This window comes from Podarcis bocagei (assembly GCF_964188305.1).
Source record: "Podarcis bocagei genome assembly, chromosome: 16".
NCBI lineage: Eukaryota > Metazoa > Chordata > Lepidosauria > Squamata > Lacertidae > Podarcis > Podarcis bocagei.
Genome location: NC_138142.1, coordinates 11,045,676 through 11,913,680, shown reverse-complemented (window position 1 = coordinate 11,913,680; position 868,005 = coordinate 11,045,676). Strand labels below are relative to the sequence as shown.

At 44.4% G+C, this 868,005-nt stretch overlaps 1 protein-coding gene and 2 long non-coding RNA genes across 13 annotated transcripts; 2 read left to right on the top strand and 1 right to left on the bottom strand.

Annotated features, from left to right (window-relative positions):
* Positions 1–24,224: 24,224 nt before the first annotated feature.
* FBRSL1 (fibrosin like 1) lies at positions 24,225–817,068 on the bottom strand. Of its 11 annotated transcripts, none has more exons than XM_081174684.1 (21): positions 815,812–817,068; positions 587,974–588,174; positions 460,642–460,743; positions 447,748–447,783; positions 308,183–308,212; positions 188,660–188,713; positions 115,493–115,538; positions 68,314–68,710; positions 67,507–67,760; positions 60,194–60,420; positions 57,040–57,090; positions 53,376–53,471; positions 44,764–44,835; positions 43,731–43,769; positions 42,244–42,315; positions 41,836–41,919; positions 39,125–39,257; positions 34,190–34,273; positions 31,394–31,477; positions 28,670–28,898; positions 24,225–26,573 (listed from the first exon to the last, which is right to left on the bottom strand). In XM_081174684.1, exons 1-21 carry the CDS (start codon positions 816,103–816,105, stop codon positions 25,337–25,339), a joined length of 3,822 nt encoding a protein of 1,273 aa, XP_081030810.1. In that variant the 5' UTR covers positions 816,106–817,068; the 3' UTR covers positions 24,225–25,336. The 11 variants fall into 11 exon arrangements, with proteins under 11 accessions (XP_081030810.1, XP_081030813.1, XP_081030815.1 ...); XM_081174687.1 differs by having other exon boundaries at positions 43,740–43,769; XM_081174689.1 differs by lacking the exon at positions 60,194–60,420 and adding an exon at positions 60,530–60,690 and having other exon boundaries at positions 67,507–67,757; positions 815,812–817,066.
* On the top strand, positions 60,697–79,417 carry LOC308576061. Its single transcript, XR_014003039.1, has 5 exons — positions 60,697–63,101; positions 68,927–69,224; positions 70,482–70,613; positions 72,357–72,574; positions 78,457–79,417. It is a non-coding gene; the product is annotated as an uncharacterized lncRNA (long non-coding RNA).
* Positions 577,609–586,475, top strand: LOC308576062. The gene is made up of 5 exons (XR_014003040.1): positions 577,609–578,795; positions 580,186–580,325; positions 584,422–584,541; positions 584,832–586,273; positions 586,306–586,475. It is a non-coding gene; the product is annotated as an uncharacterized lncRNA (long non-coding RNA).
* Positions 817,069–868,005: the final 50,937 nt, after the last annotated feature.

Sequence of the window (868,005 nt, the reverse complement as noted above, 5' to 3'; positions counted from 1 at the left end):
GTGAACTTGCGCCAGTCACAGTCTCTCAGCCTACCTCACAGTGTCGTTGTTAGGATAAAATGGAGGCGGGAGAGCCGTATATGCCTCTTTGAACTCCTTGGAGGAAAGGGTGGGGTATATATGCAATAATAAATAAGAATAAAATAAGTGTACAGCACAACACGGAAGAACACCAAAACTCAGTAATCTTTCTAAACCTTGAATCCCACAAAGCTATAGCCCAGTCTCTGGTCAAATACAATGCGTTTTATATCTCATTTAGGGTGCATCTAGACACATCAAAGAAGCGTTTCAGTAAGAGTTGTAAATTTAAACAGGGAAAACAGGTAGAGAAAAATGCGACTCCACGTCACCATCTGGTGGCACAATGTTATATCACACATAACAACTTTTTCTTTACCAGTCTAGCTGGGAGTTATTTCTGTCCATCTCCTATGCTGGCCAATGATCTCAGGACAGCACAGCCAATTGCAATCATCACTAAGTTCCCACCCCTGTTTCCAGGGTTAAAAAAAGTCACCAAACCTGCTATGTTAAATAGCAAATTAAAAACCCTTCTAGCAGGAATGTGCCTCCATTTTAATTCCCCCTTTAGCTTTTCTCCCATGGTTAGTCAGTCAGGAGTACCCCAGCAACTCATCGAAGGTGCTAGAAGGTTTGGTTGGGATTATGACCGTCCTCCCCAACCAATCAGATGCATGAATTTGCCACCTGTTCTTTGAGGCTGTGCTGGTTTTTACCTCCTTTTGCAAACAGCAGGCGAAAGAAGCATGATACTAACTTCAGCTCTGTGAGTTTCTGGTGTTTATTACTTCTAATATATATGTGTGTTTAATATGTAAATAGAGCTCTATAGGAATGGTGGTATACTACGGTATGGCTAGAGGGACGTGGGGAAAAAATTTCAAAGCTGTTTTTTTGGGGGTGGGAAGAGCAGGTGTAATGTTGTTTCTACTAATTTAGCTTGTGTGGAGGCTGCCCTGTTAATATTTGACTGTACTTGCTTAATTGAGCTCTTTTTCTCTTTTGTGGTGTAAGGTTTTAAAAACTAACTTTGGGAAAGGGCAACTGCGCTTTTCATAGCAGCATAATAAATTCAGGAATGAATTTTGACTCATACATAGAACAGGGTTTAGGAAAGCTGAGCAGCACCCAGAGCAAATTAAGGAATTGCAAAGCAAGAGCAAGACTTCTACACCTGCATTTGTGTCCTGCTGGATTCAGTAGGACTTACTCCAAAGTAAGTGTCTGTAGGATCGTAGCACCACAGCACAATGCTAACTGTGTCTATTAGAAGTAAACCCTATTGACTTCAGTAAGGCTTACTCCCTGGTTAAGTGGAGTTAGGATTGCAGCCTTAGTATTTTATTATATTGTAGATGCCTTGGGGGCAGCTGTTAGGTTGCTTTCTGGCCCTTCATATAGATTTTTCTATGCTAAAGCAGTCTGGAATGGGCTAGACGTCGTTAATGCTGGATTTTATTGAACTTGTCCAGTGAAATAATGTTGTTCGGATTTTCTGCTTATCCGTTAACTCTGTTACTTCAAGCAACATACAACTTTTATAAGCGACTTTTTATTGCCTGGTGTTTTAGGTTTTTTTAGTATTCCTGTTGTGTGTTTTTTTAAAGGTACCAGTAGTGTTGGGAAGGAAAAGGATAGAATAATTAGTAGCTATTGAGCAGAGAAAGTTTAGGAAGGGCTATTTGACATAGCAAACAGCTTATTCCCAAGTGGTGGAAATACCATCAATGGCACCATCTAATGTCATAGCTCTTATATGGACTTGAGAACGTTTCCAAGAAGTTGTCAGTCCTTCTGAGACATCCTTCGTGTATTTTTGTGGATACCCTGATTGGGCCTGAACGAAGATAAAGTTAGCTAATTTGCGCTGTAACCCCCCCCCCCCTAATCTCCTTTGCGCCACCAACTTTCTGCCTTGTTATGCCTGTTGGTCACCAACTGCTACTGAAATAGGGCAAACATGTCCATCACATCAGTCAGTGAGTCAACAACAACTGGTATTGTCAATTACATTTATAATTCAGATGCCGCTGCAGAAAAAGGCCCTTGGAAGCCAGCTACTTCACCATGAAAGGTGAGGGGATTCAGAAAACTTCTGAAGAATATCCGGATTCACATCCACATTTAAAGCACATTGCTTTCCCCCGCCCCAAAGAATCCCAAGAACTGCAGTGTGTCAAGTGTGGTGGGAATTGTAGCTCTATAAATTATAGTTCCTAGAATCCTTTGGGGAAACCAGGTGTTTTAGATGTATGGTGTTCTTGTGGCCGTTAGTGGGCACATACTTTGGGGGGAACAGTCTTTCTCCCTCCAGTTGACATAACGTCTATTATTCACTCAGGCGTAAGACTCCATTCAGAGTGGATGGGTCTGGGACCACATCTCCACCCCCAAGCACCAGCAGACCCTCCAAGTCTCCTTATTTTCCAGGGACCATCCCAGATTTAAAGAAGCCTTCCTTCTGTCCTTGGGGTGTCGCTATTTTCATTGGAGAATTGTTGGAGGGTATGGAGATATGGAGAGATGAGTGCCATAAGCCCAGAGTCGTTCGCGGCTGGACTTAATTGTCAGGGGTCCTTTACCTTTACCGTTATGGGGTTACCCCTGAGTCAAGTAGATAAGTAACTATACAACTTTTAGAAGACACCTGAAGACAGTCCTGTTTTTCAGTGTTTAATGATGGTTTTATATATGTTGGAAGCTACCCAGTCAAAATTGTTGTTGTTGTTATTGAATATGACTTCACTATTTTCATTGGAGAAATGATGAAGTTTATACAGAGCCTAGGACTTGCCAATCAGAAGGTCGGCGGTTCGAATCCCCGCGATGGGGTGAGCTCTCATTGCTCGGTCCCTGCTCCTGCCAACCTAGCAGTTCGAAAGCACGTCAAAGTGCAAGTAGATAAATAGGTACCGCTTTATAGCGGGAAGGTAAACGGCGTTTCCGTGTGCGGCTCTGGTTCGCCAGATGCCGCTTAGTCATGCTGGCCACATGACTCGGAAGCTGTACACTGGCTCCCTCGGCCAATAAAGTGAGATGAGCACCGCAACCCCAGAGTCGTCCGCGACTGGACCTAATGGTCAGGGGTCCCTTTACCTTTACCTAACCCGAGGTACCATTGTATCTATTCTGCCATGGGTGCTGACTGGGGCTGATGGAATTTAACTGTCACAAGGTGACAGTCTAGTGATAACCTCAGATTACAAAACTGAGCGAAGTCTGACTGTAGTGCTTTGACACTAGATGGCAATGTTGGTCTTTAGGAACAGCATTTCTGTTTCTCTCTCTCTCTCCCCCCCCCCCCTTTTCTCTGTCTGAAAATTTGGCACAGGCAGATAACTTAGAGATTTCAGTTTAGCTGCTTTGTGCCTGCCACTGTTATCTCCAGCCGTCCCCCTCCCGGGCTCTTGTAAACTCTTTGTAAGCCCTCAGGCTGTTTTACAGATAAAATGTGGAAAAGGGGGGGAGGAAGCCACAACGGCTTTCATTATCACACCTCTCTAACAACTACAGCTTTTGCCTTTCTTTTCAAATTGGATTTTACCCCGATTGTCTGCAAAATAAAGCTTGAGCCTCCAGACTGACAACTGGACAGACATGCATTAATGGCAAGCTGCAAAAATAAAATGGAGCCTGGTGCATTGGAGATGCAAAGGGGCCGGCGATGTCTGCTTGGGCTGATGTGGAGCTGTTAGAGTCGTGTAGCAACTTAAGGAAGACCCTCAATAGGGCTGTTGGTGGCTGTCTAGCGCACCATTTTGTCAAGGTCGGTGCTTGCGGTACAGCAGGTGATGGAAAGGGCTTTCCCAACTTGGTGGGACCACCTGGGATGGCTAGAACAGCCTTTGCACTCCAAAGGAGGAGGATAAGGCTATGTTCTTCTCTGCGTTTGAGGCAGCCGTGCCTCTAAATGCCAGTTGCAGGGACTTGCAAGGGGGGGGGAATGCTTTTGCTCTCAGTGGCTGCGTCACTGCCTGTGTGTGGGCTCCTCGTAGGCATCTGGTTGACTATTTTGAGAACAGGGTGATGGACTTAGTTGGGCCTAGGGCCTGATCCAGCAGAATCTTTTGCTCTAAATGCTTATGAGGCTTCTTTCTTTTGGAAGTTTTTGGCACAGGGGGGTGTACAGGGTTGGGGTTAAGTGTTGGGGAAGTATTCTGGTTTTAAAAATTAAAGAAAGCCTGTTCTTAATTTAAGGGGTTTAGGTTGTCCACACACTTTGAGTCTCCCATCACTGTAGAGGAGAGAAACTGGTTTTTATTAAAGTGAAACCTGAAATTCCTAGGACATCTATCTATCTATCTATCTATCTATCTATCTATCTATCTATCTATCTATCTATCTATCATCAGTCATCTATCATCTATCTATTTTGCCCTTCTCCACAAGGTCCCAGGATGGGTCACAGCAATGCAAAAACACATTAAAATCAGTATAAATGGTTTCTGGGTCTGACCGATGTCCTTTTTTTCTGAAATGAGGTATTACAACTTTCTTGTTGCTGTTGAAAACCTTTCTTTTGACCGAAAACAAGATTCTTACCAAGCTGACTGCATGGTGGGGTCCCCCCGCCCCCCCCCCTGCAGTAAACTAGCTTTATCTCTCTGCTCACAAGTGCAGCTTGTTTTTGTTTTCACCTCCGGACTCCTTTTTAGCGTTTCCAGGTTTCATCTGCTTAGCGAACATCTGGATTGTAGATTATTCTTCCTCTCCCCCCTCAGCGATGTAGTTTTTTCCATTCTATTGCAACTTGAATTTCATTTCTGTCCTAATGTATAGCTTCCTTAGTTGCCAAGGTGTTAATCTTCTCCCCTTTTAGTATAATATGCACATTTCATCAGCTTCCTGACTCTACCTCTTGGTGCCGAAATGCTGCTTTTAAAATAACAATAGGGAAAGGCGTTATGTACTTGCAGTGGATGCTGCAAGTCATTTAAGCATAGTCATTTGCCCTGAGCGACCCCAAATTAAATTCTAAGGTGTACACAAATTTTCTACATAGGAAGCGCTTCAGCATGTGAGAGCATACTGCATTTTTAAAATAGAGGAAGATTTGAGTGAGGGCTGTAGCTCAGTGTAGACAATACGAGGCTTTATGGTTTGACTTGGTAGAAAGGAGCTTCTTGTTAGGAGAAGAGCTGTAGTAGCTCAGTGGTAGAGCATCTGGTTTGCATGCAGAATATCCCAGTTGTTGATAATAATAATGATAATAATAATAATAGAATTGCCATACCACCCTCCATCCAATTTAATGAAGAAGTAATACTGTGTGTGTTGCTGTTTTGTTCCTATGCTGTGTATTTTTTTTGTGTGTTTTATATTGTATGCCGCCCTGCAATCCTCGGATGAAGGCTGGTGTAGAAATTTAATAAAATAAATATCCAGGTAAGCTGCAGGGAGGAGGGACACGATGACCCATTTCTGAAATGCTGGAGAGCTTCTGCCAATCAGTGTTGACATTGCTGAGCCAAACTGGCCAATTGTCTTGTTCTGTCGAAGCCAAAATCCTGCTTTCCTCCTGTTTTATCACTTTAGCCTCATACTGGCATTCTGTAGTACATCAAAGGTATACCAGTGAGGATTAGGCATCAACCCAAAATATGCAGCGGTCTCCATCTGCATATAGTCCCATTCCCCACATGTTTGTGGATTACCGGTTGTTTCTTCCCTATCCATCAGTCTTCTGTTAAGGGGAGGAAGGTATTAGTTGAGGAATCTGGGAGGCCTGTTGTGATAACAAAACAAGAGATCAGCGATAAGGTAGAGTCTCTTTGGTACATAATTACCTTAAATGAAGGCCTGTTGGAGTCTAATGTTGGCGTGTCTTTTGATGTGCTCCATGGCTCCCTGCTTCGCCACCCCAGGCCGACATTAATTCCCAGTGATGGCATGCTGGAATGACAGACATTGTCAGGAAGGGGCAGTGGGGAAACTGTGAGAGTACGATTGGGGGTGGTTTGGAACAGACAAGTTCCCCTGTTATTCTTTGTGGCAGGCAGCAAACTTGTCCATACAGCCGGATCCTCTGTCAAGACAAATTTAAGAATCTCCTTCAATGACACTCCCAGGCAAGCTGACGACTGCCTCAAAGTCACCTTCCTTTCCCTGTAAATGATGTGCCGTGTCTCTTTGCCGCTCCATCAGGCGAAGGAGAGCCGCTTGTTGCCTGCCGCCCCAATCCTGCAGGATTAAGCTGCAGCAGCTCAAGAAACCCTTTGTTGCTGCCTTGTCGCTGTAAAGCAGAGCTGGGGGATCTCAAACCCAGGGGCCACACAGACATACAGCCCTTGTTGGCTTCTTTCCACGCGGGTTATTGCTGCTTGGAGGAAGAGGGGAGTAAAAAGGGAAAGGTGTTTTTGGTGGTCGTGAGCTGGGTTGTCAGGGCCGAAATTAGGCTTTCTGTCACCCGGGTCAAAGACCCAGTTTGGCACCTCCCCCCTGAAGCGTGTTTGCATACATGCATACAAATGCGCGCGCGCACACACACACACACACACACACACACACACACACACACACACAGCCCTCAACACATTTATTCATAAAGGGCATAAAAAGTAGGCAATATATCATTTGAATACAAAGGAATCCTTAGAAGTATTATGACTGTATGACCAAAGGGGAAAAATGAGCATCCCTTCCAGTGAAAGCAAATTGTTTGTCAAAAGTAGAACTTCCATGTGCAGCAATTGTCTACACGAGGTCAGGTTTTGAATTGGATTTATTTGGTCACAGGATCATTAAAAGATTGCATTTCCATAAGATCAGCCAAGACCTGATGGTTTCCTTTTAAAATGTAGCCCTAAGACTTGTAGCCCTAAGGATTAGTCCTTGTTTTTTGTTTTTTGCTGTGATTCTGAGGATGCCAAGTTCAGACATTTGGGCTATCTGTGTGTTGCATCCGAGCCTTTTTGGGGGGAAGCAGTACTGTGTTAGGAAACTCCGTTTCAGAGGTTGCCTTGAAAGAGCCTTAGCTTCCAAGACTGTATTAGTGAAACAGATTTGTGTTTTTTGCAGGAAATGAAAAAGAAAAATTCTTCCTGGAAGCATCTCCTGACCTGATTACGATGGCTTTTTATCTCTCTTTAACTTGCCCTGCTCTCCGTGTAACACATGAATCGGGGGAACCCTGTAGATGCTTTCTGAAATTAACTAATGGCATATGACACGACAAGGGTGTCTTCTGCCCCCCTCCCCCCCTTTTTTATAAAAAAACAAGATTAAGAAATCTCCTAGGGTAACAGGAATCCCCTGGAGATGCTATTAACTCGTGCTAACCACACCTTTGAAATTGCTTTATTGCTTTAATAACGAGGAGGCGAAAAGTAAGCGGGGTGGGGATGCGCCACATTTATTATTTATGCCAGTAAAAGGTTACCATTTTTTCTAAAGACTTCAGCAAAACGGGAAAATGCCTCGTATTTACTGCATCATCTACAGCATCTATAAACTCCCCTGTCCAGCTTGGCATGGGGCAAATTAGCAAATCGGCTTGCTTGACCCTTGTAGGAAGAGCCTCTGCTTCTTATGCATAGTTTTAGGTTCAATCCCTGACACCCGTGATAGCTCAGTCAGTAGAGCACGTGACTCTTAATCTCAGGGCTGTGGGTTCGAGCCCCACGTTGGCCAAAGATTCCTGCATTGCAGGGGGCTGGACTAGATGGCCCTCGTGGTCCCTTCCAACTCTGCGATTCTACCTCTAGGTGATCCTGGGAAAGACTCCCTGCATGAAACCCTGGAGAGGCACTCTCAGCGTGCACATCACTGAGCCCAATGGTCTGAGTCAGTATAAAGCAGCTTCCTGTGTTGTTTGGTGTCAAGCTGCTGCTCAGGTGCTTTCCATGCGCAAGGGAACCCGTTTTAATCCCTATCTCTAGTAAAAATAATCAGGTGGCAGCTGATGGCCACGGCATCTTCACAGAGGGCCTTCTAGACAACCCTGTGCTGTGTTGCCTGGTGTGGTCAAAGGCAATATTCCTGGTTGAAAAGGATCATTCCTTCTTTGGAGCAGTTTGCTGTGCTCTGTGGGTAGCGGAAGCATTTGGCTGGGGGCGTCTCCCCCACAGTTCTTCAGCATAGCACATTGCACAACCAGTCTGTGGCACAGCTGTTATGGATGGGCAGGGTTGTCTTGAGCATATGCGGCGCCGGGTGCAAAGATCTGCCTGGCAGCCCCCCCCCCAGGTTGCGCAGTCCCAGGCACGCAGGAGGGCTGAGCCAGCTAGCCACCTCAGCGTCTCACTGGCTCAGTCACCCCTGAACTCGTGGTGGCAGAAGAGCCTGCAGCAGCACTCTGACCGACAGGCGGGCCCTTCCCCGGACTCAACTGTCAGGCACCGGACTCTCGGCCTGGTGCCCCTGAGAGTCCAGTGCCCGGGTGCCCCGCACCCCTAGCACCTATGGGTAAGACGGCCCTGCGGATGGGTGCGCATCAGGTGCTCTTGTTCTCCTGGAGCAGCCAAATGCTATACGTTATTCATGCCAGCAATAATAATAATAATAATTAATAATGATGATGATGATGATGATGATGATGATGATGATGATTATTATTTTATCATTTAGATCCCACCCATCTGTCTGGGTTTTCTTCCCAGCCACTCTGGGTGGCTTACAGCACACATAAAGACATAGTAGTACTCAACACTAATGTCTCGCAACAGATATAACTGATTTGTAAGAAAGACTGTACAACCTGAAAAAAGAGACAAGGTGTGTACTTTTGTAAACCAATAAAATCTTTAATAAAAAAAGAAAAACAAAAATAGTAAAACGTCAAACATTAAGAGCTTCCCGACACAGGGCTGCCTTCAGATGTCTTCTAACAGTTGTGTAGTTCTTTATCTCCTTGGCATCTGATGGGAGGGCGTTCCACGGAGAGGGTTCCACTGACAAGAAGGCCCTCTGCCTGGTTCCCTGTAACTTCACTTCTTGCAGTGAGGGAACTACCAGAAGGCCCTCGGCGCTGGACCTCAGTTTCTGGGCTGAACAATGGGGGTGGTCGCTTCTTCAGGTATACTGGGCCGAGGCCATTTAGGGCTTTAAAGGTCAGCACCAACACGTTGAATTGTTATACGGTCCTGGTGGCCACTCCCAGTCACCAGTCTAGCTGCCGCATTCTGGATTAGTTGTAGTTTATGTGTCAGCTTCAAAGGTAGCCCCGCGAAGAGTGCATTGCAGTGGTCCAAGTGGGAGATAACCAGAGCATGCTCCACTCTGGAGAGACAGTCTGTGGGCAGGCAGGGTCTCAGCTGGTGCACCAGATGGAACTGGCCCTGGACAGATGGAAGGAGCTGCCATTTTTAACCATAACTGTACCTTAAGCTCTCAATCAGGAGTGATATACCGACCCCAAACCAGAGCGCTTCTGGGTCCTTGCTATATCGGATGATAAGAACACTCCACTCCACTCTCTCTGGACAAGCACCTCATTCCCTTCCACATTTTGCTGCATGCATAAATCCTGGCTGAATCGGTCTTTCACTGTCTGGGCCTCTGTGTCATACTTGGTGCCATGGCAAATAGGGAGTGCAAGGTGAAATTGACTTTGAACTTAGCTAAGTAGAGGAGCTTCCTTAATGGGAAAGACAATAAAAGTGATGTTGCTTTTTGCTTTTATGTATTTATTTGATTTAACAACATTTTTATTAAGCTTCATCAACCAAAACCTCTAAGCATTTTCCAAGAGTATGAAATGGTACAAAAAGCCATAGTGAACCCCAAAATCAAGGAGCAAGGTCGCTTTCCCTTCGGTCATACTCTTAATGGAAGCCATCCATCGGGGCCACAGCCAGGTCTGAATCCAGATTGGGAACTTGTTTTTAAAAGCTTGATTTTATTAGTGTTTTCTTATGAATACTTTATGTCTATACTTTAGATGAACCACTTAGAGGCTTTTCTTGACTAAGCAGTATATAATTATTGTTAAATAAAATGAATAGTTTGTGTCACCCAAGATACTTGCAGCTGTCCCACAAGGCAGATAAATAACACAGTGATAATCTATAAGATTTTGAGATTTTCTTTTTCCCCCCTTCTTTTTTTTATTCACATAATGTACATTCTTTACAACAGACAAATCCAAAATAAAATCATATATAGCAAAACCATAAGTCTGATCTCCTCTCCGACACCTTTACTTGATATTTCTTGCTACTTCTTCCTTATTTTAATTCCTTATTTTAAGTCTCTTAAATCCTAGGGCAATCTTTACCAATTTCAATTAATACCTTCACCTCCCTCCCCCACAACCCAGGGCTTCCCTCCACCTGTGTGCAATCTTCTTTACCTACTATTATTTTTGTTATTGTTGCGTTACTCACTTTATTCGTTATTCCATCCTTAATATAATATTAACCTATCTCCTAGCACCTTTTAAACTTTTGCATACTAATTTTTAAGCTCCAGCACCGACTTATTTCATGTATTCCTTAACATAGTCCCACTCTTGGTTAATTTTTTGATTAGAGCAGCCTCTGATTGTTGCTGTTAATTTTGCCATCTCCGCGAATTTGAGAAGTTTGGTTTTCCAATCTAATAATTCTGGTTATTTAACGGTTTCCAATTTTTTGCCATTACGATTCTGGCTGCCACGGTTCCTTTTATCCTTGGGGATGTCACTCGATACTAAACCCAACAAAAATGCCTCTGGTTTTTTAGAGATTGAACTCCTAAATATCTTTTTAAGCTCTTCATGTATCATAATCCAGAATTGTTTAACCACTTTGCGCCCCCATCACATATGGTACATCATCCCCACCTCTGTTTTGCATCTCCAACAGAGCTTTGACTGTTTTTTGTACATCTTTGATAGTTTTACTGGGGTGAGGTACCAGCAGTAGAACATCTTCATTATGTTTTCCTTAATCAAATAGCATGCTGTGAAATTTATATCGGTTTTCCATAGCCTTTCCCATCTGTCTAGGTGAATTGTCTGGCCCAGCTCTTGTGACCATTTTATCATTGGTTCTTTTATTATCTCATCTTTCAGTTAACATTCAAGGAGCAAGCCGTATATTTTCGATATTATTTTCCTATTTGGTTTCAAAAGTTCACTTTGTAATTTTGATGTTTTTTGTTCAAATCCTATTTTTTTATCTTGGTTGAAGATATGCAATACCTGGTGATATTGTAGCCAGCTGTTACAATAGTTCTTAACCTCTTCATAAGGTCTTATTATTACCACACCGTGCTCTTTTATTAATAACTGTTGATATGTTGGCCAGTCCTTCTCCATATTTACTCTTTTCACTGCCAATACTTCTAATGGGGATATCCACCATGGTATCTTAGGTTCTAACAACCATCAGTAATCTGCCCAAACTTTATAAAGAGACTTCCTGAGTATGTGATTCAGGAAGTCCCTGTTTACTGCCACTTTATCATAAATTAAATAGGCATGCCATCCAAAGCAGTTGTTCCATCCTTCTAAATCTAGAATCTCTGTTTTGTCTAGCATGACCCAGTCTTTTATCCATCCTAAGCATGCTGCCAGATAGTAAATTATCCAATCCGGAAGTCCAAATCCACCCCTCTATTTGATGTCTGCTAACAGTTTCTATTTATACGTGGTTTTTCCCCTTGCCATACAAATCAGGATATGTCCTTTTTTCATTTTTCAAATATATTGATTACTGGAATCATTTGGGGGGAAAAACGTATTTTTGGTAATATACTCATTTTGATTGTTGAAATTCTCCCCCACATTGATAATTTTAATCTCTGCCAAGTTTCTAATTGATTTCTTATTTCCTTCCATGTTTTTATGTAATTATCCTCGAACAAATTAATATTCTTCATTGTTACATAAATCCCCAGATATTTTATCTTTTTTACAATTTGCAGGCTACTTGTTTATTCTAAATTCTTTTTCTCCTATTCATTCATATTTTTGACCATTATCTTCGTTTTATCTTTATTTAATTTGAATCCTGCTACCCTTCCAAATGGTGTAGTGGTTAAGAGCGGTAGTCACGTAATCTGGGGAACCGGGTTTTCGTCTCCGCTCCTCCACATGCAGCTGCTGGGTGACCTTGGGCCAGTCACACTTCTTTGAAGTCTCTCAGCCCCACTCACCTCACAGAGTGTTTGTTGTGGGGGAGGAAGGGAAAGGAGATTGTGAGCCGCTTTGAGACTCCTGAAGGGGAGTGAAAGGCGGGATATCAAATCCAAACTCTTCTATTTATACTGTTTATCGGATTTTTCCACCATTACTATCATATCATCTGCAAATGCTCTGCTTTTGTACACATTCCTGCCCAATGTTATACCTTTTATTTCCTCTTCATTTCTTATAACCTCATTTAATACTTCCAGTGTTAATATAAATAAAAGAGGAGAAAGTGGGCACCTCTGTCTTGTTCCCTTCTGTATGGGGAAATATTCTCTCATCTCACCGTTAATTACCAGATTGGCCTTTGGGTCTTGGTATATTGCTTTTATTCCATTTAACATTAATATTCACAGCTCTAATCTTTCCAATATTTTCTCAAGAAATCTCCAGGATACGTTATCAAAAGCTTTCTCAGCATCAATAAATACAAAAGCTGCTGTTTTCCCTGGATTCATGTCTAGGTATTCGATCGAATCAACCACTAGTCTTACATTGTCACACATCTTCCTCCCTGGTAGGAAACCTACTTGATCTTGATTAATATATTCGTTCAAAACTATTCTCAATCTTTGGGCCAGTATATCGGCATATACCGTATTTTTCGCTCTATAACACGCACCTGACCATAACACGCACGTAGTTTTTAGAGGAGGAAAATCCGTAGGCATGCCACCCGTAGGCATTTCCTCCATAACACGCACAGACATTTCCCCTTACTTTCTAGGAGGAAAAAAGTGAGTGTTATGGTGCAAAAAATACAGTATTTTGTAGACATTGTTGAGTAGGGATATAGGTCTATAGTTATTAATATTTTCTTTTACTTTTGTCTTGCTTTAGTATTATGATGATATGTGCCAAATTCCACGACTCAGGGGTTTTCCCTTCTGCTATAATAATAATAATAATACTAATTTATATATATATATATATATATATATATATATATATATATATATATATATATATGTAGGTTTTGGTGTCTTCGGGTGTCTTCCCGTGTAAGAGTTGGGGTGTCTAGGCGACGTTTCGACGAGGTCTCACTCGTCATCTTCAGGCTGGTGCTTTCGGCTTCTTGTTACTAGAACAGAGCAGGATCTCAGTGTTTGAGTTCCTATAAATACTGTTGAGGGGGTGTGGTGTATAGCCTCCAACGTTCTGGGCAGAGAGGAAGTTCCTAGGTTAATGTGCCTTTTCTTCTTTTGTTCATTAATTACTTGAGGGATATCTTGAGTGATTACTTGAGTGATATTCTGAGTACCACTTAGGAGGGTCATTAGGTGTGGATTAGTTTCTAAAGCTTTCGTGTCTTGACCTCTTGACCTTGTAAAGAGTTTTTCTGAGAAGATGGCTGTACTGCACTTAGTTGTGCTCTGGCTTGGCTTCGTGTATAGGGGCGAGCTGTGGTTTTGTGCCCTGTGCCAGCCAGATCTGTGTAGGGATTGCAGGGGGGTGCAGCATCCGGAGGTGCCACTATGGTTTGGCTACTGGATGGTGTCTGTAATTTATCTGTGGAGAGGGTCTGGGTTTGGGTCTGGTGTGGTTGATTGGAGATGGCGTTCTGTGTGCCTCTGGTTCTGGTGTCGGTTTTTGTGGGGAGGGCTAATTTCCAGATGTCTGGCAGGCGGGACGTGTCGTCACGCTTGTTCATGTTGTGAGGGTGTTTCTCTATCTCGATGGCTTCCATGATTATTCTCTTGTGGTGATGTTCCATGTTAAAGAGCAATTTGGAATCTGCAAAATTAATTTCGTGTCCTGTTTCTTTCATGTGTTGGTAAAGAGAGGAAGTTTTTTCTTCTTTTTTGACGGCATTCTTAGCAAAATCCTCCATAAACACAATATCAAAACAGCCTTTTGCACCAACCAAAAAATAGCCAATATCCTCAGAAACCCAAAAGATAAAATCCAGTTAGAAAACCAAGGGGTCTATGAAATACCCTGCAAAGTCTGCCCAGCCACGTACATTGGACAAACAAACAGACGAATAAATGCACGTATCGCAGAACACAAGAATGCCGTCAAAAAAGAAGAAAAAACTTCCTCTCTTTACCAACACATGAAAGAAACAGGACACGAAATTAATTTTGCAGATTCCAAATTGCTCTTTAACATGGAACATCACCACAAGAGAATAATCATGGAAGCCATCGAGATAGAGAAACACCCTCACAACATGAACAAGCGTGACGACACGTCCCGCCTGCCAGACATCTGGAAATTAGCCCTCCCCACAAAAACCGACACCAGAACCAGAGGCACACAGAACGCCATCTCCAATCAACCACACCAGACCCAAACCCAGACCCTCTCCACAGATAAATTACAGACACCATCCAGTAGCCAAACCATAGTGGCACCTCCGGATGCTGCACCCCCCTGCAATCCCTACACAGATCTGGCTGGCACAGGGCACAAAACCACAGCTCGCCCCTATACACGAAGCCAAGCCAGAGCACAACTAAGTGCAGTACAACCATCTTCTCAGAAAAACTCTTTACAAGGTCAAGAGGTCAAGACACGAAAGCTTTAGAAACTAATCCACACCTAATGACCCTCCTAAGTGGTACTCAGAATATCACTCAAGTAATCACTCAAGATATCCCTCAAGTAATTAATGAACAAAAGAAGAAAAGGCACATTAACCTATGAACTTCCTCTCTGCCCAGAACGTTGGAGGCTATACACCACACCCCCTCAACAGTATTTATAGGAACTCAAACACTGAGATCCTGCTCTGTTCTAGTAACAAGAAGCCGAAAGCACCAGCCTGAAGATGACGAGTGAGACCTCGTCGAAACGTCGCCTAGACACCCCAACTCTTACACGGGAAGACACCCGAAGACACCAAAACCTACATTCCTGTACCCGTGAAAATCTACGAAAGCATATATATATATATATATATATATATATCCCACCCACCCTGGCCGAAGTCAGGCTCAGGGCAGCTAACAACAATAAAATAATACAACATTCTAAAACTATTTCATTATAAAATTAATTCAAATCAAATTGATGGCAACCATTGGGCTAGAGTTCTGTGAAGATTGCCAAAGGAGGGAGTCAGGCTGTGCCCTGGCCAAAGGCCTGGTGGAACAGCTCTGTCTTGCAGGCCCTGCTGAGAGATGTCAATTTCATAGGGGTTGCTATTGCCTCCTCATTTTTTTTGTAATGCATTGCCGTGAGCCCATCTGGGCCCAGTGCTTTGCCTTATTTTGCTTTTGAGATTGCTTCATGCAGTTCATTTGAGGATATCGGCGCATTTAAATACTCTATTTTTTCTTTCCCAATCTTGGGTAGCCATTTGTCCTGTAAATAATTTATAACATCTTCCTCTGTTTCCTTTCCCACTGTATATAATTTACTGAAGTACTTTATAAAACATTTGTGTATTTATTCTGGATTATATTTTTTCCGCCTTCCTTTATTTTATCAATTTGCATTTCCTTCTTTCTCTTTTTTAATTGCCATGCCAGCAATTTTCCCAGTTTATTCGCAAATTCAAAAGATCTTTGTTTCATCCATCTTATATTTGTTTCAGTTTCTTCCTCAATTATCATTGTTAACTGCGCCTGCAGTAATTTGATTTTTTGAACTGGATTCCTATTTTTTGGTTCTCTTGCTAACATTTTCTCATTATTGGCTATTTCTTTTCTTATTTCTTCTAGCTTCCTCTCACGTATACTTTTCTTTCTTGCACTTTGCTGTATGTAATAACCTCTAATACACGCTTTGCTGGCCTCCCAGATTGTTCTAATATTCGTATCCAGAATTTTTAGATTTTCCTTTCCTTTCTCACCTTTGTCAACGTGGCAAAGCAGCAAGTTCACTTCCGTAACTTAGTTTGCGGACTCCATGCAAAATTCAGTCGCTTGACTGGTATATGTGACTGTTTGCCGAGTGTTCAGAGTCCACCTCAATACTTGGCCAAAGCTGCAGCAGCCTGAATAGATGAAGCAAATTAGCTGAAGGGGGAGAGGTAGGTGTGTTTGTGTGTGTGTGTATATGTATATGAGAGAGAGAGAGAGAGAGAGAGAGAGAGAGAGAGAGAGAGAGAGAGAGAGAGAGAGAATCTGGTCGAATTTCATGATGGATACTGTTCTGAATCCCTCTGTCGTGTCTATCTAGCAGAGAAGGAATATGCTGTTTAGGGCTGCCTTATCAGTGTTTATCGGTGTAGGTGTTCTGCTCCATGTAGCAGAACCCCAAGCTCTTTTTAAACCTTGACATCAATACAGGCCGTGATAAGATAAGACCTGCTTATCCTGTCCTGGCTATTCTGAATAAGATAAACCCCCTTTTAAAAATCAAAACAAGCCTCAGAGTTTTTGCGCTGTGTGTGATGGGCAACCTCCAACCAGGCTCAGAGCCAACAAACTGAAGTCTCCCCAAACCAGCAGTCTGGGAGTCCTTAACATTGCTTCTGAGACCAGCTCTGTCAGCACAGGCAGGGAGACTCCAGAGCAGTGAGGCAGGTGCTAAACCAGCAGAATACCTAATATGTCCCAATTGCCCAACACCAGGAACACACACTCTAGATTCTACAACTCCCTTTCCCTGACCCTCAAGTCTGTCCTGATGCTGCACCGAGTACACAGCTGGGTGAGACCAGCTCCACCCTGCTCACCTGCCCAAGTCTCAGTGATACAAACCAGATCAGCCTCTCCGCATCCATAATCAGATAATGGATATGAGAGGTCTTACTCAGAGCTAACCTGGCATTCAGCAACAGCAGCTGCAGACCTGAGGGCTGGCTGGTGGGACAGCCACAGTTTCCCAGGTTGGAAGAGGGACTGGCACATGGCACAGTCAATGCCTGTCCCGTGTGCCCCTTATCTGGCCTGCTGCACCCTCCACACCATCCCTCCCCCTGCCCAGAACCACAGCGATTTGGGTCATCCCTGCTCTACCCAGCTCCTCTCTTTTCCAGGCACATCCTAAGCCCATTTATTAAAAAAACTACAAACCTGCCCCCATTTAAGAAAACACAAGGTTTTTTAAATAAAAAGATTAAAACATTTTAATCCCCCTGGCTTCTTCAGCAGCCTGTCTGATCTTTGCCTCTTGGCCCCCTTCCTCTCCGGCCTCCACTTCTTCCTCTGATTCTGGACTGCCTTCTGCCACTGCCTCTTCCTGCTCACTAAACCCTGTTGCCTCTTCTCCTTCTGACACCTCCTCCTCCCAGTTTGCTCCTCCTTCATTCTCTGACCACTCATCATTGTCCCACCACCAATCCCCTGGCTCTGAGCCATCTTCCCTTGGGGGGTGGGCTCCCCAGCTGGTGCCTCAAACCACTCCTCTGCATCACTAGCTAGGCATGACTTGCCTAGCTAGTGATAACACACAGTGTGGCCATTTAAAGAGTTTATGTGGCATCCTTGGCATACCGTAGCATGGCTTATCCAAACAGAAAAAAGAATGGAGATGAATGAATGTGGAATGGCCTTTTTGGTGAGGAAATAATTTTGATTTTAATTAGGGAAGAAGAAGGGCCAAAAGGGGAGGGGAATGGTGGAGTATTTTCTCTTGCAAGGAGACAAGACTAATGAATTTACAGCTTTGGGAGATGACCTCTGAGCAGCGTTCTCCAAAGCGCTTGTGCAGAAGTGTTTTCCTTTGTTTAAAAAGTACAACAGCCTTGTAGTTTTCTTTTTTTAAAAAACCACAGCAGAATGAAGGGAAACATCTGATGAGGGAAGCTTCAGGCAGCTGCTGTCTGTTCCAGTAGGCTCTAACCGTCTACAGACACACCAGCACAGCTTTCCAAAAGGGGGAGAAAAGCAACACACATTTCTCTTTCTTTCTAGAGCTGGAATAGCGCTCTCTCTGTGTGTAAATAATGTCATGATGAAGCTTTGCATTCTGCTTCCTCTCATCATGCTTCCCAGTATTCAAGAAGGAGTGTGTGGGAGTGCATCTCCATCACTATTAGGGATGGGTGAATCTGTCATTCTCCGACCCTCATTTTCCCCAATCTTAAATTAATCTCTCTGCAATTCCACATCATCTTGTACATTATTTTTTTCTTCGAAAACACCTTACGAAAACTCACCAGCTTTTTAGCATGACTTTCTCCTAACATACACATTTTTGTGTGTGCAAATTTGACCAACATACAGTGGTACCTCGGGTTACATACGCTTCAGGTTACAGACTCCCCTAACCCAGAAATAGTGCTTCAGGTTAAGAACTTTGCTTCAGGATGAGAACAGAAATCGTGCTCCGGCAGCGCGGCGGCAGCAGGAGGCCCCATTAGCTAAAGTGGTGCTTCAGGTTAAGAACAGTTTCAGGTTAAGAATGGACCTCCGGAACGAATTAAGTACTTAACCCGAGGTACCACTGTACACATTTTTGTGAAGCAATTTCTCAGTGTGTTTTTGTATGTTATTTTCACAAATACATGCACTTCAGTGCATGCTTCACCTTTCCTATACAGTGGTACCCCGTGTTGTGCAACCTCCAGGTTACAGAATCTTTGGGTTACGGCCGCGGCAAACCCGGAAGTGGGCTTGCTGCTTGCACATGCACAGAAGCGGTCCTCCGGTTACCAATTTTTTGGTATACGGCCGGGCCTCCAGAACAGATCCCGTTCGTAACCGAAGTATATGCATTTGGTACTTGAGAACTGCATCACAAAATTCAGAGAAGTGCAAATTTCAAACGAAGGCTGTGTTACAGTTCCAAAATTGTTATGGAAATTGAGGATTAGGGAGGTTTGGATTGAAAAGTGAACTGGATCGAATTTTTACCCTACCCACTATGGAAGCACTTTTATTGGTGCTTTTGTTAGCAATTTGCAATCCCCTCACACTTACCTGTCAGTTTTGTTGTTGCATGCAATACCACCATGTAGCTCTTTTGGGGACTGGCTCTGCTCTTGTTTCCACCATATTCACAGCACCTGGTTCATTAGGATGTCTTGCTGGGTGCAGTACCCATGCGTGGTGGTCTCTCTTCAAGTGTGTTGCTTCCCATATATATTCAGCCATTTTTCTCTATGGTTGTGGAATCTTAACACGGCCCTCCTCTCCTCCTCTACCCCATAAAGCTTTTCTGGTGTTATATTCTAAGCCATTGTTTCTACAGCGCCGGCATTGGGAGCGGCGGGCACCCTGCTGAGCTGACAGCTGTGTCGCTTGAAACAATGGTGCGAGTTAATGGGCCAAAAGGCTCATCAGTGTTTTTCCCATTAAAAGTATTTTTAAAAATACATATAAATAATGTGGTGACCATAACTTTTCTCTCTCCACTCAAGTATCGAGTAAATTATTGCTGCGTTATCCTGTTGTAAATGAGACAACAGGATCATAAACTTTTGTTAGTTTTGGCTGCTCTCTGGTTTGGCAGCCCATTAAACCAATTCATTATTAGTGCGAGTGCAGAGGTGCAGGCCCTTCTTTTGGGGGGGGGGGAGAGAGGCTGCGTGAGCTAATGCGGAAGCTTTTGTCGGTCTGCCAAGTGAGGTGGCTATAATCTTAATGGCTTTTTGTTCATGTGTCTTTGACAGTGTGGGCCACAAACAAAGCTTGGATATGGATTTCAGATGCCTAGGTGCATGTGTCCTCTCTGGCTGTTGAGCAGGTGGAGCATGTTGTAGAGTGATCAAGACTGTACCATTTGAAGCTGCCCGTGAAGGGGCTGTAGGGGAAAGGGATCATATAGCTCAGTGGCAGAGCATCTGCTTTGCAGGCAGAAGGTCCCAAGTTCAATCCCCGACATATCCAGGTAGGGCTGCATGATGGTCCCTTGTCTGAAACCTTGGAAAGGTGCTCCCAGACAGTGTAATGAGCTTGGGGGGTGGGAGGAGGAGGAGGAGGAGAGGAGGGAGAAACCAGTGGTCTGACTCTATAAGCCAGCTTCCTATATCCTTTGAATTTTGTTTATCACACCCAGAGTCTCCCTTCTTATACACTGTAACCTGGGGTACCACTGTAGAAGGCAAGCATGTAAAGGGCGAGCCTGGATAGCTCAGCTGGTTAGTAGAGCATGGTGCTAGTAACACCTAGGTTGCAGGTTCAATCCCTGTATGGGACAATTGCATATCCCTGCATTGCAGGGGGTCAGACTAGATGATCCTCAGGGTCCCGTCCAACTCTACAATTCTGTATCAGTGGGATAGCTCAATTGGGTGGTGCTAACACACGTGTTGCAGGTTTGATCTCCGTAAGGGACAGCTGAAAATTCTTACATTGCAGGGGGTTGGGCTAGAGGATTCTCAGGGTCACTTCCAACTCCTATTCTGTTCTAATCTAATATCGTAGTTCTGGGATTCTTGGGGATTTTTCTTCACATTACCCTTCTACTTTGAACCACTACATTCATCTGCGTGTGGAACTCAAGTTAGGGTTGCCGTATTTCAAAAAGTGAAAATGAAAATCAGGACACAAAGTAAGTTGTTGAGCTCTCCCACCCCCACCCAGACATTTCAGCATTTTTGGCCCCAGACACCATTTTTGATGGCCTAATCCTGGCTATGTCTGGGCCATTCCGGATGTATGGCAACCTTACGATTAGTACCCCACAGTTCCCCTGCCTTGAGGCTCCCCTGTGGGGTTGGGCTGGTGGTGGTAGGAGGCAGCTTGTTTCATCGTCCCCTTGCCGCTGCTGCCGCCGCCTAGGTGCCATGCAAATCTCCCTCCTCCTGTTGTAATACACAGTCTGGCACGCGGGAGATCTGGTTAGCATGTGCCTGTAGTAAAATGTGCCTGACTGAAATGAAATGTGAAGTGTAACTGCCTACCCCAAAGCATGCACTGCTCCATCATGTCCCCCCCCCCGTCCTGCCCTCCCTGAATAAAATGCACACTGTGGGGTGTGTGTGTGTGTGTGTGTGTGTGTGTGTGTGTGTGTGTGTGTGTATATATATATATATATGTGTATATATAGGCTGTTGTCTCCTATGACTGCTCCTTGTCTTCCCTTGGGAGGAGATATATTATGTGTGTGTGTGTGTGTGTAGCCAGGGTGTTGACAGCTGGGCATCAGGATTTCTCCAGGAGCTGCTGCTCCAGCTGCTTCTTGTTGGAGGAGTAATCCTTGTGTCACTTGTCAGGATGTCGGCTGCTCGCCACCACAGTAATAGAGCTCCTGGGCGCAGCTGGTGAAAAGCCAACCTTTCCCTGTCGTCTCCTGCAAAGTGCTCCGAAGGATCAAATGTTTCAGCCAGCAATGCGAGAACAACAGAAAAAACTGAAAGGGGCCACGCGGGCCTTCTGCAGGAAAGGATGGCACTCACATCCCACTGGGTGACAGCGTTCCATTACCCAGGAAAAGGGGCCAGCCACCGCTTCCACCTTTTTGCTGGAAAATAGTCATTCGCAGACCCTGCTAGGAACTCTGATTTAGCAGCAAGTTTTCCAGCAGGCAACAGGGTCTGGGGTGGGGCAGTTCAATCACCACAGAGTTGGTTATCTGTTTGGTAGATGAAGGAGTAATTAGAGGTGCCTTTGTGGCAAAGAGATCTGCGCTGCCTGAGCACAAGCAAACAGGCTGACTCAGCTAATTGGCTTTGGCAGGTGGATCCAGTAGCTAACCCAGGCGAACGGAAAAGCCAGGCAGGGCAATCTGTGCCCAGCCAGTTGGCAACCTCACTGCTAACAGAGACGAACTGATAAATAATTAGCAAGGTGGCATTCGTGTCCTATTTCACAAGTTCTTCCAGCACTCATTACTCTGGGGCTGGCTACGGTCAGGGGCTGTTTGGTGAGAGTTTTGCCGCAGCTCTTGAAAGTCAAAATGGCCCTTGCGGAAGTGCCAGTAAATGAACACAAAATGAAAACATGATTTCACCCAGATACATAAACAAACCGTCTACCAGTGGGCCTCAAATTGCATGTATCTTGAATCCCGTGATACATGTTTTAGTTAAAGTACAGCAAAGGAGGGGATAACTGTGTAAGCCCGAGGGAGGAGAGACTCTTGTAAGGTGACCTCACTTGCAAGCTTTGCCAGCACATGTTAAAGGATCAGTCTGCACAGATTACTTTTAAGTGCTCTTTCAACAGCAGGTGCCAGAAGTAACAGAAGGTAACTCCTTTTCTTAAGCTTGCATGTGGCTTTGATGGTTTATTTTTTTACAGGGATGTTTGCCCCTCCTGCTCTCTTTCTCTCACTTCTGCCCCCCCCCCCTGCATCAGTTAAGGCCTCAAACCACAGTTTGGATTTTCCATTATGTTCTGAAATGGTAGTCTGTAATTTCACCTTGTCATTTCCACACAGACACACGCAGCCCCTCTCTTCCTTGTAACACAGTGTGTTGCTAGAAAACGGCGTATTGCTGATAAAATATTGATCGTGGCAGCTTTACGGGGTTGTGAACTCAGCAGGGGCAATGTCCTTTGAAGTTTCTCTGATTTCCTTCAGGATTTTCTTGGGCAAAAAAACTAAGCGGATTCCAGATGCAGAATTGCTCAGCCTGCAAAAAAACAAAACCCTACCCCACCCCTTTAAAAAACCGCCACCCTCTTTTTGTGAGAACCCTGCACTGTGAATTCACGTCTGTCTCTCTTTGCAGAGGGTAATGATAATGCAAACACAGAGCAAATGCCTATGATAAGAACTGTAGAAAAGGTGGCTGGACATGGTGTATATTATAGTTCACCGCTGTTAATGTCTGCCTCTTGCCACACCTCCTCCCATTTTTATCTACTTCACAAATTAGACCAAATGGAATTGTTGGACAAGTTAACTCTCACCCCACACTCCAATCTGAATACAACTGCATAACAAGTGAGGCTACTCTTAGATGTCCTTTAGGAGGGGGTCAGCAGCTGGAAGTCCATACAGTCTGGTTGTGTCTAATTTTTTTGGGTGGGTGGGACTTAAGATTAATTGCCCCCTCCCCCCCAAACTAGCTGTTCATTGCAAACTTGTGCTTAGGTGAACGGGGACGGATACATGGTTTTTGTGCCTCCCCACCCGTTCAGTTTGTGTGTAGTGTGGTACATCATGTAGCACATCAAACTCAGTCAAGATTCCACGACTCTCCCATATGCAACATGGGCCATGAGCATCTTTGAACCAGGGAGACTGCAAGCGAAGAACCAGCAGATGCTCAGCTGAGCCACATGACTCTTTAACGGTCTAAATTCGCCAAAGGTTTAGTGGTGTTAATAGGCTGAGCACGTTCATCAATAAACCATTTACTCTCCCTTTCCCTCCCGGCAGTCGCTCTGACTAGATCTGACACACAAACACTTAACTACCTTTTTCATCCAAAATCAATGTTGTATTTATCTTCAATGATCTACAAAGAAACCAAATGTTTAAAATTACAAGGCAGGGAAAAGGATATTTGCCGGGGGGGGGGGGCAGGGAGGAAGGAAAGGAAAGGAAAGGAAATACAGAGTCAAGAGAAGAAAACATCAGCAGATGTTTGAATTAACTAGAAAGCAGAAACCCAGAATATAAAAATGTGAATACTGGATATATATATATTTGGAAGGAAGGAAGGAAGGGGCACAATGCCCATATATATCCTTAGCAGGATGAGGGGTCTGGTCTGGTGTAAATACAACTAGGGGCTGCATATGTACTTTCCTTCTCTGATCCAAATCTGTGCAGAGCCCTTCTAAGCAAAGTCTAAAGTTCTCAACTTGGGGGTTCTATCTCCCTGCTCTGCCTTTCCTGCAAATGAAAAATTTGAGGGACTGCAGCTTTTTTTAAAACAGGGACTCTATATATGCCCCGCTGAACTGAGCCATAGCAAAATTCACATTTATAATAGTAATATTATAAATCAAATGGTGGCCAAATAAAGAAGCAGCAACACAACTCCAAACATCCAAGGCCAAACTCACATGGAAACAAGCATTTGACTATGGTCATTGCAAACTACAGGTGAACGTGTCAAGTATCTTAAATTAACCCTTTGGACTTCTTTCCCCCAATGCCTCATATTTTTATAAACCCATAGGGATCCACAAGAGAGAGTGCTTCCTTGCTCACGTGCCTGACATTGACAAAGGAAGGCAGCCCACTTCCCCCACTTTCCGGCGGGGAGGGAAGTGGGGTCAAGAGAAAGGGATTTGTCGCATATTGCTGTATCAGTTGTGTCTGTGTAGCAGAAACTTCAGTAATAAGATAACCTGGATCTTTTCCTTACGTTTATTGAACATCCGTGTGTTATGCACACAAAACAAAAATTGAAATTATGATTTAGATAAACACTGTAGGGTTTGTTTTGCGGTAGAACAAGTTTCCTCTTCCCGGTAACGATCGCCCTTTTCCTACGAAGCTGCATGCTTACACTGAATGCGTTTGGGGTGGTTTTTCTGGGTATATGTGTGTATTTTTGAAAATGCTTTTTTGCCTACCCTCACATCAACCAGGACCTGCCTCCAAGTTATTTTGCATAGTTGAAGGTTTTGTGCCATAGTTGGGGTTCTTTGTTTGTTTTTAAAGACAGTGACAATGATGCGTTGGAATAATGTTAACAAATAACCAGAGAGTGGTTCTAAAAACCATTTTTTATAAAGTCTACCTATGTTAAGAATTCAATATTGGTGTACATTTATATTAACAGAATATTTACATATTGTTTTCTTTTTTGTTGTTTAAAACAAGAAGTCAAAAAAAATTTCATTTCTCCATAATATAAGGCAAAACCAAACAATTTTGTACATTATTATTATTATTATTATTATTATTTTAATATATATCTGTAACTTCAGTTCCAAAGTACCAAGAGAAAGTGAGTGGCCTCAATTCGGGAACCTCACAGTGGACTGTACAAAACTACAGTATTTCCATAAATAATACTTTCAGAAACCCTGGGTGTGTATTTTGTATTTACTTAAGGATCTGAGGCCATTAAAATTTAAACTAAAAAAAAAAAGCTCTTTATGTAAATAAAGAGCACACAAAATTTAACAAAAAATACAAATTCATTAAAAATGCTTCTCACATTTGGGAAAAAATGTACAAACCTGGTAATATTTTAACTCAGCACAGAAGCAAAAACAAAACGAAGAAATAAAGACCTATATATTAAATTTCCATTTTCAGCAACCATTTGCTTGGAAGGTTCGTAACCTATAACCCTCCCGCTCCCCAATTATTTATGGAACTGTGCTTAATTTCTACAAATTTTACAGTTAAAAAAAAGTTTACAGCAGTGCATTTTTAAAAGGTCTCTTCCCCCCTCCCTCTTTTATATTTACAGGTGAGTTTTAAAATTCATCCTGTTTGTTTGTTTGTTAGGGACTATCGTGCCTCTACTTCTTTGGGGTTCCTAGAAGGAGAATAGTCTCTCGATTCAGAGTTTGTGAGTGGCGTAGTCCGGCGGGGGGAGGATGGTCTTGTACTACTAGCTGGTACCAAAGGGGGCGGGGCACTCAAAGCGGCTGTTGGTGGGTTCCTATTCAAGATTCCATTGTGCATGGCAGCCGAGGGGCTGAGTCTGGGATAATGCATCCCACTGAGATGAGGCATGAAAGATGGCACATGGGCCAGGTGGCTTTCAATAGGGGACGAGTGCAAGTGATGCATCCTGGCACGCTCAAGTTCTTCCCGTAAGTGCAACCTCTCTCTCTCCTCCGCTTGCCTGAGTCGCTCCTGCTCACGCCGTGCTTCAAGAAGATTCTCGTGGTTGTAGTCGTGGGGTTCTCTGTCTCGGTAAGAGCGCTCATGGTCATAGAAACCAGCGGCAGTGGGGAACCTATGGATGGGATCAGCGCGGAGCTGGAAGTCCATCCGACGGTGCAGGTCCAAGCTCCGGTAGGCATCTCGCAACGGGTCCCTCACGGGGTCCCAGGAGAACCCAGGATGGGGCAGTCGCTCCCTTCCCGGCAACGGATTCATGCCCATTAGAGGGGTCATCATTCTGCTACGATCCAGGACATTCATATTGCTCATCTGATGGACAGCGCCCATGGAGATGGGCATGGTGGCTGCCATTGTATGGGGCAATGGTAACCCATGCAAAGAAGGTGGTGGTGGGTGCTCCACAGTTCTGGAATGCTGTGACGGTTCTGAGCTCACAACTAACACGTCACTGTCCTCCTTGCGCTCCTCTTTGACCTTGATATCGTTCTTGATCTTCTGAAGGTCTGCTGGAAGCTCTGGCTTTCTTTCAATATCCTTGTTCATTAGATTGCTGAGTTTTAAACTCTCGCTCAGTGCAGGTTTGCTATAGGGAGATACAGACTGGATTACTGGCTTTGTGTTGTCCTCTGAGGATCTTTTTTCATGGCTTGGTGGTTCTTTCACTGGGGAGCGGCTCTCTTTGATCTTGTGCTCCACAATTGGAGGAGGTTCCCTCAGCCGGTCAGAAATATCTCTCTCCGGTTCTTTAGGCCTTTCTCTTTCACTGAGGCCAACTTGCCTGGTGAGATCACTGGAGGTCTGACTGTTGCTGCGAATGAGGTTGCTAATCTGGTGAGTCACTGGGGCTGAAGCTGGCGAGGATCTATTTGAATGCCTATTTTTATCCAAAAGGTCCCTGCAGGAAAACATATCATATTGTGAATATGTTGCGGTCTTCTAACAATTTTGTGTTATTTTTATGCATCTTTGGTAATACCGTCATTATTTAACAAAAGTATCAGTCATTTCATCATCAGTCCGTGGTTCAAATTTCCACTCAGCCATGAAACTCACGAAGTAACCTCGGACTAGTCACAACCTCTCAACTGAACCTAGTTCACAGGGTTGTTGTGAGCATAAAAGGGGGGTGGGGAGAACCGCTGATGCCACCTGGAGCACCTTGGAGGACAGGTGGGATATAAATGTAATAATAAATATGTCACATTGTCTGGAAATGCTGAATGGCGGATGCTTTCAGAAAGAATAACATGGAAAAAAATGTCCCTTATGCAACTCTGGATAGATTTAATAGTTATTTGTTTTTGTCTATTTGGGCCTGGAAGTTTTTCCAATCACCCGTAGGCTACTGCTTCTATCCAGTTCTTACAGACCCTTGAGCTTTTTTAAGCCTTCTAACTAATCAAGTGATGCCAGCAATCCATGAACATCCTGTATCGAACAAGCAGATGGTGAACCACAGAAACTTTACCTACGTATCCTCAAATACCCTTTCTTACTTGGCATTTAACTTTCATCATTCACTCTGATCACAGCAGTTGAATTTCCTTAGGAAACTCAACTGCTGTGATCAGAGTGAATGATGAAAACTATATGCCAGGTGAGTTACTATGAAATCTGTTTAACTTTACTCTGCCAGTAATATTTTGGTGTTTTGCTGGGTTCCTTTTGAGAAGGATCAAGGCACAGTCGCATCACTGACACTCATGCTTTTAAGACGATATTAAAAGCATGGGTTGCGGGTTCAAGCCCCACATTAGACAAAGAGATTCTTACATTGTAGTGGGTTAGACTGCATGACCCTTGGGGTCCCTTCCATCTCTTAACAATTCTATGAAATCAGAGAAGTTCCCAACATTTTGCAGGAAAAAAGAGAAACCCACAAAATTTACATTAAAAACACATACTGGGTAGCTATACAAATTATGTGATGCTGTGAATCAGGGCCAAGTGGGTTCCAGCACCAGGATTTTCCAACAGGTTGACTCAAAGGGCAGTGCCTAATTAAGTCCTCAGAAGCCATATAGGAAGTCTGGGCTCTGCTGACCATACGCTTCCTAATGAATCTCATGAGATGAATGTTGGCTATAGTATCAGCAATGCCAAATCATTATGCAAGGTGGCACCAGCTGCTGAAGCAACCAGATGTTGATGAAGGCAAGAACAGTGGGGAGGCTGAGCCCGGGCACCACAAGCATGGGGATCCCAGCTCCACAGGGATCAGATGACTTTCAGGAGGGGACCTGATCAGAAGGATGAAAAGCAAGTTGGCTGGCATATAAACCTTGGGCCAATGGTGCTCCCTTCATAGGTGGAGCATAAAAGGATATCCTAGCTCTCTCTCCTTAGTTCCTGGAGGGCCTGGCAGGAGAACATTGCAGCAGCACCCAGGAGACTGCCACCTTCACTCTCCTCACCAGCAACCTTTCAGGAGGAGCTGCCTCTTCTTCCACCAGTTCCTATCCTCATGCCTTCCCCCCTCCCTTTACACCCCCTTTATGGCATATGGCGGTGAAACTATTGTAATGACTCACCACGTGACTGATTTTTACCTGCAGCAGCTCACTGTGTAGATCGGGCAAATTTTCATTATGTTCTCCAAACGCTTCCTTTTCGATTGATATGATAGCAAGGGGAACTGGCCAATCGGAAAGGTTGCTGTATATCACTGACCGGGAACCTGCCGTCCTCCAGTTGTTACTGGACTCTCAGCTCCCATGCCCATGGGACATGCTGCCTGGGGAATGATGGGAGTTGAAGTCCAGCAGCAACTGGAATATTCACAGGCCTCGCACCCCTGGCAAATGTGAACTATACACCCCATGATGCTTCCACACCACTTTAAAGGTTGGATTCAGGCTCCTGACTATTAATTACACCATATGAGATTTCTGACGTGGTTCTGCTTAATAACACTCTAAGTGGAACATATCCATTTGCAGAGAGGTATGTTTCACTCTGTCCAAACTGCAGTAGGTGGTCTCCCCTCCTCACCTGTCCTTATCTCTGTCTTCTTTACTTGAAGATATCTCTCTCTTCTCTGACTCCCGGTCTCTGTCGTGATTTGTCACAGAGGAGCTTCGCTCGGAGTCGCCGGGCTTTGGCCACTGCGGAGGTGTTGGGAAGGATGGTGGCGTCCGGTGGAGCCTGTTCCATGGCTCATGGGGGTTGTTGAAGCTCTGGACATTGGGTCCTTCTTTGTGAGCAAAAATGCTATTGTGACCTAGAATCGGGAGGAAAGGGGAAAAGACTAGGTTAGTTCTCCTTGTGTGCCCCTCTTCGAACAAAAGACTTTTTGTCCCAAATAAGTTCTGCACAAGTGCCAATTATGAGCTCAGTTATCCTTTCAAGGCTGGATAATATAAAAAGAGGGAGAGAGAGAGACACTGAAAAAACAGTAATTAACTGTGGAATGAAATAGTAGCCGTTTAAAGTCTCTGCAGAAAAAAGGCTAACTGCAGATCTGAGTAACTTTGTGGAAGTAATGAGGCCGTTTGCTTTGAAGATAAGAGGTGACTCCCAAATCACCCTGTTCCCCCCGCTGTGATATCCATGGCTCAACTGGCACTGTTTCCCCAGCCACTGAGATTAACTAAGAGGATGCAGCTAGTTAAAAACGATCAGCCACCTGCAGTGGGAAGCAGTGAGTTGAGATCTTTGATTAGGGAATGAACAGGCTGAGCTTGAATGTAGCAAATCTCCTTGGGCATAAATCAGTCAATCTGATTAGTTCACCAACAATGCTCCTCTACAAAAACTCTCATCAACTGTGTTCTGCGTGCAGCTAACTTTTTTTAAAAAAAAAGAAAGAAAATGGGGGTACTCATTTTAATTCTGAAACCAACCTCCAGAATGCACTGAGTTCTGTGGTGTGTAAAAATAATGGAGCACCACTTTCAAGGCGTACAAGATAATGCAACATTGTTTAAAATTCACATTTTTTTCATTGTGAATCTTTGACTAAATACAAAGCAACAATTTCTAGCAATTTTATACATTATGCAAGAGACAATGCATGTTAAAATACTCTTCCCACCCCCACCAACTTCCCTTCTTCCAGTGTAATGCATACCAATCCAGCAGGCTCTGTCCAGAAAGGTTGGTTCAGCTTAGTGAATCGTCTTGTATCACCTTTGTATCTCAAGGTGCTACTACAATCTAAATTTGGAATATGCAGATTTGCTCTTTGGAGCACAGAGACAGTTTGAAGGCCATAAGTACGTAAGACTGAAATTAAAATATCCTTGCCCATCTTTGTATGATGCTCTCAATGCAATTAGCAGTTGTAGTTTCCATCTCCCAAGGAACATAGAAGTGTTGCCTAAGGATGGAGATGAATCTGCGTAGCACTAGGTTTTAGTGTGTGAAAAAATGGGGGGCTCAATCATTGCTTGATTCCTTGTCTCAGCAGTCCTAAGTACACCTTGAAACCAGCACAGTGCCTAATAGCGTGTAAACAAGTCATTTCCCACAATCCATTTTAAGACTGTGACTAAATGCAGACCCCATAGTGCCAACAAGAAGGCAGATTTCACTTTCTCCCTGCTGCTTTGCTAAACATCCACCTGAAGGGTTGGTGGAGGACTCAAATTGTTGGTGCAGGACATAATTGCATCAAGCAGTAAATTGCACTGGATTAGCCAATGGAAATGCCCTAAGCTCAGTTGCAGGACACATGCTTCCCATACGAAAGATCCCAGGTTCAATCTTTGACATCTCTGTGTCAGGCTGGAAAAACAATCCTGTCTTGAGATCCTGAAGAGCTGCTGTCACTCAATACTAAGACAATACTAAGATAGATGGACTTCAATAAGCAGATTCCCATGTCCCTATGATTGCTTCCCATAGAAGTATCTTGAAAAAGCTACATAAATAGCCCATCTTGATGTACTTTCCCCCTGTACTTTCATTCATGTGAATAAAACCACTTTGAGGTTTTATTACAATCAAATGGTATATAAATGTTGTGAAATAAATAAATAGTACAAAAAGTCACTGCATGAGCACCAATCATTAGCTGTGATCTGAAACAGGGAAACAGATGCAAAATCAGTGCTTCACATGGGTGTTTCAAAGAACTGAAAAGTCCAGTGCAGAAGCCATCTGGCTACCTTGATTACTGGGAGGAGGAGGAGAATTTAGCTGTCTATAATCTTTCCTGCCTCCAAATAAAATGACTAGTGTTATTCAAGGTGCTCCTGGATCGTAGGTGTTCAGCTCTGAGAAATGTGTCACAGCACCTATTTTGTGTTCTTTTCCCCTGTTGGATCTGAGCTTGATGTGTTTGAATAAACCCTTAAAAAAAGAGAAGATGACGCATGTATGGTAAGAGTTAGCATGTCCTCTCTCCAAAATGGCATTTTCAGGGCTCTTTGTGGCGACTCCATGCCTTTCACAAACAGTGAGAGAAGTGGTTCTGAGACACGCGAAATAGATTAAGGGGATTAAGGTTTTACTGGCCCCTGTTTTCTCTGGAAATAGAGTGCAAGCAACCAAGTATGGTTGCCACTGGGTGGGGGAACAAATTATGGGAAAGCTCCTGCCACAGAGACCTGGAACACTTAGGTGCAGTGTTTTGTTTTGTTCTCAAAAGGAGAATGGAGGTTAGGAAATGAAGGTTTTGCTCTATTTTAAACAAACTACCACCAGCTGCTTTCAATGTGAGCATGTGGTTTCTCTGGAGAGGAGGTTTGTCTACAGAACCCAGCCAGTACTTACTCAGAGTATGACTGCCTAATCCTCCAAAGGCATTGCTGCCTAAGTTCCCAAGGCCGCTGAAGGTGCTTGACCTGCTAAATGGATCTGGAAAGGCAAACAGGGTTTTAGCCGGCATTTAGCCAAGAATGTTGGAGAATGAAATGCACCCCTTTCTCCCCTCCCCCTCTTTATATATATATATATTTTAATGGTCTGAATCCAAGTAGGATTAGGCCAGACTTTAAGCTGATCCTTCTCACTGCAAGGTTCTTTGCACAGAAAATTCCCAGCGTGTTAAAAATGGAGAAGGGATTTGAGAACTTGCTCTGCAAAACAGGTGCTGGAGTTCAGCTCTGTGCGTGCCAAGCGAGAGGGAAGCTGAAAGTTAACAGCCCAGGAGCCAAAATTGATGGGCGCAGCTACCAAGCTGATACCCGATCCACCTGGAATAGCAACAACAAAATGAAAAGCTGAAAGCTGATTTCTGACGTGGCTGTGATTATTTTTTTAGCGGAGAGATGGCAAACAGGTAGGAGGAGATGCCAATGCAGGAAACTCAGGCACGCATAAAGTGGCTTTGTGATACATATACTGATCCTCTCTCTTTACCCCTCTGCTTTGGATTATGTAGGCTATACATATCTACTCAAAAGCAAGCCCCAGGGACTTGCTCCCAGGTGAGCATGTCTAGGAGTACAGCCTTCATTACACTATATAGGCCCAACTACAAAGCTAAAATTTGACATAACCTAGGAACTCCCACATAAAAGCGTTACTGCATTAATTTGACACCTCATTCCCTGGAAATATGTGTTAGCTATTTTCATCTAACAGTATATTTTATTTGCTTTCCTTGTCATTTGCCTATGGAACCCACATGTTCTGAGAGCTGCTAAAACTCTGCAAAGGGCTGCTTGACCTCAGAGGAAACCATGGGCAAAAACATACTATTTGCTCTAGCAGAACAAATAGGCAGAATATGTGAGTTGTATACTCTTCTTTTAATGAGTTACTAGCGAAAATGGCACCATGACCTGGACTCCTGATTAAATACTCTTTTAAGTTATAAAACACTACTCATGGACAAGAGTGAGAGTCACAGACACCCAATACCACCCCCACTCCCCACAACGGCATACTATGGGCATGAATATAGTAGCACCTCTTGGTCAACCCTAGAACCCTAAATGGATAGCTCTAATAATATGTAAATATCCTATTATGGAATTATGTAAACACTATCCTTAATTTAAGGATTATCTAGGAGTTGAGTTCACACCATCTCAGCAAGCTCCATGAAAGACTGCAATCGACTGGCTGGTCACTGACTGACTGACGGGGAAGATTTTTGGATGACTCAGATTAGTTTAATTGGTCTAGCAGTGTGGGTTAATTACTGTACTCCATTGCCTGCCCTATACTGGTAACAACTGGAAAAGGCTCATGTGTTGGCTAGCAGTTTTTACCAATGTGGTCACTAGCTCAAATCAGAATGAGTCAACACAGCTACAAGTGTGAGTTTCTATCTATAACAGAGATGGGTGACCTGCTCAGCACTGAAAACGTTATTGCAAACTTCAAATCACTTGCTCAGATCTGCTTCTTCCAGTATGAGGGCAAGAAAGTGTCTTAAAGAAATCAAGATGAAGATTATCAGAATTCTAACTTGGCAAATTAATACAAGGATGGGTGCAGCCATGGCTTTTTTTCAGTGGCACCTCTCAGGTGGGCACCACTGCCATTATAAGAGAACAAGGGAGGTGTTCAGGGTGAGTTCCGGCACCTCTTTTTCTAGAAAAATAGCACTGGGTGCAGCAATGGCTACTGCCCAGGAGAGTTAAAAACAGGGAGCTCCAAACTGAGAGGCAATATATCTCTGATAACCTGATGCTGGAGACAAAGCAATAAGATATGGCTATCCCTGTCATGTCCTGCTTGTGAGCTTCTCAGAGATACTTAAGTGGCCAGAGGCTAAAAGGACCTTTTGGTCAAATCCGACAAGGCAATTCTTTGGTTTTTAGTTCATGGTGTGTAGTGAAGAACACGCTCTGGGAGCTTGTGTACAGTCCACAGTCCCTGCATTGCCCACCCTGATCTTCAGCAAACCTCCAGGGGACAATCTAGGGAGCACAAAAAAAGCCATTTGTGCACCAGCTAATATTTGTCTTTGGTGATTTCAAATGTTTTCGTTTTTTTCCTGGCCAGCCCTGTAAAAACTGGAAGATGGCACAATTGAGCTGATTCATCCCTGTTATCAGTCCTGCATTTCCTGTTGGGAGATACAATGCCCGTCTTGTTCTCTCTTCTGTCCTTTAAACATTCGAGTTTTTCCAAGAAAAAAACTCATGGCTCTCTTGTACTGCCTGGCAAATAATAACTGGTAACACTATTATGGAGGATTCTGCAGTTGAAAAGGACACACAACCCAAGTATTTCAGCTTTGGAAGGACAGAAATTGCCACTCTGGGTTTCTTGGAAACACTGGTGGATCTTCCAGTGGTAAATAAATCTGATTTGACATAAAACTGCTATCTCTGAAACTTTTCTCAGATGTATATTGAAGGCAGCCTGAAAATCATTGCAGCTTAAGAGGAAACTTCTGTCTCTTCCGATTCTCTTATATAAACAGCACCCCCTCCCATCCGATTTCTTGTGGGGAATGTTGCTTAGGCAACATTCCCCACAAGAGGCTATTATTGTAGAGGCTAAACCTCCTGCTCTGCTTCTATACATTTTTTTTTATAAAACATTGCTAATGCACAGGAAGCCAAGACACACATAAAGCATTATTGATAAAAGGTGAAAGAGTTTACTTACACCTACCTGCCAAGTGGTTAGTAGGCAGGAAGCTGCTGTGATGAGGTGAAGGGCCGAAAGGAGTGGCGGTTGGGTGGGCAGAACCTGTGGATGCAAGAAAGAAGAGACCTTTGTATTTTAAAAATGTCAGCAGAATACTCACAGGAAGAAAAAAGTACCTAATGGGTCAACTCTTGAGTGTTACTAACGTTACCACCCCAAGTCAGCTGTTGCCATGCGTCTGTCTTGAGAGACAATGGAGTGTGCCTTGGGGGCTGAAGTTGGCACCAAAGCGACCTCCTCAGGGCACAAGCCTGAGCAGTAGGTATGGAGGTCTTGTGCTGCCCAGACAAGAAGACCTCCTCCTTGGCCTCGCTGATGTGGTCCAAAGGAAAGCAGAGTGGCACCAATGTGGCTGCAGCAAGTAAAGAACTGGCATATTAGCTGGGTTAGGCTGGATCACTTTCTGTGTCTATGTGCGTGCGCAAGACCCATTGCAACATACACAGACAAACACGGGGCCAGGCCGATGTCATGAAGTGAAGCTTTCATGACAACACCACATTTATGTCATGATTTCGTGTGTTCAAAGTGCTTTCACAGCAACCATTGCGGTAGCATTCAATGATAGACCAGTATCCGCATGTGACAAATTGGGGTAAGGTGATTTGGGGCCATGTTGAACTAACCCATTGTGTGAGTGGAAGCCAGTGCAGCTCCCCAAATCTGTTCCAGTGCATCAGGAGAACCTCCAGACCAGTGTGCTGAGAGGAGAAGGGAGATCATTCCAGCAGGCAAGCAGAAATGCAATCTCCTTAATGCTATGTTGAATACAACCCCAGGGCTTGCCTATGGCCACTTTGAATTTGTAGCTGATGTGTGATTTGAAGCAGAAACTCCTTCCCTGCCAGCACCTTTTTTAAGCCACTCTACTAGTATCATCAGCTCCAGTTGCTGGCTGGCGTAGGGTTCCAGGTTTCGTTTTTGGTATTTTGGTTGCAGAGAAATAGTTGGGAGAAATGATATTTCTGGTAATGCTTCATGTAGTATGGGGCAGGGAAGAAGCATTTTGTGAAAGTTACAAAAATCATGAGAGTAAGGCATTTCTGAGCACAGGTTCTGTTGGCGTGGGATGGGTAAATATGGACTTGGAGGGCCCAGAAACTAAGCATCCCTCAGTTGAGTGATATTTCCTCCTCCTGCTCAACTAGCTGAGAATTCCTGTTTGCCAGGCAGAATTTTACTGGGCTTGAAAAATCCCACGACACCTAACATCCAACAAATCTGAAAAAACTTTGGGTTCTCTCCAATCTATCCCCATCAAGGAGATGGGGTGTGTGGTACACCCACCCACACCCCATGTATATGTATGTATATTTATATTTAGCCTTATCATTTACTCATTAATCTGCTTTCCGACACGCAGTGTGTTGTCTCCATTCACAGTCAGCTGTGTGCTGGAGCTCTTTCCACACCCCTCCTGGCTGCCAGAAGACCATCGTGCAAATCTAGCAGATGTGGGGAAATGCCTTCCAAGATCAAACACAATATTCCTACAGTACATACTGTGAAGTCATGCAAAATGCAGTTTACAGGAGGCCAAAAGAGAAGTTGGGCAGCTCTCACACTGGGAATGGTCATATGTGGGTTTTGTTTTATTATTCTTAATTTATCATATGGTGAGACTTCAAATGAACAGGATCATGGCACAGGCATTAGTGGAAAAGGGAAGGCTGTTCAAAATGGAGAGGGAAGCACTTTTCTATTATTCCTGTTGGGAAATGGAGGTGGAATATATATATATATATTTGGCATGCCTTTCTGCGGCTCCTCTAACACTGCGCTTTGCTATGTGAGGTGAAGCAGGATTTCAACTCGGCAGGAGGAGTGTCAAACCACCACCCTTTTATCAGCATTAGGCAGAATCTGATATGCAAGTTAAAAAGCATGGCTGCATAGATGATAAATGGTACATCATGCTCAGTAATCTTTTGGCTCTCTCTCTCTCTCCCTCCCTCCCTCCTTGCAACTTTTTTAAGATTATCTACCATCTTGTACTTTGCATTTCTTCTGGTCATTTCCATTTCTGTTTCTCTTCATGGAGATTCCTAAAACAATGTCGGCAGCAATTCAGGTGAGTGTGAACAAGTAGCAAGAATTGGAGTAGCATCCGACAAAGTTGTCTCTTTGCACAGACACTTCATCTTCTGCAGTGGACACCCCCCCCCCAAAAAAAATTCCCATCTCAGGAGGGTCAGAACAGAATTGAAGGGGAGGCAGGAGAAGGAGGGGAAACTCCACTGTGCAAAGCATAAGTTGTTGTGTGAATGGAACAACTTTGTTGGATGAAACCCTTTTCATCCAAACCCTTACAAACAATGGTGACGTGCAGACCTAGTTATAAACATGTATCTAGCCATTTCAGTAACCTGGAAGCGGTGTAGTCTTGGGCAATTCAAATTTGTAGGCGTGAGATTACAGTGAACTACTCTGAAACTTGTCATTCTAAATTTTGGAGTGGGAAAGGGAAGGAAGGTCAGGTGAATATTTCAGTTTCGTTTGTTTCTTTTAATTACAATAGGCCTAGAACATATGAAAAGCCAGCTGGATTGGGCCACTTGCAAATGTACTCCAAGCATCCTATTCTCGGAGTGGCCAACCATATGCCCATGGAAAGTCCGAAAGCAGGATCCGAGTGCAACAGCACTCTTCCCCTCTTGTGATTCCCCACCAAGTGATTACATGTATGTGTGAAAGCTGTAGTTCAGCAGTACTGCACTTGCTTTGCATGCAGAATGCCAGAGATTCAATCCCTGACATCTCCAGGTATGGCTGGGAAACCCAGCCTGAAATCCTGGAGAACTAGACAGTCTAACTTGGTATAGGGTAATTTCCTATGACCACATTTTTAATTTAGGGTAATCCACTACTGAATGGTCAAGTGATGTATATGCATCTGTAAATCAGCCCCCACGTTTGGAGTTAAAAGGCAGAAGAAAAGCAATAGCTAAAAAAGCAGAGATAGCCAACACAGCTTAGCCCTAGTAATCAATGGAGATAGAACACATAAAGTTGAACTCCATGATTAATCACCTTGGATTGTTTCATGTTTGTTTTCAGGTGGAAGCAGGACTACAGGTTACCGCTTAGAAATTGGATTACATGTTCTGTTCTATCTGTCTCTGTCTCAAGGAAGTCTCCAGACTGGATAACTTGCATTTTTGTTATTCTTGCAGGAGATTCTGCACAGCTGTATCTGCACACCAGAGGTGTGAATATCATTTTTTGTGCATTCGGTACAATGCCTGAAATGGATGCACACCAAGGTTGGTGTCCGTTATTGGCCAAGCATCCAAGCTCATATTCTAGAGAGGCAGTCTCTAGCGGTCTGAGACATTCTGGGATATCTAGACTCTACTGTCTGCTCAGGAGCAAGTGGGTTTCATTAGTGAAAAGGAGAAGGTTGGTCTAGGTTTGGACAAAGGAGAAGGCATGTTGCCAAGAGTTCCCTCAAATTGGAGCCAGTTTTGGGTACAAACAGATTTAAGCTGCTTGCCCTAGAATATACCGAAGCTTTTCCGGTGGCTGTGTGTTGCAGGGGAGGATAGTTAGGAATGTGCCCTTGATAAGCATTCTGATGAACCTCAGGGTTCCTAGGAACATGATGTGGAGACCACTGGCTCACCATGAAATGACTGAAAAGTGATCGAGTGAATTGGCTCTAAGCAACCAGAAAACGAGTTAAGGAAACTCCAGAGAGAAAAGCTGCCACGGCTAGCGGGACGCGGTGTTATCTATAAACATAGCAACTTGCTCGGCTGCTTTGAGACGGATGGAGGCTGTCATCTCTCTAATCCTGTAGGATTTCAGAAGGTGTATAACGGATGGGAGATTTCTTCAAAGGAGACAGCTTACAAACTTGACTACATGGGGCTGATAATAATAAGAATTAAAAAAAAGAAAAAGAAGGAAATCCTTTGGAGAAAGCCAGGGACAATATTGTGGGCTGTCGGGGAGTTATTAAATATAATGTCTGCCAGGCAGCTGAACATTCATCCCAAAGCCAGGTGGGCCTAAGATAACTTAAGTCTTTTTGCAATAACAAGGCAATACGGCAGAAACCATGATTGACCCCAACTATACTCTTGTTCCATAAAGTGACTAGAAAGCCTTAGATACTGTAAAGTAAAAGATTTATTCATCTTTCTATAAGAGTCACAATGTTTGTTCATCCTGCTCTCCTCCGATAACCAACTTTATTGAGATTTACAGTCCAATGCCTCTTGTGATTAATATACTCACAGGTGGGTTGGGTCATTTATCTGGGACTGAAATAAAGGCTTCCTTTAATCTGTTGCCTATGCTCTGCAACCCTATACATGTTTACTCAAATGTAAGCCCCACTGTATTCAGTGGAGCTTATTTCCTAAGAAGCGTGCTTAGAGCTGAAGCCTTAATAGATCTATTTCTCTGTCAAAGTACCCCACTTGTGGAACTCCCTTCTCACTGGAGATACGAATGGGCATCCTCCATATTGTCTTCTCATAGCCATTTGAAAATATGTTTACTAATTTAGGCTTCTGGAAAAAATTAACAATCTATGCCATACGATATTCAGAATTCATTGAGACAGTGTCTGTATGTATGCCATTTATTCTTATTTTAGGTACAACTTATTCTTATTTTAGGTACAATGTGTGTGAGAGAATTACTTTGATTTGTGAAGTAGGAAAGGATCCAGCCAAACCGGAGTCTGCACAGGCCATTTGGGTGATTGGGCATTTCGGCCCCAAGGCTTCAATGTTTATAAAACTAGTGGTTTTAAGAGGACGAAAGCTTGCTGACCATGTCTGCATACGTATTAATGATTACTAAATTTTGCACAGAATAAAAGGGAGGGGAAGAGAACAATTAAACGCATGTGTCCATACTTATTCAACACTCATTCCTCCTCACCTGTGGTGGAAAAGAGTGGCCGGGCGAGATCTTGAGGATAATGGAACCCTGGGAACACACCAGGGGCAGGAGGTCTGCTGAACAGGTCAAGTTTCCCACCTATCTCTAGCTTGTGGGGATCCAGTTGCATTTGCTGTCAAAGGATACAAAAAAACATCTCATTATACATTTTTCTTTCCTTTACTACAGAGAAAAGGGGAGGGGGAGGAAAGCAGTAAAAGGGCTCATACTTCACGCCTGCGTTAGCACCGCCAGGGAGAGTTAGCCGGAGTGATGGCAGCATCTGTGGTCTCATACTGAGAGTCATGCTCTGACAGTAGCCTCTATGAGGCCATTTCACTCCACAGCTTCTCAGCTGCCTGCCTGCCTCCTCCTCCTCCATGAATAAGTTCTGAAATGAGCTCTTAGCCCCATGGCATTAACTCAGCAGGAGAATGCAATGTGATATGCTGAGTGAGTCGTGCGCCCCTCGGATCAGTCTGCAGCCTCAGCCCAGCACAAACATATTCCACAGGCTGAAAGCTGCAGACAGAACTAACCCTCAAAGAGTTGGATGACAAGAGTCGCATGCTTGGTTGCTTCAGTTCAGTTCACAGAGAGAGACGGAAAAAGACAGAGGCTTGTGGAGGCTATCCTTTTCCTGGGGCAAAGAAAGCGCAGCATGAAAGACTCATGGAAAAGGAAGAGGATGAGGAAAGAATCTGCTCCCTGAATTCAGAGTGCTACACAGCCCCGTTTATTTCAATATGCTTTGAGGACGGAGCTTTCTTTCGCATGCTGATAAAAACTAGCCTAGGACAAAGTGTGTGAAAACAGTGCCCATTTGTTAGGAGGACACTCGGGTGTATCCTTGGAGGTTAAGCAGAAGCTTCATACTTTCCTCATAAGAGATAACAGCTATAAATGACCTATGAAAGGATGGCATATATTCCATGACCGCAGAGAGCATAAGTAATGGAATAATAAACAAAACTTTGCGGGAGCTGAAAGGCTGCTACAAAAAGGAGCAGTCCAACCGCTCTTTTTCCTCTCCTGGTAATGTGAAAGGCAGGGGTAATCAATATGGTTCCCTCCCGATGTTGCTGTTCTCCAACTCCCATCGGCCTCAGACAGCAAAGCCAATGGAAAGAGACAATGGGAGCTCCAGTTCACAGCTTCTGGAGGGCACCACACTGGCTACTCCTGGGGTAGGAAAACGAAAAACATGAACTGATGACATTTCACTTCGATTCCCCCTCACTCCACTGACTGTTCTTTACAAGGGTGGGGAAACTCCCAGCACGATGATTATCCTGTCATACAATTTTTATTATACGTTAATTGGGGAGGCGGCAGGGAGAAGGAGCCACAGGGCCACTGTTTTTGACATCTGCTGCACATTGCCTGTAACGTCTAGTTCCACCCAGACTGTCAAGCAAAACTATGTTTGATACTAAGAACTATCTTACACAAAATCAGCATAGTAAGGTATCTACTATTAAAGAGCCTCAGGTGGAGGTCTTGCTCAGCCCAGCCACCTGGCAGCATGTAGCTAAAGCTACCAGGAAGTCAAGCTGTGGCACCTCAACCATGCAAAGGAAATGGTTGGGCACTGAGTTATGACTCTGGCTGCTGAACATATTGGTTCGACACTCCCTTAATATATAAAAGCTAGTGTACCTTAACCACTCCAGCAAGACTGTAAAGCAGGTAATATTGAAGTATGGAAGGTTGTTAGAAAAGCAGATTGAGCCATTTCCAGGCTTATTAGTTGCTACCAAAGTGTGTGGCTCTTAAATGGTTTCTGCTTAAAATAACGGTATACTCATTGAACCTGATTAACGTGTGCAGTCCAGCTCTATTAAAATGAAGGGATACTTGCCACTTCTGTAACATGTTGTGGACTGGCCACATTTCTGCCTTTCCCCCTGACACTAGTTACATAGCTACGGCAGTAAATACCTGTGATGGATTAATGAGCAAAGCACAAGGTGGTTGTGGTGATGATAATGAAGAGAGGGGCATAAAAACAAGTAATTTGGCTCTTAAATCAAAGCATCTATTCAAGGCATCTAGAATCCTGTGGTTCTGCAACTCCCAAATACATGTGCCTTGTAAAACTTCTGCAGAAATTAATTGACCACAGAGTGTTAAGCATTTGTATCCGTGGTTGTTGCTAAACCAAGATTTTGAAGCACAGGTGGTAGTGTGGCCAATCTATTGTTTAGTTTCTTCTGTTAGAAGCAAAGAACATCCTCCTGCTAATGGACTTCCCCATTTGCATGGACACTACTTCTGCCTCCCCTATATCACCCAAAATATTCAAAACTGCCTCCCAAGAGCTTCACCAAAATTCTGCAACATGGTAATGAAATGTCTATGGCTTTGATTGAACTTATTGATGCATATTATAAAAGATGTTCTAGCTAGCACACTTTGGGTCTCCATGTGGAATTTAACTCCCCTCTGACTCAATAAAACCCCCCCGTGAGAAGTGGCTTTAGCATCACTGAGATCGCTCAAGACTTAAGTGCCTTGAAAACTGACATCTGGAATCTTCCAAGTGCCGGATTCTAAGGGCTTTAGACGAATTGCTTGGGCAAAGGTGAACCATCTATCCCTAACATTCTCACCTCTCCAGTTCCAGTCTCCCCCCATCCCTCCCCTCCACACAATACCGCAAAATAAAAAAACCCAAGCACCTCTGACACAATGGCTGTCATTCTACTCGCCTGCTCTATGTTTTGTAAAATGTCCTTCACCGTACCGCTCATTTCACTCTGAACAGGATAACACTCCATATTCCACAGGAGGTACTAGTGCAGAAGGGAAATGATATTAAACACGCGTGCTTCGTACGCCCCCACCGTCCCCACAAGCCTCCCAGCTGATCTCCTTTTGGTTGCATATTTTATACCTTTGACTCGTTTTGCTACCAGTCTGCCCTGCCCCACCAGACAAGCACAACCAATTATAGCTCTACGATAGATGTTAAAAGACAGAAAGGCTTAATTAATTTCACACCTTACAAACAAAAGCTACACTGTGAGAAGCTACTTATTTATCAGGTGGGAGTAGCAGTGGGAACACATCATGTAAGCTGAAAGACTCATCATCTCTGAATAAATATGCTCATTTACCTTTATCTTCTGCTGGTGGTGGTAGATCTGCCAGGCAATCTGTACGTGAACAGCACACCACTTGCCAGGCTTCTGCAAGCAAATGGATTTTAAAAACGGAGGTTTAACTTAAAATACCAGCAATCTGGAGCCATTTTCCCCCCTTGACAATACTCAGCTCACGAAAAGAGACTAGTCATTCATGATTGTTTTGTGGAAGAATGGAAGCCTTTTTTTGGAGTATTTAAAGAAATATTGTAGTATGCTAAATTCGTGAGCAGGATTTGAACTATGAGCAACAGAAGGAATGAGATTGTACGGTGGTCATGATATAAGAGAGAGAAGATTGAGTGCATCAAGGGGGAGAAATTAAAAACACCACGGAAAACATAAAAAAAATCAAATAAAAATTATGTTTTGGAGTGTATATGTGATTTTTTTTTGAAATTTAATAGAATATAATAATTAAAATAATTAATAGTCATTCACAGTGCTGGATATTGATTTGGTTTGTATAATTTAGAAATATGCAGTATTGTTTTCATGTGAAGGAAGATTACTTGTAACAAATTCCTCCTTTGTGGAGCTTGGAGAGCATCAGATCATATGATGGAATCCCACCCTGTTCAAAGATCTGTTAGTGAAGCCTGCTCAGGATATCATGTGTGTTTTGGATGCAAGATTAGCATCCTCAAGGTACAGGGACTTTTTAGGTTAGGTGCCCCTATGGGCTTCATTTACACCCCCCCCCTAATATTTGCCTCCCTTAGGAGACAGGTAAAGCATTTTGTTATTCTCAGGCCTTTGAAAAACAGGCTCCTGCTTATGAAGGACAATCACACCCTTCCTGATCTGTTGAATTTAAAGGGGGGGCAGTATAAAAACCATGGTGCCCTCCTGGATCAGGCCAAAGTTAATTTAGTTCACCATCTTATTTTCATGAGCAGGACATGAAGGCAATCTGTCTGTCACTGTTGTCCCCCCTGGAACTTGTGTTCAGAGGTACAGCCATGATGACTAATCACTATCTCTTCTTCACTCTCAATGGAAAATCCCTTTATTAAGTAAGAGGAAAGAGCATGAAAAGGCCTGATAAATATATAAAATAAACATATAAAGAAGCTCGAGTCGGGAGAACCATATTTTATTCTTCCCTCAATCCAGAGGATTGCACATGCATTGATTTTTTCATCCTTAATTCATGAAGGAGAAGCCTCCTTTGGATTGCAGGCTCTAAGAAACTGTGTGATTGAAATCATGAAAATTTGTTTAGCACTGCAAATGCTTCATTTACATAATTTATGCAGGTAGCAGAATCTAGCTTTTCCTACTGTAGAATTTGGGCTAAGTTGAAGCAGAAAAGTGAATGCGAGGTATGAATCAAGAGTATTATTTAATCAACTTCAAAGGAAGTGCCAAGACAGATTTATGTCACATGCATGTACATTTTTACATTTACACAAATTATACTTTAAGAAAAGGTAGATTAAAAAAAATCCCTGACAAACCTTACTTACTCGTACTGGAGCCCGATAGGGGTCAGACACCTAAGGAAAAGGTGGAAAAACAGATCAGTCTTGGAAATTCAGTCATAAAGAGGAAAAGGAATTTAATTCGAGAGAATAGATGACAATAAACAGAGAAAATAAATCAGAGGAGAATTGTCACAGAGGAAAACCTCCTTTCATTAATTTGCACCAAGTTAGAAAGTGCCAAAGGGTGCCCTGCAGTCTTAGCACTGATGGAAACATGCCTTTATAAAAGCAGCTAGCAAGTAAGAATGTGGATTCTTTCAAGTTCAAAGTCAAGTACTTGAAGCCATCCAAACTGGCACAACAGTTTGCATGACTGCTTGCACTGGAATAGTGCAGGTACAACACATTTGGTGAACCCCTTATCCAGTTTGAGAACAAGCAAGACTCAAAACATAAATCTGTTTATGTGGTCCAGTTGGTTCATCTATTTACCCATTAACTTAAAATTCGGGTCTGCTAACCGGATCTGAGGATCCAGTTCTTTCTCCATCTTGCTTTTTTTTTTTTAAAAAAAACCCCAGCAATAATATAACAAAGTGTTTTTTGTTTGCATAATACCATATTTTTCGCTCCATAAGACGCACCAGACCACAAGACGCACCCAATTTTTGGAGGAGGAAAACAAGAAAAAAAATATTGTGAATCTCAGAAGCCAGAACAGCAAGAGGGATCGCTGCGCAGTGAAAGCAGCAATCCCTTTTGCTGTTCTGGCTTCTGGGATAGCTGCGCAGCCTGCATTCGCTCCTTAAGACGCACAGACATTTCCCCTTACTTTTTAGGAGGGGAAAAGTGAGTCTTATAGAGCAAAAAATACGGTAATAACATTTCCCATTTTTAAGTCACCTGCTCAGGAAAACCTGAGTCTGGGAAGCAATAGCACAGCCAAAGGTTGTGACCTTTCCCCTCTCTTTTTCTGCAGGAAAAATATACATTATATCTGATTTTAAGAGGGCTGAACCTTTAGTTGTAATCAGACAAAGACAGAAGTTTCACGTGCTTTACATACCCCTGGCGTCTTTTGCAGAAGAGTATGGTGTACTGCTCCAGGCCTACTTGCTACGTCAATAGGATTTGAAGTCTGCAATGAAAGGAGAAGACAATAAATAAAAGTTCCACTGCTCCAGCCATGATTTAATGAGACCCTGTTAAAACAGAAAGCTTGTAAATATGCAGAGTTAGTTAAGTTTAGTATGGTAGCTTAGTATGTTTTTGTAGGAAGGGTTTCAATTAAACGCCCTCTGAGAATTCAAGCTTGCTATTTGGTGCCTTAGGCCTGGATTTTTAGGCCTCTGTTGTAGCCAGGAGCACCTTCGCACAACCAAGATGGGTTCGGTGGCTCTGTCCTTTTCTGGAACCTCCCAGCCTGGCCACAGTGATTCATGCCCTATTTGGCTGTTGTTCGGATTATTGCTAATAGCCTGGGGGACTGCCTCTGAAGAGACGTGGAAATTTCAGCTGGTTCTGAATTCTGCAGCCAGATTTCTTATGGGGTTGGGATATAGGACATGTGTTGTACTGACTCATTTGGCTGCCTAGTTGCTGTCACTACATAAATAAGTGAGTGGCTCCTGAACTGGGTGAATGTAGTGCTGCTTTAAGTTCACCCTGTGTAGTTGCGGAATGTAAAAGGTAAAGGTAAAGGACCCCTAACAGTTAAGTCCAGTCGCAGATGACTCTGGGGTTGCGGTGCTCATCTTGCTTTACAGGCCAAAGGAGCTGGTGTTTGTCCTCAGACAGTTTTTCTGGGTCATGTGGCCAGCATGACTAAGCTGCTTCTGGTACAACGGAACACCAGAACCAGAGCAGCGCACGGAAACACCTTTTACCTTCCTGCCGGAGCAGTACCTATTTATCTGCTTGCACTTTTTGGCGTGCTTTTGAATTGCTAGGTTGGCAGGAGCAGGGACCGAGCAACAGGAGCTCACCCCCTTGCGGGGATTCGAACTGCCGACCTTCTGATGGCCAAGCCCAAGAGGCTCAGTGGTTTAGACCACAGCGCCACCTGCATCCCTTGTTGCGGAATGAGGTGCTCACAAAAAATGATATGACTTGCTCAGTAAGTGGCAGAGCTAGGGACAGATCCTTTTCTGACCAAGGTGTTCTCACCCCCTGGCATGTTTAATTGGTTGCAGAGGCTTTATCCTGAGAATCCCAATTGTAAAAGCTTTCAGCGCTCACGACTGTAGAGATCTTGGAAATATGGTAGAAAAGTGGAAACAGAGCGTACGATGGTAAATGCTTTGTGCGTCTGTGTCCCAAACATTCTGAAAGTTGACTTCTGAATAGGTTCATCACGGGATAGGGACCCATCATACTCAGCAGGATTGGACGGAAGCAATTTGCTGCCTCAGGCGGAACAGCAAAAAGCACCCTCAGAACAGTCAAGGAGTGCAGTAACCAAGGTCAGTTAAGATATTTAGGCAAGCTCCTTTCCCCCTCCCTGGTGGTATCAATACAAGAACAATAATAAAAGTGAATAGCAATTTGCTGCCCTTTCATAACCCCCCAAGCAGCTGCCTCACGGTAATTTGTGCAACATTCAGTGCTCTTCCCTCAGTTACCATATAGCCACTGGCTAGAAACCAGGGGTATGGAATCTTTATTAGTCTGCAGACCACATTCCCCTCATGTGCCACCTTCTGGGGGTCAGATGCTAAGGGGGGGGGGGAGGCAGAGGCAAAAAGCAGGTTGAGCAACCAATGCAAATCTTTGCTTTGTACAGTTCCAGCTACAGTGGTACCTCGGGTTACATACGCTTCAGGTTACAGATGCTTCAGGTTACAGACTCCGCTAACCCAGAAATAGTACCTTGGGTTAAGAACTTTGCTTCAGGATGAGAACAGAAATCGTGCTCCGGCAGCACGACAGCAGCGGGAGGTCCCATTAGCTAAAGTGGTGCTTCAGGTTAAGAACAGTTTCAGGTTAAGTACGAACCTCCGGAATGAATTAAGTACTTAACCTGAGGTACCACTGTATACAAAAGTTAGGGGTTTCTACGCCCCGCCCCACCTTTCGTCCAGGTAGGCAGGAGGCTTTACCACTGTTCAATGACACACTCCAGCCAGGCAAAATCGCCTGAGTGTTTGGGTGAGGGGTTTGTGGTCTAGGGTTGCACAGAGGTACAGTCCTAGGAAGGCTGCATCTGGCCCCAGACTAGAAGTTCCCCACCCCTGCTATAGACCCTTAGAAGCAGCCACATTCGTTTTGCTTTTTTGGACATAAATATAATTTGTTTTTTTAAATGATTTATTTTAGCTGTCAGCTTTGGGTGGTGGAGCCCATTCTACATCTAAGTCATGGTGTGTGCTACACTTTCTGGCTTCTTTGTGCAAAAAAGATTTTGCCTCATTAAAGGGAGATGAGCGCACATATTCCTGTGCATTCTTCTCTTCCTAGCAACAATGCTGCCCCTTCCTCACTGAAGACACATTTGCCTTTTATACATGTGCAATTGCACCACTGAGCTTGTACATCCATTCGCCTTGGAACCTTGCTAATTTCCTCTATTATTTTAGCAGGAGCAATAGCTGTTTATGGATGCAACTGTGCATGTTTAAAGGCTGCTGTTTTGAAACTAGATTTTTTTTATATATAAAAAAACACGGCCTGTAAATCTATGAGGAAGTAGGAAAAGCAGAAATCACACTATAGCATATGATTGGATAGAACACCAAAAGGTGTTTTTTTAATTTTTTGCCTGGGGTGCAATTCTGCACAGTAGTTAACCAAGCCCTGAGGTTATACCTCCAACCTGGCGTGATCGGTCCCAGGAGAGCCCTGTCTTGGCTTGTTGGAGGGAATGGGGCTCTGAGCCAGCAATCAGTCTTTTCCTTCCCATGGCACTGCACCTGTTGTTCTTCAAGATGAGTGCAGAAAGTTTAGCTAATTCCCTAGCTAGGCAGTTAACCGATTAAACGGGCCAAATTGCTGTCAGATTTCAAACAAGGAGGCTTAAGGAGCAACCTGCAAACATACTTCTGTAACTTAAGTATGAGAGGTCAAGGATGGTTTTAAAAGTTGAAAGAAAAAGAACAAAAGGACGCAACGAAAGAATCCTGAGTTGTGTGTGCAAAGGAGAGGGTGGGGGAGATTCTCCCATGAGCAGAAGGGCTGTCAGGCCCCTTTTGTGAACTGATGGGTAGGGAGGCAAAAATAACAGCTATGATGCATTTTAAGGTCACATCACATTAATAGTGTGAGTGATAGAGTGCCCTTTGGTCCTTCTGTCCCCCTGAAGACAGATGGAAATGCTTCCTTCGGCAAAGTAAATTGAATACTTTTGACCTTTTCAAGTTCTTAGCTCATGAGAAATGGCCTTTGGGAAAGTAGCTAAGAAGTTTGCAGTCAGGTTGGATTCATGTGGTGGGGATTTACATATGAGGCCTCGGGGAAGTGACATGAGAAGTGGGGAGGGAAACAAAAACAAACTCCTTGCTTCACAGGGCAAGGAGGACAGAATTCATTATGCCACGGTCAGCCACCGAATGCGTCTGTCATGATGATCTAGGGCTTAAGGCAGCCACATGGGAGGAAGAGGAAAGTTTGAGAAGAAAAAGGTTAGGATGATTTGTGTGGATTTCAGCTTTATCTTTTCTCCAAGGAGATGAATCATTATCGCTGCAAGTTGTGGATAATTTAGGTGCGTCCACATGCTCCCCATTCAGTCAAATATAGCAACACAATGTTGTAAATCTGAGGGACTGCTTTCCCCCTTGGGGAAGGTTCATGTGCTGTTAGAGAAGACTGGCCAATTTTGTTGCTATGCATCTCCTGTACACACAGTACAGCAGGGGGTGAGGATCCTACAACCTTGGGGCCAAACACAGCTCTTCCTATCTGGCCTTTGGGACTTCCCCCAGGCCATGTCACTGACTGCCCTGCTCTGTGTCCTCCTTGGGTGCTTTTGCCTAGTTGGGATATGTCTTTGAACCGAGAATGCAGCCTTCTACCCAAAGGCTGGTGTTACATTTCTTATTTGTCTGACTTTTGCCTCTGGCCCCACCCACAGTTGATACTTGCTCCCCACTCCGAAGGGTACCCATGAGGGAATGTGGCCCTCAGACCGATAAAAGATCCCCCATCCCTATGGTACAGAATCATTCAGAAATAATTTATCTACTGACTACATTCATACAACCAGTTGCCTCATGTTGATTAGAGCCTGGTTGTTGGGAAGTGGGGTGGGGTGGGGAACTCAAACTGACTAGATAAAAGCCCTAAAAGGCTGTCAGAGTTCCATCTATTTAAGAACGTCAGTATCCCACCATTTCAGAACCAACCAAGGCATCTTAATGCACATTTAGGCAAACAAGAAAACACACGCCACTCTGGTGGACTGACCACACGGGAGAGAAATGAGAGAAGAGCAGAGCAATAAGGCAGCACAGGTAGTGGGGGAGTGGAGTGACCAAGGTGGCATGGGGGAGGGGAGCAGAAAGACCAGGGTGCATGGATGTAACCCGAAATCAAGTACATGAATAGAAATACTTAACTAATTGAGATTCTGCCCCCCCAAAAAAACATAAAGCTTGCCCCCCAACAAAAATCCTGGCTATGTCCATGCAAGGGCGAATGGGGGGGTGGAAAGAGAAAATGAACTGGACAGGGTGGCAAGGGGGGAAGGTAGCCTCACGGGGGGCACCTTTGCCAGGCCCTTCAAATCTGGCAATAATACTGGGGACCCACTCATCTAATCTGGACTGTGCTCATAAAATGGAGTCTCACAACGGCTGGAGCACGTTGCAGAAGAATATGGAAAACAGTGGTTGTCTTGGACCAATTTTATGAGGTGTGAAGAGGGTGGTTTTTCTGGTCAAATTCCTTCCTTCTAAATAGTGGCTTACATGAAATTGCAAGAAATCCCTAGGCCCACTCTATATTGCTGGTGTGCATCTAATGATGAAATCAAGCAGAAAACAGCAATCTGGAGCAAAGAACCGTGCAATCAGGCTGTGAAGCAGCCCACAAATTTGCAAAATTAATATATAAACAAGAAAATTAAAAATAGCAAAAAACTAGATTCAGAGTCCCAATGACTGCACTAGGCTTGCTGAACAACTGGTCTGACTTAGCATAAGATAGCTCCTTCCATGAAACAGCTTGGTAATAAAGACAGAAACCAAAGGATGACCATTGTCTAGTGCAGTGTTTCCCAACCACTGTTCCGCGGCACACTAGTGTGCCGCGAGATGTTGCCTGGTGTGCCGCGAGATGTTGCCTGGAGGGAGGCGGGCGAGTCGGGCGGTGAGAGGCGGGGCGGCGGCGGCGAGGAGAGGCCGCCCAGCGCGGGGCTCTCGCCGTCTGCCTGCCTGGCTGCCTGCGAGCTCGGCGGGCAGCGCCTCCGTCCGCAGCGCCCGCCTCGCGGCTCTCATTCCCTGCCCCTGCCAAAGCTCACCCAGCCAAGCCGCGCTCTCCTTCCTGCCTCGCTTTGCTGCCTCCTCCCCCCCACCCCCAAAGCTTGGAGGTTCCCCGGCAAAGGGGAGGGGGGAAAATTGAAACTTACACTTTCGTGCGTCCCTCCCGGCGTGACGCTGCACGCTGACGTCACGGGGCTGTAATGGTGGTGTGCCTCGAGATTTTTTTCATGAAACAAGTGTGCCTTTGCCCAAAAAAGGTTGGGAAACACTGGTCTAGTGCAGGGGTTGTCAACCTGGTCCCCACCGCCCACTAGTGGGTGTTTCAGGATTCTAGGTGGGCAGTAGGGGGTTCTATGGCACAAGCTGAATCCTCCTTCCATCGAGCACTGGTGGGCGGTAAGGAAATCTTACCATCAAGAAAGATGCATTAGTGGGCGGAAGGTATAAAAAGGTTGATTACCCCTGGTCTAGTGCATTAGCTGTTGTCCTAAAGGTTTTGAAGCTGCTGTATTAACTGAAATTACTCCATCAAGAAATGAAGACCCCTGATTTGAGTCAATCCAGTTGGTTCTGCAAGGAAGTGGCAACCACAGTTGTTTGGAGGCATCCACTTCCTCCAAACCCACATCCCGCGCCAAAACTGAGTGGGGAAATGGCTGTACAAAGATCATCCCTTTGGGCACGCATCCTCCACATGCCAGCAGAGGGTAAACAGGGTTACAACCAGTGAGGGACAGCTCAAAATCAGACCCACTGTGTCACAGCAAACAGAGCGTTGGATTTGGACCAGGAAAGCCTATGGACAAACCTCTGTTTAATCATGAGGCTCATTAGGTGACCTTAAGCCACTCACCATCTTTCAGTCTAACCAGCCCTCACAGGCTTGCTATGGGGGGAACTGCCCCGCAAGCTCTTTGGGCAATAAATGCACAGAAAGTTAGGTTAAGATCAGGAATGCTTTTGAAAAGGAGAGATGGGAGCCTGGAAATACAGGTCCTTATATTACTGTCTTCCACAAAGGTCGTAATTCTCACTCATGTATGCAAGTTCACAAAAGAATTTTGTGCAAGTTCACAAAAGAATGTATGCAAGTTCACAAAAAGGCTCCACCTGAACCCTAAGCTTATCGTTCAAACTGCAGACTACATTTTATGTATATTTGCAATGCAGATAGCGAAACTGCCTCTTCGGCAAATGCTCTTCCTTTTATCTCTGCATGGAGATATGTCTGCAGAAGCCGCTGGAGCTTTGGGGGGTTGCATTTCCTCACCCTTCTAAAAATCTACAATCCTACACTACAATTCTATACCCACTAACCCAGGATTAAGTCCCACTGAATTCAGTGGGGTTTACTTTTTACAGCTCGGATCACATTGCTCATGTTTCTATAAAGACTTTACAAATGGAAAGAGAGCAATCTCAAGCCTGGCACCATGAGAGCTTTTAAGCAACAAACGTAGTAAGAGAGACGGTAAAAACTAGCTGAGCCTTCTACTACAACACCATTAGGGCCACCCTCCATGCTATATGTAAGTTTCTTTGTTTGCTAACATTGGGTGGGGTGGTTGCCAGTGTTTAAGGGATACAGGGTCACCCTCAGAAGCCTAAAGTTACTATGCTATTGGTGATCTCAGCTCCCTAAAAAAATCAAAAATCTCTGTGTTTTGTTTGTTGGGTTGTTAAGGGGTTTCTTCAGTATCAGTGGAGCAATACCACTGCTTTGGCCTGGCCCAGTTTCCAGCTCCAGAGCATGGAGGGTAGTTATCTCTTTACACTTTACACACTAGGAGCCCTACTGCAGAATAATGTGGCCTTTTTCTTCTGCACAGCCATTTCAGAAGTTGTCCATTATGAGCTGTATTCTTGTGTTAATATAAACATGATATCCAGAATTCTAAGTATCAGTTGACATGTCTGCAAAACTGCTTCAGGATTTGAGTGTCTGCAAGAGACAACAGGGATGGGAACAGATAAGCCACACAGGCTAATCTGACTAAGCACATATTGTGTTTGCTTAAGTTCTAAAAAATCTTATTTGAAGCGTAGCACTCTCTTCTGATAAAGAGCCAGCATCTACCCCAGCCCTTCCAAGCCACATTTCTACAAAACAGTTGGGGCTGCCTACATTATTTTCACTTGGCTTCCCTATATGATACTAGTTACCCAGTGGTAAGGGAAAGGCTAATTGCAAACAGAGGCTGCAGCTTAGCTGATCAGTTTCACAGATGGTGTAGTTTCTGCTGGTGAGTTTCATTGCAGCTGTCTGATGACCGATTTGAGAGTGGCTGCAGTTTCAGAACCATTTGGTACGCACAGAATCTTTTGCTGCAGAGGTGTAAGGGGGGGGGGAAGTTGGATGGTAGGTGTGTGCAGGGGCCCAAAGATTCGCCTTATATGTGCATCTCTGTGTTTTAAAACTGTCAACTGTACTGGCTCCATTTCAGTCTGTAATTCAGACTCAAAGGCACTTTGTATAAAATGAAGCTTTGCATTCCCCATTCACTATAATGGGGAATGTAAAAATAGCTATGACGCTTTCCTGTTTGATAAAAGTGGATGAAATGTTTGCAGAGTTCTGCTTTGTTTTTTGGATAGAGCAAAGCAACATAGGATTTAAAACAAAACAAAACAAAAACCCCTGAAAGGAATCTTTTAATTGGTACAAAAATTCTCCATGGATGTGCTTTAGCAAAATATACAAACAAACCCACAGCTCTTCAGTTCTCAACAGGCAGTATTATGGGCAGCCTCACTTTTTGCAAAGCCCATGGACCCTGGGAAACATGGAGATACAGGAAAACTAAGACAACACTAGAGTTTGTGGGGATTCTGATCAGACTTAAAGGGGTTGATTGACATCACACTTTGACTCGGTGGGGTGGGGGAGACCCCTGATTCACCTCATCATTTGACCCTCACACAGAACTGATGCACACCCCTATTGTGTACCTATATACCGCACCAGGCACTTGGCTATTTTTGCCCCATGTGCACACATCCAGAATTCTTACAGTGTATACGCACAATAAAATACGCACATGAAGAAAAAGAGCTCCATTCCCCAAATACCTGCCTATAGAAAAAAGGTACTGCAAAGCAGCTGTGGAGCCCAATCCAGAAGCGATTGGGGAGACCTGCTCGCTGCCCACTAACATCACCCATGCAGCTTCTAGTAAAATAATTGTGTTAGGTCATCACAGTCAATGGGCAACAACAACAAAAATGAGTCTGTGGAAAAAATGAAACCATAATAAATTTGTACCTTCGGCTGAAATGCTCCCTGAAGTGACCCAAAAGGACCTGAATGTGGAAGCAGAGGTGGCATCCCAGGCATTGCTGGAGGATAGCTTGGAAAGAACTAAGAAGGGGGAAAGGGAGGGCGGGAAGAGAGAGAAAAGAAGAGAGGTGGTTACATTACAGATAAGTAATAGATGTGAGAGACAAGTTTGGTGCAAATCGTAGGAACTTGTTGTTCCACAACAAAAATTACCAAATCAATTTCAAGCCCTTTATTGGTTAGACGCTGAGGGAGCTTGCCTAACTCATGATTCCTTCAAGAGCTCATTTTTAACAAGCAAACAACTAACCCACTTTAAATATGCTGTATCGTTTAAGGAGGAGACCATTTTAAAGGAATATTCCATTTTCATGTACTCACTCAAATCACATTTGCAAATATTTTGATTGCGAGCTTGGTGACCTGCTATCCAATCTCTAAAGAGATTTGTACTTCTGAGTAACTCGCAAGTCTTCTGCATTTGGCCTCTTCTGAGAGACTTGGTTTGTATCGAGGGTGAATTTACCCAGTGTGTTAAGCAGCTCCCAGCACTAAAATGAACGCACCCTTTCTAGTGAAACACAAATGTTACCCTTACTGTGGATCAGGAGCCTAAATCTGCCTTTCTAGCTGGATGTTGGGAATCTCTATAAGCCTTGCCCCCTCCCAAGGTCACACCCCTCTGCACCCTAGAATAACAGAATTGAAGAGGTGGAAGGGATCACAAGGGTCATCTAGTCCAACCTCTGCAGTGCAGGAATCTTTTGCTCAACGTGGGGCTCAAACTCACAACCCTGAGATTAAGAGTCTCATGGTCTATCAATGGATAGAAGCACCCTGCCTTGCTGGAATGTGTCCTTGAACTATAATAATGCCTTTCATTTCCTGGATGGAGAGGTATATATGTGTGTGTGTAGAAAACCACTCACTTTTGCCTAGTTTTAATGTGGCCTACTATGTCACATGTATTGACCTGCCCACTTTGCCTCTTTCCCCACCCATCAATGTTATATTGCCCCTGGAAGGTTCCCTGTGACAAAATGCGGCTCTTGGGCTCAAAAGAGTTTCCCATCTCTGCTACAGATCACCTACACAATCCTTCATTGGAATCATGGCATCAGCAAGAGGTGTTCAGGAAGGGCTACCACAATCAGTGGGTGATATGAAGGACATATTGCATTAGCATTATACGATGCCCTAGACATCACACCATCAAGGCAAGCTAGTTGTTGAACAAGAGTATTGCCTTATTCAGCTCGAGAGACCTAAAGAGAAGGATGCAAAGCTCTAAAGACTACACTCCCATCCTTAGACAATGGGAGCAGGCCTGCTGTGTGCCGCTACTGTAGTTTATCCATATATTTTTTTAATTTTATCTTCGGAGCACTAAGTGTTAGAAAATTGGTTGTTGTTTTTAGCAAACGAAAGCAGAGATTCTCAGAATGAGCAATCCTGTGTTTGTGATTGCTGTCCAACTGCACAGAACTGCACAGCTCTGCTTATGCACCCAATTATACAGCCTGAAACTTTTTGTAACGGTCCTGCTTTTGCCAGAGCAGGATGTCACTGTAGTAACAGCTGTCAAGCCTCTTTTCTACATACATATTTAAGGTGGGGTTGCCAGTCCTCAAGAAAGCATTAAATGCTTTCCTCCGGGGGGGGGGGGAGAGACATTTCCAACAGATGTCTATAAGAAGCAAAAGGGACATCCATGGGACAACGGATGCTCTTTTGAGAAGAATGGAAAGCTTTCATTTTTACCAGAGGGGGAAAATTAGCCTCTGCTACCATTCTTAATTCTGCTATTATAGCTCTCCTGCAAAACATGCCACTTTAGCAAGTGTGAAAGCAGCCTGCTTGGGATCTTTAATCTTTATCTGCCTCCCAGTTACAAGGTAATTACCACAGTTGCCAACCATGAAGTCCACTATTATCAGCACACACTTTTAATTTTCCACAGTATGCGGTCCCAGAACGCTGCTTCTGATGCAGCAACTGATAAAAAGGAACGGCAGAGCAAGGGCAGGCAGTAAGTGTACCAACAGGCAAGCAATTCTAGAGTGTTGCTGAAAGGCTTGAATTCAGACACTATCCTTTATATCAGGATGACTGGCTGAAGAATCCTGTTTAGCATGAAAGCTCATTTATTCTTACTGTGACAAAACTGGCCCAATTAAAGAAACAACAACCAGACATGCCATTATTGCTTTTGCACAGTAGTCTCTGACACTAGCATGGCAGCGGCTGTTTGCATCATTTTTTGGCTTCTTATCAATGAGTGTTTTTGAAGTTACAGATGAGAAATTTTCTTTTTTAAGACTGGCAGGATATTTTGGTGTACAAGTTAGTTCCCATCTTGAGAGAAGATTTTGATAATGAGTTGTCACAATGTCGGGAAAGCTGATAACGTATTTCCATGTGGCATTCTGTTAGGGTAACTGAACAGAACTGGACTAGACAGCAGTGGCTATGGGAATGGATTCACAAATGTCTGAAAGAATCAGCTTAAGAAATAATTACAATGCATGGCTGTCATCTCAGAAAGAGCTATCAACTGGAATTTCACAAGCGTCTATTATGCCCATGGACCACTTTTGTTCAATCTTATAATTAGAGATTTACATATATAGTTTTATCAAATATGCTGAGGATATAAAGCCAGGAGGTGGTGCATACACTCTGGATGACAGCATCAATAATTCAGAACACCTACACTAAATTTGGAGAGAGAAAAGAGCCGAAAGTGACAAAAAATCTTATAGACAAGTTATTGGAATTAGGTGAGCTATGTCCAGTAAATAAGTAACGAAAAATGCATAAAATGGAGAATAATGGTGACAGATCTATTCCTGGGGAATAGCAGTACTGAACAAGGCCAGCAGAGTTAAAATATATCCAATTTTAACTCTGCTGGCCTTGTTCAGTACTGAGTTTGTTCAGTGAGCTAGTGTGTGCCTGTTTAGTTTTCTAACACTTTCTAACCACAGGACAAAAGTGAGCCCCTAACCCCTGGCTGGTCTACAACTGAACTACTGTGTTATGCTTGAGTCACTAAATTTGAAGAAAGATGTATGAAGACTGGAAGACACTAGCTTAGTTCTCATTGTGGTGGTATAACAGGTGCTGGGCTGTAACACCTCAGCCTATAGCTCACATGGTTCAGAACTCCTTCCCATCAAAGACTAGTAGTCAATGAGAAGGGTTCTAGCATAGTCTTCTTCTGGATATGTTAGTTTTTATATGTGCAGGGAATGCTTTTGGATGAAGAGGTTCATGTGAGTTCCAGCTCAGAATCAGCAGCGGTATTGTACAGACTTAGCATTTCTTTTGCAATCCTACTCAGAAGCAAGTTTCAATGGGCAATACTCCCAAGCAAATAGGTATAGGATTGTAGCCTGAGAAACAGGTGTCAGAAAGCAGCAACCAACACTGAATTAGAGGAAGAACATTTGATGAATGATTGAATTAAAGGAATTTTATGGTGTTAAAATAAACTTAAGGGAAGGGAATTCACTTAAAAACAACAACACAGAGACAAGAGCTAAAGCTTGCTACATCAAATACCTGCAAGGAAAGCCACCAGCAAGTTCAAACATAGAAACCAAAACCAAATAAAAAAATAAAAACCCAAACCCACAAATGCACTCACGTTGGAATGTCGAAAATAAGGGTTATCAAGTTTGGGAGCGTACTTGTCGAACTGGAAGAAAAAGAGAAATAAGACAAAAACAAATGAGAATATATTTCTTCAGCACTGGGTTGCAATCTAAGCACAATGAAGCATGCTCCCAGGTGTATAACATCCAGTTTAGCTAGTGTTTTGTTTTTTTTTGAGGGAGGTGGCAGTGGGGAGTTTATTTTAAGGGCACGTGTATATATTCCAAACTTCACAGCCTCTTAAACCTGCACCTTTGCAATGGGAAAGCAGCAAGTTCAGGCATCTAGCACATAAATCTTTACCATCGCCTACAAACTTCCTCAAGAAGCCAGTCAACACCCTAAATCATTTCTAAAAGTTAGATTTTATGATACAGCTGTATGAGCTGGAGCAGAACTTAAGAGAATCTACCAGCACTCATCTCATTTTTCTAAAATCACGCAGCCCTTACTTAGCTCAGCCAGCTCCTTGAAAAAAGGCGTAAGAAAGATCAGACAAGACTGCAAGATAGATCCACCCACTGTGGATCTGCCCTCATGTTTTTTGTCCTGGCGTTTTGTCCCCTTGCACTGTGCACCTGACCTATGCCCCCATCAGTATTCTTTCCATGCCCCGTGAAGAATGTGCACATTCCAATCTTAAGCAAAAGGGAGGTGTGCTGGGGGAAGGCGCAGAATGGTGAGCAATGACCCCTTTGAAATGCCACTCGTTCAGCAAGCCAGCTGTTGTGTGCTCTCCTCCATACAGGAGAGCAGATTTGCAATTGTGTTAATTACAGTTATTACCGGAGTCATGTACCCTCCAGTGTAAATACTATAAATTACTAAAACACATGCAGCTGGCGGTTTCAACGCCACCCGCTCTGGCATTAGGATTAATAAACCCATTTAGTGGAATATAAGAAGATGGGAGCTCAGGCACAACAAAAGAGGGTGCGGCAAAGCTGTTTTCACTCTTCAGCTTGACATCAACAGGGCGTGGGTGGGCAGGAAGGGAACTCTTTTTCCAGCAAGATCAGATATCAGGATTCTTAAACAACATGCCAGGCCTTCAAGGAAAAGTTCTGAGATTGCTTTATGAAAGAAGGGGAGTAGGGAGGTATTTGCACGTTGCATAAACACCTGTGGATGGACATTGGGGGAGGCAGAAATGGCTCTCATTGTCCTGCAGTTAAGCGGATTAGAAGCAAACAATGTCGTCATACCATCAGCCAGTGTGGTAAAGAAAGGCAAGAAATGTCATTTCCTATGAGCTTGCCCCACAATGCCTGTTTTGGAACATTTGTTGCTTCGCTACAAAAGAAAGCAGTGCGTTCCTTCAAAAAGAGAGAAAATATTGAATCTTGCTTTATGCAGTGTACCAAAAAAATAAAAATAAACATTGCCTTGTGTGAAAAAAGGCTGTTTGGAGAATTTACAAAACTGAGAACAGCAGCAGTGGAAAAGGAACAAAACCAAATGGCATCACTGTAAAACCTGAGAGCCAAGGAGGCAGGAAAAGCTCTAGCTTTTCTGCAGGATTTGGACCCTGCTAAAGTTTTGTTGTCCCATCAAACAAACCCTTGCTGGAACAGCCAATGACAGGCTCTGAGAAGTTAGTAAAGGGGTGGAGCTTTCAGCCATGGGTGGATGGTATTGTTTAAAAGCAACTTGAATGTTCCAGATATCCTGTCTGGGAAGAAACTGTAAAACAACCTCAAAGCCTGAAGAAGCCCCTCACCCTTGCCATAAGCAAGCACAGCCCATGTTAAAAAATTGGCATGTATTTATTGTGTCTTGAGTTGCCCAGTCAAATGTTGAGTTAGTGAGTGGGTGGTATAGCAACAGATGGCAATGATGCAAAAATATTGAAACCAAGCAGCACAGGCAAATTATTATGGCAAGGCAGGAGTCAGAATGATCAACCAGTGTGGCCATAGGTCTATTGCACAATGATGTTGACCTCTCTTGTGTTAACAAAACAATCAACTTATTGCAATAAAAGCTATTTCCTGCCCTCTCAACTCTCACTTTCATAGAAGATTCTCGCTTTGGTGCGAGTCCTGCAATATATGCTCCTTGCTTTGCTGGCCTATTTCCACTTGGCCTGGGAAGGGTAGGGCATGACTGACCAGCTACAACAACTGCTGCTTCTGCTTAAGGGGCCAGAGACCATCCTACCTGTGAGTCCTGCAGGACCTGCTGCTCAGGATGCCATTGTATATATTGTTGGGAGTTTTAGTTGGAGTCAATACTTAATTTTGGATATTAAAATTAGTGCTGTTATGAACTATGTGGGGATTGTTTGATTTTATTGTATACCTACTGAGCTGTTTCCATTTATTGTTTGTGACTATGAAAATGTTGCTGCGTTCTTCTGATTATGTAAATCTTTTCATGCCATAAGCCATTTTGAGCATGGTTTAACGATGTAAAGTTGGCATACAAATACACAGTGATGATGAAATTTTTATACCCTGCCCTTTCTGTCACAGTCAGACATGCTTATCTGTGGGGTGCCCTTCCCATCTTACTTTTATGATATAAGCAGTGCTTTCCCCCCAAAAAAAAATGTTTAGGGGTATTCTCATTTTCCTACTCATATTGTAATACTGCCCCTCAATGAGGCCAAACGTAGATTCACAAAATGTTTCGGGGTATGCATACTCCTGCGTCGTCGTCCCCCCCGAAAAAAAGCACTGGATATAAGAATAAGAATATCCAGTGCTTTTTTTCTGGGGGGGGACACAGGAGTATGCATAGCAATGCCCATGTTGCAATAAGTCTGTGAGATATATGAAATCATGCCTGTATGTTCCCTCCCATATGCCCAGATGCTATTATGTCAGCTGCCTGAAATGCCTAAGAGGAGAAAACTTGCATGACCATCCCACATTACATGTTGCACCCCCTTCTCTAGAAACAGAGCTTGGCAAAAGGTTTGCAGAAAAGTAGCCGCGTGGTGGGGCCCATCGAGAAGAAGCAGCAGGTTGCAACCTACGGAAACTTACTGTATTAAATACTAGTTTGAAAGCAGTGCAACTGAAGGTGGCAACTTTAAATAACCGCATCCTTATGAGGATGCACTTTTCACAGAAAAGTGTGCATCTCAAAGAGCTGGTGCTGGCATGGTTGTTTTGGCCAGAGGTGTCTCTACTTATCCTCACATTTTGGGAGGGGGTACGCATCAGGGGAGGTGCAGTGGGCGGCATCTGGGGCAGGCTGGATGGAAAATGGCTGAATGTGTGCTGGTGGGTGTGTTGGTGCTGGTGGGTGTGTTGGTGCTGGTGGAACTCCGCCCTCAGCAGCGGCACCGGGCCAAGAGAGGCACCGGTCCTGTCCGAACTCTGAACCAAAAAACGATTATTCAGCTCTTGCCTGAGCAGCTCGTGATCTAGAAGAGGGAGAGAGAGAGAGGGAGAGGGGACAGGGAAAAGACACAAGGGCACAACGGCCTGTGAGTTTCACAAAAGACGTAGAAGAAAAAGAGTCAAGATATTCACCTGGCATTCCCTGTTTCTGCAGGTCATGCTGTGGTGGTTTTCTACGTGAGGACTCATTGGTGGAGGTAAGAGAGATGCCTGTGACAAAGTACCAATCAGAATCCCCGAATGAGGCTGGCAATACATGATTGGTTGGTTGAATGATATCAACAGGCTGGTATCTAAAGACAAGAGAGAACACCATGAGTCATCACAGCAGAAAACATACTGGGGCGTTATCAACAAAGTGTCCCTTCCCCTGCCCTCCTCCCAGCCCAAAAAACATTCATGATAGGATTTATTAACTCTAAGTGAGGGGTGGGGGTGTCATCAACTTTCCCCATCTTCCTTTCCACCCCACCAACATGTCTATCTCTACATTCAGAAGCATTTCACACTGACATTTTCCATACACATATATAATCTCCACGTAGCAAAACTCTCAAGCACACTGCCACTTATGAAGCAAAGGACCTGTAGTTTGTGTACTGTGGATTTAAGGGTTGGAGGAACTGCTGAAAGATAATATTTTTTGTAAAAAAAGAAAGCATGAATTCAAAGGTAGACCCTCCTTTTTTAAAAAAACAAAAACACCCACAAACCTGTCCCCCACAATTGAACAGGTTCCCAGGGAAGCTTATAAAAAGTTAAAAATTATAATTAATATAATAAAACACATAGGGATCAGGATTCGAAATTAGCAGGGCGCCAGGTGCATTTTGTGCCTAAAGATTCTCCATTTGCAAGCACCTCAAAAAGTCTGGGTGCCATTTTTTTTGTACCTGGCTGACACTCAAGGATTACGGTACTTAAATGTATGCGCTTTGAAGCCTCAAAGTACAGTGGTACTTTGGTTTACAAACAGTCCTTTTTACAAACTATTTGGTTTATGGACTCCGCAAAACCAGAAGTAGTGTTCCGGTTTGCGAATTTTACCTCGGTCTACGAACGGAAGCCGAACGGTGGAAGGGCACCAGCGGTGGGTAACCTCATTAGGGAAAGTGCGCCTCAGTTTAAGAACAGATTTGGTTTAAGAATGGACTTCAGAAACGGATTAAGTTCGTAAACCGAGGTACCACTGTATACATTAAGGATAGACAATATGTTAAGGAGTTTAATAATAAAGAGTAGAGTGTTTTGAAAACTGAAGTACGGTGACAATATTTTTACTATAAACACCAAATTAAACATGTATTAACAATTTATGCTAAAAATGTGATATTAACAATGTGTCTCTTATGTGAATTTCGTATTAGTTAATGCTTATCAAAATAATAAACAGAAAATATTACCGACCCCCCCCACCACCAAATGGTGAGTAGACATTCTGTTTTGGCGCCCACAACCCAGGTCCCAGAAATGATTTGGCTCCCAGCTTTTCTATCCCAGTTTCTAACATTGATAGGGATGTATCCAATGTTAGAACAGATCCACTGAAATTAATTGGCATGACTCAAATAGGCCCACTAATTTCAATGGGTCTACTCAGAGTAGAACTTAGTTGGATGCAGCTCATAAAAATATTTAACCTGTCTTCCAGGTTAACTTTGTCAATGTTATATCAAGTCTTTTGCTGCCAAGCCTTTCAATTAGTAAGGGAGGCCAATTTACACCTATGATTTAAGCTTCCCTTGGGCTCCTTTGGGAGGAAGGGTGGGATATAAATATCATAAATAAATGAATGCCACCATTTATTCCTTTAAAGCAGGGCTGGTGAACCTGTGGCCCTGCAGATGTTGTTGGACTACAACTTCCATTGTCCCTGAGGCTGATGGGAGTTGGGAGTCCAACAGTATCTGGAAGGCCCCAGGCTGCTTTAATGCTTGCAGTACTCAGTAGGCCTCTGAGGTGTAAAATTCAAGAACAGGAGCCCCCCCCCCCATAACAAGTGGTGTTCCCCTAAAGGAAGTATTTAGCGCTAATAATAAACAGTGATCACTGTAAATTATGATAGTGAGGGTAGAGACCATTCATTCACAAGATCCAGGGTAAAAAACCCCATTATAAATAGGTAAAACCTAGTTTACAAGGGAAAAACAAGAGCCAAATGAAATGTCACAACAAAGAGACTGCTTAACTTTAACTCGGGTTAACACAAATCGGTATACAGCAGGGGTAAGTGGCTGAGGGCAAATGAACGCTCTCTACACTCTGGGAAGGTAAGTTATGCTTAGTGAGTGTGTTCAGTTCCCCCCATACTCTGCTTTTGCTCTGTTTACTTACAGTATTATTTATAACCTAACCTTTTATTTTTAAGGTCCTCTCCCCACCTGCTTTATGTGTTACTAGGGCAAACTTTTTTTACTATTTTTCTCTCAATGTATTGATTATTAACTTAGAATAAAAATGTGTGTGTGTGTTGGGGGGGGGAATCTGCCCTGTTTTAAGACACCGGATACTTCTGTTTAGCTTAAAGATAATCCAATTTGTTTTTCCCCCCGTGGGGCATTGCCGGAGAGGAATGGATTTAAAAGTGGGCAGCTGGGTATCGAGTTTCCTTAAAAGACTTGGAGCTGGCCTGGTGGATCTGCAGCTGACTCCAGACTTCAGTGTGACACAGCAGCTTTGTCTTTATCAGCAAAGAGAACAAAAAGTGAGTGCGGGGGGGGGCACAAATAGCAGCAACTGCAGTGGCAAAGCAGTTAAACCAAGGGATTGTAACAGGAATGCAACATGGCAGGCGGAACACACACTGCCCATCTGTTATCTAAAGCGGCTGACAGTGGCTTCTTCAGAGACTGTTACCCTCACCTGCTGAACTGATTTCCAGCGTCTGTGCTGGAGCACAGGCTCTGTATCCTTTTAACTAATGGTGCCAGTGCTTGAACCATATGCAATGAAAGCATGCATTCTACTTCTCCCTAAATACAGCAGTGGTTGCTGAGTACTGGGACTGGTAGGGCGGAAAGCAGGTAGGTTGAGGGCAGGTGGAGCCAATGACAACCAGATCCAACTAATTCAAGCTTTATCCCCAACCTCTCCCCCCATGAGAGAGATGCTACACAGGCAACACTGAGATTGAGGAGAAGGAGGAAGCTGCCTGAGAGCAAATGGAGGTTGGTGGGGAAGCCCCATTCACCCTAGTGGGCCAGCCTCCACTAATTAAACATATTCTCTTTCTGTATCCTTGCAACAGCTCTGTAAAACACATTAGTATCTCCATATTGCACATATGGTCTGAGGTTTAGAGAGAGAGGCATACCTAAGCAAACCTAGTGCGTTCATGACTTTTTGGTCACAACTACAGACTAGAGACTTCCTGATTCATACAACAGGTGTCAGGACTCTGGGCTGGAACTGGGGACATCAAGGTCTGGGGTTGGAACAAAGCCTAGTGAGCTCCTGTAAAATATACGAGCTTCAGGGGCTCCTTCATCAACAGAAAAGGAATGGGGGTTTGCAACACTGACCCCTGTGATTGGCCAGCAGTATGAAGCCTCTTGATTGGTCAGGCCTGGCTATAAATATTAGAACAAACTTGTGTTGTTGACATTTTGGTCAGTAAAGCAGTTTCTTCTGCTTGCTGAACTCCAGGCAACAACATATCCAGCTTGTACCTCAAAGTCACTTTAAAGGTGAGCTTTAAAGCATTATTTAAATTGAATTAAAAGTAGTTATAAACTGTCCTTCACCTGAAAGTTCCAGGACAGAGAAACATTAAAATCAAACTTAACAAAAAAGTCCTAAAAATAGCATGAAAAAACCAAAATGAAAGGAATGCAGCACTGATCCCAAACATACAAATTCCTAGTAAACTCCACCCCCGCCTGGATCTCCCTTACAGATCTTAAAACTTGGACAGGTCAGAATGGAAAGAGATATTTGGGCCTAGCATTGAAAATGCCAGCATAAGCACCTTCAACTAGGTTTGGGAAATAATAGGCAACCAAGAATTGATGTTATGCCCCCTCACTCCCTGGCACCATATGCTGAACAAGTTGCAACTTCAGGACAGTTATCAAAGATTTATGCTGGGAGGGCAGGTTTTATGTTGGGGTGGGTGGGTTATAACCTCAGTTAGTTAAGTATTTTTAAATAGATTTACTTGATTTGGGGGTGGGGTAGCTGTCCTCCCTGCCTGTGCCCATGCTTTTCACAATAACTCATTACAGTAGCCCAGCACTGAAGTTAGCAGAGCATGGATAACTGTGGCTAGACTATCTCTGTCCAGGAATGGAGATAGCTGGCAGACCAGCTGTATCTGAGGAAAGGAACTTCTAGCCACAAAAGCTACCTGGCCTTCAAGTGACCTGGATGATTCAAGTACCCTCAAGGTTCCTGTTCCTGTTCCTTCAGGAGGAATGAGCCCCATTTAGAACAGGGTGCCCCACCAATTCCTAGACCCAAAAACTGCCAGCCCAGAGCATCTCTGTCTTGTCTGGATTCAGTTTCAATTGAGTGGCCCACGTCCAGCCCATTGCTGCCTCCAAACATTGGTTCACCCCCTGCATATAGATATTAGCATGACTCTTGTGGCTTTGGCCCAGCCCAGCTGCATGATAAAGGCTCGGTTCAGAAATCATGCCAAACCAAGGTATGAATTATAACCACACTATGTGTTGAGCAGCTAAGCCGTGGTTCACAGCTGCCTGTCTGCTTTTATATGCCATCTGCTCAGTGCTCAGTTTCTCAAGTTCATTTTTGTCTCTATGACATGCAGCAGTCCCCAGAGGTGGAGCCTTGGCCCTGACTGTGGTGGGTCAAAGGTTTGTGAATTCAGACATTACAGCAAACCTCACTTAGCACAAACATTGGCTTGCAAACCCGCTTTGAACAGCGGAAGATATTTCTACCATTTTTGCTCCACACCATACATTTAAATCACATTAAAAACAGATGGCTTCCCCCAATTCATCATTGGAGGCTGTAGTTTGTTATGGGTGCTTGAAAGAATAGCTGTAAGTGGTAAACTAGTTTTCATGTTTCTTTGGGGGAAGCATTGCTCTTTAAATGTATGCTGTGGATGTGACCCTAGTTATAACATTCTCTAGTAGTTTTTTCTACTAAGTTTCTAAGCCTTTTTTGCCTTTAACATACAATCAAGTTACTCCAGCTTCTCAATCTCTGGAATCTCGGACAACAGCTTGAAGCCAATTCCTTGATCAGATGGTTTAGCCTAAAGCAATATTTGGCCAGTTCCTTTTCCCTTTTCACATGTTTTACGTTTGGAACTTTCCAAAAGAGAAACACAGGACAAAATGGAAGGCACCACTGCTTTCAACAGCTAGAAATCCCCTACCCTCTTTCTTGTTTGTTAATTGGATTTTGTAGGAAACAGAAAGGGGGTGTTGGAGTAAATGTGTGTCCACTTTAATCCCTGTTGGGTTAGTTACAGAGTCAAATGCCAGATCAAAAGGGGTGAAAACACCACAGAAATCTCCAGCTGCCACAGGAACAGCTGTGGGCAAATGAGGAAACTAAATGGTGTGTTTCAGAGGCTGAAGCAGAAATGTATGTATATTTAAGGATACACAGGGAACTTCTGAAATGTAGCTAGGAAAAAAATAAAAGTTATTAACCATCTGTGATTGCTAGGCTCCCCGTCCCCTCCAGAAAGTGTCCTGATATGTAGAGGGGGCGGGATTATCTGAAAAAAATTGCACAGACATTACTACACACATATAGAAGATGGGATCCATTTGTCTTTTGCTGGTAGGATTATTGCCTGCTATCCTGGGTTTTAATAGGAGAGTTTTGCTTGCTCAGCTGTGCCTATACTTCAGGGTTCTCCCAGATGCAAATTCCTTCTTCCCTACTTAGTGGAAGGAATGTCTCACAGGACAATGCACCCTCTGCTCCTTTCCCTAACTGGATCTTCTTCCAGAATCTGCTCTGCAACTGAAAACGTATTGCAAAGAGCACTGCAGCTCTCTTTTGTGTGATGGGGAAGCAACAAGTGAATGCAAAGAGCAAAATTACTGATGAAAACTCTTGAAAAAAGACATTAAGAAGAAGTATGTTTGGGAAATGTGGGGATGTTTCCAAAGAAATGTTGTGCACCCAACACCAAGAGTGGAAGCACAAGATAAGGTCTTCTTGTTGTTGCTGGTGGCTGCCCAGTGCACTGACCCATGACAGGGCTTTTTCAGTGGTGGCCTCCCAGTTGTGAAATGCCCTCCCTGGTGGTGTAGGAGGCTTCTGTATTTGATTCACGTGCAGTTCAGGAAAGGACATAGCTTGCTGCTAGAGACCATGTTTGCCTGCAGAAGGTCTCAGGTTCAATACCTGGCATCTCCAGTTAAAACAATCAGGGAGTGGATGACAGAAAAGGCATCTCTTTGCCTGAGACCCTGGAGAAGCACTGGTACTCGGAGGAGACAATTCCAGGCTAGATGACAACTAGGCTGACCTGGTGCAAGACAGCATGTTCTGCATTTCTGTCTTCTCTTTTCATTTTTTCTTCCCATATTTTTGAGCCACTTCTAATATAACCATCTCTCTCTCTCTCTCTCTCTCTCTCTCTCTCTCTCTCTCACACACACACACACACACACACACACACACACACACAATTTCAACAGAAGGATAAACACTTCTATTTTAAAAGGCTTACTTTCATTCGTTCTTTTTGCCCCTCTGTAACATTTAGAGCAGGGATAGCCAACATGGTGCCCTCCACATGTTGTAGAATGCAACTCCCATCAGCCCCAGACGACATGGCCATCTGTCAGGACTTGTGGAAGTCATAGTCCAAAACAACAGGAGGGCACCCCCTGATTTATGGGGATGGCTTCCGCTTGAATTCCTATCATTCTCCAGAAGATGTTCTCCAGTTCATGGGCAACATACAGAGTGAATACTTGTCTTGAAGGTCTAGTTTAGTATCTGTTACCAGTTACAATCATGTACCTGTTTGCTTTTAAAAGACCACCAGAGCAGGTGGTTTCCTTTTGATTTTGCCTCACCTTAACCACACCCTGCAAGCAATGGGTTTTACAGAGCGTGACAAGGGGAATCAATCTCAGTGCAAAACCCAGATGAGGGATGATAGGACCTACCTGCGGGGTGACCAGGGATCACAAGGCTGTTGGTGGGTAACGCTGGAGGAGGTGGCAGCGTAGGAGGGGTGGCAAACATGGCCGGATGGTGCTGGTGTTGGGACTGCGATCTGAGAGGGAAATGTGAGGCAGCAAGGTTAGAGATGGAGAGGGGTAACGCTGGGCCGGAGGAATGATGGGGAGGGATCTGGGGGGAGATGGGGAGGTGTTTTGGAAGGCTAATACTTGTTGCACTGCTGGCGCTGCTGCTTCTGCTGTGGAAATAAAAAAAAATGAAGGGAGTGGGGAGAGAAAGTGTCATTAGAAAGGCTGCAGAACTGCAAAATAACCAAAGCAATTTGTAAAAGTGTCCCAGCAAAAACACTGTCAGAGATATTTTGACCCATCTACTATCCAGCAGAGATCCCAAGGGATGGTCCCAATCTGAGCTAGGGTAGCAACTCCTGAATGACATTCAGTTTCATTTTCACATAAGCTATCACTGGGCTTCTCCTCCCTCTTCAACATGTCTTGAGATATTCCCTGCCCACCCCAGCGTCTTCTGATACACTTTTCATCCACAATGTCCTTAATCTCCTGTTGTTGAAGACTACTGCAAACCACTCCTCACTGTCTCCTTCTGAAATAAGTAATTGCAAGCATGAACAAAATGGGAATTGACCCATATCACAACAATATGTGGCCCTGCAGATATTGCTGGACTGAACACACTGGCTGGGGTTGATGGGACTTGGAGTCAATAGATTCCCCATCACCGCACTAGAAGATTATAGAGATCAGAGCTCTAAATGAGCACGGTCTACCCACCTGATATTATTGAGTCCGTTGTGGGCCACCTGGTGAAGCCCTGGGTAACTGAGAGGAGGGGGGATGTGGCTTGGAGGTTGGGTCCGGAGCTCAGGCAGCAGTTGAGGCTGTGACTGAGGTCGAGGTTGAGGTTGCGACTGAGGCCGAGGCTGCGGCTGAGGGGTGAGTCTTGGTGGTGCTGGTGCTGAGATCAATGGCTCTTTCTTCAACAGCGGGCTTGCCCGAGCACTCGACGTGGGTGCAGAGGAGGTGGAAGTCACTACGACAGTGTTCGGCGGGGGGCTGTGGATTGGCAGCACAAAGGGCACGTCAGTGCTCAGTTCCTGGCTGCGCTCCAGCCCGGACACCTTGGGGATGCTCCCTGCTTTCGCTTCGGCCTTGTCATTCAAGGCTGGACCTTCAAGAACAAGGAACAAGGCAAAAGTTATGTGGTAAAACATCCTGATGATGCATTTGGATTTCAGCATGCTAAGGTGGAAAGGATTTTAAGCGTATTGTCTAGCAGTAGCATGTTGTTATTTACCGCCAAGACCATCTCAAGGGCTCAGGCATGAATTTTGGATTTACATGGCTGTTTTTTCCATTGACACAGAATTTTTTTCTCCAATTGCAGCATCCCTTGTTGTCCCCTCAAACTGAAGTACAGAACAAGAGGCTGGGTCAAGTTTCCCTCGGTTGGGCCCAGGGATTCTTCTCCCTGCTGCACCTCTTATGGCTGGCTCACGTGGTTCTAAGCAACTGGAAAGAAGCAAGTTATGCCTTCAACAGGAGGACGGCAGAAAAAATGGTGGCAGAGAACTGAAATAAACTGACATTATATTAACTGTCCCAGATTCTTTTATAGTAAGAAATTCACTGGGGAACTGGTACCATTCCTTAGATAATGGAATACAACCAATCTGTTTGAAAATGTAAGTCAAGATTTGCCCAATGTGGTATATAATGCTGATTATGTTAAACAGATTATAGGAGATAATTCTGATGATTGCTAGTTCTTTGAATCCCATTTGATGACTGTTCTTTTTAAAAATAATAATAATTGAACGGCCCTGTTACCCTTCGTATGTTTTGTCATATTTTTTTTTAAATAGACATTATAAACTGCAGAGTTTCCCTTTCCCATACCACCATGCTTGAATTTTCCAAAACTGGTTTTTAGTATCTCTTCAGTGAGATTAACATCCTATTTTAGATTTCACTTGTGACACCACTGCCTCGCCAGGTCTACCACCAAATTCCATTTTAGGTAGAAATAAGTAGCAACACTAGACAAGAGCTGCTTGGAAGTGGGTAACTTTGCAGGTATATGTTACAAAATGTAAGACACACACATCACCTTTCCATCAGGAATGCCTACTGCTCTTCTAGACAGCTAACATTGTACTGTGACAGTTTCAGTAATGCTCACATTTACCTTGGATTTTTGCACCCACCAATAAAGTGCATTTTATTAAAACGTACAGTTCTGGTCTTGATAATAAATATAAATGGCACCAAGGACACTTTTTGTTTGGCTGGCCCTTCAAAAGCTGTAATTTTTAAAAAGAATCTCTATGTAATATATCAAACTTCAGTGGCATGGCAACTAGCAGCTACATAAATATATTTTTCCAGCAAACATTTTCTTGATGTAAATACTCATTCAGCTATGGCCACAATGAGCCAGACTTACTCAGTGAACCAAAGATTGGACCTTGCCTGAACTCCCACATTAGCCAAGGACATGTTGGGAGCTTTGGAATACTCAGTCTTGAATGGGAATTTAAAGACCCACTCCTTAAATTTGTGGTGTTGATAAATGAGATTATGCCTAATTCCTGCTGGGTATGGGGGGATCCCCTAATTTGCACCACCTGAATCAATTCACATACTGAAATAATAGAATTGTAAAATTGGAAGGGACTTTGAGGGTCATCTAGTACAACCCCCTGCAATGCAGGAATCTCATTTGAAATTTCCACACCTCAAATCCTGTGTTGTTCCTCTTCAACTTAAAAAGTATATATTAGGGGGGAAATGCACTAAGAAATGTGTATTATTTATTTATTTATTTATTTATTTATTTATTTATGCATATGAAAGTGTTTATATACTGCTGTATCATAAAAATATATCAGCAGTTTACAACAATATAAAAAATTATGGACCTAAAACATTTTTTTGCGAAGGGGGATACAGATAAGGAAATTAGAGAACTGAATTTTAGACTGGGAAAATGAGAAGCCACATCTGAAAGATTCATCCATCCATCTGTCCTGGTGACCGTAGGTGCAATATGACAGAATGTTCTTCCCTAAAAGGTGAGATTTTTGTTCAATCACAGCATTCTTCCTCCATACAAAAAACACTTAGAAAATGAGCAAGTTGTGGAGAAGGCAAGGCAAGTGCCAGTCTTCCTACAGCAATTGTTTATCTGGTATGGATCACCATTCAGATAGTTATGTGAGCTCCTACCTGCTGTCTGAACTGGGAAAGCTCAAACACCATTTTCCCACCTCAGCAACGAATAGACCAAAGACTATGACGGAAAAAAACAGATTTAAATGATTCATTAAAAATTCAGTGATGCCTATTTGGGTGGTTTGAGAATGATGCTGTACGAGAAGAGTAGCCATGTACAGTAATGTAGCTTTAATAATCTCTAATACTTTGGGGGACACAGAAACATGCCAACAGCTATAATAAAAGGTCCCTTGAAAGTACCAGTAACACAATCTCTTGGGAAGTGTTTATTCCCACCCCCTTATTTTAACTTTGCCAATCATGCAACCCACACTCACAGATATCAGGCTGTTGTATCTTGGTGGGCACCTATCTGGTGTCTTACTGTTACCACCTGTCACTGGCACTCTCTATTCATAACCAAACAGCTCCAACTTGAGAACTGAAGGTGGAGGTTGAGCATGATTCAACGTGGCTAACGCCATTGCACACAACCACTGCAGCTATCAGTAAAGATTTGCTACAAATGAATCGGCATAAGCATTCCACATGGAAAACCTGATGAGCTATTTTTCACTGATGTGACAAGAGTCCCAGAACAAGTAAAATTACCATAAAGAAGAGAGGCCCTCTGGTCATGTTCCTTCATGATTTGATAAGCACAGGCAATGCTAATGCATAGGAAGCTGACTTATACAGAGTCAAAGAATTGGTCCATCTAACTTAGTATCAGCTGCACCAGCGGTTCTCAAGCTTCCTATTTTCCTTGCAAATGGCTGAGGGCCTCAGCAGACCACTTAGCAAACTCTGCGTCAGATGTTGACCTTTGGCCCCTGATATAAACAACCATGATATTCACCACCCTATACTGGAACATTCCAATGATAGAAATGTGTTTATTTTTACCAAGTTCTAGAGTAGTTAATTTTCATGCCTCATGATAACAGGCCGAGCCAATTTGCCTAAGACTCAACAGTCAGCTCCAATATTTCAACCTTAATTAAAGCTGAACTCACGTCAGCTTAGCTCTTTCCTTCACAGAGTATCTGACATTTACAATGATTTGTGTATCTGCCGAGCCACACTGAAGGCTAGATCGCATTAGCCCTTTCCCACTCCCCCCACAACCAGACACAACATTGTCCCCCTCCCACTTTTTTTAGCATGCTGACTTTGCTTGTTTTCTAACTAGAATCCCAGGATGCAAAACGTTCCTTAACAAAGGGCCTAACAGTCTCTCATTATAGAAACATTTGTGTACAACAGCCCACGAGGTATCCATCACACAGCCTTACGTGATCCTGCCTCTTTTTATTGCAATATCTGAACACTTCCAAACCATTAATGCATTTGTCCTTGTGACACTCCTGTAAGGCATAAAAAGGCTATAATTCTTATTCTACACATGGGAGAAAAATGGCATACAAGGCCATCTCATCCGCTGCATGAATGGGGCCTATGTCCTGGGTGCTAGCCTTGAGACGGATGCCCAGCTATCATAATTTATTGGACGTTTATTGGACGTGCTTTGCTGTATTTTCTGAATAAGGCTGAAACCGCAGCAGCACTCCTCCTCCTAAGTACTTTACTCCTTTGATAAGGGCACCAGCATGGAAAATGAAAGATGGAGACGATATGAAGACCAGGAGCCAAGCCGTACACAGCCAAGAGTGGAAGAACCATCGTGAAGAAGATAGCCCTGTAGACCAGGTCCCACTGAGTAACAGCCATGCATCACATGAAAGACAAAGCCAAAATTGTGGGAGTTGAGCCTGCATCCAGTTCCAATAGGAAACAACAGAGGGAGAAAAAAACACCTGTAAGTTTCTCAGTGGCTTTACACCTGTTCACAACGCCCCCACCAGAACAATAATAAAATAACGCAGCAGTTAAGATAAAAGCATGCCAATGCATAAACACAATAATGCATAAAAAGGCAGCATTTAAACCAGTTGCAAGATGTCGTTAAGTGCAACTGAGCAGACAAGATGGTGGGGAAAGGCAACCAATGCCAATACTTAAATTATGCCACTAAAAGCCCAGATAAACAGGGCAGATTTTCCCCTAGTCCAAAAAAGGTAAGACAGAGAAGGCACCAGAGGGTAGGGATGGGATTTTCTAGAAATCTCAGTTTTGGGCTTATGCACACAAATTCTTTTTCCAATTCATGTCTCACTCCCTGATCTGGATGAGAAGAGGGTTGTTTTCTAACCAGCTCCACTAAAAATAGGAACGTTATTTGGATATAATTTTTCTATATACATGTAAATAATATACAATATTTTTGTATATACATGTAAATAATATACAATAATGTTTATGTATAACACATATGCAACGCTCAGCTGGGTTGTAACTGCTGAATTCCATATATAGTCATTTAAAACAGATTCCTTTTCCATCCCTACCAGGGAATCTAGAGGGAGTTTCATTAAAAGAGTGCCACCACAGAAAATGTAATATAGTGGACCCTCGGGTTATGTTACCATTGGGTAATGTAACTTTCTGGTTGCAAACGCGTCAAACCTGGAAGTGGGTTTGCTGCGCATGCGCAGAAGCGCTCTGCGGCGGCGCATGCATGCGCAGAAGCAGTCCTCCAGTTATGGAATTTTCGGGATACGGCCGGGCCTCTGGAACAGATCCCGTTCATAACTGGAGGTACCACTGTATCTCTGGTTGTCACCTAATTTTCACAGGTGATGGCACCTAGAGATTTCAGCTGCTGGGGAGGCTCATATGGGATGCAGCTTTGTGGTCAAAGCTAAGGAGCTTCAGTCCTGTAAATTGCCTATGTAGCAGAGTGCATGGGAATCATGTGTGCCAGCTCCTCAGAAGAACAGTGGGGTGCGATAAAATAAGCAAATATCTACTATCCCTACTGATGCCTGCAGCCAATCTATGGCTTAACCCAAGAGGGTGTGCATAAATATGTGCTGCAATGAGGAATATGCTGCCTCCTTTTGCAATGCCTCTGAACATTGGAAGCTGCCTTCTATCAAGTCAAATTATTGGTTCATTTGGCTCACTGTAGGCCTTACACTTTTGCAAAATGCCCCGAAGTCAAGATCCTTGGCTTGACTTGTCTGAACAGAAATAATGAACAAAAACTATTATCCTAACTTAGAAGTGCACAAAGCGGATTATGCTATTACTTTCAAGGACATTCAGTAACTCTGATTTAAGATTCCACAGATTTGTGAGCGGAGGATGGACGCTAGCTAGCCTGTTATGCTGACTTCTCAGCAGAAAGCAAATTCTTCAAGGGCTTAGCTAAGTCTAAAGGAAAACTGCTGAGTGCAGCTGATGGGAAATCAACTTGGGGTATTTAAAACTGGCTCTAAACTTTACGGGGAGAGAGAGAGAGAGAGAGAAAAGCACAAGTCTTTCCCTGCCACTGGTACCCCCTCCTGCCTGCCACTCTTAAATGACATGCGCCAACATGTCATACACACCAGTAGACTGAGCACAGTGCCCCTCCCAGAAAAGGGCCTGACACAAATTAAACCTGTTCTGTTAGAGGAATTTGCTTCAAAGCTGATTAAGTGTTGCTCAAGTGCAAGAGATTAAAATCCACAAAAGCTGCTCTTTGAGGACTCCTATAAGCAGTTGCTGAGTTATGCAAACAACACTTGGGGCAAAATCACTTCCAGACCTGCAGCCCTTTCTCCCTCTCACTCACTTGGGAGGTGCATGTTCTTTGCAATTTGTTTATAAATGCATAAAAAATCATGATTGGAAAGAATCAAATATTTTCTTCTATGTTTCTTGATAAAAGGAAAAGCAGTGCCTCTGCATCCCCCTGCATTGCACTACCTTTTACTCTCTGCAATGTGTGTGGGGGGCCTTCGCCCCTTCCTTAAAACCACTGTAGCTGCAGCACACATCTAAGAATGGACTACACTGGTGTTAGTACTAGATAGCCAAAGAAAAAAGCAGGCTGTGGCATGACCACCGTCATACGTTATACAAAGACTCCCTGCCCTTTGCCCTGGGTGACTTTGAAATTTATAGCTTCTGACACACTGTGTCTTACTATAAAGAAATATTGGAGCTCATAAGGAAGACCCTAGCAGTTGGTCAAACAATGGGCCCAGGTTTGAAGAAGGTATAGGCAAGGTGCCCTTTGGTGCCTCCCAAAGTTTATCAGAGTAGAGAGGGCAGATGTGGATTAATGGCAGTGGGCACAAGTAGGATGGATGGTGATGAAACAGTGTATCTTCAGCCTGGCACTATGAAGAGAATTAAGTGGTTAATTCCCAATGCTTCTTGGTCTTGGCCCTGATATGGTGTCTGCCAGGAGTAAAGCTCAGTGGCATGATGCTTAATGAAGACTGTAGCTACGTCTGCCTGGCTTGGTGTTTCTTTTCACAGAGATGGGCCACCATGCTACATGCTGGACTGGATCAACTTTAGGGAAGGGCTCATAGCTCAATACTGGAGCTATGCCTCGCATACAGAATGCTTCAGGCATACTTCTTAGCATCTCCTATTTAAAGGGATCTCAAGTAGGACAAATGGGGAAGAGTGAGACCTTGGAGAACTATTGCAAGTCAGAATACCAAATATTGGACTAGATGGATCAATGGTCTGATTCAGTGTTGTTGTAGATACCAATATTTATTTGCTTTCCCCCTACAGAAGTGACTCAGAGCAACTTACAGTGTAAAAACAAACACTAAAATCAAGTGTAAGAAGAATAAACTGAGAAGCTAAAATACAGTACAGTGGTACCTCAGGTTACATACACTTCGGGTTACATACGCTTCAGGTTACAGACTCCGCTAACCCAGAGATAGTGCTTCAGGTTAAGAACTTTGCTTCAGGATAAGAACAGAAATTGGGCTCTGGCGGCGTGGCGGTAGCAGGAGGCCCCATTAGCTAAAGTGGTGCTTCAGGTTAAGAACAGTTTCAGGTTAAGAACGGACCTCCGGAACGAATTAAGTACTTAACCCGAGGTACCACTGTATAAGGCAGCTTCCTATATTCTCTCAGAGTAAGGGATATGCTAGTTATTTAATGACTTGCTGAAACTCTGCATTATTTTCTTTTTAGAATGTATTTACTTTAAGACCACTCTTCCATAACAAAATGCCAAAAGTAGCATATTTTTCATAATGTTTATTGAGGAATTAACCAAACATGGCAGTCACTTTTTATTGCCCAAGTTATGCTGCTTGATTTTTTTTAAAAAAACTTTCCCTTAATCATTGGAGATGTTTGAGAAATGTCCAAATAATACGACATCTGGAGTACCATGACCCTTTTGCATTTAGGCAAAATGACAAGTACAACACTAATCTTTCTGGGAAGCAAAAGAGAGCAGCTGCCTTTTGTGGGAGATTTTGGAGGGGGTACCACTTTTTCCTTAACTCCAACCCCCACCTCTATATTGTGTTATAAAAACAATGTCACTCAAAAGCAGAAAAGGGCAAATGTGTGCGTAATTTTGGCTTTTCCCTTCCAGTGCAAGAAGTCTAAGGGTCACACTGGAAACGCAGAAGTATCTTAATTTTTGAAAATCATTCTTTATCTCACTATTTAGGTATCACACCAGTCATAGACAGAACAATAACTACTATTAATGTGAAGGTTCTAATTTCCCTTGAATGGCTTTGTTATTTCATAGCATCAAAGAGGGTTATCTAGTCAAAGCTCCTGCAATGCAGGAATCTCAACTAAAGCATCCATTACAGATGGCTATCCCACCTCTTCTTAAAAACCTCCAAGGAAGGGGAGTCCACAACTTCCCGAGAGAGACTATTCCACTGTCGAACAGCTCGTAGTGTCAGAAAGTTTTTTTGTATGTTTAGTCAGAATCACCTTGCTTGTAATTTGAAGCCATTGGTTCAAGTCTTGCCCTCCAGAGCAGAAGAAAGCAAGCTTGTTCCCTCTTCCGTGTGACAGTCCTTTAGATATTTGAAGATGGCTATCATATCTCCTCTCAGTCTCCTCTAATCCAGGCTAAATATGTCCAGCTCTTGCAACCATTCTACATAAAGCTTGGTTTCCAGACCCTTGATCATCTCGGTTGTCCTCCACTGCACATGTTCCAGTTTGTCAATATCATTCTTAAATTGTGGTGCACAGAACTGGACAAAGAACTCCGGGTGTAAGTCTCACCAAGGCAGAATAGAGTAGGACAATTACTTGGCTTGATTGGGACGCTATACTTCTGTTGATGCAGTCTAGAATAGCATCAGTTTTTTACTGCTGCTGCTGTTGTCTCAGGTTAACCTTGTGGTCTACTAACACCTTCTTTTCACATGTACTATTGGCAAAGCCAGATGTCCCCCATCTTATATTTGTGCTGCTGATTCATCCTGTCTAAGTGTAGAACCTGGCATTTGCCCCTACTGAAATTCATTTTGTTTACGTTTGGGCCCAGTTCTTCAATCTGTTAAAATCATCTTGAAACCTGATTCTATCTTTCTGCTACATTGGCTACCCCTCCCGGCTTAGTGTCATCTACATATTTGACAAGCACCCCTTCAAATCCTTTATCTAAGTCCAAGAATTAGGGGTCAGGTTAATAAAACAATCAAGCAAGTGAGCCAAGCCAAACTAAGCAAGCAAACCTGCTCATCAGACCCTTTTGGATAACCCATGTAAATCTTCCAAATAGTGACTGGAAGACTGATTTTGAACGTGAGAGGCTGGTTCATAGCAGGCATTAGAACTGGTGGTCAAGGGGAAGGGCTGTAAATCAATGGCAGAACATCTGTTCTGGAAGCAGATGGTCCCATGTACAATCCCTGGCATCTTCAGATAGGGCTGGGAGAGACACCTGTCTGCAATCCTGCCAGTCACTGTAAACAATACTGAGTCTGATGGACCTATGATCTGACTCAGTATATGGCAATTTTGCATGCATGAACAGCAGTAAAGGTAAATGCACAATAATCTGCTAATGGCACCTATTTCCCCCAACAAAGGTCAAACTCGCCCCTGCAATTGTGGTTTCATTCTCCAACACTTGCAACACCCCAATTCTAATACACTACCCAAGCCCCTCCTCAGACCGTTGGACATTCCTGAAACCTCTTATTTGTTGGTGTTTGCTGTATTTGTTCATTCTACGACAGACTGCTCATCAAAGTCTGAAGAGAAAGTGCTTGCTTTTTCTGGCTATACTTGAGAAAGACATTCAATATGTTATCAGCAATTTAAAATATACCTCGGAAGCTGCAGTGTGTAAAATTAACTTCTAGAGAGCCTGGGACAGAGGGGAGATGAACCCTGAAGAATGAAAACATTAAGCACTCACACTAAACATTTTTGCAAGCCAGCCCACAAAGACAAAAATATGGACAGTGGTTTACCAGGAACAGGTGCCAGAAAATAGGATTGTTTCTGGAAAATAAGGGTCAGAAAATATGGACAGTTGGATCATAGGAGCTGTAGCCAATGCTAGTCCTACTCAGAGTAAACTCACTGAAATTGATGCACACAACTAATTTAGGGACATTCATTTCAATGGGTCTACTCTAAGTAGAACTCAGTTGGATACAGCCCTATGCTTACATGTACTCCACAACCATTTAGGTATCAAACAACATTCAGCATCTTACATATTGAAAACAAAACAAACATTGAATCACAATCTGGAGCAAAGGGCGTTCTGCAACGCCTAGCGTCACCAGATCCAAACTTAGGCCTTTCCTAGCATTTTTTTGGTTTTTTGCTTGCTCTCTTTTTCAACAGGAAGCTCCTTCCGCAAGGACTTGGATCCAGCCTCTTTCACTTCAGTTCGTTGGTACGGAGCTGTCTGTCAAGTCAAATCGTCTTGCAACAATCTAAAACACCCTCAGAACAGCTGCCACTGTCAATTATTCTCTCCGACAGCCTTGACTATCAGGAAAAGAACTGGAGCGAGCACTTGCCAGTTTTAATAAACTGTGTTGCCCAAGTCATTTAACCTGCTAGATTGCTGTACGCTGGGGCTGTAACAAGCCTTCAAGCTTCTTGAGGAAAGGAACCGTGGCAAAGGGCTGGCAGCTTGGTCCTTGGAATCTGCTTCCAAGTGCACCCATTTTCTTTCGCTTCGGAGGCACCCAGGTTTTGAAAAACATAATTTCAAGACTTCTGCACAGTGTTTTGTGATGCGAAAGTGGCTACCGTTTATCTCTATTACGTCTGCACCTTCCCCTTCCTCCCAGTAGCTCAGAGCAGTATTTTAGCCTGAAAACCACTCTCTGAGGTGGGTTAGAATGAGCGAGTGTGATTTGCCCAAGGCCACCCAGGGAGCTTAATAGCCGAGTACAATTTAAAGTTGAGTTTTTCAACACTCTAGCCAGTACCCCATACTGGTTTTCAAAACAGCTTTCAAAATCACCTAAGTGAATTAGGATCCTGAGTCTGCATGCTTCAAAAGACTGTATTTTAGAATTACCCCACTCACTTAAATGACACTATGTAGGAGCGTGTGGTTTTTGGAGAAACACACCAGATTTTAAATTAAGGCCATAATCTTTACTTTAATAATTGCTAAATCAATTAAAACCCTTTTAAGGTTTAGGTGTATTAGATAAACTAAACCAATTTTTAAGTTTACTAAAAGGATACCTGCTTCAGACAATTCCTCCTCCTTAAAAAAACAAAAACTTTATTATTATTTTCTTAATTTTTTTTAATGAAATCTGCAGGTGGCAGGAACATCTTCTAACATGGCATCATATACATGCACCATCTAGAAACAAATAGTGCTTTTTATTCAAAACTATTGGCTTAGTCACAAAAATTATGATTAAATGAATTTATTTAATTAACTGGATGAAAGCCTCATGTTAAATGAGAGCTTCCCTTGTGGACAATCTACTCAAAGAGAAAAAGAATGCTTCACAATTTATTTCTGGGCCCAATTCAAGATGTTCAAGGTGTTCACATTAATGCTATTGAGTTATATCCAGTCCTGCTCCAAGTTGTTGGCATCCATCAGTCTAGAAAGACAATGGAGTGCAGCCCTGGGGGCAAAGTCAAACTGCTGGAGAATCACAGCACCTGCTGCGGCTGCAGAGACCGGTAACTCTTAACTACTGCCTCCTATGTTGTTTTTGCTGTGTTAGCAGCACTGAAGTGACCTATCTAGGGCAAAAGGCAGTGTGTATGGACTGGGCTACCCAAACATGATGGTCACACTGCTTGCGGTTGAAAGGAAGCAGAGAAATACATTTGGCATCAGCTTGGCTGCCAACGGAATTGGACGTTAACATCAGCAGAGGGAATTCCGCCACCTTATGATGTGTGGGAAACGGTGGCCCAGGAGAGGGTTTTCTCTGTGGCAACTCCTAAATTCTGAAACTCCTTTGTCACAGAGGTGTACCTACCACAAGGGTCAGCAACCTTTTTCAGCCGTGGGCCGGTCCACCGTCCCTCAAACCATGTGGTGGGCCGGGCTATTTTTTGGGGGGCGGGCGGGGGAATGAACAAATTCCTATGCCCCACAAATAACCCAGAGATGCATTTGAAATAAAAGCACACATTCTACTCATGTAAAAACACACTGATTCCCGGACTGTCCATGGGCCAGATTGAGAAGGCGATTGGGCCGTATCCAGCCCCCGGGCCTTAGGTTACCTACCCCTGACCTACCATCTTTGCCCTACAGTTTACGCCATATGTTGAAGATGCAAGTGGCCTTAGACAATCAACTTATTTTGTTTTGCAGGACTCAACTCTTGTACTGAATCTACGCATTTTGGAACAGTTTTACTTGTTTTATCATGGTCATAGATTTATTCATTTGCTTCATAGCTGTATATTATATTGTCATCACCTGCCCTGGGACCTTATGGTGAAGGGCAGACAAATAATTGCCAATAAATATACAAACAAATAGCCCACCATTAAACTATTTCCTCAAATTCCTACTGCCTGCCCCCTTGAAACTTTGTTTTATTCAATGGGTTTTACATGTGGTGCTTGGTAGTCCCAGCTTGAGCCATCTGCATTAGCAGCCTTGAGCAGACTAAAGTATCTTAAACCCCACTGGGATTATGTGTCACAACGATCAAATATGTATCACTTCTTTATAAGCTTTACCTTTGAATCAACGAACAATTAAATATGTTTGCAACCTAAATGGACAGCAACTCCATCACCAAGCAGCTTTGGGGCAAGTCACTCTAGAAAACTGAAGCATTTCAGAGTTCTTTATTCCTAAAAAAAGAAGAAGCTTGATTGGATTGGGAAAATGTCCAGCACAAAGAGTGTGAATTTCTTTGCAGAAAAGGACCCCGACAGTGTTAAAACCGAATCCACGGGATGGTGATTTGTTGCTTTTGTGGTTCTTTAATAAGATGGTTTGATTCCTGGATTCTGACATGCTATATCTAGGAGTGTTAGCTGTAAGCATGCATGACGACATGCCAAAGCTACAAAAAGATGAATGGAAATGGGCCCTGAACTGAAGGTTTGGGGCCAAGAAATAAAGGTAAGGATTGCCGTTCAAATCCCCAGAAAAGTAAGTCATGGTACATTTGCATAGCAAGGCGGCTGTTGGCAGTGGTCCAAGGCAAAACCGAAACAGGATTTTCAACCAAGGCACCTACTGTGGATGCTGGTTCTGTAATGAGATTGGAAGTTTCATGCAGGCTTTTAATCTTGGGCTCTAACATTGGATCAAACACAGCAGAGTTAAATCCCTTCAGTCCTGCTCCTAAGCCTGGCCAATGACGTAAGAGGCAATCTATAGCCTTGACCACAAAAAGATACAAAAGCTTTTTTGTATTTACTAAGGAGGGCCTTATGCAGTGCAGGCAAAACAATACATGGAGGAGGAGGAGGTTCTTAGACCCTCTTAAAGTAACTGAAGCATTTTTAAAATCCAATCTTATTCAAGTATTCAGGCCAATGTCTGGACCTTTTAAAAAGGCACAGCGCTCCTATATATCAAATGATGTCATGCTTTTAATTAGTCAAGTAAGTGCAAATAACAAACTGTCAGTTGCCACATTATAGCAGGAAAATATGCTACTTTCTGCTGTTTGAAATCCATATTGATTCCTGCCCCACTGCTGTGAGTTATTAATCACTCCAATTAAATCCCAAACACAACTCTTTGCTCTAAAATTGAACCCACAGCACTTGATCAATAGCACAAACCTCCAAGAGCAATTACTGCTCATCGTAATAGAACAGACTGTTCTTTGGGAAACCTGAAGGCAGCCATTCTTCAGCTGAAACTCGAGCCACTTTTTACGCACATAGCAAACAAACTAGGCCATCTGTTCTCTTAAGCAGATGTAGATGCATGCACACACAACCACCCAGGGAGGGAGGGATATATCTTTTACTAAACTGAGACGTGTGCGTGCAGGGGCAATGCTCCCTTGGAAATGAGCCACTGAGTGACCTCAATTCTTAACCGTGAACTTTCCCCTGGCAGAACCCATTGCAGAGTTGGGATATGGAAGGACAGGGCCGTTTTGAGGGGCCCTTTGACAAAGCATCCTCAGTGGGTGAGCTGACCTTGTAACACAACAGAGGAGTATGCACACAAACACACACACACACACTTTTTAACAGTAAGGGACCCCTGACCATTAGGTCCAGTCGTGGCTGACTCTGGAGCTGCGGCACTCATCTCGCTTTATTGGCCGAGGAAGCTGGCGTACAGCTTCCGGGTCATGTGGCCAGCATGACTAAGCCGCTTCTGGAGAACCAGAGCAGCGCACGGAAACACTGTTTACCTTCCCGCCGGAGCGGTACCTATTTATCTACCTGCACTTTGACGTGCTTTCAAACTGCTAGGTTGGCAGGAGCAGGGGCCGAGCAACGGGAGCTCACCCCGTCGTGGGGATTCGAACCACCGACCTTCTGATTGGCAAGTCCTAGGCTCTGTTGTTTAACCCACAGTGCCACCTGCATCCCATCTTTTTAACAGTAAGGAGGGGCAAATATTCTGTGAGTAGCAGTCTCCCAGCATCTGCCATTCTGTTTTTCCCATGATGCCGGAGCTGCACTGCTCAAGGGGATTGTGGGAAATGGCAGTGCTCTCAGAATTATTTTGCAGAAAGAGGGTTCCAAGTGAGACATGAGAGACACAGTTGAACGGGGAAGAAGTGGTGGCCCATAATGTAACTAGAGCCAAAAGAAGAGAAAGAAAAGGCTGTTTCAGAATGTCACTTAAAAACTACATCAGTGTAAAGGAAGAGTTTTTGAGAGGGTCAGAGGCATGGCAGTGGTTACCTTGCTCAATTGGCATGCTGTTCGTTCTCTCTCTCTCTCTCCACTGCCCCCACCACCACAAATTTAGCAGATGGTAGTTCTTCAAGGTCAGACCAGTATATTACAGAATTCATATTGGTTCAAGGATGTGCATGAGTCTATGATTCACCCCCCCCCCCGCCACAAAGGTAATATAAGGAGAAATACAAGTAACTCTTACATCTGAAAAAGTAATGTGTGAACTTGTCCTTGTTTGGAACGTGAATGAATAAAAAATAAACACTTTTCAAAATAAACAGGCATCTGTCAAAGCTCAGCTAATTTCTTGCATGTGGGAAGAGGAAAACCCCCACACAACCACCATCCGTCTCCCAAGGTCAATCAGGAGACACAACTGTACATTTATCACAATTTGTTATTCCGGCAAAGCTCCGATAAGACTGAGCTACTGATGTTAACACCTGGTTTAATTTCGAGAGGTTAAATGCTAAATCCTTTTCTTATTGCTATACTGAACAGATCTGCCGGGCTGCCTTAAAACCCAGTGTGGACTAAAGCAGCAATTCTGTTCCAACTGATGATGCCTACTCAACCCTTCCTCCCCCTTTAATGGCATAAGGAACACAGGAGGTTCGGCACTCCAGAGAACAGCAGCATTCCCATTACCAGAAGACATCCTCATTGGAATTTTTGTATTTGTCATCTTGAGGAGCATACACTGCCTAAACAAATCTCAATGTGTCCCCAGCAAGCCCCCACCTGCCTGCTTTCATACTGATAACCAGCTTCCTCCTCTTTGGTCTCGCTGTCACTCTTGTAGGGTGGAGGATGGGGAGATAACAAAAAGAATGACAGGCTCTGCCTGTCATTGGCTATGGCTTAAATTACTGTTTGGGCTCCCTGTCTTCTGCCCCACCAATCCCAATGGGCACCAGCTACCTCTGGAAGCATATGGACATACCTTTAAAATAAGACACTACATCCTTTGGGTTGAGTTCATCTCCTCATGCCCTCCCCACTTTCTAATGTTTTTGACAAATGCACTTATCTATTTAGCCACATATTGTTTTCTTTGATGGGCAACAGTTCTCCAGGGGCTCAGGTTGAGTGTGTTCCTCATCACATGCTATTTGTAATTGGAGATGCCAGGGATTTAACTTGGGGCCTCCTGCATGCACAGCATAATAGTGGGTGATCCTTCCACTATTCTGGTGAGTATACTGTACGTATGTGCCTTTGGCTGCGCCCAAAATCCACCCCAGGTAATCTAGCAAGCCCTATTCACACAGCCTGACTCTTCAGTGCATCTGAGTAAACATCTGGCAGTGAGACCTAATCTCTGCTAGGCAAATCGGATTTTATGGCCTTCCTTTGACTACATCAGGGGTGCTTACATCACAGAGGCCTGGAAAGCGACTGGAAAAAGGTGTAAAGTCCTCCCCATGTGCTTTGACTCTTGCTCATGTATAGGCAGCCCAAGGACTGCACAATGCTTTAGTAACATGCAACCCACATGCTGATAGTAATATATGACATTAGCACATGTGGGTGTTTTTGTGGGTTTTGTTTTGCTCTCTATCATCTGCTTAAATGTTGGGGCCAACTGGAGTTCCTTGATAAATGCACATGCATTATTATCACACATTAAGACATATGCACAGGTTGCATGATATTTACTATATTGAAATGCCTTCCATGTAGGAATTTCAATAGCAAGTGAAGCTGCCCTAAGATGTAAGCTGCTGCCACGCTGCTTAACCTCCAGGAATCTTCATGATGGTCACATTGCTGCAGGCTTTCCTTCCTGCCAGCTTCTGATTGGTTCATCCTTCTCAGCAAACTCTGTGTTCCATCTATCATCCTTCATTAGGAAAGCTATTGGCAGCCAATTAAGTAGCGATGGACGTAAGCCATGAAGCTAATCAAGATGAGTTCAGGCCGCAGGCGGCTGGCTCACCGCAATGAGGAGTGTCACATTGATTTTTCTTACCCTTTGTGGGTTCTCCTTGGGTCTGTCAAGACAGATTTGGAAAGAACTAGAGTGGAGTTGCTGAATTCTAACAAATTTCATTGATGACAAAATCAGACCACAGGAAGGTAATAGGATAAAGAGCTTGGTTTGTCTACCACAATACGCAGGAGCTCTGAATTTTCAGAGAAGGAATAAAGGAGGGTGAGGAGAGGTTTTAGAGACAGGAAAAAATTAGAATGACATTTTAATTAATTTTGCATTATCTCTGCCGTGCCTTTCTGCTATCTGTATGAAGCTCAGTCCTGGTTTCTGTACTATCCTAACCCACCATTTTGAAGTTTCTGTGTTGTATCATTCCAGGTGAACTAAAAGTTAATAAAACCCAATAATAAGGAATGTATGAAGCATGCGTTACAAATCCTATGAGAGCATACGGTTGTATCCAATACTAGTCCTACTCAGAGTAGACTCATTTAAATTAATAAACATATGACTAACTTGGGTCCATTAATTTTAGTGAGACTACTCTGAATAAAAATTGGTTGGATACAACCCACAGTGTGTAAATTGGCAATGTGTGAAACTGGTAGTGTTTGTTTTATAGTTGTTGTTCCATAATTTTATCTTCTGGGTTTATTTATTTTTCTCTAAGAGGCAGGAGATTAAATGACAAGATTCATGAAATTCCATGTTCGTGCTGCTATGTTTTTGGGGACATGAAGCTTATATTCCAACAGTTTAGTTTTAAAGGATTTTAGTTACAAATTGTGTAACAGAACTAGATTTCCTGTTCCCACCACACACACAAAAAACTTAGCCAAATTTTGAATGACATGAATGACAATATGATATATTTATGGCCAGAACCAGAGGATTATATATTCCACCTTTCTTATTAGAGGTTTTAAAAGGCATAGGATGCTTAATTTTTATCTGGTTACTAACAAGAGTTGGTCAGATAAACATCTAATAATAACCTCCCGTGACAGCATTTCTCTCAAGCCTTTAACAGCACAACACTTATCTCTTAATTGATTGACTGCAACATGACTACACAGTTATTAGTCTGCTTCCTAACATAGCATTCAAAGCTCTTTCTTTCCTTTCTGTTCCACCCAGTTCCCTAGTACAGGGGAGTGAGAGATCTCCCCAAAGTTCAAAATGTTGCCGGAACAGTGCAACTCATGTAAAACACTTCAAATTAACATATTTTCATCCCAAACTAAAAGTCTGGAATAACTACCGTATCTAGATTCTGCATGCACAATCAATCATGACCAGCATTGCCATCACAACCTGGAGGGTGAACAATGCCAATCTTTGCTAAGTGGTGTGCAGGTGGGAAGGTGGCTGTCTCAAGTGGTGATGTGAATCATACCACTCATCCACATCCAATTAGAAATATGGGGAAATGAAACTTCCGGTGTCCTGAGCGGCTGCCTATCCACAGCTTTCCATGTTGTTTGCTTCATCCTCCTGATATACCCTGCTGTGAGCTCTAAAGACAGAGGATTACCATGCCTTTAAAGTGGCAAACTGCTGGTCTCTATTTCTGTTTCCCTGGCGAGAGAATAATCACTTTATCATGCCACCCAAAGTTGATAAAAAGAATGCTACTGAGGAATATCCAGTTACCTGCCTCCCTGCCCTCAACCGCCAAGGGAGAATCAGATGAAAGCATTATCCAACTCCTTTAAAAGATAGTTGCTGATTTAACAAACATCCAATCCTCACCATTTCTAGTTCTATTGATACCATCGCCATATCTGATCACGTATCTCCAATTGGATAACTTTCCCAGAATTGAAGACAGATGGAAACCGAAGATGTACTGTACCTTCTCAGTGAACTGGTGTTTGTAAAGAAAATGGAGAAGAGATGGGGGGGGGGGGGTTTGAAGGTTTCTTTAAATGAAGGCTCACTATTCTCCAAGACCACAACATGAGAATTGTGTAAAGCAGGCATGGCCAAACTTGGCCCTCCAAGTTTGGGGACTACAACTCCCATCATCCCAAGCTAACAGGACCAGTGGTCAGGGATGATGGGAATTGTAGTTCCAAAACAAGTTTAGCCATGCCTGGTGTAAAGCATATATGTATTATATATATGAGGCTCTATTATAGCATATGCAACCACATAAAAATAAATAGCAAAACAATGACAAGAACAGGGAAAAACAGGTAATAATTCTGTTGGCACACTATGCCTCACATCAAACTGCTGACCTACACAAGCCAAATATGATTTAAACAGACACTATGCTGTTCCCCTGTGGAATTCATGCTGGCATGTATAAAACAACAATACTGTTAAAGGGGTGAGTGTGCCAGGAAGTTCCTGGCACATTGTCTGGAACCTCTGAAGAGATGACATTTTACTCCAGCCAGTAAGGATGCACAGAACAAAATTCATGTCACTCCGCCAGACATAAATACACAATTCCTACAGTTTTATTCAAAATAATATCCCAAAGAGATTAACCCAAGTGTAACAGATACTGCAAACTTCCTGGATGGCATCACACCAACTCATATTTCAGAAATACAAAGGGATTTCCCCACCCCTACAGCTGGAAGAAATTCAAATGGTAATTATATATTTGTCCAGTTCCAAATCACAAAAGCCTGATGGAGATCCTAGCACCCAGACTTTGGGAGATACATACAGAGGCACTGGAATCATCACTCACTCTCAAATAGAAGCGAAGGTATCTATTCTCCTTAAACCCCATAAAGATCCTCTGCTCCACCTGCAGGCCAATATGTCTTGTAAATGTTGAAGCTAAGGCATTAACATCAGTCTTTGCAAACAGATTGCAGAGAGTAATCTCTTTCCTAATCCACCAGGACCAGGTAGGATTCATCATGAAACAACAAGGAGCAGATAATATTGTTACTTGCCACCACCAATTTCAGAGCGGCAGGGCCTAGGCACTTACCCAGGGTTCGTGTTTCCTTTGGAAATGAGATATAGCAGAGACTGTGGTGCCTTTATGATATATGGTTAACTTACACATACCATAGAATCATAGAATTGTAGAGTTGGAAGGGACCCCAAGGGTCATCTAGTCCAACCCCCTGCAATACAGGAAACTCAGCTAAAGCATCCAATGACAGATGGCCATCCAACCTCTGCTTAAAAACCTACAAGGAAGGTCCACAACCTCCCGAGGGAGACTGTTCCACTGTCGAACAGCTCTTACTGTCAGAAAGTTTTCCCAGATGTTTAGTTGGAATCTCCTTTCTTGTAACTTGAAGCCATTGGTTCGAGTCCTACCATCCGGAGCAGGATAAAACAAGCTTGTTCCCTCTTCCGTGTGAGAGCCCTTGAGATATTTGAAGATGGCTATCATAACTCCTCTCAGTCTCCTCTTTTCCAGGCTAAATATACCCAGCTCCTTCAACTGTTCCTCAAAAGGTTTGGGTTCTAGACCCTTGATCATCTTAGTTGCCCTCTTCTGACAGACATAAGTCTAAGGTATAATCGTAACAACAACAACAACAACAACAACAACAACAACAACAACTTATCTATCAGTCAATGGACTAGACCTACACTGCTGGTCTTATGCCATAGGACTCTGCTTTCTCAACTGCTATTCTCTGATTTACAGAGGGATGGGCCTTGGCTCAGTGGTAGAACACATGCTCTGTATGTGGAGAGTGCCAAGTGAAATCCCCAGCACCCCCAATTAAAAGGATCAAGTAAGTTGGTGGTGGGAAACATCTGGCTGCTACTCTGGACAGCTGCTTCCAGGCAGCTCTTCATATGCATTTAGACTTCTTACTGGTTTTAGTAGCTCTGCAAAATGATGAGCAAGAATGTCCTGGGGCAAGGTGAGAAGTAAAAAGCTTCTGCCAACTATGTTAGAAAGAAGAGAGCTTAGAGTGATTTGCATCCAGTTTCTATAACCTGATATACTGACCAGTAAGTGCTTGGGAACAGCTATGTTGGGGCAAGGTCAGAAACCACAAGGCTCTAATGATAGTGCAATGATACTGCAGGCAGGTATGCCAAGGATTTTGTTGGAGAGAAAACTGTTCTGCCAGGAAGCAGTGATGGGGAAAAAATTACTGGAGAAAGGCAAGATAGTTTAATGGACCTTGAATTTAAAATATTGCCATTACTGAAGCTTTCACTGATGCAGTGGGAATTGTATAAATAAATAATACAGGGTCGCACCCTTTACAATCTCTTGCCACCTTAGACAAATTGAGTTTCATCGTAGGTTGGATGTTTATTTGAATTTTTGAAAATGAATAACCACCTCTGGTCTCATTATGGATCTCAACATTTCTTTGAGAAAATTGGAAAGGCATGTTTACTCAGCTGCGTAACATCATATAGAGCTGAAAGCTGCCTCTGTGTAATCATACTCTCCTTCCCTTCACCGCGCTATTCCCTCAAATTCTCCAGAGTTTTGATGGTTAATACTTTAAAAAAAAAGAAAAAGGCACCCAGACTGGGCCTTTATTAAACAACTTGCAGAAGTGTTTTCGTGTTTTCTTTCTTTCTTTCTTTCTTTCTTTCTTTCTTTCTTTCTTTCTTTCTTTCTTTCTCTAGTGCTAGTTTCTTCAATTTCTATCCTGACTCTTGGGTACATATGAACTCCCTTACTCTGGTCAGGGCCAGTCCAAGAAATGTTGTTGCCTGAAGCAAAGGGCAAGATGACACTCCATGTACACAAGCCAACTGGGCTGGAGGATGAATCTTACCTCCACATTTAAGATGAGATAAACCACTTGAGGCCAGTGGCTAGTTAAGGCAGTTCAGGATAGGCCACAGAGCACATGCAGCTTTGTCTTCCATAGAGGATAGTGGCCAGGGGGCTCAGAAAGGACTGCTATTGCTCTGCCTCAGCACCTGCTACTTGAGACAACCACTTCACCCTATCTAATAGTAGGGCTGGCCCTTGGTCCATCTTACTCTGACTGGTAGCAGCTGTCCAAAAGCTCTGTCCGACCCAGCCCTGAAACCTGTGAGTTTCAATTGTGCCATCTCACATATGGAATGCCCTCTCTAGGAAGGCTTGCCTGATGTCAAATCTGAGGTCCTTTTAATGCCAGGTGAATACATTTTTCCCTAGTCCAGATAGAGATGGAAATTTTCTAAAAGTTTTGAAGTCATGGAGAAAAATTACCACCCCTGGGGAAAATGGGAATTTTGGAAAAAAAGAATGAAAAAAATTGCAATACTATATATCTTTCAATGTGTAGAGAGTAACTTTGTTACTTTAGGAACATAAAATACATTATGCGTAGCTTTGTTTATATATCATGCCTGGTATATTAAAAGTAGTTTATTCGGACCATGACTACAAACTAACTTTATTCTTTAAAGTTTTTGTTACAAATGGAACTGCAAGGTGCCATATAGAGCCAGCAACTCTGCCAGTTTATGAGCTAATAATTATTTATTCTGAAAATTAGGTCTCCTCTAGTCCTACACAGTGTTAAGCAGACATAAAGCACTCATTTCCTTAAAAAAACAGCTGGGAAAAAGAGGGGAAGGGAAAGAAAACTCAATGTACACTCTCATGAAATTTAATCATTCTCTTTTTCTAAACTATCACTATCAGCTTCTGTTTCTTCACACTGGTCATACAGTGGTGCCTCGCAAGACGAAATTAATCCGTTCCGCGAGTCTCTTTGTCTTGCGGTTTTTTTGTCTTGCGAAGCACGGCCATTAGCGGCTTAGCGGCTATTAGCGGCTTAGTGGCTATTAACGGCTTAGCGGCTTTAAGAAAAAGGAATCAAACTCGCAAGACGTTTCGTCTTGCGAAACAAGCCCATAGGGAAATTTGTCTTGCGGAACGACTCAAAAAACGGAAAACTCTTTCGTCTAGCAAGTTTTTCGTCTTGCGAGGCATTCGTCTTGCGGGGCGCCACTGTATTTATCATGGACTTCTAAAAACAGGAGGTTTGCCTAGATTGAAACAAGCTTTTAAACTTTCACATGGCAGTTTATTTCTTGATTTGGTGCATATCAAAACATAGACCTTTCTCTCCCCACCCACCCCCCACATGCTGCAGAAGATGGAAGAATCTGAAATAAGCAGCAAGAGGTGCCTGAGGCAGTGTTGTTAAAAGGCCTGGCCACCATGTTGCAGGAGGAATATGCATTATTTGGCCAAATACCTAAAGATGTTCTGTACTCTACAATGTTAAGAAAGTACCTTTCCATCATCAAGCCCTAACTCTGCTGCTTGTTTTGTAATCCAATAAAATGCAAGCACAGTACTATCATCACTTACATTTCCGCCTCTGGATCTTGGATCCAACAGATGTGCAGCACCATGAATAGGATGGCAGCAAAATTATGTTGCCCTGTACTTTCAGAGGCCTAGTCAAGAGTACAGAAATATCCAAAAACTATACCAATAAGAGGAAGGCACTGTTTTAGATGCTCTAGCTCAGAGGTGGGGACTACAAATCCCATCAGCTTTGATGAATGGCTATGCTTGCTGGGTTTGATGTGGGATGTAGTTCAGCAACAACTGGCCGACCAAAGGTGCCCCAGTCCTACTCCAGCTGCAATCTGCAGAAACACATGTATGCCAAGCTATTACTCTACACACATGCAACTCAGGACCTCTCAGTCCAAACAAAATACCTACAAAATCTGGGTGTAAAGGTTCAAAGAAGCGTTCGTGTCTTCCCTATTAACTGTTTGTGCTCTGTAGCTAAGTCCTAATATGTTTGAGAATCCGGCAGATTGGACAAGGCCATCCACTAGCCTCTTAAAAACAGCAATGCTTAAAACACTCAAAGGGAAAGCTGGAACTTAACTACACACATAACAAGGCACCAAATTGTATGTGCCCCTTGCAGTCAGTTCCCATGGCAACCAAATATTCGATCCAAAAGGATGCACCGGAAAGATCATGACAAATGTTCCTTGCTGTGATGCCTCAATTCAACTTAGCAAGTTCAGGATATACTTGCAGCTATCAACAAACAGAGGAAACTGGGAAACATTTGTTTAAAAATGGCATAATGAGGATGCAGGATGTCTTTGGCAACTCACTACTGAGAAACGCATTCTCCCTGTAAATGCTTTTCCCAGGAAGATGGAGATGCTAGTGTAATGCAAACTCTCAAACACCTGAGCAGAAACGCCACTTGACATTTCAGAATCAATTGTGCTGCTGAATGTTTGAATGTGTGTGTGTGTGTGTGTGTGCGCGCACACACACACACACACACACACAAACTAGCATGTCAATGAGGAAAAGGCTAGCCTAGAACCTTCTCCTTGACATGTTTATTCTGTAGGGTACATAGGAAACTTAGAAAACCTATGGCCCTCCTGATTGGCATCCATCTCTTATCATCCCTGACCATTGGCTGGGGCTGCTGTAACTTAGGGTCCCACAACACACAGAGGGCTAAAGGCTAAAGGTTCACCACACATGCCTTCTGCATGAACTGCAAGCAAGAAAACTTGAAATAGCTCTTTCTGAGGGTTAGAGAGAGGGTTAGATGCATTCATAAAGCGATCAATGGCTGCTACTCACAAATGACTGTATGGAACCTCTAAGTTCAGATGTAGGATGTCCTGAACACTAGATGTCCGGAAACAGCGGCAGGAGGGGGACTACTACTTTCAAGTGTTGCTCATGGGCTTCCCAGAGGCATCAGATTGGCTACCAGGTGTTGGAAGAAATGGGCCTTTTCTTATTGTTAACTCTGGGTGCCCAGTCTCCTACAGCTGAGTGCCTGCCGTATGTTTGGCTTATCTTTATCTTATTTTCTGACACAGCCCACTAGATTGCTCCTGGGCTGGATCACAGCTTCCCACAAACTACTCCCCCAAATCCGCAAGTAGCAGTTCCAGCAGCAACAACAAACAATCTCTTTCACATCCCAAATGACAGGGTCTGAAGTATAAGTAGGTGGGCACTCTGGCCATGCTGACTGCGTTCCCAACTGGTAAACCAAGAAAAATAACAGTACATTAGCGTGCAAGGTAAATAAAAGGTTTCTGGCTAAAGTATAATCACAGAATGCACTTCCAAGTAAATTGATGCCTATTTATTTATTTTGGATGAAAGGAACATGCTGGAAAACCAGTTGTTTTGGGCTCCCAGAGTGGTCTCAGGATGATAATTTCAGTGCAATATGAATGGTACACTCTTAAGTACAAGTTGTAAGTAGGATCAGCTGTTTGCCGCATGAGCTAACAAATTATATTTTGGTTGAAACATTTGAAAATACCAGAGTTTTTAAAATTCAGTTCTGAGAAAACAGGATGACAAGCTTGGATGGTAAGATAATTAACAGTATGCTGAACTCAGAAGCTGTGAGTAAATGGACTCATTATGTAGCCCTTCAAAGGCCGCTTACCCAGGCTACTGTTTGTTTTCATTACATCCTGAGGTTCTGAGATAATTCTTCTACCATTCATCATTAGCAAATTCAACCCATCTTGTGCTATGTTGTCTGATGTAAGGCTATATGACTGTTGTGCTACACCCATTGGCAACTGCGTAGTATGGATTGCCAGTGCCCGGAGGGTGGACAGAGCCTGCCACAGCAGCCCAGCCTTTGCTGCTGAAGCACCTCTTCCCCCCACCAGAGCCAAGTGGGGCTAGGCTGCACCACATGCGCAGTGGGAAGCCCAGCCAGCTGACATGGCCCTTGGATCATTCCAGCCTTGCAAAGTGGCTCACGGCTGGCAGGGCGGCATGAGAAGGATGAAACAGCCATGTGCCCTTCAATCCCAGCCTCAAAAGCAAAGGCGAGGCTGGGAGTCCTGAGCTGCCTTGTGAGGCTGGGATATGATCTGAATGATTCACCTGGCTAATCCTTCAGATCAGATCCCGGCTTTGTAAAGCAGTGCAGGGCTGGCAGGATGGTGTGAGGAACCAAATGTGCAGCGCCCCCTAAAAAAATGTACCTGGGGCCAATGCCCTGGCAGCCCCCCCCATGCTATGCCCCTGCCCGTTGGGTGTTCCTATACTTTCCAAAAGACCATTTCTCATTTGTAGCTCAAAATGTTCCTTGCAGGTTATGGGAGAGAGATGATTTTTCAAGAAACTTTGGTTGTCTAAATGATTCCAGCTAGAATTAAACTATGTTTAATTAAACTCGCTCTACGTGGGGCTGCCCTTGAGACTGACCCAGAAACACCAGCGGGTGCAGAATGCCGCGGCGAGAATCCTTATGGGGTCTTCGCTGCGAGACCACATTCATCCGGTATTATACCAGCTGCACTGGCTCCCGGTGGAGTACAGGATCAGGTTTAAGGTGCTGGTTTTAACCTTTAAAGCCCTATACAGCCTAGGACCCTCGTACCTACGGGACCGCCTCTCTTGGTATGCCCCACAGAGAAACCTACGGTCTGCAAATAATAACATCCTCAAGGTCCCAGGCCTCAGAGAGGTTAGGCTGGCCTCAACTAGAGCCAGGGCCTTCTCGGCTACGGCTCCAATCTGGTGGAATGCTCTGTCACAAGAGACTAGGGCCCTGCGGGACCTGACATCTTTCCGCAGGGCCTGCAAGACAGAGTTGTTCCACCAGGCCTTTGGTCAGGGCGCAGCCTGACTCCCTCCTCTGGCAACCTGCACAGAATTTTGCTTAATTGGTTGCCATCAATTTGATTTTAATTAATTTTTATAATGAAATATTTTTAGATTGTGTGACTATTTGACTGTTTGATTATTTGATTGTTGTTAGCCGCCCTGAGCCCGGCTTCGGCTGGGGAGGGTGGGATATAAATAAATTTTATTATTATTATTATTATTATTATTATTATTATTATTATTATTATTATTATTATTTGGTCCTTTGAATAAGCTACATAAATCTAATCTGAGCGAACCATAATGTCTGCAGACTCTTTTGCACTGGATTCCTGGTTTTCCTGGATCCCCCTGCCCCAAATAAAGAATCATAGAATTGAAGAGTTGGAAGGGACTCCAAGGGGGTCATCTCGTCCAACTCCCTGCAATTCAGGAATCCCAACTAAAGCATCTATGACAGGCGGCCATCCAACCTCTGCTTAAAAAACCTCCAGTGAAAAATAGTCCACAACCTCCAAGGGAGTCCTGAGACAGTCAAAGCCATTTAGCAGTTCAGTGATAGAACACACGTTTTGCATGAAGAATGGCCTTAGGTTCAGGCCTTGGTATCTCAGGCTAAAAGGGATCCCAAACAATGGTCTAGTTCAGTATAAGGTGTTATCACATGCTCATTGCAGGTATACGGAAAATGGTTGCCTGAATTTGTGTTTCTTATTGAGACAGATATGCACGAACATGCAAGGAGCTGATATGGCAGAGCAGATAAGAGTATTGGGTGAATGTGGGAGGCCAAGCTTCACATTATGGTTTGGCCTCAACGGCCTTGGAGAAAACATCCTATCTTGCTCTAAAGCAGGAATGAGGAACCTTGTGTTGCTAACGCTACAAATATATAGGTAATCCAGTTTACACAATCCATGCAAGCTGTCTCTCTTATCTTATCAGAGTAAGGTTCTAGCAATGGGAGCTGATCTCTGCTGGGCAAATCAGATTTCATAGTCTTTCTTTGGACTACACTGGGGAGGCCTGTAAGGTGGTTGGGTAAAAAGTGTAAGCAGCTCTGTGTGTGTGCCTTGACTGCATTCAGTCTCATCATGCAGTAGAGGGAACCAAGTTCCTTGAGTATCATGCTTCTTGGGCAGAAGAATGCAACAACTCTCTCATTTTCTGATTGCTTTGCCCTCCTTGCCTCTTTGCAAGTTCATGCATGGGTAGAGTGGGCAGAAATATATAAATATGCTGTCGGATAGCATGGTTCTCCTTCTTTCTGATTCCTTTCACCCACTTGTTTTCAAGCAGTGTTCCAGGGTATGAGAAGCTTTTTAATCCTAGGATTCATAATCTACATGACAATTTGCTCATCAAGTCCAGGCTTCTTCTGTGATAGGTTTGGAGCACATTCACAGTTCAAAGTCCCAGCATGCATCACCAGCACCATGAATTGAGTATTTATTTGGAATACATATATACTGCTGTAAAGTCCCCAAAAGCTCTAAAGGAAGCTTGAAAAAGATTCTCAGTATAAAATCACACTCAAATCCAGCACAGGAGCAGAAAGTTCATGGTGTGACCATTGGCATTCAGCCAGCTTCTGAAGAACCACTTATTTCATTTACAATACTATGTTGTTTCACTGTCTATTTTAATGATGGGTGTTTATATTTTGATATTCATATATCTGGCTTCTATACTTTGTAAACCACTTGGAAGCCTTTCCTGGCATTAAGTGGTGTATAAATTAATAGGAATTTGTTTCTTGTGGGGCATAGGAATTTGTTCATTTCCTGCCCCCCCCCCCAATATAGCCCGGCTCCCCACAAGGTCTGAGGGATAGTGGACTGGCCCCCTGCTGAAAAAGTTTGCTGACCCCTGATCTTGTTCTTCCCTGCTGCCAAACAAGGCAATGGTAGCAGCTGGATATTTCAAAACCCACAATGTAAAGTTCCCTGGAAGCAGCTCCTACTGAAGCCCTCTGAGGCAAGGCTGTAGGATTGAACACCTGGGTATTGCTGAGTAAGTACCTGTTACTTGGCAGGTAAGTTCATGTGCAAAGGGTTTCCCAAGCATTAAAGGTCTGAAAACTGCAGCATTTCTTGACAAGCAAACCACCTTCTTGACTTGCAAGTCCTCTTGACATGTAAACCAATGTTTCCTTAGCATGCAATCATAATATGAGCCTTACTAGGAGAGGCTTAAACACTAGCCTCACCTAGGGTGGGTAGATTAATCATTGCTACAGCCCTACAGTGCTTTTCACAGTTAGCTGGAAGCAAATTAACCCAAACACTTAATAAGTTTAACCCAAACACTTAATAACAATGTGGCACAATGGCTCTGTGTGGTTCAAGCCCACACAGGGACGGCTGTGGGCAGGATATCTGCATTGCAGGGGGCTGGACTAGGGTTCCTATCCAACTCTACAATTCTGTGATTCTACCGTTCCTGAAACCCAATGCCCTCGACATGGCAGATGGGCACCTCGGAAGCTGCCTGCTCCTGTCATAACCTAAGCTGCTACAGGATTCTTGTGCATGAATAAATGAATAAGAATGATGAAGTGCCAATAACAGGTCATGTGAATAACACCATGAAGTTGCTCTCCTCTTGCATTTGAAGAACTGCAAAATCTCGTAACACGAATGGCTTTTCCAAAGCCTGTACTTTAAAAACTGAACTGAGAAGGAAAGGGTTCCTCCATTTCACAGATGGCAAGCGGTCAGAACGCAAGTGATTATTTTTCAAAGATGACAAAGCAGGGACAGAATCAAAGCATTACCGTCTCAGCCTCATTGCAGCTTTCACATAGAAAACGTAGGGAGCCTGCTGCCTCATATGAGGTTGGACTAGCTATTCACATAGCCACACAGATTAGCAGCAACTTGCCAAGATCTTCAGAGGTCTTTCCCATTACCTCCTATCTGATCCTTTTAATTGGATATACCAAGGACGTGGGTGGCGCTGTGGGTTAAACCTCAGCGCCTAGGACTTGCCGATTGCATGGTCAGCGGTTCGAATCCCCGCGGCGGGGTGCGCTCCCATTGCTCGGTCCCAGCGCCTGCCAACCTAGCAGTTTGAAAGCACCCCCGGGTGCAAGTAGATAAATAGGGACCGCTTACTAGTGGGAAGGTAAACAGCGTTTCCGTGTGCGGCTCTGGCTCGCCAGAGTAGCTTCGTCACGCTGGCCACGTGACCCGGAAGTGTCTGCGGACAGCGCTGGCTCCCGGCCTCTAGAGTGAGATGAGCGCACAACCCTAGAGTCTGTCAAGACTGGCCCGTACGGGCAGGGGTACCTTTACCTTACCAAGGACTGAACCTGGGGTCTCTACCGAATGTGTTCATCCTTTTGGTCAAAATACTGTATGCTTAGTTCTTTTCAGGATAAGAAGCAAGCATTTCCTCTTTTCCTTGTGAAACAAGCCATGCTCTGATTTCCAAATCAGGATACTTGAAGTCCACTGTATATCATGTTCTTCCTCTCTGACTATTGGGACTGACTCCCCCATGTTTAATAAAATACTAGAAACAAGACATCCAAATGTTAAAATGTAATTTGAAGAGTATCTTCACGCCTCGGGCATTTTGATGCTCTACAAGGAAAGAAACAAAACAACTTCTTTTAACACTCCTCTCCCCTTGGGTATTTCTTGTCCTTGCTCATCCCTCATGAATTCCAAAACAAGAATTCTTGTTGCTCTATCCTCCTTTGTTACTTTCCTTTAAATAATAATAATAAAAGGACCAAGATAGGATTAGAAAAAAGGAAAGGAAGAAATTATCAAGTGGCTAAGAAAGGTAGAATAATTTTATTTTTAAAGGAAATGTTGAAAATAAAATTATTTGTTTGCACAGCCTTTTTAAGCACGCAGAGATGTAACTCTAGATGCTGAGCACATCTGCTGTTTTGGTGTGTGGGTTCAGAATATCACCACACAGTGCATCTGGATGATGCAGATCTGAGAAAAGAGGAAGACAGCTACCTTCCCTGCCTCATCAAGGAAAAAGACAAGTCTCTGCTTGCACATTTACAGTCAAATTTTATTAACTGCTTGGCTCCCTGAAGGGTAAATGTAGGACTTGGGTTCCCAGCTTCTCCTGTGGTACCAGAAGCCCTGAGGCTTCCAAATACTCTTTCATTGTGGTTTGTTTTCACTGCTGAAAGAAAATGGAGGGGAGAAATCAAGCCAATCTCCCTTCTGCACCCCACACCCTACTTTTCAGGCTGATGGAAACAACCTCAGCAAGGATAAGGCTATGTATTCAGAATTGCAGTGATTATAATCAAGATTGTGGAGCAGCACCTGTAGGGCACAGCTGCAGCAAACCAGCTACATTGTGTCAGCATTCAACAACTGGACGCTGTTGCTGTTGTTTTGAAATGAAAGGTGGGGCGAGCATTAAAGCGTTGAAAGAACTACCCCCTTATTGGCCTTGCAAAATTGTTGCCATGGCACAATGGTCTTTCTTTCATTCTACAGTATTGGGCTGATGACACTAACAGCCCAATTTATTATTGTTGTCAAAAGACCTTCATCTACTGTGAATGACCAAGGATGCTCTCACAGATGATATAAGAGATCTAGGTGGGATATAAGGGTTCAGGTGAACCCTTAGGGCTCAGTGCTGTGTAAATCAATACAAGAACCTTGAACCTGGCTCAGTAGCAGATGGGCAGTCTGTTTTGATAATGGTGTCACATGTTCTCCACCAGATACTCCCATCAGCAATCTGGTTGCAGTATTCTGCACCAGCTGGGGCTTCCGAACAAGACCCAATGGTAGCCCCATATAGAGTGCATTACAGTAATCTAGCCTTGAGGTTACCAATGCATGAACTACAGTGGTAAGGCTATGCCTGTCCAGGAATGACATTAGTTGGTAGACTAGACGAAGCTGGTAAAAGGCACTCTGAGTCACAGAGGACACCTGGGTGACAAAGATGTATCCAGGAATACCTTCAAACTATGCACTTGCACCTTCAGAGGGTGCACAACCCCATCCAGAACAGGCAATTTGCCAATTTCCTGAATGCGGGAGCCACCTACCCAAACAGCTTCTGTCTTCCCAGGATTCAAACACCATTTATTGGCCCTCATCCAGTCTACCATTGCATCCAGACACCGGTCCAAAGCTTTCACAGCCTCTCCTGATTCAGATGTTATGCCGAAGTAGAGCTGTTGTGTCGTCAGCATACTGATGACGCCTCGCTCCAAAACTCCTAATGACCATACCCAACAGCTTCATATAAATATTAAATAGTACTGGGGAGAGAACAGTACCATATGGAACCCCATAGCACAAACGACGAGGAACATACACCCAGTGCTACTCTATGAACATGACCTTAAAGATACAAACGGCACCACTGTAATACACTGCCTCCAATACCCATCTTGCTAAGTTGGTCCAGGAGAATACCTTGGTCAAAATGGTATTCTGAGATCTCGTCTGAAGTAACAGGCTAACACTTCCCTCTCACGATAAAGGTCAAGCTACAGTCAAGCAGTGTTGCTGAGATCATAGAAATCATAGAATTGTAGTTCTGGAAGTGATCCCAAGGATCATCTAGTTCAACCCCCCACAAATAGACATTCTGTTGTGTCAACCGCAACTTAGGTTTAAGGTGCCATTTTGTGCCTAGCTTATATATCTGAGTTTCTAACACTGCCCTTGCCCCTATAGACATCTCACAACCTCCCCTGTCTCCGCAGCCTCAAATGCCAGATAGTCATGTCGATGGTGCCTCAAATGCCGGTGGCCACTGACTCAGAGCAAGACCACAAGCCCTGCATTCTCCTCTCTGAAGCCAAAGTGACTGTACAGAGCCTTTGGAAGCCCACCTGCTGCTGCTAGACCATAGCATTTTGAATAAATCATGCCAAGTAATTTTGTCTGAGCCGAGTGTGTATAGATCTGAAGGACATCTTAGGTTCAAGTGAAACTGAGGCATACCTCCAATGATTGGACCACACATACATTTTTGTAAAGTTATAATATATATTTACCAATCCTGGAGTATTAAATGGCCTAATTTTTAAATTCTAATTGACCTAGGCAATTTCATCTACTTAGTGGTGTTCTTTTGTTTATATTTTGTACACAAATTGCAATTGCTGGTCTTTTAAATTATCTGTATCTGTTTGTATTTGATGCCCAAATATGCAAAGGCTAGTGGTTGATGCAAATATCTACATACCTACCTACCAACCAACCAAACAACCAACCAAACAACCAACCAACCGTCCAGGCCACTGGATACATATGGAATATCACAATACATTGACATGTCTTTAAGTTGGCACATGAATATTTTCTGTTTTGGTTACAGGCGAACATGACTACTCTTCTAGAAAGGCAAGTTACAGCATGGCACTTCCATACATTAGTACTAATTAGTACATTAGTACAGCAGTGCAGAGGACAAATATCAAACATCAGCATCTACCATGTCACTTCCACAACCAAGTATACACAATCCCTTCTGATGTGACGCTTCCTCTTTGCTTCAGGTTGAATATTACAGTACTAAATGCAAACAGAAAACTGCAATATCCTCAATCAATCCTGAACTTAGTTGGAATAGGAAAGAATGTTCAAAACTCCTTTTAAAAGGTGTCCTTTCTAAATGTCCCTGAATACCATGGGCTACAACCAATCTCTTTGGGAGGATATAAAAGTCAGCCTTCATCACTATACCCAAGCTTCATAAATACCAAGGCCCCCTTTTCCCTGGGAACCGAAAATGCAAGCACTGTTAAAATATTTATGTCCTACAGGAACACTTGAAAGTGAACAGTTGCCTTTGTTACAGGCCTCTTGCATCTCTGGATGCAAAAACAGCATACATTTTAAAAAAAATCTTTACTTAATCAATATACCCACCACAATCTGGTTCTACATTCACAATCACTAATGCTCATTAAAACTGCCACAAACACACTGAAAGAGGGAGGGATGGAAGGAGAAACCTCTTTTGCCATTGTTTAACCTCAATTGACAGTAGAAAAGGATACTTAAATTGTAATTAATCCACAATTTGAAATATGCACCAGGGTATGGGTAACAAATATCTATGGTGGGGGCTTAATAGACACACTTAAAATAGCTTTAAAACAGTATGCAAAATATCTACAGGTCTGTGACTGGAAATTCTTACAACTCATCATTATCGAGTGATGCCTAAATGCTTAGAGATGTTTCGGCTCACGCATTCAGGGAACCTGTTTTAAGGTGGAGGCAAATAAGCAAGGCCTAGGCACTCTAGTATTTTTGAACAGCCTGCTTATGGTATCATGCTTGGCTTCTGACGCAAGCAATGGTACGAGGACTGTGACTGTGAGTTGAGAGGGCTACTGCCAGACAGGACACAAGAGGCACCAGACCCAACAGAGAGGCAGGATGCAGTTGGAATCCGCAGGCCTTGCAGAATGTTAAATCTGATATCCTCTTCCCACATTGCCGATTCCAGGCCTGATGAGTGGGGCATTTCCTCAAACTGCTTCTTTCCCACTCTACATGGGTGTCACAGGCAACTCCCTTTTCCTAAACCAAAGCTGAAGTGTACCATGCGTTCAAAAAGCCACAGGAGTTAGAACGGGCTAGACATTACACTGTGTGGCTCCTCCACACAAATCATTGCTTGCCTCCAGTGTTCCTCTCTGAAACCCAATAAGGCACCAGTGGGAAAGAGAGCACATGCGAAATTAATTACTGTAAAATTAAACTGGATTGTCTTTTTCCTCTTCCTTCGCTCCCTTACCCAACAAAGCCCTTCCTGAAATCTCTCCAAGGTGTGTATATTTTATTTAAGTCACCAGAGCCCAAGCAGAACAGCCAAGACATTCACAGAAGTCAAGAAAGAGGAGGGCATGTGAGCACAATAGCTCCTTAAGAGAGCTCGCTCCCCCTCCGTCCCTCAAGCCTTCCCTTGCTCCAATGAACGTTTGGTGTCTGTCCATGAAAAACAAACATCAATCAGGCAACAGGCTGCCCCCCCCCATTCCTGGTCTGAAATAACAGACGTCCCCCACTGGGCTGGGAACGCCACTTCCCGGTCCAGCGCACATAGGGGATAATAACAGGGGAGCAGAAGGGGGGGGGGATGAAATCCCGCTCCAAGGTGCCAGAATACACAGTGAACTGTGCTTTTCAGAGCCAGAGAAAACTTTGGAACACAACAGCTTTTGATTCCCCTCGTCCCATTGGGCACGTTAATTATTTAATAGCTGGCTCGTGCATTTTCAGCGGTGATCTAGGAGGAGGAGGAGAGGAGGGAAGCAGGCGTTTCTCTCTCACACACACGCAGACTGGTCTAGCGGTGTATCTGTCCCCAGCAGGCATGTTGTGCTTCTTGGATGAAATAGTAAGAGGTGAGAGTTTCCAAAACTGGACAGAGGGAAGCAGTTTCCCATTAGGTAGCTGCAGAGTTCACAGTACGAGGCAAAGCAAATGAGACTTGCATGAGGTCTGGGGGTGTGCCCCAACCATGGATTTCTCTGAAACGGAAACTTGGGAAATGTCGGTTTCTCTCTGCCCCACTTTTCAGATGCAAAGGGAACGCATGCTTATATGTTTACTGTTGCCCAGCGCCCAGAATATGAAACGATGTCAGGAATTTTTCTGAGCAGCAGTTCCTCTGCCATGGCTGGACGGTGAAATCTGCAACCTTGTTGGCAGCTCAAGCATTTTCATGGGCAATCAGCAATGGTGCCAGTCAAAGCTTCGGAGAAATCAGATCTGACTGGTCTTGTTCACAAAAGAGAGGGAGGCGGGGGAGACAGAATATGCATCTGGGTATAAATAAAATAAAGCCCCCAACCTAGTCTGCCAGCCTGCCTGCATACCATCTAACACCGCTTGATGGGAAACCCCTCCAAAATGACAACACCCTGCTCTGTTTGTTTAAAATTAAACATAGGAAGCCTGGCAGGAAAGCACAAAGGCAACCTTGCCAGCAGCAACAGAAGTAGACTCAGCAAGCTGCTGATCTATGCTAGACACCTGGGTGGCATCTTTAACAGTACAGGCCCACAGGGTGAGGAAAGGAGAACATTTCCTTGGCTAAGTAAATGCTTGAAGCAGGAATGCGTTCGAATTCACACATTTGGAACCAAAGAGGTGGTCTGTTTGTGGGTTTTTTTTAAAGATGAAAACATCTGTCCATGGGTCTACTAGAAAGACAGCTTTGCTTATTATTAAAGCACAGAATGTCTGTGACCCAATGACTGAGAGCTGTGCAAGCAAGCAGGGCTCTCCCACTGTTGGTGACACTAGGCAAGTGTCTCCCGCACACCACAGAATTATAGCGTTGGAAGAGACCCCAAGGGTCTTCTTGTAGAGCTCCACTCGCCCCAGCTGACTTTGGAAGCCCTGTCTGTGAGCACATGAAGCTACAAGACCCAACCCAGTAAGATTCCTACATCACACATAACAGAGTTTGGACCGTGGCTGATATGCCACCTGCATTCATTGCAACTATCGTTAGTAGTTATGTGACCACAAACCACAGAGGCTATAAGCCATAGTTAGAACTAAAGTGGCAGGACAGAATTTTCACAGCCAAAGCTGCTCTCTGTCACATATGGTAGAAGAAGGACACAATGTACACAACTATTCACGACTATTGTAGAATTCCTACTGGAACTAACTCCACTGAGGAGTCAAAACCTCCTGTCCTTTTAATTTATTTAAAAAGTCTAAAACCTGCTTGACTTTTATTGTGTGCACATAAGGTAATTTTAAACAATAAAAACACAGTGTTTAAATACTGAACTAATTTAATTTACTATTATTGATTTTACTGGGATGGGGCAGTTTTTCTAACCTCAGACACCCAAATGTGGATTTGGATCCAATGTCATGCTGGTAGGGCTTGTCCAAGACTATTTGCTGCTTGAGGCAAAGCAGCAATCACACCCACACACACGCAACCAAAGTCAAGATCAGTCAACTTGTTCTGGCAATTGGGGCATAAAAACTCACAATAATGTATCCAACTCCAAGTAAAATTACTAAAGTAAATAATACTTTGCAGCCCTTTTATGACACCCCAAATCTCACCTTGCCTCATCTCTTGAGAGGGCCTTCTCAGTGGCTGCTCCCAGAATTTCCCTTCCTAGAGAAATTAAGAGTGGCTTGTCCCTCCGCTGGCAGGTAGAAACTTCCTTGTTTCAAAAGGCTTTGGGGAACTGACTATTTTTAAGGAAAGGGCTGGTGCTGTTAGGTTTTTGTTTTTACTGTAATGATCTGTATGTTGTAATAGATCTTATACACACACATAAACATTCTATTAATGACTAATTGTATTTTAATTATTGTTTTTTTCTATGTTTTTAGCTGTTTCTATTTTAGCTGTAGGCCACTTTTGAGTTCTTGTCAGGGGAAAAGGTGGGATATAAATAAATATAAGTATAGCAGCAGCAGCAGCAGCAGCAGCAGCAGCAACAACAACAACAACAACAACAACAACAGGGCCTTCCCTGCCATCATGATTCAAGAACATAATTACATACAACGGACAAATCCAGGTTGCATGCTCCATTTCTGCACCTTTGGTATCTAGGAAGGTGTATCACTGACAGCAGGAATGTTCCACATGATCAATTTTATATCTGATGAAATTGTTTCATTGTTTTCAGAGACTGTATGGACAGTTTTGTTGTTTGAGTTTGTTGTAATTATTTTATTGTTTCTGTTGCTTGTTTCACTGTGTTTTATTCTGTTTTTACCACGTACACCGCTATGAAGGCTTTATGCTGTGAAGTAGTCTATAAATTTGTTTTACAACAACCACCCGTTTAATCCATGCTGTCCAAATACTACTCAGGCGATGTTGCAGGGAAGTACAGTAGAAACCACACCATGTTAGGAACGACATGCATCAGCCCACAAACAATGCTCTTGCATGGCGGCAGCGAGGAACGAGCATCTTTCAGCAGCAACGAAACTGCCCGTGTCTCCCATTTTGAAAAACTTGTCCTTTCACAGTAGAAAGGTGTGCAATTAACAGCATCAACTTAACGGTGTTGTAAATCTCAGGCAGAAGAGCAATCAGATAAACAGAGGCTGAAGCTTATACTGTCGTGTGTGTGTGCGCGCACACATGAGTGTGGATTTTTAGGATGAATTATACGCAAAAATGAAATTGCAGGAGTTGTCAGGGCATGAAGGATGCCCCCACGATCCAACCTCATTCACTCAGGATAGGACAGGACAGGCTGCTGTGAGCAATATAGGGATTTACACATCTCAAAATGAAGCTAATATAAAAATCAATTACTGAAACATACCACATGTCAACCCTGGGATTGCTGTGGAGAATGAACTATTACTGCTCGCCGCACAGATTGATCGGGAGAGAGCGCTTCCTGCTCATCAACCGCACGCCCCATGATTCCAAGATTGGGGGAAGGTTTCAGGGGAAAGAACTGTGCATCAGTCTGCAGGGGGGCTGAAACGGCAGCTTGTTAATAGTATTCTCTCTGCTCCAGCTGACCTCACTTCCACAAGAAGGAAATCACTGATTCACAAGAATTTTAGACAGCATCAGGGTTGCACACAAAAGGGAAACTGGACCCATCTGCAATTAAAGCGTGTGCTGTGATGGCATTGATCACTTTCATTGATTGAGCAGAAGGAAACACAAGATGACCTGGATGGTGGGGGGCAACTCCAGTACCCCCTTCTTATCCGGGCACCCCCAAAGCTCCCCCCCCCGCTGACTTGTCAAATTACTTGTCAATTGCTGGTCTGGCCTCTATTACTACGCCAGTGACCTGCACCATGCACAGGGTTACTCTGCCTGCCTGCAGGAATCCCTAATGGGCTATTATACAACTAAAGGCAGATTAATATTGATAACTTGTCAAACTGTTTCTCAAAAGTTAAGTGTGTGGCTGTAAGAGTGTAAAAGATAAGCAGGGAACAGAGAATCCAGTGGCATTAAAAAAAAGAGAGAGTCACAAATACACAAAGCATCAGAATGCACTTGCCTTTCAATAGCAGCAGTGAGTGTAAATGGAAGTTTTGCTGGGTGGGGGTGTTTGCAGATGAGTCCTGGCTGCACACTCTGGGTGTAATTCATGGGCAGGTCAGTACTAGAGCTACATAAATAACATGATTTATGTCCCCACTGACTGGCAGCAGCTCTCCAGGGTTTTCAGACAGGGTTCTCTTCCAGCCCTACTTGGAGATTCCAGGTATTGAACCTGGAGCCTTCTGCATGCAAAGCAAATGTTCTGCCACTGAGCTGCGGGCCTTACTAAACTGTAAATCTGAACTCGGGAGCACAAAGGGAGTCTAGCCAGAAGCAAATGTTTATTGAAACGAATGAGAGGGAAAGGTAAACAATCATGGGAAAAGATGAAGAGCCCATTCAGTTTTTCTTTTTAAAAATTCTTTTAGCTCAAGGTAATATAAACTGTTATTAGTCAAAGGTTGGAATTATTTATTAAATGCCTTTGCTCATAACCCGATAGCCTCTTTTAATTGACTTTCACACAAACTGAACATGTAAAACTTGTCTGCTGAGGCAGAACCGTGCATGTTGGTTATTTTTCTCTCCTCGTTACAAGACCCCCTCAGAACTCTCCCAATATATACTCTATAATTAAAGAAAACAAACCATTCTTTCTATAACATTTATACTAGTGAGAAGAAATTGTTTATTGTTTAAGGGCTTTCCCTCCCCCCCTCCCCCCTTTTAAGCCCTCACACGCTGTTAACGTTCCAGAATATTTAATTGTGCTGCATTTAAAATGTGAAATATTTTCAGGAAATGAACCAATTCTACCAAGGAATGGCAGTTGCACAGAGACATTTATGCTACCCTAGGTAATGGGATGAGCACGTAGCTTCTCTCTCAACTCCAAAAACGCAGCCGTGGCTTGGACGCTTTAAATCAAAAAGCAATTTCAGTCTGTAATGCTCAAATAAATAATTAAGTACATTCTATCTCCCGCAGTATTGCTTCTATTTATTCTCACCCCAGTGACAGGAATGTAGCAGCGTACCCCAATAACCTTAAAATAACAGACCTGCCACCCACCAGAGAGTGCAGAAATGTTTACAACTCAACTTTTCACCCTGATACTACAAAGGAACACTGTATACCAGCTTAACAGTGGAAAATACTCAGCTGGCGACGGCTGGGTTAAGTTGCGGAGAGGTTCGATATTGCTGTCTTGTCTTAGACAATACTAGATTGGTGTTGATATTAAAACCATAAATTGCTTCTCTGCCTCAGCTGTTGGTCCTGATGACATTTTTGCCCGTGTAAGTTGAGCTTTCCTGACATGAGACAAACGGCACCGATTGAAAACTGACCTCAGTGTGTGGCTGTGAATTTTCCACTGGGCCTTAACAGAAGAGTGGTATGAGTTGCGAGAGTCTGTGAATAAATGGTGCAGGGAATCTTGGTGTTAATGTACAGGATTGAGCTGCAGATCTAAGTGTCGTCAGAAGAGAGACAGGGGACCTATGGCCATCCACATGTTGTTAGACCCCATCAGCCACAGCCACTGAGTCCACTGGTCAGGGAAGATGGGAGTTGTAGGACAACAATATCTGGAGGGCTGCAGGTTCCCCTGCTCTGCTTTAGGTCCTCATGTGACTGGCTGTGCAGTCACAGAACATGAAGAAGGTGAAGAATTGATTTATGGAATTCACTGCCACGAGATCACACTAATCCAGAGAGGAGATGTTTCTCAACATGGAGCTTTCCATGTTTGGGATTCTATGCCTCTGAATTCCAGTTGATGGTGAGCAACTATTAGGAAGAGAGGTTGAAAACCTTCCTGTGGGCTTCCCAGAGGCATCTTATTGGCCATTTTGGGAAGCAGAACACTTGACTAGATGGACCTATCTAGATGGACCTAGCAGCACTTTTCTTATGCTTCCACAATGGACCAGTGAACAGTGATGGAGCTACAGCTTTAGGAACCGGGCCCTATGATCAACATGAAAAAATCCAGGCTATTTAACTGTACAACTGGGGAGTGAGCCTCACTGAGCACAGTGGAACTTGTATGTGAGTTAACATGCACGGGATTGTGATGTAAAGCAATGAATGCTTATGGCCTATTTTGGTTGTCCATTCTTTCAGTATGAATAAGCGTTTCCTGGATATCAGTCCCAAACACACTTAGAATGGTGTGCCTCGGTTCTTGATAGTCTCTCACCCAGTTGGCTGCAAACTGGAACCCAAGTGAGTGTGACACAGCAAGGAGGCACTCTGATAAGATGATGTCTTGAGTGGAAATTCCACATTCCTAGGATGCTTCACATCTTCTAGAGATGAGCAGACAAACACCTGTGCCACAAATGTATCTGCAGCATTTCTTACAACATGAGAAACACATACCTCTCTATCTGTCTTGCCTTAATGTCTTACATAGGAATATGAAACCATGTACAGATACAAACGATGGGGATGGCTACCATACAACACAAAAACACATATACATAGCATTTAAAGAAATGTACCTACAATTTCTGTGAAATGGAACTGGACTTTAAAAATCAGGAGAAGGCAGATAAAGTATGGGCTGCTTATTATTATTTTTTCCTCGTCCAAATTTTATCCCCAAAACAACCCTGTAAAGTTGGCTAGGCTGAGAAATAGTAACTGTCCCAAGGTCAAAGCACTTCATATACCTGAACAAAGTTCTGAACCGGGGTTGTCCTGTTTCATGACACCACACCAGCTCTCCTTAATTTCCACATAAAGAGACTCGTTGATTCTGTGCATCCACTTCTTGCATTTGGTCAACCAGCTGCCTAAGAGGTTTATCAAGCTTTAATCAGGCAATATAGTACTCGGACCATAAAAAGGCAGGCCTGAAAGGGATGGCTCCCACACATTTAGATTTCAGACGAAGTGCTGGAACAGCTGCTAATTATGACGGACTATTTTAATTTGATCCCCCCCCCAGATTACTTTTCATTTGTGTAAACTGAGATCCAGCAAGAACCACCCACTCCCGGCCAAAAGGAAATCTAATTAGCCATCTCCATTACTGGTTGGCCTCAATAAAATATTTCATCTCGCTGACGAATTCCATGCCTCTAAGGAAGACAAGAGAAACAAGTGGGGGAGGAACAGAGGAAATGCAGAAGCAAAAGAACTTGCCCAGGGTCAGACCACAGGCAGCAGCGGGGGCATAGCCTGGATCTCTTTCCGCCAAGCTCATTTCCCTAGACAAAAACAGAAGGCTGCAGAGTACTGTATATGCTGAGAGCAGCTTCGCCTGTGTTAGTTTCCACTTCACTGGAAGCCTGCCGGGAGCCAGGTGAAGTAACCATCCATTTCCAAACCCTCCCACGCCCCCAAGTCCTTCTTGAAATAATAAGGTATCCATTCTGAAGCAGCATGCCCTATCTCTGGAGGTTTTGCATTTCTAGTTTTTAAAATGATTTACTATGACAGTTTAGCACAGCAGGGAAGGAAAGGGGAGTGGGGGGAACATAGGAAAACACTCAGTCCCCTTAAGGCAACAGAATTATGCAGCCCTGATCTCCAAAGAACACGGTCTCTTTTCTGGATCAGACATGCTAGTCAAAACCTCAGAGTCCTCTTAACAAGAAATCTCTCTTGCTGGCCTGAGGCACTATTCTGTGGCCAGGAAGACAAAATAAAAAAGACAATAAAATAAAAGGCAGAGACTTCAAAAGGATTGCAAGCTGTTAGCCCACATGGCAGGCAGTTGCAGATCATCCCACATTGACAATTAGAGGCTACCTGCTGAGAAAATGTGGTTTCTGCTCAGCAAAGGCTGTACTGACTGGTCAGATTCTTTTTTAAGCCCATTACTGTGAAGGGTTTAAGTAGCTCTAAGAAGCTGGGGTTTCTCCCTAGTAAAGGGTGTCTATCAAGCTCTATGGAGTTAAAATGCTCTGGAACAACGACGATCCTTTTAATACATCCAGTGGCCAATGCTAAAAGAGTTGATGGTGAAGTCCTTACAGGTTTTTTCTTTTGGGGTTGGGTGGTCCACAGTCTTCAAGAAGTGACGGCACATCAGACTTTAATACCAGTGAAGGCAGTGAATGGAAAGTGTGTGTGGAAACCATTGGAGGGGTGTGTGTTTGTTTATAGGTCAAAATCAAATACTACTACTACTTCTACCATATGCAATTTTGGCAGTTAGAAGCAAGGGCTACCAACTACTGTGACTTGCAGTCAGAGCTTCATTTATATCCAAACTAACATACCAATTCAAAACCCGACTCAGCTGTTTGCCCCAGTGATCTCTAGGGGCCGTAGTTTTGCAAGGGGACAAGAGATTCCCTGCTCCATCACAAATCTATGGTGCTTAGGCAGGGCTGCTTGGAGGACACTTATGAAAGTTAAACCAGTTTGAAATGTTTGAGGAACTGGACACAGAGGAAGGAGTCAACTTCCTTCATGGGCATAAATCACCCTATATATGAAATAAAACCAACAGGTGCATGGTCAGCCAAGCTAGTTACTATGGCAACGGCCAAGTGATTATAGCATGTCAACTCATTAGCGAGTCTTGAGAAGGGAGTCGTAGTCTGTGTTATGTCTTAAATTGCTGGACCAATAGAAATTATTAGTATTTATATGTATCTGCAAAGCCTACAAGCTGTATACATATACAAAACTGTATTACTGAAGCCTTTTATCTTTTGCAACGGTAAACTATTTGGACCTTAATTTGCCTGTGTGGTGATTGGAACTGGGGGCAACATGTCTGCTGCATGGGTATGTCACCTAAGATTCCCAACATGAAATTCTGAAAGTCGTAGTATTTGGAAACTAGATTTAGATAGTCTAAAGCTCAGAGAGTCCATCCTCTCTACAATAGGAGTAAAAAAATGTTAACAAGAAGTAGCCACAGCTCTCTTTAAAATCAGAGATTTATTGGCCCTTTTTACGGTAGAACACCAAAGATGTTAGAGTTCTTGCATCAGCTGGCTACTCGACTCAAAGCCCTTTGGTAGGGCTTTTTCACTTGAAGGGGACCAGACTTTGAGGCAACCTTATATTTAAGTCTGTTAGCCATTAATGGCCAGGAACTGCATGCAAGTGAGTGAGTGGCTGGGCTGGAATGATAGAGGTGGAATCCTTGATCTAAGAAACCAGGCAGGCAAGTAAATGAGTGAAGCCCCCTCTTCTCACCCTACCTAGAAATATAGCTTTCCATCACTCCTCTATCAGTCCAGAGGATGATGATGATGATTTCCATGTAGTAAATTTGGGGATCTTATCTACAAGGCCATTTAAATATATATTTATTGATTTTTAAATATTAAACAAGTATAACAACAAACAACAACAAACATATTCATTATTGCAGCATGCAAATCTACAAGGCTGGTTTGAGTGCAAGACAGGAACATTTTTCAACACTTGGACCTCAGCACTGAAAGTGAGGTCAGTTAGGTACAAAAAAAGTGTCGAGCCAAAATCTGCCAGCTGTTATCTACCCCCACCTATTTTGCTGTCCCGTTTGCAGGTGGAAAAACAAGAAAGGCATTTCAGCAATTTACCAGGTGAGCCACCAGCAGTGGCTATGTCTTTGGCCTATCACCACATGAGTTATTACATTTAGGTTTGAACAAAGCAAAGGACATACTGAGGCAGTGTTTGCTTGAAAATAATCTGTCTGCAATGAGAAAATTGAGTCCTTTGTACGACTTGTTTCCCAGCTAGTCCTCTTGATACGGTAGCATTGTATCAACAAGATCTAGCATACCTGAATATACTTTATTGAGTGCACAACTGAATGTGCCTGCCTTCAGCAGTACACATTATAAGAGAATCCCATTACAAAACTGGATATGTCCATGTGGATATGGCAGTGTCAAAACTGTGGCTGATATTTTGTTGTTTGGCTCTTTGTGTGGAGATTTGCATAAAGAGTTAATCACTTTGTTTTTAAGAGTCTCAACCTGGGAGTCTAGGCGCTTATTACATGGCTTTTCTCCTTGGAGATAAAGACTAGCTGGTAGCAGCAAAAACTGCAGAGCCCTGAGTTTTAAACTATGTAATTTTTAAATTCTGATTGAGTTTGGCAATTTCATCTGCACAGTGGTGTTTCTATGTTTATATCAGCACACAAATTGCAATGACTGATGTTTTAATTTAGTCTGGTAATTTTACCTGCTTAGTTGTTTATATACATATCTTTGATTTTTTTTACTCTAATTGCAAAGCCCAGTGGATGATGCAAACAAATATCTAACACCAGTGGCATAGCACAATTCTCATGCTAGCGGTGTGGACAGAGCTTTGGGGGAAAGGGACAGCACCCCTCATCTCCTCCCCCCATTTATTATTATTATCTGTCCTTCACCAGTAAGTCCCAAAGTAGGTTACAATAACCTAAAATCAGAATCAAAAACAGTTAAAATAAATTATAGTCACAGGAATAGAGTGGGTCCCAAGCACACATCTCAGGTAGGTGCTGGGGGAAAGAGGTGCCCCTTCAGTATTCACGAAAAGCTATATAAAGAAAGTAGCAGACACACCTCTGTGGGGAGGAAATTCCCACACTTGGGAGTTGCTGGAGAGAATGCTCTCTTCTGGGCTGCCACCACCCTGAACTTCTGACCAAGGCCAGAACAACCAAGAGGGCCCTCAGCTGATCTTAACACCCAGGAGAGTCTGTAGGGAAGGAGGTGGTCTATCAGATATATGGGGCCTAAATTGCTTAGGGTTTTAATTACAAGCATGTGTACTCTGAATTGGGTCCAGAAAATAACTGGCAGTTCAATGCCCCTCTAAGAAATATTCCTTGCTCAGAATGCCCTAGAATAGTGATGGCACAAAAACTGCAGTGCCCAAGGCTTCATGGTCATGAAGCATTATGGCAATGGACATTTGGGATGGGGTGGCTAAGAGGAACCCACCACAAATACACGTGGCAGCCGCAAAACACCAACACATGAAAGACCCGAGGGATTTCAGCCCTGAAACCCCACACAGCAAAATACTATCATGATGTTCAGCAGTGGAATGTGAGAAGTCCATTAAGAGGTCTGTGGACAGTGTCCTCAGAATGCGGTCAAGGGGACAGCATTTAACTTCTAAACAGAGAGGCCCCAAGGCTCAGACCTGCATGGGAATCACACCTTAGGGCCCGGAAGGAATTCATCCTAAGTATTTTGGGACTGTTGCTCAGTGGCAAGTGGAAAGCCTTGCTGGACATCCTTTACAGAAGCAGCACCTGTGGCTAAAGACGAGGAGTGGTACCAAGTGGGCCAGGTTTGATGGAGCAGTGGCAGGGCCACACAGGACTCCAGCACAGTATTCCCCACTCCTCTCCTAGAAATACTTCTGGAGCTTCAAGTTCAGAAAGCAGCAGATAAAGAGATAGGTAGCTCCAAGGCAAGGTTCCTTAAGGTTCTGGGCGCTGATGGAAAGGAGGGAGCTGTACCACATAGAGAATGGGGTAGCCAACATGGCGCCCTCCAGTTGTTGTTGGATTGCAGCTCCCATCATCCATGGCCATTGGTTACACTGGCTGGGCTGATGGGAGTTACAGTCCCACAACATTCAGAAGGCACTACGTTGGCTACACCTGCTGTAGAGCCTCAGTACCCTGAATTATTAACCTTTTGGAGTCCATAATTCAAGCAACCTTCTTTCCTATGTGGCCTGAAGTAAATGGCTTGTCTTTCAGACAGAAAATTGGAAGGGGGGTGGGGGGAAAAATAGAGAGAGAGAGAAGAGAGAAAAGAATATGAAAGAGAGACTGTCTTAGAGACCAATGTGTGTGAAAGCTGGGTGCCAAAACAAACAGCCTTTTCTTATTTGTCCATTGATTTATTCACAGGGAGGATATATTGTAAAGGCTTCAACAGTGAACAGTTCACTCCCTTTGCACCAGGAAGAAATGTCTGCAGCCTCGTGCCAAGAAACAGCAAAGAAACAGCCGCTGCTCACCACCCTCAGATGAGGACCTCTCTATACTTTTATGTTTAATGATTGTTTCCTGGCAGGGAGCAAGGCTGGGGAAGGGAAGAGGACCAAATCTGGCAGAAAGCCATTTGAACCAAGCCCATTTCATGGTTGTGGACAGTTAAAGCCATACTGGAAAACAAAACACGTCCCAGGATATGCCTACTGGAAACCTATGGTTATCTGTTGCTTTGAGTTTGTTTTCCCACCTTCAAATATAGGCATTTTGTATACAAAATAATAAATAAGTGCAAGTCTTTTGTCAACCTTTTCAGACTCAACAGAAAAGGCATTGGGACCCACAAAATCACTTGAATCCTATTCATGTTTATTTGGAGCACAGGCCTGCTGTGTTCAGTGTAGGTTCACTCGGAGCTAACCATGAATTAAGGCTGCAGTCGTAGGGTTGTCACCAACTAAGTTCTATTCGGGGCAGACCCATTGAAATTAATGGACCTACTATTTTCAACAGGTCTGTTCAGAGTAGGATTCACATTGGCAGCAATAAAAAATAAAATAAAATAAAATAAAATAAAATAAAATAAAATAAAATAAAATAATACCATCTTTGTAAGGGAAACAAACTTACAACAAAATCCACAGCAAGCTGACACAACAACAGATATGTGATAACTCAGGATCCCGGAAAAGTCCTCCAAAAGCTCATTAAATTTTTTATAGATATGTCTGCATAAATATATATAAAGTAAAATAAAAGGTATGCCTGTCTACCCCTTGTGCATGTGTCTCTCTTCCCTCTTTCTCCCTTGAAAACCCTAGAAAGATGGAAGGAAGGGTGCCGCTTCCACTCGTGTGGCCCTAGGCTGGAAAAGCATGATCCACTTGAGGGTCGGAACAAGGTAGTTTTACACCAATGAAGTAATCAACAACAACAACAAAATCATGGCTGACCTGGAGAAAAGAGTGGGCAAAAGGAATCAATGGGGCGCTGCCTCTTGAGATTTCTTACAACGGGCAGAGTTCTCCAGGGCAAACTGAGCGATCCAAAGCTCAGCCTGCCTCTGAAGCCCAGTATTGCTGGTTATACCTGGATGGATAATGCATCCTGTAGTTTTCATGCCCTGGAAATATGTCTTCAGATGAACAACAAGCAGCTCAACAAAACATCAGGGAAGTATTTCTTCAAAATTACCTACCTTTAGTTGCTGCAGGGGAGAACAGCTTCTCTGAGCCTTCAGAAGCCTGAAAAGAACAAAAGAAAGAGGGTTAACTAAATGAGAGTTTATGATTTCCCAACAGCAATAAGAAAACAAATCAGTCTGAGGTCGAAGGCTGCAGTTATGTGTCACACCTGGAGGGTGCAATGTTGTGCCATTAAAAAAAGAACCAAGGATGGAGAAGCTGGTGAGGAGAGGAAGCATGTGAAAACTGGGCCCTGATCTTATATCTTTCCTATCCATTGAGGCAACCATGCAACACATAAGCTATATTCAATTATTCTTCCCACTGAAAGCACAAGGTATCGAGATGGATCCTTATCTCTTGTTGAATAAGGAAGGACAGAACTGGGAGTGGCAGAGATATAGAAAAAAGAGGCCTATGTTGTACCAAAACACAGGCCCTCTCATTTCTTCCCTCACCACTCTGCTTAGCAGATTTATTAACAAAGCTGCTTTCTCCCATTTATATCCAGGCTGTATTCTGCTTTTTGAACTCCAGCCATGCTGTAACTTCTGCCCTGGGAAGTAGTTAAGAAATCCAATTAACCTAAACCTTGTAAACAGCTTCATGGTAATCAGGGGCACTGGGTTTCAGCCAGGATAACAGCAACACGCACTGTTTAAAAAAAAAAGAAGGAAAAATAAAAGGAAAATCCATGTACATAAAGGTTTTCTTAAATAAAATCTTTCAAGGGTTCTTTCCACTCCATGAAACAAGAAAAGTTCATGGGGCAAATATAAAGGCTAAATAGTCATTATTTTGGGGTTCTGATATTTATTCAATTTTCAATTACTCAGTTAACTGAATTTTAATTTCCTAAAAAGGGACCCCAGATTAACTGGCCAGTGTATTTAAATTATTTTTAATAGTTGCCCTTATAACAACTTCAGATGGCAAGTTCCGTGTGGCAATGGGGAATACCATTTGATGATAAGCCACCATCTAAAAGCCAAGAAAGTGTATTTTCTTTAGAACTGTTAGTTTTTCACTCAAAAGCAAATTTGACCTATTGGTTGATTAGATGATCAAAACTAATATAAATAATTGACTTAAAATCCCCTAACTGTTTGACAGCCTTGCTTATTTTCAAGGATTGCACTGTACAATACTATTCTGAAATGTGCTGCTGAAAGAGGGTAATTGAGGGTAGCCTGAAAGAGGGTAACAGACTAGCCTGTGGGTCTTCTGTTTTTACCTAGCGTAGTTGTTAATGTAGTGAAATTCCTTCACAAGACAAAAGTTTTCACTATTCCAAGTGGGCTAGATCCATGATATAAAAGAATGTGCAAGGCTTATTCCCGAGTAAGAGTGAAATTCAAACTTAAGTTGCCATCTGGAAAAGATTAGCAAAGTAATGGAGCGTCCATACCTGCGGCTCTGCTAAGTCAGGGGGCAGGCAAATTGCTGAACCAGCTTGAAGCTGGTATAGCAATCAGGGCCAGATTGGACCTGGTACAGTCATATGATAGTGGTGGGGCTGGCTCACCCCTTTCCCCGGAAGGCCCCATGTTTTGAGGCCTTCCATAGGCTGCTGTCAGGAACAGCACTTCTGTCTACCTCAGGCACAGGCAACCTTCGGCCCTCCAGATGTTTTGGACTACAATTCCCATCATCCCTGACCACTGGTCAGGTAGGGATCATGGGAGTTGTAGGCCAAAACATCTGGAGGGCCGAAGGTTGCCTATGCGTGGTCTACCTGTTCGCTAAGTGGAATGAGGCTGAACTGGCTGAATGACAATGGCATCACTCGGTGGCCAGAGGTTGGGAAGAGAGGGGCAGGTCCATGCAATCCAAACCCTCCTCCCCAAGATGGCACAGAGAGGGTTTAGATTGCAGTGCTAATGTGTTAAAGACTGCAGCCTGTGTGTCTAACAGGAAGGAGATGAGATCTGCTTTTTTTTTTAATTCAACTCAGGGCTGAGCTAAGTTGATTTTCTTTCCAACATCATTGATTTTATTCTGCCCCTCCTCGGAAAGCTTGCATTATTAAGTGTCTCGTGAATTGTACTGCAACACTGCATATTTCATAGCCAGAGATTTCAGAAGCAAAATTTTAAAAAACCCAGAGAAACATAACCAGACTTGCTAGAACGCTGGGCCCTGACCCAAAAGGATCACCGGAATCAATGGGAGCTTATTTTTCCTTGCTTCAATGGCCTTTGGGCTGGGCCTTTTACAGGCAGTAAAAAAAATACTCTCTATCAAGAGTTACTTCTGAGTGACAAGGGCTTACAAGCGGCAGGATCTTACTGAATGCAGCTGCCTTTGAGAGAAAGAGAGAGAGAGAGGAGGAAAAACAACCAGTGGATGATGAGGCAGAACCCAGAAGATAAAGAACTGTTTAGCCATACATTTCCCCCAAAGGTTGCCTCTGGTCATTGAACAAAATAACCCATGAAATCCTTTGGGAGATGGAGCATCTCTTGTGGATGCAATTCTGCTTCGGGGTTATTATGTTTAAATCATCTTTTGCAGCAGAAGTGAAACAAAGGTCAGTCGCCATTCCTAGCCAAGCTTTTGGTTATTTATTTACTGCAGACCAGCCCTGTGATGCTGACAAGCATATTAAAAAGGCTCCTGACAATTCACTTTTCCCATTCCCTGTAAAAAAACAAAACCTCAAATGCCCCCGTCTACCCAACCAACCTATTTCTTTATCAACAAACTAAGGCGCAAACATATAGTGTCGTGTCCAGCTGAGTCCTACTGAAATTAATGGACCCAAGTTAGTCACGTGCATTAATTTAAATGGGTCTACTCTGAGTAGGATTAACAACGGTTGCAACCTACAGCATCTAAATCCTTAAAACAATGAGTTTTCTTCTAGATCTTCTAGATGCCCCTTATTTTGGGGGTACAGGTAAACACCTTCCAGACACTAGACTGACTGGTGCTGAATTTAAATCCCAGGCTAAAGGGGGCCAAATACAATCAAATCACAAACACTCTTTTTGCTGTGCCAACCTTACCCATCATCACCCCAGTACCTGCCCCACAGACAACCCAACTTCTCCTGCTAATTCAGTACCAGGTCAAAAGCTTAATATCAATTTTACATTGTGTGTGTATAGACTGTTTTAAAACTTGAACATGCTTATTATTTAAAGCTGCATCCAGAATACTAGCAAGAAGAGACAGAACAGGGTAGGGCAGAAAGTAGACTGGGTTCTACCCCCAAATTATGACTTCACCCCCAAATTATATTGCTGAAATGAAGGAAGTGGTGTTTGCATGTGTGCAACTAGGATTGCCTTTTTCTGTGGAAGGACGGGCACTCAGTTCGGCCCTGGTACTCAAAACAAATTCCTGGAATCAGAATTATTTAATCCTAAATGCATATATTTGTACCAGTCTCCAGTTAGTGTATCTCAGGATTCCAGTTAAAAAAACCAAGAAGATCTACTGCCTCTGTTAGCAGCAATCTAGATTCACTTAACTTGATAATGAACTGCATTACACAAGTCACACAACAGCTCAGTTCTTGCAGATGTCCCAGTTCCCTTCCCCATTTGCACTGCATGCAAGGGACTCTTGCAAATTTGCAGCAACCATGAATTATTTTATTGCACTGTATCACAGCGTCCTGCCTTCCTTCTGTGGAAGGACAACAACATGGAGTTAACTGCATAATCAATATACCATAGTGTCACTGAATTTTCATATCTGACTCAACTGTGTGTGCGCGTGCATGCGCATCAGTGTTCTTGTATGATTGTGCACAACACTGGTAGCCTTCAGTTCCAATTGTGTTACTTGATTGTGTGTGTGTGATTTATCAATGGACTCATCTACTGAAACTGTTCAATTGTTCAGTGCATAATGCAGAATGAAACAACATCAATAAACCTTACCCTCTGAACCTTGGATAAAGGACCAAAAGGGACATGGGGAGGGATATTTAAAGAAGAAGAATATACAAAAACTAAAGGCTCGGCTCAGTCAATAACTGCAGTGTCCAATACAAAGGATTTTCACCCACATATATACTAACAATGAAGTTAAGCTCCTGCACAAAAATCTGTCCCCAGAACAATACCGATTTCACCACATTTAACACACAGTGTCCATGGTAAGTCTTTGATATTGCTACTGTAGGCAATGTATTTTGTGGTGCCTTCAACAGGCCTACATGAAAACATCACATTACGATTACACATAAATCCAAATATTGTTCGCTTACCAAAACTGAAACCCTATGTCGTGTAATACATGTGCAGAGGGGGCAGACAATAGCTTTACTATTTTACTTTTTTAAAAGAAGAAACTGAGCCAGATGCGAACTCCTAAACAGGAAGCTGAATTCACACATCATGCTAAACCATGGTAGTGCAACATGCATAAGCAGAAATGAGCTGGAGTAGATTGTGGGCGCCTGCACTCCCCATGCCCCCTCATTTGCTTCTGCTTTACATTAACCACTGTTTGCATGTTGTCAGGACCAGGATTCATTGTTAATATTAAGTATAGTCAGTTTCAATAAGCTACTGTTAGTGGTTGGCTGCCTTGAAACTAACCATAGTTAATCACAGTTTATCCCGCCAGATAATATAACAAACTACAGTTAACCAAAACAAAGAGCAGAAGCTTCTAAATTTTCCCTCATGGCCACACAGAAGGAGGAGAGGGGATGGGGAGCAGGAGCACACAAGCCACACACTCACAATAGCTTTTCTCTCCCCCACCAACCCACTTATTTCGGTTCTAGTCTGTGTATGTTGCACTAAACCACGGCTTAGTGAGATGGATGAACACAGCCACTGCCTTTACCTTTGTTTTAAATCTGAAAAAAGACTTTTCATAAATGGTAGTGCAAATGAGGAAGGGAAGACTTGTACTGCACCTTACAAGCAACATACACATAATCACATTCTGCACAACAACCACAATAGCAACAAATGTGACATTAGGGGAAGAGTTGTGTTTTCCCAGGTTTGAAACACCGGGATTTGGGGAATGCCCTGGAAATGGGGTATCTTCACAGAAAGGGGGGGATATGTGGCCCATGCAGAAAAATAGGAAACAAATGTGTGTTTATTATCCAATAGAGAAATCCATTTAAAGAAATTGCAGCCCATAGCAATTCTCCTCCTGTCTTTTCTGTTACCCCAAGCAATCTGTTTACATTTGTTTGTAGAAAGGAGGGAGATGAGGGAAGTTATATTCCAAAGACACTAGGGAACATGATCCCTTCTTGTAGACAGAATAAGGAAGCACCTCAAGCAGTAGTTTGGGTGTCCACAAAGGGCACCAATCTGTCAGCTATTTAATGTATTATCCTATTTTTACAACACAGGAAGGGAGGCATCTTCAGCCTTAGGCACCAAAAGGCCTGTGTTGGCCACTCTACTGGACTAAGGCCAGTGTTATTTTTCTAGAAAAAAAGGTGCTGGAACTCACCACGAACACCTCCCTTGTTCTCTTATAATGGCAATAGTTTGTTATGGTTGCTGAGAGTTGTTAGAAGACCCCTATTCCCCTCACAGAGCTACAATTACTCAGGTTTCGTCTTCTGGGAAGAAGACTTAATTATTAAACCACTCTGGGAACTGTGGCTCTGTGACAGGAATAGGGATCTCCTAACAACTCTCAGTGCCCTTAACAAACTACAGATCCTAAGATGCTTTGGGCTGAAAGGTTAAATAATTCATTGACTTCCACTCTGTAGACCCCTTTCCTCCCACCCTCCCCCCGCTACCAGTAGCAAAGTCTTATAAAATGGGGCACAAGGCATGGAATGGTTTCATGTACCCTTGAGTGTTTTGCTGCTTGTATGAGATTCCCGCCCCCTGCTCCCACCGTCACTGCCATCCACTGGCAGATGCAGGCAGACAAGTCTAGCCCAAAGCTTGGGATGGAAGATAATTCTATTTTTGAAGGTGCACTTGGTGCCTGTCTTCTTCCCTTTGACTGCTCCTTACTTTCAGCCCCATGCTCTATACACCAGATCCAAAGGAAGGTATTTTTCATGAAAACTGTCATGTTTGTTAAAAGGGCAGGAGGGGAAACTTTTCTTTCCTGGATTTTTTTTAAGGGTTGAATTTTCTTTTTTGTAGAAAGAACAGACAAGATGGAATGGGACACACTTGAAGGCAACGAAGGACAGCCTTCAAGGTAGCTCTGCACCAAATAATGAAGAACTTTTAAAAAGGCACACACAAAAATCCACATTCTAGCTTACTTTCAAAAGGTTTGGAGGCTTGCCACATATTCTTATTCCCAATCTTTTTTAAAGTTTGTTTCCCAGAAGGGCCAACAACTTCAATTCACCGCTTTTATGTTCTGGCCTCGTCTTCTGACTGTTCTTACTTCCCACACAGCAAGCAGTCACCTACATAGAAGACTCAGCTCCAAAACGGACTGGAAATGCTAGGAATTAGATCCATGTGTCTATCCATTTTTCCTTCTTGGGAAATATAAAGCTCTCATGGGACCCTGCTCTTCCCAAGGTAAATACAACACACTGAACCCTGTATGGTATGTGATTTTCAACTGCCTCTAACAGCTGAAATAGTATCACAATTGAAATAGTGTTTGCTTTAATAAAGCATAGAGGAAACCATGAACTAGGAAACACACTCCTTTTTTTCATAAGGATAAGTACACTGGGGTATAACAGAAGCCTAGTCTGCACATAACACTAAGTCATGTTTGCTTGTTTTTAAACAAACCATGTGTTGTCCCAAAAACAAACCATGGTTTGTTTCTCCAAAGCTCTTGCCTCGTGCCTATGTAAATTAGTAAGTGGCCAAAAAACCATGTTTATAGAAGGGGGCTGAGTTAGAGCATACATAGTCAAATAAACCAAGGTTACAACATAAATAGCTTCAGATAGTGTTTGTTAGCAGATGACAAACTGCTGGGCAGGGTTCAGATGACGAAACAAGCCATGGTTGAATAAACCATAGTTGAATAAACCATGTGTGAATCAGCCCAGAGTTTCTAGCTCATTTCTCTTGATTAACTCTAACAGCGGGCAGATGAAAAGTGTAGCCTTGTGACAAATTAACAATTACAGACTCCCAAAACAACTACCAGAGGCAATGAAGGACAATGTTTTTCCTCTTTCCTTAAGCAACAAGCATTCTACAGATAAGAATGACCTTCAGTCATATGCCGCTATTATTTAGTTTGTTTCTTTACATACATCTCAAGATGACGTGCAAAATGCAATAAAACGATTTTAAAACCAACAAACAGCAAATAAAAAACAATACCAAGTAGACACCCGTGGAAGGGACCTAATCATTCAGCTAGGAAGGCTAGTTTGTGCAAAAATATATTCAATTGTTTCTGGAAATTGCAGATAGTGGGTGCTTGTTTATCAAATGCTGCTCCACAGAACGGGGGCAGCCACACTAAAAGCCCTGCTCAGAGTTACTGCTATACAAATGCTTTGCACCTGTTATGACCCCTGGATCCAGCAGGAATCCAGAAAGAGAGTTGGAAGCTGCAGAGGCAACAGCTAAGGAGCCAGATCGAGTTCAAGGCTCTGAGTTGGCAGCTGGAAGGGGGTGATTTGGAATAAGGAAGAAATAAGCTAGAAGCGCTGCGCCCATCTTTTACCCACTGCAAATGGTCCTCTCCTGAACAGGCCTTTCCTGAATGAACAAAGGCTGTCAAAGAGAGGTCATGTACATTTTGCATCGAACTCAAGATTGGACTTGCCAACTTACAGTGTTTTCCCACAGGTCAGACTGGCTAATTAGGATCCTATCTTCCCTGTGGAGCACAGCTTGGCTCACCCACTTGAGTCATCTGGAATCATTTGCCATGTTTATTGCTCTCTGCTAACAGCATGGATAAAATCTGAACTGTGTCTGTAGGTTAATGGAAGAAGAGACTTGACTCAATGGATAGTAGCATTCAGTGTCCCTGGTAAAAGGACAGTTGTGCAGAAGCTCCTTCTGGTTGTACAGGGGGAAAACACTGGCTGCTCCCCACACCCAGCATTTCCTCTTACCATAAAAATTTAAGCGGTGTACACACTATATCTTCAAAGCATACTGAAACACATTCTTACGCTCAAAGAATTCTGGGCATTGTAGTCTACCCCTCATCAAGATCCAATTGCCAGCAACCCTTAACAAACTACACTGCACATAATTATTTAAGGGAAGGAAATGTGTTTTAAAGGTATATTATGTACACTGTCTTGGTTTTGAACACATCCACATTTTTCTGCAATATTTAACCATCCTGATGATGACAACTTTTATCAACCCTGTTTAAAACTACAGTAAGAACAACCAGAACAGCACATTTAAAAGCTGCATCAAGTATGTAAAGGAAATAAATTAAACTGCCCTACATAGCAAATACCCCCCCCAAACCCTAAACGCTTTGAAAGACCGTAAGAACTAATGAGAAAAAGCATATGAGAGGAACAATAAAAATGGAATGAAAGGGGGGAAGAAGACAAGAAAATGGGATTGAGAAAGAAAGATGACTGACAAATACTTATTATTATAATTTTTAGCAATTCTGGTATGTTTGCCATGCTTTCATATAGCAGTTAAACAGCCCTCCACAAACACTTTAAAAGCACTCTTCAGCACAATGAAAACAACTTGTTTCCTATTTATATTTTAAGTGCCGCAAATAGACAACATAAATCCCCCCACCCGTCCTCAAAGAGTCCACTCTACAGAATGCAGTGCAAGAGCACTGCTGGGATAAACAGTACCTGCAATTCTGGAGCTAAGGCAGCCGCCCAGATATCCCCTCCTCCCCGTAAGCCGCAAGCAACAGTCTGCCTGACCTGGTGCCCTGGGGAACAACAGGATGTCTGACCTACAAGCATGGCTGTTATCATAGCCTCACGACAGAGGCCCTTTGCATTCCCGTTCTCTTCCCTAGAGAGCTGCCTACAAGGCCCACGGCTTGGCTTACCCTTTCCTTCCATTAGCCCTGCTTTCGTGATTCAGCTTCTGCTCAGAGGCTTGCAGCCTCTTGGAAGATGTTGCTTCCATTTCCTCCCCTTCCCCTCCATCTTCTTCAGCAAGTGAATTAAAAATGTGTTCTTTCTTCTTCTTTTAAACAGGCAGCGGAGGCCTCTTCAGCTATGAATGCTCCCCTTCAGCTTGGTCCTGCTGACAGCATCCAGGGAGGAACGGTCCCAGCTGTGTCTATTAAACACGGCCAAAAAGACCTTACAACACAACTTTGTGCATCCTTGTTTATTTCAAATCAAAATACCAGCCCGAAATTTCTCAGCAGCTACTATATTAGCGACAACTTACATAAACACTTGGGTTACCATATTTTCACACCCCAATTCCTGCCTACCTTTACGGCCTTATTGGCCCTTTTAACAAGCAAAGTTGGTTGTGATTCGTTTCTCATCCACTTACACAGTTCTGAAAGAGGCCATTGTTACTCTCATTTCACGAGTGGTGAAAACTGTGTCTCCCATCTTATATCTGTGCTGCTAATTCTTCCTGCCTAAGCGGAAAACGCGATAGTTGTCCCTATTGAAATTCATTTTGTTAAGTTTTTGCCCAGTTCTCCAATTTGTTAAGATCATCTTGAATCCCAATTCTTGTCACCTAAAACATTAGCTACCCCTCCCAGTTTGGTGTCATCTGCAAATTTTATGAGCATCCTCTCAATTCCTTCGTGCAAGTTGTTCATAAAAATGTTATAAACAACAGGCCCAGGACACAACACTGCAGTGCCCCACTTTTTTCCAAGATGATAAGGAACCATTAGTGAGCAGTCTTTGGGTTGGGCCAGTCAACCAGCTACAAATCCACCTAACAGCTACATTGTCTGGCCCAAAGTTTACCAGCTTCTCTGCAAGAATATCATGGAGAACTTTGTCAAAAGCCTTACTGAAATCAAGATACACCATGTCCACAGCATTTCCCCAATCCACCAAGCTTGTAACTTTAACAAAAAGGAATGAGATTCATCTGGCATGACTCGTTTTTGAAAAACCCATGCTGGGTCTTAATAACCACAGCATCCTTTTCCAAGTGCTTGCAGACATGAGAGGTTTGCATGAAATTGTCCCCCAGGAAAACTGCCCAGGTTATCGCTATCAGCAAAACAAAAGTCTGAAGAGCCTGGCTTTTCCTTCGACTTGTGTGCTACCTTTATGACAGGTTGCCCTGAGGTGGTTTCTCCTCCTCCCTGCTATAACATTCAAGACCTCTTACCATGGGACTCTGCTCTCATTCTTTTAAACCATTTTCCTGATGTTTTGACTATTTTAAGTATTGTTTGGCTTTAATGGGTTTGTTTTATTGCACATTTTAATAGTGAATGCTCATTTTAATGTTTTGATGGAACTGTTAATTGTGTATTTTAATTGCCGCTTTATCAACTAAGTGGTGAATAAATTAAACAGCAACAATAATATATGGAGCTAAATATCCCCACCTCAGCCAGCAGTTACCATTTTTAGACTGTAATTTCATTGAGGGCAGGGAACACATTGATATTACTAAATAAATAAATACGGGATGTGAAAGAGAGGTAGAAATTGGCAAAGATGTGACAGAGCAAAGGCACACAGTAATAGAATGTAAATATTATATTCTCTCTCTCTCTCTCTCTCTCTCTCTCACACACACACACACACAGAGAGAGAGAGAGAGAGAGAGAGAGAGAGAGAGGAATGCTGTTTGAGGCAGGATAACTATGGCAAAAGTACACTTCAATCACATGAGACTAGGGGCATTTACAGAGAGGACTTGATTACCTCAGAAATGGCGGCGCAAATTTGATTTGTGGTAGCCAAATACACCAGAAAAGGACCACAAAAACAATTTTGCTGTATTTAGGTTAACCATGGCTGTGGGGCAAGAAGCAGCAGGGCCACATGACCTACTATCCATAATATTACCATTGGGTGAAGAGCAAACTGAGGTTTCTGTACTTTTCATAGGCATTCAAATTTCCAGAATGTTATCCCTACAATGTTATGGGAAGCAAAGAACTATATCCATTTCAGAAGCCCACCCTGAACCAGCACCAACCAAGTACATGCCCCACATTCTGTACAAGTGAATCACAATGGCTCACAATATGTTACATCCCTCTTCTGCTTGGTACTAATTTTATTTATCAGGCTGCCATTTGCTGTGCTTTGCCTCTTTCCCTGACAAAGAATATGACAGATCATCAGAAGAAAAGCCTGCAGCCTTAGCGGTGTAACAGATTGGTTTGCTCCTTTCCCTCTCCTACCCAGCTCTGTTTCTAGCAGGCAATTACCATGTGTGTAAATATTTTTGAAGGGAGAATATTTCAAAGAAAGCCGGGGTTTTGGATCTCTTCTTGTGTAGATAGATCTCTGTAGCTGGATGCCAAGCTGATGTCAAAGACTACAATTACTGAGGGAGCCCCAATAAAGGTTTACTTTGGCAACTGTGGCAGACCTGTACAATTTTCGCTGTTAATTTTATCCCATTAAAATATTAGCCTACACTGTATTGACATCTCGCTATAAATGGGCCAGGTCACGTTATTCCCCAACCATCCTTCCCTTTTAGGTATTTTGCCTTTGCCCCCTGCCAGAGTCTGCACACATCCTTCCCACATAACCCTGCTGAGAGTGTCAGGGTGTGACCCAACTCGGCTGGATCCAAGTCAAGGGAGGACACAGCAGCAGCAGTTCTTGGATATGTTGAGAGAGAGAGAGGGAGGCTGCCGGGTAGATGGAAAGAACACAGCTGAACTTCAGAGCCACCGAGGAAAAGAAAAGAAGCAACAGGGTCAAGAGTTTAAATTGTGACAGCTGGATCAAGACTATCTGAAAGTTATAGCCACTGTCCCTTAACAGTCATGTGTGTACAACTGACTGTGGGTCGATCAGGGGCACGGCCAACATTGGGGTGTATGTATGTGTCACCATCATTAGGCACCTGCCGAGGCCCACACATCCTGGGGGGGGGGCACTGCTGACACCCCTGAGCAGGGCCGGATTTACGTATAAGCTAAACAAGCTATAGCTTAGGGCCCCTCTCTCGGGGGGGGGGGATTTAAAGGAAAAAACAACTGGATGTACGACTAAACAACATTTCCAAAATATAAGATAAAAGACAAATAAAATAATACCTACATACAGCAACAGGAGAACAGCCTTTACCAAAGGTGTCATGGGCTTTGAAGACACTCGAACTCAGGGCGCAAGGGGGAAACATGCTAAGAGGAAGGCACGCTTGGCAAATCCACACCGTGATCAACTCCCGCCCGGAAACTAATCTCCCCACTGTGAAGGACGTGTGGATACAGAATTGGCCTCCACAGTCACTTACGGACTCATTGTAAAAACCGTGTTTATGGAAGACAATCTTACTCGGCTATGAGTGATCACCAAAGAAGAATATTCAACACAAAAAAACAGTGGCAATTTGTTGTTGACAAAGGACAGCTGGACATATAAAGGGCCCCATTACCTTCAGTAGCTTAGGGCCTCATCAAACCTAAATCCAGCCTAAATCCAGCCCTGCCCCTGAGCCTCTTGGCTTTGCAGTTCCTTCTTCTTCATGTTTTCACCTCTCCAGATGCCTTCTCTGAACACGCAGTGTGACTCTGACCAGAGTGAAAATATGGCGCAGCATCCTTCATTCTCTGTTGGCTCTCTCTGAGCAATTCCTCAGACTGGGCCTAGGGCAGAGGTGGGGAACCTCCAGCCCACAGGGCTAACTGGACCCAGCATGGGTTGCAACTGGGTCTGTGAGGCTGTTTTCCCTAAGCCATGGCCATCTGCACCACATTTGAACATCACTAGGGGAAGAGGGAGTTGCAGTCCAACATTTGGAGGGCCACCACAGGTTTCTCACAATTGCCCCACACTGTCTCTACTTCTGTCCCCACACTGGCTGCACTCCTTGATCCACAGAGGCAAATCCTTGACTTGTGCCACACAAGACACAGGGCTGTTGCAAGGTCAAAAGGAGAGACAGGAGGGAACTATGGATGTCCTCTTGAGCTCTTTGAAGCAAAGACTGGATATAAATATAGTAAAATGAAGTTGTCATGAAGAAATTATTCAGAACTAGGAGGGCCTCTTTACTGAGGAGTCTATGTCATTGCTGCCACCTCTGCGCAGAGGCAACATTTTGTATGAATAAGATCTGCAAAATATTATTGCAGCATTTTGAATATTTATCCTTTCATGCTGAAGCTCTTCAGCTGAACTATCTAGTTGGCTGGGCTGCTATATATTTGCTGGGAAAGCAGAAGGAACAGAAAGTACAGAACTTTATGAACTGTATTGGAAATCTAAACGCTTTGAGGAAGGGAGAAAGAAGGAAGGAAGGAAGGGAGCAGGTAACTGCTGGGCAGTGGCTGGAGGGGAGGAAAGGTGGCAGACGGTTGTCTTTCGAATGCTACAGCTACCGTGTATATCATCATATCACGACTTTCATTCTATCTCTCTCCCCCCCAACCCCTCTGCACAGGATGGATGTGGACATAAAATCACACCTCGTATCTTCGTTTCTGTCAAGCTGAGTAAGAGTGCAAACGCTGGCACTGACAGAGAATGCCAAACAGGGCTTGGCATGCTACAACAAACTCCCAACTGTGGTCCTTGCCAAGTACCTGCATTTATCATTGTAATGGCCTGCCAGACGGGACTTGGCAAAAGATGAAGAGGAGGAGGGAGGGGAGGAGGAAAGGAAAAGAGCCAGGGCAATGCTGCCAAGCAATTCATTTTAGGCACCTCCTGCTATCGCCGTACCTGCAGGGGAACCTTCATTTCATTTCATCTTTTCCGGCTTATTTATAGGAGCACCAAAATCCTGCTCGTCCAGAATCATTTCCCCTAGTGAAAGTGCTGCACCACCAAGCACCAGGAAGACAAGATACTTGTGAAAAATGTCTGAATGCTTTCTCTTTGGCTCTCATCCTTGGCTTGAAAGTGTTTCTGCAATCCCAGAAGGTTTCAAGTGCAACATATACAGATGTACAATGGAAGAATAGCATATAAAGCATCAAGTCCACCTATCGAAATGGCTCTAAATCAGTGCTCAGATTAAGGGGGTTCTCCCCCATTTATCTCCCTTCCTACTAAAAAGCAAGTACTAGTACAGCGGGATTATGTGGCTAAAATTGGAGGGACAGGAGGAGTGTGGCTTTGTAGATTTTATTAACTATTTCAACCCCAATAATCGGAGCACCAGGTACCCTGACTCACTCTTGAATAGCTCAAATGATTCAGTTTTGAAACATTGGCCAATATATATAATTGAAGCATAGTTTTGTTTCATATGTATTTGCTGCATGAAAAGAGACATGTGGGACACTGATCTGCATAAATATATACCGCTTTCAGATGCGTGCACATTACAGATATTTACACAACATTACTCCTTGCCGTTCCTGATCTATTTTTCATTTTCCATGTGTACTGCCAACTGGAAAAAGAAATAAATTTCCTGCTAGACAAACCTAGGTTGAATTTCTGGTAAATCTTATTTCTTTTGTATTTTAAAGGAGAGAGAGGGAGTGTGTGTGTGTGTGTGTGTGTGTGTATGTGTGTGGGAAAGGGAGAGGGAGAGAGAAAGGGGACAAAATAAAATTTATTTACAGTTTCAATATGCTCAGTGTTATTTGTCTGCTGTACAAAAATGTTGTGTGTGTTGTTATGCAATAGATGCTACATCAGTTCAAAATTAAGTGACACGTTAAGAGTGGGTTCTTTATACTGAATAGTTTGATGTCTTGAAATACAGAAAACACACTCCGCATAATCTTAGCCTGTGCAAGTGCAATGCCCATGCGAGAGGGGTTGGTTCCTTCAGCCCTGTGTTAAATTCTTCTCAGTGCTCTGGTTAGTACTAGGCAGCTGGGTCTAGCTACCATTTATATGAACTGGCTTTCGGAGAGGGGGATTTTAAGTGGAAAAGTGACAGACAGAGGGTACTTAACCTTTTCACTGTCTGGTTTTTTTTGCTCCAAATTGCACTCACCACAAGGTTCCAAATGTGTTTTGAACAATGCCCCAAACACATTAGGCACCCTGCAGGTGGAAAATTCCACTTGAAGGGGGCAAAGGGGAAAAAGTGGGCAGAGAACCCGGTACTCTAAATTCGGCTGCGACTGCTCCTCTGTTTTTTCCCTAGCTGTTCTTGTCACTTTGTCACATGCATTTACATGTAATACGTCATTATCCCCTAAGCCAGCTCATTAAGTGGCTTAACAGCATGATTCTATGCATATTTACTTAGAAGTAAATCCCACTGTGTTCATTGGGGCTTATGTTTGGGTAAGGGTAGTCTTCCAGAACAAGGGTGGTATTAACGTTGGGTTTTTTTACTTCCCTCAAATCCTTCCTTACAACCCATCTTTTCCATTAAGTCTTTGGCACAACTCCTTACTTCTCATCCCCTACGCCTACAACAACTCAGCCTGTTATTAAGCCTAAGTATGGTGCAATTGCAGGTGCAATTGCCATCTACCCAAATGTTCAGCCCCTGCCCAATGACTTGCAGGTTCTATGCACTTTCAGTGTCCTTTTCATATGGCCAATGCCAGAGTAGCATTGGCAAGTTCAGCTAAGTTAATTCCACCTATGACTGCTGGGAGCCTTCCAGGAGCTGTGCGGTACCATTCCCATGACAATTTTGCCATCTATATTATTCCCAGGGTTGCCTGTACAAGCTGGAGAAAGGTTGCCAGCTTATTTGAAAGAAAACAACCTCCCCCCTTTAATCTGCAAGTAGTAGCATTAGGTTAGATGCCCAGCATTGGTGGTGGTGGGGAATTGCAGTTATTCTTTATTATGAAAGGGACACGAGTGGCGCTGTGGTCTAAACCACAGAGCCTAGGGCTTGCCAATCAGAAGGTCAGCAGTTCGAACCCCTGCGACGGGGTGAGCTCCCATTGCTCGGTCCCTGCTCCTGCCAACCCAGCAGTTCGAAAGCACATCAAAGTGCAAGTAGATAAATAGTTACCGCTCTAGCGGGAAGGTAAATGGCGTTTCCGTGTGCTGCTCTGGTTCGCCAGAAGTGGCTCAGTCATGCTGGCCACATGACCCGGAAATTGTACGCCGGCTCCATCATCTAGTAAAGCGAGATGAGCCCCGCAACCCCAGGGTCGGCCACGACTGGACCTAACGGTCAGGGGTCCCTTTACATTTTTACCTTTTATGAAAAAAGGAGGGGCTAACCCTTTGAATTTTATGTGTCTAAGCCATTCTACTAGTGTTTTCTGTTCTCCAGCTTGCAATGAAGTACTTTAAAAATGGCAGTAAAAACCTGTACTATACCTGCATTAACTACCTCTCTTTTCTATGGAAGTGATCATTCTTTGTTTTCCTCTCCTGATATATTACCCAACATCTGATAGTGAAAAATAGGCATGCTAACAGCATAATCCTATATACTCAGAAGCAAGTCCCACTTATGTCAATGGAGCTGAGTCCCAGGTAAGGGGTACAGGACTGCAAAGTGAGTGTACAGCAGCAAGCACAGTTAGGGCAGTTTGCAGCTCCCAGGCTTCCTTGTGACTCAGGCAGAGTGAGGGAGAGCCACTTGAAACCAACAGAGAAGAGGCAGTGAGCCTTGCAGCCAATTTAAAAGGAGAGGGCAGCGGGCAACATCTCAACGTACAGCAGGAGTGGTGTTGGAATGGGGAGCGCCAGGTTCATCCCTAATAAAAGACCCTACCCTCTCCTCTCCCTCCTTGTGGTGGTGGTGGTGGTGGTGGGGAGAAGAGTGAGTCAGCAGCTGCAGCACAAACAGGATGAGTCTGGTGGAATTTACCTGATAGAAGCCAAGCCCAAGCAACAAGGCACCACTCTCACCTGGTAGCAAATGCTGGGCCTGATAGCAACCTACTCTGAGACATCAAGCCCCACAAACTTCTTCTGCCTTCCCTGCTCCTGAAGGCACTGCTGTGTTAACTCCCTGTCTCACGGGTCAGAGTTTTACTTGACCGTCTCCCATCAAGTTAGCTTGGCACCCAGCACCCTTTGTCTAGTTTTAGGCACCAGGCAAAACCTTTCCTTTTTACCCAGACTTTTGGGTAACCTGTATTTTATTTGTATATGTATGTGTTTCGCTTGGGTTTGTTGTTGTTGATGATGATTGGAATTGATTTTTGTTGTATAAAGAGCAAAATGAAATGAAGTGTGAACAGCTCAAGAAGCTGGCAGTCGGAGCCCCATCTGTGCTCCACGTTTAAAGCAGTATCATGCCACTTTAAACAGCCATGGTTTACGCCAAAGAATCTTGGGAGCTATAGTTTAAGAGTGGTGAGAGGTGTGAGACAAACCCTACTCCCCTCACGGAGTTACAATTCCCAGAGAATAAGGGTTGACTGTTAAACCGCTCTGGAGATTGGTAGCAAGAATGCTCGGTATGACTCAGAGGCAGTGTGTCTAGCATGGGAAGCTTGGAGAGGGAGCACGAGGGATGGCTGATTCTACTGTTCTCACTTCCAGTCAAACATGCAAAGAGAATCCTTGAGGATGTCCCCCACTGTGAGATCTGAGAGCCCCGAATGACCTCTGGAATGCACATGACAGCAGAAACTGTAATCGCTTGCCCTTCTGCTGGGAACATCCAAACTGACTAAAGGGGCATTCTATAACTCAGCAGTCCCTATCATGTGACCATACACTGTAGCTTCTTAGCAGAGGGGATCTCAAGGAAGGCTCCAGTAATTCTTGAAGTGCTGTGCAAGTGCCATGGAGTCTCACTCTGTGTCCAGGAGTATATGTTACTTCCTTCATCCAGACGCAGAATTAAAAAAAGCAAAGCAATGAACTTTTGCTTGTTCTCCGCTTGCCCCACTAAAATGATTTTATTTTTTGCAGCGGGAGGAGGTCAGCTCACCACCCACCCACCAGTTATTTGCTCCTTTCTACTTCAATGCTCCCAAATATTTTTGGCAGTCTCCCAGGCTAGAGCCTTATCTGTGCCATCCCCCATGGCAGACGTGCAGCAGCTGTTGAGGCTTATCACAGGCTGCCTGTCCACAGAGTTTACAAATTAACACCCTATCGAGGCTCCCCAAAGGCTGATTAATCAGAGAGAGGCAGTCTGAGGGCCTTTATCACGGCAAGCGGCTGCTGGAGAGAAGGAACAAATCTCTCAGGAGGGTGGAGATGCCTTACAAATGAAAGAGACAGCGAGAGAGGCAGAATAGTAAAAGGAGCAGATTTTGTAGAGATAGTAGATGGCAGAGCTAATGGATTGAGGGACAGGGAGAGGGAGGGGACAGTGGGCTAGAGGGCAATGCAAGAACATCATGGCAGTAAAAAAAGAGATAATTAACAACCTAGACCTCATGATTCTAGATGTCTCCCCTGCAAGGCTGCAGCAGCCTTGCTCCAGAGGGCAATTTCTAATATGTTGAACACATTGCTGTGATACACAGAACAATTTTCCCTTATGTGAAATAACTTCTTTTCATGGCGGCTTAAAAAGAGACCCAATTTAATATAAAGGAGGATAACGCTGAGGTGTATATGCAGAAACATCCTTTTGGTTCAGCCAAGTTTGCCCTTCAACAAGCCCTGCATTTTCATATTGCATCCACCTGTTATGCCACAGTGTTATTGATAAGCAGTGTGAATCCATCAAGTTTGATCTAGAGGCTGCTCCATGTTTAAAAAGCCAGTGCTTGTTTAATTTCTACTACAAAAATCAAGGCCTGGGATCAGGACCAGTAAGACATGGTGTTCTTAGTTCCCAGCTGAGAAATCAACAGGATGCTCAATGCTCCTACCCCTTCCAGTTTCTAAAAGGTATTCATTGGTGTCACCCATTGACACAGTTTCTAAGAAAATGCTCAGACTCTCACCTTGCTACTCCAAAGCTGCCAACACTTTCCCATAAGCCAGTGTGCTTCTGGAAGGCCCCCATCTATCCAATTTCTTAAGGAATTTTGGATTCTTGTAGTTGCGATGCATTCCGAGAGGGTTTCCCCCACATACTAAGCTTCCCAAAATAAGTTTCCATAGTAACACACCCCTAAACCTCCAAATCCAGACTAAGTCTCAGCAGCCCCCAACTCACTTTCCACATATTTCTGAGTCAATAGAACTTGTCACGAGCAGCCTTCAAAACAAATTAGGCCACAATCTACATTAGGGCTCCCTTCTCTGTGGACAATGTGCAGTTCCAAGTGATGATACAGTTGGCTTATCATGGATGTGAGACTGGGAAGACCTGCTCCTGCCTTGCAAGCCTTTTCCCACCTGGCCTGGGAGAGTGGGGCTCTCATTTGACTCCAGCTACAAAAGCTGAGGCTGCTGAAGAGGCCAGAGACTGGCCGTCTTGGGTGTCTCTTAGGGCAGACCCAGGTCATCGAGCCTGCGCTTCCACAGTCGTCGTCCGCCATGAACCATCATTGGCAGGATTGCTAGCAACAGCATCAGATATGTTCTGTCCTTCTGATAATATTTTATTCTCCTGTTAATTGTGCTGTTTTAAAGATGTTACATATCTTTAGGCACCAGGCAAAAACCTTCCTGTTCTCCCAGGCCTTTGGCTAATTAAGCAATCATTGACCTTTTAAACTGTGTGGGGTGTGTGTGTGCGTGTGTTACTGTTTGTTATTATGTTATGCACTTTTGTGTTTTAATTGTAAACCACCCTGTGATCCTCGGATGAAGGGAGGTGTAGAAATTTAGTAAATAATAACAATACAGTGGTACCTCGCAAGACGAATGCCTCGCAAGACGAAAGAGTTTTTCGTTTTTTGAGTTGCTTCGCAAGACGAATTTCCCTATGGGCTTGCTTCGCAAGACGAAAACGTCTTGCAAGTTTGTTTCCTTTTTCTTAAAACCGTGCTTCGCAAGACGAAAATTCGCTAGACGAAAAAACTCGCAGAACGAATTAATTTCGTCTTGCGAGGCACCACTGTAATAACAACCACCAAAATTCCTGCTCATATTGACAGCTTCACTAACAACTTTGCTCTCCTGTGCAGTGTTTGCCTTTTAGGTCTATTTCTGAATGTTTGATTTGGAATGAAGGGAGAAGGGCAATTTTTCTGTATTTTTTTTTTGGGGGGGTGTTATTTGGTTATTTCTGTTTTTTATTTTGATTATGTTTTCTGTGTTTTTATATTGTAATTTTATCCTGTGAACTGCCTTGAGACCTGCGGACATAGGGCAGTATATAAATGTAACAGTTAATAATAAATAATAAACAATGCATTTTGGGAGCGCATGGGTCCCCCACAGAGTGCACACAGTTCATACCCATGGCTCAAAACAATGAACAAATCTTTGGATAGGTGTACTGGTGTTGGCAGGGAGAAAGTACAGGCTGTTTCCTTTTTGGCTCTTTTGGGTTCTTGGCTGTAGCTGGAACGAGGATCTGCAGGGCTCAAGTCATTATAAGAGATTTTCCTGCCATTTAGGTTTCAACTTTCTTCCATTCCACTATCTCCAGAACACCCTTAAGCTGCGGCACTCTTCCCAGGTTACAATTCTGCATGGCAGCTGAAAAACACTGGCCGTATTTGCTGGAAGCCCACGTAACAAGAAACCACTGGCACATAACCACTACTTTAAGTTGTAATGCACACCTCATTTCCTTCTGAAGCATAAGAATATAGGAAGCTGCCATATATGGAGTCAGACCATTGGTCCATCTAGCTCAGTAGTGTCTGCACCAGGGATAGCCAATGTGGTGCCCTCAGGCTGTTGCTGGACTACAACTCCCAGGAGCCCCAGCCAGGTATTGCCAATGGTCAGGGATGTGGCTACCCCTGGTCTACACTGACTGGCAACAGTCACTCAGAGTTTAAGGCAGGAATTCTTTCCCAGCCCTAACTGGAGAAGCTGGGGATCAAGCCTGGGATCTTCTGTGTGCAAAGCAGATGCCTCTACCACTGAGATACAGCCCTTACCCACACTCTCTCTGCACACAAAGAGAGTTCTGTAACCTGAAAGCTCACAGTCCACAATAGTTCATTAGCCTTGGTTTCCAGTTCAGGACTACTGCCACCCAGGAGACTCATCTGTTTACTACTGTTCACCCAAGGATTTTAGTGGCTTTCAGTTGGTGCTGGGTTTGGTCTACTCTGTTGCTGTTTGCTGCTTCTCTTGGTTGATGATTTGACAAATTTGTTTACTGTTTTATTTATTTGCTTGTTTATATAATTTATCTTATGCTGTAGCCTGCACAGGTATGGGTACTGATGAAGGGTGGTCTATAAACCTCTTAAGAAAACAAGAAATCATAAACAAAGATGCTCCCTGCTCCTGGGTGGTCCTGAGGAAATAAATAGTCTTTCGGCAAAGAATGAAAAGGGCTATGCCAAACGCTGCCAATTAAGACTCCAGTTTGACAATCACTAGAAATACAGTTGTGGTTCTCCCAACATGCTCTTGCCAACATGGCGCCCTTCAAATGAAACTACAACTGAGCTGAAGTCCAACAATGTCCTTGCTGCAGTCATTGTGGCTCATCAAGTCCCTGAGGTTTGGTTGGCCTTCACCAGGGGCCAAGCCTTTAGTGTGGCAGGCCGTGCCCTGTGGAACTACCTGCCAGTGGAAGCTTGGCAGTTACTTTCTTTTAGATGTCTCCTAAAGACAGTGTTATTCAAACAGGCTTTCACAATGTGAATTTTCACCAATCAGTACCTACTGCTGTTTATATTGTTGTTTTGTATGGTGTACACCACCTTGACGCATTTTTTAAAATGAAAGTGTGGTTTATACATATTTAAATAAATAACTTTCTCCCTGGTTGCTGCTCCTCCCAATCCAGCAGAAAGGAGCAGAAATAAACTGCTCGCCATATGCTCTAGAGGGGCAAAACAAAAATATAGCGTATCAGCTCTGCAAAAATAATTTCTGTCACTGAGCTACAAAAGAAAAAGAAAAACATAAATAAAGAGGCCACTCCTGATCTCTTGCTCGTACACGGCATCTCTCAACTTACATCCTTTTGAAAGAAATGTTTTGTTTTGTTGCCTTCCAAAGCAGTCCTGCAATCTGTCAACCAATTACGAGTGACGCTTCAGCAACAAAAGTGTGGTGGATCCATTTACTTTCATACTGAAATAATGCAAATGAATCTGACTTTTGGCTCCAGTCCCGCTGCTTTCAAAGCTGGGACTCCGTGCATTTCCAATTCCTGCCCTTTCCTCTCCTCCCCCCCTCTGCGTTCCCCCTTCTGCTACAAAATGTCACCAATTTATTTTAGCCCGGGGGCCCATTTCGAGTTTTACCGCTAATATATGAGAAATGCATTTTTCAAGCTGTTACCACTTAACTGAACTGATATCAGCCACTCAGGGGACACAATATTGTTTACACATCCTGCTCTATGGAATAAGTGCGGATGCCAAAATCTCTGCCTGGGCTCTGGAAGGAGACGTTTACTCTCTGTTTTATGAGATTTTCTCGATTTGTGGCTGTCTCAATGGTCGTAAAAACAGCTGTAAATCAAAAGAGCACAACAAAATTGCAATAACAACTGTCGAACCCAGCTCTAAAGAGCATAACTCCCAGCAACAGAAGGTGGAAGACTTTCTGCTGATTTAATACCAGGTGTGAGGGAGTCCTCACAGGCCCCTGTACAGCACAGTGTATTGAATAACACCAAGCCTTATTTGCATGCCAAGAGACAATATCCTACACCACCACATGGCTCTCGTATTGCCTCTCCTCATTTCCACGCTTGGGGCCGCCTCTTCGCCTCTTCTCCACTCAATTTTCCTTCACATAGGGCTTTCAAATACAGCGGAGAGTGCTTAAACAAATAACTGCTAAACACATAATGCTGTTTAAAGCATTAACGGGGTGAGGAGAGAAGCCAACCTAAAGTCCTCATAAAAAAACAACCTGGGACCTCTTGCCGTGCACCACGGTCAATAGTTTTAACAGATCGCTTCAGCCATTCATAGGAGCACGGCTTTTCCCCCTCAGAGGATATTTCTCTTCACGTCATCCTTGGGCACCCCTGTTCCTGCCATTCCCTCAGCCAGAGCCCACACTCCTTTTGCCCCCCGACACACACATAATCATTAATCAAATCAGTCTCTTTGAAATCCCTTTTCAGTCTCTGGTGACCAGTCAGATGCAAGCCTACGCAAGCAAACATCCACTAAGGAATCAATGTGCGCTGTTACGTCCCAACCCTGTATCCAGGGGGATGCCCCCACAAAAACCACAATTCCTTCCCTCGCAGAGAAAGCTTAAGACAGGGTGTCTGGAGTCACCGCTCATTCAGTCACCCTCCCCCTTTTCCTGATTGCTAACATTTAGGAGTCCTTCAGCAGTTTGGTGTAAAGACAGGGCGGACCTAAACAACAACACCGGCCAATCCAGCTGCAGGGTTTTCCAATCCAGCGGTTCACACTAGCTCCCCATACCAATCCAGTTGCAGAATTTTGGAGGCGCTGGAGCAGAGCCAAGGATTAGAAAGTATATTAGTATATTAGTCATAGCAGTGTGAGTCTCCTTATTAAATTACTTTTTATAATAGAACCTTCCTTCCTCCCCCCCCCCCTCCTTCCCTTCCTCCTTCCCTTCCTTTTCACACCCCTATTCTCTGGCCACCTTCTTTCCCCTGGAAGTGCCTTTTCTTGAACCCATGCAACACACTCTCTCTCCCTCCCTCCCTCCCCTTCTTCTCCTTCTCCTTCCTTCTTTTCCCTTACTGTCACTGGTTAGTCACTGACTACAGTGGTACCTTGGGTTACATACACTTCAGGCTACAGACTCCGCTAACCCAGAAATAGTGCTTCAGGTTAAGAACTTTGCTTCTGGATGAGAACAGAAATCGTGCTCCGGTGGTGCGGTGGCAGCGGGAGGCCCCATTAGCTAAAGTGGTGCTTCAGGTTAAGAACAGTTTCAGGTTAAGAACAGACCTCCAGAACAAATTAAGTTCTTAACCCAAGGTACCACTGGATTAACTTCCCTTCTGCACTCTCTCCAGAATTACCTTAGAAAGAACCACCTGCTCTATATTTTTCCTCTTCCTCCCTCCCAAATACATGGGGAAGGGAACCTCAGGCCAGAGGGCTAAATGCGGCCCTCCGAGCCTTTCTATTTGGCCCTTGAAACTCTCACTAGGCCACACTCCTCACCCGCTCACCTTCTCAGCCTCCTTTAGTGTTTCTGCCTTGCGGGAATGTGCCCTTTCTCTGATAATGCTTCTTTGCTTGTCTAGACAGAGGACAGAGGTACAGTATTAAGAGTATGTGTAGAAACTAGTCTTCCGTACTCTCCCATTCCTCTCCTTGGGTGTACAGCAGTCCTAGCTTGTGGTTTTATTGCGCTTTAACTACTTTGTCCTAGTTAACCTCCAATTTTTATGTTTATTTGAGTGAGAGAAACAATCTAAGTGTCAAACTACATATTCAGGAAAGTCAAGTGATAATAAAATTGTTATTGAACACCCTCCCTTCAGATGCCAAGGAGATAAATAACTACATAACTTTTAGAAGACATCTGAAGGCTGCCCTGTATCAGGAAATTTTCAGTGTTTGATGTTTTACTATGTTTTATATATGCTGTAATCTGCCCAGAGTGGTTGGGGAAACCCAGCCAGATGGGCAGGGTATAAATTAAAATAAATAAAATAAAATAAAAATTATTATTGATACAACCGTACAAGAAATGTACAACTTCAAGCCTGTGGATGGATGATCTTTGAATGCTCCTTGCCAACATATAAAATAGCCATAATACATGGTGAGGAGAGGTTAGGTCGGAGTCATTATCTTCTTCTTGTGATAACATTAAACAGTATATGCAGGACTATATGTTCAATTGTGTTCAATATGTTCAATTGTGAGATTTCCCCACCTGCATTCTAAAAGACTTATAGTCATATGATGGCTGTCCTGTGGGAAATTTCTGACAGTATAATCCCATCCATCAAAGCACAGGCAAAAAGAATCCAGAAAAAGTGACTCCAGAACAACAGGGCTTCTTGTCCTCTCTTACCATTTTTATATTTCCAAAAAAATTAACCCCTTATTCCCCATCTTCAAAGAACTACTTTAAAAATAATACCGCCAACCTTATTTCATTTTCTTTATAGAAAATTCTGCCAGGCTTGTTTTGCACTGTCGTCACTGTTTACTCTTTCCTTGCTTGTTTTTCAACCTCATTGCTTGCAAATGAGCAATGTTTAATTGATTTAATTACATTAAATCTATTGTAACGGATAGATGCAAACACATACACCAATAGCAAAACAAATCTGCATATGTAAATAGCCAGTGGATGGAAGGTGGTGTTGGCCCTATTCTTTTTTTTTAATCACTTTTCTCTAGATAGCCATACTAACGGTCCCCTTAATAAATCCTCATCTCCAGATGCTCTGCTGACACCATACTAGAAAAATAACTGAACAGAGAGGTGAACCTCGTCTCCTTCACAGTCCCCCAAACCCAGGCTCAATCTCTCATCCAATCTCCCCTTTCATCATTCATTTCATCCTATTTCCCTTGCAGCTGTCATGATACCTAAAATGGGCAAACATTGCCTTTTCAGGCATGTGAACATAACACCTATAAGACAAGAGAAGGAAAACAATGGAAACCATAATAAATAATTATAATTATTATAAAGCACTCTCAAGATACAACTATATTTGTAGCTGCTATTTTTATATTCCCAGTGCTCACCCCACGCTACCACATGCAGCTAGCAACTCCCTCTGGGCAGGAATATTATCTTATGGAGACAATAAAGCTGTGTGCATGTTTATGGTGCAGCATCACAGCTTTTACTATTTTCGCCCTTTGATGCAGAGTTATCAAGTAAGGGTGACAGAAAGAAGGTGGAACTACTCAACACCTACTTTGCCTCTGTCTTCACCAAAAAGGAAAGCAGTGCCCAGCCTGGTGATAATAGAATAAATGATGCAAGGAGGGAGCTGCAGCCCATTACGGGAAAAGAAGTCGAAATAAATAAAAAAATTGTCCAGTAGCACCTTAGAGACCAACTAAGTTTGTTCTGGGTATAAGCTTTTGTGTCCATGCACAGATCTGAAGAAGTGTGCATGCACACGAAAGCTTCTACCCAGAACAAACTTAGTTGGTCTCTAAGGTGCTAAAAAGTAAAGGTAAAGGGACCCCTGACCATTAGGTCTAGTCGTGGACAACTCTGGGGTTGCGGCGCTCATCTCGCTTTACTGGCTGACGAAGCCGGGGTACAGCTTCCGGGTCATGTGGCCAGCATGACTAAGCCGCTTCTGGCAAACCAGAGCAGTGCACAGAAACGCTGTTTACCTTCCCGCCGGAGCGGTACCTATTTATCTACTTGCACTTGTGCTTTCGAACTGCTAGGTTGGCAGGAGCAGGGACCGAGCAATGGGAGCTCACCCCGTCACGGGAATTTGAACCGCCAACCTTCTGATTGGCAAGCCCTAGGCTCTGTGGTTTAACCCACAGCACCACTCGCGTCCCTACTCTAAGGTGCTACTGGACAATTATTTAATTTTTTTATTTATTTTGACTGCGTCAGACCAACACAGCTACCTACCTGAATCTAGGAAAAGAACACTTAGCTACCTTAAACAAATTCAGATCTCCAGGGCCTGATGAGCTGCACTCTGGGACACTGCAGATGTAATCTCAGAGCCTCTGTCTATAATATTTGAGAATTCTTGGAGAATGGCCGATTTTTGTCTCCATCTTCAAAAAGGGGGAAACAGAAGACCCAAGGAGAAGACCAAGGTAACTATCAACCCGTCAGCTTGACATCAATACCAGAAAAGGTTCTAGAACAGATAATTCAACAGTTGGTCTGTGTAACTTAGAAAAGGATGCTTCATTACTAAAACACAGCATGGGTTTCTCAAAAACAAGTCATACCAGACAAAACTATTATTATTATTATTATTATTATTATTATTATTATTATTGAGAGAATGTGTGTGTGTGTGTGTGTTAGTTACAAGCTTGGTGTCCCAACAGGCAAAGCGACAACAAAGGCATAAATGGTGACAGATTGCAGGATCAGGGAGGGCACTGACTTGGTGAGGGCTGTACAGCACTGGAAAATACAACGGAAGCCAGTTAAAATATGCCCTCCGATAAGATTCACTCCCACTGTTACTGCATTGACATGACAGTACTATCAAGCAAAGCTTCAACGCAACTGTAAATGCAATTCCAATAGCCCACCCTGGCTAAATTAATGATGTTTGTTTGCTAAACAATGCCACAGGTGGTGCCTGAGAGACCCAGTAATTACAGAGGTATCTTAGTAGCAGCAATTGCTTCAGAAAGTCTAAATTCTCCATTACTGGTCTTTCGCTCTTGGGGACAACATTTTGTGGATAGGTGGCAGGCATATAACTATAAATATATGACTAACTTCAATAGCAACACTGACGGAGGAAAAATGCCAATTGCCAACAGTGAAGTGTCTAGAAACATGTCTACAATATTTGCCCAGGAACCCTATTAAATGTAGTTTGCATGCTTTTGACCCTTTACTTCTCTCTTTTTATACTGACATCATTTCAGAGTCCAGCAAGCTCTTGTGAGTCAGCAGCTAATAATTTTCCAGTTTTCAGCCTTACTTGAATTGTGTCCAGAGTACACAGAGAAGTGTGGCTTTGTCAAATGCTGGGTCAGATTTGAATCAAAATAATTTTAGTCTGAAGCAACATGTATTTGCTATTCCAGTGAATTGCTGTTGCTGTTGGCATCTATCCTGAGAGACAATGGAGTGTGCCTCTGGGGGTGAAGTCAAACCGCTGAGTTAGCAGCACTGAAGTTACCTCCCCAGGGCACAAGCTTGGGCAGTGTGTATGGAGATCCTGGGTTGTCCAGATGACCCAACACCCTTCTCAGCCAGAAGGAGGCGTACAAGGTGCCATCCACTCCAGATTTGCTGGCTCCTGGAAAAATTGGGTGATACCACTTGCAACTGTGTCTTTGAAGGTAATTCAGGAAGAAAGAAGTAAATTGTTTTTAACAAGGGGCACCTACAGAGGTTGGAGAATGACCTTGAAGATGAACTAGAAATCTTTCAAAGTTCTACCCCAGAACTAATTTAATTCCCACTCAGTTCACCTAAAAATTATAGGAACTTCTTCCAGTTGCAACTCAGAGATCTATTAACTAATTTGGGGAACTTTGGTTAAATCAAACAAGCTCATTCCAAGCACTGGGGTTTACAGATAAACATGGATAAAAACTTCAACGGTGGAGTAGATTTCACAACCCCTGGTCATTCTTTTACATAAGCTTAATTGTTGGTTGTTGGTTGGAAAAGCAAAATCTAACCATTCACATTTCACTGTATATGTGCTGATGTTCCCTTAGTCTTCTTAAGTATATTTTATCCTTCAGCACAGAAGCTTGCAACATTCTGAATGCTGACATTTTTTTGCCAATGATAATTTGGATGAACACGAACTGTGAACTGAACATGAACGGAATTAGTTTGTTTTTAAATGCAATGAATGTGAGCTGGAATCAGTTTCTTTTAAAAATAAACTTCCCAAGCTCTGATAAAACCTTAAAACAGGATGAGGAGTGGGGGACTATTGCCAGTTGTATCCTGACCTGATGGTGCAAGAAGAATATAGCCTTCTCATTCTACCTGCAGTCAGGGGATGGGAAGCTTGCTGACAAGCTGAATGTATGCTGTGACCCTATTAACACACGTCAAGCATCTCAATTCCAAGGCTGCTCTGTGAGCATCATACGAAACAGCTATCACATAAAATATATTAATGTCTAAAATGTCCATTAGACAAAGTTAATGGGCCAGAGATTCCTCATCATCACCAGTTTATTCTGAAACTGTGATCCCACACCAAAGCTTTACAGCATAAAGATAAAATTCAATAATGGTAAGGGTAAAAGGAATGTAAATATGAGTTTTACATGCACTGCTTTTTGCACTCCCAATATTAACCATTATGATTTGTTGAAATACATATCTTGTTGAGTGAACTACAGCATTGTCATTTTAAAGGTGCCCCTAAAAGAATCAAATGAAACATGTGAAGCAGTTGCACAAACCTACTCTCATTATAAATAACCATCTCTATTGCATATTTTACATGCAAGCTGTTTTACAATGCATTTCTCAACCACCCTCACCACTGACATTACAGCTCTGATTTTAATGTCATAAAACAGGTGCTGAAACATTGTGGTCTGTCTTGAGGTCATCCAGGGAGGCTGTGGCTAAATTCAGAATTGGATTGAGAGCTTTCAAGCCTATGACTCAGGACTGAATCAATATTTGGCGGGGCCTTCTGCAAACTGCACCCTGGTGAGTCTCTTCCTACATCAGTGGGGACCCTGAGGCCATGGGGCTGACTTGGTGATGGCACTCTGAAAGAGACGCCCTTTAAATTTCCCAGAGTGCCCGATGCTCCGGGGCACTGTGAGAAAACTGAAAAGGCAGTTTCCCCGGACTTAAGATACCTGCTGCTCAGATTGGAGCAAAGATAAAATAGGGTCCCAGAGAAAGTGTCAGCAAGAGCCCTGTTTAAGTATGCTGCATGTTGACATCAGACCTGCCAGTACTGGGTCTCAATAATACATACTGGAGGAGTATTTGTACTCTTATGTCTAACTTTGTTTTCCCTCTACGTACACTGAATCAAAGAGACACAATTTACAGAGACTCTAACACAATCACAATATCTCTGCGGTTAACCATTGCAAAGACAAGGATACAAAACGGCGAATAATGGCTCTATATAGTAAAGGAAAGCTGGTTTCCCAAGCTAACGACCTCCATCGCTCAACGCTCCCCCTGGAATCCTAGTCATCATCAACTGAAAGTCAAAATTGATCGCTGGTCTTTTAAAAATAATGCCAGCTATACCTTGATGGATCTGGCACCCCGTAGTCAACCCATCTGTTCTACGGTGCTGGGGCAGAGTGCGGAAAATAGGATTCTCCTTTTCACACTGGCCTTGTACGCTCATCATTTCTCTTCTCCAAAGTCACTAGCTTGCTAGGTTACTATCATTGCTCCTCTGCCTCCCTCACTGATTGCTTCTTAAGTACTCCAGCAGCTACAACAAGCTCATCTCAGCATCTTCAAAACAGCTGAAGTAGGAACAGGAACGATTTTCTACCCAGTGAGCCAAAGCCAGATTTCTACTCAAGTCAAAGCTATTTTCCACGCATCTTAAAACACAGATTTGGGTGAAAACGGATGTAGGAGTAAGAAGGAGGAAAACTCAAGCTCACAAATATTATTTTCAAAGAGGTGCCTGACTTGCACTCATCTTCTGCAATGACCACGCACTACATCCAATTTGTGCCTCTGATTAATTTTTCCCCCATGCAAAATTCTGTAACACAGCTACCCACAAGCTGATGCCCTCCAAATATTTTGGACTACAATTCCCAGCAGCCCCAGCCAGCATGGCCATTGGCATGAAAACTACTGCAATGCATTATGGGAAACATGTGAGATTGATGTGCTCTTTAACATTTGTTTGTTTGTTTGTTTTGATGTATTTTCTGCCCTGTTCTACCCATGGCACTCAGTGAAGCTTTTAGACATTACAACAGTGGCACTGAAGTTACTTTACTATGAGCAATATTTGAAAGCCCATCGCCAAGCTAGCAGGGTTAGTCATGTGCGTTGGATAGACACACTACAGATGGAATGGGTAACCTCTGGCCCTCCAGATGTTTCTGGACTCCCAGAACTACCATCAGCTGCAACCAGCATGGCCAATAGTCAAGGGTGATGGGAGTTGGAGTCCAGAAACATCTGAAGGGCTACAATAACCCCATCCCTGGACCATTTTCTCAGTGGTAGAACACATGCTTTGCATGCAGAATGTCCCAGGTTCATTTTCTGGCACATCCAGTTAAAAGCATCAGGTAGCAGGTGACATCAAAGCCACCCTGCTGCTCGTCAGAGTAAATAATAGTAGGTAGGATAGGTAAATAGACTGACCTGGTATAAGGCCATTTTCTATGTTTTCTGTCCTGAGCACACAAGGTTGGCCTCCCGTTTTACTGCAATCTCTAGTGCAGAGGGATGGGTGGACTTCAGTCTTGAGAGGCCCACATTTTTGCTTACTCGGATTCTGTATGAGCCACTGAATGCTTAGATCATGATTTACCTTTCTGTCCACCACTGCCATGGAGAAACCTTCCCTCAACCTGGTGCCCTTGAGATGTTTCTAAACTACAACTCCCATCATCCCTGACCATTGGCTATGCTGGCTGAAGCTGATGGGAGCTGTAATCCAAAACATTTCAAGGAAACCAGGTTGGGTAAAGCTATCCTAGAAGCATGTCCTTTTTAATTATTCCCAGTTAACAGTAGTAGAAGCCTGCATCCGACCTTAAGATTCTCCACTGTCCTATTTTATTTCAACTTCAAGCTTGAATTTTGACTGAATCTGTCAGGACCAAGTCCAACACCAAGAACACACAGCGGCTGAAAGAGAGGAAAACAGGCGCTTCGCCCCCTCTCTCACCAAAGAAAACCAGCGCTCACTTCACTGTTCAATGCACATACTATGCTAAGTGTGTGAAACGGCTTGGTTTTTACCGAGCAGGCATCCTTTAGTTGGTTTACATTCCCTTTTATCTCTATAAATATTTATATATATTATTCCATATGCAACAGCCACCACACATTAAGAGGGTTGCAATTCCCCCCTCCCCCCTTTTTTGCACAGTCAATCCAACAGAAGGCCAGATGGTTTTGTTTCAGAAAGTAGAATGTTTTGAAGTTATTTATTTGTTCCTTACGCTGATGTTTATTCCCTCGAGGGAACCTAGCGTCTCCTTTGATAGCACAGTGTCACTTTAATAAACTCAAACTGAAGCAAAGTCACACAGACAACTGGTACAGCAGAGTGTCTGGAACGTTGCATGAGGTGCAATTCTAACCCCTACTCAGTTGTGAAACTCACTGAGCAGCCCTGCCACTGCTCCCCCCCCCCCCAAGAATCCCAGGAACTTTTGTTTGTTAAGAGCACTGGGAACTGTAGTTCTGTGACTGAGTAAACCACATTTCCCAGGATTCTTTGGAGCATGCCATGTGCTTTAAATGAGCTTTAGAGGGTCAATGACTGTTGTACTAAAAAAACAACCACCCCACCCCAAATCCTTTGTATAGTTTATTTGAGAGTAACCCTATCAGACCTACAAAGTCTAACTTCTGCATGACCCACAACTGATTGTGAAATTTACCCTAAACCACGGCTGAAAGTGAAGCAGGACAGAATTTATTTCAGGTTGGTTAATCCAGAAGACTTTTTGGTCTTTGGCTCTGCCCGCTGTCAGCTCCGACCTCGCTCACTCTCAGCACACTGGGGCCCTGAGGAGCTCACGTCAGAGGGAATTTATCAGTCAACAGAAAAAATGCATTGCCACCGTCCTGACCTCAAGTGAATGAAAGCTGGGTTAAAATAATAATAAAAGATAAGGCTCCTTGCTTTCACTTCCCACAAAGATGATTGATTTTTGTGTGATTAACACATACATTACACATATGTGCAGCTTTCTCTCCTGTATAAGGTAAAATCTATGAGGTATTGGAGTATGTAGGGTGGGGAGAGACATTCCTCAGAGAAGCAGGGGGCAACAGACTGTTCTCAATAGTTCACCCACCAAAGCTTTCTTTCCAAAAAATGAAAGGATTTTAAGACTCTGCTACGACCCTTACAGCTAGAGGTTACATCTCTGATCAACAAGCCTGTTTGCCAAAAAGGAGAGAAAAGCAGAATCCCACTACAGACTAGAAAGGCCACAAAGACTACACTCCCACCAGCTATGGTGTTATATTGATTTGGTGTTTGCTACTTAATCTGAATGAATGTCACTAAGGCAATGGAACACAAAAGGAAATCTTGCGGTATCAGTTTTATACAATCCTAGTTACGCAGGCAATTAAACCAGATATTTAGCTCAATTAAGTGCTTCCTTTGTGTTAAAAAAAGAGGAGGGGGGATATATCTGGCCTAATCAATCAGTGCTGGAAGGAAAGGAAAGAACTGCTTTATAGTTTTATTCTCTAAAGCAGGGGTAGTCAATGTCTTGCTTTCAAGATATTGTTGGAATGTAACAGCCCCTGCCAGCATGTCCAGTGGTGATGGAGGATGGGAATTGTAGTCCAACAACATGTGGAGAACAACACCATGTTATAACTGGCCAAAATGCCTCTTTTTTGGGAGCCATGCCCAGCAGATGATGTCTGAGGAGAGAGTCCGACTTAATTCCCCCTTGGTGGCCTGTCTAAAGAGGCATGATGGTATCGTGCTCTATGACTAGTTGATCATTTAAGCAGTAAAATGCAACAGTGGTTCATGCACATTGTTCTCTACTTCATGTGACCTTGCCTTGTCAGTTGAGATTGGAAGATAGAACGGAGCAAGCTGATCCTCAGAAATGTGTGAAACTGGAAAACAACAGGAAGAACCAGGGATATGGACTTGAAAAGTAGCAGTTCACTAAAACATACCACTGGACTTTCCAGACACTATCTTCTGTACTCTGGCTGGCAGCAGCTCCCCAGGGTCTCCAGCAAAGAAGGGTCTTCCTTATTACATGCTAACTGATCCTTTAGTTTGATTTGATGCTGGGGACCAAATCTAAGACCTTCTGCAGGCAAAGCATATCCTTGTCTACTGAGCTGGAAGGATGACTCATGACAATTTCCCTAGTGGTTCACCAACAAGAGCTTAACTGTGCACGTGCACATGTGTGTGTGTAATCAGAAAACACTTTTGTACCCACAGATAAACTCTACACTGCAGGAGTGGATAAAGTGATGGCTGGTGCTCATTAAGATTGGCAGGGCAGGAAGGCAGAAAGGTTAAGCAGTAGATAGAGCCAGAGCCAACAGCAAATGGAGTCAACAAATTCTAGTTTTGTCCCCATCCTCCTCCCAGTTGAGTTCTACAAGGGCAACAGTGAGACTAAGGAGAAGGAAGCTGATAAGACACAACCCCCCCCCCCTGGACTGCTTGCAAAGAAGAAGGCAAGCAAGAGAGGGCTGGTTGAGGGCAGATTGAAGTTTCTGGGGCAGTGCCCCATTTGCCCTGCTGGACCAAATTTCACTGCCAGTGGCTCTCCAGATAATCTAAATCCCATCAGCTGCCAACCAGCATGGCCAATGGTCAGAGAAGACAGGAGGAGTAATCCAATGGCATCCTAAAAACCACAGGCTAGCCACCCCTGCTATACTAAGTTAATCCTAGTTCTGGAGACTACCTTCTGAAGTGGGGACAAGGAACTTGAGGTCTTCCAGTTGCTGTTGGACTACAACTCCCATCAGCCCTGTCCATTACTCATGTTGGTTGGGGCTGATGGGAGTTGGCATCCAACAGCACAAGAAGGACCATGGGTCCCCCATCACTAACATATTCAGAACCACAGACTGGACCTACACACTGGCTACTCCCTTGGTGGCTCAGCGAATGTTCAGAAGGAGCACGACACAATCCAACCAGTTAAGCCCTGTAAACTGCCTACATAGAAGATTACCGCAGAACCCCATGTTAACTATTCTGAGCTCTTCAAATGAAGATCAAAGCACGTGTGTAATAAATAAAGTGGATAAGAAGGTCAAGGTCCCAAATGCAATGCCTCCAGCAGAGATAACCCCTACCCACAACCCCACTCTCAGCGAGGTTCTGTAGCGAAGGCCAACAAAATGAAAACAGACATTGCTGATTACGCAGCTGCACTGCGGCCTTCTTAAAAAGTACTGTGACTCAGGTCAGCATTTCTATTAACTTTCTGCAACCCCTTCCCACTGCTTCTGCGACCTCACAGTCCGTAATCTGGGAAACACGATGGTCATCCCACAGAAACAGGCAGCCGTGCTGCCTCATTGTACTGTCCACATCAGGTACAGGTAGTGGATAAGGAAAGGTGGGGGAAATACAGTCGTTTGTGAAATTCCAGAACCAGCTTATCAAAAATCCAACACATAAAGTCCAAGTACATTATGGGAAATTAGAAATTAGACAAGCACCTTCACTCCCTTAAAATAATAATAATAATAACAATAGTTTTATGTATGTATGTATGTATGTATGTATGCATGCATGTATTTTCCTGTTGCTCTTCTGAAAGTGGCCTACAATTCATAAGGCACTCACAACAATCAGCAAATAGGAGGCAGAAAGCACAGCAACTGTCTGCAGTGCCATGTGTTCCACTTTCCACCAATAAGACCTATTTGCTGTGCAACGTGAAAGACTAGAAAACCCCAAGTGCAATGTGCCTCTGTAGACCAAGGGTTGGTAAGTGTTAGGGATTGATTAGCTGCTTGTGCGTAAAAACGTGCTCCCTCAGAGTTTGTGCGATCCCACAAACCTCAGTGTGTGACGGAGCTCCTCAGACATGTCTGCTCTAGTCACTAGTAGAGTCCGACAGTGGCTGTCTGCGGAAGCGTTTCCAACAAAGGAGCTCCTTAACGGAAACGCGTCTCCTGGACTCACGGCGTGACAGTTTCCGGCGAGGTATAGGTCTCCCTATGGGAGACTCAGATACCTCGCCACTGTTCTCGCTGGAAGCGTCCCTGAGCCCTCCCTCCTGCTCACATTCCCTCAGAGAACCACTCCTCCCCCTGCTGGTGCCTGCTTCAGCTGTTGAGTCTCTTTCTTCCTCCCTGAGCCCCTCCACCACCTGATGCTCCGATGGCAGTTCCCTGACATCCACCTCCCCTCCAGGGCCCCCCTCACCCCCTCCCATTACCTCCCCCCTGGGAGGTGAAGGGCTAAAACCCCGAAAAGAATCTTCCTCATCTTCAGACGTCTCGAACAACTCCCTCCATCGATCGTCGTCCTGGCTCGCTGAATCCTCTTCCTCTTCAGAATCTGGGAACCCCTCCAACTCCTCTTCCTCGTCGGTGGTGGCAAAGTATTCCCTTCGGAACCTCGCTACAGGCTGAGGTTTACGTGGGAACCTCTGATGAAAAGTCTCTATTAAAACTTCGTCATTGACATCCTCTGCCCTAACCCAGGTGTTTTCCGACTCCGGTTCCCCTTCCCACATTACCAAATACTCTACTTGATCTCCCTTCCACCTGGAATCAAGGATCTCCGCTACATGGTAGCTGTGTTCCTTCTCCTCCATTGCTGGTCCCCTAGTGACCCTCCCTTCACTGTCTCCTCTATACGGTGACAGCAACGACCTGTGAAAAACTGGGTGCAGCTTCATGTGGTTCGGTAACCGGAGTCTGAAAGCCACTGGGTTGACCTGTTGCATAACTTCAAACGGACCCAACCTTTTGGGTCTTAACTTCTTACAACCTCCTTTGAATGGCAACCCTTGGGTTGACAGCCACACCTGGTCCCCCACCCTAATGCTTTCACCTTCCCTTCTGTTTTTGTCTGCCTGCCTCTTATATTCCTCCTTAGCCCTGTTTAAGTTGAGTTGGAGCTGGCGATGAATCGCTTCCATTTCTTCAACGAACTGTTCTGCAGCTGGAACGCTCCAGTTCTCCCCTTCCCCCCCTGGGAAGGCTCTGGGATGGCACCCGTGATTAGCCAAAAAGGGGCTCATCCCCGTGGACACGTTCTCTGCATTGTTGTAGGCAAATTCTGCCAACGCCAGCTTCTCCACCCAATCATTCTCTCTGTCATTAACGTAACACCTCAAATATTGCTGGAGAACCCCATTTGCTCTTTCCGCCTGCCCGTTGGTTTCTGGATGACGGGCCGTTGAGAAATTAACCTCTACATGCAGTAAGCTCATGAGCTTCCTCCAGAACCTGGAAGTAAATTGTTTTCCCCGGTCTGAAACCACCCTCAAGGGGGCGCCATGCAGCCGAAACACATTCTCTACAAACAATTTGGCTGTTTCTTCTGCTGTGACCGCATGTGAGCAGGCTATAAAGTGGGCCATTTTAGTTAACAGGTCTACCACCACCATGATGGCTGTTTTCCCTCTAGACCTTGGCAGATCAGTCATGAAATCTATTGCCACTGCTTCCCACGGTCTTTCAGGTGTGGGCAGTGGTTCTAATAAACCAGCCGGCGCCCGCCTCTCCCCCTTGGCTCTTTGGCATTGTTCACACCCTCTCACATACTCCCGCACATCTTCCCTGACCTTGGGCCACCAAAATTCCCTGGTAACCAGCCACATGGTCTTGTGTTGCCCAAAATGCCCTGCTGTGGGGCTATCGTGCAACTGCTTGAGTACCTTCTCCCTCAATTCCCCTTCGGGTATATATAACGCTCCCTTGTAATACAATGCCCCATTTCTCTCCTCAAAACCACCGGGTTTGTCTTCCTCCCTCCTGAGACCCCTGAGTTTGTCCTGGGCGTATGCATCAAGCACCGTCCCCTCTACCAATTCCCTTTGCCCCACCAAAGTCGCCCCACACACCCAGCGATCCTCTGGGATGATATGGGTTTCTTCAGGTGCTCCCTCCCCCTCCAAATATTCAGGTTTGCGTGAGAGAGCGTCCGCCCTAACATTCTCTGGGCCTGGCACGTAACAAATCTCAAAGTTAAATTTGGAGAACTCCTGGGCCCATCTCAACTGCCTTTGGTTGAGCACTCGCGCAGTTCTCCAATACTCTAGATTTTTATGGTCCGTGCACACTTGCACCTTATGTTGTGCACCAATTAGCAGATGCCTCCATCTCCGGAACGCCTCATGAATCGCAAGAAGTTCTCGGTCGTACACCGTGTAGTTCCTCTCGGATTTGTTCAGCTTTCGCGAAAAGAAGGCACACGGTCGCCACTCTGACTCCTCCTTTCCCGGCTGCAGAAGAAGCACCGCCCCTATGGCTCTGTCAGACGCGTCTGTTTCGACCCTTAGCCTTTTTTGTAAATCCACATGCAGAAGTTGTTCTTCAGAAGCGAAGGCCCTTTTCAGCTCCTCAAACGCTCGCTCCGCCTCCGCCGTCCATACAAACTTCTTTTTACTGCTGAGACAGTCAGTAATGGGCGCCGTCAGATGGGCGAAGTTGCGGATGAACTTACGATAAAAGTTTCCAAACCCTAGGAACCTCTGCACATCCTTCTTGGTTTTGGGTGTTTTCCAATCCAGCACCGCCTGCACCTTGCCGGGATCCATGGCCAATCCCTTGTCTGACAGGCGGTACCCCAGGAATTCCACCTCCTTGGTATGAAACTGACACTTCTCCAGTTTCACCCACAGCCTGTTGGCTTGCAGTCTGCTCAACACTTCTCTGACGTCTCTCACATGTTGCTCCTCATTCTCCGAATACACCAACACATCATCTAGGAAAGCAACGCAATTCTTGTAGAGCAAAGGGCCCAGTACATGGTTCATAAAAGATTGAAAGCACGCGGAGCCTGCTTGTAATCCAAATGGCATAACGAGATATTCAAATGCCCCCAAAGGGGTAAACATGGTGGTTTTCCATTCATCTCCTTTCCTTATGCGTATCAGGTTGTACGCCCCCCTTAGATCCAGCTTTGTAAAAATCTTTCCCTTCCGCACCCTGGTCAAAATATCATCAATCCTGGGCATAGGGAACGCCACTGGTTCCGTCACTGCGTTCAACCTCCTAAAGTCACATACAAGTCTCGGCTTGTCCGCGTTTTTTTTGTCCACAAAAAACACTGGGCTACCCCCCGCTGCTTTGGACTCTCTGATGAAGCCTCTCTTCAGGTTCTTGTCAATAAACTCTCGCAACTCCTGCATTTCCCTGTCTGACATGGCATACAACTTGCCCACAGGAAGCTGTGCTCCAGGGAGTAAATTGATCTGGCAATCAAAGGGCCTATGCGGGGGTAGTTGGTCAGCTTCCTTCTCGCTGAACACGTCGCTGAGATCTGCATACTGTGGTGGTACCTTCACCTTCTCCATTACTTCAGTCCCTGCTAGGGTGGCTTGGGTCCCTGCTGAACCCTTTTCCCCTTTGCAGTGTTCTAAGCAATGTGCTGAACCAAAGGAAACCACTCTTTGATGCCAGCCCACCAGCGGATCATGTAGCGCTAGCCAGCTCATCCCCAAAATAATGGGAGCGCCTCCCAAGGTGGCCACATTAAACGCTATCAGTTCTGTGTGCCTTGCCACCCTCATGATCATTGGGACCGTCTGCAAGCTGACTCCTCCTCCCAACAACTCCCTGCCATCAATCGTGGTCACCTGCAGGGGGTTGCTTAAAGGGATAGTCTGTATCTGGTGTTCAGCAGCAAACTCCTTGCTCATAAAATTGCAGGAGCTGCCTGAGTCCAATAGCGCCTTTATTTTTAGGGGGTGTCCATTTTGCAGCTCTAGCGACACTTCAATCACTAGAGCAGGTCGAGGAGCTTCTGGCACGGGCACTTTCACTGCTCTTTGGCCTGGCTGCAGTGCCCCGATTGTGGCAACCAGGCGTTGGCTTTTACCTGCTCCGTTCCCCCCTGCTCTCCCCCCTCAACAGCTCCCACCATCCCTTGCCATTCCTTCCTCTGGGGGCAGACTCTGGCAAAGTGGCCTGGCTGTTGGCAGAGATAGCATTTCCGGGCGCCCTTTCCCTCCTTCTTAGCCCCCTCGCTGGGTTTTGAAAATGCGCGCGCGCGCGCTGTCCCAATTTCCATCGGCTCTGCCGGCGGGAAAGCTGGCTCAGGAATGTCTGGAATGCGGAACTCCTTCCAACGTTCCCCTCTCCCTTCCCGCCTCTCCAAGGCTCTTGCCTCCTGACGCGCTCCTATGGTCAGCGCAGATTTGGTCAGCTGATCCATAGACCCCGCCCTGGGGCTCCGTGACAGCTCGTCTTTCACAGCCGACGAAAGACCTTCTTCAAATAGCATCTGAATGGGTGCCGCCGATAAATCCCAACCCAGTCTGTGAACCAGCATGGTAAACTCAGTCCAGTACTCACGGACAGATCGGCTTCCCTGCTTGCAAGCCATTAGCTGTCTGCGCACCACCCCTTCCTCAATATCGCTGGAAAACATGATATCCATTGCACGAAAGAACTTCATCGTGTCCTTTAGTACGTCATTGTGCGTTGCCATCAGGGGCCGAACCCAGTCTCTCGCCCCCCTTTCAAGATGCCCAATCACGAAAGCAACTCGTGATTCCTCATCAGGGAATTCATCAAACTGCACATTAAGTGCATATTGCATCTCTGTCCTAAAGGCATGGTAATCCTTGGGGTCCCCCCCAAACTTCTGCACCAATCCTGGTACCTTTCTGGGGAACTGAGTGGCTCTCCCCTTCTTGTCTGCATCCTGAGCCCTTCTCTCCTCCAGCCTCGCCGTCTGCAGCGCCAGTTGGACCTCCAACGCTCGGTATCTATCTTCCAAGCTTGGACCAGCCCCAACTCCAGCTCCTCCGGTTCCGGTTGGTTCGCTCATGATGCTTTCTCTTGCACAGGCAGCGTACAAAGACTGTCGGACTGCTGTTAGGGATTGATTAGCTGCTTGTGCGTAAAAACGTGCTCCCTCAGAGTTTGTGCGATCCCACAAACCTCAGTGTGTGACGGAGCTCCTCAGACATGTCTGCTCTAGTCACTAGTAGAGTCCGACAGTGGCTGTCTGCGGAAGCGTTTCCAACAAAGGAGCTCCTTAACGGAAACGCGTCTCCTGGACTCACGGCGTGACAGTTTCCGGCGAGGTATAGGTCTCCCTATGGGAGACTCAGATACCTCGCCACTGTTCTCGCTGGAAGCGTCCCTGAGCCCTCCCTCCTGCTCACATTCCCTCAGAGAACCACTCCTCCCCCTGCTGGTGCCTGCTTCAGCTGTTGAGTCTCTTTCTTCCTCCCTGAGCCCCTCCACCACCTGATGCTCCGATGGCAGTTCCCTGACAGTAAGGTTTACCTCGCCTGGGCCGGTTCACTCCAGTGGAGATACCTCCATGGGCCGGATTGATTGAGCACGCATGCCCGTGATTTCCGGCATCTGCTATTTCTGGTGCTGCGGAAGCGAGTCTACACGCCATGCTGTGCCAGTTTAGTGAAGTGCGTGGGGACTCCCTGAGAAGGCAGCTCGGTTCGGGGGTGGCCGCTTGTGGCCCATGGGCCTTGGGTTGCCAACCCCTGCTGTAGACGAAGCAAAACGGCAAAGCGAAAAGCAACTATGCTCCAATGCCTTGCCGCCAGGTGCTTCTAAGTACACCAAGCACCAACCAAGGAAAGCCGGTAAAGCACAAGTCCAATCTGCTCAAGTGCATTGTCATGCTTTCCGATAGGCACAGCCTCTCCATGATAACATGGCGCTCCTGGAAATGCTGCTGCGAAGAAGAGGCCAGCGGGGAAAATAAATGAAGCAGAGGTTGGAGGATCATTACTCGCATACCCCATGGGATTTCTCCACGAGAACAGGCTGGGTTGGGGACAAGGTCTAAAAGCATGCAGGGAGCCTCCACAATTATGGAGTCTCTGCTTTCCACTTCTGATAGCCAGCCTGTTCCCACCCCACTCCAATTTGTCTAATTAACCTATAGTATGGGTTGTACGATCACGGCTAGGTTGCCACTGTATTTTAAAACAGCCTTGTGTATCTTTCCATTCCATGCAGCTCTGAATAACAAGTGCACAGGCAGAAAGATGTATCAAAAAGAAACATGCTGCATGAAAGTTTTTCTCCTGCTTCCCAAAGCCACTTCTGTGGTCTGGATGACATCCATATTATAGATCAATGAATGCCAGGAACTTATAGTTTACACCCAGGGCCGTCTCAAGCATATCCGGCGTCATGGTGCAAAGCTCCCTCCGGTGCCCCCCTCCAATTTCCCAGAGTTTTTTTAGGTAGGATGGTGCTGCTGGCAGGGCTGGAGGAAGCGGGCAGCGGCTGGAGGGCAGCTCCTCTGGTGGGGAACAGGCTGGACGCGGCGCCTCCCAGCTCAGCTGGCCGCTTCGTGCCATGGTGGCTACGGCAGATGGAGGCTCCGGGCGCGGCGCTGCTTCGGCATGGCGGAGGTAGGCGAGGGTGGTGCGCTGATGCCGGGAGGCGCCGCGTCGAGCCTCCGCCTCTTCCCTGGCGCCCTCCAGAACTTGACGCCCTGGCGCCCCACGCCACTAGCCTCTATGGGTAAGATGCCCCTGTTTACACCTGACAGAGAAACAATTCCTGTAGCCTTGGTGAACTACAGTTCCCAGGATTCTTTTAGAGAAGCCATGCACTTCAAATGTGCTTGAAACGTGCAGCATGGATGTGATCCAAATTGAAACACAATGAAATTTACTCCACTTGGAACCTCTATGGCACATCAGCTTCTGAAACCCTACCCTCCGCTTAGGATGGAAGCAGATGACAGCAATCCAAGAAACATTTAAAAATGTAAAAATGTCTAAAAATATACAAGCACAAGCCAACTGACAACTAAAATAACCTTAGACCCAATCCAATTGCCAACTGCCATCTTAAATGAAAATGTTCCTCTGGAAAACACCCATGGCTCTGGTTTTGACAGCTTTGCAAAGGAGGTAAGTTCTACAGTTGGGGAACAAGACCTCTCTTTACAAGCTTTCACTGCTCATCATCACCATTCATTTATTTGCAGGGCACTTTCCCACAAGATTGTGCCAAAAGCCACAACAAATCAAATGCAATAAATATAACAAATCCAAAACAAGTAATAGGAACAATCACAAATAACCATAGTGTTAAGTAAGGAAATACACATGAAAGTAGCAATCCACAGGATATCGTACACAGCAATACAAATAAGCTGACCAGATCCAGCAACTTAAAAACAAAACAAAACAAATTTAAAAAAACACCTTCTCCAACCTTGTGCCTCAAATCACGCCATTATCGAAGAGGTGTGCAAGTTAAAAACAACTGGATGTGAATGAGACAGAACATACACATTGTTGATGTATTTGGAGACTGCATGGTGCAAGGAACAACTTGTGTGCCATTCAACTGCAAGGCTTAAATTTTTAATTTGTTGTTTTTTTACACTGGGGGAGATTAAAATGAAAGGCAGGCAGCCATGAGGGAAGGGCTATTGCTCTTTGAATGTGTTATCTGTAGTTGTTCAGGCTTCCAGGAGCTTTGGCTGAAGGTGGATGGAACTCTTTTTTTTTGGGGGGGGGGTGTTTTGGAGGGGAGGGGGAGTTGCTGTGGCAGAACTATATTATGTTGCTCCCTAGGAGGTGAAGCAAAACAATAAAGAACACTTAATCTCTTCTCTAATTCTGCTCTGCGGGGCAGCTCCTTCAGCCAGCAGTACCAGGCTCTGTCTACCTGGGAAGGGGTCATTTTCCTTCAGCTTGCCTCCATCCCAGGGAGTGCTGTGTACCCCTGCTGCATCTTTCAATGGCTTTATCAGAGCTTGCACCAAGTCGAGCGTGAAAAGCAGCTCTGGGCTCAGCAGGCAAGAGGTGGTGTGCGCGTCTGTGAGTGTGTATATGTGTGTGTGTGTGTTGTATGGGTTTGTGGGGTGGGGGGGAGAGGGAGAGACCGCAGGAGGAAATGTTATTCTGTCCTTTGTCTTTTCAACAATTTCTCTTTCTCTCTCTCTCTCTTTTTTAATGCAACTTGCAGGGAAACGTATAATTAGGGGTCTTGCCGAGCAGGCTTAAACTCAGGAGTAACCCTTCTAAGGACCTCAGCAATGGATAATCAGGTGCGCGGCTGTGGGGCTCAGCACGCCTCCCCACCCGCAGAGCATCTCGGCCTCGTAATTAGAAGCCTCCACACTCCGCTGCATAAAGGCAGATTGCGACGACAGCGTGAAGTCCTTGTTTGAAGCTTGGGGGCACCAGGATTTCTGCTGCCTGTGATGGAGAGAAACAAAGAGACTCCAGCACAAATGGAAAGCTTTCAGCAGCCTCAGAAATACTTGGCAGTGAGGATGTCAATTTTTTTGTAAGGGGTGCTCTTTGGAGGACCAAAGATTGCGCACATTTGCTTCCTTCCATTCTAAATTCCTTCACAGCCTGTTAAAAAGGGGGATGCCACTCTTCAAATCCCCCCCTTTTTTTAACCAGGGCAAAAAATCATCCCCCCACCTCCACACTGTTCCAACCAGATATCATATCCATCTCTTAATTCCTAGAGAATGAGGAAAGCATCCACACATTTCTGGCAAAGCCTAGAGAAACTCTCTTTTGCTCACCAAAAGATTTAAGAACCGAAAAATCTCTGGGAAACTGCTTTGAGGCTTTCAGCCATTTTTTTTTTAAAGCAAGTGAGAAAACCTGCCAATCCATGAACTTTAGGGAAATTCTGGGAGCCCAGCTAGAAGAGATATTTTGTTGGCCTGCGCTGATGCTGCAAATATGCATGTTTTAGACAATTTCCTGACTCACTCCTTACACATGATTCTACTAAGCAAGTAAGGGTGCCAAACACTGGAAGCACCTCTGATAAACGGGAAGGTCCATAGTTAAAAGGTAGAGTATCTGCTTGGTGTGCGCAAGGGCCTGGGTTCAATCCCCAGCACCTCCAGGTTGGGCTGGGAATGTCCTCATTCTGAAACCCGGGACAGCTCCTACCAGCTAGTGCAGACAACACTGAACTAGATGGCCCAATGGTCAGTACAAAGCGCCTTTCTATGTTCCTAAATACTTCCTGTAGAATGTTCCCTGTTCATGATTCCCAACACTCCATTCCATTTCCCATTTCTGCCCCAGACCTAAAACCAGTCAGGATTCCATATCTGCTGAGCGTGTTCAGTCTTCATAGTGCTGCTCCAATGTTGCTCACCCACATTCCAAGAGGGCTTTTCACTTCTCTATCTCTCTGCCCATCACAAGCCTTGGTGCCCTGTGTCCCCCCCCCCCCCGAGTCTGCTGATACCTCTCCATCTTGGGTATTAATGGTGTTGCTTTGCCTACAAGAAGGCTAGCATTCAGGACAGACCAAAGGGAAACCAAGCTTCTCCACACAGTCCATAGTTAAAACTATGGCATTCACTCCCACAAGATGCAGTGGTGGGCAGCAAGAGGGATGGCTTTAAAAGAGGATTAGACACATTCATGGAGCTAAAGGCTGGCAACGGCTACTAGCCATGAGTATCACTTGATGGGATATTCACTGTGAGAACAGAATGTTGACCTATGACAGGTATTGGGCAGCGTTCAAAATCTCCCAGGCGCCAGGTGCGTTTTGCAACTGACGCAGGTCCAACTGCAACCACATGGAGATCTCTGGATGCCATCTCTGGATGGCAACTAACATCTCCACCTGGCTGGCCTCTCCAGCTTTTTTAGGCAGGTAAGCAGAAGAGCTTATTTCCTGCATTTATATCCCACCTTTCCCTGCAAGTAGTACATGGTTCACACACACCCCTCAGTTAATCCCTACAACAACCCTCTTGAGGTAGGTTAAGAGGCTGTGACAGACTCCAAGGTCACCCAGTGAGCTTCATGACTGAGTGGAGATTTGAACCCTGATCTCCCAGGTCCTACTCTAACCACTGCACCACACTGCCTGCCTTGAGTACTTCTGCTATGGGGCAGTTATATAAATTAAGTAGGTAAATAAATGTAGGGAAAGCAAAATGTCACTTAGAGACGGATCTGAAATATTTTCTTTGAAGCTTGAATTTGTTTTATTTGATGTATTAAAGCATTGTAAACTGCTCTGAGTTATTTTTTCTTCAAAATACAAAGTGGTGTTGAAATGAAATGAATGAAAACAACAACTTTAATTGTAAAAAATGGCACCTAAACATTCTGTTGTGGCTACCAACAATACCTGAAGGAGCGTCTCCACCCCCATCGTTCTGCCCGGACGCTGAGGTCCAGCGCCGAGGGCCTTCTGGTGGTTCCCTCATTGCGAGAAGCAAAGCTACAGGGAACCAGGCAGAGGGCCTTTTCGGTAGTGGCGCCCGCCCTGTGGAACGCCCTCCCATCAGATGTCAAAACGATAAACAACTACCTGACATTCAGAAGACATCTTAAGGCAGCCCTGTTCAGGGAAGTTTTTAATGTATGATATTTTAGTGTTTTTTTGGTTTCTATGGAAGCTGCCCAGAGTGGCTGGGGAAACCCAGCCAGATGGGCAGGGTACAAATAATAAATTATTATTATTATTATTATTATTATTATTATTATTATTATTATTATTATTATTATTATTACCATGACCTAGGTTTAAGGTGCCATTTGGCGGTTAGCTTATATATCTGATTTTCTAGCAATGGACTCTTTGGCCAGATCCAGCAAGGCTCTTCTCAGGTTCCTAAAACTTCAATTACAGTGGTACCTCGTGTTACATACGCTTTGGGCTACATACGCTTCAGGTTACAGACTCCGCTAACCCAGAAATATTACCTCTGGTTAAGAACTTTGCTTCAGGATGAGAACAGAAATCGTGCGACGGCGGTGCGGCAGCAGCGGGAGGCACCATTAGCTAAAGTGGTGCTTCAGGTTAAGAACAGTTTCAGGTTAAGAACGGACCTCTGGAACAAATTAAGTACTTAACCCAAGGCACTACTAGTATATAGAATAATGTTTTCATTCTGCAGCCAAATCCTCAGCCCAAGGCCCCATCTAAGGCTGCTCAAAGGCCTTCAGCCCAGTATGTTTTTAAAAAAGAAAAAGTCTTTGGCTCACTTAGGATTCATTTCAGACAGAGCGACGAGTATAAGCCGGCAGGCAAAGCTAGTGGAAACCCCGAAGGACAAACAATGAAAGAAATATGGCAAGGGCCACAAGAGGCACGACTGGGTCTTTCCAGGCGGTGAAAGCAGCCTCTCAGAAACATGAGGAAAGCTTGCCATTCTGAAGTGTTGTGTGCTTTTCTCACTTGGCATGAAATTGCTGGGTTATTTCCTTGGTATGTGAAAAGGAAATTGAAGGTAGAGCCTGGGTGGCTTTGAAGGGGACATCTGCAATGTGTCTGGCCAATTCCCAAATTCAAGCTCTTGTGAATACCCATTTGTAGATATTTAAAGCCTAGGAAGATCATTAAGCAAGCTAATAGAGCCACTAGCAAGGGAGTGCTAACTTGGACTCGCTAATGTGTCTCATTCCTGAATAATGAAAGGGCAAAAGTATCCACAGACGCCTATCTGGCTACCACTGAAATTGCTATCACAGGGGAAAGTGCAATTTGAGTCTGCTCCCCAGCCTCCCTCTTTCCTCTTGACTACCACAAGGCTACAATACAAGAGAGCTATTCTCAACTCTATTTCTTATTCTGCCTTCATTGCACATATTCTCTCTCTCTCTTGCTGACATTTTGCATTCATAGCTTGACTCCTGCAATCAAACACATAAGAATAAAAGAAGAGCCTGGCTACATCAAACCAAGGGGTTCATCTAGCCCAGCATTGTGTTTTCCACAGTGCTCAGCCAAATGCCTCTGCAAAGCCCACAGAGCATGAAGGCAGGAGCACCAGCCCCCTGCTGGCTGCTGAAGCTGACCACATGATCAAGCTATATTCCACGAGTTTGCCTAATCTCCTTTTAGAGCCTTCTAAACTAATGGTTAAAGCCATATCTTGCAAAGGGATATGCATGCATGACAACATGAAAGGGGAGCCATCCCATCTGCACCCTTGAAATTCCAAATCAATGGCAGGGATCGCTCTATCTGGCCCCTGGGACTCTCTATCTGGCCCTTGGGATTACCCCTAGGTCATATCACCCCTCTCCCCAGGCGGCATCCCTCTCCAGCACATGCTCCTTGAGAGCATTTATTCATTCAATTCCATTCCTCATTAGACAAGATCCCAGATAGGTGCATATGGTAAAAGAGTTAATAATAAATAATCATTAACATACAAAACTCTTCCATACGAAATCATGATCCTAACACTGTTTATAGTTTTCTCTGTTGCTTTCACCTGGGGAAATAAATAAATGCACTGCAGACATCTTATCCATTAGACCACTGGTTTTCAACTGGTGCATCGCAACACGAGCACTACCACCAAGCAAATACATGGTAAAAGATTAAGAAATGGGTCCTCAAATGCCCGTTTGAGTTAAAAGTGGGTCCTGTGTCTGAAAAAGTTGAAGACACTTGCATTAGAAGCAGCTTACTCTGGCACAGAGGCCAGATTTTCCCTGGCTGGAATGTGTGCTTGAACTGCAAAACAATGATTCCCATTTGCCTGGATGGAGGGGTGTGCATGCGCAAACACACATGCACCTGTTCAGAATTTTGCATTACAGTGGTGCCTCGCAAGACGAAATTAATCCGTTCCGCGAGTCTCTTCGTCTTGCGGTTTTTTCGTCTTGCGAAGCACGGCCATTATCGGCTTAGCGGCTATTAGCGGCTTTAAGAAAAAGGAAACAAACTTGCAAGAACTCGCAAGATGTTTCGTCTTGCGAAGCAAGCCCTTAGGGAAATTCGTCTTGCGGAACGACTCAAAAAATGGAAAACTCTTTCGTTTAGCGAGTTTTTCGTCTTGCGAGGCATTCGTCTTGCGGGGCACCACTGTACTGTACCAAAGGGTAAGAGACACATTAGTTGAGTTGTCCATTTCCGCCTCTGGACCTGCCTACCACTGGCATTTTTTCCTGGAAGGTATCCCATGGGGAAATATAGGCCAGGAGTAGAATAAAATATGTAATTCCATTCCAGGAGTGAGAAACATTTTTTTGCAGCCCAAGGGCCACAGTCTCTCCTGGGTAACCTTCTGGGAGCCGCATGCCAGCAGTGGGCATGACCAGAAATAAAAACACGTGTGGCGCAACAGGTGCATCTCTTCACTTCTGCTACAGTAGGCTGCGTCCAGCGGTTTCTAAACACAACTTTTCACCATCCAAGCAAGCATTATCACAGTGTGAGGACACATTTCAGCCAGGCAAGCACTCAAGGAGGAGGTGGAGCAGGACCTATGAGGGGTGTAGAAGAGTCCCAAGGGCCAGACAAAAATGACTTGGGGGCCGCATTTGGCCTCTAGGCCTGAGGTTCTCCAACTTTGTTCTGCTCTATGGAGACTCATTGATCCCCAACCTACACACACTGGTTTCAATTTACTTGAACAGGTAGCCTTTCTCTACCCACGCTCCCACTTTTCAACATTGCTTCTGTATCGATAAAGGCAAGCAATGCCAAATTAAAAACCACAATACAGAACTTTGTGAACCTCTCCAGATGAATTGGAGCCGGCAAGCATCCCAGAAGGCTTATAAAGATGCAAGTTCAAGCTTTCTCCTGTGCTGTCTTCTCCTTCAGCTAAGTGTGTGTCGCTTGTAAAAAAACGACTTAATAATTAATTTTTTTTAAATTACGTAATAGCTCTGCAGAGCTCATATTTCCCCCCATTCCCATCTCTGTTTCCTTCCCCCTCTATAGAATTCTGGCTATAATTTGCAGCACTAAAGAAATATAGTCATTAGAATAGTTTCCCAAGAATTTCCATATAAGGCCTGACCATGGTAGTGACGTCAGGGCAGGAGTTTGGGGCAGGAAGCCAAGGCGACACTCAGCAAGAGGGTCCCCAAACACAGCAGGGTGAGCTTACCATAAGTGAAGTAATATGCATTACCACACATTGCTCTGGCCCATAAGACCACTGTCCAGAGTCTAAAATTACATAATTGCACCACTAATTCACCTCAGCTATGATGTTGCATCCCCTTAGCTTAGCTTATGAGACCAGATAAATTACAAATATTGTCAGCCAGCATAAGGGTTCCTACATTAGTGGATAGATGAGTTTGTTGTGCAGCAGAGGAATGCAGTACATCAATTGCACTAGTGGAAATGTGTTGTGCAACTAAGTTAGCAGCAACCTGTGTATACATTTTCTTTCACAACAACGTTCTGCTGGTGGCAAAAGGTTTATCCAGCAGAACACTAAATGACTAACTTAGCACAACAATGGAGACAACCCAGAGTAATCTGTCCTCTTCCATTAACATGCTTCTTTGGATGGTCACAGGCTATCTAGAGATCAAATTGCCATCTTGGAAACTGGCAACTAATGGTCTTAAGAGATTTTGCCTCATTTGACACTGACAAGAAGTGTTTCCCCCCCCCCCCGTGGTTTCATTTAAACGGAGCTTTCCTATTACCATCAGGGGAAAGTGTGCTTATTATAGGATGGAGACTTGTGGAACCACCATGTTGTTCCATTGGCCTTGCTAAAATGTCCCCCACCTGCTCTCACTGCTTTTGTCATTGAAGTCAATGCCAGAAAATGGGTACGCAACCTGGTCCACTCTGGATGTTGCTGGACTGCAACTCCCACCAACTGCTGACAGCATGGCTATGCTGGCTTGGGCTATGTGAATTGCAGTCCAACAACGTGAAATCAGCCCTGGGTGCTCGCTGGAAGGACAGATCCTGGAGCTGAGGCTCCAATACTTTGGGCCACCTCATGAGAAGAGAAGATTCCCTGGAAAAGACCCTGATGTTGGGAAAGATGGAGGGCACAAGGAGAAGGGGACAACAGAGGATGAGATGGTTGGACAGTGTTCTCGAAGCTACCAGCATGAGTTTGACCAAACTGTGGGAGGCAGTGGAAGACAGGAGTGCCTGGCGTGCTCTGGTCCATGGGGTCACTAAGAGTCGGACACGACTAAACGACTAAACAACAAACAACACACATCTGGATGATACCAGGTTGCCTGCTCTTGCCCAAAGCCTCCTGCCATTGAAAAAGGGCTGAAGATCAGTGGTACAGCATCTGCTTTTCACACAGGAGGTCCCCATTTCAATCCGAGAAATCTCCAGGTAAGGCTGTGACAGTATCCTGTCTGAAACTCTGAAGAGCCACTCTAATCAGTGTGGACAATGCTGAGTTAGATGGACCAATGGTCTGACTCAGTATAAGGCAGCTTTCTATATTTCTAACATCCTGATCAGAGTTGAAATTATTATTAATTTAATCAAGAGTATGATCCCCCTCCTTCCTGGTGATCTCCAGGGTTCCGTTCTACGTTTAAGGGCAGATTTTGACTGATGACAGCCTCTCCTTGAGAACTGGGGTTGGGGGCGTTCTGTGCCCTTTTGCCAGTCACTGCACTTGCAGGGATGATGCACTTAAAAAACAAAGCACCATTCCTTTTTCGATGGGGAAATAAATCCTGCCTCCCATTCATCATTCAAATGATGGCGATTAAGAGAGGCTCATAATTTCAAGGGAGGGCAGACTTTTAGATGACAACAAAAGCCAAGCACAAGACATTAGAGAAGGCAATGTTCCACATTTCAGAACACAGCATGCCATTTTCCTCTAGCAAATCTCTCATGGTCGTATCCCTGCAATTTTTTGTTTTAATATATTTCAAACCGCTGAGAGCCGCATGCCTGCTGCTGATGTCTGATGCAGCGTAAGAAAACGAGATGGGAAAACAAGAGGGATAGAAGTCCTTAGTGAGGAAACGTTCAAAACAAGAAGTGTCTTATCAACAATCCCAAGGCCTATTCAGAAAGCCCACAGCTAAGTTGCTTGAGGGTGGGCGGCAGGACCAAGCAGTAACTTCCGACTCATCTGCTTTTCTGGACACCCTGGGGACCGCACCACAGCAGACTACAATTTCTAGTAAATATATCCCAGGGACATAATTAGTTTTTCAGCTGGGGGCATGATAAATTGGGCATGCATAATTCAAGGCCAGAGCAGGCTGGAATATAAACTGTTCCATGACAGCTTCCAACTCCCCAACAGGAGAACGTAAACCGAACTCTCTGGCAAGCAAAGTTGATGGACGCAGCTAATACCGCGGGTTTCATTTTACAACTCAGCTTCTTCCTTTTGTCGGCCTAAGTGCACAATACATCTCCCTCTATACTACTCTCTCTTCACTTCCTCTACAAACAGAGTGGAGCCCTAATCCTCCCCACAACATAACCTCTCCCTCCTTCATATCTGCCTTTTACTTGTTTTTTAAGCTGAAGTCAAACCACGAGGCTTTAAAAAAACACCTCACGGATTCATCTCCCCATCTGAAAACCTGCATTTGTGGCCCTGGACTTGGTTAATGTTTTTGTTTCAGGAATCCTGGGGGAGTTTAAAGGACAAAACTTAATTTAGAATAAGAAGGGGCTCATGGCTTGACTTGCTTACATAAATCCTTGGTGCTACGACTGAACACTTCTGTATTGCCATTGTGACATTTCTGTACTTTGGGTTCTATCTAATGTTAGTTCTACTCTGAGCACACCCATTCAAATTCATGGACATGGCTAACTTTAGATCCATTAATTTGAATAGTACTCTAGAACTTAGTTGGATGCAACCTTTTGGTTCCAGTCTTTGTGGGTATTCAGTACACCATGAGTGCCTTCAAAAGTGAATTACATGAAGGAAAGCACCATGAAATTAGATGGACACATTGCTGGCCTTGTCCTCACTGTACATCAGGTAGTATCCAATGCTAGTCTTACTCAGAGTAGACTCACTGAAGTTAATGGGCATTACTAACTGATGTTCATTAATTTCAGCGGCTTTACTCTTGGATACAAGCCATGGGCATAGACTGCCTGTACAGTGGTACCTCTACTTATGGAAGCGATCCGTTCTGGGGTGCTGTTTGCACCCCAAAATGTCCGTAAGTAGAGCGCTGCTTCTGTGCATGACACAATAGAGTGCTCCTGCGCACGCACGAAGTGCGCAGAGCACTCCTTCACATGCGTAAAGCACGCAGAACACTTCTGCACATGTGGCGAAACCCGGAAGTATACACTTCCGGGTTTGCCATGTTCGCAACCCAAAAATCTGCAACCTGAACCTAACGCAACTAGAGTTATGACTGTACAGGGGAAGCCTACACAACAGCAGTTTACATGCAGGCTTTTCTTAAGCAGACAGTCCACATTGTAAGAAAAGCCCTGCTGGAACATCCCCAGGGTCCATCTAGTCCAGCTTCTTCTTCTCACAGTGGCCAACCTGATGTCAATGGGAAGCCCACAATCAGAACAGGTGCACAACAGCACAACTCCCACATACTCACTTATGCTCCCCAGAAACCAAAGGCAGATACTAAACAATCATTATGACTAGTAGCCATTGATAGCCCTATCCTTCATGAATTTGTCTAATCCTCTTTTAAAGTCATCTGAGGTGGTGGCCATTGCTACATTTTGCAGTAGTGAATTTTATATGCATCCTGTTACTTCCCTTTTGTCTGGCCTGAATCTCCCAACATTCAGTTTCATTGAAAGACCCTAGATGAAAGTGTTGGACTACAATTCCCATCATCCCTGACCACTGGCTAAACTGACAGTGGATGATGAAAGTTGTAGTCCAACAGTGCCTGGAGGCCCAAGGATGAAGAACTCTTTCCTTGTGTATAAATATATTTGGTGGTGGTGGGGAATCCCTTATATAATTTGCTTCATTTATAAAGGTGGCTCCAAATATCAAAACCTAAGATTCCAACAAAATCCCCAGCTCAACATTTCAAAAGTAAATGGAGCAAGGTAAAAGCCATATAGCCCAGTAGATAATCTGATTTTCATGCAGAAGGTCCCAGCTTCAATCCCCAGCATCTCCATGTAAGGCTGGGATAAATCTCCCCCTGAAACCCTGGAGAGCCGCTGCCACTCAGTGTAGACCACACCAAGCTAGATGAACCAATGGCCTCACTCAGTGTAAAGTAGATTCCAGTGTTTGAACTCTTGATGCCTGGTTGATAGCGCATTGTTGAGCTCGCATGGAAAATGTATTACATTCCATGGGGATGCAGTGCAGAAGGAATGCTTTTATTCAAAATGGAAAACCTTTGGCATTTCTAGGCATCAATATGGCAAGTGCAGTGCTAAAACAATTTTCTGAAAACAGTCAGATAACCGCAAATGGTTTGGAGCTGAGGAGGCTCACAGAGGGATATTGACTCCTGTCAAGTTCAGATATAGTTGTTGTCCATGAATTGTAATGTCAGGTTTTATTTGCTCAGTTACTCGTGTATTGCATGGAGTGGACCTCACTGTCTTTCTCAAACCCTCTAGACGTGGCTTTTCACCTCTCTGGCATGATGACAGCCGAATGGCATAAACAGATGACACACAAGGTCCTTTCCAACTCTACAATTCATATACACACACACACACACACACACACCCTCTCTGTGTACACTGTCAAATCCAAGGCTGTTAAGGGAATTAGTTTCATGGGAAATGTGACTATATAAATCTACATTTCTACTTCATCCTTCTAGCAAATTTGCTCCATATGTGCTTGAAGTGGGAGATAGCTAGCTATTTTTTCTTCTCTCTCCTCCAAATAAGCTTAACACCAACAACAGCAGTGCTTTTTGTATTCACCTCATAAGCAGCAAGCATGCAGACTGCCGTCGGCATGGATCTGATCTGCTATGTTGCCCATCTGTTGCACTCCTGTTCTAAATTATTACTACTATATTGCATCTTCTATAATAGTCCAGATACTCAGAGACGTGTGAAGTAACTACCTCTCTGTGGTCGAACACCATTTTGTGTGTTGCAAGGGCAGTGTCCAACCCTGACCCAAATCAGCTGTTTCCATTTGTGTGCAATGGCGTTCCACTACACTGCCAGTTTCCAATATAACAACAGCAGTATGTGGAGCGTTGATGGGGTTTGCACAGAAGGACCAGCTCTCATCCTACGTAGGATCTCCTGAAGCTCCATCCCTGGGAGATCCAGGAAGCTGAGCCTTGCAGTCAGAGCTGAAGGGGCATACTGTAGCCTTGTAATCTTTAAACATATGGGGGGTTGAATCAGGGGGCAAAGCCTGGCTGTGAATGGTCGCTCAAGGGTGAAGTCTGATGTTTTAAGAGTGTAGGGTCAACAACAAACTCTCTTAAGAGTTATCTACTAACCCCATCACCCTGACTCCTTAACCTAAGTTTTTACATCTTTCACTAGAGACCCAGAGGAGGAGTCTAAAACCTTGAGACTTCAGATCAAACCTCAAGGCATATCAGTCTTAAACCTAAATGCTGATTTGCTGGCCCACAATAAAAAATGGGAGCCCTGTGCCAAGCTTCCCACCACACTGCAATGTCTCGTACAACACACTGCACAGCTGGACATTACCATGCTATGTTTCTGATGTGTGTGTGGCTTGCTTTGCATCACTGGCTGCTGCAGCCAATGGTGCAATGGTGTCAGGTCATGGGAAATGCTGTACTCTGGAAGTGGTTGTTCAACATGGAGCCGCTGTTTTCAGCTGCAACCTTCTATTTCTTGTAATGCTTATTTTAAGTTCCTCACAGGGCTTGACAGGACCTCCATGGATGCAAAACTGCTCAATCTCTTTCAGCTGTTAATTCTAAGCCATCTTGCATATGCATTCAAAGGTACTCAGCTGCAACACAGAGCCGTTTATATTCTTTACTTAAACAAGCCATTCCCAGTGTACACAGCAACGGCTAGATGCAGTCGTACAGGCATTTACAAGACTAGAAAAATTAAAACAGCAGTTTTGCTGTCAAGATCATAAAACAGATACATCCCAGCAAGCAAAAAACAAAACAAAAAACCACCCCTTGCAGAGGCTCCAAGAGCAATTTCTTCTAGGGGTTTTCCTTGTAGATCATTAAAAGCATATTAAAACAGAAAACACCCACGTAGGTTAAAAGAAAAAGCATGTTTAAAAATGGAAAGAAGCTTCCACTTCAGAACAGTAACAACAACAAAAAAAACCCCTTTTAAAAATATACATTTATTAACACTAATCTCAGATCATTAGCCAATTTGGCAACGGACCAGAGCAGAGGGGGAAAAATTATCCTTGTCATGCTGCAACATCAGCTTTCATCCAGAAATACTAATTTTGGTAAAATGAATACTGTGTGGGCTTTGCATTCTGCTCCGCTTTTGGCTCCATACAACCTTGTTAAAAGCCTGGGAGCCAGCCATATAGTTAAACTGCACAGATGTTCAACAATCTGTACTAGTGTTAATTACCCTAATGTGAGCAGAAACTCAACAGATCCCTGCTAATGAAGGAGAAAGTTTTCCAGCGCAACTACCTTATGTTGCATTGTCACTATATTACTGGGCTCCCCCTCCCTCCTTCCCCAGCCCAGCCTCCTATTCTCTCCTGAGTCCCCATGCGTTTACACATTGCCTGCCTAGTTCCGTGCGCATGAATTGGACCAACTAATGACGGCATACTTGCAATGTGGCAGGCGCCATTAGTCTGATCGGCAGCACGGCTCTTGCATGTTAACACAGGACAATTTTAAAATGGGGGGGGGGGCAGAAGAAAGAAACAACAGATATGGCCAGAGCTGTGGTTTGCTCTGTCCCCACCCATCTGCCTGTGTAGCTCCTGTCCTTAGCAGAACTGCAGTCAAAAGCACACAAGTACTCGAACATGGTGCCCCCTCCAGATGTTGTGGGCTACTTTTCCCATCAGCCCCAGCTAGCATGGCTGTTGTTTGAGAACCCTGGGAACTGTAGCCCACAATACCTGGAGGGTGCATTGTTGGGTAGCCTAGAATTACTGAGTTGCAAAAATAAAGGGGTGTGGATTGGAACGTGTGTGTACATGACAAATGCCCAGTAGAGACACATACACAGCATCAACCTGGGTTTTCTGTTCCACTTCTTCTCCAGGGGAAGGATGGTAATGAAAACAACTGGAGGTGTTGCAACCATCACCAACTGCCTAGCTAGTGACTTCTAAGTGTGAGAGTGTTAAAACGCCGATGGGAAGCCTGAACACAACAAAGCAGAAGGTGCACTAACCAAGGAGCTTTTCAGTTAAGGTGGAGCATTATTTATTGTGGCTGTTCTTCCTTCTTGGCAGGCAGCACTATTATGTCTTCAAATATATTGTATGCTTAGCCCACATAAAAAGGGTAGCGTTGCTGAACTCCATATTGTTTCTAAACCACAAGCTGGTGGTAAAGCATAGCTTTGCACGCATGCCCGTTGGGGGGGGGAAGAGGGAGATTCAAGAAGCCCATTCTGAAACCTGACCTGGAAGGGTCTGTGCTGGAAAAAAACCTCAGGCTCAGTATAGCCACCTTACATGACCGATCTACAGTAGTACCTTGGTTTGCATATGTCTTGGTTTGCATACATTTTGGATTACAAACACGTCAAACCCAGAAGTGCATGTCCTGGTTTGCAACCTTTTTTTGGATTACAACCCATTTTTTTTGGATTACGAACAAATTTTATTTGGAGGCCCCATTGGCAAAAGAGCACCTTGGGTTACAACCTGTTTTGGTTTACAAACAGACCTCCAGAACGGATTATGGTTGTAAACCAAGGTACCACTATACTCCACTTAACGTATGTCTCCAAAGGGCAGCTTCTCACCCTTCTATCTTCTTCTACCTTTGTCTCCTGCAGTGAAAACTCTTAGCGTGATTATCCTAGCACACAATAGGGAACCTCTGGCCCACAGGCCACCAAGGGGCCCAAACTGGCCTGCACCACCACTCCCATCAAATCACACCCAACTGAGGTCTACATTTAAAAACAAAACCATAAATACACCATACCATTAAAAACCCATATAAAACATTTGCATTCTCATACAAACACCTAGAATTCATATACACACAGAGAGACATCTTGATTTGTTTGCAGGAAGATGGGACGATGTTGGCTATTTAATGAAGATTTTTATTTGTTTGCGGGGAGGTTGGATGCCGTTGCATCAAAGCAAATGTTCTGCCACACTTTCAGTGAATTTTCCAGTCACCTTCCTTATCACAAAACGTCAGGTATTTGGGGGAAGTGGGCTTGTTGCACAGGACAACTCTAATTGTGCAATCTGAGTTTGCTGGCATGTCATTGAATCTCAACCAAAAGGAGTGACAGTCTGGAGGCACCCACCCTTAACATGAAGTTAATTTTTCTGAGATTTGCCTGTCCCACAAGGGCTGCACAGAAATAGCCAGCCAAGTGATTTTGCCCCCAAAGCATTCCCATTGTCTGTGGGGAATAGCTACTGAACGGTACTCATAGTCAACCAGCAGTGAGCACAGGAAGGTATCTTATATGATTGGTCCAACAGGTCGATCGCGATCGACCAGTAAGTTGTGGGGGTGTTGCAGGTCAATCGTGGCATGAAGTACAACCAAGAAAAGGAAAACGAAAAAGCTCAACAACTTTGGCCAACCCTCTCCCCCCCAAAAGCTCAACAACTCCTGGCAATGACAATGAGTAGATCACAGCTGGTCTTTTTATACTGTGAATAGATTGCAGTCTCTTGGGAGTTGGACGTGCCTGGTCTATCTAACTCAGCTAAGTGGTGCCAGCTCTAGAGTTTCGGACAGAGGAGTCTTTCCCAGCTCTGTTGGGGCTTCCTGAATGCAGAACATGTTCCCTATTCCTGAGACTCCAACAAGCTCAGCTGTTATCCTTTGCTTGGCCATGCACTAATACTTTCTTTGTACTGATTTTGAAGAAAGTTTTCACATGAAAAGTTAAATGACAGGGGAGGGCAGGAGGCACAGTTGGAGATCTGGGAGGGGGAAATGGAAATGATTTTAGAGCATGCCTTTGCACTCTTTATTTGCCTACATATTTGTCACAAATGTTGGAAGCAGCACAGCTGCATAATGGCAACTTCAGACGCCTATGGGCCAGGCAGTCAACGTTTCCCACACTTAAATAACATTGAGCAGATTCAAAATTACTGCACTTAATACTAACAAAAGATGTCTCAATTTAATCTTCAAACAACCCTCCAAGATCAAAACACAGCTGGGCTGAATAACAAGACAGGCCTGGGTCAGCGCAAGGAGAAGGACCAATTTCCTCCAATAGCTCCATCCACTCCTAGCACAAGTGTGAAGGAACACTTGTGTGGTGCAACATAACCCTAACCCCCTTCTGTTTATATGTCTGGGGGTGTAGGGAGGGGAAAGCACAGCAATTGATTCAGAGATGCAACATGCGAATGGAATTACCTGAAGTTTGGGAGTGGAAGAGAACTAATGCTAAGACCTTTTGTTTTCCTAATCCTTGGAGATGATTAAGAATGGATCAAGATTAAAGTTGCCCCAGGACAATGGAAAGCACCTGCCACTATTGTCTTCTTTTTGGAGCTGGATAGAATGAGATGGCTCATTAAGGGATGCCCTCAGGGCAAAGCTCTTGAAAGGAACTCACAAGCACTCAGCGTAGTTCTCCTCCCTGCTTTCCTGTTTCCCTGTTCAGGTGCAAGAAGGAACATGCACTCTGGGCAAAAGAAGTGACCCGTTGGTTTCTCAAACATTTCTAAGAAGCACGTAAAGAATGTTGCTAGGTTATGAAGCATTTATTTCTGGAATGGCTCTCTGTTCATTGGCTATTACAGCCAAGTCTTCCCACTGACCTAATTATTTTAAAGAATGTGACATTTTCGTTGAATTTTATTACTTTTAAAGGTTTCTTCAATCTATACAACTACAAGATATGTTAATTAAGATTAGGCTTTGCAAGATACTGAAAATGCTGGATAGCAAGTAAAACTGGCTTAGAAAGATATACAATTTACTGTGGCTAAGTCTGTAACCAATAAAAACACCTGACAACTCTTAAGCTATCCTAACCAAATTTTGCATGATGGTTCCTGAGACCAAGGAGCAGGTTTACATCTCTGTTTTGAGACAACTGAATATACCATTTGAAATCAAGATGGTGGACTGAACCTTTCAAAATAGCAGATTTTAACCACTGATTTCAAAGCTGCACTGACTTTTGGTTTCATGCAATTGTTTAAATTGATTTTTAAAAATAGGAGACCTCTATTCCCCTCCCAGAGTTACAGTTCCAGATTGGCTTAACAATCAAGCCTTCTTTCCAGGAAACTCTGCAAATTGTAGCACTATTGAGGGTGGGGGGAATAGGGGTCTCCTAACAACTGTCAGCACAGATAACAAGCTACAGTTCCCAGGATAACTGTTAAAGTGGAATAATAATAATATTTACAACAACAACAACAATAATTGTACCCAGCCACTTCGGGCGGCTTCCAACAAAGATTAAAAATACATTAAAATGTCACATTAAAAACTTCCCTAAATAATAATAGTAGTATAATGGTGCTTTAAATGTATTGTGCAGATGTGTCCTCAACGACAACCCCTTAATAGTCATCCTTGTTGCTTCTACATGCTGCCACCGAATGACAGAAAGCCAGTGTGTCGAGGTGATTAGAGGGGCAGACTAGGACCTGGGAGACCCGGGTTCAAATCCCACTCAGTCATGAAGCTCACTGGGTGACCCTGGACCAATCACAGCCTCTCAGCCTGACTTACCTCACAGGGTTGTTTTAAGGATGAAATGAGGAGGGGGAGAACCATGTATACCACCTTTAGCTTCTTGGAAAAAGGTGGGCTATAAATGAAATACACACACACACACACACACACACACACACCTTTCCCTATGCCCCAATACCTTTCTAGAGAACACCACCAGGTATTCCTTTTCTTTAGCACAATCTGTTTGAGCTTGTTTAGGCAAATCTTAAACTGCTCTTTAAAAGACACACCTTTATGTAGGATTTTCAAGTTTCAACTTAAAATGCTTGGATTATATTTTTACCACAGTGGTTATGAGTTCTTTGTTTGTGTTAAGTAAAGCAATACAAAGAGTGCAGCCACCAGAACAATGGAGGGTATTAGCGTTTAAAAAAATAAAAATCCTCCTTTTCATGAACATACACATCCAATTTCAGGCTGTTCTCTCACCCACCAGCCCATCCCCATTACTCTGCTGCTTGAGAAAAGCAGCTCTTAAGTTTTCCAACAGAGCAAACAAAAGTTTTGAATTTCATCCCATGCTAAAGAGAACCCACAATGTTACAGAAGAGAAAAAAGCAAGAACTGCCCCCCCTGCCATCCACAAACTCTGATGGCCACCCGTGTTCCCCCCTTCCTTCAAGTTTAATATAATTCTCTCCTCTTCACCAAAGCCTGATTGATTCCCAATTCTACAAAGAGAGGAAGACATCTACCTTCTTTAGCAGCAAAAAGTCCCTTGCGACCTCAGCTTCCCGCACTCACACCTGCTGCCTCCTCTCCAGTAACCTGATCCAATTCTAACCCTACCAAGACTTGTTCACTTCCACTTGTTTGCATGCAGTAGTTACTCCTCCCCTTAAATCATCTTTTCCGCCCTGAACAGAATGGAAACCCTGTACTTGCTTAGAGAACGGGGATGAGAGGCCTTCCAGATGTAAACTGCACTACAACTCCCATCATCCCTGACCACTGGTGTTGCTAACTAGGGCTGATGGGAGGTGCCGTCTAACAGAGCCATCCCTGCTTTAAACACACGTTGGCATTAAATTAATATCTGGCCCCGGTCTCTGCCAATATGGCAATACTTTAATGAGATTGCCCTAGCTGGGTGGGGCCACTTATCTGGCAGTGGCTTCTCCTGGCTGGGACACCGTTTAAAGGACTCAACTATATGGGTGGGGGCCCAACTGTGTGGGTCTTTTTCATTGAATGGACATACGCTGGCGGTGGGCTGGCTCCTTTAAATCAGTGGTGGCTGGTTCCCACTGAAACTGGTGGGCTGGAAGGCAGGGAGGCCAGCACTAGGTAGAGCTATTGCCACTGCCAGGCAGAGCCTATAAATTATAGGGCCCCCCCAAATCCTCCTCTCTGTTAAGATTTACAAAGGCAACATTGAAACTAAGGGGGAGAAAGCTGACAGCCAGGAGGACCACCCTCTGGACTGCTTGTAAGGCAAGCAGGTGGGGAACTGCCCCATTTGCCCTAATAGGGCAGCCTCTGTGACTGCAAAGGTGTCACAAGCAAAGACCTTGAGGCCCTCTGAATGGATGAAGGGGCTTAAAGATAGTCGTTTCAGTGTGTCTGTATCTGGGGGGGGGGAGTGTGTTTACATACGCTCCCTCTTTCCTCCCACCCACCACTCTCTTCCATTGTTCAGCCAGAAGAAACCAGGATTATAAATACCATTTGTCTTTGCAGAGCAGTGGAGGATAGATGAAATATGCGCCTTAGGCTTATCAGCTCCAGCACTGCTAAAGGGAAAGCTGGCTTCTGAGGCCTTGGATGGCGGCTGTCCTTTTCAGAAAAGAATCAAAGGTCTCAGGAGAGGGAGGAACATAATGGAGTGACCTTCAGCTAATAAAGCCCACCCCAGAGTCCATGGAAGCTTGGGGAATATTGACAAAAGTTCATATTTACAACAGCCTGGATGCCTTCCAGAAACCATTACCAATTTAGAGAGCCAGAGGCTGGCAGGCATTTCTCTCCCCCTCTCTTTGAGGGGACAGAATAAGCAAAAGAACAGAAAATATCTCCTCTTCCTTCCTTTTCCCCTTTCCCTCATGTGAGCTGCAAAAATGAGATGGAGCACAGTAATTCTTCATTAATGAGGCCCATATGCTTTCCTCCCTATAATGAAGCTAGGGTTGGTGTTTTGTTTTGCAGAGAAATACAATGAAAATCTGCTGGCGCACCAACAACAATGCAGAACCCTTGGACATTACAAAGAGGGTATCTTGCAGTCTTTATGACAGATCTCTCAGGCATTAAAGTGACCAGAAAAAGAAGGAAGGAGAAATCCACCAGTGTTAGGACTGGGGCAAAGAGTTTCAAAGAGGGCCCAGGGTCATAAATGGCAATGCCCCGCGTTACATAAAAACAGAGATCTCTCTTTTAGGAACAGCAAAATTATTTGCATGGTGCAAGGAAAGGGAAGCTTGGCACCAGATCACACATGAATTTGTACATCAGATGAACCCTGAAACTGAATCCATTACTAGATACACTTGTGCAAACTGGTTGTGTGAATATTCCATAAGGGCAGTTCAATAACCAAACTTAAGGCTCATCATAAATCAGTATAACGAGAATAGGGAACCTCTGGCTTGTGGGCTGAATGCAGTCTCCCAAGCCTCCTCTCCCTGTTGCCCTCAAAACTCAACTTTTGCAAGGTTGGAATGTATCCCTGAACTGCGATAGTGCCTCTTGCTTGTATGGATGGAAGACAGATGTTGGCAGGAGGGATGTAAAAATCTCTGGGTTTTGTTATCTGAAATGTAGCCTACTGTTAAAGAGTTACAGCCACTGCTCCACCCAGTCTTGTCTCTGGCATCACCCACTACAGGCACCTGGCACCTGAAAGTTTGTCCATTAGGGAAGGTGCCTGAGAGTTGTTAGGAGACCGCTATTACCCTCCCAGAGTTACAATTCCCAAAGTTCCCTGGGAAGAGGAATTGATTGTTAAACCGCTCTAGGAATTATAGCTCTGTAAGGGGAATACGAATCTTCTAATAACTCTCAGCACCCTTAACAAACTACAGTTCCCAATATATAGTGTGGGTGTGGCAAGAGATGCACCCTACCTTCCCAGCCACCAGCAGCGCCATTCACACTGGAGTCCACAGAACTATGGAGCAGTAGGAACTGGACACCTTTCTCAGGTGAGACAAACATGATAACCGCTACACTAGAGTGTGTAGACTGGCATCTACAACAAATGGCAAGTGGGACTTCTTTTTTTAATATAAAAAATGGTCAATTCCACCAGTGAAGTACCAGTGAGAAATTGTTGTTAATGATAATAACAATAACAATAGTAAGAGTAATGATATAATTTAATTTATATCCTGCCCTTCCTCCCAAAGGAGCCAAGGGTGGCAAAGACACAAATGAGAAACCATTAAAATGTCTAAAAAAACAATCCCGATACAGAGACAGACCAAGAAAGGTATTAAAAGGCTTTTTGGAAGAAGTCTTCAGTCGGCACCAAAATGACAACAGAGATGTCACTTCCCTAACTGTTAACAGGAGGGAATTGCAAAGGGTAGGTTCTTCACACTGAAGGCCTAATTCCTACAATATGTGAAACAGGCCTCCCAATAGGATGGTATCTACAAGCAGCACTCAAAATTTGCCAGGCACATTTTGCACCTGGCTATCGACCACTTGCGACCAAGTGAAGATGCCCGGGTGCCAGGATGGCACCTGACATCTCCACCATCCAGAGGTGCAAGCATGCCTAGGGATCCTTGGATTGTACCTGTTTTCACCCACTAACAACACATCCTGTAGAATTCAATCCGTGACATTTTATCTGCACAATCAAAATGAATTTCAGGAACCAAAAAGTCTTTAAAGCCATCTGGCCCCAAAATGGCAACTAGCCATTCCTTTTTGGCGACTGTAACCTTGGTTTAAGGAACCATTTGGCACCTAGCTTATATATCTGAGTTTCTAACACTGCCTGCAAGAGGCCACAAGTTGCAGAGCACAGTGACTGATTGAGAGGGGTAAAATGATCTTTCAAGGGTACCCTGATTCAAAACTGTATATACAGCAAAACCAGCACATTGAACTTAGTAATGGCACCATTTGTAGACTGTCCCTCTTACAAGTATGAATGCCAGTTGTTACAGAACATCAATCACCAGGGGTGTCTCCCATTCCTCCAGTGGTGCAACATCTTTCCCACTACCTAAGTGCGTCTGATTTCTGCAGGTCATGTGCACTCTCCCTATAGGAGTTAATTAAAACAAGGCAGGTGGTTTGTCAACAGTGTTAAAACAGCTGTCAGATAACAGTGTGTGCGAAGCCTTTGATATCTCTTAAGAGAGGAACTGTGCAGTTGCCACTACCATTTGTAGCCTCTGTCGAAAATTTGACAACATCAACCCTGGAGGTTTCCCTTCCACTCTCTTTTCCAATTAGACCTAGTTCTCACTGAGATGGCAAAGCTGCGTCTGGAATCTACCACTGCAGACAGGAGGCCAACATGTCAGAGTCTCTTACACACAAAGAACAATCACAAACCCTGCATGGCGAGCGGGACAGTGGTCTTCCATTAGTGTTCTATGGTTGTTGTTGTTTAGTCGTGTCCAACTCTTTTTGACCCCATGGACCAGAGCACGCCAGGCACCCCTGTCTTCTACTGCCTCCCGCAGCTTGGTCAAACTCATGCTGGTAGCTTCAAGAACACTGTCCAACCATCTCTTCCTCTGTTGTCCCCTTCTCCATCTTTCCCAACATCAGGATCTTTTCCAGGGAGTCTTTTCTTCTCATGAAGTGGCCAAAGTATTGGAGCCTCAGCTTCAGGATCTGTCCTTCCAGTGAGCACTCAGGGATGATTTCCTTCAGAATGGATAGGTTTGATCTTCTTGCAGTCCATGGGACTCTCAAGAGTTATATGGTTAACACGCAACATTAAAAGGAGGAACTATAACTCAGCAGTAGTTTGGTAGAGCACATGGCCTTGAATGAATAAGGTCCCAGGTTCAATCTCCAACCAGCAAGTGTGGTGAGACAGCAGAGCTAACATGACCTTCAGTTGGCCGCATCACTGTTGTTTAATGCAAGGTAGAGAGGAATGGACAAGGTGGGCTCATTGCAAATGCACCAACTGAGCTAATCCAGCACTCCCACTGTTGAGTTTGCACCATGCCTACTTTCTCTGTCCCCTCTCTATCCACCTCCTGGTAAGCAGCAGCAACACTACAGACTGAGGCCAGGGGAGCACCAACCACCCCACCATGCTGGCCACTACTGTCCCTGACATCTCCATTTGAGAAAAAGATCAGAAAAGCAGATGATAGGCAAGACCCTGGAGAATGGAACTTAGTCAGAGCAGACAACACTGAACTCGAGGAACAGTCAATCTAATATAAGGCAGCTTCCCTGTTCCTATTGAATGCTGATATACAGCACGTCAGCTGTGTCTCACAACAGCAAACCAGTAATGGTTGTGGTTCAATTATTCACTACATCCTCAGCCTCATGTTCAAACAGGCAAGCTGCCATAGCAGGGGGTTCAAACATGAGGGAGGATATATAGCTGTTTAAGACCAATGGAACCAGCTCAGTCCAAATGGGTGTGGCTATTTAGTGCAGAGAGTTTGTCCTGCGTGACCAGAAGGGTTTTGCTTAAGGTTTCTTTTTCTTTTTCTTTTCCCTTCCTTGAGCAACTGCTTGGGTAAAATATAGCACACCCTACCCATAAAGTCCTTTGTTACAACATCTACGCCATAAAGCTGCAAAACCTTGGCTCCCAAGTACATTAAATTCTTATAAACCTGCCTTCATTTTAAGCATGCAATATTTCAACACACAAAGCGCCTCTTCTGAAAAGATAGCACTTTAATGAGGAGACAGGTAAAACATATAAACCAAAGCTCATTATGGCATAATTTCTGGGAGATGACCAAGCTGTTATAAAAGGAAGTTGTGGCAGTCACATTTCGCTGGAGCTTGAAGCTAAAAACATGAAGAAAAGGCCACAGTATGGCGCAGGACAGGTCTGCAAAACCTGTTTACTGCTGAAGGCGAATGGCTGCATCCTATTTATGCAAAGAAAGGCTCTTACAAGACTGTCACAGAACAGGCGACGAGCATAAAAACATTGGAGAGGAAGACTTCAAGTGGTTAGAATAGAAGTAGTTGAACAGTGACCTCCAGATGCTGTGAACTAAACCCCCCATTAGCTCCCATCAGCCCCAGCCAGCATGGGCAACGGTCAGAGAAGTTGTAACCCACAATACCTGAAAGTGTACCAGTTTGGCTGCCTCAAGAGTTAGAATGGTCAAACTGAGAATTCTTGGGACCGTTGAGTATACACCCACCCCTAAGGTATAATAATCATCATAACGATACCCAGTTATACCTCTCTTTTAAATCGGAACCAGCGAGGGCAGTGAAGGTCTTATGTGAATGCCTGGAGGTGGTTGGAGGATGGATGGCAGCTAACGGATTGAGGTTTATTCCTGACAAGACAGAAGTACTGTTCTTGGGGGACAGGGGGCGGGCTGGTGTGGAGGACTCCTATCAGATGTCAAGGAAATAAGCAACTATCCTACTTTTAAAAGACATCTGAAGGCAGCCCTGTTTAGGGAAGTTTATAATGTTTAATGCTATATTGCGTTTTTAATATTCGATTGGGAGCCGCCCAGATTGGCTGGGGAAATCCAGCCAGATGGGCGGGGTATAAATAAATAAATTAATAATAATAATAATAATAATAATAATAATAATTAGCAGCCTGTGTCCATTGAAAGTAAAGGAACATACTGAAAAAAGGTCTTTAGATAACAAAGCAAGAATGCAATTAAAAATCTAAAACACTCAAATCATCTTCATCAATGTACAATGTTTTGTTTTATGGGAAATCTATTCCAAATTTGTGAGTTAATGGGCCCCAATTAATGTGTAAGGAAAAGCCCAGAACTCTCCATGGCAGGCGCCAGGGATCTTTTTCACATCCCCTTCTGGGCCACACTCCAGTGGTGGTTGGAGCAACAAATCTAAATTTTGCCTTGGCACAGCAGGCTACATTCACATACATTCAGATACATCCCTCTCCATCATCCATGTAGGCAAGCCAGAAGCAGTACCAGAGTTCAATGACATGTTCCAGCCAGGCAAAAACACCTGGGGTACAAAGCAGGATTGGAGAGGGGCATGACCAAGGACTGCCCTTGGTCCCCAGTGCTGAGGTTTCCCACCCCTGCTCTATAGGAAACCTTTTATCTTTGGATATGAGAATCATATGTGCTTCTGCTTACTCACCGACAGAATGAAGTTCAACCCACGAATTTATCCACCCTCACATCTGTAGTTTCTGAGAATTCATCTCAGAATCTTACCACAGGCAAGATTCACATATAGGATAACATCCACATGCAATGCTTTGAGAGGAGGAAGATGAAAACTGTACTAGCTGCTCATGCTAAGAACAAAGTGTCCTAAAACTATGAACCCCACCCTTCTTGACTGTACATAGAATTCTCAGAGGGAGAGGACCTCAGGGCCTTTTTACACATTACATTTCGGGGTGGGTGTGTTGTACAGCATGCGTGCACGCACACAAACACACGCCCAAAAGTTGTAAAGTTTGATGAGCAGGGGCTGGAAGACATGCTGGCAGACCTCAATGACCCTCGGTTTATCTTTCCCAGTAAACCATCTCTAGATTGCAGGCTGGCCACCTGTCAACCTCAGTCTAATTCCATGCACCTGTCAATCAAAAAGCCCTCTGCAAGCAATTGGTTTGGTCTCTCGGGTGACAGCAACCTGTCCCTCCCTTGCCAGCCCAATGGGTGGGAAGGAAAAGGAGAAGGGGTGTCAGAAAGAGAGTCAGGGAGAGAGAAAACAGGGTGCCCCTACCTCACTTTTTACTCTGGCCCTGCCCACCCCTCCTTGCCATGTGACCTCCTCATAGATTACTCTCAAGGGAATTTGGCCCTTGGCTGAGAAAAGGTTGCCCATACCTTTACCTGGTTATTCTTTTTCACTTTACCTTCCTAGCCACTAGACCAGGAGTCGGCAAGGTTTACCTCGCCTGGGCTGGTTCATTCCAGCGGAGATCCCTCCGTGGGCTGGATTGCGCGTCCGCGATTTCCAGCATCTGCGCAGACATGATTTCGGAGTCTGCGCAGACACGATTTCCAGTGTCACGGAAGCTAGTTTAGCGCAGCGTGCGGGGACTCGCCGAGCGGATGGCTCAGTTTGGGGGCAGCTTGTGGGCCGGTTAAACGACCCCCATGGGCCTTAGGCTGCCGACCCCCGCACTAGACTAAGATGAGACTAGAGGACCATATTCTGACCTGCCTGTATTCCACATTCTATGGGGTCCTGTTATGGGCAAGAAAGCACAGACAGAGGTCAAGGGAGGGTATACACAGTGTAAAGGCAAGGCTAAGTGCAGCAACTAACTTGCAAAGGAATTGATCAGGTCAGGGGACATCAACCTTCATAGGCCCATGGGCACACATCTGGGTAGTTGAGGGAGGGAGTACTTTGGGTTTTGCGGGCATCAGTGTTAGACACTAAGGGCACCATGGCACACACAGGCACCATGCTGGCAACTACTAGTTCAGAGCCACTTGCAACATGATGGATTACATAGGAAGGTGTGTGCAATGTGCCTGTTTTGCTGCATGTGCAAGCAGCATATGTGCACTGGGAAGCCATAACCTAGAACAGCTTAATGCCATGTGTAAACCCAGCAAAATGGATTTATGCAGGATGACCACATGCAATGCACATATGGCATGCATGCTTCTTAAATGTGCCCATGCTCCTCCTCCCTGAAGGAAATCCAGTCGGTTGCCATGAACGAGATGTAGAAGGTTTGTTAGGCAGAACCGTGAATCAGGCGTTTGCCACAAGTCACCTGGGCATGATTCAGCACCAGGTACAACAATTCCACCACCTGGGCAGAGTTTAGTGTTGTGCTTCTGCCTTAGGCCCCAATGCCTGTTTGCCCAGAATGAGGTTTGAAGCCAACACAGATGCCGGCGAGAGACTTGCCCTAGTCTGAATGGGTAAGCCTGCATTAATAAGCAGCTGGGGGGGGGGGATATGCTCCTTCCAGCCCAGAATTCCATTTGTCATGAGCTTACAGCAAAGAGATAAAGGGAAATAATTATCTTAACGTAGTTCCAGTCATCAGTAACAGTGTCAAGGTTTTGCCCTGCTGCTGACCCGGAACATGTGACTGTAACACAAGAGAGAGGGCTGCTGTCAGCTGAAACGGTGACCCTCCTACATTATTGTCAAAAAAGCAGAACAAAAGATCCTTTTGTTTTATTGTTTTTGCTGGGTTTAATTTTCTTGCAACGGCTGGGCAATCAGGAGGTCCTTCTTCTCCAATAACAGATGTACCTCCAGCTTTGAATCAAAGACAGAGGCAAGTGAATTCTCCAGCCGAGATTGTGTTTTTGTGTGTGTGTTGCTTTTTTCTTCCATCTAAACTAGCTTCCTCTTTTGCTCCTTTTACACTCATCTTTTCACATCCCCTCTCCTTTACTGACTACAGCAAATACCTAATCATTGTTAAGCATTCATTTTGGCAGTCTCCGTCGGCAAATGGGAATGCACAAATTATACTCAATGACAGCATCTTGATTAAATTAAAATGGGGATGAGGAGAGTTCCTTAAACTCGTGCTTCACAAAGTGTGAAGCAAGTCTTCCATGGTTACGTTGTGAACCGACCTGAGATCTATGAGCGGTATACAAATTTAATAAATAAATAAATAAATAAATAAAAAAGATCAGGCCTAGTTTGCATTATTCCTTTGATTTCCAATGTTTGGAGGTGAGTGCTGTTGGTTATGAACAGCAGAGGCTCTCCAGGTGGGGAAGGAGCCATTACACTAGGCTTCCCAGCAGGCGGGTCACTGTTGCTTACTGGGAGACGGGTCAGGCAGCAGAGAGGTTGCTGTGGTGCAAACATACTGGCAGAGGCCGACTTCCGGGTTGGCGCGATCGGGAAATGGCGGATTCCCTCCGAGCTCCGGAGGGAATCGGCTCAGCGGTGGATGGGTCTTTGCCGTGCCGGCGACACGGGGACCCTTAAAAACCGCAGGCGCGGAAGCCTGCGGACTGAAGACTCGGCGGGTGCCTTAAGCGCCCCCCCTGATTCGCAATGAGCCTTTTTAAAGGCTACGGAGGGGATACAGGGGACGGCGTGGCACTGAGAGTCGACCGCTACCGCCGCTGAGCGAAGCCGCGAGCCATAACTGGAGAGCGCTGACTTCCTTCCTTGAAATTCGGACTGAAAAAAGAACCCGTGAGTAATTTGGAACTGAACTTTAAAACTTTTACCTTTTGAATTTGAGACGACCGGGGGGTGTGCTAAAAGGAAGTCCCCACACCCCCCCTTGCAGACGATCCAGAGCAACGAAACAAGAACTAAGCTGGAGTGCCTACCCTGTAAAGGGTGAGTTTTAAAAAGACAGTAACTTCCAAGATTTAGAAAGGTAAATTTGAGCAGGAGAGTGGAGTGTTGGAAGAGTCTTTGTTTTGTGGTAAACAACCCTCCCTCCCGGGCCCGGGAGCGACCTGCTTTGGAGCCTGTATAGAGGAGCAGAATTTGACAGCTGTCAAAAGCTGTCAAATGGACTATTAATAGTGAAAAAAATTGCTGTTTAAGACCTCTCCGGATTAAAAGGAGTTACAATTGAACTAAAATTTTGAGAAACAAAGAAACAATAATAGGACAGAGGATTGTTGGAGAAAAGGTTACTCAGTAACCAGATTCCCTCTAGGGGAAATTCTGTGGAATTACAATGGCTGTGGGTGGAAAGATACTGAGAGAAATCGAAAGAATGTTCTCACTGGTGGGAACCCTACAGGAGCAGACTACAGCTATGAGTAAACAATTGACGACCTTGGATTTGGAAACAAGTAGTTCTGCTGAAAGTAATGAGGGCCTGAGTGAGAAAGAACCCACAGCTGAATTTGAAACAATAAACAAAGAAGAGGAGAAGACAAAACAAGAAAGAGAACAAGTTATCTGGGAAAGTACTAACCAGAAGCCGACATCTGGAGAACACAAGCAAGGAGACTATTGGATTAAATCCACTCTAAGCCTACGAAAGATACAGAAGATGAAAGTGGAGGCCCTGGGACTTTATGGAACTCAGGAGCTCGAAATAAAGAAGTACAATTGGGGCCTCCACATAGACTTTGATTTTGACTATCAGCAAGACTTAGGCCTTGTGGAAATTTCTCAGCAGTTGCCTTTAAATATGGGAAGAGACTATGGACTGATTGGATTGATTGTTAAGGAAATCTTTCGAGACTCGATGATAGACGAAAAGGACTACCAACAAAACCGGCGGAGAGGGACTAAAAGAGAATTGAGAGCCTCGGATATCCGGAATCCAGGCTAAAAACTGTTAATTTGGACATGTCTCGGGAAAGGACGCAAAGCGGGGAGGGGAGGGAGGGAAGTATCAAATTTAAACAACACTCAAGACCAGGGGGTTTAGTATTAAGAAAGTTATGTAAGAAAAAATGAGAAATCGAGGGAAGAGAATTGGGGTCCAACTTAGGGAAAATTTATTTTTGTTTTTTATAAAAGGACTAATATTAAGATGGAAGAAATGCCAACTTGCTGACATAAGTTTGGGAATAGGGATGCAGGGGAGGGGGTGGGGGGAAGTCAAGGACTAGGGTTAGAAAATAAGATTTTCGGGAACTATTCATGTTCGTTGTTTTTTATGTTTGTTTTGGTGTGTTGTTTGTGTTTATATAAAATGTGAAAACCCAATAAAAATATTTAAAAAAAAAAAAAAAACATACTGGCAGAGGGGTCCCATTGGCTCAGCTAGTGTGTTTGCACCACACCAACCCCCCTGCCACATGGGCATAGCAGCTCTGTCCCACCCAGCGAGCCGCTTCTGGATATGAAACTAAAACATCTCTATCCATGCACAAGAGAGAGTCTTCAGCAGGCTTGATGGGTCTTCAAGGATTACAGAAATATAAAAGATCTTTTTGGGGGGGACCCCTAAACATCAGAATGAGCATGCTCAGTGATCACAGAATGTTGATTGGGTGTTGTGGGGAGATACGGGAAATTGAGTAGCGACAGGAATGGAATGGGGTGTCTGGACTTTGGGAAGGACAGGGAAAGCAGCTCTGCGGTACAGCATCTATATTGCATGCAGAAATCCCCAGGTTTAGTCCCCAGCACCTCCATGTAGGGCTGGGAGAAACTCCCTGCCTAAAACCCTGAAGAGATGCTGCCAGTCCGTGTAGGCAATACGGAGCTGAATGGCCAGCTACCTTCCTATGTTCCTGTGACTCCTGAACAGGGACACTCCACACTGCAGCATTTTGTTGCAGGTCTCATCCACCAAGGCCAGGGCTACAGTCTGTAAGCACACAAAGCAATGAACATGCTAAAACTAAGTAGTTCTTAGTCTATAGTAACTGCCTGAATGGAAGACCTCTTGTGAATCTTCTATATGCTGCCTTGAATTCCATGATGGAAGTATGGTGGGATATGAAATTTAAAATAAACAAATCACTTCTAGTTTTCTTTTTTTAAAAAAAACAACAACTGATTGCCATTTAAATTTGGTTCATATTTATACCTTGTCTCATAAAAAAACCCAGAACATTTTTTCAAGGGAGCCTGAAACTACAGAATGAAAATAAGAACACAAAACCAGAACAAATGTAAAGCAAAGGCAAATAGTATGGTTTGGATAGGCCTGAATAAGCCCGTCAGTAATAACAACAAAGTGATCCCCAACCACATGCACACACATAGCCTAGCCATGGAAGTCTATAAAGCACAATTCAATATTAATTTGTTTTTTTTCTTCTAATTGTACAATTAAGTTGGAAAATGAAATTTTATAACACGTGTGCACTTTTTGGATCCAAAACAATGGAATTTGGAAGCTTGGCAGCATAGCTGGGGGAAGGGAGGGGAGGAGGAGCTGCAGAATTGCAGGGATGGGGACATACAAAAGAGCACATGCCTATTAACAGAAATAAAGGAAGCGCCAGAGCCGGGTTGGGGGAACCTGTGGCCTGCTAGGTTTGTTGGACTACAACTCCCATCATTCCTAACAATTCTCCATGCTGGCTGGGGCTGATGGAAGTTGCAGTCGAACGACACTTGGTGGGCCTTGGTTGCCCAACTTTGCACTAGAGAAAGAAAACGAAAGACAAAAGCAGAAGAAGAGACTGCAACTCAGTTCAGGCACCCCAAAGCAAAACACACACACACACACACACACACACACACACACACACACACACACACACAACCAGCCCCAGATGCCCATTTGGAGAGACTTGATCTCATACCTTGCTTGCTACCAAGCCACTCCTGATACGAGGCAGCTCCAGGTCCGCTGAGTTCTACAGACAAAACAAAAAGTTCTGTTCACAATCAAACACTTTTAACAGAAATCTCTTTTTCACCTAGGCAAAAGGGGGGGTCATTTCATGGATCTGAGTCCGCCTCTGCCCCTTCATTTCTTGAGAGAGGTAGGGGTCTAACTAACAAAATGGGCAGCAAATTTGGCTAGCTAGCGAGTGGTCCCTATCATTAACATTTATTACATTTCTATCCTGCCTTTCTTCCACAGAGGTCAAATAAATATACACAGGATTTCCAGGCGTTCTCTTATTTAAGCACTGACCAGACATACACCGGCTGGATTCAGCATAGTTGCTGTGCCTTCAATACTACGAAAGGTCAAACACAGGGTTTGAAAAGGCTTCCAAGATGTATTAAGTCAGTGTAATGATTTCTGTGAAGATACCACAAAGGAAGTCGACTGGACTAACCAATGGGCTATGGATTCTCTTAAGAGTAGGAAAAGGGCTGGCCAATGTGGTGCCCCCAGTTGTTGTTGGACTCTGACACCCATCAGCCCCAGCCAGCACAGCCAATGATCATGGACATGGGAATTGTAGTCCAGCAGAATCTGGAGGGCACCACCATGGCTACACCTTGAGTTGGTGGTAGGGCCCTGGTCCCATTTGCTGGCACAGTGAGGTTTCCTTTAGGAAAACAGATCATTGGTTCATCTAGCTCTGTACTGTCCATACATAATGGTAGTTGACGTTTTGTGCAGAGAAGTGGCTTTTGGCAATCCCTGCATTAGGCTGTTATAAATTCTCCACTGCTCATTGTATGGGTAGCTTAGAATGGGGGTGGGGTTTTTTTGAGAGGATCCACAACAGCAACAGCAATATCTTTTACTTACAGCAATGTTCTTCAATCTTGGGTCCCCAGATATTGTTGAACTACAACTCCCACCATCCCCAGCCAGCTTAGCCAATGGTCAGGGATGATGAACACTGGCCTAGAGAGTGGACATTTTCTACTGCCCCCTGCCCAGGCCTTCAGCAGTCATCCCGGTCACCAGGAAGGACCAAGAGGCGTGGTTTGTCTAGTTGCCTTTCCATTCATTTTAATATTTCATTTTAATATTAATTAAAGCAAGGGAAAGAGTTTTTTTTTAAAAAAGGGGGGGCATGTTGCAATCTGCCATAGAAATTTGCTGTTCTAAGTTTATGTTGTAGTTTATCTGGGTCTGAATTACCGTAACTTCTGTTGACATTATCTTCCTACTGTTAAAATGTGTTTCGTGATGGTCTGACAACTAGATAAAAACAAATGAATCGGCTCTGCTTAAACAGCCTTAAAAGAGTCACCGTTTCAAGGTGAATCTGCAAGTATTTGCTTTAAAAGTATAGGCATGGAGAAAAGTTCCTCTTTATGCATAAAGACTTTTAATGAAAAGTTTGACAGCTTTGCCTTAACTTGACTCTGCTCTAACAAAGGGCATACTAGAAGCCAATGCCAGTGATAAAAGTGGCCCAACACAATATTCAGTACACCAGTTAAGTAAAATAGGAATCACAGATGACAAAGAAAGAAATTACAATGCAACTCAAGGGATGTGAATATTTTTCCATGATCTCAGCGCACTCTGAATGAAACCCAAGAAACTGTTAGGTTGATAAGTCAATATTACAATGGCTTTAGAAAGGGTAAAGGGTTGAAAAGAGGTGCTATTGGGTGCTGCAGAGTCAGATCAAAGAAGATGAGGGATGGGGGGGGGAAATGGTGTGTTTAAGTGAAATGAGATGTCTAAGCATATATTTCCCTATTACAGAAGCAGGTACATTGTACCTTAGAGGGTGCAAAATGATTATTTAGCTTTTCATAAAAGATAATGGGATAAGGTTAGAACATTTGAAGATGCCTTATACAGAGTCCATTTAGCTCAGTATTATTATATGAACTGCTTTCCACAAATTCAAACCAGTGTATTTCCCAGTCCTACCTAAAATGGCTGGGGATTGTACCTGTGGCTTTTAACAAGCAAAGCATATTATTATTAGGTTTGTTACCCGTTCTTCCATGGGCAGGTTACAATAATATAAAATAGTGCATTAAAAACAGTTTAAAACAAATTAAAACCACTGCCATAGCGGGCCCACTTGATTGAACAATACAGTAGTCACATATCTCTGATTAGATAAATATTGCTAAAGCCCCAGCTGGTCTATTCTTTTTAAATTACCGTTTTTTCACTCTATAGGATGCACCCGACCATAGGATGCACCTTGTTTTAGAGGGGGAGAACAAGAAAAAAAAATTCCCCCCTCTCTGCTCAGCGCCCCTTCAGCGAAGTGACAGGAGAAAAGGAGCCCCTTCCATTTCTCCTCCCGCTTTGCTGAGGGGGCGCTGCACAGCTCTCCCTCTCTGCTGAAGCCAAGGAGCCTGCATTTGCTCCATAGGACACACACACATTTCCCCTTAATTTTTGGAGGGGAAAAAGTGCGTCCTACAGAGCGAAAAATACCGCATACTTTAAAAATATTTTTTAGATTAGTGTTTTTTATTTTACATTTCTTTTAATAATAATAATCATGTTCTATCCTTACAGGTGGTGCTTTGGTTTTGATTTGCTTATATAAAATTATTATTTTGCAGATTCAATTTTGTTTTTATGCTTAACAGTGGTTATGAACATAGGACAGAGATCACCAAGGAAGAAGACTAAGGGCAAAAGCCATCTGGGTTCTCTTGATATTTCCTGAGTTATAATTGTCTATACTGCTGATATTTCATCAGCATACACGGCTTTTGCTCTGAAACAAACTAGTCCACATTGTTTTGTTTTGAATTTCCATTTGAGCCTATGTAATGTTCATTTATATATCAAGCTGTTTGTGTCAGCTTGTAAGAGTTAACTTTGGGATCCTCCTTTTCGTCACACATCCCCTAAGCCTCTCCTTGCAAATGCCTTCCTAGGCTCTTCCTCTGCCTTCGCCCAGCAAACAGCTGCCAATGGCTCCTGGCAGCAAGCAAGCCCAATTGAATTTTAAAAGATTTTCCATTCTACTGCACTATTTAGCGAGCACAGAAAGGAGGTTGGGGTGGGGGATGGAACTCTGTGTTGCTTCACCATTTATGTTGTGTAAATCTGAGATAACAGATCTTCTGCCTAATCCTAATGAGGCCTCCCCATTAAAATCTTTATTAGCTTCCAGCACAGTGGATTGCCAAAAAGCTTGTCAGTCCCCTCCAGTCCCCTCCCCCCCCAACCCACTATCTCTCTGTACCAAGATCTGCTTTAACTTTTACAAATAGCTCTAAGATATTTCCCCTGCTTATCAGCATTGCCAAGCAGCTTGCCTTATCACTGCTATTGCAGATAAAATAAATGAGCTACGAATGATATGAATAATGGCATTTTCTGTAGGCTGGTTTCCCATTACATTCTCAACAGATTGTAGATTTAAACTTCAGCACAAAAGAGGCAAGGAGGAGAAAGAGAAGGTTCCCCCCCCCCATCGCCAAATTACTTTCCTTTTGCTCAACAGCCTCAGATTCCTGGATGTATTTTAAGCCTACCTGAACTGAGGAGGCAATTAATTTTGAAAGGGACAAGAAGAAAGACAAGGTTCGGCTTCTCAGAAAATCCCCAGGACTAGCTGTTCTGTGACTTTTAGAGGGTTGCTGCATTCGGCGGCGGCGGGGGGGGGGGCTTTAAGGCTACACAGGGCCTAATAAAGCTGTCTTCATTAGACATCCTTCTCCCCCACCCCACCCCCTAGCTGTGTACAAGCCTGGAATCAGAAGAGGACAATGGACTCATGGAAAAGGAAGCAAAGACTGGATGCAGAATAATACATCTCTTGCTACCAATGCACACCTGATCAGATTTTGCCGGATGTGGTACGTTAGCAGTGTAGAGAGAGCCACAAAAAAAGGGTGATAACAGTAAGGAAGGGATGGGAAACCTGTTTCATGCTAGCGGTGGGTCGGACCAAAAGTCAGTGGGGTAATTAATGGAAATTTTACCTTTGCAAAGAAGTAGGCTAGTTTCTAATCCGGTCAGAGTTCAAGGACACAGTCCTGCCAGGCAAAAACTGTGGAGGTTTGTGCGAAGCAGGGCCAGTGAGGTGTGTGGCCTGGGGAAAAGAGGGTGTGGCCTGAGGGGGTGTGGCCTGGCAACTTTTTCCAGGGCCAGAGGTCTGGAAGGGTCTGAGGTTCCCCACGTCTGCAGTGAGAGATCAGAAAGTCCTACTGGTACAACAGGTAAATGGATGGACTTGGATGAGGAAGCCAGAGCTGGCAAACCTTGCCCTGCAATATACAACTAAGAAGAAGGCCTTTAACTCAGTGACAGAGTGTCTGCTTTGCAAAGCAGAAAGTCCTAGGTTCAATACCTGGCACTGCTGGAAGTGTCCCTTGCCTGAAACCCTAGAGAGCTGCTGCCAGTCAGTGTAGACAATATTGAGCTAGATGGATCAGTGGTTTGACTCAAGTGTAAGGCACCTTCGTATATTCAACTTGGGCACGTCCTTTGCTGTATAACTACTTTTGTACTGAGACCAAATGAAGTCCATGCAGGAAACTGCTACAGAAATAATATCTTCTAAAGGGGTAGATGACTCTTTGCCGCAGTAGAAATGACATCCTCAGGGCTGTGATGTAAATAAGTGGTGGTGGTGGTGGGGTTGTCAGCATGCTCTGGCTTACAACAGTGGTTTCTAACAGCAGCTGCCATATTCGTTTTCCTCTGTCATAATCCTATTATTTTAAATTGCTAATGCACCACTCCCATGATGGAACTCAAAGCAGTGTACATGAAGGTTCCCTGGTAGTGTCCTACTCAAGCACTGGCCAGGTCCAGACCTGCTTAGCTTCAGTTTGCTGCATCATATATCTTCAGGCTATACCCTGGGATGACTCACACTTATCCCTCCCTGCTTGTGGATTATATTAAGATGCTTCTGTACACTGGAGTGTATGAAAAGCTCTACAGTGTGATGATAACACGCACACATAATCCAGGAGCTGAGAAGTAATGCCTATTATCATGGAGGTTTAGACAGCGGAAGGTGGTTGGTTAGGACACACGCAGCACTGCCTCACCAATATCAACCTGTCCCCACCGGTCTGCTTTCCTACTTACAATTTTACTCATTGCATTTATATCCCACCTTTTCTCCAAAGAGCTCCAAGTGGCACACATGCTTCCTCGTTTAGGTCACCCAGCAAGCTTCATGGGTGAGCAGGAATTCAAACCCTCGTATCCCAGACCATGGTCCAATACTCTAGCCATTACACTACCAGTGGCTCTCAAAATGAACTCAACTTACAACCAACCCTATCAGCTCCTTCATCGTTAGCTCCTCTTTGCTCAACAAGGAAGGAGACAAAATTGGAACTAGTTGGCTCTGTCTAACATTCATGGTCTGTGGTTGTGCTTATCATTGTCTCTGGCTCCAGCTACTGTTGACCTCCTGGCCTTCCACTCTAAAAGACCCAATAGTCACCAGCCACCACTGGATTTAGATTTTGAGTCATATCAACCATCACTATTTCCCACTTGCTCATCCATGCTGATCCTGCTAATATCAGTACACAAGACAGCTGGGTGTTCAGCTGTGCCAATAGCTGCCAACCACAAAAGCACCACAGTCACTATCCGGAAACATCCTTAAACTCTTCCACTGAACTGAACAGACCCAGGGAGATGACAGCAACTGATTAAAATTTAATAGTAATTTAATTCACTGACAGAGGGCAAAGTGTGTAAAGAGAAATACTCAGACACAGTAAGAAAGGGTGCAGAAGGTAATCAATATCCAAGTCTTCCCCACCAACACCCTCCTCCATCTCCCATCTCTGTCCTAGGGGCTGGATCCAACATTCTGTTGTGCTAGAAGGCAGGTGAGTTTTAATGATGTGCAACAGAGGAATCCAACAGAACAGCTGTGCTAGGTGAAACTTGTTGTGCAACTGATTGCACAATCTATTGTGCAACAAAGCTCCAGAAACCTGCTTATGCAGCCATGTTCTGTTGGTGCAAAATATTTCACCAGTAGAACAGCATAAAGTTACTCTTACTTTGCACTATATTGGATACAACCCTAGGACCAGAGTTTGGGGCATGAACCCCACTGAAACCAGCAGGACTTGTTTTGGTTGGATGGACCAAAAAAGCCCCTGGCCAGACAGGGGGATGGAAATGTAAAACTCAGCAACACCTGTCTTGTATTTTCTGGACACTTAAAACTACCGGATACATGTAGGGATGAGTAACACACCATTTGCTGACTGCCTTACTATGAACTCCTTGGTTCCATCATGTTACAAAAGTGTATCCACAACATTTGACAGAGTCAAGCGAAAATGGTCTTCTCTCACTAACCTTTTTTAAATGATTTTCCATTCCCCCACAATCCTAGCCCTGTCACTGTATCAAGGTTATCTATTATTGGCAGTGACAGGTGAAAATTAATCTCCTAATTATTTCTTGCTGCGTAATCTCCACTGAAGAAGTAACATAAAAGGATTACAGTTCAGCCTTCGTGGAAGGCTTTTCGGGAGCCAATCATACGGTTCTAAGGGAGGCATGTGTTGGAGAGGTATTTATGGAGGATTTCTAATCATCTGAAGACACACACACATATACACACACACGCAACTGCTTTAGGACCAACACACTCTGGACTAAGGAGCCACTTGGAGGTCTCTTAGTGGCACAAAAGAAACAATCTTTCACTCTCTTGCCAACAACTCAAGGGAGAATAGCAGGTTAAACACACAACATGTTTCCGCTTTCGCTTGCCGTTTGTTTTGTCAAGTGTTCAAAACATGCCTCCAACAGCACCAGAAGGAAATTAATTTTTCCCTGCAGACAGATTTTTTTAAAACACACACACACACGCACACAAAACAATGTTAGACTAGCATTCTGTTATTTATTGCTTAGCCCAGCCTTCCACTCCCAGCTGAGCACAATTCAAAGAAACAAATCAGACTGGCAAAAAGATGTCCCAGCATGGAATGTTCCTGTTCAGGATTCCAGCCAGCCTCTTTCTTTTCCTGGGATATTCCATTCCGTCTTCTGATCACAATGAGCCTGCTCAATCTTCACTGGACTATTTTGGGATCTCAACACCGGCCCAAAGAATTTTTCAAAGTCTTTTTTCTACTTCTGCAAACCTTTGGGCTTCCCTGCGAGGCCGATACCACCCACTTGTGCATGGATGGTGCCATTTTGGATACATAAGGAGCCTCACCTGGGTCACATCCACACTATATATGTGAAGTACTCTTAAAGCAATTTAACGGTGACAGCTCCCCCACCCAAGAAAGAATCTGGAGAACTGTAGTTTGCGGAGGGTGCTGGGAATTAGGGATTCTTTGTGGGGAAACCAGAACTGTTAAAGTGTTAAAAATGTGCTTTAAATGTATGGTGTGTATGTGAGATTGGAAAATGAGTTCGCTATTAATATGCAGGAGGTTTGCGGAAGGAGAGCCAGCTGCAATCTCTGCAATGCACACAGGACCTACTCCTGTATTGCATTTCCTGTAAGGACAACAGACTGTTTCCTCTTAATGGAAATGACAAAGAAGAAGAAACCCACCCAACAACTCTCAGAATGAAGACAAGTTTTTAAGCTGAGGCTGGATGCCGTAGCAGACATCTTGCATTGGAAGGGGGTTGGACCAAACGATATTTTGGGTCCTTTCCAATGGCAAAGTTCCCATAGTTTGGTCACTCACCCTAACCTCTCCAAGGTCTCAGATCAAGGGAGGTCCTTCTCAGACCCTCAACCTGAGATGAGACCAGGGATTCAACCCAGGAACTTTTGTATGAAAAGCTTAAGGTTATAACTGAGCTGTGGACCCTGAACTACAATACATTGGGTTGTATCAAATGTTAGTCCTGCTCAGAGTGGACCCAATGGAATTAATGGACCCAAGTCAGTCATGTCTGTTAATTTCAATAGTTCTACTCTGAGTAGGGCAAGCACTGGCTACAGTCCTAAGAGCCATAGGTTTGCTGTCCCTTTTCTAGATGACCAACCCTGTTAAACCACAAAACATGGATTTAAACCAGCTGGATCCTCTCAGTTCAGCATCTTAAATGCAAGTAAATTGACTTAAATGAGTTTACAGCAGGCTGCAGGAGAATATTCATTTCTATAGAAATACTGTTTTGCTGTTTTAAGGCAGAAAGCAAAAGGAGTCCGGCTTAAATTCGAAGAAAAAAACTTACAGAATTTGAAGGGAAAATAATATAAAACTGGTTGAACACCACAATGTACACCACACAAAGAAAACTAGCCGTAAGATCTGGGTGATGAAATAGTCCAACCACAGCTCCAATTACTCTGCCTAAGGACGGATCTGTTTTTATCAGGTTCTTTCTGCTCTTCACTAAGGGTGAAGACAGACAGACAGACATTCTAAAGTGCTGTGGAAAGTGGTCTGAACATAAATGTTCTTGCTCTGAAAGCCAGTTTGTTTTTAAAATGTGCTGTCTGGAACTGTGCTGTAGTGGTGAATATTGCATCATGAGAGCCCCAGTAGCTGCAATGAGACTTCAAAATATGCAGGCAGCTGCGTGGATCCATTATATATAATTGCCAAACATATGCAGAGATACATAGATCAAAGAGCAGCAGAACATATAATACCCAGGGACTGCAATCCTATCTATAGTATCCTGCAAGTAAGCTCCAACTTCTGACTATATAGGCTTAAGCTAGCAAAACAGCCTTAGCTTTAAACAAAAGGTTCTTGGAAGCTGAAATGCAACCCTTAGCTTTTTAATTCAGAATGGAAACAATCTTCCACAGGTGTGTTGTCATTTAAACTGCTAACCCAAGGAAAGAATCCAACCAAAGAAAAGAAATATCCTCTTATTTTCCTCATTCTCTGACCTCTATGCTCAGAAACCTGAAAGCTTCATTATCACTTTACTCATTTATCATAGCAAAGAAATTCCCACAATCACCTGGCAGATGATGTCATCACTCCTGCTCTGAAAAAAATGTATTGGACCTGCACTCCTCTGTTCATTATGACACCACTGCTCAGTCTTGGACTTGAAAGGTCTATGCCTTCATGACTTTTCTGATATAAATTAGGCCTGAAGTTTTGGGTCTTCTAGCATCGTTCTTATTTCACATGTATTGAGCCTAACTAGGAGCACAGCATGAGTATTCAAAAGATGAGCTGGTAAAACTGGGTCTCAAAGGCCATCAAATTGGACAACATAGGATTAATGTTTATAGTCTACAAACACCTGCCTGCTGCTCTTAAACAGGAACTCTTTATGTCTGGCTGTTAACCAGAAACTTGGTGGTTTGAGCGGATGGATGTGGGCAGAATTCCTGAATTGCAGGGGGTTGGACTAGATGATCCTTGGGGTTCCTTCCACCTCTACAATTCTACGATTCTTTGGAGGTAATCAATATAGCCATGACCCTGACCAATTCCAGCTTGTAGACACAAGAATCCCATGATTCAAGATTGCATCAGGAACTCTGTGTCAGCTAGGCAATTCATGAAAAGACAAAACTCACATCACATGCCTGCCTTCTGATAATCAGCAAACCATATATCCTTGTGATACTGTCATGTACTTAAGTAACCACAAGATGGCATACAAATTATTGCAAAAATAAATATTTTTTAAAATGTGACTTGATGAGGAAATTTAAGTAATTCAACAGCAAGTATTGTATATCAGAAGGAGCACAGTTATGGAGGTCATCATTACCAAAACCACCACCAGAGGTCACTGTGCTACTTTTGTGCCCCTAAAAAGGAATGAAAGGTGATGGCATTTTTAAATAAAATTATTTCTAGGGTGGTGGATGAAGAAACACAAACACCCATTTACTCCTCTTTTGACAACAAGCTTTACCGATGCTCCTGGAATGAGAGGAATTTGTGAGTATTAAATTAGCATTCAGATGGAAGTATTTTCTCATCTGCCTGAAATTTTTTACAGCTCCTATTCATCTGCTGGTCTGAATATATTTAAATCCACTTTTAACAGCAAATGCTGTACTTTAATAGCCTGGATTTTCAGCTTCCATTAAAGAGGTTAAGAGGCCCTGCTAGAGGGCAACACAGAAGTGCCATCAGTAGGCCGAGGAAACAAGGGGTGGAAGACTTAAGCCTGATTAATGCAAACATTGTTGAATATCTACAAAAATAGGCAGACAGTATCAAATATCATATTGTTTTCCGTGCAAAATTTGATGCACCCTTTACTGGGTGACTCTGCAGATTAGGTGTAAGGCAGCAGTGTTTAGATTAGATGATTCATTAAACCCAACAAGTTACATAAACGGTACTTGGGGGCTTAAATATATAGTTAACAAGGGGGGAAAGACTATAAATACAATAAATATAAATGCAAAAAAAGCAAGTTTTGCCCCTGTAAGGACACAACTGGCCGAGTTTTACTGCCGGGTAATACAGGGATTTTCTTTCCATTTGACTGTAGCTGCAGTAGATAAACTGAAATAACTAAACGAAAGCTGAGACAGAAGCATAAGCCTTTAATGTTTTGTATCTTCAGCATTAAGCCTGTCACACAGAATTAAGATTTTTGTCATTCTGCCATCTTGGGAGATTTGTGTGTATGTGTGCGCGGACACAAAATAAAATGATTACCAAACCTCTGACAAAACACACATCATTGCACATTAACAGAGTTCTCCCTAATGGTCCCACACCTCCACCTCCAGCATCCCCTCCCCTCCCCCTGCATATGGACACTATTGATATAAATTTGTGTGCATAGACATTTCAAGACAATGCTTCTCCTTATATGACACAGAAATTCTGAGGTATTAGGTAAGGTATACAGCGGTATTAGGTAAGGACTATTCCTCTCTCGCTTATTACATCCTCTGACTCATCAAGCTAGGAAATGGTTTCTGGATAGATCCATTTGCTTGATATTAGGGTCCCATCCAAAGAGTGAAATACTCTTAAGAAGTAATGATCTATCCACCTTGGGAGTCCCTTGATCTATTGGCAGTTTTAAATAAGCAATGTGATATGCACAATGAACGTAGCCTTGTGCGCTTGGTACACTGCCAGCCTGTATTTCTATAGCCAGTCATCAAATTTCACTGCTTTGCACTATCTTTATAAACAGGTGATCAAGGGGACAACACATACAATGGTGCTTCTGCAGGCTGCATCCTTGACATGCAAGCAGACTGTGCTGCCTTCTAGACATGAGGATATGTAGGAAGCCACCATGTGAATACTGATGCCACAAGCAGATTCTGCGCTTGACTTCTTGGGAGGTGAGGCAGAAAGCATATAACGGAGCTGCAAAATAAGTGGATGGCAGATACAATGGTTCAGTTCTGGATATCACTAGGTGTACAGATCCTGCACAGCAGGGCTACAGAAGAACTCCCTGCCAGCTGCCAGCATAAGTAGGCACCACTGAGCAAGATGGAGCAACAGCGTATGTTGGACCAGTACAACCAGTATGGGGGTTGTGGCTTTAAGTGCTTGTTGGACTAGGGTCTGGGGGGAAAAGATTTAACACTGTTTGGCTATAAACCACATCTTGGGCCAGTCATTGTCTCTCAGACTAACGTACCTCACGGGATTGTTGTGAATTTCCTTAATAATGGTTTGGTGCAATGTCTGATAAGAACTATTGTGACTTGAACTGTAGTCTGGTCCTAGCTTATTCACTGGCACAATGCAGCCATAGGCTTAATTCGCACAACATGCCAAATTTTAGGTCTGTTACATTTTGTATTTGCATTACACACACACACACACACACACACACACACACACACACACACACACACACATTGTTTTATGCTGTCTGCAGATGCTCCATGAAGAGCATTATATACATAACTCTCCTTGGAAAGCTCATGGAAAAAAGCTTGTGTGCATTTAATATGCAGAAAGGTGATCTATGTTAACATTTGCATGCAGTGTGTGATATGATGGAAGACAACACAGGGTGGCTTAAAAAGACATAGCTCCCAAGTACTGGTTAAAAAAAAGAAGACCTGCATTTCTGCTCAAACAGAAAAATCTATGTTAAGGAAGACTGGCTATTTTTGTGTAATATTTTGACACCACAAGCTAATGAAGACCAATCACACCCACAAAGGAAAAACTCATTTGCAATGCAAACATGGTGATGGCAAGGATGAGGTAAGGTGCTGCTCTCACACACCTGTCTCAAAGGGTAACAATGAGCGGACAGCTAAAAAAACAGATGCAAATGCAATTTACAGCAGGAAAAAAATGTGCTTGGGGAGTGTTTAACACACACACACACACAGAGAGAGAGGGGGGACTGCAAAGGCTTTTATAGAGGTTCATAATATTCATGGATGGCTAAGAGTCAAGAATATTTATTTCACGGCAGAAGCAAGGTTTGAACAAGGAACTCCAGGCTCTCATGTCTTCTCCAGCAAAACTCCTTCAACAATATTCTGATAAAAATCAATATAATACCGCTCTGAGGTTGTTTTGTTTGCAAAGGTAACCAAACATGTCTATTCTCTGCCAAATTTTATTTTCTCATTTCACATTCAGCAGTCTTCATGCAAAATAACTTATCGCTCTCATGTAGAGTGGCCAGATACAGACCATAGAATTGCATATACTTAGAGAAGGTAGGTTTACATCTATGCATGTGAATTTTAAGAAAAACAGCTCCAAAAGTTTCTGGTATTCCTTGCTGCACACAAACTGCCTTTACCATCAAATCTGTGTCAGGCCTAAACAGAAATCCATATAAAAGACTTACTTTATCCAGTGACATTAAAATGCCTAGTTTCCCCTCTCCCCAAAGAAAGGTGAACAGAACAGGTTTGAGATCCTACGGTGGCTGATCTTACTGTGTTTAGAAAGCCAAGCGGATATGGTGGTGGAGCGCATAGCATTTTTAAGACATTAATGTACCAAGGTCCTAACAAAGCTTTTCTGCCACCTAAGTCTGTATGCGGAGAAAATCGGATTTAATGCATAAACATAAACCCCTGGAGTAAAATTCTGAGCAGGGATGACCAGAGGTTTAACTTCTTAGGAATGAGAGCCGGCAGGTTCGGCTAGCATATAATACCTTAACAATCTTTTCCAGCTAAGATAGACATTCTTCCAAGAGTAGATAATACAGTAAATAATTCCTGCTCCCATTGTAGAGAAAACAGTGCTTCAGGATTTGTATAATAGGCAGCTTTCATGACCCCTCCAGCAATCAATGGGAACAACAAATGTTTTCCCCTTTATCTCTCTGTAAACATCCCCACTGAAACTGTTTATCACCCCCCAAAAAAAGAAAAATAGGATTTTGGCACCATTTATGCACATAGGAATGAAATATACATTTCAGAGACACACACATACAGCTTCTGCAGTACTTGGTCATTCATTTTAAATGTTTCATTCCTGCGAGGTGGCCAATTTTTACTTTTAACTTAAAATCCTTTTCTCTCTCTCCCCCCCCCCCAAATCCTACCAAGGTTTCTGCTTTTCTTGCAGCCACAAAAAACAAAGGAACATAGAAAGCTGCTTTATACAGAATAGGACCATTGGCCCATCTAGCTTAATATTGTCAACACAGACTGGCAGCAGATCCATTGGATTTCAGGCAGAGGCATCTCCCAACCCTACCTGAAGATGCAGGGGATGGGACCTGAATGCAGAACAGATGCTCTGCTTCTGAGCTGTGGCCCTGTTTGCTCAGTGATGGGGAAAAGCTCATTTCACACTACAAAATTTGCACTTTTAAAAGAGCTGCTTTTAAATGTCTAATAGTTCCTAATGCAAATGCAGGAGATGAAACCATGGCTTTCCTTGCAAGCCTGGAATGCATATTTTATTACTTTATTTTATCATTTGCGAAAACATTTGTTGACCTTCTTTCATATAAAATAAAAGGCAGCTGACAGAATAAAGTCAGTGCAAAAAAACAAATTAAATACACACAAATACTGGATATCCAGAATTTCTAATGAAACCAATATTATTTATGTATTAATATGCTAATATGATTCACCTAGCTTTGGAATGCTTTTGAGATCCCACTGACACCATGTTATACTGGAAAGGTCTCTGGAGATAAATTTTAACTTGTTAACCTGGTGTGAGCTGATTTTTCCCCCCCTACACCTTGGACAAGGAAAGTAAAAACAAAACTGCACACGGTGTGGTAATTAATTACTATCTTGTTTTACTTAAAGATCTTACTCTCAACTTTTATGTTTCAGTTAATACTAATCTTTTACAAATTCAAGCCTCTTTCACCTTTGTGCTTTATGTTACCAACCTGTGTGGATGAGTAAACATGAAACGTATCAGTACAATGCCACATCTGCCAAAGAAATTGCCCAAGAGATCTGCAACTTAGATTTAGAAACTGCAAAGTGTGTACGCCCGCATGGAAAAGGGTAAGAGACAAAAGGCAGAAAAATGAAAAAGTGTTTCACGAGCATGGAAAATTAAAACATCCACTGCCTCATTTCACACATCCAGTGCCTCTCGTGTATGTCAGTTCCTTCAGTTTATCTTAACAAGAATTTAATTCATTAGTTTAGGACTCCAGACTATCAGCCCTCAGGTTATCATCTTCCCTTTGAGAAGGTGAAGCACACCTTTGTGAATTACAGGGCTGTGTGCATGTGTGAGCACGCTAAGAATCTGTTAATGGGATGTGAGAGAAAATTTGTCTCCGCTTCTGTGGTTTCTTTTCTCATTCCCTTTTGCTGTAGTCATTCGGTTTTACAACTTTCTCTGCCAGAATCCCAAACATTCTCCATACACCCCAATACCAGAAGTCTAAGGAAACCAGACATCCCAAAGAGACTGATATTTTCACAATCTCCATTCCATCTGCAAGGCTGAAACCTCATCCCATATCCATCTAACTCAGAAGCAAAGCTCCTTCAGCTAAACTCCCAATAACTTTGGCACAAGATCCAGTTCAATTGCTCCAATTCTAAGCACTCTTAATGCGCCATTCAAAACCTGATTTAAATCCTGGTAATTATTTTTCAAGTCAAATTTATCCTATTGACTTCCAATGTGGCTAAACACAGCTTAAATCCAGACGCTTTGGTTTTTAAAGTATGTGCATGCCAGGTCGGAGAAGTCACATATATCGCACTCACAAAACTATTCAGATTTAAGTCCCACTGAACCCAGAGGGACAGACATCCTTCCTAGCAAGTGTGCAGGTTTAAAATGGCAGTAATGGCTGTTTCCAAGAACGCTCACTTGGGAATTAAGTTGTCCTGGAAGACCTCCAGGCTTGCCTCAAAGTTGGTATTATTATTATTATTTTAAACAGAGACAAGCATCACTGAGTGGGCCAATCACCTCCTTTTGTGGTGTTTCAAATTGTTACACCAGACCCCTTGTTAGTTCCAGATTCATCCAATTTTTGTTGGTCTTCTGCTCTGGAAAATATAGTCTGGATTTCCCCTCCCCTCCCCTCCACCCATGAAGGCAACCATTCACAGTTTAATATTTCCCCTTTCCTCCTGTGCTGTGTACAAAATGAAAGCAGACATCTATAATGGGTATTTTTTTGGGGGGGGGGAGAGGACATGCTCACTTTCCCAGAGCAGGCTAGCCTCCCATCATTTCAGAACGCCTCCACTGCTTTGAATACATTTTTAACCCAATTGCTAAGATTCTGTGTTGAGAACTGTCACATATTTACCGCTCACTTAAACAACTGGGAAAGCAATATCCTCCTCAGCAATATCTCGCTATTATTCAGTTTGTCCTGGTGCCTTAACGCAACAAATACCATTTTTGGAGGGGGGGTGGAGGAGGTGGAAAGAGTGCAATTTTAATAATAAAGGACGGCCGGGTAGGGGGAAAGAGAAAGGAAGCCAAAGGCCGAGGAAAATACGGCAAACGGTGGGGAGTAGCTAATGTAACCAGTTCGTCAATTCCACCGAAAGCAGGCGAGAAGAAAAAGACCAATTCACCGGCAGAGTGTGTGCGCAGACAGACACACGGCAGTTCCCCTTTTGCGCCTGTCCGGCTCGCAATTGGGGCCCAGAGCAAATCCCAGCTGCGCTCGCCAAGAACCAGAGATAGAGAGAGAGAAAAAGGAGGGGAAATCTAAAAAGGCACCGATCCGGCTGTTTGGTTGTTTTTTTTAAGGATGTTGGCGGGGGAGGGGGGAATTAAACGTGGATCTCCCCCTCTCCCCGGCCCACCTTGCAACCCAAACGGCTTGCTGTTTCCTTGTTCATTCGCGTCGTCATTAATATTACTATTGTTTTACTTACCCCCCTCCCCGACCACGCTGCTGTCCAAGCGAGGCGGGTCTTTAAAATGCAATCAAAAGCACAGTTGGCAACTTGGCGGTGGAGGAAGGGAAGAGAGATAATCCACAAGGCGGAGAGGGGAGAGGAGCGCAGGGAACAAGGGAAGCGCGCGCACAAAACACACTCACACACGCGCGAGGCGCGGATCGAGGGAGAGACGGAGGGGGTGGGGAGGTGGGGGCTGGCGGATCAAGTCTTTAATCCATAGGCGAGATGGGTTTGATCGGCTTCGGCGGGCGATCAAGGGAAAGCCGGCTTCTTTGGCACAAAGGAACATCCATCCACACAACAAGGCCGGCAACTACAACACCCTGCAGGCGGAGGCGGGAGGGCGAAAGAGGATCGGAAAGAGCCCGGCAGCTCGCTCTCTTTTCCAGCCGACTAAACAATCCCTTTGCCGAGGCAAGCGGCGGCGGCGGGAGGAGGAGACAGACCTCCCTCGTCTCTCCTTTTTTTCTTGCAAAAGGAAGAGAGAGAGATATATGGACATACACACATGTATGTGTATCTTTGCTCGCTTTTCTTCCAGTCGCTCCCCCGTTGCTTGAATGCAGGCAGATTCTAGGTGGACTCCGGCGGGAAAAACGCAGGTCTTCAGAGTACGGAAAATAAATATGTGCGGGGCGTGGGGGGTGTATTAAAGGTGCCTTTAAAAGAAAATAAAGTTTTCCCCTCCTTTTTTTGCTTCTCCACTTGCTTCGCTGGTCTCGCTTCCTCTTTCTTTCCTTTTCCTTCCTTCTCACCCCGCTCTCGACCCAGAAGATCAAACCACCACAATCGAAGGCAACGGAGAAAACTGTAACAAAACCTTCCGCTCAAAAGCCAAACGCAGGAATCATTTCCCCCCTCCGATCCCAGACTGCGGGGTCATCATAGCCGGAGAAGGAACAGGAGGAGGAAACGCGGCTCCGATCAGCATCAATAAAGCAACGAGCTGGGGGGGGGGATTTAAAAAAACACTAACAAAAACAATAAAAAAGCAAAAACAAGTCACAGCTGCCCCCCAGGCACCATCACAGCCAGAGACAAGTCCCCCCCGGCTTTGGAGAGGTCTCGCTTTTTCTTCCTCTCTTTCTTCCTCTCTTTCTTCTTGTTCAAGTCTTGGTAGCCATTATTCCCAACCATGGAAAAATAAAGGCGGCGGAGGAATGAATTAAAAAGAAGAAGAACAGGACGTTTGGAAAACCTCAAAAGCTGCTTCTGTCTTTTTCCTTCCTCTCCTCCCGAGGAGGAGGAGGCGGCGGCGGCAGGAGCAACACGCCCAGGCGAGCGAGTGAGCGAGGATCCCCTTCGCTTTCCTCCCGCCGCGGTTCCCTTTTCCCAGCTAGCGCTTCTTAAGCAAAGCCGCTCCGAGCGGCGACTGCTCTGCGCGCAGGCGATTGCGAGCGACTAAAATGTAGCAGAGAGAGACGGGGAGAGAGGAGAGCCAGGCGAGAGTAATCCAGCCAAGAGAAGCAGATCCTCTCTCTGTGTGTGTCCCCGCACCTCGCCCAGAGGCTGGGGTGGACCCTGTTGCAGGCACAGCAGCAGCTAGTCTACAGTCGTCTAACCGCCCCCCCCCCCGCTCTCCAGAACAAACCTTCGCCCGCTCCCACCCCAGCTGCGTCCTCCCCTTCCCTCTGGGGGCTGGGAGGCAGAGCCAGATTTGTTATCTCAGTTATAGCTGGAAAGGGGGCGGGCGGGGAGGACGTGTTGCAACTCAAGCACAGCCTTGTGTCAAGAGTTTAACGGGGGGGGGGGACTGCTGCTCAATCAATAAAGGGAGATATGTCAGAAGGGAAAATTTGGACAAATGAACCCAACAACGTTGTAGCCCAGCCTTAAGGTCTTGGTCAAAGGGGGGCAGCCAGCCCAAGCATTTTGGCTGCTGAAGCCAACCACAGAATGGTCTCTCTCTCCCTCCCCAGGAAAGAGAGGCTGCTGTAGAGGTGGCAAGGAGGAGGGGGCTGTCAGGGAGGCAGCAGGTCTGGCCTCCAAGGAGCAGTCGCTGGCAATGCATTCTTTGGAGGCCAGATCTGCTGCCTCTGTAGACCCTGCCATCTGAGGCAGATGTCTCACCTTGGCTCATGGGTGGGCCGGCTCTGATCCCCTGTAACTAACTGGAGGGAGGGTTGCATATCTTTGGCTTCCCATCACCTTCCAAGACAATGATAAATGAAAGAATCTGGCTCAGATGTAAGACAAAGAGCACAAAGAAATCCCTTAGAACATGTCTCCATAACCTTCATCCAATGTATCCTTCTGGTTTCCTTGATCTCTGTGCAGTTAAAGGCTATGGCGATACATCCTACCTGGGGCTGCCTTTGAAGGCTGCTCCCAAATTGCAAAACTACAGCTGTCGGGCTGCTAACTAGGATAATTGCAAATGCTTCTGAAAGTGCAATGGCGAAACTTTGGTTTCCAAGCTCAAAGGGATGGTGCTCACCTTTACAGTCCCAAAAGGATTGGAATCCCAGATATCTGAAAGATCACTTTCTCTCAGTGTACATGCCCTTACATCAAATAGCATTGCCCTGCCTTTAGTATGCCTTCTGGAGAGATGCTTGCCTGGCACCAGTTCTTGGTTCATTCTGGCATTGTGACATTTATTTTTTAAAAAAACTTTTGATTGAAGTTCGTTTTATGCTGCTTGCTGCAATTTGATTTCCCCCCTGCTTTATTTGCTGATATATTATTTTTATTATTTGAGGTCATTTGTTTATGCTTTTGTAGACCATGCTGATCTGGTGAGCATCTTCAGTGATGTATTTTTGCAGCAATTAACACCATTTCTGTCCACACAAAGCATTTTATGGGACCATAATTCCTCTGTCTAATAATTCCATGTTTACAGTTTTATTGCATATTTATGAAATCTGTACAGTACATGGTTAAATTTATGTATTTACTTATGAATCACTTCCCAGAAAATATATATTGAAGCGATTTTACTGTTGTACACTGCTTTTGATACTTATTTGGAAAGTGGCACAGAACCCTTGAAATTAAATTTTAAAAAAACAAACCAAAAATAATTAAACCAGCAATGGAAAAGGTGTTTTGATGTAGCTGTTGCATCAGAAATGCTGGCCCAGGTAGTCACGAAGCATGGACACCTGGCAAATTGAGGTTTCCAGTAATTGTTGCTGTGCCACTCATATTTTGTCTACATAGCCTATGTAAACAAAGGAGATACGGCATGTTCATATGCGTGTACAACCAAAGATGAAATCAAATGCATTAAAACACATGCCACAATTATTACCCTGGACCGGAATATTGATGTCAAATCTAGTTTTCTTGAACAAGACGGTTCCAATGTAGTTAATAATCACTGTAAGGTTCCCAGTCACTGCTGGGCAGTAAAAGTGTCTGAAACCCTTTACCCAAGTCCAGGTCACTGAGGTTCCTGAATTTATTGGCAGGGCTGCTCATGAAACTGCAGATGTTGGAAGGAGTCCACATCTGTCTCTTTACGGTGGGAGAGCAGGATGCCAATCAGGGTTAATTTGGGATAAATTTACAAGAGCACACAGTGTGACCTCTAGAGTACTTCTTTATGGCTCTACTAGCGGTCTGCTAAATAGATTGCCCTGCCATAGCACAGAAAGCAGCCTGGGCCTACAAATTCAAAATGAGTTTTACAGGAAGACCTAGCGATTGCAGGAAGGAGAAAACTGGTGTCACAAATGACATCCAGATGAGAGCAAACTGTAAATACAAACATCAAAAGGCTCAAGCTTCGCCGTCTGGGGAGGATAGAGGGGAAACGTCTTTCAGTTTGGAATTTTTTAATATAAATCTTTTGAGGAGGAAGGAAGATCTTGCTGTCCCCTATGTACCAAACACATTCCTACTGACTTTAGGCAAAAGCCTACAGTTATGATCACATCACCTTCTAATGCAATGACCTAATGAAAATGAGTGGTGAGTAGCTTTGGAAAGAATAATAATAACAACAATAGTAATATTAATAGACCTTTGCTTTTAGCAACATAAGCCAAGAGTATTAGTCATCCTTTTTACCATACAGTGCTTTTTAGTGGACCAAAGGCTTCACACATCCTTGCAACAACCCTGTGAGGTAGGTTATGATGAGATCCCCCTGTGAGCCTCACAGGTTAGAAAAGGAGTAGGGGAACTTTTTCAGCTTGAGGGCCAGATTCCTTTCTGGACAGCCTTCCAGGGGCTACAAGAAGGGTTATATTGAGCCAGGCAAAAACATTCAAGCTGTGTGTGCATGCAAAAAACAGGACATTTGATGAGTGGCCTGGGGAGAAAAGGCATGGCCTGGAGAGGGTCTTGAGGGCCAGACAGGGAGCTCTGGAAGGTCACATTCAGCCCTCAGGCCTGTGGTTCCCCACCTCTGGATTACAATATGGCAACTCAGTGGTTGACTGGTCTATCAAGGCAAATGGGCCACTGCCCCACCAGCCTCAGTCTGCCCTCAGCCATGTCCCACCTGCCTGCCTTCTTATTTAAATCCAGTCTAAGTAGCTGTCCTGGATTTGTTCTTGCAACCAGTTGCAATTAGTTGGAGAGAAACAAGCCACAAGCTCTGGTTCTGGCATAATGCTACGCCAGCCGTTCTATGGTTTGTTTCCCTGCTTAACTAACAGAGGAGCAGAGTGAAAGTGCTGGCCTGTGTGCACCAGCATGCAGTTTGTGGCTAGCACAGTTAAACAAACCATACTCTGTAACTTTGTGTTACGTGTAAATGCAGCCAGTGTTTCACAGATACACGAAGTATTTATAGCACGGTGTGCTATGGTATTTCATTTATAATTGCTGACTTTGAAATGAAATGCGATCATGAAAAATGACTTCCATGTTCATTAAGCCTTGATGACTTCAGAGCTTACAATTGCCAAGGTTGCGTAGGGTCACAAACACACATGTAGGCCTGTAGTTTCTGCAAATTAACACCTAAATTTTTTTTCTTTTGCTAGATTGGTTTACTACTAAATTTGGACCTTACTTTCACGTCTAGCTGTTCCAGATTGTGCTGCAGTTGGGAGTCTGCCATTCCTTTCAGACATGGTAGCAGACATACTTTGCATGCAAAAGGTCCTAGACATAACCCTTGGCATCTTCAGGTAGGACTGGGAAAGACTCTTGCCTGCAACCCTAGGGAACCACTGCTAGTAAGTGTAGATAATACTGAGCTAATACACTTGGAAGCACAGCTACTGCCACTGATTTTAAGAAATGAATTCATTTATCATGTACATATGCACATATGGTCTATTGTTTTCAATAAGACCACAAACACAAAAAACACAAAAATATAAAATATACTGATAATTCCAGCATTTAAACCTCCTAATGAATGCGCAGAAGTCCAAACCAGCACCCCCAACACCAAAGAAACTCACAAGACACAGCTAAAGCAGATAAACAGATAAATAAAATTACAAATGAGAGACAAAATTAAAAGAGATGTCTCACAGCAGCCATTTACATGTAAGTATTAAGAAAATGCTCCAGTGAAGAAATTAATTTCAGAGGGAAACCACTAAATCATCAAGAGGTTCAATTCTATTCATTTGGGTCTGAATAAAGACTATGGTTTTCTTTCCCAAAAAGGGACGCGGGTGGCGCTGTGGGTAAAACCTCAGCGCCTAGCACTTGCCGATCGCATGGTCGGCGGTTCGAATCCCCGCAGCAGGGTGAGCTCCCGTCTTTCGGTCCCAGCTCCTGCCCACCTAGCAGTTCGAAAGCACCCTTAAGTGCAAGTAGATAAATAGGTACCGCTTTATAGCGGGAAGGTAAACGGCGTTTCCATGTGCTGCGCTGGTGCAGGCTCACCAGAGCAGCTTCATCATGCTGGCCACGTGACCCGGAAGTGTCTCCGGACAGCGCTGGCCCCCGGCCTCTTAAGCGAGATGGGTGCGCAACCCCAGAGTCGGACACGACTGGCCTGTACGGGCAGGGGTACCTTTACCTTTACCTTTTTCCTTTCCCAGTACAGATGCTAATTAACTCAGCATTACCAAGTTGAATGTTTTATCACCTATCACTGCTGTTGCAAAGGGTCACTATGCTTTTGTTTTTACATACATTCTACTTCTAATTGAATTGTCACTGTCTGTGTGTTTTCCATTTCATTCTCCTCTGACTTCACTGCATATGACTTCACCCTCCCATTACTCTCACTGAATATCTTTCTGCCTTTCTGCAACTGAACATTACACTTCATGCATTGGATGGTGGACTCCAGTCCATGAAAGCTTTTGCCATAATAAAATTTGTTTGGTGCCACAAGATTCTGTTGACTTTGCATTCAACTAGTGGGAGATTTAGTTGCTGGGTTATCCCTGGGAAGCCCAACAGTAGTTCCAAACATTCCAAGGAAGCTTAGGTCAAAGAGGAAGTCCTGGTTTGACGTTGATGGATTTCTATTCTGTGAAGAATCCTATTGCTGTAGAACAGTGATGGGGAACCTGTGCCCAGCTCCCATCAGCCCCAGCCAGCATGACATCAGCATAGCTAATGAACTGGGATTATGGAAGCCATAGTCCAAAAACTTCTGGGGGGTGGCGGCTGCAGGTTCCTCACTTCTGCTGCAGAAATCTCAATAGGGGAGAAACAGCAATGTATGGAGGCTACAACTAAACAGAACCTGCCTCCTGCATTTACTGTCAGGGCAAAAAATTGGAAGAAAAAAGCACGGGGTGTGCTCTGCAAAGGCATAGGATCATAGTTAGACCACTGGCCATCTTTACACTTAGACCATTGGCCCATTTTGCTCAGTACTGTCTACATACACTGACTGGCTTTCCAGAGTTTCAGGCAGGAGTCTCTCCCAGTCCTACCTAGAGATGCCAAGGATTGAACCTAGGACCCTCTGCATGCAAAGCTGATGCTCTGCTATTGAGCTATGACAGGAGGGATTGAAGAATCAACAGTGCAACAGAGGTTGCAGCCTAAGAGATCTCTCCAAGCTTTGAATGTACAAATCTAGATGTAAGATTGGGCGGTATTTGTTTAACCTCTCACCTTCACACTGGGTGGTCAGGCATCAGGCTGGAGGAGCAACTCTGAAGTGGCTATCAAATAAGCAGGTTTTTATTTTTACTCTTGGACTGGTTGGGCACTGCAGAAAGCACTGTAGTTTAGAACAGGATGGATGGAAGTCGTCAGCCTAAGCCATATATCAAAGCCTTCATATAGCCATGAAAATACTTTCCATTCTTCTTCATAACCTCCATTGCTGTGGCTGCTACCTTCTCCTTCTTCTAATTAGCTGACCATCATTGGGAACCCTAGCTGTCTGAGCTGTCCTGACATAAATGCAATCCAAAACCCCAAAGCACTTGGGGCTGGAGTTTAGTTTCCTCCACCTACTTGGTAGGTTTCTTCTTCTGAAACTTCTCCTCTCCTTAGGAGGATGACACTCACTTGGTTCTCTAACAATCCTTGAAGGGATGCTGCAATGGGACAAATGTGCTATTTGTTCAGAAGATGGCTTGTTCTTCCAGATGGTCTTATTCATACTTCCTCCTGGGCATTTCTAGGACTCAGCATGTTCTTTCAAAAGGGGAATGGAAGATGTAATTGAGTCTCTAGTACTGCCCTACGGTCAGGCCGGGATTATAAGCATGAAAGGCCAAAGCCTAATAAAAAGAAACCTAAGCAGTATATACAGTGGTACCTCGCAAGACGGATGCCTCGCAAGACGAAAAACACGCAAGACGAAAGAGTTTTCCGTTTTTTGAGTCGTTCCGCAAGACGAATTTCCCTATGGGCTTGCTTCGCAAGACGAAACGTCTTGCGAGTTCTTGTGAGTTTGTTTCCTTTTTCTTAAAGCCGCTAAGCCGTTAATAGCCACTAAGCTGGTAATAGCCGCTAAGCCGCTAATAGCCGTGCTTCGCAAGACGAAAAAACCGCAAGACAAAGAGACTCGCGGAACGGATTAATTTCGTCTTGCGAGGCACCACTGTATTTCATACTGCAATTTTTAATTATTATTATTTTGAAATCATGAAGTCATCAAATTAACTAAAATTAACATATGTTAAGTTCAAGCATAAATAATTTGATGCACTGATTTATTCAGACAATGAAACACACACACACACACACACACACACACACACACACACACACACACACCTAGCTTTGGTTGTAGCAAAGCCATGAATAGCATCATTCCTGCAAAGGGCTGCCAATGGCACGCGTACATAGATTTCATCCCCCTTGCAATCCTCACAACAACAACCCTATGAGGAACCCAAGGTCACCCAATGAAACCCTCCCCATCAGCATGAATTTCTCAAGCTGAAACAATCCATTTAAAGGCAGAACACAAGAGTATTGGAAGAGGAGTGGTGGGTGAAGGAGGCCCACAGCACAGCCTTATTTTGAGGGGAATGAATACTTTCAAAATATCTAAGAGTGTTGAAATCAGAACAAGAAAATGCTTAACCAGGGAGGCAGATAAAGGTGGAAACCACTGCCTCATGTCAGTCATTTGGGGTCTTTGTGTTTCACATGGTGGAGTAAGGTGGGGAAATGTTCAGGAAGACAAATGATCTAGAAATCTTTCTCGGAACATTCTGAGATGTTCTCAAGTCTCAGGACTGCTAAAGCTATGGCTCTCATTAGTGGCAGTGTTACAATATGGAGGTGGCTTGATTGCTTTTGCCTAGGGCAGCTCAGCTTCATGAATAAACACCCATTCACTTCTGCTCAATTAACCATTTGTTTTCAGGACCCTTTGAAGAGCTTTCTCCTTTGAAAATGTTGCTACTGTGGTGGGAAACTGGGCATTATGGAGGCAGCTGTCTGAAGTGACTGCATTCCATTCACGGAAGCGCAGTTGGCTATTTAATTTCAAAGGCATCATTTTAACATTTACTATCCCACCTTAATGCAGCTAACAGATCAATAATGAAAATGGTAAAACAAAGCACAATCACACACACACACAAATTCTCATCACATGGTTAAAATAATTATATAACAATATTTGGAAGATTGAACACTTCCAGCAGCAGGAGATAAAACAAAAATCTAAGCCAGTGGCAGGTCACTTCATTAACTAAAGGAGTTTGTAAAGAACCAGGTATCTACCAGCCACCTTAAGCAAAACAGTGATGGGACCAGATTGGCTTCATTCCACAAGGCATTCCACAGAACATGAGGCACATGAGAGAAGGCCTTACCCCTACCTGATGCCAGCCTCACTTCACAAGGTTATATCAGGGCCTCAAATGGCAACTGAGCATACGAGGAGGGCCATCCTTTAGTATTATTTCAATACTTCTTCCAGGAGGTTTGTTGTGTCTTGCATTCTGAGGTCAGACTGTGCCCTGGGACCAGCTCCTCTCACCTGCATGTTCACTCCATTGCTAAAATGGAGCCCTTAACACTATTTCTATGTGACTGAGTTTTTTTCTGTGTTTATAGCATCATATCTCATTTGGCCCAGAGAACCAGACCTTTAGTGGCACACTAGACTAGGCCTGCATTAAGAGGAACAAGGAAACCTGCCCTACAACAGGCAAGAATAATGGTGTATCTAGCCAAGTATTCAGGTGAAGGTCCAGAGCTCGGTGTTAGAGCAGCTACTTTGCATGCAGAAGGTTTCAGGTTCAATCCCTGACATCTCCAGTTAGGGCTGGGAATGCCCCTTGTATAAAACCATGGAAAGCTGTGGCCAGTCAGTGTAGACCATGCTGCAGTAGAGCAATGGCCTGGCTTTGTAAAAGGCAGTTCCCTATGTATTGCCTACTTGGAGTGGCAGTGGCTCTCTGCTTAGGCAGAGACAGCCATAGGCTACCTGATCCTTTTAAGAGAGAAGGAAATGAGCTTGGTGCCTCCTGTATGCAAAGCAGATGCTCTGCCCTAGAGCTATGGTTCCTCCCCATAGTTATAGCTGTTTATTCATACTGGGGGAAAGAAAACTAAACAGGAGCACCCACGTGATAAGCATTAAATGAATAGCTAATGGAACCTAATATACACGAAATGGAAAAATAAATATATGTAATATGAATACTTGGCAAAATTCAATAAAGCACGAATGAAGTGAACATATGGCAAAATGTGTTAAACAATGACAGAAGCACTCGTCAGCTGTGCTATGAAGCCTTCGTACCACAGATGATGCTTAATTTCGCTTCTGTCATTGTTTATTGACTTATACCAAGTATTTATAATACATATATTTAATATTCTGTTATTTATGTATTAGGATTTCATTAGCTATTCATTGTTTTAATGTTCATTAGGGTTGTTCTTTCTCTTCTATATGCCCCTGCCCCTTTGCTGAAGTGGGAACATGTTCCTTTATTTTCCCTTCTGTTCCTCTTCTCTGCTGTGCTTATTCCTTCTGCTTCGAAGTAATATTTAGACAAGGGAGGAAAGAAAAGAAGGTAAAAGATAAGAAGGGGGAAATTGTTGCCCTCGCTATATATTGCTGGACTACAGGTTGCATATGCTGTGTGGTTCAGCAACATCTGTGGAGCTACAAGTTCCTCATCTATGTCTTATAATGGATATGAGGGACCATTGGCCTTCCAGAGGTTGCTGAACTACAATTCCCATTATCCCTGGTGATCGTCCATGCTTGCTGGGGCTGAGCTGCAGTTCAGCAACATCTAGAGGGATACAGGTTCCTCATCCCTGGTTTTGTACGGCTGGGAAGTATCTGATGAGCAGCTCCAAGAGCACTCCACTGTGTGCTCTAAAATAACTTAGTGGACTAGCCTTAGGGTGGCCATATGCTTTACGGCCCTATGCATTACGGAAGACATTCTTCTACTTGAAAGCCAATTTGGGCCAAGTCCAGTTTGAAGAAAGGACCATAATAAGAAGGGAAAGGAGGGGTTGTGAAGTTGTCTATCAACAGGGAGTACCTGGTCAGCAGACTGAACAGGCACACAGTTCACCTGGTCACAGTCTTTCCACTATAGGAAGATATATTGCAATTTTATGTATAATGTAGTTATTTCTAAACGTATGTATATACATATGCAAATTTTATACAAATTCATCTGTTTTAGTCTCTCCTCACCCATTTTTGGGGGTGATGCATTTCTTCCTTTTGGACTATCTGCAAATGACCACCCAAATTATCTTCCTCTTAAGCCTCTGGAATGATGTATATTGCAACATATACAGGGTGTGATTATAGTCTCCTAATTATCACAGATCTTTAGAGCTGCTTCTGTTTCTTCTTGCAGTGGCAATTTCTATCTACAATCGCTGCATGTTTTGTTCTTTTTGTGCATCTGTTGTGAACCTTGAAAATACACAGCCCACTTTCCAGGTGCCTCTCTTTGTTTACCACAAAAAACAAAAAACAAAAAAGCCATTGGATCAATCTTTGTATGCACAGGCTGTGCAGGTTGGCTTGGAAGCTGAAGAGAAAGGGAGCAGCTAGTGGAGGGGGCCAAACTTAGTCCTTCAAGACCCATCTTCAGGCAGTTAGGAAGACCAGGGTGCAATGCGTAATTCAGAATGCACACTAAATAGGGGTGCAGGAGAAATTTGATTAAGTTCACATTTAAAGGCAAACCTACAAAATTTGCCCATCTCCAAATTTTGCAGTGCAGTCCTCCAGTCAAGTAATATGTACAAGGCATATTGTATGGTAAAACGTGCATTATTAGTGACACACACATGGAAATTGCTTTGTAAAATGTTTTGTTAGGCAAAATTGCATATAAAAATGTATATATTAGTAGAAATTTTAACTAAAACGCACATAACATTTCATGAGTTAAAATAAATAAATATTGTGAAATGCTGCAGAAATGTGGAGAACTGAAATTATGACTGGAAAAATTAGAAACACATAGACGTGAAATGGACTGATCCATCTATCCCTACCCATAAGATATAGTAAATTGACCCCAGGTAGCAGAGCGGTCCCAGAATAAGCTTCCCTTTTATCCTCCTCCGGGAGATCCCCTTGTCTCCATGGAAGGTCAAGTGTAAAAGTGAGGTAAGAAGGGGAGACACAGAAAAGACACTCTGCTTCATTGGGGCTGATGCGTAAGAATAAGTCGCATTATGGTACTGTGGCTCAATTTGGTTTTTTAAAACTTTGGTTGCAAACCTTTCGCTAGTTTTAAATTGGATTAACAGCTTCTAAACTGGTATATTATGTGGGTTGGTTAGGACAATTCTTATAACATATAAATATGCATGTGTTTGTGTTTTAGAAGGTTACCACCGTGTGGTGGCTTCTGAAATCAGTTTGATGCTGTTTTCTAGATCAGTTATCATATGGAAGCCACCACGGGTACCTTTAAGGTAAAGGTAAAGGTACCCCTGCCCGTACGGGCCAGTCGTGTCCGACTCTGGGGTTGCACGCCCATCTCCCTTAAGAGGTCGGGGGCCAGCGCTGTCCGGAGACACTTCCGGGTCACGTGGCCAGCGTGACGAAGCTGCTCTGGCGAGCCGGCACCAGCACAGCACACGGAAACGCCGTTTACCTTCCCGCTATAAAGCGGTACCTATTTATCTACTTGCACTTAAGAGTGCTTTCGAACTGCTAGGTGGGCAGGAGCTGGGACCGAACGATGGGAGCTCACCCCGCTGCGGGGATTCGAACCGCTGACCATACGATCAGCAAGTCCTAGGCGCTGAGGTTTTACCCACAGCGCCACCCGTGTCCCATTTACCTTAAAGCTAGCTAGTAAATATTGTAAACAAACAAACAAACGGCTTTGAATGCAGAAGGTCCCAGATTCGATCCCCCTGGCATCTCCCAATAGGGATGGGAAAGATCCCTTGTTTGAAAGCTGGAAGGGTTGCTGCTGGTCAGCGTAGGTAACAGCAAGCTCAATGGACCACTGGTTTCACCCAGTATAAGGCAGCTTCCTATGTTCCTAACACGGTGCTCCACAACAGCTGCCTCCTCAATGCAAGCTGTTTGTCTGGCACAACCTGCCACGCAAAGAAGTCTACTGCCACCACAGACCCACATTTCTGTGGTGGTGGAAGTAAGTGGCATGAGGCTTCACAGCACAGCAGGCAGCTTTATATGAATGGCTTGCCGTGCTGAGGAAGCCACCAAAGGGAAGTGATTTAAAATGGCCTCCAAGCAGCAGCCGTGTGTGTATTGACCCTTAGACGGCCTTTTAAAATATTGTTTTCACCATGTTTTGATTCCATCAATAGAGCTGACAAGCCAGCTAGGGCCGGTGGGGCGGCGGCAGGGAGGGGAGTTCACATCTTGCTCTTGATGAATGCTGGAGAGGGAGGGAGAAGCTGGAGCTGACATTTCAGCAGGATACCTTATCTAGTGCAGCGAAACTAGTACTTAGGACCACCTGCTATTTGTGGTCACCTGAGTTAGTCAGCCCAGTCAAGATTGCCCATCTCCTCTGTATTAATTTGGGCTCTAGCAGCTGGCCACCTGCCTAATGCACTTCCAGCTACCCGCCAGCCTATCCCACTGTGTAAACTGCATTGCAATGGATGTGCTATCGGTGGCTGAAAAGTCAAGCATGGAAGATTCTTTGTTTATTTAAAATGTGCGAGAAACGTCAAGCTCAATTGTTTGGGGGCCATATAGAGAGTGGGGGCTGCTGGTGGTGTTTATTTGGCTTGGGAGTTTGTAGCTGCATTGATCAAACAGAATGGGAGATCCAAACTGAAGCAACCAGTTGAGGTGGTGAATTCAACAGGGAGAAAGTCACCATGGGGGTAAGCGATTTCTTTTTGCCTGGTGATCATATGTGCGAGTGCTCCTTCCCAGAGCACACAAATGGTAAAATCAAGGCTCTCCATCTTCTGTTTCAATCCAAATTTCATTCTTTCTTTCTCTCTTTCCTCCCCCCACCTCTCTATATAAAGGGCTCTACCTCCTGTGGGTGTTTACAGTGGCCTGCATAATTGGGCCCAAAGCCGTTTCGGCTTCTTAAAACATAGGATGACGGTGACTGTGAGAGGCAGGAGCGACACACATAAAGTGAAACATCAAAGCCTCTTTGTTTTTAAGTCCAGTGTAATAAAAATTGCATTTCCCGTTAGCACTCTGCATGAGGAAATATGTATTACTAAAGGCAAGATATTAACAGAAACCCATCCTCAGCTTGCTGCCGCTGCCAAAATGATGTATTTCAAAATCATGCTGGGTACGCTAATGATCTGCAAGGTAATAGAAGGCAATCTCAGAGAAAAAGTCCTTGGGTGCAACCACAGTGCACCTCTCATGTTAAGCAGTCAATTTCCTTCTACCCACCATAAAGAGATTTTTAACGACATGTTTCATTCTGCAGAACCCTATGGCTCCAGCTTGCATTTTCTCCAGAAATAATTTCAGTGCACAATACCCTTCACTTATGTCCTATGGGCTTACTAAAAACAACAACAACAACAACAACAACAACAGTTGTTTATTTCAGATAGAGGCTAGCAACCATATGCTAAGCCACAGTGAATTCTCACAAGACCGTGGAGTTGGAAGGGACCCCAAGGGTCATCGAGTCCAACCCAGTGCAATGCAGGAATCACAGCTAACAAATCCCTGACAGATGGCCATCCAACCTCTGTTGCAAAAGCTCCAATGAAAGAGAGTCCACCACTTCCCACAGTGCTGCGCTGGGGTTACTAGGTATCCTACTGTTTGGCACACCTGCCTTGCTGCACTCTCCTGCCACTCACAAGACCATTAGAAGAAATTACCAAAACATTACATTTACTTTACATTACATTACAGCGGTACATTTTTGTTAAGTGGAAGGAGTGACTGGTGACAGTGGTTGATGATTGAGTGGGAGATAATGGAGTGCCCAGGTGGGTGGTGTGCTTGTCTGTACTGATGGATGTGCATGAGGTGTGGGAGCAGAATGTGATGAGTGATACTGAATGACTGGCTGCTATTGTATGATTTGTGTAAGGCAGGATTTGGGTGTGATTAATATGTGTCGGTAGGGCGAAGTGTTGTATTTTGTGGGTCGGGGTGTGCCTTGGCATGAGGGAGGATGAAAAGGGGACCCCAAACCCTATAGAGGTGATGTTACAAAATGTGCTGCTTGTTTGGGGCGGATTTTATTATTGTGTTGCATTGTAGTCTTTCAGTTTCATTGTTTGTTATACATACACATGGTATCTGCTATTTTGTAAACCACTTAGAGACCGCCTTATGTATATAAATGTTAAATAAACAAACAAAACATATTGGGTGTTGTCGATTTGTGCCAGCTATTTATGGATTGCCAAAAAGGTCTTCCTAACGACATATATATGAGCCACTTCCAGATCTGCCCAATGGTACTGCTGCTCTGTTTGCTTGGTTCTCTGTCAATCAGTAGTGATGACACAACATTATGAGCTCAGGAGCTGAAGGGTTTAAAGTGGGAGCCCTGTGGATCAGGTACTGGCTCCTTGTACTGCTGGGACTACTGGCTAAGGGATAGAACCGTAGGCTATTCTAACCTGGAAATCATGAGGGCAGGCCTGGATCTTCCTGATCTGGAAGGTCCAGTCAGCTGCTACGGGGGGAGGGATGGCTAAAGACAAGCACGCTGTCTGACTTCCTTCCATTTGATCAAGTTGTTGTCACTGGAAGAGACTGCTTTGTCCTCTCTCTGTTCCTCCAGCCAGCGTAGGAACACAGGAAGCTGGCTTATACAGTGGTGCCTCGCAAGACGAAATTAATCCGTTCCGCGAGTCTCTTTGTCTAGCGGTTTTTTCGTCTTGCGAAGCAATCCTATTAGCGGCTTAGCAGCTATTAAAGGCTTAGTGGATTAGCGGCTAAAAGGCCATTAGCGGCTTATCGGCTTAGAAAAAGGGGGGGAAAGCAGGGGAAAAAATCGGAACACTCGTAAGACATTTCCGTCTTGCAAAGCAAGCCCATAGGGAAAATCGTCTTGCGAAGCAGCTCAAAAACGGAAAACCCTTTCGTCTAGCGGGTTTTCCGTCTTGCGAGGCATTCGTCTTGCGGGGCACCACTGTACCAGGTCAGACTGTTTGTCCATCAAGCTCATTAGTGTCCACTGTAAATGACAGCAGCTCTTCATGTTGTAAGGTAAGCAAAGGCCCTTTTCATCACTTGCAGGATGCATACTACTGTTCTAAAATGGATCTCGCTTTATCACAAAACCATTCCGTAAAATGGCATTTGCCCATCATTGTAACCATAAGGTTACATCCAATGTAAGGCTATTTATTTTATGTATTTATTACATTTATATCCCTCCCTTTTCTCCAATGAATTCAAGATGGTGTACATGGTCCTCCCCCTCCTCATTTCACAACAAGCCTGTGAGGTAGGCTAGGCTGAAAGGCAGTGACTGGTCCAAGGTCACCCAGTGATCTTCATGGATGAGCAGAGCTTTGAACCATGGTCTCCGAGGTCCTAGTCTTACACTCTAACCACGACATCACACTAATGCTAAATAAGTTGTTCCCACACATGCCCAGTACCCTCCCCAGATCTGCAAGAAATCCCAGAACACATTTAGGGGACGTGGATGAACCGGGGGGCGGTGGTGGGGGGAGTTCTACTGCACTTGTGTAAACCCTTATGCTAAAAGAACAAGCACATTGGATACCACCCATAGACCCCAGTTTACAATGGGTGGCTAATGGAATAAGGTGTGGAACTTAGCACTAGTGGAAAAAATAACACAACAACAAAGACCGCAGAAGGTTAATATCTGAGATATTTATTAGAATCTGAGATATTTATTAGAACATGGTTGTCACTCCAATGCTTATGAATCAGGATGGGTGCACTAAAATGCTCACCATCCCTGTTCAGTCTGCTCTGATTCAGTGGTGGTGAGCCAGTTCAGGTCTGCCGGTTGGCAACTAATTTAGAGCTGGTGAGTTTGGTACTAGCTTCTCTCTTCATTTGTTCTAGTGCTTTGTAACTTTGTATATCACCAAGCTATTGATTTTGTGTTTTATTTGTAAGTTTTTGTTACTTGTTAATGGTTAATACTGTTAATACTTGTTTAAAAAATTAAGGTTTTAAGTGTTAACGGTTCGCAAGAAACTAAAGCAGGGGTAGGTCAACCTGGTGTTCTCCCATATGTTGCTGAACATCCACTGACCAACACTTGGAGGGTGAAAGCTTTTTGAGATGGCAGCTTGCAACATAGCTGCTCTGTTGAAACATTGTCATTTCTAGAGCCTTGAGCTTCTGGATCTGACACTTTAAACAAACACTGTAACTCTGCTTAATGGCACCAACCAGACAGAGGCTTTTCCCACCCCCACCCCAAAGTTCTGCTCGCTCACTCACTCACTCACTCACTCACACAAAGAAACTTCTGTTTACACAAAGAGCCCAGGCTTAAAATCTACAGTTTGCGAAGCTGTAATTTGTGGTTGGCAATTGTGGTTCGTTTAACAAAGGAAGTCTTCTAGTTTGCAATACGCGCAGCGCTTGCTTCCCACTCCCGTCACCACATAAACTATTGTAGCAACAGCCTTTCGCCATGGCAAATATATGATGATCCAGCAATGTGGCACCCTTCCAAACTCCTATTTCGTGGTACACCATACACACAGAAACACTACATCAGTTCTGCTGGAGCACAGGCCTGTAATTAGGGCTGGCAAGCTACTAATTACATACTGCCATCAAATCTAACAATTTTCCCAATAAAAAGAAATAACTACTTTGGTGCAGGGTATGGCAAATACAATTACACACATGTGTTTTACATTTAATAGATATGCACGTATACAGTACATTCATGCTGTATGCATAAAATGTGGGGTTTAAGATGGCTGGACAGATTCGCATCTTCCTAAGGTTCTGGCTTTATTGTGCAATGCATACACACGTCAGAAGCCTACCAATTTGTTCTCAGACAGCCTGGGAGGAGGGGAGAAACTTTATTTCCCTCAAACCACACAACCCAGGAAAAATAAAACAAAACACCGCCCCTTCCAATTATTCTGTAGTTCCACAGAAAGCGGGGGCATTTTAAAATCCAGGAAAAACTGAGGACAATCTGAACAGGAAAGAAGGAACCCTGATGGGATGGAAGAATGGGGCAGCTTCAGGAGGGTTTGAATCAAAGAAGGTGAAGGGGATTAGGCTTGATTTTCACCAGCTTTTTTTTTTTTTACTTTTGCAAAAGTGGACAATAACTCCTCAGATTAACCCACCAATAAATAAAGGACTTTCGCCATTCTCTTCAACATAATTCTGCTGTAACATTTTGCCATTATTCTAATATTTTGCTCCACAGACTTTGCTTTAATCTTTCCATCTCCACATTCTGGCATTTGTTACAGGACTGTTCTTCACACAGCGCACATGGAATTCTCTCCCACAAAAGGCAGCGATCCCTACTAGCTTAGATGGCTTTAAAGGAGGATTAGATTCACGGACGATAAGGCTATCGATGGCTACTAACCCTTGATGGCTATGCTCTACTGACTATGTTCTGCTTGCACTGTTGGAGGCAGTGTGCTTCTGAATACCAGTCATTGGAAAGTGCAGGAAGGGAGAGATGTACTTGGCACCTGCTTGTGGTTCAGACAGCTGGATGGCTACTGTGAGAGCAGGATGCAGAACCAGGTGGGCCACTGCTTGATCCAGCAGGCCGTGATTATGTTCTTATGTTCTTATAACTTGCAATATATTTTTTCTACAGTATGTTCCTTAACCAGGGCAGTTCAGGACATCAATTCAAGGGTGGTAAATAACTTTTTAAATATCTTTATACTTAGGGGTATCTTCTACATATATATATATATATTTAAAAACACCACTTCCCCCATGCACCATGTCAGGGAACTAACATCGGAGGGAGAGGCGAAGGGGAGGCTCCCAGATGATGCTGGCGAAGGACCCAGCAGCAGGGGGAGAAACAGCTCAGTAGAGGGGGAAGCCAATCAGCGCAACACCGGGGATGAAGGGGGGCAGACGGGGGAATTGGAGAGAGGGCTCCAGGACTCTTCACTGGACATCAGTGAGGAGAGCCCAGGTCCTCCGCTACCCACGCCTTTCCTGCGCAGAAGACTCCTGCGCAGTGAGAGGAGGAGGAGACTGGGTGTCAAACAACTTTTATGTTGGAAGAGGTTCAAGAAACGCCCACTGACGGATTCTGCCAGTGACTGAGGCAGCCACGATGAGAAGGGGCTGTGCAGTCAGAAAGGTTTAACAAGGCAAATTAACCAAGAAAGGCACCAGCTTACGCATGAGTAACTCATACCTATTACACACCAGATCAGGCTAGAGACATTTACATGCCCTTTATAAGGTGGTCCCAGGATGGAGTGCAATATACCAGCACAATGTCATAACTTTGGGCACTGTGCTAGAGTTACAAATCAACTTGCAAATGCTATGCTGATGCAATGATTTAGGCTGGCATTATTGTACTGGCAACTGCCACAACTTCCAAATGTAGTATTGCACAAACAGCAATAGAATAAGTGTATCCTTATTCATCTGAAGACCCATCTGGTCTGGCCTATGGGAAGCCTGCAAGCAGGACTTGAATGCAACAGCAGCTCTCCCCACTTGTGAGTTCCCGGAAGTATCTTCCCTCTTCACTTTGGTACTACCAAAAAAGTATGAAGGGACAGGTATTTGTGGAAGAGAAGCACATTGAGTGCATATTATAGTCTCAGTCACTCCTTTCCATTTCCAAAGGCAACTTAGGTAGTCACCAGAATGAAGCAATGGAGAGGCAGCTTAGGCATCTGAAAAGCCAGAGAGCACCAATGGTGGGGGCTACCACCTGTCAATCTTGCAGTAAACAGCGATTCTCCATTAGAAGATGTTCCGATCAGCTACTGTGGCAGGCCCTGCCCACAACGAAATATGAGGATTCAGCTCAATTTGATCCAGAGTCATGTCATATTTTCCATTGTGAGTGATTGTGGCACAGTGATTAGAGAAGCCTTCTCTCAATGTGGTTCCCTCCAGATGTGTTGGACTACATCTCACATCATCCCTGACTATTGGGCCTCCTGCCTGGGGTTGATGGGAACTCTAGTCCAAAGGGTACCAGGCTGCGGAAAGTTGCAATACAGTCAAGGAGATGTATTGGAGTCCTGTCCCTACTAAAAATCAAAATTTCCGATTGACAACAATGTGTTACAGCTTTGCAATACAATTATCATTTTTGAAGGCAAGTATCGTGTCAAGATGGGCCTTCTCTGGGAATTGCCTGTCACAGTTGCCTCACAAGAAAATCCCTTTTACCTACAACCCATCTTGAAAATTTCAGATACCTGGAAAAAAAAAGGCTCAACGTTTTTATTTTATTTTACAGGTATGAGATTCACTCGGCATGAATAACAACCAGGAAAGAAGATTTTCCCTGTCTACTTACAGGTTTGCAATGATCAGAGCTGGGGATTAGCTAGCTAACACAGCATCTTTGTAGAGAGATACATTTCCCCCCCACAGCGAGGGCAGCTTAGCTAGTTCATGCACCAGACTCTGCAAAGGTTAGCCAGATTCTTATGTCAATACAAGACTCTGCTATTTATCCATTTAGAAGGTCTTTACTGCAAGTTGCTGAGCACTTGAGATTGATTTTTTTTTTAAAAGCTCCTGTTTGTTAGTCACACGTTTACATGGCTGTCCTTTGGTGTTCCCTGGCCACCTGTCTCTCTCTCACACACATCACAGGGCTCAGACGAAAGGACTCAGTATGTCCCAAACGAAAATGGAACACTGAGCAAGATCAGCAATGTGATTTGTTCACTTAGGAAGGGCAGTGGCAGAACATATGCTTTGCATGCAGAACGTCCCCTGTTCAATCCTCAGCATCATCAGGTAAGGCTGGGAAAGACCACTTTGCCTGAAACCCTGGAAAACCCCTGCCAGTGTGAACAGTACTGAACTAGATGGACTAATGGCATGACTTTGTATAAGGCAGTTTCCTATGTTTCCACGGTGGAAGACATCGGAATGAGGCCTAACCTACTGAGTACAATTAAGCTCCAATTGTATAAGAGACAAAAAACGGTTAATATACATGTAAAGGGAACCTCTATATTGGGGATGGGGAATCCTGTGGCCCTACAGGGGTTGTTGGACTGCACCTCCCATCAGTGCAGGTCAGCCTAACCAATGGTTAGGAACAAGGGGAGTTGCAGCCCATCAGCATCTAGTGGGTGACAGGTTCCTTCATCCTTTTCTGTGCAAAACCAAGAGCAGGAGAGATTCCTTAGAGTGTGCTGTGAGCGCCCAGGGTGAGTTCTGGGTTTTTCTGCTTGCACCAAATGGATAAAAGAACACATTACTGTACATCACTAAGGTTTCTCAGTCTGTATTCCTACTTGGTATGGAGTTAGAAAGAAGATTAGACAAGAGATCCCTTGACACTGGACTTAAGGGCTCCTGAATTCCTGTGACATACACAATTTGCAGAGGTACAGTGTCCACACCTGAGCACATAGATATGCACCCATGCAACCTTTCCTACGCAGCGGTCCCTGCTGCCTTCTGTTGCCCAAAACCTATGGCCTGCTTCTTATCTAAATATTGGCCTAAATATTTTTGTTCAACCACTACTCATTTTTTCTGCACCTTTTTCCTTTGTGCTACCACATCTGCTGGGTTAAATCACCATGAAGGCACGAACCCCTCTTGCCCCCAGAATGCCCACCCCACTCCTGCACCTCCCCAGGCCAAAGCAATACTACTTCAACAAAACACGTTATAAACAGCAATCTGCACAGCCTTTTCCAAACCACTCCATCAGCAATTTCTGGAGTGCATGTTTCCCTCTCAAATGCATGGCACATTGCTAAGATTAGGTAGCAATGGAAAATTATAGCCTTGCATCCATGTTGGGACTGAGCATCAACAGCAGTGCTATCTTGTGCCCCACCTGCAAGATCATCAAGGCTACATCCACCCTCCTCCCTCTTTGCTCATGCATCTGTCAGTCCCTGAGGGCTGTAATTCAGCTATCCTTCTCTCACTCTATCCATCACATTTACACAAATTCCCAAGGTGGACTGCCTTCTAAATGTCTTTACCTTGCGCATTATCCTGGGGCTTAACAATCCAATATTGGTGCAGCCAAGCATAATTACTCTCCATTGATGATAAAACACCCTGAATCCTGTCAGGCTTGGCTATTTGCATCTTACAGTGCTGAGGATCAATAGCTACAACAAAGGAGTGAAACCTGATTAGATGCTGGCTGCCTCTCCATAGAAAGGAGAGAGCTGGCTGCTTTGCAAGACGGAAACTCTGGTTAAGAGGGAAACAGACCAATCCCCTTACAATGCCGCCTCTGAGGTCTTGCTTTGAGAGTCTGCAGCTTGAATAAGCAAAAATGCACACCTAAGGAGAGAAGATGGTGCTCAGATATCTTTGATGACTTGCTTCTTGGTAAAGGAGAGGATGTTGGAGACCAGGATATTTGTGGGTTGGAACATCATTTTCTTCTTTTTCCAAACTTCAAAGCTGAGTGCTGATGCTAATGCAATCAAAACAGCACCATTCATGCACAAGAAGGAGGCATTATCAGGTTTGGGGGAACCTCAAGATTTGCAAATGTTCAAGAAACAACAACCCACACAATGCTTTAGGGTGGGGAGGAGGGGAATGGAGAGGGGGGGGGGAATAAAAAACCAGGTAGGAGAGAGAATGAAATGGGGTATGTGTATGGCTGGCTGAATGAAGCACTGAATAGGAGCATTACACACTGCAACATTTTGCTGCAGATTCTACTCGTTGTTTTATAAATGTCAGGTGTTGCATCTACATACAAACAGATTTTCTCATGAATTGTTGCTGTACCCCCTACCTGAATTAGCAGACTGGGACACCTAGCTGTTTTAATTGTTGATAGGCACATGAACCGGCCATTTGAAACAGCAGTCTGGGTTGCAAATTCTCAAGTAGACTTGACCACCAGCAGGCATCTCAGTTTGCCACAAAGGTGCACTCAGAGGACAGTGTCTAGTCATTGTATAGAACATTGCTGGAAAATTTATCCCTCTTTCATATAACACTGACATACAGTGGTACCTCCAGTTGCGAACGGGATCCATTACAGAGCTCCAGTCGGATCCCGAGGAATTCACAACCAGAGGTGCTACTTCTGCACATGCACATGGCACAATTTAGCACTTTTGCGCATGCAGCACAATTTAGTGCTTCTGCGCATGTGCGCGGGGAGAAACCCAGAAAAATACTTCCAGGCTTGCCGCATTTGCATCCTGAAAGATACGGAAGCAGAGGTGTGCGTATCCAGAAGTACCACTGTATTCATAACAAAACACAGAACTGGAGCCATAATCAGGCCCTGGATAAGCTGGGAACTGCATCAGTGACTGTCATGGGACACATCCTGCAAAAATGAAAGAGCTGGTAAATTTAGCATTCTGCAATGAGGACAAATCTGTGTCCTTTCCCCCACTCCTGGTGGCATAAACCTATTTTAACAGTGTCCCAGAATCTTCAGCAACCGTGATTTGTATAAAGGAGGGCATTTCTCGAAAAGCTTGCTTCTTATCTGAAGTCACCAGCATGTACTCTTCACTGACAGTATGGCCATCCCGGATCCACTTTATATCTTGAGAATTCATCATTCATCATGAAGAAAGGGACATGATTATGGCTTTCCTCCTGTCAGTCCAAAGTGAAATGTAACTTTATATTGGTCTCTGCACTCTGCAGTCAGGCATGGAAGATTTAGCACTCACAGCTATATTTTTGAAGGGGACGAAATTGAAACAAAGCTGCTGTGTCATGAGAACAGGAGCCAATCTTGCCAGCCATTTCTCTCTAGGGGGAGAAAGAACCCTCCACTTACATGCCTCTCTATGCACCTGGGTGCAATTGATTCCTTCAGATTTCCAACACACTTAAACCATCTCAAACCGCCAGAGAGGAGCATTGATTTGTTCTGCAGCAGAGAACAGAATGGATATAATGGAGATTATATTTTTTAAGGCGATGATTGCTAAGGGAGGATGAAGATAAAACTGTATTAAATAAGAGGCCATTAGGTCTTAAAACAGAGCCACTCAGCCATCCATCCCTGCCCTCTGCAAGGAAGGGTGATAACTCTGTCACATGCCTCCAACACAGGTGAACAGAAGTGTAATGAATTCACAGGATGTAATAAACCTGATGGAAATTGGCTTAAAATAGACTTGTTGCAATAATGAATCCTCTTTACAGCACAGTGCACTCAAGGACTCTGTCCTCATCAAAACGACATTACGGATAGTGGGAGAAAATGGAAGGAGGCCTGCAAAGACTGGGCCCCTTCTAAACAGACATGACAGGTCCTGAAAGCTGACCAATGGTACCCTATCAAAGAAAATGATGTTGAACGCTGCAAAGCAAAGTGGAAATGGAAAAGCCATCCACTGAATATGTGAATGAGAGGCAACCAAACAGGAAGGTAACGAGCATTGTTAGAACTGCATTTGAACTCCAAAGAATTCTTAGACTTGAGGAACAATCCCATGCAATGTTGGTGCATGAAAGCTTTCAAAACAGCTGAAGGTGGTCCATTAAAAGTGAAAAGATATTGGCTCCCAGGGCTGCATCCAGGGAGGGGATCACCAGAGTATTGGAAAGAATGTTTCTTTGGAGGCTCCTATTTTTCATCCGTGGTGGCAATGTCCTTCAGTAGATGTGTTTGGGGATGATGTCATTACTGAGCTAATCCTCATTATCTGCTCCTCCGCAGTTAAAGCCTTTGCTTGTTGCTCATATTATCTGATGATGATGTGGAAGCCCCTTCGAAGGACTTGATGATGTTTATGCTTGTGGCAGCATGTGAGTGATTATTGCACACCACTGAAAAAATGTTTTAGGACTGAATACTCAGACCTGGCACACCAAACTCTGGAACTTGGCAATAATGGAGAAACCAACACAGTCTTTAAGAAACCCAAAGGCTGGTTCTCAACAACTTGGAGTGACTTTGTTTTTGTTACTCAGGAAGATGGTGAGACACAGTCTCAACCTGGTACCCATGGATATGGGACTCACAGATTGTTCATTCAAATTTTTAACAGCAGTTCAGAGCTGGGATATGTTACTTTTAAGAATGGTCTCCAATATGACCTAAATGTGAGAGAAACACAAAAATGTAATATGGAAATCATATTACATTTGCACTTTGGATTTGCTCTTATTATGCATTTTTATATACAGCTATACTGTTTAGATGTATTTAAACTGTATATGCTATTTTGGAATCTTACTTGTTTCTTATAATAAAACTTTTTTTTTAAAAAAAGATACTGGAGTCCCTAAGTTGCATTTTTTGAATGCTGAGATCAATGAAGCCATGAATATCTAGAGGAAAACATGGATGCAATCCTAACTTGTCCAGCAAGGCCACCTGACCCACACCTGATGTCACGTGTGATGTCAGGTGTGGGTCAGGTAAAGGCACAGCTGCAAAAGAACAATTGGGTGCCTTAAAGTGAGCTCCTGATTGTTTCTCAGCAAGCAAGACTTGCTGTCACCATTAGTCAGCTGCTTCGCAGTGACAGCAAGCCCCACAGGGATTGACTGCACTATGGAGTTCCCAATCAGGAATTCTGTAATACAGCTGTTCCTTGCCCAAAGTGGGACTTGCTATAAGCGCCAATCAGCTGATTGGCACTGACAGCAGACCTAGCTTGCAAGGGGACAACCACGAACGACTCCATAGTGCTCCTGATACATGCTTTTGGCAGGGATCTTCCTTTGCAGCCTGGCTTGAGTATCCAAAGATCTCACCTCTGCCACCGATTTATTAAGTGGCTGAGTCCTTCATCCCAAAGTCTGTACAGTGGTACCTCGGTTTATGAACTTAATCCGTTCTGGAAGTCGGTTCTCTAACCAAAACCTTTCTTCAATAGTGGCGTGCTTTCCCTAATGAGGCCTCCCACTGCTGGTACCCTTTTACCATTCGGATTTCATTCTTAGACCGAGGTAAAGTTCTCAGACCAAGACACTATTTCCAGTTTTGCACAGTTTGTAAACCAAATCGTTCTTAAACCAGACTGTTCTTAAACCGAGGTACCACTGTAATTTCGGGATAAGAATACAGACCTATCTGAATAGGGTTCTGGTAAGAATTACTAGATGTCGACTGAGATGCTTTCGAAACTCTATAGTACAATATAAATGCTAAACCTGTAGATGTGCTTGGGTTACATTTTCATTCATTCATTCATTTCTTCAACCCATTAGCCTCTAGGCCATGCCTACTGAAACGAAGATTAATCACACAGAGCTGAAATGAACTCATAGTCCTCTGACTCCACTGTGTCAAATTTTAGATTGCAAGCTCCCTGAGGCAGAGAATCCCTCTTGTATTTTGTGAACCATCATATCCTTTGATAGCACAGTATAAATAAAAAAATGCATTTTAATCTTGCCATTCCTATGAGCAGCTCCAGGTAGCATCCCTTTCTTCCTCACCCATTTTAAACTCACAACAACCCTTTAGAGTATGGCCTCATCTACACTTCTGCTTGTCCCATGTGTAGAAACCATGGATCCAAGCAGCTTTCCATATGTCCCATGCTTTCTAGGCACAGGTCTGAGTGGTTTTCTGTTTGCCCCACAGCTTTCCCCTGGAAAACCCACTCATTAGTCCCAAATTGGCGCAAATGTCAATTCACAGAAAACCAAATTGATGTTTGCTCTGATCCAGTGCTAAAGAGTGGGTTTTTCAGGGGAGGGGAGGACACTTAATGCCCTCCCTTGCTTTGGGAAGGAGGTGTGAGGCTCTGGCAGGGTCCTAGAGCCTGTTAGACTATTAGGGGAAATGGGGCACTGCCCCACCAACCACGAGCTGCCCTCAGCCATTCTCTGCTTTCATGCCTTCTTACTTGCAACCAGTCTGGTGAGCAGCACTGACTGTCACCTTCCTCCTCCTTAGTCCCAGTGTTGCTGGGAGGAGAATGGAGGCAAAACTAGGATTGGTTGGCTCTGCCTGTCATTGGCTTTGACTCTGCCTATCATTGGCCCTGGCTTCACCTACTGTTTGGGCTCCCTGCCTTCTGCTCTACTGGTCCCCATGGACACCAACCTCCATTGCTGGAACAGAGCAGGGAGGGGGAGAGTGATCCCTTCCTCATATACCTTTCTCCCTGCCATGGTTACTTCCATGATCAGAGCCCTGCTTGAGGGGAGGGAGGTAGAATCTGAGTGATGGATTGCAGAGAGGTAAGTAGCTGTGCTATTCCTCACTCTGCACCCCCTTTGTTCTTAAGTAGCCCCTGCCATGCTTTGCACATGACTGGGGCAGATCTCATTGTAAACAGAGGCCTGCTGCTACATACAGTTTTGACCAAAACAACATGTAGATAAAGACACCTTGTAGGCATCCGATGTTGCATACAACAAATGCCATTTCAAGCATCATTTATTATGCTGCCTTTCACAGGCTTTTTACAATCCTCAATATGGTTAGCAATTCCGCCTGACTCGTAAAGCGACCTTAAAATTCATCATTTAAAAGAATGTTTATCTCCTTGTTTTTCCCTTTCCTCCTGTCAACCCTCTGCAGTCTGGGAGCAAAATAAAAAAAGAGGGGGGGTGGTTTTAAAAATTAGACACATTCCAAAAGACAGGGAGAAAAAGAAGGGGCATCTTTCATTTTGTCTGGAAGAGAATATAACTTGTGATATGAAAAAATTTAATGAGTTTAGAAAACTAAAAAGGAAATGAAGTGGGAATAGATTATCAAGAGAAATAAAGCCAACCACTGGAGAATATACTAATATTAAATATTAGGTTTCTAAACCAAATATATATATAATCCATTTAGGGACTTAATGGTAGTTCTCAGAAGCACATTTGTCTGCTGCTTATGGTTCAACAACCAATATTATAACTCCATTTGTCATCGTTAAGCCAGGGGGTTGGAAGTCAGAGACATGAGGGTCAACACAGGGGGAGAGATGCTATATTGACAGAAGGACACGCCCACAGCATGCCACACATGTATTCTAGAATCCTTCTAGAGGTGGGAAACTCTCTCTGCCTTTCTGTCTGCCACTCTTTTAGATCCATGATGAAGCAGTAACATTCATGGATGGAGAGCACATCTGAAGTCAATGACAAATCCCCTACTTGATTATAAATCAAGCCATTTATAATCACTTCCTTAGCATATATATTTATATTTGCACAGTTGCTTTTTTTAAAAAGATACAGTGGGGGTACTCCCTTTGTTCAAGTGTTTATGTTGCCCCGTAAGATGTCAATCAAATGGAAGGAAACGGTCCCAGGGTTGCAGGAGGAAGAAGCTTGTTGCAGGGGAAAGCCTGTTGCCCTCCCCCTTTTCCCCATTAACTGCAGCTTGCCCAGCACAGGGCCTGTCTGCACTATGATTTAAAGCCATGTTAAACAGCCATGACTTCCCCCAAAGCATCCTGGGAACAGTAGTTTGTTGTGCACCTAGGATTCCCAATTCCCATCACCCCAACTGGCATGGTCAGTGGTTCAGAAATGATGAGATCTGCAGCTGTGGAAGATGTTAAGAAAGAACTCTGCAAAAGAAAACAGCCACTGCTAGTCAGGGTAGGCAATATTAAGCTAGATAGACAAACAGAGAGGAGGCCTTTTTAGCTATGGCACTCCAGCTATGGATTTCCCTCCCCAAGCTCACCTGGTGCCAAACTTGTTATTCTTTAGGCGCTGGACAAACTCCTTTTCATTCACCCTCTGCACTGGCTGTAAGAAACTAGTAAGGTGGGCATTGGCCGAGAGCAGACTGTGGTTGGAGGGCAATGCCCCATTTGTCCTAGTGACCTATGGCTTTAAATCAAGAGGGGAGGGATTTTGTGTTTACGCTGGCTTTTAAATGGTTTCCCCCCTTCTGCTGCTTTCTATTGTTTGTAATTGGTTTTATTGTTTTATTGAAGTTTTGATTGTATTTTGTATTTTCTAATAAGTTGCAAATCACCCAGAAAGGACTGAATTATTTGGGCAGCATACAAATTCAGTAAACAAATAAATAAATGAGATGCAGTAGGTAAGTAAGTAAAATACAATGAGTGGGGGGGGGCAGGGGTTTATTGCAACGATCAGTAATTACAGTCATTGGGCTACTTAGCCAACCCATTTCGCCTGACTCTGGCTTGCCTGATTAATTTCACACCCTCTTTCACTTTACTGGTCCATTTCACACAGAGGCTGCAACTTTAAGTCTGGCACTAATTGACTTTCTCATTGAAAGCAGGAATACATTCCTATATTGGAGAGGCTGTCAGGACAAAAAAAAAATGCACTTATTCAAGGTTGTCATGTTGGCCTTGAGAGGATTGGGGTAGAGAGTGAGAGACAGAGAAATGTAGTAAGCAGAGTTAGATTTTCCATTCCAAGTAACTATTATCATCATCGTCATCGTCATCATCATCATCATCATCTAAATGTTTAAAGATATATATAATCAGGGCCAATTTGCACACATGGATTCAATGCGCCAACCAGCCCTCCACTTCTTGATCCTATGAAGCTGCCTTAAACGGAATCAGGCCATTGGTGTATCTAGACCAGCCTTGCTACCTGAATGTCAGAAGACTGCCCAGTTGACACTGACCCATGGCAAGGCCTTTTCAGTGGTGGTCCCCTGCTTTGTAGAATGTCCTCCCTGGTGAAGTGCAGCTGTCTCTATCATTATTGGGAGGGGGCATTTAATGGCTGAAAGGTTCTTGGCAACCCTGAAATCTCAGGTGAAGAGAAAATTCTTAACAATTTTTAGAATGTTTTATTATTTATTAATTAATTTATTTATTTATTATTTATTATTATTATTTATTAATTAATAATATGAATTCCATGTCTCCTATTTTGGAGGAAGGGCAGGATACACGTTAAATAAAATTCATGTGGGGGGTGGGGGGGTGCGTGTGTCAAGGATAGGAAATATCATACTTGAGGGCCATGGAACTAGGGATGGAAGGATCTGTCAATTTTGGTCCTCCCCACTTCTCGTTCTTCCAATTTTAACTCCTGCTCTCCATTACTGCAGTGATTTGCAAAATTTTCTTTTTTAAAAAACTCTCATGGAAATTCTTCATGGTTTAAGTGCGAATTTCTCCTAATAAACACAATGTTGTATGCAGTTTTGACAATGTTTTTGGCAAGCAATTTCTCCTAATACAACCCATTTTTTTGTATGTTATTTTCAAAAATGTTTTCATTTTTATGCATACTTTGTACCTACCATATGCATTTTTGTAAACATCAGTTAGTTGGAGAACTTCATAGCAAAATCCAGACAAGCGTGAATGTTGGATTGCTATGTATTGGTTCTTGTGGTTTCATGAGAAGAGGAGGAGAGAGGTGACCTTCAGGTCACAATAGATAATGACTTGGTTTGGTGGTATGCAGTTATGTGGGACCACCAAGAGAAGTCCTCAGTCACTGAGGTGGAGCATTAAAAAAACAAACCAAAAACCAAAAACCAAAAAGGGCAGTCCTCAAAGTACTTTAGGCTCAAGTTGTTTACAGCTTTGTGAATTAACACAAGAACCCTGAACCTGGTCTGATAGCATATTGGCAACCAATACAGCTCTCTCATCATAGCTTTTGAGATTTGTATACTACTGTTGCAATGAGTATAGCACCACATAATCCTGACCCAGAACCTTATGGTGAAGGGTAGATAAGAAATCTTACCAATCAATCAAAATATGCACAAGCTAGTATTAGTAATGCTGTTCACCTTCCACTGGACTCACACTCCATGTAAACAGGGATTCATATAATCACTGGTGAATGCCACTCCTGCCAATCATACTCATGTGCCATGCATAGTTACAGCTCCCCCTGATCTTGCTCCTTTGGAAGCTTATACATGACCAACGCAGAAAAGAATTCCCTTATCTTGAAATAGTCTCTGAAGCTATTATAAAAAAAGAATTCTTTGATGCTTAGGAAAAAGCAGGAAACTACACACCAAATAAGAAAAGCCACCCCCTCTTTCTCATTTTAAAAGGAAAGGGAAAAGAAAATCTAATTTAAAGGCATCTGCTAATTGGAACACCAGGGGAGAACCCTATATTCATTAAAAAGGCAACAAATGTATAATGCCAGCACTGCCATATTAATGAGAAAGAAGAGGAATGTAGTTAGATTTTTTTAACCATCCGTAATGAGAATCTTTTGCTTTCTGTATAAGGCTGTTGTTGTTGATTAGCTGTGTATTTCTGCATAGCTAACATCCATTTGCAGAATCTTGCAGAAGGCAACTGAATCATTTCTGTCAACTTCTACGGGCAGTGCTCCTCTAAATGGAGCCAGCAGTACCTCAATAAAAATCCAAATAAGAGAGGTTCTCAAACTGTGGTCTGTGAGCTCCATTCAGGTGGTCTGAAGAAAGCCTGTGGTTCCCCCCCCCCTCCCAACAATAGAGACCAAAGCCATTTTGGCTGAGGAAAGACTAGCTGGGGCCAGGCTAACCAGGCTCTGTTGCAGGACTATGATTTTAATAATAGGGCACCCAAGAACATAAGAAGTGCCTGCTGGATCAAGCCAATTGCTCATCTAGTCCAGCATTCTGGTCTCAGAGTCGTCAATCAGATGTCTGAGTGCAAAAGTACTCTCTGCACTTCTGACTCCCAGTTAAATGGCATTTGGAGGTATACTGCCTTTGGCAATGGAGGTAGAACGTAGCCATTGCGGCTCATGGCCACAGATAGCTTTACAGTGGTGCCCCGCAAGACGAATGCCTCGCAAGACGGAAAACTCGCTAGACGAAAGAGTTTTCCGTTTTGGAGGTGCTTCGCAAAACGAATCTCCTATGGGCTTGCTTCGCAAGACGAAAATGTCTTGCGAGTTCCTGCAGGGTTTTTTTCCTCCCCCCCCCTTTTCTAAGCTGCTAAGCCGCTTATCAGCTGATCCGATAAGCCGCTAAAAGCCGCTAATAGCGCTAATCCGCTAATCCGTCAATGGGCTTGCTTCGCAAGACGAAAAAACCGCTAGAGGAAGAGAATCACAGAACGGATTCTTTTCGTCTTGTGAGGCACCACTGTATCTACAAACACAGTCTACTCATTTTCCCCATAGAATTTATCAGTTGACTTAGTGGCCTTATGAGGTGGGAAGCCTTTCTTCACATGGTAATGCCTATTACTTAACGTACTTCAAATTGTGGTAAGCCAGTTCTGCTGCAGTTTAGTTGTTTGTGGGGGGGGGGCTCCTGCTCATTCTGCTCAGTGGGGCACTGGATTCCCACCCCAAAGTCCTGTGCTGAGAGTACTACCGAGCCGAGGGCCCCAAGCCCAGGGCAAAGTAGAACCTAAGCAATTGAAGCCTCTGCAACAAGAAGCAAACCTAACAACCTGCTTATTGCACTGAGCTAAAAAAAACTCTCCCAAGAACCAGTAATCCCACTTGCAAAGGTGAGACTTCTGGCATTTATTTCATTCCAAGGGACACAATGCCACCATTTCTTCAGCAATATTTCATGAAAGGCTTCCTCAGCCAACGATTGTATCTAATGTTTTGTATAAACATGCAAATTTCATGGCTGTGTAGGCGTAAAAGAAACAAGAAGACAAGGACAACAGTGTAAATGATATCTATTCCCTCTGCCATTAATTACTGCTCGGCTTTTCTTGTTTTCTCCCTACTATAAAATTTGGGGAAGCAGCTACTCATATTAAGTGGAGGAGCTTGGCCCCAATTCCTGTAGCCAACCTGAAAGGAGGTCACAGTTGGCATTCAGATCCAGCAAATGTAAAATGAAAAGCACACAGTACTGTCATCATTGTCACTCGGGGAACCTGGGAGAGGAGAGGCAGACTCTAGAGGCCTGCTGTTCTTTGCTGTCATATTCACTTTGGGCTCAGAGGAGCCGATATGTGTTAGTGTTATGGGGAGAGACCACAGCAGAGTGGCAGCACGCTGCTTTGCCTGCAAAGGTTCCCAGATCCTGTCCCCAGCATCTCCTGTTTAAAAGGGCGAGGCAGCGGCATTGGTGGCTGGTGCCCTTTGGGAAATGGTTGGGGTGGAAAGCAGGGAGCCCAACCATGGATGGAGTCAGAGCCAGGGTCAGGCAGAGCCAACCAACTCCACTCTGGTTGCAACCCTCCTCCCTGCCGAGTCCTACTAAGGGCAACACAGAGGGTAAGGAGTTGGAAGCTGACAGTCAATACCACCCTCTGAATTGAAGAAGAAGGTATGCAGGTTTAGGCATGCTGAGGTTGTGGGAGTGGTACCCCATTTGTCCTAATGGACCAGTCTCCACCGGGTAGTACATGATAAGGAAGAATTTGATATAAGACAACTGCCTGGTGGATGGGTGTTATTAAGTCTGCCATATATGGTATATGTGATAAATGTACAGACCTGCTTTGCTTCAACATGCTTGACGCATCAAGAGCTTTCTGTCCTATTCTGTGAGATCTTGTGGAGTCAGAAATTCAAAGCCAGAATCCAAGAAAGCACCTGCAGGACCTTGGAGAGCTCCCAGAATCCTGCGGAGTTAGGCATGCAAACTGTTGTCTTTCGAACCATCTACTACAGGATCATGAATCTTTATATATGTTGCGTGGACTAAGCCCCACCTCCCCAGAGGAGCTGGCTGGTTGCTAAAGAGCCCTTGCCTTATATTGCAGTGTAGCTACCACGGGGCTGGAGAGTTAAGGAGGGGTAGTGTGGGAGACTCCTCTTCTGAATCAGAGGAGAGTGAAAGGCCTGTGTCCTCCACCTGGAAAAGTTCTGAAGAAGGTCTGGCAGTTCTTCTTCCAGCAATGGAGCCACAGCCTCACCCTTCTTTGAGTCTTCTATTGTACAGTGCATGATTCCTAGGTGTGGGCTATGATACTATCCAGCTGTGCCTTGGAAATCAAGTGCCTCCCCACCATGCTCTGGTACTATAATACAGCAATCAAATCTATATCCATAAATACAACTTATTTTCTTTGATAAAGACATGGAAGGACTTTCCAAAATATGTACTGTTGGCAAGGCAAAAACTGACTGAGATGCAAAGCAATGAAGGATTATGCTGTAGGCTCCTCAAGAAAGCATCAGGGTCACCAAACTTCCTGATTCAGTCTACATCTGGCAAAGCCATTTTGTATCGGAAAGGGAATCACTGGAAGACACAGGAATACTCTTTGTCAAGAGCAAGTGAAGATGGCAGCAGCCTTCCAAGGAATCACATCTTTGCAAGGGATGGGGGGAGGAGGAAGAGTGCAGGTCAAAGGCTCAAGATGTCTATCAGTACAACTTGCCAAAATTTGGGGTGGTGGGATGTAGGGGGAGAGGCCAACAAATCCTCACCCTGCAAGCTTTTCTGAAAGTAATTCCAGTAAAACTACAGAAAGTATTTCTGAACAAGTTGAAGTATACTGAAATGTCATTCTACAGATCTATCAAAACCAGAAAACATTGGAACAACTTCATATTGGAAAATGGTGATGATAGAAGCAGGCTAAGGCTTATGCACACATGGATCTTCCATTTCAGTGGAAGGAAGGACTTTATGTGCACACAGACCAGGTTTGTTTGCTGCATTTTGACCTCACCTTTCCCCTGGGATGGTCACCTATGGGATAGCTAAACAATGCAAAACAATATATCGGAGGATGGTAAATACAGTATGTAAGTGGCAGAAAAGTAGATCAACACTTCTAATGGTAGTATGTTTTCATTTATTTCCAAGAGGTAACAGTGTCAAATTAATATCTGCAAAGCAGTGATAGGCTAAAAAATAAATGCTCTCCCTTCCCCCCCTCACTTTAAAATGTATGTTGTGTTATTAGTTTCTTATGTTGACTTCATTGCCATTCCAACCCCCCCCCCCAGCCCTCCTACTTAACCGTTTCCTCTGAAATCAGAGGGTAAGATTAAACCTGTTGTAGCGGAGAACCTTATAACGGCCCCGACAGACATTGTTTTTCCTAGGCCTCACGATCTGGGAGCTAACTAGCAGAGCCCTTGAAAACCAACCAGGTCAGCTCTTTTTAGTCGGGGTTTTTGTGTCTAATCAGCCAGGAAGAAGGAGGCCTCAGGTCACACATGGAAATCACTAGAGCTATTTAAGTTGCCAGAGGTTATTAATAAATCTCCCACTATTTCCTTAAGTAAATAATTGGAGGCCCATCTTTCAAACGAGTTATGTCTGGCTGGGTTATGGTACCAATTTTATCCTTCCTTTTTCCCGTCACCAAGCAGGAAGCACAAATCTCTGGTGACAACAATGGCAAAACTGTGAATTATAAACATCCATGTGTCTCTCATTTGAATGCCTCCTCAAGTTTCCTTGACAGCTGGGAGTAAGAGAGAGAGAGAGACTTAGACTCTCTCTACAGAGACCCCACCACCAGCCGCTTGCTGAAAAACAATGGAGTTTGTGGCCAAGTCAAGCCGTTTCAGCAGCTTTGTACAAGGAAGCTTTAAGTACTGGGTGAAATGTGAGACACTTCATTTCAGTCAGGCACTTGCAGTGAGCAGAGTTCAACAACTTCTTTTAAAGTGGGTTTGCAAACGAACTTTCTGAGCTTTGGTTTTGGTGGTACGTTACTGCAAAACCAGAGCACACAGGAGCCATGTTCCCAGTGGAGGGGAATGACACGCAGGATGAGTCTGCAGCAAAGCTGCATCCTTGAGATACCTTTCATGTCAATGGACTTTCTAGACAGCTTTTATTGCTTGGGATTACAGGCTGATTTGATTGGGTTATATCCAATGCAGAGCTGAAGTCACTTAGTGGTATACTTCTGGCGAAATGTTTTGTGCCAGTGGAATGTTGTTGCACAACAGAATGCATAAGCAGGTTGCTGGTAACAATGTTGCACAATAGATTGCGCAATCTGTTGCATAGCAGTTTCTACTAGAGCAGCTGTTGTGTTGGATAGCTCTGCTGCACAGCATCAAAACTCACCCATTTGATAGTGCAAGAACCCTTGTGCTAGTGAAGGAGAGAACACTGGATATAGAATTGTGTTTGTTTGTTAAACGGGCACTGGCTTTTTACTATGTTTTTAGGCTCTATCTATTCTCTTTAATATATATATATATGCATATATGTTAGTAGCCATATTGAATTTAATTAGAAAAATGGCAGGATAAACATTGTCCAACAAACGTGTTACCTGAAAAGTGGGCCCTGAAATCACCCACTTCTACAGTGGGAAGGAATCAGGAAGTGGCAGGAATCAAACCTATGGCAATAGGAGTAAATCTGAATCCTTCTCTTGCAAATGACCAATTCGAGCAGGAGACTAACAATGTACAGTATATTTACTAAGAATTGAATTCCACTGAGCTCAATGGTATTCATGTTCCCTTGTTAATATGCATGTGGTGGCAGCCTTACTGTGCAATCCTAACCATGTTTACTTAGATGTAAGGCCCTCTAATTTCAATGGGACTTACTTCTTTCTATGTTTGCAAATGATTGTAGTTCCAGTGTGATGTAATGGATTTAGAGATTAGGTTGGACTGGGGAGATATTAAGCCAATACCTGATATCTTGCAGCTCAACCACCTGCCTCACAAGTTTGTTTTAAAGATAAAACAGGGAGCAATCTTCACGTAAGTCAGAACTTCTCAGAGAAAAGGTAGGACAGAAATGACAACAACAACAACAACAGCAACAGCAACAACAGCAACAGCAACTATGTATGTTGATTTTAAAACGGGCTCTCTTCTGCTTCCCATTTTTAATTGAAAATATGCCTGCCCTTAAAACCATATGCCAAAAGTGGGAAAACCTGTGACCCTTCACATTTTGCTGGACTACAACTCCCATCATCCCATCAAACATGCTGGTTGGGGCTGATGGGAGTTGCAGTCCAACAACATTTGGCAGGTGACGGGTTCCCCATCCTTGCCTTAGGCTGTTATCAAGAACACAGCAGAGGATAAGCATGGAAAGAGGCTGACCACAGAACAAAGCTAGCCACAAAATCAGGAATTTCAAGATGGAGCAGGGCAGAGGCACTGCTGAGTATGGGGAGTGCTGAACTTTGGCTATGCTTGCGAACATGTAAGTAGGGATGTAAGCCAGCACCAAATTCAAAGGGACTGACAACTCCTTACGCTGAAGCCTAAATTTGCAATGTCCTACTGGAGACCCCCAAATGGCTTGCTTTCCATATGGGATTCTTTCAAGTTAAAAGGAAAGAGCAGATGACTGTTTTTTGTTAAGCATAAACATATCAATCATCTGCTCATATGTGCATAAGCATAAAACACTTCTTTGTGGATTAAAAACATGTGCTGATATTCACAGATCATCCTTCAAATAGCAGTAAGGAAAGGGACAGTCGATTCTACTGGCATTTAAGGGTCAAAGCAGATATGACATGGGTGACTGGCAATCAGATCTTCCCATTTTTCTGTCTTTTAATTAGAAGTTTCTGGCAAAGGTGTAAAGTACATTGAGGAAGCCGCCTCCTACGCATCCTTGGCGGAAGTGGTGCATTATTTGGGAGGCAGCAGTTAGGAGTTACCAGTCTCTGCAACCACAGCAGGAGCTGTGATTCTCCAGTGGTTTGACTTTACCTCCAGAGGTGCATTCCATTGTCTCTAAAGACAGACTGATGTCAACAATATTATTATTACCCAGCCTTTCCCAGCATGTCCCAGGGAAGGCTACAACAATTTAAAATTCAGAATTAACAACAGTGAAAACAGATTACAATCAGAAGGGCCAGGGTAAAGAGGTGTGACTTCTAAACATTATCTGAGGCTTAGGTATTTTTATGAGGACAGAGAAGGTATTGATCACAGTGGTGCACCATATGTAAGAAACTATGAGTCAGGGTGGAAAAAGAGGGGCTGAGGTGGGCAACCCGGAAGTGGGAGGTGGGGGTGAGTTGGTGGCTGTGGATATTGCCTTTGGGGGCCTTACAAAGGCTTTGAACTCTGAATCTGAAATTCAGCCTGTTGCAGCCTACACAGTATTGTCAAGCAAAAGGATAACACAGGTGTCATTTTGTTTGGTTTTCCTCACTTACAGAAGAGGGCCGTAGCTCAGCAGCAGAACATTTGCTTTGCATGCAGATGGTACCAGGTTAAGTCCACAGCATCTCCAGGTAGGGATGAGAAAGACCCCTGTCTGAAACCCTGGAGAGTTGCTGGCAGTCAGTGCCAACACTACTGAGCTAGATGGACCATTGGCCTGACTCAGTATATGGCAGCTTCTGATGTAACACAAGGCGTTCAATTCTCCTACAGTCTTCCTGGTCATAGGCAGGGAGTGTTAGATGGGCAGAGGTTCAGTCTTCGATATTTTCTGAGCAAGCAGCAAGCAGCCTTGTCCAAGATAACATATTGTCTGCAAGAGTGTGAACATATGAGGGAAGGAGTGAGGGAAGCGGGGGGGGGGGGTGAGAGTTGAAAAGCTCCACTCTTCAAGCACTCATCCTGTCAGCGAGGGAGAGCTGATGTGGGCACAAGAGGGACTTGCTTGCCAATCTTTCTGGCAGGAGAAATATTGCTACAGATGGCAGCTGCCAGCAGGGGAGCAGCGAGTGAAAATAGAGGAATTTCGTGACAAGAAATTGCCAGGGAGACAGGGAGGGGAGTCTTTCAAACCTATCCATTTTATCTTGAGTGTTAAGGCAAAACCAGACATCAAACAGTCAAACAAACAGAACGGGCCCAGATGGTGTAAATTGGTATTGACTTCAATAAAGAGACATTAATGTATGTGAGAGGAGGGAGAAGCTACCTGTCTCTAGGCCACGTTTGAAAAGAACCTTTGCGGTTTCACACTTTTTGGAAAGAGACAGGAGGAGCAGAATATGACTTCCAGAGCAATCGTAGGTGGCTGCCTTATAGCTGGTTGTGTTGTGGTAAACCCTGAAGTGCAGGCACTCATCTTGACAGCCCCTACAGCCATGCCCCACAGGAGAGTCCCAAACTGCAGGCAGCTGCATTGATCCATTTTAATGCATGCATGCCTCCCCCAAAGAGCAGCAGTAAAAAGCATAACGTTCAATTTTTAGGATCACTGTGACTGAAATGCCTTGTATAGTTTACTAGGTGAAAGTTCCTACTTATGGTTGCAGAGGTTCAACTTGCAAAACACACTGCGCTGTAACAAAATACCTTCAACCAGCACAAATGCAACCTTTTAATTTTTAACTCAGAAATGCAAGCAATCTTGCAAGGAAGCATTGTCATTTAAGCTGCTAGTATGAAGTAGGAACCCTGTCAAAGAAAAAGAAAGCAATATCCATCCTCTGCTTGATTATTTTCCTCACTCTCTGTCTTCCTCTCTGCTAACTTGTCCCAAACATATTTGAAGGTTGCACCAACTCATTCATGCGCAAGTGAAAGCAGAACCCACTACATACCCTGCCCCTTCATTGGATGAAGTCATTGCTCCTGCTCTTAAAAAAAAGAAGTACTGGGGCTGTGGTGCCCCATATTTCCCCTCTGTTACACCCCTGCTTATATAAGTTCAGATCATTTGTCCACTTGAGACTTAAATGGATATAGTTCTGTATGGTTTACCAGGTTCCAGATCATGAGATTTCTGGCTGGATCCTGGATCCCCTGGCACAAAAAATCACCATGCAAAGCTGTAGATGCAAAAGCAAATGTCAGAGGGTAGAGTGGAGGAGAGCATGAGCAACTTCGTTTTCCCAAAGAAAATCCAATCCACCAAGTAAAGATGCTTAAAATGAGTTACTAGGGGCTGACCACTCAATCCTTTAAGCCCTGTCAACACTTTTCTATGATTAGTTAGTAAATCTGGAAATACCTGTGTTTGTTCACTGCTTATTGATAGAAGGGTATTGATAAAGCAATATCCAAGCTGGGTTTGGAGGAAGGGTGGGGGGTGGGGGGTGGAGTACAACAGACCACACACTCTGTTTACTCTTTCAAGCCTTTTCCAAGCCTCAAACAAAAAGACCCAAGTTCTCCCCCTTCTGTCCCCAACATGAATTCATAGTCAAGAAACAAAAGCTAAGAAAAAAAGTGAGGTTTTTGAGACCACAGTTCTTATCTCATTGTTCAATAATTATTAATCGACTGGAGAGACATTAAACACTGGTGAGGGAAACCAGGACACACAAATCAATTCCTGTGTAGGTTTCCGAGCTGACAATGTAGGGGCCGGGGGCTTATAAGTGGGAAGAGCAGCTCCTTGGGGAACTTTTCTTTTATTTATTTCTCCCTCATTTGTTTCCTCCTCTCCCACCCCCTGCCCCAAGGGATGCTGTGTGGTGCTGATAGAGCTGTCCATCTTCAGCTCCCATAGCTTCTGCGCTTTAATCACTCGCTTTTCCTATGCCCTCGAGGATCTGTGTCACAGTCACCATCTTCTGGAAGAGAACAACTGACTACCAGGCCTCCCTTTGGAACCTGTTAGCACCAAGTCATCAATCAGTCAGAGGGGGCCTGCAGTGACCAAGAGAGGAAAGCAAACTGAATCTGGTTTTCACCAAAGATGACTGCTGGAGAACAGTGGGGAGAAAGAATTGGGACTTGCTGTGTTGTAAGCGCATTTTCAGCAGCTGAAAGGTCAGAATGCTATTGGGGGGGGGGGGGGAGGCTAACAAACAGGAGCCAGGAGAATGTGCCACCATCACTCTCTCCTGTTATTTTTTCAGCTGGAAGCAGGTGCAAACTTTAGGAAGCAAAGAAGAGAGAGTCTGCGAGATTTGCTGCAGATACAATGAATGATGTGCTGATCTTTTAAAATAATCTGAAACTGTGGCTTTAATTTGGGGTGGAGGTTAAGGTGGAAAAGGGGTGGGTGGGAGTAACTGCATACCCTCTTCAGTATTTCAGGGGTGTGATACTAACAGGCAGGTTCGTGGAACATCTGTGGTCCCCTTGCTACTTTTAGCCATTTGTTTCGTTCTAACTTTCCGAGAAAGATACTATAACACTATGTTGACTTCTTCTGGGGCATTTCAGAAACTGGGGGCAGGGGAGAGGAGGGATGGTAGATGCAAGGAGCAAAGAGAATGTGGCAGCACTGAGTTCTGTTCCCAACCCATGAAGTGTACTCCCCGCCCGCCCCCCCGCAAAAAAATAGCATGACAACAAAATAATGTAAAAATGGCCTGCCAATTTCTCCCTACCCTTTGTTTCAGTGAGAAGTGATCCCTCTCCAGAACAAGGGTGGGGAAACTGCAGCTCTCCAGATATTGCTAGACTTCAACTCCCACTAGCCTAGCCAGCATGCCCAATGGTCAGGGATGGTGGGAGATGCACTACAGCCACAACCAGAGTCACAGGTTCCCCATTCCCTGATTTGCTGCCAAAAAATATATCATTGGGTGGACCCCAAGTTCCAGTCTTAAGAGTGCCCCAATATTATATTGACTCTTAATTTGAAGCGTTACCCCAACCATACCAAATAAACACCAAGTGTCCATTGTATATGTCACTGAAGGATCTTTTCATAAATTTCCATGAATACACCTTTGAGATCCTACTAAGCTGGCCTATAGCCAGACACTATAGCCCTTTGGGAAGGGAGACTGTGTGCAGTTCTACACACACACACACACACACACACACACACACACACACACACGAGAACAGGCTCCTGTTTGGCATCAACTGCATACCAGCATCACTGGGAAGCAACACAATTGCTCCTCAGGCTGGCATATTATGCAGCCTGGGTCACTGACAACCATCTCCAATAACTCACCTGATGCCCTGAGGGACTGCTGTCTTTTGCGCAACCCCCAACACGCAAACATCACACCTGTTGCTATCTAGGTCACTTGGGACTTTGGTCACGAGGGCTGCAGTGTGAGATCTGCTTTGATTTCACCAACATGCTAAACTGTGTGGGCGAGAGAAGATGTTGCAGAGAGTATTCCCATTATTGTCACAGATTGCATCTGAAAGCCATCAAACAACCTCACAGACAAGGAGGATTATGTTTCCAAGCTACATGTGTAGTGCTAGAATCTGTACGGGAGATGGATGTGGAAATGAGCCTTTTTATCATCCCTAGGGAGGGAGCACAACATTTGTAAAACAAGAGAGGGAGATAGAGACACAGAAGAGGAGAATTTTCTCCCCCCCCCTTTCCTCCTCCTTTCTTTCCTTTCCCTGGCTCCTTTCCTCTTCCAATTTCACCCTGGTTGCACATGACTAAACATCAATTTTGACACTAATGTGGAGTGTTGCTCTCCTCAAGGTTTGGTCGCCTGATTTGTTGAGCGATTGTAAAATCGTTAATGGTGTGTTTTACACCCCATTTTTAAAAGCCACTTCTTACCAAAGGAGAAATTATTCAACTCTGGGTTCCCAACCCCCACCCTCACTCCACAGACGCGCACACACACATACACTGTAGGGTTGCTAATGTTTTTCCCCTATATGGATGTAGAGGAAATGGGTTCACCAACAGTTTTCACTCATCACATGCACTGGGATGTTTAATACAATGCATGTATGGGCACATGGCAAAACTGATACAGGCATACAGGCTTTACACACTGATGTGCACTTAAGAAAAAGGAACCTAATCTGCGTAAACCCATGTCGGGAAACTGTACTCTGTGAAATGGCCTTTAAACATCATGTATATCTTAAACACACACAATCTTGTGTGCAAATAATAAAAAAAGGAATCAGAATCTTGAACATATGTGCTTATGTCTGTTCCCTCCACCACCAGCACCTCGCTCCCCCAGCCTGAAATGACAAAGCAAAGTTTGGCAAGGCAATAAAGGAAGGGCTACAAATCAGTCAGGATTATCTGGCTTCCTTTAAGAATGCCATAAATTGTTTACAGCAGGCTTGGTCTTTAATGGAGTGGGGAGGGGAGGGGAGGGAGAAAGGTCGAAGGAGAGGAAAGCTTTAATCTAACAATTTCAACACATTTGGAGAAGTCCCTTCTTGCAGCTTGCAATTAAAATGTGTTCCGCCCCCCCGCCAAAGTCTCTAAAGGCCAAAGTCCCAAAGCATTTTATTATTGAGAAGAAGGTTAAATTAAAGTTAATTTAACTGAAAGTTCTAAAGGCTTGTTTCACCACTGGCTTTGCGCACACACATTCCCATCTCCCAAAAGAATTCATCGCCGCATATTACTCAACCTAGACTTGTCAGCCCTTTGACAAGGTGACCCCACCAGGGTAGCCAAGGATTATTTGGAAGTTGCCCTTAGGAGGCATCCAAGAACAACTGTCGGGCTGGCCAGTCCCCCAATAATTTACAGATCCCTTCCCATTCTGGAACTCTTGAGTTGGGGTGTGATTTGGAGAAAGAAGAAAAACGTATTAGTCTCATATGAGTGGTGGAAGAGACTCCTGTTTAGTCTTACTCACCCCACCCTGGTGCAAATGAGAGAAGAGCACAACTCCACCTCTTGAGAAGAAGAGAACTGGTGGCAGCCACAAAAAATGGGCTAACTCAGGGATAACCAACTTGGTGCCAACTGGATATTGCTGGACTGCAATTCCCATCATCCCTGATCATTGGCCATGCCAGCTGTGGCTGATGGGAGATGGACTGAAGTAGCATCTGGAGGTCCACAGGTTCCTCATCTGTGAACTGTAGGAATAAGAAGATCCGGCTGGATCTGAACAAAAGTCCATTGAGTCTAGCATCTGTGGCCAGCCAGATGCTTCTGGGAAGAAGACATAAAGGCAAAAAGATACTGGAGGGGGGAAAATGTCGTGAATCCAGAGTTGGACCTCGAGGACTTGAGTTCAATATCCCCATTCAGTCAATAAGTCCACCTGATGAACTTGGGTCTATTAAGTCTCTCTTCCAGGGTTATTATCAGGGCTGAATTAAGACCTTTAGGGGCCTTAAGCACTTTAAAGATTTTGGTGCTCCCATATAGATATAATTCAAAATACAAACAATAATAAACCGTAAAATAAAATTTTGTTTTTTGAAATGGAACAAAACCTGTATATTTGTATAAATAATGTTTATTTTTTTTGCTCAGCTGCACCATATGGTAAATCCGGCCATGGGAATTTTTCGTGGTGCCCTCCTTCCCTTGACACCTTATGCACGTGCTTATTTTGCTTAATGCTTAATCCAGTCGTGGTTGTTGTGATAATAAAATGAAGGGGTGCGCATGTCAGGACGCTGCAAATCTCGTCACCTGCTTTGTTTAATGTTCCCATCCCAGTACTCTTTCTTAGGGCCAGAGGCATTCTTCTGAGGGGGCCCCAAACATGCTTTTCACTAGAAAGCTGCACCTGGCAAATGACTCCTATGGATATTTTAAAAAGATACAGGCAGGCACTGCTTCCCTTTTGTATTTTACAGCAGGGGGTAGCCAATGTTGTGCCCTCTTGATGCTGCTAACTTCCATCATCCCTGACCATTGGCCATGATGCTGGATGAAGCATTCTGGAAGGATGTATGCAGCTTGGGATCAGGTTATGCGAAGAGCTGCCTGCTGCTGCACAGACCTGTCATATCATTTAGATAAGGTGGGGATATTCTACTTCTGGTGCTGCACCCTAGAGGACGAATACCGAAAACAGGCACTATTGCCCCTAGCTATGGAATGCCCTTTCCTTTCTCACGCATGACGCAACTAAGTACCAGTTGCTCCAAACATTGTGCAAAGACTTATCTTTTTGCCCAGGCTTTTCCCGACTGATAAGATCAGACCGTATTTTTATTTGTTTGAATTCCGGTTTTAGTAAGCTTCTATATAACCACTGGTTTACTGGTTTCATGTTGGAATTTTTATTATTTCATTTATTGCTTTTACAATGAATGCCACTTAAGAGATTTTTTAAAAAAAAATTAAGCGGTTTATAAATGCTTTAAAATAAATAAATGAATAAATCATATACACAGGCACTCAGAAGTTAAGTTTAATTGAATTCAAGGATTAAATCCCATAAGTGGGTATAGGGCTGCAGCCTTAGGCAGCAATCGTATATTCACTAACTTGGGAGTAAGCCCCACTGAACTTAGTGGGGCTCACTTCTGAGTACATATGCACAGGGCTGTGCTGTTAGTCTGTTTAAAAATGAAACAAAGCAAGTCAAACTTTGGATCACATGCCCAAGCCATTTGGACATGCTGAGAATAAAAATAGTCTTTCGATCTGAGAGCTGGCATCCTTTCCAAACCTGTGTTTCTCATTTCCTTACAGGGGGAACCACAAACCAGGTTTTCCTTTTCATCCTCATCGTTCTTAAGCTCTCTATCCCAGGACAGAAATAAATAATAAGAATGGTTACCATCTCCAGCTAAAGTCCCAATAGTGTAGCAATTTTTCTTTGTAGTCTTACAACCTAGTATTCTGTGCTCAGAAACAAACCTCTGTAACAGTATGGCCCCATACATCCCTACTCAGGAGTCAACCCAACTCCCAGGGTGTAGTGGGCATAGGATTTCAGTCAAAGGCCTTGTTTGCACATCACAATAAACTACAGATTATCTTAAACCAGGCACCCCCAGACTCGGCCCTCCAGATGTTTTGGGACTACAATTCCCATCATCCCCGACCACTGGACCTGTTAGCTAGGGATGATGGGAGTTGTAGTCCCAAAACTTCTGGAAGGCCGAGTTTGGGGATGCCTGTTTTAAACCTTGGTTTAATTGTGAATGTACCTCTCTCCTGCTCCTCCCCTGCAAAAGAATCATTCTCCCGGTGCATGACTGAAGCAAGCCATGTTATGGTTTGTTGTGTCATCCACACCAGACCATGATTTGTTCATTTGTTTCAAGCAAACATGTATAAGTTTATTTTTGACTTGGTTTACAAACAAACCATGGCATAAGAGGCATCTCCTACGGGCCGTGGGGGTTTGGCCCCCACAATAAAATATTTGAGCCCCCCCCAGTTGATGGGCATTTCTATTGAGATGGTTTGTGTACACTATGTCATGTGATCGATTATGCGGAATGGGGCTTACCTGGGCACCCACAATATTTCATTCAAGTTGGCACCCCTGAACCACGGTCTGGGTTTGGAAGATACGACAAGAGATATTATGGCTTGTTTCCACTGCACAGAGGTTGGGGGAGAGTGAAAGGGAATCTGTGCAAGAACCTGAATGGCAGGGGGCAAGTGAAATCACAACAAAACCATGGTTTAAGGCAAACTGTGACTTACTATGACGGGCCTAAGAGTAATTTATAGAGCTGTCACTCTATTTATTTTTTATTATTATTTTAAAAAACCTTAGTCATGTAATGAGCTTAAACACATATGCTTAAGAGGTTGATTAAATTTATGCAACTATAAAAATATAGTTCTGAAGCAGAAAGAATGCTTCTTTTGGCTTCAGATGGTGCACACATTCCATGTCTGTATAAGAGAAAAAGGAAATGCCTCTTACTCTGGTATTCGCCCTTTGCAGTTTTTATAGGTACATGCATTAATATATTATGGGACTCTTTGCCCAGGGACATTCGACCGGTTCCCTCTCTTGCAGTGTTTTGCCATATGGCAAAAACCTTTCTGTTTAGGCAGGCATTTGCTTTGTCCCATAGATCAGGTTTTTTTTTTAATCATTGAGTGCTTTTATTTAAATCTGCTGTACTGTTTTTATTACACCATGGGTTTTGGGCGGGACTTGAATTGCATTTTATGGTTGGTTTTAAGTGTTGTCAGCATCCCTGAGTGGTGTGTAGACACCAGAAGAATGGGACATACATTTTTTATATTTTATATTATATGTATTTATATTTATTGAGCAGTGCATTTAAATACGTCACCTCATCTCCCTGCAAACAAATGAGGATGAATGCTCAATACGCAGGTCACAAGTCATCTGGACACATTCTTCCACTTTATGGCAAGATGCATGGAATCTCTACTTAAATTATAGTTATTGTTTCTAAATTTACAACTATACATATAAATTAGCATACACAGATTTTTGTGCCATTTTATGCCATTCTGTCCTCGCTTTCTGGCAGTGCTTAAGCACCTACTCTCTTACTGTTGCCACTTTCCTAGTAGCAAAATGTGGGATTATTTGGAACAGGACTTCTAAATGACTTCCAATTGTCAGCTTTTGTATATATTATACACACATGCACACCTACCCTATTGTGAGGTGTACTATCCCTAATGGATTCCTGATGAATGCATGCCCAGGGTTTTCTGGAAAACTTTCAAGAATGAAGGCTCCAGATCTTTCCCAGCCTTCTTATTCTACTGCTAGGCTGCATTTTTTTTTTTTAACCTGGAAAGTTTCCCCTAATAACCAATGTCTACCCTCCAGTCTCATCGACCCTGACCACTGGCTATGATGCTTGGGGCTGATGGGTGCTGGAGTCCAATAGCACCTGCAGGCCTGCAGGTTCCCCAGTCCTGATCTACATATTGTTCCTTGCGCTATACTTAGCAGGCAGCATGAACAACTTGTTTTCTTCTCTGGTATCACAGTTTTTAAACAAACGTCACCTAAACATAATGACAAGAGCTACAAACATACAATTAAACAATTCAAAAGCTGAGAGAGTCCAAATTCTGACAGAGTCTCCAGCTTTTGTGCTCTCCTGTGAAATTATGGCTGCTATCCTGCACATGCTTACCTGGGTGATGTCTTGCTGCATTCAATGGGTCTGTTACTTCTGGGTAGGCATGTGGAAGATTGCACTGTACAGTGGTTAAATGCTCCACATCTTTTGCCATCCCTCTTGACCCTACGTTTCCTGCCACTGGGCATTTGGGGTGGGTGGGGTGGAATGGAGTACAGTGGTACCTCAGGTTACATACGCTTCAGGTTACAGACTCCGCTAACCCAGAAATAGTGCTTCAGGTTAAGAACTTTGCTCCAGGATGAGAACAGAAATCATGCTCCGGTGGCACGGCGGCAGCAGGAGGCCCCATTAGCTAAAGTGGTGCTTCAGGTTAAGAACAGTTTCAGATTAACAACGGACCTCCGGAACGAATTAAGTACTTAACCCAAGGTACCACTGTATCTCAGAAAAGGGCATGGCTAGCTGGCTGGAACACTGAACAAGAACATTTCACACCATCATTTTGTGGCATCCTGTATTGTTTTATATTGCACACTCATTGAGGTTAGCAATTTGTACCTGAATCTAAATTTAACCTATTTATTAATGGATGGGTTGATTAAAATCCAGGGGAGTAGCCATTTGGATGGGCTGACTGCTCTGTATCTTTGTGTAAACAAGCATGGACTAATTTCAATGTTTTCTGTAGAACTGCACTGCTCTTGTGACCTTTGCTGACATGCTTCCTGACAGTGTCAGGAACGTTCAGTTTGACTGAGCACTATGCGTTGCACCACAGGGGTGGGTTGGTGACCAAGCTCCCCCCTCCATTTATTTCTTTTCATCTGTGTTTCAACCTCCTTCAAAACTAAGAGCTCCATGCAACTCCTTCAAGGTCTTAATTATCCTTCAAGGACTACAGTTATAAAATCAGGGCAGGAAATGCTGGAGGAATATGATGTGTTGAGCCTCAGCCTAATTACAAAGCATTGTACCTGTTCCTGGGTAAGGTTGCCTCACATTTTGGAAGTCTTCTTTTCCTCCTCTGCTTCTTCATGGCAACACACTAAAACAACACACTAAAACAAATCATGTTCTCTAATCAAACAACAACAATGAAGTCAACTGGGACCCTTCTTATCCCCCCCTCCTTTTGCAATTTTAACTTGGTCACTTGGACAGTCATAATGCTTAGGTAGGATTCAATTGCATACTGGCAAATTCAGATTGCAGAATTGTAGTTGATTGGGAAGTCTTTAGGGGAATATTTGCCTTGCATTACAGAAGGTCTTAGGTTCAATTGCCTACATCTCCAGGTAGGCTTAGGAGAGATTCCCCATCTGAAATCCTGGAAAGCGCCTGCCAGTCAGTGTAGTAGACAGTGCTGAGATAGATGAACCAATGGTCTGACTTGGTATAAGGCAGATTCCTATGTTCCTAAAAAACCTGCTTCCCCCAAAAATTGGACTTTTTGAGATGAGGAAAGTGACAAGAAAATGCACTGGAAAGTGTGGGATAAAGCTTGTTTTGATGCAGTGTCATCTAACCCAGTGTTTCCCAACCTTTTTTGGGCAAAGGCACACTTGTTTGATGAAAAAAATCTCGAGGCACACCACCATTACAGCCCCGTGACGTCAGCGCGCAGTGTCACGCCGGGAGGGACGCACGAAAGTGTAAGTTTCAATTTTTTTCCCTCCCCCTTGCCGGGGAACCTCCAAGCTTTGGGGGTGGGGGGGAGGAGGCAGCAAAGCGAGGCAGGAAGGAGAGCGTGGCTTGGCTGGGTGAGCTTTGGCAGGGGCAGGGAATGAGAGCCGCGAGGCGGGCGCTGCGGACGGAGGCGCTGCCCGCCGAGCTCGCAGGCAGCCAGGCAGGCAGACGGCGAGAGCCCCGCGCTGGGCGGCCTCTCCTCGCCACCGCCGCCCCGCCTCTCGCCGCCCGACTCGCCCGCCTCCCTCCAGGCAACATCTCGCGGCACACCAGGCAACATCTCGCGGCACACTAGTGTGCCGCGGAACAGTGGTTCGGAAACACTGATCTAACCTCCCCACAAACGAACTGGAACAAATGCCCAATAAACAGTCAACGTTGTCTGATCTCCCTGCAAACAAATCAGGATGACACTCAATAAATAGGTCATCTGGAAGCACCCCTTGTTGCTGAAGGATGTCTAAAATTGTTCGCAATAATACTTCTTTGTAAAAACAAAAACAAAAACACCAAAAAAAACCTAAAACAACATTTCTCTAAGTAATTGAGCCTGTGCTCTTGAATCAGACATTCTATGCTAATTTGGAGTCCTGTCTTATCACATTACATACATGCAACTGGGGCCTCCGTTACACCGAGAGCAACAAAATAGCTACACTCGGCATTATTAATGAAGTAGATGGATTAATTTCCTATTTATGAGAAGCTAACCAACTGGCTAGCTTGCTGACAGCACTATTAATGATCCTTAATGCCCCACAGGCGGTAATGGGTCCCACTGGGAGATGCAGAAACTCTGCAATTTGTATTGAGGATTTAGACATAACAAAAAAAAGGGGGGGGAGGAAAGGAAAAGAAAGCACTCTTGGGAGCAGGCAGTTGATCAGCGGGCGCCCCAGCGGAACACAGCAGACAAATAATAAATGACAGCCTTGCGATTAAATCAAACCTTCTACTTTAAGTGTTAAAGTGTCTGACTGTCACTAACAATCTAGAGCTTGTTAAAGCCTCCCGAGGCCCCCAGGAACAGAGGCAGTGAGCTGGAAGGTAAAGAGAGAGAGAGAGAGAGAGGAAGAAATGAGGCAGCAGCAGTAGCAGGAGGGACCCTACTGTCTTGACAAGTGAAACTGCTTTAAATAGCAGAAATGTGGGGAGCAAGAGACATCGCCTTACCCTGGATTTAAAGGCAACAGCAACCTGGGAAGCAAGGACCTGGCTAACTAGCTTGCTAGAGCATAACTGCGAGCATCTTTAGTCATCAGCAACCCATCTTTAAAGCTTCATCTGTGCAAGCTGATAAACAGTGTGTGTGTGTTTTTAAAAAAAGAAGCTGAAATGACAATGGATTTTTTTTTTTAAGAAAAATTTTACTAGAGGGCTGTGGCTGTTCTGATTGAGTAAGCAGTTTGGGTTATTGGGTCTATGGACCATAAACATGCAGATTTTGCCTTTTAAAAGAAGGGTATAACAAAATTCAGGATCAAAAATACAGGCAATTTTTACTTGGATCCTCCCTTTAACAACTGTGTTCTAGGACTAGAAAGGAACCTACCCATATGTTCCTGAAATTTTAGGGTTGGAGTTTGTCAGTAAAACTGAAACATAAAATTCACATGAGTCCCTCAATTGTAAAAGAAAAGACTGGGGAGATAAACGGCTGCAACCATTTAAACTCAGTAAGCGAGAGTCAGTCAACTTATGGGTAGAAGCTCCTCCAAGTAACATTTTATTCTGGATGAGAGGTAGAAACACAGTAAACTCCCAGAAAGACTGGAATCTGTGCTTCTTCTTCTCATAAGAGATTTATATAGAGCGCTCCCTTCATCATGTCCACTCCCCCCACCCTATTATGCATGTACAAAGTTCCTTTGCAATTTTGTGACCACTTCTTAGTTCCTTCTCATTTGCCTTTAAAACACTCCAATGAGTACCTCCTTCTTTTAAGCTTACTTCTTGAAGGGCATGACTCCTTTTTCATCTTAAAAATGACCAGAGCTTGGAAAGTCCCTTTTAGGCCAATCAGAATGTCGGTGGTTCGAATCCCCGCAACGGGGTGAGCTCCCGTTGCTCGGTCCCTGCTCCTGCCAACCTAGCAGTTCGAAAGCACGTCAAAGTGCAAGTAGATAAATAGGTACCGCTCCAGCGGGAAGGTAAACAGCGTTTCCATGCGCTGCTCTGGTTCGCCAGAAGCAGTTTAGTCATGCTGGCCACATGACCCAGAAGCTGTACGCTGGTTCCCTCGGCCAATAAAGCGAGATGAGCACCACAACCCCAGTCGGCCACGACTGGACCTAATGGTCAGGGGTCCCTTTACCTTTACCTAGTTCCAGTTCAATTTCAACACTGCCACAAAATTCCACAACTAATTCCCGTTCACATTCGTCCATTTACGAAACAAACTAGTTGGGTTTGCAACAAAACTCAAGTTCCTCCAAATAATTCTCGGCAATCCTCTCCTCCCCACATAATAGAATATTATAAACTGCTGTGCTGAAGTATAAAATATTCCAGTCAACCCTTTCTGACAATCCCCTCCTCCCAAGGCTGCTGGTGGGCACTGCTGACACCTTAAAACTTGGATATTATTTCCAGCCAGGGTGAGACTTGTAGTTTCTTATGCCTTAAGGTCCAATTCAAAACTTAGTCGCTGGGAAGAAGCAGGAATTGGTGAGAAGGATTTGGCATCTCTGAGTTTTCTTGGAAAAAAGTTTGAGAAAACCAAACCAAACACCAGTAAGCTTTCCCCCCTGAGAACATTAAGAAAACACAAGTTTATTTTGAGGAGAGCTGGGCTGGGGTGTTATGAAACTGTACAGTCCCAAGATGGTTGTACCTTGTGCTTTGTTTTTGTTTCCCCCCTGAACTGCTGTAAGTCTCCTTGATAGCCTTATCTTGAACATTAGCTTGATATGGTGCATATAATTTGCGGTTGCCCTGTAAAAGACAGGAACTTCAGGATACGTTTCAACCAGCTAACACAAGGAACATAAAAATATGTCCTTATCAAATCGTGTCTCATAACATCAGGGTGTTCCAGGAACAGGATACATGCAATAAAGAGAGTTAGGATCAAACAGTATTTCTGTTTTCCTTTCCACAGACATCCAAAAATATACAACATCCTTAAAAGGAGGCAGTCTTTCCCCACTTTTTATACCCACTTACAATTTAATCAGGAAAAGATTTTCTTTTGGGGGGTGGAGGGGGTGTCAATATGCTTCGAAATACCCTGATTTATTTATTTATTTGCACAGTGAGGAAGCAATAGCTTGCTTGTTTTGCTTGCCTGAAAATCATAATGTTGCACACATTTACTCTCTAATTAACATCACTGTACACACAGCTGGCAAGACCCACAGTTTTTGAGAATTGCAAATCAACTCTGAACTAGGAGGCTTGCTGGGGTTGGGTAAGACTTGGGTTATTCTGCCTACATAGCATCCTGGAGAAATGCTGGCCAGAAAGCCACCTACTTTGGACCAGTTCTGAATATCTAATACTTGGTGATAATCTTTTGTGTGAGAGAGAGATTTGCCATAAAAGGCAGAGGATGGACGGACTTGCCTTGTTCACCTTGTTCAGGTAAGCATTGGACCATCCAGTTTTCAATTCTATTTTTGGCTTCATGTCAGTTGTGGCACTAAGCATCTCCCCAGAATTGGAGGGCGAGTCTATTCAGCCGATCAATGGTTGCTGTTTCTTAAAGTTTCCAACAAGGCCAATGTTGGGGATTGGCACTATCAGGCGCCTGCTGAGACCCCCCTGCCAATTCTAGGAGCTTCCACCTCCTCGCTTCTGTTGCCTGTTCATCTGTCCTCCCCAAACAAGCAAGAAGAGGAGCGAGGAAAGGAGGAAAGCAGCACACCTTAGCCTCCATCTGGGAGGTGGTATAGTTTGGGGCCAGAGGGAGAGGCAAACAAATGTTCAGTGGGAGTACAGCAAGGAGGGGAAGAAGATGAGGCCACCTGGAGGGCCATACTGAGAGCACCTTGTCCAATCCCACCCCCAAATCTGGATTTGTAGTTTTAGCAGGGGATTCTGATGAAAACCCCTGGAAAAAGGAACAAACAAAGGACCTCCACTATCAACATCCTACTGCTATACATGCATGGAAGGACACAGCATGAATCACTCCTTTATTCAGTGGTGTATTTGCTCCGCCTTTTTCTGATAATGTGCTGAAGACAATAAACAACAAGGTGGGAATAAATATGTTGTCAGGACCAATGACAGGAATTGCAGAAGCCTGGATATTTGTTAATCCTCTTTTAGTTGAGGAAATTGGTGAAACTGACTAATTTCATTTGGATAAAGCAAGGAGTATCTTCTAATTAAAATAGTTTAGATGTATTCGAAATGGAGCAATAATTATTTTAGTGGTACAGATAATATAGAAGCATTTCTTGCTCCTTAAATTATGAATGTGTGTTAAAAGTATAATTTATGTGACTTAGGAGTGTGTGTGTGTGTTTTAAGTGCACCATCTCTGTTGAGATCTATGGGTTTTTTGCAGTTTTATGTCTATGTGAATAAAATAAATGCAAATAATAGAGTTGCAAGGTTTAATTGATTATATTAATCAAGGCATCCTAATTAATTCAGCAGCATTTCCACACAGGTATTCATTAATACTGCAGATGGGAAGTACCTTGCTAAAAGAGGCATTCCTCCTTCTTTTCTAAATAGGAGGGAATGCCTCCTCTAGAATTATACCTATTGCAACATGTATGCGAAATACTTCTTTTCACTTCAAAATGATTTGTTTAAATGTAATATATTTATTACAAACACAACGTATAAAACCAACGTATAAAAACAGGTGTTACAGGGTATGACTGATTTACCTGCATATGAGTAAAATATTCGAGTTTATGCAAATTTAACTGATTAATCAAATTAAACTCATATGACGCTCCAATGACAGTGCTAATTGCTCCCACTAATTCCAAAGTTCAGAGGTGAGTGCCAGTATTTGGATAGCCAAATCAACAAGATGGAGGCATCAGCAGGCGTGGGGCAGTCCCAAAATTTGCAGCAGATCAAAGTATATTTAAGGGAAAAGCTGGCTGTGCAGAAGAGACTCAAAACAGCTCAACAAGGACTGAACATCCTCAGTGGCCACAAAATGAACGACTAGTGGAAGAAAAGTAGAAACCTAGGCAGGACGGGGAATGCAATGGAGTATCTGTGTGGGGGAAGCCACACTTTACATGGAAAGGTTTTGTTGTAGGTCCCACTTGCAACAATAATGTTTGTCCTGGCAAAAAGTCTCAGTGGTAGACAATTCACTTCACATGCAGAAGGTCTCAGATTCAATCCCAAGCATCTCCAGGTAGTGATGGGAATGTCCCCTGTGGCCACTCAGTGTAGAAAATACTGATCTGGATTAATGCTCTAACTCAGTAGAAGGCAGCTTTTGATATTCCTAAATACACCCACACATCACTACATCAGAAAAAAATGCTGCAATAGGAAAACCTACTTTCATTTAGGGCAGGCATGTCCAAAGTCCATTTCGGGGGGCCTAATCCAGCCTACCGGTCGGTTTAATCCGGCCCCTGCAGCAGTTTATTTGCTGGGGTAAAATCCTTAAAAAAGCTCAACAACTAAAAAAAATGTTAACAACTTTGGCTGCCCCTTGGGTCGGCCCTCATGGCCCTTCACTTCATCAAATCTGACCCTCTTTGAAAAAAGTTTGGACACCACTGATTTAGGGAGAGGATTTAGCACAGTGGCAGAGTGTTCAATGCCTGGATAGGGCTGGGAAAGAGCCTTGCCTGAAACCCCAGAGAGACACTGCCAATCTGTGTAGATGACACTGAGCTTGATGGACCAATGGACTCTTACTCAGGATAAAACAGCTTCCTCTGTTCTGAGAAGCCAAGGACAGTTTTCTTTGGGACAGTCCAGCATCCCCAAAGTGAGGACTCAACCACGCACAATTTATAACCCATGCCTATGCCACTCTAACCCCTGCAAATTGGGGGGAGCATTCCGCTCTAAGCACACGCTATGTACAGGTGCCCAGCGCCCTAAACACAATATGTGCCCATGCATCAAAGTCTTAGACATTTAATCTCTCTTCGTTGTATAACATCCGTAGGAAATTATACCCCGAGCCCTGTCTGCTTGATCACATTCTGCCTCCTTTGCCCTCCCCCATCCTCTTCAAGTCAGTGCAGAAGGGAAAAATAATAGTGACAGGCCCCTTGGGAGAGCCAAGAGGCCTGAGCAAAGTGCAGTGGGGAAACAAACGCGCCTGCTCACTCATCACATTTAGCATTCGTTCTGCCACTTGCTGTCAAATTAAAACGCGGCCAACAACTCATTTCTCCTGCTCTCGCAGTTACAAATTAGTCCATTAAGCTGTCTGCAGCAAGCCTTTTTTCCTCTTCCCAGTAATGGCCTCCGAGAATTCCTTCATAATCGCCAAGTTCTCCTGGGATGCCCATGGAAAGCAGATGGGGTGGCTGCCGGGTAATACACGGCACTTTTTAATGACACAACATGCTGCGCTTCTCCCCCCCCTCTCCTTCTCTCTCCTACCCCCGCCTCCCATATCCCTGTTACTCTGCCACATGCACATGCATGCACCTGTCTCAGTACATGCCATTTCGTTTACCAGGACGAATATGAATTTAAGGGAGGGTTGGTATTGTAATGGGTGGGTGGGTAGGTAGGTAGGTGGGAGAATGACAAAAAATACATAGGCAGAAAAAATATAAGAGGAATGAGAACATTTTAAACTGATTTTAGAAAGGAGGAAGATGCTGGAATCACATTTTTACTTATGTAGTAGTAGAAATGTCAGAAGAGACCTGCATTTCTCTGCAATCAGGCTGTGGCTCAATCAATCCCCAACTGGGAGAGATCCCTGCTTGAAACCCTGGGGAGCTGCTGCCAGTTGATACCAAGCTAGATGGATCCAAAGTCTGACTCAGCAGCTTTTTATTTATTATAACCCTTGCTTGATGAATGAAAAGTCTTCATTTCTGGACCACAGTGCTTGGAGTTGTAACCTTCTTGGTTGCACTGAGATGCACAGAAGCATGTAATAGAATTCAGCAGGGCTCTCAGCAAGGATATTCCTTTGAAAGGAAGAAAAATCCATTAAGAAAATTTGAGGCAGTAACATTCTCCAGTTGTTGAAGAAGTATAGAATGAGTTTCTATCCTGCATCATGGTTTCAGTTGTCTCTACACAAATGCACAGAGTATGGGAAACAAAAAAGATGAACTGGAGCTTTTAATACAGGATGGCAAATACAACCTGGTAGGCATTACAGAAACCTGGTAGGATGAGGCTCATGACTGGAATGTAGGAATTGGGGGGTATAACCTGTGCAAAAGGAATAGATGAAACAGGAAGGGAGGAGGAGTAGCGTTATATATAAAGGATGTGTACACTTGTAAAGAAATCCATAACCTGGAACATGAAAAGCAGATTGAGAGTGTATGAGTAAAAATTGTAGGAGAGAGAAACGACAGTGACTTTACAGTGGCTGTCTGCTATAGACCACCAAGCCAGACTGAAGACTGGATGATGCCTTACTAGAGTAGAGATTACCAAATATTCAAAAAGGAGAGAAATAGTAATCATGGGGGACTTCAAAACGACCTTAACAGATTGGAGAACTGGGTGCAAACAAACAAAATGAATTTCATTAGGGACAAATGTAAGGTTCTGCACTTAGGCAGGAAGAACCAGATGCACAAATATAGGATGGGAGACATCTGGCTTACTAGCAGTACATGTGGAAAGGTTCTAAGGGTCTTGGTGGACCACAAACTTAACATGAGTCAACAGTGTGATGCAGCAGCAAAAAAAGGTAACGCTATTCTAGGCTGCATCAACAGAAGTATAGTGTCCAGGTCAAGGGAAGTAATAGTACCATTCTATTCTGCCTTAGTCAGACCACACTTGGAATACTGTGTCCAATTCTGGAACATGTGCAGAGGACGGTAACCAAAATGATCAAGGGTCTGCAAACTAAGCCTTATGAGGAGTGCTTGAAGGAGCTGGGTATGTTTAGCCTGGAAAAGAGGAGTCTGAGAAGAGATGTGATAGCTATCTTCAAATATCTTAAGGGCTGTCACACATAGGAGGGAGCATGCTTGTTTTCTCCTGCTCTGGAGGGTAGGACTCGAACCAATGGCTTCAAGTTGCAAGAAAGGAGATTCCGACTAAACATTTGGAAAAACTTTCTGACAGTAAGAGCTGTCCAGCAGTGGAACAGACTCCCACAAGAGGTGGTGGACTCTCCTTCCTTAGAGGTTTTTAAACAGAGGTTGGAAGGCCATCTGTTATAGATGCTTTAGATGAGATTCCTGTATTGCAGAGGGTTGGACTAGATGACCCTTGGGGTCCCTTCCAACTCTATGATTCTATGATCATTTGGAGAATTGTGTTATTGTTTGCATATGCTGTATTGTTTGGGAAAGTGCAATGTTGCTCACATAGCCTGTCTACATGTTTATATTAATATAATTCTTAACTCCTGTGACTTTGTTTTTGTTGTTGTTACTGACTCAGTATGTGGGAGCTTCCTATTTTCCAAAGATATCCTCTTTATTCAGTTCACAAATCAAACTGCACCCCCTCTAGCCTCTGTTCTTGTGCCAGCACTGGCCCTTCTGGAAGATTATTGTTTGCGGCAGAGTAAGTTGCTTAATGCTGGATCCTCTTGTCTTAAGAGATGGCCCAAAGATCCAAAAAGGCTTGCCACAGAAAAGATCTGTCTTACATGCACAGCCGAGAGCAGGTTTCTTCGCTCTCTTTTACACAAAGCACCTTAGAATACAACGGGGAGTGTAAGAGAGGGACATATTAAATACTACTGCTACTACTACTATTAACAATCCTCTGGAGTGCATTATATACATTGTCTTATTGTAATTTGTGCAAAATAATAAATTGCATGGAAATTGGCTTAATTTGAATAATTTATGCATTTTGCAGCATTTCATACCTTCCATCATTTCACAGTTGAAAATAGGGACATATCTGTAATACCACTATTCTCCTACCAAAGATCATTGTCAGAGCTCCTGCTTATTATGCATTACTGAAGGCTATGCTGTCTCTTGTATTTGCTGTATTTATAGCCCATCTTCCACTGATTTAAAAGCCAAGGCACTGTTTGTTATTCTGACTAAAGATAAACACAATGGCCTGATAATATGCTATCACCATTCAAAATATACCTCAACATCTGCAATATGTGACATGGCAAGCGGCACACGGCGCCTTTGTGTTCATGGGTGTGCATTTATTTTATATGTATGTACAGAAGAAACAAGTTTCCCCTCACTCCAGCAGATACTTAACTTTTAGAAACCCTGGAGAGGGAGCTGGCTCCTGAGAAAGGGGCACTGCAATGTCTTAAAAGAAAAAGAAAACGTTCATAGCACAAATTTGGCTACACAATCTTTTTGGGGCCCATGAGCTACAACAGAATGCTACTTTCAGGCCTAATGCCAGCAGAGGGAGGGGAGCTTGCTGGTGCAAGGGAAGATCTCTGTGCATAGGTGCCAATCCCCTGGCATCCTGGGTGCCCGAGTACCCAAAGAACTCCCCATGAAGGGGCCAGGCACCCACAAATTTTGGTGTCAGGGCTATGCACGCTGCATGGCACCCAGCACCCACGGTCACAGGCCTAAGTTGGCACTTCTGTCTCTGTGTGCAGCTGGGCATCTGTGTGCACCATGCTGGTGACCCCTGTACTGATTTATATGTATAGATGCAAACTGAAGCTGAGTTTTAGAGGGAAGATTACTGTGTAAGCTCTCTCTCTGGTGGTGGAGCAGGTAAGAGATCCAGGGCTTGATGTAAAAGACATCCGCTGAACTTTCCCCTGCCTGCTGTCTTCCTCCACACCCTTTCCCCCCCATATTGTTTTTCTTCAGGTTATTTGAATCTTGGTGCTGGGGAGGAGGAGGAGGAAGAGATTAATCTAATTCAGTGTTCTGCTCTCACAGTGGTCAACCAGAATACTGTGGAAAACTTGCAAACATGTATTGAGCCTGGAAGAGGAAGATGATGGTAACCAGCCTGGGGAGGGCCTCTGCAGAGACAAAGCAGCAGTCAGCAGAAGCATTTAGCATCCCACCCGTCTGCATACCTTCCAACATTTCTCCGATGAAAATAGGGACGTTCCATTCCATAATGATAATTTTACTATTTATACCCCATACATCTTACTAGGTTGCCCCAGCCACTCTGGGCAGCTTCCAACATATATTAAAAACATAAATGAACATTAAACATTAAAAAATAAACTTCCCTATACAGGACCCTCCAACATTTCTCCAATGAAAATAGGTGCGTCCTAAGGAAAAGTGGGACGTTCAAGGATCAAATCAGAAGCCAGGATGGCTTCTCTAAATCAGGGACGTCCCTGGAAAACAGGGACACTTGGAGGGTCTGCGTCTGTGCTACTCGGTCTGAAATTGTCCCCACCCTACTGCTTTATAACTCTTCAGCTGTGAGCCACTTTCAAAGAAATGGGGTGCTACTGTGATGTGCATTTTAGCCTTTGACAGGCTGCATTTGAACTTCCCACTGCTAGGGCAAATGGGACGATAATGCCTCCCTATATAGATATAAAAGGAGGAAGGTGGTGGTGTGGGAAGTCTTGGTGCACGAAATAGAAGCCAATTTGCTACTGGCCAAGTCAGTTTGAAGACCTGGAATGCTTCCCTGCCTCTCCACCCGCACTTTCCCACCTGCATAGCAAGTCCAACAAGTTAGAACAACCCCAGCTTCTGCCTTCTTCGTTCCCTCTCTTAAAAACCCCGAGTTGGGCTTGGCGGCCGTCCTGCGCTACTCAGCTCAGGCTTGCTTTTGAGTGACAGGCGTGCCATGCTAACACTTTCCTGGTGAACAGCCAAGAGTTTTCATGGAACTCATTCCTAGACAGGCCGTGCTAAGGCTGTTTTCATGGCTATACACACGAAAGGCGAGTTATAAAAGGAAAGCGGGAGGGAGGGAAAGTTTACAGTCCCACTGTTACTTGTAAAGAATGCAGAGTGTGCCAAAGGGCAGGAGTGGGGTTGGGCTGTGGTGTGTTCCATTAAAACTGTGCACGCATGCACACACCAAGTGGAGAAAATCCAGGTCCACACAATTAAAGTGGGGAGGGATTGGTTGTCTCTGGCCAAGATGGAAAGACAGAGGCAGGATTTAAAAAATATATATAAAAAGGCTAGGTGGCTCAGGATTCAAATTCCTATATCCTTTTTAAAAAAGAGGTAGGGGTGTGTGTGTCCACATTTTACCCTTCTGGGAAGGGTAAAACAGAGATGGCAGTGTGCATTTACACAGTATTCCTACATGAAATTATTTATTATTCTGACAAGAAAATAGGCAGTTTCCTTGTAAAGGTAGACGATTCCTCAGACAGTAATTCCTACTGGGAGAGCGCAGAAAATACCCAGACTCTTCAAGGAATAATACAGACCTCTCCATCTTTGGCTCTTGCAGCCCTGGCACAACTCATTTAGCCTTTCCCTCAAGACATAAAGATGCCTTTCTTGAATAAGAACAGGCTGCTTGGGGCCCATCAAGAAGTCACATTGGTCTGTGATTCCTAACCTTTGACACTAGTTCTTTTTGGAGCAATGGTGGCTGCTCCAACTTTCACTTAATATTAGGAATGCTTATAAAACCCTCCCCATTGAAATTTTCCTGCTTGGCAGGGGGTTGGACTCGATGGCCCTTGTGGTCTCTTCCAACTCTATGATTCTATGATTCTAAGTTTTCCCCAATATGCTATTGTTCCACTGAAACAATCCACACAAACAATCTGGGACATCTCTTGATTCCTTCCATGCATCTTGCAACGAGTCAGACTACCAGCAGCGACTTGGACATGAAAAGGAGACAGCAGAGGCAGTAGTAGTAGTAGTACTAAGCATAGGAACCCCAGATCTGGGCATTGGACACTGTCCCATAATCCAGGCCAGTGTGAGGATGAATGAGCCATCCTTACAACATTCTCAACATCCAAGCTACCTGTCTGTTGGTTATTTTAATCTAAACAACGACGCCCTAGATTAGGTTGTGCAGCTATGAACATTATTCATTAGAGAGAAATTCCAGTTCTGAGGCATACTTCCAAGCAAATTTTAGGATTAGCACTTTACTTACAGTCTTCTGAAAATACTATGTCTCTCTGTGTATCTCTAATCAGGGATCACATGGCAAGTGTGATGATGCTGTGGCACGCCATAGCCAATAAGAGTTAGCTATCTGATGACATCACAAGGACAAATCAGAGTAGTAGCAATAAATTATACCCTCACCCTGAATGAACACTTTTTTTGCCACATTTTGCAGTCCCTACAATGAAATATCACCAAAATGAGTGGGTTTGTTTCAAATGGGATGAAAATTTTAGCATAAAAGAAAAGAAAAGAAGTTCCTCCCCATGCTAAATTTGGCTCAGCCTTTGTTTAGTGTGTGTGCATGCCTAGGACAGTTCAGCTGTTCTGTTAACAAATTACCCACTGATGGTAACCATTCCTTTTAGGTGAATAACATTGGTTTTTTTTTACATGCAGTTGGGCAGGGCTGGCCAAATGTTTATGTAGGTCAGAACATTTTTTTTGGAGGAGGTAGGTGGGTAAGTCATCTGTAAAACAGAAATAGCTGTAAGTAGAATATACTACGTATTACTTCCAAGTATGTAGATTGTAAATCATGACTGTAAAACCTAATGCTATAAAGAGTGAACTCTCGGCAGTTTGCAATTTCTAATCATTGAAGAGAAACGCCAAGGCATTTTCAGGCAGTGCATATGTGAGTAACTGCATTGTTTTAAAGAGCTGGCCTCTGGTTTCCATAAAGTTTTCAAAACCAATGTGTATCCATTCAGGACAAAAATGTGGACAGCATATTTTCCATTTCCCCCTCTCTCTCTTTTTAAAGTACATGTGGGGAGTGTGTCTGCGAAGTTGCAGCTCAGTAGTTCTCTGTCTGCGTTACTTGGAAACATGTCTCAATGGCTTCTTGAAATCCCTCTTACCCCCCTGCCCCCCTCCCCGTACCCCTGTCTGAAACTGATTTCTTTAATATGCAAATATTAAGAGAAAGGAAGCTTTATGTTTCCTCTTAGGATCCTTCACAATCCAGACACGATTAGGATGGAAAATTAAAACTCCGCTAGCAGTTTACTGGCTCCCCTGAGCAACAGTCACTCTGTGATCATAACACTTTGCTTCCAGCTATGATATTCTAAAATTTGCATCTCTTTCACTTTGGGATTGTTTCATGTGTAAAAAAAAAAAAAGGTAAACAGAGCAGAGCCAGAACCCTTTCAAAAAAACCATTTTGTCTTACAATCTGAGCTCTGTCTCTTTCTGAAGATGAAAAGTGAGGATGGGGAGGTGGGGTTTGCAATGTGCCAGAGCAAAAGAGGCACTTTTCAGATACTACTTATTCCACTCTGAGGCCATTTCTGATGTAACATTTTGCATCTCTGTGACAGCTCCTGGAAGGATTCCCACAGGAGCAGACATGTGAACACATTCAATGGAAATGTGTCATCCATTCAATCTGCTGCTTCCAAAACCATCTTGCAAGCTGGATCATAGCAATCCAGCCTCCGTCTCACAGAAGGATCATCTTTTAACAAATTGAGGCCATGACCCATTCTAGCAAATGAGAGTTTTATGTGTGCATAAGCATGGGAAACTTTCCAAAAACCATCCTGGCAATGCAAACGCCTAAAGTAGGAGCTGACTTTTCAATATGCAGACATTGAGAAATATCACACCTACAAGTGGGACCTACAACAAAATGTTGCAGTGGGGCATGTTCAGGTTTCCAACAAGCCAACCATATCCTTTTCCAGGACAGAGACATATAAGGAAGTTGCGTTATACCAAGTCAGACCACTGGTCCATCTAGCTCAGTAGGTTCTACTGGTAGTGGCTTGCCAACATTTCAGGTAGGATTTTCTCCCAGCCTTACCTGGAGATGCTGGGGACTGAATCTGGGGCCTTCTGCATGCCAAGCAGATGCACTAGTCTTAGCTGCAGCCCTTACCCTTTTCCTGCATTTAATTGCTCCCTCTATAGTAAATCTGTGTTGCATACCCATTAAGCATGCCCTAGTCCTGATTGGGCTGTTATGGACTATCCCACTTGAGGATGTTTTCCTCCTTAAAGGTTTGTTTTTTTTTGGGGGGGGGAGAGATATGTTTGAATACTTCAGATCTCATTGAACCTGCTGATACCTCCTCTCTCCTATATCTGGTTGGTGTCACACTAGCAGAATAAGGACCCATGCTTGGAGAATGGATTCGTTAGGACTATATAAGATGTTACAGAAGTTTTATCTGCGGAAGCAGCAGTGGAACGTGATAGTAGAATCCTTCTGTGTCCTTTCCATCTATCTCTGCTTTTTTGTGTCTGCAACACAGCTTGAGCCTTGAGGCTCATTAGAAAGAAAGAAAGAAAGAAAGAAAGAAAGAAAGAAAGAAAGAAAGAAAGCTCAAGCAGTGAACCAAAACGGGGAAAGGCGGGGGGGAACAAGAGAAGATTTAACAAGCTCCAAGCCATAGATTATAAGCCGCTGCTCAAAATTTATGGACGTTTGGATCTTTGCCATGCAGAACAGATTGGCAAGCTGATCAGAATCGCAGCAGGCTGCCTAATGAGTCCCACACAATTTTTCACCCCATATTTTTCCAATAAAAAAGCAGTTAAATACCAACCGCAGCCACAGCAGAGCCTGCCATCTGGCTCCTTTTTTCTCCAGCCATCATTAAAATGGTTCTTGGCAGTTTACACCTCGCTTCTTTCTTTTCTCTCTCTCTCTTCCCCCCTCCTTTTCTCTGTACAGATGTGGAACGAATTTTCTGACAACCCTTGGATGAAACAAGGGACTTTATTGAGCTTTACAGATTAACTGCCTAACTTCTGGGTCTAATTTTAAGTGTCTTTAGCACACCAGCGGCATCACTTTAAGTGAGCTAATTGTAAGGATGTGAGCCCATTGGCAACATTTGGGCAAGCCCAAGTGAATTTGGAAAATTAGCATTTAAAGGGGCTATGTAAACCAGTCCTAACATACTCAGAGAAGGCTGGTCCACAGTTTTTCATTCCAGGGGGATGATACACACACACTTACTTTAGTCCATAGAATTCAAATTATAATACACTACAATATAAAAGAAATAATACAGTTGTAATTAAAAATCAATGTGAATAGGAAATGTGATGGATGTGCCATCTCTTATCCACAAATCCACAGACATTCAGAAGCACCTGAGTGAAGCTCAGTTTGGGAACTCTGGGTTTAGGTATTCATCTGTTTAGAGGCATTTCCTTTCCTACATCCAGGTTTCAACAGACTTTAAAAAAGAACCTGTGGAGGGAGACCCTGAGCTAGATGGACAAATGGTCAGACATTGGTCACATATGCAACATGCATTAAAGCACATTTGACACACCTTTAAAACACATAGGTAAAGGTAAAGGACCCCTGACAGTTAAGTCCAGTCACAGACAACTCTGGGGTTGTGGCGCTCATCTTGCTTTACTGGCCGAGGGAGCAGACGTTAGTCTGCAGACAGTTTTTCCGGGTCATGTGGCCATTTTAGTCTTTGCTTACCAAAAAATAAGCTGCCAGGTGTAGAAGGGGGGAAAATGAAGGTGGGACTGTCAAATTTGGGGGCATCCAAAGAAAATGGCCAAATTAAGTCTCATGAGTCCCAATGAGTTCCATATTTCAAGATTATTCTAATTTCTCATTATGAATATGTTTGTGTGTACATCATATGCACACTTTCCTGGGAGTATGTCACCATGCAATAATGGGACTTACTTCTGAGTAAACATGCATAGAAAGGTTCATACTACATGACATGTCCAACACCATATAGTTCTAACAAGGCTGCAAAAAGAGACCCATGTCTTTCTCCCCATGGTATTAACACAGTTCTTATACAGCATACAGGTACCACAAGGGAAACTGAAAAATAAAATACAGAAGCAAACAGAAAATTATGATATTAAAATCCATTAGGTCTCTGTCATTACCATGCATCAATGCTGGCTAAAATGGCACACTGTGTTTTGCCAATTTGACATTGCCATTCTTTTAGATAACAATGTCTGGAGGACTTTCGCCAAGATAAATGCACCCACCCACCTTTAGCACTGAACATGACTAGGCTGGTTATTGTAGGAGTCACTGAAAAAATAAACCCTGTTGTAGTCAGGTCATTTCCTTATATGATAGACTTTTAAAAAAATTCCAAATCTACTAAAGACTGGCCACTCATAGTGGTAAAACTCAAGACCCATGTTCGTTTGAGTCAACAAAGAAGACAACGCAGGGATAGAGTGCTCACTGTGCACTACAGTTCTTCATCTATGAAATAGTGTGATTAATAATAATATAAGAAGAGGCCTGCTGGATAATAATAATAATAATAATAATAATAATAATAAATTTTATTTATATCCCGCCCTCCCCAGCCGAAGCCGGGCTCAGGGCGGCTAACAACAATCAAATAATCAAACAGTAAAATAGTTACACAATCTAAAAATATTTCATTATAAAAATTAATTAAATCAAATTGAAGGCAACCAATTAAGCAAAATTCTGTGCAGGTTGCCAGAGGAGGGAGTCAAGCTGCACCCTGACCAAAGGCCTGGCGGAACAACTCTGTCTTGCAGGCCCTGCGGAAAGATGTCAGGTCCCGCAGGGACCTAGTCTCTTGTGACAGAGCCTTCCACCAGATTGGAGCCGCAGCCGAGAAAGCCCTGGCTCTAGTTGAGGCCAGCCTAACCTCTCTGAGGCCTGGGACCTTGAGGATGTTATTATTTGCAGACCGTAGGTTTCTCTGTGGGGCATACCAGGAGAGGCGGTCCCGTAGGTACAAGGGTCCTAGGCCGTATAGGGCTTTAAAGGTTAAAACCAGCACCTTAAACCTGATCCTGTACTCCACCGGGAGCCAGTGCAGCTGGTATAGTACCGGGTGAATGTGATCTCGCAGCGAAGACCCCATAAGGAGTCTCGCCGTGGCATTCTGCACCCGCTGGAGTTTCTGGGTCAGTCTCAAGGGCAGCCCCACGTAGAGCGAGTTACAATAATCCAGTCTGGAGGTGACCGTCGCATGGATCACAGTGGCTAGGTCAGGGCGAGAGAGATAAGGGGCCAACTGCTTAGCTTGGCGGAGATGAAGAAATGCCGCCTTTGTTATAGCTGTAATCTGCGCCTCCATAGAGAGGGACCCATTTTGTCCTGCATCCTGTTCTCACAGTGGCCAACCAGATGCCCGTGGGAAGCCTGCGAGATGGGCTTGAGCTCAACAGAACTCTCCTCTCCCTACTCTCCCAAGATGGCTTCCCTTCGATCCTGAAACGCAAAACCCCCACAATAACGAGCTGAACACAAAGCCATCATATGGTAATAAAGAATATAAAATGTAACAATGAAAGAATCTAAAACAACCAATCCCAGACATACCTTTAAAAACCCTCTATATAGCCAGTTAAAATGCTATATGGGGCCACAGAATATTTAGCCGGAATAACTGTTGCATGATTCCCATTGGATTGTAGTCAACTAAGGGCACACACTTCCAGAGGACCTGTTTATTGAGTGTTCATCCTGATTGGTTTGCAAGGAGATTAGGCAACATTCTTTATTTAACAAGCAAACATTCTGATTTGCTTGCAAGGAAGTTAGATGATGTGGTGTCAGAGAGTGTTATCCCACACTTTGCAGTGCATTTCCCCACTACTTTTGGTATTGCAAGAAGATGGGTCTTTGGGATTGTTGTGCAAGAACACCAAACCTACTTTGAAAATGTGCCCCGAATTCACCAGTACAGTATGTGGCTGAATCCCACCGGAAAACAATGGCAGTCCGGAAGCACACTAAGTTTTCCTCAGAGTAAACCTACTGAATTTAGTCAACCTAAGTTAGTCACGTTCATCAATTTCAGTAGGTCTGCTCTGAATATGGCCAACTTTTGATACAATACAGTCATTCTAGGTCAGGGGTCAGCAAACATTTTCAGCAGGGGGCCGGTCCACTGTCCCTCAGACCTTGTGGGGGGGCTGGCCTATATATATTTTTGGAGGGAAAGAACGAATTCCTATGCCCCACAAATAACCCAGAGATGCATTTTAAATAAAAGCACACATTCTACTCATGTAAAAACACGCTGATTCCCGGACCGTCAGCAGGCCGGATTGAGAAAGCAAATGGACTGGATCAGGCCCCCAGGCTTTAATTTGCCTACCCATGTTCTAGGTTGTGGCCTTTGGGTAATCAGTGCTTTTTTTTCTTTAAAAAATGCTTAGGGGTACTCTCATTTACCAACTTATATTGAAATACTGCCCCTCAATGAGGCCAAACTTAGATTCAAAAAATGTTTAGGGGTATGCGTCCCCCTGCGCCCCCCCCCCCGGAAAAAAGCACTGGGTATAATTTACTGTGTCTGCACTGCCTACTGAAAAAGCAAATTAAGAATATGCACAACAGATATATACCACACAAATCTGCCTGTTAAAACAAGTCTACAAATGTGTGAGGGTTTCCCTTCCCCTTGCTGTTACAAAATTCCTGCATGTATATAAAATCTTCTTGACTTTTGCACTCTTTTCCTATAAACAGTTTTACAATATTCCATAACCTCAGGACAAACCGGCTAATAGGCCCATTGCAAAAGCTGGTAACAATCAAGTTTGGCTCCTCAACGTTTTTTCTTTTTCTTTTTGGCCCAGCAGGATGGCTAACTGGGCAGTAAAGCTACCTATCAGCCAGGATTGTCCCTGCCTTTGTCCTCCTGTGCTGGGACCCACTATGTTACCGAGATGTGGAAACAGATTCTGTGGCCAAGCAGCTAATGTGGGTGAGGGCAGAATTCTTAAGTTTCAAGCTGTGTTGCCTTCAGCTATTTCGGAATATCCATATACAACCTCACCCCCGGAGAGTGCACGTTCTTTCTAACCCTCCCCCTTTCTATCGTGCTCTCTACCAACCACAACATTTCGCTTTCTTAATGTGGTTAGGGAGTAAGACTACTACAAGGGAGGAAAGAAAACTGTCTGTTCTTAAATGGTTTCCATCCAATCACAATTACGTTGCCGGAAGGCGTTCCTTCCCACAATAGGGTTTGCGCGACTTGTTTGTGAGCTCTCATCCTACCCCCTTTGGTGGCTGCTCAGCCAACAAAGGGAGTGCAGAGATTACTGCGAACTTGACCGTGATCCAATTTTCATTGCGTTTATCTCTCTTTTTCTCTAAGAATTATTTCAGCCCCATGCTTGCTAGGCAGTGGTGGTGCATGCATACTGCAAAATAGCCCTTTCTTTTATAGACTCCAAAGGCCCTGGTTTTGCAACTTGGGGGCTTTTTAAGAAAGGAAAGAGTTTCATAACTGGAGCCAGGCCAAGAAGCACATTTCCCGTCCAGTACATTTGCCCCATGTGGCAAATCTGGTACAACCCCACGAAGAAGGAATGTTTGAGAGAAAGTGACAAAAAACAACAACCACATCCTTAAACAATAGCTGCCTGTTTCTGCAGCACCCCAAACTATACACAAGCAAAACAATGTACTGTACAAATACACACACCTGGCTATTAGGGTCCCTAAGCTTCACGTTATAAGGTCCCAGAGTTGCTCCTGGGTTTCAGCTAAGTTTATTTTTATTAGTTAGCACCATTGGGCTTTGTAACTGCTGTGTTACCTTTATGGATTATCCAGGTACAGTAGTATCCAAAGTAAGTGCTGTTACATTATAGGACTGCAAGGGACCCTTAGCCCCTCATTGGTTTTCTAAATGGTTTACAACCTCATCGTAAATCTTTTGCTCTGAACTAAAAAATTACTGCACAAGGACCGACTTTAAAGTGTCTAAACCACACATTAATCCACACATAACAAACGACACTGCTGTGAGGATGCAACAGGCAAGAACATGCATCCTGAGAAGCCTTCCTGAGAAGACTATGTGCCTCCTGGTCCTGAGTCTGCAAGACAGTCCAACCTTTCAGCAGATTCAGTAACTATCCAACAGAGGAGGGGCTTAATATGTCTGTGGCAATTGCTGCCTGGGCCCCTTCAGTCAGCCTAATCCCAACTATTCTGCAGATCTGTCCAGAAAACTTACCTGTATAGAATTAACCTGCAGAAGAGGAAGAGTCAGGATTGCACCTCCTGGCTCTGTTCTCCATGTCCACTGCTACTCCCCCAACAGCAGAAAGTTGGGTAAGAGAGAAAATATCCCAAAGGTGCACTAGAAATGTTTTATTTGGCATCTAAAGGCTTGTGCCTCCTAACCAGGAACAACTAGGATTAATCAAATTCAAAGAAGAGCTATTTTTTTAATATATACTTCTGAGACAGTCTAGAAGTCTACTTTGCTTCACCCTCCTCTTAACTGATTTGAACCAATTGTGTCTGAAGAAGAGTAGCAAGACCCAAAGTGTGGCAAAGTGCAGTAATGGAAATAAATTTTAGTACGGGTCAACATGTGGAATATACCCCATTTTCAGAGAAGTACAACCTGATCTCCATTACAAAGAATTGACTATTTTTCTTCTGGTGGGACAGAACTGGAAAGGACTGGAAAACCTGCATATATCTCACTGGAAACAGATAGTATGGACAATTGCTGTATCAAAACAAACAAACAAACAAACAAACAAACAAACAAACAAACAAACAAACAGACTACACATATTGAACAAGAGACATAGATGACTTCATTGAAGTTTGGCATCTCAGCTCCTGCTGGTGGGTTTTCTACAGACATCTGGTTGGGCACTGTGAGAACACGATGCTGGACTAGATGGACCACTGGCCTGATCCAGCAGGCTCCTTTCATATTACTAGGAGTATTTGGCAAATTGTGGGTGAGAATCAGCACTTAGAAGTTGAAAGGAAGAGTAACAGAAGCAGACAAAACAAGAGAGCTAAGACCTCTTGTTTAGCTAAAATTGAGTGTGCAGCCCAAAATGCTATTGGAGCGATATGGCTGCCTGCAGCACTGCTCCTGGAACCTGCCACTACTCAAAAGAAGTGGGAAGAATGGAACTATACACACAGAGAGAGAGACTGTTGCTGATCTCCTTCCTTTGTGCATATTTGATTGGTACCAACCCAATAACTGTAATAGCTGACAGCAGGGCTGGGCATGATGGAGTGGAATAAGCAGAGGCCATCCATCTGATTTGGCAAATTAAGCCTCTGTGTCTTGCGGATGCCATGTGCATTTAGGTGCCAAATTTCAAATGCAGCAGAGTGACCTGACCTTCTGACCCTGACCCTTTGTCCCAGAAACTTGAATGGGGTCTCCAGTGCATTTCAGGCCTGAAGGAGAACAGCCAAATTTAGAGGGGTGTGTGTGTTATTTACGACGGAACATTTGTTTTCATCTATGTGGAAATCTAAGCAAAGCCTTTGTAAGCGTACAAAGAAATCAGTCTTGTTTCACGAAGGCTATTGCTATTTCTCCCCAACAGGTGTTTGGGCCCTTTTGTTAAAACGCTTTGGTTAATAGTAAGATCTCAAACCTAGTGAACGTCATTTAAAAACAGAACAGAACACATTCACAGTTCTACCAGTTGAACTATTTGGGGCTTGTAACCAACTCCCCCCCCCCACTCCACCCCAGTAAAAGCAAATGAGGCCCCCTCCCCCTTTTGCCACATATTTAATAACAGCCATGAACTGAGCCATGAACATATTACTAACACCTCAATGTTTTGTTTTATTCTCAAACCTCAAATGGTTTATAAGCGTCATATGAATAATTTACACCACACTTGTCAGAGAACGTGTGTGTGTGTGTGTGTGTTGACAAGGGGGAGGGAGACGACCGCTTTTCTTCTATTTCCCCAAAGCACTTCTTTGAAAATGATTATTGTTAATTTATCCTTTAAAGTGGTTCACCACCCACAACCATTTTTACACAGCAGAAAAAAAACCCTACCCCAAATTTACGACCAAATTCATGAGGCAAGAACACTTTCAATAGGGTTGACTAGCAAACTAAGCAATTTAAAACAGGGTGGCCGTGTGCCCCAATATATAGAGGAGACTAAGTTATTTATTTGAAGAGTTGCGAGTACAAGTGTGGCTGAAAGCTGAGGAACCCAAAGAAGGGAGCAGGTGCTTTGAAGCTAGCCACCTACATTTCACCTGGACAGCAGTCTGAGCATGCACAGAAGTTGACTGGCTGCAGCCTTCTCCACTATGCTGAGATGCACTGAGTTTCTTCTTAAATTATAGTAACTCTTTCTAAATGTGCATCCTCTTTCTTCCTATGGTGCATTTCCTCTTCGAGGGCAGTGCATAAAAGGCCAAGGTATTTTAATAGGTAGACTGTTCCCGATGCTAATATGCCAAAAGTGTTGCTTTCTGCAAGGAGGCTAAGAAATAATAAAAAATATCATATTAATTGACAAATACTGGTTCACATGTGAAGTGATAGAAAGATGTACAGATCGATTTCGCCCTTGTGCAGGTTGCTCTGCCTCAGCTTTCTCCAGAATGTTGGGACTACAACTCCCACTACCTCTGAATATTACCTATGCTGTTGTAGTCCAACAACATCCAAAGGGCATAATGTTGGGGAAGGCTGCCTAACCAAACAATACATTTGGAGGAGTTTTCCATAAATGCTCTCTTGCAGATGAACATGGGTCATTTTCAGGTCACCACCTCTCTCTGTGGAACTATGAAATCCATTCTCCAGAGAGATCAACCCAGCCACTGTTTACAATATTATTTTATGGGATTAAAAACAGATGTGGATCAAGTGCCACTAACATGCAGGTGCAGCTACACTCTGCAGGTGAGGGCCTCCTGCAGAAACCATTTTATCAGGAGGTCCGTTCCACAATAGAGCGGCCTTCAGTGTTGTGGCAACTAAACTTTGGAATTCCTTCTTCCTTGAATATTAGGCAGGCAACATCACTGTTGTTGTTTTTGGGTGCCTATTGTAAAATTGTTTTATCACTTGTTGTTTGCTGCTCTGGGCTCCTTTGGGAGGAAAGATGCATACATACATACATACATACATACATACATACATACATACATAAATAAATGTGTCAGGGGCTTTTTAGCTCATTTGACTCTTTTGGCTATCTATTTACTGATTCTGCATTTAGCTCACTCTTATTCTAAGGAGTTATGGATGGCATGCTGAGTATCTCCCTGCCCCCTGCTGGTTTGCCTTCACTGGACGCTGAGCCGAGAGGGCTGCAGAAGGCGCTGCAACAATGATGAACAATGGGGGGGGGGCAATTTTTGGCATTGCACAGGGCGCCACTGACATTTTAAAGCCCAAAGTCCGCCACTGCACTCCCCTTCCTGAGACAAGATCGCTGAATTTAATCAGGGCTGAGTCTGCTCAGTGCTTCGACCAAAGACCAACTGAGGATTCTCATGTATGTGCATAGAATTCCATCATGGAGTTCCATCCATGGCCTGAATGACCACCCCCTGTATAGACTTGTAAGATCACCCAGATCATCTGGGGAAATTCTACTCATGGTACCGGACCCTGCAGAGTATCATAGGGCAGTTACCCGAAAGCATTTTCTGATGTTGCCCCTGTACTGTGGAATCCTCTTCCCTCTGCCATATGTGAAGCAGCAACCACCAGCTGCTTCAGATGTCTTCTGAAATCGTATCTTTTTTTGCCTAGGTTTTCCCTGACCTTGGAATCTGAAATGAAGTGCAGCAGGTCACGACCAAGGAGATGGGACTTCTTTCCTTGGTGGCACCCCAGCTATGGAACAGCCTTTCCCAGGGAGGCTTGCCTAGTACCATCACTGTGGTCTTTTTGCTGCTAAGTGAGAATCTTTCCTTTCACCCAGGCCTTTAAAAAACAACACAACACTTAGGCAGGTGGGGCTTCTCAGTTTCACTAACTCCAAGTAAAAAGAAAAAGAAAGCTCAAATAATATATATAGCTCCAGCTAATATAGATATAGCTAGCCAAAGGGTCAGTTTAGATTTTAAAAGGGTATCCTTAGCCTTTCAGAAACACCCTCAGTTTTCATAGGTTAAAAAGGTTAGGCTTTTTATGTATGTTGGAAAAAAAGACTCAGCTGAAGGTTTCAGCTTTCAGTTTGGCTTAAACTCAGTAAAAGACAAGGATAGCTATAAACTGGTTGGGCAGGTGACTGACCAGGGGCGAGACCTTGGGGTCATAATGGATAGCTTGATGAAAGCGTTGACCCAGTGTGCAGCAGCTGTGAAAAAGGCAAATGCCATGCTAGGGATCATTAGGAAAGGGACTGAAAATAAAAACGTCAATATCATAATGCCATTATACAAATCTGTAGCGCAGTTGCACATGAAATACTGTGCACAAATCTGGTCACCTCTCATCAAAAATGCCCGGCTAGCTCAGTCAGTAAAACATGAGACTTTTAATCTCAAGGTTGTGGGTTCGGTTGGGCTCAGAATTTTTAGGGACGCAGGTGGCGCTGTGGTCTAAACCACTGAGCCTAGGGCTTGCCGATTGGAAGGTTAGCGGTTCGAATCCCCGCGATGGGGTGAGCTCCCGTTGTTCGGTCCCAGTTCCTGCCAACCTAGCAATTTGAAAGCACGTCAGAGTGCAAGTAGATAAATAGGTACCGCTCCGGCGGGAAGGTAAATGGCGTTTCCATGCACTGCTCTGGTTTGCCAGAAGTGGCTTAGTCATGCTGGCCACATGACCTGGAAAAGCTGTCTGCGGACAAACGTCGGCTCCCTCAGCTAGTAAAACGAGATGAGTGTTGCAACCCCAGAGCCGGTCATGACTGGACTTAACTGTCAGGGGTCCTTTACCTTTTACACATCAAAAAGTATATTGCGGAGTTGGAAAAAGATTCAGAAAAGGGAAATCCAAATGATCAAGGGGATAGAGAATGAGGAAAGGCTGCAGTGTTTGGGACTTTTAGAGAAAAGGCAAGTAAAAGGAGGTGGGACAAAAATATATAAAACTATGTAAGGCATGGCGAAAGCAGATAAAGATAGGTTCTTCTCTCTGTCTGCTAATTCTGGTACTTGGGGACATTCAATGAACCTGGATGTTGGAAGATTCAGGATAGTCAAAAGAAAATACTTCTTCCCACAGTTTATGGCTAAACAATGGAATTCGCTCCCACAAGAGGCAGTGATGGCCACCAACTTGGATGGCTTTAAAAGAGGGATGGACAAAATCATGGAGGAGAAGGCTATCAGGAGCTACTAGCCATTATGACTATGCTCTGCTTCCAAGGTTGGAGACCATAATGCTTCTGAATACCAATGGCTAGAAACAGTAGGAGGGAAGAGTGCTCTCATTTTTGGGTCTTGCTTCTGGGCTTCCCAAAAGCATCTGGTTGGCCACTGTGAGAACAGAATGCTGGGGGACTTCCGGGTTAGTGCCTCCGGCAATGGCGGATTTCCTCTGATCGGGAGGAATCCGCTCCGTGGAAATCAGGGTCTGGACTGCCACGGCGAGGCGGAGACCCACTAAAAACCACAGGCGGGAGAAGCCTGTGGATGTGGGATTCGGCTGGCACCTTTTGCGCCTCCCCTACTCGCGGGGAAACCCGGTCTCGGGGATCCGGAGCGACGTGGGGTGAGTGGCGCGGTGCTTCGAATCAATTGCTTTTTTCATGAAGTGAAGCCGCATTGCTGTTGCCGGAGAGCACTGACTTTTTCCTGTGGACAATTGGACTCTAAACAACTACCCGTGAGTAGAATGGAAAATTGGATCTCTAAACTTCTTAATTTGGCATCGAAACGGGAAGGTTTCAAACAGGAAGTCCGCCTTCCTCTTTTGTAAATAGACTGAAGCAAAGACGTTGCAAGCTAAAGCCTGGAAAGTCTTTTGTAAAGGATTAAATCTCCATCGGTTAAAATTACTAAACCCCCCTTGGAAGCAGGAGAAGGGGGGGGGATTTTAGATCGTTTAAGCCTGCAGGAGAGAGAGTGAAGAAAGATAAATCACCACCGTTTCGAACCTGGGAACGGGCTGCCAGTAAGATTGACGTTTAGGGAAAGTTCATTGACTGCGAATAAAACGTATGTTGACAGATAGTTAAATAAGAGAGATATACTGTTTCCATTGTTTCCTTTTGCACTTAAAAAGGAGCAAAAAAGTAACTGAATAAGGATGGATACAAATAGAAATTGTTTCCCCTAGAGGGAGCTTTTGAAACTGTTGCAGGAGTGGAGCTGGGGAATTTTCCAGTTGCAGAGATTAAAGATCGTGAGAATCAGAGACTGACCTTGGACAAGAATGTTGACAGAAGAAGCCTTAGTGATTGCATTTTGCAAGACAAGTGCTTTACTGGAAGAGCTTCATGAGAAGACGGATGTGATGATTACTAAAATTGACAATTTGGGACAAAAAATGACTGAGTTGGGACAAAAAGTGAATACCTATACAGAAATTACTCAGGAATTGACTCAGGAATCTGTTTTGGCATGGCAAGCTGTGGAGAAGACAGAGGAGAAAGTTGTTGTTGAACCTCAAGTAATTCAAGTGGAGAGAGCCCCGGCCTCACAGAAGCAATTTGATGAGTATAAGCTGTTGCCCTTTATGATCGAATCTAGAGAAAGCCAGATTTAGTGGGATGGAGCCCTGCTTGGAGATCCTCTTATGCAGGGATGCTTTGGCCTTTGGGATCTGGATTTGGATCAGGGGGAGTTTGGCGCTCTGAAATATCTTTTAGACTTTAGTTCTGACTATGGAGAATGGGCTGACCTGTCGAGAAGGAATAAAGACATTGTTAGGTTGGAGTTTCCTCGAGATCTACTCCTCAATGCCAAAGGAAGGAATAAAGAAGATCTGCAGAAGGGACATGGAAGAGAGTTAAGAGCCTCGGATAGAAGGTCACCAGGTTGATGGACTATATGGTACTGATAGAAAGGACTGACAGAATCCGAGACCAGGGAGAAGAGACGGTGGAAGAAGACTGGAAAAAAAGTTTTTTAAAAAAAATATTTAGAGAAATGTTGCAAAATTAATGAGTGTTAGAAAAATGTTGGAATGAAATTATATGGCTTTAGTAGAAATGTTATAAGGAGTTAAGTATAAATAAGTTTTAGGGTTTTAATGGTAAGATAAGGTTAAAATAAATTAAGACAATTAAATGACAGAAAACAGTGAAAGATGGAAAGGATTTGCTGAAGTAATTAATAACTAGAACACAAAAAGGGAGGTGTGAGGAGGTCGATGAAACAAGTTAATGAAAGATAAAGATATGGAAATATTGGATCTGTTTTTAACTGTTTTTGTTTTGATGTATTGTGTCTTTTGTTTTTTTATATGTATTGTAATGTATTGATTTGTATTGTTTATTTTTTTTCTTTTTTACTTCTTTCTTTAATTCTTAAACTTTTAATAAATATTATTTTTTTTAAAAAAAAGAGAACAGAATGCTGGACTTGATGGGCCACTGGCCTGATCCAGCAGGGCTGTTGTTATGTTCTTAACTTTGGGAGTGCAGTGAAAGTTTTTATTTTTCCATTTATGCAGCTTTTTATTTAATGCCTTAATTGTACCCCCCCCTTTTAACTTATTTATTGTAAGCAAAGCAAATAACTTTATGTCTAGGGGTGGCATACAAATGCTATAAACCTATGGACAGCCAAACTTCTCCCAGTACACAAGGGTATAGCTGTATCCCCACTGCAATGGTACTTGTATCGCCCAAATTTCAGTGCTGTGTGAACAACAGCACTACCACTGAACCTGCTGTTGCAAATATCTTCTCTCAGCATCACTCTGCTTTCCAGCAGTAGGCTAAAGCACCAATTAAAAAACAGCCGCTGTGCTTTGCAAGCCTTCACTCCATGTCACAGGCCCCCGTCCAGCTATTTATTAGATAATCCAATTACTCCAGCATGACCTTATTCTGTGCAACTGTCTCTGCTCCAACTGGAGGGAGAGCCTGTCAACCGAAGCATCTCTCCTACAGGAACTCCTTGCTGTAAACTCTAGCCCTGCACTTTTACAGAGATTGTACAGAGATTGCAGCTACCGCCTAAAAATGATTATTTTCCACTCCTGTATTCTTCATGAAGCATTTAGCAACTGTTTGGTGGGCTGTTTTAAAGAGGGCTGGGCACACAAATTTGCACACTATGCAGTTTCATTACACCGGATGCCACAGCCAGCAGCTCAAATGTTTTTCCTCTTAAACCCTTGCACCAAGTATTCCATTTAACACTGTAGGGAAAAAGAAAGCTGCCTTGTAATAATAATAATAATAATAATAATAATAATAATAATAATAATAATAATAATAATAATATTTATTATTTATACCCCGCCCATCTGGCTGGGCTTCCCCAGCCACTCTGGGCAGCTTCCAACCAAATATTAAAATACAGTAATTCATCAAACATTAAAAGCTTCCCTAAACAGGGCTGCCTTCAGATGTCTTCTAAAAGTTTGGTAGTGGTTGTTCTCTTTGACATCTGGTGGGAGGGCGTTCCACAGGGCGGGGACTACTACCAAGAAGGCCCTCTGCCTGGTTCCCTGTAATTTGGCTTCTCGAAGAATACCGCCAGAAGGCCCTCGGTGCTGGACCTCAGTGTCCGGGCAGAACGATGGGGGTGGAGATGCTCCTTCAGGTATACTGGACCGAGGCCATTTAGGGCTTTAAAGGTCAGCACCAACACTTTGAATTGTGCTCAGAAATGTACCAAGTCAGATGACCTGTGCATCAAACCCTGGTAGCAGCTCTCTAGAGTTTCAGGCAGAAAGATCAGCTGCTATGTCATTGTTTTAATGGTAGATACTGGGAGTTGAACCTGGGGCCTCTTATATGCAATGCAGGTGTTCTGCTACCAAGTGATAGCCACCAAGAAATTCATTTATTTATGCATTTATATTTATTTGTTAAATTTATATCCCAGCTTTTTCTCCAAGGAGCTCAAGGTGGTGTACATATTTCCCCCCTATTCACTTAAACCCCACAACATCCCTGTGAGGTAGGTTGGGCTGAGAGGAGGCCATCCAGTGAGCTCCATGGCTGAGCCAGGATTTGAACCCTGGTCTCCCAGGTTGCAGTCTTGCACTCTAACCCAGCCTTTCCCAACCTTGGGTTCCCAGTTGGTGATGCTGGAGTGGTAGTCCAACAACAGCTGGGGACTCAAGGTTGGGAAAGGCTGCTATAACCACTAAACCACATTGGCTCTCCTATGTAAAAGAAACTTTAGCCTACAGTCAGTTCCAGAACCTTACCTGAATGCTGAGTCCTAGAATGTGCCAAGTAATAAAAAAGAGAATCTCTAAAATTATGCAGAGTGTTTATTCTATGCCAAAATATAATCATCCCAATTTTTTGATCCAGATGAAGGAAAAGAGTGACCAAGGCAAACTAATTTTGTATAAATTAATATGCTAGCTCCTTGCACTATTGGATTTGTCCACAGATATTCCTCTTAGAGATCCTGAAGCTGAGGCTCCAATACTTTGGCCACCTCATGAGAAGAGAAGACTCCCTGGAAAAGACCCTGATGTTGGGAAAGATGAAGGGCACAAGGAGAAGGGGGCGACAGAGGACGAGATGGTTGGACAGTGTTTGCAAAGCTACCAGCATGAGTTTGACCAAACTGCGGGAGGCAGTGGAAGACAGGGGTGCCTGGCATGCTCTGGTCCATGGGGTCACAAAGAGTCGGACACAACTAAACTACTAAACAACAACAACAACAATTCCTCTTAGGCCTTGGTTAACAGCATTGACAGTGACCTCACTGGCTTTATCCAATCATGTCAGGCTCTGCCGGATTAATCTGTATGCTTAGATAGTATTGGCTGGAGAACATTAACACCAAGACAGATGCCTTTGGAATTTTGACACTGAGATTGCCTTTAGGCGAGTCACCGGCTTTTTCCTTCCTCATTTACAAGGATGCTGTGAGGATAAATGTAGCCATGATACTGATGTCCTCGTGTATTATGGTAATAAAGAGCATCTAAGCACCTGAGATAGGTAGCTCAACAGGGATTCCTGCTGTGGATTGGCAGTTTCAGGATCAAAGGCAGAAACTCAGCTGTGACAAGAGTTCTCTCTGAGGTTCAAAAGCTCTACTTATGTAAATGTTGGGCTTTTCCTTTTCCTTTTAGAGCAGTGCTTTTAAAACACTGGTCATAGATTTGGAACAAGGGATGCCTTCCCACTTAATCCACCTCATGCCCTAAGGAAGTGGCGTGATAAAACTGAGATTCTCAAACTGTATTTACAGAGAGGCCAAATTCAAATATCTGAGCACTTGTCACTGAAAATCTCTTCTCATGGTGGTCGGGGCACCACACAGCTGATGGAATGAATTAATTCACTGCAGACTTGGGTAGTGAATTAATATACTACCTCTGTGGGTCTCCCAGGTGATCAGCGGCACTGTTAGGCAATTTTAGACTCCGGACTTAATGGTCTTACCATTTTTAGATGTTAATGTGTATTGCTTCATTACTTCCAAATGTGATAAGTCAGGGCTGCTGTGTAGGGAGGCCCTCCAGCTCATTCAGTTGAGTGGGGTCCTAGACTTCTATCCCCAAAGCGCTACCCAAACGGCAGCACTGCAGGTGATAGAGGGGAAAAACACCAGTGGGGCACTAACAACTAAAACAAAGACTGTGGGACATAGCCTAGGGTGACCTGTGGGCCTGTTCATCCTTTTCACCAAGAGCTGTGAGTTTACAGTATGTCAGAACATTTCGTATAGCTGAATATCTAAAGAACTTGACAGTGGTCAACTACCACAGACTTTTTACCAAGGCCAGACTGAATGTGTTTCCTTCCAAAATGCTCTGAGGCAGATATTACTCTGCTAGATTATGCCCCTGTACAAATCAGGAAGCAGAATCCGTACAGCATATTCGACTGCCCTGCAGACTATACAAACAGATCTGACAACAACAACAAATATTCCTTTAATTGCAAACCTTCCAGGAAAACCTGCACAATTTTGTTAGGCACCTTATAGGGGATAGGATTCCCAGCGTATCTTTGGTAGCTGCAAAGTTTCTTTCTGAGGCGGTCAGGATCAGAGAGGTTCCTAGTCTTTAAACCAAACATGGAGCAGACAGCCCTTCAAAAAGCAGGGTGTCCTTGGACAGAAGGGCTATCTCTTTGGACACATGGCCATCTTAGCTGTCCCTGCTTTTGTTTAACTGGAGGCTGCCAGGAACCAAATCTAGGACTGTCCCCATGCAAAGCTTTTACTCTACCCCAGTGCTCTGCAATTAAAAAGACTCTCAGTAGCTGAATGTTTGGATCAGCAGCCCCAAGTCTCCCAAGCAAAAGCAGAGTGTGTGTAATTCTGCCCTTAGAACTGTCTGCATAAATCTAGCTGAGAGATTTGTTATGTTTCCCTGGTGAGGCCTGACAGGAGGAAAACTAGGATCTATTGCAATGTTTCAAGATATGTTTCTATTGTAATATCCTAGGACATGCTTCCAGAAGAGGACTTTGCAGCATCAAGGCGGGGGTTGGGGGAGTGAGGAGAGAGAATAAACTTGTAGGGTCAGAGAGATAATATCTCTTCTTCAGGATGGAATCTTCTGCTAAAGAGAATGCAGATGCCTGTGAGTGCATGTCCCATGGCTGATCCTGGCACTGAAAACAGGTTCTGGGGAATGGCCCTGGCTCAAATTAAGCCCTGCAGCAGCCTTGGAAAAATAAAAAGGAAAGCGACTGATCAGACCAGGAATCTCAATCATCCAATCAGTTCAATGCACTTGACAGCCCCCTTATGTGTAGTAAAGGTACAAGGCATGTATTTCTGTGGATGTTTTAAACGATGTGTAAAAGCAGCTGCACTACTTGGTTGGGATCACTTGAGCTGTAATGTTGGAACAGGGACTGATCTCTGGGGTGGGAGGAGGCTTATAAAACAGGGACGGAATGCTATTGGTATTAAAACGCCTGATGGCAACATTTGTGACAGAATGAGTATTTGATGTTTGGTGCAATCAACAGAGATAGCACCGGACGTGAATACCAGGGCCCAACACACCAACTCAGCTGCACACTTTTTGTTGCGGTCCTGGGCTGTTTACTACTTGCTCAACTTCAGCTCCCTAACTAGTAAATTAGTAAAGCAACTAACAGCTACAGCTGGTGCAGAATGCTGTGACTACATTGCTGATGGGGGCAGACAGCCAACAGCATGCGATACCTCAGCTAAAGTCTGGCATTTAATGTCATGGGCCTATGCTGAGGAACACGCTTCCAAGAGAGATTCAACAGGCGCACTCACTTTTAACTTTGAGACATTTCTGGGAGAATTTTTCCTGCCAGCAAGCCTTTGTAGCTATTTAATTTTTAAAAAATTTAGACAGATATTCTTAATGGTTACCTGCATTGTTTTTAAATGGTGTTTTATGTTTCAATGTTGCATACCATCCTGATATTTCTGTAATGTCCTATCAGAAAATAAATAACAATGAACTTGCCCCATCCTTTAGTGCTGTCACATTGGTGCATTTAAAATGAGAGAAACATGCATTCTGAATGATGGTTCGTGCATTAACTGAAACCAGGTGGGGTGGGGGACAGATTCCCAAGTAAAGGTCTAAGTGCTTCAAAAATACATGTATGATTTTGGCTTGATGGGAAAAGAAGGCCTGGCAGTGACCCTTTTCTCCATACACAAGATCATCCTTCAGGGATTGAAGGTCTTAGCGGGCAGGGATGCTGAACGCCTCTAGCCCCAACTACAGATGATGGCTCTCAGTGTTTTACAGTCAATGAACAAAGAGGATAAAGAAAATGGTGGGCAACTTATCCCTCCCACGGCACTCACGAGAGCTCCGCCAAGGAAATCTGTAATGTGTTTGGGTTTAATCCTTCTGCTGAGAGCTGTACCAAATGCATCTCGTGCAGGAAAGAGTGTCCATGTGGTTTCTGTTTGCTTGTTTTTGAACTTCCATTTTATAAGTTGTGGGTTGTTGGTTTGTTTTTTTTGCTTTGCTCTGCTGTGCAAGTCATCTTCTTACTTGACATGCAATATCTAATTAGTGTTAGGTTGCTATTCTTTCAAGCTTTTGTTTTTCTCATGTGACATTTTGCCTAAGCTTAATGCTCTTTCTTCCCGTCCCCATTTTCCTCTAAACCATAATAGTTTTGGTGGGCTTTTGTTTTGTTTACATTTTAGCCTCATTTGAGTACTTTCTAATACTAAGGTGTTTAAATATGTTTTAAAAAACCAAAACAATCATAAGTAAAAGAAACATACATTCCTTTGTTCCCAACATGAGCACGTACTGGCTTTGTTTTGCTTAGCAGAAAGGCATTTCAAAAAGAAAAGGAAAGTCTCCTACACATGCCTTTTCAAGAATAGCTAAGGCATTTTAGCTGCAAGCTTCTGTGTGTTTACTTGGGAGTAAACATCAATGGGACCAGCTTCTAAGTTAGCATGTGTAAGACTGCAACCCCATGCCTGTTTACCTGGAAATAAGTACCATCAAATACAGTGTGATTTAGTTCTGATTAAAAGTGCTGATTAAGACGCTTAAATTTACCTAAGCAAAATATCTCTTGAAACTTCAGATCTAAGAGGGGAGAGGACAGGAGGAAATCTACTAATTGAAGTGAAATAGCTCATTTGTCTTAATTTCTGAAGCCATGGTTTCTTAGTTGGGTTACTTGCCATCTCCTGCTTACCCCAAAGGCTGTAACCTAAGCGACTTCAACGCTATGCAGTCATTTGATCAAAATCTGCTCCTTATTTAAGGGCCAACAATATGCAAGCAATTACAGCGTGGGTCACGTTTATTGAATAAAACCACTTAGGCATTATGTTTACAAAGTTGAAGAAACATTAAAATCCAGTGAAAAACAATTATTTTTACAGGATACATCTGCAAGCAATTTTTTTTCCTGGAGTGATCTTTTTTTTTAAAAAAAAAAAAGGGAAAAATTGCTAAATCTGTCCCTAATAGACTTTGTTGGTGGTGTGGAAAATGTCCACATCACAGCGGTGAATTATTTTTGAAATGCCAAACTTAATGATATTATATACACACACACACACACACACACACACACACACACACACACACACACACACACACAAAATATCCCAGGCCTTCAAAAAGCCAAAACAGTCATGGTTTCCTGACTAGTCAATCCTCTTAGTCTTGGCAGAATGCTTCAGACTAATCAGGAAGAGTTAGACAAATAGTTATTTTATTACAGAGACTGTCAAATAAATCAGGATGTGGCTGACAACTATTTCTGATCCCTGCAGTCTGGCTGACTAGTTTGTTGTTTAAAAAAATCTGTAGAATAACTGTTACATACAGATCTCTGTGTGCGACTTTTTGTAGAACAACATGTCAAGCTTCAAGACTCCAAACAAAACTCACTCCAAACCTAGCCTAGCATTTTTCTTGGCCTCCTCCAACACCTGGGCGATGCAGCGTGGCTCACGCAGGACTGTGGATGTTTTAAAACCCACTAAAGGCAATCAAACTTGTTATTCTTAAAGAGGAACTTTAGAATAACTTCATGCTGAAAAGGTAATTTAAATTAAATGCCTGCTCTCTCTTTTTGGTTTCATTTTATAAATGACACTGTCAATTTAATTAGGCCTCAGAGCTGACCTGCTTTGACATTAAGATTCTTTGCTGCTGTTATTTTTCTGACTGCTGCCCCCCACCCCTTTCAAAAAGACAAATCATAAGCTTTGCACAAGTTCCAAGAAGGGCTAAAGACTATGAAGGGTAGGCAACCTAAGGCCAGGGGGCCGGATGTGGCCCAATCGCCTTCTCAATCCAGCCTGCTGACAGTCCAGGAATCAGCGTGTTTTTACATGAGTAGAAATGTGTCCTTTTATTTAAAATGCATCTCTGGGTTATTTGTGGGGCATAGGAATTCATTCATTCCTCCCCCCACAAAAATAATATAGTCTGGCCCACCACATGGTCTGAGGGACGGTGGACCGGCCGATGGCTGAAAAAGGTTGCTGACCCCTGATCTAATGCAAGAGTTCAAGAATGCTGTCAGTGAAAGCATGTCTGACATGCTATGTACTTCACTGAAAATAAAATAGGTATACATTATGAGGTTTAACTGAGCAATACTGAATAATATTTCAATTAGGGGAGCTAAAGACCCCTTGGGCCCTACAAGTTGGCTCCTATGGCCATGCCCCCTTCCATGCCTGTCCCATGGTGTGAACCCAAACAAAATGAAGCTGTGCTGATCTGAATGGCGTGGAGGAAGAGCTGTGAAAAGCACCAAAAAGCACCAGTTTAATTGCCTATTACCGTATTTTTCGTCCTATAGGGCGCACCGGCCCATAGGACGCACCTCGTTTTTTTGGGGGGGGGGAAATGAATAAAAAAATTTATCCCCCCCCGCCGCAGCTGCCGCCCCAAGCCTTGCGCACACCTGCCCGAAGCATGGGGCACCCTCCGGAGGGCTCCCCGTGCTTCGGGCGACAGGCTGCCGCCCCAAGTCTTGCACGCTCGGCGGGACCTCCTGCCGGGCGCACAAGGCTTGCGGACACTCGCCCGAAGCACGGGGAGCCCTCCGGAGGGCTCCCCGTGCTTCGGGCAACAGGCTGCCGCCCCAAGCCTCGCGCGCTCGGCGGGACCTCCTGCCAGGCGCGCAAGGCTTGTGGACACTCGCCGGGGCTGCAGGCTGCTGCCCGCAAGCCTTGTGAGCCCGCGGGAACTCCCGCCGGGCTTGCAAGGCTTGCGGATAGCTTCCTGAAGCCTGGAGAGCGAGAGGGGTCGGTGTGCACCGACCCCTCTCGCTCTCCAGGCTTCAGCGAAAGCCTGCATTCACCCCATAGGACGCACACACATTTCCCCTTCATTTTTGGAGGGGAAAAAGTGCGTCCTATGGGGCGAAAAATACGGTAAGTGGGCAATATGAACACACCCATAGGAAACTCCTGAACCAAAGGGAAACCTGACAAACCTGCTCACCCTACAGGAGGCCTCACACCTTGTAGACTGTCTTCCTTTGCTAAGTAATCGTTTGGCGTGATAAGAAGAAATGGCCTATAGAGCTGAGGTTCACACAGTCAAGCTACTGCAAATAATTGCAATAAATGTCCTTATGACATGTGGAGGAGGAGGAACAAGTAATGCCTGAATTACTTCACGGCCTGTAAATAATAAGAAAAGCAGAAGTGTTTTTGGCTGGGAGAGCAAACACTCCCTGTCCGCCACAGAGTTACTGCTTCAATAAAACCCCATTGACTTTCTCTACTTGCACTATGACTTGCATTACACTCTGCTAATTACAGAGCTGTTATTCTGGGCCATAAAATAAAGGAGTATTGATACCAACTGCTACTCAAAAGGAAATAGGCAGACAGTAAATGAAACTTTAGGACAGCCTTGCTCAAACTAGTGCCCTCTGAATGTTTTGGACTACAGCTTCCATCCATGTCCAAATTATCTAGAAGGTATCAGGTTAAGGAAAGCTGCCAGGGCAGCCCTTTCGCTGCGTGTTTGATATCTGCAAACTAATTAACATTGCATGAGAAATGTGTGTGTGCCAGGCCAGGGTGGAACTGTACAAAGGCTTGAGACCATCAATGAGCTTGCAGTGAAATATTTGTGACTGGTAGGGGGATTGGACAAAGGGCTATATTCCTTTTAGGATGGTATGTTAACAGTCTAAGTACAACCATCTTTGGAAATACTCTTTTTTCTAAAGGACCTAGGTGAAGGCAAGCAGGGATACAATTATAGTTCACAGAATATTGGCAATGCTTATAATCCTTCACTGTCAAGTGGCCTGCAGGGATGAGCGTACATGTCATCATCACTGAGTGCCCAGTCAATATAAAATGTATAAACTATCCATTCGTCCTAGGTTTGAGAGGTTGCTAAGGCTGGGGTTTCTGAATGGAACTTTGGAACCAATAAAGATTAGCAAGTGGTTCATTGAAAGCAAAAACAAACACGCAAACATAAAACATCCTGCTGATGTTTCTAGCAAGCTTATGAAAGAGCAGAATAAGATAATATTAGCAGTTAAGAGATGGCCTGGGCGCCTCCTCCTGTTTCCGTCCAGACAATCCATTTATAATGCATCAGGTGTGCAAATTTTGCTTTTTTGTGTGTTGGGATCAAAAGTGGGAACTTCAAGAGTGTGCTTCTGGTTTGGGAGGATGTATTTTTTCCTGATTTCAAATTACAATTGCCGCATTTGCATGTCTCCGTAAACCATAAAGCAGGGGTAGGCAAACTAAGGCCCGGGGGCCGGATGCGGCCCAATCACCTTCTCAATCAGGCCTGTGTACGGTCCGGGAATCAGCATGTTTTTACATGAGTAGAATGTGTCATTTTATTTAAAATGCAGCTCTGGGTTATTTGTGGGGCATAGGAATTTGTTCATCTCTCCCCCCCCCCCCATATAGTCCAGCCCACCACATGGTCTGAGGGACGGTGGACCGGCCTACGGCTGAAAAAGGTTGCTGATCCCTGCCATAAAGCATGCTTAAGTGCATAAATGAATCACACCTTAGCACCTCCTAACTTGAACTGGAAGTAAGCATACCACAAACCCTGGTTTGAATATAAGACTAAGGCAGGACTGCCTTAGAACTGGAAGGGATCCTAAGGGTCATCTAGCCCAACCCCCTGCAGTCATCCCTGGGTAGGCTCGAATCACCAACCTACTTGTTAACATGGATCCATTGTGAGCATTTGTTTCCTCTATTAAATATAGCTTACTATGGTTTGTGAACTGGGCTACTGTGGACATGCGAAAATGTAATTATTTCCCTGGAGAGAGAGGGAAGGTAAGTGTGTGAGTGAAAGTTTTTCCTTGCCCCTCACTTCCCTCTCTGCTTCTGTTAGATGGTGGTGATGTTTGGCCCCAGTGAGGTCAATTTCCATTATTGGGCAGAGGGAGATCATGGCAGGCAAACTTACAGCTACCCTTTTTGCAAACAAAATAAACACATAGAGCAGTGCTGTGTCCTTGGATGTGACTTTAAATGTATTTTCCCCCCTTCTCTCTATGAAAGGCAGAAGAAGGGTTAGCGAATGAGTCTTTAAACTCTCCTTTCTTAAGACTTAATAATTCACATTGTCATTGGGGAAAGGAATTAAAAGTGCCAGCAGCTATCCAGATAGATTTTAAAATCTCCTTTTTTGCCCCTCACTCCCTCCTTCTCCTGCTGCATCCCTCAGCTTCAGAGAATATTTTCCCCACAAATTGGTTTTAAATTAAAGGAGGTGATGAAGGCAATGTGCCGTCTCAGCATTTTCCCAGGTGCACTTAATCTAATTTCATTAAGGAGATCAGAACTGATGATTGCTACAGCCGAAACATTAAGTCTGTCCATTTTTGTATAAAAACCATTAACTCTGTCAAAGTATCTGTGGGTGGGCTGTTTATTATTGGAGATGAAGGCACGCTTTGCTTCCCCAATAAACTGTCAGGAGCAGTAAGCCACAAATTAAGTCAGCTGCTGACAAAGATTTAGGCAAAAGGCCTTCAACTAGTTTTGACACAGGTATACAGGAAGCCTTGGGAGAGGGACCTTTAAAGCAGCCTGCAAATGTGGAGAGGCACCCTTCAGAAAAATGGGCTGGGGGGACTTGAGGTTTAGTTTCACAGCCTGCTAATGGCAGAAATGATCATGGCTATCTTCTGCTGACCATAGCTGTGCTATTTAATGTCCGCGGCTCACATTTGAGTCCAAGCGCATTAATGATGTTTGATTATATTTTATTACGACGTGGGTGGGTCAGGGACGCGGGTGGCGCTGTGGGTTAAACCTCAGCGCCTAGGACTTGCCAATTGCATGGTCGGCGGTTCGAAACCCTGCAGCGGGGTGCGCTCTCGTTGCTTGGTCCCAGCGCCTGCCAACCTATCAGTTCGAAAGCACCCCCGGGTGCAAGTAGATAAATAGGGACCGCTTACTAGCGGGAAGGTAAATGGTGTTTCCGTGTGCGGCTCTGGCTCGCCAGAGTAGCTTCGTCACGCTGGCCACGTGACCCGGAAGTGTCTGCGGACGGCGCCGGCTCCTGGCCTCTAGAGTGAGATGAGCGCACAACCCTAGAGTCTGTCAAGACTGGCCCATACGGGCAGGGGTACCTTTACCTTTACCTTTAACTAGGTCACTTCAAATGTGGAATTAGTAGCATTGCGTAGTACTGAACGTGGAATTTACACTGTTTTATTTTTTAAAATGCTTTTTTACTTTTCTGGTTTTTTTGTTGTGATATGCAAACTGCTTAGAGATTTCTGTTGAAATTTGAAGTGGTACACACATATGGAATAGTAAATATGCTATTTTAAATGTTAGGCATCCGCTCTTCCATTGCCAAGGCAATCTTAGGGCAAGTGACACTAAAATTAATACAAAAGGAGTTAAAGTCAACAGCAACAGCTTGACCAGAAGGAAGCCAAGTAAGTGATGTAGTACCACTGCACTGTTTGCTACGAAGACTACTTCAATTGCCAGGGGAAATACATGAGCTGAAAACACCATGGGAGTTGGCATCAGCCATACATGAGAGGGAAGGGAATTCTATAAATTGGGCACTGATACTGAAATAATTATATTGTTAATATAGTGTAAACCTGGCAAGCTACATCTTTCTTCTACAAAACTATTAAAAGGTGCAGGAGCCCTGACCTCTCTTATAGCTAGCCACCCTAGTATACATGCCACTAAAGATTGCAAGGGTTCTTGCCTGGAGGGACTTGCGATCTAAAACTCAGCACCAGAAGGAAGGAAAGTGGAGGCAGGGTTAACCAAGGAATGATGTGTGACTGATCTGGTTCGGATTAATACCCTGAGATATGACCAACTCTTTTCCACATGCATGCTGCCCTGTCCTCTTGAGCTATGATTAAACCAGGAAGTGACTAACCATAGTTTTCCAATCCTATTTCATCTGAAATCAGTAAACTATGGTTAGCAATTTTGGAAGAAGCTAGAATTTCTATCCTGCCTTGCTCCGAAACTGGTGGTTATCATTTCCAAGTTCAGATGAAATGGGGAACTATAGTTAATTGGAGTTTCCTGGTTTGAACAGGAACTATAATTAACTGAAGACTTCCTGGCATGTATGCTCATGTCATGGAGGAAAGACAGAAGGGGTTATGTGCACAGACAAAAGGTTTCTTCAGAATAAGGTGACAATGTCAGTTACATGTAAATTAGTGCCAACAGCTCAAAGCACACAAAATGCTATAGCACACAAAATGCTATTTTTCTAGAAAAAGAGGTGCTGAAACTCACCATGAACACCTCCCTCATTCTCTTAGAATGGCAATGGTGTCCACCTGAGAGTTGCCAGAAGAGAGTTCCTGTGAATTCCCCTTGGGGGGAAAAAGCCCTGAGCACATGTAATTGAAAAGCTGGCCAGGGGGTGAGTTTTCACCAGAAATACTACAATGTAGGTGCCAGACAAGCCTCTCTGGGAAGGGCATTCCATGACTAGGACACTGCCACCAAAAAGGCCCTCTTCACAGAAACCACCCACATCACCTCATTTAGTGGGAGACATAGAAGGCATCTGAGGAAGCTTTCCCCAGTCCTGTGCCCTCCATATCTTTGGGCCTACAACTCTCATTTGCCCCAGCCAGCATGGCCACTAGTCAAAGATGATGGGGATTACTTGTTGAAATTGAGCTTGTTTGTCTTACTCCTGTTTTCCATGCCTTAAACTGTTACCCTTGGTGAGTTAGGGACTTCCCCTGCATGTGAAGACAAGACCACTTGGTCAAGAAGGCAGTTTCTGCATGTGACATAGAGGGAAGTGAGGGGAAGATGGGGCTCATCAACCTGGGAAGGCAGCACATCTAAGAGAAGGAAAACTCTAATCCTAAACCTCCACTGCCTTGCGAGATATCTTCGGGAGAAGAAAAGGCTAAGGAGTAAACGCTATACAAAATCAGATTGTATAGGAGTAAACCCTATACAGTCATACCTCGGGTTAAAGATGCTTTGGGTTAAATCTTTTCAGGTTGTGTCCCGCGGCGACCCGGAAGTAACAGAATGGGTTACTTCTGGGTTTCCCCTCTCATGCATGTGCAGAAGTTCAGAATGACGTCACGCACATGCACAGACGCGGCGAATCACAACCTGCAGCCGTGAAGACGCAGGTTGCGTTCTGCTCATGATGCGAACAGGGCTCCAGAAGGGATCCTGTTCACATCCAGAGGTACCACTGTACAAAATCAGATTGTACAAGACGCCTGAAGCCAAGCTGGTGCCAAATGTATTGCTCTGCTTTTCTTTGGACCACATCAGTGAGGCCAAGAGGGGGTCTTGTCATCTGGGCAGTCCTCCATGCACACTCCCCAGGCTTGCGCCCCGGGGAGGTCAGTTCAGTGCTAACACAGCTGTTTAACTTAACCGCTGGAGGCACACTCCATTACCTCTTGAGAGAGATGGATGCCAACAACAACAGCACTGTTACCTCCCTTCTCAACATGGGCCTGTCACATAAACATAAGCTTTCAGGTTCCCCTCCTCTACTCTCTTTTTTCTAAATCTGCTTTATTGATTCTGCAGACAGCTCTTCTTCATCATGCGTATATGTATTTAGAGGCATTAAAAAAGCAACAGCAGTGGATTATTGATCAGGGAGTTGATGCAAAGGTTCCTCTTCTCTCAGCAGCAAAGTAATAGCGACGTGGGCAAACATAGAGAAATGCTACTTAGTACAACATTAATGCCAATACTTTGCAGACTCCAACCTTTGATGAAAACAGCTCACATTTGTGCTGTTTCAGTGCTTCATTCCAGTGCCTACTTCTTTTAAAGCCAACTAGACACTTGCCCATATTTAACTCTGGATATCCTTCCAATGTCCATTACCAACAGCGCCAGTGGCATTTTGCAACTATTTTGTAGTGGCAAACTTATGAATGAAGAGCAGCCCTACTGGATCAAACTAAAGGTTCATTTACTGCACAGCACCCGGCTTTTCAAAATGACCAGCCAGATGCTCCCAGGGAGTCAAGAAAGGTATAAAGGCAACAGTTCCCTGCCATTGTTGATCTCTTGCAGCTGGTATTCAGAGGCATTCTAGCAACCAAGCATGCATTTTGCTGCTATTATGACATATGAGCAGCAACACTTCACAATTAGACCAAAGAAGGACAGTCAATCTGTTGACAAACCTGGGTTCACGAAGGAACTCCATTGATGCAAGTCACTGTGCAGTCAGAAAAATGGCTGCCTTATGGAGAACCAGCTCATTGTCTGCACACAACTCTGTATTTTCCCCAGGTATACATCCTGATAGTTACTACCTGGAGAAGTGCCAAAGATAGAATACAGGACCTCATCCATGTCAAACATATGCTATATCCCGGAACGGCAGCCACTCTTCCAATAAGACCATCATAGCTGAGTTTGCAATTGACCACTTGGTCACAGAGATCAACCGAACCTACTCCAAGATAGCAAATAAACTTTTCACTTTTTAACTAATATTGAGTTAGTTACTTTTATATATGAAGTAAAAAGCAAATTGAGCAATTGAGGAACTTTGACAGCATGGTGAGGTCAGAGCAGGCTACTCTCCTCACCCCACCCGAGGCCCTTGTGACTGAACAAATCACAAGCGCCCAAATAAATTATCTCAGTCAACACAACTGGTATGCTGGTAGAAAGCCAGCAGGGGTGAGGATAGCTGGTGAGAATGTCACATATACAACTATACCTGTTGGATAGAACTAGAGTATAAGCTCAGTGCAATGGGCTCCTGGTCCTCCTGACCTGGATAAGCTTCTAAATACTGAGTAAGTTTCTGAATACAGTGGTACCTCGGGTTAAGAACTTAATTCATTCTGGAGGTCCGTTCTTAACCTGAAGCACCACTTAACCTGAAGCTAATTGAGCCTCCTGCTGCCGCTACACCACTGCTGTGAGATTTCTGTTCTCATCTTGAAGCAAAGTTCTTAACCCGAGGTACTATTTCTGGGTTAGCAGAGTCTGTAACCTGAAGCATCTGTAACCCGAGGTACCACTGTACCAGTTGCTGGGAATCACAAGTGGAGACAGTGCTGTTGCATTCAGGTTCTGCTTTCTGGATTACCACAGGTATCTGGTTGGCTGCCATGACAATAAGAAGCTGAACTAGATGGCACTGGTCTGATTAAGCAGGGGTCTTCTTACATACTGCAATTTTTAAAAGTTTATTTGTGGTCAGTGCACTGCAAATAAATTGAATTAGAATAATCCTTCCCGAGTGATTATAGTTATTATGTTCATCTTGTTTACAGTATTATGTCACTAAAAGGCTACAATGCTACTCTAAACATAATATTGTGACCATGTAATAAAGAAAACAGCTGTTTTCAATATAGAGACATTGCTGCATCTTTGAAACCAAGGCTCTCCTTTATTAAACCAGCCACCTTTATCCAGGCATTAAACAGATGTCAGTTTTCTAACTCTTATTGTTTTGTCCTTCAGCTAATATCTCTGGGTTCTCAACTTTTTAATCTTTAGGAGCCAGGAAGTCTGCTCCATTCAGGAGGATCACATACCTTAACTGTGTGTGATTTTTTCCCTTTTGTGTGTCTATGAAGACACTAAAACCAAACACACATTCTTGCAGCGCTAAGAGGAATCAGAGAACAGGAAATGCTCATTGAGGTGCCTTGAATAAGCAGAGACAGGAAGGTGCTCACTTTGTTCTTCCAACAGAAGTATGGCAAATGATAGACAATTTGTCAGCTGCAAAAATGTGCTGTTGCAATTGATACCTCACCTTTCTTTATAAATATAATGATTGAGGCTTATATATATAAAAAATAACATAATGTAAGAATATACAATCTAAATTTCAAATGGAATACATATGAATAACTTACAAAAATCAATCCCAGAGAGTAGCAGCACTTTACAACAAAATATAAATCTACTCCACCTCACTAAAAGCTTTCTGAAATGGTCATGTTTCAAACGGATGGCTATAGCAATACAGTGTCGGGGCCTGGTAAATCTTCTTAGGGAGGGGATGCCAAAGACACCACAAAAGGGTTCGCTAATTGTGATCTGAAATCCTCCAAAATACAGTAGATAAGTATACTTTCAGAGCACAACGGACATTCAGCAGGTAATCCTTCAGTTCCTAGTTTTGTATATAAATAATTTTATTGGCAACAGTAACATATTCCATTAGGCTGTGACAGTGGTGGCTGGTGCCCTCTGAAGCAGAAGGCAGGAAGCCCAAAAGTAGGTGAAGATGGAGCCAAAGACAGGCAGAGCCAGCTAAATCTAGTTTTTCCAACCCACCCCTCCCGGCTGAGGTCAACAAGGGTTAACACTGACTCAGGGCTCATCCAGACTTCCTTTTGTGCCGCCTCTGTAGGTACAGGCTCTGTGTCCGAGAATATGTGTGTTTTTTGTCCTGGCACTTTCCCCAGGAAAACCCGTGTTTTACTGCTGAATCCGAGCAAATGCCAACCTGAGCTTTAAAGCGCAGACCTGTACCTAGAAGGAGTGGTGCAAAAGGAAGTCTGGATGAGCCCTAACGAGACACTGGCGGAGGAAGAGGGGTGCAGTGGGTGCGGTCCGCCCCGGATGTCATCCCTGAGGGGGGGGGTGACATCACCGCCCCGCCCCTTGGGATGCTCGCCCCACCCCTGTGCAGCTAGCCCCGCCCCCCGGGTGCACAGCATGTTTGCCGCTCTGGGTCCCAGAGCAGCTAGTTCTGCCTCTGTAAGGAGGAGGAAAGTAAGTCAACTACTGAACTGCTTGTAAGCAGGAAGGCAGGCAGATAGGGGCTGGTTTGCCCTTAAGGACCTCCACTGGGCTGGGAGAGAGGGAGAGAGATGGGACTGCAGGGCTTCTTCATTTGCTCAGCTGAAATACCAACAATTTCTGGCTGTCTGCAAATTTTTCCATTCCTGATATTTGCTGAAATATCTCTGTAATTAAAAATTAGTGCCTGAACCCCCCCCCCTCGTCCCTTTCCCTTTCCCTTTCCCTTTCCCCTCACGTCTCTTAGGCTCTGAGCCTGAGGGTGTGGACTGTCTTCTCATTGATATTTGTAAGCCACTTTGGGAGCAGGAGGAAAAAGCTAATGCTTATGATACTCAGTTATGAGCACTCAGTTAAATTTACTTAGCGGTATACTTGTTCCACTGGTGAGAGGCAGAAATAGTAATAAGCAGGTTGCTGGTAACTTTGGTGCACAACAGATGGTGCAATATGTTACATAATGAGTTTTGCTAGCACAACTGTTATGTTGGATTCCTCTGTTGCACATTAAAAAGTGCTAGTCCTTGCACTAATGGGCAGGGAACACTGGAGGCAGCCCAGTGTCTTTGGAGAACCGTCTGATCATGAAACGTGGAGAGCTGCATTATACCAAATAAAGTCGGACCACTGGGTCCATTTAGCTCCATACTGCCTGCGCTGAGAGGCAGCAGCTATCCAGTGTTTCAGACTACCCTTTCCATCCTTAAAGCATTTCCCATGTTAAAGCATATCCCACAGAACCACAAACTTTCCCCACAGATGGAAACTGGTATCCTAAGGCTTGGACACCAAAGCCAGCAGAACAGAAGTTATAAAAAGGGAGAGAGAAAAGGACAAGAACTGTAAGGCTCTGAAAGGAACAGGTGCATGAAATTTCTTTTGATGGGTGAAAGATTGTGTCTGGAATCTGGCACAGAGGGCTGTGCCATTTGGGGAAAACATCACGTTTCTAAAGGTTCTTCCATGTCACCCTAAAGGAACACAGGTAGGTCATGGCTCAGAGGATGGTTTCAAAGTAGGGTGGTTATCCTATTAGAAAAATCTTAATAAATTAGTCATATGAGTTTAACTCGATTCATCCATTAAATCCCAATCATTCTAAGAAAGAAAGAAAGAAAGAAAGAAAGAAAGAAAGAAAGAAAGAAAGACCTATCCCTTTTAAAGACTCCATAGTAGCTCAGTAGTATAGCTAGGGAGGGCTGGGAAAGGCCTCACTGCCTGAACCTTTGAGGATCCACTGCTGGTCAGTACAGACAATGCTGAGCAAATGGACCTGTGAATTCACCTGGTATAAACAGCTTCCTGTGTCCCTAACCATGGGGCAACTATTCAGGAAAGCCAACCAGTACCACACTTTGACCAGATGCCACTGAAGAGAGGCTGCCACATAATGGTGTTTAGGCATTATGCCAATTAAACCATCATGTGTTTAGGCATTTCAGCAATTACCCCAGGGAGGAATTTCCTCCCAATGCAAACGGGAAGAGGGATTTGCCTCAGGGCCACAGCAGGGGAGGAAAGGGTTAAATTCTCTCTCCATGCCTGCTCTGGCCTCTGATCCTATTAATTATGCTGGAAACTTGTATTTCCAACTTGTATTTTATCCAAAATCTGTAGTTTACCCTCTCACAGGGCTACCATTTCGAGCTCTCTTAAACATAATACAGTCCCTCTGCCTCTCTTACACAGGGGTGGATGAATCTTCTAAGAAAACACTGGATTATCTGACGCCAAAGTCCATGTCCATGATATGAGGCTGACATGTCATAAAAACTTTAATACTGAAAACTAAGGGCTGCCTTTGGTGGGAAGCAGGTGCACACAGAAGCCCACCCCTTTTCGTTTCAGCTCCAGGTCTTAGCTACTTGAGGTTTTAAGCTTTTTCCTGCCACCATTGTAACACAAAATCAAACCACAGCATAAATATGCAGCGAACGTTTAATTAACTTAGAAGTGCAATGCCATTTGCACCCCTACCCCTCCTTCCTCAGTGTCTTATTTAGTAAATGAAGAAATGCCTGATATCTAACCCTTGATTTGTAGAGCTCGCTTATGCTCTGGGTCCATACAATTAAAATGACAACCCATAATTTCACTCGCAGCAGTTGGGAGCCCAAGAATGAAAGAGCACGAATGTTGAATTACTTTGAGGGAAGGTAATAGGTTCTCCCTCCCCCCCCCCCACCGCCCCACATCCCACATTTTATACTTAATACTGCTCCAAACATTGTTATTAGCAAAAGTCTCAGCAACATTTTGGAATAATGATGAGAAGGAATTAGTCATTCCCTTGTTTTACGCAACTTGACTTTTGGCTTTTCGCAGAATGCCATTTAGCGGGAGCACATTACCAAGCTGCTCGCCTCTTTTCATCTGAACGCTAAAGCAGGTAAGAGACAATAAGAGGAACTGTTGATGGTTTATATTACTCTATTATGTTAATGTTCACTAAAGTATGCCATAAGCTCTCTCATTACATGTGTATAAACCAATTCTCTGTGGTGTTATTCCTGTGCTAAATGCTATAACTACATAAATCTTGAATTAATGGAGACTTTATAGTTCCTGAAAATGAAGGGTAATTGCTGTCTGTTAATGCTGTTGTAGCTAGTAAAGGAAGTATATATTTTCAGTAGCAATGTTTATGGGCCGTCAGAGCAATGCCACCGTCACTGCTACGTGCTGCAGAAGATCTCCGGACAAACTGGGAGTCCCTGTCTTTTTCCCCTCTGAGGCAAATGAAAAGTAAAGCAAAAACAAGGGAGGGATGGAGGGAAGCCATAGGAGGCTCTTTCCTATTGTTCATCTATCTCGGTGTTGTGTACGCTGAGAGGCAGCAGATTTCCAGGGTTTCAGGCAGGGAGCACTCCTTGGCCTTTCTGCATGCAAAGCAGCTGCTCTACTACTGAGCTACAGCCCCATGCAAAGCTGTCCTAGATGCTCTAGGATAGTGGTTTTCAATCAGTGTGCTGTGGCACCCTGGGGTGCCTTGAATGATGGTTAAGGGTGGCGCAGGCAACATTGGCTTCTGTCCCTCTTTCCTTCCCTCCCTCCTCTGATGTCCTCTTCCGTCTCTACCTCCCAAAGGTTTGCACAGCTGTTTATTGCAGCACCCCCAACTATAACCTCCGTAGGCAAATGATGCCTCTGGGAGGCTCCTCTCTTTGGGGTGGAGCGGGGGCAGCTCAGAGACCAGGGATGGCAATAGCAGCTGCCTGGAGGACTCCCAAAGAGAGGGGAGAAGAGAAGAGGCTGAGGGAACACTCCGCAAGGGAGGGTGTTCAAACAAGGGTGAGAGGCTGCCAGCTCTGCAGGCAAAGGGTGACAAAACTGGGCTCCTGAGCCTCAGAGGGGTGCTGCAGAAATAATGTAGTTGGTTAAGGAAGCCATGGACTCAAAAAGGCTGAAAACCTCTGCTCTAGGAAACAAAACAAAAGCACCTCCAGATTCTGCTAAACACCTTCTCTCAAAATCAATAAAGCTCTCCCTCCTTTTCTGTCAGATGGCTGTTGCGGTTGCTCGAGAGTAACCAGGCAGGACTCCAAGCTGTCTTTTACAGGCTTTATTTTGGTGCAAACTATTTACAGTGAAGAGCCCCAAAGCTCATGTCTGGCTCAATCGCTAGCGGAATCCGGGAGTGGTTGTCTTTTGGACCTCCCCCAACATAAGAGTTTCGTTACCCCCCGCCTTCTCCTTCCCTCTTTGCGCCTTCTACAGGATGGGTGATGGCAAGGGCATGTTTCCCTCCTGTCTAGCTTGCCCAGGAGCTGTGTTAAGGCTTCCACCAGCATCCTCTGGTCCTTGCACCTCTTCCCCACTGGAGGTGGGGCTTTCTTCCTCCCCGGAAGAGGAACTGCTTCGCAAGATTTTCGGAGGCTCCCTGTAACACAACTGCCCTTCTGTTTCTCGCCTCTGAGCCAATGGCAGTTCCCTGACATTTTCCTTTGTTTTAAAGAAGAAAAGGTGGGCACACTGAATGCAAGATAGAAGATCTGTCGAGCAGATTTGTCACTGACAGTCATTTGGAACAAAATTTTAATACTGCAATTATGGGCCCATTCTCTGATCCCAGCTGGTATTGCAGTAGTATGAGTACCTGCGAACTCTTTCATCCCATCCTTTATTAAACCAGATTAAGAAAAAGACAGAGGACACTCGGGGGGGGGGGGGAAGGACCAAGGTTTGGTTGGGCTGTAGGCATGAATGGGACCCGAGACATCAGTCTCCAAGCCTCTGTAAACACCAGGCTTTAGAGAACATTATTTTCTAAGGTCTCCAGGGCACATGGGCACCCCTGCATCCCACAGTATGTGGCCTAGGGCAGATGCACATGAGGCAACAGATCAGCATCACCTGCCAAAACACTGCTGCTTCCAGGAACTGAGGCAAAGGCTCAGACCTCTACTTACAGTGATGTGATGCATGCATTTGTCTTTTCTATCATGGAATATAGTCCTGTTTAGAGGCAGAGACCTAGTTAAAGAAACTGATGCCTTGCTTTTTGTCTTTACAGATCAAGAAGGCAATACAGAGAAAAGACACAGAGGCATTCTCTCTTCATTTTTGTATGTGCAAAGGCTCGTTGGTTAGTCCATAAGTTGAAATGAAGCGTGACGGCCATCTCCACCCCCCCACCCTGCTCTCAAATATCATCTGTACAGAATGATATAATATTCTTCCTTTTCTGAGAAGGACAGTTAGGTTACAAGCCATACGCAATGCAGCTTCCTCTGAAGGTAACCTCAGATCCCACATTCTGAAAGCTAATCAATGTTGTTCAGATTTCAATTTCTTCACTACAAGGTGAAGTCAAACCTAATCTAACAAACGTCAGTCTCAGATGTAATGCTGCTAGCCAGGCCTACCCAGTGTAATTTAGATAATCATTAATAGCATAGCTGTATACTAAAACTACATGTCACTTACAACTTCATCTGAGCATTGACTGGCAGATCTTTCAAGTAGTTTTTCTAAATGATTGCTTTTTTGCCTTCTTTGATTGGGGAAATGCGAGAAATACTGTGATTCAGCGTCGGAAATAATATGAGGGAATTGAGTCTCACCATGTTCAGCCATGTAACACTACCCTCTGTTATCAGGAATCTAGACGGGGCAGACAGAAACCTAAAATATACACGGCAAAGAATTATATGGAGAGACGTAAAAGGGGGAAAAAGAATGCATTTCACAGAAGAACTTAGCTCTGGCAGAGAACAGCTACTTGTGTGGCACAGCAAGTTCCTGGCCATCTCTACCAAGCAGCAGCTACAAATTTTGGCAGGCACCAACACTTATCATTTAGATGACAGGTTAAGATCCTTTCATTCTCCAAGGCTTTTAATGGGTGATTGGTGCTGGCTGCTGCTTTTATCCGTCTGTTTATTTAGACTTCATCGCTTGTTGATACTGCTGTGTACATTTGTTCTTTCACGATGTCTTCTTAATTAAATTATGAGAAACTTTCTGTGTATTTATTTTAGACATTTCTATACTCTCCTTCAGCCACAGGCTCCCAGAGTCAGTTCACTCCATAGAGCCACGCAATAACGCTCAAGCAATCCAAACACCAAAACAAACAGGTAAAAAGCTGCAGATCAAGCGGCCACAGCTCAAATATTTGAGAGCCTGGGAAAATAAACCTTAAGTATAACAAAGTGGGCAGCCCTTTGAAAGAAGGCGCTCTGCTCCCAAGGGGCCATCACTGTGGAGACCCTTTCTCTGCCCAATACCCACTTCACTTCAGATGGTAGAGGCAACCAATGCTCAGCTTCTTCTACTGGTGCATTTGCACAGAGTGGATCTCTCCCCACCTTGCCCTCTTGCTCTCCTTCCCAGTAAGCAGCAGCGACTTCTACTACAGGTAAGCACCCATCATTCCACCGTCCGACCGCTACTGTTGATGTGAGAACAGGCACCAAGCTGTGTGGAGCTTAGCTGCCAACAGATTAGGAAATTTTAACACAAAAGCTAACATACCATATATGCAAACCAAATAAGGGGAGAGTTCAGGCACCACTGCTGGGAGATAAATAGGGGGTGGCAGTGTTTTCTGCCCACTGCAGACACTGGACGTGCCAATAATGTGATGGATTTATGCTAGCACAGGCCACTACAGCTCTTCACAGCGGCGTGAAATGGTTGCACTTGCACCAGGTAGACTCAGCCCCATCAGTCCCTCTTCCCCTTTTGGCCTCAGCTACTTGACTGTGGCAACCGAAAAAATATCAACACACACCATAATACAAGCTGTTGTTGCTTAATCCAGCCCTCTCTCTTATGGCTTATGTGTCAAAACACATCTGTGATTTCATCTGGGGCAACTTTAAACATGCAGCAAGACTTTTAAAAGAAGGCAGTGAAAGGATGAAAGGCAAAATACATTTTCCTGATTTTGAACAGATGGGGGAAATCTGCTTTATTAGTGTAGGCTTCCCAGGTATCTTCCTGCATTTGTGGTATTTTTTACCTCCTGTGGTTTTAGCAGAGGTCAAACAGAAACACTTTATAACTCTGTAAGGCAAATGACAACCCAATTCTAAATTTGAAAATGTGCAAATTTTCTGCATCTCTCTGTTAGTTTTATAATTTGATTTTTTAAATAAAACATTATTATTATTATTATTATTATTATTATTATTATTATTATTATTATTATTATTATTTTGAGGTGGATATCTTGTTCAGCAGTGAGGGTTGCACAAAGCTTCCACTAGCCCACCATTCAAAATGATATCTGCAACACTGATAGCTAGTGAGATGGGGAACATGTCAAAGGAAATTTGAAATCAAAAGGGTTTAACTATGAGTTTAAGAACCTTTCTGTGACTTAAGTCAGCCCAACTTTTTCTGGAATTCACCCAGTCTTTGTAAGATGAGAAAGTGGAATTCTAAAGGATGTTGAGATTTACACAATCATGGATCCCAGTTTGCCCATTCCTAGTTTAACTGAAAACCAACCACCAAAGCTGGGTTTTTCCAAATAATATTTTTCATTTACAATGGAACCTTGGTTCTTGAACTTAATCCATTCCAGAAGTCCGTTAGATTTCCAAAATGTTTAGAAACCAAGGCATGGCTTCCGATTGGTGCAGGCACTCCGGAAACAATAGCCGGCAGCCGCATTGGATGTTCGGCTTCTGAAAAAAGTTCGCAAACCAAAGCATTCATTTCCGGGTTTGCGGCGTTTGGGTTTCGATTTGTTTGTCAACTAAGCCGTTCAAGAACCAAGGTTCCACTGTCTTTTAAATACTTTAAATATTGCATTAGAGACCAAAATATTTATTGTGGCATAAACTTTGGAGGACTCGAGCCTCCTCTTTCAAATAATACTTCTTGCCTCTGATAAAGTGGGCCCTAGATCATGAAATTTGTTAGCATTTAAGCTTCAACAACAGGGGTCGGCAAGGCTTACCAGGCATGGGCCAGATCACTCCTGCAGAGATCATCTGTGGGCTGGACCGATGCAGCGCAACGCCGGAAATTGCTTCTGCGCATGCCCAGATGCCAAAAATTGCGCCTGTTCAAAAGCAATTTTCGGCATCTGGGCAGGTGCAGAAGCAATTTCTGGCACCATGGACATGCGCAGACGCGATTTCTGGCATCTGGGTATGCACAGAAGCGATTTCCCGAGCCGCAGAAAAGAATCGCCAAGCCGCGCCAGTTTAGCACAGCACGAATGGGCGGCTCGGTTTGGGGGCAGCTTGTGGGCTGGTTAAATGGCCTCCATGGGCCTCTCCCGGCCCATGGGCCTTAGGTTGCCGACCCCTGTTCTACAAGAATCTTCTCTGTTTTTGTCTATTGGAGAGATGAATGTTGAAGCTTCTATGGAAGGGACTTGACAAATGACACTCTATTATATTGGTATCTGTGCTATGACCAAGTGAGGGGCTGATACTTTATTGTAAAAGGTAGGACCCGTTCTACCCAAGCAGCGGTTCACAGCACTCTTGTTTATGAAAACGTCCTCCACTACCCTGAGACTGTGCCTCATTCAACGACTATATCGTTCTGGACTTTTTTGGATGCCAAAGAGGTTCCATAGCAAATTATCTCCATCCCAAGACATTAGTGATGCATGGCAGAAACTGGGTACCTTAGCCAAATGGTGTGGAGCTGCCCAACTGCAAGCCCCTCTTGGGGTTAATCTTCCTGCTTTTTGAGAATTTACTACCAAATATACATGCATGACACCCAGCCAAATGTACAGTGCTTCAGCACTGGAGGGGGAATATGGTACCTTCCGTGCAACACCTTCTTAGTGGCAGCATCTCAGCTCTAGAACTCCCTTCTAAGATACAAAGGGTGGCGTTGCTATTCAACTTCTGGTGCGAGGTAAAGACTTCGTTATGTCTGATCTGGTGTTTCCTGGATTCATTTATAATTCATTTGCCTTGTTTTAACCTGTATTATGCTGTCACTTATGCTGTTTTGTATATATGTTATTGTTACCCACCCTGGAATTATTTTTGCAGTGAAGAGTGGGAGAGAAACGTTTTAATTAAATAAAAGCATTTAACAAACAATTTGTAGTTCCTGTCTTTATCTGAACTGGAAATGTATTGATGTGAGTGCAAAGAAGATAGATATGAAAACATTTGATCAACATTTCTTGAGAGTTATGACAACTCAATATATTTGTATTTCTAATTTATATGGCCAAAACAATTTCCATATTTTAACACTCCCTTTTTGTCTGAATGTTACTTTAATTGTATTCTTCAAAAATTGCAGTAAAAACTTCAGCCCACTCAAAGACAGAACCAAGGCAGCTGTAAATGTCAGCATGGCCTGAGACTAATCTCTGATGAACTTGAAGGTTATTTACAGGCAATAATTTTTTCTTTTAACACAATGTCAGTCTGAAGCTCACAATGGAATTCAACATAGTCTCATAGTGGTCTCACTGCAGTCCGTGGGAGTGCTTCAGAGTTTAGTGATGTTAATTAAACTTGCCTCTTCTATAGGTGGGACATTTTTAGGTCAGTGGAGGTCACTGGGTTTAAACAAGAACCCATACATTCATCTCTCCCCATCCCAAACATCTGACTATAATCTCCAAATGACTAATGCGAGTCTCAAGCAAAAGGGTCAGGGGTAAAAAAATCTTTGCTGCATGATAAATATGTATGCATGACGCCAAAATATACCTTGACAGTTACAACATCATCTGCAAAGACGGGTTACTGGTTGTCCATCTTCGAAACCCATTACGAAAACTGACATATTCAAAAGTCATTATAAATAAAATATTGCCTTTCAAGCAGTTACTGAGGGAAGTCTTCCTCCAAAATAACATGATAGGAATGCTATTGCAGTCTTGAGTGCTCTTCCAATCAAAGTACATTAATCAAAGAAGGTTGTCATGTTAGCAACAACAAACCCTATTTTATGTACATAGTAAAGCCCAAGGGAAAAGACATCTTGTATAGTGACCCAAGGCATTTGAGGTTTAGCAATCACTATTTCTAAAATCTGGCATAAAAGCAGATAGGATTTTTTTTTTTTTTTAGTTTCCTCTTACTTTCCTGGAAAAAGCGTTTCCAAGCTTCAGGAAGGCAGTAGAGTCAAAACAGAAAGGAAAGGATATTTGGACTTACCTTATCGTCAATGTCACTCTCACTGTCACACTGTAGATTAAAAAGAAAGAAATAGAAGACTCTGTTATGAAAAGATGCAGAAATTATTCACATCAACGTATACAACTCAAAGCCTTCTTAGCACTAAGGGCCTCATAAGATAAGTAGCACAATTAGAAGGGACTCCAATAACCACATTTATTTGAATTTTAGAATTCTTTGAGAGTATTGGTAAGCATGTAGATAATGAGGTGTGTAAATTTTATGAAATTAATAATAATAAACTTATCTATATGAAAGAAACACAAGGTAATACCAATAAAAAAATGTCACAGACTCCCTCCATTTTTATTTTTACAATACAACCAGAATTTTGAATTTCCCTGACAAATCACATCATTTCCCTTTGAAAACGTATTCCCTATTTTAACACTGAAATAAATAATCTCAGCATGTTACCATGAACTAAATAACATACCCAAATAATGCTATTTAAAATTGGATAAATACACAAACATCCCAGTAGATAGGCATTAGCTGCCCTGAGCATTTGGAAAAGTGAGATATTTTGGGCTGGGTAAAAGGCCATTTGATGAAGTCCTTCACTAAAAGTTCCTAGCATATCAGTCATGGCATATGAAGGCAAATGTTCCTCCTATGTATTGGAAACTGTTCTGAGAGAGGGCTTTAACACCCAGTGAGGTTCATCCCTAATATTTAAATCCTTGTTATATTCATACTGTCCTTTGTATTTCTGATATTTTTTATGATCTGCGATATTGTGTGTGTTGCGGCTGGTCTGTGACCGTATTAATAAATTCATTCATTCATCCCCAAGAATCTGTATTGAGATCAGGACAATTTAATTTGTTCATAAATTATTTGGATTTAGAGATGAATACCATAGATTGCAGTAGCAAACTGTGAAGATGACCCAATTTATTAAGGACAGTGAAGTCCTGAGTGGACTGTGAGGATCAAAAAAAGGATTTTTCCAAACTGGCTGCCTGGGCAACAGAATGGCAGAAGCGTCTCAATGTCTGTAAAGGCAAATTGGGACATAAACATTGACTCTTATCTGCTGTTCTGTTGACTAGTTAGCCAATTTGGAGAGATTCTTCTACAGATCCTCCTCACAGTCCATTTGGGACTTTACTATATTGATTCAATGTCTAGACGGGTACATTGGGACACAGAATCCAAAATACATATCTATTGACTTGGGGACATGTGGAACCTAATTTGGCTGTTACTGTTCAGGTTTGGGATCAGTGGACGACCTTGGGGTCTCAAAGTTCAATGATTCCATGTGTGATGCTAAAATTTGGCGCCCTCATCTCTTGCCTTCCATTCTATAACATACTGTGGTTGTCGCGCCCCCTGCAGCGCACCCAAGGCTCCCCCCCCCCCCCGTGTGACCGAACTGGTCACACTTCCATAAATCCGCCTCTGTTGGGATCATAGTAGAAAGCTTACTAAAAATGCTGGCTGTATGATTTCTATCCATTGCCAGGATGTGACCCTCAAATGCCTTTGAGGGAATGAAACCCTCAACAGAAAGAAAGCGTTGCCCACTTCAATGTGATTCTACTGGGAAAGAGCTATCTTTATTCATTCCGTTGTTGAAGTGATATAAAATACAAAAGACTTAAGACTGTGGGGCATGCAATACTCTCAGCAGTCCCCTAGAGCTAAGGAGCACAGTTGCTGGCAAGGACAGCAGCAGAGGAATTGGCACGCCCAGGGGCAGGGCAAAAGCGGGGTGCACTGCGGGGGCCCCCAGAGTCTGCCTGCCTCCTCCCACTCAGCCACCCTACAGCTGGGGGGGAGGCAGTGGGTGGACCATTTGGGGCAGTGTGGAGCCTGTGAGTGCCCAAGCCACTGCGTCACTCCCAGGAGAGAAGTGTGGCTCAGGTGCGCTACAGGCCCCACGGTGAGTGCCGCCCGGCATTTTGTCACCCCCCTCAGTGGTGACACCCGGGGTGGACCGCACCCACTGCACTCCCCTTCCTCCACCCCTGGGCAAGGATATATGGAGCAATGCAGTTCCTTAAGTAACCTGGTCCCAAGTTTATCAATTTGTAGTACAGTTGCTCTCCTGTGCTTAAAATCTCGGGAGACTAAAATTCTTAAAACATTTTCTAGATGGGAAAAAACCCATAAAGTCAAGAAGGAGAAGGGGTGGCAGTCGTTTTACACTGGACACACTTGCTGGCTTTGAAAATGGAATAGTTCTATTTTCAGCTGTACATATGGCAGGATAATGACACCTTGGAATGTTTAGGGATGCATAGATCTCACTGGCTGGAGATGAGAAAACATTACCATTGCAAAGTACAAATGAAGCTATTGCAGCCTTCTCTATGGGCAGAAAATGACCTCAAAAGCAGCAGGGGGGTGGTTTCTACATTAAAACAGGGAATCTCATCTTCCCCGGAAAATATATTATGGCACATTTTGTCAGTTGCCCACCAAGGGCTGCTTCTCAAGTTACATTATTTTAGACAGAGGATATGAATTAGTTGACTTTGGATTTTGCGGTCAAAGCACTAGCAACCAGTGGGAAAGAGATTTGATCTTTGGCATCTTACACTGGTTCTCCCTCTGAGGGATACTAGACGTCTGCTTCTATCAAAATGGACAGAAAGACCTCTAAAACCTAGGAGCAGTTATTTGTATGCCATTTCCACTTCCCGGTTTGTCTGAAGGCATGTGAGGCAGCTGCCTCAGGCAGCTAATTCTGAGTATCCAGAAAGGACATCAAATGTTCATTACTGTTGTTCTTATCCAAACACAATGAGTTCTATGGAAAGAGTTTGTTAGGTGAGCGTTTGCATAACAAGTCAACGATTTCTACTGATTCCTATGGGGAATTTTCTAATGCATTCCTGACCACAAAATGTTGGAACCCCCCCAGCTTATCACGCCCCCCAGAAAACCCAGGAAAACTGCTATTTGATTTGTCCTATTCAGTGCCATCTTACCCATAGGTGCTAGGGGTGCGGGGCACCCAGATGCCAGGCTCTCAGGGGTGCCAGGCCGAGAGTCCGGGGCCTGAGAGTTGAGTCCGAGGAAGAGCCCGCACGTTGACTGGAGCGCCACAGTGGGCTCTTCTGCTGTGGGCGGCTCTGTGCCGTGAGTTTGGGGGCGACTGAGCCAGCAAGATGCTGAGGGGGCCAGCTGCCTCCACCCTCCTGCACACCTGGGACTGGGCAACCTGGGGGTGGGCTGCCGGGCAGATCTTTGCACCCCAGTGCCGCATATGCTTAAGACAGCCCTGGTCCTATTGTTCCCTCTCAATTCCTCAGCCAACCAGCAAAAAGTAAACAATGAAGTAAAAAACGCTTGTTGTTCGAATATCTGAATCTGCAATGTGTATAGCAAGGTTTGGGTACTAATTCCTCTCATTTGGATAAGTGAATTTTCAAGTCTCTCCAGGTCACATTTCCTCTCTAGGCTACATCCTCTTTCCCCAGGCCACACCCCTCACGGGTCTTGCTTTGTCTTGTAGGACATTGGACTAGATGACACTTCCAACTCTACAATTCTATGATTCTATAATACTTGCTTCCCTCGATTGAGGACAGAGAAGGATGCATGAGTGTGTGTAGAAACAAAGGTAAGATGGACATTAATTGTTCTGCTCATATTTGCCTCACATTGACCTGCAGGTGGCTCCCAAAAGGTTGCCCAGAAGAAAATGTGACCCCTGGAATGAAAAGGTTTCCCCATACCTGATGTAAGACATTTAGAAGACTAAAAATATTAAGGAAAAAAAATAATAATCAGAAAATACCGTATGGCTGCAACTCTTTAATGCAACGAAGAACAAACAAACACAGAACACACATTAATAATAGCAATATTTACAATAGCATAAGTAGGTTCACCTTACAGATCTTTTTTTAATTGACACAAATCAGAAGAATGGTTAACAATGTACATGTTATAGTACTTTAACATGTTCTTTGTTAACCATTCTTATGATTGATATTCCTTAAAAAAAGAATGAAAAAAGATCTAGAGCATTCCTCAGCAGGAGTAAAAGGGAAATTTGTGGTCTGGTTCACACATGTGGTACTGTCTAAGTACATTCATGTACAGTTTTTAATGCAAGACTAACAGGGATTTGATCTGCTTCTGGATTAAGCAGATAATTTCTGTGTTGTTTGCAGACTAAATTTTCTGGGCACGAGTGATTAGTCCTGGATTTCCTTTGATTTGTTTTCCCGCCTCACTGAACTATGGGAAGCTATCCCATAATCCTTTGAAGAGGTGGGTTTTTTGCGTTGTTTTTTTTAAGGACATACATTGCTTGCCAAGGAAATAGAACCTTTTTCTTCCTTCTTCTTGAACAGTCCCCTCTAAATGGATGTGTCAGTTTAGATGCATTCTGGGGACAACAACAGATGTACCATTTAACTTCTGACACACATTTAAAACAAGATGTATCTAAACTATTGATACCCAGGAATTATTTATGTGTATATTATTAGTATTAGTATTGAAATGTATATTCCACCAGCACATATAATTAATAAGAGACATCTTTTACTGTAAAATTCTCCAGGAGTAGCTGTCTTAGTCTCTTGCACCAAAGGCAATGAGGGTTTTTGTAGCACCTTAAAGGCGAACACATTTGTTACGCCATGAGTTTCTGTGGACACATGGTGAACTCGAAGTGATGAAGTGGGCTGGAATCCATGAAAGTTTTATACCATAGCAAATCCATGAGTCTTTAAGACGCCACAACACACTGTTGCTTTGGGCCTGCTTTGCAGTAAAGGTAAAGGTACCCTTGACCCTTTAGTCCCAGTCGCGGACGACTCTGGGGTTGCACTCTCATCTTGCTTTATAGGCCGAGGGAGCTGGCGTTTGTCCGCAGACAGCTTCCGGGTCATGTGGCCAGCATGACTTAGCCGCTTCTGGCAAACCAGAGCAGCGCATGGAAACGCCATTTACCTTCCCACCGGAGCAGTACCTATCTATCTACTTGCACTTGACGTGCTTTCGAAGTGCTAGGTGGGCAGGAGCTGGGACCAAACAATGGCAGCTCACCCCGTCGTGGGGATTCGAACTGCCGACCTTCCGATTGGCAAGCCCTAGGCCTTTGGACCACAGTGCTACCCGCGTCCCTGAGGTACCACTGTACTATCGCTTATTGGAACCATGCAAATCAGCCGCTTCTCCCTAGTTCTCCTACTTAATTACAATCTGTACCCAAGTTTTGCCCTGTGGGCAAAACTAAGACTTATACAGCAAAAAATATTATTTAGAACTTACTGGACTACATTACGCTTATTTATGGAAGGGCTATCTAAGACATCTAGCTGCTGAAGACGTAACAGGGACAACAGTTCTTTAAAACACATGTTCTTACAATGTCCTACATTGGTAAATTTTTGGCAGAGGGTAATAGAGACAATCAATGCGACTGTATGGAATAATCTTAAATTTGCTGAGGAAAATATCCTTCTGAATTACCGTATATACCCAATACTTGGAACCTAAGAAAGGGACAATATGAGTGGACTCTCCATGCCTCTACTATGGCAAACGGACAGGTATTGATGAACTGGAAAAAATTAAAATGCAGCTCCCTTTAATGAATAGATCAGGGGTCAGCAAGGTTTACCATGCCTGGGCCGGTTCACTCCCGCAGAGATTGCCCCGTGGGCCAGATCACGTCTGTGCAGACGCGATTTCTGGCGCCGCAGAAGTGAGTCCCCGCTTTGCACTGTGCCGGCACACAGGGACTTGTCAAGCAGACGGCTCAGTCTGGGGGTGGCTCGTGGGCCGTTTAAATGACCCCGTGCGCCATTTGTGGCCCATGGCCTGCAGGTTGTCAACCCCTGGAATCGATAGAAGATACGTACGAATTTGCAACACAGGAACAAATCACATGTAAACATAGACTTGCCATGGAAATTTTTAAGAAATATTTGGAATTCATTTTTATAAACACTGTATTACATTAACTGTAGGATAATTACAATAACAATCTTGCAATATTTATAAGGTTCTTTTGTACTGCATATGGGTATTATGTATTTTTATTTTTCTCCCCCCTTTTCATGTCTTATTTTACCCTGTGCACTTTCAATTTACACACACACACAACTTTTAATCTTTTTTTATCTCTCTCTCCCTACACACACACACACACACACACACACACAATTAGTTTTTATTAAGGTTTTTGTGTTACAAAGCAAACAGATAAATAGGGAAAGGTACATCTATTTTTTCACCTTTCAATTCATAGTCTTTCCCACAGTTTGTTTCCATTTGGTGAGAGACACTTTTGTCATAGACATCTTGCAGCTGGGGGAAAGGGAATGGAATATACATACATATATACTGTGTTTGCTTAGCTGCCAGGCCACACTGTGCTAAAAGAAACTGGGAAGAGCAAAGTGTGCACAAACTACTCCCCAAGAACCAGCACATCCACATGGTTTTAATAAACTAAAGTTTAGCTTATTGTGACGCAGGGACGCGGACTTATAAAAAATATTGGGGGGGGGGGCGGGAAAGCTCATGAATAATAAATAAGCTCATGAATATGCAAATAAAGTGGCGCCGCCTCCTCGTGAGCAAATAGGGGAGAGCGTGCTGCGCCTATTAATCAGCTCCGGAGCGGAAATTGGGTGGAGCTTTTGCTCGGGAGGGAGGGCAGGAGGCATGCAGCCCGATCCTGTGCATTTTGGGCTGGGGGAGGGGCGGCGATGGCGCTCTGCTGGAGGGGCGCCGGAGATTATTGGGGGGCGGAGCCCCCCCAAACGAATTTTTGAGGGGGCTCGGGCCCCCTCAAGCCCCATGGAGTCGGCGCCTATGTTGTGACGTGTGCAAACAAGTATCTTACAGGTAGATCTGCTGGGTCTACTGAAGTTGCCACTGTATCATCAAAAACCCTTGAAGTAATGGTAAGAATTTTTGAACGTGGAATAGGAGAGAATATTTGAAGACACACACACATTAAAGGGGTAAACTAGGTGAGACCTGCGGCTACAGGGCAGTATACAAATTTAAGAAATAATAATAATAAACTATATTAATATACTGGAGTATATTGCTGGTGCCCAATACCTCCTGAGTGTGTGTAATTCATGAGAACCCAAGCCCCAGAAATAAATTGGTTCTGAGTCATCCTGCTGTGCAACTATTATCTGGGAAACCAGAGAAGCAGCACATTCAGAAGAGTGGGGAAACAAAAACCAAGGTGAAAGTTTGCTGGTTTAAGCCATGCAACAAGCTTTTCTTACAGAATGTGAGCCATGAAGGAATTTAAAGGGTGGAGGGAGAAGAGAAAGCTCTCCACATCTTCACCTCCCACGCAGCTGTTGTCAATGGGACAAAAGCCCTTGTCAAAATACACAGTTAAAGAAATGTGAGGAATGGCAACTGCTGACAGCTATGGGGGCTCATTTAAAGACAAAAGCCTCAATTACCTGAATTTTCCTACAGGCCTGTTAACACGCCAGGTCTATAAGTAAATCTGTAAACAGCCTATTGTGTTGTGTTCATAAAGGCTTGTAAAGGGATTACTGGCAGAGTTGTGCCAATTGCCTCTTAATTCCACCAAGAATGTTTGCAAAGGAGATCCTAATTGCCCCACTTTTCTTCTTCTTCTTTTTTTGTAAAAACAGTTTGGGGACAGAGGCAGGTTTAAGCCTGAATCTTGCTAGTGGCAAGTAAGCTTTTAAAAAATGAAATCCCAAACAAACAATACTTTCTGGAGTTTGCTTGATCTGCTATCAACGAGCTGGTTGTTGCCAAATGTGTACTGGAAGTGAAGGCAAGGCTGATCTTTCTAGGGGCGAGACACAGAGAAAGAGAGACTCCCGTATTAGAGTTCCCAAGTATCCTTGAAAATCAAGAAAGGCCTTGATTTGGACCTCATTTAAACCTTAATTATTAAATGTTTCTGATTTTCAAGAAGTTTCACTGACCTTCTTGATTTATAAGCAACAATGTCTAAAGGCATTGCTTTTTTCTAAAAAATAATGTTTAGGGGTACTCTCATTTTCCTACACATATTGAAATATTGCCCCTCAATGAGGCCAAACTTAAGATTCACAAAATGTTTAGGGGTATGCGTACCCCTGCATACCCCCAGAAAAAAACACTGTCTGAAGGTACTGTTTCCCTAAGAGGAAAAAGTAAACCAATTTCAAGCTGCTTGAACTGTCATAATCCCCCCCAATATAAAGAAAACCAGCAGTTTTAAAAATAGAAATTATAAAATAATATACTCAGCAGCCATATGAATACTCAGTTATCAAGTGACAAAAATGTAACTTTGCCTGAATCTAGATGACCTCAAAAGCTTTTCCTTACTGTAGAGAGCAATAAACATGATAGCTGAAACATCTTCCAAAGTTGTGCGGAGCAAACAACGTTCTACAACAATGCAAGAATTAGTAGCAAATGTTTAGAAAGCTGGAGATGGTAGTAATCCAAAACAGTCTCTTAGACTGGTCTCTTGTTGGGGGCTATAATATAGGGCATACTGGGAGATCAATGGATAATCATAAGGGCAGGCCTCTGAAGGCATGGCAAGCACTCACCTGACCTCTGGACAGCTGTGACGCGGCTTCTTATTGGGAAGGAGAGGGATGATGTGGCAAAAAAGGTCGCCACAATGCAAGCACACCACTTGAGCCAATCTGCCACACCTGTTGGGTGCATTTGGACCATGCCAAAATCCCTGCTGCTTCACTCCACCCACCATCAGAGTAAGGAGTAGATGACTTAGTGTTAGGTGGTCAGGTGAGCCCTCCTGCTACGCCATGTCATCCGCTACTGTGAAAGAGGCTCTATTGGTTGCATCCAACTACAGTTATACTCAAAGATGACCCACTAAAATCAATGGTTCTACTTTAGTCATGCTTAATATTTTCAATGGGTGCATTCTGAGTAGAACTAACATTGGCTACAACCCTATACAGATATATTTGCACACATATAGCAATATTGTATTACACGCAGTATATGCAACTTTTGCAGAAGTTTGCATATTTTACCATGATTCTTAAATACATTTTCATGTTCATTAAATAACCTTGTTAATCTAAGGTAGGTTACAAATTCTTTGCTTACAGCCTGATTTCTGGTGGCATTATGATTTAGTATTCTGTTTTATGTTCTGTTATGGTCAATGGTCAAATAAACTGAAATGAACACATTCCTGTGCTTATTTTAAACAGCCTTTTTTGTTTAATCATGGTTAATGCTGAGTGGGTGCATTTCTGTACTGCTCAGATTAATAGCCATACTATCTTCTCTCTCCACACGGATCATGGAAGTGCAACAGCAGGGATCAAACAGTTTGTAGGTGTTTATTCTGTTAATCTTAAAGTCAACTAACCAAGAAGGGGAATGGGTTGAGGTGGTGCTTAGCAACCAAGCAGAGTGGTATGATATTCACAAAAGGTAGCAAGCGCCTGGATTGGCGGTGTAGTTCTGAGGGAGTTTTTCCTTTGTATGTTTAGCTGAATAGCACCCTGCTACGTACAAGGCCTGAACCAGAAAACAAAACAAAACCTCTCTCTTCCTTTCTTCTCAAATTACATAGTTTTCATTCACTTTCATTACTGAAGTGTTATCAGGCCTTGTTTTCTGGACTCCATTTGCATTATTTAAGTGACCTTGGCATTTTCCAATACTATATTCGAATGGAATCTAAACTAAATGGATTACATATTTCCTCTTCTGCCACTTATGTATCTCAGGTAGTGGGGAACAGTATCAGGGTTTTACAGTATTTCAGTTAGCTACACAGAGGGATTGGTGTCAGTTTGCATAGCTATTGATCCTACAGTTGACTGGACAAGACTTGTTTGTTAAAAGACACATTTCCTCTTTTTCATCTTCTTTCATGGTCCAGATCTATTCCCTTAGTCCTCAGTCCTATAATATCACAGTGAAAGTAAACCGTTTATATAGCAGGGTCTGAGATTACAGAGGATTCTCAGATGGTACAAGAGAGAAAATAAAAGCATTGTAAAAGTAATGTAGGAAGAATCACTGTGTAAAAAACAACAATATAGTTTGCTGCTTTAAATATACAGCAGACATATACTTCACTTATGCATATATTACTAGAATCAGTGTTAAATATTTAAAACCAGAAATGGTTTGGGGCTGCCTGGAAGGCAGGTACTTGCACAGCCACTTAATGCAGATACATTCAAACTGTGCCACGGATTCTCAGCTGGAGGGGGGAGGCAAAGGTGGCTACAGCTGCAGTGCTTGAGGCCCATGGGGGCACTGAGCAAGGTTTGGGGCAAATATACCAGGAGCATTGCCTGCAGCAGCAAGCAGTAGCTAACAGGCATTAAGGAGCCAGCGGAAACGACTACAGGGCTTTGCATTGTTCCTAAAAAAGCACAGACACTGCTTCACCAAATCAGAGATTAAACAAACCCTTGAGTATTGGACTAGCCCGAGGACAGCCCAATGATTATATGCAAACTGGAGATATAGGTAGGTAGATAGATATAGATAGATAGATAGACAGACAGACAGACAGACAGACAGACAGACAGATTTGGCATGGATCCTTGTAGCCCAATGTCTCTTAATGTCCTCCAGAGAAGTGTTTTTCAACTAGCCAGGATAGCTCTGTCAGTAGAGCATGAGACTCTTAATCTGTGGACGCACCTGGAACCCTTGAGTGCATGTCCCGGGTGTGTGTGTGGTGCAATTGCACTCCCTACGGCCTAGGCCAATAAGAGGAAGCAAAATGCAGGCTCAGTTTTCAAGTAATAAGGGCGGAAGGAAGCAGTGATGGAGGCATTGTCGCAATCCACCTGAGGTGTCATGTAGCCTAACTGTGGAAGGCCAATGCTCTAGTCAGAAGCAGCAGTTGCGTGAGGGCTAAGCATCCTTAGGTGGTTGGTGTGGAAGAAGGTTAAAGTCACTTTGTTTGATCAGTCTTAGAAGCAAATTCAGAGAGCAAGGACATCCCTTAGGTTGATTTGGGGAACATGGGGCCAAACTCCTCTACCTTTGCACCAGTACTTAAGGTGTTTGAGAGCTGAGGCTTGACACCACCCTTTTCAATGGCAGTGACAGAAGAGGACAAAATGTGCATTGCCATTGGGCAAGGTTTAAATTGAGGTTTCAGTCTGTGGAATCCAAGGTTCAAGTGTGTTACGTAGTTTCATAAACACTCTCCAACTTTCCCTGACACAATATCTGTTTACATATAGCTCCCGCTTCTGCCCAATCACTGCATGTGCAAACTGGAAAGTTCTAGGAAGCTGCCTTACATTAGATAGGCTATATATTCATCATTCTAGACCAATACTGTCTGCTCTGACTGGAAGCTGCTTTCCAGGGTTCATGAAGATGGCCTTTTACAGGCCCTGTTACCTGCTCCTTTTTACTGGAAATGTCAGGATTTTGAACACAAAGCATGTGCTGTCCTACATAGTTACCGTCCCCCTAAAGAGACATAAAAAAGAAAGAAAAGAAATAAAAACCTAGACATCCTTTTATTCAAGACCGACAGTTGGACTGCCCAGAGGACACAAGTGACTCATGAGTCATGCCTCAGTCTACCCTTGTAACATTTCACAGTGCTTAATTTTCGAAAAAAGAAACATCAGACTCAAACTTACAATGAAGCTATTTCCAGAGGTGAGTGCATAGGCCTTGATTTGTACCAAAATGCAGCCATTAAATGAACACAAGTGTCTCTGAACATGTGTGGAGTGCAGTTCCTCCCTCCCAGCTACCCCAAACCTGGGATTATGTGATGAGCCTTTAGTGGCAAGACACTAGGAAGCCGCCTTATATCATTTCAAACTATCTGCCCTATCTGCCCATTCAGAGCAACTATGGCTACTACTCTTCAGAGTCTCGGGCAGAGTTTTACCCCATCCCTAGCAACCTGAACCTTTTAACTGGGGATGAAGGGGATTGAGTTGGTGATTTAACATGCAAAACACATTCTCCAACCACTGAGCTATGGGTCTTCCCCCTAACATTCAAGCAGGCTTGAGCTGCAGACCGTTCCTTTTGGAACTCTAGAAGTATGTGAGCACTGGTTGCATTTACAAAACAGCATGGAAAAGGCATTCTGCACTTCCTCATAAAAGTCTGCTGCTATTTCGCATCTTCTAAAGCTGAACAGGTCCTGGGGTTCATATGGTTTTGAGGCCTAGCTGATGGAGCCCCCTGCTCTCTGTACCTCACAATGATTTAGTGGTAGCAATGGTGGCATGGTGTGTGTGTGTTTCTGTGTGTATAAGGGATGGGAGGGGGTGTTGGGTCCCTCTGCCACATACTCAGGTTTGGCACCATATTAAAGTCTGCAGGGTGTTGCTTAAGAAGATGGGAAGAAGGAGCTTTATCATGAGCCAAGCTGACAGAAAAGCCCACTAATGGGACTTGAGGCTTTACGCACAGAAACAAAAAAACAAAAAAAGAAGGAAGAAACTGCCAAAACATTAAGCTTCCGCCAAGTGTCGAAGGGCTACTGATTTATTGCAGCAATTTTGCCACTGTGTCCTTTATAAGGTCCCCCGAGTCTTTCCCCACTGGCAAGAAACTGTGAGCTGTTGCGGCTCAGGGAGAAGCGTAGAAGCTAGCCAAGAGCTTTTGCGGGGTGGGGGGCTCGGGGAGGGAGAGAGAAGATAGAAAGGAAGAAAGGAAGGGGGAGGAAATTGAATGTTGACTTGAACTTGCCCCAGGCAGGAGAGAGTCCTCTTAGCTCCACTAGCTCTTTGACAGCTTGATGAAATGAGTCCAGGGCCTCCCCATGGCTAGACCAGCTCTGGCTTCCGAATGCTGAGGGGGAGCAGGGCGGAGGTGGGGGGTAGGGGTAGAGCTGTAAGAAACAGACTGAGCCTCAGGGCAGCAATTTCCTTCCTTCACCACTACCCCCCTTTCTTTTCTCAGCATTTGGCTGGGAGAGGGAGGTCATAAGCACTATACATGTATAAACTGAGCTCTCTTTCACCCCCCCTCTCTCTTTCAATCTTAGTGGTGGCAATTTGGCAACTGAGGATAGCCCTGAGCGCTATAACTAATTTTGAGAGGCAGTGATGCATCAACATGGCTGGTGCAGGCTGAGCCAAAGGTGTGGGAATGGGTGTGGGGGTGTTGTTGTGGAGGCCATTTTGTTAAGTGACCAACAGCTGTCACCTGCAAGCTGAGAGAAGGGAAATCTCTCTCTCTCCGCCCCCCCGTGTGTCTTACATGAGGGAAATTAGGGTGGATTTTCTACCGTTCCCCTTTTACCACAGAGCACGTTAATCTTCCAATCCACAAAACAATAAAAAAATTAAAAGGAAAGGAAAGGCCCAGTGTTTGCACAGGAAGCAGTTCCTTGGACTCTATTATTGTCTCTGCACCCCCAAAGCTGCCTCCTTGTGTTACTTCCATGGGTCAAGGAGCCAACGGTTTAAAAAACACTATTTAAAAGTCTCTTTTCATTCCACAAAAGTGAGTTGATCTGCTACAGCGAGGGGTTGATTCCCAACGGGCCTCCGTATTCCCCTACCCCCCCTCCAAGCCCCCTTTTCTCTTCTCTTTTCCTTAGTCTTCATAAATTAATCAGGAAGGCCCTGACTAAGTCATTTCATGCTGTACAACATAAAAGGAAGTCCCCTGATGCTCCAACCTAGGATCTATTAAAAGCAGAGAGAGGAGGGAGGAAAAGCGGAGGGGGGAGAAAAGCAGTGGAGGGAGGAGGGGAAGGAGGGGGGGAAAAACCCTTCAACCTTTTTGATTTTTTGTTAGGATAAAAGCTGGAGGACTTTGTTACAAATTCTAGCCTACATCAAAACACCTTAAATAATTCAAAGAACATGTTTAAAGGGAAGAAACTGAATGTTGCTCTGATGTTCAGTTGCTGCAAACGCAGAATATTACCCCAAACAGCATAGCCTGTTAAGGGAGGCAGACAGGGGTGGGGGGAGCAGCCTTGAGCATTCCAGTTCTTTAGAAAAATGTCAGAACCTGTAAAAATCATAATTTCCAGCAACTCCCCCCCCCCCACAAATGTGTGTCTGTTTGCATGCATGATATAAACTCAGCGAGACTGAAATGTAGGTTCCTGACAAGCTGTTAACAAGACAACTTTCGAAATTCTAGTCTGGAGCTCTCTGGGAGATGGGCTGCCATTTCACTGTTCTGAGGAAGTTCATGACATGACAAGCAAAAATCAGGAAACAGAGACCTAAAAACCACGGTGTAATTTTCATTTGCTTCTGTCGTGAAAGAATTCAGGCAGAAATATTAGGAGGCTGAACAAAAAAGAAAAGAAAAGAAAAGACGAGAAAATGAACTGGAAAGTAATTGTTGGGATTTAACAAGCAGATCGTTTATACTTAAAAATATATATATAATATGGGGATTCTATTACGCGTGTGTGTGTGTGCCCGCGCGTGCCCCTGGTGCCAGTGGTAGGCCAGGTTGGGTACTGGTGCCACTGGCAAAGGGCTACAGCAGCTCAGAAGGACCCTTCACCAGGTGGCTGTTTTGGCATTGGGTGGGTAGGAGCGCCATTTCTGGATGGGAGCCATCTGCAGCAGCTGCATTGTGTGGGGTCTGTTTGTGTTGGGGGCCCATTTGTGGCCCTGTACTAAGGGCCCTCTGAAGTCCAATGCCAGCCCTGACAATGAGTGGCAGCTTCTAATTTACTATAGGGCAATGTTGGTGGATGCTCTTGTACCTGCGGAAGCTGTAATAAAATAATATTGCTAGCATTATTTTAGAGGGTATAAGGAATCAGGTTCTGAAGCAACTGAAAATCAATGGCATAAACCACACTAAAGACAGGCGGTTTTGCCAGTCCTTTAAAAAATGCTAGGAAGTCTGCAGATTTGATAATAAATGGATGGATGAACAGAGATATATAGATAGAGAAATAGAGATATGGTAGAGGTGGCCAAACTGTGGTTCATGAGCCATACTGGGCTCCTGGGAAATTTAGGGAAATGAATAAAAAGCAGGATGAAACGAAGCAATCCTTAGTGTACACTTGAGGCACAATGAAAACCTAAGCCTTCCTCCCTACACCCCCCACCCCCGTTTCCGTTTTCCAAGCTACACTCTGAGACTAAGGATAGGGATTCTGATCTGGCCACAAAAAAGAGGATGGGAGAATTATGTGTCAATTTGAACAACAGAAGTGTAGCAAGATTAAATGGGTTTAAGAGATTGTAGAAAAAATTCTAATGTGCGGTCGGAAAGATTGATGGGAAACTGGATAGTCTCACTCATTAAATATTAACCCGAGATAAAATGATTAGACAACAGTGCAGGCCCAATACATTTTGCTGCCTGAAGCGGAGATGAAATGCTTTCCCTGGTCTGAACCAAAGTCCCAATGGTATCTTATCACAGGGCTCAACATTTTAAAAGTTCTTGCTGCACCATTTGGACAAGTCCTGCCCTCATCTATACACCTCCCCACCCCTACAAGCAAAAACAATATTTAGCTAGGATATTTGGGTAATTGCGTTATCAGCAGCTGATGCTATTATGGATAGTATTGTCAACATGTTTATTTTGCACAGATTTTGACTTTAGTTGAATTGTCATAAACTGCACATTTTGTATTTTATTGTCTGATCCCACTGTTAAAAATGTTTGTTATTATTATTAAATTTTCATATTGCCCTTCATCCAAGGATCATAGGGCAGTTTACAATATAATTTTCTCTCTACACTCTATTATATCTTCTCCCTCTACATCAGGGACAGGGAATTTGGGCCTCCAGGTGCTGCTGGACTCTCAGCGGCTCTAGCCAACATGGCCAATGACCTGGGATTATGGGGGTTACAGACCAACACCATCTGGAGTGCCACAGGTTCCATATCTGCCAAGCATAAATAACACTTCATACATCTGATGACATGGACTGTAGTTCATGAATGCTTACCCATTCATAAATTTGTTTTAGCAAAACTAATGGAGTAAACTATTTAGATATAGCCAACATGGTGCTGCTCAGAGGTTGTTGGACAACTTCCATCATCCTAGACTCATTGGTCATGCTGGCTGGGGCTGATAGGAGTCCAACAAAATCTAGAGGGCACCATGCTACCTTCCCCTGTACTATAGCTTCATAAATTCAACTCTTTTTCTTTAGTTACTAAAATGTTCTGAGGAAGTGAAGCACCAAAGATTAGCATAGGCTACAGTCAAATCAGACAGAATCTTATCTGCAAAATACTAAAAACAGTCCCAACTGAATGGTTTGTCACAACGTGAGAATGTGCACCAGTGTCAAAATGAAGGAGTGCAGTTAGTGCAGGATAGGCAAAGCAAAAAATATTTTATGATATACAGCTTTTATATTAATCTTCCCCAGCTTGGTGTCCTGCAGCCCCAGCAACCATTGCCAATAGTCAGAGATGATGAGAGCAGTAATCCAATACATATGGAGGGCACCAGGCTGGGGAAGGTTGTTTTATGTACTTCTGGAATGCAACATATCAGGCACATACAGTAATAGGATTTGTTTGAGTTTGTTGGAAGTATTTGTTCATGCTGACATTTGTATAAATGTGGCACAATCTGGTCCCACCCACAGTGACAGTGACCGCACATGCATTCCTGTAGGGCTCAACAGAGCCTTGCTTCCCCTGCTGGTGTGCTTGCAATCAGCACAACCTGCTATTAAAGGGAACTAGCAGCTGTTATAGGGAACCAACAGACAAACAAACAACTTTCCAAAATATACAGTAGATTGTAAGGATTACTGAGATGTGTTGTTATTTAGTACTCCTGGTGTGATAGAGAACATTGAAATTATATAGCCCTTCTATGTGTCAGATGGAGATAAAAGAAATTAATGTGGTTAAAGAAGATGAGATGGGAAACCAATAATTTTAAAATGACTCTCTCTGGGCAGTGAAAAGTAGCATCCTGCAAGAAGCTGATAACATGATAACAGAGGGGGAAATACAGCTCTTTGTCCTATGATAGAAAATAAACTTTCCTAAGATTAAGTCACAGTATCACAGCCTGTTCTACAGCCACTGACTTAGCATATTTTCTTAAAGGAAGGAGGGTCATTTTTAATAATATTAATGGCTTCAAGTGCACTTTTTTGTATTGCTGAAATTTCCTACAGCAGTTTCCTGCCAGCTCATAATAGCCTTGTGCTGAGAAAAAAAACAACTAAGCATGTTCTCTGCTGAATAAATATGTTAATGAAGTCCCAAACAGAGCTGCATAACAGGCAGTGAGAGAGAGCCAAGAAAAGTTTAAATGTATTCTAGGATGAATAGCTGCAACATTATATATAACAAAACTCATGTTGCCTCTAAGCATTAATGAGTTTTAACCTGCTGACAGGAACACAGATCTCACGCTTATTCCTGGCCTGCGCTTAAGGAGACTCAGCTTAAAGGAACTCTTGCTGTGAATTGGGTGGTTGTTTGAATGGCTACTGTGAGGCCTCTTATGTACACACACAGTAGCCCTCTTCATTTTATTTATTTATTTAGCTTTTCTACCCACCCTTCAGCACAAGGGCCCAAGGTGCGTCAGTGCAGTGCTGGCCATGAAGCTTTATATAGTGCATAATTTGCTTATAACCTGTAAGACGAAACAACCTGAAAATAAAGTATCTTTGAGGAAGGCAGGTAAATGCATTTTTAAAAATGCTTGCATTTATTTTATTTTATAGAGATATGGGAAATGATCAATAGATATATTAAAACTAGAAATTCGGGCCACAATCCAGCCATAGTGCTGACCGTGTGCTATTTGCATCATGCATCACTCAGAGGAAACCTGCTCTTCCTATTTGCAGCCCAAAGGGCTGTGCTTCAGTGCTGAATGGCTGTTGCACATGTCAGTTAAAAAGCAAACTCCCTCCCCTTGCTCAGAAAAATTTTACAAGCTCACATCACAGCAGAAAAACTTTCCAACTGTTCCTAGTCACAGATATGTCTGCATGCGGCCCTAAAGGGTCTGGTTCTAACCCTTGGGACCGAAAGACGATACTGAATTTTGACACTTTTTATAAACTCTCCCCCGTCCGCACTGCTTTCTTTTTCATGCAGTAGAAATATAATTCAGGCTGGACCACTTTGTTAGCTCAGCCGCTTAATGAAAAACTGCCACAATTACTACAACAAGAAGCCTGTTTCCCTATTCCTTGACACCATTTTTCATATGCAGAGATTTAAAAGAAGCTGCTCTTGAAACCATTTTTCCCTAACCAAAAGAAGAAAGAAAGAAAAAAGAACTCTTCCTAGCAACAGCAATTATGATACTTTCATGTCAAATGAATTATATTACTGAAAATAAATCTTTCTAAGATGCACAAGAGGGTTATCTGGCTCCAGTCAGACTTATGCATTACTGGTTTTATATGTTGTACTCTAGTTGATTAATATAGGTAATCAAATTATATAGCTTTCCACTGTGCTCTCAAATTCAAGGCTATAATGTTTTCAATGACAAAGTTCATAGAGTTGTATAAAAATGTACCTCGCGCTGTACCAGGCCTTTATTACTGTAGTAAAACACCATTTTCAATTTAGTAATAAGTGATATAAAACAGAGTGTCTTGATTGGCAGGGTTGTATTCATTATATGGGACATGAAGACAAGGTGCTAAGGTTACTGACGTGAGGCCATCAAAATCTGGGCCAAAATTATATGGCCCACCACCCTGGAAGGTGAGGAGATGCTGGGAACAAATGGGTGTATTCAATGTTCTCTGTCCACTAGTGCAAAGGCGAGTTTTAATGTTGCTCAACAGAGGAGCCCAACACAACAGAAACCCGTTGCACAACAGATTGTGCAATCTCTTGTGCAGCAAAGTTTCCAGCAGAAACAACACCACCCTGCCCAGCCACTCTGGGCAGCTTCCAGCAAGATATAAAAACATAATAAAATGCCAAACATTAAGAACTTCCGGATATAGGGCTGTCTTCAAATGTCTTTTAAAAGTTGTGTTGTTCTTGATCTTCTTGATCTCTCTAAGGGGAGGGTGCCACTGCCGAGAAGGCCCTCTGCCTGGTTCCCTGTAACTTCACTTCTTGCAGCGAGGGAACCACCAGAAGACTCTCAGAGGTGGATCTCAGTGAGTAATCTACTAAGTGACTATAACTCAGCACTAAATTGGGTTTAACCCTTTGCTTTGTTCCCAGCATCTCACTTTCTAGGGAATGAAATGATGTACTACATACTGAACAGTGGATTAGGAGTCGCCTCCTCCATAAAAATGGACAACTCCCTTTACTAATATGCTTGCTAAGGCCAGGAGCTCTGAGGACTAGTTGCAGCAACCCATGGTTCTCGGTAGGTCTGTTGACAGCACTCCCTAGGCCAGGGGCAGGAAGCCTCAGGCCTGGGGGCCAAATGTGTCCCTCACAAAGGAATAATCCTGAGCGCACCTATGCATATGCTCCCTATTCTTTCTTTGAAGTTGAATCACTTGATATATATAATATGGAGGCTCTGTCAGTTCCCCACTCCTGCTTTATTGAATTCAATCCAATCCTCCCCACCACCCATGCACACAATTACCTCAGAATAACGCATAATGTAATTAGAAATAAAGAAATGTATACAACAAAGTCCTACTAAGAGTGAACCAGTGGGCCTAAGATAGCCATGCCTGCTAATTTCAATGGGTCTACTCCAAGAATGGCTAGCTTTGGATATAACCCAAATACTTACAGAGCTCATTTTAGGGGAGTTGTGTTTCTAGTTTATTCTTCTCAGCCAATCTGCCAGTTCTCATGTAAATAATTTATCGTTTGGTGAGTTTTTAAAAATAGTTTTTTGGGTTGTTGTTGTTTTTTAAATCAGCGTCTTCTAAGTGGCTCTTCTTAAATAGTTAGGTCTCTTAATATCAGCTCCTCAACAAAAATGAGTTGTTTCTAACTTTGGGGCTTGCCAGAATCATCTGGTTAGCCACCATAGAAAGCAGGACATGGGACTAGATGGATTTCTCTTATGTAACAGCTGGAGCTTGATACATTTCCAAAGCTCTTCAGATGCTCCTTTGCTGTGACTGGATCCCAGCTGTTCATGTGACATTTTGCTGCTTGAGGAAGAGCAGCAAATAGTGACACTGCCCCCCCCACACCTGCAAATAAAGGTGTGTATTACCTAAGTCTATTGTCTAGTCTAGCATTCTGTTCTCACAGTGGCCAACCAAGTGCATCCCAACAGCACTCCGCCCACTTGTGAGGCACACTGGCTCTGAGTGTAGTGATAGAACTCTCACTTCTTCGGCCTTTCACAGTGTCCAGACTCTTACTCTGCCTAATTAATTATTTTATTCATTTATTGCCTTTATATCCCACCTTTTCCTCCAACCTGCTCAACATGGCATAAATTTCTCCCCTTTCCTCATTTAATCCCCACGACAACCATGAAAGGTAGTTCACACTGAGAGGCAGTAGTGACAAGGTCACTCAGTGAACATCATGGCCAAGTGGGGATTTGAACCCTCCTCCCACAGGTCCTAGTCTGACACTCTCAACTACTACACCACACTGGCTCTCCTGTAGGAGCAGCCCTGTTTGGGATGACAGGGTACATTCAGCCATCCATACCTTACACCAAACAGGCCTGGGAAATGGCCTAGTGCCTTTTTGGTACCATGTGACTCAGGCAGGCAGGTGAAAGGCTCTATGTCTATGGAGTTGCTATGGACAACCTCAAATCCTTAGGAGCTGGGCTGTGTGGTTCTTGACACATTCCCTCAGTTGTCAATTAACATTAATCTTTCACTAGCACTTTTATTCAGCTGACTGATGTCTGGGGGCAGCGGAGCTCAGGAGGAAGAGGAGGAGAAAAGACAGCTTCCAAACAGGCTTCCATTATATACTCATCTCTGAAGGACGTGTTCACTCCACTAAATGAGTATTAAAGGGTGAACAAGGGATCTACTGTGTGCATATGAAATGAATGAAATAAAGTTGCAAGTGGTTTCTGAAAACATTTTAAGGGTTATTTTGATAAGCCTCATTAAACCAGGATCTTCTCAAAAAAATAAAAAAACCACAGTATATGTAAAGTGATACATAATATTGCCAGAAATTAATAGGGTTTTTTCTGCCTTGTTTCCTTGGCAACTTGGCCTTTCATAATGTTTTCAAAGAGGTTTCTGTGTGTGTGTGTGTGTGTGTGTGTGTGTGTGTCTGTGTGTATATATTCATATATATATATATATGAATGAAACATATCCCTCCCAAATCATACCACAATAATCTTGTGATTAAAAGCACCGCCAGAATGTGGCCTTGCCGCAAGATGGAGAATTAATGACTCTGTATTAAATGATCCACTGATGTTAAATCAAATTAAAGTAGCCTTGCAAGAATATTTAACGCTTAATGATAGCCTCTGTATCAGAGCAGGTTTAATCTAGGATGCAGCTATAGATGTCATGAAAAGGAATTAATCAGCATTGCTCCCACTAAAACAGAAATGCAAAATTGCTGAACAGAATGAATTAGAAACAGATTAGAGAACTAGGACTTAAACATAAAAGAAACTAAGCTGATGCCACCCTCAGAGAGCTAATTTGATATACAGGAGAACTTAATTTGCCTTTAACGGTGGAATCAGACTGTTTGATGTTATTAGAAGAGGAGCCTATATTATGAAGCTGGGAAGGGGCACAGATATTCCTTTCCTTGTCAACTGAAATGAAAACCCATCCAAAATATCAGGGGCTGAATAATAATAATAATAAGCCAGATGAATGTGGTTATTGCTGCCTAAGGGACTACGAGAATATCCTATGCTGAACTCTTGCTAAAAACCGTGGGCTGCAAGAAGTTTTATTCATATAAAACATCTTAGAGCATGTTTGCAGCAGATTCACAAGTAAAACCCTGCAGTGACAGAGAACTCTGTATTAAGGGACCATATATGCATGTAGCTGATGCCTGAGGTGGTATGGGAAAGTGAAATCTGATTCCTGTGCATTCCGGATAATTTGCTAAAAAATCTATTACAGAAAGGGTTCTGTACTTTCGCAGTAAAGGCATAGTGCATGGAGATAATTTGAGAGGGGGTGCTGACCAGAGCACAATTAATTTCAGCCATTCCTTATCAGCAGTTCTCCTTAAACCTGCAAATTTGTTTTGATTTCCCCTGAATTTAGAGAGGAGCCTGAGGGGTGGGGATGAAAGACACCTCCAGTCTATTGGTGCTTTGATTTATTAAAGGTGCTCATCTTTCTGCCTCAATCTGACTTACTCTAGGCAGCTCATAAGCACCTACACTCTTATAAAAGTCAGGCTCAAGGATTTGGCCAAGGTGCCCGGATCAGTCAGGGCCATCACTTGTGCTCAAGACCCTTGCCCCTCTTGGCTGATAAAAACCAGCAGGGAGATAACAGTGGGCTGGGCCAGGGAGGTGGTCAATGCCTCTTTACAAGAGGGGGTGGTCCCTGCCTGTTTGAAGAAGGCAGTGGTAAAACCACTCCTTAAGAAACTTTCCCTGGATTTGGAAAACCTAACTAACTACTGGCCAGTTGCTAATCTCCCTTTCCTGAGCAAGGTCCTGAAGCGAGCAGTCACAGACCAGATCCAGGCGCTTTTGGAAGAAACTGGTTTTCTGGATCCATTTCAGTCAGGGTTTAGGCACAGAGACTGCTTTGGTCACCCTATATGATGACCTCGGTCAAGAGAGAGACAAGGGAAACATGTCCCTGTTAATTCTTCTTGACTTCTCAGCGGCTTTCGATACTATCAACCATGGTATCCTTCTGGAGCGACTCTCCGAACTAGGAGTGGGTGTCATCAATTTGCAGTGGTTCCAGTCCTACTTGGATGGTTGTTCCCAGAGGGTGTTGCTTGGGAATGCTTTTCAGCCCTGTGGAACCTTCAATGTGGGATTCTGCAGGGCTCAATCCTATCCCCCACGTTGCTTAACATCTACATGAAACCGCTGGGTGGGGTTATTCAGAGGTTTGGAGTACACTGTCAGCAGTACGCAGTATGCTGACAGTATAAAGGAGCTCTATTTCTCCTTTACATCTGCAAGTGAGGCAGTGGAAGTGCTGAACCAGTGTCTTGCCTCGGTAATGGACTGGATGAGAGCCGGCAAACTGAAAATCAATCCAGATAAGACTGAGGCACTGTTAGTGGGTGATTCCCTAGACCAGATGGGTGGGAGAATGCCTGCTCTTGATGGGGTTACACTTTCTCTGAAGGAGCAGGTTCATTGCTTGGGGGTACTCCAGGATCCTTTGCTGTCCCTTGAGGCTCAGGTGGCCTCAGTGGCCCAAAGTGCCTTCCATCAGCCTTGGCTACTGGCCCAGCTACGCCCCTGTCTGGAGAGGGATAGCCTAACTACTGTTGTCTATGATCTGGTAATCTCAAGGTTAGATTACTGCAATGCTTTATACATAGCACTACCTCTGAAGACGGTTCGGAAACTTCAGCTAGTGCAGAATTCAGCCGCCAGGTTGCTCACCAGAGCAAGATGGTTTGAGCATATTACACTGATCCTGATTCGACTGCACTGGCTACCAATTCGTTTCCAGGCCCAACTCAAATAATAAATAATAATAACAATTTTTATTTATATCCTGCCCTCCCCAGCCGAAGCCGGGCTCAGGGCGGCTAACAACAATCGAATAATCCAACATTCTAAAAACATTTCATTATAAAAATTAATTAAAATCAAATTGATGGCAACCGTTAAGCAAAATTCTGTGCAGATTGCCAGAGGAGGGAGTCAGGCTGCGCCCTGACCAAAGGCCTGGTGGAACAGCTCTGTCTTGCAGGCCCTGCGGAAAGATGTCAGGTCCCGCAGGGCCCTAGTCTCTTGTGACAGAGCGTTCCACCAGATTGGAGCCACAGCCGAGAAAGCCCTGGCTCTACTTGAGGCCAGCCTAACCTCTCTGTGGCCTGGGACCTTTAGGATGTTTTTATTTGCAGACCGTAGGTTCCTCTGTGGGACATACCAGGATCAAAGTGCTGTTTTTGACCTATAAAGCCTTAAACAGCTCAGGACCGCAGTACCTCAAGGACCGCCTCTTTCCGTATGAAAGTACCCGGACCCTGAGATCATCTTCTGAGGCCCTTCTTCATGTGCCTTCTCCCTGAGAGGCCCGGAGGGTGGCAACACGAGAATGGGCCTTTTCTGCAGTGGCTCCCCATCTGTGGAATGTTCTCCCCAGGGAAGTTCACCTAGCACCTTCATTATGCACCCTTAGGTGCCAGGCAAAAATGTTCCTTTTTAACCAGGTCTTTGGTTGATTTGATTGACATCTTTTAAAATGTGGCTCTTTTTTGGGGGGGGGGTGTTATTGGGTTGTTGTTTTCATTTTGATTATATATTTTGTGGTTTCATGTTCCGGTTTTGTTCTGTGAGACGCCCTGAGACCTCTCTCTCTATATATAAACCAGGGGTCAAGCGACAGAGAATAGCCTATTCCCCTTTTCCTGCCAAATGCAGCTCAAACATTGAGGGGCCATGCAACAAAGGTATTTCCCAATTACCTAAGGGAACAGGCAACTTAGCCTGGAAGCATGCAGTCCTTTAAGTATTCTGGTCCAAAGCCATATAGGACAAACAAGGTTATAATCAGCACTTTGAATTGGGCCCAGAAACAAGCCGGCAGATGATGTAACAGAGGAGTTTGGTAATTGGTTCTAGTCAAAAGATGTGCAGCTGTGTTATGTACTAACTGAAATGCCTGGACACTCTTCAAAGGCAGCCCCAAGTAGAAAGGGTTATAATAATCCATCCTCAATGTAACTATTTAAAGCTGCATCATACCACTTGAAACAGTCAGGGGTTCCCCAAAGAATCCTGGGAGCTGTAGTTTGTTAAGGGTGCTGGGAACTGTTAGTAAAGCCCCCCCACCCCCCTCACAGGGTTACAGTTCCCAGAGTGGTTTCACGAACAATCCCTCTTCCCAGGGAAATCTGGGAATTGTAGCTCTGTGAGGGGATTAGTGACCTCCTAACAACTCTCAGTAGGGACGAGGGTGGCGCTGTGGTCTAAACCACTGAGCCTCTTTGGCTTGCCGATCAGAAGGTCGGCGGTTTGAATCCCCATGACGGGGTGAGCTCTAGTTGCTCGGTCCCAGCTCCTGCCAACCTAGTAGTTCAAAAGCACGCCAAAAAGTGCAAGTAGACAAATAGGTACCGCTCCAATGGGAAGGTAAATGGTGTTTCTGTGCGCTGCACTGGTTTCGGTGTTCCGTTGCTCCAGAAGCGGCTTAGTCATGCTGGCCACATGACCCGGAAAAACTGTCTGTGGACAAGCGCCTGCTCCCTCGGCCTGTAAAGTGAGATGAGCACCGCAACCCCAGAGTCGTATGCGACTGGACTTAATTGTCAGGGGTCCTTTACCTTTTTAACAACTCTCAGGAACCTTAACAAACTACAGTTCTTGGGATTCTTTGGGGGAAAGCTTGTAGTCGGGACATAAATCAATGACTATAGTTAGGTAAGTGTACTAAATCTGATATACATGTCACACATCTCCAAGTCATAGGTGAAAAAATGCAAATAAATATTGTTCTGAAGCACCAGTACAGCTGCATGTGATTTCTTCAGTGTTAACTTTTTCTTAACCTTAAGGACATTTTTGATTGATGCGCCCAAGCAAGTCTAGACTGCAGTTTGAGGTAGTACAAAGTAGAGGTGCTCAGATCTGTATTGCAATGCTCAAGGAGTTCCCCCTTCCATGCTTTGCTATGGATTTGCACCTAATGCACTCAACCAGGAAATAGGCAGGGTCATGATCTGGGAATCAGGAGTTGTGCCATGGAGTCATCTGAGGAGCAACAAGACAAATTGCCTCCCCCTCCATTGCCTGGTAAGTGCATTAAGATCACCAAATGGCACTCAGAGATAGTTTTGTCACAGCCTGATGGTCATCCACTTGGGTATCACCAAGGCAGGGGTTTTCATTGGTGAAATAGGAGAGGTGCCATCAGTGCTGGCATTCCACCAGCTATTGAAGACACATGCATACCTGTTTAGACAAATGTTTCTCTGATCTCCTGACTTGTACCTCCTGTTTTAATTGTGCTGCTTTATTGTATATTTCAATTGTGGATGTTTGTTGTAATGCTTTGATGAAATTGTTTTATTGTGTTTTTTTAAAAAATGTGTGTCCATCTATATAACTTTATCATTATAGACTGCTTAGTAGCCACCCTGGCATTTCAGTGCAATATCAATAAAAGGGTGGCTCTTGCCACTGCAGTTGTCATGAGTAGTTATATTAAAAATCACTCAGACATCTGTTAACAAATTAATTGGGGGCAACTTTCTGATCAAAATGGTTGTAATCAATTAGCCACTCTGCCAGCAGCACAACTGTATGTCTACTCAACGGTAAGTCCCACTGAATTCAATAGGATTTAATCCCAGGTAAAAGAGTATAGCAGGGGTCGGCAACCTAAGGCCCATGGGCCACAAGCGGCCCATGGGGGTCATTTAACCGGCCCACGAGCCACCCCTGAACCGAGCTGCCCTACAGCACGGTGACTCGCTTCTGTGGTGCTGTAAATTGCGTCTGCGCAGACACTGGAAATTGCAGGTGTGAGTGCTCATGCGCATGCGCAATCCAGCCCACGGAGGGATCTCCACTGGAGTGAACCGGCCCAGGCGAGGTAAACCTTGCTGACCCCTGGACTACAGGTTTGTGGCTTAGTTGTACAGTGGTACCTCTGTTTACGAACTTAATTCGTTCCAGAGGCCCGTTCTTAAACTGAAACTGTTCTTAATGTGAGGCATGCTTTCGCTAATGGGGCCTCCTGCTGCCGCCACACGACTTCCGCCTACATCCCAGGGCAAAGTTCGCTACCTGGAACACCAACTTCCGAGTTAGTGGAGCTTGTTACCTGAAGTGTGCGTAAGGAGGACGGTATGTAACCCGAGATTCCACTGTATTGCCTTTATACAAATGGTTTGCAATGTGTGGTGCATGTCTCCATAACAGAGATAGACAACGTGGTGCCCTCCAGATATTGGTGGACTCCAACATCCATCATCCCTGATGACTGACCATGTTGGATGGGGCTGATGGGTGTTGTAGTTCAACAATATCTGGAAAGCACCATGTTGGTCTATAAGGAGGCACAGACAGTTGCTCAAGTTCCCTCCTTGACCCTTCTGTTACCTTTAATATTCAAAAGAAGGGATGTTGCTAGGTACTGAAAACAACAACAACGGGGCACACACTCCAAATCTGCATAAATCTGCATATGTTAATTTATATGTGTAACGATACAAATTTGGACTGACTTTCAGAGAAGAAAACTCTGGCTCTTGCTAGCATGGCTTAAATTGCCTCTGAGCAAATTGAGTGTGTGGACAGCATGCTCAACTGTCCTGTAAACAAAGTTCTTAAGAAATTTAATTTTAAAAGTAAGTTTTTCAAAAAAAGGGCCTCAGGACTTCCGGGGGCGGCGCGAAACTGTAATGGCGGTCCTCTTCGTTCTCTGAAGAGGGGCTCCGCGGAAAAGGGTCATTCGCTGCGGCATAGCGACGACCCATCAAGATAAACCACGGGTAGAGTGAGCCCGTGGCCGTGGGACTCGGCGGGCACCAGAAGCTGCTCTGAAAACACAGAAGGGACCCCGTAAGGAGACCCGGAGTGAAGGAGGGGTAGCGGTGCTGTGAGTTCATCGCTCTTTCCGCGGAAGTGAAGCCGCGCGGCTGTTACAGATGAGCGCTGATCCTTCTTCCTAAAATCAACACCAAACTGCAAGTAACATACCCGTGAGTAAAGGGGTTTAAAATTTGGCAAAGAATTTCGTAAATTCGGCTGAAAGCGGGAGACGAGAAAAGGGAAGTCCGTCTTCCGACATTGCTGACAAGATCAAAGCAAAGCTTTAAAAAGCGGAAAGCGCTTGAAACGGGACTGTGGGAAGCTTTAACTTTTTCGTGCTATCAGATCTGCTTGTTCTTTTAAACTGAAGGTGGAAATGGACATTGACTAAAAGAAGTAGTAAATGGGGACTTTCCTCCTATCTTTTTTCTTCTTCGGGCTGTATTTTTAAGGAGCCAGATCGTCGGGCTGCCAGAGAGGGAGACTGTGTCAAACTGCGGAAACAGTTGTAAAAACTTTGCTGGAACGTAACTGTTACATTTGAGCAGAAAAGATTGGATGGGATACTGTTGCAAGCACCTCTTGTGAAACTTTGTTGAACTATAAAAGGTGCTTTGGGAAACCTTGAGTTTCTGAAGGGACTGTTGGACTATTGGATTTACTGATTTGAAATAATTTGGAACTTTAATGGCGGATTACTTCCTTCTTTGTCTTTGAAACCTGGTGGCACTCCCCCTACAGGGCTTTCGGATTATAAAATCCTGGGAACTGACTTTTGTTTTGAATTCCACTTCACTGGTTGTTTACTTCTGAATTTGTCTCTCCCATGGAACAACAGACAATCTGACCTTGAACACTGACAGATGTGTAAAAGCAATTGAAATTCAAGATAAAAGGGTGGAAATTTACAGAGATATTCCGAGACAGTTGTTGGACCTCAGAGCCACCTATACAGAACTAGCAAAATTGCTGAGACACAACGCAATTCCCTATAGGTGGGAGTTTCCACAAGGATTATCTTTCACCTACAAAGAAAGGAAGGTCAAAATTAGAACATCTGAAGATAACCAAAAGTTCCTTCACGACCACGGAGAAGATCTCCAAAAAGGAACAGATTGGCTTCCAACCCTACCAACACCAATATTGCCTGGAGGCGGGCCAACGCCTGCACCCTCGGGATCTGAGCAAAAGGAAGGCACCTCACCCTAAGAACATCTTAATTAGAACAGGATGTCTCTGCAGCTACTTAGTTGGAATATAAATGGCGGGAATTCTCCGGAAAAAAGAAGGAGGATATTTCATATCCTAAAAAAAGAACAATTGGACGTAATATGCCTCCAAGAAACACATGTGACTAGGCTCCACAGGAAAGTATTAATCAATAAAAGACTTGGCCAAGAATTTATTTCATCTGACAAAGTTAAAAAAAGAGGCGTTGTAATTTATGCAAAGGAGAACCTGTCACCAAAATTTCTATTTAAAGATGATCATGGAAGAACTCTCGCAATTGAAATTCAAACACAAGGAGAGAAGATTTTGATATTAGGAATTTATGCGCCAAATGATGGAAAATCAGAATTCTACAAGAAGCTGCATGAGACAATGATGGACTATCTGGATTATTCTAACATTATTGTGATGGGAGATATGAATGGGGTGGTGTCAACAAATATGGACAAATCCCAAAATCAAAACTTAACAACAGACGGCAGACTTCCTAAAACTTTTTTTGAAATGACAGACAATATGGACTTGATTGACATTTGGAGGACAAGGAACCCCTTGGGTAAAGAAGGAACCTTCTTTTCTGAAGCCCATCTGTCATGGACACGAATCGACCAAATTTGGATATCTAGAGGGATGGCACCGAAAACAAGAAAAGTGGAAATCTGCCCAAAAACCTGCTCCGACCATAACGCCTTGAAAATGGAATTGAGACTTATCCCAACCGGATCCTTCAGATGGAGAATGAATGACACCTTGTTGAGAGATCAAGAGATTGTTAAGAAGGCCCAAAAAACCCTAAAGGACTATTTTGAAATAAATTTGAACACTACGGTGGAGAAAAGAACAATCTGGGACGCAAGTAAAGCTGTAATGAGAGGGTTTCTGATACAACAGAATACAATAAAGAGAAAATTTTGGAATGGAAAAAAGGAAAAAATTCTAGAGAAAATAAGTGAAGGAGAGAAAAAGCTGAGAACCAAACCAAAGTCAAAAGAGGTGCTAAGAGAGATCAAATTCCATCAAGCACAATATTCGAAATTGATCAATCAAGAGATTGAATGGAAAATTAAACAAATGAAGCAGAGATCGTTTGAATCAGCAAACAAATGTGGAAAGTTGCTAGCTTGGCAGTTGAAAAAAAGACAAAAGTTAAACACGGTTACAAACTTGGAGATTCAAGGAAAAATAGTTCAGAAACCAGAAGAAATAAGAAAGTGCTTCCACAGATACTTCAAAGAGCTTTATGCACAGGGGCCTCAGAAAGAATCGGAAATAGACCAATTTTTGAGGACAAATGGACTATCCAAAATAAGTCAAGACAAAAGATCAATTCTCAACAGTAAAATAACTCAACAGGAAATTGAAGGTGCCATTCAAAATATGCAACTTGGCAAATCTCCAGGCCCGGATGGACTCACCTCCAAATATTATAAGACTTTGAGGGACTTCTTGATACAACCGTTGTTGGAGGTCTGTAACCAGATTATGGAGGGGAGGAGGGCACCGGAAACGTGGAAAGAAGCATTCATCACATTGATACCCAAATCAGAAAGGGAAAAGACCCAGCTTAAGAATTACCGTCCCATCTCACTCCTGAATGTGGATTACAAAATATTTGCAGACATTTTAGCGAATAGACTTAAAAATGTATTAAATGAAGTAATCCACAAGGACCAAGCAGGCTTTCTCCCTGGTAGACACATGTCTGACAACACTAGGAACATTATTGATATATTGGAGCTGTTGCGAATTAGAAACACAAGGGCAGCCTTAATCTTCATTGATGCGGAGAAAGCATTTGACAACATTTCTTGGATGTTTATGAAGAAAAACTTGAAAGGGATGGGAGTGGGACGGGGGTTTGAAAATGGACTAGAAGCAATTTATTCAGAGCAAAAAGCTAAGCTGATAGTGAACAATGTGGTATCGGAGGAACTCCAAATTGAAAAAGGGACACGACAGGGGTGCCCTCTATCCCCTCTGTTATTTATTTCTGTTCTGGAGGTATTGCTGAATATGATCAGGGAGGACCAGTTGGTGCAAGGTATAGTGGTCGGAGCGAAACAATACAAACTGAAAGCTTTCGCAGATGACTTAGTCTTGACAGTACAGGAGCCAGAATCTAGTACAAAAAGAGTTCTGGAACTTATCTTGGAGTTTGGTCGGGTGGCGGGATTTAAGCTAAACAAACAAAAAACTAAGGTTTTGGTCAAAAATCTGACACCTACAGAGATAGAGGGGTACCAGAAAGAGACAGAGCTAAGTGTGGTTAAAAAAGTGAAATACCTGGGGGTATCCTTGTCCACTAAAAATTTAAACCTTTTCAAAGATAATTATGAAAAATGTTGGTTGGAAATTAAAAAAGACTTGGATATTTGGTCAAGATTGAAACTTACCTTGTCAGGCCGAATCGCAGCTATAAAGATGTGTGTTTTGCCAAAAATGTTATTCTTATTTCAAACCCTTCAGGTCGTGGACAGAATGGAATGTTTTGGAAAATGGCAGAAGGATATCTCTAAGTTTGTCTGGCAGGGCAAAAAGCCCCGAATAAAATTTAAAATACTAACTGACTCAAAAGAAAGAGGGGGGTTTGCCCTGCCGGACTTAAGGTTGTACTACGAAGCTGCAGCCTTCTGCTGGTTGAAGGATTGGTTTCTGTTGGAAAACACCGATGTCCTAGATCTGGAAGGGTTTGATAATGTGTATGGTTGGCATGCATACTTGTGGTATGACAAGGCGAAGGTTCACAAACTGTTTAAAAACCATATTGTCAGAAAATCAATTTTTGCCGTCTGGATGAAGTACAAGGACTTATTAGAAAGTAAGACCCCGAGGTGGTTATCACCAGTGGAAGCCAAGATTTCTAAAAAAAGGCCCAATATGGAGGCCTACTGGCCAAAATATTGGGAATTGATTGAAAGAGTTGGAGATAATTGGAAGCTCCAAAGCCAGGACAAACTAAAAAGTAAGGTGCGAGATTGGTTACATTATGCTCAAATTCAAGAGGTATTTAAAATGGATAAAAAAGTGGGTTTTCAGTTGGAGAAATCGAAACTGGAGACGGAGTTACTAGAACCAAAGACTAAGGTACTTTCGAGGATGTATGACTTGCTGCTTAAATGGAACACACAGGATGAGACAGTTAAATCTGCTATGATAAAATGGGCACAGGATGTAGGACACAACATTATGTCTGAGGACTGGGAAAGGTTATGGAACACCGGTATGAAATTCACGGCATGTAGTGCCTTGAAAGAGAACATTATGAAAATGGTATACCGGTGGTACATGACCCCAGTCAAGTTGGCTAAAATATATCATCTTTCTGATAATAAGTGTTGGAAATGCAAGGAGGCAGAAGGGACATTCTTTCACCTCTGGTGGACCTGCCCGAAAGTAAAGGCCTTTTGGGAAATGATACATAATGAGCTGAAAAAGGTATTCAAATATACCTTTTCTAAGAAACCAGAGGCCTTTCTTCTGGGCATGGTGGACCGGAAGGTGCCAAAGAAGGATAGAACCTTGTTTATGTATGCAACCACAGCAGCAAGGATCCTTATTGCAAAGTTCTGGAAGACATCAGATTTACCCACACTGGAGGACTGGCAGACGCAGCTGATGGACTACATGGAGTTGGCAGAAATGACTGGCAGAATCCGAGATCTGAGCGAAGAAACAATGGAGGAAGACTGGAAAAAATTTAAGGACTATTTGCAAAAATACTATAAGTTGTTTGAATGTTAAGATTGTGCACGATTAAGAAACGTCACGCTTCTGCAATTTATCTAAGTAAATGATAAAGTAAGTAATGATGAAAAAACGAGACAAATTAGAAACAAAATATTATGTTTATTAAAAGTCTTGAAAACAAATTACAAACTTTCGAAATTGGTAACATAATAAACTCAAAGGTACAATAAGATGTGAAACAAGATAATAAATTGCTGAACTGGTTAGAATAATGAAAGCAATGTTGAGAGGATGTGAGGAGGTCTAAAAGAAAGTGAATTTGATGATATTTAACTTTTGTCTTCTTTTCTCTATTTTTCTTCATATATAAAAAAAAATGTTTCTTGTATGTTGCTATGTAAATTAATCTGTTAACCTATGGAAAGAAACGCAATAAAAATTTTATAAAAAAACAAAAAAACAAAAAAAGGGCCTCAGTCCCTGGGCATTCTCCCAAATACAGCCCTTTAAAAGATATTTACTCAGAAGCAGAAGAAAGTGGGAAGTAGGAGACTGTTTAGGAACCACGCTTGCCTTAGCAGCTGAGAAAGCAAAATAACACCCCATAATTCCAAAACACCACAGAGAATAAACAGGAATACTTTGATTAATCATATATACATATATATCTCGAAGGACTATCATAGTATTTCCAAAGCTCTGGTCATCAGTGTGAAAGGTTGTAATGCACAGCACACAACAAAGAATATGCAAGCCAGTATAAAATTCAGGGTGATTAATATAAGATTAGCTAATGTTTGTACAGAGCTTTGAAGATGTAAAGTACTAATTAGAATTTCTAGATTAGCTCGATTTATGCCCCCAATGCAATCCAAATCAGTAAATAAAATGTGCCAAGATTTAAACACACGCTGGCCCATAGATTAGGGCACCCAGGAGGCATTATGAAACACTTTAATTTTTAAGAGGATAAATAAAAATTAATAAGAGAGAAACTGGAGTCAGAAAGCAGCAAAGAAAGACAGAGAAGCCAAGGCTAGTAATATGCAGAAATCTACTACTTGAGCCAAAGTCTCCTCCAATTATGATACCATCTTAGAATAAGCATTATACCCCTTCTCTTACACCTGGTAGAGAAATGCCTCTTTTTATATTGTGGTCTGCTATACCACATTGATACAAAATCGTAAAAAGCCCCATAAAGGAAATATGTGCTTTGATTCAAAGTTATGGCATTATTCCCTAGCAAATGTATGCAGATACCATCAACTTATCCGTTAAATCTAGCACAATTAATCGACCCAGGTTCCTTTAATCAGAAGGACATGCCTAATTTAAATAGGAAAGACCTTAAAAGAGCAGGGAAATGTATCAACAAATGTGTGCAGGGGTGAGAGAGAAGCTGGCACGAATACGACCAAGAAAATAAAGGTAACTAGCGTTTTCAGAAAGAAGCCAGCTGAAAGCATGTAGCATGTCACTTTTGTCAGACAGACAGTTGAGGACAGAAGCAGGATGCCATCCAACAGAGAGATGTTGTCTCTGCCACCAATCTGGCCTTTTCCTGCTTAATTAAAGCTGCCGAACACTTGAGCTGGAAAACTGTAATCCCCATTAAACTGTCATTTTAGCTGTAGGTGATCAGACCTTTCAAGCTACACTAAGTAATTATGCTAGCAGGAACCGTGTGCAGTATTAATGGCAATACAGGACAGCCACAAATGTGAAGGCTCATTGTTGCTCGGTAGCTCTGCTTAGCAAAGGCAGCAATAAGGCAGTTTCTGTTACACCCCCAAAATCAGCACTTAAGACACAGGACAACACCAGTTCCATGTACACCCAACATGGACATGGACATGCCCCTGTGGAAATGGAAATTTCAGGAAACACAACTTGTAATGCAATGTCACCGTACTACCAAGTTTTGAAAAGCCCCACCTGTCAATCCTATAAGGGACAGGAGCCCAACTGCTGAAAGGTTGGGCAACTGACTTTCGGGAGAAGGCAGACACAACACAGGCAGTTTTTGGACTGAACTAATGAAGATTAATTAATTCACTGAACTAATGAAGATTAATTAATTCACTGAATTAATTCAAATGTCTCAGAATTACATCTAAAGGTTGTTTCTATGATTTCTGGGTGAACGAAGTTATTTTGTGGGGGAGTTTGGGTGATTTTTAACTCAATTCCATTTTAATCTGAATCCAATAATTTAACTCTATAATTAGAGATTTAATCACACTTAACTCTGTGTTTGATTGTGATAATTGCATTTATCATTTTTACCTTTCGGAAAAGTGATAAAGCTGTTTAGGCTTAAAGATCATCATGGTTGCAAAAAATAAATAAAGCAATTGTTGACATTATACTGTGTGTGCATCTGTGTGTGTTCTGATGTTTTCTTATCATCTCCTAAAGTATATTTTATGCTTCAGCACAGCTTTGTAACTCTCTGAATCCTGGGTGGGGGTGGTCATAGAATCATAGAATCATAGAGTTGGAAGAGACCACAAGGGCCATCGAGTCCAACCCCCTGCCAAGCAGGAAACCAGGGTGGGGGAGATGCCAAGGTGAAAGATTTGTGAATTGAACTGGAAATGAATTAGTTCTTTTTCAGAGGGGCTGAAGAGGAACCAAGCAGCCACAGGTTTGGCTGGGGCAACTGGATTATTTGTTTATTTATTGTGATTAATAATTATATTTCTGATATTTCCTGTCAGCATCATCAGTGTTTATTAGATATCTTACCCACTTATTGTTGTTGTTGTTGTTATCTTACCCACCATTCACCTTGCGGTCCTAGGGTGGGTTACACAATTTAAAAATACAATGATTACAAAGTTGAAACAAATGACAATTTAGCGAATAAGGCAGGCCCTGAAGTGCCACAGGCCCAGGTAAAGACCTGAGTGCTATGTAATGAAGGTGCCAGACACACCTCTGTGGGGAGTGCCACAGCTTAGGGGCTGTCCCACAGAGTGCTCTCGTCTAGGCCACTGCCCCCCAAAATCCTGAGGGTGGTGGAACTACGAAGAGGGCACCCCTCTGACGCCTTAACACCTGAGACGGTCTGTAAGGAAAGAGCTCCATATGGGGGCTGCACACACAACCTCCTTCACTGGGATGAACAGGATGGTTCTTTCGTGAGCCTTTGCAGTTGTGCAAATCACAGCAGCCATGTGCACAGATAAACAAATGTAACCTCACTCAGACCTAAGCTCAGCAGTAACAACGCCATGTGCTCCCTTAGGTTCCCCACATGGACAAAGGTAAGTGTGGAAAGAAGAGAGGATTTGACATATCTCCTTCCAATTGCTTTGTGCTAAAACTCCAAGTTGGCAGGCATACAGGGTTTTATGTCAAATATTTAATTGCAAATATTTTGCAAAGCATCTTGGAGCATTTATTTTGTTGGGCATAAAAGAACCCTAGTGTACTGTACAGTATTCCTCCCCCCTCTCTAGTAAGTGGATGTAAAATGCGCACTGCACGAATCCTTATAATTAAAAAAATAGCAAATCATTGTCATTAATGCACAAGCAAGATCATAAATGAATGCATTATTAAGTCCTACTGAATTAATGTTTAACTGCAATAGAGTTGAAATTGAATGAGGCAATTAATCAGAGTAAGGATGGGGAGGGGAGAGAAAAGACACATCTGTCTTGCTTCAAATGCTTTGAGCAAAACGACCTTCAGGATGGCACTGTCAATCAAGGCAAGCTGCCTACCATTTTGGCGGTCCTGATGCCACCACAAGGGGGGGATGGGACTTTAGTCTGTATGGGATAAAGACACTTCTTCACCTCTGAACTGCTTGAGTGACCTAAAGGGAACAAAATCTGGCACCTGAAGGACCTCATGCTATAAAGCAGAGGTGAGGAACCTTCTGCCTTCCAGCTAGTTGTTTGCTTTATAGATTGATAAACCACTTCACAGCCAAAAACTATTGAAGTGGTACACAATAAAATAAAATGAGATAGAATACAAAAGGTAAAGGTAAAGGGACCCCTGACCATTAGGTCCAGTCGTGGCCGACTCTGGGGTTGCGGCGCTCATCTCGCTTTATTGCCGAGGGAGCCGGCGTACAGCTTCCGGGTCATGACTAAGCCGCTTCTGGCGAACCAGAGCAGCGCACGGAAAAGCCGTTTACCTTCCCGCTTTAGCGGTACCTATTTATCTACTTGCACTTTGACGTGCTTTCGAACTGCTAGGTGGGCAGGAGCAGGGACCGAGCAACAGGCGCTCACCCCGTCGCGGGGATTCAAACCGCTGACCTTCTGATCAGCAAGTCCTAGGCTCTGTGGTTTAACCCACAGTGCCACCCGTGTCCAATAAAATAAAATGAGATAGAATACAAAAGATGCAAATGCTGAAAAAAATGTGTTGTATCCAGTGTTAGTCCTACTCAGAGTAGACCCATTGAAATCAATGAACACAACTAACTTGGGTCCATTAATTTCACTCTGTCTACTCTGAGTAAAACTTAGTTGAACACATCCCAATAAACCAATCTTCTACAGTATTTCATAAAATAACTGGGTCACACTGGGGAAAGCCTTTCTGAAACAAAAAAGGCCTTTAATAGCCACCTGAATATCAAGATGCTAAAGTAGTTGGACTCCAGTTCCCATCAGCCCAGTGGCTAACCGTCAGGATAGATGGAAACGCAAGTTCCTCTGATTGGCAGAGGGGGCCCTTCTTGTTTTCCCACCAGAAGTATTGCTCGCTGTGTGGAGAAAAGGGATGGGGACTTTATGGCAATTTTACTCAGATGGTGGAACTCCCTCCCTTTGAAGGCACAAGTGCTGCGTTTTTGATGGACTTCCATCACCTAATGAAAATTCACCTCTTCTCCCAGCCTTTTGGAAGACTTTTTTGACTTTGTTTTGGTGCTTAAAGGCTATGAGTTGTATTCAACTAAGTTAGAGTAGATGCAGTGAATTATTATGGAAGTTTTTAACCATTTCTTCTGCTTTCACTGATATATCGGTTTTCTTTGGGTTGGAAACAGGTTTGGGATCACACTGTAGTGAAAAGCAGCAAATAAAATCCTTTAAATAAATAAACAATAGCGTAACATCATCTGGAGGGCTAAAGGTCCCCAATCCCTGCTCTAAGTGCAAGGAAATGTAGATACTAAAGATTGGATCTGCTGCAGATATGAACCACTAGTAGTCAAATATTCCACTAGACTTTCATTCATTATCATCACCATAGCCCTCACACTGGCCCGAAGTGATTTATCATGCTTGTCTCAGTGATCCTCTCAATACCCTGTGATGCAGGTCATTACAGGTCATTCTACAGATAAGTAGCTAGAATGTGGATGGAGAGAGGGACAGAGAGAGAATGAGAGAATTGGAGGAGGGGGCGGCAAGGGACCAAGGTTACCCAGGAATTTGTGGATGAGTTTGTGGACAAGTAGGAGGAACTTGGAATCAGGTTCTGGGTTAGCAGGAATGTGAATTCAGAACTCCCAGATCCATGGCCAAAAACTGGGATCATATTAATTTGCTGCAAACCAGGTGTGTAACTAATTAAGAGGAACAACAACTACCAGACTTTTAGAAGACATCTGAAGGCAGCCCTGTTTAGGGAAGCTTTTAATGTTTGATGTATCATAGTATTTTAATATTCTTTTGGAAGCCGCCCAGAGTGGCTGGGGAAACCCAGCCAGATGGGCGGGGTATAAATAATAAATTATTATAATTATTATATTATTATGTTGACGGTAAGATATATATAGCTTTTTTAAAAAAGTTAAAAACAGTAAAGAAAAATAAATAAAATTAGTGCTCTGTAAAGAATAGGACTGAACTGGTACCTTCTCTTTATGGTTGTCAGCATATTTCAAAACCACTAAAACAATATATCTTGAAACTTTAAAAATATATATTAATATTTCCCCCTCAAAATCTTTTAACACTAATTGTTAGTATTAGTGTATATTTTATCTCTTCCTTTCTTTTTTGTTTGTTTGCTTGCTTGCTTGGTGAGGGTTTTTTTTCCTTTCCTTTTTGGTTAAAGCAAATTAATAGCGACTTGTCAGAGTTCCAATTGTCTTCCTCCTTAGTGGATTGCCAGAGAGACTAGTGCAATGAAGAGAATCAGCATAGTCATTTCCACCAAGGACTAGGTTCAAGGCATGCTATTAAAGACGTCTGCTCTGATATTCTTTGATGAATCAACTAATTATTGCAGCTAAAGAAAAAAAAGTTACTAAGATGTGTGTGGGGATGTTATTCTTTTTTAAAGGAAAATAGTTACCCAGCAAGTTTCTGTTCTCATGCAGCATCCAACTGATATACATTTCCCTAACTAATATGTAGATCAGAACAGAGTTAGTTAGCCTTCATTATTATTTTTTGCACTTCCCTAAGTATTCAATAAGAACATAAGAAGAACCCTCCTGGATCAAGACAAGGGCCCATTTAGAACCAGATGCTCCAATGTGCAAGCAAAACCTAAGCATAACAGTGTTCTTCCCATCTGTGATTCCCAGAAACTAGCATTCCCAGAAACTAGCTGCCAACCATGATGGTTATGTTCTTCATCTACTGTTGCAGGCAGCATGCTTCTGAGTGCCAGTTCTGCTGAGTGCCAGCAGAAGGGGAGTGTGCTCTTGTGTTTTGGTCCTGCTTTCAGGTTTCCCACAGGCATCTGGTTGGCCACTGTGAGAAAACAGGAGGCTGAACTAGACAGGCCATTGGCGTGATCCAGCAGCCTGCCCTTATGTTAGATCCCTCGGCCCCATTAGGCTTCTTCCCAAGACAAAACCAGTGGACATCAGCCTGGTTACCAAATTGTATTTTTCCTTAGTGGTGTCATTACAATTTTGCTACTTGCACTGTTGATTCCAAGGCTACAAATTTTTTGTGTGTGTGTGTGTGTGTGTGTGTGTGTGTGTGTGAGAGAGAGAGAGAGACAGAGAGAGAGAGAGAGAGAGAGAGAGAGAGAGAGAGAGAGAGAGAGAGAGAGAGAGACCTACTGCAGATACAGCATAATGCCTCATGGGAAGAGGGGAAGCTTGCTCAGCTGCAGAGCATGGAATTAGTACCAACTTTTCTAAGGAGTGGGAGGCAGAGCAAAGGTTTGGACAGCAGCCTTTCCTCGCAGCTTGAAAAAGGCAGTTGAATTCAGGGTTTCCCTGCAGCGACTCTAATTCAGGGTTTCCCTGAAGAGGCTCTGCTAGCCAAAAGAGGAACGACTTGACAAGTGGAAGAAAGAGGCCGAGCAGCACCAAAGCAGCTGTGGGATCAATTATTGTTCATTATATGAGCACGCCAATAATTATAAGGCTGTCAGGACCTCTGGCAGAAGGGAGACTTGGACCTGGGTTCTTCTAGGAGTGGGAACCTTGGCTCTCATTGCTTCAAGCTGATGCCACAACAAATCTGTTACAGCAGTTCCACAGCATGCATTTAAAGCACACCCAGTGCAGATTTAAAGCACATGGCTCCCTCCAAAGAATCCAGGGAACTGTAGTTTTCTCCTCACAGGGCTACAATTCCAGCACCCTTAACAAAGGACAGTTGCCAGGGTTGTTTGGGGGAAGTCACATACTTTGAATGAGCTTTAAATGCATGGTTTGGATTTGCCCAAAGTGGCTCTTGACTTTATGGGCTAGAAAGAACAATACATCTTCCTGATCTAACCCATACACATGGAGGGGAGCATGAGCATTCCTCCCCCACCTCAGACACCCCTGGATGTTTTTTTGTAGGGGCATCATGCATACCACAGGTAGCCAAGATGATGCTCAACTCCCATTCCCCCCAACCAACATGGTGATGGGTGATGAGAATGGTAGCCCAACACATATTGAGGTCACCAAGCTGAATTCATGGAGTAGAAGGCTATCGGTGGCTGCTGGCCATGATAGTTCTGCTCTGCTTCCACAGCTGGAAGAAGTAATGCTTGCAAATACTAGTTGCTGGAGACCACACAAGGGGATAGTGCTTGTATGTTTGGGTCTGGCATGAAGGCTTTCCACAGGCATCTGATTGGTCACTGTGAGACCAGGATGCTGGACCAGACAGGCCATTGTCCTGATCCAGCAGCCTCTTCTTATGTTCTTAAGACGACTACCCCTGGTATATATGGTGATATGAAATTGAGTTATCTGAATGTGGATCCATGCACAAGACAAAAGTACCAGCAGGCTTGGGAGAACCCCAAGGTTTGCAGAAGTTAAAAAGAAAAAGAAAAAAAAGTGGGTAGGTGGAGAGAGCCTAAAATATCCAAATGAACACTGTTCTGCAGGCAGAAAGTTTCAGGTTCAATCCCCAGCATTTCCATGTACGGTTAGGAAAGAATCCTGCCTGAAATCCTGGAGACCCATTGGAAGTCAGTGCAGACAATATTGCACTAAATGGTAGAAGGCAGCTTCAAACTAAGGTAAGGGCCATAGCTCAGTGGTATAAGAAGGTACCCAAACCCAAACCCTGAAGAGCTGCTTCAAGTCAGTGAGTCAGTGTTGACAATACTGAACTAGTATTGTCAACACTGACTCACTGACTTGAAACAGCTAGTTGGACCAATGATGAGATTCATTGTAAGGCAACTTCTTATGAGTTCGGGAACACTTTCTCTCTCTCTCTCTCTCTCTCTCTCTCTCTCTCTCTCTCTCACACACACACACACACACACACACACTCATGATAAAAATCAGCAAAGCAATTAAGCTTCAACAAAAACAAGACAAGGTTCTCCCCACCCTCAACAAAGTGAATGTTAATTACTATGCTTTACAGGAGAGATAACAAGAGGGGGTTCCCCCCTTTTTCCCCCTAAGAAGCATTTTTCAAACAAAGAAATGAAAAATTCATGAGCAGGGGGAAACCTTAGTGCTATGCTTTGGCTTTCTTGTCAAATAGTTCAGCTCTAGAGGACCAGAGGAGCTTACAGAGAAAGAGCCGAGCCTTAAAGACAGCTGTCAGGTGGGTCAGGAAGCAAAGGCCACGGATCACACCCACCGCCAACACTTATTCACTGGCTAAATGCATCTCAGCCACAGTTATGTTTCCTGATGTAAAAGCACCCTGAGCCCAAGTCTTGCAAGGAGTTACTTGGCCTTTAGCTGCTCTGAAGAGATGTCAGCTCAAAGGGCAGCATTCTACAATCGAGTCCCATCAGTGCAAGGATTTCTGCTTGTGTGCCAGGAGCTCCCCTCCCCTCTATCAAGATTAGGACTTGGGAATGACAACTTGTTTAGGTTGGCTGGATTTGGGGACCGTTGTTTTGGCATGGAAGAGGATCTTGGAATGCAAGCCATGACATGTGGGAAGAAGTCCAAAAGGCTATGGCAGCAGGTTGTTCAGTGTGGCTGGATATAGTTTTTGTGGGTGTGGGGCAAATAAATTTGCTTTCTTTGATAGGTATGATCTGAAAGTGGTAACATTAAAGCAAAGCAATCAAGGAGAGAAATCCCACCATTTTTCAAGTTGTTGCTTTTTAAATAAAAAATAAAAATAGCAAATTTCTCTCCCTAATAACTAAAAAGGGCTTTTATGCACATTCTAAAGAAGTCAAAAAGACCACAAGTGCTCCTCACGTCCCTTTCCAAGTTAGCTGTAATTACTACACTACAGTCTTAGATTCTTAAACATACTTGCCTAGGTGAAGAAGTAGAAGAAGCATGTTCAATGCCGTGGGGTGGAAATACTAAAAGACTAGTAAACAGGCCTTCTGGTTTCACCAGCTCCTTATCTTGGGCTAATGACAAGGTAAAAGCAAGTGCATTTAACCTCAACATGTTCCTCTTCAGCACACACAGCAAACTATTCTCTGCAGCTGTAACCACTGCAATGTTCTCAGCTAACCACACACTTGAGGCTTTCACATCGCAATACTGAGCCACTTAAGAGATGAAGCACAGCCTTCTTAACCACCATTCTCCACTCTTTGCGCCTTCAACAAGCTCAAATCTATCACTCCTGGCCACTTGTCCTTTACTGCTGCAGCATTCCCTGGACATCCGCATTTATGCAAGCACACACTATTTGAAATGTATGCATATCCTCACTTTCCTCTCCATCAACCCTTATGAACCACAGGCTGATCTATCTTGGCTACAAAAAGAAGAACGTCATAAACAGATTGCACTTGAAGTGGGGGGGGGGGGAGGTAAAAGTGCTTTTGTGTCTCTGTGTGGCTGGCTGTTGATATGTTGGTCCTTCCCAGATGCCTACCTGCATCTGATGGTGGGATATCTGGTGTCCACCATCCCCTGACAGCACACACAGAGAATGTGCTGTTGTTTGGCTGCCTAGCTGCACCAGGTGACCTGAGGAACTAATAGGTGCCTGATTGGCCACATAGTAGTCCAGGTTGCTCCAGGTTTGGTTGTTCATCTCACAGAACAGCCACACAACCTTTTTGCAATCTGACAGACAGCTTCTCTTTGACCATGCCATTGCCTATGACACTTTCAGAGCATAGTAAATAGGCAACAGCCTTTACAAATTTAGCTCAGGGTAGCCAACCTGGTGTTGTTAAACTACAGCTCTCGCCAGCCTTACCCGGCATCACTCTGGGATGATGGGAATTGCAGTCCAACATCATTTGGTGGAATCACATTGGCTCCCCCTGTTAAGAGGCTTTTTGTTTTACAATCAAGCAACATATAAATGTTAAATAATAAATAAACAAATGCCTAAACTGAAAATTATCCTGACCAACAAAAATAAATGATCATTTCAAACTTTTAGCTGCTTTCCAAAAAAACACACACAAAACTAAAGATTCCCACCCCACACAAAATAGATACAGTAATTTGTTTCTACTGCTTATTTCATTTCAAAATAGGTAGCCTAATCTGTGTTATTTGACTTACTTTTGTTAGTGAAGGAGATTCAAAACAACAATGATATCTTTATAGGTATAATATTTCATAAGGGAAGCCATGAGCTTACAATGAAAGATTCAAACTTATAACAATTTAGTTAAAAGTTCAGTGAAGTTGCTGCGAGTTTGAGAAAATGGCTGAAGAGAGGTGAAAGAACATTTATTTAAAGGTCAGGAAGATACTTTATGTGATGGAACTGCTGGTTTAGTACAAATGTGTTCAAACTGCCTTAAGATACTCACAAAAATAATATACACAGATTTTTTAAAAATGACTACACGGTTCTGTGATTTCCATTCAGCACCTTGGAGGGTGCACATAAGCAAAAACAGCAACAAACTCACAAGCAATTGCACAACTTGGCACCCCAAGTAAAGCTGGCAGACCAAGGCTTAAAACACTGTTCTTGTGGTTGTGTGTCAGGATGATACCACAGTGGGAAGGCTTATTCAGCAGCTGCATGTGTGATGTGCCCTGGCTCTTTCACCCTCTCTCACTTTCATGAGAACCAAAATCCAGCCTCCCACACATTTGCCACAAACAGGAAGAGCTCCAGAGAAAGCAGAGCAGATTGCAGCTGTATGCTGAAACTTGGGCAGTTTGTTCTTAGACGAAAGAGGCAGAGCACCTGCAAATTTGACAAGGCAGTCCAGTGGCCAAGCCTCCATTCCCCGCACCCCTAATTGCCAAGCATTGTCTTGCTACTATCTACTGGGGAAAACATGGCCATTGCCCAGTTTCCATGACATCACATTGCAACATTTCACAGAGGTAAATAGCGACACATGGTTTTTTCCATGTCCAACACACTACTCTTTACTTCCAGTATAAGCTTGCTAAATTTGGATGCTTTGTTCGGAATCCTGCTTTGATCAATTTGGATTTTATTGTTTTTTTTAAAAAAAGCAAGGACCGCTGTGGTTAGCTGGCTGCTCATTTTCCAAACAGCCTCCAGAATAAAGAAGGTTGCCTTTACATGGAAACCACAAACTGATTAGGCATCTGTTGTACTGACCTTATTTGTGTTTATTCATTCATTGGTGCTTGCTTCCCACATAAATGTGCACTGCAGCTTTTCTGAATGCATGGACTGCATACATGCCATACATTTAAAGCACATGCCTTCCTCCAAACTATCCTGGAAATTGCAGCATACCCCTCACATTGCTACAATTCCCAGCACCATTAACACATTACAATTCCTGGGATTCCTTGGGAGAAGTCATGTGGTTTAAATTTAGTCACAGGCTCCTGCTATTTATAATATCCAGGAACCAAGAGGTGGTCACTCACAGGCTCTTTCTGGAAAAGTGTGAGTGTGTACATGTGGGTGTGTAAAGAATCTGCTCTAGCAATTATACATTTTCCTCGTTTTGTTCTTGTTTTGTTACAGCTTTCACATACGGTACTTGATCAGTAATTTCTTTTAGAAAAGCCAGTCAACAGGTCTCTAGTTGTGCCTTCCTTCAGCAGTACCTTTGCAAATCTCAACCAGCGTTCGAAACCCCCATTGTTCTAGGCACATTTTGCGACAGGGAATTTCATTAGCACGAGCAATTTCTGAGTTCTGAGCGCAGTACTGCGTCTAAGATTTCAGATTAAAACTGCAGAGTGGAAAGAAAAGAGGACCTTTTTCTGCCTCCCCATTTCCAGCTACTCTCTGAAGACTGGAGAAGAGACCTTCTTAAGAATATTAGAGGGGTGGGCAGGAGACTAGACCAAGTGAAAAATGAACACAATATTTTAGCTGCAGTTCATTCATTTTCAGATTTGTATTCTTGTTATAAAAAAGTGTGCCTAGACATTCCATTGTTGTGCCCATAACCTAGGTTTTAAGGTGTCCTTTGGTTGGCTGAAAAGGTCCTTGATCTGTGATAAAGTCTCTTGCTTGCCTGGATGGTGGATGGGTAGAGGTGTTTGTTGAACACCTAACTTTTGTGTGGCTGCCAGTCTACTGTACCAGGAGCCTAGAAATATAAATTCTCATTCAGGAGTGAGACATTTAAAATGAGATTAATCTTGCAGTGAACAAATTATTCATAAGAGGACAGATGAAGATAGGTGTCAGATGAACAAGCCAGTTCCATATGGAATTCAGACAATGGGCTATTCACTGACAGTGATAGAGGAAGGTTAGTAGCCAACATGAACAATAAGGTATATACTAAATTCATTCTCCATTCATGCTCCTTTAAGGGAAGTGAACCACAGCAGCTGAATTTTTAACCCTTGCTTCCTTGAGGTTTTCAAAGCCAGGATATATATATGTTTTACATAACAAGCAGGTTTAAAAGTACCATAGATCCCATCTCTATAAGATAGGAAGGACACAGCAGAAGGCACACAGCTCAACTCATTATTATATTTAAAATGTTTCAGAAACCTCAAAAACAGATTAAGTAATGCAATAATAAAACTCTCAGTGAACCTGAGCAATAAAATCCATCAACAGAGGAGACGGGTAATATAATCTCTTTAGGAGAGAAAAAAAATCTCCTCTCTGCCTCAATTACCTCTTGCAGCACAAGATAGAGGATTTAGACTATAGCGATGGATTGAAATCTCTCTTTAGGGACATCCTTCTCATAATTGTACATTCATGCCTCTCTCCCCAGTAGTAGCCTAAATACAATTTACCCTTGCACACACTTTTATAGGGTTTTCTGTAAATCCCCCACTTTATTACCACCCTGGTTATAATGGGGAGGGGGCACATGGCAATTCCTGAGGGCTCGCTAACTGTGCAAGATATTAAGTGTGAATAAAAAAAGAATCAAAAGAAGGTCTATCTGCAATTTATAGTTCTCCATAAAGGACCTTGGGGAACTGCAATTTGAAGGTGAAAAGTAAATGGAAAGCAGATTTTAGGCTGGAAAATTCCATATGATCGATGCAAAGGGATTACGAGCTGGAATTAGCCAGAAAAAGGGTTTCAAAGGTGGGCTTAGAATTAAAACACATATCTTCAAATTATACATGAACTACAGAAGGTGCCTTAGTGTTGATTAAGCACATTGATAATATGCAAATGCTCCATTAACCAATACGTGTGTGTGTGTTTATATATAAAAAGCAAAACATACAGGTTAGTGAAGAGATCTCAATTATTCTCCCAGGCCCCATATAAATAACCGAATTCCACCCACAGAAAGCGGTAATTATCGGCTGTGGTAATTTTCATTCACAGTTCATATATGTATTTCTCCAGAGGTATATATAAGGGGCAATAACACTCCATTCGACACACAGGGGAAAGATGACTGCTGCTCAGTGGAAGCAGCAAGTTTTGGGGAAGATGCCCTAAGAGTAGGCAGCGGCAAAGAACCCGATCTCAGCCCAAGGGACTCCTTCTCTTCTGAGCAACCTTCCATGAGACAAATACCAGTGGTGGGCAGGGCCAAAGGCGAAAGTGGGCAGAACAAGGGTATCTTTGTACAGCAGCTTAGTTTCTGTATACCACTCTCTGTCCTCCACCCAGGGAAGCAAGAGGCATTGTTCAGGGGCACATTCTAGGTGGACAAAAACACTCAAGAAGTGTGTGGTGAGTGAGTGGCACAGCCTTGGGAGACAAGAGAGTGGCTAGCTAGGGAGGGGGTTATGGCCTGGGGATAGTCTCAAGGGAAATGCAGAGAGGACTGGAGGTGGTAGTGATCAACCAGATGCTTCTGGGAAGCTCACGAGCAGGACTCAAGCCCAACAGCACTCTCCTGTCCATGTTAACCCATCAACTGGTATTCATGAATGTGACTAGCACCCTTATTGTCTGTGAATTTATCTAATCCCCTTTTAAAGACATCACTACAAACCTATGGTTCTGATCTTCCCTGTGTTGTTACAGCTGTTCTTTTAAAATAAAAAAAGGACCCACAATCTATTTCAATAGTAGTCTTCTTCCTCATACAGTAAATATGACCATGCCAATAGCCTTGGCCACAAATTGGTTTTCCTCCTCACACAGTTAAAGTCCTGGTCCGCTTTGAGACATCAGGTGAGGGTAATGCATGTATGATGAACTTTTGCCTCTTATTTTACTTTTTAAAAATGGGATAAAATGAGCCACAGGGAGCAGGCTAAGCAGCTGTAATAGTGTCATAATGGTACAAACAAAACTGGACCTATAGTATGTCAAATCCCAGTTCCCCATTCTTCCCTTACCAGACCACTTCCTCTGTTTATGCTATCTGATTCCTATTAATCCATAGGAAAATAATACCATAGTGGCACAGCACATCTGCCTTTTGAAGCTTTTGAGTGGCTTTCAGGATTTGGCATCTTGAACTTTAAGGTAGGAGGAAAATGTTCTGCTGTTGATAAATCTTGAAGTTTATTTCCTGAAAGTGTGAACTGCTTCCATTTTCCCCTCTAAGTAACTTTAAGCCTTTTAATGTAAACACTGATATACAGGCTTGAGTCAGGAATTAAGTCTGGGGCATATACACATTATGTCAAATGCTCTTAAGGAAGACCAGCATTCCAGCTTAAAAGGCAGTTGTACAGTTTACTTTATTTATTTTCGAGAGTCTGCATAGCCCAGTGCCTTGGTCAGTAGATGTGGACTTAGGAACAACATATTCAACTGCCTTATACCAAGTCAGTCCATCTAACTTAGTATTTCCTGCACTGACTGGAAAGAGCTCTCCAGGGTTTCAGACAGGTGTCTCTCATAGCCCTACCTGGAGATTCCAGGGACTGAACCTGCAACCTTCTGAAATTTCAAGCAGATGCTCTACCAATGAGTTACAGAGAGCCCATCCATAAGAAGAGCAAATAGGTTTCAAAACCCTGTTTGGACCTGGATTGCTAGGCTGGTTAAGTCGCTACTGCTCCTCTGGTATGTGAAATGGGAATAAAAATGTCCTTCCTGACAAATGTTGAGATGATAACATATTAGATGTGCTACTGGATTAAATAAATCCTTGAGAAATTTTGGGACTCTTTTCATTAGCCCAAGTCAGCATGACCAATGGCCAGGGATGATGGGAGTTGCCCAAAACACATGGAGGGTACAAGGCTGAGGAAAGGCTGGTCCCAGTGATGTCGTTTCCACACACCTACAGTCAAATGCATAGGCTCCTTTGCCAGTCCAGAGGTAGGTTGACAGCACCAAGTTCAGCTACAAGCACAGTTGAAGACCTGCTGCTCAGTGGTAGAGCACATGCTTTCATAGCTGTCAACTTACAGATTTGAAAATAAGGGACCAGGAGCCTTGAAAATAAGGGACCAGCAGCCAAAATAAGGGGCCTGCAGCCTCACCTGTTCCAGGCACTCCAGTCTTCCTGTCCTCCTGCAGTCCGGTCAAACTCATGCTGGTAGCTTCGAGAACACTGTCCAACCAACTTTGTAACCAGAGGTTCAACTGAACAGAATCTGAATCACATGCACCACAAGGCCTATGCAGCCTCAACTTAAGATGGCTCCCCGGCCTGGCTTTGCACTGCAAAGTTTGCAGCAGCACGTGCAACAAAATGGCGTCCAGCATTCAAAAAACCCCTCAGCTTGCATTAACTAGCCACACACAAGGCATGCAAGCTCCACCCCCCAGTCGTTCTTATTGGGTGAGCAACACAGCCAAGCAACACAGTTGGAGCCTCCCTCCTCCCTGGCCAGCAGGGAGGGAGAGGAGCTGCTTCCTTTGAAATTTAAGGGACATCATTTAAGGGACATTTAAGGGACATCCATCAATAAGGGACAGCAGCGGGACATGGCGCTGGAATAAGGGACTGTCCCTTCAAATAAGGGACACTTAACAGCTATGCATGCTTTGCCATCCACACAGTCCTAGACTGAATCTTCAGTGGCAAATCTGGGAGAGAACAAAGGCCTTGGAAAGCTGCTGTCTATCAGAGGAGACAATATTTGCTAGATGGGCCAATTACCTGACTTTGTATAAGGCACCTTCTTGCATTATCCATTAGTCTCACTGGAAGACCCATGGTTGTGGCTCCCAAGATGAAAGTAAGGAACCGCATAAGCTTGCCCTCGAAGGGCAACATAGCCTCTTCCTGCTTCCCAAGTCTTGCCTAGAATCACACACTCTTGGATAATGACCAGTTGTGAAAAGGGGGATGAAGGGCAGATGCATATTTTGCTTTTGAATGAAGACATGATTCCTAGACAACTTGTCAGTCACTGACCTTTTCTTACCACATTTAGTTGTCTTTTATGTCAGTTTTCATATCCAAAGGGCAAATTACATGCTCAGTTGCATTATGATAAGGCCATTGGTTTTGAAGGGAGCTACAGGATAATTTTTGACTACATGGATATTATATTTCACTCAGAAGGGAAAGCTAAATTGCATTTCCTCCCCACGAAAAAAAAACATATCTAAGGTGCTCTTTTGATACTGATAAACCCAAAATCAAAATAAAGAAAAGGAGCACAATTCTTTCTTTCAATATTGTGCTCCTTTTCTGTATTTTGATTTGGGGGTGATGAAAAGGCCAGTTCACAAAGCTGCTATTTGTGGATTTGGCAAAATGGAAGGCTGCCAAGATTAGTACAAGCTAGGGTTGATGGGGTGGGGTTTTTTTGACAGTAAAAGCCTTTTCCCAAGCTTTTCATTTTCTTTTAAAAATATTGTTCTATCTTTAAAGGAAACAAGTGTTCTGACAAATGTCAGTTTTTATTCTGATTAACTGATAGCTTAAAGACTGGTGACATTTGCAGGAGAACCCTCCTACCCAAGTTTATGCCAGAAACATGAAGTGAGAAGCAGTGGATTTTGGGTATCCCCCCTCTGCTAGTAAATCTATATTATAATAATGTCAGATTCACAGTGCAAGCCTATATATGGCTACTCAGAAGCAAGCCCCATCAAATTCAATCTCCTGCTTAATCAAATGTGGGATGCAACTGCAACATCCTTAACAGCCATCTAGCCTTGAAATTGCGGTACAGTAGTTATAGTCCTGGTCTTTGGAGCAAGAGAACACATTTGCTCCATCTGCAGGAGGTGCCAAGGCTGGTAACACAAGATGGGCCTTCTCAGTGGTGGCTCCTCATTTATAGAATGCTAGCCCCAGGGTGGCACACCTGACATCATTATTTTTCAGTGTAAGCTGTTTGTAAGACCCTTTAGGTGGCAAGTGGCTAGTAAGTTAAAATGAATGAATGAATGAATGAATGAACGAATGCTCTCTATTTTTAGATGCTCTCTATTTTTAGGCAAAAATATGGTGCCTTTGTTCCATGTTTTTAGGGACCAAGCACAAACAGGCCATAAAACTATTGAACATTTTATGGCCTTTACTTGTGTCTGGGGGGAGGTATACTGTTTTTTGTTACTATATTAATATTTTGTGTTTTTATATTGTAAATTGCCCTGTGAACTTCAGGTGAAGGTGGTATAATAATAATAATAATAATAATAATAATAATAATAATAATAATGACTTTCTTCAAAATGTGGTAAGCTAGGCCTGGGTGGGGGGACCCAATGACACCACTGAATCTGTGATAGATAGAGATAGATAGATGATAGATAGATGATAGATAGATAGATAGATAGATAGATAGATAGATAGATAGATAGATGATAGATAGATATAGATAGATAGACAGATGATAGATAGATAAAATGTTAGCATATGTTATACATAATTGCTTTATCCTGAGATAATAAGATCTAATATCATGTCAATTCCTAGTCTAGACAAGGCCTATGGCTCAAACCAGCTCAGAGATTTTTCACTACATGTGAAAGAAAGAAAGACAGACAGACAGACAGACAGACAGACAGAAAGGTATTTTAAGAGCTCGTGGGGATTTTCCATCATGGCTTTCCCCCATCCTTAATGTTGGTTTCCGTTTTCTGTTTAGAAGATTAACAACCCACAGTGTGAGATGTTGACATTTAAAAGCAATGGAAAAGAACTAATGAACACAAGTGTTTTACACACAAGCGTTAGAGTTTCTGTCTGGCTTTAGTGTTAAAAGGGATTTAATGTGATCCTGCTTCTCACCCCCTCCCTTCCTGGCCTAGTATGCTGAACCGTAATCCCCCAAAGCATCATTGCTACCAATTAACACTAGCTTTGGCCAATATTATTTTGTATTTTATTTTTGCAAGGCAGCTGATCCCTTCCCACTGCTAGCTACTTAAGAGCACATAATAAGGCACCACTAGTTAAGATGGGCCTGTGACCTGGAATCAACACTTAATGTCCCATTGACATTTGGCACAGTTTCACAGATTTCTCTCTTCCCCTGCCCAGAGCTCTTTTTGTTTCCAATATTTTTTCCCTCCCCGGGTGGAAGAATTACATAATATAAGGCTGCCCCCAGCGGCCTGGCTGGCGGCATTCCTTGGAGTGGTCTTTTTGGGGTGTCAGTTGTAGATTTCCATTTCCCTTCCACCTGCAGAGCTCTTCACGAAGGCCAAGAATGGAGGAGAGACTAAAATGTCTCAGTTTCGTTTACTTAAGGCCAATTAACACAGCCATCTTGAGCTAATTTTTGTGAAAGCAAAGTCAACTTCAGTTATTTTTCCCAGGTGGAGAAATGGTCATGGGATTGTTTCAACATGTCTCCAGCACACAAGGAAATATGCCCCTGCAAAGCAGGTTGGGTGCAGATCTGTGACTTGGAGTTGTGTCAAAGCACAGCCAGCTCATCACCTGCAGAGAGAGCAAGAGAAGTCGCCTGGTGTTGACATCAATGTATCATAAAATGAAAGGGCTGTATGAATCAGCCCATTCTGGGAGAGGCGTGCAAAAGGCCACAAAGACAACTGCAACAGTGGAGGTTGTTCCATTAGGGTGATGGGGCATTGCCCCACCAACCTCAGTCTGCGGTCAGCCAACTGTCTGCCTTCTATGACTCACAACCAATCCCAGCCCTACCAGGAGATGACAGGCATGGAACCTGGGACCTGCTGCAGGCATGCAAGCAGCAACAACCCCTTCTCATATTCCTGAGAGTGGTTGATGTTATTCCTGGGAGGCAGGGGAAGCAGCCTCCCAGGGGCCTTTAATCTCTGGCAGAGTGTACTTCCCTTCTGCAATAACCTTTTGGGAAAAAAAAAAAGAATTAGAGGAGAGGAAAAAGCTACCTCTGGAAGGATATTGCCTTCCAAGTGAGAATGGTGAACCGTCTCCCAACCACACTCCTGAGCATGAATCAATTTTCCTCCCGTCGATAACTAGCACAAAGGTTCTAACCTTCATTTGCTCTCCAAATACTCAATCTGGGATGTAGAACACATACCAATTAAGCAATTCAGCTAAAATAAGAAGGCCGTGAACCAACATCATTGCTGCTGCTGCCCCTGAGGGATCGAGGGTTATCAGCTTGGGGAAAAGGTAATTTATTGAGCTTAATACTCTGCGAAATGTTCTCATGATAATAAGATTGTAAGATCGTTTTAATATCTGAAGTCATGTTGAAAAGGTCATTCCTCATCTTTTACGCCTACCTAAGTTATGTAAATTAGAGCTACTCAAACAGAGTTGAGGATGTTTGCTGCCGGATTCTTTAAAAAAAAACTTTTTTGTTTGGATGAAGGACAAGAGAAGGTCACTGGCCACAGGTCAAACCAGGTCAGCCCCAAAAGCAGCAGCTCTATCAAGTTACTCTTTGAGACTATCTCAGATTTATTTAAGTAATTATTTCCACTGCTTCTGAAGCAGAAAACTTATTTTCACTTATTAGACATATAAAATCGCAGTTATGTTACGTATGCCAGAGAACTGGAGCCATAACTAACATCGGACTGCCAGACTGTCTCTTACTGAGAAGGCCTAGGGATTGGCAGAGGAACAGAACAAAGCTTTTCCCTATTTCCAACATTCCCCAAGAAAGCCAATTTGGAGATCCTCCTCCTCCTCCACTTTCTAGGCAAGAAATGCACATTTTATTGCTACTGTGCAAGTTTACCAATATGCTGAAGCTGTATTCCTTTTCAGGTATTTCCTTATTCATACCAGAGGTGGGGAACCTCAGGCCTAGGGCATAGGCGCCGACTCCATGGGGCTTGAGGGGGCCCGAGCCCCCTCAAAAATTCGTTTGGGGGGGCTCAGCCCCCCCAATAATCTCGGGCGGCGGTGGGCGCGTCCGCGGCTTTTATAGGGCGCCCGGCGCGCACCAGCTCGATAACGGGCACCGGCGCGGCGGGGGGCGCCGGGCCGGGGGAGGGGGGCGGCCGGCCTGTCTCCTTGGCAACCCCATTGAGCAGCGCCGGCTCCCCCGGGAGGGCCATCCCCCCGCGCCGCCGATCGCCAACACCGCCGACGCTGTGGCTGCCCGAGCCCGAGCCCGAGCCTGAGCCCGACCCGAAGCCTGAGCCCGAGCCTGAGCCCGAGCCTGAGCCCAAGCCCGTCAGTCAGTCAGTCAGTCAGTCAGGAGAAATGAGGAGGGAGACGAGGGAGGAAAATTGCGCGCAGGGTGAAGAAAGGAGAAGGGCGAACGAGACGAGCTTCCAACCCAAAAAAGGGCTGGAAGACTGGGAGGATGCAGGATCGGGAAAGAAAGCGACGCCTTCCCCGCCCGCGACGTCGCCCGCTTGTCATTGGCAGCGCAGCGGGCGCCCAGAGGGGCTGGGCACCGGCGCAGGGCCGCTCCGCAGCCGCGGAGGACAGCTGCGCGGCTAGCAAGGTGTGCCGCGTAGAGCGCGGCCCTTGTGTGGCCCGGTGGCCAGGCAAGCTCGGGCGGGGACCCCCATGCGAATCTAAGACGGGAGAAGAGGGCAGAGCAAAGGGGGTCCCTTCCCCAACCTCCGGCTTTGAGACTTCCCTGCGCCCCAGAAAAGCGAAAGGATTTTCTCTCTTTTTTATATATATAAATATTTTATTAAGTTTTCAAATACAAAGTTAGAAACATACACTGAAGAAAAAAGTAAAAGAACAAGAAAAAGAAAAAGAAGAAAAGAAAACCAACCATTCAACACATTTTTTATATAACTAACTGGACTTCCTTGCATCTCCCTTACCCTGCATTCTTTATAATAAAGATATCAGCAAATTATTACCTTGTTTCGTACCTTATTTTGTACTTTTCAAATACTATACCTCTAAATTTAACATACTTTTCATCAGTTACTTATATCTTAAATTAAACATAGTATTACCTTAGATTTTGACCTTTTCTTACTTAAAATATAATTTCCTGTTTCCCAAATCTAATTGCTGAAGCTATAGTTTCCGAATCGTGTAAATTTTTAACATTCATACAACTTATATTGTTTTTGTAAATAGTCCTTAAATTTTTTCCAGTCCTCTTCCGTTGTTTCTTCTCCCAAATCTCGGATTCTGCCAGTCATTTCAGCCAGTTCCATGTAGTCCATCAATTGCGTCTGCCACTCTTCCAGTGTGGGCAAATCTTGTGTCTTCCAATATTTTGCGATAAGTATTCTTGCTGCTGTAGTTGCATACATAAAGAAAGTTCTATCCTTCTTTAACACTTTCTGGCCAACAATGCCCAAGAGGAAGGCCTCTGGTTTCTTGGGAAAGGTATACTTAAATACCTTTTTTAACTCATTATAGATCATTTCCCAGAAGGTCTTCACTTTTGGACAAGTCCACCAGAGGTGAAAGAATGTCCCTTCAGCCTCCTTACATTTCCAACATTTATTATCAGACAGGTGATATATTTTTGCAAGCTTGACTGGGGTCATGTACCACCTATAAATCATTTTCATAATATTTTCCTTCAAGGCATTACATGCCGTGAATTTCATTCCGGTGGTCCATAACCTTTCCCAGTCCTCAAACATGATGTTATACCCAATATCCTGAGCCCATTTTATCATGGCTGATTTGACTGTCTCATCCTGAGTGATTTTCTCTTCAACCTGCCCTCCATCCTCTTGCAGAAAACTCTTTGCCTGCCCTGCCCGTATCTCGTTTTTGCTTTTTAATTCCACACACGCACCCTTCGGACTTCGTGGCAATCGGGCGCGCGGGTGCGTTTCCTAAGAGAGTGAGGACCCCCGCCTCCTCCCCACCTGCTCCCTCGCCAGCCAGCCAGCCGCGCGCCCTAGCCGGAGAGCCCCGGCCGTCCCTGTCGCGCAATCGGCTGGATCTCCCTTCAGCAGGCCGTGCTCACAACTCAGCCCAGGGACCCCCAGCAGCGGATCTCCGGCTCAGCTGAAGAATCCGGCAACAAGCCCCCTCCTCCCCAATCGCTCCGCCGAAATACGCTCCAAAACCCCCCAGATAGGCCGCCGGCCGCCAAGTCTAGTGGCGCCCTGAGCGAGGGTCTCTCCCCAACACCGCCACCTCGAACTGCGTTCTCCCGGCTACCCGAGCGAACCAGCGGCAGGTATGGGCCCCCCCAATATTTTTTTATAAGTCGGCGCCCCTGGCCTAGGGTCCAAATGTGACCCTCTTTATCTGCCCCATGGGACTCTCCCCAGATCATGCCCCTCACTGGCCCTGCTCTGTTCCTTAAGTACTTTTGCCTGGCTGGAATCTGTCCCTGAACTCTGGCAGTGTCTCTTGCTTGCTTGCTTGTTTGCATGGATGGGAGGGATGTGGGAGTGTGGGAAGAAACCTCTCACTTTTGTCTGGCCCACCATGCAAGGGGGAAAGTCACAGTTGTTGTTGCTCCATCCACTTTCGCCTCTGGCCCCATGCACCACAGGTCTGCAGCCCTAGGACTGAAGAGGGGTCCTCATACCCGAACCATGCAATGAACATTTTGTGGAAGAGGAAGCATGGAGAAGCATGGACACTTCACAAGTAGAAGGAGTTTTCTGAAGCAGGGAGATTGCTCTATTCACATAGGGCTCCTCTTGAGTTTTAGAACCCTGATCTTGTAGAGGGAGCAAAGAGTGACACACCCATCCCTGTTTCCTCTACCGCTGTCATGACCCCAAGAGTCCAGAAGCAATTATGGTTCAGCTGGAGGCTGTGGAGTCTTTAGCTAAGGAGGTGGACCAGGTTCAGGGCTCTGCTGCTGGAGATCAGCAGACCACCGAGTCTTGAGTAAAACAGGCAGGCGCCCCCAGAACAACCACCTATTGAATTAGGGCTTGGAGGGACAGGATCATAACCCTCACAGGCACATTGCTGTGAACCTGAAGAACCAAATACCTCCCACAGTACCTCAGCCCTGCAGTGGAGAGAGCACACCAGGCAGGAGGCTACAGAATGGAGAAGGAGCAATGGAATAAAATGTTCACATTTCTTTTAGCCATTACAGCAGCAATGTGTGTTTGGATACTGGAATTGCACTCCAAGTCCACTAATGTGGACACCTCCTTTTGCCCCAAGTATCTGGTACTTTGGGGGTATTGTAACTGAAGATTCAACTATCTTGATAATAGCTGGAGCCATTGTAGTCCAGCAATCACAGGTTCTGGGACCAACTGGCAACAGCTCTCCTGGATCTCAGCCGGAGGTTTTCCCTAGCTATGCAAACCAGGAATCTTTTTGATCTGGGGAATGAGCATAAGTTCTTTCTACTTCCTATGCACTCCTCTTAGTAATGGGTAGGACTCTGAGGTGTGTGTGAAAGATATGAAAGATATGACAAACATTGTTCTAACTCTCAAGTCTTGCATGTGTGAAAATTCACTGTCTACTCCACTTATTAGCTTGCAGCTGAACAGTCTCTGTGGTTAAGCATAATTCTGGGTAAAACCTCAAAGCGTGCTCCAGTGACAGCGGTCTGATGTCATCACAATTTCTTTTTCATATACACTGACATGCAACCACAAATACCAAAGACAAATACATCGAGATCTCACCTTACTGTGGTCTCTTCTCACTTTAGAAGCTACAGCCAAAACCGTTTTAATGCAATGTTTACTCAGGGACTTAATATTATTCAGAACAGTTGTCCATGGATTGCAGAGCTGAAGGGCAGCAGGCTTTGGGAAATGTAGCCCTACGATGGGTAATCTACAGTTCCCACGATTCTTTAGGGGAAGCCATGTGTTTTAAATGTATGGTGTGTAAAAAAAATTCACTCTTTTAAAAATTAACATGAGTGGATTTCAAAGGCAGCAACTGTAAAATGGGGGGGGGGGTAAAAGCAATTTAAAAAGGGGCCCTCCAGGCATCCTTTTATTGCACATTCATGATGATCTGTGGCCATGACGGTATTGGGATGCTCATATCTGATTTCCACTTTCAATACTGTTTGTGACTGTAAAAGGTTTGGGGTGGTCACACTGCCTCATTTCTAATTAGTGTTTATCCCATAACTACTTGCTGAATCATGTCACTTTTTATACCACAAATGTTCTGCTTTATTTTTGTTTTGCTTTCGTTGTCCTTTAGCCCTTCTAATCAGCAGTAATGTGGTCACATTAGGGAAACATCACAGAACAAACTAAAGGAGAATAAATCTACCACTAACATACTATTACTGTGTCAAGAACATGTCGCAAAATACACTCGCAATAAGACACCAGTCTGAAAGGGCCCTACACAAACAAATAATGTTTCCACCCATGGGCAGGCATGCCCAGGCCAAACACATCTTATTGTATATGTGTGAAGGGAAAGACCAAAACTGTTATGTCACAATGAAGCTTCTCTAGCATAGTTAAGAATGTACAGGAATGTTGGGGGAAAAGAATGAATGAATGAATGAGGAAACATTCAGTGATTTGATCCCCCTATTGCATTTTGCTCTGGACCAGTATAGCAATGGATAAGAACTTAATAAGAGCTCTGCTGGATAAGGCAAAAGGCCCACTTAGTTCAGCATTCTGTTCTCACAGTGACCAAACAGATGTCACCAGGAAGCTCTCAAGTAGGACCTGAGCACCAGTCCTCTCTGCACTTGTGATTTCCAGCAAATGCTATTCAAAGGCACAATACTTCCAACACTGAACATAGCCATCATGGCTAGCAGCCATTGATAGCCTTATCCTCAATGAATTTGTCTAATCCCCTTAAGAACATAAGCAGAAGCTGGCTGGATCAGGCGAAAGCCCCATCTAGTCCATAATCCTTTCCCCACAGTGATCAAACAGATGCCTCTGGGAAGCACCCAATCAGGGTTTGAGTGCAACAGCGCTCTTCCTACTTGCGATTCCCATCAACCAACATTCAGAGTCATGCTGCCTCCAACAGTGGTGATATATCAGGGGAGGCTTCCAGTTATTGTCTTGTATCTCCATGCAGATCATACTAGTAGCAACCCGGTCTGTTGTGTGGTATCACCAAACTACCTTTCAACACCTGGCATCCTGACACAACAATCTCAAATCTGAAAGTTTCCTCCTCTACCCTCTGGCACATATGCGGCTGTACCATGGGACCAAGTCATATATAAAGAAGTTTACTTATTTTCAAATAGAAGATCTATAAAAATGTGTGCATTCTCCTGAGGTCTCTTAAGGCTTTATTTTATTCTGTAACTCTCCTCTCCAATCTGCCTACCTGATGCAACTGCTAGGAAAAGAAAGAATTATAATAAAAGGTTGATTAATTATGTGCAATAACCTGGACAGCATATCATGAAAATTCCATTCTTGTTTACTCAGCTAATTCACTTTTTATGAGTGTTTAGGCTTTAAAGCAAAACAAAGCACTAATTACCCAATTAACGAGCAATTAAGTTACTGCAGCCTAATAGCCTCTACAGTGGCTGCCTTTATGAGTCTGATGGTGAGTTAAGACACCCATTAAACAAATTTATACACAGCTGTAGCAAACACTACATTTCCGGAGATGTTACATTACATGCTAATATTTTTTTCACAGCCCAGCCCACCCCTTCAACGTCGCGCCTGTTTTAGAGAAAGCAATTTTCTGTTTTAAGGAGCCAGTGTCTGATTAAAGGAAATATGCATGTTGTTGTTTAGCAAAGTGACCATCAAAAAGAGGGATGGTGGACAAGTGAGAAAGGGCATGTTGGATGGCCTGTCAGAATATCCAGCTGTTTTAATGCAGCTGTGCATCATTCATCATTGCCTTGGAAAAAAAAGCTGTGCAGTGGTTCTTATGCTCTGGAGACCAGCAAATTGCCATTAATCCTTGGAATTTCGCATTTGGACCATCTGTTCCTGGTTTCCACCAGCATCAAAGTCCAAGGCTGAGTGCAGGCAGGATCCAAATGTATGTCAGTGGTTGCCCATCCTTCTGGGAGAATGACTACCATCATTGTCCATTGTTTGGTCTCTCTAGAAAGTCAAGAATTTGTCTGAAGACAGCTTATCTTTAGGTAAATGTCTACACACCAGTGCCTTTCAACCCTTGGGAATCCTCCCCAAAGATCCTTTGAGAAGACCGGTGGTAATTAGGGGTGGACTTTTGTAATCTTTCGTAATATGGCATAATATGTTCTAGTTCAAATTCTTAACATGTCTAATTCCAGTTCACCCAGCAAAAACAGTAACTACTTTCTGTTCTAGTTCAGATTTTTGGACTAATCCGGTTAATTTTTTTACATGCTTTGCCCATCTGTTTCCTATGCATTTGGACACCTCTTAAGATATCATAATCCTATTTCACATGATGCTTCGTGAAATCAAGGAGCAGATTCTTCATCTATGTTTAGGTACATTCTGATGCAATTTGGATTCAAGATGGTGGACCGAACCTTTAAGAACTGCACTGATTCTTTTGGTTTCTTAGAATTCTGATCAACACTGGGTACAAGGCTGCTTGCAGGTAATAGAAGAAGCCTTACACCAAGCCAGACTAACAGTCTGTCTAGCTAGCCTAGTATGGGCATCAGATTTCCAGGGTCTTGGGTAAAGATATTTCCCCTGCTCAGTATCCTTTTGACTGGAGATGCCAGGATTGCACCTGGGACCTGCATGCAAAGCAAGTGCGCTACTTCTGAGCTATGGTCCCTCTGCATACGCACACCCAATGCGCATCTGTGCTTGCTTCTATCGTCCCTCGTTCTTCTCCGGCAAAGCCAGCCTGTTGGTTAAGACACACTGCTCAGCTTCATACCTAGCTGAGCAAGTCCATGTTCTCCCCCCCCCCAAGTCATTTCAGAGAGCGGGTGTCAGATATCAAACCCAATATCCTTTTTCTCATTAGCGCTTCTTCCCGTTGCAGACCTTCAAATGTGGTAATAATTAATGAGTCTGTGTCAGAAAATGAATAAAAGATGGCTCAGATGCTTCACCATTCAGGGCTGACCTTTCGCTGAGTCTACTGTATTAATATATTCTTGTGTTGTCGGACTCGGGGAAAAAAAGAGAGGAGCTAACTGCCTTATGAATTATTTATCAACACAAAAAGTCTTAACCAGAAACAGTGTTAACATTAATTCCTAACCCTCTGTGTCACAGCAAAGCCTGCCTGCGCTGAATAATTGAATTTTAGTTTTAGACAAGCAATCAAAGCACAAGGCGCTGTTGTCGTCAGCGCGGGCAGGAGGGGCTTATCTTTTGCACATCTGGTGGCACCATGCAACGCCAGGGAGGCAGTCAGACATGGAAGGCTGTCAGCAAGCTCACTGTGGAGCTCTGTGGTGATCCTCAAGTGAACGCAGAGGCAACTTTTCTCAGACTTCCCCTTGTGCTACCAAGAAACAGCCCCATCTATGGCTCCAAAGCCATAAAAAATATTATATAGAGCTTAGTACCGTCTACACTGCCCAACAGCAGCTCTCTAGGATTTCAGACAATGATCTCTCCCAGCCCTACTTGGAGATGCCAGGAATTGAACCTGAAACCTTCCAGCATGCAAAGCAGATGCTCTGATACAGAGTTATAGCCCTTTCCCCAATCTATGTTATGGCCTTATTCCCATGCCTTAGGCCATGTCAGCCTATTTGTCTGTCTAGCCCAGTTTTGTCTATTCCAGGTATGTGGAACCACAGGGATTGGGGCAAAATGTGAGCCTCCAAGGTTCTTCAGACAATTACCAGGCCACATTCCTCACTGGCTTTGTGTCAGGAGCGATTCAGCAGTAAATCACACCATGCAAGTTGGTGTTACTCAAATAAGAGTGGACTAGATGATCCGAGGGTTTGCTTCCAATTCTACAATTCTATGACTATTCAAGTTTACCCTTTTCCAATTCTACAGTTCTATGACTATTCAAGTTTACCCTTTTCCACTAAAAGGAATGGCCATAGCTCAATAGTAGAATATCTGATTTGTAAACAGAAGGTTCCAGGTTCAATCCCCAGCATCTCCAGGTAGGCTACTGTCTGAAACTCTGGGGAGCTACTTCCAATCAGGGTCAACAATACTGAGCTAGATGGACCAGTTTGGTCTGAACTGGTATAAGTCAGATTCCTATGCCCCTAACATCACTTGCCCTTTACCCTCAGCACCTCCAGCACAAACTGATTTTGAAGTGCAAAGCTACGGTTTTAGCAGTTGCTGGAAACCACAGGAAGCGAGACTGTTGTGCTCAGGTCCTGCTGTGAAAGATTCCCATAGGCATCTAGTTGGCTACTGTAAGAAAAAGATGCTGAAGTAGTGGAGGCATTGGCCTGATCCAGCAGGGCTCTTCTTACCTGCTTACATTATGCCTTTCCTCTTTCTTGTTCTCTTGTATACTCTAAGAAGGGACATCAAGGGCCTTGAAGTTGCCTATCAACAGTTCTATATTGACAGGAGACTATGCAGGCCCAAAGGTCAACTGGTCACAGTCTTCCATACTATAGCGAGAAGCTTTGTGCTCCATTTAAATATGGTAACTATTTCTACAGCTGCATCTACACAAATTACTACGTATATGGAAATTTTATGCAAACCAGTGTCCTCTTTTCTCTGCTTTTATAGTGACACATTTCCTCTTTTGGTGCAATGTGTAATTGGTCACCTTAACCCAGTCTCATTTCTTATGATCCAATATGCCTTTGGACATTTTTCTACTTACCAAGTGCTGCTTATGAATGTTCAGAGCAATTTTAACGGGATCTCAAAGGCAGAGCAAAGCACTATTTCAGTGAGATTAGGAGTTAGCCCAAGTCTCTCCTTAAGATCAGTATTTATTAGGTCCTTTCTCCCAAATACATCCATTTCCTTTGCTTGGGATCATGTTATATAAAAGATGCCTGGCTGGGCCGCTCAAAAGTTGAGAGCTTTATGTACAACCCCAATAAAGGGGGTTTAGCATTGACTGCTATGCAGAGATTGACTTTTGTCCAATCTAAAGCCTTAAGGCAAGCAGCTTCCATTTCTCATGCACTGCAGAACTTTGTAAATGGGTAAAAACAGCTCTTCAGTTTGTCACTGTTCACAGACCCAGTGACCTGCTTGCTATTCCAATGTCTTCAGTGCCTAGAAACACTCACTGTTTGATGCATATGAGTGGGTATTTGACAAGGGAGGGGAGTAAAAATTCCCATTTCAATATACCAAAGCAAGCTAGTAAAAAGAAAGGGAGAGAGACCAGTCATTCTCTTTTAAAATGACTAAACACCCACTCTTGCAGTTATGACATAACCTGGCAGATTTTTCATGTTACTTTGCTGTTTTAAGTGCCTTCCTCAATGTGAATCCAATTACCAAAAAGCCTTTGTTTTCTCTAACAAAGGGACTGTGTTTTGAGGGTCTCTGGCTTCGTCTGGCATTAATCAGTTCTCAGCTGGGGAACTCCATAACAACCACCTTGGGGTGCGTTTTATGACAGATGTACAAAGGCAGGGTGATTTGAAGAGTGTGGGAGCAACACAATTCCCTCTTGACTCCTCCACATTTTTCCTGAGAAGTGTATAAAACACCCAAGGCCTTATGTGAGGTGTGTGTGTGTGTGTGTGTGTGTGTGCCCCCTGCATAGTGACCCGAGCTCACATACCTCCCCAAGGCACATGTTGCCTCCACCAAGAAAAGCAACACTAGAAATCTCTCTCCCTCCCTCCCTCCCTCCCTCCCTCTCTCTCTCTCTCTCTCTCTCTCTCTCTCTCCACACACACACACACAGATCAAAGGTGGGGGGGAATTCAGCCTGAGGGCCACATTCTTCTCTGGGCAACCTTCTGAGGGCCACATGCTAGTGGTGGATGGTGCTGGTGGCAAAGGTGGGCAAAGCAACGAACATATTTTTCCCCCTTCATACAGCACAGCCATTTCTACCTTCCATCCAGGCAAGTAAGAGGTACCATCAGAGTTCAAAGACACATTCCAGCCAGGTAGAAACACCTGAGGAGGGTGCAAAGCAAGCCTAGTGAAAGATGGCATAGGGACAGTTCAGAGGGCTAAGCATATTGAACATTTTCGATATCATCCAGTGAAAGTGTTAATAACATCCAAGGTGGATCTCAAACCGGGAACCTGCAGGATGATAGGCAGGGATTTAAGCTACATTGCCACCACCCAGATCTGGCCAAAGGAAGGAGTTTCAAGGAGACCAATCAAGAGAGTCAACGAAGCCTCTCCGTCCTAATAGGCCACACTGAATACTGGCTCAATCTCGCTTGCTACTACATATCATCACTTCCTTTGCTTCACTCACCTCAATCCACCCTCCAGTACACAGGAGCTGGCTCTGACAACCACTGGTATAAATTTTGGTCATGCACATGTCTCTCTGCTCTCTGGCTGGTGTTACAGTTAGCTTTATTTATTTATCTATCTGCACACTCCATGCTGAGAGAGATAAACACTGGATCCGAAAGCACAGCTGACAACGGCATACAAATCATTGTGCTTTATGCCACTTAGGTAACAACCCAGCCAGCATGATTTACCTTTACAGGAACCATCATACATTTCACTTTGATTTACTAAGTCCAACATCGAGTCCCAGAACAAGATGGCAATACAGCAAGAAATACAAAAACTCTGGAGCACAGCTGCATGGGCTCGGTGCCCCAGTATGGACCAGAATCTGCAGGGAGACTGCAGACCATTCTAAGTCTATCTGCAGCCTTGCCTGTTGACTTGGGAGTGAGTTCTATGGGGATTCACGGGGAATGGAAAATGAGGGTGAGAGGAATGGAGTGGAGTATCCTGAAAGATGCCATTGCTGGCTGGCTAGCAGCCTGAACAGAGCACCCCACCACTACAATATTTTGCTGCAGGTCCCACTTAACAGTTATGACAAGCAACAATAAAGGGTTTGCAACAATCTCATTGGCCAGGCAATCTAATTTGATGTATTTTGCCCGACGTGCAGAAGATGGTTCTCTAGCTACATTGCTGTAATTTATATTACGTTTAGAGTGTATTATTTCTATCTTTTGTTTTGATTCTATGCCACTTTGGACACGCATTGGCCAGAAAAGTGGAATATAATTTTTTTAATACTTTAAATAATAATGTGCATATACATAGGGTTAGATGCCAGAACACATGATTGGAACAGCAATGTGGTAGAGCTTAAGAGGGAGGGCTCCATCATTTTAGCTGAGGTCAAGCCAATAGAAGATCCATACACCCGTAGGAGGTCTATGGTTTAATTAATAAGTCAAGTTTGGATTTAAGAAGCCATGATTTTCTGGTCCAGCAATGAAAGTAAAAGATGGAAATTTAAAATGGAGAAAATTTTCCACTGGTGAATCAATTGCAGTGAAAATAATAGAAGAATTCTATTCCACAGTACAGTACAATAAACCGCTTAACCGGCTGCATAACTTGGGATTCAGATTATGATTTTCCATGGATTGGCTTCCCCTTAACACACTTTCTCTACTTCTTTATCTCTCTTCCAAGTGCACGTTTACAGGTGAAATTGCAATGTTGTTTTCTGAGTGTGATTTTCAGGCAACCTCTAGATTGCGTGGCAGTGGGTATTCACAAAGAAGTATGGCTCAGAGGGTTAATTCCCTTGTCTTCTTATAAAAGGAGGGGTGTCAGGTTTTGTTGTTGCATTGAAGCCTCCAAAATTATTCAGAAACCAGATTGAGCGGGCTGAATCACTGATGACTTATACTGCCCGAGTCTCATACTACTACCTTCAAGTGGAATTTCCCTCTTTGAGATTTACATGACCACAAAACCAGATGCTGGGGGAGAGGGTGGAAAGGTCTGACTCTAATTTGGTCTAATGGGATGACAAATTGCAAAACAAGACAAAATTACCAGCAGTCTCAAGTAACAGAGTATAGATTGAGGCTAAGTAAAGTCTGACTAAGAACTCTTCTGTCCCTGTGTGTTTAGCCTTATTTGTTTAAAGTTTGTTTAAGTTTATTCATTCATTGATTGCATTTTTATTCAATCCTCCCTGAAAGGAATTTAGGACATGCAAAGCAAGACTAAATTATCGGTGGCCTCAAGTAATGAAGGATAGATGTGGGGAGAGAAAACATTTTAAACTCAGAGGGCTTCTAGCCAACCTTTTTTTTTGGGGGGGGGGATGGGACATGCCAGTTTTTGGTGGGGCCAGAGGCAAATGGGCAGAGCAAGAGATGAGAATTTTATATTTGAATAGTAGGCTAGTTTCTGTATACTCAGGCACCCTTCTCTATCCTCCATCCAGGAAAGCAAGGTGTCAGAGTTCAATGACAAATTCCAACCACGCAAGAACACTCAAGGGTGCAAAGAAGGCTGGTGAGGGGTGTGGCTCAGGAGGGAATGGCCTGGGGAGAGTATCAAAGTCCAGACAGAAAGCCCCGGAGCACAGCATTGGCCCCTGGGCCTGCGGTATCAGGATTAGTAGCCAAGGCTTATCAATGGCTACTAATCCTGATGGTTCTACCTCCAATGCCAGAGGCAGTAAAATGCTTCTGAATGCCAGTTCCTGGGAATCACAAGTGGAGAGAGGGCTGTTGTGTCCAGGTCCTGCTTGGTTGCTTCTCAATGGCATCTGGTCAGCCACTGTGAGAACAGGATACTGGACCAGATGGGCCACTGGCCTGATTCAGCAGGACTCTTCTTATGTTTGTATGATAACACACACTCCCACCAGACAGGAGACATGCTGCCTTATGTTAGATCAGGGGTCTGCAACCTTTTTCAGCCGTGAGCCGGTCCACCGTCCCTCAGACCATGTGGAGGGCCGGACTATATTTTGGAAAAAATAATGAACAAATTCCTATGCCCCGCAAATAACCCAAAGATGCATTTTAAATAAAAGCACACATTCTACTCATGTAAAAACACCAGGCAGCCCCCACAAATAACCCAGAGATGCAATTTAAATAAAAGGGCACATTCTACTCAAAAACATGCTGATTCCCAGACCGTCTGCAGGCCGGATTGAGAAGGCGATTGGGCCGCATCTGGCCCCCGGGCCTTAGGTTGCCTACCCCTGTGTTAGATTCTCACAGTCACTCAGCATCTTAAGGTTCTTTATCTCTGAACCAGACTTAAACCAGACAGCCTTTTTAACAGATAACTCCTTCAAACAAAGGGCTGCCAAGCAGGGCACAAAGCCACCCTACAGGCAGGCCGAGCGTCTTCTCGAAGAGAAATATTTTCACATGGCCATCAAAGGAAGGGGCAAAGCGAATCTCCCAAAGAGGAAATGCCAAAACTGTGCGCTCACCCAGAAGGCCCTCTTCCACAACCCAACCAAATGAATCCAGCAGATTTGAAAAGTGCTATCTTGGATTTGAACAGACAAACCCATAATTTTGATCTGGGCTGGAAACAAACCAGAATAATGCATCCATAGTGCTTATGAATACACCAGTAAAACCATGTCAAAAGAAGATGCTTTGGTGCCTAATGAAGAAAAACCTATTATTTTTTTGTCACCACTTTCATGACTCCCAGAACAATTTGGAAGACAAATATCCATCTGGAAAGAGCCTCCCTGAAGGAATATGAGTGACTGTCTCTCTGCATCACAGAGGCGCTCTGCAAAGCCGTTTCCCCTGCCATTATGTGGAATGTTTTGGGTGGCTTGTTTGTGAGCCAAATGAAAAATAGCTCAAACATCTGGAACCAAAATCTGCAGCTTTAACAAAGAGAGAGGTCCAGTAAAAAGAATCCATGTTTAACCAATCTTGGACACACAAACACCAAATTCTAGTTGGGGTTATATTAATAATATTCAGAGAACTATTAAGTTCAAAGGAACCTGCCTTCCTATGGAGCGGCAGCTGGTCTTCCTTGGACCCGGTGTGATTAGGAAAGTGATCTGGAGGTAGAGGTAGAGATCAGAATAGGTGGAGAAAACAGGAAGTGGGGGCACTTTGGTCACATCCACACCATAGACTTAACACACTATGATACCACTTTAAATAGCCATACTCCTCCCCCGCCCCTGCCAAGAATCCTGAGAGCTGTGGTTTGTTAAGTGTGGTGAGAGTAGCTAGTAGGCCCCTATACAGTGGCACCTCGGGTTGTGGACGGGATCCATTCCAGAGCTCTGGTCGGATCCCGAGGTTTCCGCAACCAGAGGGACTGCTTCTGTGCACGCGGTGGTAGAGCACTTCTGCGCATGCGTGCGAGGCCAAAACCCAGAAATATAATTCCAGGTTTGCCACTTATGTATCCCGAAGTTTACGTAAGTTTACGTACGACTGTATTCTCCCCTCAAAGCTACAATTCCCAGAGTAATTTGACAGCAATCGCTCTTCCTAGGAAACTCCGGGAAATGTAGCTCTCTTGACAACTCTCAGCACCCTTAACAAAATGAATTCTTTAGGGAAAGCCATATTAGAGTAAGTATAAGAGTGTTTGAAAGGTATGGTGCATGGATGTGATCTTTCCCCTCACTTTTTCAACGGGCCCCACTCCTGTACTTTTAACAGCAGCCTGGCCTGAAGAAATTAAACAGGTGAAGCGACTCATGGCATGGCTATACAGTGGTGCCTCGCAAGATGAAATTAATTCGTTCCGCGAGTTTTGTCGTCTTGTGATTTTTTTCGTCTTGCGAAGCACGGTGTCGGGAAAGTTTTGGAAAAGCTACAAAAATCACCAAAGTCTTTAAAAACCTCAAAAAAGGCTACCACACCGCGTTCTATGAGTTGCTCCTCGAAGTCAAGTTGCAACTGTATTAACGGTGTTAAGAAAAAGGAAGCAAACTTGCAAGACGTTTCCGTCTTGCGAAGCAAGCCCATAGGGAAAATTGTCTTGCGAAGCAGCTCAAAAAACAAAAAACCCTTTCGTCTTGCGAGTTTTTTGTCTTGCGAGGCATTCGTCTTGCGAGGTATCACTGTATCAATGGTAGAGGGAAATATCCAGCCAGAACATCTATACAGTAAGCCCCGTTGTGATCAAGAATATTTACTCCTTAGTGCAGATAGCCAACATGGTGCCCTCCAGATATTTTTTTGGACTCCAACCCCCACCAGCCCCTGTCAGCATAGTCAGTGATCAGGGATGATGGGAGTTGTAGTCCAGCACCATATGGAGGGCACCACTGGCTATCTATGCCGTAGGGAATAGGATTGTAGCATTGATTGGCGTACTTTCTGTACCCCATCAGGGTGCTGCTAAACTTTCCTGGGTTTTGCATTTCTGTCAATGGCTCCACTTCTGATGCATCTGACATCTGTTATACACAATCAGAGCTGGTGTAGAGGCAACGAGATCCACCATGGTCTCACTAGCAGCTTTAAACCAGGATCCAGCAAAAAAAATATTGGCAGTCCTGCTGCTGTCATGTAGCCTAGAAAGATGCCTCAGGTTGCGTATCTGTAGGAACAAGGAGGCGTGAGGCCTCAATGAAAGGTGGACTAACTGTACTAAATAAATGACAGACGTACGGTGCTTGGTTGTTTGCCCTTGCATGGAAATAAAAAAAAATCTAGGCTGTATAGGCAGTCCCGAATTCTATGCAGAGCACAGGAAGTGAATACCGCTGCCAAAATGATTAGAAAAAGTGATATCCAGATGGGAAGTGTTGGCTCTGAGGCTTCTCCCTAGGAGACAGAGCAATGCTGTATCTGGAAGATAGCTTTAGGGGGCTGAGCGAGGATAAGAAGAGCTCTGGAAGGAGAAAGAATTGCAGACGTTTCTTCGTGGATGCTCAGACCAGATATTCCCCCAGCAGCCATATGTGGCTCATTTCAGATGCTGACGTTTGGGGTTTGGAATGGACACACTTTATGGTTTACCAGGAGGGTAGAGAAACTACATTTGCATTTCTCTGCCATAAAAGACCTATATATTGACTCTACTTCCTGGGGAGAGAGAAGCCCCGAGTGCCACTACTTCCCATCTGGATATCTGTTTGAAGACTGTAAAATAAATTAATGGAGGGATAAAAAGAAAAAGGAAAAGATAAAGATCCCCCACTGAACAGGTGTTCCCCCTCCCAATCTCTCCTCCATTCTCCGGCTCCCCCCGCGTCCGCCAAATTACAAGTTGCCAGGAAAAGACGTGGGCCCAGCTCGGTTTTATTTCACTCCCAGCTCCTTCCATTAAAATAATAACAGGCTTTATGTTCCTGAAGCTGTAATTAAACAAGTGCTTTGGGAGGAAGTCCTAAAGCTTGTTGTACTGGAAATAAAGGGGAAGGCAGAAGCTGGGTAGCTTCCGATTGGCTGGTCCCAATTCAATTCCACTATTGTCACGTGACTGGGAAATCAGGCACTCGTTTTTTAAGCAGTTCTGTGTGCTCTAAATGGATCCCTGCATATCAATCAGCAAGGTATAGTTTCTAACTAGGGTTTAAAAGGAAACTGCAGAAATATCAGGTCTTCAAAGAGCCCCACAGATGAGATGCTGCATTTAGTTAGACAAAAGCAGGCTTTTAATGGTGTGCATTCATTACCCTTCTGGGTCTAGCAGCGATGATTGTACCAATTATGTCTGATATTGATCTTCACTCTTCAAGTATGAAGAGTTTAGTTCTGTCTAGAAAGAGTCAGTCATATCAGGAGGAAAAAATTCTTGGCTCCTGTTGGGCCAGAAGTTTCACTGCTGTATTATTAATATGGGGAAATTCAGAACTTGTTCTCAACAGCCTTAGTGTGAATTCAGGTGAAATAATCAATTAGGGGCAAATGTTACGGAGAGGTGACTGCTGGTTCATGCTGCCCTGCTGGGTGTGATGTCAAAGAACGTTCACAGACATTCCAACTGAGGAAGGAGAAGGGTCACTCACCTAATCCTGAAAAACCATTTGGATGTTGTGAGACTCTGGGTATGTGTGGGATATGTGTTCTATTGGTTTAAAGAGGTTTGATAAAAGGAATGCATATACTGATTTAAAATAAGCAACCAAGGCCTCTACTTCCAAGAAGTGTATAGTATAAGCAGTGGGCTGCTAGGGGCTTGTGGTAATAGTTTGTAAATTGCTAAAGAGCAGCAATAACTCACACATCAATACAGAAGAGTGCATTGCCCCAAATGTCCCTCTCTAATAGGTGATGTGCATTAAGTAGGAGGAATTATGGTGAACTGCATGTCAATGGGAACACTTCGCCATTGATAAGCACATTTGACTTTTTGGGGTGGTGTGGGGAAAATGTAATTGGAGAGGCAAGTGGAGGTATGAGTATGTCTCAAGGCACAGCACGTGGCATGGAAATGAGGGGCAAGCTCTTGTCACAGCTACATGGAGAGAAGGAGATCTGTTCAGACGGTGTAATTTAGTGTTGTCATTTTCAATGAAACATAAAAGAGAGTTTGGAAACCTAAGGCGTGTAAAAGTGCCAAAATTTATAGTTTTTCCTTGAGACTCTGCCATGATACCCTAAGCACAGGAAAGCCATTCCAATTAAATTGCTAGGTTATCATGCCCAGTTTTGTTTATCACATTGTTTCTTAGGTCTTCCTGCAAGGATTTTGAAGCAGTGGAGAATCATTCTCCTAACAAGGGAGGGAGGGAGGTTTGTGGGCGTGGAGAATGGTGATTTGCCTGAAGTCACAGGGCTGGTTCAGATATCATGTTAAACCACAGTTTAGCATTACAGGAAGAAGACCACCTGCCCCCCCCCCCAAGTTGGGCTCCTACGCTTCTGCCTTCTGTCTCTCCTTCCAACACTGGCAAGCAGAGAACAGAAGCTTTTGTCCCCATGATTCCTTAAGAACAGCTTGTTGGACGAACTGTGGTTCATCTAAGCCAGTCTTCTCCAAACCGTTCTACCCATCAGGTCCATCCAGCATGGACAATGTTCAAAATATCTGGAGGCCACCAGGTTGGGAAAGGAAGATCTAAACTGTGGTTGTTGTTTTTTGTTTGTTTTTTTTGGGGGGGGAGCCAACTCCAAACCATGAGTTAGGAAGATAGCTCATTTCTTTAAGGACTCACAGCACCTCTCCCTCCCACAAAGAGGCATTAATCACTCTCTGAGCTAGCCAGTCAATCTCCTTTGGTTAGGTTTAATAAGCTATGACAGGTAAAGGTTGACAGGTATTAAAAGATATTTACCACTAGTTTGGAGGAAGGTTAACAGGCTTCACAAAATCCTGGTCAGAGGAGGCACGGGAGCAGAAGCAAAGGTGTTGATGTACCTCACCTCTTGCTTTCCCAATTCTTCTTTCTTACCACCAGCATTGGCGCATTGAACCCCTTCCACCCCATGCCCCCCAAACATGGCGTCATTCTTCATTTACTAATGAGGCTAACACAAAAATACAGTGGGCACAATCAATTAGGATCACACCCCACTTCTCATCTCAGATGCAAATACTATGTGCATCCAAGGGAGGCTCAACCTTGCCACCTAACACCATACACTTGTAAATACAAGGGGGGGGATCAGCTCCAAGTAATAACTGACTAACTGTCCCTTTGCACAAAACAACAACAACCAGCTGATCCATTAGGTTGGCCTGTTGGCAGTGAACTGACAGCTATAGATGATGTTAAAATTGCTCCTGAACTGCTGAAGACTACCCACTGTAGTTGCTGCTGCTGTCTCTCTGCTGAGCTGGATACTCAGCAGACCAGTGCCAGTGAATCCTTAACTAAGCACACAAAACTACATGCCCTTGCTCTATTATGTCTATCTACGACAGTGATGACCAAAATTGGCCCTCCAGCTGTTTTGGGACTACCACTCCCATCATCCCTAGCTAACGGGACCAGTGGTCAGGGATGATGGGAATTGTAGTCCCAAAACAGCTGGAGGGCCAAGTTTGGCCATCACTGATCCACGACAACTACACTAACAGGTATTGGGAGATGGGAGAAAAGGAACAACAAAAAAGGCTGCAAAATATTTTATATTTCTAATCATGAAATACGTTGCCTCATTCAGAGTGGCCCTTGAGAAATGGTATCTCAAAAACAGAAGAGGAAGGCTTGCAAATGAAAGTTAATATTTTTAAAAATCCTTTGTCTTGATTTAACCCCAAAGTGATGACACTGAACTTCTTGGTGAATTGCAATTCAATTGTGTTCTTCCTTTTAATCTCATTTGTTCTGAATGGGCCACCTGAAGATCAGTTACAGAGTGCCTTGGAATGCCGAAACATTCCCCCACTGTTTTGGGGTTTCTGCCATTTCTGGTGTCAGATTTGTGTTCATTTATTGTTTTGTGTAGAGGCTGGCCTGTCTGTCCAATGTAGAATGCAGAAGGGCACTGTTGGCATAAATCACGATTGGAAGATGAGCAGGTGAATAGAGAGACATGCTCTGTGAGTTGAACTTGCTTTGCCTCAGTTTTCTTTCCTCCCTGTACATGAAAGAAAGGTGCTCAGAGGTCATACTAATCAGATCAAGCTTCTGCAACCTTTTGACAGACAAGCCTTTTTACTGCTACCTTGGCAGCAGGTAGAGTCAGGATAAAACTGGAGCTGTTGAACTGAAAAGGAAGTCACTGCATGAACATTTCTGAGTGCAAGAAAAGTCAGTATCCAGGAGGCAAGTGTTAAAAAATGCTGCAACTGCTATGCTTGCAATATGGCCATCAAAACCTTAAGTGCCAGACAAAGGACTCCCAGTTCCATTTCTGCCGAAGTGTTCAATCCATAAATCAGATAATACATAGGCCAAAGCACTGGTTAGATTGTTTATAAAGGTATAATTAACTGGCTAAGTGCTGGCTAAGATGCTGATCCAAAAAATGATATGCCCGATGCATCTTCCATCTGAAGAGCTTGGCAGGTAGTAAGAGCTCCTAGTCTAGAAAGTGGATGGAGTCTCAGGACTGGGCAAGTAAATGGTAAGGTAAAGGTAGAGAGAGCCCTGACCATTAGGGCCAGTCGTGACTGACTCTGGGGTTGCGGCGCTCATCTCACTTTATTGGCCGAGGGAGCCGGTGTACAGCTTCCGGGTCATGTGGCCAGCATGACTAAGCCGCTTCTGGTGAACCAGAGCAGCACACGGAAACGCCGTTTATCTTCCCGCCAGAGCAAGTAGACCTATTTATCTACTTGCATTTTGACGTGCTTTCGAACTGCTAGGTTGGCAGGAGCAGGGACTGAGCAATGGGAGCTCACCCCATTGCAGGGATTCGTACTGCTGACCTTCTGATCGGCAAGTCCTAGGTTCTGTGGTTTAACCCACAGCGCCACCGGCGTCCCTTAAGTAAATGGTAGTTATTGCCAAAGAAGAAAGCCTGACCTACTCTGTCAGGACATTATCTCTGGTTAGCTTGTAAAGCAGCAAAACAGCACATCTCTACACTTGGTGTCACTTAGTGGTTAGGGACCACAAGTCTCTGTATCTCAGCCCGAATACATATGTATGAACACCACAGACACACATTTGCAACATGAGGAAAAACAAAACAGACTCAGCTGTTGTAAAGATTACAGAGATGGTATATGCAAAGTGCTCTAAATAATCTAGACTGTATACTAGTCCTACTCAGGGTAGACCCATTGAAACTAAGGTATCAATGGGGTTTGCTCTGAGTAGCTTTATGCTCACCCGACATTTATAGCACAATACATTCCCTCCCCCAGAGAATCTTGGGAACTGTGGTTTACCACTCACAGGGCTACAATTTTCAGCACCCTTAACAAACTGCAGTTCCCAGGATTCTTTGAGAGATGTTGTGTGCTTTAAATGCATTGTGTGTATGCAGCCTCAGTTGGAAATACCATTGTGTAAATTGTTGTTGTTGTTCCTAACCTAAAGTATTCGTTCCCCGGTTGCAGAGGCTCACTGGAACAGGCCATCAAAGAGGCAAATCAATCTCATTTCTAATTAACACTCTCCCCCCTCCCCAATGCCTTTTAGGAAAGTGCCTTCTAAAATGTCACACAGTTCAAAGGAAAGCTGGCAAAGGAGAGAAATAGCGACTCATTTATCAATCTGATTATTAAAATGACTTTATATAATCTGTGCTTCACATTGCGGGCTGTCAAAACGGCCAGGTAATCATATTAATGAGATGGACTGAAGAGGAGAACAGCACAGTTAGTGTCTGTTGCTTTGGGGGATATACCTTGGATACGCTTACATGCTCCAGGTTGGTGGCATTGGAATGCAGAGGTTTAAGCCTGACACACAAAATCCAAAGAGCAACAGCTCACTGTGACACTGCAGGCAGTATCAACATGTATGGTCCTTTTGTGCTTGAAATCTAATGTGTAACAACGACACTTCATAGCTAAGAAGCTGCCCTGTACCAAGTCAGATCGTGGTCCACCTAGGTCAATACTGTCTACACTGACTGGCAGCAGCTCTCCAAGGTTTTAGGCACCGGGTGTTCCCAGTACTGCATGGGGGGCAGAGAGGGCTGAACCTGGGACCTCCTGCATGCAAGACAAGTGCTCTACTATGGAGCCAAAGCCCTTGCCAGCTCTGAATTAAGTTAACAATTAGGCTGCATATGTGCTCCTGCATATGTGCGTTTCTAAAGGCCCAGTTTTGTAACTGGTTTTGTTTCAGCAGGGCAGGTCCTACCATTAGGCAGAGGGAGGCAACTGTTTCAGGCAGCGGATGCTGGGGGGGGGCACTCAGCTTCTGAGTCACACACACACACACACACACACACACACCGGCCATTTCCACCTGCCTGAGGACAGAGATATGTGCCCCACGTCTGTCCTGCACCAGCCAAGCTGCTGCCCTTAGACGCAATGCAGCATGCTGTTCCATAGGCACTGTTGAAGTAGCATTCATCTTCTAGTCCAGTAAGTTTCTGGATGTAGCATAGAGGGTGGTCTTGAGGGGAAGGGCCATGGCACAGTGGCAGAGCATCACTCACACACAAGCAGTAGGGATGGGGTAGAAATTAGATTCGGTTTGCATTTATAGATGAAGTGACCTAATTTGCACGTTCCAAAACAAAATGTGAACCAAAAAGCAGACGTCCTTCAAAATACGCACTTCTCTGGATTCTGCAACGCAGTTCCCTGGCTGAGTAATTTGTACACTGATGCATGTACTAGGGTGAAGTGTGCATAAAAATGCATATATTTGTGAAAATAGCATACAAAAACGCATTACGTAAGGGGAAATGGCTTCGCAAAGATGTGTACATAAAGACAAAATTGCACACAAATATGCGTATACTAGGAAAAATTAAGAGTAAAATGCTAATGAATTTTTGTAAGGATTTTTTTTTATTTAAGTTGCAAACTGATGTGAACTTGAAGAGTGTGCAAATGAGAAATCGAAGAGAAACCAAAACTGACTTTCATCCATCCCTGGGAAGTAGAAAAGGAGACTATTCTTGGGAGAGTCACTGACTGACGAACCTTGTTAAGATATGGCCAGCAATGCAAGTAAGCTAATCAGGTCTTGGCTAGTATTAAGTCTAAAACAATTTCCAGCAGAAATGTGATTAATCCATGCATGACAGCTTAAAGGTCAAAGCTAGAAATGCAGTCCTTCTTGACTGCAAGGAAAGAACTGACTTATTTTTATCTCTTCTTTAAAAATTACAGCAGCCATGAAGTGGCTCAAGGAGCAGAGTAATGAATGCCATAAACCTGCCTCATAAAAATGGCATTCATGCGGTAATACAGCGGGTCAGATGAGCAGGGAACATTTCATTAAAAATTCCCCTTTCTTGCCTACCCAAGAGAGGCTTAAAACTAATCATATAAAATGGCTGAGTGACACCATTAACGAGCATTAATATTTTAAAGCTTTAATAGTACAACAGAGCGGGGCTGTTATATCAAAATTATACAGCCTTATTAGATGGTGCACTTGGCTGTATTACACTTGAAGTGTCAGTTTCTCTGGAAGAAAATATTGAGGTACCCAAGATCCATGGCATAAATGTTTTAAGGTTTTTGTTTGTGTGCATGTTTGAGCTCTGGAGGTGGTGACGGATCCCTGATGTGAGCCAACTTATGATCACTTGTTTAGTGTCGCAGACAGAGTGAGAGAAAGGAAAAACGCTTTGCTGTGAAGGTTGAAGACGCAGTCCAGACCTCTGGTCCAGCACACTGAGAAGGGTTAGTTAGATGGGGTGGCAGCCTCCCTCCACCAAACCCAGAATATCTCTGCCAAACTCCAGCCATGGAGTGATGTCAGCACCACTCTGACAGCACATTGCTCCTCTTTCCAAAGGCCAAAAGGGAGACCCTGGACCAGAGCCGGATTTAGGTTTGATGAGGCCCTAAGCTACTGAAGGTAATGGGGCCCTTTATATGTCCAGCTGTCCTTTGTCAACAACAAATTGTCACTGTTTTTTTGTGTTGAATATATGCTATATGGTAATTTATGGACCTACTAGGTATCTAAAGCCATTTGCACATGTTGCCATGCAACCAATCCGTGCAGAACATAGGCACCTTATATACAGAAATGAGCAAACTAGTGATATTTTAGGAAGTAGGCTAGCAGGCGAGGCCCATTACTTACATCATAGGAGCCTACACAACACAAAACACTGTTGCTGTATCAAAGTTTTGTTTTATTTGTTTTTTATCTTATACAGTGGTACCTCTGGATACAAACGGGATCCGTTCCAGAGCCCCATTCGCATCCTGAAGTAAACGTAAGACGTGACTGCGTGTCTGCGCATGCACGGGTTGCGTTTCGCCGCTTCCGCGCATGACGTCATTTTGAGCGTCTGCACATGCGGCGAAACCCGGAAGTAACGTGCTCCGTTACTTCCGGGTCGCCGCGGAGCACAACCCGAAAATACTTAACTTGAAGCTACTTCAACCTGAGGTATGACTGTATTTTGGAAATGTATACCCAGGTTGTTTTTTTTCTTTAATTTTTTTGGGGGCCCCCAAGAGAGTGGGGCCCTAAACTACAGTTTATTTAGATTATACGTAAATCCAGAACTGCCCTGGATTGGGATGTTTGGGAGGTGAGATGGTCAGGCCATCCGGGATCTGCTGAATCCCAAGGTGGCCCCACTGCTATCACTTGACAGGATCAGGACCGGCCGTGACTGCCACTCCACATTGGTGCAGCCCACATCAGGCTTTTGCCTCCCCTCCACCTTCTGCCTCAGCCAGAATGCATGGTGAGGCTGTAGGTGGGGTGGTGGCTACTAAGACGCCCCACCACTGGGCTGGACTGGCTGGGGTTTGGATTGCTCTGTGACTTACTCCATTAACTTCTAATACAGACAAACAGAATAGGAGAGAATATAAAGCTGTACCACACAGAGGTTTCATTCACAATTAAGTACACAAAACCTGTTGATGAACAATGTATGCTATCGAAACAGGGATTCCTGTATAAAGCCAAGATACAAAAAAACCAAACCTGAGCAGGAAAGGCAGGATATAAATTTAATAAATAATAATACTTTTGGTGCCTGGCAAAGACCTTTTAATTTTTCAAGGCTTTCTAATCATACATTATATGTATTTATACCTGCTCATCACTTTTTAGGCTGATCTGTCTTTGTCTTATTATTGCTGACTGCTTTTATGTGGCAGTCTTTATTTCTTTATTTCTATTTCTTTTCTTTATTTCAGTTTCATTTGCTTTTATTGTGATTTTTAGATCTTTGTGCCCTGGGAATGTTGAAGGGTGTTAGGCTGCAAACACATTCAATCAATCAATCAATCAATCAATCAATCAATATTAGATGAGTTTCAAAGTAATATATGAGTGGGTGGAAAGGTGGGAAATAAAGTGAACCTGCTTTTCAATATAAATGTTAGCCACACCAAATTCATCGCACACATCTAATATTTCAGACTTTCGCCATTCAGAAAATATTGAATGGCTCATATTTTCCAGACTCTATCAAACTACAGCTTAATATAGCATTCGGTAGTGCAATGCAGGAGGGACAGAGGAGAGCAGTTCTGCCACTTTATTCAGAGCAGAAGCAGCCTGGGTAATTGACATACCTCCCTTGCTCTAGCAAGTGAATGAGGAGATAATGAGGCTTTCAAGTTTGTTTGTTACAGATTAGCATACAGAAAGTCAGAAAATGAGGAAAATAATTAAACCAAGGTTGGATACTTCTTTCTTTCTATTTTGACGTTGATTGTATTCACACTAGCAATTTAAATGGCAAGACTTCTTTGCAAGATTACATTTCTAATTAAAAACGAAAGGTTGCATTTAATCTGGCTAAAGTGCGATGTGTTTTACAAATTGAACTGATGCAGTCAGAAGTACACATCACTAAGTTCAATGGAGCTTACCCTTCCGGAGAACTGTGCATAGGATTACAGTCATGCTGATCTTGCTACAATGGGTGTGTTATACTATGTACTGTTGCTCTTTGGTCATGTGTATATATAATACTACATTAATTTTGGGACTCATATTTGGGATGTGACTATGGGGGGTGTTATTTTTTTAAAAAAAATAATCTTAAATTTGTATACCACCCTTCAGGAGTGGTCACAATATAAAAATATAGCATAAAAGCACAAATACATAATAAAAAACAAGATATTTTTTTAAAAAAGCAGGTCACTAGCTCCTAATGTGAGCTCCAACGTTCAGAATGTGCAACTACACCACCAGTTAGTTTTCTAAGCGGATGGAGGCATAAACATAACCCAATTCCTTTGGAAACAAAGGAAATTGCCATACACTGAGTCAGATTATCTACACCAGGGGTTGGCTGGCTGATTGCCTTCTCAATCCAGCCTTCGGACGGTCCACGAATCAGCGTGTTTTTACATGAGTAGAATGTGTCCTTTTATTTAAAATGCATCTCTAGGTTATAGGAATTCGTTCGTTTCTCCCCAAAAAATATAGTCCGGCCCACCACATGGTCTGAGGGACAGTGGACCAGCCCTGGGCTGAAAAAGGATGCTGACCCCTGGTCTACACGGACTGTCAGCAGATCTCCAGGATTTTTGGCAGGGGTCTCTCCCAGGCTTAGCTTGAGATGCAGGGGACTGAATCTTGGACCTTCTGAATGCAAAGTAGATACCATACTCATGATTCATGGTCCTTCTCCTGGCATTATCTAGAAATGTACTGTATAGTAATATCCACCCAAAGCATGATTTGATGTTACTACGTTTTACGGCATTTCCGTGCGCTGCTCTGGTTCACCAGAAGCAGCTTAGTCATGCCGGCCACATGACCCGGAAAAACTGTCTGTGGACAAACGCCGGCTCCCTCGGCCTATAGAGCAAGATGAGTGCACAACCCCAGAGTTGTCCGCAACTGGACCTAACGGTACTTTTACCTTTACCTTTTTACGTTTTTAGAATTTCTGCAGCATTTCACCAGCTGCTGTTTTGCAAGGACGGGAAGTCTGGTGCATGATAGCTTCATATACAATTGAAACTGAAGCTCAATTGTATAACGACAAAGTAGTCTCAGTTCAAACATTTGGTGAAACTGCTAAGAGCTCGGTCAGCATTCTTAATATTTGGATAGCTTGCAGCACTAATCTGATCTTATTGATTGCAGAATTTTCCCTGTGGTCCTTTTCCCCTGCCTTAAACTTTTATGATTTGTAGGGTAGCAATTAGCCTACGCTGACAATAACATTTACAGTACGCTACCTCCTTAAGCGAGCATTCTGCTTAGGGAACATCTGAAAGCTCAGCAAAGTTATCATTTAAGAGCACCTCTTAATTACTTTGGCATTATAATGAAGGCTCCTCACATAGGCACCCAGCTGTTTTGTTTCGCCTTGTATAAAGACAAAAAGTGGAGAATTGCTCAACAGCTCCCTGAGTGATAAGACACTAGGATTCTTGAGATTGAAGAGATAATACTGATAACTTTGGGCTATTTCCTCTCTCTCTCTTTTCTGTCTAAATGCTATAATTTTAGTGAGCAATTTCTGAGTGCAGGCAACAATGTCAGGAGTCAGCACAGTGCATGTTACTTAGACAAAGCTTATAGTCAACAGATCATATGATTTCACAAGTGTCTGTTTGTGGGGGGGGGGAACAATCAAAACACAAAGAAAATAAAAGAAGCCGTATGTTTTGAGTACTCCCGCTTTTTTAAAAAAAACTCCCTGTACAGGGAAAGCTAGCACAACAAAGATCTAGCCTGGTCTTCTCTCTAGTGCTAGATTTCCACACCCAGAGGCTTCTCAATGTGGATACCGAACACTCAAAATATCATCTTTGCAACAATGCAACATTCTTCCTGGAGTCAGAGTGAAGTAAGCAAACCTTCAAGAATAATTTTTAAAACTATCCAACAGATAGTTTTAGCAGGTTGCTTCCACAGCTATAAATCATAGTATATATTAAGGTCCTATGTAGCATGAATTTAAATCCTTGCTCCCAGAACAATGGTCTTTGCCATCCTCTTCAAAATTAGTTTTTCTTTCTTTCTTTCTGGAGCCGCTCCTGTTTAAGACTATAATTTTTCTTCCCTTTGTGATAATCTGTGCTTTAATTCAAAACAAAACCAAAATAAAAGCAGCACCAAGTATACTAACAGCAAACCCAGTTCTCTAACCACAATGGCACAATCCTTGCTCAAGAAGAAGGCTTGGGGAAAACCCAGAGATTTGCATCCCCACATACAATAGTTGGGGAAACTCCCTAAAAACAGCCCATAGAAGACTGAGCATGGACAGTGGGCATGGCATGCTGACTGGCTCTTGTGGAACGGAATGAAGTACTTGTGGAAAAGGGCATGGCCGGCATAAATCCTGAACAAAGCACTCTGCAATGAAGCATTTTGTTCCAGTTTTCACTTGAACATTGTATATATAGAATTAGGAACCAACTCAAAATTAGCTATATAAAAAGGCAGACAAAAACCGAATTTGTAGTAATAAAACATTTTCTGAAAGGGCTTCATATCAGCATAAATAGATTGTTAAGATTCTCAAAAACTCCTCCCTGCCAAAGACCACTTGAACATTTCTGAGAGTCTTGGCAGACCACTTAATGATTTTTCTACCTTTTCTTCAGCAATGTGACATGATGGGTGCTAAAGGAACTATTATTGTATAATATGGAATTTAAATTTTAATGGAATAGAATAGAATAGGCAATAAAATAAAATAAAAATTAAAAACCAGTATGGATCAATATAAACTGACAACTCCTCCTCCGAGCCACTCCCTTTCTCTTGCACACAGTTTCTCTTAGCTTCTTCCCCACTTCCTCACTGTTCCCTTTGTTCCCATGTACTGACTCTCCACTCCTTGCAAGTGCCTGTCAGACCTTGAGGACCTGACGCTCGAGGATCACTAACGGTCTTGTTCTCTGTCATTCTGTGTTCTTAGATTGTTGTAACGCCTATGTACTGCAGTCACCTTGCAGATTTTGGAAGAACAAGCTGGATCTGACCAAAGTAGTCACCTGCAAACAAGAAAGTTATCTGCTATTATCTCTTTGTCTTCAAATGTAAGATCTGACAATACTTCATAGTGTAGCTGTTTGGTTTTCCCATTCAGTACTTACTTTAAGAGAATGATTGCCTACTCTTGGGGGTGTGGGGGCAAACTCCTTGTGCATGGGTGTAGCCAAGGGGGGACAGGGAGGGGAAACTGCCCCCCTAAATCAATAAAAATACATAGCAAATCGAGGTTGTGCCCCCCTAACAAAAGGCCTGCCCCCCCTAACAAAAATCCTGGCTACACCCCTGCTTCTTGGTGCTGTTTTAAGAGATGCAATTGCTTGGTTTCTAGCCCAGTGGTATATGTCATGCCAGTATAGTGGTGAATTTTGAAGTGCAGGAGTTCATCATGTCAGCCACTATAGCATACCCTCCACTGAACTAAGTGGTGCTTACTTCTCACTCACTGCCTCCCCTTATGAAACACAGCAAGCTACAGCAAAATATCTGCCACCAATTGAAATCAACCATTGGCTTCTAAACCATCTTGCAATCTTACTATTTCAACTGATATCGTGAAGTATGAACCACATCAAAGAAAAGGAAAGAAACATGCAGCATCTGCTTATTTTCCCCTTCTCCAAAATACCTCCTTTCAAGCACCCTTGAAAGCTCATTGTCACCTCATTCACTAGATCAGGGGTGCGGAACCTCAGGGGTCCAAATGCAGCCCTCCTGGCCTCTTTCCCTGGCCCTTGGAAGTCTCCCCAGGCAGCACACCCTCTGGCCAGACCACTTTGCACCTCAGATTTTTGCCTGGCTGAAATGCCTTCCTTTAACCCCCAATCAGGGCTCTTGCTTGCCTGTGTTGAGCATAAAGGGATGTGTGTGACTATGGGTAGAAACTACCTTACTGTGCAAAGTTAAAGCACACGTTTGTTGCTTTGCCCACTTTTGGCTCTGTCCTCACCCACCACTGGCATATGGCCCTCAGAAGGCTACCCATAAGGGAATGTGGCCCTTGGGCTGAAAAGGGTTCCTCAACCCTGCACCAGAGCAGCGGGTGGTTGGTGCTCATTTGGGGAAATGCTCAGAGCCAATGAGAGGCTGTGCCAACCTGCTGGAAATCAGGAAAGCAGGTGAGAGCTGGCTGAGGTTGGTGGGGCAGTGGCCCATTTGTCCTAATGGAACAGCGTTCACCGCACTAGAACAAAAGAAAGATCCACTGACCATCTGTCTTGGGTACTTTAGTTGAGATTCCTGCACTGCCGGGGGTTGGACTAGATGACCCTTGGTGTCCCTTCCAATTCTACAATTCTATGATTACTCCGGTGCTCCAACAGATGACCCCATTGTTCCTGCTCTTAAAAAAAAGAAGTCTCAATGCTCCGCTTTCCTGCATTTCACTATACCACTGTTTTTAGCCTTAGCCAATCCAAAGATAAATCACTACAGCCTTTACTTTCTGTCTGAGCCACCAAACTGTATAAGCAAGCAGCACATCCTGAGGCAAATGCTTTATTTCAGTCCCCCTTATCAGTTGAGGAACATCACCGTTGCTCTAACGATTCGTGTTTTCTTCCCTTCCCAGCCCAGAGGCCACTCATCTCTCATTTAGACCCGTGGAAGGAACACCTCTGCCCGCTATCTGCAAACATTTGGAGATTTGACAAAGGATCTTTGCAGTTGGAAATGGCGTCGATTTATTAACGATTGGCATGCTGTTCTCTTCTTTGATAGCCCTTTGGTTATTTTGAAGATACATCCCTCTTTCTTCACATTTGAATCAGAGGCTCTTTCCCCGTAGGAGAAAAGGGTTTTTTTTAAAAAACACAAACCACCCTCTCCTTCTCCCCCCCCTTTTGATTGACACCCAAGTCCTAGCACAATGTAGCTATACAATCCTTTGAGCACAGAGGAAGCATCATAAACTCTGGGCAGATTCCATTCTGCGAGTTTCACTTCCTTTTATTATTTCTGTCCAGCCCTAAGCTGTTATCAGCAGGCCTAGCAAGATATTGCCAAGGACAACCTCATCTCTTCCCCATCAAAAAGAGAAAAATGAAGAAAAATCAGATGTGCAAAGATAGCATGTGCACACACCCCGCCCCCACCAAATGACTACACACAGTGGGCATAGATCAGGTCTGACCAAATTATTTTTTTAAAAAACTAGGCTGAATAATGTGATGATGACTTCACCTGCAAGGCGCAAACCACTTAATCCAGACAAGTTGCAAAAACACTCTTGAGTGGGAGGTTTTGATGTCTGCATTTATTTGAGGTTATAGAACCCCATCTATCTCGAGTGCTGATGGCAGGAAAAAGCATTGGTGGGTGGCAGTCGGGCCAGTCCTGCCATAGAGTGAGTTGACTGTCTCAGGCGACTGATTTTGGTTGGCATGAAAGGGCAACAAGTCCTTAGTCACTTAATTTATTATTGCATTTTTACTGCTGAGGGGTGGGGAGAACTGCTTATGGGGTTCTCTGCCTCAGGTTCCAAAATAAGTGGGCTAGCAACTTAGTCCTATTTGGATGCTCAGATTACTCACAAGTAAACAAACGAGGCCAGCACTGTTACGACAGTGGCAGAGGTGGAGCTAGCTGCTCTGGCACCCAGAGCAGCACAATGCCCACGACGAGCATCCCAGGGGGGTGCCGCCTCCAGCAAGCGTCCCGGGGGGTGCTGCCTGTGATGAGCATCCCGGGGGGGCCGGTGCAGCGCTGTCACCCCCCTCAGGGATGACACCCAGGGCGAGCCGCCCCCACCGCACCCCGCTTCCTCCGCCAGTGGAGAGTGGAGTCAGATTCTTCAGGGGATGACGGCAAGCACTCTGAAGCAGAAGGGGAAGAAGTGCTTCTTAGGTCAGCCTCGGGGGCCAGAGCCCCCTTTCCCCAAGGATGTGGCATGCCATCCTCTACATCAGGGGACTGCACTGTAGAAGACCCAGGAAGACCTGAGGTTGCCTCCCCTCACAACACCTTGCAGAGCAGGTAGTGATAACTATTAAGCTGCCCCTGCTGTATAAAGGCTCGGTTGCAGCATGTTCCTTGCTGGAGCAACTTCAGAGCTCTGTGTTCCTCAAACTACATCCTGAATCCTGTCTTGTCTCATATCCCACCTTAACCGTGTCCCATCTTGTGTTGCCTTCCTTGCCTTACACCCTGTCTGGACTTTGCTGCACCACAGAACATGACAACTGCACCGCTAAGACCGACCCCAGTCTGATGTGTCCCCTACATCCTGTTTACAGCCCAGTCTGAGGTCAAAAGTATGGAGTGGGAAACCTTCTGTATCTATGCAATCAGGTTCTAAATTATGTGGGGAGCGTCCACAAACAGAAGACCCCCCCTGCTTCAGTCCTTTGTCCTCAAACTGAGGGCATATATGTGCCATATCAGGTGGTGCTTGACAATGTGCCCCTCTCCACCATTCCTCTTTGCCTGATGGTTTACACTTGAGTAATTTTGTTGGCCACTGTGGGAAGCAGGCTAATGGACTAGATCAGAGCTTTCCAAACTGTGTGTCACGACACGTTAGAGTGTGTCGGCGTGTCACACGAACTCCTCCCCGTGCTCCTCCGGTTTGCTAGTGAAACTGAATTCCTGTGTCGCGAAATGATGCATGTCTAAAAAGTGTGTCACCAACATGAAAAGTTTGGAAAGCTCTGGACTAGATGAATCTTGTGGTCTGATCTGTCAGGACATATGTTTCTCTTCCTTACGATGTGACTACAGAGCTAGCGGGGGGCTGTTAAATGCTGAATTAATCTGGTATAAAAGGAACATCTGTTAACCAGAGTGAGAAATAAAATAATTATATCAATCTACATTAGAGGAACTAAAACCATTTCCCTAACACCAGACCTGCCAATCTCAGCTGGTCCTTAGCTAGCCCTCATCTGTTACCTACAGATCCAGCAACTGTAATGCATCATGTTGGCTACCCTTTGCCTACAGGGAACACCCCAAGCAATGGAGGCTGGGCCACTGGAGAAAATGGGGCACTGACCCATCAACCTCAGATGGCCCTCAACCAGCTGCCTTCTTATTAACAACCAACCCAGGGGGTGGCCGTGCTTGTTAACTTCTCAGTCTTAGTGTTGCCCTTGTAGAACCCAGCAGAGAGGAAGATGGGGATCAAACTAGAATTAGTTAGCTCTGCCTGCCATTGGCTCTTGCGCCACCTACTGTTGGCCTCCCTGCCTTCCCACCTTCCACATGCAAATGGGCACCAACCATAATGGACCAACAGCTCACCCTGCTCTCTTTTATCTGAGCTACCAGACACCCCTTTTGATAAGTAGCTGAGAATCTGCTTTTGTCTTCCATAGCCTGAGGTTTGCGAAACTTATCTCCCAAAAAGAATTGAGGCATATCTTAAAACCAGTCTCTTGATCTGATTAGCCTGGATTTGTGAACACGGGGAGATGTTTTATATAGAGATATAACATCACAGAAAGGAATGAGAGGTGCTGTTTGGGACTTGGCAGCAGCTCTGTGTTGGAGTGAATTGAGGAGCTCTGGGAGGGAAATGGAAGGAATTTCTTACAGTTATACTCATTCATCTTGCCATGAGACTCTGATATGGAAATGCAAAACTCCAGCTGGCCTAGTAGTTAAATCATTATGACTGTTATGAACCTCATCTTGTACAGCAAGAGGCAGGTAAAATATGCCCATTGGTTCAAAGTGCTGCTCTCTTCCATGTGCCAAACTACAGTGTATCTGGAGGACATTTATGCAAATAATTGCTGGCAATAATTGTAAATGGCTACACATGATGAAATGCTAGTAAGCTGTGTGAGATACAGAGCAGTGTTAGACAGTCAGGCAGTCAGGGTGTGGTGTACTGTATGTGTTTGAGGTGGGGACAGGGACAGGGACAGGGAGAGAGATAGATAATAAATATTTTGTAAAGAAATGTGAAATCCTCATTCAGATTCAATGCTAAACTGTGTTTCAGCATTAGATAGACAAGTCTCAGGTCTTCAAGCTGCAACCTTTTTTCTTTTCCTCTGGCTAAAAGGTAGGGAAGAGAAACATTTGTTCCTGATTTAAACTAACCACAGTTACCTGTTTTGTTTGAACCCAGATGAACTGTAGTTAGTTCTTAAATATGGGAGTGGGGGAGAAAGCCAGCTTCAACTCATGGTTTACAATCCAGGCTTGTTTCCCCAAACCATAGTCAATATTAACCATAGTTCCAGGTTGGATGTAACAATAAGCCACAGTTGATTGAAAGTAGCAAAAGCTTCCAATCTGCTCATAGCGGCCACACCAGAGGAGGAAGTGGAAAGCACATGGACCTAAGATTCATGCATGTGATATTAAAATAGCAGAGGAGTGTGCAGTCTTTCTCTGTTGAGGACGGCAATCCCACTGGTGGTGGTGAGACAGAATAAAAAATGGACAGGGTCAGAAAGACAGGTAAGGCCACCACCTTTTCACTCTCTTTCTGCCACTTCTCTATTTCTCTTCCATCTCCTTCTCCTCTATTTTCTTTATGCTATCCCTTTCCCCCTTGTTATTTCCCCATAGATCTGCTGGTCTTCTAGGTCCTGGTTTGACACTCTAACCATTTCATCATACCAATGTTCTGTCTACATGACCTTTCTTGGTGAGGAGGGGGATTAGATATGCACACATAACGCAGCCTAGCCCAGTCTTGTAGTCCTTATGCATTCAGTATTCATTTGTTTATTTCAGAATGTATAAACTGCTCTACATTCAAGGAATACATGTACAGAATATATGTTTGATATATAGGAGGCACACTCCTTAATTTCATCATATCTCTGCAGCATTTCAAATAAAGGTCAATGCCAGACTGCCAAAATGAACTGTAGGCATATCTGTACTACTTAAAATAATAGCTCAGCAGTAATTCCTTCTTCCCAAGGAACCCTATGAGCTGTAGGTCTGTAGAAGAGGAGAGGGACAGGCAGGTGGATCTGTAATAAAGAATTCTTCAATTCCCACTGGAGAAAGCCATGGCACACCCCTTTAGATACATCAAAAATTCTTCAAGAGAGGCATGAAAGTTAAAATCAAGGATGCTTGCTGAATCTCTGCTGGAAGAGTGTTCCTGCTATGGTGTGCGATGGACAACACTAAATGCCTGACTTTGGACTGAAGCCAATCTGGCCTCTATAACATGGGGAGGACTAACAGAGCCCTTCTGGATGATCTCAGTGATATAAGTGCTCAGGAGGTCCTTACAATACTCTGGACCCAAGTTGTTCAGGGATTTGTATTATCAACACAGAAGCCATGAACCTGGCCCGTAGCTTTGTTTCTCCATTCTTAAGCAGAATAAAACAAGAGTTTTGCAAAAGCGCAGAGCCAGTTTCAATGGCATTCAGTTTCTGTGGATGTGTTTGTTAAAGGCAAGGCTCAAGGGTGGTGAACTCTTTGTTCATCCCCCATATATATATATATATATATATATATATATATATATATGCAGGTTTTGGTGTCTTCGGGTGTCTTCCCGTGTAAGAGTTGGGGTGTCTAGGCGACGTTTCGACGAGGTCTCACTCGTCATCTTCAGGCTGGTGCTTTCGGCTTCTTGTTACTGGAACAGAGCTCTGTTCCAGTAACAAGAAGCCGAAAGCACCAGCCTGAAGATGACGAGTGAGACCTCGTCGAAACGTCGCCTAGACACCCCAACTCTTACACGGGAAGACACCCGAAGACACCAAAACCTGCATTCCTGTACCCGTGAAAATCTACGAAAGCAAATATATATATATATATATATATATATATTAGCCCCATTAGCTGCCACTCAGCTTTATATATTTATTTCTTTAAATTAACAACTGAATTCCTCTTGTGAAGCTCTGGGGCTCAGCTTAAGGATGTGTGTGTGTGAGAGAGGGTGTATATGCTTCAACATTTTCCCTTCAACATATTCCTTTATCTAATAAATCAAGTCAGGCCTTTGTGAGCAGAAGTGACGTTCTTCGTCAAAGAGTGAAGGACTGCCTAATTTGACGACATGTGAAAGGATGTAGGGTGGAGAGTTTGTGGGTGGGGGGAAACAGAGGGACCCTTGGATGTGCCTGTAAAGTTGGGGGGTGGAGTGGGGAGGGAAGGAGCCATCTTAGTGTCAAGGTGACACTGTGAAAAGAAGCGAGGGGGGGGGGGACAGTGGCAGATTGGTATTCTGCAACCCTCCACACGGCTGACTGACACGGAGATCCTTCGGAATTGTGGGAGTCTCACTCCATTAATTCAAAAACTGATTTGAGGCGGAGGGGGAAGGCAGAGCAATATGTATTAGGTATTTGTTACAAAACTATTGTGTCAAAGCAATATTTAGTGGTAAATTATGACACTATTGAGAGTACGATGCCACGTACATAAATCAATTGGTCTCCCATACCTGGCAGGAGTGTGACAAAAAGATAAGAACTAATCAGTGATATTATTTCACATGGCTAGGAGAGGAGAGAGAGAGTGAGTTGTGGAGGGGGGAGAGCTGAGATCAGAAATGTTAGGGAGATGCAGGGAGGGGAACCAAGCCACTGACTGCAAGTGACAAAACCTAGGTAGGTCTTGAGCTTCCATGAACAAAACAGTAAGATGCTATCTCTTCAGTTAAAAAAGATAAAAAATTGTGGAGTGGGGAGAGCCAAAAGCAATGGTCACATACCCCCTTGTGGGAGAGGGACAGAAAATAGAGGATGGAGGAAAAGGAACTGAATCTGTTAATTTATTTCCCCTCCACACAAAACCCATATATAACAAGGGCAGCTTGAAAAAATTTAAGGATTAAAAACAATAATATTTGCTCTGCCAGAAGAGGAGAGGAGAAAGGGAAAGTAGAGAGCTTTGTCTAGATAGAATAAAGGCAAGTGTGAAGCCAGCATACAGCAAAATGGTAATTATGTCTTTATGGAAATATCTTGTTAATTACTATGGCAGATTTTTTGTTTTGTTTTTTGTTTTGTTGTTGTATGATTTACAATTCAATTGTCAATTTGCAGTTAATTTAGCCCCTGCCAACCTATTAGCTATTTACAAATCACACAATCGCTCAAGTGGGAGAAGTATTTGGCCGGTGGGCAACAGCTGCCATCTTGGGAGTGCCAGAGGCTACCAGTCTCCTGCAAGAACCAGTTATTGACTGAAACAGCCTTGGGCGCCCAGGTTGTAAATTGGGTGGGGGGGGGGGAGAGAGAGAGAGAGAAAAGAGGAGAGGAGAGGAGAGGATAGAGCAAGTTTTAGTATAAGATTAGCTAGCCATTCACTTTCTTAACAATAAAGTAAACTAATGACTTTCTTTGTGTATTTAAGCAACCCAAAACTCTCTTTGCCCTCTGATCAGTCTATACCAGTGGCTTCTGGGCAATTCTGGAGCTTTCCAGAAGCTCAAAAGGAGGTTCCTCAACAGATTGTGATGGGTCAAGATAGCCCATTTCCATCTGGCGCTGGGTTGCCACCATCCTCTCAATTACCTTGCCTTAAAAGGGGGTTTATTTGCAACCAAGTGGCAGTTCTCAAATATCTGGAGTTTGTGGGGGGTTTTCTAGGGAGCAGCTACTCTACCACTTCATTCAGGGTGGCAGGCACCACCCTAACAATGCATTCACTATAAACTTTACACCCCACTTCTGCCGTGATGGGCAAGAACTGAGAGGGTAAGTGGCTGGCTGAACAGTAACAGGAACCTTCACCTCATCCCTGGGCCTTGAGAGCTGAAAATAATTCTACAAAATCTGACGAGACAGTGCAATGGACACTTCATTAGGACCTGTCAAAACAAGGGCACCTAAGTTGTTGTGGAGGTGAGCAATCTTATGCTCAAAGTGCTTAGCAAACAAGTTGCAGCAGGATTCTGGGGGCGATAAAGTTTCATCTGCTGAGTAAGATGTCAAACCCACCCACCATTCAGAAAAACTCTGCTGGACAGGTACTTGAGGATGCAATGGAGGCAGTAAACAAGGCTCTATTTGCAGCTTTCACTGTCACGCAATAGGCTTATTTTTTTCCCCCATCACTGCTTCCTGTTGAATGTTGTAGCCTAGGAAGAGAGAGGAAAATACTGGAAGGAAACCACTGGCTGTGCAGATGGTGGTATCAGAAAAGGCTTGGTACGGCAATGCATCTTAAGAAAACAGAAAAAATAAAAGTGATGCGAAAAGAGGACTTCACTTAAATTGCCAACACAATTCTTGAGCTTTTGTCTATTAGCATGAGGCCTAGAAACTTGGAAAAGGCAAACTTCCAGTATCCTGTGGCCCCATCTCGTGATGAATGGGACACACTTGGCTATGCCTGTTCCCTGCTCATAGTTTCTCCTCCTTCTAAGGAGAAACACGTGTTTCAGTGCCTTCAGTTGCAAGCACAACACATAAACTGCTACCAATGGGGGAATTCTTCTTGCTGAACCATCTCAATGATGTTAGGGTAGATAAGCCTTTTTCTAGTTAATATTCGTCCCCAGCCACATTCTAACTTTATAGATTATCATTTCTCTTTAATAAAGGGAAAAACCCCAAGTCCCCTAGGTTTGGCTGGTGATGGATCTTTCATTTATTTTGTTGCAAGAAACCAAATTAAGAAAATTACTTTCTAACTAATTTTATAGTGCTAGAGAATACCAAATGATGTGCTAGGGAAAAGCTTCAAGCTCTCCAGATGAAGCCGTTAAAGAAAGAAGTAATAATTGGAAATTGACTATGAATAAATCGTGGCAAAATTAAAGCAGCATTTAAAATATGTGCAATAGTTTTGAACAGTCAAGACATCAAATGGCAGACCCCTGAAAACATCTAGGGTTACGTGTGAAGAAGAAAGAAACCTCCAACAAAATTCACTGCTGCTTCCAAGCTCAAACCTTGAAAAAGCTTAATATGTGTGTTATGAGAACACTGTCCATGAACTCTTATGAAGGTGCATGGAAATGTGGCTATAAAAATGATGAGAATTGCAGTTTAATAATTTTATAATTAATGTATATAATGGGTAAAATATAAGTAAGATAGCAGCTCTGTAAGATAATAAAAAACACAATGGAAGGGTGGGTGGGAAGTCAATGGATATGAGAGATGTATTCTGATTGTTGTTTAAAAGAAATTGTAAAATGTGAAAGTTAATTTTAAAATTACAGTGGTGCCCCGCAAGACGAATGCCTCGCAAGACGGAAAACTCGCTAGACGAAAGAGTTTTCCGTTTTGGAGGTGCTTCGCAAAACGAATCTCCTATGGGCTTGCTTCACAAGACGACAATGTCTTGCGAGTTCCTGCTGGTTTTTTTCCCTTCCCCCCCTTTTTCTAAGCCGCTAAGCCGCTTATCAGCTGATCCGATCAGCAGATAAGCCGCTAAAAGCCGCTAATAGCGCTAATCTGCTAATCCTTCAATGGGCTTGCTTCGCAAGACGAAAAAACCGCTAGACAAAGAGAATCACAGAACAGATTCTTTTCGTCTTGCGAGGCACCACTGTATATGGGATGATGGCATGATGGGATGATGGCAGTTGTAGGCAAACCACATCTGGAGGGACACTGCTCCTCAATTCCTGGAGTAGAGAATGCTAGGCTGGCATAAGACAAGTGAACGCTTAAGCCAATAATACATTTTTAAAAAACCCAAACCTTTTTATCACCCATTGCTGAACTTAAAAAATAATGATCAAAAATCATAACAGTAAAAGGAAGGGAAGTTGGGGGTGGTAGGATTTAAAGCCAAGCCAAGAAATATTTGTGCACAAATGGCTACACAATCTGTGAACAATCTGCATCTAGCGCACAAACACCGCAATGAGAGAGAAGTGGGAGAACAAATATGGTAAACCATATGGGCAAATTCCCTCCGAAGCTGGAGCTTAGTTTGGAACTACATCAGGGCTGACTTTGTACACATCACACACGCTTGTGCATCTTTCAGAGTTCAGGCTTGGAGTGTGGGGTGGAGCACAGTGGAAGAAGTGGAGATACTACTGAAGGGTTTGAGTGCCCAATGAAGATATTACAATTTAAGCCACAGGGAGGGAGGGAGGGAGGGAGGGAGGGAGGGAGGGAGGAAAAGCTCAGCAGGAAGGAACTTACATTTCTTTCCAAAAGACACACCATCTAAAGCAGGTGCATGCTGGCTGTCCTTTTGTGGGATTAAACAGCATACATCTGCTCAAATTAACAACTGCTAGTTCATGCCTTTGTTGTGTGTTGTATTTATTACTGAGAAAACAGAAAACTCACACTGCTGATTCTGATATTTTCATACTATTTTTTTAAAAAACAACAACACCCTGCACCTTTTCTGATGGTAACGCTTGCTCAGCAAGGCTTCGCGTCAGAAAAAATAAACCTGTAACACAGGGACAGGAAACCCTTTTGACTTAGTGGGTCAAATTTTTATCTTCCTGCCCCTGCAACCACAATGGGCTAACACAGACAGGTATGTTTGAGGTGTCCATCAGCTGATGCCACAATGACATCATTCAGCCTTGCTTTTTCCAGTTCCCTCCAAGGATCAACTAATATTACCTGCCCATCAAGGTAATGCCACTTGATTGACAGCTGGCTGTGGCTTCAGAAAGATGACTTCACGGGCCAATCTGGAACCCCTGACAGACCAAGGTTGTCCTGTGGGTCGAAGCTTGCCCATCCCTGTTGTAACAGAAAACTGTGGAGGGACTCTGAAATGTGATCTTTGACCTAAAGGCTTAAAGCGCCTTTATCAAGCTCATTACTCTCAATGCCTAAAATTTGTAACAGTGGACAGCAGTCCTCTAAATGAGAGGTGTTTAGGGAAAGAAAAGGGGGGGGGGATTGAAGGTGTTCCCATAAATTGGAACGAAGCACTAGTTTATGGATAATTGTGTACATCTGTGCAAAGTGGGACTGTCTACTTGGAGTTCTAGGTAAGACTCATGAGGCTTCAGGAAAATGTGTCCGTTTCTAACATCATGAAGGCTAGGATGGCTTCATATAACTAACAGGGGCAGCTCATACATACATACATACATTATTTTTGAGGTATGCCGCCTTTCCACAGTTCAAACCATGCTCAAGGCAGCTGTCAAGATGAAAAAATACGTAACTTCAATATAACAAGGGTAGTCATACCCAATAAACAAAACATTAAAAAAATACATAACCGAACTGAACAATTTCCACATAAATCACAAGAAAATTTAAAATAAATATACAAAACAACAACAGCAACAACCCCCGCCCCTCAACAAAACATTCAAAACGCTCCAGGAGCGCCCGGGCAAAGGCATGAAGCCGCTAGAGCTCTCATGTGCAAAAGGGATTTCTTTATTAGCTTTGTATAAAGTTAATAACTTTATTTATTAACATGTATAAATGGGACTATTCTCAACCCCTAATTGGAGTGCTCTTATTTAGAATATACTTGCCAGCCAGTCAAGCCCTCCTGCAGGATACTTTAAAGCTGTTTCTCTCTCTCTACCTACCTACTCTCTACCTACTCACCTACTCACTGACATTTGATGGATACTGAACATAATCCTCAAGGCCATGTGTCTTCCACAGCCATAGCCAAGGGGGAGGGGGAGCAGCTGCCCCCCATCAAGTAAATCAATAAAAAATACTTAACTGAAGCCCCCTAACATAAATCCTGGGTATGCCTATGGTGTCTTCTTCAGGTTTCAAATTTTTTTTTCATGTCAACAGTACAGACCTTGAGTTTTCCTTGAGCATATCTCCCTTCTTGTTTCTCAGTGACTCATTTCTGCCAGCACTGGCCACCTGGGTTTGCTAATAGAGGGAATGATCCAACCCCCCCCCCCCCAGCTCTCTAGAAAACACACTCGAGCTGCTCCAGAGTCATGTGCAGCTTACGAGCCATGGCTTATCCTCTGCCCATTGCTCTACCTTCCACCTGCCTCACCTTAAATACTATTGAAAACTTTTGGCATCTATACCAGGTATTCTGCAGGCCATTTAGCATTCATTTAATGTCCGCTTGCAATAAAGTATTATGGGGAAATAACACACATGTTCTTGGACGAGGTGATTACAGTATGAAGCTGATTGTATAATGAAGACGTTCCTCTGAAAGGTGTTTTCCATTGTTAGGTGCTTCTCTGCACTCTTTTGCGGCAAAAATGCTCTTTGTTTTGACAAGCAAACTGAAAATTCTGCTTATTGCTTTAACAGCAACATTTTAACTGTCAGTCTCAGAGAGAGTAAAACACTCAGAAGTTCAAAAACACACAAGCTTTGGGAATAATTTGGACAGGCTTTCAATACTGTTTACATACATCTTTTTTAAAACTACCAAAATGCGCAATTAGCTTGGCAGGCTACATTTCCTATCTGAGCTGGTAGAGTCATTCCTAGCAGAGTGCAGAGTTTCTCAAGGGGCGTGTCAGGTCATACACCACATTCTCCTTACACTGAATGTGCTAATGCAAAGCCCCTAAAAAGAAAGCTGAAATATTGTGACTCCTAGAAGACTCTGTGTGATGGAGAGAATGCCCAACATTCACCATCCATGCTAGGTCAGGATTTAATATTGGTGTGATGCAATCTCTGCTGCTGTGCTTTTGGGTTTTAAGAAATAATAATAATTTTTAATGGGTTGACAGTATTTTTTGTTGTTAAAAGAGGCAAATGGCATTTGCAAGATAAATTAATAAATAATAACAAGTCAGAACTGCTTCCTTATGTCTCCTGGAAATCTAGGTGCCAGAGTAGTGCCCTTACTACATAGCCTTTACAAAATGAGACATACGGGTCCATTTATTAGATTGGACTGGTTGGCTGAGCAGATGCTGTATTAAATCTCACTGCATAGAGCCAATCAGCAAAATGAACAGGGGATCCAATTTCTATCAGCAAAGGAAATCTGACCATAAACGTGAAGTGGGGTTCCAACATTCCTGCTTCGAAAAGGGACAGGGCTTGGGTTTGCTCTCTACACGCCCCCGTTCTCTCCCCCCAGCCCTGGCCCCTGCCCGTCTTCAGTAGATCATCATTTCACAAGTAATGCTATGGATGCTTTGACTTAATGAAGCCAATGGTGTGAATAATTAAAATTAGCTGATGAAAGCGAAATCAAGCAACACCTTTTCTCATAAACTTTGAGAGGAGCTATGTGATCTTAATGAAGAACTAAACAGACTGAAAAGGGAATTATATTTTACCCTTAAAAAAAAAAGCTATTCCAGAAAGCTATAGAAATCACATTATAAGCGACTAGCTGCATTTAATCAAGGATCACGGTAAGCGCTCTGCTTGAATCGCACACAGCCATTTTGTGAGTAGGTCTGTGCACTGTATCTTTCCAAACTGCCTTCTGACAAATAATAGGAAGCATCAAGGAAGGAAACGACTGTAACGTCACCAGCAAAGCTGTGGTGATGACAAAGAACATATGTCTAATTAGCTATGAAGACAGTTGTATAAACATTGCTGTGGAGAAGACAGTTGTCTCTAAACAATTAAATCCGGGGAATTCTTTAACCAAACCATTGCTAAAACTGGTTCTTGGTCTGAACGCCAAACACGTTTAGTGCTTTGCCTGGGCCCTCTTACAGCAATGTTATCATTCAGCAAGCAATGAATGTGTGGCCTGATGGCACATGGCACTTTCTGCCCATCTTTGCAGATAAAGCAAAGTAAGTTGGGATGCACTGGCTGATTTCCTAGACTCTTGAATACTTAAGAGGAAGCTCAATGGAAGCTTAAGAGGCTGGAGATGGGAAACCGTTTTCAGCCCAAGGGCCGCATTCCATCCTGGGAAGCCTCCAAGGGCCACATGGTAGTGGTCGGCAGGGCAAGAGGCAAAGGTGGGGAGAGCAACAAATTCAATATTCATTTTTGTACAGTAGGCTAGTTAGAGCTGGCTCAGTACATTTTGGCACTTGTAAAGGTAAAGGTACCCCTGACCATTAGGTCCAGTCGTGGCAGACTCTGGGGTTGCAGCGCTCATTTCGCTTTATTGGCCGAGGAAGCCAGCTTACAGCTTCCGGGTCATGTGGCCAGCATGACTAAGCTGCTTCTGGTGAACCAGAGCAGTGCACGGAAACGCCGTTTACCTTCCTGCCGGAGCGGTACCTATTTATCTACTTGCATTTTGATGTGCTTTCGAACTGCTAGTTTGGCAGGAGCAGGAACCGAGCAACGGGAGCTCACCGCGTTGCGGGGATTCAAACTGCCAACCTTCTGATCAGCAAGTCCTAGGCTCTGTGGATTAACCCACAGCGCCACCTGCGTCCCTTGCACCTGTAGCAAACAACAAAATGCCCCACCCCGCGCGCGCACACACACACACACACAGCCAGAGAAGAAGGAATGAGTGAAGATCTGCATCAGGAACAAGGGTGGACCAGTTCTGAGGCTAGTTTCTGCACACACTCCCACATCCCTCCCTGTCCTCCATCCATACAAGCAAGAGGCATTACTAGAGCTTAAGGGCGCCATTATAGATCTGCGATGCACAATTAGATATTACTTTACAACATAGAAAGTCCAAGATCCGTTGATCCAAGATCAAAAAAGAAAATGGGAATATTATTTTCACGGAAGCAAAGAGGACTAATAGAAATGAATATTCACATGTAATCTGTACCAAATAAAATCAAATTTGGTAGAAACATACCAGCTATGAGTCTGTTTTTTAAAAAATATACATCAAAAACATTCCCCATCCTATGGCGTAGTCCATTGGCGTAGCAGTGCTTCACGAAACATGTATTGAATGAATCTCCCGCACCCTGAAACTGCAATATGCAGAGTCTTAGTAAATCAGATATTAAGGGGAAAGTTCGTATTTTAATGAGAACTTACCAAATTTGCACTTCTTGAACCAATACACAAACCCAAATGCAGCTCTGCTTTTTATTATTTTATTTAACATCTCCCCCACCCTTGAAAGAATAGGAGGAACTACAAACAAATAGCAAGGAAAATACTGGTATGACTTATCAAATCATGAGAATGAATACATTAATATATTATAGAATATTATATCAGAATAAATGCATTGCTTTTATGAACATTTAGGCTAGTACAAACACTTCTAATTTGCTCTAATTCCACTTTTATCATACAAGCACAGCTCTCCTTTGAAATTCACACTTCTCCAAATTTTGTGATGCAGTTCTCTAACCAGACAGACAAATTGCCACGCTGGCTTGAAAAGCACACAGAGAAATGTATGTGGAAATGGGTGAGCCAAATTTAAGATTGGAAGAAAAGACAAACTGAGAGAAAGGAAAATGACGGCCTCATCTACTCCCTGCTTGCTGCCCTCAGCTATGACAATTAGGGAAGGTTTGATTCCTGCACTGCAGGGGGTTGGACTAGATGACCCTTGTTTCTTCCAACTCTACAATTTTATGGGTCTAAGTAAAAAGTTAAATTAAGAATAAAAACTAACTAAATCACCGGGAAGGGATGGTCAAATCAAAGACAGAGATCAGAGGTCACGGCCAGAAATGCTGTGGTTTTTAAAATGTAACTTTAAGGGACAAATCTGAACGTAATCTGTTATTAAGGAAACCCATTTGAATGTAGAAAATACTTGGATATTGTCTAGTGTCTCCCACACATGTATATGCCTGCATATACCTGGCATGATATTTGTGTGCCCAGGACACACTTTACATTGGAAAGCAATGTATGAACTGACAGGAGAAAGAAGCAGCCACAATTAATGTAGCCGAATCAACCCTAATGCACTTTGAATGAGGGAACAGAAAGGTCTACTATTATAAAATGTGGTTGTTATAGTGAGCATTCTCCTACAGTATGAAGAATTAGAGTCCCCTTCTATCCACTTATTCCTGAATTGTGAGTGAACATGGTCTCCCCGTCAACCTTAATATCACCTTGAAAAACTGGAGGATGATAACAATGTATAGGACAAAAGCATACAAATTTCGCTTTTATCTCTAGCAAACAACTTTAAAAGCTGATAATTACTAAAAGCAGTAAACTCTTCCTTACGGTAATTTTATTCCTACTGAATATGCAAAGAGTCACTATTGCTGCGTCAAGGACAGTTATTTACCAAAAGTAGATTGCTAAGGTGTTGCATCTAAATGTAATAATCTTCTAATGCAAAAAACCATTAGGACTTTTAACTTGGGAAATTTCAAAATCTAATGCATCCAACTACATCTGGTAAATTGCAATTTAAGTTACTGTGGGTTCAGAGGTCTCATTTCTATATCAAAAAGAGAAATTTGCAGGGGATTAGATGCTGCTTACAAATGATCAGGTGACTGATGTTCTGCAAACCTATATTCACATGCAAAATGGTCAGATGCAAACTAATGCAAACTTAGTACTTGCAAAATTTCAGAGGAAGAAGATGGCAAAGATCAAGGGTTCATTGACCACATCAAGGTGCATGTCAAGATTATTTGGTTGATGTTTGTATTAAACTTCCCTCCACCTGCTAGACAAAGTCTTTGTCTCTCTCTAACAGGAGATTAACCAGTTCAAGTATCAGCTTGTAACCTTTCATTGATTGCAATGGGTTTGCTCTGAATCCATAATTAACAAACAAGTACAAAAAAACCCAACCACACACTATGATATAGTGTGTGGTATTTCTGTTGATTTCCACTGTTGGACAAAAAATACCCTTGATGAAATAAACAGATTTAAAATATGTCAGCCTTCTCCAAACTGGTGCCCTTCATAGGTTTTAGACCACAGTCAGCAGCCCTGCCCATTAGCCATGCTGAGTGTGAATTCATTTAGTAATCTTTTGAATTTATATCCCCACCTTCCTCCCAAAGGGGCCCAGGGTAAAAAGCACATCCACATTTTCTTTTTAAAAGCAACAAGCATACTAAAACAAACCATTCTAAAAACAGTTACAGCAAAAACTGTAATCCAGTTATAGTCCAAAACTTCTGCAGCAATTCAAAACTTATATATTATTTAAAAGATTATTTAATGCAGAATGTAATGCAACAGCCTGTGCTGAATTATATTTATTCTATCAAATGTTATAGCCAAATAATCAGAAAATGAAAGCACAACTTGCCTTACATAACAGGAAGGGGATTTCCTTAACTCAAAACTGACCAATGACAAATAGAGTGGAAAGAGTTGACTGGTCACCTAAAAAGCAATGTAATAGCCCTTACATTGAAAATATAGAAGTATATAGAAAATATGTAGAGCCAGTTAAATAAACTTGTTAGTCAGAAGCAACCAATGAATAAAGCACAAATTGGCAGAAGCAATCATACAATCTACATTTCACACTATAAAAGGTAAAGGGACCCCTGACCATTAGGTCCAATCGTGACAGACTCTGGGGTTGCGGCCCTCATCTCACTTTATTGGCCGAGGGAGCCATGTGGCTAGCATGACTGAGCCGCTTCTGGCGAACCAGAGCAGCGCACGGAAACGCTGTTTACCTTCCCGCCGGAGCGGTACCTATTTATCTACTTGCACTTTGACGTGCTTTCGAACTGCTAGGTTGGCAGGAGCAGGGACCGAGCAACGGGAGCTCACCCCGTCGCAGGGATTCGAACCGCCAACCTTCTGATCGGCAAGTCCTAGGCTCTGTGGTTTAACTCACAGCACCACCCACGTTCCCCAATTTCACACTATAACACCTGACAAATTAAAATCCTTGGTTTACTCCATGGGACCTGTTTGTAGGGCTGTAATTGCAGCAAAAGGTTTTACACTAAGTACCAAAAGAAATGGTGGGATGTTATGAAATACTCCTTATCATGGTTATTTTGTGTATAGGGTCTTTTATTTGGCTATAACCTTTGATAGAATAAAGTTTCTTCCATTAAATTCTGCATTAAATTATATTTCTAATGACATATAATTTTATGGTATTATTCTAGAAAAGAGTAATGTTAAGAACCATTGCAGGGGTTTGGATTAGATGACCCTTGGGTCCCTTCCAACTCTACAATTCTATGATTCTATGAAACCTCAGAAATACATATTTTCCAAAGGTTTGCCACAATTTTGGCCACTAGTGTCAGTTGTACAAAGCACACCATGGTTCAGCTATTCATTAGTGCCTTAACATGATGAAAGAGTTCAATCAGTTTGCAAAATTGTGTGCCATCCATAATTAAAACTGTCCAATGAGCTTGCAAGATTTGGTTTGCCATCTATAATTTACATTCCCCCCTTTTGCTATAATGCAATTTCCACTTGGCCCAAAGGGGGTACTATGTGATCAGTATTAGCACTTTACTTTGTAAATTAATCAGAATCACCTAGCAAATAATTACAGTCCTCTCTTCCAAATCTATTATCTTCCAGCTTAAATTTGAGCAGATGGCTAGCTTGGGGGTATGTATTATTCGAGGTATGGAATTAATTGAGGAATTCTTACATTGCAAATAGAGAGCATTTTATTATTGTTGAACAGCACTCATACTTTGCTTTCTTATTTTCTTTTGCTCTCATGCTAGGTAAACATCTCACAGTGAGGAAGTTTCGTTGTTAAATGCTTAGACCAGAGCTTTCCAAACTGTGTGTTGTGACTCGTTAGTGTGTCGGCTGCAGTGTGTAGGTGTGTCGCACAATATGTGTCCATATCTCTTATAAGGGGTTATAGTTTAACCTCTGGTTTGCTAGTAAAACCGAATTACTGTGTCAAGAATTCAGTGTGTGTCACCAACATGAAAAGGTTGGAAAGCTCTGGCTTAGACAGTTTTGGTTGGGAAACAGGATTTTCCCCCCTTCAGTTTTCAACAGCCTTCATGATTTGAATAGCTTTCGAGAAAACTACTTCAACTGGTTGCAGGGCCTTAGTTTTCAGGGAAAAGGTGCCAGGACCATTCTCAGGTTTCAGGTGACCGTCAGCAAAATGTCCACTAGGAAGATCCTCTCCTACACCTGTGGGTCTCCATGGCAGTAGGGTGGCCTTTGTCAAACTCTACCAAGGACAGTGCTCTCTTTGGAGGGCTGTCTGGGTGCCCATGTATCTTGATTTATAGGAGAGCCCTCTATTTGTCCAAGAACAGTTCTCTGAAGACATCCTTAGGAAGATGTCCTATGTCTGGTTTAAAGAATCCAGTAATTCACAAGCTGGTCAGCATGCAAAGCCATCTTACCTTTTTTTTAAAAAAATAAATGCTATTCTTCTCAAAGCCTGTTCTCCTAGTGTTGGCAAGAGGGGAGGTGTGTGCTACGTAAATCATGACAGCAACGACAAAGTTCTGGGAGCTCATTCCTAGCTTCCTTCCTCGATTATTTTTCTTTATAACTTCCCTGCTTGGACTCTTTCTTGTTTCATAACACACAAAGGGAAAACAGAGCTCAAAAGCAGCAATATATGTGGCTGCTTTTCCTCCCCACCCCCCAACAACCTTTTGTCCGTGTGCCAAAGAAATAAAAGAGAAAGAAACTGAAAATCCATGAGCCACTTTTTCCTGGCTGGACTAAAGCAAGATGATCTGTTATCAATTTATGACAACTTTTGTTCCGATAAAGCTTTCTTGTGGCTTGCTGTCAATATTGCATGATGAAATTCTAAATTCATGGGTGAGGATTACAACGCTGAACTTGCTATGAAATGCTTCTCTTTACTCTCAGCGAAAGCAATCAATGCAGAGGTAACTATGCTGTGCAGGGCAGTTAAATTGGCCATGGCAAAAATAGAAGGCTTTGGTTTCTTTTTAATTTTGCTGAGCAACTGTTGTCCACAACAATTGTTGAGTGAGCAGGTTTTAGAGCCATTAATGCCCTCTTGAAGTGCACAGCTCAAACTTTTTGGGGGGGATGTATTTTTATTGCAGGCATGTCATATTTTACCCAGTACTGGGAAATTTTCCCAGTACCATATTTTGAATCTGGGAAACCAAGTTTGAGTAATTGATAGGTGGAATTTTAACTTCACAAAAGTAACTGGCACCTGTTAGATATGCAACGTAACTTTTCATTTTCACCTAGCGATTCATCATAAAAATATCACTCAAAACAAAAACAGTAGGGAGTGTATTATGCCCCCCCCAAGGTAAATGTTTACATAACATTTGCATACATTAATTTATATGTACAGTGGACCCTCTAGATACAAATTAAATTTGTTCTGGGGGTCCGGCCGCAACCTGAAAAGTCCACAGGCAGAGGCGCTGCTTCTGCGCACACACACGGCATGATCGAGAGCTTCTGTGAATGCTCGTGCTGTGAAACCTGGAATTATACACTTCCGGGTTTGCCGCGTTTGTAACCCGAAAGTTACGTATCCAGAGCGGTACGTAACTAGAGGGTCCACTGTATAGGCATTAATTTAGAATTAATTACTATAACCACCACAACACTGTGATCAGGTAAACCATGTGCCTGTTTCAAATATCAAAGTACTGTAGATTCAGAAGGGACCACAAGGGTCATCTAGTCCAATCCCCTGTAGTGCTCGAACCCACAAGCCTGAAATTAAAGCGTTTCATGCTCTCCCAACTAAGCAATCCCAGCCTTCGAACTGCTCTGTCTGCTTTCCTGGTTGGGGAAATGGCCGTAGTTCAATGGTAAAGCACCTGGCTTGCATGCTGGAAGTCCCAGGTCCAATATCCAGCATCTCCAGGTACGGCTGGGAGAGAACCCCCACCTGAAATCATGAAGAACTGCTGCCCATCAGGGTAGACAATGTTCAGCCACTTGATATGGGGACCATTTCACCACTACCACCTCTTTTGCCACATCTCATCCTCCTGCTCTTGGCCTTCTATGCTTTGCTCTGAGTGGTCCTTTTTGAGAATGAGGTATTGTGGGTGAAAAGGCCCGGAGAATGCCTGCATCACCACCACTTCATCTCAAGGTAACTTTAAGTGGTCATTTCCCACCATTGTTTCAAAGCAGTGGTAGTACAGATATTCTCTGGCCAAACTCACCCACTAATCTTTGATCTGAGGAAGGACTCACAGGTGAAAGCATCAGTTGTGCCTCGTGGGTGGTCCTGAAGTCAGCGGATGAGATGGTGGTGGGTTCAAAATCTGAGACCTTCCCAATCTGCCATCTGAGTCAACATGGCTCATGGTAGAGCAGACTCTTCAAGCAGAGGGCTGTCTTGTTTATAGCAGGAAACATGATCATCCTAAACAATTGTGACTTTCCAGGAGCAAAGAAAGATAATACAGTATGGACAATTGCAGCTGATGTGAATAGTACTATGACTTCCTCATGTTTAAAGATTATGAACAGCATCACAAGCAAGTATGAACTTTTAGAGTTAAGCCAAAATCCAGATGTACAGTAAGATATGGGCCCTGTGTTATAGAGCTGAATCCATTTTCATATTCCTTACAAGAGAAACTGTGTGTTTACTACACCCTGTTTAAAATCTGATAATGTCTCCAGGAGATCAAGGCTGGACTAGCCTGCTTGGCTATTCCCATCTGAGAAGCGGCTCATTTCTACTTAAAGTAAGGCTATTTACATACCATACATTTAAAGCATGTGACTTTCCCCAAAGAATTGTGGGAACTGTAGTTTGTTAAGAGTGCTGAGAATTGTTGCTAGGTAGGGGCTAAACTACAGTTCCCATGATTATTTGGGAGAAATAATGTGCTATAAATATACTGTATGTACTTAGCCTTAGAATAACAAATGTCAGCAAGGTACCCTCACCTTACTCCTCCACATTTGAGCAAGATGCCCCAAGGTAGGAATGTCCTGCCACTTACTGTTTGTTTGCCTGTTTTTACTTCTTTAAGGGTTCCTGGTTCCAGGTCGGAGGAGTGTACCATTTTTTTCTGCATGTAACTACTAGCAATGCATAGATAGATTAGATGCACTGATCTAATGTTTAAAAAGAAGAAGCAAAATAAATCCAGGACCTTTGTATCCTGAAGATGCTAATCCTTGTGAATATATATATATATATATATATATATATATATATATATATATATGCTTTCGTAGATTTTCACGGGTACAGGAATGCAGGTTTTGGTGTCTTCGGGTGTCTTCCCGTGTAAGAGTTGGGGTGTCTAGGCGACGTTTCGACGAGGTCTCACTCGTCATCTTCAGGCTGGTGCTTTCGGCTTCTTGTTACTGGAACAGAGCAGGATCTCAGTGTTTGAGTTCCTATAAATACTGTTGAGGGGGTGTGGTGTATAGCCTCCAACGTTCTGGGCAGAGAGGAAGTTCCCAGGATAGTGTGCCTTTTCTTCTTTTGTTCATTAATTACTTGAGGGATATCTTGAGTGATTTCTTGAGTGATATTCTGAGTGCCACTTAGGAGGGTCATTAGGTGTGGATTAGTTGCTAAAGCTTTCGTGTCTTGACCTCTTGAGCTTGTGAAGAGTTTTTTTTTTTTCTGAGAAGATGGTTGTACTGCAAATAGTTGTGCTCTGGCTTGGCTTCGTGTATAGGGGCGAGCTGTGGTTTTGTGCCCTGTGCCAGCCAGATCTGTGTAGGGATTGCAGGGGGGTGCAGCATCCGGAGGTGCCACTATGGTTTGGCTACTGGATGGTGTCTGTAATTTATCTGTGGTTTTGTGCCCTGTGCCAGCCAGATCTGTGTAGGGATTGCAGGGGGGTGCAGCATCCGGAGGTGAAATACCCTGCAAAGTCTGCCCAGCCACGTACATTGGACAAACAAACAGACGAATAAATGCACGTATCGCAGAACACAAGAATGCCGTCAAAAAAGAAGAAAAAACTTCCTCTCTTTACCAACACATGAAAGAAACAGGACACGAAATTAATTTTGCAGATTCCAAATTGCTCTTTAACATGGAACATCACCACAAGAGAATAATCATGGAAGCCATCGAGATAGAGAAACACCCTCACAACATGAACAAGCGTGACGACACGTCCCGCCTGCCAGACATCTGGAAATTAGCCCTCCCCACAAAAACCGACACCAGAACCAGAGGCACACAGAACGCCATCTCCAATCAACCACACCAGACCCAAACCCAGACCCTCTCCACAGATAAATTACAGACACCATCCAGTAGCCAAACCATAGTGGCACCTCCGGATGCTGCACCCCCCTGCAATCCCTACACAGATCTGGCTGGCACAGGGCACAAAACCACAGCTCGCCCCTATACACGAAGCCAAGCCAGAGCACAACTATTTGCAGTACAACCATCTTCTCAGAAAAAAAAAAACTCTTCACAAGCTCAAGAGGTCAAGACACGAAAGCTTTAGCAACTAATCCACACCTAATGACCCTCCTAAGTGGCACTCAGAATATCACTCAAGAAATCACTCAAGATATCCCTCAAGTAATTAATGAACAAAAGAAGAAAAGGCACACTATCCTGGGAACTTCCTCTCTGCCCAGAACGTTGGAGGCTATACACCACACCCCCTCAACAGTATTTATAGGAACTCAAACACTGAGATCCTGCTCTGTTCCAGTAACAAGAAGCCGAAAGCACCAGCCTGAAGATGACGAGTGAGACCTCGTCGAAACGTCGCCTAGACACCCCAACTCTTACACGGGAAGACACCCGAAGACACCAAAACCTGCATATATATATATATATATATATATATATATATATATATATATATATGAATGAAAGTCACACAGTTCTGCCTTAATGCAATAATTAAAGGGTTAATTATATGTGCCATAAAAACTAAGCTCTGTGATTTATGGTGCACACCCACCCCCTATAATCTGGTCATAAATAAAAGGGCTGGTGATAAGGAAAAGCTGCAGGCAGGAGAGCAACTCACCATCTTTAATGGGCAGTTATATGACATGCTTCTAGTACATTGGCAGTAAATCAGCAGAAACATCTTTTATAGAGTTCTGGGTTTTATGATGTCATTAACTTTCCTCCTTATACTTAAGGGATAATGAAATAAAGTTGTGAGGAGGGATCAAAGGATGAGCCTGTGCTGTGTAAGTTTGAGGTTGCCACAGGAGAGGAGCTGCACTCATTCCTCCTTGCAGGCGAGGATCGTGGTAGTGCTGGTGGTAAATAACTGGGTGATTTGGGGAGGGGAGCGAGAAGGAGGTGAAAGACCACAAACTTTTGGCAAACTCTGAATAGCGCACAGAACATTAATGAGCAGTTTTATGAGAAGCAACTCTTTAATCAATGGTCTGTGGCTTCCAAACGTTGCAATTTAGCCTGAATTTTTAACATGCTGGATGGCAAGATCAACCTGAAGTTCAAAGCCGTTTTCAGTCACAGAAGCTGCATTTTAAATTGAAGGTTAACGTGACAGTCTCAGAAGGATAAGCATCTGCAACAGTGTAGTCTCATAAACCAGCCAGAGCAGGCTGGCAGACTGTTTCAAAAACCTAGCTTTTTCGTAAAGCACAGTTGAGGATCTCAGGAGTTAAGCCCACTCTAGCAGATGACAAATTCCATCAGCTGCACCATTTTTCTTCCTCATGGAAGACAGTGAATTCTGATGTGTTTTGGGCCATAACCCTACCGCAGTGGAGAAGAGGGATATCTTGTAGCAGATAATGCTAACAATCCTAGTCTGCCTGCCCACATCTTGCGCAGGTTTTTATTTTTAACTTCACAACCCTTTTTCAGATGACCTGAGCACAGCAAATGTGTAAAGCGAAGAGTGTGTGCACCCTCTGTCACATACATTCGCAAGCAGACTCAGTTCACACATGAAACAAAAAAAATGTAAGTCAAACAGTAAAGCAATATGTAAACACTGAAACAGAATGAAAGCCTAGAAACACGAGTGTGTGATGAACTAACACAACCCACACAACTAAAATAGGCAAGAAAGAGGCCACAAGTATACCCTTCAAATTAAAGGCCGAAAGCCTAGGTGTAAAGAAACGTGCCTAAATATAGATAATGATGGTGCCAGGTGTGCCTTCCTGGGGAGAGGATTCCACAAGTGGTCAGCCACCACTGAAAAGGCTCATGCTCCACCCTCTATACCCCTCTCGGAGGGGGCACATAGAGAAAAGGCTTAGATAACAAATGCAAGGTCCAGCTTGGCTAGTGTGGGGAGAGGCTTTAAAGATAAACTAAACTATAAAACTGCAAAAATGACAATGATCACCAATGCACAGTAGTTGGCGAACATAGATGGAGTGGGCCATGGATATGAGCTGACACAAAGCTGGCTGGATGGGAAATCAGTGGGAAGTGGTTGTGCTGGATTGTTCCAACAGCAGAAGACAAGAGACACTATTTACATTACAGGAGTGGCCAGTGGTCTCCTCTGTGGTCCAACTCATAAAGGGGGCACCCAAGTCCAAGGCCATTTAGGACAGGAGTAGCCAAGGTTGTGCCCTCCATATGTTTTGGGACTCCAGCTCCCATCAGCCTCAGCCAGCATGGTCAATAGTCATGGATGATGAAAATTGTAGTCCAATAACATTTGGAGTCACAACTCCTAAAAAAAAGTAATATGGAAGAAGAAGAAGAGTTGTTTGGATTTGATATCCCGCTTTATCACTACCCTAAGGAGTCTCAAAGCGGCTAACATTCTCCTATCCCTTCCTCCCCCACAACAAACACTCTGTGAGGTGAGTGGGGCTGAGAGACTTCAGAGAAGTGTTACTGGCCCAAGGTCACCCAGCAGCTGCATGTGGAGGAGCGGAGACGCAAACCCGGTTTCCCAGATTACGAGTCTACCGCTTTTAACCATTACACTACACAGGGTAGTGATCTAACCTTACTAGAACAGTGTGGTATGGGAGCTGTGCCTGTAATGTAGAAACTGATCAAATTATGTTCTTTCAGAGGGTGAAGAGCCTGGGATACCAAAGCATATTATTATATTTTAATTATGCCAGAAAATTTCCTTCATTAAGTATCGGGAATGCATTTGGTTAGCAGGCGTGAAGCTTAGGCTGCTGTTACTCATCACTTTATTAACAAGAATTGACTTTGCTTGAAATATGAATGTCATAGCTCAACTGAAGAGCACACAGCCTTGTTTCACAATGAATGATAATGGCCTAAACCAAACGCGGCCATCTATCTCTTGCCTATCAGTATGCACCCTTCTTGGTGCTGTGGTTTTAACTCTCATCAAGCAACTGCATGGATGAAAGGTATGTTTTGTGAGGTTATTAACAAAATAGAGAAGGAAGGAAGGAAGGAAGGAAGGAAGGAAGGAAGGAAGGAAGGAAGGAAGGAAGGAAGGAGGATAATCTTGTATACTGTGACACCGCCTTAAAATAAGAAAATTTGTTATGGCAATGTTTCTTAGAGAGCTTTATGCATTCAAATATCTCTAAATGAAGGATTGCTCCATGCATTGAACATAACAATCTAGATGATTGTATACCATTACCGAAAATTGAACTCAGCCTGTATAACCTATGCAGAGCTCCAATTTATCACGAGAAACATTTCACCAGCCTATTCACATAATGAGTGTGGATATAAAGTTAGCACCAAGGAAGATGAGAACCCCTCTGGGTTGTTTAACTCAGCCTCTTCTGTCATTCCCTACATTATTCTTTAGAAAATATGTGGAGGAAAAGAAACCACAGGGACCTTGCTGTGAAAACAACAACAAGAAGAGCGATTGGTGCGAGAAGAGTAAGTGAAGTGCCTATGGTGGGATTTTGTGAAATCTAATGTAAATTAAGGGACTCCTGTCCTTTCAGACAAAAATAAGCTATCCAGTTCCAAAAACATCCCCCCAACTATTCTATTGATTTTGAAATAGATGGACACAATAACATCCATAAAGAAAAACATGTAAATGTCCTCCCTCCTCTTATCAGAAGCTGGATGAGTATTCTTATTCAAATTCTATTGTATGATCTCTTCTCCTATTTGTTTACAATCTATTTTTCACCCAAAGGAGTTGTGATACCCAAGAACATAGTTTTAACAAAGGGTATGCAATCAAGTCCAGATCTGTACTGTACACTTACACAGTGTTCTCCATTCCAGACATAGTAACATGTGTAATAAATGGCCACCAACTGGCATGAAAGTATCTGGTTTCTTTTATCCCTTCAATACTGCTACATCATGATGTACCTAAAACAATTTTGATACACGCAGCTAACTAAAAAAAATTAAAGCTTAAAACTATGCACTTTTATTCAAAAACCAGCTCATTGTTTCATGGGGCTTCTATTGAGGATGAAGTACAGATTGCAATCTAAGAATTAGGTTGGGACTTCTGCACAAGCAAACACTGCTCTTCGATTGCAAATGTCATAAGATATTTAACACCTGAGGTTCTCCTTGGATGCATGTGATACTCTACTCAGTTGATTACTCAATTTTTTACACATGAAGTTGACCCTGAAAAGTGTTAACCAAGTTCAACTGGTTCAAAATGTGGGTTGCTAGATGGTAAGTTGAGCTCACAAGTGATTGCATCTTTCTAGTACTGATCTAACCTCATTGCTTAGCCATTTGTTTGTGGGAATAATTCAATGTGCTGTTGCTGATCAATAATGCCCCTAAATCCATCTCTACAATTCTAGGATACCATTCTGGCAGCCTTTTTGGCTGAAGAGCACAGATGCTCTTAAAAAAAATAAATCAACATTTTAAGGGCCTGTTCCAGATACACCACCTTCAGGTGGGTAGATTCTGGTTAGGGTGGCCCTGTGCCCTATTTTGCAGTTCTCTATTTGAGGAAGTCTTCTATCTGGAGGGTTATCCAGTTTAAAAATAAAGACACATTCGAAGGAAATGTAGCAGGCTTTGAAGTTGTCCATCAATAGTTAGGACCTAAACAGTAGGCAGCTGAGCAGGCAGCTGGTTATATTCTTCCCCACTATGGTGAGATGCATTGCACACCTGTATAATTATAGTGAATATTTCTGATGCATATCTATTCATATAAATTGGCATATACAAAATTTATGCAAATTTTATTTTTTAATGATTTTAGACCTTCCTGGGGTGACAACCTGACTTTGGAATTCTCTCTCCAGCAGGGCTAGTGCAGTACACTTTGCTGTCTGCGGCAGCTGCTTCACACTGCCTAGTGGTATGGCAGGCTCAGCTGTACAGGGAGATTCTAAGAATCATAGAATTATAGAGTTGGAAGTGTCCCCAGGGGTAATCTAGTCCAACTCTCAGAAATTCACAAATCTCCATTGAAACATCCATGACAGACGAAGCAGAGTCTACAACTGCTCAAGGGAGTCTGTTCCACTGTCAAACAGCTCTTACTGTCAGAAAGTTATTCCTGATGTTTAGTCAGAATCTTCTTTCTTGAAACTTGAATCCATTGGTTCACTTGCTCCATCTTCCATGTATTAGCCCTTTAGATATTTGAAGATGGCTATAATATCTCCTCTCAATCTCCTCTTTTCTGGGCTAAACCTACCTAGCTCCCTCAACTGTTCCTCATAAGGCTTGGTTTCCAGACCCTTGATCATCTTGGTTGCCCTCCTCTGCACATGTTCCAGCTTGTCAATATCCTTCTTAAATTGTGTTCCAGAGAACTAGAAAAAGTATTCCAGGTGTGGTCTGACCAAGACAGAATAGAGTGGTACGTTTACCTCTCTTCATCTAGACACTATATTTCTGTTGATGCAGCATTAGCTTGTTGTTGCTGCATCACATGACTCATGCTAAACTTGTGGTCTACTAAGACCCCTAGATCCTTTTCACATGTACTACTAGGTACTGCTCCGGCAGGAAGGTAAACAGCGTTTCCATGTGCTGCTCTGGTACACCAGAAGCGGCTTAGTCATGCTAGCCACATGACCCGGAAGCTGTACCAATAAACCAGCTCGGCCAATAAAGCGAGATGAGCGCCGCATTCCCAGTCGGTCATGACTGGACCTAATGATGAGGGGTCCCTTTACTAATAAGCCTGGTGTCCCCCATCTTATATTTGTGCAGTTGCTCTTCCTGCCTAAGTGTAGAACAGTGATGGCCAAACTTGACCCTCCAGCTGTTCTGGGACTACAACTCCCATCATCCCTAGCTAACAGGACCAGTGGTCAGGGATGAGGGGAATTGTAGCCCCAAAACAGCTGTAGGGCCAAGTTTGGCCACCACTGGTATAGAACCTTACATTTGTTCCTACTGAAATTGTTAGTTTGGGTCCTGTTCTCCAGTTGTTAAGGTCATCTTCAATCCCAAGTCTGTCTTCTGCAGTGTTAGCCACGCCTCCCAGTTTGGTGACATCTGCAAATTTGATGAGCCTCCCCTCAATTTCTTCATCCAAGTCATTTATACAGATGTTGAACAACAACAGGCCCAGGATAGAACCCTGCGGCACCCCACCTGTCACCTTTTTCTAGGATGATGAGGAACAATGAATGAGTACTCTTTGGGTTAGGTCAGTTAACCAGCTACAAATCTACCTAACAGTTGCCTTGTCCAACTCACATTTTACCAACTTCCCCATAGGTCAGTGGTAGAGTGTCTGGTTTTCATGCAGAAGGTCCAAGGTTTGCTCCCCAACAACTTCATGTAGCATGAGAGGAACTCCCTGCCTGTAACCCTGGAGTGCTGCTGCCAATACTTAGCTAGATGGACCAATGGTCTGATTCGGTATAAGGCAGTTCCCTGTTCCCGAGGTGCCTTCATTATTACTGTTTTGGTGCCAGATTACGTCCGTGCTATTTACCCGAGCTTTTAATTAACATGTAATGATTTTTCATGGCTTTAATTGTGTATTGCTATATTATCTGGCCTTGTAGCTTTATTTTACTATTGCTAGGTCTAGGATATTTTATTGTTATTATTTTTAGTGTCTATTGTAAGTCACCTTGAGGCTTTTTTATAGTGGAGAAGCACTGTAAAATTGAATTAAAATAAATAATAAAATACAGAATCTTTGTATGTGAATATATTTAAGAAATGCATTTAGTGGCCCCAAATTTAGAACAGTGAGAAAATAACTACCCTTGGGAGGAATATGTACTAGTTGGTCAATATTAATGATCAAAAGATTTTATCATTTTCATGTTACTTAAATCTGCAATACAGCTAAATTGCATTCAATCATCTCTCCTCTGAAGGATTAGTGACTTGGAAGAACAAAATCCACAACCACCAGACTTTGAGCATCATAATTTCTCATGGCTATGCTGCAGAACATTAAGACAGGATGAGGAATTAGCTGTGCCAAGGAGAAAATTTGCTACTGTCAAAGTTATTTAGTTTTTCATTTACAAATACGATGTGATGGAACCAAAGAAGGGGGAAGGGAGGAGATATATTAACCAGCCAATGTTAAAAAATGTAATTCAATATCTGGTTATAAATCTTTTTAATAATGCAAGGTTGGGGATGATGTTATTTTTATATATTAAATATGAGATATTAGTATTTATTTAAATTAACAGAAGTCCAGATATATTTAAATACTTGATAGGGTTGACATTTCCTAGAAGGAAGGTGGAGTTTATTTAGTGCCCCACCCTTAAAAACAACAACAAACCAACTTACTAAACTCAGACCATTAATGTGGCCTGCTGGGCGTATTTTGCATTTAACCACTGAACAGTTCTTTATTATTCTTCCCCTGAAATTTTCACAGTGCCTCTTTCATCAGTTAAATTCCTCCTTTTGAAACAAGCAACATTTGAACAAAAACAGTCTTTCTTCCCCGCCCCCCTTTCTTTCTTTAAGAATCAAAGCATCCCCCCCCCCACTCCCTTCTACTGAAATTAAGTTTTCTGGACTGAATTACCCAGCTTACACCATAGCAAGTTCAGCCACTGGAAATTATTTAGAAATAGCCAAACTAGAGGGCCAAAGGCCTCAGGCCTTTATCTTAGACTACATGATTGATGTGTTGTGGGCCCTGCTGTGTTTAACAGTGATTTCTATCTGTTGCTAGCGGCAACAGTCAGGGTCTCAGCATGAGGCCAGCAGCAGCAGGCCTCGCTGCAGCAGCAGGGCCGCACACAGGGACAGACAAATAGTCTTTTCAGCTGGACAGGTCTCATGGGGGGGTTTGACATAAAGGGCCCTTTGGAAAAGCTGGAATTGTCAGTCCTTTGATGGCCCCATGCTGGGCCATTAGCTTCTGTTACTAATTTGCAGCGTATGTGCGAGGGCAGAGCGGCAGGAACACCTGCAAGCTGCTCAAATGCATTGTGGGAAGGATTTTATGGGGAGAGCAAAAAAGGGAAGAAAGGACGAGGCATAACCCCCTCCATCTACAAGGGCGTTTGACACTGCCTATTATCATTTTAAGCCATCAAAAGATGACTGTGAACTAGCAACAAGGGCTCCAGCTGAAACTGAAAAAGCAGAAAAGCAGCAAGGAAGGAGAGGGAAACGCTTTTTGGATTTTTATTTTTATTTAAAGGCCATCCACCTTAACACAATGAGAGGTTTTTCAGGATCCCCCCCCCTCCCCTTTCCAGGCAGAGGAGGCAATCTTATATAGGCCAAAATACCCAGCTAGAGTGGAGTTTATTAGGAACAGAATTTCTAAATTAAAGCTCAATCTCCCTGCTTAACTTTCTTTGCTTCACTAATTCCACACCTGGAAACAATATTAAACTAAAGCTGAAGATCAAAATGTCGAGGAGCAAAATGTTAGGAGGCAGATTCTTTGAGACACGTATTTTTAAACAGGAAGGGACACTTCGGTCCTGAAGATTTTTAAACAGGAAGAACACTTAAGTTCTGAGGATTCGAGTGTGAAAAACTGAAAGTCTCCAGCTACTTAATGGAAGGAAATTTCTAATGAACTCTACACTGCGCGTTGCTAGACATCCAGGACTGCTCAAAACAGTGTATCACCAACAGACATTATTTCCTGATGTGCAGAACAGTTTTAATACTTGGAAACGCGGGGTGTGATATAGAACCCCCATAATGCAGGGGGTACATAATATTGTGTATGATAACAGGTATGTGGGAAATGTTTATGGAAATCCCAATGGAAAACCTCTGAGTCCAAGAAAACCTGCCGAGTGCCCACACCAAATACAGTATCTTATTCACAAACCTTCCTTTGATTTGTGTTGATATGCAGGATTAGGAAACAATAACCCTTCCAAGATTGCAGCTTTAGCAGGCAGAGGATGTCACTTTTTTGTTTTCAGTAAATGACTAAAATAATATCAAGCACATGCTGTAAAACAATGAACTAATTCTCTCCGTCTCCCCACTCAAAATGGCTAATGAAAATGTTTGTTCTCAGGCTGAGTTGCCCTCCAGAGTACATTTTTTCCCTACCAAGCTATAAAACATGGGTGCATAATTGAGTCACTGACAGTGCTTGCAGTACAGCGGTGCTCACAGATGTCTGTTTAATAAAAACAAATGGTAATAAGGGGATCAATAGAATGCCAAAAATAATCCTGACTTTTACAATGTTTAGAAAACCATAAGCCACATTTTCCTGCTCTCACAACTTCTTCTGTGATCACAACACTCCAGTTCCTCACAAAGAGAGTTTTATAAATATATGCAGCGCAGACTCCTTTCTTTACCCTTTCTGTAAATCCCTAGAAGTCATTTCCTTATTGTGTTGTGGATCTCCTTCCTGGTGGGTTCTCTCTCTCTCTCTCTCTCTCTCTCTCTCTCTCTCTCTCTCTCTCTCTCAGATATATTGGGGTCTGTTCAGATACTGCTGTACTTCAAGCTACTGCAGTGGTGAAGAGACCAATTGGTTAGCTAATTAAATTGTGAACCTAATTCTAATTTCACTTCAGAATGCTGCCTTCTGCAAGCCCCTTTCTCTTAACCTCAGGCCACTCTGCCCAGTTCCACTCCTACCTGCTGTAGGATACTGATCTTGGCCAACTTAATAGATTCACACTGTATGGTAGGGAATCTGCAATCCTCCAGATATTAGACTGCAGCACCCAAGAGCCCTACGGCAAACCGTCTGGGATGAGGGCCACAGGTCCGTCCTCCTTGCTGTAAGGTCTACTGAGATAACGGGCATGGGAACTACTAGGAGGCTGTGCAAAACGGTTGATGGGAAAGGTGGGTCTTTGAGAGGCAGGCTTGGAAGGAAATAAGAGGTGACATTCACAAAGGTGTTCTGGGAAACAGTTTCATACATAAGGGGCAGCAAGGGAGAATGAACCTAAGTCATTCTGAGGGAGAATGATTTGAAACTAAGTCTCTCCAGTCAACACTCTTACCCAGTGTGCCACCCTGGCTCTCAAAGACGCCAAAGCTCTTACACTTAGGAGAGAAATTTGGAAATTTCATGGTCTGGAAAAGTTTACACTATATTGTTTGGCTTGGGTTCCTACCATTTTCTTTTAGAATGTCAATTGAAGAATGAGTTTTTCTTCAAAACTGGGATCACTGGGCTCCAGTCCTGTTTGCTACAGCCGCTCCCCAGCTCCCAAGAATTCCCTTGCGTCGAAGATAATGGAAATATTAATTGTAATATTGTACTTATTTTGATGATTCTGGAGTACCGCTTTCATGTACTGTATGCCTTATAATAGCAGGTACATTGTGACGAATACAATCGTTGTACTTTGCTTGCCATATATTCTTTGTATGCTAGCCCGAACCCCTGGTTTTTTTTTTGGTATTTGTGTATGTACCAATACAGTGGGTTCCTTATTTTTGTGCTTACTGCTTGAATAGTGGCAGACCTTGGGGTCTCAGATTTCAGCAGCGCCCTGTGCAATGCCAAAATTTGGCACTCCCCACCTCTCGCCTTCCATTCTACAACATAGAATTTCTTGAAATATCACATTTCATTTTTTCGGCAAGCAGGGAAGTTTTATGTTTGTGTTTTTGTTATTTCTGGAGAAAGCAGGGCTGACTTTGCCATGTCTGGCAAGGCTTTCTATTTTAAGGGAAATATTTGACAGAAACAGACACACATGTGCTGACAACAGTTGCCACTATTTCAATGAGTGCAAGTAGAGTAAGCAGACGCCACAAGGGTGTCAGCAGAGCTGCGTGAACATGCGGAAATGAGGCTCCAAAGAGAAGATGCACTTTTAGTAAGGCTCAAACCGATCGAAAGGATTGTTGGCCAGGAGATGGAACAGTGTGTCATTCTGGAAGGGGAGGCAGATGGCCTTTTTGGCACCCTGGCATTGGAAAATATTTGTGGATTTTCCATCACATTCAAGATGTCAGCTGGTGGAAATGAAGAGTTGTATTGAACATTAGTCGTACTTTGAGCAGACCCATTGAAATTAATGGATCTGTGTGAGTTGGGTCTATTAAAGCCAATGGTTCTACTTTAAGTATAACTTAGTTGAGCATAGGCCCAAAGAACAAATCAGTCTCTGGAGAGGGGAAGGGGAGAACCTGCAACTGTCTAGAATAGCTCTCATTAAGGGAACGGACCTAGCAAGACAATAGCTGTTCCTCATCCTTGTAGCCAGCAATAGAAAGAACACCTTCACATGGTTGGACACTGGCGTGGTGGACCCACCCTCACAAGGACAAGGAGAATTGGAAGCTGAAAATATAATAAATAATTTGTTGGCATCTTCTCACTTCCAAATTCCTTGTGCCTCAAGGTATGTGCCTTGCTTTACTGACTGTCTCCTCTGTGTCTGTAAATCTAAGCAACATTATTAGACCAGGCAGGCTATTATTCATCCCATCATAATTTTGTACCATAATTAATGGGAACCTTCTATTTACCAGGAGGCACTTCAGACACAGTCTCTTTGTGCCCCCCTCCCTCCTAAGTTCAAATTCCAAGGGAATTCTACAATGAGCATGGTAAATACCTTATTACTGGGTTTTTTTGTTTTTTTTAAAAAAACACAATAAACTAGAAGCTTCCAGACATTTAATTACAAAATATATGCAAATGAAAGACATCAACAAGCCTACAGGAAGATTCCTGCTTCAGTATTCTAGAGAAGCCTCAATAAATATTTCAAGGTTTCAAATGGATGCTTTGCAATCGTATGCTTTTCATTTGCATGAGTGCCGGAAGGAAGCGTTCAAAACCGCCTCAGAGCAAACACAGAGTATTTTCCTGTAAAACTTTAATTGGGAAACTGACACTATATAATCTGTACATCATTGCCTCTGAGCTGTTGTTAAAAAATTAAAGCAGCATCAAAGAGCTGCTTTGTTAAATTAACACATGTTGTATATCCCAGACGTGCTCTGTGCCACAGAAGGAAATTGCTTTGAGCCGTAAACAATTTGACTAGGAAAGCTGGCAGGGCAGAGGTAGCAAAAGCATATAAATAAGAGGTTCAAAGCTGAGGCTATCAAGAGCCAATAGGTCACAAGTAAATGGGCAATGAGTTGTGGTTTTGTATGGTTATGAAAGACAGGTATTTTTTTTAAAGAAGGAAAACCAATGTCTGCAAGAAAGATGCATTAACAGTTTCCTAAATGTGTTTCAAAAACAAATGTCCTCGCCAGGGGAAACCATTCAAAATGAATTATGAAACCCATGTTCTGATTGAGCTCAGTCTCCTCCAGCTTTACTCTAAAGCAAACAGACTTGCAATACAATACAATACAATACAATACAATACAATACAATACAATACAATACAATACAATACAATGCAAATGGTTTGTTAGTCTTATTTAGAGAAGACCCACTGAAAGTTAGGGACATGACTAACTTACATCTATTAATTTGAATGGGGCATATAATTTAAAGGGGGCAGTCACAAATTATGCAGTCAAGTTTCCTATATTTGGAAAAATCACAGAGGATCAGCAAACCTGCAGTGCAATGGATAACTTCAATCTGAGTAAAACTTACTTGGATACAACCCTATGTCTACTCGAGCCCCATTGAGTTCAGTAGGGTAGGTGAGAATAGGATTGCAGCCTTACTCAGCAGTTGCAAGAAATAATTCAGTTCAAGTTTAATGGAAGGTGCTCTCTAGAGCAGGGGTTGTCAACCTGGTCCCTACTGCCCACTGGTGGGCTTTTCAGGATTCTAGGTTGGCGGTCGGGGGTTCTATGGCACAAGCTGAATCCTCCTTCCATCAAGCACTGGTGGGCAGTAAGGACATTTTACCATCAAGAAAGATGCATTAGTGAGCGGTAGGTATAACAAGGTTGACTACCCCTGCTCTAGAGGATACTGAATGCAACCAGGAATATTGATTTCATAATTTCTGTGTTGAGTAGTTTCATACAGGGATGACATTTGTGCTAAAAATTCACTGGAAAACCTAGAAAGCACGCCTCTTTCAGAATCTCCTTTCCATCCAGTCACTTGGGCTTCTCTTCATTTTACTTAACAAAGTGTCCCTTCTCTTTATTTCTCTTCTTTCAAATACAGATGACACGCCATCATCCCACAAAAAGGTGGGTGCTGCCTCTAAACCTGTGCTAAATTTTTGTCTTGGGCTCAATAAACCAGAAGGCTTCCTCCCTCTATCTGGTTGTCCATTTCTGCACACTTTTCCAACTCTACAATATCCTTTTTTATATGTTGCAACCAGATCTGTTCACAGTAGTCTGCTAGGATCTGTACCGGTAGCAAGGTAGCAGTGGGATAAGCTAAATATTCCAGGAGTGTAAGGAAACTGGCTGGCAAAGCTGTTTCATGGCCTGAAAATCCACAACTGAGCTGAGATGTCACAAAATTTTATATCCTCAAAGTCTACGTGCTGAGCACTATGGCTCAAATTGTGCTATTTGCAAAAGATCAATGTCTCAGATCTTTGTTGTAAATTGAGAAGTTAACCATGCCACTATAGGCTGTAGACCACTGGTAGCTAACACAGTGTCCTCCAGATGTTGATGGCTTACAACTCCCATTATCCCTGACCATTGGACCATGCTGGCTGGGGCTGCTGGGAGTTGGGAGCTGAGCAACATTTGGAGGGTACTCCATTGGCTATCCACCTGGTCCATGAAGTTGGTTTAAGAGTTTTGCATCTTAACACAAGCCAAGCCAATGAAGGGCTTCTGGTCAGTACTGCTGAAGCAGACTAACCAAGCAACTCTTGCAGAAATAAGATAAGTATTTTATCTCCAACCCCACACTGTAAAACAATGTGAGAGGTTAAAAGCAAATGTCTTCCATACATAAATGAGAGTGCTCATGTAATTTTATCAGCCTCTCTGGAGTGACCAGCTATTCCTGTCAGAACCACTCAAATATATCTCTTCCTTGCCATTACTAGAATCCACAAGGCAACTAGAAACCCTACTCAACTGCACAGCTTAACTGATTAAATAGGTGGGAACTGATGCCAGATCAGCACAAAAGTGTTTCTCTGCTAACCAGAAACCAGCCGCAAGCTGTGTCAGGGGACTGACCGCAGATATCATGCTGATAGCAAAGAGGCTTGAAATTACAACTTCCTGTTTCACTGCTCTCAGGGTCACATGCAACCTCAGAGAGGAAACGCTAGCAGGAAGAGAAACGCCTTCAGATGGTCAGACAACTGCTTAGTGTGATACATGTCCCTGTGGTTCATTTTTTAGCAGTGATCATTCACCGCAAGACAGAGATGACACTCTTAAAATGTGTCATGATACGCCTCTCTCTGTCCAGAAATACACATGCACAAATTGATTTGAGTAGAGCCAATCAAGGTGGGGATATATATATATATATATATATATATATATATATATATATATATATATATGTAGGTTTTGGTGTCTTCGGGTGTCTTCCCGTGTAAGAGTTGGGGTGTCTAGGCGACGTTTCGACGAGGTCTCACTCGTCATCTTCAGGCTGGTGCTTTCGGCTTCTTGTTACTAGAACAGAGCAGGATCTCAGTGTTTGAGTTCCTATAAATACTGTTGAGGGGGTGTGGTGTATAGCCTCCAACGTTCTGGGCAGATAGGAAGTTCCTAGGTTAATGTGCCTTTTCTTCTTTTGTTCATTAATTACTTGAGGGATATCTTGAGTGATTACTTGAGTGATATTCTGAGTACCACTTAGGAGGGTCATTAGGTGTGGATTAGTTGCTAAAGCTTTCGTGTCTTGACCTCTTGACCTTGTGAAGAGTTTTTCTGAGAAGATGGCTGTACTGCACTTAGTTGTGCTCTGGCTTGGCTTCGTGTATAGGGGCGAGCTGTGGTTTTGTGCCCTGTGCCAGCCAGATCTGTGTAGGGATTGCAGGGGGGTGCAGCATCCGGAGGTGCCACTATGGTTTGGCTACTGGATGGTGTCTGTAATTTATCTGTGGAGAGGGTCTGGGTTTGGGTCTGGTGTGGTTGATTGGAGATGGCGTTCTGTGTGCCTCTGGTTCTGGTGTCGGTTTTTGTGGGGAGGGCTAATTTCCAGATGTCTGGCAGGCGGGACGTGTCGTCACGCTTGTTCATGTTGTGAGGGTGTTTCTCTATCTCGATGGCTTCCATGATTATTCTCTTGTGGTGATGTTCCATGTTAAAGAGCAATTTGGAATCTGCAAAATTAATTTCGTGTCCTGTTTCTTTTATGTGTTGGTAAAGAGAGGAAGTTTTTTCTTCTTTTTTGACGGCATTCTTGTGTTCTGCGATACGTGCATTTATTCGTCTGTTTGTTTGTCCAATGTACGTGGCTGGGCAGACTTTGCAGGGTATTTCATAGACCCCTTGGTTTTCTAACTGGATTTTATCTTTTGGGTTTCTGAGGATATTGGCTATTTTTTGGTTGGTGCAAAAGGCTGTTTTGATATTGTGTTTATGGAGGATTTTGCTAATTTTATCTGTAGTGCCCTTGATATAAGGAAGGAGGGCCATGCCATTGTTTTCTTCTGTGTCTTGGTTTTTGGGGGGTGTTTCTTTTTGGATTAGCTTTGGATTAGCGCAAAATACGGTACATGTTCTCTGATCAGTGGGATCATACAGATAACGGGTGGCGGGGGAAGTCAAAGCAACTGAAAGGGGCTATTGTGATGGCTACTGGCTATAAACAATAAAATCTACTGACTGACAAATGAAAAGGGCAACAAACAAGAGCAAAACAGTGCAAAAATGTGTGCAGAGTGTCTTTCAAGAAACTTTTTTTTTGGGGGGGGTACTCCCTGTTTTGCACCAAAACAACCCTTTAAAAATTTGTCACAGATTTAGTCCTTACAGTGAAAAATAAAACCCAGCCTGCCTAGCTTTGACCTAATATCTGTCTCTGGCCACCCTTTACCTTTTATTGCTGCCTTGGAACTTGAATTTTTCCCTAGCTCCGATTCCACACTAGCCTCTGGCCTTTTGATCCTCATCTGCCTGATTCAGTGTGTGACCCCTAGTCCATTTCTGACCATGTCTGTTGCCCTTCTGATCCTCACCAGCCTGCACTTGGACTCGATCCCTAGCTGCAGTCCAGTTTGGAATTAGGCTGAAGCACATGCAACCAAATGTTTTTGTTGAAATCATAACTGGGCTGCATGAAGAGAGAAATGGCAGAAATTTCAAAAGGAAGTGGGAGAGAGAGAGAGAGAGAGAGAGAGAGAGAGAGAAAGAAAGAAAGAAAGAAAGAAAGAAAGAAAGAAAGAAAGAAAGAAAGAAAGAAAGGGTTCATTGTTGACTGTTGCAGTTAAAAGTACATCTGAAGTTTTAAAAAAGCTGAAGACCACAGGTCTAAGTGGTCTCTGGAATGCTTGCCGTTCACCACACTTCGGAAAATGTTGCAAAACTGTATTCAAAGCAGAGCAATCTGGATATATCATCAATCATCCATCTAGTTTAACTCAACAAAATCCACAGGGAAAATTCAAAGTGAGTAAACTTTGCACTGCTAATTATTTTCAAGTATGTAGTTCAGTGTAAACTGTCCCTAATAAGATGAGGGGGGAAACTAGCATCTTAGTGGAGATAGTATTGGCGCCCCCCCACTCCCAATTGTTTACATGACCCAAGTACTCAAAGTGCCTGGAGTCCCAGCAGGGCAAGCCTGGGGGTTGTAGTCCAAAACATCTAGAGGGCACCAGGTTGGTGAAGGCTGATAGCTGAGACTATACACAAGGGAGGAGGTGGCATTCTGCATGTGCTGCGGGTGTGTGTGTGTGTGTGTACTATCCTCTTTAATGGAACCATAGGACCTGGGTGAAATTAGCTTGGTGTGCAATTATTGAAAACAACAGCAACCCCACTGTTCTCTGCCAATAGCCACCAATTTGCATGGCTTTAAAGAAGGATTAGACCATTTCACAGAGGATAAGTCTACCAATGGCTAGTTCTACCTCCATTGTTGGAGGAAGGGTATTTCTCAACATCAACTACAAGCAGGGCAGGGTGTGCTGTTAGGTCCTGCTTTTGAGCCTCCCATAGAACAAGATGCTGGACTAAATGAGATTTCGGTCTAATCCACAGGGATCTTCTTAAATAGGCAACATACCTGGTATAAGAAAGCAAACAGGCAGCCTGAAGCACAATTGGGGGACAAGGCTCAGAGTTGCACCAGTGGTCAAGTTTGCATGTAAGGCAAGTAGCAAAGTTGCATTCATACTTCATGAGAAGAGTCATGTCGTGACTCTTACTGAGATTGTTACATCCAACTCGACTCTTAAATATACATCCTGAGTAGCAGACTTGTTACTGTAGGCTATGTCTCCTGAGGGTGAACAACAAGCCCTTTGTGAGAACCTAGAGGGAAGGAAAGCTGGTGATTTAACAAGGAGGAAAATGTGTAGTATCAAAACAGCTCTCTTGTGACTTACTCCTCACTTCTGTTCATGCCTGACCAGCTTGTTTTTAGTAGCATCTTGACTATTACATCTTCCCTTTGCACCGTAAATCCCAGCTGGAAAATGCAAGAGAAAATGTGGAAGACAACAATTTCAAAAAATCAGAAACTCGGACACAAAAATTATTGGGAGAAGCTGCAGGAAGAAATAAACAAAGATGTGACTTGTACAATTGGATTGTTCTAAGTAAAATTGCTCACACATATATTTAAATTCTGGAAAGGCCTCCAGACCTACAAAACTAATGTGCTTGAAAGGTGAGCGAGAGATGCAAGCAGAGCAGGAATACAAAGCTCAGCATCTTTCCCTAGATAAAAGTTTTTGATGCTAAAGAATGAGGTTAATAATATAGCTATGTGCAAGGACTCCTCCCACCATCCTCCACTTTTTCTCTCAGGGTAATGAATGAGTTTGGGTTTTAAGGGGATTTTTTCTCTCTCAGGGTAACGAATGAGTTTGGGTTTTAAAGGTTTTTTTTGGGGGGGGGGGGGTTCTCTCAGGGTAATGAATGAGTTTGGGTTTTAAAGAGACCCTGGAGCTGCAAGCACCCTTGTGGCACGCCTTACAGGTACATTCCTATCAAAAGAAAGAGTGTACAAACTAAAATGTTGTGGGTGCAAATGAAAGCAGCTCAGGGGCTGGTGCCCATTGTGGCTGGCAAGGTGGAAGAAGGCAGGAACTGAAGCCCAACAGTAGTTGGTACCTGCCAATGGAAAGCAGATCTAACTAATTCTAATTTTGTCTCCATCATCCACTCTTATTTATATAAGGGGAAAACACTAAGACTAAAGAAGAGGAAGCTGACAAGCAGTGCCACATCCTGGGCTGGTTTGAAGGAAGAAGGCAGGCAGGTGAAGGCCATGGACTACATGGAACTGGCAGAGATGACTGGCAGAATCCGTGACCAGGGAGAAGAGTCGGTGGAGGAAGATTGGAAGAAGTTTAAAGATTACCTGCAGAAGCACTGTAAAATTAAGGAATGTTGAAATGACGTTTGATTGAAAATAAGTGGTACTGGTAAAAAGATGCTTAAGAAAATGTAAATAGGGACTGATAACTGGAAATGGATATTTATAATAATAGGTTAATATATGGAGTAAGGATGAATGTTAGAGGGTAAGGATTTGCTGAATTTAATATTTGAACTGGAATACAAAATGGGAGGTGTGAGGAGGTCAAGAAACTAGTGAAGAAAATATAAGATTAATCTATTTTTAGTTTTGATTTTTGGCTTTTCTCTTTGTTCTTATTCTTTATTTTTTCTTCTTTTCTCTATCAACTGTTTTTCTACTGTGTATTTTTTATTTGTTTTGCTTTTGTAGTTTGAATGTTGGAATTTGTTTTTATTGTTTGTGAAACATTAATAAATATCATTTAAAAAAAAAATGAAGGAAGAAGGCAGGCAGGTGGGCAAGTGATTAAGGGCAGACTGAGGTTGGTAGGGCAGTGTCCCATTCAGCATTTTGCCTGGCTTCACTGCTCAGGGGGATTTTTTCCACGCCAGCAGGCTGGTTGTGAAGCCATTCTGTTAATGAACAACATTTTTACCAAAGAGCTAAAAAAAAAACCCCAGTTGAAAAAATAGTTTTATGAAACCGCAATGTCTCTTTTAACTGTTGCCCAGGGATGGGCTGCAAAGATGAGGCAGCAGCTGTAATTGGAGGACAATTGTGAGCACAACAGCTACAAGCAGTTGCTGGGAAAGCTTAGACTAGCTTTTTGAAGCTGGCAATAAGAGCTGTCTCATGAACTCAGCCTGGCAGATCCAGAAGATTCGTTTTTCCAAACAATGGGGTTCACAGTAACCAAACAGCTGTTCGGCTTCCTGGTTGCCATGCTTGTGAGCCTCACAGCTGATAATAATGTGAGCCATTTCAACATAGGATGGTTAGCAGCAGGAAGTGAAGATGCAGTGGGGATGAATTGTGGCATGTCAGCAAAGTCACTTAAATAATGCAGACGGGAGACCAGAGTGAAAATCCTGAGGAAACTGAACAAATTGAAACTTGAGGAGAAAGAAACAGAGAAGTTTTTGTCTTTTTTACTTCAGGCCTTGTACATAGCAGGGAGATATTCAACCAACCATAGAGAGGGAAAACACAGCACTACGCAGCCAATCAGAGCACGTGCTACCCCATGAAAGTGTTGGGAAAACGCCTGAGCAGCTTGGGTGGATAAAAATCTTAACAGAAAGACCCTCCCACTCTGCCTAGTTGCTATAAGCAATACCTCAACCCAACCCCATGGTTAGCTGACTGATAAGAGAATTAACCCTTAAGTTACAGCTGAATGATCCCTGCTGTTGCACTCCCAACATAGTATAGTGTTTCACATCCCTACTTTCAACCCCATGCACTGAATGCACTGTTGCTAGAAGTCAAGTGGCCTTAGTGACATATACAGTACTGCCTTTCATCAGCCAAAGCTGCTTGTGTCAAGGTGTGGCCCCACTGGGACACACAGGGCCTGGTTACAGTCATCCATGTTCAATGGTGGGTGTGATTGCCAAAGTCATTCGTCCTGGAGCTCCACCCCTTTCCCATCCCTTTTCTTTTCTTTTATTGCCACACACGTAAAGCTGAATGTGCAGAAGTTAAAAGCAAGTAAGTCGCGAGCTTACTGTATCACCAACATTTAAAGAGCTCCACTGGTTCCTGACCCATTTATGAGCACAATTCAAAATGCTGGTGGCTTACTTTTAAAGCTCTATCTTGTCCTTTGCAGGCCTTGGCTTTTAATCTCTGCTATGAGGCTCTTAATCTCAGGGTCTGGGTTCAAGCCCCATGTTGAACAAAATATTCCTGCATTGATGGTTGGACTAGAGAACCACTGTGGTCCCTTCCAATTCTATGATTCTATGATATCCCATATACACATTTCTGTTGTGATTGCTTTAAGCATTTGTTTTCATTAGTTTTTTCCCTTATATGTAAAACAAGTGTGCATAAACAGTGTACATTTTTATTATAAAATATGCAGTGTTTAACTAACTGAACCTGCTACTAGTGACTTCCATTATTTCCAAGTCTTGGTACTACTGATATGAAATTCAACTGTGTATTCTACCCAGCCATCTTAGCTCAGTCTGAGTCTAAAAATAAAGAGGAACGAGGTGGTTAGAATAAATCCCCTTCAAACTACAGATGTGGGGGGGGGGCACTTTTGAATAGATGTGATGTTGATGATGCCTCAATGATTCAATATTGCCACATCATGCATATGTGGGACACCATACATTAAAGCAACCCCCTTGCCCAAGAATCCTGGGAAATGCAGCTCTCTAAACTATAATTCCTGATACCAATCCAATCCAAATAACTTTATTGTACTAGCATTGGCCAGGACAAATCTGAAACCAAAAGAAATAGAAGCAAAAGGGGTGCTGTGCCACAAATTAAAGTCTCTATTTAGATCTCTATGTCTCCTGTCCAGTTCACTGTTATGTCTTCTTTCTGATCTTTTTGGCCGCTAAAGCAAAAAGGGTGACTGAACCGTTTACCATGGGACTTTCTCTGGCATGCAGAGATATCTTTCCTGGATGTTCGATAAGGTGAGAATCGCCTCCTGGGTCCAATGTATAGCTTGAAAATGCAGCTCAGTAAAAACGAATCTTAGTGAGGCTCTCCGTAGATTCAACAGGTAACTGGCTCTCCTGGTACTATTAACAAACTACATTTTCCAGGATTATTTTTTTTGGGGGGTGTGTTTTAAATGTATGGTGCTCGTGCAGCCTAAATCTCCAGAACCTTCTTTCCATATATGTGATAAATCTACTACTGTACCTTTCTCATTCATATAATTTCTTTTGTACTTGCAGTAATCTAGAATAGCAAGACACCTGTAGTTTCCCCAGGGAAATTGTATTATTATTACACTTTGATTCTCATATTTGGGGAAACTATCTTAGCACATGGAAATGATGGGCATCCTTTGCTCATGCACTTACTGAACAGTCTAGATGTTCCTTTTGGTCTTTGCGGTACAAATCCAGTGCACAGAAACATAGGAAGTTGCTTTGTGGGTCCATCTAGTTTAGTATTGTCTACACTCCAATGGCTCTCCAGGGTTTAAGGCAGCAGACATTCCTAGTTCTACCTAGAGATGCCACGGGTTGAACATTGTACCTTTTGCATGCAAAGCAGTTGCTCTGCCACTGAGCTAAACCAGTGTTTCCCAACCGGTGTTCCGCGGCACACTACTGTGCCGTGAGACATCGGCTGGTGTGCCGTGGGAGGGAGGCGGGCGAGAGGCGGCGGCGGCGAGGATCCGGCGGGGGTGGGGGGAGCGGGGGCCGTCGCGCGCAACCGAACTCACTTGGCGCGCTGCCGGCTTGTCCTCCTTCAACCCGGGTCGGGCCAGGCCTGCTCACGTCCCCGGATCCCCTAGCAGCAGCCGCACGCTCTCCAAAAGCGCAACGCTGCGCGCAACCGCTCGGCCAGCTGGTGCTCTGCGACTCCGCCCTTTCCCCTCCCAGCGCCGGAGGGTTCGCGCGACCGCAGCTGTTCCCTTTCGCAGCGCGCGGGAAACAATTCCAGGCCGATTGCCTTGTGCCGAAAAGCACCGCCTCTCCTTCCAGCTCAGGCCCGGGCCGCCGGCTCCCCGAATGACGTCACGGGGGCGGGGCTTTAATGGTGGTGTGCCGCGAGATTTTTTTCCGGTAAACAGGTGTGCCGTTGCCCAAAAACGTTTGGGAAACACTGAGCTAAACACCTACAGGTGTGAGAATTGCAACTAGATAATGTATACAAAGCAGACTGTTGGTTGAGCTAGCTTAGTGTTGTCTACACTGAACAGTAATTAAGCTGACAGGGTTCTGCCAGGGATTGGAAACTGGGACCTTCTGTGTGCACAGAGAATGTTCTACAAGTAAGCTATGGCCCTTCCCCAAGAGTCTCTGCCTCTGGTATTTCCCTTGTTCTTGCAACCTTTTCATTTCATAGTTAAATAGGCCAACACAGCACACCATTTACCCCTTTTCTGCTCAACCTCAGCTGCTGTTGTCCAGTGTTGTTCCAACTTTAATGAACACAGGGAAACTGAAGTGGTGGTGGTAGGGACAAGCAAAATCCAGAACAAAAACTAGCAAAGCATGGCACCCCCACATGTTAATTTTCTATTATGAGTATGTCACAGCATGTATACAACGAAAAGGCCACGGCTGCCTTTGCGTCATTAGCAGAAAAAGAAGCTAGGTACCAAGAACCTTTGCCTGGGTGGTCATAGCTCACGTTGACAACACAGACTTTGGACAGCAGGAAATAAATGGGGAAACACAAAGCCTCAGCTAACCCCACCTGAGTCTGCTTTAGAGGCAACATCAAATAGCAGTGCTGGCTTGCTGAGAAAGGAGGGCTTCCTCTGCTTCCTGTAATGCTTTTGTTTAGGAGAGAAAGAGAGAGGGCAAGCAACACACACAAGTAAGACACATCATTCTCAGAGTCTGTGTCTGCACCACCACTTGTTCAAAGGTCAGCATTGATTTGAGGCAGGTATTAACGTGCACTGCCTGAACTAACAGTGTATGGGAATTGGCATATACGCAATGGTGTTAAAAACAGCACTGACCCAACCGTACCTGTTTGATGGGGGCATGTTTGCTGGCTTCCCTTTCTACCTTAGCAGAAAGGTTTGGGTGTGGAAATAAGTTTGTTCCTGCAAATTCTGTTAACCACAACTTTTCTATTTTCTTTTGGGGCTAGGAGAGAACTTAAGAGGGAGAATGAAGGCCAGAAACTATGGTTACACTTGCTTAGAGAGCAGCTAAGATGCACAGCAAATGGATACGGGATGAAATACAAATATGAAAAAAGATTAACAGATTACAATGGACACAGCTGAAGTGAATAAACATCTCTCCAATCAGGAGTGTGCTGGCTACTGCTGTTACTCCCATGAGCACATACTTTAGGTCCATGTAGAGGGCCTTCCTTCCAAAACAGGGTGCTTTCTACAATAATTTAAGCTTAACACCTGTCTCTTCATATGGACATCCCTCAAGGTATACCACCCTTCACGCAGCCCGCCTAAGAAGAAAGCCATGTTTGCCAAGGCTTTCCATTCTGTGTTTTTCGGGGGGGGGGTGCAGTAAGAGCTTCTAGAGGAATAGGATCCTCGTAAGTTTTCCACCTACTGTCAAGGAAAGGTAAGGTGGCTGTCAGTAAGTACCAGCAGGGCGAAGTGGTGGCACTTAACCAACCTCCCATTATAAGCATTGTTGCTGCAGCTTATGAGGAGATGGGCAGAGGCACATTCAGCAGGGTGCAAACACACCATTGGGAACATCTGATTGACCCACCAGTTTATTTGCACTTACCCTCCTGGTAAGCTGCGGCAATACCTGTGATAGGAGGTCAGATAAGGGCCGACCCCCATGCATTTTAATTTACAGAGCACAACCCTCTATTTAAAGAATTCCTCATTTTGGAGGGCTGTCTGGCCCAAGTTTGGCTTTAAGATAAATAACAACAAGAAGGGAAAAGAAGGGCGGCCTTGAAGCTGCCCATCAGCAGACTGAGCAGGCATGCAAATTCACTTGGTCTCAGTCACCTCCACTCTGGTGAGATCACTGAGATGTATTGCATTTCTATTTAAACAGCAGTGAGTATATCTAAAGTTGCATCTATGGCTGGTATTCAATTAAGTTTTACTCAGAGCAGACACATTGAAATTAATGGACCTAACTTAGCCATGGGGCGCAGGTGGCGCTGTGGGTTAAACCACAGAGCCTAGGGCTTGCCAATCAGAAGGTCGGAGGTTCAAATCCCTGTGATGGGGTGAGCTCCCGTTGCTCGGTCCATGCTCCTGCCAACCTAGGAGTTCAAAAGCATGCAGTGCAAGTAGATAAATAGGGAAGGCAAATGGCGTTTCCATGCGCTGCTCTGGTTTGCCAGAAGTGGCTTAGTCATGCTGGCCACATGACTGTACGCCGGCTCCCTCGGCTGGTAAAGCAAGATGAGCACCGCAACCCCAGAGTTGTTCGTGACTGGACCTAGCAGTCAGGGGTCACGTTACCTTTACCTTTAACTTAGCCATGCTCATTAATTTTGATGGGTCTGCTTTGAGTACAGCTTAGCTGAATACCACTCTCTATATATACAAATTAGTACATGCAAATTGGTGTCCTTTCCAGGCCTTGGCTTTTATTCTCTGCTATGAGAGTCTTAATCTCAGGGTCATAGGGTTCGAGCCCCACTTTGGGCAAAATATGCCTACATTGCTAGAAGTTGGACTAGACAACCATCATTGTCTAGAATGGAGCTATTTATTTCCACAGCAAACCTTCAGCAATGAATTTTGGAAGCCTTTGTGAAGATGTGCTTGTCTTAACATAGTAGCTTTCTTTATAGACAGCTTACAGATGAGGTTCCCCTCTCCATGCCCTAACTTCATCCCTTTAAAATGATGTGGTTAAAAAAAAAGAAATCAGAAGAGGAGTCACATACCATCCACGCCTTGAAGGGTTTCAAGAAGATCACCATGTCAGAAAGGCTACATTTGCATGAAAACTTGTAGGTTTATGTAAATCAAAATCATCCAATTATGCTCAGGCATAATAAACAAAGGAGTGTGTGTCTTGTATATCTATTACCGGCAGAAGCATCTGCCTCAGCGAAACAGCCTTTTAGCAATGCCTCAAAATGCTGAGACTGATGTAGATACCCAGTTTTGGGGAAGGGGAAGGGGGAGTCTCTCTCTCTCTCTCTCTCTCTCTCTCTCTCTCTCTCTGTGTGTGTGTGTGTGTGTGTGTCTGTGTGTGTGTGATTTTGGGGATGAGTGACAATTTATGGGACAATTGATCATTATTAAAAGCAGAACACAGTTTAATTGGAAACAGAGGGAGGTTATTTTGAAAGAGAATTAATGCAAGCACTAAACCAAAAATATACTTTATGAGAGACGTAGCAGGGTCCACATGTCTACTTGCATAATGCAGAGAACACTCCGCCTGGCACTAGGCCTGGGACACAGCAGCAGCCTCAGAGCTTCTGCTTCTCCTAGTCTTTATGGTTCCCCTGTAGAGGCTATACAAGCAGTATCTAATAGTGTATAGCGACACCAGACTGTCCTATCGAGAGCAAGGAGTGCAGTGCCAATGCCCAATATTGCTACCTGGGTTCTCTTCCCCCATAGCTTTTGTTTCCTGGCTGCTTGCTTCCTAGGGGAAGGCCATATCTCAATGGTAGAGCATGCTGGGCCTTATCAAGTTATACTTCTAAGTTATGCAGTTACTTTTCTAAGACAAGCATGATTTGAGCGGCATTGTATTGCTGGGGGGGTTATATTATTTATTTATTGTTTCTGTCGTTTATCGATTCTGTTTTTGCTAGAGGAACTGGGTTTATTTTTTGTTTTTTTTAAAAAGAAAAATGTGATACAATTTAAAACAAACAAACAAACAAACAAACAAACATTACTTTAGTCTTTTCTGGATTAAGATTTGTTTGCTTGGCTCCCCTAAAGGCAATCCCTATAGGCACTGAGGATGCACAGAGATTGCATTTTGGGAAGGAGCAACAAAGCAGAGTTGGAAGAGAAATCAACAAAGCACCTTTATGTATACCAGTTCGCAATGTGTGTAAAGAGGTGTTTCACTGAAGTGAGAATTGAGTGGATGGAGTGATGAGGTGGGTACAAGGAGACTAAAGTTATTGCGAATGTGGGGGTTGTGTGTGTATGGATTAGTTTTGTGTAGTGTGAATGTGTACTTTGCATAGTGTGAATGTGCAAGCTAAATGGTTTTGGTGACTGTATTAGATTTTTTTAAAAAAAAAATATGTATTTGATGATATACTGTATTTTATGATAGTGTAATCACACTGAATTTTGATGCATGCTTTGATGGTTTTTGTGGTTCCTAGGTTTTTTCTGTTGTTTTTGTCCATGGAGTTTTCTTTGCAGGGATACTGGAGTGGCTTGTTAGTTCCTTCTCCAGGTGGATCACATTTAAACTCTCGGCTATGACCTGTCTGTCTTGGGTGGCCCTGCAGAGCATAGCTCATAGCTTCTCTCAGTTATTCAAGCCCCTTCGCCATGACAAGGCAGTGATCCATGAAGGAGCAGTCACGAAATTAAAAGTCGCCTGCTTCTTGGGAGAAAAGCAATGACAAACCTAGACAGCATCTTAAAAAGCAGAGACATCACCTTGCCAACAAAGGTCCATATAGTTAAAGCTATGGTTTTCCCAGTAGTGATGTATGGAAGTGAGAGCTGGACTATAAAGGTGGCTGATGGCCGAAGAATGGATGCTTTTGAATTATGGTGCTGGAGGAGACTCTTGAGAGTCCCATAGACTGCAAGAAGATCAAACCTCTCCATTCTTAAGGAAATCAGCCCTGAATGCTCACTGGAAGGACAGATCATGAAGCTGAGGCTCCAGTACTTTGGCCACCTCATGAGAAGTGTAGCAGGAACCCCCCCCCACCCCAATCATTCTGTTTGTACAAACATCACACACACACACTCACACATTACATACGCCACATTTCTGTTATAAATTCATAGAAAAATCAACCATACATCGGATTTGCACTGTTCCATTTTTATTTTACTCCATATGACAAAGACTATCAAAGGGGGGTGGTGATTCTGGTCCGGCCATAATCCCTTCAACATACCAGCACATCCACAGGAACCCTGCCCAGTTGCTATGTCACCCCTGATAATCCCAGACAGAAGACAATCAAAAAAGACAAAGAACTTGCATATGGGAATGGATTCAGCACAGACTGAAACAAAGGACAATAATCAGATTTTCCCTCTGGGGGCAGGAAACGGAAAGCCAGGTGACTGGACACTCAGGTTACCACCACAACTCCTCCCTCAACCCCTCCTTTCTGTATAATGTATGCATGATGTCAACCCCTTCTGTAATGTATGCATGATGTCAACCCCTCCTTTCTGTAATGTATGCATGATGTTTCTGGGGGTGGGCTTGACCTGGAGGAGGGGAATTTCAAAAGTTTTTATAAGGTCTTGCAGGCCATTGTTTGGGGTCTTTCCTCTCTCTTGCAAGTGAAGGGAATACCCTGTTGCAACAGTTCAATAAAGGCCAAGCCTACAGGCTGCTGTTTTGCTCCAAGTTATCCTGGTTGGTGTCTTTGTTTTGCCCAAGAGAGCCCTCGGATTTTTCCGGTAACAGAAGAGAAGACTCCCTGGAAAAGACCCTGATGTTGGGAAAGATGGAGGGCACAAGGAGAAGGGGACAACAGAGGACGAGATGGTTGGATGGTGTTCTCGAAGCTACCAGCATGAATTTGACCAAACTGCGGGAGGCAGTGGAGGACAGAAATGCCTGGCGTGCTCTGGTCCATGGGGTCATGAAGGGTCGGACACGACTAAACGACTAAACAACAACAATCTGCTCAGATTTTGACATGTTGCCTTTTTCTTCCTGGCTACCTGCAGCTGGAGTGATCTCTCCAGAAAGACTTGTCGAACGTGCTTTATTTAACTTTTTCTCCATCTTTGGGAAAGATGGAGGGCACAAGGAGAAGGGACGACAGAGGACGAGATGGTTGGATGGTGTTCTCGAAGCTACCAGCATGAGTTTGACCAAACTGCAGGAGGCAGTGAAAGACAGGAGTGCCTGGCGTGCTTTGGTCCATGGGGTCACAAAGAGTCGGACACAACTAAACAACAACAAGGTTTTTTCTGTACATTGTTTAGATATATTTATTATGTTAACTAAAGTGTGTAATTATGATTATTAGTAATTTGTTTGATTTTGAATGTGTAATTTGTTTTTGTTTTTAATTTCTTATACTGATTCCTTTTTCTTGTGATTTGTAAACCACTTAGAGGTTTTTGTTGAACTATGAAGCAATATATGAATTAGTTATATAAAATAAATAAGTACATTTGTATTATGATATTTTTCATCTGGCTCGGTGCGAAATGCAGACAGGCCACATCATGTAGAACTGCAAAAGTTGAATGTGTAACTGGGATTAACCTCAAGTTCTACATTTTATGCTACGTTTCTTGCAGGTAATGTCTGGCAAGAAGCAGCATATTTTAGGGACCTTGAGAATGCCACTGTTTAAAAAGTGGCTTGGTACTTAAGGAGACAAAAAAATAAAAATAAAACCCAAACAAAAACAAAAAAATGAACCTAACTCCAAAATATCAGAAGAATAAACCCCCCTGTATTATCTTCAGAGTTCCTTATGGAATTGAATGGTAGTTAGACCTGGCAGCATCAGAGAAATAATGGATTCTTGCCTTATGACAGATCCATTTAGAAATGGTGCCAAACTCCAGAAGTAAACAGCTTCCTCAACAGCTGGCCCATGATCAGGCAGAAGGTAGTTTAATGGAGAAGCAACACATTGTGTACACCAGCAGTTTCTCAACCTCTCAGACCTAACGGTGGAGGTGGGTAGTTTTAGACTCTGGACTTAATGGTCCTGTTTATCCCACTCCATATTTCAACAGCAACAAATATTGCTTTACACATTTCAGTGTACAGTTACAATGTACATTGCAATGGTACAATATATAATAAATAGGACTGGCTTTGAATGTGTTAAACCAGGAATGCTGCAATTGGGAGCCTTCAGCTGACTGTGATAATGGACATTTATCTAATGCATAAAATATATATACTGCTTGATTGCAAGAAAGAAATAAAAAACTCAAAGCAATTTACAAAAAGAACAAAACAATAAAATTATCAATACAACCATTAAAATTTTCAAATAATAATTAAAATCAAATTAAAACACATGCCAACATTCTACATATCTGCGTAGGCTTGCCTAAACATATGTTTTTCATAGAATCATAGAACTGTAGAATTGGAAGGGACCATGAGGTTCATATAGTCAAACCCCCAGTAATACAGATATCGTTTTGTCCAACATGGAGCTCAAACCCACAAACCTGAGATTAAGAGTCTCATGCTCTACTGACTGAGCTATCTCAGGTGGGATAGCAGGCAATGAAAAGGGCACATGGAAGAGGCCTGCCAGATGTCATGGCATCATATAATTGTAGAGTTAGAAGGGATTCTGAGGGTCATCTATTCTAGTCTATCCCTTGCAATGCTAGAATCTCAACTATGTCATACATGACAGATTGCCATCCAACCTCTGCTTAAAAACCTCTAAAGAAGAAGAGTCCACCACCTGTCGTGGAAGTGTGTTCCACTGTCGAACAGCTCTTACTGTCAGAAAGTTTTTCCTGATGTTTAGTTGGAATCTCCTTTCTTCTAACTTCAATCCACTGGTTTGGGTCATATAGCGTCCGGAGCAGAAGGAAACAAGCTTGTTCCATCCTCTATGTGACAGCCCCTTAGATATATGAATATGGCTATCTGCTCTCAGTCTCCTCTTTACGGCAGCGAGGGTGAGTGCTGCCACACTAAAATATTGATTTCTGAGAAATGTGGATCATGTATTCTGAGGCACCTTTAACAGTGCCAGTTCAAAGACTGCAGCAGTTGGGTAGACAGATATGAGATAAGGCAATCTCGCAAGTGAACGGGTCCAAAGTTGTTAAGGGCTTTATATACTAATAGTAACACCTTGACCTTGGCCCAGTAGCAAATCAGCAACCAGTGTATTCTCTGAGCACAGGTGTTACATGCTGAAGTGTCTCACGCCTGTCAGCAATAATGATGCAATAACAGTAGCTTCTGGATCACAAGTACATTGCATTCCCTTTACATTGAAATGAATGACATGGAATAACGTGATAACAATCTAATTTATGTATGTTATGTGATTAGTTATGCAAATTCAGCAAGTTATGCAATTTTGCCACAGCAGACAGTGGGACAAATTATGTACTTTTTCACAGAAGATGAACTGGGCACATTTCTCTTTATTATTTTTCATCACTATTCAAAACTGCCCCATGGCTCAGATTAGTAACAACAAATTTATACACACTAGTTCATGTAGAAAATAAAAGAAAGAATGTGTTTGGCAGGTGGTGAGAGGGAAGCAATCTATGATCTTAAATCCCTCACACTCACACACAAACTGAATTCTTCCTACCTTGCAGAAACTTACCAGGTTCCTTATTGATGCTGAATTCTAATTTCACAAGCAATGGAAGTTGTGGGAAAGGAAGTGGTGGTGATGAGGGGATTGTTATGTGAAATTGTTTACCCCCTTGGAAACAATATCAATTTTTGCAATTTTTGGAGAGAGGGACTGCAAAATTATATTAAAATATTCACCTATTCCCAAGTGAGGGCCCTCACTTTGACTTGGCTTTGTGACATCACCATACTAGCTATGTGATTCTTGGCCAATTGAACTGCATAATCAACAAGAAGGATCACACTCTTATTGAAATGAAGTACCACCAAAACAGCTGCTTAAAACCAATGAAAACAAAAGCAACAAAACAAAAATCAGGACAAATAAAAAAAGACCCAGTATGAAAAAGGAAATGTTTTATGGTTTGGCAGAACATTTTCAGGCCCATGAAATGCCTTTTTTTGCATCAAGGAAGTACACACACACACACACACACACACACACACACACAATGCTCAGGCGACGGGTGAACCCTAATGCTCACAGCCCACATTGTGTGTGTGTGTGTGTGGAATCTCTACAGACCACAGTTTGAGGTATCAGTGCTTAGTTTGAGGTATCAGTGTGAGAGCCAGTGTGGTGTAGTGGTTAAGAGCGGTAGTCTCGTAATCTGGGGAACCGGGTTCGCGTCTCCGCTCCTCCACATGCAGCTGCTGGGTGACCTTGGGCCAGTCACACTTCTTTGAAGTCTCTCAGCCCCACTCACCTCACAGAGTGTTTGTTGTGGGGGAGGAAGGGAAAGGAGAATGTTAGCCGCTTTGAGACTCCTGAAGGGGAGTGAAAGGCGGGATATCAAATCCAAACTCTTCTTCTTCTCTTATTACTCAATCTCTTTATAGCCCAGCAATCAAGAAACAAACTTATCAGAACTCCAGTGGCTTTCAGATAAACAGCTCTATCCTTCTACATGCCTGTTTGTTCAGCAGATCAAAAGGAACTTCTCATGAAGGGAGATAAAAATGCCTGCCCATGATTTATTAACACCAGGGTGGTGGCAAGGCCTCTGACCTTTTTCCATTAAGCTCTCTCTCTCTCTCTCTCTTACACACACACACACACACACACACACACACGAGAGAGAGAGAGAGAGAGAGAGAGAGAGAGAGAGAGAGAGAGAGACAGAGACTCTACAAGTGGAGTTGTTCCTCCCACACTTCTCACTACCAGCCCAAGGCAAAAGGTTTACTTCATTCACTCAAACATAAACTGAAAACCTGACCACAATTATTCTGCTTTGCATACTGTTGGCAATTGGTGCTTGAGGAAAAAAGCCATCCCCCACCCAAATAAAAAATCAGGAGATAAGCTTGAATGTTTCCCTGGTAGACACAATGATTTCAAAATTCCCGCCAGACTCAAGAATTCTCTAAAAACATTCAAAACCACACTTAATGATGAGTGACACTGTGAGAGGTTGTGCTGCTGCCATTCACCATACAAAGATAGTCCATCCAGGCATCATTCCAAGCACTGGCCATCTGAAATATGTACCCCAAATTGTAAAAAACCTTTTCCAGTTACAGCTTTTGCAACCATAGTTACTACTGGCAATTAGAGATGCTAAAATGAATTAAGATTTCCTTCTCTCTTTCTCTTTCACACTGGCAAGGGAATTAATTTAAGGCTTCAGTGAGAGCAGTCAAAAGGAGACAGGACTTGTCTGATGCTATTTGGCAGTCAGCTTTGGTTCACTTCGTTCAGTGCTATTCGCTTCTCCTTCTCTTTTTAAGAAAGCTACTATGATCAAAATTAAGATTCAGAAGCACAAGTAAAAACCCAGACAATATTTGCTTTATCTGGCAATTATGATTTCAAACCATCTCATCCTTTCCCTCTGAATCAGCAACCACCCACAGCAATTTTACAAAATACAGGTGGAAGCGAATACAGTTCCAGCTGTATAGGTGGAATTACAGAATACCACCTTGTTCTTACACCACTATTTATTTACTTAGTAAGTATGTGTTCAGTAGCAATCTACCTGGATACAGAGTGCTCTTTTACTTTTTTTTTTTTAAAAAAGGAATAAAAGAATCAAGAACAGCCCCAGAATCACACTATGGTAACTCTGAGTTGATGGCCAGATATTTATGAATGTTGTTGTTGCAAACATTTTTGAACTTGGTTTTATCACATGGCATTGCACATTTGGCAAGTCAAAATCTGAAAGTCAGAATGTTTATCTAAATGTATTTTTATTCTGCCCTTCATAAAAGATTGATTTTATGGCCCATTCTGCACATAACACTGGACCAAACGAGAGTAGTAGCTTGCCCCAAGCCCATACACTTCCCCTCCTGCTCTACAGTGGCTGTGAGAAGAACAGAAGTATCTGTTTCCTGTTTGAAACTACCCAGTGTCTGTTGTTTCATACAAACTGAGGCGTGGACTCTGGTTAGTTTAAATCTGGAATAGGGACTCCTGCTCCCATCAACTTCAGCCAGAATGGCCAATGGTCAGGAATGATGGGAGGTGTTGTACAAAAATCTCTAGAAAGCCTCAGGTTCCCCACCCGCAATTTAGAGAAACTGTGGATTGTTGAAACAACTCAGGATCAAAGAACACTAGATTGCAAGAGGGGTGAGTACACAACCCCAAGACTCGTCCACTTAACACTAAACTATGGTTTAGTAAATCAATCTGGCTAACCTGATCCAGAAAAACACACCCACCCCACTTACACATGAAAACAAAGTTCACCACAGCCAATCACAAACAAACAACCACACCCTAGGCCAATGCCAACCTCTCTCACTACCAAAGGAATACAAGCGAATAGTAAAGAGGACCCACACAATTGATGCTTACACAAACCCCACACAGACACTAAGTAGAATTGCCACCCGATCCCACCCCACTCACCATGCCCCCCTCCACATCTTTCCCCATTTTCTTCCTACTTTAACACTAATGTCTCAACAAATGAAACTGATCTGTAGAAAATGTAACTTGAAAAAAGAGACATTGCGCATACTTTTGTAAACCAAGAAATCTTTCATAAAAATATATTTTTAAAAAATCAAATATCAAATAGTATTATGTCTGAAATAAGCCAATAGTTTTGAGGCAAGCCTGTTTCAGAAATAACAAGTCCAGGTTGTAGGCTGTAAGTGCTGTTACTTTCAGGAAAGAAAACATCTTTGTACGAGCACTTTCAGGCAAAAACAAATTCAAGGGAACTCCATCACATCTGACTGATTCTTTCCTCTCCATTTTTGGAGTTGGAGAGAATTCATATGAGCTGGTGAAGCCAACATTACAGTCAAACGTATGTGCATATGTTCAACTGGACATAAAATGTAACGTGGCAAAATGGGAAAATAAAAGGCTGGTTTGGCCTTACACTGAGAAAGTCAAAGGTATGCTGCAGGCAATCTGTGATCTTTGGATTTGTAGATACATGGTTTGCATGAATGGAAAAGCAGAACAATAAAACTGGAGAGGCTCAGAAAACAAACTGTTTTAATACTCTCTCATGCAGAGAGAGGCGGTTTAGCAATGTGGCTGCACTTTTCTCAAAGCCTCTTTTGCATGCTCTGTATTCCCACAGCGTAGATGAACATGTAACAGGTAATGTAATCTTCCACAATCAAACAGCGATAGAAGTGAAATCGAATAATTAGCTATAAGGTGACTTACCGAATAACCTTTTCCTGAAAGTGATTGAGCAGAACTCTGTGGAAAGAAAAGGTACATCAATGTAAGTAACAAAGGGAGTTATGCGTAATGTCACGAAAAATTGCAAGTTTCCCTCTCCATGCAATTGCAAAGTGCCATTTCCTAGGTAACTCTTATCAAGATCCAGGAATGCTGCTGCCAATCACCCCACACTTGTAAAAAGATGCAGATTTACATGCAGGTCTCATTTGAAGACAGACTCAGGTTTTGCCAAGGAAGCAGGCCCAATAGCCCTTGAACATGCATAGCTTCATAAAGCAGACTGCTACATAGTAAGGTCATTGGTTCATCTAGCCAAGTGATCATCTTCTACAGTTCACAGCAATGAAGCCTCAGCTACAGGTCTTTCCTAGGCAATAGGAGATGTAAGTTCATGGCTCAGTGGTAGAGCATATGCTTTACATTCAGATGGTCCCAGGTTCAATACCCAGGTAGATAACTGAGATAGACCCCTGTCTGAATCCATGGAGAGCTGTTGCCAATGAGTGCAGGTGAGGTAGTAGGGTATCTATGGCCCTCCAAATTTCATTTCACTCCCATCAGCCCCAGTAAACATGGCCAATGACCAGGTTGTGTGGAGTTGTAGTCTAGCAAAATCTGGAAGGCCACAGTTCCCTACCCCTGGTACAGAAAACAGTGATGGACTGACTCAATAGGAGGCTGCTTCCTTTAAAATCTATCACTGTGGGGAGCTGGTTAGCATATAATGGGTTGCCTTATACTGAATTAATTCTAGCCAGGTACCGTGCATTCTCGCTCTCCCAAGATCATTCCCATTTGTGAAACCAGATACTGGATTGGGGGCATTCTATAGACTACAGATCTAATTTGGGACCTCCTACTCGCTTCTATAGTTCAGGCCCAATCCCTATAGTAACCCTTTCCATGTTTCCAGTTACTACAATCCTTGTACAACTTGTGCTAAAGGTGCTTCTACCCATCTGGCACCAACCCCATTTATGAGTTGTATCCAATTAAGGCCTACTCACTAGCCCTATTAAAATTCACAGACCTAAGTTAGTTAGGACTGCCTTGTGGGACATCTTCAGGAGAAGAAAAGGCTTAGGAGTAAACTCTACACAAATCTCAAGTGGAGTCCCTAAGACAGTTGGATGGCTTCTTGTATGTCTCTTTCCGGAAGCCAAGATGGTGTCAAATGCATTGTTCTACTTTCCTTTGGACTACATCAGTGAGGCTGAGAGGGGGGTCTTGTCATATGGCCAGCCCAGGTCCTCCATACACATTGCCCAGGTTTGTGTCCCAGAGAGGTCATTCTAGAGCTATTAACACAGCAAAAACAATGTGGGAGGCAGTAGTTATGAGTTACTGGTCTCTGTAGTCACAGTGGATGCTGTGATTCTCCAGCAGTTTGACTTTGCCCCAGGAGGCACAATCCTTTTGAGACAGACAGATGCCAACAACAAAAAACTCTGAGTAGGACAAACACTGGACACAATCATTTATTTTTCTGGGCATTTATGCAATACCAACAATATTCTATTCTATTGCTAACTGATTTTATTTTGTGTGTGTAATTTTATTACAGTCAAACCTCAGTTGTCGAACGTAATCTGTTCTGGAAGACAGTTCAACTTCCGAAACATTTGACAACTGAGCCACGGTTTCCAGTTGGTTGCAAGAGCTTCTTGCACTCAAGTGGAAGCTGTGTCGGAAGTTCGGGTTCTGAAAAACGTTCGAAAACTGGAGCATTTACTTCCGGGTTTTCGGCATTCGGGAGCCGAAAGGTTCGAAAACGGAGCCGTTCAAGAACCGAGGTTTGACTGAATTATATTTTCTTTTATTTGCAAATTGCTTTAGGGCTTTTCAGTAGAAAGTAACATGACTGGATAGCTCAGTTGGTTAGAGTGTGGTGCTGATAATGCCAAGGATGCAGGTCCAACCCCCGCATAGGACAGCTGCAATGCAGGGCGTTGGACTAGAATTCTACAATTCTATGAAATTTAATATTAACCTAACATCACCTTTTTAAAAAGAAAAGGGGAGGGGGATTGTGGTAAGAATTCACCTCTACACCACCTGGTTTGTTACCCAGGTGAGGAACAACCACCTTTTGAATAAACCACAGAACCAAGGAAACTATTTTCAAGTCCAGCATCCAGATTTAGGGACCCAGCTAAAGAACTGGAATAACACTGGCACAATTGTGGGGCTATTGAAGCTCATACTGAGAGTACTCTGCTCCTACACCAGGAGGAAAAAGAAAATCCCTGGAGATTACTATTGTCTGGGCTGGTCCACTTTAAAGTGTAATTAGAATAATTGCATAGTTGAATACTGCCACATTGGGGAAAGAGGGAAATCTTTAACATATAAACTAGCATGCCAAAGAGAAAGTGAGGCTAGAAACCTCCCATTTTACGTAGAATATTTGATGTCACCCCCCCCCCTGCAGTCCCAAGTGCTACAGCCTAGGTAACAGTTCAACACCTGGTTTGGTTTGTCTTCCAAGCTGACAGTTTTGAATATTCAGAATTTGTAACCCTTTTAAAGATTTGTTCCTTGCAATATTTCCGCTTTACTTCAGCCACTTCAGTTTAAAACTATCAATGGTTAACAGGACAGAGAGCGAGTAAAAGAAAATAGCATGTCAGCCTGGTTTATTGCTGGTTGGACCTGTTTAAAAGATATTAAAGCAAACACTCAAGGCTAACACATATCCAATACAGGTTCCATTATGCAGCTATTTACAAGTCTAGTCAAAACGCAAGATTCCCATCACCTCCCTTCCAAACCTACTTTACAACATGGCAGTGTTCCAAAATGTTTTTATTGATTTTGTCATATTCACTCATGTTGTCGAAATGGACATGGTTTTTCTGTCATGCAGCGAAGAAGAATGACCAGATGGAGTCAACTAGTCGATGGGGTTAAGAAAAGGAGATGAAGTTGCCAGCAAGCTGAACCAAGTTCTTAAATCTTCTTTAGACTGCCACTCAAAACTGAAATGTACACTGAATATGTATGAGACACCCCTAGAACATAAGAAGAGCCTGCTGCCAGCGACCCATCAAAGCCCAGCAGTGGTCAATCGGATGCCTCTGGGAAGCCTGAAAGAAGGACCTCAGAACAAAAGCACTCTCCCCACTGCGGCTTCCAGGAAGTGGTATTCAGAGTTAATACTCATAAAGACATACCGTATTAATAAGCACAGCTTTATTCTACATGGACTATCTTTTAAAGAGATACAAGTTGGTGCCTATCACTATCTTTTGTGGGAGAGGACAAAGGAATACTGTGATATATTGATACAATGCAATGTTTAGCTGGTAATATACTGCGATATTGAAAAACAGTTATTGCCCATTCCTAATCCACACCCTACATTTAAAGCACATTGTTGTTGTTGTTTAGTCGTGTCCGACTCTTAGCTTCCCCCAAAGAATCTGGGAACTGTAGTTTGTTAACTGTACTGGCAATTATGGCTCTGATTTCCAGGCTATAGTGTGGGGACGGGACAGAACGGGACTTCCCATTGGCCACTGTAAGAACCAGATGCTGAACTAGATGGGTCATTGGCTATTGTGGTTCTTAAATCAGTTGAAATTACTTCTGAGCAAATACATATAAGACTGAAATTACAAGTTTAAGTAAAAGAGGGGAGCGGAGGAGGACAAAATCCAGCTGTTTCATTCCTAATTCCCTGCTGGGATTTTAAACACAGCCTGCAGAGCCCTTTAAAAGGTAGAATTGGCACAATACTTTGCAGCACATGCAACTTTTCTTTGGAGTTTTCAGAGGTAAAGGTTCCCTATGAAGACGAATATATTTTCCCTGTTTAAGATTAACATTTCCTGGAACTCAACACTGGATGCTTTCCTTTAGAAAAGGATTTGTTATTGCCTGTGTAAAGCTAGTAAAACTGGTGAACTCTTGTGGATCCAGCTCTTTAAAACCTTTTCCAGCAGTTGGACTGACTGAGAGCAAACATTCCTTCCAGAAAAGCCCATACATGCTTCTTCTTGCACATCAAGTGCCGCAGACGAGTTTTGAAACAAACGTGTGCTTGCTTTACAGAAAGTTCTTTTTTTAAAAAAAGAAAAAGTGCAGTCCACACTGAAGCCAATCCAAAAGGAAAAAGCATGTGCTGGGTAGAAACGATCTGGAAAATTATTTCCATTAGTACTACCAAGGGACGCTTGAGGAATTCAATCTGTGTGTATTCCAGAACAAACTGACCTGATCCACAATTCCTGGACTAAAGTTCCCCAAATATTCCAACACAGTGCATAGGTCATTTTTTAAAAAAAATAATGCATAATTTGCAACAAAGTATTCATTTAAACATGGGATTGCATCCAACTTACTTCGAAATAATCGATTTCAATGAGCTACTCTGAGTTAGTTAGATCAACCTATGTATTTTAAAGCATTTTTAAAAATAAATGATCTGAAGATCAATGTTGCATACAAGACAGAGCGGACCTCTGGTGACCATATGAGAAAGTGACACAGGCCCCAACAGTATGATACATTTAAAGCACTAGCATATCACTTTAAACAGTCATGGCTTCCCTCAAAGCATCCCTATTCCCCTGACAGAGCTACAATTCCCAGAGTTCCCTGGCAAGAAGAACTGATGTTAAACCATTCTGGGAATTGTAGCTTTGTGAGGGGAATTGGGAGGGGGGCAGTTCTCCTAACAACTCTCAGCACTCTTAACAAATTAAAGTTCCCATAATTCTTTGGGGGAAGCCATTACTGTTTAAAGTGGCATAATAGTATTTTTAATGTATATGGTGCAGATGGGGCCACAGACTAGGGGAGGGGAACCTGATTCATTCTTTAGATTTACCCATGCAATTCATGCATTACCAAAGCAGTATGGGAATCATTTTCTCATGATCAGGCCCCACACCACTCTCATAGCAACTCTAGAGAGGAACCAAACAACCCGGGTGAATAATATTCTGTCTAATGCATATTTTCCTCTCCCTGGTCTTGAAAGGAACCATGTCACTCATTCATCCCAGTGCCTATAAAACCTAAAACCTAGGAGTGACTTGCAATCTGCCAGGATTCAGAGAATCAGCAGTTAAGGTGCAAAATGTTCCTTCAGCCTCTTTAACCAAAAGGGTTCCTGGCCTCCCTCCTGTAGAGAAGGGACCAATTACCATTAAGTGTAATGTGCTGGCGCCTTCATAACTGCAGACACCTCACCATAAAGGAACCAACAGTTCTTTTCATGTAGACGAGCCATTAGATGCCTTTTGGTAATTTTACCAACCCGGGCTGAATTTGACCCACTGAGGACTTAAGAGTTAAAAGGCTTCATTATCCTATTACCAAGGCTCTTGAGACATCCCTTCAGTCTGTAATTTTGGTCTTTTTAAAAAAAACAACCCACAAGATCTCCCCTCAATTTCTTAAAAGGGGGGGGGGAATCTACAACCAACAACTTTCTCTGCTTGCAATTTGGAGGGGGTGGTGGGGGAGAGAAAAGAACTTGCTAGTAAAGGCAGAGCTGAACTGCGGGGGTTTCAAAGCTGATGTTTTACAAGCAGCTATGGCAAGTTATTTCATTTATAATAAGATGCAATGTAGGTATTTTTGCACTGTGTGTCTGGGAGAAAACAAAAAAGCAAAACAAAAGGGAATGTGATTTAGTGTGCAAAGGCAAGCTCCACTAAATTCAAGTCTGTGCTTAGGTATCAAGAAATATACCCAAATAAAATGTTGACACAGCTTTCAATCAAGTACCTTGCGTAGGAAGCAGAGAGTTGCATCCAACAAAGTTGCCCCAGTCTTGACAACTGGCTGTTTATATCTGCAGCACCCTCCTAAAATTCACTTGCAATATGGCCAATTTGCACTAATCCCGGAGTGCCCTACATGACAAACCACATCCCACCCGCTAGGTATATGCCTAGGAACATAAATAAATGAAGTGGCCCTTATTTTACTTTTATATTTTCTTGTTAACTATGTATCCTACCTTTCCACCAAATGTTGGACAAAGCACCTAAGAAGGGTGGTCAATGAGGTGCCGTCCAGATGCTGTAGACTACAACTCCCATCATCTGTGACCACTGAGCAGATGGGAGCTGTAGTCTACAACAGCTGAACGGCACCATGTTGGCTATCCCTGCCAGAAATAATATAGTTGAGGGGACATCATACATTTTAAGCTTCTTCCTCTTTACTCTTCTCTTCCCTCATCCAACTTTAAGCTACAAGCTCCATGGAGAAGATGCTTTTTTCTTAGTCTTACCTTTGCAAAATTCCATTTAGGAAAATTCATTCCGTGTTTTTTCCCCTCCAGGGGTGGCAGGTAGCTTGTGCATTTTAAAGATCTTGTTGCATTGATATGTGACAGAGTTCAAACTTCCTGTCAGCCTACCCAGCCCAAGTCATGTCTCTGCTCTGGGAATTTAGCTTTCTAAGCAATGGAGATACACAGCAAGTCTTCCCTCCAGACCATACCCTCTTTAAATTGAGGATCTGCGGCTAGGAGTATGAGATCCCCTACACAGAAGGGCTTTTCTTTTCCCCATGGCCATGCAGACACAATCCCTCTCCCATGTTTCCAGAGGAATATCGGCTGACATGTCAAGCGTCAGGAATGCATTCAAAAAATTAGCCCCGCTCAGAGTTCAGAGCCTGACCTTGGAAACCACAAGAGATGGGGCAGCCCCTGTTAGTATCTTCACACTTAGGAAACTTTGAAATGTCATTTCTCTGCTTCAGTTCATGTGCATGAACAAACAAAAGAAGCCACGCAATGTTGCTATCCTTGGCAAAACATACAACCCTTTCTCCTCAGCCACTCTCAAGTGAAAGGGAATTTAAAGCGCTTGGAAGTATATGACTCCTGGTTTTTAAAAATGAAAATGAAAAAGAAAAGAAAAGAAAAGAAAAGAAGGACAAAAAAACATGATGAGGTGGAGGGGATGGTCAGGGAGAAGAAAACTACTAATGCATTGTGAGTGATCCCTAGAGGGAGAAGCTCAGGTAGGGTGAGGCCTAGTCTTCTGAGGCTCAGACCCAGCCCAGGCCACACCTATGCCATACACCTAAAGCACTATTGTGCCACTTTAACAGTCATGGCTTCCCCTAAAGAATTCTGGGAGTTGTAGTATGATAAGGGGTGCCCATTCCCCTCACATAGGGTTGCCATATTTGAAAATTTGAGCTTTTAGGAAACCACCATAATTGTTGACCTTTTTTAACACCCTCACAGAGCTGCAGTTCTCATAGTTATTTAACAATCAATCCCTCTTCCTAAGGAACTCTGGGAATTGTTGCTCTGTAAGGAGCTCTGTAAAGTGAGTTAGGCCCACAGCCAACTATGGGGTGGGGGTCCAGAGCCCCCCCTCACACTATCACTCTCTCTTTTTCACAGACAAACAGCCTGCCAGCCAGCCAGCCATTCACACATTCCCAATTATTTCGCCTTCTATCTTCTCCACCTCCTAAACCCCTTATAACCTAAGAGGTCCTATATCCAGGCATCATTGTTAAATAAGAATTTAAACCTGAGCCATAAAAGTGGAGGATGATTTCTTATAATTTCTGGTTTCCACTCCTTCGCCACCAGGTAGATTTCTCCTTACCCCCAATAACATTTTTAAAAGTCACCTCATCCAACCTGACGGAAGAGAGCTAGAATGAGTGAAAGAAAAAGAGCCAAAAATGGAGTCTGTGAATTCTGACATTTTTTTATTTTTAAAACGTTAAATAAACACCCAGCACTCTTATCTATGTCTCCATCCATCCATCCAAAGTGGCCAACACCTCTTGCAACATATTTCCTAATCAGCTGGTATTTATGGTTGATATTTTATATTTCCAATTTCCCCCTCAGGGCTCATGAGAACACTGCACACCTGCCAACCTTTTCGACTGGGTCCATAATTGCCAATTTGCTCTTTGCCTTAGTATATCACTCAATTTAGCCCTTGCTGTGCCCTGCATACATCCTCATTCATCTAGATGCCCCCCATGACAATTAGAGTGTTAGCTTCAGCTAACTAGGGCAACTATTCTACTAGGGCTGGGAGACAATTATTAGTCTATTTTCCCATCTTGGGGGCAACAAAATTGAGAATCCATGACAATTACATCCAGCAATTCCACACTCAGCGGCTGCCTTCTCCTCCTTTCCCTCCCCTTCCCAATCTTCCATACATTTCAAATTAACGCAGCTCTACCACCACATTCAAATGTTCTGTGTTTGTGGGGAATGAGGGTCCTATTTAAATGATAATGAGGAACGATCCATTCAATTTAGTGACGGAGAAAATCCATTAAAAAACGCAGGCAGTTCTTAAGCTGATGGGTCAAGAAAAAGATAAACCCTTTTTTAAAAGCCATTATGTACGGCTCTGTGTGGATTTTTTACACTGTTCAGGACATCAGGAAAGATTAGGACAATTATGGAACAAGGAGCAGGGAGGGAGGGGTGGGAGGCAAAACAGAACACCCTCTTTCCCTCCCGGGACCACCCCAAACCGCCCTCTATTTAATTTCAATCAAAATAAAGCACAGGAATATTCTGTCTTTTAATTCTCTCTTAATACCATGTGCCTAACTGTGAGGGAGAGGATTTTTTGTTGTTGTTTTACGTTTTCGTAAAAGTAGCTGGTGGTTCTACCAATAGTTACATTGGATAATTTTGTAACCATGTGTCATGGGGACTAAAAAGGGATTTTTGCATAGGTGTGGCAAGTTTCTGACAAGAACACAAGGGCAAAAGAAGAAAGAGCAGTGCTAAATCAGACCAAAGGCTCATCCTGCTCTATCTCTCCTGTTGGAGGCAGCAATGCTTCTGGAGGCTTCACCCGGGGCAAAAAACCTGGCTAGTGCCCCCCTCACCGTAGTTACGGCTCTGGCTTCTGAATACCAGTTGCTGGAAACAGAGTGCTGTTGAACTCAGAACTTGCTTGCAAGCTTCCTTTAAGAATCTGGTTGGTCACTGTGAGAACAGGATGAGCCTTTGGCTTGATCCACCAGACTCTTCTTATGCTCTGATGGACAATGGTCAGAGGTGGTGGAAGCTGCAGCCCAACAGTTCCCCATCTTTGGTCGGCTCAGTTACCCAAGACTTTAACTGAGGAGCAAGGCACCTTTTCCAGTCTGGGGGCCCACATTCCTTTCTGGGCAAACAAAAGAAAGGACTTACTCATACAGTGCACATGGAACTCACTACCACAAGATAGAGTGATGGCCACCAAACTGGATGGATCCAAAAAGATTAGACAGATTCATGGGGAGAAAACTGTCCATGGTCCCTAACCACAGATCCTTGGGATCACAAGTGGGGAAAGTGCTGTTACACTCAGGTCCTACTTGCAGAAGCAGCTAGTTGACCACTGTGAGAAAAGGACTCAGGACTAGAAGGGCCTCTCGCCTGATCCAGCAGGGCTTTTCCTAAGAGATAGTGCTAAAATAAATTAATGAGGACCCAATTATTGAAAAGGAGGAAAGAGATCGGAAATGGACGTTTTAGGGCAAGTTCTACCTATTCTAGGCCAACTTGTTTTGAACATCTGGTTTTTCTTGATACTGTACTTTTTAATGTGTGTTTTATATTGTTTTACATGAGCCACGTCGATGTTTTGGTGATTAAGTGGTATGTAAATCCTGTAACATAAAACAAGATAAATCAATAGGCGTTTGTGGCCTGGATCAAGAAAAAAAGTGAATATTTTTTAAAAATCCTTGAAGGGTGAGCACACTAAAGGTGACTAGGCTACTTAAAAATGTAAAATTGGTATTCCCAGGAGTGTGTGTGTGTGTGTGTGTGTGTGTGTGTGTGTGTGTGTGTTTGTGAGAGAGAAAGAGACACACAGAGAGAAGCAGACAGCAAAAATCTGCCTTTTCTAAGGATTTTGTGCAGTGCAGTGCCAATATGTTAGCAGGGAAATTATGTGTGTGATGCGAGCATGTCCTGCAACATGCATGCACAGCCACCAGGGAATTTTGAGGGGGTTCAGCCCCCTCCTTGAAAATTTTGGGGGGCCCTTGGTCCCCCAGCCCTCCAGCAGATGGCACACCTGCTCACAAGCATATGTATATGAGTAGACAGAGGGACAGCCAAACTGCTGTGTTGCCATGATTCACCACTTCTGCTGCCACTGGAATGCCCCCTCTCGCTGAAATTGTTGAGAGGGGCATGTTCCAGCGGCGGCAGAAGCAGGGGGGCAAGGGGGCCCTGCCTCCTGCGCTTCCGCCACCTGAGGCAGCTGCTTCACCCTACCTCATAGAATTGTGGGGTTGGAAGGGATCCCAAGGGTCACCCAGTCCAAACCCCTGCAATGCAGTAATCTCAGCACACGGTCCAATTTGGAACCATACTGTACCCTGCTAAGCTTTGCAAATCTGCTAACTGTGTGTGTGTGTGTGTGTGTGTGTGTACACACACATACGTACACACATGTATGTGCATACAGAACAACTTGTGGAGAGGGGGAGTGCATTTAGGTAGCTTTAACATAGGATTAAGCACACCCTCCCATCAGATGTCAAAGAAATAAACAACTATCTGACGTGTAGAAGACATCTGAAGGCAGCCCTGTTTAGGGAAGTTTTTAATAACTGATGTTTTAATGTATTTTTAATCTTTTGTTGGAAGCCACCCAGAGTGGCTGGGGAAACCCAGCCAGATGGGTGGGGTAATAATAATAATAATAATAATAATAATAATAATAATAATAATAATTATTATTATTATTATTATTATTATTATTATTATTATTATTATTCACGTCTGCACATCCAAGATCAGAGGCAGCATGCTGGAACATTAAGGGGAATCCAGTCTGTGTTCCAGTTCAGCAGAGTCTGGAGCCCTACCAAGCCAAGGACCTCTAGATACCAGGCCCTGAGGTAGTTGAAGACACAGCTTTCTGGTGGGCTTTTTCACTCCAAATGCATGCAATAGTTTATTCATTTATTTATTGCATTTCTATCCCACCTTTCTCCTCTAAGGAGCTCAGGGTGGAATGCATGGTTCTCTCCCTCCTCATTTAATCCCCCAAACAACCCTGTGAGGTAGGTTAGGCTGAGAGACTATGACTGGCCCAAGGTCACCCCATGAGCTTTGTGGCCAAGTGGGGATTTAAACCCCTGGTCTCCCAGGTCCTAGTCTGACACTCCAGCCACTACACCACCCTGGCTCTTTGTTCAGTTCGTTCCTTGTGGTATGGTCTCCACACTTCCTCTAAAATTTGTATCTTGCACATGCCCAAGTACCAACTGCTGAGGAACAGAATAGGGCTATTGTCTGTGGGCCTCCTAGAGTAAACAGGGTGTTGGAATAAATACACCTTTTGGTGTGGGTGAGAGAGACAGAGGAAGAGGGAGGGAGAGAAGCCATTCAGTCGCTGCTCCATGCATAGTGTGGGTGAAGAGGAAACAATTGTTGTTTTAAGGGTGGGGGACACACAACTGCATCAACAACTACCCAAACCCAAACCAATGCTGGATAAACAAAATCATTTACCCCAAAGATGCCAAATCCACCTCCCCCTTCCCCCTGCTCACTTTCCTTTCCGATTCACACATTTTATTTTCCCTGGAATCAGATCAGAGGTACAGGGATGGGATTTCCCCACCCCACCCCTCTTATTTCTTCCCACACTACACAGGATGTTTATAGCACCCCATTCCTGCTCAAAACATGTAGAGTGAATTCCACACGCACACCCTACAACACCAATACCATCACATTTTGCTGTCAGAGCTGTCAAGCTGAATCCCGCTTTAATCTGCCAAAAGCACTTTTCTGCTGACATTTTTAATAAATACTTTCAGCTTTTAAACACATTTGTGGGAGCCATTTTGCCCCCTCCTCTCTCCCTTCCTCTTCTCCTCCTTCAGGAGAATGAGCTCTGAAAGCCTTAATAGCAAATACATTATGCTTATCAAAGGCTTCCTCCCCCTTCCTTTTTTGCATCCTGAAGCAGAGGTAGTGTTTTCAATTTTAAAGCTAAATTAACTGTCCAATTGAATTTGGCTGGTGTGAGCTGCTTTTTCCTGTGACAGGTTTTAGTTATGAAGCATATTTCACATTAATAGAACGGAACATGAAAACCCCACTCTCTCTGGGATGTAACCGTGGCTCACCATTGAAATGTTAAATTTAATATTTCAGACATGACTCGTGCCAGTGTTTGATTATTGTTCGTCATTTAAATCTCTCCTAACGGGGGAAGGTCCTAATTAGCAAAAAATCATGTTTTAATGAAGGCAAAATGCTAATTGCTAACACAAAAAAGCCTTCACATAAAATTATCCCAGCACTTCCATTGATTTCTTGGTGATTTAAAAAAAGTAAAAATAAAATAAAGAGCCCATTTGTGTGTTTATACACTTAGACGTCGTTTTGCATTGAGTTTATCATAACATTTCATTCAAAAGCAGCGTTTCCAATCACCCCCTAACCCTGCCCCACTAATCACAATCTACCCTAGCCCCCAATTCAGAGCAGGAGGAATCATCAAAAGAGGTGAGCTCACCCATGCAGCCCAGAATAATTGGAACAACAGTTGGTTGTTTTTTTTTAAGTACAAAAAACCACACAAACAATTTCATGTACACCCCAGCCCCCCCCAACTTCCCCCCTCAAAGTAATCCTCTTGAGCCATCTTTTGCTCCCAGGAAGCACAATTCCGTTTTGTTTTCCCTGCCTCTGATCTTTCACTTATCATACTATTTGCGCTATGATTATAGTGTTTGCAAGGGAGCTCAGCCACTTATGCCATAACACTCAATCATGACATGGGGGGCGGGGGGAGAGAAAGTTATTACACAGTGACCTCTGGATGCCAACGTTTGTTCAGCGAGATTTATGAAATTGCCACAACACAGCGCCGCCCGTTTCTCAGTGGTACTCACATCGCTGAGGCAGTCCCTGGAGCTGCTGAGCTGGGAGCTGGTGGCCTCCCGGATGCTGTCGTCCTCGCTGTTCCTGCCACTTCGCTTCATGGGGACTTTCATCTGCAGTGATCAAAAAACAGCATCCCATTGAAACAGTTGAAGTTCATCTGGAGCACAAGGCACAGCCCCACCGTGTTCTTAAAGCAGTGGCAGGGTAACTTTTTCTCTCTCAGTGGCTTACATGCTCTTTGGCAGGGGTCAGCAAACTTTTTCAGCAGGGAGCCAGTCCACTGTCCCTCAGACCTTGTGGAGGGCCAGACTATATTTTGGAAAAAAATAAATGAACGAATTCCTATGTCCCACAGATGCATTTTAAATAAAAGCACACATTCTACTCATGTAAAAACACCAGGCAGGCGCCACAAATAACCCAGAGATGCATTTTAAATAAAAGGACACATTCTACTCATGTAAAAACACACTGATTCCCGGACCATCCGCAGGCCGGATTTAGAAGGTGATTGGGCCGGATCCAGCCCCCGGGCCTTAGTTTGCCTACCCATGCTCTTTGGGGTAATTTCTTGGGGGCTGAAAGCCAGCAGTGGCTGTGGCTGGAGCCAATGGTGGGAGGAGCTGGAACCAATGGTAGGAGGAACTGAAACTAAAAAAAAGGGGGGTAGAAAAAAAAGGGCAGGACCAGTGCCAGAAGCCTAAAGAGCACATTTTCCCTCTTCCTGGCTGCCCCACACTTCTCTCCGCCTTATCACCTGCACCCAGTTAGGCCTAGGGCCACATGAAATTAGGCCACGGGACACATATTGCCCTTGAGGCCACAGATTTTCTAATCCTTGTTCTAAACCATCGTAGAAGAAAAATGGCGGCAGTTGATTGTCTGAAAGGGACCTGTGGCCAAATGTCTCTATGGGCAAACATATTATATTCTGTATATTTTTAATGACTTGCATGTGCTTTTGTAGGATTGTGTCAGTACGGTATTGTAATTTTCTTACGTTCATTTTTAATATGCTGTAAGGCCCTTTGGAGAGTAAACGAAAGAAGTGTCTCCCAACATACACAATGACAACAAATAAATTGGGATCAGAAAAATAAAACGATACTGGTAAAATAATGTAGGTTTGTAACACAAATGTATTCATAAATAAAACTTAAGAGTAAAAGACTAAACAGTTTTTTTCAGTTGTCATTGGTGTATGAATGTGTACACACACATGCTTTTTGACATTCATGCATTAATGAAAACTGAACAAGATTTTTTGGTCAGAATATGTTTGGTCTTTTGCATTTATATTTGTGTTTGGGGTTCTTAACAGAATCACAGAACTGTAGAGTTGGAAGGGATGGCAAGGGTCATCTATTCAAAGCCCCTGCAGTGCACGAATCACAGCTTCATTGGAGGTTTCAAAACAGAGGTAGGATGGCCATCTTTCAGAGATACTTTGGCTGAACCAGTTTCCAAAGCATAGTCCACTGCAATAATCTAATCTGGAGGTTATGTGAGGATGGAGTCCGGTGGCCAAGTCATCTTAATCCAAAAAACATCAACAGCTGGCAAACTAGCGAGAGCTGGAAACGGGCAGTCTTGGACACAGATGCTGTCCAAGCCTTCAGTAGCAGTACGGGATCCAAGAGTAACCCCAATCTGGGCACCTGCTGCTTCCAAGGAGGCACAGTCCTCTATCTAGATCAAGCTGTCTCTTCAATTATTGGACACAATAATTCAGATCATATAACACCTCCATCTTGTCTAGATTCAGTTTGAATTTTTTGGCCAAATCCAGCCCATCACCACCTCCAGCCACCCATCTAGCACCTGAACCACCTCTCCTAATTCAGATGTTACAGCGAGAGTTGCACACTATTTGCACGTTGGTGACACCTCACTCCAAATCTCCTGAAGATATCTCATGACAGCTTCTTATTGGTGTTAAATGGCATGTGACACAAGATGGATTCCTGTGGAATGCTACAAGGTAGTTCCCATGGCTCCAAGTAATACCCCCTATTGCTACTCTGGACAAGCAACCATTAGAAGCCAAACCACCATAAAACAGTTGTGTATCCTTTGTCCCAACCTCACAGACTCCCTCCAGGAGCATACCATGGGCAGCAGTATCAAAATCTACAGAGAAGTGAGGGAGAATGAGCAGGGGATCACTCCTCCATCTTTCACCTGATGTAAGTGATCAACCAGGGTGACCAAGACACTTTTGGTGCCATGACCAGGCCTGAAGCCAGATTGAACAGGTCTAGATAACCCCTTTCCCACTGGGAGATAGTTGTTTAGGACTTCTGCGCCCAGGACCCTAAATGAGGGACACATCTCTACCTCCTTCCAGGAAGATAACACCATAGCCAACACACACCTGGAATGACCGGCTCAGTCAAGTTCCTTTGTCTAAATCTAGTAAGTCAAGATGGGCAGGACCAAAGGGTCAAGTTTGAACCCCTCTAAGAAATGTATTCACATCCTCACACCATAACAATGGAAACTGATACAGTACAGCCAGACCCAATGATGCTCTGGATACCTTCTCCAGACTTACTCTGTGGCATCTAATTCTGCCCAGATCTGTGTGGGCAGAATTACTACAGCATGTATTCAAGGATGGAATAGAATTGCTCTGCTGGCGAGATAAAGAAAGCTCACTCGCCATACAGAATAATATTGCTGGATGGCTACTAGAGGATGCAATGGTAGCAGAAAAGTAAGCTTTCCACACCACCATCAATAGGTGCAAGAATGTGCTGGGTCAAACTCAGACTGGAATTCGCACCAACTGTGTTCCTGCCATCAACCTTCCTTCTTTATCATGCACAGGTCTCTGGAGTACCATGGAGGTTTGCGTACAGCACAGCATCAGTGACGATACTCAGGCGCAATCATACTGATGGCCTTACACATCTCCTGGCTCCACAGTGGGATAAGGACCTCAACAGGAGCACTAGCAAACACTGGATTTCTGAGGGGATATGTGCTGAGACCTTTTGTGGGAGCCATAGGGGGGACTGGTGGGAACACTTGCGCTCACAGGCATCATGTTGATGACCACGGCATTACAGAGCTTTGCAACTGCATGTAAGTTTGTTGAGGAGACTCATTTAACAAAGTCAACTGCTCTCTGCTGCTTTATCAGGTCTCCTAGCCCACGGATTGTGATGCTTGCCTAACCACCCTAACATCTCCTTTAAGATTAGACAATACTTAAAACAGCAGTACCTCATTTTTCATATATCCAAACCCTGTTTGTCACACAGGATGCTATGGCCTTATACCAAACCAGTCTATTTGTCTGGCATTTCAAGCAGTCAGTCTTGCATGCCCTGCTAACTAAGATCCTTGTAATGAGAGAGGCCAGAGAATGAACCCAGGACCTTTGCAGGCAAACAGCATCCTCTACCACAAAGCTAAGCACTTTCTCCAATTTTCTAGTCCCTAGTGTATCACTGTCTTTGCATTTTGGAGACTCCTTCTTAGTGTGAATTGCTAGAGTTGCCATCTTCCCGAACTCAGCTCCACTCCCACCAGTATTTAAATATTTGAGAGTGGGGTGGATGGGTGGGTGTGGATGCATTTTTGGCTCTAATGCGCCTGCATGTGCGTGAACATTAAGATAGCATGTCATACACAGCCTGACACTTTGCACACTGGGGAGGCTCGTACTCAACTGCTGATAACAGGTTGTAGGGCAATTATGCTATTCCTGGCCTATTTTTAACTGAAGGAACACACAGAGACACATGCAGATGCAGACACACTGCCAACTTTTAATTCAGTAGAAGGACAGGCTGTTGCAGAATAAGTGAGTGCAGGGTACTGAAAGAGAAGCTCAATCTTCATTTATGTGGAAGGGCTCACATAGTAATCCCTGGAGGAGCAACAGCAACACTACAAAAGTGACAGCTATTTTCAGCACTGAAATGCTGGGGTGGGAGTTAGAATATGAAAAGGAAGATGCCTTATACCAAATTAGATCATTAGTCCCACCGGGCTCAGTTCTGTCTACACTAACTGGCAGCAGCTCTCTAAGGTCTCAGGCAGGGAGTCTTTCCCAGACCTACCTGGAGAAGCTGAGGGTCAAACCTGGGTTTTTCTGTATGCAAAGCTGGGACCCCATCACTGAACTATGCCTGAAATACAGTGGCTTGCCTAAGGCTACCTACTAAGTTCATCACCATGGTGTGAATTGAAATAGGAAAGCTGGGGCAGAGCATATGCTTTGTCTGCAGAAGGTCCCAGGTTCCATCTCAGGCAACCCTGTCTCAAATCCTAGAGAACTGCTGTCAGGCAGTATAAGTAATGCTGTGTTAGATGGCATATAAGAAAGAAAGCTTCAAGACACAGATTCAAAATGTATGCATGCAGGTCATGTGTGCAGCTTGCGACCTCAGCCCTGCCCATCCCATGTGCAGAGCCTACACACTTTGAAGGTATGAATGAGGTTCCAGAGCACAAACTGCAAGCTCCACGCATGAACACGCCCACACACCAGCTCCTCTGCAAAGATGGAACCACTGTAATTACTTCAAAGCTATCAGTAAGCATGGCTAAGTGCAAAGTCGTTTGCAACTGAGAAGCCTCCATATCACATTTCCTTCTCAACAGCATCATGTGGACTCGTTCTCTGTCTTGGTTTATGGCAGCTTCCTATGTATATATATCCACAGAAGAGAGGAAGAAAGTTATGCATGTTAAACTGGCATGGGACAGAAATAGGCTCATCCATCTATCACCAATTAATCTTCCCCCCCCTCTCTCTCACCCTCCCTCCCTCCACATACGTATCTATATACCGTACATCTTTACACACGCTCTCTCTCTCTCTCTCTCTCTCTCTCTCTCTCTCTCTCTCTCTCTCACACACACACACACACACACACACACACACACACTCACACTAACTAACTAACTAACAGGATGGATTACCCTGTTCCGTGTCAGTTTTGCATGCATTCAATCATAAGTCATACAAAATGTACATTTAAAACATATACATTTCCCCCAGTACTGTATACACAATTTTGTATGCACTTTCCTCCAAAAGAAGCATTTTCTATTTCCCATGCCCCTCCATACATATTTCTGGATATTTTTTCTACTCAGCCTCCCTAAAATATTCATTTATATATGCATTCTCCTTGTGAAGCATACATTAAAAAACAAGCAAACCCATTGTCACAAAAATCTGAAGAGGTGCTCCATCCAATCGATAACTGCATTATGATTTACCTCTATGTTTGGGAATGGGAAATGATAGGTCAGTTGACTTTAAAAATGTGGACCTGATGAAATTCTGCTCCATCTTCATTAACTCAGCTGCTTTTATGGTTTTATTTCAATCAGATGACATAAGAAGGTGCTTTGGGGCAGGGCAGTCATCTCTTTGCTGTCTCTCCTCTTTCCAAAGTTTGCATACGAAAAACAACTGTGCACTTCCAATTCACACACAGAAGTAAATGGAGAGAATCTGACCTAACAAGGTCTTGCGTGGGCAAGCAAATTAGAAGCATCACTGCTGCCATTAACCTTTCAGAGTAAATATCAATTATGAAAACTTGCTTCGGTACCTATGTCCCCTGTTTGCTGCCGTGAATTAAGAGGGTCATCAGCCTTTTCGACAGATCTTGTTCATTTACACCTGCTGCCTGCCAGCAGGGGAGCCCACACCCCCGCCGCCAGTGCACTGAGCCAACCTGCTTTAATTCATTGGTAATTATCTTAATGAGACACACGCAGGACTGAACTAGGAGGACAACTTGTTCTGCTAAATGGGATGTGCTGGTTTCGGGGGGTTCCCCTTGGCACAGCTGGGTGTTGTAAATGAAGTTTGTTTCTTCAAAGCTGATCCTTGCTCGCTTGAAATTTGACAGATCTCCCTGTCATTTGGAGAAGGTCCCAGGTCCAATCTCTGACATATCCAAGTAGGGCTGTGAGAGAACCCTGCCTGAAACCCTGGAGAGCTGCTGCCTGTCCATGTAGAAAATACCTAGCTGGATGGACCACTTGTCTGACTCAGTAGAAGGCAGCTTCTTATTAGGGAAAGGGCTGTAGCTCCATGCAGTGGCAGAGCTTCATGCTCCAGCACCAGGGGGGGGCGCGGCAGAGAGCAGGCGTGGGCGTGGCTGGTGCACGTCCGGGGGGCATGGTGCGTATCCTGGGGGCGTGGCACGCCTCCCGCAGGGGCATAGCACACATCCTGGGGGCATGGTGCGCCGCCTACAGGGGTGTGGCGTGCAGTGCGGGGGGGCAGCCACGATGGCTACCCACCAGGATCGCGCTGCTGGGGGCAATGCGCTTCCCCCGCTCCTCTCTTCCTCCACCAGTCGCTCCATGGCAGAACTTGATTTGCATGCAGATTCTCCCAGGTTCAGCTTTACATTTCTTTACATCCACTGCCACAATATTTAGTGATGGCTACCAACTGTGGGTTAAACCACAGAGCCTAGGACTTGCCGATCAGAAGGTCGGCGGTTCGAATCCCCGTGACAGGGTGAGCTCCTGTTGCTCGGTCTCTGCTCCTGCCAACCTAGCAGTTCGAAAGGACATCAAAGTGCAAGTAGATAATTAGGTACCGCTCCAGCGGGAAGGTAAACGGAGTTTCCGTGCACTGCTCTGGTTCGCCAGAAGCGGCTTAGTCATGCTGGCCACATGACCCGGAAGCTGTACGCCGGCTCCCTCGGCCAATAAAGCGAGATGAGCGCCGCAACCCCAGAGTTGGTCCTGACTGGACCTAATGGTCAGGGGTCCCTTTACCTTTTTACCAACTTGGAAGGTTTCAATATAGTATTAAACAAATTCGTGGGGAATGAGGCCATCAGTGTCTACTAACCCTGATGTTTGTGTTCTGCCTCCACCCTCGGAGGCAGTATGCCTCTGAGTGCCAGTAGCTGGAAATCACAAGGACTTGCTGTTGTGCGCAGGTCCTTCTTTTGGACTTCCCATAGGCACTGGCTTGACCACAGTGAGAATAGGATGCTAGAGTGTGATGGATCCAGGAGGGCAGTTCTGTTCTTAACACCAACATGGTGTCTTGCAAGATTTGAACCAAATGGGCATAGGTTCTGTTCCTAGGCCCCTCACCTGTTATTTCATTTCAGTTCCACCTGGTTTTCAAGAATAAATATAGAGCCTATAATATAAATATGTAGAAGGAAAACCCATTGTACTACCTGAAACATTTTCACAAAGATGGACAACCCCTTTATTAATGAGATGCAAATTCAATTGGGAAATGTTCAAAAACAATTAAGGTCCTTTTAAACAAAGTCCTAGGACAGAAATGGAAAAAAAAATAGTGGAAGAAAATATAATGCCAAAAGGACTAATATCATATTTGTAGAAAACCATTATAGAGGTTCAATTTTGTCCACAGCAAAACTTGAGACGGTGGTGGGAAGTGAATTGGGATTTAGAAACTGAAGAAGATGCATGCAACAAACAGTGGACAAAAGCGCCATACAAAGCCAATAGAAAACAACCAGAGAAATAAAGCTTTAAAGCAACCTTTGTGAACCTAGTGCCCTCCAAATGTTTTAGACTACAACTACTGATGTGAGTTGCAGTCTAAGATATTTGGAGGGCACCATGCTAGAAAATAATGCTTTTTTACAGGGATGGGAACCCATGTCCCCAGATGTTGCTGGAGCACAACTCCCATCACGGCTGATCATTGGAGGCTGATGGAAACTGGAGACCAACAACTGCAGGGCCAAAGATTGCCCAGGAATTCATGTGCAGGTGAATATAAGCAGATGTAGCTAGACTGAATTTTTCCTGGTTAATAAAATGAATATCATCCGCTATTATCTCTGATTCAGGAAATCCTATGTGAACCAGAGGGAGAAACCAGCAAAGCTTGAACCGTTCCAACCTGCTCACAGGCTCCAGGTGCTTGTGAGTAATCCCAAGCCACCGTGCCAGCCAAGAATCATGAGCCACATGCCACTGGATATCATGTCCCGTGATTAAACATCATAACTCATTCCAGCCATAACTTCTGCTCGTTATATTCTAGCTTTCCTTTTCCATTCCTGCCATGGCTCTTTGTTCTTCCCTGAACAGTATTTTATTTTATTTTATTTATTTATTTGGAGTGGATTGGGAAGGACAGGAAAGGACAGGAAATGGAAAAGTGTTTTCACCCCGAAAACCCGGTCCCCCTTCCTTAGCACTCCGTATGAGTATCTCTGCCTCCACCACCACCTGACTTCCATTTCATCCAAACAGCTCGACTCTCCAGTTAAAGCAAGAGTCTCCTCCCAGGTCCCAGGTCATCAGAAAGATTATTTTTATTTAGGGTTGCATCTATTTTCAAATTGCAAGCATTCCCCCACCCCCACCCCCTTTGCTCATTATTAATAAATACACTTCAATTTATCAAAAGCTCCCTTTCGAGTGCTACTGGGAGCCCTGGGGCAAAAGGAGACAAATTCTTTTCTTAAGTTGTTCTGAAAGGTGCTGGGCTCAGCGACCCTCACCCCCATTAACCTACCAAAGCTAGTTCACTCCTACTGGGAGCTCTGCAGCTTGCACAGCGGCAAACTCAAACTGATCTTGTGCCATCTCAATATATTTGTTCATTATCTTGCGCACACACAGAAGCATTTGGAAATGTACTTGGGGCACAGGCCAAATTGAATCATCTGCCTTCATTTTCTACACGATCTGAAGCTACAGCTGCTACAACAGGCTGTGGGATTTCTTCCCCCACCCCAATTTCTCCCTCCCTGACCCCCCTCCATCTCTCTCTTAAAGCCACATCCATCTGTTTTTGCTTGTTTTTTTAAGCACTTTATGAAGTTTGATTCTTAGCATACAATTTTTTTTAAAAAAGTATCACAATTAAAACTTCAGGAAGATTCCTTTTTGTTTTGCAGCAGAAAGGAGAGAGAAAAGAAGCTGGTGAGGGAAACTGTGTGCCTGCCCCCATGAGATAATCCATATGCAGAATCTTTGTACCGCAAAGTTTACAAAGGAGACGAGTACAAAATGTATACCGGATGCTTCCAGGCGATGCATTTTTCTCCCAACTATTCTTGTGGGGCAAACGTTGTTGGATTATTATCATCATACTAATTATCATTTAATTTATTACCTGCACTTCTCCCTAAGGTCCCAGGGTGGGTTGCAGTATTAAAACTCAACATTATACAACACAGTATTTAAAAGTAAAAAAATAGTTACAGAAATAAGCTGGGTCCTAAAAAAATACACCTCAAACCACAAACCAAGGCAAAGAGGTGCATGTTCAGCATCCACTAGAAGCTGCATAATGAGGGTGCTAGAGCAGGGGTCAGCAAACTTTTTCAGCAGGGGGCCAGTCCACTGTCCCTCAGACCTTGGGGGGGGGGCTGGACTATATTTTTTGGGGGGAAATATGAATTCCTATGCCCCACAAATAACCCAGAGATGCATTTTAAATAAAAGCACACATTCTACTCATGTAAAAACACCAGGCAGGCCCCACAAATAATCCAGAGATGCGTTTTAAATAAAAGGACACATTCTACTCATGTAAAAACACGCTGATTCCCAGACCATCCGCGGGCTGGATTTAGAAGGTGATTGGGCTGGATCTGGCCCCCAGGCATTAGTTTGCCTACCCATGTGCGCTAGAGGTACCTCTGTAGGGAGTAAGTTCCACAACTTAGGGGCTGCTGCAGAGAAGGCCCTCTCCTGGGGCCCCACCTCCACAAGCTTCTGAAGGCAAAAAAGGCTACCAAGAGGAACTCTGCCAATCTGGCTCTGTAGGGAAGGAGGTGCTCTCTCAGGTATCTGGGCTTTGAACACTACTGCAAACATCCTGAATTGGGCCCAGAAACAAATGGAAACTAGAGTAGCTGTTTCATGAGATTGAAATGGAACTCCAGCCAGTAATCTGGCTGCTGCACTTTGGACCAATTGAAGTGTCTGAGTCTTTTCCAAGGGCAGCCCCACCCAGAGCACAATGCAGTAATCCAGTTTGGAAGTTGACAGCTCCTGATATCTCAGATCACTGCTCATGCTAGCAGGGGCTGACTCGTGTATATAGTCATAACATTTCTCAAGAGTCACAAATGGGACTAAACCAAGGGTCGCCAAGGTTTACCTTGCCTGGGCTGGTTCACTCCAGCGGAGATCCCTCTGTGGGCTAGATCACGTGCATGCGTGAGTGTGCATGCCAGTGATTTCCAGTGTCTGCGCAGACGCTGTGCGGGGACTCGCCAAATGGGCGGCTTGGTTTGGGGGCAGCTCGTGGGCCGGTTAAATGACCCCCACGGGCCGCTTGTGACCCATGGGCCTTAGGTTGCTAACCCCTGGACTAAATATAGGAAGAGCCCTGCTGAATCTTATCTATGCCAGGTAGAATACAAGGAACGGTACAGCATTTGCTTTGCACTCAGAAGGCCCCAAACTCAGTCCCTGGCCTCTCCAGGTAGGGCTGGGATGGAGAGCTACTGCCAGTGAGTTCAAACCAGGGAAGAAGAACCTGTGGCCCTCCAGATATGGCTGTATTACAGCCAGAACCAGTCCACCCATAAGGTGAGGTGAAGCAGCCGCCTCAGGTAGCAGAAGTGCAAGAGGCGGTGCTCCACCTGGCCAACTACTTCCACTGCTGGTGAGGAGGCGGCGTTCCAGCACACGGTGTTGCCGCCCATCTTCCCTGCCCCTGGGGGGAGAAGCTGAGTGGCAATGCTTGGAGAAGAGCCCCAGCGCACACCAAGTTGGGTGAGAACTGGGGCATTCCTGTGAGCCATATTGCTGATCAGGCTGCCTACCACCTAGGGGAGAAGCCAAGTAGTAATACTTAGAGGAGCATTCTGGCTCCCATTGAGTTTAGCGAGAGCAGGAACATGGCGGCAGAAAAGGGCAGGTGTGGTGGCGGGGGGCAGGAGGCAGCAATTCCTGTTTTGCCTCCGGTGGTGAAACGGAACAGGCTGCCCCTGACTACAACTCCCACCAACCTTGACCACTAGCCATGGTGTCTGGGGCTGATGGGAGTTGGGAGTCTGACAACATCTGATGGGCCAAAGGTTCCCCATGCCTGGTCTAGACAATACTGAGCTAGGTGGAGCAGCAGTCTGACTCCATATAAGCAGCTTCCAATGTTCCTGATCAGCTCCCATAGCGACCAACCAGCAAGATCTCCTGACGGGCACCTGCTATTTAGAGGCATACTGCCTCTGATATTGGGGGTAACATAGCCACTGTGACTTGTAAAAGGTAAAAGCAGTGCTTTTTCTGAGGGGACGCAGAGGTACACATACCCCTAAACATTTTGTGAATCTTTGTACTTTTGTCCATTTGCTGTATTTATTTTCCCCAGTTTTAACTATCAAAATGGTGAGAGTACCCGTAAACATTTTTTTAGGGGGGAAAAAACCCACTGGGTAAAAGACCCCTGGATGGTTAAGTCCAGTCAAAGGCGACTATGAGGTGAAGCGCTCATCTTGCTTCAGGCCGAGGGAGCTGGTATTTGTCCACAGACAACTTTCTGGGTCAAGTGGCAAGGCAGGACTAAACCGCTTCTGGCGCAACGGAACACTGTGATGGAAGCCAGAGCGCATGAAAATGCTGTTTAATTAACAGCCTTACCCTCCTTTTAAAGCCATCCGAGCTGGGGACCACCAACGCAGATTGTGGTAGCAAATTCGATAGTTGAACCATGCACTGTGTAAAGAAACACTTACTTTTGCTTCCTCCAAACCTCTCACCCTTTAGCGCCATTGAATGACCCCATATTCCAGTATTATGAAATTATTCCCGTCTACTTTTCCTTTTTGTAGGGTAATGCAGCCCCCAGGGCTATCTTAAGCATATGTAGGGTGCAAGGATCTGCCCCAGGTTGCCCAGTCCCAGGCACGCAGAAGGGCAGCTGCTTCAGCGTCTTGCTGGCTCGGTCACCCCTGAACTCGCGGTGCAGAGCCGCCCACAGCAGAAGAGACCGCCATGGCACTCCGACCGAAGGGTGGGCTCTTCCCCAGACTCAACTCTCGGGCCCCCGACTCTTGGCCTAGTGCCTCTGAGAGCCCGGCGCCCGGGTGCCCCGCACCCCTAGTGCCTATGGGTAAGATGGCCCTGGCAGCCCCCATGCTTTTATAACATTAGGAGATTTAAATACACACACCTTCTCATTATGAGTGCCCAGTCTACTTTAAAATACAGTGGTGCCCCGCAAGACGAATGCCTCGCAAGACGGAAAACTCGCTAGACGAAAGAGTTTTCCATTTTGGAAGTGCTTCGCAAAACGAATCTCCTATGGGCTGGCTTCGCAAGACGAAAATGTCTTGCGAGTTCCTGCGGGGTTTTTTTCCTTCCCCCCCTTTTTCTAAGCCGCTAAGCCGCTTATCAGCTGATCCGATAAGCCGATAAGCCGCTAAAAGCCGCTAATAGCGCTAATCCATCAATGGGCTTGCTTCGCAAGACAAAAAAACCGCTAGACGAAGAGAATCACAGAACGGATTCTTTTCGTCTTGCGAGGCACCACTGTATCTAGGAAATTAGGTGAAAGCCTATTGTGCAGGTGAAGTCATTAGAATTGCACCCACAGTTGAGTCAGAAGATTTTGAGCAGGCGAGCTTTAAGTGGCAGACTATGCTCAGCTGATGTACAGAAGGTGCCAAAATTATAAATGCCTGTTCTTGCCAGAATGTGGTAAAAGTCAGTGAGCTGCCTTCATTTTTAAAGCTCGAAGCAAACAAAACCATTTGGCTTTATAAATGCATTTCTTTGACTCTTACAAAAAAAAAAGGACCTATGTATCAAAACAAGATGGAATCATATTGCATCTGAGTTGTTTCCTTGAAAATCCAGCCTTAATGCATTCTAACAGAATTTATCTATCCCAAGCATACCTCATAATGAGATCAACTGGGAAAAATATCAGCCTTGTTTGTATATTTTATACGTGCTCTAACTTGGCAGTTTGGAGATTATGTATTCCCCAGGTCCCTCCTTAAATCGCTTCACACACTGCAATTTGATTTTCTTTGCTTGCCCTTTTCCACAATTTCTCCCCCTTACATTTCATTGAGTTCTGGCTCACAGGGCAACATTCCCTTTGAATTAAGGGTGCAATCTTTTTTCCTCTCAATAAGGATATGTGGCACGAAAAAGCAACGTTACGGTTTGAAGATTTTATGATTGAAAGAGGACTCTGGTGTGCGCATGCTTGCATGGACGTTTGTTTTGTTTTAAATCCAGTGAAAAGGCAAATCCTGCAATTCTAAGTAAGGTCTGTAGATGTGTGTGCCTTCTGATCTCACCAGTCAACAGGGATGTGCATCGTGCATGTTTGCAAACAGAGCGCACCTCACACTCAATTACTGTAGCAAAACACATGCATTGGACATAGGTATCATGCAACGTGAGACTAATCTTTCTAAATTGATGGATCATGCAGCTGACAGTTAAATTTGCAAAAAAGGTGGTCATGGGGCTAAAGCCCTAGTACACTGTCTGAGTGTGAAGTCAATGTAAACATTGCTTAATTCCCATAGAATGCCATGCACGGCTGGATGAAGTTATAGCAAGGTGACTGAAACCACTTTTTAAACCTCCAAAGGGAAAAAGAGAGACATTTAAACCACGAATTTGAATTCCAATTCTTTAAATAAACAAAAGTATCAACACCATGCTCACTTACAAACAAATAAAACAAACTACCTAGGAGCATGAGTCAAAAACTAGGATCATGTATGTTACTATATTATGCATTGTTTGTGTTTTTATATTGTAAACTGCCCTGTGATCCTAGGATAAAGGGCAGTATAGAAAATAAATAAATAAATAAATAAATACCAGTATGTGTGTGTGTGTGTGTGTGTGTGTGTGTGTGTGTGTGTGTGTATATATATATATATATATATATATATATATATATATATATATATATAATCTCCCTGCTCTGCACCTTCTCGAGTGCTTTTACCGCATAGGAAACTGAGAGGTATTTGGGCAGGTGTGTAGAAATCTATGGACTTGAGTGGATGGAATGTAGCCTATTGTGCAAAAAAGAGAGATTCACATCCATTTTTTCCTCTGGCCATGCCCACTGCTAGTCTAGAAGGTTGCCCCTCAGTGAATGTGGGCCTCAGGCTGAAATGTGTCTGAAAATAGGCCTTAAACAGCTTCAAACCCATAACTAGCCTTTATTTCACCCTGGTCAAAGACCTAGTTTGGCATCTCCCATGCACATTTGTGTACACACACACACACACACACACACACACACACTGGGAGCCTCAATGGTGCCCCTCTGGAGGCTTCACCTGGAGCAAAAAAACTGGCTAGCTCCCACTCCCACCCCCGTAGCTACGGATCTGTCAAACATATTATGAAACACACAGCATTTAAGCTGCTTAAGGAAGTCCGGAGGCAGAAGATGCACCCATCAAACATTTTATTAAGAAAATTCCCAGGAGGGTGAAAAATTAGGACCAAAAAGATTTGGGATCTTCTGTGATAGATGATACAAGACAATCCAACTTTCCCACAGGAAACCACTTTTAAAAAGCCTCTTTATCCCATGTGTTTCCAGCTAAAAAGGCTCCCAGTGTGCCTTTACGATCAATAAAACAACAAGACAGTCTTTGCCCTCAGGCTTACAATCTAAAAGACACAACACAAAAGGGATAGGAAAAGGCTCTAGGTATCAAATACTGCCTCAGGGATTAGAGCCTGTGCAGAAGAGTGTGGTCTTGTAAATAAGTCCAAAGTTACTACAGTATTCTGTATAAATCTTTACTTGGTTGCTGAGTGTTAATGTTTCTGGGTCCAACAACAGGCACCAAGAATGAAGAGTAGATTTATAAAAATAAGCTTTGGAGTAGCTTCTAAGACCCTCTGCTAGAACTGAAAATTGAGGCCGAAGGAATTGTCTGGATCACGTGAATCCAGGGTAAGTCTTCAAACTGCCAAGTCCTTAACATTAAGGGAGAGTCCACAATTTACAAGCTCTATCCTTACACTCGGGGATAGGGAAATAGGAATGGAAAGTGCCTGTACAGTGGTACCTCGGGTTACATACGCTTCAGGTTACAGACGCTTCAGGTTACAGACTCCGCGAACCCAGAAATAGCACCTCGGGTTAAGAACTTTGCTTCAGGATGAGAACAGAAATTGTGCTCTGGTGGCGCAGCGGCAAAAGGAGGCCCCATTAGCTAAAGTGGTGCTTCAGGTTAAGAACAGTTTCAGGTTAAGAACGGACCTCCAGAACGAATTAAGTACTTAACCTGAGGTACCACTGCATTCACTTCATTTATGTGTCCCATGTTCAGAAATCAATCCAGCAAATACGATCGGTATCTGCCGTTGTTCTTCCTTTCAGTCCACAAATATGCAGTGGGTTACGTTTACTGCAGACACCCCATTTGCATTGTGTTTCCTTTTCACTGAAACGGATGAGGTGGAGTAACGTAATGACAACATAATTATGCAAATCCCATAAGTTCCATGATTTTACCACAGTGGACTGCAAGATGACTTGTGGAGTTTTCAAGGGAAGATGAACTGTAGCAGAATGGAAGCAGTGATGCATAGAGGTTGGAGTGGAAAATGATGCCTTCTTACATCTCTACTGGAGACCGACAGGAGAAGAAAGGAAGGAAAGCTTTATCCCTCCTGCAACATCCCACCATTTTTCTAAGCTGGGGGCAGAGGAGGGGACATTCCATCTCTCCCCTGTCAACCCACTCACTTGCCCAAATGGACTTTCTTTTCACCTATGGATACCAGGCTAGTGTTTAAATCAGGGATGGGGAACCCGTGGAATTTCACATGTTTCTGAACAGCCTGAGCCCACCCACATTTAAAACTCTGGTTACTGGGAAGCAAGTATTATCAAATACAACACAAGCCACTGATAGACTGAGGTTGAATTGAGCAAGGCGGAAGATGATGTGTTAGTACGAGACTCAGAGAGCAAGCTAGACTAGGTTTACACAGTGTTTTCCCCCCAACATCACACAGGGAAGCGATGAGAACCGACAGCTTTAATGTTGCTGTCATCTACACATAAAGATACCATCTATTAAAGGCTAATATCAAACAGCTGGGATCTTCAAAGCAACTGTAAATTTAATATACATATTAAATTTTCCAAATGCAGGATGCAACGTCTCATAATGTTACGGAACCAAAGAAGAAAAACTATCCTTCAATTTACTGATGTGTTTCCTTGATGCAAATGAATAGTCATTCATCAAATGCTAGTAGCTGTGAATAAAAAAAAACCCAGCATGTGTGTACACACAAACATACACGAACATCTGGAAAAGAGCTATACTAAGAAGATCTGGAATCCTGGACTTGGATCAAGAAGTGTCACGGGCAGCTCCCAAGGTTTGAGTGGACACAGAGGGCTTTGCACAGCAGAACCCAGGCACAGTCTATACAAGAGCTTAGATTGGGAAACAAGCCGTGTTTGAATGGATGGGTTGGCAAACAGGCTCTTCCTGCTTCCTTTTGCTGGGCTTCTGGGAGGCTAGGGGCCAAATGGAGCAGAGCACAGCTGGAGGTAATTTAGGTAGACAGAGCCTAGCCAACGTCCAGTGAGACTGACTTGAGGAGTGATAGCTGGCAGGGAGATTATTACAAAATGCATAATGGATAAAATACGTGCTTAAGAGTAATTGAGACTGAGCTGAAACAAGAGGGGATTTGGGAAGCAACTCCACTAGAGACGGTGATCCAGCTTCTATCTCTTGATCACAATAGCCGGAATTTTGTTCCTTCCTCTTTCAGGTCCAGAACTTCAAAGAAGTCAGTGACTTACCATATTCTGGCCAGGCTACAAGCCCTTTCCACTAAGACAGACCTGGGTCACATCGGCACCAAAAATTTAAAGCACTATGACGTCAGTCATGGCTTTCCCCAAAAGATATTGGGAATTGTTGTTTGCAGAGGGTGCTGAGAATTGCTAGAAGAACCCATCCCTTTCCCTTTACAGAGCTGCAATTTCCAGAGTTCCTTGGGAAGAGGGATTGATTGTTAAACCATTCCTTTAAAGTAATATGGGGTCTCTATACAACTCTCAGCACCCTTAACAAATTACAGTTCACAGGAGTATTTTGGGGGCCATTAGTATATTAAGTGATATGATACTGCTTTAAATTTATAGTGCAGATGGGGCCTCAGTCTGATTTACCTTGAGAGTAGTTCCAGATTAAAATTTATGGTTAAACCATACATTTATAGTTTAAACATATAGTGTAGGTGTGGCTCCACCGGATATCACACAGCAACATAGGTTGGTAGCAAGTTCCAAGGTAGAGCAGTCAGGCTCTGCAGAACCAAGGAGAGATTCCAGTTTAGAGCTTCTGGAGAAGGCTAGATGTTGATCCACCAGAATCTAAAGTCAACTGAGTCTGCCTGTACTGTTTTTAATTTTGAATAAACAAATAAATCATTCTTTATATATTCTTAATTGTTATTTGCTGCTTTGGGATCCATCCAACTTTGGGAGGAAGAGGATAAATATCTCACAGCCATCACAACAATAATGTACCTCCAGCGGAGTTTGCATCTTGCCAGAGCGCTACATCACAAGCAAAGTTTCAACATCTTTGGTAGGTTCCTAGGCTTGTAGCTGAGCACTCTGAACACAGGAAGCTGCCTTAATTCCGAGTCAGTCTGTTGGTCCATCTATCTCAGTAATGTCTACACTGACTGGCAGTGGCTCTTCAGGATTTGAGATGGGTGACAATTTCCAACCCTACCTGGAGATCCTGTGGATTGAACCTGGGGCCATCTGCAAGCAAAACAGATGTTCTACCATTGTGCTATGGCTTGTATTTCCCCTGGAGGCAGAACACCGAGAAGGGGCTCGTGTACCTTCTCCAGTGGGGATTTATTTAGTTATTATTTCAGTAGTGTCTATTAGCTTAATGCCACAGTTTCTCTGTATACAATTAGCTCAGCACATGGGCTGCAAAAGGGATACCACATAAAAATCGGGGGGGGGGGTTACTTAAATATATGCTGAAATAATAATAAAAAAGTCACAAAGCATTGGAAATATAAATGAGAAAGTATCCAGCTCAAAACTTCTAGGTCAATGAGAGGCAATATGCTGCTGCCTTATGGAACCATTTACATAAAGCTGTAGAATATAATTGTTCAACATAAGGAAAATGTATTTCCAAGGACATCCACCACTTCTATCATTCTACCATTTAAAATTTTCAAACATAATTTATGTATTTGTGATACTGAAATGCTAATAAGCTCAACATTTAGATCATCTGAGCCTCTGATGCCTTTAAAAAAAGAAGCCTTGAACATCAGGTCTGACCATTCAATCCTAGCCAGAAGAATATGCAAATACCAAAAACTTTCCCCCTACTCTCAAGCTGGTTCACTATAACAGCATCTCATTATATATTTACAGCCCAAATGGACCTAGAAAAAAGCTCTACTGCATCCAATGGGCTTATTCTCCATTATGTGTATTTAGGACCACAGTTTTAGCTTCGCATTGAGGGCTTATTCTCCATTATGTGTATTTAGGACCACAGTTTTAGCTTCGCATTGAGTGAGTCATTTAGGATTGCAGCGTTAGCTTCTTACCTGTGAGTCGTGGAAGATGTACTGCTCAGCAGGATCCCTAGAGAGAGACTATCAGGGTGGAGGTATTATTTAGGACATTTTGTTGGCGTCAATATTGAATTCTGGAGACAATTTTTGTTCTCATTGGTATTTTTGTATCTTTGTTGTTAGATCTTTGTTGTTGTCTAATCTTAATACATTGTTGCACATACTCGAATGTGGCAAGAGACTCAATGAGCGCAAGCGCTTACCAGGGGTTTGATTTTCTTAGAATGAACGTCAATGGAGACTGCAGTGTCTTTAAGATATATGGTTTTATATCCTGAGCATAGGATGGAAGGGCTCACGGCATTAGCCATTTGTCTCTAAGCCACCAGGGTCCTCTCTTGCGGGTGCTAAGTCATTATCTTACAAAGAAACTGGGTTGACCAGTTTCCTCTACTACAATCACAGCCTTGGTTGGGGCCCACAGATATCATCCAGACCAGCCCCCCCCAAGCCCGTAACAATACATATACTTACTGAGATGTTTTCATGCACTGTTTATGACTACTTAACTTTTGTTATATTTTTTGTAATTATGAAAATTCTGAAGACGTGGCCCCTAGTGTGTAAATACTCAAATGTCTGAGGCATGGGAGACCAATAACAGAAATCAACCCAAGTTACTGACTCATAAATCTTATATATTCTGAGAAAAATTCTTTCTAGAATCTAAACTGACTTTGCTTTATGTTAGCTTTTGGGACCTTGAACTTGTTATGAACACACAAGCTGTTCACCTGACAAGAGTCTACAGCAGAGCTTTCCAAAGTGTGTCACGACATGCAGTGTGTAGGTGTGTCGTGCAAACACTCTCCGTGTTCCTCCCAGGGCTGGAAATGGGTTGGTTTAACCTCCAGTTTGCTAGGGAAACTGAATTACTGTGTCACGAAATGATGCATGTCTAAAAAGTGTGTCACCAAGATGAAAAGTTTGGAAAGCTCTGGTCTACAGAAGTAAAAATTGTTGCAATAAATGGCAGGTTTCCTTCCTGATATTCTATCAAGATTTTATTAGTTCCAACGCACACATCTGTATGGACACGCTTATAAAGCTTCCATGTGGAATATGTCTGTATGTGCTTGTGCAAATAGGTGAGGGGGGGGATTATTTGCTATACAGACTGACTAATATATAAAAGGGTTCTTGTTTAAACAGAAGTCCAACATATTCCGATCACAAATACAGCAAAAAAATGCCAGACAAATGCTTGACATTTTAAACAGAACGATCCTTTTGCTGCCATGCTCACCCAGTTCTAGCTGTCTCTCTTTGGCCCCATCTGCGCTTTATATTTAAAGCACAGTGGCGCCGCTTTGAACAGTTATGGCTTGTCCACAAAGAACTTTGGGAACTCCCCCCACAGAGCTACAATCTACTGAGAGGTTTAACAGTTGATGCCTTTTCCCAGGGAATTTTGAATAGTGTAGTTCTGTGAGACAAATAGGGATTTGATGCAAAAAAAAAAAGAAAGAAAGAAAGAAAGAAAGAAAGAAAGAAAGAAAGAAAGAAAGAAAGAAAGAAAGAAAGAAAGAACACAGGTGAGCCTCTCTCGGACCATTTCATAACCACAGCTGATTCTAGTTCTGCTGGGTCTGCTCTGAAAGAACATGAGACCACAACTTTGCTGAAGTTGAGCACATCAGTGCTTGGAGACTCAGCAGTAGAAGAAGCCGCTTGGGCGCCTGGGCCAACCCTCCCCGCCCTACAACTGGGGGGGAGGAAGCGGGTGGACCATTTGGGCAGCATGGAGCCTCGCACGCCCAAGCCACCGTGTCTCTCCCAGGAGATACGTGTGGCTCAGGCGTGCTGCAGGCCCTGTGATGAGTGCCGCCCGGCATTTTGTCACCCCCCTCAGTGGTGACACCCAGGGCGGCCAACCCCAACTGCACCCCCCCTTCTTCCGCCCCTGTGGAGACTTCCTGGGAAGCAAGATTTTGCCACCTTCCTTCGTTTCCATGGTGGAAGACAAGTGGGCTATAAAACTATGAAAATAAATGTACTCGTGTGGAAGGATTCTTACTGTATAGAGGACTATTATATCATGCTTGCCTTCACCTAACAATCTGAGATTACCACCTCAGTGAGGAACAGGCCTATGATTTGTTAGACCAGGGGGTGGAGGACTGTATTCTGACTAAGGGCCACGTTCCGTTCTGGGCAGGGTTCCCAAGGGCCACATGCCAGCGCTGGGTGGGGCAGCAAATGTACATTTTATCCTACCGATTGCATGCATCCCTACCTCTCTATCCTCCATCCAGGTGAGCAAGAGGTGTTACCAGAGTTCGAAGACACTCCAACCAGGCCAGGCAAAAACAAAATAACCCTCAAAAAGGGTGCCCAGCAGGACCAGTCAGGGGTGTCACTTGGGGAGAGGGTGTGTGGCTGAGGAGGAGAGCCGCAAAGAGGGCTGGAGGGCCACACTCTGCCCCTAGGCCACACTCTGCCCCCATCCCTATGAAAGACAGTTGCCGTGGATACTTTCTGTGAGACAGGAGTGAGGAGCGATGCTTCGTACGTCACTCTTGCCGTTGAGGTGTTTGGGCTCTCATAACAAAACTGGCTCCATTAGGAATCACATAGACAAATTCCCCAGAATACCTCAGGGACACATCCTGGGTTTTTCCCCTGCTGGGGAGGGAGGGACACCCTGAACCACATGAATTATTTATGCCCCAGTATTTCAGCTGAAGTCATTTGATAATGTTCTGCCCTGAATAGCTAAAAAGGGGGCAACAATTGTTTCTGTTAATTATTGTCGTCTTTTGCTTGGTGATTAACATTCACGGCTGAGGAATAGGAAACACGTCTTGTCATCCGCCGCCCCCCCGAAGTCGCGCTGCGATAAGGACATGCACGGGGGCACTGTGGAATTGTTGTTTATCACTTAATATAGAAAACGGATCAGCTGAATTGCCCAAAGAGCCAGGGAATAAACAAAAGCTGGGAAAGCTGGATGCTGGGGATGCTGTGATTCGACACCAAGCATTCATGTCCTGCTACTGTGCAACAGGGGGGGGGCGCGATCGGACTTTGCTCTCCAGCCACTAGGACTGACTACTAAATCTTGCTACACAGCATACCGTCTGAAACTAATTGCTAACTTTGTCATCATAAGGCAGAGCTGGGAAACCTTCTCCTGTCCAAGGGCCACATTCCCTTCCGGGCAACCTTTCGGAGGCCGCAAGCCAGCATCACGAGGGGAAAGAGACAGAAAGAAATGCGTTTAGGACCACAGTGTACACAACTGCCCATTGCTTCAGCTGGTTTTCGATGTGACGTATGACTAGATTGTTGTCAATAAATCTGAACAAGTTAATGCCACAGGGCCCCCCAAGACTGGTGGCTTTTTGTTTTGTTTTCGCAGGTGTATTCCACAAAAGATCAGAGATTGTCTATTAGGAAGCTGTTTTATAGTGAGTCAGAACACTGGTCTCCAATTAGCTGACTGGCAGAAGATCTCCAGGATTTTGGACAGGGGTCTACCAAGATATGCCAGGGATAGATCCGGAGACCTTCTTTAAAAAATAAAATAAAAATAAAAATGCTTTTCTTCTTAGAGATTGAAGAACAACATTTATACAGCAAAAGAAACCCTTAGTAGCTAAGATGCAGCACAGAATAAAGCCAAGTTACTGTAACACAGCAAAGGAAAGCAAGAGTCCCAGTTATTCTGCACTATAAAAGAAAAACAGCCCAATATCAGGAACCAAACCAGCCAAAAGATTATACATGCTGCGGTAGTAAATCCCTTGTGGTCCATCTTGTTCATATGCGTAACCAAACAGTTCCACTCCACCGTGAATTTGTCTGCGGCCTTTTCCTTTCTCCCCCTTGCTATTTTAGCTTTCATTCAAAGCCATCTGCCAAATCCTTTGGTACAGTGGTGCCTCGCAAAGACGAAATTAATCCGTTCCGTGAGTCTCTTCGTCTTGCGGTTTTTTCGTCTTGCGAAGCACGGCTATTAGCGGCTATTAACGGCTTAGCGGCTATTAACAGCTTAGCGGCTTTAAGAAAAAGGAAACAAACTTGCAAGAACTCGCAAGACGTTTCGTCTTGCGAAGCAAGCCCATAGGGAAATTCGTCTTGCGGAACGACTCAAAAAACGGAAAACTCTTTCATCTAGCGAGTTTTTCGTCTTGCGAGGCATTCGTCTTGCGGGGCACCACTGTACTATAGAGTGCTTTTCTTCTAGGAAAAAAGATACTGGTACTGCGTACCCTTGAGTACTTTCAGGAAAGAAAGAAAAACCCTAAATGCACTAGTGCTATGCCATAGGAAGCGCTCCCTCTAATCCCTTCAAAAATCTGGCAGTCACCAAACTGGCCGCTAAATATCCAACCAACGGTTTAAAGTGAACATTCCAGTTTTCACCTTGAAATAAATTCAACAGGCTAGCTCACTTGTGTTTTAGGACTCTTTTGCACGCGAAGTAGATGTTCTACCACAGAGGTCGGATCTTTCCCTTCATCTTTCATGTAGCAAGGGATGGCGTTAGCCTTACTGCTGTAGATATATTCGCTCAATGGCAGCAGGGGAATAACAATCATAAATATAATATTGCTGTTTATCATAGGGCATACTGTCCAGACTTGGATTCTGAGTCAGGCGTATCTGTAATACCTAACAGATTGTCCTATTACAGTACAATCAAATATTAGGTGCTAGGGCCCAGCTCAGGCCATTCCCACCTGTCCTTCCCGCAACTGATATCTTCCCCACTTAATATCAAATTGTCAGTGCCCTGTGTTGTATACAGAGATATCCCTCCATCCTGCATATTTTGACCTCAGCTGAATATCTCTCTGCCACACAGCAGGCATGCATCTGCCTTGCCTAGCGCACTTTTCTGCTAGCGCTTTTTAGATTAAATACCGCCCACATTATACCTGTGAATCTGCAAATCAAAGCAATATCAGTGTTAAAGGAAACCATTAGCACAGGGCGATGGGAAACAGCCTGCCTCAGAGAGCCAACTGTGTTACCTCCCCAAAACAAAGCAATTAACATCTGAGTTTACAGGGAAATATGTTAGCACAACAGATGTGTGCGCATGTTTTCTCGGCCCTTTGGTAAAAGGCACTGTTTTGGGGGCCAGATGTTTCCGTTCATGCCAAAGAAGAATCCAGCTGCATCAAGCTGTGAAAATTTCTTCTGATCTGTCAAAGCCTGCCATGAAAAGGAGGGGGAGGGTGGGGGAGAGAAAACGAACCTAAGTTTGAAATAGAAGCCTGTTCCCCATCGGGAATTCCTCCACCATCTGTATTTAAAAGCTTTCGACTACTTGAAGCCTTCTGCAGAAGTTTGGAATGCACTTGGTATAACACACACATAACACACACACACACACACACACACACACACACACCCCACTTCCACCATTCCCTTCCCTAAAATATTACAGCAATGCTTCGATAAATGATGCAGTAGATGCCTTCCTATAGGTTTTAATTTGAAAGCCCATCTAATTTTATTTGTGAACTCGAGGGAACTGCAGACAAACTAGCACATCTAATTCCTGAATCCCTCCAATTGAGTAATATATTTTCACCTCTCGCCAGCTTCTTCACAGGCCCAATTTGAATGCAATGCCAGGCAAGCTAAAATAATAACAATAATAAATTGCTTACCTGGGAAGCATTCAGTGCAGCTGCTTCACATTTTACCATGCCCTGAGCTCTGTCACATGCCCTTAGCATTCCATGGACCTGGAACCCCTGGCATGTGTTGTACCACACATGGAGCACAACAGCCCATGGTCTGACTTACACCATATCCACACCATACATTGAAAGCACAAAGAATCCTGGACACTATAGTTTGTTAAGGGTGCTGAGAATCGTAGTTCTGTAAGAAGGATTCTTTTTTTTGGGGGGGTGCACATTTCCATAGTTCTGCAGCAGGTCCATAGCACACAATTTCTACACTTTTTACATATTAACATTCCACCATCTGCCCTGCTTGTTCCAGGTGTGCCTTTCAGATTTCTCCCCTCTTGCAGACTTATCTCTTTGGTGGGGAATTAAACACGAGCCACTACAAAGATCATCACGATGGAGTTTCTTAGGAAGAAGGCGGGCGCCTCTGATGGACAATTTAGGTTCCACCTGGTGCTTCTAAGAAGATTTGCAGCTCAAATTATTAATCAGCACCTCACACAGCCGGTGCTGAGAGCACACTGCTGGTGCTACATGTCATCAGCTGTTAAATCTGGATTTGAGAGCAGACTCAGGAGAAACCGAGGCATGATTGCAAAAATTGATGTTTTTAAACTGGCAAAGGGAGCTGGTATTTCTTCTCTCAAAGAAGGAAATTATGGGTGGGGCAGGTGGAGAAACATACAGGGCAACTGCCCTTTGACACTCTTTTGCAAAGACCAGAAGTGTTTACTTTTCCCATGATGACAATTGCCGTTTCAGAAGTTTCTGCAGGAAATGAAGAATTTAGTTATAATAACCACTTTTGCACAATGCAGCTCCTGTTAATCACACATAATCATGCTGTGAGTGCCTCAATTTGCATCGGGCTACCTGTAAGTATTACTTTAGTTGACCTTTCCATTTAATCTGTCCCTAGGAAAATCTACAGAGTTACACTTTAAAATCAGCACCTGTGAAAGGGAGGGAAAGAGAGGGGGTGGGTGAAATCTTTCCAAGGAAGTGATGCAAGTATTTTAAGCAAACAAACCCAGAAGCTAATGTTTAACAGATAACAGACTGTGCCCAGCATACCAGGGTATCTTCCCCCTTAGCATTAGGAACAGATCAGAAGAGCAGCTCTGTTCTGCACATGGGGAAGGTTGAGATGTACGAGGGCTCAAAGCAGGGCCTTTTCTCCACTGGCCCCTAAACCATGGGTAGGCAAACTAAGGCTCGGGGGCCGGATCCGGCCCAATCACCTTCTAAATCCAGCCCGTGGATGGTTTGTGAATCAGAGTGTTTTTACATGAGTAGAATGTGTCCTTTTATTTAAACTGCATCTCTGGGTTGTTTGTGGGGCATAGGAATTCTTTCTTTTTTTCTTTCTTTTTTTCAAAATATAGTCTGGCCCCCCACAAGGTCTGAGGGACAGTGGACCGGCCCCCTGCTGAAAAAGTTTGCTGACTCCTGACTGTGCAGCTACTTTCTAAGAGAGACTCAACTGATTCGGACATTCTGTGCTCTCAGAAAACATATTGAAGGCGCACATTAATTTGACATTGTTATGGCTTTTGGGTGGGCTAGGGTGAATGTCTACCCCCCTTTTTTTTTAGTTCTTGGAATAGCATACCCAACATTTCTCCAATGAAAATAGGGACGTCCCATTCCATAATGATAATTTTACTATTTATACCCCACACATCCTGTTAGGTTGCCCCAACCCTCTGGGCAGCTTCCAACATATATAAAAACACAATAAAACATTAAACATTTACAAAAATGTCCCTATACAGGATTGCCTTCAGACAGCTCAGGACTCAAATAACTCCATACCTTCCAGCATTTCTCCACTGAAAAATAGGGACATCCTAAGGAAAAGTTCTTAGGGACGCGGGTGGCGCTGTGGGTAAAAGCCTCAGCGCCTAGGGCTTGCCGATCGAAAGGTCGGCGGTTCGAATCCCCGCGGCGGGGTGCGCTCCCACTGCTCGGTCCCAGCGCCTGCCAACCTAGCAGTTCGAAAGCACCCCCGGGTGCAAGTAGATAAATAGGGACCGCTTACCAGCGGGAAGGCAAACGGCGTTCCGTGTGCTGCGCTGGCTCGCCAGATGCAGCTTTGTCACGCTGGCCACGTGACCCGGAAGTGTCTCCGGACAGCGCTGGCCCATGGCCTATAGAGTGAGATGGGCGCACAAACCCCAGAGTCTGTCAAGACTGGCCCGTTCGGGCAGGGGTACCTTTACCTTTACCTTTAAGGAAAAGTTGGACATTCCAGGATCAAATCAGAAACCAGGAAGCTCTAAATTTTCCCTGGAAAATAGGGACACTGGAATACCCAAAGATCTGGAATACCCAAAAATAGCTTCCTGGTTACAGAAAAGCAAAAAACAGCTAGCGCCCCCCCCCCCCAGCTATGGCTCTGCAAAAGTTGATTGATGTGAGCTAGAAGAAAAGGAAGGCTTTTCAAGATATATAATATTTTCATTAGCTTCCTTTAATTCATAGTTTGGTGTGGTTAGGGCACTTTGTATAGGGTTGTTAGTGTTGTGCTGAACCAGATCCCCCAATTTCTGGAAAGTTTTGTTCCCCTTTGGAAGAGGGTCCAATTTCACTACCCCATTTTCAGGGCAATTTAGTATTTCTGTGGGTGTGGGGCTACAGCACATTTTATGGCTGCAAGGTGGTCATGGGTGGCACATGCATTTTTCTTTCTAAGGCAGGGATCTGTATCAAGGGGGCGGGAATACAATACTTTAAAACATACAAAAAGTTAAAATTCTGAACAGATTAAAATTCACACCAGCATTTCTAAGCCTCTGGGCAGGCTTGCCTAAACAAGAACATTTCAAGCAGGCTCCGAAAAGAATACAGCGAAGGCGCCTGCTTGATATCAATATTTGGAGGTGTGAAATTCAAAGGAAGGCAATGTTTTTGCTCACATATTGTTTCAGAAAATGTGAATTAGGTATATTTGCCTTTAAATGAGAAGGGAATCAAATGTAAGTGTCCTTAATCTTCAAAATAGATTTGGCTAACAGAACTCTTAGTGCAGGCAAAGAGAGGAAATGTCCATCTATTTCATTCTGGCAAGAGAGATTCAAGGGCCCATAGTGGTTTCTATCTTCTTGCTATACCTTCAAACCTTCCAGCTTTGATACTTATAAAAACTGGCACTGCCTAAACAATCAAGTCTTTACACATGCGCAATGGGTATTATGTGGCCCCTGAAGTAGTGCCAATTCCACTGATCAAAGCGGCTGAGCGGGCACATGTGGGATAAAATGACAATATAGTAAGGGTTCTTGGCAGATCAGCAACCACTGCAGATCTCTGATCACAGGTGTTATATGCTGCTAAGGCCTCACTCCTGCCAGTAATCGTGCTGTAGTTTGTTGACGGTGGGGGGAATTGTAGCCCTGTGAGGAGTAAGCTACAGTCCCCACAATTCTTTAGGGGGAAGCCCTGTGCTTTAAATGTACTTCAGAGGTATAATGTGTACTCAGCCACCTCCATTGTCTCCTTTCTGCTTTCCTCTCCCCAAAGTTTTAGACAGAGTCACAAGGCAAATCACCAACAGCCTTGATAAAGGAGTGCTAATTTTTTCATTACAATCTTTCTCCCGAGGTTTGGCATTTTAATAATTTGTTCCGTATAAAATTTAACATGTGGGAAAACTGTTCCACGCAACCTTTCCAGATGCTCGCTTTCCCCCCGCCTACTGCTAATCATGTGAGCCCCATGGCTAAAGAAGTAGATTTAGGCCATAATTAAAACTTTATGCTCTTTTGTAGTTATATGCAACACACGATTATATTTATATGAGGAACACGCCACATTTGCAAATTCTTGTTTTACTAGGGATTGCCTTTCAAATAAGCGTTGAGCTCCATCCCTCTCTGCTCTTGATCTGTCATGAAATAGGATTCTTTTTTGCAAAGAGCGGCTGCAGTCATGTCAGAAAACACAGGATATGCTGTAAAATCTTTTTCAGCCTCCTTAGAATGGATCAAGGGCCATTGCTTATGGAACACTTTTGCAACCTCTGGTGCTAGACACATGTAAGGGCAGACTTTCTGGGTGAGGTCATTTTCAGCCTGAGGGCCACCTTTCCCACCTGGGCAGCCTTCTGGGGGCCACATGCCAGTGGTGGGTGGGGCCAGAGGCAAAAGTAAATGAAATATCTGGAAGACCACCAGCTTGGGAAAGGCCGCAAAACGCTGTTAGTCCAAAACAGATCTACTGGGGAGAAAAGCACCACCAGACCCTATTTTTCAAGTACATCCCTGATCAGTCCCAGTTTCTGATTTGATCCTGGAATGTCCCTCTTTTCCTTAGGATGTCCCTATTTTCAATGGGAAAATGTTAGAGGGTTAGCAATGTTAGCATGTCTCTATTTTCATTGGAGAAATGTTGGAGGGCATGGAGTTATTTGACTCCTGAGCTCTCTAAAGGCAATCTTGTATAGGGAAGTCTTTGTAAATGTTTAATGTTTTTTTGTGCTTTTATACATGTTGGAAGCTGCCCAGAGTGGTTGGGGCAACGCAGTAAGATTTGTGGGGTATAAATAGTAAAATCACCATTATGGAATGGGGCGTCCTTATTTTCATCGGAGAAATGTGGGAGGGTATATGCACCACTGAGCAAAATGTAATTTACTTCTGAGTAAATGTGACAGGGATCATGCTGCAAGTGCTATTAGCCAATGAAATCAGGGCTGCTTCATATGTTGGGTTTTCAGTACATTTAAATGGCAGCTGCACTGAATTTTCCCCCCATGTAGACAGGAAGACATGGTGAAAAGTCTTCTACATGCCCTGGAGGTGTACAGAGGAAGAGATCCCACACTGCATGTACACAAAGCAAGGACCTGTCTACCATGACTTATGAAGCAGACTGAATGGACTCAGGTTAAACACTGAAGGACAGGTAGCTGAAGCACGCTTAGATGCCAAAGCACATTAAAATCACCAGGGACTTCAGTGCTTGATTGATTCTGCTGTTCGGTTGTTCGGCTATGAGAAACTGGGTCTCTCAACACCCAAGCACAACACTTTGCGGGTGAGGCAGCATGGGCTCTCAACAAAACAGTATGCAAATGTTTTATTTAAGGACTGTACACTTCTATATAACTAGAGAAGACAGCACAACTCCGTCGTGTCTTTTAGTATTAGGATTCTGGGTTTGTATCTGAAACATTGTGGCAATACTATGCCATATACAGCAAAGCATCCTCCATCTAATCTACTTACACTGCACATAAGACAAAATATCCTCGAGCCATTTTGGGTTCTGGTTACACACACCAGAGCACTCACATAGTTATAATGTGTCATGGAGCAGCTTTAACTTATTACTTGTGTAGATAAGTCACACTATTGAAAAGACACACGTGTGTGTGTGTGTGTGTGTGTGTGTGTGTGTGTGCGCGCGCACACACTAGGGGTAGCAACGTGATTGGCGCAAAACAGGAAAAATCTAGTTAGGGTTGATGGGAGTCAATGATGATACAACAGTTACAATGATTTGGGGGCAGGTGACCATCCCTAAAGGGTGAAAGCTAAGTTGTGAGCAAGCTCTAAACCAGGGTTTCCCAAACTTGGGTCTCCAGGTGGTTTTTTGGACTACAAATCCCACCATCCCTGACCACTGGTCCTCCTAGCTGAGGATGATGGGAGTTGTAGTCCAACAGCTGCTGCAGACCCAAGTTTGGGAAACCCTGCTCTAAACCAAGTACATGACCATGACATTTTGTCACAAACCAGAAAATGGAGTTCCCCATCATTGCTGCCTCCACCTCCCCACTGCCAATACAACTGTCTGAGGCAACTGGAGGCAGCCCAGAGAAGGCCAGGTGCTCTGAAGGAAGCATGGGAGGAAAAAAGCATCAAGTGCAGGAGGAAGCAAGCCGCGTGCCCTTTGGGAGCCCAGATCTGCTGCCCCTCCAAGCTGTCCCCAGCCTGCCGCCTGAGGCAACTGCCTCTCCAAAGCTAATGGGTGGGTTGCTCCTGTCTAAAGACATGTATGGCTAATAGAAATAAATTAACTAAATTACTTAATTTTTTAAAAGTGAAAAGGAAGTCATAGAGCCAAATCATATCTGAAGCCACACCTCCTGGCACCAGAAGACCTGTCCTATAATCCCAGATATCTATGTCAGCAGCCTTTGTTTGCTTCGTGCTCTCTTAACAGATTAGGTAAAGGGACCCCTGACCATTAGGTCCATTAGGTCCAGTCGTGGCTGACTCTGGGGTTGTGGTGCTCATCTTGCTTTATTGGCTGAGGGAGCCGACGTACAGCTTCTGGGTCATGTGGCCAGCATGACTAAGCTGCTTCTGGCGAACCAGAGCAGCGCACGGAAACCCCGTTTACCTTCTCGCCGGAGCGCTACCTATTTATCTACTTGCACTTTGACGTGCTTTCAAATTGCTAGGTTGGCAGGAGCAGGGACCGAGCAACGGGAGCTCACCCCATCGCGAGGATTTGAACCACCAACCTTCTGACTGGCAAGTCCTAGGCTCTGTGGTTTAACCCACAGCGCCACCCGCGTCCCCCCTTAACAGATTACAGCTCCCCAAATTCTTTGGGGGAAGCCGTGACTGTTCAAAGTAGAACTATAGTGCTTTAAATGTGTGATATGAATGCAGACAGAGTGTCATAGGTCAAAGCTGCAATTCAAACCATGTCTGGAATTAAATTCTATTGAATTCAGTGGAGCTTCCACTGAATATGGGGACCACATGATTTACCATTTTGGGAAACAAGCCCCCTCTTCAGAAACTGGGTATACTGGGATTATACAAAAAGAACTAGTATGCTAGAACTGATATGGTCACTTGCCCTGCAATTTATTTATTTTGTGTATAGAATAATATTCCGTCATAGCAGCGCACACCTTCAACTCACGGGGGACAAGCCAGACACAGGTTCCCCCACCTGCATGAAAACTGGACCTTTGTTGGAAGCAGGAGCTAGCAAGCAGCCCAAGAGCATCAAGAGGGCACCACGTTGCCTACTCCTGCCTTAAAATTGTTGAATAGATTTACAGACCTGGCTGTAAGAGAGTAAAATATGCCAGGCAAGGGAATGGATCATTCACTTCTCAGCACCCAGATGAGTGTTGTGAGATGAAAGTCTGTGGAAACAGCTACAACACTGCAATGAGAACCTGGTTTATCTTACAGTGGCACCTTGGTTTACAACCATAATCCATTCCGGAGGTCCGTTTGTAAACCAAAACAGCTTGTAACCCAAGGCACGCTTTTGCCAATGGGGCCTCCAAAGAAAATGTGTTTGTAATAAAAAAAGGGGTTGTAATCCAAAAAAAGGTTGCAAACTGGGACACACACGTTTGACGTGTTTGTAATCCAAGACGTATGCAAACCAAGGTACTACTGTATTTTTTTGGGTTGGGAGGGTGAATGATTCTACCCTAGAGTAATGGCAAATAATTGAAACAGTAGAAGCTGTCCCAGCATGGTAGATTTTTATTTTTATTTTAAACAAAGCTGCCCTGGGGTACAAAAACCAGGGAGTAGGGATGGGAAAGCTAGGAATATTTGCCACAAAACCTATTGGGTTTGTGTAAGCCTTAGTCCAACTGGAGGTGCCCTGACCTACAGCCACAACTAAAGAGATGCCAGTAGCATGTGAGACAGGCACTGGTTGAATGCTGCATTCTTCACTTTACTGATGAATATAAAAATGACCTCGAACTAAGAAATCACGACCTTGGAAGGTGAGTGCTGATTTCTAGCTTTATCCACCTTTAATATCACAGCTTAAACTAAATCAACAGTGCATTTTAAAATCTATATTGTATCCTTCCAAATCTATTTGAGAAACGCTGAAAGTCTTGAAATGTCATTTGTAGGAGAGGGGAGCTTATGGTAGGTCAGAACTGTATATGTCTTTGAACTTATTATGAATGTCACTTAAACTTTCTGATGCTAGGCCAGGAAAGCAAACCCCATTTACTGCAAAATGGTTATTTTTTTTGGTGGTGGTGTGGTGGTGGGGAAGTAGGGTGACGTATTTATTTTAAAAATGTACCGGTAATTCTGTAGTTGCTTAATGCTCTCTGAGTTTTTGTGGAAGTTGTGGTTTGGTGTATGGCAGGCCCAAATCCCAGATGTGTATGTGGGCAAGCTCTGGTTACCTATGCACTCTACACATGGTCAGAGAAACTCCTCCACTACGTCTGTCTGGATTCCTTCCTGTTTCTTTCCCTTTTTCTCCTCACCTCTAAAAACGGTTAGGCCTCCTTTCGGCTTTTTCTCCTATCTCCACTTGCTGCATCCCTGTGCTTCTCGGCCCCCGGCCCCGCTTATCTGAGCTTCTGTGACCTCACACTATCTCAGCCAATGGCAGGAGGACTATAAAGATCTTTCAAGAGCTGAGGCCTGACAGTGAAAACAGTTCTAGAGCTTTCTGGAAGTCCTCAATAGATTGAGTGGAGTGATAAAAAGGCAACATGCAGGTATACAGTGGTACCTCGGGTTAAGTACTTAATTCGTTCCGGAGGTCCGTACTTAACCTGAAACTGTTCTGAACCTGAAGCACCACTTTAGCTAATGGGGCCTCCCGCTGCTGCTGCGCCGCCGGAGCACGGTTTCTGTTCTCATCCTGAAGCAAAGTTCTTAACCTGATGCACTATTTCTGGGTTAGCGGAGTCTGTAACCTGAAGCGTATGTAACCCGAGGTACCACTGTATAGTGTTTTTGCTCTCTGTTGAAACCAGCTCAGTGGTGGCGTATCTGCTTTGCACACAGAACATCCCAAATTCAATCCCTGGTATTCCCAAGTGAAGCTTGGAAAGATCCCTGGCTGAAACCCTGGTGAGCTCCTCTCAGTCACTATTGACAATATGGAGCAAGATGCACCAATGGTCTGACTCTGTTCCAGGTTGGAGTAGCTCTGACTATCTCATCGCCGACTTGATCAGGCAACGGCAAACATTTCCTGGGAGCTTAACTTTGCAACTCAACCATATGCTACGCTGAAACCAGAGAATTAAGCTTGGTTGTCCAAATTCCCCCAACAGTTCACTCAACACAAAGGTATTTTGTGAGCTTAGATCCATCTCCTGCAGATAAGGCCCACGGGAAATAAAGGCGACAAGAATACAGAATTTACTAATAGGCATTATTTCTCTGATAGCAGCAAGCTAAAGCTGTGTATAGCTTGGCAACGAAACTGTTCTAGACCTGATAAAAGAATAAATGCATAAAAGGAATAATCCCCCCCAGATCCAATGAGCATTCCAAGGGTATTTATTCACTGTTTTTCTGAAGGCTCCGTGCTAACTTGAGCAGAGACTGTGGCTCAAGAAACAGCTGCCCACATCCAAACCAAGCATTCACACACACACAAAGGATCCTGTTACAAGTAATTTTTTTTTTTAATAAAAAGCCCAATCACCATATAACAAACTGCAAACTTGACAGTCTGTCCGTCTGAATTATTGTCAATGGCCATGTGTCATTTATTTCTGCAGAGAGATAGCCGTTATCTGTGGGTTACACACGGCAGAGAGAATTGCTTTATTGGAGGGATGCCAGTCTGGCTACAGCGAACACCTGGTGTGACAATGTGGGCAGGCTCTAGTCTGCTGACACAATGGACACCAACCTCCTTGTGTCTGCACATGCACAAAAACTCTCTCTCTTTATCCCCTAACCCCCTGCTCTCACACACATAGGGCCAGTGTGGAGTAGTAGTTAAGAGTCAGACTAGGGCCTAAGAAACCATGGTGTGAACCATGGTTATGAAGCGCACTGGGTAACCCTGGTCAAGTCATGAACTCTCAAGCCTAACCTACTTCACAGGGTAGTTGCAAGAATAAAATGGGGAGGAGGAGGAGAACAATGCCTTGAGCTCCTCGGAGGAATGGTGGAATGGAAATGCAATAAAATAAACAAATAAAATATATGCACACCTCTCAGTGAGATGCTGGGGGTGTGCATTGTAAGTGGGACCTGCAAGACAATGCTGCACAGGGTGCCAGCCAGTCGGCCATGCCCTTCAGCAGGCTACCATTCTATCCTGTCTCCCATTCACCCCAATTTTCCGTTTCTTTTTACTCAGCCGCTTGTGAGCTGGTTCTGTTTTCTGCGGTCGTGGCAAATTTGAGAGCACTGCCAAGACAGCGTGGTGAATTGTTAATAGTAGGTTTTAGTTTATGTTGGGCAGATTGTTTCTGTCTGGGGTGTATGGTTTTTTTTTCTTTTAAAAAAAAAAATTATGAGCTGTGGTTGGTTTTAACGTTTTAAAATTGCATTTGTATTGGTTGTTCTTTATATAACAGTTGGTGGAGATTTATTCCTTTAAAAATGGGTTATACGTTTATCAGGCTTAAAAACAGCACTATATGTAGACTTCAGGGGATAGTAATAAGTCTTCGATAGATGTGCTCAGTGTTTCACGTTTGTTCTATGGCTGAGGGCTATGGCTAAAGACTAAAACAGATTCATATTTCACTGGTATACACCATGAGTCCTGGATAAAGAGTTAGTATTTCTTAGGCACAAAACTTTGGGATTAGAAACCATCCTGATTATATAGCTAACCTCAGAGGACTGAGGTTTCCTATTTTCCATTCATCATGTACAGTCCTTTGTGGGTGCAGCAGAATGAAACTCCCAGGGACCAGAAGCATACTCCCATTTACAATGCAGAAGCCCTGTTACTCCCCCCCCCCACCCTTCAAATGCTTCCAAGGAGTATCAGTGAAATTCACTCAGAAATTTTGTTTGAGAGGGGCTTGGACTAGAGCTGGAAAGACCCGGGTTCCACTTTTCTGGGTGACCTCTGATCGTTCTCCCTCTGGCTCTCTTTCTGTAACCCCTCTCTAACCTACCTCAAGGCTTGTTGCGAGGAGAAAATGGAACAGAACAATAGAATTGGAAGGTTGGAAGGGATCCCAAGGGTCATCTAGTCCAACCCCCTGCAATGCAGGAAGCCCAGCTAAGAATTGTAATAACTGAAAACCTTTCAATTTTTTCTTGCTCTAACCTACCTCACGGGGGGGTTGGGAGGAGAAAGCGGAGAATTGTAAAGCACTTTATATGGCAAACACAACTGGGAGGGGCAACTGAACAGCCGTATGGATGCAATGAACAAAGCTAATGGTGTTTGCCAGCATGCAGAACGAAAGCTGCTATCTGCCGAATTGCACAAAATAAAATGGGAAGAGGACAGATGCAAAGCAGTTCCAGTGAAGCTGTAAACTAGGAAGCGCTGGCTCCGATCTGCATGTTCATTGGTCACTCTGCTCATAATCTTTCATCAGAGGAACATCTAAACCAAGAAAGCTTTAGGGCATACTCTATTCATTTAGCAGGGAGAATATTCATTAAATCTTATTAAATGGCTTCAGAACGTGAGGCGTGCGTCTCTTAAAGCCAGTGGATTTGTTCAAACGAAGGGGAATGTCGGCATTTTAGATCATTTCTGTTTGTTAAACCATTTTCTTTTATCGTCTGCTTTAAATGGATATGTATTTCTAAGCGGGGCTAAAACTTCCCTCTTTGTTCTGTTTGCTAAGAGAGCAAAACACAACAAAATGAAACAAATTTATGACGCTATTGCTGTGAAATGTCTGCAAGCAGCAGAGGGGAGGGGGGGGTACGGCTCCTCTCCTCTCATTTAACCAGTGAGTTTTGAGGGACAGAGGGAGGCAGGGAAGAGAATGCACTTAACCAATTTTCTAAATATTCACCCTCAAAGCAAAAATATGGAAAGAGGGAGAGAGAGCGCCCTTTCCAACCCTTACTTAACTGGGAACAGAACATAAAAAGCTGCCTTATACTGGTCCATCCAGCTCAGTGTTGTCGACAGTGTTGCCATATTTGGAGTTTCAACCTGGGACTTTCTGCATCAAAAGAAAGATGCTCTGCTGCTGATCTATGGCCCGTCCTCTGCCACTTAGTCAAACTTGCCCCCCTGTCTGCATCCTGTGGAGCTATGGTCAGTTCCTTATACCCAAATGACAAATGCTAATGTTTTGCTACTCCTTTTTTGTTTGTTTGTCCTGAGACCTGCGGGATACATAGTTCGTTGACAGTTAAAACACACTCAGCAAGCGTTCGCAACTTCTTAGGAGTTCCAACACTTAGCAAGTTGGGGAAACTCGTCTTTGACGGGGAACTATTGATAGATATATTGATTCCATTTGGATAACTGGGTCAGTTACCTACTGAAACACTTACAGTGTGTATAGTGAGCTGGGTTTGGGTAGTGGATCTAGGTTAGAGATTAGACTTTACCTGTTGCAATCACATCCAAAGGTTCCTAAGAAAATACCAAAGTTGTTTATTGCAGGAAGCACATAACATGGTTTAAAAAGTTTGTACAGTGGTGCCTCGCAAGACGAAATTAATCCGTTCCGCGAGTCTCTTCGTCTTGCGGTTTTTTCGTCTTGCGAAGCACGGCTATTAGCGGCTTAGCGGCTATTAACGGCTTAGCGGCTTTAAGAAAAAGGAAACAAACTCGCAAGAACTCGCAAGACGTTTTGTCTTGCAAAGCAAGCCCATAGGGAAATTCGTCTTGCGGAACGACTCAAAAAACGGAAAACTCTTTCGTCTTGCGTGTTTTTCGTCTTGCGAGGCATTCGTCTTGCGAGGTACCACTGTAGTTCCACTCATACTAACTAGTTCAGAGAAGAACAAGGCAGCTATGCTTGCTCCCTTGTTCTTTAATAAATAAAGATGACCTCTTTCTTACCTTGAGGTCTAAAAAAGAAATGTGAGGAGGAGGAAGTTGTAAGTGGGATGCAGCCTAAGATGAATCAGTCTAAGCAACAAGGAGATACAGAAGTAAGCCAATAGGTTAAAAGTGCAGTAGTACCTCGGGTTAAGTACTTAATTCGTTCCGGAGGTCCGTTCTTAACCTGAAACTGTTTTTAACCTGAAGCACCACTTTAGCTAATAGGGCCTCCGGCTGCCGCCATGCTGCCACCGCAAGATTTCTGTTCTCATCCTGAAGCAAAGTTCTTAATCCGAGGTACTATTTCTGGGTTAGCGGAGTCTGTAACCTGAAGAGTATGTAACCTGAAGCGTATGTAACCCGAGGTACCACTGTATAGGGATAGTCTGGGAGCATGTATATACTTTCCTCTTATCAGTTTTAACATGCAAACTCCTCCACCTCCTCCTCCTCTTCGTCTTCTTCTTCTTCTTTTTAATTTTATTTATACCCTGCCCAAGACTGGGTGGCTAACATCAGGTATAAAAACTGATGATGGCCTTATCCTCTATGAATGTCACCTTTTCCACAGCTGCTAGACACTGGGTCAATATTCAGCAATCTCTGACACTGGACACACATATATAAGGGTAGAGTTTCTAGGTAAGCCTGAAAAAAGCCTACAGGGAACCATATTCAGCCTGAGGGCCACATTCCATTCTGGATAACTTCCAGGGGCCACATGCCAGTGATGGGCAGGGTCAGATGCATAAGTGGGTGCGGTAATAAATGTGTATCTTACTTTTGTACATTAGGCTAGTTTCCACCCACACATGCACACTCTGCTCTCTGTCTTCCGTCTAGGCAAGCAAGAACGTTCAAGCCAGGCAAAAACATACAAGGTGGGTGCAAAGCAGGGCTGGTGAGATGGGTGGTCTGAGGCATAGAAGCCAACTCCCAGGGTCTGAGGGGTTTTGTGCCCCCTAAAATATTTGAGGGGGGCATATGCCATTCAAATGGTGTGTGTGCACCGCATCATGTGATTGATTTTGTGGGGTGGGGCTTACCTGCCCCCCCCCCATTTTTTATTCAAGTTGGCACCCCTGGCCTTAGGAGAGTTCCAAGGCCTGGAGAGCTGTATTTCTACCTAGGGGCCTGAAGTTCACTAAAAGTTCACTGGCTCTCAAAAGCCATCGAAGGTGCTAAAGGAATTCACTAAAGGAAGGTGCTAAAGGGAAGTGCCAAAGGAGTGAGGAACCCTGGGAAATTCATCCTGGGTGGCATTAAACTTCCCTGTGTTCCCAAATTAACACACATACACACACCATTGCCTCCACGCAACGTCACAATCAAACATTGTGCTTTTGGTCCATTATCAGCCAGTATGTACTATGGCATGGCATCAAGGAGGAATTCAGTATATCTGGTCGGAACAAAGAGATAGAATAAATGTCCTTATCGTTCCATTTTACTGTAAATAATCCTTAAGTGCAAAGTCAAATATCAGCTATACTCAGCGCGGCATCATAACAAAACAGGCACTGTTAACCTCCTGGTCCCAAACTGTGCAACTCTTAATTAACATCTGACGTGTATCCTCTTTTGTAATCACCCATTACTGATTAAATGACAAGACGCGGAGTCAGATGCTTAATCCGATTGGGTAGCTGCTAAGTTACCAAGGTGCTACAGTGGGGGTTTTTTAAGGTTGTATTTTTTAAATTGCCTGCGAATTGATTTCTTTTATTGAATTAATAAGTGTTATCATACTGTACAGAAGGCAAAATTGCTGCTGAATGTGAGCGATAACATATAATTACAGAAAATCAAATCCTAATCTACAAAGCTAAACCAGGTGTCAACATTTTAATTGTAGTTAGGGGAGTGGAGCTGGGTCGGGAGAATTCCACGGGTGTCAAAGGCAAGAGAAAAGTGTAAGAGAAAAGTGCGGTCTTCAAAACAGCCTGGGAATGAGGTCACTTAAACCTCCAGAGGGGTGTTAAAAACCCACAGATAACAGAAAGCTTTGTATTTAAGTTTCTTTCTTGTGTGTGTGCTTGTGTGTGTGTGCGCGCGTGCGGGAGGGGGAGATGTTTACATTTGTGAAAACCTAGCTACTAAGTACTAACCAGCCTGATTAATCCTTGGTTAATTAATAATAAAGCACTGCCTTTGGGCAGGGAAAGCTGCTCTTAGGGTTCAAGGTTCCCCCCTCCCTATGCATTTACGCTGCAGCTGATAATTTGCACAGCATGCTTAATTTGCTAAGTGCTTTACATTCTTTGTTGCATTCACACTTTGCAACAACTCTGCTGAGGAAGGGCTTCATGGTTTCTGTTTTACAGTTGGGGGGAACAAGGGGGAGAGGCTGATAGCGAGGGCTTTGCGCAGGCCGAGCCTCTGTGTGTTCGTCTGATGTATCCCACCCCACAGGTATTTAATCAAAGCATGCTGCTTGGGCTGGAGGGGAGGAGTGAGCTGCAGTCGTGTCCTGCAAGCCATTAACCAGAGAGGAAGAGGAGAACATACCAGTGAGATGTGAACATCCAAATAATTCAAACAAGGAGTAGGAGGTATTACCAAATACCAAACCGACAATACAGGAACTATATTTTTGTCACCTGAATACAAGTTTGGGCCTCTATTAAAATATCCCGTTCTTCTTCGAAAAAAGAGAAAAAGGGAGGAAGCCTGGAAAAGATTCATCAGCCAATTGTCGCCATGGCAACATGGTCACTCTTTAGTCATGTAGATATGATGCTTATAGGCCCAGCTAGGGCCATCAACTTAACAAAGAAACTGGTCTGACCAGCCTGGCATGTTCCCTCTACTACAGACTAGTGTCTTGCAGATACAAAAACACAGGCTGGGTTGGGACCCTCGTCTAAACCAACCCCCAATCCTATAATGATAGTATTGGCAAATTGCCTTGATTGGACACACTGGACACGACTAAATGACTTAACAACAAAATCTAGAAGTAGTACCTCAAGGATGTAAGGAGGCGGCTGGAAGGGAAGCAGCAATACGTGCCCTCCAAATCGAAAACAGACCCCAAAAGAAAAAGATGCACCCAACATTTATCAATTTCAGTGCTGACCCACTGAATTGAAGGAACATGACTAACTTAAGTCTATTAATTTCTATGGATCTGCTCTGAGTAAAACGTGATTGACTACCCCCAAAACCATTTAAAAACATACAGACTATTGATAGGAAGCACTGAGAGTGTTTTAGACTTCTTCTTTTAAACAGACTTTGGAAGAGGTAGCTAACTGTATAGAAATACCTGTAGTAAATAAATAAAATGCCAAGTTCTGGAGGGCAGGACTTCACACCCGGAGGGGATGGATGCAGAGCATGTCCCAGAGGTGCTGCTAGCATCTGTGGGTGCCACTGGTGCCCCAAACCCAAGGATGTGTCAATTCCATCCTCTGACTAAGAGGGCTCCACTATGAAAGGCCGAGGAAGACCTGAGGCTTCCCCAGTCTTGTCACAGTCCCTGACCCATTCTCTGTCTCAGACTGAAGACTCACTTCCAGCGATACGGTGTGTTCCTGATGACTTTAAACCTCCCTCTAGGAATGGCACACTTGTTGGTAGAGGGAAAGTGGCTGGGTAGCTAAGAGCGGAAGGTTGTACCAGTGACGACAGCCTCTAGTCTAAACCCAGAAGACAAATTGATTTAATAACTAACTTAGCTAAATCGTTTTCTAAATTGGTGCAATTAGTAGCTCAACCACTTTTGCGGGCACTCAAATCAGCTTAAGTGGGTCAGGGAGAGATATTGATTTTTGCTTTCTTTGGCTAAAACAATCCTTTTACTTGGATCTGATTTAAGAGCTCATGCTAGTTGGTCATGCAGATTTTAGCTACAAAAACGCGCACACATACAAAACAAAACAAAACAAAACAAAACAAGGTAATTATTTAGTTACATTTTATTTTTCCACATTACTCCAGGAGCTGAAGGCAAGGTTACAAGATAAATTTACCATCCTATCACCATGTTAGGGTAGGTTAATTAAAATAACTCAGGGGACTGTGAGAAATTAGAATGGCACCCAACCAGCACTGAACGAGATACTGCTTCCCCCGTGGCACCACCAGGTAAACCCACTGTAGGGGTCAGCTGAGGGCACATTGCCAAGGCTCTTTTCAAACTTGGAGATGGCTCTGGTAGGGGAATTAAAAAGCAACAACCCTACATTGGTATACACCACCACAAGTAGATACATACATAATAATAATTTATTTGTTCAGCTTTAAGCCACAACCAAACAGAAAACAAAAGCCACACAGAGCTGAACAACAAATTTAGCTCTTAATTTCCTGGCTGCCACCACAAGTAAAGAAACACGAAAAGTAACATCGTTCTCATTATCGAATGGTGAAAAATCATACAAACTCACTGCAACTCCAGTAGTTATTTTTCTATGAGGAACTTTGTAAAGTGGGTACAGAGTAATATAACAGGCATTATCCTCTATGGCAGTTTTACAAAATGCATAAGATGCTGTTCCAAGGGAACAGAGAAACCTACCTAACAGGATTGTTGTAAGTATAAAACAACAGCAGCAGCAGGAGTATGTATGCCACTTTCAACTGCTTGGAGGAAATGTGGACAACAACAACAAAGACCTTGTTGCAAGTACAAATACCTTTCGTCTTTTGAATAGCCTTTGGCCTACAACCTGTGGTCCTCCACATGTCAGACTCCAACTCCCATCAGTCCCAGTCATCATGGCCAGTGGTCAAGAACGATGGGATGTGTAGTCTAACAACTCCCCGAGGCTCTAAGGTCTAAAGCAGAGGCTGGCAGACAGCATGCTAAATGCACCTTTCCTGTGCCCCTATCATAAGTCCTTTCTTGCTTGCTTCTGGTGCTACAAGGAAACCAGGTTGTTGCTGCAGAGCACAAACCACTAGTGATTAATCCAGGCGGGTGCCCCTCTGGCTTCTGAAATGTCACCAAACATTTCCACATCCAAAAGGGCTAGAATATAAAGGCCGGAGTGTCACTGGGTGGGGGCAGGAGAATCATGAGTACCACCTTGAGCTCCTTAGAGGAGAAAGTGGTACAGTGGTGCCCCGCAAGACGAATGCCTCACAAGACGGAAAACCCGCTAGACGAAAGAGTTTTCGGTTTTGGAGGTGCTTCGCAAAACGAATTTCCTATGGGCTTGCTTCGCAAGACGACAATGTCTTGCGAGTTCCTGCTGGTTTTTTTTCCTCCCCCCTTTTTTTCTAAGCCGCTAAGCCGCTTATCAGCTGATCTGATCAGCAGATAAGCTGCTAAAAGCCGCTAATCCGCTAATCCGTCAATGGGCTTGCTTCGCAAGACGAAAAAACCGCTAGACGAAGAGAATCACAGAACGGATTCTTTTTGTCTTGCGAGGCACCACTGTATATGGACTTGATAAAATAAAAAATAACCGTGAGCGTTTTGTCTTTAAAAGAAACCCCAAGATTTCCACGATACCAAAAGCTCCACACAACGCCAGCATCATAGCTGGCTCCTTCCAGATTTCATTCTGGCAAACGCATCAGGACCTCCTTCCCCACACATCATTCTGCCCATGTGCACCACCTCCAAGTTTTTACGGGGCTTGGAATCCTCCTTTGCTGGTGTTTCTTTTTCCAGCCTTAAAGCCAGCTGGCAAAGCTGGAAGGTTAACCTCACAGCTGATGATCAACATGGGCTGGCCAAATAAAATGTAGCCTTTTAAACATAATTTGCACTTGGCGCCAAATGCATGGAGGGGAAAGGCACAGCAATTTGTACTTTGGGCCGGCTACTAACCCGGCTCCAGTGCTCTTTGATGCCCCCAATTTGCATCTGACAGGCCTAATGCATCTTGGAAAGCGGCAATGAGAGGAAGAGGCCCCAGAGCTAATCAGAACTGATGTATGAAAACTGAAAACACCTAATTGGCTCTAATTTGTTGTTAACATTCAGCTTGCTCTCTTGCTAAAAATAATATTAAAAAAAGAAATTAAAAAGGTATAACAAGGAGAAAAAGAGAGAGCGTGTACGCACCAAATAGAGTGTTCCTCATGATTATGACCTTGTACTGGCTTTACTTAGATTTTAAAAAGTAAATCCAAAGAGAAAATTTCCGTAGTGGCGTGTATGTGTGGGCGGGCAGCAGGGGACACAGTGAAGCCCTTGCTTTTCAAACTAATGGTCTTGCTAAACTAAGGCTACATTGGACTCCCCCTTAGCTGGGTAGTGCTAACTGAAACAGCAGCACAGTCCTATGCATGACTACTAAAAAATAAGTCCTACTGAGTTCAATAGGACTTACTCCCCAGACTGCAGTCTAAAGCCCCATTGAGCTCAGTGGGGCTGTGATAAGACTGCTACTTTACTCCAACTTGCTAGGATTGCTCTGTTAAGCTGAAATCCCATGCAGAGTGACCTGGAACTAAACCCCATACAATTCAGTAGAACTTGTTTCCGAGTAAACATATATAGAAAGCTTGTGCCATATATTTGGGGGCTAGATAACCCCCAACATGGGACATGGGTGGCGCTGTGGTCTAAACCACTTGCCAATCAGAAGGTTGGTGGTTCGAATCCCCACAACGGGGTGAGCTCCTGTTGCTCTGTCCCTGCTCCTGCCAACCTAGCAGTTCGAAAGCATCCCAGTGCAACTAGATAAATAGGTACCGCTCTGGTGGGAAGGTAATCAGTGTTTCCGTGTGCTCTGGTTTCCGCCACTGTGTTACATTGCTCCAGAAGCGGTTTAGTCCTGCTGGCCGCATGACCAGTCTGTGGAGAAACGTCGGCTCCCTCGGCCTGAAAGCGAGATGAGCGTCGCAACCCCATAGCCACCTTTGAGTGGACTTAACCGTCCAGGGGGTCCTTTACTTTACCCCCCAACACTCTGGCATCAGCAAAGAAACAGCAGAGAAGAGTGAAAGAATCACAGAATTGTAGAGTTGGAAAGGAACCACAAGGGTCATCTAGTCCAAACCCCAGCAATGCTGGAATATTTTGCCTGACATGAGGCTCAAATCCATGGCCCTGAGTTTAAGAGTCCCACACACTACCAGCTGAGCTACTCCCTCCTTCGTCTGCCAAGACACTCCTTCAGACAATGGTTGTGGTGGGGGAGCGAGATATAAAAGTGACACAGGGTGCGTGTGCAGGGGTTAAGCAAGCAGCCCACAACGCTTGAAAGGTAGGCCTTGCAGTGCTTCAACATGAAACACAGCTGTACTGGTGCCAAGTGAGGATGGAAAACAGAGATACCTTCAATATGTGAAGGATTTCATATTTTAATGCAACGCAGATGCAAACCTCTGAATGAATCACTCTCTGCCTGTAATTAAAAAAGATTCTTCTGATGTCTGAAGGCTCTTCCTGTTCAGAAAGCCTCCTGGACGGCATTTCATCTCTTGTCTTCTTAAGTCTGATCCGAATTTGGAGGAGGAAAGAGTCCAAAAGCGTGATGTCACCCCAGACACCGCTCGCAATTCCCCTTCTCCCCTTCTGAGGAACTTGATTCTTATTGTCTGTCCATTGCCTCCTTTGATAGCTCCCTCAAGAGCCCTCAGAGCTAAATGAGAGCAAGCAAAGATCTAAGCAGAACAGCATTCCTATGGAATCCAAGGCAATCCAAGGCATTTTTCATGCAAGGCAACACTAGCTCCTTAGTGATTTAGTGGCAGGACTAAGCCACCCCATTCCCTTTATACTGGATATTTTTAAAAAAGTTATGAAGTCATTTTAGAAAGCAGTGGTTCCAACTAAATACCCAGAGCTTTTTGCATGACAAAGAAGGGTTTTTTATTTCGTTGTTTTTTTAACCCCATCTGTGCTCCATTTTGTGAAAAATTGGAGCGGGGTATTTAAGCATGTATACTCAAAATAAATCATTTTCCAAAATGCCAGAACAGATTTTTATGTCACACTGAACCTACATTTCCATCAGACTGCTACATAAAGAACAAGCCAAAGTCAACATCTGAGCTCAGGATACATTCTCATTTTTGATCTTAATAAGGTCCATCTCACACTCTGAGCACAGTAATATGAAATAAAACTACAGAAAGGGGGGAGGTCTCGGATTGGGTGCAAACACTATAGCAGAGCCCTGTGTTAAGATGCACTTTGCGAAACCTGAGCTGACACACAGCATTTTTACAAGGTGGTCTCGCAGAACCTTAACTTTGTCTGCAGCAAGTCAGCTTAACAGGAAATGCATAGACCCAGGTTTACCAGCGATAACAACAATAGTCTTAAATCTACAGTATGGCCTTGAAAGAATACCACTCTGAAGTGTTTCAATCTTTTGCCTTTAAACACAACACACATACATTCATACATTTGATTGCTTGCTTGCTTTACTTGCACCCTGGGCCAAATAGGAGGGTGAGGGCTTCAAAGTCACAAGGAGGGACAAGACGCAGAGAGTCTGCTTCACTTGCAGGTTCAATCCCTAGCATCTCCAGTTAGAAAGTTCAAGTAGCAGGAGAAAGGAAAGACCTGTCTCTCTGCCCCTGGACAGCTGCTGCCAGTCAGAACAGACCACACTGGGCTAGACAGACTAATAGTCTGATCTGGTGTAATGCAGCTTCCCAGAAACGTTAATCTTGTTGCTTTGCATTTCCAGAAGCTGACTGGTAGTAGAGTGCATGCACGTCCCAATATGTTACCAGAAAATTGTTTGTGAGAAAAGCGTTCCCATAACGAGCTGATGATTTTCATATTCTCCTATGGGAACATTTCTAATTGGTGATCTCTTCCCTGCCCCCTGCTCCCACCAGGGTTTCTTCTTAAAATGGCTGCAGCCAGCCAGCCAGCCAAAGACAGACAAAGGAAAAACTGATTTGTCTGGTCTCTCCTGCTCTCTGATTTGTCCGATCTCTCTCTGTAGCTGCTGCCCCAAAATGGCTGCAGTCAACCAGCAAAATATAAACAAGTAAAGAAGTGGGCAAACCCTGTCTATTTGCATATCTGAATCAGCCGTGTGTGTAGCAAGGTTTGGTTATAATTCTTTGTGTTCAGATAAGTGCATTTTCCCATAACAAGTGGGTGGATAGCGGGACCAATGTTTATTCAAACAACACCGTAGCAGCAAATGCTCTTTCATAAACTGCTGGTTGTATCCTGCATTATTTGCCTGTTAGCACAAGGGCTCTTGTGTTAGAGGACAGGCAAGTTTTAATGTTGCACAACAGAGGAACCAAATGTGATGGTTGCACTAGCAGGAACTTGTTGCACAATCTATTGTACAACAAAGTTACCAGCAATCTGCTGACTGCATGCCCTTGCACTATGATGTTTTGCTGGTGCAAGTACTGTGTACCACTAAGTGGATTTAACTTAGCACTAAATTGGATATACAGTGGTACCTCGGGTTACAGATGCTTCATGTTACACACTCCGCTAACCCAGAAATAGTACCTCGGGTTAAGAACTTTGCTTCAGGATGAGAACAGAAATCGCGTGGTGGCAGCGCAGCGGCAGCGGGAGGCCCCATTAGCTAAAGTGGTACCTCAGGCTAAGAACGGACCTCCAGAACGAATTAAGTTCTTAACCAGAGTACCACTGTAATTCTCCCCTTCAAAGCCAGGGGCTTTTCTGCAAATGCACCACCTTTTCTAAGAGCTCCATTTCATTCCAGACTGAGAATCATCTTTGTTGTAGATTAAATTTGAATCCGTCCAGATGCTTCTGCCAGATAAATGATATTTTAGGTGCTGCTTAATTATCAATGCTTCTTCCAACTGCTGGGCTGAAGACTTTGCTGTACAACGTGCCCTTCACAATTACCAAGTTCACTGAGAGCTACTCACGTGTGACAATGCTGTTTAAGCCAGAGATGGTATCTGTGGAAGGACTGTACTGTAGTAAAGCCTATGAATGGCAATAGCATTTCACTAGCAGGATAGCTCCACTGAAACCACTGTTTTTCTTAAAGGAAAGGCAGGAACGCAAGAAGCTGCCTTATACTGAACTAGACCACTTCATTCAGTTCAGCATCATCTACACCAGGAATTGTCAAACTGTGGTCCTTGAGCTTCATTCAGGTGGCCCACAACACATCCCCATTAAACTGTATTTTTAAGTGTATTTTTATTGCTTCCTTGATTTCTTCTGCAATACAACCAAATGCAATATAAGAAGGGAAGGGAACAATCAAACACAATTAGAAACCATGCAGCATTTAGCACAGGGCACTGCAACTGCGACAACAAATAGTAAAATCATGGTCTGCCAGAACCATTGGCAATTTTAAAGTGGTCCAAGCGGGGGAGTGAGGGAGTTAGGGAACCGCTAGTCTACACTCACTGGCAGAGGCTTGCCATGGTTTTAGACAGGTAAACTTTCCAGCCTGATCTGAAGATACCACAGAATGAACCTGAGACCTTTCACATTCCAAGCATGTGCTCTGTCACTGAACCATTAAGGACTCATGGTCTAATTCCCACCTGGTTGTAAACCTCTGTCTGGATTGTATTGTTTCAGATTACAGAGAGGGGCTCCCATGCTCCCTATATCAAACGGTGCACCAGGTGAGAAAGGCCTTCAACACCTGCTTCCATTCACTGCACCTTCCTAGCAGTTGCATTTGAAGCTCTTTCCATGGCTCTGATGCATGGTTTGCACTGCATAGTTTACCCATGTTGCACAGGGTGATAAATCTGCATGCATCCATCCCATCACAATCACTCAGATATGCAGCAATCGGCAAATGGAACACGGATGTTATAAATGAACCTTCCCCCAACTGCAGTCCTTCTAATGCGTTGAACTAGAAACCCTAAAATCACTGACCACTGATAATGAGGGTTGGGACTTGTATTCCAAGATTTATGGAGGGCACCAGTTTGGAGAAGGGTGCTGTAAATGTTTATCTGAATCAAAACACACAAACATCTCACAAACACTAACCAAGCTCTGGCTGTGTGGGTCAGTGTTGACAGCTTTACAAATAAAGGCGAACTGGTTTTATCCTTGGTTTCAGGTGTTGAGCGGACATTTGAGAAGATGGCCTGCTACAGACTCCTCCCCATTCCACCACACCTCAATTCAACACCTCGGGGAGTTGTTCTGGATTGTCTGCTTCTAAATCTGACCTTAAATACTCCTCTATCCACCTACATTTCCAGGAAGGGGAAAATTAGATCCCTACCTTTCTATGAAGAACACTCAGTGATAATTAGCACATGGGTAGGCAAACTAAGGCCCGGGGGCCGGATCCGGCCCAATCGCCTTCTAAATCTGGCCCGTGGATGGTCCGGGAATCAGCGTGTTTTTACATGAGTAGAATGTGTCCTTTTATTTAAAATGCATCTCTGGGTTCATTGTGGGGCATAGGAATTCGTTCATTCTTTTTCCTTCAAAATATAGTCCGGCCCCCCAAAAGATCTGGGGGACAGTGGACCAGCCCCCTGCTGAAAAAGTTTGCTGACCCCTGTATTAGCACCTACCCTAACTCAGTGCCAGAGCTTCCGCTTTGCATGCTCAATGTTCAGTCCCCATCATTTCCAGGTATGTCTGGAAAATTATCCCTGTCTGAAACCCTGGAGAGCTGCTGCCAGTCAGCACAGACGATAATGAGATAGATGTACCAATGATCTGGTGCAATATAAGGCAGGCATGTTCCTACCAAAGGCGATGCATAAACACTTGCCAGATCCTGCTTCAAGGGCACAAATGTTCTTCAAGACACTCAAGTGAATTCTCTGCTTTCGTAGCATCTTCCTTGCCTCTGGGCACAAGATGTAATGAAGGATTTCAAAAGCGGGCCGTAAAAACAACACCCAAAAAAATCTATCCACTGTTCTCAAAATGATTTATGCCTTTCCAAATGATGCCTCTCAATTCCCCGAAATAGGAGAGAGATCACACTGGAGGAGGCAGCCCTGACCCTAGATCTCCCTCTGCCGTAGGAGCACTTATAACTTATTGCTGTATTTTGGTGAACAGTAGCAATCAGATGTGTATTTATATATTTGTGGAGGGACTAGCCAAGAAAATACAAATATTTTGACAGCCAGAAAACCTAGAAGTGTGGGAAATGTGTGTGCGAGAGAGGGAGGGAGGGAGATTCTCGCTGCAAGACACCAAAATCCATATTAGTCCTAACATGTGGCTCAGCAGATATGTGTTATCTGGGGCTCACCAGCCAGCTCCTGCAAGTCCAAGATCAGAGTGCCACGGTTAACACTCCACTGGCTCTATCATTCTCAGGAACACAGTGCTTGCCTTTAAATGCATTCGTTCCGGAAATCATGTCACATCCCTTCGCAAGTAAAACACACAACTGGTTATCGCTGGATGACACACCAGGCACTGCTGCCCTTCCAGTGGGGTCACTTGTCTAGGCCCGGCTTCACAGCGAGCGTTTTCGACATGGGTAACTTCAGATTAATGTTTTCCCTCCACCCGTCCCGCCTCCCTACCACGCTTTCTTCTGCAGAGCAAAATCTAGCCTTGCCAGCTCTCCCAGATATACGTATCCATCTGGCAATGTGGAATTCACACACAGGAGTAAGGATTAGCATCCCTTGACACAATTCTCAGGATATCGGTTTTAAATGCAGGCAGATTTGAGGTGCTGCTTCTGACTTTACGACAGGCGTGGGGCAACCTCAGGCCCATGGGAGGAATGTGGCCCTCCATACCTTTTTAAATGGCCCTCAGGACTCTCCCTAGGCTACAGACCTCATGGGTCCTCCTTCATACCCTCCTCAAGTGCTTTCTCCACAAGCAATGCATCTGTAGCAGTGCCTCTTGACTGCGGCAAAGAGAGGTGTGTGAATATGCACGATAAAGCCTTCAATTTTTTAACATGGCTGGAATGCTATACAAATGGCCACATCTGTTAGGCCACTCCCTGCTGCCCTTGGCCCCGCCCATCGCTGGCATAAGGCCCCTAGAAGGTTCTCCATGGGGGAAATCTGGCCCCCTCTTGAGTTGCAAAGGGTCACCTGCCCCGCTTTCCAATATCCTGACCAGCATCTTGGGCCTTGCATGTTATTGCCATTACTGATAGGTGCAGGGTCTGCTTCAGGGTTCAAGGGCCACATCCCAAGAGGGGCCCCGCTGCTGAACTCCAGAGTCCCCAGACTTTGCTGCTGCCCCCAACACAAAAGCAGTGACAGAAACATGCAGAAGGAGCAGCAGTCCCTCCCTGCCTTGCCCCTTCCCCTTTCAAGCAGCGATGTAAATTGGGGCCAGAAAATGAACAGCAGTGGTAGGCACTGGGGTAGGCAACCTAAGGCCCATGGGCCGGATGCGGCCCAATCGCCTTCTCAATCTGGCCCATGAACGGTCCAGGAATCAGCGTGTTTTTACATGAGTAGAATGTGTCCTTTTATTTAAAATGCATATCTGGGTTATTTTGGGGGCATAGGAATCCATTCATTTCCCCCCCAAAAAATATAGTCTGGCCCACCACAAGGTCTGAGGGACTGTTGACCGGCCCACAGCTGAAAAAGGTTGCTGACCCCTGGTCAAGGAGCTGGGCCCAGGGTGGATAAAAATCAATTATTTTTAAAACAAAACAAAAAACCCCCAAAATCAGATTTTTAAAAATTTAAATCAGATTTTCAAAATAAAATGCTTTTGGAGGAAAAATCTTTCCAAAGATAGTTTTCTATTGAAGTTACATTATAGTCCAAAGGCTATTCATCAGGAAATAAGCATTTGTTTTAAGTTTTCCATGTGCGCTAAAACTCAGGCTAAGGTGTTTTTTTTAAAAAAAAAATGGTTTAACCACATCCGTTAACAAACATGGATACATATGCTATAATGTTATTGTTTTAGTTAAATAAATTGTTTAAATTGTTATTAAGGAAATGATTATTTTTCTCCTTCCAATAAAGTACAGCAGAAAAGTTTTCCAAATATAAACAGTTAACTTATTAAACTTCGCAATAATTTCCTAATTATCTGTCTATGTATTTGTAGTAGTATAACCAAATCAGTAATTTTTGATATAACTGTAACCTACTCTGAAAATTTATTATTCCAACAATGACACCTTCATCTGGTTGTAAATATTAAGATTATACCAGCAAGAATGAGTCTTTCTGTAAAAAAAAAAGATTTAAATCAAGTCTTACTGACTAGTGATTTAAATCAATTTGATTTAAATCAAATTCACCCTGATCATGACCAAATGTAACTTCATGAATCGATAACAGAAACAAATTCTTATGAGATATTAAAGTGGGTATTATGTTTAAATGGTTTGATTATGTTCCGTTTGGCAGCAGCGAAAATGGAAATAGCCCAGCAACGGAATTGTGGCTCTGTTTTTACACAGGAGTAATGTTGGGCTCTTGGATTACAATAAAAGCTGGTCCAACAAAGCAGATTTAGTGGATGATTTATCAAGTCCGACTCATTTGAAGTCACATGGTGGCCCCTCTTGACTTAACTTACCCATCCTGGTTGTACCAGTAGACATCAAAATATCCATATTATCTTCCAATATTTTAATTTGAAAACACAGTCTCATATTTATATTTAGCTTTATTATATGTTTGTTTCTGGATACATTTTTAAATGAATCATTTCCCATTGTTCTTCGGATATGGATTTTGAAATTAGTTTTTGCAATTCAGACTGTATGTGCAACCTTGCATGTGATGGATTTAGTGTTTTTTTCATTAAGGGGAGGGAATTACCCCTTTCCTCTTTTTGGGTATAGTTTAAAACTGATAAAAGAAATTTTAAAAAGAAGAAGATAAGCATGCTATATTTCATTGAATATTGCAATAGTAAGTTAGTACAAATACAGGTTATGAGTTCACCTTATATTAATATGAATTAGGACCATAGCTGGGGTAATAATTATAGGTCTTAACATATAGTAGGTGTGGTGAACCTGTGGCACTCTGAATGCTGTTGGACTCCAACTCCCATCAGCCCCAGACAGTATGCCCAATGGTCAGAGATGATGAGAGGTGTTGCCCAACATCCAGAGGGTCACAGGTTTCCCCCCTGTTAAACAGCATTATGGTATTATTATTATTAACAGCTTTGCCTCTTTGGAAATATTCATATACGTCCTTTTCATTGTTCTGTTTTATTTTCTACATGGGTACTATTTATTTTCCTTTTTCTTCTTCTTTTTTGTTTCTTATCTTACTCTGTACAATTGTATTTTTAAAAAATCTTTCAATAAAGAATATAAAATAAAAAATGACTGACAGCAGCATAATATATTCAGCAAAGGAAAAGAAATCAGGCAAATTTGCATAAAATTTAAACTAACTGCAACATCCAGCTTTTCTGGAGTACTTAAGTTTACCTTGGCACCAGAATGTTGATTTACTTTTAAAGCACCAACTGTAGACCTCTCTAAATGCTAACTGAGAGCAGCTCTCCAAATTTCATGCCAAAGTCTTTCACGGTCCAGCTACCTGACAGACTCTATATAGAGATTCCAGAGACTGGAACTGGAACGCTTATATGTAAAACATGTGTGCTATGATTGAATTCATAGTCCTTCATAAAGCTTGTGGAGTGCCATGACACTAGACCTCATGGAAATGGTTGAGTGGCAAATACTTTGTCTGCTTAATGGAACCAGTTGTGCCCTCCAAGTGCTCCTATCATCTCTGACTACTGAACACATTGGCTGGAGGTGATCATGTGAGTTGCAGTTCAGAACATCTGGAGGGCACCAGATTGCCTACTGCTGGTCTACACGCACAAGCAGCAGCTCTCCAGAATTTCAGACAGGAGTCTTTACCTGGAGATACCAAGTACTGAACTTGAGGAATGTGCTCTATGCTACAGCTCTTGTCCTGAACTCCCACAGGGTGAAACTATTTTAATCCAGGATGGATGCTACCAAGAAGTTGTGTGTACAAGGTATTGTGTGTTGGATGCAAACTGACCATACTGAAGCACACACTGCAAAGCTGGGAATCAAGAGTGGGTCCCTCCTTCTCCCCCCTTTTTTGCAAATTGATAACAAATGATTTGGGTAGAGGGTCCTTCTCCTGTGTTCCTTGGAGATTCAGATCCATATACAATTTACAAAAATCCTCATCTACATCACAGCATTTAGGCTCCAAATATGAAATGGAATCCTCTCCCCTCTTCCATCTGTAAGAATAGCTATCACCTCCCCACCCCCCAATTCATTTTTCACTGGTTCTGTGCAGCTTTATGCCATAATTTAACCACCTGCCTTAATCTATATTCAGGTTGTCAGTCTCTTTCTACATGTGGGGGTTCTCCTACCCCCAATTTGTGTCAACGCTTGAACTGAGATTTAATACAGAGATGACAGATCACCTTCTTACTTCTAAAATAATTTCTAGAAACAGATTTGCAGTGCTCTTTCACTCCCTTCCTCCCTCTCTCAATCTCAGGCGCGCACACAAGGATAGCACTGAAGCAAAATAAAGATGACAGCACATTTGAACAAGGCAGCAATAAAACAGTGATAGTAATAAAGAATAAAAACGCTATATCAGGTTGCCATGGGAACTAGTATTCAAGGACTCCAGGTAATGCTGTAGAACACGCTATTGAGCATAAAGCACTAAGCAGGTTAAGAGGTTATTTATTATGTTACAACATGCCATACAGTGCCCTCTGGTGTGTGTGCAAGACAGAAATGTGTGCTTTAAAAACAACAACAACAACAACATCCAAAACTCTTCTGTAGCCTTTATAAGGAATGGGCGCTTGGCACACTGAAATAAAGGTCTTTATCAAGGGCAATTGTCAACTTAAGTGGATTCACAGAAAGAACAGATAAAAAGGAAGATTGAGTTAGCCCCTAGGACTTTTTGCACCGTCTACAGGTGACCAAATGTTTTGATCAAACCAGCAAGCATTAGCTGTGGCAGGCAGATGCACGAGGGACTGAATTGCTTGCTGATACTGGGAAGCAAACAGAAGTGCACAGAATTAAAAGAGAGCACCACAAGACTTTCCAGCAATAAGGTGTGTTTGGTTTCAACTTAATGTTGGTTTAGGGCCAGTTAGAATGTTGGACATGAGAGATGGGGGATCTCATTGGTGGACCCATATCTATGGAACTCTTTATTTCCCAAGAGCAGAGGAATGAAATATCTGGCCTGTGAACTCAAATGTGGGCATTGAGCCCTTTCTACCTAGCTTGAGTGCTTTTGTCCCTCAAGAATGTACCCTTGAACTCTTGATAATCTCTCTCGCTTGCCTGGATTTAGCACAGAGGTGGTGGAAGTGGGTGGGTGGAGAAACTAGTCTAGTGTGTGTAGAAATGTAGCTCCACAGGCCTCTCTTATCTGCTCCTCTCCAAGTCACACACTCTCCTGAGTCACATTCCTGCTCAGCACCCTCTTTGATTGCTTTTGCCAGGCTAGAATGTGTCAATGTACTGTGATAATGTCTCTTGTTTGCCCAAATGGTTGGATTAACATGTGAGAATTAAAAGGGATCTGAATTTTGCACAGTTGGAATTTTCTTCTTTTTTACAAAAAAAAAAAAAAAACACCTTTAAAAGATGTTGGCAATAGCCTCAGTGGGGCGCTGGTTAACATTATCCTCTTCACCAAGACTGTTACAGTGGTACCTCGGGTTAAGAACTTAATTCGTTCTGTAGGTCCATTCTTAACGTGAAACTGTACTTAACCTGAGGTATGACTTTAGCTTATGGGGCCTCCCACTGCCACCGCACAATTTCTGTTCTCATCCTGAAGCAAAGTTCTTAACCCAAGGTACTATTTCTGGGTTAGCGCAGTCTGTAACCTGAAGAGTCTGTAACCCGAGGTACCACTGTATTGCCATCATAAGGCCCCCTCCTCTCCCCAAACCATGTGATACACACAGAATCATAGAATCATAGAGTTGGAAGAGACTCTTCCAACTGTACAGCTCTGTAACTTATGTCCACCCAAAAGTAAATCAGATTAAATTGGGTGGGGCTTACTCCCAGTTAAGTGGGATTAGGGTTGAAGCCTTAGGTGGATATCACACAGTTTGCCAACCTAACTTTAATTGTATTTGGAGAATCTTTTTCTTAAGCCCAGTGCAGCTGCCTTAACAAAAATAAAATAATGTCGAATCTAACTTAGAATATCTATATTCTACTTGGAAAAAGTGACTGGACAAATATCCACTTCCTTTCTGAGCAATTAAGACACATCTCAGACTATTATGAGTGTTCGCCCTCTGGACCCTCTCCCAGAGGCTGCAGTGCACATCTAGAAATACACAGCCTGTCAGATCCTATTACTTAATTAAGATTTGGGCTTTCTTACTATCGCCTTGCCCATCAGAAGGTTCAGAATCTGTAAATATGTTCCCCATTTATAAAGTAAACACAGGATTTAGTGGTTTTTATTAAGGTCAGCCAAGGAAGAAAGCAAACATGATGGGGCTGCCTTATACGAATCAGACCACTGGGTCCGTTTAGCTCCATATTGTCTGCACTGATTGGCTATGGATCTCCAGGATTTCAGGCAGGGATCTATTCCAGCTCTGCCTGGACATGCAGAGGGCTAAATCTGGCACTTTCTTCATGAAAAGCAGATGCTCTGTTATTGAGGTATGAATAATAACAAGAACAACAACGCAAAACAGTCCACAAGGCTGTGTACATATTTAAAGTGCATTCAAAGCACAGTCCCGACCTCAAATAACTCTGGGCAATGTAGTTTGTTAAGGTTTGCTGGGAATTATAACTCTGTAAGGGGTAAAACTACAGTGCCCAGAATTATTTGAGGGAAAGAAGGTGCTTTGAATGTGCTTTAAGGTATAATGCGCACACAGCTTTTGCATTCACAGCAACAGGACCAAAAGCATTTTGGGGATGTTATTAATGAAGTTTATTACGAAGATAAAGAGAAGGAGAAATTTTCAGCAAAACAATGTTCATATGAGGGCCAGCAATAGTATAGGCTCTCATCAAGAATAACCGGACATTCACCCTGAAATGTCTTCAAATTACGCTTTCGAGTCACCTGATCTTCTAGATAAGGAGGACAAAAAGCTCAAAGAATGCCGTGTTTCCCTCAGCCCCTGCTGGGGAAGCCTTCACCCAGTTTAAGAAAACTTCAGTTCAGTTCTCCCCCCACTAAGTGGCACCAATGCACCACGAACCACAGTGAGTAAAGGGGGGGGAAGACTCGTGATGGGCATTCCGTCTCATTTTGCCTCTTTTGCGCCTCGCTGGCTGTCAGTGAACGAGAACAGTCATAACATAAGTTAAACGCTTTCTGACAGAGGCTGTGTTCTTCAGCAAGTGATAAAGCAGCCAGAATTAGCAACTATGTCCCATACTTTCTTTCTTTTTTTGGCAATTGTAGACTGAAGAGGTTTTCACCCATTTTTCACCCAGCACCCTAGTAGCTCTTGGATGGCACCAGTCACCATTCTGAAATTGCTTATCAATGGAAGGAGCTGAAGAATATTTACATGTACGTGATTAATGCAATTTTGCGCCACTGCCCAACGAGAGGGAGGGAAGTTATTCCAGAACAACCCTTTGATTATATCTCACCCTCACACACACAGGAACAGCAGCTTTTCCTTTGAACCCACTTATTTTAAAGATGTGGGGTGCACTTTTTATACTTAGAATTTTGCTTGGAGGAGGAGTAATGATTATGAGGATGGAAAATATCCTGTAATACATGATCCAACCACATATCCATAAGGGCAGGTACTGTCTACTTCAGGGATGGGAAACTGGTGGCCCTTCAGAAGTCGTTGGGCTCCAAGTTCCATCAAATTCATTAAGGAAGGAAGTGAAAATAAAACTGCCGATAACATGATGCCATTGTACAAATCTGGAGTTTGACCACACTTGGAGTTCTGAGAACCCCACCTCCGAAAGGACATTGTAGAGTTGGAAAAGATTCAGAAACAAGCAACCAAAATGATTGAGGAGGAAGAGCAACTGCCCTGTGAGGAAAAGTTGCAGCATTGGCTGGCGTCTTGAAAGCTGGCATCTTCCAGACAGTGTAGATAGGTAAAAAAAGAGAGAGAGAGGAAAAGGACCCCTGGACAGTTAAGTCCAGTCAAAGGTGACTATGAGGTTGCAGTGCTCATCTTGCTTTTAGGCCAAGGAAGCTGGCGTTTGTTCAGACTGCTTTCCGGGTCAGGTTGCTGGCATGACTAAACCGCTTCTGGCACAATGGGACACCATGATGGAAGCCAGAGCACATGGAAACGCCGGTTACCTTCCTGCCGCAGTGGTGCCTACTTATCTACTTGCACTGGCATGCTTTTGAACTGCTGGGTTGGCAGGAGCTGGGGCAGAGCAACAGGAGCTCACCCTGTTGTGGGGATTCGAACCACCAACCTTCTGATTGGCAAGCCCAAGAGGCTCAGTGGTTTAGACCACAGTGCCACCCGTGTCCCATTCACTGTAGATAATACTGAGCTAGATTGACCAACGTGCTGACTTGACTTAAGGCAGCTTCCTGCATTCTTAATGTGTTTATCTGAATCCAGGATTTCCCCCCGTCAAGACTCTACTTTGAAGCAGAGTTCAGGATGGGCAACTGCATGAGAGCACTGGGGTAAGGGGCTGTGCACACATTTTTGCCAACCTCTCTATGTGCTTCTAGTGCTTAGAAGGATGCTTTCCCAATCCCCAAGGGGTCCCCTGCTTGGGTGGCAGGACCCACAACCCCAGGCAGCCTGTTAGATCTTTATCTTTCTTTATTACTTCACCTCTTAATCCCTCTCCCTCCTTTTGGCACTTGATCCAAAGCCTGATTATTTTGTTGTTTGCAGTCAGCTGAAGTAATTAAACCTAACCCTCCTCCTGTGGGAGTCCCGCAGAAGGTTAGTGATCCACAGGCAAGGCATGCTGTTATTTATAGCTGATTAAGCCCCATTCATCTCCATTTAAATGTTCCAGGAGATGGGAGAGATCCCAATACACATCTGTGCTTGATTAGAAACACCAGCTGTGTGTGGTAGCCTAGTCCCCATTGTGGAAAGGGAGGCGGGAGAGAAGCAGCACTCCTTGGCATATCTAAACAAACCAACATGGCTTTAGCCATAGTTTACATTGCTAAGAGCCAAGCCTTTGTTATGGAGCCGACACCACAATAAACCCAAGCTGGAGTGCAGATGGGGGGGGGGGAGGTATTATACAAGGCTTCTTCATCTGTGGGATGCTTCGGGTCCAGCCTATGTGGTTTCACTGGAAACAAAAAGGGGGGGGCAGGAATTTAACACTGTTGAAGAGGACATACCATGGCTTAACTCAGTAAAGCAAAGCAGCAATACAATCAGAGGAGGAACCACTATCTCCTCCCCTGGGACCAGCAAGCTCCTGCTAAACCATGGTTTAGCTAAGCATGATGTGTGAACCAGGCCAAGGCGTTTAGTTGTACATTCGAATAAAACCGTGGTTTGTGGCACAAAACACCACAAAACTTTGGCATGGGTTCAAAAGAGATACATAAATGTTGTATTTCGGGTGCTCACTAGCAATCACTACAGGGTATGTCTGTGGAACAGTTGGGGGGCATAAGAAACTGGAGACTAATGGAACAAAAATCAAAGGTTCAGCTCAGGTTTACAGAAGATGTAGGGTATTCACTAGGGGTCACCGGATGATATGCTTGTTGCATGCTCACAAGCGGTGTTGGAAATTTGGGGTACAGAGCAGCACCAAAATTTGGAGGAGGTATGATCATGCTGTTTTTAGGGTAGTCACTAGGATCTCACCACTGGGTAGTCCCATTTGCACACTTGTGAGTGGCAACACCAAACCCAGGCTTGTGGCACAAAACTAGCATACACAACAGTGGGACAGGTTTGAAGAAGATGGACAGTATTGGGTTTTGGACCACTAACTACAAAACCCAATTTAATGCTACAGTAGGCACTGGTGGCACAAATCTCAGGTTCTGTAGCATAATATAGCACAAAACATTTTCATTGGTTTTGTGGGTAACCAGATTTGAGGGTTCTTAGTCAATGGAAACAAGAACATAGGGAAGATTACTCTGGCATACTCTTGAGACAAACTATACAACTGTGTTTTCTTCTCTCAACTGCAAGCAAGGCAATTTGGCCTTCGATCTGAATCTTGCCAAATGTTGGGCTGTGCTGTTCGTGTCAAACTTTAATCAAGATTAGGAACATCTGAGTGAGGCATAGTAGCTCTCTACAGACAAGCAGGGAAGGGAATAAAAGTGTGTCTGAGAAACATTCTCTATCATTTTGTTGAGTTTTCTTTTTGCCTTTGGCAAACATTCCTTCCTTAACATCTGCAAAGCCCTTGACGATCCTTGCATTAAGGTGCTATTTAAGTGCAAGGCCTTTGATGGCTGTGATTATTTAGAAGGCTGGAGGGTTCAACAAAACCCAAAGACCTATTAAAAAGCATCTTGCAGGCATGAGTCAAATGGGTTTCTACACAAAGCCTTCTTCCACAGTAAAAATGCAAACGGAATCATGTAAATGCTACTAGCACAGTAATACTCAGGAAGAAACAGTCATATCTACTGGGTGGGCTGAACACAATGAACACTTCACCTGGAAGCAAGTCTACTGTGTTCAAAGGAACTTTCTGGTACTTCTGAGTAGATATCCATTGGATTGCTCTATAAGTTAGCTGCAGCTGCCCAAGCCTGTGCAAGAATGGGGGGGGGGGAAATTATAGGATTCCAACTCTCATCAGCTCCAACTAGCATGGGCAAGGTTAAGCAATAGTGGGGGTTGTAGTTGGGAGGGTAGCATGTTAGCAACCCTGACATACAGCGTGGAAGTGAGGAAGTGCCATCCATAGCTTAGGGGTAGAGAAACTCCCTTGCATGCAAAATCTCCACCTCCTCCTGATAAGGCCCGGAGAAGGCACCCTCAACCCAGAATGAATGCTGTCAGCGCAGACAATACTCATCTAGATGGACCAATGGTTCCTGTCTTCACTTTTCCATGGTGCATTTCAGAGGCAGTATACTGCACCCTGATTTAGAAGACTGGAGTTGAAATCCAGCTCCCAGGTATGAATTCTCTGGGTTTTTTGTTTGTTTTTATTAAATTTGTATATCTCAGGGTCGTTCATATCATTAAAATGCAAAATACATAATAAAAACAAAACAAAATAAATAAATACTGCCCCTCTAGATGACTTAATTTCAACTCTGTAAAACCCCCACCTTAGTGAACCACAAAGACAAAAAAGCCAAATTCTATGACTGTTAAAAAAATTTCTTGAAAATTCAGTCATTTTAATGATTGCTCTGTACTGTTTTTAATGGCTCTGTGTGTCTTTTTATGTTGCTGTATTTTGTGAGGGCAGTATATGAATGCTTTAATAAATAAAATAAAATAAAATAGAAATTATATATAAAGACCAGCTTGAAAAATACAAGGAAAATTTCACAATGCAAAATACAGTTAAACAGCCAAACAAATGAATTTCCTCTAAAAATCATTATTACAATTGAAAATCAACTAGAAAATACAGGGTTGTATGCAAGTTTGTTATGTTAGTTATGTCCATTAATTTTGATTGGCCTGCTTTGAGTAGGACTAGCATTTGATCAACGCATAAATTCCATATTTTAAAACATCATTATTGACGGCTCTATCCCAGAGCTGTTTCATAAAAACAAAAAAGATTAAGCAGTAGTAAAGAGGGGGTTTGCTGTACTGTCACAGCCCAAAGATTGGCTCAAATGAATATTACAGAGCTATTTAAAAAAACAAAAAACAAAACCAGGAATGATACTCCATTCCCTCTATTCTATTCTCTTTTCCTTGCCTGACAAAAGAGCATAATTAGGCATTGACCCAAATGGTACGAGCTGAGCAGCAAACTTTGTCCAGCTGTTGCCTCCATTTCTGATTCAGGATCTCAGAGTTGAGAGAGACCCGCCCCCCCCCCAAAAAAAACACCAAACAGCAACACTAACAAACAACTCCCTACCTCATTGCAAATGTCAAGGGATTCTGACCAAATCGTAACACTCTCACCCTCCACCTTGCAAGTGAATTTTTCCCAAGCAGGGAACCCTGACTTTGAACATATGGATTCAAGCACTGGAGATTTATTTGTCGATTACACAAACAACCTACTTCTGATGCCAAAACATGGACTTGGAGCAGCCATGGCATCGCTATAGTTAACAACTTATTCTAATACTTTATAGTCACTACTATATGCTGTACTGGCAAGTCAAACCATGTAAGCAACAGAGAAAAGCAGCAGAATCAACCTTGTATTAAATCCTACACTATCAGCATCTGTTTCCACAAAGATAATTTCCCCCTCCCCATGCAAACAGAGGGGGGCATTCGGAGGATTTATAAAAATACATTTTGAAGAGGTCAATTTAAACTCACTTACGGGAAGGGAGCGAAAAGTATTCCACAAGAGAGAGAGAGAGAGAAACAGAAAGATCCAGGCAAGATCCAAAATGACTCCACTCCCAGGAAGCGGAAACACTTTTCAACTGGTTGCTGTAATCGGCAGAACCTTATCAAGAGCTTTATCCTTTTTTCAGCGCTTATCTAAACCAAACAATCAGTAGAACAGCAGCTGATAAGGCTTCCCGACAAGGTAATTTCAGCAATTAAAACTCTACCAGGCCACAACTGAGACCAAGTGCACATTGTTTCCACTTTCAGCCTGTGAAGTCTCTTCTTCTCAAGCTGCTGATTTCTTTCCTCTGCTAGGACTCTCTTGCTCTTAAGAGAATCCCCAGCTCTTAAGAGAATCCCATTATTCAAAGGATATCAGCAGGTGCCCTGTGATCTCCCTCCTCACTTGGTCGGCACAACCCGTCCACTACTGTGGTTTTCGCTTCACCAGAGCCAGGTGCTATAACCTAAGAAGGCAAGACAATACTCAAGAGTCACTTTGAGCGGCCTTTGAGCTTTATTTCAGGGATGGGAAACCTCAAGCCCTGAATGTGGCCTTTGGGATTCTCGCCTACCGACACAGCCATCACCAGCCACACCTGCTCACAGTCCTGCTTTGCACCTTCCTTGAGCATTTTTGCCTAGCTAGAATGTTTCATGAGCTCTGGTGCTGGTTCTTTGTTTCCTGGATGGAGGACAGAGAGAGGGGTTGGTGAGTGTGTCAAAAAGAACCATGCTGCACAAAGGCAAGTGTGGGGCTGGTGGGTGTGGTTTGGAGCAAATGGCCTCACAAGTCAAATTTGGCCCATGAGCTAGAGGTTCGCCACCACTGATAGACAGGCACTTTTCTCTCCCTGGTCCATGCTTACTCTAAGTGAATCACTTCCTCTAAGTCAGGGGTCTGCAACCTGCAGCCCATAGGCCACAAGCAGCCCACAGGGGTCATTGAAACGGCCCACAAGCTGCCCCCAAACCAAGCCACCCACTCGGTGAGTCTCCGCATGCAGCACTAAACCGGCGCAGCACGGAGCGGGGACTCGCTTCCACGGCCCCAGAAACCACGTCTGCACATGCGCAGACATGATCCGGCCCACAGAGCGATCTCCATGGGAGTGAACTGGCCCAGGCGAGGTAAACCTTGCCAACCCCTGCTCTAAGTACACCACCACAAACACAACAGCCTTATCAAAGGGGAACAGGGAAAGCACATTTGGTGTGCTGTCTGCCAGCCTCTGCTTGAGACCTTAAAGCAGATTTGGAGGAATCATGTACAATTAGACAGTATATGCTTTACAGGAAGACACAGAATACAGAATTTTGCATTGTTGCAAGTAAAGATGTGTGACGTGTGTGAAGTGACATGCATTCTAAAAGAAAGCACGGTCTCAAATTCTTTCACATCAAAAAAACAGGCACATCTTTCTCAAGGCTGAATGGTCATAACTCAGCAGCCTCTAGACACAGCAAGCGTGAACCTAAGTTTGAAATTTAGAAGCCATGGAATTCTAGATTTTATAGGCTATCAACCGAATCTTGTTTTGTTTCATTTCATTTAGGGGATGGGAGGGGGGAGATGGAGAGAAAGATAAATCCCAAACAGACAAAGCAGCAGAAAAGCAATCACTCTGGCTGGTGAGTGTTGTGGGATTTTCCTACAACTTTTTTTTTCAATCAAAATTTAATGAATCAAGAAACAGAAACAGATGTGGAGAACTGTTTCCCTTAATAAATCATGATGCATGCACTTGGCATGTGAAATGCAAACTAATCTGTTTAAATTACAAGAGTTAATGTGCTTATAAAGAATAATAGGATGTCTTCATGGTTTTAATCACAAAAATGTATCTTGAATTTCAGGAAAGATTACCCAGCTCAAGTATCAGATTTTACAGCTGAACACTCGTCATAGTAAGTTCCATAAACATCCACTAAGCAAATCTAGTTTTCCTTATAACCCAAAGCGTATAATTTACCTTTCAACCAATCTTGAATTACAGGTTATATTATGAATTTCACCACCTCATGGGATACAGAGGCACATCTTTTGCTTCTTTTTAATAACTATGGGTTCTCTTGTTTCTTTTGAGTCAATACTCATTAAAACAAAAACTCCATTTATGCAACTTTACAACTACGAGCTCCACGATTCACTGCAACGATGAAAAACCACATGAACGAAAACCAAACAACTACAAAAAATCTATGATACAACATGACTGTGAGTGAAGTATACACATGTAACAGTAGGAATTACCTATAATGGAAGCAAGGTACCCAGTGTTAACACAAACAGTTTGGTGCAGTTCTAATACTCTATTCTGTTATAATATACTCTGTCAGGCACTACTCTACTGATGTATCCCCAAATGTTCAGTGGGAGTGCCAATGAGTTAATGTGAGTCGGAGCAGGATTCACTTTCCAAATGTCTGGAAAGGGCCCTGGCCACTGGCTCTTTCCCCTATGTGCCGGAGCACCTCAGACTGGCAAAATGCACACCAAGGGAAAAGAGCTCTTAAATGTCTACTTCGGCTACCACTAGAGGAACACAGGAAAAATCCAGAATATAGGCAATTGCTGTTCAGAGCACCCCATCTACGTGCCATAAACTGTCACTGTGAACATTTATGGTAGGCCATAAACACATATTTATTGCAGGGCAATTGCACCCTGTAGCCCAACCTATGGAGCAATGCTACTTATTGTGTCAAAAGCTTAGCAGGGAGCCTAGGAAAACACACATAACGCCTTTTGCTACCAGTGTCTTGTTACCACTTGCGGTTTGCCTGCTTTCAATTAAAAGCGGTGCTTCAGGGAGCCCCAAAATCATGTCATGTCATTATCATGATCATGCCATTATTATTTTAAAGCAGATTTATCCAACCTGGTGCCCTCCAGGTATTTTGAACTGGAGCTCCCATCAGCCCAACTGTGCTGGCTGGGGCCGATGGGAGTTGCAATCTAAAATACGTGGAGGGCACCAGGTTGGGGAAGGCTGCTTCAAATGTCTCCCCAATGAAAGTGATAATGCTTTCGAAGCTGCTCTTCTGGGTCTGGGTGTTTTCATACCTGCTGTGTCCTTGTGACAGTGGGGATGTAATACACATCTCACTCTGGGGCATTCCTACCTCAGTGGTGTGAATGATATTGTGGGCTGCAAATGATACACACACCTAAGTAAGTGGAGCCTGGTCTATTAGAGCAGTGTTTCCCAAACGTTTTTGGGCAACGGCACACCTGTTTACTGAAAAAAAATCTCGCGGCACACCACCATTAAAGCCCCGCCCCGTGACGTCAGCGCGCAGCGTCACGCCGGGAGGGACGCACAAAAGTGAAAGTTTTTCCCCTCCCCCTTGCCGGGGAACCTCCAAGCTTTGGGCAGGCAGGCAGGCAGGCAGAGCTGGGAAGGGGGTTTCCAGGGGACACGGCAGCTCCTCGAAAGGCTTCTCTCAGCTGCGCTCAATCCTCCTCGGAGAGGATTTCCCCTCCGGTCCCATGCCTTCGTTTGGGGCATCGCTCCGGCTGCTCCCTCTCCCGCCGCACAGGAGCGATGCCTCTCTCTGGCTCTCCCTCCGCGCAGGCTGAGGGAGGGAGGGAGGTGCGCGTGTGACCCGTCTCTGCTGGGAGACCAAACCCAGCGAGGCAGAGTCGCGCGGAGGCGCCCAGGCAGCGCTGCCGGCTGCGAGGAGGAGCGCCAGGCAGCAGCAGGAGGCGCGGCCTCTCCTCGCCGCCGCCGCCCCGCCTCTCGCCGCCCGACTCGCCCGCCTCCCTCCAGGCATCTCGCGGCACACCAGCCGATGTCTCACGGCACACTCGTGTGCCGCGGAACACCGGTTGGGAAACACTGTATTAGAGCCATCAACTTCAGTCTGCCCTCAGTCAGTCCTCACTGGCCTACCTACATGCAACCAGTTCAGGGGGTTGTGTTGCCTGCCTGCTTCCTTTTCCTTAGTCTCTTGAAGAAATCAACAGGGAAGATGATGGGGTCAAAGCTGGTTCTGCCTCTCATTGACTCTGGCACCATCGATTGTCAGACTCTCTGCCTTCTGCTTCCCCAGTTCCAATGAGCACCAGCCCCCACCGAGTAAGACTGATGGGATCCCCAAGTGATGGGATGATTTATGGAACTATGTCTGAGGGATGGATGAGAAGAATTCAGATTTTTTATTTTCTCTCTGTTCAGCTCAATGCAGGAGGAGGGACCCTTGCTTTTCCAAGACATCCAGCTGTGCTGATAGTTGGCTCGCCCCTAAATTGTCATGTTCCAGTCTTCAGACATCTAGGAGAGTGATGCTCAGGCACAGATGAGAAGTGGGAGGAGGCTGCCATGGGGATCACAAGCCTGTCTGAAGCCCAGACTTTCAGGGAGAGCACTTCCTTTGAATGCAGAAGGCCCCCAGTTAAATCGCGAGCATCTCCAGTTGGGGCTGGAAGAAGCTCAAACTATATAATGCCGACATTCCTGGATCAGGGATGAGGAATATTTTTCAGCCTGAGGGCCGCAATCCCTGCTGGGCAGCCTTCCAAGGGCCATGGGCAGTGGTGGGCCAGGCCCAGAAGCAAAAGTGGGAGGAGCAACAAATGCAAATGTTACCTTGGTACAGTAAACTAGTTCCACACATGCTTACAAATCCCTCTATCTTCCACCGAGGAGAGTACGAGGCGTTTTTAGCATTCAAGGGCACATTCCAACCAGGCAAAAACACTCAAGAGTTGGAGCAAGCCTGCAGAGAGTCTCAAAAACCAGGTGTGGGGAGAACATTTGGCCTAAGGTTCCCCACCACTGTCCTGGAGGATGGAAGAGGATCTTGGAGCCTTTTTGATTAGCAGCAGGGAATGCTGAGCAGATGCTTTCCTGTCACTATGAAGGCTGGTGATTTTGGGAAGTATGTAAGTGAAGTAATGGATACCAACTGCACAACACCACACTGCTGTGGCTTCCATCCCCGTAGTGCCTAGGCAGAAGTGGGATTTCAGGGGCAAAGGGCTTAATGCTGCTCACAGAGTACACTTAAAGCTGCTAAAGCCCCTTCCTCTGAGCTTCCTGACTTGTGAAGGAAAGGGAAGGTGCACACACAGAAGGGCGGGGGGAGGGCAGAAATAGTGTATCTAGAGATGCCAGATCAAATGCGTGCAGCATTTTATGGCTGATGGCAGGAAAGTGTTTAAAGCAATCCAGATGGATCATAGGGGAAGGGACGTAGCTCATGGTAAAAAAATTGCTTTGCATGCAGAAGATTTCAGGTTCAACTCAAGGTGTCTCCAGGTAGGGCTTGGAAAGACTCCCTCTCTGAAACCTGCAGCTGCTGCCAATCAGTGTAGACAATTCTGAACTACAGTGGTGCCTCGCAAGACGAAAATAATCTGTTCCGCGAGTCTCTTCGTCTAGCGTTTTTTTCGTCTTGCGAAGCAACCCTATTAGCGGCTTAGCGCTATTAGTGGTTTAGCGGATTAGCGGCTATTAAAAGCTTAGCGGATTAGCGGCTAAAAGGCTATTAGCGGCTTAGAAAAAGGGGGGGAGCGGGGGGAAACCGGAACACTTGCAAGACGTTTCCGTCTTGCAAAGCAAGCCCATAGGGAAATTCGTCTTGCAAAGCAGCTCAAAAATGGAAAACCCTTCCGTCTAGCGGGTTTTCCGTCTTGCGAGGCATTCGTCTTGCGGGGCACCACTGTAGGTGGACCAAGATCTGACTTCCTACATTCTTCTGCTATCAAACCAGTGAGCCACAACCTATAAAGCAATGAATACCCCTTCTGGCTTGGTAGCCACTCTTACTCTTGACTGACTGCAGGGTTGCATAATAATGCCCAACCACCAAGCCTATCCCAAATAAAGGTTTCTTGGCAAACTGGCACAGATTCACTCTGGCTCAAGATTTCACCTCTGCCAGACTAAGAACCAGGAGGGAAACTTGTAGCATATGGCTTAGAGCACATTTTCCTTTTAAACACAAACATTTTGCATGTGTCATCTTTATGCACACGGGTTAACGATGTTTGCTGCTGTTATCGGGGCAGGGTTAAATTTAGCTTGAGTAAAAGGAATTGTAGTGCTGTGAAGTCATAAACACAAACCTCCCATGAAAATGAAGCAATAAAAACCTGGCCTTTATTGACACAAAGGAAACACGGCATGCTAAAAACTCAATGTGTGTGTTGCATATTGCTCTAAGTTTTGATAAACTGAAGCAAATTGACTCCCCCCCCCCTTATTTCTTCCCTCCCTCCTTCCCTTCGCCCCTGCTTCTTTGCCCAGAAAAGCAGCCTGGCCCGCCAATTTAGCAGGGGAAGGTTTTCCTGGTAGGGAAGAGCTTCACACATTAAATTTCTCTGTAAGCCCAGGAAGACAAGCACTCTGTTCTCCTGCTACTGGTTCCCTTCCTTCGTTGGGCCAAACAAGGTAATGGTGAATGAGTCCAGATACCATCTGCTGGAAAGGGGCAATAAGGATCAGGGTTATCAGCAGGTGGGGAGGCAAGGTTCAACATTTCCCTCTGTTGCTGTACTCCTGATGGCAATGGCTTCTCTCAAGCAGCTCCAGGGGGAGGGGGCGCTCCTTCTTACTAAAGGAGGTTGCTCCCCCCACATTCCCAGGCCTGCACTAGAGGAGCAAAGCACTAAACCTCCTACCCTCACTTGCTGCAGTCACAATAGTTATCAATCCACACACACCCTGCTGATGCTATTTACATTTCTTTTTTAAAAAACAACAACACCCTGCACGTTAAATTCAAAGCCAGTGGAGGCTGCTCCATTACAGTGAATGGGTCACTGCACCACCAACCTCAGTCTGCCCTCAGCCACAGCCCCCTCCCCCACCTTGCAGAACTGCCTCCTTATTTGCAAACAGTCCAGGAAGCAGAACTCAACAGGGGGGGGGGAGGAGGTAAAAACTACAATAAGCTGGCTCGGTCTATCTTCTTCTTCTTCTTCTTCTTCTTCTTCTTCTTCTTCTTCTTCTTCTTCTTCTTCTTCTTCTTCTATCACTCATAGCCAAGTAAGATTGTCTTCCATGAACATGGAGTCCGTAAGTGGTGACTGTGGAGGCCAGTTCTGGATCCACATGTCCTTCCACAGTGGGGACATAGGTTTCTGGGCGGGAGTTGATCACGGCAAGGATTTGCCAAACATTCCTTCCTCTTAGCACGTTTCTCCCTTTCGTCCTGAGTTTGAGCATCTTCAAAGCCCATGACACCTTTGGTAAAGGCTGTTCTCCAACTGGAGTGCTCGCAGGCCAATGTTTCCCAGTTGTCGGTGTTTATACTACATTTTTTAAGATTTGCATTGAGAGTGTCTTTAAACCATTTTTTTGTTGTCCACCAGCATTACGCTTTCCGTTTTTAAGTTCAAGGTTGGTAGTACAATAGCTTTGTAAACAAGCATTTTGGTTCACCTGGGAATATCCCAGTCCTCAAACACTCTGCACTTCAATCAGGAGAAAGCTGCACTTGCAGAGCTCAGGCAATGCTGGATTTTGGCATCAATGTCGGTCCTTGTGGAAAGATAACTGTCCAGGTAGGAGAAGTGGTTGACACTTTCCAACGTTACACCATTGAGTTGTATTTGTGGCACTGCAAAGGGGTTGTTTTGTGCTTGTTGGTCAGCACTTTGGTTTTTTGGATGTTGAGCAACAGGCCAAGCTTTCTGTAAGCTTCTGTGAAGATATTTACAGTAGGGTGGTTTGGAGGTCATCCTTTGAGTGTGTGCACACTATGTTGTCATCGGCATACCTCTGCCTGCCTGCCTGCCACCTTACTAGTCCCAATGGACAGCAGCCACTCCAAGCAAAGATGTATGCAATGTCACAGGTAGTTTGGCTCTCATTCATTCCTCCTCATCAGTGGTACTATGGGGGAAAGACTTTGGGGAAGTAGTCCAGAGCTCCACGCAGCATAATGAGCAGGAGGACACCCCACCAAATGCAGACTGGCAGCAGCTTCTTCAAGGTTTCTGGTAGAGGACATTCTAGTAGAGGACGTTCCCAGCTGTTCCTGGAAATGTTGGGGATCAAACCTGGGACCTCCTGCATGTAAACAGAATAATAACTAAGCCTTTGCCACTTGTTCTCTCATTGCTCAGATATGGAGTCCTCCTTGCTTGGCTTCAATGTCTGAGCTCCCTTTGTTCAATTCCAGATTTCATATTGTACTTCCTGCTTCCTATGGGAGAAAAATATAAATTCCATCTATGCTAGTGAGAACCCAAGGGGAGGAGGAAATGGCACAGTTTGCCCTATTAAAAAGTCTCACAATCCTAGAGCCTTCCACAGCTAATTATCACACAACGGGTGACCCATATTTCCTCTAATATTTTGCATCAGGCAGTATTTCTTGGTCAGTAAGGATGCAATTCCCAAATGGGCAAAAGATCTGGAGCCATGACTTACATCTCATTCCTGCAGGAGGGCTGAGATGGCTGCATTGTGGAGAGCTTAAATCTTTCCTCGGGGAAACAGAATGTTAACTAGTTCATTTCAATTCAGTGGCCAACCTAACGTATCCGATGATTTCGGTACTGCCGATTTACTGCGCTGTTAATGAGATACTGAAACACAGTTGAGGCGACAGCCTTTTAACACGTTCCCTGTCACAGCACTCTTGGGAGATCAGAATTGCTCCAATTGTCACAATTGTCATTTTACAGATATGGAAACGAGGCCCACAGAGACTAACGGTACTTTCGCATGGCTGATTAGCTCTGAATTATCCCATCATGAAGCAGGTATTCTGTTATGATTATTCTGCAACTGTGCAGCCAACACATATATTTTTTTAAAAAATGCAACCATGGGCTGGTGTTTGAAAAATCACTCAGAATTTAAGAATGGACACCCTTGCTCAAGAGTAGCATGCAGAAGGTCTCAAGTTCAGATCCTGCCATCTTCAGTTAACAGATATTCAACGGACAGCTGAGCTAGGAAAGACTCAAGATCCTAGAGAGCTATTTCCAGGTGGAAGACAGGATTGAGCCGGATCAACTCACGGGCAAGATTTGCAGATAACATTAAGCCATGGTTTGCTTTTACAGTCTACAAACTATGGTTAGTTTGTTGTTAACAAACCAGAATATGAAAAAAATGGTTTGAAGTTGGCTTATGGATCTCTGTTTGCATGAACCATGGTTTCTCATGTTATGCCCAAGCCTGGGGGGTTCTCAATACCCAGACTCTCAGCTGGCCACAAGAACATAACAACAACAACAACAACAACATATTATCTGTAACCCATCTGGCTGGGTTTCCCCAGCCACTCTGGGAGGCTTCCAGCAAATTAAAGCAAAGGAAGAGCAAGGAGAAAACCAAGCCAATGTTAAGTGAAACAAGTCATGGTTACTTTGGGAGTGTAGCTCAGTTGTACAGCATCTGCTTTGCATGCAGAAGGTCCCAGGTTCAATCTCTATTAACTCCAACAGTCTGGGAAAGATGCCTCCCACCCCGCCATAATCCCAGAGAACGTCAGTGATTGTTAGTGTAAACCAGTGGTTTTCAACCAGTGTGCTGTGGCACCTTGGGGTGCCTTGAATGATGGTCAGGGGTGCTGCGGCAATACCGGCCTCTGTCCCTCTTTCTTTCCCTCCCTCTTCTGATGCCCCCTTGCCTCCCAAAGACTTGCATGGCTGTTTGTTGCAGCAGCCCTGGCTACAAGCTCCCCAGGCGAATGCCTCTGGAGCTGGCCAGTTGGTGCTTCCCAGGCCCCTGTGGGGCAGTGTGAGGAGGCATCTCTCTTTGGGGCTGGGGGGGCAGCTCAGAGACCAGGGGAAGCAGCTGAAGCTGCCCAGAGACTCCCAAGGAGAGGGGAGAAGAGAGGAGGCTGAGGGAACACTCCACGAGGGAGGGTGTTCAAAAAGGGGTGAGGGGCTGCTAGCTCTGCAGGCAAGGGGTGACATAACTGGGCTCCCGAGTCCCACAGGGGTGCTTCAGAAAGAATGTAGTTGGTCACAGCAGCCGTGGAACCAAAACGGTTGAAAACCTCTGGTGTAGACAATAGTGAGCTAGATGGACCAATAGTCTCACTTGGTGTTAAGGCAGCTTCCCATGTTCTGCAAAACTGATTGTAGCTTGTACAGCAAACTATGGTTAAAACAAACCACAGCTCAGCTCCCACACCCAACCGCCTCCCAAACCTCATGGAAGTTTAATCAAAAGTTTCAGAGAACACAAAAGTAGCTTATTGGGGTTTTGTTGAAATATGACAGGCTTTACAATAGGCAGGATGCATAATTTTAGCATCTTATACGTCATCTGTGCTTCCCTAAATTGGGAATTGTAAGCTCTTGTTTTATTTCTAAAAGAGAAGTGCTAGCATAGTATTTTTTTTAAAAAAAAGATAGCAATAAGATCATCTACCCACAAAAAACAACAATTGTGAGTGAAAAGCTGAAAATTATCAAGTCTGAACTCATAATATCAAACATCAAGAATAATAATAATTTAATGACATGACAGTTTATTCAATTTGGAAATCTTATTGATTTTTTAAAAAAAGGTACAAATTCAGGGTCATTTCCACTGTCTTATCTTATCACTTCTGGTGGAATATTAACAAGTCAGGCCTATAAGATGCCAGCAAGCCCTGATTTTGCCATGGACTAGAACAATTAGGGAACGTCGAATGTTCAGGACTTTGTTCAATTTTATCTGTTAAATAGCACAATATTTTCTTTCTCTTTTTGATCAAGCACCATTCTAGCAGGCCATAGAAAATGTTCAGTTTAACTTGGGTTTAAATATTAGAGATGAGGAAGCTGTGACCCTCTAGATACTGTGTCACGGTGTGAGTGTCGGACTATGACTTGGAAGACCCGGGTTTAAATCTCTACTTGGCCACAAAGCTCACTGGGTCACCTTGGGCCAGCTACTGCTTTTCAGCCTAGCCTACCTCACAGGGCTGTTGTGGAGATTAAATGAGGAGGAGGGAACTATGTACGCCGCCTTTAGCTGCTTGGAGAAAAAGGTGGGATATAAATGCAATAAGCAAATAAATAATAGTCTACAACTCCCATTATCACCAATAGTTTTGTATGATGGCATTTGTAGTCCACTGCAAGGCGACAGGTTCCCCATCCATGCTATAGATCAGAAGCTGATGTACTGTAATTCCCATATTTTAAAAATGTTTTCACTGTTTTAATGTTTTGATGGAAGCGATTTATTGTGTATTTTTAATTATGTGTGGATATATTTTTTATAATTGGTTTTACCCCTGTAAACTGGATATATTTTTTATAATTGGTTGTACCCTTGTAAATTGCTTAGAAGCCATTTTGGCAAGTAAGCAGTATATAAGTTAATAAACCATCACCATTCTTGGCCACTCCTCTGCTGACTGGGGCTGATTAACTCTCATCAGCCCTCTGGCAACATCTGGAGTCCAGCAACATCTGGAGGGTGCCACACTGGCTATTCATGGTATAGTGTTGTGGCTATTATGACCCCACAGAAAAGAAACATAAAAGTAGTACAGTAAAGTGTATTTTCTTACTGGAACTTACGTTGATTAAAAAAAGAGAGGATTATATAAGTTTTCAAATTACACAAAATGTATTTTCTGATGCTTACTTCTAGGCATGCAATGGCACTCACTGATAAGAATTCAGAACTTTAAAAACCATGGAAGTTTGTTTTAGAAAATTCTGACCTTCACCTGTAAAACAGCAAAGCCAACTTAGCTGTCTTCAGAAAATTCCCCTCCCTTTATTTCAATCAATAAAGGCATTTACTGTGCTGCAGGTGTAAATATCAATACAACCCTGATAATACAAATGTCTCCTAGCGTTTCTTGCTGGACCTAAAAAAATCCCAGGAGTAGCTCATCAATGAGCACATTCATCACATTTCTGACATTTACCGTACCACATGCCTGACATCCAACAAAGTAGACTGTTGCCTGCAATAAAAATAATAGCCCTCAGATCCCATTATTCCCCATCCCAATTCAAGGGAGAGGTGAGTCAATGAAAAAGGGTGAGTTTATCACCAGTGTTGGTTTTCCTATTTGTTTCTAAATAGGCATCTGATCTTGGGTGGAGGTTCTGTCTTTTGCATTTAAATGATACCCTCCCAAATTATGGACACAATCAAATGCATGTGAATGTCTACATTTGGAGTGCATTGTAGTTCCAAACTAAGCTCGCTTCTTCTATTTAAGAATTTACTATAGGTCTAGACTATAGGTCTAGACTAACTAGACAATACCACTGAATGCACAACTGTATTTAAAATATTTAGTGCTTTTCCCCTCTGCTAAATAAATGGGGAATGATCAGGATTAGGACTGTAGTACATGGGAAGGAATCGTCAAATTGTAGAGTTGGAAGAGACGCCAAGGGTCATCTAGTTCAATCGCCTGCAATGCAGGAATCACAACAAAGGCATCCATGACAGATGACCACCCAACCTCTACATAGAAACCTCCCAAGAAGGAGTCCACAATCTCCCGAGGGAGACTGTTCCACTGTCAAACAGCTCTTACTGTCGGAAAGTTCTTTCTGATGTTTAGTCGGAATCTCCTTTCTTGTAACTTGAAGCCACTGGTTCGAGTCCTACCCTCCAGAGCAGGGGGGGGGGGGAAACAAGATTGTTCCCTCTTTCATGTGACAGCTCTTGAGATATTTGAAGAAGGCTGTCATAACTATTCTAAATCTCCTCTTTTCTGGGCTAAATATACCTAGTTCCCTCAACCATTCCCCATAAGGGTTGGTTTCCAGGCCCTTGATCATCTTGGGTGCCCTCCTCTGCACACGTTCCAGCTTATCAACATTCTTCTTAAACTGTGGTGCCCAGAATTGGACACAGTATTCTAAGTCTGGTCTGACTAAGGCAGAATAGTGTGGTACTATTACTTCCCTTGATCTGGACACTATATTTCTGTTGATAAAGCCTAGAACAGCATTTGCTTTTTGCTGCTGCATCACACTGTTGACTCATGCTAAGCATGTGGTCCACCAAGACCCCTAGATCCTTTTCACATGTACTGCTAGTAAGCCAGGTGTCCCCCCATCTTATATCTGTGCATCTGGTTCTTCCTGCCTAAGAGCAAAACCATACATTTGTCCCTATTGAAATTCATTTTGTTACCTAGGGCCCAGTTCTTCAAACTGCTAAGGTCATTCTGAATTCTGGATCTGTTTTCTGTGGCATTAGCTACCCCACCAGTTTGGTGTCATCTGCAAATTTGATGAGCATCCCCTCAATTCATTTTCCCCCCGCCAAGCGCATAAAACTGAATGAGCATAAGTTAAATGTGTGTTAAATTGCAGACTCATTGTACTTGAAAAAAATCCTGCTGCCACACACTTTAGCTTCTGATTGTGTTAGATCTCAAGTCTTGAGTCAACCTAGACCAACTGAACTTGGAAAGAGAGAATTCCCAGGAAAAAAATAGTGGTGAAGAAAGATTTTACATTGCAATAACCAAGTTCACATGTGACTGGGATGAGTAAGGGCAGAGAAGGGATGCAATCACAAACTTCCCTGATCAAGGCCAGGGCAGCAGATCAAGAAGAATGAATAACGGTAGTTTATAGGACTTGTCTACTTGGCTGCATATGACACGTAGGCAGTCAAGTATATTTAGGAACTCAGGAAGCTGTCTTGTACTTGGTAATCTCCCCTGCAAACAAATCTGAATGAATGCTCAGGATATTATAAAAAAAAATGAGTGTCTGGAAGCAGCTAAAGAGCTGTGGCAGGGGGACATGCTATTTAATGGGTAAATGAACTGAATGTATGCTAGGCAGAGTGTGGTTTAAGGCAGTGGCTTCCTGTTCTCTTTACACATGAAGGCAGGATTGGAACCATCAGGGCACAATAAAACACAGTCTGAATTTTGACAGAAGGTTCTGGGATTATGGTTTAAGAATCAATGTGGAATTGATTCATACAGGACATTTTTTTTCCAGCGGCTGAGTCCAAAACCACATGATTAAGATGAATGGGTGAAATGGGTAAACACACACACAAAAAATGCCATGTATCTTTCCAAGAATGTTTCACACAGAACTGCCAATTGAAAATCTTTGCGGTGTCTCTGGCAATTTAACCCTGGCATTCAAGAGGCTTTCCCTTAATTTTTAATTCCTTAAGCATGAAACACTTGCCTCAATAAATAAATAAATTCTGCACTTTGGGAGAAAAATAACTGTCTTCAGAGCTTACTTGACTCACTATTCTAACCTTGGCTATCCCCTTTGGGCAGAAAACTATATTACTATAATATTATTCTTTATTTGTTGCTTATTTGTTGCTAAAAAGAAAGGTATCACAGAAACTTACAACATCATAAAACACAAACAGAGCAAAAATCTGTTAAAAACCAGATAGAAATAATAAGAAAGGGGGGAAAGCAAAGTACAGAAACAAATATTTCCTACCTAAAGTGCTCAAACAAGCAAGGAGAAATCCTATCCTGAATTTTATGTTAAATCTATTTATGCACTGCGTTTGCATGTTTTCCGTCCTCCGGTGAGCCCAAGGTGACATCCATGGAGACTCTTTATTCTCACAACAACTCTCTGAAGCTATGAAAGAAAGGGCCAGTCAAAGATCACACAGCGAGCTTCCTAGCAGGGCCAGGACTTGAACTTAATTTCCCCGACCCATGCCCAACACTCTCCTACAACATTAAAGCGGCTCATTGCACCTGTAGAGAAGCTTTTGGAAAAGGAATGTGCTTAGGCATTCACTGGAAAGAATATTTTTGGGTGGGGAGGCAGACTGTTGGCAGCCCTCTGTCTTGCAGACAGTGAGAAAGGGTGTTTTCGGGGGTAAACCATTGGAGAATTACAGTGCCTGCTGTGGCTGCAGAGACCAATACAAGAGGTGAGACATGTTTTATTGCAGGTGGGGTAGATGAAGGCTGCCACAAGTGCACCACAGCATTTCTTCTCTGTGTGCTCCTCCCAGCAGTCCTTCCGCCTCTGGTCGCTGCTGCAGATACAAGACCTCACTGTCTCTAGGCACTGAGATCATCCCATACAGCCTACATGTCATGTCTGCAGACATCTCTGTAACACAGAGCTGGTTTGCCAACAGGCCTAGCGCCTGAAACCAGCTCCCTGTAGAGCATGTCCTCAGGGAACCTGCCATCTTCCATTCTGTGGATGTGAGCAAGCCAGCGTAGATCTATCCAGGAACAGTTGGCAGTGTGGCACTGTGGAGCCAGCATCCCAACAGCGGCATTCCTGGTGCATATACAGGACAGGGTGGTCCTGAGGTTGAGGTGGTGCAGGCACACTGGCAGGAGTGCCGGAGTGACTCCACCAGTGTACCCACCTCACCCCTGCCCTGCCCTGCCCTGCATCTGTCCTGTCCTGGTAAGTGACAGTGATAACGCTGTGATGAGGCCCACCGACTACTCCTGCATCTAGCTCAGTATTCTCTAACCTGGAAGGCGGCGGCTGATTTGACACCGGGGGCACGATACAAGAAGACCTGGAATATGGCACACGTGGAAAAACTTAAGGCGCTAAAAGATACACGAAACAAAGACAATTTTGAGAAACACCAACAGGGCAAGGTCATCGCTGTTCACTCATGGCAATCTCTAGAGCAGCCTTTCTCAACCTGTGGGTCCCCAGATGTTGTTGAACTACAACTCTCATCACCCCTAGCTAGCAAGGCCAGAGCTCAGGGATGATGGGAGTTGTAGTCCAATAACATTTGGGGACCCACAGGTTGAGAACCACTGTTCTAGAGTAATCTGCTAAGACAATACACATGTTATTACCTAATGCCTAAAATTGATCTCACTGTTTGCATGTGATTTCTTAAATAACTTACCTCTAAGTGAATGATGTATACAATTGGAATGCATGATGAGGAGGGAGGAGCAAATAGAGGGCCCATCAGTTTTGTTGAAATAATTAAATGGTTTTAATTGAACTTTGAAGAAATGTGCAATTACCGTATTTTTCGCTCTATAAGACGCACCAGACCACAAGGCGCACCTAGTTTTTGGAGGAGGAAAACAAGAAAAAAAAAAATCTGAATCTCAGAAGCCAGAACAGCAAGAGGGATCGCTGCGCAGTGAAAGCAGCAATCCCTCTTGCTGTTCTGGCTTCTGGGATAGCTGTGTGGCCTTCATTCGCTCCATAAGACGCACACACATTTCCCCTTACCTTTTAGGAGGGAAAAAGTGAGTCTTATAGAGCAAAAAACATGGTAAATGTTATTGTTTTGAATTTTGTTGTGCAATTATATTCCTTAGTTGGCTGAGAAAACCACTATTTTTATACTTTTTATAGGGTAGGGTAGGGTAGGAGCACTGGGGATGAGTTTGCGGCACCAAGGGGGCGGTGGCCCAAAAATGTTTGGGAACCACTGGTCTACACTGAGTAGAAGCAGCTCTCCAGGGATTTCAGCTGAAATCCTAACCCCATTTACCAGGAGTAAGCCCCAATGAATTGAACTGGACTTACTTCTGAGCAGGTGTTTCTCAAGCCCTCCCAAGAGATACCAGGGATTGAACCTGGGACCTTCTACATGAAAAGTCCGTGCTCTAACGCTGAGCTGTGATCCTTCCCTGCAAGTACCTTTCAAGAAAAAGAGTCAGACCCAACCACCTCCTTAAAAGGTAGAAGCAGCACTGCAGATATCAGCCACCAACTTTCATTTAAATGTGTGCTGCCGGCCTGATTTCTCTAAATGGCCATGGACGAATACGTTCCTCATTTATTAATCATTCCACATGAAATCCATTTCCCGAACGATTTTACTGCAAGTTCACAATGCGTTTGAAAATTCAGAAACCCATGGAAGGGGAAATGATCCAGTAGATACTAAACCCCAAAACCAAGAGCTTGACATAAATAATTGTATCTGTCTGTTTAAAAACAACAGAAAACAACAGCATGCATAATTGGATCCAATCCTGAAAACATTTTTAAATTAAAATTAAAAGCTTACTTAGAAAAAGGGGGGAGACTTTCATAAATGGTGATGGGGGAAAGCGTGGGGGAGAGAAAATGTTCCCTTAAGTTAGCTATTATAATGGCTTGTAAGTAGCTTTTGGTAAAAGACAATAAATGAGACAGATGGTCGAAATGTGCTTGTCTCTCTCCCTCTCTCTGCCCTCCCACCCCTTTTATTAATAGATAGATGGGCTACTCTTCAACAGCTGAATGAACAAACACTTTGACTCAGCTGCTAATGGCCAATCCCCCCCCCCCCTGTTTTATAACAAAAGAAGAGAGTGGTACAGATTTTTTTAAAACAAAGCTGTGTGGGGGGGGGGAGACACCCTTGTGCAATTTTTAATTACATGGATGCAGGAAGTCTTTGATAAGAAAGATAGGCGCAGTAGGATAGAGTAGACCATGCTTTGAATACTTGTAGGAATACTTGCAGGTACCTATGGAACCAAGCCCTGGAAATTGTTTGAGCCTTTGGACACACCCCACCATCTCCCTGCAAGTAAACAACCAATATATCCATAATGAAGATTCCAGTGTCAGTCCCAAACCCTGCAGGATCAATTTTATGTATGCAAAGTGGGTTGTTTGATTTTAAACACAGGGGACCCATTAAACAAATGTGATCTTCCACCCACAGTTTTCAGTGATTCCAGTTCCATTCCTGATAGCATGTCAGGACTCCTACTATCTCCTGCTGCTGCCTGTGTGAGTCTAGGCCCAAAAGATGCTTGGCGAATTAAGAGGGCATCCTTGGCCTGGGCACCACTATGACTTCCCAACTCTTCCAAAAATAACCTGTGGCTCCCATGGGTCCAAATATCTCATAATGCATTTAAAAACACAGAGTTGCATCCAGTTAAGTTCTACTCAGAGGACACCCGTTGAAATTGATGGATCTAAGTTAGCCATAACATTGTAGAATAGGAAGGTACCCCTAGGTTCATCTAGTTCATCCCCCTGCAATGCAGGAACCACAGCCAAAGAATCCCTGGCAGATGGCCATCCAACTTCTGTTTAAAAACCTCCAAGGAAAGGGAGTCTACCACCTTCCAAAGGAGTTTGTTCCATGAACAGCTCTTACCGTCAGGAAGTTCTTCCTAATGTTTAGTCAGAACCTTCTTTCTTGTAATTTGAATCCATTGGTTGGAGTCCTACCCTCTGGAGCAGCAGAAATCAACCTTGTTCCATCTTCCATGCATCAGCCTTTCAGGTCTTTGAAGATGGCTGTCATGTCATGACATGACTTCCCCAGGCTAAACATACTCAACTCCCTCAATTGTTCCTCATAAGTAAGGCTTGGTATCCAGACTCTTTATCATCTTGGCTACACCTCTCTATACATGATCCAGCTTGTCAACATTCTTATCTGGACAGAGTATTCCAGGTGTAGTCTGACCAAGGCAGAATAATGCCCTTTCATTTTATTGGGTCTACTCAGAGTATTACTAACATTGCACACAGCCTACAGTATTGTGATTTGCCACTTGTCATATAATGACAAATGTTTTGTATGATATTCATCATATAATGTACTGTATTTCATTTAATTTATTAACATCATTTGTATGCTGTCCCATTAATCTAAAGTCTTGTGGATAGCTTACAAAAATACATGATAAAACAATGTAAACACAAAACAAAACCATAAAACCAAAAGTAACATAAATACAACAAGAAAACAACACTTCCAACAATTCCAAAACCTGAGGGCTCCAGGTTTCCCCTCCCTGCTCTAACCACTGCACCACACTGGCTCTTCCCATAGCTCCTAGTTCATGAATTAGGCCTCCATTCTGATCTCTGCAAGCATTGATCACAGAGACTGCAAAGGGAACACAGAAAAGGCTTTTTCTTCTTTGGCAATGACTCATAGCTGAGTAAGATTGTCTTCCATGAACACAATCTTAATAGTGAATCCATAAGTGACTGTGGAGGCCAATTCTGGATCCACGGGTCCTTCCACAATGGGGACATAGGTTTCTGGGTGGGAGCTGATCACGGTGAGGGTTTGCCAAGCATGCCTTCCTCTTAGCTCATTTCTCCCTTTTGTCCTGAGTTCGAGCGTCATCAAAATCCATGACGCCTTTGGTAAAGGCTGTTCTCCAACTGGAGCGCTCACAGGCCAGTGTTTCCCAATTGTCAGTATATATGCTACTTTAAAAAAAAATAGATTTGACTTGAAAGAGTCTTAAAACCTCTCTTGTTGATGACCAGCATTATGCCTTCCATTTTAAAGTTCGGAATAGAATAGTCGCTTTCGAAGACGATAATCAGGAATCCGAACAACATTACCAGTCCAACGAAGTTGATGTTGAAGAATCAATGCTTTGACACTAGTGATCGTTGCTTCTTCCAATATACTGGCATTAGTTTGCCTGTCTTCCCAGGGCAGTCAGTGCCTCAGGAAAATGGGGCCCAGGTCCTCCTAACTTTTTAAAAGAACAGCAGGACGAAAACTATACTCACCTAGCAATGACTTTATAACAATCACATCTGGGCAGAAATGCCAGCTGGGATTCTCAAGCACCACCACCTGCATTTAACCTCATATTAAACTATAAGTGGGTGTCCACTTGGCAGCTTGACCTCCTGATGCAATTTCAAGGAGCAGCAGACCTATTAACAGGAGTGCGCGAAACACCAAGAGAGTGTCTGTGGAGGCGGGGGCAGCCTTCCAAGAAAAAAGAGAGGCCACAAGAGGCATCTGAAATGAGGCTATTCTAGCAGCAGAAAAATCTTCAGAGAGGTGGGGGGAGGAGAAGAATGTCTCATCCAATGCTGATTTTAAAATAAGTTATTTGCATCAGAATTAAGTCACAGGTCTGGTTTAGCATATTAATAGCTTTGCTTGCTGGAGAGCCAAGCACTTTTCAATAAACAGCAGCCACAGAAGGGTTTAAGTGACTTGTTTTAACTGCCCGTTAAGTAGTCTTGACAAGGAGAATCCTGCCTCTGAAGATGTGCTTAACACACTCCACTAACAGGCTGCAGGTCTCAGGGAAAAAGAGCTTGCCACTTATGAAGCACAGCGCTTTGCAAATCCAAAAGCTGCTAATCTTCAAACCTGCAAGGAGCTCAATCTGTAGGAGATTAGATTCTTGATTATATCAGTTCCTACTGGTATTTCAAAATTAAGGCAAGGACACTCCAGCTGCACAAAATTCATGGGGGGAGAGAGCAGAATTTGGAATATATGTGTCAATTGCACATGTGTGTATGCTTGTGTGTGTGTACTGTCAATTGCAATCAATTATACTATACTCTATAAAACAATTTTAACAAAACATTAAAAAGCATTCACAATTAAAATGTACAATAAAGCTGATTAATACGACACAAACATAAAACATGTTAAAACAGCAATTAAAGATGGAGGTTCAAGTCAGCAGATCAGGGGAATGCTTGTCTAAACAGGTGTGCCTTCAAGAGACGGTGGAATGCCAATATTGATGGGACCTCTCCTAGTTGACTCCAAGCCCATCTTGAAGGGATTCAAACATGAACATCGCTAGGATGAAGGGTACTTTGGCAAAGGGCCACCTGGTGCCCCACCTGCTATGGTTCATGCGAGGCCTTGTGGGCCTTCCTTGATAATAAATGGGGAAGGTGCTCCCCATCGCCATTTTTGTTTCCAACAACGTCCCAGAATTTGTTATTGTTCCTTTTAAAAAGCAGCCCTGCTAACATCAGGGGTGAGCTAGCAGTCTGAGGTTCCTAATCAACCTGCCATCCAGATACTGACCAGGTCTGGACTTGCTTAGTTTCTGGAATTGAACAACTTCAGGCATCTTTTGGACCACCCCTTCACCCAATCACATCTCACCTTCCGTCAATGGAATGCCAGATGGCATACATAAGATGGCTGAATGGAAAACCAGGGAGCTGCACAGCTGCACATGGATTTGAACACAGGTCTACTTAGTCCACTACACCACATTATCTTCTCTGATTTTCTTGTTTGATCTTCATATTCCTTATGGCAGTAGTGGGAACCTCTGATCTTCCAGCTATTGCTGGACAACAACTCCCATCATCTCTGACCATCAGCCATGTTGGCTGGGCCTGATGGGAGATGGAATCCCACAATATATAAGAGGCCAGAGTTTCTCTACCCCCATGATAAACAATACCATTAATGTCATCTATTAGAAGCTATTCCACTTGCCTGTAGCAGAGAAGTCGTAGCTCGCTGGTACATCAGCTGCTGTACATGCAAAACACCAGGTTTAATCCCTGGGATTTCTAAGTAGGGCTGGAAAAAGACTTCTGTCTGAAACCCTGAAGAGGAGCTTCCAGTCAGTAAAGATCACGAATTCCCAAATTGTGGTCTGTGAGCATCCTTCAGGGGTTCCACGCCATTTCTGCTCCAGGAGGACATGCTTGGAGAACCATTGGTACAGACAATAAATACTGATCTAGACGGAGCAATGGTCTAGCTCAGTACAGGGCAGCTCTGTACTGAGCTCCTATGTATTGCATGGCTCAATTCACTAGGATTGGCAGGTACCTACTGCCAAAGGCAAAGAAAAACTGATGTCACTATGAAAAAAGTTATTGTTTTTCTTCTCCCCTTCTTTCCCCCTCCCTTCTTCCTTTTATATCATGCCTATTAGACTGTAAGCCTGTCAGCAGACATTATACATTTAAAGAATTTCATACAGGTCTGAAAAAGCAAATTAAAGAAAATGTTAGTACATAGGGGTAGTAATGTGCAACCACCCCTCAATCAATAGAATAGCCATGCTGAAATGGTGGATAAGATAAGCCAATGGGTCATGGGAACCTAGTGAGTGGTTTATGCAGCTCCTTTAGGAATCTTGGATAAATTTAATTAAGTCCCACAGAGTTTAATTCATTCAGAAAGACCAAGTATTCTTTGTTGGCAAGAACAGAACAGAGGGGGAAAGTCAATATGCTTTCCTCCTTGAGTAAAACATGCTAGTAAATGAACACACGTTCCTGTTTATATCTGGAATCTTCTTACAGAGGAATAAAACGAATTGAACTTTTTCGAAAACCAAAGAGGGAGGGGATGGATGAAAAGTATGTGGCTCTGTTTCACTTCTCTAAACAAAAACAAGTAGTTTTCAAAAATGCATTCTGTTAACTAAAAATGAAACATTACCTCACTGAGGAATATGAGGACAATTTGCAGAATCAAACAAGGCAACACCCCGTCAGCTGTGACAAAAAAGAGGAAGACTCTGTAAGTGAACAAGCGGCTGTCTACTCAAAATTTCTCCATCTTATTCAATCAACTGAAATGTCTCTAGTTGCCATTGCTCCCACTGGACTAATGCTGGCTGAAGCACACACACACAAAAACACACACACAAATCTGCTGGGAAAGTGAAGAAAGGAGGAAGTGGTAATTTGACCTTTGCTCCAAACCCACAGCACCTCTGCGGTGCCCACAGAGCCACCCAGGTCAGGCTGTGTTGCCTTGATACGAATGCAATCCATTGCCCATGAAAGCCAAAGATGCAGTTACTATCAAAACTGACGGCAAATATTCACATCCTTCATCATTTGGTGTGTCCAAAAATATTTTTTTCTATTTCTTTTCTTTTTTGCATAAAAAAGAGTCTATCACTGTGCACAGTCACCTGCAGTTGCATTCCCCTTCTCACCAACACCACCCATTCTCTGCTCCTGCTCTCCTCTTCCACACTGCAGGAAAACCCCCACCAAGCTTCTCCATCATAGCTGCTGCTTCCATGTAGCCAGTATGGTGTAGAGGTGAAATGGTTGGAAGAGGATGTGGGAGACCAGGGTTCAAATCCCCATTCAACATGAGGCTTGCTAGGTGGTCAGTCAGCGTCTCCCTGCCTAACCTACGCCGCAGGGCTGTTGGAAGGATAAAATGGAGAGGGGGAGAACCATACAGGCCATCTGATTGGCTCCCCCAGTGTGTTTACACTGCAATGACCTCGTCACTCCCTCATCCCTCCCGCTCCCCCTCCCAGTATGCCACAACGATGCCCATGGCAGAAAGTCAGGTAAGACTTGCTACTGCCTACCCGCCTGGGCACTGAATCTGAGGCCTTCTGCCTCTGAGTTATGGCCTCACTCCAGCACTTCATCTGCGGTTGATATTTTTGTGCAACTGAGAAGGAAAACTGCCTTTTTTTGGGGGGGGTGAACAGAATGAAAAACAATGTGCTATAGCCAATGTTCTCCGTCCACTCTTGTGCTAGATGGCTAAGTTTGAATGTTCATAGAATTGTAGACTTGGAAGTTGGAAGGGACTCTAGTCCAACCCCCTGCAATGCAAGACTCATGCCTAAATGCTGCAGGACAGAAGAATTCAACACAGGAATTCTGTGCTAGTAGAAAGTTACTGCAAAGCGTTTCGCCCACAGGACACATATACCTGTAAGTGACTTTAACTAACACCCTATATTGGATGCAGATGAAAACTTTAACTGAGGATGACGTTTGCTCTGGAACCTTGTCATTAGCTAGCTGCAACCCACCCCCAGCTCTACATGCTGCAGGTGCAAATAACAACAACAACAACAATTTATTACTTATACCCCACCCAACAACAGCAATAATTTATTACTTATACCCCACCCATCTGGCCGGGCATCCTCAGCCAAACTGGGCTGCTTCCAACAGCATATTAAAAACACAATAAAACCTCAAACATCAAAAACTTCCCTAAACAGTGCCGCCTTCAGATGTCTTCTGAAAGTCAGATAGTTGCTTATTGCCTTGACATCTGATGGGAGGGCATTCCACAGGGTGGGTACCACTATTGAGAAGGCCCTCTGGCTGGTTCCCTGTAACCTCACTTCTCACCGCTAGAAGACCCTCGGAGCTGGACCTCAGCGTCCGGACAGAACGATGGGGGTAGAGATGCTCCTTCAGGTATACTGGTCTGAGGCCGTTTAGGGCTTTAAAGGTCAGCACCAACACTTTGAATTGTGCTCGGAAATGTACCGGGAGCCAGTGTAGGTCTTTCAGGTGTTATATGGTCTCGGCGGCCACTCCCAGTCACCAAACCTTGTGTACAATATTAGTCTGTTATTCTAGCCTAGCTCACAGCTAAAACCCAATCCCATTGAAAACAATGCCACCGCCACTGGATGATGCTTGCTTGCTAATGCACCGAACAGTGCTTTTTCAAAAAAGCTCCCCCCCCCCTTTTTCAATCTGGCCAGAGGCTTGGGTGTTTCCTCTTTTTTAAAAAACAAAAAAACCCCCAAGATTGCACTTCTCCTCTGCTGTTAGACCTGGAACGGAGGTGGAATTATATTAGCTTGACTTGAAATCGATTAGGCCTGTTCCTAAGAGTACAAAACCCATTAGGAATGCAGCATTCAGACACTGGAGAGGAGGAGAAGGTCTAAACGGATTAAAGTTTGGTAGGAAATAAGCCGTATTTGGACTGCACTGCTTCCAGGCTTAGGGAGGAACAAGCAGAGAACTCTCTGTGTTAGAGGCAGACAGTATTCTGACTGTCTGAACTGAACACATACTCAGGACATGCTCAGAATGCAGACATCTTAGGATCCTAAGAAGCATTGCTGCTGGATCAGGTCAGAGGCCCATCGAGCCCAGTCTCCCATTAGGAACACGGGAAGAAAAGGCGGTTTTAGGGTAGTGCGACTGGTTTGGCCGCACTGCAGGGGGCACCACAACAATGCCATAGAATGGAGTGAGAGAGACGGGGGTGTGATGAATTTTAGTATCACACAGGGCACCACTGAAATTTGAGGTTCCAAAGTCTGCCACTGCAGGAAGCTGCCTTACACCTAGTCAGACCATCCAGTTCAGTGTTGTGTACACTGACCGGCGGTGACTCTCCAGGGTCTCAGACAAGGCGACAGTCCTATAGTTATCTGGAGATGCTGAGGATTGAACCAGAGACCTCCTACGTGCAAAGCAAGTGCTCTACCACTGAGCTACATCTCTCCCCTTAAAGGATTTGCTGAAAGCCAAGATTGAAACAGGGACCTTTAGATCATCTGTCAAATGCTCTCCCAGCTGAGCTATTTCAGCCACTGCTCTCACAGTGGCCAAGCAGATGCTTATGGGGAGCTCACAAACTTCTTGTTCACACGTTCCTCCCCTTCTTCCGAGGAAGGAACATGCGGTATATTGGGGCCTCACTAATATTTCCTTTAGGGAGTCTTTCAAAATTTATTTCAAAGTATTTATAAGCTGTTCCTTATCCTCAGTTTACAGGGCAGGGAGCAACAAAGGCATATTAAAACATGTTTTTTAAAAAAATAAAAAATGGCAATAACAAAATCATACTTAGCCCAATTGCAGAATGAACTAAGAGCTGCAACTGAACCATTTAAGAACTACCAAGTGAACGACCAAGAACTACCAACTTAGGCGGTGTCCAAAGGGTGGGGGGGGGGGGAGAAAGGTAGTTTCTTTCCTAATATCAAAGGGAAGATAGTTCCAGATCTGGAGGCACTGGTGGTTTGAAAAGGGAGGTATGTTCTGTGCAGGCTGCTTTAGATTCCTGATTGTGATCCAATTCATGAAAGGCAGCAGGGATGCAGCAGACTAGGAAATGGTGATGGAGAAGACCCAAACTCAAGAGTTCTTATATTATAGGTGAGATACGTAATTAGCTATTACAAAATGAACAGGTCCTCTCAATCATCCTAAGATTTCTACCATTCTGCAACAGTTCAGTCCTTTGCAATCTTGGCTACTGTAGTGTATAAGCCCTCCTGGTTTTTCCAAACCAGGAACTGCCTGAGTCAGTGCTCAGGCACCAAGCTTTTATAGTTTCTGTTCTGTGTTCAAGGCAGCAGCTTAACGCATGGTTTTTCCTTCCACAAACCGTTTTGTATTAAAGTCGTTTTCGTTATGCAACCTCTTGTGTGACCTCCTCTTCAGCACACATTTCAGCAGTGGTGGTTGGTGAAGGCAGGAAGACCAACAGTAGGGGCACCCTACGATCATCATTGCAGGCCCTTCTTTGTGTGCCTCTTTCAGAAGAGGTTTAGAGGGCGGTGACATGAGAATGGGCATTTTCTGCGGTAGCTCCGCACTTGTGGAATGCTCTCCCCAGGAAGGTGCACCAGGCACCTTCATTACACATCTTTAGGTACTAGGCAAAAACATTCCTTGTCTCCCAGGCCTTTGGCTAATTAAATAATATATGGTCTTTTAAACTGTGTTTGGGAGGTATTATTTGTTACCATGGTATGTATTTTTCTGTTTTTATATTTTAAACCGCCCTCGGATGAAGGGCAGTATAGAAATGTAATAAATCATCATCATCAGCGGCAGGTGGAGTCAGAGCTTAGGGCAGATGGAGGCAACTGATCCTAGATTCAGCTCCACTCTCCTTCCCTTCTGAGTTTTGCAAAGGCAACACTGAGACTAAGGAGGAGGAATTTGACAGCCAGTGACACCCCCTGGACTGTCTGTAAGTAAAAGGTAGGTAAGTGGGGCTGGTGCAGTTTGTTATGGCACCTGCTCCATTCGCCCTATTGTTCCAGCCTCCCCTGCTTCGAAACTGCCTCCGTGTTCAAGCTTGATCTGGGATTTTGTTTTTATTCACTAACAACAGCAATGCTAGTTTATAGGTTATGTATTAACCCGCCGACTGGGCACGTAATGGCAAAACCAACGAGAGGATTCTGGACAGAGTCCAGCTACTCTCCACTGAGGGGCAGGGAAAAAAGCCTCAGCAACTCCAGATGCCAACAATGAAAATGTTTTCTGGAAATATTCCTTCATCCCGGAATTACCCAGCAGAGGGCACTTTTGATTCGCAGACCACACGAGGATTTTCTTAAACACAGAGAGGGAAACTGTGCCGAAGCAAAGGTGGTGCTGTCTGCTCAGAAATGAAGATGTTATAGATTTTGGTTCTCCTCCCTCTTTTTCCCTGTTCAAGTTTTATTAAGTTCTCATCTTTAATTCATGCCTGCAGGAGGGTTGATGTCATATATATATATATATATATATATATATATATATATATATATATCCACAAAGCATAGTATTAAGGCCGGCAGTGGTATCTTCCTTGCCTTCTGCTTCTCCCTCCTTATTTCTGACTTCAATGATTTGTTAACATTTGACTAACATCAAAAGAGAGAAATCTATTCTGGCAGGAAGCAGGGCGGCAAGAGCTTAAGAGAGAACAAACTCCTATTAGATCGCTAAGTCTCCTCTCCCTATGAAAGGGCATGAGACGCAGCCCACCTGCATATTAAATTCATCCATCGTCCTCTGCGAGAATGGCTGGATTCCCCCTCCCATTGAAAATGAAAGAACCGACAGGTTCGATTCCCATAACCTGCAGCTGGGAGAGACCCCTGAATGAGGAATCCTGGACAGCCATGGCAATATTGTGCTGGATGGACTAATGGTCTGATTGCAGAAAGCAACTTCCCATGTTGCTGCTGTCACAAGTCTGCAAAGCTTTTTTTTTTTTTTTGCTCAAAGGAGAAACGTGGAAGTGTACAAAGGTGACATTGTGGGGCCCTCAAGGTTGTGGATGATGTACCAAGAATTTCATCACAAGTCAAGGATTACAAATCTTGCTCATGTTGGGAATGCTAAGAGGTGGTTAACTGAGGGGTTGAACATGTTGCCTGCAGGCAAAGAGCTGGCCCATTAAGCCTGGCTGCATATATTTTAAGTAAGGCTTCTGGTATACACACCCACCCACCCCTTCCATATTTAACTTGATTGAACAGGGATAGCCCCTTGCTGATTTGGCTGCTAGCGGTGTGGGCAAGTCCAAACATGCCCACTTCAGAAGCAAAGGAGAGGCTATCACTTCAATATGCAGGATGCAAAAACAAAGCACACCTGCTCTGATAGGTAAGGTGTTATCCAATGCCATCACCACACCCTCCCATGATCAGCTTTCTCCTGCTCCATAAACTCTCCTGCAGGGGAAAGTGCCTCGCAGGTTATAGGACCACAAATGAAGTTGACTGAGTGACCTTGGGCCAGTTTAACCTACATCACAGGATTGCCAACCTGAGCTTCCTTGGGGGATATAAATGTAATATTATCCACATCTATATCTATATCCAACCTATCTATTTGCATTTACCGCAGTCACACTTCTTAGAACAGTTATTCTAAGAAGGGTAAGACGACATTGTCAAAGCAGATGACATGAAAAAAGGACAGTTTTAGTAGGAAGGTCCAAACTTGGCAATTCTGAAGCACCCAAGGAGAAGCACCCAGACTGAAAGCTTTATTTATTTAATGATACTTTTCTGAAACTGGGGGAGCTTCCAGACTGTCATTATTTTCAGGTAAGATTCAATCACATACCAGCAAATTCAGGTTGTGAAATTAAAGCCGATTGAGAGTTCTGATGCAACAAACCTGCTTCCCCAAGACTTTTTGCAATAAGGAAAGTGACTTTATCATCAAACTTCCCTGCAAACAAACTGGAACAACTATCCTTTATGTAGCCAAGTCATCTAAAGAATGCTCAATAAAGAGGTCAAATGGAAGTGTCCTGCATATGACTGGCATTTTCAAAGGCCAGAGAAGACCTTCTTTTTAGTGATGTGAGCTCCTTCTTGATGTAGGCCTTCACTGGCCAGAAGGGAGAGCACCACTGTCCCCCTTTCTGAACAGCTGTGGAAGATGCCCACACTTAATCATAAAGCACAGAATCACAATCACCTACTTCTGACTCCTGGCAATGGAGCAAGTCCATTGCAACAACATCTCTCATCCATGGCCTTCCTTTTAAAAGCTTTAATAAAGGAGAGGTTCTTCCTGAAGTTTAATCAAAGTTCCACTCTCTTTTAATGTGAACCCGTTCATTCGAATCTCACTCTCCAGATAGGGCATAGCTGAGTGGTACAGCATCTGCTTTGCATGCAGAAGGTCCCATCACTGGCATCTCTAAGCAGGACTGGGAATGTCCCCTGTCTGAACCCGGGAGAGCTGCTGCCAGTCAGTGTGGACAATACTGAGCTAGATGGCCAATGTTCTGACACAGTATAAGGCAGTTTCCTATGTTCCTGTATGGGGCAACAGAAAACACTTCAGCATCTATGTGACAGCCTTACAAATATTTGAAGATGGCACTTGTATTGCCTCTTAAGTCACATATCCAATTTCCTCAACCCTTCCTTAGTGGACTTGGTCTCCAGGCCCCTCACCATCTCCTGGCAGATCTTAGGAAGACACATGTCCCACCATCAAAAAAAAAAGCTCAGCTCTTCCTAGGGGTGGCTGAGGCCCACTGTGACTACTGGGGCAGAATACTAGGAGCCCAAAGAATAGGTGGACCCAGACCTAATGACAGGCAGAACCAGTGCATTCTGGTTTTGCCCCCATCATCCTGCTTGCTGAGTTCTACTGAGGAGAAGGAAGCTAGTGATGGTTGTAAGTAAGAAGTGAGGCCAATGGGGATGGTTGAGGGCAGACTGTGGTTGGTGGGGCAGTTTTCCATTTGCCTTTAAGAGCTAGCCTGCACTGGCTTTTCCCCTCCTTGAGACTGCCTCCTTGTCTGTCTCAGCTGGATTCTGATTGGCGGTTGCTGCTGCTTTTAATCTACTTGGATGTTCCATTAAAGGTGACAGCTATAAGATAGCAGGAAGAGACGACCTCCAGCTGATAGCTCTGTGCTTATAAGCACTGGGACACACCGTCTCTATAAACTGTCCACTTCTTCTTAAAGTACACTTGAGAGAGGAATAAACACACACCACACACCACGACGAACCCATGATCATGATAGGAAACTGTTAAATTTGCCACATCTGCACCTTACAATTTATAACACTTTCTGGGCTAGCATCACTATATTGCCTGGGCCCATCTATCGTCCTTCCCGTGCTGCCAGTGGCTTTAAGTGGAGGCAGTTTAGATAAAAGGCCAGAAAATTGTGAGCTCATGAACTTGAGCTAATTGCCTCTTAGCTTTTGAGTCTGAACCTTTCCTTCAATTCCACAATAGGCAAGGTGGAATCATTTTCAATACGTTGCTTAATAGTAGGATTCCTTTCCAAACCCCATCCAGTCAAATAACATCTATATATCTGCAGCAAGAAGATTCAAGTTTCCCCAGAAAGAGGTTTCAATGGGTAAGGAGTGGATAATTTATTGCACACAGCGAATCAAGTGTTTCTTGCTTTTATTACAGTTAACCAATTCCCCCCTCCCTTCTCCAGGAACACGGCAATGAGTAGAATGGAGCACAAAGGCAGAGGAAAGAAAAGAGGGGGAAAGGAACAATTGATCCTGCCTCAAGAGAAGCAGGCATAAGTCCCTCAGAAGAAGAAAACCAGGTTACATCTGGCTATAAAAAAGTATGTCTTTTGTGGTATTTACCACTTTAAATTCCCTGCAATAGACCTCTTTTTAATGGTGGTAAATTGTGATGCATTACTAAGGGAGCACGGGAGACGCTCCCAGGTCACTCCATTAAGATTTGCAAGAAAAGAGCAACATATTCTGCAGACCAAAGTGGTTGAGTGGGCATATATAGGGCAAGGTGGTGGGATATAAATGTAATTAAAAATGTAATAAATTTAAAGATAAACATTGGTAAAGAAAGGAACCACACAGTTAATCCCTACAAGCGTGAGTGGGGTGCCCCATTTCTCTCCTCACCCACCATGCCAAATTTTATATTGTAAGCTCATTGAGGCAGAGATCTTGTTCCCTTGTACTCTATACAGCAACACTTATAGGCACCATATTATTATCATCATCATCATCATCATCATCATCATCAGAATTAATATTAGCACTGAAATTCAAAACAATAATTCATTCTTATTATTAGCCGGGATTAATAATTGCTTCATCCCATTTAAAACAATAATCAATAGCCTACAACCGATCTTGGACAATGACTCTTCCCTCCCAGAGGCCTTGGGTGGCAGCCCTGTAATTGATTACAGAGAGTTTCCCCATCCTAATGCTACTTGCCACCATCAACAGACCACAGGAATATAATAGGGAGCTGCCTTAAACTGAGTCAGACCGTCGGTCCATCTAGCTCAGTACAGTCTACACTGACTGGTAGCAGCTGTCCAGGATTCCACACATGGAATCCCTTCTGGTCTTACCTGGAGATGCTGGGGACTAAACCTGGGACCTACTGCATAGAAGGCAGACGTTCTACTACTGAGCTATGGCCATATAACAGAGATACAGAGAGCAATGGAAACTGACACCATCTCTGTCCTTGTTTGTACTTTGACAACATTAGTATAGGACCTAGCAGCAGCATCCACAATACCAGGGATTCATTCACTTGCTCAGCCTAACTTATGCTATTATCCACCAGCAATGTTTTTCTGCGCTGCACTCTATATAAGACCCGGCAGGTGAGTCTCTATGCAAAATAATAAAAGGACAAAAATTTGATATCAGAAATGGCAACAACAACAATAAAAATGGTGTGTGTGTGTGTGTGTGTGTGTGTGTGTGGACATTTCAACCTTCAGGGACTCTCTGGAACTGACTTTAAGGTGGCCTTTGCAAAGGGAAACTGCAATGTGAAACTGCTCAATTACAGCACATCAAGAGGTTCAGTGCTATCGCTTGTGGACTGAATTAGGACAACTGAGTTTTATTGCCCTCCATGTGTTGACTGGCTTACCAATACCAAGATGTATGCATTACCAACAACTTTTTTCATGAATGGCCACTGTTAATCATGTAATTTTCTGTATTTCATTTTCTTCCAACCTCACTGTTTACAACTCCCTCTCATCTATCTATCCATACATCTATCCATCTCTGCCTACCCCCCCTCCAAGAATAACACTTCATGCATCTGATAAATTATAGTCCACAAAGGTTTTCTAAGAAGACAAAGCCGTATCCAGCTATGTTAGAATACAAACTCTGAAATTAATCACTCCCATTATTTTCATTGGGCCTACTCTGAGTAGCACTAACAACGGATGCAACACAGAGGACTCCAGGAGGCAAAAAAAAAAAAAAGCAGAACAATTAAGCGGCACTGTTTTAAAAAACAACAACAACCCTTTTTAACCCAATTTGTTAAACCCACTGGATTAAAAGAGGTTTAGTGTGGTTTAGTGTAACTCATGCTGGAATAAGGTGGATATAAAACTAGAATAAAACAATCTAAATGAACCAGCCAAATGAGAATTTAATCTCCTTTAATTAAAAATAAGAACCCATTTAAAAAACAACCCAGAAAGCTTTTGGCAGAGGAGCAAACAGAAACCAGAGAACCCAGTGTGCTAGGATAAAAACACATCCACCTTACTTCTATAGCCTGTCTTTAGGTGCCTTTGAAAGAGGATTAGGCAAATTCTGGGAGGATAAGGCTATCAATGGCTACTAGCCATGAAGGCTGTTGTTCTCTGCTTCCACAGTTGGAGGCAGCAATGCCTCTGAACGTCTGTTGCTGGAAACTGCAGGAGGAGAGGGGGTGTGCTTGGGGGTCCTGCTCTCAGATCCCCCACAGGCAGATCTAGTTGGCCACTGTGAGAACAGGATGCTGGACTAGATGGGACATTAGCATGATCTAGTAGGTTCTTCTGATGCTCTTATGCAATACTACAACCGCATTTGGGGATACCGTGGTACCTCGGGTTACAGACGCTTCAGGTTACAGACTCTGCTAACCCAGAAACAGTACCTCAGGTTAAGAACTTTGCTTCAGGATAAGAACAGAAATCATGCGGCAGTGGGAGGCCCCATTAGCTAAAGTGGTACCTCAGGTTAAGAACAGTTTCAGGTTAAGAACGGACCTCCGGAACGAATTAAGTTCTTAACCTGAGGTACCACTGTACTGTGTACAGTTCTGGTCCACCTTACCTCCAAAAAGATATTGTAGAACTGGAAAAGGTTCAGCAAAGGGCAACCAACAAGGGTGTGGAGAAAGTTCCCTATGAGGAGAAGTTACAACATTGGGGGCTTTCTAGCTTAGGGAAAAGGTGGGCAAGGGGCGACATGCTGGAAGAGGTGTATTACAATTATGCACGGCATGGAGAAAGAGGCTAGAGAAAGGCTTTTCTCCATCCCCCAGAACCTGTGGACGTTTGCCATTGAGTTGTGGTCAGTGGCTGGCTGGAATGTGAGGAGCCCAACAGTAAGGTGGCGACAGAGCGAATGACAAGCAGGGTCATCTGATTCTCATTTTTGTCCCCATCCTCCTCCTCCCTGCTGAGCTCTACAAGAGGCAACTCTGAGACTAAGCAAGAGGGAGTAGACAGGCAATGCCACTCCCTGGACTGGTTGTAAGGCTGGTGGGGCAGTGGCTCATTTGCCTAATGGACCAGGCTCCACTAGCTCAGGTCTCTCTGCATACATTGGCATCCTTCCTGAATTATCACACACCCAGAATGGGTGCATTTATTTATTTGTTGAACCTTGCCACAATGAATTGTTACTGCCGAGAGGGAGAGAGAGAATTGTGATTTTCATTTTCTCTTTAGATGCTTTAACAGAATGCTTTCCCCAAAGGGACATGTTCTTCCTTTGGTCTCTGTCCCATAGGAATTATTCTTTATATAGAGTGGATGTCCCCCCCCCCCTTGGGGCATCTTGGTAGAGTTTTGCTTTCAGTGCGATTCCTTATGTTATTGTCATTCACCCCACTCCCACCCCCACCCGGCAAACAGCACCCACACGATTCCATTTTAGAGCTCTCAAAGCAACGTTTTGATTTCCCTACTCTTCCAGTCATAGCTCAAATGCCTCTTCCTGCTTGCATTTCGTGCTACAAATAGTCACTTAAGCCAGTATGGAGAACCCTGAACACTTTGCAAGGTGGCAGCAGCAGAGCATACACAAACGGAGCCACAACGGTTTTGTTCCTTTGCCAGGTATAAGTCTGCATATTGAGATGTGTTTCGGTATTGGCAGATAAGGCAGCACAGTTGTAGAACACAGAGTACTGCCAGGAAGAACACAAAGCAAATCTAAATGACTGAATGTAGTTGTTGCAAGAGAGGAAGCTCAGAGAACTTTGTCTGTAGTGCTTCGCTGAACTGATCAAAGGGTCTCAAGATAAAAATGAATGCAGGAACTAGAAGGTCAAACATTTGCAGAGAGCTGTCTGGAAAGAAAGAAAGAAAATACCCAGCACTTGCACCCTTGGTTCAAACAGAACCAGACAGAGTAAAGGATGGCAAAAAGGAAAAGGGAAACTTTACCACCAGGGTGCCAGCAAAACCTTGATCAAGGTTACAGCACCATTAGTCTTAGGTGGCCTTAAAGGTTTTTGGTAGTGAGGTGATTACCCAAATGCTTTGCGGTGTGGGAATATGGGGCGCAGATTCTAATTCCATCAAAACGTCAGAAATAGTGCAGAATCTTTTCCAGAAACTTTATTCCCTTCCTTGAGGTATCTTGGGAGCTCTCTTACATACAGAATAGGGGTGGCCAAGACTCAAGGCTAGGACTGACCGCAGCCAGCTAAGGATCAAAACTCCAGGTAAGATTATGCTGGCACCATGGAGAAGATAAATGGTGCTATCAACAAAAGCAATGGAATCCCTAGGCAAGGGCATTTTGTCTAACCATATTCTTAAATACAGCTAACATCTGCCAAAAGGCTACAAGGGCTTACTACTACTACTACTACTACTACTACTACTACTACTACTACCATTCAGAATAATAAAGACCAGGGTTTCCAAAACTTGGGTCCCCAGCTGCTGATAGACTACAACTCCCATCATCACTGGCTAGCAGGACCAGTGGTCAAAGATGGGAATTGTAGTCCAAAAACAGTTGGAGAACCAAGTCTGGAAAACCCTGCTTAAGCTATAATGCCCCGTTAATCAGTAGTCACTTTGGCTGTCCCTGAACTCAGCCTTCGTTAAAGTGACTAGGAATGACTGAGAATGCGATATGGAAGGGGTTAAAAAGAAAAACTCTACTGCAGCCAACACACATCCAAGCACATGGTGTTACTTAAGCCTTGCATCAGAAATATAAACCACGAAACGTTTTAATATAAAATGTATTAGCAACATCCTTTGACCGCTAAAGCTTATTTTAAAACCTTCATCTTTGTTCTTTTACGACTGACTAGAATTTGCTTTCAAGCTCTTAGCTGGGTCAGGAAGCAAAGATGTGATGTTTAAAAACTAACTCCTGTGAAAGCAAGGCTGAAATATTTCACAGAACAGGCAGCTAGCCATAACATCATCTCGAAAAGCATTCAGGTGGGACAGCTCAAGCTCAGGTACAGCCGATGAAAGATGACTTCATCAATAAAAGATACCCTATTGTCCTGAGATGTGAAGCTGAGGCAGATCAAATTTTTAACACACTCATAGCGAAGGGTCACAGAAATGGAAGGCTGAATTTGTCAGCTTGGTTCCTCTCAGTTTCTTATTTTTCCAATCTTAAATCCAGTCCTCCATTTCCACAGTAGTTTGCAATTTTATTTTAAAAAGTTCTCATAAAAACACATCAGCTATTTTTTCCTGATACACACATCTTTGCAAAGTAATTTCCTGACATGTATGTTAGATTCATGCATTTTTATGTGCACTCTACCCTAGTATAAGCACTTCTGTGCACGTTATGTGGGCAGAGAACTGCACCACAAAAATTCAGAGAAGTGTGAATCTCAAAGGATGGTTCTGTGTTTGGTTCATGTAATGTTTCAGAAAGTGGAAATTTGGCAGCTGCTTCTTTAAACGTGAACGGGATCAAATTTCTCCTCCATCCCTAGTCACAGAGAAGCTCCTTTCCCCCTTTGGCAATTTTCTGTATCATCTTCAGGAAGCTATTGCTAGAGAAGCACCCACTTAAAAAGGCAGCACCAAGCCAAACACAGCTGGGCTGGAAGATGGCATTAATTCTCCACTGAGCTGCTGAAAATGTTATCCCTTGGCAAGGCAGCCCTTGGACAGCCTCCTTCCTAAACTGCAAATCAGCTTAAGGCCCGTTTTACGATTCAGGGCTGCGTGGCCAGGTGGAGCAGTTTCAAGGTTGTGTGGCAACTGAGCTTTCCTTCGACTGGTTAGAAGTGGCATTTCCCTGCAACCTCCTGAGAACAGGTTACTAAAGAAGGAACACCACAAATTATATGCTCAAGTGTATTTCCAGCCAAACCATTTCCCCATCTGGAAGCCTCTGGTCTTGACATAAACGATAATAGTTTCTTTCAATATATATTTTTTTAAATTATGGACACTGCTGCATTCATCATCTGAGGCCCTTCTTCATGTGCCCCCTTCAAAGAAGGTGCAGAGGTTTGTTGACCTTTTCAGTGGTGGCCCTTTGTTTGTATAATATTTTCTCCAGGAAAGCACATCTGGTGCTACCAATGTCTCTTTTTAGCTGCCAGGCAAACATATCCTTATGTAACCAAGGCTTGTGGTTGTTGATTGGGAGGATAGATAGATTATGTCCAAGGCCTTTGTTTTACTCATTCTTCAAGTGGGGTAAAGGTAAAGGGACCCCGACCATTAGGTACAGTCGTGACCGACTCTGGGGTTGCAGCACTCATCTCGCTTTATTGGCCGAGGGAGCCAGCGTACAGCTTCCAGGTCATGTGGCCACCATGACTAAGCCGCTTCTGGCGAACCAGAGCAGTGCACAGAAATGCCATTTACCTTCCCGCCAGAGCGGTACCTATTTATCTAACTGCACTTTGATGTGCTTTCGAACTGCTAGGTTGGCAGGAGCTGGGACCGAGCAATGGGAACTCACCCCACTGCGGGGATTCAAACCGCCAACCTTCTGATCGGCAAGTCCTAGGCTCTGTGGTTTAACCCACAGCACCACCCGTGTCCCTATCAAGTGGGGTAGGTAGGACTTATTCTTTTTAAAAGATATAGTTGGATAAGCATTCAAGTTTTTGTCTGTTGCTGATTTCCATATCTTTGCTATTCTATTTTAACAGCAAATTACTTTGAGGGGATAAGAACAAATAATCGATATGCAAAGAAAAGCATTATTAGACCCTCCGAGAGTTTTATTTACTGGAACTCCAATTCCAAGGAGCTCAGCCTCCTTCCATTTCTCCAGGCCCAGATACTGTAAATTTCCATTAGTGTGGGTGTTCTGTGTCTCTTAACTGTCTTTTTAAAGAAAAAAACAAAACCCAAAAAACTGCTGAATTGGAAGTCCCAAGATCTACAAGCTGGGGAAAGGACTATACAGTTGTACCTTGGTTCTTGAATGCCTTGGTACTCGTACGTTCTGGCTCACGAACGCCGCAAACCTGGAAGTGAGCGTTCTGATTTGCAAACGTTCTTTGAAACCTGAACGTGCGCAAGGCTTTCGCGGCTTCCAGGAGCTTCCTGCAGCCAATCAGGAGCCGCGCCTTGGTTTCCAAACGTTTTGAAAATTGAACAGACTTCCAGAATGGATTCTGTTTGACTTCCGAGGTACAACTGTAGTTCAGTGGTAGAACATCCGCTTTACATGCAGAAGGTGTACAATCCCTTTCATCTCCAGGTAGGCGTTCTGGTCTTTGTCAGTATAAATCAGATTCCTAGGTCCGTAAAGCAGTCCTTTATTACAAACCACCAGGAATGGAATCCTATTTTGGTTTTAGGGGAAGCACCATAGTTCAGTGGTAGAGCACTTGTTTCACATGCTGAAGGCCCTATTCAACCCCTGACACCTCCAGGTGTAAATGCCCCCAGTCTCAAATCCTGGAAAGCTACTGAGAAGCCAGTGTCGGCAATACACGGACCAGTCCTCTGACTCAGTAGCTTCCTATGTTCCTATTGCCACCCTTCTCTCTCCCACATCAGGACAACTCAATAACCCTAGGCTCAGCGGAAAAGGTTTTATCCTTTTGCAGCTGAAATAATTTGCCAAAATGGCCTCATATTTTCACGACCTCTTCTTTCAGCGAACAATCCGAGCTAGTAATTTTGTCAAAAGGTTCAGGTAAGAACCATCTGAAAGCTCCTTGACTTTGGGGCTTTGCCTCGGGGTTAAAAACTTATTTCAGGTGACCCCAGGTCAGCAGACAGTAATTTGAGTTCCCACAATAAAATCAAACTACACAACATGTTCCTTTTCTTTTCCTTAGGACAATGCAGACTCTTTATTACATTTGTGATTACAACGTGCCTATAACAATGTTCTCTAACAGGCAAGCCTCGGGTCAAATGAGTCCCTTGATCAATTTATCAGAGGTCCCTGGTTGCTGCTGCGGATAGGCTATGTCTGAACACTATCTTTTATTCTCTCCATTTGGCTGGAACAATAGGCTGCCGGAGCACATTTGCTAAGGTTGTTGTTGTTGTTCTCTGTCTCCCACTCCCACCCCTTACTCCTGTGTGCATTTTGAACAATTTAGGGAAAGAGGAAACTGGTGCTCTGCTTGAAGTGAAATTATGAATTCACACACACACACACACACACACACACACACACACACACACACACACAAAATTTGCAAAGTAACTAAGGGTGTATGGTTCGGAAAATGAAATGCTTACATTTAAAGCACTTTAATGCAACTTTAAACTGCCACGATTTCCCCCAAAATATTCTGGAAGCTGAAGTTTTTAAAGGTTGCTGAGAGTCGTTAGGAGACCCCCTACTCCCTTCACAGAGCTACAATTCCCAGAGTTCCCTGGGATGAAGGATTGATTTTTAAAAAGCAAGAGAGAGACAGAGAGAGAATGTACAACATCAGCCCTCAGTAGACTCTGCCACAACAGGCAGTAAGAGGCCCAAAGGTTGGCATGAAAAAAGAAATATTTGACTGCTGGCAAAAAGGGAAAAAAGAGAGAGAAACATCATAGCCAGACACTGGAGAGACCTGTCAGGAATCAGCATGGACCAATGGTATCAAATATTATCGGAAACAGCCTTATTAGAAAAACTAACCAATAAACTGAAACTGACACAGGGATAAATAGAAGAAGACGCCTTCACCCCGGTATGGCTTCCCTTTATCACATACACAGGCCGACAAGACAATGACAAGAATCCGCCAACAGCATATGAATCAATATGGCTAACCTGATTCAAAAACACACACACCCCCCGCTCACACATGAAAACAAAGTTCATCACAGCCAGTCACAAACAAACAACCACAACCTAGGCCAACCCCAACCTCTCTCACCACCAAAGGAACACGAATGAATAGTGAAGAGAACTTCACTAATAAGTGATGCTGACACAAAACCCCAGACATACATTATTAAGTAGAATATAAACATTGCCACCTCACCCCTCACCATGCCCCCTCTTTCCCCCTTTTCTTCCTAATGTAACACTAATGTCTCAACAAATGAAACTGATCTGTAGAAAACGTAACTTGAAAAAAGAGACATTGCACATACTTTTGTAAACCAAGAAATCTTTAATAAAAAAGAAAGAAAAGAGAGAGAAAAAGAGAGGAGGACAGACAAGCTTTCCACTGAGTTCCACAATCTGGGAGCAATCATAGAGAAGGCCCTGTCTGGTGTTATCACCAAATGTGTCTGTGAAGGTGATGGGGCCAAGAGAAAGGCCTCCTCAAAAGATCGCAAAGCCTGGGAGTCTTTCTATAGATTCTGTTTAGACACCATGACTAAGAGCTGCTGAAAGATCCCCTCCCTCCTCCATGAATTGGTCTAGTCCTCTGTTAAAGCCATCTAATCTCGTAGCCACACCATATCTCGAGTTTGCACCTATGTTGGCCAGATACAAAAGGGAGCAGGGCTCCTGCACCTTTAATAGCTGAACACCTGCTGAAACACCCTCTGGTGGCGCTGTGAGTTAAACCACAGAGCCTAGGACTTGCCGATCAGAAGGTCGGCGGTTCAAATCCCCGTCACGGGGTGAGCTCCCGTTGCTTTGTCCCAGCTCCTACCAACCTAGCAGTTCGAAAGCAAGTCAAAGTGCAAGTAGATAAATAGGTACCGCTTCAGCGGGAAGGTAAACAGCGTTTCTGTGCACTGCTCTGGTTCGCCAGAAGCGGCTTAGTCATGCTGGCCACATGTACACCGGCTCCCTCGGCCAATAAAGCGAGATGAGCGCCGCAACCCCAGAGTCAGTCACGACTGGACCTAATGGCCAGGGGTCCCTTTACCTTTACACAACTATATGAAAGGGGCAGGCTCCCTGTCCTCTTCTTCACCTGCCTATGCTAGTGGTGGATTCCAGCTGCCTATGTTGTATGAAGAACTGCTTCCTTCCACCATCCTCCACCACCATGTTAGCCAAGGGGCAGCTGAAGAAGATGGAGCAGCTGTTGGTGGATGGGCCATGGCACAGTGAGCATTTCCTGAGTGTGAAAGTGCTGCTGGACCTCCTGGTTGGCTTCCGCACTGAGTTCAGCTGTGACTCGCCGTTCCAGAGGGACAAGCTCGTCTTGGACTTTCTTGGAATGCACCTCCTGATTACCGAGAGCGATATGGGTGAGTTCCTCATCAAGGACGCCAGGGCAGGCAACCCGAAGTCAACATCCAATGTTCCCACCATGACACCAACTGAGAACTCTCAGCCAGATGCTGGTCTAACAATGGACATTAAGTGTATTTTATATGTATTTTAATGAACTGAACGATCAATTATGAGTCACGGGGCATGGGGAGTGTGTGTATGAACTTAACAACTAAATAATAATCATCTAAACACTGTTATTTGTTATTGTTTTTTATTGTTCTATAGATTATAAATGCCATGTTACTAATATGACTTCTGTAATTGTGATGCTTAGATCATTTTTTAGCTGTTGCTTTGTTAGTAGTGTTTTATAGATTGTAATTGTCTGGTTAACTGTTGGATTTGTTAATTGTTTTCTATGTGTATTTGTAATGTATTCTGTTTTAGTATGTTGTATTCTGTTTTAGTATGCAATCGTTATTTATTGCTTGTAAGCCACTTTGGGATTTGTTTGAATGAAAAGCTGCATATAAATTCAATAAATCAAATCAAATAAAACTCAAACCGGTTATCAATCACACACTCTCTCTCACTCACACATACACACAAGGTCAAAATTTGTGTATATGGGGAGAGTAACTAAGTTTGATAACCAGTCACCCAACTTTAGGAGGCAAACACTGGGGTGTTCCCCAGGGACCGCATCCACCCATCTCAGGGCTGAACTGAGGCTTCTACTGTTTGCAGCCAGAATTGATTCAGCATACTTTAGTACTGGCACAGATTTAATGGTCTGGAGGACCAGAATCTTACTAAGCTTTGCAGGTTGGAGCAATCGAAGCTTGGAAGTTGAGCACCTACATTTCAAGATGCACTAAGGATTTATAATCTTTGAACAGGAAAATGTCTGCCTATTAGTTCACGTACTCTTAGGAACTGGGTTTTTGTTTTTTTTTAATCACAATGCTACTCAAGATGGAACATCCATTGTTAATGCTCTTTTTTCTATTTGGTACCCCCAAATCAAGATTAATCATTCCATGCCCCAATATTTTGAGACTATGACCTTTACCCAGCTTGGACAGCTTGGACAGATCTTAGGTTCCAGCAGATGCCCTCACTACATCTGGATGGGAGATACCTTGGAAACTCAGTTATATTACGGAAATGTATATTTGGGTACAATCAGATTGAAGATATCATGCATTGTTTGCTGCTCAGTCATTTGTATCCTGGAGTCCAGAGGGGGGAAATTGCCATCTATTCTTCAGTAGTATTTATGTATCTCTCTCTCTCTCTCTCTCTCTCTCTCTCTCTCACACACACACACACACACACACACACACCAGGAGTACCGGTAACTAAATTCGATAGCAGTACTAAGTTATCTGTGTACTTTACAATACTATGTTTATTTTTGGAGGCTCACTTCGTTGTGGGGTTGAGATGGCATTCTGATTCTTTTCCAACTCTTTGGGCTGTATGATCTAAATATACGTTGCAAGGGATTGCAGTTCAGTCTGCAAAATTAGTTAACAAATCTCTTACTCCAAAGGATTAATGCAAAAGCACTCAGGCACTAGGCAACTAACCTTTCTAATGCCTGCTGTGCTGTCAGCAATTTTCATATGAAAATTGGCTGAAGCATCAATGCAAGAAATAACCCACACCATAGTTGATAATGGTCTCCTATCTCCTAATCTTCTGCCAATACTCCACACATATAAATGAGTAAAAACTTATTTTATTCTTTGGGGGGGGGTGTCATTTTGTAAAGGAAGTTGCACACGGGCAAAATATTCCAACAATTAGAAATAATTGCAATATAGATATAATGCTTTTAAGCTCAAGGTGACTGGCAATGTTACACAAACCAGCTTTTTATTGTGACTTGTTTGCTGGGTCAAACTTCACATTCAGCATTTTGAAGTTCTTTTTAAAAACACTGCTATGCCCTTTAAAAACTATAGTGAAAAAGAACGATGCCTGTTATCCAGAAGACACTGGAGATATGGGCATGTCTTCACTCCTAGTGTTTATACTTCCAAAGATAACCGATTTAATTTATTGCTTTGTCCCTTGAGGAACATTTTGTAACTGGAACCCGCACCAGCAAGGCCTATGTGTAATCTAATTAACATGGTGTCTGCATTAATTAACCTTCTGTCTTGCTGACTTGAAAGGCCACAGACATGAGTAGGTAAACTGTAGTCTAGCGATCTTAACTCAGATTTCCCTTTTGTTTCTTACTCTAAACACCTAAAACCTGATTTATTTCCACCCCAGATGGCACCAAACTTTGCTTCCAGCCTTTTAAGCACTGGGAGAGAAACTAGAGCCAGGGGTTGCCAACCTTTGGGAGACTGTGGATACATGTGCAAAGCAGATGAATGGTTTTGGGCACCACATGAGTGCCACAATTACCCTCCCTCCATTATAACCCCCCTGAAATTGCACCTGCACTGCAATTAGGTTTTAGAAAAGCTTTCTATGGGCTACAAAAGGCTTATTCCATGTCCAATTTAAGCAGGGGTGAGGCACTGTGGTTGCCAGGTAAGAAATCTGTGGGCCGACGTGTGGCTGTGAGTGTCATGTGACCTGTGAGCTGCAAGCAGCGGTCAAATAGCCTTGAAGTGTCTAAATTCTGATGTTGGCTAGCTAAGGTAATGTAATGCACTTGTTTTCTAGAATTAATACAATGCTATGCCCGTTAAATTCCAAAGCCAGAGATGTTAAGCGTCAATCAGATCATTTCTGTCATTTAAGTAAAACAAGGATTGAGAACACTTCGTCCTTTTAAACCTGAAAGTTTAAGCTTTCTTCTCTCTGCGCCCCCATCTGTGAATAGAAGCTGCAATTCAATGTTTTGCTAGCATAGAACCCGTCTAGGGTCCCCCTCGCTTTCCTTATCTGTTGGCACAGAACAGCAGTGCCTTCAGAAGAAGACCAGGAGAACTTCAAAGGAAGAGAAAGAGTAACTCAAAGACTGGCAGTAGAAAATGAAACTTTGCTTAAAACTGCCTGTTGCCATGGCGCTGCACATGCAGATAAGAACATGTTTCTGCAAACCAATGAAAACGTATACATGAGCTGTCCACATGTTTTGTTACCCAGTTATATTGCTTGAACGAGATCGTTCATGAGTTAGTCAGAAGTTATAAAAGCGTCTTGAATTTTGTATTCTCAGCCCAGCTTTTTGGAGCGATCCTCTGGGCCGCTCATGCAGATTTATGAATAAAGATGAGTTCCTTCCATGCGCTGTATGTCTTCATTTGGCCTGGAGAACCGGAGTGAACTAAAACCCCTTTTGCAGAGTAACAGGACTAGGACCTGGGAGATCAGGGTTCAAATCCCCACTCAGTCATGAAGATCACTGGGTGACCTTGGGCCAGTCACAACCTCTCAACCGACCTCACAAAGTCATCGCAGGGATTAACTGAGCAGTGTGTGTGAACCATGTATTACTTGGAGGAAAAGGTGGGATATAAATGCAGGAAATAAGCTCTTCTTCTTACCAACTTAAGAAAGCTGGAGGGGCCAGACAGATGGAGATGTCAGTTGCCAACCTGGCATCCAGAGATCTCCACATGATCGCAACTGGACCCACGCAAAACGCGCCTGGCAGCTGGGGAATTTCGAACACTGCTCAGAATGTTCCATTTCTGGGTTTTCTGCAGGCTGCTACCACTTTTACTATCAGCAGGCGGAATGGGGAGCTCAGGGCCAGCGGAGTAACTTTAGCCTGACAGAGCTGTTCTAGGTGGGATGAAAGGAGACCACCACATCCAAACTCCCCCAACCCTAAAGCTTGGTGCAATAAACCGAGATATCAATGAGCTTGCACCCTAAGATAGCTACCCCTCTGGGAACAGCAAGTTCAAATCTATTACATGCAGGCTGAATTGAGAGAATGGGTTTTTAACCCCCTACTGTTGTTAAATAGCTTACCAACACTAGAATGTATGTGCTGCCACAATCACTGATATGGGATTGGTCGCTGTAATTGTTTTACATATATTTATGCTCTAGTACAGTTGTTACAGTCTGTAATTTTTGCAGTTTATTCCACTCTTCCCCCCTCCTGTGTATATATGTATATACCTGCCAATTTAGGCAGATAACACTTATTTATTTCCCAAAATGGATTGTAATAAAACCAGGCTAGATCAAAGCGGTTTACAAAAAAAAACACAATAAAATTATCAGTAGAAATGAAACAGAAAAACAACCATTTAAGATATTCAAAAAGTAATCAAAATCAGTGATAAGGTGAACCCTAGATTAAAGCTCATGTCAATATTCAACGTTTATCAAGCATCTGATGAAACAGACCCTAGTCCTTAAAAGCTTATACTATAATAAATTTGTTGTTGATGCCACAAGATTGTTGTTTTGACACGAATGTTTCTAACTCGAAGCTAAACATTTCCTCAACAAGCAAGCATCTTCACCCTCAGGAATCCTTCTTGTTCTGAGAGTCTTGGAGGGGAGTGTTGTGACTCCCCCTCTCCCCCATGGTTTCAGCTGGTTTCCAGGCCTTCCTCCTTCACACAGAAGAGGGTTTGGAGAGCTGACTTTGCTTAACAAATAGCCCAGAGGCATCATCTCCCCACTGCCCTTGTGGTGACAAGTAACCTTGCTAGAAAACCTTGCACATGAAAAACAGAGGGTGTGGGTTGTTGTTTTTTTAACCTAAAAGATGTCCTGAAATCAAGAGATGTGCTTAGTCAAGCTGTGTGTATTCTCAACAGTTCATGTAAACCATCCATCAGTTAGCAGTATGAAAATTGGCTCCCTGAAGAATCACAGTTCTGGAAATGGAAATGCATGGAGGAGGAGGAGGAGGAGACGGAGGAGGGGTGTGGGGTGTGAGGGAAGTGGGAATACACTAGTATTGCCTGGAGCTGCATTTTGCAACGCAAGCACCACCGAGCGCTGGAAAACAAGCCTCTCTTTTGTACGCTTCTGTGAGAAAACCCAGCAGAGTCAGACCCACATCATTAAAAGGCTTTAAACAAGAGCTGGCTAGGACCATCTCTCTTCCTCTCTTCCAGTGTAGCTCATGATGTGCCAGTTCAGACATACAGAACCACTGCTTTTCCTCACAGGACTCTGTGTGTGTGTGTGTGTGTGTGTGTGTGTGTGTGCGCGCGTGGGGGGAAACAGGGATCACTGGTCAGGAACAGATGTACTGTTTGTTCTCTTTACAGAGTGAGAAAGGAGATTTATTCTCTCTCAGGGGCACTCTCACCATGGCGGTAACATCCTTTCCCCGAAATATAACTTTACGCAGGAAGGATGGGAGGGTCACTCGCTGCCACAGTGGCTGGGAGCCTGTGGCCCTCCAGATGTTGCAGGGCTGGGCTGCAACTCCCATCAAGCCTGAAAAATGCTGGTGCTGATGGGAGTTGGAGCCCAACATCTGGAGGGCCTCTGATTCATGCTGGCGATTCCTGGCATGACCTAAATTGGGTCACAGCAGCAGCACTGCCACCACTTTTGTTTGTTTTATTTTAACATAATGTATATGCTGTTTAATTTTAAGAAAGCCTCTAAGCATTTTCCAACAAGATAAATTACCGTAAAACTTAGAAATTCTCGATTAAAAAAACAGGTATTTACAAACATTCAAAAGATAGTTAAGATTACATATAAATACAGAGAGTATTTGTGTATGTATAGATATCTAGTTACATGGCTCAACCTTGTTTATTTTATTAAAATAGTTCATAATTGTCTGGCATATTACAGAAAAAATTAAAAAGACGGTTAAGATCAACAATGTGGAACACCATAAAAATATATAGTGTAAGCTTTAAAAGCGGGTCTTTAAATACATGTTTTATATTGTAAACTGCCCTGGGATCTTCAGATGAAGTGTGATATTGAAATTTAACAACAACAACAGCAACAACAACAATGTTTGGGCTAAAGGTACATCTGGAGTGACAAGGTTGAGGGCTCTTGCCAGCAAGGAAGAAAGGAAGGAAGGAAGGAAGGAAGGAAGGAAGGAAGGAAGGAAGGAAGGAAGGAGAAGAGTTTGGATTTGATATCCCGCTTTGGAAGGAAGAAAGGAAGACACAGGGTCAATGTTAGTTCTGCTAAAAAGCTGGTCTTCTCCCTCCCGCAATTGTCACCTGCCAGCGGTCATTAGAGTATCAGGCTGCAACAGAGGAGTGAAGAGAAGGGATATAGGACTACTCTGTCAGACCAGCAATGGCCTCCTCTCCTTAACTTAAGAAACGACTGCTAGAACAGGCCAGTGGTCCATCCAGTCCAGCATCTCACATATGCTCACGGGAAGCTCACAAGTGGAGCCTGAGCTCAACAGCACCCTCTCCTCCTGCAGCTTCCAGCATTGCCATTCCAAAGCATACCACCTCCAGCTGTGGAGTGGAACAGATCAATCTGGGTCAGTGTCATCCTCCATGAATTTGTCTCATGCTCTTTCAAAGCAATCAAAGTCTGTGGACATCCCTGCCTCTTGTGGGTACTGATTCCAATTGAAATAGGCACTGTGTGAAGAACAACAGAGCCTGCCCTCTCTGGCCAGTGGTTCTTCTAGTCCATCCTATTCTCACAGTGGCCAACCAGGTGCCTGTGGGAGGCTTCAAAGCAGGATTGACATGCAACAGCATTCCCCCCTCCTGTGATTCCAAGCACAGGTATTCAGAGATACACTGCCTACAGCAGCAGAGACAGAACATAGCTATCATAGCTTGTAGCTGCTGATAGCCTTATCTTCCATGAATTCGTCTAATACTTATTGAGGTTTTCCATTCCAACTTGCAACTAAGAACTTGACCCTGCATTTGCTTATTTCCTCCTGGTCCCTCCTAATCAATATTCCTATTGTGTCATGCCTTGCAAGTCTGATAGCAGGGATTCTCTCTCTCTTTTTTGGTGATTTGTAAGCTGCTAAAGAGCAGCTTTAAACAAACAAGCAAATAAATAAATAAAATCAATGTTAAATAAGCCAGCTAGGTTAGGCACCCACCATTCTAAGTACAGTGGTACCTCGCAAGACGAATGCCTCGCAAGACAAAAAACTCGCTAGACGAAAGGGTTTTTTGTTTTTTGAGCTGCTTCGCAAGACGATTTTCCCTATGGGCTTGCTTCGCAAGACGGAAACGTCTTGCAAGTTTGTTTCCTTTTTCTTAACACCGTTAATACAGTTGCGACTTGACTTCAAGGAGCAACTCATAGAACGCGGTGTGGTAGCCTTTTTTGAGGTTTTTAAAGACTTTGGTGATTTTTGAAGCTTTTCCAAAACTTTCCTGACACCGTGCTTTGCAAGACGAAAAAAATCGCAAGACGACAAAACTCGCGGAACGAATTAATTTCGTCTTGTGAGGCACCACTGTATTCCTTATAGAGCTCGGGTGGAAGCATACAGTTGCAATTGAAATTATTCAACCCCCATTCCAAATAAGGTTTATTATCAAAATTTACAGACTTTCAGTTGTTTGCAATGAGCAAATCAAACAGAAGCAATTGAAATAGCTCAACACAATGGATGCTTCAAATGGTTCCCCCAAAATCAACTGAAATTGTAACTTTCAATTCGTTTGGTTTGGTTTGCCCATTGCAAACAGCTGAAAGTCTGTAAATTTTGATAATAAACCCAATTTGCAATGGGGGTTGAATATTTTTAATTGCAACTACCATATTTTTCAGTCTATAAGATGCCCCCAGGTATAAGACACCCCCTATTTTTGGGGACTCCGATTTAAGAAAATGGGAAAAGGTCTATCTGTGTATAAGATGCCCCCAAATTTTGGACATTATTTTTTAGGAAAAATCCTAGTCTTATACACGGACAAATATGGTATATCTTCTCCACGGGCTTTACTTAATTTCAGGCAGGAAATAAGGGCCTTTATCTCACTATCGGAGGCTAGTTGCCATTCAGGAAGGTTGCTGGTACATATGATTATCCAAACTTACCACCAAATATATTGGAAAAATATTTAACCCAATCAGAGGTAGAGGTAGAAGCTTCCATTCCTATGGTGAACTCACTTCAGACTCCTGTTTTCCAATCTACATTTGATCAATATTTCTATAGACTGCTTATGGATTCTTATGCAAATCCCTAACTGTCTTAGCCAGAACTTTCTTGGGCACTTTGCACTGACACGTCAAACCAGCCAAGATGTGCTGATTGCGTGTAGTTATTGAAGTTATCAAATAGGCCTGAGCTCTGTGAGAATTTGTGGAAAGATATCAATGAGATTTGGTGATCTGCTCATAAAAAGTTGATGGAAGCTTGTCAGATTATAACTGTGAGATTATAACTCTCAGTCTGTGAGACCATTTCAGCCTTTTCACACCTGCCATAGCTGTGTACACTCTTGCAGAGTTGGTTGCTGCTATGCATTCTAAAGGACATACAGTGGTGCCCCGCAAGACGAATGCCTCGCAAGACGAAAAACTCGCTAGACGAAAGAGTTTTCCGTTTTTTGAGTCGTTCCGCAAGACAAATTTCCCTATGGGCTTGCTTCGCAAGACGAAACGTCTTGTGAGTTCTTGCGAGTTTGTTTCCTTTTTCTTAAAGCCGCTAATAGCCACTAAGCCGTTAATAGCCAAGCCGCTAATAGCCGCTAAGCTGCTAATAGCCGTGCTTCGCAAGACGAAAAAACCGCAAGACGAAGAGACTCGCGGAACGGATTAATTTCGTCTTGCGAGGCACCACTGTACTATGGTCATTGCTATTGGAAAATGGTCACTTTCTGTTCATTCTAACACTTCAAAGGCGTTCACAAAAGTGAATAAAGGAGAGATTATAATATGATTGACATCAGTTCTACCATGTTTGTTCAAATAAGTGCACTGACCCTTAGATATGTCTACAGGACTACCACGAAGAATAAATAAATTAGGCTAGAATACGAATTCCAACAATTTCAGGCCCTGTGCATTATATTTCCTGTCCAAAGAACAGTGTGAGGTTAGGAAAATATATTCCAAGTGTAAGCCTTAAAGGTAGCTGTCAGGGAACTGCCATCAGAGCATCAGGTGGTGGAGGGACTCAGGCAGGATGAAAGAGACTCAACTGCTGAAGCAGGGACCAGCAGGGGGAGGAGTGGGTCTCTGAGGGAATGCGAGCAGGAGGGAGGGCTCAGGGAGGCTTCCAGCGAAGACAGTGGGGAGGTATCGGAGTCTCCCATAGGGAGACCCATACCTCGCAGGAAACTGTCACGCCGTGAGTCCAGGAGACGCGTTTCCGTTAAGGAACTTCTTTGCTGGAAACGCTTCCGCAGACAGCCACTGTCGGACTCTACTAGTGACTAGAGCAGACATGTCTGAGGAGCTCCGTCACACACGGAGGTTTGTGGGGGCGCACAAACTCTGAGGGAGCACGTTTTCACGCACAAGCAGCTAATCAAACCCTCACAGCAGTCCGACAGTCTTTGTACGCTGCCTGTGCAAGAGAAGGCATCATGAGCGAACCAACCGGAACCGGAGTAGCAGGGGCTGGAGCTGGTCCAAGCTTGGAAGATAGATACCGAGCGTTGGAGGTTCAACTGGCCCTGCAGACGGCGAGGCTGGAGGAGAGAAGGGCTCAGGATGCAGACAAGAAGGGGAGAGCCACTCAATTCCCCAGAAAGGTACCAGGATTGGTGCAGAAATTTGGGGGGGACCCCAAGGACTACCATGCTTTTAGGACAGAGATGCAATATGCCCTTAATGTGCAGTTTGATGAGTTCCCTGATGAGGAATCGCGAGTTGCTTTTGTAATTGGGCATCTTGAGAAAGGGGCTAGAGACTGGGTGCGACCCCTAATGGCAACGCACAATGACATACTAAAGGACACAATGAAGTTCTTTCGTGCAATGGATATCATGTTTTCCAGCGATATTGAGGAAGGGGTGGTGCGCAGACAGCTAATGGCTTGTAAGCAGGGGAGTCGATCTGTCCGTGAATATTGGACTGAGTTTACCATGCTGATTCACAGACTGAGTTGGGATTTATCGGCGGCACCCGTTCAAATGCTATTTGAAGAAGGTCTTTCTTCGGGGGTGAAAGACGAGCTGGCACGGAGCCCCAGGGCGGAGTCTATGGATCAGCTGACCAAATCTGCGCTGACCATAGGAGCGCGGCAGGAGGCAAGAGCCTTGGAGAGGCGGGAAGGGAGAGGGGAACGTTGGAAGGAGTTCCGCATTCCAGACATTCCTGAGCCAGCTTTCCCGCCGGCAGAGCCGATGGAAATCGGAACAGCGCGCGCGCGCGCATTTTCAAAAACCAGCGAGGGAGCTAAGAAGGAGGGAAAGGGCCCCCGGAAATGCTATCTCTGCCAACAGCCAGGCCACTTTGCCAGAGTCTGCCCCCAGAGGAAGGAATGGCAAGGGATGGTGGGAGCTGTTGAGGGGGGAGAAGAAGGGGGAGCGGAGCAGGTAAAAGCCAACGCCTGGTTGCCACAATTGGGGCACTGCAGCCAGGCCAAAGAGCAGTGAAAGTGCCCGTGCCAGAAGCTCCTCGACCTGCTCTAGTGATTGAAGTGTCGCTAGAGCTGCAGAATGGGCACCCCCTAAAAATAAAGGCGCTATTGGACTCAGGCAGCTCCTGCAATTTTATGAGCAAGGAGTTTGCTGCTGAACACCAGATACAGACCATCCCTTTAAGCAACCCCCTGCAGGTGACCACGATTGATGGCAGGGAGTTGTTGGGAGGAGGAGTCCGCTTGCAGACTGTCCCAATGATAATGAGGGTGGCAAGGCACACAGAACTGATAGCGTTTAATGTGGCCACCCTGGGAGGCGCTCCCATTATTTTGGGAATGAGCTGGCTAGCTCTACATGATCCGCTGGTTGGCTGGCATCAAAGAGTGGTGTCCTTTGGTTCAGCACATTGCCTAGAACACTGCAAAGGGGAGAAGGGTTCAGTAGGGGCCCAAGCCACCCTAGCAGGGACTGAAGTAATGGGGAAGGTGAAGGTACCACCACAGTATGCAGATCTCAGCGACGTGTTCAGCGAGAAGGAAGCTGACCAACTACCACCTCATAGACCCTTTGATTGTCAGATCAATTTACTCCCTGGAGCACAGCTTCCCGTGGGCAAGTTGTATGCCATGTCAGACAGGGAAATGCAGGAGTTGCGAGGGTTCATTGACAAGAACCTGAAGAGAGGCTTCATCAGAGAGTCCAAAGCAGCAGGGGGGAGCCCAGTGTTCTTTGTGGACAAAAAAAATGCAGACAAGCCGAGACTTGTATGTGATTTTAGGCGGCTGAATGCAGTGACTGAACCGGTGGCGTTCCCTATGCCCAGAATTGATGATATTTTGACCATGGTGAGGAAGGGAAAGATTTTCACAAAGCTGGATCTAAGGGGGGCGTACAACCTGATACGCATAAGGAAAGGGGATGAATGGAAAACCACCATGTTTACCCCTTTGGGGGCGTTTGAATACCTCGTTATGCCATTTGGATTACAAGCAGGCTCCGCGTGTTTTCAATCTTTTATGAACCACGTGCTGGGCCCTTTGCTCTACAAGAATTGCGTTGCCTTTCTAGATGATGTGTTGGTGTATTCTGAGAATGAGGAGCAACATGTGAGAGACGTCAGAGAAGTGTTGAGCAGACTGCAAGCCAACAGGCTGTGGGTCAAACTGGAGAAGTGTCGGTTCCATACCAAGGAGGTGGAATTCCTGGGGTACCGCCTGTCAGACAAGGGATTGGCCATGGATCCCGGCAAGGTACAGGCAGTGCTGGAATGGAAAACACCCAAAACCAAGAAGGATGTGCAGAGGTTCCTAGGGTTTGGAAACTTTTATCGTAAGTTCATCCGCAACTTCGCCCATCTGACGGCGCCCATCACTGACTGTCTCAGCAGTAAGAAGAAGTTTGTATGGACGGCGGAGGCGGGGCGAGCGTTTGAGGAACTGAAAAGGGCCTTCGCCTCTGAAGAACAACTTCTGCATGTGGATTTACGAAAGAAGCTAAGGGTTGAAACAGACGCATCTGACAGAGCCATAGGGGCGGTGCTTCTTCTGCAGCCGGGGAAGGAGGAGTCGGAGTGGCGTCCGTGTGCCTTCTTCTCGCGGAAGCTGAACAAATCCGAAAGGAACTACACGGTGTACGACCGAGAACTGCTTGCTATTCATGAGGCGTTCCGGAGATGGAGGCATCTGCTAGTTGGTGCACAACATAAAGTGCAAGTGTGCACGGACCATAAAAATCTAGAGTACTGGAGAACGGCGCGAGTGCTCAACCAAAGGCAGTTGAGATGGGCCCAAGAGTTCTCCAAATTTAACTTTGAGATTTGTTATGTGCCAGGCCCAGAGAATGTTAGGGCGGACGCTCTCTCACGCAAGCCTGAATATTTGGAGGGGGAGGGAGCACCCGAAGAAACCCATATCATTCCAGAGGACCGCTGGGTGTGTGGGGCGACTTTGGTGGGGCAAAGGGAATTGGTAGAGGGTACGGTGCAGGATGCATACGCCCAGGGGAAACTCAGGGATCTCAGAGGGGAAGAAGACAAACCCGGTGGTTTTGAGGAGAGAAATGGGGCATTGTATTATAAGGGAGCGTTATATATACCTGAAGGGGAATTGAGGGAGAAAGTACTCAAGCAGCTGCACGATAGCCCCACAGCAGGGCACTTTGGGCAACACAAAACCATGTGGCTGGTTACCAGGGAATTTTGGTGGCCCAAGGTCAGGGAAGATGTGCGGGAGTATGTGAGAGGGTGTGAACAATGCCAAAGAGCCAAGGGGGAGAGGCAGGCGCCGGCTGGTTTATTAGAACCACTGCCCACACCTGAGAGACCGTGGGAAGCAGTGGCAATAGATTTCATGACTGATCTGCCAAGGTCTAGAGGGAAAACAGCCATCATGGTTGTAGTAGACCTGTTAACTAAAATGGCCCACTTCATAGCCTGCTCACATGCGGTTACAGCAGAAGAAACCGCCAAATTGTTTGTAGAGAATGTGTTTAGGTTGCATGGCGCCCCCTTGAGGGTGGTTTCAGACCGAGGGAAACAATTTACTTCCAGGTTCTGGAGGAAGCTCATGAGCTTACTGCATGTAGAGGTTAATTTCTCGACGGCCCGTCATCCTGAAACCAACGGGCAGGCGGAAAGAGCAAATGGGGTTCTCCAACAATATTTGAGGTGTTATGTTAATGACAGAGAGAATGATTGGGTGGAGAAGCTGGCGTTGGCAGAATTTGCCTACAACAATGCAGAGAACGTGTCCACGGGGATGAGCCCCTTTTTGGCTAATCACGGGTGCCATCCCAGAGCCTTCCCAGGGGGGGAGGGGGAGAACTGGAGCGTTCCAGCTGCAGAACAGTTCGTGGAAGAAATGGAAGCGATCCATCGCCAGCTCCAACTCAACTTAAACAGGGCTAAGGAGGAATATAAGAGGCAAGCAGACAAAAACAGAAGGGAAGGTGAAAGCATCAGGGTGGGGGACCAGGTGTGGCTGTCAACCCAAGGGTTGCCATTCAAAGGAGGTTGTAAGAAATTAAGACCCAAAAGGCTGGGTCCGTTTGAAGTCATACAGCAGGTCAATCCAGTGGCTTTCAGGCTCCGGTTACCGAACCACATGAAGCTGCACCCAGTTTTTCACAGGTCGTTGCTGTCACCGTATAGAGGAGACAGTGAGGGGAGGGTCACTAGGGGACCAGCAATGGAGGAGAAGGAACACAGCTACCATGTAGCGGAGATCCTCGATTCCAGGTGGAAGGGAGATCAAGTAGAGTATTTGGTAATGTGGGAAGGGGAACCGGAGTCGGAAAACACCTGGGTTAGGGCAGAGGATGTCAATGACGAGGTTTTAATAGAGACTTTTCATCAGAGGTTCCCACGTAAACCTCAGCCTGTAGCGAGGTTCCGAAGGGAATACTTTGCCACCACCGACGAGGAAGAGGAGTTGGAGGGGTTCCCAGATTCTGAAGAGGAGGAGGATTCAGCTGGCCAGGACGACGATCGATGGAGAGAATTGTTCGAGACGTCAGAAGATGAGGAAGATTCGTTTCGGGGTTTTAGCCCTTCACCTCCCAGGGGGGAGGAATTGGGAGGGGGTGAGGGGGGCCCTGGAGGGGAGGTGGATGTCAGGGAACTGCCATCAGAGCATCAGGTGGTGGAGGGACTCAGGCAGGATGAAAGAGACTCAACTGCTGAAGCAGGGACCAGCAGGGGGAGGAGTGGGTCTCTGAGGGAATGCGAGCAGGAGGGAGGGCTCAGGGAGGCTTCCAGCGAAGACAGTGGGGAGGTATCGGAGTCTCCCATAGGGAGACCCATACCTCGCAGGAAACTGTCACGCCGTGAGTCCAGGAGACGCGTTTCCGTTAAGGAACTTCTTTGCTGGAAACGCTTCCGCAGACAGCCACTGTCGGACTCTACTAGTGACTAGAGCAGACATGTCTGAGGAGCTCCGTCACACACGGAGGTTTGTGGGGGCGCACAAACTCTGAGGGAGCACGTTTTCACGCACAAGCAGCTAATCAAACCCTCACAGTAGCAATAGACCCTTTGCAGTTCCTTCAATTTGGGCATTAAAATCCTCACAATAAGTATAAATCTGCTCCAGTAGGGATGTTAGATATGACCAAATCTTGGTGGTCAGTGATAGACTGTTAGTAGGGGTAAGGTAGGAAGAAGAGAAAGATTCCTAATTCAGCTTTGATCTGTACTGCCAAAAGGTAATTATTCCAAAATCTGCTATCAAAGCTTCTCCTATCAAATCAAGTGATATTAAGGTGGTCAAGCCCTCACTTGCTTGCAATAAGGAAACCGGTGGGAAAATACACTGCAACGTGTTTGTTGCAACACTGTCTAATACTTCCAGAAAATGGGTGGATTGCATTCGGAAGCATCCTCTCTCTCAGCCTGACCTACCTCACAAGGCTGTTATGAGGACAAAATGGAGAGAGAGAGAGAGAGCGCATGGCACTTTGAGTTCCTTGGAGGAAAGGTGGAATATAAATGTAATAATAATAAATAAATAATTGAATCTTTAGTGAGGCTTTATACTTTTGCTGCATTACAGTGGTGCCCCGCAAGACGAATGCCTCGCAAGACGGAAAACTCGCTAGACGAAAGTTTTCCGTTTTGGAGGTGCTTCGCAAAACTAATTTCCTATGGGCTTGCTTCGCAAGACGACAATGTCTTGCGAGTTCCTGCTGGGTTTTTTTCCTCCCCCCCTTTTTTCTAAGCCGCTAAGCCGCTTATCAGCTGATCCGATCAGCAGATAAACCGCTAAAAGCCGCTAATAGCGCTAATCCTTCAATGGGCTTGCTTCGCAAGACGAAAAAAACCGCTAGACGAAGAGAATCACAGAACAGATTCTTTTCATCTTGCGAGGCCCCACTGTATATTTGAATTCTCTGTTTTGCCCTGATTCTTCCCCCCCAAAAAATTGATTCAGCAATAATAACATAGGCTCCACCCCACAAAACAGGGTATATAAAAAAACATATTTACATAAACAAATACTAATCATTGCAAAGTTGGCATTCCAAGCATTTAAAACAGAAAATATTTAAAATAAATAAATCGTGATTGGGATTCCAAGATAGAAAGATTAATAAGCACCCCCCCCCCACAGAATTATTAATTCTGTCCTTAACAGCAGACTAAAAACATGACTTTAAAAATCTAACTGGCTAAATTACAATAAAATAAAATAAAAAACAAAAACAAAAATCATTTGGATTAAAGCCAACATAAAAGGCAGGGAAGGAAGGACCAGTCAAGCCTCACTTGAGAATCTGTTCCATCATTAGAGAAAGAATCCTTTCTTAACAACTGTGGTCAAGACACATCAGAGCAACTCAAGGCATGAGAGTGGATGGAGGGTTGCACTTCAGAAACCTGTAGGCCATATGCCCCCCCCCACTGCCTTCAAGAGCACATTTTAATCCACTGTGAACCAGAGTAGATTGTAACGCAGCCTCTCTTTTCTTAAAGGTTTCCACAAATGGATGCACCACAGTTCAACGGGCTAAAGAATGCTGCTGCCAGCACTTTGCTTATAGCCGCTGCACAGCTGAATGTAAGTGAAAAGGTTCAGAAGGCAGGAGGAGAGGGAGAGAGGGAGGCAGAGAAAAGAAACCTCAGACTATTATTCTCCCTCCCCCCCACCCTAAACACTATCATTATTTTTAATCCCATCCTATAATTTGTGGTTGCAGTTGACACAGATCTTTTGAATGCTTGAGGTTAATAATACTGCCACAGCACACAGTCCTGGACGGTTCCCAATAGCTTCCTGTCCTCAAGAGAGCACTTTCAGCTGCAGTATCGCAGCTCCACAGCTAGATTTTAATTTTTTTTGGCGTAGTATCTTAAAGTTCACCAGGAAGCAGAGAACACAGAACAACCCTATTTATTATTTAATCGCTTATTGCATCTATGCTCCAAGAAGTGGGGTGTTGCTTAGCAACGAAGAAGAGTGGCATGAGCTTCACTGAGGGAGTACCTGTTTTGACTGGCTGCGTAGTTTTAAGGGAGTTTTTCTTCTGAGTGTTTCAGTTGAATGCCGCTGTTCCTTTCTCAAATTATGCACTGTTATTGTTCCATCTGTATTATATTTGAAGAACTTTGCTAACAATACGAATTCTGGGCGTTTGCACAGATGCACTGTGATATCACTATGGGTCAACCCCTTGCAGTCATGCAGAAGATGGAGTAGGCTTGTTCTGTGTCGCTCCAAAAAGCAAGACAAAGAACTAACGGATGAAAAATGTAGAGAAGCAGATTTTGTTGTAGCATTAGGAGAAGCTCCCTAATGGTAAGAGACTGTCTCAGGAAGTGGTGGGCTCTCCTTTGCTGGAAGCATTTAAGCAGAAGTGGACTGTCATCTGTTAGGGTCAGTGCAGCTGAATCCTGCATTGAGAATTCAGGTTACCGGTAAATCAGATGGCCTCCAAGATCCCTTCCAAGGCTATGATTCTATAACATATACAGTCAACTGGCACTGATCATGCCCTTAATGGGAGAAGCCATAACTCAGTGGTACAGCACATGGCTTTCATGAAGAAGGCTCCGTGTTTTATTGTTGAAATAGGATTAATGGAAAACACGTTCTGCCCAGAGAACTGCTGCAAGAGTAGTAGGCCATACTGGGCTAGATGGTCAAATAGTCCAACCTTGTCTAAGGCAGCTGCTTATATGGAACTATATACCATATTTTTCACTCTGTAAGACGCACCAGACGACAAGATGCACCTAGTTTTTGGAGGAGGAAAACAAGAAAAAAAATATTCTGAATCTCAGAAGCCAGAACAGCAAGAGGGATCGCTGTGCAGTGAAAGCAGCAATCCCTCTTGCTGTTCTGGCTTCTGGGATAGCTGCGGGGCCTGCATTCGCTCCATAAGATGCACACACATTTCCCCTTACTTTTTAGGAGGGAAAAAGTGAGTCTTATAGAGCAAAAAATACGGTACCTAACTGTAAAACTCGTTGTTGCTTTTAAGGCTGTAAGAATTGTCCAATTTGATGCCTGACAGATGTTTTCAACTACAACTCTCATCATCCCCCATCTGTGTAAGTAGTGGTCAGGGATGATGGGAGTTGTGGTCCAAACTTTATGGAGGGGACCAGGATGGGAGATATTTAAAAAATGATCAAGTAGATGCATCCCTAGCAGGAAAATTCTGTTAGGCTTCAGTTGTTGCCAAGTTTAAAGGACTGAGTGTGTTTCGTACAAGCTTTTCCAGTTAACTCAGAACCACTGTAATTACTAGAGAAAACACAAAGGGCCTCTACATTTATAAGCAAGCTAATTTCTTCCATTTCAACTACTGAACAGCTGAACATCATAGTGCAGCATCTTCCTGCAAAACAAGCCAGACCTATTCAATGATAACTTCTTGTTTATTTTGTGTTTTCTTATTATCTGAGGCCAAGGTGACATAACAGAAGGTGCCTGCCTTTTCCTCCCAAATAAAGAAAGGATTTTGCACACAACAAAGAGGGTGGGGGGAAACTGCAAGGCTGGTGTACTGAGTTTGCCAATTAAATCCAAGGGAAGGAGAGAGTCTGAGATACAATTACGGCTTTCTGTAAATTACTTCATGTAATTAAATCTGCTTCCCTAAATTACAAACCATTTAGCTCTTCTTTTATAATAATGTAAGCAATGACCAACAACAACCTTTTTATGGAGCCTGATGTCATAAAAGTTGTTAGCAACAAAATTTTCTGTCTCCTCATTTCAAAGCAGTCATTGTAATGAGATCCATTTTATGTCTACCCAGAAAGCTGCTCCGAGGATGAGAGGGAGAGAGAGCACTTTGTTCTTCAAGACACTGCTCTAGGGCTGGGACCGTATTTGACGAACCATGGCCTGTTTGGAGTTTGCTACTGATCAGCTAATGAGCAGGCACGGGTGTTAAAGGTGTTTTGCAAAAGAGGTTTCGTCAAAAGGAAGCTTTTATTTTATTTTATTTTTGTGCAGTGTAACAGAGGTTCAACAGCTCTTCTCTCCTCCTATTCACAAAATTGATGGCTCACAATTTTGAATTGAATCTGGAAGGGCCATATCTCAGTAGCACAGCATGTGGTTTGCATGAATAACATCCCAGTGTCAATCTCTGACCACTCCATGTAAAAGCGTCAGGTAACAGGTGATGAGAAAGACCTATCTCTGCCCAAGACCTTGGCATAAACACTACTGGACTATGGCTGTACACACCCTATACCTTTAAAGCATATCTGAAGCATATTTACCACCCACAAAGAATTATGGGCATTGTAGTTTGTTAAGGTTTGCTGGGAATTTTAACTCTCTGAGGGGAAAAATAATGTGCACAGACATTTTTTGAGTGTCAATGTGCTTCAAAAGTGTGCACTGAAGGTATATAGCGTGTGCACGTGGCTACAAAGTTCACTGGGCAGCCTTGGAAGTCCCAGGCTGTGTACACACCATTCATTTAAAGCACATGACTTTACCCAAAGAATTTTGGGAACTGTAGCTACAATTCTCAGCACTCTTAACAAACTACAGTTCCCAAGGATGCTTTGGATAAAGTCATGTGTCTGGGTTTGGGCACTGGGCGGGTCGAGGTTTTCTTTTAAACCCCCAGAAACAAACAACCAAATCCTATGCACACTTTCCTGGGGGTAAGCTCCTCTGAATCATAGGTCCTTTTTCACCCAAGTAAAAATTCTCATTTGCAAGGTCCTCAAACTGCAGTTAATTTGCAAAGTACAGGGGCTTTCGTTCCGATTGGAATCAAAGCATTTTAGGGTTGGAACAGACTTTTGAAATAATCAAGTCCAATTCGCTGCTCAGCATGTGTTCGACAACAATGAACAAATACATTTAAAAAGGATGAAGAGGGTGCGCCTCAGATTATAGGAGGTGGTAGCTATCAATGTCCTTGTCAGGTTGCATGGCGGGGTAATCTGTGTGGGCATTTTCTGTTTCACCTCAGGCAGAAAAATGTCTTGAGCTGGTCTGGGCTATGGCTGTGGGTCCTCCATTATAAGGGAGCACAGGACACAAATGGACTTCTCAGTAAACATATGTAAGATTGTGCTGTTCACTGGATTATACAGTGGCAGGTATAAAAGAGACCTGATATTGCACCAAAGGCTATTGGGGTAAAGTCAACACAGCTGCTCTCCCTTCTGATTTTTTTATTTATTTTAAAGCTAGCAATTATTCAGGCCTGTCTAGAACTAGAACTCAGGTAAGGGAAAGGATGCCTGACAGATGGGGCCCTACCTTTCAAATTTCCCAACTCCCTCTTCTAACCTGACAGGAGGCGCTAGGCCCAGAAGGGGTTGCTTAGCAACCATGCTACTCTCTAGCATGGGGAAAATGGATGTGGTAGGCCCAGATGTGTAGCAGGGAGAACCCTTAGCCCCTGAAATGCCATCTCCAGAAGCAAACAGCTATGGGTTTTTACAGAGATAGAAAGAAGGGATGACGACAAATTAAAACAATGAAAGTGGGGGGAGGCGGAAGGCTAGTTTCTCAGAAAAAAATTGAAAAGAATAGTGCCTGTACATTTTGCCTCATAGCTCAAGTTCTAGAAAATATTCTTTTTAAAAAAGAAAGAAAGAAAGCCACCCCCAGAATGGACGCCAATGCAAACAGCCCCTTTCTCCCTAGGCAACCTGTACCTGCTGCTATTCCTCTCAATGTTGCTGTCCCACCCCTTCAAACAAATGCTTAAACGAAGAAGAACCATGTATTTAGCAAGCCGAGCATCGCTTGCTTCTTTTTTTCGCATAGACGTGCCGCAGAGCTGTGTGCTGGCAGTAAGAAGCTTTAACACACCAGGATAAGCTCTGTTAAAATGACAGGGTTTCCCCCTTACTCGGTTGTTTTCTAACTCCCTCCCTGCTGCCACCGCCGCACCATGCCCAACAGTTCCCCTGCACTTTGTATTCTGCTTTCAGCATCAAAATGCCTAACCGGGACTTAAAGCAGATTTTTAAATTAGTTCCTGACAGTGCAAACAGATTGCTATTGATTGAAATGAGCCTTATTTTAGTTCTTTAGATGAGCGGCCCTAATGACTAAATACTGTATTGCCCATTTCAACACTTTGTGCTGGGGCTCCCCAGTGGTTTCTTAGGCAGCTGCGAATTCTCTGTGCCTTGCAGATTACTAGGAACGAACAGGAGAGAGCCATCTGTGACTTCAGAGCATGTGGCAGCGGCTTTCAGGCTGAGCTAAGAACTTAACAATGGAGAACACCACCCTCCTCGACCCCCCTGAAACAGGCACATTGCTGGGTGCCATTTTGAAAGCTCTGAACTCGCATGTCCAGTGTCCGTATTGGGGGCTAATCCAGCACGCCAGTTGGTTTAATCCGGCCCCCGTGGCAGTTTATTTCCTGGGTAAAATCCTTTTTTTAAAAATCCCTCAACGACTTCAATCCTAAAAAGAAGCTCAACAACTTTGGGGTAAAATCCTAAAAATAGCTCAACAACTTAAATCTTTAAAAAACTTTGGTTGGCTCTTTAGTCGGCCCTCACGGCCCTTCACTTCATCAAATCTGTCCCTCTTTGAAAAAAGTTTAGACACCACTGCAACCAAATAGGACCATACATTTTCTTGAATGAAACTCACAGGACTAACAAATTTACTATGGCATAACCTTTTGTGGGCTACTCGCCCGACTTCATCAGATGCAATTTGCTAGTTGGGGGTCACCAACAGAGTGCCTATGGGTGCAATGGGGCCCTTGAGGTCTTCCCTGGAATACACAAAGTCCCCGAGGTCTTGTCTCTGCCCCCTTGGTCAGGAGGGGCTTACATAAGTTGTCTTTTCCTCTACTGAAAGGTACATAGAGCTTTAGGAGGAAGTTAGAACAACACTATTTCCCACTTCCTCTTTCCTCCATTCCGCTTGCCTTTACATTTAAGCTGAACTTCACTAGCTTAGCCAGGACTTTCTTTCCTGCCGGGCTGCATTTACAGTTCTATATGGGATGCTTAACTGCAGGAGGAGCAGTCAAGGAGAAGCGAAAAGGGCAGAGAGGGTGCCAGCAGCAGCTGCACGTTTCTCAAATCAGGCAGTGTCTGAACTGGGAGGGAGAAAGCTAGTCTGAGATTTGCCTCCACCGGCTTACTTGCTGTTTTTAAAGGGTGCTTCTGGGTGAAAACCAACCAGGTGGAAAACCCGCTTTAAAAACATGTAAGAAAAACCCCATCGGCAAGCCTGATGAAGTTCTGCTGTATATATAAAACAAGTGGGATCTGCAACAAAATGTTGCAGTGTGGAGTACTGTTTATGTTATAATAAAGAGCATTTTCATAGACTATCTTCAGCTTTCTTTATCAGTGGTTGTAACCACCATTTTCCACATGCCCAATGCCCCAGAATGAGGCCTAGGTTTAGGGCTGGCTGGTTCCCATTGAGACTGGTAGGGCTGAAGGGAAAGAGAACAAGGTCACAATTACAGCATGCATGTAAAAGGCATTTAAACCACACTGCTTTTCTCAAAGAATCTTGGCTACTGTAGTTTGTTGAGGATGGTGAGAACTGGAGCTCCGTGAGGCAGTATACTACAGTTCCCATGATTCTTTGGAGGAAGCTATGTGCTTTAATAGTGTGTTAATTGTACTTTAAAGGTGTGGCGTGGTGTTGGCAGAGCCAGGGGCAGGCAGAGCCAATTAATTTTAGTTTGGTCTCCATCCTCTTCCCCAATGAGTTCAAGAAGGGCAACGCTGAAACAAAGGGAGATCTGCCTACCACCAGCTTGTGGCCCCTGGAAAGTTGCCCAGAAGGGAATGTGGCCCCCGCAGGCTATGAGTGTAAAAATATTTCTGTGAGACAAAGGGTATTTGCAATCCAGGTCTGTACCTCTTTCCTTCCTTTGCTCCTTTCTCCACCTCTTCCTATTAATTGTTTTTTTTAATATACTAATTAAAAAAATAAAAACATCTCCCCTACCCCCACTCACCAGTTTCTATACCGACAGATAAGGTGGAGAATTTCTGGAGGCTATTTTAGCCCAGCTTTTCTCTCTTATCAGGGACAGCAAGTGAGGAAACCTTTGCTGTTAGCAATACAAATGCTGCTGCAGCAGCCATGGAACTATCAAGCTGATGACTGAGCACCAAGTTCCCCCTGCAAACATCCCAGATGAGCAGCTGTAAGTGATAAATGGCCTGCCACCCCCCTGGTGCTTTTCTCTCTTCACCTCCTTAGCTTTGAACAAACATGTTAGTTCAAGCAAAGGCTGCTGGGGCAGCCCCCATTGTGTATGACTGGCAGGCTAGACTACTGCCATCTCAGGAGTTTGTTAAATGCATTGTCAAATTTTGAATGCATGGGGGAAACGGCTGGAGGCCTCGAGCAGGGAGGGGAGAGGGGGAACAGCCCAAATCGGTATGCCTCTCACATTCTCCAGCACTCCTTGCCTCTCTCTCTCTCTCTTTGCAGCTCTAAATTCGCCGCCAGGCACCACACAGGAGAAAGCCGAATCACAGAAAGCATACGAAAATTGTGTTTGTAAACCACGCCACACACACGCTCACATCTGTCGGGGCGTTGCAGTTGCACCCAGCAGCGCAGATACTGCTTTGAGCAGGTTGTTGGACTCAACAGCTTCTAAGTAGGGATGGGCAAACCTGTCAGGTTTGGTTTCTCTGTTTCTTGTTTTTCCATTCTTAAGTTTGGATTCCCCACATTGCCACACCAATTTGGATTCTTTAAATTAAAACAAAAACGTGAAAATCCAGCAGCATTTTAGTGCAAACTTCTCCTGATAATAATTGTAAGCAATTTTGCCTAATCAGATATTTGCAAAGAGGTTTCCCTCTGTAAAATGCATTTTTAAACATTAGTTTCACTAATGTAGACATTTTGTACACACTGCATGGCTAGAGAACTGCATTCCAAGATTTAGAGAAACACGAATTTTGAGGGGTGGCTGTGTTTTGATTTGTGTATTGTTTTGGAAGGTATGAATTAGCTAGGCTTGCCTTTAAATGCCAAGTGAATCATATTTGCCCTACATCCCTACCAGCAAGTTCCCACAGGTTATATCCAACATGAGAAAGGGCCTTTTCATTGGTGGCTCCCCCATGCAGTTGAACCCACTTGTCAAAGGACCCTACAAAATTGGGAGATGCCCTTCTTGTGATGATGCCCACAAGAGAGAAGGCAAGCCATTTCCCTCAAAGCATCTAAGGGGGCCCTGAGGACAATCTTTAAAACTTAATCTAACCATGACCTGGTTCCCTATGTTTCTAAATTTTGAGGAACAGCCAAAGAAGTAGAATGCAGAAAGAATTAGGAATTCTACTTACACTTTAGATGAATAATCTTTCTTCATAGCACTAGAAAAAATACTTGGGTTGTCAAAAATCACCTTCTATCACCTGAACTATCCACAAATATTTCTTCCCAAAGTCCTCAGCCAAGTCACTGAGCAGGGGGATGTGTCACAATGGAGGACATGACACCAGTAGCTACCTTGCTTTACAAGAGGCATGGCTCCCCTTAATATTCATTTTTCAAATATATCTTTCAGTGGGTTAAGTGGTTTTATTCAATTTATTTAGAAAAGATCTAGAGCTGGCTTCATCTAGCACGGTGCATTTCTGGACAGGACAGGATACACCTTGCAAACACACACACTTTTCAACATGGCGGGGTCACCAAGGGAAAACACTTCTGGCCTAGACTATGGCTGCTGTTTCTCACTTAATAGTTAAAAATAACCCCTCTCAACACCTGTAGCAATCTGTCCAGTATTATGATGGACAGGAGCAAGACTTCACCCTTAGACCTCCTCATCCCCCTGTTTCTTTCAGTTTCTTCCCACTGTGTTCTGCCAATAAACAGCTTTCCTTAGGCTGCAAGGAAGTGGAATGTTATGAGTTTGTGGGTACCAGACTCCCCTGTGTCATAGGTTTCTGGGTGCCAGGCACTCAACCCCTGGACACTGAACATCTGTGGAGTTGATCTAAGCCTTGTTTAAATACACCACAAACCCTATATTTGATTTTTGGCTCTTATAAACTGGTTGAAACCATTTTATTTCATTCACAAAAGAAAATCTGACATGTGATTATGATAAAGGTTTATTGATCCTTTTTGTAATTTGTTATTTGTCTACATTAATGTAGGCTTGCCTGGTGCAATTGTTACATATCTTTAGGCAGGTCTTTGGCTTTTACCTACCTAGGTCCTTTATGCATGGGTGGGATGTTTTAATATTTGTTGTTGTTTTCAGTGCTGGTTTTAATGTATGTACATATACATACATTACACACAGATGTACATATACATTAAGTGTGTGTGTTTATGTCCATGTGTTAGTTTTTTGCTTAAAATACTCTATTGCTTTGAGTTGCAGAGGTAAAAAAGTGACCAATAAATTTAACAAATAAAAACAATAAAGTTCTAATCAGAGTAGACCTGTTGAAATTGAGGAACGTAAGTCAGCTATGTTTATTAACTGCAACAAGACTGTTCTGAGAAGGATACAAACCTATTGTATTACCAAATATTCATACCCTGCCCTTCCATTCTTCCTTCCCCGACAACAAAAGCAACATTTTCCCAGGAGTGCTTACAGCAACAAAAAACATAACTCCAAGAGGGGTAATAATATAAAAAAGACCAACCATAAGCAATCATAATCAAGGCATAAGAAAAAACCCCCAGTAAAACCACTAGATGTGTGGGCAGCTTGTAACTAGACACAGGAGAATGACAATTAAAATACCTCAGAAAATGACATGGGAGAAGATAAAAGGCAGGCCTCTGGAACACCACCACCAAGAAGGCCCTTTCCCAGATGGAGGGCCACTGACAATGACAAAGGCAAGCTAAACTATCAAATATCCTAGTCCCAAACTGTGAAGAGCTACAAAGATACGCACCAGCTGCCTGAATTGGTCCTGAAATGAACCAGGAGACAGTGCAGATGCTTCAATTTCCTTCCTAGAATTTGACTCCAATTTATTGCATTGGCAACTGCCTACAGCCTGGTTCTCCACAGGCAGTAAGAAGTATTTGGTGGATTTCACATTTGGAACTTTGAAAGCCATAGCCAGGCCACAAACACCACCAATTTTGTTAAAAGGTAAGCCACAAGAAACAACTGAGATAATTTGCGTCCGATATGTTCAGGTGCACCAGTGAAACTAAGCCAGCAGAGAGACAAAATGGCAAATACCAAAATAGTCCAACCCCCACCCCTACACACTTAATTCTTGAAATAAACACTTTTCTAAAGCAGGGTTGGGGGACTTATGGCACTCCAGATGATGTGGGCTCCCAACTCCCATCAGCCCTAGTAAGCATGGATAATGGTCAGGGATAACGGGAGTTCTAGTTCAGCAATATCTGGGGACCCAAAATTGGGGAACGCAACTCAAACGAAACAAGCCGAAGCTCCGCAATTTCCCCGAGTGTGACACACCCACAAACATCTGTATGAATCTTAAGTTCAATGCAAATAATATTACATCCAAATAATATTAACAGCAGTAAGCAAATAATAACAACATTAACACTTGCCTCCCCCCAAGTAACCACCCGCACCAAAGGTGGGAGATAACCTTTGTCCTACCTGCGTGTGGATTTTCAACGGGATTTTCTTCTTCACCCTCTCCTTCCCTCGATCCGTCTCTCTCCCCGAACTCATGGCATCGTTATTGTGGCCATTTTCGCTTGGCTCAGCTGACACACAGTGTTCAGATTCTCTGGGCTTCTTTCCTGGATGTCTCTCCCATTTTTCCTTTCTCTCTTGTGGCTTCAATGACATATCCTTCTGTAAAAAAAGGAGTAAATCAGAAAGAGGAAGTGAAAAAAAGGTATTTCATAAAACACTACTGGCTACTTCGCTTTCCCACTGTTTTAATCCGGACCACTTGGCCCCCTGTTACATTTAAAACACCTATTTACATTTAAATATCTTGCTCTGCACTGTTCGCCTCTGGCACACAGCATTCCAAATGTGTTGATACCAAAGATTTGTATAACGGTGTTACGATATTGGCAACTTTACTTTCAATTCCTTTCCTAATGATTTCTCACATGGAATTTGTTCGGGGGACAACTGTTGGGGAGGCTCTCGTTCTGGGTCTCCTGCACTGAGCGGGAAGCTAGTCTGCTTAGCCTACAAGACCCCTTCAACTCTACAGTTTCAACCATAAAATATTGTTGCCATTGAAGAAGCATTGAGAAAGACACTGGAGAAGAGGAAGGAGCAAAGACAGAGACCAGAGTGATGCCTATATGTGACTTTACTGAAAATCAAAATGGCACCCTGGACCTCCTCCATATTCCCTTATTCACCGCAAGGTGAAGTACCTTGCTTGTCTGTACAACATGCAGCAAACAAAGAAAAAGCCATGATAAACCAGGGGCAGAGTCAGAAAACCATATGGAAGGAGTAGGGAACCCTTTTCAACTGGAGAGCATCATTCACTTCTAGGCAACCTTAAGAGGGCCACATACCAGTGGTGGGCCAGAAGCAAACATATAGGGAGCAACCCATGTTCATTTTACCTTTGTATTCAAATTCCTCCCTCCCTCCTGGGCAATCCAGAAGAATGGTCAGAGATCATTCTAATGAGGCAAAAGCACATGAGGAGGGGAAAAAGGAAACCCATTGAGAGGTGTGGCCTGGGGAAATTCCAAGGGCCAGACAGAGCACCCTAGAGGTCCGCATTCAGCCTGAGATTCCCCATCCTAAGTCTTCCTAGGCCAATCTCAACACTCAACACTACACTGTATGAGCTCTCTTCAAACATAATAAAATAAAGTATCATCAGAAATGCAAGAAGCTATATAATATCTCATCTATGGAACAGAAGTAATGCTATTATCCACAACCTTATCCAGGAACAATGAGAGGATAGTGAACTGCAAAAGGTTGCAAGCATATTTTTTTTTTAAAGTACATTAAATGTTCTGCAATTGCCTTTTTGTCTCAGACACAACAGCGACATCTCTATTCAGTCTCTGTACAAACTGGAGGCTGCAACAGAAACCCATTTGTTCATTTCGTGCTCGCTTTTGCACTCTTTAAGTCCATGGAAACCTGAAAGAAAAAACTAGGAACTAAGATGAAATGCCCTGCTGGCTGCACTATGCTATTTTCTTTCCCCCCAGTTTTTAATTAACAGATCGTTGCACGCATAAGGGGCCACATAGGTTCAGCACCAAAAAAAAGAAAGAAAGAAAGAAAGAAAGAAAGAAAAAAGGCTTATTTATTTATTTAGGCAGGCACAGCAAAGCTATATACACACTGACATTTTAGAGCGGTTCATTATCACCTACAATGACATTTTATTTTGCTGCAAGCAGCTAATTCGTTTATGCAGCATCTGGTCATATAGCAAAGTGATTTTTTTGGCAAGGGAAACCCCATTCCTCTGCAAGCAAAGCACGGATATAGAAGGCATGGCAAGAACTGTTGTGCAACATGGCTATAGGCTATATAGATCATTCAGACTGCCCATGTATTTGTGTGCAGCCTGACAACTTCGCAAGCAGACCCAAACGACAACTGGTCAGTTGCAGCCACTCCTTATTGAATTTGATGGTGGGGAACATCAGATTGAAAACCTGGGTGAGCCGTGAAGCTCCCTTGATGGCTCTAGGCGAGAAATTCTCTCTCAGTATGAGCTGCATTGGTCCTACCAGTCAGTGTTGTGTTGTGGTTAGAGAATGAGTGGCTGACCAGGGCCATCTTACCCATAGGTGCTAGGGGTGCGGGGCACCCAGGCGCCGGGCTCTCAGGGGTGCCAGGCCAAGAGTCCGGGGCCTAAAAGTTGAGTCCGGGGAAGAGCCCACCCGTCGGTCGGAGTGCTGCGGCGGGCTCTTCTGCTGTGAGGGGCTCTGCACCGCAAGTTGGGGGGCAACTGAGCCAGCGAGAAGCTGAGGTGGCTGGCCGGCTCCGCCCTCCTGCGCGCCTGGGACTGGGCAACCGGAGGGGGGCACCGGGCAGATCTTTGCACCCAGGCGCTGCATATGCTTAAGACAGCCCTGTGTCTGACCTATAGACCGCAAGCCACATCTGGCCACCAAGCTGTAGGAAGTGACACACCAGCCCACACAATGGTGGTGTGGGAAGAAATGCTGCCTTTTACTCTTAAAGAGCAGTCAGGGGGTTTATCTCCAATCTCAGCTCTAAGCACCACAAACTGGAGATAAAAGTCCCACCCCGCCTCCTTATTTGGAACAAAAGGATTCCTCCAACCCACTGCTGGAGTCAGGAGGGCTGGAGAAGCCACTGGTTAGTCTTAAAAGAGCAAACAGGGGCTTTGGCTCTGTCTCAGTGCCGTGCTGCTTAGCATTTATATATATATAAATTTATTTATATGTATATATGTGTATGTGTATATATATGTGTGTGTGTGTGTACACAAACACACACACACACACACACACACACACACACAAACACACACACACACATATATATATATATATATGTATGTATGTTGTAGTTTGCTCTGTTTAGAGCATCCAACTATAGACCCATGTTCAAATCCCCACTTGGTCACCTATTGCTCATTCTAACCGACCTCACAGAGTTGTTGTGAGAATACAATGTAAAAGAGATAAAATAAATGAAACAACAACAACAACGGCAATACCCCTGCTGCCTCCGGTTGGCAGATGTCAAGCGGCATTTAGACAGATAAAGCAAGCCCATGATCACAGAGTCTATCAGGCAGCTTTCCTGGTTAAAGTTCAATGTATTTATTTGCTTACTTAAATATTTCCAACCTGCTTCTTAGTTTAACACTCTTGCGTCAGCTAATGGCATTTTAGAACAACAGCTCTATTAATGCCACGGCAACCAGAACACAATAAAATGTTAAAATACTGAAAACAGACTCAACCAGCAGCTGGCAATATCCTCTCCTTCTAAAAGAAGTGTTTATAGTTCCAGAGGGACATCTCCTCTGGGATACGATATCGCAAGGGACTTGAGCAGGGCACCCCATCCCTCTGCCAATACAGGCACAGGCAACTAATTGTGTTTGGTCCCCCTTCTCCTCCCTGATGCCAGGGCCTCTCCCCCCCCCCCCAACTGAATGTAAGTAAGAAGACAGGATCGACTGAAGTTGGTAGGGCAATGCCTCATTCTCCCTAAAGGACCAGCCTCCACTGCCACGACTGACCAATGTGTGCTGAAAATGCCCAGGTGAATGGATCAGAAAGGAGGTGCATGAGAATGCCCTGCTATCAGAGAAGAACCTATGCAAATGCACACTAGCTGGGTTGTTGCAAGGACAAAATAGGATACCAAAAAAATGTATGACATGCTCACCTGGGAGCTCGGGCTGTTGATACTCATCTAATGAACTGGGCAGCTTCCCACAGGATGCAGTCCTATGCTTTCCAGGAATACGACATTTATATACAGTGGTGCCTCGCAAGACGAAAAGAATCCGTTCTGTGATTCTCTTCGTCTAGCGGTTTTTTCGTCTTGCGAAGCAAGCCCATTGACGGATTAGCGGATTAGCGTTATTAGTGGCTTTTAGCGGCTTATCTGCTGATCGGATCAGCTGATAAGCGGCTTAGCGGCTTAGAAAAAGGGGGGGAGGGAAAAAAACCAGCAGGAACTCGCAAGACATTGTCGTCTTGCAAAGCAAGCCCATAGGAAATTCGTTTTGCGAAGCACCTCCAAAACGGAAAACCCTTTCGTCTAGCGGGTTTTCCGTCTTGCGAGGCATTCGTCTTGCGGGGCACCACTGTATGTACCTTAACTGTGGCTCCATGAGATGTAAAGGGACATCTCAAGACCTCAGGTTATTGCAATCTATCAGTAAGAAATCGTTTTGTTCTTTTTTAATTGGAGGCCCTGGCTTTGAGACAACCACCCTCCCACCCACCAATAGCTTCTCACAGGTCAGAAATCTCACTGTTTGCTCAGCCCAGGTTTAAACCCTTCCCTAATCTTCTCTGTTTACACAGCTTATTGAGATTCCAGAGCGTGAAGGAGGAGTAATATCCTTGGGGCTTTGCAGAAGCGTGTGCCATGACTATATCTACTTTAGCAGTCCCAATGCACAGTTCATGGCTGGGAGAGTCATGATTTCACTGTCTAACTACAGTGCGCAGACCAGCGCTTTCTGCTTCAGTCATCACATGAGGAAGCTCACAGCATTAAGGCCACATGTATTTGACCAAATGCTGTAGTGGGAATAGCCACATATTCATTTCCAGAGCAGTTAATTGGAGAAATGGAATTCCAGAGCGGCAGCTAACATTTGCTGGTTTACAGCCTGCCCTATAAATTGGGGTGAGAAACCTCCAGATGCTCTTAAGACTCCAGCTTGCTCCAGCCAACATGCCCAATGGTCAGGGATGCTGAAGTCCAGCCATATCTAGTGCCCATCAATGTTAGGCAAGGAACAATAAAGTCTGAATCTGCACAAGTTTAAATTAGAAGTGATGTACGTATTTCTTCAATGTATAATATAGCCTTTTGAACAAACATCTTAAAGAGTGATTATCCAAAATCACAATTTCAGGTGGACAAACTCAATTTTAAAAGAAGTTGATTATACTGAAAGAAGCTGAGAGAGAGGGAGAGGGAGAGAATCTGTTTGTGAAAATAGAAGAATAGCTAAATGGGGAATATCATACCTTTGGTCTTTTAAATCTTAGCCATACAGTTCCACTGGAAGAAACCTCTCCCCTCCCCACCCTGAAGCACCACAACATTTCCTTAACCCCAGCCTTAACATTTCCACAACGGCAGCTGACATATTCCAGATCAGCCTATGTGACTTTTGCTCTCTGACCCTGTCAAAATCAGATGCCCTGCTTGATAAACTGACAGCTTTGGGAAGGTTAAGATGTTTGAAGCTGCAAGCAGGCTTGCAGGTGTGCAATACTAAAATACAAAAAGAGATTCAAAGAAACTATTCTACTCAAAGTTGTTCCTGACACAGCCATGGCATGAAGTAATCTACTGTTGTGTACAAATCACCAATGGGGAAGCTCTGGCCATCCAGATGTTGTTGGACTACAACTCCCATCATCCCTGACCATTGGTCATGCTGGCTGCAGCTGATGAGAATCAGCAGAGGGCCACCTTTTCCTCATCCCTGGCCTAACACATTTCAATTTAGGACCATTAATTTGGAAGAGGTCAACTCTAACTTGCTTGGATACAACCCCATGTTTGCTTTAAATCAAAGAAATCTGCTTGTGTTTTACACAGCTGTCATAAGGGGGCGGGGAGAATGCCTTAAGAAATTATACACGCACACATTGTACACACACACACACACCACACCACACCACAAAGCAACAGTTAAGCAGCACACAGAGTCACTAACAGAAGCATAAACTATGCACATGGAAACCACTCTCTTAACGTAATCTCATTATATTTATACATAGCAGGAAATACTAGTCAAAAATCCCCACAAACAAGAAAAACAGAAGGGATTCCATTCCCTTGTGTGTGTATATATCCTGGCTGCCACTATCTGTGCTCCGGTAGCAGCTACACTCACCTACTGTAACATGCTCATCGTGGGGCTGCCCTTAAAGACAGTTTGGATTTTCTGCTGGTTGAATACATGACTGCAAGATTAACACAGGCATGATGGTTTGAACATACCTCACCAGTAATTTTTCTAAGGGCACACTGGTTATACCAGTTTGTTTTAGGCTCAATTCAAAGTGCTGGTTTGAACCTTTAAAGCAACATTGAGAGAAAAGCCCAGAAGTGTTACTACTTTGCAAAAAAAATGTACTAGCCTGCTGGACCCTGTCAGGGAAGGAAGGGAACTGGGAGCCCTTTATATCCTCCAACAGCTGCTGTTGCATTTCTACACTGATCACGAAGGAAGGGGACTTCCCTCCTCTGCACCTCTTACCTGGGCCCAGAGGTGGGACATGGGTGCTCAGGTCCTCCTCCTCCACCAGCCCATTAAGCTTGCCAGCATGGAATGTCCATGTACTCGCCTGCATGGAATTCCTTCTCGCCCATGGCGACCAGGTGAGTCCTTAAATACAAAGCTGCTTGAAAGCCCTAAGCAAGCTTAGGGCAAGCTACGTAAAGGACAGTCTCCTCTCGTGGAAGCCTGCCTGACCTTTGTAGCAATCTTCTGAGGCTCTTCTCCCCAGGCTTGTGAGGCAAGGCGGGTGGCTGTCAGAGAGGAGCAGGCCTTTTCACTGATGATGAGCCATCTTTGCAATGACCTCCCCAAACAGATTCAGGGGGCACTTTCTCTGCTGACCTTTTGGTGACAAGTTGAAACCTTAAAAAACAAACAGACCTCAAGGCTTTTTAATTGGCTGCTCTGGTGTTTAAATGATGCTCCATGACTGTTCTGCTGCTAGTTTAGTTTAGTTTATTAAGAAAAGGCAGCTTAGCAAAGTAATGCTATAATATTATTACATGTTTAACAGGAAAAATCTTCCAGTATTGGGCAGAGCAATGTTGGAGGTGGTTTGGACGAGGGCGACGTGTTTTCCAGCAGTCCTCTCTGGGTCCACCAGCCTCCATCTTTATGGGAAGTCAGCAGGGGGAAACCCAATACATCTGCCCAAACAGCAGGCAGGAGCTATTGGAATCCCCACTGGGGATTCTGCAGTAGCCAGCAGAAAACCCCCAAATGGGACAGGGGTTTTTGGGGGGATGGGGTCAACCCTGCTGGCAGCATGCAACAGCAATGGGCCCAATTCCAGGCCTCTTTGCTGCAAAAAACTGACAACTGGCACCATGAACAGGTATTTTTCTTCTCCGCCTGCTTCCCGTTCCCTCAATACAATGACCTGGATATACGGCAGGACTACAGAAGCGGTGGTGCCTATGTCCTACCTGTCAGATGGTGGATTGCAATGACTGCCCGCACCAGACAATTCGAAATCATAGAATTATGTGGGTTAAACCACAGAGCCTAGGGCTTGCCAATCCGAAGGTCGGCGGTTCGAATCCCCATGACAGGGTGAGCGCCCGTTGCCCGGTCCCTGCTCCTGCCAACCAAGCAGTTCGAAAACACGTCAAAGTGCAAGTAGATAAATAGGCACCACTCCAGCAGGAAGGTAAACGGCGTTTCCGTGCGCAGCTCTGATTCGCCAGAAGCGGCTTAGTCATGCTGGCCACATGACTTGGAAGCTATATGCCAGCTCCCTCGGCCAATAAAGCAAGATGAGTGCCGCAACCCCAGAGTTGGCCACGACTGGACCTAATGGTCAAGGGTCCCTTTACATTTACCCCAAGGGTCATCTAGCCAACCCCCTGCAATGCATGAATTGTGCCCACAAGTGTCACTGGGTGGGCTTGAACGACCAACCTTCTGGTTAACAGCCAGACACACTGATCCATTGCACCACAGGCTCCTGAAAACAAGATCCATGCTACATCTATTTTAACTTGGTACCTTGGTACATATCTATTTTCATTTAGCTCAAAAGGTTCACCCCAAAATAATATGATTTCCCAAAGGGCCGTTGTGCGGCACAAAATACACTTATGTACCCGTAGAAACCTCACCTGCACTGCTAAAATCTCAGGAAACTTATTCAATAAACATATAATTAAAAGGGAAGTGTCCCTGCCAAGTAAGCTTTTGCTATAATAATTCTGGCTATGGAAACTTTCACATTAAAAACCTATAAAGCAGTTCAACTATTCATTTGATTCCAATTCACCTTGAGTACCATTCCTTTCAATAGCAAACTCAAGTGGTGAGTGCCATTGGAAATGGAGGTCCATATAACTACCAAATCCTCCTATTGCAGCTCAAGCTGTAGGAAACCGACTCAGTGCAATCCTTGCATAATTCAGCTAAGTCATTGTGCTTTCAATGCTAGGAATAGTGAGTATGACCTAATGCCCCTCCCCATATTTTGTTATCCCATGCAAGCTATTTCTTTGATGGCGATGCCAACAACTACCCAAGGCTGCAATGAGAACCACTCATCAGAGATGGGGAGTGTGTGGCTCTCCTTGTGTTGTTGGAACTTCAACTTCCCTCATCCCTGTCCCTTTGCCATGCTGGCTGGGACTGATGGGAATTGAAGTCCAAAGACACCTGGAAGGTCGCAGGTTCCTTATCGCTGCCCTAAAGGTTCATATGGCGTCTCTGATCTATAAGAATATTGGGATTTCCCATTCATTCCACTAATTCCAGGCAAGTGAGAGGAGCTAAGGAGGGATGCTGAGTGTATAAGATATATATATTCTGGGGAAGCCTAAAAGAGAAGGGGGGTAACATTTCCCCAGCTACATTCCCCAGATCTCTCCAGAGAGAGATTTCTTATAAATCCTCTGCTGCTGCTGCTGCAGCTGCATATACTCCCCCCCTTTTCTCTTGCTCATTTTCCATTCCCAGGTCTCCCAGTAGGCTCTCACAGCTTGCAAGCACCTCACTGCAGGGCGATTGCTCACATCTCCTGCACTGCCTCCTGACAGGCACTCCACACGGCTATTAAAACTCCCACAGGTGCCGGCTGTCCGTCAGAAAGGAAATGATCCCACTTTAAGCCATCAGTATTTCCTCTGGTGATGGCAGTAAATGCCCGGCGAGCGCTCGCAGAATTACTGACAGCGGAAAAGCGTGTCAGGGAGCAAGGGAGCTTAAATGATTGAAGGCGAGCCAGGGCGCCTTTTGCAGGTAGATGAAATGAAGCATATTGCCAAACCCAACCTGCCTGGCTTTGGCTGTCTGCGCGGAAGCTGAGCGACAGAGAGATCTTCATTCAACTAGACACCAGAAGGCCAAGCCTGCCTATCTTTTGATAGCATGTTCACTTTTTTTAAAAAAAGGATGCTTTGGGTTGGAGCTCTTTTTAAAGCAGGGGCTCAGAGATCAGCTGGACCAGTTCTGGAGAGTGTATAAAGACAGAAAGAGAAACCAGGGCAGTTATTCACAACGGTGTTGCTGCTTGGTACTGGGTTCAACTGGGAAGGGCTGCAGAGCATCTGCTTTGCATGCCGAAGGTCCCAGATTCAATTCCAGGCATCACCAGGGAGGGCTCAGGGAAGTTCCCTGCCTGAAACCCCCCTAGAGAGCTGCTGCCAGTTAGCACTGAAGCAGATGGACCTATAAGGCAGCTTCCTATGTTCCGCTTGATACCTCCCTACAGCCTGAAGCAGGAGGGAAAAGAGAATGGGAACCTGTGACTTGCTAACAGGTCTTATCTTAGCCAGCCACAGCCTCCAGGACCAGCACCCACACACAGAATCCATGGGTGGCTGCCCAGCCTTCTAACTCTTGTGACCAAGTGGCCAGGCAGAGAGGGATGGACAGACTGAGGCTGAAAGACAGCGGCATTGTCCAAAGCTACCTAGTAGTGGGTGAGATCTGAACTGGGAGTCCTGGGTGTGTGCATCACAGGGTTCTTCTACAGCAGGGATGGAGATGCGGCTGAGCACACATCAACCCCAGACCAACGTGGCCAATGAACACAGATGACGGTTCTCCACTCTTGCTCTACAGCTTATAGATGCCATAGTGCTCCCAGATAGAAGGGCCCCGGCACCAAAACAGCAAGCTCCACTGTCTGCTGCCTCTACAATTATGCTAACACCATCGTGCACTTCCAAGGGCGCTAACAAAAGGCTCTCAGTCGCTTCTTGACCTCTCCTCTGAGACGGTCAACAATGGTGCTAAACAGCATCCGCCCCGATTCTGGAGTTCATCCACTGTAATTTTGGGCCTATAGCCAGCATCAGCTTGTTGGTAATGAACAGATGAAGAGGTGAAGAGCATCACTTATGCAGGGGATTCTCTCTGGGGCAGCTCAGTTGGTACAGCATGAGACTCTTAATCTCAGGCTTGTGGGTTCGAGTCCCACAAAAGATTCCTGCATTGCAGGGGGCTGGACTAGATGACCCTCATGGTTCCTTCCAACTCGACAATTCTATGAATCTATAAATCCAGGAGCAGCAGGAGCCTTGCTTCCAATCTGTAATACCATCCACTTACTCATTTACTTGTAAGAAATGAGAACATATAACCTCATGGTGCAGCCCAAGTTTTATTTCTTTTCATTTCTATCCTGTTTTTCTTTCAACGAGCCCAAGGTGGCATTGCATGGTTCTTCCCAGTCATTTTTTATCTTCACAATAACTTTGTGAGGTAGCTTAGGCTGAAAGGTAATAACTTGTTCAAGTGGGGATTTGAATTCAGGTCTCTGCAACCTGCTAATCACTACACCACCGTGGATTTGCATGTGAGAAGGTCCTGGGAACAATCCTTATTCCTCTCCAGTTAAAAAGGATCTCATACAGCAGGCTTGGAAAAATCTTTGCCTGGTGCTTTGAAGAAGAGCTAGGCAGACTAGGCACTACTAGGACAGAAAGATCTGGCCGGACTCATTACAGAAGGAGCTTCACTTGTTCAATGTTTTCATTTATTTATTTGCAATTACATTTTTAGGGTGCTGTCCCACGCAAGAGTCCTTCAACACAACTAAGATGAACAGAAAACCCAAAATCTGAATATATAATGAAGCTACCTTAAAAAATGAAGCAGTAAACCCAGGCAAGCAGCATGTAATTCAAGACCTGCAGGTCCAACGAAAATGAAAGAGTTTGCAGAGTGCCTCAAGGCCAGTAAGCATGTGGGCTAGATGGATTCCAGGGAGAAGAAGTTCTAGAACCTAGGTTCCACTACCAAAGGTTTATCACCTATGGCAAAAGTAAGCTTTTTGCTGAACATCTCAAGAAGTGGGCAGATTTGTACAGGAGAAGGTTGGTCCAAAGAATACAGGTCCCGCAAGGGAGGTGCCAGCTTCACTAAATAATGGAGCCCTCTGTTCTGTTTTCAAGAGTAGAGTTGGGAAAGCTGTGGAGCTCTAGATGTTCTCGTGACTCTAACTCCCATCATCCCCAGACAGCATAGCCAGCTGCTAGGGATGATGGGAGTTTTGGTTCCCTAGAGTTACCTAGTTCCCCGCCCCCTGCAATGCAAGAGTTGCAGCTAAAGAATCCCAGGCAAATTGGCCACCCAACCTCTGTTGAAAAACTTCCAATGAAGGCAAACCCTTCCAAGACACTCAGTTCCACTGCCAAAAACATCTCTAACCTTCAGGAGGTTATTTCTAATGTTTAGTCAGAATCTCTTCTCTTTGTGATTTGAATTCACTGGTTCAGGTCCTAGGCCCTCTGGAGCAGCAGAAAAGTTGGTGCCAGAAAGATAAAAGACATGCAATGGGGGCATTTCAATGGATAAGCGCCGCAACACTAAAGGTCTGACTCCTACATTGCACAGAATGGGCCTCCTGTTAAGATGGTATCTGCAGGAAGTTATCAGCTGTACAGAGCCGTGATGGGTTGGATATATATGGGGTCAGACTATCTTTTAGGTATCCTGGTCCCAAGCTGCATGGAGTTTTATACTCCACCACCACAGCTGGAACTTTGCCCAGTAGCTGTGACAGAAGAGCCTGCAGAGATATGCTGAGCAAGTCCTGCCTTGGCAACACTCCCCCGCACCCGTCTCGTGAAGCACTTTTAGTGCTAAGTACATATTACATAAAGTTACATTCAGTATGAATTCAGAAACTTATGATTATGTCCCTCTGCGTGCCTCTTTAAACAACTCTGCGTCATTCAACTAAAAGGTACAAATGGCACGACAATTTATTATCTCGCCACATTAAACAGTCAGGAGGGCTGCTGCCTTCCATTTATTTTTAGAGTTTTCCCTTTTTAAAATGCAGCCATGAAATACAATAATTCCCCGAAGAATGCATCACATACGGGCACAAAGTCAAACCTCTCACAATGAAGGCTGTTTTATTGCTCCAACAGTTCCCTGGACTGTAACAAGAGACCATACACCTTGATGTAAGGGGCGGCAAATTATATTATATAAAACACGCATACAGACACACTCATGTAACGCTGCAGCTCATTTATCTACATGGAACTATGTGGGGAGGCAGGAAAAGCAAAACAAAGAGAACACGCCAAGACAAAGAGCTGGGAGATGAGATGGGAGCAAAAGAATAAAAGGCAGGTAGAGAGCCAGGGATGCGGGAGAAATCTGATTCAGTTCCCTTTTAAAGGCAAACCTACAGCTGGAAGTTTGGGCACAACTCGGCTTGCAGAAGAGAATTCTGCATAAAGTTAAGACAGATAGAGCTAGGAACAATCCCCATACCTTCATCTTTATGCTGACTTCTCTATCATTTTGTTGTTTAGACCAGGGGTCAGCAACCTTTTTCAGCAGAGGGCCAGTCCACTGTCCACCAGACCTTGTGGGGGGCTGGACTATATATTTTTTTTGTTGGGGGGGGGAATGAACAAATTCCTATGCCCCACAAATCACCCAGAGATGCATTTTAAATAAAAGGACACATTCTACTCATGTAAAAACACGCTGATTCCCGGACCATCCGCAGGCCGCATCCGGCCCACAGACCTTAGTTTGCATACCCCTGGTTTAGACTTTTACACCTTAGGTGGCATCCTGCTTACAACTCCTTCTCCTTCTCTTGGACCTCAAGATGAGAGATTACGCTGGAGCTATCCTCTGAGAACAAAGGAACAAAGGACTGCCCTTGTCTTCTCAAGATTAGTTAGGTTAGAGCTAGAAATTTTTCTATGTGCTTCCTACATGAAATGTGGGCTTGAAAATTTTCCAACATGCAACATTTTCCAGTGCTTTATTTTTCCATGGAAAATGCTCTGTTTCCTAAGTTCATTAGCAACAGGGGATGGATGCCAACTGCAGAGGCAATTATTAGGCATGCTTGGCAGTTTCAAAGTTTTTAGCTTTGTTTACTAAATACAAGTAAAACAAACATGCTAAATTTAATCACTCTCTAGGACATCAGAACATGTTCTGCTGCAAACTGATTCTCCCCCCCCGCCCAATATGCAAACTAGCCTAATCTGCATAGGAAAAAATTCCAGTACAATTTTTCTCTTCCCCCAGAGAACTTACTTCATTGGCAATATGCTGATGACACACAGCTCTACTTCTCCTTTACATCTGCAGCTGTTGCAGTGGATGTGCTGGACCAAAGTTTGGAAACTTCGGCTGGTGCAAAATTCAGCATCCAGGTTGCTCACCAGGGCAAGACGGTTTGAGCATATAATGCCAATTCTGGCCTGACTGCACTGGCTGCCAATTAGTTTCTGGGCCCAATTCAAAGTGCTTGTTTGACCTATAAAGCCTTAAACGGCAAGTATGGCTGGGAGAGACTCCTGCCTGAAACTATGAAGAGCCACTGCAAGTCAGGGTAGACAGCGATACCTCAAGGACGCCATATTAATTGACCCAGACCCTGAGTTCCTCATCTGAGGCCCTTTTTTGTGCCCCTCATCTGCGAGATTTCTGGAGGGTAGCAGCACAAATACAGGCCTTTTCTGTGGTGACTCCCTGTTTGTGGAATGATCTCTCTAGGGAGGCACACCTGGCACCTTCATTACAGATCTTTAGGTGCCAGGCAAAAACATTTCTCTTCTCCCAGGCCTTTGGCTAATTAAACAATTATGGCAATTATGGCATCCATCTATGGCATTTTAAACTGTGTGTGGGGTATTGTTTTTGTTTGTTACTATGGTACATATCCTTGTAAATTGATATTGCAATCTGCCCTGTGATTCTCAGATGAGAGGTGGTATAGAAATTCAATAATAATATTTATTATTGTTTATGAGGATGAGGGACTTTGGATCCCTTGAATGGATCTGGCCTTGGCTTGGCTTCACAAAGTTGCTGTAAATCCCATTAAAGTGTATTCTGCACTGTTCCAGTTCTCTACCCTCTTATTGGCCCAAAGGTAGGCAAAGAGCAGTAAGGTTAACAGTACTAACTCAGGTTAGAGGGTGGAGTGGAGGGGTTCAAGAGAATTCTGATACCATACAGGACAATTTCCCCAGTTTTACATTTTGTCTAGGTGTCAAGTGGTCAGTGGCAGAGCACACACTTTGCATGCAAAAAGCCCCAGGTTCAGTCCCTAGCAGGTTCGATCCAGGTAGGACAGAGACAGGTCCTGTCAGAAACCCCAGAGAGCCACTAGGGGAATGGCTCAGTGGTAAAACATCTGCTTTGCCAACAGAATGCCCCAGGTTCAATCTGTGGCATCACCAAGTAGGACTGGGAGAGACTCCTTGTCTGAACCTCAAAGAGCCACTGCCAGCCAGGGTAGACCATACCAAGTTAAATGGACAGGACAAATCCAGTTCCTATTATGATGTCACAGTGGCTGTGTGAGCAGGTTATGACTTGGAAACAGGGTGTGATGGCAGATAGCATCATCTGAGAACTTCCCTGGCTCAGAACCTCCGACAGAGAAAAGGAAACGTAATGTTTCGCAGCTATATCAGTTCCTGCCTACCCGTTGCAGGTGCTATTCTCTTACAGAGTTGTCAACACACTGCCTTTTAATAAGACAGCACACATTCAATAGGAAAGCACTGAGGGTCATTAGCAGATTACCAGTTGTTTACCAGACATCCATTTCAAGCTATGTGATTTTAGAACTGCTATGTAAGTGTCCACAGGCGCCCAGCTGTTATCTTGACATCCAAAGATGGGCACAGGGCAAGGTTCTGCTAGCTCTCGCTCTCTCCTTTAGGACTCCGCTGTCATTTAAAAAGCCTTGCATGCTGCATCCAGTAACCCAAACCATCTATTAAATTCTATTTACACTTACACTGCTTCTAAAAACTGTTTATTAGCACACCGGGGAGGATTAAGGGAAAATCTTCTTTGCCAAAGGAGACCGACAATTTTAGAGAAAGCAAGCGGAGGTTATTCTTTTCAAAGTGGCAAAGCTGCCATGCAGTTGCTGTTTCTCTCTCTTCCCTCTCTCTCTCCCCCCTCCCTCGCCCCACCCCAAGCCAGGCTTCATCTCGAATCACTGATTTACAAGAGCGTCTCTCTCAAGAAGAACAACTGTGTCTCATTAACACCACGCCAGCTGGTGCCATGTATAGCTTTCAGTCCCAATTTTGCCTAAGTGCTTCATAGATGCATAACGTTTCATTGGCGATGTCTGGCCAAAATCACAAATCTTTAATTAGGGAATTAAAGATTGTGATTTTGGCCAGACATCTCCAACGAAATTGTGTGTGTGTGTGTGTTTGCATTTGCGTATAAAGACTCCATTCTCCACCTGAGAATGTCTTGTGTTACACAAACTCCCAGGGCCATGCGAGATGGACCAGATCCAGATATATGATTGCATTGAGAAGTAGCAACAGAAGGCCCCTGAAAAATGGTATAGCCACTAGCAACGGGCTACATTTTCCATGGCAGCAGGAGGACGTCTTGGTATGTCAAGTTCACTAGAATCCCAATGTAAAAGCACAGTATTATGGGCTGATGCACTGAGCAGAGAATGCGTTACCTGATGACTCTGGGCCAGGCTTCCTCAACCTCGGCCCTCCAGATGTTTTGAGACTACAATTCCCATCATCCTTGACCACTGGTCCTGCTACCTAGGGATCATGGGAATTGTAGGCCAAAAACATCTCAAACAAGTTGAGGAAGCCCACTCTGGGCCAACCACTAAAAGCGGGGTGGGTAGCGGTGGATGAAGATTGGAAAAAGTTTAAAGATTATTTACAGAAATACTGCAAAATTAATGAATGTTAGAATGATGTTGGATAGAAACTAAATGGTCTTTAGCTGTAATGCTATAAGAGAATATGAGAAAATGGTTATTAATAGGTAAAAATTTAATGTTATATTTTAAAATTGAAGATTAAGATGATTGAAGAGGGGAGGGATTTGCTGAATTAATAATTTGAACTGGAATACAGAAAAGGGAGGCGTGAGGAGGTCCGGGAAATAAGCAAATGAAAAATATGTGACTGAAAGACTGAATTGTTTTTAACTATTTTTATTTTGTATTTTTCTTTTTTCTTTTTATTTTGTAATTTCTTGAAAATCTCAATAAATATCTTATAAAAAGATAGAAAACCACCTACCCTCTCCCGGGCTTGTTTGAGGAAGTGTAAGATGCAAGTGTACTAAATAATCAAAATATGCAACCACTGAGAAACTGGCCTTTGCCAACACCAGTGCATACTTCATGCAAGGTTCTGCTTGAAGTCCCTAAATATCAGAAGACAATTTCACAACGACTCTGAGCAGGGATTTCAGTGTGGCTGCTCTACCTGTTTGGTGAAACCTTTGCGGAATGGCAGGAACCTGCTATTTGTTCTTTCTGGAAACAGTTGAAGACATTTTCGTTTGGGCAACCTCTTGCAGCTGGACGAAAAGGCCTCAGCTGTTAATTTTTTATTGCTTTAAAAATCTGCCATTAGGTCTTTTTGCACTGCTTTAGAAACTATGTTTAGTTATTTTATGGTATATTTGGAAATCGCCTCGAGACTCATGTGATATAAGGATGATTTACAGTATACATGAAGAAGAAGAAGAATTATTGACAGCTTTCCTTTTGATTCTCTGTCCCATTTGCGTCCTGCCCTACCTTCAGGGTGGCAAATGTGGGGTTAATTATATCACTCAATTATGTAATCCTTTAAAAAATCCTTTAAAAAACAACACTTACACTCCTGTAAGGAAGGGATGGGGAACTTTGTTTCCTCAAAGTATTGTTCAATTTCAACCGTCATCAGCCTCAGCCAGCAAGGCCAATGTTCAGGGATGATGGGAGGTGTAGTCCCATAAAACTCAGAGGACCAGAGGTCCCTCATTCCTGTGGTAAGTGAAGCTGAGCTTCTCACAGGCAGTATGCATCTGAATACCACTTTCTGTGAATCACAGGTAGGGAGAGCACTGTCACAGAATCATAAACCCGTAGAATTGGAAGGTTGGAAGGGACTCCAAGGGTCATCTACCCCCCGCAATTCAGGAATCTCAGCTAAAGCATCCATGACAGATGGTCTCCCAACCTCTACTTACAAACCTCCAAGGAAGGAGAATCGGCCACCTTCTGAGGGAGTTTGTTCCATTGTCAAACAGCTCTTATTATCAGAAAGTCGTGTCCCCCCCAATGTTTAGTTAGAATCTCCTTTCATGTAACTTGAATCTATTGGTTCAAGCCCTACCCTCCAGAGCAGGAGGAAACAAGCTTGCCCCATCCTCCATGTAACAGCCCTTTAGATATTTGAAGATGGTTAATTCTCAGCCTCCTCTTTTCCAGGCTAAGCATGCCCAATTCCCCCAGCTGTTCCTCGTAAGGCTTGGTTTCCAGACCCTTGATCATCTTGGTTGTCCTCCTCTGTATGTGTTCCAGCTTGTCAATATCCTTTTTAAACTGTGGCGCCCAGAACTGGACCAGAGAATAAATGACCGCTGGGAGGAGTGCAGAGAGAAGAAACGCCATGGTTTCATCTGCAGCAGCACAACTTCATCTGCCCCAGCTGCAACAAAACATGTCTCTGTCTCTACAGCCGGTGCTGCAACCTTCCCACAGCTTGCCTTCACCCCCAAAAGGCACACTCCTGCATTGTCCCCCGAGACAGTCGGATGCTGATACATGCACACACACACACACAGTTCTAACTCTACCAGTTGTTTTTCAGTAGTTCTTATTTTTATCTGCAAGCTGTCTTGAGTCCCACCAAGGGGAAAAGGTGGGATATAATTAAATATACAACAACAACAACACTGGGGGTGAGGAATCATCACAATTTGGGGGATGGAGTCCGTGGCTCAGGTCCACATACACACACCAAGAAACCCCCCAAACCCTCCAAACCCCTTCACACAAGGAACACCACTTACCACAAAACCACGGAGGGCTTTTTCATTGCCCCATTCTGACATTCTTGGAGGGCACAATGCGGGTGCTCAGGAGGGCCCACATTGCAACCACCGGCACACCAACTGCCTTCAGAGAGCATTAGCCCTCTTAAACACCTTTTTAAAAATGTGAATAACGAGCTCCTTCTCTCTCTCTCTCTCTCTCTCTCTCTCTCTCTCTCTCTCTCTGCCTGCTTGGGCCTGATGAGGAGGTATTATTATTATTATTATTATTATTATTATTATTATTATTATTATTATTATTATTACTACTACTAAAAAATCACCTCAAGGAGGGCAAATGAAATTGGGAAATAATAATAGTAATAATAATAAACTTGCCCAAGTTTGCCTCTCCAGATTGACAGTCCAAGGAGAATCTCCATAAGTGGGCCCAGCAGGCCTTCCTTCTCCAATCTCCATCTCGGCTGAGCCTGTTGCTAAGCAACTAAGTGGGCCTTATCTGGCAAATGCATCCCTCCCTTTGCTAACAGGCTAGGAGAGCTGGCTCGAGTATTTCCAAGTGCAGGTTCCTCCCCCTCCTCCCAGGACAACGCTTCTAATTTCTGTGAATCTTAATCACTTGACGCACAAGGAGCCACCAACTTCCGAGTGGACACTGGGGCGCAATGATTACAACTGGGAGGAGAGAGAAGGCTGGGGAGAGAGGAGCCCGGCGGTTCCAAACAATAAAAAATAAACCCTGCAAAAGTAGAGGGGGGGGGGTCGGGTCTGTGTCAGGGTCAAATATGGAGAGATTAAAGGATCCCTTTGAACAAGGGAAGTTTATAGAGCTGCTTTAAATGGAGATAGGGGGCATCAGGGATAGAATCAGAGGGTATCTATGAACGATTGGCCAGGGGCCATGTAAACACGAAGGCTTGTGAGTACAAATACCACCATGCACTGTGAAGTTCAAAGGAGCGTCTCTGCTTTATCAGCAGCCAGAGACTATGCTCTTAAAGGCTTAAACACACACACCAAGGCCAACTTTTCTTTTTAAAGCCAGCCTGCTCTTTGTAAGCAGAGAGGAGAGAGAGGCTGGAGGCAGCATGATAAATACATGAATCAAAAGGTATTTCCTTCCTCTCATCCCCTCCCCTTTCCCAACAGAACCTCAAACTAGACTTTAATCTGTCGCTTAACAGGGGAGGAGGTTTGTGGGCTTTTATCGCTGCTGCTGCTGCTGCTGCTGCTGCTTCTTGTTAGAGGACCAAAGGAAGGAAACTGCAAGATTAGGAAGGGACGCAACAGGGTAGACCAGAGACAGCCAACGTGTTGCCTTCCAGGTGGTTATTGGACTACAACTCCCATAATCCTTGGCCCCTGGCCATGATGACTAGGGTGGAAGGGAACTGTAGTCTAAGATACAGGTAATACAGCGGGTACTCTTGAGAAAGCCCCATTGGAGTGCCTGCAAAGAACTAGGTGGTATATCTAAAGGGAAAATGGGGCACATGCCCTGTCCTCAGGTTTACAGTCTAAAGAGCAGCTCAACCCTATGCATATGTGTTCAGAAACAAGTCTCACCAAACTCTGTGGCCCAAAAAGGAAGGTGAGGAGAGAGGAAATCAGGTTATAACTGCACTATACATTTAAAGCAGTGTCATGCCACTGTAAACAGTCATGGCTTCACCCAAAGAATCCTGGGAGCTGTAGTTTGTTAAGGGTGCTCAGAGTCGGTAGAAGACACCTCTCGCAGAGTTACAGTTCACAGCATTCCCCGGGAAGAGGGATTGATGGTTATATTAAACTGCTCTGGGACTTGCAGATCTGCAAGTTGAAAGTGGTATGCTGCAAAGGTAAACTCAGTTAAATGGAAGAGTGAAGAGGCAAGTCTTTTTTTTTATCAGATGCACCAGCAGAAGGAGCGGAAGATATGCACTCCAATGATAGGGAGCTATGCTGGTGAACTTCAGGAAAATTAGGCTACACTTGTCTTGTATAACTGGAAGAAAGTCCCATTGAACTCAGCTTCTGAGTAGAGACATATAGAACTGTACCATGAGAAAGTAACTTAGGGCTTAAGGCAGGCATGTCCAAAGTCTGTTTCGGGGGCCTAATCCGGCCTGCCAGTCGGGTTGATTTATTCCGCCCCCGTGTCCTGGGGTAAAATCCTTTAAAAAGTTCAGCAACTTTGGGGTTAAATCTTAAAAATAAAGCTAAACAACTTCAATCCTAAAAAAAGCTTAACAACAACTTTGGGTAAAATTGTAATTTAAATCCTAAAAAAAGCTCAGCAACTTTGGTCGGCCCTCACGCATGTTCACTTCATCAAATTTGGCCCTCTTTGGAAAAAGTTTGGGCACCCCTGATCTGATTTTTTCAGAAGAAGTGTGCATGCACACGAAAGTTCATACCAATAACAAACTTAGTTGGTCTCTAAGGTGCTACGGGAAGGATTTTTTAAATTTTGTTTCCAAACCATACTGTTACCTATGCACATATAATTCCCTATACAGCGAGTGCTTTGATTATTATTTCTATGGAAGGGTATTCCATTATGTGAGATGACACATGCAGTCTAAATTGGTGCAGCCCAGACTCAAGGTTTCTGCCTTAATGGGAACTTGATCACAAGTTCCACAATCCCTGAACATTGTTGTTTTGCTGTCTGATTAACATAGGGAAAGGTTATTTCCCTCTTTGTCCCCTATCTGGGGATTCTGTTACAGAGAGGGGGAAACATTGCAATTTTCTTCCTCTCAATGTTTGGGGGAAAGGCTGCAGCTTTCGTGTGTGGAAGATTCCAGGTTCAATCCCCCATCATCTCCAGGTAGGGCTGAGAGAGATCACTGTCCGAAATCCTGGACAGTCACTGTCAGTCAGCGTAAATAATGCAGAGCGATGTGAGCCGATGTTTTGACTCGGTATAAGGCAGCTTCCTGTGTTCCTATGTCCCGTTAATGTCTCCTCCGGATTGTAAGGCGAGTGTTCTGGAAAAAGGGAATTTCTGTTTCTGTTCTCTGTTGATGCATGGAACAGCAGCAATGAATACTAAAGCACAAAGGCATGCCAAAACACAGAACTGGCTTGTTCTCAGGAGGACAGTATGCAAACAAAGGACAAAGTGTTCTCCTTCTCCAAGATTCGGGAGGGTGCAAACTCCTTCTACTGATAGCCACACATAGGGCAAATCCAAGCTCAAACAACGCCACAAACGCAAAGCAACTCCAAAAATAAGTGACAGGAAATGGAAGGCGCATTCTGGACAAATTTCTCCATTAGCGTTGAGGCAGCCAACATATTTAAGCTTGCTATTAACAATGTTGTGGTTCGAATCGGAGCCCAGGACTCAGTACATAGTCACAGCTGGTATTTAAATTATGTCAAGGACCGTTGTAAAATAGATTCCAGTAAATTGTTTTGCTCATATAATGAACAAGTTTACTATGTGTGTGACTTGTAGTCTGTTTTAGGAAAACAGTATGGTTTTAGGTCAACAATATGGTTTTGGGGTAAATAATATGGTGGGGGGGGGGGGAGCTAGTAAAATCCAGATTTTGAAAGGCTTTTGCTGTTGTAGTCTGTCATGGTTCTGCCCATCAGAACTCTCAACATTGGCCTGCCAGGTTTTGGGTGCCTCTGCCCCCCACCCCAAGCTATGGTTTTGTTGTCGGCCGGCCTACTATGATGCACAGCTTGTGAGCATGTGGTGTAGTGGTTAGTGTGTTAGGTTAGGATTTGGGCGACCAGGGTTCAAATCCCCACCCAGCCATGGGGCTCACGGGATGACCTTGGGCCAGTCAGTGTTTCTCAGCCTAACTTACACCACAGGATTATTTGTAATGGGGGTGCATGCAACCAACCATGCTTGGAGGAAAAGTGGGATCAAACACAGGGATGGTGATAACACAGCTGCAGAAGGTGCTACTGTAATTTCACCCCAGGTTCGCGACCCAGTGCCAATATAGATATATATTTATGTAATATATATGATACACACACACACACACACACAAATATGCAAATTCAAAAGAATGCAAGGAGGAAAAACACAAACAAGAATCAACACTGGCACTATCATATAAAAGCTAGCCCCCTCAAAAGTCTAAATGCAAGCTAAAACTGATCAGTCTCGGACAGTTTAAAATTAGAGATGTTAAAAAAACATTAAACGTGTAGATGTAGGGAGTATACAATACCCTCCAACATTTCTCTAATGAAAATAGGGACATCCTATTCTAATAATAATAATAATAATAATAATAATAATAATAATAATAATAATAATTCCCCATCCATCTGACTGGGTTGCCCCAGCCACTCCACACAGCTTTCAACATATATAAAAACATGATCAAACATTAAACATTAAAAGCTTCCCTATACAGGGCTGCCTTCAGATGTCTTCTAAAGGTTGCCTTATTTCTTTGCCCTGGGGGATCACATAATTCCATACCCTCTAACATTTCTCTGATGAAAATAGGAACATCCTAAGGAAAAACAAGACATTCCAGGATCAAATCAGAAACTGGGATGGTTTCTTTAAATCTGGGAATGTGCCTAGAAAATAGGGACACTTGGAGGGTCTGGTATACAAGCAGGTGCCAGGCAGGTCAAACTCTTCAGGGAGATCATTCCTTCAAGGGAACACCAGCGCCATATGCAATCCCTGTCCCTTTTATTGCCACCCTCCATGCTCAGGGGAGGAACAGCCAAAGGGGGTCACTGCCAGTTAGAGCAGTGCTCAGGAGATAAAGAGTCTGCGTCTGTATGAGGTAACTTAATGGGTCTGAGAACTGCCGCCTTTTGCAAAAAAGGGGAGAAGATGTTAGGTGATGGTGGTGGGGAAAGCTGAGGAAGAAACGGAGGAGCAGGTCTCTTTAACACCTGGAGCATAATAAAACTATTCACTGTGGTTGTTTAGTTGCATACGCGAGCCTTGGCGCCAATACTTTCTGGCAGAGTCGCTCTGATATCCAAACTCCTACTATTGTGGCGCAGTCAAATAAGGAAGCTGGAATGCACTTAACAAGAAGCAGCTACCGAATTTCTCTTAAGCCAGCCTCTGAAGGGAACGTTTGTGCAGCCTGTAACATACACCCCAAGGGAAAACCTATTAGCTGCACTCTCGTATTAATGCCGCACAAGATGAAGCAATCTGGACTTTTCCCAACGAGAGGGAAAGGGAGCAGTGCCTGTCTTTTGAAATCAAATCCCCCTGCCATGCAAAGCACGTTTTTTATTTATTTATTTTCCACCCCCCTTTCAGCACGCAGAGAAAAGATTAGCATCAGTGCTTGCTACAGGCAGAAAGGAAGGAGGAAGCCCACCACACATGGGTCCTGTTCCAAGGCATGAGAGCCAGAGATGGAGTGGGAGAGCATGTGGCAATTGTGGAGAATAAGGATGAGCAGGTTGCAATTCCATACTAGGGGACAGCAGCAGAGAACCCCTGAGAATTGGGTGTGGATTTTCTTTTTTAAAACAAAGGTTTGTGGGTTGTTGGGGTTTTTTTTAAAGCTGAGCATTACCAGCCTGCCAGAATTCTTCCACTGCCCAGTGAAATGGGATCAATTTGGGAAGAACCTAGAAAGACCCCTCCTGGATCAGTCCAATGGCCCATCATCTACTGAAGCATCCTGTTTTCACAAGGGAGCGATCAGGTGTTCTGCAAGCAGCACACAAGCACAACAGCACTCTCCTGTGATTCCCAGCGATTGGCACATCTTCTAAATGCCCTGCTGAAAAATGTTCAACCTCATCTTCAGCAACAGCAAACTTCAGTTTGATTTGGAAAGAGATAAATGGCTCCTTTGGGCCAATACAGCAGCTGTCCCAGGCAGTAAAGCTTGGCAGGTAAAAAAGCAGATCCCAGTGTAACCGTACAAGAAAACCAACAAAGCATCTTGCAGCTTTCAAGGTATTTCAAGCCCCTCTGTTCATTTTGCCATAACAGATGAACATGAGGAAAAGGCTATGGGGTTGCACCTAGAAGTTCAACAGGTATGGGGCTATATACAGTGGAACCTCTACTCATGGCCATAGTCCGTTCCGGAGGCCCGTCCTTATGGCGAAATGGGTCGCTGGGAGAGGCGCTGTTGTGCGCAGGCACAGGCGGCGATTGCCCACTTCTGCGCATGCGTGAATGGCAGCAAACCTGCCGGTTACTTCTGGGTTGCCGTGGTTGGTATGCCACAACTAAGTTCTAGAGGGGGTCGCCGTGGTAATAGGATGTTACAGCAAACATAACAAAGGATATTGTGGCACCCTAAAGACCAACAACTTTACTATAGCATAAGCTTTCATTGACTAGAATTCACTTCATCTGAAGGCAGCCCTGTATCAGGAATTTTTTTTATGCCTGATGTTTTACAATTTTTTATGTGCTGCAAGCCGCCCAGAGTGGCTGGGGAAACCTAGCCAGACGGGTGGGGTATAATAATAATAATAATCCGGGAGGAATATCGCCTGGCTGCAAGGTGTGAAGGCCGCTCCCTGCAAGGCCCTTTCCACCTGGCCTAGGGGTGAGTCCCACACTCACCAGCCCTACAAAAGAGGCTCCTCATGAGGCTGGAGGAACATCGCCCGGCTATTGTTTTATTGATTGATTGATTGATTGATTGATTGATAGATATGCTGTAAACCGCTTTGAGATTTTTATTAAAAATATAAAGTGGTATAGAAAAAACAAACAAACATCTGATGTAATAAATATTATCCTCAGCTGGCAAGACTGTATGTGTGTGCATATATACTGAGAGAGATGTCTGTGCATATACAGTGGTGCCTTGCAAGACGAAATTAATTCGTTCCGCAAGTTTTTTCTTCTTGCGAGTTTTTCGTCTTGCGAAGCACGGTTTCCCATAGGAATGCATTGAAAATCAATCAATGCGTTCCTATGGAAACCGCCTTCAGACCAGGTCCGGGGACAGTCTGTCCCCCGACCTCTTCTGAAGGCTGGGGGGGGGGGACAAGGGCTTTTCTTCCCACCGCCAGCCTTCAGAAGGCTGTTCTGAAGGCTGGCGGTGGGAAGAAAAGCCCTTCTCCCCACCTCCCGCCCCACAAGCTCCGGGGACAGGAGCGCTTTGCTGCCGCCCGCCAGCATTTTAAAAGTCCCCGCTGTTCCGGGGCGATTTTAAAATGCTGGCGGGCGGCAGCGAAGGCTTCGCTGCCGCCTGCCAGCATTTTAAGATGCCCGGGACAGCGAAGACGTCTCCGCTGCCCCGGGGGCTTTTAAAATGCTGGGGGTCGGCAGCGAAGCCTTCGCTGCCGCCCGCCAGCATTTTAAGATCGCCCGGGTCAGCGAAGAAGTCTCCGCTGTCCCGGGAAGGCAGGCGGGGGGGGGGAGCAAAGACTTTTGCCCCCCGCCGGCCTTCAGAAGAGGTCCAGGACCTCTTCTGAAGGCCGGCGGTGGGCGAAAGTCTTTGCTCCCGACTGCCAGCATTTTAAAAGAGGTCCCCGGAGATTTCCCTATGGGCTTTCTTGTGAAGCAAGCCCATAGGGAAATTCGTCTTGCGGAACGACTCAAAAACGGAAAACTCTTTCGTCTTGCGAGTTTTTCGTTTTGCGAGGCGTTCATCTTGCGAGGCACCACTGTATATATATATAGAGAGAGAAAATGTCAGCGGTGGGTTAAAAAGACAATGAAATGCAAAAAAAGTGTAGCCCGTGACAATTCACCTGAAAAATTTAAACTAATAATAATAATAAGAGCACAGTTGTGAACATTCATTGCAGAAGCAGCATGAAACCTCAAACTAAAGTGTTAGAAACCCATGTAAGACTTCATAGGTTTGTTTACTGCTACAATAAAGCACCTATCATTGTGGGGCAGGGGAAGTATTTTATTTTCCTTCCCAGGACAGCAAGGCTAAGAGTGAATTTGTGCATCCAAAGAGACACACTGGGAACATGGACTGCCTTCTCTCTGAAGTCTTCTGGGCTGATTTGTATTTCAATGGTGATGCGCTGTTATATTGTTTACTTCTTTGAACGTTACAAGAAAAGCAGTAGGGAAATAGCTTGACATGCCACAGGGCATGATTTTTCACATATGGGGGGGGGGGGCTGAACAAGCAAGTCCTTGCATAAGAAGTGGGGTTGCAGGGAGCAGGCATCACCAGGCACCTGCCAAAGCCCACCCAAGTGGGAGAGTGTAAGGAGAAGAGGAGCTAGGAGTGGGGATAGAAAGCTAAATTGGTTTGCACTTTTCAAAACAATGCACGAACTGAAACCCAGCCATCCTGACAAATTTGAACTTAGAACCACAGAACCGTCGAGCTGGAAGAGATCGCAAGTGTCACCTAGTCCAACTCCCTGCAATGCCAGAATCATGGCTAAATTATCCCTGGCAGATGGTGACCCAACCTCTGTTTAAAAACCTCCAATGAAGGAGAATCCATCACCTTCTGAGGTGTTCTGTTCCACTGCCCAGCAGCAATTTCCCTCAAAAAGTTCTTCCTAAAATTTAGTCAGAATCTATGTTTTTAGCAATTCTTATATTTATCTGTAAGTACCCGTCCCGTCAGGGGAAAAGGTGGGGTATAAATAAATAAATATAAAACACCACCAACAGCAACCTTTTTTTGTAATTTGAATCCACCAGTTCGGATGGATTCCAACTCCATATTCCATGTGATAATAGTCCTTCAGATCTTTGAAGATGGCTATCATGCCACTTTGAGACTCCTATTTTCCAGGCTAAACATACCTAGCTCCCTCAACCGTTCCTCATAATTCTTGACTTCCAGACCCATAACCATCTTGGTTGTCCACTTCTGAACACATTCCAACTTGTAATATCATTCTTGAACTGTGGAGCCTAGAACAGGACCCAGAACTCCAGCTGGGGTCTGACCAAGGGAGAACAGAGTGGTACTGGCACTTAGCACACCATACTTCTGTTGATGTAACTTTTTTTTTTTTGCTGCTGCATCACACTGTTCAAAAATGCATATATCAGTGTGCATTTAAAAAAAATGTGCATTCATGAAAACAGCATGTAAAGTGTATTATTTGAGGCAAAAGTGCATGCAGAAAAATATAAATGTACATTAAAATGCTGATGAATTTTCATGAGGACGTCTTAAAATAATAACAATGATGCACTGATGTGAAAATGTGGGAAACTGAACTTAAGAACGGGAAAATGAGAAGCTGAAATTGATATATTCACCCATCTGTAGGAGCAGCAACCGCCACACCCCTTGTCCTCCCCCTCCTTTTCTTTCTCTCTCTGTCTTGCTCTCTGGGAGGCAGCGCCAACCCAGGGTGCCTCCAGACTGTCATTATTTCGCAGGAGGGATTCAATCGCATACCAGCACTTTAGGTTTGCGCAGTGAAAGTGGATTAAAAGCACTTTGTTGCCCTCGTGGAACAAATCCAATCAAAAAGCGGGGGGAAATATAATGAAACTGCGTGGGCTGAACGAATGATTAAAAGGAAAACATGTAAACGTCCCCACAAGCAAATCAGGATGAAGGTCCATTGTTGGGTAACCACCCCGCAAACAAACGCTCAGTAAAAACCAGGTGTAGTCCAACTTATGTACAAGCAAATCTGGATGAATGCTCAACCAACAGGTTCCCTGCTGGAATCCCTGCTAGATCAGACCTCTCTAGCCCAGCCCTGCAAACTAATCATATTCCCTTTCCTGCTGTTGTTCTCCAGCAACTCCTAGAGGCATGCTGCTTTTAATCCTGCAAGAGTACATAACCATCACGATTATTTGCATTTGACACACACAACCTCCACAAATGCATTTAATCTTTTAAAGCTGTCTAAATTGGCGGCCATCATCCCTTCGCATCACGGTAAGGAATGTAAACACCATGCTCATAACCGCCTCAGAAACAAATCAGACCTCAGCAAATGCCAAACATAAGTCTAACCTCCTCGTAAGCTTTATGTAAGAAACCAGGAAGAATGCTGAACGAACGGGAACATCTAGAGCTGCCCTCAACAAGCAGAAGGATAGTGGCAAGGAGAAAACAGGTGCGCTCATTGGGAGAGTCTCACTGGAAGTACCTTGCCCATGTTCCACCCCCCCCCCCAAATTTTTTTGGAAATGACACTCATTGGGGAAATGACTAGGCTGGGTCAGGGTAGGGAAATGGGTAAATCTCACAAGTGCTTAGTGATTTCCGTGGTGTATTTTTTGCATGCATGCGGGAGAGAGTTGCATGTGCACTTGTCACATCATGGGTTACATCATGCAACGTTCATGCCAGCCCATGTACTTATACAAAGGAAATTCCTTCTGGAATAAAGGGACCCTTTATTAGTGGAAAGCTACTGCAGGTATGCGTTGCACGGGCACAGCCAAACCATATAACTTTCACCAAGGCTTAAGAGAAGGCACGAATGGGAAATGCTAGACAGCAAGAGCTGCCAATCCTTTTCAAACTCGTGAACACATTTAGATTTTTTGATTGCTGTGGGACTCATACACAGAACAGCTGCTGGCCGGGCATGGCACAATACAACACGTCTGCCACATCTACAGGAACAGAAAAAGAGATGGGACCACAAAATGGTGTAAAGGCATGCCCCCCCCCGGGAAAAGGCTCCTACATCAGCCACCGCTGTATTTGCTCACAGAGTGAAGCTCTTTGAACTGTCTTTTGTTCAGGAGGAAGCGTGGGTGTCTAATCCTTGCACCCAATGAAATGTGGGCATGATTAAGGGGTTACATTTCATGCAGGAGAGGCCGAGATAATGCAAACAGGAGCTAAGCAGGAAAAGCCAACAGTCTCTCATGCACTTATTGAGGGGATATTTATGGATACCTTCCTGTGAGCACCATGGGAGGCAGCAGCGGGCACAACTGTGCCCATGGATGTTGTGTCAGAGTTTTAACAGGAAGGATAGAAGAAGTTGAGAGCCGACGCAGCCACTGGGGAAATATGCTTTACCGGAGAGTGGAGGTCTGAGAGAGGAGGAAGCCAGCAATCTCAATGTGAATTTAGTGTTTCCCAGGCTGCCAGTAATGAGGCTTTCCCTGTCACTTTGCTCACTCGCTCGCTCCCTCCCTGTCAGATGCTGATAAGCATGTCTGTCACAGCCAAGGCAAAGCTAGAGCTGGTGGTGACAAATCACAGGGAGTATGTGTCAAGACAATCCACCAGCCCAAAGACAGACAGCTGGCACTTGAAATTCCACAGCCAGCAATGGAATTTGCAAAATAAAATCATTAATAATAGTAATAATAATAACTCCAAATCATTCTAAGCAGCAGCAGCAATGACCTCTTGGCAGTCAGCCTCAAAGCGCTAAAAATAACCAGCTGAAGGCCTTGCTCCAGCATCAACAAAACTGCCTGGTAAACTGGAAATCCAACCTGTCTACTGCCAATCAGCAGCCCCTCCAAGGAAATTAATAAAAGGCAGGCCTACTAGATGAGCAGTACCCAGGGTTAGCCTGCAAGGGATGCTAAGTCGATTGCTATGGATGCCTCCAATCCTATAACAACATTGCCTTCTACTTTTTATTTACAGTGGTACCTCGGGTTACATACGCTTCAGGTTACAGACTCCGCTAACCCAGAAATAGTACCTCGGGTTAAGAACTTTGCTTCAGGATGAGAACATAAATTGTGCTCCGATGATGCGGCAGCAGCGGGAGGCCCCATTAGCTAAAGTGGTGCTTCAGGTTAAGAACAGTTTCAGGCTAAGAACAGACCTCCGGAAAGAATTAAGTACTTAACCCGAGCTACCACTGTATTTAAAAATGTATACCCACTTTGCTTTAAATAGACATGGCTTCCCACAAAGCATCCTGGGAACTGCAGTTTGTTAAGGGCGCTGAAAAGTTGATAGGAGACCCCCACTGCCTACACAGAGCTACAATTCTCAGAGTGGTTTAACAGTGCATCCGTATTACCTGGAAGCTTTGGGAATTGTTGCAAGATTGGCCCACAGGCCAGAGGTTCTGCACTGCTTGACTAGCCCAGTATCACCTGCTCTTGCTAAGCAGGGCATCCTAGCACACACTGCCAGATAAACAGCATGATTTTGCAGTCCTTTTTCTGATGAAATCTTTAATGTGTAAATCAGATGGATACATAGGCAAGCGTTGCAAGGTCCAGCAGGTGAATGGCATTGGCTGAGCGCAAGAAAGATGCTGATCCAACAGTGCCATGCCCTTCCTTTGGATTTGGCTGGAGTCTTGGGACTGGGCAAGTGAACAGGCGTTCCTCCGAGTGGGTTGAACCTGTGGAGTTTGTTTATGCTGGTCTTACCATTTCCTGTTTGACAGCGGTGTAGTCAGAGTTGACTGGTACCCGACTGACCTCCCCAATAAGGGCAAGGCCCTTCACTGACAGGAGGTCTGGAGTCCGCTGCAGATCAGCAATAAAACACCCGGGGTTGGTGAAGTTAACACTTTATTCAAAGAAACCAAAGCAGCAACTCTTCCCAGTAGGTTTTGCTCCAATGAGGCAGTTGCGAGGACTGCAGGTCCCTCCTTCCCACTGCTCTCTAAGGCTCCTCCCCTGGTTTCTTCCCCAGCAACCTGAGGCTCTTTCATCTTGTCTCTCTTTGCTCCACCCACATCATTCCTCTGCAGGGAGGGGAGCTGGTCACAGCAGCCTGCCTCATCTCTGTCTCCTGGTCCACCTCCTCTCCTGCTTCTAAGTCTGGACCGCTCTCTGCCACAGCCTCTCCCTACTCACAAAACCCTGTTACCTCTTCTCCTTCCAACACATCCTCTTCCCAGTCTGCTCCCTCTTCCCTCTCTGACCACTCATCGCCATCCCTTCACAACTCCCCTGGATCCGAGCCTTCTTCCCCTGGGGGTTCCCCAGCCTGTGCCTCCCACCACTCCTCGGCATCCAGCCAGTCCAGGACAGATGCCTGGCTAGAGGAATCCAATATCTAAGGAGCAGAACACTTCGCTACCAACCCTCTGGATCCAGCTCCTTACGCCCTGCCTCACCAGTCCCCTCCTCAGGCCCAGACATTCCCTGGGGTTCTGCTTTGGCTTCCCCAACCCACTAGGATCTTCCTCCTGGGTTGCCCAGCCCCAATTCTCTGAGCTCCTCCCACCCATCCTCAGGATTGGGCCATCCCTTCCATGGGGCTCATGACACAGTGGCTCTGCAGGGTCTTGGTCAGAGGCCTTTCCCAGCAGCAGATCTTTTAGCCGAATATTCCAGGGGTCGTCGAACCAGGGCATGTGCTCTACCACCACCCTATTCCTTCTCTCCGTTTCTGGCAAACAGCATCCTCCTCCAAATTAAGTTGGGAGTTCTCGACCCTCTGCAAACCAAACAGCCCTTCTAATAAACCTCCACTGAAAACAAAACAAAACAAAACAAGCCACAAGGAGGTTGAAGCGTGCCTGTGCCTTTGAAGCAGTCGGCATCTTGCCTCCGCACTCCGCTCCACAGGGCAAACTTAACATGACGGAATTGGATTCCTTTAACATTAAAGATAATCTAAGTGCAAAGCGAACAATGTCCGCCAAATGGGAACGGCAGGAGTGTTTAAAGGAACGTGCAAGGCATGCCCCATTACTTGCATAGTCTTAATCAGCCTTTGTCTCTATTGATCCTGCTTGGTTAGGGAGCCTTCTGTCTAACCCTGCCTGCCAAGCCATGCGTGGTGGGACTAGCTTTCCTCGCTAAATTAAGTGGCAGAACAAATAAGAACGCATTAAAAAGAGAAGTGTTCTTTTCATATAAAGTGCACGGCCACCCCTCCTTTACTCGCAAGGGCTGATTCACTTCCAGGGCTCCCACAGGAGTGTGTTGGGAACAGAAGAGCCTCTTGCCAGGCCCCTATGCAGTGTAAAACGGATGTGGGAGAACGTTTGACCCTCCAGATGTTGCTGAGCTGCAATTCCCAATATCCTTGGCCGCTAGCCTTGTCAGGGGCTGAAGGGAACAGTTTTACAGTCTGCCTCCTGCTACCAGTTCTTCACTTGTGCAATTAAATATGCATTTTGGACTGATGGTTCTGAAGATAGATAATAATAATAATAATAATAATAATAATAATAATAATAATAATAATAATAATAATAATAATAATTTATTATTTATACCCCGCCCATCTGGCTGGGTTTCCCCAGATAGATAGATAAATAGATTGATAGTATTGCAATTGCAAAGAGTGAATTTCTAATTAATTATTATATGCTAATATTTTAAGAATTAATTTTATTGTGGGTTATTATATTCCAATGGATTATTGAATATTACTTTATTTGATATGTTGTTTATTTTAAAGTTATTTTATATTACTTTTTTGCAGAAGTGAAAATGAAAAACGAAATGCCTCTTTCAAGTTTCCCCACAACTTGTCCTTTTGAACTTGTGAGGTGATCAAACAGTAAGCTTCTGGTCTAAGGGAATTTGTATGTGGATGCTGGCCCAGAAATGGAAGACACTACAGGACTTAAAACTGCTCATTCTGGTACAAGAATATGTGGTCTCTGACTACTGCAGAAGGAAATAATTCACAAATGGTGCATTCACAATAAGCTTTGTTGTTTTCTTCTTCTTCTACATTAAATGCTCTCCGTTTGGAAAACACAGCCTGTGCATTGCTCCTATGTTTTCTAACTTCGATTACTACTACTGCATTTTTAAAAAATTATGTTAATAAAGAATACCAAAAAAGATACGCATTTCGGCAAGAATGGGGAACTCTGTTATAGACCAGGCATAGGCAAACTCTGCCCTCCAGATGTTTTGGAACTACAACTCCCATGATCCCTAGCTAACAGGACCAGTGGTCAGGGATGATGGGAATTGTAGCCCCAAAACATCTGGAGGGCCGAGTTTGCCTATGCCTGTAATATAGACAATACTGAACTGGATGGGCTAATATGACCTGTGTTCCTAAATCAGGGCTGGGGAATTTTTTCCAGCCAAAGGGCCACATTCCCTTCTGGGGACAGGGCTAGAAGCAAAGTGGGTGGAGCAATGAATGTAAATTTCACATTTGTACAGTAGGCTAGTTCACACACACACACACACACACACACACACACACCCCTCTAGGCTCCATCCAGGTAAGGAAGAGGCGTTATCGGAGTTCAAGGATGCATTCCAAGTGGGAAAAACCACTCAAGGTATGTGTGAAGCAAGGCCAGTCAAGTGTGTAGGGAGTGTGGCCTGGGGAAAAGTCCTGCAGGACAGACAGAGAGACTTGGAGGAGTGAATTTGGCTCTTAGGCCCCCAAGTTTCCCTATATTATTACCGCCTATTTGCAAATGTGGTGGGTTGGGCAGAAATCACTTCTTCTGTACCTTTGGGCAAACTCCCTGGAAGCCAGCAAATCAGACCTCTGATGTTTTCCCACACACAAACCTCAGGAAGACTTTGCAATCATCCAAGGCTGCCCCTCATAAATATTTACCTGGCGGAAGAGACCAATTCTACCCTTGCTTGTAGCTTGCTTCCCTGCCACCTTTTAATCCTTAATCCCTTTGCACTATCTTTCTTGTCTCTTAACCTGCAGAGGACTCTGACGGGTTGCATTTAATTCTTCTTACACATGCCCTGGAGCACAAAAAGGCTTGTCAGGATAAAAATAAAGAGAACACGCTCAGCCATCAGTAAGGTAACCAGTCTCTCCCCCCCCCCCCATATCAGCGCAAGCTAACACGTCTTGGCTTTCTGTAACCCATGAGGGAATGAACCGGCGGACAAATGATTTCTTCTACGTTTCCCTTTTCATCTGTGTGTTTAGTCATCTGTGGGAGCAGAACTTTGCAGCCTGAGAGGTAGCATTATTTGGCATTCCTTTAAAAAAAACCACCCTACTCTTATCGCCATTTGTAACTGAGCAGGTTTAGTTGCATGTTGTGCATCACAAATGGATTTCAGTGGTGGAAGCGGTCTGAGTATTGCAGCGATGCGGAATCTGTTGTCCTGTTTTGGGCAAGGGCAAGGCAGGATGAGTGCTACAGGACAGTCAACCAGCCGTCCTAGGTCTGGGCAACCAGATAAGCAGCAGCGCAGGCAAGAATGAAAGCCCCACCCACCATTAGTACCAGTATGTGCCCTCCACCCGCTGCCACCCAGGGTGGAATGCGGCAAAAAAAAATGTTCTCCACTCTTGCACTAGGGATTTAGGAAGCACTGGGTGAAGCAGTAGGGGAGATAAATGAAAACCTTAAACTCCCATTTTATAGCTGCCGGCTGCAGGCAAAAAGCTTTTGGACTTTCCGAGGACTTCCGGGTTGGCGCGATCGGGAAATGGCGGATTCCCTCCGAGCTCCGGAGGGAATCGGCTCAGCGGTGGATGGGTCTTTGCCGTGCCGGCAACACGGGGACCCTTAAAAACCGCAGGCGCGGAAGCCTGCGGACTGAAGACTCGGCGGGTGCCTTAAGCGCCCCCCCTGATTCGCAATGAGCCTTTTTAAAGGCTACGGAGGGGATACAGGGGACGGCGTGGCACTGAGAGTCGACCGCTACCGCCGCTGAGCGAAGCCGCGAGCCATAACTGGAGAGCGCTGACTTCCTTCCTTGAAATTCGGACTGAAAAAAGAACCCGTGAGTAATTTGGAACTGAATTTTAAAACTTTTACCTTTTGAATTTGAGACGACCGGGGGGTGTGCTAAAAGGAAGTCCCCACACCCCCCCTTGCAGACGATCCAGAGCAACGAAATAAGAACTAAGCTGGAGTGCCTACCCTGTAAAGGGTGAGTTTTAAAAAGACAGTAACTTCCAAGATTTAGAAAGGTAAATTTGAGCAGGAGAGTGGAGTGTTGGAAGAGTTTTTGTTTTGTGGTAAACAACCCTCCCTCCCGGGCCCGGGAGCGACCTGCTTCGGAGCCTGTATAGAGGAGTAGAATTTGACAGCTGTCAAAAGCTGTCAAATGGACTATCAATAGTGAAAAAAATTGCTGTTTAAGACCTCTCCGGATTAAAAGGAGTTACAATTGAACTAAAATTTTGAGAAACAAAGAAACAATAATAGGACAGAGGATTGTTGGAGAAAAGGTTACTCAGTAACCAGATTCCCTCTAGGGGGAATTCTGTGGAATTACAATGGCTGTGGGTGGAAAGATACTGAGAGAAATCGAAAGAATGTTCTCACTGGTGGGAACCCTACAGGAGCAGACTACAGCTATGAGTAAACAATTGACGACCTTGGATTTGGAAACAAGTAGCTCTGCTGAAAGTAATGAGGGCCTGAGTGAGAAAGAACCCACAGCTGAATTTGAAACAATAAACAAAGAAGAGGAGAAGACAAAACAAGAAAGAGAACAAGTTATCTGGGAAAGTACTAACCAGAAGCTGACATCTGGAGAACACAAGCAAGGAGACTATTGGATTAAATCCACTCTAAGCCTACGAAAGATACAGAAGATGAAAGTGGAGGCCCTGGGACTTTATGGAATTCAGGAGCTTGAAATAAAGAAGTACAATTGGGGCCTCCACATAGACTTTGATTTTGACTATCAGCAAGACTTAGGCCTTGTGGAAATTCCTCAGCAGTTGCCTTTAAATATGGGAAGAGACTATGGACTGATTGGATTGATTGTTAAGGAAATCTTTCGAGACTCGATGATAGACAAAAAGGACTACCAACAAAACCGGCGGAGAGGGACTAAAAGAGAATTGAGAGCCTCGGATATCCGGAATCCAGGCTAAAAACTGTTAATTTGGACATGTCTCGGGAAAGGACGCAAAGCGGGGAGGGGAGGGAGGGAAGTATCAAATTTAAACAACACTCAAGACCAGGGGGTTTAGTATTAAGAAAATTATGTAAGAAAAAATGAGAAATCGAGGGAAGAGAATTGGGGTCCAACTTAGGGAAAATTTATTTTTGTTTTTTATAAAAGGACTAATATTAAGATGGAAGAAATGCCAACTTGCTGACATAAGTTTGGGAATAGGGATGCAGGGGAGGGGGTGGGGGGAAGTCAAGGACTAGGGTTAGAAAATAAGATTTTCGGGAACTATTCATGTTCGTTGTTTTTTATGTTTGTTTTGGTGTGTTGTTTGTGTTTATATAAAATGTGAAAACCCAATAAAAATATTTAAAAAAAAAAAAAAAAGCTTTTGGACTTTCCTTTGCTCCGAACTCCAGCATGCTCTCTGCATAAACACCCCAACCCATTGAGTACCCAGTGGAGCAGTCAAGATATACTAGAAGCCTGAGGCCAAAGAACTGGCTGGTTAGCTCAAATCAGTACAGTCACAATTCAGCTCCCTCACTGCTTAGGGCTTGATGCCCCTGCTAGGGGTAGGATTTACCATGTCTGCTGTTCTGAAAAACCACAGCAGCCCTGCCATGGTCCTGGGTTGGAGGAGCCCTGCCCTCGCTTTCCTCTCTTGCTCACAAGTCTGCAAACCCTCCTTGCACGTCAGCGGCACAGCTGGAGTGTTTGTGAGCAATACCATACCATCCACACCAGCCCAGCCATTTGGTCTTATGAACCTTTGCTGCCAGAACTGAGCGAATTGGTGCAACTGCGGGGCCGGCCGAACCATAAGGCAGGTTAGGCAACCGCCTCAGGTGGCAGGATCCATAGGGGCAGCAGATCCAGCTGCCAAGAAATGCATGGCCCGCTGCCACCGTGGCAACATCATCTGTGGCGCTCCTTGGAGGCCAGATCTCTTTGGCAGCTCCCCACCCAATGCCACCTCTACAGCAGCCTCTTGGCCAATCAGAGGCACTGCTGGTCTGTTCCCACCCTTGTTCCTGGCACTTTGTGGCTTGCCTCAGGTGCCAAAATGTCTTGGGCCAACCCTGCAGAACTGCCAACACTTTCTATCTCGGGGCTCCAGCAGAAGAAGCCTTGCTTTTAAATGCAGGTTGTGAGCTCAACACAAATTGGAGTAGCCAAGGAGCAGCCTACTGTTTCCCCTGCTACAATACCTCCCAACTTTCCCTTTCCTTTGCAAAAGAAAAAAACTTGGCATGCGTTGTTGCTGGCTGGAATCACTGCAGCAATCCAGTTCTTTCTGAGCAGGCCAACTGTCTATTTAGAAAGCGTCCCAGAGCAGTCGCCGTCGGCCCTACGTTATGTCAAAAGCAGGCACTGCACAGTTCGCAGTTCAGACAACCTCAGTGTGTGTGGTATTTGTCCCCTGTGACATCTACCCCTAGGCAAATGGCTTTTACATTATTTTAGTAAAGTAAAGGTAAAGGGACCCCTGACCATTAGGTCCAGTCGTGGCCGACTTTGGGTTGCGGCGCTCATCTCGCTTTGTTGGCCGAGGGAGCCGGCGTACAGCTTCCAGGTCATGTGCCCAGCATGACTAAGCCGCTTCTGGCGAAGCAGAGCAGCACACGGAAACGCCGTTTACCTTCCCACCAGAGCAGTACCTATTTCTCTACTTGCACCCCCCGTGTGGGCATTCGAACCGCTGACCTTCTGATCGGCAAGTCCTAGGCTCTGTGGTTTAACCCACAGCGCCACCCGCGTCCCTGCCCTTACATTATTTTAGGCTGCAGCAATCCATGAAGGGAAACTCTGTTGGAAGAACTGCCCTGATCCTTCTTGTCTGGAGGGTATCGCCTGCTCTGATCCTAGACCTAAATCTGGAGTAGGCAGAGTTCTTCAAGGGGAGGACTGCTCTTTATTCAATGGAAAGGTAGCTAGAACCACCAATGACATCAGCTGTCAAGAACTAGTGCTTGAGATTGCTTTTTCCTCCTCCCGCCCCTTCCCTCTTCCTCTTGTGCCGTGTCCTTTTAGATTGTGAGCCTGGGGGCAGGGACCACCTTAGTGGTTCTTCTTGTAAGCTGCTCTGAGAACCTTGTTGGCTAAAGGGCAAGTTATGAATGCTGTAAGCAAGCAAATAAATAAAAAGACAGACTCCCATAACCAGTTTGTGTATGGTTTTTGCACTGGGGACAGGATCAAGAACATCAGAGGAGAGGAGCACACTATTTTTCTTTCTCTTTCTTTGAAATAGCAAGATCAAGCATGACAACTTGCAAAGGGGGACAGATGTTTTAATAGATAGGAGGGCCAGAATAAGCACCAGGGAACCTTGGTCGAATGCCAGGGCCCCAGCAGAACCCACAGTGATGTTTTCCCTGAGTGTCCCTCTCCCCTTTTGTCTTTTGCTCCACATCTACTGTTGGGATGCAGAACATCTCTGAATACCAGCTGCTAAGAACCACAACCCCTCTGCCCACTTTAACCAATCCATGTCTACCTGTTCTGCACCCAATGTGATATATGCCCAGCTGTTAGCAGGTAAAAACACGGTTGGGCCAAAGGGGCCTGCAAAGCCCTTCTGCACAGCACTTAGCAAGCCCTGCCAGCCCACTGATTATTGGTGCTTGCAAAGCCCTGCAGCACTGTGCTTTGCAAGCAACAACCAGCTAGTGCAAGCCTGGGTGACAAAGGCGGCTTCTGACGTTCCTCCCAGAAGTAATTTCAATTATACTTTTCTTAACAATGCACATCCCGTTTGCAGAAAGGAGAATGACCCAGGACACGAGATTGAATCTGAGCTCAAAGCCTTCGACGGCGGCCTCTAATTTGCTCAGCAGCAGCAAGTCGATGGTTATCTGCATGTCAGGCAAGGGCAAAGAACACATGAACCCCAGAAGAAGAGAGGAGGCTTTGTTTTCATTTAAGTAACCTTGGGGATAAAACAACACACACACACACTCTACATGCCGAAAAATAACGCATGCCAATCTCTGCAAGCCAATCCTTCCTAAAGTGGAGAGGAAGAGCAACACATGCCTTCGTTCTTGAGATCAGAAAAATAAGAATAGAAGCCAAAGCACATTCAGACCAAGCACACGACACTGTGGTTCTTCTAAGCCAAGGGTGACAGGACAGAAGGCTGAAAATTAAGTCTTAATGGAGTGACATATCTTGGTCCTGCCATCTTCCAACAGAGCTGCGCTGACACCAGAACACTACAGTGGTACTTTGGTTCTCAAACTTAATCCGTTCCAGAAGTCCGTTCCAAAACCAAAGCTTTCCAAAACCAAGGCGTGCTTTCCCATAGAAAGTAATGCAAAATGGATCAATCCATCCCAGACTTTTAAAAACAATCCCTAAAACAGCAGTTTAACACAAATTTTACTATCTAACGAGACCATTGATCCATGAAAGCAATAAACAATGTACTGCAGTCACACAATCAATCAATCAATCAATCAATCAATCAATCAGTAGCTGAACTGGGTTCCACACAGTTGCAAAAACAAAAGGAAAAAGAGCTGCAAAAGCAAAAACGCAAATTAAATAGAAAAAACAGACAGACCTCAGTGTAACACTCAAGTGGAAGAGTGGCACTCAAATCAGAAGCGTAACACTCAAAATGGAGCATGTTCAGCTTCCAAAAAACGTTCGCAAACCAGAACACTTACTTCCGGGTTTGCAGCGTTTGGGTTCCAATTTGTTTGAGTATCAAGGCGTTTGAGAACCAAGCTACCACTGTATTATGCCGCCCAGTTGCTTTCCAGAGGTGGATCTTAGAACTGTTTTCCACCCACCCCAGCTATGAAGACAATGAAATGAAAAGCTGCATATGCACACTACAACAACCCATAATCCCAAGGTTTGGGTGGTTGTTGTTCTTGCTGTATGTATTGCATTGCATTGCATTACATTGCACTGATCTACAGCCTTCCCTTCCGAGAGCTTACATAACTCTCCTTCCACCCATCTTACCTTCACAACTACCCAGTGATTTTCATAACTGCGTGAGGATTTGAATCCTGGTATATGCAGGAACCCCTATAATTCCAAAACAGCAGAACTGTATTAGCCTGCAGCCAAAATACAGTGGTACCTTGGGTTACAGATGCTTCAGGTTGCAGACTCCGCTAACCCAAAAATAGTACCTCAGGTTAAGAACTTTGCTTCAGGATGAGAACAGAAATCGCACGGTGGCAGCGGGAGGCTCCATTAGCTAAAGTGGTACCTCAGGTTAAGAACAGTTTCAGGTTAAGAACGGACCTCCAGAACGAATTACGTTCTTAACCAGAGGTACCACTGTAGATGGTTCACCACTGACCAGCCATGCCCAGTCACATGGGAGGAGGTATGTGCTGGGAAGGCAAGACTGTTTCTGGAATGGCCTGTTTGGGGATACCCATGGCACTATGCTACAGCCCAAGCCCTGACCGGAAGTCACATAGCTGCTTTGAAACAGACTGGAGAGTGACCCCCCCCCTTCCCTCTGGTCCATTCCCAAGCTATAAACTGATGTCCTGGCCAGGCTGAATTCTAAACAGTGGGGCTGTATTTGGCTGCATCACAAAGATCATTCAGATTTACCACTATAACAAGCAGCTTGCTGATCACACATTCCCTCCAAAACACAATAAAAATTGTATATTGCTCTCAGACCACAGACATAATGTGAATACTCAACAGCAGATTTAAGTGTCCCTAAATACACAGAAAAAAGATGGATTGCCTATTAAGGAAAACACACACAAGTCCCTAAATACATATGTACACTGTATTGCACATTCTAAGCAGTCCTGGAGTGTGAATTTAAATGGTAGCTAGAAATACACACACACACACACACACACACACACACACACACCCTTTAAAAAGAAGACATATTGACAGAGGGCTCATTATCCACTGGATAAATAATACATCATTTAGAACAAACTCTCTGGACTGCCGTGAAAGGCTCTTCTGTCATCATTAAAAGAATAAAGGAAATTAGCACACATATACAAAATATAAATAGTGTGAGAACTCTGTTTCAGGGAGGTGAAAGAACAGAGGGAGAGAAGGAACGCAAAGCCTCAGCACGCTTCCTGTCCAATGGTTGCTAAACAGCATTTGCAACATGCAATGCAAAACTGTATCTGCCACAGGATGCTTCAGTATTGATTAGCTGGAAGCCAAGACCTCCTCTGGAATACTCCATGTCCATTTACCCTCTCTTCTAACAGTCTCAAATACTCCTCTACAGGTTCTGCTCCATAAGCTGACTCATACCTCCCTCGTGTTGTGTGGATGGTAAACGATGAAGCAGGACTCAGTGAACTGAGGTTAATAGAAGGATTGACAGACGGATTTAGCAGGAGGGGAGAGGTTTTGGGTAGAGGAAGCTGGAAAATAGCAGGTTAACTAATGTTTTGGAGACATATTTTATATATATATATAAATTAACCCTTCAACGATTTGCGAAATTAAGTAATCATTAAGCCACAGGCATTCATGCAATCTTTTCTTGCTTTGTAAGTCGGGCAATTAGTCCGATTCACCCCATACAAAGCCACCAGAAGATCCTTTGAAAAGTGTTTATTGATCACAGACAATTTTAGACCAATTGTTGCTGTTATTAGACTAATGACCTATCTTCCAATTATCGCCTGCGCAAAGGTGCTCATGATTAGCTTGTTACTGGATTGATTTGGTTGGCAAATTATGACCCAGCGGTTAATTTTTAATTTCATAAAATTATTGTTATTGGTTCTTTTGTGTTTCGCTAACGTCACCTCTTGTGTTTTGTATCGATCTGCAGCCTTGTGCTGCTTTTATTTTCCTTTCAACGGTTCTTGCAAAAATGACAATAAACGGCGGGGGACGTTTTGGCATGTGTACCTAAAGGTTCTTTTCTGTGGCCACGCAGGGCGGGTGCCTTAAGATTCGGTCCTGGCTGCTAACGTCTTAATTCCGGCATTGCTTCCAGCAGCTAGGAAATGGAAATACTTTCCCAGAAAAGTACTCCTGGTTAGCATGTCAAGCGGCCAGAGGTTATGGCAGCTTTAGTCCAACAATAACATGTTCATCAATCCATAGCACAGAGAGAAAGGCTCCCATCTTTTTGAACTACAAACATTCAAAAGTGTGTGCTGGCATCTAGCCTCTGGACCTCACTGAGGCAGAGAACCTGAATAGAAAACATCCCCAACCTGGTAATCTCCAGATATTTTGGACCACAGCACCAATCAATATGGTCGATAGGCAGGGATGATGTAAGTTGTAGATCAGCAACCTCTGGGTGGCCAGTTTCTCTCCCTTGACTTCTATGGCCCTTTATTTATCATTCCTTGCAATAGGAAATTCAAGTTTTGATCACTGAAAGGACTAGATCCAAAGCAGAGACACTGAAATAAGGAGATACCAGCGTGCTCAGGGTGAACCTCAAGGTGTGCAGAAGTAATGTCTGTTGTCCCCCCGCTCTGAAAAACTGCTATTACAAAGGGCAAAAAAAAATGTAAAGCACAGACCAGAGACAAAAACAAGGAACTTGGCAGGGTTTCCCACCCACTTTAGGCCAGTGGACACATTTGGAACTGCGAGAAAGTGTCGTGAGCGCCAGTCACAACATGGCTGCTGTGGAGCCCATGGCATTCCACAAAATGGCTGCCACATCGAAAAGATCAGAAAGAGATGGGGCAACAAGATGGTGCAGGCGCACATCCCATCGACTGTGGGTGTATGGGGTATGTGTGTGCTTGCTCACAGAAATAAACTTTCTGCATCTCACCTCAGTTCAGAATGGAAGGAAGGGTGGCTGTCCTGTCCTGACCTCCAATGAAATGTGGGCATTTCATGCAAAGCGTTCAATGTACGAGAGGCTGAGCCCATGGAAGCAGGAACTCAGCTGGAGGTCTCTCATGCACTGTGCAATTTTGAGAGGATATTTACTCAAACCTTTTGTGGGCACCTGTGTGTGCTGCATTAACAACCCCCTAATTTATGGCGTACTAATTTCTTTAATATATATAATTCACTGCTTATATTACATCGTGCCTTTGCAGTTCTTAATGAGGATTTACACATTTCCCACTATTTGACTCTTATTTTAATAAACTTTCAATTGACTTCCTTGTTGGTACATTTACAGCCACTCTCTGTATGTCCACTGGAACAAACTGATAAGAGGCAGAAATTGAGAACAGGTCGCGCCCCCCCCCCCCCGGTTTTTCTCTGCAAGGAATCTCTGGCCCCATTTTTTATTTTTTTTAAGGCTCCTTGTTCAAAAGTCAAGTGCACAGATAGATAGATGGCTCTTCCACAGCACCTGGTGTGTAGAAAATAACAATTTGCTACGAAGAATGCAGCTTGGCTGTCATCAAATTCCTGTTCCTTCAGAGAGATGGGCAAGCAGCTTCACAGCCAAGTGCCTTACGTAACCAAGCCCTCAGGAGGGTGTCATCTGGAAACAGAGTCAGCGACTTGGCTCCGAATGTTATTTACATGGTTTCCACCACAGAGCAAAAAATAGGAGCTGAATTGTTGAGAGGACGGAGCAGTGGCAAGTTGGAACACTAGGCAAGAAGCTAAAATGACGCCCGCCCACCCGAAGTCTGTGCACGCCACATCCACCCAAGCCACTGAAATTATGAAGGGGACTGGGGGTAGAGGTGGTTTGGGTGGGTGTGAAACAATGAGCCAGTGTGGTGTAGTGGTTAGTGTGTCAGACTAGGACCTGGGAGACCAGGGTTCAAATCCCCACTCAGCCATGAAACTCACTGGGTGAACTTGGGCCATTCAGAGCCTCGTAACCCATCTCACAGGGTTGTTGTAGGGGTTAGATGAGGAGTGGGGGTGAACCATGTTTTCCTTGGAGAAAAAGGTGGGATTTAATACGGCAAATAAGCATTTTGGCTTACCTGCTGGAGGGGCCAGAGATCTCCATGTGGTTGCAATTGGACCTGCGCCAGTCGCAAAATACACCTAGTGACTGGGGAATTTCAAACACTGTTCATGATCTACTGTAAATTGCCCTGGAATATTTCAACGGAAGGCTAATTCACGTTTTATCAACTGAATAAATTTTGTTTCTGAAGTGAAAGCTGATGCCCCCTCTCTTGGCCAGGAATAGGCAAACTCGGCCCTCCAGATGTTTTGGGACTACAACTCCCATCATCCCTGACCACTGGTCCCATTAGCTAAGAATCATGGGAGCTGCAGTCCCAAAATATCTAGAGGGCCGAGTTTGCCTATGCCTGCTCTAGGCTAATCTTTTTTCCAACAAGATTCACACTGAAATGAATTGGGTCTATGCTGAGTAAAACCTACCGTAGTTGTATACCACCCTTTAGATATGTAGAGAAAATTAACTGAGGATAAAAAGATTCTTACACTGCCATATGAAAAAGGAGGGAGATAACAAATATGCTTCAGAATTAAATGAAAGACAATAATGAAAACGGTATTGCATTTTTCGCAAATTTTTGGTTCCAAAAAGAAGTAAAAAGCAGCCATCTCTCAACAAATTTGTTTTTGTCCCTGACATTCACTATCGCTCGAATATAACAAGTTGGTGTATACATATTAAAACACAGCTTTTGCCAGACTAAAAGTACCATCAAAGAGCAAGAGCACAAGGAGCCAAGACTAACAATCAATAAATTAAATTAAGCAGTGAGAGAATTAAAGGCTTGTTTAAAAGAGAAATGTGTTCAGCTGCTAGCAGAACACAAACAGAGAGGAAGAGAAACTCTTGGGCTTACTTTAGGGACTTTCGTGTCTCTCACAAATTGCCACCAGGTCTATCTCAAAAGGCACAGGCAAAAACACCATTTGGCCCTTGCACATAGGCGCCGACTCCATGGGGCTTGAGGGGGCTCGAGCCCCCTCAAAAATTTTTTTGGGGGGGCTCAGCCCCCCCAATAATCTCGGGCGGGCGCCCTTTCAGCAGAGCGCCGCCGCCGTCCCCCGCCTCCTCCTCACCTGTTCCTTCGCCAGCCAGCCAGCCGCGCGCCCTAATCGGAGGCACTGCCGGAAATCCCGCGAGAACAGGGGAATCCCGACTGGCCACACCTCCCAGCCAGCCAATCGGCTGGCTGGGGGGCGTGGCTTGCCCTATTTAGGGCCGGAGCCACTTTATTTGCATATTCATGAGCTTATTTATTATTCATGAGCTTTCCCGGGCCCCCCCAATATTTTTTCTAAGTCCGCGTCCCTGCCCTTGCAACATTCCTCAGGTCTTAAAACCTTTCCGGGCCACACCTCTCAGCAGCCCTGCTTTGTACCTTCCTCAGGTGTTTGTGACCTTTCAGTTAAGAGATCAGATCAGGGGGAGAGGGCATAATTGCCACATGTGAAATGGCAGGCTGGGTCCTGTATTGGCACCTTAATGATCATGCGCATCATGATCAGATAAGATGGGGAAGGGTCGTAGCTCAGTGGCAGCCCTGAGCTAGATGGACCAGTGGCCTGATTTTGTGTAAGTTGGCTTCCTATGTTCTTTGGGGAAGGAGCAGCAGAACAAGTCTAGTCATGGGGTGCCTCTGGACTGTCATGAGTTTCAGAGAGGGATTCAAGCACACACCAAAAATTTAGGGTAGCACAATTAAAGTGGATTGAAACACTCTTGTCACCCTAGAGCAGCCCATCTCAACTCTGGGTCCCCAGATGCTGTTGTAGACTACAACTCCCATCATCCCTGAGTGTTGGCCTTGTTAGCTAGGGGGTGATGGGAGTTGTAGTCCATCTGGAGACCCAAGTTTGATAAAGGCTACCTTAGAGCAACAAAACCCTACAAGACCTTTTGCAGTTCGGAACATGGTGAGGAACTGCTCCGAAAAGCGTGGGCTGAATGAATGACTAATAGGAAGACGTATGAACTCCCCACCAGCAAACCAGGATGAATGCTCACTGTCACGTAATCATCCTGCACACATATCAGAACGAATAGTCAGTAAAGACTAGGTGTAGTATAACCTTTGTGCAAGCAAATTAGGATGAATGCTCAATAGACAGGACTTCTGGGAGAGCCCTTCTACTACGAATGTTAACTAGGAGCCGAGATTTATATGGGGCAGGTACTGGAATATAGGAAATGGTCCCTGGCTAAGCTGGGAGCCTGTGAAATTGGTATTGTTCTCCAGCCCATGCCCCCACTTTCCCACACACTGCAAAGTTGATTGCTGCTACATTTCAGTGTTTGCATTCAAATGCCACTTTGCAGCTATGCTTCTATTATCGAGCCTTGCTCTCTCAAGCAATTACAGTGATGAAAACACCTTGCCAATGAGCTAACTCTAATTAAAGGCAGAGCAGAACAGACACTCTTGCTAAATGCATTCACCATTCAGTACTACCAGGCTGACAGCAAACCTCCCATTACTCACAGAACAAGGGCTCTGGGTTGCTTACTGCAAAAATGCGGGAAGCAGGAAACAAAACCACCTTTGCGGGTTGGGGTGGGGGTGGGGGGAGAGCGAGCTGGGGAAAGAGAGGATAAACAGTCTTTTCAGGAATTAACGATTGTGAGACCCCCCCATACAAGGCCCCTGCTAACGACAAGATATTACAGCGCAGGTTAATGGAAACCAAATACCAATTTAACATTACCAACCCTGAGCAAATTGAGTTCAGCTCATCAAAAGCCCTCCAAGAGGTACTTTGAACTAAGATGATGGTTTGCAAGAGAGGGAGAGTCATTAACACAAGATGGCAGAAAAAGAATGGCTTGTAATAACTCCCTTTTGAAGGGATTATTTGGGGGATATGAATGGATGGTTAAGGAATGGGATTTCTTGACAAAGAGGTCTGGGTGGATTTCTTAAGAGAAAGGAATTTTGCCACAAAGAAGCCCTTAGTGAACTCAAGAGAAGGAAACAGACCTCTACGGCACCCTCAAAAAGACTCTTGTCTTCGATTCACACATTCCCTTGTAGACATTAATTAATTAATATACTGCCCACACGCTACAATGGTTTCCAAGTGTTTTACAAGCATAAAATCAATCATAAAACCCTTACTTAATTAAAATAATATTCTCAATTCCAACAAAACTTTAAGAACGCTCATATTAAAATATACTGTACAATAAAGACAATTAAAACAGTTGGATCAAGAAGTTCAGTTTGGGGGGAGGGTTTTGCCTAAACAGGTGTGTCTTCAAGAGCCGGTGGAATGCCAATACAGATGGGGGGCCTCTCGTATTTCACCAGGGAGGACACCCTCCAGCAATGATCCCAACAGGACCTTTGTGGTTCCTTCCAACTCTACAATTCTGTGATTCATCACTTCCAGGCAACTGTTAATTCCTATGGCCAATGGCTAATGGCTCTGCTGCAGACTTGCATTTGTCAAGTTAACTGTGCATACATACAGCAGTTGCAATTGGGGATTTTGGTCTGTTTGATTCCCAGAATATTCCCTGGCACACAAAAAAACCAACCAACCACCCCTCCTTGGAGGTTAGCAGGTTAGCGTTGGCAGGGGGCTTAGAGCTGTGCTCTTTATGTCCCTGCAGCAAATAGCCTGTTAATCTTTCTCCATGCTATTTGGAGAAGAGGAGCTTTGGAAAGGTGTTGCCTCTGCACTCCCCTTGCTTCAGAGAAAAAGCAAAACTAAGAAGCCTATTTGTAAGGAAGAAGGCTTAAAGCTGATTTAAGAGAGACAGTGTGTCTTGGATGGTTGGATGGCTTCCAAAACTTAGAAACAGCAGTCGCGTAAAAAAAACATTATACCAGAATATTGCCTGAAACTGGATCCCCGACACACACAAGCTGCTTTCTCTTAGTACGAGACACTTGCTTGTATTCTGAGACACATCACTGGCCCATTTAGACCAGTACTGCTGGCACTGGCAGGCAGCGACTCTCCAGGATTTCAGACAGGGGTCTCCTCCCAGCCCTGCCTGGGGATGCCAGGAATTGAATCCAGGAACCTCTGCATGCTAAGCCAAACCATGTGTTAGCACAAGTGTGCGGGCTCTCAGAGAGGAGGTTGAGGACACCTTTCTGCTCCGCCACCTATTCTGTTGCTCCACTGCATTAAACTAAGCCAGGGTTTGCCTTCGCTCATCACCCAAACCCGGGCTTGCAGTTTAGCCCTCTGGATAAACCACAAGTCAAAAACCATGGGATAAACCTTGGTTACAGCTCATGGTTAGTCTGGAAGTTCCTCACCACTGCAATAACAAGTGTTCTTTTAGAGTCAGTGTTATGCAGTGATTAAGGTGCTGGACTCAGGTTCAAATCTTGACTTAGTCACCAGGTAACCTTGAGTCAGTCACTCTCTGCATCTCAGGGGTATTGTGAAGGCCAAGGACAGGAGTGTGTGTCCGCTGCCAACAGGCCAAAAACAGAAGAAAATACATTTTAGATTTGCCTAGTAAAATGTTGGCGCTTGATTTCCAGCTTAAGAATGTGAAGGAAGAAAAAAAACAATTTGCATGATGAGAACAAGTTAGGCACAAATGGGGTTTTGCATGCCTTTGATTAAGTGTAAACTTGGTTATGTAAATCTATTTCATTTTCTCCTCCTTTGTTGTTCTGGAAGTGCACAAGCTATTGTCAACTGGGATAATAATGCAGTGCAAAAAAGGCTGGGGAGCGGAGGGGGAACTGAACAGCACAATACTCGTGAGCCATTCACTTTGTCAAATAATAATAATATTTTTTTCAAAAAAATGATTGTTCATTTGCAATCTTAACTTGGTTAAATTAGCAGCAATTTGAGCTCTCTTAATTTTCTGGGAAATGATTTGCAGAAGGAGAAAACACACACACACACACAGAGAGAGAGAGAGAGAGAGAGAGAGAGAGAGAGAGAGAGAGACGACACTATGATGTTCTTAATAAAGATATGCAGCTCCTCCTTGCTCCATGAGTGAGATTCCCCACTCACTCCACTCCAATGCATCAAGGTCCATTAAACAGGAATTTAGAGATGCCATTATCAGTCACTCATTGGTTCATTTAACCAAATTTGTGGGTGGTTGTTGTTTTTTAGCTTAAATAACATGAGCTTTTCGGGGGGGGGGGTGTTCAATTTTAAGCAGCCAACAAACCACAAGGCCACATATCTTTTAAAAGCCTTCTATATTCAGGCCTGTCCATTAGAGAAACACAATACCAACGAGTATTAATTTCAATGGGTCTAATCTGGGTCTACAATGGGTCTACTCTGAGTAAACAACACCAAATATATTCAACATATACAAGGGACCCCTTGTATTGAACATATTCAAGGGACCCCTGACCATTAGGTCCAGTCGTGACCGACTCTGGGGTTGCGGCGCTCATCTCGCTTTATCGGCCGAGGGAGCCAGCGTGCAGCTTCCGGGTCATGTGGCCAGCATGACTAAGCCGCTTCTGGTGAACCAGAGCAGCGCACGGAAACGCCGTTTACCTTCCCGCAGGAGCTGTACCTATTGATCTACTTGCACTTTGACGTGCTTTCGAACTGACACACTTATATAGTTGTATTTTAATGGTGGATTATAATTTTTAATGCTTATTTCTCTATTTTGTTGGCAGCTTTGAGCGGCTCCTTTTTCGTACGGGAAAACGGGTTTAAATGCTAGTATAAATAAATCCTTATGTCCATGCCAGCTGGATGAAAAGGTAACAGAGCCTTTTGTCTGAAACGGGGGCCTGCAGTGCGATCCTACTCAGAAGCCAGTTCCACTGAGTTCAATGGGTAGCTGTGTTTTAGGATTGCGATTCTGACCCACTTACTTGCATGCCCTGTCCATTGACGTTAGGGAGGCTTTGTTTTGAAGATTCTAATAACATATTCAGGAACAGTATTTCCTGATTAAAAATCGTTGGGATTCCTATCATCGTTTGTATGGCGGCAACAGTGCGTTAAGCACACAGCCAATTCACTTTGATTTGTCAGCAAATGCAGGATCAAATTAAAAGGCTTGGAACAAGTCCCAACAATGGCTTGGCTGGACCAGTCCATAATAGCAAGTTATTAACATCGCAACAGCCAAAAAAACCAGAGCGTCGGGGTTCCCCCCCCCTTCCCTCTTTAAACAATAGATGGTTCTGTAGTTCATTCTCTTCATTAAAATTAAATATTGTTTAATCTGTAGAAGAAAGCTGGCTTTGAACAAAATGTGAGTTTTCTCCCCGAGAGGCCCAGAAAAGCTAGGAACAGATAGTCATTCTGGGATGGTTTCTTTTTGGGCAGAGAACCTCATGCCAGGGGCCCTCGGAATTCTCCACAGCATATGCCCCCCAAAATGGTGGTTAAAACACACACAGAGAGCATTAAGTGGGCTCATAACAAAGCATTGTGAACAAGTATATTTTCCCCCCTCCACTCGCTCTGAAGCCTTGCTGGGAATGAGAGAGGGAATGTGCCAACAGCAATTGGGAGTATGGTTGGTGCCAGTAGGACAATTGGCCCCTGTTCACCACCAATATCTGTCTGCCCGCAAACATCTTACCCTGCAAGACTTCCAACGGCTGCCTGCTAGTGGTGTGTGGGGCCAGGAGCAATTAATCTGAATTTTAACTTTATACAGTCGGATAGTTTTCACACAAATCTCTATCCTGGCAAGTAAGAAGCATTATCAGAGTCCAAAGATTCGTTTCTGGCAAAAACAGGAAGAAGTTTCAAAGCAGGCCTGGTGAGTGGCATAGCCTCTGGAGAGATAAGAGTAGCCCTTCTGAGGGCCAAACAGAAAAATATGATGGGCCGTATTTGGCCCCTGGACCCATAGCTGTCAACTTTTTCCTTTTCTTGTGAGGAATCCTATTCAGAATAAGGGAATTCCCCTTAAAAAAGGGGAAACGTTGACAGCTATGCCTGGACCTGAGATTCCACAGCCATGCCCTACAAACTGACTAGCTATGCTCAGAGTGGGAGGTGCATGTTGGCTTAGTCTTCATATATTATTTCCGCACTGATGTTCTGAAAACCAAATTGGTCGCAACAACGAGAAAGGCAGATGGACCTTCCAAAGAACTACACCTCGCACACCGAGAGTTTTCTGTAATCAGGCAGCAAACAATGTGAGATACCGAAGGTGCTAAATTACTGAGAATGATTGTTTTTCTGCACCGGAGGCTTTTTTTTAAAAAATGGCAAGAAAAACAGAAATCTGGAGCCGGAGATAAAGACCATCAAATGGAAGGCCTTCCCTTCAGAATTCCACTCACACTTCGGAGACCGTCTTGATAACACACAGCTGGTGTGTTGCATGTTCACTCTGCTGCTGTGATAAAACTTTCTTCTCTTCACACACTCCCCCCCCCCCCGCGCTTTTTGGCATCATAGTATAGTGTCAAGTCCCAGCAGTAAATAATGTAGGGTTAGAAACTATGGCAAAACGGGCACAGCTACTCCTGACAACATTATCAATGTTGTAATTAGTATATGGCACACAGTTGGCTTGGCTGATATGCAGAGGGCAGCCGGGGGGGGGGGAGCGAATGAAGATAAAGACGGTTCCAATAACGCCGTAACTCATTTCGGGACAGTGCTTCTTGCTGAGATATTAGCCGTGGTTCTTCCTTTTGCAATTCCCTTTTGTAAGGCCTGTTCAGAGGTGTGACACATGCAAAATCAACTGGCCGGCCTCGCAGCAAAATGGGGAGCAGCTTTTAGATTTAGGTTTAAAACGGTAAAGGGTCCCCTGACCATTAGGTCCAGTCGTGGCCGACTCTGGTGTTGTGGCGCTCATCTCGTTTTACTGGCCGAGGGAGCCGGCGTACAGAATTCCGGGTCATGTGGCCAGCATGACTAAGCCGCTTCTGGAGAACCAGAGCAGTGCACGGAAATGCCATTTAGCTTCCCGCTGGAGCAGTACTTTGACGTGCTTTCGAACTGCTAGGTTGGCAGGAGCTGGGACCGAGCAACGGGAGCTCCCCGCATCGTAGTGATTCAAACCACCGACCTTCTGATCGGCAAGTCCTAGGCTCTGTGGTTTAACCCACAGCGCCACCTGCGTCCAGATTTAGATTTACACCTGCACTATTCTATCACTTGTTGGTAACAGGCATGGCTTTCCCCCAAAGTATCCTGAGAACTGTGGTTTCTTAATGGTGCTGAGAGTCCCCCCCCTCCATTCCCCTCACTGGGTTGCAATTCTCGGAGCGGCTGAACAATAAATCCCTCTTCCCAGCAAGCTCTGGGAATTGTAGCTCTGTGAGGTGAGTCGGAGTGGGGAACCTCAGGCCCAGGGGCCTAATGTTGCCCTCCAGGCCACACTCCTTAGCAGCTCAGATTTGCATCGTCCTCCAGAGATTTCACGAGGCTAGCAGTGTCATTGAACCTCTTTGCTTGCCTGGATGGAGAGTCAAAGAAACTTCTTGCTTGTGTGTGGCTGGAATGAATCACATCCACACACACAGACACACCCACACACCCACACCCACACACACCACTTTCCCCTCTGGATCTGCTCACCCCTGGCCCATTCCCGACCTGTCTAAGTCCAGAATTCGTTTCTCACAGCAGCCAACCACATGATGCACAGATCAAACAGCCAGACTCCCCCCCCCCCCCCAGTTGCAGATAAGGAGACTGGCCAAGACAGCAGTTAAAGACCCACTGGGTAGTGAACCGAAAGAACAGAAAGCAAAGGAATGATGTGGCTTCAAGGAAAACGAACTGCTGTAACTTCAAGTTCCTTTCACTTAATCCTCACTAATTCTTATTGCAACAGGTGCTTTACTCTGGAGCCAATCTGGAGCTCACATTGGGGTGGAGGGAAGGGGGGTTAAAATGTCAGTAATCCGATTCCTTACTTCAGCCAGCAATACATGATACTCTTTCTAATCCAGAGATGAGGGAAAGAAAAACAAAAAAGGAGAGAGAAGAGAAGAAGCAATTTGCTAGCTTAGCGCTGGAATCCAGGAGGGAACTGGTTCAGCCACACAAAAGTTGAAACGTAATGGGGGGGGGGGCTGGATTTGTCCTGGGGGCCAGGGGATGCTGACCTTTCGCACATCAGGGAATGTCACGGGCATGCTATGTTGTGGAAGGGGGCTATTGAGTCAAAGGCTAAAGGCCTTGCAAGCCGCTTACTGGAAGAGGTTTCAGGGTGGGGTGGGAGGACATAGAACATGGGTAGGCAAACTAAGGTCCAGGGGCCGGATCCGGCCCAGTCGCCATCTAAATCCGGCCCGCGGACGGTCCAGGAATCAGCGTGTTTTTACATGAGTAGAATGTGTCCTTTTATTTAAAACGCATTTCTGGGTGATTTGTGGGGCCCACCTGGTGTTTTTACATGAGTAGAATGTGAGCTTTTATTTAAAATGCATCTCTGGGTTATTTGTGGGGCATAGGAATTCGTTCATTCCCCCTCCCCCAAATATAGTCCGTCCCCCCACAAGGTCTGAGGGACAGTGGACTGGCCCCCTGCTGAAAAAGTTTGCTGACCCCTGACACAGAGTCACAGAATCATAGGACTCTGGAGTTGAACAGGTCATCAAGTGAAAGCCCCTACAACACAGAAATCACAGATCCCTGGCAGAATGCCATCTACCCTCTGTTTAAACACCTCCAACAAAGGAGACTCCACCACCTTCTAAGGTAGTCCATTCCACTGTTGAACAGCTCCTACAATCATAAAGTTCTTCCTCATGTATAATTGCAGCACTGCGGGGGAAGAGAGTTTCCGAACCGAGGTGCTCCAAGGGAGAAAACCCCCTCCTGAGTTATCATTTCCCCATTCTTCCATCTTACGCACCTCCCCACTTTCGAGCTGGCAATGTGTATAGGCTTAAACCAGTTCAAAACGTGGTCAGTCATGCCTGCAGATCTTGGGAGACCCTCCTTCTCCTCTGTCCCAAAGTCCCTCCTTGACAGACCCGTTGTATTTACTCAATTTACCCACTCAACAGCTGAAACAAACAGCAAGAGTTCGTGTGGGGTGAATAAATACAGATCTACAGATCCTAGCATGCACATTTGTTCTCTTAGACCATGGGTAGGCAAACTAAGTCCTGGGGGCCAGATCCAGCCCAACCGCCTTCTAAATCCAGCCCATGGGAAGTCTGGGAATCAGTGTGTTTCCGCATGAGTAGAATGTGTACTTTTATTTGAAATGTATCTCTGGGTTATTTGTGGGGCATAGGAATTCGTTCATTTTCCCCCCTTCAAAATATAGTCCGGCCCCCCACAAGGTCTGAGGGACAGTGGACTGGCCCCCAGCTGAAAAAGTTTGCTTACCCCTGTCTTAGACGGAAGGGATAAACTCTGCATTGAAAGGGCACATCAAAGACATGAAAAAAGGTGAACAACGCTCCTCGCCTGGGATGCTGTCTTATCTGGAGCTGGCCTTGCCCAGAGACCACATTGCTGGACTCCTAACATCCCAGGAGGTCACTGCCCGGGGCTTTTCGTGGGTCTGCAACCCTGATACATTCAGAGAGAAGCAGTGCAGTGGAAACTGCAACTCAGATTCTGTTTATTCCCCAGCCAGTTGGCTCAGCCTCGTGCCCAAAGTCATTGTATTTTTCAGCCAGCTCCCATTTGATTAATGTGTTGCACTGAACAGCCCTTTAAAAACCTAATAAATATGGTAGGAGCATCTCATAATTGTCCCTCTGATCCGAGCCAGAAACACGTGCTTAAAAAAGAAAAAAAAGATAGGAGGCTCTCAATAGCAAAACCATTCTGCTTCAAAGAATGATGATGCTAATATTTCTTACACCTTAGTTACTTGTGAACAAAAGCCTAATTATTACCAATTAAGTTGGGAGAACCTTTTTAAAAAATAAAAATAAAATAAAATATTGCCACCTCGTTTCCTGTATGGTTTGCCTAATTCCTTAATTGATTCCTCCCCACTTCCCTCTGCAATGAATGAGTAATAATGCTATTTTTTAACGGACCACTTTTCATAACGTACAAGGGCTTTTCTACATCAGGATAAGGATAGCAATCTATGATAAGATTTAAGGGAGCAGGGTAGAAGCAGAAACGCAGGAGGGTCCCAATCCTGCTGGACTGAAACACGGTGTGGTGGCTTCCTCTCTAGGGTAAAGAGAGACACCAGTTTGCATCACAAAAGCTCTTCTCGCCAATGAACACAAAATAGACAGTTTCCACTCAGACATAATGATTTTCCCCCTTCCTTAAGCACAATAAAGCCACAGAAATAATTAATTCTGGGCGGGGGGCGGGCGGGCAATGAAATCTGCAGCCACGGGCGCTTAGCTGCCTGCTTGGGTCTCAGCAAGATGGAATTTACAAGTCACCCTGGGAACCAAAACAAAAGATGTGGCGTTCTTCTGAGATGCTCGGGAAAGATTATAGAATCATGCCCCAGCCGAGAGAGAGCCAAGCGACTTGCTAATGCGTATGTGGCGCTTTTATCAGGACTAATTGCAAACCTTTTGTCTGAGCAACCCTTAGCGGTGTTGCCCGCCTTCCTGTCTGCCAGCCAGCAGTTCCGGTTATTGCTGTTATCTCTCTCTCTTTTTACCCTGACAGCGGGCCAAGAGCTCTGTGTTTTGTAGAGTTTTCTGATCACCTTTCCACAGTCATCAATGCCCAAGATGGTGCATTACAATGATAAAATGCATTTATCTGCTATTGGCACTCCAGCCTTCTACCAATAGGAACTGTTTCCAGAGAAGTAGCTGTGTTACGTTTGGTGCTGTAGCAACTTGGCACTACAGTGGTACCTCAGGTTAAGTACTTAATTCGTTCCTGAGATCTGTACTTAACCTGAAACTGTTCTTAACCTGAAGCACCACTTTAGCTAATGGGGCCTCCTGCTGCTGCCGCGGAGCACGATTTCTGTTCTCAACCTGAAGCAAAGTTCTTAACCTGAAGCACTATTTCTGGGTTAGTGGAGTATGTAACCTGAAGTGTATGTAACCTGAAGCATATGTAACCTGAGGTACCACTGTACTTATAGGATAAGGATGGTGGGCCACACTTTCAGAATAAAAATTTGCTCGCACCACACGGGATTTTTTCATTGATAAAAAATACAACAGGAAACAAAAAAGAAATAGCACCTTGATTTATAACATGAGGCACAACCACTTTATAACATAATCACGAGACATTCAGAAAGTATAAAACAATGCAGCTGCAGAAGAATCTGAATCATTCTCAAAATATAATTACAGTGGTAACTCGGGTTACAGACACTTCAGGTTACTGACTCCGCTAACCCAGAAATAGTACCTCGGGTTAAGAACTTTGCTTCAGGATGAGAACAGAAATCGTGCTCCGGTGGCATGGCAGCAGTGGGAGGCCCCCATTAGCTAAAATGGTACCGGTGTGAGCTTGCAAATATCCCTTGATGCTCATGCTCTCATTTTGAAAATATTATCTATCGATATTTTGCAAACAAAATTACACACACACACACACACACACACACACACACACTATACTACACTGAAATGTTTAAATGTTTCATTGAACCTTCCTACCACACTTGCCTTTCTCTCCTGCCACACCCTTTAAGAACCACTGATGTACGGAGAGCAACAGGCCAGGAGCTAGTCTCACCTGGAGCTGGGAAGATGCTCTGAGTGCTTCCAGACCTGTCACAATTTTGGGGTGGGATTCAATCACCTCCCAGCAAATTCAGACTACACAATTGAAGCTTATTTGGAGCTCCTGAACAACATACCTCCACCTCTTCCTCCTCTTCCTCCTCCACCTCCTTCTTGCAATAAGGGAAGTGTGGGATAACACTGGCTGTGATGCAAAGTCACTTAATCTACCCACAAACAAATGAGGCTGAACGCTCATTAAACAGCTCATCTGGAAATGACCGCAAATGCCTGACTAGCTGTCTGTGCTAAAACAAAAACTAATGGGGGGAGCAAGATCTGTTGGGCTGTTGCTGCTCAGAGCCCCTCCATCTTATGCTCAGCCTGTGTATATGTGTACATAAAGCCTCAATCACAAAGGCATGACAGTCTCTGGTAACCTTCATACCAAAGAAACCAAACCATGCACTGGTGCTACTGAAATTTCCCACTGCTTCAAGATTGGGGTATGCGTTGTTGGCACCCATTTGTCTCGAGAGACAATGGAGTGTGCCTCTGGAGGTGAAGTCAAATTGTTACATCAGCAGCACCTAAGTGACACCCCCCCAGGCACAAGTCTAACAGCACCTTTAAAATGTTGGGGATTGGTGTGTGTGTGTGTGGAGATAGAGAGAGGGAGGGAGGGAGCAGGGGGTTGCAAAAAATAAATAGTCTGATTAACTGTTGGTTTTGAGAATACAGAAACATAAGGATTATTACTCCTAGCAAACAAAGCCATTCTGTATACAAGCTTAAAGTTAAAGGTAAAGGACCCGTGACGGTTAAGTCCAGTCACAGACGACTCTGGGGTTGCGGTGCTCATCTCGCTTTACAGGCCGAGGGAGCAGGCGTTTGTCTGCAGACAGTTTTTCCGGGTCATGTGGCCAGCACAATTAAGCCGCTGCTGGCAAAACCAGAGCAGCGCACCGAAACGCTGTTTACCTTCCCGCCGGAGCAGTACCTATTTATCTACTTGCACTTTTGGCATGCTTTCGAACTGCTAGGTTGGCAGGAGCTGGGACAGAGCAACGGGTGCTCACCCTGTCGCGGGGATTCGAACCGCTGACCTTTTGATCAGTAAAGCCAAGAGGCTCAGTGGTTTAGCCCACAGTGCCACCTGCGTCCCCGTATACAAGCTTACATGTGGTATAATGGCGTCATGAGGTTAAGAAAAGGTCTAACTGAGCTAGAGACGCAGCCGGAAGGAAGTAAAGTGTAATCAACAATCAACACAAGAAGGAATCAGTGAGGGAAGAATTGCTTGCATCTTTCTCTCTATCCATCCCTGCACAGTGGTACCTTGGCTTATGAACTTAATTCGTTCCGGAGGTCCATTCTTAAGCTGAAACCGTTCTTATCCTGAGGCGCGCTTTCGCTAATGGGGCCTCTGGCACGTGATTTCTGTTTGCATCCTGGGGCAAAGTTTGCAACCAGGAGCAGCTACCTCCCGGTTTAGCGGAGTTCATAACCTGAAGCGTTCATAACCAGAAGTGTTCGTAACCAGAGGTACCACTGTACAGGTAACTTGTTGCAAGCATTGTTGCTTTACTCTCACAAAGACTCACAAAGATATTGCGGCACATTTTTCATGGAACTCAGTCTGCCCAAAGGGCAGCTGCTGTTGCTTCAAAACGTAACACAAAAATATATAATGAAGAACCAAAAAAAATGCAATACCATGAATAACCTAAAGCTAGCAATCAGAAATTAAGAGATTTTAGATATTTGCAATTATGTTCTATTCCTAACTATCCTGGGCATTTATTCAGTATCGGGGTCTTGTTGCATTCCAGCATGTTTATTCCTGGGTTTGAAGTTGTAAAACTATAGAAACATGGAATTGTGGAGTTGGATGGGACTCCAAGGGTCATCTATCTCCCTGCAACACCGTTACAATTAATGTAATTCACACTTCTCTGCACCACCCTGGAATCTTTAGATGATTGGCAATTAAGAAATATTTTAAAAAATCAAGAAAGAAATAACATTAATTACTAGATTATGCACAAGAAAGGAACAGCGCTTGTCCACTGACACCTTTTGGCCCTTGAATCATTATCATCATGCCCACCTTGCTTGGGCTTTGTGCAGAAATAACAAAAAATAAAATCCAGCCCTGTGTCAAACTACCCTTCCTCTTGTCGTCATTTAAGCTGACATGAGTTTTAAGGAACTTATCAGGAGCTCCTTGTTACAACATGCTGAACTCTGACATTCAATACCTCTGATGTGAAGATTATTCAACCTCCAACCGGCAATAATCCCCCAAAATGCGGCTTGCCTTCCTAATGTGCATCGTGTACTTTAAACTAAATGGCGGCGGCTGTTAGCACAGAGATCCCTCATGACATTTAGATATTTTACTTAATGTCATCTTCATAACGCGGCGAGATAAGACAGCTAAATGTCTGTACCATGCCCAACAGAGGCTAAATCAAATTCGGCATCAGCAGCAAACACTTCCCCCCATGTCTTATAGCTGCTAGCTGCTAATTAGAGCTATTTATCTCTTGCTGCCCCACCCCAAAAAAACCCAATACCACTGTTTGCATTGTTCCACATTTGCAGTGAGGCAAAGGAAGGGTGGAAACCAACAGGATTTACAAGGTCAGGGTGATCTTTAAACATTTTATATATATATACACAGGCAGTTTTATTCCATTTGCAGTCACTAAATTGCTTTAGCAGTTTGGGAGCAACGGAACAATGCTACTCGCTATTAAAAAACAGCAACTCCCGTCACCTCGTAAAGCTGTAACTAAGGGGGTCAAAATGTAAAATATGTTTTCAACAGTTCACTCCGCCACGGGGCATTTTAGAAAAAGATATATTTGGAGATACTGGGGGCAACAGCCCCACAGTAACACAGGATTCTGGCGCTATGAAGCCCATGGACTATGCTCCAACTCCACAGTCCGAGGCAGTTATGCTCCTGAATGCCAGTCGCTGGAAGCTGCAGGAGGGCAGAGTGCTGTTGAATTCAGGTCCCGCTTGCAGATTTCCCACAGGAACCTGAATAGTCACTGTGAGAACAAGATGCTGGACTAGACAGGCCACTGGTCACATCCAGCAGGGCCTTCTTATGTTGTTCTGCTGGAAGAAGAAGGTGGAAGTCTAAGTCGGGGATGCATGCCCAAGGATTAAGAACTTCTGGGAGATGATTTATAATGAAATGAAAAAGGTATTTAAATATACCTTCCTGAAGAAACCAGAGGCCTTTCTCCTGGGCATGGTTGGCCAATTGGTGCCAAAGAAGGATAGAACTTTTTTTATGTATGCTACAACAGCAGCAAGAATACTCATCGCAAAGCACTGGAAGACACAAGATTCACCCACCCGGGAAGAATGGCAGATGAAGCTGATGGACTACATGGAATTGGCGGAAATGACTAGCAGAATCTGAGACCAGGGAGAAGAGCTGGTGGAAGAAGATTGGAAAAAATTCAAAGTATATTTACAGAAATATTGTAAAATTAATGAATGTTAGAAGGATGCTGGAATGAAGTTACATGGTTTTAGCAGAAATGTTATAAAGAACTAAGTAAAAATAGATTGTTAATGGGCCAAAGTGTAAAATTTAAGGTCAGATTGTGTTAAGATAAATTATAGAACAAAAATTGAGAAAGATGGAAAGGATTTGCTGAAATAGCTAATTGAACAAGAATACAAAAAAGGGAGGTGTGAGGAGGTCGATGACACAAGTAAATGAAAGGTAGAGATATAGAGATATTGGATGTGTTTTTTTGAATGTTTTTGCTTTTCTTGTTGTTTTCTTCTTTTCCCCCCTCGTTTTCCCCCTCTTTATTTTTGATGTATTGTGAACTTTTTATTGTTTTCTTCTTTTTTTCCTGTAACTATTAAACTTTTAATAAATATCTTTAAAAAAGAAGAAGAAGAAGTCGGGGATGAAACCACAAGGGAAGCAGAAGTCCAACCACAGATGCAGCTGCAAACTGGCACCCACAGGCAGCCAATTCCCTTGAGGCCTCCTTATAAGCCACAGGCCATATGGGATGAAGCGCTATCATACCTCAGTGGAGAGGCATCTGCCTTGCAATGCAGAAGGCCCCAGCTTCAATCCCCACCATCTCCAGGTAGGACTTCCTGGAATCTTGGAAAGTCAGAGCCAGTCACTGTGGACAAAGCTGAGCTAGATGAAGGGATAGCACAGTCGGTCGAGCATGAGACTCAATCTCAGGGTTCTGGGTTCGAGCCCCGCCGAGAGCAAAAGATTCCTGGACTGAATGACCCTTTATGGTCCCTTTCAATACTATGATTCCGTTATTCTATTGACTGCATTGAAGGCAGCTTCCAGTGTTCTATGTTGTTGTTGTTTAGTCGCTTAGTCATGTCTGACTCTTCGTGACCCCATGGACCAGAGCACGCCAGGCACTCCTGTCTTCCACTGCCTCCCGCAGTTTGGTCAAACTCATGCTGGTAGTTTCGAGAACACTGTCCAACTATCTCTTCCTCTGTCGTCCCCTTCTCCTTGTGCCCTCCATCTTTCCCAATATCAGGGTCTTTTCCAGGGAGTCTTCTGTTCTCATGAGGTGGCCAAAGTATTGGAGCCTCAGCTTCAGGATTTGTCCTTCCAGTGAGCACTCAGGGCTGATTTCCTTCAGAATGGATAGGTTTGATCTTCTTGCAGTCCATGGGACTCTCAAGAGTCTCCTCCAGCACCATAATTCAAAAGCATCAATTCTTTGGCGATCAGCCTTCTTTATGGTCCAGTTCTCACTTCCATACATCACTACAAGTGCAATGCAAGTGAGGCAGGAAGCGGATGTGGCCGGAAAGGCAGTGAAAATGAGAGGTTGGGGGAAGCTCTTGGGTTAGGAAGAGGACAAGGAGCTACAGAGGTGAAGTGCCAGGGTGTGAGTAACCCCTTTGGGGGACGGGGGTCCCATTGCTCACCCCACCCCCTCCCTCACCATGATTTAACTATACGGCACAACAAGGCAAACCATCCAGTTCAGTGTAGAAATCTAGAAAAAGATTGTCTAGATCCTTCTGTGCATCCGGTGTCTAGCACAGAGGGTGGGATGGGGGGGCACCTACTGTGATTCAAGCCCAACCTTCCACAATGTCCTCCAGACATTGTCGGACTCCAACTTCCACGGCCATTGGTTATGCTGATTGGGGCTGGTGGGAGTTGGAGTCTACCCTGAGGACATCAGACAATGGGAAGGTTGGTTCAGGCAATGAGACAGGTTAAGACATTTTGAGATGGATACCAGGCTCAGCCACATGAAAGCTGCTTCTGTTGTCGCAGACAGAAAGCTATAAACTCTGCTTATTTGAATATACTGTGTTCATTTCAGTACAGCAGCTCCCTGGGCACCCAATGTGTCCCCTAAAATAAGCTATCTATTCCTGTCCCAACAGCTACACTTACCTGAAATGCAGTGAAACCATGGAACGCTCAAAGATAATCCAACATCTAAGGGGGAAGGTACTGGAAGTACACTCAGTACACTGCAGAGGGGAAGACTAGGATTAGACCACTGAGAAGCGCTAGGATAGACTAGACTAATAGACAATTGGTTTCATGTTTCACCTCTCAGCTCAGCCCAGGCTCTCCTCGTTCCAGCACTGTTCTTTGCCCTTTTACAGAGAACACGTGCAAAGGTCTACAGAAAACATAAATATAAACCCTTCAGGATTTACCCTGAACAGTTGCATGAAGAGGAGAAAACGAGAAGGGGCTCCTCCAACCTCAGTTCTGCCAAATAGTCTCCCTTCTCATAGAATCGTAGAACTTCAGAGTTGGAAGGGACCTCAAAAGTCATCTAGCCCACGTGGCAGAACAAATATTATACCCACTAAAAGGGCGTGATGAGGTGGAACCAACCAAAGAAGGACGGCAGCTGAAATTGGTAGAATTGGCAGGTTTGACGTTTAAAAATTAAGAGAACAGAAAGAGACTGGTTTTTAAAGAAGATCGGAGAATGTCTGCGGAATACTTGAAGACTCCGTGCAAAAATGTTAGAATGCAAATAGGATTTGAGTACGAACAGCAGTGCAGGTGAACTTTTTGGGTTTTTGTTTTTGTTGTGAAATAAGGAGAAGGTATACGTGTAACTATAATAGGAAGGGGGGGCCATGAAGGGAGGGAGAGGAAGTCGTAGGTGGAATGACTGATGGCCAAATTGGAAACGTCGTTCAATTGCTTCCTTTTTTAAAAAATTATAAATAACATTATTTAAAAGGGTCATGTAGTCCAACCCCCTAGGAATGCAGGAATCACAGCTAAATCACATAGGAATTGCATCTCTTAGGGATGCGGAACAGCCTTCTCCCACCTCCTAGGAGAGAGGGAAGAAAAGGGGGGAGACAAACACACAAACACACACACACACACACACACACACACACACTTCCTTTAACAATATTTTGCTGGTTTGTTTACTACCCTCATCAAGAGGTTTGTGCCAACTTGGTGTTATGTTCCTGTTTGCATTTTTTGAACTTAAAAGTGACAGACAACTTTTATTACTAATAATATGTAATGTACTTTACAATGTTCCTGACATGTATTTCAGCTTCCTGGCCTTCAGATATGAAAGGCAGAGTGATTTAACACCTGTTTAGATTTGTCATCCATGTGACGAAATTAAAAGTATGCCATTTGCAATAAACTTTGCAGTTAAAATAGTTAATTTGCATTTAATTTAATTTGGATTTAATTTTAATGGTTCAAAGAACATCAGGCAAAATTGTCGGCCCTCACTTCATCAAATCTGGCCCTCTTTGAAAAAAGTTTGGACACCCCTGTCCTAGAGTGCATGTCTACATGACTCAACCTTTATTAAGAGGAGCAGATGGTGGGAGGGGTGATCATGAATTTAATGGCCCCCCTCCCTATCCATGATATACTGCTCTATCACCTTTCAGTCTCAGGTTGAAGTGTCTTCACTAAGGCTTAAAAAAACAGCAGTGCTACACACTTAATTGAATCGCCTGCATATCCTGCTTGCTATTATCCAAATCCTTCAAGTGAACTAACAATAAGTGGGCTCCTCTAGTGAAACCTGATCTCAGGAACTTCACACATTTTAAAAAAGAAAAGAAAAGAAAGTCGTGAATGGGTATATGAAAGCTTAAACGTTTCTGGTTCAGGTAGTGGTGGAATCCAATAAAAACCAAGGAACTGAGTTACAGGCAATAGATTTTATGTGAAATATTGTATGGGTCATGAAAGTATGATTTAAAAACTGCAGGGCTAGACAAGCTGGAGAATAAAAAAGCATTACGAAGGGTGTGCTGGATAAAAGGTAATTGAAGGCAGCGAACCAGGAGTGTTTTTTCGGAGTTAATATGGGGAAAACCAGGCTGCCTTATGCCAGTGGAATCTGCCTGTGGAGCCATTAGTCAAGGAGATTAAATTAGATAATCGATCCAATTTACGGTCTGCAGACGAAGGGGTCAACTTAGACTAACCTTCCCAAACCTGTGCTGGCTGGGGCTGATGGGAAATGTAGTCACATGGAGGGCTTTAGACCATAACATCAGAAGAGCCTGAGGGAACTAGATCAGCATCTTGTCCCCACAGTGACCACGGGAAGCCTGGAAGCACAACCTGAACACAACAGCAATCAACCTCTTGCGATTTCCAACCAACTGGCATTCAGAAGCGTAACGCCTCAGAAAAAGGAAGGAGGTGGAACATGGCAACCGATAGTTTTATCCTCCAGGCTGGGGGGAAATGGACTTAGACCAGTACACTGAACAGAGATAGGATCTTCGGCTTTCTTTGAAAACACGTAAACAGACATTGATACCACTGCCATTCCCTTAAAAAACATAATTTTATTGTTGTTCGGGGTGGGGGGTTGTTCAGTTTCGTTTTGTTTTTCTCAGTTTGAGCCCACCCGCCATTTCAACAATCCACAACGCCCGCCCACTCCAATCTAGAGTGGTTAGACCCTGTGGCCAACAACTATTGCTGCAAGCCTGCCAGATCAGGGCAGACCCGGAGGCCTATTTCCCCAACACCTGCCCTCCCTCCAAACCCAGAACCAGCTCAGTGCACAGGCATACTATAAAGCTGACACAGACGCATCTTGCCTGTGATACTGCCAGGGTCTATGGTTTTACCTTGTGCTCCATTGCAACAGGCTTCCCCAGACTGGTGCCTTCCAGACGCTGCTGGAAAATGGCTGCATCCACACAGCAGTTTATTCTACTTCGCAGCTATTTCTCTGTTTAATTTCTGCATTACGTTTGAGCTTTCGTGTGACGTAAAAGCCACTCTCAGGTTACTAATGGAATGCAGTGCATGAGTTAGCATTCATTTCTGTGCAACCTCATCCCGGGGGTGGGATGGGAACAAACCATTTGCGGCTACCTTAACCTGGAAGACTGTAGGAGCAAAGCAACAAACTTTGGGGCAGTATACTGGCATACAGTTCTTTCCTGCTATTTTCACAGGAGAACAGATGCACACATGTGTGGAAAAGGAGATAATTACCATAGAACTGTAGAGTTGGAAGGGACTTTGAGGGCCTCCTAGTCCAACCCCCTGCAATACAAGAATCTTTTGCCCAACATGGGGCTCAAACCCACAGCCCTGAAATTAAGAGTCTCATGTTCTTCTGTCTGAGCTATCCCTAGACCCAGAGTAGCACTGCTGTCCAGTGACCTTTGTTGTGTCACACCACGCCCACTGGCATGAATGACATTTAGAATGGCATGCTGGCATATCGGTCAAACGTGTCTGAACGTATCCTACAGTTCCCAGTGTCCCATGCTGCTGGAAGGGATGGGAGCCGGAGTCCAGAAATGTCTGGAAGGCAACAGGATTTATTAGAAGAGTCTGTCTAGCCTTCTGGCTGGTGTGACCTGTAAGTTTTTGGATTCAAAGTGAGACACAAACACATCCTTTTGCACTCTTTATTGTAATCCTTTCCTTTATTGTGATCCAGTGGCATGTGCTGCTTAAAGATATGTACAGTGGTACCTCTGGTTACGTACTTAATTTGTTCCGGAGGTCCGTTCTTAACTTGAAACTGTTCTTAACCTGAAGCACCACTTCAGCTAATGGGGCCTCCCGCTGCCACCGGATCACGATTTCTGTTCTCATCCTGAAGCAAAGTTCTTAACTCGAGGTATTATTTCTGAGTTAGCGGAGTCTGTAACCTGAAGCGTATGTAACCCGAGGTACCACTGTAGTTTCTGTTTGTTTGTTTTATCGGTGAACTGGCTACTTTTTAATACAGTATATGGCCCCAGTCCTATTTTTTTATATATCTTTGTTTCTGACAAAATCATTGTTAGCAGCCCATGGCTAGAACAAGTAAACATTTGATAAAATAACACAGAACTCATAAATGTCTCATCCTTCTTCACTGGAAGTCCACAAAACGCCCTCAGGAAAAGAAACATGATTGGTAGGCGGGGTGGGGTGGGGGAAAGAGAGGGGGGGGCTGAAACAGTTTTGATGAACTCCCGAGTCAAATAAACTGAATTGTAGGAATAAATCAAATTGTGGGCAGAAGGGGAAAACCCCTAAGCAGGATATCCTGGGAGATACAAGTTGTTGACATAAAAGTGTCAACCTGGAGCAGGTCCCAAAAGCCCCGTGGCTAAGTAACATAAGAAGAATTACAGAATCGTAGAATGGCAAAGTTGGAAGGGACCACAAGGGCCATCTCTAGCCCCCTGCAATGCAGTAATATTTTGCCCAACGTGGGGCTCAACCCACAACCCTGAGAATAAGAGCCTCATGCTCTACCAATGGAGCTATCCCAGCAAGCCTAGTGATTGGATCAGGCCAAAGACTAGCAGCCCATTCTTGCCGTGGCCAACCAGATGTTTCTGGGAAACCCACAAGCACCACCTGCTCTCCTCACCTGTGATTCCTGGCAACTCTGGGGATTCAGAGACAAACCGCCGGCAACAGCGGAGGAAGAATTATAGCTAGTACAGTTAAAACTATGGTTTTCCCAGTAGTGGTGTATGGAAGTGAGAGCTGGACCATAAAGAAGGCTGATCGCCAAAGAATTGATGCTTTTGAATTATGGTGCTGGAGGAGACTCTTGAGAGTCCCACGAACTGCAAGAAGATCAAACCTCTCCATTCTGAAGGAAATCAGCCCTGAGTGCTCACTGGAAGGACAGATCCTGAAGCTGAGGCTCCAATACTTTGGCCACCTCATGAGAAGAGAAGACGCTCTGGATAAGAACCTGATGCTGGGAAAGATTGAGGGCACAAGGAGAAGGGGATGACAGAGGACGAGATGGTTGGACAGTGTTCTCAAAGCGACCAACATGAGTTTGACCAAACTACAGGAGGCAGTGGAAGACAGGAGTGCCTGGCGTGCTCTGGTCCATGGGGTCACAAAGAGTCGGACACGACTAAACGACTAAACAAAGCTAATGAAAGCCCTATGAATTTGTCCAATTCCCTGAAGAACATGAAAAGAGCCTGCCAGATCAGACCAAAGGCCCATGTAGTCCAGCATCCTGTTCTCAAAGCGGCCTTTGGGAAAGTCTGCAAGCACAACGTGACTCCCAAGTGTTTGTGCCTGGCTGGAATGTGCCTCTTGCTTCCTTGCACAGAAGGCAGGAGCTGGTGCAGAAACAAGCCTAAGGTACAAAGGTAATAGCTGTTGCTCTGCCCACTTTTGCCTCAGGTCCCACCCACCTGGCCCCCTAGGTCATGGCCAGAATGGAATGTGGCCCCCAGGCTCTGCTCTAACCCGCTGCATTGGACCTGTAAATGGACTGCATCTATGTAGACCAGGGGCCAGCAAACTTTTTCAGCAGGGGGCTGGTCCACTGTCCCTCAGACCTTGTGGTGGGCCGGACTATATATATTTTTTTTGGGGGGTGAACAAATTCCTATGCCCCACAAATAACCCAGAGATGCATTTTAAATAAAAGGACACATTCTACTTATGTAAAAACACGCTGATTCCCAGACCATCTGCGGGCCGGATCCAGCCCCCGGGCCTTGGTTTGCCTACCCATGATGTAGACTGTTAAAATGTTTTTTAAAGGGTTCCACTCAAGCTTCCCTCACCGCCTTAAAATCGGGGGTAGGTAGTGGAGGTTTCCAAGCTTGTAGGCGAGTTAAACACAGGAGAAGCCAGGGCACAGAACACAGACGGAAACCTAAATAGCCCGTTTGCATCATAAAAATAGCTCACCACCCTTCTACTCCTCCCACCCCCTTTTGGTTGGCCCTTTTTATTTATTTTTATTTTATTTTTTAAAAAACAGCAACCCGGAACAAACACCCGCTACAAAAGTTCCATTCAGGCAGCTGAGAGCAGCGTCCGCCTTCCATTGCAGATGTGCGTCTCTGTTCACACAATGGCCGCCTGCAGCCCTGGCTTCCATCCAGAGCCTGCTGAGCGATGGCAACAAAAGGCTGATCTGGACACCCCTCGGCTGCAGCGCGTCTCCAAATGATTTAGTAGCCGCAGCGTCCAGGCCTTGGCAGCAACTGCTGCAGCTTTTGAAGGGGGTCTCGTCTCCTCCTAGGCTGACAAAAACCTGAGTGATTCCTGCAGTGGCAAGCTATTGAAGCCGCAAGCCTCCTTGCCGTTACCTATATGAAGGCAGACAGACAGACACACACACACACACACACACACACACACATGTGCATGCACACAAAACATTTTAAAGGTTGAAACCAGTATCCTGGATTTAGCCCATGAAACAAACCAGCAGGCACTGCAGATCGCACCAGACTGATAAGACTCAGTCCCCACCCTCTGGCTGGCATTTTACTGTGAGTGTATTTGGCAACAACAACAATATAATAATATTAACCTGCAGTATTAGTCGTTCTGCTATGCTTCCCCAGTGCTTCCACATTATTGCTATCCAGAGGGGCTACAGTGCACAAAAAGCAGGGAAACCTCCCCCCCCTTGCAAACACACACACTGGCAAAATGAAAAAAAGGGGGAAATGTGATGTTAGCAGGAAGCTATTGGACACTCATGGATTAGGAATAAAGCACTATGATTGCCCCAAAACTATGGAAACGATACTGAAATCAATGATGTTGTATGACCACCCCAATAGCATCCTGTACACGAATAATAATGAATGTACAATGAAAAGAATGTCCAGAGAGGCCCTCACAAGGCTGAACACACAGCAGCCTCTAGTGACAGTATTTTGTGCTGAGTTGCAATTTCCACCCACGTTTCAAGGGCAACCCCATGCAGAACCTGTTGCCGTAATCTAGGAGTCAGCAACATTTTTCAGCCATGGGTCAGTCCACTGTCCCTCAGACCATGTGGTGGGCCGGACTATATTTTTTTTTTGGGGGGGGGGGAATGAACGAATCTCTATGCCCCACAAATAACCCAGAGAAGCATTTTTAATAAAAGCACACATTCTACTCATGCAAAAACACCAGGCAGGCCCCACAAATAACCCAGAGATGCATTTTAAATAAAAGCACACATTCTACTCATGTAAAAACACGCTGATTCCTGGACCGTCCATGGGCCAGATTTAGAAGGTGATTGGGCTGCATCCTTAGGTTGCCTACCCCTGCCATAATCTAATCCAGAGGTCAGACAGACATGAATGACCACATGAAGATCCAATTTAATTAGGAAGGGACATTATTGACAATCCAGCTGAAGCTGGAGATAGGCACCCCTTGCCACCAACAAACATATACAGCCTCTTCCTCTCTTGCTGTCTCTATCTCACATGTAGACACTTGCATACTTTCAAATCGGTTCCAAGAAGGGGCTTTGTGACTGGCACCAAGCGCAGCCTATTAGCAAGGTGCAAGGTGAGAAGAGAGGGGAGGAGGGAACACAATGCCACGGTTGACCCAACAAGGCAGCCAATGGTTTCTTCTCGGAAGAAAGTCTCCTTCTTCCCAGTCTGGGTGAGGAAATGGAACACACAGCCCAAATACAACTGTGCCATGGGTTTGCCAGTGAAATAGTGTACATCTGGATGCACCTGTAAGTGTTGGATGTAGCAGTGTGGGTACACAGAAAAACAAAGAGCAAAAGGGGCCATGAGGGTTAACTCCTGGAAGAATCCCCTTCTTGTGCTGAGATGAATGCACATCCCTCACTTACAGAGAAATGGAAAGTGCCACTCCATGCTGACTTCAGTTACGACACTGCAGTATGAATCTTGCCCAGTGCCTGCTAATGCGGCAAGGGCTTAGCTTAGTGGCAGAAGATCCCTGCTTTGATCCTCGGCATCTCTAGGTAAGGCTGAGAACGTTCCCCCTCTGAAACCCTGGAGAGACACCGACTGGCAGTGTAGACAACACTGAATTATATGGACCATTGGTAGAAAGCAGCTTCCTATGTCCTTAAAGATATATTTCGGGGGGGAAGAGTCATAGCCATGTGCCATTTCACCAGTGTAAGGCACTCTAGGATTCTAAGTATCTAAGCTTCCTATGCCTGCCTGCTCAGGCTAATGGCTTGAGCCACCCGCTGATGGGTGAAAACTATGGCACTCCAAGCAGGCAGAGGAGCCAGTTGGCACTATGTGGTGCAGGAGGTAGAATGAGCTGGGATTACCGAGCAGAATGTAGCACCATTCTGCCTTTCCCCTGATTTGATGGATGCCAGGGCTTGATGGACACCCTCGGAAACTTCTGGCAGAGGGAAAGCAATGCTGGTTGAAGTTACGCCAGCTGAAGTGGTTGGCACCTCATGCCCCAGGATGAATAACCTGGAAAAAATACAGTTAACATAGGAAGGTATTTGCATGTCAGTGTGCAGCTTGGCTCTGGGCACACTAAGCTATTCCAGGATTCTCAGCACACTTGCGTGCAAAACTGCTAGAAAGCCTTTCCACATGTTGGCGACGGTGAGCATTTGGGTAACCTGCACATTATTTCTACTTCAGAGATCTTTTGTAGGTTATGATTTTCAAATTGTTTAATGCTCCTTTAACATTCAAAGGAAGTAACTGCACTTCTCTGTTCTACCTTGGTCAGGACACCACCTGTGTCCAGTACTGTGTCCAGTTCTGGGCTCCACAGTTTAAGAAGGATATTGACAGCTGGAATGTGTGCAGAGGAAGGCAGCCAAGAAGACCAAGAGCCTGAAAAACAAGCCTTAAGAGGAACAGTTGAGGGAGTCTTGAGAAGACTGAGAGGTGATATGATAGCCATCTTCAAAAATCTGAAGGGCTGTCACATGGAAAATGCAGCAAGCTTGATATCTGCTGCTCCAGAGGGTAGGAGCAAAACCAATGGATTTAAGTGATATGAAATGAGATTCTGACTAAACACCAGGAAGAACTTTCTGATAGTGAGAGCTGTTTGACAGTGGAACGGACTCCCTTGGGAAATGGTGGACTCTTCTTCCTTGGAGGTTTACAAACAAATACTCAATGGCCATCTGCAAGGGATTCCTTAGCTGTAATTTTGCATTGCAGGCGGTTGGAACAGATGACATTTGGGATCCCTTATGAATGTATGATCCTATTGCTTTTTTAAAAAATAAAGAATTTCACATTTTTAAGATTGCAGTTAGTTTTATTGATAACTTGATTTTTTATTAAAAAAATTCCTTCCAGTAGCACCTTAAAGACCAACTAAGTTAGTTCTTGGTATGAGCTTTCGTGTGCATACCAAGAACTAACTTAGTTGGTCTTTAAGGTGCTACTGGAAGGAATTTTTTTATTTTGACTATGGCAGACCAACACGGCTACCTATCTGTAACTTGATTTTTTATGATTGCCAGAGCGGCATGGTAATTAGAGCCTCATTACTAGGAACTCGGTGAACAGGGTGACCTTGGGCCAGTCACATCATCTCAGCCTAACTTACCTCACAGAGTTATTGTGAGGGGGGAAATGAGGAAGAGGAAAAAATTCTACTCCACACTGAGCTCCTTGGGGAAAATGTAGGATATAAATGTAATACAGTGGTACCTCGGGTTACAAACACTTCGGTTTACAGACTCCACTAACCTGGAAGTAGTACCTGGAAGTTAAGAACTTTACCTCAGGATGAGAACAGAAATCGCGCGGCGGCAGCAGCAGCAGGAGGAGGCCCCATTAGCTAAAGTGGTGCTTCAGGTTAAGAACAGTTTCAGGTTAATAATGGACCTCCGGAACGAATTAAGTACATAACCAGAGGTACCACTGTAAATAAATATTGTTTGGGGGTTGCATACAGTGTTAGCCCTACTTAGAGGAAACACATCTAAATTAATGCAGTTGACTAGCTTGGGTTCATTTATTTCAGACTAAACTTACGTTGGATACCACCCTCTGTTCTGCTCTGTCTTACTTTATTTTCTATAATCACAAAGTTCTTAATTAAACTGTGACGGAAACACAAATTTAAAAACAGACGACACAGATGCAAAGGGCAAGTTATTAGCGCAACACCCTTGGTTCTGATCATGAATGTTTTGTAGAATAAATGGGCGTAAATACTGAAATTAAGGCAAATAAATGTCACAAGGGAAGCTGCCCCTCACTGGAAGCGGCCTCTAAGGTCGCAGCGCAAAAAATGGTTGAAGAAGACGTGCAGGCAGGTGCTCTACTCCAGGTCAGACGATGAGTCCATCTAAGCCAGGGATGCCTCTAGACAGGGCTGGCCCACTCATAAGGCTTGGTGAAGCATTTGCCTCAGGCAGCAGGCAGGGGGCAGCTGGAAGGGGCAGAAGATCTGGCCCTCTGAGGACCACACTGCACACTGCACAGAGGTGATGGTGGTGGGAGGAGGGGGCAACGGAGGAGGCAATGTGTGCATCTGTCATTTCCTGTTTTGCATGAAGTGACAAAATGTCCTGGGCCAGGCCAGCTTCCAGATGTTGTTGGACTTCAGCTCACATCACCCCTGACTACTGCCCATGCCGGCTGGGCAAAAGTGCCCAACATCTGGAGCTCCCCAGGTTCCCCGTCTCTTTATCTCCCTTTTTGAAACTAGTAATGTGTTTGGTTTTTCCATAACAACAACAACAACAAAAAAGGTTATCATCAGATTACTATGCCACAGCGAAAGGTAATATACAACAGGAAATACTGGAAGAAAAGCCGATCAAAAAAAAGGAACAAAGCAATAGAATTGAGATCAGGTTTCGTAACAGATTCTGCCCTTTTTGATCACCATTACAGGTTAAAAAGCTGCAATGAGAAGGCGCCTGGGCTAATTAAAGAGCGCGTCGAACATAAAGGAAAAAGAAAAGCCAGGTGAACCCGATTATCTTGTGGACGCCATCATGTGTCAATTTTTTCACTGCACACACAAAATAAACAGATGCCAAATTGCATAAGGCTTCGTGAGTTTTGATTTGCCTCTTGTAGACCTTCAATTATTAGCAATCTTTTCCAGCTGAGCTGTATCAGGTTCCCTACCTCTGACCAGACCCAAGCACGTCTACCCTGACGGGCAGCAGCTCTCTGGGATCGTAGACAGAAAGGGCCTTTCTCATCATCTCCTAACGTTCTTTCTTTTAATTGGAGATGCTGAGGATTCAACTGAGCTAAGCTACTGGTTGAGAACTTTGGGGAGGTCGCTTTCCGTAATTTATGTCAAGATGGGCAACACCAATTGCATCAATGAACCACGGTTGCATGGCATTCATAAATTGCCCTTCCTTCCTTCCTTCCTTCCTGCCTGCCTGCCTGCCTGCCTGCCTGCCTTCCACGCTTGGAAAAGGGGAAGGAAGATTTTTTTAAAAAACCAACAACTCGCAACAGCAGAGGAGGCTCTGTAGAGGCCCCAAAAAACCTCCTAACAGGCAAATGTATTTTTAAACCAATTCTGTTTCTATAAATATTACAAAGGCTTCCTGCTAGTTGGAAGCCGCTCGGCTCCCTCCGCTGCTGACATTACTGTGACATTTAAGAAGGCCTTCGCCTTGCCCCGCTGCCTTTCGCATGCCGGTTTTGTTCTAGGGATCAGAGAGACAGAAGACGACAAGAGCTGCTTATTCAAGCCTCACTCACTCACTGACCTACTGCTCACGCGGGAGTTGGGAGCACAAAGGGCCCTCTCCATGTCAACCGCGCTGCCGGTTGCTGCCGCCACCACTGTGGCATGCATATAAATGCCAAAAGGAGCAGAACATTAACCCCGAGGTGCTGCTCGCTTGGAAGATCTGCGGCCTGGTGTGCAGCACTGTGAGTGTTTCTCGTAGGAATCTGCCTACTTGGCAAGATTCTGACCAAGTGACGTTTCTGAGTCATCTTCAACGGCAGCCCCAAACAGGGGCGGATTAACTACTGCCGTCTACGCTCTGGTAACCTCTAGGTTAGATTACTGCAACGCGTTCTACGTAGGGCTGCCTCTGAAATCGTTTCAGAAACTGCAACTGGTGCAGAATTCGGCCGGGCAAGACAGTTTGGGCATATTACACTGAACCTGGCCCAACTGCACTGCACCGCCAATCAGTTTCTGGGCTAAATTCAAAGTGTTGGCTTTGTCCTAGAAAGCCTTAAACAGCTCAGGACTGCAATATCCCAAGAACCACCTCTCTCCATATGAACCTACCCAGACCCTGAGATCATCATCTGAAGATCTTCTTTGTATGCCTCCTCCAAGAGACGTCCGGAGGTTGGCAACATGAGAACGGGCCTTTTCTGTGGTGGCTCCGTTTGTGGAATGCGCTCCTCAGGGAGTTATGGCTGGCACCTTCATTATATGCCTTTAGGTGCCAGATGAAAAGGTTCCTCTTCAACCAGGCCTTTGATTTGATTGACATCTGATGCCCTTTTAAATGTGTTGTGGGAAGGGGGTGGAATTATTGGTTTGCTTGATTTGTTCTTGTGTTGTTGTTGTTGTTGTTATTATTATTTTGTGTTTTTTAATACTGCAATTCTGTGCTGTACAAGGGTGGCCTACAAGTTTAATAAATAAATGGGTAAAAATAATTATGCAGAGTCCGTTCAGCTTGGTCTACACCATGGAAGGGAACTGTGGCATTCCAGGGGCTGTTGAACTGCAACGGCCATCATTTCTTGCTGCTGGCCATGTTGCCTGGCAATTCCAACAGATCATCTGGGAAGGGTGCTTAGTCTCAGGAGAGCTGAGAGGCTGAATGGCAATGCAAGGCTGAAAGACAGTGCATGCCTTCGGGTTTCTGCAATTCAGTAAGGCATTGGACTCACTCTGTGCCGGGGCGAAGATCCTCAAGACTAGCGGCTGAATGCAGGCCCCTCTATCTGGTCCTCAAAACCCTGCCCTCGCTGGCTCTGCTTCAAATCCCTGAGCGTTTTTTGCCTGGCAGAAATGTTTCCTTGGACTCTGACCAACGCATTATGGTTCCTAGACGGAGGACAGAGAGGAGTGTGGGCAGAAATGAGCCCGACACGTGTCTAGTTTTGTGCAAAGAGGTTTTGTGCTAAATGTAAAATGTACAGGCAATGCTCCCTTGGAACGTTGCCCAGAAAGAAATGTGACTCTCGGGCAGAAAAAAAGGCTCTCCACCCCTGCTCTGCATGTTAGCGGCCAGTACTGGGGATTGGTGGAGAAACCTCCTGGTTTTAATAAGCTTTCTTGTTTCCCTTCTGGGAAGCTGAAAGCATCATCAGGAGAAAAAAAAAAAACCCAGGCTTCCAATCTGCCTGGTGGACCTTCCTCCCTGATTCTGTCTCATTTATATATGAGGGGCAGAAATATTATTTTTACAGCAGTTATAAGGTTGGACACAAGTCAGTGATTGCCACTTTCTGGGCCAAATCCTGCCCCCTCCGAGGGAAGTCACTCCACTGCCTTGCATTGCCACCCAGGGGGTGTCAGTACGTGTAGAGGGGACGGTATGTTTGGATTCATAGCAGTATAGGATCACAGAATCAAAGAACTGTAGTGTTGGGAGGGACATCAGGGGTCATCTAGTCCAACCCCCTGCAATGCCGGAATCTCTGCCTGAAATGATTGACAGTGCACAGTAGTCATGGGCGTAACCGGGGAGGGGGCAAGGAGGGGCACCTGCCCCACCCCAAATCAATACAAATACATAGAAAGCAGAGGTTCTGCCCCACTAACAAAAGGTCTGCCCCCTCTAACATGGCAGGCTTACCCCCATGACAGTAGTGGTACCATTCCTTTCCGTAGTTGGATGGAACAGGGAGAAAGCTTAGCCTCTGGGCATCTACTGGCAGAAATTTTGGAGATCCTTGACTTACAGCATCACAAGGAGGACAGTAAATAACCCCTGAGACTCCATGACACAACCTATCTGCCGAAACCTACTGAAAGGCAATTTATTCCATCTGTAGGGATATGATTCTCCCGCCTTCTGTAAAACCGCCTGACAAGTTTAACATATCCTTTGACAGGCTAAAAGGATTTTGAAAGTCAGAAGGAAGGAAGGAATCAGAGGAAATCTGTATCTCTTTAAGTAGGATTCAACAGCAAAAACAACAGAAACTCATGTCGTACCTTGCAGCAGAGAGAGTCTCAGGGATGAGAACTGTTATTATTTGACCCTTTGCCCCAAACCAAACAAGCAACAGCTACATAGACGATCTACAGAGACTTCAAAACAAACAAATTCGTTTCTTGTGGGGGGTTTTTTTAAGAAGCAGATTTGTAAGGCAATAAATTTCCCGGGACTTAACGATCAGCTTGCGCTATGAGAGCCAATGTTGTAATTCCCAATTGATTGTAGATGTTAATCTTCCAAGACTCTTGTTCTTACGCTGTGATTTATTAGCCACATTAATGACGGATTGCACAGCTTAAATGCAGGCTGCTGTTTTACGTGGCATCGCAGGGAGCTCTTCCCAACAGGGTCAGGGCACAGGGGTTGCTGTGTACGGTGAACCAATAAACCAGAGACAATGAAGAAACACCTGACCGCTCCCCCCCCCCCCACACCAGTGTACCGTTCAAGCGTTCCATGCAGAAACACAGGGAGTTTCTAACAGCAGGGATGGGAAATCTCTGGCCTCAGGAGGCCAAAAGCAGCCTCTCTCTATCTGGCCCTTGGGCCTCTTGCAGGGCCACATATGGGTTCTCTGCCACTGAGTCGCAGCACTGAAAGTGTTATGTACTGAGGTTCTCACCCTGGGGCAGCAGGGGGATACTGTAGATAGTTATGCAAATGAAGGATCGAAAGTAACGTTCAGTGATTGGATAGTTTGTATGCAAATGAAGGATCGAAAAGTGACGTTCTGTGATTGGATAGTTTTAGAAAGCTGCAACAGTTACAATTGTTCTGGAGCTCTATATAAGCAGGCTGACTGAGCTCCTCAGTTAGTTCTGTTCCAGCTTACAAATAAAGAGCTGCTTTGGAAGAATCGCTGTGTCATCTGATATGTTCGCCCACAACTTAACAGAAATTTCTCAAATGCAGCAGGAAATTCAATCCCAGGGGCAATTCTACGAATGCACGGAACAAGGTTCTGCTATGGAGGCCACAGGCGTGTGGCACACCCTCTTAGGAAGGGGTTTTCCTTTCTGGTGACAATTTCTTCTCTCTGCTGTGGACCTGAAGCCAAGCAGATCCTTATCAGGGGCCTCTTCCCTGCTGAACCATCAGTGATGCGAAGTCCATTCCCACTGAAAAACCACTTGAGGTCCTATTCTTCACACCTCCCCTTCTTGTCTCATTCCCTGCGAAGTGAACACAACACACACCGCTGGAGTCCAGGGAAAGCGCTTTGGAAAAGATGCAATGAAAGCAAGAGGAAGCAGGCGCCTGGTCCTAACGCAGCAAACCTCCAAGCAGGTGTAATTCGCACACGGCCACCTCCGAGGAGACTCGGTGGGCCCAACAGTTGCCGCTGCATTTGCTTATTAAAAACTGGCCCCGGCCATCTGTTGGTGGTCAGGCTCCGTGAGGTGGCAATCAATTACAGCTGTTATCTCATCCTAGCTTTGACAGATGTTTCTCCCTTTCACTGTACAGTAATTACTGGTTAGCAGTCAGCAGGATCTCAGGCTTTAATTACGGTGCTAATTTGAAACAAAGGGAGAGAGAGAGAGAGACAGGGAGAGGGACAGAAAGAAAGAGGGAGATATCTGTATCAAAAGAAGAACTGCAGGAAGATATCGTTAGATGAAAACTCGTCTTTGACAAACACACACACGTGTCAGGCTAAGAAATAACGAGGTTATGAATTACACAGGTGGCCTAGTTCAAAATGGCAACCAAGAGGTCGCTGGTTTGCTTAAAAGAATCTTCAAAAACTCCAGTTTTGCCAATCTTAGGACTACTTGCTTCCAATACCTGTTTTCTGCCTGTCAATGAACTTTATGCTGGGGATGTAAGTAAAAAGGTAAAGGACCCCTGGATGGTTAAGTCCAGTCAAAGGCGACTATGGGGTTGTGGCACTCATCTCGCTTTCAGGCCGAGGGCGTTTGTCCACAGACAGCTTTCCGGGTCATGTGGCCAGCAGGACTAAACCGCTTCTGGCACAACGAAACACCGTGATGGAAACCAGAGCGTACGGAAACGCAGTTTACTTTCCCGCCAGAGCAGTACCTATTTATCTACTTGCACTGGCGTGCTTTCGAACTGTAGGTTGGCAGGAGCTGGGGCAGAGCAACGGGAGCTCACCCCGTCATGGGAATTCGAACCGCCGACCTTCTGATCGGCAAGCCCAAGAGGCTCAGTGGTTTAGACCACAGCACCACCCGGATCCGCTGGGGATGTAGGCACTATAGGAACAGTGGTGCCTGTTGGGACTGGAGGGCAGAAAGAACAGGAGGAGGAGTAAGAGCCAGCAACAAGCATAGCCAACTAATTCTCATCTTGTTCCCATCCTCTTCCCAGCTGAGTTCTGCCAGGGCGACACTTGAGACGAAGGAGGAGGAAGTTCCATGCCTTGGACCAGATGCAAGTAAGAAGATGGGCATTGTCTGAGGGCAGACTGGCATTGGTGGGGCAGTGCCCTGTTTGCCCTAACAGACCAGCCTTCATCACTTATGACTGCATTTTTTCCTTTTTTTCTTTTGGGAGCTCCAGTTCAAACATTCCTGCCCTGTGCCTTTTACTACATTGACCAAGGAGGGGATTGGGCATGGTTTATGTAAAAAAACACCAATGCTTCACATAACTGCTGCCTCCAACTTTTGTCTCTTTCTATCTTAAGTTGGGGGGGGGGGCAAGCAGGCACAGCATCACGACTCCACACGGAAACATCTATTCACAAAGCACACAAGGCTGAGGACATGCAGCAGAGCACAACGGAACCGGGTAGGAACCTGTGGGTCATCTAGTCGAACCCCTCTGCAATGCAGGAATAGGCAGCTGTCCCATAGGGACATTTTCCTTTGCAACATGTAGACCATCAAGACATGGAGGTGGGATAAAGCCCCAAAGCCCCAGATGGCAGGCTTGAGATGCAGCAAGCTATGAAGAAGACGTCAAGAAGCCAATATGAAGCTTCAAGAAGCCAATATGAAGTTTCAAGAAGCCAATATGAAGCTTCAAGAAGCCAATATGAAGTATAAATTTAGGCAATCTGGTTACCAACCGAGTCAACTGGCGATAATTGCGCTGTAGACAAGCCTTTGGAGATGAAACTATGTTCTCTCTCAGCTTAGCCTACCTCACAGGGTCGTTGTGAGGGTAAAATTGCGGGGGGGGGGGAAGAACCAAGTATGCCAGCCTGAGCTCCTTGAAGGAACAAAAATAAATAACATTCCACGTATGAGTGCCCCCAATTAATTATTATGAGAGAGAGAGAGAGAGAGAGAGAGAGAGAGAGAGAGAGAGAGCGCTGTTGCAAGCCACTGTGAAAGAAATAAACAGATGGCACATTGTGCAAGGCTCGGCTCCACCGTGCACTCATTTGTTCTGCCATGGCCTGGCCTGCTGCATTTTCAAAGCCAAGAAGCGAGCAGTCTGCGCTCTGGGCGCAGTACTGCGCCTAAGATTTCAGATTAAAACTGCAGAGTGGAAGGAAAAGGAGGACCTTTTTCTGCCTCCCCACTTCCAGCTACTCTGAAGACTGGAGAAGATATTAGGGGTGGGGAGGGGAAAGGCCTACACCATGTGGAAAATGAACGTAGTATTTTAGCTGCAGTTCATTCATTTTCAGCTTTGCATTCTCGTTATAAAAAAAGCATGCCTAGGCATTCCATTGTTGCGCCCATAACCTAGATTTAAGATGCTATTTAGCTCCTAGCTTTCATATCTCAGTTTCTAACGGGTGGAATAGTAGGCCATGCACTATGTGGTGCCTTATTGCTCCTGCACACCCACTGATGTGCACTAGAGACAAAATGTGCTGCATGAAAAAAACACACAAAGTTTTGCAGTTCACACTAACAAAAGGCACCCCCCCCACACACACACACGCCCCTGCAAAAATAAAGCAAAAATAGATTCCAAATAAGGGTAGCCATTTACCACAGATGTGCATTCCAGAAAACAGCAACTCAAAGCATCATACTTTGCAAGCACTACTTTATAAAATGTGGGGTATCTGGCTTCCAGTTTTTGGAGTGCCTTGACCTTTAATTGAGAAACTTTCTCTCTACACCAATTTATGTGATGAAGGGAGGATACTATGCAGCTCTGTAAAGTCGCACTCATCTTTATTATTTCATATATTCCAACACTGAGCCTTGCCTTAACTTAAATACTGTCAGATGTTGAAGAGCGTTCTGCAGTCTTTTAGTGCCACAAGTTAATAACACCAGTGATGACGTTAAAAGAAGGGGGGAAAAGTTAGGTCCCTCTATAGCTCCAAGCAAGGATTAATAGTTTTATTACTTTGTCAAGCTGCCAGGATTTCTCACATTACTCTGAATGTTAAGGGTTTCTGAGGTTGGTGGCGTAATTTGGGCTGGCGAGAACAGTCGAAGGAGTTTCTTAACTTTCTGTGGAGGCTTTCATATTTGTCGACCTAAAGACATGAGGGTCAGGGGCTGCCACAGACAGGCTGGAACAGATGCTGAGGAAGTGTTCACTGAAGGCAGCTTCTTCAACCAGTTTTGGGTACACAAGCTAAAGAATTGACTTTAAGTTTTAAAATGAGATTTTACAAGTGGGGTGTGCAGGAAAAATGCATTCTGTTATTCTGAATAGATGGTATTAGTTATCAGTTGCATACTGCTCACCCGTCCCGATTTAAGCGGAGCATCCTGGAATTACAGAAGCCAAGATGCGGATGGCACTGTGGTCTAAACCACTGAGCCTCTTGGGCTTGCCGATGAGAAGGTTGACAGTTCTAATCCCTGCAATGGGGTGAGTTCCCGTTGCTTGGTCCCAGCTCCTGCCAACCTAGCAGTTCGAAAGCGCACCAGTGCAAGTAGATAAAAAGGTACCGCTCTGGTGGGAAGGTAAACGGCGTTTCCATGCGCTCTGGTTTCCATCACGGTGTCCCGTTGTGCCAGAATAGGTTTAGTCATGCTGGTGACATGACCTGGAAAGCTGTCTGTGGACAAACGCCAGCTCCCTCGACCCAAAAGCAGAGATGAGCGCTGCGCCCCATAGTCACCTTTGGCTGGACTTAACCATCCAGGGGGCCTTTACCTTTACCTTTTACTTTACAGAAGCCATGCCCTGCTTCTGATTAGATCCTAGAATGTTCCTTTTGGGGGGAGGGGTCTGGCACACTCTGGCACAAGTCAAGAAGCATGCGTTTTTTGGTCTTGTGCTCTGGTGCGAGTCAGCTGGCTCCTGCGAGAGCTCAGCACATACAAAAACAAGTGTTCCAGTTTGGATCACCCGGACGTTGGAGAACATGCAAACAGGATACCTGCAATATGGAATGATAACTTCTGCTCCCGCCATGGGTGTGTGTTTTGTTTTGTTTTTTAAAAAAACATAGGTTTTAAAAACTCTGTTTGGGCTGTTTTTCTGAAGATGCGTCTGAAGATGCTAATCATGTCTATTCCAGTGAACAGACGAATCAGGGACTTAAACTTCATTATTCTGCCACAGCCAGCTCCAAGGTGTTGGGCTAAGCTAGAAGTAAAGAATAGGATACCATGCCTTACACCTGTTGCTTAAATAAAGTGTCTCTTAAGGATTTAGCCCTAACGGTTGTGATATCCCAGCATTTTGGGCCCTGAGTGAAGTCTTGAACACAATATCTTAAACTGAAATGTTGTTGTTTTTTTGGAGGGGGTGTTAATTGAAAACTTAGAAAATAGGTGCTGCACCTGTTAAATTAAATCAGTACAGTTGGAGGATATGCCTCAATGGTTCTTAAAAGAGGGTTAAAATAACAGTTGCAGCTGCAGGATAGTGCTCAATATGAATGGATTTGGTTAACAGTACCAGCTGTGATTATGTAGATCCATAACAAATACATGTAACTGTAACCAATGGGCTATCAGTGGTGTAATTCACTAGGGAGTAATTATTTGCACTCGTGAATGTAGAAATACTGTATTTGTTTACTCAGTTCTTACTACTAGGGTTTATTGCATTTATTTATTTATTTAAATCTTTTTATTGCTATTTTTTCAACATAGAAATAAGAAATGTACGCAGAAGCACAGTACAAACACACACACACACACCATGGTTTATGAATATAAAATTAACTGTTTTCCTCATCCTTCCATTTCAGTTCAAACAGAAAACTCAACAACGCGTTAATGACTACAGTTCTATACAGAGTAAGCCTCCCTTTACAGAATATTATCCCACGAGATAGGCTCTGTACACACACAGTCTGTGTTAGACAATGGAGAGGTCTGAAATTGTTTCCAGCACGCAAAGGTCAATTGACACGAGGCACAGATCAGACATGAGGCACAAGTAAGAGTGAGTTAAAAGATTAATATCTTTAATAGATAAACAAAAATGGCATAAAGTAGCGAGCAAGCTTTTGAGTGCCACATATTAAGGCCAGATATTAAGCAAAGAGAAAGAAGGAAGGAAGGAAGGAAGGAAGGAAGGAAGGAAGGAAGGAAGGAGAACAACAACAACAAAAAACCTGAGTTGATGGGGAAAACTTGAGATTCTGCAGGAAGTGAAGAAGTATGTATGACCAGCAGCTGGCATAGGGGTTAAAGTAGAGCCCAAGGCGAGGAAGATCTGGAGCGGAATTGGGAAGTTCTGTAGCAGCAGTGGTGTGTCTAGACTGAGCACAATAATAAACATCTAGTCTGTCTGGTCCTCTGCTGAGTCATTGCTTGATGGCTCTTCTCCCTCCACCCCAATAGATCCCTGGTGATAGAGCTTTCTAGCAACCAAACATTACTTCTCCAGAAACTTTGGGCTTCCCATCAGATCCACTGCCACCTTCGCTCCTGAGATCGTGGGTGGGTGGGTGCTGCAGGATCGATGCAAGAGCCAGGATGTAGTTGGAGGTGTTGCTGAGGAGGTGGGGCATCCCTGAGATAAGGCTCTTCAGGCTGCCTGTGGACCACTGAGGAGGTCTTCATTTGGAGTGGGGTTCTCCATAGGGCCCTGAAACTCTTCCTCCCCAGAGGCCTCACTGGGGTCTGGATCAGAGAGAATCCCAACATTAAGGTTAGATTGTGCTGAGTGCAAAACAGATTTTAGGCTGCATCCAGAACTACTGGGGTGAAGAACCTCATAGCCACTGTGCTTTAGAACAACAGTCCTTACCCTTTTCAGACCAACGCCCAAACGTGCACTGGAAGATCCAGTTTTTAGTTTTACACTATTTGTACGATGGTGGTCATATTACTATTGCAACCTTCTCAAGTCAGGCTATGACTCAGCAGTGGGTCCCAGTTTCAATGTTTTAGAAAATATAAATCTGGTGGTTTTGTATACAATGGTACCTCGGGTTACAGACACTTCAGGTTACAGACTCCACTAAACCAGAAATAATACCCTCGGGTTTAGAACTTTGCTTCAGGATGAGAACAGAAATTGTGGGGCAGCAGCATGGCGGCAGCAGGAGGCCTCATTAGATAAAGTGGTACCTCAGGTTAAGAACAGTTTCAGGTTAAGAACGGACCTCCGGAATGAATTAAGTTCTAACCCAAGGTACCACTGTACCTGCTTCTCCAGTGCTTAGCAGAATAACCAGAATTACCCTTGTAAGCCAGACAGCTGAAGTGAAAACAAAAGTTTGGAAGTCCTTACATGGACACAAAGCTGGAAATTAATTTTAGGTTGGTGCAATGAAGAGTCAACAGTAGCAAAACTGAAAGTGGGAAAAGGTCTTGAGCAAGAAACACTGGTGGAAAGCGGTGTGTGTGTGTTTTAAGATTATGAGCAGCTCTTCACAGATGCACATAAAATTTTGGCCATATCTCAAGTGGGTAGAGTACCTGCTTTGCATGCAGAAGGTGCCTGGTTCAATCCCCAGGTAGGAACTGGGAGAGAACTCTTTCTGAAACCCTGGAGAAACATTGCTGGTCCGTGCAAACAGTACTGGGTGAGATAGGCCGATGTTTACGCTCGGCGTAAGGCAGCTTTCTAAGTTCCTAGCAATCCTTTGCAGCAACTGTGCACCACCACCCACTCACTGAATGTCCCGAGAGCAGGACAACAAGCTGAGCAATAGCTCAGCTGGCAGAGCAAGAGACTCTTCATCTCAGGGTTCTGGGTTCAAATTCTGAGTTGGGCAAAAGATTTCTGAGTTGCAGGCGGTTATACTAGACGATCCTCTACGATTCCATGATTCTAGGAGGAGAGCCTCCGCAAAGGGCTCGTGCAATTCATAAAAATAAAAGGACAGGAAGAATCACCGCTGCACGCACTGCCTGCATAGAAGCCCCCTCCCCAAATTGCCACAAGCCAAAATCCTGTTCCTGGCCCATCCGCCACGCCGCCTCATTAGCAATTATTCCTCTGTATCGTTGCCAACTGCTTTTCTTTCTTTCTTTCACTCTCTCACTCACACACAAAATGCACACACACACACACACACACACACACACACACCCCAAGGCCTTCAAGACAAACTGCATGGGCCATATCCCTCCGCAAGCATGACCTTCAGTTCTAATTAAAGGCTCCTTCGCTCACACCACAGAAAGTCTATTACAGCTGCTTTGTCCCACGGCATTATCATTTCCACTTACTTAGCACATCACTCAGCAGGCAGGGAGAGAAAAGGGAAGCCTCTGGCCTGCTCCTCTCCGGGGCTGGCTGGGCCTCAGGACGTAGAAAGTAATTAAGTCCCAGCTAATGTGGAGGATTTGAGAAAGGAGGGGGGTGGGGAGAGGGAGGCGATGGCAGGAGGAGAGGAGGAACGCGGCCCAGCTGCCGAGAAACTTTAATTCCTCCTCAAAGGATCAGAGCTGAAATGTTTGAAATAATTTCCTAACAAAACAAAGGAGGCTGTTGAGGAGAATAACATTATGACAGCTGTCGGGAGAGAGTCAATGATGGGTGAAAACTTGGGCCACAATGCAGAGCTTGTAGCCTTCAGACAACTGCAGGAGGGAATTTCCTTTCCCCTCCTGGTTCTTCCTAACTAGGGCAGGTTTGGGAAGTTTCCCCCATTCGTCTTCTGCACGATTCTTCTTTTGGGGGGGGGGGCTTTCTCTCAACATTGGGCATTGCTTCAATAGCTGGGGGGGGGGGGAGTGTATTTGCCTCCAGTTCCAAGTCCCCTTCTAACCAACCGCAAGGCAAGATCACTTAGCAGAGATTATTTGCTCTGTAACACTCTTTAATCGCCTTGTTGTGCTCACAAATAAAGGTTACGGAATACTAAAAATCAACAGAGAGAGAGAGACCGAGAAAGTTTATTTGGGATTTCTCTGTCTAGTAGCCCCAGCAGGAAGAATTCTGGCCTCTTGGGAAAAAGCCGATGATATAATAATAATAATAATAATAATAATAATAATAATAATAATAATAATAATTTTCATTATATCCCTCACATATTTATGGATGTGACTACAGCAGCAAGGATTCTCTATGCACAGAAGTGGAAGGGAGGGAGGATACCCTCAAAGGAAGAACAGTTGATAAAAAATCTTGGAGTACGCAAATATGGCAAAACTGATAAGACAGTACTGATAAGAGACACAAATTAAGAATCCTTTAAAGAAGACTGGAAACGCCTTCTGACTTGTTTAAAATTGTATTCCCCATATGCGAAGACCATAGCGGGGTTTGAAGTGTAAGAAAATGGCAGAATATATTAAGAAACATGTTAAAGAGGATGCAGTTGGGTAAGACGGAACCCAATTGCATGCAATTTGGGTTATGAACATCGAGCTCGAAGTCACTATTTTTGTTGAACTGGGATACAACTGTAGAGTAAAGATGTAATTTTCAATATGGATAAAGAATAAAATATTTTGAGAGAGAGAGAGAGAAGCACTTTCTCTCCCCCTCTACCCTGTCTTCAAGCTCATGGCCATTATTTTTGTTTTTTTAATGATTTTATTTTATGTGCTGACAGACAAACATAACACAAAGACATAGATTATATAACAAATTAAAAAGAAAAAGAAAATAATAAAAAAGAACAGAAAAGAAGTAACAATATTAACAAAATGAACAGCAAAAATAAAAACATACCTCAAAAATACTCTAATGGAAAATATATTTTAACCAAATTTCAAATCTATTTTCTTTGATGACTTCCTTCATCCTCTACGCGGGTCTAATATCAACCATAACAATCTGCTTCCTTTTCTCTTCTTTTTAACTCTCTTTATAGTTCTTTTTAATTATTTTGTTCTAACCATTAGGCTCATGGCCATTATTTGGAGGCACCCGCTGAGAAGTGGTTTGCTGGATGGCATGGCAAACACCTTCAATAAAGTGAGTCGTTGTTGCTTACTGAGAAAGAGAGGAGGAGAGGCAAGGCAGCGAGGAGTTTGGAACAGTGTAGACACACTTGCGGGGGCTTCAGATTGTGTTTGCACCACACCAACTTCCCCGCTGGCTTGCCCCTCTTCCTCCTGGTAAGCAACAGTGACCAACTTGCCAGGAAGTGGCTCCGCCATCCAGTGGATAGACTGTCCAGTTCAAATCCAATTTAAAGATAAAGAACCATAAAAAGTGATAGCAAAAATATTGACGCTGTCTATCAACAGTTAGCAGCTAGCATGCTACCTTATGGTCTATCTCTTTAAATAACAGCAAATTCTAAATCTGATCCAATATATAAAAATTAGCATGTGCAACATTTGTTTGTGGGGATGCAGGTGGCGCTGTGGGTTAAACCACACAGCCTAGGACTTGCCGATCAGAAGGTCGGCGGCTCGAATCCCTGTGACGGGGTGAGCTCCCGTTGCTCAGTCCCTGCTCCTGCCAACCTAGCAGTTCGAAAGCACGTCAAAGTGCAAGTCGATAAATAGGAACCGCTCCGGCGGGAAGGTAAACGGCGTTTCCGTGCGCTGCTCTGGTTCACCAGAAGCGGCTTAGTCATGCTGGCCACATGACCCGGAAGCTGTCTGCGGACGAATGCCGGCTCCCTCGGCTCATAGAGCGAGATGAGCGCTGCAACCGCAGAGTCGGTCACGACTGGACCTAATGGTCAGGGGTCCCTTTACCTTTAACATTCGTTTGCATCTCATCCCCTTTTTGTGTGTGGTATCTCCCTAGTGGTTAAACTAGAAGGGTTCAGAATTGGCCTATCCATGTTGTCTTGAATCTGAATATGCAAATATATGAGGAGTCACATATGAAAGAAGAGTGATACCACATTTTGTACACACACCAACTAACATGGATTGCAACTTCTTTGAAATGGTTATTTAACAACTCAAAAATTCTCTTCCCACGCCTCTTTGAAACAATAATTTTGCAACTAATGGCTGCGGGTCATTTAAGGAAAGTTCCAGGGTGGGAAATTAATTCTCCTCCAGACAGTATCCTAATGCTCCCTTTCCTGGGTCGCCAAAACTCTGGAGCAATAACAGTATCCTCGAGGGTAAAATAAATGACAAATGGCCTACAGAGAATTATAATTAACTGTCAGTAACTTATATGATGTATATTTAATTAGAGGCTGTGTATATATATCTGCACACTTATTTCAAGAGCCACATCTGGGAAACCGCTCTCCATATGATGCAACGCCTGGTGCTCAGTAAAAAAGATTTTTAAGTGTAGCAGATTACTTGATAAAGAAAAGCATACCGTTCCTTTCCCATCTTATTTCTGTCAGGAAAATGTCTTGATTTACAGAACATAAGCAGAAGCCAATAGCATGAGACTCACTTTTTGTTCCCTGGCACTCAAAACCGGGCTGTGGGATAGCTGTGAGGGTCTGTCTCTCAACTGGAAAATGAAACAAGCATAGATAGCTGACAGAATGAGTGAAGAGCCTTCTATCAAAAGATATGTCAATTCATGTTAAATGCAAAAGTTGCAACTAGCAACAATATAAAGTATTTATGGGAAACGGAATAATCAAAGGCTATCAAGTCAAATGCTAGAGGCATCATTATTTTGGAAGAATTTGTAATCAATCAAATTGCAATTTTATTTTAGATAACTCCATCTGAACTTGTTTATATTTAATGGAGACTCCAATTCACAGATGGTGAAATGGGGAGAACAATACAGAAGGGCGGCAGAGGAGGGGTTTTTCTTTCATCCGGAAGCCCTTAAAGCAATGCTCGTGCCATTCTAGTGGGTTAAAATAAAATAAAATATTCCTCTGGGTGGACACCTTTTAAGATACTGTACATTTCTCCACCACCGAAAAATAAGTTTCACTCCATTGCAACTTTCATTGCAGCCCTTAAACTCAGACTGTGAATACCCAATTTTTTTAATCAATCCTAGCAGACCAATTCTTACAATCAAAAAGATGAAGGAGGCATAACAAGCGACATAGTGTGATAAAAAGCGGTACACGTATATGGACTTGTGAACAACTAGAAATGAGGCATTTCTGAGGTTCCAAGTCTAACACAACTGAAGAAGCAGAACCCAATAACTTAACTCCTGCTAGATGCAACTACACGTAACTGTTTCCTCCCAAAGCAAGGCTGTAGGGGACGTGTTAATAGCCGGCTCTGAAGGAGGGGAGCACTGGAGACTTTGAACTCCTAATGTCTAGACATCACAGCAGGCCAGGGAAAGGAGCTGAAGCCTGCGGGAATGTGGGGAATGAGGCAACAGAGAGCAGGAAGAAAGCAGAGAAATAAGCCACAAGGTCTGTATTCCATTACTCCTCTACAAGCCAGCCTTTGCTCCATCTCTTTAGCTGGGACTGAACTAGCTACTAGCCAGGCTTTCGAGTATGTGAAACCCCTTAACAATTTGGACCACCTGGCAGAAGGAAAAAAGGAGAATAGAGTTTGGTGCGGTGGTTTCACACACAAAAACAGAGCAACAAGACTTCTTAGCATGAACAAAATTCCCCAATTCTCAAAAATAACATCCCATAAAGCAGACTTTGCCTGCTTCCCTTGTTCCGGGGTTCCCCAAACTTTGGTCTCCAGCTGTTTTTCGACTACAACTCCCATTGTCTCTAGCCAGCAGGACCAGAAGTCAAGGATGATAGGAATTGTTGTCCAAAAACGGCTGGAGACTCAAGTTTGGGAAAACCTGCCTTGTTCCATTGATCATCTTGGCAGCTTTTGTGAGAGGCCATACCATACATAAACAACAGAGGACAGTTCTTTATTTCAGGGATAGGGAATCTCCAGTTGTTTTTGGACTCGCAAGACACACCAGCCCCAGTCAAAATGGCCAGTGATAAGGGACCATAGAATTTTAGAACTGTAGAGCTGGAAGGGACTCCCAAGGGTCAACTAGTCCAATCCCGGCAATCTAGGAATCTCAACACACAACCCCCGCTCCAATTTGAAACCACACCAGACCCTGCTTAGCTTCTGCAAAAATGTGTTAGCAGTTTTACTGCAGCTCTTGATGGGAACTGTATTTCAGTGACATGGGGGGGAGGAACCAGGTTCCCCACTTCTGTTCTGCTTGAAAGGCCAGTTCAAGGCCAGTTCAAAGATGAAGAACCCTACGGTGGGAGGGGAGATGCTTTGAAGTTGCCCATCACCTGGACAGCAGATCGAGCAGGTACACACAACTCACCTGGTCACAGTTTCCTCCACTACTGTATTGCAATTTAAATTACGGAAACGGCTTCTATATTTGCATCTAGACCTATAAATTAGCATGTGATGTGCAGTATTTATGCAAATATGCCCTCATTTGTCCTTTGAGGTGGGCACCTTGCACAGATAAAACACCTCCATGTGTGCTGCTAGCTCTATGACCCTCAAAGAGCAAAGAAGAAAAAGCACAGCCCATTTTTAAAAAGCAAATCCAGGATTAACAGAGCAAAAAGAGCCACAACTGTGTAATATTTGCTACGGGGGCAAGCTCTTCTAATTTATTTTAAGATATTTATACCCTCCCTTTCAACAGTTGTCAAGCAGCAGCCATCCTTTGAGCAGTGCCCAGTAGCACAGAGCAGAAGAAGTCTCTGTAGGTCAAGGAAGAGAGATGGACATCTCAAGAGTTTGCGCTACAAATAGTGAAGAATAGCAGGCAACTGATTGCTCTCTTGATTTGGATCACTCAGTTTGGGTTTTAACCTGGAAATCCTGGAGAAGAGGCTGGCACTCTGGAAATGCAGGTGAAACCCTGAAATCTGCCTCCACATGTCTAGAGAAAATTGCACCTGGCGGTATGATAAGCATCTGATGTAGCTCTTAATCACAAACCAAAATGTACCTAGGAGTATTCTTCTTCTTCTTCTTGATGAATTCTCAGGGCTTAAGCTCTTACAAAAACCGGGAGGAGCTCCAGTTTCTCACAACCTCCCCAACTATAATAAACCAGGAAGTTTTACCAGCCATGAGGCTGATAAAAAGTTGAAGGTTCCACCCCCACCAACATTATTAACAGTCTCCAAAGAGATCAGCTAACAAATTGCTGGCTTATAAAACCCCGAAAGTGTATGCACATTGCGAAAGCACACACACAGAAGCCCCACCAAATAAACAAAGCCAAGAATGAGTTATGCTGCATTATCTGACAAGTGAATCTGTCTTAATAGTTTATGAATCAGCTCAGCACGCAGGAATGTGCAGCAAAAGCAATGAATATCCAGAGATGTCAGTACAATGTTAATTATTATACAGTGGTACCTCGTGTTACAAACGCTTCAGATTACATACGCTTCAGGTTACAGACTCTGCTAACCCAGAAATAGTGCTGCAGGTTAAGGACTTTGCTTCAGGATGAGAACAGAAATCGTGCTCCGGCGGCACGGCAGAAGCAGGAGGCCCCATTAGCTAAAGTGGTGCTTCAGGTTAAGAACAGTTTCAGGTTAAGTACGGACCTCCGGAACGAATTAAGTACTTAACCCGAGGTACCACTGTATATAAAAACGAAACAATACAAATATATAAAAACAATTCCATTAAAAAACAACAACAGACATTTTAGAATACAGTAGTTCCAATAAAGACACAGACTGGAATGTTAAGCCTCTCGGAAACTCAATTCTGTGCTCCTTTAACATGCCTGATGCCAGCCTTTCTAACCTTGCTACCATCCAGATATTTTACTAACACCCCCCCAAAAAAATCTGTTAGTCTTTAATAATAGTAATAATAATTTTATTATTTATACCCCAGCCAGCCACTCTAGGCAGCCAAAAGACTTTTAAGACTTTGAGGTGCCAAAAGACTGATTATTGGTTTCCCAGCTTTTAAATCATTCTTCCAGCAAGCAGAATTGCTTGGTTGAGAACAGAGGCAACCGAGAACAAGTCTCGGCTTGTTTCTCGAATTATCTACCCAACACACAAATTCCCTCTCCTCCTCCTCGCCTTGCAAAGAAGCTTGTCCATTTGTTTATATTTGAGAGCCCCTTTCATTCATAATGCTTACTATAGCATAAGTTCTGCAGAGCACCGCAAGGCGAATCAGCCGGGCTTGGGAGAGAGACAGAGAAATGCAGAGCAGCTGTAAGTAAATAATAAATACCACAAATAACCGTGGTGAGATTATAATCATTAATAATTAACACTAATATATGTTTCCGCTCGGCTTTCAGGGCCTGCTCAGACCGCACAGTGTAAGATGGAAAACATCTGCTGTGTTGCTGCTTTCTTTTTGTCGCTTGAAGTCCAGGAGAGTACTTCTCATTTGGGGGGAGGTCAAGGGCCTGCCAAGTTTTACAATGTCAGCAGCCAGGGCATAGCAAGTCTACTCCTGCTCTAAGTGGCATACGTAGGAGGCTGCCTGACACTGAGTCAGGCCATTGGTCCTTCTTGCTCAGCACTGACTGGCAGCAGCTCTGCAGGATTTCTGGGAGAGATGTCGCTCCCAGCCCTATGTCAGGGATTGGACCAGGGACCATCTGCATGTGAAGACTTGACGTTTTCATCCCCAAAAAAGTTTTTGAGTTCCTGCTGAAATGAGGCTGCATTTTAATGTTGTATTTTAATCTTGTTTTTAAAGTTGTATTCCAATCGTTTTATATTTGGTGTTAGCCGCCCTGAGCCCTGGCTGGGGAGGGCGGGGTATAAATAAAATTTATTATTATTTATTATTATTATGCAAAGCAAATACTCTTCCACTCAGCTACAGCTCTCCCCCCAGAAAAACACGTTACTGGGGCAGCTTTTGAGAGACATGGAAGGCCTGATTATGTGAAATCACAGTCACCCGATGTAATTTTCTGGGCTACTGCACATCTTATGTGAATTTTCAGTGAAACCAGGATCAAATGAACTAAAAAAAACCATCCAGCTATGGCGGTATTAGGGCTGCAAGCTGTAATCAGTTTAATCCATGGATCAACCAGCTAAGAAACTGCCTTATTCCAGGTCAGTACATCTAGGTCAGTACAGATTGCACTGACTGGCAGCATCTTTGGGAAAGATCCTTCTCAACGCCTGTGTTGAAACAAAGGTGAGCTGTTCCAGAAGCAAACACCATCTTGGTAGTCAAGATAACCCCGCAAATAATTGGTAGCTATCGTAGCCATGAGCTCATATATGTTGGTATTCACTTGCTTTGATGTGGGTTTAATTGGCTTGCTTTGATGCTATCCTTATCTGGGGGCTTGGGGTGCTGGGCTCTGAGCCCAGAAAGGGGAGCTACCTGTAAGATTTGGGCATTTGGCACCTATGCCCTTATCTGGTCAGGTGAAGTGACATTTGCTGGTTTGTGTACAAAGAAGGTATAAAGGCTCACTTGTGTGCAGACAAGCCATCTCCTTGCTGCGGTGCCTGCCCTGCGTCTGAAAAGGCTGGGAGACCTGGCAGGCTGATTTGCTGTGAGTCTACCCCTTTCTGTAATAAAGCACTAGAACTGATCTCTGTGACTAGGAATGGTGCGAACTGAACTCAGGAACTTTTGAAGGAAAAGCATGTGTGCTACCATTGAGCTGTGACCCTCTCCCTACAGCAGGGGTGGGGGAACTCTGGACCATGCGCAAGACTTGGCCCAATCACATGATGGGCAGTGACCTTAAGACGCCTGGATCAGTCCCATGACCATCTTACCCCAGTTCCCCACGGGGAACTTGACTGCACAGCCAGAAAAAGCAGGCTCAAAGTCATTGCCTGAAGGGCTTTTTGGAAGAATAGGTGCTTTGAAATCCTGACAATCATCAGCTGGCATCACTTGGAGGTTAACTGATTGACAGGTGGGCGGGCGGCCCTGCCCACCTGGAAAATTTGGCTGACGAGGGGTAGGAGGATCCAGCCCGCGGGAGAGACACAGTTTCCCACCCCTGTCTTACACCTTCCTCAAAAACAGGAGGCTTAGTGTATGCAGTCCAGCTCTATGTACAAGCTCCATTGAAATGAATGGGCACCGCACAGGAGCAGAGGGTTGGGGTGGATCTTTCAGGCATCTGGCCCAGAAAGGGCAGGTCGCTGCCAAAAAGAGTTGGCTCTGCAGTTCCAAATGTAAACCCAATGCACACATGCAGAAGAACAGGGTTGGCAGGTTGGACTGCCCATTTTAGGCGGCCTGGGAGGGAGAACGGAAATAACATTTTTTAATAGTTGCTGGTGTGAAAACTCTCTTGTGGCTAGAAAAATAACCACAGTAGGCTAAGGGCTGTGACAAAGCTTTTCCTCCTGCTCTGTTAGTTTTCAGGTTGCAGGAAGTTTTTTTATGTGGGGAGAAAAAACAAACATGACTCCCGCACCTAGGAGAAACTGCCTGATGGTAAGAGGTTCATGACAATAGAACAGCATGTCTCAGTAGGTGGTAGGCTCTGAAAGCATTTTAGCAGAGGCTGGAGAGCCATCTGTCAAGGTTATTGGAGTCTCTTCCTGTATTGCAGATTTGGCAGTGAACAACCCTCCAGATTCTATGGCCCAGGAATCGTTCTCCAAATCTCACATTCCCATTAGGTAAAGGTACCCGTGACCGATAGATCCAGTCGTGGCTGACTCTGGGGTTGCAGCGCTCATCTTGCTCTATAGGCTGAGGGAGCCGGCGTACAGCTTCCGGGTCATGTGGCCAGCATGACTAAGCCGCTTCTGGCGAACCAGAGCAGCGCACGGAAATGCTGTTTACCTTCCCGCCAGAGTGTACCTATTTATCTACTTGCATTTTTTGGTGTGCTTTTGAACTGCTAGGTTGGCAGGAGCAGGGACTGAGCAACGGGAGCTCACCCCATCGCGGGGATTCGAACCGCCGACCTTCTGATCGGCAAGCCCTAGGCTCTGTGGTTTAACCCACAGCACCACCTGCATCCCACTCACATTCCCATTACGTTGTCATAAAAACACATAGGTGAATCTGAATTAGACTATGTGTACTTAAGAAAATTTGCAGAAGATCATCGGGTGACACTTAAAATGAAAGCCAGACAAAGCGGTTGTGTATTTCCAAGCCCAACAATACATCAATCAGTGTAAATGATCCATTGGCCAAGAAAGGCAAGGGCTTCCACTTAATTTGGCTTCTCGGTATTTAATTGGGCTGTTTGTTTGTAACATGATAGCTCCAATTGCAGGGTGGTGCGTTTCCAGTACAAACCTCATCTCAACACATCACAACTCTTTTCCAGGCATGGGGGCAGGGGTGGGGAGGAAAAACGAAATGCACAAGACAAGGGGCTGCCCTTGCCAGCAAAATTAAAGTCCCCATGCTTGTCTAGGGGCCCATCCAGACTGGAGTTTTGTTGCTGGTGCATTCTGCAACATGTTCCTGACACAGTTATAGTGCATTAGTGCCGCTGATTGGAAAGGCCAAAGCAGGACATCAAAAGTAAATTCCAACAGGAAGTTATGGGGTATGTATTGATCGGACGCAGTGGGACCACAACAAAGGCTTTGTAGGCACAAACAGTATTTAAAAGCAGGATCACATGTGATCATGAGCACAAATCATAATGAGTGTGCAATAAAAAGGAAACCTGGAGGAGCATCAAGACAGAGACCAATGTTTTACATTCACACCCAAGCTCTTTCACCATTCATGTTATCAAGAGGGCCAGGAGCTAAGTGAGGCTTCTCAAACAGAGTTGCCACCTGTCCTTTAAAATACAGATTTATTCCGTTTTGGGGGCACAGAGTCTCCTGTTCCACTTGGGATGCATTTTGCCATGTTTCTGAAGTCATAAAAAAATAAAATGTAAAAGTTTTAGGCCACATTCTTTCGATGAGATGTCCATTTTATCCATTTCCACAAGTGCTGCAATGTGGAAGAAAAAGGCACAAGCCATTTTTATTTTATTTTTGAATAAGATAACTATTTGTGGATTAACTGCATGCTCATGCCTTTCTCTTGCCAAATTGGAAGACTAGTACAGTGGTACCTTGGGTTAAGTACTTAATTCGTTCTGGAGGTCCGTTCTTAACCTGAAACTGTTCTTAGACTGAAGCACCACTTTAGCTAATGGGGCCTCCTGCTGCCGCTGCACCACCGGAGCCCGATTTCTGTTCTTATCCTGAAGCAAAGTTCTTAGCCTGAAGCACTATTTCTGGGTTAGCGGAGTGTGTAACCTGAAGCGTATGTAACCTGAAGCGTATGTAACCCGAGGTACCACTGTATTCATTAATGCTGAGGTAACACTATGTATATTGCTATGTGAGCTTTCATTTTAGGATTAATAATGCGCAATATTAGCACTATTAAGTATAAATCGAAAGTGACATTCAAAAGTGGGTCTTGGGTGTGGACCGGTTGAAGACCACTGCCCTGAAGGATCTCTTGTGGTTGGATTAGCAACCATCTTAATATTAAAATATATTTTTGAACAAAAGCATGCTCCTTTCATAAATTCAAAACATTCTTTTGCTTTCCCAATAATTTTCTTTTTGATGGAAGCAAGAAGGAACAAGACTCGGAGCAGTAAAGAAGGAATGCAAGACAGATGCTCCGCTGCTTCTGATCTTTAATGATGCTCAGACTTTTATTACTCTGTAATTTTAAGAGCTAATTATGAAATTACTGGCTGCATTCAGAAAGAATTCCCTTCCAAACCAGAGTTTAAATTCCCTATAAACATCCTAAACCACCCTAAGTCTGGAGAGAGAAAGGGCCTTGTGTTAAATGGGGAGGTAATTACGGGCTCTGACCGTTTCCCAAGGTTATCTGGCAATGCACCAATAATGCAGTCAGTTTATGATCATTCTCAGAAACCAGAGGTTAAACAAAACACATATGCTGTGTTAATATTAAAGCAGGCTTTGACAACTCTAAACACAACACAGCAAGTATGCAGTAGGCTGGCTAGCTATTGCTTTGCCTTGCTGCAGTAACCAAGCTAAATAAATAAATTAAAAAACCCTCCTCTCTCCAAATTGGAACCGACAACAGGAGTCTCTCGGCTGGTCTGAGCTCGTATTCTGCAGAGACATCAATTGCGGGTTTCGTGCCAAGGAAAAAGACTTCATGATTCAGTCAGAAGAGAAAAGAAAAACGGGCAAGGATAAGAGGGCATGAACTAAGAATGGATTGGGAAAGCCCAATAGCCTAACTCAGCGCTAACTCCCAAGGATGGCACGGGAAATTTAGGCCTCAAAGGTTGCCAGGGGCAACCATGAAATTCATTTTGAGAGGCAAAGCCTGTGGGCTGCTGAAGGGGGAAAGCAAGCTGTATGCCAAGAAAGATTTTGAGTATTTTTACGCCTGTAATGAAGGGGGAGCCAATACGATGGTCTCCAGATATGACTGGACTACAGCTCCCATCATTCCTGACCCTCGGCCATGTTGGCCGGGGCTGATGAGCGCTATATTCTGACAGCATCTTGTGGGCACCATGTTGGCTATGCCTGCTATAATGAGACATCATATGCTGCTTACAAGGAGTAACCTTTTGAGAGGCTGTCGAAGAAACTCCCAACAATCTACTGTCAAGGAATGTTTGATCAAAATATAGGACACTGCTGAGGCAGGTAAGCTGAATCATATGTTCACAAAACATGTTTGCATTTATATGACAATACTCTGCTTTCAAAGAACCCAAAAATAACGTGTGCAAAACATTCCATTACCACCACAAATTAGATGGGGTATTATACAAGTTTAACTTAGACTAGCTTCCCCTTTCTGACTGCCTGGGAACCCAAAATATAAATTTCCTGGGTCAGGTCAGTCAGTTCAACAGGTGCAGCCCCCCACTTTCTCGGCTTTTAGCTTGTATTTTGCCTTGCCTGCTCTTTGTTACCCCCAGATAACAAGCCCACATTTACTTATTTGCAATATTTCCTATCTGCCCTTCACCTTAAGGTCCCAGGGTGGGTCAAAACAATACAATTTACAATTACAAAGAACAGACAAAAGCGTTAGTGTGATAAGTGGAACAGAACTTAGGAATTATTTTTAAATTCTGTAGGATGTGACAAGCGAGTTCTGATTAGATAAGGGGTCAGAAAACATTTTCAGCAGGGGGCTGGTTCACTGCCCCTCAGACCTTGTGGGGGGCTGGAGTATATTGGGGGCGGATGAACAAATTCCTATGCCCCACAAATAACCCAGAGATGCATTTTAAATAAAAGCACACGTTCTACTCATGTACAAACAAGCTGATTCCCGGACCGTCTGCGGGCCGGATATAGAAGATGACTGGGCCGGATCCAGCCCCTGGGCCTTAGTTTGCCTACCCATGGATTAGATGCTTCCTTTGCATTAAGTTCCACTTACAGAACAGGATGGGAGCCTTCAGTTGATGTCAAAATACTGGAGTAAAGAGGTGCACCTTCAGCATATGACAAAAGCTGTGAGGAGGGTTTGCCACATGTCCTTAGCTCTTTCACCTCTAAATCAATGCCAAAATGAGGTCCACAGCCAATCCCCAGGTGAGCAACTGATGAGCAATACTCTAAGCACCTTGACACCTGGTGCAGGAATAATCCCATACCGCTTCGGTCCCAGCCATCTGAAATTATGGGTTCATCCATCAGGGTATTCTCTCAAAGACCACGGGATGAGGGTTTAGACTCCACATGCATATAAATTCTCCCTTCAGTCCCATGTTATTAAACAAGATTTAAAGTCTTCAAATGACAATTCAGTGAGAATAGTTCTTAAGAGTGATTCATGCGTTTCTCTTTCAATTGCAGGAAAGCTATTCCTCGTCTCCTACATCAAACTGCCGGAGGGGACTAGACGGTGCTCTGATCCGCAGCTATTACAGCATTTGTGAGGGGAGGCAGAGGCAGAGGCAGGGAGAGTGAAGTGAAAAATACCTGCATTAAGAAGCCAATGGCTTGCAATCTTTGGTGCCAGTCACAAAAATTAAAATAGGTGGAGATTCCATCACCTGCTCCACTTTTTATAATCCCCTCCTCTACAGAAGAACACACACCAAGACCACCATCACCTTCAGGTATCAGCTGGTAAATTATGGGTTAGTAAGTGAGGCTTATAAAAAGGGTGATTTAAACCACTGAGCCTAGGGCTTGCCAAACAGAAGGTTGGCGGTTCGAATCCCCACGACGGGGTGAGCTCCTGTTGCTCAGTCCCTGCTCCCGCCAACCTAGCAGTTCGAAAGCACACCAAAAAGGGCAAGTAGATAAATAGGTACCACTCCGGCGGGAAGGTAAATGGTGTTTCCATGCACTGCTCTGGTTTGCCAGAAGCGGCTTAGTCATGCTGACCACATGAACCAGAAAAACTGTCTGCGGACAAACGTTGGCTCCCTTGGCCTGTGAGGGATGAGATGTGCGTCACAACCCTAGAGACGTTTGCGACTGGACTTAACTGTCAGGGGTCCTTTACCTTTTTAAGTGAGGCTTGTGAATAACAAGGAGAAGGCAATGGAAAATGAACTTCAAAGAGAGATACAAAGGAGTAGATAAAAATCTACAAACAATACTGATCTCTCCAACAAACAGGAGCAATATTTGTAAGAGGAGTAAGAAATTGGAAATAAATCTACAGGAGGTGCCTGGAAATCTTTATAGAAAGGGGCAGTTAATAGTTAAACGATTAATCTCTCTACTACGAGATGTGGTTTATGGGCACAAGTGCAGGTAGCTTTAAACAAGGATTAGCCAAATTCAGGGAGGATAAGCCAATCAATCGCTACCCATGCCTGTGAATGCCAGTTGCAAGGATAGGCCTATTGCTCTAGTGTCCGGCTTTTAGGCTTCCTGCAGGCATCTGATTGGCTACTATGGAAAACAGGATGCTGGACTAAATACAAATTTATACCCTGCTTTTTAACATGGAGGTCTCTAAGTGGCATACAACTATATTGTAAAACCTGCAAAACTTAAAACCTCAAGAGTGTCACATCTAAAAAAAAGAAAGTGAAACATCTGAGAAGCATCGAGGGTGCTAAGGTCCCCTGAAATAAACAAGGTTTGAATAGGCACCTGAAACTCCATAGGGATGGTATCTGTCTAATTTCTTGCCCTTCAGAGACCCACTAATAAGTGCTCCCCACTTTGGGCATACAGGTTAAGGCGGTCCTTAAGGTATTCTAGGCTTTTTAAACCAGGGATTTATACACTAGGTGTGGGTTAAATCACAGAGCCTAGGACTTGCCAATCAGAAGGTTGGCGGTTCAAATCCCCAAGACGGGGTGAGCTCCCGTTGCTCGGTCGCCCAGCTCCTGCCAACCTAGCAGTTTGAAAGCACGTCAAAGTGCAAGTAGATAAATAGGTACCGCTCTGGCGGGAAGGTAAACAGCGTTTCCGTGTGCTGCTCTGGTTCGTCAGAAGCAGCTTAGTCATGCTGGCCACATGACTCGGAAGCTGTACGCCGGCTCCCTCGGCCAATAAAGCGAGATGAGCGCCGCAACCCCAGAGTCGGCCACGACTGGACCTAATGGTCAGGGGTCCCTTTACCTTTACCTTTCAAGACAGTGAAGGTCTTAAAACACCAGTGTCTTATGTTGATGGTAGTCCCGTCCCATCACCAGTCTAGGTGCAGCATTCTGCGCTAGCTTTAACTCCCAGACCAGACCCAAGGGCAACCCTGCATAAAACACACTACAGTAATCCAGTCTTTTAGCATGAACTGCAACGCTCAGGTTTTCTCTACCCAGGAATGGCCACAGTTGAAGCTTTCAAAAGGCACTCCTAAGTGACAATGATGGTTCAAAAGCACCCCAAAATTATGTACCTGCACCTTCAGGTTTGCTCTACTTCTTCCAAGGTTTCTTGGGACTTAATTGATTCTCAGACTCCCCCTTCTGTTTAGCTGGGAAACCTAAGCACATGCTATGAGTCAGGGCAATCTCAAATAAGCATAGGACTTCCTTACCCTGATCAGTGCATTCTCAGCTTCCCTGTATTTTGGCTCCTATTTCCCCTTGCGTTTTCCTCATCACCTGTTCCAACTTATACCCCGCAGTCCTCCCGGTGCTAGAAGACTCGCCACACTGGAGTTATTTGTGGTGATGCTGGAGGCCACCGTGCAATTATTCTTCTCAATTACTCCCTGATGAGGACTTGAGTACCCCCAAATGGTAGCAAGTATTCCATGTTGGAAACCACCAGCTTAGACGGATCATAGCCCCTGCCCAAGGCTGCTTCTGTTTAAATTAAATCAAAGAAGCACAAAAGGGGGGGAGAGGCTGATTTAGCTTGTCTGCCTGGCACAGCTCAAAATCTCACTGAGATTTTCCAGTCTTGAATTAACGCTTTAAAGTAATTCCCCGACACAGCAAGTCATCCTTCATACGGAACGATACTAATCCCTTTGCATTTCATGGGCCAGATAAGATTTATATCCTGAACCGATATCTCAACTAGTTTTGTATTCCCCGAGATCCAAATGCAGCTCTGCTCTTAAATTCAAGGCAGCACATGAATTTTCTCAATGGGCTGCAGAAACAGCCATGTGGCTTTTTAAAAAACCAAAAAAAAAACAACCCTGCTCTCCAAGCATAGCATATTAATGACGAGAGGTAATCTTATTTACCAGACTATCAGCATTATCCCGTTCCATTGACACAGTTACACAGTGCCTTCTGCGGAGCCGAAAACGGAGTGTGCAAATTTGCCCCAATTAGCTTCCATTTAAAATTACTTTTGCGTTTTCAGTACTGGGTTGGAAAGCACACATTATGTCATCGCCCCAGCCTCAAGCTAGGATGAGCTGGCCAAGTCCAGGGCTGCTGTGCAACTGGCTGGGGGGGGGGGACTGGACTGGGTTCCTGGTCCTAAGCCAGAGGTTGTTGGTCAGCAGATCGCCAACGCTGGAGCTGATGAATAAGGGTTTGCAGAACCTGAACCCACAGAGAGCCAGAGGCAGGACTTGCAGGAGAACATGCAGAGGTCTTCTTCCAGGAGAGACTTCCTTGCAGTGGTGTTGAGCAGGCAGGCAGGCAGGCAGGCAGGGAGGGAAGGAAGGAAGGAGGGAAGCAGCAAGCATCAACATTTTTTCCAACACATTTTTTCACAGCAGGGGTGGTGACATCATCTCCTGGAGTGCTATTTGCCAACGCCTGTGCATGCCAAATAAATAAGCCTCAGAGAGAAACTTATCCAACCAGCCAAACAAAGGGGAAGATGGAGCGAGGGAGAGATAGGGGGGGGGGAGAGATGTTCTAAATTAGTCCCTATGGAAATACTTCACAGGGCTATTTCTTCGGTGGGGAGTCAAGTGGTCTGTGACCCTGACCAGAAAATGCATTGGGGCAGCTCCTGATGAGCTCAACTTCCATGCACAGGAATCCCTCAGGAAACCCATTAACCCGTTATCCACCACTTCCCCCCCCCTAAAAAAATGGCAGAATTTGGATTCCAAAAAGCTTACCCAAGGCAGCCGTTGTGACAACAGCCAGGACCAGAGAAGCAGAATGTGTACCTACAAACACCTCCCCCCACCTGCCCAATATCCAGCCGACCTTGGATTGCTTGCTAAATTAAGGTCCCCCCACCACCACCTGCAATGCTGTTGCTGTTGCTGTTCCTTAATTATTAATTAATTAATTAAGGTAGATAATTTATTTGCACCAGCCACCAGCCATTGCAATTTGTGTGGAAAGTGCAAGCGAGTATTGATTAAGCAAACGAAAATGTCCTTCATAGGATTCCCATTACCAGATCAGTTGGAGAGATTTCATTAGCACGGACACTGGAGGGCTAGAATGCTGGTTTGGTTGGGGGGTGGGTGGGTGGGTGTGTTTGGGGTGGGGGAGAGGGTGTATCAAAAATGCACAATTGGGAAGCACTTTTATTATCCCCAACTGAAATGTCACAACAAAGTGATCAAGTGCTTGTTACTAGTATGAATATGCTTATATCACACCTTTCCTCCATTTTATCTTCACAACAACCCTGAAAGGTGGGATGAGAGACTGTAGTCTTAGAAGAGGCACAGCTTGGGGGGAGGGTTATATGGGCAAGGGTCTCATGACGAGAACCTGCAATTCAGAAGTTACCCCCACAGCACTGGTCAAGCGCCCATGTTCAGGCCAGGGAGTTGGCCTCTTAAGACTCTCCAGTCTTCCAGAGCATAGGAGGGGTGGTCCAAAGGCAGAGGCTCAGTAAGGCCTCTGTTCATCTCCAGGCTTCTCCATAGGAAGTTGCTTGCCAGGAGTAGTTTGCCATTCTGTAGCCACTAGTTAACCTTGCTGCTTTCTCTACCTCGCAAGACCCAACTACGGACAGATGAAATAAATAAAAATGGCAGCTGAGCTGTGAGTCAAACTTAGCTACCCATCATCCATGTTCACTATGCCCTTTTGGTTCACCTTATCCTTATACAACTCCTTGCAAGCACTGATGTCTGTTGCACTCCGACAGCGATCCCGGGAAAACTGGCCTGGGATCACTCTGCCAAGAAAGGAGAGCCTTCACAAATCTCCTTCCCTCCTAAGGGAGAGCACTACAAGACTCCTTGTGTTAATGAAAGGCAAGGGCCGCAGCTCAGTGGTAGAGCAACTGCTTTGCATGCAGAAGGTCTTGGGTTCAATCCCTGGCATCTCCAAGTAGGGCTGGGACAGATCCCTTCCTGAAATCCTGGAAGGCTGCTACTAGTTAGTGCAGACAATACTGACTTGGTGTAAGGTAGCTTCCTATTTTCCCAAATTTGTTAATACAAGGGCAAGAGGTGGAATCGTTGCAAAAAGGGGGAGGGTTACTCTTGGATCCGTCTGGTCAGGGGCACCAAGTCCTGGGGGCTGGGCTGTTTTGGAACCCCAAAAATATTTCGGGAGGGGCTGCCCCCCCAATGTTGATGGGGCGGTGGAGGCTGAGCATGGAGCCAAGCATGGCATGGTTCCAGTGACTGGCTCCTCTTCCTGCCATGGAGGGGAAGGAGGGTGGAAGCAGCCTCTCGCTGGTGGCTGGGCCAAGAGGAGGCAGAGGAGGAGATGCTGTCCATCAAAGTTGCAGGGCCACTGTGTTTGGCTCTGCCCCAGGCTCCTCCCAATGTCCTGACGTCACACATGACATCCCTCACCCACATCACCCTTGTAAGTTGGCACCTCTGTGTCTGGCCATTATATCTTCCTTTCTTTTCTTCTGATCTATGCCAGGTAAACAGGTAAACAGCTTCGTATTGACAGCCCACTTTCAATTTTGTGCACGCAAGTTTATTTCAAATGTGTTCAGCTGACTCCCAACTTAGGCTGGAGTTATGTTCCGGGAATAGCAGATAAAGCCAAGCTCGTGTACAGTCAGAACACATTCTCCCTGCACTTCCGAATGTTCTCCCAAGGCGACTGCAATGGTGGGTGGAATTGCAGACTTCCCCCCACTCCCAGATGCCCACTCCATTTTTTAATATATTTTTATATTTTTTAGCCAAGTGCATAGAGCTGAATTCGCACAAATTAAATGTGCATAAGTTGTAAGTCAACTCTATTTGCAATAGCATAGAAACAGCAACTCTTGATTCCTCTCTGCTGCTCATCATTTAACTACTAGGGGCAGATTTCCCATTAGCAGAATATGAATTCCCAGGTGGACACAGAAGCTACTTCCAGAAGCAAAAGCAGCCATTCCTTCAACTGTTTTCTTCGGCATGAGGCATTTTAATTCTCCCTTGTCCTTCCTTGACCCAATGATGTCACTCAGCAGGAGTTTTGGATTTCAAGAGCAGGAAATGCACAGATTGCAAGCAATGGAGCTTTATTCACAAATAAGAACCTTTCTTTATCCTTATTGCCTTTCCCAGACTGTGCTCAGAAAAAGAATGTGTTGACAGAGCTAACAAACCGCCACTAAGGGTATATCCAACACCAGTTAGATTGGTGACCCAAAGTAGACCCACCAAAATTAATGCACATGACTAAATTGGATTATTCATTTCAATGGGTCCACTCTGATTATGACATAGCTGAATACAACCCTAAGGCTCAATTCAGACAACACATCAAACCATGGTTTTCTACTCACCACAGTTTAGAACTCACCATGGACTTAGAACTCTCTTTAGCATGATTTAAATTTGTTTGCTATTATTTATCATATGCTCAGCACTCTAATTCCTATGATGCTGCAGTCTCTGCAGACTGTGTTACTGCTATAACCCATATTTACCGTTTCAGGTATCATATGAAATGATAAGTTAAAACAAACCAGGGGTGCAGACCCACTTCAAACCATGCTTTCTCTTCTGGCTTCTTCGCGGTTTGTCAAATGTGACCTGTGCCAAACCATGGTTCACACATCCTTAACCACAGCTTGCCAAGATGCCTCAATTTAGATCAAATGAGCTCCTTATTCTGCAGCTTGATCCCTAAAATGTCCAGTTCTGGTTAACAATCTTGCAGTCGGCTCAACTATCTGCTCCAGAGTTGAAACAGCACAAGCGGCTCCTCTTCATTTTTAAAGCTGGCAGTACCAGCAACTCCCTAAGCAGTGCTGTGTTTATGTTCTCCCCCCGCCCATTGTTCTTCTCAGAAAAAATGTACAACATTTTCATAGAACAGGGATAAATCATGCATGCAGACTGTGCATCAGATTTGTGAACCAGACTGTTGTTGTTGGCACCCATCTGTCTTGAGAGACAATGAAGGGTGCCTCCTGGGGTGCAGTCAAATAATTGTGTTAGCAGCACTGAAGTTACCTGGGCAGTATGTGTGGAGGTCCTGTGTTGCTCAGACGACAAGACCCCCCTCTCAACCTCACTGATGTGCTCCAAAGGAAAACCCAGAAATATGTTTGGCACCAGCTTGGCTGCAGGAGTTGCCAGAAGGTGCCATTCAGCCGTCTTAGGAATTCTGCTCCAGATCTGTGTAAGGTTTACTCCTTAGCCCTTTCTTCTCTCAAAGAGAAGAAGGCAGAGGAAGTTTAGGATCAGTTCTCCTTTTGCTAGACGGGCTACCTTCCCAGGTTGACAAACCTCACCTTCCTTCTACAGCATGTGCAGAAAACACCTTCTTGACGGTTGGACCCACTATTGGTCTCATCAACTCAATCTGCCAGACTCTGTCTTCACATGCAGGGCAAGCCCCTAACTCACTGAGGGTTTGAGACCCACCAGCCATCCTCACCTGGTTTAGCCGGCCACTTGCTAGCTGTTCCCGTGATGTGGCTACTGCTGCACACAGACCGTGTCTGGAAGCAACAGGTGAGAGCTGAGTGCAAGGTGGGAAGCAAAGGTGGGCAAACTACACCCCTAAGGGGCACAGCATGTCCCCCACCAGAGGTAATACCCTTCCAGTCGATACATCCAGACTAAAAATGCAACAAAACAACGAGATGCTCAAAATGTAAAGATGTGGACATATGGAGGGAGCATGGAGTGCCTTTTGGTCTAGGACTGGTTCTGCTCACTAGAGCCTGAAGTTCACAATCCCTTCGGGGGGGGGGGTCAAATGCCAGTGGTGGGCAGGGCCAGAGACAAAAGAGCACAGAGAAGCACATGTTCACATAGGCCAGTTCAGGGGTCGGCAACCTAAGGCCCATGGGCTGGATCCGTGGATCAGCGAGGGGAATCTGTGGGGGGTTTTCACAGCGCGGGTGCCATTCCCCCCCCCACCAACATTCCCCACACACACCACGGCGGAACCTCCTCCCTCCCTGCTCCTGGTGTAGCAAATCGCCGGCCAATCGCCTGCTAAGGTTTGAGGCCCTGGTCAATGGGTGAGCGGCTGCTGCGTGTGGCTGAGAGGAGGAAGGGGGCAGGGCTGAGCTGGCCAAGCACATTTCCAGCAGCCCCTCGTCGGAGCAAGCTGTTTGCCCCCACCGCTCGTGCCACCGCCGCTCTGCCCAGCGCAGCTCCTGTGCCTGCCCTTGCGAGCGGCAGAGGCTGCCTTTGTCAGCGGAGGACTGCTCATTCCTCCTCCGCCGCTTCTGCCACTGTCATCTGTGGAGGAGGAGGAAGGAGGAGCCTGAAAGCACCCTAGGTAGGCAGGGGGACAGGAGGGACTGAGGGGGGGGAGAGAATCCCCCTCTGCCATGTGCACATACGTGCACACGCACTCTGGCCCACCAGCAGGTTTATAGTGCGGTGAACCGGCCCACCCCCCAAAAAGCTTGCCCACCCCTGGGCTAGTTTCTATCAACACTTGAACACCTATCTCTCTATCCTCCGTGCAGGTAAATAAGAGGCATTAATAGAGTTCCAGGACACATTTCAGCCAGGCAAAAACATAAAAGGAGGACCAGTGAGGAGAGTGTCTCGGGACAGAGGGTGTGGCATTCAGAGAGTCCCACTTGGACCAGATAAACAGGTCTAGAGGGCCACATTCAGCCTAAGTTTCCCCATCCCTGCACTAGCTGAATGGATGCTCCCAGCCAGTAAGTGGTCTTTGTCCCTCCCATGGCAGTGAAAGAAATCCCATGTGGGCTAATTCGCCTAAAGGACACTTAATCTCCAGGCAGGAAAAAAAAGTTAGACATTGTAATTTTCTACTTATCAAGGAAGAAAGGAAACTGTGAGGCTGACTCCTTTGCTGTAATAATTCCTGCCGACATTCTCTAATGGTTAACACTGAAGCAGGAAGAAGAGGAGGAGGAAGAGGAAAGAGAGAAAATAATGTCTAAAACTAAACTTTAAAGAAAATTAAATCCATGCGTATTTAATAATACTAATCTCGGAGCAGAATTCCAAAAAAATAAAATAAAAAAGGGCTTTAGCACACTTTGCAGAAGAGCTGAAGGGCACAGCTAACAGACCGAAAACAATGGCCCATTAAGCTGGCAGCACCAAAGGGACAGAAGTGCTTCCAGAGCTCATTTTAATTACTTTACAAGTATTAATCCTTATTAAGCATCAATTAGAAGTGGTACCCCCCCCCCCACTCCACTCGCTTGGTTGAAGTGCACTGCAGTGCATAAAATATTTCCCAATAAGAGGAAAATAGGATCATAGGATCTGGAATGACCGAACAGACAGGGACATCCATCCACCCTACTACCTCATATGCAGCATAAATGGCACAAAATGCCTTTTCACCACTTAAGGGTAGCCTCTCCTTGACAAATATATCCTGGCCTCTGTTATTCATGCCCCAGTAACGAAGCAACACTACTGTACTTGGGGCTACTTTGAAGAATGCTCAGAAGGTTCGAATGAGCCCAAACCACAGCTGCTACATGCAGAGATGCATCTACAGACCTTCATATGCTATTGGACTCCAACTCCCATCATCATCCATGACTGCTCACCATCTTGGTTGGAGCTGATGGAAGTTGCAGTCCGCAACTGCAGCTGTGACCCCCTCCTCCTATCGTGTTGGGATTCAATCTCAGTTTATTGGCTCTCGTCCAGTCCACTGCTACATCCAAACACTAGTCCCAGACCTGCACAGCCTAGCCCAACTCCAATGACAAGGAGAATCACATGCATCTCAGCTGTCTGTGGGAAGCCCACAAACAGGACATGAGAGCTTTGTCCACTTTTCTTCCCCAGCAACTAGTATTCAGAGGCAACTTGTCTCCAGTTCTGGTCCATTGACCTCAGTATTACCCACATTGACTGGAAACCAAGCCTTATGAGGAATGGTTGAGAGAGCTGGGTATGTTTAGCCTGGAAAAAGAGGAGATGTGATAGCTATCTTCAGTTATCTAAAGGGCTGACACATGGATGATGGAACACACATGTTTTCTCCTGTTGTGGAGGGTAGGACCTAAACCAGTGGATCCAAATGAGAAGAAAAGAGGTTCTGACTAAACATCAGGAAGAACTTTCTCATGTTAAGGACTGTTCAACAGTGGAACAGTCTCCCTAGATAGGCAGTGGAGGTTTTTAAGCAGAGGTTGGATGCCCATCTGTCATGGATGCTTTGGTTGAGATCCTTGCATTGCCAGGTGTTGAATCACCACCACCACAACCACCACCACCATCATCATCTGCCTATCTGACTGGGTTGCCCCAGCCACTCTGGGTGGCTCCCAACAAAATATTAAAAACACAATAACTAGATGACCGTCAGGGTCCCTTTCATTTCTATGATTCTATGAAATCATGGTTTGCCTTTACCTCTGAATTGTGCCTCCCCCATCCCAGCAAACTAGCTAGTAGCCCAGTTGGGGGTCCCAGCCCAACAGTTCAAAGTCCAAGGCAATGCTGTGTTTGCTGTCTTGATTGCCGAAATCCTTGGACCTTTCCACAAAACCATCTGCTTCAAAAAGCACGGAAGGGATTTCTGGTACAAACTGTATTCAAACATATCCAGCTCTCTTTAAAAAATGCTATGCTAATGGATCCCACTTTGTCTGAGATGCATGCCAAACCAATTTGCAAAGAAATTGTGTCCTGATGCCTTCATGCCCGCCTTTCGCTTTTCCGCATGCGAGCAAAGCAGCAAAGTTAAAACAGCAAGTATATTTTCAGTCTGAAGCCACCTGTCTGTGTTAAGCATATGCAAATCTTGTAACAAGCACCACAAGCAATTGTGAGAGCAAGACAGGAAAAGTGGGGAGGGGGAGGGAAACCAAAGAAACCAAACATCTGTCCTCTGCGTTGCACTTGATAAAACCGGCAAGGTAACGTCTCACAAAGATTAACAGACATCTGCTCAATTATAGTCAAGGAGTGGGATGGCAAGCTAACAAAACAAGGAACACAACATCTTTGAAGAGTTCCTGCACATCCCACAGTGAGCCTGTAAAAATGCTCTGGTGTTCACCTGAGCTGAAACAGCTTCTCCACCCCATCCCTTTTGCAAGATAATGACTCCCTTTTTTGTTATTAGGATGCATTTTGGCAAATGTGTGAAAATTATGTAGCAAATCTGCACCACTGAGCCAGAAGAGTACAGTCTAGTTAACAAGACATTCCCAACTAAACATCAAGATGGACTTTCTGACCGTAAGAGCTGTTCGACAGTGGAACAGTTTATCTGGGGAGGTGATGGACTCTCCTTGCCTGGGAGGTTTTTAAGCAGAGCTTGGATGGCCATCTGTCATGTTTGCGTTAGTTGAGATTCCTACATTGCAGGGGGTTGGACTAGATGACCCTTGGGGTCCCAACCAACTCTACACTTCTAAGATTCTATAATTCCTTGCTTGCCCAGATGAAAAGCTATTTATGCAAACAGCAGTTGTTCAAAAGCAAAGTATTACAGAAAGAGAACTTTGACAAACGAGCCAAGTCAGATGGATGTTGACTTGACACCAGTTCCATGGTAAAATGAATGTTTTAAATAATATTTGTATTGGTTGTGCATTTTGATTTGTATATCTTTGCACCCCATTGAATGGTTTTTGCTTTCCCCCCTATCCGTTTCAATCCAGTATTATAACCTCACTGAGAGGAAAAGGGGAAGAATCCTTATATAGCATATTCTTCCTGTTGTTGTTGCTGCTGCTAAGAGTATCCCTCAGATCTCCAGGGATTTATTTAACAAGCTCAATGCTAAACAGATGCCAAGGGAACAAACACATATCAAAAAAGCTGACTTCGTTCCTTTGCAATAGCAGAGTTCTCTTGTGCACTCCCCGGTCTTGAATTAGTGTACATTTTTCCACCCTGTGGGAACTCAAGAATCTCCAGTTGTTAGCAATGTCCCTATTTGAACTCTTGTAAAAAATAAAAAAATAAAAAATCCACCTGTCATTGATGGGCTGGTAAAGCTGTAGTGTTGGTCCTCTACTAACTGTGGTTATTGAAAAGCCAAGTTGGGGATCCTTTCCTGTGCCCCCTACCCAGTCTATAGGAAAAAGTGTCTATTTCTCAACCACGGTTTACCAGCTTGCCAGAATGAATAACCATGGTTAAGGCTGTGCAGAGCTTCCCTTAAGCTCTTCAGGTGAGTGGCAGTGCCCATATTTCAGGCTGGGCTTGATGCTTATAAGAGACATTCCCAGAGGCATGTTAAGAAGGAAAGAGAAGAATTAAAACACGAAAGAAGTAGGGTAGAGGAGTATGAAAGTCTGTGTCAATAAGTAAACCATGGTTACTAGCCTTTAGGTTTCTTCAGGTTTTTCCGTACACACATGTGCAAATGAGAATTACTCTAAAGCAGGGGTACTCAATGTGGTACTGCACATGTTTAGGGCTTCAACTCTCATCATCCTCGGCCAGCACGGCCAATCATCAGAGATGATGGGAGTTGTAGACCATATCAGCATCTGGATGGCACCAACTGGTTTCCTCTGCTTTAAAGAGGTTCCACCATAAGAAGAGCATGTCACTATTGGGAACATTCTGCGAGAGTTGCCTATTCCTACAGGTAACAATTAAGATTCCCATTTACGGTGCACAGCAGCAACTTATCAATTCTCTTTTGCGACGTGCTGATTCTTAACAAGTGTGAAGGTTGTAATCGTAACTAAGGCTGTTCAGAACTCCCTTTAGAGGAGCCCTCAATTGGAGGGCTCCCTTTTTCATGTCCATTTCCTGGGCATTCTAGCTGCTCATTACAACACAATACATCACAAAGGAGAAAGGTAACACAGGGATTAGGATGATGCTGAACTGCAGCTTCCATCATCCCCAGGTGGCGACCATGTTACCTAGGGCTGATGGAAGCTAGAGTCCAACAATGGTTGAACAGTGCCACATTGGCTTGGTCGGTAGAGCATGCCGTTCTTAATATCAGCGCTGTGGGTTCGAGCCCCACATTGGGCAAAATGATCCCTGCACTGCAGGGGGTTGGACTAGATGACCCTGGGGGGTCCCTCCCAACTTCGGTTCTATGGCTCCTCCCTCCCAATGGTGTCATTTTATAATCATCTTTTTTTAAACGGAATGTAAAGGGAGAAATCATTCACAGGTGGTATGTGCATGTAAGCAGGCAACCCTTCTGTGAATGAGCTCAGCAGAGGCACTAAAAATAGCGAGAGCGTGAAAACAAGGGCCTCTCCGCTGATGTACTGTCCTGTCAATGAGCTGTCAAGGAAGCCAATCCAGTTTTCCAGCGAACTAGAGGAACGGTGACGGGTCAATGCTAGTCACTCACTCATTTTTTCAGCTCTGAATGCACAGTATGCTCAAATCAGCTATACAAAAAAACAGCAGCAGGATTCAGTGCTTTTTCAAAAAAGGTAGACAGCCAGATATGCATGCAGCAGAACCTGAAGTGGAGCTCCCATATATCATCAGACCATTGTTCCATTTCCTCCATATTGTCAGCACTGACTGGCAGCAGCACTTTATAGCATTTCATAAAGGTGTTCCCCCCCCCCCCCAGCCCTATCTGGAGATAGCAGGGATTGAGCCTTCAAAGCGCTACCGCTGACCTAGGGCCCTTCCCCAGAAACAGTGAGGTTTGGTTCTGAAATTCCACCTGAAGTCTGTAGGAAGAAAAACAACAACACCACAAAAGGGCCTGTGAGCAGTTGGCCACTCTGCTCCTGAAGGAGGCGAATAATGTCATGATGGATGCGCAATGGAACTACATTAGGAGGAAATTGGAAAGAGGAGGCTGTCACTCAGCTCGCTGCGGCTCAGTCCAAAGCCTGCGACATTCGTGTTTTTGCAGCTTCCCTTCTGGGCTCAGGAAGACATTCAAAGCCAAGAAAGATTATGCCTCTGAGTCATCAGCACCACCAGGAGCCTATTATGAAGTGGGAGCTAATTAGGGATTCCACAGAGGCTCCGAGCAAGGCAAGGGTATAGTTACCTTAATAACAGCTTTCTGCCGAGGGATAAAAAAGAATATCCTCATTTTCTAGCCTGCCTTGGAAGACAGGTGAAGAATGGGAGAGCAATAAAGATCAGGAAACCATTCTTTCAAATGATGAGGCTCTGTAGGGCTGGAATAGTGGAGGCAGCCCAAAAGGAAAAAGGTAAAAACTAGGAAGGGGTAATAGATTGCATGCTAATACGACACTCATCTAAATAGTGGTCTTCAGCTTCCTCTTGATCCCTGGACCCACCTTTAGTCTGGCCTTGTAAATAAGCTCATGAAAGTTATTAACCTGCAACGGGAGACAAGCAGACAGTTATATTACTGCCTTGCAAGAGGACTGGTGGGATGCGGGTGGCGCAGTGGTCTAAACCACAGAGCCTAGGGCTTGCCAATCAGAAGGCCGGCGGTTCGAATCCCCACGACAGGGTGAGCTGCCATTGTTCGGTCCCAGCTCCTGCCCACCTAGCAGTTTGAAAGCACATCAAAGTGCAAGTAGATAAATAGGTACTGCTCCAGCGGGAAGGTAAACGGCGTTTCCGTGCGCTACTCTGGTTTCGCCAGTCATGCTGGCCACATGACCCGGAAGCTGTCTGCGGACAAACGCTGGCTCCCTTGGCCTATAGAGCGAAATGAGTGCGCAACCCCAGAGTCATTCACGACGACTGGACCTAACGGTCAGGGGTACCTTTACCTTTACCTTTTTGAGGGCTGGTAGGGGAGGAGGGATGCAGAGTTCTGTCCCTCCACCAACATCTCACTAAATTTCAATGCTGGGCCTGGAGAAGGGCATCCACCTCTACGAGAAGCTCACTTGGGCATAAAAAAGAGGGCAAAGTGTTTTTTGCTTCTCCCACCAACCTGACTACTGGCCTATAAGCACCCATGGCTACCAGGTTAGTGCTTAAATCAGTGTTTCTCAAAGCTGGGTCCCCAGCTGTTGTTGGACTACAACACCCATCATCTCTGACTGCTGCTAGCTAGGGATAACGGGAGTTGTAGTCCAGCAGCAGCCTGGGACCTGAGCTGGATAAACACTGGCTTAAAGACAAGGCTGCTTTAGTCCCACTTTGCAAATAACCCACTTGTAAAATACTTCTTCTTCTCCCTTGAGGAAGGCATGTAGAGCTCAGTGGTAGAGCTCCTGCTGTTCATGTAGAAGGTCCAAGGCTCATTCCCTGGCGTCTCAAGGCAAGGCTGGGAGAAAACACCTTGTCTGAAATCCCGGAGAGTCGCTGCCAGTCAGTGTGGACAGTACTGAGCTGGATGAACCAATGGTCTGACTCAGTATAACGTTGCTTGTTGATGGGGGTGGAGGGCATGTTTGCATACAGAAGATCCCAGAGTCAATCTGGGCAATACTGGGTGTAGAAACTCCCCACTACCACCATTTTTACCCTCAAAACAACCCTTTGAAGTAGGTTTAGGAAAGAGAGAGAGAGAATGAGAATGGCTGGCTCAGGCACCTAATACACATCTGTTGAATGAACAGGGATTCGAATCCACTTCTACTCTGTCACAGAGCCTCACTGGCTCATCTTTATTGGTTTATTTCGTTCCTTTTGAGATAAGCATTGAATGTTTCCCTGGGGAAGGGGGTGGCAGGGGAAGATGACCTCTCCTCCAACAGCTAGTCCGAGGTCTAAGCACTTAACGGGCCATCAGGAAAGAGCAACCTTGGGACCATTCCAAAACCTATTCCACACGTCGCTCATGTCAAATTACAGAGAAAGAACAGCGAGGAACCCTGCAAGGGCAATATGCCTACCTGCAGGCGAGCAGCAAGTTCAGCGTTCCCGTCCTCTCCTCCAAAACCTTTATCTTAAAACGTTAACAGCTGAGAAAGGTTCCTAGAGGTCTGTGGCTGCATCACCGTTATAAGCAAGGCTGGTTTATTTTGCTCAGAGTCTCGGAGATGGGGTGGGAAATGTGGAGTTTGCCACCCCCAGTTAACAAAACTCTGCAACCCTGAATAAAGGTGCAGGTATGTTAAAGGTGTGTTGCAGGGATGGGGAAACTTGGAAGCTACAACTAATCCAGAATGCGGCAGCTGGAATGGTCACAGAGAGGGGCTGCCGGGACCAGATAACATCGGCTCTAAAAGATCTACATTGGCTGTCTAGCTCGAACAAACCAGTTCTGTTTAACACAGCAAAGTCTGCACTAAAAGCCTCTCAGTTCAGGAAAGGCCTAGAGACCTGCCTTGTGCCTGGAGTTTTCCGCAATTTCTGTGAAATGCTTTATAATGTTTTAATTGTATGTGCTGTATTATGCTTTTGAGGCTTGACTGTTTTTGTTTGTTTGTTCTTGGCTACAACCTGCATTTGGTCGACCAATAAAATCTGATTGACGTTGGCTCCCAGTTTGCAAGCACAATTCAAAGTGTTGGTTCTGGCTCCTCCTCTGGAGGAGCGTCTCCAGCCCCATCATCCAGCTTGGACACTGAGGTCCAGATCCAAGGGCCTTCTGGCAATTCCCTCATTGTAAGAAGTGAAGTTACAGGGAACCTGGCTGAGGGTCTTCTCAGTAGTGGCGCCTACCCTGTGGAATGCCCTCCCATCAGATGTTAACGAGATAAACAATTATATGGCTTTTCGGAAACATTTGAAGGTAGCCCTGTATCGGGAAGTTTTAAATGTCTGGCGTTTTTGCTGTGCTTTTATGGTGCTGGAAGCAGCCAAGAAGGTGGCTGCTTTCCACACAGGCTTCCACACCCATTTTCACCTTCCAGTCAGGCAAGCAAGATGCATTTCCCAAGTTCAAAGGCACATTCTAGTTAAGCTGAAGGAGGGTGCAAAACAGGGCTGATAAAAGGTTTGGTTCAGGCAGGTGTGTCCTCCGGAGACCTTGCTTCTGTTTCCCCTCTGGATTATCAAGTTTAACAGCCTCAAAATTCATGCCCAACGTGCCAAGGCTGCCTCAAGGCCAGGTCTCCCATTCAAAATAAGCCTAATTATCGGCTTTTCAAAATGATTCAGGCTGCTTCTAATCACATAAGCTAGTGACACAGAGCATGGCAGGTCGACTCTCTTTTGGGTGGGGGGAAAAAGTCAATGGAAAGAATGCAAAAGGAGCGAACAAGAGAGGCAGCCGGGGTGGGGGGAATCAACAGCCTCTGAATTAATTGTATCATAGCTTCCATCTCTGCTTTTTTCCAGATGATTTCTGTTTGCAACGAGACCTCTTTCGATTAAAAGAAGAAATGCAGGATAGAAGAGCGTTGCAGTGCCACCACTTAACATCTCGAGCTCTCCACGCAGCCTAGACGACCTTCAAGTATGGAAGTGTTTGTTTTTTCTCTCAAAGGCAAAGGTAAGAGAAGCCTCCCCCCCCGCCACCGCCTCTCTCTTTGCAGCTTCAAATACTTGAACATGTTCAGCTCTCACACTTGAACCCCTGTTAGGTTTTCCCAGCCTGCTCCCCACCCCCACAACACAACTAAAGTTCTGTGGCTTACCACAAGTATCTGATCGGACACTCAAGAAGCAGAAACAACACTACTCAGGGCTGTTGAGTGTGCTTGAAACACAAAGTTGGGGGTGGGGAGAGGCAGGGAGCAAGTTTGAAATGGATCCACCAAGTGGCGGAAATACCTGAGAGCTTTCTGAAATCAAAAGTGGTCAGCATGCAGAAAGATGAATGGAGAGGGAGGGAGACCACAGGGAGCTGAAGTATGCTGAAACAGAGCCTTGCCCCATTTGGGTGGGTTGTTGTTGTTTGTATCTTTATTTTTTAGCTGCTATTAGAGTTTATGTGGAAATTGTGAACTTCTTGGCATGTTTTACTTATTGTTTATGGCTACTTTTTCACTTTTACAAGTTGGTTCATGTTGTAAGCTGATTGGAGCATGGCTTTAGCTATGGGAAGTCAGCAACCAAATAGAATGATGCTGGTGTTGCAGCAGCCGGTCAGCCTTTTCCCCCACCCCCAACTCCTTCCCCCTGTCTTGCCACCAGCTATGGCTTTAGTACTCTGAAACAGAGCCCCCTCAGTGCTATAGCTCTCATCAACTTCGTTGGACCGGTCATGTTGTGCGGATGCCTGATGATCGTCTTCCAAAGCAACTGCTCTATTCCGAACTTAAAAATGGAAAGCGTAATGCTGGTGGTCAACGAAAGAGGTTTAAAGACTGTCTCAAGGCAAATCTTTAAAAAGTAGTGTAAACACTGACAACTGGGAAACACTGGCCTGTGAGCGCTCCAGTTGGAGAACAGCCTTTACCAAAGGTGTCATGGGCTTTGAAGACACTTGAACTCAGGATGCAAGGGAGAAACATGCTAAGAGGAAGGCACGTTTGGCAAATCCACACCGTGATCAACTCCCACCCGGAAACCAATGTCCCCACTGTGGAAGGACGTGTGGATCCATAGTCACTTACGGACTCGTTGCTAAATCGTGTTTATGGAAGACAATCTTACTCGGCTATGAGTGATCGCCAAAGAAGATAGCTCTGTGGTAGAGCATCTGCTTTGCATGCAAAAGGCTTTAAGGTTAAATCCCAGGCATCTCCAGATAGGCGTGTGTGGGGGGGGGGGACTCCTGCCTGAAACTCTGGAGAGCTGCTGCCAGTCAGTGTAGACAACACTGAGCTAGATGGTCTGACTCGGTATAAGGCAGCTTCCTATGTTCCTGTTCCTCTCCCAGTAACTTCCATGGATCATCTGAATGAAGCTCATGGACCACTGGTGGTCCACAGACCACACTTTGGAGAACCCCTAATATAAACATCAGTTGGAACGGTCTGCATTGGGAAGTTGCAGACTCTCCTTCATTGGAGGTTTTTAAACAGAGGTTGGGTGGTCATCTGTTATAGATGCTTTAGCTGGGTTTCCTGTATTACAAGGGGTCCCTTCCAACTCAACATTTCTATGATTCTATAAACCACCCCAAGTGCTTGCAAAACACACACACACACTGAGGTTATATAAATATCATCACTTCAGAATATTCAGTGTGTGTCTTGGCAGGGGATGCAAATGTTCTAAAGTAGAGCTATTCTGGTCCTGCAAATAGATGCTTCCCCTTACGCGCAACCACGCATCCTTATCCATGCAAACACATCTCCATAACCCACAGATCCTTATTCCCAATCTAAGCATGTGTTTGAAATTGAGGAAATGGCCACCACAATGCTGTTTTTCCCAGAAGCCCACCTAATGGGACTTTGGCAGAAGATAACTCTATTTCACAGGAAGCAGAGAAAAGGCGGGGGGGGGGGCGGCGGCGGCAAAGAATCGTAATTGTTGGCATGCCTTCAGCATCCAATATGCTTTAGCAACATATAGATTTGATTAAAAACATTTGCTTCCTGTCCAAAACCGGGAGGGAGAAAATGAATGGGGCTCTCTATGAACCAATCAATCTTTCCCAACTTGTCCATTTGCCAGATGGTGCCACACTTCATCGTGGGGGTCGGGGGGGGGGACTGAATGAGTGCAGAGTCAGTCATCGCAGCAAGCTTGCTTACAACCATTTAATCTGCACGAACTGGAGCGGGTGGAAGGGTGATGGGAAGAATATTAATGGGCTGATCACTTGGCACAAGCCGTTCTACGGAGGAGTCAGGGAGCAAGGGCAGGCAGAATCGTTACATTCAGGAGACAGGGAGCAGCAATAATCAAACAATAGGTCCTGGTTTGCAACCAGCTTTTTAAGGTGGGGGTCAGGGGACACTTTAATGGAGGAAGCTGCCTCCCACCAAGGCTGCAGTCACCCAGCACTTTATTCTGTCTCCCCAACACTCCTTTGCTTATTTTATGCAAATCTTTCACCCAATGCAAAAGGTGCTTCTGGAAATCAAGCAGAAGTTCAGGTGCTCATTTCTGTGTTTTGGTTATTTCCAGAGATGATCCTCCTGCAATCCTGCTAACCTGGAAAACGGCAAAGAGCTTTGAACTGCAATTTCCCCACTGTTTTCATGGATCACACCATGCGACTAATAATAATAATAATAATAATAATAATAATAATAATAATAATAATAATTTATTTATACCCCGCCCATCTGGCTGGGTTTCCCCAGCCACTCTGGGCGGCTTCCAACAGAACACTAAAATACAATAACCTATTAAACATTAAAAGCTTCCCTAAACAGGGCTGCCTTCAGAGGTCTTCTAAAAGTTTAGTAGTTATTTTTCTGTTTGACATCTGGTGGGAGGGCGTTCCACAGGGTGGGTGCCACTACCAAGAAGGCCCTCTGACAGGTTCCCTGTAACTTGGCTTCTCATAGCGAGGGAACCGCCAGAAGGCCCTTGGCGCTGGACCTCAGTGTCCGGGCGGAACGATGGAGGTGGAGATGCTCCTTCAGGTATACTGGACCGAGTATACCTGCAGTGGTATCCCAGGCTTATGGTTCTTTCCTGCCATTTTCATGGGCGAATCACAGAGGAGCAGAATCATGCATGGGCATGAAGAGTGGAAGCATCCCCAACAATGTCCGCTGAGTGAATATTTCACATGGCATGGTGGGATATCCATCAAAAAGCCATAGGTAGATGCAGAGTTAAAGGAACTGGGACAGCAGAGCTAGCTAGCATTCTGGAAGATGAATGCAACAGTAGGACCACTGTCCATTTAGTTCAGTATTCAGACTGATGGGAAGCAGTTCTCCAGGATTTCATACAGGAGTCCTTCCCGCACCTGCTTGGAGATGCTGCCCGTCTAGATGGATTGTAACTCTACAAGTCCTGCTAGCTAGGGACGATGGGAGTTGTAGTCCAACAACAGCTGGGCACCCAAGTTCGAGAAACACTGCATTGGGGAGACACTGACTCCCAGCATTGTGAAAAGGCAATGCCCGCCCCCCACAAGATTTTATGAGAGGCACATACAAACACATGGTTTTGGAGTCAACAGCTGCATTCACGGGATGGCTTATTCCATTTGCTCGATGTTTCCCTGTTAATTTCCACATTATATTTGAGCTTTCACATGACAGGAAGGCCACTTCCAGAAAATGAATTGGAAGTGGTACATGTTTGGTGCTCATTTTTATGCTATTTGACTCCAGATAAAATCGGTTTGCAGCCGCCTTAACCCAGAAAATCATGGAAGTAAAGCGGCAACATACAGGCATACAATTCTTTCCTGCTGTTTCCATATGGGAATCATGGGAGAATAGAAGTGCACACATGTGCGCAAAAGGGTGGGAGAATCGTGATGTTGTCCAATGATGTTGGTTGCTGTGTCACACCTCGCTCACTGGTGTGAATGAAATTCAGCACCACAGGCTAAATTGTTCAAAAAGTCACAGTTCCAGAACATGACAGGAATTGCAGTGTGAAAGGCATGTTAGAAAGCAGGACAGGAGTACTAACACAATATACCCCATGTCTAAATGCACCCACTGTCTTTGATAACGCGCATTTACCTTACTGTAAACATACAGACCCAAGGGTCCCAAGCAACAGCATTATGTATTTTTTAAAAAATTAGAAGTTCACACACACACAGTCTATTACTTAAAGAGAGGGAGAGGTGGAACATGGCAGCCTGTTCTAAAAACATATTTAGCAGCGGATAGTGTGCTCCACACAAAAGAAATTCCTGAGAATGGTTTATTGTTACTTTGGGAGTTTCTTTCCCTATCCCTTATTATGAATGAATTTTTTTTAAAAAAAAGACAGGAGGAGGGGAGTCAAATTGTGGCATAAAAGGGGTGGGGGAGGCAGAAAGAATAAAAGGAGAAGAGAGAATGTATCAGATTGTCAATCTGCCAGTAAATCCCAGCACTCTGTTAATACCATCAGCCTCTTGCCACATCTCACATTGTTTAAAAACACTGTGATGTAGACTCCAAAGAATTCGGGGAGGTGAAAGCCAAGCCAAAAGGCTTTTGTGTTTTTCACTCTGTGTGTGTGTTTCAAAAGGAAAGGAAAGGGGGAAGAGGAGAAGGCACAGGAAAAATGCTCAGCCATATGGATTTAATAGACTTCAGCACCAAAGCACACCTGCAATCTCTCCAATTTATTGCGGTGCCTCCATAATTTATGGCTTGCACTTTACGCTGGTTACCCTGCCTCTTAGGCGCCTATCTGTGGCTCAGAGAAGGCCTGCTGACCAGAAGCAGTCATAGCCTTCAAGGAGGAATCCCTTCCGCTTAACCCTTCGAGTTTTGGGCTTTTTTGTCCCCATGTTCAAAAGGGAATGGGGCTGGGGGTTAGGAAGCCATACCCTGGGGTCCCTTCTCTCGCTGGAAACCCTGGGGGAGAAAACACAATCTCTCAACTTCTGCCTACCGATTCCCTCGCTTTTGGAAAGCCACACTGTCATTTCTTTAGTATTTTCACAGCTGGCTAGCAGCACGGCAACATCTCTTTCTCACATTAAATGGAACGCTTATCGGCCTGAAGTGCTTTAGAAACTGAAATCCAAGTGCAGAAATGAATCGCACTGCGGGCTGACTAAAGCAGGAGATGGAAACCAGCTTGCGGTAATATCCTATGGCTGCTGAGAACGGGGGGGGGGGGGGAGAGGAAGGAGACAAAACCATAGAACATGTTTGCTCTGGCACCAACAAGTGACTTAAAATGCCCCTCAGCGGCGCAGCAGCACAGTTCAGGAATGGGGGCTGGGGTGGGCCCACACCCTGGACAGATGGGAGATTTGGTTCCCTCTCTTCTGGCTCTTTTGGGACGCAGGTGGCGCTGCGAGTTAAACCACAGAGCCTAGGACTTGCCGATCAAAAGGTCGGCGGTTTGAATCCCCACAACGGGATGAGCTCCTGTTGCTCGGTCCGTGCTCCTGCCAACCTAGCAGTTTGAAAGCACATCAAAGCGCAAGTAGATAAATAGGTACCGCTCCGGCGGGAAGGTAAACGGCCTTTCCATGTGCTGCTCTGGTTCGCCAGAAGCGGCTTAGTCATGCTGGCCACATGACCTGGAAGCTGTACGCCGGCTCCCTTGGCCAATAAAGCGAGATGAGCACCGCAACCCCAGAGTCGGTCACGACTGGACCTAATGGTCAGGCGTCCCTTTACCTTCTGGCTCTTGGAAGAGCAGGAGAGAGACCTTCCTGCTTCACCAGCCTGCTTCACAATTGATTGTTCTCCAGCTCAGTGGCAGAGTATAAGGACATAAGAATAGACAGCTGGATCAGGCAAATGGCCCACCTAGTCCAGCTAGTCCATAGCCCTCTCCCCTCCCATGGTTTCCAGCAACTGGTATTCACAAGCGTCGCTGCCTCCAACTGTGGAGGTAGAGCAATTGTCTAATCCTCTTTTAATGCCATCTGAGTTGGTGGCCATCACTGAATTCTTGAATATTTCAGAGCCTTCTCTGTTGAGTTAGTTTAATTCCGTATTGTTTTATTTGATGTTTTAATATGCTGTAAACCACTCTGAGATTTGTCCTTTACAATATAAAGCAGTGTATTAAAAGGAAATAAATATAGCAGCAGCAGCAACAACAACAAACAAAATCCCATTGGGGGAGGCACCTAGACATGCCATTGTGGTGACTGCAGCCTAGGTTTCAGGTACCATTTGGCAATTAGATTATATATCTGAATTTCTAAAACTGTGGGAGAGGAACACGTAATAAGATTACTGCACCAAAACTGGAGCGTTTCCTGACAATCTTTAACAAAAGAGGCTATTTTGCTATCCTACTTTGCTTTGGCAGCTGTTTAAATCTCACCAAAACACTCTACACATCCACACACGGGAATGGAAAACTTGCCACCTGAGGTCAACACTTAGCGTTCTGCTAATTGAGTTTTTGAGAAAACTGCTTCATTGTTGGGTCGTTCCTTGAGTGAATTTCTATTTCAGTAAATGTTGCCTTTCTTGTGCTTAATGCATTTTGTAGACTCTGACATTTGTAATGGCTCATAGCCAAGACAAATAGTCTTGGGCTGGACTGACAAAACAGAACAAGGAGAAACACAAGAGAAAGCGTGATTTAAGATGTTAGGCTCCAGCTACTGATAAGAGCACACTTTTTCTTTCTTTTTCTCTCTTGACATAAGAATTGAAATAGGATCTTCTTTCCCCACATGTTCTTCAGATATGATAAAAGGAGCTTTATTCATTTTCAAAGTGGTGACTTCCTTTCACCGAGCCTCAGAGTGGATGAATGCATTTATAGAAAGAGTCTGGTTCAACTTACTTCATTCCTGGAAAATTAACAACCATCACTTCTAAACCACTGAAGAGGACCCAAGGGTTCAAAAAACACATCCAGAAAATGGAACCATAGCTCAGCAAACAGATGGAGGAGGACTATAGCTTTGGCCTTGATTGGCCAACATGGTGGCCTTCAGCTGTTGCTCCCATCCCATTATCCTTGACTATGCTAGCTGGGGCCAATGGAAACTGTCGTCCAACATCATCTGGAGGAAGCCAGCTTCCTGGTTTAGTGGCAGGGCACAGGTTTTTCAAGCCAGCTTCTGTCTCTGGCATCTCCAGTCATATCTGGAAGCCAAGGTTGGTTGTTGGCTTCCCACCTGCGTTTTGTTTGGGAGAAGCAGTTTAGCTTATGGCCACCAAGTTGGGTGGCTTTAAAGGGAGATCAGATGACATCACGGAGGGGAATAAGCCTGTCAATGACTACTGATCACGATGGCTATGTTCTCCTTCCACCACTGAAGGCAAGTCTGCCCCCATGAATGTGGGCACTTGAGTCTTCCCACAGGATTCCCATAGGCATCTGGCTGGCCACTGTGGGAGCAGGATGTTGGATCAGATAGAGCTTTTTTCTGATCCAGGGCATTTCTCAAATTCTTATGCCTGCCATCAATGTTCATCAGAAAGAAATGCTTAGTAAAATACTTGCTTTGAAGCAGGAGCGGCCAACCTGTGACCAACCAAATATTCTACTACTCTCATCAGCCACACAGAACATGACCAGTGGTCACAGATGATGGAAACTGAAGTCAAACTAGTTCTAGAAGGCCACAGGTTAGACACCCTCTGTGCACTGAAATATTTGATTTTAATGCCTTAGGGCACGCATTCTTTTTATTTGTACATTGATTCCCAAAAAAGTTATCACGTGCATTAATTTTTGTATCTTTGCGGTATAAAAATATTTTGGCCTTACTTTTTAAACCTTGACTTTATATTTTAAGTATTTATAAACATAGGAAGTTGCCTTATAACCCAGACAGACCCTTGGCACATCTAGCTCAGCACTGACTGACAGCGACTCTCCACAGTCCCAGGCAGGGCTTTATCCCTACCTAGAGATGCTGCGGACTGAACCTGCAGCCTTCTGCATGCCAAGCACCTGCTCCACCACTGAGCTATTGGTGATGCTTAGGGGTTGGGCAAAAATATTTCTCTGCTTCTGTTGCAATACCTATTGTACCATTATAGACAGTGGATGTTCTGGAATCCAAACAACTCAGGCAGAAACTTCAATCTGCTAACCAGCCTATTACAGTCGTACCTTGGTTGACGAACACCTTGCGACTCGAACGTTTTGGCTCCCGAACGCCACAGACCCAGAAGTGAGTGTTCGGGTTTGCAAACGTTCTTTGGAACCCAAATGTCTGACACGGCTTCTGCAGCTTCTGATTGGCTGCAGGAGCTTCCTGCAGCCAATCAGAAGCCGTGCCTTTGTTTCTGAACGTTTTGGAAGTCGAACGGACTTCCGGAATGGATTCCGTTCAACTTCCAAGGTACGACTGTAGCTGACAAGCCAGTTAACACACTTCTAAACCCGCGGGCAGAAAACATAGGCAAAAAAATTCATACAGGATAGAATTATTACCTATCCTATAAATCCTGGCAGGCCTTTGTGCAGATAACACATTTTATGGCCATACAGTATCGTTTTATATCTTTCTCACAGCATCTTGTTCTTCTGTATCCATAATTATATTTTACTTGCTGGAATTATGCTTATCCATCACTGTCAGGCCAAGAAGGCTCCAGGTCACCCCGACATTCAACAGAGAAATGGCATGCTCTTCTACTGGTTACGAAGATGGACTCTACTGGACTGTTTCTTTATTTGCTTCATTGTCAACTGATAGCACCAAGTGGGATGTCCCTGCCCCCACCCCAAATCAGCATGAAATCAACACAGCCTTGTTATGAAGCTCCATGAGTTGCTAGCCTGTTTGTTTGCTTTTACTCAAACACTTTTTTCATTCATAAGACAGAACCCACTTACACAAAGTAGGTGAGGAAAATCAAGCAGATGAGTAAAACAATTTGCGGGCTATAAGCTCTGCTGTGTTCCTTGCTTCCACTCCTCTCTCACTGCCCTAATAACTTAATTCATGGGCAGGCAAACTAAGGCCCAATCGCCTTCTAAATCTGGCCTGCGGAAGGTTCAGGAATCCGTGTGCTTTTACATGAGTAGAATGTGTGCCTTTTATTTAAAATGCATCTCTGGGTTATTTGTGGGGCATAGAAATTTGTTCACCCCCCCCCCAAAAAAAATATAGTCTGGCCCCCCACAAGGTCTGAGGGACAGTGGACCGGCCCCTGTTGAAAAAGTTTGCTGACCCCTGACTTAATTCTTTTCTCCCAGCCTCCAGCTGAAACAAACATTTCTCCATTGCCTCCCTTCAAAACATTTATAAGAGCACTCCCCTTTAGAAAAGTGCTGCCCAAGTCCTTTTGGGCCCAGAAGTACTCTGGATATATATATATATATATATATATATATATATATATATGGCAGACTCAGGTAGGGCTGACTCAGATGGCAGCTTCAGGGAAGTTGTTCAGTGCTCTGTGTTTGTTTTGACAGCACAATCCCTCACCTGGAGGGAAATTCACACACTTGGCTTGCATGGGATTCCTGGCTGCCAATGGTGACGACCAGTAAATTGGTTCAAGACAAGAGCAACATGAATGTACCGTATTTTTCGCTCTATAACACGCACCCGACCATAACACGCACGTATTTTTTAGAGGAGGAAAATCTGTAGGCATGCCACCCGTAGGCATTCCCTCCATAACACGCACAGACATTTCCCCTTACTTTCTAGGAGGAAAAAAGTGAGTGTTATGGTGCAAAAAAATACGGTAATTTTTATAATGGTCCGTCATGACCCATCAATACACTTGCTTTGCACAAAGGCTATGTTCTATTTCCACTGCTGCAGCTGTATGCCTCTGAATGTCATTTACTGGGGACCACAAATGGGGAGAGTGCTCTTGCACTCAGGAAGGCCCTGTTTGCAAACTTTCCAGAAGTATCTGTTTGCCCACCTTAGAGAACACAGTGCTAGGCTAGAGGGGCTTTTGGCAGCCCCCTCCCCTTATGCACAAGCAAGGGGGAGCAGGGCTCTTCGTGCTCTGCTATATTTAGTATGATCTACAAACACGTACACACTGGCATGCTGCCCAGAAGGCAACGTGGCCCCAGGACTGAAAGGGGTTTCCCCACCTCTGACCTACATGATCAAATACAGCACTGTCCAAATTGCAGAAGCTAACAACCCAGCAGCAAATATGAAAGCTAAAGCCACCAGCCACACCACAGAAACTGAAAAAACAGACTCTCAAGATGCCTGCCAGTTTTTTGTTTGTTTTTTAAGGCACTTCATGCCAAAAGGACAACATGGTTGCCAGGAAGCTCCCATAGAGAGAGCAATTCATTGCTTGAGGGGACACCACTGAAAGGCCCCTCTCTGTTATGGTCACTGACAGGAGCGAGCCAGCAGTAAATCACACCGTTCAAGTTGAAGTTAACGCTTTATTAACAAGAATACAATCTGCACAGACTTGGTGGAGTGTCAGGCCCATTGAGCACAGCATCTCTTCCCCGGTCTTACCCCATAGACTCAGAGTCCCTGCCTCCCCACAGCCTTTTAAGGCCCTCTTCAGAGTTTTCCCAAAGCAACCGGAGACTGTGCCTGAGTGAAACCAACCTCTCATCTGCCCTTCTCATGCCTCTTCTGGTTCTGGGAGACCAGGGGAGGGGGGGATTGTTCCAGCAGGGGGGGGGGAGACACCTGTGACTCTTCACCAGCCAGACTCATCTCTGCCTCTTGGCCTCCCTCCTCCCCTGCTTCAGCTTCTGCCCCTGATTCTGGACTCCTCTCTGCCACAGACTCTCCCTGCTCACTAAACCCTGTTACCTCTTCAGCTTCCGACTTCTCCTCTTCCCAGTCTTCTCCTTCTGACCACTCATCATCATCCCACCACCAATCTCTGGGTTCTGATCCTTATTAGGGAAAATATTGGTAATAAAGATGAACATATTACCAAAGATGATGTTTTTATTTCAAAGTATCCCAATACCAGGAGGAGAAAAATGTTTTAATAATTGGAAAAGAGATTTGGCCAATCTCCGGGCTCTGAACCTTCTTACTTTGGTGATTCTCCAGCTGGTTTCTCCCACAATTCCTCTGCGTCCAACCATTCCCAGACAATCACCTTCCAAACTTTGGAATGACAGAGCACTCAGAGAAGATTCTCTACACATACACACACTTTGTCCAGGTAGGCTAGTATGTCTACTCTGGAAGTACCTCTCCGTGTTTTCAGGTAGAGGCAGGTCTTTCCTATCACTAGTGATCTCATCCGTTTAGCTGGAGATAGACAGATGCCAACAACAACCAGGAATTGAACTTGGGATCTTCTGCATGCAAAGCAGGTGCTATCCACTAAGACAGAGTTTCCTCCCTAGTATACAAAAAGGAGTCAAGAGAGATGCCTGCAGGGTTAAAGTAGAGGTCTTGTACTAATCCTTTGGAGGGTGATGTGAGACCTAGTGAAATCTTTCATTGTGTCTCAGGGAGCTGTGAAGTATTTCTCAAAGCTTCCCAAACTCCTGCATGCTTAAAATTCTGATACCCATTAATTACTGCAGGCAAAAGGATAAATCTTCTGAAATACAGTTTCCTGTTACTGCATATGTTCTTGACTGCAGCGGCATTGCACCAAGGCCCCCAGGGCTCTCAGATGTGTTTTTGGTTGCATTTGCTCACAAGATAAATTATTGCTGCTGCTGTTCTGGTATGGAATGTATTGCTCCTTACCTGTTACTTCTGTAAGCAAAAACTGCAGGCATGTACAGATTATTATTTTAAGTTTATTATCAAAATTAAATATAGTTTTAAAAAGATAATTACTGGAAGTTTTAAAAGAGAAGGCTTTTTAGGACAAGCCATCAGCACACACAGAACTATTGTTTTGACTTCCCATTTCATATAAATCATTCCCCTCCCTTCCAATCAATGCTGTCCGTTTCGGAGACTTCTCCAGCATGCTTATCTCAAGTTGCTGCCAAGTGTGACCTCGCCCTGGCCTAGAAAACATGGAGGGAGTGCTGACCAGCTGGTGTCATGAAGCGTCGCCCTGCCCCACTCATATTTCACGCAAGGCATGAAAAGGGCAGGGTAATGGGAATGAAAGCCGCTCATCTGTAGGTCACCAGCTCCTTCGCCCGACATTCTGTTCAGCAGCAGAAGCGTCAACAAGAATTTACTTGGAACGCATGAACTCTGAAAGCTTGAAAGGGCTTCTGGACTTGACCCAGCACCTTATGGAAAGGCTCAGGGGTGGGGAACCTTTGGCAGACCAAAGGCCACATTCCCTTCTGAGCGCTGCAACATGCCCATGGTGGGAGGGGCTGGAGGTAAAAGTTGGTGGAACAGGAAATGCAAATGTTAGCCTTGTGCTGTAGAGCTAGCCATCCAGGCAAGCAAGAGGCAGGATCAGAGTTCAAGGGCACATGCCAGCCAGGCGAAAGCACATGGGGTGCAAGGCAAGACTACCAAGGGGCATGACCAAGAAGACTGTGGGGGGCAGACACAGAGCTCTGGAGGTTCCCCACCATGGGGAAAGATGCTCCCTTTTGATATGGCTCCTCCTTTCCCTTGCTGCTGGTACCCATTCACCTGAGATACGCTTTACCTGAGAAGGAGCGTCAACTGTTGCATGTTTCTCCCTCTCCTTCTGGAGATGGTGTGGATTGGGCCAAGAGGGAGAGGCAAGTGAATGGGCAGCTGCTACCACATACTTCTCCAAAGCATCCTTAATGGGTGAGGCAACCATTGGGGTTGTGTTTTAATAACGTATGGCAATTACAATTCCTCTCGGAGACTGAGGGGCTCAGTTGCTAACCACTAGGTCTTACTGCACCAGGCTTGCCCAGTTCCAAAATGGCAATTGTCCTGCTTTTTCCTTTTTTACCTTACACCAGTGGTTCCCAATTAAGCTTTTGAAAATCTTGATATCTCTATTGTAGTTTTTGTTATGTGAATAGTGCCACAGACCCCCTGGGTGGGTTTCATGGACCACCTGTGGTCTGTAGACCACCAGTTGGCACAATTACCGTGTGCACACAAGAGATAGGGGCAGGTCTTTTGCAAAGGCAGAAAATGCACCTTGCTATTTCCAAGACACACAAGTTGTTTGTTTATGTTGTTTTATGGCTGGGGAAGAACAAAGGAAGAAGAGCTTGCTTTGCTAAATGTTCTGTTCTCTGACCCACCGAGAGAGACATTTGGCCTCAGGTGAGAGGCAAGCCTGTGTGCACATCCCTGTCTTGTTTAGACATGCAAGATCTCCATCACCAGCACTGCAGGAGAAAAAACGCTTATTGTTTTACATGTTTACAAACAGCCCTTTCAGATCTCTGTCCCCTGAGGAGGCGTGCATTGTAATAAATTCACAGTTCGCATGATGATGATTTAAACAGCTTTGGAGTGGCATGTTTTTAATGACTTGTTCCAATTTGTCTGCCTCTCCTGCCTGTCAACTCCCCCCGCTGGCAGGAAGCCTGTTCCTGTTGCATAAACATTTATCAGCCAGATGAAGGAGTTGCACTTTTTCGTTGTTTTGCTTTGTGGTTTGGGGAGGGGGGGAGGAGAGAGAGAGGGACAAATTAGCAGAGGTGTCATTTAATCTCAATGCCCAAGCCTGGTCAACACCCAGCCATCAGCGGAAACAGACTCTCACTGAATAAAGCAGGGGTTGCAGCTGAAACAATGCTTTTTTCTCCCTCTCTCGTATTGGAAAAACTCAATGAAGCCTCCTCATCCTGGAACTTTCTGGATTAAAAGTACAGTCGTACCTCGGAAGTTGAATGTCTTGTGACTCAAAACTTTTGGCTCCCAAATGCCACAACCCCGGAAGTTTGCAAATGTTCTTTGGGAACCCAAATGTTCAACGCAGTTTCTGCAGCTTCTGATTGGCTGCAGGAGCTTCCTGCAGCCAACTGGAAGGTGCGCCCTCATTTCTGAACGATTTAGGAGTCAAACGGACTTCCGAAATGGAATCCGTTCAACTTCCAAGGTATGACTGTACTTCTTCACACAGCAAAGAGCTAAACTGTGGAGTTGGCTCCCACCAAATGTAGTGATGACAACCAACTTGGAAGGCTTTGAAAGAGGATCAGAGAAGTTCGCAGAGGAGGAAAAAGCCATCAAGGGCTAACAGCCACAATAGTTCTGTTCTACATCTTCTGTTGGAAGCAGCATGCCTCTGAATGTCACTCACTGGGAATCACAAGTGGGAGAAGAGTACTCTTGTAATCAGTTCCTTTTTGTGGGCTTCCCGTAGGCATCTGGTTGCCACCGTGAAAATAGGACATTGGACTAGATGGGCCTTCAGCTTGACCCAGCAGGCTCTCCTTAGGTTCCTAATGCTGCTTCGCCGTAGTATCCGCCATTGTCTGAAACTCAACTGTCTAAAGCTTTTGTTGACCCAGATGTTGTTTGACTACAGCTGTCATCAGCCAATATTTAGGGGTGATGTCAGTTGTGATCCAGTAACACCCGGAAGGGCCACAGGCCTGTGTTAGGTACCAGCACTGCAACTGTTGGTACCTGGGATTATTCCAGTATAGCCTAATACTTATCTCCTCTTCAGAGAAATGAAGAGGCTTCTGGAACTGTCAACGCAAGGCTGCCATTATACCAGCATTTGCTCCCTGCAAATCCTTAGCTGTATGCAAGTGAGTGATGGCAAGGGAGGGGAGGGTGGAGAATACTTTGCTCCTAATACAGCCTGCCTAGAAAGATGCATTTTAAAGAACCCAGCCAAAACACTTCAATGCAGCTCAATCTAAACATTTTCCTAGCATACCACCCCCCCCAGCTCTTCAGAATGTTGTGAATAAAGAAAGGCACCTAGCATTGCAGAATTTTTATACTCCTCACTAAACATTGTCACTATGCGGTACCAATAAAATGACTAATTGTGCTGCAGTAAACAGAGGATGGAGAGATAAAAGTAATTATAACTTGGCAAACAGGAATCCTCTTTAACTGGGGTTGCTAAATGAGGGCGCCATTGCTAAAGCTCAACTAGTTCTCACACCGCCCATAGGGAGCACCAAATGATCACCATCCATTCCGTTTTGACTATCCTTTCATCTACATAGCTTGTAAATATGGCCCCTCCATTAATACCGGTTTGGCACTACCACTGACCGGGTCCTTCCTTGTTTATCCAGACTTCTGCATTTGACATTCCTATGTTGGAGAGCGAACTAATCTCTTGCTATCCAGGAAACACATGGCTGCAATAGCCTTGAGCATCCAACTTACATGCATGAGGGAAGAACAAGAGGTTTTTTGGTATTTTTGGAGCATCTGCTTGTGCTGCTTAAGAAGCAAGCCGATTTACAGTATGCCTTTTCATCAAGGTAAGGGCTATGGTGGGGACGCGGGTGGCGCTGTGGGTTAAACCACAGAGCCTAGGACTTGCCAATCAGAAGGTCGGTGGTTCAAATCCCCGTGATGGGGTGAGCGTCCGTTGCTCGGTCCCTGCTCCTGCCAACCTAGCAGTTCGAAAGCACATCAAAGTGCAAGTAGATAAATAGGTACCGCTCCGGCGGGAAGGTAAACGGCGTTTCCATGCGCTGCTCTGGTTCACCAGAAGTGGCTTAGTCATGCTGGCCACATGACCCAGAAGCTGTACGCCGGCTCCCTCGGCCAATAAAGCAAGATGAGCGCCGCAACCCCAGAGTCGGTCACGACTGGACCTAATGGTCAGGGGTCCCTTTACCTTTACCTTTAAGGGCTATGGCAGAACCTTTAGAAAGGTGTACTTTTGTGAACTTTTGTAAAGAAAAATCGGTTTCATTAAAAGTCACTTAAGCAAAGATTAGATGTTCATCCTGGGCACAATGGCTATTTTCTACTTATGCTGTCACAGAAAATAGCAGTGCTTTTTTTCTAGAAAAAGAGGTGACAGTACTCACCATTAAGTTGTTACAGCAAGTGCCATACTTTTTAACAACAGCAAAATGAGGTGCTGGTACTGCGCACCGTTGAGTACCCCCTGAAAAAAGCACTGGGCTTTTTAATTATCAGTTGCTGGGAATCACGAGTGGCTTGAGTGCTGTTGGGACAGCCTCACAATCTAGTTTCAAGGAGGAGAATTAATCTCCACAAGCCTACAAGGCTGTTCCTCAAGCTTTGGTCAAAGCACTTGACCAGCTACTTATGGAAAAGCTTGCGAAGAAGTGGCCACATCAATGAGAGATGCCTACCGCTAAGAGAAACTCTGAAATTGCAGCAATATGTCATGTGCCCTAAGAACAGAGCTTTGAAGGGAGCTGTTTTTCATGTGGGCATGGCCTCCATATAATGGGAGCTTTCTCTGTGACTGGGGTGCCTACTTGGCACATGAGTCCAAACATGAGGCATCTTCAAACTGAAATCCTTCTCAGCTATCTTTTTTGTGGGGACAAGAGGGACTGAGCCCTGCGAGTGTTCAACTACAGGACTTCACAGGCAGTGCTCAAAACTGGGATGCGTTTTTTAAATGAGTCAACCAGACAGAGCCAGGCATGGCCAAACTTGGCTGGCCTCCAGCTGTTTTGGGACTACAACTCCCATCATCCCTAGCTAACAGGTCCAGTGGTGAGGGATGATGGGAGTTGTAGTCCCAAAACAGCTGGAGAGCTGAGTTTGGCCATATCTGAGCTAGACCGAGTTCTTAGTTTTAAGCCCTGTTGGGTATGGGGAATATAAAGGCAATAAATAGGGAGCAGGCATTTGTAACTGGAGCAAAAAGCAGTATCGACAAGAGAATTGAGCAGCTGGACCTCATCCAGGATGCCTGTACACTATGGATTATGGAAAGGACAGTAGCTCAGTGGCAGAGCATCTGCTTTGCATGCTGAAGGTCCCAGGTTCAATCCCTGGCATCTCCAGCTAGGGCTGGGAGAGACTCTGTCTGAAATCTTGGAGAACTGCTTCATGCCCTTGTAGATAATACTGAGCTAGAGAAACCAACGGTCTGAACTCGGTATAAGACGGCTCCCTACAGATGGGTCTCTGATCTTGCATTTGTCCCATGTCTGACCATGTCTCCATTCATGCAATTAAGAGTTTCAAGGTATCTCACAATCTAGCCCAATCCTTTGCCACTGCAGAAAACCCACTATCACAGCATCCCCCTCCTTCCTTCTCCTTGTACCCCCGCCCAAACTTGAGAGAATTCCACGAGACACAGAAGCAGCTTCATCTTTGCTTTCCATTTCAGTTGCCCAGCATTCTCCCCTTCCCTTTAGATTGCACAGCTGCACGTGGGACTGCAGAGGCCTTCTTGGAGCACCTACAAGACCTTCTCCCCTTTCTGAAATTAGGCTCGGAAGAAGAATTTTATTGTAGCCAGTAGAACAGCTTGCAGGGTGTATTTAGCTGCAGCACAGGTTGTGACAACGAGAGTTTATCCAGTTTGCAGATGTGCCCACAGTTCCAAGAACGATGGCAACACGGGCTTCTGAGCCGCCTCATTCGCTCCACAAAGCTGTTTTATTCAAACTGAAGTTCTGTGTTGCCTATGCATCCACACCTGCATGTATATACAACAGGTCACCAGCACCTCCCTCAAAGGGACAACATTTTTAATTAAATGAGCGGCCAGGTGATACACCTAGTGCCAAGCTTAACATATGTTTTAGCTGATAAGCAGTGTTGTGTTGGCAGGGTACGAACACTGAATTCAGAGTTAAGATATGTGGTTTTTTTTCACCCTTCTCTTAACAGCAGACAACTAGTAAAGCAGAGAACATACTTCAGATTCCCCACAGGGCAAAAGGTCCAGACCGCTTCTTTCCCAAATTTTGTCCTGACACCAGTCCTTTTCAGACGTGTTAGGCTGGGATAGCTTTGAGCAACAGTGGAGTGTTAAAAACTACCTCAGGGGTTCAAATGTAGCTCGCTGCCATGCCCCACAGCAACCGTGTCCGGTCGGAGAGCCTGAGAGATATCAAGGTGACCCAGTAAGCTTCATGGCCTGGTGGGATTTTTGAACCCTGGTCTGTCACACCCTGGCTGGAGACTCTAACCGCGACACCACCCGGCTCTCAAAGTCAACCCTAGCCAATGCACACACATTAATTAAGCAAGAGCACCTTATTACATTAAACACACACACACAAACTCGATGGGCACTATTATTTATCAAGAACACAGGCAACGGCACTGATTGTTAACAAGTCTGATTGATTAGACAGGCAAAATGGGCATCGGTTTCCATTCCCTGGGATTGCCATATGTTTCTTCTTAATCATCGGGAGGAGTGGAGGTGGAGGAAGAGGAGGAGGAGAAAAGGCTCTGTGGTGTTTTTTTTCTTGAATGGCCAAACAGGTGTTGAAGCAAATCCTTAATGCTTTGAGTTTCGCCTCTTTTGAAGCAGATGGGGTGAGTGGATGAGTGGGAAAGGAGAGAGAGAGAGATTAGATTCTAGCCTCTCATTTTCTCTGGCCTCAGGTCAAGAGCTCCAAAGAAGACTTGGCTATTAATCGTTAAAATGTTCATTTGATGTGAAAAAGGGACACCCCCTCCCTTAAGACCAAGAAGTGAAATAATGCTTCCCTTTTACCAATATCATGTTTCTTTCTCTCTTTGCACACCGAGAAGTGCCAGGGGAGAGTTCTTTTATATTCTTAAGAATATAAAACAAACTTCATCTTAGGCCCCTAAGGGGGAAAGGCTCAGGGGGTCAGGTTGGAGACAGTGGTGTGGTTCATACACAATGCTTAACCATGGTTAACACAAACCATAGTTAACACTGAAATGTCTGGCAGAGAACTGCTTAAACTTTGGTTTATTAATTTACCAAATAGTTAAAAGCTCCAGGAAGAACAGATGAGCCTCGAGAGTGGTTTGCATTTTTTGCAGCTTTTCAGCTTTGGGGTGAACTACAGCTAAGCCCCCAGGCTCTGCTCATACTCCTAACCATGGCTTACAGTAATGTATGAAACAGGCCAGTGTGAGATTTTTTTTTTTTTAATCCCTCAGCTAAGAGTACAATAAAACAAAGATACCACAAAGCCATCGCCTCGTCACCCGAGAGTCTCAAATCAGGGCCCTGTGCCAAAGTATGCAATTCTGAGAACAGAGAGCAAAAATGCAGGTGTTTTAACACGAGAGGGCAAATACTTTATTGCAGTAACTAGGAAATGCCACCTCCGATAATTACACATTCATCCATTTACAGCAATATGATATGATTGTGGAAGGAGGGGCAGAGGGCTTGTCAAAAGGCTGCTCAGATCAAAAGGGCTCCCTTAGGTTTAAACGTGGAAATTAACACTGCTGCGTTAAAATGTTCTAACCCCACTAAGTCAACTTTCATTTCTCTGCAACGTTTTACTGCTTTTGCATGAGCCTGGGCAGTGACCTGTGCTTTCAAGCTAATGCATGTTACCTTCGCAGCTTTAAGCCTCCTCTTTTTAAAACACCCTTTCTGTTCTTCCCTCCCATACAATTTCCATTAGCCAGATGAGGCAGGAAGCGAGCAGGAAGAGAATGCAAATTATCATCTGTGTTACCTCTCTGGCTGAAAGTCACCTCCGTGACAAGGGGAAGAAGAAGCAGAGCCGGTTTTGGGTGCCCAGGTGTATGTCAGAACCTGCAACTTCCAACATTCGGATTCGTTGGACGGCCACAAGTTCAAGTATAATGAGAGGTTCAAAGTAATGCACTTGGCACACTCTCCTTGTGTTGAAGTGTTGTTTTCACAGGGAAAACATGTCATACAAAAACAAGAGATAAGGCTATTCAGCATCTAGTTTGGCGGGGGGGGGGGAGAGAACAGGAGCCCTCACAAACTGCAGTGCACTGCAAGTAATTTTTGTTTTTAGCTATGTGCTGATTTTAATTTGTTTTGATTTTTAAAAATAATAATATTACTTATTTTAACTGATTTTAATATTTCTCTCTCCCCCCCCCCACTTTCTCCATGCAATGCATAGTTTTATAAATTTCTAGCATATCACCTCTTATTCGCGTTTTCCTTAAAGAGTCCCAAATGCTGCCTTATACCGAGTGGCAGCACATCGGTCCATCTAGCTCAGTACAGTCTACACTGACTGGCAGCAGCTCTCTGGGGTTTCAGGCAGGGAGCCCTCCCACCCCTACCTGGAGGTGCAAGGTGGTTCTTTTTAATGAGATTCAGAAGCAATACAAACACAAGAAGATTGAAGATTTTATTCTAAACAGCAAGGATTATATACATTACCAAGCAAGGACTTCGATCTGCCACTGGGAAGCTGTCAAGAACTGGCAAAGGGACACCACCAGGCAACCTCAGGTTGCAGGACCCTCCGGCCATGAGTTTGTACATGAGTTTCACAGAAGTCCTGCCCAACACCATCTGATTTATAGCTAACTAAGTCTGTTAGCCTACGTGTCTTGCCTGACTAGCTAGTAAAGGCAAAGGTAAAGGGACCCCTGACCATTAGGTCCAGCCATGGCTGACTCTGGGGTTGCGGCACTCATCTCGCTTTATTGGCCGAGGGAGCTGGCGTACAGCTTCCGGGTCATGTGGCCAGCATGACTAAGCCGCTTCTGGCGAACCAGAGCAGCACACGGAAATGCCATTTACCTTCCTGCCAGAGAGGTACCTATTTACCTACTTGCACTTTGACGTGCTTTCGAACTGCTAGGTTGGCAGGAGCAGGGACTGAGCAACGGGAGCTCACCCTGTCGTGGGGATTCAAACCGCCGACCTTCTGATCAGCAAGTCTTAGGCTCTGTGGTTTAACCCACAGCGCCACTAGCTAGTGCAGATTATTAATTAGCTAGCCCCCTCTTCCAATACCCCACATTCTTCCAAACAATGTCTAACACAGAAGAAGGTCAGAAGGTACCCTGCAATTATCACTTATTCCGTCCACCAGTTTATACATTAAAGGCTGCTCTCAGCCATCAAAGAGCAGAACAAGAGATAGAGGGGAAGTAAACAGAGGCAGGAAGAGGTAACGGTAAAGGACCCCAGGACGGTTAAGTCCAGTCAAAGGCAATTATGGGGTTGTGGAGCTCAGATTTCAGGCCGAGGGAGCCGGCGTTTGTTCACAGACAGCTTTCCGGGTCATGTGGCAGCATGGCTAAACCGCTTCTGGAGCAACAGGACACTGTGACGGAAACCAGAGCACACAGAAATGCTGTTTGCCTTCCCACTGCAGCGGTACCTATTTATCTACTTGCACAGGTGTGCTTTTGAACTGCTAGGTTGGCAGGAGCTGGAATAGAGCAACGGGGGCTCATTCCGTAACCAGGATTTGAACCACCGACCTTCCAATCAGCAAGCCCAAGAGGCTCAGTGGTTTAGAACCACAGTGCCAACCGCGTCCCTGGCAGGAAGAAATGACCATGTCAGGTCACTAAACTCCTCGAACTACGATTGTCTTCCAGATAGATTGCCCCTATAGTGAGGGACTGAACCTGAAGCCTTCTGCAATGCAAAGGCAGGGGCTCTACACTACTGAGCTACAGCCCCATCAAACATTAGATATGACTCTTACTGTGATGGCTCCCTGAGATATATTTGCAAGCTGGAAAAAAAGGAGCAGCCAGACAGATGAGTGGCAGGTGCCAATCCTACCTAGAATAAAACAGAACTGACTGGTGTGAGGCTTAAATGCCTTTCCCAACAACTGCTTATTTCAAGGCTTTGTCTCCTCCGCTTCTCAGGGGTTTTCTTTTGCCTTCATCACCACAGATTGCTCAGCACTTCTCAGCTCCCCAACCCCCCTTAAGTACCTGGAGACAAGAGGCAGCTGGGAGCAGGCAAGTGGAAGTTACAGCTTGACAAGAACCAAGAAATGCAACTGCTGTTATACCAAAAAGTAGTCATAGTTTGCAAGGCAGAAAGTGAGAATAAAACCTTGGCTTTTTTTCTTTTTTCTTTTTTAAGGCAAGAGTTTCTGATTCTGGTAAAAAGCAGTCTCTTAATATGCCAGTGTGCCAGTTTTTTTCCTCTCTCTCTCTCTCTCTCACTCTCTCTCCCCCAAATTGAAGTAGTCAGGGAAAAGCGTTTTATTTTTAGAAAGGCAACGTGCTCCTTTTGTCCGCTTCAGCAGACACCGCTGCATCACAGTAAGGCGATCCCATTGCAGCCGCAACGTGAACCGCATAGTCAAACACACAGGAAGTTCCCAGGCAATGTGAAAAAGCATTTACTGTGCTGTGAAGTCCTGACATGATGGTTATACATGTCAGGTTTCTAAAAAAGAAAAAGAAAAAGAAATTAAGAGGTGGGAGGAAAACACCAGGTACACTGTCATATAATGGAACTGCAGTTTCCATGTCAGAAGGGTAACTAAAACCAGCTTTGGAGGTAGAGAACAGGTGAGGCTATACCTGCCATGCCCAAAGTAAAGCATACCTCAAGGCTAATGAATGCTTTGTGGGATTAGCTTTCATGAACAGCACCCTGCTACCTTGGCTGTACTAATGATTTTCTCTTTTTAAATATTGTCACAATGGTTCTACATGTATTTGCTTTTATGCATGGTTTAAGTTCGTTTGTTTTTAACTGGACAGTGCATTTTAGCAGTGTCTTGCATCCAATGTTATTTGTACATCGCTCAGAGAGCTTTTCGATCAAGCGGTTTATAAATCTAATAAACAAACAAGATGTTTTGTGCAGTTTCCCATGTAGCAACAAACTCTGTGGGACATTCTCAGTATCGTATTTCTGTGGCCAAAAGGGTGATCTCTCTCTCACTCTTCAGCTGTTTGCTACTGCAATGGAATCCCTGGCATGGGCTGCTAAAAGCTACCTCACTTCCCAAGAGCGAAAGGTGAGGACTCTTCCAGGGACCCGGCTGGGACCAGATGCAAACAGGCTCTTCCCCTCCTGGAACTGCCTGCATTCCACCACAACAGTATATAATATACATACACAGAAAGGACAGTCTCTTGGCAGAGGATGTGGTCCTTTGTGTTAAGAATACTAATGCTCCCAGTCATGATGAATGATGAATGATTTAGCTCCATATGGCACAACTTCTGCCCATGAACTTAATGTCATGAAAGACAAAAGCAGGGATGTGAGTATTCTCCCTCCCTCCCTCTCCCTCTCTCCCTCTCCCTCTCTCCCTCTCTCTCTCTCTCTCTCTCTCTCACACACACACACACACACAGAGAGAGAGAGAGAGAGAGAGAGAGTGCGTACATGGTCTCGTGTCCAGGTATCCTGATGTTCGTTTTGCTTTCTTTCTCTTAAACCAAGTTCCTTTCTATAACTGCAACTGCTGTGGAAATGTAAAGAGATTGAAGGTACATCCTTTCACCTTTGGTGGACGTGCCCAAGGATCAAGGCCTTCTGGGAAATGATATATAATGAACTGAAAAAGGTATTTAAATATACTTTCCTGAAGAAACCAGAGGCCTTCCTCCTGGGCATAGTGGACCAATCGGTGTTAAAGAAGGATAGAACTTTTTTTATGTATGCTACAGCAGCAGCAAGAATTCTCATCGCAAAGCATTGGAAGACACAAGATCTACCCACCTTGGAAGATTGGCAGATGCAACTAATGGACTATATGGAGATGGCGGAAATGACTGGCAGAATCCGAGACCAGGGAGAGGAGACGGTGGAGGAAGATTGGAAGAAATTTAAAATTTATCTACAGAAATACTGTAAAATTTATGAATGTTAAGGACATTGAAATGAGTCGCAGGGGCTTTAGCAACAAAGTAAAATGTAAGACTGGACTAACAACAGATAAATTAATAGGATATGAATCTGCTGAATTAATTTTTAAAAAGGGATACAAGAACGGGAGATGTGAGGAAGTCGGGAAAATAAGCTAATTGAAAATGAGAAATTATGAAAGAGGGAATTTTTGTTTTTTGTTATTATATGTGTTTTTATCTCTTTTCTTTTTTCTTGATGGGTTTAATGTTTGTATTTTTTGTATTGTATTGTTTTTTGTGATTTTGTATTTCTTTTTGTCTATGTATGCTTGTCTATTGTGAAAACTTAATAAAATATTTATTAAAAAAAATATAACTGCAACTGCTGAGATGTGCATGGGTGACACCCCCACCCCACCCCACCCCAGTTTCTGAGCAGGGGATGGGCAGGGCTTTTGTGTTCCCCCCTTGCCTTGTCTGAGGCCAGCATATGAGATTGGCTGCAAACCAAAAAATAATTGCAGGAGGGTTGGACAAACACACACACGCACTCCAAAAGTTGTATGGAAATGCCATTACATTAAGGCCATGCTTCAGTTGTTGCCGTTTACACAACGAACAGATGCCCTTTCAGAATATGCTCCCCGGGGTGTGGGTGGGTGTAAAGACCCTTTGCAGCACAAGGTGTGTAGTTTTTCATATGGGTGCTTTCATTCAACACACACTGGTTTGTGAACTGCTGTTGTCCCAGGGATGACTGTGCCATCTTGGGTTGGGGCATGTTAAAACCAGCCTCCAGGCAGTGAGCTTCCCACCACAGGGAGTTTGAGCACAATGTCCCCTTTCCTTGTTATGCCTCCTAGTCTCCATCTACCCTCCTCCCAAGAATATTGTGTCTCTCTCCATTTTCCACCAAACACGCAGGCTGCTAAGCTGGCAGCAATCATACCCAAGAGCAGGTCAGAACTCAAGAGCGGCAGAGCCTCATCAAATCAGACTCGCTGACAAAGGAAACAGCGTCTTGGGCTTCCTACAAAATGTAGGCTAAAATACCACCCATTTGCTTTTCGACCCATGCACTAAAAGATGATTTCCGCTGGCTAATTCTTCTGCTAAAACCCCCACAGGCCAGCTCTAATCCTTTTAAATAGCTTTGAGATTTCTGCTCATCTCTCCCAAATCTAGCGATCAAACGAACGAGCATGAATGAGGAAAAGGAAAGAGGGACTCCCTTTAATTTGTATTTGAAGGTGGTGTGTGGAATGCAAAGGCAATGTATGGGGGGGGCTGAAGTTGGACCTTTAGCAGGTAGAAATGCAGTTGTGCACCATCTCTACATCAGTCTGACAGCTATATTGTTAAAATAGAAGAGTTTGGATTTGATATCCCGCCTTTCACTCCCCTTCAGGAGTCTCAAAGCGGCTAACAATCTCCTTTCCCTTCCTCCCCCACAACATACATGGAGACATCATGGAAACATGGGAAGCTGCCTTGTAACAAGTCAAACTCTTGGGCCCATCTGGCTCAGAAGTTCTCCAGGCTTTCAGATTGGGGGCTAGGGTCTCTCCCAGCTCCACCTGGAGATGCCAGGGATTGAGCCTGTGGCCTTCTGCATGCAAAACAGATGTAGTACCACTGTTGTGTGACCCTTCCACAGTCACAATTACTAACAGTAGGTGGAGTAGGCTGGACTCTGGTTCAGGAATCCAGAACCCACCACCTAGAGAAGAGCAGATGATGGGGCTGCAGCTAACAGTCCCTTCATCAAGCATCTGATCAGGCATGGGCATGAGGAGCGCAGTCCGAGTCACCAGAACACCCTTTCTTTCTTAAATTCATTTTGTAGGCAGTGGGTGCCTAATCAGGCATGTACATGGCAACAGACGCAACAAATCAATTATCATTCTCTACAACAAAATGGTACTTATCAGGGTAGAAGAAGGAAACCCAACATTATTCTTGCTTTCATGATGCTTCTATGATTTGAGAGAAAGCTGCACACACACATATTATTATTACTAGTAATTATTGTTTTTAAAACAGGCTTGGCAAACTATTGTTGTCGTTTTCGCTTTAACATGAGAGATACAGACAGAGTTTTAGAGCATGGCATAGCAGGGGGAAGAGAAATGTTCTGTGTGCTTCTCAGCTGAAGTAATACATACTCCAAAAGAGTGCGTTTCTGCGTAAGCATTATGTCTAGGGTCTAAAAGGACCCAGCTGGGCCACTTGCTAATAGTCACTGATACACCTGTCCACCATAGGTTTTGTCTAATCTGCTTAAAACAGACACCTAATTGGAAAATTTGCACAAGTAACTCGTATTCTTACAACTATGGGCAAATAAAACTTTCCAGTCAAAGGAGCCTCAGTCCTACAAGCTCCCTGCTGCTTGCTCCCCTTTCCTTCTTAGACAGGTGTTGGCTAGCCAATAAAATTGCATCAGCCACAAAAAAAATCATACTGAATCAACTCTTTGTAATTTAGTACGCAACCCCAAATAATCTCTGGCTCTGCTAATATGTAGGCCTGGTTTGCAGGTCACGTTAAGCCAAACCATGGTTTAGCAGGTGCATGCTATATGTATGTGGGCTCCTGGAAAATATATTCTGGCCTCTTTGCTCCATCTCAGCTGTTCTGCTGCTCTGCTAAACTAGGCCAAGTCATGGTGTTTGGCACATCATCCAAAACTGAGCTTGTGTCTTAGCTCTCCTGTAGGAGAAACTCTGGTTGCAGTTTGTAGTCCGCCCACAGAGAGCTAAACCACGAGCTCAGGTTTGGACAAAAAGGCATGACATGGCTTAGCTCAGCGCAGCGCAGCATGGGAGGAGCACAATCTCTTGTTCCAGAGTCTGCAAGTTCATGCTAAGGCAGGGGTTGGCAAACTACGGTCCATGGGCCAGATTCAGCCCAATTGCCCTCTGGATCCGGCCTGCGAACGGTTCTGCAATTGCCACTTGGATCGGTGCGATCGCCTTTTTCAATTTTTTATGGGAGCCACTTTATTGCGTCGTCCCCCCCCCCCCGGGACTACATCTCCCCAGCATGCTGCGAAGTTGCTCAGACTTCTGCGACGCTGGCCAATCCGAAGCCTTAGCAACCTCGGGCCTCCCCTCCATTGGCTGGTTTGATGCGAGCTGGTGGCCAATGGCGACCCTTCCAAAGACTCACTGCTCCAATCGGGGCAAGGCGCAGGGCAGGGTGCCTTGTTGACGTCTAGCTCCGAGTAGGGAAGAGGAGAAGTGAAGGGGCAAGAAGAAGCGGGAGCAGAGAGCCTACGAGGAGGGAGAGGGAGGAGGAGGAGGAGGACTCCTCTTCTGTGCTGCTTGGCGATGACGCATTAGCAGCACGGTCATGGACACCCTGGGGTAGGGGCCCTTCCTGGCGGGGTGGCTGCAGCCTCTCTGCACAAGCCGAGATCCAGTGCTGGTGGGGTGCCCCCTCCCCTCCCCAGCCCAGCTCAGCCCAGTCCACTCCATCTGAACACGGTGAGTGGAGGTATCTCAGCCGCTCTGTCTCCAAGGAAAGGAAGGCATAGGCGTGTGCACATGCACACTCATGCGCAGTCCTACCTGTCACAAGTTCTGAGGGACAATGAACCCCCCCTCCGCAGAAAAAGTTTGCTGACCCCTGTGCTACAGTATTGTGTGCAGACCAGGCCAATGACTGCACTTTTCTCTTAATTTCTGTTCTCTGCCCTAACCAGGAAGCTCCCTGTTTTGCTTAAGGAGTAGGATAGATTTTTATGTTTTTAAAAAATGGGGGAAGGGGAAGTTGTTGCTTCTTTATGCCCAAATCCTAGGTGTGTAACTTGTAGCATGTGGCAGGGACTGATTCAGCCTGCAACCTGCCATCTTGGAACAGTGTCTAAAAACTGACCCTATCGCTACGACATTCAGCCTAATTGGTGCTTTTTTTTTTCAACCCCCACCCGTCTCTCCCCCTCTCTTCTTTGCTTACAGCGGTACCTCGGGTTACAGACGCTTCAGGTTACAGACTCCACTAATCCAGAAATAGTACCTCGGGTTAAGAACTTTGCTTCAGGATGAGAACAGAAATCGCACGGTGGTGGTGTGGCAGCAGTGGGAGGCCCCATTAGCTAAAGTGGTACCTCAGGTTAAGAACAGTTTCAGGTTAAGAACGGACCTCCAGGACCAATTAAGTTCTTAACCCAAGGTAACACTGTACTACTTCCGGGTTAGCAGAGTCTGTAACCCAAAGTGTTGGTAACCTGAGGTGTTTGTAACCCGAGGTACCACTGTAATAGATTGCCCAACTGTGAAATTTAGAGCTGTTGCTGGTTGTTGTTTTCTTAATAGAGCAACATGGCTACCCCTTTTGTGTGTGCATGTGTGTGTTTTAATGCAACGTATGTAACTTGGGCTTTTTACAAGCTCTGCACGTTCCTTTCGTAGCAGCCATCGGGCATTCCAGCGGAATAAAAAAGAGAAAACTATTAGCAGCAGCATCCAAAGTGGTGATCAGCCAATTAGTTTTAATAGTTATGCTTTTAAAAGTTATCAAAACCGAGGCATTAATAGCAGGATTTTTTAAATATTTTTTTTTGTAAAACGGTTAGGAAATGGGGGCCCTCTACTTTCTGCAAACAGATGCTAGCAACCCTGATGTGAATCATTCTGTTAAATATATCATTAGCCAAACGAAGTTCTGTTAATGACACACAGCACACCCGTCATCCTCTGCCAAACCCCGGTGACCAAAGCTTCCTAATTTTAGGTATCTCAGTTTGGCTCACAAGTAGGCAGAAATGGGATTTTGTAAGATTTTCAGCCCCCAGCACTGGTTATCCTGACCTAAGAGAGCTTTGCAGGTTGGGCAACAAAAATTGTACATAAGTATCCTATCTAATTTATGTAGCTAATAGATGTACTTTTTTGCTGTTTATATGTTCATACTACAGTGGTACCTCGGGTTACATATGCTTCAGGTTACATACGCTTCAGGTTACAGACTCCGCTAACCCAGAAACAGTACCTTGAGTTAAGAACTTTGCTTCAGGATGAGAACAGAAATCGTGCTCCAGCGGCACAGCAGCAGCAGGAGGCCCCATTAACTAAAGTGGTGCTTCAGGTTAAGAACAGTTTCAGGTTAAGAACCGACCTCCGGAACGAATGAAGTACTTAACCCGAGGTACCACTGTATATGGAAATCTTAAAGTATGCTAATTTTCATGTGTGGTTTAAAAATAACCATTTTAAAAAAAAAAAAATCCAAGTGATGGAATGGATTCATGAGAGAGGGGGGGGGGGATATCTATAACACCACACAGATGAAAGAGACACTGACTGGTTCATCTACCACTTCGATCATAGATTGTTTTAACCTGGTTTTAAAGTTGTATTTTAAATCACTATTTAAATAATAATGATGACCTTACCCCAAAAGGGAAGGTTTGAGAGATGATCACATAGAAAAGAAAGATTCCTAATAAAATTCTTATCTGACTCCTTATTATCCCAACCCACCTGGTTCCAAGAAAGAATGTTAAGACCTTTCTAGATGTTTTCTAGTCATTTACTGTACCTTAGTGGGGAGCGGAAGGTATCATAATTTGCTTTTCTATAATTACCTAGAGTCCCTGGGCTTATCTTGAGCATTTGTTAACAGATAATCCCTTTGATCTCTGGAAAGTAGATTGCTAGGGTAGGAGTTTGAGGCCTCTAACCTGGAGATGTTTCTTCCAATACCTGCATTCAGGCCAATATAATTGATATTCCTTTCTTGTCTATTGGAATGTATCTGGATACTATTTGGATAGGTGACAAAGGCAGGAGTCTTATAGCTCAAGAACTTTCTGCTCCTTTCCAGACTGTGATTCCCATTCTCTAGCAAGTACAGGTTATTTGGAACACCTTTTAATTTGAAAAACAGCTCTCTGTCAGCGAACATATGAATTAGAGACCAAAATTTATCCCATACAACAGGATCTTGAAGGTTAGTTCTGTAGCCAAAATTAAGACAGGTATTTACAACGTAAACCATTTCCTAAACCCAGGGAAACCCCTACAATAGACTGAATTCCTGCTTGCAGTTCAGATTCTGTTTTAATTATTCTGCTGGGTTTTTTCACTGGTCAGTTATGAATGACCACCCCCCTCATTCACAAGCTTTCAAAGTATGTTTATTAAGCCATCATTCGCTGCCTTTTCCTCCCATCTGTGCTATAGGGCAGGAAATGTGGAGAGCTGCCCTGAAGCCTTCAGAGTTCCATCGAAAGACGCCAGCTTGTACAAATTAGATTAGGTGACAGACCCAGATCATTTCCTTGGAATGTAGCAAGTGGATTATTAGCATACTCATCCCCTATCAGTAGCCTTGTATCTGAAGGAGTAAAGAGATGAATGGAAAAGGACTCCTCCAAGTCCATCTCATGAACATTCATACTGGCATAAAAGAAGGTTTCTGAGTTCAAGTTCCAATCTTGATGGGTGTAATTTAATAGTTTGGTTGCTGAATTTGATAGGGACTTGGTGAACTCAGACCTATCTCCATCTCTGATGTACCTTCAAACCATCAATAAACTCAGTTTCTGCATGGGAGGGTCTCAACCTACGGGCTACAGTTAGAATTCCTGTCTCCACTAACCAAACCAGTGTACCAATTATGGCATTCAAAGCCAAGACTTCCTTTTCGAATGTGTCAATTCTACTAAACATACCCTCTGCTGTTTGTTTAAACAAGAGACACTGGTCATGTAAAAGTTCCCATAGTGAGGAACTTTCAGTCTCTGCTGTAGCCAAGTCTTTTATGTCAAGCTGCTCAATGTACATGGATGACACTTTGTTATATGGATTAAGCTGGGGTTGCCTGGGAGAATATACCATATTTTTCGCTCTATAAGACGCACCTAGTTTTTGGAGGAGGAAAACAAGAAAAAAAATATTCTGAATCTCAGAAGCCAGAACAACAAGAGGGATCGCTGCACAGCGAAAGCAGCGATCCCTCTTGCTGTTCTGGCTTCTGGGATAGCTGCGCAGGCTGCATTCGCTCCATAAGACGCACACACATTTCCCCTTTTTAGAAGGCAAAAAGTGAGTCTTATAGAGCAAAAAATACGGTAGATCACTTCCTAGCAAGTCCAGATCAACTGACCAGTTAGCTAAGCTTTCATTAAAGGAGCATGTAGCAAAACCTCTTACAGTGGTGCCTTGCAAGACGAAAAGAATCCGTTCTGTGATTCTCTTAGTCTAGCGGTTTTTTTGTCTTGCGAAGCAAGCCCATTGACAGATTAGCGGATTAGCGCTATTACCGGCTTTTAGCGGCTTATCTGCTGATCGGATCAGCTGATAAGCGGCTTAGCGGCTTAGAAAAAGGGGGGGGAACCAGCAGGAACTCGCAAGACATTGTCGTCTTGCGAAGCAAGCCCATAGGAAATTCATTTTGCGAAGCACCTCCAAAACGGAAAACCCTTTCGTCTAGCGGGTTTTCCGTCTTGCGAGGCATTCGTCTTGTGGGGCACCACTGTACTTGGGATAAGGCATCTCCAGGGCTGTCCATGTAAGACATTATTAACTTTATCTTCCAACAACTGCTTTGCCAATACCTGCATCTTCCTTGACGAGTCACAATAGTCCAACACAGATTTCTGGACTAAATCTGGGAAAGGAGTTCTGGGTGCTTTATCTGAAGTACTGTAGGCCTGTGCTTATGTAATAACCATGTGAAAACTGTGGAGTACCCTTCAGTCAAGATGGAAGTCTAAACATTTCTCATCAGCAGCTGAGCCAAAACAGCTGCTCCCCTATCGCCTGTCCTCCATTTAAAATATGTGGTTTTTTAAGCCCACGCAGAAGTAAAACAGATATGTTCCTTGCTTGCATGTGGCAATTATCATTAGCTGCTGGTCCAACTGGCTTTAAAACCATTCAAGATAAAATAAATTAAAACAAGGACAGACCGCAGAGCTCAAGGAAAAGCAGCCTTACTCGTTACCATCTCCATCTGAAAAAAGCTGGTTTGAGAGATGCCAGCCCCCTGAATAAACAGTGGATTGCCTTTATCAAGGGTAGCCAACATGGTGCCCATTAACAGCAGGGACAATGATCAGAGATGATGGGAGAGCACCATGTAGGGCATCCCTAGCCTATATCAATGCAAGAATCTACAAAAATGCAAATACAACACGCTGGCTAATAACTGTTGGTGAATATATAATGATGTATATATCATACAACACATCTCACAAAATATACAAGTAACTACAAGTAGTTATATAGAGTAGTTACAGTGCTACCTCAGGTTACAGACGCTTCAGGTTACAGACACTTCAGGTTACAGACTCCGCTAACCCAGAAATAGTACCTCAGGTTGAGAACTTTGCTTCAGGATGAGAACAGAAATCGCACGGCGGCGGCAGAGCAGCAGCAGAATGCCCCATTAGCTAAAGTGGTACCTCAGGTTAAGAACAGTTTCAGGTTAAGAATGGACCTCCAGAACGAATTAAGTTCTTAACCCGAGGTGCCACTGTATATAGATTAGAGTATATGCAGAGTATATACGGTCCTTTTGAGGCTTCTGAGAGATGTCTTCCTTTGAGACTTTTGTGAGACGTCTTCCTTTGAGAGACGGCTTGGCGTTCCTCGCTATTCATTGATTTGTTTGGTTCTTTGTTTGACTCTGATATATATAACTACTTGCAGTTACTTGTATATTTTGTGAGATGTGTTGTATGATATATACATCATTTTGAAGTGGCTTATTCGTATATTTTGAATGACATTACAACCAATTATATATTCACTTACAGTTATTAGCCAGCGTGTTGAATTTGCATCTTTGTAGATTGTTACATTTTGCAACACAGGGGTTTGTGTTTGTTCAGATTACAGTGGATGCTCGGGTTGCGAACATGATCCGTACGGGATGCACATTCACAACCCGCAGCAGTGCGTCTGCGCATGCGCAACCTCCGAAACCCAGAAGTAACCCGTTCCGGTACTTCCAGGTTTCGGAGCGTCCGTAACCTGAAAAAACGCAACCTGAAGCATCTGTAACCAGAGGTATGGCTGTACAGTGGTGCCTCGCAAGACAAAAATAATCCGTTCCGCGAGTCTCTTTGTCTAGCGGTTTTTTCGTCTTGCGAAGCAACCCTATTAGCGGCTTGGCGCTATTAGTGGCTTAGCGGCTATTAAAGGCTTAGCGGCTAAGCGGCTAAAAGGCTATTAGCGGCTTAGAAAAAGGGGGGAAAGCGGAAAAAATTCGGAACACTCGCAAGACGTTTTCGTCTTGCGAAGCAAGCCCATAGGGAAATTCGTCTTGCGAAGCAGCTCAAAAACGGAAAACCCTTTCGTCTAGCGGGTTTTCCGTCTTGCGAGGCATTCGTCTTGCGGGGCACCACTGTATTATATCAATGCAAGGTCTGTATCAGTGATTCCCTTCTAAATTATTACAGCCTTGTGCAACACGGATCCTAGTTGCTGGTGTTTCTTTGTTAAAGAGAAAAGCTCAGTTGCTAGGAAATATTTTTTTCCCAAGGAATGAATGACAAGTGAGACCGCATAGTTCTTGCTGGGTACAGGGTGGTCCTGTGTTCTTTGAGTGCAAAAATACATGCAGCACAGACTACATATATCTACGTACCACTCCAAGTGCTTTCTTAACTTCCTCGCTCTCCCCTTCCTGCCCCCCTCCCCAAAATGCTATTGCAAATTGACACCAGCTGCACTTCGTGGCTTTTTGCCTGGTTGCTTTTCTCAGACCCTCTACCAGATCATTTTCCCAAGGAAGGGGAAAAACGATGAAGCAAAGCAGCAGCGCCACTTGGCATATGGACAACCTCCCACATCGGAGGAAGCAACTGTGCCACAAGGTGCTGCTCCCAAGAACAAAAGCCCACTTCTAAGCGGGGGAAACTTCGTTGAGGACCCCAGCAGAGGAAACCACCAGCTTAAAAGGACATAGCTCAGCAGTAGAGCACCTGTGTTCCATCCCTAGCATTCTCCAGGGAATGCACACCATCTGAAATGCTGGAGAGCTGCTGCCAGTCCGTGCAGAGAACACTGAACCAGGCAGACCAATGGCCTCACTCAAGAGACACAAAAAGCTTGAAAATCTCTCGCTGCCGTTTACAAGAAACTACAGTGGTTTTCGTGGCAAACATCTGAATGATTTTGCTTCATTTCTGTTGCTAACGCCTTATCGTTTCATCTTTTGTTCCCTACTTTGAACCCTGGAGAAGTGTCTCAGGAGTAAGTAACTTTTTTACTTGGTGCTTTCTGGTGAGCATCACTATGCACAATCTTTGGGATTTTTAAGTGCCATTATTAGTAGCACGGCAATTGAATTTATGACTCCACCTTTCTATAAAAGTACAAAAGGCATCTTACACAAAATCCAAAATGAATTTTTGGATTTGACTCTGATAAATTAAAATGCTTTTGGAATCCTTAAATATTTCTACCCTCTGAAAGACTTCAGGGAGAGGCAGAAGCTAAATGCATGAGTTGGCCAACAGAGTATTTATTTTAAATTGTGTAGGATGCCACTGGGGAGTTCTGATTAAATACCACCACTTACAGGCAGTATACTGGATGGCAACCTCTAGTGGAGTCAACTTGAGGAGTGACAGTTCCTTTGGGATAAGAAAATCAAAAGCCTTTTCGGTGAAATGTTTATGAAACACAGACGAGGCTTTTCGCAGCAGAAAAGTGAATGAGGGTTGACATGCATGTAAGTTGCCTGCCTTCCCTGTATGAATTGTTTGTGACACGCTAAGGGATAAAAAATGGCTTACGGAATATTTCAGTTACATAGCTGTATTTGCTCTCTTTTTGGGTGGATGGGGGTTCACGCAACACTTTTTTTTTTTTTTTGCAAGAACAAATATTCTTCCAGATCAGTTACCGTGTCTCTTGTAAAGTGATGGAGTTTGCAGGGGGGAAGAACAGGATAATTTTTCAAGTGTTAGCAAGGAAGCGCATTGTGCCAAATGTGAAGAGTTACTCCAACCACAATGAAAACAGAGAGGGCCTAATATAGATTAGATTAGACCACTGCTAGGAGCTCCCAGCCTCTGTGGTTACTTGCCCAGAAATTTAGCTGGTGTTTACTTTGAGAAAACTGAAACTGGGAGCAGCCAGAGCAAAATGCCTGGTTGGCTGATTAAAGTTAAGTATCCTTTCCTTCCTGCCGATGCCTGTAGAAGCCCATGGTGTATTGATCTAAGCCTTCAGATGAAGTTTAGACAGAGCTCCCCACCACTTATCAATGCTGGTAGGAAGCAGGGAAACAAAACCACTGGGTTTCACACTGGTCTTCCAATAATTTGGTTGTTATTCTTTAAAATGCATGCCAGCATTTGTAGGAAAGGGATGGGGGTCATGCTAGAGAGAGGTACTGCTTGTATTTTAAGAGATCAGCATGAGGCTTTTCTTACAATTGCTGGACGACAGAGTTTATCGCCTTCATGGTAATACTTAGGGAAACTCTTGTAGCACAATGCTAGGCAGGTCTACTCAGATTTAACACCAACAAAGTCTAATGGGACTTGCTGGCAGGCAAGTGTATTTAGCACTGCTATACAGTATGTTTCAAGCCACAGGGAAGCCAAAACTATGGGTTCACACCCTTTCAATTTTTAGTCATGAATCCTTTGCCCTTTAAAGCTCTCACCTGATCTTTTCAGACTCGGGGTAGGGAAAAGATAGATTAGGATCTCAAGGAAGATCCCTGCATGATTTGCAGTAGGTCAGCAAGAGTTTTAAAAATAGCAACAAAAGGCTATCTCCCTTCTGAATTAGAGACCTGGAATCTCTGATCTGCAGTAACTCAACTCTAGTCTGAATATTAGAATCTCTGATCTGTTAAAAAAGAAGAAGTCAAATGTAGATTTGTATTGGATTAAGTAGGTCATCTCAGTACTTGGCTCAAAACATACAGGAGCTACCACTCTCCTGAGCCACCACTTCATGTCTGGCCCTGTTTGGTGAGTCTCAGGGTTCTATTTAAAAACAAAGTAGATATTTAAAACCAGGAGTCTTCTCTGCAATTTCTCTACAAATAAGTGAAGCAAAAAACCACCTATATAGGCTGCCAAAACCATCCCCTCCTCCCCATCCTCTGAAGTCTAAGTGAACTTTTTGGAAGGGGCACAGATTCCGAATGAGGCTCTGTGATTAAACTTAGGCTACCAGGCTAAAACCTATGTCCTGGCAGTCTTCCAGGCACAGGGGAAGTGTGGTTGCAGGAATAAAAGCCAAACTGGGTTGCCCTCCAGATGTTGTTGGGACTCCAATGAAGATCATCCCTAACCACTGGTCATGCTGTCTGGAGCTGATGGGAGTTGGGAGTCCAGAAACATCTGGAGGGCGCTACATTGTATAACCCTGTTGTAGGGCAACAATCCACTTTTAATTGTGCAACCACTTTTAATCTGAGTTTACAATATGTACTTGGATCCCTCCTACAAAGGAGTGACAATCTAGACCAGCGGTTCTCAACCTGTGGGTCCCCAGATGTTCTTGGACTACAACTCCCATCATCCCTGAGCTCTGGCCTTGTTAGCTAAGGGTGATGGGAGTTGTAGTTCAACATAATCTGGGGATCCACAGGTTGAGAAAGGCTGATCTAGACTCACCCTTACAAGGGGAATCAGCCCAGAGCCTTCTTCATGAGAAGATGCGTCTGCAAGCACTAGTAGCCGTTGTTGCTAAACACAGACCCCCCCCCCCCATGGTAGAAATCATGGGGTGATGCCTTATGCTGAATCAGACCACAGTGCTCCTTCTAGCTCAGTATTATCTCCAGCAGTTTTCCAGGGTTTCAGGCAGCAGTTCTCTCCCAATCCTATCTGGAGATGCCGGGGATTGAACCCGGGACCTGCTGCAGGCAAAGCAGATGCTATAGCACTTCCTCAATTCCATCCACAAGTTCAGAGGCAGTGTGCCAACAAGTTGCTGGGTTTAGCAGCATGAGAGAGATGCTGCTTGATGTTGGATTGGATGGATCTGCCGTTTGATTCAACAAGAGACAAGAACATCCAATTTCTGCAGCTGATCTCAGGCAGCCTTTCATTTATCTACCTGCAAAACAGTCCTCATCCCTTGAGTGTGTGTTTTGCACTTACTCTGCCCTCCAGATGTTTGGGGACTACAACTCCCATGATCCCTAGCTAACTGGACCAGTGGTCAGGGATGATGGGAATTGTAGCCCCAAAACATCTGGAGGGCCGAGTTTGCCTATGCCTGTAATATAGACAATACTGAACTGGATGGGCTAATATGACCTGTGTTCCTAAATCAGGGCTGGGGAATTTTTTCCAGCCAAAGGGCCACATTCCCTTCTGGGGGCCACAGGCCAGTAGGGGGCAGGGCTAGAAGCAAAAGTGGGTGGAGCAGTGAATGTAAATTTCACATTTGCACAGTAGGCTGGTTTACACTTACACACCCTCCTTCTAACTGGATGCAGAAGAGAAAAATCTCCACATCCTGCTCAAAGAAGCCAAAATGAAGGTTATCAGTAGCGAAGTGGTTTCAGGCCCTTGTGGCTTCCTGGCAGCTTTCTGATGCCTCTATCTTTTCTTAAGTCTCCATATAACAGGATGAGATGAGATGTCTTAGCTCAGTGACACAGACAGAATAGAATTAAGGACTGACACTTGTCTGCTCGCAGCGGATGCAGCCAAGCCTAGACAGCCTGGCTCGAAAGAGTCCAATTACAGCATACGCAATAGCTAGCAAAGGATGGCTTGCAAAATACATGTCTTTCTTCCCTATTTCCGCCCCCCTTCAGTCCTGTCAAGGGGGTAGCCAATGAACAGCCACAGGAGAGGTTTATTGCCTTCGTGCACTATTTGCGAGCTTCGTGGATGCCCACTGTGGAAAGCAAAGTGCTCGACTGGAATGAGCCTTTTGCGTAAGTAATTCAGGGACATAGGGAAGCTGCCTAATTTTGAGTCAGGCTACTGACTCATCTAGTATTGTGCATACTGTAATGTCCAGCAGTGGCCGTCCAGGATTTCAGGCAAGGATCTCTCCCAGCTCTACTTGGATATACTGGGAAATGGAACATGGAACTTTGTGCATGCAAAGCACATGCTCTACCACTAACCACACCCCCTCTGAATATTCAGCAGCACTCATATTCTTATGGCCCAGTTCCAGACGTGGAATGTACAATTCATAAACTTGCCACCCAGCTGTGGATGTGTCCATAAGTCAAGTGCTTAGAAGGCTAAAACCAAGAGGTAAAGGTGAGGGATCCATACCTGGGGCACCCCTGGGAGATGCTGCAGGTATTTCAGGTTAGGTAGAGTAAACTCCTCAGACCAGCAAAGTCAAGTGATTGTGTTTTAATAGCATTGGTTTATTGTCCATTTATGGAGGGTCATATTTTAATGTCTCTGTAGCTCCTTTTCATATTTTGTAAACTGCTTAGAAGCCTATTTTGGCATTTGTAAGAAATAATAATAATAATAATAATAATAATAATAATAATAATAATAATAATAATAATAATAATAATTTATTTATACCCCGCCCTTCACAGTTTAAAAACCGGGCTCAGGCTGGCTAACAGCAAATATAAAGCATTGATTAAAATGCGACTTTAAAACAGCATAAAGTACAACATAAAATGCAGCATCAATATCAATAAAATTCAAAAATTCAGGGGTGATAGGCGGGAGGGAACCCCAGTCAGTAGACATCAAATGATCACCAGGGCTAACTGGCCAAGCGGGTCCTACTAGGGCCAGCAAGGAGACCAGGGAAGAATTTAAATGTAGAGTCCCAGAAAGTAAATAATAATTCCAACTAATAAATAATTTTCCAACCATTTTCCAGTAATTTTCCAGTTCCACCTATTAGCACCTGTGGGGATTGACTGCTATTTTCTTCAGTCTGCACAACTAGTTATGTCATTTATTGCACCTTTCTCCAAAGAAAGGGGGGCCCCAGAGAGCATAAGTTTTCTCCCCACTGCATTCATTTTATTATCGAAGCAGCCTTGTGGGGTATCCTAGGGTAAGAGTGTGCAGCTGGCCTAAGGACAATCAGAGAGTTTCATGGATGAATGTGGCTTTGAGCCTAGTCTCCCTAGGTACTTCCACCCCAGGAAGTACACCACTCAGGCTCCAAAACATAGGCCTCATGCAAATTAATCAGTGTTTTACTGCTAATTTATCCAAACATACATGTTTGAATGTACTTTTACCTAATATACACATTTTTGCACAGCAATTTCCCTGAAGATAATGCATTTTTGTATTCTGTTTTTTTAGAAATACGTATTTTTCTACACACACCATACCATAGCTTATGAATTTTTGCACTGCATTGGAAATTCGGAGATGTCTGAATTTCAAAGGGTGGCTGGATTTTGGTTCATGAACTCTTTTATAAAATGCAAATTTCATAGGTTCATATTTAAATGAGAATTTCTCCTCCATCCCTGCTCCCCAGTGATTGAACTTGAAATCTGAAGAATTTACTCCTCTGCAAAACTATTTGCTACTCATCCAGCAGCAGTGTGCTTAGACTTAGGAGAACTTTAAGCACTGTATGTTTTGTTCAAGACTTCTGAAATGGAATTCAACCAGCCATGAGTTGCCCGGGAGGGAGGGGTGAAGTAGATTTTATCTTATGGGTATTGCATTTCTCCTGCTTCAATGGTTTTATTTGATCACTTAATCTCAGGAAGCTTTCTAAGGAGTGCATCTACAGGCACTTAAATCTGCTTTGGATAGCAGTATTTCTAATCCATAATTCACTCTTTCACTGGAAACAAGAAACAGGGGTATCTACGCAACAAGAAGAAGCATCTCTTAAAATCTTACAGGCCCACCTTCAGTGCTGACTGCTCAGGACACCCCAGAGAAGTGATTCCCCCAGCCTTTCCCCCAACTCTGGATTATTTTGCAGCTCAGGCAATAAGGCAGCAAAACAATTTCCTGATGAAGTAGGAAATGAGCTTTGGAATGAGTTCAGGAACCTTCAGAACAGGGATATAATTGAAAGCGCTTGGAGCTCAACAGCCTTACCAAGAAGCAAGTGCGCCATTTCTCAAAGCACAGCCATCAATGCATGTTTCATAGGCCAGGCCACCGCTCTTAAGAAATTATATTACTACTACTACTAGTGGGTGGCGCTGTGGGTAAAACCTCAGTGCCTAGGGCCTGCCGATCGCATGGTCGGCTGTTCGAATCCCCGCGGCGGGGTGAGCTCCCGTCTTTCGGTCCCAGCTCCTGCCCACCTAGCAGTTCGAAAGCACCCCTAAGTGCAAGTAGATAAATAGGGACCGCTTTCTAGTGGGAAGGTAAACGCCGTTTCCGTGTGCTGCGTTGGTGCCGGCTCGCCAGAGCAGCTTCGTCACGCTGGCCACGTGACCCGGAAGTGTCTCCGGACAGCGCTGGCCCCCGGCCTCTTAAGTGAGATGGGCGCACAACCCTAGAGTCGGACACGACTGGCCCGTACGGGCAGGGGTACCTTTACCTTTTTACTACTACTACTACTACTACTATTACAGATTTTCAAAATGGCACTGTTATGAGGCACAAAAAGGGTCAAAGCTCTCACAAATTGGGCCCTAAAGCTCTCTTATTGAGAAGCTAAGTTTACAACATGCAGTAAGGTCCCAAGACTGACATAAGAAAATGCTACAGCACCCTACCATTAGACCGCCCTTCTTCCCAGGCAATGCCCATTTCTGACTGTGCTTTGCACATTCCTTGAGTGCTTCTTTCCTGTTGGGATGTGATCCTGAACTCTGATAACATTTCTAGCTTGCCTGAATAGAATACAGTGAGGGGTGTGGAAGGTGGGGTGTGGAAATTCACCTATTGCGCAAGAAGGTTGAATTAAAAATTGCTGCACCGCCCACTTTTGCCACTGCGCCCGCCCACTGCTAGCATGTGGCCCCCAAAAGGATGGCATGAATGGAATGTGGCCCTTAGGCTGAAAAGGGTTTACCCATGCCTGCTGCATGGGTTTGGGTTTTTTAGGAGATGGAAGTTTTACAGGGCCAACCTGAGACATTTTGCTGCTTGAAGCAAATAAGAAGCAGCAAGTGAAACGGGTGGTTTATGAACATATTCATAGACCATATTTGTATGTAAAATATTGCAAGGTGCTACACAACCTAAAGTCGAATCTTGCTTCCAACACTGGTGACAAGACAGTGTCCTTCATGGCACCAGAGGACAGGGTAGTTTATGGGATTATGGAGAGACCGTGCACACATTCACCATCACTCAGCTACCATGCCTGTCCCCTCCCTCCCTCCCTCCCTCCCTCTGCCTAATGGTAGGGTTGGTCCTCAAGCAACCAGAAGGTCAGCTTCCTCTATTAACCTTTCACTTACAAACTGAATGATCCCCACTGTTGTACTTCCAAAAACAATAGCCCATTCTAGCCATAGACCAGACTTCCTCAACCTTGGCCCTCCAGATGTTTTGAGACTACAGTTCCCATCATCCCTGACCACTGGTCCTGCTAGCTAGGGATCATGGGAGTTGTAGGCCAAAAACATATGGAGGGCTGAGGTTGAGGAAGCCTGCCATAGACGGTGAAAAAGCTGCAATGCATGCTATAACTCAAGTGGTGACTATTACTGCACGCTACTCCCTCCCAGATCTAGACACGCTGTCATCTTGGCACCAACATAAAATCCGGGCCTGGATTCTTACAAGAGACGAGGCCATGGACCGGGCACAGTCCACCACAGCCCGCCTCTCCATGTGGCTCCCTAAAGTGAAAGTGGTAAGATCACTTGCCAACTACTTGATAGAACTGACGGAGCCCAATTTGAGAAGAGCGTTTACTATGGCCCGTTTCCATTCTATACCCACGGCCTTCCTTCAGGGGATTTACTCTAAGACCCCTATTACTCAGCGTCTATGTCCATGCACAATGAATGAAGTAGAGGACTTCATACATTTCTTTTTCTACTGCCCGATCTATGAGCCAATAAGAGCTAAGCTCCTCCTCTTGATCCCGTCCACCATTACATCTAAGGAAGACTGTTTGAAATCGCTTCTAGTGGACGCAAATCCCCAAATTTCACGTGGGGTGGCAATCTTCATAGTGCAGGCTCTGAAACTCAGGGCTACTCTGACAGGGTAGTGTGTCCTAGACCTGGACCTGTTTTAACTCTTTTTATTACATTCTTCTTTTATTTTATTTTTATTTTTTAACTCAATGTGCCAAGCTTATTTTGGGGCCACTTTATGCTTTATATATATCCGCATATTTGATTTCTGGCGCTGGCAACTAAATCTTTCTTTTATTGTCTTAGGGTAGTTTAAATGTCATTACGCCAGCAATATCCCCTTAAATTTTGCCTGGTTGCTTGTCTCTAGCATTTTTGTATTGTTTTAATTTGCTATGGCTGTATGCTAATGCAATAAAGGTTTGAATGAGAACTCAAGTGGTGCCTCGTCAGATTGATACTGTGGGTACACATCATAAGCATGGAGTTTATCAGGGTAGGAACAGAAGTTGGAAATATTATATATGGATCCAGATAGTACCACATACAAACTCTAATGATTATACTCCTGAGAAGCTGCTGGTAGGGAAAGATAAATTATTGGCAGGTCTGAGCTACTATAAAAGCTCTTTTTTAACCACAGCATTTGAAAAATAGCTCCCTGTACTCTGTTTCGAACCAGTAGTACACAGCAGAGTGCTTGGACAAAGCAATATTTCAGCCTGTGGGATCCATCTTGAATTCCTTGGGAAGCTAAGGTACTGTTTAGTTCCAAGCACAGCTGCTGAAATATTTGAAGATGATTGGTGGGATGGGAAAAGGAAGAGAGCTCAACCCATTAGGACACCCTTGGTTCCAAGTGTATTTGAAATTCTGTTGGAAGAAGAAGGGGGTTCACCTGGCCAAACGGGAGATGTGGAGCTATGACGTAATGAAACATGCACAAAGGAATCTGCCGTTGAAGCAAAGATACAGAACCTAGTGCAAATTGAGATAGTCCTACTCTTCTGAACACATATGGTGCAAAACACAAAGGACATATCAATCCAGGATATGCTGGCTGGGGTACTGTAGTGACCAAGAGTGTAAAGGCAGTTAAGTCCTCAGTTCAATTTGCATCTCTAACACACAACTCTGTAGAAGAAGTCTTAGACAAGCTGATTTATCTGCAATATGATGACAATACCAGTGTGCCTTGGGCTTGGCAATGGGAGTTGGTCCATTAGGGCAACTCGGGTATTGCCCCACCAACCTCAGTCTGCCCTCAGCCATCCCCTGCCTGCCTTTCAGGGCTGTTGTAAGGATCAAGGAAGTGTGCTGGACACTCAAAAGCACTACATAAAAAATTCTAGACACAGTGTGTGTGTGTGTGTGTGTGTGTGTGTGTGTGTGTGTGTTGTAAAAGAATCCACCCTCTAATTCAGAAGTACTGAATTTCAGACCCAGGGGCCAAATGCATCACTTGAGACCTCTTTGTTTGGTCCTTGGGAAATTGACATGCCATGTTCCCTCTCCTCAAGCCTTGACCCTCTGCAGTCCGGTTCCACGCCTTACTTGAGTGCTTTTGCCTGGCTTGAATGTGTCTTTGAACCAACTTGGCAGACCACAATTCCCATCATCCCAGCTTACTTTTCCATGATGTTGCTGGACTACAACTCCCATCATCCCAGACCACTGACCATGCTTCTTGGGGCTGATGGGAGTTGGGAGTCCAACATCCTCTAGGAAATTGGGAGCCGCCCAGAGAGGCTGGGGAAACTCAGTCAGATGGGCGGGGTATTATTATTATATTATTATTATTATTATTATTATTATTATTATTATTATTATTATTATTATTATTATTACTGGAATGTCCAGCGTAGTCATGGAAGAAGATCGGGGTTTCAAATGCCTACTCAGCCACAAAGTTTACTGGGTGACCTTGGATCAATCGCCATAAGGTCACCCTCTCCAGGCCTAGTGTACGAGAAGGCTATTGTGAACAGAGATGGAGAGGAGAAGGCAAGCATTTATACGCGGACAGAATTGATGGATAAAAACCATGCATTTTTCACCCTGTCTCAAACCACTAGAAATTGTGGGCTTCCAAGGAAGCTGAACTTTGGAAGGTTGACGACAGACAACTGTGAAACTTCATTCATTCCCTGAGGGCTAGCAAGGCCCACCAATTGGGTTGGCTTTAAATGGGGATTAGGCAAAATGCATGGCAAATGGGGCTATTAATGGCTACTAACCAGAAAGGTATGTTCTACCTGCAGACAGAGACAGTATGCTTCTGAAATACCAGTTGCTGAGTCCCCTACCATGCTGAAAGACTTGCATTTTACACAATATAACCATGCCAGCATTTAGATTTTGCTGATGACATATTGCAAACGCTTTTGATTCGTGGCGGTCACACCATGCAAATTACTAGTTCTCCCAACGCCATTTGCACAGGAATTGCCCGACAGAAAAGAGGGAGGGAGGCCGAGACAAGGCATGGCGTGTGTCCCGTCCCCGTCCCCACCCCCTCCCGAAAGGAGGAGCGACAGATCTCCACACTAGGCGTTGCTAGGAAACGCAAGGACCAGCCCTCCCCACTGCCTACGGCACAGCACAACTCCTTGTTTTGTCTTATTAACATGGTTTACATTAGCAGCCTCGAAGCAAGAGCCGCACTCTGACAGATTAACAAGAACGCGAAGCGAGGAATCACTTCGGAACTTTTGTGAATAAGGAGGCAGCTGACACTGCTGGCTTTTGAAGGACTCCTGCAAAGCTGTCTCTGTTTCCTACTAACAAAGGGGCCTGCAAACACAAACACAGAAACGTCAACAACAGCTGCGTTTATAAGAAAGGGCCGTATTCCCTTCTGGGGGCCACAATTCCAGTGGTGGGTGGTGCCAAAGGCAAACATGGACACAGCAGCAATGCACAGCTTCTCCTTTGTACAGTTTCTACACACACACACACACACAGACAGAGAGAGAGAGAGAGAGAGAGAGAGAGAGAGAGAGAGAGAGAGAGAGAGAGAGAGAGCGTGTTCTGCATCCCCCATCTGGGCAAGCAAAAGGCATTACCAGAGTTCAACAACACATTCCACCCATGTAGAAAAACTCAAGAAGGGTGAAAAGCAGGGTCTTTGAGGAGTGTGGAGTAGCAATAGCCCCAAGGGCCAGAAAGTTGGGCTTTGTGGGCCACATTTGTCCCCTAGGGCTGAAGTTCCCCACTCCCTGACATAATGCATAACATACCTGGGATAGCCCAGTCAGTAATCTCAGGGTTGAAGGTTTGAGCCCCATGTTGGGCAAAAGATTCGTGGCCTTGCAGGGGGTTGGACTAGATGGCTCTCGTAGTCCCTCCCAGCCCTACAATTCTATGATTCTATGCAGGGGCTCCGCTGTCACAGAGTATAGAGATGAGCACCAGCTTAAGCAGCTGTAAAAAGCGGATTGGACAAATTGGATGGGGCCCGGAAAAGGCTAAACAGCTATGTACCTCTGAACATCAGGTGAACAGCCAGGGGATGAGGATGGGCTGTTGCTTCTGTGCTCTCATCCAGCAGGACTCTCTCCAGGTTATGATTTAGAGTAGAGATATAGAGCAGAGACCAAACATTTAAATCAGATTTCTCTCCAGCCCCCGCACACAAGCAAAGAATTCTGGGAAGTGTCATTTGTTAAGGGTGCCGGGAACTGTAGCTCTGCAAGGTGTAAGCTATAGTTCTCAGCATTCTTTTCTGGGGTGCTGTGTAGATTCAAACTGTCAGAAAACCTGAAATAGCAGCTTGGGGGAGAAAAAACAGTGAGCAGGAAAGAGTTTAAGAACCAGTATACCACTTCCCAGCTCTAACTCACTTTGGAACAATTAAAAATGCCACTTTCAGAATTTAGACACACTTTGGAATGTATTATCTCGCCTGGACAGGCCGAACTGATCTTCCTTTCTGTGGGCCAAACAGAAGTTTAACACACGTTATAAGCTTTCAAGACCCGTCGAAATTCTTTAAGGAACAGTGTGTCCTAAAACCACATTCATGTGAGCTTGTTATTATTGGAGCTTAACAACTCCCAATGCAATTGAATACCCGTTATCAAGGAAAGTGAAAGAGAATAAAGGAGGTACTTTTCTAAAAGGAGATGGACTGGGTGTGTGTGTGGTGGTTTGAATCTTAGCTGCATGCTCCAGGATCTTTTAACACTGCCAGGAAAATGGTCAGTTCCAGAAAATCACAGGAGGTCTCCGCCTACGAAGACGACAACTTACTTCCTCTCTGGAAAAGCAGAGCAGATAAATTGGAGGATTCTCTCACTAGGATTGCTGACCAGCCAAAATCATGTTGCCTGGGCAAGAAATATCACTGTCCTGATCAATGGGTAGCAAAGGTGGCACCCTCTAGATCAGCGGTTCTCAACCTGTGGGTCCCCAGTTGTTGTTGGACTACAACTCCCATCATCCCTGACCACTGGTCGTGCTGGATGGGAATGATGGGAACTGGAGTCCAACAACCAACAACATCCGGCTGACTACTACTGCTGCCAGGAGAGGAAGGGCCATTGCTCAGTAGTAGAGAACATGCCTTGTAGGCAGAAGATCTGAGGTTCAACCCCAAGCATAACTCAGTCAGTACGGCATGAACCTCTTAATCTCAGGGTTGTGGGTTAAAGTCCCATGTTGGGCGAAAGATTCCTGCATTGCTGGGGTTTGGACCCTTCCAACCTAGGCAGGGAACGACCCTTGCCTGAAACTCTGGAGAGCTGCTTCCAGTTGAAATACACAATAGTGGGCTAGATGGACCAACAGCCTGACTTGGAAGAAGGCATCTTCCTTTGAAGATGTAAATCAGGGAGTAAAAGTATGTTTTGTGCCTAACTGTATTAGCATACCAGCTAATGAATGCTTTTGCTGCCAGGCTTATGCAGGTGATTAAGGTAACAATCAATGTCTATAATAGCTGGTGCTCTTTGTTGTTGTTGTTGTTGTTGTTGTTGTTGTTGTTGTGAGTTTCAGTGTGGTTTTATAGCTGAAAATTGGCTCATACAAGTTGACCAACATGGCTGGGTGGGTAGGTGGGGGGGGGGGGAGAGAGAGAGAGAGAGAGAGAGAGAGAGAGAGAGAGAGAGAGAGAGAGAGAGATCTGGAAAGGGGACATTCATGCATGTACACACATCCTTGAATTTTTGTGGGGTGTGTTCTGCCTCTTAACACCAGCCACAAAGCAACATTCTGTTAAGTTACACTATAGCTATAGGGATTTTGAACAAGCCTTTGAATCCGCTGGCAGGCGGATAGGGAATTTGCAGTAGCAAGCAGGGACACGAGTTTGAAAAATTGGGACAAACTTGTACACACATGTGATTTCCCCTTTCACTACACCATACACTCCTCAGATTGGGGGAGGAGGAAGTTTCATTGGCAGTGTCTTGACAAGCTGTGCATGTTCTATTATTATTATTATTATTATTATTATTATTATTATTATTATTATTATTATTAATGAACAGGAGGGTCCACAAACTTTGGCTGGCCTTGGTAACCAGCCAAGATGTTTGCTCAACACACCCCAGCCTCCACATCCCTTGCATAGGAAGGTCAGGGACTTCTTTAATGTCATACTGTGCTCCAGGCCTAGGGAGACAGGAGTGGGGAGGGGGACTGCTGGGAAAGGTGAAGACTCACCCCTCCTGTGCTAAACCTCAGAGATGCTCAGGAAGCAGCAGGAGCTCTTGGTACTTTCCAAAGGTCTTCAAGGCTCAACACACTGATAGGGAGTGTTCCTGCTCTTCTGCTGGCTCAGGAGAAGTAGAGGACACCTCAACACTGCACTCACCAAGTTGAAATGTAAACTCACAAATGTCAAGTGCTACTGTTGATCCCAGATTAATAATAATAACAATAACCCCAGCTCAAGGAAGCTTGCAAATAATAAATACTTGCCTTCTCATGCTACTAACATTCATAACATGATAAAAAAATTCCTTCCAGTAGCACCTTAAAGACCAACTAAGTTAGTTCTTGGTATGAGCTTTCGTGTGCATGCACACTTCTTCAGATACACAGTGTGCATGCACACGAAAGCTCATACCAAGAACTAACTTAGTTGGTCTTTAAGGTGCTACTGGAAGGAATTTTTTTATTTTGACTATGGCAGACCAACACGGCTACCTATCTACTACTGGATTCATAACATGATAAAGACTATTCCATTCCAACAGTTCCTCCTCCATTATCTTCTGAGACAGAAGGATGCCAACCTAGTTTACACATTCACAAGTGCTATGCAAATCTTAGTAGCAACACTATCATCTTCACGGTCAAATATTAAATTTCCCCAAAAGCCGGAAGTATAACATCTCTGCATTAATACAACAACGTGTCCCTTGGCCCAAGACTCCGGCAGATGCCAATCCTATAGCAGGCAGGCACCCCATAGTTTTCTGGATTAATTCTCCATCACTATACCCTACCAAAATTTAGTAATTTCTTAACAAGATTGGCAACCTTTGTATTTTAAAAAAATCCTCTTTCGTCTCCAGTCATTTGCTTTGGATTAGGCATTGGTATTTTTAGTGAATATTTGAGATGTTACAACAGGCTACATCTACACTTTCTGTCTTTGTCTCTGTCTCTCTCGCTTTCTCATTTCCTCTGTTTCTGTCTCTCTCCTGCGCTTTTGCCTCTCACTAAGTAGGAATGTGAAAAATGTTACCAGGCTTTCTGGCAAAAGCGTCAATGCATCTCAATTTGGTGCTTTCATGAAGCAATGCAAATGTTTCATACTCCAGCTCTCAGGCAGCTTCCGGCAAAAGGATCATAAAAAAAAAGAACAAGTTGTATTGCGGGGAAAGAAGAAAAATGAAATATGCTCAGACATTCCTTGACAAGCACCCATACAAATAACTTCACTTTGCCTGCAACTTTCAAGCAGTGAGCTCTTGGTCTTACGGAAGACGGGAGCGACAGCAGCATTGGAATAAAAGGGAGGGAGAAGTAAAGAAACCCCAGCTGATAGTAAAGGTAAAGGTAAAGGTACCCCTGCCCTTACGGGCCAGTCGTGTCCGACTCTGGGCTTGCGTGCTCATCTCGCTTAAGAGGCCGGGAGCCAGCGCTGTCCGCAGACACTTCCGGGTCACGTGGCCAGCGTGACAAAGCTGCATCTGGTGAGCCAGCGCAGTGCATGGAAACGCCGTTTACCTTCCCGCCAGTAAGCGGTCCCTATTTATCTACTTGCGCCCGGGGGTGCTTTCGAACTGCTAGGTTGGCAGGCGCTGGGACCGAGCGACGGGAGCTCACCCTGCTGCGGGGATTCAAACCGCCGACCATATGATCGGCAAGCCCTAGGCACTGAGGTTTTACGCACAGCGCCACCCGCAGGACAGAAAATCCATTAAATAATATAAAAAGTTGGACAGTCTCATATGAGAGTCCTTATAGATACCTGGTACTAGAGCTTCATATGAGCTCTGAATGTTTGCATGCCTGATTTTTGATGCAATGGGTGGCTTGTTGGCAAGGAGGGCACAGTGAACTACAAAGGAACCTGTCTCATACAGGATCAGGTCCATGCAAGTCAACTCTCCAGCATTTCAAATAGCCTTTCCCAGCCCTACCTTGAGATGCTAGAGCAGAGGTCAGCAAACTGCGGCCCACCATGCTCGTAAATCCAGCCCACGGACCCTGCCACCCACTTGGTCAGTCCCCAAGGTGAGCTAAACTGGTGTGGCGTTTCCCTGAAAAGAAGCCGCGGACATCTAACCACACAGGGACTGACTTCCACAACGCTGGCGTGCCTTTGGATTGGCTGCAGGAAGTAAACCCAGCACGGCCATGGAAGGAGAGGCCGGCGGCTGGGCAGCGGGTCTGGGCTGCGCCATGGGCATTGTGTCGGGCGCGCCTGCTGGCCCCGCGCCTGGCACCCAGCTTGGTGCTGCTGCTGGGGGTGTGCTTGGCGGCCGCGCTGGAGCAGCTGGAGGGTGAGCTGCGTGCTGCCTGCCTGGCATTCCATGTGCGCAGCCTACCCGCTGACCTGGCCTCTGACGACAGGCCACAGCGTGTGGTGCACGCCACCTGGGACCTCCGCGGGGACGAGTTGATAGAGCGGACCCCCACAAGGTCTGAGGGACAGTGGACCGGCCCCCTGATGAAAAAGTCTGCTGACCTCTGTGCTAGAGATTGGACTAGGGATCATCTACATTCAAACCAAATGTTCTACCAATGAACTACTGGACAATGCATCTGATAGGAACATAGGAACCTGCCTTACACCGAGTGAAAACCATCTTTCATGTAACTCAGTATTCTCTACAATGGCTTACATTCAAGCAGCTCCAGCATTTCATGGAGCAATATTGTTCAGCCATACTTGGAGACAACTGAACCTAGAACCTCCTGCACGCAGAGCCAAACATAGCTAACACATAAATTACCATTTTATCTTGTATCAAACTCATACAATATATGCACGTAAGCTATCACACATTGCAGCTTTCTAGTACATGATCTGGTTGTGCCCTTTGATTCAATCATTTGGAGAGATATCAATTCAAGATTTTTATGAGGAGACCATTTATCCTATCTTGCACGATCCTCCAAAAAACATCATAGGAATTTCTAAAGGATGATATTCAGATGGATAGTTTTGACTTGGCATCGAATTCATTAGCAGCCGACAGAATGTGCATCACCACTTAGTACTGGGAGAAATCTGCTGTACCATCAACTTCAAATGGATCAGAAGCACCTGGGATGCCAAGTTATTAACTAAATCTTTCTCTCCCCCCCCCTCCCAGGAGCCGTTACACAAATCAAATGACGTCTTTGTGCAAAAAATGTTCTGAAGCAGTACTTTTCCAGATAAGGTACAACCTTGCATCTTTCTCTCTCTCTCTCAATGATGTACTTAATCATCTTGAATTTTTATTCTATTTCTGCACCTGGATTTCAACATTAAAAAAACCACACACTCATATAGAAGCATGATAGCAAGTTAGCTATTACCGTGACAGAAAGTGTGGTGTGTAGTGTGTGTGTGTGTGTGTGTGTGTGTGTGTGTGTGTGTCGAGGACCTTTGTACCACAAGGAGGGATGAGTGCAATACCCATGTGCTCTATACACAGCGACAACTTGCACATTCACCCAACTCCTGGACCCCTTTGACTAAAACCTTTTGAAAATCAAATGCACCTCAGTGCAAGCCAAAAACCCTGCTCTCTGAGACACATAATGAAAGGATTTGGCAGGAGGTGGCAGTGGTTACGTTTTCTTTCATGTCACTCCAACCCTGAACGCAGATATGAAGATCAAACACAGGAGAAACTCCATCCAAATGCTCTCAGGTCTGTTCAAACCTATACTTTTATGGATCTGTGGGCCTGCTTTTAAAGAAACCCTCCCCATTGTCTATTAATAGGATGCATGCTCAGGTGAGCTTCCTTTTTTAAAAACAACAACAAAAAGCACCCCCCCCAAAAAAGAGAAAATCAGCACAAAATATTGGAATCGGATTCCTTAATTGAGCTTTTAATCTTGTCCTCTCCCCTGTGCAACCAACCCCCCTGCTCCTGCCTAAATTATCAAGCCTGTTTCTGTAACATTTGGAAGCACCACTATGCCAATCACCATGGAAACCTTTAACCAGGCAAAGGATGCACAACCAACAGGACGTCAATTCCAATAATCTCCTTACAAGACTTTGAGAGCATGAACAGCATAAAAAGTAATTAAGCAGTAATTAACAGGACATCACAGGTATAGGTGGCTTGTTTGTCCTTAATCTGCCCTCTGGAGGAAAAAAAATCCCAATATCAACACAATGGGCTATTAAAAATAATAATCATCAAAGAGCTGGTAAATGTTTTCTCTTCTTTAAATTATCAGTCATTACTGTTTGCCTATGTATGTTTTTAATTTTGCTTTTTTGAAGTTTGGCTTTGGTTTACCGGTAAGTCTTTGGTTTTGAAGTTTGGCTTTGGTTTTGAAAACTAAAGTATGGCACCAATATTTTTTATTGTAAACACCAAATTAAACATGTATTAACAATTTCTGATAACAAAACGTTTTGTGAGAGTGCAGTTAAAGACTTTCTTGTCTGCAACGACATTTAATGGCTGCACCTACGCTAATTGAGATACATTAACATACCAATGTACAGTCATACCTCGCGTTACAGCCACTTCAGGTTGCGTTTTTTTGGGTTGCGGACCACGGAAACCCAGAAGTACCGGAACGGGTTACTTCCAGGTTTCGGCGGTCTTGCATGCGCAGAAGTGCAGAATTCCAACCCGCGCATGCACAGGTTGCGAATGTGTATCCCACACGGATCACGTTCGCAACCCGAGCATCCACTGTATATAATATTTCAGGGGATTGTGTGTTCATGTTATTAAACCTAAATGCATTGTCACATATGGGACGAGGTCAGAAAACTGCAAGTAAACAATGAACGGAAAAGTCTAAAGGACCCCTCCCACCCCCACTCAAGTGCAAACAATAACCCAAAATATTCCACCCTCCACCACCAACTCCGACCATCTCCAAGGACACTGACAATTTTCTTTTTAAAATGTTCTATTCATAAAACGGGCAACTATTTCAAAGCATAGAGTGCAGAACTTCATCCACCTTAGTTTGGCATTCCCTAGGTTAAAGGGAATGAAATGCAAATTACGGTGACATGAATTACAGGTGCAATTAACTGCTGTCCTCGAGCTCATGATTGATTTCCCACATGGCAGTTAGTGCCAAACACGTTGTCTGCCCCTGTTCCACAGTTTGCACTTACAAAATCTCCTATGGGAACAGAGTGTGTTTTTGTAGTCTAGGTTGACAGAGAGAGAACTGGCACTCAGAACAGACGTAGGGCCAGATCAGCACATGCAGAAACACACACACAGAGTTCGTCTGTTGAGTTTAAAACTTGGCCTTTGCTGCTGTGTGTGTACTGGCACGGAGGAGCCATCATACACCGTGTCTGGTGCCCAAATAAAGCATTGGGCCAGATGCAATTCAACGCTGCCTTTTAGGGGACAGTCAACTGGGGTTGTGGCTATATTTTCAGTGGTTTTTCAAATATTATTTTGGGCTGCACAACCCCAGCTCCTTGTTAACGTCTGCTTATTTTGACCATTATTGGCATTACTATATTAAAGTATGTTAATATACACTATCATAAAAACATGCAAAAAGTTACACTTCAACATCCATTTTATGGAGGCAGGAAATAGCTGCTGCTGGAGGGTGGCTTTTGAAAAATGGCTCCCACAGACTTATGACAACCTGCGTATGATGTCTACCCATTCCCTCCCACACACTCCAAACTTGGCCTTCCAGGTCAGGAGTGAGGAGCCTGTGGCCAACTGCAAGGGATGGTGGGAGTTGTAGTTCAGTAACAGGTTCCTCAACCCCTATTATACGACAACCCATTGGAACTCGCAATCCCCAACTACTTTCCTGTCTAAATCAACAGCAATACTAATAAACTGTGGAATTTGCTGCCCCAAGATGTGACACTGGGCACCAGTTTGGATGGCTTTAAAGAAGGATTTGACAATTTACAGAGCATGGGGCTAATAAGCTGTTATCCCCATGTGCTACTTCCAGGATCAGAGACTAAATGCCTGTGAATGCCAATCACAACAGCAATGGGAGGCTATTCATAAAATCATAGATCTGTACAGTTGGAAGGAACCCTGAGGACCATCAAATTTAACCCCTTGCAATGCAGGACTATGCTACTGTCCCATATGAAGATTGACCCTGCAGCCTTGGTGTTATCAGCACCACGCTCCAACCAACTGAGCTATTGTACTCATGTCTTGCTTGTTGGCTCCTAGTTATCTGGTTGACCGTAAACAAGATCCTAGATCGGATAAAAGCTGGGGAGATGGTGTAGGACACCTTGGGCTCAGGGCCCAAAAGCAGCTCTTCAAAACACCTTATCTGGTCCTTGGGAATCTCCTCAGACTAAGCCCTCCTTTCCGGACCAGACCCTGCACTGACCCCACCACCTTGAGTGTTTTTGCCTGGCAGGAATGCATGCGTCTTGTAGCTGTGACAATGCCTCTTGCTCGCTTACATGAATGATAGAGAAGGGTCTGCGTGAGAGTAGAAACTAGCCTCCTGTGCAAAGGTAAAATCTGCATCCACTGTTGTGTGCCCCCCCCATTAGGTTGCCCAAAAGCAACCGTGGCTCTTGGGCTGAAGGTAAGCTTTTGGTCTGGGCTTTTCTTATCAATGCTGGCTGATGAATTCTTTCCCCAAACCTCTCCCAGATAGGAGAATCCCCCATTCAATTAAAAATAAAAATCGGGCACGTAGTCCTGCTGAAGCAAGCCACATTCCCCTCTCTCCCCTAGCCAGCAGTTTACACCCAATAGTCAGGCTGCCATCAGTGTTGCAGGATCCATGTGATCAGAAGACTGGAAGAAAACAGCTAAGTGCAGACATTGATCAAGCTGCTGTGACACGGCTATTATAAGAGCGCAATCCTTGCCTGCAGAGCAATCTCACAGCCTCCCAGTTTGTTGGTTTGCATTTTTTCAGCCATGGGGAGCGTCAAGCCCAGAGGGGCCAAATGCAGCCCCCTGCCCGGCTCTTCCGAGTTTGAGCCCTCTGAGCTCTCCCAACGCGACAACTACGTTTTTCCAGGCCACGTCCCCTGGCACCAAACACACTCGCTTCCCTCCTTGGGTCCCTTTTACAAGCTGGAATGCGTCCGAGAACTGTCCAGCAATGCCTCTTGCTTTGCCTGGATGTGTGAAACCGCTGGTGTTTGCGTGGCTGGGATATAGCTTAACAAAGGTTAAGAGTCACATCATCCATGCTCCTCACTGTCTTATACATATTTAAATTATTATCATCCTCATCAATTACTTCTGTACACCACCCTTCAAGATGTCCAGTTCGATAAAAGATTCTGCAGATGTACGCAAGACAAATGCACATGCCAATCTCATGGTGGCACATTGTCCGGCATTGCTTAAGAGTTAGGACGTAGGATGCTGCTGACCAAAAAAGACTACAGTTTAGTTAGTTTGATAGCTCCCAGGCCAATCTTAGTGGGTACTCACCAAGGTCTTGCAATATTACCGGCACACGAAGATCTTGCATCTCCCAAGCACCTTTTAAAATGGTTAGTAATCCTATCACATCTCTGGAGTCTGCCTCCCAAGTTTGGGCACAGAGCAAAACAGAAGTCTGCCAAAGGTCTAGCACAGAAGAAGAAGCCGGGGGGGGGGGGGGAGGCAGGCGGGAGAAGAGGCAGAGGAAAAAGCAAAAGCTGCTCTTTACACCCAGTGATTTACTCAACTGTAACATGACCTCGGCTGCAGTCTTGCTGTTGAGAACATTAACTCGGAACAGCTTCCATTCAGCTCCTCCTGCCAAAACGCAAACAGGGCCTGCATCTCTGGTGGTTTGCTGGGCTCTCTTCCTCTCTTCCCATGCTAATGGGTTTCCTTCCCTTGCGCTTCTTTTAAAGCCTGCTGGTTACTGCCTGCATCAAGCTCCTTAGCCCCACACATCTCCTCCCTTATCTCCATCTCACTGGTTTCATCGCAGGAAATTCATGTGATTAAAAGAGAGAGAGCTTTACTTCAGTTGCCAAGCAGTGCTTGGCCATTATTCAAAAAGATGGTCTGGTTTCCTTGCATGTCTCTTTTCTTTTAGGGGGGAAAGACCCAAAAGCAAGGACAATGCAGATTGGATAGCAGGAATTGACGTTGTGACATTGAACATAAGCCTTCTGATCTTCTGTGCACAGAGTTGGCAATGTATGCTAAAGAAGGATTGGCCAATGTGGTGACCTCCAGATGCTGGATAATTATATCTGACCACTGGCCAGTCTAGCTGGGACTGATGGGAACTGGAGTCCACCAATGTCCATCATCCTAAGAAGGAACAAACACATTCATTCATTCATTCATTCATTCCTTACTGGAATTCAGGGTACAGCTGCATTGCCCAAACAGCCCTGTCAGATTCCCCTGAGTAAGGGGCATTCTACCTAGCTAGCAAAGAGGGTAAGACAGGAAACAAACATCAAAACAGCTATTGTAATATGACCTGCGAATTTCACCCAGCATATATATATATATATATATATATATATATATATATATATATATATATATGCAGGTTTTGGTGTCTTCGGGTGTCTTCCCGTGTAAGAGTTGGGGTGTCTAGGCGACGTTTCGACGAGGTCTCACTCGTCATCTTCAGGCTGGTGCTTTCGGCTTCTTGTTACTGGAACAGAGCAGGATCTCAGTGTTTGAGTTCCTATAAATACTGTTGAGGGGGTGTGGTGTATAGCCTCCAACGTTCTGGGCAGAGAGGAAGTTCCCAGGTTAGTGTGCCTTTTCTTCTTTTGTTCATTAATTACTTGAGGGATATCTTGAGTGATTTCTTGAGTGATATTTTGAGTACCACTTGGGAGGGTCATTAGGTGTGGATTAGTTGCTAAAGCTTTTGTGTCTTGACCTCTTGAGCTTGTGAAGAGTTTTTCTGAGAAGATGGCTGTACTGCACTTAGTTGTGCTCTGGCTTGGCTTCGTGTATAGGGGCGAGCTGTGGTTTTGTGCCCTGTGTCAGCCAGATCTGTGTAGGGATTGCAGGGGGGTGCAGCATCCGGAGGTGCCACTATGGTTTGGCTACTGGATGGTGTCTGTAATTTATCTGTGGAGAGGGTCTGGGTTTGGGTCTGGTGTGGTTGATTGGAGATGGCGTTCTGTGTGCCTCTGGTTCTGGTTTCGGTTTTTGTGGGGAGGGCTAATTTCCAGATGTCTGGCAGGCGGGACGTGTCGTCACGCTTGTTCATGTTGTGAGGGTGTTTCTCTATCTCGATGGCTTCCATGATTATTCTCTTGTGGTGATGTTCCATGTTAAAGAGCAATTTGGAATCTGCAAAATTAATTTCGTGTCCTGTTTCTTTCATGTGTTGGTAAAGAGAGGAAGTTTTTTCTTCTTTTTTGACGGCATTCTTGTGTTCTGCGATACGTGCATTTATTCGTCTGTTTGTTTGTCCAATGTACGTGGCTGGGCAGACTTTGCAGGGTATTTCATAGACCCCTTGGTTTTCTAACTGGATTTTATCTTTGGGGTTTCTGAGGATATTGGCTATTTTTTGGTTGGTGCAAAAGGCTGTTTTGATATTGTGTTTATGGAGGATTTTGCTAATTTTATCTGTAGTGCCCTTGATATAAGGAAGGAGGGCCATGCCATTGTTTTCTTCTGTGTCTTGGTTTTTGGGGGGTGTTTCTTTTTGGATTAGCTTCGTAACCCTGTTTTGCTGGTATCCGTTGGCGATTAACACATTTGAGAGATTCTGTAACTCGGTTGTCAAGTGGTCTTTGTCAGCCAGGCGTTTGGTTCTGGAGATGAGAGTCTTGGCTACGGAGTTTATTTGTGCAGGGTGGTGGTGTGATTGTGCATGTAAGTAGCGGTTGGTGTGTGTTTTTTTCCGGTAGATAGTGTGTCCTAGGGAGCCATCAGGTTTTCTGTAGATTAGGACGTCAAGGAAGGGAAGTTAATGAACAAAAGAAGAAAAGGCACACTAACCTGGGAACTTCCTCTCTGCCCAGAACGTTGGAGGCTATACACCACACCCCCTCAACAGTATTTATAGGAACTCAAACACTGAGATCCTGCTCTGTTCCAGTAACAAGAAGCCGAAAGCACCAGCCTGAAGATGACGAGTGAGACCTCGTCGAAACGTCGCCTAGACACCCCAACTCTTACACGGGAAGACACCCGAAGACACCAAAACCTGCATTCCTGTACCCGTGAAAATCTACGAAAGCATATATATATATATATATATATATATATATATATATATATATATGAAAGAAACATGCTTTCCCATGTATTGTTGCTAAACAAATATCCTGCAGACCCTGTGGAGTTTTGCAAACAGTTTAAAGGAGAGGCTTATATTTGAATAACATCCTGTCGGCTTGAAAGGTTATATCTGAAAAGCAGAAAAAGGGAAGGGGGAGAGAGTGGGCATCTTCAGATTTATATATATTTTTAAAGCAGCAGCACTTCTTTAAACCTTAAGCCCTCATTTTCAGTACTGATGCAGAGGGTTGGGGGAAGGCTGAAGCAAAACAATAATGTTCAGGAAATAAGGTGCAGAACAGGAGTGCGGATCCTCAGGCTTGGGGTTTTGAATACGGCCCTCTAGGCCTCTCTATATGGCCCTCAGAAGTCTCCCCAGGCCATGCCCCTCACTGGTCCTGTTTCACAGCCCAAGAAGGGTTTTTGCCCAGATGGAATGTGTGGTTGAAACTCTTGTCTTTATGGAGGAGTGTGTGTATGCGTGCATAGAAACCAGCGTACTGCAAAAAGGTAAAATTTGCATAATGTGGTCCTCAGGCTGACATGTTCTAGACATTTGGACCCAGGCAGAGTTGAAGACAGACAAAAGGCACCCCAAGACACGAAGAGTTCAGTTCTGAGTACAGTGGTACCTTGGGTTAAGTACTTAATTTGTTCCGGAGGTCCGTTCTTAACCTGAAGCTGTTCTTAACCTGAAGCACCACTTTAGCTAATGGGGCCTCCTGCTGCTGCCCTGCCATGCCGCTGGAGCACGATTTCTGTTCTCATCCTGAAGCAAAGTTCTTAACCCGAGGTACTATTTCTGGGTTAGCAGAGTCTGTAACCTGAAGCGTATGTAACCTGAGGTACCACTGTACTGGTGTGGGACAATCCTGAATACACGGTGTGAGGCAAGAGGAAAACATTCAAACCTTAGCCTTCCATACTAATCAGTTAAATGGGAGTTATATGAATGGGGGAGGGGATTCAGTAACCTGGACTCGATGAACAATAGCCTAACCTGGTTAAAGGTAGCATCTTACAATGTCCGTGCTCAAATCAGCACTTGCATGCCTGAGTTTAAAAAAACAACATCTGGGCATTTTTGTTGAAGGTAACAGGGACATTAATAGGTACCGAATTTCAGAAGTCAAAGCTGCGGGCAGGCACTTCTCCCTTTGACTTGCAGCAAATCTCTCAACTTTGGAGAAGCCCAGACCTGGGAAACCTCAGCAGCCAGGCTCCCTTGTTCTGCTATTCACATTTTTGCCACAAACGGAAACTGCTTCAAACTCAGCAGCTCAAGGGCTCTGTGTCAAGGTTTTAGCGAAGTTATCCAGAGATCTCGAGAAAGGCCAAGGAAGTGAACAGGGGGAGGAAAATGAATTCTTATTAATATTTCATCGTTCAAACATGATTGCAACGAACAGGGTGGATGAGGAAAGGAAAGTCCCTGAGGTCAGATGCATTACTTACAAGCGCTATTTCTGACTTAAACAGTGGAGAGAGCAGTATAGACAACTACTCGCCTAAGGCATGGAAGAATCCCCACCTGGGCAAGGAGGAGACTCGAACGTTTGAACCAGGCATGGCCAAACTTGGCCCTCCAGCTGTTTCGGGACTACAATTCCCATCATCCCTGACCACTGGTCCTGTTAGCTAGGGATGATGGGAGTTGTAGTCCCCAAACAGCTGGAGGGCCAAGTTTGGCCATGCCTGGACTTTGAACCATCAAGGAATAATGGGGGAGCAGGCAGGGGAAGACAGATTATTGAAGAAAAAACTGGATAGTGTCCTACCAGCAAACAATGTATTGTGCCCCATCCTGGGGAAAGGGTTGTATCTCAGTGGTGGAGATTTGCATGGGAAAAGCCCTAGGATAAGTCAGTAAGTGGCACCATAAATGGTTAGAGGGATCAGGAAGCAATTAGTGGGCAGGATGAGTTTTTACCATGGTGAACTGCTGCCTCTAAGAACAGATGATACTGTGCTTAGATGAACAAAGAATATGAAGCGGGCATAAGGCTGCTTTCTATGTTCCCAAAGATACTGTGCCCCGTCGTAGATATGCTTGCTCAAACATCCCACTAAGTTCAACAGAGCTTGCGCCTACGCAATCATAGGTAGGATTGCAGCTTTAATCTTCTAATATCAAGGTTCAGAAAAGGGCAACACTGAAAGGATCAAGAAGATGGAGTGAATCCCTGATGGGGGAAAGGTTGCTGTGTTTAGGACTTTTCAGTTTAGAGAAAATCGTGATGGAGATGTCAAACGGCAGAAGATACATCGGCTGAACTGTGTGTGTCCTGAGTGGGGTGGGTGGGTGACAGCCACTGCTGGCATGCAAAACTCAGAAGGTTAGTCAAGTGTGAATGTGGCCCTTGCCCCCCCCCCCAAATAAGTCACCCTGGGTGTAAAGCCTCTATGCTGCATGGTTGAAGGTGTCATCACTGGTGTACGAAACCCTATTCAGCTCGGGACCAGGACGCCCAAACGATTGCCATATCCCCTCCTTAGCCAACCAATCACTACATTCTGCCAGGAGAGCATCCTGCAGATACCATCCTATCAGAAGGACTGTTCCACACAATGTTGGGTTAGGGCCTTTGGAACTCCCTGCCACTGCACCTCAGACAGGTTTTCTCAGCACCTGCTCAAGGCGTTCCGCTATCAATAAGCTGTCTAAAATCTTTATTCCCAGTTGGCATCTGTCTTGGATTTGAAATGATTTTATGTATATCCTGCTGCTGTTCTAACCCGTTTATATATACTGTATATATACTTGGGGTTTTATTTAACCATCACTTTTGTATATGCAATTGTTTTGACTGCCTTACATATGTATGTGTTTTGCATATGTTGTTGTAGTGTAAATCGCTTTGGGGGGGGCCTCAAGGGAAGTGATTCATAAATGAAACAAATCCATGACGCATTTGCACAGGGTGCACCCCACATTTTGCATTTATATAGCACTTTGTATTAATCGTCTTTCTGGAAACCTAACCCCCACTCTCTCAGGCAAGTGAATGCAATCCAGAGCAGTGGTCAAGACCGTGAGAGGTCAGCTTCACCAAAATCCACCTACTAAGTTCACAGAAGAGGCAAGATTTCCCTAGCCGGAGATTGATACACCTGCACCAGTCATGCAAAACGACAGGCATACCCCGTTTGGCTGTCACCAGTGAGGCTCTGCAATATTCATGCTAAATCCGTCCACCCGCATTCCAGTTTTTCTAAGCGTTCCAGAGTGAACAGAAGCCTCGACCCCCCCGGGATAAATAAATTTTAAAAAGCAGCTCCTTGTGCCACCAACAAACAAACCAGATTAACCAAGCAGAACAAATTACAAAACACAAAAACCTAAACAAACAAGGGAAGAGAAGGAGGTCTGGCGGAAGGAAGGAAGAGACAGGAATCCTGACACACAAATTGAGACTGAGCAAAGAGTGAAGCTGGAGACACAACGTTTCACTTTAATGAAGGTAGCAAGACTTTTGTTCTCATTTTTTCATTCGTTCTAGGGGCCATAAATAAAGGCGGCAAAACAACATCAGATTCGATTTCTTGCAGAACACCTGCAATCCCCAAAGGGGGTGGGGGTGTGTGGCTTGATTGACTGTTATTTGAATATGGGGGGTTGCTTCAAAACACACACACACACTCACACACAAAATACAATGCTTGTGCATGAAGCATGCCACTCAGAACACAACTCTGGCATTGCAAAAGCTGCTGCGATGGTTTAATTAAAATCATTTTTAGGTTTGCCCAGGCACAATCACCCAATATTGTCTTCTCCCTGACTGTGCTGGAGGAGCCAAAACGTGCCTTTGCAGACAATGAGTACAAATCTGCCTGACGCCGTTCGCTCTAAAAATAAACAGTGCATGTTAAGTAGCATCAGAACTAGCATATCAAGTTGGGGTGGAGTGGAGTGGAGGAGAGAGGAGAGAAAGGGGGAAGAAATGTTCTAAAACAAGAATGCAAATAATAATAAAAAATGTAACCAAGAATCCTAGGGGATTAAGAACAAAGCAAATTGTGCACATTCAGCCAGGAAAATATATATATATATACTAGAGACATTCTGCGTGTCCAGATACTTTGTGCACAAACCCACTGAATGAGTTAGCCACTTATTATATCCATAGAGGGTTTTAAAGCTGGGGAGCTGCTAGCCCAGGGGCAGGGAATTCCTGTAGATGTTTATTGGACTGCAACTCCCATAATCCCTGATCAATAGCCATGCTAGCTGGGGCTAATGGAAGCTGTCAGCCCAACACCACTTGGAGGACTTTAGTTTGCTTGAAATGTCCTGCCAGCAGGATCTGGCAAAAAAATGAGAGGCACAAATACAAGATGGGTGACACCTGGCTTGAGAGCAGTACATGTGAAAAGGATCTAGGAGTCTTGGTTGACCACAAACTTGACATGAGCCAACAGTGTGATGCGGCAGCTAAAAAAGCCAATGCAATTCTGGGCTGCATCAATAGGAGTATAGCATCTAGATCAAGGGAAGTAATAGTGCCACTGTATTCTGCTCTGGTCAGACCTCACCTGGAGTACTGTGTCCAGTTCTGGGCAACACAGTTCAAGAAGGACACTGACAAACTGGAACGTGTCCAGAGGAGGGCAACCAAAATGGTCAAAGGCCTGGAAACGATGCCTTATGAGGAACGGCTAAGGGAGCTGGGCATGTTTAGCCTGGAGAAGAGGAGGTTAAGGGGTGATATGATAGCCATGTTCAAATATATAAAAGGATGTCACATAGAGGAGGGAGAAAGGTTGTTTTCTGCTGCTCCAGAGAAGCGGACACGGAGCAATGGATCCAAACTACATGAAAGAAGATTCCACCTAAACATTAGGAAGAACTTCCTGACAGTAAGAGCTGTTTGACAGTGGAATTTGCTGTCAAGGAGTGTGGTGGAGTCTCCTTCTTTGGAGGTCTTTAAGCAGAGGCTTGACAACCATATGTCAGGAGTGCTCTGATGGTGTTTCCTGCTTGGCAGGGGGTTGGACTCGATGGCCCTTGTGGTCTCTTCCAACTCTAGGATTCTATGATACTATCTCTGAAGCACCCCTTTCTCCCATGTGGGCCAAAGAGTTCCTCCCTCCCATCTGATATGCTACATGCAACAGGGCCTTTTGTGGTAGTTGCCCCCAAATTTTGGAGCCCACTACCACAAGACTCTTGACTGCCCCCTGTTAATGGCTTAGAGGCAGAAGCTTGAGACCTTGCTTATTCGTTTTTATTTATTTATTAGCCAGTTTGGGGACCAAGAAAAGGGGGAGCATACAATAGGGAGACGATAGCGTTTCTTTTTTCAGAGGCTGTTGGGAATGACAGCCAAATATCAATTTCTCTTGCTCTGTTTCTTCACTGATTTTGTCAATGCGGTTATTTTTTAAATCTGTATTATGCTGACATTTTAGAAAATAAAAAAAATAAAAATAACTGCATTGACAAAATCAGATTTTTTTAAAAAATCTGTATTTTGCTGACATTGGGACATGGGTGGTGCTGTGGTCTAAACCACTGAGCCTTCATCTGGCCGATCAGAAGGTCGGCGATTCGAATTCCCGCACACAACGTGGTGAGCTCCCGTTGTTCGGTCCCAGCTCCTGCCAACCTAGCAGTTTGAAAGCATGTCAAAGTGCAAGTAGATAAATAGGTACCGCTCCGGCGGGAAGGTAAACGGCATTTCCGTGCGCTGCTCTGGTTCGCCAGAAGCAGCTTAGTCATGCTGGCCACCATGACCCAGAAAAACTGTCTGTGGACAAACGTTGGCTCCCTCGGCCAGTAAAGCGAGATGAACACTGCAACCCCAGAGTTTTTTGCGGGAAGGTCACTGCTAATGCAGTCATCTGACTTCACCCCCAGAGGAACACTTCATTGTCTCTCGAGACAGATGGCTGCCAACAACTACTACTACTACTACTTCAATCCCAGTTGGTGCATAGTCTGTTGACAACTCATAAATTCCCATATAACAAAAGTTCTGGTTTCGGGTTTTTGCCCCACTTTTCTTCCAGACAGTAATAATGCGGTAGCAGAAATATTAAAAGTTTGTATTATTCCATCACTGTTATTGTGGCGGAATAGACTTGTAATGAAACACTAGCCTGGAGTGACCTTGAGCCTTTCACATCAGTGTCATAGAGATCCTGGGCTGCCCAAACGACAAGACCCTCCCCCCCAGCCTCACTCATGCGGTCCAAAGGAAAGCAGAGCAATACGTTTGGCACCAGCTTGGCTTCAGGAGTTGCCAGGAGGCGACGTACAAGACGGTAGGTAGTCTTAGGGACTCCATTCCAGATTTGTGTAGGGTTTACTCCTCAGCCTTTTCTTCTCCTGAAGATATCCCTCAAGGCAGCAGAGGTTTAGGATCAGAGTTTTCCTTCCCCTAGTTGGGCTACCTTCCCAGGTTAATAAGCCCCACCTGCCCCTCACGCCTGTCTAGGCAGATGCAGAAACTACCTTCTTGACTGTTGGGTCTCCTCTACCATAAGACAGCTAGGACATTATTGTCTATTAACTTTCTCTCTGCTGTGTGCTTACATATTCAAGTCCATATCATTTCTTTTGCAATGTTGACAGTGGCGTAGCGTGGGTTGTTAGCACCCGGGGCAAGGCAAGTAATTTGCGCCCCCTAACCCGTGGATTTGCGCCCCCTAACCCGTGGATTTGCGCCCCCTAACCCTAACCCCCAGATGTTGCGCCCGGTGCGGCCGGCCCCCCCTGCACCCCCCACGCTACGCCACTGAATGTTGAAATTACTCTGTCTTTGCTAAAATGCTAAAATTGTTCTTGGAACTTCTCAATGTGTTTTGCAAACTGCTTTCTCTTCCCCAACCCCTGCTCATTTTTTAAATTTTTTATTTGTATTTGGTAGCAGGTGGGTGTCTGTTGTAAGCCACTTTGAACAATAGCAAGCAAAATAAAATCAGTCAGTAAGGATGGCACATATAATACATGCAACACGAAGATTAAGCTCCATACAAATGCCAAGAATTGCTATTTCATGTTTTATTTTAATTTTCTGATAATTATTTTCTTACGATTACTCTTTCCTACTCCTTATTACTATTCATCACCATCTTATTCTGTGGGCGAAGGGGTAATCATATACCCTGTGCAAAGCGGTTGCTGTTTGAGTTGAGGAAGAGAAATCAGCCTCGACTAGATTATTATTGTCAGTAGATGAAGCAGAGCTAAGCAAAGAGCTGAGCTGGGGGGTGGTGGTCTTTAGAGTACAAGCGTCTCTACAGATTAGTTTCACGGCCATTAAATTCCCAATATGAATTTTTCACTGGGAGCAGCCAATGGAGCACCAGGTATCCGCAACAGGAATTCTTTCAAGGCTAAAGTGGTGGGGAGGGGAGAAAGATTTAAAAATGGATGGAACTTCTGCACGACTGTAGCACTCCCCAAGGGCCAGTTTAGATGCATCGTTTGGCACGGACAGGTTGGCTTCTTGGAAGAGTTCGCATCAGGGTGCACGTAGGAAAAACACTCCCATAATGGGTCGCTTTATATCGCACCCCTCGACTGAGCTTTTACTAGGCACATAAATCTGTCTGCTCGTGAAAGTGCAAGGGTGTGCAGCTTGAGGTGGCGTGTACGTGTGCGTTTAAGCATGCCATAGATTTACAGCTGTTCTACTGCAAATTGTACTCTTCTTGGGTTGCACTCCATGTTAGGTAAAGGAAAAGGAAAAGGATCCTTGGACAGTTAAGTCCAGTCAAAGGAGACTATGGGGTTGTGGCACTCATCTCGCTTTCAGGCCGAGGGAGCCGGTGTTTGTCCACAGGGTCACATGGCCAGCATGACTAAACTGCTTCTGGCGCAATGGAACACCGTGACGGAAACCAGAGCTCATGGAAACGCCGTTTACCTTCCCACCACAGCAGTACCTATTTATCTACTTGCACTGGTGTGCTTTCGAACTGCTAGGTTGGCAGGAGCTGGGACAGAGCAATGGGAACTCACCCCGTTGTGGGGATTCGAACCACCACCTTCTGATCGGCAAGCCCAAAAGGCTCAGTGGTTTAGACCACAGCGCAAACCGCATCACTGCCTTCGTGTTAGCCCTACTCAGAGCAGACCCATTGAAACAACCAACATAGACCAATTAATTTCAGTGGGTCTGCTCTGAGTATAACTTAGCTAGAGGCAACCCAACGGAAATGGCCTTATACCTGGTAAGACTGTTTGTACGCCTACTCCTGTTGTCCAGAGAGTTATCTACTCTCTGGGGAACCAGGCACAGGTCTGTCTCATCACCCAATCCTTTTAATTGAGGATGCCAGGGTCTTCTCCTTGAGCTGGCATGCAAGTCTTGGAATGTTTGCCCAGATGTGACCCTTTGTCTGCAAAAGCTTCCCCTCCCCATGGGTGAAGCTCTGGCTTCCTGCTAAAAACAATAATGCACATGCGCACAATACCAGTGCTGGCATAAGTTCCTGTCATTGGTAACAATTCCCAATAGCGGCATGCTCTGGCCAAAAGGCTAGGAGCCTCGCCACACTTCCTACGGCACTTGTGGCCCACGGCCAATGCTCCACGTACCCAGATGGTGCTCTACAAGTTAACAGAACAATCGACACGCAAACACTTCTGGCAGGAAGCTAACGTGAGCGGCAAACTACTAGCATATAATATAACAGACTGTCAACAACAACAACGAAACCACGGGCCGCCTAGGAGAGGCCCCAGAGCCGGCCTAGTTGGGAGACTGCATAACAGTGGTTATGAAATTTTCATTATTGGGTTACGGCTGCAGCAGGATTTTGATTTAGTGCTTGAGTTTCCTTACTGCCCCTCCAGGCATTACAGTTAAGCGTTCTGCAGATTCATAGCGCTTCCTGTCTCGTCCTCCCAGATGACATAAATATTAGCCGAACCTGCACTCTTCTTTTTTCATATAAAAAGGAGGAAACGGAGGCTCTGACTAGCTAGCTCAAGTAAACGATGACTCTAATGGATTCTTCTTCCACCCTGCTACACCCGGCAGCAGGGGCATGCGGTTAGATAGGCTTTTTCACCATGCCTCCTCCCCTCCAGCGCTCTAAATTACCCTCCTTGCACTAAGGCTTCTTATGATGCTGAGAGCGGAGGAGAGGAAAGGAAAGGAAAGGAAAGGAATGCAAAAAAAAAAAAAAACCCCTACGCCATGAAAGCGGAGACAGATGTTCAGGCTGATTCTGTGGGTGTTCTTTAACTCACAGACGGCAAAAGCCGCTGCTCCTGTTTTGAGCAACTAGGTCAGTCGCACAAAATGCCCTGCTGCCCCGTTTCCAAGCTCTGCAAGAAAAATTATCTTCATCTGCTGGGTATCAAAACTTAAACCTCCCCCCTTTATCTGCTTATTCAGTTTGTGGAAGGCTGGGCACATTTTGCACTGCAAGAAGGTTCAAGACGCATTGGCCCTGCCAACTCATTCAGACAAGCACTTCATTCCCTTGGTCAGTGTGGAATGAAACTAAATCTCGGTCAAGAGATTTTGCTATGCACCTCCTCCTGTTTTCCTGAGACTTGGCTGAAAGGCCAGATGAGCATCTGAGGCAGTGTTTCTCAAACTTGGGTCTCCAGCTGTTGTTGGACTACAACTCCCATAATCTCTAGCTAGCAGGACCAGTGGCCAAGGATGATGGGATTTTGAGCATGTGTGTAATGCAAAAGGTTGTAGTTAGCCTGTTTGATTGTCATTCAAGTTGATTGATTAAACTTATATCTGAGATGACCAAATGAATGAACAACAGTCTGCTGAAGATGGCTTAGAGCATGAGTGGAGGAATCTGTGGCCCAAAAGGCCTCTCTTATCTGTCCCTTGGGATGCTCGGGGGGGGGGGGGGCTATGCTGCAGGTGAGGTTCATCAAGTCCGGGGATCACCCTAAAGAAGGGGTAGCCATATGGCGTCCTCCAAACGTGGTTGGATTCCAGCTCCTATAAGCCCCAGCTGCCAAGGTCAACAGACTGGAGTGATAGGAGTCACAGTCCAACAATATCCAGAGGACACAGTCCTGGATAACCCTTGAGCAACCTTGAGTAGGGTTTTTTTCTTATCTGTTTGCATGTGAGGAGCTAGTTACAGGCCCCAGGCCTGTTGGCAGGCCAGCTCTGTGCTACAAAAATGTCTGCAAACATGACATAATGGCTGGCTACGTCAACCCCACCGCGTGGGTATCCCTTGCAGATGACCACAGCACCTGGAGACAATTGGTCAGGTCGTGTATCCACAGTAGTGACCAGAGGAGGAATGACCGCTGGGAGGAGCACAGAGAGGGAAAAAACGCCATGGTGCATCTGCATTGGCACAACTGGATGCCTTCATCTGCCCCAGCTGCAACAAAATGTGTCTCTCCCATATCGGTCTCTACAGACACAGCAAGTGATGCAGCCTTCCAACAGCTTGAACTTCACTCGCAAAGCAGAACTCCTCCATTGCCTCCCAAGACAGACGGATGCCAACCTTGCGGGCACATGAATGTGCCTTTTCAAAACCTTAAAGAAACTTTGAATGAACATTACCACACAGACAACCTTTCCACTTCCTTATAGCCCTGTAGACCAGTTTATTAGCTGTTATAACCATTCACTGGAGATAAAACTTGCCCTTTTTATAACAGGGTGTTGACATTGTGGGTTAAGTGATTAGATATCCACTGTACTAAAGCAGGAATCTAAAAATGAGCACGGAAGGTTCTGTAAGAGGAGGGCTTGCAAAACAGGCAGTATTTTTATCTTTTTAGGTTTTTACTCTGCAAGTAGTTCCTAGAAAAGCTGGAACATTCTGGGGGAAAAAACGTGACTAACCACAAGTCTCAGAAAGCAGGGCCGAGGAACCTTTTTCAATCTGAGGGCCACCTTCCCATCTCAGCGAATGTCCAGGGGGCCACATGGAAGTGGTGTGCCGAGCAATGAATGTCAATTTCACGACAGTAGGGTTAGTTTCCACATAAACACCGATGGGACACGGGTGGCACTGTGGGTTAAACCACAGCGCCTAAGACTTGCTGATCAGAAGGTCGGCGGTTCGAATCCCCGCGACAGGGTGAGCTCCCATTGCTCGGTCCCTGCTCCTGCCAACCTAGCAGTTCGAAAGCACGTCAAAGTGCAAGTAGATAAAGAGGTACCGCTCTGGCAGGAAGGTAAATGGCGTTTCCGTGCACTGCCCTGGTTTGCCAGAAGCGGCTTAGTCATGCTGGCCACATGACTCGGAAGCTGTACGCCAGCTCCCTCAGCCAATAAAGCGAGATGAGCACCGCAACCCCAGAGTTGGCCATGACTGGACCTAATGGTCAGGGGTCCCTTTACTTTTTTATCCTCCATGCAGGCAACCAAGAACAGTAGAGTCAGAAGGGACCCCAAGGGTCATCTAATCTAACCCCCTGCAATGCAGGAATCTCAGCTGTAGCATCCATGACAGATGGCCCTCCAACCGCTGCTTAAAAACCTCCAAGGGAGGAGAGTCCACAATCCCAAGGGAGACTGTTTTCACTGTCAAACAGCTCTTAGTGTTGGAATGTTCTTCCTGACCTTTAGTCGGAATCTCCTGTAACTTTAAGCCACTGGTTCGAGTCCTACCCTCCGGGAGCAGGAGAAAACAGGCTCGCTTGGCAGAGCAAGCAGCATTGGTAGAGTTCAGGACACATCCCAAGGGTGAAGCAAGGCGATGAGTGGGTTCTGAGGATTAAATAGACAGGTCCTGATGGCTGCATCTGGCCTTTCAAGCCCATGTTTCCCAACCACTTGCACGGAGAAGAATAACTTTAATTCTCAGTACCTTAATTTAAACAATCAGCTGCACCCATGGGTGCCTTTCGTTTCTATGCTGCCTAGGTGTCATCTGTAGCTGACATCTAGATTTTGTGGAACTCAAGCTCACGGCACCTTCCTGAGCGATCTCTTCTGAGCCTCTAGCCACGCTTAGCCATTTGTCAATCACAGATCTAGCTATTCAAGGCAGGAACACTGGAAGGTGCTTTATATTGGGTCAGGTGCTCAGCAGGCTTCTGGACAGGGGTATCTCCCAGCCCTACCTGAAGACGCTGGGGATTGAACAATTTCCATTTAATTTAAAAGTTAATTTAAAAAAAATAAAAATAGAGAGATGAAATTTATGAAGGTTCCCTGCTATCAAGCTTCTCCATCTAGAGACCTAAGAAAATACCGTACGTTAGTGGAGAATAGCTATTTCAGTTTTTGTTCCAGGCACTCGGGGGGAGTGGGTGGGCAGAGGGTTTATGTACGGAGCAAACCCTCTTGCAGAAAGGCTCCGCCTGACATTGCACTGTGCAAGTCTTGTGGCTGGAAGAACAATGCCCCCCATTCTCTCAGCTTGTTCCAAGTAAGCTTCAGCACAGAGCACGTCCTGTTGGGAGATCGGCTGGCGCAGAAGTCTTGGCCGGTATAGTGTTACCCCGCTTGAGCAGCAGATAGTGCAAAGCTCGCTACTTGGTCAGCACGCCAGAGCTTTATTATTCATGCACCCTTTAGAGGAAGCAAAGCACTGAAATGAGTTTGCCGTTAAGCTCCCATCTTAAGTCTCTATCAGAGAACGTTCTGGCACATTTTTATTTATTTATATCACACTTTTCCTCCAAGGGGCTCAAGGCAGCATATATATGGTTGCCACCCACCTCTCTGAGTTTCATCCTCACTAAGGGGGCTGAGAGACAGTGGCTGGACCAGTGTGGATCTGAGCCCTGGTTTCCAAGGTCTAAGTGGGATGCGGGTGGCACTGTGGTCTAAACCACAGAGCCTAGGGCTTGCTGATCAGAAGGTCGGCGGTTCGAATCCCCGTGACGGGGTGAGCTCCCGTTGCTCAGTCCCAGCTCCTGCCAACCTAGCAGTTCGAAAGCATGTCAAAGTGCAAGTAGATAAATAGGTACCGCTCTGGCGGGAAGGTAAATGGCATTTCTGTGCACTGCTCTGGTTCACCAGAAGAAGCTTAGTCATACTGGCCATATGACCCGGAAGCTGTACGCCGGCTCCCTCAGCCAGTAAAGCAAGATGAGCGCCGCAACCCCAGAGTCGTCTGCGACTGGACCTAGTGGTCAGGGGTCCCTTTACCTTTTTCCCCAAGGATTAACACTCTAAACACTATATAACTCACTGTCTCACCTACAAAAACCAGCACAATTAAAAACCAGTCAAGCCACTCTCTACCTTCCTTAGCACAGTCAGCTTCAACTAATGTGGAGGTTACGTTCCAGGGGCTGTACATAAGGCAAAATGATGTATAGTCAAAACACACGGTGGGTGCGATTGCCAGTCATTTCCCCCCAGAATCGACCACTTTTAATCCCACCCCCTTTTTAAAATTTGCCAAACACGTAAAGCTGAATGCACTCAAGTTAAATGTGTGCAAGTTGCGGGCTTACTGTACAAGAACATGGTTTTTTTTAAAAAAATATATATAGTCGTCCCGGGGTTCATGCAAGCAGGAGAACCCACAGCTGCAGTCTAGCAACATCTGGCTGGAGATGACTGATAAGGAGGCAGCACTGGGTAAATTAAGCCAGCTTGCAGGGAGAGACTGGCCACATGCCACTTCAAAGAAATTAAAGGGAGGGGATAGAAAATGTGGGGTCTTCGGCCTTCCTTGCCCAAGCAGTAGCAGAAACAAAGCCAGAATCAATTCCTCCTCCTTCCCTCTCTGTTAAAAAGCAGCTTGCAATTTGCCTTGCCTCATTCTCCCCCTTTCCAGAGCTTGCTTGACGCAAGGGATAAATCTGTACTTTGAAAGCATTGCTGCTATAGATCGCAACTAGGAGGTACTTGTGTGTTATCATGATGCCTCAAAAAGCCTTACAGCGCCGGGAAGAGAATTCCACCACCTTCCCCTCCCCGCTGTCAGAACTGCTTCTATCTGGCTGTCATTTCGGCTCAAATCTCATGTGACAAGAAAAGGCAGCTTGTGAGTTTCCCTTGTGCTGTGACGCCGCGTGATGAGCAGAGCGATATGGAGAATTACTTTTGAAGGAAAGGGGCGGGAGCCGGAGGGAGGAGGGAATTATCAGGGGGCAAGCCAAGGTAGGAGCCATGACATCCCGCACAACGTCTACCAATTAAGTGTGTTAAGATGGTGCCTGTCCTAGAAAGCCCCACCCCTTACACGGTGCTTTTTTCCAGCTTGATTCAGGGATGCCCTTGAGGCAAGAAGTGCATTTATTCAGACTTGCCTTGAAGGGGCGAAATATGTGTTTTCAAAATGCATTGCGCTTATTTATTGCAAACATTTCTATCCCACCGTTCCATGTAAAAATAAAGAGGCCCAAAGCAGTTAACACACATTACAAACAACCCAAAGCATGTCAGCATTATGTATGTGTAAATGAATAAAACTTAGGAACAACATGAGATGATTGACTAGTTTTGCTATTTCTTTTAGAAGTGGCTGATGCTCTTACTGGGATGATCTGATTTGTACTACTGTTGCGATAGCCCTGGCGGAACTAGGAAAACATAAGAGCCCTGCTGGATGAAGCCAAGGTCCCATTCATTAATTCATTCATTTAATTTCTATACCACCCTTCATCTGAGGATCACGGAGGGGTTTACAATTTTTTTAAAGCCCATAAAATAGTAACAAACAAAAATAAGGCCATAGATGTTTTAATTAGCCAAATTAATCTAGTCCAGCATCCTGTTCTTACTGTGGCCACCCAGATGTTTGGAGGAAGCCCAAAAGCACGACCTGAGCACAACATCTGCGATTCCCAGCAAATGGTATTCTGAGACAAAGAGTCCCCAATGGTGGAGAAGGAACATAGCCATTGCATCAAGTAGCTGTTAATAGACTTATCCTTGATCCATTTGTCTAAAGCCATCGAAGTTGGTGGCCATGGCTACATCTTGTGGGAGCGAACCTCCAAGTTCCACTCTGCGCTGCGCGAAGTCTCTTTTGGCTGTCCCCAAATCTTCCAACGTTCAGCTTCAGCTGAGTGTAACTAACCAGCTAATCCATATTGCTCATTGGGATTCTGAAACAAGATTCTTTCTGCAAATCAACTCAACGGCAGAGTGGCACACAGGAAGCATCGCACAAGACGCCCATGACGTGTCACTTGAATGTTTTACGCTTCATTTCTTACACGTTAGCTTGTTTTGCAGAACTATTGTTGTTTCAAGCCGTAACACCGCATCCAAAATACAATAATGCCGGGGAAATGCAGAAACTCTATCAAACCTTTTATACATTAAAATCAATTATGTGGCGCTCAACAGCTTCAGCTTGAAACTCTTGTCAATGTCATTGAAAATGAAGCAACTAGGTTTGCTACCAAGCCAAGTTTAAGGTATTTGCTATTAGGTATTACACACAAAGCCCTGAACAGCTTGGGAACCAGGTGGTTGTTATTTATAGCATGTATGAATCCTTTCCTACGATGCTTCTCGAGGCAATTTCTCAATACAATAGGCATGCATATAAAACACTAGCATGCATAAAACAGTTTTAAAAATTACACACAGAAACAAACTAATACGATGCTGATAACCAACTAGGACAGTGGAAACTTTCCAACAAGCACCAAAAACACAACCACAATGGGTGCTTGATATGTAACAGCAGGAAATTCCAAAGGGATTTTGTACACTAAAGACTCAGTTCTGACATAATATGGAACAGACCTCCTGATAGGATGGTACCTGCATTATGCCCTCTCCTGCAAAGTGTAGTGATCCATTGGGTATTTAAGGAATGAGATGATCTTTTAGGTTACCTCCAGGAATGCCTTACAACTTGGTTTTATGAATCTAAATTTATGGTTGGTTGATTTTATGCTGTTAACACCATGTAAGTTTCTTTTTCCTGAATATTGGTTGCATAGACTTTTTTCAAATGAAATAAACTAACACCGCCTATTTAGAGTTGCGAGGTGGAATAGCACCTGCTTTTTGTTAATGATCTCCAGAACGTAACTTCTCCATTTGACAAATCGGCAGCCTAACAGATAATGAAAATGTTCCACTGAACCTACTTCTCCACAACAGCAAAGACAGAAAATACACAGCATTTTGCAAAACGTGCCTTCTAAACACATGCATGGTGTCATCTTGAATCACAGTGCAAATTCTCTTCTCAGGTGGAACTCATCAAATCATAGATAAGCATTCCTCTATATCAGGGTCAGGCCTTTAAAACATAGTTCTGTGCAACAGGTTATTTAGTCAAGACACCTATATTAGCTAAAGCTGAAGAAACCAAGACAGAGATCTGCCTAGTATTACTGAAGTGCACAATGTTCCCTACACATGGTAAATAAAAACCAAGGCAAATTCATGGCAACAGGATTATAATCTAGAAGACATGACACAAAAGGAAGAATGGATGAGGAGGGTAGAGGAGGGGGAAAACAAGTTCCGGTATCAATCCTTAAAATTCAATAGTAGCTAATGACCAGCTGGAATGGAAACAATTCGGTGACAGATGATGCTAGTCTTTCCACAGAACAGATGAAATGGCCCTGCTTCCCATCTCCCCCCTCTTTGCTTGGGAATATTTTGAAAAAAGCTTTATGCGTATTTTATTTAATTAACTAATTTATACTGTAAACCACCCTGTGATATTTGGATGAAGGTCAGTATAGAAAAGAACAAAAATACATAGCACGGTAAAAAACCAAAAACAATACTACCACCCCCCTCAGTTTAAAAGGTCATAGATTTAAAAGGCAAAAGGCCTGTAAATCCCAAGCTATGAAAAGGCGCATCACTGTGGTGCTTCTTCACGATTCAGAACCCAAGGAGGAGGAAGAGAAATCACCGCTTTGGGTAGTAAGCTGCGCGATGTGCAAGTCTCCGACTTCTCTTCTGAATTCTGAATGCACAAGCGAGTGGAAGTTTCCTTGCAGGGAGAAGGAATGTGATATGAAGTGCTTTCATACACACAAAAGGGGAGAAAGTTGTCACAAGAACATCAAGCCCCTGTCAAAGGCAAAACACTGGCTTTGTTCTGCCGCTGTCTCCACTTTCCTCTTGATGAATTAATGAGGGAAGGGTTGCTGTTGTTTTTTAATCATTCTGGTGCATGACAGTAGATCACAGAAGGCACGGAAAGAGAGGCTTCGGGAGGAAAACAAGAGAGCGTTGATCAGCAGAGCCTCTTTGGCACTTGCAACTGAACACCTGGAGAAGAAGAGCTACTTAAGCAGCAATTGTAGCCACAAACCTTTATATATAAAGGTAATGAATTACCTCATTAACATGAAACATAAATGAAAGGGGTAGCTTGCAGGAAGTGCTGGTGACTCACCAGCCACTTTCCTTGGGTGGCATTTGCATCCTCTTTTGTTTACGCAAATGGAAACTTGCTTATCCTGTGAATGTGCCGAACGCATAACTTATCCAGCCCTCTTGCAGCAGAAGGGTTTCCAGGGTGCCATCATTTTCGGATGGGATGCAACAGCACAGCAGCCAGTTCAGGTTGTGCAAATAAAGTCGATTTGCCACTCTTGCCCCAACACTTCGGGCCATTGCTAACTTCTGGGAAGGTCTTAAAAGGGGCAACTTTAAAATCTTTGCATGGATTTTATTGACATGCACGAATGAAGATAGTACAAAGGAACCAAGGGAAGGAGTAGAGGGAAGCAATCCCACAATGTGGATTTAATATTGATAGCATATACAGTTGTTATGTTTCATGTTATGTTTCTTTTTCTTTTTCTTTAATGTAGTGTGTGTAAACTAATAAAAATACTATTAGAAAAAATCTTTGCATGGAAGAGCGTGGCATATAGTCCTCACTGGAAAGCTAACACGCAAGTTGTTAGCAGGCAAGATGGACTGAACACAAGGACACTTTTGCTAGAGAGTAGTGGAACTTTGATTAACTTTGCAAGAGGAAAGTAGAAGGCCCAAGCCTTAAGGTTTATACTTCCATATGGATTTCATGATAACAGAGTTTTTATATCTAGCTCTCGTTTATAGTGATTGTTAGCTATGCAAAACTGGTACGATAGGGCTTGAAAAGTTGCGCTTTTAATAAATAATAATAATTTTATTATTTAAACAGACTAATGCAACATTCATTCCTCACGGCAGCCTCACTGGGGCATAGATCTACCAGGAAGAGCTGCTCTGCTCACTAGGCTTGGCCTCCTGAGCTATTTTGTTTCTCTGAATAAAGAGAGCTAACTTCACTGGGCACTGTGCGAGTTAGTGCCGGTCTGCTCCTGACACCTGCCCTGACAGGTACGTTATCTCAATATTACAGACTTTCCTCAACTAGGTATCTCTCTCCCCGAGGTTTAAAGAAGGTTGTTGCTAACTCTGCAAGTCATTGTGATCAATTCTATATGTCTGGCATTTATACTGCCCCATGCGTACTGGTCACTGTTTGTGCGACCTTTTCCCATCTTCTCAATTACTCAATTTTTTAAAAATTAGATTATGGTTTCACTCTTGCTCCTAATGCTGTATTTCTGGGTGTTGCTGGCTGCTCCAGTGTGCTGCTCTTTCTCCAGGAGCAGGATATGCAAAACAATACACTACCTAGTTATTTATTACATTCATATCCCACCATTATTCCAAAGGGGTAGGCACGGGTGGCGCTGTGGTCTAAACCACAGAGCCTAGGGCTTGCCAATCAGAAGGCTGGCGGTTCGAATCCCTGCGACGGGGTGAGCTCCCGTTGCTTGATCCCTGCTCCTGCCAACCCAGCAGTTCAAAAGCACACCAAAAGTGCAAGTAGATAAATAGGTACCACTCCGGCGGGAAGGTAAACGGCGTTTCCGTGAGCTGCTCTGGTTCACCAGAAGCGGCTTAGTCATGCTGGCCACATGACCCAGAAGCTGTCTGCGGACAAACGTCAGCTCCCTCGGCCTATAGAGCGAGATGAGCGCCACAACCCCAGAGTCGTTTGCGACTGGACCTAACGGTCAGGGGTGCCTTTACCTTTACCTATTTAAAGAAGGTCAGTGTATGAGACAATGACCGACCCAAGGTGAGCTTCATGGCTAAGTGGGGATTTGAACTGTAGTCTCCCAGGTCCTGGTCTGGCACTCTACCCACTATGCCACACTGGCTGCATAGCAAACTGGAACCATCTAGCTACCATATTCAACTACGGTGGTACCTCGGTTTAAGAACAGTCCTGTTCACGAACTACTCGGTTTACGAACTCCGCAAAACCGGAAGTAGTTTGCAAACTTTACTTCAGTCTACGAATGGAAGCTGAACGGTGGAAGGGCACCGGTGGTGGGAGGCCTCATTAGGGAAAGCATGCCCCAGTTTAAGAATGGATTTGGTTTAAGAATGGGCTTCAGGAAAGGATAAAGTTTGTAAACCGAGGTACCACTGTACTTATGATATGCTTCTTCTCCGTGAGTAGTGATGGATAAACTGTGCTCCTCCAGGTATTACTGGACTAGAACTCCCAGAACGATGAATGAAATGGAGTCAAATGACATCTGGGAGAGCCACAAGTTCCCTACTCCTGTCTTTGAGTCAAAAATTACCATTTGCACTATGCAGCAATTTAGCCATCTATCTGCTCTGTTGCTGGTTGCTACCTGAAGAAGCTCTTAATGAGGAAAGTCAGAATATTCTTATTAAAAGGAATTCAGGGCCACCCAAGCTTTTTTAAAATGACAATAATAATGCACTTCTGAACCTTCTGTATGAGTGAACTGCAGTATCTACAGTGGTACCTCGGGTTACATACGCTTCAGGTTACATACGCTTCAGGTTACAGACTCCGCTAACCTAGAAATAGTGCTTCAGGTTAAGAACTTTGCTTCAAGATGAGAACAGAAATCGTGCTCCGGTGGCGTGGCAGCAGCAGGAGGCCCCATTAGCTAAAGTGGTGCTTCAGGTTAAGAACAGTTTCAGGTTAAGAACGGACCTCCGGAACGAATTAAGTACTTAACCCGAGGTACCACTGTATTGCTTAAACTGAGCACTACAACAAAAGGAAACACTGGTTGCTGATATATTCATTTGATGCAATGTTATAAAGGAAGTCACTCAGCTGTTTTTCCATGCCAGAGACAGACTACCATCAGAGCTACTCAAACCAACACCATATGCGAAGAATCTCTTTGCATAGTTGCTTTATTGCCATGAAATAAATTTATGTGGCTTCCAATTAACGGGGGGGGGGGGGGTGCAACGGAATGTGTAAAGTTAAAAAGGCAGGCCAGCCGCTAGCATGGAATATTTTAAGCCTCAGCACCTCCTGCTTGGAAGGTTAGCATCTCAGACTGCTGTGAAGATTCGCAGCATGATAAGAAGGATATGCCCAAGTGAAAATGAGGACTCTTCTAAGAGCGTGAAAAATGCTTTACATTTTACCTGCTAAGGCACAGATCACAGAAAAATGGCAGGATTATATTAGGTTCTTGCAGGTGGGCCATGGAAGATTGACTTCCGTCTCGTTCTCGACGCCACACTTTAAAAGGGGGATAATTAAAGACCACCCTTGGCCAATCTGCTACTCCCCAAAGGTTTTGTTAAAGGCTGATCAAGGCAAATTTGATAAAGTTTGCCCTGGGAAGCAGGATTCTAGTTTAGATGGACCTTTGGGGTCTGATTCTGCAGGGATTTTTATCATCTTATGTTGCAACACTATCTTTTAGGGAAGGGGAAATTGCAGCCCTTCCTGAAGTTCATGGACTAAAGCTCCCATCTTCTCTGATCACGGGTGCTCCCCATCCTTTTTCCAGGACTTTTTTGAGCAAAACCAAACACCATGAATTGTCCTCAATAGCCAGCGCAGGTGCGGCAGTAAGCTCCCTGTGACCCCAAGTCCATCAACAAGCTAGACTGCAGTTGCAGCTCCATATCTTCCCACCCGATCCACTTCCAAATCTGTATACTATGTACACAAGTGGCCTCACTGTGTCAATGAGGCGGCTTGTCTGGCTGCCCACTGCAGTACTCGGAGCTGGCAGCTAGGAGCCAGAGAGAGGCACAGCCAAGAACTGGCTGAAGGGCAGCAAATTAGCTTCCGGAGAACGCTCAGGACAAAGCTTAGAGTGCTGGCATTTATTTGTATAGGCTGCATATATTTCAATAAAAAGGCCACACAGAAAGGAGGAGAGAGAAAGAGAGAGCGTGCTTCAGCCTGAGAGCTTCTAACCTATGGGTGCAATAACTGGACAGAGACAACTCGGCCACATACTCCATGCTCTGTTAACTCCCATATTGGATTACTGCAATGCGCTTTATGTGGGGCTGCAAAATTCAGTCAGCCCAAAATGCAGCAGCCAGATTTCTGGCTTCGAATCCGTTTAGGTCTCATATAGCTACTGTTTCAAAACAGCTGCCCCAATTCTAGGTGCTCACGTTAAGCGTTTAAAGTTCTAAATAACCCAGGCCCCGAACATTTGAAAGCTGGCCTCCTTCCCTACAGACCTTTTCAAGTGCTAAGAACAGCAAAGGTTTCATTGGCAGTTCCTCCACCCAAGGGGCATGGCCTTCTCTGTGGCAGCCCCTAAGTTGCAGAACTCCCCAGAGAGGTGTGCCCAGCATCTTCACTGTACAGCTTCCAAAGAATGCTTAAGATTTGCCCTCTTTACATTGGCTTTTGACACATGAGGTGTATGTTTTTAACAACCACCACCCTTATTTTTTATGATTGTTAATTTGTCCTAAACTGTTTCTTATATTGTGTTTTACTGATATAACCCACCCTGGGACCTTAGAGTGAAGGGAGAGTAATAAACAAACAAACAAACAAACAAACAATCATCATCACCATCAACATCCTTATGTGCAGATTTTGACTTTTATCAGAGAACAGTACTAATCCACTAGGTTCAACAGAGTGTTAGAAACTCAGATATATAATCTAATCGCCAAATGGCACCTTAAACCTAGGCTGCAGTCACCACAATGGAGTTTTTATGTGCAGTCCTGGCCCCCCCGGATGGGATATTATTATTATTATTATTATTATTACTACTACTACTGTTGTTTCCATTTCGCTTTATATTTTAAAGAACAAATTTCAAAGCAGTTTACAACACATTAAAACATTATATCAAACCCAGAATACAACAAATTCAAGCTTCAATGAAAATATTTCAGATCCCATCCTATGTGACATTTTGTTTCCCCCCGTCACCCACCTGGCATCTCCATGTAGTAACAACAAGACCCATGCCAGTCACAAGACACACCTGATTCCTGGCTCATTTAGAACACTGGTCCACTGTCGACAGAGTCAAGCTTCATTGCATCTCTTATAGATGTTAGATCCTGGCCAGATTCAATGGGTCAGATTTCCTCCAGGCTCTCCAACAACTACATATACTGTACATTAATTCGCAAGAAAAGTTGCTTTCAGCTGATGTAAGTAAGCAATTGCTTCTTCCTATCCACCCTTTCAAAGACGTCAAGTGTGTGAATTCATGACGATCAACCCATCTAGGGACAAGGAAACTGTGGCATGCCAGGCGGAAGCTTACTCCAGGCTCCCATCAGCCCCAACCAGCATGATTGATGGTCTGATCACAAGAGAAACTCCTACCCCTAGTATGAAGCATTGTTCATAACAACTGAGCCCATATTTCCTCCTTGGAATTGTTTCCTTTTGCACAGGAAATAAATGGCTACCAGCTTCCTTTCAAACAAGTTCAAGGATATGGTCCTTCAACCATCTAATGCATGAACAAGGCAAAACAAAAGTTTGAACATATTCTATGGGTGGCTTCTTTCCTGCTTCATTTAACCATTTTGACTACTGCTAACGTGTGTGCCCCCCCCCATAACCACATTTCTTACTTTTATTTTTAATTGTTTATTTTAAAGATTCAGAGGAATCTGTTCAGAGGAATCCAGTCCAGCAGCCGCACTAGCAGAAACTCATGCAATGGAGTCACCAACAATCGGCTTGTGCATTTTCTTGTGCCACCATGATCTGCTGCTGCAAAACACCTTATCGTGTGACAAAAACAAAACCCCCGTGTTGCAATACAAATACAATACTGTGGGACATTATCTACTAAAAAGCATTCTGCCTGCGTCGTGGTGTTCCCTGACAGCAATTCATTACGTTGACTTTCTTGTTTATGGACTTATACATACATTATATAATGATGTTTATGATTTGTAAATTTTGGATTATATTCTAACTACTACTAATAATACATTTACCATATTTATTAGCCATGTGTTGCGGCTGTATTTGAACAAAACATCTTGTCAGCAGACAAGTATACTGCTATGATATGTGCCTTTAACTTTAGCAATACACTGAACATAACACATGATATTTCCCCTATATAACGTGGCATTTTAAACTGTTGTGAAGGGTAGATAATAAATCATCAACAACAATCCCCTTAGCTGTGGGTTAAGTACTAGACTACTGCCCTGCCCCATCCTATTCCCATATATCTTTTAATATCTCCATCCAACACCCTCTTATAGTTTTGACAACGCCAACAAGTGTTAAAATCCGTATCTTTTGTTTGGTATCTCCAATAAGCCCTTCTGGCATTACTTTTTTCTTTTCCCCCCCTTTTTGCCTTTGAATACTATTTTATTAAGGGACGCAGGTGGTGCTGTGGGTAAAACCTCAGCGCCTAGGACTTGCCGATCTCATGGTCGGCGGTTCGAATCCCCGCGGCGGGGTGAGCTCCCGTCATTCGGTCCCAGCTCCTGCCCACCTAAGCAGTTCGAAAGCACCCTTAAGTGAAAGTAGATAAACAGGTACCGCTTTATAGCGAGAAGGTAAACGGCGTTTCCGTGTGCGGCTCTGGCTCGCCAGAGTAGCTTCGTCACGCTGGCCACGTGACCCGGAAGTGTCTGCGGACAGCACTGGCTCCCAGCCTCTAGAGTGAGATGAGCGCACAACCCTAGAGTCTGTCAAGACTGGCCCGTATGGGCAGGGGTACCTTTACCTTTACCTTTAACTATTTTATTAAAGTTTTTATTTCCACACAGCTGGTACCTCTCCTACACATGTATTTCCATAAATCAACCAACACAATACTTTTGCAATCTCTCATCTTACTTGTATTTATCATTTCAGAGCATCAGTTAAGCTTCTGTCTCTCTCTTTAAATCTCTGCAAGATTTAAAAGTTTAGCAAACCGGACTTCAAACTCCATCCGCTCTCAGTGTGTCACAATCCCTGTGGGCATCACATTTCTCGTCTGCTAGTATTGAAGGAAGAAAGGATACAAGCATTGCATTTTGTTCCTCACATCAGAATGTGTCATAAATCTGCTCACAATATGTAAATCAATAACTTGTTAAATTGGCCTTTTTCCCTGTCGGTAAATTACTTACTTCTCTCTGGCAACTAAAAAAGAGAGAGAGAAATCTATGTAGTATATTAAAGAAGCCAGAAGCAGTGCTGCTGCCAGATCGCTTTTGCATTTATATCCCGCATTCTTAAATTGGAGGATTTACAAACCTTCATGGTCCTGAATCAAATTATTTGAGGAATATCCTGCTCTATATTCCAGATCTAAAATTCCAGAGTGGTTTAACAACCAACCCTTTCCCCCAGCAATATCTGGGAATTGTAGCTCTGGAAGGGGAATTGCTAAAGTGGTACTACAGTGCTCTAGATGTGCTTTAGTACCAAGGGGAACCCCTGAAGTTTGCACATGTTTGGGGCAAAATACAGTGGTACCTTGGGTTAAGTACTTAATTCGTTCCGGAGGTCTGTTCTTGACCTGAAACTGTTCTTAACCTGAAGCACCACTTTAGCTACTGGGGCCTCCTGCTGCTGCCGCGCCACCGGAGAATGATTTTTGTTCCCATCCTGAAGCAAAGTTCTTAACCTGAAGCACTATTTCTGGGTTAGCGGAGTCTGTAACCTGAAGCGTATGTAACCTGAAGCGTATGTAACCCAAGGTACCACTGTACCCTAATCAGCACCAGTGATGGCGGCATATATTTGCATACTCGGCCATTGCGATCTGTGAAACTGTTACAGATGCCACAAAATATCCATTTCACAATTGTACAAAATTAAAACTTTTAGCATGGCAGGACCCCCGCTTTGGAAATCCCTGCCTATTGACATCAGGCGGTTTTAGGCACCTGCTGAAATTCTTGTTCAGACAAGCCGTGTAAAAGTTGGCATGTGTTGTTGTTTTTTAAAAGCTTAACCGTTGGGTTTTAAATATACTCTGGGTTTTTAAAAAATATATATATTCATTTTTAACATCATTTTTAAATAAGTTTTAATGTTTGTTTTTTTTGTAAACCACTTAGAGGTTTCTAATTACAATCCAGCAGTACAGAAATTTTGCTCTAAGAAATGGCAAGCGCCATTGGGGAAAGGAAAAGAAAGTAAATCTGATGTGCAAGAGATACGTAACCGAGTATCCTGGAGCCGGGCGGGGGGCACTGCTGTCTGGCACCCCAAACTGAAGCACTCCTGTTAGGAAGAGAAGACAAACCACAATGTTCTGGTGGAAGTCCCAATAATTGAGAGCAGCTAACATACCTTCGAGTAATGCATTGATTATGGGTGCCTTTTATTCCACATGAAATTGTGTAAGGAAGAATAGACCCCCCCCCCAGGTTCTTTTCTTAACACTAATACCTGAGTCTCTTCAATTTTTGCCATGAAAATTCTTTCCAAACTTGAGGAATTCAGTATTGACCATCCATTTCTGCCTTGTTCCACTAAATGATCCATGCTGCCTTTAATAAACCCACCAGCATCATTTAATAATTCTACCCCGATGTGTCTTATATCCTTGTCCTTCTACAGTGCCACAAATATCCTCTTAATTACATCTTTCATTTTCTCAACTATACCCAAACCTATAATCTGATTTGAATTGACTGGGGTAATTGCTGGATACAAAATCAAATTCCATTAATGTTGCTGTTAGCTTTCTTGGATATGTCTTAGAAGGGGGGGGGGAGCTTTATTCTCCATCCAATGGTATTATTTTTCATAGCCATACAATCTTTGAAGTCCCTTCTAGCTGCTTTCTGCTAAAATATGTATGCCTGAATTTAACAGTTTCTAGTCTTCCACAGAGTAATGCAAACATATACAGATTTTTTTTGGCAATTATTTATTATCTTAATATAGGGACGTGGGTGGCGCTGTGGTCTAAACCACAGAGCCTAGGGCTTGCCAATCAGAAGGTGGGCAGTTCGAATCACTGCGACAGGGTGAGCTCCTGTTGTTCGGTCCCTGCTCCTGCCAACCTAGCAGTTCGAAAGCACGTCAAAGTGCAAGTAGATAAATAGGTACCACTCTGGCGGGAAGGTAAACGGTGTTTCCGTGCACTGCTCTGGTTCGCCAGAAGCGGCTTAGTCATGCTGGCCACATGACCCGGAAGCTGTACGCCAGCTCCCTCGGCCAGTAAAACGAGATGAGCGCCGCAACCCCAGAGTCATCCGCGACTGGACCTAACGGTCAGGGGTCCCTTTACCTTTACTATTACCTTATTATTATTATGATTTATATAGCACCCTATATCAGAAGATTCCAGGGTGATGTACATTTAGAACACATGTTACAGAGTCTAGAATTAAATTCCTGACACCTGCAAAGTTGTTAAGCTTTCTGAGCTGTTTCCACTGCCTTTTCCCATCACGCTGCCATACATCCGGGTTTCCCGTGACATTTTGCCAGTTCAGCAAAACTCCTCCATAACCAGGACATGTAAGGAATTTCCTTGACATATGGCAAGCCTATTAAGGACCATAATAATAAAAGCATAATAATAGATAGCAAACCAAAAAATAAACATAATAACAGTCCCCCCTTCCTTCTGCTTTTAACAGGCTATAGATTATTTATCGGACAAAGGCCTGGGGTAAAGAGGGATGTTAGTAAGCTATGTCACAGATCACATAATACTTCACATGATTTGCTATATCTATTACATTTATTGCAATGTTCAAGGTTCAAAAGGAGGACAGGATGCCTCCTTGATACGTTTTGTATTTTTAATTTGCCATAACCCACCTTAGGGTGACGGGTGGATGAGCAGAATTATTATTGTTATCAACCTCTATTCAACACTTCCCATTTTTTGCTATTTAAACAATAAAAAGACCAATCTTTAAATTCTTTATTTTAAAAAATTATACTTTTATCTGGACTTGATGCCTTGTTTTTTCTACAAACTTCATTGAATAGGACACAACTTTCTTAAATCCTTCTGAAAGGACAGGAACATCTAGTTTGCATCTTGTTTTGTCTACTAGAATTTGATTTCTCATCAAGTCTAGTACAATCACAAAATTCTGATGTCTCATCATCTGGAGTGATGACATATTCTCCCTTAATTTGGGGGGTACTGGGGTATATTTTGCTTCTGTCAATCCACTACCCAGCTTTATTTCAATAAAATGTGTTTTCATAGCATCTGCTAATCTTCAGCTTATCTATACTAGGGCTCTATGCCCCCCTCCTTATTTCTATCTTGTTTGCTTACCCTGTTTTTCTAAGCTTTACATTTCTTTTAAGAGCATCTGTTACTCTTTTTGTGACATATCAATACGTACCATATGCAGGTCTTAAAATGTTTCCCAGCATATACTTAACACTATTGAAAAACAGAACCCTTCAGAAAATTCGTCCAACTATAGCTTCCTTCATGAGTAAAAAGAAAACATTATTCCAACTTCAAACCGCTCCACCAACCCATTCCTATTCCACATTCATCCTGCCAATAGTGCATAGAACTTAGTGCCACTCAACAGAAACTTTTAAAGATTGCGTTTGGTAGAATAAGTCAAACAAAGGACCATTTATGATGGCGTATCTATACAGCTTGATTATGACACCGTCACTCAAACATTCATTAATCACAGGCAATGGCAATGGAGCAAAGAAGCATTAAACCAAAGGTAAATTCAGTCTCTGGAAGGAACAATAGGATCTCAGAATAGCTGCTCTCGTGGGCATCAAAAACGTGTCCTGTTTACTCTGGATTTGAACATCAAATACTCAACATTCTCAATTTTGCTAGCCATTGCCAAAAAGGCTTTTGACAATGACACAGTTGGCTGCAATTTGGTGTGGGCGTCGTATTTCCTGCTCACATTGTATGTGTCTCCTAAACTATCACTGATTTTTCTAACCCTAACCCTAAACTGTCACTGATTTTTCTCAACTACAGTGGTACCTTGGTTCTCAAACTTAATCTGTTCTGGGAATCCATTCAACTCCCAGAACCGTTCGAAAACCAAGGCACAGCTTCTGATTGGCTGCAGGAACTTCCTGCAATCGGAAGCCGCATTGGACATTTGGCTTCCGAAAAACGTTTGCAAACCGCAACACTTACTTCCAGGTTTGTTCGGGAACTGATTTGTTTGACAACTAAGCCATTTGGGAACCAAGGCACCACTATACTTCTTCACACTCAAAATCTGATAGTAAACTCCTTGTTTAATTTGCCCATCTTTACTGAAACCAACCTACTAGCTTTTAATTTAATATTAATTTTTAACAGCCTTTGTCCATAACATCTACATTCTCCTCTGGAGTGGCTGGACATTTAAGCAGTTTTCCCTGTTACCTCACTACAGATTTAATCATCTCTTACATTAGTTTAGCTTAGTTACCATAACATTCTGAATTTCCTTTAGCTTAGTGTTATTCCTTCTCTCAGTTATATTTAGTTTCTAGTTCTTTATACTTCTGGCACTCATGGCCATGGGTTCCAATAAAACACAATATTTTATTTTATTGCATTTTCAACTTGTTTAAATTATGAAGATTATACCAGCTAACCCCCAATATTCATTAAGACCATCTGAACCACAATTTCTTACAAATCAAAGCCAGCCATATCTCAGCCCATATACACAACTCCAGTAAAATTCATTAACTACCACTGATTTATCTAAGCCACAGTAGTTTTGGGATCAAAATTCAACTTAACAGTTTAACCAATTAATTCATTAACCATGTTCACTAATGAATTAGCTCATTATGACAGCTAGTGCCAACCAAGAAAAGAAATCTTAGACTCCTGGGCAACCCTAAAACGAAACCAGATCAATGTGACCAGAAGAACACACCGTGGCCCCACTGAAAAGCTTACATAGCATGCACTGTAACAACTAGATCTCATTTGGTGTTTGGAAATTTAAATATAGAGTTCAAAATTCCCAAGGCGCCATGCACGTTTTGCAACTGGCATGGGCCCAACTGTGACCACGTGGAGATCTCTGGATGCCAGGTTGACAACTGACATCTCCATCTGCCGGGCCCCTCCAGCTTTCTTAAGCAGGTTAGCAGAAGAGCTTGTTTCCTGCATTTATCGCTCACCTTTTCCTCCAAGGAGGTTCACCCCTCTCCCCTTTTTCAGCATTTTCCAGCATTTTCACATACCACACCCCCAATTAACTCCTACAATGACCCCGTGAGGTCAGTTAAGAGGCTGTGATTGGCCCAAGGTCACCCAATGAGCTTCATGACTGAGTGGGGATTTGAACCCTGATCTCCCAGGTCCTAGTCTGTCACTCTAACCACAACACCACAATGGCTTCCTAGATTACGTCTGCTATGGGGCAGCTATATAAATTAAGTAGGTAAATAAATAGGGGGGAAACAAAATGTCACTTAGAGGAGGATCTGAAACGTTTCCCTTGAAGCTTGATTTTGTTATATTCTGGATTGTTTTATTTGATGTATTAATGCATTATAAACTGCTCTGACATGTTTATTCTTTAAAATATAAAGCGGTATAGAAATGAATAAATCATAATCATAAATCATAATAGTAATCATAATCATAATAAACCTAAATAACAATAATCAATGGCACCTAGACATTCCATTGAGACGACCACAACCTAGGTTTAAGGTGCCATTTGACGATTAAGCATAGATATCTGAGTTTCTAACACTGTCACAGACACACACACACAGTGGAACATGCCTCTGGCAGACCAGATGAGATCTTGCACTCACTGCCTTGTCCATCTACGGCAAGGAACCTGCAGCCCTCCAGAGGCAGTCAAACTACACCTCCCATCATCCCCTGCCATTGGCCATGCTGGCTGGGGCTAAGGGGAGCTGGAGTCCAACAGCATCTGGAGGGGCACATGTCCTCCATCACTGCTCCACTGAGAAAGGGAAGGCCCCCTTAGTTTTGCTCTGCTTCTGGAAAAGATGCAGAGGGATTCTGCTATTCTCTGAATAGCAGGAATCCCTATTAAGGGGAAGGGGCTGTAGCTCGGTGGTAGAGCATCTTCTTTACCTGCAAGTCCAATCCCTGGCATATCCAGGTAGCTCTGGGAGAGACCCCGTTGATTGCTGAAGAGCTTCTGCCAGTCAGAGCAGGCAATGCTGAGCTAGATGGACCAATGGTCTGGTTTGGTACATAGCTGTCAACCGTCCCTTATTTGGCGGGAAAGTCCCTTATCCCAGGGCAGTGTCCTACTGCTGTCCCTTATTCAGGATGTCCCTTAAATTTCCCGGGTTTCAAAGGAAGCAGCTCCTCTCCCTCCCTCCCTGCCGGCCAGGGAGGAGGGAGGCTCCAACTGTGTTGCTTGGCTGCGTTGCTCACCCAATAAGGAGTCTAAGAACGACTTGGGGGGTGGAGCCTGCATGCCTTGTGCCGATCAAATCGGCCGTGTTGCCTGGGGACTCGCCTTTGCTCAGCGCTTCCCAGCAGAGAGGTGACGGTGGTTTCCCTTGCTGCATCCCCTTTACCGGGTTGCTGTGCTGTGGGAACCACCGCTTGAGGCTTCGTTTGGCTGCTGGCTGGGCTTTCTGCCTTTGGCTCAGAGGGGCTCAGAAGTTGAACATACCTGTGCTCTGAAAATCCCTTATTTTGGCTGCTGGTCCCTTATTTTCGAGGCTGCTGGCCCCTTATTTTCAAATCTGTAAGTTGACAGCTATGGTTTGGTACAAAAGCAGCTTCCCAAGATCCTTAATTCCCCCTACCATGAGTGTATTAGCACAGACGAGGCAGCAAGAGTCTGTAGGTGCGCAAAATAAGAACATAAAAAATGCAGGTTCAAAAAAGGGTTTTAAATGAGGTGAAAAGGGAGAGCTTCCCTTTTTCTCCATCAGCCACTCGGAGGGGGAATCCTCCAGAAACAGATTCTAGGAATTAGGACTCCTGGGGTTCCCTGTGCCCATGATAAGCTGTTTTGTACAAGTTCTCAGAGGCCTCAATTACGGGGAAATGCCTGGTTATCCATGCTCAACCACCTATTAAGGTCTGGCTAACACAGCTTAGGGAAAACACGGTGCGCACATTCAAGAGCACTACTGCATCTGACATCTAGCAAAGTCTGAGCACCAGGACTGCAAAGACTGCCAGCGCTGTTGAATCTCTGAATCTGGAGTGGGCCTTGCATTGGGGAGAGTACCGTAAACCTTCAGCGAGCTTGCTCGGAAATAAGTCAGCAGGCTCTGGGGTTAAACCCTGCCTCGCATCATCAAAGCTCAAGCCTCCTACTTGTTTCCCCCCCTCCCCGAGACCTTGGCAAGCCTCCAGCTGTTCTGTTTCCCTTTCTGTGTCACCCGATGAATGCAGCTGCGTTGCCAGAGCTGGGATTTGGCACAGACACGCTTGGATTAAAAATGCATTCTGCCCAGATGTGGTAATCTCTTGTGGCAGCCCTCTTTACTGCGCACACAACACCCAGAAGCAAATGCTGACAAGGTCAGCATCCGAGGTGTCTGTGGGCGGTACCAATTCACACTCTCGCCCTGCGTGTGAAGAGCAGAGCAAGGCAGGTATTGGGAACAAAAGCTTGCAACATCGATCTCAAGCATGCATTTAATTACAGTTGTTTGGAGCTCTGCATGCTTTCCTCACGTTCTTAAGAAAAGTGGGAGGAGGTTACAACTTTGGGTCTGTTTAGGTTAGGCAAAAGACAAGAGAGGGAAGGGCATAGTGGAGGTTTGGTGCATTTTATCCTCACAACAGCCCTGTGACATAGGTTAAGCCATTTGTTTTCAACCAGTGTGCCATGGCACCCTGGGGTGCCCTTGAATGATGGCCATTCCCTCCCTCCTCTGATGCCCTCTCACGTCTCTGCCTCCCAAAAGCTTGCATAGCTGTTTGTTGCAGCAGCCCTGGCTACAAGCTCCCCTGGTGAGTGGTGTCTTTGGAACGGGCCAATTGGTGCTTAACAGGCCCCTGTGGGGCAGTTGTGACGAAGCACCTCTCTTTGGGGCAGGGAAGGCAGCTCAGAGACCAGGGGCAGTGGCTGTGGCTGCCCAGAGGACTCCCAAGGACAGGGGAGAGGAGAAGAGGCTGAGGGAACACGCCACAAGGGAGGTGTTCGAAAAGGGGTGAGGGGCTGCTGGCTCTGCAGGCTAGGGGTGACGTAACTGGGCTCCTGAGCCCCAGAGGGATGCCACAGAAAGAATGTCGTTGGTCAAGGGAGCCATGGGCTCAAAAACGTTGAAAACTTCTGGGTTAGGCTAAGAGACTGTGACTGGGCCAAAGTCCCCTCGTCTCAAGCCTGAGGAGGAATTTGAACCTAGATCTCCCTAGTCGTGATCCCACCTCCTATCCACTACACCAGGCATGTCCAAAGTCTGTTTCGGGGGCCTAATCCAGACCGCTGGTGGGTTTAATCCGGCCCCTGCGGCCATTTATTTCCTGGGGTAAAATCCCCCCCCAAAAAAACACACACTTCAAAAAACCTCGACAACTTCAAATTTCAATCCTAAAAAATGGTCAACAACCTTGGTTGGCCCTTTGGGCAGCTCTCACAGCCCTTCATTTCATCAAATCTGGCCCTCTTCAAAAAAAGTTTGGAAACCACTGCCTACACCCTAGCTCTCAAAGCACTGGGGATTCTACCGGTGCAACCCATCTCAGTTCAGGATGTGTTCCACTTGGAGGCCCCAACACACCCTGGTAAACTGGACAGTCAACTTGTCTTGAGCTCACCTAACCGTTTCATTCTACAGAAATGGACCCTGAATCTCATGGAGTACAAAAGCAGCAAACCTGCCCCCCAAACCTTGCAGAAATTCCACACTGAATATGTGGCGTGAGGGAGGGGGAGAAACTCTTCCCCTTCAAGTGATCTGCAAGAGCAAAAACAACTAATACTGTCAAATGGAGGCTGGAAAAATCTCAAAACCACCACAGGCAGCCAAATGTACAGGGAAAAACCAACATCACTGTTTTTAATTTGCAGTGATTCCATCAGCAAGCTTGTTAAAATGGAGGGGGGGGGGGCTTAGGCTCAAAGGTGGCCAAGAAATCTCCTTCCCTCAAAGCTGTAATAAAACCACCACCACCACTTTCAAAATCCGTTGCTTTAATGGTCTCCTTCCCCATTGCAATCGTCCTTTACTTTTCTCTTTCCAAGAAATTTACTACAACTCTTATGAAGAATTGCAGGAGGTGAATTCTGCTCTTCTTGGCACATCAAGGGCTCTTCCATACATCCTTTTTTGTGTATTTATTACTCGTACTCTTGGGCCAGTCATATGCAATCTTGGTTTCCAGGCCAGGTGAGGCAATTGTCTCGGGCGGCAGGATCCACTGGGGCAGCAGATCCCGATCTTCCTTTGCCCTCATTCCCCCTGATGTAGCTCTTCCCACACTCCTTTTTCCTTGGGGTCCGGGCTCAAGTGCCAAAACACCTTGGGCCACCCCCTACTGCTCCCAATACTGTTTGTGCCATGCAGGCATTTTGGGAAGGTCACTCAGCTTCATTTCTGACCAATTCACATCCTTCCTGTAACTTTTCATACCACCAATATTCTGGGGTGGATGTTGTTTTCCCTTTCCCTCCCACTTCCTGAGAAATAATTTGGCAGAACTGGGAAATGGCGCAGGACAACTGAGAAAGCAGAATAAATCCACCACAAATGTAGAAGTTATGTTGTCAAAAACACACAATGGAACACCAGATTTGAAGGGTGGTGCACAGGACACCAAGCCGAGGGAGCACAAAATAGCAATAATCCTATATTTATATGGGTACCTACTCATTTTGAGGGACGCGGGTGGCACTGTGGGTTAAACCACAGAGCCTAGGACTTGCCCATCAGAAGGTCAGCGGTTCAAATCCCTGCGACGGGGTGAGCTCCCATTGCTTGGTCCCTGCTCCTGCCAACCTAGCAGTTTAAAAGCACGTCAAAGTGCAAGTAGATAAACAGGTACTGCTCCGGCAGGAAGGTAAACGGTGTTTCCGTGCGCTGCTCTGGTTCGCCAGAAGTGGCTTAGTCATGCTGGCCACATGACCCGGAAGCTGTACACCGGCTCCCTCAGCCAATAAAGCAAGATGAGCGCTGCAACCCCAGAGTCGGCCATGACTGGACCTAATAGTCAGGGGTCCCTTTACCTTACTCATTTTGAGGACACTAAATTTTGTCCTCACTCGGGGTGCAAAGCCTGCCCCTGTGGAGCGTACCCCAAGACAGGACCTGCTACCAGAGACAGACACCCCCAGCATGAGCACTAATGGATCCAAATATATACCTACTCTTGTATTAAAAGCAGCTTGCTCCTGACTGTCAACACACCTCTGTTCATGAGAACTTTGGGAATTACCCAGCAATGGTGACAGATCACACGGTTTTTAAGCACTAGCAGACACTATCGGTTGCCTCTCAATGCACTCCTCCTTCCTTCTGCTGTTGAGGCTTCCCAGCTCGTCTCAGTGGCTGAACACAAGAGAACTGGAGAACACGAGGCATCAAGGTGCTGCAAGCCTGCCAGACAAGAACTCTGAAAAACGCACTGGAGATGCACAGATAGCTTTCAGAGCAGTTAAAATTCTGCTCCACAGTCTTAAAAGCTTCCAGCCAGGTTGCTGTGAGCCTGTTGCGACAGCAGGACGAATGAAATCTCACAGCACAATTTCATATCCTCCAGGCTCCTCATTCCTGAAGCTGTTGGCTCAAATATCTTTCTCAGGAGAAACTTGCAACAGCGGCAGGACTGCCACTGAAAGTCGCCAGGGCTACAGCTCCCAGATGCCAACCCCAAATAGTTTTCAGCATCAGCCTTGGTGTCTGCATCAAGGTTAATACCTACCACAGCCAGTTTCCATTTGAAATTATTGAAATTTGTATTTGTAATGAGCATCAGGATCAGAATTGCTGATGGTTAAAATACCTTCATTGTTAATAATACTTGGCCAAATCTTTTTCTTGGCAGCGGGATGCCTATCATAAAACACTGCACTTGGGGCTCAAACTAAATTTCTTAAGGACTATTTACAGATCTGGGTGGGTCATGAGAGTCTTGAGCATGCTAAATTGAGGCTGTGCAAGAACAGGCAAGGGGTGTGTTTGGTTCTGCAACTAGATAGATATTTTTACTTGTCCTTAACAGTGTTTCTCCCCACCACCACAACCCAAAAAAACCCTCTAGCCCTATACGATTTTTACATTTAAAAAGTCTCTCTGATTTCAGTCTCTTCTCCAAGAGATAAAGGTCCTTTAACAGTTCTAGTTAAATAGAGGGGGGAGTTGTCTTCTATTGCAAATACAAGTTCATTCAGTGTGCTTCCGAACTGTTGCTATTTTGGGGGTGGGATGAGGGCCAGTGCTATCACTGGGACAACTAGGCTGCTGCTTGGGTGCAGTTCGTATCCTGGCCCAATTCAAGATGCTCATGAGAGCTTTAAAGCCCCAAACAGCTTGAGACCCAAATATCTGAGAGGCAGTGGAGATGTGGCCGAACATATCTGCTGCGCCAGCAAGTTCTACAGGCTTGGTGCAGCAATGGAGAAAAAGAAGAAGAAGAGGAGGAGTTTGGATTTGATATCCCGCCTTTCACTCCCCTTCAGGAGTCTCAAAGCGGCTAACATTCTCCTTTCCCTTCCTCCCCCACAATAAACACTCTGTGAGGTGAGTGGGGCTGAGAGACTTCAAAGAAGTGTGACTAGCCCAAGGTCACCCAGCAGCTGTATATGGAGGAGCGGAAACGCGAACCCGGTTCCCAGATTACGAGACTACCGCTCTTAAACACTACACCACACTGGCCCTGGGGCTGGTGCACCTCAAACAGTTGAAGGATGTGCTGAAGTCTCTCTTCCCCACCCAGTTCACCAGAGTCATGGTATGACCTCACAAAATACCACCAATGTTATAACAAGGGCAGCCGGGAAGGAGATGGACAAGACCTCCCAAAGAACACAAACTAGGAAGGCTTACTTGTATGTCCTACTGCTGACAAGTGGAAGCTCTTCAAACCAAAATTACTCTTCTCCAAGTTCAAGGCTTCAACAGCAATCATGCGATTTTAAAAACAACAACCCCAAACTCTTCTCTGCACTCCTAAATAATTATAAGAAAAAAACAAAAACTGTTGCGTTCAGTCCCTAGCTGATACCAGTTGCAAAAGCTGCCTCAACACTCTCTAAAAATAACTATGCTAATTGGCAACAGTAAACACACCAGTGGGTACATCAAGGTAAAGAGCAGACGATGAGCGCGCACCGTTGAGGGATACCTGCGCAAGCCATTAAACAAGCCCAATAATCCAATTGCAGGTGCCTAATTACATTAGCCGAGGACACAATGACAAACAGAACATGCAGCCAGCTTCTCCTGGCCGTTTCCAGACTTCCCATTTTGGGGAAGTCATAGATGCCATAAGCTCAGTAGCGGAGCTACACTTGCTTTGCACTCCATGCGCTGCCACATAGTGTTGGGAAGGGAGAATGTCTGAAAACTTGGAAAGCTGCCAGTCAGTGTAGAGTAGAGGTAGGGAGCCTTTTTCACACTCCATTCTGGGCAACCTCCTGTGGTCCACATTCCAATGTTGGGTGGCACCAGAGGCAAAAGTGGGAGGATCTCCACGTGGCCACAACTGGACCTACATCAGTCACAAAACTCGCCTGGCTAATTACAAATACTGCCTACCCAATGAGCCACTTCCAGTTGCCATTTGCTGGACCCATCCAGGCGGCATTCACATCACAGTTTATTCCATTTCCCTGTCAATTAAAACCCGCATTGCATTTTATCTGATGTAGAATCCACTTCTGGAAAACAGGTGGAATATGGTTCATGTCCATGTTACTTGATTCCAGGGGAAAAAAATGCTTGCAGCCCCCTTACAACCCAGAAAATTGCAGGGGTAAAGTGATGGAATTTGGGTGGAATTTCTTCCTGCAGTTTTCATGGGAGACAGAAACACACATGTGTAGAAATGGTGGGGGAGCAGAAACCTTGCCCAATGATGTTCACTGCTGTGTCACACCACAGCCACTGGTGTGAATGAAATATAGCGTGACATGCTGGCACATTAGACAAAAAGCCACAGTTCCACAATGTAACAGCTGCTGCAGAGTGAAAGGAACATTAGAAAACAGGACAGAAGAGCTAGCATTAAAATCAGGAAATGCTATTCCTAATGTCCAAGTGCACCCTGAATGTTTAAATCGTAACTGGGAAGAACTAACCACAAAAAACCAGTGGCCATGTGCTCTAATCAACACCACACACATGTGGCTGAACAGGAAGTCAGTTTCTGCTCACAACTAACCAATTTTTTTGCTCCGTAAAGAGGAGGGGGGCAATGCTCTCATTCTGTCACGTCTGTATGCATCGTGGCATGCTATTCACAGCTAGATAAAAGCAAACAGCAAATTAAAAATCCTTGCTCAAGGTTACGGCAGAAAGGCAGACAAGAGAATCAAAAGAGAAAAGTGTTAATTAACTTTCTGTTCTCCTTTTCTCAAGGCAGATGTGGGCAATTTGGACCGGAAAAAGCTACAGCTCAAGTTTTTGCTATCCCATTCACGTACATCTTGCCCCAACACTGCCCAAGGGAGTGGAAGGATGCTCTGCCACTAACCACAAAACAAAGGAGCACCACCCTGGCACCAACCATTAGCCAAAAAATGAGCAACAGAAGGATGGCCAAGTAGTTATTAAAACACCTTTCTACACTGACAGCTGGCATCCTGAGGGTTTCAAAAAGAATCAGAAACCATACTACTCCATTTGCAACTAGTTCTCTGCCACCACTGTGACTTGCATTAATAGGAAGTTTGCTTCTGTGAGGGGGGAGGGGGGCAGGTCCAAAGGCCTTTGGCAGTCTCCCCAAGCCACATACATCCAGCATCTCTGCTTTGCACCCCAAGTGTTTCCTCCTGGCTCAAATGGGTTCTTAAACTCTGAGAATGTCTCCTGCCTGCCCACACAAAGGACAGAGAAGGGAATGTTTGAGCATGTGTAGAAACTAGCCTACTATGCAAAATTCACATTCTATCCTCCACTCACTTTTGCCCCAGAAAGGCATCACCCTGCACTCGGTTTGATGAGAAGTCGTCACCACTGGAACTCTTGTGTTATCAGCTGACCATTTCCTCCCCCCCCCACCCCTGCTGCCTCCACAATTTTTATTAAGTGGATGTTGATACAAAGCAATTATTGGACTAACCTCCTTTTATTCCTCTTTGTTATTAGACACTGCACAAAGTAATTGGAAAGCTCAGGCAAAATCCTGAGCTCCTCTTTATACATTTGAACTTTCCCCCCCTTTGGGTCCCCCCTCCCTCTCTGCGCCATGATTTCCTTTTATGTCTCTTTCAATAATCATATAATTATACAATTCCTAAAGTACATGCTGGCAACACTTCAGGGGATTTTAATCATTACAGGTGACAAGGTTCTTCTCTTACATTACGTGCGAGAGGATTAACGTCCACTGCATTCCCTTAGACAAGATTCTCGGCCACCTCCAGGCAACCCCCCTGGAAGCTACAGATTTCCAAAGATTGAACTGAAAGACCCAACGGCTTTTAACAAATGTTCAAAACAGCCCCAGAATGAAATGCCGTGAACCTGAATCGGAATGGGAAGGTTAAAGGGGGGGGGAATTAAGTGGCCCATCATCTCCAAGACACAATGTCCCAACTATTTTTAATAGATTTCAACAGCCTTTATTTAATTTTACAAATCTGACAGAAAACGCCAGGAAACTCACAACGCTGCAATTATATTTCTTCCAATGGCTGTGAGTTATTAACAGGCTGTCAAAACACCATAATTATTTCATACCAAGTCTGACTGATTCCATAAGCCATCTCTTTGACTCTGTAGCATCTTTCAATCTTCCCCTTCAATTACCGTGGTGGTGGGCATGTGCTTTGGACAAGGCTGGGGAGGGGGTGGCTATTTAAAGGGCGTTTGCCTTCCCCTATTAGGCATTCAGACTAAAGCCACAGTCGATTCCCAAGTCAAAGACACCACATTAGCCAAGGCTTAGCTGTCTGCCTTCAAAGGCACCAACAGCTGAAGAAAGTAAAGGGCCTTATTTTAGCTCATCATTTTTATAAGAAGGGGGGGGGGCAAAGATAGAACTACTCAAGCTTTAACAAATAGCTGGGTGAGAATGGAACTTCTATGCCCTCTAACAAATCAGGAGAAGGGAGACCACCATGTCTCCATATCAGAAACGGCCCAGTAGAAGTGGCCATAACAATTCCATTTTCAGGAGCCAACACTGGATTATAGGCATAAGGATAGCACTGGGCTGTCTATATTTTTTTTTAAGTGAAGTAAAGCTCTTGAGACTTCCAGCTTTGGGACAAAACACTGGGCATGAGCCCAATGGGATCAATGTTCACAACTCAAATGTGCAGTTATTGTGCAAGCAGGGCTGCAATACTCTGTTCCCATGCATGCGTACATACATAGACACACACACAGTGCAAAGTGGGAATATTCCTGAAAAAATAGTCTCATCCTTTATATACCTAGCCAGTAACATGCAGGGGCCAACTTCCAATAAAGACCATTGTGCACAAAGTCAGAAGCAGACCGTTAGTGTGATGGTAGCTACCCTTTGGAACTCCCTACCATTACATGTAGGAATATAACAAGCTGACTTACGCATAGTCAGACCATTGGTCCATCTAGCTCATCTTGCCACAGCTCTCCAGGATTTCAGACAGGGAATCTCTCCTAGCTCCACCTTGGGATGCTGGAAATTGAACTGAGACATTCTGCATGTAAAGCAAATCCCTGAGCTTTACGGTAAATTCCTGTTTCGCAGCCAGCATCTCTGGAAATCATTGCGATCCCCACCATAACACATGGGTAGGCAAACTAAGGCCCGGGGGCCTGCTCCAGCCCAATCGCCTTCTAAATCTGGCCCATGGACAGTTGGGGAATCAGCGTGTTTTTACATGAGTAGAATGTGTGCTTTTATTTAAACTGCATTTCTGGGTTATTTGTGGGGCATAGGAATTCGTTCATATTTTTTTTCAAAATATAGTCCGGCCCCCCACAGGGTCTGAGGGACAGTGGACTGGCCCCCTGCTGAAAAAGTTTGCTGACCCCTGTTCTAAAGTTGCAACCTCACTAATGCAACTTTTACTCTAGCCAAGCCCGTTTCCATTTGATTGTCTCAAACCTAGTCCTGGTAAACCACACTGTTCAAAAAGCTCTGCTTAAGTGCACTGCAATTTGCATGTTTCCTTCCTCTCCTCAAAACACCTCCCGCACCCCAACAAAAGCAGTGATGCTGAGATTGTGTTTTGAAGCTTTAAAATGTAGTGTTGTGCCATTCCAATCATCCCTGCCCAGTGGACATGCTGGTTATAGTTGATAGGGACTGGAGTCCAACAAAATTGGCAAAGCCACAGATTTCTCATCCCTGCTATAAACAGAGACTGGTGAGCCAAAAACACACTTTGATTCACAGGTCATAGTTTGTCTGGACCAAGGCAAACCATGAGTCAGAGTCTGAAGCAATACAAGCCAAACCACAGTTTAGCCCTGGGCAGAGTGGCGGCAGCAGCAGGACAAGGGAACAAGTACAATGGCCATGAACTTCTCTCCAAACACTTGCTTGAGAAACCATGGCTTAGCATTACATGCAAGCTGGGTCACAGTTGCAAAAATAGCATCTAGGTCTTTTATAAACATCCAGGAGAGAAGTCTGATTTTAACAATAGCCTAGAATAACTTTGCCAGAGAGAGAGAGAGAGAAAATGAACTGTAAGTGTGGATTGCAAGTCTGCTCACTGAATATTTTTTTTGTTTGTGTTTAAGACAATGATCTGGTGTTCTCCCAAGAGATAGACTGTTCCCAGTCAACCAGTGTTCTGCCTCATTCTGTGCAAGGAGGCACTGCTAAAATGTTCTCATGTTCTGCTACTAAAAGAAAAATAAAAAGAAAGAAAACAGTTCCACTACAAGAATCATTTCACCTAGATAAAAAAAACCTCATTTATACATTAGACTATGATAAACTAGGAACATTAACATGCAATTACAAGGGGGAACAGGTGTTACTGACCACAGAACACTGAGGCATGGGCTGTGCCTATCGTGTTAAGGAATTTTCAAAATAAGACTTCATTGCTCACCAGCAATGTACAAACTTATACCAACACATTTATACAGCACAAGCAATGTAGCAAATCATGAACATGACCCTTTGGAAGATTAAACAGGGAAGCACGCTGCTTAAAGATCATGGTAAAGAATAATCGACAACTGAGAAACAGCAATGGGTTTGTTTTTTTGCCATTGGCATTCAAATGTAATTTATAGTGACTTAAGATTTGTGCCCAAGTCTGGCACTATTACAATTGGGGCACGGTACAAAGTGGAAACAGGGTGGACTGATAGCAGAAATTCAAGAGATGTATGCAATCATGCTTGCTTGCAAGTGAGGGCCAGTACTCAAAAGAGGTTCCCCCTTCAGGGAATGACAGAAGGGAAGGCTGCCTTGGACAGGTTTGTTAATGAAGGAACACAGGAGATTAGAGTGAATTGTTAGCAACTGATAGTAGTATAGGGGCATCACAAAAGTGGTCCAAAATCTTTTCCCAGCACCTGCTACTTTAGCCCTTAAAAAACCCAAAACCATACTGTCAGAGCTGCTTCCAGATCCTAGCTCACAGAGGATCACGCTAGCCAGCGGTCACTTTATAAAAGTCTTTATTGAGTTACAGTTTCCATTCTCAAGCTGCTGCGCGCAACTCTACGTCTTATGGGTTAGACCGGCGAAGCTCCGTCTGAGTCTCCGCCCCCTGTGCACCAGCTTACTAACCTAGCTTTACTCCACCTTTTCTGCCTGACCGTTCTTCTCTGGGTCCCTCTGCCCCCCGTGGTCTCTTCCTTCCGGGACTCTTCTGACGCGGACCCCCCGGACCCTCCTGTCTCCTTGCGCCGGGCTTTAGGACCTGGCTCCCTTTCCGGGCTGCTTACTGCGCCACCTTCCTGTGCATTTGAACTTGGCGCGCGCGCCCAACCTTCCACTTTCCGCCTGACCGTTTCTTCGCTCCCCGATGGAAGTGTGGCCACTCCTGACTCGTGCCCTCCCTCCTGTTGCGAGCTGCCAGCGCTCGATACCTGGCGCCCTTCTTCTCCCCTGCTCTCTGTTGGTGACGCTGGTCCCGATTTCCAACTGCTCCCCTCTGAGCCCCCTCTGGACCCTTCTCCCTGGGGTGTCCCCCTAGGCTCCCCCCTTGCTCTGGCCATTGGTGCTCCTTTCTGTGAATCTTCTGATTCACTGGAAAGACTCGGAGATCTCGGGTCGTCGTCATCACTCATCTTTTCTTCTGCCTCCTCCCCCTCGCTCTCTGTTTCCTCCCTTGCCCTCGCCTCTGCTCCTGAACCCCTGACACATACGATACTGTAACCAATGTACACTTACAGGCAATGTTAGAAACTCAGATATATAAGCTAGGTGCCAAATGGCTCCTTAAACCAGGGTTACAATCGCCAAAGCAGAATACCTGGTTGCCATTTGGGGACCAGACAGCTCTAAAGTCTTATTTTTCAATACGACTTTTTGGTTCCTGAAATTCATTTTGATTGTGCAGATAAAATATAACAGAAAGAATTCTACAGGACGTGTTAGTGTGTGAAAACGGTCAAGATCCTAGGATCCCTAAGCATGCACCTCCAGATGGTAGAGACGTCAGGCACCATCCTGGCACCTGGGCATCTTCACTTGGTTGCAATTGGCTGATACCCATGTGCAAAATGTGTCTGGCACCTGGTGAATTTTGAACGCCGCTTACAGGATGTTGTGACTTGTCACTTAAATGTAGTGCATAGGACTATACATAAAATGCATAAGATCTAAGAACATTAAGAGCAGCATGTTGGATCAGGCAAATGGCCTATGCAGTGCAGCGCCAGGCAACCAGATCCCTGCAGGAACCATTGGCTCACAGCCACAGACAGCATTCTCCTCCATGAAATGGTTTCATCCTCTTTTGGAGCCATCCAAGTTGGTGGCCACTGCTGCTTTCTGTGCAAGCAAGTTCCATAGTTTTAACTATGCACTGTGCAAAGAAGTCCTTTCTTTTATCTACCCCAAATCTTCCAACCTGCAGATTCATTGGATGTCTGCCAAGTTCTCATGTTGGGAGTGAGAAAAACTTCCATATACCTTTCTCCATGCCATGTATAATTTTAGAAACCTGTCTCACATCACCTCTTACTCTCCTTTTGCCTAAAGCAGAAAGTCCTGAACGCTGCATTTTTATCTCTTATAAAGTCATGAAGCAGTCCCAGACAGCCTAAACCAGTGTTCCCCAAACTTGGGTCTCCAGCTGCTTCTGGACTACAACTCCCCTAGCTAGCAGGACCAGTGGTCATGGATGGTGGGAATTGTAGTTCAAAAATAGCTGGAGAACCAAACACTGGCCTAAACACTGGTACATTCAAAAAAGAAGAGGAGAACAGGAGAACCACACTGCCAGTCAAGGTGGACAATACTGAGCTAGATAGACCAATGGCAGCTTGCTATGTTCCTATGCTATGTTCTCCACACTACTCCATGAATCTACATATTGGTGCAACCTCCAAAGAAGACTTGGCAAACCTCTCACCAGGAAGCAATTGTTACTTGCTTCCAGTCCAGTTGCCAACAGAATTGTCTCTCTCTCAAGTGTGCACACAACTGGGCAAGCACAGCCAAGAATACTAAGCGAAACTCAGAAGCAGATTCTTCACCATCCTAATTATGAATAGTTAAAGTGACTGAATTTAAAACTGAGCCAACTTTATCCTTTTTTTTTCGTAGGCTTCTCTGAACAAGCCACAATATACTGCAGTATTCAGCAGGGGCCATTATCGCAATTATATCTCTTTAGTAGTACACCAGGAAGACTCATCAAGTTTTCAGCAGCCAGTCAGTAGAACAAACAAGGAGGGCTTATAAAAATTAACTAGCAAAAATGCCCGTCATTTTGAAGAACAGGGTGCGCACATTTATGTAATCGTGCAGACAAAGCACACGGTTACCAAACTATGGAATCTGGAGCCACAATATGTGAGGGTCATCATCCTAGTTGTCCTTACAGAGGAGATTAGAGGAATTCATGGGGAATGACAAAGCTATCAGTCACTGCAGGTCATGACGACCGTACCCTACCTCCAGTATCAGAGACTTCTGAAAAGTAGTTGCTAGGGAACAACACAAGACTTATTGCTATTGTGCCCTGCCTACAGACTTCCAACAGGCATCTGATTGGCCACCATGGGAGACAGGATGCTTGACTGGAGAAGTCTTCCATCAGATCCACCAGGGCTCTTGCACCCTTTCATTGCACACATAGCACTTACAGATTACCTGTCAATAAGGACCAAGCCACTGAGTGTCACTGCTAAGATGGGGCAACGTTCACCTGTACTTTCAACAGTGCCCACAAGGCTACGTTCAAGTTCTTAATCTCCCACATCAAGGCATGAAGGGAAGAGGTGCACATGTAAACCTCACTAGGACTTCACGGCTCCCCATTTAAAAAGCCTTGTCCTTGTCACCTGCATAGCCCCAGCATGGACTCCATTCCTTGATCATGTTATGAGTGTAACAGGGTACTGGAAGCTGACTCTCTTTAGACGGAGACTTCAGTGTGGTATCTTCCAATAAGCCTCACTAAACCGACCTATCTTTCACACACAATTGCTTCGGGTGGTTACATTTTTAAAATCCTGAAGGCACTCAAAGATGGGAGAAAGCATCCTTTCTTGTGATGGGATAGGAAACATCAATCCCAGGGGCCAAATGTGTCCTTCTAGACCTTTTTAGCTCTGTGGACTCTTACTGGACTTTCTTTGCAACACCACCCACAACTGTTTTTGCATGACTGGAATGTGTCACTTGACTCCACAATGCTTCTTGCTTGCCACGATGGGAAGCTAGAAAGGAATGTGTGACAGCATCAGGAGTTTTCCAGGATGATGCACATGTTTCACGGAATAGAATAAAGGCAGCGCTCACATCACTGGGCAACCTCCCCTTCTAGCTATAGGGTAAGTAGCAATTAACATACATCTTGACAGTGCCCTGCAACTAGCACTATCTGTGTAACGCAGAGGCTCTTCGCTATGGAAGAGTTACACTTCATTACGACGTTAAAAAAAAGACTCCTGTTCAATGGCTCACTCTCATGTAACAATGTCCATTGATATTTGCTGTGTCCAGGCCATAAGAGGAGGTCTTGCTGATGAGATATAGATTCCCAATACGGGCAGCCGACCTTGATCCTTACTCATTACTAACTCCCTGCATAATCAGATTTGCACTAAGCCCATTTTCCACCACTGGGACTTATAGTGGTCCAGCAGCTAGTCCTGACATAGTCACCTCAGGAAGCTGTCTTCGACAAAGTCAGGGGGTCCACCTACCCTGACTGACAAGAGACTCTCTAGGGTTTCAGGCAATACAGTCTTTTCCCCAGCCCTAGCTGGAGAAGGCAAGTATTGAATCTTGCACCGTCAAGCATGTGAACCAGATGTTCTACCACTAAGTTGAAGCCTTGCATTAGCAAGGGGTCGCCCACCTTCAGTGACCCAAATGCCTCCTTAAACCAAGGTTAGTCACCAAAACAGAATATCTAGTTGCCATTTTGGGGCAAGACTGCTCTAAGGTCTGAGTTTTCAAATGACAGATTGGCTGTGATTGATTATCAGTTAAACATCTGGCTAGCTCAGATGACAACCTTGAGCTAGGTTAAGAGCTTTGAGAACTTAAAGTAGAAAAGCCACTTGATCCAGGGACTGTCCACATTTATATTGGCCTATTCCGACCTCTTTTTCTTAATGGTGACATGGACCGTCCATAATGCAAGAATATTCTTCACAACTGTGAACAGGGCAGTGAGGCAGGGTAAATGAAGGCAAGCTACAACAATTAACTATAAGGTTGTTCACTGCTCCTGCTGCACAGAAAAAGCATTTTGGTTCCTGACATTCATTCTGATTGTGCAGATAAAATACAACGGATAGAATTCTACAGGATGGGTTGTTCGTGTGCAAAAACAGTCCAGATCCAATAATTCCCAGGCATGCACCTCCAGATGGTAGAGATGTCAGGCACCTTCCTGGCACCCAGGCATCTTCACTTGGTCGCAAGTAGTGGATAGCCAGGTGCAAAATGTGATTGGCGCCTGGATAATTTAGAACACTGTGCCACCTTTAGAAGCTGCTTGCTGCAAAGGTCTGCGGTCAGGCTCTGCTCCAACTTCTTATGCCCACCGGGCCGGCTGACAGGAAACGGCAAACAGCAGCAGTCATGAGGGACAGAGTTAACTCAATGGCTGCAGCACTGGAGTGGTGAGCGTATTGTGGGTGGCAATACTAGATCAGCTGGCTTAGCAGATAGGAGCAGAGCCACAGAAGAATGCATGAAACGTGCACAGAAATATTTCCGTGAAAACTGAAACCCAGTGACACAAAGCTTCCCAGGTTGCCATGTTACCACTGGCCCCAAGGACTAGAACATGTGTTTTGCATGCAGAAGATACCAGGGGCAATTCCTGGCATCAGCAGAGAGTGCTGGGAAGGGCACAGATGGCAGGACTGGCCAACCAACTGCCCTCCAGATGATGCTGGATTACAGCAGCCACTGCCAGTCAAATTTAGTCAATACTGAGCTAAATGGACTTGGTATGAGGCAGCTTCAACAGATCACGGGTTCTGCAAACATTCCAAGAGAACAAAGAAAGCACATGCTGCTTTGGAGGTCACCTTGAGTGAAGGATACATGTTTTTAAAAACCTACAGGCAGTGGCGTAGCGTGGGTTGTCAGCACCCGGGGCAAGGCAAGTAATTTGTGCCCCCTAACCCGTGGATTTGCGCCCCTAACCCGTGGATTTGCGCCCCCTAACCCTAACCCCCAGATGTTGCGCCCGGTGCGGCCGGCCCCCCCTGCACCCCCCACGCTACGCCACTGCCTACAGGCCTATGCTGCCCTACCCAATGGGTTTGCCATTAAACCTGGGTGAAATTCTGCTCTTCAAGAGCAAGTTTCTATTATTTTTTCTCTTCCCAACAAGCTTCTCTTCTTTGGGAACTGAAGCACAAGATAATCAAACTCTAAGTTGAAGAAATAAACAAAACGGCCTTAGAACTGCATGTTTCCCTGTCCTGATCTTTCCCGGCTGCCATAAAGAAACAGGACAGGTTCTAGATTAAGTACAGTGATACCTCAGGTTACCTTCAGGATGAGAACAGAAATCGTGCTCCAGTGGTGCAGCGGCAGCGGGAGGCCCCATTAGCTAAAGTGGTCTTCAGGTTAAGAACAGTTTCAGGTTAAGAACGGACCTCTGGAATGAATTAAGTACTTAACCCGCGGTACCATTGCAGTGTGATACTTAGCACTAGCGCTGAATCACATCCCAAGCACCCTTAGGCCCCATCTGCACTCTGCATTCACAGCAATATTGTACCACTTTAAGCAAATGTGGCCTTCTCCACAAAATTATGGAAACTGTAGTTTGCTGAAGGAACTCAGAGCTGTCAGAAGACACCAGTTCCCTTCACAAACAGCTACGACTCCCAGATGTCCCTGGGCAGAGAGAGGGACTGTCTATCAAAGCACTCTGAATACTGTAGAACTCAGAAAGTTTTCTGGGAGGAATAGGGGTCTTCCAACAACTCTGAGCACCCTTAACAAACTACAGCTCCCATAAATCTCTGGGGGAAGCCACAATGCGGATAAAGCTGCTAGTCATAGCAACCAGGTTGTGTACCATGAGATGACTGCTAGCAGGCCACAAGCCATGAATAAATGCCATATTGAAACCAGCATCCCCATGCGGCGAGGAGGACACCCACTGCATCTCTGAGCGAGTTAATGTTCATTCCGTGCATCTTCCAGTCAGGGAGTAGGCCTACCCAGTGACTCACAGAGGTTAGGAAAATAAAATAGGCATTCCGTTTGTAATTTAGGCACTTTACTGAGGCTCAGCAAACACCTGTTTAGCCAGCAGCAGCATGTGCTACTGAAGGAGCAGCAAATTCACATTGAAAATGTTCATTATGATTGTAAGACTTCCCTCCAAATCGAATTCAGTAGCAGTGAACAGCATCAGAGCCGAGGTAGCTAATCTCTTCTGGACTGAGGGCTGCATTGACTCAAGTTCAACTCCTGGGGGTGACTGTTCAGTGTCACACACACACAAACACAAATATTAGGCTGTCTTGTGGCCCAAACTAAATTTCTTGCAAGGAGATATGGCTCATGGGTTAGCCAACCCTGGATTAAAGTGCTGAATGAGGACTGAAAAGCTTCATGATCATATAACCTTCATGATGCTTGCTCCTTCTCTCTGCTAAATTTTGCAGGTTTTTTGTGAGGATAAAACTGGGAATGGGGGGCACTGCTATTCTAGACCTTCCTTATCTCCAATGGGCAATGCTTCTTCCATGGTTATTCTTCTTTCCTATTCTATTTCCCAGGTCTGTATCTTGGAACCTTACCTACAAGCTAGGAGAGAAAAAAGTACATTATTTCTGATTCTTGGGGCTCTCTCCTCCACTCTGACACACAGCTTCCCCAAATCAGGGGCAGTGGGTCTCGTTTTGCCACCCGAGACTAAATGAGAAACGGCCGCCCTGCCCTGCTACCAAAGTCTTCCTTACCTGGGTTGCATGGTGATGCCTGCAACGCAGCGCTGGCAACATCTCCCAGGACTCTTGTGCTATCTCACTGGAAACCACTGCTGCTTGAGACAGATGGCCGCCCCTGCCTCAAATCATAGGCCACAGCATTGCAGGCACCCTGGTGACCTGTTCCATTTTTATTTTTAATTTATGTGGTGGTCATTTCTGCCAAACACCCTGGCTGTACGAAGACACCACTGCGCAGATCCCACAGACAACCCAATCACCCAAAGCAGAGGAGACGGGAAACACTCAGTCAGAAGGAGAAAGCTGTTTGCACAAGGGCTTGTGGTCAAATCACAAGGCGCACACACACGCACACCCTCTCCCCAACTTAATTGTAACAAAAACAATCCAGAGCTTTGTTAAAATGTGCTGAGTTGACTGCAAGAGTCCACCGCACAAAGCTATACCAGTTCCACAGCTCTCTTACTGCTTTCCCTTCCAACATCCAATTAATTATTCTGACAAGCTTCCTTTTTTTAGTGCTATTTTTACACTTTTGGAGGGGAGAGGCAGAACCATGATTGCACCTAGTCTAAGTTATGAGAATGGTTGTGAGGCCGGTTGCAATAATTCAGAAAGAGGTCTGTCTTGTTGGTGTGGCGGAAAACTTTGTATTCTTGCTAAGCGTAGGCCATGTAGCCTGATGGATTCTGCTGTAAAGCTAGATGAAGTCTTATCACCCAAAGCAGTACCAAAAATGTACTGCCTGAATAGTTTTTTTTAGCTCTTAAATTTTACATACCAACACGCACCTGGTAATCTCTGATACAGATGTTGAAGATGTTGCCCCCAAGGCAAACTGGCATACGATCTAGTTAAGGTGCACAGAACCCTACTGCTAGTCATTCAAATGCAGCAATCCAAAATGGCTACTTCAGTTTACACATAACCCAGGAGGCTACTTTTTCATTTAAAAGCAAGTCCCTGGAGCAAATCCTCAGTGTTCACTCCTCCCACTGCCGTTAACTGTTCTTTTCTGCAAGTTTCCCCTCTATAATTTAATTCCTTTCCCACAGACTCTGCAAGCAAGCTCTCTCTCTCTCAGTTTTTGACAAGTTTCTTAGTCCCAGTGCCTAGAATCTTCCCTGCAAAGTGGAAATCCCAGAGGATAGCTTTTTCCCAAGGCACCAAACACTATAAAACTGCATTTTGTCCAACCAGCTCTGACATGATCGCTGTTATTTGGGAGGATAATTACTTTCATGGTGTGAGGAACATATATTTAGAATGAACAAGTTCAGGTCTTGCCATTCCCATCTCTTATAAGAGATGATCACTGATGAATGTCAGGTAGGCACACACAGGTGTGCAGAAGCCAGTTAAAGTTAGCTGCGTGAAACTCCGTTCACTCAAAGCTCCTTCTTTGCAGGTATGTATATGATATGCATGGCCATGTCTCTAGAATGGCCCCCTCTCCCCAATTACTTGTATGCTGAGCAGTTGTCTAAGCACTCACACATGCACAGCCAAACTGCCAGGACCTTACACAAATTAAAGGTTTTGAGTGGGATGAACTGTGTCGCAATGTAGTGAACCAAAGACTTAAGATTGCACTTTGATTCTGGTTCCTAATTGTCCAGTCACCTCTGTTGGTTGAAAGCACCTGGAGGGAAGGATAAATACTGTAAACTCCCAAGGAAGCCTACACCCAAGGAAGCCTGAGAAAATTATAAGACTCTGGATTTCTCAAATCTGCTAGAGTGAATAGCTGTGTGAAAATGGAATGCACACAACACTGTACTTTCAAGAACATTAAAGGTTACTGTGGTAACTTTGCAGAGACAAGGGAAATTCCCAATACTGTACTGGAGATAAAATAGAACGTACCTTCCATCCTTACACCACCACAAATATCCATCTCAACATACGCATGCAGAGCAATTTAGAACTTACAGAGGGGAAACCCAAGCCTTACAGCTCCTCTGTTTTCCTAATCGCTGGTTCTTATAAGCAAACTTTTAAAAAGTGGTGCAGAGCAACAAGATTAGAAAGACTATCATGTGCACAGCCATTCAGGCTCAGCTGCCAAAAAAAATTATGACACGAACTCACGAACTTGGGGAAGACCCACTTAAAAAGGAGCGCTGGAGACTTCAGCTTCTCTGCTCTGTCTACAAGTATTCATTATCAAGAGTTTTGGAAGTTGCCTTATTATACCAAGGGAGGGTCTTTATCCACTTAGGCTAGTGTTGTCTACTCTGGCCAGCAGCAGCTCTCCATGGGTCCCAGGCAGGGAGTGAGAGGCCTTTTCAAATCACCAGCAGATTGGAGACACTTTAGCTGGAGATGCCAAGGACTGAAACGGGGACCTCCCCACACACAAACACATTGGTCCATTTCTCAGCTTTCTTTGGAGTCTAAACTTTTGTGTACGTACGTATTTGCTTTTGACCTGCACACCAAAATAAATCATGCATCCAATATAAAATGGGCTGGTGGCCCATAATGCGAATGCAATAAATTTGCTAGCCTCTAAGGTGGAACAAGGCTTGCTTATTGCTGCAACAGAGAAACATGGCTAACTTTTTTTTGCTAAGAGGGATAGCAGAAAAGCATCTTTACATTGTCAATATGAGCCCCACCAAGTCTCTCTTTTTTTAAGAAACAAAATTGTGGACTATGACGTAAATTGGGCATATGTTAGTTTAAGAGATTTTGGTCTTGGTAATCCCCTTTACTAATGTTAACATCAGAAGCCTGGCTGGCAATTCCCACACTCAGAAGCACCAATCGCTCCTTGGTAAGGAAAAACCCACTGGTGTGTCCCTGGTGATTTTTGCTTTGCTTTGTTACTGGAATTTAAAAAGAAGAAGAAAACCTACGCACATCTTACACTAACACAGATTGCCACTTTGGCTTCTGAAAGCACCTTGAGTACAGCAGACACTCTTCCCCCGCTCAACACATGAAAGGAAACAAGCGAATTCTGCTTATCCTATTTATTCTGATGAGCCAATTAAAAACCCAAGATGCTGCAAGTGAAGGTGCTCTCTTGAATGTTGATAGAGGTGAGCTGCAGGCACAGTGCTCACAAAGCCACTGTCGTGTGGATTAAGAGGGTCACTTCCTCACCAGGCTACTTGCCCACACATATTTCCCAGTTTCTGCACAACCCATGACCTACTCTGCCACGGTGCAGGGAAATGTGTCCATGCTTATCATACCTAGCAAACATTGCTTATTTATTATTATTAATGATATCCATCAGTCACGTTTTTGTATTCAAGCGTGCCTAAGACTACTTGCACAGTAAAAACGAAACCAAGGCATTAAAATCAGATTTTTTAAAAAGCAACAAACAAAAACTAAAAAACTAAAAGGGACAAGAGCCCATACAACCCAAAGGTTGAGCACAATTAAGGGCTGCCGACATATCAAGATACCCTCCCAATTAAAAACCAATGAGCCAGGGTAAATGGGAATGTTCCTGCCTGATCCCTAACCAGAGATGGAGATTGCAAATAGGGAGCCACCACTGAAGAAGCCCACTCTCGTGTTGTTAACAACAAAACAACAACAACAACAACAACAACAACAACAACAACAACAACAACAACAACAACAACTTTATTATTTGTATCCTGCCAACTGACTGGGTTGACACCCTCCATAGCTCCTTTTGGAGAGAATACACAAAGGAGGTGCCTGGGTTGGTTCATACATTGTGAGGCAGACTTTAAGGCAAAGAGGTTATACTGCTTGCATTTTTAGCCCACTGTACTGCCAAAGATGTCAGGGAACCACACAAGGCCATGCCCCATTTTATCTTCACAACCTTGCAAGGTAGGGTAGGCTGAGAAAAAGTGACTGGGTCCAAGGTGTAACCCTGTGGCTCCAGGGAACAGAATGAGGTCTAGGTCTGGGCTGTGCTGTGCTTGGAAGGACACCTATCTGGGAACACTGACATATATCAACTTGAATTCCATGGCAGGAAGTGAGTGAGTTAAATACATAAACAAATGGCCATGGGGAGATTGGAACCTACATCCACCCAGCCCCAGTTGGAACCCATAACCACACCAGAGGTATGTGTCTGCATGCAAGTGAAGCAGGCTAGGTGTGCTAGCACACAATAACATTAGCTGAATCACTAACACAACTTCGACCTTTGAACTCAGCGGGACATCTTTATGCAAACTGCTCTGTAAGAGTCAATGCTTTCATCTTTAAAATGGGAATAATAACCATCCTAATGTTGAAACACTAAACAGAAGCAGCATCTACATAGAGCAGGGGTAGGCAACCTAAGGCCAGATGCGGCCCAATCGCCTTCTCAATCTGGCCTGTGGACGGACCAGGAATCAGCGTGTTTTTACATGAGTAGAATGTGTCCTTTTATTTAAACCGCATCTCTGGGTTATTTGCTGGGCATAGGAATTCGTTCAGTCTTTCCCCAAACTACTGTAGTCCAGCCCACCACATGGTCGGAGGGACAGTGGACCGGCCCACAGCTGAAAAAGGTTGCTGACCCCTGACATAAGAGAAACTGCCACCAAGGGATTATGTCTTTGGGCAAAATGATTCTGTGTGGGTAGGAACTTTATTTTACTTGCCAATTGCAAGAGCATCACTCTTTAGTCAAAAGTCGCAGGATGAATAGTTAACGTACTTTGTGTGGCGCTACAGAACCTCCCCAAACATTACTTTTGGTCCCAGGGCAAGTCTGAAAGCATACATGCATTGTAACAGCCTTGCTTTAAACTGAACAGATCTGGTCCAGATGAAACACCAATTAGTAGCCCTCAATACAGTCCACCAGGGAAGGAATGTCTAAAATGAAATAAGACTTCAACGAAAATGAAGATGTTCACTCTTGCTCCAAGTTAAAGGAAGGCTGATGAAGGAGCAGAGAGAACAGGGGTGGACTGAAAGGATTCAAGGATTAAACACCCAAGAGACAAGGTGGCTTGTGCAGACACCAAAATTTGTCCTCCCCAATCCAAAGCCCCTCCATCACACTAGCTAAAAAGGAATCTGTAGCTGCTTGTCTTTACAGTGGGGTGTTGAATCTAGGTCACTACCTTATGACAGTCTTGCTAGAAAGGCCTAAATGGTACTAGTTCATCTACACGCATTAGCCATTTTGAAAGAAAAAACAAACTCTCTCAGTTTTCAACCACCACCAGAGCTTCCATATCCAGTCACCTGGAAGAGCTACCTAGCATCTACAGATGACCATATGGCGAAGCAGTTTTGGAAGCCTGTTTTATGGCTTTTCTCCTTGTACTTCACAGAGAAACATTAGAGGGAATCTTTCCCCCTGTTTTGGGTCTCCCACCCCCACAAGCAAGGCCACCAGTATTCCAGCTATTCATGATTGACAGATGGGAACTATTTTCCATGGCTTCCTTCTGCATTTGTATGTTTCTCCTCTGGAGCAAGCAAAGGCATATTTACCATCACTGTAACATAGTTTTTTTTTAAAAAAAGGTTTTAATGAAGCAACCATCAAGACATACTTCATCCCCCGAAGAGGTAACATATTTGTCTATTCGTCAATGACAATTCTGAAGGCTCATTGGCTTTGAACTTCAGCGCCTGACAAGTTTCATGTCAATGCCCAGGAAAAAGTGAGAGACTTTAGCAGAAAACAGGTATAGCAAAAGGAAGCAAATGTGACAGAGGTAGGTATGAGGCCTGGGGCCACCACTAAGAAGGAAAGGCAACTGAATCGCTCTCCAAAAAAAGCATTGGCTCCAGGTCTTGACCACATGATGTACAATGAAACTTGCTTCTTCAAAGAATAATCTTTTGCCAGATAATCTCATGCATGAACTTCACAATACTGTATAGCCTTTTCCTGCATTCATTAAATCTCCAATAATTTCAGATTTCAAACAAACAAAAAAGCCAAGGATTTAAAAACAAAAAAATGAAACACTTAAATGAGTCTGAAGCCATAGGACATGCATTTTCTTTGAGACACCTCACAAGTAAGTAAAACTTGCTACAATAAATGAAACTTGTGTTCCAGAGAATGAGAGACAGTAGCCAGAAGACTCTGATGGAAGATGCAACCCATGGACTCCCACACATATTCACAGTGCATCGCTGAAAAAGTTTGGAGCCAACATGTTATATTCACTGATGAACAGTAAACCTGCCGACATCCAAACCAACTCTTCACTCCTGTGAATTAGTCAGGTACCCAACGTGAGTAAACATACCAGCCAACTTTTAATTTTTTAGAAAAGCATACTAAGAGTGGACAAAATGACTAACTTTAACAGGGTAACAACACACTTACCAGAAAGTCTCTTATCGCTTCAGACTTTCCCATCACATCAAGAGGACACACAAAAAACACCAAGAGACACCCAAAATCCCCTAGCTTGTCACAGTCTCGTTGAACATATTAAAATTTTCTCTGCTCTCTTTAACTTCACTCAGACAAAACAAGCAGTACTGGCACAGAAAACGTTTTTCACAATAAGTCAGACATGCAATTACTTTTTTTGCCAACTGATTAACACCAAGAAAATATAGTTCACCAGCGATTAGAAATCTATTTGATATCTGCAAGTCTTTAAAACATTTTTTTGAAATCAGAAACCAATTTATATTGTCTCGTAGAACATCTCCCCTTCCACCATTGTTCCCCATCCACACAAAATGAAAAACATTAACCATTTGGTTCTTACATTCTCCAGAGACACATCTGGGGGAAATGACAACAGCAAACCAAAAAGATGGGAGATTTCAATTTCCCAAAAAGAAAATTACTTGGGCAGCAGTGCACACACATTTAAAGCAATTCGAAACACGCCTGGTGACACCCTGCCTCCAACATGCAAAAGGGAGACCACCCAAACAAACCGAGAACTTTTTGTACTTCTCCCCACAGACTCGCCAGCCAATTAGAATTCCAAACAAACATTGAAAACCAGCGCTGAGCAAACTCAAGTTGGTTTATCAGCTCAAATGGAAAGTAAAGCACAAGACCACATGCCTTGGCCTACACATCAACTCAGGAGAAGCGGCCCCAGCAAGTACCCCCAGGATGCAGCCAGAGGCTCTGCACCTTAGGACCACATCTGCACACCCCAAACAAGGCACAGGCTTCCACACCCAACAACGCCTCTTGCCTTTTATTCCTCCAGGCTTGAATACTCATCGCTCATGTGCCAGAAGTTAATTGATATTGACAAGGAAGCAAAAAGGGGAGGGGGGGATGGCTGGATCCAGCCAAACCCAACAGATACACCCCAAGCTCTTCCCTCCCTCTCTCCCACCCCACCCCCAAATCCCTATAACATAAGCCCATGAAAAGAGAGCAACCCGTTCTGATCCTTACCTCCAAGGCTTCCATCGTGCTGAAGCTGGCGATCGCAAATCCATCAATTAAATCCTCTTCCTGAGAGCTGGATTCTCGCCTCCTCCGCCTCGGAGGTCTGGCGTTCCGGGCTGCAGAAGCCTGGCTCTTAGGATTTGGGCAATTTTGGCTGGTATTCTCCTTGCCCGGGCTGTGCTCTCTCTCGGATGCCGAGGAAGGGCTCTGATTCGGGCGGTCCCTGCCATTTGGATCCCTTCGCCTCACGCGGTCCCTTTGGGACCGAGATTTCCTGCTCTGTCTGATTTTCCCATCCATTTCAAAGAAGCAAAAACAAACACACAAAAAACCACCTCAAAAATGTATTTCAGATCGAAGTGTGGTGGGTCTTTTCTCTCTAAAATACCACCCTAATATAATCCAGCCTGTCTCTCTCTCTCTCTCTCTTTTCTCTTCTCTCCTTCAGGCTTATAAAATCCAAAGGAAGGGGGCGGGAGGTGGGGCGGGGGGGGATAGAAGAGAGAAATGTAATCCAGCAGACCTCTGTGGAAAGGAAAGGGTGATCCGATGGAGGGCAGAGGAGGAAGAAGGGGGTGGGTGGGGGGAATTAAAAGAGATCCAGAAGAAAAGAAAAATGTAAATCCAGACGAAGTGACCTTGACAAATCTTTTCCCCCTCCCTTGCAAAAATAAAATTAAAAATTAAAGAGAGGTAAGCCACGCAGCCAAACAGTGCAATTGATCTCCAGTTCGGATCTGGTGGGAGAGAGAAAGAGCCAAGCTTACCCCCACACTCACACACACCCCGTCCAAAAAAAAAAAAAAATTAAAAAAAATCACCCCCAAAAAAACTGAAACACAAGAGACAAATCCAGGAGGTCGAATCCAGGCTTGGGAAAAGGAAAATAATAAATCCAGGACACCAGCAGAGCCGATGTGAAGAAACAGAAGCAGCGGTGGTGGTGGTGGTGGTAGTGGCGGCGGCGGCGGCTGCTGCTCCTCCGCGACGAACCCTCCCCCCTTCTCCTCCCCCCTCTTTTTTTTTTAACTCCCTCCCGCCCCGGGGCAAGCAGCGCCCCGCCCCGGGTTCGAATCCTGCCGAGAGACGAAAATGGCAACAAGAGGGTTCCGGATCCCGCGCTCGCGCGCGCGCCGCAACTTTGTTGCGAGGAAGGCGAAGAGAAATTCCCTGGCGCAGCCTCCGCCTCCTCCTCCTCTTCGGCGGCTGCTGCTGCTGCTGATCCTCCTCCTGCCGCCGCCGCCCCCCTTCAGCTCGCCGCCCCCTCCTCCTACAGCCGGGCCCGGCTGCTCCCCTCCTTCCCCAACTTTCCCACCCGCGGCCGGCGAGCCTCTCCGCCCTGCCCGCCTCCCTAAGCCGGCCACCCTCCTCCTCCTCCTCCTCCCTCCGCCGCCGCCACCAGCAGCAGCAGCAGCAGCCGCCCTGCCCGCCTGCCTGCCTGCCTTGTCACCCGGAGAAGCTGCGCCTGCCTCTCCGCCTCCTCCTCCTTCCCTCGCGCGCCCGCTTCTCTTTCTCTCTCAGGCTGCTGCGCCGCGGCGCCGGCTGCTGCTGCTGCTGCTGCTCTCCCTCAAGCTTCTCCTGCTCGCATTCCGCCCCATTCTCATTCTCCCTCTCGCTCCTCTTTTTTTTTTTTTTTCCTCCTCTTCTTCTCCCCCCACCCACCCCACCCCACCTCCCGAGCAGGCTCAGGCTTTAAGCACCGCCCGGCCGGCCGCGCATGAGCAGGGCTGCCAGCTGCGCGTCATTCCCCGGCGCAGGCCCCGAGCCGGCGGCTTCTCTCTCCTCTCTCTCTGTGTCTCTCTCTCTCACGCGCGCGCTCGCTTCCCACTCGCCCGCATGCACTCCCCTCTCTCTCCAACCCGCCGCCGCCCCCCCCCAATCCAACTCCCCTCCAACAAACCTCCCGGGTTCTCGCTCTCTCGCTGACCTTACCAACTCCCCAAGGAGGGGAGGGGAGGAAAGGTTAAGAGGACCCGCGTCAAAAGGCGGGGGGGGGGAGGTAAAAGAGAGAAATGGTAATTGGTGTCCCCCCCCCCCAGGTTGGGGAAAGAGGGTGAAAAGAGGGGAGGGCAAGCACACGCACGCACAAACACACACACACACACAGCCCTCTTGCCTTTAGCATTTCTGCAGCCTCCCTGGTTGCAGTCGTTTCTGTATCCGAAAGATGAGGGGAAGCAAAATCGTGCGATTCCTGGAAATTGAACCCCCCCCCCCAAAAAAAAACACGTTAGGAAAGGGGAAAGAATTGAGGAAAGTGTCAAGCTACACACGCGCACACACTATGAACCCCCTTTGCAATCTCTGTAGCTTCCTCATGGCAATCATTTCCTTCATCTTGCAATTCTTGGAAGGATCCCAGGCTTCCGTCACTTAACCGGAGAGTCTTAATCCCACTGAACTCAGGACAGTTAAGTCATTTTAGACTTTTGCACTTGTGAGGGTCTTTACAGGGGAGGCGGACCCTGGACTTTTCACTGGCTTCAATAGGTGTGTGGCCGTTGAGAGGCCCTCCTACTTACTATCCTGGGAGGGGGGCTTGGATTTCTGCCCCACCATGTCTTGCCCTGAGGACACCACTGTCAGTGGAATCAGAATTGTAGAGCTGGAAGGGCTCCCAGCGGTCATCAAGTCCAACCCCCTGCAATGCAGGAATCTCAACTCGTTCCCCATCCAATTTGAAACCATACCCGACACTGCTTAGCTTTGCAAATGTGCTACCAGTTTTATTGCTGCAGGAGCCAAGTAGATCTTACAGAATTGCAGAATGAGAAGAAGCCTGCCTCTTTTATTTAGCTGCAATTTGAGAAAATACAAAAGGGAGCAGGGGAAGAAGAGAGTAAAAGCAAAACACCCCGCAGCCCACAATATTGGTGATAACTAGGTATTTAGAAGAATAAATTATTTGCAAAAAAATAAATAAATTCCTATGGAGGTGATGATACCCACATCAAGCTACCCATTGCAATTTTTGCTATAACAGAGGTGCCTGAGACTGGGAGAGAAATACTACCCTTTCCCTTTCCTTCCTCATGGGGAGTGTTGTCAAGATTACACTCACCCTCCTCAGCAATAAAGGAGACATTTAAAATGTTGGGGTGGGGGGAAGAGAAGTAACAACCTCCTCGCCTTGCCATCTGTATTGAGTGGCACATTTGTTTCAGAAGACGTCAAGCTAACCATTGCAGATACTGAAGCTAGCTAAATGGGGGAGTGGGGTGGGGAAAACAAACTACAATAAAAGCAAGCAAGCATTTGGGGAGGACAGATAATACTACACAAACCCTGACACACTGCAAATCTTTTTTATATGCCATTGACAGCCACCTCAACAAGGAAGGGGGCATAGGAGACTCTGCAATTTTTCTTGTAAGGGAGATGTCTCCAATCAGGTGAGGGGTAAAAAAAACACCAAAAAAAACCTATTGCTCAGCTGTAGTCATTAATAATACTCCATGGGGAAGAACAGGAGCATTTAAGGTCAGTATTCATATGGGGAGGTAACCACTACCTTGCAATTTGCTCATTCCTTCACTGAGTGGTAGTTTTGTTTATTTTGTTTACATAAAAGCTTCCGCCCCAGTCTAAAATAGAGCTGCCCTTACGGAATTCAGCACGGAGAATGGGGATACAACTAGTTGGCTCTGCCTGTCATTGGCTACACTTGTTGGGCTCCCACTCTACCAGTCCTAATGGGCACCAGGCACCGCTGAAGAGACTTGTCTTTGCGGTTTGAGTTAAGGGTCTGGGGGCCTTGTATGGTTGCTTCTATCCTTAGGACACCTTCACACTTTGGGGGACTTCATGTACTCAGACAGAACTTCTCCTTTGTAAGACCCTTCTGTGGAGTGGAGCCCTTGTCCCTTGGGTCCTGCAGCCCGTCTTCTAGTAAAGGTAAAGGGACCCCTGACCATTAGGTCCAGTCGTGGCCGACTCGGGTTGCGGCGCTCATCTCACTTTATTGGTCGAGGGAGCCAGCGTACAGCTTCTGGGGCATGTGGCCAACACAACTAAGCCGCTTCTGGCGAACCAGAGCAGCGCATGGAAACGCCGTTTACCTTCCCACCGGAGTGGTACCTATTTATCTACTTGCACTTTGACGTGCTTTCGAGCTGCTAGGTTGGCAGGAGCAGGGACAAAGCAATGGGAGCTTACCGCATCACGGGGATTCGAACCGCTGACCTTCTTATCGGCAAGTCCTAGGCTCTGTGGTTTAACCCACAGTGCCACCCACATCCCTTGTGAAGGAAAATAGGGGCCTCCTAAGAACTCTCAGCACTCTTAAACTACACTTTTTAGGATTCTTGGGGGAAGCCATGACTGCTTAAAAGTGGGCATCATAGTGCTTTAAATGTTTGGTGTGGATGGGAGTTATACACATTTCCTTGGACATAAACCCCGCTGAAACCCCAGGGACTTAAAAAAGTAAGCTTGGGGCTATTATGGAAGAGAAGCAGCTTTCTGCATAGCAGATAGCTCGCTTGCAAAAACGCTCCACCCCTAGATTGTGATCAACTTCAGAGTCCTATACAGCTGTAACGACTTACCAGTCCAAGGAAGGAATGTGGCTCTATTGTCTAGAAACTGCTTTCCATACAGTTGGTCTCGGGTTCAATCTGGGGAATCTCCTGCCAGGATTGGGAAAGAATCCACCTGCAATTCTGTGCCCTGCTGCTAGTATGTATAGAAAAGGCTCATTTAAATGGACCTCGCCATTCTGACTTGGTATAAGGTAGCATCCTATAGTAATCTTCCCCTTCCCAACCAGTTAGCAAGGAGCAAATCATTGGCTATGGATGTAAGCACTCTTCTTCCTTTATATAGCTTAAAGGGGGCTGGGGTAGCAGCCATAAGGAATGTTGGGTAAAAAGGGCTGGGCTTGAAGCATAAAGACAAGCTGCTCAACAGGTGTACCTATTTCTCCTTATAATTGGATTGAGTTGAGGTGTGTGGCTTCTGTTTATTTAGAGGTCAAAGTCTTGCTCATTGAGAACTTGATCAATGGTTGTGTTTGAACTAAAAATGGCTTTCCTTACTCAAGACACAAGGTTCGTAGGCTGGTTTTTGCTGCTGTTCTCAAGTCCTTGTTAGGCAAGTTGCTTGTAAACAGCATGCAAATAACAAAAGTACGGTAGCTAAAATAAAGGTGAATATCCCCCCCCCCATACCTGGTTGGTACATGTTTATTAGAATTAGAATTCTAATTTATGCAGGCAGTTGGATTTACACCCGGGGCTGTAATTATTTTGCATTAACTCATTTGGAGTGTAAGCATTTGGTACATCTTAACCCCAGGAAATGTTTGGAGAGCTCTGCCATCACCAGTATTTGTCATCCGGAGCAGTCACATAGCCCCTGTTTTGGTTTGAGACTTTCTATGTTGTAGTAGTAACTCCTATAATCTAGATAAGGTTGGTGAGGATGTCTAGAACCAGATCTATAGAAAAGAAATGGAACAGGGGAAGATGATATCTGGAAAAACATACCCAAGGGATAGCAGTCAATATCTCTTGTTGGTTCCCCTTTACCCTCTCCACTTGAATGCAAGGCTCTTAACTATTTTTATTCAAAAACACAAAAGAGCTCCTGTTTTGTTTTGTTTTGTTTTGTTTCAAAAACCCTTACAGATTTCACTTCTGCTAACGGTGCCTTAGGCAATTAGTAACACTCTTTGATTGATGGATGGATTGATTGATATTTAAAAATAGTAGCACTTAGCTTTGTGCAGCATGTCAGTGTGTTCAAAGTGTCTTGCGGTGTCTCAGAATCCAAACAGACTTGCAAGGTAGGACAGCGTGTCCCCCCCCCCCCGCAGTTGGTGTGCTATGGGTCAGTAGTTTGCTTTAAGGCACCCTCCCTACATTTGGTGAGACAAAAAAACCCCCCAAAACAGCAGAGGTACATTTCTGAAGTTGGGAGCAACTGACTCGCTGATTGGTCCTATAGTAATTATGCTACGCTGGCCAAATACACTTGGAATTACCAAAACTTGCAAGCTCAGAAGATTACTGCTGTTTTGCTTTCCAAGCCAGCGCCTGGGGGGAAATCTCACTTCTCTGTGCTGCTTCTGACCACATATGTGAGACTGCTGGGAAATAATTTTCCCCAGACTAAATTGTCCAGTTACAAGCAGAGCTAGTAGAGGATGTAGCCTGGGGAGCTAGTTTGGCGGGAGCCCCAGGGGCTACATAGAAAGGCTTGACAGGCTGTTTTGCCCCCTCCCTTCCCTTAAGGTTTCCTCACCCCTATGCTTCAAGATTTATTTATTTATTTATTTTTAAAGCTGGGAATTCTGAAGTGTTGAACGCTAGGCCCTTCTTAGAGAAACGTACCATCCTGGCTCGTTGTATTTGCCACTCAACAAGCTCGTGTCATTGAGTGTTTTAATTTGAAAGTGGAGGCAGAAGTTGTGCTCCTCAGTCTGTTAGGGGGCAAATCGGCATTTTGTGTGCAGCTTAGCCAAAAATCACACATGCCCTCCAATGTCATCTGTCCTGCAACAAATCCTATAATCATTTCGGGCCCAATTAAGCAAGAAAGACAACTGACTCTCTAACCACTTCCTTTGGTAATTGCAGGCTAGCAGGAACTGGCCATTTATCTGCTCATGGGCTTGGCTGGACTCTCAGATGAGATGGGATTTCCTCCTCCCCCTTCCCCCCTCAGTCACCATTTCTGCTTGTGTCTTTGAAGTGTTTTGGCTCAGAAGGCTTTTTTTTTTTTAAGGAAAAGTCTGTGAGGTTTGCAATGCTTGACCTGCAAAGGCTATGAAGGGTCATCAAAACGGTGAAGGAACTAGACCTTGAAGCCAAAGTGTAGGGAATCTTTACATGCACTTAAGACATAAAATAAGCTTCATTCATTATTGCCAGAGCATAACACAGTTTGTATAAGGATGCCCCCTGACTCAGTATTTTGCAGGAGAGCAACACAAGAACTTTAGGTTTCCATCTTCAAAGTGGATTAAGCTGCTCTGTTGTTCCGTCACAACAAATCCACTTTTGCTGTCGTTAAAAGAGGGATTTCTTCCAGATTCATTTTCTAATGTATTTCTCCAGCACTGTACAAAGTGTAGAATGAAGAAATGATTAACAGGAAGACATGTAAACAACCTGCAGGTAAGTCAGGACTGCAAACCAATCATAACAAACGTTCAGTGAAGACATATTCTAACCAGCATGTGAATTTTGTGTAAGCAAATTTTGTGTGAGCGTCTGGAGGCAGTTGGAAGATGGATGGTGGTTAATGGATTGAGATTACATCCTGACAAGACAGAAGTACTGTTTTGGGGGAGCAGGGGTGGGTGGTTGGGTGTGGGGGACTCTCTGGTCCCCAAAGGACCAGGTGTGTAGTCTAGGAGTCATTTGAGAAGCACAGGTCAATTATGTGTCCAGGACAGCTGTCTACCAGCTCCATCTGGTACGCCGGCTGAGACCCTACCTGCCTGCACACTGTCTCGCCAGAGTGGCATATGCTCTGGTTATCTCCCACTTGGACTATGGCAACATGCTCTACGTGGGGCTACCTTTGAAGGTGACTCAGAAACTACTGCAGAATGTGGCAGCTAGACTGGTGACTGGAAGTGGCCGCCGAGACCATATAACACCAGCCCTAAAGGATCTACGCTGGCTCCCAGTACTTTTCTGAGCACAAGTCAAAGTGTTGGTGCTGACCTTTAAAGCCCTAAACGGACTTGGCCCAGTACACCTGAAAGAGCGCCTCCACACCCATCATTCAGGCTGAACACCGAGGTCCAGCTCTGAGGACCTTCTGGCAGTTCCCTCACTGTAAGAAGTGAAGTTACAGGGAACAAGGCAGAGGACCTTTTCGGTAGTGACGCCCTCCCTGTGGAACGCCCTCCCACCAAATGTCAAGGAGGTAAAGAACTACTCAACTTTAGAAGACATCTGATGGCAGCCCTGCATTGTGAAGTTTTTAATGTTTGACGTTTTATTATGTGCTGGAAGTGTGTCTGGGGTAACCCGGTCAGATGGGCAGGGTATAAATAATAAAATTATTATCATTATTACTGGGGTGAGTGCTGAATAAACAGGTTGTCTGAATTTCAAAACATTGAGGAGGATGCAGTTTGGAACTGAGAAACGGGATTAAACCCTCACCTCCTGCTGCCACCTTTCCCCTCTGCAAATTACACCCTCCACCAGAGTGATTTCTACTAAGAAAGGCAGAGTTAAGTACTGTTTCTCCCTTGCATATAATGTCGAGGGACATCAGCAGTGACCAGGGTACAGTTGGCAGGGGAGAACCAATAGGGAAGGGTGAAGCATCTCTCCCCTGCCTGTTTCTCCTCACAAACTGTGCTCTGCTCTCCTGCTGCAGTAATTTTGGCAGTTCACCTTGGTTCCCACATTGCCAGCTGCTGTGCATTTTGTTTGACATCCAAAGACCTGAGGGTGTGAGAAATAATAAGAGCAAAGAGCCTGGGCACGCACTCCACCTCTCCTTTGCCAATGAGGATCATGTCACACATCCCATTTTTAGACACACACTTAAAATGTGTTGCATTTAATGTGTTAGCAGCGCAAGGCATATTTGCAAGCACAGGCCGCGGAGCAGGGAACTTGTGGCCCTCGGTTGCTGCTGGACTTCCAGCTCTCATCAGTCAGCAAATAAAACGGAAATGAGAGCGGAACGTGTGCCATATTCCACTTACGGTTCCAGAAGTGGCTTTTACTTTGCGTGAAAGCTCAAATGCAATGTGGAAATGAGTGACCAGCGTTGTGAAAATGGAACAAACTGCCAGGTGAATGCAGCCAATGTCTAGGACGGATTCCAGCCAGGCAAAGACATTGGAAGAGGCTGCAAAGCAGAGCTGGTGAGGGGTGTGGTTTAGGAGGGGTGTGGCCTGGGGGAGAGCTGCAAGGGCCAGATAGAGGGGACTGCATTTGGCCCCTGTTCCAGATCCTCCAGCATATCTAATGGCCTGGTTTTGCGTCCTTGTTCAGAAATTAAGCAGTGTCTCCATGGTAGCAGGGTACCAGCTGTTTAGACAATGGCATGCACACCCCACAATGTGCAGATCTTGAGGGGCAGCATTGCCATTCTCTGATTTGGTTTTTTTTTAATAATACTTATTAAAGTTTCACAAACAATAAAAAGTTTCAAAAATTAAACATGAAAAACTACAAAAATGGAAAAATACAAAGACAAAACACATAAAAAATACACAATAGAAAACAGCTAACAAAAGAAGAAAAGAAAAAAAGGAAAGAAAAGAAAAACCAAAAAGCAAAACAGAAAATAGGTTAGTATTTTCATATCTTATACTTCATTCACTAGTTTCTTGACCTCCTCACACCTCCCTTTTTGTATTCCAGTTCAAATATTTAATTCAGCAAGTCCTTACCCTATGGCATTTATCTTCACTCAAGATATTAACCTATTATAAGTATCAATTTTCCAATTGTCAATCCCTATTTACATTTTCTTAGAAATCTTTTTACCAATACCACTTATTTTCCATCAGACATCGTTTTAACCTTTAACATTCATCCCTTTAACATTCATTAATTTTACAGTATTTCTATAGATAGTCTTTAAATTTTTTCCAATCTTCTTCCACCGACTCCTCTCCCTGGTCACGAATTCTGCCAGTCATTTCTGCCAATTCCATGTAGTCCATCACTTTCATCTGCCATTCTTCCAGTGTGGGGAGATCCTGTGTCTTCCTGCCAAATCCTCTGATTTGAGGCGCTCCATCACAGTGAGATCAGAGTCTCTCCTGTTGTGTTGTAGTAGAATGCCATGCCCAAGAAATACAGGGAGATACATCACAGATTTACAGAGTTGTTTAATTTGTGTTGTAGCGGAAGGCTGATGGAGCAGTCTGGGGCCTTTTAATTATTATCACTATTATGAATTAAATCATTATTATGAATTAAATCTGTTAGCCGCTTTATCTTGCCAAAGGCAACCCATGGTGACAAAACAACACCCCCCCCCCGCACCCTGCGATACATTAAAACCAAGGGAAAAAATACATTAAAAACATTAGAATATATTAAAAACATCCCACCTGCTTCTAAAGGTCCACAGGCCTGGTTATAGAGGAAAGTTTTTGTCTGGTGCGTAAATATTTGTAGTGAAGGTGCCAGGTGAGTCTTCCTTGGGAGAGAATTCCACAAATGGAGATCCACTGCAGAAACGGCCCATTCTCGTGTTGCCACCCTCTGGGCCTCTCATGGAAGGGACACACGAAGAAGGGCCTCAGATGGTTATTACAGGGTCTTGGCATACAGAAGGTTCCAGATGTAAGCACCAGTTAAAATGGGTTGGAAACCTCAGGCCCAGGAATGTGGCTCTCCGGGTCTCTGGGAACGGTCATTTACCGTGCTATAATTCCCAGCACTCATAACAAACTACAGTTTCCTGGATTCTTTACGGGAAGTAGTGTGCTTTAAATGTAGGGTGAGCACGTAGCCCAAGTGAGACAAAATGCTTCAGAATACTGGCCCATCAAGTCCGGCAACCTTTTCTCAGCCAGGTCCGGATTTAGGTTTGATGAGGCCCTAAGCTACTGAAGGTAATGGGGCCCTTTATATATCCAGCTGTCCTTTGTCAACAACAAATTGTCACTGTTTTTTCTCTTGAACATATGCTATATGGTAATTTATGGACCTAATAGGTATCTAAAGCCGTTTGCGCATAACAAAGAAGTGAAATACAATTAAGAAGTAGTATATTAATAGTGAAATAATTATTAAGCTCAAACTTAAAATTATTTTTTCATAACAAACTTAATAATGCAAACACATTGGCATTTGGCAATAACAAAAAATAATTTTATTTGTTTTTCATCTTATATTTTGGAAATGTACATCCAGTTTTTTTTCCATTAATTTTTTTGGGGGGGCCCTCGAGAGAGTGGGGCCCTAAGCTATAGCTTGTTTAGCTTATATGTAAATCTGGCACTGCTCAAGAAGACTGCTGCCCCAATGGGAAGTCCATAAGCTGTCCCTGAGTGCAAGAGGGCACTCCCCACTTCTGAATCCCACAGTGGAGGGAGAACATAGTCATCAGGGTTAGTAGTCATTCACAGCCTTGTCCTCCATGAATTTGTCTAATCCTCTTTTAAAGCCATCCAAGTTGGTAGCGATCACTACCTCTTGTGGGAGCAAATTCCATAGTTAATCTATGCACTGCGTGAAGTCCTTTCTTTTGTCTGTGCATAATCTTCCATCATTCAGCTTCACTGGATGAACTCAAGTTTTGAATGGCTGAAGTCCCCCAGGGGTCAGTCTCTTCTCCTCCTCTGCCCCTGCCCTTCCATTCTGGGGGCACAGTTTAGCTGTTGACCCTAAATCAAGCTCCTCATTTAGGATAGGTGCCAAGGCCCACGGAAGCAGACGGCAAAAAGAATCAACCTGACCCAAATCCCACAGCTTCACACCCGTGCCTGGATATATTCCAGGCCATTTGCAGTGAGAAATCTGCACATTTTCTTTGGACGGAAAGTGAGATGTGCTAGAGAACTGACAGGAAAGACTGCAAATCTCCACGGCGCAAACAAGGCCTGGAGACTTTGACCCAGCCAAATTGCAGCTGCAATTATTATCTATCTTGCATCGCTGAACTCCTCATCTTTCAGCCTTTTTCAGTCTCAAAAAGAGAGACTTCCCATTCATTGTCACTGCTCAAGAAGACTGCTGCTAGGTTTTAAAAAGCTGTAGGCTGAAAAGCTTCCTTCAGATGTATATATTTATTTTTTTACCAAAATGTATGTAGCCATTATGAAACTGAATGACCAGCCTTTGCAGTAGCCAAGAGTGTCCAGGTTTGTGGTAGCAATTGTCTGTTTTAAACCCTTGTCCATTTCCACTCCCTCTGATCTATTTCCATTCACCTGGAATTACAATATGATGGATATCACTGTGTAAAACTCAATTTGATGGATGGACAAAGGCTTGGTGGAGAGAGAATCCTTGTCTTCTACCCAAAGAGTAAAAATTGATTGGATTGGAGGAGAACCTACTATTAATTAATTAATGGTGTGGGGTGTTATTGTTTTTGGTTAGTCCTTAATGCTTAATATTTAAACAACAGTAAAAAGGTAAAGGACCCCTGACAGTTAAGTCTGTTCGCAGACGACTCTGGGGTTGTGGTGCTCATCTCGCTTTACAGGCCGAGGGAGTTGGCGTTTGTCTGCATACAGTTTTTCTGGGTCATGTGGCCAGCATGACTAAGCCACTTCTGGTGCAACGGAAGACCGAAACCAGAGCAGCTGTTTACCTTCCCACTGGAGCGGTACCTATTTATCTACTTGCACTTTGACGTGCTTTCGAACTGCTAGGTTGGCAGGAGCTGGGACTGAACAATGGGATCTTACCCCGTCGCAGGGATTCGTACCGCCGACCTTCTTCTGATCAGCAAGCCCAAGAGGCTCAGTGGTTTAGACCACAGCACTACCCGCGTCCCACCTTAAACAACAGTAAAAAAGAACAATTCATTTGTTACTGTTACGTTATTGCCCAGGCTAATGTTTGCAAGGTATCCAACAAGCAGCTTAAGCGAAGTTTAATTCCCTGTCAAAGAACTTACCATCAAAGATAATGAGGAAAGCAAACTGGAGTAAGGAGGAAAAGGAAGCAAGCAAATTCAGAGCAGTCCTGCATAGCTGAACACCATTCAAGGGTATTAAGGATGATAAAGCACCTTTCAGTATACAGGAGATATTAAGGTGGGGGAGAGTACTCTTTATGGAGAGTAGGGGAGGTGGAGGGGTAGTACCTCTGGTGGAGGACATATTGTGCTCCTTCTGGGGTAGTTTGTCCACCTTTGATCCCCACTCTGCACTCAGCTCTCACCTGTGGCTCCTAGAAGCTGTCAGCATCCAACAACAGCCACCCCCTGGGAATGGCTTCAACTGGCCAGCTAAGCAAGGGGAGGGTAGCCAATAGGTCTCAAAGCCTTGGGGAGATAGGGACTTCCCCTGCATGCAAAGACAGGCTCTGGCAGATTGAACAGACAAGACCAGCAGTCAAAAAGGCAGTTTCTGCACATGCCATATGTCAGGTGTGCGTGCAGGAGCCAGGCCCTGTGACCAGTAGGACTTTGCAGGACTGGGGCCTTCCTAAGTTTGTTCTGAACAGGCAAGGCGCAGCCTAACAGGTGAGGCCGGGTGGTAACTGAAAGCACCTGGTGGCAAGAGCTGGGAAGGGATATAAGGTCAGCATTTCCCTTCGGCTCTTTGCCACAGCAACACGCTTCCAGCCTTTGGCTTCTTGCTTCCTGATCCTTGAACCTCGGCTTCTTGGCTCCCTGCTCCCTGCCCCTTGGACCCTTGGCTTCTTGACTCCTGGCTCTCTGACCCTCAGACTCTTGGCTTCCTGGCTTCTGGACCCTCGTTCCTGCTCCCACCCCACCATCTTGCCCCTGGTCCTGATGTCCCCTGCCGGGACTTCGATCGCCCATGAACCAGACCGTGACACCATAGAGAGAAGTGAGGAGTAGATGGGGCTCATCAACCTGGGAAGGTAGTTCATCCAGGAGAAGGAAAACTCTGTTCCTAAACCTCCGCTGCCTTGCAGGGTATCTTCAGGAGAAGAAACAGCTAAGGAGTAAACCCTGCACAAATCTAGAGGGAGTCCCTAAGGATGGCGCCTTTTATGCCTCCTTCCAGCAACTCCTGCAGCCAAGCTTGCTCCAAACATATTGCTCTGCTTCCCTTTGGACCACATCAGCAACCTCCTGCAATGGAGGAATTTGCAGCTGTCCCATACTGACCTATCCAGGCTTGATTGTGTACAGTATGTATTTATTCTATTTTATAACCCACACTCCTTACCAGGAGCTGAGGGTGGTGTGCATGCTTCTTCCTCCATTTTGTCCCCACATCAACCCTGCAAAGTAGGTAATGCTGAGAGAGAGAAACTGTTCCAAGGGTTATCCAGTGAGCTTCATGGCTGAATGGGGATTTGAACCCAATATTGCACGCAATCCATGTAAGCCCAAGCATAACTGTTGACATTACAGACATCTCTGAGGAAGAACAGCCTTACAACTATAAAGTTTTGATCTTCTGATTAATAATAATTGGGTTGTATCCAGCTGTGAATTTCTGCTTGCAAAACCCTTCACCCAGAGAAGGGTTCGGAGATATCATTAATGGCAACACTGCGTCACTTCAATGCACGAGAAAGTTAAAAAGAGCAAAGCCACTCAGCAGGCTTAAGAAAAGGGAGCAGGAGCTCACCTTAAGTGCTGAATGACCAACCATAATCTTTCCCAAAATTCTTGCTCCTATAAATAAGTACCTTCATATTCTTTCCTCCGCTAAACTTGGATGCTTGAAATAGTGTGTGTATGTAGTACTTGTGTGTTTAAAAAGAACCCAAGCCTCTAGAGACCTAGAAAGCATATACTGTAAAATGATGTATTTGCTGTACATTAACTTTTTCCACTCTATTAGTGGATGTTGCTTTAAAAGAGAAAAAGAGGAGAGCTAGTAAAAAAGAAAATTAATTTAGAGTAGGCAATTCTAGTAGCAGGCATTTTTCCCCCAGACAGATTTCCAGAGAACTTGACCATGGAGTGTGAAAATAATTTCATAAGTGGTCAAGCTTCTTATGATAAAAGGTGCTAAGGCATTTGTACTGTATTCACCACAATTTTTATTTCTTTGAACTGCTGTGGTTGCTAGATGTTCTCAATTACTGAATGAGGACCCCCCCTCCCCACTCTCTGGCAGCTGGCAGATGAAAAAAACAACCACCGCCATGTGTGAAACTGGACTTCATGAGCAACAATCTTAGCTTGCCACTGGTGGTCGGTGCTAGCATATAGAGCAGGCTTCCTCAAACTTGGCCATCCAGATGTTTTTGGCCTAAAACTCCCATGATCCCCAGCTAGCAGGACCAGTGGTCAGGGATGATGGGAATTGTAGTCTCAAAACATCTGAAGGGCCATGTTCGAGGAAGCCTGATACAGAGTCTATTTGCAGCAGTAGAGCACACCTTTAGTTGAAAGTTAATTAGACCGAGACTAGGTATAAGATAAGAAAGCGTATGCTTATTAAAGGAGGTATATTCTTGTTAGGAAAGAGTTCTATAGTCGTAGTTAACTATCTAATACTCTTTGGAGAAACAAAGATGACATGCTTGGCCATGAGGTCCAGAGAAAGACTCTTGACTGGAAGCAGGAAGTTGTCAAACTGGACGTAACCCAAGATTCATCAGTCTAAACATCCAAGAGATAGAGAGATGTCAGCATAGAGATGAAGTTACAGGAAGAGTTTGGGAATCTGCTGCTTCATCTCTCATGACCCGTGCAAACCCACTTTAGCAAGCTATGTTGCACCCAAACTTCCAACAGTTTCTAGACTGAAGGATTGCACTTGCAACTTGTAGTGCTAGTTTAGGGGACGCGGGTGGCGCTGTGGGTAAAACCTCAGTGCCTAGGACTTGCTGATCATAAGGTCGGTGGTTCGAATCCCCGCGGCGGGGTGAGCTCCCATCATTCGGTCCCAGCTCCTGCCAACCTAGCAGTTCGAAAGCACCCCTAAGTGCAAGTAGATAAATAGGTACCGCTTTATAGCGGGAAGGTAAACGCCGTTTCTGTGTGCGGCACTGGTGCTGGCTCACCAGTGCAGCTTCGTCACGCTGGCCACGTGACCCGGAAGTGTCTTCGGACGGCTCTGGCTCCCGGCCTCTTAATTGAGGTGAGCGCACAACCCTAGAGTCGGTCACAACTGGCCCATACGGGCAGGGGTACCTTTACCTTTACCTTTACCTTTAGTGCTAGTTTACTGTTCATAAAGCACTGCTCCCTCAGAGATGCTTCAAGGGGACAATTTGTTTCAGTTCACATTTAAAGGTGGACATACCCAGTTCACAATTCCTAAAAAAATGTGCAGCCAGAATTTGCAGTTTCCTGAATTTTGCAATGCAGTTCTCTGGCCAATTGATGTCTACAGAAATGCATATACTAGGGTAAGTGTGCATTAAAGTGTAAATAACATAAGTGCATTATATTGAGGGGAAATTGCTCTGCAAAACTCTGGGTATTAGGTAAAATTACATGCAAAAATGTGTGTATTTTGAGAAATTCATGCTAATAAGCTGATGAATTTTGATGAGGAACTGGTTCCCTGCATGCATATGTTGAATTCTACCCTATGACTGCCTTTTAGTGAGAGACTACCTAATTTGCACTTCTCAAAACCAATACATGAATCGAAACACAACTATCCTTTGAAGTTTGCATTCTTCCAAATTTTGTGGTGCGGTTCTCCAACCAATGTGAAGAAAATGTAAGCATCAGTAAAACATGTACATCAACATGTTTCCAGAGGAGGGCAACCAAAATGGTCAAAGGCCTGGAAACGACGCCTTATGAGGAACGGCTAAGGGAGCTGGGCATGTTTAGCCTGGAGAAGAGGAGGTTAAGGGGTGATATGATAGCCATGTTCAAATATATAAAAGGATGCCATATAGAGGAGGGAGAAAGGTTGTTTTCTGCTGCTCCAGAGAAGCAGACACGGAGCAATGGATCCAAATTACAAGAAAGAAGATTCCACCTAAACATTAGGAAGAACTTCCTGACAGTAAGAGCTGTTTGACAGTGGAATTTGCTGCCAAGGAGTGTGGTGGAGTCTCCTACTTTGGAGGTCTTTAAGCAGAGGCTTGACAACCATATGTCAGGAGTGCTCTGATGGCGTTTCCTGCTTGGCAGGGGGTGGGACTCGATAGCCCTTGTGGTCTATTCCAACTCTTATGATTCTATGATTCTAAAATACATATTAGTGAAAGCAACGTATGGAATGTACTACATTAGGGGAAATTACTTGGGGGAAAGGTGTCTGTTAGTCATTATAAACACCAGCAAATTTATTGTACTAGCCTTGACAACTTTCAAATACACTCCCCCCCAAAAATTCCAGATATATTGGCAGTAAAGTAGAAATGAACAATGAATAATGAATGCATGAAATAAAATGATTATGTAGAACCTTTGATGCAATATGGTAAAACTCAATTTAATCTGAAATTGAAATTAGCACACTCTTAAAACCCCTGAGATGTGTCCTGCCACTCTGTGCTAGTTCTATCTGTTCAGAGTTTCCTTGCAGCTAAAATTGCCAGACTCATCCAGCCCTACTCATAACTCAGTGGTAAAGCATGCAAAAGGCCACTACAGTGGTACCTCGGGTTAAGAACTTAATTCGTTCCAGAGGTCCGTTCTTAACCTGAAACTGTTCTTAACCTGAAGCACCACTTTAGCTAATGAGGCCTCCTGCTGCCGCCGCCCTGCCGCTGCACGATTTCTGTTCTTATCCTGAAGCAAAGTTCTTAACCCAAGGTAATATTTCTGGGTTAGCGTAGTCTGTAACCTGAAGTGTATGTAACCTGAAGTGTATGTAACCCGAGGTACCACTGTAGTTTACTGCTTGGCATCTCTGGGTAGGAACACCCCCTGCCTGAAGTCCTGCAGAACTGCTGCCAGTCAGTGCAGACAGTACTGAGTAGACAGAGGAATGGCCTGATTCAGTGCGGCAGCTTCCTCTTATGTCTTCCCACCAAGCCTGTTGAGTAGCAGAATTTGCCAGGTGGATTTAGATCTCTCTGCTTTTGTAGTTTGAAGCACTGGAGCCCTAACAACCAATCCATTTTTATTTTTTTTAAAAAGAGAAATGTGCTCTGTTATCGCATTTCTCACTACATTATGTACATGTTAATCAAGGTGAAATTGCACTTCATCATCTCTAAATGGAGCAAGAGTGTGCTTTGCGAATGCTCAAGCTGAGGTCAGCCGTGAACCAGTCCCCTGGCAATCGGTTCCAGAGAGTTTCCTGGCACTCGATTGGCTGTGGGCGAGAGCCTCCAGAAGATTCCTTGGCTGCCAGCAGGTTTGGCAGGAGTGCTTGCTTTGACACGTGGAAGGGATGAGAGATGGGAGGAAAAGGAAGCACAGTGCCTGGTCAAAGAAGGAGATTTTCTGCCACCTGTTCCCACACCTGCTGTCGCAAGGGAAAGGGGTGTCCTTTGTTGGGGTAGATGTGGGCGAACAGTGATCTTCTCTCCCATGTGCAAATCTTGGGGATGGAGCCTGTTCTGCAAAAGAGCAGGGCGAAGAGACCTGTTTATGGCAGCACCATGGCTGACTTCTATTTTTTTTGTAATATCCGTATCTAGTATAATTACAGTTGACTATATAATATTGCAAATGCTGCTCATAACAACAACTACAGTTATGATTATTACAATTGCAATCATTGATTGGCCATTAATACATTTACTAGTGCTAATTGTTTATCTGATTCATGAATTGCTTCCCTTCAAATATATCAGTATGACTTCATAGAAAAAGCACCAGCATCAAACACTATACAGTAAATAAAAACTATACAATAAAAATCTGTACATAAAATAAAAAACAATTGCACATATGAAAATGATGTAACCATATCCACACCTATATTTTACCATTACTAGTGCTATTACTGCTGTTTATTTGTAGATCACTTCCCACTGAATATCTTCAAGCAATTTTGCACCAACATTTAAACTTGGGCTGGGGTAAAAGCTTGGGACCAGGCATGACTTCTGGGCCAATCTAACCCACCACCCACAAAGTTGGAAACAATCCCTCTGTCATAGAAGTTGTGGTTGTTGCCATTGCTGCCATTGTTGTTGTCGTTTCCTGCCTTTTTCTCGGATGACTTACAACCAAAACAGAAACAGCTAAACACATATTAAAAAGCAACCATTAAAAACAATTAAACATGTACAGGATTGCACTGTAAAACATTGTTGCAGACATGAGAGGGAGAACTAAGTTTAAAAGAAGCACATAATGCAGGGGTCAGCAACCTTTTTCAGCCGTGGGCCGGTCCACCGTCCCTCAGACCATGTGGTGGGCTGGACTATATTTTTTGGGGGGAAATGAATGAATTCCTATGCCCCCCAAATAACCCAGAGATGCATTTTAAATAAAAGCACACATTCTACTCATGTAAAAACACGCTGATTCCAGGACCATCTGTGGGCTGGAATTAGGTCTTAGGTTGCCTACACCTGACATAATGCTTTCTTCTCTGGTGAAGATTTGGCCCCGATTTGTTCGTGTGACCACCTTAACATGGATTATACCCAATGCTTTTCAGTTCCCTCTTTTTGATTTTCTTGCATATTTGGTCCCTTTTAGCATCCACTAGTAACTGTATCTACAGTGAAGAAAGAAGACAGGAAAATACCCACGTTTCTAGGGAGGGAAGATTGCCTGGAGAGTAAGCAATGCCCAGGGAAGTCTCAGAAGGAGAATCTGCAGAGAGCTTTGTGCCTCCCCTGATGACAAGCTGCAGAATAATAAACGATGCAAAACAAATATATATTTACTTAATTTGCAAAACTGTGCAGGTCAGATAATTCAGGTTATCTTTGTGTCCTGAGTTCAGATTTTTAAGCCAAGGGTGCATACAGCCCCGGTTAATATTCTCCCACTGCACAGACAAGAAAGTAAGTCTGAGGCAACAAGTTCGATTCCCAGATGGAAAGACATAGCGCAGCAAGACACTTGCCTGTGTCTATTTATCCAGCCCATAAAACATACCTTTTCATCATCCAAAGCTTTCCAAGAAAAATAATGAAATCTAAGGAGCATACAGACTACTGTCACAAACACAGATACACACAAACACATGTGTAACAAGAAGAAACTCAGAAAGATTTGAGACAAAAAAGCAATATTGTTGTCAACAACATGACAACACCCCCCCCCCCGAGGACAGGATCACACTTCAAAACGACCTTGACAGATTAGAGAACTGGGCCAAAACAAACAAGATGAACTTTAACAGGGAGAAATGTAAAGTATTGCACTTGGGGGGGGGGGGGAAGAGTGAGGCACAAATACAAGATGGGTGGCACCTGGCTTGAGAGCAGTACATGTGAAAAGGATCTAGGAGTCTTGGTTGACCACAAACTTGACATGAGCCAACAGTGTGATGCGGCAGCTAAAAAAGCCAATGCAATTCTGGGCTGCATCAATAGGAGTATAGCATCTAGATCAAGGGAAGTAATAGTGCCACTGTATTCTGCTCTGGTCAGACCTCACCTGGAGTACTGTGTCCAGTTCTGGGCAACACAGTTCAAGAAGGACACTGACAAACTGGAACGTGTCCAGAGGAGGGCAACCAAAATGGTCAAAGGCCTGGAAACGATGCCTTATGAGGAACGGCTAAGGGAGCTGGGCATGTTTAGCCTGGAGAAGAGGAGGTTAAGGGGTGATATGATAGCCATGTTCAAATATATAAAAGGATGTCACATAGAGGAGGGAGAAAGGTTGTTTTCTGCTGCTCCAGAGAAGCGGACACGGAGCAATGGATCCAAACTACAAGAAAGAAGATTCCACCTAAACATTAGGAAGAACTTCCTGGCAATAAGAGCTGTTCGACAGTGGAATTTGCTGCCAAGGAGTGTGGTGGAGTCTCCTTCTTTGGAGGTCTTTAAGCTGAGGCTTGACAACCATATGTCAGGAGTGCTCTGATGGTGTTTCCTGCTTGGCAGGAGGTTGGACTCGATGGCCCTTGTGGTCTCTTCCAACTCTATGATTCTAGGCTGAGATATCACACTGGAAATCTTTCCTGGGCTTTGAATCGTAAATTGTTGCAATCTCTGTGTATTCTACTATTTCTATTGAGGTAAACGACAGAAAGGTTTGATACTAATTGCTGGATCATGTTTCACAACTTTCCAAAATTTAAGAGGTGCATGCTTACATATTCACTGTTTAACTTTAAAAATGGGGGGGGGGAGGTTTGACTTCCTATCCCCTTTTGTTAATACTTATTTTGAAGAGAAACTACCATATAAATTACAATACTATTTTGGAAAGCAACCACTACCCAGAAGCCTTTGTGACATGCAGGGTTTCGTCAGCAGACGCATCAACTTGGAAATGTATTCCTAGCCTCTGACAGATGTTAATTAACTCGGCATTACCAAGCTGATTGTTTTATCACCTATCATTGCTGTTGCAAAGGGTCACTGTGCTAATCTTGCATACAGTGTAGCTCTAATTGAATTGCTACTGCCTGTACCTTTTCGCATTCTGTATCCCTCTGATTACAGTCCCACCGCTGCCACCCCTCAGGTACACACCTGCAACTGAGGATAACATTTCATGCATCTCACGACACGAACTCTGGTCCGCAAATGTTTATGGGCCTTGATAAATGTGTTGATCCTGGCGGTGCCCCATGGCTTCCTGATGCGATCAGCATGGAAAGGCAGAGCCACTTATTTTATTTGCAACACTTTGTACAAAACATAAGGAGCAGCGCTGGCTGTCGCTTTCCAATTGTTTGTGATTTGGTGTGTACTGGCTGGGGTTGGTTTTTTTTTTTTTTTTTTGCATTGCAATAAGACCGGCTGACTGATATAAAAATAGTACCGTTTTGTAAAATGAAAAAATAAAAAAAAATCACACAAGTAAGCAAATATAAGACATCATTGGTGGAAGAAATATGATTCTTTTAGCTTCTGAACAGAAAATAACGTTGCAATCCTTTCTGTGCAATTTTCTGGGTGCAGGGACATTTGTGGGGACTCCCGGGTCTTTTGTGATGAGCCTTAGGTCTCTTCTTCTTCTTTACTCTTCCTCTTTTCAAAATTATTAGGAGCACAGATTGTTTCCCTTAATAAGAAGGTACCTTGTCAGACCATTGGTCCACCTATCCTAGTACTGACTATACTGAGTGGCAGTGGCTCTCCAGAATTTCAGACAGGACCATCTCTCTGCTCTCCTTGGAGACAGAGGCATAGCAAGGTGTGGAAATTTTTTGGTCACTCCCCCTCACATTGCAATTTTTGAGAATGTTGCCCAAAGTTGTTGAGGTTTTTTTAGGGAAGGTTGCCCGGTTGCCCAGGGTTACTGAGCTTTTTTGCAGCCCCTGGCAGGTGGCGCTTGCCCGGTGGGTAGATTTTTGTGATTGCTGTGAAAATCCACCCGCTAATCGTGTCGTTGTGAAAAATCCGCCTGCTGATCGCACTGCCCATCAGGGGTGCCAGCGCTGCCCGACGATCGCAAAAATCTGACTGACGATTGCATAACACTGCCCACTGGGGATGTGAGCGCTGCCCGCTGGGGTGGGTGCCAGGCTGATCGCTGGGTGTATTTGCGCGATCAGCGGGCGGATTTTGACAACCACGATCGTGCCAATTGTGAAAATCCACCTGCCGGGGGGGCGAGTGCCACCATGCCGATCTGCCCAGGGGGATATTGTCACCCCCCTAGGCATGACAACTGGGGCGGACCACACCCTCTGCACCCCCCCCTTGCGACACCCCTGCTTGGAGATGCTAAAGATGGAACCTGGTACCTTCTGCATGAAAAGCAGGTGCTCTGTCACTGAGCTATTCACCTGACTTTGCTCTGTACTGGTAAGATCACAGCCACTCAGCATCTTACTTTGCCCTCTATACATATAAAATAGCATAGGAAAATACTATGCACATTTGGATCATGGGCCTGTTGCCGCCAAGCCCTCGCCACACCCATCCCTGGGAGTAAGCACCAGGCTTGCTTCTGAGTAAACGTGCATAGGATGCACAGTGAATACTGTACTTCAATTTGAATCAGCAAAACTTTGGTCAAGCACACAGATGCTTAGCATCTCACATGCCACTGAATGACAAAAATATCTAAATATTCAAACTGCAAAAATAGCAGTCCTTTCACCAAGAAATTCAGTAGCATAATGTAGACAGGGGGAAATCTGTTCATTCGGTTTCTTTCAATTCCTCATTTTTTCAGTCTTAAATTCAGGGCTTGGCGTAGTCAGGGATGTGCTCCAAAACCTCCCTTTCACCCCCCCCCCCAGCACTTTTGCAGATCTCGTGCAGCAGTAAAAAAATAAAATTGCAGGGCACTTGGCAGGTATGCTGGAGTTGGCCTGGGGGAGCCCGGCATACTGAAGGCAGTGGGGGTAGAAAAAGGAGGCTGCAGAGGAGCTTTGGTGGGCGGCAAGTGCAGGAGACAATGGGCAGTGTGCTCCTGGGCCTCTTGAATCTGCTGCCCCTCCCAGTTTGCTACCTGAGGTGACTGCTTCACTTAGCCTCATGGGTCCATGGTCCATGGTCCAGCCCAGGTCTATGCCTAATAGCGTCCTCCTGTATCTCTGTTGAAGGTGATATAATACTGACTGAGTCCAAAGAGACGAGGAAACTAATGGGGATGGGTAAGAAAGGTGGGCCCTCCCCACTGAGAGTACATTTCCCAAGAGTTCCCCAACCCCCAACCCCGAATTGGCACTAGGAGTTACCAAAATGCTGAGCATTTGGGATTCAAATCCCCTGGTTTAACGAGCTGGAAATGTTCAGACAGGACTGAGACAGGAACATCATTTCCACAAAACCAGGTTTGAAGAGCTTTCCTCGGATTAAAACATTGAATATCTGCAAATACTAAAGTTTAATGGGCTGGAGAAGATCATTTTCTACACGCTGAACCATCTCCTCAAGTCATAACGAAGCTGATTGGATGCAGGCTCGGTTTGTGCAAGCAAGAGATTGTGTTGTGGAATGTGCTTTAGAAAACAAATAAGCATACATCTTTTCTCCTCCTCCTCCTCTTCTTCTTCTTTGGCACCAAGATTTTTTTTAGGGCTTCTTATATGCTGGAAAGATTATAAACCGTGCAGCCTAGTGAATCAATGCAACGCCATCCCGTTTGCTTCATAATCACAGCCCGACGAAATACCCTGAACATGAAAACCAAGGAATCAATTTTCTTTAGGCAGAAAAAGAAATTGTGAAATAAAGACCATTAAATGATCATTTGACTAGATAACTGCAGCTTACTCTGTGGCATAACTGTCAACTTGCTGGGACATAACAGGATTAATAGACAGGGGAATCGTGGTTAAGGACTGCTTAGGCTGTATGAGACTATGGCTCTGCTTAGTTCAGTGGTGGCCAGCAGATACCCCTGCAAAGTCATCTGGTATCACAAAAGGTTGTAAAGGTAAAGGTACCCCTGACAGCTAAGTCCAGTCGTGAACGACTTTGGGGTTGCAGCGCTCATCTCGCTTTACAGGCCGAGGGAGTCGCCGTTTGTCCGCTTCCACAGACAGTTTTTCCGGGTCATGTGGCCAGCATGACTAAGCCGCTTCTGGCAAAACCCGAGCAGTGCATGGAAACATCGTTTACCTTCCTGCTGGAGCAGTACCTATTTATCTACAGTGGTACCTCAGGTTAAGAACTTAATTCATTCTGGAGGTCCATTCTTAACCTGAAACTGTTCTTAACCTGAAGCACCACTTTAGCTAATGGGGCCTCCTGCTGCTGCCACGCCGCCGGAGCACGATTTCTGTTCTCATCCTGAAGCAAAGTTCTTAATCCGAGGTATTATTTCTGGGTTAGTGGAGTCTGTAACCTGAAGCGTCTGTAACTCGAGGTACCACTGTACTTGCACTGCATGCTTTTGAACTGCTAGGTTGGCAGGAGCTGGGACCGAGCAACAGGAGCTCACCCCGTCACAGGGCCTTGAACCGCCGACCTTCCAGTCGGCAAGTCCAAGCGGCGCAGTGGTTTAAACCACAGCGCCACCTACATAGGGTGACTCAAATGCCATCTAGTCTAACGCCTTGCCAATGCAGGAAATCCACTGGTACATCACCTCTGGTAGGTGCCCACCCAGCCTCTACTTAAAATTTTCTACTGTAGGTGTTATAGATTTAGGGGGAGGCACCCCCCCCCACAGCCCTAGCAATGAATAAAGACTAGGATTTTGATTAATTGGGATATGGATTAAAGTACAAGTTGCAGAGCTGTTCCAGACAGGGAATCCCTGGGCTGGTTTATGCAAACCAGACTGACTGGCCTAGCGAAGAGCATATCTCTTAATGTGACAAATTGGGTTGATGGGCCATCCAAGAAAAGTTGGGGAGTGAGATGTTACCAAGGAGATGGAGTATGTGTTTGAGGGGACAGGGAAGGGGAGTTTTTCAGTAAGGGTTGCTGGGAAGGAGAAGCAGGAAGAAGAGCTGAGATCCATCTTGGGCAGGCTGGCTGCAGGCAGCCTGCGCTTGCTGCCTCTTGAAACGCAGTAAGATTTGAACTCCCTCCATGCAGACGGAAGGTGTAGGTCAATAAACCGTATTTCTTAAAAGCCACAACAGTCTCTGCCGTGCCTTCCATTCTCCAAAGAGACACAGACCCTGTGTGGGTGCCCGGGCTCTTGCCACCACTCGGCAGAGAGAGGGGAAGGCACCCAACTTTTGTAACATAGTGAAGGAGAGCCACTTTTGTGGTTTGCTCTGGAATTTATGTGGCTTGCTTTTTCAGAGAGATCAACAGGGGAGGGGGCATAGCTGTTAACATTTCCCTTTTTTAAAGGAGGAAATTCCCTTATTTCGAATAGGATTCCTTGCAAGAAAAGGGAAAAGTTGACAGCTATGGGAGGGGATCCTACTGCAAAGAGCTCCAATGCATTAATTTCTTTTTAGTTAGGCTGCAGTCCTAATCACACTTACCTAAGAGTAAGCTCCAAATGAATTCAGTAGGACATTCTTCTGAGTAGACATAGTTCAGACCATGTTGTTAAGCGATTTTTTTTTTATTGTAAAAAGGTCTCTCCATTGAATAAATAAGCTATTGAGGAATACTTGAAAGAGAATCAACTGTAGTTAGCATTGATTTTTAGCTGCTGAACATAGCAGTCCTCCCCCTCCTCATTCCACTTTTCCCTGGGCAATTTAACAAACCTGTTTTTTCCTTCCTTCCCTCCCTCTCTCTGCTCCCCAGCTAGCCAGAGTTCAGAATGATAGTGTGATGTCATCCTCCACAGCTGCCAGTCAAAACAAGACCGCTGTACTGTATAGAGACCAGTACAGCTTTTGCCGCAAGGCACTGCTTTTTGTAGTTCACAAATCTGGGATAAAATCCAAGGCAGCTCTAAAACCATTGTGGATAAAGTTAAAACGCCGTAGGATCCCGAGGCTTAAACACTGAGCATACCTCCATGGTGTGTGAATGTGTTGTCCAGGGATGGTGGGCTTCTCTAGGTGGCCCGTTTATTGAGCATTCATCCCAATTTGTTTGCAGGGTGCTTATTCACCTTCCTGTTATTCATTCATTCACCCCATTTTTTCAAGTTGTCTCCAGACTGTCGCTGTTTTGTTGGAGGGAATCAAGTGGGTACAATAAATAGAAGGTTGCACTATAATTATTAAAAAGATAATATTAAAGCACCCTTTCATCAAATCAAATCAAATTTTATTAAACGGTCACAGACCAGATTAACTCGTACAGCTAGTCAAAGAAGCATAACACCGGAAAAAACAAAGAACAATTTCAATACAAATTAGGCCATAACAGCAATTTAAAATTAGACAACATACATAAAATTAAGTATTTGCCTTCGCCTGCATATTGACATTGGAAAGCTCTTGTTTCCTGCGCCTAATAGCGGCTACACAAAATTTGGCCACATTGGTCGTAATTTCAGGAACCTTTCATCTGATCACAGAGATTTCAGTAGAAAAACACAAAAATATACTGAATTGCAACTTATTACCAAACTTAAAACCATGGAGAGACCTGGTCTGAATAGAGACATTGGATTCTTATCTCATTATACACGATAAAGCTATTTTTAGCTATCTCACCCCTTGCTTTTTCCTGTAAGACCAATTGCAGTCGTTAACAGCCATCTACAGGTTTACCACACCTATCAGCCAATCACCCATTCCCACCACCCTTCTGAGTAATACCCCTCCCCATCCTCTCACTGTATATAAGGTTCTAGTGACTTCTGTTTCAGTGTATCTGAAGAAGTGTGCATGCACACAAAAGCTCATACCAATAACAAACTTAGTTGGTCTCTAAGGTGCTACTGGAAGGAATTTTTTAATTTTGTTTCGACTATGGCAGACCAACACGGCTACCTACCTGTAACAAAAATACACAACATAGTAACAAACAAAAACAACACCCCCCAGTTTTAAAAGGCCACAAATTGCTTCATTAGCGGAAAGCCTGGGAGACGATAATTTTTTTGCCTGGCACCTAAAGATATGTAACGAAGGTGTCAGGAGAGCCTCCCTGTGGAGAGAATTCCATAAACGGGGCCACCACAGAAAAGGCTAGTTCTCACCTTGCTACCTTCTGGATTGGTGTTATATGCTCAAAGCTGATAAAAGGCACTCTGCACCACTGAAGCCACCTGCGGCTCAAGTGACCCCAAGCTGTGTATCCACTTCTTCAGAAGGAGTGTTCTTCTTCTTTGGTGATCACTCGTAGCTGAGTAAGATTGTCTTCCATAAACACGGTTTTAACAATGAGTCCGTAAGTGACTGTGGAGGCCAATTCTGGATCCACACGTCCTTCCACAGTGGGGACATTGGTTTCCGGGCTGGGGTTGATCACGGTGAGGGTTTGCCAAGCGTGCCTTCCTCTTAGCACATTTCTCCCTTGCGTCCTGAGTTCGAGTGTCTTCAAAGCCCATGACACCTTTGGTAAAGGCTGTTCTCCAACTGGAGCGCTCACAGGCCAGTGTCTGCGTTCAGGACATTCACTGTCTGTGTTATCTGACGAAGTCTGTACATTCCATGTTCCAAAGTTCAATTGTCTTTTACGACCGCTAGGTGGTGACCCCACTGGGCGTGGTAATCCAGTCAGGGGAAAAGGGAGGCAGACTATGGTTAGGGCACCTTTTCTAGCCTCTCCCCCTTTTTGAGGTGAGCAGAGTGGATCCTAAAAGGGGCTGCTCAACTGCCTCATTCCTTGAGTCAGAATGACTGAATCTGTATCCACCACCCATGTGCCGGTTCATGACTAGGGGCTTCCAGATTTCATGATCCTGCCCCCATTACCATTTGCCGATCATCGTGGGACTTTTGGGGTTTGGGTTGGGTTTTTGAAAGACGCCTGTGCATGAATTTGTTTTATGTGCGTAGATCAGTGCATGCTGACCAACACACAGTCTTTGCAGTAGGGCTCTGTTCCAATGGCATGAAGTAGTCACAACAAACTAGTAGATTCCTATCTGCTGCAGCCTTCATCCACCTTCACGGCCGTTGTAACATACCGCTTGTTATCATCCGCCTGTTCTGCTGTTGAGGACTTCTTGGATCATTCTTTGTCTAGCTCCTTCCCTTTGACCTGTCTAGGGTGACACCAAGAGCAGGCAACCTCCCATCTATCCGGTCTAGGGAGCCTCCCACTAACAGTGCACAGTCTTATCTGGATTGCGCTTCAGTGTGTTGGCTCTCATCCAGCCCACTACAGAGACAAGAAAAACAGACGTAGAACTGTAGATGTTAAACAGCAAAGGGGGTAAAACTGAACCCTGAGGAACCCCACATTGAAGGCTCTACAGGGCTGAAGAGCCCCCGTTTATTGGCTCTCACCCAGTCCATTACTGAGGCAAGACGATGGTCCAGCACACCTGCAGATGCAAAGAAGTGGAGCAGTGTGTCATCAGCAGATTGCTGACAACAACGTACTCAAATTTAAACTGGATTGAAGTGCTCTGTTGCCCTAGTGCAACAAATCTGCTTAAGATAATAACAATAATAAATCGACTCTATTTTTCCAGGTCAGAAAAGTGATGGGGAAATGCATTCCAAAATGTAATGTGACTGAAAGTGTATCAAGAAGATGTATAAAACACCCCACAAGAGAATGAATTCAGGGCGAACGATTTCCACTTGCAAGGATTCCCATGGGCTTCTGATTGGCTGCTGTGGAAAGAGAGTGTTGGACTCGATGGGACTTTGGAAGGTCCAAAGCAGAGGTACTGTAGGGTGAGGCCTCTGGGAAAAGATCTGGTCCAGGAAGGGTCCCCAGGGCCAGGCACACAGGCATGGAGGGCCACATCCCTTCACTAGTTACTAAAGTGTGTGATCTGTTATACGTGGTCTAAATCTCTCTTCTGTGCTGGCTGCACAGGTCTAATTCCGTTTCCCTCTCCCTCTCCCACTCTCTGTTGCACTTAAACTGAAAATGATGTCTTTTGTCAGTTACAAGGTGTCTGGCATTACAGGGAAAGTGTGCTTTGTGTTAATGGTGGTAACTGTCAGATTGCTTCACACAGACAGACAACTCGGTTTCGCGAGGATATAATTGATGTTATCCCTCTGACCCGCAGAAGGCGTTGACGGTTTCCTCTGAAACTGAAAGAGCTGGGATGAAGTGTGCTGCACGTGATCCTCATGAAGTGTTAAAATCCCAGCAGAACCTGGGAGCCTATTCCGGGCAGCCAAAGTCATTTTACTACCTGAGGCAAAGGGCAAGATGGTGCCACTCCTTGCATCCCACATAGAGAAGAGGACCGGACAGGCAACGGATGTCGAATTTAACACTTCTAAGGATGTACAAATCCGTCTGCATCAGTGCTCCTTGGTTTGTCATTTCCCCAATCTTAAATTCATAGAATCATAGAGTTGGAAGGAACCCTGAGGATTATCTAATCCACCCCCCTGCAAGGCAGGAATATGGCCAACATAGTTTGTTACATAACCAAAGGAATGTGGTGCCTGCCACATGCTGTTGGACTACAACTCCCATCCATCCCTGTCTGCTGGTTGTGCTGTCTAGGGTTGGGGGGATTTGTAGTCTGACACCATCTGACAGGCACCACATTACTTTGGTTAAGCAACAAACTATGTTGGCCAACATGGTGAAACCATCTCTGTAGCATTTTGAGCCCCACCTCCCCGCTCATTCTGCTGAATGGGACCCTGCCCCAATAGTGCCCAGGAAGAAGTCGCACCTTACCCAGTTTTCTCTCCTGAAACGCAGTTGTGCAGAGGCACCCAATGTCCAACAGGAAGGAGGACCCAACATCTCTGTTCAAGATCAGTGTTTGATCCATTTTGCCATAAGAGCTGAATAAAGCAATTGGGGGGGGGGCTCTCACCTATGGGCTGAATTAGTCTCAGCTCCTGGTCACTCCTAACGGCCCACGCAGCTGTTTCTCACAATCCATGCCTGCCTGTCAACAATTTGTGCTGATGTAAGTGATGCCAGTGACTTGTGGTTTGCCACAGCTTGCTGCCAGACTTCTGGGTTAATTATCTGTTGCTTCAGTTGCAGCATGACAGTGGAATTTGCTGGCAAGGAGTGTGGTGGAGTCTCCTTCTTTGGAGGTCTTTAAGCAGAGGCTTGACAACCATATGTCAGGAGTGCTCTGATGGTGTTTCCTGCTTGGCAGGGGGTTGGACTTGATGGCCCTTGTGGTCTCTTCCAACTCTATGATTCTATGATTCTATTCTATGACAACACGACTTTTCTAGAGGCTTCAGCCTAAAGTTGGGCATTTAGTGTCACTGGCTCCCCCATGCTGTGGAATATCCATCTACCAGCAGAGATTCAGCAGGCATCCTTTGCTACTTAAATTTACTTGATTAGTTAGTCATTCTGATGATAAAATAATTGTAGACTTGTAGAGTTGAAAGGGATCCCAAGTCCAACCCCCACTGCAATGCAGGCACTGCAGTTAACAACCCCTGACAGATGGGCACCCACCCTCCTCCAGTGAAGGAGAGTCTACCACTTTCTGAGGAAATCTACTCCACTGTCAAACAGCTCTTGCTGTTTGGATAGCTCTGTTGGTTACAGCATGGTGCTGATGATGCCAAGGTTACAGGTGTGATGGCCTGGGACTTGGGCTCGGACTCGCAACCAGAGGAAACTCAGTCTGCACTGGATCCTTTGCCTCAGGCATCATCTGAACCAAGTCTGGGGCCTGATCCTGAAGAGTCCCAGGGGGATGGTCAGGGGATGCTGAGGCGGCCCCTGGGTCTAGTAACCCACAGATGTCTCCCGAGCTGCAGAGACTAAGGTCTGAGAGAAGGAGAGACCTGAGTACTTCCAGGAGGAGTGCTCGCCTTCGGGCAAAACAGGGAGGTGAGTCGCTGATAACAGGCTGTCGGACCCCCCCCCCCCAGGTTGTGGGAGTAACATTGCTGTATGTTAGATCCTGCCTGAGATCCTGTACCTGTCCTTGCCTTGCCTGGTTGCCTGTTTCGTGTCCTGCCTTGGCCCTGTTGGACTGACTCCCAGTGGAACCTTTGGATTCTGGACTGGTCCTGGACCACGTTTCATGGGTTATCCCTGGGCCCAGCATAATAGGTTTGATTCCTGTAAGGGACAACTGCATATTTCAGCGTTGCAGGGGCTTGGACTAGATGATCCTTCCATTCTGTGTTCTATGTTCTTACCAATGTTTAGCTGGAATCTCATTTCTTGTCGTCTGAAGCCATTGGATTGGGCCCTACCCTCTGGAGCAGCAGAAAAGAAGCTTGCTCCATCTTCCATGTGACAGCCCTTTGAAGACAGCTATCAGATCACCTCTCAGTGGTCTCTTTCCAGGTTGAACATACCCAGCCCCATCAACTGTTCCTCATAAGGCTTGGTTCCCAGACCCTTGGTCATCTCTGTCGCCCTCATTTGCACACATTCCAGCCAGTCAATGTTCCTCTCAAACGGTGGAGCCCAGAACTGGACACAATATTCCAGGTAGGGCACTGAGCTAGCGCTATAAGGTTGCCATATTTCAAGAAGTAAAAATCCAGACACAAAAGTTGTTGAGTTTTTTTGGGGGGAAATCGCCGCCAAATTCTGATTTTTCGAAATTCCCCCAGACACTAATTTTGCCATTAAATTCCCAGGCATGTCTGGGAAATTCTGGATGTAGGGCAACTCATATATATATGGCAGTAAATTAAATAAATGAAGAGATGTGTCCCTGCCCTCTTGCCCTGTGGTTTCTGTGTTGACCAAACAGTAGCATCAAGGAATTTCCTAGCTAGAGCCAAGCAAAGTGATGCATGTTTCTTTGTAATGAAGATTTATTTAGCCTAGGGTCAAAAGTTCAGTACAAAGGGCTCAGGGCAAGGCTTCTCGCTGCAGCGGGGAGCTATATAGCCTTTGAGTGTTTTAAAATAAGCACACAAGTGTTTGTGGGGGCGATACTTCTGTTGGCCTGTTGGGAATGCCATGCTGTCCCAGAATCCCTTGGTGCAGAGGCAGCGACTGTCAGCATAAAACATATAGCAGTGTGTTAGCAATGTGCTCTGCAGAGAAAACAGCTTAATTTCAATGGCTATCAGTTTGTCCTTTACCAACAAAGGTCTGTAAAGTTAAAGCCATGGTTTTCCCAGCAGTGATGTATGGAAGTGAGAGCTGGACCATAAAGAAGGCTGATCGCCGAAGAATTGATGCTTTTGAATTATGGTGCTGGAGGAGACTCTTGAGAGTCCCATGGACTGCAAGAAGAACAAACCTATCCATTCTGAAGGAAATCAGCCCTGAGTGCTCACTGGAAGGACAGATCCTGAAGCTGAGGCTCCAATACTTTGGCCACCTCATGAGAGAAGACTCCCTGGAAAAGACCCTGATGTTGGGAAAGATGGAGGGCACAAGGAGAAGGGGACCGCAGAGGACGAGATGGTTGGACAGTGTTCTCGAAGCCACAAACATGAGTCTGACCAAACTGTGGGAGGCAGTGGAAGACAGGAGTGCCTGGCATGCTCTGGTCCATGGGGTCACAAAGAGTCGGACACGACTAAACGACTAAACAACAACAACAATCAGTTTGTCTTGCTTTTACATTGGTCACCTGAGCAGGATTATTGGCTCTTGAGAGAACTGGGAGCAGCTTTTCAAGTGGAGAGGTGCTAGGTAAAATCTTTTTGCAAGAGCTGAGCAGCTGTGCACAAAGAAATGAACAGTTTTTGAAGTTCTCCAAGAGTGCAAGCAGGAGACCATCCCAGCACAGGGAGAAGGGAGGGGGTTATAAATAAAGCCTCTAGAATCTGGTAGGCTCCTCACTGGACTCTCTGTCCCGTCTATGAATGCAAGGGACTCTTCTTTGCAAAGGCATCTCTTTACAGGGCCAGACTTACCATGGGGCAGAGTGAGATCGATGGGGGCGGCTAGAGAGGTAGGGGGGAGGTTTTGGGGGGACAGGACAGAGCTTTGGGTGCCAGACATTGCTGTCTTCTCCATGCAATTCACTAGCTCTCCCAGATTTGAACAGCAGACCCACTTTTTTTGTTGAAATGACCAAAAACAACAGCATCATTCAAAAATATGGGTTGTATCCAGTGTGGCACTGAGTTAAAGTCACTTTGCAGTGTGTGTGTGAATAATATAGCTGTATACTAGGCTTGCCATATTTCAAAAAGTAAAATTCCTGACACCTGCAAAGTTTTTAGGAAGACCCCAAAATTGTTGAGCTTCGTTTTAGGAAGCCTCCCCCCAAAATAGTGTTTTTAAGCTTTTGTAGCTATTTCTGCTGCTTTTCCCATCACGTTGCCATACATTCAGGTTTTCCCTTAATTTTGCTAATTCAACAAAATTCCCTCCTAATGCCATTTTTACAGCTGAAAACTAGGACATGTTGGGAATTTTCCCGATGTATAGCAAGCCTATGGTATACTCATTCCACTAGCGAAATGTTTTGAGCCAGGGGGACATTGTTGCACAAGAGTCTAAGGCCTGGGGGCTCATTTCCTGAGGAAGGAACATAGGTAGCCCTTTTTATACTAAATCAGGTCTTGGTCCATCTTACTGGGGACTGTCTACACCAGGAGTAAGTAACCTAAGGCCCAGGGGCCAGATGCGGCCCAATCACCTTCTCAATCCGGCCTGCAGATGGCCCGGGAATCAGCGTGTTTTTACATGAGTAGAATGTGTGCTTTTATTTAAAATGCATCTCTGGGTTATTTGTAGGGCATAGGAATTTGTTCATTTCCCCCCCCAAAAAAATATAGTCCGGCCCACCACATAGTCTGAGGGACGGTGGACCGGCCCACGGCTGAAAAAGGTTGCTGACCCCTGCACAAGAGAATGCACAAGTAGGTTGTTCATAACTTTGTGGTGTGATGAGCTTTCCCCTAGTGCAACTGTTGCATTGAATTCCACTGTTGCCCAACATTAAAACCCACCCGTCGCCTCATGCAAGATCCCTTGTGTTAGTGAATAGAGAATACAGTGCTGTGTTTCTTGCGTGGCATTCTTCTTCTTTTTTGGCAATCACCTATAGCTGAGTAATATTGTCTTCCAAGAACATGGTCTTAACAGTGAGTCCGTAAGTGACTGTGGAGGCCAATTCTGGATCAACACGTTCTTCCACAGTAGGGACATAGGTTTCCGGGCAGGAGTTGATCATGGTGACGATTTGCCAAGCATGCCTTCCTCTTAGGTCGTTTCTCCCTTTCCTCTTGAGTTTGAACGTCTTCAAAGTCCATGACACCATTGGTAAAGGCTATTCTCCAATTGATGCACTTGCAGGCCAGTGTTTCCCAGTTATCAGTGCTTATACTACATTTAAAAAATATTTGCCTTGAGAGCATGGAAATGCAAATGCGAAAACCTCCTGAGGATATGTAGCAGAGGTTTCTGCACTTCTGTGGAACCTGGGCATTCTCTTTTACCTTTTTGCAAGGAAGGAAAAAAATAAAGAATGCTGTACCCAGGTTCTTGTGCTTTGTCTGCCTCTCTCTCTCTCTCTCTCTCTCTCTCTCTCTCTCTCTTCATTATCTCCCAGGAAAGCTTAGCTAGTGATGTCTTCCTTTCTCTGCTTCAGATGGCAACTGGCGAGCCTTGATTGTTTCCCCTTAATTATAGCATCTCAGTCGAAAACTTCAAAAGCTCTCTCAAATACTATTGTGCATTACGATAATGGCTCCCTCTCCTCTCCTTGATTGCTACATTGGGCTTGAAACTGAGCTCTCTGGATCCTCTGAGGAGGAGGCAAAGAGGCTCCATAATTCTCCCGTCCCAGCGTATATGGCGTTCTTGCTTTTAGCATTCATTCTTTGGGGAGATTGGTTACTCTTCCCTCCCTCCCTCCTTCCCCCCAGCCTTCTCTCATTTCATTCCAGCATGCAGACTACTTAAAGTGACTGCAGCATCACTTGCAAGGAAGGATGAACTGTGCTTGAAGATTTCTGTGGAGCCTGGAAGCTTGATGCTGGGGCCGGCCCAATACATTTTGCTGCCCGAGGCGGGCCAGGAAAAAAAAATGCATCCCCTGGGAATTGTGCTTTGTTAAGGGTGCTGGGTTAGAGCACAGATAGAGAAGAGCACAATTGCTCAGTCCCTGCTCTCACCAACCTAGCAGCTCGAAAGCACGTCAAAGTGCAAGTAGATAAATAGGTACCGCTCTGGCGGGAAGGTAAACGGCATTTCCGTGCGCTGCTCTGGTTCGCCAGAGCACCAAATGCAGCTCTCCGGGTCCCTCTGTTGGGACTCAGGCCACCCTCCTCTCTTTGCACCCTTTGAGGTTTTTTTAACTGATTGAAATGTATCTTTGGATGGAGAGAAGGTGCTGTGGTGGTGGCAGCAGAGTGCTCATCTTGCCCTCTCTTCCTCTCTTTCCATTCTGCCAGCTGATCGCTCTGTTGCCTTTACACCACGGCTTACTGCCTGGAGACTCACATTGCTCTCGTGCAAAGATGGGAGCCTGCCTGTCTCAAGGCAGCTGTACATGCGACATGGTATCATAAAAAGGTAAAGGGACCCCGACCATTAGGTTCAGTCATGACCGACTCTGGGGTTGCAGCACTCATCTTGCTTTATTGGCCGAGGGAGCCGGCGTACATGTGGCCAGCACGACAAAGCCGCTTCTGGCGAACCAGAGCAGCGCACGGAAATGCTGTTTACCTTCCTGCCAGAGCGGTACCTATTTATCTACTTGCACTTTGACGTGCTTTCGAGCTGCTAGGTTGGTGAGAGCAGGGACTGAGCAACAGGAGCTCACCCCGTTGCGGGGATTCAAACCACCGACCTTCTGATCAGCAAGTCCTAGGAAGGGGGTGACCTGAGGGTCATCTAGTCCAACTTCCCACAATGCAGAAACCTCAACTAAAGCATCCATGACAGATGGCGATTGAACCTCTGCTTCCTCCAAGGAAGGAGAGTCTACAACTTCCTGAGGGAGACTGTTTCGCTGTTGAACAGCTCTCATGGCCAGAAAGTTATTCTTGGTGTTTCGCCAGAATCTCCTTCTCCCTGATGTACTTGAGTGCGACTCTGTGGCTTAGTGGTTCGACAGAGGTGCAGAAATGAAGAAACGGGGAAGCTGTGACCGATTGAGCTAACTTCTATAGAAGAAGAAGAAGAGGAGGAGGAGGAGGAGGAGGAGGAGGAGGAGTTTGGATTTGATATTGGATTTATTACTACCCTAAGGAGTCTCAAAGCGGCTAACATTCTCCTTTCCCTTCCTCCCCCACAACAAACACTCTGTGAGGTGAGTGGGGCTGAGAGACTTCAAAGAAGTGTGACTAGCCCAAGGTCACCCAGCAGCTGCATGTGGAGGAGCGGGGACATGAACCCAGTTCACCAGATTACGAGTCTATCGCTCTTAACCACTACACCTGTTATGTACTGAGTTGAATAGGATCCAAACTGCAGCAGTCTGATTGGTCCTAGAACAATGCAGCAGTATGATTGGTCGGCAGGAGCCACCCAATCCAGCTCCAGATAGAAGTGAATCCACAACCTGATTTGCCTACAGGAGAATTCCGGAATTAGCCAATCACGTGCAGCCCATTGTGTAAATAATGTATATAAAGCAGATACTTTGAGGGGACTTCCATTCCCTCCTCACCACTATGAGCTGAATAAAGAGCATGAAATCCACTCTCGACTCTGAGTATATTTCAACACCAGACTGGCTCCACAATAAGCTGTGTCCAGAGCATCATACAGAAACATCCAAAACACATAAATACTGTACAAATATGCAAGTTGCAGAGCATGCCAGTAATTTCCAAAATGACAAAAACCAACAATTTAACAAACACAGTATAAATCTGATATTACAAAAAAGGGAAGAAAATCTAGATTTAAGTACAACAAGAGTTAACTGACAATAAAGTTTCCAATATAGGTCTTCCTGTACTCCAAGGAGCCTGGCTTAAATACAGTTCAGAGAGAAGGAGTCCTCTTGCCAGGCTAGATGACATGCAGCTGGCTCCCATATTCTTGCTCCACAGGAGGCTGGCAGCAGCAGAAGGCAAATGTTGGGGAGGGAAATGGTGGTCAGTCTTTTCCCCAGCCTCCTGCAAATAGCAGCCGCTGGTGCAGGTCTGACTGCACTTATTCACTGCGGTGAAGCAAGGGGTGGGGGCAAAACAGAGAAGGAAAACGGGGGAAAGGGATATTTCCTCTTGACCAGGTTTTCCATCTTGGTTTCTTTGATGCCAACTCAGCATTTAAAGAAGCACCGTATTTTTCACTCTGTAAGACGCACTTCCCCCTCCTAAAAAGAAAGGGGAAATGTGTGTGCGACTTATGGAGCGAATGCAGGCTTTGCGCGGCTAAGCCAGAAGCTAGAACAGCAAGAGGAAGCACTGCGCAGCGATCCCTCTCGTTGTTCTAGCTTCTGGCTTAGCCGCGCGAAGCCTCCGCAGGGCAGCGGGGAGCATTGATCCCGCTGTCCTGCAGAGGCTTCGCTCAGCTATCCCTGGCTTTTGCGGGAGGTGGGGGAAGGCACGTGGCTCTGTCCCTTCCCCCACCTCCCAGAAAAGCCCCCAAGAGCCCTGCTCCCTTTAAAGAGCACGTGGCTCTTGCGGGAGGTCGGGGGAAAGCCAGGAGCTTTGCTCTCCTGGCTTCAGGGATAGCCCCGCAAAGCCTCCTGAGGGAAGAAGGAGGAGCACTCCCTCTTCGCTCAGGAGGCTTCTTATTTCTTGTTTTCCTCCCCTAAAAACTAGGTGCATCTTATGGTCGGGTGCATCTTATAGAGTGAAAAATATGGTAGGTTGTCGCCCACAATCGCTCACCCCACTTTGTAATAAACAGCTTATTAAAGGTTCACCACAGGGTGCCGCGAAACACATTTCCCTTTAGCCTAGGAGACCAACATGGTCTTCCTGTTATTTCTTATAAATAAATGAATTAAATACCGCAAAGACTCCTGCTGCACAATTATCTACTGGGGCTGCGATATGAGGGGACCGGATACGATATGTACCGGATGGGTTTTTACATTTCTAACAAGGCGTCCAAAAGTCTCATTAGCAGTTCTGAATGGTGCATCATCCTGTCAAATAAAAAGTGCAGGTTTCCCCCCACAGAATTATAAATTATACAGCTTCCAGCCCCCTAGTTTTTGCCATAAGTGACATTTAAACAACCACCTGGGTCAAACTCTCAATGGGGACACTGACAAACATTACCAATTTGAAAGGTCAGATCGCCTGTTTGCAAAGTGGATGGATGATACTGACCTTAAGATTTTTTTTGATTTTTTTATTTTAAAAAGAAACAGCTTCCATCATCCTTAGTCCTTTTCCTCCAGCAGCCCAAGGTGACATCGCTAGCTGTGTAAGTGTGCCAGCTTGACAAGAAATGCAGAAGGTTAGGTGCGACTACGCAATTGCGACTACGGCGAGATTTCTGGGCATCTGGTTGGCGCCTGACATCTCTGTCGGGTCAGCTGACTCGTGCACAGCAAAAAGACATGTGTCTTGTGCTGCTGCGCGAATCATGGACCCCTTGCTGGGCAACTTAGTCCTCCATCATCACATCAAGGAAAGTAAGTGCAGGGCTGATGACAGAGATATTTGACTGTGCTGCAGCCAATCCATAGGCCACCCAAATGGAACTCACAGACCACAGATTAAAAGCCTCTGCCTTCCTCCATAGTTAATACCATTTCCATTTCCACTGTGTGTGCTTCTCCTCCTTGCATACTGGAACGAGTGAATTGCTGTAAGAGCAAGCTGTGATCAAGCCATGTAGCTGAGATCATAGGATCATAGAATTGTCGCATGGGAAGTGCCCCCTGGTGACATCTATTCCAGCCCCCTGGTGACATTCCGTTTAGATTTAAGGTGCCATTTGGCACCTAGCTGATATACCTAAGTTTCTAACACTGGCACTGCCCCACCAATTTGGGTCTGCTGTCACCTTATTTACAAGCTTTCCAAGGAGTGACGCCACCTTCCCGGTTTCAGCATGGCGCTTGTAGAAGTCAACAGGAAAGGAGGATCGGGATAAAACTAGAATGAGTTAGCTCTGCCTGTCATTGGCTCGGGCTTCACCTACTGGTGAGCTCCTTGCCTTCCACCCCACTGATCCCAAAGGTCACCAGCCTCCATTGTCCCTCCCCATGTGGTAGAAGCTGCCTGGTCCTCCTGACCTGGGTGTTGTCACCGCCTCTGCCACTGGATCTGAAAAGTGTACCTGGAGAGAATAAAACAGTGAGACTCACCACTGACATTGGCAAGGGAAGAGGCAGCGCTCCACCAGGCCCCCACCTAAGAGGATGCTGCTTTCAAGGCTCAGACTGTGCAGTAGGAACTGCCCTGCCTTCCTAGCCCTGGACACTATTGTCTCCTGTGCTCAGGGTTCTGATCTGGGGTGGGACAGACAGGCTGCTTTGGGGGGGGGGCACTGCTCTTCATTAATGATGATACCCAGCTTTACCTCTCTTTCAAATCAGAACCAGTGAAGGCAGTGAAGGTCCTGTGTGAGTGCCTGGAGGCGGTTGGAGGTTGGATGGCGGCTAACAGATTGAGGTTGAATCCTGACAAGACAGAAGTACTGTTTTTGGGGGACAGAAAGCGGGCAGGTGTGGAGGATTCCCTGGTCCTGAATGGGGTAACTGTGCCCCTGAAGGACCAGGTGCGCAGCCTGGGAGTCATTTTGGACTCACAGCTGTCCATGGAGGCACAGGTCAAATCTGTATCCAGGGCAGCTGTTTACCAGCTCCATCTGGTACGCAGGCTACCTGCGGACTGCCTCGCCAGAGTGGTGCATGCTCTGGTTATCTCCCGCTTGGATTACTGCAATGCACTCCATGTGGGGCTACCTTTGAAGGTGACCCGGAAACTACAACTAATCCAGAACGCGGCAGCTAGACTGGTGACTGGGAGCGGCCGCAGAGACCACATAACACCGGTCTTGAAAGACCTACATTGGCTCCCAGTACGTTTCCGAGCACAATTCAAAGTGTTGGTGCTGACCTTTAAAGCCCTAAATGGCCTTGGTCCCGTATATCTGAAGGAGCATCTCCACCCCCATCGTTCTACCCGGACACTGAGGTCCAGCAGTGAGGGCCTTCTGGCAGTTCCCTCACTGCGAGAAGCCAAGTTACAGGGAACCAGGCAGAGGGCCTTCTCGGTCGTGGCGCCTTCCCTGTGGAACACCCTCCCACCAGATGTCAAAGAGAACAACAACTACCAGGCTTTTAGAAGACATCTGAAGGCAGCCCTGTTTCGGGAAGCTTTTAATGTTTGATGTATTATAGTATTTTAATATTCTTTTGGAAGCCGCCCAGAGTGGCTGGGGAAGCCCAGCCAGATGGGCGGGGTATAAATAATAAATTATTATTATAATATTATTATTATTAAGAGGAAATCATCAGAACTGCCACTGACACCAGCAAGAAGCTTCTACTCTTACCTACGCTATGAAAACTATACCTTAAGAACTTGAGCTCACTTCGTCCCTCTTCCCTCCTATTCCTTTTTCCTTGCCTGCCATGTCTTTTAAAAACACAAGCCTGAAGGGTTTAATACTGGCTTGTTTGTTTGTTTTTGTTTGTTTGTTTGTTTTGCAAGCTGCTCTAACAGCCTTTTTTTGGCTCAAGACTGGGGTATAAATGCTGTAAATAAATAACAGAAAGTAATGTTGAAGATTCAGCTGCCAATCTGGTTGGCTTCTGTATATGGACGGGGCATGTGTTTGTGTCCCTCTCCTTTACCCTGGTGTGCGGAGTATCTTAGGCCAGCCTGGGTCAGCTGACACACTAAAATATGGGGAAGAAGTGCTGCAATTAGACCGCAGCAAATGAATGGATTTTAAGTCTTGAGGCAGCAAAGATGGTTCAGAGCTTTCGATTCTTTTATCTTTTAAAAATCTACACTGCCCTCCCAGCGATTAAAAGACTCCTCTGTGGCTATTTATATCCCCATTGATGCTCCTCCCCACCCCCGTTTCACCCCCCCCCCCCAGTTTTCCTCTCCAGAAAATGCCACACTGTCTTTGTAGATCTGAAAAAGGCCAGGGCTTGCTACTGTGAATCTTAACGTTGAACCCTCATCAGTATTTCAAAACATTATAGAAACATCCGTCTGTGGCAAATGTTTTCTTGGTAGCAGGGAAATTATTGCAGACGGGGTGGCCGGGATATTTACAGGCAGCACGATAAGAAGACTCGCTGGAAGGCGGAATGAGAAACTAATCTGGACTGAGGGTGCCACAGGGGCTGATCAGGACGAAAAGCCACCCAGAAAGAAATAGAACCTTTCCCCAGAGTAGTCATAAATAGATTTGGGGCTCGCATAGATGGTGAGCACGTGAATCATTGATAGAGTTACTTTTCATTTACACAGATTATTTCTCTCTCTCGAGCACATATTTCAAATATTGAACACAAGTCTTGGCAAAGCCATCTCCTCTTGTGAACAAATGAAAGTCTTGCATCCTTGTATCTAGTGGCATGCGCAGGAACAGATGTATCTAAGTGGAATGAGTTTAGGGTTAGTGCCACAGAGCTGGGTGGTTCTCCAGCAGTGGTGGAAAATAAAAATGTAGCTTTCCGGGTCTGGGTCTTCTCTCCAAGATTGCACCACTCATGGTCAGCCACACCCTGCTCTGCCACCTTCATAGTCAGGGTGGGTATCGAACAGGTCAGCAATTCCCAACAAGGCATCAGTGAAGTTAACTCTTTATTCAAAGAAGCAAAGCAGCTCAGGCCTAGTGAGCACCGCAACTCTTCTCAGTAGTTCTTGTCCCAATGATGCAGTTGCGAGGACTGGAGGTGCCCTCCTTCCCACAGCCCTCTAAGTCTCCTCCTCCCCTTCTGAGGAGCCAGTGTGGTGTAGTGGTTAAGAGCGGAGGACTCGTCCAGAAGCATTTCTTCTGGGAATGGTCGGTGAGGAGATTAGAAAAGAAGATCAAACCATGTTCCAGTATGCAACGACAGCAGCAAGACTGCTGTTGGCACAGAACTGGAAATCATCTAAAATCCCAACTATTAGTGAATGGCAAAACAAGCTATTTGAGTACTCTGAGCTAGCAAAAATGACACAGAAGATCAGGCATCAGAGTAATAAAATCTTTATTAATGATTGGAATAAATTTATATCATACATGGAGAAAAACTTAGGTGATATTAAAATAACAGTAGGTGAATTATAGAATCTGCGAAGTAAAGATAAAGGTAGAAAGAAGGAACTGCAAGAAGGGTATCAATGGGATATAGCTTAAATCGTGGTGGAGGGAAGTCAGAATGATGTTTTGATAATTAATACTTTTGGAGAAATGTATTTACGTCTTGATATTTTATTGTCTACATCTGTTTATTTTGTGATGTCTTTTTTTTTTCTTTCCTATTGTGATTTTAAAAGAGTGAATATTGGAAATAAAAGTTATTTAAAAAAAAAAAAAAAGAGCGGAGGACTCGTAATCTGGGGAACCGGGTTCGTGTCTCCGCTCTTCCACATGCAGCTGCTGGGTGACCTTGGGCTAGTCACACTTCTCTGAAGTCTCTTAGCCTCGCTCATCTCACAGAGTGTTTGTTGTGGGGGAGGAAGGGAAAGGAGATTGTTAGCCGCTTTGAGACTCCTTCGGGTAGTGATAAAGCGGGATATCAAATCCAAACTCCTCCTCCTCCTCCTTCTTCCATCCCAAGCAATCTGAGGCTCCTTCATCTTGTCTGTCTTTGCCCTACCCTCTTCATACCTCTTCTCGTTCTGGGAGACCAACAGGGAGGAAAGCTGGTCACAGCAGGAGGGGGAGAAACCTGTGCTTCTTCACCAGCTGTGCTTCTCACTGCCTCTTAGTTTACACCCTCTCCAGCTTCAGCTTCTGCTTCTGCTTCTGGACTTCTCTCTGCCACAGACTCTCCCTGCTCACTAAGCCCTGTTACTTCTTCAGCTTCTGACACCTCCTCCTCCCAGTCTGCTCCTTCTTCTCCTTCTGACCACTCATCATTGTCCCACCACCAATGCCCTGGGTCTCAGACTTCTTCCTTTGGGGTTCCCCCAGCTGGTGAAACTATCCTACTGTATGGAAGGTAAAATTTACATGATAATGGAAAGCGTAAATACAATGCACGTATTACTAGGGATAATATTTAAACATGCATTTGGTGATAAGAAATTGCTTGCAAAAATGCGCATATTAGGCAAAACTGCATACAGAAATGCATTTATTATGAGAAACATGTCCTATGATGCTGATGAGTTTTCATGTGTGTTTTTTTTCTAATTGGAAAAAATCCACACAAACTGGTACAGAAATGTGGAAAAGCAAAATAAAGTCAGGGGAAAAGGAGAAACAGAGTGAAGCTGAAATTGACCGAGTCGTCCCTCCCAAGGCCTCTCAGTCCCACTGCCTCTCAGCCTAACCCCCCAGCGAGGGTTGCTTTGACAATAAAAAGGTGGGTGGTCAGAGAGTCTCTATTTACACAGCTCTGAGCTCCTTGGAGTGAGGACAGGAGAAAAATATAATTCATACTCCTGTGGGAATGGAAACCGAGCTTCCTTTCCTGAGCTTTCCCATTTTCTTCGCTTGGCTTCTGATTAAACATCAGGTTTAAGTGTCGTCAAAAGTGTGAAACGCTGAAGAATACACAAGAAGGCACTTGAGGTTACAAAAGCTTGTTTTTGAAAGTGATTTCAAGCTCCCCCTCCCGCACTCTCAAGAACAAAAAACAAAACAGGCAATGGGTTTTCTGCTTGAAATAAATTGTCCAAGGATTATTCAAAGGCCCTGGGTTTTGCCGCAGACCCTGGCAGCTGGGGGATGCATTTTGTCAAAAGCAAGTTCTCCTCTTAATTCTTTTGTTGGTGGCCATTTTATGGAAGTTCACAATGTGCATGCAGACGTTTTTAGGTTAAATTCTTCATATCATGAGGCATTGGGGAGAGACCCCTGTCTGAAATCCTAGGGGGCTAGTGCTAGTCTTCAAATGACTGAAGATTTTGACAGATTTTTTTTCTGAGCACTTGGGGCAAAGGGAAAGTAATTTAAAACTACTGTTGTTGAGACATTTCATTCATACACACACACACACACACACACACACACACACACACACACACACACACACACATTGAGACGCATTGGCAATGCAAGAGAACTGCCCTCTGCCCTTGTCCTGTGAACAGTGACTGGGGGTTTGAAAGGTTGCCAGGGAAGGAAAGTTTTTAGCAGGGTGTTCTGGGAAGAAGAAGGAGGAAGGTTGGGCAGGTTGGCTGGTTGGGCAGGTTGGCTGAAGGCTGGCTGGGAGAGATGTCTTCGTCTCCATGGCTGCACTGCTGTGGGGGACAAGCTCCTCTTGACACTGCTGTAAGATCTGAAGCCCCCTCCACACAGACTGAAGGTGCAAATAGATGAATAAATTGTATTTCTTAAAGCTGCAGCAGTCTCCGCTATGTGTCTCAATTCTCCAAAGGAACACAGACCCTGTGTGAGTGCCTGGAATCCCCTGGGATCTTGCAGAGAGTGGGGGGCTGCACCCAACTTTTGTAACAATACTCTCTCTGACTGTGGAGGTAGATCTTAGCCATCAGGGTTAGCAGCCATTGACAGTCCTCTCCTCCACAAATTTGTCAAATCCTCTTTGAAAGCCACCCAGGTTGGCAGCCATCACCGCCTCTTGTGGAAGTGAGTTCCATAGTTAAACAGTGCACTGCATGCAGAAGTACGTTCTTTTGCCTGTCCTGAATTTTCACTGGGTGTCCCTGAGTTTTAGCATCATGAGAGCGGGAGCAACGTTTTTCTCTAGCCACTTTCTCTATGCCGTGAATCGTTTTAGAGACTTCAACCATGCCACCTCCTACCTGCTTCCCCTCTAAACTGAAAGGCTCCAAAAGCTGCAACCATTCTTCATAGGGAAGTTGCTCCACCCTCTGACAGGTAAGGCAAGGCTGGTTGGCTGGAACTCTGAACAACAACTCAACATTGCGAAATTCTTTTGCAGTTCCCACTTGCACTTTCACGAATTTATGCGTCTGCCTAACCCTCTCCGAAGAAGTTTGTTAGATACCCTCACAGCCAACCATTTCCTTTGTGCTTTGGCAGTGTTACGCAGTAGGCCTCAGAACAGTTTGCCATGGACAGGAAAAGCATGTGGGCTGTTCAGTCATGTGCTCCCCCTCCTCTGTTCATGCTGGTTCCAGGGCAGGGGCGAGCCATGCCTTTCAATGTGAGAGCCTGTGCGTAGGAGAATGTTCCGTCTATTTCCTGCAGAGGGAGGTGGAAACACTTGGCAGCCTATAACGGTTCTCGGTGGGTACAGTCAGGGAATGGCAAATCTGTCCGTTTCAGTTTCTCGTTTTTCCACCCTAAAGTTCTATAGATGCCTCATTCCTGCATCGCTTTGCAAACGCTTTTCTTTTAAAAAGTCTGAATGCAAACGCGTGTGCCTTTTCGGCAGGGGGTATGTTTCTCCTGCTGTATGCATTTTTGGTGCGCAATCTTGCCACATGTACATGTTTTGTTTTGTGGTTTTTTTTGCAAGCAATTTACCTTAATGTGGTTTTTGTTAACAAGATACGCATTTTGCGTGTGTACGCTTTCTGGTTGGAAAACTGTATCACAAAATTCAAGGCGTGAGTTTCGTTGGTTCAGGGAATGTGACTTAGGTAGGTTCACATTAAAATGTGAGCTGAGCACATTTCTTTCCCATCCCCAGGTACTGTGTGGTACCAATACAAATACAGTGGAACCTCGGGTTAAGTACTTAATTTGTTCCGGAGGTCTGTTCTTAACCTGAAACTGTTCTTAACCTGAAGCACCACTTTAGCTAATGGGGCCTCCGGCTGCTGCCGCGCCGCTGGAGCACGATTTCTGTTCTCACTCTGAAGCAAAGTTCTTAACCTGAATCACTATTTCTGGCTTAGTGGAGTGTGTAACCTGAAGCGTATGTAACCCGAGGTACCACTGTAGTGAGGATGGTATCAACAACCTCACACTTCTTCCTTGCACTACTCCAAGGCTGACTCAAATGGGGAACAAGTCAGTGGTAGAGCATTTGCTTTGCATGCAGAAGGTGCCATATTGGAACCCTAGCCTGAAATCCTGGAGAAGCTGCCAGCCAGTGTAGACAACGCTGATGGACCAAAGTCCTGACTCTTAGCTTTCTGTGTCCCTCTTAAATCAGGGAAGAGCTTTAGCTCAGAGGTAGTACATTTGCTTTGCATGTAGAAGGTTCAGCCCTGGACATCTCCAGAAACCCTGTCTGAAACCCTGGCGAGCTGCTGCCAGTCAGTGTAGGCAATACTGAGCTAGATGACTCAGTATGAAGCAGCTTCCAATGGGTGTCCTTGTAGGCTTGCATTACGTAAGTGGATTCCCATGCATGCCAGCCACAGGGAGGAGTCGGGGTGCCCTTTCCTGCTTACCTGTCCTCTTCCATCCTGTGGCCCAATCCAGCCAGCCAGCTTCAGTAAAGGACCATTGCACTTGGATGCCATTGTTGGGCAGAGTGGCTGAGCAGCATTTTCCGCAGGAGTGGACGGAGCCCTGACCTGCCTGACACCAGATCCCCCTTGCAGAATTCCCTGCTAATCTGTTGCCATCAACAGCTCTTCAGCTAGGCCAGCGGGACATGGGAAAGGAAACTGAAGCATGCAGGAGTGGCATGCTTCACTGGAAAGAGATGCTGTTGAAAGGTGAGCATGGCGAGAGCGGAGAAGGAACTCAAGGACTCTTGCCTTCCTCAAGGACTGTCCTCTCCTTAAGAGTCTCTCAAGAGGGCAGATTGCTATCACGTTGCAGCCTGAACAGCAGTTGTCATCTAGAGGCCCAACTAGATACGATGCTGTTGGCTAGGTTTTCCCTACCCGTCCAGGTCATATATTAAGCAGTGTGTGTGTGGGGTCTTTAACTATAAAGGGAGAGGGGTGCTGGACCCCCCCCACTTTACTAACCCATACCATTTGGTCAGGAAAAGTCAGGGAAAAGTCTGTTCTTGGGGGTAGAGCGTTGCATTCGGAGCATTTTAAAAAATGTGAGCAAGTGGCTAGTCCTCAAAGTTACAGAGGTGAGCTGCTGCTCAATGCAGACTCTAATGGGCTGGGTTTGGGGTGTGTGTTGGGGAACCTGAGGCCTCTGAGCCTCTCCATTCAGGCCTTGACACTCTCCTCAGGCCCCACCCCTCACATGCCTGGCTTCACACCTTCACTGAGTATTCCCCCCCCCCCATCCTCTGCAGGTTGGAACGAATTATTGGACTCTGGTAAGGCCTTTTGCTAGCTGGCATGAAGGCTGGAGAAGGGTGTGTGAGCTATATGGAAACTAGCACAGTGCACAAAGGTAAAGCAAAGGACAATCAAATAAGCATTTAAACATTTCAGTGTAGTATAGTATAGTATCAAATTTTTATTATTATTATTTGCAGAATTTGGATAGTTTTTCAAAATGAGAGCATGAGCATCAAGGGATACTGCAAGCTCTCACCTATCACTGAGTTTGTATATATACATAAGGTACATATGAAAGAGGCTCATTGATCATTACATTTTGGGAATGATTTATGTTCTTACGCAGCTGCATTGGCTTATACAGTACTTTCAGGATGTCCCATGATCATATTATAAAGTAGTAGTCTTCTATGTTATAAATCAAGCACTGCTGGGAGTTGTTTCTTTTTGTTTCCTCTTATTTTTCCTATCTATACATTTTTTGGGTGAGTGCAAGCAAATTTTTGTTCTGAAAGTGTGGCCAAGAGGAAAGTAATTTGAGAACCACCGGGCTAGATGGATGTCCAGTTTGACCACCTGTGAGGCAGCTTCCAATTCTGCAAGGAGGCAGAGGAACACAGACCACTTTCTTGTACCCAGTCAGACTATTTGTCTATTGCAGGGGTCAGCAAACTTTTTCACTGTCCCTCAGACCTTGTGGGGGGCCTGATTATATTTTGAAAAAATAATAATGAATGAATTTCTATGCCCCACAAATAACCCAGAGATGCATTTTAAATAAAAGCACACATTCTACTCATGTAAAAACACCAGACAGTCCCCACAAATAACCCAGAGATGCATTTTAAATAAAAAAACACATTCGCTGTGGGTTAAACCACAGAGCCTAGGACTTGCCGATCAGAAGGTCGGTGGTTCGAATCCCCGCGACGGGGTGAGCTCCCATTGTTTGGTCCCAGCTCCTGCCAACCTAGCAGTTCGAAAGCACGTCAAAGTGCAAGTAGATAAATAGGTACCACTCCAGCGGGAAGGTAAATGGCGTTTCCGTGCGCTGCTCTGGTTCACCAGAAGCGGCTTAGTCATGCTGGCCACATGGCCCGGAAGCTGTATGCTGGCTCCCTCGGCCAATAAAGCGAGATGAGCGCCGCAACCCCAGAGTCGGCCACGACTGGACTTAACGGTCAGGATTCCCTTTCCTTTTTTTACTCATGTAAAACATGCTGATTCCCAGATCGTCCGCGGACCGGATTTAGAAGGCGATTGGGCCAGATACGGCCCCCCCAGGCCTTGGTTTGCCTACCCATGGTCTATTGAGTCCTGCAGCATTCACTCTCCCAGCACAGGTCTTCTGGTGTACCTCTTACCTATGTGCCTCCCTTTTTGCCTGGAGATGCCAGGAATTAAGCCCGAGCCCACACAATGTGTGGTTGCTCCCTGCTGCCCCCGAGGGCCTGTTGTGAAGGCCAGAGCCCAGAGGAGGCTCCAAAGCAATGCCATCCCATCCCTCATGTGCCCGGCTACAGCAGGGGTGCAGAACCTCAGACCTGGGAGCCAAATGTGGCCCTCTACCTGGCCCTCGAGACTTTCCCCAAGCCACACCCTTCCCCAGCCCTGCTTTATACTCTTAGGTGTTTTTGCCCGGCTGGAATGTGTGCTTGAGCTGGACAATGCCTTGTGCTTGTCTGGGTGGAGGAGGGGCTGTGTGTGTGTTTGAATGTGTGTGAAAATTGGCCTACTGTGGAAAACTGAGATGTATTGCTCTGCCCAACGCCAGCTTCTGGCACCCAGCAGGTTGCCTTGAAGAGACTGCAGGCAGCCTGCAAGCACAAGATTTGCATTGCTGGAGTGCTGCCCTTCGCTGCCTCTGCCTGGCTAGACCTGCACCAACAGTTGGTCTGCGGGGCCTCAGTGCATGGCCCCCTGTTGGTACATGGACCCCGGCAGATGCTCAGCCATGCTGGCTGCTGATGACACAGGATCTAAGTGAGCTAGGAAAGAAGAGCAGGGGAAAGGGTGTCAGCACCCTGCCCCACTCTTTGCCCCTCTTCTTGACTTGGAGAATTGCCATTCATTATGCAGAATAAGCGAATGTATTCTAATGCGCTTAAATTGTATAATTATTCTTGCAGCTATATAATTACTGAGATCATGTATGCAATAGATGCTGAACATTCTCAAGCACTATGAATGATATTTCTCCTGGTTTCTCATGGTTCCCTACTCTTTTATTGGGAAAAGATGGAATGATAATAATAAAAATGCCTCACTGGTGTTTAACGTAATAATACGTGCACATTGTATAAGAGAATATGGATGTACATTGCCGTAAGAAGTTTTTATCCCTCTCTCTGGTGGCGCTGTGGGTTAAACCACAGAGCCAAGGATTTGCCGATCAGAAGGTCGGCGGTTCGAATCCCCACGACAGGGTGAGCTCCTGTTGTTCGGTCCCTGCTCCTGCCAACCTAGCAGTTCAAAAGCACGTCAAAGTGCAAGTAGATAAATAGGTTACACTCCGGTGGGACGGTAAATGGCGTTTCCGTGCACTGCTCTGGTTTGCCAGAAGTGGCTTAGTCATGCTGGCCACATGACCCGGAAGCTGTACGCCGGCTCCCTCAGCCAATAAAGCGAGATGAGTGCCGCAACGCCAGAGTCGGCCACGACTGGACCTAACGGTCAGGGGTCCCTTTACCTTTACCTGGAACACACAGACATCGTGTGAAGCTACATTTTGGACGGATTCGGGACAGACAAAAGGAAGGGTTCCTTCACACAGCACATAGTTAAACTATGGAACTCATTTCCACTTGAGGGAGTGGTGGCTACCAACATGGATGGCTTCAAAAGAGGATTAGGCAAATTCATGGAGCAGAATAAAGCTATCAAGTGGCTCTTGCCACAATCTCTATGTTCTCCCTCGGAGGCAGTATGAATATCAGTTGCTGACTATCACCACCATAGTGGTCCTGCTTGTGAACTTCCTATAGGCATCTTGTTGGCCACTGTGAGAACAGGATGCTGGACTAAATGGGCCTTTGACCTGACCTAGCAGGGCCTATTTTACCATTTGCTTTATGAACAAATTCTCAGCCTCAAAAAATCTCCCTCGTAACATCCCCCTCCCTCGGCCGCCTGCCCCCCCCCCCGTTCCTCTCCAGAGGTTTGGAAATCTACTGACCATAGTGGGTAGTTATTTACAAGGCTGCAATGGGGGCGGGGAAATGGAAAATAATAATAATTGCAGTAATAATAAAAATAATAAAATATATTATGCAGGTTTAAGTATTCAGCTTTTTTGCCTGCAGGGGTTATGCAGCCTGGTTTATTCAACTATGTTTATTTTATTTTAGTTATCCATACGATTGAGTGCACACAGTAATACCAGTTAGGTCTACATTCATAAAGTGTTCATTCTTCAGAGGATAGCATTAGGAATACATAAACAAGGTAGCTGTGTAATCTACAGAAAAATAATGCAGTTGGAAAACATTTCCCCTGGTGCTTGGACAGCGTCTGTCATGACTCTTAATAATAATAAAAAAGAGGGTGGAGGGGGGGATAGAGAGTAGCATTTCATTATTGGAGGATATATATTTCATAATGGATTGCAATTTACCAAAATACACAGAGGAACCTTGGTTTGTCAGCATGCGTTTTCTCAGTGAGAGATGCATCTTCCTGAAAAGCCAGATGTCAGAATTAACAATAACTCTGGCCGTGTGTTTCTGAGCAGGGAGAGGTCCAGAGGAACGTATCCTATGTATTCATTTAGAGTGCAATCTGAAGCACAGACTGCTCAGTACATAGCACCATGAAATTCAATGGGGCTTGCTCCCAGGTAAGCTTATATAGGACTGCAGTCTTATTAGCTCAGGGTGGCAACTGCAGAACCCCTTTATCTTAATCCTCACAACAATCCCATGGGGTAGGTTACGCCAGGCATAGGCAAACTCGGCCCTCCAGATGTTTTGGGACTACAACTCCCACCATCCCTAGCTAACAGGACCAGTGGTCAGGGGTGATGGGAATTGTAGTCTCAAAATATCAGGAGGGCCGAGTTTGCCTATGCCTGGGTTATACCATGCTTACTACAAGAGTGAGGCCTTTCCACTTTAACCATATTAACAACATTAGGTGGTGGGTGTCATGGACTGGCTGGGTGCTGAGGAGTGGTGGGAGGCACCAGCTGGGGAACCCCCCAAGGGAACCCCTTGGGATGCAGGCTCAGAGCCTGGGGATTGGTGGTGGGACAACAAGGAGTGGTCAGAGGGAGAAGAGGGATCAGACTGGGAGGAGGAGGTGTCAGAAGCAGAAGAGGCCACAGGGTTTAGTGAGCAGGGAGAGGCTGTGGCAGAGAGCAGTCCAGACTCAGAGGGGCTGCTGAAGAAGCCAGGGAATCTCCCCCTCCTGCTATGAGCCACTCCCTTCCTCCCTGGTCTCCCAGAAGAGAGAAGAATGAATTGGTCCTTCTTGCTCAATACTGCCTACTGACCAGCTCTCTGGGATTTTAGAGTGGGGGTTGTCTCTGTTATATATTCAGTGATCCGTGTTTGCCTGAGCTTGAGTCTAGACTAAGGATTCTGAGCCCCTGTGTTCTGATTCGATACATGATATCCAATAGCAGAACATTTCAGAGTTTGGGCCTCTGCCATTGGCCCTTAAACTCTGAGTTATGATTCGCAGCTTGGAAGTTTAGACAGCAAATCACGTTGGGAGTGGCAGTGGCTCAGGCCTTCAGAAATGTATATAAGCAGTTGCCTTGCCCCTGTTGTCCTCTTGGCGTGGGGGAAGAAGTCTACTAAAAAATGATCTGAGATGTCTGAAGTCTGCCCGCCCATGATACAGATGATCACCAAAATCTTTCCAAAGCCATGTGAGAATGGAGCAGGTGATTCATGCACCGACCAAATCTCTTACAAAGGGCCAATTTGTAGAGCCTCTGATCACTAATACTGAGGCTTTTTATTATATTATCCTTCAATTATTTGCTCCAACAGCTCTCCTTGTATTTGCTTAATAAGCCAGTTTTGCAGAGTCTAGCTATAAGATTGATTGCTGACTTTGGCCTGGTCACA

Excerpts from the sequence above, each read along its gene's own strand:
- FBRSL1 (XM_081174684.1), bottom strand. The coding sequence starts at position 816,105 with ATGGATGGGAAAATCAGACAGAGCAGGAAATCTCGGTCCCAAAGGGAC. Across the intron at positions 53,472-57,039 it reads CTTATTTTCGACATTCCAAC|TTCTTTCCAAGCTATCCTCC; the intron begins GTGAGTGCATTT and ends CCCCCTTCTTAG. Across the intron at positions 44,836-53,375 it reads AGGGAGCATTTCAGCCGAAG|ACTTCAAATCCTATTGACGT; the intron begins GTACAAATTTAT and ends CTTTCATTGCAG.